The following is a 1,144,286-nucleotide window of genomic DNA, read 5'->3' on the forward strand; positions in this document are numbered from 1 at the left end:
AGCTCCATAAGACAAACAAAACTAAAAATTTAGCGCCTATTTTAATATAGTTCTCACTAGCTGCTACACCTCACCTATCTATTCCAATTCTAGACTACACCAATCTGATTGACGAGTTTGTCAAAATTGAAGTCAGAAGGGTAAAATTATAATTTCTGTAAATAATGTTACTTATTAATGTAATGTTAATACATATTTCATTTCATTTACAGTATGTTTTGATTTTAAAATAAAAGTTTTCGTTCATTTTGTGCAGTTTCATTTAATAAAAATAAAAGTTAAGTTTCAAAAATATATAAAAGGGCGGCATTTCGAAGACTTGCATCATATTGAAAAGATGTACCGCACGGCTCTGACTGCACTATACTCTGATTTTCACTTAACTATTCTTGTTCTCATGATCATTTTTCAGTGCGTCACACAGTGCCGGTTTATGCACTGGGCGCTTGGGGCGGGCGCCCAGGGGCCCGGGCTCCGGAGGGGCCCGTAGGGCCCGTTCCTTTTATTAATAAAAAAGTAAAGTCCGCTAAATATTCTACATATTTTTCAAAAGAGAAAAAATGACTACGAAATACCTGCTATTTCGAAATGGTCTGATTTTAAGACTGATGACTTTATAAAAACTATGAAATTTTAAACCAAACAGTGATTCCTTAGAAAATTGTAAAAAAATGTATCAAGATGGAGACAAAGCTTATTGTAGAAGATTAAATGGAAGCAAGTTTTATAGAGGAAAACTCAGTGGAGGCAAAGAAAAGAGAGATTGTCTAATATACGACGTAAGTGCTAAGGCTGTTTGTTGTTACCCGTGCAAATTATTTTCAATTGAAAAAATAGTTTAACTGATTTTGTATGGACCCACTGGAAACATTTGAATAGTTTTCTCAAATATCTCAAATATCACGACGAAAGTAAATTCCATCTGAACTCTATGGTTACATTAATAACAAGACCATCAATAATTGGAGTTATAGACGCTGCCTTGAAAGAGCAAGTAGAACGCGAAGCTGACTATTGGATAAACATCCTAAGAAGAGATGTTGTTACTGCTAAATTACTTGCTTCTCGAGGACTAGCTTTCCGTTGATCCAATGACGATTTAACGAGTCGTCATAAAGGAAATTGTATATTCGGCTAAATTTGACTATGTACTTCTTATATGAACATTTACAACGGAATGCGAATAAATGAAAGGGTTCAGTTAGCTATGTGTCTCACCAAATTTGCAATGAGTTCTTGGAAGTAATAAAATCAAATCTTGTAGAAACTTTTGACGCTGTAAATGCTTTAGTTAAAAACTAGGGATCCATCAAACCTATGTTTTCCAGTTAAGCAATAACAGAGACGAAAAATTAGCAATTAAAATGAAGCCAAGGCATTACAGAATAAAATGGATACCTAAAAGATAGCTCCATTGACAGTGATTTGGACAAAAACTTTGGAACGAGTTAATGCAACAAGCAAAACGTAAACGTGAAGAAACTGTGGACTTGTGTCAATTGGAGTAGAATTAATGAAACCTATTTTGAGATTTGTTGGAGACGTAAGAAATATGTTAAGCGAAATTGAATACAAGCCAAAAATATTTTTTACGAAGTTGAAGATATCTCAAACATATTCTATACAACTGATCTTCACAGAACAAACAAGGGAAAAACATTTTTTTATGAAGCAGGTGAAAGTGAAACAATTAAAGGCCAGTTATAGGTCACAATATTACTCAATATTCAAGATCTTTTAAAGAGAATTGTTCTTCTTCTTCTTCTTCTTCTTTTTGTATAGACATGGCTGCCTGTTTTTTCAATGTGCCTCTAATAGCTGTCGTTCCACCTTTTTGGTGGCCTTCCCACTGATCGTCTTCCTATTGGGAACCGTCTCTCGCTGTCCTTACTACTCCATTTCTTGTCATTCGGCTTATGTAGCCATTCCATTCTATTCTTCTGTTTCTTACCCAGTTATTAACGTTGTCCACCTTGCATCTCCATCGTATATCTGTACTTCTAGCTCTGTCCCATAGAGTCTTACCATCGATTTTTCGGAGGGTTTTGATCTCGGCTGTTTCGAGCAATCTTTTTGTCCTCTCTGTGTCGGGTCATGTTTCTGCCGCGTATGTCATTATTGGTCTGATGACTGTTTTGTAATTTCTGCCTCTCATTTCTTTTCCGATATGTTTATTTCTCCATATTGTGTTATTCAGGCAACCTGCGGCTCTGTTTGCTCTATTCACTTGATCTTCCACTTCTGCTTCGAGCCTTTCGTAGCTAGATAGGGTGGTGCCTAGATACTTAAACTCCATCACTTGTTCTATTATCTGGCCCTTTATCTCCAATTTACATCTTATTGGATTTGCTGTTATAACCATGCATTTTGTTTTTTTGGGGAAATTAACATTTAAGGAGAATTAAATGCTACAAAGATGTTACATCAGCTGGTACATGTTTTTTTTCTAAGCTAGTTAAAGAAGCAGTCAAGACGTCAATGAATACTTTATGTGTGAAATATAAAAAAGATGTTGATGAAACCAAAAAGAACTGGCATAATGAAATTACTCATTCTATAACATTATGCTAAAAGTTAAATAAACATTTATAAAATTTGGTGTCATCCAGGATGTAAAGATTGTAAAGGCAACAATTCCCAATATTTTACCTTTACTGCAAGCTTATTTCACGATACCAGTTTCTAATGCGTCAGGCAAGCGGTCTTTTTCGGCTTTAAAAAGAATAATAATATATTTAACGCCAAATTAGGGTCAAGTAAATCTAGATGCATATCACTATTGTATAGAGAAAGAAGACCTGGAGCAACTGAATTGTGATAGTATTATATGACAGATTGCCAATGCCTATCAAGAAAAAAGGTGATCTAATTTTTGTCATAAGTATGTATTTTTTAGAATATATTTTTTTGTTCGTCATGTGTTGTTTTGTGTAAATTTCTGTATTCTTTTTTATTTTTAGATGTATTTCTTGGAATATTTTTTACGTTTGCTGTTCTTCTTGTTTGGCTAAAAAAATGATGGATTTTACAAAAAATACATGCGTTTTCTTGTTAAAAAACTGACAACGAATAGCAATTAAGGGGGCCCCTAAATAGTCAGCGCCCAGGGCCCGAAGTTAGGTTAAACCGGCACTGGCGTCAGTTTTTCGATTTCTCTCTAATGCATTAAGTTAGATGAGACGGAAAAAGCGGTAGCTCCGTGATTAATCACAAAAATAATGCAGCATTACAATGGTTATATACATAAGATGTCTATTCCTAACCTACGTTTGATTCGTTGATATTTAGAATGCGCGTTTTTTCTAGCCAATCAAATACACGTATTACGAACATTTGACGAAAACTTCGTCCATTTTGGCCATTTTTTAGAAGTGTCAAAGAGTCAAGTGACGGTTATTATTCAGGTCATTATTTTGTGTACCTGTCATTTTGAAATTTCGAATTCGACTTCCCTTGTGTTTCATAACGTTTTTGTGCATTATTTTGTGTTTTGGTTTAGAATTTAGTTCGTTAAAAGTTAGTCATTGGCGTGAGGAAGCTAGAGACATTCAAGATGTACCGAAGAGTGCTAAATATCTCATGAGTAGATAGAATAGCCAACGTGGAGGTAATGAAACTTACGCATAAGGAACGAGAAAAACTAACAAATAAGAAGAAAACTGAGATATATGGGACATGTGATGAGAGATGTATATCTAATACTCCAGATCATTATGCAAGAAAAAGATCCATAGTAAGTAAACGTAACCCATGGCTGAAGAACCTGAGGAACTGGTTTGGATGTAATAACAATAAATTATTTAGAGCCGCGGTTTCAGAAATAAAGATCTCTCTGATGATTGCCAACTTTTGAAGCGGAGACAGCACCTAGAGAAGAAGATAAAAACATAGTTTATGGATAGTTTTGTGTCATTTTTTAATGTTTCCATATTTATAAATTTAATTAACAATATTGTTTACTTTTTAATTTTATTCCCCTTTATACAAAATACCTACATGTTAACATATTGTGTAAAAATCAAATCTACTAAATTACTAATTAGTTTAATTCCACAAGCTTTTCACCTATGGCTAAGTACGATTCTGGCATCTGTCAGATTCGTCAATGATTACATGAAATAAGTCTCGACACACCCAATACAGTATATGACGTCATAATTAATGACGCACTGAAAAATGATCATGAGAACAAGAATACCTACTTACTTTCCGTGTCCGGAACACCAACAACTTTAAATTCTCTATTTCCAATGGTTTGCCACATACAGTGGGTGATGCATATTATTAGAGCCACCTAGTAAAATTCAATGTTTTAGAGGAAGGGTATATAATTGAGCTGTATCATATATTAATGGATTTGTTTCCATTTGGCTATCTTGGTACACTTTATGAAAGTGCAATAAATAGTCTGACAATAGTGGCAACACGCATGTGTGGCAATGCGTGACTCAGATGCCATTGTTCCCCAGTACTGCCCAACCTAGCTTGCAACTCGTGTGCCTATTATTTTGTATTCTTGGTGTTTAGAGTTATAATAAATTTTGCAAGTTTCCATTGCTCTCTAGTGATATTCTGACAGGCCTATACTATTTTTTTGTGAATTTGGTAAAAATTGCGCATTCTTTACACTAGTGGTACCAGAACATCATGGGAAATCCAAAGACATCTCACCAAGGAAAATAGCAGAAATAAAAACTTTTAATATTCAATACTAATCACTCCAACAGAAACATAGCATCAATTTCTAAAGTTTCAAAGGCAACGTGCACCGTATAAAGAAAAAACTTACATACCATTATCAAACAAGAGTAAAATTTTCTGAGGTGGCTCTAATAATATGATCACCCACTGTAGATGCCCCTGTCATTTGCTAAAATTATTAAGTCTTCTGTGCAGGTCTCTCTCATCTCTATGCATGATAGTAGATGCCGGCTGATCTGAACCGAGCCACAGTCACAAGATATCGTCCTCCTGGTATCCCCAGTTTTTTAGGTTACTAGCACAACGTGAAACGCCGGTTTTTAGTCAGCTTAGCGTTTTTTTTTTTAAGTCGGATATGGTAAATTGTGTCCAGCAGCCATTGAGTCCAGCTCTAGGCGCATCTAGCGGTGTATACCTCATATCCCGGAAAATTCGAATTTTTAAGTTATAGGCTTTATAAGTATGATCAAATCTATTTACTATGGTAAAAAACAGTTTTTCAAGCTCAATAATTCCTGTAATGCCTTCGCAGTGATCATACTTGACCTTAGATGCATCAGATACTACTTGTCAATACGTTTAAAACTCATGTTTAGTGATAAAAATCGGTTAAGCCGTTTAGAAGTTATTAAGCTACAAAAATATAATCCAATTAACCATTTTCCCCGAAATGGTTTATGTAGTTGTAGTGGTTACGACGCTAAATTTGTTCGAGCAACGGGCAACCCGAGTTCATGAACCCGTTTTTCTTCAATCTATTTCGAACAGAAAAAAATCTAGTGTACATTCCATGTACACTAGATCATTTTTGGAAGATAATGTGACAAAGGCGACCATTTATAATGTTTAACATAATCGAGAAACATTACAATCAACTTCATACATTTAATTTATAAATAACTTTGAAAAAACTCCTGATACAAAAATAAAAAACCGCTAAGCGCCGTAAAAATGAGTGGCGCATACAATATTCCAGCTACAAAAGATCTGATATATAACGTGGCGCGAAAATGTATTTTCATTTTGATGCAAAATAAAATTCTACTTTTATTTTAAAAGATTTTTTCATAATATTTGCTAAATTTGAAGTAAACGCCACAAAAGAGCTTCAAAATTCAAAATGTATCAAAGTTACTCTTTTATTATGAAAAAAAAAGAATGTGTGTGTACTTGTACGCACGTAAGAAGTTTTGCTTCTATTATATGATTCCAACGAAATTAATATATGTACTTTAAAGAGTTTATTTATATTTAATTTAAATATTAAACTAATTTTAATACTTACTACTTTCCAAACATTTTTATTAAAACAATACCAAACATTAAAAAAATGAAAGAATAAAACACACACAAACACATTGAAAAATGCATCTAAGAAATTATTTCTGAACAATAATTGTTGGCAAAAATTTTAACTAAATACGCATTTTCTGAAAAAAATTATATAACAAATATATTCACAATCATAAAATGTATAAAAAAAAAATAAAAAAAATAAAAACTTGCATTGGGATTCGAACCCGCATGCTTGAAATCCACTTACACACACCCGTCACCCGACTTGACGTACTTGTCATGTGGGAAGGTAGGCTAACTGAACGTTTTGTTTGACAGTTCTGAATTTAATCAAATTAGTTTGATTTTTGTGTGCGTGTTCACAAAGGGAATTAAAATATTAAAATATAACACAACATAGAGTAAGAAAACAATAGGTATATGTATTAGATGAAGAGTGGTCGAAATTTTGTTGGTAATCAAATTTTGTAAATCAAAGCATTACCTACTCATTTTCCAAATAGGTAAGTACCTATGTAATTTTTTATTACAATACTGAAACATTTACTATTAAGTACGTACCTGTTGCTTTTAAAGACTATTTAAAAAGTTACTACAATTATAAACTTGCTTTTGTCTGTGTCCTCACAACAATAAAAACTAATATACAATATTTGTTTATTCATAACATCCATATTGAACAATTATTGTCATGTCATTTGAACACCCAATCAGAGCAAAGATATAATGCGTCTACACCGGGGAACAAGGTTTTTGATGTATTTGCGCATATTAAATTTAACTCCCATCGCGCCTAAAGAAGTATAACTTCAAAAATCTTTTAAAATAAAACTAGAATTTTATTTTGCATCAAAATGAAAATACATTTTCACGCCACGTAATAGGTATTCATATCAGATCTTTTGTAGCTGGAATATTGTATGCGCCACTCATTTTTACGGCGTTTAGCGGTTTTTTATTCTTGTTTATTACACAAATATTAACATGTAACATCACTTGCACTATCCTCTGCTTTTCACTTAACTAACTTAAAGGGGTTTCTTCCTCACGAGTTTTCTAGCCAGATCTGTGTTGTCGAGAAGCTGCATGGCCTCAGCATTGACTCGTTGAAGAAGTCGTTGTTCATGACTCTTGGTAAATTTTTCAATGACCTTGTGAAGAGTATCCATATGGAGGTCATTGTTCCCATAGTACCAAGGAGCATTGACAATGCTCTTAACACTTTGTTCTGGAATCGCTGGATGATGTTTAAATTACTCTTACTAAGACAGCTCCACAGCTGAATGCTTTATGTCTATATAGGTTTTAGAATATGTTTACACAAAAGTATTTTGTCAGAGTGGATTCTCTTCCCAATAGCCAATACATTTGTTTATACTTTTCATGTTAAGCTTTTCTTTTTAACATGGGCCCTAGCATAGCCTAGCGTCTAATGAAATACCCAAATATTTTGCTGTATCAGCATATGTTATCTGAGTATTATTTACATTAAAAGGGCGGAGTTTTTTATTAATGTATATGTGGACTGCCTTCATTTCGTTTAATTTAATTCGCCAACATTTAGTCCAGTTGTTAAGTCTATTAATAAAGGCTTGTAGTTTTCTTGCTGCTTCTTCATGGTCTTCACCTACGGCAGCAAAGTATCAGTAGTATCATTAGCAAAGGTAGCTATTGTGGTATGATCTAATTCAGGAATATCACTAGGTATCATTGGTACAGAACTGGTCCTATCACACTACATTGTGGTACACCTGCATTGATTTCTTTTAGTTCCGTTAGTGTAATAATTATGTGTATTTACTTAGCAAAATCGTACTTAACTTGTATTTAAGGCCTTCATGCAATATAGCGGAGCAAACTTTCTTTTCTTCTAGTGACCACTCTGTATTTTTATTTTTGGCAGTATTTTATTTTTGTGTGATACATGTTCTGTTAAGGTGAAGGTGTTATATTCTTTTTCCAAAGGAGAAAGAACAAATATACTGATACAATTGGATCGAGGAATTGTAGAAATCCCCTTCCCTGTCCATGTACTTATCTATTGTAGTTGGGTAGTATGTAGTGGTTTTTACCATCTTTATAACCTTATGATAAAAAACAAAGAACGAAAATTACAAAATACCTTTTTATTCACACAGACATTTTGTTAAACGGTTTTATAGTAGCAAAAGAAAAACTTAAAACTATGTTAAAGTTACAACTGGGTTTATACAGGTTTATAATCTAATTTACTTTCAAGTTTCTTGTTATCAGCCACTTTTCTCACGGCTTTCATAAAGTCTTCTTGGATTACATACTCTCGTTCAGCTCTTATAGCAAAAAGTCCAGCTTCTGTGCATACATTTCTGTAAAAAGAATTAAAATATGTTAGTTTAAAAAATATAGTAAAAAATATATATTTATATTCTTCATAGACTTGAAAAAGCATTTGATAGAGTTAGACACAACCTACTATTAGAAGGTATACTAGAAGTTGGTTTAGATGGGAAGGACATAAAACTACTAAAAAACTTATACTGGAACCAAAACGCCAGAGTTAACGTTCCACGTCCGCAGAAGTAGTAATTAGCAGAGGAGTTATACAGGGATGTGTTTTGTCACCCCTGCTATTTAATCTTTATCCCGAGTTCTTATTTACAGAGGAGCTCAAATATAAACATCAGATATGCCGATGGTATGGTGTTGATTGCAGAATCCGACTTGGGTCTGTGAACAATTATACCGTCCCATCATTTTCTTCGTCTTGACGCTCATCTTCAGATGAATCAGTTTGAAACTTAACTAGCCGATTCAAAACAAGTTCAACAATATTGTAACAAGCTGATAACGTGGCTCATCTTTGTCACACTGTGTTCACATCTCAATCTCGGTTTACTCATCAGCGTTGCACACTAATACAGTTAGTTCAGTTACCATAGTTTCTTTATCATCTTATTCGATAATGCTTTCATCTTCCTCTAGCGTTATTATTTCGTTCTCGCCAAAACCTTCTCTTTTTTTACACTCCACGCATTTACCACAGTAAAACCTGCATTTTTGAAATAAAAATCATCAATTTTATAGGCCTGATGATGGAGTACAAATTGTAAACTCCAAAACCTGTCGCATAAACACATCATTTAATAAACATAAAGGAATGTGAGTAGAGAGTTTTCTTTCCACATCTGCAAGTTTATTCAACAAATTCGTCATAAATTCTCTTCAGTAGAGGCGTTTTATTGTTTCATTCTAAATTCAATTTTCGAGTAATGGAAAATCATAGCACGGATAATAAGAGCAGGGCCGCCGCTACCATGTGTGCTAAGTGTGCATCGCACACGGGCGGCCAACAATAGGGGCGGCCAAAAGCAGGTCACTGATGATAATACTTTTTTTGAAACTAAAATAAATTCAAATAATTAAGTAATAATGATTCAGATAATTCTGTAAACTATTATTATTATTACCTGATAGTACTAAAATGCGTTTCATTTATAATTTATAGTTCTTTTTTCATCACAACTAAACAAAAATATCAGAAAATATTATTTATTGTAGCACTGCTCCTTTGCAAGTATATTCATAAAGCAGTTTCGTGAATACTTTTTCATTCAAAGCGGCTGGCGGTTTTCGTACTTTTAGATATTTTTCTCATCCCTGTGTTTATGCGGGCCGCTCAAGTACAAATACCTCCACAGCTTTTCCTGCTTATCGTAAAAGGCAACAAATTGGAGCAGCTGTCCGCTCTCCTCTAGCCAAGCTCCTAACTTGTCCGTGTGTGCTAGTTAATACTCCCAACTATCATACGACACCTACCCCTACCCATCATACACGTCCCTATACCCAAACCTATACCCGAGGAGTAAACCTGTGAAACCAGTGGAGGAAACCACTGAAAACAAACGGATATGCATAGGGATGACGGCTATGTATCATCCTAATATACCGCCACCCCAACCTCAAGGTGTAACACCATCATCCGAAGGGTTGATGGCCCAGGGGTAACATAGTGGGTTACATGCGATGCTTAAGGGAGATGGCGAACCCGAGTGGAAGACAGCCTTGGAGGGGCAAGGGCGCACTGCCCCACAGCACGACCCAACTCGTGGATAGAAAAATGGGACAAAAAAGAAAAACAATAAAGGCGGAAAAGAGGGCAGCGTGGGCGAAAGAAAAAACAAAAGAGGGAGGGAAAAAGGAAGGGACGAAACGCGAGGGGAGAAAAACTGGAGGCGAGAAGTGTAAGAAAAGGAATAAATTGGATCTAGAACCAGCGCAAACAAAAGCAATGAAAAAGAGATAGATGATAGAAGAAAAAAGAGGGAAGGAAGAGAGAAACAGCAAACCAAGAGAGAGGAAGAAAGAAATAGAACAGGAAGAGAAAAAGGGAGAAGAGAACAGATAGACATTTCATTTATTAATAATAATAGGTGAAAATAGTTTATATCCTTGTGGAATTGGTACTCACCGGAGGGACTGCATACGTCCAGATACAATTAGCGTCTCTTTGAAAAGACAATGAAGTCACATTTTCAAAGTTACAAGACATTTGCTCAACACACTATACATAACTCCCCTGAGCTAGATATAAGTATAATATGTAATTACGTGGCTAAAGGTTCAACACCAAGGCCAGAAAACAAACAAAAAAAGCACTGTCAAAAACATTGTTAAACATTGTCAACAAGTTTTCCGAAACGAAAGCCCGAAAAGTCCGTGTTAATTTTTTTATGGTTTTATGTTATCTAGTCACAGTTTATTTTAATTAAATGGACGTTTAAATTAGGATATACATGTAATGGACGTTGGATCATGGATATTAGTCTAAATGTTCAAGTATTTATCTATTTTCAAATTATTATTGTTATGATTCTTCTACACATTTCTTTAAATACTAGTATGTACACTTTTGTAAAGTGTTGAAATTGGAAGAGGGCGTCAAATATTAAGTTGCACACGGGCGGCCATTACATTAGCGGCGGCCCTGAATAAGAGTTCTACTGTAAAGAGTAAAAATAATATGTAAATGTTCAAGTACAACTTACCTTAAATCAGCTCCATTGAATGTGTCAGATAATTTTACGATGGCTTCATAATCGATTTCTCCATGTTTAGCGATCGGGAGGGCATGGATCTTCAAAATTTCAAGACGGGCTTGCTCATTTGGAAGAGGTATCTCGATTTTTCTGTCCAAACGACCTGGACGGAGCAGAGCAGGATCTAGAGTATCGGGTCTGTTGGTTGCCATAATCATTTTTACCTAAAAAAAACCAAATTTGAAAATGCTGATATTTACATCCAATGTGTAGGTACTATTTAACCAAAACGATATTAGTAAATGTTCATGGAAAGCTATCTTTTAAATTAGCTTTGGAAAAATTTGTTTTTATTTATTTATTTATTTAATATTTATTGACGGACCGAAGTCCATTAGTACATGATACAATTAAAATGTCACACAAATTAGAAAAACAATTCAAAATAAGATCTAGTAGGTACAAGATTGGTAAATACATAACAAACAATAATAAAAAATAAAATTACTTGCTCTCATTTAACAATTGAGAGCTAGAACATTTTGCAATTGACAAATACAACTTATCTTAGAACAAAGACAATAACAGTAATTGACAAATCAGTCTTGAAATTAGAACATTAAGTTAAATATAAATGTAATTGTGTGGAAAACGCAGTAAAGTCGTTCATAAAGAAATCAATATACGGAGATAATGTGTTTGCTAATTTAATAGTTTTATAGAGATAGGAACTTGAACCATACTTTGTACGGTTAATGACTTCGTGGAAGGTGGTCACAGAACGGATGGTTCTTGAAGGTACATGTAGACCAATTTTATTTAAGAGTGAGATACAGAATTTATGACCATGAATTAAGTTATATAAGAAGCAAAGATCTTTATGTTGACGACGACTCTGTAATGAGTCAAGTCGAATAATTCGCAGTAAAGACTCATACCTTTGACCAGTGAGATGCATCTTATAAGCATAATAACGTAAGAATTTACGCTGAACTTGTTCGATTTTATTAATGTGACAATTATATTGAGGTGACCAAACACATGATGTGGTCTAAATGTGGTCTAACCAAAGAACAATAAAGAAGTTTTAAAGAACGACCAGTCGTAAAGTCATAGCTGCATCTTTTAACAAAGCCAAGCATCTTTAATGACTTAGAAACCATGCTATTAATGTGTAGGTTGAAATTCAAGTTAGTGTCATCATACGGAATAACACCCAGATCAATAACTGAGTCAACTAATTGTAACCTAGTGTCCCGTATATAGTAAGAATTATTCTCAAAGTTTCTTAGTCGAGTAAAAGTTATAGCATGGCATTTGTTTGCATTTAAGTCCATACCATTAAGTGAGCACCATTCCACAAGACCATTAAGATCTGATTGCAAATTGTAGTGATCCAAATCAGAGGTAATTATGTGAAATAATTTAAGGTCATCAGCAAATAGAATAAATTGAGCAAAATTGAAACTTTCATTTGTGTCATTTATAAATAAATTAAAAAGGAGCAATCCCTCCTAAGTGGGAGCATTGAGGTACCCCCGATTTAACTATAATTTCATTAGAGAAATAATTCTTAATACGAACTATCTGCCTTCTATCTAATAGATAATTTCGAATCCAACTAAGCAGAGGATCAGAGAAACCTAACTGTTCGATCTTATGTAACAAAAACGTATGGTTGACCCTATCGAATGCCTTGGAAAAATCTGTATAAATCGCATCTACCTGTTGTTTGCTTTCCAATGCTTTATTTAAGAAGGAGGTATAATTTAACAAGTTCATTTCAGTTGATCTCCCCATAAGAAAACCATACTGTTGTTCAATGATTACATTTTGTATAGTAGGCTTAATTTTGTCACATATTAAACTCTCGAACAGTTTAGGTATAGTATTAAGGATGCTAATAGGTCTGTAGCTCTGAACCCTGCTTCTATCGCCATTCTTGAATATCGTTGATATAAAATTAACTTTCCAAACGGGAGGGAATTCACTCGTTTGTAATGATTTTTGAAAAATAAAGAATAAGGGACGAGCAAGATTAAAACTACAGTATTTCAGTAACTTTGGTGGGATTCCATCAGGCCTTGGACCCTTATGTATGTTTAGCTGGGATAATTTGGTATATACCTCTGAAATAGATAAGTCACAACCAGTAATATTGAAACTAGTGTTAGCCTTGCACTATTTGAAATAGGACATTCGTCCTCACTATACACTGCAGCAAGGTACTGAGCAAACATCTTGGCTATGGTAGGACCATCGGAACTGGTTTGGCCATTATGGTTTAAAGTGTTCGGAATGCTATTATTGTTCCTTTTAGAATTTACGAACCTCCAGAAGCTTTTAATGTTACTGGGAAGTGTCAACTGTTACTGGGATGAAGTGTTACTGGGATGTTCAACGTTTGCTAGAAACTGATTGTATGCTTGACCTGATAAGGACTTGCATATCGACCTTAATCTAGAAAATTCATTATAGTCTTGAGGTAACCTGGCCACTTTAAATTTCTTATGAGCTTTTTTTTTAGCAATGATGCAGTTTCTTAACTCTCGGGTATACCATTTAGGAAAATTACCGGTATAAAACTTTTTTATTGGTACATAAACATCGACAGCGCCATATAAGACATCATAAAGTATATTGACCATATCATCTAAACTTTTGTCTCTGAAAATTTCATCCCAGTATATTGTGTCTAAGTAATCAGAAATACCTTGAAAATTTGCTGATTTAAAGTCGTAGAAAAAGCCTTCAGCTTTCATTTCATCAGTTAAAACATCTCCGCGGTCTAAATTAAAGCATAAAGGAGGGTGGAAACTATCGGGGTCAACTAATCCCTCATCAGATTCGTTATAAAATTGAGTTTCGTTATAAAATTATTAGTATTCAGAAAGTCGGACAGGCTAAAAAAACTCGTATGTTATATTTTTCGATGGTTTTGAAAATAACAAACAATTGGAACTTGTAAATCCTAGGTTTGCAGCCAAGGTGATCGATATCTGAACTCTTCATGTAACTTTGCGTCAATTGATATACGATTTCACTAATTTAGAGGAATTTTTGGCAGACTACAGGTCATACCTTTTTAACCGGAAATGGCATCAAAACCGGAACTAAATATTCAAACTCGACTTTTCAATCATCGATTGATATAACATGTGTGCTATTTCTGTGACTATAATGTGGCAGTTCCGGTTACAACTTTTAACCAGAAGTATATATGAGGCTATGCATGTAACAAGGGCCAGCTCGACTTTGGCCGATTTTTTTCTTTTTACCATTATTTTCTAGGTTCGTCTCTTCACATCACACAGTGATTCATTAATTCATAATATTGTCTTCAATTATTGAATTAAATAATAAAATTTGCAGAGTTTCTCCTCAATCAACAACTTTAATATTGCGTTTTTCTCAAAACGAGGATTTCCGAGTTTGTCCTTGTTGCACACATAGCCTCATATTGTTCGTCCGCTATAACTTTTCCCAATGTTGTTCTGAAGCTATTTCCTTGTGGCATTTTTATAAAGTAAATATTTTTATATTTTCAGTAAAGTCGTCCCAGGAACGCAACTCATAAATATTGGCAATATCATTTTAAAGTCTTCTGCTTTAAAATGTATAATATATGTCTGAATTGCCGATATAAATTAGTCAGGTTAAATAAATTATTAGAAGAATTTTTTTACTAAGCAACGACATTTTTGTTTAATTTAGTAGTATTTTGTATTTTGACAACGGCAACCGATTTGGGCGTCGAAACGTTAATAAAATTATTTTTTTCAATTTAATTGTGGCTTATTTCCCATCTAAATAGTTAATTATAACTTTTCCCGTTATAATAAACGGTTTGACCAAAAATCGGTCAAACCGTTTCGGAGGAGTATGGCAACAAATACCGTGAAAAGAGCATTTTATACATATAGATGAAAAAGTTTTGGTGGCTACTAAAATGACATATAAAACCGTATAAACCTTCTCTGCGATTCATGCGTCACGATTCATTTTCAAACAAATTAAGTCAAAACATAAAGTGAAACGTACGCCGATGTGTGTAGTATATAGTATACAGTAGGTATACAAAATGTATATACACAACGACATTCGTTTCACTTTATGTTTTGACTTAATTTGTTTAAAAATGAATCGTGACGCATGGGAAAAGTTATAGCGGACGAACAATATTTGTTCCCATCTTGCTACAGCGTGTTGAGTACATCGCTTGTACTGTTTTAGTGACTTTAAAACAACTGATGTACTTCCGGTTGCAACTCTAGAACCGGTAATTTAAGGTCAAATTTCCTACCTTCAAAACCACATTTGAAGACCTGGACCTCGATTTTTGACCCTTTGCTTCGTTATCGATCATTGGCTATCTGTACACTAAACAGATACGAAGCGAATACATTTGATAACGAAGCGAAGGGCCAAAAACCGTGGTCCTGATATGCTAATAGGACTAAGTGCCACTTTTTACAAATATCCTTTTATTGTTGCTAAGTGATTTATTTAACTTACATCCAACAGAGAGGAAATACTAGAGATAGTGGAAGACTTCTATAAATAAAATACTATATATACAAATAAACTTGACCAAACTAAAAAGGGGTAGTTCCCTGGATTGGCTGTATACCTTATAGTTAAACAAACTGGAACATGAAGTAAAAACCACTTCTATGTAAAAGGTATATTTACTAAAAATTTTTAGAATCCCAATGGATTCAATAAAATGAGTTCATCAGAACGTTTTCAAACCTATCGGTCCATCATCAGTGATTTGAATACTTGCAAAATAGCCCCAGAACCAAACAATGGTTGTGATTATAAATAAATCTACATTATGTTGAAATAAATTTAAAATGGCTAAACGCCGATGTTCAAGGATTAAACCTCTGGGAACATGGTGAAACTCTACCCGAGGACCCAATCAACCATCTTCGGTCAACGATGACTACTAAGTGACTACTAAGTAATGACTTAGTAGTCATCGTTGACCGAAGATGGTTGATTGGGTCCTCGGGTAGAGTTTCACCATGTTCCCAGAGGTTTAATCCTTGAACATCGGCGTTTAGCCATTTTAAATTTATTTCAACATAATGTAGATTTATTTATAATCACAACCATTGTTTGGTTCTGGGGCTATTTTGCAAGTATTCAAATCACTGATGATGGACCGATAGGTTTGAAAACGTTCTGATGAACTCATTTTATTGAATCCATTGGGATTCTAAAAATTTTTAGTAAATATACCTTTTACATAGAAGTGGTTTTTACTTCATGTTCCAGTTTGTTTAAATAAACTTGACTTAAGAGCACACAGTAGCCAAAGAATACATATCTCCCAAGAACCGACACAAACGGATTATCTATGAACTAAATTTTTATGCGCATGTGCCAGATCGGCCATTTCTCAATTTGTATGAATAGCAAATAATTTTGGTGACATTTGTCTTGTACAGGATCGGCGTTTGTTGTCACCACAGATCACCTACCTCCTCTACCAAGAGAGTTAAGTGATCTGTGGTTGTCACAGTTGTTTGTTTGGCTTGGCTTGGCGTTAGTATTTTGTTTTTGTATCAGTTTGTAGCTCATAATATTTTGTATAGACTTATTTTCTATATATATTTTCTTATATAGCCTACAACTATTAATTGTTATTTTCCAACATTTATACAATTTAATTCTTTTTGAGATATCTTGATTATGTGAATTAATTATTTTAAGCTTTTTCATGAACTATAAACTATCGTATAAAAAATTAATTTTGTATTTATTGGGATTTCACAAAGAATTTGAATCTAAAATATCCTACAAATTCTCTAACCTTTCTTTGACCTCTACTGTACCAAATGCATCTGCAGGAAGAGCACAAAGTCATATTTTATATGTGTTCATTCCACAAGCCACGTGCTGTGTTTAAAAAGTTGAGAATCCAATACTCACAAAAACTTCCATAAAGTACTTTTATCAGCAAACCTAAATTAAATTTAATAAACTATGTTTCATTAAATTGTTTCTGTAGTTTGTATAAAACAATAACTTAGGTCAAATATATAAAACAATTTATGACTGACTACTTGAAATTCAGGATTTTCAGGAGTAACATTATATAATTTAGCTAATTCAAAAAGTTTGATCCAATATCACTTGAAATTGTTTCAACATTCAAGTTAATGCTTGATAATTGACAATACACTCTTCATAATAGCAAAGAATACATATCTCCCAAGAACCGACACAAACGGATTATCTATGAACTAAATTTTTATGCGCATGTGCCAGATCAGCCATTTCTCAATTTGTATGAATAGCAAATAATTTTGGTGACATTTGTCTTGTACAGGATCGGCGTTTGTTGTCACAGTTGTTTGTTTGGCTTGGCTTGGCTTGGCGTTAGTATTTTGTTTTTGTATCAGTTTGTAGCTCATAATATTTTGTATAGTATTTTTACTACAAAAACGTTATTACGTAGGTCAAAATTTTTGACGTAAGAGAACTGTCAAAACATTAGAATGTGACTTTTCATTATTGTCGTGTTTATAATAAACATAGCAATAATGAAAAGTCACATTCTAATGTTTTGACAGTTCTCTTACGTCAAAAATTTTGACCTACGTAATAACGTTTTTGTAGTAAAAATACTATATAGACTTATTTTATAGGTTTTAAGTTTAGTTTTTACTTTATTTGTTTTATTTAATAAAAAAATCAGGAGGATACTGTAATGCTACATGAATCATTTTTGTGGGGTTGTAAGTTTTATATATCAACAAAGAATTCACATCTGAAGATTCACACTGTGTCCGGTAATTTTCACAACTGTCACTGTTACTATGCCCATTAAGTGATTTTTAAGATATCCACAAACATAAGTAAAAGCATTTTCTGTGGGGAATATTTTCTCTCCTGTAGCTGGTGTCTGAAATGGGTTTTGGTTGATTTTGTCTATCAAATATTGTTATTTAACATCCAGTAAAACTTGATTTAAGTCATTCATGCAATTCATACTTCCTGAATGTAAATATGTTTACCAGTGCAAAGCCCTTGAAAATTTAATGGTGTTGGTTTACACAATTACCAACCTGTTGCCTGATACTACAAAAAAGTTTTCTAAACAGTATTTATTTATGCATCTAGTTTTTAAATAAATAAAGACCAGTTTTGCCAACATGTCCCACAACTATTAATTGTTAATAGCCTACAACTATTAATTGTTATTTTCCAACATTTATGTAATTTAATTCTTTTTGAGATATCTTGATTATGTGAATTAATTATTTTAAGCTTTTTCATGAACTATAAACTATCGTATAAAAAATTAATTTTGTATTTATTGGGATTTCACAAAGAATTTGAATCTAAAATATCATACAAATTCTCTAACCTTTCTTTGACCTCTACTGTACCAACTGCATCTGCAGGAAGAGCACTTAAAGTCATATTTTATATGTGTTCATTCCACAAGCCACGTGCTGTGTTTAAAAAGTTGAGAATCCAATACTCAGAAAAACTTCCATAAAGTACTTTTATCAGCAAACCTAAATTAAATTTAATAAACTATGTTTCATTAAATTGTTTCTGTAGTTTGTATAAAACAATAACTTTTAGGTCAAATATATAAAACAATTTATGACTGACTACTTGAAATTCAGGATTTTCAGGAGTAACATTATATAATTTAGCTAATTCAAAAAGTTTGATCCAATATCACTTGAAATTGTTTCAACATTCAAGTTAATGCTTGATAATTGACAATACACTCTTCATAATAGGTTTACATTCTCTTGATTATACTTGCGTTCCAACAAAAAGCTAAAGACTGCTTTTATATGGAATATAAGCTTCTGACCATAATGATCAAAACGTTTCCATATATTCATAAAATACGTTAGACTTTAGGGACATTTCATCGATACATAAAATGCAGGCTTGTCTTGTTCTAACATTGTCCGTGATGATATTCTCCAAATCGTACGTTCGCTATCTTTGTCATACAACGCACTCAGTCGAACAGAATGTAGTGACAAGAAGTGACAAACAACGCTATGAAATATTTGACACGGCTTCAGGAATATTTGCTTTGAATGGGGTTTGTATGTTGATTGTCTAGTCACAGATTGGATTGAGTTGTTTATTAAATAATATTGTTTGTGTATTTGATAAATAATTGACTTAAGGCGTGAAATTAATAAAAAGTTATTTATTGTTTATTATTTATGGAAGATCCAAGCAGAGAACGAATATAATGAATTAGGAAATACCTCGACAAACAAGTAATTGGTCCTAGGTTTTCACCCAAAGTAATCGAAAGTAGAACTGGAAGTCGATATTGGAACTCTTCGTGTAACTTTGCGTCGATTGATCTACGATTTTACTAATTTTGTCATCTTGTTTTACATTCATATTTTGAGTGACTTTAAAGCAGTACCTACGGTTGTAACTCTAAAACCGAAGTCCGATGTCAAATTTCTCATCTTTAATACCATCCATGGGTTATAAGCTTTCATTCGACACCTCATTTGTCATTCTATGTGTATTAGTAACTGAGGAGTTGTATTCGCGGTCGGACGGATATCACTTGTGCTATTGCGGTGACTTTAAAATAGTACTTCCGGTCGCATTTCTAAAACCGGAAGTCCTAGGTCAAATTTCCCACCTTTAGTACCATCCATGGATTATGAGCTTTCATTTGACACCTCATTTGTCATTCTACCTGGTATAGTGACTGAAGGAGTTATATTCGCGGTCGGACGGACAGACAGCCTATTAGGTCACACCAAGTCGTTCAAATTCTCACCAACTTGTTCACACTTTTTCAAAATTGGTGAAAACAACAAATTATATTTTGTATCGTTGTATCAATATAAGGCAAAAAGAATAATTAGTGAATGTCACGCCACTATAATATATTTTATTATTGGTCTTTCAATGCTAAAATCAGGATAAAAAAGGTATTTTATCCATGGTTTTAATCAATATAATTCTCACCATTACTTTGTGTTGTATTTGCAACCTTTTGTAAATCAAAAATAATTCCACCATATTAAGAATGTCAACAAAAGCCTGCCCTGCATGCAACCTTTTTCTCAGTGCAACTAAAATTTTATTGATACACGCCAGAAATGTGCGAGACTTTTCTCAGTGTATTCGCGTGTACACTTGCCAACTCGATACTAAAATTAAGTACATGCTAACAACAAAAGAATCGCCGTCCGTGTCGGTTCTTGTGAGAGATATGTATTCTTTGCAGTAGCGATCAACAGGTAGCAACAAACGCGGTCCAAGATTGCGAAAGTTCTGCGAACTTTCAAAAGTGCGGCAACAGTGCGTCGGTAATTCGACACTGACAGTGACGTTTATACTATCAAAAACAATAATTTTTATACACATAGGCGTGAAATGTTACCAAGTCAGTGACGTTAGATTTCTTGTTATAAAAAAATCGATTTTTAGTAGTTCCAATGTGACACAAAATCTAGGCACGGGATAAAAAAGTTTATTTGAAGAAAGTGTATTTTTTGTCTTTCTTAATGGCGGTACAGGCTCCTTTTTTCAATATTTTATTTAGTTATAGAGTAATTTCCACATAATAACATACAGTGTGTCCACGGATGAGGTGCCCAATAGGAAAAACTTTTTTATTTTCAGTTTTAGCGAAAAACGTCATACTTGATAAAAAGTTTTGCTTGTTCTAAAACCCCATAAAACGAAATCAAATTCAAGTTTTTCAAAACCTGCCTAATTTTGTAGCCAATTTTATGTAAATCCCTATAAATTTTTACACTAAATTCTAAATTGTAACAATAATCTAGTGTTGCTAAGTTACAATGTAGCTTAGTAACTGTCAACTCCGATAAATAATTTGCCAATTGTCATTTTTTTCGACAAAAGTTAAGCATTCAACAATGATTTTATGTGTCATTTTTTAAAAAAAAGTTTAAAATTTATGTCGAAAAAAAATGACAATTCGCAAATTATTTATCGAAGTTGACAGTTAGTAAGCTACATTGTAGCTTAGAAACACTAAATTATTTTTACGATTTCGAACTTAGTGCCAACATTCATAGGGATTTACGTAAAATTGTCTACAAAATTAAGCAGGTTTTGAAAAACTTGAATTTTATTTCGTTTTATGGTGTTTTAAAACAAGCAAAACTTTTTTTATCAAGAATGACATTATTAGCTAAAAGTGAAAATAAAAAAGTTTTTCCTCTTGGGCACCCCATCCGTGGACACACTGTATTTCTGAAATTGGGCTCTGTACCGCCATTCTTTATTATATTACGAATATGTGTGCCAAATATCTCGACAAAATATTCAAAATTAGAGCCGCAATCTTGGAACGCGTTTGTTGCTACCTGTTGATCGCTACTGTTTGCTCTTAAACCCGACAGAACATACAGAACAAACAATTATGAATCAAGGTTCAGAGGATATTCCCGATATATCAACGGCTGAAATCTATCATGCTTTAAAGAAAATGAAAAATAACAAAGCACCAGGAGAAGACGGAGTAGTGGCAGACGCACTAAAAATCGGAGACAAAAAACCCTTTGACACTGTCGAGATAGTAGCCATCTTAAGAGCTTTGAAAGATTGTAGAATCGACTACCGATATTCTAACATTATTCAACATATATGCAAATGCCACAACAGCAATAAACCTCCATACCCAAACTAAAAAAATAAAACCAAAAAGGGGAGTTAGACAAGGAGACAACATGTCACCAAAACTATTCAATGCTGCCATTACTTACATGCATTCCAGATGTTAGAATGGTAAAACAGAGGTTTGAATGTCGATGGCGAAAGGGTGAACCACCTACGATTTGCAGATGACATAGTTCTAATAACCGACGACTTATAGGAAGCCCACGAAATGCTACAAGAAATACAATGAGTTTCTCAAAAAGTAGGGTTGAATTATAAACTTTGGGAAAACTAAAATGATGACAAATTTAGTACCTAGCGGACCATTGAAACTAGAAAACTGCCATATCAAAACAGTTGACAAATACATCTATCGGCCATGAAATACAAATAAATAGAAACAACCAAACATGCGAAATATCTAGAAGAATAGCTTTAGGATGGGCAGAGCATGGCAAACTAAGAGACGTGTTCAAGAAAAACATCCCAATAAAGCTAAAAAGAAAAGCATTTAACCAGTGTGTACTTCCGGTGCTTAATTGGAGCTGAAACACTGACATTGACTAAAGCATCAATAAGAAAATTACAAGTAGCACAACCAAAAATGAAAAGATACATGCTTGGCCTAACTTTGAGAGACAGAATATGAAATGATGAGTTACGGCGAAGAACTGGAGTGAAAGACATCAAAAAAAGGCATTACGAAGTTGAAGTGGAAATGGTCAGGACGCGTCGCAAGACAGAGAGACAATAGATGGACAAAGAAGATTCTACAGTGGCGGCCAAGGGCAGACAAGCAAAGTCATGGAAGACCACCTACCAGATAAACCGATGACATTAAAAGAATAGCGACAAACTGGATTGCAGCTGGGCAGGACATAGAAGGGTGGAGACATCTTGAGGAGGCCTATGTCTGACGGTGGACAAATTTGGCTGTGTGGAAGTGATTTATGTCCCTATGCCAATGTACTGCTAAAAGATCTATGTGCCAAACACTCTCCAAACGCCTACACAAAATTCCAACAGATCTTTTAGCAGTGCATTGGCATAGGGACATAGATCACTTCGCAACAATAAAAGAATATTTGTAAAACGTGGCACTCATTTTACTCTGGGCTAATTAGCAAAATTCATGGAAAAGTTATTTACCAGCAATTTTATTGCTGGAATCGAATTATAAGATCCTATATATTAATAATATAGGTATGAAAAGTCCGCAGATAGTGTGCTACTTTTTTTATAAACAAAATGGCGCCGACAAATTGTATTTTTTTCAATTATTGCTCTATAACTCCGAAGATTTTAACTTTACAACAAAAACACCCAAATAAAAATTCACCGCAATTAAATTCTGCATAGAGATATGTTTTTCACGATTTGCTTCGACGAAAATGTTCCTCGGAAAATGCGGGTTTTCCTAACAAAAACTCTAATTTTCAAATAAAGTTTTAGGTAAGTAATTATTAATCAATAATTAAATAACTTAGTGACATCAAAGCTTTCTTGGTATAGATTGTAATTCCAGAAGCCGGTGAAAATTAAACGAATATTTTAGCAACAATTCAATAGACCGCGATAGTCGTGACGTCAAAACGTCAAAAAAAGTTTTCCAAACACGTTGTGTCTAGGTACACGCTAAAATGTACGCAAATAAAGAAGTTAAACTTCATCAAGCTAGTGACTATTTAGCGTGGGCAGTGACTGTATATTTTGATACACGCTATTTTGATATGTTTAGTGTTTGTTTGAGAGAAAAATATTTGTTATGATCTTTAATTCTACCCATTCTACCTAACTTTTTTTTATTTGCGTACACGTTAGCGTATACCCTAGACACAGCGTGTTTGGAAAAATTTTGACGTTTTGACGTCACACTATCACGGTCCATTGTTAATTAACAATTTACGATCGCAATAATAACCAAAATAATCATGATACATTGATCAAACTTATAAAGATGAGATGCTTATTTAATATTTTATCGACAAAATATAATTTTTTCTTTTTTTTTGCATAATCTTTAAATTTTGAAAAAAAAAATAGTTATAATACGCTGGTCTAATTAGTAAAGTACAAAGAAATGTTATTTACCAGCAATTTTATTGCTGGAATAAATTTATAAGATCCTATATATTATTAATATAGGTATACAAAGTCCGCAGATAGTGTGCTACTTTTTTATAAACAAAATGGCGCCGACAAATCGTATTTTTTTCAATTATTGCTCTATAACTCCGAAGATTTTAACTTTACACCAAAAACACTCAAATAAAAATTCACCCCAATTTAATTCTACATAGAGGCATGTTTTTCACGATTTGCTCCGAGGAACATTTTCCTCGGAAAATGTGGGTTTTCCCAACAAAATCTCGAATTTTCAAATCAATTTTTTGGGCCAGTAATTATTTATCAATAATTATATAGCTTGGTGAAATAAAAGCTTTCTTGGTATAGATTATAAATTCAGAAGCCGGTGAAAATGAAACGAATATTTTAGCAACAATTCAATTGTTAATTAACAATTTACAGTCGCAATAAGAACCAAAATAATCATGAGACATTGATCAAACTTAGAAAGATTATAAAGGTGTGATGCCTATTTAATATTTTGTCGACAAAATATAATTTTTTCATTTTTTTTTGCATAATCTTTAAATGTTTAAAAAAATTGTTATAAACAAATTAACATTTCTCAGAAATTGTTTATTATATTCTAATTTTAAAAAATACTTAAAATGCGTATTTCAAAGGTCTTGAAAATAAATGCTTTAAAAAAATTTTCCAACCATTTGCAAAAAAGTTATGAACCAGCAAAGTAAATATACGATTTCTCCGTTGTTTATAATTTGTTTTAATTGTTTCAAAGCTTAAAAGTGAGTCTATGGTACAATCTAATTACTCACAAAGAATGTCAAAAATTAGTGCAATGGTTATATTTTAATCAAAGATTAAAAATACTTTTTTTGTAATTTTTAGCGCAAAAGTAGGCCTGATACAGAGTCGGAGCTAAAATGTTCACTCGAAGCGACTGACACGCAGCATACATTATTTATTAAAAGTGAACGTCGCGCGGCCGATCGTCGCTCCGAGTGAAAATTTTAGCTACAGTACTGTATTAGTCTACTTTCGCGCGTGTAAATTACAAAAAAATATATTTATAATCTTTAATTAAAATATAACCATTAAACTGATAATCGATATTTTTTTGTAAATAATTAGCTTCTACTTTAAACTCACTTCTTCGCTTTGAAAGAATTAAAAAAATTATAAACACCGTAGTAATCGTATGTTTACTTTGCTGTTTCATAACTTTTTTGCAAATGGTTGCAAAAAAGTTTTAAAGCATTCATTTTCAAGATATTTGAAATGCGCATTTTAGCTATTTTTTAAAATTATAATATAATAAAAACTTTCTGAGAAACGTTAATTTGTTTATAACTATTTTTTTTAAACATTTAAAGATTATGCAAAAAATAAAAAATTTATATTTTGTCGACAAAATGTTAAATAGGCATCTCATCTTAAGATTTCAAAGTTTGATCAGTGTATCATAATTATTTTGGTTATTATTGCGACCGTAAATTATTAATTAACAATTGAATTGTTGCTAAAATATTTGTTTAATTTTCACCAGCTTCTGGAACTATAATCTAAACCAAGAAGTGTTTTAAGTCACCAAATTATTTAATTATTGGTAGATAATTACTTATCTAAAACTTTATTTGAAAATTAAAGATTTTGTTGGGAAAACCGCATTTTCCGAGGAAAATTTTCGTCGGAGCAGATCTGGAAAAACACGTCTCTATGCAGAATTTAATCACGGTGAATTTTTATTTGGGTGTTTTTGTTGTAAAGTTAAAATCTTTGGAGTTATAGAGCAATAATTGAAAAAAACACGATTTTCGGGCGCCATTTTGTTTATAAAAAAAGTAGCACACTATCTGAGGACTTTGCATACCTATATTATTAATATATAGGATCTAATAATTCGATTCCAGCAATAAAATTGCTGGTAAATAACTTTTCCCAAAAATGGCATATTCTCTGATAATCAGCCCAGACTATTTGTCATTCTATCTGTTCTAATAACAGAGGAGTTCTGTTTATGGACTGACAGACATATACATGGATAACTCAAGGTTTTCACATTTTAATGTACAGCTGGTTCCAAAAAAAACTGATACGACTCTTAAAGCGTATTTTGTAGAAAATTGAGCAGTGTACTTTCTTCTTCTCTTCTTTTTGTTTTTGGTCTCGCTGCAAGGCAATTACCAGCACTATTTATAGGCGATCTTGATGTAGTCTGGCTCTAAGCCATATCAAAATCGCTGACTACGTTCTTGTAAAAAGCTTTTTATGAGATGTGATATAACGAATATGAGTTTAATTATATTTAATTTATTATGTTTTGAAGGATAAATACTTATTATTTACATACTGTCACTGTCACTGCCAAATCTTAAAATTTGTCAGATAACTTCAACCTCAAAAAATGGCTGTTTGTTTGTTTATTTTATTATTTTTCTGTCATAATAAATATAATATAATGTCAGACCAATCATACACTGCTCAAAATGATCAAATTTTACTAAGAGTCTTATCAGTTTTTTTAGGAACCAGGTGTAAAATGGGCGAAAACAACAAATACTTGTACAGTTCCTCTTATGTTCAGCAAGTCAAATATTTCCACTATGTTTGTTGTTCCAGTAGGAAGTGAACCTCGACAGAAAGCAGTAAATTCCTAGAGTAAACGTCAGTTCTCTTGAATCTTTAGCCCTTGGACAGTTTTTGCTAAGATTTGGCTGATTCCATTTGTAACATTTTTAATATAAACATAAATTATATAAATATAAACAATATATAAACATAATTTTTTAAAGCAAATTGCATATAGACTTGGTATCTTGGGCAATTACAGTGATGCAGATATTCTTAATATCCTAAATATGGCACCTATCACTGCTCGTCATAAGAGAAGGGATCTCATCACTTTCTACAACATCCTACATGGAAAAACTGAAACTACAGAGCTTCTTCAAAAAAATTAATATTCATGTCCCACTAAGAACAACCAGGGCTACAGTTAGTTTCCATTACCCAATCCACCGTACTAACTATGGTCTTAACAACTTCCTCTCTAGAACTGCCAGACTAGCAAACCAGCACCTTACCTTTTCCAAACTTATAGCAAGTTCCTGAGTCAGGTTTTAGTTAACATTGACTAAGACTTATCGTTCTGTAAAAATAATAATAATAATAAACTCAAAAGCGACTTGTCTGCTTTTGTCCGCCGACCACACTAATTAATGTCCTTAGGTATGATTGTTTGTGTAATATGTATCAGTAACTTATTTATATTGATAATTTGTATTTTTTGTTCTCTTTATTGTATGTAATTTATATTATAACCTATTGTTTTTTTTTTGTAAATGGTTGTAACCGTATATAAATAAATAAATAAATAAATAAATAAATCTACATAGAAAGGTTATCTAAAGGCTTTTTCTAATTATTTATATCTTCAAATATTCAGATTTACATATTGGGTAGGACTGCTTGTTAAGGTTTTTCTATTTTTGAGGTGTAATATCCTTTATTTTCTGGAAACACTTTCAGTCCCAAAGTTTCAGATTGAATTATAGATGGCTTTGGTAACTTCGATAAATATTCTGGGACATGTATTTAGGAGAGTCAATTGCACTGACAGTAAAGGAACATATTTCTTGTGACTTTTAGGCAAACAGTCTAATTACAGTGGTAGTGGTTCTGTCTTTTGTACATTTTCCTTAATTTCTGTTAAATGTTATGTTTATAATACGGAATTAGCCACAGTTAGGTTGTAATGACAATTGCATATTTTACCTGAAAATACTTGAATTTTAAATAAATATAAACTATTTCCATATCACTGCAGACTTTTAAGGAGATTCATTATTTAATAATATATAATAAGATTTAAAATAATAGGGGAGTGCAATTAGAACGAACACATGCATTGTTTCGGAAAAATTCAAACAAGCTTATATTTTTCTAAAACTTTTTTTGTTAGTTTATATACATATTAAAGTAAAAAGTTCTACTCGCAGATTTGGCTGCTATTTGTTTAAACAATAACAATTGTTTTGTATAAATAATTTTAAAAATATCGTTAAATTCATCATTTTACTTTGATCAAATATGTTTCTATTTTGTTTTTGATTATGCTGAATCCGAATATGGCATTGCAATTTGAAAATTCTTATACAGAAGCTCTTATACAGTGTGTCTGCGTAGCTAGGAACCACATGGAAAACTTTTTTATTATCAATTTTACGAAAAAAAGTTATTCTTAATAAAATGCTCTGGATAGTCAAAAAACTAAAACTGAACCATCAGATATCAAATTTTATCAATTTTATACGAGTTATGTCAAAAATATGAATTTCGTTAAAGTGTAAAGTACCTTTATATTCCAGAATATCAAAAAATACTATTATGAAAAGTTGTTTGAAATTAGAAACTGTCTAAATATACAATTACATCATTATAATAAAAAAATTAAATTTTTTCTCAAATTACGTGATACCCATGATCATTTTGTTACAATCCTGATAACTATTTTATTATCACTTTTACGAAAAAAAGTTATTCTTTATAAAATGCTCTCCCTGGTCTAAAATCTAAGATACAACCATCAGATATAAAACTTTTTTAATTTTATACAAGGTAAGTAAAAAATATGATTTTTTTTTAAAAGTGCCTTTATTTTTTACAATATTTCAATTAGAAGGATGTAATTGAACACTAAAACAAATTTTTTATTTCCAAACAACTTTTCTTAATAACAATTTTCGATATTGTGAAATGTAAAGGTACTTTACTCTTGAGTGAAATTCATATTTCTTGACATACCTCGTATTACATTAATTAAATTTGATATTTGATGATTGCATCTTAGATTATATATGATGCAGAGTATTTTATAAAGAATAACTGATAATAAAAAAGTTATCAATAGGTTGCAAGTTACGCAGACATACTGTATAAGAGCTAATAAAAAATTTTTTTGCTGAACATTTATTATTGTTGAAGCTTATTATTAAATGGATTTTAGGTAAGTTTTACAGAAAAAAGTTTTGATCACTTTGTATAAACATTTTTTTAACTGGTAATTTTCGGTTTTTGTATTACATTTTTGTTATCTTAATTTTCTTAAAAAGAAATAGTTTATTTCATTTCTAAAGTAAAATAGTTTATTGCATTTTAAAGATTACATCCTAAGCTTTAAAACGGCACTTATAAAACTGTCATAGATCTGTTCAAACTTGAGTATTACTGTTAAAGTGGTGGTAATTCTATACAACTACAAAGATTTCAAAAATTACATTTTTTGAGACGTCATATCATTTGAATTAAATTTTTGAGATTTTTTGAATGAAACATCATTTAGTAAGATGCTTGAAAGGCAAGTTGGGCAAAATTGAGAGTTTTATAAGAAAAATTGTATTAGTTACACATTTTTAAATCATTTTTAAACAAAATTCATGTAAGGCTCACTTTCCGCCCACACCATACTTTTGCCCATACATTTTATTTCTTTCTATTATAACCATAAGATAGCTTAATTATTCTTCTTTCATGTTCAATTTGTAAAATTTTATTTGATTCATTAGTTAAAGAATTACATTAAAACAACTCAACCGTGCACTTTGCTGTACGTTAGTTTACAGTGCACCAATGTTTGTGAAAAGGGTGATTTTAGCGTTATAAATAAAACATTATAGAAGATACAGATTTAATTTTAGAAAATTCTTTATATATGGATATGTCTGTAAAATTTTCTGAATTTTTCAATTGGCAAGTCAGTTTTTTTCTAAAATTTATATTTTCGGAGTTATTTAAAAAAAGATCTAATTTCGTAGTTCATTTGTTTAATAAAAAATGAAGCACCCACTTCTTGAGTAGAACTTTTTGATATGTTGTTTATTAAAAATTTCTTAATGAAATAACAAAAAGTTCTATCTTGTTTGATTTTTTCCGAAGTGAAAATCTATATGCACTCCCCTATAATACAATATTACCTGTCCTAATGAATCAAAACCATCCATTTGGTTAAGCAGTTCCATAAGAGTCCTTTGGATTTCCCTATCAGCTGAAGTACCCTCAGAAAATCTTCTACCACCTGAAAATAAAATATATTATTCTAATACGAGTTCTTTTGTTTGATTCTAAAATTATTACCAAGTCTTTAGAGTCATAGTCTGCTTCTTCCAATCTATTCAATCAGATTGTTACAGTTGATACTGTTAACTTATCACAAAAGGGAAAGAAAACAAATTAATATAGAAGAAAAATTAATATATCAAAACTAGAGAGTGAAATTCTAAACAAACACTTGGCAAAGAAATATATGGTATATCACACTCAACAATTTTAACCATTAAAATGAGGGGAAAATTTAAACCCGTTATGACCGTAATTTTTGAAAATGAAATGAGCCAGAATAATGAATCCTATGAAGTTTTGTTAGAGTGGTTAAAATATTAAAGAACAACTACTTAATGTGTGATTTTGTTCAGCATTTTGGTAAAGATTTCGTTTGCTCATCTAGTTGGATTCAACAATTCCCAGCAGAGGTATTATATGTATTTTGTTAATTGTTTTAAAAACTTATTTATTCATCAAAATATCACAAAATAATGAATTTACACCTAGCACTTACCAATAGCATCAATTTCATCCATGAAAATAATACAAGGTTGATGGTCTTTAGCATAATTAAACATTTCTCTGATCAGTCTTGCAGATTCTCCAATATATTTATCAACAATAGCACTGGAGACCACTTTGAGAAAGTTTGCATCTAACTGAGATGCTACAGCTCTAGCTAGTAGAGTTTTGCCAGTACCTGGAGGACCATACAACAAACAACCTGAAATATACACAATTTAGTATAAATATCATTCAGTGTGTCAACTGACTGTACCTTTAGGTGGAGTGATTCCAACTCTCATAAACAATTCTGGATTCAACAAAGGCAGTTCAATAACCTCTCGAAGTTCTCTAATCTGTTCAGATAAACCACCAATAGCAGAATAAGTAACATCCCCGGGATCTTCGTGACTCATGTTATACACCAATGGGTCCACTTCTCTAGGTAAATATCTCATAATAGTTAATGTAGTCATATCCAATGCTACTCTAGTTCCTGCTTTTAACTTTGCCTTGTCTAGTTGACGACGACATCCTACCACATAACGGGGACCATTGGTAGCTTTAACTATAACTACAAACAAAATAATGTATAATTTCTAAGTATATAAACTGCATATAAACTTACATTTTTCTTCAGTGAGTTGTTTGAGTACTTCTCCAACTATTTGGCCCATGCTCTGTAAAGCTTTAAGATCATTTTCTGATTTATCATATTGTTTTGTAAGATCTTTTAGCTGCTCTCGCACTAGAAATATGAAAACATGTCAGTAAAGGAATAGTTAGAATATATCTAAGTATACTTACTCTCTTTTAATCTAGATTCAACTTCTTTGTGTTCTAATAATTTTTTCCTGTACTCTTGAAGGCTTTTTTCACGTTCGGGGTCCATTTGGGTCATTTTTAGTTATATTTATGTGGACGTAAAGAAATGAAAATAATTTGAAGAAATTGAATGACAGAATGACTAGCCGTATTCCTTTTGACATTGACAAGTTTGACGTTTGACTGGACTCTTCTTTTTTAATTCAATAAGTGCAATCATTTCTAGACCTACAACATTTTACATCTCTCTTGCGTTTTGGCGAATGGAAAGTAGATATATCTGATAAGGAATAAATAAGAAGAAGCAAAAACGTCAAAATCGTTTTATTGGTTAAATAAATTGTAAACAAAAATGTATATTTTGTTTAGAGTTTAGGTACATGTTATAATCAATAAAAAGAGAAATGAATAAAAAGATAACTTTTGGAAAAATTAGTGCTAATTTTAGCCAAAACTCCGAAAAAATTGAAGCCACCGGTTCATTCGGAACATTTGGCCCCCCTAAAGCTATTCAAGCCCTAGAGGAGGATACAGAATCACAACAATTAAAAAATGTTATGGGTATATCAACCTTTGGCAAAAAGGCCAAGTCCTTCGATATTAAAGACATGATTGCACAGGTAAAGGCAACTGCTCGAGAAATAACTAAAAAACCGGAAGAAGATGTTGCAGTAGAAGAAAGTGATAGCGACAGTGATGATGATTTTGTAGGGCCCCCAGTACCTGAAAATTTTTTAGCTAGTAATCAAGAGAAAAGTAAGGAGGAAGAAAGTAAACACAGTGATAGTAGTGATGAAGAAGATACTGTAAAAGATGATGATTTATTTATTCCTTGTTCCCATGAGACACAAATGACTCATGGAACTAAAGCTGTTACTGCTCTTTGTGTCGATCCAAGTGGTGCTCGACTTGCATCAGGTAAATTAATGTTTGCCTTATATGTAGTTCTCAATCCTTCTTATGTCCTTCTTCTTTCCTTATAGCATTGGCATTATAACCCTGGATGAGTCTTTGCCTGCCTGGCTATGCCATTCCATTTAGATTTCGCTTGTACTCTTCTTCCCCATTGTCTTACATTCAATAGTTTTCAGGTTGTCTCCCATGTCATCCATCCATCTCGTTCTGAGCCTTTCTTTTTTTTTCATTTTCATTTCATTTTCTCAGTATCTTTCTCTCTAATGTCTTAAGTTTGGCTTCAGTTTTTTTTGTCATTATCCAGGACTAATCAATGTTCTGTAGATAGTGATTTTGGTTCTTTTGTCTAATAATTTCAATGTCATCAATCTTTTATTAGCATAGTATGTACGATCCCTACGGAAAATGTGTGGATTGATTTCTTTACGAAATTTTTCTGATTGATTTCTGTGCCAAATATGTGAAGGTATTTACATGTTCAATGGAATAGATCTATTTTAAGCCCTCTTTTTTGTGCTTTAGGATCAATTTCCTTGAACTCTTGCAGTTAGTTACAGTCGGAAAAATGAAAGAATACCCATGAACGATTGCATCACTCACATATTTTGTATTTGCTGTTTTTTCTTCATAAATAACAAACGAGAGAAATGGATTATTAATAATCTGAATAATATGTGATTGATGTGATCGTTCATGTTCTTTCATTTTTATGACTGTAGTTTTTGCTTGCTCCTACTAATGATAGATACATTGTCTGCATATGCAGTAATTTGTACTGTTTTGGTATGTATGTATATGGCCGGTTACATTGGTTTTTCTGATGACTGCTTCAAGAACTAGGTTGAACAGCATAGTTGATAGGGCATCTCCCTGTCTCACTCCCACATTGATGTCAAATAGGGGAGTCAGTTCTCCATCTACTCTCTATAGATATCCTGTTAGCGCTAAAAATTTATCAGTCACTGGATTGTATTATAGTTTTTGATCGTTTATCATATTTGGAACATCATTGTTTCTTAGCTTAAAACCCTTTTGAGACATAAAAACTTGTGCTCAAAATTTCATGAGTTCTTAAGTCACTAAGGTTGGTTTGAATACAAACAAACAACATTTGACTTACATTTGTTTCCTCCAATTATTTTGTATAAATTAATCGTTATTATAGGACTCAGGTTTTATTTACTCATATAGATGGCCACCTATCTATTAGTCCACTTAACTCAAAATAGCCTAAACTTGACTTAGGAATTTTTAGCCTGTGACCACAGAATTGTTAAATAGTAGTTATCAATCTTTGTCATTTTACAATTTTTTTTTATTTCTTAACAGGATCTATAGATTATGATGTCAGTTTCTGGGATTTTGCTGGTATGGATTCCAGTATGAGAAGCTTCAGGACATTACAACCAGCTGATAATCATCCCATTCGAGGTTTACACTATTCTAGCACAGGTAATTGAATGTTATACAAAAATTAACTCTAAAACCCAAAATATACTTAAGTCATATTAAGATATACTTTTCAATATTGTTAAGATCTGAACGACAAACTTATACATTTTTAAACGAAGCTGGCAACAAGTTGCCAGACATTGAACACAATGGAGACAAATCTTGGACCAAGCCAGACAAATGATTGACAAGCAAAATATGATAATTGAATGAAACAGACATTATAATAATATTAGTCTCCTTTTAACATGGCAGGAGTATTCTTTTTCTCATGATCATCTTTCAGTGCATCACAGTTTTTCGATTTCTTTCTAATGCATTAGTATGTGACAGAAAAAAGGCACGTCCGTGATTACAGACATTTACAACATTTATTCTAGTTATTCTAGTTGTAGATAGATGGCGCCATAATAAAAAAACTATTTTTTTTTAATTAGATAATAATATTACAAATATAATCTGTATAATTTATAAGACTATACAAATCAAAGAAAATACCATTTTATAAATGCAAGAAACACATTTGATTTGTTTTTATTCCAAATTGAAAATAAAATGTGACAACTGTCAGATTTAACTAAAATGTCATGTTAGAATAAATGTCATAAATGTGTATTATCACGGACTTACCCTTTTTCCTATCATTTGTTACGCACTGAAAAATGCTCATGAAAAGGACAATAGTATACTTGTTCTAGCATGGTAGTCAGCTATTTCTTCTGCCTTTTGCAAGAAAGGTAACAGGACCAGTGCTATATTTCAACCTCTTATTATTATCCTTAATTTTAATTAATCCTCTGGTGTCCACACTGCGGTACTCTGTGCCACATTTTAAAGTTTTAATAAGTTTTACCAATATTCTTTCGTACACACCACTGTCTATTTAGATATGTGTGAGTGACTATCTCACAAACCTTACATACTCATAGACATTTCACGACCATGTTAATCTTTCGGATCGAATTAACGCCATCTCTTGAATGGAATGGGAACTAAATTGACAAATTTTAGTTACGTGAGAATTTCCAATTATAAATTTTGCAGGATTTTTGATGAAATTTCGCAGGAAATTAAAACAACAGAGACAATTCAATGTTTTATTCCATATTTTACTGAAAACTTCAAATATTCCAATTTTTTTTTCAAAATGCTAAACACTACTGCCATGTGTCAGGTGAAAGCACTGATGTGTAATATTGAGTTGAATGAAAATTTTTGAGAGAATCTTGTAGGATGATTGTTCAGAGTTTAGATAAATATTACCTTATAATCTTTTTACAAACTTCCAAAAATATATAGGTCCGAAATATTGATGACACACTTGTCTATTGGAATACACTGTTTCAGGATCTATTACATTGTTTTTTTTAATGTGGAGAAACACAACACGGGATGATCAATGTAAACTAAAAATTCTACTTATAAAAAACGGAGAGGAGGTTAATACAATAATTAAAAACGTAACACCACTATAATAAAATCATTAAGCCACAAACTGTAAAATAAAAAGTAATAACTAAATAACAAATTAATTTAATTGTCAACTGTCAGTTGTTAAATATGACAAGAGAATTAACTGACAGCGACATCTCTGGATTGGAATGGTAACTAATTTGCTGTCTTGACCTTGACAATTTACGTGAAACGTCTATGAGTATGTATGGTTTGTGGACTATCTTTAAAATACTACCTATTGCATTTTCTCAAGTGTTTTATCAGTTTGATATTGAGAGTTGAAGTGAGGGTTTTGAAGAGTGATTTTTTTTGCAAAAATCAAAGTGAGACAAAAATTCAGTGAAATGTGTGTTTATAAGACTAAAATTATTTTGTATTTAGGTATTTTACTTTTGGGATGTTTGTGAAATTTTTTTTGTAGTAACGTTTTCTTTGTTTAGATTACATTGTAAGACTGACTACTCGTTTTTTATTTTGCATCTGAGTTGTTACATTATGTTAAAGTCATATAATAAAATGTTAAAAATAACGCTTTTCCTTTGTTATTCTAACAAATTTTTGATGTCTTTAACATCTAATACCGTTTTTTATATGTGCGGCATTATGCACAGCAGTGTGTTCACTCATGTAACTTTACGAGACGTAGCTACCGGAGGGTTAATGTACTTCTTTAATTCAGGTTGAGCATAACAAAGACCTAGGGATATTTTTTATGAATATCTCGATTTTTTTCTCGCCATGGAATAAACCGCTATATTTCAGGTCAATCTTAACACTTGAATTACCAGTTCCTAAAAAGACACTTTCTATAAGTAACTTCACTAAATATCGGAATTGTTTGAAATGAAAACAAACGAGGGATGACCAAGATACATTAAGTTTAAACTAATGGGACCAACAGATTTTTTTATATTCTTTTTCATATCTTGATCAAGGTGAATTTTTAAGTCCTTGTAACTAATAAAATTACAAAAATACGAGATCCTTTGTAAAAGGTATATTTAAAATTCCCTAAAAAAGGGTTAAATTAAATCACGGAACGTTTTCTGATTAAAAAATCCATCATCAGTGTTACTAATAGCCAATAATATGCATGCCTGAACCACCAAAATGTTGGGTAAAAACCCTTTAAATGATGAAAATTGTTATGATATACTACGATACTACTGTTTATCTTATATTTTTAATAATATTTAGTGATATTGTAAATATTCCTGTATATTACCCAGGGCAACACACATTATACAATAACTGAAGATATGACATGGAGTCGGTGGGCGGGGCCTACGTATCTACGTCACTCTGCGTGAGTAGAACAGCATTAAATTCAGTGTTGTCGTATAGTAAACGGTGTTTATTTTTTGTTTAAGGTGAATTTTACTTATAATTTGTTAAACTTTTATTAAAAATGAGGTGTGCCGTGTTTGGTTGTAATGTGGATAATCAATCACAAGGTTTCGATACGAATATCAAGTTTTTTAGTTTCCCAAAAGACAAAAAAGTGCGATGTGTGTGAAAACAATTATGTAAACGTAAACGTGCAGACAATTTTAACGTTAACAACGCTCGTATCTGCTCAACACATTGTAACAGCGACGATTATGAACGCAATCTTAAACACGAGCTGCTTGGATATTCTCCTAAAAATTTTCGATACCTTAAAAAAGAAGCTATTCCATCCCAAAATTTAGCCAAAGCGGGAAAAGGCAAAGTGGATTCTGGTAGAGAGCAACCAACTGTTTTTAATGGGAAATAAGCCACAATTTTACTAAAAAATGATTTTATTAACGTTTCGACGTCCAAATCGGATACCGTTGTCAAAATACAAAAAATATTAATAAATTAAACAAAAATGTTGTTGCTTAGTAAAAAATTCTTCTAATAATTTATTTAATCTGACTCATTTATATCGGCAATTCGGACATATATTATACATTTTAAAGGAGAAGACTTTAAAATTATATTGCCAATTGTTAATTCGATTACATAAAATCAACCCAAACTCAAGCATATCCGTCACAGAAAAAAAATCATAGCATGTGATCTGTCTTTAAAAATACAACCACATGCAACGGTGACAGTAAAATTCTCGAGTTAGAGATTCCATAGTAAGTCACGAGGGAAAACCAGGAAAAAACCTCGTGATACTATCCCGACATCGTCAATATCAGGTCTTACTCTCAAAACTAATACCAGATTCTAATATAATACTTACGATAATAATAGTAAGACCTAATACTTACGATGTCATGATAGTATTACGAGGTTTTTTCCTGGTTTTCCCTCGTGATTTACTACGAAAACTCTAACGCGAGAATTTTACTGTCACCGTTGCATGTGGTTGTCTTTTTAAAGACATATCACATGCTATGATTTTTTTTTGCGACGGATATTCTTGAGTTGGGGTTGATTTCATGTAATCGAATGAACAATTGGCAATATCATTTTAAAGTCTTCTACTTTAAAATTTATAATATATGTCTGAATTGCCGATATAAATGAGTCAGATTAAATAAATCATTAGAAGAATTTTTTACTAAGCAACAACATTTTTGTTTAATTCAAATTCAAATTCAAATAATTTATTCAACCACTTAGTTATTATACAATATACATATAACAGACCTAATTAATATACTTATACTGACTGATTCATCCGGAGGCAGACCTAGACACAAGGCATCTGTTTGTCGGATACCTCCCACTGATGTCAGTCAACATAATATACAATGTACATATAATTTATTAAATACACTGTCTATAATATGTATAAATTAAAGTAAAATATAAATCAAAACATTCAATAACAATAGCAAATCGATACATTTCTTTTTAGATTTTAACTGTTTATGTGATTTAGTTTTTTTTTTATTAGATGATTATTAGATGATTAGATGAAAGAGTAAAAAAGGAGAAAATACGAATTGGTTGTGCAAATCAAATTCAAACATTTTCAAATATTTTAAACATTTCCGGGTTACTGATAATTAAACTCTTTACTTCCTTACTAAATTTATGTCTTATATTAATTTCTTTTAAATGCGTTGGTAACATATTAAATAGTTTAGGACCATAATAGGAAAATGATCTCTGCGTCACAGTTTTTTTAAATAAATTAGTATTTAGATGTAGATTAGTAGCTGCTCTAGTAATTGAAGTTTTTTTATTGTTTTTTACTTTTGAAAATTGGGTCCTTAGGAGACATTGGTGTATATAAATTTGACGTATTTTGAATAATTTTGTTTCTTGTTAGAGTAGAGATGTTGAGTGTAATCTAGGTTTTTTAAATATTATTCTAAGTAAAATATTTTGTGTAGTTTGCAAATTTTTTAAATTAGTAGAGAATGCACCACCCCAAATAGTTATACAATATCTTAGAACTGATTCAACTAATGAATTATACATCATAATAAGATTGGACTTAGATAGGATGAACCTTACTTTATAAAATTTATGTATTAAAGCTCTTATACGTTTAGAGACATAGGTAATATGGTGTGACCACCTTGTGTGACCAAATATTTTATTACAGGGGTTTGTTCTAGTATGGGGCAATCACATATATTATCTTTACATCTGGGATTATGCAGTCTAATCTTTAAAGATGGTTGGTCCGTAACTGTTGGGGAAAATGTTACATATTTTGTTTTCTCGACATTTAAAGTTAAAAGATTATGATTTAGCCAAATTCTAATATTTTTAAGACAAACCTCTGTCGCAAAATGCACTTCTTCCCAAGTATTTCCTGTAATTATGAGTGCAGTATCATCTGCGTAACATACCAACTGTCCCTCAAAATTCTGGATTGTTGCAATACTATTTATGTATACGAGAAATAAAATAGGTCCTAACACCGTTCCTTGTGGTATCCCCATCTGAACATTAATATTAGTGCTTATTTTGTCACCGATTTTAGTTTGCTGCGTTCTGTTTGTTAAATAATTTTTAAAAAGATCTAATGCAATACCCCGAATACCATAATTATTCAATTTACCTAACAGTTTGGCATGAGATATCGTGTCAAAGGCTTTAGCCAAATCCAGAAAGACTGCTAGGCATTTTTTAGAATTATCGAGAGCTTTAATTATTGTTTCAACTAGATTCAATGCGGCATCTTCTGTACAGGATTTTTTTCTGAAACCGTATTGAATTTTAGAAAGAACATTATGCTGATCCAGAAAGCTAACCAATCTATTTGTTAATACTTTTTCAAATAATTTAGCAAAGTTATTTATTACAGATATCGGTCGATAATTAGTTAGTTTATTTCTAGAACCGCTTTTGAAAATGGGAGAAACTATAGATTGCTTCCATTGCATAGGTATTTGTCCTGTTGAGAGACTGAGATTTATTATATGGGTTAATGGGCCCAATATATTAAGATGAATATATTTTATTAATTTGCTACTAATCTTATCGGGACCAGGTGAACAATTATTCTTTAAATTAGATATCAAAATAGTTATTTCGGCCTGCGTTACCGGTTTTAAGAAAATAGACGATTCTATATAAACATCTCTCAACAAATTATCAGGTAAATTTGAATTTTCTATTTTATTTGCCATTTTCATTCCTAAGTTTATAAAAAAATTATTAAACACATTTGCCTTATCTGTATTATTTTTAACGCAGTCCCCATTTTCATTAACAATATCAATATTAGAAATATCTAGTGTATTTTTACTTCCTGCAACCTCATTAATAATATTCCATAATTTTTTAGTATTCCCATGAGTACCGTATAATTTTTGTTTATAGCAATCATTTTTCTGTTTTTTTATTAACACATTAAGTTTATTTCTATATTCCTTATACTGTGCTTCTAGAATGGGTGTAGGCGTTTTATTTAGTTGTTTTTTGAGGATATGACGTTTATGAATGGATGTTATTATTGCCGTAGATATCCATGGTTGTAATTTTTTGTATTTGTTATTTTTGTTGACAACAATTTTAGTGAAAGAGTTTGTAATTGTGTTTATTTTATTAATGAAATTGTTGTAAGAAATTTGAACATTATTATTATTAATTACTTCAGACCATGATTCATTTTTTAAATAATTATTTATTTTTTTAAAGTCAATTTTTTTGTTGTAATTTTTTTCTTTATGTTCTGTATTTATACTGTCACAGCTTTTAAAGGATATCAAAACAAATGGCGAAAAATGATCTGTCATATCGGTTTGAAAAACTATCGAATCTATATCAATTTTACTTTCTATATTATTAGTTTTCCTAATAAATATATGATCTATTGTTGTCTTAGAATCAGAAGTAACTCTTGTAGGTTTATTTATATAAGAGATGAAACCATATGTATTTAATATGTTTAGATACCTAGTTGTATCGGGTGTATAGGATTTTAACAAGTCGATATTTATATCACCTACATAAACTTCAAGATGTTGCATATCCAACTGCTGCAGATATTGTTCCAGATCGTTTAAGAATATTTGAGTATTTGTTGCAGGTGGTCGATAATAGGCAGTTATCCCAACTGAATAATAAGAATAATAAGTATTTAAATGTTTCGTTAAAAATTTCACGCGGAGAAATTTACTATCATTTATCTCTATAGTACTAATTGTTGATGATATACTATCTTTTATATAAATCACCGTACCATCGCATTTATTTATACACGATTTATTATAATATATTCCGTAATTCGGAATATGAAAATCATTTATATTTACCTCCCTAGTTTCGGATAAAATAATTATGTCCAAAAGATCCTTACCTGATTCTAAATATATGAGCAGTTCATCAAAATGCTTTTGTAAACTTCGAATATTAAAGTGAATCACACCAATTCCATTCTCCCATTTTACCCTCTCCAGTTCAAGTAAGTAATCTTGAAAATTATTATATTCTTTTGTATCGATTTCCTGACTATTATCTAAAATTTCTAGATATTCAAGCATTTAGTCATAAATTGTACCTGATATCCCAAAATTTAATCAATCGTTTATTAAAGCGAAATAGAAAAATGGTATCGAAAACAAAAATTTAAAGCCTTAAAACCTAGAGAGCATTAGCAATAATACAATTGATAAAACACATATTATTTACAAATTATAATGAGTTCTGTATTCATCAAAGTCTTTAGAATTTTTTATTATTTTTACGTTACCGTTTCGACAGACGTAGATTTTACCATTGTCAGTCCACACATTTTTTAAACCCACAAGACTGGTTAGCTGATTTACCAATTCCAATTTTAAGTTAGTGAGATCTTCCTTAATAACTACCCCAGTACCCTTTAGTAGCTTCTTCTTAGCGTAGACTGTTTGCTTATTCTCGATTGTATTTAATTTAAGATACACAGCCCTAGCTTTATCCTTGTTTTGTTTACCAATTCGATAACATAAGTTAATATCTTCATATTTTAAATTTAAACCCATTTTAGAATTTATTAGGTTAATTATTTCGTTTCTGGTGTCTTCTTTCTCCTTTTCCTTTAGATTAAAAATTCGTAGACACATGCGCCGGTTCCCTTGATCTAGTCGATCAAATTTCTCGTTCAATTCTTCTATTTTGCGCTCCAAGTTTGTTTTAGTGGAGTTAATATCCACTTTAAGTGACGCCACTGTTTCTTCTAAATTACCTAGACGGGTTTCAATGGTATTTATAATGGCTACGGCGACATTATCAGTAAGACTTTTTATAATATCTTTATTTTGGAGACTTTTTATAATGGCTTGACTTACAGCATTTTCAATAGCTTCTTTTACTTCTCTTGTAATAACCATAGTGTTCCAATTTTTTTTCAACTCACAGCACCAAAACTATTTTATATTAACACTACTGAAAAATTAGGAAATTTTTCGCTGAATTTCCTTATTAAAATGTTACTTTTTCGGGAGCTCAGATTACAACCGACTACTCACTACAATCCATAGGCGGCGAATGCCGCCTTTTAATTCATTAATATTTTTTGTATTTTGAGAATAGCATCCGATTTGGACGTCGAATCGTTAATAAAATCATTTTTTTGGTAAAATTGTGCCTTATTTCCCATTAAAAATAGTTAATGACAAAAATGCCACAAGAAAATAGCTTCAGAACGACAGTAGAGAGCAACGCTGTGTATTATACAGTATAATATACAGGGTGTAACAAAAATACAGGTCATAAATTAAACCACATATTCTGGGACCAAAAATAGTTCGAATGAACCTAACTTACCTTAGTACAAATATGCACACCAAAAAAGTTACAGCCCTTTGAAATTACAAAATGAAAATCGATTTTTTCGAATATATCGAAAACTATTAGAGATTTTTTATTGAAAATGGACATGTGGAATTCTTATGGCAAGAACATCTTAAAGAAAAATTATAGTGAAATTTGTGCACCCCATAAAAATTTTATGGGGGTTCTGTTCCCTTAAACCCCCCAAACTTTTGTGTCCGTTTCAAATAAATTATTATTCTGGTGCCATTAGTTAAATTAAATATTTTTAAAACTTTTTTGCCTCTTAGTATTTTTTCGATAAGGCAGTTTTTATCGAGTTGCGGCTTCTTTTTTAATATGTTTACATAAAAATTTTATGAGGGTTTTGTTCCTTTAAACCCCCCAAATGTTTGTGTACGTTCCAATTAAACTATTACTGCGATACCATTAGTTAAACACAGTGTTTTTAAAACTTTTTTGCCTCTTTGTATTTTTTTGATAAAGCATCTTTTATCGAGATGTGGCTTCTTTTATAATATGGTTCAAAATATACCTAAAAATGTAAATCATAAATAAATTTTCATATTATTACCATAGTCCTGTCGCCAGGGGGGGTACAACGGCCTCCTTAATTCAGATGGACTTACCCAAGTTTTTTTTTATTTATTTTGACCCGTAGAACACGAATTTTTTGGGTAACAGTTGATCCGGATGTCGATAAGATTGTTATAGACAAAGAACTTGAGGAATTACATAACAGTGATTTCTCGCAAAATAAAACATCTTTTTGTATTTTTTGGGTCATTCTAGGCAAAAAATGTTCTGACAAGTTTTTTCGTAGGATGCATAGTTTTCGAGATAACCGCGGTTGAACTTTCAAAAAATCGAAAAATTGCAATTTTTGAACACGAATAACTTTTGATTAAAAAATAAAGTAGCAATTCTGCTTACCGCATTTGAAAGTTTAAGTCAAATTATATCGATTTTGATTATTTGCATTGCTAAAAATTTATTATTTTATTGGTAAACAAAGCTATAAACACCTAGTGCGTGAGTGGTGTTTTCAATGATTTCTCATTTAAAATCTAACGAGTAGGTAGAGTAGCTACAAGTGCAAGCGAGGCAATTTCTACGTAGCATGCGTTAAAACGCATGTATTAGGTACGGGAAACACTATGTGTTTATAGCTTTGTTCAGCAGTAAAACAATTAATTTTTAGCAATGCAAATAAACAAAACCGATATAATTTGACTTAAGCTTTCAAATGCGGTAAGCAGAATTGCTACTTTATTTTTGAATCAAAAGTTACTCGGGTTCAAAAATTGCAATTTTTCGATTTTTTGAAAGTTCAACCGCGGTTATCTCGAAAACTATGCATTCTACGAAAAAACTTGTAGGAATATTTTTTGCTTAAAATGACCCAAAAAATACAAAAATATGTTTTGTTTTGCGAGAAATCGCTGTTATGTAATTCCTCAAGTTCTTTGTCTATAACAATCTTATCGACATCCGGATCAACTGTTACCCAAAAAATTCGTATTCTACGGGTCAAAATATATAAAAAAAACTTGGGTAAGTCCATCTGAATTAAGGAGGCCGTTGTACCCCCCCTGGCGACAGGACTACCAAGTCTCCATAATCGTACTTTACCATATACAAATATGTGGTGGATTTGACAAATATTCAAATATCTCGATAAGAACTGACTTTTGGAAAAAGTACTAGGAGACAAAAATTTTTTTAAAAACTTGTGTTTAACTAATGGCGCTACAATAATAATTAAACTGAAACGTACACAAAAGTTTGGGGGGGTTTAAAGGAACCAAACCCCCATAAAATTTTTATGGGGTGTCCAAATTTCATTATAATTTTTTCTTAAAATACTACCGCCATAACAATACCACATGTCCATTTTTAATAAAAAATCTTTAATAGTTTTCGATATATTGGAAAAAATCGATTTTCATTTTGTAACTTCAAAGGACTGTAACTTTTTTTTCGTGCACATTTGTACTAAGGTAAGTTATGTTCAATCGAACTATTTTAGGTCCAAAAATACGGGATTAAATTTATGACCTGTATTTTTGTTACACCCTGTATAATGAGACGTATCTTGCCTAATAATAAAAAATCATGTTTGTAATTGATTTCTATTATTAGATTATGTTCTCAATAATTATATTTAATCATACTAAACAAAACAGCACTTCTCGAAAATTTCACAACTGATGTTAAAAGCCCCAAATCTAAATGGCAATGCATTCGAAATGTAAAGGATCTACTCACACCGTGACGTCATGCGCGACCTGAACGAAATTATGACCGCTGCGTGTCGTATCTTAGGTTATTGTATCATGGGCAACACAGGACTCTTCCCACGTGGTTGGAATTTAAGGATTGAGAGTTAAATGGCCAACTCGGAGGATCTCGTGTTTTTGTGATTTATGGTATACAGCTAGCTACAGGAATTTTGTTTTCCTCGTGGATTTTAATAAAATTAGCCGACATAATGGTTAAATACCGGGTGTCCATTTATATTTCCCCCCATTTTAACTACCTATAACTTCTAAACGGCTCAAGATAGAAACATGCGGTTTTCGCTGAAATGTTTTATTTTACTAAAAGTTTTGTATGAATCGATTGAGTTTTTTATATCGCTTTCAACTACGAAAATAAAAATGGCGGATTTTTGAAAAAAACTTTGTTGACTTTTTTTTAATGGAACACCCAGTATATTTTTTTGTAAATTGAAAGAACGATCATTCACCTATCCAGCGATATAAAGTTTTTTAAAATCGGTTGTCAAATCACTGAGTAATTAATTTTTAAAATGAGAGGTGCAGCGTGGATATCACATACCTAAATAACATGTAACTAAGCAAAATGATATTATGTTGTGATTTTCACATTGCATCTCTCATTTTAAAAATTAATTTCTCAGTCATTTGACAACCGATTTTAAAAAAAAATTATATCGCTGGATAGGTAAATGACCATTTTTTCAAGTTACAAAAAATATACTGGCTGTTTTAATAAAAAAAGTCAACAACGTTTTTTTTTCAAAAATCCGGCATTTTTTATTTAAAAGCGATATGAAAAATGGCTATTTACCTAAAAAATTGAAAAAACGATCATTGACCTATCTAGCGATATAAAAATTTTCAAAATCGGTTGTCAAATGACTGAGCAATTAATTTTTAAAATGAGAGATGCAATGTGGAAATCACATAACATAATATCAATTTGCTTAGTTAGAGAGTTGCACCTCTCATTTTAAAAATTAATTACTCAGTCATTTGACAACCGATTTTGAAAAACTTTATATCGTTGGATAGGTGAATGACCTTTCTTTCAATTTACAAAAAAATATACTGGGTGTTCCATTAAAAAATAATCAACAAAGTTTTTTTCAAAAATCCGCCATTTTTTTTCGTATTTGAAAGCGATATAAAAAATTTAATCCATTCAGACAAAACTTTTACTAAAATAAAACATTTCAGCGAAAACCGCATATTTCTATCTTGAGCCGTTTAGAAGTTATAGGCAGTTAAAATGGGGGAAAATATAAATGGACACCCGGTATTGTAGGTATATCATTAGATTGTCTAAATTAAAAATTTTGATGTCTATATTTTTGATGTTTATATAAAGATGTTTTGCAGGTGATCTATTATTAGTCATATCTGGCGCAAGTCAAGCTAAAGTGATAGACCGAGACGGCTTTGAAAAACTAGAAACTGTTAAGGGTGATATGTACATAACGGACCAGGCAAAAACCAAAGGGCACACAGCAGGATTGTTGGCAGGACTTTGGAACCCCATAATTAAGGAAGAATTCTTAACAACCAGTGCTGATGGGACAGTAAGAACTTGGGACTTCTATGAAGGTAAGTGACAGAAATTATTATATTTTTATACAGTTGAGTCCATGGTTCTTTACTCGTGCGTCAAAATTTAAAGCATACGAAATAGGTCGGAAATTTACTCCTCGCAGCAGCAATTAACAGAAAGTGGCTACTGCTCCAATCACGGATTATATTATAGAATTCCGTTTTTCTAATTTTAAGTAGCTGACTAAATTTAAAACGAGTTCTTGTGCTTGTGAGGTAAGAGTTTTTCCAGGCATAATCTACATAAAAAAAATTAATAAAATATTTTCTTTTTCTATTTTCTTTCATTTTTGCGGAAACTTAAATAAAACCATTTCTTAACTGCGTGAATGAGGTTAACTTTGTATATAAATTAATGGCAAAATAAAATACACTTGCCAATATAAAATGAGTCGTGAAATACATGTTTATGTGATATAAGTAACTTCTAAATGTAAAAACAAGACAAAAAAAAAAATAGCAAAAAATCTAACAAACTGACAGCCGCAAGCAAGCAAACCAGAAACGTCACAAATTGTACTTAAAATCTGAAAACGTCCCCAAGCGTCTTTTTTGTAATTACCTACCTATCTATTTTCAATGTACTGAGTCTAGCACATTCATGAAAATAACATGTGTCTACTTAATAACAGGCGATAGCTGGTTTGTCTTTAGTTTCATGCATGAAAGACAACGAGGCTAGATAAAAAGTATGTGCTTTATCTCGCCAGGTATTAATAACGCACGCGTAAAGAACCATGGACTCAACTGTATGTTCTGTTGCAGTTGAATGGTTTTATCAGTTTTATTGGTAGATCTATGGGCTCTGGGTTACATACATGAGTAAGTTCAGGAAGGACTGATGTCATAAAGTAGAGTTTGGAGTAATTCACTATTGGAGTTTAAAACATTTTTAAATTATGTTTTTTCATTCTTTCTTGGTAATTGTAAAAATTTTTTTCTGTAGGCTTTAAATTAATAGATCTAATGATTTTTAATGAGATTAATTTTTATAAATTATTTTTTGTATTTCCAGATATAACTATTTATATAAAAAACGGTAAATTTTCGCTTTTTTCGTCTATAACCAAAAAGTTGAGCATTTTAAACAAATGTGAGAGTAAGAAACTCATAAATCGTCTAAAAAATTTCAATATGGCGTTCGCTGAATATGTCCATCCTTATTGGTTGCTTAGAAAATTGCAAAATAAATCATAAATTTTGAGTTTTTATAAATATTCATAACTTATGTAAAAATTAACTTAGAACTATTGACTTAATTAAAAAAAATGACAAAAAGTAATTTTAAACAGTGTAAAATTATTTTGCAAAAACACGTCGATTTTTTGCTTACTTATAAACAATTAGAATAACTTTTTAACCGTTACCCGTAGAACAATTATTTTTTCATATTTGGAAAGACTGAATTTTTATACACATTTAGAAAGAAAAACAATTGTCCTAGGACAATTAGGGACAAAGTTAGCCCCCCTTTTTTTAATTCACATGTTTTTGCAAAATAATTTTGCAGTATTTAAAATTACTTTTTGTTATTTTTTTTTAATTAAGTCAATAGTATAAATGTTCTTCCATAAACTGTCAGAAGTCTTACTGTAACGTCATAATTTTCTGACTTGTAGTGTTGCAAAAAAATGAATTTGGGATAAACAAATTAAATAACTTTTAAACTATTTGACCAATTACTTTGAAATTTAAAATATAACTTAAGCACCAGAAGTCTCAGCAATTCGTGTTATAAGAAGGTTCTAAGTTAATTTTTACATAAGTTATGAATATTTATAAAAACTCAAAATTTATGATTTATTTTGCAATTTTCTAAGCAACCAATAAGGATAGACATATTCAGCTAACGCCATATTGAAATTTTTAAACGATTTATGAGTTTCTTACTCTTAAATTTGTTTAAAATGCCTTTTTGGTTATAGACGAAAAAAACGAAAATTTACCATTTTTTGATCTTCATTTGTTTATAACTATGTATATCATCAAAATCGGCTGTAGGAAACATATAGGTTATTAATATAGATGTTCATACTACTCAAAAAATTTGCTTTCGGCCTGGAGGGGGTTGTGTCACCAACAGGATATTTTTTTCCTTATTTCTCTGAACTATTAACCAACAACAAATATAAATAATAAGTATAAAAATAATATAAAATATCTGAATAACTAATATCCTAAGCACAAAAAGAACACACGTGTTTCTCCATAGGCGTAACCAGGGGGTGGTTTTGGGGGTTATAACCCCCCCTTTTGGACGTACTTTGAGCTCTATACGCTTAACACCATTATTATTCCATACCCCCCAGAGACCTTCTGTGTTTCTCAACACAGGAAACAATATATTTCACAGTTTTTAGTTTATAACATTTGTATTCTATAAATTATTATTTTTACGTTTCATCCCAAATGTCAAATTAGTGTTAAGAGGCTACAGTAGCGATCAACAGGTAGCAACAAATGCGGTCCAAGATTGCGGCTGTAATTTTGAATATTTTTTCGAGTTATTTGGCACACATATTCGTAATATATAATAAAGAATGGCGGTACAGAGCCCAATTTGAGAAATATATTAGTATGTGGAAATTACTCTGTAATTAAATACAATATTAAAAAAACGAGCCTGTACCGCCATTAAGAAGAACAAAAAAATACACTTTCTTCAAATAAACTTTTTTATCCCATGCCTGGATTTTGTGTCATTTTGGACCTACTAGAATTTTTTATTTCTAACAAGAAATTGAACATATTAGGTATACCTAATACATAATTAGGCAACATAGAGAAATTATTGTCACTGTCATTTTGACAAACCTGCGTCAGATTTTCTCTTATCTTTTCTGTTATATTTATCGATATCTGTTCAGTGCAGTAGTGTATTATTATAAGAATTCGTTATTGTTGTTTCGTAGGAAAGTAGTGTTTATTTATAGTTAATTTATTAGATTTTTGTGTAATAGAACGAAGTTGTTGCCTATTTGAAAAAATAGATTATTGTTAATTGTGAGTTTTGGTTATATATAGTATAAGTATATTTTACATACAAATATTTCGAATTAATTGTGAGTTTTGGTTATATATAGGTAGGTAAGTATATTTTACATAAAAATATTTCGAATTCTAATGCGAGTATATAAAGTTAGAGTGCCTTTGGCGCTCTATGAACTAAATAAAATAAGACGGCTCTTGTTTCGCTTCACAACGAAATGATTATTTATTATTATTATTATTTCGTGCAAATACCTATGTTAATATAAAATTTTCACGCATTTTGGTTTATTTTTATAAATATTTATTTACTAATAACAAAATTAAATTAATATTTATTGACGGAAAACTCCATTTTACAATTAAAATTAAAAGTCAAAATTAAACATTGAACACAAGTTAACTTACATTACTTACAATTAAACTAACGACATCAAAAAATTAAAATCAAATTAAAATAATTCACGTGAAATAGTCCTTTTAAAAGCATTTAGTGTGACTCCCATAAAGTCTATATTTGGAAACTCATTTACACTAGAAACAATTCTATTTAAAGGCATATTTTCTGCATGACGTGTATTGCACGATCTAGCGGATAGCAAGGGACATCTTCTCAAATTCCTAGCTGGAACATAAAAATCTATTCGACCCAGAATGCTAGGTGCAACAATAATACCATTTAACACCTTAAATACGAAATTAAGGTCAAAGTATCGCCTGCGATCCTCTAGACGGTGCAAATGAAACATCTGCATGACCTGACTGGAATTCAATTGCATTCCTCTAGTACCTAATCTATACCGCAGATATCTAACGAATTTATTTTGAATCGATTCAATTCGATATTTGTGATTCTCATAACTTGGACTCCAAATCACTGAACAATACTCTAGTAATGAACGAACATAACTGAAAAACAATCTCACAATTACAAACAAATTATTAAAATCATATGACATTCTGATGACTAACCCTAATGTCCGATTAGCACGCGCAATAATGGCATCATAATGGTCCACAAAACTTAGCTTACAGCAACACACCTAAATCCTTAATTACCTGAACCCTAGATAAATCCACATCTCCTATCTTGTATTTAAAATCACTGGTGGTCTTATTACGTGAAAAAATAATATATGAGCATTTCGAAGCATCCAATCTAAGATTATTTTCCTGGCACCAATGTACTAAAGAATCCCAGTCTCTCTGCAAACCCTCACAATCAGATTCTGACCTAATGCATTTAAATATCTTCAAGTCGTCTGCAAATATCAGATATTCAGATTTAAAGTTCCTACCAATATCATTTACCAACAACAGAAAAAGCTTAGGACCCAAATGGGAACCCTGCGGTACCCCTGACACGGCTTCAAATCCATTAGAAACACATCCTGCTGATCTTACTTGCAATGTTCTTCCTTGCAAATACGAAGTAAACCAAGCTAATAAAGAACCAGTGATACCAAAGTTTCTCAGCTTTGTAATTAAGACATTATGGTCTAGTAGGTCAAAGGCCTTACTGAAATCGGTGTATATAGAGTGCACCTCGTAACCCTCATCCATTGCTGTACCTATACTATCGATATACAAAAAGAGGTTAGTGAGAGTAGAACGTCCACCTACAAATCCATGTTGGTTGTTCGTAATAATGTTCCTAAAACAATTATCCAAACTTGGCAAAACCATTTTTTCAAATACTTTAGATAAGGCTGACTGAATACAAACTGGCCGATAATTTTTGATATCACTATGATCTCCTGCCTTGAAAATAGGACACACAAAGGAATGTTTCCATCTGTTCGGGAAAATTCCCGTCTGGAGAGATTTATTAAGAACATATACTAATGGTTCACACAAGGACACTGTACTTTCTCTTAGGAACAAATTCGGTATCAAATCAGGGCCAGCCCCTTTATTGACATTTAATGACAACAACACATTCAGTAAATTGTCAAAAGTGACTTCGAGGTTACTAATTTCCACCTCCAGCTGTTGTGAGAAAATTTCATTACTCTCCAGATTATCCAGAGATTTACCATTAAAAGTGCTGTATACAGTACCAAAATGTTTCGCAGACAACTCTGTTATTTTTTGTTTGTCATTCTCACTTTCCTCACCTAGAAACATAGAGCCAGGGAGAGCACCATGTCCGTTGGTTTTATTTTTGATGAACTTCCAAAATTCACCAGCGTTCTCATTTATTCTCACTTCCATCTTTGAAACGTAAGCATTGTAAGACTGCTCAGTGAGTGATGAGCATTCATCTCTCAAATTTTTAAATTCAATATAGTGGTGATACTTATTTGTAGTTTTATATTTTTTATGCGCAATCTTTTTGGCAATGACTTTACTCTTAAGTTCAGATAAGAACCAAACAGGAAAATTCGATCTTTTTACAGATATCTTTGGTACAAAAAGTTCAATTGCGTTCCAAATAATGGAATAAAAAGCATCTAAAATGTCATTTACATCCTCTAAACAGTACAACTCAATCCAATTGATCTGAAGCAAATAATTATTCAAGGCACCATAATCCGCCTTGTGAAAGTTATAATAAATATTAGTTTCCAAACTGATATATTGATTATCAAATAATATTAATGCTTCAAGTGAGGGATGATACCTGTCACACGTCATTAAAGCTTCCGCTTTTTTTAGACTTAAATAAGTATCAGAGAAACACAGATCAAGAATTGAGTCATACTGGTTTTTAAAATAATTATATTGACCTAATCCTAAAAAATTGAACTCGTCACAAAACAAAATTTCAGTATCATTACTTATATTTTTAGCAGTCGTCTCACCGTCCCATATCAGATTTGGTAGATTATAATCCCCAAATAATACTAGTTTAGAATCTTTATACTTATTCATAATTAGTTTTACAGTATCAATGTGATTGGAATAAACATCCAATCTAGATCTGGGCGGAATGTAGACACAGCCAAAAACATATTTAATGCAATTAATAGTAATTCCAGCAAAAACCTGTTCTACATTTGAACTGGCAATTTCCACTAGACAAGAACTGATATCACTTATAACTGCAATTAACACTCCACCTCCTCTTGATTTCTCGCTGGAAATATGATCACGGTCCCGACGGTATACGGTATATAAATCACAGAAAACTTCATTACTTTTAATTTCAGGACCAAGCCAACTCTCTGTTAGGAAAATAACGTCATATGTTGCTGAACAGGATGTCAAATATATGTCCTTTAGCTTCGTACGCAGACCACGCACATTTTGGTAGTAAAGTGATAGACTATTCATACTTATGTTCGCATTTGGGAGTTTTTTGGATTCTGGTGGTTTTGTTCTTTTACCTTTGAAATAAACGGGTTACCATTCTTGTATCGTATTGCCAAGTTTGATTCACCATTTCTTCTACGCCTATTAAGTTCTTCATATAATTTCTTGAGATGATTTCGTTGCATTTGAGTAAGATCTGATTTAATCAATATGCTCGATGGCTTCAACTTATGTTTGTTTTTAAGACATGCAATCACTGTGGTATTATTTTGAAAAATTACCTTAAGTGGTCTTGGCCTGTCACTACTGCTATTACCACGTCCTACCCTCAAAACCTTAAACTCAGTTGCTCCAACCTCCAGTTTCGTTAGTACTTCTCGAATATTTGCCTTGTCATGATCTATTCTCTCATTAGTAACCTTAGATTGGCTCTCATCAACATTATAGATTAGTATATTTTTAGATCGACTACTTCTATCTTCTAATTCCAGGAACATATCTTGCTCATCTTTGATAATAGATACACTTTGATTTCTTATCTCTTCACTTCCATTTCCACACATGGTTTCAATTTTTTCTTGTAACCCTTCAAGTTTCTTTTCTAAAGTTTCAACTTTCGCCTCATTAGATTTTACAGACGCTTTAATTGTATCTATTGTTGCCTGCACTTCAGTCCTCTGATTTAACAATAGGTTAATTATGTGAACAATAACTACTAGTACATCTTTATTGGTAGTGGTACTTTTCTTTAATAAATTATTTATTTCATCCTTGATTTCAGTTTCACTCTCTACAGCATCCACAGTATTGCACAGTAGACTTGAAAAATCAGCATTGGGCACCTGTTTTCCATTGTCAGCACTTTCTTTTGATACCGAAAAATTGTTTTCTATTACTCCCATTTAGGACGCCTATGAGTACAATTGTCAAAATATTGATCTTAGATAATGTCAAAGATTACCACTGTTGCCAAAGTTTCGCAGACCTTACGAAAAAAGGTATGATACTATCTCCCGAAGTTATATTGATGACGCGCTACTGTATGCTCTTAACGTTACTACCGTCCCTTATTTCGACCTAAATAACGAGACACGTTATCTAGCGTAACATTCACTCTGCGCTTGCGTACATGTCAAAATAGCGTATTCCGCTATTAGCCTGCGATAAAAATGCATTTGCGATATCTCTCTATTGTCTTCCTTTCACTATTTCGATATCAATTTTTTCTCATAATATTCTTTTAGTTCGAAATTCTAAAACGCAAAACGTTTAGTGCTTATAGCAACCGTATAAAATTTTGTGATATACAAGGTCGCATAAAAGTGACTGTTCTGAACCAAATGTAATTAAAAAAATAAAAAGTTTTTTGATCGTTTTAAGTTGTACTGTACGGATTTTTCATTTATAACATCCTTTCTATTGTAGGTGGTAAACAGCATAAACAAATTATAAAATGCAGAGCGCAGAACGGGCTCAAAGTCTCTCCCACTGCAGTGAACTACAACCGAGAAGGAAAAGTAATAGCCTGCGGATGCGCAGATGGTTCTTTACAACTATGGGACTTCCGAAAAAGTTCTGTAGCTCCAGCCAAACAAATCAGGAAAGCGCATTTGCCCGTTGAAATTACTAGTATCTGTTTTTCACACATTGGAGATCATTTGCTGACAAGGAGCTGTGACGAGAGTATGAAGTTGTGGGACGTGAGGAATTTTAAAGAGAGTGTACATGAAATTAAGAATTTGTACACTAGGTATGATACGACTGATGCTATTTTTAGCCCCAATGATGCTGTGGTTGCGACTGGACTTTCTTTGGACAAAGGTATGTACTCTCATTAAAAATACAATGACTGTTTGCTATAATTTAAGTGTGTAAATATGTAAAGGGCTTATTCGAAAATTCGAAAAAAGTTACTTATGTTTTTATGAGGAATCAAAATCTGCAATAAAAATGTGCATTTAAGATTTCAAGTTTCCCCCTTCTCGCGCTAGAAGATGTGACTAGGGGAATTGTCTTTGGTTTCATTCGCGAAATATTCGACCGTCCCACTTCTCTTTTAGGGGACATCCATAAACTACGTTGTAAAAAATTTGAACTTTTTAATACCCTGCCCCCCGTCGTAATTCGTCGTTTACAGACGAACCCCCCCCCCATGTCGACGTCGTCATTACAGTTCACGACCCCCCTTTCAGTGATTTAAAAGAATTCAATGTTATTTCTGTTTTTGTTTAATCAACCTTGAAACTTTATTTGCGAATGTATCATAACAAGAACAATTAAGGGGATAGGCGCAAAATCTTGGTCCAGTGCTATTTAAATGCATTCTTTTTTCGAATCCTGAGAAAACTAATAAATATATTTGAAAAATATAAACGCAGAATGAAAGATGGGTCCGAGGGCTGAAGATTACCGAGGGCTTAAAGTCCCTTAGAATAAACAAAAGGTTTCTTTTGAATGAAATTTTGAACTTAAAAATCAGACTAAATATTCTCTCTTTTATCCTTGTAACTTATTAAAATAAACATTATAGATGTTTTCAGAAACTTTTGGCCATCGGTAATAATGTAATCTCTCAATCTGCGTTTAAATTTTTCAAAAATTTTTATTAGTTTTCTGAGTATTCGAAAAAAATGAACGCATTTAAATAGCATTCGACCAAGAGTTTGCGTATAAATCTTCTCTAAGTATAAATACGACTTACTAACTAAATAGAACACAATATTTTATTTCCATTCATTCTTTCAGAACTATTTTTTCACACACAGTATGCAGCACATAAGTGAACTAACAATTTAATATTGTTTGGTTCCAGACGTTGTTCTGTATATAGATGCGCTTGTTTAAACCCAAAGAACAATGTCTTATTGTTTGTTGTCCTGTACAAAAGTGCTACCTAATATTATTTTAAGGCTGTGACTGATAAAAACGAAATGTATGCGATAAAAGTATCTATAAGAGAATTCTTTTTAATTTTAACAAAGGTGTGTATTTATTTGTAAACGTTTTGTTTTATTTTCAATTTCATTTCAAAAACTATACGTTTTTATATGAATATCTGATACTTTAATGCTGGTAAAAGCTAGTAAAAAATTATATTTATCGAGACAATAGCGACAAAGGGTACCCCCCGTTAAGATAGGCAAAATGCCCTCACTCCCAGAATTCAAGTTTATTATTTTTTTTACGTTCTATGCAACTAAAAAATGAGATTACGCGGATTTTTAGCTCGCCACCCCCCATACCCCTCCACCCACAGCCAAAAACGTAGATTTTTAGATTTAATTTTTTTTAGTTAGGTTCCAATTTATTTTAAAATTTCAAAAAATCACAAGTGTAGCTGAGACTTTAACAAAACATGTCCATTTTTTATGGACCCATAGATCGAGTGTACATAACCTCAAATTTTTTTTTAACTATTTTAAAACCTATAACTTTTTTTTGGAGAGGGCTGCAGGTCCAATTTTTTTTGCATTTTGTGTATTTTATCAAAAGCTATCTCTCTGATTTTTTTCAGATTTTTCCGTCAGGTGCGCCATCTTGAAAAATCAAGAAAACTGTTTTTTTAGGGGGTTTTTGGGGATTTTCTCCATTTTATAGACTGCAACATAGATCAACTCAAGGTTTTGTTAATAGATTATGTATAATTTAAAATAACTGAGTATATTAGGATATTCAAAAATTGGGCGAAACACTTAAACCCCCCAAAAACCATGTTTTTTAAAGTTTTGTAAGGATTTTTGCGGGTCTAATTATATTTTTTGAGATCGATAGAGCCTGAATATTTGTTTTTCATTTTTTACGTTATATGTGATTAAAAAATAAGACTAATAGCATTTTTAGCCCACCACCCCCTCCCTCTCTCCCCACAAAAACGTCAATTTTTCTATTTTTTTTTTGTTTAGTTAAGTTGCAATGAATTTAAAAATTTTATGAGGCTTCTACAAAACATATCTATTTTTTGTAGACCCGTAGGTCGAGTGTACAATACATATAACCTCAAAATTCCTTTTTTATTTTTTTAAAACGCATTTTTGACTTCCAATCGATATTTTTTTAAAACGTCCAATGAATTTACATCTCTCTCGCGGACGGCCGGTTCAATACGTGATTAGCGCTCATTTTTAATTATTAAAAATAATAGTAATAACATAATGACAAAAATTTCTTCAGGCTTCTGCAGGGGGGGGGCTTTAAAATTTGAGTTGGTCACTTTATGACTTTCATAATAATAATTTTTAATCGAGTTTTTAAACCTTGAAAATGGCCATTTTCGCGTTTTTCAAATTTTAAATTGCATGTAAGTCGACAACAGTCAATTTTATAGAAAAATCACAAGAGACCTTTTTTTCTCAGGTTGATCCAGAGAATCTAAAACAAATTTGTCCTAAGTGAAAAAATTGATTTTTTGAATTCGTTTAAAAAATTGTTTAACAATTTTCCGACCGCGATACTGCTTGTCACCATGTGGATTTGTTATAAGGACCTGTTTTTGAATAAGTTTGTGCAAAAAATGAATCGAAATAATTTGCCTAATGGGGACAAGCATACAGCATGGACTATTTGCATTATGAGCCAAACGAAGATGGTTCGGAAAACATTAATCGATAGATACTGTTGTAGATGCGAGTTGAGTAAACGGCAACATAACCATAGGCTGTTGTTCGCATGTAGCTGCCATAATATAATATTTATCGCATGGAAGATATTTTACAAAAATCATCAAGCCAGCAGAATATCTTACAAAACTCTTTGACAATACAGATGTTATACCTGTAAGAGACGAAGACAGCGATGAAGACTTTAGAAGTGAAGTGTTATACCCACGAATATACTCTCCGAATACTCTACGAGTATATACGGAGCTTATATTCTTTGGCAATACTTTCCTTATTCTTTATATGGTGTTTTAAGTGGCAGTAAACGTGAATCAAAATGACATTATAATAGGCAGAGCAGAGATATAGGTTATGTAGATGGTACAAGCACATGTTTGAATAATTAGAATATGTATAATAGAAGGTAATATTAGAGTACCTACTAAATACAAACTAACAAAGAACAAAATGTTTTGATTCACAAAACGACAAGAAGTAGGATATATTAAAATAATGTATTTTTTTTAAATCGATTATTCTGTTTTATTTTTGTTTTTTGTATCCTACCCAAAAGATATCACAATGACATCTTTACTTTATATAAAAATATTGCAAAAATTTGAAATTGTTTTGTTAAATGTACAGCCGGTTCCTAAAAAAACTGATACGACTCTTAGTAAGATTTGATCATGTTGAGCAGTGTATTTGATTGATCTGACATTATATTTATTATGACAGACAAATAATAAAATAAACAAACAACAAACAACTGATTACATATTATGTTAATTCATAAATTGTACTAATTATTAAGGTCTAAATGTTTATATTATTTTGAATTCCTGTATTTTATAAAGAGTATATAAATGATAGTTTTTACATCAAATAGATCACATAATTATTGTAAACGTGGATTATACAACAAAACAAATTAGTATTCAATTCAGCCCTGTAATTTATTAAAATAAATATAGAAGTTTTCAGGGACTTTCAGCCCACGGTAATAATGTAGTCTTTCATTCTGAGTTTAAATTTTTCAAAAATATTTATTAGTTTTCTCAGGATTCGAAAAAAATGAATAGAATTAAAATACATTGAGAATTTTGACATGCGTCACAATGTTGCCTTAACTCAATGTAAAATTCTAAACTGTTGAATTCCAGCTTCCCTAATTATTTGACATCAAAAGACATTAGAAACTATTTGTAGAGGATTGAAATCTGTATTGAAAACAACTGTTAAAATTGGTCTACGTAATTAAACATATTCCAAAATTTTGTAAAAATGTAATACATTTCAGTTTTCAGCCCAAACTTAGGCCACACACACTGCAATAATGTTCACATTTTTGAACTGTCAATATTTTTATTTTATCATCTATTGTTTAAAAACAATACAGTTGATAAGATACCCTCAGTTGCGGAGAAAGTATTAATAATAAAGATTAATAATAAAGTCTAATAACCGTGGAACAGAATAAGCTATCTGACAAATTTTAAGATTTGGCAGTGACATTGACAGAATGTAAATATTAAGTATTTATCTTTCAAAATACACTGCTCAATTTTCTACAAAATACGCTTCAAGAGTCGTATCAGTTTTTTTTGGAACCAGGTGTAGTTTACTTGAGGACAAACTGAGCAACAGATATACTGAGAAAAAAAATTAAAACGAAAAAATGATGATTTATTGGGAAGGTTGAGAGGAAGGAGGGCTAAAATTGGGCTAAGGCTTATTTTTTAAACACATCAAACGTAAAAAAATGAAATAATATTCAGGCTGTATTGATCTCAAAAAATATTAGGCCTGGATCCCGCGTATCAAAAAAAGTTGATTAATAGCAAGCTGAAAATATCTGAATAGTTTAACGGTGTCTAGTCGGACAAACTTTGATGTAGGTATGGAAACAGGGGAAGTTTTAATTGTGAAACGTAATTTTAATTGTGGAACGTGCCATCCTGACAAGTTTATGATTGTGAAAACTAGCAGGTTGTTTTTAAGTTTATTCAATAGCAAATTATATAAAATATCCCTTAAAACTCAGTTATTTCAAATTATACCTACATTACCTATAAAAAACCTTGAATTAATCTATTTTGAAGTCTATAACATGGAATTAATCCCTAAAAACCGCTGAACAAACCAGTTTTGCGGATTTTTGAAGATGACGCACCTTACGGAAAAATCTGAAAAAAGTCAGAAATATAGTTTTTGATAAAATACACAAAACACAAAAAATAGACATAAATCCATCACCAAAAAAAAATACACGTATTAAAAAACAAAAAAAGAGGTTATAATATGTACTTACACTCAACCTTCGGGTCCATAAAAATAGATGTTCTGTAAAAGCCTCAGCTGTGCGTGTGAATTTTTTGTAATTTATAATTTAATAATTATTAACTATTCTAAATGGGAAATAAGCCACAATTTAACTAAAAAATGACCATTTAGAATAGTTAATTACAAAAATGTCACAAAGAAATAGCTTCAAAATAACATTCATAATTTAATTGCAAACCAACTTAAAAAAAATCGAAAAATTGATATTTTTGGCTGTGGGGGAGGGGGAATAGGGGAAGTGGGCTAAAATTGCGGTGAGTCCTAATTTTTTAAAATCATATAGAACTCAAAAAAACATAAAAAAAAAATATTCAGGCTGTATCGACCACAAAAAATATAATTAGATTCGCAAAAAATCCTTACAAAACTTTAAAAAAACATGGTTTTTGGGGGGGTTTAAAAGTGTTTCGTCCAATTCTTGAATATCATAATATACTATTATTTTAAATTGTACATAATCTATTAACAAAACCTTGAGTTGATCTATGTTGCAGTCTATAAAATGGAGAAAATCTTCAAAGAACCCCTAAAAAACAGTTTTCTTAATTTTTCAAAATGGCGAACCTGACGGAAAAATCTGAAAAAAATCAGAGAGATAGCTTTTGATAAAATACATAAAATGCAAAAAAAATTGGACCTGCAGCCCCCTCCAAAAAAAAGTTATAGGTTTTAAAATAGTTAAAAAAAATTTGAGGTTATGTACACTCGACCTATGGGTCCATAAAAAATGGACATGTTTTGTAAAGACCTCAGCTACACTTGTGAATTTTTTGAAACTTTTAAATCAATTGAAACCCAACGAAAAAAAAATTAAATCCAAAAATATACGTTTTTGGCTGTGGGGGGAGGGGTAAGGGGGGTGGCGAGCTAAAAATCCGCGTAATCTCATTTTTTAGTTGCATAGAACGTAAAAAAATTAATAAAATTTAATTCTGGGAGTGAGGACATTTTGCCTATCTTAACGGGGGGTACCCTTTAAATATACCAATATATTAAACGACGTCGAATGTGCACTCATTCATACCCCTCACCCCCTGTCGTATTTCGTCGAAATAAGCAAGCCCCCCTCCCACTTCTCAACGACGTAGTTTATGGATGTCCCCTTATCACACCCTGTATATGTCATATAGCCCGATCAGGGAACACAAGATTTTACGAAAACCTTCAAAAAAATAAAGGAAGGATAAAAATTTGGGAATAGGTAGTTGAAATTGTCTATTATTATATAAGAAAAAGTTTACAATTCTACATCCCCTCCATTTTACAAAAATTGGGAAATCCAGGTGAAAAATATTTTCTCGGGAGTGAAAAAATTTACGTTCAAAATAGGCCCGGAATTGGATAAAATGACTAATTCTAAGCAACTTTTGTTCTATAGAGTTTTTTCACTAAGTCAATACTTTTCACTAAGTCAAAACATATTTTAGGACGGTTTTCGCAGATAACTCAAAAAGTAAGTATTCTAGCGAAAAAAATATTCTTAGTGAAAATATAGCTTATAAAAAATTGAAAAAAAAAATGGTGTACGCATGAGGTCTGCAGACCCAGTAGAAGCAGAGTTGTAGCTAATGAAAAGTAGGTTCTTCTTCGTCAAATTCCAAATCGAATATTTCAATGTGAAATAACCAAAAAACATAGCACTTTTCGGGGAAAATTCATTATAACTGTTTTAAAGTGTTTAAAAAAAGGTTAATTTTTGTTTTTTAAAAAAACTTCTAACATTAAAAATAAGTGAGTTTCGCTCAAAATATTGTTGGCCCCTTTTATTTTTTGGTACAAAAATTGAGAAAATCACCCCCTAATTAGCTTCCCAAATAAAATTAATCGTTACCGCTTCACAAGTTACTTTACTTATGTATTATTTATATTATCTATAAGTTTCTTTGGTTCAAAGTGCTTATTTTTGAAAAAAAAATTGGGTTTAAAATTAAACATTTTTTAATTTTGAAAAAAAAAATGGAATTGTTCATGGAATTAATTTAAAAATTATTAGTAATACCAAAAATCTTAAAGATTAATAAAATGTACGTTTTGCTTTTCTGAATATTTTTCTTTTTTGTTTTCTTGTTAGACAAAAATTGGTTTTGCTATGGCTGTTCAAAATTTGCCTAAACTTGTGGTTAGTTACTCGTTCAAGCCATTTTAAATACAGCTTTTTCAAAAATAAACACTTTGAACCGATGAAACTTACAGATCATATAAATAATACATACGCAAAGTAACTTGTGAAGTGGTAATGATAAAATTTATTTGTGATGCTAATTAGGGGGTGATTTTCACGATTTTTTTACCAAAAAATAAAAGGGACCAACAATATTTTGAGCGTAACTCACTTACTTTTAATGTTTTTTTTAAAAACAAAAATAAACCTTTTTTTAAACACTAAAAAAAGTTGAAATGAATTTTCCCCGAACAGTGCTCCGTTTTTGGGTTATTTCACATTGAAATATTCGATTTAGAATTTGGCGAAGAAGAACCTACTTTTCATTGGCTACAACTCTGCTTCTGTTGGGTCTGAAGACCTCACGCGTACACCATTTTTTTAATTTTTTATAAGCTATATTTTTGCTAACAATATTTTTTTCGCTGAAATACTTACTTTTTCAGTTATTTTCGAAAAACCGTCCAAAAACATGTTTTTTTCTTTAAAAATTCCGGACTTATTTTGAATGTATATTTTTCACCTTCGAGAGGGGAGTATTCCCCTCCATTTTTGAAAAAATGGAGGGGATGTAGAATTGTAAACTTTTTCTTATATAATAATAGAAAATTTCAACTACCTATTCCCAAATTTTCATCGTTCCTTTATTTTTTTGGGGTCAGATTGTTCTTTGATCGGGCTAATATATAAATATATAGATGTACAGCCGGTTCCTAAAAAAACTGATACGACTCTTAGTAAGATTTGATCATGTTGAGCAGTGTATTTGATTGATCTGACATTATATTTATTATGACAGACAAATAATAAAATAAACAAACAATAAGCAACTGATTACATATTATGTTAATTCATAAATTGTACTAATTATTAAGGTCTAAATGTTTATATTATTTTGAATTCCTGTATTTTATAAAGAGTATATTATAAATGATAGTTTTTACATCAAATAGATCACATAATTATTGTAAACGTGGATTATACAACAAATTATACAACAAATACACAACAAACGTGGATTACGTTACGAGAGTACTGTCATTTGAATCGTAATATGATTTTTTTCGAATCATGAAAAAACTAATAAGTATTTTAGAAAAATTTAAACGCAGGATGAAAGATTACATTATTACCGAGGGCGGAAAGCCCCTTAGAATAAACAATCAGTTTCTATTGAATGAAATATTTGAAATTAAATATCACACTTCTCTTTTATTTTCAGCCCTGTAACTTATTAAAATAAATATTATAGAAGTTTTCAGGGACTTTCAGCCCTCGGTAATAATATAGTCTTTCATTCGGAGCTTAAATTTTTCATAAATATTTATTAGTTTTCTCAGGATTCGAAAAAATGAATACCTACAATTAAAATACATTGAGAATTTTGACATGCGTCACAATTTTGCATTAACTCAATGTAAAATTCTAAACTGTTGAATTCCAGGTTCCCTAATTATTTGACATCAAAAGACATTAGAAACTATTTGTAGAGTATTGAAAACAACTGTTAAAATTGGTCTACATAATTAAACATATTCCAAAATTTTGTAAAAATGTAATACATTTCAGTTTTCAGCCCAAACTTAGGCCACACACAATGCAATAATGTTCACATTTTTGAACTGTCAATATTTTTATTTTATCATCTATTGTTTAAAAACAATACAGTTGATAAGATACCCTCAGCTGCGGAGAAAGTATTCCTAATAATAAAGATTTATAATAAAGTCTAATAACCGTGGAACAGAATAAGCTATCTGACAAATTTTAAGATTTGGCAGTGACATTGACAGTATGTAAATATTTAGTATTTATCCTTCAAAATACACTGCTCAATTTTCTACAAAATACGCTTCAAGAGTCGTATCAGTTTTTTTTGGAACCAGGTGTACATATAATTAATTTTTTAGGTCAGAAAAACGGCGTCGTTCTTTTCTACGATACAAAAACGTTCAACCTCATTAGAAGAATACCAATTACAGATTCGCATACAATAAAACTCTCCTGGCATCCGAAGCTCAATCAAATTTTCGTTGGAACGGGCAACGGACTTATAAAATGTTACTACGACGAAAGAAAGAGCTTGAGAGGGGCCACTTTATGTGTCATAAAACACCATCGCAAAGCTCAACACTCGGAAGTTGTTAGTTCTCAACAAATCATCACGCCTCACGCTTTGCCCTTGTTTAGGCAAGAAAGGAGAAAGACGAGTCGAAAACAAATGGAGAAAGATAGGTTGGTTGAAATTATTTTTAAATTATTTTATACTTATTTAGGGCTTTTTTAACATTGGTGATGGATTTTTTAATCCGAAAACGTTCTGTGATTTAATGTAACCCCTTATTTAGGGACATTTTGTGATTTATGGTATACAGCCAGCTACGGGAACTTTATTTTCCTCGTGGATTTTTTATTTTTAAATACGTATTCAATTATAAAATAATTGCAAAACAATTGTAGATAGTCATAGATTCAAGTCATAGTTCTGCAGGTAAGCTCTGTTCACCTTCTTCTGTAAGTGCCATGTTCGCGACAAAATGGGCAATCATCATAGCTATTCGGACTTCAGAGACTGCTGCCCTGAAAAGTTCATTTGATGTACATCCGTACGATTCTCTCAGGTTGCGCATCCAACGTACTGTCTCCATATTTTTCCTAGAATATTTCCCTGCAGAATAACGGAGCACGTTGTATCTGTCTTCACGTGTAATATGTACGAGATACTCCAATTTTCTTGCTTTGATTGTATTTAAAATTTCCATTTCTATATTTATATAGTCTATGACAGCGGTTCTAAACCTGTGGTACATGTACCACTTTTGTTACATGACATTATTTACGGTGGTACGCAAAAACACAAAAGGACCGCCAAAATCAGCACCGCAATAATAAATACCAGAGGAGGAAATTTTGATTTCCCTTCTCTTGCAAAACTCGCTTTAAAATACTTGATACCCTTTTCGACAACACACCTGTGCGAGAATGGATTTTCCGCAATGTTAAATATTAAGAACTTATGCAAAAAGAAACTTAATGTAGAATCTAATCTTCGAGTATATCTAGTTAACATCGAACCAGATATTAACCTTCGGATGACCAAGCGGGGGAAATTGTGACCCCAGCGTATGTTTTTCTTTAATAAATTCAAAAGTATTTTCAATTTTTAACTCATTATTTTTATTTGACTTTAATATCATTCTAGATATCCTCATATTTTGAAATAAAAAAAATTCCCTATATTTTACGAATAAAAAATATATTCTGAAGTTGATGTTTAGTAAAATACCGTCTGTTATGTGTAATTCCAAGTAGTTTTACTCTAATGACGTCGACTTTGCAAAGTAACAAGACACTTACTCAACATACACACTACACATGACACTAATACTGATGTTTTGACTGGCTGAATGACATAAAGTCCATGCCATAAAAAAATTAAAAAAAAAAACTTCATTTTTTTGTTAATTGTCATTTTTGACCTGGGGTCATTTTTCCCCCCGTGGTCATCCGTGTAACAAAAAAAGGTTGGTCATCGGAAGGTTAATAAGTTATGTGGAAATACTCAAGCACAAGCTACCCACTAATTAGTTTGTTTTCTAACTAGGTACCTATATAAAACCTAAAAATATAACCGAAAAACAATTTTACTCTTATTGAATATTTATCCATTCTTTAAAATTCCAGCATAAAAATTAGAGTTGCTTAGATGACCTAGGAGAAAGTACCAAAAATAATTTGGTGGTACATGAATCAAAAAGATTGAGAACCACTGGTCTACGATATTTTCAGAATTCTTCTGTACACCCACAGCTCGAATAATTCCAGATTTTGCATTTATGCCACATTCAAGGTCCCCAAGCTTCCATCCTATAAAACAAAGTCGAGAAAACGTAGAACCTAGCCAATCTAACTCAACTCCAATTTCAAATCTCTTGTGCAGGGCACTGTCTCATTTCGGTTTAAATTTTTCTTAGTCCATTCTTTCACGGTTTTTGCTCTAAATTTTAAAGAACCGCTTTGATTGACATGAAATTTGGCATACATATAGCTTACATGTCAAAGAAAAAAGTGATATTGTGCCGATGTGTGCTTTTGCCCTGGGGGTGACTTTCACCCCTTCTTGGGGGTGAAAAAATATATGTCCAAAATAAGTCCGGAAATGGGTAAACTGACTAATTTTAAGTAACTTTTGTTCTATAGAGCTTTTTCGCCAAGTCAACAGTTTTCGAGTTATTTGCAAGTGAATATGTTCATTTTTCAACAAAATAACCACATTTTTAGACGGTTTTTCGCAAATAACTCAAAAATTAAGTATTTTGTCGAAAAAAACGTTCTTAGCAAAAATATAGCCTATAAAAAAGTAAAAAAAATGGTGTACGCGTTAGGTCTCTGGATCTCGTAGAACCAGAGTTATAGCCAATGAAAAATAGATTCATATTCACCAAATTTCAAATAGAATATTTCGACGTGAAATATCCAAAAAATTAAGTACTTTTTGGGGAAAACCTATTATAACTTTTTTAAAGTGTTTAAAAAAGCTTTATTACTGTTTTTATAAAAAGTTTCTAGCATTAAATTTAAGCAAGTTACGCTCAAAATAAAGTTGGTCCCTTTTGTTTTTGCAAAACAAAAATCGGTAAGACCACCCCCTAATTAGCAACTTAATTAGCAAATTAATCGTTACCGCTTCACAAATTATTTTACTTATGTTGTGTTTATTTGATCTGTAAGTTTCATCGATTCAAAGTGCTTATTTGTGAAAAAATTTGGTTTCAAAGTAAAAGTTTTAAAAATTTTAAATTTTGAAAAATATGCTTTTTTTCAAAATAACTTAAAAATTGTTAGAGATACCAAAAATCTCGAAAAACAAAAAAAGTTAGATTTGCTTTTCTGAATATCATGTATTTTTTTGTTTTTCTGGTGGACAAAAATTGATTAAGATTTGGTGTTTCTAAATTTGCATACATTCGTGATCAGTGACTGGTTTAAGCCCTTTTAACTACAGCCCTTTCAATAATAAGGACTTTGAACCGATGAAACTTACAGATCATATAAACAATATATACAGGAGTCAAGAAACTTATGAAGTCGTAACGATTAAGTTCATTTAAGCTACTAGTTAGTGGGTGATTTTCTCGATTTTTTTACCAAAACCAAAAGTGACTCAAAACTTTATTTTGAGCGTAACTTGTTTAATTTTGATGCTAGAAATTTTTTTTATAAAACAAAAATGAAGCTTTTTTAAACACTTTAAATACGTTGTAACGAATTTTCCCCGAAATGTGCTTCATTTTTGGTTATTTCACGTTAAAGTATTTCATTTGGAATTTGACGAATATGAACCTATTTTTCATTAGCTATAACTCTTCTTCTACTAAGTGTAGAGACGTGATGTATACACCATTTTTTTTTTAAATTTTTTACAGGCTATATTTTTGCTAAGAATGTCTTTTCGACAAAATACTTACTATTTGAGTTATTTGCGAAAAACCGTCTAAAAGCGTGGTTATTTTGTTGAAAAGATGAACATATTCACTGCCAAACAACTAGAAAAGTATTGACTTGATGAAAAAACTCTATAGAACAAAAGTTACTTAAAATTAGCCAGTTTATCCATTTCCTGACTTTCTTTGGACGAAAATTGGTCCACCCCCAGGGCAAAAGCACATATCGGCACAATATCACTTTTTTTCTTTGACTTGTTAGCTATGTGTGTGCCAAATTTCATGTCAATCCAAGCGGTTCTTTACAATTTAGAGGTTTTGCAATATTTTACCGTTAAAGAACGGACTATCTATTCTTATTTTGATTTCATGGAAGTAATCATTTGTGGAGTTAATCATTGTTCCAAGATATGTACATTGGTCTACTCCAGGGGTTCCCAAATTTCTAGCAACTGCGTACCACCTGCTATATTTTGAAGATTTTGGCGTACCATCAAACACCGATTGGGAGGGGGGTGGAATGGAAGGAAGCCCCCCTTATTTTTTTTAAACATATTTGCAATCAGAAATATGTCCACTGGCTTATTTTATTTTATCCAAAAGTCAATTAAGGATTTCTCTTTAAAACTGTCTCCTGTGAAATCGATGAATGTTTTCTGTCAATCCTGTAACTCGAACTCATTTGGTGGGATTGTTTGGAATAATCTTCAAAAAAAATATTTATTAAAACTTTCTTGAAGAGATCCCAAGTGAAGAATTATATCAGCAACCACATTTGGTATTGGAGATATTTCGTTTTCGTCAAAAAATGATAACAGCGTAGGAAATGCAGAGACATTTTCCCGTGTATTTGAGAACATATAAGAACCAACTTTTTTTGAAGGAGTTTATTTTCTCATTAGCTGTAAAGGGTACTTTATTTGCTCTCTGACGACCCATGTTCAGCGTGTTGAGTCTGACATTTTTTTCACTTAACAGCGTTAAAACTTCTGACCTCAGTTTAGAGACGCACGGGTGAAAACTTGTGCTGAGGTGAAGAGATGCACTAGCACTTCCGCAGACAAAGGCCCATCGTAATCGCTTGTTTCACCCACGCGACCGATGCGTACCACCTGAAATCTTCCCGCGTACCACCAGTGGTACGCGTACCACCTGTTGGGAACCCCTGGTCTACTCGTTCGACATTGGTTCCGTTTATAAAAAGATTCTTGTTATTTATTTGAGTTTTCGACATTCTTATAAATTTTGTCTTGTTGACGTTCATTGTTAGACTCATCTTATCTATACTCCGCTATTCTGCTCACCATCCTCCGAAGATCTTCAATATTTTCGGCAAAGATGACGGTACCATCCGCATATCTAATGTTAATGGGATCTCCATTTACCTTTATTCCGGCAGTTCCAACCTCAAAAGCTCTTTTTAGGACCTCTTCAGAGTAGGCAATAAAAAGAATTAGCGACAATACGCATCCCTGTCTCACCCCACGTCTGATTTCAATTTCCTCTAGCTGTTCGTTAACACACTTTTGCTCACTGCTTTATAAATTCGATGTGATCCTGAGGTCATTGTAGTCTATCTTCTTTGATTTCAGTACATTCATTAATTGTTCATGTCATACTTTATCGAATGCTTTATTATAGTCAATAAAACACGCATGTACACCGTACACTCACCGGCGCGAAAAACGGGCACCCCAAAAATGGGTCATTTTTGATGTCTCGTATCTCCTAAACCTGTTGTCCGATTTAAGTAATTTTTTTAATATGTTATAGCCTTACACTGTTACTAATAAAACACTCGTATTCTAAGGTTATTCCGTATTTATATCTAGAATAATTATCCTAAGTATAAGGTAGATATAGTACGAAAATAATTCGTTACTAATAAACTCGGTATAAGTTAGATATAAGTATTCCCACTTTATTCCGAAATAATAGTTTGGCAACGTTGCAATCTTCTGCACAAATACATAGAACAATGATATAATAATAGGTGCGTTCGCGGGTACAGTTGACAAATTGTCGCCGACAATTTCTAACCTCACTTAATATAAATAATATCGTTAATAGATAAATATGTAAGGTATATTTACTTTTAATTAATATTAATAACTAATAATTAAATTATACTAGGCAAATATACCTTGTATATTTATCTATTAAAGATATTATTTATATTATTTTAAAGTGCGCATGCGTTTTGCTGCTAATTTGTCGCTGACTAGTCGCCGACAGGCTCCCGCGAACGCACTTATGTGTCAAATATGTCAATTTTGATTTTTCTCTATAACTGACAAATTAAATTAACCTAGGCGAAAAGTTTTCGAAATGATAAAAATTAGTTTTTATTGATTTTTTTTAAATACCAGTATACTTCTTTCATATGGATTCCACAGAATTGCTGTGTCATTATTATTTTCTGAACAATAGCATTGCAAAAAAAGTTCATAGAGGTAAACAAATTAAATAAAATTTAAACTAATTGACGAATCATCTTGAAATTTTTTGTGCATTATATTATGGACTGTTTGACTCAACTTTTCATGCAATATCAAATTCAAATAAGTGAATCACCTATTTTCTAAAAACCTTACACCATCTTTAGAAAACCGATATTTAATTCTGAATTCCTTATCGGTGTATTGTGAAAAGGGATTTATTCTATCTTTGAAAAGTTTCCTTTTTCGTGTATTTTCTATCATGTTAATTAAATTATCAACTTCTTCGACAGCCGCAACACCCCCTTAAAACACATTTTTTTTATATAATTACTCACAAAACAAATCAAAATATAATATATTCTTGCCTGTGATGACATTGACAGTCATAAAATAGGTTATACCAGACTTAAACAAGGGTGTGGGTCGGTATAAACTTGGACTAAATTCTTATACCACGTATAAACTATATCTAAGTTATTCCATGTTTATTGGTAGTAATTTTGCCTATACCTGATTTATTCTCAGTATAACTTTTATACTTGGTTTATTAGTAACAGTATTATTCTTTAACAATATCGCTATAATAATATTGTTTCTAGACAGGTGAATTATTATTGCATACCGGGTGTACCAATCAAACTGGGTTTTTTTCTCAATTTTCACAACACCCTGTGGAATATTCTAGCCTTTATACAATATTGAAATTAAAACCCAACTATAGCCCCAGGTTTTCTTAACATTCTGTTTTTTTATTCATTCGCTTATGTTGGATAATAAAAAAGTTAGGGACTTTAACAACTAGCCATGTTCTTTATCAATACAGCGTGTTTCTAAATAAGTGCGACAAACATTAAGGGGTAATTCTGCATGAAAAAATAATGATCGTTTACTTGATAAAGCTATGTCCGCAAATGCTTAGTTTCCGAGATACGGGATAATGAATTTTGTCTTACAAACTGACGATTTATTTATTGCTCTAAAACCGGTTGAGATATGCAAATGAAATTTTGTAGGTTTTATGAGGTAGTTATTACGCATTTTTTGACATACAACTAAAAATTTTGTAAGATTTACCTAATATTTTCACTTCAGTTGCAATGGGTGGGAAAACCTCTCAGTGCGGATCAATTAGGATATGGAGAACAAGCCTACGTTCTTTCCGATGAGGCTCCAATAAGAGCCGAAAATCGCGATTCAAGGGACTGACTGCGCTCCGTATTCTAATTGAAAAGTAAGATTGTTTTGCCTTCGCATTGCAACTGAATTAAAAATAAAAAAAAATTTTATTTTATTTTTATATTGGTCTTTACTCCTTCGAGTAACTAGGTCCATTTTCTGTTGGAATTTACCAGCTGAACAGACGGGGTCGTGAATTGTAAGTTTGTTGAATTCCCTCTTGTCTTCTTCGCTTCAGCATCCATTTGGCTTGCAAATTTTAGAAGCCTTGGAGGTGTTACCAAGGAAATGGACCAATAAGTTTTCGATTTAAAAATCTTTTAGTAATATTTTAATATTTTCTAAATATTGTTAATAATGCTATTAGAATCGAAAACTTCATTTTTTAATTGCCAGATGACGCTAGTCACCTAATATTTTCACTTCAGTTGCAATGGGTGGGAAAACCTCTCAGTGCGGATCAATTAGGATATGGAGAACAAGCCTACGTTCTTTCCGATGAGGCTCCAATAAGAGCCGAAAATCGCGATTCAAGGGACTGGACTGCGCTCCGTATTCTAATTGAAAAGTAAGATTGTTTTGCCTTCGCATTGCAACTGAATTAAAAATAAAAAAATTTTATTTTATTTTTATAAAAATTTTGTATTCACCGTTGGCGTGCATGCTGGTAATAATAACTACCTCATAAAACCTACAAAATTTCATTTGCATATCTCAACCGGTTTTAGAGCAATAAATAAATCGTCAGTTTGTAAGACAAAATTCAACATCCCGTATCTCGGAAACGAAGCCTTTGCGGACATAGCTTTATCAAGCAAACGATCATGATTTTTTCATGCAGAATTACCCCTTAAAGTTTGTCACACTTATTTAGAAACACCCTGTATTGATAAAGAACATGGCTAGTTGTTAATGTCCCTAACTTTTTTATTATGCAACGTAAGCGAATGAATAAAAAAACAGAATGTTAAGAAAAGCTGAGGCTATAGTTGGGTTTTAATTTCAATATTGTATAAAGGCTAGAATATTCCACAGGGTGTTGTGAAAATTAAGAAAAAAACCCAGTTTGTTTGGTACACCCGGCATACAATGATAATTTACCTGTCTAGAAACAATATTATTATAGCGATATTGTTAAAGAATAAGGCTATAACATATTAAAAAAATACTTAAATCGGACAACAGGTTTAGGAGATACGAGACATCAAAAATGACCCATTTTTGGGGTGCCCGTTTTTCGTGCCGGTGATTGTATATCTTGATCGACGTCTAGTACTGAAAAGAAATATACTGTATGTAGTATTTTTGAAAGGGCAGTGAAACGACATTTAAAAAGAGGTATCCCTAAACCATTATAAGAGGTATTCCATTAAAGATTTTGGGGGTTGTGTCCGCCCCCGCTAGATGGTGAATGTACACAATTTAGTTGAAAACTGGTCTACAAAATGTCCCCCCACAAATAAAGGACTAGGCAACACTCCTTATGGAAAAGTGGTCCCGGTCAAATTTGATGAAAGTTTGGTCAATGAAACTTCTTGACGTGTAGATTAAAAAATTCCATGGCACCTGGGTCTGAATAACTACTATTCTCGAGTTACAGCATTCTGAAGTTATTTGGATTCGAGTGCTCGGTTTACGTTAAGTGCACTAATTTACGGTCAAGTGAACGAAAATATTTATTATTGGAAGAAGAGAAACTCATGTTCTTCATACATACTTGCGTGTTATATAAATTCGTGGTCAAAAATATTCGGATCGTATTTTAGTCCTCAGAAAACCTCCTCAGAAAAGTCCTCAGAAAACTAAAGAAGTGCGGTATAAAACGTGCTGCTAGATCGATATAAGCATTATCATGTGTTCATGAATGCTTCACAGTTATGGAATACCAGCAAAACTGCAGTCCCGCCTTATCTTTAGAAAACTACTGAACAGTGGCGGATCTATGGGGGATGGGGGTAATTGTACTCATAACATGTTCCAGAATAATTAAAGAAAAAAATTGTCGAAATATAAAAAAATACATTAGCTGACATGAAACTTGTCCCGCATATCAGACAGGTAGAGAACATGGATTTCATTTCAATACAAAAAAAAACAAAGTACCTGGTAGTCTGTAAATGCTAAATATTAATTACAATTGACCTATCAGGATACTTAACATTGGGTTGATGTCTTGCAAAGCCTAAAAACCATAACACACGGGTGATATGAGCACAAGTACCTACAATTCTCGCACCAGATTGACAGGTACAGTAGTACCCGTTAATCGGTTCTTCTGCAGGCTCATCTTCATCATTATCTTCATCAACCTTATAGGGAATGAATACTTGGTGTTTTTTAGCTTGCCGAAGCCTAGAAAATATTCGAACTCTTATGAATCCCGGTCCATCCATATTCTCATCAATTTGAAACTCTTCGTCATTTTCTCTTATTATTTTATCTTGTATGTAAGATGGTGCCAGTTTAATTTGATATATTTCAATCGTAAGGTCTTTTAGGTAGTCTAAGTCGAAAGCAGGAAAGTTAGCAAAATCATGATTATGAAGCCTTCTCCATTGATCATTTCTTCTAATCAGATTATCAGTCTCAACTCTAGCTTGTACAACATTGGGAATTAGTAACCTCTGTAGTAACTGTTCAGCTGTAGAACCTTGGATGTGGATCGGTCGGTGATACTTATTTAATAGTGCACCAGCAATACGGTAAAAATCATTAGTTTTTTTGCATAGTGCATGTTTATAGGATTGGCAAACAATTTAAAGATAGAGCGTAAATGACCATTTCTTCCTTCTACAATCCATCGATTTTTCGTAATAATGCGTGAGTTATTAGCGTCTTCAGTTGAAAGTTGCTTTTATCCACGTGGCAAAAGGGCTGGCATCTTATGTTCGATACCTAGTAATTGTAAAAATGGTATACAATCTCGATATGCTCTGTCTACCAGGAGTATGTCTCGATTTTGGAACCAATCTCTTAAATAATTTCCATCTCTGTTAAATTCATGTTGAAGAATGTTGGCATCATTATTGTACGAATCAGAAAAAATCGATAAAATATAGCCATCAGGTGCTACAACTAATGTTGGTTTTAAAACATGTCTACTTTTGTGCATTGAAAAAGATTGTCGAAAACAGTTGCTTTTATGTAAGTAGGCATATGTATCTAATAATGCAATCACCTTTTATTTGGTTCATTCGGATTCGGATTGTAGAAAATATTAGAGTAAGCCGTTACATGTTGCTGAATGAATTGATTCCTTGGTATTGCTTGGGGCCCAATATTTTTCACAACAAACCTTTGAATTAGTGATCTTCTAACACGTTCTACTATTATAGTAACATATTGTCTAGTGTTATAACCAAACAAAACCCTGAGAAAACTGTCACTCAAACCTTGTCTCAACTTACATAGAAACATCAGTAAATCTCTTTTATTAATATATCTGTCTTTACCGTTTTCGAAAACAGGATCACAATAAGTAAATAGTTCCTCGAGTTGTTCTTTAGTTACTGGAGCCAAACATTGAAAATCTTCATTATCTAAATTATCAATATTTTATGTCTTTAGCACCGCAGATTCTAAGTTCGCCTAAAAACAATGCTAATTCTGGACCTTTGATTTTATATGGTCGTTTAGTGAAACCTAGACCAGGTAAAAAAAATTAGGAACTAGGCCCTTTTCATTTAAATGTCCTACACAGACTCTGACGCCGTAAGGTACGAAAATATTTCTTTTTATAAACATATTCACCCTACAAAACATTGACATTCGCTGAATATCATTGGTAGCATTACAAAATAAACATATAGCATTAGCTGTTTGTGCTAACAACATTATTCTCCATAATATTTTGTATTAAAAAGCTCGTCATCATTGGCTATAGAACACCTGGTGGACCTCAGCCTGTTCGAGAATCAGCTTCAATTGCTTTCTATACTCCGCCTTGGTTTTCCAATTTCGTACTTTTAACACCCGTAACTCATCTTCTCTGGTCCTTAAATTGTACTGTGGACTCTGGGCCTACGTCTTTTCGTCACACTATCCGCTCTTTGGTTATAAATGTGTTTTGATGGCTTCATCTAGTTCTTTTTCGTTAAATAAAGTTTTTTCATTAATTCTGGAACATGTTACCGGTGGATAACATGTTCCCCTTATCCCCCCTAGATCCGCCACTGTTCAGTAGTTTTCTAAAGATAAGGCGGAACTGCTGTTTTGCTGGTATTGCATAACTGAGAAGCATTCATGAAAACATGATATTGATAATGCTTAAATCGATCTAGCAGCATATTTTATACCGCACTCCTTTAGTTTTCTGAAGACTTTTCGGAGGTTTTCTGAAGACTAAAATACGATCCAAATATTTTTGACCACGAATTCATATACAACACGCAAGTATGTATGAAGAACATGAGTTTCTCTTCTTCTAATAATAAATATTTTCGTTCACTTGACCGTAAATTAGTGCACTTAACGTAAACCGAGCACTCAAATCCAATAAATTCAGAAGGCTGTAACTCGAGAATAGTAGTTATTCAGACCCAGGTGCCATGGACTTTTTTAATCTACACATCAAGAAGTATCATTGACCAAACTTTCATCAAATTTGACCGGGACCACTTTTCCATAAGAAGTGTTGCCTGGTCCTTTGACGTGTTTTTGCATATTTTTAGATTTACTATAGGGACCAAATTATAGGGGGTGGCACCTTTTCAAATTGACACACTGTATAACGAACATACTATATGCATTCTTCAGAACCTAATTATTATAATGTTTTTAATTTATTTTACAGACTAGATCCAGTGAAATCCAAGAGACCCGATCTACCTATCACATCTGGTCAAGGTGGCAGAGTGGCTTCTAGTGGAGGCACACTCAGCAGCTATGTCATACGGAACTTGGGATTGAGCAAAAGGGTAGAAGATGATCAAGATCCCAGAGAAGCAATTTTGAAGTATGCTAAAGACGCCGAAGAAAATCCGTACTGGATTACTCCTGCGTACAAAAACACACAGCCCAAACAGACATATACTGATGATGGAGATGAAGAGCCCGAAAAGAAGAAGTCAAAGAATGACTAAATTAAATCTTCAAGTTGTAAATATATGTTAACTTTTGTAAATTTTAAGTTTTTTCTTATTATCACCGATACTTTAGACTTTAGACAGTGTAGACATTAGAGAAATCAAATTAAATCATTCCAAAAAGCGTCATGAAACGCTAAGGCTCTAACTCCATCACACCAGTTTGGGCGTTTGGGTTTCGAGAAAGTCATTAACTATCGACCAAGTCCATAGAATAATGGATAGATATAATAGAGAGGTCGCTGGAAGGAAAGACAGTTTGCTCCGCTGTCTTCCTCGACGTGGCACAAGCTTTTGATAAAGTATGGCACGAAGGACTTAAATACAAATTAAGCAGCATTTGCTAAGCAATACACAGAAGTATCGGGGTCTTATAACGGTGTAACCATGATGATCCTGGGGGGGGGGGGGGTTACAACTACTGGAGAGTCTCTGGAGGATATGGTGTTAAGCGTATAGAGCTCAAAGTATATCCCAATGGGAGATGTTATAACCCCCAAAACCCTCCAGGGTTATGCCACTGATCTTATATATCAGAGAGTTTTTAGGGTTAAGCAAGAAGCCTGCTCGGAACTAAAGAAATAAAAAAAAATGAATAACCATTTTTAATTTCGTTGCAAAACGAAAATACAGCCGCACCAATCAGAGAGTGCAGCAAGCACCTCTACCGGTTTCGACACTTATTAGTCTCTCATCAGGAGGCACATATGCTGCCCTCTCTGATCCAACCAAAACAAAAAACCTCGGCGTGCAGTCGAACGAAATGGCATTGCAACTATTGCAATGGTGGAATTGGCGATTGCAACGAACGAAATGGCATCGTTGATTGTAGTAGGTACATACTACCTACTAGCTTTTTGGAAATACATAATATATTGTTTCTAATATAAAATTCTGAAAACATTGAACTTCTGTTTCTATGTTTTTAATATAAATTTCGTTGGGGAAGTAGAAAAATGCTATCAGTATAATGCTCATTGTATTCAAATTATACTAAAAATGTAAAATACTGTACTTTTCACAGATCAAAATAGTCGTTTTGGGTTGATATAAAAAAACCGAGTTCTTCCTGGTCGGAATGTTCTCAGATGCTGTTCAGTCTTCAACCAATCAGCGCGCTGGGAGCATCTCTGACCAAAAATTCAGAATGCCATTGGCCCGATTACTTGGGAAAAATCCATCTCCTACGTCATAATCCCAGAACAAAAGAAATCTGGGTATAAAAGGAGGTGGATTTTCTGTCTAAAATCAAGTCCTACAAACTAGGCAAGGACTCTAAGGTGATCAAGGTGGTGACTAAATCCTTAGAGAAGTTCACATCAGCATTGAGCCGAGGCATAACTCTTGACGGAGAAATTTATAATGCCGAGCTTCCACATGGCTCCGATCCTACTATCCCTACCCCAAAATACTGCAGCAAATGTTGCATTAACGGACACTCTATTGACGAATGCCCTCAAAAAGCATTCGTCTGCCCCCACTGCGGCGGCAATCATAAATCCAGCGCCTGCACAAAACAGCAGGAACCCAAATGCCCGAATTGCAGTGGTGACCACCCTGCATATTCCAATAAGTGTCCACAAAGACACACTATCCCCTCCGCCCAACACGAAATACAGCCACTATCGATCGAAAGATCATTCCCTCCTTTTGAACTCCCAACGGAAACAAAGAACATCCTGTCGATCCAGACTGCTCTGCTGCTGAACCTGTTGCCGGAACTTCGCGAGCATATCGCAGCAATCACGGCTAATCTAATTAGCCAAGTCTACGACCACTCGACAGTGGTCAACGGGTACGGAAGCAATGTCACGGTGACATTCTGCTCCAACCACTAGACACCCTCCCTTATGGATTTCACCCTAGGCACAGTCAACTGTCAGGGTCTCTCCAAAAAGAGACCTCTCATCAAGAATATCCTGTCGAAGCACAACATCCAGATCCTCGCACTCACAGATACTCTGTCGAAAAGCGATCCACACTTCGCAGGATATTCGATCATCCATCGAAACCGCTGTCAGGTTTCACGTGGGAATGGTATTCTCGTGAAACACGGAATACCGCACACCACACACACATTCCCACAAAATTTTCGTCCACCTGACGTGGACTTCCTGGCAATTGACGTGCATATCCCCAATAACGAAACCCTCACGATAGTCTCTTACTACAAACTCCCGGGTCAGCCACTCAGCAGGCACTTGCTTGAGTATTTTTCGACGCTTAGCAAGGCCGTGCTGATGGGTGACCTAAATTGTAGACACACACAGTTTGGTGATCACCGTTCAAACCCAGAAGGCATCCGCCTCACGGATTATCTACTAGACCTTCCCATCTCAAGAATCACCAACACTGAATACACGTTTTTGAACGCCAATGGGGCCTCTATTGTCGACCACATCCTAGTTACTAGTAACATTCTGGATCGGTTCGGGGATAGATGCCACATGGGCGATTCAATAACGTCAGACCACGTACCACTTCTTGTCGACACCGACATACTAATTCCAAAACAACCAAACCCTCCAAGATCTATAAGAGACTATCGTCACGCTAACTGGACTGAATTCCAAAATTTCATCGCTCAAAATCTCCCTATGTTAGGCGAACTCGACACTAACGATAGTATCGACACCAGTGCAACCGAAATTGAGAACCTCATCACTGAGGCGATCACGCACACAATCCCACTTAAACAAATAACCTATACATCACCGGCACTTCCACAATACATCATTGCCAAAATCCAACAAAAAAGACGTCTTCTACGTCAATACAAGGCCAACAGAAATCCACTAATCAAAACAGAGTACAACCGAATCTGTGCCAGGATAAAAGGGAGATATCTGACCTAACGGCTCGCCGGTGGGAAGATACTACCTCAAAACTGGACTACAGAGACGGAGGTAAATTCTGGCAGAAATTCAAAGTCCCAACAAAACAAAAACTATCTCAACCATCCCATCTGTTGGTCAACAATCACATAGTCAATTCCCCAGAAGGGAAAGCTGAAGCATTCAGAAATTCGCTTCAAAACAATTTTCAAACTCCAGACAACCCGAACTTTGATCGCTTATTTAAATTCAACACAGAATACATAGTAAATGTTACTCTCAACCACCACATTCCAGTCTATGATCCTATCATGGACCCCCTCACAAACAGGGAAACGGAGAGCTTTTGCCAAATAGGCAAAAACAGCGCTCCCGGACCTGATGGCATCAACCGAAGGTGCCTCAAAAAACTTCCAGAGAGTATCATCTCTCTTCTAACTAAAATATTCAATGCATGTCTCAAAAACAGCCACTTTCCTACTCCTTGGAAAGTGGCCAATACCATCATGCTTTTGAAAAAAGGCAAACCCCAACCGACGTGGAATCCTATAGACCAATCTCTTTAATCAACACTCTGGGTAAGGTTCTTGAGCTAATCCTAAAAGAGAGGCCCTCAATGACTTTCTCGAAAACCACAATATCATACCAAAATTCCAATACGGATTCCAGTCAGGTAGATCTACTAAACATGCATTAATAGATTTCACTACTAAAGTTACTCAAACCATCAACGATGGGTCATTCGCCATAGCCACATTCCTGGATGTGCAGAAGGCTTTCGATCAGGTCTGGCATGACGGGCTTGTTCGGAAACTTCTGGACATCGGGCTACCATTACAATTTACCAAAATTGTACACTCATACCTCCACAACCGAACTGTCAGAGTGAAAATAGGCGATCAAAAGTCCACCCCCTTCACTCCACAAGCTGGAGTTCCCCAGGGTTCAGTCCTAGCACCGCTGTTGTACATCATCTACAACAGCGATATCACCAACCAAAATATCCCAGGTACTCGGCTGTTTCTCTATGCGGACGACACGGCACTGCTCACAACAACCTCTCGATACAACCCAAGACTCCTCCACAAAAGAGCCCAGGCTCTGTTGGACGGGGTTGGCGAATGGTGTTGTAAGTGGAGAGTCACGCTGAACGCGAACAAAACAACAACAATTGGGTTTCGCGCCCCTTCTGTGTCAAAAAGAATCATAATTAATGAAGACGACCAATATCCACTTAGTCTGTTGGGAGAAAGGCTTGTTGTTAGCCCGACTGCGAACTATTTGGGAGTACTGTTCACCAGGACTCTTAACTGGGACGCAGATCTAAAGGCAACTTTAGATAGGGTAAGGAACAGGGCCAGATTTCTCAACCCTCTCTCTGGAAAAATTGGCAAGACACACAAGAAGACTCTCATTCACACTTACAAGACCTTTATTCGACCCGTCATGGAGTACAAATCATGCCTCTACTCTCTTTGCGCTAGAGCAAAACAAGAGAGGTTGCTGGGGGCAGAACGTAGAATCTTGCGTAGATGCAACTATGAGCACTGGCGATACCCCTCAAACGAAATCCATAACATCTCAAACATCCCCAAAATCACCGAGAGAATAAACTCTCTGAACAGGAACTTCACAATCAAAGTAATCAACGGCCCCCCCTCCGACACACAAGAATCTCTCAAATGTTCCTGTTCATCTTCCGGCCACGTACTCTGCCGAACGCCCAAACACAAAAAGATTCATTTACCGTCTGCTCTAATGCAAACATGCATTGACGAACTCCCGGCAGAGTACGAAAACATCCCCGAGGCTACTTCGTTAGCCTTCCGTACCCACCTATAACATATCCTCTTCCCTACCCCGAACAGGGAGAAGTTGGTTTTTTGCGGTTTCCCAACTTCATTGCACAATTATACCTGTTCGTCCCAAGAAAATAGCCGCAACTATTTTCTCCACTCGAACGCTCACTGTCCACGCTACGCTCAAAAGCCACCTCCTGACCGCCCACGAGGGACGCAGGTTCGCCTGTCGTTGTACAATGGTTTCTAGGGAGACTGGTCGAGAGCAAAGCACGGACAGTACACGTAAATGTCTATGGAACCAACAACAATCCATCAAAACTTTCTTCTCTGTTGACTTTTAGCCTTCTGGACACCACCGTCCGGCATAACCAAGGAAAAACACCAGGATACGACACTTGCCCCAGTGTGTTTTTCGGACTGTTTGCTTTTACTGCCACACAATACATTCACGACAAACTCTGAAGAGGACAAAATCCTAAACGGGGACGCACATTGAACGCATTTCTTCTTAGCAATTATCTAGACAAGCAAATCAAACAATGTGTGACTGGACTGTCTAAAATCAGTTCGAGACTTACCTCGTAATCGAAGACTCTTACATTCGGTGTAGCAATACATCCGCCTAGAATCTGCCTTTTTATTTCTTTACTATTTTAATGTGAGAAATTTGATTGTTGTTGATATTTTATATTGCTTATTTTTGTGTTATTTCAGTGGTATCTCTGTTCGCAGACCAAGCACTCGAAAAACACACATTTTCTTTGCCATTTTATAGTTGCATTTATTTATTTACTGTTTGAAAATAGTCTCTTATGGTATTCCTCTTGTAGGTCAGGCATTCGAGACGTTTTCCCATTTACCTTTATCATTCTATTTTGATATTTGTCGGTTCCTTCCGTAAGTTAAGGAAAAACTTAGAATTATTTGCCATTTTATAGTTGCATTATTTTCTACTTACTGTTTGAAAATAGTCTCTTATGGTATTCCTCTTGTAGGTCAGGCATTCGAGACATTTTCCCATTTACTTTTATCATTGTGTTTGATATCTGTTTATGTTTTGTACTAAGTCGGTTTCCTTCCGTAAGTTAAGGAAAAACTTAGGATTCTTTTTGCCATTTCATAGTTGCATATATATTTCGTTTTTACTTTTTCTAAGTCTTTCTTCTCGAAGAAAAATACTTAGATTTACTTCTATGTGCATTTATTTTTCAACTCTGACAACTGTTCTTCCGTAAGTCAAGAACACTGGCAGACATATTATTTCTATGTGATTTAGCCTTCTCATTTCTTGTCCGAAAAATACTAACCTTGTGGTACTCCTTTACAGGTTAAGCACTTGTGGTATTTTTCACATTACATTATTTCTGTGCATATAACTTCCATAGTGGATAACAATCCACGCCAACCAGCGACCCTAGGGAACAGGAAGATGTGAGCAAACTCAATCGACTAGTATGCGGAGAGCAATCGCTTGTGCCGCAGGATTCGTACAAGACGCGCGCACTTTGAGACTTGTCTTCAATCGACCCATGTGCGGACGGCCTAAATCGCCATTTCTCTTTTTAACTATTACTAATGGGTTCAGCCGCTCAGCTGGTTTTTCTATTTTTTCAATGACACCTTGATCTTCAAGTTGTTTTAATTTATGTCTGAGCCTATCATGAAGTGATATAGGTACCTTCCTGGGGGCTGAACATACGGTTTAGCATTGCTTTTTAAGGTTATTTAGTACTCAGTAGGAAATTCTCCTAAACCATCAAAAACTGAATTATACTGCTTTTTTACGTTATCTAACGAACTAAAAACAACATCCAGACACTGTCCTACATAAGCTAACCGTTTTATTAATTTTAGTTCTAAACACCCTTGTAGCCCTAATAAGGGTATTTGGTTATCTAAATCAACAACAATAAATTTAATAATACTTTCACACTTATTAGCTTTGCATAATAACTTAATCTCTCCACAAGGTTTAATTTTGAAATCTGGACTACCATAAGATAACAGGGTTACTGATGTTCTCTTTAGTTTATTATCTAATTTTAGGTTTTTTAAAACATAATATGGCAAAACACTTACTTCGGCACCAGTGTCTAGTTTAAATTCTACATGACTGTGTCCTATGTTTATCTTTTGCATCCAAACACTTTCACTTTTTCTACGTGTTGAATCTACTGAATCTATTACATTTATTGAACTTAGGAAATGTACATCACATACACTATCACTGTCACTACTGTTGTCTTCTTTCTCTACCAAGTGCACATTTTTTTGTTTCCAGCTTCTATTCTTTTCTTTCTTCTTTTCATCATGTTTACATACTGAAGCAAAGTGATTTGGCTTTTGGCATTTGGCACAACTTTTACCAATCGCTGGACAAATTGCATTTTTCTTGTGTTTGTATCCACATCTATGGCAACTGCTCTGGTTCAAATTAGGTGTTGACGATGATGATGGCTTACTTCTCAATACATTAACCCCTAGTTCACTTTGAAGAGCTTTGGATTGTGATTTACTGACCTCAACTGCCCTACAGAATTCAATAGCCTTTGTTAATGTTAGTTTTGGTTCTCTTAGTAGTTTTTCTTGGGTATTTTTGTCCCATATACTCATTACTATTCTATCTCTTACCATTTCATCTTGGTCTTGGTAACTAGTAGTTTTTACTGCCTTTCTCAGCTCTGTGAGAAAGTAGTCAAATGTTTGTGCTTCGGCTTGCATTACACTATTGAACTTAAATCGTTCAAATTTTAAATTAGCAGTCGGCGAGCAGTAATCTTCGAATTTCTTTATGATTGATTCTAGTTTTTTCTCTTCCTCTTCTGTGTATGTAAAGCTATTGTGAAGGTCCAGTCCTTCATCGCCCACAAGGTTCAAGAATACGGCTATCTTCTGTGCTTCTGGCTTATCCAGCAATCCTGTGGCTGTCATGAATAACTCAAACTTTTGTGAAAATCTTTTCCAGTTTGCCGCTATATTTCCATCTAGGGTCAACGGTTCAGGAGGTCGACACAAATTCTCCATATTAGTCACAAAATGTATAAAACTATACTGCGTTCCACGGTCACCTTTCAGTACAGACTCTTATGAAGAACAGTGTTGCCAAGAGATATTAATATTTATATTAAATCAATTTTAAAGTATTTTTATACCTCACTTGGTCTGTTAAATTTGTCAGTATGTATGAGAAATCTTGTAAGCTGTCAATGCAAAGGCAGTTTAGCTCGGTGGTAGCGCGTTCGACCGGAGATCGAGAGGTCCCTGGTTCGAATCCGTGTGTTATCTAACTTTTTTTTATTTTTAGTATTGTTTTAATAAAAATTTTTGGAAAGTAGTAAGTAAAAATTAGTTTAATCTTTAAATACAAATAACCTGTTATTTAAAGTATATTTATTTCGTTGAAATCATATAACAGAAGTATAACTTTTTACGTGCGTACAAAATACACGTGTTAAAAAGTACATTTTTAAGGCACTCATGTGAATTGCAGAATTCGCTTCGCTCATTCTGCAAACTTTCACATGCGTGCCTTAAAATTGTACTTAAACTTATATCATAAATAACTATTAAATATAATATTAATCACAGGCTAATTATAATTAATATTCAAATGATATATCTTTAAATCTTTATCGTATAAATATCTTTCATAGTACCTATCTATGAATTATTTAAAAATAATAAAAATAAAACCCACAGATTTTCAAATCAAGATGTTTTGGACTTCTGGAATATTCTACAGTAGAACTCCGCAAATCCGAACCCCGCTAATCCGAACGTTCGGCAAATCCGAACCAATGGAAAGTGAAAAAAATTAAAAAAATCATGACAAAAACGTAGAAACATGTGTATTATACAGAGTAAAGCCACAAAATTGAACAATGTAGGATTAATAGGACTTTAACATTTAAAATTTCTTAAAAACAAATACGCACTTTAATATAATATAGTGCTTATAAAAAGGTTAAACATAAACTTAATTCGGTTCTCTCGTAGTCAACTTGAGTCCAAAAATATTGTCCACATTCTTGCGAGAACGTTTTGCGACTCAAAATTAACGACAATGAAAGCTCTGAATTACTAGTTAGACTAACTTTCGGATAATCCGAACTTTTCGGAATCCGAACAGGCTGCCCCCCCAATTAGTTCGGATTTTCGAGGTTCTACTGTATTTAGACGGACTTAAAACGTCTGCTTAAAACCGTCTTCGTCTGCTTAAAACCGGCAACACTGAGCTGCAAGGTTCCATAAGTTTTATATTGGGATATGCTGCCCACACTGCAAAGTGACTGCGGAACACAGAATAGTAGACTATTTTAGCCCGAATAAACATCTGACACCATGTAATATCCTGGTAAACCTGCCAGGGTATTAAGATGAATAAATAGAATATGTTTGATTCAAGACCTTTTATTGTGATCATTTTCATGACACATTCACATATTGACTGCCCCCTACGATGACAGGTTATGTCACCACCAGGCTCATGTCATGTTGGTTGCCTAACAGTGGCACCACATATATTACAGGTATAGATATAGATCTAGATAAAAATATAGGGTTATCGCATTCGATCTTTGTTAATGACATACATTACATATTTTACCTCCCTCTGTTTCATGTTCTATCTTCTCCTCACCCTCACAGTGTGATGTTCTGAGGCTCACACCCTTAAAACGCTTCATACCGATAACGATATTCGATAATACTCGTAAAAACCGGTCCCGTCCGTTACTCGCTGGGATAAGATTGGTAGAAAGTAATCAAGTGTACTGGGTACTGTATTCTTTTTCAAATAGTATGCAAATACGTATGTATACATAAGTGTCTGTCGACACTGGCAAAGTATGTCGACTGCTTTTTTTAGATATTGCACTTCTATCCAGCTCATGTTAAGTTGCTGCATATCTTCAATTTTCTCCTTCACTGATGCGTATAGTTTGTGCTCGAACTTTAAGGACTGCATGTGGTTCATGTAGCGGTTACAGTAGAAGAGGTAACGCTGAAGAGCTGCTCTAGATTTTTCTTGAGCTTCCCGGGCTGATCTTGCCTCATCTTCGCCAAGCATTGTTGGACACAAGGTTCCCTTACATCGTTTCATAAGCTTTGAATTTGCAATTCACCTAGCTACCAAAGAGAAGTCTCTCGGGACTTCTTGTTATTTCGTATAGAAGTCATGCTCAGCGTACGCAGGTCGGTTTTATTTTTAAAGCCATCAAAACCAGATCCTCCTCCTCCTCTATATTTTCTTCTCCGTAAGGATGTAGTGGCGTCATGTAATCTGTTTGACTCTTTCTGTCCAATTATCTCTTTCCTGTGCGTATTGTTTTGCTCAGGAGAATGAGTAACCAGTCATGTTCTTTTTTTGGTACGACCATCGTACTGGAGATCTTCCTCTGGATCTTTTACCAGCTACGTTTCCTTCAACTATCATTCGTTCCATGCCTTCTCTTTTCTTCTAGTTATATGTGCAAAATATCTCAGAACATTTTGGTTGATATTTGTGGTGAGTCTAGTTTTTACGTTAAGCTCTTCTATAATAGTATTGAATTATTTGTGCGATGTGCTGTCCATGGTATACCCAACATTCTACGATAGACCCACACTTCAAATACCATTATGCGCTTTGAATCGGCTTTTTTATGGTCCATGTTTCTGAAGCGTAGGTGGTGATAGGAAATATTATAGATAGATGTTTTGTCGGAAAAAACGGTTAATTTACATATAGTTTCATAAGATTTCTAATAAGCTTTGAATTTGCAATTCACCTCGCTACCAAAGAAGTCTCTCGGGACTTCTCGCTATTTCGTAAGAGGTGGCGCCCAACGTACGCAGACCACCAAAACCAGATAGCATTTCATTTGTTTGAACCCACCACCTAGCGCTCTTGACGAGATTTGATATTCATCGAAACACGTGTAGGGCATTGGGGGGTTCGAACTGAATTGAAATGCAATCGTCTATTTCTTATTTTACTGTATTCTCCCTGTAGAGACGAAATGGATATGCTTCTTTTCATGAGCATTTTTCAGTGCGTCACAAATGAGAAAAAAAGGTAAGTCCGTGATAATATACATTTATAACATTTATTCTAACATGACATTTTAGTTAAATCTGACAGTTGTCACATTTTATTTGCAATTTGGCATAAAAACAAATCAATTGTGTTTATTGCATTTATAAAATAGTATTTTCTTTGATTTGTATAGTCTTATAAATTGTAGATTATATTCGTAGATATATTATATAATTCGTAAATAATTTTTTTTCGATTTTAGCGACATCTATTGACAACTAGAATAAATGTTGTAAATGTCACCGACGAAATGTAATCACCGACGTGCGTTTTTTTCTGTCACATACAATTTAATGCGTTAGAAAGAAATGGAATAACTGTGACGCACTGAAAGATGCTCATAAGAAAAAGAATAGCATTGAACCTTGAATTGTAGATGTATTGTCGGACATAAGGTTCCGTTACATCGTTTCATAAGCTTTCTAATGAGCTTTAAATTTGCAATTCACCTAACAAAGGGGAGTCTCTCGGTACTTGGATTTATCTTGGACTAGGATTGGGATTTCTCGATATAGTAGTAATGAAAGGAGTAATAAATACATAATATTTTAAAAATAAAATTTATTCTCTTAACTTTGCATGAACCACGTACAAGCGAACCTTCCAGAACACTGAAACTTTACAATTTAGTCGCTATAGAGCCACCAATCCTTCTCATAACCCTCGTGAACGTGATCTAACAAAGCTATTCTTCTACAATCACAGTATCTATATGTATCCTGAACCTGCGTCTTCTTTTCAATCAGATTTTCGTTCGTGATGTCTCTCTCGAGGTACTCGCTTAAAAGTTCAGTGGCTCGCTCTAGATCTTTTTGGTTATCTTCAAATATCACAGATTGATTATTCTTTTTCAAATAGTACGCAAATACGTATGTATACATAAGTGTCTGTCGACACTGACAAAGTATGTCGACTGCTTTTTTTAGATATTGCACTTCTATCCAGCTCATGTTAAGTTGCTGCATATCTTCCATTTTCTCCTTCACTGATGCGTATAGTTTGTGCTCGAACTTTAAGGACTGCATGTGGTTCATGTAGCGGTTACAGTAGAAGAGGTAACGCTGAAGAGCTGCTCTGGATTTTTCTTGAGCGTCCCGGGCTGATCTTGCCTCATCTTCGTCATACCTATTAAAAAACAAACATTATAATTGATGGATTCGACCGTTACTTGATGGAAGTTCATTTTATCTAACAATAAAACACTGAAAACGTTTGTTTTCTATACTTCCACAAAATTTATTACAACTATGTGACTACAGCTGTTTCAGCAGAGTGCCTTTCTCAAGTGATAAAATTTACAATGTGTTTGCCTTTTTAAGTCTTCAACTGAAGAGGTTGAGAAGTGGGGAGCTGTTTGTCTCGAGCTGGTCATTCAGAATTATATCTGTATTTTTAATTTATTAATTTCCATAGATTCTAATAAAGATAGCTGAAGGCCTTTATTTTGAATATGCAGAATTTGAAACTCTTCATTAAAAAAATGATTATGATCTAGAAGGTGAAGTGCGTATGTAGAAGTGTCTGTTTTTCTATTGTTGAAAGCCCTTTTATGTTCTGCTATCCGTTTGTCAAAAGTTCTGCCAGTTTGACCGATGTAAGTTTTCGGACAGTCACCACAAGTTAGTTTGTAAACACCACTCTGTAGTTCTTTTCTCTTTCGGCTCTTATTGTTCTTAATATATTTGCTGTTGTTTGTTGCTGTATAAGTTGTTGTTAGTTCTGAAAGCTGGTGTTATTTCTTTCTTTTTTATGTATCTGGCTATTTTTGTTGTTATCTTGCCAGTATATGTGATAGAGCAGAAGGTACTGGGTTCTTTCTGTGGTAGTGGATAGACTAATTTCAGGGCTTTCTTATGGAGTTTTTGGTTTAAAATTTTGTTAATTGTTTGTTCGTTATAGTCATTGTTTACTGCTATTTGTTTAATGATGTTCAGTTCTATCTCGAAGTTATTTTTTGACATGGGAATTTCTGTCAGTCTATGTATTATGCTATGGTAGGCTGCTAATTTGTGTTGTGTGGGATGGGATGATGAATTGTGTATAGTTGTGTCAGTATGGGTAGGTTTATGATAAACGGAGAACTCATGTTTGTTGTGTAGTCTGGTAATTGTTACATCTAGAAAGTTTATGGACTTATTCTGTTCTCTTTCTATTGTAAACTCAATATTACTATGAAGTGAATTAATGTATGATAGAAATTGATCAAGTTGCTTGTTAGTTCCTGTAAAGCATATTAGTACATCATCCACGTATCTCCACCAATATAAGAACTGATTAAATAAGGGATGTTTAGAAATTGTTGTTTCAAGTTGGTTCATAAATATATCTGATAGCAATGGGTTTAGAGGATTACCCATAATAAGTCCTGCACAGTTGTTTGTGTATATTTGATTAATGAATTCAAAATAGTCTTGATTTATGCAAATTTCAAGAAGGTGTAAAATTTCACATGCAATGATCGGATTTGTACTATTATGGTCTAAAAGATTTTTAACTAAAACAAAAGTTTCTGTAGGAGGAACACTAGGAAAAAGATTTTTACGTCAAATGAGATTAGTCTGGAGTTGTTGGGTAATTGAAAATGTTGTATTTTATTAACTAGTTCTAGTGTATTTTTTACGGTGAATTTAGGTGAAAATTTAGTGTATTCTGTAATAATTTAGGAAGTTGTGACACTTGAGAAAGGCACTCTGCCGAAACAGCTGTAGTCACATAGTTGTAATAAATTTTGTGGAAGTATAGAAAACAAACGTTTTCAGTGTTTTATTGTTAGACAAATATTATAATTCGACTAATACAAAACTATCGTGTAAATCTGCAAGTTTTTCAAATAAAACTTCTTACGGGCCGTTGGGGTGGAGTCTAAATACAAAAAAAACTTATTCGCTTATTACCAATGCATTAAATAAAGGGGGCAATGAGACCTGAAATAATATCAAGAATATGATATAGTGAAAAGTACCATTTTAAACTTGTACAACAAATGAGCTTTTTCATTTTAATATGTTTACAAACGATTTCTATCAATCACTATCATCGGACTCACTATTTTAATGAAAGACAGTTATACGCCAGTATGGGTCTATTGAATAAAAATAAGTATTTGCTTAGTATATATAAAATAAGTATTTGAAAAATTTAAACGCAGAATGAAAGACTGCATTATTATCGAGGATCAAAAGTCCCTGAAAATTTCTGTGTATTTTAATCAGTTACAGGGGTGAAAAAAAAAGAGAAAAGATTTTTAATTTTAAATATTTCGTCCAAAAGAAACTTTTTGTTTATTCTAAGGAACTTGCGGCCTTTTAAATGAGACATTTAGTAAAAATTATATGCAACTCTTAATGCAGAATATATTATATGCACTACTGGCGCTCGCTAATATTTAATTATCCCCTCTACCTACGAGCTCAGAGCGGATAACAAGTATTTGTATAATGGCGAATTTGACCAAAGAGAAACCTTTTGAGACAGAGCCAGTCTACAGATCTGTGGAAAAAAGTAAAGGTTCCGTTCTCTCATCATTTCATTTTAAGTCTTACTGTGAAGAATTATTTAAGAAAGAAAAGATAAGTACATCGATATAAGACCAACAATTAAAGATATGCAGACGGTACAGCGTTATTGTTTACAAATGCAAAGCTGTTCGATCTTACAAAAAAAACTGAACATTTTCAAACTAAAAATATGTGAATATTTGAAGCATATTATGAGAAATGAAAAAACATGCACGTAATTAGAGATACAAAGAAATCAAGAGGGTAATCCGGATAAAATAAAAATTTATAAATGAAAAGTTTGTTCTACCTATTACAGTTGTACCATGAGCTTCCGTGTGGCTCCCAAGGTCCCAAGCAAACCCAGCAAAAATCTGCCTTGCAGTTTTGATTCTTGCAAATCATATGATTGCAACCACCGTCTTTTTCGATAGTAGCGTTACACTTAGGACACTCCTTGGTGTTAGCGGCGATCCAATTGGAAGTTTCAGAATCATCATCACACTTCTTCTTCCATTTCCTCAAAAGAAGACATTTGACGGGATCGTGCCAGCTCTCACCGCAAGCAAAGCAGAAAACGTTGCCACAACGGCAAGCCACTGGTTTTGAATCTACGTAAGAAACCTAAAAACAAAAAAATATGTATTAATTGTAAAAATGACTATAGTTTTTTTCAGCATCCTTGCCCTGTACCTATTAAGTACCTCACGGAAATCGGCAAAAAAGCGACCTGTTTGTGATACTGACCAGGCCAGGCAAACGACAGTTAAAGGGTTTGGTGCAAAAACCGGCCATGGACCATTTTTGGCAAAATTGAGTTTATGACATTCCTTGCCTTCAAAAATACCTCTGCACAGTTTGGAGCGAAACCCGTACATGTAGTATGTAAGAAATTTAATGTAGAACAACGTGGACGGCTATTGCACAAAAAATGTTAATAGCATAATCCTTAGAATCGATATATGCACACTGTCCTCAAAACTATGCAATATGCACGTGGACGGTTATTGCGCCAGGCCCTTCAGTTGTTTAAAGTAGTTTCATTTCTATAACAAGAACATATATGTTTTCTGCAGGCAAAATAAAAGAACATAGAAGAAAGTGGAAAGAAATAAAAGGTCACATTATATACAGTCCGTCTAATTTACTTACCGTTGCACGTCATTATCTACGTTAGAGATCTAAGTTGACATTGTTGCCCAATTACAAAAAATTCTTGGATTCATTTTAAATCAAATACATCACACAATTTTTGCAGAAGTGGATTACACAGCAAAACAAATTAATATACAATGTAAATAATTAAAAACTTTAGAAATAGAAAACAAGAATTAATATAATCAAGTTATAATCTTACGTTAAAGTACATAATAAAAACAGTAAATATAATGAAACAAATACTTATAGTAAAGAATATAAACAAATATGAAGTGCCATCACCGCAACTGTCAAATAAATGTTACCAATTTATGCCAAAATATCACCTTCGTTCGATTATAGTTACAGTGTATTCCAAACAAATGTGCTTCATAAAAACGCTTTATAATCTATTTATACAAATTAAATGAAACATTATTTTGTATTTCTTTAAGTTAACATTAATAGAAATCTTTAAATGTTATTTCTACCCGTACAAAATAAAATGTGTCTAGTGGCTGTAAATCCAGTGTACTCGGCAAAGTGATTCTAAAAAAGAACACACCTACCGCCTAAATATTTCGTGTTGGTATCATGTGACGTCACGGGCTATGACGCGGATGACGTGCAACGGTAAGTAAATTAGATGGAGTATAGATATATATAGATATAAAGAAAAAAAAGGCAAAAAAATGGTACGACGAAGACTGCGAACCAGCAACCACAGAAAAAGTAGCACGAAAGAAATAGTTGAAGACAGGTAGAGAAGAAAATTCAGAAGAGTATAGGCGAAGAAAGAAAGACTCAGACAAATGCTATACAAACAAAAAAAAATATGGAAACTTATAGAAGAATTGGAAGTAAATAGCAAGAATAATGTAAAGCTATGTAAATATATAAAATCACAAAACAAGAAGAAAACAAGAGTTAAAATTGATGCCAAAATATGGGAAAAATATTAAGGAGCGTTATTTAGGAGAACAGTTATTCGAGAGAAAGTACTCTTGAATGCACAGAAGAAACATACCTAGATGACATAATACAAACGAAATCGAAAAGCTGTCATATAAGGATTTTTTACGTGTGATAACAAGCCTAAAACAAAAGAAAACAGCAGGCCCAGACGAAATAACAAACGAGGCAGAGAAGGACTACAACGAAAAATATACGACCCAATAATAAGGATTTGGGAAGAAGAAAGAATGCCCAAAGAATGGAAAACAGGATGGATATTTCCTATTCTAAAGAAAGATATAGTCGGTTCGCTAAACTCAGACACAACTGGCTAGTGATTTTAGTAGGTAATTTTTTTGTTTTTGGCCAATTTTGCCAAAATTGTCAAAATTACTAACTATTTAGTAATTATTAACTATTTAGTAATTATTTTTTTACCAATTTTACCAAATTGTACCAATTTTACCAAATTGGCAAAATTACTTACTAAAATTACTAGCCAGTTGTGTTTGAGTTTAGCGAACCGACTATAACACCACAAAATGATTGTGATATTATTTTCTGACATATACAGGGTGTCCGAGACTAATTTATCCAGGTTATATCTCTTAAACGAATAGAGATTCTCGAATGGGACAAAAACTGATCTATTCCATTTGTAATAAACTTTAATATGGCGTAGAAAAAATCATACCCTAAATATTCATCCCTCAGTTACAAACCCTAACTTTAATTTTTTTAATAGCACCCTGTAAATTTTTTTTTATATTTTTGATGCGCTCTTCTATCGTCTATTCAACAGATTTTTTAAAAATAAAATCGGTTCGTAAGTAATCAACAAAATATCAGTTTATTTTTGTTAATTATGTGTCCCAGACTAATTATTTATCCAGGCTATATTTCTTAAACGAATAGAGATTTTCGAATGGGACAAAAACTGATCTATTCCATTTGTAATACATTTTAATATGGCGTAGAAAAAAGTCATCCCCTAAATATTCATCCCTTAGTGACAGGGTGCTATTAAAAAAATTAAAGTTAGGGGTTGCAACTAAGGGATGAATATTTAGGGGATGATTTTTTCTACACCATATTAAAGTTTATTACAAATGGAATAGATCAGTTTTTGTCCCATTCGAAAATCTCTATTCGTTTAAGAGATATAGCCTGGATAAATTAGTCTGGGACACCCTGTATTGTTCACTTACCTTGATAGCATAACTACAATCCGGACTGGGACACCATCTTAATAGTCTATTGCATTCAACAAAACTATTAGTAATCAAATGCTGGTATTTCAGTTTTACTCTAGAGTCCTTTAATAATCTCATAACTGTTTCATCATCAACTAAAATTGGACAATTGTGTGCAGCACATGCTATTGTTTTACCCATACCTAAAAAGAATAATATTTTATTAATTTTGCTATTGTCAAGTCATGTAGTTCCGCTTCTCGCTGTTCCTTGAAGTAAATTGACTCATTTTTTAGCAATATGGTCACTTACATCAGGGGTCACCAATTATGTTATCCGAGGGTCCGTTTCGAAAACCTATGACACTTCCGGGGTCCAGATTTATTGCTACCTGTGTCTAGTTGTTCTGATTCGGTTTCTTTGCGGATTATTGTTAAAAATATCCCCTATAAACAAATCAGAAGGGTGCCGGCGAAATTTTTGTAACATTTTTTTTTAACAAATTCAAAATATTACCTTTTGGCCCCAAAATAGTTATTTTCCTAACAAGTGCAGAAAGTCATTCTTTTCAGCACGCGACTGCAGTTTGCCGAACGACGCGAAGCGGGAGTTCGGCAAGCAGTCGAGTGCGGAAAAGAGACTTTCTGCAAGAGTTAGGAACAATATTTTTTCTAAGAGTCTTTAAAAAAGTACCAAATCTTAATCAATTAATTTAATTAATATGAAAATACATACACAAATTAATTCTTTGACAAGGTTGTCAAAACCAAACTTACAATATAATTAGTTAGCATGACGACGATCTTGGTTTCCATGGCGATGATTCAAAAAGACTGTTATTTGACCGATTTGACTTTCGAATATTATGTCAAAATAATTTTATTTCATCGAATTGTCGTATATAATATCACAAGAGAGAAAATTTTGCCGGCAATATTTTCGACTGGTATGAAAGTTTATCTTTACTTAAATCACGAGACGTCAGTCGAGTGATTTTGTCAAAATTTCATAAGCGAAAATTACCAAAAGGCAACGAACTTGAATGAAACCAGGAGAAAATTTTGCCGGAAATAATTTTCTCTCGAATGATATTCGACAAGACTATTTCACGAGACAATTAATGCACCATATCAACGAAATATAATCTTTATTTCTTTATTTATTTATTTATTATCTGTCATAATTTTGTCGCTGAGATTTCACGTCGTTAAGGAGTTTTGTCAGTAGGAAACGAAGGTTGCTATGCCGTTTTATCAGTTAAAAACAGTCTAGTGAAATAGTCGTGTTAATTTCATTAAAACAGGAACACAATAAGATATATTTGAAATAAATTAGTAAATAATATCTAAATATTAGTTTATTGCATGTATTATAATTACTTTAAGGCCATATTAACATATCTAAATTAACATGCGTGCGGAAAAGTAAAAACCGCGTGCGGAAAAGTAACACGCGTGCAGAAAAGTAACACGCGTGCGGAAAAGTAACACGCGTGCGGAAAAGTAACACGCGTGCGGAAAAGTAACACGCGTGCGGAAAAGTGAAACTTTCTAAACTAAAATGCGTGCGCGAAAGTAGACATTTTTGCACGCTCGTAGAAAAATATGTTTTTAGCATTTTTGGGCCATCTTAAACAAAAAAAAAATCTTCTGTCTTTTTCTCAAAAGTTGATAGATTTTGAGTTTTAAGCGATTTAAAATCTGAAAAATGCGAAAATAAGCATTTTTGAAGATTGAAAAATGTAAATTATTATTTTTGAGGTTGTCAAGTGCCTAAATTGAAGTTTAAACATTCAACTTGTTTTTAATTGTGAATTATGCGCTTCTACTCGACCGTTAAGCCGCCGCGGCGGCACGTCGCACTATATGGTGCGTATCGCACTATATGATTGGCGTATTTAATTAGCACATTATAATAAATAAATTATTTAAAAAAAACTATGTTAATAATATATTATAAAATTTTAATAAATGTCAAGAATTTGTTCGGAATTTTTCACATAAGTACGTATATGTATACGTGCGACAGAGACGCACCATAAAGTGCGACGCGCGACGATTAACAAACAAAAAACACAGGTTTATATTGAAATAAGCCCCGATTACTCCTTAGAATCTTGAAATTGAATGTGAAAGCTTCAATTTATGCACTTGTCAACCTCAACACTAATAATTTGCACATGTGTTTTCACGTCTCGAAAATGCGTATGCGTCGCATTTTTCAGATTTTAAATCGCTTATAGCTCGAAAACTATCAACTTTTGAGAAAAATGACAAGAGACAAGAGACCTTTTTTATTAAATTTTTTCAACAAAAACCTAAAAATACATTTTTCGGGGCAAAAAGGTAATTTTGAATTTGTTTATAAAAAATTGTTTCCCATGGAAAAAAATGTACAACCTGTCTGAAGTTTGGAATGAGTTTAGTGCAACTGATTCTCATTAGGGAGTTGAGATAAACGATCTTCGAAATAAAACTCACACAGCTCAATCATTTTCCCTTCCAAATCCTGAAAGTCTAAACGACTACTTCGTTAATGTGAGTAAAAATATAACATCAACAATTTTGCCGCAACAAGATCCCATTTCCTATTCCTATCTTCCTAATTCAAGACAGGTCTCGAATTCATTCTTTTTACGATCAGTCGATAACTCTGAACTGATCCAAACAATCAATAGTATCAAAAGCAAATCATCCTCTAGTACTGATGGACTATCTATAAAAATTTTCTCTAATCTCACAGAAAATGTGTTGGAAATCCTTCTCTCACTAATTAATGATTCCTTCGAAAAAGGTAAATTTCCAGAGTGCCTAAAGACAGCCATTATTATTCCTCTTCATAAGGGTGGCGAAAAATCTGATGCCTGCAACTATAGACCTATTGCCTTACTACCGGTACTCTCCAAAATTATTGAGAGACTCATTAAAACTCGACTTATGTCCTTTATCGTTGATAACAACATTTTATCACAAAATCAGTTCGGCTTTTTAACAAATAAATGTACCACTGATGCCATGTTTTCTGTACTACATGAGGTTTACCAAGCACTAAACAATAATCTTTATACTGCCACTGTTTTCTGCGACTATGCCAAAGCTTTTGATTGTGTAAATCACGACATCTTGATTACAAAACTAAATTTCTATGGAATTCGAGGTATTTCTTTGAATTGGTTCCAATCCTACTTGAATAATCGGAAACAACTAGTTAGAGCAAATGATACTGACTCTAGTCTCAAAGACATCGTATGTGGAGTACCACAAGGTTCAGTATTGGGTCCTATACTGTTCCTTATCTTTATAAATGACATCACTAATTTAAAAATCAATGGGAAAATTTTTCTTTTTGCTGATGATACCAGTATCACTTGGAGCAACTCAACTATTGCATCTCTTCATGAAACTATAACTTCGGATCTACTGACGATAAAGACCTGGTCTCACTCTAATTTACTCTCTTTTAACGTAAATAAAACAGTAGCATTATCCTATAAAGGAGCTCTTCAACCTTTGCCTCTTAATAACAGCCAGATCAGTACCGTTGATTCTGTAAAATTTCTTGGTATTTTTTTAGACAACAACCTCAAATGGTCCTTCATATCGATTCGTTAAATAAAAAACTCGCCTCCGCTTGCTATGCAATACGATCTGTCTCAAGGGAACTCAATTTAGCATCTTCTAAAATAACATATTTTTCGTTGTTCGAGTCTCATCTTCGATATGGTCTTCCTTTTTGGGGTTCTAGTACAGCTGCTCAATTTGATGTCATTTTTAGATTGCAAAAAAGAGCAATAAGATATTTGTTTGGCATCAGAAGATCTACACATTTCAGAAGTTACTTCAGAGATCACGAAATTTTAACACTTCCATCTTTATATATTCTAGAAACGGTTTGTTTAATTCGTAAACACCTTCATGTCTTTCCATCAAGGCCCAATCATCTTTACTCCACCAGAAATTCAATCTTTGATATTTATTTACCGATTCCATCCACTGAGTTAGTAAAGAAATCTATATTATATTCCGCAAAGAAACTGTACAATCATCTTCCGTTAGAACTTAAATCTGCAACATCTTTCCCTAAGTTCCGTAAAATGACAAAAGCCTAACTATCCAAAAGACCATATTATTCAATAGAAGAATTTCTTAATGAATAACTAAGAAAATTGGGTTCCATACGCAGTAGCATAAACTTGCCAGTTCCTTATGTTGTACCTATTTTATTTTATTTGTTGTATGTTCAGTTTGCAATTTATACATATTTTGCAATAAATTGTTTTTGTCTTGGCTTTTATATCTTATACTGTACATTATTGACGATTTATCTAATTTTAGTAAATTGTAGTTGTTATTTGTTATTTATATTATGTTTTTCTTTTGACTGTATGTAAGCTTTGTCCATAAAATTGTAAAAATTTTCAGTGAGAATAAAGCATATTTCTATGAGATATTCATCTGTTAGCTGAGATCTGTAGCAATTTTTAATAAAGTTAATTCTTAAAAAAGCGGCTTTGCAGATTCATAGTACACAATTTCATGGCCAAATATTTTCAGAATTTTAAAACACTATAATTTGAATTTAACTGCGGTCCGCACAAAACTAGCCTACGGTCCGGATGCGGACCGCGGTCCGTTAATTGGTGACCCCTGACTTATATGGTCGATCTTGACATGCTTCACCCAAGCGGTTCCTGACTCTTGTTATTGCTATCTGCTCTGTATAGGTCGGAGGGCAGGAGGGGTAATACTCGTTGATGTCGTTACCTGATTTATTTTGGTCTTTTCCTGCAGTAACATTTTCCATGTTGTAGGAAGCCTTTGTGCATCATTTCTTTGGTTTAGACTGTTAAGATTCTTTTCCATTTCTATCAATTCTCTGATTTCACATTTTCTTTTGATTTCTATGTTAGCTAGCATTCGTCGTTTGGTTCAGGTTTATTGTATGTTCTGTATGTGCGACATGTTGTGCTAGGTATGACATTTTTCTCTCCTTTCGACGGCCTTTCAGCGTTCTTCTCGTCTAACATGGATCCTTCGGTTGGCCCCCACATGAAATCTCGTATACTCCTTGTACGCCAGTCAATGGGAGCAAGAATAGTATATTATCTCCTAATTCAAAGTCTACCCTATGCCGATATGTGCTTTTATCTTGGGGGTGGTTCCCACCCCTTCTCAGGGGTGAAAATTTTTTTGGTTAAAATAATCACGGATTTCGCTATAGAATCTAATTCTAAGCAAAAACTGTTCTATATTTTTTTTTTTTTGAAAACTCAATCCTTTTTGAGTTATTCGTGGTTGAAAATTGGCTATTTTCATTGAAACAACATCTTTTCGAACGGTTTTTTGCGAATATCTTAAGGTACTAGTACACTTTAGAAGACCAAAAATAAGCATTTTTTCAAGATTTTTTTTCTTAGGACCTTTATTAAAAATGAACATAAAACTTTTTGCATATTCATATCTAACTCTTAGAGAATACAAAAAATATATCTTTTTTCATTTATGTACGTACACTAATATTGTAGAGTGCGCCAAAATCGAGGCCTCGAAAAAAAGTAGTTCCGATGGCGGACAGTTAATCTCAGGATTGGGATCTCTGAAACAAAAAATCGTACGGCATTTGAAAAAGGAAGGTTTCTTACGTGACAATTTACCACCGTCAGTAAAAAATTTCGCAAAAAAAGATTGTACGAAGATTTGAAAAAATCGCCCGTTTTGCTTTAGTTTTTCATGGTTAAAAAATATTTATTTTTTATTTTTTGGTCAAATTGTGGTAAATTGTCACGTAAGGAACCTTTCTTTTTCAAATGCAGTACGATTTTTTTGTTTCAGTTATCCCAATCCTGAGATTAACTGTCCGCCATCATTTTTCGAGGCCTCGACTTTTGCGCCCTCTACAATATTAGTGTACGTGCATAAATGAAAAAAGATATATTTTTGTACTCTCTAAGAGTTAGATATTAATATATAAAAAGTTTTATGTTCATTTTTAATAAAGGTTCTAAGAAAAAAATTCTTGAAAAAAATTATTATTTTTGGTCTTCTAAAGCAGTGATACTCAACCTGCGGCCCGCGGGCCGCATGCGGCCCTCTTGCGTTTTTTATGTGGCCCGAAGGCTAACTTAAGGGCTCTGTAAACGATCAAATTATTTTGAACTTGAGTAAGATAGTTGGTGGTGGCTTTTAGCATTTATTTACGACATACCAGGAAAACTTGACGAACTTAATCGTCGCGTCGTTTACAAATTAAAAGGTAAACATAAAATTATTTCGCAGTTAGAGAATAAATTATTTGCTTTCGAGGACCAGCTAAAGATGTAGGTACATCGAGGAAATTAATATAAAAAATCTGTATAATTTTTCGACATTGGTAAAAGATCAACAAGATGGAATTGATGTATCTCCAGAAAACTTTGCTACTATTTCTAATTACTTAGTTTTCTTGAGCGATGAATTTCAGGAAAGATTGAATGATTTTCGAAAAATTAGGAAATATCTTCTATTAGTGGAAAATTCCTGACACTTAGAAGTAGCCGCTACTACACAATTTGCGGCATTGGGATTTAATAGCGCAAAGTTGTCAGATGAACTAATTGATTTTCAAGATGATACAAATCTGGAGGCAATTTTTAAAGAAAAAAGTGACGCATATCAATATTGAGAATTCTGGAAATTAACACCGAATAACTATAAGGGCCGGTTGTTCGAACGCTAATCAAAAATGGAATCAACTGATCATTATCAAATATTTAATTACTGTCACCATCTGTCAATGTCAACTTTGTTTGGGTTGCTGAAAACATAATTGATTACAATTATGAGATTTATTAATCAATTATGTTAATAATAATTGTTATGTTAATTACTAATTGATAATTAATTAATCAATCAATTATGTTAATTATCATAATGATAATTAACATAATTGATTACAATCAACTGATTGACGGTCGAATGAGGGGTGTTGTTATTTGATGGTTGTTAAGGGGACTTAATTATAATCAACTTCTTGATTAGCGTTTGAACAACCGGGCCTTAAACTCTCAAAAGTTGCGCTTACTTGCTCTTCACGTTGTTTGCTTGATCATGCCTGTGCGAATCTTCGTATTAAAAAATGAAATATGCAAAAAATGTTTAAATTGCTGACCTTTCAAATGACCTTTTTTCACGAACTTTATTCTTATTTAAAAAATCATCGATTACGTTATCACACTCAGATGGATGACGTCACTAGTATAACATATGTCAAAAAATCATAATTTAAAAATAAAAAATCGACCTTTTTCAGGATTTTTCCTTATAATCGCCAATTTACGAAATAACGAATTTATTCCTTTCATTTGTATCATACTGTATATTACTTCACCTATATTGCGGCCCGCAAGCTGTGGCAATAGCTACTATGTGGCCCAGGGAAAAAAAGGTTGAGTATCGCTGTTCTAAAGTGTACTAGTACCTTAAAAACTATGCATCTAACTAAGAAAACTATATAAAACATTTTCGTATGTTATAAAAAACAAAGATACACTTGCATTCATAAATTTTCTAGTTATAATACAAAAAGAGATATGGTAGGTGAAAAGAGTTTGTTTTTTGGTACATGCTCAGATTAGTGTATTCAACTTGAAATATCAGAGAAACGGTCGATTTTAGGTGTATAATGCTACAAATACCTTTTGTAGTGTTTGTAAAGACCTTTAAAATGAGGAACATTATAAGTCCATTACATTCAAACTAAGCGACATATACTGCAAACAAAATTGATAACTAATATATTTTTAGAAAAAAGATAAGTAATTTTAACCCCCATCCACCAGAATGTAAATGCATCGTTTTCCTTCTACAATACCTTTTATTATAGTGTTATTTCTATGTTCAAAAAGTTGGCCGGGTTAAAAATGAATGGTTTTTGAAAAAAATTGGATCAAATTATACAGCAAATTTTGAAATTTTCTTAAAAATCTTCCTTTTTCTCCATGTAACTTGAAAATGATAAGAGATACAGTAATGAAAAACTAAAACGAAATTTTTATCTAAAAAACCTACATTTTTGTATGGTATCTTTTTTCTTATCTCTTATCATTTTCGAGTTACATGGAGAAAAAGGAAGATTTTTAAGAAAATTTAAAAATACGCTCTATAATTTGATTTTATTTTTTTTCAAAAACCATTAATGTCCAACTTTTTGAACATAGAAATAACACTATAATAAAAAGTATTGTAGAAGGAAAACGATGTATTTAAATTCTAATGGATGAGTGATTAAATATACTTTTCATTTCTTCTTAAAATACATTAGTCTTCAATTTTTTTGTAGCATATCTCGCTTAGTTTGAATTTAATCGACATTTAATATTGCTCATTTTAAAGGTCTTTTCAAGCACTACAAAAGTTATTAGTATCATTATACACCTAAAATCGACCGTTTCTCTGTTGTTTCAAGTTGAATACACCGATTTGAGCATGCACAAAAAAAACAAACTCTTCTCATCTACCATATCCCTTTTAGTATTATAACTAGAAGATTTATGAAGGAACGAATCTCTTTGCTTTTTTATAAGCTACAAAAACATTTTATATAGTTTTTTAGTTAGATGCATAGTTTTTAAGGTATTCGCAAAAATCCGTCCGAAAAGGTGTCATTTTTCAATGAAAATAGCCAATTTTCAACAACGAATAACTCAAAACGTATTGAGTTCTCAAAAAATAATTACAGAACAGATTTTGCTTAGAATTAGGTTCTCTAGCCTCTTCCGTGGTTATTTTAACCAAAAAAATTTTCACCCCCGAAAAGGGGTGGGAACCACCCCCAAGATAAAAGCGCACATCGGCATAGGGTAGACTTTGTTTCTTGAGCTATTCTCTACTTACTGTGAAAATATCAAGTAAATCGATGTAGTAGGATGGAATTCGGATCCAAATACCCCCATTGACTGCCCTATTGATTTTTAATGTTATTTTGGTTTTTGCTGTTGTTAAAATAGTTTTTTTTTTAGATATTTTTCTGTTCTTGTTAAATATCATTTCTATTTTGTGTTTTCTCAGCACTCACCCCATTTTCTCTGTTGAGTCCTTCACATTGCAGAATGGTTTTGCCAATCGGTTTTTCTTCTTCTAGTGGGTGCTTAATTCTTCTTCAAGGATACTGAGCTTTTTCAATGGTATATGTTAAGAAGCCGTTTTTTCTTAAAGCTCTGTTTACATTATGCATTTCTTCATTTTGATGGTCTTTGTCTGTCAGTCTTTCGGATTTTGTAATCAAGGTTTTGATGAATGAATGTAATTGTGCAAGATGGTAATGTGAAGCAGCATGTAGATATCTGTTGGTATGTGTCTGTTTTCAACACACTTTATGGCTTATGTGTCTGTCTTTTTTCTTTATTATTAAAACATCTAAGAATGGTATTCGATTGTTTTCTTCCAGTTCTATAGTAAACTGAATTTTAGGGTGAATATTGTTGATGTGTTCTAAAAATACTTTTAGTTTTTCTTCTCCGTGTGTCCAGATGATAAAAGTGTCATCCACATATCTAAGCCAAAGTTTGGGTTTGTGTTTCTATCTATCTATTAGTCTTGCGACATCCAATATTGGACATAGGCCTCCCCTTCGCTCCTCCACCTTTCTCTATCCTGAGCCATGTGCATCCATTTTGAGCCTGCTTGGTGTTTTAGGTCATCTACTCATCTCATCTGTGGTCTCCCTCTCTTTCGTTTATATGTCCATGGTCTCCACTCTGTAATAATTTTATTCCATCTTTCGTCTTTTTGTCTAATCGTATGACCGGCGAATTTCCATTTTAGTTTAGCTGTTTGACGAGTAGCATCTTTAACTTTTGTGATATTTCTTACCCAGGAATTCCTTTTTCTATGTGACAGTCTTACGTTGATCATTTGTCTTTCAATTGCTCTTTGTGTTTTCGCAATTCTGTCCATATTCGCTTTTGTGAACGTCCATGTTTGACATCCATATGTAAGGACCGGAAGAATACATTGGTCGTAGATTTTCTTTTTTAGATATTGAGGGTATTTTTTATTCTTCAATATGAAGCTGAGCATACCAAACGAGGCCCACGCCAACTTTCTTCGTCTCTTCATTTCTGCTGTTTGGTTGTCTCTATTCAATTTTATTATTTGTCCCAAGTATACGTATTCATTCACTTCCTCTATTTGGTTTTGTTTAACTACGATTCTTAACTCATCCTCTTGATTTGTTATCACTTTTGTTTTGCTGTAATTCATATTTAATCCAACTTTACTGGCTTCGTGGTCTAGTTGTTGTATCATTATTTGTAGTTGTTCCTTGTCTGTAGCGATAATGACGATATCGTCAGCGTATCTTAGGTGATTTAAGTATTGGCCGTTAATGATGATTCCATATTCTTCCCATTGTAATCTCTTGAAAATGTCTTCTAAGAGCTTGGTTGAAGAGCTTCGGCGAAATCGTATCTCCCTGTCTAAGGCCCCTTTTGATAGGTATGGGGTGTGTATTCTGTTCAAGTTGGATCGTAGTTGTGGCCTTACTGAATATTAGAGATTAGTTCTGTATACCTGTAATCTCTCTCGGGTGAACCTGTAACCCCTAGAGAGCGCGTCCCCAAGGTGGCGGATAGGGGCATGTCCTCACCAGCCTAGTGCTGGCGGATAGGTAGGAAATAAAATACTACCCGCGGACCAACAGGTAGGGCGGAGGATGCTCTAAAGCTGTAGAGAAAGCAAATCCTCTAGGAGAAGGAATACTCCAAAATCAAACCCTGGTCCTCCAGGTCGGGGGTTGAGGCATCGGGTTAACTCCCCGTTACTCGGAAAAATTCAAACTGTTAAAAAACCTAGCGAAACGCCTCGGAATCGATTGATTATAAAACGACGACACATGCTACGGAAAAGGATGACGAATATTGGAACTTGGAACGTACAAGGGTTTAAACAAAAAATAAATGAAGTAATACACGAAATAAATAGACTGAACATAGACATCGCAGTGATTACCGAAACAAAACGAAAGGGTCAAGGATCAGAAAATATCGGAGAATATGATTACTTCTACAGCGGGGTACCAAAGGAGAAAAGAGCACAACAAGGTGTAGGTATACTTATACGCAAGAAACTAAGGAGATTCATAACTGCTTGGGAAGCCATCAGCGAAAGGCTCATAAAAATGAATTTAACTATCAAAGGAAAAAAGATTACGATTATTGGAGTATATGCAGTAAACGATGATGCACTGGTGAATATTAAGGACGACTTTTTTGAAAAGCTACATTCAGAAATTGCAAATATCGGCAGATCACGAGAAATTATAATCTTGGGGGACCTAAACAGTAGAACAGGCAAGAAACAGCACAATAAAGTCATAGGCCAATATGGTGAAGAAGCTATAAATGACAATGGTACTAGGCTAATAGCCTTATGCGAACAAAATGATATGAAAATCACAAACGGATTCTTCCAACACCGAGATATCCATAAATATACATGGACACAAAATACCCGAGGGCTGAAATCAATCATAGACTATACAATCATAAGACAAAAGACTAAATTGATTGTACAGGATGTGCGGGTATATAGAGGAGCCACTTGCGGCAGTGACCACCATCTATTAAAAACAAAGCTCACAATAGGAATAGATAGAGCAAGAGATTTAAAAGAAGCTGCAGCGGAAATAGAAAAATTAACAGAAAAGAAATACAACCTAAACAGCTTAGAACAAGAAAGCGTGAGGGATTTATACAGGAGTAGATTAGATAAAAAGTTAGAAACCATGCAATTTACCAGCAATGAAGAGCATTATCATTATATAAAAACATGTCTTCAGGAAGCAGCAACAGAGGCCCTCGGACTCCAAATAAAAAACCACAGAAAAACTCCGTATTGGTGGGACGAAGAAATAGAACAAGAGATTAAAAATAAAAGAGAGAAGTATAAAAAATTTCTGAACACAAGGACCGACGCCGATAAGGTAGAATACAAGAGGGTCCAAGCTAAAGTGCGAAAAATGATATGCCAAAAGAAGAATGAGGCTTGGGAGCAAAAGTGTAACATGATTAACACACATTTAGGAGGACGGAGAAGTACAGAAAGTTGGAAAGTATTAAAATCGCTACGACAGGAAAAGAAAAGAGATATAATATCAGCAATCACACCGGATCAATGGGACGAATATTTTGAAAAACTCCTAAATGAGGACAGAGCGGAATTTTTAAATAACAGTGATACCAGCAATGTAAATATCTTAGCCTCACCATTACGGGTAACAACAAAAGAAGTAGAAGAAGTATGTAAGTTTTTAAAAAATAACAAAGCACCAGGACCAGGGAACATACCAGCTGAACTAATAAAATATGGCACAACAAAATTATATGAAAACCTGGCTAAACTCTTTCAAAGATGCATCAACGGAGCGGAAATCCCAGAAGAATGGAAGACATCATGGATATCCACCATACATAAAAAAGGCAGACGGGATCAATGTGACAACTACAGAGGCATCGCTGTAACGAACTCGATCAGCCGAATATACGGAAAACTGATTAAAAATAAAATCGAAAACGAATATAAAGATATAGAAGCTGAAGAACAGGCAGGATTCAGGGCAGGGAGATCAACGGTTGACCATCTGTTTTGTATTACACAGATTATTGAGAAGAAACTGGCCGTCAACCAGGAGGTGCATCTGTTATATGTGGACTTAAGAAAAGCGTATGATAGCATCCCACAAAACAAATTATGGGAAGCATTAGAGAAAACCAATATAAGCGCAAATTTAATAACAGCGACGAAACAATTGTATACCAAAACTGCATCAAGGGTGAAAGTTGGAAGCAGGCTATCGAGAGGATTCCAAATTAGCAAAGGCCTAAAACAAGGGTGCTGCCTTTCACCGACATTATTTAAGATCTACCTCGAACAAACTCTAAAACTTTGGAAACGCAAATGCAAAAACATGGGATTACCGATCAGCAACAATACAATATACACTTTGTCATTTGCAGACGACCAACTTGTACTAGCGCAAGACTACGATGATATAGAATATATGACAAGCAAATTAATAGAGGAGTACAAAAAAGGTGGTTTGGAAATAAACATAAAGAAGACCGAATATATGTGTATCGGTGGGACACAGCAGGACCTTACACTGGGGAATGGCGAAATTATTAAACATTGCGACGCATATAAATACCTTGGTATGACCATCACACAAGAAGGAAGCGTAGACCGGACGATAGAAGAAAGAAACAACCAGGGAAGAAAAGCAATTACCCTTCTCAATAGCATCCTCTGGGACCAGTCAATATCAAACAACAACAAACATAGAATATACAATACAATTGTTAAGAGTATAATCACTTACAGCAGTGAAGTATGGCAAATAAAAGAAAGATACAAGAGAAAACTTGAAGCAACAGAAATGGATTTCTGGAGGCGCTCAGCAGGAAAATCAAGATTAGAAAGGGTAACCAACAACAGAATTAGGGAAATAATGAATGTGAAACACACAATAGTAGATGACATTAGTACCAAACAGCTTAGATGGTATGGACACGTACAAAGAATGTCCGAAGAACGACTCCCGAAACAAATCCTAACGTGGACCCCTCATGGTAGACGAAAAAGAGGAAGACCCCGCCTGAGTTGGAGAGAAGGAATAAATCGAGAAATGAGAGAAAGAGAATTGGATGAAGACCTTTGGATGGACCGAAGTGAATGGCGACTAGGCATCGGAAGACGTAGGAGAACGTTTTAAAACCGATATATATATATATATATATATATATATATATATATATATATATATATATATATATATATATATATATATATATATATATATATATATATATATATATATATATATATATATATACCTGTAATCTACTCTGCTATTGAGTAGTGATTGTTTTACTGCCCAGTGTTCTATGAAGTCGAATGCCTTTTCAAAATCTATAAATGCCATATATATGGGTATTTGGTATTCATTTATTTTCTCAATAAGTAACTTCATTGTCAGTAGGTGACAGGTGATGTACTGTAGCCTTTTCTGAATCCTGCCTGTTCTTTGGTCTGATAATTGTCGAATTTAGGAGTTAGTCTGTTGGTTAATATTTTAGTTAACAATTTATACATAACATTAAGCAAGGTAATCGGTCTATAATTTTGCAGATCTTTTTTGTCTCCTTTTTTAAACAATAATAGGGTGATTGCTTCATTCCAATTACTGGGTATGTTTCATGTACTTTTAGTATTTTGTTCAATAATATATAGTATAAGACTTCCCTTGTAATTTTTCCGCCATTTTTAATCATTTCCACTGTAATGTCGTCTCTTCCTGGTGATTTATTATTTTTCATTTCTCTCAGGGCTTTCTTTATTTTTGATTTGCTAATCTCTGGTTGTAGGTCAGAGTTAGCATTTTTTATTTTAGTTTTCAATTTTTGTGAAGAGTTTCTTGTGTCGGTGGTTGCTTTTCTTGATATAAGTCTAAGTAATACTGTTGTGTTATTGCTAATATTTCATGTATATCGTTGGTCTCTTCTCCCTGAGTATTTTTGATGGCATTTATTTCTGTTTTTCCCAGTTTTGGTCATAAGCACTTCATATTCTTGTTTTATTGAATAACTTTTTCAAATTGTTCTTGTTTCTTTCTTTTCCCTTCTTTTATCTTTCTTGATGCTTTTGTGTATCTTCGAATACTCTGCTGTTGATCTCTTGTTTTGTTGAGCTAGTGTTCTCCGTTTTTCCATTAATGTTTTTATTTCATGTGAGATCCATTCTTGTCTTTTCTTTCTCATGGGTGCCACTTCTTTATCGGCTTTCAGTAATGTTTGTGTTATAATGTTATTGATTTCGTCGACTCCTTTATTTACGAGTTGATTTTTATCGGGCATGATGTTTTTTAAATTCCCTTTATACTCTTGTTTATTTTCCCTTAATTTTTCCATATCTAAATTTTGTAAATTTTGTGTTCTCTTTTTCATTTCAAGTTGCCCATTAATGCTTAGGTTCGCTCTAACTAATCTATGGTCACTACCAGTTGTAAAATGGTTAAGAACGGTTACATCTTGTACAACAGACTTTTCCGATGAAAGTATGTAGTCTATTTCATTTTTTACTTGACCATTAGGACTGATCCATGTCCATTTTCGTTGCGGTTTCTTATTGGGTTTGTGTTTAGCTGTTTCTATTTCCTGCTGTTCTATTTCTTGCATAAACAAGTTTGCTATTACTGGTAATAGTGGGGAACCCATCGGTGCTCCTTCAACTTGTTTATATCTTTGTTCCTTATAGATGAAATATGTATGGCAGCTGTTCAGCCAGAAATTTTGCCAGTGGCTGTAGAGGAGATTCGATAGAGCCGCAATTGGCCGCAATGGTAATCCTGCCTTGTGTACCTTGAGGAGGCAGTAAAATTTTGTGAATTCATACCTTGTGTATGAATTGGCATCAATAATGTCTTAAAACGTTTTTTCAGCATATCCTTGCATTGTCAGATACCTGGACTGATAGAAACTCTCACGCAGAGTTATATGAACTATCATCTAACAATGATAACAAGTGATTGTAACTAAATGATTAGTTACTTAAATACTTTTTACCTAAATACTTAAATACTACTTACATAATTTTAATGTATAAATGTTATTACTTTTTTAATCTTACCTTCTCCCATAATCTTAGTAGTTAAATACTCATTCCAACACTCGTAACAAAATCTATGTCCACACTCTAAACCAGTCATCTGGCCAGGTGATAAAAACATACAACATATATCACATTCTTCTGAACCTAGGTTATTTTTTGTAATTCTACGCTTAACCACATTGACCTTCTTAAAGGGGTTGATGACATGTGCTTCCTAAAAATTCAATAAAACAGTAATTAACTTTAACAGGATAATTTATTCATTGGACTATTTATTTAGGTATTTATTATACAAGAAAACGCCATTAATAGATTAAATCACAATAAATGCATAGGGTTGTTTTGACATGACATTTTGAAACCATAATTGTTTATCTACCAAGCAGTCAAATAACTTAGGTATGGCTGATTGTATATAGACACTTCGATAGTTCTTAACCTTGCGTTAGTGTGGTGGGGTGTTGTATACCCCAGCTAGAAATATTTTGGTGTTCTTACACTAAAGACAAAAATTACTGTTATCTTATTTGGGTCATTGCTACTGAAATGTACATTTTCAATTATAAAAAGATTATAAATTAAAAATTTAAAAAGCCAACTATGAAAGACCTTCATAGAACAGGAAAATCTACATATTAATACTCTAATAACAGGTAAAGCTTAAATTTTTTTATATTGCTTATATTTTTAGATTTTGTAATGTTTTGGTTAACACAAGTGAGACAGTAATTAACAAAAGTGAGAAAACAGGAATCTATATTAATATAACAAGTTTCAAAATAAAAATTTTATTCTGTTATAAAAATGCAATGTGAAATTATAAAAAAAACTTTTAAGGACTGTCGTGATGAACCAGGCTGTGGATTTTGTTGAGGTGTAATATCTCCTGCAAATTCCTCAGGGACTGGAGTGGATGGTGGGGTTATTTCATTAAGCTGAGCTAAAAGTCTTTCTCTCCTTTTTTAGCATAGTACGATTTTTTACTTTTTTCTCGCCAACATTTTCTAATCTTCCTTTGCTCTCGTTCTGATAATTCAGCAATTGTCTTTATAGGTCTGGATCCCGCGTGTGAAAAAAAGTTGATTAATAGCAAGCTGAAAATTTGTTAATAGCTTAAAGGTGTCTAGTCGGACAAACTTTGATATATGGGAACACTGGAACAGGGGAAGTTTTAATTGTGGAACAGGTTAAAAATTTGGAACGATCAGACCACGAAAATGGCAAATGTATTTTGTCTGACAGAACAGACTTACACTCTCCGAACAGAGATTAAACTCTCTTGCAAAAATCAGACTGCTATTTATCACCAAATGGGCGTTTTAATGAGTGGAACATGTAGAATATGTCAAATGACAGGAATTATGACAGGTGATAAATACCAGTCTGATTTTTGCATGAGAGTTTAATCTCTGTTCGGAGAGTTTAAGTCTGTTCTGTCGGACAAAATAAATGTGCCGTTTTCGTGGTCTGGCCGTTCCAAATTTGCAACCTGTTCCACAATTAAAACTGCCCCAGTTCCAGTGTTCCCATATATCAAAGTTTATCCGACTAGACACCCTTAAGCTATTAACAAATTTTCAGCTTGCTATTAATCAACTTTTTTTTATACGTGGGATCCAGACCTATTACTTTACCGGCTTCTTCACTAGCTCTATATCGTTCTCTAGCCTTCCGTTTTTCTTCTTCATGCAATTTTTTCTCTTAACTTACGCATCGCATTTTTTAATCTTTCCCTAAGAACACTCTCCTTTTTTTTCATTGTTTTTCGCCGACTTTGCCATTTCTACAAACTGTCAGTACTATATTATTAAAAAAATCTATGTTTATTTTTAAAAAAATAAGTTTTAAGCAACGATTTAAGCAAAAAAATAATAATATTTTGTAACAATTTAATCAAACCTCATTTATGTTAACTCTGTCTCACTTTCGTTAATACATAAATTAACGCAAGTGAGATTAACGAAAGTGAGGTTTTATGTTAAGGCTATGGGTACATAATTCGCAAATATTTTACGTGTATCCCTACTTTTTCTGTCTTTACACGGCAAATTACGTGTAGTAAAATTCACACTGGTGTGGATATGTAAACATTACTAGAATGTCATTCTACTTGAAAATGTCATAATTAATTTAAAGAGATGGCTTTTGAATGTTCTTGGATAACTGTTATTTTTATAATTGCAAATTATTAATTCAGTTAATAAATGTGATAATTTTTTCACTAACTATGTTTTCAGTGATTGTAATAATTTATTTGTACAACAAAAACTAATAATCAATCGAGAAAAGAGGAAAAGTGTTAAAGTGATTTTTTAATATGTTGTTATTTTGGAACGCTTACAATTTTGAACATCTCTAACAACAAAATACTTGGATCACAGGATATATCTGATGTATTCTCTGCTTGGATCTTCCACAAATAATACACAATAAATAACTTTTTATTAAGTTCACGTCTTAAATCAATTATTTATCAAATACACTATATATCAATAATATTTAATCAATTTCTCAAAATATTCCCGATGCAATGTCAAATATTTAAAATTGTCACTGATTGTCAGTGTCTGACTGACAATATATGCTGACAATATTATATTCGGTTGAGTGCGTTGTAAGACAAAGACAGATTTGGAAAATATTACCACGGCATTGTGTTCATTTTTTTCAAATCCTGAAAAAACCAATAAATATTTTTGAAAAATTTAAACGCAGAATGAAAGACTAAATTATTACCGAGGGCCGAAAGTCCCTTAGAATAAATAAAAAGTTTATTTTGAATGAGATATTTGAAATTAAAAATCACACTAAATTTTCTCTTAGTTTTTTCACCCCTGTAACTTATTAAAATAAACATTATAGAAGTTCTCAGGGACTTTCGGCCCTCGCTAATAACGTAATCTTTCATTCTGCGTTTAAATTTTTCAAAAATACTTATTAGTTTTCTCAGGATTCGAAAAAAATGAATCCCCATTTGAATAGCATTGCAGCCGAAAATACGTACCGATCCTCTTAAACTTCCCGCCAAATCCCTGATAAATTGTTTGGATGGTGACTTTTTAAGAATAACTACTTTGCTTAATTTCCTAGCATATACAGTTTACAAACATTACTAATTAAAAAATTTTCACAAAATATACTTATTAACAAAAGTGAAACATTATGCTTACCGTTTGTGGGTCTTAACTCCGTTTTTCTATGAATATTTGTTAAATTTCACAGAACAACCTACCTCTCTCAAGGCTTTTATTCAACTAAAGAAGACTTGTCCAAACACTTAATGTCACACTATCAGCGCCATCTAACTGAATTTATGTGAAGTAATAATTCTATTAACGAAAGTGAGAATGAATGATGAGGACACCTATAAAAATCTGATTTTAAACTATAAAATAAAGTATTTCTTATAGGGGATGATAAAACTAAGAAATAATGTCAGCTATTTTATCATTCTCTGTAATTATTTATTTTACATAATATGTTAAAATGCCGTTTTTTTTTGTTTCAAAGCTTATATTAGCAAGGTGGGGACATTAACGAAAGTGAGAATTGATTCCTTTAATTTCAAAAAAATATAGGATTGGTTTTATTTGAGTGTAATATTATGCTAATTATTTTTTCTTATTAAACCTTATTTTTGCTTAAAGGACATCAAAATGAACATTTTGAAAACAATGACCCATTTCTGCAACTTTTTTGATTTTTTCAAATTTTTCTTTGTACTCTTGATTATTTTTATTGGGGTTCTACACACCCCACCTCACTAACTGTGTAATATTTACCCCACACTTTTACCACACTATTTACCACTATTACTCCCATCAGCAGAACTAACTTCACTGCAAATTCTTTCATCTCGAGGGTTTCTAGACAGGCAAATGCTTGCTCCAATTGTGTGGATTTCTTTGCGGATAGTTCGCGATTTTTAAAAACGCTAAAGGATTGCACCCTCTAGTTTTATGTTCTTGAATATTTTAAACTTGTGATTATATATCTTTACCTGTTATTTTTACTTTTTGACTTGCTTTATTGTCGTAGTGTTTATTGTATCTTATTGTATTTTACGTATACATATTTGTAATATTTTGTTAGTTCTTCATATCTTCTGTAATGTTTTATTGCAATGAGCTTTGCTCGTAAATATATATAAATAAATAAATAAATAAATTACCACACTGACGCAGGGTTAATGTTCTCTTTGCTCTACCAGTTTTGAAAATAGGTAAAATAAAGCTCTCCTTCCAGGCATACAGATAAGATCAATGTTTTTAATAATCTATTAAAAAGAACAAACAAAAGTAACACTACTGAACATACACACTAAGAAAAATATTCGGTAGTCCATCTGGGACCAACGATAACTTATTAGGAAGTTTAAGAATTTCATTATTTCAGTTCTAGATATATCAATGCAGGTGATAGTACAGTAAAACCTCGATATAACGGACTAATTGGGGGACGGGGTGTCCGTTAAAGCCGAAAGTCCGTTATATAAAAATAAGCTTTAAACAAATCAAAAAACACTGTATTTAAATATAAATAAAAAAGACAAGTCACAAATAAATTGTATTTAATTGTCTTACTCTGAAGTGACGTTGCTGTTTGATATCGACGCGCCTGCCTTCGGTAATCCTGCTTTAAAAAAGGAATCAAGTTTTGTTTGCAATTTTGAAGTTTGCTGTTTTTTTTATAATCACTTCTCTAAAATTATGCTGCTCTCTTCTGTCCCCTGCGGTTTCTTCATCGTGCAATACAACCATTACATAATCTAAAAACTGTCAGCATTATATTCGTTTGGTTACCAAAATTACTCCCTGATCGATGAGTTGAATAATCGATGTTGTATTTTTTTGAGCAAAAAAAAGTACAGCAAAAAATACAGCTTAAAGTTGCTTTCTTCTGAACAATATTTTCAGAGGGATGAGCAGCAGCGTTGTCTACAATCAATAAACATTTGAAATTATCTCACTGCAAGTCCAAATTCTTAAAAAGAAACCAATTTTTGATCCTGTCCTTGCTGATTTTTCTTGAAGAATTCAATTTTTCATATTTTTACATTCAAACTTTTTTTACATTTGAAGGGATTTTTTGTCCGTTATATCTGAAGTCCGTTAAATAGAGGTCCGTTCTATCGATGTTTTACTGTATTAGAATATCCTGACAATTAGAAGCTGAATGGTCACCATGAAATAGTGAACTTAGTAGTCTATGACGAGTCCGTTTATCTTTTAGAAATTTCCAAAATGACTTGGGGGTTTTCTTTTATTTGATTATCAAAAGCTCTAGCACAGCTTGATAAGCATTCATTAGACAACCATTTACAGTGAGTTCATAAATTAGCAAAGTTTGTATAGAATACATCTGACGGTTCCTTCTTATACACTCATACTCATGGACAAAAATATCGAACATTTGGAAATTATCATGTGAAGTGAAATTTGCACTCCCAGTGTCAAAGGAATAGGATTTCTTTTCCGAATGCAATGTTTTGAATTGTCATATAAATTCTCGTTGGGATTTAGATCTGATATTGGCTATATGGTGGCCAATACAATGGTTTAAATTGAATCTCAACGATGTAAGTATTGTAACAAAAGAGAAATCTTGGACGACTGTCGTATAACAGTAAACACCTCGAGAATGACGTCATCGAATGATCTAGGCCTCGGCGGAAAGGAGGAGGGACTTCTCGAACGTACGATCCGTAGGCGGAACACGCTGATAGCTAGAGATGGGCGTCGATTGTTCCAGAATAACAACTGGGTATAAATACGAGCATATTTGTAAATACAGTTTAGTCTTAAGCTAAAGTTTGTAAAGTAAACTTGTATAAATATAAATAAAGTCGTATATAAATACGAACCGCTAGTTTTATTGTAATTATAAGTAATTACAATAGTCACGTTACAGTTGGTGTCGGTGTTCGGTTAACTTAGTGCGATATAAATAAGTGAATTACAGAGAGACTTTAAAAGACTTTTGAACTTTATTCGTCGGGAATAACCGGAGTGCGTTAATTGTTCGGTATTCGGAAAGACTTTAAAAGACTTTTGGACTTTATTCGTCAGGAATAGTTAAAGTGCGTTGATTGTTCGGTATTCGGAAAGACTGTTAAAAGACATTTTGGAAAGTACGTGTGTGCCGACCAAAGATGTTGCTACAAGAACTTACAGTAAAACAGCTCCGTGAACAGCTAGAGGAACGGGATCTGGACAGCAGTGGGCTCAAGATAGTCCTACAAGCACGACTCAAGGATGTCCTCACGAAGAACGGAGATGACCCAGAGACGTTCCACTTCCAGTCAGCAGAACAAGTAATCTTATCGAAATTAAAAACTGTTTCTGAAACGATCGATGAAACTTCTAGAAAAAGCGACGAGAAATTTGAAAGTGTTTCTCAAAAGATCGACGAAACTTCTAGAAAAAGCGACGAGAAATTCGAGAACGTTGCTAAAAAATTTGAAAGTGTTTCTCAAGTAATTAAAGACGTTTGTAGACAGAATGACGAGAAATTTGAAGAAGTTTCTAGAACATTCGATAAGATGCAGAAAAGTGTAGAGACCGTAGAAGAAAAGATCAAACAACTAGAGAGCATGATAACCGATACAAAAGTACAACCATCAGTTAATGCAGCAGCGTTAGATCCTGTAGTGAAAGATGAACTACCGAGAGACGAAACGTCGCATAATATGAGATTCAAATTACCACCATTCGATGGAAAGTCCTCTTGGTCCATATATCTTAGACAATTTGAAGCTATTGCGACCGCCAATCATTGGACCGAACAGGAAAAGGCTGTTTCCTTGACTGCTGCTTTGCGAGGTGATGCTGCAGATATATTAAGATCAATTCCTAAGGGTCAAGAAAATTGTTACCAGACCTTGTTCACTCGTCTAGAAAAACGCTATGGAGATGCCCATCTACAACAAGTATACAAAGCACAACTGCGAAGTAGAAGTCAACGAGCAAGTGAGAATCTGCAAGAATTTGAAGCAGATGTGGCTCGTGTGGTGCGGTTGGCTTATCCAGAGGTGCCAGACAGCGTTTTAGAAGAAATTGCAGTAGATACCTTCGTCAATGGGCTGAAAGATAATGAACTACAGAAAGCTTTACGACTAGCAAGACCGAAAGTTTTAGATGAAGCACTTGCTATTGCCTTGGAACACGAAGCAGCTAGCCAAGCTTCACGAAACAATCGAGTAATAACCGTGGAAAAAGGCGATAAGAGAAAAGATGAACGTTTGGTGGAAATGGTACGGAGGGTGATTCGTGACACGATGCCGAAGAGACGCATGAAGAGGGCTGGAAGAGTTGGTTCAAATACAGATGCTTCCTCGATACGGCCATGCAGTGAAAGTTGTAATCACCGGCTTAAAGTAGATGAACAGCTTTGCCCTGTGAGACGAACTACCGTCGTTAATGAGCAATGGCAGCCACAACAGTTACAAGAAGCCCAAGAAGACGATCCATGTATAAAAAGAGTATTGGATTGGATGCGTCGAGGTGAGAGACCTAGTTGGCAAAACATTAGTGCATGTAGTCCGGAAGTCAAGGCCTACTGGAGCCAATGGAATTGCCTGATACTAAAAGATGATCTTCTGTACAGAACCTTTGAGAACGATGATGGTACAGAATCTAAGCTTCAGTTGATTGTACCTAAAAGTAAAGTGTCAGAAGTATTGCGTCAGTTGCATGACGGTACATCAGGTGGACACTTTGGTATTACGAAGACTCTGCAAAAGGTTCGAGAACGGTTCTATTGGGTGAACTGTAAAGATGATGTAAGAAGATGGTGCCAGAAATGTGAACTGTGTGCATCCGGTAATGGTCCAGTTGGTAAAAAGAGAGCACCCATGAGACAGTACAATGTTGGCAGTCCTATGGAAAGAGTAGCAATCGACATTGCAGGTCCATTTCCAGAAACTGATGCTGGAAATAAATACATCCTGGTAGCCATGGATTATTTTACGAAATGGACCGAGGCCTATGCATTACCAAATCAAGAAGCTGCTACCGTTGCAGAGGTACTTGTTAAAGAATTCTTCAGCCGATTTGGTGTTCCCTTGGAGATCCACTCCGACCAAGGGCGAAACTTTGAGTCAGCTCTTTTCCAAAACGTTTGTAAATTGATTGGTGTCAATAAGACCAGAACAACACCCCTGCATCCTCAATCAGATGGGATGGTCGAGAGGATGGGTAAACACTTGTCCAAAGTTGTATCTGAAAATCAGCGAGATTAGGACCAACACATTCATTTATTCCTGATGGCCTACCGCTCGGCCGTAAATGAAACTACAGGTCAAACACCAACCTGCCTGATGTTGGGTCGTGAAGTTCGTTTGCCCTGCGACCTAGAGTTTGGTTGCGGACCTTCCGAGGAACATGTTGCAGGTGAAGAATACGTCGACCGCCTGAAGTTACGAATGAACAACATTCATGAACTTGCCCGACAACACATCCAGATAGCCAGTGACAGAATGAAAGATCAACTCGATGCAAGATTGAAAGCTTCGAAATAGGTGATCTTGTCTGGCTTTATAATCCACAACTTCGTCGCGGCTTGTGTCCTAAACTACAAAGACAATGGGAAGGTCTGTATGAAGTTAAGAAGAAAATAAATGACGTAATATACAGAATTAAGAAGTTGCCAAACGGTAAACCAAAAGTTATTCACATAAATCGTCTCGCACCATATGCTGGCTCAAATGAAACAGAGGAAGCCCGAGTCCTCCAACAGGAGATGAAAGATGCACCACAGCCAAGTTTTAAGGAATTTATGTCAAATTACGCAGAAAGAAAGAGTGCTAGATTCGGCGTGACCACAGAAGTTCAGCAAGATCTGTTTGGTGTTCCAGAAAACGTCTCTCTAGCCCACTGTGTTGCCCAAGACCTCGAGATGACTAAAGGAATCTCGTCCGTATTCAATAGAAAGTTCGGCCGCCTGGACGAGTTAAGGAATCAACAACCTAAAATTGGAAGAGTATTGCGATTGGAAGATGGTCCTCGATCTTTGCTGTATATAGTGACCAGGAAGTCTTATACGGACACGCCAAGCTACGAGAACATATGGCGTGCTCTAACTAATTTGAAGAAAATCGTGTGTAATTATGACATCAAAGATTTGGCTATACCAAAAATAGGCCATGCAGTAGAAAGTCTGGATTGGAAGATTGTGAGAAGCATGCTTGAAGTGATCTTCAGAGAAACTGGCGTACGAATTACTGTGTGTTGCATGAACCCGAAGATGTCATACCCTTCAAAGACAGTAGACTGCTATTTCTTCTTGAAGGGTGTATGCAGAGCTGGAGAGTCGTGTAGATTCCGCCATCCTGGGCCTTCATCTAGAGTTGCTGATCGGGACGCTCAGATCTTAAGAGGGGAGCAGTGTAACAAAAGAGAAATCTTGGACGACCGCCGTATAACAGTAAACACCTCGAGAATGACGTCATCGAATGATCTAGGCCTCGGCGGAAAGGAGGAGGGACTTCTCGAACGTACAATCCGTAGGCGGAACACGCTGATAGCTAGAGATGGGCGTCGATTGTTCCAGAATAACAACTGGGTATAAATACGAGCATATTTGTAAATACAGTTTAGTCTTAAGCTAATGTTTGTAAAGTAAACTTGTATAAATATAAATAAAGTCGTATATAAATACGAACCGCTAGTTTTATTGTAATTATAAGTAATTACAATAGTCACGTTACAGTATTCACTATTTTAGCGACATCAGGATTTATTTATTTATTTATTAACGGTTTCACCATTGTTCAAAAAAAGTAATAAAATAAATTATAAAATAGTTGACATAGTTAAATTCTAACATATACAATAAAAAACAATATAAAACATATTAAAAATATGATGTAACACCATAAACAAACTAAACATGATCAACACAATTTAACAATTGCCTAAAAGAATAAATTGAACTAAAAAATGGATCAACAGTATATGTGTTAAAGTGCCTAAGAGCTCTAGTCATCGGATCATTTCTACCATAATTAGTACGGTGATACTCAATATAGAATAAAGAAGGATTTCGTAAGTTGTAACTGGTTGTATTAATTCGGATTTCCGATAGTAATTCAGGACAGTTAACAAAGCCGTTAATTAGTTTATAAATAAAAACATTTCTAGTTTTATTCGTCTATTTACAAGAAGTGACAAATTCAAATGCTGAAGAACATCATTGTTGTTAAAATTATTGAGAATCTGCAATTTAAATCTAGTGTATCGAGCAAAACGTACTTGAATATTTTCAATTAAGACTTTGTCAACCTCATAATAAGGAGACCAAATAATGGAAACATACTCTAGGGATGATAGAACTATTGAACAATATAAAACTCGAAGAACGGATACAGAAAAAACTTTTGTATTCCTTTTTACAAAACCTAGAGATCTGTTAGCATTAGATGATAGAACACGCAGGTGAGATTTAAAATTTAATTGTTTATCAAAAATTACTCCTAGATCTCTCATCTCATCAACTCTAGACAACACATTTATACCAATATTATATTCATACAGATCTGTAGTGTAATTTTTTGAGAAACTAATAATATGACACTTGTTGATATTTAATAATAAATTGTTGGAAATAGACCATTCATATACTTTATCCAAGTCATTTTGTAGAATTTTACTATCCAATAAGTTCTCTACAATGTGAAATAATTTTAAGTCATCAGCAAAGAGTAGAAAGTTAACATTTTCAATTACAGATGATAGATCATTGATAAAGAGGTTAAATAATAATGGTCCACAATGTGAGCCTTGTGGTACTCCTGAATGAACCTGAATTTCATTAGATATATAACTGCCAATTTTTACACGTTGTTGACGACCATAAAGAAAGCTACTGAACCAGGTCACAATGCCATTCCCCAAACCAAGATTCTTCAACTTATATACGAGTAGGTCATGATTGACTCTATCGAAGGCTTTAGAGAAGTCTGTGTAAATACAATCAACTTGTAATCCCTTTTCAATAGCCTCTAATATAAAACTGTGATAACAAAGTAAATTTGTAACAGTAGATTTACTTGATTGAAAACCATGCTGTTGTGGTATAATTACATTTTTACATGCCCAATTTAAGTGACAAGTCACTAATTTATCCAACAATTTAGGTAAAAATCAGGAAATTTTTCCAAAGACAAGTTAAACAAATATAAAATGGGATAGGCTAAAGTAAATTTGCAACATTTAATTAAAAGAGCGGGGACACCATCTGGGCCAAATGAAGACTTGTTTTTTAATTGGTTAATACCTTCGAACACTTCAATAATACTTAGAGTTACCCTGTTCAAGTCAATTACATCAATAGAGGTAGTAGTTGGTAATGTTATTTTTTTATCTGAATATACTGTGCTAAAGTTTTCAGCAAAAAGGTTAACAACAGTTTGACCATCAGACCTACATTCATCATTTAAAAACATTGTATTGGGATAACCATTAGATTTACGTAAATTATTGACATATTTCCAAAAACAACTAGGATCGTTCTGAATATTTGTTTCAGTTTTAATCAAATAGTTTCTATGACAAATCTCACTCAGAGCTTTACATTGTAAGCGTAGTTCACAAAATTTATGATAGTCAAAAGGATTAAGTGTTTGTTTGTATTGTTCGTGCTGCATTTTTTTCTAAAAAACCAAATTTTTTAATTCTCTTGTAAATCATACTAGAAAAGTTGATGTTTTATAAAGTTTCAGTGGTACAAATAAATGAATAGCCTCATAGATAATGCTGTAGAAGAATTGAATAGCCAAATTAATATCCTTGATATTATACATATTAGGTCTGGATCCCGCGTATGAAAAAAAAGTTGATTAATAGCAAGCTGAAAATTTGTTAATAGCTTAAGGGTGTCTACACGGAAAAACTTTGATATATGGGAACACTGGAACAGGGGCAGTTTTAATTGTGGAACAGGTTAAAAATTTGGAACGGTCAGACCACGGAAACGGCACATTTATTTTGTCCGACAGAACAGACTGAAACTCTCCGAACAGAGATTAAACTCTTATGAAAAAATCAGACTGCTATTTATCACCTGTCATAATTCCTGTCATTTGACATATTCTACATGTTCCACTCATTAAAACGCCCATTTGGTGATAAATAGCAGTCTGATTTTTGCATGAGAGTTTAATCTCTGTTCGGAGAGTTTAAGTCTATTCTGTCGGACAAAATAAATTTCCCGTTTTCGTGGTCTGACCGTTCCAAATTTTTAACCTGTTCCACAATTAAAACTGCCCCTGTTCCAGTGTTCCCATATATCAAAGTTTATCCGACTAGACACCCTTAAGCTATTAAAAAATTTTCAGCTTGCTATTAATCAACTTTTTTTTCATACGCGGGATCCAGAGCTATATATGACCAATTAATATGAGCAAGATAATTATTTATACCTATAAAATCAATATTCCTAAAATCATAGTAGAAAGTCTCAATTGGTAGTGATGAACTAGAGATATCAGGAACTGTTACACAATAAGGTACATGATGAAAACTACTGTTAAATAGTATATCCGTTGCTTCAGTAATCTCACTACTCAAATTATGTGTATAAAGTAAGTCTAGAAAAACCCCACGTTTATTAGGAATATGATTCCGTTGATTAAAACCACATGCACCAAAAGAGTCAGATAAAAATTTACCATTGGATAAATCTGGACAAATCAGTTCAAGAATGTCATCTTTCAGCATCCAAGTGGCGTCCGGCATGTTAAAGTCACCAAAAATAGTAACTTCTGAGCCTAAGTGAGATTCACATACCTCCAGCACAATATCCACATGTTCTTCATATAGTCCTCTAGCTGACTTAGGGGGAATGTAAATTGTACCAAAAATGTGCTGAAGGTCACCATATTTGATACAAACAAATAGTTCTTCCAAATGAGCAGATACAGTAGGTATACTATAGGAATTCAAATATATACGAACTGCAATTAGGACTCCTCCACCAGTAGACTAATTGTTGACTTGTAGATCGTGATCCTTCCTATAAATATTAAACTCAGGAAGGTCAATTTCAATAGACGAGATTTCATCATTTAACCATGTTTCAATAAGACATATAACATCATAGGAACTAACACTAACAGCGAGTTTAAAGTTACTCAGTTTGGATTTCATACCACCAATATTTTGACAATAAACCATCAACTTCTTTTTTAGTTTTTTGATTCAAAAACTCCCCTTTTGCTAATAATGGGAACACCATTCTTATATCTAACTATCAAATCAGATTCACCTGCATTTTTGCGCTCCTCCAGTTCCTTATAAAAGGTCTTTTTATAATCTCGTTGAATAATGGTAAGGTCTGCATTGATTTTGATGTCCTTGTTGAATGGAATTAATTTTCTTTCAAGTTTCAAGCAAGATAATGCCACTGTATTATCTGTAAAACATACCTTTAATGGTCTTGGCTTATTTGTAATTTTACCCAATCTGATAACTCTAAACTCCCCAGGTTGGACATCAATGACTTATATTCATCAACATTAAAAATTAGTATATTTTTAGATCTGACACTTCTTTCCTGAACTTCTGCACAAATTGATTCATTCATCAGATTCTTACCATTGGCATTGTTTCCACCAGTCTAATTCCACCCACTAATTTCTTTAGTTCAACCATTTCATTGTGTAGCTCCTGAATCTGCTTCAACATTGTTGGAATCAGCAGCACCCCCTGTTCGCAATTTTTACACAAATAAGACAAGGTAACGCCTCTTTAAAAGTATGTATCTCCACTCTGTTTCCGTCAAATCACTGCACTTTCTACATATGTAGCTTTTACAGGAATCACAACAAATTGCTTCCTTTGGGTTATCCACAGAGCAAATAGAGCACTTTGAAATATTTGGCATTATGAAGATGTACGCCACTGGTCCCTAATTAATGTTACTGATAAACTGTAATTTGTGAATAACTTGAATGAAGCAAAAAAGTGGAACCAGTTTCTATAAAAAGTATATCCACTTAATTATTTTAGATTTTAGTAGATTTTATTTTATACTTTCCTTTGAAATTTTTCCAACTTGAAAAGATATTTTGTTTTCATAATTATATGAGCGTATTCAGCGCACTTTTCTCAATAGACTGGTACAAATTTAACACTGAACTTTTCAAATTAAACACCAAAAATACTTAAACAAAAACGCCTTACTTGAAACACATGTTTACATGCCAACTGCTTTATTAAGACTGCATTATCGTGCATTAGTATGAATCTGTCATATCCAATATGGCTGGTAAATGGCAAATCATGATCTTCTAAACTGTTTTGAATGTTCATATCAGCCATCACTGGCCCAATCACCTACACAAGTTCGGTATATCCTTTCCAAGCTACACCACTTGATAGCACTATGCCGCCACCACCAAAACTAACTTTCTGTATGGGGTTACAAGTAGCATACCCTAAAAGTGTGTCTCCATCATAGCAACATACTTCAACATTTGTGTTTTACAATGTTGAAGTAGGTTGAATTAAGTTTCATATTTTTGTAACAGTGTCTCCATCTAAGCAACTTTGTTGTACCAATATTGGAGTTTGTTGCCATGTGCGACAAGAGCCAACTGCTCCAAATTTCTTCATAGCCTTGTATTTCTTCCTTTCTCTGTAGAATTGGGCTTACAAATTTCTTATTTTTCATTTTGCATCTTCTATATTTTCACGTTTATACGGCTACAAATCTTGAACCAGGCATCATGTTTAGCTTCTCTGCATTTATAATTTCTGTCAGTTGAATTCAGTTTTGTCAGTTGAGAAGAAGAAGAATTCCAAAGACATGTATGTTGTTTATATAGTCTATTAAATTAATGCAGGCTTCTACAGTCCATTTAAATACCATTTTAATAACCAAATTCAGAAAACAAAACAAACAGTTCAAACCTGTCAACAACTAGCAACTACAACTAACTACAAGCCGTCCATACTGATGTTAACATTCGTTGCTGTTGCAAGATTTCCTTTGATCTATACCGCCAAAGATTTCCATTACACACAACATACTCCAACTGCGACATAAACATACTACAACACAGTATAACATAGTACAACAACAGCCAACTTTTATGTTGTTGTTGCAGTATGTTGTGATATGTTGCTTTGGTGGAGCAAAGCAAAGCAACATGTTGCAACTTACAAAGCTTAAGAAGGATAGTTGGAAAGGACAAAATGGGGTAGATTAAACAAGACTATTAGGAGAATAGCCCACTACGAACATATAATGAATAATATAGAAAAGAGACAAATGAACTGGTATGGACAATTGATGAGGATGCAACCCAACAGAATTACAAGTCCACGAAGCAAAGAACATCATAAAAAGAAAAAGAGGAAGACCAACAAAAAAATGGATAGAGCAATTAGTAGAGGCAGGAAAAGTTGAACAAAAATCATTGAAAATAATGGCACGAAATAGAATAGAATGGAAGATATGCGTGAATGGAAATTAAAATAGCTAGCCCAAATCCGACACCCTCATAGGGTAAAAGCAAGGAGAGAAGTAGAGAAAGAAAGAGTAGGGTTCAGATTTAAGTGAGATATCTATTTTCTGCTGTGAGTTAATGTTTTTTTATAAGTTTCAAAATTAATTGTGAATCTGAACAGTCTTATTATTTTTTACATGTTCATAAATAAGTACTTTTAGATTTGTTTTATACTGTCCCTCAGATTTCACAATATGCATACACCTGATGGGTGTCTCACAGTTGTTTGTTATTGATTGTGACCTTCAAATCAAATTTCATGTTAATTCTACTCATTGTGTAAAACAAATCTTTTGTTTTTGTTCTCAAAAGCCCCTATAGTTTTCCCAAGCTATTTCATTCCTTTTGCTTCAGTTTATGTAACAAATGTCAAGTTTAGGTCACAGGCTGTTTTAAGAGAGTAATTTAAAATAAACATTACCTTAAACAATTCATCCTGATTGCCATCAAAGAACTTTTCCATAAGCTTCTCCTTGTCCCAATTGAAATAATTTAAGAGAATTCTAGTAACTGTTGCAGGTACTTGAACTACTACATTGACCTCCTTAATGCAATCAATCATATGTTTAACTATTTCTTCTGTAGAAAGAACCTCATATTGATATTCTTCCTCGAAGCTTTGAAATTCTTTGCTGTTGCAACCTGAATCAGCGTCGATACCAAAATCTACATCGTCTCCACTGGTTTCATTACCCGAATCATCAAAAATCATGTCATCGTCTATATTCATAGTGTTTTATTGTATCATGTGGATAAAATATTATTGAAGTTATGCCACTCCACTGTCTGAATTTGTAAATTAATAAATGCCAAAATTATTGTTTTGTACATAGGAAACCACACTCGTATGTTTATTTGTCATCTGTCAACTGTCACTAAAAAATAGTGATTTCTATTAATTTCGTTAGGCATTTACTTCAATAGATTTCAATAATATGTCGTCACAGATTTATATAAGATTGAAAATAAATTCAGTTTCAATTTAAGTTTAAAATAATAACAAATTATAATAACTTGTTTAAATCATCAATTGCATTGAATTCATTGTGGATAAAATAATAATAATAACCAACATAATTTGTTCTTCTTAAAAAATCTATCTTTTCCTTGGCACAAAATTCCATTGGCTAAATTTCGAAATGTCAAAATTTAAGGTTAGGTGTGAAAATAAAAATACACAGAAATATTCAAAGCAATTTCACAATTTGTATATTTTTTGTATACAATCTCAAAATGTCGATAAATCTAGAGATTAACTTAAAAAGGGCGGATAAAATATATTATGAAGGGGTATAATATTTAGCTTTTTTTTAATATTGTATGTTTAATATAGGGCTTTTTAGGAAAACCTTGCTGGAGTTATAATGTTATCAACCAATTCTGATTTTAAACATGAAGGAATAACTCTAACCATGGAAGGATGTGTAAATCTACAAATCAGCTCAAAAAATGTAGGGATTATTGAAGCTTTTTATAATTCTGTAAAGGTAGTAAAGAAATGATTCAATTTACATTAGGCAATAACTACTGTTTTTTTGTTTATCTTCAGCCAATTCAACTAGTCGGAACATCATGTGAAGTATGTGGTCCTGGACGGCTACCCTCTGGTACTACAGAAATACCTTTTGAGATTCCATTAAAACCAAAACCCAACAGAACTTTGTATGAAACATATAATGGAGTTTACGTAAATATAGGCTACAATTTAAAATGTGATATTAAGAGATCTTTTTTGTCAAAAGATTTACAAAAATCTCAACAATTTTTAGTGCAGTACAAACCAGGATACAATGCTTGCCCTCAGTTGCCTCTTACAGATAAAAGAACACCTTTGAATTTTGAGTTGAGTCCTGCCACATTGACCAATGCTAGAGCAGGTATCTATATAATAAATCAACATTAATTCTCCATCCATTGATTTATGACTCCTTTTTTTTTGCACGCCCATTTTTCCTCCTTGGATATATCTTGATTTGGCTGTAAAGGCATAAATCAAATTTATATAGGTACAGTAAAACCTTGATAGAACGGACCTCTATTTAACAGACTTCGGATATAGCGGTCATAAAAGCCAGTCCAATTAAAAAATAATAATATAAAAAAATATGTATAATCGAATTCTGGAAGAAAAATAAGCAAGAACAGGATCACGGCACTGCTTAGTACTAACGCCGATAGATTGACTGCTGTAATTGTTAGCAAATCACGTAAAGCTCTAATAATGCATGGTTCACCTCAGTCAAGAATTACTGCAGTGAGAAAATTTCAAGAGAAGAAACTGGAAATACCGCTGAAAGAGGTGAAATGTTTATTTGATTTTAGACAATGCTCCTGCTCATCCCTCTGAAAATATTCTATGTTCAGAAGATAACACTTTAGTTGTGTATGTTTTTACCAAAAACTACAAGATTGCTTATTCACTCATGGATCAGTGAATAATTTTAGAAACCAAACTAATATATCGCAGGAAGTTTTTAGATGAAGTAAAAAGTAAAAAAATAGCAAAAATATTTTGAAAGCAGAATTACCGAAAGCAAGCACGCCAATATCAAACAGTAACTCACTTCACAACGAAAACAATTATAGAATTTTGTTTGTGTTTTAAATTTTTTTATTTATATTAAATACACTACATATTTTCAAGAGTTTAAAAACAAAAGATGTAGATCTTTGAAACACACTCAGTGATCAAAAGATCCAAGGTTAATGGTTTAACGACCACTCGTACCAAATCAAACAGATGAAATAGAGAATGTGGAAAAATCCCCTTACGAACAATTCACACATCCACCATTTCGGGCTGGGAAAAATTTTTTGAATAGAATCAAAGATCCAAATACCAGCTCTTAGAAATGTGTTTCGCCCTCTTCAACCTCTCTGGGCTCATCAGTAAAGATGAGAGGTTGAATATCTTTAGACACATTCCAATCAAAAAACAACATTCGAGACCTAGACATAGCAGGAGCGTAAATCTACGGCAAATCTGACAATGACAGTCTCAAGTTTTAATTCCCTAATTACTTAAAGTAAGTGAAGTATATGTTTAAAAACAAAAGATGTAGATCTTTGAAACACACTCAGTGATCAAAAGATCCAAGGTTAATGGTTTAACGACCACTTGTATGAAATCAAACAGATGAAATAGAGAATGTGGAAAAATCCCTTTACGAACAATTCACACATCCACCTTTTGTTTTTAAACATATACTTTACTTACTTTAAGTAATTAGGGAATTAAAACTGTCATTGTCAGATTTGCTGTAGATTTACACTCCTGCTATGTCTAGGTCTCGAATGTTGTTTTTTGATTGGAATGTGTCTAAAGATATTCAACCTCTCATCTTTACTGATGAGCCCAGAGAGGTTGAAGAGGGCGAAACACATTTCTAAGAGCTGGTATTTGGATCTTTGATTCTATTCAAAAAATTTTTCCCAGTCCGAAATGGTGGATGTGCGAATTGTTCGTAAGGGGATTTTTCCACATTCTCTATTTCATCTGTTTGATTTCAAGAGTTTTTTTTATTTATTTTAAACCAATTTTTATATAACAGACTTTCGGCTTTAACAGACACCTTGTCCTCCCAATTAGTCTGTTATATTTAGGTTTTACTGTAATATAATAATATATTTGTTTTATATTTTTTAAATAAGTATATCACTTTTTTTTCAGGAGTTCCAAACTTTTTATTGAAAGGTCATGTCGAAACTGTATGTTGTAACATTGCCAAACCCTTAAGAGGAAAAATAGTGCTAGCTAAATGTGACGTACCAGTAACATCTATAGAACTACAATTGGTTCGAGTTGAAACTTGTGGATGTGCAGAGGGATATGCAAGAGAAGGTATAAAGGATTTTTGCTATAACTTTAAGGGGATAGGCGCAAAATCTTGCTCCAATGCTATTTAAATGCATTCATTTTTTTCGAATCCTAAGAATACTAATACATATTTTTGAAAAATTTAAACGCAGAATAAAAGATTACATTATTACCGAGGGCCGAAAGTCCCTGAAAACTTTTATAATGTTTATTTTAATAAGTTACTGGGGTGAAAAAAAAGAGAAAGTTCAGTCTGATTTTTAATTTCAAAGTTCTAAATAGTGAAATTTATAAATCTATGGTATGGTTAGTTTATGTAGAAAGTTTGAAGCCACCATGTTTTCTAGGTGTTTGGGAGTCCATTTTTGTATTTAACCCAATTTCCTAAAAATTATCACTTACACCTCTTATGTTCTAGAGGCCTTAAATAGCATTGAACCAAGGTTGTGCGCCTACCCCCTTAATAGAAAGTCATATTATAGAAGTTTAGTCACGATTTTATCCCTTATGCCTTTGGGAGCTCTGAATGATGAAAACAAGTAGAGTAATATATTATTATGTGAAAACTGTGGGCTTTTCTAGGGACATCTGCGTGAAAATCGAATTTTTTTTTGAAAAAAAAATCGCATGTGCTGCTATTATTTTCTCCCTTATGCTATTTAAGGTGATATAGGAGTATTGATTATTTTTAAAAATTGTGGCATAAGGAATACCGGTGCCTTAAGGGTGTTAATTATGACCTAAACATGTAATTTTAATAGGCCAGTGTCTGTTAATTTCTCCTTCATGCCATTTGAAGATTTGTTAGCTTTTACGATAGGAACTTGGAAAAAAGGCATATTCTAAGGAAGTAATTTTCACATGCGCAGTAGTCGAGGAAATGAAGCATTTTGGCTCGCAATTTTTTCGTCCAGCATGGATTTACTTGAAATTTTCACAGAAGGTAGGGAATAGTCTATGGATCATTTTCTATATCACGCTGCTGTACGCTAAAACCTTGGGGGTAGTTGCCACCCCATCTCGGGGGTGGGAATTTTTTATTACATTTTAACCATGTAAATCGATGTTAAAAGTAATTATAAGAAAAAAATGTTTTTTACATTTTCTTCGTAAAACTAATATTTTTCGAGTTATTCGTGGTTGAAAGTAACAGTTTTTCGACGGAAAAATCGACTTTTTTAGAGGGTTTTTTGAGAATAACTCGAAAAATATGCATTTAATCAAAAAAACTGTAGATACCAAAATTCTATCTTTTAGTTACACAAACGAACCTGTTTTTCTATAATATTTTTACGACCAATACAAACCGAGATACGGCATGTTAAAGCTTGGCTTTTTTCGTCAAATGCATAATTTGAAATAATCAAAGACAAATAACGGGAAAACTTTGCATTTTTCCAGGAAAACTTACAAGATGTTTTTTCAAGCATACAATAAGATCTTTCAAAAAAAATAAAAAGTTTCTAGCATATAAATTGAGCAAGTTATGATTAACAAAATAGTAGGTACCCATTTTTCTCTACGAAAAAAACAGTGAAAACAACCCCCTACCTACCCTTGTAACTAAAAATTGGTCTTCGCCTTTCTGTAATTCCTTTTATAATTATATTATCGATACACCCAAGAAGTTTGACCTATTCAGAAGGCCTAATTTTATAAAAATTGGAGTTTAAAGAAAAATTGATTTTTTTGCAATTTTCATTTTTTATCATTTTCTTCAAAATATCTCCGAAAATACTGGAGATACGAAAAAATGATAGATTACAGATTACTGAATTGTAGCTTTTTTAATATCTAAAATTTCCTTATGCATAGATTTTCATTACAGTGACCAGTTAGCGAGATATAGCTGTTTAAAACATCTATTTACGAGAAAACATCCCCTTATTAGAGCCCTTTAAACCCACCTCAATTAGAAATTAAGGGATCTTACGGAAATTAATTTACACAGTCTTATTACTCTTCAAAAGTCCTACAAAACTGTTATTGAAAAATTTTTTTATCGCCAAAAATAAAGGAGCTATGTTTATAAAACAATTTTTTTTTTCGAAAAATTCTAATAGTCCCCTTATAGAGCATTTTTTCAATGTACCTATATCATACCACAGAGTCGGTTCGTATAGAGTAGAGTAGAGTATTTATTGGTAATAATGTACAAATGTACTTTTACAGGTCAGCAATAATTAAAATTGTCTAAAATTACATTAAAAGTTGACAGTACTTCAGTAAAAAAAACCTATTACTAAAATTTAAAAACTAAACACTAATTAAATTACAGGACAAAACAAAATTTAGATCTGAAGTACTCCTCAAATGAGTAGAAAGCACCCATCAGAAGATAATTTTTAATTTGTCTCTTAAATTGGTTAAAATCAAGACTTTTAATAGATATTGGTATACAGTTATAAAATTTCAATGCTAGGTATCTGGTTCCATTTCTGGTCCTCTCAAGTCGACTGAAGTCTGGTACAAGGGCATCATGATTTCTAGTCTGATAAGTATGCTGTTGTGTTTTATACAGATCTACATTTTGATGAACATACAACAGGCACTGCATAATGTACACAGAAGGTAGTGTGAGAATCCTCAGGTTTCTGAAAGACTGCCTACAATCGTCCCGATAACCCTGACCTGTGATTATGCCAATACACTTTCTCTGCTGACCAAACACCTTATCTATATGGCAAGAGTGTCCCCAGGAAAGGATTGCGTAAGTTAGTCGTGAGTGAAAGTTGCTGTGATATGATGTAAGAAGGGTTTGAAGGGAGGTAACCTTAGATAGGTTTCTAAATAAAAAGAGTTGGCTTGAGAGCTTTTGGGAAAGTTTCAGTATGTGCCGTTCCCAAGTGAGTCCCTGATCAAGATAAACACCAAGAAATTTAGCTTCCTGTGAACAATCTGTTAAAATGGGATGTGTAATGGTGTTATGTCTTAGGGTAAAGTTCACTGTTTGTGATTTTGAGTTATTGAGAGAGAGACGATTTGCCAAAAACCATTGGAACAAATTGCTCTCTGTGGTCTCAAGATCAATATCACTGATTTGGGAAGGGTGGTAACTTTGATAGCATGTAGTATCATCAGCAAATAGGACTGTGCTTACCGGGCCCTCTTGTGAAAATCCCAAGTCATTTATATAAATGAGACTAAAATAGTAATAGAGTAATAGAGACTGTATACTGGATGACTAAAAACTATTTGTATGTGTATTTTTATATATTTGTAAATTCGTATTTTTGTGTAAATAAATGTTTTTGTAATTCTCTAATTCTACTTTTTTTTTCTTTATAGATCTATTAAATTGTTTACTTATAAAAATTGCAATGGTATTAAGGGTGGTTTTTAAGGGTTGAAATATTATGATATTATATCCTAAAGCATAAAACAATCAGTATTTAACCAGTCAAAACCAAATTTTACCTATATTAAAGTTTACAATATTTTTATATAATTTTTGACAATAAGGGTAGTTTACACCCCTAAAAATAATCAACGCCCTTGAGCATGATAGAGACTATGAAGTACAGGGTAAGATGATCCTAACCCCAAATTTTTATGTAAATTGATGCAAGCCGAAATTATTCTTTTAGGATAAGTAAACTTTTCATATATAGCTCCAACAAGGGTGGTTTTAAGGGTTGAAATATTGTGATATTATATCTTAAAGCACAAAACAATCATTATGTAACTAATAAGCAGCAAATGTTGACAATATTAAAGTTTAAAATGTTATTTTATATTTTTTTACAATTAGGGGTGGTTTTCACCCTTAAAAAACCAAAAGCGTACAACGGCTCAATATAGAAAATGAACTTATTTATTTTATTTATTTTATTTTATTTTATTTAATCAGTTAAGCCCATTCGTACCTTTCGGTGTTGGGCTGTTTACAACTAGTTCAATATCTACATTTCAATACATTTTAATAATTATACAAAACTTTTATTTTAACAATACAATTTTAATAAATATAAATTACTTATTTGACCCATTTTTCTGTCCATATGTTTAAATCTTGTGGTGCTTCTTTGATACTTCTTTTCCATGCTGTTCTATTTTGAGCCAATTGTTTTACCATACTCCATTGCAGTCCTCTCTTCTCTGCTTCTTGTCTAACTTGCTCTTCCCATCTCATTCTTGGGCGACCTACTTTATTTTTCCCTTGTACTCTGACTTCATATACTTTTTTCGTTATTCTTGTGTCGTTTAGTCTGTGGATGTGGCCCAACCATCCTAACTGTCGTTCCCCTATAATTGTCTCTATGGGTTTTATCTTTAGAGCTTGAGTTATTGTGTCGTTTCTTATTTTGTCTCTTCGTTTGACCCCTTCTATTTTTCTCAAGAATCTCATCTCTGTGGCTTTGATTTTTCTTTTGTTGTTCTTTGTTAGCGTCCACGACTCACTCCCATAGACGATTGATGGTCGAACCACTTTTTGGTACACTTGTGTTTTGACTTCTTTGGGTACCTCTTTCTTTCCAAAGAACGTATTTCTTAATGTATTATAAATTGTCCCTGCTTTTCCTATTTTATTGTTTATTTCTTTGTCTATTTTACCATCTTCTTCAATAATTGTACCTAAGTAGTTGTAGCTGTTTACTTGTTCCAAAACTTGTCCTTCTACCTTAATTTTTATCACTTTTTTTGTAGTTGCCATAACCATTGTTTTACTTTTATCTGTGTTTATTTCCATGTTCATTTTTCTTGAAAATGAACTAGAGGGTGAAATGAGCCTAATCCCAAATTTTTGTACAAATCGATGCTGGACGAAAAAATTGCGAGGTTTTGCCATTTTTCCAGCTTCATTTCCTCGACTACAGGTGTTTTTAAAAATACGACTCGCAGCGGGGATATTATAATCCCCATTTATATAGAGGATCACATTTCCAACATAAATTCATAATTAATGTTAGATGTCATATAATTTTATTTTATTTATTACTTAAATAGACGGGATCACCCCATTACAGCATTATACTAACATTATATTTTTAATCTAATTTATCTTATAACTACACTTTAAAATACAATACTTAGAATTAATTCTAGAGTTTACTATAAATCATGGTTTTAAATTGATTCAGAGGATCTATATCACAGTGACTATTTAAAAACCTTAAGACTCTATCAAATGGATTATTGCAGGCATAATTGGTAGCATGAAAGTTTATATGAAAGAGTTCAAAAGATCTTAGTCTATGCTGTGGAATATTGAAGCTTATTTTACTTAAAAGTTCCGGACATTGAATTAAATTATTTAATAATTTATAAATAAATACAGAATCAAACTAAATTCGTCTGTTTTAAAGTGTTGTTAGATTTAATCTATCTAAAATTACTTTTTTGTCTATATTTGCAACTGGAATTCCCATTTTGTAACCGCAATACCTAAGAAACTTATTCTGAACTTGCTCAACGGAATTGACATACTGGTCATACATAGGAGACCAGACTAGTGTGCCATATTCTAGTTGAGAGCGTACAAGAGAACAATACATATCTTTCGTTACATCAATTGGGAACTCACTACAGTTTCTTAATGTAAATCCAAGAAGTTTAAGACCTTTCAATGTAATCTGTGAAATATGGTCATTGAAATTAATGCTTTCATTAAAAGTGATGCCCAGGTCTCTAACTTCATTTTTATATCTTAAGATAACGTTATTCATAAGATAGTTTGAGTCATATTGTTTATTCCCCCTAAAAAACTGATATAATAGCATTTATCGATATTTAATGTAAGATTATTCTGTATACTCCAGTCCCATAACCTGTCAATATCATTTTGCAATATATGTATGTCAGTTACAGATTTTATACATCTATATAACTTTAAGTCATCTGCAAAAAGTAAAACTGATGATTCAAGATTATCAGAAATATCATTTATAAAGATATTAAATAGTAATGGTGAACATTGGCCTCCTGGGGACACCTGATAAAACCTCAAATGATTCAGATAGGAAATTAAGTAGTTTCACCCTTTGTTTTCGATCCTTTAAAAACTTGATATCCATTCTATGGCCTCCTTAGTAAATCCCAAATTTAGGAGTTTTGCAAGCAAAATGTCGAAATTGACTCTGTCGAAGACCTTGGAGTAGTCAGAGTAGACTGAGTCTACTTGTTCCTTCCTCTCCAATGCCTCCAACAGATCCATTTCATACACTGCCAAGTTAGTAATAGTGGATTTCCTAGTTGCAAGCCTATGTTGAACTACAGATAATGATTATTTACATTGCCAATATAGTTGATTGTATACTATGTATTTTATCGAATAACTTTGGTATTGCTGATTGCTTAGAGATACTACGATAATGTTTTACATTATTTTTGTCACCAGCTTTAAAAATAGGTGATACATAGCTTTCTTTCCATCTAGCAGGCAAGGAACATGTGAGCAAAGATAAATTAAACAGTAGATATATTGGGTTGGATATTGTAAATGAACAACATTTCAAGAAATAATTTGGAATATTATCTGGTGCCGTTGAAAAAGAGTTTCTGAGTTGACATATACCATCATAAATATCAGAGATTTTAATAGTATACAAAGAAATATCTGCACTTGAACATGAGTCCGCTTTGGGCAATCGGCATGTGGATGAATCATATACACTATCAAAATGTTCGGCAAACAAGTTAGCTATGTTTTGGGCATTATCTGCCATTTGGTTATCAAGGTACATGTGATTTGGAACATTGTTTGATTTTTTTATCATTAATAGGTATATCTCCAGAAATGTGCTGGATTATCTTTCAGGTTGTTACCAACAGTTTTGATATAATTAGAATAAGAATTTGGAGTTTCTACTTTACATTTAGATCTTAAGTCAGAAAATATCAATGCTTCAGACTTTGCTTGTAAATTTTTTTTGTGACTAGTTTTCTTTGAAATTATTAAATTTTTTAAATATGGAGAAAACCATTTTGGAAAGTTAGAGCTTTTAATGAGTTTTCTTGGAATAAACTGATTAAAGACAACATGTAGAGTTTCATAAAACTTTTGTACAGCAGACTCAATATCTAATTCATAAAATAAGTTGTCCTAATTAATACCTGCCAAATAATAATTTATCGCTATATAATTACCATCTCTGAAGTCAAAATAGTATTCTTCATATGTTAGGTTAATTTTAATAGTATATAAAAATCAAACGTGTAAGCTATATGATTATTATGTAAAAGCATTAGAAGGTATACAGCAAGTAAGTAAGTAAGTAAGTAAGGTATGCTTTATTGTCATAAAATTTTACCAATTTGTGGACAAAGCTTATACAAAATAAAAAAATACAATAAAAAACAAAAAATAATAACAAACTACAAACAAAACAAAAACAGAAACAGACACCAAGTAAATGGCGTGAGTTATACTACTTAATATAATTTTACAGTTATTAAGTACACATTAAAAAATTAAAAATTTTGCAAACAATATGTATACAACGTCAGAGCAAAAAGAAGGCGAACAAGGAAAAGGGAAAGGGAAAGTAAATCAAAAGTTCTATGCCGCTGCAAATATGTACAAAAGTACTCGAAAGTAATATTCCTACAAGTCAATTTGCTGAATTCAAATCGTTTATAAAAAAGTCATTCACTGTATAAAAAGCTCTCTCTAGCAAATAAGCTTTCAAGGCCTTGCGAAAAGCGGGAAATGCTGTAATAGATTTGATGTTAGATGGCAGGTGATTGTGCATTTTTCTCGAATTGTATAGTATAGAGCACGTAACCAGCTCAGACCGTGGGGTTGGCAGATAAAGATTTTGCTCCACGTTTCTAAGGGGATAGTTGTGAGTGGGTCTCTCTGGACCTTCTGATGCATGTTTGCGGATTAAACAAACGGATTCAAAAACAAACAAAGAAGGAAGAGTTAATATTTTAAATTTTTTAAAGAATTCTTGGCAATGAACTCTGCTATTGAGTCTCGGGGAGTAACGAAGAGCTCTCTTTTGTAGTTTAAAAATACGCTCAAATTGAGTCGCACAACACGTACCCCAGAATGGAAGGGCGTACCGAAGATGACACTCAAAAAGGGCATAATATACGGTCCTAGATGTTGACAAATTCATTTCCGTAGCAACTGATCTTAGCGCAAAACAAGCAGAACTTAATTTTTTGTGTAAGACATCAATGTGCAAGTTCCATTTTAGAGACTTATCCACAATAAGCCCTAAGAACTGCACCGATTCAACTACCTCTAGACTGTTGTTATTAAGTACTAAAGGTTGCATCATACTGTTGTAAGGTAGGACTTTGGTTTTAGAAACGTTAAATAACAGGAGATTCGAATCCCACTCCAATATATACTCCAAGTAATACTAGTATCATCTGCAAAGAGACATATTTTACCTTTAATGTTCAGACTAGAGATATCATTTATGTATATCAGAAACAATATAGGGCCTAGAACTGAACCCTGAGGTACCCCACATTCTAATGGCATGCAAGAAGACGTCTTCGTGTCAACCCTTACAAACTGACTTCTTTTATTAAGATATGATTTAAGCCATTTAAGAGCCTTTCCCCTAAATCCATAGTGCTGTAATTTGTCAGTCAAGATGTTATGGTTTACACAATCGAATGCTTTAGAGAAATCACAGAAAATTGTTGCTGTAGAGTGATGGTTGTTTAGACTGGAGTAAACATGATCGAAAAGGAAGAACATAGCATCATTCGTGCATTTGTCACTCAGGAATCCAAATTGATGTGGAGTAAGCAATTTGTATTTCAACAGAAAAGATAAGATTCTTTTTTTTTACCAGACTTTCAATTATCTTCGACAACGTGGGCAGGAGTGCAATAGGGCGATAATTCGAAGCAAGATCTTTATCGCCTCCTTTGTGTATAGGAATGTGTGTGTGTGTTTGAGCATTATTGGCTTCGGAGTCAATGTCCATTCGCCATCCTACCTTTTTGGGATTATTTGTATTATTTATGCGGAAGCTCCAAAGGAGTGCTTCCTGCTTTCTACTGATTTGTTCAGGTATGTATCCAATCACAATCCTGCTCCAATTTTACAAAGAACTATTTTATATACCTATATCTAATTTTCAACGATTTTTGTTTTTATTTGGAATTATTTCTTTTCATTTTGATTTTTTTTTTATCATTTTTTTATGTATTTTTTTTTATTTATTTATTTTTTTTTTTATTTTTTTTATATATATATATTTTTTTTTGATATATTTTTTTTTTATTTTTCATTGTCTTTTTCAATATAATTTGGGATATTAGACTAGGACACAATTTGACGCTCAGGGGTCGATCAGAGCATTTAGACGAGACAGGTGGACCTCGGATAGGCGTAGGGCTTAACACGAAAGGAAAAAAAACATAGGTTATAAACTTAATCTAATACATAAAATATGTTTGTACAAAATTTGATAAACATTGAAATCTTCTGCTCTTAATAGTTGAGTTAGGTTATATGGTCTGGTGATTTTGGGTATTTTGGCCATTTCTTCATTTAATAATTTAACCTCGTTTATTATTCTAGAACAGCCTAGGATCATGTGCTCCGCTGTACCTTCTTCTCCACATGAACAATTAGGAGAATCACTCAATTTTATTTTATATTTGTACTGGGGAGTTAAAACATGGTTGAACCTTAACCTGCACAAAACAGAGAAAAACCGCTTGCTTCCCGACAGTCTTGAGAACCAAGACTGGCCAGGAGGCTTGGTAACTATGTTTTTATAAAATTTTCCCTTTGGACTGTTACTATACATTTCTCTCCATTCGGCTAGTATTATGGGTTTTACGTGGCAGGCAATTTCACTGTGGGGACATTTATAACTTAAAAGCTCTCCAGTTCTACTTCCTTTCTTAGCATCTTCGTCCACTTCTTCATTCTCTTTTATTCCACAATGTCCTTTAATCCAAACTAATGATACATTGATTTTTTTTGTTTGTAATTCTTGAAGTTTAATAATTATAGTAGTCAAAATATAATTACTACTGACTTGGTGGATATTTTTTATTTTCATAATAGCACTTTTACTATCAGAACAAATTGCAAATGATTCTGCTGTAATTTTCATATTACTTATATACAGGAGAGCTTCTAATATGGCTATTAATTCTGCAGTATATATTGTAAGCTTTTCATTTAATTTAAAGGATTTTTTATGATTTTTATGTGGATCAAATATAGCGCAACCTACTTTCTTGTTGTTCTTTGATGCATCCGTGAATATATATTGACATCTGGGAAGATACTTTTCTAAATCCTCCTCAAATATGTATTGTCTAATCCTTGGGTGAAATTTTGAATAGTCTTGGAGAAAAACACAGTTAATTGGATGGATGTTATAAATATTTATGCTATATAATGGATCTATATCTGAAGAGTATATTTCTTCTATTACGTTATTTATTACATAATATGACTCAGTAATAGTTAAACTTTTTTTCAACTTCCAATAACTATGGGTAAGATCCGATGTAAACAGTATATTGATTTTTTGGACTAAGTTGCTATTTTTAGAACTTAATTTAGCTATAAAATTGGAAGCTAAAATCTTTCGGCGATATTTTAGTGGAGTTTCTGCTACTTCGGCAAATAAGCAATCAATTGGTGTACTTTTTAAAGCCCCTAGGCATAGCCTTAGACACTTATTTACTACGTGATCTATTTTTTCTAGTTGACTTTTGGAAGCTTGGTCATAGAAGAAACTACCATAATCCAGTATTGACCTAATGTAGGATTTGTACAAAAGGATTGCTACGTTTGGATCTGATCCCCATTTTGTTCCACACACTGACCGTAAGATGTTAATTCCTTTTTCAGTTTTCTTGATTAAATAATCTATGTGGTTTTTCCATGTCATTTTTTTATCCAGATACATTCCTAGGTATTTTACAGATGCCCGTACACTATACTTTGTTGTATCCAATGTTATTTCTGTTGGAATGTGTTTTCTTTTCCTCGTAAAAATGCAGACTTCTGTTTTTTTCCTGGAAATTTTTAGGCCATTTTCATTGCACCATTTATTAAGGTTCTTATAGGCTATATTTAATTTTTTGCACCCTTCTTCAATATACTGGCATGGGGAATATATACAAATGTCATCGGCAAATTGTAGTATAGAAACGGTCTCACTACATTTAATTTTACTTTCCAGATCTGCTGTATATATTAAGTATAGTACAGGGCTTAGTATACTTCCTTGTGGTAACCCAATATTGGTCGTTTTAGGTCCCAATGTTTCATCATTTATATTTATTGACACTGACCTATCGGAATATAGTAATCTTATACGTGAGGTCAAAGATTGGGAGATTCCCATTTTTTCCATTTTTTCATAGAGAATGTCTAATATGACGTTATCATATGCTGATTCTATGTCTACGAAAATTGCTGGAACGGAGTTGTTATTAGTAAAGGCGATATTTATATCACTTACTAGGTTGCCGATATTTTCAATAGTTGAGCATCCTCTTCTGAAGCCAAACTGTAATTTAGGTAATTTTTTATTATTTTCGAGCCAATGAACTAGTCTGACTTTGATCATTCTTTCTACAGTTTTTAATACACAAGAAGCTAGAGAAATTGCTCTATATGACTCTGGATCTTCCGCATCTCTATTTGGTTTCAGAATTGGGATTGCTTTATATTCCTTCCAGCTTGTTGGAAATTCTGCCCGATTCCATATTGAGTTAATTATGTTGCGAAAAATTTCAATACTTGATTCTGACAAACTAGCGAGCATTTTATAATAAATGTTATCAACTCCAGGTGCTGTGTTATTGTTTGTTTTAAGGCTTTGTTTTATTTCCATACTTGAAAATTCACTATCTATATCATCCGTGCTCAGTGAAATAGTCGGCCGAATATTTGTTTCCACCCAACTTGGAGCAATTTTATTAAAGAATGTTTCTACCCACTCACCTATTTGGATCCTATTTCTTGGGGGATTAAATGTATTTTTTATTTTCTTTATATACTTCCATATATCTTTTATTGGTGTGTTTCTGTTAAGTTGTTTGCAAAAATCTTGCCAAGAATCTTTTTTGCTTTGTAATATTATTTTTTTGGCGACTGCTACTGAATTTTTATATTTTAAATAGTTAGTTAAATTTGACTGCCTTTTATAAAGCAAAAAAGCTTCTTGTTGACATTTAATAGCATTTGCACATCTCTGATTCCACCAAACTTTGCTAAATTCTGATTTGATCTCTGTTCTCTTCTGTGGGATTGCTAGTTTTGTAGCATGATTTATTGACTCTATAAAACTTTTATATGACCTTTCGTTATTACTTCCATCTAATTGTTCATCTACTATCTGAGAGAAAAAAGACCAGTCAGCTTTATTTAAATTAACTTGGTTTTTACACTTAAAGGATAATTTAGTAGTATTAAAATGTGTTTCAATTAGAACAGGAAAATGATTGGAAGTACCTAATGGTGTAATATCAGTTTTCCAATCACAATTTAAAGTTATATCTCTAGAGCATATTGTAATATCTATAGCAGATTTGTTATTACTTCCAAATCTAGGTATTAATGTTTCGCTTCCTGTATTTAAATAATTTAAGTTACACTCCTCTATAGCACCGAGAAGACTTGAACCCGCTATGTCTGAATAACTATTTCCCCATGCAGTATGATGACAATTGAAATCTCCTCCTACCAAAAATGGCTTTTCTAAGCTATCAAAAAAGGTAACCCAATCTGTTTCTCTAATGTTTAGTTTTGGTTTGGCATATATAGAGTATAGATGGATTTTTATATTTTTATTTATTGAAACTGATACCGACACACATTCGACATCCTTTATCGGAGTAAATTTTGGCTTAGGAAAAAAGGTAAAGTATTTTCTTAATAAGATTGCAACTCCTCCAAAATTGTCATTACGGTCCTGTCTAAATATATTAAAATTATTAACAAAAAAATGTGAAGATTTCTTTAACCAAGTTTCCGAAAGCAAAACTACATTAATTTTATTGTCGAAAATGTATTTTTCAAAGTGACCTTTATTACACAAAATTGATCTAGCATTCCATTGCAGTATATTTAAGTTACTCATAGTCAGATAAAATTTGCGTTATACTGTCTTTTATGTTTTCAATAAGTGTACTATTTTTAATTTCTACATTTGAAAAAGTTAAAATATCTTTGATAAGGTTTAATAATGATTCGCAAGTTTTTATCTGTTTATTTACCGTGTTAGAGTCATCACAACCATTATTATAATTTGGTATATTTTTAAACTTATTGAAAACAGGTTCTGTTAAAGTTTTTGGATTTGAAATTATTTCTTTACGTTTTTCGAATGTTTCATCGATCTCTGGGGACATAGCTAACCTCCTTCTTTTTAAAGTAACAGTATAACGGTTAGAATTTGTGTTATTTTTTGCTACACTTGAAAAACTTGTTTCATGCTTAGAAGACGCCTCGGCGTATGATAGGTTTTCATATACCATAGTTCTTTTTATATTCTTCTGTCTAATAAATTCTGAACAATTTTTTTTATCAGTAGCGCAATGCTTTTCTTTACAATAAATGCATATTGGTTCATTTTTTTGGCAGCTTTCTGCCTTATGATCTTCTCCACAGTTTTTACAACGTTCTTTTGATCTACATTGCAGACTGACGTGCCCAAATCTTAAACAATTCAGGCACTGAATTATTCTTGGCACGTATTTTTCGACATCATACACCATTTTTTCTATTATTACCTTTGTGGGTAAAAGTTGACCTCTAAATGTAACTATAATAGTAGTTGTTGGAACAATTTCATTTTGGTCATTTTTACGTGAAATTCTTTTTACGTGACTTACTTCAAAATTGTTGCCCAATTTCGGTTTAATAATTTCTTTTAATTCCTGTTCCGATAATTCTAAGTCTATTTGTCTTACGACCCCCCTTACATGTGTAAAAAACATTGGGATGTATGTATCGTATTTATCTTTTAAGGTCTGTGCTGTTAATAATTTATTTGCGCTTGTATAAGAAGTTAATTCGACCTTTATTTTATTAGCTCCTATTATTGATATGTTAGCTATGTCCTGTTTAATTTCTGGAACAGAATTAATAATCAGTCTAGAGGTAGCTACCCTATGGAGATTCCCTATTCTCCCTGTTTTACTTTGAACATAAACAAAAAATGGAGCATTATCTTTAGAAGAATATTGATTAATATTTTTAATGACCGTATTTACGTCTACATTTTTCCCGGAAACATTATCAGAATCATTAACAGTACTTATCTGTGAATTGGGATTTTGGAATCCTCTAAATTCCTCCACTGGAGAAGCTGGAAGATCCGGCACTGGCGAAGCTGGATGATCCGGACGGGACACATCCATTGCACACTCTAACTCATCTTTATCGGGGGGTTGTCCACCCCCGCTATTAACGCTCATGATTTAAAAACCACTTAGATTTCACTTTTTTAATATCGATATGTGTACTTTAATATGAATAACTAGTTTTTTAATTACGAGGTGAAAACACCGATTTCTTTAATTAGATTTTAAGTATCGCACGTCTTATCAATTTGAGGAACCGAAACAGACTACGTGTATAGGAATAATTATCGCTGTCTTAAGGCAGCTTGGAAAAACTCCAGTTTCGAATGACCTATTTATTAAGGTAGTAAGATGGTTTAAAGTGCAATCAGGTAGAGCAGAAAACATTTTAAGAGTGAGGCCATCAGTCCCAGATGACGATTTATTTTTAATGTCATTTATTGTAGAGCGTAGTTCACCTAATACTAACAGCTGGTTCTACTTTGACTTCAGATATGTATGTTTGTAAACATTAAATCTCATTTTACAACTATCTTAATTCTTAATTGAACAATTAGTTCATTAGTTCAGTAATTGAACAATTAGTGAACAACTACTAAATTTATTAACAATCTTAATTGAACAACTATACTGATGAGTTAAAAAATTTCAGAACTAATCACCACCGCATTATTTTTAAAAAATATGTCAACTAACAATCCAAAACCATCGTTTTGAGAATCGTAGTTTGTACGTGCCACCTCCCGTGTGTTATTGCACGAGAAATGTTCGGTTTCTCAAGAAATATTCTTTTTCACTTTTCTATAAGTTTATTTTAAAGTATTTAAATAAAATAATCTTTTTTTACATCAAAATTATGTAAGTGCAATATTTACACATGTTAATCAAATTTTCCTGCGATAAATAAAAAGAGAAAAATTATGTATTTTTAGCCACGGAAATTCAAAATATTCAGATTGGAGATGGAGATGTTCCGCATCATATTCCAATACCAATATATATGGTATTTCCAAGATTATTTACTTGTCCCACACTAATTACTACCAATTTTAAAGTAGGTAAGTAAACAATCATTTTTTAAAGAACTAGAGCCTAAACTCATTTTACATTTGCACTTATTAAGTAGTTAGTTAATAAGACAATATTTTTCTTTCTTAATATTCTATAGTAAAAGCCAGAGCTAGAATGCAGTGTTAGTCTTACGGCGCGCATAGACGCGCAATTGTTGCGTGCGCTTATATTCCAGTGCTAAAATTCTTAAATCCGGTCCTAATGCACCGCTCGGGGCAAACTGGCAATATGTTTGGTCGTTCTCCGGTAAGAAATACATACCTGCACTGCATTCTAATTGTGGCTTCTACTTTAGTTGATTATTTATTTATACCCCAGGCTGTGGGTGAAAAAACGTGATATAATTCAGGAATTTTTGAAACCTATCAGTTGTTGTAAAGGACGATGCCAGGAATAACTTCTACTAAAATGTAACCAAAAATATTGTGCGCTTTTTTTTTATTGCGATTTTCATGTGTTAAATTTGCAATTTTTAATGATTTTTAATTTTGTAGCTTAGGATATTGATTTTATAGAAAAACTTTTTAATAGAAAGTTGTAGTAAATTAAAAAACCTACAATTTGAGCTATGGTGTGTTTAATTTCGTTAATTGGTTTTTGCAAAACAGCCTGCGAAAGGTCCAAAATGGCTGTTTCTTACAATTGCATTATTTATTGTACAAATATTTTTTTTTTATTTTTTAAAGCTTTAAAATGAAGATCTTTCAATTCCAAACATAAAAAAATTGTAAAGCCAGATTAACGAATTTGTTGCTTAGATATTATAAATTGTGTATCTCAAAAGGTCAAATGTCGAAGGCTATAACTTTTTGAAAATAAAATCGTAGAGAGTTGGTGAAATATCCAATTTCCTTCTAAAGAGTTATATTTTCATATTCTGATGTAAATAAATGCGTAAAACATTTTTAAACCTCTAATTTTTGGGTTTGAAAATAAGGGGGCAAATTTCGTTATAAACATTTCGAGCTGAAGCGGCCCTGTACATCCTATGAGTTTTTAACTTACAGATTATTGTTGCTGAAGATGAAACGAAGATTTATAAAAAAATAAAAAATTTCTACGACCAACTGAAGCCGAGATAATTGTTTTTTATTTCTTAAATCGTAGTGCCTTTATTTATAACAATTAAGAAATTATTTTACAGTCATTGACTAAAGAAAGACTTATATTATCTTATAATAAAAATTATTATAAAATACAATTACATTTAATTATTAAAAATTATTTTTTAAATCGGTGCTTTTGCAAGCAGCCGAATTTTGCAAATCGCCCGGCTTGCTTCAAATCCGCGCGCTCGGAAAATGTTTACGTAACTTGTATTAAATTTTGACAGAAAACAATTTAATAATATTACCATTATAATATACAGTCTATTTACCACTGTATTTGTTTTTCTTGATAAACTTTTATATGTGAAATACAAAAAGAATTGTCACTACAAGAAGAAAAATTTTATATTGTATAATATAGTAAGAAGTAACATTATTATTATTATATTTATATAACAATGAAAAAATTAAAAATATAGTTATATATTTCGTACATATGTATCATTTTTGTAATATTATTTCTTCAGAAATGAAATTTCACATATAAGAGTTTATCAAGAAAAACAAATACAGTGGTAAATAGACTGTATATTATAATGGTAATATTATTAAATTGTTTTCTGTCAAAATTTAATACAAGTTACGTAAAAATTTTCCGACCGCGCGGATTTGAAGCGAGCCGGGCGATTTGCAAAATTAGGCCGCTCGCAAAAGCACCGATTTTAAAAATTATTTTTAATAATTAAATGTAATTATATTTCATGATAATTTTTATTTTAAGATAATTTTAGTCTGTCTTTAGTCAATGAATGTAAAATAATTTCTTAATTGTTATAAATAAAGGCACTACGACTTAAGAAAAAAAACAATTATCTCGACTTCAGTTGGTTGTAGAAAATTGTTATTTTTTTATAAATCTTCGTTTTGTCGTCATCAACAATAATCTGTAAGTTAGAAACTCATAGGATGTACAGGGCCGCTTCAGCTCTAAATGTTTATAACGAAATTTGCCCCCTTATTTTCAAACCCACAAATTAGAGGTTTAAAAATGTTTTACGCATTTATTTATATCAGAATATGAAAATATAACTCTTTAGAAGGAGATTAGATGTTTCACCAACTCTCTACGATTTTTTTTTCAAAAAGTTATGGCCTTCGACATTTGACCTCTTGGGATAAACAATTTATAATATCTAAGCAACAAATTCGTTAATCTGGCTTTACAATTTTTTTTTATGTTTGGAATTGAAAGATCTTCATTTTAAAGCTTTAAAAAATAAAAAAATTATTTGTACAATAAATAATGCAATTGTAAAAAACGGCCATTTTGGACCTTTCGCAGACTGTTTTGCAATAACCAATTAACCAAATTAAACCTACCGTATCTCAAATTGTAGGTTTTTTAATTTACTACAACTTTCTATTAAAAAGTTTTTCTCTAAAATCAATATCCTAAGCTGCAAAATTAAAAATCATTAAAAATTGCAAATTTAACAAATGAGAATCGCAATAAAAAAAAGCGCACAATATTTTTGGTTACATTTTAGTAGAAGTTATTCCTGGCATCGTCCTTTACAACACCTGATAGGTTTCAAAGTACATAATACAATTAAAATGTCACACAAACTAGAAAAACAATTCAAAATAAGATCTAGTACAAAATTGGTAAATATAATACTTAAACAATAATAAAATTACTTGCTCTCATTTAACAATTGAGAGCTAGTCCTATAATATAAAGTAATAAAATCTAAATATCTAAAACATTTTGCAATTGACAAATACAACTGATCTTAGAACGAAGACAATAACAGTAATTGACAAATCAGTCCTGAAATTAAAACATTAGTTAAATATAAATGTAATTGTGTGGAAAACGCAGTAAAGTCGTTCACAAAGAAATCAACATGCGGAGATAATGTGTGTGTTAATTTAATAGTTTTACAGAGATAGGAACTTGAACCATAGTTTGTACGGTTAATGACTTCGTGGAAGGTGGTCACAGAACGGGTGGTTCTTGAAGGTACACGTAGACCAATTTTATTTAAGAGTGAGATACAGAATTTATGACCATGAATTAAGTTATATAAGAAGCAAAGATCTTTATGTTGACGACGACTCTGTAATGAGTCAAGTCGAGTAATTTGCAGTAAAGACTCATAATTTTGACCAGTGAAATGCATCTTATAAGCATAATAACGTAAGAATTTACGCTGAACTTGTTCGATTTTATTAATGTGACAATTATATTGAGGTGACCAAACACATGATGCATAATCTAAATGTAGTCTAACCAAAGAACATTAAAGAAGTTTTAAAGAACGACCAGTCGTAAAATCATAGCTACATCTTTTAACAAAGCCAAGCATCTTTAATGACTTAGAAACCATGCTATTAATGTGTAGGTTGAAATTCAAGTTAGTGTCAAGAATAACACCCAGATCTATAACTGAGTCAACTAATTGTAACATTATCTGTTTTATTTAGTGGCTGTTATTAACCTGTCAGAATATTTTTTTTGCCAATAGTTCTTAAATATTTGGGGAAGTTAATCCAAATCAATTCAGTAACTTCTGTTACTGGAAGACATCATTTATCAGGTTTTCCAGTTTTACTTCAAGGTATTCCTCGAATGTCTTAGTGACTTCAAGCTTCTAGATTTCACTATTCCCCTTTACTTTTTTATCTGATTTGCAATATTGCTCTTATGTATTTTAATTTGAGCTAAATTGTCATTCATTTTTGTGGTTGTTTTGTTACAAATATTTATACATCTTCCACACTTTATTTTCTTTCAGTGTTCAATAAAGTAATGTATGTATCAAGGCATCTACACTCTAACGGAGTGATTGCTGCTCTCCTTGGGCTCTTCAAATATTCATTTGTTGCGAGGAATCAGTCCTTATTAACATTTTGGTTTTTTGTTTGGTGATGTAACTTGACATCATCATCATCAATGGTGCTACAGCTCTATGAAAGAGCCTCGACCTTCCCAAGTCTATTACACCTGTCAGTCCTATCCGTTGCCAGTTTGCTGCGCCTATTTTTCTCTGTAACTTGACATATTCTACAATATTTCTTCATTCTTTCCTGTTTTTACTTATGCCCGTTCTCTAACTACCATCTTCTTAAAGTCCGCAATTATCTGGTTCTCATATCTTGTTTTCGTTTGCTTATGGTCTACCAGATACTGCTCTCCATTTGGTGAATTACTTGATAACTGTTTTCGGATTTCTGCTTTCTATATGCCCCATCCATCAGAGTCTGTGCCTTGATAAATCTGATGATGTCTTCTCCTTTTAAAAGTTCACTTAATTCGTAGTTCATCAGTTTTCTAAATTCATTATTACCCAAGTCCTAAGTTTAGTAGGCCTGCTTTTCTCTGTACAATACTTAATCTTTCTTCACCTTTTTGTGTCAAGTACATTAATTTGCTGGTACCTATGATTAATGTGATTCCTAATACATTTCCAGTGAAAATAATAACTCTTTGATATAATTCTTTTTTATAATCGTGTCCGCGAAGATTATAACTCCCAAAATATTTATAACGAAAAGATTTAGTTCATAATAGATGCCGACGAAAACAATTATTTCCCTTTCTGTTTCTGTTTCTACCGACGAAACAATTATTTCTGAGAACTTTTTAGTATTATAATTTTCGTGGACCCAAAAACAGAAATGTTTTTTGCCGATACTCCTCAAAAAAAAATTTTTTTCGCTAACACTTTATTAGAGATTATAATTTTCACAATCATATAATCGAAAATAATATTTTTCGCGGAGTTCATTAAAAGTTCTACTCTTACCGGCATTTTTCGGAATTATACTTTTCGTAGGTGGCGGCGAATTCAGCACCATATGTGATTAGATTATTGGTCTAATTGTTTCTCTGTAAATTTTCAGAATAGTTTGAGTAGATTTCTTATGTTTGATCAATAAAGTAATACTCCACTCCATGGTATTCTTTTTCTCATGACCATCTTTCAGTGCGTCACAGTTTTTCGATTTCTTTCTAATGCATTAAATTGTATGTGACAGAAAAAAACGCACGTCGGTGATTACATTTCGTCGGTGACATTTATAACATTTATTCTAGTTATTCTAGTTGTCGATAGATGGCGCCATAATAAAAAAAAATAATTTTTTTTATTAGATAATAATATTACAAATATAATCTGTCTAATTTATAAGACTATACAAATCAAAGAAAATACCATTTTATAAATGCAAGAAACACATTTGATTTGTTTTTATTCCAAATTGAAAATAAAATGTGACAACTGTCAGATTTAACTAAAATGTCATGTTAGAATAAATGTCATAAATGTGTATTATCACGGACCTACCCTTTTTCCTATCATTTGTTACGCACTGAAAAATGCTCATCAAAAGAACAATACTTGCCAACTAGGAATAACCAACGCAGATTTCCATTTTCATACCATTGCATGAAAAAGTGTTGAGGCAGATCATAGCCCAATGTTTTATTAAGAATATAACCCGTGATGTTGGTTCTCACTAGCTGGCGATTACTATAGGTATGTTTAATACGTTGACTAGGATATTTATTTTTTAGAATTTGAAATTAATCTGGTGATCGTTTTCCAAGGTGATCATTTAGTTACAAACAACTTTCCTATAATACTGGTAAGAGAATAACAAGAAACAATAAAATATTACAAAATATATTACTGTATAAGTGAAATACATTTTTATATACATTATTATTATTATTAATAAACGATTATTTTACAAGACTTATATTTATTAACACACATACATACCCGAGCTTAGTAAGTGTATACTTAGCGCGATAATCTTGAGAATCATTCAGAATTCATACAAATTCATAATTATGTGGAGAGCAAAACAGAAAAATAGATCACTAAGTCACTCAGCTTAAGAGCGGCTAGTTGGATGGCAACAATATGACGGGTTGTTGGAAAGTAAATATTCTAGAACTGGGGATTGGGGAATGGATAACCAAAGGGGCCTTAGCATGTAGCACCTTAACATAAACAGCCTAAGCTAGGTCGGTAGGTGAGTGCATGACAGCTTGTTGAAAAGAGGAAGAGGCTCACTGATAGAAAAATAGAACATGGCAGGTCTAACAAGGGGCATTAGGGTGTTAATATCTGATGTTAACATTAGGGTATTAACAGTTTAAACTATCTGATTGCATAACGGCTTGTTGAAAAGGGGGGAGACAAGAGGTACAATGACATAGAAAAATAGAGCATGTAAAGTAGCAGTATGCAATAAGTAGACTCCCTGTAGAGATCGCAGGGAGTATAGTACCAGACCTCAAGACCCGTTTTTATTTAGAATTTCATTATTGTACTAATACTGTAAAATTAACATGTAAAGATACAGAGGGATGTATGTAACAGTCAAGTGATGCATTCAAGAAGGCAAGGGAGTCTAACATGGATAACTGAGGCCTACAGGACGAAGGGGGAATATAACATGGCCAAAGGGGGGCCTACAAGAAGAGAGGGAGTCTAACATGGACAAAAGGGGGCCACAGAAAGATGAAACAAAATAATAGTAATAAAAGTCTACCACTAATGCTTTCAATATAAAAATTGTATTATTTTTGTTTAATAGAAAGCAATTTACTAGAAATACCTAATTTTGACACAAAAGTACAGACACACTAAATAATATACAATATAGAAAAACTTACACAAGTTCATAATATTAAATTTATGTTTGGAAAATTAACTTTTTCAAAGCAAACATATAGTTGGCTTACTGTGAAAAATGCGTGAGTCCAAAATATTTAGGTAAGTCCTAATTGTAGACTTTTGATGGCATTTGTTAGTATTATCCAAAAGCTACGTAGGTATGACTCTGTTTTCTTCTAATAAGTCCGTTAATTTTGACAACCATATGATATCTGCATAAGTTTTCTCTTGTGAGGCCAAACTGTTCAAATGTATGGCTGCTTTTTTGCTGTTCATAAAATAAAAAATATTTTTATTGCAAACAGGTCAATATGCCTAGGTTAGATCGACACTTCATTTGGTGATTAACTAAATTTATTACTAAAACCGTGAATTTTGTTGTATTCAAGTCAAGTTATACACAGTTGGTTTTTGTCTCTCCTGTAAAATCGGGTATTTTGGACATGCATTTTTCACAGTAAGCTGACGATATAGAATAAATTTGTTTCTTAATTAGGATTCAGTCACAGCTAACGCTAAATCAGACACTATACCATCAATTTGTTTCTCCAAAGCTAAAATATGTCCTGTATTGCAACTATCACTGGCTATGAATGTTACTATTAAAGGCAACTTATTCATCTGGACTACTTGGTACTGAGAATATGTGCAGATCAATGTAGTGGTCTTCCCTAGTCCTAGCTTACTTCCTTGATCTATGGCTAAGCCAAAAGTTGATATAAAATTTGGTTTGTTGGCTTGTTCAGGGGTTTTGTCATTGGAAACTTTCAACATTCGGACACCGTCTCTGTCTGTTATTAATATACAATGCAAACCATTGACTCTTCCCAAAATATCTTGGAGGTATTTTTTTGCTTCTTCGACCATTATTTCTTTTTTAATCAAAAAAATATGTTTTGTTTTTCTTCAATTGACAACTGTCACTGTCATTGTCATTAGAAACAAAATCAAAATCATCGACAGTAGACACATGTCATTGGCGTGTATTTTGAGTCCTCTAAATTAAGTACATATAAAAGTATATTCGCGGAGACAGTCAGGGACTAGTCCAAGAATAAAAATTAAACAAATGAGATTAAAAACTCTAAATAGCAAAGGCTGACCACGACCAGATAAAAATGGAATCATCATTATAAACGACAAAAACTTCTCTTCTTCTTCAGTCTGTTTGCATCCACTCCTGGACAAAAGCCTCCCATGAGTTCTCCACTCTTCTCTATTTTGTGCTAGTTTCTCCTCACTTATGCTTTGATGTCGTCTAGCCATCGTTTCTGTGGTCTTCCTCTACTACGACTATGCTCGTGTGGTCTAAAATGTACAATGTTTCTTGTCGATGAAAAGTAGATAATATATTGTTGAAGAATATTTATACATAATGATATTCTTCCGGCGTACCAAAACCACTATATGGAACGAAGAATACTAAATAAATGTAGAATCTGAAACATTACCAGAAGTCACTAATAAGGAAGTTTAAAATGCCTTAAACATGAATCTGAGAAAATCTGAGGATATACCTACACCTAGGTGGCGTGATTAAAATAGACAAACAAAATTAACCCGCAGAGATAACTAGAAGAATCTCAAAGACTTGGACAGCAGTAGGAAGATCAGTGTCGTGTTGAAAAACTAAAAGATACTAATAAATCTACAGAAAAGGGTATTCAACAGTTGTATTCTACCAGTTATGACATATGGAATGGAGACCGTGACGCAGATGATGAGTTATCAGCCACTTAGACAAGGCGAAAACGGCAGGTTCTTTGGAGAAAATATTCCCATGAGATTTTTTTGCATAATCACATTCGTGAGACATTACAGAATAAGATTGTTAAGAAGTCGCCCAGGCGAAAAGTGGTCCAAATTTTTTTTAACAATTTTTTTTTAATTAAATTGGAAAAATCAATATTTTCGGCCCGGACAATTTTCTTTTAGATTTTTTGGACCATTCTGGATGAAAAGGGTCTCTTATAATTTTTCTCTAGAGTTGATATTTTTCGAGGTAAAATCATTTTAAAATTGAAAAAAATGAAAAATGGCGATTTTTAAGGCTTAATAGGTAACTCGCGGTTAAAAGTTATTACTATGAAAGTCAGAAAGCGACTAAATCAAAGTTTTAAATCCCTCCCTACAAGATCCTGAAGAAATTTTTGTCATTATTTGATTACTAAGTTGTTATTTTTAAGTTATAATAATGAGCGCCATGCACGTATTAGGCGGCCGTCCATGATGAGTGCGAAAGAGATGCCATTCAGGCAGTCCAATGGCGCATCTCACTCGCACTCACATTTACAGCCGCGTCAATACGATCTTATCGCATATCGCTCAACAAAAAGAGTTTCAAAATTCAAACTGTATCAAAGTTACTCTTTTGTGGCGCGTTTTACTTCAAATTTAGCAAATATTATGGAAAAATCTTTTAAAATAAAACTAGAATTTTGTTTTGCATCAAAATGAAAACACATTTTCGCGCCACGTAATATTCATATCAGATCTTTTGTAGCTGGAATATTGTATGCGCCACTCATTTTTACGGCGTTTAGCGGTTTTTTATCCTTGTATCAGAAGTTTTTCAGTTATTTATAAATTAAATGTATGAAGTTAAATGCAATGTTTCTCGATTACACGTTAAGCTTTATAAATAGTCGCCTTTGTCCCATTATCTCCCAAATGATCTAGTGTCCATCGAATGTACACTAGATTTTTTTCTATTCGAAATAGATTGAAAAAAAAATATTGAAATGGCCGGTAAATGAACTCTAATTGCCCGTTGCCAGATCAAATTTAGCGTCGTAACCACTACAACTACATAAACCATTTAGGGAATAATCGTTAATTGGATTATACTTTTGTAGCTTAATAACTTCTAAAAGGCTTAACCGATTTTGATCACTAAACATGAGTTTGAAACGTATTGACAAGTAGTATCTGATGAATCTAAGGTCAAGTATGATAACTGAAGCTATTACAGGAATTATTGAGCTTGAAAAACCGTTTTTCCCATAAGAAATAGATTTGATCATACTTGTGAAGCCTATAACTTAATTCGAATTTTTCCGGATATGAGGTATACACCGTTAGATTCGCCTAGAGTCCTTCTACAAACGCTCAGTTATTGGCGCAACTCGTAGGTTGAAATTCTGAGTAATTGTCGAAAAACCAAAATTTTCAAAGTTTAGTTTTTCAGTTTTTTGGCTATACTGAGCCGTGTGTATGTCTGATCCTGGCGGCTTAGACACCATTTGAAATATTAACTCAATACTATTGATTTGGTGTATTTGCGGTTCTCCTGTCTCTTCTTAAACCGAAGATATATACCCCCAAAAAATATGCCATTTTGTACCTACCAAGTCCTATAGCTAGCTTATGGGTGGTCAAAAGTCACAAACTACATCGGTTCTGAATCGGCCCTGACACCCCTTCAAACACAGAAAAGAAAATTCAGATTGGTTTAACTTTTCCACATACATACTGTTAAGATATGTAAAATTTGAATTAATATGGTTTCGATCTTAATATTTTAGAAAAGTTAAAACATATAATAAAAATATACCAAAATTCATTTCGAAGAAATGAAAGTCAATTATCTTTGGATGGCCGTAGGTAAACAAAATTTAAATAGGGATTAAGTATTTTCTTTGTACAGTTAGTATGATAAGAAAGTGGTTATGTGTTTGGACAATGAGACCGGGTTTCCCAAATGGACTTTTGCGGCGAGGGAACAATTGTATTTAGAAATTTAAATGAATGTAATCTTTGTTTAGATATTAAGAAAGGAAAAAAAAACCGATTGGCATGTAATTAGTTTTAGGAAATTTCTAATGGTAGGGAAAATTGGTGTTTGTTATCTGAAAGGTAGATGGGGATAAAATTGAGGAACTCGGATTGGTGAAGAAGGAAAAAGGAGGGGCTAGGTATGAAGAATGGGAGTTTAGCGAAATGTTAGAGGGTGGAAGAAGAGTCAGTTGTGAAATGATCGTTAAGTCGACTAGTGGTGATCTCTAAGAGTCTCCTGAATTAGTAAGGCAGATAAGTGAATAGTTGTGAGTTTGTTGAAATAAGTGTCCTGACGGAAGCTCATCACGCAAAGCATTGTAAGTTATATTGTTCTACTTATATTCCAAGAGTCACCGTTGCATGCCGGAACGAGAAATAGATTCAGTTTATCGAGAGGAGAAAAGGCTAGCATTGTTTTTTGAAAGATACGTGCATCTGTAGGGGGTCATTAATGACAATAGGCTTGCAATAATTTGTTGCGAGATTGCTGACTACATAGGGGGCTGCTAAGAGTAAATTGTAGGCGACCAGAGACAAGAATTTGGACAACTCATCATCCGAGAGACAGTTTTATTTTTTTTGTAGAATTATTCATAACGCAAATTTCAATAAGTACTTTAGATAGTGGTAGGGTTATTTCAATAATCAGAATAGGAAATATTATTTTTAGAGGATATTTTGAGGGTGAATTTATTTCAATAGATGCTTTTGTACCATATATGTGTTTTATTCCGTTAATCTTTGACCTTATTTATCATATGTAAAGCAAAGGAGATATTGAAGCACGAGAATATAAAACCCTGAGATTAGAGCATTAAATAGTGTGATTAAATCATAAGTGCATCATTAAAATTAAATTTAATTAATTAGTTAATTATCTAATCAAGTGCTTTGAGCACACCGATCTTTGAATATCACATTAACTGGAGCCCAGAACGTGGTGGCTTAAAAAATATCGCAGCTTTGCATTTGATGGTAGGGAAAGAGATAAGGAATAACTACAGGTGATCCAGAGATAATTTGACAATTTTTCCAGGTGTAAAAATATTTTTGATTTATGGATTGATCGTAGGTAGTTGATATTTACTGCTATTGAATTATTTAATATTTTTACCAATCGTACATTTGATATTTATTTTGAAATTTACTGATTGCATATTTGATATTTGTGGCGAAAATTTATTAAATTTGGGGAGAAATATTTGTCGTGTTCTGCAACTTATAGAGTGTTGTAAAATTTCACATTTGGCGGGGACAAAGAAAACAGTAACAAAAAGAAACAACATGTCGACCACAAGGAGGCAAAGCAAAATGCAAGAAAGCAGAGAGAATAACAGAGAAGAGGAAAAAATTGTTGAAGAAGGATTGGGTAATGAAGGAGATACAACGATTATGGAGAGAAAAGAACAGGAATTAACAGGAATAGAGAAACTATTGCAACTGATGCAACTCCAATCACAACAAATGGATAGAAATCAACAGGAAACAAAAAGGACAATGCAAGAAAATCAACAGGAATCAAAACGAGCCATGGAAGAAACACAACAAAAAATAGAGAAAAATCAACAGGAAGCAAAACGAGCCATGGAAATAACACAACAAAAAATGGAAGAAACACAAAGAGAAATATCACAGAGAATAGAACAGAAATTGGAAGAGAATGATGGCAAATTGGAAAAGCATTTGGAAAAATATGAAAATGAAGTGAAAGCCTGTTTAGAAAAAGTTAGAGAAGAAACAGAAAGGAAACTGAAGATGCAACGAGAAGAAATAGAAACTAAAATGAAGGATATTAAGACTGTGCAGAAGATGGAATTAGAACAGTTAGAAAGCAAATTTGAAAATGCAATACAAGAAGACAGGCGAGAAATAGAAGAAAAATTTAAGCAAAACGAAAAACAAATTGCGGAACTCAAGAATCAACAGAATTGTGGAGAAAGAAGGGAAATGATTATCCTTGGTACAAGCGACGCGAAAATACAATTTGGAGGGGATATTAGAAAAACACACCCAGTACCATTTGTTAAAAATTTGAAAACCAAATTGCAACATATTAGATATTTTGACGACTGCAAAGAAACAATTAGAAACCATCTGAAAGAAGGAGCAGCGTTATGGTATGAAAGTAAAGAAGATGAGTTTGAAAATTGGACAGATTTCGAAAATAAATTTCTCAACTATTTCTGGGGGAAAGTTAAACAGAGGGAAATCAACCAAGAGCTACAGAATGGAAGATATCACGAGAAAATGGGAATATCGGAAGAAAGATATGCTTTGCAGATATATAACAATTCCAAATATCTAGACTACAAATACTCTACCGAACAACTGGTAGAAATGATAAGCAGACATTTCGAAGAAACGCTGGAGGACCACGTGATTTTGAGAAACTATCAAGATATTGATAGTTTGTGCCAATTCCTTCAAGTAAGGGAAGCAAAAAGAAGAGAAATGCGAAACAGAAGACAACATGAACAATATAATGGACCGGCAAGAAGGTATCAATCAAATTATGACCAGAGAAACCGACATGCCCAATCAACAAACGAAGATAGGCCGAGAGAATACCAAAATTACAATAGACAACAAAATTATGATAACAGGAATCACGAAAAAAATAGAACATATGAAAATCACAACAGAAACAGAGATGCACAAAATCCTCCGACTAGGAATACGAACGAACAAAGGGACGGTAGAAACAATCAGAATTTCCAACGACAAAATAGAAGGGAGATGAATCATGTAACAATAGAAAATGAGGAAGAAGATGTATGCAATGAATCCAGACAGGATTTTCAATAAAGCATCCACTGAACAAACATAAACAACTCTCCGGTATATTTTGTCATCCGAGAGAGTTTATACAGTTGGCGGGAAATGAAAGACAAAGTTCTAATTCAAATTTAATATTCTTAGATGCATTTATAAAACATAAAGCGATTAAAATTTTGATTGATTCTGGATCGGAGATATCGTTAATCAATAAGAAACTAGTAAAAGAATTAAATTTGGACAGATTTGTGTATAAAATTCCTAGGGTTGCTTTAGTGGGTGCAAACAACAAAAAATTGACGACAGTAAATGAAGGTTTGGGAGTGCGGATCAGAGTGGGAGACAAATACTATATTATGCAATGTGTGGTGATCGAAGATTTAAACCATGATATGATAGCGGGAATTGATGAATTGAGTGAAAAACATATCACCATAAATTTTTCGGAGAATAAACTGGAAATCAGAGCAGAACCAGACAACATAGAAGAAGAAACGGAAATAGAGAGGAAAATAATTGTTGAAAAGATAAATGAACAGGAAAAACATAAAGAAATCAATATGACTGTAGAGGAAAAACCGAAAGTACAAGAAAAAAATCAACCAGAAAAAAAAAAGAAGGAAGAAAAAGAAGAAGAGTTCAAAAAGAAAGAAGGAAAACACGGTGGATACAAGAGAAAGACAGGAAATCGAAGATACGGAAGAATTGTCGGCAATCGACGATAAAACAGAAAGGAAGCAGGAAGAAAAGGAAGTTCTCATAAGAGAAATGAAAGCAGTAGAAACATGGTGCTCGGGATACCAAATGGAAATTGAAGATAAAAAAAAACAGAAGAAGAAATAAAGGATGAGGACAGAGAAGAAATGGCAATAATGGACGAGAATCCAGAATTTTATGAAGAAATATTATGGACAGTGAACACATGCGAACAAAATGAGGATGAAAGAAAATTAAAATGTGGAGAAAACATGGAAAAGGAAGTAGAGAAGATTCTAGAAAATTATGGAGATTTGATTAATGAAGAAAGCCGAGTGGCTAAAAATTATGAACATTCTTTTAAAGTTAAAAACTTAGAAAATTTTAAATCCAAGACATATCCAATCCCGTATAAATACAGGCAAAGCGTCGGACAGGAAATTGAAAAAATGATCGAAGACAAGGTGATAGAAAGATGTGACTCTCCATATATCAACCCGATAGTATGCGTTAAAAAATCGAATGGTGATTTGCGATTATGTTTAGATGCAAGAAACATTAATTCACACACAATCGCGCAATACGAAGCGCCTTTGAACATCGAAGCCATATTTGGACGAATCACAGGGTCACACATTTTTTCCAAAATCGATTTGAAACATAGTTTTTGGTTAATACCTTTGGCAGAGAAATGTCGAAATTATACCGCTTTTTCGATCGACGGAGTGGTATACCGATTTAGGGTGGTACCATTTGGCCTACAGAGTGCATGCGCTGCTTTGGTTCGCGCATTGAACACAATCTTAAATAGGCATGAAGAATTTGTTGTACATTACATAGATGATTTATTAATTTTCTCACCAGATATAACAAGCCATCTACGACATATTCACACTGTGCTAGAAGAACTGGATCAAGCGGGATTGAAATTAAATATTCAAAAGTGTCAGTTTTTCCAAAAGGAAATACTGTATTTAGGATTCAAATTAGACACAAAAGGGATTAGTCTTGCAGAAGATAGAATCGAAATTATAAATAACTACGCTAGGCCAACCAATTTAAAAACATTGCGGGGATTTTTGGGAATGGTAAACTATTTCAAAAAACTAATACCAGACATCAGCACAAAAGAAATACCGTTGATAGCATTACTTAAGAAAAATGTTAGGTGGAAATGGGGAACGGAACAAGAAATGGCTTTCAAAAATTTAAAAGGAGCTTTCTCCACAGCTGTAAGAGTACACCACCCAAGATATGATCAACCTTTCATTCTCCGGACCGATGCTTCCATAACAAAATTCACAGGGGTGTTATCACAGATCCAAGACGATGTAGAGGTGCCAATCTGTTTTGTCTCCCGTGTAACCAAAACATATGAGAGAAAGTACAGCGTTACTGAATTAGAGTTCGCCAGTGTGTTATTTTGTGTAAATAAATTACGGTTTTACCTACTAGGGGCAAAATTCACCGTTGAAACAGACCATGCAGCTTTGGTACATATAATGAAAAATAGGCTGGTAAATAATAGAATTCATAGGGGCATTCTTTTACTTCAAGAGTATGATTTTGAATTTAAATATATCAAAGGAACTGACAATATCTTGGCTGATGCGTTGACGAGAGATGAACAATTCCGCAAAGAGGACCACAAAACTCTCCACGTTGGCATGAACATAATGAGAGAAGAAGCAGGCTTATTTTCTTTGGCTCAGATCAGGGAAAATCAGGAACAACTGGATGAAAGAGAAAAGCAAAGGGCCGAACAAGAAGATAACTTATATTTTAAGAGGGTCGATGGTAAAGAACTATATGTAATCACGGAACAGATGGCAAAAGAAGTTTTAGCAAAATTACACTGTGACAACGGACACATTGGAAGCAGGAAGGTGTGGCTTATGTTCAGGGAGAACTACATTTGTCGACAGGACTATACAATAGCCAAAGAGATGACTCGAAATTGCGAGACATGCCAAAAGTGTAAAAGTAAGAATTTCAAAAACGAAAACATCACAAAAAACGTCATAGCTCGGAAGAAACTGGATATTGTCGCCATTGATATGTTGAGCGATTTAATAACAACAACACAGAGGAATAAACACATATTAGTTATGGTGGATGTTTTCTCAAAGTATTTAAAACTGTACCCATGTAGAACCACGAAAGGAGCTGAAATACTTCGGAAGATAGACGATTTTATCGAAACAGTGGGAAGACCAGACAATATTTTGTTGGACAATGCGACATACTTTAGGAATGACCGTTTTAAAGGGGAATTAAGAGAGAGAGGCATAAATACAAAATTTGTAAGCATCCGACATCCACAGAGCAACCCATCAGAGCGTTTTATACAAGAAGTCACAAAATTTCTAAGAATTGCTGCGGAAGAACATCATCGACATTGGGACAGAAAAGTGTTTGAAATAGAGACGTATTTGAACTGTGCACCAAATACGGTTACCAAGGAGACGCCTTTATATGTAATGAAAGGAACAATGCCTACGAGACCGTGGGAAGACACCGCCCCCAGACAATACGAAGAAGTGATCGAGGTGGTTCAACGAAGATTGAGACGAAGTGGAGAGAAATATCTCCAAAGGCAAGAGAGGACCCGAAGAAGAAGGCCGGTTACATTCCAGAAAGGGGATAAAGTTTTAGTGAGGGCACTGAGGGTGTCCAATTTACAAAATGGTATTTGTGCTAAATTGATGCCGGTATTTGAAGGTCCATATAGGGTCAATACGGAAAATGGGGTAAATAGTTATGAATTAGCGCATATAGAGAAAGGCAAGATACGGGGTATTTTTAACATTCACGACATTTATAAGTATCATGAGTAGAGTTTGGTAACATAATGGAATAATTTGATCCTAAAAAAACTTGTGTCATTTAAATAAATAACAGAATTTTTTCGGCAAATCAAATGGCGGGGAGTTGTTAAGATATGTAAAATTTGAATTAATATGGTTTCGATCTTAATATTTTAGAAAAGTTAAAACATATAATAAAAATATACCAAAATTCATTTCGAAGAAATGAAAGTCAATTATCTTTGGATGGCCGTAGGTAAACAAAATTTAAATAGGGATTAAGTATTTTCTTTGTACAGTTAGTATGATAAGAAAGTGGTTATGTGTTTGGACAATGAGACCGGGTTTCCCAAATGGACTTTTGCGGCGAGGGAACAATTGTATTTAGAAATTTAAATGAATGTAATCTTTGTTTAGATATTAAGAAAGGAAAAAAAACCGATTGGCATGTAATTAGTTTTAGGAAATTTTTAATGGTAGGGAAAATTGGTGTTTGTTATCTGAAAGGTAGATGGGGATAAAATTGAGGAACTCGGATTGGTGAAGAAGGAAAAAGGAGGGGCTAGGTATGAAGAATGGGAGTTTAGCGAAATGTTAGAGGGTGGAAGAAGAGTCAGTTGTGAAATGATCGTTAAGTCGACTAGTGGTGATCTCTAAGAGTCTCCTGAATTAGTAAGGCAGATAAGTGAATAGTTGTGAGTTTGTTGAAATAAGTGTCCTGACGGAAGCTCATCACGTAAAGCATTGTAAGTTATATTGTTCTACTTATATTCCAAGAGTCACCGTTGCATGCCGGAACGAGAAATAGATTCAGTTTATCGAGAGGAGAAAAGGCTAGCATTGTTTTTTGAAAGATACGTGCATCTGTAGGGGGTCATTAATGACAATAGGCTTGCAATAATTTGTTGCGAGATTGCTGACTACATAGGGGGCTGCTAAGAGTAAATTGTAGGCGACCAGAGACAAGAATTTGGACAACTCATCATCCGAGAGACAGTTTTATTTTTTTTGTAGAATTATTCATAACGCAAATTTCAATAAGTACTTTAGATAGTGGTAGGGTTATTTCAATAATCAGAATAGGAAATATTATTTTTAGAGGATATTTTGAGGGTGAATTTATTTCAATAGATGCTTTTGTACCATATATGTGTTTTATTCCGTTAATCTTTGACCTTATTTATCATATGTAAAGCAAAGGAGATATTGAAGCACGAGAATATAAAACCCTGAGATTAGAGCATTAAATAGTGTGATTAAATCATAAGTGCATCATTAAAATTAAATTTAATTAATTAGTTAATTATCTAATCAAGTGCTTTGAGCACACTGATCTTTGAATATCACATTAATACATATCGACAAACATTTTCCCTTTTTTAACTAAAAACTGAGTCATATTTCTGAGCTCGATAACTTTTGAATGGTATAACTGATTTTCAAAATTAGACATGCTTTAGAAAGGTAATGATCAGTACTATCAGAAGCCGCAAAGGTCGGAGTTAAATTTTCGAAGTTTTTGGGAGTTTTGGGGACAAGAACGAAAGACAGACCCTATATAGGAAGGGCCGTAAAATCTACACCCGTGGACCAAAATGGATGGTTGACATATGAATGGGTGAATCTTTTCCTGAACATTAAGATGCTAGTTGGCCCAATTTTCAATTCAGTCAGATTTAGAAAATCGAAAATTTCGTGTATATATAATGTCGCGTGTAGGGGAGTATGGATGTGCGCCACTGGCGAGAACTGCCGTTCTCTGGTAATATACACGGATTATACAACATATGACAGAAGCTCGAAACAACTGACCGTGAATGAAAAGCCCTATTAACATTTTATAATAGGTAGTATTAGGCGTGTTAAAAAATAAAATAAAACGATATCAAACTCCTCCAAAACTGTTCGTTGTATGCTTTCCATTTTGTTAATTTTTGAAGTTATACTTTTTTACCGGCGATAGAGGGTGATTTTTTTATATGTTAAAACCTATCAGCCCGGCGCATGCGCATTATAACTTTGTTCTGATTGGATGTTCAAATGACATGTCAAAAATTATCCGATATGGCAGCTGTGGTTTGGAGGTAAAGGTAAAGGTAAACAAATGTATAATATATTAGTTTTATTGTTGTGAGGACAGAAACAAAAAAGTTTATAATATTGTAGTGACTTTTAAATAGTTTTTAAAAGCAACAGGTACGTAATAATTGTTAATGTATCATGAGCAGGGATGGGCGGTGTCGATAATGTCATGTCGACAATTCGATTGTCGACATGTCGACAATCATGTCGATGTCGAGTGATTTAAAGTTGTTGCCAATGTCGACAATGTCGAGTATGTCGACAACATAGAGGTATATATTAACATAGAGGGAGCCTACCTTCCGTGCTTCCTGACGACAAGATCTCATGGACTGGTTTGCTGCATCTCTTTCTAACACATTGTATCGAAAATCTATGATGACATTCAGTGTGAATATAGGCACGGAAGAGGAGGACAACTATAGCAGCTTTACTATGCGTAAGAGTGAAACAGCACTAATCCAAATAAAAAAGATGGTGTCGTCACTTCGCTCTGAATGACACTCTCTCTATGCTAATATATAACTCTATGGTCGACAATTAGCAAACGATCAGAATGACGTTCCGTGCGCACTAATTTGAAATTTTAGGTTAATCTGGCTGCGCCGACTTATTGAAAAAGTATGCATTAATGTTTCAACAAGTTGCAAAGAGACCAAATAATCTCAAACTTTTGAAACTTTTAACCTCACTATTAACTTGCGATTGTCAAATTCATAGGATATTCCATAATTGTTTGATTGCAGGTTTTTCAAGTGTAAATGAATTTTAAATAGATTCATATAGAGACAATTTATTATGTGCAAACCTCATGATAGAGTAATGCAATGTAATGAATCTAAAATATTACCATATAGATGCAAAACCAGAAAAAACCAGCAAAACAAATTTTCATAGATTTTTAATTTTCTATCGTTACTCGTAAACTCGTTACATTTACAGAAAGGTTTAAAAAAATTAAAAAGAAACGTAAACCTAAACGTCAGTAAACGAGGTAAGATTCAAAACCACAATCAAACATATCTCAGTACATTGAAACCTTACCTTGTTTCCTAACATTTCGTTTACTTTTTTTTAAATTTTACTAACTCTTTATTATAATAATTATAGTATAATAATTACTGAAACAGTGTTGAATCTCTTCGTGCTTTGGCAGAGACTGCATAATAAAAACATTACAACATTTTGCGGTTTTGCTAATTTTTAACCAAAGAAAACATTTAACCAATAATACATCAAATAGTTGTACTTTCCCCGTCCATATCTAAAATTTCTTCCTCGTCCAGGTCATAACTATTTTTATCAGGATACTCTCCCTTTAATGAAACATAAATATGTACCAATTTCTTGAAATTAGTGAACGTTAATCTATTTCTTATCAGACTGTGAATGTGTCCCCAATTTGAAAAGAGTCTCTCGATTTGAGCTGAGGAGGCTGGCATTTTTAGAAGTCTGAGAGCCATTTTAGCAAGAATTGGGCATTCCAGTTTGACCACTCGCCAAAATACTAGAGGCTTTTCAACTCCTTTTTCCCAAAGTGTTGAGAATATTCCTGAAATTGTAAACCTAATATATTAAAAATCAAAAGAGCGATAATTTTGTCTGAAAGACTTACCCGATTTAGTGTTAAATTTGTCCCATTCTTCTATGCCCTGATTGCACAACTTTCTGAGTAAGAACTGAGTTATTATACCAGTGTGCTCTGACGTAAGCTTGGAATTTTCATATTTCGGATGCAGATAGTACGCAGTTAATGCGTACACGTTTAACGCCATTTGTTGTCTGTGTTTCAATTTTTCTTTAAGGTTATCTGGCAGATTCAAATTGAGCCACAGATGAACGGCATCTGCTACAGATGTGTCAGATTTCTGACAAACATTGATCAGATTACAAATGGGTTCATAAATTTCTATGTTCTGTTGAATCTCATCCACAAATTCATCGTTGAAGATTAATTCCTTGACTTTCGGCTTAATCTTTTTTTTCGTTACAGCGGCTACTTGTTTCATATATACCAGATTTTCTAGGAGACTTTCGAAAGAATCTCGGTAAGAGCACCATCTTGTTTCGGCCGGTAATTTGATTCTGCGCCCTCCCTTATCAACTATCATTTTTTCTAAATCTGGTTGCTTAAATTCTTTGAGGACAATGACCACATTGTCGACTAACTTTTTATCCAGCACGTCTTTGGCTAAAAGGTTGCCGGTGTGGCTACTGCACGTAGAGTGCCACATGTTGTGCTTGAGGAGGGATCCCATTTTAATCATTGCACTAGCATTATCCGAAACTATACCGTACGCATCTACATCGTATTTTTCTTTTGCAATTTTTTTAGATTCTGTTATTATTTCGGCAAGTTTTTCTCCAGTCTCAGACTCCGTGGTTAAATCCCAAGCATCAAGAAAGGCATTTTTTCCGTCTGCACTATGCAACATTGTCACAACCGTTTTAGAATTAGTAGATGAGTTTTTCCAACCGTCACACAAAATGACTGACTCGGTTTCCACTTTTTTACGTGAAATCTCAATACAGTCTTCATAGCACTTATTTAAAAGCGATGTACAAAGTTTTTTCCGGCCAGGAATTTTGTCTAAATAAGCAGGACGGATCGTTTTTATAAAATTTTTAAAGAGAGGTGATTCTACCACAGTAAATGGTAAGTTACAGCCGAATATAAATTTGGCTAGTGCAGTGCTTATCTTCTCCTCTTCATACTCTTGTAATATGTCCATATAGTCGGTGATTTTCTTTGATTTTTTGGCTGGTCTAGCTTGAGATGTAGCGAATAAATTTCTTTTATTCGTGCTTGTGTAGCTTGTGCTGGAGGAAGTTGGAGTACTTAAGTTAGTCAAATTACTACTCTCAGTATCAGTAGTTGATAACATCATATTTTCAACAATACTATGAGTGCCTTGAATTGCTACACCATTGTTTTCTTCCAATTCCAATAAGGCGGCATCGGTATCTAATGAATTTTCTATAATTCCATCTAGCATGTTTTCAGGTGAAGTTCCAGTCACAATAGCTAGCGAACCATCTTCCATAACTTCGTAACTACCGTTCGTTGTATTCTAAAATTCAAAATAAAAAGAAACTCTAAGGTGACTAAATATGAAGGGCGGATCTACGGACACCCTGTATACAGAAGTTGGCATAGATACAGCGTTTTGTACTTAATTCAATAGGCCAATCCGTTTTTTGCCGTAAAATACTAAACTTGGTGTTTTTTAAATGGGACACCCTGTATATAGAGATGCAACAACGTGAAAACCTCAGAATACAAATTCTGGGGTGAAAACTGATGCAATTTATGTCCCCTTCCGAATTCGAATTAAATAGTAATCAAGAAATCTACAATAATATATAGTGCGTTATTTTCACTTCTTGCCGTTAGATGGCTATACGGTTTTTGACGCCATGTTTTCTCCAATATACTACTACCGAAATGGTGATCCATGCGTTGTTGAGTTATGCGGCTCCGAACACATTTTACGATTCATTTTTATATTATAGATAAATGTAATTTCAAAAAGTTCCCCCCAAAATTTTTTCTAGATCCGCCCCTGCTAAATATGTAGTAGAACATACGTCCTATATACTCACTTGTGGATTAACTGTAGGTGTAAAACCTGTGTCTGAGCCAGTATTTTCGTATATCGAAACATGCGACATTTCATTATTGGATTGATTACCATTGCCACGATCTAACTTGCAGACGTTTCTTAAAATGAAAGTACGGGACGGGGTTAGTTATCAGCCGATACAAATATCAATTTCAGAGAATAAATCTCTATAGCTATCCAGCTAAAATTAATTAAAATATTTCTTCTTACCTGTGACTTTGCAATCTTGCTGCAGCTGTATTTTTTATCACATTTCCACATACACAACATTTAGCCGCGTGCTTTCCTTCTATCTTTAATACTTTGAATGATAATATATCATAGTTTTTATTCAGTTTTCTGCCACTCATTTTGATTCTGATCAGATCAGATCACATTCAAAGTTTACAACTGAATAATTTCATAACATAACCTCACTTTTTTCCATTATGGACACGTTGCTGACATTGTCGACATTGTTGACACGTTCTCGACATTGTCGACACGTCTGTGTCGACAATTAAAGTCGACGTGTCGATGCCCATCTCTGATCATGAGTAAACCTACCTATTTGATCTGCCAAAATACATAGTATGTAATACTTTTATTTATATAATTTGATTACCATCAAAATTTCTATCAATATTCACCTAATATATTGTTTTTTTACTCTATGTTTTGTTGTATTTTTTCAATTCTAAATAATTTCAATTCAAAATTAAAATAATTTGATCAATTTTCAAAATATCAAAATATCACAAGTTTAATCCGTTTAGTTAGTCGATCTTCGTAAATAATGACACATAGTGTCCGTGGCTAAGCGGAGAAGGCGAATGAATTCCAATACCAACCGCTCTTATCAGCGCTGGTTCGAGTCCCAATAGAAACTTTCTTTTTTGTTTTTTTTTAATACATTTTATGATTGCAAGTATATTTATTATATAATTGTATTTTTAGAAAATACGTATTTACTTAAAAAAATTTTCGACAATTAATGTTCAGACATCATTTGTGGCTTGTTTAATGTGTTTGTGTGTGTTTTATTCTTTTATTATTTTAATTTTTGGCACTGTTCTAATAAAAATGTTTGAGAAGTAGTAAGTATAAATTAGTTTAATATTTAAACAAAATATAAATAAAAAGTATATTAATTTCGTTTAAATCATATAATAGAAGTATAAGTTCTTACGTGCGTACAAAGTACACAAACATTCTTTTTTTTTTATTTAGCTTAATGCCTCGACAACTAATGGACCTTGGCATTTTTGTTAAATTTTATAAAATATATTTATATTATTTTGATTTTTTAATTTTAATCAACCTATTCTAGGTACACCACTGATAACGTTACTTTGACGTAAAAGGTGCGTTTAAACGAGGTAAAATTTAAAAAAAAATCGGCTCCTAGATACATAATAGCCACTTTACACGATGCAAGTAATTGCGAAATTTATTGCACAAGTTCTTGCAGCAAGAACTTCTGCAATAAGTTGCAACTAGCTTTCTGCAATAAAGTGATTACAGGGTGCAAGTAATTCCATAAACTGACATGAAATGGACAGAAATTTTGACCGGTGCTTTGATATACCATAAATTTTAGGTTATGTTGTTTTTATAAATTAAAAATGTAATTTTTTGAGTAGAGTTATCAGATATACAGTGCTAGTCAAAAGTCCGTACCCCCCCTCGTATCTTTTGAACGGTTATACCTATAATAGTGAAATTTGGAAGAAGTAAATAAACGGACGTAGGCTTCTTAACTAGTCATGACAGGTGACGTAATTATGACAGATGACTTTACAGCGCCACTGTGACATATAATTTTAAATGGGACCTTATGGCAAGTGATACCTCGTTTGAAAGGTATTAAAAATACCTATTTAGTCATACTAATTTTGTTTGAGTTTAAGCTAATTTTGATGAATAAATGAAATAAATATAAAATTGTAGTTTCGCATTTAATTAATAAAAATTCAAAATTCCGCATATGATTACTTGACAAAAAGGTTGACGTTGACCTAAAAACTACTAGAGAATTGAAAAACGTCAACTTTTTTGGCAAAAAAACCATAGGCGGACATTTGCATTTTTATTAATTAAATGCGAAACTACAATATTATATTTATTTAATTTATTCACCAAAATCAAAATTAACTAAAACCCAAAAAAATTAGTATGACTGAATAGGTATTTTGAATACCATTCAAACGAGGTATCACTTGCCATAAGGTCCCATTTAAAATTATCGGTCACAGTGGCTCTGTAACGTCATCTCCCACATAACAATGATGTTCGGATCATGTTCTAAGCATATCCTACCAACATTCGTCGAAGTATATCCTTTTTAGTATATGCGTAGTACAAGCATAGCATGTACCATAAAAAACATTCTAAATTTCATGTTCTTTGCATGTGCCTCAAAGAATATTCTTGCACCGAATATACTGAGCACATTCGGGTACGTAGTATCTCGGAATGTTCGTAAAAGTTTATTCTTAGAATATACCTTAATAGAATATTCTTAGTATATGCGTAAGTATATGCAAAAGTATATGCTTAACACATCCTTGTATATACTTTTAAAATATCTTAAAAAGAATATACTATATGTACCTATAGGAAGAAGAATAATATGTTAGCCTATAGATTATCAACTTCGCATTAAGAATAATTAATAAAATTTATGTATTTTGGTAAGTACTACTGAACTATCTAATTCATTTTTTTTAAACCGTTTTAATTGTATGGTAAAAAGTTTAAAACTTAATTCTATTGAAGAAAAATGAGAAATTCTCGTTTCGTTTTCAGTTGAAATGAAATACCATTTTGATTTGAGTTTATACCATAAGCGTTAAGTATTTTTACCTATAATTTTCGGGAATCCGGAAACGGCCATTCTGACCCTTGCATTGCATTTTATACCTGCACAAGGGAAGGGGGTAGGTAACAAAAGAGCAAAATTATATGAAAATAGTTTCCAGTACAGTTATGCATTTATGTCTACGATGTTAGGTAGGACCAAGTATTTCTAGCTACAAGGACTAAAACATTTTTAAGAACATAAAAAGCAGTTTGAAAATAATAAATTCATATTGGTACTTCAATATTTCCTAAATACCTAGTAAGTAAAAGTATGTATAATGTATATAGACGCCTATAAATTTTAGTAATTTACATACATATTTATATATTTGGCTATTATATAATTATATAAGCAGCATTTTTATTTTGATGTGCACATAATAACTAAATATATTACTTATATTTTATATATAGGCTACTTACCCATATAATATTTATTATACATAGGTACCTATATAACTAACTAAAGTTTATATATTTTATACTTACTTTTTACGTAATATTGTAGAATGTAATAACTACATTCTCATATGCAATTAGAATATGTAACTATAATATATTAGTAGAACCAAAGAATACACACACCCAGTGGGTGTGTTAGTATTCTTTGGTAGAACCTATAGGATGAGATTGGGTGATGTTGAAAACATACTTCTGAGAAATACAGCACATCCTTGGAATATTCTTCCCATATACTAAAAATATGTGCGATAGTACATTCTAAGTATATGCATAGAAGGTATATAGCACTTCCTTGGAATGTTCCTCCCATATACTAAAAATATGTGCGATAGTACATTCTAAGTATATAAATAGAAGGTTTATAGCACCTCCTTAGAATCTTCTAAAAAGTATGTTCTTGGTATATACTGAAAAGAAGTGCGGTAGTACATTCTAAGTATATACATAGAACGTTTAAGTACTGTAATGTAGTATATACTCAGTATATGCTCTGCACATTCGCAATGGTAATTACGCATATTCTAAGTATATACTTTTTCTGAAAAGTATGTTCTATGAATCTACTAAGAACATGAAATTGTTATGTGGGCTGTCACTATTACGTCACCTGTCATTACTAGTTAAGAAGCTTACGTCCGTTTATTTCCTCCCTTTAAATTTCACTATTATAGGTTTAACCGTTCAAAAGATACGAGGGGGGTACGGACTTTTGACTAGCACTGTATAATGTCCACTTTACATCAACAATAAATTGAACAAGAAATTGACAAAGTTATTCAAGGCCAAATTTGACGTGTACAAAATGTATGGTTTGTAAAAGAAAATGAAGGAATTTGATGAAATAGAAGAATTGGATATGTTTTATTTTGTCAAATTTCTTTATTTTCTTTTTATTCACGGCAAAATTGGATGTAGAATTGTATTTTGTATAAGTCAAATTTGACCTTGAAGAAGTTGGTCAATTTCTTGTTCAATTTATTGTTGATGTAAAGTGCACTTTAGATTAAAAATGTTAGATTATAATTTGAAAAAATTATAATATGTATTATGTGTATAACAAAATCAATTAATACCTAATGCAAGTATACCTATAATACATTATTCATTTACAAAAGGAAACAAGTTGTTAAATACAAAAGAAATAAAAATAGAATATAGTTTCCTTAATCCCTATATGTTGCATAATTAAAGTTCAATCACACAACACTTTTTTCTATGTTAAAGTTATCCGCCAGAATAATGTTATCTGTGAAGCGTGAAATTGGTAAAAAGTTCCTCTACTTTTGTCAAAAATTGTTTAGTTTGAAATTTAGGATGACAGAATGTCAAAACAAACAGTGTAGCCTTAAAAGTTACTAAAAATATAACCAAATTGCAGAAAAAATTGCATGAAAAATAGGACATGTTCTATTTAGCTGCAACTTGCAAGTTGCAGCTTTTCTGTGCAATTCGCGTATGACACGATGCAATTTCTATTGCTGCAAGAAATTGTGCAATTAATTGCGCAATTAGTTGCATCGTGTAAAGTGGCTATAAGCCTGTAAACTATTCAATGATCGTAACTGTACCTATGTAGATAAATCTGCTGTAAAAAAATTAATACTAACTTCGAGCCATCGAGAAAAATCGTAATTAAAATACATATGTTTGGTGGATTTGACTTTTAAATGACGCTAATTGGATATATCTGAGAGATATGTGCATTTATTAAGTGATAAAACCATTCATAAAAACAAAATAATAGTAATATTCAAAAATCAAATAAAAACTAACCGAAACCGGCCCTGATCAGTGTAAGAGTCAAACATTTTTTAATGTATATTAGAAAGGGATAGACGTATAGCACGGATCTGTCAAAACTTCGAGGTTAAAAGAAAACTCGGATAGTAGCGCAATGTTGTCAAATGTATAAAATATAATAAACTTTTAAATTCAAAGTTAAATGTTGCTTGTCAATGTCAACCCATATCGATGTAATTTATCCCATTTAAAAATTTATAACATTGTTAGTATTATAAAAAAAGTACTATATAAAATGCTAGATTAGATGTAAACGTAACTTGTTTTACAACATAAAAAATCTCGTTTTGTTAATACTTTTCGACGAATTGGCATCGATGTTATGGGGGAAATGGGAGATTTCGTTTGTTTATTGTTTTGTTTAGTGCTCATATTGCTCAAGGTGCAGTGCGTGGTACGTACTCGGTGTCCGGTGTTATGTAAACGAACAGGTCGGTGAAATGAACACATTGAAAATGTTGACCTTAAAAATAAATAAGTCCAAACAGCCAGTGGCTCTCTAAATTTCATTAATGGCAATTAATTAAATTAAAACTAAAAATAAATTACCTGTTGTTGGGTACATATTAGCAAACAGAGTAATAGAATCACCGCCTACTCTACAGTAACGTGCGAATATACGTCGGTCATAGACAAAAAACAAAAACATTTTTGGCTCTTGTAACTGAACCATTTAATCGATTTTATTCACTTATTTATTCGGTTTTCCGCCTGCTTGATTTGTTTTGTTTACTATTCGATAGCGGTAAGCGGTACCTACAACGCGAGTCAGTGTAAATTCAATTTTCAATTCAGTAAAGTAATTCAGTAATCAGTCAAGTTTCGTTCTTGGAGGTCGAGTTTAGTGAGTGTAGTGTATAGGTACTGCCATTTAATTATATTTATGGGTAAGTGAAAAGAGATTTTCCAATTAAATTCATTATTCTCGTTGAAATAAACATAGAATATTGTCAGTTAAATAATAAAAGAGAAAGAGAAGTATATTTTATTTATATTTTTCCACAAATTTGAAATTATTAATGTAAAAAAAGTGTTCAAACTACTGTTTCTATTTAAAGGTATGATTAGTTGACCCTCAAAAACACTTGCAGTTTGGATTTTCCCATAATTCAGTGTAGATTGACTAAAAGTACACTTATTTATTTATATTTATTTTAAATAATTCCAGTATGTTCATAGACAGACTTTCACAAAAACAATATTTGTATTTGGTATAGGTTTTAAAAATAGTTTTATTTAACATATTGCTTCAAGATTCATTGCCAACAAACTTATTATTGCCAGAAGTTTACCTTGGTTTTTGGTTTTTGTTTACAAGAGTTAAAGCTTTGAATGAATTAAGTAAGTTGAAAGATGAAAATAAAGCTTTGAAATTATTGCAATGTGTAATAACTTATTAGTTCATTTGTTTTGTGTATTTGTACTTTTGTTTTGTGTATTTGTACTTTTGTTTTGTATATAGAAAGTACACTGTTTTTATTCACTTGTTTTGGAAGTGTTTGACCAAATGATTTTATTTAATTTAGGAAAAAGGATCTACAGGTTATATTATGTCAAAAATATTTTCCATTCAGGAATTATAACTAACCTGATTAGTTCAGAGAAATAAGCAAAACAGTATCCTGCTGGTGACACAACCCCCTCCAGGCCGAAACCAAATTTTTTGAGTAGTATGGACATCTATAATAATAACCTATATGTTTCCTGCAGCCGATTTTGATGATATACATAGTTATAAACAAATAAAATCACAAAACAGTAAATTTTCGCTTTTTTCGTCTATTGCCAAAAATTTAAACATTTTAAACAAATTTGAGAGTAAGAAACTCTTAAATCCTATAAAAAACTTCAATATGAAGTATGCTGAATATGGCAATCCTTCTTATTTTTAACTCAGACGAGACTTGTGAGTCTCTGGCACTTGGTCATAACACCTTTGTACCAAACCCTGTTCTTCTCCTTAAACTTTAATAAGTCCTGTGGCCTCAACGAAGGCCAACAGTTTTCTTATTGGTAGTTTTAGGATCTCTTCTGGTTCAAACCTCATTTCACCAGTGAAGTCCTGCCTTACATCACCTATCACACTGCAATGGCATAGTATGTGTATGGCAGTTTCTTCTTCCATTTCGCACTTTCTGCACCATGGTTCATTCACCTTACCTAGTTTGTATAGGTGATTTCTTAAACGGCAATGTCCAGTAACCATTTCAGTGACCGTTTTGATCTCTCGTTTATTGAATGTCAATCCTTATTGGTTGCTTAGAAAATTGCAAAATATAGGTTCACCTAGGGTTAGTGTGACAACATTAAATACTAATTTATATTGTGCTTTTATTTTATATATGATGTTATATTACACTTCTATTGCATTTCAACAGATTATTAAAAAAAATTTGTTTCAGTTCCTTCTGTTTATTAGGTTAAAATCATAGTATCTATTTATGTATGTATTTTAATTCGAATTTGAAATTCTGATATATTAGTCCAAATTTTGGATTTCTTCAAAATTATTTGTATTTAATTATGATTTTTTCTCTGCATGGAATTGCATAACTTATCTTAAACATTTAAACTTATTTTAAAGGCCCAATTGTCTTTATCCATTATTTTTTTAGGCATGTCACAGTAACCCCACAGATTTTCACAATGTGGTATTTCTGTGACAGTGAAACATGGGTATAGTGTGACATGTGACACTATCACCACTTACTACCGTAGTTTATTCAGGTTATGGTTGATAGTAACTTGCAACCGTTCATCAGAAGAGTAAGGGATCGCTGGTTCATCATCTATCACTCTATTAAAAGAGCATCAAATCACTGGCCAATCCTCCAGTCCATTACAACGGTGTCAAATCACCGAACTTTCTGTTGGGCAAGAAACACCACGGAAAGTGTTTGAGCATATCCTTCTGGAAAAGATAGTTCAAACTAGCATAAAAAAGAAAGTTAAACGAAGATCTGATATTGCAGAAATAATAACAAAAGAAGAACATGTACATCAGTTCTTTAAAGACAAAAGGGCTGAGTCCATTAAAGGTAAACAGAAAACCTGTCCAAAAACAATTAAGAAAAAGTCAAAGAAAGATGAATCAGACAGTGATGAGGAGATAGAAGATATATCTTAAGAAGATATTAAACAAGGCTCTTTTATAGTTGCAACTTTTATGGGTGGGAAGCGGTGTAGAACTGCTTTTAGGTATGTGTGTGTGTAATTGAAAACTTTGATCACATTAAAGATGAAATAGAAGTGGTAGGATTAAGAAGTGTTGATAAGGATAAAAAGAGTTTTGTTGTTAATGAAAGACAGTTCGTTTATTAGAATGTCTCAGATTATAGGAATATTGATGGATCCGATATCCCTTAATGGTGAAAGAATTCGGTATACTTTTAATGGAAAAGTTGATGTTTTCGAATGTTAGATGTTACTGAATTTGTAAACTAAGAAAAGGTTCTCAATAAAATACCTACTTTAATAAAAAATTGGTGTTTTAAATGAGAGATTTCACATTTTTTTTCTAAAATTGTCGAATTTTTAAATGCCAAAAATTATTACAATATTTTTGTAATGTCTTTCTTTGTCACACCAAGGCATATTCAATCCTAGGTGCTTTTAAATGGCAAAAAAGCTAGTTGTCACACTATCCCTAATCCTAGTCACAGTAACCCCATAATGAAGGGATAGTGTGACACCTTACCCTCTTAAATAAAACATAATGTAGAAGGAATTTTAAAAATGCAACATGCATATTCACTGTGCAATGATTGTGACAATTAACCAGAAAGTCTTCATTAAAAATCTGAAACCGTTCAATTAGAAGCAAATATATATTTTCTTATTTTAAAATCAAATTTGCATATTTTTACTTTTTTACTTCACACTACTCCTAGGTGACCCTATCATAAATTTTGCATTTCTATAAATGTTCATAACTTATTTAAAAATTAACTTAGAACCTTCTTATTACACGGAATGCTGAGCCTTATGGCGCTTAAATCATACCCTAAATTTCAAAGTAATTGGTCAAATAGTTTAAAAGTTATTTAATTTGTTTTTCCCAAATATATTTTTTTGCAACACTATAAGTCAGAAAATGATGAAGTTACAGTAATACTTTGGATAGTTCATGAAAGAAGAAGATTTACACTATTAATTTAATTAAAAAAAATGGCAAAAAATAATTCTAAATATTGCAAAATTATTTTGCAAGAACACGTGGATTAAAAAAAGTGGGGGCTAACTTCGTCCCTAATTGTCCTAGGACAATGTTTTTCTTTCTAAATGTGTATAAAAATTCAGTCTTTCTAAATGTGTAAAAATAATTTTTCTACAGGAAACTTAAAAAATTATTCTAATTGTTTATAAGTAAGCAGAAAATCGACATGTTTTGCAAAATAATTTTACACTGTTTAAAATTACTTTTTGTCATTTTTTTTAATTAAGTTAATAGTATAAATGTTCTTCTTTCATAAACTGTCCGAAGTATTACTGTAACCTCATAATTTTCTGAGTTTTTGTGTTGCAAAAAAATTAAATTTGGGATAAATAAATTAAATAACTTTTAAACTACACCGAGAGAACAATTTCTTTTCTCCTAAAACACCGATTTCTTTGAGCAATATTTCTTAAACGTTAACATATCCTATTAACTTAAACATACCGGTTCACATATAAAGAAACGAGTTTTTTAAACACAACTCAATAATTTCTTACAGATAATTTCTTCAATACTAAGAAATGCATTAATGGTTACATTTAATTTTCTTATCCTAAAGTTTTTATTTCTTAAATTGAAAATTACAAATATTTTGCAGTATAAGAAATATAATGTTAAGTTAATCCATATTTATATTTGTGAACAAGAAATTTTCTTGTAATCAAATAAATATTTTAAACCACAAGAAATAATTCTTCAGAAATACCCTCTGTAGTAGTTATCTGATAATCTAATAAAGTTATTTAAAAGTTATTTGCAGAATAGGAGTTTTGTTGTAAAACACAATGGAAATACTTCTGGTAAATTTAAGGCTAACTCGGGAGTACCACAAGGGTCTAATCTTGGACCACTTTTGTTCTTAATGTTTATAAATGATTTAGCAAATGTCATCCAGTATTCAGATTACTTATTATTTGCAGATGATTTTAAGTTATTCAAAATAATTCAAACTGTTAGGGATTGCGTAATGATTCAAAGGGATATTGAGAACATATTATTATGGGGTGACAATAATAAGATCAAATTCAATATAAATAAGTGCTACGTTATGTCTATTACCCGTAAAAGAGAACCAATAGTATTTGATTATTTAATAGGACTGAATGTTTTAAAAAGGACCAGTGAGGTCAAGGATTTGGGTTTGATTTATAATAATCAACTGTCATTTGCTACACATATTGGTAAAGCTGCAAAACGAGCGAACCGTATGCTGGGTTTTATATGTCGACAAACTTGCGATTTTACTAGTATTAAGGGAATAAAAATATTATATAATACTTTAGTTAGACCAATATTAGAATTTGGTTCCATTATTTGGGGACAACAACCTCAAGTACATTTAGAGGCACTAGAAAAAGTTCAGAATAAGTTTCTTCGTTATTTGTATTTCAAAAAACATCATCGATGGCCTGATTATGGAACCATAAGATCAACCATGCTAAGGGAAGAATTTGAAGTTTTGTCTTTGACTAGTAGGCGCAAATTTGTAACGGCAATGATTTTATATAAAATAATTAATAATATTTCAGGTACAATTGATTTACGAATGCGGATACCATTTAATGTTCCTCGAAAAGCAACGAGATATCAGTTGTTGTTTGGAAAAATAAGAACATCTGTTTGCTCTCCTCTAGAGGCCATGTTGAAACTAGCGAACAATATAAATTTAGTAAAAAACATTGATTTTACAATGTCAGTTGGTTGCTATAGACATATAGTGCAAGAGCACTTTAAACTAGTAGATGGATAATAGATATCATTAGTCTAGCTGTTTTTGTGTTAAAGTCTTCTATATCTGCCTATCAATAGTTGTGCTAATGACTGTATATATTAGTTATATTTGTTATATAAAGTTTATGATTATAACTGTCCATGTAAAAAGGTTTTAGGACCTGTTTGGATTTTTATAAATAAATAAATAAATAAAATAAAAACTTTGTCATTAATGCCGAAATGTTACTTGCAAAGAGATTTTCTTCCACAAAAGAATTGCGCAGATTAACTATTTATGATTTAGTCGTCAGTGTTTGTCAAGATGGCGTGATATGTTCATGTTCATATAGATGGATGTTGGATTTATTGGTGTACTTTAAAAATTAACGGATATTTTGAAGGTACGTACATATATAGGTATTAAATAAAAGTAAATTGAGTAATTTAAGATGTAATAATAATATTGTTGCGTATCCGAATGGTTAAAAAAGAAACATAATAGTATCTTTATATGTTTTTTAGGTATAATGATGGACGACTTTGAAATAAAGGAGCTTATTATTCTAACTGGGAAATATGCCACAATTTAAAGCTGGGACAGAATGATATAATATATAGCTTCAGAACAATATTAAGAAAGGAGTTATTAACCAACTGCTGGGCCTTCCAGAAATGGTAGAACTTCATACATGTAGATAAGTACCTTTTTAAAAATGTGTATACTTATGTATCAACTATAATACGTTTCTTCAATGTATCGTCTTCTATAAAAATATACAATACAACGCTATATCAAACATGGCGGGTGCAACGCTGAGGATTTGTTCTGTTAATTTATTTGAGATAAAGAAATCAGTTAGTCTAAAAGAAATATATGTTTATGGCTAAGAAATGTTATTGCCGAAAACCGTGAATTAGTTAATATGTATTAAATGACTTAGATGTAACCTAATAATACTTTCCCGTAATAAAATTTCTTAATGATTAGGTATGCTGTCTCTTTCTGATTATAAAAATTAAGAAAATTACATTTTATTATGTTTGCTTCAATGTTTTACATTGGTTGTATTTTCCCTCTTCTTTTAGCTAAACAATGTTTATTGTGTGACTTAATATTATAAAGATAAATAATTAATATTTCATTAACAAAAAGAAAAAAATAAACAAAGATGTGTAGGTTAAATAATGCCATGTTTAAACTAAATGTGATTGATTATTTATTAGTATTAATAGTTCTTATGTGGGGCCGTGTATTTGTTTTTTTTTTGTATTTCCTAAATTTGTCAAAATAAATATCTATATCATTATAAATTTTTTTTATTAAAGTAAGTTTACTCTTTCTTCATAACGATTTTGTTTTAGTGAATTGCTGATATACAAAGTGCTATTAACAAAAGAAGGAACATTTGAGGAAGTTGGATTTGCCTCTCCATCCTTTTATTGTTGTGTAGAAGATGGTAGAAGCCAGTGGTTTAAGAGTGGAGAAAATATTTGTATGTAATAATAACGTTTTATATCTTGTTTTATTAATAAATAATGATTTTACCTTAACACAATGATTTATTTCGCCGTATGTAATATCACTTTATTTTTAAGAAATATTAATTTAACTTTAAATATACGTTTATCTCTGCGAAATATATTTCTTAACATTAAATAAATAAATTATTAATAGTAAAATAATAATAATCCTTACTAAGAAATATTATTGCTCAGAAAGAATAGTTTTCTAATATGTAAAAAATATATTTTTATGACTAATAAAATTAATTAACATCAAGTGTAATTTCTTTCTGATAAATAGGTTTGAAATTTGCCAGAAAGTGATAGTTCAATCATGTTTAAGATATATTTCTTTGGCTATAGTAGAATTTATTTGAAATATTTTAGAAAATTTTATCTTACATACAAAGATATATTTCTTAGGCAATATGCCAAGTCGATCTTTCTTAAATATTAATAAAGTTTCTTTATGTCAAGAAATTTTTTCTCTCGGTGTACTTTTTGACCAATTGCTTTGAAATTTAAAATATAATTTAACCACAGAAGTTTCAGCATTCCGTGTAATAGAAGGTTCTAACTTAATTTTTACATTAGTTATGAACGTTTATAAAATCTCAAAATTTATGACTTATTTTGCAATTTTCTAAGCAACAAATAAGGATAGACATAGTCAGCGAAAGCCATATTGAAGTTTTTTATATGATTTATGAGTTTCTTATTCTCAAATTTGTTTAAGTAGAATGCTTCGCTTTTTAGTAACAGACGAAAAAAGCGAAAATTTACCGTTTTTTGATCTTCATTTGTTTATAACTATGTATATCATCAAAATCGGCTGCAGGAAACATATAGGTTATTAATATAGAAATATAGATGTCCATACTACTCAAAAATTTTTGTTTCAGCCTGGAGGGGGATGTGTCACGAGAAAAATCTTATTTCTCTGGACTAGATTCCAGATTCTATACACATATGAACATACATATCAACATATTAACACAATGAAAACATTAGGAAATGAACATATTATTTTGATAGAAATTGCAATTTTCTGTGCATAAGGTAGTTGTTGTAACACCTGTTTGAATTTTATCTCTATATGTGTTTACTGTTTACTCATGATAACTGTTTCAGTATCATGATATTTTACACACCCTAGGCTTTTATTTTGACTATGAAGAATTTGAAATTGGCCATTAAAAGAATTATTATTATCCAAAAGGTGAAGTTCGTAGATAGAATATGTTTTTGTATTATTGAAAGTCTTTTTGTGTTCTGCTATATGTTTGTTAAATGTTCTATCAGTTTGTCCAATGTAAGTTTTTGGGTAATCACCACATGTCAGTTTGTATACACCACTGTGTAAGTGCTATTTCTTCTGACTCTTGTGTTCTTAATATATTTTCTTAAGCTGTTGTTTGTCCTGAAAGCTGGTGTAATTTCTTTCGTTTTTCCCTGCCAGCCATATTTTTGTATATGTGCCTCTACGGGCCAATGTTATTATACTGTAGTTTTTGTATATGCCTCGCCTTGCCATTTAATTATTTCGTTAAAATTAATTTTTATTTACGAAAAAAATTTTAAGCACCATGTTGATCCCGTCAGACCAACTCGTTGAAGCCCTTTGTTGCCTCTACACGCCGTTGATCCCACTGCAGTGAGAAACACATAACACAACATAGTGAAGAAAGACACATTAAAGTGAAGAAAGAGGGAAACCCATAGGTACCGCAAATGGGGAAAATATGCCATAAACAAAACCAAAAAAGTCAAGGCATATTGTGAAAATTGTGAAAATCAGTTACGTTTTTGTATAAATTGTTTTAGTGAGGTTTATGCATAATTTTTTATGTACATATGTCATACATTGTATGTTGTATGTGTAAGAGTTTCTAAATACAGTTTACTAAAAATTCTATTTCCTTTATTATCACTTCCTGCCAAATAACTGGGACCACGAGGTACTATTTTCAAATAATTGAATGGGCCATTCTTACAGTATATATATACCTTCAGAGCCATGCGGTACATCTTTTCAATATGATACAAGTCTTCGAAATGCCGCCCCTTAAATATTATTGAAATTCAACTTTTATTTTATTGAAAGAAACTACACAAAATGAACGAAAACTTTTATTTTAAAAACAAAACATACTTTAAATTAAATGAAATGTATGTATTAACACTACATTAAGTGGGTAGGCGCAAAATTTGCTTGAAATGCTTTTTAAATGCATTCTTTTTTTTTCGAATTCTGAGAAAACTGATTAGTATTTTTGAAAAATATAAATGCAGAATAAAATATTACATTATTACCGAGGGCCGAAAGTCCTCGAAAATCTCTATAATGTCTATTTGAATAATTTACAGGGCGAAAAAAAGAAAATTGAGTGTAATTTTTAATTTCAAATATCTTATTCAAAAGAAACCTTTTGTTTATTCCAAGGGAATTTCATCTCTCGTTAAGAATGTATTCTTTCAATCGGCGTTTAAATATTTCAAGAATATTTATTAGTTTTTTGAGGATTCGAAAAAAAGTGAATACATTTAAAAAGCATTGCAAACAAATTTTGTGTTTATGCTCTTAAGTAACATTTACACAAATTATATTTTACCCTTATGACTTTAATTTTGGTAAATTCGTCAATCAGATTGGTGTAGTCTAGTGGGGATAGATAGGTGTGGCAGCTTGTGAGAACTCTATTGAAATAAGTGCTAAATGTTTTAGTTTTGTTTGTGCTATGGAGCTTCGTAAATAGTTTTTAATTTTGAAAAACTTCTTTCTTTCAAAAAAGCATTAACGGCAATGTCTAAAATATAGACGAACAAATTTATTTCAAAAGCTTCATCTGTTAAGAGCTCGTCCACAGATTTTTCGTAGTCAAATAAACGCTTTTTTCTCCTGGCTTAGCTGGAAATTCGGAACAACATTTTCTGCAATTTTTTTAACTTTTCATTTTTTCTATAGTTCTATTTTTTCTATTCATACACAATCTGACAATTTTTTTATTTTACTGTTTATGCCGCCTCCTTGTGATTCTGCGTCTGCCTCGCCGCATCATAGCACGGCTCTCTCTCCTGTCGTTTCCCCATTACTGAGGATCGTGATTTCTTCCAATATTCCTAACAATGTTTCTCCATTGGTCTCTATCTTCAGCTGCTCTAAGAGCTTCGCAGAATGAGTTTCCAGCTGAATGCTTTATTTGGTCAGACCATCTAGTTGATGATCGTCCTCTTGATCTCCTTCCCGATAGCACGGCGCGGCCCTGTATACCTTCTAGGACACGTGGATCTTTTGGTCTGAGATATTAGACATTATTATGAACCAGCAGTCTAACAAGCGTTAAAAAAGGTGTTGGTCCCATAGGACCAACATGGTGCATTAAGGCTATAGTGTTGGTTTGGTCCCATGGGACCAACGTGACAGGGAACGTGTTAATATATTTTCTTAAGCTGTTGTTTGTCCTAAAAGCTAGTGTTATTTCTTTTTTTATGTGTTTGGCAATTTTTTTTAAATACAATTCAGTGATCAGTCAAGTTTCTTTGTTGGAGGTCGAGTTTAGTGTCGTGAGTAGTGTATACAGCCATTGAATTATATGGGAAAGTGTAAAGGTAGTTCCCAATCACACTCATTATTCTCGTTTAAACGAACTTAGGAGATGATTAGTTAATTATTAAAGGTTAAAAAGAAGTATATTTTATTTACATTTTTCCACAAATATGAAATTATTAATGTAAAAAAGTGTTGAAACTACTGCATTTCTACTAGTTAACCAACTACTCGAAAACTATAAAAATAGTTTTATTTAACTGGTTGCATCAAGATTCATTGCCAACAAACTTATTGCCAGAAGTTTACCTTGGTTTTTGCGTACAAGAGTTAGTTGTGTACTTCATGTGTGTTGTGTACTTCTACATTTGACTGTTAAAAGTAAAGAGTGTTTATATTAACTTGTTTTTCAAAGTGTTTGACCAACTGTTTTATTTAATTTAGGAAAAAACATTTACAGGCTATAATAATTGTCAAAAATATTATTCAACCAAAAGTACCTACAGTCTGTCTAATTTACTTACCGTTGCACGTCATTATGTACGCCAGAGATCTAAGTTGACATAGTTGCCAAAGTATAAAAAAATCCTGAATCCATTTTAAATCAAATAGATCACATAATTATTGTAAACGTGGATTATACAACAAAACAAATTAATATTCAATGTAAATAAGTAAAAACTTAAGAAATAGAGAACAAGAATTAAGTTATAATCTTTTAAGATTTGCAGTGCAAGCGTTTTTGCACTGCATTGTTAATAATTAAAAAACGGCTCCGAACTCTTGGCATGAAGCCGGTAGGTTTCTTTGTATATGTCTACAATAACAACTAAAAAAGTTGTCAGATACCTCGATTATTCCAAGTCGTGATAAAATTAGGTGAAATTTATATTTTTATAGTAGAGGAGGTTTTTATAGTAAAGTAAATAATAAAAACAGTAAATGTAATAAAACAGATACTTATAGTAAAGAATATAAACAAATATGAAGTGACATCACCGCAACTGTCAAATAAATGTTACCAATTTATTCTAAAATGTCACGTTCGTTCAATTACAGTTACAGTGTGATTCGGGTAAATGTGCTTCATAAAAACGCTGTATAATCCATTTATACAAATTAAATGGAAACATATTATTGTGTATTTCTTTAGGTTAACATTAATAGAAATCTTCAAATATTATTTCTACGCGTATATAATAAAATATGTCTAGTGGCTGTAATTCCAGTGTATTCGGCAACGTGATTCTAAAAAAGAACACACCTACCGCCTAAATATTTCGTGTTGGTATCATGCGACGTCACAGGCTATGACGCGGATGACGTGCAACGGTTAGTAAATTAGATGAAGTATATACCTATGTGATTTCATAAACAAAGCAAAATACAAATGAACATATTTGATAAAAATTGAAGTTTTCTGTGCATAAGGTAGCTGTTGCAACACTTGTTTGAATTTTATATCTGTATGTGTTTACTCATGATAACTGATAACTGTTTCAGTATCAGTGTATCTGGTACCTATATCAAACTAGTAACATCGACCTACCAAACACCCTGTATATCACTGCAAAGAACTTTAAAAATGCTGCAAAATGACACCTCTCCCAGCATTCTAGCTCAATGGCAGCTATGTACGCATTTGATACCGCTTGGCGGCGCTAGTGTAGTTGGAGGTCAACGTGTGGTCAACGTTTTAACAATTCGTGAAGTTTGTATATGGTGTTTTTGATTACGATTTAACAAATAATAAATTATGGCCGAAAAATACGGATCTTGGGCTGTTTGTGCGATGAAAAACGAATCGAGGAGAAGGAATGCGAGAGTTACTGGAAAAAAGGAAGCCCTTATCGAATGATAAACTATATTAATCATCGTCTCAATGTTTGATATCTAAGGCTCAGAGGGTATAGATCTGAGGGTATTTTTATTTGGTATTGACTCACTCCCCCCACGAGTCTAGTGTATATATGATATCTGCCTTACTTTTTTATCAATTTAAAATTCCCAAATAAGTGCGCTCAGCATTAATTTTTGTGTTTATCTCATTTAAAAATGTGATATTTTCAAAATATTGCCGTCATGACAGTTGCGCATTTGCAGGGTTGTTTTGTTTTAAACATTTTGTTTTAAACAACTGTTTTAAACATGTTTAAAACACTTAAATTAAACAAGCGTTTTTTTTCATTTCTTTTGTGAATAATACATAAATATGAAAAAAATCTTATACATATTATTATACAGACTTTGTAACAAATATATTTTTATTTATTAATAATGGGAACGCAACAAAAATTGGAAAACTCAAAACATTTTGCTTACAAGAGTTAATAATTTTCTCAAATTGTTTTAGTCTCATAGTAATCTTGTAATCTAAGTCATCAATTTTATCAGCCACGTGATCACTTATAGAATTAAGCTCTTTAAAAATTGAAACCAACTTAGCAGCTTTGACATTGCCTAGCCGGTTACATAGTTTGGAATTGATTAAAGCGTATGATGAGAAGAGTTTTTTTATGTTGTATGACCATAGAACGCCACCATGCCAATGGTTGTACATTAGATGTTTAGAAAATATATGTATATGGATTAAAGGGTACACACTTTGCCTGGTAATTAATAATAATTGGTAATGCTTCTGGATGTGAAGTGAAGTTTCTACATATTCCGTACCTACCAGTTTTTATTTGCTCTTGACTAAGACTAAATTTATTTCCACTAAAGCGATGAGCAAGCAAACTTGTCAAGAAATGAGCCTGGATCAAAGCCATTTTCATAAGCTCCTTGACTTTATTCGTATCATTTACCAAAAATTCGCCATTTGCGTGTTCAGTCTCGAATGCTTCCAGAAATTCTAGCCATATCTCTGTAGCCTCTCCTTTAGTGCAAGTATTTGTTTGGACTTTGTCCCTGCACTGCAATATACTTCAATTTTTATAAATACCTAGTCTTTGGCATTTGCCTTTAACTTTGTATCATTTACAAGCTTTGTTACATCTTTATCAATACTTATTCTAAAAAATCCACAAGGAAAAGAAAATGTTTTTCCTGTAGTTGGCTGTATACCATCAATCACAAAATTGGAAAAAAATCCTTTGTAAAAGGTATAAATTTTTTTTTTATTAAAATCCCTTAAAAGGGCTACATCACAACAAAACGTTTTCGATTTTTATAAAAAATCATCATCAGTGTTAGATAAACTGGATGCTAGCTGAGCCAGAAAAGAAAAATATCCGGGTAAAAACCATTTACATGTAATATAGTTGCCTTAAAAGTGCATACTTCAATAAAAAGCCCTGTGATGGTCACATGGCAACCAGGATAATGCCCTGAGGTAATGTATTGAAATTTCCCAACACGTGGGATCCAAATTGAGTTGTTTACATTTCAATGACTTAATGGAAACTGAATGCGAAATGAGTGATGTTTCTGAAAAAAAGGGGTTTCCCCACGTGTTGGTCATGTAGTTGGTATATGAACCATTAGAGTGGAGGTGGAAACTTGATTTCCAATAAACGAATAACGCCACCTTTGTTTCCTTGGTTAACGACAGTCCTGGCAACAACCGGAAATGTGACATCAGTCATTGTGAGTGAAGAAGTGGAAATAATCGATTGCGATTGAAAGTCCTCAATTTCACCGCTTTTGTTTAATGTATCTGGCTGTTGAACATTCGGTCGTATCTTTGAAGTTGTAGGTAATCTAGAAGTACTAGGAATGGATTCCACCCCTATTTGCAAGACTATTTGTTCTTCACGTTGCTCTTGTTGGTGTAATCTATGTAAATCCATCTCAATTTTTTTGGTCGCTTCACGATCTAAACTATTAATCATTATATTATGGTCAGTTCGTTGGTCGGTTAAGAAATTTCGTTCCGGTATTGGAATCTTTCTTTTTGTAGGACAGTTGCAATCTCTGAACTCTAAACATTTGCAAGTTGCAATATCAAACAATTTCTTGCTATCCTCACCAAACTTTAATAGCTTCTCTTTGTAACCGTCCTCGTCCTTCCTGCTTCATAAGGTTTCAATAATGTTATATACTTATCGTGGAAAACTATAATAATTCTAGCTAATATTGTTTTGTGTTCTACTTACTTATAATTGAAACTAAGTGGTAGAGTGAAAGTCGACTTCTGTGACAGGTTATAACTCTTTTGTTGCAGCGTTAGGTCCGGGGGTTGGCGCGAAATTCAAAATAGATCAATTTAAGTAGCGCTGGGGCAGTTATTCTGATGAAAATAGAAATAAGTGTTATTGAAGTTTTCGATTCATATCCTAGAAGCGAATTGATACCGCACCCCGCGTAGGTAAAATTGTTTTTTTTTTCAAATTTCAAAATTTGAATCACGTTGGGGCAGATGTTAGAGTCATAATATAAAAAAATGACAATTAACTTTTCCAATCCTTTCCCACAGTAGCGTCGATTCTGCACCCCGCGTTTGTAAAAATTATTATTTCATTTTTCTCCATATAACAGCGCTCCACCCTAATGTCCATGTTACTTTATGTATGCGTTTGTGTTGGAATATATTTCCACCTATGACTAAACTGTTTTGGGTGCAGAAATCTATAAACATGTTACCATTCTCATTAATTTGTCCCAATCCTTCTTTCCCCATTACAGTTTCTCTTCCACTATTATTCGTTCCTATGTTGTCATTCATATCTCCGATTATCATAACAATATTTTTTTTGTTATATTTTTTTTAAGTCTGGTCCTGGTCATCTGTGTTTAAAGTCATCTTTTATGTCCTGGTCTTTTTCATTTGTCCCACATATACATACTTCACTATTTACACTTTTTCTGTTTTTCAAAATTGACTTTTGTCTCACTAATACACAATGCTTCTATTCACACACACAGGATTTGAGAAAAAATAAATAAAAATAATTTCTTGTTTTTAGTTTTAAAACGCAAACAGTTTTAATTACTACTATGTAGTTTTACTAGTTACATTTAATTGCAATAAAATAATTATGATTATGTATATAAAATGAACTTGACCTCCACATCAAACAAAAAGAGACAAAACAAGTCAAATAATAATTATTTATTACAGTATAGATAGAGGTTAATTATTTTTATAGAATGCTTATGTAATCGCAATGTAAACAAACTGAATTGTTAACATATTGTAGTAGTTTGTTTGAATGTCATCCGGAAAGGAAACAGTAGATGTGGAAGTGTAGAGTTTTTACAATCTCAGGTGGACAAGATTAAAATCGGCTGATTGTCTGTTCTTTTGTCAATAATGGGCGGCGCAAAATAAATAAAATAATATTTTTTTTTGGCAAATAATTATATGGTTGTTAACATCAGATTTGCTTCTATACCTGCAGTCTCGGCACTAGGGTATTAGGTGCTATATACTCTATAGCCTAGTAAATAAACGGGAAATACGGCCATACCGTGTAATTTTCAGGGTCAACTCCGAATTGCATGAAAATTTGGATTTAGCTTCTACTTACCACTTACCCTCCAGTTCAAAGTTGAACCTGTGCCGTTGGTTGTTTTTACTTTTGGATGACAGTCACTCCTTATCGGGGTGAAACAACGCGTGTTTACGTCCGGAAATTAATCAATTTACTAATTCTAAGCAACTTTCATTCTATAGAGTTTTTTAAAAAAGTTAACATTTTTCGAGTTATTTGCAATTGAAAATATTTATTTTTAGACAAAAAAACACGTTTTCAGGCTGTTTTTTTTTTGCAAATTACTCAAAAAATAAGCTTCGTTTGTATTATTTATAAACGTTCCTAGCATCAAAACAAAGAGAGTTACGCTTGAAATAAAGTTAGCTCCTTTTTTGGTAAAAAAATGTGAAAATCGCCCCCTATTTAGCACCCCATCTTTAAAGAGGGGGGTCTGGAATCTTCAAAAGACATCTCAGTTCAGAACGCCGCATGACTGACCTTAGTGCAGGATTCATTCTTCGTAGCCCCAGCGATAATACCCGAGGTACTTTAAAATCACTTTCTCGTCGTCGAGGCTGCGCCGAATGCCTACCTGCTAAACGCTAAACCAGACTCTCCTCTGCCATCCAGCGCTCCGAAAGCGGAATGGCCGCTGCAAGGTCGACATCGCTTCCGAAGCACTTTACCTTCATTTATCCACAGACTGTAAGCAAGGATACCCTTCCTTTTCCCCCTTTTTATATTGGGTTTTGTTTGTATGTTTTTTTGTTTGTATGTTTTTTCTTTTTTTTGAGCTTCTTTACCTCAGTCTGTCTCATACAATCTAACTCACCTATTCGCGTCTCATCAAAACTTATTCCCTCTACCTTCTACTTACAATATATTTCCCTCTCACCCCTATCGTTGGTACAGCTGTTTTTCCTCCTCTTCTTTCTTCTTGATCACTACACGGATATAGTTGTGTATACTAGTCCAACTAGATTTATTTTCAGTCATTCTCTCAATCATTTCTCGCACTGTCACAAAATTCACACCTGTCTCTCTTTCCATTCTGTTCCTTTCTATTATCCATCTGTTGCACTCTAGCATCGTATGTGTAACGGTGCCCGGGTGTCCGCAGTATAGACATTCATCAGTGTCAGCCTTTCCAAACCTAGAGAGGTAGGCTCTAAAACACCCGTGTCCTGTGAGCACCTGCGTCAGGAAATAATCCAGTCGTCTGTGACCACAGTCCATCCAATCCTTCAAGTTAGGTAGCAGAATCTTTGTCCACTGTGCCACATGCTCCGTGTTGTTCCATTCTTCCTGCCATATTTCAATTGACCTTTCTCTTTCTTGTCTTCTCTCGGCCATAGTGAGCTCAACGTCTCTTCTCTCATATAGTTATTTTCTTTCTACTACCAACACATGCAGCGGAACACATCCAGTGATGGCTCACAAGGCTGGCGGCAGACACAGTCCTGTACGCGCATGCCACTCGCAGCAGATTTGTTCTATCCGCTCGTGCTATGAGCCCTCTGTAGGCCTGTATCTCTACCGCCTCACTCTAGACTGGTGCCGTGTAGAGGACGATCGACTGCACAACACCGTGCAAGGCCCTCCTTCTTTCGGATTTGGGTCCTCCAATGTTGGGCATCACCCTCCCCAACGCAGCCGCACTGTTTGCAGCCTTCCGGGTCACCACCCGCACGTGCTCCCCCCACTTTCCATTCTGGTGCAACGTCACTCCCAGGTATTTTATGTGTTTCTTGGGTATTAGACACGCCCCTGCACATTGTAATTCCACACTTTGCCTGTTCCTTTTCCCCTTCAAGATGATGGCTTCGGTCTTCTCTGCTGCGAGTTTCAGTCCGTGCTGTGTCATCAAGACAGATCCCTGGGGAACACTTGCCGTCACATCCACAATCGTGCCTTTCTCCACCATAATTCTTCTCTCAGATAGATATTCCGCTACCACGTTCATCAGGTATCCAGGACATTCTTTTTCCTCCATTGCCTTCATTACCTCGTTCCACTGCAGCGTATTGAATGCATTCCTAACATCGAACAACAACAGAGCCGCCCAACGGTGTTCATTCCCTCTATTGCGCAATGCGTCGAATACACTCACGACTGCGTCAATCGTGCTTCTCCCTTTACAAAAACCAAATTGCCTCGGGGATAAGCCTCCCGACCTCTCAATCATGCCATCGATACGTCCCCGTAGCATTCTTTCATACAGCTTACCGACGCACGGAAGAAGGCAGATGGGTCGATACTTTTCCCCAGCTTTGGGAAGCAGTACCAACTTCGATGTCCTCCAAGGCTCAGGAAAGGGCTGTGCTTCCAGCAGTGCATTCATGTGCTCCAGAAGCCACGCGTGCTCCTCCCGTCCCAGACACCTCACCGCCTCAGGTGATATCTGATCCAGACCGGGGGACCTGCGTGTCTTGAGTGCGCCCAACGCCTCGACGAGTTCATCCATGGTAAAGGGTACAGCCCGCTCAGCTGCCTCGTCCCTCCGTACTCCGTGCCACCTGCCGGCGGGAAAGAGCTCTCGTGTTACCTCGAGCTTCTTATCCATAGGCATTTCATACGAGGGGTACGCATGGAACTTTTTCATGGCGATCCTGTATCCCTGACCCCAGACGTCCTCATCCAGTTTTTCACACAGTTCTCTCCAGTGCCTTCTCTTTTCTGTACGAATTTTCCTGTAGAGTTCCCTCTTCCTTACGCGGTACTCCTCCTCAATCTCCTCGATGACATCAGGATCGACTCCTGCTCTGCCCCTTGCTCTCGTTAACCTGCTTCTCATGGCTATACATTCATTTCTTTGTGCCCCGATGTCCGCATTCCACCAGTAGGGCATCCTGTTTGCATCTCGGCGACCCATCCTGCTTCCCTCCATCGCTTCTTTAATTAGCACCCCAAATGAAATTAATTGTTGTCGCGCTACAAACAATTTACTTTACTTATGTATTTTTTACCTATGTATTTTTTAATATCTATCCTCTGGACGAGGGCATTTTAACATGCTGTCAAAATTAAATCAATATGGCGGCTGGGAGGCAAACAAATTTTATTCTATCAGTTTTTATGGGTTTTAGATCATTTTAGTTGCGTTTCTTTGTAATTTTGTTTTGTACAAGGATTAATTCAACATTTAAACTGGAAGAATTAATTTAAAAATAATATGCCTCATTTCTGTTGTGTTTTGAAGTGTGGAATGCGAAGTGTTCATGATAAAGTTCAGTTTTATCGGTTACCATCAGTGCTACATTTTAAGCATAAAACAACTAAATAAGTCAGCGTTTCCCAAACTTATTTTTCCGTGGCCCGGTTATTTTTGAGCTTATCCTTCGTGACCCACTAATTTTTTTGTATATCCTGGTATGTGTGTGCAAGAAAACATTTATTTTAGTTTTATAAAATATACACTCACCGACACACAATTCCGCCACCCAAAATTTTTGATTAAGTTTGACAATTTATAACTGTATTATTTGTGCTCCGATTTTTAAGATTCTTGCACCAGTTTGTAGGTACATGTATTGATGTCGTTTGGTATTATTCCGTTAAAAACAAAAATTTGCTTGCATGGCATTATACAGGGGTGAATGGAAGCGTTGTATTTTCTCCTTACTTTAAAAAGTTCTTTGGAAAAATGGAAGAGCTGATTTTGTTTCATAGTCCGGTCATATTATCCCGGAGGCATCACTAAAATTTTGTTTTTGAATTATCCGAACATGTATCTCTTTTCTTGTAAGAGCTGTACCATTTTTTGTAAATAAAAACATTGATTGACTCATAAAATAGAAGTTGGATTGATAAGATTAGAATGGCCTGCACACAGCCCAGATCTCAATCCTATTGAGCATTTATGGGATGAATTAAAAAAAGGTATTCGCCGTCACTCTAGGCCTCCAGAAAATCTGGTATAGTTATGGCCCTGGTAGAGGAATATCGGGCTATTCCCTAAGCAAGGATAACACATCTTTATTCGATGCCAAACAGATTGAGACCAGTCGTTGCTGCAAGAGGTGGACTTGTAATTTATGTAAAGGGTATGTAATTTATTTAATTCAAAATACATTTTACTGCTGTCAGAAATCAGACAAAAATGTTTATATCACAAATAAACATTGATTTTCGCTAAAATTAAATGTTCAAACTTCCAAGAGGCAGATGGCTGGCGGGAGCTGGCTTGAACATTGAATTTAATCGAAAAGCAGAACACATTTAATCGAAACAGAAGACAGGGTTCGAGTTCTCTGAAAAGACCATTTTTATTTAATGTGGTTAAGATAAACATCTGAATAGAGGATAATTACCATTTCCGAAAAAATGTATTTTTAAGGGATTATTTCATGATGATTTCTGAAGGGAGCTTTTTTGTCGGGACTATTTTGTCGGAACTATTTTGTGTGCGGGATATTGTGTCGGGGCTATTTTGTCGGAGCTTTTTCGACGGGGCTATTTTGACGGGGTACCCACCTGATGCCCAGGGTCACTGCTAAGGTACGTCATCTAGAGCAGGGGTCACCAATTAGCGGACCGCGGTCCGCATCCGGACCGTGAGCTACTTTTGTGTGGACCATCATTAAATTCAGAATATAGCGTTTGGCAATTTTGGAAATGTTTGGCTATGAAATTGTATATAATGTTTGACTCAACTTATGTGTGCGAAGCCGTTTTATCAAGAATGAACTTTATTAAAAATCGGTACAGATCTCAGCTAACAGATGAATATCTCAACTACCCAATGAGAATCAGTTGCACCAAACTAGTGTTGCCCAAAATCGGTCTTGGTCTTGCAGTCTTGGTCTTGTTCTTGCGTTTTCGCAAGACCAAGACCAAGACCGCCTAATTTTAGCAAGACCAAGACCAAGACTTAGCATGCAAGACTTAAGCAAGAACAAGACTAAGCCTGCGAGACTCTTGCGTCTTGCGGTTAGAACTGAAAGTCTTTTTAGGGAGTATATAGGAGAATAAAATATTTTGCACATCTTTAACAGCAGACGATTTCTTTGCTCTGAACTTAATTGTCCAGGTTTTTGGTACGAGTGTACCAATCAAACTGTGTTTTTAAATACATATTTTCTTAACATTCTGTTTTTTAATTCATTCGTTTATGTTGGATAATAAAAAACTTGGGTACTTTTTTAACTAGCCATGTTTTTCATCAATGCAGGGTGTTTTAAATAAGTATGGTAACCTTACAGGGTAATTCAGCACGAAAAATAATGACAGTTTGATTTGATTTATAAACATAGGTATGTCCTATTAGAGGTAAAATTCAATAGCTACACTTTGTACTTGATGAGTTTTTCCATGAACACAATAATTATTATTGGATATTGAGAAGTTAATTAATTTATCTCCATAAAGTATCATGACGTTGAGATTCAAAATGAAGTAGGTAATGAATACAATGTTAATAAATAATTATTAAGTACATAAATAAGTTTATACAAAACAGTTGCCTCTATAGAAAATCACATGTGATAGAAACAGAAGTAATGTTACTGTTAAAATATCAACATCCATTTTATACATACAAAGGTACCTATACAAAATTTTGCTGACTTACAACTACTAACGATCTATCAAAAATAACAGTCTATTCTTTAAAAAATGAACAATAAGTTTTGTTGTTTGAAAATAAATGCCATTATTTTCGGCGACAGCCACAAAAGTCGCCTGCTTAACCATAAAATAGATAATAAACCATACTGAAGTAAAAACTTCTTTTGTATATTGGTATAAAAAGTTTTATTAAAAAACATAAAAGTCCTCCAAAAGGATTTGCAAAACGTTTTCAATCTGAATCAGATCATCCTCAGTGCCTAGAACGAAGTATTTCCACGTTAAAATGAATGCAAAAGGTTTAAAATTGTGACTAGGTTAAAGAAAAATGTGGCAATACTTACGTTCTGCTTCATAAAAGAAACTAGCAACTTATTTAAAAAGGTTACATCGATATAAATGGTTTACATAATAATTAAGTGATATTTGTAGCGACTCCAAGTCGATGTTACAAGATGAAATGTGCTAGGAGTGCTCAAAGGGCAACATGGTTCCCTGCTCGTTAAGAACTCGTGGTTCTTGCCAGTTCAATGGACACAGACTAACTAAAGTGAAGGAGATGACAATCCAATTATCAGACCGAAGTGACATGACAAGACAGGTAGTCAATTTTTGGTTATGAATTTCAAATTATTATTGTTGTTTAAAAAATTTTTGGATTATATATTAGTAACTGTATAAAATTGAAATTTAAATTATAATAATTAGATTTTATTGTAAAAGTATATAAGGCAACTCTCTACTCTCTGTTACAGAAAGAACTGTTGTTAGTGTTAGGTAGATAAAATGCAAGTCAGTGACGTCATCGGTGATTAAATTTGAGAAAGAAGGCAAACAGTTTTATTTAGTTTGAAAGAAAAGGAAAATTAGTTCTATGTACGCCACCTATATGATAGGTACCAAGATAAGGTGTATTTAATGTTGTAAAAATAGCTAGGTGATGTTGGTTGCCTATGTATATGTTTGTAATGTTTATTGACAAATTGAAAATATTATAATTTAATTGGTTGTCTGAATTAGAGAACTAAAAACTAGAAAAGATAATGGAGCAAACAGACTGATATGAAAGTAATGTATATCATTGTGAAGCTTCCCACATAGGCGAGAAGATTGTTTAGCAAAATCAAGTTGAGAACGAGTGATGTTGGTTGCCTGATATTCTAGGTTGAAATTAAAATTGTTTAATTAAAATTACTGAAAAAATATTAGTTATTTAATGATAATTACCTAAAAGATGTTGTCAGAAAATTTTTTATAAAACATTTTTAAATTTTATAATTATGATTTAAAAGAATCCAGTCAAAGATGGAATAACCTGAATGATAATATCAGAAATGCAAAATGAATTATGTGTCAAACAATTGTTATTATTAAACTGAATGGATGAAGTTAATGAGTTATAACATAAGAGGCAACCATAGGAATTAGTTAGGGTGTGAGTGTATATTGGAATGATATTTATATAATACAGGCTGAGAGTTGGGGTTATTGTCAATATGAGGCAAAGATCTTGATGGAATAATTCATTGGATGGGTTAACTGAGAATTTGAAATTTTATAGTCAGTAATGGAAAGCAGGTTGATATATTGTTGAGAGAAAAAAGTAGAGAGTAGTGTTGCCAAATGGAAAAAAGAAGAAGAACAACCAGATCAAGAAATGCATGGGGAACCGGAAACATCAGAAACAAGAGGTATGGCCATGTAACTATGTGGATTGGGAAAATGTATGAGAGAGGAATGGTAATGGAAGAAGGTAAACTTTGTTGTGGTTGGTAATCTAACTTAGATTTAAGGAAAATGTGTGAGGGAAGATTGGAAGAGAAAGGAGGTAAACTGTGGTAAGGGTGGGATAGATAAAAAAGGGGGGGAACAGAAAGAAAAGAATAAAAGAGCATATTTGAAAGTGTTAATGGGTGATTAGTAAGGAAATAATAAATGTTAAATGTAAGTGGGGTGAAAGGAAAGAGGGAAACAAAGTAAGGAGATGAATGATGAAACAAAAATATATAAAAATAAATAAATAGATAAAAAATAAAACAAAATTATATAAAATAAAGAAAAGAATGGAGGTTTAGATCAAAATATTGTTAAGGGAATAATTGTCGGTGAATAGGAGTAAAAGGTCGATTTAAAGTAGTCTGGCGGTTAACGCAATTGGGGCTAGTCCTCATGTCTCTAGAGATCTCCAGGTCCTCATACAAATCCAACCGTAAGGAGTTCCTATCCTAAATATTGTGAATTAGTTTGACACCCTCAGGGATGTTAAGGTGGTGTTTGTTAACTTTAAGGTGGTGGTAGAAAGCTGATGTATTATCTCTTTTTGAATGTTCGGCAGATCTAGTTGAAAGTGATCTATAAGTCCTACCTATATACGAAGCATCACAATCAGAACAAGTCAGCCTGTAGACTCCACTACGATTCATGTAGTCTACTGTATCTTTAGTATTAATTAAAAATTGATTGAGAGTATTACTAACTTTGAAGGAGATATGTATGTTATCAGAAGAGTTGGATATGATGCGTTTGATCTTTTCGGATAAGGTGGGGTTGTGAAATGGTAGTGACCTATAAACTGGAGAAGAAGAAGAGGCATGGTGATAAGCGGAGTTGTGTAGCAATCTAGATTCTCGTTTACGAATGAGTTTATCTATTATGTAGGGATCATAACCATTATTGACAGCTATTTGTTTTAAAATGTTAAGTTCTGTATTGAAAGAGTCATTTGACATCGGTATGGAATAAAGTCTATGTATGAAACTTCTAAAAGCCGCTAATTTGTGTGATTGAGGGTGATTGGAAGAAAAATGAATGACATGGTCAGTTTGGGTTGGTTTACGAAAGATACCAAAGCTGAATCGGTCGTTAAGTCTGGTGATAGATAAATCAAGAAAATTGATGGACTGAGATGATTCTAGTTCCATTGTGAATTTGATGTTTGGGTGAATTTGATTAATTTTAAGAAGTAATTGTTGAGCTGAGTTATGATCAGCAGAAATGAAGAGTAAACAATCATCTACGTAACGGAACCAGTGTAAAATTTCTGGATTTTTCATGATATAATTGGATTCCAGGTGATCCATAAAGACATCAGCTAGGAACGGGGACAAGCAACTACCCATAGCTAGGCCATCGGGTTGTTTGTAAAATTTGTTGTTAAATTGAAAGAAATCTTGAGACAGACATAATTCAAGGATATCTAATATCGGAGAAATGACGTTGGGCTGAATAGACTTATTGACTAAGAGTGTTTTTACCAGACTTAGAGTTTCAATTTTGGGCACTGAAGTGAATAAGTTGCTAACGTCAAAAGAAAGTATGTTGAGTAACTTCAACTCATCAATCTTAATCCTGACATTACTATGCTACAAATATCACTTAATTATTATGTAAACCATTTATATCGATGTAACCTTTTTAAAAAAGTTGCTAGTTTCTTTTACGAAGCAGAACGTAAGTATTGCCACATTTTTCTTTAACCTAGTCACAATTTTAAACCTTTTGCATTCATTTTAACGTGGAAATACTTCGTTCTAGGCACTGAGGATGATCTGATTCAGATTGAAAACGTTTTGCAAATCCTTTTGGAGGACTTTTATGTTTTTTAATAAAACTTTTTATACCAATATACAAAAGAAGTTTTTACTTCAGTATGGTTTTTTAACTATGGTATACAGCCAGCTACGGGGACTTTCCCATTGATAAAATAGATAATGTTACCCATTATGTAAGCGTAGGCTATCTGTTACAAAGAAATTTAAACCCATATTTTTTTAATCAATCGCCGAACAGATAATGCACACGAATAATATACAGTTTCAACAATACAATATAACACACAAGTCGCCTGCTTGATCGCAAAATAGATTATGTAAAATATTTGCTACAAATAAATAATTTAAGCTCATTTCTTTAATCAATCGCCGAATAGATAATGAACACAAAAATAATAAACAGTTATGTTTAATAATGTATTGTTTGAAAGATCACTAAATAATATGTATTAGCGATTCGGCACTCCAGATTGTAAGGAAAAATTTACTAAGGGCAATAATAAGTTTTAATGAGTTTTACCTTGAAACCGAAATTCACAATCATGCACTTAGTGAAGTATACCATAAATTATCTCAGCAATTAGAATAGAGCCCCAGTTGATTTCTTCAGAGCTGGACAGTACCGTATTGAGTTCAAATTGATGAAAATGTCAAAATCTCAAAAAAGTGCACTTTGTGAGTTTCACCTCTAATAGGAGGGTATGTCCGCAAATGCTTCGTTTCCGAAATAGGGGTATAATTATATTAAATAGGAGTATAATTATATTAAAATTTTTCTTACAAACTGAGGATTTATTTATTTCTCTAAAACCGGTTGAGATATGCAAATGAAATTTGGTGAGTTTTATGAGGTAGTTATTGCGCATTTTTGACATACAATTAAGAATTTAATATTCACCATTGGCATACATACGTAAAAGTCATGCATACGTCATTTTAACATGACTCGTTTGTTTAGAATTACCCCTTAAACTTTTTTGTTATACAACATAAGCGAATGAATCAAAAACAGAATGTTAAGAAAACATTAGACTATAGTTGGGTTTTAATTTCAGTATTTTATATGCTGGAATATTCCACAAAATGATGCGAACTTTGAGAAAAAGACACAGTTTGATTGGTATACCCGGTATCCGGTATACAATGACACTTTACCTGTCTAGCAACAATATTTTTCCAGCGATATTGTTAAAGAATACGGCTATATAGCCTTATATATAAGGCTAACAAGTGAGATATTGAAGAGTAAGTTTCACTCTGCTTGTGAAGCAGCTGACGTGCCATAAAATCTGAAACCCATACTGGTCTGTCCAACCCAACGTAGTGGATAAAAATTAGAACTGGCATTAACATACTGTGCAGATCTGTCACCGAATTGAATGCTTTTCAAATCACAGATAGTGAATAGCAAATACACTAAAAAATGCATGTTTCTAATAAACTTTAGTTAGTTAGAATATGGGCACGGATCACTTACACCGTGAGTTCAAACCCCACCCGGTGTCAGATATTTATTAATTTGGTTGGTTTTTCCTATGGCTATGATATTCAATCTTAAAATGTACCTACTCTGTTACGTTGTTCTAAGATATGCAATATGCTAATGGGCAACTGCGAGACTTGCAAGACTCTTGCTGCAAGACCAATACCAAGACCGGGAGCGCAATACCAAGACCAAGACCAGGTGTACTGGCGCAAGACCAAGACCAAGACTATCTAAGTCTCGTCTTGGTCTTGCATTTGGGCAACACTACACCAAACTCACTCCAAACTTCAGACAGGTTGTACATGATAAAAAATGTCATTTTTCTCGCTGATAATTTTGTAAAGAATGACAAATTTTCTGGTTCGGTTTTCTTGTGGATTCATGTTCAAAAATGTCCCCTTAAACAAATCAGAAGGGGCCCGGGATGCCGGGCAAAACAATCTTTTTATACAAATTCAAAATTACCTTTTAGCCCCGAAATTTGTATTTAAAAAAAGGTCTCTTGTCATTTTTTTCAAGAGTTGATGGTTTTCGAGTTATAAGCGATTTAAAATCTGAAAAATGTGAAAATACCTACGCATTTTCGAGGTTTGAAAACTCATATGTAAATTATTAGTTTTCAAGTTGCCAAGTGCCTGAATTGAAGTTTATAAATTCAATTTCAAGATTCTAACGAGTAATCGGGACTTACTTCAATATATACCGTTGTTTTTTAATTGTTAATTATGTGAGTCCACTCGACTTTTAAGTCGCCGCACATCGAAATTTATGGTGCGTCTCTGTCGCACTTATTATACATATTATACGTACTTATGCAAAAAATGCCCAACAAATACTTCACATTTATTAAAATTTTATAATTTATTATTAACATATTTTTTTCTTAATGATTTATTTATTTATTCAATTAATTATTGCCAATGTGCTAATTACATACGTCAATAAAAACAAACGGTCGAAATTGAAATAAACCCCGATAACTCATCAGAATCTTGAAATTGAATGTTTAAACTTCAATTTAGGCACTTGACAACCGCAAAAATTAATAATGTACACATGAATTTTCAACCTTCGAAAATTCTTATTTTCGCATTTTTCAGTTTATAAATCGCTTAAAACTTGAAATCTATCAAGTTTTGAGAAAAATGACAGAAAATCTTTTTTGTTTAAGATGACCCAAAAATGCTAAAAACATATTTTCGGGAACAAAAAAGGTGATGTTTTGGATTTATTAAAAAATTTTTAAAAACAATTTTCTGCATAAAAATTTCGCCTGCACCCTTCTGATTTGTTTACCGAATTGTAACAACCAGAGAGGTAGTGTTAACTCCGGACCCCGGAAGTGTCATAGGTTTTCGAAACGGACCCTCAGGAAATATAATTGGTGACCCCTGATCTAGAGCTTCGAGGATTATCAGCACTAAATTGATGCAAACAGATTACTTGGAGGTTTTAAAAAATATTTATTCATTTATTTTATCACGGAGAAGGGGTGGCCAGGGTGGTACCCCCAGGGTAAAACCACCCTACCCATAGGGTCAACTTTAGTTGTAGCTAAACTTAGTTTAGCTACAGATAGTAGAATCTGCAGCTAAATTTTGGTACAAATTAGTGCAGGCTCAGAAAATTTTGCGGGAAAATAGTCATTGAGTGGGCTAAAGCTCAATGTTAAGTGTACACACATGTCCAAAAGTTTGGAATACGTACAAATAATATATCTACGCCTATGGTGGTTTCAAAACTGTTGGTGATATTCATTTTAGAGCGTTTTTACATGAAAATGATAAAAACTTTGAATCGTTTTTGTATCATTTTGCCCATTTTGGCCACATTCAACTGATTAGCGTATTTACACATTATTTCAGTCTGTGTTTAACTACGTTCTACACCTTCGTTGCGGGGTATGCCTCTCAGAGGAAAGGGGGGAAACTTATATGCAAGCGAAAGTTGGTAACAATGCATTTATAGCAGAATACTCAAATCATGCCTGCTCGCCCGCTCGCCGGCGTATGCAGTATAGAGTTAGCAACGTGCATGCATAACCCAAAAAAATGAAAAAGGAAAAGAATCAGCTTCGCTCGAGCATTACAGGCAGATTTTTTATATGTTTCAGTATTGAATACTTTATAAAAATAAAATATAATAAATTTAATAAAAATATTAATGAGTATATAATATATATTTTTTTATTTAAATAACTTTCATAACCGTTTTATTCTAATAATCTACATATTTTTTAACTTCCAATTAGCTTTAATTAATATTTAAAATAATTATTTCAGTTTATTTATGATTCATCATATCGACTTTGAATTATACACAGAGTAAATTGCTGACAGCTGACACGTATTTAGTGCGTCTGCGCATTGACGACCACGAGTGCAGCTGATCTTACTACCAACTTTGTTAAATTTTGAAACAGTATTTTCACTTTTATTTATTAATGGTACGGTAAACAATCCTCATTTTTTTAATATGTTATTCCTTACAAAAAAACCTTTAATTTAAGCACAAATAATTAAAAATAGTAAATTTGGGTCAAAAGTTATTAACTTTTTAAGAATTCCCATAAAACCCATGTTAAAACTTAACTTTGACCCGAGCTTTGACCCTTAATAGTAATTAAACGGCACGGTAAAACAATTTTTAAAAAATCAATTCTTAGTTTTTTGAAGTAAACTATAACATACTAAAATTTCATGCAAATCCTTAATTCTTTGCCGAAGGTGTAGAACGTCGTTAAATTTGAATTGAGCCGTTTAAAAATGCCTAGAAACGTGATATCTCACTTTGACAGATATAGAGTAATTGCTTTGTTACAACAGGGCTTTAGTCAAAGTGATATCGCGAATATTGTTGATGTTACTCAGAGTGCTGTATCTAAAATTTAAAAAAAAATTCCAAGAGACAAATGACGTCAAGGATCGTCCCAGAAGTGGTAGAAGTCGATGTAAAACAGCAGCACAAGATCGGCAGATAACATTGATAGCTCGAAGAAATCGTCTGGAATCCACAAGTGGTATATCCAGAGAAATTTCTAGGCTGCAAGGACTGAATATTTCACGGCAAACAATAACACGCCCACTAAATGCGGTAAATTTGTATCGTAGAAGGTCTTTACATGTTCCTAAACTAACCTAACAACACAAAATAGTAAGGTTGCAATGGGCTAAAGAAATGGTGCAACATGGTCCTAACTGGAATAACGTAATGTTCTCTGATGAGTCAAAAATTGGCTTGGTATCTGATTCGCGAAGAACACTGGTTTGGAGGGCCCCAGGACGATAAGCCCGACTAGAAACAGCCCAACCGCGTGTCGGGTTTGAAGGTGGCAGTATTATGGTTTGGCGTGGTATTATGAGTGGTACAAGGACGCCACTGCTGGTTCTGGAGAGAAGTGTCACTGGTACTGTGTACATCGAGGAAGTTTTAAATCTTGTCGTACGTCTATTCCGAGGGGCAGTAGGTGATGAATTTGTGTTTATGCATGACAACGCACCTCCCCATCGAACAGCAGCAGTACACAATTTTCTGGAAGAAGGAATATCTACATTACAGTGGCCCTCGAATTCCCCCGATATGAACGTTATTGAACATGCTTGGGACATCCTCAAAACACGCATTAAAAAGCGAAACAATCCCCCTATTACACTTCGCGAACTAAAAGATGCTACTCATGAAGAATGGGAGATAATTCCGCAAGCCCAGCTCGACCAGTTAATCGGCAGCATGCCAAATCGCCTACAGGCATGAATACAGGCCAATGGAGGAAGTACTAATTATTAGTTTTATTGAAAATTATTTTTTTCTTTACTAATTTATTTAACTAAGTTTTTCACTCCAAGAGAATAAATATTTTTTTTGCATATCGTTTATCTGGTTTTTGAGATTTATTTAGTATTGTTAAGAATTGAAACAAAATTATGTTTAACTATTCAGAAAAGTTTATACACTGTGTCCGTAAAGTATGGAACAAATTCTTTTTTAGCTAAACAGAGCATTTTAAGAAATAATCCTGAAACACGTCGATTTTTGATTTTATTTTACCGTATTTTAAAATAATATTCTAATATACAGGGTGAATTACTTTCGAGTAATGACGTCACCGTCATTTTTTTAAATGGAACACCCCCATTTTGTCTCAATTTTCGGATTACTCTAGCTGAGGTGATTCCAAAAATGTATCACATGTTGATTCAAATTGGTACAGGGTGGACAAAAATACAATACTTTCATAAAGTAACGCGTTAGTTAAATTAACAATATTATCAAAAATACTTATTGTCTAGCGGACAGAATATGATGAAATACATGACTTTATAAATGTTCGAACTGCAGCCCTTGCTGTATTTGACAGTAACCCAAACGTTGTACAAATTCTTGTTGAACCTTGTTTATTGTGTCTTGAGAAATATTGTTTATTGCTGTCCGAATTCTCTGTTTTAATTCTTGAATATTTGCTGGTTTCGTTTGATACACAACATTCTTCAGATGGCGCCACGTAAAATAATCCAAAGGATTGAAATCTGGTGACCTCGCTGGCCATTCAATAAGTCCACGTCTACCAATCCACCTGTTCGGAAAAATTTCATCTAGGTACCTTCTAACATCTGCAGCATAATGTGGAGGTGCACCATCCTGTTGAAACCATAAACTTTCATCAAAACCTCCAGGATTACGTCTGCTGGGAAACAAATTACGTAAAGTAGGTACGAGATACCCCCTTAAAAACTCAAGGTACGTTGCCTCGTTTAAATTACCTTCGATATAGTAGGGTCCGATGATTCGATTTCTTACAATTCCAGCCCATACATTTACCTTTTGCGAGTATTGTGTATGATGCTCACACATCCAGTTGGGGTTTTCTTTTGCCCAATATCTACAATTCTGACGGTTAACCTCGCCATTTAACGTGAAAGTGGGCTCATCAGAAAAAATAACGTTTTGTACCAAGAGAGGGTCTCGGTGGCAGTTATCCATCATTGCTTCGCAAAATTGAATTCTTCTATCGGGATCATCTTCGTTTAAATCCTGCACAAGTTTGATTTTATAAGGATGCCATTTTTCAAGCTGCAATAGTTTGTGTACCGTTGTTTTGCTAACACCGATATCGCGACTAACTTTACGCACAGAAGTGTGCGCATCTTCTTCAAAACTAAGTAAAACATCTAATGCTGTATCAGAATTTGCAGAGGGACGACCTGATTTCCGTGCATTGTCAACCGTACCAGTTTTTCGAAATTTCTTTTCAATCTTACTGACTGTTGAACGCGTTATAGGTTTTTCTGGATATTTATCATTAAACAATTTGCACACTTCCATCTGAGTTCGCGATCTGTCTCCATACCCAATCATCATAAGTATTTCAATTCTTTGCTTTACACTTAACTCCATTTCTACTTCAAATTAAATCTAAGCAATAATTAAAACATTCACAAATACCAAAAATAATGTAGTACTAAACTGTCACTTAACATCAATAAATTACTAAACAAATAATGGCATTTAACAAAAACATAGCCTACTATGTTTCTTTTAAATTGATCAGAAATAATTTCTTTCATATTCTGTCCGCTAGACCAGCGGTTCTCAACCTTTTTTACTCAGCGACGCACTAACGTACTCCTTACAGATTAGCGACACCCTTATATGTACAAATCTTTGCTAGTGGTAGGTAAGTACAGATGAATATATTAAGCATATTATTTTTTATTTCGTAAGAACATAACAAGAACAATATGCATGATTGGTATATTATAACAAGTAAAAAAATATAAATAAAAAAAACGTATTCGTAAATCTCGCGACACACCTGGAGGTTCTTCCGTCACACCAGTGTGTCGCGACACGGTGGTTGAGAACCGCTGTGCTAGACAATAAGTATTTTTGATATTGCTAATTTAACTAACGCGTTGCTTTATGAGCACACACAAAACTATTGTATTTTTGTCCACCCTGTACCAATTTGAATCAACATGTGATACATTTTCGGAATCAGCTCTTCTTCTTCTTAGGGTGCCTGTCCGTTCCGAACGTTGGCGATCATTCTGGCTATGATGACTTTGTTAGTTGCTATACGGAATAGTTGTGTTGAGGTCTTTCTATACCGTGCTCTCAGGTTAGCAAGCCAGGATATTCTTCTTCGTCCTGGGGCCCTTTTTCCTTCAATTTGACCTTGCAAAATGCACTGGAGTAGCTCGTATCTACCTAGATTTCTCATTATATGCAGGGGCGTAACAGAGGTAACCGCAGCATGAAGCTTGCGGGGGGGCCCCGATATGCCAGGGGCCCCATCTTGTCATCTTATATAATATGTAAAAATGTGTTATTGTTATATTATTTTAAGCATACGTACGCAACGTTTTTTAAGCAATGCTGTATTGAAATTGAAGTTGCCCATCAGATAGACATGTATTAAGAAAATTGTACATTATATTCGCTGATAGTTAGTAGTGCATGAAGAAAGTTGTTCGTATCATACTATGTAATAATGTAATCATTTATTAATTTTCGTTGTATTTTATTCTATTCCAATAAAGATTTTTTTTAAGCATTTATTAACAATCAGAATTACATATTCTATGAGTTAATTTGATAACAAGTACAATAACTTATATCAATATAGTATTGTACACTAAAATGGCGTTATGAGGTACATCACCCAGCGGTTTCACCTCAGTTTCAGCGAAGATCTATGGGCCATAATCTTCGCAATCTTCTGTTGTTTAGTGGCTGCAGTAATGGTAATATTAATTGGTTGGGGTGGCCTTCCAATTTCTCGTGGTGTCTGTTGGCTCTTTCTTGAATTACTGTGCTGACTAACGGGATGTTTAGGTCTGTATGAAGGGTTTGGTTGGAAATGTACCACGGGGTACAATAAAGATGAAAACTGTAAGTTGTCATAAACACAGTGCATGCATAATAGCCCAATAAATTACCGTTTTGGAGTCTTATCAGCGTCACGACGTATCTGCTTGACAATTTGCGACAATTCACGACCCGAAGGGGAGTAAAATAATGTCAAAGTGTCACGAGGGTCAAACAAATTGGTAATTTTTAAATGCTCGAGTGTAATTTTGTAAGATTATTTCATGAATAAAACTGTTTTTTTTTTAAATCATTTTAACTAATATGTTATTAATACCTTCGCCTGAATATTTGCTAAACTTGTTCATGGTGTTCTATTTTACAAGTTGTAAAACATTAATTGTCATTATAATGTCACTGAATGTTCATTTTTGCGTAGCAAAGATCTGACGTAATACTTCACGACGGGAAATTATCGAAAAAATTTCCGCTCTAATTTTTATTCTTGTACCTAGGTTTCTATTGGTCAGAATTTTTATGAATGAAATAATGGAAAAAATATTTTTAACAAAAATGTAGCTTATAAAAGAAATCGACAGAGTAAAAGCAACGTTGTAGTGTATGAAAAATGGTTCATATTCGTCCAACTCCGAATTGAATCAACGTGAAATAATAAAAAAAAAAGGACTTTTCGGACAAAATCCATTAAAACTTTTTGAAATGTTTAAAAATAAGCTTTATTTTTATTTTTTATAGAATCTTTTTCTATAGCGTTTCATAGCAAGCTTCTAGCATCAAAACTAAGCGAGCAAGCTCAAAATAAAGTTCGCCCATTTTTTTTGCTAAAAAACAAAAACGTGAAAATCTCTCCCTATTTAGCACCCCAAATAAAGTTAATCGTTAGCGCTTTCCCATTTTCATGGCTATTTCACGTTGAAATATTCGATTTGGAATTCGGCTAATAAGAACAACTTTTCATGAGCTACAATTTTGCTTTTACTGGGTCAATAGACTTAATTTTTATAAGCTACATTTTTTTTAAGAATATTTTTTTCGATCAACTTACTTACTTTTTGAGTTATTTGCAACCATCTGGAAACGTGTTTTTTTTTTGTTAAACAATAAACATTTTCACTCGTAAATAACTTAAAAAGTACTGACTTGACCACTTCGGTGGTGACACTGAAAATTACACGGTATCGCCGTATTATTCGTTCATTTAGTGGGGTATTACACATATAGTCGTCGGTTCGCTAAACTCAGACACAATTGGCTAGATATTTTAGTAGGTAATTTTTGGTTTTTACTAACTATTTAAGTAATTATTAACTATTGATTAATTATTTTTTGTCAATTTTGTTAAATTGCCAAAATTACTTACTAAAATCACTAACCAGTTGTGTGTGAATTTAGCGAACCGACTATATAAGTTTTTGTTACACATGTCGTATGTAGGAATTTTTTAAGGGGGCCACATTTCTAATTATGCGGGGGGGCCCCGACGGATTTTGTTACGCCACTGATTATATGCCCCAAGTACTGCAGCTTACGGCCCTTCACGATGTTGACTAAATCTGCGGTTGTGTTCATCCTCCGTAGTACTTCTTCATTGGTGACTTTGTCTGTCCATGGTATCTTTAGGATCCTTCTGTACAACCATAACTCAAAAGCTTGAAGTTTCGATAGAGTTTCCGCCTTCAATGTCCACGTTTCTACTCCGTATAGAAGCACTGAGTACACGTAACATTTAAGGAGCCTTATTTTTGTTTTTAGAGTGATGTCATGGCTCTTGAACACAGAGTAATCAGCTCAGCTCAGCTAGAGTAATCCAAAAATTGAGACAAAATGGGGGTGTTCCATTAAAAAAAGTGACGGTGACGTCATTACTCGAAAGTAATTCACCCTGTATATTAGAATATTATTTTAAAATACGGTCAATTAAAATCAAAAATCGACGTGTTTCAGGATTATTTCTTAAAATGCTCTGTTTAGCTAAAAAAGAATTTGTTCCATACTTTACGGACACAGTGTATATAAAAATCAATAAAAAGATGAAATATTCCAATATTCCAAACTTTTCGACATATGTGTATAGTGAAATGTCAAATGAAGTTTGTGTTAATGGGGAACTTGCACATTTTGGTTTTATTACATAATAATTTTCAGTTTCGTTTAAAAATAAGATTTCCAAAATTTTGCGCCTCAAAACCTCATAATAAAAGTACAAATTTAAAATCTTCTGTGTATTTAAATCATCTCAAACGATCGAAATAGCGCGGGAACCCTTGTGACAAGCCAAGTGGCCTTGTGACGTCATATCATAATGTTTTTTAATGAAATTTCTCCTGTCGCATATACAATTATATACCATTTTGTTTACTTTGAAGTTATAATATCTATAATGTTTACCTACTAATAATATAATATCGTATAGTGTTAGAAAATTCTCGAGAATGAAAAATCAGAGAATATTCTCGAGAATATTCTCGATATGGAGAATTTTCTGAGAATGAACCCTACGACGCACTTAGGGATATGGTTGAAGATGAAATAGGGTATTAACAATCATGAAATTATATACAAAATTATGAGACTAAACAACAGTGTTCTTTATAAACAAAATACAAAAACAACAGAGAACACAAAATTTATTTGATAAAAAATATGAAAGTTTCTTCTTAACAACAATTAATGCAAGTCATGAATGTGGCGATTAAATCAGAAAAACATGAGGTCTCAGGTTCAGAATATATTTCTATCATTAGCTCATCTTGGTCACCTACATTCTGCATTTCAATGTACTGATGAGAAGTTGTGGGATTTTATTTTTCACGAGTCGTCAGCTCAGTCATGGATTGGTCTACGTCTAAAGGGACATTTAGACAGGCTAGTTTTTGAAGCAATATGTTGCCGAAAATATATATTTGGTATGTTTTTGGCAACATTACAGCCATCTAATGAAAATATCGCCGTTTGGCTGAGCCATGTGGCCGAAATTTTACTGGTGTTTGAACACTATTGCAGTGCCTGATGCGTTGCCGATAAAGTCGAACTGTTGTGGAAAATTTTGCATGTTGCTCTGCATTTCCTCTTTATTCCTGTACTCTGTTGAAATTTAATTTGGTTTTGTCAAAACATACAAAGAAAAGATGAATACGTGGTCAAATGAAATCACAATAAGGTTTATTAATGCAGTTCATTTACGTCCAGAGTTGTGGAACTTGGCAATGAGACAAACGGAAGTGCACCCTGAATAAATACATTAAACTATTAAAACTTTTAGTATATATAAATAACAATTGCTAATCTTGTTGAGATTGGTATTGCGTTTCTCATGTTTGATATTTCTTCTCTATTCTTGGACCTATCATATTTATTCATCATTCTCTTTGCCTTATCCCTATGCGGGGTCGGCTTCCCTAATTGCATTTCTCCACACAATTCTATCTTGGGTCATTTCAATGTTAATCCCCTTTACCAACATGTCCTGCCTTATCGTCTCCCCCAGGTCTTCTTTGGTCTTCCTCTCCTACTCCTTCCAGGAATCTGCACTTCAGCTATTCTTCGTATTGGGTGATTATCGTCTCGACGTTGAACATGACCAAATCATCTTAACCTATGCTCTCTCATTTTGGCATCAATTGATGCCACACCTAGACTTCCCCTAATATACTCATTTCTAATCTTATCCTTCTTTGTCACTCCACTCATCCATCTAAGCATTCTCATTTCCGCCACATGCATTCGTTGTTCCTCTTTCTTTTTCACTGCTCAACATTCAGTTCCGTGCATCATAGCCGGTCTTATGGCTGTTTTATAGAATTTTCCCTTCAGCTTCATTGGAACTTTTCTGTCACACAACACACCACTCGCTTCTTTCCACTTCATCCATCCAGCCCTAATTCTACTGCATGCATCTCCATCTATTTCTCCATTACTCTGTAATACCGATCCTAGGTACTTAAAACTATTGCTTTTCACAATCATTTCACCATAGGGATTTCGCCCCATCATATTTATTAATAGTTCGAAATCACTTTTTGACATTTTTGTAAAATTCTTAAACAAATAATTGTCTAGCATTATTTCCATAGTCAAATTACTCATTGTTTCGCGTTTACTTAGAAAAGCCGTATCCACATTTTCCGTTTTTCTTTTTTATGTATCGTCTTAGCACGATTAAGGACGCAGCAACTCTCAAGAGAATATTCTCGAGAACGAGAATATTCTCTTGAGAATATTCTCTTCTTACATCATTAATATCGTATGGCATTTTTGCCGGGGGGACCTTTTGGCCAGGTCCTGGCGCCACTTGCATCTTTAACCCTGTTTGAAGTAACTAGAGTCGATGCTCACACTAGCCCAGTTGGACCTACAGCTTAATGTACCCTCCGAAGCACCTGAACGGCTCATACCATTTTTAGAAATGAAAATGTCGTTGTTGGTACCGGGAATCGAACCCGTGCGCCGTAGCTTATGAAGCCAGTATCTAGCCGCTGAGCTACGGCTGTCCACTGTAGAGTTTAATACAGTTTTTGAAGAGATAGTGTTGAATTGTGTGTGTGTGTGTGTTTACTATGGAAAATAAAAGTAAATACTGTAGGTGTTGTTTAGTACCATTGTGTTAAAGTACAACCATTAAAACCTCCAATAAAATATTTATTCGATTACTACTGGATAAGAAACGGCGTTTAATAAAGTTGTTTCATGCATTTTGAAAGGACACTAAAGACATTTTAGTTCATTCTTAAGGTCTTCATGTGGGTATGTGAAAATTAATTTTAATGTAAGTATTTAATGTCTGTTGTCTGCTTAATAGTTTTTTAATAAATCAAATGTATTTTGAACAAAAAAATAATAGTAAAGTCGTCCCAGGAACGCAACTCATCAATATTGGCAATATCATTTTAAAGTCTTCTACTTTAAAATGTATAATACAGGTCTGAATTGCCGATATAAATGAGTCAGATTAAATAAATTATTAGAAGAATTTTTTACTAAGCAACAACATTTTTGTTTAATTTAGTATTATTTTCTATTTTGACAACGACACCCGACTTGGGCGTCCGAAACGTTAATAAAATCGTTTTTTTGCTAAAATTGTGGCTTATTTCCCATTGAAAAATAGTTGATTATAAAAATGCCACAAGGAAATAGCTTCAAAACAACATTAAAAAAAAATAATATAAACTTTTGGGATATTTTAGTAGATGTACTTTACAGATTGGATGATATTTACCTAAACATTTTATCATACTGCCCTTTAGAAAAACCCTCTTCGGTAATTTTAAAAAAATTGCCTTAACAAAAACACTCAAATATTATTAAATATACAGGGTGTCCAGAAACTCTACCGACAAACGAATACAGGAGATTACTCAGATAATTTTAAGACAATTTTACCCAATTCACTAAGTCCGAAAACGCTTCCAAAGGGAGCTAAAGCTATTTGAAGATGGCGTCTGGTAATTAGTTTTTCTTAAATAGCTCCGGAACGCTTCTATTTAAAAAAACAAAAATTGGTATGTGTATTTATCTTCCAGAGATAAATCGATTCCATCCATTGCAAATTTCTAGTACCGGTCATAGGCGTCCGTTTTGGGTAGGACAACGGTTACTTTATCGCATAACTTTTTTGTCTTTAACTTTTAAGTATTTTTGACTCTGGATTATTAAATTGTGAGTTGTTCCTGTACTAAAAGGTACTCTTGTTTTAAGTCGATAGGATACACTGTTTTCTAGAAAAAACGATTTGAAAATTTTTCGTTTTTTAAATTTCAAAAAAACAATTAAAAAAAAACTATTTAGAAAAACGAAAACTTGTACGTTTAATTATATTCCAGAGATGAATCGATTTCATTAATTGCGAATTTCTAGTATCGGTCATATGCGTCGGTCTTGGGTAGGTCAACGGTTATTTTATCGCATAACTTTTTTGTCTTTAATTTTTAAGCATTTTTGACACTAGATTATTAAATTATGAGGTATTCTAGTAGTAAAAGTTACTCTTGCTTAAGTTGGTAAAATACACCGTTTTTTTTGAAAATTTTTTTCAATTTTTTTTCATATTCAACAGACGAAAAATTTTCAAATCGATTTTTCTAGAAAACGGTTTGTCCTACCGACTTAAATCAAGAGTACCTTTTAGTACTCACAATTTAATAATCCAAAGTGAAAAATGCTTAAAATTTAAAGACAAAAAAGTTAGGCGATAAAATAACCGTTACCCCACCCAAAACGGACGCCTATGACCGGTACTATAAATTCGCAATGGATGGAATCGATTTATCTCTGGAAGATAAATAGGAGTACATACCAATTTTTGTTTTTTTAACTAGAAGCGTTCTGGAGTTATTTAAGAAAAACTAATTACAAGACGCCATTTTCCAAGAGCTCTAGCTCCCTTAGGAAGCATTTTCGGACTGGGTGAATTTGGTTAAATTGTCTTAAAATTACCTGAGAAATCTCCTGTCTTCGTTTGTCGGTAGAGTTTCTGGATACCCTGTATAGTTCACAGCAACTATCTACAGATTTATAAAACTGAGATACACCATAAAATGATTAGAACAAGTAAACGGATATCAAACATAACGAATTAATAGCGCGGACCTCAAACATTATAATGATATGTATATTATATATTTAACGAGGTATTTGATATTTTATTTTATAGCAATTATAGCGATTATTACTTTTATAAATTATACCCTATACATGTTCAACATGCTTCTTTTTTTATTTTCAGATAGCCTTTGGCGTAACTAAACAGCAAGGATAAAATTATCAATTCAACTCCAACCATTTCCTCTGTACTCATGTTCTTGCCCGCACCGTGATGAGTGAATTTAGGCCTAAATTCTTAAAGCCTTCAGATACCACTAGTTTTCTGGATAGGGATGATTCCTACAGCGTAGAGACCACAGATTTCGTTTACAACAGATATTTGTCTCAGTCCATTCAAACGCAAAGACAGAGGTTGCCCATTTTCAATAACAGAAACCATATACTTTATCTTCTGGAGAAGTATCAAACTTTGATTCTAATCGGAGAAACTGGCTGCGGAAAGAGCACTCAAATTCCACAGGTATGTTTTGAAATGTCTACATAATCATATACAGGGTGTAAAAAAAGGAAGGTCATAATAGTACGGAATCCGAATCTAGATCTGCTTTCCAATTAATAATTTTTTAAATTAAATTTCATACATATGTTACAGCACAGTTCAAGTTGATTATCCAGTTGGAGTTGACTTTTCCTAGTTCGAGTCTACTCAAACGGCTGGTTTTAGTAAAATTTGATTATAAATATAAAATGAAGATTTTTATTCAACATTTACTAGTAAAGATAGTTACGTATTTTTTATGGGAAATAAGCCACAATTTTACTAAAAAATTAATTTATTAACGTTTCGAAGCCCAAATCGGGTTTCGTTGTCAAAATACAAAATACTATTAAAATAAAACAAACATGTTGTTGCTAGGTAAAAAAAATTCTTCTAATAATTTATTTAATCTGACTCATTTATATTGGCAATTCAGACGTATATTATACATTTTAAAGTAGAAGACTTTAAAATGATATCGCCAATATTTATGAGTTGCGTTCCTGGGACGACTTTACTAAAAGATAGTTCATTCGATTACATGAAATCAATCCCAACTCAAGAATATCCGTCGCAAAAAAAATCATAGCATGTGATCTGTCTTTAAAAAGACAACCAAATGCAACGATGACAGTAAAATTCTCGCGTTAGAGATTCCATAGTAAATCACGAGGGAAAACCAGGAAAAAACCTCGTGATACTATCCCGACATCGTAAGTATTTGGTCTTACATTTAATCTACCTTCAAAAAAACTAATACTAAATTCTGACTTTAATATGTTTAAATTATAAATAATATTAATATTACATAGATATACAATAAGTAATACTAAAATATAAAACTAAACCTAACAATGAACAAGAAAGAACAAAGAACTGCATTTATAGAATACCTTGTGAATGCGAACAATTTTATTTAGGTGAAACATCAAGACCATTAAACGTTAGAATAAGTGAGCATCAGTCTTATATTAAAAACAGAGAATTTGATAGATCTCAGATATGTCAACACGCATGGGATAATGAACATAGAGTTCAGTGGAGAGATTCAAGTATAGTCCTGAAAGAATCAGATAGTAAAAAGAGAAAAATCAAAGAAGCGGCTCTAATTATGCTAAATGAAACCAATTGTGTCGCAAATTCCTCGGTAGAATGCAGTAGGATGTGGTTACCCGTACTGAAAGAGGAAGTCAATAGAAAGAAAATACCACGATTAGTAAGCCAATAACATATCGAGTTAGTACAAATTTTATATTTTAGTATTACTTATTGTATATCTATATAATATTAATATTATTTATAATTTAAACATATTAAAGTCAGAATTTAGTATTAGTTTTTTTGAAGGTAGATTAAATGTAAGACCAAATACTTACGATGTCGGGATAGTATCACGAGGTTTTTTCCTGGTTTTCCCTCGTGATTTACTATGGAATCTCTAACGCGAGAATTTTACTGTCATCGTTGCATTTGGTTGTCTTTTTAAAGACAGATCACATGCTATGATTTTTTTGCGACGGATATTCTTGAGTTGGGATTGATTTCATGTAATCGAATGAACTATCTTTTAGTAAAGTCGTCCCAGGAACGCAACTCATAAATATTGGCGATATCATTTTAAAGTCTTCTACTTTAAAATGTATAATATACGTCTGAATTGCCAATATAAATGAGTCAGATTAAATAAATTATTAGAAGAATTTTTTTTACTTAGCAACAACATGTTTGTTTTATTTTAATAGTATTTTGTATTTTGACAACGAAACCCGATTTGGGCTTCGAAACGTTAATAAATTCATTTTTTAGTAAAATTGTGGCTTATTTCCCATAAAAAATACGTAATTATAAAAAATGCCACAAGGAAATAGCTTCAGAACAACATTAGTAAAGGTAGACTCCAATTAGTTAAAGTATACTCTTCCCAATGCCATTTAGTAAAAGTTGATTCACACAAACAACCGATTCTAGAAATTAAATGTTACTGTATATTATGTTCAAATCGTGATATTTATAGTCCAGGCTGTATCGTCGCCCCCGTTAGGTAAATTATTCCAGTTCGATTTTTTTGCACAAACTTACTCAAAAAGAGGTCATTATAACGAATCCACAGGGTGTCAGGTGGTACCGTAATCGAAAAATTGTTTAAATAATTTTTTTTAAACAAATTCACAAAAAAAAAATCACTTCGGACATTTTTTTACATCATTAATTTGGCTCATTCGGAGCAAAAGAGGTCTTTTGTGATTTTTCTGTAAAATTTATTGATCTCGAGTTATACGCGATTTAAAATTTGAAAAATGCGAAAATGACCATTTTCAAGGCTTAATAACTCAGTTAAAAATTATAATTATGAAAGTCAGAAAGTCACCAAATCAAATTTTAACGACCCCCCTACAAGGTACTGAAGAAATATTTGTCATTATTGTATTACTAAGCTGTTATTTTCAATTATTAACAATGAGCGCTAGGAGCGTATTGCGACGGCTGTCAATGTGAGTGCGACTGAGATGCACCATTGGACGGTCGGAATGGAGGATCTTACTCGCACTCACATTGACGGCCGCCTCAATACGCTTTTAGCGCTCATTGTTGATAATTAAAAATAACAGCTTAGTAATAAAATAATACAAAAATTTCTTCAGGATCTTGTAGGGGGGCTTTAAACTTTGATTAGGTGACTTTCTGACTTTCATAATAATAGTTTTTAATCGAGTTATTAAGCCTTAAAAATGGTCATTTCGCATTTTTCAAATTTTAAATCGCGTATAACTCGAAAACTATCAACTTTAGAGAAGAATCACAAGAAACCTTTTTTGCTCCGAATGACCAAAATAATCTAAAAAAATTGTCCGGAGTGAAAAACTTAGTTATTTATAAAACAGTTTGTGAAGTATGCTTTTTGCGCACGCACGCGATGTTTAGAGCACGAGCGGACCGAGTGCTATACATCGCCTAAGTGCGCAAAAAGTACTTCACGCACAGTTTCATACAATATTTTATCTACCAAAAAACAAATAAAAAAACTGCAACTCTTCGTCACTGGAATACATTCCTATTTTACAATTTTTTAGAACTTTGACATTTAAAAATTCAAACTTCTGTCAAACCACAAAACTGTCAAAACTTTTTTTGTAATTTATTGCTCACATGTCATCACCATGACAAGGCGAAAGTTAAGGATATTTGATTATATGAAAGTGTGCTAAAAAACAGTGCGAAAAAGCAAATCCCATTTAAAATACATTATTACTTCAGGCACACTTTAAACCCTGCATGTACTGCTATCTATATTTACAATTTTCACACAATAAAAACTTATACATAATACGAGGTAGAGTAGATAAGAATTATTTTTGTGAATTTGGTTAACAAAAATTGGTTAAACAATTTTTCGACCGCGGTACCGCCTGGCACTGTGTATTTGTTATAAGGATGTATTTGTTTGAGTAAGTTTGCAAAAAAATCGAATCAGAATAATTTACCTAACGGGGGCGACGTTACAGCATGGACTAATAAGTAGTTGAAACGGTCAAAACAAAGAGACGCACACTTATCAAAAATGCACGTGAGATTATACTCGTATAAATTGTATAATCTACTTTTACAAACAAGAGTTAGGAAGAGTCAACTTCAACTAGTAAAAGTTGATTCAAATTTTTCAAATTAACTTTTACTGCTCGTTTCAGTTGGAGTTGACTCGAACTAGGAAAAGTCAACTCTAACTGAGAATCAACTTGAACTGTAACACATACATAAGTACGACTTGCATGGGTTGCCTATCAAAATCTTGTCATAGTTATTTTTAAGGTTTGAAATCAACATTTCAAGCACATTTTTGTGAATTTTTTTTTGAAAGTATGTATGGTAAATCCTCCTCTTCAGTCGTTTCCTCATTGCTGAGTGTCGTGATTCCCTATAATACGAGCAACTATCTCTTTCCATCAGCTTCTGTCCTGAGCTTCCCTCATGGATTCAGAGAATGTTTTTCCACTGGCTTTCTGTACTTGATCCGTCCATCGAGTAGGTGAGCGACCTCTACTTCTGCGCCCTTCAACGTTTCCCAAAATTATAAGTCTCTCAAGATTATCATCACTTCTTCTTGCAATATGGCCGAAAAATTTTAAGACGGTGGAGAGGCAAATAGAGGAAAGTCGAGTCTGAATATTAAGCTCTTGGAGGATTGAGTGATTTGTTCTGTGTTCCGTCCATGAGATCCGAAGCATTCTTCTCCAGCACCACATTTCAAAGGCGTCAATCCTTTTTCTGTTGTCCGATTTCATTGTCCATGTTTCGGATCCGTAATTAAATATGGGAAAAATTAAGGCACGTACTAATCTTATTTTGGTATTCTTCGACAAGGAGCGACCGTTCCAGATTTTCGATAATCGACGCATAGCGTTTTTGGCCATGCCTATTCTCCTACGTATTTATGTTTCACAAGATCCTGTATTACTGATGTAGGATCCTAGATAATTGAACTCGTTAACCACTTCAAACTGGTCTAAGGCTCCTGTTGTCTGAAGTGAATTTGAATAATCTGCTATCATAATTTATGGTATGGTAGATGTATGGTTATTTTACTTTTAAATTAAATGGTTATATTTAGTGTTGGAAAATTCTCGAGAATGAAAAATCGGAGAATATTCTCGAGAATATTCTGGATATGGAGAATTTTCTGAGAATGAAGCCCATGACGCACTTAAAATATTGTTAAAGATGAATAATAGGGTTTTAAAAATCATGATCTTATATACAAAATTGTGAGACGAAACAACAGTGTTCTTTGCATATAAAAAATACAAAAACAACTGAAAACACAAAATTTATTTGATAAAAAAATGAAATTTTTTTCTTAACATCAAATAATCGATGTGGTATAATAAAAGATGAGACCTCAGATTCAGAATCTATTTCTATCATTAGCTCACCCTAATAATCATCTACAATCTGCATTTCAATGTACTGATGAGTTGTGGGATTTTGTTTTTCACGGGTGGCCAGCTCAGTCATGGATTGGTCTACGTCTAACAATTTTAAATTGTGAGCAATAAAAGTTACCTTACGAGCCCGTTCAGCAGTGAGCCGGTTTATTTTAGAGGAGTGGATAAAAAACCATAAATACTGAAACTTCTTTCAGTCGCTGCACTGGATGAAGGCATGCTTAATATATCAACTACTATTTCAGTTAATTTTGTTCCGCAACATGTACCTTTTCACCATATGATTAAGTCTAGTTTTTCAATTGATTTTACAACATATGGTTTTCCAAAAAATCCCTCCTTAAACCGATAAAGTGCCAAATCTGCCATTATTTCAGCCGACTCATCACCATTTTTTAAAGTTGCTAAATTATCTACAAACTCAGTTTCCTCAACTTGTTCTTCTCTGCTTAAATGAACACCATTCTAAATATTTCCACGTTAATATTGCACCAAAACAATAAAAATTGACACTGTAAACACCCTTGCTAGTGGTTCATGGGATTGGCAAGAACAATATACCTACATATTTTTTAAATTATAATAATTTGACCCGTATCTAGTTTTTATTTTTGTTTCGGTTTTTGAAAATATAGAAAATTTTTGCTGAGAATATTCTCGAGAGAATTTTCTGGCCGAGAATATTCTCGAGAATATTCTCGTTCTCAAAAAGAATGGAAACAGCTGTTGAACATTTCTCACTGCGTTCAAGCGTTGCAGGCGCGAATTTAATTTAATTAGTGTTTAGTTTTTAAATTTTAGTAATAGGTTTTTTTTTTACTGAAGTACTGTCAACTTTTAATGTAATTTTAGACAATTTTAATTATTGCTGACCTGTAAAAGTACATTTGTACATTATTACCAATAAATACTCTACTCTACTCTACTCTAATGCTAGCCGAAGATAGGGAGGTAGGGAGATAGTGTTGAATATCCCTACCTTTTACTCGCTTAGCAACAGGTTCGCGCCAGCGCGTTTGAACATAGTGAACAACGGTCAACAGCTGTTCTCATTCTATTTTGGAAATTACTCCGCGATTCAAAAACATATTCCGGTGTGCATCACTTTACGATTTGACAGCCACAAACGAAATTGAAAATAAAAGTTGACAATACTTTAAACGCTTTTTTTTTCAAAGGCGGTAGACATTGTAACTCAAAAACTACTTAACCGATCCAACTGGAATTTTGTATATATTTTCTTTAGCCGTTTCTTGAGGTAACGCTGTCGAGATATTTTTTGTTCTGTGCTTATTATTTGTTTAACAATAATAAATCTATTGATTTAAACCTTTTTTTTTTGCAAAAAATTGTCTTCTGCGTGATACCAAAAAGTCAAAAATCGATAAAACTAAAAAATTCTAATTCGTGAAAAATCTTTTTGAATTTTTTCTTTAGCGTGGTCCAATAATGAGTTCTCATGTCCACCGCAAAATTCATTGTTTTTTGAAGTGTCTTTAAAAATTCGCCACCGTTGGCTTATTTTTCAATATTTTTCCTTGAATTTCTTTTTGACTATTCTATGAATTGTGCTGAATAAGCTTCATCATCATCATCACTGGCTCGACAGCCCTTTCTGGGTCTTGGCCTGTTCCAGGATTCTTCTCCACTCTGATCTGTTTCGTGCTTTTTTTTCTCCAGTTTTTTTTTTTATTTTTAAGGTTATTATATCATTTTCTATTCGTTCTAAATATCTCAGCTTCGGTCTTCCTCTTGTTCTTTTTCCTACTGGCATCTGTTTGAATATTTTGTTTGGTATTTCGCCTTCTTCCATTCTTTCTACATGTCCCATCCAACGCAGCCGTCCTATTTTAATGAATGTTATGATATCCGGATCCTGGTATATTTCGTATAGTTCAAAGTTGTACCTTCTTCGCCAAATTCCGTTTTCTTTTGTGCCCGTGTCGCAAGATTTTTCTTTCAAAGGTGGCTAGCAATGTTTCCTCTCTTTTAGTGAGTGTCCAGGTTTCTGAGCCGTATGTGAGTACCGGTCTTATTAAGGTTTTGTATAATTGGCATTTTGTTTTCATTGCGACGTATGATTTTTCTGTTTGAATGGGGTAGCTTAATAAATGACTAAGTTTTACAGAAATAGGCTAGCTGGATATTTAAGAGACTGTATCAAGTGGACTCAGGAGAGGATCAGGCCGTATTTGCACGCCCGAAATAAGACGGTACCTAATGAAGTACTAGAGTGTTAAGAAACTAAAGTAAAATAAGGAAAGAAATGTAAAAAAAAAGGAACTACTGACCCAGAAGATATTCCGAAGTAGTGTTGAGCGCCAGGGAAGGATTTTATAAATTCTTCTCCACGTGACCTATATTGCTGTACCTAACTAATACTACTCAAAATGGTAGGATAATAAAACATATATGTACAACCAACAAATTTAATGAAAAAAATACCTATAACCCCTATATACAATTTTATACAAACTAGCTAATTCCTGACGTACTAGGCTAGTACGCTCCTGTCTGCAACGCAGCTTTTACAGTAAGAAAAAAAAAATGTATTGAATTTATTACAAAGACAGTTAATTATTGATCTACCTATGTATATACAAACTGACTATGAATGAGGATTAATATTGGCCGACAATCCCGAATCTGATCGGAGGTGACAACCTGACTACAATACCTGACAAATGGAATAAGTATTAATAAATAAGAGAATCTACGCTAGATATTGTGCACAACATCGTCATAAATCATAATCCCCAACTATTGTAAATAAGGATATGAACTGGGAAAAGATTAAATTTGTTGAACAATGTTGAATATTACTATGTTAACTATATTTTTAATGAAAATTGAAGGTATATTATTATTAGAGAGCTTATTTTTAAGTTATTGACACAAAAATAGTAATTGAAAAATATTATTAGAACAAATGACATGCAATTTTTTTACTATAAAAACCTGTAGCTACAACTTAGGCGTGTTGCTTCTTCAAACCCTGTGAAGCTGATGGTGGGAGCGCCAAATAAGGTATCCTCCGTTTTCCCTCAATCCTTGGGAGATCCTCAACCAAAGGAAGGTATGACAAGGAGGTACTTTCCCAGTATCAAAAAAAAACTCAACTGCTATTCCAAAGAACCAAAAAAAAAAACCATCCAATTTACATCCAAAAGAATTCCCCAAAATAATGTTTCATTCCATAAAGGCAAACTAAAGTATTGGTTGGCTTAATTTCCTATCTTATCTTCTTTCTTCCATGGCTAAAAGAATAGAAAAAAAACCTATCAGCTGGTTTTCCTTGAGTACCCAAGAACCAGGGTCACTATAAAAAGGTGGATCACCTTATCAGAACTTGACAGAGAAAAAATCTAGGGAAAAAATGAAGTTTGATGTCCATGCTTGAAGTTCATTAACCTTGACTGGAAAAAGCCTTTTTAAACGAATATAAGAAAGTATTTGGACAAGTAAATGTGGATCTTTGTAATCAAAGATTACTATATGGACTTATATAAAGGAGAGAATGAAAATGATCATTGATTCCAAACTTATTTGAGAGTGAAAATGTAATTCTAAGAATTCTATTTTTTTCCTGTAAACGTAGATTAGAAGTATTTAAGAATTGAAAATGTGATAATTGAAGAGTAGCAATGCTTTTAATATAATCTAAATATGGTATTAAAAATGATTTAGATGGTTATTTTAAACAGGGAAAAGACATAAAAAACAGCTAAGTGATAGTTTTCATACATACCCATTGCTTTTCAAAAAAAAATATTGGAAACAAAACTCTTCTTTTTCACTCCACAAATCCAAAACAAAATCATAATAATTCCTTCCAACGTAAACTGCTCTGCTATAAACGAATATTTCAACCAAAAAATAGTATTCTTCAAACAATGGCCATGGAAGAAGTTATGGGTTCATACAACGAGATTGGAAATTCAAGTGACAATCCGCTCCGCTGGCAATATGATATGCCCCTCCGTCGGAAGCCGTACAGCCACACGCTGAGACCAGAATTTCCCCAATCTAGTACCAACCTTAAATTGTATTTGGTCCCAAATTTAGGTAACCCGTTCTAAGCACGAACGCATAACTGGTTGCATACTTGTTAGGTGGCTTATAGGAATAAATATAATATTATCGTAACGATGGCACTCACCGTTACATTCCCCCATTACTCGGAAAAAAAATTGATCGTATGAACAATTTTTCCATATGTACTTACAAATACTCAATACAAGTATTCATAGAGGAAAAGTCACACGCTGTGGGATCCAACACAGGCGTGAACAAACCAAATAGCAAAAATATAGTACGTACCTAAGAATACTTCACTACTCTAAACTAACCTATCGGAGGACATCGTCCAAATTCGTAGGACCAGTACTCGGTGACATATATCCTAAAGACCAAATTGTGTTCCAGTTGATTTAGTAGATTTCTATAAAACCCCAAATTATAGTCAACAAGAACACCATAACCACAATATTCGAATACAAAACTTAATATAACCTATATGACGACTAACTCACACTTACAGCTGACTCGATCGATTATACCTAACCGCAAATTATGAGTCATGTAAATGGGGTAGTCTTAATGACCAATATATCACATATGGTACCAACATACATAGTTAAGGTTTATTATAACCCTTTGCTAAATTTCATAATTCAGATAAATTCTAATCAAAAAAATGTCGAATGGGACGAGTAGTACAAACTGTTCTATCGATGGACAACAGATTTAAATAGAGCATATCCAAAGTGAACAGTCAGTAGAAATCTCGTATCCAATTCTCAACATGCCAAAAAAAAATAGACCACAGTATAACCTAACCTAAATATAAGAGTCATTAACAAGAAAGGGGAAAATTTATTGTAGCAAGACTTTTATCCTAAATTGATCCGACAGTGGACAACAGATTTATAGGGAAGCATATCCAAGGTGGAACAATCAGGCAGATTTAATTGAGCAATGCTACACTTAGCGCTAAATGTACTAATGATGATTACATATTTGTTACCATGACCCTAACTCAACTGATCATCAGATTTGTATCAGATTCAATGGGAGATCTATCTAAGGGTAACTAACCGAATAATTGACCTAACAGAAGTGAGCTTACTCTGGGATTCTCTAACTATAGCTATAGCTACAACAGATTGATAAGAATGGCCAGAAGAAGCTAACCAATATTTCGAAGTCATCTCTCATGAAAGAATTCAAGAAGTCACATATTAATAACTCTTATAAATAAATCCAATTATGGAAATACTAGAGAACAGGTAAATCAATTTCTAAAGAAACTGCAGATTAAGAAAATGTTCCCTAGTTACTCACAGAGAACAGGATATTGATCCTGACCCTAAGGTACATATGAACAAAAAAAAATTTAGTTCCTCGGAAAGATGATGCTTGAACAAAATAATCCCTCGGTGAATACAAAAGCTACAATATTTCAATATAGTAAAGAAGTTACCATCATTATCAGAATAATAAAATAGTAAAACTTAAGAAGGATAGATAAACATACAAGTTAAGACTAAGTTTCTTCAGAATGAATGTAAACTGAAAATCGAATAAGAATGCCTAGTGCATGATTAAAATGATGATTAAACATTCTATCATAGGTCTACTAATTGAGGTATGGCTTGGAACTAGACAACTGTGAGCAATGAAATCTGCTTCCTATCAGGTGCACAGTCGATAAGCAACAAGTCTCGAACCCACGTATTTGCATAGCCAAGCTAGGCAAACCACTTTCCTAAGAAATGTTCACTACAATAAATAATGAAATGGTTTCACAGTCTTCTAATCATAAATTTAATCTCAATTAACTTTATCAAAATTTGGACACATGAAGTATAACTTTGGAATCACACTGTATACTAAAATTGCATTTACCCAAACAAATATCACAATGACTTCTTTAGACAAAAATAAGCTAATGTACCAAGGAATCATGCTAAGCACTGAAATAACTTTCCAGTAGAAAATACAAAATTAAACACAAAACTAAACCTATTTGGTAGATACACTAATCTACTAGTGACGACATATATAAGCATAATCACATACAAGGTGTTAACAGTTCCATACCAGTTCAATATTAAGCCCAACTAAGCTAAATCTCAATAATAAACTAATGACATCTCAGATACATAGAATATGGAAAGCTAGAAAGACTACTATAATAGATAAAACATAGAGTCCCTATCTGGTGACTAAAATCAAAATCCAATCTTAACCTATTCATTGAACAATCGAGTATTTCTAAAGTTTAGAAAGAGGAATTAACTTGATCAATATTGTTAAGTTAATCTTCTTCTTCTGATGACGAAGTTTCTAAGTCGTTGACAGTATTATCTGGTAATAAGTCCTTTATATGAAATCGACCAAGTTTCCTGTTGGACGAACTATCTTTTAATTCATATATTAAAGGAGAGATTACTTTACTGACAACACATGGGACATATTTCTGACAAAATTTGGCAGAAATAGCATCACCTTTACTTGACTTAACAAAATTACGTTTTAATACCCGATCACCAACAAAGAATCGCAAATCTCTTTTCCTCAAATTGTATTGACTCTGTGACTTAAGGTAAGAAGATTTTAACTTCTTTCTGATGTCTGCAAATATTGGAGGCAAAGTCTGAATATCCTCTAAACGATGAAGCTTCTCAGAGATCTGAGGGAGATTTGTGGAATTGTCCGAAATTAAACCAAAATAATCACCAGACAAAGCAATATTCCTACCAAAATTTAAATAAGCTGGAGAACATTGAGTAACTTCATGGACCGAAGTTCTTATGGCTTGAGCTATTGAATGAATATACTGGTCCCAAGCTCTGTGATCTGGATATGTGTATGATCTAAGGGCTGTTACAATACTGCGGTTCACTCGCTCACTATGATTAGCTTGCGGATGGTATGCAGCATTATAAAAGATCTTCTGAACTTTGTATTTAGTTAGAAGGTCTTTAAAAGCCTTAGACACAAATTGAGGACCATTGTCACAAGACACAATTTGGGGAACACCAAACAACAAAAAGACTTGTTCCTCCAAATATTTCACAATGGCAGGGACAGTGGCATTCCGAAGAGGAAAAACTAGTGGAAATTTTGTAAAGTAGTCCACAACCACCAAACAATAGGTATAGCCATTGTAGCTACGAGGATATGGTCCAATCAGATCCATGGATATCATCTGCCATGGGAAGTCAATGTTCCTAAAAGTACCCATTAATCCAGCTTGTGGCATAGTACTTGGCTTGCAAGTAGCACAAACTCTACATCTAGAAATATATTTCTTGATATAGTTGCGCATGCCAGGCCAATAATATAATTCTGCTATCCTACTAAATGTTTTATAAGAACCAAAATGACCAGATGTCACATTATCATGAAATGTACGAAGAATTTCATCCCTGTTTGTTGTTGGGACGACAATTTTCCAATCAGACATGTTAGACAAAGCTTCTACTGAACTAACAACATGCTTATAAAGGATATTATTTTCTACTTTAAAATCAGGATACTGATCAGGTGTTTGAGTAACCTTTTCCAACATTTTCTGATACCATGCATCCGGAACTAAGGTGGATAAGTCAAGAAGATTGACATCAAATGTTCGAGACAAAGCATCAGCTACTACAACACCATTTGCCTTACGATGGACGATATTATAATCAAATGCTGACAACTTACAAATCCATCGAGACAAACGTTGGGATGGGTTACGCATAGAATGCATCCAGAGTAACGAACTATGATCAGTAATAAGGGTACACTTACGACCTTCTAAATAGTAGCGGAAAGCCTCCAAGCCATGAATAATAGCAAGGAGTTCACGCTCGGTAGTGGAATAATTTTTCTGGGCCTTATTGAGCTTCTTACTAGTATATGCTATGGGGTGTTCAGAACCATCTTTCATCTGAAAGAGTACACCACCTGAGGCGGTATTTGAACAATCTGTCATGAGATAGAAGTGTTCACTGAAATCAGGTGAAGTCATGACAGGAGCACTGGTAAGAGCTTCTTTAATGCGATGAAAAGCATCATCAGCTTCAGGAGTCCAGGTGATAGTCTGGCCCTTTTTCCTATTCTTAAGGAGGTCAGTAAGGGGTGATAATAAAGTAGAATAAGAAGGCACAAATCGACGATAGTAACCACACATGCCCAAGATCCTACGTAATTGTGTAGTAGTTTTAGGAATGGGGAAGTCCTTAATAGCGGTTACTTTATCAGGGTCTGTTCTCAAACCTTGATGATCAACAACATATCCTAGAAATTTCAAATTAGGACGACAAAAATTACATTTCTCTAAATTAACAGTGAGATTAGCCTCTTTAAGGCGTGAAAATAATTTCTCCAATATTTCAATATGTGACGAAAAATCAGGAGTAACAACTATGATGTCGTCTAAATAATAGAATACGAATGGTTCGAGTTGGGGACCAATAACCAAGTCCATCAAACGACACATTGTTTGCGGAGCTGAAACTAGACCGAAAGGCATTGTGACAAATTGAAATAACCCTTTACCACTGACAGCGAAAGCAGTATACTTCTTACTCTCTTCGCTTAACGGAATTTGTAAGAAGGCTTTGGATAAATCGATCGAAGAGATATATTTGGCATTCTGAAGTTTGCTCAGAATTATATCTATCCGAGGGATGGGATAAGCATCTCGATTAGTAGTGATACTATTAAGTTTGCGACCATCGAAGCATACACGGAATGATCCATCCTTCTTCTTCGTCATCCATAACGGCGAACAATATGAAGAATTTGAATGTTCGATAATGTTTAGAGAGAGCATCGAATCAATTTCTTTACCCAAATCTGCTTGCCATGCCTGAGGTATGGGATATTGATATTGTCTAAAAGGAGTTGAAGTGTTCACTTCGATAGTATGAGATATTAAATGTGTACGGCCTAATTTATCTTTGGAAGAGATAGAAGAAAATTTAGAGATAATATTCTCTAACTGGTTTTGTTCTAAGCTAGACAAACTAGAGAACTCACGAATGGCACTTACAGTTGCGACATTAAAGGAAGATATAAACAACGAAAAATCTGAACAGTTTAATGTACTATTAAATGCATTTAAGAAATCCATGCCAAGAATTATAGAATTTTTAACTGAAGGGATAACATAAAATGTAATTATTTTCCGAATATTGGCAACTACGATTTCTGTGTCAAATTTACCTGTAATTGACTGGATTGCACCATCCGCAGTAGAGACTTGCAGAGAAGAAATAGGCATAACATTAATATCGGTGTTTTCTAACAATTTCAGCGAATACGAACCTATTAAAGAAATGTTAGAACCACTATCTAATAGAGCTAAACAAGATTGTCCTAAAATTTCAATTTCAAGATAAGGTCGGTTATCATTATGTTTCCTAACTAATAACGAATTTATATCAAAATCCAAAATATCTGATTTATTTTCAAAATTATCTGGTATTAACATAGACATATTATTATTATTTACAAACGTACAACCTGGTATAGAATTTGGAACTGTTTCCTCGTCTTGATTATGCTTATTACTAAAATTCCAGCTTAAGACTGGAGGGGATAATCTACGATCAATCGAACCGTACGAGTCAACTGAAGTGTTACTAACAATTACTTTTTCCCTGATTTCGGTTTGCGTGCTGGTCTCCGGTTGGAAGTGTTTCTTCCTTCCTGAGAGGGTGTGTTTGAGCTGCTGGCGGGTATTGGACCTGAAGCTTCGTCTACAGCTGCGGTCATATTCCCTGATGGGGCTGCTGTTTGAGGAACGCTCAGGGTACGAGCCTCTGCATGCTCGTTTCCCGAACACTTAAAACAGTTACGTTTAAGCGTATTTTCTCTACCACAACCGTGGCAGAAAATCCGTGTTTGGGGTCTGGTACAATCACGAAATGCGTGACCAACACCCTGACAATTCCAGCAAGACAAAGAATAAGTAGTCACAGACACATTCGGTGTATGGGGTCTAGATTGCCAAGAACGATTTCTCGAGGAGTGAGAGTTAAATCCAGCACCAGAATTAGATGTTGTAGGGGGATGAAAAGACCAGGATAGAGTTTCCTCTAACCGTTTACACTTATCTGTCAGGTCTTCGATAGTGGCTATATCAACCAGTGCCAATTGGGCATGGTAAAAGGGTAACAAACATTTTAAAATTATCTTTATTTTTGCATGATCTGTTAAAGGAGTATCTAAACGACTACACATACCCAACATGGTGTTAATAAACATAGTCACTGATTCTCCAGGTTTCTGCTTGCGGTTCTTGATCTCGTCTAAGAGATCAGTTTGGAAAGAATAAGGCAGAAAATCGGATTTTAGTTTCTGAGCCAAACCAGTCCAAGTGGTAAAGCTACCACGGTTGTTCATAAACCACGTAAAAGCATGGCCTGTAAATAATTCGGCAGAAGCCGAAAAGAGATCTTCCTCACTCACACCTCTCGAAACACGAAGACATTCTACCCTATCTAAAAATGAAATTACTTGGTCATAATGACCTTCACCAGAAAACGAAACTCCCCACTTATGTACCTGCACAGGCTTGGGATGTAACAAGGAATTAGAGGCTTGAACTGAAGAAACAGGAGTGGACGTGGCTAGAGGATTTACTCGAGAATCGAGTTCACCTTCTAGACTGAGAATCCTAATGGACATAGAGCGTTTGTAAAGTTGTTGCTCCTCATCTGAACAACATAATAAGTGGACACGACCAGAGATATGAGCAAGACGTGAAATGTATCTGGAATACATGCTATCATGGACAGTCCCTCTAAAATTATTTATCTTTTGCGTAAGATCCTCTAGTGTCTCATTTATTCCCTGTTGTTGTTCCAGGAAAGGAATAGCTGCAGCTGAATTCTGACGGAAACTCCTATTTCCTTGCTCCTGTTTAAGAGCACCACGCAATAGACTGCGTTTTCTATCACATTTAGCGGCTTCTTCAACCTCTATTTCCCTTATCCTCAGCTCATAATCTAACTCCTTAACTAACAAATGTTCTGGCTGAAAGGTACACATGGTGATAGGGAAAGAATTAGTAACAATAAACCCAACCCAACAACGACAAACCGAACCCACCCCAACAAACTAACGACCCAATTAACCGACAATCTACTAAACAAGCTGCTCAACCGACGAGCTGTTAAACTAACGACCTAACAAACCGACAAACCAAATATAACCGAGATATATATTTGGGGTAGATATTTAAAATAATTTAAGTAAATGTTTAAACGAAAATGTATATAAAAAAATGAAACTTTATAAGTTATATATAGGTATGGTAAGCAAAAATTTAGCTAACTGTAGTATATTGTGGCTGCACCTAAATCAAAAGTAGTAATGTACCTAGATATCAAAAAAAAAAAAAAAATCCTTCAAAATTTTTCAAAATAAATATCCAGGTATCACCAAACCGACCAGACCGAAATGTCAACCAATATACCTATTCAAATATTATCCTACTCAAGATTTACAATTATAATTTTAAATAAATTAAAATAGTACCAATACAGCAATACAAGTGCACTAGTGTATTTTCCAAATAACGTACAAAAGGAATCAAAAAAAATATCTCTATTTAATTACAAAATATACAACAATGAACCAGAAAGATACTTACTAGAAAAATTTACAATAAGCAACAAAATAAAGAAAGGTACTGTCTTACTGAAAATCGGGCTCCACGTTGGCGAGCGTCAATTGTAACGTATGATTTTTCTGTTTGAATGGGGTAGCTTAATAAATGACTAAGTTTTACAGAAATAGGCTAGCTGGATATTTAAGAGACTGTATCAAGTGGACTCAGGAGAGGATCAGGCCGTATTTGCACGCCCGAAATAAGACGGTACCTAATGAAGTACTAGAGTGTTAAGAAACTAAAGTAAAATAAGGAAAGAAATGTAAAAAAAAAGGAACTACTGACCCAGAAGATATTCCGAAGTAGTGTTGAGCGCCAGGGAAGGATTTTATAAATTCTTCTCCACGTGACCTATATTGCTGTACCTAACTAATACTACTCAAAATGGTAGGATAATAAAACATATATGTACAACCAACAAATTTAATGAAAAAAATACCTATAACCCCTATATACAATTTTATACAAACTAGCTAATTCCTGACGTACTAGGCTAGTACGCTCCTGTCTGCAACGCAGCTTTTACAGTAAGAAAAAAAATGTATTGAATTTATTACAAAGACAGTTAATTATTGATCTACCTATGTATATACAAACTGACTATGAATGAGGATTAATATTGGCCGACAATCCCGAATCTGATCGGAGGTGACAACCTGACTACAATACCTGACAAATGGAATAAGTATTAATAAATAAGAGAATCTACGCTAGATATTGTGCACAACATCGTCATAAATCATAATCCCCAACTATTGTAAATAAGGATATGAACTGGGAAAAGATTAAATTTGTTGAACAATGTTGAATATTACTATGTTAACTATATTTTTAATGAAAATTGAAGGTATATTATTATTAGAGAGCTTATTTTTAAGTTATTGACACAAAAATAGTAATTGAAAAATATTATTAGAACAAATGACATGCAATTTTTTTACTATAAAAACCTGTAGCTACAACTTAGGCGTGTTGCTTCTTCAAACCCTGTGAAGCTGATGGTGGGAGCGCCAAATAAGGTATCCTCCGTTTTCCCTCAATCCTTGGGAGATCCTCAACCAAAGGAAGGTATGACAAGGAGGTACTTTCCCAGTATCAAAAAAAAAACTCAACTGCTATTCCAAAGAACCAAAAAAAAAACCATCCAATTTACATCCAAAAGAATTCCCCAAAATAATGTTTCATTCCATAAAGGCAAACTAAAGTATTGGTTGGCTTAATTTCCTATCTTATCTTCTTTCTTCCATGGCTAAAAGAATAGAAAAAAAACCTATCAGCTGGTTTTCCTTGAGTACCCAAGAACCAGGGTCACTATAAAAAGGTGGATCACCTTATTAGAACTTGACAGAGAAAAAATCTAGGGAAAAAATGAAGTTTGATGTCCATGCTTGAAGTTCATTAACCTTGACTGGAAAAAGCCTTTTTAAACGAATATAAGAAAGTATTTGGACAAGTAAATGTGGATCTTTGTAATCAAAGATTACTATATGGACTTATATAAAGGAGAGCATGAAAATGATCATTGATTCCAAACTTATTTGAGAGTGAAAATGTAATTCTAAGAATTCTATTTTTTTCCTGTAAACGTAGATTAGAAGTATTTAAGAATTGAAAATGTGATAATTGAAGAGTAGCAATGCTTTTAATATAATCTAAATATGGTATTAAAAATGATTTAGATGGTTATTTTAAACAGGGAAAAGACATAAAAAACAGCTAAGTGATAGTTTTCATACATACCCATTGCTTTTCAAAAAAAAATATTGGAAACAAAACTCTTCTTTTTCACTCCACAAATCCAAAACAAAATAATAATAATTCCTTCCAACGTACACTGCTCTGCTATAAACGAATATTTCAACCAAAAAATAGTATTCTTCAAACAATGGCCATGGAAGAAGTTATGGGTTCATCCAACGAGATTGGAAATTTAAGTGACAATCCGCTCCGCTGGCGATATGATATGCCCCTCCGTCGGAAGCCGTACAGCCACACGCTGAGACCAGAATTTCCCCAATCTAGTACCAACCTTAAATTGTATTTGGTCCCAAATTTAGGTAACCCGTTCTAAGCACGAACGCATAACTGGTTGCATACTTGTTAGGTGGCTTATAGGAATAAATATAATATTATCGTAACGATGGCACTCACCGTTACAATCTGATCTTAGTTGCCGAATTAAGCCATGGTAACTTTTATTGGCAATAAATATTCGCCTCTTCACTTCCTCTGCTACGTTATTATCAGACGTGACTAGGGATCCCAAGTATGTAAAGTTTTTTACCCCCTCAATGTTGTATTCTCCTATTGTTATATTTTGTGGCTGCCGTATTTCTGTGTTTTTACTTACCTGCATATATTTTGTTTTGTTCTGGTTGATTTTAAGGCCACTATTTTGTGCAGCTCGTTCTATTTGATTGAATGCCTCTATCATTTCTCTTCTTGATCTTGCGATTATGTCAACATCATCTGCAAATGCTAGTATTTGCAGGTTTTTATTAATGATTGTTCCTCGAGTATTGACTGTTGTGTCCCTCATTATTTTCTCGAGTACGATGTTGAACAAGATGCATGATACAGTGTCTCCCTGGCGTAGTCCCTTTTTCACATCTATTGTTTCCGTTAGTTAGTTTTGTATCCGGATTTTACTTTCTACTTTTAGAGATTCTTTTATCAGTTCTATTAGTTGTGTTGGTATATTAAATTTTTTCATTGCTTTTATTAAGAATTCTCGGTTTATATTGTCATATGCGCTTTCGAAGTCTATGAAGAGATGATGTGTGTCGATGTTATGTTCACTTGTTTTTCGAGGATCTGTCGCAGAACAAATATCTGGTCTATTGTTGACTTCTGTCTACAGAAGCCACTTTGGTACCTGCCAACTATTTTTTCAGCGTGTGGTCTAAGTCTTTCATAAATGACGTTGGACATTATTTTGTATGCTGCATTCAGCAGCGTGATTCCACGGTAGTTTCCGCATTCTAACTGATTTCCTTTCTTATGTAATGGTACAATAATACCACTATTCCATATTTCCATATTCCGCTGGTAGCTGTTTATTTGACCATATCTTTGTTATCAATTCATGTATTGTTTTCTGTAGTGCGTCTCCTCCTTCCTTCAGTAATTCCGATGCTACTTGATCCGATCCCGGTGATATATTGTTCTCTAATTTGTCTACTGCTGTTCTAATCTCGGCTATTGTTGGTGGACTCTTTTCTCTGTTGTCTGCTTGGTCTAATGGTATATCAGGGTTCGTCTCACTCCCATCTCCTTCAAGCTTTTCCGTAAAATGTTCTGTCCATCTTCTTAGTATCTCTTGCTGTTCTCTCAATATATTACCTTCCTTATCTCTATACATCGTTGTTCTCGGTAAGCTGAATAAGCTTATTTAATGTAAAAATAAAATAATTCTACCATACGCCCCCTTAAGGATAGGTATGATAAGATTTTGATAGGCAATCCATGCACGTATTATTTATCTATGTATGAAATTTAATTAAAAAAAAAATGTTCCGGAAAGCAGTTGGGGGAAGGTCGACCTAGATTCGGATCTAAGACTATAAAGTAAACCACACATTTTGGGACCAGAAATAATTCGATTGAACCTAACTTACCTTAGTACAAATCTGCACATAAAAGAGTTGCAGCCCTTTAAAGTTACGTACAAAATGAAAATCGATTTTTTCCAATATATTAAAAACTATCAAGTTTTTTGATTGAAAATGGACATGCGGAATTCTTGTTGCAGGATCATCTTTAAAAAATAACAGTTAAATTTGAGCACCCCATAAAAAATTTATGGGGATTTTGTTCCCTTAAACTCCCCCCCCCTCCTCCCCAAAGTTTTAAAAGTTTCAAAAATATTGTGCTTAACTAATGGTACCACAATAATAAGTTAACTGGAACGTATACCAATATTTGGGGGGATTTAAGGGAACAAAACCCCCATTAATTTTTTTAGAGGGTGCACAAATTTCATCGTTATTTTTTAAAAATGTTCCTGCTGTAGGAATGCTATATTTCCATTTTCAATAAAAAATTGTAATAGTTTTCGATATATGTATTGCAAAAAAACCAATTTTTATTTTGTAACTTCTAAGGGCTGTAACTTTTTTTATTACACATTTGTACTGGGTTAAGTTAGGTTCAATCGAACTATATTTGGTCCCAATATATGTGGATTAATTTATAACATGCTTTTTTACGCCCTGTGAAGTACGTTAAGAATTTAATGAGAAATTATGAAATGTTGATACAAAATTGATTATTTTATTCAAGTGAGTAGCAGGTGTCAATGAGTGGTATAGTGATATTTAGTACTTAAATATCGAAAATCTAACCGATATACATATTTCTATTAAATTACACTTTTATTGAGATTGTAAACCACCATAATCTAATATTGTTTACTTTCGCTAACTTTCACGATCGATAAAATTATAAGTGATAATAATGATTATATTAATAATCATGACTTCTAACTAACTACACTTTGGTCAAAGTATATAAAACAATGAAACTTACTTTTATTTTCGAGTATTTCTTATAAACCATTACATATATTCCGGTAGGTGTGAGTTGACGGAATTAATTAAAAATAATAAAAATAAGTTAACGACGAACAGTAAAATATTTATTTATTTTGGCAACAAAAAGTGTTTTGCTTATACATCGCGTAAGAGGGTTTGTTATTGTTTCGGCCCTGCGATCGGCCGATGTCTCTGAGGTGTTGTAACCGACTGACTGAGTGGCTGAAAAGAAACCACAGACGCTAATCTGTTTGTGTTTTACCATGTTACCAGATGGGCAATAAATTATTTAGATCTGGCGTTTAAAGGTTGAAACATTTCTGCAGTTTACGTTTTCGAATGCATGTCCAATTATTGACATAAGGTCTGATAAGGTAATTAATTTATGGGGAATTTAGTTTGTTAAACTGAACACACCAAAAACATATGGTTAAGGATACATTCCGTTTCGTAAAACCGTGCCCCTCTTAGCATCTGGTTTGTATTTTACATGTGAATTTATACGACCCATATTATTTCTTTTTGAGAAAAGTTATTAAAAATTAAGAAAATAAAATTAGCAAAAATAGTAAGTAATTAAAGCGTACCGCTATACATATAATCGTTTAGATAGATTATTGTTTATAGTAGGGGAGGCAAGAATGTTAAATTTGCAGTTACTCGAGCGTTATGGGGACCTATTGGGTTGTGAAAATGAGGTCCTAAAACAAAAAAAAGTTTAGTTAAGTTTTCCATTTTAATGGGGACTTTCCATTTTTTAATTCAATTTTCCATTTTCAAAAATCGTTTTTTCCGATTATAGCGCCATCTATCCATAATTCGAAAATATGTCTCGAATAAAGGTCACTTATTTTTACGTAAGAAATAGTCCAATAAAAAATGGGGGCTCCTATTTAAGATTTTAAAGTAACCCCCACACTACCTTCTTGGGGGGGTCGTGTTTGGTGCCATTTTGAAAAATATTGAACACGTATTTTTCAGTTTTCTATCTGATGTTCATTTCGCGAAATATCGCGGGGTTCCTATTTAAATTGTTAAAGTTACCCCCACCCCTCTCCATGGGGATCCGTGTTTGGTATCATTCGAGAGAATCATGAAAAATATTGAACACGTATTTTTCAGTTTTTCGATCTGATGTTCATTTCGCGAAATATTCGCTTTTTTTAATGTTGTTCTGAAGTCTAGGACAGAGAAATGAAAGGGGAGACAGATTAAAACTGTTTGTAGAAGAAGAAGAATTTACAATACTAAACACATTCTTCAAACTACCACCAAGACGCGTGTACACCTGGGTCTCCCCGCAAGATCAACCAGGAAACGTAATACGGAATCAAATTGACTATATAATGGTGAACAAGAGATTCCGTAATGGATGCCTATCGGTTAAGGGTTACCCCGGTGCTGACGTATCATCAGATCATGTTCCTGTTGTTGGTAAATTTAGGTTTAGATTCAAGAAGGTTGCAAAAAAGAACAGCAACAAAAAGTGCGATATGAGAATACTAAAAGATAAGAAAACAAAAGAGACAGTCGCACAGATTCTTTCAGAGAAGCTAATTAATATGGAGCAAACATATAATGCCGAAGAATCACTCCAAAATATATGTGAAACCTTTAACAACATCAGAGAAGAACATCTAATAGAAAAGAAAGAGATGAGAAAAAGTTGGATGAACGACAATATACTACAACTTATGGAAGAAAGAAGAAAATCAAAAAACAACAAAATAATGTACAACACGATTCAGAGACAAATAAGAACTGAAATAATAAAGGCCAAAGAAAATTGGTTAAAATCACAGTGTGAAGAGATAGAGTCGTTAGAGCAAAAACATGATACGTTTAACATGCATAAAAAGGTGAAACAAGCAGCTGGTCTTCAGAAATCCAACACAGCTAGCAAATTGCGAGACCAACAGGGGAATATCATCACAGACAGAAATCAAGAAATCTGCATATGGACAAAATACATACAGGAACTTTTTGATGATACTAGATCCGAACAACCTCCATCCTACATATGTGATGACCACTTACCAATCACATCAGGTGAAGTGGAAAGAGCAATATCACAACTAAAAGATGGCAAAGCTCCTGGACCTGACAATGCATATGCTGAACTCATAAAACTATTTGACACCGACGGTACTCAACGCCTAACCAAAATATTTAACGACATATATTTAAGCGGAGTAATACCAAAAGCATGGTTGAAGTCGACGTTTGTTGCTTTACCAAAGAAAACAAAGTCCGTATCCTGCAGTGATTTCCGAACCATCAGCTTAATGAGCCATATTTTAAAGCTATTTCTAAAAATTATACATCAAAGGATATATAGACTGTGCGAAGAAAAAATCAGCCGAACACAGTTTGGTTTTCGAAATGCAGTGGGTACAAGAGAGGCCCTATTTAGTATACAAGTGCTATTTCAACGATGTAAAGACGTGAATTGCGATATTTATGCATGTTTCATTGATTACCATAAAGCGTTCGATACAGTAAAGCACGACAAGCTGATGGAGAGATTAACCAATATTGGAATAAACACCTGTGATTTAAGGATTATCAGCAATCTGTACTGGAATCAAACATCATCTATCCGGACAGAGGCAGGAGAATCCGACGATATCAAAATCAAACGTGGGGTCCGTCAGGGATGTATACTATCCCCACTGCTGTTTAACATCTACTCTGAGGAAATCTTTCAAGAAGCATTGGATGATGTTGAAGCCGGAATTAGAATTAACGGAGAATGTATCAATAACATAAGATACGCAGACGACACTGTGGTATTCGCTGACAGTTCTGAAGCCCTACAGGAGTTAATGAGCAGAATCGCAGAAGTCAGTCAGAGATACGGACTTTCACTAAACACTAAGAAAACCAAATGTATGATGATCTCTAAGAATGAACAGCAATTTGGACGAATCAGTGTGAATGGTCAACAAATAGAAAGAGTAAAAACATACACCTACCTTGGTACGAACGTCAATGAAAATTGGGACCATTCTATAGAAATCAAATGTAGGATAGAGAAAGCAAGATCTGCATTTCAAAAAATGGCAAAGTTGTTCAAATGTCATGATTTGTCGATACCCATAAAAGTCAGATTACTACGATGTTATATATTTCCTATACTGTTGTACGGAGTTGAGTCGTGGACTCTCACAGACGCCACCTGCAAGAAAATTGAGGCTTTTGAGAAGTGGCTTTATCGTCGAATCCTGAAGATATCTTATACCGACCACATTACTAATGAGGGTGTTTTGCTGAGAATGAAAAAAGAAAAAGAGCTGTTAATCAAAATAAAAACAGCCAAAATCGAATACCTCGGTCACATCATGAGGAACAGTGAGAGATATGGACTGTTGCAACTGGTCTTGCAGGGAAAAGTAGAGGGAAAGCGAGGACCAGGAAGGCGAAGGATTTCCTGGCTGAGAAATCTACGAACGTGGTTCAACACAACCACTACAAATCTTTTCAGAGCAGCAGTGTGCAAAGTGCAGATTGCCATGATGGTCGCCAACATCCGAAACGGATAGGCACTACAAGAAGAAGAAGTTCTGAAGCTATTTTCTTGTGGCATTTTTATAATGAACTATTTTAAATGAGAAATAAGCCACAATTTTACCATAAAAATGAATTTATTAACTCTAGCGCAAGAATTTTACTGCCATCGTTGCATTTGTTGTTTTTTTAAAGACAGATCACATGCTATGATTTTTTGTAGCGGATATTCTTGAGTTGGGGTTGATTTCATATAATCGAATGAACTATCTTTTAGTAAAGTTGTCCCAGGAACGCAACTCATCAATATTGGCAATATCATTTTAAAGTCTTCTACTTTAAAATGTATAATACATGCCTGAATTGCCTATATAAATGAGTCAGATTAAATAAATTATTAGAAGAATTTTTTACTAAGCAACAACATTTTTGTTTATTTAGTATTATTTTGTATTTTGACAACGACACCCGACTTGGGCGTCGAAACGTTAATAAATTCATTTTTTTGGTAAAATTGTGACTTATTTCCCATTTAAAATAGTTCATTCGTTTTTTTGTGAAATTTTGTGACTTGTCCATTTCCTTACGTCCCGCTCAAATCGTCAGATTTTTAAAATATACACTGGTCTGTATGTACTTAACTTACATTTTCTTAATCTGACAATTTCGCGTTTTTTAAGGATAGATTCTTTTTTACGGACTGCCTCCAGCGCATGCCTGTATTAAGAGTCCATTGTATGGACTGATGATGTTGAACAAAATAATGATTGCATGATTTCAAATAAAAATTTGTTGGTAGTAATACTTGTATTACACAATTTTTTATTAAGAATTACTCTCTCATAAAATATTTTGACTGTAGATTAGATATTACTGTTTACCCAATGAAGTTATCAATAATTGTTAAAAAGTGCAATATCTAAGAGTGTCTTATTTTTTGCTACGGTTATCTTATCTATAGTAATATTGATCAATAAACGTTGTTATATCCAAAAATAAATAAATTGTATAGATCGATTGAATTATTAAAGGGTTTATGTATGTACAAGGATTATTTGATACTTTTGTGGCCTTACACAGAGATGGAACAAATTCATAGCAATCTTAGGATTACCTATGTAGAATGAATTATTTCTTACTATATTAAAAAGGACTAAGTAATAAAATGATGGGATAAGAAGAGATAAAATGTATGAAGCACTAATAGGCACTAATATGTCCTTTAGGTATACCCGCAAAACTGATAAAGTTTAGTAAGAATGACTGAACAGCACACGAAATCATGTAGTATGGAGAAGTTTCTCATCGGAGAAATTTGAAGTAAACAGAGGTCTCAGACAAGAAGATCAAGGAAGGGGTGGTATTCACCACCAGGGTAAAAGTGCAAGTTGGCACCAAATCAGTTTTATTTTTTGACCGCAAATTCTGGCAAAAACATTAATTATAAGCAAAAAATGTTCATTATACATTTTTTTGATCAAATTAATAGTTTTCGATTTAGTGGTTATCGAAGCTGTTAGTTTTATATCGAAAAAATTACCAGAGAACGGCAGTTCTTGCCAGTGGCGCAGAAATACACCCCCCTATACGCGACACTATTATATGCACGAAATTTTCAATTTTCTAAATTTGACTGAATTGAAAATTGTGCCAACTCCCTTCTTCAAGTTCAGAAAAAGACTTACCCATTCATATGTCAACCATCCATTTTGATCCAAGGGTCCCCAAAACTCCCAAAACTTCGAAAATTTAAGTCCGACCTTTGCGGCTTTTAACAATACTGATCATTACCTTTCCAACTCATGTCTAATTTTGAACATTACCAGAGAACGGCAGTTCTCGCCAGTGGCGCACACCCATACCCCCCTACACTCGACACTATATATTATATACACGAAATTTTCGATTTTCTAAATCTGACTGAATTGAAAATTGGGCCAACTCCCATCTTAAAGTTCAGAAAAAGACTCACCGATTTATATGTTAACCATCGATTTTGGTCCAAGGGTGTAGATTTTACGGCCCTTCCTATTTAGGGTCTGTTTTTCGTTCTCGTCCCCAAAACTCCCAAAAAACTTTAAAAATTAAGTCCAACCTTTACGGCTTCTAATAGAACTGATCATTACCTTTTCAATGTATGTCTAATTTTGAAAATCGGTTATACCATTCAAAAGTTATAGAGCTTAGAAATGTGACTCAATTTTTATTTAAAAAAGGGAAAATGTTTGTGGATATGTATCTGTGTGTGTTTGAAAGTTAAACAGATTCGATGTTTTTTCTCTGTGTTTGAAAAGGGGGTCAGGGCTGATTTAGAACCGGTGTAGTTTGTGGCTTTTGACCACCCATAAGCCAGCTATAGGACTTGGTAAGTACAAAACGGCATATATTTTGGGGGTATATATATTCGGACCAAGACGAGGCAGGAGAACTGCAAATACATCAAATCAATAGTGTTTACCTAAGCTTTCAAATGGTGTTTAAGCCGTCAGGATCAGACATACACACAGCTCAGTATAGCCGAAAAACTGAAAAACTAAACTTTGAAAATTTTGGTTTTTCGACAATTACTCAACATTTCAACCTACGAATTGTGTATACCTTATATCCGATAATATTCGAATTTTTAGGTTATAGGCTTCATAAGTATGATAAAATCTATTTCCTGTGGGAAAAACGGTTTCTCAAGCTCAATAATTCCTGTAATAGCTTCAGTTATCATACTTGACCTTAGATCCATCAGATACTACTAGTCAATACATTTCAAACTCATGTTTACTGATCAAAATCGGTTAAACCGTTTAGAAGTTATTAAGCTACAAATGTATAATCCAATTAACGATTATTCCCGAAATGGTTTATGTAGTTGTAGTGGTTACGACGCTAAATTTAATCTGGCAAAGGGCAATCCGACTTCATTTACCGGCCATCTCAATATTTTTGTTTCAATCTATTTCGAATAGGAAAAAATCTAGTGTACATTCGATGGACACTAGATCATTTGGGATATAATGCAACAAAGGTGACCATTTATAAAGCTTGACGTGTAATAGGGGAACATTGCATTCAACTTCATACATTTAATTTATAAATAACTTTGAAAAACTCCTGATACAAGAATAAAAAACCGCTAAACGCCGTAAAAATGAGTGGCGCATAAAATATTCCAGCTACAAAATATCTGATATAAATATTACGTGGCGCGAAAATGGATTTTCATTTGATGCAAAACAAAATTCTAGTTTTATTTTAAAAGATTTTTCCATAATATTTGCTAAATTTGAAGTAAACGCGCCACAAAAGAGTTTTAAAATTCAAACTGTATCAAAGTTACTCTTTTGTGGCGCGTTTACTTCAAATTTAGCAAATATTATGGAAAAATCTTTTAAAATAAAACTAGAATTTTGTTTTGCATCAAATGAGAATCCATTTTTGCGCCACGTAATATTTATATGTATCAGATATTTTGTAGCTGGAATATTTTATGCGCCACTCATTTTTACGGCGTTTAGCGGTTTTTTATTCTTGTTGTCAATATACAATGGACACATTTCACAGGAAAAACTCCATATTACTTATGACGATGATTTTTCGGCTCTAGCTCTCCGTCTATTACTAAATATGGAACAAACAGAGCTTTTATTTGATTATAAACATTTCGGTATTCTATCTATACATTTTAGTGGTACTAATAGTCGTTAATTTACTAACAGGTCATGCATAATTCATGAACTTATAAACGAAATGAATAAGTAGTCCTGTCGCCAGGGGGGGGTACAACGGCCTCGTTAATTCAGATGGACTTACTCAAGTTTTTTTTATGTATTTTGACCCGTAGAACACGAATTTTTTGGGTAACAGTTGATCCGGATGTCGATAAGATTGTTATAGACCAAGAACTTGAGGAATCAAATAACAGCGATTTTTGGCAAAACAAAACAATATTTTGTATTTTTTGGGCCATTTTAAGTAAAAAATATTTCTACAAGTTTTTTCGTAGGATGCACAGTTTTCGAGATAAACGCGGTTGAACTTTAAAAAAATCGAAAAATTGCAATTTTTGAACCCGAATAACTTTTGATTAAAAAATAAAATAGCAAGTCTGCTTACCGCATTTGAAAGTTTAAGTCAAATTATATCGGTTTTGATTATTTGCATTGGTAAAAATTTATTTTTTTATTGTTTAACAAAGCTATAAACACGTAGGGTTTCCCGTGCTTTTACATGCGTTTTAACGCATGTAACGTAGAAATAGTCTTGATTGCACTAGTACCTATTCTACCTACTCGTTCGATTTTAAATGAGAAATCATAGAAACATCACTCACGCACTAGTTGTTTGTAGCTTTGTTTAGCAATAACACAATAAATTTTTAGCAATGCAAATAATCAAAACCGACATAATTTGACTTGAACTTTCAAAGGCGCTAAGCAGAATTGCTATTTTATTTTTTAATCAAAAGTTATTCGGGTTTAAAAATTGCAGTTTTTCGATTTTTTGAAAGTTCAACCGCGTTTATCTCGAAAACTGTGCATCCTACTAAAAAACTTGTAGAAATATTTTTTGCTTAAAATGACCCAAAAAATACAAAATATTGTTTTGTTTTGCCAAAAATCGCTGTTATTTGATTCCTCAAGTTCTTGGTCTATAACAATCTTATCGACATCCGGATCAACTGTTACCCAAAAAATTCGTGTTCTACGGGTCAAAATACATAAAAAAAATTTGGGTAAGTCCATCTGAATTAACGAGGCCGTTGTACCCCCCCTGGCGACAGGACTAAAGTAACTTATCGGTATCTGTTCGCATAGTAAACGATTCATTAAAAATACATAAAGGTTTTTATTAATCATAAATATAATAAATAAATAGATAAAGCTAATTAATTATGTTCAAAAGGCCAATATGAATTACCTTATTCAATAAAGTAGTCGTGAAAGGGGAAAGTTATTCACAAGACGTATGTAAGTATTATTAAAAACCATTCTTTAACGTTTCTAAGCCATGCCGCTGTTCTTCGACCTGGTCCTCTTCTTCCGTCTACCTTTCCTTGTATTTTTTAATTGTTCTGACGACATAAGTAACTTTTCCCATCCGATGCAAAACAACTTCGTTACGAACTCTATCTTCTTGTTCTTCCTTCTAGTATGTAGGCTTTAAAGCCTGTTTCTTCTTCAATATTAGCCTCCTAAATTGTTTAAGTTATCGCACCATCTTTTTCTTGGTCTGCCAATACTTCTTCGTCCATTTGGTGACTTATCTCGTGCTATTCGTACTATCCTATCCTCTGCCATTCTACAGGGTGCGGCAAAAGTCAGTTCCCCGATTTGCACAATCGAAAAATATCGGAAAATGAAAATGCAAAACGTTTAATTAAGTCGCAAATTAAACGAAAAAAAAAAATAATAAAAATATCGGAAAATGAAAATGCAAAACGTTTAATTAAGTCGCAAATTAAATGGAAAAAAATAATAAAAATATCGGAAAATAAAAATGCAAAACGTTTAATTAAGTCGCAAATTTGGGTTACAAAGGTGCATATAAAAATCTAAGCTTTATGTTCGAACTGGTGTCCATCTTCCTCGCTACAACGTTCACAACGGCTCGCAACGCTACGGCATGTTCGGTTGAGGATTGCCTTGTTCTGACGGAGGTGTTCAAATTCTTCCTCAATAATTGTCTTCAACTGTGGGAGAATTTGCGGTCGCCTAGCCTAGCCTAACATACACACTATTCTTCAGCAGACCCCACAACGAACAGCAACACGCGACAGGCAGATGAACAAAACACAAGGGGAACCCTACAAACAGTAGGGAACACCTGTTATGCGAGGCCGATTGTTCGCAATGTACTTATCGCGCTTATGCACGAAACTACATAGCGGGAACTGACTTTTGCCGCACCCTGTACTAATGTGTTCGTCCCACTCCTCTTTCTGTTTTGTCACCATCCATTTTTGTCTTTTACATTGCATGATCTTCTTGTGTTTTCGCTTCTCTCCCTATCCAACAGACTTTTCCCTGATATTCGTCGGAGTATTTTCATCTCTGTCTTGTCTCCGCCGTGTATGTCAATATAGGTGCAATTGCTGCTTTATAGATTCTTGCTTTTGTGTCTTGTCTTAGGTATTTGTTCTTCCAGATTGTGTCATTAAGGGACCCCGCCGCTTTACTTGCTTTTAAGCTTTGTTGTCGTACTTCCTCTTCAACATCTCCGTAACTGGTTATATCTATTCCCAGATATCTAAACCTTGTTTCCTGCTTTATTATTTTCCCATCAATTTCGATTTTACATTGTAGTGGGTATTTAGATGTTGTCATACATTTGGTTTTTTCTACTGATATTATCATATTGTATTTCTTGGCTGTTGTATTGAAGATGTGTGTTAATCTTTGGAAATCGTCTTCTGTCTCGGCGATTATTGCGGCGTCGGTCGTCTGCATAACATAATATTTGGATTTCTTTGTTCCCCATTCTGTAACCATGACCTTTACGTACTGCTTCTATTATTTCGTCCAGTATTATATTAAAGAGCAGTGGGCTTAATAAGTCACCTTATCTGACTCCGCTGTGTACTGGTATAAACTGTGTTAGTTTTCCATTTATCTTTGCCTGTATTCGATTATGAAAATAGATGTTTTCGATGGTTTGTATAATATTGATTGGTGTGTTTTGGTAGTGTCAAAGGATATACGCTCTGAGCTTCGCTGGTGTCGCTCCTAGCGGATTACTAATGCAACTTTCACCAGTAATTTTTAAATTTATTATTTAATTGTTATCGCTTAATATTTAGGTACAACGCAAAAAAGTAATTAAATTGCAATCGATTTTTTAAGATTGTGCTAATCATTTTAACGTTCTATTAATGAAATATTTATTAATTTCTTACTTTAGCTACTTTCACAATTATCGTGTAGATGACGCTTAGATTAATTTATAATTACATATTACGAAGTATTAAAAAACCTTAAATTCAGTATTTAAAACGTAAGTATATTTAAGGTGATACAGTAGCGATCAACAGGTAGCGAAAACGCGTTCCAAGATTGCGGCTTTAATTTTGAATATTTTTTCGAGATATTTGGCACACGTATTCGTAATATAATAAAGAATGGCGGTACAGAGCCCAATTTGAAAAATATATTAATATGTGGAAATTACTCTGTAATTAAATACAATATTAAAAAAACGAGCCTGTACCTCCATTAAGAAGAACAAAAAAATACACTTTCTTCAAATAAACTTTTTTATCCGATGCCTAGATTTTGTGTCGTTTTGGAACTACTAATGAAATAAAAAATTTTAGTAGTTTCAAAATGACACAAAATCTAGGCATCGAATAAAAAAGTTTATTTGAAGAAAGTGTATTTTTTGTTCTTCTTAATGGAGGTACAGGCTCGTTTTTTTAATATTATATTTAATTACAGAGTAATTTCCACATATGTATTAATATATTTTTCAAATTGGGCTCTGTACCGCCATTCTTTATTATATTACGAATAAGTGTGCCAAATATCTCGAAAAAATATTCAAAATTACAGCCGCAATCTTGGAACGCGTTTTCGCTACCTGTTGATCGCTACTGTTTCCTCTTAAGGTAAAAATATACACCACAGCTTTGACCAACTAATATAATCACTTTGACATTTATGTCATATTTCCAGTAAAAGCTTACAGACTTGTCACTACTGGCGCTCGAGAATCTTTAATTATCCCCTCTACCTACGAGCTCATAGCGTATAGGCAGTCAATTCACTGCTTCAAAGCGTGAAATAAATTGCTCACTGAACCATTCCCTCAGTAAAGCCATGCTTTCACAGGCTATATGGCAAGGGGCGCCATCTTGTTGAAACCAAAAATGTCGTCGAGATCACGAGCTTCAATTTCATGCAGCAAATAGATCGTTATCATGGCGCGATAACGGTCTCCATTTACGGTAATATTCTGGTCGGCCTCTGTTTTAAAGAATTATGGACCGTCGATTTTACCGGCCCATAAACCACACCAAACAGTTGTTTTTTCTGGATGTAATGGCAACTCTTGAACCTCTTCGGGTTGCTCATCACCCCAAATACGGGATTTTTGTTTATTCACGTTCCCATTATAGTATAGTATAGTTGATCCAAAAGATGGCATAACCCAGACATCCAAAGTGAAAGTTATCCTTCAACACCAAATTGTTCTATATGGTCCACACAAAGTCCAGAAAAAAGTCACACCATTTTGAGCGTCGGGTTTGGGGGGGAGAGGGGGGAGAAATCGGTAAATTCGTAGTTTTTTAAGTTTGTCGCCAATATTTCTAAAACTATGCGGTTTAGCATGAACAACCTTGTATACAAAATTGTTCTACATTAAATTTGAAATAAACCCTATTCCACGAATATACGCCTGTGTTGGATTATTTCGGCAACGAATATTTTATTGTGCAAAATATGAAGAACAAAAATAAATTGCAAATTACATTGCTGTTTAATGGAATAATTATTAGAGCCATTTACTTTCGTACTTCTTATGTTGCACACTGAAATATTCGTTGTCGCGATAATCCAAAACAGGCGTATGTTGGTGGAATGAACCATAAAAAAGGCCCTATGCATAATCTTTCTAAAATGAATGGTTCCAAAGTTACTGAGGTAGTATAGTATAACTGGTCCAAAAAAAGGCCTAACCCAAACATCCAAAGTAAAAGTTTTCCTCCAACACCAAAATGTTCTATATGGTCCACATATTGTTCAGTGAAAAGTTACACCATTTTGAGTGTCCGGTTTGGGAGGGAGAAGGGAGAGAAGCCGGTAAATTAGTAGTTTTTTTTCGTTTTTCGTCAATATTTCTAAAACTATGCTTTAGCGTAAACAATGTTATATACAAGAATGTTCTACATGAAATTTAAAACAAAAAATGTTCTATACATAATTGTTATAAAATCAACGGTTCCAGAGTTACGGAGGGTGAAAAGTCGAGGTTTTCGATACTTTTTATATTGTTTGGGCAATATTTATGATATAACTATACCAAAAACCCAGACATCCAAAGTGAAAGTTATCCTCCAACACCAAATTGTTCTATATGGTCCACATAATGTTCAGAAAAAAGTCACACCATTTTGAGCGTCGGGTTTGGGGGGGAGAGGGGGGAGAAATCGGTAAATATAAAAAGTATCGAAAACCTTCACTTTTCACCCTCCGTAACTCTGGAACCGTTGATTTTATAACAATTATGTATAGAACCTTTTTTGTTTTAAATTTTATGTAGAACATTTTTCTATAGAACATTCCTTGCGCTAAAGCATAGTTTTAGAAATATTGACAAAAAACGTAAAAAAACTACTAATTTACCGACTTCTCCCCCATCTCCCCCCCAAACCGGACGCTCAAAATGGTGTGACTTTTTACTGATCAATATGTGCACCAAATAGAACAATTTGGTGTTGAAGGACAACTTTTTGGACCAATTATACTATACTACCTCCGTAACTTTGGAACCGTTCATTTTAGAAGGGTTATGCATAGGGCCTTTTTTATTTCAAATTTAATGTAGAACAATTTTGTGTAGAGGGTTGTTCATGCTAAACCACTTGGTTTTAGAAATATTGACGAAAAACGTAAAAAACTACGAACTTGCAGATTTCTTCCCCCTCTCCCCCCCAAACCCGACGCTCAAAATGGTGTGACTTTTTTCTGAACATTATGTGGACCATATAGAACAATTTGGTGTTGGAGGATAACTTTCACTTTGGATGTCTGGGTTTGGGTCTAACTATACCATACTATTAAGCCAAAAGTAAGCCTCATCAAAAACATTTTTTTTTTCAAAAACAGTGAATCTTCAGAAAGCTTATCAGAGCACATTGACTGAAACGGTGACGACTCGGAAGGTCGATCGGCTTCGGATTTTGCACTAGATTGAATTTTGTATGCTTTTAAACCAAGATCCTTACGTAAAATACGCTAAGTTGTTGCGTACGACAAGCCAAACTGTTGAACGGCGACGAATCGATTCTTCATTTCATCCGCTACCGCCGCTATATTTTCTTCAGTACATGCTGAATGTGGTCTATTTGGGCGCGTGTTATCCAATAATGAAAACTGGGTTTAAAACATTGATGGTATAGCGAATTGTGCGTTCGGTAGGCCAATTATGTGTACCACAAGTTGCTCTAAGCTCACGAAACATATTCCTCATAGACCGCCTATTTTCGTAATACAGCTGAATAATTTCTAGATGCTGCGCCGGGCTAAGTCTTTCCAAGAAAAAATGTCAAACAATACTGAATAAAAACGCAACGTCAAGTGATACGATTCATGCACGATTTCCCACCAAATCCCCACCAAAACAAGTATTTCTAAATGAATCATCCTTTATAACCACCTTGTAGTTTTTTCAACATTTAGTCAAAATTTAAACCGTACGTTTGCTTAAAGTGGTTACACTTATTTCAGGTAAACACTGATGATTAACTTTTTATTTCGAAAACGTTCTGTGATGGAGCTCTTTAAGGAATTATAAATTAAATATACCTTTTATAAAGGATTTTAGTAATTTGTTGTGATTAATGGTACACAGCCTAGCTATAGGAATTTATTTTTCCACCTACCTCTACCGAAAGAACACTTTTCCGGACCTGATTGTAGGGAGCAAAGTTGTACTTTTCCTTATACTTCCATATATTTGACTTATATTTGACAGTTGACAGTTGTATTGTACCTACTTGTTAGTTTTAGTTCTAATAAATTTTGTTGGTTAGATACATAAATAAATTAAGTAAAAATGAAAAAATGACTTGTTATTTGAGGAAGGTGGAAAAACCATATGTATAACATGGGAGTAAAGTGCCTTTTCCTCCCTTGAATGATTACTGCCCTCCGCTACGCGTCGGGCAGTAAACTTCATTCTTGGGAAGAAAAGTAACACTTTCCTCCCTTGTTATACAAATAGCTATTCCTTGTGAATTTTTTATTCGTCTCATTTAGCCTCTATAATTTGTTGTTTGAAGTCTTAGTATAGTCGAAACAATAAAGCACTGAACTTCCGAAAAAAAAACGACCAGACGGATCTTGTAAAAAAAAAATTCAGAACTCATCAATTATTATCGGCGGACATGAGTTCAATTTTGTTACTCGGGGGTTTTTTGGTCGCTGAAAACGAATATGACGTCAAAAGTGATCTCCGTAATACCTGGTGCCAAGGGTACCTACTGTTTACCTCGTCATTAAAATTAATTAAAAAATTAGTCAAAAATCATTACTCGGGGGGTTTTTGGGGCCGCTAACGACGAATATGACATCGGAAGTGATTTTCGGAGTACCTGGTGCCCAGGGTACCTACTGTTTAGCTCTCTTGTGGAGTTTTCGGCAAAAAATTTATTAAAAAATTAGTCAAAAATAATTATTCGAGGTTTTTTGACATCGGAAGCGATCTCCGGAATACCTGGTGTCCAGGGTACCTACTTCTTATTGGTTTTCGGCAAATTCATTAAAAAATTAGCCAAAAATCTTTACTCGGGGGTTTTTGGGTCGCTGACGACGAATATGACATCGGAAGTGATCTACAGAGTACCTGGTACCCAGGGTACCTACTGTTTACCTCGTTTTCTGGAGTTTTTGGCAAATTCATTAAAAAATTAGTTAAAATTGATTACTCAGAGGTTTTTGGGGTCTCTAACGACGAATATGACATCTGAAATGCTCTCCGGTGTACCTGGTGCCCAGGGTAACTACTGTTTATCTCGTAACTAATGATGTTCGACTAAATTTTTAATGAATTTGCCGAAAACTCCACAAGAGAGCTAAACAGTAGGTACTCTGGGTACCAGGTACTCCGTAGATCACTTCCGATGTCATATTCGTCGTCAGCGACCCAAAAACCCCCCGAGTAATGATTTTTGGCTAATTTTTTAATGAATTTGCCGAAAACTCCATAAGAAGTAGGTACCCTGGACACCAGGTATTCCGGAGATCGCTTCCGATGTCATATTCGTCGTTAGCGGCCCCAAAAATGCCCAAGTAATTATTTTTGACTAATTTTTTAATAAATATTTTGCCGAAAACTTCACAAGAGATCTAAACAGTAGGTACCCTGGGCACCAAGTACTCCGAAAATCACTCCCGATGTCATATGCGTCGTTAGCGGCCCCAAAAAACCCCGAGTAATGATTTTTGACTAATTTTTTAATGTATTTTAATGACGAGGTAAACAGTAGGTACCCTTGGCACCAGGTACTCCGGAGATCACTTTTGACGTCATATTCGTTTTCAGCGACCCCAAAAACCCATGAGTAACAAAATTGAACTCATTTCCGCCGATAATTGACGAGTTCTGAATTTTTTTTATTGTCTGTTTGAGATGCACTTTAAGAATGCATTTTTTGTATTAGTCCAGAAAACCACTGCGCATTCGCTAGGAAAAATATTCCGATTCGGATTTTTTGACCAATCTTACTCAAAAAGGACCCCTTTTAACAAATTTGCATGTTGCCAAGACCAAAAGTGGGTCAAAAATTTTTTAAACTTTTTTTTTTTATTTTTTCCTAAAATTATTTTTTTCTACGAGCGTGCAAAAATGTCTACTTTTGTGCACGCATTTTAGTTTAGAAAATTTCACTTTTCCGCACGCGTGTTACTTTTCCGCACGCGTGTTACTTTTCCGCACGCGTGTTACTTTTCCGCACGCGTGTTATTTTCCGCACGCGTGTTACTTTTCCGCACGCGGTTTTTACTTTTCCGCACGCGTGTTAATTTAGATATGTTAATATGGCCTTAAAGTAATTATAATACATGCAATAAACTAATATTTAGATATTATTTACTAATTTATTTCAAATATATCTTATTGTGTTCCTGTTTTAATGAAATTAACGCAACAATTCGATGAAATAAAATTATTTTGACATAATATTCGGAAGTCAAATCGGTAGACAATACAGTCGTTTGAATCATCGTCATGGAAACCAAGATCGTCGTCATGCTAACTAATTATATTGAAAGTTTGGTTTTGACAACCTTGTCAAAGAATTAATTTGTGTATGTATTTTCATATTAATTAAATTATTGGATGAAGATTTGGTAATTTTTTAAAGACTCTTAGAAAAAATATTGTTTCTAACTCTTGCAGAAAGTCTCTTTTCCGCACTCGACTACTTGCCGAACTCCCGCTTCGCGTCGTTCGGCAAACTGCAGTCGCGTGCGGAAAGAATGACTTTCTGCACTTATTAGGAAAATAACTATTTTTGCATGGAACAAAGTTTTTTTAGGTTTTTTGGATCATTCCAAACAGAAAAGGACTTTAGTGACTTTTCTCTGAAGTTGATAGTTTTTGACATATAAGCGATTAAAAATTGAATAATTGGAATTAAAATCGGCCATTTTTAACCTTCAAAAACTATGTGAAAAACTTAAAATTTGAATGTTGCCAAGGTAGGTAGATATTCTTTAAACATCGATTGATGAAATCCCGAAGAGTTTTTTGCAATACAGTATTCAAAACTCCTTAGTTTTTTAATTTCTAATCACGCGTGTGCGACACTATTTTTCACCGTTGCAGGTGTATACGGTATGGTGCAAATGAAAGGAATAAATTCGTTATTTCGTAAACCGGCGACTTTACGAAAAAAAACCCGAAACAGGTCGATTTTTATTTTTAAGTTATGATACTGTGGCATATATGGGATACTAGTGACGTCCATCTGGGCGTGATGACGTAATCGATGATTTTTTTAAATGAGAATAGGGGTCGTGTGGTAGCTCATTTAAAAGGTTCTTCAATTCTCTATTCAGTAATGTAAACATTTACATAATTATTTATACAGGGTGTCCAAAAATTGGTTATTAAATTAAATTATTTGACAAAAAAAGAAGTAGAAGGACACCCTGTATAAATAATTATATAAATGTTTATATAACTGAATAGAGAATTGAAGAACCTTTCAAATGAGCTAGCACACGACCCCTATTCTCATTAAAAAAAAATCATCAATTACGTCATCACGCCCAGATGGATGACGTCGCTAGTATACCATATATGCCACAATATCATAACTTAAAAATAAAAATCGACCTGTTTCGGGATTTTTCCTTAAAGTCGCCGGTTTACGAAATAACGAATTGAATCCTTTCATTTGCACCATACTGTCGGTGGAAAATAGTGTCGCGCACGCTTGATTAGCAATTAAAAACAAAGGAGTTTTGAATATTGTATTGCAAAAAACTCTTCAGGATCAGGCCCGTTTTTAGGGTCTTTGGCGCTATGGGCACCATTTTGACAAGCGCCCCCCCCCCCCCTCCCAACCACCAAATATACGCCAACACAACCCGGCCACTAGCGCCATATTTCGAAATAGATTTCCGCTTTTTCTTGTACTTTTTTTCTTATTTGCCAGTTTTGGTTCGGGGGGGATCTAACCCCTATTCTCTTTACAAATAGAGAATATTCCATTATCCACCACCTATGGACCCGCCGTGTCCCGGACTGGCAACCGGCAACCGTAAAACAAAACAAAACCGTTATTGACGCTTAAACAATAACAGATTAGCATAATAATCAATAGGTTTTGTTACTACGGTATCACGGACCACCCTCCCACCCTTATTATTATAATTGTAATTATTATTCTACTATATACACTGTACTCTGCCTTTATAACATTACATCTTGATATACTACTTCAATATTAATAATAACATCACACTTTCATGTTATATTATCTTTGTTGTAAGTTCATCAGTTCATCGGTTTCTATTTACATTGGTTTCTTCCGCATTTTCAAGTTTGAAAATGTGGAAATCAGTTTATCACAGTCAAGTTTCAAGGTTATGTCACTTTGAGTGCACAGTAACATCAAGCTGTTTAGCTTTTCATCTGCAATTGTACTTCTATTTTCTGACTTGATTTTCTTCAAGGCCGAAAAACTCCTCTCTGCCGAACAGTTTGTAACTGGCAGAGTCAAATACACCCTAATGGCTACTTCCAAATTCGGAAATGTGCTTGTTAAACTATTTTCTTTGATGTATGAGTAGCAGTCTCTTATTCTCTTCAGTTTCTCAGCCTTCATGTACATTTGAAAGTGATGACACTCTTGTACGAAGTCATTTTCGCAAATGTCATTGGAGTAGTACTGAGCAACCTTTTTAGCTTGTTCCACTAGATCTTCATACTTCTTCTCGTGAAGTTGACTGAATATTTCAAATCTTTTACTTAGATTTTCGTAACTATTTTTCCGGCTACTGAGCTGCACTACTAGATGGTCGAAAATGGGTTTGAAAACTCCAGTTCTATATCTTGTTCTAGGATCCATTTTCTCAAACTGTTCATCCCTTTGTTCATCAAAAAACATGGTACGTTTTCTTGCTCTGTCATAAGAAGGGGTACTTAAATTAGCCATTTTCAAAGCTTCAGCTTCAAAGTCATCAAATTTTTCACTTTTCTCGTTTAAGAACAACGATAAAGACTCAAGCTCTTTTGTAGCACCAAGTAGGTCTAATTCTTCTGTTTGCAACGTTTTGCTAACTTTGTCCACTCTTTGCAAGATATCATTCCAAATTACAATTAAAAGAACTGTTTGGAAATTCTCCAAGGTTTTAACAAACCCTTCTGCTGTCAGCCGTGTGTCTGGTGTTTGTGTTTTATCCTTAATCAAATCTTCAAGGGCAGCTTTGATTTCTTTATGGCTGGTAACCAAAGCAAGTAGTGCGTCGGACCTGGCTGACCACCTAGTGTCACTCATGGATTTTAACATCAGAGTTTTCTTTTCTTTTTGTGGTTTTCCATCATTGCTCTTCCCTATTAATGCTTTTAGGACATTCCATCTATGCGTAGATGCTGAAAAAAAATTGAAGAGGTTTTGAACAAAGTTGAAAAAGATTACAACCTCCACACAAGCCTTTTCGGCCGCATAGCTGCCTACAAGATTAAGGGAATGTGCGACGCACGGAACATAATCTGCAAGGTGGTTTATTCGTTTAATCCTTGACTGTAATCCACTGTAAGGGCCCGACATGTTTGATGCATTGTCATAACTTTGGCCACGACAATTTCGAATGTCCAGTTTCAGATCTTGAAGAGACAAAAGGATTGCCTCTTCAAGACCTTCAGACTTGTGCGATATACGTGGCAAGAGTTTTACAAGCCGCTCTGTGGCACAAGCATCTTTTAGGGACACATACCGTAAAACTACCGCCAGCTGGTCACTATGTGACGCATCAGGTGTCGAATCAACAACCAGGGCAAAATATCGTGCTTGATTAATCTCATCAATTATTGTACGAAGCACCTCGTTGCTCATGACGGTAATAAATTCATTGCATACGTCTGATGACAAGTATGATACATTTCCTTTACCCTTATTGCCGTATTTAGTGAAATGTTGTGCTAAGAATGGATCAAACTCACTAATTAGCTCAAGGCATCCTAAATAAAGGCCATTGGAAGTTGAACCTAATTCTTGATTGTCACCTCGAAACGGAAGTCCTCTAGATGCCAAAAATTTTACAACTGTCACTATTCTAGTTAGAACGTCTCTCCAATACTTCACCTCTTGTTGATGCTGTGAAGAGACCAAGGACTCTACGGAAAGAGACTTTTTTCTTGAAATTAATTTAAGGACATTAATCCTGTGGTCATTTGATTGTTCGTGTGACTTGGCTAAAGTTAATGAATGTTTCCAGTCACAGAAACCTTCACAAAAAGAAGTTCTTTTATTTTCTGGTTGAAAGAGAAGACATGGAATGCAAAATACACAACCAGTGGATTTTGAATACAAAAGCCAATCTCTTCTAAAACGTTCTCCGTTCGGGATTTCGCCTGAAAACAAATTTACTGAAAGCTTACGGTTTTTTTTAACATCATTTTTATAGTACCGTTCTGACTTTGAAAAATCTGCTTGCAAATCTTGCTTGACATTTGAATTGATTATTTGAAGAACTTGTTCATCGTTTTTTGTGTCCCAAGTGGCCGGATCATCTAGTGTAAAATCAAAACTATTTCTAGAATATGGGTTTAGTGGTTCTACGGTAACCTGCTTAGGCCTACTAGGCGAATGATGTGTACGAGATGTGGTGGATGGTAAGGATAGTTCAGAAGCTGAACAAAAATTCTGATCATTTGAAGCTGGATTTATGTTATCTGAACATGATGAGGCAGAAGCTTCATTTTGAGGCAAGCTTTTTTGAGTGTCAACATTTTTGTCATTAGAATTATGTTGACTCGTATGAACATCAGATACAACGTTAAAGAAATTACTTATTCTAGGAACCTTTTTTAGGAAGATCGCCTCTTGCGCTATTCTCTGATTTGCACGTTTACGGAATTCAGCGCCACTAGGTTTCTTTTTCTCACTCATAGTAGCCTACTACACTCACTAGTCACCAATCACATCAAAAAAGAAGCAGCGAAGCGCTCGACTGAAAGAACTGATGCACGATGCACGTAAACAAACAGCGCAACCGTGGAAAGACCACGCCACAATAGACTGTCCAGTGTCTAATACCTGACTGTGGAGTCAAGAGACAAAAGGGATGTTGTGGTGAGGATGGTGGGGGGAGGCGGGCGGGCTAAAAATAGACACATGTAGAGCGGCGCGCTTCCGCTTTGTTCCGTCGTCTAGGACCGGCGCGGGCGCGGCGTTGAGGTCGGGTTGTGGTGGTGTATTTTACGCTGATACCCTCCCAATGATTAAATCGCTATTCGTAGTTTTTGTTTACAATTTGCCGCGATCTCCAGAAAATATTTGTTTATTTTAAACTATTATTAAAATTTTTATTTTTTTTTATTATTTTTTTTCTTGCGCCCTCTTGGCGCCCCCAGGCTCGTGCGCCCCTGGGCACGTGCCCAGCGTGCCCATTTATAGAATCGGGCCTGTTCAGGATTTCATCAATCGATGTTTAAAGAATATCTACCTACCTTGGCAACATTCATATTTTCAGTTTTTCACATAGTTTTTGAGGGTTAAAAATGGCCAATTTCGCAATTTTTCAATTTTTAATCGATTATATGTCAAAAACTATCAACTTTAGAGAAATGTCACTAAAGACTTTTTCTGTTTGGAATGATCCAAAAAACCTAAAAAAACTTTGTTCATGCAAGAAAAATAATTTTAGGAAAAAAACAAAAAAAAAACGTTTAAAAAATTTTTGACCCACTTTTGGTCCTGGCAACATGCAAATTTGTTAAAAGGGGTCCTTTTTGAGTAAGATTGTGCAAAAAATCCGAATCGGAATATTTTTCCTAGCGGATGCGCAGTGGCTTTCTGGACTTTATGCAGTTTTTCAGTATTATATCATGGCTCCGGTTCACAAAGTTTCCTGGCGCATTCACGAATCGAATGCAAAAAGAATTATTAAGATCCGTCTTGTCCTTTTTTTTCGGAGGTAAGGCCGATTTTAGTGCTTTATTGCATCGTCTACTACAAGTTTCCAATTTCCACGAGTAATGGTAATTGATTAATCATTTCAAATCTTGTCTCACATGAATTCCTAGATAAGATTATACTTTTTATAATGTTAGTGACTATAAAAAACTTATCAGTAGTATGTTTTGCAAAATATTTTACTATACAATCAATATCGAAAATTGGTATTATGAAAAGTTGTTTGGAATTAAAACGTAATGCAGTTAGAGTCTAAGTAAGGAATATAGTGAAACGGTCAGATGTGTAGGTTTTGGTAGTTCGGATTTAAGCTATAGTGCGGCGACTGATTTTTTCTGGTAATTAAATATGTAAGTAAAAATATTTATTTTACTTAGGTATATACCCTTAAAGAAGGACATATACTATGTGCTAAAATTAATGTTGACCATTTTTATTTATATTTCACCTTTCAGAAACCCTTTTATTTTTATAACATCATGTTAAACAATAGTACATTGTTTACCGGGTAGGAAAAGCTTAACATTCCTGGACGACTGTGAAGATTGCTAAGTCGAGGCGCAAGCCGAGACTTAGCAACACAGAGTCCAGGAATGTGGCTTTTCCTACGAGGTAAACATACTATTTTTCCGCAAATCGTTTAAAATTCGACAGATATTGATTGATTTAAAAAAAACGCGATAATTTTATTCCCAAATAAATGGTGCTTTGAAATTCCTAATAAAATTACTTGGGTTACTATGGAAACGTATTGAGGTTGAATTGTCAAACTTGACGCTTATAAATAGAACACTAACAACTGTACGGAAATATCATTTCCTTACAGTAAGGAAATGACATTTCCTTACAGTAAGGAAGTCCTGACTTTTTCTTCAAGAAATTTTGACAGGAATGTCAAAATTTCCTGGCGATTTGCGGAAAAATGTTTTAATCCTAATGCAAAACAACACTCTACACCAGTGGTGCTCAGACTTAAACTGCGTGGGATCTACCACTTACACTGCAAGCTCCAGCGATCGACTGCTAGTAAAAAAAAAATTAGAAAATAAATAAACTTGATTGCACATTTCTATTTGAAAAAAAGTTGTAAAGTTGCGCGTGTGGTGAGTCAGCGCAGTCCCCGTCTTTTCCATTGTTTGTATTTTTTCCGTGAATCGCGATCGACTTCAAAAACTTTGACGATCGACCAGTCGATCGCGATCGACCATTTGAGCACCGCTGCTCTACACTCTATTAACCACCTGCTTCCCAACTAAAACGGTTCTTACTATAAAACAGTCCGACAAGAATTTGAAGACGGTGACACCTATATTTTATTTCTGTTATCTGATATGCAACAAATTAATTATACTAAATTCACAATGAAGATGCACTACGTAGAAATAAACAAACCAAGACATTTTGAATGTTCCAAGGAGCACTTAGAAATCATGATTTACAATGAATACACATTGTATAAATCCCAAATCATGATTTACAAAGTTTATACATTGTAAATCATGATTTGGGAGTGCTCCTCGTAACATTCAAGTGTCTTGGTTTGTTTATTTCTAGTTCATCTTTATTGTAATTTTAGTATAGGTACTAAAAAGTAACACGCGTTCTGTAGTTCACACTACAGTTGGCTCGATCGTCGACGTTGTTAAGAGGAGCCATCAGAAGATTCTCAAGCGGTTTTTAGGTCTTGTAAACTACATATTATACAGTGATGAGCGCGCTAATAACCGGCAAAATAGCTCAAAAGATGGAAAATGTATTAAGTTGTGAGATAAAAAGAAATGAAACTACTGGAGGTAGGATTTTATCGGTATTAACTTATAATGTACATTACCATTATGAATAGTTTCCACCTTAATACCTTTAAACGTCGCGTCAGCTAGTTAACTTAGGTCATAATTCTAATTCTACGTATGACGTTCCTTCAAATTCAGTTTTATCAGGTTATGTATGTCTTCTTCTTCTTTGGTTTATTGGCCTCTACCTGCATGGGTATTTTGGCCAGCTCATCCTGTCAGAATAAAAGAAAAATCCCTTAACCACCTATAATTTATTAATAACTCAATAATTTCAAATTTTAATATTTAATTATTGCAAAAAAAGTCAAAAATGTGGGACTTGACACAACCTTCGGCAATTCTGTAGTGACATGAGTGAATGCGAGACGTCTAAAATCATGGTAGAAATTAAGTTAATTTTAGAATAAAAAATTACTATTACACTAATTAAACTGTTTTTATTTTGCTTTATTGTCTTCAATTGATTTTTACTTTATGCGAAATCAAAAAAACATAATGTTAATGTCATGTTAACGTCATACGTAGTTATGAGGAAAGCAAAATATTGGAAATGAAGTGGATAAAATAATAAATACATAATTTGAACAATATGTCAAAAATTACATACGACTAAATAATTCAAATTTGGATAAAATAACAATACAATCTTTTGTATAAAGAGTCTGTAATCATCTGGGTTCTTCACTTTAACTAACCGAGGCCACATTACGCAATATTGTAATGATCTTCTTCTTCTTCCTTCATTGGGTTATCCCTCGGGATAATTCGCCCAGCTTACACCAGGGAAATCTTGTAATGATCGGCAGTTGTTCCTGAGCTAGAAAGGTTTTTGCCTTTGTTGTATTTGTCCCATAACAATTAAAAATTGCCAATTAACTAAATAACGAGAAGAAGAAGTAGAAGCAGATTGTGTAATGGTTGGCAGTTATCCCTGTACGAGAAAAGTTTTTACCTTTGTTGTATTTGTCCGATATGCAGGTAGAGGCCAATAAACAAAAGAAGAAGAAGCCATACATAACTTATTAAAAAACCAGGGTTTGAAAGAACGTCATACGTAGAATTATGACCGAAGTTAACTAGCTGACGTTTAAATGTATAAAGGTGGAAACTATCCATAATGTAAATTATAAGTTAATACTGATAAAATCCCACCTCCACTAGTTGCATTTCTTTTCATCTCACAACTTAATACATTTTCCATCTTCTGAGCTATTTTGCTGGTTATTAGCGCGCTCATCACTGTATAAACTGCACCTGGTATTTACACTTTTTTGACCAGTATCGAATCACAAGTGGCAATGAGTCACCGTCGTGTAAAAATTGTTTTAGTAAAGCCACAGAATAGGGAACAATTGTTTCCTATTCTGTGGTAAAGCGGTGTCGGTCCATGATAAATAAAAAGGGATCAAATTTGGCCGCCTTAACCCTTTTCTTGGCAAACCGATATAAAAATGTGAAAATTATGTTTTCTTTCGATTAATGCCCTTCTAGAATTATTTAAAAATTTATGAAATTAATATTTCACCTTTAATTTATTCCTAAGTACCAAATTTGAATTTGTTACAAATTTGTTACATTACCAAGAATACCATACACCTTATTGTCACTGATGGTCCATGCATTTTTTAAGGTTTGAACCGATTTCTCAGAACAAAGTTGAAATTTCTTTTATCTGAGTTCATGAGAGTGCTCTCGCGTCACAACACCTCCCTTCCCCCATTAAATTCTAGGAAAATAAATTTTTTTAAAAATAAAAAGAAAGTTTGTAATTTTAAAATAGAATTATTTATTTAGAAAATATAATTATTATATTCTAAATAAAATCATTTTAATTTAGGTAACTCCTTATTTGTGATGCCTTTACCCTTCCTTATTTGTGATTGTCTACCCCTTCAAATTTTGTGCACTGAAAGGAAGTAGTGCCTGACTTACAAAACATAGAAATAATTTTGTCTACGCTTTTTTTAAACCTATCTATCTGCAAAACAAATAAAATTGTATAAAAATATTGTAGAGATAAAAAAATCAAATATCTACATTGAGAAAAAAATATAACCGTAACTTGGCAATGTAACAAATTTGTTACAAATGTTTGAAAACGTTTTTTGATAGTTCAATAAATAAAAAATCAACTAAAACGTACACGCTCTATTTATAGGATAATTGAACAATATAAAAAAATCACCAAAATAATAAAAAACACACTATTTTTTATAAAAAATTAAAAGTTTGTAAAAAGAGTGGAGAACCTTCTCGAAAATGCAACAGGTGGCAGATGGCATCAATTAGAAGTTATCAGAAATCGGTATTAATAAAAATATAAGTTAACTATTGCCATCTATGGATAGTTTTATGTTATTAGTACAAAATATGAGTAACAAAATGCACCTCAAGTCTCCTAGAACTCACCTAGGATCTAAAATGAAAATGTTACAAATTTGTTACATTGTCAAGAAGAGGTTACTTCTTATAATGGGAAATAAGCCACAATTTTATTAAAAAAATGATTTTATTAACGTTTCGAAGCCCAAATAGGGTTTCGTTGTCAAAATACAAAATACTACTCAATGTAAAATGGTTATTTATTAAAAATGGCCTATTTCCCATTATAAGTAATTTATTATAAAAATGCCACAAGAGAATAGCTTCAGAACAACGTCAAGAAGAGGGTTAAAGCCGTACCACAATACAAGTTACTCCGACTATACATCATTCTAATGTAAAAAAAATCCATATTTGTTTCAAATTGCCGACACCAAATATCATTTTGATTATTCTAAATAATATGATAAGCAAATAAATCTTCCGTGATAAAAAATAATAAGCAAATTTTCACAAAACAAAATTCATTAAAAATTTAATGAACGTTGAAAAGTTAATAACCTTTAAATTAGTTAATGTCTGCCTTGTAATATTTGAGTGATGCATTTAAATTAGTAATACCGTAGTAATTCATTTTGTTGTAATCATTTAACGGGCATTATTAGCTCTTTAATTCACTAACCACTCAACATATTCGCCTTTTCTTTCAATATAGGTAATTATTCTATCACGAAAGTTTTTCAATACCAAAAAGGGGTAGTTCCCTGGATTGGCTGTATACCTTATAGTTAAACAAACTGGAACATGAAGTAAAAACCACTTCTATGTAAAAGGTATATTTAATAAAAATTTTTAGAATCCCAATTGATTCAATAAAATGAGTTCATCAGAACGTTTTCAAACCTATCGGTCCATCATCAGTGATCTAAAATCAAATAAGTAATCCCACTATTAAAATTAAAAAGATGGTTGAAATTGTGAGAGTTAAAACTTATTAACTTTGTGTTAACTTTGACTTTATCCTAACTCCAATCTATATAAAAATTTTTAAATTTTCACCTACATCCAAACAATAATTTCCCTACTACCTATACAACCATCAATACACATGCTGTGGACATATAAATTTCTTGATATAATAATATCCCTTTTCAAAATTTAAAACTTCTTCTATAACACCACTTATTTAATTTTATTTCTGTTATTACTACTAATCAGCTCACTTTATCATATTGTAATTTTTTGATCAGGTTAATTTTATTTGATACAGTCAATTTGTAGTTACCTACAGTTAAAATAATTTTATTTTGTAAAACACATTATCTTTTAATTTTAAACAACAATAGATTTAATTAACAGACAATTTCAGATATTAAAAGCTTTAACATATCTTCTTCTGGATCATGACTTTGTTTTTAAAATTCCTACAAAATCGACTATCTTCTTCCTTAACTGTCAATGTCACATCAAGCATTTCCTTACATAGCTTTGACACTTAGTAGTCATCGTTGACCGAAGATGGTTGATTGGGTCCTCGGGTAGAGTTTCACCATGTTCCCAGAGGTTTAATCCTTTAACATCGGCGTTTAGCCATTTTAAATTTATTTCAACATAATGTAGATTTATTTATAATCACAACCATTGTTTGGTTCTGGGGCTATTTTGCAAGTATTCAAGTAAGTAATCATAACCACATTTTTTAACTCTCACAATTTCAACCATCTTTTTAATTTTAATAGTGGGATTACTTATTTGATTTTAGATCACTGATGATGGACCGATAGGTTTGAAAACGTTCTGATGAACTCATTTTATTGAATCCATTGGGATTCTAAAAATTTTTATTAAATATACCTTTTACATAGAAGTGGTTTTTACTTCATGTTCCAGTTTGTTTTTCAATACCCTTATAACCATACCCAGAGTAGGTACTACTCTGCACACATTCTATAATGAATCTTTCCAAATGAGCATTGTGTGCAAATGGCTTTTGAAGATATGTACATCTTTTCCTGTCGGTAACCCCACGAGGAAAAATCGAGTGGCGTCAAATCTGGAGACCGAGGAGGCCAAAAATGTCAGAAACCCGTGATATAACTCTTCCATTAAATCGATTTTCAAGGTGTTTCCTTACCTTATCTTACTGTTACAGACTTAATACTTATAGTCTAGTAAAATAAAATTTCACTACATGTAAAACAAAATGTAAATTCGTACAGGTTGAAACAAATTTTATATCAAAGTTTAGGTGGGTACAAAAGATATTTTCAAGAAAGTATCCAAATCACACAAGGGGATCATTCTTTTAATAATTAAAAAGGGGTCATTTTTGCTAAAAAAATTACTTTTTTAACTGCTGAGGTCATTCAATTACTAATGAAGGTCTATAGGATTATTTTCTGCAAAGTTGAAGGGTTAATCTTTCACATATAACTTACTAAATTAAATTTGACCCCCTATTTATTTAAATAATTATACATGAAACTTTAAAAACAAATTTGCAAAAAATTATTTTTAGCGTTTTAAATAAGCACTATAAAATATCTTATTTTACAGAAGAAGTTGCACTATGTTATCAGTATTAGTAAAAAAAATTAGTCCAAAAATATTTAATATTTTTTGAGATATTGAATTTGTTTATTAAATGTTACTCTATTTTCAATTGCAAAAACGCGGTTGTTGCCAAAGAAATATTCACCTGTATTAAATCTTATTAGTTTTATTTTTATGTATATTTTCGATAAATGTATTGATAAATTCAAATTTCAATTAAACTTCCCCCTAAAATGACATTTGAAAATTATTCAAATTTGTTTATAATTTGTTTTTTTAATAACGTCACGGGGATTAAATATTTTGAAATGCCGTTTCGATAATTGGGTTTCTGTGAATTTTTCACTAATTAACAAATTTTTTTGTCTTTTTTTCCTCTTCTTTTTTTTTTCTTGGAGTTATATTACTACGGGCCCTTTTAGGGTTAAGTTTCATTAAGAATGTCGAATCTCTAAGTTATAGATTCTAGACCTAAAAATATTAAGATTGGTCTAAAATCACTTAAATAAAATGTGGCTGGTTACTGAGTTACAGGGTGTTTAATTTAAAAATTAAAAATTATTTTTACCAAGTACTTTCAAACTATTTGACGCATCCTTATCATACTTGTCAGAAAGTGTGGGTACTATACAGTCTACTAAATTGTGACAAATAAAAGTTTCTAGCTACTACCAGAGGCATACTACAACATAGTTAATGGTTGACCCTTTCCAAATTCTACGCCACTGAGGGAATTACTATTTTAGCGAAATTTTTCGATTCTCCAATACTTTATATGTAAATAATATACTCTTTATTGGTAACGATTAAGTCATTAGTTTTCGAGATATTGGACGTTAAAAATGAAACGGCATAGTTATTTTGATTCATTCATTCATTCATTTTAAACTTCCAATATCTCTCAAACTGATGACTTTATCGATACCAATAAAGTTATTTACATACAAAGTATTGGAGAATCGAAAAATTTCGTTAAAATAGTAATTCACTCAGTGGCGTAGAATTTGGGAAGGGTCAATCATTCACTATCCCCTGTCGTACGCCTCTGGCACTAGCTAGAAACGTTTATTAATCACAATTTAGTAGGGTGTATAATAGCCACACTTTCTGCCAAGTATGATAAGGATACGTTAAATAGTTTTTCGTACTTCCGGGCCTAAAGTGACAACTTCACTCCCTTGTGACAGGTACTAAAGTGTCACATTTAATCCCTCCGGGATTAAATATTGACGAAACTCCCGGAACGATTAAATCACAAACAAACGAATTTAAGGGATATTTTATTGAAAAATATAATTAATTAGAATGGTAATTAACGTTAATATTCAAATTAATATTGTGACAGTTCGTCATATTGACCAGTCTTTCCTGGGTTAATGCAGCAGGTAACTGACGAGTAACAGATAGGTCCTTTTCATACTTATATCAATATCTTCTCTAATGTTAATAACCGATTTCAGCATTGAGTAATGTGCCCAGAGAGTTGAGGCACAAACCGCTTTTGATTTATCATCGAAGTAGACTAACAGCGCATTTTCAGTAGGTTGTCTCACATTTTTTAAGCGGCACCACTTTTTAAAAGCATCGTACTGCTGCTCGTATAGTTTTCTAGATTTCGGTGGTAACAATTCTTCACCTACTTCGGCTGCTCTTTTATCAATATCAGATACACCTTCTTCACTCATGATACCAATAATTATCAATAACAATGTTTCTTTACAATGACACTAGTAATGACAATGTTTCTAAATTATAACTGTCACAACGCAATGTTACTATGGTAACTTATTTTAAAGACAGTTTATTAAATGAGTTGAAGAGAGAAAAAACTGATTGAAATTATTGAAATAATTAATAAAATCATACCGGAAGTACGAAAAGTATCGTATATACCTTGCGACTGAAGTACATTTAATCCTTCAGGTAAATTATGGCCCTCCCTGCGGTCGGGCCATAAACTTTACCTTCAGGATTAAATGTACTACTTCAGTCCCGCGGTATATAATGTACTATTTCGTACTTCCGGGCCTAAAGTGACAACTTCACTCCCTTGTGACAGGTACTAAAGTGTCACATTTAATCCCTCCGGGATTAAATATTGACGAAACTCCCGGAACGATTAAATCACAAACAAACGAATTTAAGGGATATTTTATTGAAAAATATAATTAATTAGAATGGTAATTAACGTTAATATTCAAATTAATATTGTGACAGTTCGTCATATTGACCAGTCTTTCCTGGGTTAATGCAGCAGGTAACTGACGAGTTTACCTTAAGCATTAAATATTTATCATCCGGAGCCTCCCGTAAGAACTGATCTACCTGCTCAGACGTGAGAATTCTTGACTTCTTTGGCTTAAATCCCTCATTTCTTCTCTTCAAAAAAGCTAATAATTTTGGAAATTTACTTATATCAATATCTTCTCTAATGTTAATAACCGATTTCAGCATTGAGTAATGTGCCCAGAGAGTTGAGGCACAAACCGCTTTTGATTTATCATCGAAGTAGACTAACAGCGCATTTTCAGTAGGTTGTCTCACATTTTTTAAGCGGCACCACTTTTTAAAAGCATCGTACTGCTGCTCGTATAGTTTTCTAGATTTCGGTGGTAACAATTCTTCACCTACTTCGGCTGCTCTTTTATCAATATCAGATACACCTTCTTCACTCATGATACCAATAATTATCAATAACAATGTTTCTTTACAATGACACTAGTAATGACAATGTTTCTAAATTATAACTGTCACAACGCAATGTTACTATGGTAACTTATTTTAAAGACAGTTTATTAAATGAGTTAAAGAGAGAAAAAACTGATTGAAATTATTGAAATAATTAATAAAATCATACCGGAAGTACGAAAAGTATCGTATATACCTTGCGACTGAAGTACATTTAATCCTTCAGGTAAATTATGGCCCTCCCTGCGGTCGGGCCATAAACTTTACCTTCAGGATTAAATGTACTACTTCAGTTCCGCGGTATATAATGTACTATTAAAGTACTTGGTAGCAATAATTTTTAAATTTTTAAATAAAACACCCCGTAACTCAGTAAGTAGCCACATTTTATTTAAGAGATTTTAGTTAAATCTTAATATTTTTAGGTCTACAATCTAGATCTCATAGACTCGACATTCTTAATAAAATTTAACCCTAAAAGGGCCCGTAGTAATATAACTCCAAGGAAAAAAAGAAGAAGAAAAAACGACAAAAAAATTGTGTTAATTAGTAAAAAATTCCCAGGAACCCAGTTATCGAAACGGCATTTTAAAATACTTAATCCCCGCGACGTTATTAAAAAAAACAAATTATAAACAAATTTGTATAATTTTCAAATGCCATTTTAGGGGGGAGTTTAATTGAAATTTGAATGTATCCATACAATTATCGACAATATACATAAAAATAAAAATAATGAGATCTTAAGCAGGTGAATATTTCTTTGGCAACAACCGCGTTTTTGCAATTGAAAATATAGTAACATTTAATAAACAACTTCAATATCTCAAAAAATATTAAATATTTTTTTGACCAATTTTTTTTTGCTTAATACTGGTAACATAGCGCAACTTAGTCTGTAAAATAAGATATTTTATAGTGCTTATTTAAAACGCTAAAAATAATTATTTGCGAATTTTTTTTTAAGATTTATATACAATTATTTAAATAAACAGGGGGTCAAATTTAATTTAGTAAGTCTTATGTGAAAGATTTACCCTTCAGCTTTGTAAAAAAAAATCCCATAGACCTTCATTGATAAGTGAATTACCTCAGCAGTTAAAAAAGTATTTTTTTTGCAAAAATGACCCCTTTTTAATTATTTAAACAATGATCCCCTTGTATGATTTGGATACTTTCTTGAAAATTTTTTTTGTACCCACCTAAACTTTGATATAAAATTTGTTTTAACCTGTACGAATTTACATTTTGACTTTTTTTATTTTATTAGGCTATTATTTCACCTCTAAACTCTAATGCGAACTTTCAGCAATGCGGCAAAAGAGTGTCGGCAGTACGACAGAGACACTATACTCTATACTATCAAAAACGAAGGTACAATATTGTGATTACAATCATTATTACACTCATAGGGGCTCTTAATGTTGCCAAGTCAGTCAATTTCGATTTCTTGTTAAAGATAATCTATTTTTAGTAATTCCACTGTGACACAAACTCTAGGCATGGAATAAAAAAATTTATTTGAAGAAAGTGTATTTTTTTTTGTTCTTCTTAATGGCGGTACAGACTCGTTTTTTTAACATTCTATTTAATTATAGAGTAATTTCCACATACTAACATATTTCTCAAATTGGGCTATGTATCGCTATCCTTTACTATATTACGAATATGTGTGCCAAATATTTCGACACAATATTCAAAACTAAATCTGCAATCTTGGAACGAGTTTTCCGCACGCTGATGTTGCCTCTTCACTAATTGAAAGGTTGAGGTGACCTGTTTCAATATTCATTAGATTTTTAATGAATTTTGTTTTGTTCAGATTTGTATGTATGTTGTCATATTTGTAATAAATAAAAATAATATTTGGTATCGGTAATTTGAATTATAAGGATGTAATAATTTCTTATTAAAACATAGTTTTTAATTCCAAACAACTTTTCATAATAACAATTTTCGATATGTGAAATATGGAAGTACTTTACTCTTGAGCCAAATTCATATTTTTTGACGTAAGTTAAGTACCTCTTATAAGATTGATAAAACTTGAACAATGCCACCTTCTCCTTTAAGATTTCTTCCGGTATTACGTCAACACTAGAAAATGTGATTTTTTCGATACATAATAGGTATATTATTATAGAATATTTACGACAAAAAAGTGTAGAATATTTTATTATTGAAACTATGTATATCTCTTTTTCCGTTTTACTTAAAATCTGATACATTTCATTTGTTCAATCGAAATACTTTGAGAAGCTGTAAACTATTTTTTACTCAAATTCAAAATAAATTTTCATTGACATTAAGACATGAAACATTCTATTGTTTAATCAGTCTACAAATACATACTTGACAGGTGCTGTGTACTTAGATTTTTTACAAAATATGTTGCCGAATCTACTAGCCAATGTAGCTGCACGAGGGATGTACTTTACTACGCACATTTCTCTTCATCTTCATTGACATTAAGACATGAAACATTTGACAAAATGATTCTTGTAACATCATTAGACGTGATCCCTTTACTTTTTGTTGAGTGAAACCAAATTTATATTAATCCGGGAGCAGTCGCGCCGTTAGAAAAAATCTAACATTTTATCCTATTTCGTGATAACTTGATGAACAATTTTGCCACATAACTTCCACTCGTAAGTGCCTCGAGGAAGGGTGTATTTAGTAATGCTTAGGTTTATTTTTTTTCTTCATCTTCTTTTTGTGGAATGTATGGTTTGCTGAGAACCAATTAGCTTTAATAATTGTTAGAAATAATATTTCTAACATAACAAGTATACAAAAATATTATAAAATAAAAATTTGCTGTAAATTCGTATTGTTAGACAAAATCTAATGCGCGACCGATTACGTGACAGAAAAGAGCGCGACTGTTTCCGGGTTAATATTGACATATTACCCAGTACAGTGCGTCCATAAAGTAACGCATAAATTCATTATTTCGTAAACCGGTAACTTCAAGGAAAAATGCCGAAACAGGTCGATTTTTATTTTTAATTTACGACTTTTTGGCATATAAATTATACTAGTGACGTCATCCATCTGGGCTTGATAACGTAATCGATGATTTTTTTTAAATGGGAATAGGGGTCATGTGATAGCTCATTTGAAAGGGTATTCAATTCTCTATTCACTAATATAAACATTAACATAATGATTTATACAGGGTTTTCAAAAAAATGTTTTTTAATTAAATTAATTGAGGAAAAAATAAGAATGTATGTAATTTATTTAATACAAAATACGTTTTACTGTTGTCATAAAACAGAAAAAATGTTTATTTGACAAATAAACAGTGATTTTCGCTTAAACGAAATGTTTAAAGTGCCAAGAGGCAGGTGGGTTGGAGCTTTAACATTGGATTTAAGGGAAATAAGCCACAATTTTACTAAAAAATGAATTTATTTTAATAAATTCATTTTTTAGTAAAATTGTGGCTTATTTCCCATAAAAAATACGTAATTATAAAAATGTCACAAGGAAATAGCTTCAGAACAACATTGGATTTAAGCGAAAATCAATATTTATTTGTCAAAGAAACATGTTTTCCTGTTTTCTGACAACAGTAAAACGTATTTTGAATTAAATAAATTACATACATTCTTCTTTTTGTTTCAATTAATGTAATTAAAAAAATGTTTTGAACACACTGTATAAATAATTATGTTATTATTTATATTAATGAATAGATACTTGAATACCCTTTCAAATTGGTAGTCGCATGACCCCTATTCTCATTAAAAAAAACGTCGATTACGTCATCAAGATCAGATGGATGACGTCACTAGTATGATGTATAAGCCAAAAAATCGTAAATTAAAAATAAAAATCGACCTGTTTCGGGATTTTTCCTTAAAGTCTCCGGTTTACGAAATAATGAATTTATGCTTTACTTTATGTACGCACTGTATAACAAAAAAATTAACGTATGGAAGAAACTATTCCTTATAACATGAAAATTTTGAACGTTGAGATTCTTTTTGAGAGGAACACTACTGTGGGTTATACACTCCAAGCGGTATAGGAATAGACTTTAGCTGCGCGCAAATCGGAGAAGGAATGCAGAATTCATTTGTCGCCCTCATTACTGAGTTGCCTTGCCACTTACCTAACATAACGGTACCTATGACGATAGTACCTACAAATAATATTGACTGACTTCTTTTGAAAAAATATTTCAAAGAGCACACCCGACAATTATTTTTGAATAGAATTGAAAGTGACATCTTCATTTCTTATTCCAACATAATTTTTTAGTGCTGCACAGAATGTTGGTGCTTAAACCATTTAAGTATTATGATAAGGTACATTGTCCGTTACGATGACACTGTTGGAAGACAGATTACTTAACAATTTTTCTTCCAATCACTTTGTGTAGTTGACAAAATATCATGGTAATCACCCGATTTAGTTTGTGACTTAACTCACATAAGATCCACTGATAAAACCTGCTTAGTTTCCTGTACCCACAATCATTAAACGTTGGCCCTTGAATAAGGGTTTTTTAAGCCCACTGTTTGTTCCATCAGCTCAACTATTACTGCCACTATGGCTTGAAAGTAAATACGTTTCATCAGTAAACACAATAAATCTTTTCGTTTCTAAATTGTTTAATCTGTCTTAAATACTGTAATCGTAGACGTTTTATTTCACGTTTTTCTATCAAAAGTTTTCGATTTATTTTCTGTTTTTTTCCAACGAACCCGAGAATCCTAATATCCAAACACATACTTTCTTTGCCTCCTTTATAATAAAATTCTTCAACAAATCTCTTATGCATTTTATTTACACTAGTCTCTTGTTTTTCAATTATTTCAAAAATAACAATTTGCCGACGTAACAGACCTTGTTCAAGTGTATGATGGTTGTGTCCCTATTATCACCTCCTAGCCCTGAGAAATTGTTGCATATGCTTGAGCAGTTTAGACCACTCTATATACACAAACAGTTACCTACGGATTCATTCGTATTTGCAAGTACACACTATGAGGGAAAGTAATGTCCAGGAACTGAAGCTTTTCACCTCGCAATTCTTACAGAATGGATCGATTTGCTTGCAAATTTGAGAACAAGTAGTGGATAGTGCAAGGATCAAAATCTATATGATGCCGAAAGGCGCTGGGGTGGTTGCCACCCCATCTGGGGGTGGAAATTTTTTATTATATTTTTACCGCAAAAGTTGATAAAAATATTCATTTTAAGCAAATAATGTTCCATACATTATTTTTTTGATAAAATTAATAGTTTTCGATTTATTCGCTATCGAAAGTGTTAGTTTTATATCGAAAAAATCAATGTTTTTCGATATTATACTGATTTACGATTCACTAATTTTTGCCGTAGAAAAAATGATTTCAAATTAAGTTCTTGGGAATTAAATAACCTACAATTTCATATTTAAACATTTTTTCGTATCTCTGATGCTAATCTTTGTATTCTGAAGAAAATGGCATTTTTTACCAAACTACAAAAATTTGTTATTCCCTTTTAACTCCAATTTTTTAAAAACTAATAATTCTAAGCCAGTCAAACTTTTGGAATCTATTGTATTAATATCAGATTAATAATAAATAAATAAAGAAGTATGAATAAGGTCAATGACTAAAAACACCGCCAACTTACATTAGTATGCTTCCAATTGGATTTCTCCTTTTTTTTTCAAAAAAAAAAATATATTGATTTTTTAACCGTAACTTTTTTATTTTTTATCCTAGAAAGTTTGGTAAAAATAAGTTTTTAGACTTTTACAAGGTCTATAAGGCTATTAATATTAAATCCTTTTAAAATCCTCAGTCGCAAAAAGAGGTGACTTTGAAAGGGTTGGTAAAGGTGGTTTTTGCATGTTATTACAAGTTTAAATTGTCAATAGCTCACTCAATTTTAGCTGTAGAAAAATTTTTTGCAAACCACGTTCTTGGCAATTAAATAAGCTACAATTTTATATTTAAATATTTTTTCGTATCTCTGTTGCTAATCTTTCTATTCTGAAGAAAATTGCATTTTTTACCAAACTCCAAAAATTCGTTATTCGCTTTAAACTCCATTTTTTTTTAAACATCATTCTAAGCCGGTCAAACATCTAGAACCTATTAACTGTACATAAATAAAGAAGACCAAATAAGGTCAATGACTAATTTTAATTAGGGTGGTAAGTAGGGGGAAGTTTCCGATCACTTTTTCGCTGAAAAAAATGGGGACTGACATTATTTTTATTATTTTTATGTCACTTAATTTTTGAGTTAGAGACTATTTTTTTATTTCTGGAGATAGACATTTTTAAATACTTTAAATTAGTTTGAACAATATATCCTCGAAAAATGCATAGTTTTCCCGTCTTTTGACTTTGAAACTACAATATTTAGCATTTGACGAAGAAGAGCTAACATATAATAAAGTATAGCTCGATTACTATTGGTATTAAAGAAAATTAAAAAAAACCGTTTTGTTTCTTTTTTCAAAAGGTACATTTTTGTTAAGCAAAGTTGTTTAGGTAAAACGAAAACTTTTTGAGTTATTAGCAGAAAACTGACACTTTCGATAGCGAATAAAACGAAAACTATTAATTTTATCAAAAAAATGTATAAAACGTTTTTTGCTTAGAATTAATGTTTTTACCAACTTTTGTGGTCAAAATAAAATAAAAAATTTTCACCCCCGAGATGGGATGGCAACCACCCCCATGGTAAAAGCCCCTTTCGGCATCATATAGATTTTGATCCTTGAACTATCCACTACTTATTCTCAAATTTTCAAGCAAATCGATCCTTTCTGTAAAAATTGTGAGGTTTTGTCCCATTTTAAGCTTCATTACTTGACTAACTGTTGTAATTTGTGTCAGGTGTTTGTTAATCTTCTTCCAACCCCTCTCGAGCGGATTCTTCTTCTCATTCAGCCACTGCTGTACCTGGTAGTAGGTTCTGAACGAATGTTGACTGGAAGCTCCTGAAGTCGGGGGTAGTGCAGCTAAATTGAGCAAAGAAATATATATATATATATATATATATATATATATATATATATATATATATATATATATATATATATATATATATATATATATATGTTACACTTGAAGTTTCCGCGGGAGCTATATGTGCTTTCTGTTGTTTTCCGGGTTTGACTCCGCGTTGAATAATTTTGGTTTTGATAAAAACCATTATTTTGACGACGTTTCGGCAAGATCTCACTTGCCATTGTCAAGTCAGGTAGTTCCGCTTCTCGCTGCTGCTAGCAGCGGCGTTTATATATATATATATATATATATATATATATATATATATATATATATGAAAAATAGATAATTTCATTTCAGTTAGATTCGAACCCCACCGGTGCCCCGACTAGTTTCGACTCATGTCAAGTCGTCATCAGGAGACACTAGGTAGGTATTCGAAGCTAACTGATTTGCCGCTATTCCTTGGTAAATTTATAAACTAAATCCACCAGAGTATACTTAGTACGACCTCTATATGTGAAAAGAGAAAATAATTATTCTCTTGGTAGCCCGGCGAATAGCAAAATCAAGCTTTATAACAATAAAGCTATGAAAGGATTGAAAGCTTGATTTTGCTATTCGCCGGGCTACCAAGAGAATAATTATTTTCTCTTTTCACATATAGAGGTCGTACTAAGTATACTCTGGTGGATTTAGTTTATAAATTTACCAAGGAATAGCGGCAAATCAGTTAGCTTCGAATACCTACCTAGTGTCTCCTGATGACGACTTGACATGAGTCGAAACTAGTCGGGGCACCGGTGGGGTTCGAATCTAACTGAAATGAAATTATCTATTTTTCATTTTACTGTATTCTCCAGTAAGAGACGAATTGGTTAGCCCAAACGGTGTTTGCATAATGTATTGTCGGAAAAAGGATTCCGTTACATCGCCTTTCATAGCTTTATTGTTATAAAGCTTGATTTTGCTATTCGCCGGGCTACCAAGAGAATAATTATTTTCTCTTTTCACATATAGAGGTCGTACTAAGTATACTCTGGTGGATTTAGTTTATAAATTTACCAAGGAATAGCGGCAAATCAGTTAGCTTCGAATACCTACCTAGTGTCTCCTGATGACGACTTGACATGAGTCGAAACTAGTCGGGGCACCGGTGGGGTTCGAATCTAACTGAAATGAAATTATCTATTTTTCATTTTACTGTATTCTCCAGTAAGAGACGAATTGGTTAGCCCAAACGGTGTTTGCATAATGTATTGTCGGAAAAAGGATTCCGTTACATCGCCTTTCATAGCTTTATTGTTATAAAGCTTGATTTTGCTATTCGCCGGGCTACCAAGAGAATAATTATTTTCTCTTTTCACATATAGAGGTCGTACTAAGTATACTCTGGTGGATTTAGTTTATAAATTTACCAAGGAATAGCGGCAAATCAGTTAGCTTCGAATACCTACCTAGTGTCTCCTGATGACGACTTGACATGAGTCGAAACTAGTCGGGGCACCGGTGGGGTTCGAATCTAACTGAAATGAAATTATCTACTTTTCATTTTACTGTATTCTCCAGTAAGAGACGAATTGGTTAGCCCAAACGGTGTTTGCATAATGTATTGTCGGAAAAAGGATTCCGTTACATCGCCTTTCATAGCTTTATTGTTATAAAGCTTGATTTTGCTATTCGCCGGGCTACCAAGAGAATAATTATTTTCTCTTTTCACATATAGAGGTCGTACTAAGTATACTCTGGTGGATTTAGTTTATAAATTTACCAAGGAATAGCGGCAAATCAGTTAGCTTCGAATACCTACCTAGTGTCTCCTGATGACGACTTGACATGAGTCGAAACTAGTCGGGGCACCGGTGGGGTTCGAATCTAACTGAAATGAAATTATCTATTTTTCATTTTACTGTATTCTCCAGTAAGAGACGAATTGGTTAGCCCAAACGGTGTTTGCATAATGTATTGTCGGAAAAAGGATTCCGTTACATCCCCTTTCATAGCTTTATTGTTATAAAGCTTGATTTTGATATTCGCCGGGCTACCAAGAGAATAATTATTTTCTCTTTTCACATATAGAGGTCGTACTAAGTATACTCTGGTGGATTTAGTTTATAAATTTACCAAGGAATAGCGGCAAATCAGTTAGCTTCGAATACCTACCTAGTGTCTCCTGATGACGACTTGACATGAGTCGAAACTAGTCGGGGCACCGGTGGGGTTCGAATCTAACTGAAATGAAATTATCTATTTTTCATTTTACTGTATTCTCCAGTAAGAGACGAATTGGTTAGCCCAAACGGTGTTTGCATAATGTATTGTCGGAAAAAGGATTCCGTTACATCGCCTTTCATAGCTTTATTGTTATAAAGCTTGATTTTGCTATTCGCCGGGCTACCAAGAGAATAATTATTTTCTCTTTTCACATATAGAGGTCGTACTAAGTATACTCTGGTGGATTTAGTTTATAAATTTACCAAGGAATAGCGGCAAATCAGTTAGCTTCGAATACCTACCTAGTGTCTCCTGATGACGACTTGACATGAGTCGAAACTAGTCGGGGCACCGGTGGGGTTCGAATCTAACTGAAATGAAATTATCTATTTTTCATTTTACTGTATTCTCCAGTAAGAGACGAATTGGTTAGCCCAAACGGTGTTTGCATAATGTATTGTCGGAAAAAGGATTCCGTTACATCGCCTTTCATAGCTTTATTGTTATAAAGCTTGATTTTGCTATTCGCCGGGCTACCAAGAGAATAATTATTTTCTCTTTTCACATATATATATATATATATATATATATATAAAGTAATTAGGTAATATTGACTGATAATAATATTGACTGGTAATAACACAGAATTTTACTTATCCTGCCCCTAAAAAATAAATGACTGCAACCCCAAAACAAAACTATAATCTATATATATATATATATATATATATAAAATATATATATATATTTTCCCCTTCTTATTAATATACGTCAGCTTTACCCGATGCCTGATGAACTGTGCAACCACATCTTTGCAAGTGCACTGTAAGAGGTGAAATAAGACCCATTTTGTTGTTAGTTTTAGCTAAAAGTTCACTTTGGTTTATATTTACATGGATTGAGTTTCCAACTTTTACTTCAATGCTAGATCGTGCTCTGCGTAGGTGTTCTTCATCTTTTGTATTTCCTTGCTGGTATCCATCAAAAACAACATGATAGCCCTGTGTTGTGTATATCATCCTGTATTGGACAACAATAATATGATTGCACAATATGGATGTTTAATACAGGCTATTAGTTATTTGTGTTCACCTTTAATTTACTGAAAAATCTGAAAATTACAATATTGTCTACATGTACACATTGTACAGTTGTACACCCTCTGTAACTTTGGAATCGTTTGTTTTAGAAGAATTACACATACGACCTTTTTTGTTTCAAATTTAATGTAGAACATTTTTGTATAGAACATTGTTCACGATAAACGGCATAGTTTTGGAAATATTGACGAAAAACGTAAAAAACTACTAATTTATCGACTCCTTCCTCCCCTCCCCCCAAAACCAACGCTCTAAATGGTATAACTTACTGAACAATATGTGGACCATATAGAACAGTTTGTGTTGGAGTGGAGCTTTTACTTTGAATGCCTGGGTTAAGCCTTTCTTTGACCAATTTTACCATACTATGTGTGTCATAAGAAAAAATTGTCTTACTGCAATGAGTTCTTTCTTTCCAGGTAAATCAGCGCTGGACGCAATCGGCCTAGTGTTAGCTGTAGCTCTTCCGTATTAGAAACATAAATCCGTACTTCCTCGAGAACATGATGCAATATTCTAGGAAATTCGTTAAATTTTAAGACTGACTGCCGTCCACGAATCGACGTGGCCTAATATTATTTTTTTATCGAATAATTTTAAGATTATTTAAAATGATCGGCCCCTCTTCGCAAATCAGCAAACTCCTACTGACCCTGCTGATCTTGGTGATATTTTTTTATTTGTATATGGACTTCAACCTTTACATAAGAATACAGAAGTATCCGCTAAGTAACGATAGAAGCAATGCGAGCGTGGAGACTTACGAAGACGTGACATGGGTAAGCTGTCATATCAATCCTCTATGCGAAGTTACTGTCAAAGCTGTGCTACTAGATCATACGAATTATTACCTCTTCGCGCCTTTGGTGCAGGTCGTCGATGACATACTAAAGATAAGTGAAACCAAATGGATAACGCCTAACTCGATTAGTTTTTTCCATATACTCGTCGCTGTTCTTAGTGCTAAGTGCGTTTCTAGTAATAGTTTAGCGTATAGAAGAATCGGGGTGGTGTTGTTCGAAATAAGAACGTGGCTAGATGACCTCGATGGTCACGTGGCGAGAGTGAGGAAACACATAAAAGGTGAACGTTCGGAAATAGGTACGGCGGGTTACTACATCGATGGTATCTGCGACGCCATCGGTTGCACGGCCTTAATCATCGGGATATTCGTGTTTCTCAAAAACAATCCTCCTCGAAGAGGATACATCCAGTTGCCTACCACGGTAGACAGCAAAGAGACCAACATAGTTCATAGTTTAAAAGTTACTACGAAGAAAGTTGTGAGGAAAGTTTGTTGTTTCGCCTTGCAGCTCATCATTAGTTCCACGGCGTGGAACAGGTACATAGCGTTGTACCAAGACATGCTAGAAAACCCGGATGCATCGCCTGATGACAAAGTCAAGCAGCAAGAAGTCTTCAGGAGTTCTTTCTTCTTCCTCATGGCGTGGTTGTGGAGGGTGATTAACGTCCACAATCTGATGCACGTGTTGTTGCTTTCGATATTTTGTGATAAGTTGTGGGAGTTTCTAAGAAATATACAGTACGTTGGTTATGGTATATTATTGTCTGTTATCTGTGTGACTGAGATCAATATTATTGATGTTAAAAATTTTATTTTTCACAAGCTGAACGGTACTGATACATTATGAGATTATGATGTATTTTAGAATAGGAGCTTTATTCCAGGGAAATAAGCAAGAAATAGACCATGTTCGGGACACTGAGTTATCCAGGTATTTGGCAACTTTTTTAATTATTGTAAATCTATAGGAAGAAAACCTATGTGTTTAGTGCCTAGAGCCAATTGTTAAATTCTTTTCTTAGTGTGGCCTGGTATGGTGGTACGGGGGTTGCAACCCCCGTTGATGGGGTTGATTAAGTTGAAACACTAATTACCGGAATATATTTATTTAAGTCACCATGTACGACAGTTGGTGTAAGGGATGCATAACGTATGCAATTACTTGACCAATTTCTATCATACATTAATTCACTTCATAGTAATATTGAGTTTACAATAGAAACAGAACAGAATAATTCCATAAACTTTCTAGATGTAACGATTACCAGACTACACAACAAACATGAGTTCTCCGTATATCATAAACCTACCCATACTGACACAACTATACACAATTCATCATCCCATCCTACACAACACAAATTAGCAGCCTACCATAGCGTGATACATAGACTGACAGAAATTCCCATGACAAAAAATACCTTCGAGATAGAACTAAACATCATTAAACAAATAGCAGTAAACAACGGCTATAACGAACAAACAGTTAACAAAATTTTAGATCAAAAACTCCATAAGAAAGCTCTGAAATTAGTGTATTCACCACCACAGAAAGAACCGAGTACCTTCTGCTCTCTCACATATACTGGCAAGATAACAACCAAAATAGCCAGATACATAAAAAAGAAAGGCATAATACCAGCTTTCAGAACTAACAACAACTTAAGCAAATATATTAAGAACAATAAAAGCCGAAAGAGAAAGCAACTACAGAGTGGTGTGTACAAACTAACTTGTGGTGACTGTCCGAAAACGTACATCGGTCAAACTGGCAGAACTTTTGACAAACGGATAGCATTACACAAAAGGGCTTTCAACAATAGAAAAACAGACACTTCTAACGCACTTCACCTTCTAGATCATAATCATTCTTTCAATGAAGAGTTTCAAATTCTGCATATCCAAAATAAAGGCCTTAAGCTATCTTTTTTAGAATCTATGGAAATTAATAAACTGAAAAATACAGATATAATTCTGAATGACCAACTCGAGACAAACAGCTCCCCACTCCTCAACCTCTTCAGTTAGAGACTTAAAAAGGCAAACACATTGTAAATTATATCACTTGAGAAAGGCACTCTGCCGAAACAGCTGTAGTCACATAGTTGTAAATAATAAATTTTGTGGAAGTATAGAAAACAAAAGTTTTTAGTGTTTTATTGTGAGATAAAATTAATAATAGCTGTGAATTAAAAAAAAAACTGGCTAACTTTGGCCCAAATTGACCTAGGCCAAAATTTTTGTTCGTAAATTGGTGTTAAAATGCCAGATTTGCGAATATTTAAACATATTTTTTATGGACAATATTTTCCAAGTTATTCTAAAGTTTTATAAGCTAGAAAATTTTAAAAATTTGGTATTACAATTTTTGACTATAATAAGTAATTTTTTATTCTTTTTTAATACATATTGATAGTATAAGTCTTCTACTTTCACTTGGCATCCGCAGAATTGTCCTATCTTAGTACTAAAAAATAGGTCTCTGGGATAAACAAATACAATAACATTTAAACTAATTAATGGATCGGTCTCAAATTTTGAGGGTTTGTTTGTGCCCCAATACACAAATTTGGGTAGAATGGCAAAGTTATACTTTAGTTTTAATGAAAGTTATTAGCAAATAACAATTTTCACTTATTCTGCAGTTTGTGAAGCAACAAATTGACTTTTCAACTTTCAAAAATCGGTGTTTTGAAGCCTTTTCAACGTTTCAAAGAATCGAAAAAATCGCGTTCTTTGTACTAAATTGTTAATAATTAAAAAATGGCTCCGAACTCCGAGGCAGGAAAGAAAAAGGTTTTCCTCCTCCGGGTTTACATTAACTAAAAAAGTTGTCAGATACCTGGATAATTCAGTGTCCTGAGAAAATCCTTATTTCCCTGGACTATTTATTCAATGAAGGACATGAGATTTAATTATATTTATTTTAATTTAATTATATTTTGTACATAGTTAATTGTTATTAATTAAACGGTGCGTATTTCAAAATGTATAGATAACTCGTAAAACGTTTTAAAATATATCCACAACTATGAAATTGGTCTAGGGACAAGCTAAGTCACTGTGGCCTTTTCAATTCTTATGCTTTTCAAATAAAATTTGTTGCTTGTGATGCACACCGGAATATGTTTTTGAATCGCGGAGTAATTTACAAAAGAGAAGGGGAACAGCTGTTGAACATTTCTCACTACGCTCAAGCGCGCTGGCGCGAAGCTGCTGCACAGCGAGTCGAAAGTGAGAATATTCAATATGCTGTATTTAAGGCAGTTTTGTTTCGATCAATCTGAAATTTTTAGAAAGTATTCTTATAAGTTATGTACTTTCATGTAAAATAATAAAAAAATCGAAAAATTCAAAATTTTTAAACCGCTCTTCCTCCCTTAACAAATTTTGTTTGATGAAAGTACATGAATTAAGCTTTAAAAGGAGACTTTCGAAAGTTCATAGAAGCCGTGTTACCATCGAAAAAGCTTCGAATAGTACTTATTTCGCAACCATTTTGCATTAATGTTACAATATTTCTAGTTCTAATCATTGGATTAAAGTTTAATAAACCCCATTTTGTTTGTTTTTTAAGGAACAAATTTTATTTGAAATTTTTTTTATCTCTTTTAGTTTACGATCTAGAGCCTTGTAGACAATTAAATTGTTTGTAACAATTTTTTGACCACTCACATCGAAATAGACCTAAAAAGAGATTAAAATAGCCACGGTAATCTAGCTCACCCCTAGACTATATTTAGTCCATGTGGTGAGACCGCTCCCGTCTGAAAAATTTCTGATTCGGTTTCTTTGTGAATTCCTATTCAAAAATATCTCCTTGAAACAAATCTGAAGGGTGCCGGGCGGAATTTTTGGACAGAAATTGTTTAAACAATTTTTTTAAACAAATACAAAAGATTACCTTTTTTGACTCGAAGAATATTTTTTAGATTTGTTCGGTCATTCTAAACAAGAAAGGTATCTTGTGATTTTTCTCAAAAATTGATAGTTTTCGAGTTACAGGCGATTTAAAATCTGAAAAATGCGAAAATACGCATTTTCAAGGCTTAAAAACTCATATTTAAATTAATATTTTTGAGGTTGCCAAGTACTTGAATTGTAGTTTAAACATTCATTTTCAAGATTCTGCAGACTGATCGGGTCTAACTTCAATTTACACCGTTGTTTTTTAATTGTTATTATGCGTGCCCATCCGATTTTCCGGTGCGGCGAGCACTATTTCCCAAAAATTTTCTATTTTTCTCCGAAAAATATACTTTTTATATTTTTCGGGATATTCTAAATAAAATAGGTTTCTTGTCATTTTTCTCAAAAGTTAATAGTTTTAAAGTTATAAGCGATTTAAAGCGCATTTTCGGATTTTAAATGGCTTATAACTTTAAAACTATTAACTTTTGAGAAAAATGACAAGAGCCCTATTTTATTTAGAATGTCCCGAAAAATCTAAAAAATATATTTTTCGGAGGAAAATCGGAGATTTTTGGAAAAAGTGCGGGCCCGGCAAAAAAAATCGGATGGACACGCATAATTAACAATTAAATAACAACGGTGTAAATTGAAGTTAGACCCGATCAGTCTGCAGAATCTTGAAAATGAATGTTTAAACTACAATTCAAGTACTTGGCAACCTCAAAAATACTAATTTTAAATGAGTTTTTAAGCCTTGAAAATGCATATTTTCGCATTTTCAGATTTTAAATCGCCCATAACTCGAAAACTATCAACTTCTGAGAAAAATCACAAGATACCTTTATTGTTTAGAATGACTCAGAAAACCTAAAAAAATATTCTTCGGGTCAAAACAGATGATCTTTTGTATTTGTTTAAAAATATTGTTTAAACAATTTCTGCCCAAAAATTCCGCCCGGCACCCTTCAGATTTGTTTAAAGGGGACATTTTTGAATAGGAATCCACAAAGAAATCGAATCAAAATTTTTTTCAGACGGGAGTGGTCTCACTACCTGGACTAATTATAACTCTTATAATTTTGTATTATGGCTTCGTATTTTTGTGGATTTATTTAATGAACAAGTGATCTTTCTTATCTACGTAGAAATATTTCTTATACAAGGTGTTTCAGAAAAAGGTAAAACCGTCTCTATGGTAGGTAAAAGTTGAAAAATAATTGGGGTTTGTTTAGTAAAAATGTTTGTAACGCCATCCGTTTTTACTATACAGGACGTTGACGACCAAAAAATTTTACACATTTTTTATGATTTTCCGAAACTACTGGCAACATTGTAATGTAATTTGGTGGGTTTCAAGAAGTAGTTATTGTGCATTTTTGACATACAAATAAGAATTTTATATTCATCATTGGCGCGCGTATGGGTAATGGTTACATTTATTAAAAACAATAGTACGCCACTGAGATCTTTCAATTTAAAATCATTTTTGAATTTTTCATTCAATTTGTGACAAAAAAACCTTCTTCCCTTTTTTCATATGACGCGCCGTTTTCATGTAAAAAATAAAATATCTTAACGATTCAAAAGTATTCTGAGTTTCTACAGGGTGTTTAAAAAAATAGTAACAAGATAGGTAAAAAAATAATAAATAGATAATATAATATAATAGATAAAAAAATAATTTGGTTTTGGTTAGTAAAAATATTTTGTAACGCCAACCGTTTTTAAGTACAGGACGTTGAAGAAGAAAAAAATTTACCCATTTTTTACGATTTTACGAATATACATTCATATAGAAACTTAATTAAAATACTTTGGAACGGCGCGTCATATAAAAAGGGAAGATACATTTTTTGTCATAAATTGAACGAGGAATTAAAAAATGATGTCTAATTTGAAATATCTCAGTGGTGTACTATTTTTTTTCTTTAAATAAATTGTGACCGTTACCCGTATGCGCGCCAATGATACATATAAAATTCTTATTTGTATGTCAAAAAATGCACAATAACTTCTTCTTAAAACCCGCCACATTTCATTACAATGTTGTCTAGTTTCGGCAAAATCATAAAAGATGTTCTGAAGCTATATCCTTGTGGCATTTTTGTAATCAACTATTCTAAATTGGAAATAAGCCACAATTTAAGTAAAAAAATGATTTCATTAACGTTTCGACGTCCAAATCGGATGTCGTTGTCAAAATACAAAATATTAAGGTATTAGATCAATATTTTGTATTTTGACAACTACATCCGATTTGGACATCGAAACGTCAATAAAATCTTTTTTTTTACTTAAATTGTGGCTTATTTCCCATTTAGAATAGTTGTTAATAAAAGATGTGTAAAAATGTTTGTTCTTCAACACCCTATATCTTGAAAACGGATGGCTCATCAATGGCTGATCAAAAACTTTTTACTAAGCAAACCCCAATTATTTTTCAGTTTTGACCTATCCTAGAGACGGTGTTACCTTTTTATGAAACACCCTGTATATACGGCATGCACCTTCCTTCGTGTGAAAGACAAATACTTTTTCAAGAAATTGCAACGTGTATGTATTTATTAAAGCTACTAGTTAAATCATAAACTATTACTAGAAATTTTTGATAACGTATTTATCTCTATTAATAATGTAACAGCTACGGCCTCACTATTATCAAATTAATACACTTAGGTCCGGTCTCATTAACAACAAATAAATCAATAAATAGTTATTCGTCGAATAAAATTTATTAGACGTTTATATTTTTATTTTGTTTCAATATAATTGTGATAATATTTAAAGTTAAACTGACGAATTTACTTTCTTATAACTATTTACAGCGAGATTATCTTGCCAATTTACTCGAAGAGTAAATATTTATTTAATAAATAAATAAAATAAGTCTTGTTTGACGTTAGTAAAATTGAGAAATGTCAGTATGTCAGTCAGTATTGAAAATGTCAGTTCGATTAACTTTAATTTATTCATAAAATAGACTACTATTTGTCGTTGGTGAAACCGGCCATTAACCGCAAAAGTTTTGAACCACTAAATATTATGCTCATTTTAATAGTTGATTTTTCTTGAACCGATTAACGGATTCCGCTATTTTTTTATTATTGTAGATTTTTTCTTTGGTATTGTTACACAGCTTTAAAATCGATTTACAACAACATATTGTTTACAATATTTTTAATACAATGACAACTATAAACTTCAAAAATTCAAATACAACTGTTCCAGACTTAAATAGGTACACATTTCGGAATTTTTCGATGACATCTTGAATATTCGAGAAGTTAACTTACTCTTTCCCGTCAAGAAACTTTTTCTATGTAGGACCAATCTCACGAAACTGTCGTAACACTGCTCCTTCTTTTATAGTTATTCGCCTCGATTAACTGGTCTATCAGGGACTGGTGGAAGCCAACAGGGTGGATCAGTTCCCTGATATGAGGCTAATCTCTCCATATGAACTAAATATAAATGTGTCGTATAAATAATAAGAACGTGGTATTATAAAAATAATTATTTTTCAAATCAAAATGTCAATTTTAAAAACAAAAGAAAACTTCCAACGCGGGGAATCGAACCCGACTCGCCTGGTGAAAACCAGGAGCTAGGTATTTTAGGCCATGATGGATGTAAGTCACGGAGATAAATATTTGACATATTAGTTGTAGGGTTTTTCCATCTAGTTTCATATTTTATCTTTTTTTGCCTAAAAGCCCCGGTTTTGGGTCAGCTGACACATCATTTGTTAATAAGCTTTGGAACACCTGACTAAATAAACAAAAAACAGCCGTGCTAAAATGCTCCGTTCAAATGTGGCACTACCTCCCGGGCTATAAGTCTCCCATTCAATTAAATACAAACGCTCAGCTAGCCCAAAGTGAAAGTATTCCTTTGTATCCGTTTGGATACAGGTGGCCTAAGTGATCAAAGTTATTTGTATCTAGATGTAAATGATGCAACTGGCGTTTAACGTGTTAAAATATCATGACAGCGTCCGCACGGTCCCATAACGCACCCTTGATCTTTACTGATTTTCGACGGATCTCCCCAGACGTGTCTGTGCTACCACGGACGAAGTTTTCTCACGGTGCGTGGTGCGAGCTGGTCTGTGTCCGTCCGCGAAATTGTCGATCTTGGGAAGACGTTGTTACTACGGACCAGCACAGACGCGTCTGTGCTACCACGGACGATACACTTCCCACGGTGCGTGGTGCGAGCTAGTCCGTGTTCGTCCGCGATATTGCCGATCGTGAGAAGCCGCTATTATGTTGCACTGTGCATATCGCTCACCTGGTCGACGAATAACTATTAAGCGTCAATCCAAACTGATTATAGAAGCAAATGGGTATCAGTTTACAATCCGACAAGCCAGAGTTGGCGCGTGACCTTGCGCGAAAATACACAGCGAGAAATAAACAATAGGAGAAGGTCAGCCGCCAGTTCTCGCTTGTCGGATTGTACGTCGTTTCTTTCTATTTTAAAATTTTGTTAACTGTTGTTATGTAGGTACTTTTCACTATTAATTTAGTATATTTTCAGTTAAAACACATGTTGAAGAATAAAACTGTTTATTTTCATTGTTTTTAAAGTAATCAGAGAAAATAAAAATACAAAATGTTCACAAAACATAAAACTACAACATTATTTCAATGTTTTTCCACTTTTGTACCTTGTCCTCCATACAGGGTGTCTCAAACTTAACATAAACATTTCCTTTCTTCCACCCGGGACTAGCCAAAAAGATAGGTTTGAATAAACCTTTGTCCAACAGTGTAAATGCCAAAGAGAAAATCTAAAACAATAATAAAAAAAATAGCGGACTCCGTTATTCTTTTTACAATAAATATATATATATATATATATATATATATATATATATATATATATATATATATATATATATATATATATAGTCTTTTAAGTCCCTTTTACTTTTCAGTGTCGGGACTAATGTCTATTCACGTGTGCACAAACTTTGACCATTGTTTTCTATCCTGCGCCAGTCTGCTTGCTTCTGCTACGGTTTTCCCTTTCTTTTGGATAATCTTCGCAATTGTTGTATCCCAGTTTTCTGATGGTCTTCCTCTGTTTCTTTTTTTCTGAATTCTTGCTTCCCATACTTTCCTTACTGGTATGTTTCTTCTCATTCTTTTCATGTGACCCCACCAACTCAGCTGTTTTTCTTCGATGTATTCTAGGAGTGGTTTAGTTTTGAGCTCCGCTCGTATATCTATATTTCTTAGTCTGTCTCTTTTTGATACTCCTTTTACTCGTCTTAGGTATTTCATTTCCAGTGCCTGGATCTTACTCTTCATACTTCTTGTTAATACCCAAGACTCGCACCCGTATGTAAGTACTGGTCTGTATATCGTGTTGAAGACAGTTATTTTGGTTTTTCTGGATATTTCTTTTTTGTTTAAAAATTTGTTGTTAATTGCGTGGAATATTTTAGACGTTTTGTCAAATAAACGTTTTTGAACAAAACGTCAAAACGTCTTTTACAATAAATTCAACTATCTAAATAAGCATCATATGTGGTGCAAAACTTTTGCGGATAAGTTTATTTGAAAATTCGCATATACCTACTACAGTTCCAAGATGTGATTACTCATTTAATATGAAATATTTACTATTTTTAAATGTGTGTTTATCTTTGCCAAATACTAAGTACTAAGATAATATGAGGTAATATAAGAGATTAATAAAAATAATCTTTTGGATCATATTACAATTTTAATTCAAATAACATAAACCAAATAATCACAAAACTGTTCCTCTATATGCATACTTAGGTAGCTTTCGAACACTTTGAGACCTGTTTAACGTTAAATTTTTACTCTGTGTTAATATTTTAGGTACTCTCTTTATTCCATGTTTAAAAAAGTGGTACTTTTATGTACTGTATAGTATGTAGGCGGTACTGTATAGGTACCAGCGCGAAGCTTCATACTATTTTTGTAGTAATTGTATTAATTATTTATTATTTTATAGATTTGTTTTATAGATTTTTTGTAAATTTTAATAAAATTGAAACAGTCTACATGTTGTATGGCGGACTCCCCTTGTCGCGTAACTGGACTCTTCCAACTGTTTACTGTGACTGCTAACCACGATCTGCTATTACGTGTTGCTTTTTACTATTTCCGTCAGGCTCGCCTCGGTATTTTACTATAAAGAAAAATTAATAAAACGCCAGTATAGAAGCTCCGCGTTAAAACTGAAATCTGATGAGCATTTTTGTGTTAAGTGTCGTTGCCTCGAATTTACAAAATGTTTTGTTTACCAATTCTGGTTAATAATAAACAAAATCAATATTTTTAAATAATGCAGCAAGCATTATTAAAAGAGCTTCTTTCATATTAGTCTAGGCGCCAGAGGGGTCACCGTGTCATTTTCAATTCTGATGGACAACTTCAACGGTTTCTTATGGATTTTTGTCTACTGATTACGAATTTAGAGGGTGGATTTTGATCTGAGTGGTCAAAAAATTGTTATAAAGGCTCTGGCTCATAAACTAAAATAGATAAAAAAAAATTTTCAAACAAAATTTGTTCCTTAATAAAGAACGAAGAAAAAAACTTTACTAAACTTAAATCCAACAACTAGAACTCAAGATATTGTAAAATTAGTGCACTATGCTAATTGCAAATTGCATAAGTATTTCTCGAAGTTTTATCGTAACTTGGCTTCTTCGCATGCAAATGAGCCTTAGGAGGTATCATTTTAAAGTTTTATTAATAGGCTTCCAAACAAAGTTTGATACATTACTTTACCTTCATTTGTTTTAAAGTTATACCCGTTTGAAGTTATAATTTTCTTTAAAAAATTGTACATTAATTTGTTTATAAGGGTTTCAAGCAAATTTGAGCTATAAACATTTATACTTTAATTAACAATAATGAGAAGAACTCAAAACGAACAATTTGAGCTTATGAGAATGTTCGTAAGTTTATTTTTGGCCAAGATATCGATATTGTAATGGCGCGCTATGAGGCGCAAGATCGGCTCACAGTCAAGTAAGTGACGAAATTCGTATCCAAAATATCGATATTTTGGCCAAAAATAAACTTACGAACATTTTCGTAAGCTCAAAATGTTCCTTTTGAGTTCTTCTATCATTATTGTTATTCAATTGTTATCAATTTATACTTTAAATGTTTATAGCTCAAATTTTCTTGAAACCCTTATAAACAAATTAATATAAGGTAAAATTGTGGCTTATTTCCCATTAAAAGTAATTGATTATAAAAATGCCACAAGAAAATAGCTTCAGAACAAAATTAATGTATAATTTTTTTAAGAAAATTATAACTTCAAACGGGTATAACTTTAAAACAAATGAAGGTAAAGTAATGCATCAAACTTCGTTTGGAAGCCTATTAATTAAGCTTTAAAATGAGACCTTTTTGAAGCTCATTTGCTAGCGTAGAAGCCGAGTTATGATCGATAAAGCATTGAAAAATACTTATTTTGCAATTTGCAGTTAGCATTGTGCACTAATCTTACAATATCTTGAGTTCTAACTGTTGGATTTAAGTTTAGTAAACGTTTTTTTCTTCGTTTTTTATTAAGGAACAAATTTTATTTGAAACATTTTTTTATCTCTTTTAGTTTATGAGCCAGAGTCTTATAAACAATTAAATTGTTTATAACAATTTTTTGACCACTCGGATAGAAATCCACCCTCGAAATTCGTAATCAGCAGCCAAAAATCCATAAGAAACCGTTGAGTTTGTCCATAAGAATTGAAAAATACACGGTGACCTCTATTTGGCGCCTAGACTATATACCCTATTATGAATGAGAATATCTAAAATACAAAGAAATAACGAGAATCTCCTCATAAACGGAACCAATGTCGAACGAGTGGACCAATATGCATATCTTGGAACAATGATCAACTCCACAAATGATTACTTCCAGTAAATTTTAACAAAATGCGAAAAGTACTCTGCACAAGAGTCTGAAGTTAGAGCTAAGAGTAAGGTTGGCTAGGTGCTACGTTTTCTCGACTTTGTTTTACGGAATGGAAGCTTGGACCTTGAATGTGGCATCAATGAAAAACAAATCATTCGAGTTATGGGTGTATAGAAGAATTCTGAAAATATCATGGACATGGACAGAACACGTCACAAACAAAGAAGTTCTGAGAAAAATAAATAAAGAAATAGAAGTTTGAAATACAATCACTGTATCATGATACAGTACCCTTAAAAAAATCATTTGAAGTATTGACGAAGGCAGGCCTAAGTAAGGCATACATGAACGCCATAGCGAACATGTACATAAATGCAAAAAGTGCCGTTAAAATGAAAAATAAAATTTCAGACCCGTTTCCTGTAACAAAAGGCTTAAGACAAGGATGTTCTTTGTCCCCAACCCTATTTAAAATCTATATTCAGGAAGCATTAACCCCTAAACGCCCAAGGGTGGGTAAAAAATGTCCACCTAATGCGTATTTCCTTGTAACATATGTATTTATTACGTGTTTAATTTTTTTTTAAATTATTTATTGTTAAAAAGACAGCCCGTTATCGAATGTTAATTTGGTTCTACCAATATTTTTGAAAATAAAAGCAGCATCTTGAGTTAAATATGGATGGGCATAAAAAGTACACCCTTGGCAAAACTTGTTACTAAAGGTTTCTATATAATTTCTCGTTGGTAGGAAGATAATCCATATAATTATCGATGTATAATTACATAATCTACATAATTATTTGCCAATGAGGAGGCTGAAAGAAAGAATATGGAGAAAATCGACAAATCTGAATTACTTAATTTTGATGTACATTGTAATTTTGTTGTAAGGTTTGTAAATTGTTTATATTAATATTTTAGAAGATGCTGTGTTTATTAAGCATAAGATTCTTAAGTTTAATCCATTTTCAACAACTCTCAATAAATATATTAGCTATTTTCGAGGTGGACATTTTTTAACCACCCTTGGGCGTACATGGAACCTAAAAAAGGTTGGGCGTTTAAGGGTTAAACAACTTGAGGAGAAAATGCACAGGAATGGGAATAGAACTTGGAAACAAGTACCTAACAAATCTTTTCTTCGCAGACGATCAAGTGATTATGGCAAATGATGAGGAAGACATGGATTATATGATTCGAAAGTTAACCGAAGAATACGAAAATTGGGGACTCACAATCAATATAAACAAAACAGAATACCTTAGAATTAAAGACGAAGAAAGAGACCCAGAACTCTCGATTAGAGATATAAAACAATGCGAAGAATTTAAATACTTAGGGACAGTCATAGCGAAGGAAGGAACATCGAAACGGACATCCAGCAGAAAATACAACAGGGTCGAAATGTGGTACAAACACTAAACTCGTTACTTTGGTCTCCTAAAATTAGTTTACAAACCAAAATGACAATCTACAAGTCGGTTGTAGAACCAATTTTGACGTACGGATCTGAATGTTAGCAAATGACAATGAATGAAAAGAAAAAACTGGAAGTAGTAGAAATGGACTATCTGAGAAGAGCGTGTCGGATATCTAGACTTGATTACATCCCAAATGAAGAAATAAGAAGAAGGACAAGAAGAATCTACAATACCGTAGATACAATAGAATCCAAACAACTTTTATGGTACGGGCATGTAATGCGAATGGATGATGAACGATGGCCAAAACAGGCTTTAACCTATGTCCCATGGAATAGAAGAAGAAGAGGAAGACCAGCACTGGAATGGAGAGAAGGAATCAGAGAAATGATGAGAGGTAGAGCGATAAATGAGGAAGAATGGACCGACCGAAAAAGGTGGAGATCGAAATGCGGGATGCGGCAGAGGCTGTAGGACCCCCGTAGGTATATATATATATATATATATATATATATATATATATATATATATATATATATATATATATATATATATATATATATAAAATCTTGTTAATTTTGAGGTTGCAGTCATAAATTTCAGGGGGCAGGATAAGTAAAACTCTTAGTTATTATCAAGCTTTCGCAAAATTTATTTGCTTCTTCAAGATATGCTAAAAAAGTTTTAGTAAATACAATGAAATTAAGACGATAAAAAATATTGTACATAAAAGCATAAAAAACTTACAACGTGAGATTAATCCATTAAATTTTTGGCGTACATAACAAAAAAATATATAAAATTCTTAATCTAATTTCTAATCTTCTACAATGCCTTAATTTTAGATAATTTAAAAAGAGAAAAATAATTTGACAATTTAATTTGAAATTTAGTATGTCAGAAAGACATTTGTATCTGTTTATTATATTTTATTTTAAGTTGCTAATAACTAGTTTTTTATTATTTCTTATCTGCGTACTTATTATAGAATTTATGGATATAAGTAATTTGTAAAATATTAGTTTTAGCAATAAAGTGGCGCCAAATTTGAAAATTTAATTTTGAATTTAGTCAGGCAATTTAGTATTTTTAAATTAAAATATTAGTTTTCGTAAGATAGAATGTAATTATAGATGGTGCTTAGTTTATCTATGTCAGTTTTTTTATTGACACATTGATATTTGTTGATGCATACCATTTCGAGAAATTCCCTTTTAATTAAGTTGTTTTCATGTTTTAGGATCGTTGTTTCATTAAAATTGAATGAATGATTTTTACTGATTGCATGATCTATTAATGCACATGTATTTTTGTTAAGTCTGAGGTCGCTTTTATGTGATGTTAGTCTGCCTATTAGATTTCTGGATGTGTGTCCGATGTATGATTTATGACAACTTCCGCATGGTATATTGTAAACTACATTTGAGCTTTCCATAATGCTAATAGGAGTTTTAGTTTTTGTATACAATGATGCCAATGTTTTTATATTTTTAATTGTAATTTTAATTTGAGAATAGTTTGAAAATACTTTAGTTAGTTTAGGTGTTAATATTGGTATATAAGGTAGTGACGTAAAAGTAAATTGGGTTTGCAAATTTTGGCTATTTGGTTGTGTTGTGTGATTAATGTTTATGTTTCTATTATTAGGGTTGTTAAATAAAATATTGTTTATTAGTTTGATTGGATACGAATTCTCCAATAAAATGTCTTTAAGTTCCAATAATCCTTTATTGATGTTACTAGTATGGGATAATTTATTTATTCTGTTTTTTAGAGCTACTATTAAATTTATTTTCATATGTGGTGGATGCTGTGAATGATAGTTGATAAATCTATTACTTACTATAGGTTTTCTGTACCATTCAGTGCTTAATACATTTTCTGCATTTCGTTTAATTCTCATGTCAAATAAATTTTGCGAAAGCTTGATAATAACTAAGAGTTTTACTTATCCTGCCCCCTGAAATTTATGACTGCAACCTCAAAATTAACAAGATTTTACATAGTGTCAGTCAATATTACCTAACTGCTTTATATATATATATAAATACAATCAAAAGCAGAAAATTGGAATATCTCGGACATATTACACGTGGAGAGAGATACAACTTGCTCCAACTCATTATGCAGGGAAAGATTCAAGGAAAAAGGAGCATAGGGAGACGCAGAATATCGTGGCTGCGCAACCTGAGAGAGTGGTACGGATGTACATCAAATGAACTTTTCAGAGCAGCCGTCTTTCAAGTCCGAATAGCTATGATGATTGCCGACCTCCGTCGCGGCGATGGCACTTGAAGAAGATTATGAATTAAAATAGCTAACATCTTCATTAAATGTTTATTTGTTAATTACCAGCTTCTTTAAATAACTTCTGAGGCGCCTCCCTAACCGAGATATGATAATGAACAACCTGATTGGATATACAGATCCTATAGTAAAGCACTATTATTGGAGTTCCCCGTATTTACACACAAAAACTAATAAAACAACGTACATGTAGGTTAAATACTATCATCATGGATTTTCCCACAGTAGCCTACGTATTACACAATACTATTATACTTGATAGTGAAGGGGGTATCTGTTTTGAGATGGACGTTGAGAGGTGACTCATATTTTTTTGCAGAAATTGCTTGGAGTTAACTCATATAATAATACTTGAGTTATCCTTCCACTCAAAAAGGTCCGGAACATTGTTAAATAATCAAAATGTCAAAAAATTAAGGAGAAATTCAATTTTTTTCTTCGTTTTTGATTACAACTTTAAAAGTGTTCACTTCTGAGAAAAGTTGCATCAAGGTAATAGTTGCGTAATTAAATTTCCTACAATATAGGATTGGTTAAAAATTTTAAAAATTGTCAACCTTGTAGTAAAATAGCAATAATTACGAAAAAAAAAACATAAAAAACAAGTATTCGCATTTTACGTTTTTTTATTTATGCTACACTTAGAACATTCATATTTTACTCTGAAAAACTTTATGATATTATAGTAAAACAATACTGTAAATTTCATTAAGATCGGTTTAATAGATTTTGCAAAAGAAATTTTGCAATCCAGCTTTCGCAAAAAAAATCATTTTTTCAAAATGTTTGAATTTTCATTCAACTTGCAGATAGCAAGTTGAATGTTTTTACATATAGAAGAATACCGTACGTTTCATTTGCAATTTGCAAAATTAAAATCGGTTAACTACCACGGCGTCAGGAATTTTTTTAAATAAACATTAATTTTTGGTGCTACGCGCAGGACAGCGGTGTTCGATTCACACAAGTTGATTTCAACCAAAATTTCTTCCAATCTTTATCTAATATATTATTTTCTTATTTTTTATATATATTTTGTTGTATTTTAATATTTCTATATATATATAATGGATTTCTACGGCTGTCGCCGCCTCCATACCCAGCTTCCAATTTTTTCTATCGTAACACATATCTTCATCTAATTGCCTCGAATCCATTGCCTCCTGAATATTGTCCCTCCAGCTTCTCCGTGGTCGTCCTCTTCTTCTGCTCTCCGGTGGGACCCACTCTAATATTTTTCTCGGCCAGCGAGTCTCATTCATTATTTTAACGTGACCGAACCATGTCAGCTGTCTCTTTTCAATATCGTCTATTATAGTTTTTTCCACCTTCATACGTTCTCTAATTGTTTTATTTCTTACATGTTCTAATCTCGAAACCTGACAACTTCTCCTCAAAAAGTCCATTTCTGTACTAAGTAGCTTCTTTTTATTTCTTGCACTTATGTCCCAAACTTCTGCACCGTAGATTGTAGCGCTCTTCATTATACTTTCATATTGTAGCGTGATTAGTGTAATTACTTCTAATTACAATAAAACTAGCGGTTCGTAATTTATATACGACTTTATTTTTTATTTATACAAGTTTACTTTACAAACTTTAGCTTAAGACTAAACTCTAATAACAGCGCGCTCCGCTTAAATAGCCAATAGGTCCTGTTCTCGAAATGTCTACATATCCCTCGGCCTAATGAATATTCTGGAGATCTTCACTCACAGCGCCGTCGCTTCTGTGACGTCACGGCTACTGTTATTCCGACGGTTGGAATTCTCCCAAGCCGGGGACTGTTTATTGCGCCGATTCGAAACTCTTTCGTTACACTGCTCCCCTCTTAAGATCTGAGCGTCCCGATCAGCAACTCTAGATGAAGGCTCAGGATGGCGGAATCTACACGACTCTCCAGCTTTGCATACACCCTTCAAGAAGAAATAACAGTCTACTGTCTTTGAAGGATCCGACATCTTCGGGTTCATGCAACACACAGTAATTCGTACGCCAGTTTCTCTGAAGACCACCTCAAGCATGCTTCTCACAATCTTCCAATCCAGATTTTCTACTGCATGGCCTATTTTTGGTAAAGCCAAATCTTTGATGTCATAATTACACACGATTTTCTTCAAATTAGTTAGAGCACGCCATATGTTCTCGTAGCTTGGCGTGTCCGTATAAGACTTCCTGGTCACCATATACAGCAAAGATCGAGGACCATCTTCCAATCGCAGTACTCTTCCAATTTTAGGTTGTTGATTTCTTAACTCGTCCAGGCGGCCGAACTTTCTATTGAATACGGACGAGATTCCTTTGGTCATCTCGAGGTCTTGGGCAACACAGTGGGCTAGAGAGACGTTTTCTGGAACACCAAACAGATCTTGCTGAACTTCTGTGGTCACGCCGAATCTAGCACTCTTTCTCGCTGCGTAATTTGACATAAATTGATTAAAACTTGGCTGTGCGGCGTCTTTCATCTCCTGTTGGAGGACTCGGGCTTCTTATGTTTCATTTGAGCCAGCATATGGTGCAAGACGATTTATGTGAATAACTTTTGGTTTACCGTTTGGCAACTTCTTAATTCTGTATATTACGTCATTTATTTTCTTCTTAACTTCATACGGACCTTCCCATTGTCTTTGCAGTTTAGGACACAGGCCTCGACGACGTTGTGGATTATAAAGCCAGACAAGATCACCTACTTCGAAGCTTTCATTCTTGCAGCGAGAATCATATTGATCTTTCATTCTGTCACTGGCTATCTGGATGTGTTGTCGGGCAAGTTCATGAATGTTGTTCATTCGTAACTTCAGGCGGTCTACGTATTCTTCGCCTGCAACATATTCCTCGGAAGGTCTGCAGCCAAACTCTAGGTCGCAGGGCAAACGAACTTCACGACCCAACATCAGGCAGGTTGGTGTTTGACCTGTAGTTTCATTCACGGCCGAGCGGTAGGCCATCAGGAATAAATGAATGTGTTGGTCCCAATCTCGCTGATGTTCAGATACAACTTTGGACAAGTGTTTACCCATCGTTCGGTTCATCCTCTCGACCATTCCATCTGATTGAGGATGCAGGGGTGTTGTTCTGGTCTTATTGGCACCAATCAATTTACAAACGTTTTGGAAAAGAGCTGACTCAAAGTTTCGCCCTTGGTCGGAGTGGATCTCCAAGGGAACACCAAATCGGCTGAAGAATTCTTTAACAAGTACCTCTGCAACGGTAGCAGCTTCTTGATTCGGTAATGCATAGGCCTCGGTCCATTTCGTAAAATAGTCCATGGCTACCAGAATGTATTTATTTCCAGCATCGGTTTCTGGAAATGGACCTGCAATGTCGATTGCTACTCTTTCCATAGGACTTCCAACATTGTACTGTCTCATGGGTGCTCTCTTTTTACCAACTGGACCATTACCGGATGCACACAGTTCACATTTCTGGCACCATCTTCTTACATCATCTTTACAGTTCACCCAATAGAACCGTTCTCGAACCTTTTGCAGAGTCTTCGTAATACCAAAGTGTCCACCTGATGTACCGTCATGCAACTGACGCAATACTTCTGACACTTTACTTTTAGGTACAATCAACTGAAGCTTAGATTCTGTACCATCATCGTTCTCAAAGGTTCTGTACAGAAGATCATCTTTTAGTATCAGGCAATTCCATTGGCTCCAGTAGGCCTTGACTTCCGGACTACATGCACCAATGTTTTGCCAACTAGGTCTCTCACCTCGACGCATCCAATCCAATACTCTTTTTATACATGGATCGTCTTCTTGGGCTTCTTGTAACTGTTGTGGCTGCCATTGCTCATTAACGACGGTAGTTCGTCTCACAGGGCAAAGCTGTTCATCTACTTTAAGCCGGTGATTACAACTTTCACTGCATGGCCGTATCGAGGAAGCATCTGTATTTGAACCAACTCTTCCAGCCCTCTTCATGCGTCTCTTCGGCATCGTGTCACGAATCACCCTCCGTACCATTTCCACCAAACGTTCATCTTTTCTCTTATCGCCTTTTTCCACGGTTATTACTCGATTGTTTCGTGAAGCTTGGCTAGCTGCTTCGTGTTCCAAGGCAATAGCAAGTGCTTCATCTAAAACTTTCGGTCTTGCTAGTCGTAAAGCTTTCTGTAGTTCATTATCTTTCAGCCCATTGACGAAGGTATCTACTGCAATTTCTTCTAAAACGCTGTCTGGCACCTCTGGATAAGCCAACCGCACCACACGAGCCACATCTGCTTCAAATTCTTGCAGATTCTCACTTGCTCGTTGACTTCTACTTCGCAGTTGTGCTTTGTATACTTGTTGTAGATGGGCATCTCCATAGCGTTTTTCTAGACGAGTGAACAAGGTCTGGTAACAATTTTCTTGACCCTTGGGAATTGACCTTAATATATCTGCAGCATCACCTCGTAAAGCAGCAGTCAAGGAAACAGCCTTTTCTTGTTCGGTCCAATGATTGGCGGTCGCAATAGCTTCAAACTGTCTAAGATATATGGACCAAGAGGACTTTCCATCAAATGGTGGTAATTTGAATCTCATATTATGCGACGTTTCGTCTCTCGGTAGTTCATCTTTCACTAAAGGATCTAACGTTGCTGCATTAACTGATGGTTGTACTTTTGTATCGGTTATCCTGCTCTCTAGTTGTTTGATCTTCTCTTCTAACATTTCTTTACTGTCGTCTACGCTTTTCTGTATCTTATCGAATGTTCTAGAAACCTCTTCAAATTTCTCGTCGTTCTGTCTACAAACGTCTTTAATTACTTGAGAAACACTTTCAAATTTCTCGTTGCTCTGTCTACAAACTTCTTTAATTACTTGAGAAGTCTCGTCGATCTTTTGAGAAATGGTTTCGAATTTCTCATTATTTATCTTAGAAGTATCATCGATCGTTTCAGAAACAGTTTTTAATTTCGATAAGATTGCTTGTTCTGCTGACTGGAAGTGGAACGTCTTTGGGTCTTCTCCGTTCTTCGTGAGGACATCCTCGAGTCGTGCTTGTAGGACTATCTTGAGCCCACTGCTGTCCAGATCCCGTTCCTCGAGCTGTTCACGGAGCTGTTTTACTGTAAGTTCTTGTAGCAACATCTTTGGTCGGCACACACGTACTTTCCAAAATGTCTTTTAACAGTCTTTCCGAATACCGAACAATCAACGCACTTTAACTATTCCCGACGAATAAAGTCCAAAAGTATTTTAAAGTCTTTCCGAATACCGAACAATTAACGCACTCCGGTTATTCCCGACGAATAAAGTTCAAAAGTCTTTTAAAGTCTCTCTGTAATTCACTTATTTATATCGCACTAAGTTAACCGAACACCGACACCAACTGTAGCGTGATTAGTGTAATTACTTCTAATTACAATAAAACTAGCGGTTCGTAATTTATATACGACTTTATTTTTTATTTATACAAGTTTACTTTACAAACTTTAGCTTAAGACTAAACTCTAATAACAGCGCGCTCCGCTTAAATAGCCAATAGGTCCTGTTCTCGAAATGTCTACATATCCCTCGGCCTAATGAATATTCTGGAGATCTTCACTCACAGCGCCGTCGCTTCTGTGACGTCACGGCTACTGTTATTCCGACGGTTGGAATTCTCCCAAGCCGGGGACTGTTTATTGCGCCGATTCGAAACTCTTTCGTTACAATATATTCTTCTCTTTGTTTCCTTCCTGATATCTTTGTCCCATAAAATTGAATTGAGGGATCTAGTGATGCTTCTACCTTTACTGTGTTGTATTTCATCTTCACTATTTCCTCGTTTGTTGAATATAGCTCCCAAATATTTTAATATTTTAATTCCACAAAAATCAAACTAATTTGATTATTGTTTGTGAAATATTGTTTAAACAATTGCCTATGTTTAAAAATAATAATCTTTTATTCTCTAAGTTAAAATATATGAACAAAGAAAGTTTTTGCTAAAAAAAGTGTTATTTAAAGGACAGAGTATGTGTTTTTATTTTGCAATAAACAAATTTATTGATTTATATCGAAATGTACTAAAAATTAAAATTTATCAATCATTATCAAAGGTCATTGGAATGCGCAATCAGAGCAAACGTATCCGCTGTCCTGCGCGTAGCACCAAAAATTAATGTTTATTTAAAAAAAATCCTGACGCCGTGGTAGTTAACCGATTTTAATTTTGCAAATTGCAAATGAAAGTTACGGTATTCTTCTATATGTAAAAATAATTTCAACTTGCTATCAGCTTTATTTTCAGTCTTGCAACATTTTGAAAAAATGAATTTTTTTGCGAAAGCAGGATTGCAAAATCTATTGAACCGATTTTAATGAAATTTACATTATTGTTTTAATATATCATAATGTTTTTCTGGGTGAAATATGAAGTTCCTATGTGTAGCATAAATGGTTGAAAGACGTAAAATGCGAATACTTGTTTTTTTATAGCTTCTTCGCAATTATTGCTATTTTGCAACAAGGGTGACATTTTTTAAAATTTGTAGCTGATCATATATTGTAGGAAATTTAATTACGCAACTTTCATGTCAGTGCAATTTTTCTCGGAATTGAATACTTTTAAAGTTATAATCAAAAAGCGAAGAAAAAAACGATTTTTTCCTTATTTTTTTGACAATTATTTAAACAATGTTCAGGACCTTTTTGAGTGGGAGGATTACTGAAATATTATTATATGAGTTATTTTCAAGCGATTTCTGCAAAAAAATTTTAGTCACCTCTCAACATCCAAATCTACTAATATTTTTACAGATGTGCCCTGGTCTATTATAAATTAGAGTCGATACGTAAATAATCATCAAATGGTTTTGAGCCTCAGTGATGAGGAAGATAGGTGGAGATGCCGTAAAGTTAAAAGAATCTCTAATTGTTGCACTATTGATCATTTCCACAAATCAGGGGAGAAACTAAACAAGTACCTAAAAATATCTTAATTTTAACGTAGTATAGATAAACTTTTCCAATGTGGTACTTACAGCGAATCAGAGAGTAAAATTTTAACACACAATGTAAAAATTTAACGTTACAATTTTACCCAAGAGCAAAATTATAACAAACTTACATTAAAGTAAAAAAACTTAAGAGTATACAGTAGCGCGTCATCAATATAACTTCGGGAGATAGTATCATACCTTTTTTCGTAAGGTCTGCGAAACTTTGCCAACACTGCTTCGGGATTGTTTGACATAACTTGAATGTGACATTAACTCATAGGCGCGCTAAATGGAAGTAATAGACAACAATTTTTTATTAGTAAATAAATATTTATAAAAATAAACCAAAATGGGTGAAAACAAGAGCCGTCTTATTTTTTTATTTAGTTCATAGAGCGCCAAAGGCACTTTAACTTTATATACTCGCATTAGAATTCGAAATATTTTTACTTAAAATATACTTATTATACATATAACTAAAACTCACAATTAACAATAATCTATTTTTTCAAATAGGCCAACAACTTAGTTCTGTTTATATAATGTTATACAACTTAGTTCTGTTCAAAAATATAATAAATAAACTATAAATAAACACTACTTTCCTATGAAACAACAATAACGAATTCTTAAAATGAATGAAAACTACTGCAATGAACAGATATCGATAAAGATAACAGAACAGATAAGAGAAAATCTGACGCAGGTTTGTCAAAATGACAGTGACAATTTCTCTATGTTGCCTAATTAGTTATTAGTTATAATATGTTCGATTTCTTGTTAGAAATAAAAAATTTTAGTAGGTCCAAAATGACACAAAATCTAGGCATGGGATAAAAAAGTTTATTTGAAGAAAGTGTATTTTTTTTGTTCGTCTTAATGGCGGTACAGGCTCGTTTTTTTAATATTGTATTTAATTACAGAGTAATTTCCACATACTAATATATTTCTCAAATTGGGCTCTGTACCGCCATTCTTTATTATATTACGAATAAGTGTGCCACATAACTCGACAAAATATTCAAAATTACAGCCGCAATCTTGGACCGCGTTTGTTGCTACCTGTTGATCGCTACTGTAGCCTCCTAAGTATCATGGTAGGTATAATTTTTATTAAATATTTAAAAAAAAATCCAAATGGATAATGAATATCTTCAAAACATTTTTGATGTAGTCGAACCATCATCACTCATCATATTACTAGCCACATAAAACTAGCAAAATTTTTTGTTGTAAAAACCTTTAGATTACATGATAATTGTATTTAAATAGAAAATTGTGATGAAATGAGGTCGATGTTAAACGATTCACTTTAACCTTTAACTACTCGCGCATCAAGTTATAACATAACTACACGCGTGGCGTACTTTATACGCCACAAGAAAATACACTTAAAAACAGCGGATTTGTTTATTTTTTTTTTTTTGAAAAAATACATTTAGTTGTTTGTTATAAACCTTATTCGGCATAAGAAAATACTTGGAGTTCCTTCTCAGTAACCCAGTTGGGATTTATAACTGGAATCTGATTCCATGATAAATGAAATTACTAATAAAAATTTTTTTGAAATCTGATTTTTTACATGAGAAAAAGTATTGTTTATAAGGAAAAATATATTTTGTGCCATAATGAGCAAAAAACAATTGAAAGATGTATTTATATTACTACTTATATTACTATAATCGTGGCGTATATTGTCCACCACCGGTAACAACAAATAATAAACTGTAAATTATTATCTTCCCAGAACGCCGATTATAACGAAACTGAAACCAATTATTGTAAAGCACATTCTAGTGATTGGTTAGATAGATAAACAAGGTCAAAAATGTAATTTTTAAATATATTTGCAATAGAATTATTATATCTGGCATACAAAATACGCCAGCGTGTGTACTTAAAGGTTAAGGGAACATACATCTCCCTTCTCGAAAATGGACAGTTCGTCCGACGATTGATACCTGCCCCCAGATTGGCTAGAGGGCCAAAACTAACCTATCTATCTATCATTTTATAAACATGGTAGAAGTGGGAAAGGCGTCACTGTGTACCTAATTTTTTGCAAAAGAAATTGAGGTTTTTACATAAATGGGTCCCGGGACGCATCTAAACATTTCGTATTATGTATTTGGCACCTAGGACTTTGGTTCTTTGCGGCACGCGGTCATATTTTAACCAATAGGCGGCGAGGTGCCAAACACATATATGGAATGCTATTTGGTGCCAAATTCATATATGGAATGTTAAATATTCGTAGAACAGAAAAGACGACTTTTATTAAAGTCAGTCAAGAGGAGACTGATTTTAGAATATTTAATAATGTATGTAATTATTAAAGAATTAAAAAAAATACAATGCAATAGGACAATAGGAAATAAAACAAAACATATTAGTCCATGTGGTGAGACCGCTCCCGTCTGAAAAAATTTCTGATTCGGTTTCTTTGTAGATTCTTATTAAAAAATGTCCCCTTTAAACAAATCTGAAGGGTGCCGGGCGGAATTTTCGGGCAGAAATTGTTTAAACAATTTTTTTAAACAAATACAAAAGATCACCTTTTTTGACCCGAAAAATAATTTTAGATTTTTTGGGTCATTCTAAACAAGAAAGGTATCTTGTGATTTTTCTCAAAAATTGACAGTTTTCTTGACATTACACTACATCTACATTTATTACAATACATTTACTGGATCCTGTAAGCGCACTATAAAATGAAATAGGTTGAACTTTTTCGCCAAAAGCTAATTTAGTTACTTTTTGTTTTATTTTTCTTTAATAATACATTAACAAAATATGTATTTTAAAATCAGTTCTCTTTAACTGACTTAATAAAAAGTCGTCTATTTCAGTCTACGAATATTTAACATTCCGTATTTGAATTTCGCAACAATTTCGCAAAATTTTCCACAATTTTACTAATCCTTCATGTATTTTTTCATCATCATCAGTAGTGCTACAGCCCTAGTTAAGCCTCGAGTTTTCTCAGTCAATTACGCCAGTCATTTTTCTCTCCTACTGCGCTACAGCCCATGTCGGGTTCTGGTCTCTTCCAGCATCTGCCTTCAAGTACCTATATCTTTCCCTGACTGCGCCAATGTTCTTCTTCTTCAGCTGCCATCTCCGCTACGGAGGTAGGCAATCATCATAGCTATTTTAATTTTTGAGGCAGTAGCTCTAAATAATTGTTTTGAGCTGCATCCAAACCATTCTCTCAGGTTCTTCAGCCATGAAATTCGTCTTCTTCCGATGCTTCTTCTGCCATCTATCTTTCCTTGCATTATGAGTCGCATGATGCCATACTTCTCGCCCCGCATCACATGTCCGAGATACTGTAGTTTTCTTTCTTTAATTGTAAGTTCAACTTCCTTATCTTTACCTATTCTTCTCAGTACTTCGTTGTTCGTAACTCTATCTACCCAGGAAACCCTCATAATTCTTCTATAGGTCCACATTTCAAAGGCGTTAAGTCGTCTCATTGTCTCTACATTTAACGTCCATGATTCCAGTCCATAGTACAGTACACTATATATGTAACATTTTGTTAGGCGTACTTTAAGAGCTAATGTTAAATCTTTGCTACAGAGGACCTTTTTCATTTTCATAAAATTAGTAGTCAATGTTAGGTAGGACTAATTAATTCACATAAATACAGTATGATTAGAATCCAGAGAAAGTATTAAACTATTCAATAACGCCTATAAACATATAATTCGCCAACACTAGGAGTGACTTTCGAAATCTTGCTCGTCGGCGCAGATAGCAGACAGAGAAAGTATGTACATATTCAGAGAGAAAGAGTTGGAACATGCAATAACTCGGCTACATGATTTTGATAAGTAATTTAAAAGTCGAGTTTACTTCTCCTAACTACTAAAATATTTCTGGTAATTTTTCTGAGCATCGTGGAGTGGGCGTACCGTATATAGGATTTTCAAAGTCATTCCTAGTTTTTCGAAAAGTATTACCTAAGCTTGCTTCATGACAGAGCTAAGCACTGACAAAAAAGTTATGTACAAATTTTTGGAATTATCAGTTCATTGACTGCTACTGCCGAAAGTCTGATTACTTAATATAATAGAACCATACATGCGAATATATTTTGTAAACGTATCAAAAATGTCTAAGGAACACAAAGTTTTTTTGTCATACATACATTAATTTTGATTGGATTTTAAAAAGTGGCTTGCCTATATAATGTCTGATAGTTAGCAATAAATCATCTTAATTTCGGTGTAATATGATTTCTCTATGACTATTTCACTAGACTGTTTTTAACCTTTCGTTACTCGCGCCAACTTTTTGTGATCGGATACTCGCGCACGGTGCAGGAGACCGGGTCCAAAAATATGGGTCAGCAGTGTTTTAAAATTATTTTTTTTTTGCAAAATTGTGTACGATTAAATTATTTAATGAATATATGATCATATAATTTTGTAGATATGCGTTTGTGTTCACATTATATTACTTTAATCAAAAATTTAATAATTTTCATTGTTATCCATTTATATGTATATACAAAAACTTTGGAAGTGAAAAAAAAATTGAATATGGTTAAATTTGTTTACTAAGAACTTTAGATCTTAATTCAATACACAAAAAAATTAAAAATAAAGAGTAATTGTAGTAACAAAAAAAGTTATAAAAATTAATTAACGTTTTTAAAACATGAAATACACAATGGTGTCACATTCATTGGAACAATGGTGTTCCAAACACAGATATTTTGAGCGTATTTGGAAGTAAAACTTTGTTTTTCTATTTTTCTTCCAATCACAAACAGCACAGCGATCTGAAGTTCCTGGTGTTACGACTGGTACTTGTTCTGTTGGTAAACCACATATCTCCCTAAACCTCATTCTGATGGTTCTGGGTAAGTTATATATTTATATTTATATATATATATATATATATATATATATATATATATATATATATATATATATATATATATACGGTGTCCCAAAAGTAGAGGAACGGTCGAATATTTCGCGAATTAAACATCGGATCGAAAAACTGAAAAATACGTGTTCAATCATTTTCAAAAATCTATCCAATGACACCAAACACCAACCCCCACTACACCCCCTGGAGGTGGGGTGGGGGGTAACTTTAAAATCTCAAATGGAAACCCTTGGTTTTTCTTGCAGATTTGGATTCGTTGCGTAAAAGTAGGCAACTTTTATTCAAGACATTTTTTCGAACTGTGGATATATGGCGCTACAATTGGAGAAAACGATTTATCCTGATACCATAGGTAAATTATAGAAACGGTCTAATATCTCGAGAGATACACTTCCAAATGAGAAACCAAAAAATAGGTTTTTAATATTTTTCGAAAACCTATCGACAAACACCAAACATGACCCTCTAACCCACCCCTTGGAGATAGGGTGGGGGGTAAATTTAAAATCTTAAATAGCAACCCCCACTTTTTATTGCAGATTCGAATTCGTCATGAAAAGTTAAACAACATTTATTTGAAACATTTTTTAAAATTGCTGATAGATGGCGCTAATAAATCGTACTTTTCCAATTAAAGCGCCATCTATCAACAATTCTAAAAAATGTTTCGAATAAATGTTGCTTAATTTTTCATGACGAATCCGAATCTGTAATAAAAAGTGGGGGTTGCTATTTAAGATTTTAAAGTTACCCCCCACCCAATCTCCAGGGGGTGGGTTGGAGGGTCATGTTTAGTGTTATTCGATAGGTTTTCGAAAAGTATTAAAAACATTTTTTTTGGTTTCTCATTTGGAAGTGTATTTCTCGAGATATTAGACCGTTTCTATAATTTACCTATGGTATCAGGATAAATCGTTTTTCCCAATTATAGCGCCATCTATCCACAGTTCGAAAAAATGTCTTGAATAAAAGTTGCTTACTTTTACGTAACGAATCCAAATCTGCAAGAAAAACTAGGGGTTTCCATTTGAGATTTTAAAGTTACCCCCCACCCCACCTCCAAGGGGTGTAGTGGGGGTTGGTGTTTGGTGTCATTGGATAGATTTTTGAAAATGATTGAACATGTATTTTTCAGTTTTTCGACCCGATGTTTAGTTCGCGAAATATTCGACCGTTCCACTACTTTTGGGACACTCTGTATATATATATATATATATATATATATATATATATATATATATATATATATATATATATATATAGTTTTTCTAAGTTTCTTGAACCATACTATATTTAATTAAATTTTGTATTTCTTGGGTTTAGGTTCAGTGAATAATGTTAAAAAAAAAAAATTGGAATTAGATTTTATTTTTCCATTTAAATCGACGTTTCGGTGGATATCTCTCACCTTTGTCAAGATTCTAAAAATGCATACAAATGAATACAAGATGTTATTATAAAACATGTTCAAAAACTTACCTACACGTAAATCGACACACTCACAATAATGGACATATACAGAATAAAATGTGAAACCTGTTATCTCATTGCTAGATGGTATAGTAATTACTATTAATTATTAATTATGGTACAGTGACGTATCTTTTATGTTGTTATAAAATATTGCAAAGTGGATGTTTGTTACGACTTTAGGAGGTTTTTGTTTTGTTTCGGGTGTTATAATTATCATTATTTAAATGAGATTGTAATATATTCTACTTAGGTTGTTAGTGTCCTTTTTGTCGTTGATAGCATTGGTGTTTCTTTTTATTTCAATCGATTCGTATATTTCCCTTTTTTTTTTATTTTTCTCGGTTTTTAAGACTTTGATGTTATCGAAGTCAAATTTATGCTTCTTCCCATTCTCATGCTTTGTAAGCGCAGTTGTGTTGTTTTTATCGTATTTGTGGGAACGAATTCTAGATTGTAGCAGTTGACTGGTTTGCCCGATGTAGACACCTTCACATTAAAGATTCCAATTACTACCAATTCCTTAGACCAAGATTCCAATTCCTTACTACATTAAAGATTCCAATGATCTTATTTCTAAAATTAAAAATATTCATATTCCTGACGACTATATGTTAATATCTTTAGATGTCGTTTCACTCTACACTAATATCCCAATAAAACTTGCCACCGACATCATTAAAAAGAAGTGGAATGACATAAAAAAGTACACTGACCTCCCATTGCAAGAATTCCAATCATCTGTAGAGTTAACATTAAACTCAACATACTTTTTATACAAAGACGAAATATACCAACAAATCGATGGATGTGCAATGGGTGCAAGTATTTCCAGTGTCATCGCTCAGCTGGTTTTGGAAGATTTAGAAGAATCTGTCATAGATCACTTAGATTTTAATATACCATTCTTCTACCGCTACATCGACGACTGTGTATGTGCTATCCCAACTAATAAAATCAATGAAATTTTAGACAATTTCAACTGCTTCCATCCAAAACTAAAATTTACTTTAGAAATTGAACAACATAATAAAATAAATTTTCTGGATGTCACTTTACATCGTACTAACAACACAATAAAAACTATGTGGTTCACAAAAGATACATGGTCTGGACGATATCTTAACTATAGATCTCATCATCCGTTCTCCCAGAAGAAGTCCGTAATTATAGGTCTTGCTGACAGATCTATTAAACTGACAGATCCAGAGTACAGACCAATTGCAATAAAAAAAGCAAAAAATGCACTCCTAAGCAATGATTATCCCAAACATTTAATCGAATCGATATTCAAATCCAGACTAAATAAATTTTACAACAACACTAATAACAACAAAAGCAACAACACCAAAACTATATATACAACCCTGCCGTATATAAATGGTTTATCTGAACAACTGATGCATCTTTTAGCCAAACATAACATAACAGTGGCTCACAAGGGCAACAACCTTTTAAATAAATATTTTACCAAATTGAAAACAAAGACTCCAAAACTTAAAAAATCACATGTTGTTTACGAGATACCATGTACTAACTGTGAAGGTGTCTACATCGGGCAAACCAGTCAACTGCTACAATCTAGAATTCGTTCCCACAAATACGATAAAAACAACACAACTGCGCTTACAAAGCATGAGAATGGGAAGAAGCATAAATTTGACTTCGATAACATCAAAGTCTTAAAAACCGAGAAAAATAAAAAAAAAAGGGAAATATACGAATCGATTGAAATAAAAAGAAACACCAATGCTATCAACGACAAAAAGGACACTAACAACCTAAGTAGAATATATTACAATCTCATTTAAATAATGATAATTATAACACCCGAAACAAAACAAAAACCTCCTAAAGTCGTAACAAACATCCACTTTGCAATATTTTATAACAACATAAAAGATACGTCACTGTACCATAATTAATAATTAATAGTAATTACTATACCATCTAGCAATGAGATAACAGGTTTCACATTTTATTCTGTATATGTCCATTATTGTGAGTGTGTCGATTTACGTGTAGGTAAGTTTTTGAACATGTTTTATAATAACATCTTGTATTCATTTGTATGCATTTTTAGAATCTTGACAAAGGTGAGAGATATCCACCGAAACGTCGATTTAAATGGAAAAATAAAATCTAATTCCAATTTTTTTTTTTTTTAACATTATTCACTGAACCTAAACCCAAGAAATACAAAATTTAATTATATATATATATATATATATATATATATATATATATATATATATATAAATATAAATAAACTAATCTATAAACATTGAAAATAAGGAAAAGATCTTAAATTACCTTACTAATTAAAAATATCGATGTGTGATCCAAACACAAAAATTGGTGCACAAATACTTGCACACGGTGTACGGGACCGTGTTGCGTAATAACAAAAGGACAGTACTATTTTTTACACTGCGAACTGACTTTACCCACAGTTGATTGGCCACTGAAGAAGTATACGAAGTAGCCATTCAAAATCCCCACTACAAGCAGAGTTACAGGAATTTATTTACAGGCCCGGTCTCCCACACCGTGTGCGAGTAACGGAGGGTTTTAACTGATAAAGCTTCATAGCAACGCATCGTTTCCTACTGACAAAACTCTTTAGCGACGTGATTTCTCAGCGACAAAATTATGACAGATCCGTCACGAAAGTGTCTGGTAATAACAAATAAATTAAGATTATATTTCGTTGATATGGTGCATTCATTGTCTCGTGAAATAGTCTTGTCGAATATCATTCGAGAGAAAATTATTTACCGGCAAAATTTTCTCCTGGTTTCATTCAAGTTCGTTGCCTTTTGGTAATTTTCGCTTATGAAATTTTGACAAAATCACTCGACTGACGTCTCGTGATTTAAGTCAAAATTTAATTCGCGAAAATTGCCAGACAACAAACTTTCATACCAGTCGAAAATATTGCCGGCAAAATTTTCTCTCTTGTGATATTATATACGATAAAATAATGCAACGTTTGTCTTTCCATTGCTCTTAACGTTTTTAAGATTTTGTGCATGTTTGCTTTTGTAAACGTCCACGTTTGGGAACCATACGTGAGAACAGGGAGTACGCATTGATTGCATACCTTGGTCTTAGATGTTGTGGATATCTTTTGTTTTCAAGGATGTAGCTTAGTTTGCCAAATGTCTCCCATGCCAGTCTAACTCGTCTTTTGATCTCTGCTGTTTGGTTTTCCTTGTTAAATTTTATAATTTGACTCAGATATACAGAGTGGGTCAAAGAAAACAGTCCACCTCGACATTTGGCAGTATTTATTAGATTTTAAGGAAATGGCAAAACAGGTCGATTTTTGATCTAAGGGGGACACATTTTTACGGTACATACATCTGTCATTTGTCAACCCCCTCCCTTCCACTTCCCCCACCCCTTATTTTTAAATAGGGAATAGGAGTCGTGTGCTAGCTCATTTGAAAGGTTATTCAATTCTCTATTCAGTAAGTGTACCGAATATACGTTACAATAGTACATACTATGTCAATATGTATACCTATGCATAATATGGTTTTGGGTCTTTTTGTGTCACTAAAAATTTATATTCTATTTACAAAAATAATTACGAAACGATTAGTGGAATTGGGTTTTAGAAAAGACTTCCGAACAAACGATCAACTATTGGTAATAAATAATCTTATGGAAAAATGCTGTTTCTAAAAACAGCCAAGTGTGTGGCAATGTACCTGTAGAAATTTGTAGACAAATGAAATTATTTTATGACCTTGTCGGCATACGATTGAATTTTCTGTGGAAAAGGAGCGTTTACTCATAACACAGTAATAAAGTGTTTATTAGGTACCTAACAAACCGTAATAATATACAAAACAGCAGGCTTTCGAAGCTCTTACCGAAAAACCATTATATCAGGCAAATTTAAAAATTTTAGGAAATTGTACGTAAAAATATATTTGTTGACCTGAAAAAATTATTCTAAAAAGCGGTATTAGGTTACTAAATCATATTCCAATAAACGGATAAATTTATTAAAGGGTAAATGGAAACGTTTCGGGACCTCGAATTTATATTCCATAAACCGGGATATTCCTATAACCGGTACTCTAATAAGCGGGTTCGACTGTATAAACATTAACATAATTATTTATACAGGGTGTCTAAGAATAATTTTTTTGAATTAAATTAATTGACACAAAAGAAGAATGTATGTAATTTATTTAATTCAAAATATATTCTACTGCTGTCACAAAACAGAAAAAAATGTTTTTTTGATAAATACACATTGCTTATCGCTTAATTTCAATGTTCCAGCTGGCCACCCATCTGCCTATTGGTAGATTGAATATTGAATTTAAGCAACAAACAGTGTTTATTTATCAAATAAAATTTTTTTCTGCTTTCTGTCAGCAGTAGAATGTATTTTAAGATAAATAAATTACATACATTGTTCCTTTTGTGTCAATTAATTTAATTTAAAATAATTTTTCTTGGACACCATGGATAAATAATTATGTCAATGTTAATATTACTGGATAGAGAATTGAATAACCTTTTAAATGAGCTATCACACGACTCCTATTCCTTATTAAAAAATAAGGGGTGGGGAAGTGGAAGGGTGGGGGTTGACAAATGACAGATGTATGTACCGTGAAAATGTGCCCCCCTTAGATCAAAAATCGACCTGATTCGTCATTTCCTTAAAATCTAATAAATACTGCCAAATATCAAGGTGGACTCTTTTCTTTGGCCCACTCTGTATATATAATCGTGAACTTTCTATTTCACCTTGTCTGATCCTCGTTGTGATGTCCTCATCTGTATTTGTTATGATTTTGGTCTTGCTTTAATTCATATTCGGGCCTATCTTTCCAGCTTATAGGGTCCAGTTCTTTTATCGAGCTAATCTTAATTCGAGTTAATCGAAAGATACTGATCCTGTCGAGGAATAGTTGCACATTGATGACCTCCATGTCTTTCAGTGACATTACCAAATTGTTCATATCGCAAGACGTGCAACATCAGCTTATGAAAGACCAGCCTCTTTTTGCCTTAATAAAATGGTGCAAATGACAGATCAATTTTCATGACATACTTTGATTTGTAGAGAACAAGTTTTCAAGCGAATTAACAAAAAGTATTTAAAGTTTTTATTGAAAAAAAAAACCGGAATAATAGTGGTGTTCCTTAGGCATTTTTGATGTGTGTTTGAACTGTATGGTTGATTCTTATCGCGATCACAATCGTGTTTGAGATCGCTAGGAAGTATTATTTATTTTCCTATTTAATTGATACAAATATTGCTTTTAGTTCAGGTTCACAGTTGACTATGAAAGTAATTACTAATTTTTAAAACATAATACAATTATATGCACTTATGGCTGTTGTTTCCAAGACACATAAACTTAAATTAGCTCTCTTTGTTTGTTCTCTTTCCATTCGTGATAACGTATTTAAGTTAGTTTATTTTGTAAGTACTTTTGTGTTTTAGAGCGCCGTACTATGTAACCTAAATTTAATAAAAGACTTAATATTGTAGTGAGCAGTGCCTGCGACTCATTTTTTAGATTGTGATTATATGTAAATTTTTATTAAGAAATAATACCTGTGCTAGTGATGTAACGAATATTCGCATTCGCAAATATTCGCATTCGCAAAACTTGCGAATATTCGCAAAATCCGAAAAACATTCGCAATGAATAGAAAATAAATAATTTGAAGATAATATTAGGATAATAAAATCAAAAATAATATTCACTTGTCATCTTTTTTTTATTAAGAAAAGGTAACTTAACCTGGGATAACTTATTACACTTTATTTCATTACATATTTAGTATTATGTATTAAAGCGTAGGATTCAGATTGATTTATACTAAATAACAATTTAGTAAACATTACAAAAATAGAAACGAATTTAAAAAACTGCAATAAATATTCGCATTCGCGAATGTCGGTAGCAGATATTCGCATTCGTATTCGCGAATGTTCAAAAAATGACATTCGTTACATCACTAACCTGCGATACTTGGCGGCGATTGATTATGTACTTTAGAAAGGAACTACAACGTTAACGGGGTTTTATTGTTTCATATGGTCAATGGACCTCTAAATGTGAAAAAACAGCAGAGTGCTAAAGGAGTGTGTTTTCGAGAAAGGGGTGAATTAGTCCCTAGGCACAGGGCGAATTAGGGTGAGTTCTATGCACTTTTGGTACAAACTCATCTACAGAAAAATTGTTCCAGATTACATTTACTATCGAAATACAGTGGAACCCCGATAAGTCGTCCTCCGATAAACCGAAAGTCCGGCTAACACGGACCGATTTTCATCAGACAAAACAAACATTTTTTTCACTTTGAGTTTGACTGAGTTTTTACCAAGAAATAAACAATACTGTATACAACTGTACGTAAGTTAGATGTACTGTGCATGTGTATTTCATATTTTTGCAATTATAATGAAGATTATCTGTAAGTACTGTGGAACCTCGATAACTCGGATTAATCGGGACCGCGGCCGACCCGGGTTTTCGAAAATCTGGGTTAGCCGGAGAATATGGTAAAAATTAATAAAATACGGTATACTTACAGATAAACTCCGTTTTAATTGAAATAATATGACATATACAGGGTGAGGCAGATAAAAGTCCTATTAGAAATATCTCTAGAACTAAAGGGAACAGAATCATGAAAATTGGAATGAAGAGGTTTTGAAGAGTGATCTCTTTAATGAAAATATTTTCATCGATTTGCTACTTCCGGTTATACCGGAACTGGCTTATAACTTCGTTTTTTTAAATGGAACATCCTGTATATTTTTACATTTTTGGATTCTCCTGGATGTCTTCTTTCTTAAAATATGAGGTTTTGTAATGTTATACAGGGTAGTTTTAGAGATAATTACGTTTTTTTTTCTTAATTTCCTAGCAACATTCACACCCTGTAGAATTGTAATAGTTTGACATCAAAAACTCTATTTATGTTCAAATGATTTTTAATATAGTCTACTATTGTTAAAAATTGTTAGTATAGATAATGTTGAGTTGTACTGTTGGTCGAAACTCGGAAAGAGTATTTTCTGAGTTTTCTTAAATGGAACACCCTATATTTTATTATTGTAATAAAATTATATTTTATGCTACTTTTTTATTTCTTAAGCATTGCCTATACCTAACTGCTTTAATTTGTGAGTTATTGGTGATTCAAGCCAAACATTAATTTCAACAAAAAATACGTGAAATTTTATTAGGTTGGCCGTGGAAATATTCAATCACAAATAATTTTTCGGAAATAATTACATATTAATCTAGGCTGATCTTTAAAATTACCAATAATGGTTGAGCTATCAAAATACCTACGTAGTTAACATTCTTGGGGCGATTAACAATTAAGCACAAATTAAAGCATTTAGGTATAGGGAATGCTTAAGAAATAAAAAAGTACCATAAAATGTCTTTTCATTGCAATACTAAAATATAGGGTGTTCCATTTAAGAAAATTCAGAAAATCCTCATTCCGAGTTTCGACCAACCCTGTATACTAAAATTTAACATTTAGCTATACTAATAATTTTTAATAATAGTAGGCTATATTAAAAATCATTTTAATGTAAATAGAGTTTTTGATATCCAACTACTACAATTCTACAGAGTGTGAAATTTTCTACGAAATTAATAAAAAAAACGTAATTAGCTTTTAAACTACCCTGTATAACATTACAAAACCGCATATTTTAAGAAAAAAGACATCAAGTAGAATCTAAAAATGTAAAAATATACAGGGTGTCCCATTTAAAAAAACGAAATTTTAAGCAACTTCCGGTATAACAGGAAGTGGCAAATTGATGAAAATATTTTCATTAAATAGATCACCCTTCAAAACCCCTTCAATCCAATTTTCATGATTCTGTTGCCTTTAGTTCTCTAAATATTTCTAATAGGCCAGTTATCTGCCTCACCGTATATATATGCACAGTACCTACACATCTAAATTACTAAAAACACGCAAACACAAACCTAAGCAAACGAAAGCGAACAATACAAGACTGTACTACACACAATACAGTCATAATCGGAACTATGTTATGTTATTTAAGAAGAATAGTGAAAACTAAGACCATTGTTTAAAAAAGAATTTTTTAAATAGTCTTTTAGTCTTTTTTAAACAATGCTAAGACAGTTTGAAATAAATGAAGGAATACTACAGGTGCCTGTTGTTTCCGATAATCCGAGACAATGAACGTCGCTCTGCCGCCGGCGCGGGCGCCGTGTGCCATAAGTCATTTTTACACATTATCTCTTAAATATTATATTACATACATTTTTATTGTTGAAATGTTTGTCTGATGAAAATCGGTCCGGGTTAGCCGGACTTCCGGGTTATCGGGAGCCGACTTATCGGGGTTTCCTGTATACCGTATTTTATTAATTTTTACCATATTCTCCGGGTAACTCCGATTTTCTGTAGACGTGTTTGTACCAAAAGTGCATATAACGCACCTCTGTAAATGGTAGCACTCCGCTATTTTTTCATATTTAGACGTTCATTGACCATATGAAACAATAAAACTCCGTTAACGTTGTAGTTTCTTTTAGCTCTCTTATTTTGAACATACAATGTAGATACCGTGTAGTCCGTACAATGTAGATACCGTTGCACGTCATCCGCGTCATAGCACGTGACGTCACATGATACCAACACGAAATTGTTAAGTTGTAGGTGTGTTCATTTTTAGAATTGTTTAGCTGAGTACACTGGAATTACAGCCACTAGACATATTTTATTATATACGAGTAGAAATAATATTGGAAGAAGTCTATTAATGTAAATTTAAAGAAACATACGCCAACTTGTTTCATTTAATTTGTATAAGTGGAATATAAACCGTTTTTATAAAGCACACTTGTTCGGATTACACTCGAACTGCGATCGAACAAAGGTGACATTTTGGCATAAATTGGTAACATTTATTTGACAGTTGCGGTGTTGACACTTCAGATTTCTTTTTATTCTTTACCATAAGTATTATTTTTGACCCCCTCCGTGGCTCAGTGGTAAGAGCGCCTGCCTTTGGATCGAAAAAATCCGAAAGGTTGTGGGTTCGAATCTCACCAGGGTCAGAAATTTTTCATTTATTATAAATTAATAAATGAATATAGTTTCTGTCCTTGTGGGATCGGTACTCACCGGAGGGACCGCAGACGTTCGGATACAATTAGCGTCTCTTTGCAAAGACAATGACGTCGACTTTGCAAAGTAACAAGACACTTACTCAACACACACACTACACATGACACTAGGTACCTAACTGTTCAAAATTACCGTACCTACCATGCCAATGGCCAATAGTTGTCGAGGCATTAGCTAAATAAAAAAAAAAGTATTATTTGTTTTATTATATTTATTGTTTTTATTATTAACTTTAATATAAGATTATAACTTAATTCTTGTTTTCTATTTCTAATGTTTTTATTTATTTACATTGCATATTAATTTGTTTTATTGTTTAATCAACTTCGCAATAATTATGTGATATATTTGATTTAAAATGAATTCAAGAATTTTTTGTAATTGGGCAACAATGTCAACTTAGATCTCTGGCGTAGGTAATGACGTGCAACGTTATCTATATTGTACGGACTGTAATAGCCTATATAATATAATAAAATAAAATAATAGCAAAACAATAATTATTATCGTTGCACGACACACATTCAATGGAAGACATAAATAAATGTAAATGTAATGTATCTAATAATTGTATATACAAAAAGAAACCGTAGATCCTACCTTTTAAAATATTACGATTTCAGCCAATAACTCCGAAATCTTCTTTTTCTTTTCAATTATTGTTCTGTAACTTCGAAAATTTTAACTAAACCCAAAACATCCGAATTAAAATTTACCGTAATTTAATTGCACAGAAAAACTCTTTCTCGATCTACTTCGACGATAATTTTCCTCCTAGTCAAGGGCGCATCTGTTTTGAGATGGAGGTTGAGAGGTGACTCATATTTTTTTGCAGAAATTTCTTGGAATTAACTCCTATAATAATAATTGGGTTATCCTCCCACTCAAAAATGCCCGGAACATTGTTTAAATAATCAAAATGTCGAAAAATGAAGGAAAAATTCGATTATTTTCTTTGTTTTTTGATTATAACTTTCAAAGTATTCACTTTCGAGAAAAGTTGTACCGATATAAAAGTTGCGTAATTAAATTTCCTACAATATAGGATTGGTTACAAATTGTAAAAATTGTCACCCTTGTTGCAAAATAGCAATAATTGCGAAAAAACCATAAAAAACAAGTATTTGCATTTTACGTTTTTCAACCATTTATGCTACACTTAGGACCTTCATATTTTACCCAGAAAAACCATATAATATAGTAAAACAAAACTGTAAATTTCATTAATATCGGTGCAATAGATTTTGCAAAATAAATTTTGCAATCCAGCTTTCGCAAAAAAATTCATTTTTTCAAAATGTTGCATGACTGAAAATAAAGCAGATAGCAAGTTGAAATTTTTTTACGTATAGAAGAATACCGTACCTTTCATTTGCAATTTTTAAAATTAAAATCCATTAACGACCACGGCATCAGGAATTTTTTTAAATAAACATTAATTTTTGGTTCTACGCGCAGGACAGCAGTGTTCGATTCACACAAGTTGATTTCCACCAAAATTTCTTCCAATCTTTATCTAATATATTATTTTCTTACACTATATTTTGTTGTATTTTAATATTTTAATTCCACAAAAATCAAACTAATTTGATTATTGTTTGTGAAATATTGTTTAAACAGTTGCATATGTTTAAAAATAAAAAACTTTTATTCTCTAACTTAAAATATATGAACAAAGAAAGTTTTTGCCAAAAAAACTGTTACATATTTCAAAGGGCAGAGCATGTGTTTTTATTTTGCAATAAACAAATTTATTTATTTATATCGAAATGTACTAAAAATTAAAATTTGTCAATCATTATCAAAGGTCATTGGAATGCCCAATCAGAGCAAACTATACGCTGTCCTGCGCGTAGCACAAAAAAAAATGTGTATTTAAAAAAATTCCTGACGCCGTAGTGGTTAACCGATTTTAATTTTGCAAATAGGGAACTTGCACAATTTTTTTTTATTACATAATAATGTTCAGTTTTGTTTAAAAATGAGATTTCCAAAATTTCACGCTTCAAAAACTCATAATAACTTAGAAATACGTATTTAAAGTCTTCAGCGGTATAAAATAGTTCAAACGACCCGTGACGTCACATAGTTTTACATTAGTTATTATTACGGTTATATTTCGCTGTGTCTAGGTACACGCTAACGTGTACGCAAATAGAAAAGTTAGGTATGTACACGCGAATTAAACTTCATCAAGCCAGTGACATTATTATTTAGCGTGCGCAGTGACTGTATATTTTGGTACATGCTATTTTGATATGTTTAGCGTGTGTTTGATAGAAAAATATTTGTTAAAGGAAGGGAAGCAGAACTATTCAGATGTTTCAAACTTAATTGTAATAAATCAATGTATATATTAAAGTACCTATATATTTAGGTTAGCAAAATAAATATATGTATTTAGTTGACATAACACGTAAAAAATATTGTTAAAATAATTTTTATACGTAAGTTAATTATTATAATCAACTATTCTAAATGGGAAATAAGCCACAATTTAACTAAAAAAATGATTTTATTAACGTTTCGACGTCCAAATCGGATGTCATTGTCAAAATACAAAAATTAGTCAGATTAAATAAATTATTAGAAAAATTTTTTACTAAGCAACACCATTTTTGTTGAATTTAATAATATTTTGTATTTTGACAACGACGTCCGATTTAGACGTCGAAACGTTAATAAAATCATTTTTTGGTTAAATTGTGGCTTAGTTCTCATTTAGAATAGTTGATTACAAAAATGCCACAAGGATAATTGCTTCAGAACAAGTTAATTATTATTGTGAAAGCTTTAGGTCTTCTTTTTATTTTAATCTTTTACGGTAATACATACTATTTCATTTATAACTAAAAAATATATATAATAATTTATAGTCTCTTATCTTTTTCGTACTGTTTTAAAATGTTCTTAAACTCATTAAAAGAACTAAATAATTGTCCACACTCCGTAGTTAATTTAAAAACAAACACTAAACAAATAAAAAATAAGAAATCACTGACACTCTAACTTTTTTATTTGCGTACACGGTAACGTATACCTAGACACAACCTTATATTTAGGTATATTCTTCTTCTCCTTCTTTAGTTTATTGGCCTCCACCTACTTGGGTATTTGGCAAGCTCATCGTCGTGGAATAAGTCAAAAATATTTATATTCTAATGACATTTATCGTATGTCATTGTAATAATATATACCAGTTTGTTAAAATTGTAGTTTTATACTGTTTTTGAAGGAAAGGAACGAAGGTTTACTACTGAAAATAAAACCATTTTGTAAAAGTACGAATTTTTCTATGAATAGTTCAAACGATCAAAAACACTTGTAACGTCACTTAAATGTATTTTCTACTGATGTTTATAACGTCTAATTTAAAATTCTGTTTACTTTATTGGAAAAATGTAAATGTAAAACCAAGTGACGTCACGAAGCGTTTTGGACCACCTGTTTTAATTTGAATTTTTAATCGTCTTTAGGGGCCAAACGAAACACAAACAAAACTTTTTTATCTTTGATACATGTTTTAAATTATGTTGTGTTGTGATTTATAACATTTTTTTCGAATTTAAAAATTTATGCAAGTTCCCTATTGCAAATGAAAGGTACGGTATTCTATATGTAAAAAAAATTAAACCTGCTGTCTGCTTTATATCCAGTCCTGCAAGATTTTGAAAAAATTATTTTTTTTTTGCGAAAGGTGGATTGCAAAATCTATTCAACCGATCTTAATGAAATTCACAGTATTGTTTTCTTATATCATAAAGTTTTTATTGGTAAAATATGAAGGTCCTAAGTGTAGCATAAATGGTTGAAAAACGTAAAATGCGAATACTTGTTTTTTTTTATCGTTTTTTCGCAATTATTGCTATTTTGCAACAATGGTGACAATTTTTAAAATTCTTAACGAATTCTATATTGTAGGAAATTTAATTGCGCAACTTTTATGTCGGTACAACTTTTCTCAGAAATGAATACTTTCAAAGTTATAATCAAAAAACGAAGAAAAAAATCGAATTTTTCCTTCATTTTTTGACATTTTGATTATTTAAACAATGTTCCGGACCTTTTTGAGTGGGAGGATAACTCAAATATTATTATATGAGTTATTTTCAAGCAATTTCTGCAAAAAAATATGAGTCACCTCTCAACGTCCAAATGTACTAATATTTTTACAGATGCGCCCTGGTCTATCCGAAAATTCGGGTTTTCCCAACAAAATCTTTTTTTAACTATAATTTTAGGGAAGTAATTATTTATCGATAATTAAATAACTTGGCGACGTTTTCAGTTATAAGTGTAAAATTTACTGTTTCTTTTTGTACGATTAAACACCGCGTTGTGTGAACAGTTACATTTTTTTTTTCGTTTTAACGAATATAAAACGAACAAGTATTGATACTGAAAGTGATTTCATGAGTTGAAAATATTTTTTTTGCATTACTTAAGAAGTAAAAAAGACTTCATTTGTAGATGGTATATAAATTTGTATTAAAATTTTTCTTAAAAAGTATCCAAGTTGGACTAAAAGTACGTCACAAACGTTTTCGGCCTTATCAGATCATCATCAGGTAAAACTCCAGATCTTAGTAGTTAGAAACTAGTTACAGAAGTTGGGCACATGACCTTTGTATTACAAAATTTGAGCCATTTGGGCTTAATCAAAAGCTACACTAAGTCGATGTTTATAGATTAAAAATTTACAATGATGTCTTCATCTTTGCTCGAAACTTCTTAGTGCACGTGCTTGTTGTGTGAGACAGCAGGAACGGAATCAGTCAGACTTTTTGAAACGATTTCATTGTGATAGTCTTTTTTACAGTAGGTACCTATTATTTTAAAATCAACCCATATTTCAACGCTAATCATTGTATCATTGCTTGAAAACACATAAATTATAAATAATAAGAAGAAACGGATCACAATTTTCGTTAGATTTTGTAAATATTGCAATTTAATATGATGGTATGGACTTACTTATAAAAATTTGTTGTGGTATTTTGGAAGAGGAAGACAATTTAGTATTTAATCCAAAAGGTTTATTTTTTAAATAAAGATTTAACTGAAAACGTGTTTTATTTATTTGTAGTCGTAGTTCGCTGTTCTAAAACACCCTCATTTAGGTAAACCCTATATTATGATCCTAATATTTTTTTACTTTAGTCGTTTCGAAATATTATGGTAGGGGAGCAAAGTATGCTAAATGTGCAGTCACTCGAGCGCTTTGGGGATCTATTGGGTTGTGAAGAGTAGGTTCAAAAACCAAAAAGAGTTACGTAAAGTTTTCCATTTCCAACAATGGTTTTTTTTAGATTATAGCGCCATCTACCCATAATTCGAAAAAATGTCTCGAATAAAAGTTACTTATTTTTACGTAAGGAATCCAAATCTGCAATAAAAAATGGGGGCTCCCATTTAAGATTTTAAAGTAACCCCCCACCCATCTCCGTGGGGGGTCGTGTTTGGTGCCATTCGATAGATTTTTAAAAAATACTGAATAAGTGTATTTTTCAGTTTTTCGATCTGATGTTCATTTCGCGAAATATCGCGGGATTCGTATTTAAAATATTAAATTTACCCCCACCCCTCTCCGTGGAAAGTCGTGTTTGGTATCATTCGATAGATTTTTGAAAAATATTGAGTACGTATTTTTTAGTTTGTCGATATGTCATTTATTTCGGGAAATATTCGCTTTTTTATTGTGAAACTTTGAGACTCGCCCATTTCCTTACGCCCCGCTCAAATCGTCAGATTTTTGAAATATACACTGTTTTGCATGTATGTACTTAACTTACCTTATCTTAATCTGACGATTTCTATTTTTTCTAGGGATAAATTTTTTTTTTCACCCCCCCCCCCCCCCCCCGCCCTGAACGAACTCCCCTGCATTAAGAGCCAAATATGGTAGAAGTACATTTTCAGGGTACAAGGTTTCTCCCCATATGATAATCTGACGCGCTCGAGTAACTGCAAAAATCCCCGCTCGGGCTCCCCTACCATTAGTAGAAATTATAATTTACTATTTTAGGCAGACACTTTAAAAGGTGGGCTAAATTTTTTGTTAAACAATTTGTGAAAAAAATTTATAAATTCAATATTGGTCTCCTCTTTTTGCTATATCTGTACAGCTATACATTAAGTCTTCCCTCTTCAATAGCCCTTCTCCAACACTTCTTTGCTCTCCTCTACGAACACGATATCATCAGCAAGGAGGATTGACCAAGACGCCCCATCGCTTACCTTCTCTGTCAGTAGGTAAATACATTCAAACGTGCTGCGAAGAGGGAGAAGACTCTCCAATGGACCGGAAATGTGATTGCCACCATTTTCTGGGATTCACAAGGTGTGATCTATATCAATTTCTAGAAAAATGACAAAACGGTCGTAGAGCTTTACTATGCCGCATTATTGGGCCTATTCGTCACCGAATTACGAAAAAACCAGCTCGAATTGGGGAAAAAAATAACTCTTCCGTCATGACAACGCACCGGCTCACACCTGCTCCGTAGCCAAATTAGTCGAATTAGGCTACGAACTGCTGTACCATCCACCGTATTCTCCAGATTTATCCATATGCAACTTCCTTTTATTTTCAAATTTGAAAAAGTCACTCGCCGAGCTGAAATTTAAGTCCAATGAGGAGTTCATCATCGCCACGGAAACCTACTTTGCAAACCTTGAGAAAACGTATTTTTCAGACAGGAAGTACTTATCGGACCGCCCTAGTAATTATATTAGACCAGGGCGGATCTGCGAAAAAACCTCTGTTAAAATACTCATTTTAACCAGCGTCCAAAATAATAATTTCAGACGCTCCCTCGTAATGCAACCCCTAGATTCCGACTAGCGCCGTAAATAAGAACTAATTTTTGCGGACAGAACAGCGCCGGATTAACCATTAGGCGGACTAGGCGGCCGCCTAGGGCCCGGGCACTTGATGGGGCCCGGATCCCGCTCAAATGCGTTAATTATATTGAATTTTTTAAGCAGTAATTAAAAAAAATGTAAAATGTTAAATAAATCAAATAGGGCTAACTGAGACAAAAAAAGAGAATGGTTAATTTATGATTTCCAATCAATCTCAGTTTTTTGTCAAATCTGTCAAATATCTGGAAAATACTTCAAGGCAAATTAAGCAGTTATGTTCAAAGCCATGTTAATATTCCATGTTTTAATCATTCCTTCAATTTGGTAATCAATTTTGCAAGCAAATTTTGCTTAGAAGCTGGTAATTATTTTGGTATGGTACCTTTTTTTTTCAATTTCTACCCATGGATGGGCCTTATGGTCCATTCACTCACAGTAAAATATTGCAAAACCTCCGGATCTTAAAGAACCTTTGGATTTGAAAGAAGAGCTTGGATTGACATGAAATTTGGCATACGTATAGCTAATATGTCAAAGAAAAAAGTGATATTGTGCCGATGTGTGTTTTTGCTCTGAGGTTGAGTCCATCCCTTCTAGGGGGTGAAAAAATATATCGTCAAAATACGTCCGTGGATAAACGCACTAATTCTAAGCAACTTTTGTTTAATAGAGTTTTTCATCAAGTCAATACATTTCGAGTTATTTGCAAGTGAATATGTTCATTTTTCAACAAAAAAAAAACACATTTTTAGACGGTTTTTCGCAAATAACTCAAAAATTAAGTAGGTACTTATTTTATCGAAAAAATATTCTTAGCAAAAATATAGCTTTTAAAATATTGAAAAAATGGTGTATGTGTGCAGTGTGTAGACCCAGTAAAAGCAGAGTTGTAGCTTATGGAATGTAGGTTCTTATTCGTCAAATTTCAAATCGAATATTTCAACGTGAAGTAATCAAAAAATGAAGCACTTTTCATGGAAAACTCATCATAACTTTTTTAAATGTTTAAAAAAGCATTATTCTTGTTTTTTAAAAAAGTTTCTAGCATAAAAAGTAAGCAAGGTACGCTCAGAATAAAATTGATCCCTCTTTTTGGTAAAAAAAAAACTGGTGAAAATAACCCCCTAATTAGCATCCCGAATGCAATTAATCCTTACCGCTTCACAAGCTACTTTACTTATGTATTGTTTATATGATCTGTAAGTTTTATCGGTGTAAAGTGCTTATTTATAAAAGGGCTGTAGTAGAAAAGCCTTGAACAAGTCACTAATCACGAGTGTATGCAATTTTTTTTATTTAGCTTAATGCCTCAACAACTAATGGCCACTGGCATGGTACAGTGGATTTTTCCAATCAGGTACCTAGTGTAATGTGTAGTGTGTGTTGAAAAATTCTCTACCCAGGGTATGCAAATTTTGAACCGTCATATCTTAAATAATTTTTATCTTCTAGAAAAACAAAAATCTGAAATATTCAGAAAAGCAAAACCTACATTTTTTTACTCTAAGATTTTTGGTATCACTAATAATTTTTAAGTTATTTTGAAAAGAAAGACATTTTTTTTTCAAAATTTCAAAATATTTGTTTTACTTTAAATCCCAGTATTTTGAAATACATAAATAAGCACTGTGAACCAGTGAAACTACAGATCATATATAATATATAAGTACAAACTAGGGGGTGATTTTCAAGATTTTTTTGCCAAAAAAAGGAATCAACATTTTTTTTATTTAGCTAATGCCTCGACAACTAATGGCCATTGGCATCAGGGGCTGCTTTATCCATTAGGCAATATAGGCAGCTGCCTAGGGCGGCAAATTGTGAGAGGGCGGCACAGGGGCTTGAAATTTTGATTGGGGGGGGGGCAAGCATTATATACTATACAATACATTATATTATATGATGTAATGATGAAAACTGAAAGTGTTTTTTGTAAATTTCAGTCATTTTCAGTTTCAGGGGAGGGGGCAACTGCCTCCCCTAACCCTATCAAATGACGCCCCTGGGGCGGCAAAAATACTGTACAAAAAAATGTTTGTATTTAAAAATTAAAATCGAATAACAAATATGTATATTCATCATTTATCCATCAATGAAATAGAAGTGGGCGTTCGTTTCTAAATAAAAGAAATTGCATTCATATTAAAAATAAAACAAACATAGCATTCTGTTATCTTAAACCTAACACTATTCATCCAAAAAAACGGAAGTCATAAATTTAGTGATTATTGGGCCGCCAGAAGCTCCGCAAAGACGGTGAATTGACTGATCACATCAATATTGCAGATATTGCAGAAACTAAAGATTACCAGTAGGAAATCGAGTTAGAGTTGGGATTTTCAAACTGAATTATTACAAGGAGATAATATTCGTGTCGTCGCACTGATATAATACTCCAGCCAGGGAAATAAGCAAGAAATAGACCATGTTCGGGACAATTAAGTTAATATCAAGGTAGCTGACTACTTTTTAGTTATTGTGGACTTGACCTATAGGATGAAAACCATCATGTGTCCTGCCTAGAGTTCGTGTTTTTTAATTATTAACAATTTGGTGCAATCAACGCGATTTTTTCCATTTTTTGCACTCAATTAAAAAGCTAAATAGTTGACATAAAATTACAAAATTTATTTTTTTAGAACATTGAAAACCTTCAAAATGACGATTTCGTAAACTGCAAAATAACTGAAAATCGTTATTTATTAATAAGTTTTCCTAAAACTAACTTAGAACTGTAGAGTTTCGCTTTACTCAAAGTTGGGTATTGGGGTACATAACAAACTCCCAAAATTTGAGACCGATCCATTAATTAGTTTAAAAGTTAGGTATTCTATTTGTTTATCCCAGAGACCTTTGTTTTGCAATAACAAATGACAGAAAATAATGAAGATAGGACAATTCTGCGTATGCCAAATGAAAGTAGAAAAGTGATCCTATCAAAATGTATTAAGAAAAGATAAAAAATTATCTAATATAGTAAATAATACTAGTTTATAAACATTTACAATAACTTTAAAAATTTTGTCCGTAGAAAACATCTTCTTACATAGGTATTCGGAAAGATGATATTTTACTCGAATTTTTAAAAATGTAGTTCAAATGATGATTACTCATAGTAAGTGAAGGGGGAGCTTCTGCGTTGATTGCACTAAATTGTTAATAATTAAAAAACGAACGCGAACTCTAGGCAGGAAACATGTACGTTTTCATCCTATAGGTCAACAATTAAAACAGTTGTCAGCTACCTGGCGGGAGCCGAAAAATGCACGAGTTCAAAAACTAAAAAAGCAACTTAAAACTATTTAACTACCATTTTCTATATCTTGGGATCTACTCAATGAATTTTGATATTTTTTCTTTTAATTTATATGTACTTTTGTGTAAATTACAAATATGCAATTTGCCTAGACATTTAATAATTAACAAAGAGTCTAATTTTTTAAATAATTTTTGAAAAAATAATATTTTCTCAAAAATCCATTTTTTGTAATGATACTATCATTATTAATCATAGAAAAAGTTAAGGTATATTTTAATGAATAAATTATGTTCAATCAATTATTATTTAATAAAAATAATTTATTTATTAAAATATACTTTAACTTTTTCTATGATCATTAATAGTATGATAGAATTGATTCAAAAAATGACATAACCCAGACATCCAAAGTGAAAGTTATCCTCGAACACCAAATTGTTCTATATCGTCCACATAATGTTCAGAAAAAGGTCCACTTTTTGAGCGTCGGGTTTGGGGGGGGGAGAGGGGGGGAGAACGGGAGAAGTCGGTAAATTAGTAGTTTTTTACGTTTTTCGTCAATATTTCTAAAACTATGAGGTTTAGCATGAACAACATTTTATACAAAAATGTTCTACAATAAATTTGAAATAAAAAATGTCCTATACATAATCCTTCTAAAATGAACGATTCCAAAGTTACGGAGGTAGTATAGTATAATTGGTCCAAAAAAAGGCCTAACCTAGACATCCAAAGTAAAAGTTTTCCTCCAACACCAAATTGTTCTATATGATCCACATATTGTTCAGTAAAAAGTTACACCATTTTGAGCGTCCGGTTTGGGGGGGAGATGGGGGAGAAGTCGGTAAATTAGTTATTTCTTTACATTTTTCGTCAATATTTCTAAAACTATGTTTAAGCGTAAACAATGTTATATACAAAAACGTTCTACATAAAATTTAAAAACAAAAATGGTCCTATCCTTAATTGTTATAAAATCAACGGTTCCAGAGTTACGGAGGGTGAAATGTGGAGGTTTTCGATACTTTTTATATTTTTTGGGCAATTGAAGATGATTTTGGGTGGTGAGGTTGACGTCTAATTCTTCAAGGGATTATCACTAACATGCCATCGGCCACTGAAATAGCAAATCCTGTTAAAGAAAATTTATTTCAATCAGTAAAAATATTATAAATTGCTCAAAAAATATAAAAAGTATCGAAAACCTCCACTTTTCACCCTCCGTAACTGTGGAATCGTTGATTTTATAACAATTATGTATAGGACCTTTTTTGTTTTAAATTTAATGTAGAACATTTTTGTATAGAACATTAAAGCATATTTTTAGAAATATTGACGAAAAACATAAAAAAACTACTAATTTACCGATTTCTCCTCTATTTACCCCCCAAACGGGACGCTCAAAATGGTGTAACTTTTTACTGAATAATATCTGGACCATATAGAACAATTTGGTGTTAGAGGAAAACTTTTACTTTTAATGTCTGGGTTAGGCCTTTTTTGGACCAATTATACTATACTACCTCCATAACTTTGGAGCCGTTCATTTTAGACGGATTATGCAGAGGACCTTTTTTTGTTTCAAATTTAATGTAGAACATTTTTGTATAGAAGGTTGTTCATGCTAAACCGCATAGTTTTAGAAATATTGACGAAAAACTTAAAAAACTACGAATTTACCGATTTCTCCCCCCTCTTCCACCCAAACCCGACGCTCAAAATGTGACTTTTTTCTGAACATTATGTAGACCATATAGATCAACTTGGTGCTGGAGGATAACTTTCACTTTGGATGCCTGGGTTTGGGTCTAGTTATACCATACTATAATGATATGACTAAGAAAATAGGTATTTGGAAAAAAATAATTTTTTCAAGAAATGTTTAAACAAAGTAGACCCTTTATTAATTAATACATTTATAATAAAATTGCATATATGTAATGTATGTAGAAATTACATACAAATTAAATTGTTAATAATTAAAAAAACGGACGTGAACTCTAGACAGGACACGGGTAGGTTTTCTTCCTATAGGTCTACAATAATTAAAAAAGTAGTCAGCTACCTGAATATTTCAGTTGTTATGAAAATGATGTACCAGTGTGAAATAGCTTCAGTGAAATAACAGTTAAAAAATAACGGCTACTGCTATCGCAACACATTCCTATCTTATACTAGTGCAAATTGCAAATTATACATAATCATAATTTTTCATTTTTATGTAAAACATTCTGTGTTTATTTTCACCGGTCAAAAGTGAATTCATACCATACTGTGATCAGTGTGATTTTTGTTCTTCTCACTTGTGTAAAATATTATTTTTTATAAATTCTATGTTCCTCATTTTAATACATTTCCAAACAATACATTTCTTATTTAAGGGACCGTTCAAGTATTACGTAACGCAGGTTAGGAGGGGGGTCAAAAATATTCAAAAATTGCGTTACGTAAGGGGGGGGGGTCAAAAATATTTAAATATCGTGTTACACAATACTTAACCGCTCCCTAAATAAAAAATTCTGCTTGCATTTTTTTTCGCAAAAATGGTACATGTTAAAAGGGCGGCTACTAGGGCATTGCCTAGGGCGGCAATTGACCTAAACGCGGCCCTGATTGGCATGGTAGGTACGGTAAATTTTTGCACTTAGGTACCTAGTGTCATGTGTAATGTGTGTGTTGAGTAAGTGTCTTGTTACTTTGCAAAGTCGACGTCATTATCTTTGCAAAGAGACGCTAATTGTATCCGAACGTCTGCGGTCCCTCCGGTGAGTACCGATCCCACAAGGACAGAAACTATTTTCATTTATTAATTTATAATAAACGAAAAATTTCCGACCCTGGTGAGATTGGAACTCACGACCATTCGGACCTTTCGATCCAAAGGTAGGCGCTCTTACCACTGAGCCACAGAGGGAGTGAATCAACATTATTTTGAGCTTTACTTGGTTAATTTTGATACTAGAAACTTGCTTAAAAAAAAAACAAAAATAAAGCTTTTTTAACACTTTAAAAAAGTTGTGATGAGTTTTCACCAAAAAGTGCTTCAATTTTTGGTTATTTACGTTGAAATATTTGATTTGGAATTTGTCGAATAAGAATCTACTTTTCATTTGCTCCAGCTCTGCTTATACTGGGTCTACATACTTCACACATACATAGTGTGACCAACTAGCCCGAAAAATTCGGGACATGGCCCGAATTACGAAGTCGTGTTCCGGCGTCCCGGACAAGGCTTCCGGGTCATCCGAATTTTCAACGGTTTGATAAAATTCTATTTTCAAATTTTGAACACGTTATTCTTTTAAGAATTCACATCAAACTGAATTGGTGGGACGAAAAAAGTCGACAATTTCTAATAGTCGACCTAAACTATCTGTCCAGTGAGTGTAAAGTGTAAAACTAATACCACATCAAAAACGCATGCATTTTATTTCGTGTAGTTCTACGAAAACTCAAACTATGGGTTTTATCCGTTTCTGTATTTTAATTATCGTCTTCTGAAAAGAGGATTTAAAAACATGAGAAGGATTTAAAGACAATGTAATTATGATAATTATATTTTTCTATTAACCTAAGGTTCTATTTACAGTGAAGTCCAACATCAGTTGATTTTCTAATTTTTCCTTCTTTGAGAACGATTTCCGGATTGGAATCCGAAACGTCAAAAACTAACAAAAGTGTGTTTATCATTACAACCCATCCTATAAAAAAAAATTTTTAACATAAAAATGATAAATAATCAATAAAATGATTAAAGTTCTATATTTAAAAAAAATGGCCCGATTTTCATGGGAATGTCCCGGATTTTAGGTATTTTTTTAGCCTTGTCCCGAATTCGACTAAATTGGAGTTGGTCACACTACACATACACCATTTTTTTAATACGCTATATTTTTCCTAAGACTATTTTTTCGATAAAATACTTAATTTTGGAGTTATTTGCGAAAAACTGTCCAAAAACGTGTTTTTTTTTTGTTGAAAAATGAACATATTCACTCGCAAATAACTCAAAAAGTATTGATTTAGTAAAAAAACTCTATAGACCAAAAGTTACTTAAAATTAATCAGTTTATCTATTTCCACACTTATTTTGAATGTATGTTTTTTCACACCCGAACGGGTGGCACTCATTCATCATCCAGCCTCAAAAGTCCACTGCTGAACATAGGCCTCCTCGCCTCGTTTCCAACCCCATCTATCCTGCGCCGCCCTCATCCAGTTTTTATTTACCTTTCTTAAGTCGTCAGTCCATCTTGTAGGCGGTCGACCGACGCTTCTCTTGTCTTCTCTTGGCCTCCATTCCAATAACCTCTTCGTCCATCGCCCATCTGTCATTCTGGCTACGTGTCCTGCCCATCTCCACTTCAACCTGGCTATCCTCTCGATGACGTCAGTCACCTTTGTTCTTCTCCTGATTTCTTCGTTTCTGATTTTGTCTCTCAGAGTTATTCCTAACATTGACCGCTCCATTCTTCTCTGCGTGACTCTTAGTTTGGTAGCCGAGGCTTTAGTTAAGGTAAGTGTTTCTGATCCGTACGTCAAGACTGGGAGGACGCACTGATCGAATACCTTTCTCTTTAGACATGTGGGTAACTCACTTTTAAAAGTTTCTCTCAGTTTTCCAAATGCTGCCCACCCAAGACCGATTCTTCTCTTCAGCTCATGAGTCTGGTTATCCCTGCCAATCGTAATTTCATGTCCCAGGTATTTATATCTATCTACGAGTTCTATTTCCTTCCCACCAATACTGATGTTCTGGTTGGGTACCAAATTTGTCATTATTTTTGTTTTTGAGATGTTTATATTTAAACCAACATTTTCTGTAGCTACAACGAGTTCTTGTACCATCTCTCTTGCCATACCTAGATCCTCAGCTACTATGACTATATCATCGGCGAAACGTAAGTTGTTTAGGTATTCTCCATCTATTTTTATTCCCTTTGTCATCCAATCCAAACTCTTGAAAGCATGTTCTAAGACCGTATTAAAAAGTTTAGGTGACATTGGGTCTCCTTGTCTAACCCCCCGTTCTATTTTTATGCGATTACTGTTAGTATGTAATTTGACAGTGGTTGTTGCCTGTAAGTATATTTTGTGTAATAATTTTGTATACCTATAATCTAGCCTGCATTCTTTAAGCGCCTGTAATATTTTGCTAAGTTCAACTGTATCAAAGGCTTTATGAAAATCGATAAAAACTAGAACTAGGGGTTTATTGTATTCCACTACTTTCTCTATCAGGGTTTTTATACTTTGTAGATGGTCATTTGTTCCGTAATTTTTTCGGAATCCTGCCTGTTCTCTTGGTTGATAAGTCTCTAACTTTCTTTCCATTCTCTTAACTATTATTCGCGTAAATAACTTATATAAATGGCTGAGGAGGCTAATCGGTCTGTAATTCTCTAAATTGGCTTTGTCTCCTGCTTTGTGTAATAGAATCATAGTAGCGTTGTTCCAGTCTGTTGGAATATTGGCGTTGTGAAGGCAGATATTGAAAAGTTGTTTAATTTTTTCAAGTAGTATATTTCCTCCAATTTTTAGTGCTTCTGATACTATTCCATCTTCACCTGGGGTTCGATTATTTTTCATTTTCTTCAGAGCCTCTTTGATTTCTGATTTTGTTATATCGGGCATTAAATCCGATCCTTGATTTAATACTCCAGTTTTTACTGTAATTGGAGGTTGCGCATTGTCATCTTTTTTTCTTGATTTGTATAACTCTGTGTAGAACTCTTCGACTATTGTTAATATTTCATCTCTGTTTGTAGTTTCTTTTCCAGTTCTGTTTCTTAGTTTGTTGATTTCTATTTTTCCTTTTTGTACTTTTACGTTCTTCAAAGCTTTCATGTTCTTATTTTGCTCTATTGCTTGTTTTGTTTTTTCTACATTGTAGTTTCTTATGTCTTTTCTTATTGACTTTGTGATAGTCTTATTTATTTGATTTAGCGCTTCTTTGCTGGAACTTGTATCTCCTTTCATCTGTCGTCTTAGTTCTATAAGGGTTTTAGTAGGTTGACTTAGTTTTTCATCTTTTTGGTTTGTTGGACAGTATTTAGTTTGAGCCTGTTGTATTGTGGTGATTATTTGCTTGTTCAGTATATTAATGTCTGTTGTTGTTGTATCTTTCAATGTATCATTAATATATTTTTCGAACTCCTGAATATTAGTTGGTTTTACCCATTTCTTTGGGTGTTTCTTATTTATCATTTTGAGTCTTTCCTTTTCGATCGATATCGTTATTTTAGCTCTTACTAACCTGTGATCACTGCTTGTGCTGAACTGGTTTAACACATTTACGTCTTTAAATAATTCTTTTTTATTTGTTAAGAAATAGTCGATTTCGTTCCTTGTTTTTCCATCTGGACTTTCCCAGGTCCATCTTCTGTGTTTTTTCTTTTTAAAGAAGCTGTTCATTTGATAGAGATTGTTTTCCAAAAGAAAAGTTAACAGTTGTTTGCCTCTATCATTTCTGCCTTCGCTTCCAAAATTTCCCAATATTATTTCAGAGGGGTCTTCCTTGGTACCTATTTTGGCGTTGAAATCACCGCCTATTATTAAGAAGTGGCCAGGATTTTCCTTGATTGCACAGGATATTTGGTCGTAGAATATTTGGACTTCTTCATCTGAATGGCCTGTAGTAGGTGCGTATACTTGAATGAACTTTAGGATATATCTGGTGCTCATTTTGATGTTTAAGTAGACCACCCTTGTTGATATTTGGTTTATTGACACAATTCTGTTCGCAATTCTTTTGTGAACAAAGAAGCCGACTCCTCCGACTGTCGATTCCTCTTCTCCTTTGTAGTACCACAGATGGCCTGATGGGAGTGAGATAAGATTCTCTCCTTTTTTTCTAACTTCGCTGATACCCACAATATCCCAATTCACTTTTGAAAGTTCTTCCTCCATTTCTTCGAACCTTTCTTCGGTAGAGAGCGACCGAGCATTATATGTGGCGATGTTGAGGTTTATATTTTTGACGCACTTTGAATAGGGTTGGTTTACACTGGTCGGGTTTGTGGCATTTAAACACCGTGCTTGCCTTGCATGTTGGTGAGTATTCATATTTATTCCCACGAGTAGCTGGGGATCGTTGTCGATTCCTGTAGAGCCCCGCGTACAGGAACAAGGCTAATTTTCAATGGGATTTCGCCCGGTGTCCCAAGAGCATCGTTAGCGGCCGCGTGACGTGCGACCATTCAGTTTTTAGCACGATAGCTTCCACCTTAACTTACGGATTTTTTGCATCTGGTTTTCTCCATATTTTGTTGGGTAAGATGGGGAGGGAAAAAGGTGTATATGGGAAGAATCTGTAGTAGAAAGAAATATAGTGACCCGTCTGCCTTCGGAAACCTAATCGCCATTCGGGGTCGGAAAAAAACAAGAGTTAGCCAAGAGAGGCTGATAGAAAAGATTAAAGACATTTCACTCAAGACAAGTTGAAGAAGAGTAAAATGTGAAGGCCCTTATGATCCGCCAGGTGCGTTTCATAAGCGTATGAGTATTGGTACGCTTTGTGTTCCCGCTCATACTTCGGGGTGTTGACTACAGACTGTATGGCTCGTCCAGCATGCCATAGCATGGAGGATAAGGTTCACGTAATTTTTACAATGTAGACACCCTAAACTCCATGGTCTGACATATTTATGGCACTCATACCCAGGGCAAAATCACATATCGGCACAATATCCCTTTTTTCTTTGGCATATTAGCTATGGACTATTAGTGAGAAGTTGTTGCGAAATGTCGGGTAAAAGACTTGTGTACTGGATGGTCAGCTAGATTTGATGCTGTTAAAGCAGTACAAATATTATACATATAGGAAAATGAATAAGTATTTAATAGCTCTTTTAACCATTATGTCGTGGTAACGTGGTACATCATTTTAGAACGTTTTAGTGCTGTTAGTAAAGATCGGACTATAAATTTATCAGATACAGTTATTTTACTTAAATCTTTAGCAAAGTAATAGAAGTAAAAAAAGAAAAATGATTTTTTTTTACTTTACATTGTCGTAATTTATTTTTGGAGTAACTACCTCCAAAACAACATAAATATCAGTAAATTTGTTTTAAGTAAATGGTCGTTATAAAGGGGCCTACTTTTTAAGGCCGCCTAGGGCCCCATGATGCCTTAAACCGTCACTGGGACAGAATTCGTCACCTTCCGATAAGGTAATAAGGTGTGCCTCGAACACTAAACACTTCCGTCTTCAACCTTGACGAGTCTACAAGTACTTCTCATCACCGGTTCCGCGTCATCCACGTGGAAAATTTATCGCTAAAAATCTACCGGCTTTACTAAGCCAAATAGACTTCGAGTGCGTAAAAAATGCGCGTATGTGTTTAGATAGTTCCCGTATACCGCATATATTCTCCTTCGAGCAACTTCACAAGGATATAATAATGTAATTCATTTCTTCTTCAATAAATTCATTTTCTCGAGAGTGGGCATCTGGAGTTAAATTCCGAAACAGGTTGATTTTTATTTTTAAAGTCTAATTTTTTGGCATATATATCATACTAGTGGCGTCATCCATCTGGGCGTGATGACGTAATCGATGATTTTTTTAAATGAGAATAGGGGCCGTTTGATAGCTCATTCGAAAGGCTATTCAATTTTGTATCACTAATATAAACATTAACATAATTATTTATACAGGGTGACCAAAAACATTTTTTTTAATTAAATTAATTGAGACAAAAAGAAGAATGTCGGTAATTTATTTAATAAAAAATACATTTTGCTGCAGTCATAAAACAGAAAAAAATGTTAATTTTTTTAGTAAAATTGTGGCTTGTTTCCCATCAAAACTAGTTAATTGAAAAAATGCCACAAGAAAATAGCTTCAGAACAACATTGAAAAATAAACATTACTTTTCGCTTAAATTAAATGTTCAAACTTGTAAGAGGCTGGTGGGTGGCAACTTTAATATTGAATTTAAGCGAAAAACAATAGTTATTTATCAAATAAACATTTTTGCCTGTTTTAGGACAACAGTAAAACGTATTTTGAATTAAATAAATTATATACATTCTTCTTTTTGTCTCAGTTAATTTAATTAAAAAAAAAATTTTTGGGCACTCTGTATAAATAATTATGTTAATGTTTATATTAAAGAATAGAGAATTGAATAACCTTTCGAATGAGCTATCACATGACGCCTATTCTCATTTAAAAAAATTATCGATTATGTCCATCACACCCAGATGGATAACGTCACTAGTATGATATATAAATATGCCAAAAAATTATATATCAAAAATGAAAATCGACTTTTTTCGGGATTTATCTCCAGAGTTGCCCATTCTCGAGAACATGAATTTATTCCAGTGATATGGGAGAGAGAATTTATTCCCTCCCACATCACTGATTTATTCCAACTCAAACGTCCTCACTGTATTTGTTTATAAGTCAAAAAATTGTTTATAACTTTAAAACAGTGCTGAGGCCGCTTAAATAATCCGATTTTAATTCTGTAAAGTGTATTAAATAGGTAGGGAGTCTCTTTATATGTAAAAAATTAGCAAACTTTTAAATGGTCTACTTTTTGTTCAGAAAGTTTTTAAAAAATTTGAAATTTAAAAAAAAAATTAGATCGCAAAATTATTATGCAAAATCTATTAAGTCGATTTTAATGAAATTTGGTGGACGGTTTAATTTTGTTGTAAGAATTTTGTAAGCGAATTACGGATGGTCTAAGTGCAACCAAAGGGGTTGAAAAACGTTGAATAAAAACAGGCTTTTTTGCCCACTTATTTTGTATTTATTGCTATTTTGCAGAAAGGGTAATAATTTACGACATTTTGAACTAGTCATATATCATACAAAATTCAATTATCTTTATTTTATGTCCTTACGACTTTGTTCCAAAATGAATCGTTTTAAAGTTATAAGCAATAAAAGTAGAAAAAGATCAATGTTTTTCGAAATTTTTAAATATTTTAGATTTTTATTAATGTTCCGGGCATATTTGAGAAGGAGCATTAGTAAATTATACCTAATTATTGAAGCCGTGTGAAGTTGGCACCTCTAAATACGATTTTTTCAAAAATGTTTTTATTTTTTAATTGTCCATCAAATGTCCACTCTTGTCCAGCAAAAGTTTTTTTTGTCCACCTTTTGTTTACGAGATACTAAAAAAACGTGAAATAAAGCCCAACACCCCTAAGTCAAAAAAACGTCGTAAAAACTGATACGTTTGATTGTCCAACTGTTGTCCACACTTGTTCATGCATTTTTTTTAATTGTCCACCTTTTATTTATTTAAATTAGCAATAATTATCGTTTGTTAGTAAAAATGTCAAAAAATGAGAATTTTTGGAAAATTTTTTTCACGTTTGATTGTCCGTCGAATGTCCACCCTTGTCCAGCAAAAAATTTTTTTTGTCCACCTTTTGTTTACGAGATACTAAAAAAACATGAAATCAGGCCCAACACCCCGAAGTCAAAAAAACGTAAAAACTGATACGTTTGATTGTCCAACTGTTGTCCACACTTGTCCAGGCATTTTTTTTAATTGTCCACCTTTTATTTATTTAAATTAGCAATAATTATCGTTTGTTAGTAAAAATGACAAAAAATGAGAATTTTTGGAAATTTTTTTTCACGTTTGATTGTCCATAGAAAGTTCACCCTTGTCCAGCAATAATTTTTTTTGTCCTCCTTTTGTTTACGAGATACTCAAAAAACGTGAAATAAGGCCCAACACCCCGTAGTAAAAAAAGACGTGGTAAAAACTGATATGTTTGATTGTCCAACTGTTGTCCACACTTGTCCAGGCGTTTTTTTTAATTGTCCACCTTTTGTTTATTTAAATTAGCAATAATTATTGTTTGTTAGTAAAATGCCAAAAAATGAGAATTTTTGAAATTTTTTTTCACGTTTGATTGTCTGTCGAATGTCCACCCTTGTCCAACAAAAAGTTTTTTTGTCCACCTTTTTTGAAAAAAAATAGTTGAAAAAGATTTTTTGGGCTAACAGCTTTGGATTGTCCAATAGTTGTCCATTCGTGTTCAGACATTTTCATTACTTGTGAAACATTGGTTTTTTCTCTGCAATATTTTTTAGTTTGGTAGCAACAATGGATTATGAATGCGAATTCCAAAAAATGATATTTTTATTCAACGCCGTGTAGGAAAGGTTACTTTTCCACACGCTCGAGCGATGCAATATTTGCATTTTCACACATTGTTTTAGAAAATGATACATATATTTGACCCATAATAAGGCCAAGCACCTGGACTTTAAAAAAAGCTCGTAAAAACTAATAGATTTGACTGTCCAACTGATGTCTAGACATATTTTGGCATTTTTTTTATTTGTACACTTTCTATTTTTCTTGAAAAAGCTATGAACAGGCAACTTGCTCATCAGTTATAGTTATTTGAAAAAGTGTTCAATTCATTTTCTAAAATATATATACTTGAAAATATTCTATTTAATTATATTACATGTAAAATAGTTCAGTTTTTTGTCCGCAGAATGGACGAAAGTGAGATTTTTAGCCTGTGTTCGAATAAATATCTCTTCGCATCATGGACAGAATTTTTTATTCACTCGTATGATTATTTCATGTGTACATACGAACACAACTTTTCACACATCCAAAAAAAAGCATTTTCATGCTTCAGCCACAAAAAGCGTGATTTTTGTACGTGTGCGTAACGCAAAATCACAATTTTTGAGCCTTCACGTTTTAAGAGTATCTCGTAAACAAAAGGTGGACAAAAAAAATTATTGCTGGACAAGGGTGGACATTCTATGGACAATCAAACGTGAAAAAAAATTCCAAAAATTCTCATTTTTTGTCATTTTTACTAACAAACGATAATTATTGCTAATTTAAATAAACAAAAGGTGGACAATTAAAAAAAAATGCCTGGACAAGTGTGGACAACAGTTGGACAATCAAACGTATCAGTTTTTACGACGTTTTTTTGACTTCGGGGTTTTGGGCCTTATTTCACGTTTTTTTAGTATCTCGTAAACAAAAGGTGGACAAAAAAAATTTTTGCTGGACAAGGGTGGACATTCGGTGGACAATCAAACGTGAAAAAAAATTTACAAAAATTCTCATTTTTTGACATTTTTACTAACAAACGATAATTATTGCTAATTTAAATAAATAAAAGGTAGACAATTAAAAAAAATGCCTGGACAAGTGTGGACAACAGTTGGACAATCAAACGTATCAGTTTTTACGACGTTTTTTTGACTTCAGGATGTTGGGCCTTATTTCACGTTTATTTAGTATCTCGTAAACAAAAGGTGGACAAAAAAAAATTTTTGCTGGACAAGAGTGGACATTTGATGGACAATCAAAAAATAAAAATTTTTTTTGAAAAAATCGTATTTAGAGGTGCCAACTTCACACGGCTAATTATTGAAGTTGTCACCTAACTTTATCTGCAAAAATCCGAATGGCACCTCGCACATCCACATCAAAACAGATCCGTCCTTGTCTATTAGTAAAAAATAATAATTATTACTGCAAAATTAGCAAAAACCGTTAAAAAAAGTTCAAAAATCAATGTTTGTTTAAATCAATGCTATTTAAATGCATTCATTTTTTTCGGATAATGAGAAAACTAATAAGTATTTTTGAAAAATTTAAACGCAGAATGAAAACATTATCGAGGGCCGAATGTCCCTGAAAACTGATATAATGTTTATTTTAATAAGTTACAGGGGTGAAAAAATTTAGTGTGATTTTAATTTCAAATATTTCATTCAAATGAAACTTTTTTTAAATTTTTCAAAATTACTTATTAGTTTTCTCAGGATTCGAAAAAAAATGAATGCATTTAAATAGCATTGGACCAAGATTTTGCGCCTACCCCCTTAAGCTGAATTGGACGGGATTCTGCAGAAAGGAACCAATCCACAAATGTGTGGTACATTCCATGTCAAATCACTCAGGCAAAAAATTTTGGATCTCCGATTTGTCTGAAAATTGGTATATAGCTTCTGCGGGACGTAAAAATAAGATATTTAAGGTCAAAAAATCTTCTTCTTTTTTTCTCAAAATGTTATTTTATGCGATTTTACAGTGATTTGGTGTTTATTTAAACAACTTTGCATTTTCTGTCGTAAAGTATCAATGAAAAACATAATATTTTAATAGAATGGACACAAAAATGTCATTAAATGGCATTATAACAAGTTATTTTGAATCAAAACAAGTATTTGATCAAATTTTATAGTGTAAAAAACGTTAAAATACCGTTTTTTACATTTTCCTCCATTCCCAAAATACATCATCATCGATTTGGCTGAAAATTTGCCCACAGATAGCCAAAAGATAGGACTTTAAGGGTCGATTTCTCATACCTGCGTTAATCTATGGTTCAGTTGAACCAGTTTCACCCGTGATCTCTGGTTTTGTTTGAAATGCATTTCTCATTGCGCGTTCATGTCAGCGCTCGTTCTACAGCTTTCGAGAAATGCCAATAGATGGCAAAAGGTAAAAAACTGTCGCCATTTTGAACTACCATTTTTATGCTGTTTTTGAATAAAGTTAAATTTAAGTATTTATAGTCAAATAGTCATTTTAATAATTATAAATAAATATTATAAAAACAAAAATAATGTTATCGTTTATCGTTAGGCTTAATATAATAAAATAGGATATATTTATATTATGACAGCGTTTCGTGTTAATACAACGCATGCGTAGTCCATGAAATCATCTGAACTGAGTTCTGAAATCTTTGAACGGCCGAATTCCACCGTTCAAGCATCGTTCAAGTTTAAACTGCCATCGGTTGAACGTGAATTGAGAAAGACGATTTTGACTTAAAACTGACGTTTACTAGAAGTTCAGGTTAAACTGGAGTTGAACTCGATATGAGAAATTGGCCCTAAGTGGTTAGAAGGATTTGAATTATATTACAATACCAAAAAAGTTACATGCAGTAATATCAGACTCAACAGTATATATTAGTCCAGTCGGGGTAGCATTTGACCTTGAATGCCGAGCCTCCCAAAATTTTATTTTTCTGATCTTTAGGGGAGTCAGTAGTAGCCTAAATTTAAAAATACGAATGAATTCCTCCGTTACGTTAGCCGCCATCTTGATTTTAAAGGAGAACCTCTTTTGCTCAATATCTCCTGCATTTTTAACTTTTCGACAAAAATGGTAGGAACTGAAATTGTTCCAAATAAATCGTATTTAGAATTATTACAATTTCTTTTTAACAATTTTTGTCGTGAGGTCGATATTTTCGAGTTAATTGTACTTACAGTAGACGCCTATATTTTTGACTATAATATTGCATGTAACTTTTTTGGTATTGTAATATAATTCAAATCCTTCTTACCACTTAAAGTCCTATGTTTTGTCTATCTGTGGGCAAACTTTCAGCCAAATCGATTATGATGTATTTTGGGAATGGATAAAAATGTAAAAAAAACGGTATTTTAACGTTTTCTACACTATACAATTTGATCAAAAGCTTGTTTTGAATCAAAGTAACTTGTTATAATGCCATTTAATAAAATATTTGAGTCCCTTCTATTAAAATATTATGTTTTCCATTGATACGTTACGATAGAAAATGCAAATTTGTATAAATAAACACCAAATCACTGTAAAATCGCATAAAATAACATTTTGAGAAAAAAAGAAGAAGATTTTTTGACCTTACATATCTTATTTTTACGTCCCGCAGAAGCTATATACCAATTTTCAGACAAATCGGAGGTCCAAAATTTTTTTTGTTCCAAAATTGAGTGATTTGAAATGGAATGACCCGTGTATTTTTCCTATTAACAGTCTCATAGGTTGTAAAATACCCCGTAGATACTTGTGCAGAAAAGAACTAAGCCACATATGATATATACCGTCTTCTATGTGCGAAAGAACCAACCAACATTATCGGTGCAGCATGACAGCGGTCTGCAGAAAAGATCCATGTGGGTTGTGGGTTGGTTCATTTATGCAAATTCACGTAAGTTATTTTGCAGAAGGGAACCAAGCTATAAAAGTGGATTTTTTTAAAACAACTGTTTTCTTGAATTCACGGGACCTATAGAACAAATTATTAAATCCCAATAATTTCATATTAACATTTTTTTTGTTAACTTTGAATTCACTTAAGTTGTTTTACAGAAGGGAACCAAGCTACAAAATTGGATTTTTTTAAAACAACTATTTTCTTGAATTCACGGGGCTTCCAGATTTTGAAATCGAACAAATTATTAAATCCCAGTAATTTCATATTAACATTTTTTTATATTATACTCCTTGATTATGTAACTCAATAATGGAAAATAAATGTTTGTTAACTTTGAATTCACTTAAGTTGTTTTGCAGAAGGGAACCAAGCCACAAAAGTGGATTTTTTGTTTAAAAGAACTGTTTTCTTGAATCAAACAGTATGTCTGAAATCAAATCTAATGCATATATTGACGATTTTAATGTTAAACCATGATTATTTTTAATAGAGAATTTTAAATTTTATCGTACAGTTTTTGGCTAATATCTCAGTTTTAACAAAATGTGGTTTGGATAAAAAGTATTCGCGTATCGAACGCTGTAGCGACATTTATTAAAGACATGAGAAGTCCCAGATGTAAACAACAAATATGAAACGAGTGAAAAAAAATTTCGACCACGAATCAAGTAATCTGTTAACCGAGGTACACAGTACCAAGCGGCGCCGCTAGGAGAACACTAAAATAATGCGTCGCAGATGACTTATATGAAACGTGGTCATTTTGTACTCTAACACATGACAAAAAAGAAAATAATCGTTTCGTTTTGATTCAAAAAGAAACCTGATTAAAACATGATTAAATATGAAACCTCTCGTGGAACGGATTTCTGGGTACATCCTTTTATTCTCTGCCTTTTACAATTTATTATTATATCGTTATCTCTGCAAGGAGACGACGAATAAAGGAGACGAAAGGGACTCTACAATATGCAATCACATTCCGTCTATTCCTCTAGAAAAAATGTCAACGAAAGTTGTTCCGTGTGCTCAAAATATGAGTAAAATTAAAAATGAAAGACAGCTTATGTTTCATTTTTCATCATGTAGCTAGTCATTATTAGTCTTCTCAGGATTCGAAAAAATAGCATTGGACCAAGACTTTGCGCCTATTCCCTTAAGGTTTTATTTGGCTTTTAAAGATTTGAAAAAGATTGCTGAACAACATTGATTTTTGATCATTTTTTAATCCACGAGGAAAAATTTCCTGTAGTTGGCTGTATACCATTACAAAAACATAAAATCCTTTATAAAAGGTATATTTGTTAAAATCCCTATACAGGGCTACATCAAAGACAGAACTAGTTTTCGATCGGTTGACCGATCATCATCAGTGCAATCCTAAAATGTGTACAACCAGATAAAATGATGCAAAGTATTTAAAATGTTGACTAAGGTTATAAAAAGTTATAGGTTATACTCACTTAGAATCTACATGCTAACCACCAAAGTAAAAATATATGGGTAAAAACCTTTTACAATTGATCCGTCATCGGAACATATGACAAAGATGTGAATTATAACATGGAAGAATAAAATATCCAATGTTTTTCGCCCGAGGTACCAATGAGCTCTATCTGACAAGTTCACATCATGGCTGTACGGAAGCAAGTGATTTTGATAACGGAAATTGTGAATGGTGACATGACAGGAATGACAGTTCCACAGGAAGTTATAATTTCCCTGTTGTTTTGTGGTATTTATTGTAAAATTTGTTACATTAATAACAATAAAAACAGTCGTTCCCACTGTGGTAAATAGTCTGTAAAAATGGAAATAAACTTGATGTAAATGTTAAAATATTGTAATGGAGGAAGTAGGCAAACCACATTACACATAATACAGAAAACTTAATAAACATTATCAAACCCTTTATATGTGATATCTAGGGCTTAGAAAAGTAGTTGTGTGTTTATTTAAAGTTATCAATTATATTAGAATAATTGGAAGTTGTTATAGTATGTGGAAGTACCATAAAAAATCACTGTGTGGGTGACAAAGGTGTAGAACTGTTTCCTGATCTGGGAGGGATATATAATACAAGCTAAGATACATGCCACCATTTCTCAAGATCCCTGCATATCGCCTGGAACTCTAAGGGTTCGACAAAACAGACCAATATATGAGATAGCTAACATAGGGGAGAGGGGTGATGTTATAAATTTATGAGAATATAATTAAAATGTAACATGAACGGGACCCAGAAAGAGTAGTGAGACTATTAAATTTAGTAAAGTATGATTATACGTATAAGTGATTATACGTATAAAGTGAGTATAATCTATAACTTTTTATAACCTTAGTCAACATTTTAAATACTTTGCATCATTTTATCTGGTTGTACACATTTTAGGATTGCACTGATGATGATCGGTAAACCGATCGAAAACTAGTTCTGTCTTTGATGTAGCCCTGTATAGGGATTTTAACAAATATACCTTTTATAAAGGCTTTTATGCATTTTTTAATGGTTTTGCAAATTTTGCAATACGTATGTAACCGAAGCCTGTCGATGAAGATTCGCAAGAAGTTCCTAAAATGTTACGTGTGGTGTATATTATTGTATGGTTGTGAGACATGGACGTTAAAACCACAATGCTAAATAAATTAGAAGCATTCGAATTGTGGTGCTATCGACGAATCCTAAAGGCGGAGATACATATGCGCTCTGCTCGGTGTGCGAGCCGCTCGCGCGCAGCGTATTCGTCAGATTAGTACGTGTTTTCAAGTGACGCACAAACGGCACGCACACGGCGCACCACGATCTAAATTCTGTCGGTTTTTCAACAAACGCTTTGATGGTTCGCAATACGTATTTGGACGGGTTTGCGAGTGGTTTGTTGGTTTTGGCGCGCATGAGTTGAATATTTGTTAGTAATGGAATGGTCGGAACTGTCGGAAGGAAATATCTAACTTATTGATGTTTACCGTGGAAAATCATTATTGTGGGATCCTCAATAAAGAACCATTTAATTTAAAGAAACAACTTAAATCCGATCTGAACGGAAATAGAAGCTAAAATAAAAAAATGTACATGCGGACCTTTTTAAAAAAGGTTAGTTCATTGTTGTACTAAAAATAACATGTACTAAAAATAAGATTTACTATTTTATTTGGGCATAAGCCACAATTCGAGTTTGAAATCAAGTTTACTTGACCTTTCGACTTTCACTTCGGAAATAGTTATCAATATCAAAAAAACATTCATAAGCAGATATATATATATATATATATATATATATATATATATATATATATATATATATATATATATATATATATATATATATTGATGTGATCTTGATTATGATATGAGATAATATTCTTATATGTCACTTAATTTAATCAATGTATTAATACTAATCTAATTAATTAACCAGATCACATATCAATATGTTTTCAATCTCAGGGCGAATTATAAATTAATTACTTACTTTCGTGGCTTCTAAATATTTCTTAATGGTTCCTAATCGGGATAGAAAAGAAAAGAGTAAAAAAAATACACATATGGGTTACAATTATAATCAAAATATTTTTTATTTTATTTAAAAGGCAATCAATGCTTAATATTTGCTATTTCTTATTATTCTTAAACATAACATTTACAAATGGGAATCTTATTTCCTTTTGGTTTTCAATTGAAAGTTTTTATTAACATTTAACTATTAGGAGTTATTAGGAACAAATCTATTTAAGTTTGATGAAGCTTTTCTGATATTATTGATTATGTTATTCAATTTTTTATGTGGAATTTAATACGAAAAACCCATACATTCATGTCCAAACAAATGAGACTGACCTTTTCCTGGTGAACTGAAAATGTCCTCACACAAGACCCGTTTCCTGCTATCCTTGGCTGCGATCAAACCTCGTCCTGGCTTCCAGTAATGTTCTCCTTTGAAAAACTAGCTCGTATAGCTCTCGTTCCTGCGTCTGTCGTGATGCTGTGTTCTACCTTTCTCGAAACTGCTATCAGCTACCGGGACACTCTTGGCTCAAGGAGGTTCTTTTACTCTCGACCTGGCCTACTTCTCGTTCCACGATAGATACTCCACACTCACGGAACTACATCAGCTTTCTCACTCTCCGTACACTACCGTCTACTACTCGACTTCTCTTCTCGACAGCTCAAAACATTCTGCCCCCACTTTGTCATTCATTCACCTACTTTCTAAATATCCCTTCCAGATTCACAAATCAGTCTTCCACCATCAACTCTCATTCGCAGTATTCCTCAAAACCAATATTTAATCTTTCTAAATATGCTTAATGGATTTCAAAAGAAAATATTTAATTCCCATTCTAAAATACTTTCTAACTATTTACAAATTTTAATGACCTATTCTCTTTTTCTACTAAGTCTTATTTAGCATCGGCTAATGATCGAAACCTTCCGCGAAAAACGATAATGAACTATCATCTATTTCACTGAGTTTTATTTAGCATAGGCTAATGATCGACCTTCCGAGAAGAACGATAATGGTACGCGTCATTCACTTTGTTTATCTAAGCACATTAAATATAACAATTTGTTGTATACAGGTTGTTCTAAATTTATATGCCCGAGGTTGAGAAAATTAAAAATATTTTATATTAAAGTGAATTTTGTTTATAATTATCAAATTTTAATTTTTATATCAAATAGAAATATAACAATATATATATATATATATATATATATATATATATATATATATATATATATATTATGTGTCACCGGAAAGCGAAATAGGTAACGCACGACTTGGAGAACCTATAGTTTTCTAACTTCGTGTCTGGTGAAGCAACGGAGTTGGAACAAGTAGATATGTTATAATTGTGTCGTCGGAAAGCGAAAAAGGTAACGCACATCTTGGAAGAGCCTATAGTTTCCTAACTTCGCTTCTGGTGAAGCAACTGAGTTGGAACAAGCAGATATATTATAATTGGGTCACCGGAAAGCCAAAAAGGTAACGCACAACTTGGAAGACCCAATAGTTTTCTAACTTCGCTTCTCGTGAAGCAACGAAGTTGGAACAAGCAGATATATTATAATTGGGTCACCGGAAAACGAAAAAGGTAACGCAAAACTTGGAAGAGCCTATAGTTTCCTAACTTCGCTTCTGGTGAAGCAACGGAGTTGGAACTAGTAGATATGTTATAATTGTGTCGTCGGAAAGCGAAAAAGGTAACGCACATCTTGGAAGAGCCTATAGTTTCCTAACTTCGCTTCTGGTGAAGCAACTGAGTTGGAACAAGCAGATATATTATAATTGGGTCACCGGAAAGCCAAAAAGGTAACGCAAAACTTGGAAGAGCCTATAGTTTCCTAACTTCGCTTCTGGTGAAGCAACGGAGTTGGAACAAGTAGATATGTTATAATTGTGTCGTCGGAAAGCGAAAAAGGTAACGCACATCTTGGAAGAGCCTATAGTTTCCTAACTTCGCTTCTGGTGAAGCAACTGAGTTGGAACAAGTAGATATATTATAATTGGGTCACCGGAAAGCGAAAAAGTTAACACAGGGCTTGGAAGAACCTATAGTTCTCTAATTTCGTTTCTAGTGAAGCTACGCAGTTGAAACAAGCAGATACATTACAATTGTGTCACCGGAAAACGAAAAAGGTAACGCATGACTTGGAAGTGCCTTACTTACTTACTTAAGCCGTCCTCTTGTACCTTACGGTGTCGAGGTAAGTGGAGAAATGAGACGTCTCCATGCCTTTCGGTCGGTAGCTAGTCTTTCTGCTTCTCTCCACCCAATATTTCTTTTTCCGCAAGCCTTTCCAATATTTGCATTCCACGTTCTTGCTGGCCTGCCTCTTCTTCGTTTGTTGTCAGATGCCGCTTTCCATACCCTCTTTACAGTTCTACCTTCACTCATTCTCGCCATATGTCCGAACCACGATAACTGTTTCGTTTCAAGTCTGTGTAAGGTCCTTCCAACACCGCACCTTTCCCGTATGTCTTCATTTCTTATACGATCACGTCTGGTCACCCCGGATACCGCACGTAAATATCGCATTTCGCATGCTTGGAAGTACCTATAGTTCTCTAATTTTGTTTCTGGTTGTAGGAACAAGCAGATATATTATGGTAGGGGAGCAAAGTATGCTAAATGTGCAGTCACTCGAGCGCTTTGGGGACCTATGGATTATTAGGTCCTAAAACCAAAAAAGTTAAGTAAAATTTTCCATTTTAGTGGGGACTTCCCATATTTTTAATTTAATTTTCCATTTCCAACAATGTTTTTTCCGATTATAGCGCCATCTATCCATAATTCAAAAAAATGTTTCGAATAAAAGTTGTTTATTTTTATACAAACAATCCAAATCTGTAATAAGAAACGGGGGCTACCATTTAAGATTTTAAAGTAACCCCCCACCTCACCTCCGTGGGGGGTCGTGTTTGGAACCATTCGATAGATTTTTCAAAAATATTGATAAAGTGTATTTTGCAGTTTTTCGATATGATGTTTATTTTGCGAAAGATCGCGGGATTTGTATTTAAAATTTTAAATTTACCCCCCACCCCTCTCCGTGGGGGGTCAAGTGTGGTATTTTTCGATAGATTTTTGAAAAATATTGAACACGTAGTTTTTAGTTTTTCAATCTGACGTTCATTTTGCGAAATATTCGCTTTTTTTGTGAAACTTTTTGACTCGCCCATTTCCGTACGCCCCGCTCAAATCGTCATATTTTTTAAATATAGACTCTTTTGCATGTACTTAACTTACCTTATCTTAATCTGACAATTTCGAGTATTTTTAAGGATAGATTTTTTTTCGGGCCCCCCTGAACGAACTCCCCTGTGTTGAGAGCCAATATATGGTGGAGGTACATCTGCAGGGTACCAAGTTTCTCCCCATATGATAATCTGACGCGCTCGAGTAACTGCAAAAATCCCCGCTTGGGCTCCCCTACCATTATATTTGTGTTGCCGGGAAGCGAAAAAGGTAGTTCCCGAAATGTTCTCAAACTGTGGCTTATTCCACATAAAATAGTAAATTGCATAAGATGACACAAGAAAATAGTTTCAGAACAATACCAAAATAAAATGTAGTAGAAGTACAGGACAGAGACATGATTATCTACAATTACTAAATGTTCGTAAGTTTCCTCTGGATCGTCAAAATGAAAAATTTTAACGAACATTAACCGCGCCACGAACGCGCGGCGCACACACGGCGCGGAGTTCGTGGCGCGGATATCTGTCTCCGCCTTAAAGATATCGTGGGTTTCGCACACTTCCAATGAAAATGTTCTCCAAATGATTAATTCAGAACGTCTGCTCATAAACATCATAAAGAGGAGAAAAACAGAATACTTCGGCCATATAATTAGAGGGCCTAAATACCATCTACTTCGCCTTATAATACAAGGAAAAGTGGAGGGAAAGAGATGGATTGCTCGAAAGAAACTTTCATGGTTGCGTAATATTAGACAATGGTGTGGTTCCACGATAGAAGAATTATTTCGCGCAGCAGCCGATAGAGTAGAGAGAGGTTTCAGGAACTTATAAACATGATGACAGCCAACGTCTGAATACGGACACGGCACCTGAAGAAGAAGAAGAATAAAAGGAGAAAAGAAATTGAATTTTTGTAATTTGTCATAAATTGTTTAATAAAATATTTAGCCCATCTTTTGAAGTGCAGCATAGTGAAATTATCATTTCTAATAATATTTCGAAGCGAGTTATTAGAAATGATAATTTAAATGATATTTTTATAATAAGGAAAAATAGGTTAATATTCAATTTATGGTCTGTAATCTAAGTACGTAAGTTTTTTAGAGCATATATGTATTTTGTATTTTATGCTTTTTAGTTCTGAATAGCCGTTTGAGTTCAACAACCTATATAAACTGTATTTACAATGATAAGTGTAATGGTTTTTAAATGTAAAAATGCATTGTCCTTAAATCACAATGATACTGGAAAACTTCAATGGACATACCTATGATCAAGTTATCACTGTGGTAACCCACATTTAACCGGTAACTAATAATGAGATATGATGGATTGTTCCAAGAATGAAATATTCTGTACTTTTTAAATTGTGTCGGTCGAAAAAAATCACATTCTCTATTATAGTGTTAACGTAGGTAACCTTACCGGAAGAAATCTAAAACCAACGCTAAAACGATAAGAGAGATATTGCAATTAACACAGCCTACGTTGCGCTATTTACACCCATAGAGGTATACAGGGTGTCCCAGACTAATTTAGCCAGGCTATATCTCTTAAACGAATAGAGATTTTCGAATAGGACAAAAACTGATCTATTCCATTTGTAATAAACTGTAACATGGCGTAGAAAAAATCATCCCCTAAATATTCATCCCTTAGTTACAACCCCTAACTTTAATTTTTTTAATAGCACCCTGTACATTTTTTTATAGTTTTGGATGTGGTCTTTTATCGTCTATTCAACACATTTTTAAAAATAAATTCGGTTAGTAAGTAGTCAAGAAAAATATCAGTTTATTTTTTATAATTATGTGTCCCAGACTAATTTATCCAGGCTATATTTCTTAAACGAATAAAGATTTTCGAATGAGACAAAAACTAATTTATTCCATTTATAATACACTTTAATATGGCGTAAAAAATGATCCCCTAAATATTCATCCCTTAGTTACAACCCCTAACTTTAATTTTTTTTAAATAGCACCCTGTAACTAAGGGATGAATTATGTAGGGGATGATTTTTTTTCTACACCATATTAAAGTGTATTACAAATGGAATATATCAGTTTTTGTCCCATTGGAAAATCTTTATTCATTTAAGAAATATAGCCTGGATAAATTAGTCTGGGACACATAATTACCAAAAATAAACTGATATTTTCTTGATTATTTACGAACCGATTTTATTTTAAAAAATGTGTTGAATAGACGATCGAAGACCACATCCAAAACTATAAAAAAATGTACAGGGTGCTATTAAAAAAATTAAAGTTAGGGGTTGTAACTAAGGGATGAATATTTAGGGAATGATTTTTTCTACGCCGTATTACAGTGTATTACAAATGAAATAGATCAGTTTTTGTCCCATTCGAAAATCTCCATTCGTTTAAGAGATATAGCCTGGCTAAATTAGTCTGAGACACCCTGTATATTAACATAGAGTGAGCCTATCTTCCGCGCTTCCTGACGACAAGATCTCATGGACTGGTTTGCGGCATCTCTTTCTAACACATTGTATCGAGAAACTAAGATGACATTAAGTGTGAGTATAGGTACGGTAGGGGAGGACAACTGTCGCAGCTTTATTATGCGTAAGAGTGAAACAGCACTAATCCAAATAAAAAAGATGGTGTCGTCACTTCGCCCTGAATTACAGTCTTTCTATGAATATATAACTCTATGTTTACACCGCGCTATTTTGATAGAATTGACATTTCTCAGACGTTTCATAAATGCAAATATTGCTCAACATTTTGGTTGCGGTATTTTACGGCTCGATTAAGATAGTCGTTTGTCTAATTTGTATGCAATTTAAAATGAATCAAGACTTAGAAGCTCTCATTTTGGCCAATGCTAATGATGAAGACATCGGGTTTATCATCTTGCATAACATTCTGGAAGATGAACATAATATTACATGCTCAAAATCCATAATTTAATTAAGATGGAAGGAAGGTTTGTATTTTCTTCCAAATATTGAGCAAGAGAAACAAATGATCCTTGAATGTTCTTATAAATAAAAGATTTTCCTCTTGCACTCTTCATGTTTTCCTGAACTAACGTCCAATTTTCTGGAGAGGTCAATGGATTTTGACATAAAACTTGTTTTAATAAACACAAATCGTCATGAGACCTAAATCTAATTCGTTTGCTACTGTTTGAGGTACTCATTTTAGCAAATTATTACAAATTTGGTTTAAATGAAAGACAAACAACAAACATAGCCTGAAAAGAAAATAGTGCAACGAATACCGCACAGCGTAACGACTCCCCTAATAACGGCAGGCCGTATTTCTATTTCCAATAACGCAGCGTAAGCCAGATACCACATCTGCGCATGTACTCTGTCTAAATAACGCGTGCTGTAATCATTGACATATTAAGCGTAGACTCGGCATACTCACCAAAAAAACGTAACGCGGAAGCAGCATGGAAACAGTCGATCGGTGGTCTATCTATCTATTTTAACCAAACGATCCCGCGCATGTGACTGACAAAGATGGCTAGATCATTCAATCCTATGTAAACAGGGGCGTCATTTGATAGGGGCAGGGGGGCGTTTGCCCCCCCTGATCCTGAAAATGACTGAAATTTACAAAAAATAGATCAATTTTGTATTGTTTGCATAAATAATGTATTGTATACAGGGTGTTAGTAAATAAGTATGAAAAATTTTAAGGGCTAATTTTACATGCAAAATTAATGCCGGTTTGCTTTATAAACATATGTCCGCAAATGCTCAGTCTCCGAGATACGGGGTGTTGAAATTTTTATTTCAAACTGCCAATTTATTTATTGCTCTAAGACCAGTTGAGCTATAAAAATGAAATTTAGTGAGTTTTAGGAAGTAGTTATTACGCATTTTTTGACATACAATTAAGTATTTTGTATTCATCATTGGCGCGCCTACGGGTAATGGTCTGAATTTTTTAAAGAAAAAAATAGTACGCCACTGAGATATTTCGTATTAAAAATTATTTTCAAATTCCGCGTTTAATTCTTCATAAAAAACTTTTCTTACCTTTTTTTCATATAATGCACCGTTTCTATGGAGAAAAATAAAACATCTTGGCGCGTATTTTTCATTTCTTAATACATCATCAAGAACTCCAATATAATAATACTAAACTACAACAATAACAGAAAATATTACTAATACGGTTTCAACTAGGTGCAAAGCTGCAAAAAATGTTTAAAATGATCTCCTTTACAGGTAACAGAAAAATTTTATATTCATCATTGGCGCGCGTACGGGTAATGGTCTGAATTTTTGAAGAAAAAAAATAGTACGCCACTAAGATATGTCAAACTAAAAATCATTTTTGAATTTCTCGTTCAATTTACGATAAAAAATCTTTCTTACCTTTTTTTCATACGAGGCGCCGTTTTTATACAAAAAAATAAAACATCTTAACACTAAAAAGTATTTGAGGTAGTTTCCATTTGCATAGAAACTTAGTTCAAATACTTTGTAAACGTTAAGATGTTTTATTTTTTTACATAAAAACGGCGCCGCATATGAAAAAAGGCAAGAAAGATTTTTTGTCGTAAATTGGACCAGCAATTCAAAAATGATTTTTAATTTAACATATATCAGTGGCGTACTATTTTTCTCTTAAAAAAATTCAAACCATTACCCGTATGCGCGCCAATGATGAATATAAAATTCTTCTATAACCTCTAAAGGAGGTATTTTTTAACATTTGTTGTAGCTCTGCACCTAGTTAAAATCTTATTAGTAATACTCTCTGTTATTGTTCCAGTTTAGTATTATTATTGGATATTTCTTGATAATGTATTCAAAAAATGAAAAATACGCGTCAAGGTGTTTTATCTTTCTGCATAAAAACGGTGCACCATATGCAAAAAAGGCAAGAAAGGTTTTTAATCATAAATTAGACGTGGAATTTAAAAATAATTTTTAATTCGAAATATCTCAGTGGCGTACTATTTTTTTCTTTAAAAAAAATTCAGACCATTACCCGTAGGCGCGCCAATGATAAATGCAAAATACTTAATTGTACGTCAAAAAATGTGTAATAACTACCTCCTAAAACTCACCAAATTTTATTTTCATAGCTCAACTGGTCTTAGAGCAATAAATAAATTGGCAGTTTGAAATAAAAATTTCAACACCCCGTATCTCGGAAACTAAGCATTTGCGGACATATGTTTATAAAGCAAACCGGCATTAATTTTGCATGTAGATATAGCCCTTAAAATTTTTCATACTTATTTACTAACACCCTGTATATGTTACAGTTCAAGTTGATTCTCAGTTAGAGTTGACTTTTCCTAGTTTGAGTCAAATCCAACTGAAACGAGCAGTAAAAGTTGATTTGAAAAATTTAAATCAACTTTTACTAGTTGAAGTTGACTCTTCCTAACTCTTGTTAGTAAAAGTAGATTATACAATTTATACGAGTTTAGATTATATTATTATACGAGTTTGCGTATAATAGTGATGAGAATTATACTTTTGATGAGTGTGCGTCTCTTTGTTTTGACCGTTTCAACTACGATTTTTTTGCACAAACTTACTCAAACAAATACATCCTTATAACAAATACACAGTGCCAGGCGGTACCGGGGTCGAAAAATTGTTTAACCAATTTTTGTTAACCAAATTCACAAAAATAATTCTTATCTACTCTACCTCATATTATGTATAAAGTTTTATTGTGTGAAAATTATAAATATAGATAGCAGTACATGAAGGGTTTGAAGTGTGCCTGAAGTAATAATGTATTTTAAATGGGATTTACTTTTCGCACTGTTTTTAGAACACTCTCATATAATCAAATATCCTTAACTTTCGCCTTGTCATGGTGATGACATGTGAGCAATAAATTACAAAAAAAGTTTTGACAGTTTTGTGGTTTGACAGAAGTTTCAATTTTTAAATGTCAAAGTTCTAAAAAATTGTAAAATAGGAATGTATTTCAGTGACGAAGAGTTGCAGTTTTTTTATTTGTTTTTTGGTAGATAAAATATTGCATGAAACTGTGCGTGAAGTACTTTTTGCGCACTTAGGCGATGTATAGCACTCGGCCCGCTCGTGCTCTAAACATCGCGTGCGTGCGCAAAAAGGCATACTTCACGAACTGTTTTATAAATAACTAAGTATTTCACTCGGGACAATTTTTTTTAGATTATTTTGGTCATTTGGAGCAAGAAAGTTCTCTTGTGATTTTTCTCTAAAATTGATAGTTTTCGAGTTATACGCGATTTAAACCTTGAAAAATGCGAAATGACCATTTTTAAGGCTTAATAAGTCGATTAAAAACTATTATTATAAAAGTCAGAAAGTCACCTAATCAAAGTTTAAAGTCCCCCCCCCCCTACAAGATCCTGAAGAAATTTTTGTCATCATTTTATTTCTAAGCTGTTATTTTTAATTATCAACAATGAGCGCTAAAAGCGTGTTGAGGCGGCCGTCAATGTGAGTGCGAGTAAGATCCTCCATTCCGACCGTCCAATGGTGCATCTCAGTCGCACTCACATTGACAGCCGCCTCAATATGCTCCTAGCGCTCATTGTTAATAATTAAAAATAACAGCGTAGTAATACAATAATGACAAATATTTCTTCAGTACCTTGTAGGGGGGTCGTTAAAATTTGATTTGGTGACTTTCTGACTTTCATAATAATAATTTTTAACTGAGTTATTAAGCCTTGAAAATGGTCATTTTCGCATTTTTCAAATTTTAAATCGCGTATAGCTCGAGAACAATAAATTTTACAGAAAAATCACAAATTACTCTTTACAGTCTTTTGCTCCGAATGACCCAAATTAATGATGTAAAAAAAATGTCCGAAGTGAATTTTTTTTGTGAATTTGTTTAAAAAAAATTGTTTAAAAAAATTGTTTAAACAATTTTTCGATTACGGTACCACCTGACACCCTGTGGATTCGTCATAAGGACCTCTTTTTGAGTAAGTTTGTGCAAAAAAATCGAACTGGAATAATTTACCTAACGGGGGCGACGATACAGCCTGGACTATAAATATCACGATTTGAACATAATATACAGTAACATTTAATTTTTAGAATCGGTTGTTTGTGTGAATCAACTTTTACTAAATGGCATTGGGAAGAGTATACTTTAACTAGTTGAAGTCTACTTTTACTAGTAAATGTTGAATAAAAATCTTCATTTTATATTTATAATCAACATTTACTGAAACCACCCGTGTGAGTTGACTCGAACTAGGAAAAGTCAACTCCAACTGGATAATCAACTTGAACTGTAACATATATAATGCTTGCCCCTACCAAAATTTCAAATGACGCTCCTGTATGTCAACGTTACACCCCGATGCATTGAGTGGCATATCCCTAGCCAAGTCTATCCTTAACATGTCTCTGGCTGTAATACAGCAAGTGCAAAAGCGACTCTGCAATATATCTCTAATGTGATGAGGTTATCCAGGACGTCACCTCGTGGTTATTATTTGCCACTACACCCAGGGCCGGCGATAAGGGGCCTACAAGGGATGCACTGTTTGAGCTACGTTATGCTAGTTTTGCAGGCAGGCATCTTATGCAGGGCCCCCGTAAGGGGTACTGGCGCCTGTGTGCAAAAAAGGATTTTGGCGCCCCTTAAGGCATTTTAAATCATGTTTTTTATTTATTTTTTGAAGTTTTTTGAAGGTAGGTAGGTGTTTGAAATAAACCAGAAAACTGAACTTTAGAATGTGAGTTTTACCCCTTCTCGGGGGTGAAAAAACATACGTTCAAAAAAGTCCGGAATTGGATAAAATGACTAATTTTAAATAATTTTTTTTCTATAAAGATTTTTCTCTGTCAATACTTTTCAATATTCAAGTTATTTGCCAGTAAATTTATGTTCATTTTTCAACAACAAAAAAATTTAAAGTGTTTAAAAGAAACTATATTTTTTTAACGTCTTCGCTATATTTTTTAACTTACGTAAGTAAGTTAAAAATAATGTTGGTCCCTTTTTTTGTTAAAAAAATCATGAAAACGACCCCCGAGAATACCCCCAGGTATTCTCGGGCGTATTCCCCTGAGAATACGCCTTTTACCCCCAGAGTAAAAGCAGACATCGGCACATAATTAGGTATCACTTCTTTTCTTGTTAGCTATGTGTATGACAAATTGTATGTCAATATAAGCGGTTTTTTTTAATTTACAACAAAAACCATGAGTAAATGGAATATTATTAGTATGCTAAAATTTCAAAATGAAACAAAGAGAATAAAAGCATAATAAAATAAATTAAAATGCCTGACTTCTGACATGTCCTCGTAAATGGGAATCGGCAGTAGATGGATGATATACTAATAAAATTTCGTGTGTTTTTAAACTGAATCCTATTTAATTTCTCTACTTTTATTTTAAAATTAATTTTTGTTTTTTTGTTTCTTTGCTTTTTTTTTCAATTTTTGACCCCGGGTTTTGGCGCCCCTAAAGGATGGCGCCCGTGTGCATTGAACACTTTGCACATATGGTAGCGGGGGCCCTGATCTTATGCCTTATAAATACTCTAGCGTTTGGACTGAATCCACCTGTTCTGAAAGGCTCTTAGAAAAGCGTGTCGAAAATAACATTTCTGTCATGTGTAATTTTTCTTAAATAAGGCAGTTCGTTAGTATTTGATTCAGAGTTGTGACTACATAGCTCCATTGATAAAGCCTGAGAGGCAGAAATAGCTATTTAGAGATAGTGGTCCAATTCTGAATCAAATGAAAACAAAAACTGCCTTTATCTTTTTCATCTTTACTCAGATTTGAGTACAGTAAAACCTCGATACAACGGACTAATTGGGGGGACGGGGTATCCGTTAAAGCCGAAAGTCCGTTATATAAAAATAGCTTTAAAATAAATCAGATTATTTAGAAATGTGTCCTCATTTTGCTATAATAAAAAGTTTATTGAAATTCTTTGTAAAATACAACGTTTGGGATCCACGGGGGCCCCGTTGTTATGCAATGTATGTTAGTAAAGGCAGGGTTAAGTATGTATAAGATTAACAGAACGTTTTAAATTTTTTTACATTTGACCTTATTTTTGGTCCGTTATATCCGAAGTCCTTTAAATAGAGGTCCGTTATATCGAGGTTTTACTGTATTTAGAAACTGTCGTTCGGTCCTTTTCCTAGACGAAAAGAAAGTAGATACGTGACCGTGTCCTTTATCTGCTTTTTTCTATATTCGTCGTCTCTGTGCTTATAAATTGTACAAGCCGGGGATTTAGGATGCAGCCAGAAAGCAGTTTCTTAACGAAAAGTCTAGATTTAAAATATTGTTTAACATAGGCGTAACCAGGGGGTGGTTTTGGGGGTTATAACCCCCCTTTTGGATGTACTTTGAGTTCTATACGCTTAACACCATTATTATTCCATACCCCCCAGAGACCTTTAAGTAGATGTAACCCCCCTTAGGATCATCCTGGTTACACCTCTATTGTTTAATATTTTTATTTCAGTTAGGTATTTTAATTGTTTAATTATAGTAAATTTTGTATCTGGGGCTTTTCTTCTTCCTCGTTTTACGAGAGATGTAGCTGATTTGCGTCTCAAAAGTGGAATTGTTGCTTGCTTGCTGATTTGATGGTGGTATTATAGGCTTTTTGGGTTGCTGAATCCAATGGAAGTGGTCTGGAAGCCCAAAAATGGTGCGTTTAATTGTTATTAACAAATTATGGTAAAATTAGAGAATTATCAGTAAATAAATTGATGGTGTTAAGGTCTTCTCTGGTGTATTTTTGGTCGCTGAATCGAATACGATTAGTCACGACTACTCAAAATATGTTCCTATTTTGTTAATAACAAAATAATTGTTTATTCGCCGAAAAGCTCGAAATAATGCGTTATCTACAGCAAGTTTGTAGTCTTTTTCATAGTATTTTTATACACATAAATCGATTGCCACTACTCGTGATAGCTTATATACTCTGGGCTAATTAGCAAAATTCATGGAAAAGTTATTTACCAGCAATTTTATTGCTGGAATCGAATTATAAGATCCTATATATTAATAATATAGGTATGCAAAGTCCGCAGATAGTGTGCTACTTTTTTTATAAACAAAATGGCGTCGACAAATCGAATTTTTTTCAATTATTGCTCTATAACTTCGAAGATTTTAACTTTACAACAAAAACACCCAAATAATAATTCACCGCAATTAAATTCTGCATAGAGATATGTTTTTCACGATTTGCTCCGACGAAAATTTTCCTCGGAAAATGCGGGTTTTCCTAACAAAAACTCTAATTTTCAAATAAAGTTTTAGGTAAGTAATTATTAATCAATAATTAAATAACTTAGTGACATCAAATCTTTCTTGGTATAGATTGTAATTCCAGAAGCCGGTGAAAATTAAACGAATATTTTAGCAACAATTCAGTTGTTAATTAACAATTTACGATCGCAATAATAACCAAAAAGATTATAAAGTTGAGATAATTATTTAATATTTTATCGACAAAATATAAATTTTTCTTTTTTTTGCATAATCTTTAAATTTTGAAAAAAAATAGTTATAATACACTGGTCTAATTAGTAAAGTACAAAGAAAGGTTATTTACCAGCAATTTTATTGCTGGAATCAAATTATAATATCCTATTTATTATTAATATAGGTATGCAAAGTCCGCAGATAGTGTGCTACTTTTTTTATAAACAAAATGGCGCCGACAAATCGTACTTTTTTCAATTATTGCTCTATAACTCCGAAGATTTTAACTTTACACCAAAAACACTCAAATAAAAATTCACCCCAATTTAATTCTACATAGAGGCATGTTTTTCCCGATTTGCTCCGTCGAAAATTTTCCTCGGAAAATGTGGGTTTTCCCAACAAAATCTCGAATTGTCAAATAAATTTTTTGGGCCAGTAATTATTTATCAATTTTTATATAGCTTGGTGAAATAAAAGATTTCTTGGTATAGATTATAAATTCAGACGCCGGTGAAAATGAACCGAATATTTTAGCAACAATTCAATTGTTAATTAACAATTTACAGTCGCAATAACAACCAAAATAATCATGAGACATTGATCAAACTTAGAAAGATTATAAAGGTGTGATGCCTATTTAATATTTAGTCGACAAAATATAATTTTTTCTTTTTTTTGCATAATCTTTAAATGTTTAAAAAAATTGTTATAAACAAATTAACATTTCTCAGAAATTGTTTATTATATTCTAATTTTAAAAAATACTTAAAATGCGTATTTCATAGGTCTTGAAAATGAATGCTTTAAAAAAAATTTCCAAGCATTTGCAAAAAAGTTATGAAACAGCAAAGTAAATATACGTTTGGTCCGTTGTTTTTAATTTGTTTTAATTGTTTCAAAGCTTAAAAGTGAGTCTATGGTACAATATAATTACTCACAAAGAATGTCAAAAATTAGTGCAATGGTTATATTTTAATCAAAGATTAAAAATACTTTTTTTGTAATTTTTAGCGCAAAAGTAGGCCTGATACAGAGTCGGAGCTAAAATGTTCACTCGAAGCGACTGACACGCAGCATACATTATTTATTAAAATTGTACGTCGCGCGGCCGATCGTCGCTCCGAGTGAAAATTTTAGCTACAGTACTGTATTACTCTACTTTCGCGCGTGTAAATTACAAAAAATATATTTATAATCTTTAATTAAAATATAACCATTAAACTGATAATCGTTATTTTTTTTGTAAATAATTAGTTTGTACTTTAAACTCACTTCTACGCTTTGAAAGAATTAAAAAAAAATACAAACACCGTAGTAATCGTATGTTTACTTTGCTGTTTCATAACTTTTTTGCAAATGGTTGCAAAAAAGTTTTAAAGCATTCATTTTCAAGATATTTGAAATGCGCATTTTAGCTATTTTTTAAAATTATAATAAAATAAAAACTTTCTGAGAAACGTTAATTTTTTTATAACTATTTTTTTTAACATTTAAAGATTATGCAAAAAAATAAAAAAAATTATATTTTGTCGACAAAATATTAAATAGGCATCTCATCTTTATAAGATTTCAAAGTTTGATCAGTGTATCATAAATATTTTGGTTATTATTGCGACCGTAAATTATTAATTAACAATTGAATTGTTGCTAAAATATTCGTTTAATTTTCACCAGCTTCTAGAACTATAATCTAAACCAAGAAGGGTTTTAAGTAACCAAATTATTTAATTATTGGTAGATAATTACTTATCTAAAACTTTATTTGAAAATTAAAGATTTTGTTGGGAAAACCCGCATTTTCCGAGGAAAATTTTCGTCGGAGCAGATCAGGAAAAACACGTCTCTATGCAGAATTTAATCACGGTGAATTTTTATTTGAGTGTTTTTGTTGTAAAGTTAAAATCTTCGGAATTATAGAGCAATAATTGAAAAAAACACGATTTTCGGGCGCCATTTTGTTTATAAAAAAAGTAGCACACTATCTGAGGACTTTCCATACCTATATTATTAATATATAGGATCTTATAATTCGATTCCAGCAATAAAATTGCTGGTAAATAACTTTTCCCAAAAATGGCCTATTCTCCGATAATCAGCCCAGACTATTAAACCACGTTCTGACTTTGGATGCGGTTTCTGTCTATTAATAAATTATTGCAAAAATAACGGTTTATAGTAAGTTTACTCACGATTTTTGCTCTAAATTTTAAAAAACCACTTGGATTGACATGAAATTTGGCATACACGTAGTTAACATGTCAAACAAGTGATATTGTACTGACGGGTGCTTTTGCCATGGGGGTGACTTTCACCCCTTTTCGGGGGTGAAAAAAGAAACCTTTAAAATAAGTCCGGAAATGGATAAACTGATTAATTCTAAGCAACTTTTAATCCATACAGTTTTTTCGCTAAGTCAATACTTTTTGAGTTATTTGCGAGTAAATATGTTCATTTTTCACCAAAAAGAAAACACGTTTTTGGTGGTTTTATAAGCACTTTCCAACTGATGAAACTTACAGATCATGTAAATACGACATAAGTAAAGCAACTTGTGAAGCGGTAACGATTAATTTCATTTGAGATTCTAATTAGGGGGGTGATTTTCTCGTTTTTTTTTACCAAAATAAAAGGGATCAACTTTGTTTTGAGCGTAATTTGCTTATTTTTGATACTAAATACTTTTTCAAAAAACAAGAATAAAGTTTTTTTTTACAAGCTTTAAAAAAGTTGTAATGAGTTTTCCTCAAAAAGTACTTCATTTTTTGGTTATTTTATGTTGAAATATTCGATTGGGATTAGCTACAACTCTGCTTCTACTGGGTCTACGGACCTCACATTTCCACCATTTTTTTTTTACTTTTTTATAGTGTATGTGTTTGCTAAGAAATTTTTTTTGAAAACATACTTACTTTTTGAGTTATTTGCGAAAAACCGTCTAAAAACGTGGGTTTTTTGTTGAAAAATAAACATATTCACTAGCAAATACGAGTAACTTCTAAAAGTATTGACTTATACAGTCAAACCCGCTTATTAGAATACCTCTTAAAGGAATATCCCGGTTTAAGGAATAGAAATTTGAGGTCCCGAAACGTTTCTACTAGCGACCAATGATCGGTTATTAGAATATCCCGGTTATAGAAATATTTGATTGGCACGAAGGCTATTCCAATAAGCGGGTTCGACTGTAGTAGTGAAAAAACTATATAGAACAAAAGTTGCTTAGAATTAATCAGTTTATCCACTTCCGGACTTGTTTTAAAGGGACTTATTTATTAATTATTCCGGACTTATTTATTAATTATTTCTTTTTTCACCCCCGAAAAGGAGTGAAACTCACCCCCATGGTACAGATCAGCACAATATCACTTGTTTTATTTGACATGTTAGCTACGTTTATGACAAATGCCATGTCAATCCAAGTGGTTTTTTTAAACTTAGAGCAAAAACCGTGAGTAAACGTACTAGAAACCGTTATTTTTGCAATCATTTATTAATAACAAAGTTAGAGCGTGGTTTAAGCTATCACGAGTAGTGGCAATCGATTAAGCGTATAAAAATACTATGAAAAAGACTACTAACTTGCTGTAGATAGCGCATTATTTGGAGCTTTTCGGCGAATAAACAAATATTTTGTTATTAACAAAATAAGAACATATTTTGAGTAATCGCGACTAGTCGTATTTGATTCAGCGACCAAAAATACACCAGAGAAGACCTTAACACTACCAATTTATTTACAGGGCTTCTAATAATTCCTGAAAAATACCTAATTTTATCATAATTTGTTAATAACAATTAAACGCACCATTTTAAGGCTTCCAGGCCACTTTCATTGGATTCAGCGACCCAAAAAACCTATAATAACCACCACCAAATAACGACTAGCTAGAATTGCCCACGGGACCCCCTATGTTGCGATTAGACCAGCGTTTCCCAAATGGTGGGTCGCGACCCGGTATCGGACCACGAAAGCAAAATGCCGGATCGCCTGGCTTTGACGAATAGGTTTTTTTTATAAATAATTAATAGCTATCATAAAGAATATGTTTTTGAATTTTCTCAGATCGCTCAAGCTGAAAACCTTGTAGGTACTGGCTTTTTATGAAATATCAAAATTAATTCCTGAAACAGGTTATCCACACACAATTGCTAAGAAATTAATAGATCTAGCAATGAAAATAGTAGCATCTTGGATAATATCTGATGAAAAGCAGGAAAAGCAAGAAGTGAATTCCCTGGCTCTATCAAATAACACATTGAAGCGTAGGATTGTGGAGATGGCAGATAATATTTAAGAAACTATTATATGTTACTTAAAGGACTATAACTATTTTTCCTTGCAACTTGATGAAAGTACAGACATATCAGATAATGCTAATCTAATATGTTTTGTAAGACACGATTTTGAAAATACTATTCACAAAGAATTTCTAATTTGTAAATCTTTGTCAACAAGAACAACAGCTGAAGAAATATTTAATCTAATTGCTAGCTACATTAGTGATAATGGAATTGAATAGAATAAATGTGTGTGACTTAGTAGCGATGGATCACGGACAATGGCAGGCACTCGTACTGTACTTTTTCCGGGGATCAAAGCCGTATCACCAGAATGTATTTGGGTGCATTCAGGGGCGTCATTTGGCCTAAAAAATGACTGAAATTTACAAAAAATACATCAATATTCATCATAACATCATATATAATGTATTGTATATATAGTGCTTGCCCCCCCCCCAAACAAAATTTCAAATGACGCTCCTGGGTGCATTTAGCATCCACAGAGAGGTATTAGCTGTCAAAAAAATGCCACTGATTTTAACCGAATCTATGAATGAGAGTGTAAATTTTTTAAACTTCATAAAATCTCGCCCATTGAACTCACAAAGTATTCTCTGCTTTGTGCAGAGAAATGGGAAGTGAATATGAAGATCTTATTTTGCACTACGAAGTGCGTTGGCTATCAAAAGGGAATATTTTAGAAAGACCTATTGAATTGAAAGAAGAAATTTTAATATTCTTAGACAGTTTTCATGATGTCAATTGGTTAATTAAGGTAGCCTACCTTTGTGATATTTTTGACTTCTTGAACAATTTAAATATGACATTACAAGGTATCAATGTAACTTTATTTAAAGTACAAGAGAAGGTGAAAGCTGCAACAAAAAAGCTTAATTTGTAGAAATGTCGCGCGGAAGCAGGAAATTACAAAGCTTTTGCAAAGCTAACGAAACTACAAAAAAAAATAATATCGTAAATTCATTGTCGGATGAGATTTCCGCGGCTTTCAAGAAACACCTGCTAGGACTGGAGGTCCTGCAAGAGGCAAATCTGAAGGAATACTTTCCCCCATCCACAGCAACAAAGCGTGGATAAGGTATACATTTACAATGGACGTATGTTGAGTCAGTAATTGAACTATCGTGTGATAAAGCACTCAAAGACATATTAGAAAAAATACCACTGATAGATTTTTGGCTGTTTTGCCGCCAGGAGCAGGTACTTCGTTTTAGCAGAAAAAGCGATAACATTTCTAATTCCTTTTGTTACGACCTATAAGTGTGAGGTAGGGTTTGGTTTTTAACACTGCTTTTCCTTAGAAATAAATATAGGAACCATTTGGAAGTCGAACCGGACCTGAGGATAAAATTAACATCTACTTCTCATTAATATTTAATTATTATTTTGTTTTATTAGGTACATTTGTGTTTGAGCAAATGATTCTTTATTAAAATATATAAAACTGTAATAAATATTTAAATATGTTTTCTTGTACACACACCAGGCTATGCAGAAAATTAGTGCGTCACGAAGGATAAGTACAAAAATAACCGGGCCACGGAAAAATAAGTTTGGGAAACGCTGGATTAGACTATTAAATAAGGCAGTTATTATTTGATTCAGAGTTGTGACTACATAGCTCCATTAATAGCTATCTGAAGATGGTGGTCGGTGGTCCAACTCTGAATCAAATGAAAACAAAAACTGTTTGTTCCCTGAAACAAAAAAATTCAGAAACAAAACACATTAACAATATCCACCATAAAATTCAATTTACTATGGAACCGGAAGAAAACGACCAAATATCCAACATATACGAAAACCGACAGACATCTACATGCTGCTTGCTGCACAAGAAATACTATCTATCTATCTAATCAGCCCTAAACATCCATCCTTGGATATAGGCCTCCTCTTCCTTCTTCCATGCCTCTCTATCTTGGGCAATTTGCATCCAATTTGACCCAGTGTGTTTCTTCAGGTCATCTGACCATCGCATCTGTGGCCTTCCCCTTTTTCGTTTGTGGTTCCATGGTCTCCAATGTATTACCATCTTAGTCCATCTTTCATCCTTCTGCCGTAGGGTGTGTCCGGCGAACTTCCATTTAAGCTTTGCTACTTGGGTAGAGACGTCTTTCACTTTTGTTTTGTTACGGATCCATTCGTTTCTTTTCCTGTCTGATAATTTAATGTTCAGCATTTGTCTTTCCATGGCTCTTTCTGTCTTTGCTATTTTTTCCATATTCTCTTTTGTAAACGTCCATGTCTGAGAGCCATATATTAAAACAGGGAGTATACATTGATTGAAGACTTTTGTTTTTAGGTATTGCTGGTATTTTCTGTTCTTTAGAATATAAGACAGTTTTCCGAATGATGCCCAGGCCAACCTTATTCTTCTCTTTATTTCTTCGGTCTGATTTTCTTTATTTAATCTAGTGATTTGTCCTAGATATATATATTCTTTTACTTGTTCTATTCTTGTTTGTGCCACTGTAATTACTAGTTCTTCTTGTTGATTGGTCATGGTTTTTGTTTTACTGTAATTCATCTTCAGTCCTATCTTTGTCGATTCTCTATCTAGTTCTTCCATCATTCTTTGTAATTCTTCACTTCTTTCTGCTATTAATACAATATCATCAGCATATCGTAAGTGATTCAGATATTGCCCGTTTATGTTTATACCCAAACCATCCCAGTGCAGTTGTTTGAACACATCTTCTAGCGCTTGGTTGAATAGCTTGGGCGAGATGGTATCTCCTTGTCTTACTCCTCGGTTTATTTTAATAGGCTCCGTTTGTTTCATTAGCTTGATAGTTGTTGTTGCCTTATCATATATATTTGTAATTAAGTCGGTATATATGTAGTCTATTCTGCTGTTTTGTAGGGAATTCTTTACTGCCCAGTGTTCCACACTATCAAATGCTTTTTCGAAGTCAATAAATGCCATGTATAGCGGGATATGATATTCGTTAGCTTTTTCGATTAATATCTTCATCGTTAAAAGGTGGTCACTTGTACTGAAGCTTTTTCTAAATCCGGCTTGTTCTCTTGCCTGGTATCCATCTAATTTAGTTGTTAATCTGTTTGTTAATATCTTGGTTAATAGTTTGTACATCACATTTAGTAAAGTTATGGGTCTGTAATTCTTTAGATCCTTTTTATCTCCTTTCTTAATAAGTAACGATGTTACTGCTTCGTTCCAAGTGTTGGGTATTTGTTTTGTCATCAATATTTTATCCATAAGTGTGTACAAAACTTCTCTAGTTGTTTTCCCACCATTTTTTAGCATTTCTACAGTTATCCCGTCTTTTCCTGGCGATTTATTATTCTTAATCTCCTTGAGTGCTCTTTTTATCTCATTCTTACTGATTTCTGGTTGTAAGTCGGAATTGACATTTTTTATTTTTATTTGTAATTGCTTAAGGATTTCTTGTGTTGGTTTCTGTTTTGTATTGTAGAGGTTTTTATAATATTCTTGTGTTATTTGTATAATTTCTTCTATATTATTGGTCTCTATGCCTTCTTTGTTCTTTATACTATTAATCTGTATGCTTCCAAGCTGTGGTTTTAAGCACTTCATATTTTTATTTTGTTCAATGGTTTTTTCTATTTTTTCTTCCTGTACTCTCCTTTGACTTTCCTTGATGTTCCTTCTGATAGCTTTGTTTACATATTTGTAATCTACTGTGTTTCTCTTATCTTGTTCTATTAATGTTTTTCTTTTGCTCATGAGGTTTTTTGTTTCCTGGGATATATAGTTTTCCTTTTTTATTCTTGTTTGTGCTACCTCTTTTCCCGCCTTTGCTAATGTATCAATTAATAGCTGATTTATTTCATCGATATTTTTGTTTTCCAAATCTCTAGTGGCCGGTATACTTTCCCTTATTTTTTGTTTACATTCCTCTTTTGCTTTCTTAAGTTTTCCCATATCTAGTTTCGATCTATTTTCCACAAGAAATACTATCCTGCACAATTACATTCAGTCATCAAAATCTTGATTGCAAAATCAGTTTTCACATTATGCATTTCTTCACTTTAATGTTCTTCATCTGCCAGTCTTAAGCAAGAAACCCATTATGAACGGCCGGCACGGCACAGGACAGTCCAAGTTCATTTGTATAGTTTTAAATGCAACGTAACCCATTATGAGCGGCCAGCTCGGCCCGGCACAGGCCAGCACGCAAACGGAACGGCCAAAATTCTCCGAGGAGAATAAAATCCGTTGAAGTTGAACGGCCTGCCTGAACGGCCAGTCGGCGCCAGTGCGTCATAATTGTTGGTAATAAGCAGATATATTGTTGATTTTTTAATTGAAAGCGCGTTGTTTCTTTTGAAATAAAATAATATGGAAGAACTTTTCATTGAGAGTGACAGAGAATACCCATTTTTGTATGATGCATCGGACTCAAGTTATCATGATAGTAAGAAAAAGGACAATACATGGGTACAAATATTCCGAAAATTTTGATCAATGGACAGGTACGTACATTATCTTTTAACCATGAATTCGTTTTTTTAAAATGATGCATATTCATTAAAATTGTGTAGTTTATGTCTTTTAAAAACTTTTATTTTACGATAGTTTTTAAAATATATGATCATTTTCCGGTGCCGTGCCGTGCCGGCCGTTACAAATGGGTTTTTGGACGTACCGGCCTGTGCTGTGCCGTGCCGGGCTGTGCCGTGCCGGGCGTTCATAATCTAGCGGGCTTGCTTTAGCAAGCTCGCTAAAGCAGGAAACCCATTATGAACGCCCGGCACGGCACCGGACAGTTAAAATTCATTTGTATAGTTTTAAATGCAACGTAACCCATTATGAACGGCCAGCTCGGCCCGGCACAGTCCAGCACGAAAACGGAACGGTCAAAATTATCCGAGGAGAATAAAATCCGTTGAAGTCGAACGGCCTGAACGGCCCGTCGGCGCCAGTGCGTCATAATTTTGGTACTAGGCAGATATTTTGTTGATTTTTTAATTGAAAGCGCGTTGTTTGTTTTGAAATATGGAAATATAAAATTTGGTTTGAGACATTGGAAAATATTTGGGAAATTTTGGATCATCTTTATGCGGGAAAAGATGATGAAAATCGCCATATTCTCTTTTTTTAATATTTCGTGAACCCAAAACCGATGTTTCCGTCGTAATTTTTCGTTTTCGTCTGTTCCAATCTCAGCACAAATTTCACTTACTATTATAACCTCTTCTTCCGACGGGTCTCCATGGCAAAATGATCATGTTTCCGGTGCCGTGCCGTGCCGGCCGTTCATAATGGGTTTTTGGACGTGCCGGCCTGTACTGTGCCGTGCCGGGCGTTCATAATGGGTTTCCTGCTTAACTCCTTCGGTACGGTGATTCACCCGTGTGCATCATGCTTGACTGTCCGCTCAGTACGGTGATGCACACGGGTGCATCATGAGTTTTCGTTTGCCATATACGGCGGTGCCACCATCTGCATCATATTTCAGGTATTTTTGTTCCGTCCGAATTACCTTATTCAAATCTAAAAGTTGGGAAACCACGCCCAAAAGTGGGTGATGTACAGAAGGAGATTAAATTTAGTTAATTAGATTGGTGATAAGGTTGTTTGGATGTTTGACTGATGGGATTGTGTGGGAGGTGAAGTTACTGTGCTGCTGTTTACAACTTACCTTACAAGATAATTCGGATGGAATTTCCCAGATTAGGAGACTGGGAAGATATCAAGCACAAAATAATCTGGAGAATTCCATCCGAATTATCTTGTTTATCTTTTTTAATAATTTTTGTTTAAAATGGTATTTTATGGATAAAATTTAATTCAACTCACATACTATGTAGAATAATAAATTTAATAAAAATAGTTTTATTTCTAAAATTAGTGTTATTATTACATTAACTTTAATTAGTTGTAGTGTGGTACTGTATTTTAACCGACCGCACGAAGTCGCTCGGTAAGCGCTCGAATCCGTATATAGGAGCCGACTTGCCGAATGACGGTCCGGCACGAAGTGGTTAAGGGAGCTCGCAAACCAAAGCAATATCCTACATCGCATGTGGCATGCATTGCGAAAAGATACGCACTGAGTTTCACATCTGGTTTTCGGTGAACGAAATTCCACCGAAAGTCACCGAAAACCAGATGTGACACTCAGTGCGTATCTTTTCGCAATGCATGCCACATGCGATGTAGGATATTGCTTCGGTATAATACGCGAGCTCGCCAAGACTGGCACATGAAGAAATGCGTAAAACATCGTTAAGAAAAAACGGCTGGTATATGAAGTTTGGGGCAAAAGTATCGCGTATTTTGGTTTTTTTTTGCTCCTTTTTTGTAAAAAAAATATTTTTGACTTTGGCAGGCGACATTTCGATAGGAAATTTACTTTTAAAGAACTTTGCTGTAGATGTATGTGTACAAGTACATATAATTCGAGTGCAAAAAACTAAAAAATGGACTAATTCGCCCCTTTTTCAAAAACGCGCGACTTTAGTTGGTAGCACACCGCGTTTTTTTCATATTTGTGTCCATTAACCATATGAAAAAATAAAACCCATTTAACGTTGTCGTTAGTTTTAGCCTTCTTCTTTTTGGACATAATGAGACTAATAATAATAATTATAACATTATATTCTATCTGAATATCCAACAATATACTTGAATCAGGTAGACGTATTTGCCTTGTAATGTTTTATGGCCTGGTTTGCTCTTATCATATCAGGCTAGTATTTTTTTAATAATTTCAAGTACATATTTACTACAAAAACAAGTTATCAGTTTATTCTGAATATAAAATCATGTAAAGCAATTATTATTCTTGCACGCTATTGTTGATTCGTTAAGGTCATAAATACAAATATCATGTATCAAATTCATTATCGGGTACAGTTTTTCGTAGTTTTTAGCACCTGAGACCAGTGGCGAAGATCTACGAGGGGAATAGGGAAAATCCCCCTCCCCCACAAAGTCCAAAATTAAAGAAAAACATTATTGAAACATAAAAATATATTAGCTGACATGGAACTTAAACCATAGACCAGTGGTAGGCAATTTTTTTAAATGGGGGGCCAGAAAATTTTAGGAATTTTAGAGGAGCGCCAAAATTATAGAAACATGCGTATTGTGTTAAATCGCCGGACAAATAATCCCCGGACAAATAATCCCGGACAAAAAATTCCCACAAATTATCCCTGGACAAAATATCCACCAGACAAAATATCCCCACAAAAAATTCCCACAAATAATCCCCATACAAAAAATCCCCACAAAAATCCCGGACAAATAACCCCCACAAATTATTTTAGACAAAATATCCGGACAAGAAATCCCCAAGAAATATTTGCTGCCGAATAGTTCTTTAAAAGTTTTCCCATGAATGCAATTGACGCAAATGTTTTTCAGACTCAGCGCATGACAGTTATAGCAATCGCCATTAAACTGCTTCTCGGTACGAAAATAATGACTAGCAATTAAAATGAAGAATGAATTGTAATTTCGATTACCAAATTTCGAATTCCAATTGTGAGTTTTTTCAAAAATCGTAGAACATATGGGTAATCATGTTGTAATAATTTTTCGCTTAAATCTTTTGCTCACACTGCTTTGAATAACTCTGTTCAAAACATTGCCTATTCTTAATGATAATTGCTGGTCCTGAAAACGATAAGCTTGATTGTAATGCAAAATAGCCTGTTCGTTTTTGTACATTGAATGTGATTTATGTTTAATTTATTTAGTTGGCAGGACTCAGAAAATCATGAAAATTTCATTATTTTCGTTACGTTTTTGTATATATAAACCCCCTAACCCCTTTTGTAACCCTCTTGCCCAAAAAATTTTCTTCATAAAATCGATAGTATCCTGTCATTCTGTGGATATGGCAGGACTCAGAAATTCATTGCAACACCCCATTTTTTTTTAACAGAAAATCTAATTTTTACAGGAAAATGTCACAGGAAACCCGTGGAGTTTTCCACAAATTGTAAGTACCTCCTCTAACCTTCCAGTATTGCAAAGGGCAGGACTCAGAAAACCGTAGCTGAACTTTTGTCTAATATCTCCCAGTATATAACGCTCATGCACTGAGGTTTGAAATGTGGTATTACAGAAGGATGCTTAGAATAGCATGGACACAGAGGAAAACGAACACGGAAGTACTGCGAGAAATGGGTAAAGAATGCGAAATAATAAACACAATAAAAATAAGAAAGTTACAATATCTGGGACACGTAATGATGGGACCGCGATATGAAATGCTAAGACTGATAATACAAGGAAAGATAAGAGGCGGAAGGAGTATAGGAAGAAGGAGAGTGTCATGGTTCAAGAATTTAAGGGACTGGTGTAGATGCAGTTCTATAGAACTCTTTAGAGCAGCGGTGGATAGAGTAAAGATAGTGATGATGATATCCAACCTCCGATTAGGAGACGGCACTTGAAGAAGAAGAAACTGAGGTTGAAAAACATTTGCACCGATTTCATTAACGGGAAAACTCCGGGATTTTTTGTGGGAATATTTTGTCCAAAAAAATTTGTGGGGATTATTTGTCCGGGATTTTTTGTGGGGATTTTTTGCCCGGGGATTATTTGTGGGGATTATTTGTGTGGATTTTTTGTGGGGATTTTTTGTCTGGAAATTTTTTGTCCAAGGATAATTTGTGGGGATTTTTTGTCCGGACCCCATACTATCCATGTCGATGGATCCTCGGCGGACCGGATTAAATACTCTCGCGGGTCGTACTTTGCCCATCACTGTCATAGACAGACATATTCAACCTAATAAATCCACCGGTTAAAAAAATAAGGAAACTTAATGCATATAAGTTATTAGTAAAATTATTTCTCTCATGTAGTTTTTATACATATTATTATTACTTTATTTAACGAACTAGCTGACCCTGCAAACTTCGTACCGCCTTTGAAATATATAAAATTCTGTCAAAGTTCAATAAATAATAATTAAAAGAAAACAAAAAAAAATTAATAATATTAAAAATAGTATGTAATAAAACGGAATTAATTTAGTTATTTCTCATAAGCAATGTTTTATTTGTGGTGTGCAATTCTACAAGGATGGCGGTTTTCCAACGCTCGATTCATTTTCCATGCCCGTAACATAGACACTGTTAACTTGAAATCAAATTGCAAATCTGTTGAACTCCTCCGAATACGCGGGATAAAGACATCCTCTCCTTTGAATTTCTCCTTGGTGACTTGGTGATTGTGGCCCAGCAAATTAATAATAAATTTATTTGAGAGTTATACTGAGAAGGTAAAATGACAATAATTATAAACGCCACAACTATTCTCTATACATAAACAACTATGTATGTATATTGCTATTATAGTCCATTCTTTCACGGTTTTTGCTCTAAATTTTAAAGAACCGCTTGGATTGACATGAAATTTGGCATATGCATAGCTTACATGTCAAAGAAAAAAAGTGATATTGTGCCGATGTGTGCTTTTGCCCTGGGGGTGAAAAAATATAAGTCCAAAATAAGTCCGGAAATAGATAAACTGACTAATTTTAAGTAACTTTTGTTCTATAGAGCTTTTTCGCCAAGTCAACACTTTTCGAGTTATTTGCGAGTGAATATGTTCATTTTTCAACAAAATAACTACATTTTTAGACGGTTTTTGGCAAATAACTCAAAAAGTAAGTATTTTGTCGAAAAAAACGTTTTTTGCAAAAATATAGCCTGTAAAAAAGTAAAAAAAAATGGTGGACGCATTACATCTCTGGACCTCGTAAAACCAGAGTTATAGCCAATGAAAATATATTCATATTCACCAAATTTCAAATAGAATACATGGAAGTGAAATATCCAAAAAATTAAGCACTTTTTGGGGAAAACCCATTATAACTTTTTTAAATTGTTTAAAAAAAGCCTTACTTCTGTTTTTATAAAAAGTTTCTAGCATTAAATTTAAGCAAGTTACGCTCAAAATAAAGTTGGTCTCTTTTGTTATGGCAAAAAAAATCGGGAAGACCACCCCCTAATTAGCAACTTAAATGAAATTAATCGTTACCTCTCCAACAAATTATTTTCCTTATGTTGTGTTTATATGATCTGTAAGTTTCATCGATTAAAAGTGCTTATTTTGGAAAAAATTTGATTTTAATGTAAAATTTTTAAAAATTTTAATTTTGAAAAATATGCTTTTTTCAAAATAACTTAAAAAATGTAAGAGATACCAAAAGTTTTCGAGATTTCAAAAATCTCGAAAAACAAAAAAAATCAGCATTGCTTTTCTGAATATCATGTATTTTTTTGTTTTTCTGTTAGACAAAAATTGATTAAGATTTGGTGTTTCTAAATTTGCATATATTCGTCATCAGTGACTCGTTCAACCTCTTTTAACTACAGCCCTTTCAAAAATAAGGGCTTTGAACCGATGAAACTTACAGATCATATAAACAATACATACACGAGTCAAGAAACTTGTGAAGTCGTAACGATTAAGTTCATTTGTGATACTAATTAGGGGGTGATTTTCCCGATTTTTTTACCAAAAAAAAAGGACTAACTTTATTTTGAGCGTAACGTGTTTACTTTTGATGCTAGAAATTTTTTTATAAAACAAAAATGAAGCTTTTTTTAAACACTTTAAATAAGTTGTAATGAGTTTTCCCCGAAATGTGCTTCATTTTTGGTTATTTCACGTTAAAGTATTCCATTTGGAATTTGACGAATATGAACCTATTTTTAATTAGCTATAACTCTGCTTCTACTAGGTATAGAAACGTGATATGTACACCATTTTTTTTAAATTTTTTACAGGCTATATTTTTGCTATGAATGTTTTTTCGACAAAATACTTACTATTTGAGTTATTTGCAAAAAACCGTCTAAAAGCGTGGTTATTTTGTTGAAAAAAATGAACATATTCACTGGCAAATAACTCGAAAAGTATTGACTTAGTGAAAAAACTCTATAGAACAAAAGTTACTTAAAATTAGTCAGTTTATCAATTTCCGGACTTACTTTGGACGAATACTTTTTCACCCCCAAGGGGGGGTGAAACCACCCCCGGGGCAAAAGCACATATCGGCACAATATCACTTTTTTTCTTTGACTTGTTAGCTATGTGTATGCCAAATTTCAAGTCAATCCAAGCGGTTCTTTAAAATTTAGAGGTTTTGCAATATTTTACCGTTAAAGAACGTACTATTACAACTGTACCTTCCATTGGATTCATTAATTTCGTCGATTCTCGATAATCACGGCGGCGGCGCCGCTGATTAAGATCATCATACGATCAAATGCATAGTTTTCGAGTGTATAAGATACATACTTCATTTTTATTTATATAGATGTAAAATATTTAAATGCCTATTAAAAAATAACGATTGGAGATAGAAAAGTGAAAATTTAGAATTATATTTATATTTTGATTCTACATCATATAAAATTAAGAAAAAAGTTTGTAAAAAAAATAAAAAAAAAAATTTCTTAGGTTGATCCTACTACCTCAGAAACCTTCCCGGGTTCATGCACAACAACTTTAATTAAAATCATCTTTCGATCAAATGCATAGTTTGCGAGTCTATAAGGCACATACATACAAACATTCATTTTTATTTATACAGGGTGTCCAGAAACTCTACCGACAAATGAAGACAGGAAATTCCTCAGATAATTTTAAGACAATTTAACCCAATCCACCTAGTCCGAAAATGCTTCTTAAGGGAGCTAGAGCTCTTTGAAGATGGCGTCATGAAATTAGTTTTTCTTAAATACCTCCAGAACGCTTCTATTTAGAAAAACGAAAATTGGTATGCTTATTTACTTTTCAGAAATAAATCGACTCCATCCATTGCAAATTTCTAGTACCGGTCATAGGCGTGCGTTTTGGGTAGAGCAACGGGTATTTTATCGCATAACTTTTTTGTCCTTAACTTTTATGCATTTTTGACACCGGATTATTAAATTATGAGGTATTCTAGTACTAAAAGGTACTCTTGATTTAAGTCGGTAGGACACACCGTTTTCTAGAAAAATCGATTTGAAAGTTTTTAGTTTTTGGAATTTAAAAAAAATTGAAAAAACTTTTCAACAAAAAATGAAGTATTTAACAACATAAAGTAAGAGTAACTTTTAGTACTCGAATACCTCATAATTTAATAATCTAGTGTCAAAAATGCTCCAAAACTCAGGACAAAAAATTATGCTATAAAATAACTGTTGACCTACCCAAAACGGACGCCTATGACCAGTACTAGAAATTCTCAATTAATGAAATCGATTTATTACGAGGAAAACGAAAAGCCCTAGATACAAAGTTTACTACTTTTTAAACAATTAGAATAATTGAAATAAAAATATAATAAACAATATTTTAAATCCAAGACTTTTCGTTAATAAACTGCTTTCTGGCTGCATCCCATATCTCCGGATTTTACAATATATAATCACATAGAGACGACGAAATAGGAGAAAGCAAATAGAGGACACTTAGGCCACGCATTTACCTTCTCTTCGTCTAGGAAAAGGACCGAAAGACAGTTTCTAAATACTCACAAATTGAGTAAAAATGAAAAAGATAAAAAAGGGTTCAAGGCAGGTTTTGTTTATATTCGATTCAGAGTTGGACCACCATCTCCATATAGTAACTATTTCAGCATCCTTATGCATCATCAGTGAAGATTATGCAGTCACAACTCTGAAGGGAATACAAACATTCTGCCTCTTTTAAAGCAAACCATCGCGATGCGATGAACCCGCCTTTTGAGACGCAAAACAGCGACATCTCTCGTATTACGAGGAAAACGAAAAGCCCTAGATACAAAGTTTACTACTTTTTAAACAATTAGAATAATTGAAATAAAAATATAATAAACAATATTTTAAATCCAAGACTTTTCGTTAATAAACTGCTTTCTGGCTGCATCCCATATCTCCGGATTTTACAATATATAATCACATAGAGACGACGAAATAGGAGAAAGCAAATAGAGGACACTTAGGCCACGCATTTACCTTCTCTTCGTCTAGGAAAAGGACCGAAAGACAGTTTCTAAATACTCACAAATTGAGTAAAAATGAAAAAGATAAAAAAGGGTTCAAGGCAGGTTTTGTTTATATTCGATTCAGAGTTGGACCACCATCTCCATATAGTAACTATTTCAGCATCCTTATGCATCATCAGTGAAGATTATGCAGTCACAACTCTGAAGGGAATACAAACATTCTGCCTCTTTTAAAGCAAACCATCGCGATGCGATGAACCCGCCTTTTGAGACGCAAAACAGCGACATCTCTCGTATTACGAGGAAAACGAAAAGCCCTAGATACAAAGTTTACTACTTTTTAAACAATTAGAATAATTGAAATAAAAATATAATAAACAATATTTTAAATCCAAGACTTTTCGTTAATAAACTGCTTTCTGGCTGCATCCCATATCTCCGGATTTTACAATATATAATCACATAGAGACGACGAAATAGGAGAAAGCAAATAGAGGACACTTAGGCCACGCATTTACCTTCTCTTCGTCTAGGAAAAGGACCGAAAGACAGTTTCTAAATACTCACAAATTGAGTAAAAATGAAAAAGATAAAAAAGGGTTCAAGGCAGGTTTTGTTTATATTCGATTCAGAGTTGGACCACCATCTCCATATAGTAACTATTTCAGCATCCTTATGCATCATCAGTGAAGATTATGCAGTCACAACTCTGAAGGGAATACAAACATTCTGCCTCTTTTAAAGCAAACCATCGCGATGCGATGAACCCGCCTTTTGAGACGCAAAACAGCGACATCTCTCGTATTACGAGGAAAACGAAAAGCCCTAGATACAAAGTTTACTACTTTTTAAACAATTAGAATAATTGAAATAAAAATATAATAAACAATATTTTAAATCCAAGACTTTTCGTTAATAAACTGCTTTCTGGCTGCATCCCATATCTCCGGATTTTACAATATATAATCACATAGAGACGACGAAATAGGAGAAAACGAAATCGATTTATCTCTGGAATATAAATAAATGTACCAGTTTTCGACTTTCTAAACAGTTTTTTTTGAAAATTTTTTTTATTTATTTAAAAAGCGAAACGTTTTCAAATCGATTTTTCTAGAAAACGGTGTGTCCTACCGATTTAAAACAAGAGTACCTTTTAGTACTAAAATACTTCCCAATTTAATAATCCAGTATCAGAAATGCATAAAAGTTAAAGATAAAAAAGTTATGCGATAAAATAACCGTTGCCCTACCCAAAACGGACGCCTATGATCGGTACTAGAACTTTGCAATGGATGGCTTAGATTTATATCTTGAAGATAAATACGCGTACCAATTTTTGTTTTTCTAAATAGAAGTGTTCTTGAGGTATTTAATAAAAACTAATTACAAGACGCCATCTTCAAAGAGCTCTAGCTCCCTTAGGAAGCATTTTCGTACTAAGTGAATTGGGTTAAATTATCTTAAAATTATCTGAAGAATCTCCTGTCTTCGTTTGTCGGCAGAGTTTCTGGACACCCTGTATAGATGGCACAATAACAAAGAAAATAATATTATCTTCTTTTTGTGTAGACATGACTGCCAGTTTTTCAAAGTGCCTCCAGTAAGTTGTAGTTACATTGTTTTCGTGGTATTCCCACTGATCATCTTTCTATTGGAAAACCGTCTCTCGCCGTCATTACTACTATACAGGGTGATTGATTAGTAGGGTAATAGCTCCGATATAGTAATAGATAGCAATAAAAGTTAATAACAAAAATTTTAGCCACCTTTGAGCTTCATATTACAAAATTAGTTAGAATGTTACAGGTTGTTCGATAACACAGTGGCATACCTAACTTATGTTTTTTAAAATGGAACACCCTATATTTTATTTTATATTCGAAATCCTGTTAACTTCTCCATCACAAAAATATAAAGGTTTGTATTGAAAATCGTAACAAGTTCAACTCCCTGTATAAATAAAAATAAGCACAACAGCAATGGTTTATGAATGCCATATTTTTTTATTTATTGTCAAAATTTGTAAGAATTATTGATATTGCTAATTTTCTTTATATCAAATACAGGGTGAGTCAAAACGCAAGTACATTATTTTCTCAGTAATGTTAAATGGAACACCCTGTATTTTATATCATTATTGAAAAGTAACATTAACGTACTTTAATGTTTATATAACCTATGCCCAAATTTATTAGTTTTCGAGATATTTTCATTTTTCAGAGCAAATTATTTTAGGTGTTTAAATTTATCTAAATTTTAAGTAAGCCATGACTGACTTGACAATTGAAGATTACCGATTATCAATCCGGTAATCAATGTAACACTGTAGCAAATAAAGAAATAAAAATAATTTATTAATAATACATTTTACAAACAAAAACACAACCACTACATGCAACATTTTTGAAACAATTAAAAACTATTTTTTTATGTAAATGCAACAAATAAACAAAGAAAATTAGTAATAAATTTTACAAAAAAACACACAAACACAAAATACAATATTTTGTGAAGACAATTAAACACTACTTTTGTATGTAAATGTAACAATGTAACAAATGAAGAACGAAACATAATGTATCAGTAATACATTTTGCAAAAAAACATGTTTGAAAAAATTAGAAGCTACTTTTAATAAAATATTTTTAATATTTAATTACATAAGGTGCTCAAAATTATCTCCTAACACATTTATGTACGCCTCAAAACGATCATTGAATGAGCTACTTACTCTACGGAGCATTTGTAAATTAACACATCGAAATACACTTTGTATTCTATTTTTCATCTTATCCCTTGTTGTTGGAGGTATTTTATAAACTTCATTATTAACGTAACCCCAAAAAAATCAGTCCAGTTTATTAAATTCTGGTGATTTGGGTGGCCACGCTACTGGTCCATTGAAAAATGAAAATATCTCGAAAACTAATAAATTTAGACATAGGGAATGTTGTATACAAATTAAAGCACGGTCTTGTTACTTTTTAATAGTGATATAAAATACAGGGTGTTCCATTTAAAATTACTGAGAAAATAATGTACTTGCGTTTTGACTCACCCTGTATTTGATATAAAGAAAATTAGCAATATCGACCATTCTTGAAAATTTTGACAATACGTTAAAAAATATGGCATTAATAAACCATTGTTGTTTTGCTTATTTTTATTTATACAGGGAGTTGAACTTGTTACGATTTTCATATAAAATTGGTTATAACTTTGTAAATACCCTGTATAACATAACAAACCTTTATATTTTTGTGATGGAGAAGTTAACAGGATTTTGAATTTAAAATAAAATATAGGGTGTTCCATTTAAAAAAACATAAGTTTGGTCTGCCACTGTGTTATCGAACACCCTTTAACATTCTAACTAATTTTGTGATGTGAAGCTCAAAGGTGGCTAAAATTTTTGTTATTAACTTTTATTGCTATCTATTACTGTAGCGGAGCTATTGAGCTTTACCCTACTAATCAATCACCCTGTATTTGTTGTCGTTGGGCTTATATGATCGCTCCATTCTACTCTTCTGTTTTTACCCAGTCCTTGATGTTCTCCACAATGCATCTCTGTCGTATATCTGTACTTCTAGCTCGGTATCTGATCATCAGTTGTATCATCTCTGTATCATCTCTCATCATCTATACTAGTGTATCTGATCATCAGTTGTTCTAAGTGTTTTCATCTCTGCTGTTTCTAGCATTCTTGTTGTTATTTCTATGTCTGGTCGTGTTTCTACAGCATATTTCATTATTGGTGTCATGATTATTTTGTAATTTCTGCCTTTCATTTCTTTCTTGGTATTTTTATTTCTCCATATTGTTTCATTCAGGCAAACTGTAGTTATTTTTGCTCTATTCCCTTGCCATAACCATGCATTTTATCCAAGACGATAAAAAAGAGAAAACTTGAATATCTGGGGCATAAAATGAGAGGCAGCAAATACTGGATACTGCAGTTAATTTTCAACGAAAAGATCCATGGAAAAAGAGGAATTGGTAGAAAAAAATATTCATCGCTCCGAAACCTTCGTCAATGGGCTGGCTTATTAACAGATGAATTATTTCATGCCGCACACGATCGAGAACATCATCATTCTCTTTGCCTTATCCCTACGCGGGGTCGACTTCCCTAATTGCATTTCTCCACACAATTCTACCTTGGGTCATATCAATGTTAATCCCCTTTACCAACATGTCCTGCCTTATCGTCTCCCCCAGGTCTTCTTTGGTCTTCCTCTCCTACTCCTTCCAGGAATCTGCACTTCACCTATTCTTCGTATTGGGCGATTAACGTCTCGACGTTGAACATGACCAAACCATCTTAACCTATGCTCTCTCATTTTGGCATCAATTGGTGCCACACCTAGACTTCCCCTAATATACTCATTTCTAATTTTATCCTTCTTTGTCACTCCACTCATCCATCTAAGCATTCTCATTTCCGCCATATGCATTCGTTGTTCCTCTTTCTTCTTCACTGCCCAACATTCAGTTCCGTACATCATAGCCGGTCTTATGGCTGTTTTATAGAATTTTCCCTTCAGCTTCATTGGAATTTTTCTGTCACACAACACACCACTCGCTTCTTTCCACTTCATCCATCCAGCCCTAATTCTACTGCATGCATCTCCATCTATTTCTGCATTACTCTGTAATACCGCTCCCATGTACTCAAAACTATTGCTTTTTACAATTAGTTCACCATCCAAAGATACCATTTTATTTGTAGTAACTCCATCTTTAAATGAACATTCCAAATACTCTGTTTTTGTCCTACTAAGTTTTAAACCTTTTTCCTCCAGAGCTTGCCTCCACTGTTCCAGTTTTTGTTCTAAGTCTCTTTCACTATTTCCTACTAACACGACATCATCAGCATACATTAAGCACCATGGAATGTTACCCTGTAGTTTCGCTGTTATCTGGTCCAAAACTAATGAGAATAAATACGGACTAAGCACAGAGCCTTGGTGCAATCCTACTTTCACATGAAATTTATCAGTCTCTCCCACACCTGTCCTAACACTAGTCTTTACTCCCTCATACATATCCCTCACAATCTTTACATATTCACCAGGGACTCCTTTCTTATTGAGTGCCCACCACAGAATCTCTCGAGGAACTCTATCATATGCTTTCTCAAGATCAATGAATACCATATGAGCTTTTGTTTCTCTACTCCTGTATTTTTCCATCAACTGCCTTATAATGAAAATTGCATCTGTTGTTGATCTGCTCTGCATAAAGCCAAATTGATTCTCGGATATTTCGATCTCTTCACGTATCCGTCTATCAATTACTCTTTCCCATATTTTCATGGTGTGGCTAAGCAGTTTTATAATCCTGTAGTTTGTACATTGTTGTATATCTCTCTTGTTTTTGTAAACAGGTACCAGTATACTGCTTCTCCATTCGTCTGGCATTTGTCCAACTTCCATAATTCTATTAAATAGACCTGCTAGCCACCTTGTTCCTGTCTCTCCCAATGCTTTTCATACTTCCCCAGGAATAGCATCTGGTCCTACCGCTTTTCTTTTTTTTTATTTTTTGAAGAGCTTGAGCCACTTCCTTGTTTGTTATTTTGGTGACCATTGCTGCTACTGTCTCCGTTGACTCTGTCGATATCCGCAAATTGTCATGGAAGCTATCCACGCCTAAATTTGGGCACGGTACTCAAAGATGAAGATTTCTAATCCCGCTCTTACTCTACCAATATATACATGTAGATCACCTCCGATAAAACCTTTTCCTGTGTTTCACACCCTACTTGTGGGGCGTGACCCGTCAAAATAGCCCGGCCAAAACAGCCCCGTCAAAAAAGCCCCGTCAAAATAGCCCGGACACAAAATAGCCTCGACAAAATAGCCCGCAAACAAAATAGCCCCGACAAAATAGATCGCACACAAAATAGCCCCGGTCAAAACAGCCCCGGCTAAAATAGCCCCGGCTAAAACAACTTCTTAGAAAACACCTCCAATAAAAAGTTTTACCTTTTAACGGAGTACTTACCATTTATTTTAAATTACTATTCTAGTTGGGAAATAATCCACAATTTACTTAAAAATATTATTTTATTAACGTTTCGACTTCCACTTCGGACGTCGTTGTCAAAATACAAAATAGTATTAATAAATTAAACAAAAATGTTATTGCTCAGTAAAAAAATTCTTCTAATAATTTAATTTAATCTGACTCATTCATATCAGCAATTCAGACGTACAGTATGGTGCAAATGGAAGGAATAAATTCGTTATATCGTAAACCCGCGACGTTAAGGAATAATCCTGAAATACATAGATCGATTTTTATTTTTAAGCTCATTTGAAAGGTTATTTAATTCTCTATTTAGTAATATAAACAATTACATAATTATTTATAAAAGGTGTCCAAAAACTTTTTTTTAATTTAAATTATTTGAAAAAAGGAAGAATGTATTTAATTTAAAATGCATTTTACTGTTGCCCGAGCAAAGAAAAAAATATTTATATTATAAATAAACATTGATTTTCGCTTAAATTAAATGTTCAAACTTCCAAGAGGCAGAGAAGACAGGACTCGAGTTCTCTGAAAAGACCATTTTTATTTAATGTGGTTAAGATAAACATCTGAATAGAGTATAATTATCATTTCCGAAAAAATGTATTTTTAAGGAATTATTTCATCATGAATTCTGAAGGGAGCTTTTTTGTCGGGGCTATTTTGTCGGCGGGCTATTATTCCGCGGCTATTTTGTCTGCAGGCTATTTTGTCGGAGCTATTTTGTGTGCGGGATATTATGTCGGGGCTATTTTGTCGGAGCTTTTTCGACGGGGCTATTTTGACGGGGTACCCCTGTGGGGCATAGGCACATATGATGATCCCGTTGGTATCGCCTGTATTCAGTTGGACACTCATTGTTCTATCATTTCTTCTGGTTGTTCCTTCCACTCGTTGTTCAAAATAATACCCACTTCATTTATTTCTGCCATGACTGTTCGCACTACTAAGAAAAGCGTTATAAAACGCTTTTGTCGGTTTGTTTTATTGTTATTAATTGACTTAAAAAAGGCTAAAAGATTAAAAGTTACTTATGTTTATTTGCTGCTGTATGAGACAGTTAAACAATGTAAATATATACGTTACTGTTTATTATTCTAGTAAAGTTTAGTTTAAGATTATTAAAAGGTAAATTTTACGAACGAAATATTATGAATTTACTGTTAATTAGCTCCATAATTTATTAGTCCAGAGCAATAAGGATTTTCTCGGAACACTCAAAGATCCAGGTAGCTGACTACTTTTTTAGTTATTGTAGACCTATAGGAAGAAAACCTACCTGTTTCCTGCCTAGAATTCGCGTCCGTTTTTTAATTATTAACAATTTAGTGCAAAAATCGCGATTTTTTCGATTTTTTGCACTCTATTCAAAAGCTAAATAGTTGACATAAAATTACGAAATTCAGTTTTTTAGAACATTGAAAAACCTTCAAAATTCCGAGTTTTGAAAGTTAAAAAGTTAATTTGTTGCTACGCAAACTGCAAAATAAGTGAAAATTGTTATTTGTTAATAACTTTTACTAAAACTACCTTAGAACTTTAGTGTTTCACCCAAAGCTGGGTATTGACGTACTTAATAAACCTTCAAAATTTGAGACCGATCCATTAATTAGTTTAACAGTTATTCTATTTGTTTATCCCAGAGTCCTTTATTTTGCAATAAGGTAAGACAAAAAATAATGAAGATAGGGCAATTCTGAGTGTGCCAAATGAAAGTAGAAGAGTGATAATATCAAAATATATTAAAAAAAGATAAAAAAAATAATTAATGTAGTCAAAAATCCTAATGCCAAATTTTTGAAATTTTGTAGTTTATAAACATTTAGAATAACTTTAAAAATGTTGTCCCTAGAAACAATATTTTTATATATTCGAAAAGATAGTATTTTAACACGAATTTTCAAATAAAAAAATTTAGCCTGGGTTCATTTGGGACAAAGTTAGCCATATGTTTTTTTAATTCACAGCTAATTTGTTTATAATAATTAAGGAATATCATTAATGCCATTTTGAAGAATGGGATTTGTATTTTTTCTTAAAAAGTTTGCACAAACATTGTACCTTCACAGTACCCTCTACGATTTTTCAAGAATGTAGTTCAAACGATTACTTACTAGGGGGAACCTTAAAATACCGAAAAAGCAATTTCAAACGAATATAATTTTCTGTATCTCCGGATCAACTCAATGGATTTTAATCTTTCTTTTTTTAATTTGTATGTAATTTCTACGTACATTACAAATATGCAATTTGTTTATAAATTTATTAATTAATAAACAGTCTAATTTGTTTAAACAATTCTTGAACAAATATTTTTTTACAAAAATCTATTTTTTTAATCATAGTAGCATTAATGATGATAGAAAAAGTTAAAGTACACTTTAATAAATAAATGATTTTTATTAGACAATTATTTATTGAAGATAATTTATTTATTAAAGTATACCTTAACTTTTTCTATGATTAATAACGATAGTATGATAAAAAACATGAATTTTTGGGAAAAAATTATTTTTTCAAAATTATATAAATGTCTAGACAAATTGCATATTTGTAATGTACAGAAAAATTACATATAAATTAAAAAAATAACGATCAAAATATATTCAGTAGATCCCGAGATATAGAAAATGATAGTAGTTTTAAGTTGCCTTTTTTAGTTCTTGAACTCATGCATTTTTCGGCTCCCAGCTCCCCTTCACTTACTACGACTAGGCACCAATTGAACTACATTTTTAAAAATTCGTGTAAAATACCAGCTTTTCTAATATGTAAAATGATTTTTTCTACGGACAATATTTTTAAAGTTATTCTAAATGTTTATAAACTACAAAATGTCACAAATTTGGCATTAGGATTTTTGACTATATTAGATAATTTTTTTATCTTTTTTTAGTACATTTTGATGTAGCATCAGTTTTCTACTTTCATTTGGCATACGCAGAATTGCCCTATCTTCATTATTTTCTGTCTTATGTTATTGCAAAATAAAGGTCTCTGGAATAAACAATTAGAATAACTCTTAAACTAATTAATGGGTCGGTCTCAAATTTTGAGGGTTTGTTAAGTACCCCAATAACCAACTTTGGGTGAAACACTAAAGTTCTAAGGTAGTTTTAGTAAAAGTTATTAACAAATAACGATTTTCACTTATTTTGCAGTTTGCGTAGCAACGAATTAACTTTTTAACTTACAAAAATCGGCATTTTGAAGGTTTTTTCATGTTCTAAAAAATTAAATTTTGTAATTTTATGTCAACTATTTAGCTTTTGAATGGGGTGCAAAAAATCGAAAAAATCGCGATTTTTGCACTAAATTGTTAATAATTAAAAAACGGACGCGAACTCTAGGCAGGAAACAGGTAGGTTTTCTTCCTATAGGTCTACTATATCTAAAAAAAGTAGTCAGCTACCTGGATCTTTGAGTGTATCAAACATGGTCTATTTCTGGCTTATTACCCTGGAGTGTATATTGTGTGACGAGATTGTAAGTTTTTCCACTTGAACAGAAACATACAGTTAAGTACAAAGTACAACAGTTTACTAAGTTATATTAATTGACCAGTGTTCCCAAACCTGGACAGTGTGATTTACAGGTCAACATGAATTTTAAGTCTAAATTCTGTACCTCCGTAAAAAATAAAACCGATATGTTGTTGATCGACCTGGCATAAAACCACTTTCATATTCTCCAAGAAGATCCTATGAATATTTACTTAGGAGGCGATCAAATAAGATACTCGAAAATATTTTGTATGCTGTATTAAGGAGGGTTATTCCCCTATAATTTCTACATTCCAATTGATCACCCTTTCTATATAGTCTAGTAAAATAAAATTACACTACATGTAAATCAAAATGTAAATTCGTACAGGTTGAAACAAATTTTATATCAAAGTTTAGGTGGGTACAAAAGATATTTTCAAGAAAGTATCCAAATCATACAAGGGGATCATTGTTTAAATAATTAAAAAGGGGTCATTTTTGCAAAAAACTTACTTTTTTAACTGCTGAGGTCATTCAATTACTAATGAAGGTGTATAGGATTGTTTTCTGCAAAGTTCAAGGGTATATTTTTCACATAAGACTTACAAAATTAAATTTGACCCCTATTTATTTAAATAATTATACATAAAACTTTAAAAACACATTTGCAAAAAATTATTTTTAGCATTTTAAATAAGCACTATAAAATATCTTATTTTACAGGAGAAGTTGTGCTATGTTATCAGTATTAACCAAAAAAAATTGGTCTAAAAATATTTAATATTTTTTAAGATATTGAATTTGTTTATTAAATGTTATTCTATTTTCAATTGCAAAAACGCGATTGTTGCCAAAGAAGTATTCACCTATATTAAATCTTATTATTTTTATTTTTTTGTATGTTTTCGATAAATGTATTGATTAATTCAAATTTCAATTAAACTTCCCCCTAAAATGGCATTTGAAAATTATTCAAATTTGTTTATAATTTGTTTTTTTAATAACGTCGCGGGGATTAAACATTTTGAAATACCGTTTCGATAATTGGATTCCTGGGAATTTTTCACTAATTAACAAATTTTTTTGTCTTTTTTTCCTGTTCTTTTTTTTTCTTGGGAGTTATATTACTACGGGCCCTTTTAGGGTTAAGTTTCATTAAGAATATCGAATCTCTAAGTTGTAGATTCTAGACCTAAAAATATTAAGATTGGTCCAAAATCACTTAAATAAAATGTGGCTACTTACTGAGTTACAGGGTGTTTTATTTAAAAATTTAAAAATTATTTTTACCAAGTACTTTCAAACTATTTGACGTATCCTTATCATACTTGGCAAAAAGTGTGGGTACTATACAGTCTACTAAATTGTGATAAACAAAAGTTTCTAGCTACTACCAGAGGCGTACGACAGGGGATAGTTAATGATTGATCCTTCCCAAATTCTACGCCACTGAGGGAATTACTATTTTAGCGAAATTTTTCGATTCTCTAATACTTTCTATGTAAATAATATACTCTTTACTGGTAACGATTAAGTCATTAGTTTTCGAGATATTGGACGTTAAAAATGAAACGGCATAGTCATTTTGATTCATTCATTCATTTATTTTAAACTTCCAATACCTCTCAAACTGATGACTTTATCGATACCAATAAAGTTATTTACATACAAAGTATTGGAGAATCGAAAAATTTCGCTAAAATAGTAATTCACTCAGTGGCGTAGAATTTGGGAAGGGTCAATCATTCACTATCCCCTGTCGTACGCCTCTGGCACTAGCTAGAAACGTTTATTAATCACAATTTAGTAAGGTGTATAATAGGTACACTTTCTGCCAAGTGTGATAAGGATACGTCAAATAGTTTTAAAGTACTTGGTAAAAATAATTTTTAAATTTTTAAATAAAACACCCTGTAACTCAGTAAGTAGCCACATTTTATTTAAGAGATTTTAGTTCAATCTTAATATTTTTAGGTCTAGAATCTACAACTCAGAGATTCGACATTCTTAATAGAATTTAACCCTAAAAGGGCCCGTAGTAATATAACTTCAAGAAAAAAAAGAAGAAGAAAAAACGACAAAAAAATTTTGTTAATTAGTAAAAAATTCCCAGGAACCCAATTATCGAAACGGCATTTCAAAATACTTAATCCATGCGACGTTATTAAAAAAACAAATTATAAACAAATTTGGATAATTTTCAAAAGCCATTTTAGGGGAGAGTTTAATTGAAATTTGAATTTATCAATACATTTATCGAAAATATACATAAAAATAAAAATAATGAGATCTTAAGCAGGTGAATATTTCTTTGGCAACAACCGCGTTTTTGCAATTGAAAATATAGTAACATTTAATAAACAAATTCAATATCTCAAAAAATAGTAAATATTTTTGACCAATTTTTTTTTGGTTAATACTAGTAACATAGCGCAACTTAGTCTGTAAAAAAGATATATTATAGTGCTTATTTAAAACGCTAAAAATATTTTTTTGCAAATTTGTTTTTAAAGTTTTATATACAATTATTTAAATAAATAGGGGGTCAAATTTAATTTAGTAAGTCTTATGTGAAATATTTTCTCTTAAACTTTGGAGAAAAAAATCCCATAGACCTTCATCGATAAGTGGATTACCTCAGCAGTTAAAAAATATTTTTTTGCAAAAATGACCCCTTTTTAATTATTTAAACAATGATCCCCTTGTATGATTTGGATACTTTCTTGAAAATATCTTTTGTACCCACCTAAACTTTGATATAAAATTTGTTTTAACCTGTACGAATTTACATTTTGACTTTTTTTTATTTTATTAGGCTATAGCGGACAAACGATTCCAATACACCACTCTTCCGGGATTTGTTCCTCATTCCAGGCTCTCAGTATTATTTTATGTATTTGATTAGTCAGAGTAGTACCTTCACATTTAATAAGTTCCGCGGGTATACCATCACTTCCTGGAAAGGCTATAGCGGGATAAGATGGTCAAAAATGCCCCCGCACCGATCAGCCCCGCTACTTATGTTTTCGATAAAGGTTATAAAATTATGCCCTCATGCAAATTTTTAGCTTCCCAGAGGTCCTAAAACGTCTTAAATCGAGAAAAGAAGAATTTTTAGGTTTTATTTTTTTGTGAGCGCAATTTTACTTTAAAAAATCTGAAAAAATTCAAGAGGTTGTATCTTTTGAATTCAAAACAACCTATTTTTTTTCAGATTTTTGTAATAAAAAATGAGCCCAGGAATTTTTTTTTAAATTTTCAAAAAATTTTTAGGTTATGATAATATGATTTGGCCAACTTTTAAATAGTATTTTTTTGTGTACTTTTTGCCGTTCTTTTAAATGGCAGAAGCAGAATTTTTAATATCTGAGCGGAAAGAACGAAAAAATCGAAAAAACCGTTTTTGACTGTCTCGAGATGCATCTCGGGACAGCCAATTTTAGGATTTAGGATCCTGACTACAACAACTGAAAAAAAAACTAAAATTGTGAATTTTGTCATAAAATTTGGTATGTGTGGTTATAATAATATTTTGAACAACTTTTCCAAATAACTTTTATCGATATCTGTAACGCGAAGCAAATCGAATCGCGTATCGAAAATTCACCCTGTTTGTAGTAGGCCGCGTTTAAAATTTAAAGTTCAGTTGACTATTTTAAAAATCACCCTCTATGACTCTGCAAAATTTCAAATCTGTGTATATTTTTATATCCGAAACATAGGGGTGACTTCATCTTAAATGCGACACACTGTATCTTGTCAATTTGTTAATTTATTGCAACTAATATAGTCGTATTTTTATAGATTCAAAATATACAATCAAATCAAAGTACTGACTAATTCACTAATTTTATCATAAAAAGTTCAAATTGATTGCATTGAAGTATGGAACTAATTATTAATGTGTATTAATAAATAATTAATGTGTATTAATAATGTGTATATAATTATGTGTAATAATATAATATACAGAGTGAGTTTTATGTATAGAAACCCTCAATTATCTCGGAAATGGCTTGCACGAATTTTATGGATTGTGGTGGGTTGGAGTTTTCTAATGTGGCCGATATTATAATACTTACATTGTTGTCAGATCTTCCGTTTTTCTGAAATCTTATTAACTTTCTTATTTTAAATGGAACACCCTGTATATTTTTGCATTTTGAAGTCCTTAAGAAATACTGATTATTTTCCATGTTATATTTCCTATACCTAAAGGCCATAATTTCGGAGTTATTGCTACATTTATTTAAAAAACTTTTTAAACAATAAATTATAAAAATCAATTTTTTCGACCTGCGTAGACATTATTTTACGTTCGTTGGACCATTGGGAACAAAAAAATTCTCTTGTAATTTTTCTCTAAAGTTTATCGTTTTTGAGTTATAAATAATTTAAAACTGAAAAGAAATCGAATAATTACGATTTTCAAGGTTAAAAAACACAAATCAAAAATATTATCTTTGAAACTGCCAAGTACCTATAGAAATTCAAGATAAAGCCATATTTTATCAGTTACCAATAAGTAATTTGAGCTTGTTTCATTCTAAAATATTGTTTTTTAGTTGTTAATGCAGCCCGATCGCCCGTCCTCTCATATGCGCTTCATTAACATTTATTAAAAAGCAATGTTTTAGAATAAAACGTGCCAAAAAATTTTATAGCCAGCCCTTGGAAGAAGGGTTTTGGGTACTCCGCAGTTTCAAAAATATTTTTTTTTATTTTTGTTTTTGAACCTTGAAAATCGCCATTATTCGATTTTTTTCAGTTTTAAATTGTTTATAACTCGAAAACGATTAACTTTAGAGAAAAATTACAAAAGACCTTTTCTTGTTCCCAATGATCCAAAGAACGTAAATAGTCTACACGTACCAAAAAAATTGACTTTTATAATTTCTTAAATTTTTTTTTTTTAATAAATGTAGCAATAACTCCGAAACTATGGCATTTAGGTATAGAGTATATATCATAAAAAATAATCAGTATATCTTAAGGACTTCGAAACGCAAAACATATACATGGTGTTCTTTTGAAATAAGAAAGTTCATTAGATTTCCAGAAAAACGGAAAATTTGACAACAATGTAATAATTATCACTGTAATATCGGCTGCATTAGAAAACCCCTACCCACCAAAACCTATGAAAAACGTGCAAGTCGTTTCCGAGATACTTGAGGGTTTTTATACATAAAACTCACTCTTTTATTATAATAATTATAATAATATTATATTAATACGCATTAATTGGTTCAAAATTTCAATGCAATCAATTTGAACCTTTTATGATTAAATTAGTGAATTAGTCAGTATTCTCTTTGTATATTTTGAATCTATAAAAAATACGACTATATTAGTTGCAATAAATTATCGAATTGATAAGATACAGTGTGTCGCATTTAAGATGAAGACACCCCTATGTTTCGGCTATCAAAATATATACAGATTTGAAATTTTGCGCAGTCATACAGGTTGATGGTTCACAATTTTTAAAATAGTCAACTGAACTTTAAATTTTAAACGCGGCCTACTGAGAATCCACAAGCAGGGTGAATTTTCGATATGCGATTCGATTTGCTTCGCGTTACAGATATCGATAAAAGTTATTTGGAAAAACTGTTCCAAATATTATTATAGCCCCACATACCAAATTTTATGACAAAATTCACATATTTAGCTTTTTTTCAATTGTTGTAGTCAGGATCCTAAATCCTAAAATTGGCTGTCCCGAGATGCATCTCGAGACAGCCAAAAACGGTTTTTTCGATTTTTTCGTTCTTTCCGCTCAGATATTAAAAATTCTGCCTTTGCCATTTAAAAGAACGGCAAAAAGTACATAAAAAATACTATTTAAAAGTTGGCCAAATCATATTATCATAACCTAAATTTTTTTTGAAAATTTCAAAAATTTTTCCTGGGCTCATTTTTCATTACAAAAATCTGAAAAAAATTAGGTTGTTTTGTATTCAAAAGATACAACCTCTTGAATTTTTTCAGATTTTTTGAAGTAAAATTGCGCTCACAAAAAAATAAAACCCAAAAATTCTTCTTTTCTCGATTTAAGACGGTTTAGGACCTCTGGGAAGCTAAAAATTTGCATGAGGGCATAATTTTATATCCTTTATCGAAAACATAAGTAGCGGGGCTGATCGGTGCGGGGGCATTTTTGACCATCCTATCCCGCTATAGCCTTTATTATTTTTAGGTGTTTTATTGCATCCCGTACTTATTGAATTGATGTAACTCTAATGATGTATTGTTGCTTTCTCCTGGGGCTGGTTTATTTAAATCTTCTACTTCGATAGTAAGTAGTTCTTTATAGTGTTCCACCCACCTTTTCAATACTTCTTCTTTTGTATTGAGTACATGCCCCTCCTTATCCTTACATAGTCTGAGCCTTGGTTTGAATTCCTTTTTTGCATTATTCAGAATTTTCTTGTTTGATTTTTCTTTTTTAATGCCTCAGTTTCTTCAAATATTGTACTTTCATATGTTCGCTTTTTTCTTATATGACACGGACTTGTAGTCTTAGTAATTTTATTATATTAAATAATGGATATTGGTTACTAATTGTTTTTACTACAACCCTGTTAAAATAGTTATTTATGAAACAATTCGTGAAGTATGCTTTTTGCGAACGCACGCGATGTTTAGAGCACAAGCGACAGCGGAGCGAGTGCTATACATCGCGTAAGTTCGCAAAAAGTACTTCACGCACAGTTTCATACAATATTTTATCTACGATAAACAAATAAAAAACTGTAACTCTTCGTCACTGGAATTCATTTCTATTCTACAATTTTTAGAACTTTGACATTTAAAAATTCTAACTACTTTCAAACCACAAAACTGTCAAAACTTTGTTGTAATTTATTGCTCATCTTGTCATCACCATGACAACGCGAAAGTTAAGGATATTTGATTATATGAAAGTGTGTCAAAAACAGTGCGAAAAGTAAATCCCATTTAAAATACATTGTTACTTCACGCACACTTTAAACCCTTCACGCACTGCTATCTATAATGACAGATTTCACAAACTAAAATCTTATACATAATATGACATATGGCATAGAGTAGATAAATGCAATTTTTCTACGGCCGTGCTAAAAGAGCCACTTTCACGCACGCATTTCGTTTCCGAAAGTTTCACTTTCCCGCACGGCGTGCGGTAAAGTAAAATACTTTGTAATATGGCATTACAATATTTTCTAATACATGCAATAAACTAATATTTAGATATTATTTACTAATTTATTTCAAATTTATCTTAATGTGTTCATGTTTTAATGAAATTAGCGCGATTATTTCATTCATTGGAGATTCTGACCAATAGAAAGCTACAGAAATCTAAATTAAGCAGATAATTTTTGATAATTTCCCGTCATCAAGTATATTACGTCAGATGCCCTTCGTTGCTATGAAAAAATATATTCAGTGACATTAATGACAATTAATGTTTTAAAAATTATAAAAGTAATGACTTTCAACCGTAAAATATTTATAACAACTGTGTGTTTAATTGTACTAATTTGTACTTACATAAATAAATAACAATAAAATTTTGGTTTTGAACAGTTTTATTCATGAAATAATCGCAACAAATTGCACTCGATCTCTAAAATTAATATAGAATTTTAAAGCTTTTGTGCAATTACTATTTATTATTTCATTCATAGGAGATTCTGACCAATAGAAAGCTACAGAAATAAAAATTAAACTGATAATTTTTGATAACTTCCCGTCGTCAAGTATATTACGTCAGATGCCCTTCGTTGCTATGAAAAAATACATTCAGTGACATTAATGACAATTAATGTTTTAAAAATAAGTGATGACTTTCAACCGTCAAATATTTATAACAACTGTGTGTTTAATTATACTAATTTGTACTTACATAAATAAATTACAATAAAATTTTGGTTTTGAACAGTTTTATTCATGAAATAATCGCAACAAATTGCACTTGATCTCTAAAATTAATATAGAATTTTAGAGCTCTTGTGCAACTACTACTGATAATTCGATGAAATAAAATTATTTTGACATACCTAATATTTAAAAGTCAGATCAGTAGACAATTACAATGGTTTTTAATCGTTGTCATGGAAACCAATATCGTCGCCGTGGTAACCCATTATATTGAAAGTTTGGTTTTGACAACCTTGTCAAAGAATTATTTTGTGTAATTTCACTTCTAAATAAAAATTGATATAACTCTATTTTTGGTGGCTTTTTTCCAAACGTACGGCCCTATAAAAAATATTGTTCCTAACTCATGCGGAAAGTGTCTTCCCCGCACTCGACTGCTTGGCCGAACTACGCTATCGCGTCGTTCGGGTCCACGGCAGTCTCGTGCGTGAAAGTATCACTTTCCTCACTAGTTAGAAAAATAACTATTTTAGCACTCCATAGCAGCGTTAAAAACGCTACTTTAAAGCACTAGTGCTTTAAAAATTTTAAGGCACTGCAGTTAAAAGTGAATTGTCAAATTGTGAAACGTCAAAATATTTATATTTCATTTATTAACATTAATATTAATAGTACAACTTGCGCAATTTGAAAAAGGTGCTTTAAAAGGTTTTTTAAAATTTAATTTAAACTGTATATTATTGCATTTTTAACACGTTTGTAGAAAAAAAATTATTAAAATTTGTTAGAATATACAACAATAAAAATAAGATGTTATTCTATAGTTGTTATGATTTACGTATTGACAGTATAGGCAGTTTTGATGTAATGTCAAGAAAAATATACAAATAATGGAATGTCAGTCAAGTTCAAGTAAAAGTTTTTGTAGATATTGTCCTGTAATTGAGAATGAATAAATTATAATTGTTGATAATATAAGACGTTTGTAGAAAAAATATTGTATGATATACGTGTTAAAAAGTACATTTTTAAGGCACTCATGTGAATTTGCATGAGAAAGTTTGCAGAATGAGCGCGAAGCGAATTCTGCAAACTTTCACATGCGTGCCTTAAACGTGTACTTTTAGCACTTGTATCATAAATAACTATTATTGAACTATTGAATTGAAAGTTCAGTTTAAAATTAATAGATTAGAAAATATAATTACTGCTTCGTGATTTATTTAGGTCAGTGTTTTTCAATCTTTTTGATCTCGCGACCCCTTTACAGGTTGAAATATTTTGGCGACCCCCTGGTGTCATAGAAAGCCAAAGAAATAAATTAATTAAAAACGACATACGTTAGGTAATAATTTTTTCCTATTTGGGTACATTTAACTTTTATTCACAGGGGCCAACAATTAAAGAACGGCCAAGATTTTGCTTTGCAGTTTGATGAATCTACACATATTTCCGACTATGCACAGTTTATAGTATTTGTGCGCTTTGAAGGAGATGACAGTATCAATGGTATCGTGGAAGAAATTTTATTTTACAAAGCACTTTCTGCAAACACTACTGTCCAGTGTTTGTACGATATGTTTTTAGAAAGCACTTGTGACTACAATATTGATTGGAAAAAATGTATCGCTATTTGTAGCGATGGCGCTATAGCTGTGACTTGCAAAAATAGCGGACTCATTGCAAAATAAAAAAAGTTCTATCTACAGATTAAGCCGCTAATTTTATTTGTTTAAACAATAAAAGCTGTTTTGTATAAATTATTTTAAAAATATCGATGAATTCAGCATTTTACTTTGATAAAAAATGTTTCTTGTTTTTGATTATGCTGAATCCGAATCTAACATTAGATACAATTTGCAAATTCAAAAAACAAATTTTTTTGAGCTCTTAAATATGTACAGTGTCTGCGTAACTTGGAACCATATGGAAAACTTTTTTATTACCAATTTTACGAAAAAAAGTTATTCTTCATAAAATGCTCTGCATGGTCTAAAATCAAAGATTCAACCATGTATACATTTAATTGTATATTCAACCATGTATTCAATTTTATACGTAGGGGAAACCCGGGCAAAATGGGGTACTTAAGGTTTAAATTAGGATTTAAAACACATCTGTAACTTTTAAGGTCTGGAAATAAGCCAAATACCATTGTTATAGTAGTAACTATTTATTAATATAACTTAAAGTTAAAAAAAGTAAAAGATTTTCTTATCATATAAAAAAACAAAAAATAATGTAAAGTACCCCATTATGCCCTTCATATAGGGTAAAATGGGGTACCAAATTAAAACCAAGAAAAAGTTATTGACAGAATTCGCATACAAGTACTGCTTCGTCATCCTCATCTTCTACACCTGCACATTAATTTTTAGCCCATTTAAGGCAACTGGATCAGCTTATCCATCCTTCTGTGGAACTTAAATGAAAGTTTCCGCAGAACCAGTCAGTGTCACTATCTTCGCCTTCTGAATCTGACTCTACTTTTTTAGTTTTATTCAATTGCGATTTCTTACTCGTCAGTGATTTGGTTTGATCATCGGCTATCTTACTTGGTATGGTAAAAAGGCTAAAGACTACCATTAGGTATGGTAAAAAGGGTACCCCATTTTACCCTACCTATTGGTACCCCGTTTTGCCCAAAGAGCAGATTTTGAGATTATGACCTGTTTAAATTATTACAAGTTTTTATTTTTTAACATAATGACAAACGAATACTCTAGAACACATTCACTGTTAGTTCGAAGTAATAATATTAAATAATAAATTGTTTTAGTAATAATAACGATGGATTATTTTTCGGCCGATATTATAACTTGGTTAACTAAAAACGCAGATGTACTGTTTACAACAATGGCCTAACAGTTAATTATATCTGCTTTATGACAGAAGGCGTAAACAGGCGTCTATAATATAATTTCATTAACGTCGTATAGATCGAGCGAGTGATATTGAAAAAAAGGGGGTACCCCGTTTTAGGCAGCTACCCCGTTTTGCCCGCCTTTCCGCTATGTAAGAATATGAATTTCGCTCAAGAGTAAAGTACCTTCATATTTCACAATAACGAAAACTGTTGTTATGAAAAGTTGTTTGGAATTAAAAACTGTTTTAATATGCAATTCAATCCTTTTAATTACTTGTATACTTACATAGAAAGTATTGCAGAAAAAAATCATTTTTGATCGATTTCACATAAATGATTTGTTTTGTAAATTTTTAATAGGGATTGCTTTTATATACTCTGTTTTTATTAAAATATCATTTCTATTATTAACAAGTATATTAAGCTATTCATTCGTCCAATGTCATCAGTAGGTTGAAGAAAAACTGTGAAAGGGTTACCCTTACAATACAAACAATATGTACGTGGACATGTTTTTATTTTTCTGATTTATGGATTATTTCCCACTAACATCAACAATACGATCCAATAATTGCGTTTGACATTGTTGTGCCTGTTTACAATAAGTTCTTCAAATAGATTACTGTCATTAACAGACCGAATATATACATTGTGTTTTCTAAAAATAAAAACAATTTGTGGAATTGCTACCCGGAAAATTATTCCGAAATTGACAAAGACTTATAGCCCAGTAAATGAACGGGAAATACGGCGATATCGTGTAATTTTCAGGGGCAACTCCGAATTGCATGAAAATTTGGAATCAGGTTTTAAATACCCTCCACTTCAAAGTTGAATTTGTGCCGTTGATTGCTTTTACTTAGGGCTGACAGTCATCCCTTCTGGGGGTGAAAAATTATACGTTCTAGATGACCCCGGAAATGGATAAATTGACTGATTATAAGCAACTTTCGTTCTATAAAGTTTGTGTATGTAAGTCAATACTTTTCGAGGTATTTGCGATAGAAAATGTTTATTTTTCGACAAAAAACTACGTTTTCAGACGGTTTTTCGCAAATAACTCAAAAAGTAAATATTTTATCGAAAAAAATATGTTTAGCAAAAATGTAGGTTAGAAAAAAACGATCAGAGTTGTGTATTCGTGAAGTCTGTAGATCGAGCAAAAGCAAATTTGTAGCTCATGAAAAATACGTTTTTATTCGTCCAATTCCAAATCGAATATTGCATCGTGAAATAACCAAAAAATTAAACACTTTGGGAAAAACCGATTTAAACTTTTTTTTCTACAACCGTGTTAAAAATGCAATTTTTAGCACTCCATACGAGCGTTAAAAATGCTACTTTAAGGCACTAGTGCTTTAAAAAAATTTTAAGGCACTGCAGTTCGTATTGACCGTATATGCAATTTTGATGTAATGTCGAAAAATATATAAAATTGGAATGTCAGTCAAGTTCAAGTAAAAGTTTTTGTAGATATTGACCTGTAATTACGTTTGTAGAAAAAATATTGTATGATATGCGTGTTAAAAAGTACATTTTTAAGGCACTCATGTGAATTGCAGAACTCGCTTTCGCTCATTCTGCAAACTTTCACATGCGTTCCTTAAACGTGTACTTTTAACACTTATATCATAAATAACTATTAAAGAGTTTAAAGAAAGCTTTATTTTAACTGTTTATAAAAGTTTCTAGCAATAAAAATAAGCGAGTAATGTATAAAATCAAGTTGCCCTCTTTTTTTTTTGGTAAAAAAATCATGAAAATCTTCCCGTGTTTAGCTCCCATATCAAATTAATCGTTACCGCTTTACAAACAATTTAGTTATATATTTTTTATATGATCTGTCAGTTTCATCGGTTTAAAGTGCTTATTTTTGAAAGGGATATAGTTGAAAGTGTATGCAAACTTTGCAACAGCCCTATCTTAACCAATGTTTGTCTTACAGACAAACAAAATGCAAGTATAATATTTATAACAGCAAAACCTACATTTTTTTATTCTTTGGGATTTTTCGTCACAAATACTTTTAAGTTACTTTGAAAAAAAAGGAAATTTTTCCAAAATTTTTAGAAAAATTTTTTTTTACTATAATAAAACCAATGTTTTTTTCAGAAATAAGCACTTTAAAACGGTCAAACTTACATATCATGTAAACAATACACATACATTTAAAGTAAATGGTAAAGCGGTAACGATTAATATTATTTAGGGTGCTAAATAGAGGGAGATATTCACGATTTTTTTACCAAAAAAAAAGGGGCTAACTTTTTTTTCACCTTGTTTATTTTTGATGCTAGAAACTTTTGTAAAAAATAAAAATAAAGCTTTTTTAAATACTTAAAAAATGGTAATGAGTTCTCCCGAAAATTGCTTAATTTTTCGGTGATTTAACGTTGAAATATTCGATTTAGAATTAGACGAATAAGAACGTATTTTTCATGAGCTACAACTTTGCTTTTACTCGGTTTATAGACTTTACTAATACACGGTTTTTTTCGTTTTCTTTATTATAAGCTATACGTTTGCTACAAATATTTTTTTCGATAAAATATTTACTTTTTGAGTTATTTGCGAAAAACCGTCTGAAAACCTAGTTTTTTGTCGAAAAATGAGCATTTTCATTCGTCAAAAAGTATTGACTTACGTAAAAAGCTCTATAGAACAAAAGTTGATTATATTCGGTTAATTTATTCATTTCCGTGCTTATTTTAAACACGCGTTGTAACACCCCCGAGAAGGGGCTAATGTCACCCCCCAAGTAAAAGCAACCAACGACGCAAATTCAACTTTGAAGTGGATGGTAAAGTAGAACCTAAATCCAAATTCTCATGCAATTCGGAGTTGCCCCTTAAAATTCCACTCCAAAACGATCATTTACTGGGCTATTGTTATGTATTTAAATAGCAACCCAAGAACTGGAAAATGATTTTTACGCACTGAATGTTTCACATGTTTTACATGTTTTATACCGAACAATATGCGTGTAAAAAGTCGGGTCAATAGAGAAAATATGTATTTCTTGTTCTCCTCTAGTACGTTGTTGTTCCATCGTGTTCGTGGTCTTCCCACTGATCGTCTTCGTTTCTCGCTATCCTTACTACTCTATTTGTTGTCATTCGGCTTATGTGGTCATTTCATTCTATTCTTACGTTTTTTACACGGTTATTAATGTTGTCCACCTTACATCTCCGTCGTATATCTGTACTTCTAGCTCTGTCCCATAGAGTCTTACCATCGATTTTTCGAATGGTTTTCATTTCCGCTGTTTCGAGCAATCTTTTTATCATCTCTGTGTCGGGTCGTGTTTCTGCAGCGTATGTCATTATTGGTCTGATAACTGTTTTGTAAATTCTGCCTTTCATTTCTTTTCCAATATTTTTATATCTCCATATTGTGTGATTCAGGCAACCTGCGGTTCTGTTTGCTGTATTCACTTGGTTTTCCACTTCTGTTTCGAGCCTTCCGTAGTTAGATAATGTGATGCCTAGATATTTAAACTCAATCATCATCATCATCATCATCTTGGTGCTACAGCCCTTAGAGGGCCTCCACCTTCTCAAGCTTTCTACGCCATTCTGTTCTGTTCCTTGCTTGCATTTTCCAGTTGCCGACTCCGATCTTCTCGATATCCTGTGTTACCCCGTCCATCCACCTCAGCTTTGGTCTACCCCGTCTTCTTATTCCCACGGGTTGCGCTGTTAGAATCTTTTTTATCATGTTCGATTCAGGGGCCCGGGCTACATGCCCTGCCCACTGCAGGCGGTTTCGCTTAATTATAGTGATAATATCTTTTCCACCAAACGTATGCTTGTAAATATTCTGCAGTTCAAAGTTATATCTACGCCTCCATATTCCGTTCTCACAGACCGCTCCGAATGTCTTACGTAGCACCTTTCTTTCAAAAATCGACAGAGCGGATTCATCTGTTTTAGTTAGCGTCCATGCCTCTGATCCATATGTGAGAACGGGGACTATCAATGTTCTATACAGCCTTATACGAGTTTTTTGAGACAGACGTTTGTTAGCTAAGTACTTTGATAGACTATGATAACACCTGTTTGCAATTATTATTCGTCTTTTTATTTCATCTGATGTGTTATTATTGGGGTTAACCGATGTCCCTAGATATATGAACTCTTTGACCGCTTCGAAGTTTTGGTCATTGATGATTAGATCTGCGTCAACATTTCCAGCTCTTGTGTTTGTGTTAGTCGCCATGAATTTTGTTTTATTTCGATTTATATGTAACCCCATTCGTTCTGCTGCTGCTACTAGCTCGATTAGGATTTCCGCAGTTCTCGCTCTGGGCCTAGATTCCGTGCACTGTAGATATCTACATGTCGCTTTCTATCGATATTTGAATATCAAAATATATGAATTTTTAGCTTTAATTGAATTATTTTCTAGTTTTGCTTTAGTTTATCAATTAGAGTATAACCTAGCAAAACTAGAAAATAATTCAATTAAAGCTAAAAATTCAAATATTTTGATATTCAAATATCGATAGAAAGCGACATGTAGATATCTACAGTGCACGGAATCTAGGCCCTGGTTCTTGTTATAATGTCCACATCGTCTGCATACGCTAGAATTTGGACAGATCTATTGAATATTGTTCCCCTGCTATCTATATTAGCGTCTCGTACGACTTTTTCTAATGCTACATTAAAAAGTTGACACGCCAGCGCATCTCCATGCCTTAACCCCCTATGTATTTCAAATGGGGTTGACGAGTCGTTTTGAATTTTTACTGCTGATATCATCCTCGCCATTGTCACTTTTATCATACATATGAGTTTTTTTGGGATTCCTAACTCATTCATAGCGTTGTAGAGACTTGGTCTTAATACACTGTCATAAGCAGCTTTTAACCTTGTTGTTCATCTGCTAATGATATAATTTCATTCAGTTTGTTTGTTATCACTTTGGTTGTTAATTTTAATGTTGTGTTTAATAAGTTAATTCTTCTGTAATTCTCCGGGTCCGATTTGTCTCCTTTTTTGAAGAGAGGTACTAGGATGCTTGATCTCCATTCTTGTGGTATTCTGTTTTGTTCTATTATTTTTTGTATTAGTTTTAATAGTTGTTTAGTCAGATCTTGTCCTCCGTACTTTAAGAGTAACTCCGTGCTCCTAAAGTACGAAATATATATCTATTTGAAAAGAGAAAAACATATTTCTCAAATTGGGCCCTGTACCGCTATTCTTTACTATATTACGAATATGTGTGCCGAATATCTCAACAAAATATTAAAAATTAACGCTGCAATCTTGGAACGCGTTTTCCGCACGCTTATGTTGCCTCTTAATATATATTTTTAAATTCTTTTCATTATAGAAAGTTTTTCATGTGAGTTCTGCTTGTTTTGTGTCGATGTAAGGCTTTCGATAAGTTTCTTCCATTTTAAATCCTTCGGTAAAACGAAATTCGGCAGTCCAAAAATTTAACAAAAATAGCAAAAAACAAAATTTAAAGATAAGAAATTAGTGTGAACAGGTCCTTTGACGCCCCTTCCCTTCCCCCAAAAAGGAGGTGCCCCCTAATTTCAATGTGGGATAGTACCTTGTCGGTAATCATTGTAGCTATTCGGACTTTAGAGACGGTTCTCTAATTGGAAAATATTCTAATTTTCTTGTTTTGATGGTATTTAAGATTTACATTTCTTTATTCATCTTTCTCAGAACCACTTTGTGAAGTGTTCTGTCCACGATATTTTCAGAGTTCTTCTGTGCACCCACTAGTGATGTTGATTATAGTTACTTTCGAGTATTCGTTACAAATCGTTACTTTTGTATAAAGTAATCATTTACAGTATTCGTTACTTTGATTACTATGATTACTTTTGTTACTTTTGTATTTAAGTACCGGTAATCATATCGAGGATCGTATTTCTCAGTCCTCACCCTCACTTCCTTAAAACGCTACATACCGATAAAGATATTCGATAACACTCGTAAAATACGCTGGGATACGATTGGTAAAATGTAATCAAGTGTACTGGTTGTAGATACAATAGTCGTTACTCGCTCTGATACGATTAGTACGAAGTAATCAAAGTAGATACAATAGTCGTTACTCACTCTGATACGATTAGTACGAAGTAACGAAGTAATCATAGTAATCAAAGTATTAAAAGTAACAATTTGCCTCTCTGTATAGTAATCGTTACTTTCGGTATTCGTAAGTAACGAGTACTTTGTAACGAATACATACTTTTTCAACATCTCTAGCGCCAACTGCTCGAATGATTCTAGTTTTTTTCTATTGATGCCTCATTCAATTTCCAAGTTTCCATTCCAACAAAGTCGAAAAAACGTAGCACCTAGTCAACTTTAAATCTCTTGTGCAGAGCACTTTTCCCATTTTTTTAATATTTGCTTTAGCCTTTTCTATTCTGATTTTGATTTCCTTAAATTATTAATTTGTGAAGTTGATCGTTGTTCCAAGATATGCATATTGGTCTACTTGCTCGACATTGGTTCCGTTTTTGAAAAAATTCTCGTTATTTCTTTGAGTTTTCGATATTCTCATAAATTTTGTCTTCTTGACGTTCATCGTTAGACCGTATTCTTGTCCAAACTCCGCTATTCTGGTCACCAGCCTCTGAAGATCCCCAATATTTTCGGTTAAGATGACAGTATCATCCGCATATCTAATGTTGCTAATGGGAACTCCATTTACCTTTATATCAGCTGTTTCACCCTCAAGAGCTTTTTTCAAGATCTCTTCCTAGTAGGCATTAACATGAATTGGCGCCAACAGGCATCCCTGTCTCACCCCTGTTTTCAATTGCCTTTTTTCACAATAACACGGAGCTGTTCGTTAACACGGGGATAGTATAGTAAATCAAATAACATAAGAAAAATAAATATGTATTATGAAATACCTTCTGTATTTCACATAAAAGTAATTCTTGCAACAATAAGACTAGGTTAAAACTGAATACACTTAAAATTTATTTGTTTATACTTTGAATATTTGTTGAAGAATTAATTATTAATGAAATATTTTAAACAATTAAGATTAGATAGAATAATATACTGCATAAGTTTAAATAATTTGATGGTCCTAATTGTTCGTTTCTTTGTAACTCATTTTGTCATATTTTAAATACTTGTTTATAGACCAGGACGGATCTGTGAAAAATCGTCTATTTTTGGATGTGCGAGGTGGCATTCGGATTTTTGCAGATAAAGTTAGGTGACAGCTTCAATAATAATAATTGACTTATGCTCCTTCTCAAATATGCCCGGAACATTAATAAAAAAATTAAAATATATAAAAATTTCGAAAAACATCGATTTTTTTCTACTTTCTTTGTTTATAACTTTAAAACGATTCATTTTGGAAAAAAGTCGTGCGGAAATAAAATAAAGATAATTGAATTTTGTATCATATTCGTCTGGTTAAAAATGTCTTAAATTATTAACCTTTCTGTAAAATAGCAATAAATACCTACGAAATAAGGGGGCAAAATAAGCCTGTTTTTATTAAATATTTTTCAACCACATTGGTTGCACTTAGAACCTTCGTAATTCGCTTAGAAAATTCTTACAATATATTTAAATTGTCCACCAAATTTCATTAAAATCGACTTAATAGATTTTGCATAAAAATTTTGCAATCTAAATTTTTTTAAAAAAGTTAAAATTTTTTAAAAACTTTCTGAACAAAAAGTAGACCATTTAGAAGTTTGCTAATTTTTTTCATATAAAGAGGCGCTCTACCTATCTAATACACTTCACAGAGTTAAAATTGGATTATTTAACCGGCCTCCGCACTGTTTTGAAGTTATAAACTATTTTTTGGCTTATAAACAAATACAGTGGGGACGTTTGAGTTGGAATAAATTCATTTTTCAGTTGTTTATCAAATAAAATTTTTTTTCTGTTTTAGGACAACAGTAAAATGTATTTTGAAGTAAATAAATTATACACTTTCTACTTTTTGTCTCAATTAATTAAAAAAAAATTGGGCACCCTGTAAAAATAATTATGTTAATGTCTATATTAGTGAATAGAGAATTAAATAACCTTTCGAATAAGCTAGCACACGACCCCTATTCTCATTTAAAAAATTCATCGATTACGTCATCGCACCCAGATGGATGACGTCACTAGTATGCTATACGAGTATATGCCAAAAAATTATTAACTTATTATTAAAAAATTAAAAAATTAAAATTATTAAAAATTATTAACTATTATAATTATTATAGTTAGAGCAAAAATAAATATTAACATGAAAGAAGAGAGGAAAAGAATATTTAAAAAAACAACGCGAATAGATGCCTTTAAAGTAAAAACAAATGAAGAGCAATTCCGAGAGGTCTTAGCGGATAAGTTCAAATATGATCCTTCACATAATCAAGATGAAATTGACGAAATTAACAAAAACATCAATAAGAACCTTCTCGAAGCCGGACTACAGGTCGCAAAGAAAACAAGTACTAAAGAAGACAAAATAAGCAACGAAACTAAACAACTAATGACGGAAAGACGACAACTACTAACGCAAAACAAACGCCATACTCAAGAATACATAGAACTTAATAAAACAATTAGAAAAGAACTAAAACGCGACTTACAAAAATGGAACGAGAACTTAATAGAGCGAGTCATTGAAAACAACAGAGGCTTAAAATGTCTAAGACCCGCATTGGGTGTTCAAAAAATCATTAAAATTAAAGACGCCAATAGTAAGGAAGAGAAGGACAAATATAAAATAACAAAAATAGTCGAAGACTTCTACAAAAGCTTGTACAGCTCGCAAAGCCAGCCTAATGAATCAACAAAGGAGAACGTCAAAAGAAAAATAAAAAACGTGGGATCAGAAGTACTACCAAATATAAAGGGATTCGAAATAGAAAGAGCTTTAAAAGAACTAAAAAATAATAAAGCTCCAGGACAGGACGGTATAATTGCCGAGCTCTTGAAAACAAGCAAGACAGTAACAATCCCTATACTAACAGAGCTATTTAATAAATGTCTCCATAATAGCAAGATCCCTAAAGACTGGAACGAAAGTCTAGTAATACTTTTACACAAAAAAGGGGACAAATGTGACCTACAGAATTATAGACCGATATCGTTGCTCAGTCAAGTATACAAACTATTCATGAGAATTATTAGCAACCGGGTGACCTACAAAATGGACAATTACCAACCAGTGGAACAGGCTGGCTTCCGCAAAGGATATAGTACATCAGACCATCTGCTGACAATGAGAACATTGATAGAGAAGGCAAATGAATACCAACTACCCGTATTTCTTGCCTTCGTAGACTATGAAAAGGCGTTTGATAGTATCGAGATGTGGGCCATAGAACAAGCTATTAATAATTGTAGAATAGATTCGAGATATAGACAACTAATACATAATATATATGAAAATGCAACTATGATAGTACAACTAGACGAAAATACAAATCCCATCCCTATTAAGAGAGGCGTGAGACAAGGAGACGTAATATCGCCAAAGCTTTTCAACCTAGCACTAGAAGACGTCTTCAAAACGACAAATTGGTCAACCTATGGCATTAACGTTAATGGCAAGAAGCTAAATCACCTCAGATTCGCTGACGACATTGTGATTATAGCGAGCTCATTCGAGGAACTGCAAATTATGATAGAGGAACTCGCAGGCAGCTCCCAATACGTCGGTCTAAAAATGAACATGAAGAAAACAAAAATAATGACAAACACAGATGACCCCAGACGCATAACTATAAATGGCAGTGAGATAGAAAAAGTCCAGGAATATATCTACCTAGGCCAAATCCTGAAACTTGACAAAGAAAACCAAAGTGCGGAAATTAATAGGAGAGCAAGACTAGCATAGGCAGGATTTGGAAAACTTGGTTGGATACTTAAGAACCGCAAAATACCTCAATATTTGAGGACCAAAGTGTTCAACCAGTGCATCCTTCCTATCATGACATATGGGTGTCAAACCTGGACCCTAACCAAGGCAAATATGAATAAACTAGCTACAACAGAAAGAGCTATGGAAAGAGCAATGTTAGGTATACGACTGTCAGATAAAAAGAGGAGCGACTGGGTAAGATCAAAAACAAAAGTCGAGGACATAACAACAAAAGTTGCCAAACTTAAATGGAGCTTTGCAGGCCACACTGTTAGACAAAAAGACCAACGTTGGAATGCCACGATACAACATTGGAGACCTTACCAAAGTAAACGACCGAGAGGAAGACCACAGATGAGATGGGTTGATGATATTAAAAGAGTAGCCGGAACGAATTGGAAATATGTTGCTCAGGATAGAGACCGATGGAAGGACTTGGGAGAGGCCTATGTCCAAACGTGGACGATAGAAGGCTAAGAAGAAGAAGAAGCCAAAAAATTATAATTTAAATATAAAAATCGACCTGTTTCGGGATTTATCTCCAGAGTCACTCCATCACTTATCACCAAACAGTGCTGAGGCCGCTTAAGTAGTCCGATTTTAATTATGTAAAGTGTATTAGAGAGGTAGAGCGCCTTTTGATATGTAAAAAAATTAGCAAACTTCTAAATGGTCTACTTTTTGTTCAGAAAGTTTTTAAAAACTTTGAACTTTTTTAAAAAAATTTAGATTGCAAAATTATTATGCAAATTCTATTATGTCGTTTTTAATGAAATTTGGTGGACGGATTAAGTATATTGTAAGAATTTTCTAAGCGAATTATGAAGGTTCTAAGTGTAACCAAAGTGGTTAAAAAACATTGAATAAAACAGGCTTATTTTGCCCTCTTATTTTTTATTTATTGCTATTTTGCAGAAAGGGTAATAATTCAAGACATTTTAAACCAGTCGTATCTCATACAAAATTCAATTATCTTTATTTTATTTCTTTACGACTTTGTTCCAAAATGAATCGTTTTAAAGTTATAAGCAATGAAAGTTGAAAAAAATCGATGTTTTTCGAAATTTTTACATATTTTAATTTTTTTATTAATGTTCCGGGCATATTTGAGAAGGAGCATAAGTCAATTATAATTACCGAAGTTGTCACCTAATTTTATCTGCAAAAATCCGAATGCCACCTCTCACATCCACCTCAAAACAGATCCTTCCTGGTCTATTAGAAATTACCTATTTATAATATTATTGTTTAATTCTAATTAATGTACTCGTATATGAATAGACGAAGGTTGTAGTATATTGCATAAAGAATACAGATTTGGTTTGAGTTGCTTGTTATTTATGTGAAATAATTTGCAATTCTAGAGGATTTGAATATATTTGTTACAACTCGTCAACACTTCAACTGTTTTTAAAAATTTGTTTATGTACCATGTCTAATGAAGGAAGTGCGGTTAGTTGTTAAATGTTAAATGTTAAACTACACAAAAAAATGAAAATCAACGAAAAAAGGATATCTGGTATACATGGATAATCTTGGCAACCGTTATGGCAATCTATACTTTGCACACTGCTGCTCTAAAAAGATTTGTGGTTGTTGTGTTGAACCACGTACGTAGATTCAGCCAGAAAATCCTTCGCCTTCCTGGTCCTCGCTTTCCTTCCACTTTTCCTTGCAAGATTAGTTGCAGCAGTCCATATCGTTCACTGTTCCTCATGATGTGACTGAGGTATTCGATTTTGGCTGTTTTTATTGAGGTTAACAGCTCTTTTTCTTTTTGCATTCTCAACAAAACACCCTCATTAGTAACGTGGTAGGTATAAGATATTTTCAGGATTCGACGCAGGGCCTATTTTACCACTAGGCCAGTGAGGCACCTGCCTCGAGCCCGCATTTTAATGGGACCCGGAAAGATCATCAAAAAATTTTTATTGCAATAAAACAAGATAAATTTTCAAATTTGTCAACTGTGGTCTTAGAACCACATGAGCCACACTTTGAAAATCTTTCTACGTATCATCCACAGTAGAATCAGAGATAAATGTGAAGAAGACCAGCATGAAACACAATTTGGCTTCAGAAATGGACTGGGAACCCGGGACGCACTCTTTGCACTAAATGTATTATTGCAGAAATGCCGAGATCAAAGGAAAGGCGTATTTGCTGTATTTATTGACTATGAGAAGGCCTTTGATCGAGTACATCACAAATTAATTAAAATATTAAAGGATTAAGGAGTTGATAGTCAAGATGTACTAATCATAGAAAAATTATACTGGCGTCAAACAGCGACAGCTTGCATAAAAAGAAAATCAACAGAAATATGCAAAATACAAAGAGGTGTCAGACAGGGTTGAATACTGTCCCCACTGTTATTCAATTTATATTCAGATAGAATATTTAAGGAAGCTCTCCATATTTTGGAATGGGGTGTGAAAGTTAATGGAATTCTGATAAATACAATCAGATATGCAGACGATACAGTTATTTTAAGTGATGATATGAATAGATTACAACACCTTTTAAATGCGATTGACACAGTGGGAAGAGAGTTTGGCCTAAACATAAACTGTTCAAAAACAAAATACATGGTATTTAGCCGTTTGGCCCATCAAGATTCACAGTTATATGTTGATGGTCATATAATTCAAAGAGTACCCAGTTTTAAATATCTTGGTTGCCATATTACTGAACAATTAGATCCAGATAAAGAGATAAAATGTAGACTCGAGATAGGCCGCACGACATTTTTAAAAATGAGGTCATTCTTCTGTAATGATAACTTGCAACTTAAACTTCGAAAGCGCATGATTAAATGTTACATTTGGTCAGTCCTCTTGTATGGTGTCGAAGCATGGACATTAAAAATATCGACCATTTATCGTTTGGAGGCCTTTGAAATGTGGCTACACAGACGTACACTGAAAATAGCATGGACGGCTACTCTGACAAGTGTGGTAGTCCTTAAGAGAGCAAATGCTGCCCGCGAGCTGCTTGATAACATCAAATATAGAAAGGTGGCCTATTTTGGACACGTAGTAAGGGGCGACCGGTATAATATTCTTCAACTTATTATGATGGGTAAAATCGAAGGACGCAGAGGAATTGGTAGAAAGCAGGCCTCTTGGTTGAAGAATATCCGGGAGTGGACAGGAATAAAGAAAGCAGAACAACTATTTAGAATAGCTCGAGACCGAGACAGTTTCGCCATGTTAATCGCCAACGTCAAGAGGACTTGATAGGGCACGTTAAGAAGAAGAAGGTCTTAGAACAATTAAAAAATTTGATATCAATATTAACTAATTAACTTAATTAATATTATTATTTTAATTATATTTAGGGGCCCGAAAATTATGTAGTGCCTCGGGCCTGATTTGAAGTAAAACAGGTTCTGATTCGACGAAAGCCACATTTCAAAAGCCTCAATTTTCTTGCGAGTGGCGTCTGTGAGAGTCCACAGCTCAACTCCGTACAACAGTATAGGGAAGATATATCATCGTAGTAACCTGAATTTATGGACATTGATAAATCATTACATTTGAATAGCTTAGCTAGTTAAATTTCCATTTTTGAAAAGCAGATCTTGCTTTCTCTGTCCTACATTTGGTTTCTAGGGATAATAAGACACCACATCCATATGAAAACTGTAAGATAATTCGCAATGAGACACATAGAGCATTATAAAAACCAAAGAAGAGAAGATAAACGATTATGCAGGCAAAAGAAGAGAGCATTTTTGGAAAAACAACTAGAAATAATAGAAGAAAACTATGCCCAAAAAGAGGTTCGAAATTTTTATCAAGGAGTAAAAAAAGACACGAGCGACACAAAATAAATACACAATGTTTTGCAGATATAAATATGGTACGTTATTGGGGGACAAGACAGAAGTATTTCGAAGAATTATTAAACGATAAAGGCTAAACAGAAATGCAACAACAAAGACAAGAAATACAAGAAACAGAACCACTACAAATACAAAACCCGACAGAAATGGAGATAATAGCAGTAATAAAAGATCTAAAAAATAATAAAAGTACCGGAGAAAGCGGAGTTCCAGCAGAGATATTAAAGGTAGGAGGAAATATGCTTCAGCAAAAGATAGCTCGACTAATAAAGAAAATGTGGGAAAACGAAAAAATGCCAGAGCAATGGAACACAGCAATTATCTGCCCAATTCACAAGAAAGGTGATAAAACCATCTGTGAAAATTACAGAGGAATCGCACTGTTAGGGTTTGTTCACTACGTGGCCCCAAGCCTGACACCGATCAATGTATCGTACCCATGTATCCAATACCAGGTATACTGTCGGCAAACGTACAACAAACACTGAGTAAATACGAAGGGGGACGACAACAATAAGATGCAAGGCAAGGATACAATCCATTGCTCTCCGTAGTGAAACGACCCTTAGAAGTGGTATATAAGGTATTGGCAAAAATCATAAGAACCAGAATAAAAACCTATGAATCAGAAATAATAGGAGAATACCAGGCTGGTTTCAGACAGGGAAGAGCAACAACCGATCAAATTTTTATGCTAAAATTGTTACAAAACAATAGTTATGAACAAAACCTAGGCTTGAATAATAGGTCTGGATCGCGCGTATAAAAAAAAAGTTGATTAATAGCAAGCTGAAAATTTGTTAATAGCTTAAGGGTGTCTAGTCGGACAAACTTTGATATATGGGAACACTGGAACAGGGGAAGTTTTAATTGTGGAACAGGTTAAAAATTTGGAACGGTCAGACCACGAAAACGGCACATGTATTTTGTCCGACAGAACAGACTTAAACTCTTCGAACAGAGATTAAACTCTCATGCAAAAATCAGACTGCTGTTTATCACCAAATGGGCGTTTTAATGAGTGGAACATGTAGAATATGTCAAATGACAGGTGATAAATAGCAGTCTGATTTTTGCATAAGAGTTTAATCTCTGTTCGGAGTGTTTAAGTCCGTTCTGTCGGACAAAATAAATGTGCCGTTTTCGTGGTGTGTTTTCGTTCCAAATTTTTAACCTGTTCCACAATTAAAACTGCCCCTGTTCCAGTGTTCCCATATATCAAAGTTTATCCGACTAGACACCCTTAAGCTATTAACAAATTTTCAGCTTGCTATTAATCAACTTTTTTTTCATACGCGGGATCCAGACCTATAAGCTCTTTATTGATTTTAAACAGGCTTACGACTCCATCTCACGAAACGGACTATATGAAGCAATTAGATCACTAGGAATACAGAGAAACTGATACGATGGGTTAAAATGACGCTAACCAATACAGTCAACAAAGTCATCATCGAAGGTAGTCTTTCACATCAGTTTAACGTCAATAAAGGATTAAAACAAGGAGATCCCCTGTCAACAGAGTTATTCAACCTAGTACTAGAAAAGATAATTAGAGGAGCTAATATCCAGACAAGCGGTACGATTCTCAACAAAAGACAACAATGCATAGGTTTTGCAGATGACTTGGTGTTTCTGATGCGTTCAAGAATAGAACTTCGAAAAATGTTCAAACAATTGAAGAAGAAGCTAGAAAATATTTCCTGAATATAAACCAAGAAAAAACTAAGTATGTATATGGAAATGGGAGGGGAAAATACAGAAGAAAATAAATGGATCACTCTAACGACGAATGACAGAGTATAAATTTGAGAAGGTAACTGAATTTGAGTACCTTGGAGTAACCGTTACAAATAGAGGAGACGAAGAGAGAGAAATTGATAAACGGTTATTGAAAGCTAGCAAAGCAGTAGGATCACTAAACGCACTGTTGAAGACCAAAAACGTGTCCAGGGCAGCCAAGATTCGAATTTACGAGACAATAGTGAGACCAACGGTGATGTATGCATGTGAAACTTGACCATGACCATGAATCAGAAACAAGAAAAAAAAGGTAGAGATTTGGGAGAGGAAAATCTTGAGAAAAGTTTTTGGTGATATCAAGGAAGATAACGGGGAATGGCGCATAAGAACAAACCAGGAGCTAATGCAGATATATAAGAGACCAAAAATAACACAGACAATCAGGGAGCAGAGAGTTCGATGGTTGGGACATGTTTGATGAATGCCGCAAGAAAGAAACGTCCTAAGAGTTTTGTTAGCAGGAGAACAAGGGAAGAAAATAAGAGGGAGACCACGAAGGAAGTGGTTGGATGCCGTCCGGACTGACATAGAAGAAATGGGTACAAGAGACTGGAGAGAATAAGTGAAGGACCGGAAAAAGTGGAAGAATTTAGTCAAGACTATCGAAGCCAAGGGTCTCTAAGGCCTGTAGCGCTGTTATATATATATATATATATATATATATATATATATATATATATATATATATATATGAAATAAACGAAAGGATTTCTCTGGTGTACAGAAGAAATCCTTTCCGTAGCGGCCGTGACAATGTGAATTCAAAGTCTTGATAAAAGACTATGAAACGACAAAAGATACCTCTTTGTATCACAGATTTGTCTACAAAGCCACGTTATTCGCTACGCATTCCTCAATAACGGAGAAACCGTGATAATATGAAAGAACGGCGATTGCATTTTATTACACTTCGACCACCACCGGTATTCTACACGACGTGTTTTGCAGGTTATGTCAACCGCTCGTCAGGAACACCTAGGTGAAGTGGTCGAAGAGGAATAAAATGCATGGGGCCTTCCTGGTAATAATAAAATACCAGACTTCAGTACACTAGGTACGACATCTATATGAAATAAACGAAAGGATTTCTCGGGTGTACAGAAGAAATCCTTTCCGTAGCGGCCGTGACAATGTGAATTCAAAGTCTTGATAAAAGACTATGAAACGACAAAAGATACCTCTTTGTATCACAGATTTGTCTACAAAGCCACGTTATTCGCCACGTTATTTGTAGACAAATCTGTGATACAAAGAGGTATCTTTTGTCGTTTCATAGTCTTTTATCAAGACTTTGAATTCACATTGTCACGGCCGCTACGGAAAGGATTTCTTCTGTACACCAGAGAAATCCTTTCGTTTATTTCATATAGATGTCGTACCTAGTGTACTGAAGTCTGGTATTTTATTATTACCAGGAAGGCCCCATGCATTTTATTCCTCTTCGACCACTTCACCTAGGTGTTCCTGACGAGCGGTTGACATAACCTGCGAAACACGTCGTGTAGAGTACCGGTGGTGGTCGAAGTGTAATAAAATGCAATCGCCGTTCTTTCATATATATATATATATATATATATATATATATATATATATATATATATATATATATATATTGATGTGATCTTGTTTATTGATATGAGATAATAATTTTATATGTCACTTAATTTAATCAATGTATTAATACTAATCTAATTAATTAACCAGATCACATATCAATATGTTTTCAATCTCAGGGCGAATTATAAATTAATTACTTACTTTCGTGGCTTCAAATATTTCTTAATGGTTCCTAATCGGGATAGAAAAGAAAAGAGTAAAAAAAATACACATATGGGTTACAATTATAATCAAAATATTTTTTATTTTATTTAAAAGGCAATCAATGCTTAATATTTGCTATTTCTTATTATTCTTAAACATAACATTTACAAATGGGAATCTTATTTCCTTTTGGTTTTCAATTGAAAGTTTTTATTAACATTTAACTATTAGGAGTTATTAGGAACAACTCTATTTAACTTTGATGAAGCTTTTCTGATATTATTGATTATGTTATTCAATTTTTTATGTGGAATTTAATACGAAAAACCCATACATTCATGTCCAAACAAATGAGACTGACCTTTTCCTGGTGAACTGAAAATGTCCTCACACAAGACCCGTTTCCTGCTATCCTTGGCTGCGATCAAACCTCGTCCTGGCTTCCAGTAATATTCTCCTTTGAAAAACTAGCTCGAATAGCTCTCGTTCCTGCTTTTGTCGTGATGCTGTGTTCTACCTTTTTCGAAACTGCTATCAGCTACCGGGACACTCTTGGCTCAAGGAGGTTCTTTTACTCTCGACCTGGCCTACTTCTCGTTCCACGATAGATACTCCACACTCACGGAACTACCGGCTTTCTCACTCTCCGTACACTACCGTCTACTACTCGACTTCACTTCTCGACAGCTCAAAACATTCTGCTCTCTATTTGTCATTCATTCCCCTACTTTCTAAATATCCCTTCCAGATTCACAAATCAAACTTCCACCACCAACTCTCATTCGCAGTATTCCTCAAAACCAATTTTTAAACTTTCTAAATATGCTTAATGGATTTCAAAGAAAATAGTTAATTCCCATTCTAAAATTACTTTCTACTATATACAAATTTTAATGACCTATTCTCTATTTCCACTTAGTCTTATTTAGCATCGGCTAATGACCGATCCTTCCGCGAACAAACGATAATGACCTACTAACGATTTCACTTGAGTCTTATTTAATCACTTCTTAAAATTAAATATAACAAATTGTTGTATACAGGTTGTTCTAAATTTATATGCCCGTGGTTGAGAAAATTGAAAATATTTTATATTAAATTGAATTCTGTTTATAATTATCACAATTTAATTTTCATATCAAATAGAAATATAACAATATATATATATATATATATATATATATATATATATATATATATATATATATATATATATATATATATATATATATATATATATATAATATATATGTTACCGTTAAAACCCGAATTTACTAGGAAAAACTAGTTTTAACTATGCGCTTTGGACAATTCTAGTTTTAACTAGTCAAAACTAGATTTGACTGCTACATTCAGTTAAAACTAGAAATCCCGAACGGATTTCATTTAGAGTAGTTTATACTAGTTCAAAGTAGCTTTTTTGGAATTACTGGCGAATACCAGTTAAAATTGTTGCAAGAGACAAGTAGATATGTATTACGGCTTATTCGGGGTAGTGTTATTGACGAAGGCGGCCGGTCCGGTCGGTAGCAAAGTAGTGTGTGAAACTGTTGATTGTTTTGCATCGTTTTTATTGGTTATTACACCACTGTGTATTATTCACCATTAGTGATAATATCGAAGATCAGATTGAGAGCAGAGATATAAGAACGTGAAAAGAACGTGTTTTGGAAATGATTTTAAAAATGGAAGAGACAGAGAAGAAAGAAAGTCACTACAATGTTGTGACCAAAAGCATATAGGTATAATAAATGAATGGTCGAAGTACAAGATGCGGAACTGTCTGCCAAGAAAACACCATTAAAAAATCGAAGACTAAAACGATTTAGAATTGTTGAAGTTGGCGAAATAAAAAAGTTAGTTTCTAAAATTGATCCCATCAAATAGTACCTACGTAGGTACCTGTCGAAAACATTTTTGGCATAATCGAAGCTGTTGCTATTTTTCATGGAAATCTGGATAGGTTGAAGACTGAAACCGCCAGGAAATAGGCAAATATAACTTTTTATTCATATGATCAATACTTTTATACCAATGTGTGAAACCTGCCAACGGAAGAAGAGTAAAAATATAAAAACGAAGAGAGGTCTTGTGTCCAAACCTATATTGCATTCAGAAATGAATAGTCGCTGTCAGGTAAATTTGATCGATTAGTCCTGTCGCCAGGGGGGGTACAACGGCCTCCTGTATTCAGATGGACTTACCCAAGCTTTTTTTATGTATTTTGACCCGTAGAACACGAATTTTTTGGGTAACAGTTGATCCGAATGTCGATAAGTTTGTTATAAACAAAGAAGTTGAGGAAATACATAACAGCGATTTCTCGCAAAACAAAATATGTTTTTGTATTTTTTGGGCCATTCTAACCAAAAAGTGTTCCTACAAATTTTTTCGTAGGATGCATAGTTTTCGAGATAAACGCGGTGGAACTTTCAAAAAATCGAAAAATTGCAATCTTTGTACCCGAATAACTTTTGATTAAAAAATAAAATAGAAATTCTGCTTACCGCATTTGAAAGTTCAAGTCAAAGTATATCGGTTTTAGTTATGTGCATTGCTAAAAATTTATTATTTTATTGTTAAACAAAAGTATAAACACCTAGTGCTGGAGTGATGTTTTCAATGATTTCTCATTTAAAATCGAACGAGTAGATAGAGTAGGTACAAGTGCAAGCGAGGCTATTTCTACGTAGCATGCATGTAAACGCATGTATTAGGCACGGGAAACACTATGTGTTTATAGCTTTTTTTAGCAATAAACACATAAATTTTTAGCAATGTACATATTCGAAACCGATAGAATTTGACTTGAACTTTCAAATGCGGTAAGCAGAATTGCTATTTTATTTTTTAATCAAAAGTTATTCGGGTTCAAAAATTGCAATTTTTCGATTTTTTGAAAGTTCAACCGCGTTTATCTCGAAAACTATGCATCCTACGAAAAAACTTGTAGGAACATTTTTTGGATAGAATGGCCCAAAAAATACAAAAACAGGTTTTGTTTTGCGAGAAATCGCTGTTATGTAATTCCTCAACTTCTTTGTTTATAACAATCTTATCGACATCCGGATCAACTGTTACCCAAAAAATTCGTGTTCTACGGGCCAAAATACATAACAAAAACTTGGGTAAGTCCATCTGAATACAGGAGGCCGTTGTACCCCCCTGGCGACAGGACTAGATGTGCAATCACAAGAGAATCGCATATAAACTACTTTAAATGAAATCCGTTCGCGATTTCTAGTTTTAACTGAATTTAGCAGTCAAATCTAGTTTTAACTAGTTAAAACTAGAATAATTGTCTAAAGCACATAGTTAAAACTAGTTTTTCCTAGTAAATTCGGGTTTTAACTGAAATCGGGTTTTAACGGTAACATATACACATAGGCTTGTTAGAATATCCAAAGACAACCACTGGAAACGGTTCTCAAAAGATCTGGAACATGACTTATGGATTACAAAAAGAAATGTGGAGATTTATAAAGCTATTCCTTTAGAATCTGCGTTAATTTTTAACATGTTTTCGATGAGAGAATTGACTATCCATGCCCTGTTTTGATAGCGTTTTCTTAGTGTTTCATGTTTCATGTGCCACTCCAAAGTTTTCAATGTGGCTGCTAAGTTTTCAATTAAATGTTAGTTCTTCCTTAAGATAACCTTTTAAATTACGGAATATATTTTTATCATTGACATTTAAGATGGCACTTAAAAAATAAGGTTAAAATTGCGGAATTTTTGAAATAATCAAAATTTAAGACGCAGAACTTGCATTTAAAATTTGCTCCAATACTGTATTCCTACAATGTATATCAATGTGGTGCATCATATATTTAGAACACTAACGTACTATTCTTATCTTTTTATACAAACGGATATTTGCCTAAATATACAAAAGCAAAATAGCGTTTTATTAAAGGAGTTTATTTGCGAATTTTTCCCTGTATCGATTTCTATATTGTAACCAAATATTTACCTACATAATAATTGTAAAACCTCAAGATATTGATGTAAAATATTTTAATCCGTGACTGATAAGGAAATGCCATAACACGAGAATAATTTTTAGCTTAGTATGAACTATCTGAACTAATTTTCAATCTAAAATAAAATGCCTTGTAGCATAATGTACCTACCTTTGACTTTCACTTTATTAACTGGGCCGAGTTGTTCATCTTGATTATTTTTTCTGTATCGTTATTGTGGAGGAATTGACCTCCAAATTCATTTTGTAATAGATTACTTGCCTTGAGTCTCATATTTTCTCAGTAGATGCACTAAATTTAATTTATCGCCAACCGTCACTAAAGTCATTAATTATTGTATTCATTTGACGCCATTTGCGGCAGTAAAGTAACACTTTATTGTACTGAAAGAAGAATTTTACTTTACCTGCCGTGATTATTAATCAAATTAATCGTGATTGAATTTAAGCGGTCGATGGCAGTAATCGATTATTTATTTGAGTGAACCTAAAATGTATTTACTTTAATTATTAAAAATATTGTACAAAATTTACGTTATTATTAATTAAATTTATATCAGAAAGTGAAATTCTGTAGTATTTTGCAATTATTATATTCATAAAACATAAATCGAAACTTTACAGATTTAGTAATTATTAGGTACTTTAATATTGATTACTTGAACAACTATCGAGTAAACATCGAAATCGGCCATCATGCAAAAGCATTCTGTCATCGTCTTTACTGTCATACGAAATTTTTATTTCGTCTAAAATTAATAAAGTTCTTAAATTTTTTAAGTTTTGTATTAATGCAAATATATTATGAAATGGTGTTTTTGTTAATTCGATTATATATAGGACGCTGACAGATATTCATGATAATTTGTTAGCAAATATATTTATTTAGATTTTCTACTATTCATCAAGGGAAAAGCAACTGCGCTGCGGACGGCTACACTTCATAAACAGTAACGTAACTATTGGTATTTTTAATTTTTGGTATTTTATTTTAAGTGTTAAAATTGGTTTATTATTTAAATAAAAATACGATTAAACTGTTTAAAATATATTTATTTCGTTGAAATTATAATAATAGAAGTATAACGTCTTACGTGCGTACCAAGTACACACACACTCTATTTTCATTAGGATGTAATTAAGTAAGTGTTTAGTAAGTGTTAATGTTTTTTATGATTGGCGATAAAATTTTGTATACACCACGTCAGTAAAGACTCTTTACTGACTTGGTACATAAATAACTATTACCAGTTTGAGACATCTGCAACGATGTAATCTTTATAGTCCTGTCGCCAGGGGGGTACAACGGCCTCCTTTATTCAGATGGACTTACCCAAGTTTTTTTATGTATTTTGACCCGTATAACACGAATTTTTTGGGTAACAGTTGATCCGGATGTCGATAAGATTGTTATAAACAAAGAACTTGAGTAATTACGTAACAGCGATTTCTCACAAAACAAAATATTTTTTTGTATTTCTTGGGTCATTCTAAGCCAAAAATGTTCTGACAATGTTTTTGGTGGGATGCATAGTTTTCGAGATAAACGTGGTTGAACTTTAAAAAAACCGAAAAATTGCAGTTTTTGAACACGAATAATTTTTGATTAAAAAAGAAAATAGCAATTCTGCTTACCGCATTTGAAAGTTCAAGTCAAATTATATCGGTTTTAATTATTTGCATTGCTAAAAATTTATTTTTTGACGTTATACTTCTTTACGATCGAGAGTGAAATTTTATAATGCCGGACGCATGCGCACACAGACAGTATGTAGTTCGTTGCTAATCTTTCAAGATATGTATGTATCAGCGCTGTCAACGCAAATAAGTCATTAAAAGGATATATTAGTGTTTTTAGTAAATGTATTATTTATTATAATTTTTGTGTCTTTGGATTTGTCTTCCTCGGGAATAAGATATTTTATAATAATAGTAAGTATATTTAAAGTATTTTTGTATACTTCACTTGGTCTATTAAATTTGTCAGTATGTATGAGAAATCTTGTAACCTGTCAAAGCAAAGGGAATATAGCTCAGTGGTAGAGCGTCTGATCGGAGATCGAGAGGTCCCGGGTTCAAATCCCGGACGATTCATATTTTTTTTTAATTTTTGGTATTGTTTTAATAACAATTTTTTTAAAGTGGTAGGTAAGAAAGTTAGTTTAATATTTAAATAAAATACAAATAACCTGTTAAGTATATTTATTTCTTTGAAATTATATAATAGAAGTATAACTTCTTACGTGCGTACAAAGTACACACCCATTCTTTTTTATTGTTAAACAAAGCTATAAACACATAGTGTTTGAGTGATGTTTTCAATGGTCTCCCATTTAAAATCGCACGAGTAGGTAGAGTAGTAGGTATAAGTTCAAGCGAAGAAATTTGTACGTAGCATGAGTTAAAACGCATGTATTGTCCACGAGAAACACTATGTGTTTATAGCTTTGTTTAACAATAAAAAATAAATTTTTAGCAATGCAAATAATCAAAACCGATATAATTTGACTTGAACTTTCAAATACGGTAAGCAGAAGTGCTATTTTCTTTTTTAATCAAAAGATATTCGAGTTCAAAATTTGCAATTTTTCGATTTTTTAAAGTTCAACCACGTTTATCTCGAAAACTTTACATCCTACGAAAAAACTTGTAAGAATATTTTCTGCTTAGAATGATCCAAAAAATACAAAAAAATGTTTTGTTTTGCGAGAAATCGCTGTTATGTAATTCCTCAAATTCTTTGTTTATAACAATCGTATCAACTCTTACCCAGATGTGTCAACATCCGGATCAACTGTTACCCAAAAAATTCGTGTTCTACGGGTCAAAATACATAAAAATAACTTTGGTAAGTCCATCTGAATAAAGGAGGCCGTTGTACCCCCCCCCCCCCCGGCGACAGGACAATTATTAGGGATACTGTAGAATAATTTATTCTCCTCCTATAGACGTAGTAGGTACTGGCACCTTTTTTAGCAGTACTATCAGAAATCTCGTTACCAGCAGTTCTTTTATGCCATGGCATCCATAATAAAGATACTTTGTGGTGTTTTGCCGATTGCTTGTAGTTGCGAGCTGTTAAGTACTCACAAGTTGTAGACTTCAGAGTCTACAACTAAATAAATAAAAAGTCAATGGGCAAATCCCAATAGTTGGCTGTATACCATAGTTTAAAAAAACTCATACAGAAGTAAAAACTTCGAGATGTATTCTGGTATAAAATCCTTTATTTAAAAACTATCTAAAATGTCATGGATTGCAAAACGTTTTCGTTCTAATACAGAACATCTTCAGTGCATTCTGCCGAGTAGTTTGAAACTGGCACACTGTATATAGTGGTATCCCCATAATATATGGTTTGCATAATATAATTTAGTAAAATTTGATGACTACAAGTCGATGTTGATAGATATAATGGAACACATACTAAAAGGGCACCATGCTTCCCTGCTCGAAGATGCTAGGTACTTGCCAATTCAATGGGCACACACCAACTGCCCAGTTGCCGTTCACTGAATACGACTACGATATCAAAACCGGTCTCCGGTGCACCTGCACAGAGTCACTGCTAAGGCACGTCATCTGGAGGTTCGAGTCTTATCGGCACTAAATTGATGCAAACAGGTTACTTGGAGGTTTTTGGGGTCGCTAAACACGAATACTCCATCAAAACCGACATTCGAAGCACCTGGTGCACAGTATCACTGCTAAGGGACGTCATCTTCTGGAGTTTCGAGGGTTTTTGGCATTAAATTGATGCAAATAGATTACTCGACGGTTTTTGAGAGTTGCTGAAAACGAATGTGCCCGCAGAACTGACACCCGGAGCACCTGATGTCTAGGGTCACGTCATCTTCTGGAGTTTCGAGGGATTTCGGCACTAGATTGATGGAAACAGATTACACGAGGTGTTTTTGGGGTTACTAAATACGAATACGCCATCAGAACTGACCTCTGTAGCACCTGGTGCCCACGGTCACTCCTAAGGTACGTCATCTTCTAGTGTTTCAAAGGTTTTCGGCCTTGAATGCATGAAAGTAGATTACTAAGCGGTTTTTCGGGTCGCTGAATACGAATGCGCCATTAGAGCCGATCCCCGCACCACCTGGTGCCCATGGTCACTGCTAAGACATGTTAGCTTCTGAAGTGTGAAGGGTATTTGGGCACCAGGTGCACTGGGGGGGTCGGTTGTGATGGTGTATTCTTGTTCACCGACCGCAAAAACCCCCCGAGTCATCTGTTTGCATCAATTTAGTGCCGAAAACTATTGAAACTTCAGATGACGTGCCTTAGCAGTGAACCTGGGTACCAGGTGCTCCGGTGGTAGGTTTTGATGGTGTATTCGTCTTCAGTGACTCCAAAAACCCCAGAGTAACAGAATCTGGCCCCTAATACACTTATTTTGACATGTTTATGCACTTTAAAATGCAACTATACATTTCCACCCATTTTTCTATAGTAGACTTTTTTCCTGATATCATCCTGAACAAAGAGTTGCAAGTTGCAGGTGCTGTATTTAAAAATCGATTTATTTTGTACTAAATGCCCTGCTCTACAAATATACATCTACTTGATCTGTGAACAATTCGCTAAAACTGCTACGTAATGAGATATTATGTAATGATTTAGTTAATTTATTGCATAAGACTGTAAATGCGAGTTTATACATAAAATGGACGAAAAACAATTATTTTGTACTTGTTGAATTGTTTATAATTTCGACCATGAAACTTTTAATGGCAGATATCATTAGGAATTTGGATAAAAACCCCTCAATTAAAATTACTTTTGTACAGTTAATTTTGCATTAAACATTAAACTAGATATGTATGCTTGTTTCTAAATATACGTAGTCCTGTCGCCAGGGGGGGTACAACGGCCTCCTGTATTCAGATGGACTTACCCAAGCTTTTTTTATGTATTTTGACCCGTAGAACACGAATTTTTTGGGTAACAGTTGATCCGAATGTCGATAAGTTTGTTATAAACAAAGAAGTTGAGGAAATACATAACAGCGATTTCTCGCAAAACAAAATATGTTTTTGTATTTTTTGGGCCATTCTAACCAAAAAGTGTTCCTACAAATTTTTTCGTAGGATGCATAGTTTTCGAGATAAACGCGGTGGAACTTTCAAAAAATCGAAAAATTGCAATCTTTGTACCCGAATAACTTTTGATTAAAAAATAAAATAGAAATTCTGCTTACCGCATTTGAAAGTTCAAGTCAAAGTATATCGGTTTTAGTTATGTGCATTGCTAAAAATTTATTATTTTATTGTTAAACAAAAGTATAAACACCTAGTGCTGGAGTGATGTTTTCAATGATTTCTCATTTAAAATCGAACGAGTAGATAGAGTAGGTACAAGTGCAAGCGAGGCTATTTCTACGTAGCATGCATGTAAACGCATGTATTAGGCACGGGAAACACTATGTGTTTATAGCTTTTTTTAGCAATAAACACATAAATTTTTAGCAATGTACATATTCGAAACCGATAGAATTTGACTTGAACTTTCAAATGCGGTAAGCAGAATTGCTATTTTATTTTTTAATCAAAAGTTATTCGGGTTCAAAAATTGCAATTTTTCGATTTTTTGAAAGTTCAACCGCGTTTATCTCGAAAACTATGCATCCTACGAAAAAACTTGTAGGAACATTTTTTGGATAGAATGGCCCAAAAAATACAAAAACAGGTTTTGTTTTGCGAGAAATCGCTGTTATGTAATTCCTCAACTTCTTTGTTTATAACAATCTTATCGACATCCGGATCAACTGTTACCCAAAAAATTCGTGTTCTACGGGCCAAAATACATAACAAAAACTTGGGTAAGTCCATCTGAATACAGGAGGCCGTTGTACCCCCCCTGGCGACAGGACTAACGCAGCAATTGTTTGTTTTTTCCGACATTTTAATATACTACAATAATAGGTTTTCCACAAATTTCTTACAAGATTGGTGTCTTGGTAACTTTACAACTGTAATTATTGCCTTAACCCTTACTGTAGTGGCTTTATCTTTTTATACCATAATCATTATTAAAGCGTTTATTTTTATTACAACACCAAAAATACTTTAACAACACATTAGTTAACTAAATAAAATAGAAAAGCATACAAAAGTATATTATTGCGAGGCAGATTCAGTACACTACTAATTGTTACCCCCCTTATTAACTTATTTATTTTTAGCACATAAGCAAAACGCTCGGACAGGTCGATTTTTAAAATAATCAAAGTATATTATAACATTAATTTTTCGAACTTTACGCTATCCCTCTTCAGGTGACAGGCACAACTTTGATTTTTTAAATGAGAAAATACATCATGTGACAGCTCATTTAAAAGCGTTTAAAATAGTGATTCCCAAAATGTATAACACTTTAATCCTTTTTGAAAACGCAGGTGCAACGTTTCGATCGAATTCTTTTTAAATGCATTTATTTTTTTTGGAATCCTGAGAAAACTAATAAGTACATTTAAAAAATTTAAACGCAGAATAAAAGATTACATTGTTACCGAGGGCTGAAAGTCCCTTAAAATAAACAAAAAGTTTCTTTTAAATGGTATATTTGAAATTAAAAATCATACTAAATTTTCCCTTTTTCACCCCTGTGACTCATTAAAATAATCATTATAGAAGTTCTCAGGGACTTCAGACCCTCGAATTGCTGTAATATTTTATTCTGCGTTTACATTTTTCAAAAATACAAATTAGTTTTCTCAGGATTCGAAAAAAATGAATACGATAATAGACACACGAAAACTTCCTTCCAGTACGGACTACACTTGGAAACGAAATGAAATTATTCGGCACTTCGGTAGAGGTAACAGCATTGCTTAACAAAGAATTCTTTTTTAAATGAAGTAAAGAAACACAGACTTACTCACAATCATTTAATAATACTTTGACAAAAACTTAAAAAAAATCATTTAATAATACTTTTAAATGATTGTGAGTAAGTCTGTATAGAAGAATAATACAAGGATGGGCAGCATACGGAGCTCTTTTTAAGAGTGACATTCCAACTAACATGAAGAAAAAAGTTTTCGACCAATGCGTGCTACCGGTGATGACCTATGGTGCAGAAACATTATCGCTCACAAAGAAAAACGCACAAAAACTAAGAGTAGCGCAGAGAAGAATGGAGCGATCAATGATAGGGGCCACTTTGCGAGACAGGATTAGAAACGAAGATCTACGAGCTAAGACCAAAGTCATAGACGTCATTGAAAGAAGCTGTAATTTAAAATGGAAATGGGCTGGACACGTTGCCAGAATGAAGGACGGAAGATGGACTCGCAAACTAGTTGAATGGAGACCAAGGGCCGATAAACGTAGCAGAGGAAGACCATCAATACGATGGCAAGACGACTTACGAATGACAACAAAATACTGGATACAGAAAGCACAAGATAGAACACTTTGGAGACAAACAGGGGAGGCCTATGTCCAGCAGTGGATTGAGAGAGGTTGATGATGAGTAAGTCTGTGTTTCTTTACTTCATTTAATATGGACTCACATATGCAACCCATTCAATATTTCAATAATTCTTTTTTAAACAATGGTAACATATAGAAGCTCGGGGTATCACGATAAGGAAAACCCGTTACATTTCAAATGGTCAAGCAAAACATTTATTGTTTCAACAACTGCGTTTATTGTTAACATGATCGCATTGATTGTGGTTATTAAACGCAGTAGTAGATTGATTAATTCATTCGTTGTCACAACAATTAGTTTACATCTATGGAATAATCAAATATTACTCTATATTAACAACATTTGTACCGGGTGTCCCAATAAGAATGGCTCTCGGCCATATCTCAGGAACCGTTTATAGTAGAGCTTTGAAATAAAAAATTTTATAACAAAAGTTGCCTCAGGAAAAGCCTGGAAATTATTTTCATAATTGTGGGTTCACCGCTAGAGGGCGTAATTGAATATCAAAAATTTAAAAATCTAAATGTTACAAAATTTTCCTAATGAAGGGGCACTGGAAATCCGATTATTGTAATCTTCATAAAATTCTGCGCATATTTGATTTAACAAGTTTAACTCTACTTTTGCAAATAAGAGGTGGGGGTGAGTGGGAACCTTGTTATGAAAAAATGGCTGTAAGTCCGGTTCTGCTAAATCAAATTTTGAAAACTGGGTCTTGTTAAAGACAGATATTTTTCTTCAATGTAAGCGTGATAATTTTGAACCATCCTAATAAGTAATAAGCCAGCTGGGAGGCGTTATTTAATTTTTTTCAGAAATCTAGTTTTCTTTGGAAAATATTAATTACAAGTATGCATTTTTAATCATACTTTATAAAATTAGATTAAATTAGCAATAGAATAGCGAAAACCGCATGTCGATACCTTTTTTATATCTCAAGATATCTCGAGAAACGTGTAAATTTTATACATAACTGTTACTATCACCGGTAAACTAAGTTAATGAAAAGTAGTGTGCTGTGGAAAAAAACAAAAAAACATTTTCCAGATGTCAACGTATAAAAATATAATTAATTAAAACAACAATATAAAGAGAAACAATACTTTTAAAATTAAATATAACAAAGAACAAAAAGAACTACTTAGTGACGACCTAAATATTCAAATTGTTGCCCATCATACACTACTCTAGAATACATTAAACAGAGAATACTAAACGCCATTCAAAGCATATCGAGAGCAGAAATTGAGACTGCTGTTCAATCTACTCTTGAAAGAGTAAATGTTTGCAACGAAAATGATGGCCAAAAATTTGAACATTTATGTCATCACTAAATAGTTGTTTTTATTTCTTTGTAATAGGGCTTTTCAACGCTTCTCATTTGTTTCGAGCCTCTGTCATATGCCGTATAATCCGTGTATAATATTAATATACGAGATATGAACGAGGCTCGAAACAAATGAGAAGCGTTGAAAAGACCTAATATACGTTGACAGCTAGAAAATGTTTCTTTGTTGTTTCCATAGCACACTACTTTTCCTAAACTTCGTTTACCGGTGACAGTAATAGTTATGTTTTTAAATTTACACGTTTTGTAAGATATCTCGAGATAGAAAAAAGGTATTAACATGCGGTTTTCGCTATTCTGTTGCTAATTTTGTCTAATTTTGTAATATGGTATTAAAAATGCATGTTTGTATTTAATATTTTCCAAAGAAAACTAGATTTCTGAAAAAAATTAAATAACGCCTTCTAGCTGGCATATTACTCAGTAAGTTGGTTCGAAATCATAACTTTTACATTGACGAAAAATATCTGTCTTCAACAAGACCAAATTTGCAAAATTTGTTTAAGCAGAACCGGACTCACAGCCAGTTTTTCGTAACAAGGTTCCCACTCACCCCCACCTCTTGTTTCCAAAGGTAGACCTAAACTTGTGAAATCAAATATGCGTAGAATTTTATGAAGAATACGAAGATCGGATTTCCAATGCCCCTTCATTAAGAAAATTTTGTAAAATTTAGATTTTTTAATTTTTGATATTCAATTACGCCCTCTAGCGGTGGTCCCACAATTATGAAAATAATTTCCAGGCTTTTCCTGAGGCAACTTTTGTTATAAAATTTTTTATTTCAAAGCTCTACTATAAACGGTTCCTGAGATATGGCCGAGAGCCATTCTTATTGGGACACCCGGTACATTGTTTTAATGAAATCTGTACGTTGTCACGATAAACCAAGATAATTGCTTACCATCTACGAAATCAAGAAAGTGGTTTGCTGCCAGAATTAACAATATTTATTAAATATACGAAACTAACTTATTGGCTGAATAAATTGAGTGTTATTGATTAATAGGCCGGGCCGAAAAAGGGCAAAAAAAATTTTTTTTGGGAAATTTTAAACGGGCTAGTAAAAAAAGTTGTGTATGGTAGTCCTAATACTGTGTACCAAACATAGGCCGAATTAAATTATTTTTGACCGGGCCCCCGGGGGCCTAAAAAAAATTATTTTTTTTTGCTTTATTTTTGGGGCGGGCTAGTGTCTAAGATATTAATATCAATGCTACTATCTTGTTAAAAAATTTTCATCATGATCTAAAAAGATTTAACCGGCCCCCAGGACTAAAAATATAAAAGAGGGGTAACCAATGCATTTTATTTACTATTTTTGCGCTGTGAACTGTGCAGCTCTTTGCTTTAATCAATATTCGGCACGAAAGGTTATTTATATTGAACTATTATGCACATATTTAAAATTATTTCGTATATTCATTTAATCCAGAACTCACCACGATGAGGTTGCTGCACGGTGAGTTCCACCCGCCAACATTTTTACTTACTCATTCCTTGAACCATAGCGTCGACATTTACTTTCAAATATCGGCTAATTCTTTCTGGCATCAAGTTTAGCTCGGATATAACCATCTCTAGATTCTTCACCACACACTTTTATTGATGCATCAGTAATTATCTTCACACACCTCTCCACCGCTTGAGTATGGCCAGGAAAATTGTCAAACTTTGGAACTTGTTTCACCATGTCCCACAATCCACAATAATTATTCTTCGTCGGCCAAATGGTGTATTAGAAGATGATCTGTTAGAGTACCATTCATCTAGTCTATGAGATCTATGTAATCTTCTGCATCGAAATTGATTTAGGTATTTGGGATACTATGAAAACACAATTTTTATACCGGCCTTCCTACATTTTAAAATCCTTCTGAGAGCATCCTCTCTAATACCTTGGCGTTAATCTGTTAACATACAAATTTGAATGATTTCCGGGTGTGCAAATTAAGCATTGTCTTAAATAACTTTATTGATAAATTGATGAGACATTATTCGGAGAATCTCTCGAGGGCTGCATTAATTTCCATAGATGCCTGGCACCATATTCCAATCTTGGCTGTGTTTTTATCACAAACCTCATACGTGAATATACTGGTATTACAAACTCAGCTAAAATCTTTAAACTTTCAGAAGGATCAGTTGTAGCTACATAAACTCTAATAATGCGGTTAGCTGTCGTAAACCTACGTGTTTGTGCCATCTTCCCTGGAATTTTCTCTGAACTTTGAGAACATATTCCATCTTCAATTATTGCTTAGGATAGTTTGGACAAATACTATTGATCTGAACTTAGATCATTTTCATTTACAAGAGGCAGGATAGCTTCTGTGGTGTTAAATTTAATAACAGGCATTTTTTCGTAATTGGGAAGAAGGGATCCAATCGGCTCAGAATATGAATAGAGACCTTTTGTGTGGTCATCTAGTTTTTGCAGCAAATATCGCAAGGGAAGTTCATTAACGTCCAACGGGAATACACTCCACTGTAATGGTTTATTTACTCACATTTCTATAATTCGTATGATACCTTCCAGTCCGTATTTACATTTGAACAATCACATCCCATAACACCTAATTTGCTTAGATCTATATTATGGCTTTGTAAGTAGGCTAATATTCCTTCGACAATATTTATTACACGAGACTGGCTAAGAGCCAAGTACCCAAAATATAAACTACGGGTCCTTCAATTAAAGCTATATGGTCTTCAGTTTTTATAATTCGTCTCGCCTTTCCGAAGACCATGGTTTGATCTTTCCTTTCATCAAAGTGTAGCCCTTCAATATCGACTTGTTTAAATTTTTATTCCTATGCTGGATTTGCCGTCTGTTTTCCTTAACCCCTCTCAGAATTTTATTTTTGTTGATGACCAGCACTGTATTATAGTTGAAGATTTAGTTTAGATCTTCTTAAACGTCAATTAAAAGCTTAAGTATTTTTTCCTGTCTACTGTATTATCTTTATTTTGCTTAATAATAGAATATGACAACATAAGCTTTTTTAATATGTAGCCCCAAACATTTTTTTAACAAAATAAAAATTTTTTGAAGGCCGGGGGCCCGGTTAATTACTTTCTAAATCGTCCCAAATTTGGTATAGGATTATATAAATACTAGTTCCAACTTTTAGCAACTAGCCTTTTACAAGAATTAAAAAATAAAATAAAATTAATAAAAAATAAAATTTCGACCCAAAAAAATGTTTAAGGGTCAGGGGGCCCGGTTAAATATTTTTTAAACCGGCCCAAATTTGGTATAGGATTATATAAATACTATTCCCAACTTTTGGCAACTAGCCGTGTAGAAAAATTTAAAAAAAGTTTTTTCGGCCCGGCCTATTGATTAATGTACTCTAGTTATTTTCACAATTATTATTCAATCATTGTGACAATAACCAAATACATTCATCAATGTCTAAAAGTTCGTTGAAACAAAATATTAAATTGTTGTTACAACGAAATACTATTCAATAATCACTGTTAGATAATCAATATTACGAACTACATTTTTTTGAGTGTATTCCTTTCCTTCTATTTACAATTTTTCTTTTTTGCAGTACATGATAGAGGCGGAATGGCCGGGACAAATAGGAGTGTGCGAACCGAGAAGAGTGGCGGCTATTTCTTTGGCTAATAGGGTAGCGGATGAGACGGGCACTCTCGTGCAGCAAGATACTGTTGGATATGCAGTTCGATTCGATGCTTGCTACAACAAACCAAAAATTAAGGTAGGTCTTATTATTATAAACAATAATCTATGTTACCACTTCTTTTATAGGATCATCATTATCAAGGCTTTTCATTCAGGATGAAATGTTTGCCGCTCTTACTTAGAGCTCTCTGATTCGCTTATTTTGGTGAATCACTCCGCATTCCACTTGTTCGTTATCAAAGTTTGTTGTATGAATTGGCTTTCGTTACACTTTTCTTCCACTCATATCTCTCATGACCTGGTCCTCTCAACCCCTCTCTAGGTCTTCTCCTTGGTCTTTCAGTTTCTGGTTTCCATCTGGCGATCTTCTTAATCAGTAGATCGTTTTTCCTTCTCCCTATGTATCCCAGTCATCTCAGTCTCTGCCCTTTAATAAATCTAACTATATCTTCTCCCTTCATTATGTCTCTTAATTCATGGTTCATTCTTCTTCTCATTTCTCCGTTGTCCATTGCTATCGGTCCCATAATCCGTCTGAGGATTTTCCTTTCGAATATTCTCAATTTTTCTTCATCTTTTTCTATGAGGTCTACTACTGGTCTGATTGCAACTGTGTATATCAGAGTTGTATATCAGTTTTTTATTTCTGAATAAGTTCTTGTCCTTCATTAGCCTATGCTATCTTCAGTATGTTTTGTTACCTGCTCGTATTCGTAAGTTCTTATACAATTAGCGTCTCTTTGTAAAGACAATGAAGTCGACTTTGCGAAGAAACAAGACATTTACTCAGCACACACACTACACATTACACTAGGTATCTGGTTGCAAAATCAACTGTACCATGCTAATGGCCGTTGGTCAGGGTTTGTCAAGGTTGTCTAAATAAAAAAAATTAATACTACAAATATGTTTATTTATATTAAAGACAACTAACATTATCAAGGTATATGCCCCTACAGCTGACAAACCGGACGAGATAATTGAAGCATTTTATAATGAACTATCCAACACCTTAAAATGCCTCCCCAAAAAGGATTTAATTTTGATTATGGGTGATCTAAATGCCAAGATTGCTAGGGGACAATCGGGAGAATTCATAGGGCAATTTGGACTTGGAGAAAGAAATGAGCGAGGAGACCGACTGGGTGAATTTGTGGCAGAAGAAGAGTTTGTGATTACTAACACTTACTTCAAACTCTCTTACAGAAGATTATATACATGTAAATCACCTCAAGACACTCCAGGCCGCATAGTGAGAAATCAAATAGATTACATCATGATTAATAAAAGATTTCGTAACAGCGTAACATCAGTCAAGACATACCCAGGAGCTGATATAAAGTCAGACCATAACCCACTGATTGGCAAAATTAAGCTCAGGCTAAAGAAGGTTAGACGTAGTGTCAATCCAAAATTCGACATCAGGCTATTAAAAGACCAAAACACAGGACAGAGTGTAAAACGGTATATACAGAACAACTTGAATACCGTTATTCAATCGGATGTAATGGACCAGGAGATAGAAAAGTTGCATACAGTTTCACAAGGCATACGTGAGAAATTCCTCAAACCACCAAAAATAAAGAAGAAATCGTGGATGACAAACGAGATTTTAGATATGATGGAAGAGAGGAGAAAGTCCAAAGATCAGGACATGTCATTATACAAAAGAATAGATAAAGAGATCAAAAAAGCAATTAGAATAGCTAAGGATACACGACTAAGAGAACAGTGTGCGGAAATCCAGCAATTGCAACATAAACACGATTCATTCAATATGCACAAAAAAGTTAAAGAAGCTGCAGGCTTATACAAACCTAGAAGAGTTGGGTGTTTGGCAGATAACCAAGGCAAACCACTGTTAAGTGTGGAAGAAAAACTAGACACGTGGAAGAAATATGTGGAAGTAACTTTTGCAGATGAAAGGCAGAATACCATTGAAGACACTGAATGCCAAACAGGACCCCCGATTACCATTGAAGAAGTCACGTCAGCTATTAAAACAACTAAAGATGGTAAAGCTGTAGGGCCTGACCAGTTTTATGTAGAATTCCTAAAACTTATGGATGAACAAGGAATAAAATGGATAACAACTGTATTCAACAAAATATACGTAACTGGAAAAATACCCCAAAGCTGGTTAAAGTCGACCTTTGTAACTTTACCCAAAAAAGTAAATGCCAAAACATGTGAAGACTACAGAACAGTTAGCCTAATGAGCCACTTACTCAAAACGTTTCTGAAAGTGATACACGGCAGAATATATAAAAAATGCGAAGAACAGGTATCATGGACGCAGTTTGGATTCCGCGATGCCTTAGGCACCCGAGAGGCTCTATTCGCTGTCCAAGTGCTTATGCAAAGATGCAGAGATGTTGACTGTGACGTGTATATTTGTTTTATCGATACAAAAAGGCGTTTGATAGAGTAAAACATGATAAATTCATAAACATCTTGAAAGAAGCGGGAGTAGATGATAGAGACTTGAGAATCATATATAATTTGTATTACATCCAAACTGCCAATATTAAAGTGGATGACCAGTTGACAGAGTAGGCAGTCTCCATAGATAGAGGAGTGAGGCAAGGATGCATCCTGTCCCGGGTGCTGTTTAATATATATTCTGAATGTATCTTCGAGCAAGCGCTGGGAGGACTACAGGAAGGCGTATTAGTCAATGGAGTGCGTCTGAACAACATTAGATATGCCGACGACGCTGTAGTTTTTGCAGACAGTCTAGATGGTTTGCAAAGAATAATGTCGCGCATATCAGATATAAGTAGAGAATACGGATTTGATCTCAATACGAAAAAAACAAAGTACATGGTAGTCAGTAAGCGCGAAATATTAAATACACAGCTTTTGGTTAACCAACAACTAATTGACAGAGTCGACAGCTACACATACCTTGGTACCAACATAAACAGCCAGTGGGACCACTCAAGTGAAATAAAACAACGCATAGGAAAAGCGAGATCAGCGTTCATAATGATGAAATCTCTTTTCAGAAGCCACGATTTACCTCTTGCTACCAAAATCTCTATCATCAGATGCTATGTATTTTCTACGTTATTATACGGAGTAGAGCCCTGGACACTTTCCGAGGCTTCTTTGAGAAAACTCGAGGCATTCGAGATGTGGTGTTACAGGCGCATTTTGAGAATTTCGTGGGTGGATCGTGTGACTAATGTTGAGGTTCTACGTAGAATAGGCAAGGAATGCGAGATTATTAACACAATCAAAAAGCGCAAACTAGAATATCTTGGCCATATTATGAGGAATGAACAGAGATATGGCTTGTTGCAACTCATTCTTCAAGGCAAGGTATTTGGAAAGAGAGGACCTGGGAGAAGAAGAATATCTTGGCTTCAAAACCTGAGAAAGTGGTTTAATATATCGACAACCGGACTATTCAGAATAGCAGCAAACAAAGTTAGGATAGCCATGCTGATCGCCAACATCCGGAACGGATAGGCACCTTAAGAAGAAGAATATTAAAATATAAAAGAGTTTATTTTTTAAGAAGCTTTTAAACTCTCTGAATAAATGGTTTTAATATATATTTTGAAACGAATATTTTTGTAGTTTATAAGAAAAATTAATAATGATATTAAATATTTGCATAAATAATATGCATTAATCGATTAAATTAAAATATTTCTTACGAAATAATAGTAAAATTCAAATGTTTTTTATGGAAAAATATTTATTTATTTTTCCGGGAGGTTAAAGTAGCCCAATTCTTATTATATTCTAAAGCTACCGCAATATAAAAAAAAATTAAGCTTCTGCGTATCATAGAAACCGAGATATTGAAATTTTTTTCAGCGTGTTTCAATTTCAAGTTCTATTTAAAAAAAAATTGAGCTCAGACAGGCGATATTTTACGAGTACCTTCACTTTAAAGGGTTATACCTTTTTACTTCTTCTCTTTATATTTCTATTGTTCTGTTATGTTCTTACTGTTCTATTTATCATAGAAGGTTCTTTTTTTGAATATTGTGTTTTTTCACCATCTTTTCAGTGAGCCTACTTACACGTGCGTGACATAAAAAAATATTATTTTATTATTAATAACTTCAGATAAAATATTTTATTAATCCTCAATAAAGATCAGAAAATTTAGTATGTTATTATTTTCTTATCTATTTTTTAGAAATAAAAAATAATATAGGTAGTCAATACACGTTGTTTCAAGATCATTTGGTTATCAATATTTATAACACCTACTGTATCTATATTCATAAATTATTGGATTTTCTCCGATTTCTTAGAAATAATTGTGAAAATCTTAGCAATGTCAATTCAACGGTCGAATTTCATCTATATAAATAAAAATGAATGTTTGTATGTATGTATGTTCCGTATAGACTCGCAAACTATGCATTTGATCGTATGATGACCTTAATCAAAGTTGTTGTGCATGAACCCGGGATGGTTTCTGAAGTGGAACGTTCTACCTAAGTGAAAAGGGGGCTTGCCCCCCCCAAAATTATTTTAAATTTTTTTGGCCAAATTTTTTTTCTTAATTTTATACGATGTAGAACCAAAATATACACACAATCCTAAATTTTCACTTTTTTATCTCCAACCGTTAATTTTTAATAGCCATCTAAATATTACCTCTTCTATATAAATAAAAATGAATGTTTGTATGTATGTATGTTCCGTATAGACTCGCAAACTATGCATTTGATCGTATGATGACCTTAATCAAAGTTGTTGTGCATGAACCCGGGATGGTTTCTGAAGTGGAACGGTCTACCTAAGTGAAAAGGGGGCTTGCCCCCCCAAAATTATTTTAAATTTTTTTGGCCAATTTTTTTTTCTTAATTTTATACGATGTAGAACCAAAATATACATACAATCCTAAATTTTCACTTTTTTATCTCCAACCGTTAATTTTTAATAGCCATCTAAATATTACCTCTTCTATATAAATAAAAATGAATGTTTGTATGTATGTATGTTCCGTATAGACTCGCAAACTATACATTTGATCGTATGATGACCTTAATCAAAGTTGTTGTGCATGAACCCGGGATGGTTTCTGAAGTGGAACGGTCTACCTAAGTGAAAAGGGGGCTTGCCCCCCCAAAATTATTTTAAATTTTTTTGGCCAATTTTTTTTTTCTTAATTTTATACGATGTAGAACCAAAATATACATACAATCCTAAATTTTCACTTTTTTATCTCCAACCGTTAATTTTTAATGGCCATCTAAATATTACCTCTTCTATATAAATAAAAATGAATGTTTGTATGTATGTATGTTCCGTATAGACTCGCAAACTGTGCATTTGATCGTATGATGACCTTAATCAAAGTTGTTGTGCATGAACCCGGGATGGTTTCTGAAGTGGAACGTTCTACCTAAGTGAAAAGGGGGCTTGCCCCCCAAAATTATTTTAAATTTTTTTGGCCAAATTTTTTTTTCTTAATTTTATACGATGTAGAACCAAAATATACACACAATCCTAAATTTTCACTTTTTTATCTTTAACCGTTATTTTTTTAATAGCCATTTAAATATTTAACATCTATATATATATAAAAAATTCTCTTTCTCAGTATTTGTTGCCATACTCCTCCGAAACTACTAGACCGATTTTTATGAAATTTGGCAGTTATACTCCCTGATGAGTTCGCTATCCAACGGTATATAAATCATCTCTCTAGCTCAATTAGTTTCCGAGATAACAAAACGAGCCCGTAGGACAACACGAGAGCACGAGAGACGACATTAAGCACACGAGAAGAACGGGCGAAAATTGTACGAACATCCGTGAAATTATGAAGTTTTTAATTTATCGATTACTATTTTTAATGTATTAAAAATATTTCAAAATTTTGCCGAAGGACCATGTCTCTGGTATAATAATCAAAATTTTGGCAGATGCTTTTATAGAGGCGCATCTCTGGTATAATAATCAAAATTTTGGCGAAGGCGTGTATCTCTACTATAATAATAATTTTTCCCCAAAAAACTAGCGCAAGAACACTTCGCTCTCTGTCTCAATAGGTCCGTCCGTCAGTTTACTCTTTTTAATGCTTTTAAAATTTTACCAAAATACAGAAGCATAAAATCAAACTCTATTGTTGATCAAAAAATTTTTCTATAAAATATTTTGTAGAACACCTACGTTTTTTAGAGTTTATACAATTATTACAGAGAAAAGCAACTGCCGAAAGGTCACATTTACTCAAAGTTAATTGCTCGAATGAAAAAGAAAATTGTATATCTAAAATATTTATTCACAATAGTACAAAATATAGACATAAGAAAGATAGTATAATAGAACAAATTATATGATATTCCACATATATAATCGTATATTAATTTATGCTGAAAACATCTTTATTATAAATCTTAAATATGTTTGAGCTTTGGAAATATAAGAAAAATAACGGCAGAAATTTATTTCCCCTCTAGAACAAGAACAAAGTTTAAATGAACTAAAAATTGAACAGTGTGGTCCTTCTCAGAGGCATTTTTCAGTATGTCACAAGTAACCGCAAAAAAGGTAAGTCCGTGGTAATACACATTTATAACATTTATTATAATCTGACATTTAAGTTAATTGTGACAGTTGTCAGAATCGTAATCAGCCAAATATGAAAAGGGTATTGCAGTTTAACCCTTTAATTTGCAATTTGGTATAAAAACAAATCAATTGTGTTTATTGCATTTATAAAATGTTATTTTCTTTGATTTGTATAGTCTTATAAATTGTACAGATTATAGTCGTATATATAATTCCTAAATCATTTTTTGTTCGATTATAGCGCCATCTATCAACAACTAGAATAAATGTTATAACAAACTGTGATCACGGACGTACCATTTTTTCTGTCACTTCCAACTTAATGCGTTAGAAAGAAATCGAAAACCTGTGATGCACTGAAAGATGCCTCTGAGAACGAGTATCCATAAGTGGCAAACAACCTCAAAATGATCATAGAAGATATAGAGATAGTGTTGATAGGTTATTGCGTTTAATAAACAATTACATATTATGAACCACAAATTAATATCTGTGATTATATACGTAGAATATTAAATAATTTGTCCTATTAAATGTACCTCTCTTATATACCTACAAATTTTGCATTATTGTGAATAAATATTTGGACATATAATTTTCTTTTTTATTCGAGCAATTTTTATTTCGATCAATTTTTATATCGACCAATTCATTTTCGAGCAGTTGATTTTGAGTTATTGATCTCTAGCAATTGCGTTCGACCAATTGATCTAGAATTAAAATTATGACACATTATCTAATTATGACACATTATCTAAGGTGCAACGAAGTTCACCGGGTCAGCTAGTTTTTTATAAAAACATGATAAGTTGGTTATCATGCATCCTCAAATTTTAAATCCACGCCGGAACATGAAATAAATATATTTATATTTATTATCAAACGATCATAATATTATTGAATTTTGTTTTCTTAAAGGTGAGAGCAAACTGATTAGGTCCAAATAAAAAACAGTACTATTTTATCTTTGTTTACTTTCTAATTAAAAAATTAATTATATAAAGATTCTAGAATATAACTATTAGACCAGGGTAATAAGCTAGAAATAGACCATGTTCGGGACACTCAAAGATCCAGGTAGCTGACTACTTTTTTAGATATAGTAGACCTATAGGAAGACCACCTACCTGTTTCCTTCCTAGAGTTCGCGTACGTTTTTTAATTATTAACAATTTAGTGCAAAAATCGCGATTTTTTCGATTTTTTGCACCCCATTCAAAAGCTAAATAGTTTACATAAAATTACAAAATTTGATTTTTTAGACCATTAAAAAACCTTCAAAATGCCGATTTTTGAAAGTTAAAAAGGTAATTTTTGCTATGCAAACTGCAAAATAAGTGAAAATCGTTAGTTGTTAATAACTTTTACAAAAACTATCTTAGAAATTTGGTGTTTCACCCAAAGTTGGGTATTTGGGTACTTAACAAACCCTCAAAATTTGAGACCGATCCATTAATTAGTTTAAGAGTTATTCTAATTGTTTATCCCAGAAACCTTTATTTTGCAATAAAACAAGACAGAAAATAATGAAGATAGGGCAATTCTGAGTATGCCAAATGAAAGCAGAAAACTGATACTATCAAAATGTACTAAAAAACAATAAAAAGATTATCTAATATAGTCAAAAATCCTAATGCCAATTTTGTGAAATTTTGTAGTTTAAAAACATTTAAAATAACGTTAAAAAATATTGTCTGTAGAAAAAGTCATTTTACATATTAGAAAAGCTGGTATTTTACACGAATTTTTAAAAATGTAGTTTAACTGGTGACTAGTCGTGGTAAGTGAAGGGGGAGCTGGGAGCCGACAAATGCACAAGTTCAAAAACTATAAAAAGCAACTTAAAACTACTATCATTTTCTATATCTCTGGATCTACTGAATATATTTTGATCGTTCTTTTTTTAATATGTATGTAATTTTTCTGTACATTACAAATATGCAATTTGTCTAGACATTTATTAATTAATAAACAGTCTAATTTCGTATTTTTTATGGGAAATAAGCCACAATTTTACTAAAAAATGAATTTATTAACGTTTCGAAGCCCAAATCGGGTTTCGTTGTCAAAATACAAAATACTATTAAAATAAAACAAACGTGTTGTTGCTAAGTAAAAAAATTCTTCTAATAATTTATTTAATCTGACTCATTTATATTGGCAATTCAGACGTATATTATACATTTTAAAGTAGAAGACTTTAAAATGATATCGCCAATATTTATGAGTTGCGTTCCTGGGACGACTTTACTAAAAGATAGTTCATTCGATTACATAAAATCAATCCCAACTCAAGAATATCCGTCGCAAAAAAATCACAGCATGTGATCTGTCTTTAAAAAGACAACCAAATGCAACGATGACAGTAAAATTCTCGCGTTAGAGATTCCATAGTAAATCACGAGGGAAAACCAGGAAAAAACTTCGTGATACTATCCCGACATCGTAAGTATTTGGTCTTACATTTAATCTACCTTCAAAAAACTAATACCAAATTCTGACTTTAATATGTTTAAATTATAAATAATATTAATATTACATAGATATACAATAAGTAATACTAAAATATAAAATTTGTACTAACTCGATATTATTGACTTACTAATCGTGGTATTTTCTTTCTATTGACTTCCTCTTTCAGTATGGGTAACCACATCCTACTGCATTCTACATTTTAGTAAAATTGTGGCTTATTTCCCATAAAAAATACGTAATTATAAAAATGCCACAAGGAAATAGCTTCAGAACAACAGTCTAATTTGTTTAAACAATTTTTGAAAAAATAATTTCTTCCCAAAAATCCATGATTTTAATCTTACTGTCCGTATTAATCATAGAAAAAGTTAAGGTATACTTTAATAAATAAATTATCTTCAATAAATAATTATCTAATAAAAATCATTTATTTATTAAAGTGTACATTAACTTTTTCTGTGATCATTAATGATACTATGATTAAAATGGTAGGGGAGCCCAAGCGGGGATTTTTGCAGTTACTCGAGCGCGTTAGATTATCATATGGGGAGAAACCTGGTACCCTGCAGATGTACCTCTACCATATATTGGCTCTTAACACAGGGGAGTTCGTTAAGGGGGCCCGAAAAAAAAATCTATCCTTTAAAAAACTCGAAATTGTCAGATTAAGATAAGGTCAGTTAAGTGCATGCAAAAGAGTGTATATTTTTAAAATCTGACGATTTGAGCCGGGCGTAAGGAAATGGGTGAGTCCCAAAGTTTCACAAGGAAAAAGCGAATATTCCGCGAAAGGAATGACAGATCGAAAAACTAAAAAATATGTGCTCAATATTTTTTAAAAATCTATCGAATGATATCAAACATGACTTCCCACGGAGAGGGGTGGGGGTAAATTTAATATTTTAAATACGAATCCCGCGATATTTCGCGAAATGAACATCAGATCGAAAAACTGTAAAATACACTTATTCAATATTTTTGAAAAATCTATCGAATGGCACCAAACACGACCCCCCACGGAGGTGGGGTGGGGGGTTACTTTAAAATCTTAAATAGGAGCCCTCATTTTTTATTGCAGATTAGGATTCCTTACGTAAAAATAAGTAACTTTTATTCGAAACATTTTTTCGAATTATGGATAGATGGCGTTATAATCGGAAAAAACGATTGTTGGAAATGGAAAATTAAATTAGAAAATGGCAAGCGCCCACTAAAATGGAAAACTTTACTTAACTTTTTTTGGTTTTAGGACCTACCCTTCACAACCCAATAGGTCCCCAAAGCGCTCGAGTGCCTGCACATTTAGCATACTTTGCTCCCCTACCAAAAAAATAAATTTTTGTAAAAAAATATTTTTTCAAGAATTGTTTAAACAAATTAGACTGTTTATTAATTAATAAATTTATAAACAAATTGCATATTTGTAATGTAAGTAAAAATTACATACCAATTAAAAAAAGAATGATGAAAATCCATTGAGTTGATCCGGAGATACAGCAAATTATATTCGTTTGAAATTGCTTTTTCGGTATTTTAACTCGCTGGATTTGTAGATTCCCCCTAGTAATCGTTTGCACTACATTTTTTTTTAAATCTTAGAGGGTGCTGTGAAGGTATAATGTTTGTGCAAATTTTTTAAGAAAAAATACAAATCCCATTCTTTAAAATGGCATTAATGAGATTCCTTAATTATTATAAACAAATTAGCTGTGAATTAAAAGAAACATATGGCTAACTTTTTCCCAAATGAGCCCAGGCTAAATTTTTTTATTTGAAAATTCGTGTTAAAATACTATCTTTTCGAATATATAAAAATATTGTTTCTACGGACAACATTTTTAAAGTTATTCTAAATGTTTATAAGCTACAAAATTTAAAAAATTTGGCATTAGGATTTTTGACTATGTTAATTATTTTTTTATCTTTTTTTAATACAGTTTGATACTAGCACTCTTCTACTTTCATTTGACATACTCAGAATTGCACTATCTTCATTATTTTCTGTCTTATCTTATTGCAAAATAAAGGTCTCTGGAATAAACAAATAGAATAACTATTAAACTAATTAATGGAACGGTCTCAAATTTTAAGAGTTTGTTAAGTACCCCAATCAGGGCCGGACTGGCTCATGAAAAAGGCGCCAACCCAAATTCTAAAAAAGGCGCCAACGTAATATCTAAACAAAGGCGGACCCCCTCCTAAGATTTTACATCAAACTTTTTATGCAAAGTAAATCAACATTACTTGTGAATTTTTTTAAGTTTAATTTGAATTTAACTCCAAGAAGTAATTTACTATTTTTATTGGGAATAGTAAATTATATTAAGATGCCACAAAAATATAGCTTCAGGTTCCCAGTATCCCTTTTAGTCCGGAGACATTGGAGTGAGTCTCAGTGGTGGTGCAGTTGGAACAAACTATGAATGAATGAGATGATATGGAACATCATCAACTACATCAACATCAGTAGTGAAGGGAAAAAAGGCAAGTACTTAGCAAAGAGGAAAATAAGAAGGAGGAAACTATAATCTTCGGAAGAAGAGGGTCTTGGGTTAGAAAATATCCGGTTAGGGGTAGGGACCTGACCAAGACGGATCTTCCAGGGGAGGCAACCTTGCAAAGGAGCTCCTCACTTGGGGAAAAAAGATCTAGAGAGAAGGAGGAGAACTCCGACATAAGACAAAAGAGAGATAGAAATGATCGCAACGGTTAATAATGGGGGGCTATAGAAGTAGGAACATTAGGCAAATCCTGAAAGTACTCTTCATGGGTATGGACATCCACCTCTCACTGAGGAGTACGAACGCGGGGACGCAGAAGTTGATTGTGAAGGGAGGTAGAAAATCCTACGCCGAGTTTCTAATCAAGGGTAGCGCAGACACGACGAAGGAGGGGATTAGCGTCAAAAGCGCTAAGAAGACTAGGGCGGGGACCTCAACCTCGAAGTGGCAGAAAAAGAACAAGCCGAGCACCTGAAGAAGACTATTGTGGCCCGCACGGAGGGAAACACAGTAGAAGATGTCCGGAGCTATCAGGACCAGGTGAAAATATTTTATATAGACGGAGATGTCACAAAGGAAGAAATCCTGAAGATGGTTCGGAGGTATACCGGCAGCAGGAAGCCTAACTAGTCTCTATGGGAAAATGGAGAAGGCAATACAACCGTTACAGTCGGAATCGCAGCCAAGAAGGCGTTGGAAAGAGAATATATACCCATTGGCCGGAAGTCGTGCAAGATACGAGAGAGTCTGCATGTGCCTCAGCGTTGCCTCAGATACCTGCAATTCGGGCATAATAAAACCGACTACAAGGGAAAAGACAAATCGGCCTCCTGCTACCGATAAGGCAAGGGGGCACTAGGCACGAGATTAAAGTAGTGAGGCGACTTTCTGCCTTACGTGTAAAGTCCGGTCACAGAGCCGACAGCTTATAGTTCTCGGAGTATAAAAAACTGATCCTGGAAAAGCGGGACCTCAAGAGAAACCCTGCCACAAGGGACGAAGAATCAGACAAAAACTATCTAATACGAAGTTTCTTCAAATAAATCTGGGAAGGGCGAGGACCGCTCACGATGTTGCAGAAACACTTGCACGAAGAGAAAGTTGTGACGTGATCCTCTTTCAGGAGTCCAATGTAAAGTTGGTCTCTCGACAAAGAATCATTAAACATAGGAGATCTGATGGGACAGGGAAAAACCTATCAGAATGGATCCACGCCACAGGGATTACTTTGCTAAATGACAGTAAGGCACCTACGTTTGTGAGAGATAATAGTGAATCCTTTCTGAACATCTCACTGGTTTCAACGTCACTTCTAAACAGGGTCATAAGTTAGACTGTTTTGGAAGAAGAATCGCTCAGCTTACATAAATATGTGAGTTTTGAAATAACGAGCAAGAGGAAGAAACAGGAAGATAGATATATCGATCTAAAGAGACTTTTAAATGAGGAGGTTTTTATGGATGCTTTTGGCTTGATTGGTCCGAGATGCGAGGATGTAAGTAAGTTGATCGAGGGTCTAAGGGCGACATCACAGTTGGCTTATGTGAAGTCAAACGGGAGGTATAAAAGGAAACAACCATACTGGTGCAATGAGCGGCATGAATATCTGAGGACTAATTGTATTACGCCCGGTTTCATAATCAACTTAAAGTGAACATTAACTAAAGTTCACTTTAACGTTGACATTAGCCATATGAATTGCATTGATAAGGGTACCAACTTAAAATTTAAAGTCCACATTAAGTGATTATGAAACCGAGCGTTAGAGTAAGAAGGGTACAACAAAATTCAACTCGTATCAGGTATCAGATTAGCTTTAAAGGTAGCAGATTAGATAAAGAATGCATGATATGAGTTGAACGAGTTGAATTTTGTTGTACCCACTGGCCTTATTATGTAGCACTCTAGAGGCAAAAATTTTATATGTATAATGTAAAAGTAAAAATTGTCTTCGAAGGCGCCGCTCGTTGCATCTAAGCTATTTATTAAAATAGAATCAGCGGGGATTGATACTTGATACCTACGAAAGGCGCCTGAATCGCAAAAATGGTCTTTAAGGGCGACGCGCATCGCATCTAAGCTGTTTGATTATCTGATACCTGATACATGTTGACAAGTTATTTTGTTCATTGTCTGCCTTCATTATTTAGGATTCTGGGGCGCAACAATCCAGTATGTATACCGTAGTTATGGAGCGCAGAAAAATACACCTGTATAATTTAGGCCAATTGTGGGATGTACCATGTAACATTCTTTATATCAGAGATCAGATAATCAAATAGCTTAGATGCGAGGCGCAGTGCCCTCGAAGACCATTTTTACAATTTGGGCGCTTTTCGTAGGTATAAATATCCGCAATTTCTATTATATTAGAAACAGCGGAAATTAATACCTATATGTCTTCGAGGGCGTCGATAAAAATTTTCTTCGAGGGCGCCGCTCGTTGCATCTAAGCTATTTATTAAAATAAAATCAGCGGAGATTGATACCTACCAAAGGCGCCTGAATCGAAAAAATTGTCTTCGAGGGCGCCGCGTCTAAGCTTTTTATTATAATGGAAACAGCGGAAATTGATATCTACGAAAGGCGCCCGAATCGTAAAAATTGTCTTCGAGGGCGCCGCTCGTTGCATCCAAGCTATTTATTATAAAAAATCAGCGGATATTGATACCTACGAAAGGTGCCCGAATCGTAAAAATCGTCTTCGAGGGCGCCGCGTCTAAGCTATTTATTATAATACACACAGCGGAAATTACCTACGAAAGGCGCTTGAATCGTAAAAATTGTCTTCGAGGGCGCCGCTAGTTGCATCCAAGCTATTATAAAAGAAACAGCGGATATTGATACATATGAAAGGCGCCCGAATTGTAAAAATGGTCTTCGAGGGCGCCGTCCGACGTAGCTAAACTATTTGATTATCTGATGCTTGATAAAAGTTGTCTTTTATTGTACCAACTGGCTTCATTATGTAGGATTCTGATTACTGAGGCATGTAAAAACATTTTTTAGGAGAATGGTATCATCTTTGTGTAAAGCTTCAAAAAAAATTTTTCCAGTTTAATTTTTTTTATGAATAGATAGGTACTAACGAAGGCAAAAGGCGCACCGGCCCGAGGGCCGGTGGGCCGGCGGGCCAGTCCGGGCCTGACCCCAATGTCCAACTTTGGGTGAAACACTAAAGTTCTAAGGTAGTTTTAGTAAAAGTTATTAACAAATAACGATTTTCACTTATTTTGCAGTTTGCGTAGCAACAAATTAACTTATTAACTTTCAAAAACCGGCATTTTGAAGGGTTTTCAATGTTCTAAAAAACTAAATTTTGTAATTTTATGTCAACTATTTAGTTTTTGAATGGGGTGCAAAAAATCGTAAAAATCACGATTTTTGCACTAAATTGTTAATAATTAAAAAACGGACACGAACTTTAGGCAGGAAACAGGTAGGTTTTCTTCCTATAGGTCTACAATAACTAAAAAAGTAATCAGCTACCTGGATCTTTGAGTGTCCCGAGAAAATCCTTATTACCCTGGACTATATATGGGCCATTCCACGAACATGCGCCTGTTTTGGATTACTTCGACAACGAATATTTTACTGTGCAACATAAGAAGTACGAAAGTAAATGGCGCTAATAATTATTCCAATAAACAACAATGTAATTTGCAATTTACTTTCGTTGTTCTTATTTTGCACAGTAAAATATTCGTTGTCGAAATAATCCAAAACAGGCGTATGTTCGTGGAATAGGGTATACGACTCCTTTTCAGATGCTCAATTAGAAACTTTTGAAATATTTATTTCAAAACTCTATTTAAAAAAACAGTAGAAGACAACTGGCATGGGCCGCTTTCGGCAAACTAACATACAGAGTCGGTATTTTCTTATCGATGGTATGGGCTTTTAATAAGAGCAACAAAGAGACATGCATTTATTATACATTTAAAACGGGTTAGAAGATATTGGGCGGCCGAAGTAAGAAGAGCCACCAAAAAATTTCGCGTTGTAGGTATGGCTTTGTCATACAGCGTTGCCGAATTTGGAAATTATCAAAAGAAAATATTAAAGTAGAAAAAATAATATATGTAGTTCACTTTTTGTAAACAGATATAATAAACAAATTATTTAAAAATAATAAAATATTGTTTTCATCCATTTTAAAAAAATGTGAAAACGTTGAATTATAATTCAACGTTTATTTTTTTACTTATACATATTTTTCTTTTAAATAATTTGTTTAGTAGATGTACTTATTTGTTCACAAAAAATAATATAGGTACAGTAATGAGTGCGCTATTAAGAACCGGCAAAATAACGCAAAAGATGGAAAGCATAATACGTTGTGAAATAAAAAGAGATGAAACTAATAGAGATGTAAAATTATCGATAGGAACCTATAAATTTACATAACATTACATAGTTTCGCACCTTTAGACATATCTGAGGAGTATAACAAATCTAACCGTGACAGGAGAATTTTATAAAATTCTAAATGTTTTCTGTCACAGACGTCTAAAGGAGGGAAACTATGTAGGTACCTGATGTAATGTAAACTTATAGGTTCCTATCGATAATTTTACACATCTACTAGTTTCATCTCTTTTTATTTCACAACGTATTAAGTTTTCCATCTTTTGCGTTATTTTGCCGGTTATTAGCGCGCTCATCACTGTATTATTTTTTTTCTACTTTGATGGATAGTTACGCATGTCTCTCTCTCCCTCAGAGACTTTGTAAACACAACTTTTCCGTCATTAGATAAGACGCAGGACAAATGAGCTGTCGAATGAAAGTTCATTACCCAACGATCTTATTAAGGTGAGAAATTTGACCTTGCACTTCCAGTTTTAGAGTTGAAACTTGAAGTACTATTTTAAAGTCGCCCAATAAATATTATAAACAACTTATTATTGGACGCGCTTTAGCAAGACGAAAACCATTATATTTTTCCGGCTTTGTGCAAGTCTGTCCGTCCGTCTGTCTATCGAATATAACTCCTACGTTATTAAAACACTCAACTCCGGTAGCAAGATAATATAGCAGGAGACCTGAAAGCTACGGGCGTGGAGAACTGGACAGAGATTGTCTAAGACAGAGAATAGTGAAGGCCTGCTGTCGAGTGGGCTAAAACCCACGAAGGGTTGTAACGCCACGTAGTACGTAGTAAGTATGAGGTGTCGAATTAAGGATGGTATTAAAGCTGAGAAATTGGACTTCACACTTCCGGTTGCAGAGTTGAAACTGGAAGTAGTGTTTTAAAGCCGCCGAAATAGTACAAGCGACATATTATTCGATGCGCTTTAGCAATACGAAGACAAGGTATCAAATTAGATCTTATAACCCAAAGATGGTATCAGTTGCAACCGGAAGTACTGTTTTAAAATCACCGAAATAGTACAATACATTTGTTTTCGTCTTGCTAAAGCGTGTTAAATAATACATTGCTTGTATTAATTCGGCGTCATTAAAACCGTACTCCCAGTTGTAACTCTATAAACGGAAGTCCGAGGTCAAATGTCTTACTTCTAATGCCATCTTTGGGTTATAAGCTCTCATTCGACACATCATTTGTCATTCTATTTTTTTGTCGGACTTGACTAATACCGGAAGCATCTTGCTACGGCGCGTCGAATAATATGTCGCTTGTACTATTTCGGCGACTTTAAAATAGTACTTGTGCGATCAAGTGTCTCACTTTAATAACATCCTTGGGTTAAGAGCTTTCACTCTTACACCTCATTTGTCCTTCTGTCTGATCTTATGACGGAAAAGTTGTGTTTACAAAGTCTCTGGGACAGAAAAACTTGCATAATTAAAGTAGAAAACATATTATATTAATTTTTGTTAACAAATAGTGTAGGTACTAACCAAATTATTTAAAAGAAAAAATTAATAAAAAAATAAACGTTGAAATATAATTCAACGTTTTCACATTTTTTAAAATTGGCGAAAACAATATTTTTTTACTTAAGTTTTTTTCTTTTAAATAATTTGTTTATTATATCTGTTTACAAAAAGTTAAATATATTATTTTTTCTATTTTAATATTTTCTTTTGATAATTTCCAACTTTGGCAACACTGTCTGACAAAGCCATTACCTACGACCCGAAATTTTTTGGTGACCCTTCCCAGTTCCGCCACGTTCGACCGTCCCACATCTTCTAACCCGTTTTAAATGTATAATAAATACATGTCTCTTTGTTGCTCTTATTAAATGCGCATACCATCGATAACAAAATACCGACTCTGTATATCTTAAAAACACCTCCTTTCCTATAAACTTGAAGAAAAAGGGGTTTGAAGACCGTAGTCCTTACCAGAGAATCTGCTAAAAACTAGAAACAATGCAAAGACCAATGGAAATAATCGTGGTTGGAACTTGGAATATCACTGAGCGACAAGATCAGAAATAACAAAGATCAGGAATATTTTGGAAGAAATTTAAAAATGAAATGGCGTAAGAAAACGACATGGATACCACATGGGAGCGCATAAAATCACGATAGTATGCTATGCCGATGATGCGGTACTAATTGCTGATAACGAGAATAACCTACAAAGGCAGCTCCACACCTTCAATATCACAGCAAATAAATTTAATATGAGAATATCAGTCTTCTTCTTCTTGTGCCACTCCTATCGGAGATTGGAAATCCCACACCTTCAATATCACAGCAAATAAATTTAATATGAGAATATCAGTCTTCTTCTTCTTGTGCCACTCCTATCGGAGATTGGAAATCATCAAGGCTACCCTGACTTTGTTTACAGCTGACCTAAAAAGTTCATTAGTGGTGCAGCCAAACCACTCTCTCAAATTCCGCATCCATGACATTCTTCTACGGCCTGGATTCCGTTTTCCTTCTATTTTTCCTTGCATTATATTTTGAAGTAATGCGTATTTATGACCTCTCATCAGGTGACCCAAATGCTCGAGTTTTCTTCGTTTTATCGTTAACAAAATTTCTGGGTCTCTTCCTATCCTTCGTATTACTTCAAGATTTGTGATTCTTTCAACCCAACTTATCTTCAGCATTCGACGGTAACACCACATCTCGAAACTTTCAATATTTTTTATGTTGGTCTGTTTGAGAGTCCAGGCCTCTACACCGTATAATAGCGTGTTAAATACGTAGCCTTTTAGCATTCTTAATCGTAGAGGGATGCTTATATCTCTGTTGCAGAAGAATTTTCTCATCTTTATGAAGGTGGCCCTGGCAATTTCGATACGTCTTTTTATTTCATTGTTTTGGTCTCCAGTTTCGTTTATTAAAGTTCCCAAGTATTTGTAACTTGATACTTTTTCAATTTGAATGCCGTTTATACTAATATGTGCTGGTTGTGTCATGATTTTACTGAAGACCATATACTTGGTGTGCAGGAACGCTCCACCAACTTATTCTTTGAATTGACGAATATCTTGTTCCACACATAAGAAAGGGAACCTAATTCTTTCTAGGTTGATTCCAAAGACTCTGATGAATTTTGTCGAGTCGAAACAAGGTTTTATTCGCGGCGTTGAAATAAAGGGTTTACTATCTTGGGAAAATATACTTATTTTATTTCGTATCACAAATACTTTTTAACACTTTAATATACTAAAATAACTAAATTAATTGACTAATTTGCTATGCATCAAAAATTATTTTTTAATTATATGTCAAGTGAGAATTGTCAAAATCTGAAGTGAATAAGAGAGCCGTGAATTTAACGATATGTTACAGAGTTGTAACATAATTCCCCCCGACTTAAATGGGAGTAATAAATGTTATATGTAAAAAGGGAAGGGGGAGGGGACGGACTATTATTAAAAGTGAAGAAAGGGAAAATGTAGCTAGTCGTACTGCGGTAGGGGATATAATTTTGTTATTGGTCAAACAAGATCTCCTGTACTAGTCATAATCTTGACTGCCCGAACATGATTATCTGAACCGGGAAAAACTTCTAATACTCTAGCAGTGGGCCATTTTAGAGGGGGAGAGTTGTCAGTTTTTAACAAAACGAGATCATTTTCCTTAATGTTTTCATTTAATTTGGACCATTTTGGCCGGCTATGTAATTGGCTCAGGTATTCGACCGACCATCTTTTTCAAAACGACTGTTGTATTTGTGAAAGTCGTTGAAACAAGTTAAGTCTGTTAACTGGAAGTTGTATTAATGTTTTTTCAGGATACGAAGTAAGAGTACTCCCAATTAGAAAGTGTCCAGGGGTGAGGCATTGCAAATCAGAGGGATCATTTGACAAGGGGCTTTTTTTGAATATTGTGTTTTTTCACCATCTTTTCAGTGAGCCTACTTACACGTGCATGACATAAAAAAATATTATTTTATTATTAATAATCCTCAATAAACATCAGAAAATTTATTATGTTATTATTTTCTTATCTGTTTTTTAGAAATAAAAAATAATATAGGTAGTTAATACACGTTGTTTCAAGATCATTTGGTTATCAATATTTATAACACCTACTGTATTTATATTCATAAATTATTGTATTTTCTCCGATTTCTTAGAAATAATTGTGAACATCTTAGAAATGTCAATTCAACGGTCGAATTTCATTTTTTATAAAAACATGATAAGTTGGTTATCATGCATCCTCAAATTTTAAATCCACGCCGGAACATGAAATAAATATGTTTATATTATCAAACGATCATATGATTGAATTTTGTTTTCTTAAAGGTGGGAGCAAATTGATTAGGTCCAAATAAAAAACAGTATTATTTTATCTTTGTTTACTTTCCAATTAAAAAATTAATTATATAAAGATTCTAGAATATAACTATACGACTCCTTTTCAGATGCTCAATTAGAAACTTTTGAAATATTTATTTCAAAACTCTATTTAAAAAAAACAGTAGAAGACAACTCGCATGGGCCGCTTTCGGCAAACTAACATATATCTTAAAAACACCTCCTTTCCTATAAACTTGAAGAAAAAGGGGTTTGAAGACCGTAGTCCTTACCAGAGAATCTGCTAAATACTAGAAACAACGCAAAGAGCAATGGAAATAATCGTGCTTGGAACTTGGAATATCACTGAGCGACAAGATCAGAAATAACAAAGATCAGGAATATTTTGGAAGAATTTTAAAAAATGAAATGGCGTAAGAAAACGACATGGATACCACATGGGAGCGCAAAGACTCTGAAAAATTCTTTCTAGGTTGATTCCAAAGACTCTGATGAATTTTGTCGAGTCGAAACAAGGTTTTATTCGCGGCGTTGAAATAAAGGGTTTATTATCTTGGGAAAATATACTTATTTTATTTCGTATCACAAATACTTTTTAACACTTTAATATACTAAAATAACTAAATTAATTGACTAATTTGCTATGCATCAAAAATTATTTTTTAATTATGACTTGACATGTCAAGTGAGAATTGTCAAAATCTGAAGTGAATAAGAGAGCCGTGAATTTAACGATATGTTACAGAGTTGTAACACATAATTGTTGCAAGCAATATTTATGTTTGTAAGTAATCGTTGTAATTATTCTACTGTTCTTGCAACTAGTAGAGTGTCGTCTGCGTATCTAATATTATTTACAACCTCTCCATTGATTATGATTCCTTCATTTGCTTGCAAAAGGGCTTCCTGACAGATGCTTTCACTATATACATTAAATAGCAGTGGTGACAAGGTGCATCCCTGTCTTACTCCTCTACGTATTTCTATTGCTTTTGATATCTCATTTTCTATTTTGATGTTAGCTTTCTGATTCCAATATAAGTTGAGAATTATTCGCAGAACTTTATTATCTATGTCTTTTCTTTCAAGAATGTCTCTTAGCCTATCGTGGCGTACTCTGTCAAACGCTTTTTCAAAATCGATAAAACATGCATGAACTTCTTGATTAACGTAGAATATCAGTAGAAAAAACTAAATGTACAGTGATCAGTAAAGATCCGCGTAAATGCAAACTAGGAATGGACGGCAGAATTGTAGAACAAGTAATGAAATTCAATTACCTAGGAGTAGAGATCACTAGTGACAGAAATATAAGAACAGAGACCACAAGATAAGCAGCAAAAGCAGCAAGAGTAAGTGGTTGCCTCCGAGAAACCATATGGAGACAATGGAGAAACAAATATCTGACTACGGAAACAAAATGAAAGTATACAAGACAACAGTAAGACCAATGCTAACATATGCGGCGGAGACAAGGACCTACCTACAGAAGAAAGACGAAACAACAAATCAACAATATCAAAATGAAAGTATTAACCTCTTCGTGCCGGACCGTCATTCGGCAAGTCGGCTCCTATGTACGGATTCGAGCGGCTTCGCGCGGTCGTTTAAAATACAGTATCACACTACAACTAATTAAAGTTAATGTAATAATAACACTTATTTTAGAAAAAAAACTCTGACATGAAGTAAAAACCACTTCTATGTAATTGGTATATTTATTACAATTTTAAAAATCCCAATGGATTGAATAAAATGTGTCCAATTCAGAACGTTTTCGGACCTATCAGTCCATCATCTGTGAATTCGAATACTTGCTAAATAGCCCCAGAACCAAACAATGGTTAAATTTATAATTCGATCTACATTATGTCAAAGTAATATTGAACAGGCTAAACGCCGATGTTAAAAGAAAAACATCGGCGTTTAGCCTGTTTAATATTACTTTGACATAATGTAGATCGAATTATAAATTCAACCATTGTTTGGTTCTGGGGCTATTTAGCAAGTATTCGAATTCACAGATGATGGACTGATAGGTCCGAAAACGTTCTGAATTGGACACATTTTATTCAATCCATTGGGATTTTTAAAATTTTAATAAATATACCATTTACATAGAAGTGGTTTTTACTTCATGTTAGAGTTTTTTAACTATATGGTATACAGCCAATATAGGGAACTTCCCTTTTTAGACTAATTTTAGAAATAAAACTATTTTTATTAAATTTATTATTCTACATAGTATGTGAGTTAAATTAAATTTTATCCATAAAATACCATTTTAAACAAAAATTATTAAAAAAGATAAACGAGATAATTCGGATGGAATTTCCCAGATTTTTTGTGCTTGATATCGTCCCAGTCTCCCAATCTGGGTAATTCCATCAGAATTATCTTGCAAGGGATACTAAGGTAAGTTGTAAACAGCAGCACAGTAACTTCACCTCCCACACAATCCCTTCAGTCAAACATCCAAACATCCTTATCACCAATCAAATTAACTAAATCTAATCTCCTTCTGGACATCACCCACTTTTGGGCGTGGTTTCCCCACTTTTAGATTTGAATAAGGTAATTCGGACGGAACAAAAATACCTGAAATATGATGCAGATGGTGGCACCGCCGTATATGGCGAACGAAAACTCATGATGCACCCGTGTGCATCACCGTACTGAGCGGACAGTCAAGCATGATGCACACGGGTGCATCACCGTACCGAAGGGGTTAAGATCAATAGCGAGCATATCATTAGCAGACAGACAAAGCAACAGAAGTATACGCGAACAATACAAAATTCAAAATATTAACAGTTGGATAAAAACAAGAAGAAAAACTGGAACGAACATGTAAACCGAACGGGACCAGATAGATTAGCGAATATCTGTAAAAACGACAAGCCGTGTAGCAGAAGACCCGTTGGAAGGCCGCCGAAAAGGTGGAAAGACAGTCAACAATAACTGAAACAGAATAAGAGGAAGACAAACAGGAGTAATCCTAGTCGCACGAAGAAGAAGAAGAAATGGCGTTGGGCCGGTCACATAGCCAGCTATGATGATAACAGGTGGACACGGAGAATCCTAAAATGGAGACCAAGGAGGACGACAAGAAGCATTGGAAGACCTTGAAAGAGATAGGTAGATGACATAAAAACAGTGGCTGGTAAACAGTGGATTAGGTTGTCTCAAGATAGAGAAAGATAGAAGTAATTGGGAGGGACCTACATTCAATAGTGGATGGAAAATTGTTGACGAAGAAGATTTCAAAAATGTGTAATGCTTTTCTTCGTAAATTTACATCTTCTAAGTTATGCGATCAGCGAAAAGAGAAAACTAGGAAGAATTATAAGAATATAAAGAACAAAATAGACAAATTTCAAGAATACAAAGGACAAAATCTTTTCGAATTTTCGAAAAAAAAACGAATTTATTGTAAGTCTCACTGCCACCAATAACACATATTACTCTATTTGGAAGATATCTAAAAAACTTAAACAATATATTAAGTTTGATGGTAACAAAAGAAAAGAAGATGGTGACTGGGTCAATAATATTGAGGAAATAGTATCTCAGGTATTGAACTTGCATTGAACAACGAAATATGAAGTTTAATTGAAGATTATTTTTAATCTGAAGATAATCTCCAGTTGAACAACCGGCCATAAGAAATATACAAGTAATGTAGTTAAACCAACCCATTGTAATGGCAGTACTCGAAGAATTAAAATTTGCCAAGAGCTCGACAAACTGTTGCAGAGCGCAGATATTATACAGGGTGTCCAGAAACTCTCCTGACAAATGAAGACTGGAGATTCCTCAGCTAATTTTAACACTTAACCCAATTCACCTAGTCCGAAAATGCTTCCTTAGGGAGCTAGAGCTATTTGAAGATGGCGTCTTGTAATTAGTTTTTTTAATACCTCCAGAACGCTTGTATTTAGAAAAATGAAAAATGGTACGCTTATAATTTATCTTCCAGAGATAATTCGATTCCATCAATTTCGATTTTCTAGTACCGGTCATAGACTGATGATGATAGAATGGATGATGATTTCTGACCATATGACATCAAGATACAAGCCTGAAGTACCTTTTCAAGTGGACATTTGCCCACAAGACGAATGGGACAGAGGAAACTCTCGACCCAGACTTCAGGGTTACACCTGGTATACGGACGGGTCTAAAACTGCAGACGGTTCGGGCGCAGGAATATTCTGTAGTGGTGGAAATTTCAACATTCTATTCCACTGAGGGAATATACCTCCCTATTTCAGGCAGAGATTTTTGCAATCTTGCAATGTGCGAGAGAAAACAACAACCTGAGGGCATTCGAACTGCAGCGGGTTAACATGTGCACATATAGCCAAACTACCATTGGGGCTCTTATAAATCCTAAGGTGAACTCTAGGCTGGTGTGGGAATGTCGACAAGAACTTGACAGACTGGCACAACGTAACAGTGTTATACTGGTATGGGTTCCAGGTCATCGGGACATATACGGCAATGAAAGAGCTGATGCACTTGCCAAGAGAGCATCAGCTACAAAATACCTGGGTCCAGAGCCGGCCGTGGGAGTGCCAAAAAGCAACGTCCGTGAACGAAAAAAAGCCTGGATCCGAAGCCAACACAACTCACACTGGGAGAGTGTATCCGGTCAAACACATGGCAAGATGTATATCGGACGGACATGTGCTAGTAGGGCTGAGTTACTGCTGAAAACAAGCAGGAATCAGCTCAGGGTCATAACAGGTTTCCTCACTGGACATGCGCCAGTTAAGGGTCACCTGTATACAATGGGGCTGTTTCATGGAGACTTGAGCTGCAGACTCTGTAACAGAGAACCTGAATCAATCAACCATATTTTGCATGACTGTGAGGCATTGGATCGGAGGCGGCAAACACGTTTCGGAGATATGGAAGTGACTCCAAATATATATGGCACACACCCACTAGACCTGTACAAGCTGCTACAGGGTTCCAGAATTCTGGAATGGGTTTCATAAACGAATGGAAGATGTACAATAAGCCAAGTGGCTGCAATACAACCGGTTCACAACAGACGGCTTCCAGGAAAAAAAACGGTCATAGACGTCAGGGAGACAAACAAATATGTCGGAACTATAGAGGAATATCGTTAATCAATACAACATACAAAATTATATCCATAATACTGTTTAGAAGACTAACTCCATACGCGGAGGAAATAATAGGCGACTACCAAAGCGCGGATTCAGATCGGGAAGGTCGACCATAGACCAGATCTTCGTTTTACGCCAGGTGTTGGAAAAAAACTGGGAATTCAACCGCGATGTACACCAAATCTTCGTGGACTTTAAACAACAAGCTTAAGATTCTGTCAGCAGAAAAGCATTGTGGGAGACTGTGGTAGAAATGGGAGTACCTGGAAATCTGGTACGATTAGCACAGGTGAGCACGGAGAACGCTTCTGCACGAATCAGAATTGGCAGCACCGCGTCGGAGAAATTCCTCATTGACACCAGGCTTAGACAAGGAGATCTTCTCGCCCCCCTGCTGTTTACCTTCACACTGGAACATGCAGTAAGGAAAGCTCAGCCACAACTAAAAACGGATTTGCCGCCCAAGGATCAAAAATACTATTGGCCTTTGCGGATGACGTGGACACAATTGCACAATCCACCAGAGATGCAAAAGAAGTTTTCACCCTATTCGAGAACGGACCCAAGGAAGTTGGTCTTAAGGTCAACGAGGACAAGACCAAGTACATGGTGGTTACGAAGAACCTAAGACCAAGGGTTAGACCAAACGTAACAATTAATGAATACAACTTTCAAGTCGTCAAAGAATTTAAGTACCTGGGAGCGATCATAACATCTGAAAATAAATACGAAAAGGACGTGGCAGCCAGGATCATTGCAGGAAACAGGGCATATTACTCATTAATGACCCTACTTAAATCAAAAATACTCTCAAGACCAGCAAAAATAAGAGTATATAAGACAATAATTCGTCCCACAATAACGTATGGAAGCGAAACATGGACTAAACGACAAAATTACTGGTACTTGAAAGAAAGATACTGCGGACTATCTATGGGCCTTGCAGAGAAGAGACAACAGGAGAATGGAGAAGAAGACACAATGATGAACTCCAGACAATATATGGAGATGAAAACATAGTAATACGCTACATTAAAGCAAATCGAATACGATGGGCGGGTTACGTGCTAAGATCAAGTGACGAAAGACTTCTGAACGCCACATTCTGGGAAAGGCCCGATGGCAAAAGGTCAGTTGGTCGCCCAAGAAAGAGATGAAAGGACGTAGTGGCCAGTGATCTACGAAAAATGGGAGTAAAGCAAGGGGAAATAGCTGCTCAGGACCGACAACAATGGAGGGAAATAGTAAACGCGGCCAAGACTCACATGGAGTTGTAGAGCCAAATGATGATGATGATGATGATGATGGTCATAGACGTCCGATTTGGCTAGGGCAATAGTTATTTTATCGCATAGCTTTTTTGTCTTTGACAAATTTTGAGTTTTGTGGATAGGGCACTCTGATCAAAAGATATCCAGTGTTTACCGTCAAAATTTTTGTTCAAAATATTATCTCAGCTAGATTTCTTTCTTGGTAAATCGACGTTTTCCATTTCCCCCCTGCGAGCGGGGTTTGGGGGAAGCTCGGGGGTAGAAGTGGTAAACTTTTTTGCATCTTTTTTGGAGAATTGACTGAACTATTGTTTCAATCAACCGATGTTTTGTTACAATTATATAAACAGGGAGTTTTCATATCGAATTTTCAAATTCCCCAGTTTATCGTTTATACCGCAAATAAAATAGCATACATTATAGATAAATTATAACAGCGAATGCAGGTTGTTTTTATAATGAGGATTATCATGCAAAGTAGATAATGATTTTGTTTCCAGTATGTAAATAAACGCTAATTTTAACTTGGTATTGCAAATTTTAAAACGAAAATACTTGAATAAAAGACTATGCTATAGTCGAATTCTATTGGAAGATTAAAAAATACAGTAGAACCTCGATTATCTTAGAACGTAGATAACGTGGAAACACTGGATTTGATCATTGAAAACCTTATGATTTGAACACTTTTATGATTTTAATAGTTAATTGAAGATTTATTATATTCATATAAATGATAGATTATTTGAAGCGGTAGGCAAATCAGTGTATATGTTACCGGCCAAACCCGATTTCAGGATAAACTAGTTTGTCCTGAACGCGTTAGGATAAACTAGGCCTAGGCCAAACTAGTTTGTACTGAACGCTATAGGATAAACTAGTTTGGCCTGGGCCAAACTGATTTGTGCTAAACGCGATAGGATAAACTAGTTTAGCCTAGGACACACTAGTTTATCCTGATATTAATAAGGACATTGCAGCATAGCATAAAGCATAAATAAATAGATAATTCAACTGAATAAAATACTCTGTAATACAAACAATCATACTATAAAAAATAATCAGTATTTTTTTTATATAATACTAGTTTAGCCTAGGCCAAACTAGTTTATCCTAAAATCGGGTTTGGCCGGTAACATATCTTTTTTTATCTACATAACAGAAGTATTATACTTTTTTAGCCGGAGTTTGATGTTACAGGGTAATAAGGTTTTATCCATGACAACTCAACAACCAGGGTACTGAAGCGTTTTTTCTACAGACAATAACTATAAGAACAAATGGTAACTATTTCCTGCGTAGGATCTGGCGACCATTTTTATTTATAGGTATACAATTTAGTGTCAAAAAACGGCCTTTTTTCCTTTTTTTTCAAATTAATGGAAAACAGCAAGACTTATGGATTTCTTAGTACAAACATCTTCGAGAGAATGGAAAAAGCTTTAAATCGACGTATTACAAGGTTTGATATACTCATTTATTGTTAATATAATTGCGAAAAAAAAGTTGAAATTTCAAAAAAATTAATTTCACATTAACTATTGTAAAAATAAGTGTAGATCTTTGAAATTTTTGTCAAATGAGGTTTCTTTTTTGCTTAATATGTGACAAAAATTCCAAAGCGATTCGTTCAATTGTTTAAATTTTATTCAAATTGTTTTTCCCAGGAGCTTTTTTTGCAATAACATAAGTCAGAAAAAAATAATGTTAGAACCATTCTATAGGTGTCAAATAAAAGAACATGAGCTAAATTTTCAGTCGGTTTAAAAAAAAAAGAATAACAAATGCATTTATTAGTAATAAATAATTATGCAAAAGTATGCTCAATTATTCCTTATAAACTTTTTATTTTTTTATATAATAAATTATATACATTTATAGGGCCCCCGTAAGGGTTACTGCCGCCTATGTGCAAAAAATTATTTTGGCGCCCCTTGAGGCATTTTGTATCATGTTTTTTATTTATTTTTTTAAGGTGGGTAGGTGCTTGAAATAAAGCCAAAAAAATGAACTTTAGAGGTCATATTTATAGTCCATTCACTCATGGCAAATGTGGCAAAACCTCCGGTAAAAGTTTAAAGAACCGCTTGGATTAACATGAAATTTGGCATACACATAGCAAACATGTCAAAGAAAAAGTGATATTGTGTCGATGTGTGCTTTTGCCCTGGATGTGAGTTTTGTCCTTTCTCGGTTGTGAAAAACATACGTTCAAGAAAGTCCAGAATGGGACAAAATGAATGATTAATTTTATAGTGGAGTCAATGAAGGTTTTCACCTCCGATTTCGTTGAACCTCCATCGATTTTCATGAAAATTGGTAAGTATGTAGAGGATACCTCAAGAAATAAAGGTGACATGGTGCCAACTTGCGCTTTTACCCTGGGGGGGGGGGATGCCACCCCTTCTCGGGGGTGGAAATTATTTTATTAAAAATAATCCCACTAATCGATAGAGGGACAAATTATAATTAAAATTTTTTATATAAAGTTATTCCAATAAATCAATAGTTTTTGAGTTATTAAAGATCAAAAGTTTTGATTTTTCCTGAAAAAATCCATGTTTTAAAGCAGTTTTTCATAAATAACTCAAAAACCATAAGTTTCTTCAAAAAAGTTGTTATTACCAAAATCGAAGATAATATAAAAATAAATGAGCTCCTTATTCGAAAAATCCTTTATTACATATACAAAGTGAGTTATATGCAATTGAATGTATATTTTTTTCCGCGAGTACTCAAATCTTAGTATTCAAGCTTAAATAAGGAAAACGATGCACTTTGTTAAATATAGACACTAAACATTTTAGTAAAGTACTTAAAGGTAACTATCAAAAAGCTATATAAGAAGTCGATAGCATCAAAATTAAGCAAGTTATGATGGAAATAAGAGGACCCTTTCAGATTTTTTAGGGAAGAATGAAAAATGAAACATACGTCATTTCCACAAAAATTAAAATTTATAGTAACCCATTAAAAACTTTATTTATTTTAAGATGAGTAATAACTTCAACAATTTTGACCGGTTTAGAATGCATATTTTTGAAAAAAAATACGATTAAAAAAAATTAGAACTTTTCAAATTTTCGTGAATTTCATTTTCTTTTGATAATAACTCCAAAAATACTCGATATACTTAAAAAATGGTAGAGAACAAAATTTTAGTTTTAACTTTATTTAAGCTTTTTCTTTTTTTAATATTTTTTTACGACTAAAAATAACCGAGATAGAAACATTTAAAACCTAAATTTTACTGCGAGAACCATGTAAGCGGGGCCCTTTCACCTTGTATTTAAAAAAAAATAAAGGATTTAGAAAATTATGTTTAATACAGTGTTATAGACCTTTTACTTAGCTTTGTAATGGTTTTTAGATAAATCTCATATTTCGAAAATTAACGGAGTTATTTAAAAAAAAAAACAATAACATTTTCTTTGAAAAAATTTTATAGCGGAGATTTTGTATGTATACAGGTTGTGGGAAGTCCAATTAGTCGTTTGTTGTAGGAGATACGAAAAAAGTTTATTTAGGTGAGATTGGGGCATAGATAATATCAGAATTTAAATACATTTCCAAATATACAGGGCCACCCATATTGACAGGGTGAAACAAAATTATCTTTTGTTTAATGGAACACCCTGTATATTTTTACATTTTTGGATTCTCCTCTATGTTTTATTTCTTAAAATATCAGGTTTTGTGATGTTATACGAAGTAGTTTAAAAGATAATTACGTTTTTTTCAAATTTCATAGCAATATTCACCCCCTGTATAATTGTAGTGATTTGACATCAGAAAATCAATTTATGTTCAAGTGATTTTTAATATAGTCTATTATTGTTAAAAATTATTAATCTAGCAAAACGTTTAATTTTAGCTAATACAGGGTTGGTCGAAACTGAATGGGTGTTTTCTCAAAGTTTGAGAGTATGAGTTTTCTCAAACGGAGCAGCCTGTAATGTCTGTAATGAGCATTGTAATGAAATGTTATTGTATGGCACTTTATTATTTCCCACCCTACCAGTGAGAACTGAATTAATTTTTGAAATCCCTAACTTTATGTCTTTAATTATTTTAAATATTGTAAACGATTAAAAAACAATCAAATTAAATTGAAATGAATAACCAGTGTATATCTTCCACATTTACTTCATATTTAACGTAGCCTGTTCCATAACATTGCACAGATTATTATCCCTGTATAGCAACGATATACCATGAATATGACTTCATACTTGAGAAATGTCCTATATCCAGTCTCACAAAAAAAAGGGATTCCTCAAACATAATATATATGCAGACAAAATCAGCCAAAGTGATTTGCGATATCTAATTATAGGCCGTACCAAGTTGGTTTTGTTGAATATAGCATGAAAGCACGACGATACTTTAGTGATAAGCGTATTTTTCGTAGTAGCTATAGTATGTTGTTTTATATTATGTATTACCTATATTAAATTAGTTTTAGTATGTTTCGTTTATCTAAAAAAATGTAAAATAAACAAAAATTATGTTTTTCTTGTAGTTGTTTTTTCGTATAGATATTGTTTTATTTTGTAGTAAATTGAATTTAGTTTTAGTATGTTCCGTTTGTTTGTAGAATTATATTTAATTAGATTTTCTTTAATTACTAAAATAAATAAATTTTCAATTATATTTTATGTATTTGTGGAAAAGGAAACCTAGCATTAGCGGCCACATTTCTATAACGGCCAATTGTTTTCTATTTTTAGTGGCCGTTATTGTCAGGTTTTACTGTACCAATAATATTTTATTAAATTATGAAATATTATTTAAATAAAAAATTTATAAACTTGATAAAAGAAAGTTTGCTTAGAATTTACTCCTCTATCTAATTATGGGGTTATTTTTAATAAAATAGTGTTCACCCATGAGAAGGGGTAACATGCACCCCCAGGATAAAAGCGCAAGTTGGTACCACATCATTTTTGTTTTTTGAGGTATCCTCTAACTACTTACCAATTTTCATGAAAACTGATGGAGGTTCAACGAAATCAGGGGTGAAAACCTTCAGTGACTGCCTTTTTGGGAATATAAAAGAATAATTTTTTTCGTGATTGTCGATTTGCAAATTTTCTAATTTTTGGTTGCTATAAGGTTTGAAAAATTAATAAAAATTATAAATCATGCACATAAATGTAAAAAACTATTTATTTTACTTAATTAAACGAGATTGCTTGAGCCAGAATGCTGAAATCTGCATTTTTATCATTAAAAAAAAAGGTGGATTTCACCCCTAAAATTCAGAAAGCGCAACTTGGTGCCATATCAATTTTGTTTTTTGAGGTATCCTCTAACTAATCAACAATTTTCATGAAAATCGATGAAGGTTCAAAGAAATCGTGGGTGAAAACATTCAGTGACTACACTTTCAGAAATATAGAAGAATAAGGTTTTCGTGATTTTCGACTTGTTAATTTTCGGATTTTTGGTTGCTATAAGGTTTGTAAAATTAAAAAAAAATGTAATTCATGCACATAAATATAAAAAAAATATTTATTTTTCTTAATTAAACGAGATTACTTGCGCCATAATGCGGAAATCTGCATTTTTTACAATTTAAAAAGTAGGGGTGTATTGCACCCCTAAAATGCAAAAGCGCAAGTTGATGCTATATAACTTTTGTTCCTTGAGGTATTCTTTAACCACTCACCAATTTTTATGAAAATCGATGGAGGTTCAACGAAATCTGAGGTAATAACTCATATCCATCTTCATTGACTCCACTATTAAGCAACTTTTGTTCTATAGAGTTTTTTCAGTAAGTCAATACTTTTCTAGTTATTTGCGAGTAAGTATTTTCATTTTTCAACAAAATAAAACGGTTTTTCGGAAATAACTCAAAAAGAAAATATTTTATCGAAAAAATATTCTTAGCAAAAATATAACTTATAAAAAAGTGAAAGACATGTATATGAAGTCTTTAGACCCAGTAGAAGCAGAGTTGTAGCTAATGAAAATTATGATCTGATTCGTTAAATTCCAAATCGAATATTTCAACGTGAAATAACCAAAAAATCAATCACTTATCGGGGAAAACTCATTAGATTTTTTTAAGTGTTAAAATAAGCTTTATTTTTGTTGTTTTTTTTTAGTTTGTAACATCAAAAGTAAGTAAAATAATTTCATTAGGATTAATTTCATTTAAGATCCTAATGAGAGGGTGATTTTTACGATTTTTTTTACCAAACAAAGGGACAAACATTATTTTGAGCGTAACTTACCTACTTTTGATGCTAGAAACTTTTTTAAAAACAGAAATAAAGCACTTTAAAAATGTTGTAATGAATTTTCCCCGAAAAGTGCTTAATTTTTTGGTTATTTCACGTTGGAAATATTCGATTTGGAATTTGTCAAATAAGAACCTACTTTTTATTATGTAAACCATTTTTTTCACTTTTTTGGAAGCTATATAAGGGTTTTGTGTTGAAAAAAGAACATATTTACTCGCAAATAACTCAAAAAGTATTGACTTAGTGAAAAGACTCTATACAACAAAAGTTGCTTAGAATTTATTCTCAGTTTATTCAATTCCTGACTTATGTTTAACGTATATTTTTTCACCCCCAAGAAGGGGTGAAACTCACTCCAGTGCATAGCACACATCAGCACACTATCAGTTTTTTTCTTTGCTATGTTCCCTATGTGTATGCCAAATTTCATGTCAATACAAGCGGTTCTTTAAAATCCACAGCAAAAACCGTGAGTAAATGAACTAATTTGTAGACTAAAATATCAAAATGAAAAGAATAAAATCATAACAAACTAAATTAAAATGCCTGACTTTTGACATGTTCTCGCAAATAGGAATCGGCAGTAACTGAATGATATACATACTAATTAAATTTCGTGTGTATTTATATCTTCTTCTTCTTTTAGGGGCTGTGCGTTTTCAGACGTTGGCCGTCATCATGTTTACCAGTCTCTGAAACCCTTCTCTACCGGCTGCTGCGGGAAATAATTCTTCTACTGTGGTTCCCCACCATTGTGTAATATTACGCAACCATGAAAGTTTCTTTCGACCATTCCATCTCTTTCCCACCACTTTTCCTTGTATTATAAGGCGAAGTAGATGGTATTTAGGTCCTCTAATTATATGACAGAAGTATTCTGTTTTTCTCCTCCTTTTCTCCTATTTACATATACCTAATCCTATTTAATTTTTAAGTTTTTATTTTAAAATTAATTTTTTTTTGTTTGTTTTTTTTGCAATTTTTGACCCCTGGTTTTGGCGCCCCTAAAGGATGGCGCCCGTGTGAATTGCAAACTTTGCACATATGGTAGCGGGGGCCCTGATCATTTATTACAATTTTTCATCAATTTTCATGTACATAACACTACTTGGTAGTTGGGCACCTAAAATACGGTAAAAAAATAGATTTTTGAAGTTATACTTGTTTAGGCGCGATTGAGATTGAGGGTGAATTTATAGTGATCTGAGCGCATGCGCACACCGACAGTTTGGTATTAGTCTTTATACGGGCTCTGATTGGGTGTTGAAATGATCTGTCAATAATTGTTCAATATGGAGGTTATCGGTAGACAAAAATGTTGTATAATATATTAGTTTTTATTGTTGTGAGGACAGAAATAAAATCAAATTTATAATTATAGTGACTTTCTAAATAGTTTTGAAAAGCCACAGGTAACTAAATTCTAAATGTTTCAGTTGTATTTCAATAAAAAATTATCTTCATACCTATTTGGAAAATGTAAAAAAAATAATGTACTTACCGAGTACTTGCTATGCTATACCCTCAGTAGGCAATGCTTTAATTTACATAATCTGATTACGAACAAACTTTCTACAAATTTTCATCTAAGGTATCGTTTTCTTACTCTATATATTGTTGTATTTTAATTCGACAAAAATCAAACCAATAAAAATTCATATAAACAAAATGTCAAAAAGTTGTTCAGTTTGTGTATATTCCCACATGACGTATACGCGAAGGTGGTGCAGTTTGAAATCGCTTCGACTCTCGTACGGCGGGTACACGGGAAGTAGATTCAAGCCCAATGCAAGTTATATCATTTTTTTATTTTTTTTTTATAGATTTTATGATTGTAAGTAGTTATATTATTATATAATTTTTTTCAGAAAATACGTATTTAATTAAAATTTTTGGCAACAATTATTGTTCAGAAATCATTTGTGGCATTTTTCAATGTGTTTGTGTGTGTTTTATTCTTTTATGTTTTTAATTGTTGTTATTGTTTTAATAAAAATTTTTGGAAAGTAGTAGAGAAACTGTTTAAAGTATATTTATTTCGTTGAAATCATATAATAGAAGTATAACTTCTTACGTGCGTACAAAGTACACACATTCTTTTTTTTTTTAAGTTGTTTAAAATGTTTATAAGGAAAAATTAACGATACTTTTGCATAATTGTTTATTACTAATAAATGCATTTTTTATTTACTTTTTAAAACCCATTTGAAAGTTTAGCTTATGCTCTTTCATTTGACATCTGTAGAATGGTTCTAAAATCATTTTTTTCTTACTTATGTTATTGCAAAAAATCTCTGGGATAAACAATTTGAATAAAATTTAAACAATTGAATGAAGCGCTTTGAAATTTTTATCACATATTAAGCAACAAATAACCTTCATTTGACAAAAATTTCAAAGCTTTACACTTATTTTTACAATAGTTACTGCGAAATTAAATTTTTGCAATTTCGACCTTTTTTCGCAATTATATTAAAAATAAATAAGTATATCAAACTGTATATCAAACGTTTTAAAGCTTTTCCATTCTCTTGAAGATGTTTGTACTAAGAAAACCATAAGTCTTAATGGTTTCCATTGATTTGAAAAAAAAAAAGGAAAAAAGGCGATTTTTTGACACTAAATTTTTTATAAATAAAAATGGCCGCCAGATCCTACGCAGGAAATAGTTATAATTTGTTCTTATAGGTATTACCTGTCGAAAAAACGCTTCAGTACCCTGGCTGTTGAGATGTCACGAACAGGGTATATTGTTGCCCTGGCCTATTGTGTGAGGTCGGAGGGGTTGCGTTGGAATATCAGCATCAACATCAACATCATGCGACTGGCAATATTCATAAATGAAAATATTATGCGCTTCTATTACATTCGGAATATGTAATTCTATTACTAGATTATATGGAAGAACAGAACAGAAGAACAAAACGGATTCAGAGCAGGACGGTCCACAATAGATAGTATTTTCCGCTTATCCCAAATACTCGAGAAAAGAACACTGAGATCTCGAGAAGTGCATTTACTTTTAGTCGATTTAACAAAAGCATATGACACCGTGCCTGTTGCGAAGTTGTGGAAAGTATTGGAGAAAACCAGTATCAGTGTTACACTAATCGATGCTATATAAGAACACAATAGCAAAAGTTAAAATAGGAAAAGAGGTGTCTAATGGTTTTCAGGTAACAAAAGGACTGAAGCAAGGTTGTTGTTTATCTCCCATACTGTTCAACATATATATCGATGAAGCACTCAGGCACTGGAAAAGGAAGTGTAAAGGGATGGGGATGAAACGTTATACAGGGTGTAACAAAAATACAGGTCATAAATTTAATCACATATTCTGGGACCAAAAATAGTTCGATTGAACCTAACTTACCTTAGTACAAATGTGCACATAAAAAAAGTTAAACCCCTTTGAAGTTACAAAATGAAAATCGATTTTTTCCAATATATCGAAAACTATTAGAGATTTTTAATTGAAAATGGGCGTGTGGCATTATTATGGTAGTAGTATCTTAAGTAAAAATTATAGTTAAATTTGGACACCCCATAAAAGTTTTATGGGGGTTTTGTTCCTTTAAACCCCCCCAAACTTTTGTGTACGTTCCAATTTAATTATTATTGTAGTACCATTAGTTAAACACCATATTTTAAAAACTTTTTTGCCTCAGTACTTTTACGAAAAGTCAGTTTTTATCGAGATATTTAGAATATTTGTCAAACCCACCACATATTTTGTTATATTTCTATTTGATATGAAAATTAAAATTTGATAATTATAAACAGAATTCAATTTAATATAAAATATTTTCAATTTTCTCAACCACGGGCATATAAATTTAGAACAACCTGTATACAACAAATTGTTATATTTAATTTTAAGAAGTGATTAAATAAGACTCAAGTGAAATCGTTAATAGGTCATTATCGTTGTTCGCGGAAGGATCGATCATTAGCCGATGCTAAATAAGACTAAGTGGAAATAGAGAATAGGTCATTAAAAATTTGTATATAGTAGAAAGTAATTTTAGAATGGGAATTAACTATTTTCTTTGAAATCCATTAAGCATATTTAGAAAGTTTAAAAATTGGTTTTGAGGAATACTGCGAATGAGAGTTGGTGGTGGAAGTTTGATTTGTGAATCTGGAAGGGATATTTAGAAAGTAGGGGAATGAATGACAAATAGAGATCAGAATGTTTTGAGCTGTCGAGAAGTGAAGTCGAGTAGTAGACGGTAGTGTACGGAGAGTGAGAAAGCCGGTGTAGTTCCGTGAGTGTGGATTATCGATCGTAGAACGAGAGGTAGGCCAGGTTGAGAGTAAAAGAACCTCCTTGAGCCAAGAGTTCCCGGTAGCTGATTGCAGTTTCGAAAAAGGTAGAACACAGCATCACGACAGAAGCAGGAAACGAGAGCTATACGAGCTAGTTTCAGAGGAGAACATTACTGGAAGCCAGGACGAGGTTTTGATTGCAGCCAAGGATAGCAGGAAACGGGTCTTGTGTGAAGACATTCTCAGAGCACCAGAAAAAGGTCAGTCTCATTTGTTTGGACATGAATGTATGGGTTTTTCGTATTAAATACCACATTTAAAATTGAAGAAACATAATCAATAATATCAGAAAAGCTTCATCAAACTTAAATAGAATTGTTGCTAATAAATCATAATAGTTAAATGTTAATAAAAACTTTCAATTGGAAACAAAAAGGAAATAAGATTCCCATGTGTAAATGTTATGTTTAAGAATAATAAGATATAGCAAATATTAAGCAGTGATTGCCATTTAAATAAAATAAACAATATTTTGATTACAATTGTAACCCATATGTGTTATTATTTTACTCTTTTCTTTCCTATCCCGATTAGGAACCATTAAGAAATACTTAGAAGCCACGTATGTAAGTACTTAATTTTATAAAAAGCCCTGAGATTGAAAACACATTGATATGTGATCTGGTAAATTAATTAGATTAGTATTAAAGCATTGATTAAATTAAATGACATATAAAAATATTATCTCATATCAATAATCAAGATCACAACAATTTGTATATAGTTAAGTACGATTATGGAGACTTGGTAATAATATGAAAATTTATTTATGATTTATATTTTTAGGTAGATTTTGAACCATATTGAAAAAGAAGCCACATCTCGATAAAAGATGCCTTATCGAAAAAATACAAAGAGGCAAAAAAGTTTTAAAAACACTATGTTTAACTAATGGTACCGCAGTAATAGTTTAATTGGAACGTACACAAACATTTGGGGGGTTTAAAGGAACAAAAACCCCATAAATATTTTATGTAAACATATTAAAAAAGAAGCCGCAACTCGATAAAAACTGCCTTAACGAAAAAATACTAAGAGGCAAAAAAGTTTTAATAATATTGAATGTAACTAATGGTACCACAATAATAACTTAATTGGAACGTACACAAAAGTTTGGGGGGTTTCAGGGAACAAAACCCCATAAAATTTTTATTGGGTGCAAAAATTTCACTATAATTTTTCTTTAAGATTTTCCTGCCATAAAAATGCCACGTGTCCATTTTCAATAAAAAATCTCTAATAGTTTCCGATATATTCGAAAAAATCGATTTTCATTTTGTAATTTCAAAGGGCTGTAACTTTTTTGTGTGTATATTTGTACTAAGGTAAGTTAGGTTCAATCGAACTATTTTTGGTCCCAGAATATGTGATTTAATTTATGACCTGTATTTTTGTTACACCCTGTATACGTTGCACTATGCAGATGACCAGGTAGTTATTGCCCAAGACAAAGAAGACCTGGAGTATATGGCTAGAAAACTAATGGAAGAGTACAAAAAATGGGGCCTCGAAGTAAATGTCCAAAAAACACAATATCTTTGCGTAGGAGGAGAAAATACTGCAGATGACCTCGATTTAGAAGATGAAACTATTAAGAAATGTGACCAATGTACATTTTTGGGGGTAAAACTGACAAAGACAGGGAAAAGTGATGAAGCCATAAAAGACAGAATAACCAAAGGAAAACAAGTTATAGGTGCGTTGAATTCAGTATTGTGGCAAAAAAATATAACACCGGAAACGAAAAAAAGAATATATAATACCATATTAAAACCAGTAATCGTCTATGGCTCAGAAGTGTGACAGTTATCACAAAAACTTAAAGGTAACCTATTGGCCTAATTGTAACCTAAAGGTACGGACATGTTAGACGTATGGGGGAAGAAAGACTACCCAAAAAGATATTAGAATGGGTACCACCAGAGAAAAGAAAACGAGGACGACCACCAACAATATGGATCCAAGGAATCTCAAAAGCAATGTCAGCAAGAAATCTATCTGAAGAAGACTGGCAGAATAGACAGGCTTGGCGAACGGGAACCCAAAGGCGTATTACGCTGTGAACGGGGTATATATATATATATATATATAGATAATTCTATTACTTGTTCTCTTTTCTTCTTCTTCTTCTAGGGCATGGCTCTGTTTATTTTATCATCCCAGCTCATGAGATGTTGATGTACAGTTGTGATACATACCAGTTTTTCGGTGGTATGATTCTACTACGAGGTAAGAAACCTTGGTCAAGAGACGATGGTATGGACAACGCCTATATGTCAGATTTTGGAAGGAGCACCCACATTTTCAGAATAAAAAAATTAAAGATGGGTGTATTAGGGGAAGCCTAGGGTTGGCACTGGCACCAATTGATGCAAAAATAAGGGAGCATAGGTTAAGATGGTATAGTCATGTTCATCATCGAGCGAGACGTTAATCGCCCAATATGAAAATTTGCTGAACTTCGGGTTCCTGGAAAGGGTAGGAGAAGAGGACCAAAGAAGACCTGGGGGAGACGCTTAGACAGGATGTATCGGTAAAGAGGATTGATATTGATATGATCCAAGAGAGATACTTATGGAGAAATGCAATTAGGGATAAAGGCAAAGAGAATGATGATAATATATTCTGTTGACTATTTTCTTTGACTAAGTTTGAATAAGGTATTTGCAATTATGAGTTCCTCATTGATACATAATTCAACCAGTCTATCGCCACGTTAATTCCTGTTACGTTTGGGATGTCCACGAGTTCGTGCGCAAATATCTCTGGGTTCATAAATAAAGATAGAAAACAACTTTCAATTACAGAAAATTACCTCTATTAGATAAAAATACACAAGTGTCGCTTAAACAAGTTTTATTTCAATTTGGTCCGATGGACGTTACAAGATCGACTAACTATTTAAAAATATAACTACACTAAATCCTTAAAAACTACAATTATAATATTCTGCGCTACATATTAAGTCCTAATAAAATTAAGAGGGCTAGACAGCAAGTTGTAGAAATGAATTGCTTTACACCAACCCTCGGGTCTAGGACATTTCGGCGTCGCCGTTTCGGCGTGGCCATTTCGGCGTGGCCGTTTGGGCGTAGAGCCGTTTCGGCGTAGGCCGTTTCGGCGTCGGCCATTTCGGCGTCAGAGATTTTATTTTAGTTGACTAAATACCTACATTGGAGTCTATTAGTAAGACATTATTTTGAAAAAAATCTTTTAATATAGTTATTTAAATAGATACATTGGAGTCCATTGATCACAAAATTTTAATATTAATGGTAGATTTGTATATGTCAATTTTATACTTATGTGTGTGTGCTTGTTATTTAGCTCATAGTTAATGTAATATCTGTAATTGGCTTCTAGCTGTAGATATTATATATAAATAAATGAATAAACAAGATTTTGGAAAAATGAATATTTTATTTTAGTTATTATTTACATGTTATAATTAGATATGTGCTAGTTTATTAGTATATATTTAGTTTATTTTTCTACTTGACCATTAATGTTAAAATTGTGTGACCAATGAACTCCAATGTATTTAAATAACTATATTAAAAGATTTTTTTCCAAAAAATTGCCTGACCAATAAACCTCAATGTAGGTATTTAGTCAAGTAAAATAAAATTTCTGACGCCGAAATGGCCGACGCCGAAACGGCCTACGCCGAAACGGCCTACGCCGAAACGGCTCTACGCCCAAACGGCCACGCCGAAATGGCCACGCCGAAACGGCGACGCCGAAACGTCCCATTCCGCCAACCCTCGGCTGCTAGTCAAACCAAACACATAGGTAAAGCTAATCAGAACTTTTAAATTTTGAAATATTGATATACGGACTCTCCCCGAGTCCAAATCGCCTCACACAATTCTCCATTTCTCATTGACCCACGTTAGCGTTTAAATCGCCCATTATAGTATTTTATATCATGTCTTTTAGTTAGCTTTAAGATATCGCCAATTTGTTTATATAGTCCGTTCGCTAAATTTTGTCAAAATTGGCAAAAAACAAAAAAATTACCTACTAAAATCATTAGCCAGTTGTGTCTGAGTTTAGTTGTAGACCGACTATAGAAGGCCTCTATGGTGTCTTCATCCTTGTCTGCAGTGGGTATACGTTTTAAATGAGAGTTGAGAGACAGCATAAATACTCGATCAGAGTTGGCAACAAAGTTACAAACAGCATTTTGAGAGTTTTTATCAACTATAATGCCAACTTCCTGTCTGTGAGAGGAGTTGATGTTACTAGAATAATACACTGTTCCATCTCTGGTGTTACATTTTCCTGATTCAGGCAATTGTATAAGCCCCAGTATATTAATACAAGAATAAAAAACCGCTAAACGCCGTAAAAATGAGTGGCGCATAAAATATTCCAGCTACAAAATATCTGATATAAATATTACGTGGCGCAAAAATGGATTCTCATTTGATGCAAAACAAAATTCTAGTTTTATTTTAAAAGATTTTTCCATAATATTTGCTAAATTTGAAGTAAACGCGCCACAAAAGAGTAACTTTGATACAGTTTGAATTTTGAAACACTTTTGTGGCGCGTCTACTTCAAATTTAGCAAATATTATGGAAAAATCTTTTAAAATAAAACTAGAATTTTGTTTTGCATCAAATGAAAATCCATTTTCGCGCCACGTAATATTTATATCAGATATTTTGTAGCTGGAATATTTTATGCGCCACTCATTTTTACGGCGTTTAGCGGTTTTTTATTCTTGTATCAGGAGTTTTTCAAAGTTATTTATAAATTAAATGTATGAAGTTGAAGTTGAATGCAATGTTCCCCTATTACACGTTAAGCTTTATAAATGGTCACCTTTGTTGCATTATATCCCAAATGATCTAGTGTCCATCGAATGTACACTAGATTTTTTCCTATTCGAAATAGATTGAAACAAAAATATTGAGATGGCCGGTAAATGAAGTCGGATTGCCCTTTGCCAGATTAAATTTAGCGTCGTAACCACTACAACTACATAAACCATTTCGGGAATAATCGTTAATTGGATTATACCTTTGTAGCTTAATAACTTCTAAACGGTTTAACCGATTTTGATCAGTAAACATGAGTTTGAAATGTATTAACTAGTAGTATCTGATGGATCTAAGGTCAAGTATGATAACTGAAGCTATTACAGGAATTATTGAGCTTGAGAAACCGTTTTTCCCACAGGAAATAGATTTTATCATACTTATGAAGCCTATAACCTAAAAATTCGAATATTATCGGATATAAGGTATACACAATTCGTAGGTTGAAATGTTGAGTAATTGTCGAAAAACCAAAATTTTCAAAGTTTAGTTTTTCAGTTTTTCGGCTATACTGAGCTGTGTGTATGTCTGATCCTGACGGCTTAAACACCATTTGAAAGCTTAGGTCAACACTATTGATTTGATGTATTTGCAGTTCTCCTGCCTCGTCTTGGTCCGAATATATATACCCCCAAAATATATGCCGTTTTGTACTTACCAAGTCCTATAGCTGGCTTATGGGTGGTCAAAAGCCACAAACTACACCGGTTCTAAATCAGCCCTGACCCCCTTTTCAAACACAGAGAAAAAATATCAAATCTGTTTAACTTTCAAACACACACAGATACATATCCACAAACATTTTCCCTTTTTTAAATAAAAATTGAGTCACATTTCTAAGCTCTATAACTTTTGAATGGTATAACCGATTTTCAAAATTAGACATACATTGAAAAGGTAATGATCAGTTCTATTAGAAGCCGTAAAGGTTGGACTTAATTTTTAAAGTTTTTTGGGAGTTTTGGGGACGAGAACGAAAAACAGACCCTAAATAGGAAGGGCCGTAAAATCTACACCCTTGGACCAAAATCGATGGTTAACATATAAATCGGTGAGTCTTTTTCTGAACTTTAAGATGGGAGTTGGCCCAATTTTCAATTCAGTCAGATTTAGAAAATCGAAAATTTCGTGTATATAATATATAGTGTCGAGTGTAGGGGGGTATGGGTGTGCGCCACTGGCGAGAACTGCCGTTCTCTGGTAATGTTCAAAATTAGACATGAGTTGGAAAGGTAATGATCAGTGTTGTTAAAAGCCGCAAAGGTCGGACTTAAATTTTCGAAGTTTTTGGGAGTTTTGGGGACCCTTGGATCAAAATGGATGGTTGACATATGAATGGGTAAGTCTTTTTCTGAACTTGAAGAAGGGAGTTGGCACAATTTTCAATTCAGTCAGATTTAGAAAATTGAAAATTTCGTGCATATAATAGGGTCGCGTATAGGGGGGTGTATTTCTTCGCCACTGGCAAGAACTGCCGTTCTCTGGTAATTTTTTCGATATATTTTTTCGATAACCACTAAATCGAAAACTATTAATTTGATCAAAAAAATGTATAATGAACATTTTTTGCTTATAATTAATGTTTTGCCAGCATTTGCGGTCAAAATATAATAAAAAATTTCCACCCTCGAAATGAGGTGGCAACCACCCCATGGTAAAAGCGTATTTCTGCATCATATAGATTTTGATCCTTGGACTATCCACTACTTATTGTCAAATTGTCAAGCAAATCTATCCATTCTGTAAAAATTGCGAAGTGAAAAATTTCAGTTCCTGGACTAATTATACATTTGGAGCTCTATAACTTCTGAACGGCTTACCTGATGTTGATCAGTAAACATGAATTTGAAACGTATTGACAAGTAGTATCTGATGCATCCAAGATCGAGTGTGATAACTGAACGTATTACAGGAATTATTGAGCTTGAAGAACCGTTTTTCCCATAAGAAATAGATTTGATCATATTTATGAAGCCTATAACTTAAAAATTCGAATTTTTCCAGATATGAGGTATACACCGTTAGACGCGTCCTGAGTCCTACAAACGCTTAGTTATTGGCGCAATTCTTAGGTTGAAATTTTGAGTAATTGTCGAAAAACCAAAATTTTCAAAGTTTAATTTTTCAGTTTTTTGGCTATAGTGAGCAGTGTGTATGTCTTAGTTTGATCACTTAGGCATCATTTGAAAGCTTAACTCAACCCTATTGATTTGGTGTATTTGCGGTTTTCCTGTCTTTCCTTGAACCTAAGATATATACGCCCAAAAAATATGCTATTTTGTATCTACCCAGCCCTCTAGCTGGCTTAAGGGTAGTCAGAAGTCAAAAATTAGACCGGTTCTGAATCGGCCCTCACACCTTCTTGAAACACAGAAGAAAACATTCAGATCGGTGTAACTTTTCCACACACATACATACATACATACATACATACATACATATCCTCAAACATTTTCCATTTTTTAAATAAAAATTGAGTCATATTTCTGAGCTCGATATCTTTTGAATGGTATAACCGATTTTCAAAATTTAACATACGTTGGAAAGGTAATTATCTGTGCTATCAGGAGCCGCAAAGGTCAGTCTTACATTTTTGAAATTTTGGGGGTTTTGGTGACGAGAACAAAAAACAGGCTTTAAATGGGAAGGGCCGTAAAATCCACACCCTCGGACCAAAATTGATGGTTGACATATGAATGGACGAGTCTTTTCCCAAACTTTAAGATGGAATTTGTCCCAATTTTCAATTCAGTCAGGTTTAGAAAATCGAAAATTTCGTGTATATATAGTGTCGCATGTAGGGGTGTTGTGCGCCACTGGTGAGAACTGCCGTTCTCTGTGGATTCATTCTGCGTTAACCAGTTTGCCAAGTCTTCTAAATCTGATTGTCCTCTCCCGATGGATCTTGGATTCCCAGCTCAATGATCAGTAACCAAATTATCGAGTAGTGGGTCCATAATGATTTTTACTAAGGATATCCAATGCGGATGTTTAGTCATCATCATCATCATCATCATGGTGCTACAGCCCTTAGAGGGCCTCGACCTTCTCAAGCGTTCTACGCCATTCTGTTCTGTCTCTTGCCTGCACTTTCCAGTTGCCGACTCCGATCTTCTCGGCATCTTATGTTACCCCGTCCATCCACCTCAACTTTGGTCTTCCCCGTCTTCTCATTCCCACGGGTTGAGCTGTTAGAATCCTTTTTATCATGTTCGATTCAGGGGCTCGGGCTACATGTCCTGTCCACTGCAGGCGATTTCGCTTAATTATAGTGATAATATCTTTTCCACCAAACGTTTGCTTGTAGATATTCTGCAGTTCAAAGTTATATCTACGCCTCCATATTCCGTTCTCACAAACCGCTCCGAATATCTTGCGTAGTACCTTTCTTTCAAAAATTGATAGAGCGGATTCATTTGTTTTAGTTAGCGTCCATGCCTCTGAACCATATGTGAGAACGGGGACTATCAATGTTCTATACAGCCTTATACGAGTTTTTTGAGACAGACGTTTGTTAGGTAAGTACTTTGATAGACCATGATAACACCTGTTTGCAATTATTATTCGCCTTTTTATTTCCTCAGATGTGTCATTATTGGGGTTAACCGATGTCCCTAAATATATGAACTCTTTGACCGCTTCGAAGTTTTGGTCATTGATGATTAGATCTGAATCAACATTTCCAGCTCTTGTGTTTGTGTTGGTCGCCATGAATTTTGTTTTATTTTGATTTATATGTAACCCCATTAGTTCTGCTGCTGCTACTAGATCGGTTAGGATTTCCGCAGTTCTCGCCCTGCTTCTTGTTATAATGTCCACGTCATCTGCATATGCAAGAATTTGGACTGATCTATTAAATATTGTTCCTCTGCTATCTAAATTAGCGTCTCGTACAACTTTTTCTAAGGCTACATTAAAAAGCTGACACGCCAGCGCATCTCCCTGCCTTAACCCCTTGTGTATTTCGAATGGGGTTGACGAGTCGTTTTGAATTTTTACTGCTGATAGCATCTTCGCCATTGTCACTTTTATCATAGATATGAGTTTTTTTGGAATTCCCAACTCATTCATAGCATTGTAAAGACTTGGTCTTAAGACACTGTCATATGCCGCTTTAAAATCGACAAAAATATGGTACATATCTATGTTAAACTCTTGCGCTTTTTCGAGGATCTGTCGTAGTGTAAAGATCTGGTTAATGGTTGAACGTCCGCGCCTGAATCCTGCCTGATATTCTCCTAGAAACGTTTCGGTATAGGGCTTCAATCTCTCGTGTAAAATGTTTGACAATATCTTGTATGCTGTATTTAGGAGAGTTATTCCGCGGTAATTATTGCACTCCAGTTGGTTTCCCTTTTTGTGTAACGGGCATATTAAGCCTAAACTCCATTCTTCAGGCATCTGCTCCTCAGACCAAATTTTACAAACGCGGATGTTTAGTATGGTAGTCTAAATATCTAAGAAACATCAAAATTATTAACCTTTTGTTTGTCCTATCAAGGATGATCCAGTAGTTATTTCGATCACAAAGTATATCGGCAGCAATAGGGATGTTCACAAAAAAATTAATAGTCATTTTAAACATGTAAAACGATTAAGAAACACCCTAGGAATAATTATCTAAAATATTAAGAACATTAAAAAAGCCTGTCTATGAAAAAACTTCATTAGAAATCTAGCATTATTTTAAATTTCAAGAAAACGTTTCTGACGTCACTAGTCGTACTCGTATACTCCAGAGCGCGCCATATCCACAGTATTCTTTCTCTTTGGGTACCTGTTTGACGTTATTTCAGGTCATTTTATTTTGTATTTTGTTCTCTTATTGTTTTATCAGGGGTAACGTGGAGTTTAATGCTGAATTTGTTTAGTAGTTTAAAGTGGATAGACTGTTGCTAAGGACATGGGTGGTACAAATAAATAAATAAAATGAAATGTTTTAAAATAGCTGACTCGCTTAACCTACGTACTGTACATGTAACAATGGTGTCTGATTTCTTGTCATCGTGTAAAATAATAAATCAACCACAGAGTAGCGGAATGTTTATTTTAATAAGGTACAGGGGTGAAAAAAAAAGAGAAAATTTAGTGTGATTTTCAATTTCAAATATTTAGCATTTAGGGGAGAGCAGCATATGTGCCTCCTGATAAGAGACTAATAAGTTTCGAAACCGGTAGAGGTGCTTGCAGCACTCTCTGATTGGACTAGAATATGGTTCAGCTGTATTTTCGTTTTGCAACGAAATTGAAAATGGTTATTCATTTTTCAAATATTTCATCAAAGGAAACTTTTTGTTTATTCTAATGGACACTCGGTCCTCAGTAATAATGTAATCTTTAATTATGCGTTTAAATTGTTCAAAAATATTTATTAGTTTTCTCAGGATTCGAAAAAAATAATGCATTGATGCATTTGCATAGATTTTGCCCTACTAATTTAAATTATGTCTAGTTTATAGGGTCTGTCGGTAATAAATAGGTACCTACTTTATTACTATGTTATGGACACCAAGTCTTTTAAACCTCCAGACAAATTAAAAGATCATAAACTATATAGGTACTTTTTATTTTTGTAAAAATTTTCTTGCTAACCCATTTCGTTGCCTGGATATTTAGAAACAGATATTTAGAAGTCCAAAATACGAAGTTTTCGACGGTAGGTATTAAGAATTTTTATAATTTATTTTGTTATAACCAAGCTAACTTAAATCTAAAACATATCATATAATTGGGTAAAAATGAGTACCTACTTAATTTAAAAACCCATTTATTTAGGAAAAGATCCATAACTTACAATAAAGAAGTGATTCTCGCAAGAGAAAAGCTTGGTTTCATTGATACATATACTTCTTTTTTACGTTTCTTTTTACGATTAAAATTAGCTGAAACTGTAATAAAAATCTTGTCAGAATTGTTTTTAGAGGTATTTACACACCAAGGAACAAAACACCACTTATTTGGTTTCATTTTTACTAATTAAATACCTAAAGAACTGCACACATTCAAATACAGTTCGTAAATAAGTATACGAAACTAGTCGTCGATCCAAGACGATACGACTGCTGACGTCACAGACCGTAGCCTCGCTGCAGGGTACCGTTTTTCTAGCCTTAAAGAAAATCAACATTATGAACTCATTTATCTTAAAAAATATACATTTTTAAACAGTTTTATGATTGTTACGTTTTTATATACCTTATAATTAGTGTTGCCCAAATGCAAGACCAAGACGAGACTTAGACAGTCTTGGTCTTGGTCTTGCGCCAGTACACCTGATCTTGGTCTTGGTCTTGCAGCAAGAGTCTTGCAAGTCTCGCAGTTGCCCATTAGCCTATTGCATATCTTAGAACAACGTAACAGAGAGGTGCATTTTAAGCTTGAATTTCATAGCCATAGTAAAGACTAGCCAAATTAATAAATATCTAAACAACTGACACCGGGTGGGGTTTGAACCCACGATCGCTCTCTATGTTCTAACTAAAGTTAAAACTACCTCTTAAAACCCACAAAATTTCATTTGCATATCTCAACCGATTTTAGAGCAATAAACAAATCGTCAGTTTGTAAGAAAAATTGCCACCCCTCCCTATTTGGTAAACAAAGCATTTATAAAGTAAACGTTTATGAAGTAAACTGTCATTTTTTTTTTCGTGCAGAATTACCCATTAAAGTTTGCCATACTTATTTAAAAACATTCTGTATTGATGAAAAACATGGCTAGTTAAAAAAGTACCTAACTTTTTTATTATCCAATATAAGTGAATGAATAAAAAAAACATAATATTAAGAAAATATGAGGCTTTAGTTGGGCTTTAATTTCAGTATGCTATTATTGCATGCTAGAATAATAAGTTAGCGTAATGCTAGAATATTCCAGAGAGTGAGAAAACACAGTTTGATTGATACACCCGGTATACACTGACAATAATTGACCTGTCTACCAACAATATATATTATTACTGCGATATTTATAAAGAATAGAATAAGACCAAATATTAAAAAAAATCACTTACATTTAAATAACAACAGGTTTAGGAAATTTGAGACATTAAAAATTCCCCGTTTTTAAGGTGGTATGGTGCCATGGACGTATAAATAAAGATGGGTGGTGCGTTAATTTCTTGGAGAAATATAAGTGCTAAGGTGACATATTTTTAAAAAGTTTGGATACGATATTCGATATTACTGTAGGCGTCGCAACGCAGGAATGTTGTGTTATATGAATATGATTAGAAGACGACTATTCTCAAAACCAGGACAATTAATAATTTCAGAGCAAAGAAGTCGGCTGCTGAGCAAAGGCGTCTACCGCCGCGCCGTATCAATTATACGGGGACCCGGCGCTGCATGTCGAAACAAAACTTCCATTTAAAAAATTGAACAAAATATTCTACAATTTCCCTAATAAAACGCTTTGAAACAGTGTATTGTTTGGATGTCGACCTTTTCGTGTAATGGATTCTTTATCTATAATATTTGCCGCCGTATTCCATAACAACAAAGTAGCTATGTTTTTGGTTTCAAGTTACTTTTCATTGTTCATTCACTGTTGGCGGTGACACACTGTAAAATGGCCAAATTGCAATTTTTGTTATCGCTTAATCTTTGACGATTTGGAAAAGTGTGTATATTGTTTTGTGTATATTTTCGTGTACTTAATCTATTTATTGTTTAGCCCATTTTTCATTGTCCAGTCACCCTTGGCTTATATAATATAACAAGAACAAGTGTTGTTGAAAAAACTTAATCTGTTTTCAAATCTATTTTTTTGAGTTTGGTTTATTAGAGTTTATTAGGTTTATTAGGTTCAATTTGTGCAGTCGATTCAGAAAGTTTAAATTTTAAATTCTGAAAATATTGTGAAGTGAAAAAAATGAGTGAAATAAAAAGAGAGTAGCTGAGTGGAGCGATGAAAAGAAAAATGAAACAAAAAAAGGAAGAAGTTCTGAAGAAGATACCCAAAATGTCTTCATTTTTCCATCAACCAGATTCTCAAAGTGATTTAGATTGCAATGGTAAGTAGGTACTAGATCTCTATCTACTAATGAAACAATAATTCTTATCTAATTGTCGTCTGTAACAGGAGTGGCCAAGGTCCTTGATATTCTTTGATAGAAATTTGAATTTTTTTAGAAGCCGTCATTAAATGCGTATTAAAAAGTTATACAAAAAAGAAGTGTTGAAAAGTTTTTACAGAACTTTTTTACTTCTTTTGATAATTCTTTAAATCTCAATGAATAAATGGTGACAGCACTTCTTAGTAATTCTTTCAGATGCTGGTTAGTTCGTACTGATGAGTATTTGAATTTCAGGAATTTTAAAGTGGAATAAAATTATTCACACATGTCTTCTTCTTCATGTGCCGTGCTCGATTATCGAGTGTTGGCTATCAAAATTGGCTTTAGTAATTTTGTTGGCGGCAGCTCGGAAAATGGAAGCTGGAGTTTCTCACACCACTCTCTTAGGTTTCTAAGCCATGACGTTTTTCTTCGACCTGGCCCTTTTCTTCCGTCTCCTTTGCCTTTTATTATTAAATGGAGTATATTATAACTCTCTGGGTGGCGCATTCTCCTCTAGGTGCCGTCTCCGCTTCAAAGGTTGGCAATCATCAAAGCGATTTTTACTTTTGAGAGTGCGGCTCTAAATAATTCGTTGTTACTACATCCAAACCATGCCCTAAGATTCTTCATTCATGAGTTAAATCAGCTATCAGCTCCCTATAAATCTTTTTCCTGGATTTTCCTTACATAATGAACTGGAGTATTAGATATTTATCCCTCCCATCACATGTCCCATATATCTCAGTTTTCTTCTCTTAATTGTTAGAAGTACTTCTCTTTCCTTATGCATACGTCTGTCTGATTACCTCTACGTTGGTTATTCTATTTACCCATGAGATCTTCAGCACTCTTCGGTATATCCATATCTCGAATGTCTCCAGTCTTCTCACGTCAATTTTCTTCAGTGTCCACGCTTCCATCCCGTAGTATAATACGGATAGCACATAGCACCTCATAACATGGCCAAAAAAATATTCAAGTTTGCGAGTTTTTACTGCTCTGATGACTTCCCGTAATTTTTCCCCTCCGATTTATAACAACTTCCAGCTTTTTGAGAAGGGTATCCGTTAAAGTCTAACCTTCGACACCATACAAAAGAGTACACATTCACATAAGTACGGCGTTCCATTGAACATTTTCTAGCACTACCTTATATAAGTTCTTGAAAAGGGCACCGCGAAAATCTTTGATACGGGGCCCCTGTGGGGCTAGCTACGCCACTGCTGCTGAGAAAGAATGTATAACTAAAAAATTTTATTTTTACATTATATTAATGACCTCTCAGTACATGTCAAATGTGTCGAGTGTTCTTTTAATGGATATTTTTATTCGCTATGTATGTTTATGGTATTGTTCGTAATGCGCATAAGTCCAATTTTCAAAATTTTTGTTACAATTTTTTTTGTTTCTCATAGAGTACCTATCTAAGAATATAGCCGAACTTATATACTCCCTAAAACGACCCTCAGTTCTAACTGCAAGACGCAAGAGTCTCGCAGGCTTAGTCTTGTTCTTGCTCAAGTCTTGCACGGTAAGTCTTGGTCTTGGTCTTGCTAAAATTAGGCGGTCTTGGTCTTGCGAAAACGCAAGAACAAGACCAAGACTGCAAGACCAAGACCGATTTTGGGCAACACTACTTATAATCTATTGAATTTAACTATATTTAAAAATTAGTGAACATCCCTATTGAATGACTCACCACTGAATGAAATCATATGAAGTAGACCATTAAAAGCCTTCTAATTAATTTATCCAACATTGATAATTGAACCAGTTTGCTGGAGAGGTCAATGTCAAGTTTACAGCATTGAGATTAAACCTAATAATAATAATTTTTGTGGACCTATTTTTAGACTATGTGGCGACTGCAAAATTATTTTGGCGACTGAAAAATTAGTAAATATTTAGCAACAAATATGACCGAAAAAACTACACTGAAATTAAAAGTTTGTGTCGAGTATAAAATAAGAATATAATTTCTTTATAGTTAATAGAACATTATTAAACGCTTATCTTTACTTCAATAGTTTGCATCAAATCTTTAGACGTTAATTTGACTGACTTTTCTTTAAAGCAAATGAATGAAAATTTGCAGACATATGCATTCGCGAGAACAATACACGAATAGTCAATAAAATTTTTTTATGTTTAATAATTGCTTAAATAAAAAAAACGATTTTAATGGAAAATGCTTAAATTCTCTTATTTTTTACAATGTAGAAACTTGAAACTTTTACGGACTGTAGCTAATTATATGAACTATATATAATTTCACTTTTTACGTTAATTATTTACGTTAGGCTTCCGACTACTTTTCATGTTTGTACATCATATGTATTATACATATTTTAATATACATGACGATATATTTTAATGTTTGAAAAGTGTAAGACTAAAAAGTAAAAAATAAAAAAATATGAAAACAATATTTTTAAGAAACGCTTTTCTTTAGTTACGAGTGACTAAAATTAAACATATAAAAAAATCAACTAAAAAGCAAAAAATAAAAAAGATTGAAAAAAAAACTAAAAGCGTGGTGCGAAAACCGTTTATTCGATGAAGACTTTTCAATTTTTTTTTATTTTTTGCTTTTTAGTTGCTTTTTTATGTTTAATTGTAGTCACTGGTAACTAAAGAAAAGCGTTTCTTAAAAATATTTTTTTCATATTTTTTTTATTGTATTCTGAGATTCGTTACCATAAAAAAACACGATAGATACCACCTCTATAATTTAGTCCCTCTAAAAAGTCTAACAATATGCAAAAACACATCAAATTTATTTATGAGGGGGACATTTTGTAGACCAGTTTGCAACCAGTGGCGGTCTCAAGGGGGGGGCGACGGGGGCGATCGCCCCCCCCCCCCCCAGAGACCTTAGTTTTCTGAAAAATTGATAAGTTAATATAGATATTAATCCGAAGTGTGAGATCGAACTAATGCATTGCTATTATTGGACAAAATAATCTAATAGTGTGAAAACGTCCGTAGACAGATTATTTTAATAGCCTACGGTTAGTTTTGATATAACGTAACATCAAATACGGTACAGTGACGTTTCTGTAATGTTGTCGTTGAATTTACAGTGGCAGTGGCAACACTGTATAAATCACAGAGAATAGAACAAATCTTCTTCAGTCAGACGTTGCTTGCTAGCCTTGCTAGTTGCTACATATTGGCCGTGTATCAATGCCTGGCAAAGTCAAAGTATAAGTGTCAGTTTGCTCAAGCGTTTCCTTTTCCATGTGCAACTGCAAAAGACGACATCGACATGGTAAGTTTGTTTTAATTATGTCCTTAACTCATTCGTATTTATATCTTTAGCTGCCTTGGGTTTAACTTAAGGGTTTAAAAGAAAACCTGTAGTTTTGGTGTACCGTAGGCTATAGAGAATTATTCACAGGCCTACCGCTTAGGCTATTAACTCACAAACAAACGTAACATTTTAAGAAAACTGAGTGCCTTTTGAGGGTACGGAGTACAACGTATTATGTACAGCCTATCAAAAGCTAAATTAGCTAACCTCAGTTTTCGGTGCTGCATCCGGTAGCTCTGAGCCCGGCAAATTTAAACTCAGATACGAAACTAATAAAATCTAACATAGTTTGAGAGACATTTCAGTTCTGAGATGTGATTCGCAATGAAACTACTGTTAGACCATGTTAGATTGTACTTATAGTTTTTATCTTAAAAAAAATATATAATATATTATTTAATAATTTAGGTTGTTTTAATAAGTATGATCAATAGTTTTGAACTTATTGTCTCCATAACATCATTTTTATGTCTTTATTCACGAATAATAACTTGTTAACAATAATGTAATAACTGATTCTATTATTACAGCCCTAGTAATTCATCTTTCAAATGTATTTTTGAATAACAGTATTTGATAATTTTATGCTATTATTTTTATAATTTTTAGCTCAATTAAATTGTATTAAATCAAGCACTAAAATAAGAATACGTTAACAATTTAATTTTTTTCGAATGTCGTTGTTGATATTTTATTTGCTTTGATGTACACCACTTAACACATTCACTGCGTCAAGTGCATATGGGATCTTTGAATAAACATGGGAACGTATGCAATTTTCATGTTTTAATAGGTCGATCGCAGTGAATGCGTTAATTGCATTGAGCTATTTAATGTGTTCTATTTCAGGAGAGCCAGAACAAATTGAAGCTGAAGACTGCACCCGATACAACAGCCCGAAAAAGGAAAATTGTCGATTTTTTCCCAAGAAATACTACAATGAAAAGCTCTGCCAAGAGTCCGAGCATTGAAAAGAAAAGCAAAGAGGAAGCTCCAGAACCGGTTTGCTGTGACAACAATGAATTTCCATCTACCTCTACATCATCAACAATTAATAAGGATTGTAATAAAATGCCAAGCTCCGACTTTAAAGACAAGATTACTAGCAGTACCGGTACGAATAAAACTGACATTTCCAACTATATTGGAAAACAACCTGATGATCATACCATATCTAAAATTCTGGGATCAGACAATATACCCCCTCAAGGGTATTCCTATCCATTTTCTGAACACATGAAAAAGGGGAAATTAGAAAAACGATTTCTTAATAGATCGCATATAACCGATGATCGGTATAAAGGCTGGTTGACCTATTCAGAGACTAAGAAAGGACTATATTGCAAATATTGTCCCTTTTTTGCGTTTCAGGGTGGAGTTCACAAGAGCACACCACTCCATAAATTTGTCTCAAAACCAGTGACAAACTTCGCTAAACTTTTAGGTAAAGATGGTGACTTAGAATCCCATGGGAGTGCCGAGTATCACAAGGAAGCGGTTATGAAGGGTCTTAACTTTTTGAAGTCATACCACAATCCTTCCTTTGAAGTAACAAATCAGATTTCTTCGTACAGACTTCAAAAAGTACAAGAAAACAGACAAAGACTATCCCCTATAATTGAATCAATTATCTTTCTTGGAAGGCAAAATATTCCCCTTCGCGGCCATAGGGATCATGGTGAAATTGATTTAGACAACAGTGCAATTTCCAACGAGGGAAATTTTCGAGAACTTCTTAGATTTCGGGTTCAATCTGGAGATAAGGTATTGGAAGACCATCTAAGAACAGCATCGTCAAGAGCTCTACGTACATCAGTAAAAGAACCCAAAATGATCTTATTTTTCTTTGTGGTCAAGAAATTCTAGAAGTTATCAAGAGGAGAATTCACGATGCACCATACTACAGCATCATGTTCGACGAAACAACCGATATGTCACATACATCTCAAATGTCATTGACTCTGCGATATGTGAACAAAGGAAAAGTAAGAGAAGATTTTGTTAAATTTATTGATGTAAGGGCTTCTCTAGTAGAAGAAAGCAATACAGAAACCGTAGATGAAGAACCAGAGATAGATGAAGAAATGAATAAAAACATTGACCCAATGATGGAGGAAATTGTTTTATCAGGGGAAACGTTGGGTAGATTGGTGCTAATAACAATGAAAGAGCTGTCATTAGACATAAAAAAGTGTGTCGGAATATGCACGGATGGTTGTAGTGTAATGATATCAGAATCTAAAGGAGCTGTGCAAGAAATCAAACAGGAAGCCAAATTTGCCGTTAGAGCTCCTTGTTTCAATCACAGTTTAAATCTATCACTGTCCAAATCATCTCAAGTTCAGGCTGTTAGAAATGCAACGGGTACCACACAACAAACAGTTTCGTTCTTCACGTCTTCCTCAAAGAGAAATCAAGTTTTGAAACACTATGTAGGTGGCCAGCTACCTGGATTGTGTGAAACACGTTGGGTGGAAAGGCAAACATCGTTTTTGCAATTCAGACTTAAGTTCCCTGAAATCATTCAAGCCCTGGAATCAGTAGCTTCATGGCAAGATTTAAAAGCTGCATCCAAGGCGAGAACCTTGATTTGTGCCTTACTGAACAGTACTTTCATTATCACTGTAGTGTGTATGTGCAACATATTTTCACTTACACTGCCTTTTAGCAAGCTACTTCAAAAACCTGATATTGACTTGAAATGTGCATTAAAACATTTTACGGACATGACCAAAGCACTTACCAATCAACGGAACACAGCGATTGTTTGCTTTAAAGATTTGTTCCAAGAAGCAAAGGACATCGCCGAGAAGACAAATTTTGATATTAGTATTCCAAGAATATCACAAGTGCAGAAGAATCGAGCCAACCACGCAACTAAAGACCCAGAGACATACTTTAGAGTATCAGTGTTCCTTCCCACTCTAGACTCTGTAATAGAAGACACAAAGTCTCGTTTTTCTGAAGAAACATTGGAGTTGTACAATCTTCACGTATGCATGCCTGAATACCTGATAACCAACTCTGTTCAGGACATGTCTGAAAAAATTGAGTGTTTAGTAAGGAGGTACAGTGAACTTTTTGATATGTCTCAAGCTGAAATGAAATGCTTATTGAAAGGTGAACTACAGCTTTGGGAAATGCAATGGAAAGGCACGGACGAATTTCCAAAAACAGCGCTGGACGCGTTAGACAGTTGTAACAGAGATTTGTTCCCTACAGTCAGCAAGCTACTTCTAGTCTTAGCTACACTTCCCATCAGCAATGCTTCTGCAGAGCGTAGCTTTCAATCTCTAAAGAGAATAAAGTCGTGGCTAAGAACACGGATGCGTCAAGACAGGTTGACTGGACTTGCTCTACTCCATGCCCATCGAGACATCCCTGTAGACCCAACGAAAGTTTTAGAACGATTCGCCAAAAGTGGCCATCGAAGACTTGAATTCGATTTGTAATTACATTCTTTTTAAAACCTTATAACTTGTTATTTTATTACTTATAACCTAATAAAACTATTACAATGTATAATGTGAACCTCCTTTTTTCCATTCTAATAGACTAATTTGTATTGTATATTTATTGTAAATTTTAACATTTTAGAAGGTAAAATGTGTTTTGAGCTCTTTCAATTCAAGCGTAAAACTAACATTGTCAGACCAAACCTCTGAAGTTTGACGTTTGTTCGTGATAAAGTAAAACCACCTAAATCATCAAAGGTTGAGAAAGATGAGACTTGCTTCAGAGGCTTGCCATTGAAAAATACTATCACCCACAAACCTTTTCTATTAGACTTTGAGTTGTTTTCAATAGTTCTAAATTGGTTTTTGATACAATCACAAGAATACAAAATATATTTTGAATATTTTATTTGTAAGTTAGCCGAACAATATTTACAACAAGCTTTAGAGGCTAGCTTTTTTATTTTTAATTATAGTGTAAAACTGTTTCCACTCATACTAATTGTAATAATAATAAGTGATTTTCCTTTTTCTCCGTTCGTCACAACCACTAAGTGACAGTCAGTCCATATTCGGTCCATCAACTGTTCAAATGAATAAAATGCCTTTAAAACTCTCAAAATCTTGCCATATTTTTAAAAATTTTCCGGACCCCCTTTCCGGCTGGGGGGCTGCACCCCCCAGACCCCCCTGCAACAGACCATCGCCCCTCCCAAAATCTGACTCTGAGACCGCCACTGTTTGCAACTAAATTACATCAACCCTCTAGTGGGGGCGAACACAACCCTCAAAATCTTTAATGGAAAGGGGGGTTAAGTGATACCTCATTTTAAAGGTCGTTCGACTACATTTTCAAAAATACCATATTTTGGAAAAATCAAGTGGAACTGTACCGATATTATATTGACTTCAGAACTCTAAAAATTTCTTTTAGAGTATTGAACTCCAAATTGTTTTTTTTTTTTAGTATGTTGAAGAATTTTCAATATTTTTTGCAGTATTTTTGGAAAAATCAAGTAAAACTTTAAAGATATAAGTATCGAGTTCAAAACTAAAAAAATGTAGGATACCACCCTATAGATATAATTTGGTCCCTATAGAAAATCTAAAAATATGCAATACACGTCAAATTTATTTATGCGGAGGACATTTTGTAGGCCTGTTTTCAACTAAATTACATCAACCCTCTAGCGGAGGTGGACACAACCCCCAAAATCTTTAATGGAAAGGGGGGTTGGGTGATACCTCATTTTAAACGCCGTTCAACTACCTTTTCAAAAATACCACCTGCCCATTGGAGTCTTCTGGATTTTATTTCTTTTATTAGGTTGGTGTCGGGGTATAATTCTTCGAGCTCTTTGTTAGTCTTATCCTATATTGTCCTGCTACTTTATCAAGCACAGACCCAAATATCTTCCTTAGGATTTTTTTTCCCAAATACGTAGTCGCTCTTAGTTTGCCTTTGTTATCCTCCAAGTTTCGCTTCCATACATCACAACGGGTCGTATGATTGTTTTATATACTTGTATCTTTGTACGTCTTGTTAGTTGTTTCGATTTTATAAGGTTTTGAAGGACAAAAAGATATCTGTTGACGGCTTGTATTGTATTCTATTGTTTATTTCTTGTGATTCGTTATTATCTTTAGTTATCGTTCAAGTTTGGTACTTCTCGATGGAATACTGTAGTCGGTTTTTCGATTCTTGCACTTCTAATTATGTGTTCTAGAGCTAAGTTGAAGAGTTGTGGTGAAAGTGCATCTCCCTCTTTTGGTCCATTGTTTATTTCGAATGTCTCCGAGTATTGTTATCCAATAATAATTCTCACCTTACATCGTAACTGTTCCATACACATCCGTATCAAACTATGCGATTAAGGAGCTCGCCGTTGCAAACTCGGCTGGTTCTATGGTCGATTCTCGCACACAGATTTTGAGAACTTCTTCTTATTTTTATTTGTCGAAGGACCAGTTGGAAATCCAGCACCTGCAAGAAATAATCATTGCTAGGGATAAGGAGAGGATGATAGGTAATTAAAACACAATGTTTATAAAGTAACAAAAAATAGGTATATTGAAGAGTTGAAGTAATCGAAAAATAAATAATAAATAGCAGATTGATATACCCCATTCCACGAATATACGACCCTCTTGGATTATCGCGACAACAAATATTTTACTGTGCAAAATATGAAGAACGAAAGTAAATTGCAAATTATATTGTTGTTTATTGGAGTAATTATTAGAGCAAAATACTTTCGTACTTCTTAAGTTGCACACTAAAATATTCGTTGTCGCGATAATCCAAAACAGTCGTATATTCGTGGAATACACCATATTATATGTTTAAGTTACGAGTAAATGAGAGAGAGATACCAGATTGAAATTATAAGTTTAAATTATGAGTTTGTGAAACAGTTTATCCCGCCTAGAGTTTTTGATAGAACAGCAAACCGTTTCCCGCAATGGAAACACCGCGAACGTGACGAGAGGTAAATGAATAAGATGCTATCTTTGTACTTACAGTTGATACAGCTGATATTGTTTTACTATTTGGCACTATTACTTACTGCCTAGTTGATAAGGCCACAAACATTAACTATATTGTTTTACTTGAGGTGAAAATAGACAAAAACTACATTATTTGGAGCTTCTTCAATGCGGTGTGCATTCGACGATGGTTGAAAACAGACTCGTAGTTGGTAGTTGGACAACTTTTAGTTTCGTTGCTTGGCGGTAAAAGATAGTTGGCGGGTTTATGGGTAAAAACTAGTTTTGAAGGGACAGGTACAAGGTTCTAATATGTTGAAATATTGAAAATATTTATTCACTGTAGAAATTTATGGGAAATTTATACACAAACGGCCTAGTTTTTTTTAAAGCGAACTTCCTGCATCGCTGTCCACAGTCTAACTCTGCATCTATCAAATGCTTGTTTAAAATTTATGAACATTTGATGAAGCTCACGATCAAACTCCCAGCATTTTCCATTATCTGTTTTATTGTAAATATCTGGTCAATAGTAGAGCGGCCCGATCTAAATCCGCATTGATAATCCCCCTTCTTCTGTGTATGTTTTGGTTCTTTCCAGCAAGATGTTTGCAAGGACTTTGTAGGTGGTATTTAGGAGTGTTCCCCGGTAGTTAGTACATTGCTTTTGTTTTCTTTTTTGTGGATTGGTACAATAACCCATTCTTTCCATTCATCTCGCATTCTTTCTTTTCGCCAAATGTCTTGAATTAGCTTGTATATAGAACTGTACAAAGCTTCTCCTCCGTATTTTAACCATTAAAGTGATGATACTCGTAAAATACCGCCTGCCGGAGCTCCGTTCTTTTTTGGAATGGAACTTCAAATGAGAGCGCGCTGAGAAAATTTGCAATATCTCTGATTCTATGGATCGCAGAAGCTTTTTTGATAAAATTTTAATTTTTTTTAATAGATCTTAAAACTAATGTCTCGAAGAATCGAATGCGATCTGGTACATACCTCTAGAATCACAACTGATAAATACCTCTATCCCTCAGATACCTTTTAGAACCTTCAAACCCTTGTATAAGATTTTTTCAGGAAATTGATGATTTTTTCACAGATAGACTGGGGTAAATATAAAATTTGTACAATTCTATAATAACAGTAATTGATATCGATTTTGTTAATCCATAAATATATATAATTATCTTTCTTAAATTGTTTTCTATTTATACCCCTAACTACAGCCCGAGGTCAGAAGGCTATCCACGCCTAGTTTTTATTCCCTGTAATTACCGGCCCTAGATTGCGTGATAGGTTCATTCAGATTTGAGGTAGATACTATAAAAGCTTTACTACACGTGAAAGTATTCATGTTTCAAGTTTTCGGAAAGTTCATGTTTTATGCATGAGAATGTGGAAAAGTTTCTTTACTTTGATGTTTCGTTTATATATAAACTGGACAAAATAAAGCTCCGCGAACATTTTTTTAATCAATCAGAGATAATGACTTTTTGATGAATTTGAATGAATTGTTAATATACTAATTGGGGTTCAAGAGGGTTTGGACTTTTTTTAGACATTTCAAGTAGGTATATATTGTTTTCTATAAAAATATATATGTGTGTATTTGTTTTCATAGACCCATTGGGTAAAAGATAAAATGAAGACCCAGAACAATATTCCTTGATAATATCGATTAATTGTATCTGACTCATTCATATTGATAATTCAGACATAGATTATACAATGTTTCTCAATTTTGTTTCCAGGATTCGTTTGGTTTGTAAATTGTAGAAGGCATTGCCAAAAAATTGGTCTCAATAAAAGTTTTATAATTAACTATTTTGATTGGGAAATAAGCCACAATTGAATTGAAAAAAAGAATGTGTGTGTACTTTGTACGCACGTAAGAAGTTATACTTCTATTATAATATAATTTCAACGAAATAAATATACCTACTTAACAGTTACAATACAAAAAATTAACAATAATTACCAAAATTTAACCAAAACTTAACAATGCCAAATATTAAAAAAAAAAACGAAGAAAGTATGAATCGTCCGGGAATTGAACCCGCAACCTCGCGAATTCTCAATCTCTTGTCCAATGCTCTACCAACAAGACCATCAAGGCACATACTATTAACGTGTCAGATATACATATTTACACATCACGGTGACAAGTGAAATATAAAAATAGATGTTTTATTATTTTACGCCCAAGGAAGACAAATCCAAAGACACAAAATTATAATAAAAAACCTTTTAAACCACATTTTTCAAATTGCGCAAGTTGTATTATTAATATTAATGTTAATAAATGAAATATAAATATTTTGACGTTTCACAATTTGACAATATCATAACAAAATTTTGATCTACTATTTTTAAAACACTTACCAGTGTAAGATTCTTTAGCTTTGAATAAGCGAGATCGTAGATCGTCCCGGTTGATTGTTGTTATCCACAGTTATCTACGCCTTTGAGCTAATAGGTTTTTTATCAGTAATTTTGCGGCACTCATACTAGTCACAGTTTGATGGGCTTTCACATTGACATGCTACAATCATCTCTTCTATGTTAATAAGTCCAAAAATATAATATGAAAACTATTTAAAAAGACAGTATAACCACAGTATATAGAGGTTCCACAGTAAAATCACTCTTCTGTCGGCGGTTTGATCTCAGGAAGTAATACCGGCAGTACGCAATTGGTAATTCTCCAGTGGTGGATGCGGGTTTTCCCTGTTAAAAGCAGTACGTTTCTATGCGAATAGCAATGCGAGAGTGGGGCAAAAGCGACTGCCAACATTGCGCGGTCGCCATGCGCGACTACATATTTTACTTCCAATTTTTCGGAGAGTGGTTCTACTGTCCCTCTTTATACTGTGGTATAACCATTAACTAACTTTTTGTTTGTTGTTTCTCTTCCTACAAATTTTAAAACGCAACAACCATACACCATTCATAACCAAACCACAGTCCCACAGCTGTGATACAGCTGCCATATTGGATAATTTTTGTCATGTCATTTGAACATCCAATCAGAACAAAGTTGTAATGCGACTGCGCCGGGATCAAAGGTTTTAATCCTATTAAAATTCACCCTCCTATGCGCGTAAAGAAGTATACCTTCAAAAATAATTTTATTAACGTTAATTGGATTCTATTGGATTCTAGAATCCAATTAAAATATGTTATACACCTACTATATGAGAAAAATTTACCACTGGATATCATAAAACTGATAGAAAAAATTAGGTCTGGATCCCGCGTATGAAAAAAAAGTTGATTAATAGCAAGCTGAAAATTTGTTAATAGTTTAAGGGTGTCTAGTCGGATAAACTTTGATATATGGGAACACTGGAACAGGGGCAGTTTTAATTGTGGAACAGGTTAAAAATTTGGAACGGTCAGACCACGAAAACGGCACATTTATTTTGTCCGACAGAATAGACTTAAACTCTCCGAACAGAGATTAAACTCTCATGCAAAAATCAGGCTGCTATTTATCACCTGTCATAATTCCTGTCATTTGACATATTCTACATATTCCACTCATTACAACGCCCATTTGGTGATAAATAGCAGTCTGATTTTTGCATGAGAGTTTAATCTCTGTTCGGAGAGTTTAAGTCTGTTCTGTCGGACAAAATACATGTGCCGTTTTCGTGGTCTGACCGTTCCAAATTTTTAACCTGTTCCACAATTAAAACTTCCCCTGTTCCAGTGTTCCCATATATCAAAGTGTGTCCGACTAGACACCCTTAAACTATTAACAAATTTTCAGCTTGCTATTAATCAACTTTTTTTTCATACGCGGGATCCAGACCTACATATATGTAAGAAATAAAATAGAAATGAAAGTCAATGGAATAATAACAGAACCCATAGAAACAAACACAGGAATCAGGCAAGGAGATTCACTAAGCCCTCTACTGTTTAACATAATATTGGATGCAATAATAAAACAAGTGAAGAAAAAAAGAGGGTACAAAATGGACAATAGAGAGATAAAAATATTCTGTTACGCTGATGACACCGTGTTAGTAGCAGAGTGCGAAGACGACCTACAAAGATTATTGCACGAGTTCAACATTAACGCAAAAGAAATGAATATGAAAATATCAGCCCAAAAAACGAAAAGCTTAGTAATTGCCAAAGAACCAATAAGATGCAAATTGGAGTTAGACAATCAAATTATACAACAAGTAATGACTTTCAAATATCTGGGAATTAATCTATCAGCCGACAACAATATCGAAGAAGAGGTAAAAGACCAAATAATTAAAGCCAGTAGAACGGCCGGATGCCTAAAGGACACAATTTGGAAAAACAAACGCCTAAGATTTCAAACAAAGGCCCGAATATATAAGTCAGTATTTAGGCCAGTTATGACTTACACGGCCGAAACAAGACCAGATACAAGCAAAACACGAAGACATCTGGAAACCAACGAAATGAAGATCTTAAGAAGGATTGCTGGAAAAGGACTACAGGATAGGGTAAGAAGTGAGGAAATCAGACGCATATGTGAGGTAGACAATATAAATACCTGGGTAAAGAACAGAAAAGAAGAGTGGAATGAGCACATAAGCAGGATGTCTGAATCAAGGATAGTAAGAATAGCCAGGGACAAGTCACCGTTAGCCAGGAGAAGTATAGGATGCCCAAGGAAAAGATGGAATGACAACTTAGGGGCAGAATGAAAGGCACCGTTGAAGAAAAACAGGCAGTACTGCCTATATAAAAGAAGAAGAAGATTAACGTTAATAAAATGATTTATTCAATTTAATTGAGGCTTATTTCCTAATCAATTTCACTATTTTGATTGGGAAATAAGCCACAATTAAATTGAAAAAATAATTTTATTAACGTTAATAAAATTATTTTTCAATTTAATTGTGGCTTATTTCCCAATCAAAATAGTTAATTATAAAAATGCCACCAGGAAATGTCTTCAGAACAACATAAAAGTTTTAGTTTTAATACTATTTTTAATTTTATTAAAATAAAACTTTCAATTATTGTTTTATGCAGATGTCGCCACAGCATCCATATCATTTTTGAGATTTAGTTTGTTACAGTCTCGCCCCTTGGCCTCGAACTCGTTAGAGGATGGGCCAACAGAAGATGCAGTTTTCTTCCTGGGGCGTCCTCGTCTTCGCCTTGACACTAAAGGCGTTAGAGCTTCCTTCACGATTATCGGAGGTAACCGTTCCGATATCACTGCAGTTTTTCCCGGATCAACTTCCACGAAGTTCACTTGTTGATACTCCGATCGCAAGTCATATACCGGATCCGAGCCACTAGTCACCGTGTTTAAAAAGTGATAGTCCACGCAAAGTCTTGTACCGCCATTCTTTTTCGGCACTAATACAACCGGCGCGGCCAAAACACTTCCGTATTCTTCGACGATGTCTCCCACCAAGGGTCTATCCAACTTGGTCCCAAGCACTTCTCTCTTGGCAGGTGACACCTGGTAAAGTGGTAGTGAATTTGGTGCGCTATTTTCCGTATTAGCATATCCGGCAGGCTCTCCCCCCATTCTGAAGGCATTCTTCCATCTTCTTTCGTTGGGTCGAGCTCGTTCATAACCTAGAGCCATATCTACGGAAGAGAAATCTATCGCGGTTCTAAAATCTAACTACCAAAATTCGTTATTCGCTTTTAACTCTATTTTTTTTAACTAATCATTCTAAGCCGGACAAACTTCTAGAACTTATTAATAATACATAAATAAAGAAGACTAAATAAGATCAATGACTAATTTTAATTAGGGTGATGATTAGGAGGTTGCTTCCGAACACTTTTTTGCTGAAAAAAATAGGGACTGACATTCTTTTCATTATAAGTCACTTAATTTTTAAGCTTTTTTTATTTCTGGAGATAGATATTTTTAAATACTTTAAATTAGTTTAATCAAGTTATCCTCGAAAAATGCATAGTTTTCACGTCTTTTGAATTTAAAACTACAATATTTAGCATATATACTCTCAATACTTCCAAGACCAGCAAAAATAAGAATTTATAAGACAATAATTCGTTCCGCAATAACATATGCAAGCGAAACATGGACTCTGAATCAGCGGGAAACGACAAACTTACTGGTACTTGAAAGAAAGATACTGCGGACTATCTATGGGCCTTGCAGAGAAGAGACAACAGGAGAATGGAGAAGAAGACACAATGATGAACTTCAGACAATATATGGAGATGAAAACATAGTACGCTACATTAAAGCAAACAGAATACGATGGGCGGGTCACGTGCTAAGATCAAGTGACGAAAGACTTCTGAACGCCAAATTCGGGGAAATGCCCGATGGAAAAAGGTTAGTTGGTCGCCCAAGAAAGAGATGGAAGGACGCAGTAGCCAGTGATCTACGCAAAATGGGAGTATTGTTCAAGCAATCTATATAGTGTAATAGGTAAGATTTGTAGCTTTGGGTAGTTCTTCTTTAAGCTATTAGGCCGGCAGCTGTTTTTTTTCTGGTAATTAAATATGTAGTTAAAAATATTCATTTATACTTAGGTAAATACCGTTAAAACAGGACATAACTTGCATTAATAACTGATGTAGAATAGCTTTTATAATTAATCTTGTTATTGTTAGAATTATTGATACTAAAAAAACTTTATAAAAACACAGTTAGATCTAAAATTACTTTAGGTATACAGTTCAAAACTTTTAAAATTCAGCACAAAATGCAAGCATGTCCCCGTGTTTTTTTTATTTATTAAAAATAGAAAATCTAAAAATATTTTTTTAACCGAGTCTTTTCATTACTACACTTACTACACTTACTACTACACTTACACTTACTACACTTATGCTTGGAAAATGAATTGCACAACACAACAATTAAAATACTGATACACTTAAGGGCACCCAAAGTCCAAAAATTGAATTTTTTAAGTTTTTTGGGTTATGATTGAAAATTATTCTCTGAAATCTTCTCTTTCCAACGGTATATAACACATTATAGTATAACATTTCCATAGTTACAAAACTATTTGTTTTCTGAACGTCTGTATTCAACTTACCGTGTACCGGTAGCTTTATAGCCTATTAGAGTGTTTTACGTCTTTGCGATTTCCCGAATACTAGGTTTTTAACTTTTGATGTCAGATATCTCTGGATCCTTAGACGATCGAAGGTCCAAATTTTTACAGTAGTTGTAGATAGATAATATCTAGTCCCGCGTAAAGTTTTATTGAAAAATGTACAAAAACAAGTAAAATAAAAAATAAAATCTTAACTTTTTTGGGTTTTTTTGTAAGAGTATTTTAAAAAATTTTAAAATAAATGTTTCTTTCACTCTAATTTTACAAAAATCTACACGGGACTAAACAATACATGTAGTTTCAAAATAAAACAAAAATTAGGTCACTAAGTGCTTTGGTTACAGAGTTATGTGGCATAATGTTAACATTGTCGTTAAATGGGACTTTGGGTGCCCTTAACTCCTTCTTCCGTATTTTCTTCGTCACTATCATCGCCCAATTCAATAATAAATTTATTTCCATCATTAATGTGGAAGTGCAGAATCTTCTTATAATATTCTTCCACTTTGATCACTTTGGCGATTCTTTTCTGCCAGTCTACTTTGGTAATATTGGCTACTTCTTTTTTAATTATCTCAATTACCTTTTTGTCAAATTTAGGAAATGTATTTGAACGCCTTATACTTGGTTTGAATTGTCCCCAAATTAACTCAATAGGATTGAAAACACAAAGATAGGGGGAAGTTGCAATATAGTGTGTCCATGCTTTTCGGCAATACTCTCTAGAGCGTATAATTTTCTAAATTGATTCGTGTGTAGAACTTCAATAAGTTGTTTTTTTGTGTAAAAATCTTCGAAATACAAATCATTTTCCATTAAAAATGTAGAACTTCAATAAGTTGTTTTTTTGTGTAAAAATCTTCGAAATACAAATCATTTTCCATTAAAAAATTTTGCAGGTCAGCTTTCTTTGAAGATGTATTTGGTATTTTGGTGAGCTGTCGGGAATGATAGGAAGCGTTGTCAAGCACTATTACGCTGTTTTTCTCCAAGTTTGGGATCAGCGAGTTTTCAAACCAATCTTCAAAAATGTCAGCTTCCATATTCTTGTGGTAGTCAACGTTACAATCTTCCATTTTCTTCCCACATAATTTTAAAGCATTCGGAACCCATCCCTCACTTCCTCCGTAATGTACAATAATAATTAGCCGCGAGCCTTTATTTGCAGGCATTTTTGGTATGCACATGCTTGAACCATCTGTCCATCCTTTCTTTACTGTATCGAGGGTATCATACCAAATTTCATCTAAATAATAAATTCTCCTATTTTATTGCCTATATTTAGTAATTTCTTCTAGGTACATATTACGTCTGTTGACTATTCTTTGGCTTTCCATAATTATTGCTTGACGTTTATTTATTTTTTTTTGAATTTAAAGCCCATTTTTTTATCCAGTTTTGAAGAGTTTTCTCACAGCAGTTCATATTTCGACCGGTTGTTTCCAATTTCTTTCTTATTATTTCTATTGTAGGTATTCCATTGTTTTTGTAGTAGTCGTATATTGTGGTTTTCAATAGTTTTACAAGTGAAGGATTTAAAGGTCTTGAAAATTTGTAGTCACATCGTTTCTTGCGATGATAGGGTTCATTTTTAACTATTTTATATACAGTAGAAAGTGGAATTTCTGTTAAACCAGAGGTGGCTTGTGCCAATAGTGTTTGTATACATTAGCGTTTGTATAGATTTTTGTATACATTCAAACATACTTGCTGTGTTTCAGCATTTAAATGCATTCGAATCTTCTTTACGGGCACTTTTTTTTAGTAATTACATTCACACTAGCACTGGCAATTTCTACAATATCAGCGTTATCGTACGCGATATTTACATTATCCTACGGGCGCGACATCACTATTCACATTAATTAAATTACAATAATCAACACTACACTCTCCAAATGAAATACTAAACCAATCTTCACAATAATTACAGCAAACAAAACACTCGAATCACTACACTGCTACCGAACTAAAACTACTATCGTTTTGCACGAAACTTGTGAATCGATGGGAGGTCTGGGCGTAAAAACACAGATGCGTTCAAAGGGCCGCTTCTTAAACGTTTGACCTGATATCTTTATTTGAAGAATATCATATTTCACCGGCTTAAAGCTATTCCACAATATGTTTTACTTGGACAATACAGCAATGGGAAATAGCTGCTCAGGACCGACAACAATGGAGGGAAATAGTAAACGCTGCCAAGACTCACATAGAGTTGTAGAGCCAAATGATGATGAATATTTAGCATTTAGACGAAGAATAGCTAACATATAATAAAGTATAGCTGGATTACTATTGGTCTTCAATAAAATTAAAAAACAGTTTTGTTTATTTTTTCAAAAGGTAAATTTTTGTTAAGTAAAATTGTTTTGATAAAACGAAAACTTTTGAAGTTATTAGCAGAAAACTTATTAAAAACATTGATTTTTTCGATATAAAACTAACACTTTCGATAGCGAATAAAGCGAAAACTATTAATTTTATCAAAAAAATGTACAGAACGTTTTTTGCTTAGAATGAATGTTTTTACCAACTTTTGCGGTCAAAATATAATAAAAAATTTCCACCCCCGAGATGGGGTGGCAACCACCCCCATGATAAAAACGCCTTTCAGCATTATATAGATTTTGATCCTTGGTCTATCCACTACGTATATTCAAATTTTCAAGCAAATCGATCCATTCTGTAAAAATTGCGAGGTGTTGCCTTGCTTCATTTCTTGAACTTTAAGGGTGTTTATGGCACTCTCTGAACGAACTGAAATATAGGACGTCTCTTGGTTCCGTTATACAACCAAATTATTATTTTGTATTAGTTTTACTCCAAACTGATTATGCGGGACCAATTTTTCATTGGAATTTTGCCACGCTGTGGCAATTTATAGATCTCCCCTGGTTTTCTTTGTTTCCAGCATTCGTTTGGTTTGTAAATTATAGAATTCACGAAGGCGTTACCAGAAAATTAGTCTCAATAAAAGTTTTATTTTTAATATTATTTTTAATTTTATTAAAATAAAACTTTTAATTGATATCCACTCTTTAGAGGTCAGCCAGTCCCTTTTGGTTGGGATAAAGTTTTTTTGATAATTATTATTGTTACCACCAGTCATTTGCGTCGACCCCGGAAAGTGAACATTTAAAAGATGCTCTACCTACAGCCTCCTTCTCTGTGTCCATATACATACTTCCCATTTGGGCAATTTAATTTTATCTCCGTTAAAAGAAAGGACGACTTTCTTTTAACGGGCAGTTTTCCTCAAATGAGACGACTATTGCATGTTGCAACCAATCTACTGCCATTTCAACCTCAACGTTGTTTTTTGGCCTTTGTTCTATTTTTCTTCTTCTTTAAGTTCCATTTTCTTCTTCTTCTTCTTCAGGTGCCATCTCCGCTACGGAGGTTGGCAATCATCGTAGCTATTTTAATTTTTGAGGCAGTAGCTCTAAATAGTTGTTTTGAGCTGCATCCAAACCATTCTCTCAGGTTCTTCAGCCATGAAATTCGTCTTCTTCCGATGCTTCTTCTGCCATCTATCTTTCCTTGCATTATGAGTCACAGGATGCCATACTTCTCGCCCCGCATCACATGTCCGAGATACTGTAGTTTTCTTTCTTTAATTGTAAGTTCAACTTCCTTCTCTTTACCTATTCTTCTTAGTACTTCGTTGTTCGTAACTCTATCTACCCAGGAAACCCTCATAATTCTTCTATAGGTCCACATTTTAAAGGCGTTAAGTCGTCTCATTGTCTCTACATTTAACGTCCATGATTACACTCCATAGTATAGTACACTGTGTACGTAACATTTTATTAGGCGTACTTTAAGAGCTAATGTTAAATCTTTGCTACATAGGACCTTTTTCATCTTCATAAAATTAGAACGTGCTTTTTCGATTCTGACTTTGATTTCTGCAGTGTAGTTATTATTTTCTGTTATAAGTGTTCCTAGGTAAGTGTACTTTTTTACTCTTTCGATCTGTTGGCCCTCTACTATTAAGATTTCGTTAGTATTATGGTTGTTTTTACTAATTTTCATAAACTTCGTCTTTTTGATATTAAGAGAGAGTCCGTACTCCCTACTACACCTTACTATTTTACTTATGAGTCTTTGCAGGTCTTGTAAACTATCGGCTATTATTACTGTACCATCTGCATATCTGATGTTGTTAACTAAGACCCCATTTACTCTTATGCCGACTGTTTCATCTTCCAGAGTTTCTCTCATTACCTCTTCAGAATAAGCGTTAAATAATAGAGGTGATAGTATGCAGCCTTGCCTGACTCCTCTCTTTATTTCCATTTCTTCAGATGTTTCTTTTTCAATTCTTACTATTGCTCGCTGATTGTAATAGAGGTGTGTTACTAGTCTTAAATTTTTTTTCATCTAGGTTTTTAGTTTTCAGAATTTCCATGAGTCGATCATAGGCGCGTTCCAAGTGACATGAAAATCGTCCTTCGTACTGCCCTCGTCATGCGCATTATAAAAAATGCGTTCCAAGCGAACATGAACGATGATTCGTATCGTACACTGTGTTGTTCCAAGCGATCCATGTACCCTTTCGAAATCGGTAACTGAACGGTCCTTTTGATACATGCCTTCAAGCAGAAACTAGTTGTACTGACTTGCGCAGTTAGGATTGTTTTCATTTTTACTGGGCACTGCTATAGATCAGCTGATGATTCAATAATAGAATAATCCACAATCCACGCTATTAATACTTGTGAATCTTGATTTTCCTTTAAATAATTATTATTAATTCTTTTTTTTTAATTAATCTTAAAAATATGAATAATTTATTTTTTTTTTTGTAGAAGACAGCGATGTTATGTCAAATATCGAGTCTGAGGAAGATTTTTAAGTTGAAATGATAAATTTTATAAAGAAATGATAAATTTCTTACTACTACTAGTGGTACTCGTACTGAAAATGGTTCCGGCGCAACTCAAACTTGAAATGGTACACAAATACGTTCCAAGAGTGTTACGTACCGGTAATCGGGTCGGGATCGAAAGAAAACCGTTCAAGGGCGATTCTGCGCATTAAAACAGTCAATTCGATTTCGTGGCGGTTCAAGGGATCGTACAAATGTGTCGTCTTGGAACGAACCTCATGTTTTACTTTATCAAACGCTTTATTGTAGTCTATAAGACAGACGTAAAAAGGACGGTTAACATCCAAACATCTCTGTGTCAGCACGTTGAACGAGAATAATGTCTCTCTGGTACCCATACCATTGCGGAACCCATATTGAGTGTCACTAATATCCAGCTCCAGTTAAGAGTGTATTCTGGCGTGGATAATTTTCAGCAGAATTTTCAAGGTATGTGACATTAAGCTTATGGTTCGGTAGTCACTGCATTCTTTGGCATTCATTTTCTTTGGGAAACACAAATGCTGATGTCAACATTTCTCTAGGGATGATTTCCGTAGTATAGATAGCGTTGAACAGTTCCACTATTATGTCCAGGTTTTTCTCGTTGACCAACTTTATCAGCTCGCTAGGTAATTCATCTTGACCAGCAGATTTATTGGTTTTCATAGATAGACAAGGCGGAAACGGCGGGTTCGTTGGGAAAAATATTCCCATGAGATATTATATAACATCCCAGAGTAAGGTTCAAGAAGTCGCTCACGTGAAAAGTAGGCCAATTTTTTTTAACAATTTTTTTTAATCAAATTGCAAAAATCAATATTTCTGGCCCGGACTAATTTTTTTTAGGTTTTTTGAACCATTCTGGACAAAAATATATAGTATAATTTTTCTCTAAAGTTGATATTTTTCGAGTTATAAGCAATTTAAAATTTGAAAAACGCGAAAATGGCAATTTTTAATGGCCATGGACTTTAACTCGGTTAAAAATTATTATTATGAAAGTCAGAAAGTGACTAAATCAAAGTTTAAAGTCGCCGCTACATGATCCTGAAGAAATTTGTGTCATTAATTTACTACTAAGCTGTTATTTTTAATTAATAACAATGAGCGGTTAGATCGTATTGACGCAGCTGTAAATGTGAGTGCGAGTAAGATGCACAATTGGACTGCTGGAATGGCTTCTCTCTCGCACTCAGCATTTACAGCCGTCGCACACGTGCATGGCGCTTATTATTATTACTTAAAAATAACAGCTTAGTAATAAAATAATTACAAAAATTTCTTCAGGATCTTGTAGGGGGGCTTGAAACTTTGATTTAGTCATATATTGACTTTCATAATAATAACTTTTAACCGAGTTATTAAGCCTTGAAAATCGCCATTTTTCGTTTTTTTCAATTTTAAATTGCTTATAAGTCGAAAACGATCAACTTTAGAGAAAAATTATAACAAACCTTTTTTGTCCAGAATGGTCCAAAAAATTAAAGAAAAAATTGTTCGGGCCAAAAATATTGATTCTTGCAATTTGATTAAAAAAATTGTTAAAAAAATTGGCCCACTTTTCACGTGGGCGACTTCTTGAACCTTATTCTGGGATGTCTCACGAATGTGATTATGCAAAAAAATCTCATGGGAATATTTTTCCATTCGAACCCGCCGTTTTCGCCTTGTCTAAGAGTCTATTGCCTGACTAACCTCGGATTTGGTTATCTCTGGGCCCACATCTCCGGTTTGGCTATCTACGGATGTACTAGCTTCTCTCTGGTCATGAAATAGTTCCTCGATGTACTCTTTCCATCGTCGTAGTTCTCCTTCTGTCTCCATTATAATATTTCCATTTTTGTCGAGCAATATATTTGAGGCTCTTCTATTTCCTATTCCGGCTATAGTTCTTTGACTTTTTGAAGTTATACTTCTTTAGGCGCGATTGAGATTGAGGGTGAAGTTATATTGATCTGCACGCATGCGCACACCGACAGTTTGGTATTAGTCTTTATACGGGCTCTGATTGGGTGTTGAAATGATCTGTCAATAATCGTTCAATATGGAGGTTATCGGTAAACAAAAATGTTGTATAATATATTAGTTTTTATTGTTGTGAGGACAGAAATAAAATCAAATTTATAATTATAGTGACTTTTTAAATAGTTTTGAAAAGCCACAGGTACGTAATTCTAAATGTTTCAGTTGTATTCCAATAAAAAATTATCTTCATACCTATTTGGAAAATGTAAAAAAAAAATAATGTACTTACCTAGTACTTGCTATGCTATACCCCTAGTAGGCAATGCTTTCATTTACATAATCTGATTACGAACAAACTTTCTACTAATTTGCATCTAATGTATCGTTTTCTTACTCTATATATTGTTGTATTTTAATTCGACAAAAATTAAAACTAATAAAAATTCATATAAACAAAATGTCAAAAAGTTGTTCAGTTTGTGTATATTCCCACATGACGTATACGCGCAGGTGGTGCAGTTTGAAATCGCTTCGACTCTCGTACGGCGGGATACACGGGAAGTAGGTTCAAGCCCAATGCAAGTTATATCATTTTTTTATAGATTTTATGATTGTAAGTATATTATTATATAATTTTTTTTTCAGAAAATACGTATTTAATTAAAATTTTTGGCAACAATTATTGTTCAGAAATCATTTGTGGCCTTTTTCAATGTGTTTGTGTGTGTTTTATTCTTTTATTTTTTTAATTTTTGGTATTGTTTTAATAAAAATTTTTGGAAAGTAGTAGAGAAACTGTTTAAAGTATATTGATTTCGTTGAAATCATATAATAGAAGTATAACGTCTTACGTGCGTACAAAGTACACACATTCTTTTTTATGTAGGTGGAAGTTGTCATATCTGTTTTGCAATTCTTCTATTTCTTTACATTTTTCAGAGAAGTAGGTTTAGCCTCCTTAAATGTTTCTTCTTATTTGGTTTTGAAGCTGTTTATAGCGGGTCTTATTGATGGTTTTGTTTTTTCTTCTTTCATTCATCAACTCTAGAATTTCCTCCGTCATCCATATTTCTTTCTTACATTTGGTTGTTCAGAGTACTTCTTACTTGGCTCTAATATAGAGGTTTTGAAGAATTGCTTCTACTTCCATCTTCTGTGGAAGGTTAAATATCTACATGGCAATTCTTAGTTTACTTACAGCAGCTCTAAATAGTTGGTTAGAGCTTAGACTAATACTCCAGGGCGCATCTGTTTTGAGATGGACGTTGAGAGGTGACTCAAATTTTTTTGCAGAAATTGCTTGAAAATAAATCAAATAATAATATTTGAGTTATCCTCCCTCTCAAAAAGGTCCGAAACGTTGTTTAAATAATCAAAATGTCAAAAATTGAAGGAAAGATTCGATTTTTTTCTTCGTTTTTTAATTATAACTTTAAAAGTATTCATTTCCGAGAATAGTTGTACTAATATAAAAGTTGCGTAATTAAATTTCCTACAATATAGAATTGGTTAGAAATTTAAAAAATAGTCACCCTAGTTGCAAAATAGCAATAATTGCGAAAAAAACATACAAAAACAATTATTCGCATTTTACGTTTTTCAACCATTTATGCTACACTTAGGACCTTCATATTTCACCCAGAAAAACTTTATGATACAGTAAAACAATACTGTAAATTTCATTAAGATCGGTTCAATAAATTTTGCAAAATAAACTTTGCAATCCAGCTTTCGCAAAAAAAATTCATTTTTTCAAAATGTTACAGGACTGAAAATAAAGCAGATAGCAAGTTGAAATTTTTTTTGCTTATAGAAGTGTACTGCATCTCTCATTTGCAATTTTTAAAATTAAAATCGATTAATTACCACGGCGTCAGAAAATTTTTGAAATAAACAATAATTTTTGGTGCTACGCGCAGGACCGCGGTGTTCGATTCACACAAGTTGATTTCCACCAAAATTTCTTCCAATCTTTATCTAATATATTATTTTCTTACTCTATATTTTGTTGTATTTTAATATTTTAATTCCACAAAAATCAAACTAATTTTATTATTGTGTGTGAAATATTGTTTAAACAATTGCATATGTTTAAAAATAATAAACTTTTATTATTTAAGTTAAAATATATGAACAAAGAAAGTTTTTGCTAATATAAGTGTTATTTCAAAGGATAGAGTATGTGTTTTTATTTTGCAATAAACAAATTTATTTATTTATATAAAAATGTAATAAAAATTAAAATGTATCATTTTCAAAGGTCATTTGAATGCCCAATCAGAGCAAACTCTCCGCTGTCCTGCGCGTAGCACCAATAATTAATGTTTATTTAAAAAAATTCCTGATGCCGTGGTGTTAATCGGTTTTAATTTTGCAAAATTGCAAATGAAAGGTACAGTACACTTCTATATGCAAAAAAATTTTCCACTTGCTATCTGCTTTTTTTTCAGTACTGTAACATTTTGAAAAAATGAATTTTTTTTACGAAAGCTGGATTGTAAAATTTATTTTGCAAAATCTATTGCACCGATCTTAATGAAATTTACAGTATTGTTTTACTGTATCATAAAGTTTTTCAGGGTGAAATATGAAGGTCCTAAGTGTAGCATAAATTGTTGAAAAACGTAAAATGCGAATACTTGTTTTTGTATGTTTTTTTCACAATTATTGCTATTTTGCAACAAGGGTGACTATTTTTTAAATTTTTAACCAATTTTGTATTATAGGAAATTTAATTACGCAACTTTTATGTTAGTACAACTTTTCTCGGAAATGAATACTTTTAAAGTTATAATCAAAAAACCAAGAAAAATATCGAATTTTTCCTTAATTTTTTGACATTTTGATTATTTCAACAATGTTCCGGACCTTTTTGAGAGGGAGGATAACTCAAATATATGATTATTTAATTTCTTTTGAAGCAATTTCTGCAAAAAAATTTGAGTCACCTCTCAACGTCCAAATGTACTAATATTTTTACAGATGCGCCCTGGTCTATAAACCTTTCCCTTAGATTTCGTAACCAGGAGGTTCGTCTTCTTCCTACATCTATACTCAAACGCAGCAGACTATAACGAGGACCTCTTACTATGTGACCGAAATATACAAGCTTCCTCCTCTTAAGGATATCAATAGATATAGTTCTTCCACTCTATCTTTTCTCATGCATAAAATTATTCACGAATTACTTTTTATATTAGGTCTCCATAGAAACTCTTCTAGGTGTCCATAGAAACCACAATAAGTTAAACACAGATAAACAATACGGCATGTCTTTGATACCTTGTTTACTATGAATTTTGACGTTTATCATATTCAGTGACAGTAACATTAGCGCATTTGTTGTTTATTAGTTTATTTGAATGAATTGTTTGTTTGGTTTTTCAAATTATTTAACTTTTATTAGTATTTTGTGTACCTGTGTCATTTTAATTTTAAATTTCAAGTATAATAGGGAACTTGCACATTTTTTATTACATAATAATGTTCAGTTTTGTTTAAAAATGAGATTTTCAAAATTTCACGCTTCAAAAACTCGTAATAACTTAGAAATACAAATTTAAAGTCTTCTGCGGTATAAAATAGTTCAAACGACCCGTGACGTCACATAGTTTTATTATATAGTTATGATTATGGTTATATTTAGGTATATTCTTCTTCTCCTTCTTTAGTTTATTGGCCTCCACCTACTTGGATATTTGGCTCATCGTCGCGGAATAAGAGAAAAATATTTATATTCTAATGACATTTATCGTATGTCATTGTAATAATATATACCAGTTTGTTGAGATTGGAGTTTGATTAAGTTTTTGAAGGAAAGGAAAGAAGGTTTACTATGGAAAATAAAACCATTTTGTAAAAGTACAAGTTTTCTATGAATAGTTCAAACGATCAAAAACACTTGTGACGTCACATAACGGTACTTTCTACAGACGTTTATAATGTCTAATTTAAAATTATATACAATTGTGTTTACTTTGTTGAAGCAGAATGTAAACATATAGGGTAGGTGGGGGCAAAGGTACGCATTTTCTAAATTTTCATCTCTAGTGAATCTCCTAATGCTTGAATTGGCACAGAGTATAGATGAAAGTGAAATTGATACATTTTGTAATCATATTAGGCAAATAGAAATTCTTCAATATTATTTTGGTAGTGTTGATAACTTTTTGAAAAAAAAATTGTAAATGCGTACCTTTGCCCCACCCAATGGGGCAAAAGTACGCACGTGCGTACTTTTGCGTATTTGAGACATTTTGCAATTGAGACAAAATTAGCTGATAGAATATCAAGCTCAACTTGATATTCACTTTGAAGATTGACTTGAAACATGCATTTGCCAAGTCTTCCTCACTGGGGGCAAAGGTACGCACTGCGAATGTTTGCCCCATTTCAAAGTTCGCAGTGCGTATCTTTGCCCCATTTGTGTGAGTACTTTTGCCCCATCCGGAAACCAATATAATATATCTAACCTCAGTATGAAACTATGCACATATGAACTTCAAACTGTTATGTAGAAGAAGACTTCTAACAATAAACTTTCAACATGCCTAACCAATATCTGAGTTTGAAAGATTAAGAATTAGAATCAATCAATTTTTAAGAAAAATTAGATCAAAAGGTACAAGAATAATTTTTACCTCATTTTTGTTGTTGTGTTCGCCCTGATTGCGCGTACAAACAAATGCCACAAGATGTTGTCGCCAACATATAAGAAGTTACTGAAAAATGTAAGTGCGTACCTTTGCCCCGTGCGTACTTTTACCCCCACCTACCCTAACCGGATGACGTCACGACGCGTTTTGGGCTGGCTGGTATAATTTTAATTTTTAATCGTCTTTAGGGGCCAAACGAAAGACAAAACTTTTTTATCTTTGATACATGTTTTAAATTATGTTCTGTTGTGATTTATAACATTTTTTTTCGAATTTAAAATTTTATGCAAGTTCCCTATTGTTAGAACGACTAACTCTTGCTCTCTAATTTGATTACTTCCGATAAGTAGGTACCTATTTTTTACATGAATGTGACAAGTAATACTTTTTGACCTACAAATTAGTTATAATTTGACTATAGTTCTGCCGAATGGAAACTTATTTGTTTATTTTCGAGATTAGGTACTGTTTAACTTTTTGTTTTTTTTTTTAATTTTAATTTGTTGTAATTTTTTTAATTAAACGAATCATGACGTTTGAGCAAAGATAAAATGGAACAAATGGTTAGGCTTATAACATTTTTTTTGTTGATGTTGATAACTTGATAAGTCACCAAAATGAATCTAAAATTTAAATAAAACAAAATTTCTTTATAAACAAGGAATTTTGATTTTTGTTATTTTGAAAATTCTAAATTCTCAAGATCAATTACCGCCCGTGATAATATTGCGGTCTTTGTTTAATGTATAGTATTTTGAAGATAGAGAATGGGCTAATGCCATGGTTTTGAGTTCTGTGAATAGAAAACAGAAAATATAAAAATTCGTGAATAATGTCACACGTATGCAAAGAACTAACGGATCAACTATAGCTGGAATTGCCAATATAAAATTAAATTTTGAACAGTACTACATCGTTTATAGCAAATTGGTAAAAAATCTCATATCTAAAATGAATAATATGCAATTTTTGAAATCATTTTCAATTAATGTATTTTTCTGCGCAGTTAGAAAAAAAAACTAAAATTAAATAAAACTAAATAAAATTAAGTAAGTAAAATTAAATGCAATTAAATAAAATAGAAAAAATAAACTAAATAAATTAAATAAATCAAATAAATTAAATAAACTAAATAAATTAAATTAAAAATACAATTAAATAAAATTAAATAAAAGAAAAGAAAAGAAAAGAAAAGAAAAGAAAAGAAAAGAAAAGAAAGGAAAAGAAATCCAATCGGATTAAATCGAATATAATCGAATCTATAAGAAGTATCCACTTCTGCCGGCACCCTACAAGTGCCATGCTGTCTTTTTTAATTATAACTTGAAGTCACTAAAATGAATTTAAAATTTAAATAATACGAAAATGATTTAAAAACAATAAACTCTGACTTTTGGTATTGTCAAAATTCTAAATTCCCTAGATCAATTACCCCCTCATAATATTACCGTGTTTGATTAATGTGTGGTATTTTGGAAAGAGAAGGGGCTTAATATCAGGTTTTAGATTCTGTGGATAGAAAACAGACAAGATAAAATAATTCGTGAATATTGTCATAGGTGTGTTAAGAACGAGCGGACGAACTATACTTGGCCCGAATGTAAAATTAAATTTTGTACGATAAGAAAATACATCGTCTATAGCAAATTGGGAAAATTCCATATCTAAAACGAATAATGTTATGTGGGAGTGTAAATGGTGCTCTTAATGAATGCAAAAATTCAATGAATGCATTCAGACTCGGCAATTAATCAAATCATTTTCAGTTAATATATTTTTCTTTGCAGTTAAGAAAGAAACTTTGCTATTTTTGTGACAAACATGTGTTGTATAAATATAAAGTAGTCTGTTTAATGAAATATTCAGGATATCGCTAGTATTCAAATAAAATATTTACCAATAATGATTTTTTAGTTATTTTCAGAACAAAAGGGATGTAAACAAACCCAGTAAATGTTGTTTTATTCGCAAAAAAGTATCTGTACATTTTTGTGCTAATAATGAATTTGAAAAATTTGACAGTTATTTTGTTGTAAATAAAACCGAGCTACAAAAATTGTTCATTTACTTCTTCTTTAGACCTACAAAATTCTTTTTTACCAAACTTTCTAAGATAAAAAATAAAAAGTTACGGTTAAAAAATCAATATATTTAAAAAAAAAAAGGAGAAATCCAATTGGAAGCATAATCATGTAAGTTAGCGGTGTTTTTAGACATTGGTCTTATTCATTCTTCTTTATTTATGTATTATTAATAGATTCTAGAAGTTTGACTGGCTTAGAATAATTAGTTTTAAAAAAAACCGGAGTTAAAACCGAATAACGAATTTTTGTAGTTTGGTAAAGAAAGATTTTTTCTTCAGAATAGAAAGATTAGCATCAGAGATACGAAAAAATGTTTAAATATGAAATTGTAGGTTATTTAATTCCCAAGAGCTTGGTTTGAAAAAAAATTTTCTACGGCAAAAATTGAGTGAATGGTATTTGAGTATTATCGAAAACATTGATTTTTTCGATATAAAACTAACACTTTCGATAGCGAATAAATCAAAAGCTATTAATTTTATCAAAAAAATGTATAAAACATTTTTTGCTTAGAATTAATGTTTTTATCAACTTTTGCGGTCAAAATATAATAAAAAATTTCCACCCTCGACATGGGGTGGCAACCACCCCCATGGTAAAAGCGCCTTTCGGCATCATATAGATTTTGTTCCTTGGACTGTGCACTACTTATTCTCAAATTTTCAAGCAAGTCGATCCGTTCTGTAAAAATTGCGAGGTGAAAAGCTTCGGTTTCTGGACTATTTTGTCATGTTTGTTGTCTTTAGAATTTGGACTACTTTTTCATGTCTCGCATCATATTAATGCTTATTAAGCTGTCATATTAAAAGCAAATAACGCTTCTCTAGTTCCTAGTCAGTTTCTGAACCCAAGCTGACTTCACCTATTAATTCTTCCTTTGTGAGTTAAGTCCTTAATTTTTTGTGTGTTAAAACTGTCTTGTCTTTTCTGGTATTCTTCTATTTCTGTACATTGTTTTTAACCATTCTTCTTTCGCTTGCTTACACAGTTATCGACATACAGTTACCCATCAGCCAGCTCTGGGCGAAGGTGGCGGCTACCGATTGCTGCGGTTACGGTTCCGGCGGAACGCCTCCTCAGTACAGATCGCGTCCATCTCGGCAGGTTCCAATTCATTCCATTGCATATCTGCCGTTTGAGTTTTTCTCGGTTCACTACACCAAGAAGAACTGATTTCATGATTCTCCTTTTCTCCTTGCTCGTCTTAAATACACTCTCGGTAGCCATCACTCCTTGGTTTCGCCGGTGAGGTGGTACATAGGGGGGTTGTGCCAATATGGAGACGCGTTCGATCCTTTGCTGTTGATCTGCCGAACGCCGGGCTGCAGTCATCATATCATTACACAGTAACTCTAGAGGTATTTAACAGATGGCATTCGATTCTTTGAGGCTTCGATTTTAGGATGTATTAAAAAATTTCAACAAAATTGTTATTTTGTTTGAAAAACGGCTGACTTTTTATCTTATAAACATTTCTATTAACTTTGATATTTTTATGTGATATGCTTGTAAGTATTAAACCCCTGAAAAGCTGGAGAAAAATAAAAGATTCTTAAAAAAAGAACCATATATGACCAATAGGAACGAAGATGGCAATTTTTTTCTATTTTTTTTTTGTGGTGAATGTTGCTATTTTGGTGAGAGTTGGGCAACAATGCCTATCATTACGTGATCAGAGTAAGAAGTAAAAATACCAATCGGTTTTTGAGAAATCTCAGCAACAATACGAGTAATTCACTGTCTGTGTTTGGAGTTGTTGACACCGGAATAGTATATTATTTAATTTCTGTGTAATTTTAACTAATTCTGTGCTCTTACATATTTTTTCGCTTTCCTTACCTTTCAAATGATTGTATCTAAACATACTCGTATTGCTTTATGTTCTAGTATATGACAGAAGGAATACTGCTCAGAGAAATGATGTCTGATCCACTTCTTAAAGGTTATTCTGCAATTATGTTGGACGAAGCTCACGAAAGATCATTATACACAGACATCTTGATGGGTTTGATGAAGAAAATACTAAAGGTAAGAACTCAAATATTTTTTCTTAATTTTCTTTTAGCTGACCCTTCTTCTTCTTCTTGTAGTTCCTATCCGTTTCGGATGTTCACGTTCATCATGGCAATCTGTACTTTGCATACTGCTGCTCTAAAAAGATTTGTGGTTGTTGTGTTGAACCACGTACGTAGATTTTTCAGCCAGGAAATCCTTCGCCTTCTTAGTCCTCGCTTTTCTTCTACTTTTCCTTACAAGATTAGTTGCAGTAGTCCATATCTTTCACTGTTCTTCATGATGTGACCGAGGTATCCGATTTTGGCTATTTTTGGCTGTCCGGATAAATGATATTTGATTCCAGTACAGATTGCTGATAATCCTTAAATCACAGGTTTTTATTCCAATATTAGTTAATATCTCCATCAGCTTGTCGTGCTTTACTGTATCGAACGCTTTATGGTAATCAATATCTTGACATCTCTACATTGTTAAAATAGCCCTTGTATACTAAATAGAGCCTATCTTGTACCCACTGCATTCCGAAAACCAAACTGTGTACGGCACGGCTGATTTTTTCTTCGCACAATCTCTAATATAGATATATTACATCCTTTGATGTATGTATAATTTTTAGAAATAATGTTAAAATATGGCTCATTAAGCTGATGGTTCGGAAATCACTGTAGAATACGGATTTTGTTTTCTTTGGTAAAGCAATAAACGTCGACTTTAGAAATGATCCTGATCTTGATATTACTCCGCTTAAATATATGTCATTATATATTTTGGTTAGGGGTTGAGTACCGTCGGTGTTAAATAGATTTGTGAATTCAGCATAATATGCATTGTCAGGTCCAGGAGCTTTGCCATATTTTAGTTGTGATATTGCCCTTTCCACTTCATCTGATGTGATTGGTAAGTGGTCATAACGTATGTACGATGGAGGTTGTTCGGATCTAGTATCATCAAAGAGTTCCTTTATGTATTGTGTCTATATACAGATTTCTTGATTTCTATCTGTGATGGTTCCTCTGTTGTTCTCACAATTTGCTAGCTGTGTTGGATTTCTGAAGACCAGCTGCTTGTTTCACCTTTTTATGCATGTTAAACGTATCATGTTTTTGTTCTAACAACTTTATCTCTTCACACTGTGATTTTAACCAATTTTCTTTGGCCTTTCGTATTCCAGTTCTTATTTGTCTCTGAGTCGTGTTGTACATTATTTTGTTATTCTTTGATTTTCTTCTTTCTTCCATAAGTTGCAGTGTATTGTCATTCATCCAACTTTTTCTCATCTCTTTCTTTTATATTACATGTTCTTCTCTGATATTGTTAAAAATTTCACATATATTTTGGAGTAATTCTTCGGTATTATATGTTTGCTCCATATTATCTGACACTAATCAACATGGTTTACTGTAAAGAGGCCGAAATATTAGACCGAAAGCAGTAGACCGAACTCATTAGACCGAAAAGCACTTTACCGAAACCTCACTAGACCGAGCAGCAGGAGACCGAAAAGCATTAGATTAGGTACATAATACAGAGTACTCAAACAGGATTGTAATCTGAGCAAGGGTAAGATTAACCTCCCTTCACCCTTTATCCAGGCTTAGGACTGGCAGCACAAAGTACTGGCGAGTTTAGAGGTTGTGTTTTTTGCTTTGCTTTGTTTATTTTTTTGTTTTTCAGTGAAACGGTACGATTTGGCAACGCTGCTGGCAATAAAATAGATGGTCCGAGGGCTTGCGACGTAAACGTCTTTATGATAACTAAACAATTTCTAGATTCACAACGTTTACGTCGCAAGCCCGCGGCACCTCTATTTTATGCTCAGCAGCGTTGCCAAATCGTACCGTTTCACTGAAACGCCTGTTAAAATATTGATATTTTTTAGAGACGTAAAGATCTTAGACTTATAGTGGCCTCAGCAACTTTAGATGCCAAAGAGTTACAGGACTTTTTCAATAATAATACCACCGATGATAAGAAAAACGATACTGCCGTTATCATGTCAGTAGAAGGACGACAATTTCCTGTTGAGATATTTTATGTAGCTGGTACGTATTCCAATTAGGTGTTTGTTTTTTATCACTGGAAATTAAACCAATTAGACCACAGAGTAGTCCATTCACTCACGGTAAAATATTGCAAAACCTCTAAATTTTAACGAACCGCTTGGATTGACATGAAATTTGGCATACACATAGCTCACATATCAAACAAAAAAGTGATGTGTCGATGTCTGCTTTTGCCCTGGGGGTGAGTTTCACCCCTTCTCGGGGGATGAAAATATATACATTCAAAATAAGTCCGGAAGTGGATAAACTGACGTAAGTCTAAGTAACTTTTGTTTTATAGCGTTTTTCACTAAGTTCATACTTTTCGAGCTATTTGCAAGCAAATCTATTCATTTTTCAAAAAAAAATTTTTAGAAATTTTTTTTAAATAAGCCAAAAAAATTATTTTACCGAAAAAAATATTCAACAAGAAATATAGATTATAAAACAGTGGAAAAAATGGTGTATGTATGAGGTAGTAGTAGACCTAGTAGAAACAGAGTTGTAGCTAGTCAAAAATAGGTGTAGGTATGTTCGTTAAATGCGAAATAGAATATTTCAACGTGAAATAACCAAAAAATAAAGCACTTTTTGGGGAAAAATCATTACAAATTTTTAAAGTGTTTAAAAAAAGCTTTATTTTTGTTAAATAAGTTTCTAGCATCAAAAGTAAGCAAGTTATGCTCAAAATAATGGTTTTTTTAGTAAAAAACACTGAAAATTATCCCCTAATTATTATCCCAAATGAAATTAATCGTTACTTATTCGCAGGTTGCTTTACTCGTGTATATATTGTTTATGTGATCTGTAAGTTTCATCGGTTCAAAGTGCTTATTTTTAAAAGGGCTGTTGTTGAAAGGGCTTGAACGAGTCACTCATCACGAGTGTATGCAAAAAAAAAATCGAAAATATTAGATACACTAATAATTTTTAAGTTATTTTGAAAAAAAAAGTATTTTTCAAAATAAACAATTTAAAAAAACTTACCTTAAAACCAATTTTTTTTAAATACGCACTTTGAACCGATGAAACTTCTTCTTTCTCAGAATCCTTAGTGCCCTTCAGAGCATCGGATAACCGATGAAACTTACAAAACATATAAATGAAACATAAGTGAAGCAACTTGTGAAGCAGAAACGATTAGTTTCATTTGAGATGCTAATAGGGGGGTGAATTTCCCCCATTTTTTTACTAAAAAAAGAGACCAACTTTATTTTGAGCGTCACTTGCTTACTTTTGGTGCTAGATCTTAAAAAAATAAAAATAAAGCTTTTTAACACTTTAAAACAGTTGTAATGACTTTTCCCCAAAAATGTACTTCAATTTTTGGTTATTTCACGTTGAAATATTCGATTGGGAATTATATATTATAATTGTATTTTTCATAAAGCTGCAACTCCGCTTCTAATGGGTCTAGGGACCTCATACATACACGATTTTTGTATAAGCTATATTTTTGCTAAGGATATTTTTTTTTCGATAAAGTACTTACTTTTTGAGTAATTTGCAAAAATCCGTCTAAAAACGTGATTTTTTTGGTGAAAAATGAACATATTCTCTGGAAAAAAAGAATGTGTGTGTACTTTGTACGCACGTAAGAAGTTATAATTCTATTATATGATTTCAACGAAATAACAGTTTATTTTTAACAAATAGACGAAGTGGAGTATTAAATATAAAAATGTTTAATAATACGTATTATCTTATTATTAATACGATAATAATAGTATTATCTTACTCTTATAGATATCTTACTATATCTATTATCTTATTTGTCTTCCTCTATCGAGGAAGACACAAAAATTATAATAAATATATTTACTAAAAACACTAAAATACTTTTTCCACCTACCTCTACCGAAAGTATACGTTTCCTGACCTGATTGTAGGGAACAAAGTCGTACTTTTCCTCCCTAGGGAGGAAAAGTAAAAGTGACGTCATGGTATGTCATTGATGAAATAACTTATTGACGCCCTATACAATATTGTATTATGTATCTATTACGTAAGTATCTATACATTTTAACGTTTATTTATAGAGCACCCTGTATTTTGCAGAATGGTAAAAACAGTAAATTATTATTATGATTTAACAATTTTTACATTAATAATTTGACTTATATTTGACAGTTGACAGTTATATTGTACCTACTTGTTAGTTTTAGTGCTCTAATAAATTTTGTCATTTAAAATGACATTAATATTGTAAAAAAATAGTTGATATTTGAGGAAGGTGAAAAAATTATATGTATAACATGGGACTAAAGTGTCTTTTCCTCCCTCGAATGATTACTGCCCTTCGCTACGCGTCGGGCAGTAAACTCCATTCCCGGAAGGAAAAGTAGCACTTTCCTCCCTTGTTATACAATAACTATTTCCACAACTTTTTTGGACTGATGCATACATAACTTAAAATATTTAGCAACGAATAACATACTGTATCTGTGCGCATGCGCGCAGAATAATAAAAATTAACTCTCTATCGCGCCTAAAGAAGGATAACTTCAATAACTTGAAAAGTATTGACTTAGTGAAAAAACGCTAGTTTTGCTTAAAAAAAGTTGCTTAGAATTATTCAGTTTATCCTTTTCTGAACTTATTTTGAACGTATAGTTTTTCACCCCCGAAAAGGGGTGAAACTAACCCCCACGGTAAAAGCACACATCGGCACAATATCACTGTTTTTCTTTGACATGTTAGCTATGAATATGCCAAATTTCATGTTAATCTGCAGTTCTTTAAAATTTGGAGCAAAAACCGTGAGTAAATGGACTAGACTACTTACGAGTAATTTTAACGATAATTTTGTAATAGCACTAACATATTGTACAAGGCCGGCAATTTTATAAAAAGTAGTAGAAAAACATATTTTTTAACAGCAAGCTATTTATTAAAGTTTCAAAAAGTATTTTTATATTTTAACTACTTTTTTTAAATAAAGATATAGGTGCTTAAATACAGTAGTTATTCTTACACACTAAATAAAACTGGTTAATTTGGATTACTTAATAGGGTTTTCTCAACAGTGTTCTATGTATTTTATTTAAGTTTCCTATAATTGTTTCACTTCGTCTTGCAAGGCCTATTCTTTTCGAATGTTGACGACCATCATAGCCATCTGTACTTTTCACACTACTGCTCTAAAAAGATTTGTGGCTGTTGTGTTGAGTCACATACGTAGATTTTTCAGCCAGGAAATCCTTCGTCTTCCTGGTTCTTGTTTTCTTTCTACTTTTACCTGTAACACGAATTGCAGTAATCCAAAGCTTTAACTGTTCCTCATGATGTAATCGAGGTATTCGATTTTGGCCGTGTTTATTGTGATTAACAGCTCTTCTTCTTTTTGTATTCTTAACATCGGAATAAGATATCTTCAGTCTTCGAAGATAAAGCCACATTGCGAAAGCCACAATTTTTAAGCCACATTGCTAAGATAAATTGCATTTTCTTGCAAGTAGCGTCTGTGAGAGTCCACGATTTAACTCCGTACAACAGTATACGGAATATTTTTATAGGTATTGATAAACCATGACATTTAAATAGCTTAGCCATTTTTTGAAATGCAGTTCTTGCTTTCTCTATCCTACATTTGATTTCTAGAGAATGGTCTAGAAATACGTCTAGAAATACGTTTGTACCAAGGTAGGTAGGTAGGTGTATGTTTTTACTCTTTCTTAATTGACTGTTCAAGGTGATTCGTCCAAATTGCTGCTCCCTGTTAGAATTCATCATACATTTTGTTTTCTTAATGTTTCGTGAAAGTCTATATCTCTGACTTGCTTCTGTGATCCTATTCATTAACTACTAGAGGGCATCATAACGCTCAGCAAATACTACCTTATCCGAATTCCGGCTTCAACGTTCTCTACTGCTTCTTGAAAAATTTCCTCAGAGTATATGTTGAACAGGTAAAGCAATAGGATACATCCCTGTCGGACTCGATATTTGTCGGATTTTGATATCATCGGATTCTCCTGCTTCTGTACGGATAGTGCTGGCAGATAGTGCGCAAGGGCTCAAAAAAATGATGGATAGAGTTGTAGAAACATGTAAAAAATACGGCCTCAAACTAAATTGTAAGAAGACAAAAATAATGACCATTAGTAGATAAGAATACCATCATTAACGCATCAAATACAATAAGAGATACACCTTTAGAAAGAGTGGAGAAAATATCCTATGGTTTTTCTCAGAGGCTTTTTTCAGTGTGACGCAAGTGACAGAAAAAAAGGCACGTCCGTGATACATACACATTTATAACAGTTATTCCAGTTGTTGATAGATGACGCTATAATCGAAAAAAAGATTTAGGTTTACCGATTTACTGATTATTTACCTATTACATATTGGTCCAAGAGCTGTGAGACATTTTTGAGTAGGTATTTTAGGCAACCTAAAAATTTTTCAGGTGACTCTTCCATGATAACCTAATACAAAAATGCCGGTCTGGCTGGAGGGTAGCGGTTATTTTCCCCAAAATTCCCCCCCAAAGTTAAACAAAAGGGTAAAAATTGTCATTACAAAAAATATCATTGACGTGACTTTAAAGTAAATTTAAATATTCAAATATAAAGAAAATAAACAGGCCAGGCGATTTAAGGGCGATTTTAACTCTGCAAGATACTTGCATGGGCGCCCCAGGATTATTTTCAGGGGATGCATCTGAACTTCATAAGATTTCATCTGAATCTGTACATACTATTAACGAGTATAAAATATACAACTATACATGCATAGCTATGTACAATGTACATTCTTTCCGGACAGGGAGGTGCAATTGTTATTTTGACAGGGTATTTTTAAATATTAAAAATAAATATTCTAAAAAAGACAGGTTTTTTTGTTGGAATTTTCCAACTGCCAGGTGATTAAACAAATTACGCGTGCATATAAATGAAAAGCGCTATAGGTAAGCAGAAGTGTGAGAAAGATCGTATATCGATAGCTGTTTGCGTCCTCTGTTGTAGCTAGAAAAATCACGTGACCTTTAGATATCCATGTTGTTGTTTCTCGAAACGTTAGAGTAATTATTATATATCATAGTTTTCTAATTTTTCTTAATTAAAGAAGAAAAAAATACGTACTATACAATAGATTTTGCAAATATGATAGAAAAAAGCCAAATTTATTATTATAAATATATAGGTAGAAAAGTATAAAACTATAAACTAAATTAATTATGTGTCCGAATCTTGTACTTCTTCTTCAAAATCCACATCTGAGCTTAAATATTCATTCTCTTCTTCTTCGTCAGACTCCCCTCGAGACTAAGATTCCTCTTCTACATGATCTGTAAATAGTTGTAATATGTATGTAGAATTATCTAAAAATTAATTAGTCATTAATTAGTTGAGTTGCTACGTATTCTCCGTCCATTTATAAGGAGTAGAAGCCTGGACAATCACGGGTGCATCTGAAGAAAGACTTGCCATTGTTGAGATGTGGAGTTATCGAATAATGTTAAATATATCATGGACACACGTAACAAGCACGGAAACATTAAGAAAGATGAAAAAGGCAAAAGAAATACTCAACACTATGAAGGAAAGAAACATGACCTACTTTGGTCATATACTACGAAATAAAAAACGTGATGTGATTGGTTATATAAGGAAAAGTATTGAGCATTGTATGTAAGCATGTGTTGAGTATTTCTTTTGCCTTTTTCATCTTTCTTGATATTTCCTTGTTTGTTAAGTGTTGTTTCCATGATATTTTTTAGATTATTCGATAACACCACATCTCAACAATGGCAAGCCTTTCTTCAGATGCGCCCGTGATTGTCCAGGCTTCGACTCCGTATAAAAGGACAGAGAATACGTAGCAACTCAATTAATTAATCACTGATTAATTTTTAATTAATTCTAAATACATATTACAACTATTTACAGATCATGTAGAAGAGGATCTGAGTCTCGAGGGGAGTCTGACGAAGAAGAAGAGAATGAACATTTAAGCTCAGATGAGGAGTTTGAAGAAGAAGTACAAGATTCGGACACAGAATTAATTTAGTTTAAAAGTTTTATACTTTTTTACCTATATATTTATAATAATAAACTTGTCTTTTTCTATCATATTTGCAAAATCTATTGTATAGTACGTATTATTTTCCTTTTATTAAGAAAAATTACTTAAAATACTGTAATATATATAATAATTATTCTAACGTTTCGAGGCACAACAACATGGATATCGCCAGGTCACGTGATTTTCTCGAGTGAACGGACTCGCTCAGCTACAACAGAGGACGCAAACAGCTATGGGTATACGCTCTTTCTCACACTGCTGCTTACCTATAGCGGTTTCATTTATATGCACGCGTAATTTGTTTGATCACATGGCAATTGGATAATTTCACCAAAAAACCTGTCTTTTTTAGAATATTTATTTTTAAAATTAAAAAATACCCTGTCAAAATAACAATTGCACCTCCCTGTGTCCGGAAGGAATGTACATAGCTACGCATGTCTAGTTGTATATTTTATACTCGTTAATAGTATGTACAGATTTAGATGACATCTTCTGAAGTTCAGATGCACCCCCTGAAAGTAATCCTGGGGCGCCCATGCAAGTATCTTGCAGAGTTAAAATCGCCCTCAAATCGCCTGGTCTGTTTATTTTCTTTATATTTGAATATTTAAATTTACTTTCAAGTCATATCAATAATATTTTTTGTAATAACAATTTTTACCCTTTTTTTTAATTTGGGGGGGATTTTTGGGGAAAATAACCGCTACCCTCCAGCCAGACCGGCATTTTTGTATTAGGCTATCATAGAAGAGTCACCTGAAAAATTTTCAGGTTGCCTAAAATACCTACTCAAAAATGTCTCACAGCTCTTATACTATATCTATACGACTATAATTTAAAGTTCTTCTCAGTCTTTCAGTGTGTCATTAATGATGTAATATATGACAAGAATAAAAAACCGCTAAACGTCATAAAAATGAGTGGCGCATACAATATTCCAGCTACAAAAGTTCTGATATGAATATTACGTGGCGCGAAAATGTATTTTCATTTTGATGCAAAACAAAATTCTAGTTTTATTTTAAAAGATTTTTCCATAATTTTTGCTTAATTTGAAGTAAAACGCGCCACAAAAGAGTAAAGGGTACCCCCGTTAAGATAGGCAAAATGCTCTCACTCTCAGAATTCAATATTTTTAATTTTTTTACGTTCTGTGCAATTAAAAAATGAGATAACGCGGATTTTTAGCTCGCCACCCCACTTACCCCTCCCCCACAGCCAAAAACGCAGATTTTTAGAATATTTTTTTTTAGTTGGGTTGCAATTGATTTAAAAATTTCAAAAAATTCACACGTGTAGCTGAGGATTTTACAAAACATGTCCATTTTTTATGGACCCTTAGATCGAGTGTACATAACCTCAAATTTTTTTTTATCTTTTTTAAAACCTATAACTTTTTTTTGGAGGGGGCTGCAGGTCCAATCTTTTTTGCATTTTGTGTATTTTATTAAGAGCTATCTCTCTGATTTTTTTCAGATTTTTCCGTCAGGTGCGCCATCTTGAAAAATTCGGAAAACTGTTTTTTTAGGGGGTTTTTAGGGATTTTCTCCATTTTATATACTGCAACATAGATCAACTCAAGGTTTTGTTAATAGATTATGTATAATTTGAAATAACTGAGTATATTAGGATATTCAAAAATTGGGCGAAACACTTTTAAACCCCCCAAAAACCATGTTTGTTTAAAGTTTTGTAAGGATTTTTGCAGGTGTAATTTTTGAGATCGATAGAGCCTGAATATTTTTTTATTTTTTTACGTTCTATATGATTTTAAAAAATTAGGATTCACTGCAATTTTAGCCCACTTCCCCTATTCCCCCTCCCCCACAGCCAAAAATGTCAATTTTTCGATTTTATTTTTTTTTAAGTTGGTTTGCAATTAGATTATAAATGTTGTTCTGAAGCTATATCTTTGTGGCATTTTTGTAATTAACTATTCTAAATGGGAAATAAGCCACAATTTAACTAAAAAATGATTTTATTTTCCATCTGTAATGCGATAGAGAGAATTCGATAATCTGTGACGCACTGAAAAAATGGTTTGGGACGATCTATATAAATAAGTCAGATTAAATTAAATTATTAGAAGATTTTTTTACCAAGCAACATTTTTGTTTAATTTATTAATATTTTGTATTTTGACAACGACGTCCATGGTGGACGTCGAAACGTTAATAAAATCATTTTTTAGTTAAATTGTGGCTTATGTCGCATTTAGAATAGTTAGTACCTAATTATTAAATTATAAATTACAAAAAATTCACACGCAGAGCTGAGGCTTTTACAGAACGTCTATTTTTATGGACCCGAAGGTCGAGTGTACATATTATAACCTCATTTTTTTTTGTTTTTTAATAGGTACATATAACTTTTTTTGGCGATGGCTGCTATTTTTTTTTTTTGTCTTTTGTGTATTTTACAAACCATCTACGTTTGGCTCCTAATACAAATAGTCCACGCTGTATGCTTGTCCCGTTAGGTAAATTATTCCGATTAATTTTTTGCACAAACTTACTCAAAAACAGGTCCTTATAACAAATCCACAAGGTGCCAGGCAGTACCGCTATCGGAAAATTGTTTAAACATTTTTTAAACGAATTCAAAAAAAAATTTTTTTCACTTCGGACAAATTTGTTTTAGATTCTCTGGATCAAGCTGAGCAAAAAAGGTATCTTGTGATTTTTCTATAAAATTGACTGTTGTAGAGTTACATGCAATTTCAAATTTGAAAATCGCGAAAATGGCCATTTTCAAGGCTTAATAACTCGATTAAAAATTATTATTATGAAAGTCATAAAGTGACCAACTCAAAGTTTAAAGCCCCCCTGCAATAGCCTAAAGAAATTTTTGTCATTATTTTATTACTAACTATTATTTTTAATAATTAAAAATGAGCGCTAAGCATGTATTGAAGCGGCCGTCCGCGAGAGAGAGAGATGTACAATATTCATTGGACGTTTTAAAAAATATCGATTGGAAGTCAAAAATACGTTTTAAAAAAATAAAATAGGAATTTTGAGGTTATATGTATTGTACACTCGACATACACGGGTCTATAAAAAATAGATATGTTTTGTACACGCCTCATAAAACTTTTAAATTAATTGCAACTTTAAACAAAAAAAAAAATAGAAAAATTGACGTTTTTGTAGGGGAGGGGGGGGGTGGTGGTGTGCTAAAAATGCGATTAGTCTTATTTTTTATTCACATATAAAGTAAAAAAATGAAAAAAAAAATTCAGGCTGTATCGATCTCAAAAAATAATATCATTAAGCCCGCAAAAACCCTTACATAACTTAAAAAACATGGTTTTTGGGGGGATTAAAGGTATTTTGCCCAAATTTTGATAATTCTAAAATACTCATTTATTTCAAATTATACATAATCTATTAACAAAACCTTGAGTTGATCTATGTTGCAGTCTATAAAATGGAGAAAATCCCTAAAACGCCCTAAAAAAACAGTTTTCCGGATTTTTCAAGATGGTGCACCTGACGGAAAAATCTGAAAAAAATCAGAGAGATAGCGTTTGATAAAATACACAAATTCCAAAAAAAATTGTACCTGCAGCCCTCTCCAAAAAAAAGTTATAGATTTTAAAAAAGTTAAAAAAAAATTTGAGGTTATGTACACTCGACCTAAGGGTCCAAAAAAAATGGACATGTTTTGTAAAAGACTCAGCTACACGTGTAAATTTTTTGAAATTTTTAAATCAATTGCAACCCAACTAAAAAAAATTAAATCTAAAAATCTACGTCTTTGGCTGTGGGGGGAGGGGTAAGGGGGTGGCGAGCTAAAAATCCGCGTTATCTCATTTTTTTAATTGCACAGAACGTAAAAAAATTAAAAAAATTGAATTCTGAGAGTGAGGGCATTTTGCCTATCTTAACGGGGGGTACCCTTTGATACAGTTTAAATTTTGAAACTCTTTTGTGGCGCGTTTACTTCAAATTTAGCAAATTTATTATGGAAAAATCTTTTAAAATAAAACTAGAATATTGTTTTGCATCAAAATGAAAATACATTTTCGCGCCACGTAATATTCATATCAGATCTTTGTAGCTGGAATATTGTATGCGCCACTCATTTTTACGGCGTTTAGCGGTTTTTTATTCTTGTATCAGGAGTTTTTCAAAGTTAATTATAAATTAAATGTATGCAATGTTGCAAAAGTTGTATGTTTATAAATGGTCGCCGTTGTCGCATTATCTCCCAAATGATCTAGTGTCCATCGAATGTAGACTAGATTTTTTTTCTATTCGAAATAGATTGAAAAAATATATTGGGATGGCCGGTAAATGAACTCAAATTGCCCGTTGCCAGATCAAATTTATTGTCGTAACCACTACAACTACATTTAGGGAATAATCGTTAATTGGATTATACTTTTGTAGCCTAATAACTTCTAAACGGCTTAACCGATTTTGATCACTAAACATGAGTTTGAAATGCATTGACAAGTAGTATCTGATGCATCTAAGGTCAAGTATGATAACTGAACCTATTACACTAATTATTGAGCTTGAAAAACCGTTTTTCCTATAGGAAATAGATTTGATCATATTTATGAAGGTTATAACTTAAAAAATCGAATTTTCCCGGATATGAGGTATGCACCGTTAGATTCGTCTAGAGTCCTTCTACAAACGCTCAGTTATTGGCGCAGTTCGTAGGTTAAAATTTTGAGTAATTGTCGAAAAACCAATTTTCAAAGTTTAGTTTTTCAGTTTTTCGGCTATATTGAGATGTATGTATGTCTGATCCTGACGGCTTAAACACCATAAACACCATTTGAAAGCTTAATTCAACACTATTGATTTGGTGTATTTGTGGTTCTCCTGTCTCTTCTTGAACCGAAGATATATACCCCAAAAAAATATGCCGCTTTGTACCTACCAAGCCCTATAGCTGGCTTATGGGTGGTCAAAAGTCACAAACTACACCGGTTCTGAATCGGCCCTGACGCCCTCTTAAAACACAGAAAAAAATATTCAGATCGGTTTCACTTTTCCACACACATACATACATAAACATATTATCAACAAACATTTTCCCTTTTTTAAATAGAAATTGAGTCATATTTCTGAGCTCGGTAACTTTTGAATGGTATAACCGATTTTTAAAATTAGACATGCGTTGGAAAGGTAATGATCAGTACTATTAAGTAGTCGGCTTAAATTTTTGAAGGTTTTGGGAGTTTTGGGGACGAGAACGAAAGACAGACCCTAAATAGAAAGGGCCGTAAAATCCACACCCTTGGACCAAAATGGATGGTTGACATATGAATGTGTGAGTCTTTTCCTGAACTTTAAGATGGGAGTTGGCCCAATTTTCAATTCAGTCAGATTTAGAAAATCGAAAATTTCGTGTATATAAATAGTGTCACGTGTAGGGGGGGGGGGCGTGTGTGTGCTCCACTGGCGAGAACTGCCGTTCTCTGGTAATTTTAAAAATGTAGAGAATCATATCATAGCATGACATTTTAATTAAAACTGACAGTTGTCAGAATCGTACTCGTAATTTGGTATAAAAAGAAATCAATTGTGTTTATTTCATTTATAAAAAGGTAGGTATGTTCTTTGATTTGTATAGTTTTATAAACTGTACAGATTATAGTCGTATAGATAATACATAAATAATTTTTTGTTCGATTATAGCGCCATCTATCAACAACTAGAATAAATGTTATAAATGATTTTAATCACGGACGTACCTGTTTTTCTGTCATTTTTAACTTAATGCGTTAGAAATAAATCGAAAAACTGTGACGCACTGAAAGATGCCTATGAGAAGGAGAATATTTGGGCTGCAATGTTAAAGATAACTGGGATCATACCTACGAAATACAAACTTGTATTGAAAAAGCCAGAAGCTCTTGTAACGGTCTTAAGAAGATTTGATGCAGGATGCAGCTTATCTTTAAGTATCAAGGTGCACATAAGAATTCTTAGATGTTAGGGAAGATATGCCTGAGACGGCATACTGGCTGAGATGGCATATAACGCGTTTTTCTTAAACTATTTCAAATTTAGTGCCTAGTGTGACAGTTTTCAGTTCCTCAAGTAAAAATTTGTCAACATTGCTGAACTTATGCATGTTAGTTGTATTTTGACAGCAGTAGCCTTTGGAATGTTTAATAAGTAGGACAATATATTTATTGGCTTTTTTGTATCACATTATAATTCGCGAGTCTTTACACCTAAGTTAAGTTTTTAAATTTTGTGATGTTCTTTTACCTTATACCTATCACGCCTGCATCGATTTATATCTTAAAAATGTGCTTAAGAAAAATTAGGTTAAAAAACGGTCTGATTGCAATGTTGCCTGAGCTGGCATAGTAAGTAGGTGGATTAGATGGCATAGGTATGCCATCTCACCCTTATGCGTTTTTACACTGCATTAATTTTGTTATATGATTGGAGTTTATCGTTACAGTTATGCGTCGTTTTAAGAGGAATTCGAACCGACAAAATCGATTCCGTCGAAGTTGAGACAAGTGACGAGGAAGATGCTGCTTGCATTTTTTGTAACAGCCTCTTTTCAGACAAGTGACGAGGAAGATGCTGCTTGCATTTTTTGTAATAGCCTCTTTTCACTCTCTCGTTCTCGAGAAACCTGACTAAGATGCCAAATTTGTGGCAAGTGGTCATATTCCGAATGTGCCGGTGTACCCAATACTGCAAAAAATTTATTTGTGACTTATGTCGAGATTAGTGCCTTTATTTCAAGGGTATGCCATCTTACCCACATGTATGTGGGTGAGATGGCACATGTAATACTTTACAATTTATTTTTTCAGAAAAAAACTATAATATGTACATTGTTAAAAAATAATGTTATATTTATGTAAATGGTCCTAGCACTGACTTTGATTTTTATTAGATGTCTAACTCTATCGATTATCGATTACAAAACATTTAAAAAAAAGTATGCCGTCTCAGGCATATCTACCCTACGTCTTTAGTGTTCTCCTGTACGGAGTAGAAAGCTGGAGTCCTACAGAAGATGCCATAAAACGATTAGAGGGGGATTTGAAATGTGGTGCTACCGACGTATGTTAAGGGTCACATATATACAACACACAACTAACATAACTATTATCCAGAGGATAAGAAAAGACAAAGAAATTATTAACAGCATAAAGAACAGAAAATTGGCTTACTTCCATCACCCTATGCGTAATTGTAAATACCGACTTCTACAGTTGATTCTGCAAGGCAATATTGAGGGTAATAGAGGCCCTGGGCCTCGATTTTTGACCCTTCGCTTCGTTATCGAACGTATTTGCTTCGTATCTGTTTAGTATACGTAGCGCATACGTTCGATAACGAAGCGAAGGATCAAAAATCGAGGCCCAGGACGTAGACGTATAATCCTGGCTGGCCAATCTTAGGAAATGGACTAGTCTAGCGTCAACTGATCTATTTCGAGCTGCTGTGAATAGAATAAGATGGGCCAATGTGGTCGCCCAAATCACTATAAGATTATGCACATTTAGAAGAAGAATATGTCTGTCGTTACTATCGATTGGCAAGCCTTGAATTTTCATGATATTTTTTGCCTTGTCTTTTCCTTCTGATCTCTCTAAGCTAATTTTTGTATTATAATAACTCTTTTCTCACTTTTTTACTAGTTAATATACCTATATGTATTTATTATTTTTTAAATTATAGAGCCAGTCCCATGTTACGTACAAGCATCAGTAGACAGTGTTCTTAAAATTAACGCGTCCAAAGCAACAGGTGATATCCTGGTGTTTCTAACCGGCCAAGAAGAAGTGGACCGAGCTGTGAGGTTGCTAAACGAACACGCCAATTTGATAGAAGAATCTAGAAAGAAGGAAAATATGATGGTACTGCCCATGTATGGTTCCCTACCACATCACGAGCAACTGAAAGTCTTTAAACCTCCGCCTAATGGTTACAGAAAAGTTGTAGTTGCGACCAATGTGGCTGAGACTTCAGTTACTATACCTGGAATCGTTCACGGTAATAATTTTGTGACATTTTGTATCTTATCCTCCTCCTCATTCCTTGTTCCCTTGTCAGGGCGTTCTGATACTCTTCTCTGTTATATTAAGTTTAAAAAAATAGGCTACTGGATACTGTAGTGATGTTGATTATAGTTACTTTCGAGTATTCGTTACAAATCGTTACTTTTGTATAAAGTAATCATTTACAGTATTCGTTACTTTGATTACTATGATTACTTTTGTTACTTTTGTATTTGAGTACCGGTAATCATATCGAGAATCGTATTTCTCCGTAGGTAGGTATTTTGTATAGGTATGCCGATATAACAACGACCTTCACCGATCTGATTAAGGGATGAAAATGATTTGAATACTATGATTACTTTTGTATTTGAGTACCGGTAATCATATCGAGAATCGTATTTCTCAGTAGGTAGGTATTTTGTGTAGATATTCCGATATACCAACGACCTTCTCCGATCTGTTTTTACTGGGATACGATTGGTAGAAATTGAATCAAGTGTACTGGTTGTAGATACAATAGTCGTTACTCGCTCGGATACGATTAGTACGAAGTAATCAAAGTAGATACAATAGGGCTTTTCATCGATTGTCATTTGTTTCGAGCCTCTGTCAAATATCGTATAATCCTTGTATAATATTAATATACACGGATTATACAACATATTATGACAGAAACTCGAAACAAATGACTGTGAATGCAAAGCCCTATAGTCGTTACTCGCTCTGATACGATTGGTAAGAAGTAACGAAGTAATCAGAGTAATCAAAGTAGATACAATAGTCGTTACTCGCTTTGATACGATTGGTACGAAGTAACGAAGTAATCAGAGTAATCAAAGTAATCAAAGTAACGATTTGCCTCTCTGTATAGTAATCGTTACTTTCGGTATTCGTAAGTAACGAGTACTTTGTAACGAATAGATACTTTTTCAACATCTCTACCGGATAGCTCAGGCGCAGGCGGTAGGATGTCTGACTTCCACGTAGGTAGGCCAGGGATCGAATCCCAGCGCCGGCGAGAACATCTAGATATTTTTAAAATGTCTATAGGCCCAATGTCGACTCAGCGTGAATAAAATGAGTACCTTGGGTAAAACCAGGGGCAACTAGCATTTATTTTTGTAAATTTTAATTTTAATCGAAAGTAGTTGATAATTATATTTTTCTACTAATAAAAATTTTAAAAAATGTCGTATAAAAAGTATAGATAGTATTCTACTCGCATGTAATGACTATTATTCACTTCGATGAATCACGGCACTCGCCTTCGGCTTGTGTCGCAACTTCATCATCTTGAGTAATAACCACCATTATATGCTCGTTGAATAATATACTGATTATATCTCCACCGAATTAATAGTCCAAAGAAATAAGGTTTTTGTCGGGACACTTGAGCAGCCAGGTTCCAAATGGGTTTTTTGGGTACTGTATACCTAATACAATATAAATACAAAAATGCCCGTCACAATTCGGACGAGAATTTTAGTTATTAACAAATAAGTGCCAAAATGGCAGTTTTTTCTTTTAAATCACTACAGGTAACAATGGGGTAATTAAATATCTTATTTAGAGCATTCATCTTCAAAATGGCAGTTTTTGAATTTTGGTTGGATCATTTGTTGCTTCGCTAATTGCAAAATAAAACTAAAATTTCGAAAATAAAAAAATTGCTATAACTTTTGCGAAAATTAACTTAAGACTTTGATATTGCATAAAAAGTTGTGACAATCAGTACATATCATTCACAAAAAATTTCTAGACGATTCGTCAATTAGTTTAAATTTCATTCAATTTGTTTATCCCAAAGAGCTTTTTTGCAATGTTATTGTTCAGAAAATAATAAAGATACAGCAATTCTGTGAAACATACATGAAAGCAGAACACTTACATTTTCAAAAAGTTTTAAAAAATCAATCAAAAGTCATTTTTATCATTCCGAAAACATTTTACTAAAGTAGAGTCATTTTTATCAGTACGAAAACATTTTACTAAAGTAGAGTCATTTTTGGCTTAAAAACAATTTGAATAGATTTGTTAATATTGACTGTAGAGTAAATCTATTTTGTGCTGGAATTTTTAAACGAATTTTCAAAAAAAAAACTTTTTGCCTAGGTTAAATGCGGTCAAAGTTAGCCACTTTTAGTACTTAATTCACAGTTACCTCTATATACATAAAATTCTCCTGTAACAGTGTTAGTTACCATACTCCTCCGAAACGGCTAGACTGATTTTTATGAAATTTCACATGTACATCCTATAGGCTGAGAGTACGTTTCAATCTATTTTTCATACCCATAAATTATAAGGAGGGTTGCCCCCCTGTCATTTTTTTTATTTTTTTTTTTTTGGAAAAATTGTCTACCATAATTTTATATGGTGTAGAATTAAAAAATATATACAACAATTAATTTTCACTCTTCTATCACCAACCCCCATTTTTTAATGGCCATCTATATATTTACATCTATAAAATTCTCCTGTCACAGTGTTAGTTGCCATACTCCTCTGAGACCGCTTGACCGATTTTTATGAAATTATATATGAATATTCGGTAGGTCTTAGAATCGGTCGTAATCTATTTTTCATATCCCTGAGTGATAAGGGGGGTTCCCCCTAACATTTTGTAATGTTAGGTGAGGATATGTGTACATAACGTACTCTACAAGACTACGAATACATACAAATATAAAAAAAATATGATCAAAATCCATCAACAAGCTCCGGAGATATTAATCGCAGCATATGTTTGAAGAATCAATTTCATTTTTTGTGTGCACGGATTTTAATAATTCCCCTCCACCGACCACGAATCGATTTCGTTAGGACGCAATTTTTAAAGCTTTATTAACCACTTTGTTGAAGTTCAAAGTTTACTCAAACTTTTACACATAAACTATATACCTTGAGCTTTAAAATGGCGCTCGTTCGGTTGCTTAATTGTTATAAACAGAGTAGCTGTGAATTAAATGGAAAAAAAGTGGCTAACTTTGACCGTAAATAACCTAGGCCCTAGGCAAAAAGTTTTTTTTTTGAAAATTCAAGAGTCAATGTTAACAAAGTTATTCAAATTTTTTATAAGCCAAAAATGACTGCTTTAGTAAAATGTTTTCGGAGTGATAAAAATGACTTTTTATTGATTTATTTCAAATTCGTTGAAAACATAACTATTCCTCTTTCACGTAGTTTCCACAGAACTGCTACATCATTCTTTTTTTCTGAACAATAACATTGCAAAAAAAAAGATCTTTGGGATAAACAAATTGAATAAAATTTAAACTAATTGACGAATCGTCTTAAACTTTTTTTGTGTATTATATGGACTGTTTGACTCAAACTTTTCATGCAATATGAAAGTCTAAAGGCCATTTTCGCAAAAGTTATAGCAAATTTTTTATTTTCGAAATTTTAGTTTTATTTTGAAATATCACAAATAATCGGACCAAAATTCAAAAACTGGCATTTTTAACCTTTGCTCATCTACTAAAAGAAAAATACTGTAAATAATATATTTAATTACCGTATTTTTACCTGTGGCGATTTAAACGAAAAAACTGTGCTATTTTTGACACTTATTTGTTAATAACTAAAATTCTCGTCCGATCTGTGACGGGCATTTTTGTATTTATAATGCATTAGGTATATAGTAATAGTACCCGAAAAACCTATTTGCAACCTGGCTGCTCAAGTGTCCCGAACATGGTATATTTTTGCCTTATTTCCCTGGCGTATAATATATTTTTGTGTTTTTATAGTGATCGACTGTGGATTTGTTAAGCTTAAATGGTACAACACAGAAACTCACACTGATAGTTTGGTAGTACTCCCAATCAGCAAATCCTCCGCGGCTCAAAGAGCTGGTAGAGCTGGAAGAGTGAGATCTGGTAATGTGTATAGGTAAGATTTAGATTGAGTATGTTATGTAGATGTCAAGTTAAATGTTTCCAATAATTTGTTAAGTAATTGAAACTTGAGAATATTAAGCAGTTTGCAGACAAGGCAGTCTAAGATATTATCTCAAATTAAACTGGCTTTACAATAAAATTAGGACTTTAGATACCAGAGATCAGTCCGTCATTACAAAAATTATATGAAATACAGTCCGTCTAATTTACTTACCGTTGCACGTCATTATCTACGCCAGAGGTCTAAGTTGACATAGTTGCCAAAGTATAAAAAAATCCTGAATCCATTTTAAATCAAATAGATCACATAATTATGGATTATACAACAAAACAAATTAATATTCAATGTAAATAAGTAAATACTTAAGAAATAGAGAACAAGAATTAAGTTATAATCTTTTAAGATTTGCAGTGCAAGCGTTTTTGCACTGCATTGCTAATAATTAAAAAACGGCTCCGAACTCTTGGCATGAAGCCGGTAGGTTTCTTTGTAATATGTCTACAATAACAACTATAAAAGTTGTCAGATACCTCGATTATTCCAAGTCGTGATAAAATTAGGTGAAATTTATATTTTTATAGTAGAGGATGTTTTTATAGTAAAGTAAATAATAAAAACAGTAAATATAATAAAACAGATACTTATTCGCAAAATTAAATTCCAACAGAGGGCGCTCAAAATTTCAAAGATGGACGACAACGCTAGGAAAACAATTCATTTTGTCATTTGAATTCACAGTTCTAAAACGTTAAATTAAAATCATTTACAGGAGTGTTTTGCCAAAGTAACCACTAAGTTTTGCAAAGACATCTTATAACTTAAAGACGACTCAAAATTATGTTTAATCTGTATGCATTCATTAAAATTTGATGCTAACTACTGATTTGTTTTTACCTTTTTGTCATAAAAAAATCTGGCCCCCGATAATCACACAGCGTTCTAAAAATTATTAATCTATCTTAGGATTTCTAATTTTGTTTTTAATTTAATTAATAGGTGCACTACAGCTTATTTTACACCGACAGATAACAATTTTTAATTAAATAAAAACTGGAAACTTGGAAACTAAGTAGGTGAATTTATTTTATAATAATTGTGTTCTGGAAATTACGAAGTGGTCGGGATATTTTTCATAGCAATGTACATTCTATGTCCAGAATATATACTACATTTTATTCATTTATTTAATTTTGCAGTCGCTTAAACATTAAAAAATACTACGTTTAATACAAACGTTAAATTAACAAAATGTGTGATTTGGCATTGGTTAATTTTGGTCATTACGTAGAGTATAATAGGAATGAATACTGAGGAACACTGCAATAGTTTTTTTAAGTCGAAATTATTGTTAATTACAACATAAACTGACCGCAAATATGTACACAAGTTAATGGCAAAGTCAATGTTTTTCTTGAGTTGATGCTTTTCAAATTTGCCACCAGGCGTCGCCCACTTTGCGGTTCCTCGCCAATAGTAAAGAATATAAACAAATATGAAGTGTCATCACCGCAACTGTCAAATAAATGTTAACAATTTATTCTAAAATGTCACCTTCGTTCGATTACAGTTACAGTGTGATTCGAGTAAATGTGCTTCATAAAAACGCTTTATAATCCATTTATACAAATTAAATGAAACATATTATTGTGTATTTCTTTAGGTTAACATTAATAGAAATCTTCAAATATTATTTCTACGCGTATATAATAAAATATGTCGAGTGGCTGTAATTCCAGTGTATTTGGCAAAGTGGTTCTAAAAAAGAACACACCTACCGCCTAAATATTTCGTGTTGGTATCATGCGACGTCAAAAGCTATGACGCGGATGACGTGCAACGGTTAGTAAATTAGATGAAGATAAGTCCTTTGCTGTTCTAGAGCTGACAATCGCATGTTTTTGATAATGTCTACCATAAACATTATAAACAAACGATTCCGTACTACATTCCGCACTCATTATTATCATTCTCTTTGTTTTGATCCCTATGCGGGTTTGGTTTCCTTAATTACATTTCTCCATGAGTTTCTGTCTTGGGTCGTATCATTATCAATTCCCTTTACAGACATGTCCTGTCTAAGCGTCTCTCCCAGGTCTTTTGTGGTCTTTCTCCACTGCTCCTCCAATATTTCAGTACTCTGACCGATTATCGAACATTGACGATCATATTAACAATAATAACTTTATCTAAGGCAGATCGAAACAGATTAGTGGATGTCACTTGATACCACTCTCAGAGATTTCAGAGCCAAGGGGTTCTTCTTCCGCGTGAGCCTCTTTTTCCGACGATCATTTCTGATCAAATTTCCGAAAAAAAAGAATTTCCAATCATCGGTCAATCTCGTTAATAAGTCCTTTACTTAAGGTGTTCCTAAAAATCATTCAGAATGGTGTTTACAGAAAGTTAGAACTTGATATTAGCGAGATACTGTTGGGATTCAGAGAAGGACTAGGCGCTAGAGAAGCTCTGTTTGCTCTAAATGTTCTCACACGGCGATACTTGGACGTCAATCAATAGATACGCGCCTGTTTAATAGATTTCAAAAAGATTTTGACAGACTACGTTATGATTTACTTAAAGATATTCTTGAGGATAAAAGCATTGGTATAAAGATCTGAGAATAATCCTGAATTTATACTGGAATCAGAGAGAAAATATATTACTCTGGGCTAATTAGCAAAATTCATGGAAAAGTTATTTACCAGCAATTTTATTGCTGGAATCGAATTATAAGATCCTATATATTAATAATATAGGTATGCAAAGTCCGCAAATAGTGTGCTACTTTTTTTATAAACAAAATGGCGCCGACAAATCGTATTTTTTTCAGTTATTGCTCTATAACTCCGAATATTTTAACATTACAACAAAAACACCCAAATAAAAATTCACCGCAATTAAATTCTGCATAGAGATATGTTTTTTCCCGATTTGCTCCGACAAAAATTTTCCTCGGAAAATGCGGGTTTTCCCAACAAAAACTCTAATTTTCAAATAAAGTTTTAGGTAAGTAATTATTAATCAATAATTAAATAACTTAATGACATCAAAGCTTTCTTGGTCTAGATTGTAATTCCAGAAGCCGGTGAAAATTAAGCGAATATTTTAGCAACAATTCAATTGTTAATTAACAATTTACGATCGCAATAATAACCAAAATAATCATGATACATTGATCAAACTTATAAAGATTATAAATATGAGATGCTTATTTAATATTTTATCGACAAAATATAAATTTTTTGTTTTTTTGCATAATTATTAAATTTTGAAAAAAAAAGTTATAATACGCTGGTCTAATTAGTAAAGTACAAAGAAAGGTCATTTACCAGCAATTTCATTGCTGGAATCGAATATTATGATCCTATATATTAATATTATAGGTATGCAAAGTATGCAGATAATGTGGTACTTTTTTTATTAACAAGATGGCGCCCCCAAATCGTGATTTTTTCAATTATTGGTCTATAACTCCGAAGATTTTAACTTTACACCATTTGCTCCGACGAAAATTTTCCTCGGAAAATGTGGGTTTTCCCAACAAAATCTCGAATTTTCAAATACATTTTTTGGGCAAGTAATTATTTATCAATAATTAGATAACTTGATGAAATAAAAGCTTTATTGGTATAGATTATAACTGCAGAAGCCGGTGAAAATTAAATGAATATTTTAGCAACAATTCAATTGTTAATTAACAATTTACAGTCGCAATAAACACCAAAATAATCATGAGACATTGATCAAACTTAGAAAGATTATAAAGATGTGATGCCTATTTAATATTTTGTCGACAAAATATATTTTTTTTTATTTTTTTGCATAATCTTTAAATGTTTAAAAAAATAGTTATAAACAAATTAACATTTTTCAGAAATTGTTTATTATATTCTAATTTTAAAAAATACTTAGAATGCGTACTTCAAAGGTCTTGAAAATGAATGCTTCAAAAAATTTTTCCAACAATTTCCAAAAAAAGTTATGAAACAGCAAAGTAAATATACGATTGCTCCGTTGTTTATAATTTGTTTTAATTGTTTCAAAGCTTAAAAGTGAGTCTGTAGTACAATCTAATTACTCACAAAGAATATCAAATATTAGTTCAATGGTTCTATTTTAATCAAAGATTAAAATACTTTTTTTGTAATTTTTAGCGCGAAAGTAGGCTTGATACAGAGCCGGAGATGTTCACTCGAAGCGACTAACACGCTTTAAACTCGCGCGAGTTGTGTATGTGGACGGGTATAATACATAATACATAGCTACGGTACTGTATTAGTCTACTTTCGCGCGTGTAAATTACAAAAAAAATATTTATAATCTTTAATTAAAATATAACCATTAAACTTATAATCAATATTTTTTGTAAGTAATTAGCTTGTACTTTAAACTCACTTTTACGCTTTGAAAGAATTAAAAAAAAATTATAAACAACGCAGTAATCGTATGTTTACTTTGCTGTTTCATAACTTTTTTGCAAATGGTTGTAAAAAAGTTTTAAAACATTCATTTTCAAGATATTTGAAATACGCATTTTAACTATTTTTTAAAATTAGAATATAATAAAAACTTTCTGATAAACGTTAATTTGTTTATAACTATTTTTTTAATATTTAAAGATTATGCAAAAAAATAAAAAATTTATATTTTGTAGACAAAATGTTAAATAGGCATCTCATCTTTATAAGATTTCAAAGTTTGATCAGTGTATCATAATTATTTTGGTTATTATTGCGACCGTAAATTATTTATTAACAGTTGAATTGTTGCTAAAATATTCGTTCAATTTTCACCAGCTTCTGGAACTATAATCCAAGCCCAGAAGGCTTTTAAGTCACCAAATTATTTAATTATTGGTAGATAATTACTTATCTAAAACTTTATTTGAAAATTAAAAATTTTGTTGGGAAAACCCGGATTTTCCGAAGAAAATTTTCGTCGAAGCAGATCGGAAAAAACATATCTCTATGCAGAATTTAATTGCGGTGAATTTTTATTTGAGTGTTTTTGTTGTAAAGTTAAAATCTTCGGAGTTATAGAGCAATAATTGAAAAAAAACACGATTTTCGGGCGCCATTTTGTTTATAAAAAAGTAGTACACTATCTGTGGACTTTGCATACCTATATTATTAATATATACACACACCGGCAAAATTAGCCGAACACCTTAAAAATGGGACATGTTTGATGTCACGAATTTGCTAAATCAGTGGTCCGATTTGAGTGATTCTTTTAGTATATTATAGCCTTATTATTTAAGAATATTGTTGTACTAATATTGTTTCTAGACAGCTAAATATCATTTTATACCGGGTGTAACAATAATACTGTGTTTTTTTCTTAAAGTTTGGAACACCCTGTGGACTTTTCTAGCATATATAAAATACTGAAATTAAAACTCAATTATAGCATTAGGCTTTCTTAACATTTTCCTTTTTGATTCATTTGCTTATGTTGGAAAATAAAAAAGTTATGGGGTATAACAACTAGCCATGTTTTTCATCGATAAATCCTCATAGTAGGGGAGGAAAGTATGCTAAATTTGCAGTTACTCGAGCGTTATGGTGACCTATTGGATTGTGAATAGTATGTGCTAAAACCAGAAAAAGGTTAAGTTAAGTTTTCGATATATTGGCGGACTTTTCATTTTTTAATTTTTTTTCCATTTAAAACAATCGTTTTTTTTTCCGATTATAGCGCCATTTATCCATAATTTAAAAAAATGTTGCGAATAAAAGTTGCTTATTTTTACGTCAAGAATCCAAATCTTCAATAAAAATTGGGGGCTCCTATTTAACATTTTAAAGTAACCCCCCACCCCACCTCGTGGGGGGACGTGTTTGGTGCCATTCGATAGATTTTTGAAAAATATTGAATACGTGTATTTCGCAATTTTACGACCTGATGTTCATTTCGCGAAATATCGTATTAAAAATTTTTAATTTACCTCCCAAGCGAATAGATTTTTTAGATTTCTAAGAATAGATTTTTTCTCTGTCCCCTTTAATGAATTCCCCGGTGTTAAGAACCAATATATGGTATAGATACATTTACAGGGTACAAGGTTTCTCCCCATGTAACTGAAAAAATCCCCGATTGGGCTCCCCTACCATCATTATCTGCTTAGTTTAATAAACAAGCCTAAAGTAATTCAATAGATGTATTAAATAAATAAATTAATAAGCGATGTCACAATGACGACCTCCCGTGGATTTCAGCTGAACTAGCTGAACATCAGATCGAAAAACTGCAAAATACACGTATTCAATATTTTTGAAAAATCTATCGAATGGCACCAAACACATCCCCCACGGAGGTGGGGTGGGGAATTTAATTTAAAATCTTACAATTTTTATTGCAGATTTGGATTCTTCGTAAATAAGCAACTTTTATTGGACACATTTTTTTGGAATTATAGATGGATCACGCTATAATCGGAAAAAAACGATTGTTTCAAATGGAAAATAAATTCAAAAATGAAAAGTCCCCCAACATATGGAAAACTTAACTTAACCTTTTTCTGGTTTTAGTACATACTATTCACAATCCAATAGGTCCCCATAACGCTCGAGTAACTGCAAATTTAGCATAATTTCCTCCCCTGCTATGAGGATTTATCGATGAAAAACATGGCTAGTTGTTAGAGCCCATAACTTTTTTATTTTCCAATATAAGCACATGAATCAAAAAATAGAATGTTAAGAAAGCCTAAGGCTATAATTGAGTTTTAATTTCAGTATTTTATATATGCTAGAAAAGTCCACAGGGTGTTCCAAACTTTAAGAAAAAAACACAGTATTATTGTTACACCCGGTATAAAATGATATTTAGCTGTCTAGAAACAATATTAGTACAACGATATTCTTAAATAATAAGGCTATAATATACTAAAAGAATCACTCAAATCGGACCACTGATTTAGCAAATTCGTGACATCAAACATGTCCCATTTTTAAGGTGTTCGGCTAATTTTGCCGGTGTGTGTATAATCATAAGCATCGATTCCACTGGTAAATAATTTTTCCCAAAAATGGCCTATCATAAGATAATCAGCCCAGACTATATATGAATGTATGCTCATTAATGCAATTGTACGGTGCTCTGAGTATTCTTTGGCATTTTGCTTCTTAGGAATAATTACGATTTTCTTCTTAGAAATATTGTACCATATTAAACAAAAATATAAATAAATTACTTTGAGATATCTGTAACAAAATTGTGTTATATTTTCAGACTCTACACAGAAGAAGAGGCAGCAAAACTAGCAGACAACACTCCACCTGAGATGGTTCGCAGTAACTTGACTTATGCAGTATTACAAATAAAGGCCTTAGGGATAGCCAATCTACTCAAATTCAGTTTTCCTAGTCCACCTCCTATTGAGAATTTAAAGAGTGCCTTAGAAATTTTGTATGCTTTAGATGCGATAGATATTGACGGAGAGTTAACTAAACCGATAGGTTATAATATGGCTGAATTTGCGCTTGATCCACTATACTCAAAGGTTCTACTTAGTTCAGGTAAAAAAATACTTGTTATAAAAGGAACTTACTAACGTTTTAAATTAGATCAATTATATTATCAATATCTCTGTCCCTGGCTGCTCTCCTCCAGTTATTCACCTTCAATATATCTTTATCATCGGTTCTCACTTCGTCTATCCACCACTTTCTTGGTCTCCCTGATGGCCGACGTACCGTCATAGTTCCACTAATCGTTCTACTAGGTGTTCTGTTATTATCCATTCTTATAAGGTGACCTGCCCACCGCAATCTTTGTATTTTTGCATAATTTGCTATAGCGGATTCTATATTACATTAGTATAAGGTACACTGGGGTAAGTGGAACCCCTAAAATTAAGAATTTAAGATCAAACACATGGAAAATAAAATTATGTATCTATGTAAGTTCAAGTGATCACGATATGCAATAGTGCTAAAGTATATTGTTCAAATTAATATTGGTGCTGCTTTTTTAAAAGAAAAAAAAATTAAAATGGATAATAGAATCTGGTTGCACTAGGTTCCACTTTTCCCTAGTATGGGGTAAGTGGAACACAGCGTTATTTTATTCATTTAACTATTAATGAGAACAATTAATAAATAATATTTTGATGGTTGATATAGCATCATTTGCTTCTTACTGCTACTACCTGATCCTGGGTATAACATGGGAGAAGTTTTTTTAATGTACTTTCCAACCATTATAGCCGGCAATAAAAACAAAAATAGTTTTCGAAAAGATTTTTTGTAAAGAAAATTTTTTCAGCTCACAATTAGTCAATATTGTACTCTAAAGTAAGGAAACTATTAAATCAAAAATAAAGTACATAGTACAAAATACAAGTATCCACTTGCCCCTTTGTTATGATTTCCACTTGCCCCAAATGTGTAAAAACCCTGGGGCAAGTGGAACCTATCAACTTATCTTAATATTTTTATAAAATGGTACAAATCTTATGAAGAACGTTAAACTTATAAAGCTAAACAAATAATTACCACCAAAAACACAACGCTGAATTCACTATTCTTAAAATCAACAACGATTCTTAATACAGGTGCAAAATTATATGCGTTGTTTAATAACGACCAAACTGCAATGACGTTCAGTATTTGGAGTAGCGAAGAAATTCTGTACTTTAAATGTATTCTATAGTAAGTAAACAGTTCGTTAAACTATTTCTCAATAGATGGCGGATACAGTACGCATTTAAATAATTTTAAATCTCATGGCTTCCACTTCCCCCAAATTTCCACTTACCCCGGTGTACCTTAATGTTGATATAACTCGCGGTTGAACCGTAATTCTCCACGTACACCGCAGTATCCTTCTGATTAACTTTCTTTCAAAAGTATTAATAAGGTTTATTGTTTTTTCTGTTATGATGATCCATGTTTCTACCCTATAGCTATTGGTCGTATGATGGTTTTATACAGGGTGTTCGGTAAAGAATGGGCCGTAGCTTAACCGTAGATTAACCTTAGATTTCCGAAGTTAAAATAGGTCGATTTAAGCTAACTTACCTTAGTACAAAAGTTGATAATAATCGAAATAGTCAAAGTTAAACTTTTATTTGATTTATTCTTGAATATTTCTTAACGGCCATGGAATAATAACACGAAATTTGGTATGCGGGGGATTTTTGGGACAAGAAATCTAAATTCGCCACTAAAAATGATATCTTACCAAAGAGGATGCCTTATACGCCTTTCAACGATCATTTAATAGGTTCATTTTTTTTTATTACCCACTCTACATGCTTATTGAAGCAACACTTTTATTTTCTGAATATTTTTACTTAAAAAAGGTATACTTACTAATACATTCATCTCGCTAAACTCAACCGTTTTCGAGATAAACGCTTTTTAAATCTGCGAGGCCAGGGGCGTAACAGAGGCCCCCGCAGCATGAGGCTTGCGGGGGGGCCAATAGATCAGGGGCCCCATCTTGTCGTCTGATATTATGTAAAAACCTGTTATTGTTATATTATTTTACGTTGTGTGTTTAAATTTAAAAACGTAAATTTCTAAATAGGCTTATTCGGCAAGTGAATCATCTCATATCTAGAAACTTAATCCTTTCCGGTCTACCGAATTTTTATGGTGACGACAATAAACTATAATGCTTTGTAAGTGACTATTGAAGGATTTGCGAATTGCAATTTGCCGAATTTTAGAACAATATTTCTAAATCTTGAAATGGGTTTTCTCTTTAATATTTACCTACGGTAAGTATTTTGATACAATTATCCAGAGGCGTAACAGAGGCCCCCGCAGCATGAAGCTTACAGCGGTACCCCAATATGTTAGGGCCCCCATCTTGTCGTCCAATATATGTAAAACTGTGTTATCGTTCATTCCACGAATATACGACTGTTTTGGATTATCACGACAACGAATATTTTAGTGTGCAACATAAGAAGTACGAAAGTAAATGGCTCTAATAATTATTCCAATAAACAACAATGTAATTTGCAATTTACTTTCGTTCTTCATATTTTGCACAATAAAATATTCGTTGTCGAGATGATCCAACACAGTCGTATATTCGTGGAATGAACCATATTACATTATTCGCATACATACGTTTTTTAAGCAGTGCAGTATTGAAAATGAAGTTGCCCATCCGAATTAATAAAATTGTAGATATATTCGCTGATAGTAGTGCACGAAGAAAGTTGTTCATCTCATAGAATAATACTATAGTACACAGTACTAATGTAATCATTTAGTAATTTTTGTTCTATTTTATTCTATACCAATAAAGCTGAAAAATGTAAGTCGTCATAAACAATGCATGATGTATTCATATAATAACTCAGTAAATGGCAGTTTTGAAGTGAAATTATCAGCGTCACGACGGACGTATTGGCTTGACAATTTGTATTTAGGTTCTAGTTACATTTTACTTCAAAGTTGGACTTATGCCGTTGGTTGTTTTTTACTTCGGGGGGTGACACCCCTTATTGGGGTCAAAAACATACGTTTAAAATAAGCCCGGAAATGTATAAATTGACTAATTATAAGCAACTTTTGTTCTATAGAGTTTCTTTATCTATGTTAATACTTTTTAAGTAATTTGCGAGTGAAAATGATTATTTTTCAACAAAAAAACACGTTTTCAGACGGTTTTTTCGCAAATAACTCAAAAATAAGTATTTTCTCGATTAGATATCGAAAAAATATTTGTCGCAAAAGTGTAGCTTACAAGATACAAAAAAATGGTGTACTTATTCATGAAGTCGACCGACACAGTAAAAGCACAGTTGAAGCTCATGAAAAGTTATTCTTATTCGTCCAATTCCAAATCGAATATTTCAACCTGAAATAACCAAAAAATGAAGCACTTTTCGGGAAAAACTCATTAAAACTTTTTTAAACGTTAAAAAAAAAGGTTTATTTTTATTTTTTACTAAAGTTGCTAGCGCCAAAACTATACGAGTTACGCTCAAAATAAAGTTGGCCCCTTTTTTGGTAAAAAAAAATCGTGACAATCTCCCCCTAGTTCGCATCCCAAATAAAATTTATTGTTAGCGTTTTACCATTTACTTTAAATATTTAGAAAGAATTCTTTCTAAATTCATATTATTTGACACACCTCGTATAAAATTAACAAACTTGGATAACTGTTGCATCTTGAGGTTTAGACCATGCACAGATTTTTATGAAGAATAACTTTTTTTCCTAAAATTATTAATAAAAGAGTTATTACATGTCCAATAAATAAAAATGATGTTCGGAATCGGTAATTTAGGAAAATTTCAGAATTTTTTTTTGCAAGTAGAAATCTGTTATTGCATATTTGAATATGGTTTTTAATTACAAATAACTTTTCATAGTAAACTTTTTTGATATTTTGAAATATAAAGGTAGTTTGCTCTTGAGCGAAATTCATATTTTTTGACATACCTCATATACTGTTGACAAAATTTGATATCTGATGATTGCATCTTAAGTTTTAGACTATTATATTATTAAAAAAGTTTCCCATATGGTTCCAAGTTACGCAGACACCCTGTATAACTCTTTATTTATTTATTTATTTATTATTTATTATACGGGATAACCCCATTAACAGAAAAATTACAGTTAAATATTAATACATTTCCAAAAGGTAATAATAAATTCAATGTGTTAAATATGACTTAATTAATCTAAAAAATAGAGAATTAGAAAAGTATAAAAACACTGAAAAATTTCATATGCCACAAAAATTAATATATAACATAAATATTGACTACAAAAAAATATACAACATACAAACATTACACTTAAGAGTATAAAAATAACATCACAGAGCAAGAGATCTTTTTAATTGATTTAGAGTTATATTAAATAAATCAAGTTCGTAATTATTTAACAATCCCATATACCTATCAAGTGGGTTGTGAACGCCATACAATGTTCTATGGAAAGGTATTTTAAACATATTATGGTAACGGAGAGCTTGATAAGGAACATTAAAATTAATCTGACTTAAAAGATTGGGAGAATCTATAAGTCCATTTATGATCCTAAAAATGAAAACAGCACCTGCTATGTCACGGCGTACCTTAAGTGGAGGTAGGGACAACTGTTGTTCAAGAAAAGAATAATCGTGATTGACAATGATAGTTTGTGTATAGTAAGCACATGATCTCAAGAATCTATGTTGTATTCTCTCGATAGTATCAATATGAGTCTGGAAATAGGGTGACCAAACCACAGAACTGTACTCCAAGAGGGACCTTACTAAGCTACAGTAAACAAGCCTAGTAGATTCAATAGAGAAGAATTTGCAATTTCTTGTAACAAATCCCAAAAGTTTAGCTGCCTTCACAGATACAGCATTTATATGCTCCACAAAAGAAAGCTTCTCATCCAAAACAACACCCAAATCCCTAACGGAAGATACATATTCAAGTGGCTGATTATTAATGATGTAATCTGTTTCAATTCTACTGACTTTCCGAAAGAAGCTTATAAAACAGCATTTCCTGGCATTCAAGAAAAGTTTGTTTCGAACACACCACTCCTGCAGTCTATCAAGATCCTCCTGCAACAACGCCTGGTCCAACAAACCATCCACTGGTCTCCAGAATTTCAGATCATCAGCTAGCATTAAGCATTTACTATTCAAAAAGCAATTATTTATATCATTAACAAAGATGATAAATAGAAGCGGAGAAGTATGGCCACCCTGAGCAACTCCGGAGCTTACTGTAATAATGTCAGATAAATAGCTACCAATCTTCACTCGTTCTTATTGTTCTTCACTCTTCACTCTTATTGTTCATTTCATGTATATCATTTCCTGTTCGTAAAATGAAATAATTGTAAAAATTTATTTTGTTTTTGCGATAAAAATTTTCTCTTGATAATCTTTTCGGGCCCCATTAAAATGCGGGACCGAGGAAGGGGCCTCAAGGGCCTAGTGGTAAAATAAGCCCTAATTCTTCGTTTTTATTTATTGTAGTGTTTTAAGTATTGTATCTATGCAAAAATAAAAATGTATTAAGCAGTTACATTTTCTAGTATATATTTGTGTACTAATTAGTTCAAAATGTCTCATCAAATTAAAAAAAAAGGAGCAAACATCGGGTTAGAGCGGGCCCCTGCGGGCCCGGGCCCTGGTTCCACGGAATCCGCTGAACCATGCTCAGTACGCCACTGATCCTTAGTTATCTGAAAGAGATCTGTCAGTTGGGTTTCCCTCCCGTTAATTACCAAGAATTGAATTTTAATTTCAAATTTAATTTTATCTCCTTTTTTTTAATAGTAGAACTAGTTCGCTAGTTTCCATTCTTCCGGTATTTTATTGTGTTTTATAATTGTGTTAATTAATTAATGTTGTTATTTGTTCTATTATCGCTCCTCCAAAATATTTCAATACCTAGTTTATTAGTTTGGTATTTCGTGTTTACCTGCAGCTTCTTTTGTTTTGCAGCTTTTCAAGTGCCTTCATATTTATATTAACTTCTTCAATTTTGGTAATTTCGGCTGTTTTCATTTTTATCATCATTTGCTCCTCCTCTGTATAGAGCTTTTTTAGATAAGTAATCCATGTACCATTTTCTATGTATTTTGGTTCTATTAGTTCCTTTATCTCCGTTCTTTGACCCCTTATAAATGTAAAGGATTTAAATTAGCATCCAGAAAATAAGAATATTTAATAGGTTTAATTTTTAAACGTCTTAAAGTAAATATTACACTCATTCAATGTTTTGATTATGTAAGTATTTGGCATTGATTTATGTAAACTAGGCCAAAAGCAGGCCACTGATGATAATACTTTTTTTAAAACGAAAATAATTTCAAAAAATAAATAGTAATGATTCAGATAATTCTATAATAATTCAAACAATCTAAACAAAAATACCAAAAAATGTTATTTATTATATGAACTGTCCTTTTGCAGCTGTAGTCATAAAGTAGTTCCGGTAATGCTTTTTAATTAAGTGGCTGTCGGCTTTCGGACTTTTATTTACGTGGTCCATATGCGATTTTTTCAAATTCTGAACATTTATTATTTGTTAAGAGAGTACGATACGACAATAGGTTACTTTCCGAGAATTTAGATAAGTGCTTGTTAACTTGCTCTCATTGAGTAATAAAAAATTCTTTTTTATTACTCGATGGTTTAAAAAAAACTTTTTTATTACTCGATGGTTGCTCTGTTACAATATTGTTCCTTTATGCTTATGTATGGTTATAGATGGGTTATAGTTCACTCAAGTTGGGAATTTGATGATTTTAGACACGCTTTATACTTTTGATAAACGATTTTGTTGGTAATATATAGTAGTGTACCCGTTTCTTTTGCATACTACCTACTGTATTTCAAAGTAACGTCGAGATCAGAGCAATTATTATTTATATAACCGTTACGGTTACGGATTATTTGGATAAATTATGTGAAGTTTCTTTGGTTTTATTTTGTTAAATTCGCTCGGCCTTTTTTTTTAAGTGATACCAAAGAATATATACTCTCCATAATATAGACCTAAGGTCTATTTTCTTTGGTGATACTTTTAAAATGCCCGAAAGGAAAAAGAAAACGACTTTCAGGCTTTCAATATACCTAGACAAATAAAAGAGGCAAAACTGAGGAAAAAAAAACTTAGCGGTGCCTGGAATCATTTTTGATGAAAAACATACGCAAAAATAAAGAAGAGTCGCATATAAATTTAGGACCTTCAAATTCAAAGTCCAAACTATGAAAAAAAAAAAAAGAATGTGTGTGTACTTTGTACGCACGTAAGAAGTTATACTTCTACTACATATTATGTGATTTTTAAGACAATACCAAAAATTTAAAAAAATAAAAGAATAAAACGCACACAAACACATTGAAAAATGCCACAAAGAAAAAATGATTTCTGAACGATAATAATTGTTGGCAAAAATTTGAAATACGCATTTTCTGAAAAAAAAAAAATTATATAACAAATACACTTATAATCATAAAATGCATAAAAAAATAAAAAAATAAAAACTTGTATCGGGAATCGAACCCGTGAATTTCGGGGCGCTTTGATTCGTAATCGAAGCCTAGACTCACTCGTCCAATTCCACATTATTTGTCATGTGGAAAAATAGAGTAACTGAACGTTTTACTGTTTGACAGTTGTTTTAAATATAATTAAATTATGTAGTTAAATTTTGTGGAAGAAAATATTAAAATATAACAAAACAGTAAGAGAACAATATATTAGATGAAGATTGGTAGAACTTTTGTTGGTAATCAAATTAAGTATGCAAATCAAAGCATTACATACCTACTAGATAAATAAATCTACGCCAAAAAATCATAATTTAAAAATAAAAATCGGACCTAATTTGGGATTTCTCTCTAAAATCCCCATTCTTGAGAAAATAAATGTACAGTAGAGCGTCGATTATCCGAACGTCGATCAACCGAACGACCGCTTATTCGAACTATCGACTCCCGCGTCCCGCACTCGAATACCGAGCAAGCGTTAGTAATTGACGCTTAAAATATCTTCAATTTTCTTCAATATTGTATCCAAAAATAATTATGTTGTTGCAAAGACTGCACTTTTTTGTTTAGTTGCTAGTTGTCATTATCAAGATATAAATAAATATGTAGGTATATAAATATGGCTTTTATTCACTTGTGGATAAATATGTATGACTATAAATATGTATCAATATATTTGTAGTTCGATTATCCGAACAAATCGGTTTTCCGAACACCTATGTCCCCAATTAGTTCGAATAATCGACGCTCTACTGTATTTCAACCTAATCCAAATGTATAATTACAATATGATTATAATAAAAACTACTTGCCAAATTAGAATGAGTTTTCCTTGTCCAAAATAGTCCAAAAGTCCAAAAATATAGGTATATGAAAACTATTTAAAAAGGCAGTATAACTATTAACTAACTTTTGTTTGTTGTTTCTTTTCACACAAATTTTAAAACGCAACAACCATAAATAATCTAACTACAGCTGTGCCACAGCCGCCATATTGAATAATTTTTGACATGTCATTTGAACATCCAATCAGAACAAAGTTATAATGCGCATGCGCCGGGATCATAGGTTTTAACATATAAAAATTCACCCTCATATCGCCGGTAAAAAAGTATAACTTCAAAAAGTACCAAACAAGTGAATTTTACTGCGGATAGAGACGGGGAATTTCATGACAATAATAGCGATAGTGTGAGAGCTGATGCTGAACCGCCTGAACCTGAAACCACCAACCAAAATAGAACAGTTAATGTTCCAGTTTTAATCTGGATTGCAATGCAGGAAGCTCAAGCTTATACTTGGTTTCAGATGATCCCTTAAAATGGCCTGCAAAAATGAATCCAAGTGAAGTTCAATTTGTTTTTGAAAATTTTCCTCAACAAATTAAAAAAATTAACTTCCCCAGAGATACAAATAATAGAAAATTTTCAGAGATTTATTATTATCGCACATTACCAAATTCATCGCCCTTGGCATAAACTCATTCATGTGTTTATGTTATCTATTCATAGTTTATTTTAATTAAATGGACGTTTAAATTAGGATATTTAGAATGTACATAGAATGGACTTTGGATCATGGATACTAGTCTAAATGTTCAAGTAAGTATCTAGGTATTTACAAATTAGGTATTATTGTTATGTATCTCCTACACATTTCTTTAAATACTAGTAAATATGTTGAAACGCCTAAAGTGTTGGAAGGAGGCGGAAAATATTAAGTTGCACAGGGGCGGCCAACACTTTAGCGGCGGCCCTGGCCACGCATAGTAAAAACTGCAAGCAAACAAAAATACTGTTACTAATAAATTCACGGTCGCATTAGACAAATATGAAATCATAACAAAGAAATAGGATAGAGATATGTATACGTGAAAAAGGTATCAGATATTATTCAGAAACGGAGTTAGCTAGAGTCCGGACGAGGTAACAACCATCCAACACCAACTAGTTACTGTCATTACGTATAGTGAGTTAATAAATATATTCAAGTACATAATGCGTTCCGGTTAATCAACCCCATCACCGGGGGTTGCAACCCTGCTCCATATTTTTATATAAAGCTCCATATTTTTTTTGCAGGCCATAAAAATCATGTTCCATTTCTTTCGAAAAACGTTCCCAGTGATCATTTGTAGTACCAGTAGTACTATATTTAAATCAGAAATTTAATAACTACTTATTTTTAAAATTTTACATTGTTTCTTTGCAGGAGATTTTGGCTGTTCTGAAGAGATCCTCACCATCATCGCCATGCTTCAAGTGGAAACAGTATTTACAAAACCTACTAGTGGTAACTCAATTATAAGAGCTAGGATTCAAAAACGACTATTTGAAGTGGAAGAAGGAGATCTAATAACGTACTTGAACGTATTCAATGGTTTTATTCAAAGCGAAATGTCGCAAGGATTTTGCCACAAGAATTTTTTGAGCTACAAAAGTTTAAAAAGAGTGGTGGAAATACGAAAGAGGTTGGAGAAGATGATGAGAAGTTATGGAATTCCTATTGAGTCTTGTATAAGTAAGCATTTTATTAATAAGTAATTCTAACAATAAAACACTGAAATCGTTTGTTTTCTATACTTCCACAAAATTTATTATATCTATGTGACTACAGCTGTTTCGGCAAAGTGCCTTTCTCACAACCAGCTTAAAACCACAATTTCTAAACATCCCGTATTTAAACAGTTTACAATATTTACATTTACATTGAGTTTACCATAGAAACAGAACAGAATAAATCCATAAACTTTCTAGATGTAACAATTACCAGACTACACAACAAACATGAGTTCTCCGTATATCATAAACCTACCCATACTGACACAACTATACACAATTCATCATCCCATCCTACACAACACAAATTAGCAGCCTACCATAGTATGATACATAGACTGACAGAAATCCCCATGTCAAAAAATAACTTCGAAATAGAACTGAACATCATTAAACAAATAGCAGTAAACAATGGCTATAACGAACAAACAATTAATAAAATTTTAAACCAAAAACTCCATAAGAAAGCCCTGAAATTAGTCTATCCACCACCACAGAAAGAACCCAGTACACAGATACATAAAAAAGAAAGGAATAACACCAGCTTTCAGAACTAACAACAACGTAAGCAAATATATTAAGAACAATAAGAGCCGAAAGAGAAAGCAACTACAGAGTGGTGTTTACTAACTTGTGGTGACTGTCCGAAAACTTACATCGGTCAAACTGGCAGAACCTTTGACAAACGGATAGCAGAACACAAAAGGGCTTTCAACAGTACAAAAATAGACACTTCTACATACGCACTTCACCTTATAGATCATAATCATTCTTTTATTGAAGAGTTTCAAACTCTGCATATTCAAAATAAAGACCTTAAACTACAGTAGAACCCCGTAAATCCGCACACCGCGAATCCGAACTTTCGGCAAATACGAACCAACGAAAAGTGAAAAAAATTTAAAAATTTAAGACAAAAACTTAAAAACATGTTTATTATACAGAGTAAAGCCAGAAAATTGGACAATGTAGGATTACTAGGACTTTGACATTTAAAATTTCTTAAAAATAAATATACTTTAATATATAGGTTTATAAAGTGTATATAAAGGTTAAACACAAACTTAGTTTGGTTCTCTCGTAGTCAACTTGAGTCCAAAAATATTGTCCACACTCTTGCGAGAACGTTTGGCTACTCAAAATCACAATGAAAGCTTTGAACTACTAGTTAAGGCTAACTTTCGGATAATCCGAACTTTTCGGAATCCGAACAGGCTGTCCCCCCAATTAGTTCGGATTTGCGGGGTTCTACTGTATCTTTATTAGAATCTATGGAAATTAATAAATTGAAAAATACAGATATAATTCTAAATGACCAACTCGAGACAAACATCTCCCCACTCTTCAACATCTTCAGTTAAAGATTTTAAAAAGACAAACACATTGTAAACTAAATCACTTGAGAAAGGCACTCTGCCGAAACAGCTGTAGTCACATAGATATAAATTTTGTGGAAGTATAGAAAAAAAAAACGTTTTCAGTGTTTTATTGTTAGATAAAATGAACTTCCATCAAGTAACGGTCAAATCCATCAATTATAATAAGTAATTATTTAAAACACTTCTTTTGGGACCAATTGTATTCGCGGTTTCTATTACTTGTAAACCAAACGAACAATGAATAAAAGAAGACACGGGGAAATCTAAAAGTTGCACTTCACTACCTGTCTGGGTAAAATAAAGGAATTCGCTATAAATCGAGAATGAGAGATATCTTATATTTCAATTCGTTCAGAGAGGACCATAAACGCCCTTACGTAGATTTCACCCTTATTAGGGATCGGGGGAGGGGTATATAAATATGGTTACCTCTAGGTGTTTTCTTTTTTTTTTTTGTCCGTTCCTCTGTTTTCTCTGTCCTCTGATCATTCTCCATATTTATTTTTGTGTTCCGTAGAAGCGCGTTCCATCTGTTTTGCGAAGTTTTGATAGTTTTCCGTTTTTACAAGTGATATGTCCTTAAGTACCTTAACCATTGTTTAATTAATAAGACCACTGTCGATGGGATAATTCATATTTATTACTAATATGTTATTCAATACATTTTACATTCAGTTTTTCTATAACTACTCTTTGCCCCGTTGTTCTCTGCCCTACCTGTCAGTCCGTATGGAACATCACCGCAGAACAGTAAGTGCCAGATGGCCATCTCTCTCAGAGCTACCAACTCACTTTAAGCTGTGTTTACACTTAAAACATCCCAACTTATCACCCTCACCCTTAATTTATATCTACCCAAATATGATTAATATGATTATGTAAAACCTAACTGAACAAATTTTTTTTTTTTTTTTGACTTACTCTAGAATGAAATCATTGTATTTCTTTGGCATATTTGTAACGCGTCTGCTTCTACCTGTTTGAGACATATTATCAGATGGATAATTAACAATAATGTTTTGTTCATTATCTGACCTGTAAACTGTATCAGTTGATGATCTGTTGCCAGTGTCTGAAGAAGTAGCCATGTCCAGCAAAACTGGCTCACCTTGGGTTTCCATCGTTAACTTCTCCAAATTTGATTCAGATTGTGTTATACTCTCACCTACCGGATGTACTACGTTTGGTAGTTTTATATATTGAAAGTCATTGTTACTGTCAAGTTCATTTTCCCTGTTGTTTGCAAACTCAGTGCTACACCTGCCTACCTGATTCGTATGACGCTTCCATACCTGACCACTATCTAATCTGCAATAATAAGTTTTCTTACCTACTTTATTTATTATTTTAGCTGCCACCCACAACTTTCGGTTTGTTTCCCTATAGTCTCTTACCATAACCCTTTCTCCTATTTCAAAACATCTTTTCTCCTTTATAGAAATATTTTGCTGTTCTTTACTGGGCTTTTCGGCCATCATTGATATTCTTGTTCGCAATGATCTATTATATACAAGTTCAGCTGGTGACTTTTCTGTTACTGGGTGTTTTGTGTTGCGATATGTTAGTAAATATCTTGATATTAATGTAGACAGTGGAATACCAGAGTTTCTTGGATCATCTAGGGCTGTTTTCAGCTTCATTTTAAATGTCCTGACATACCGTTCTGCAGCTCCGTTGCTGGATGGATGGTAAGGTGCCCCTGTTAAATGCTTAATCCCATTTTTCTTAAAGAATATTTCCATGGTTTTGTCAACTAGTTGAGGTCCATTGTCACTCACACATAACCTTGGTAGTCCCATTCTGGCAAAAACTTCCCTTAGTTTTTCTTGCGTTTCTGCTGCTGTCGCCCTACTCATAGGAAATACCTCTACCCATTTGCTGTAAGCATCCACCAATATTAAGCACAACTTGCTTTTTAATTGCAAAAAATCTATATGCACTCTGTCAAATACTTTGTCCACTTCAGGCCACGGTGAAAACTCTGATGGAGGGTTGTCTCTATTCTTTAAACATGGACCACAACTTTTTACCCTATGCTCTATGTCGGAATCTATTTTAGGCCAGTAAACATATGATCTCGCTAATGACTTGCACCTGACTATTCCAAAATGTCCTGCATGGAGCTCATCGAGGATTTGTGGTCTTAGACTTGATGGTACCACAATACGATGTCCCCACATTATTATGTGCTCATCTAAATACAACTCTTGTCGTTTATGGTAAAATGGCATTATTTCATCACTTAAATGTTTGGGCCATCTTTCCGTTTTAATATACATCTTTATTGCCCTTAAAATGCCATCTTTGTCTGTTTCTTCTCTAAGTACTTTGTTGTTAATTGGCCAGTATTCTATAGACTCCGTGAAATGAATATATGTCATTCCTTCCGCTGGTTCCTCTACTGTTCCCGTAACCTGCACTGGTGACCTTGATAAATAATCAGCTACAGGATTGTTTATTCCCTTGATATGTTCAATACTGTAGTCAAACGATGACAAAAATAAAGCCCACCTTTGTATCCTGTTTGCGGACATTTTAGGGATGCTCCTGTGTTCTCCAAATAATGCAACTAGCGCTTTTTGATCTGTCCTTAATTTAAACTTATTACAGCAGAGGTACTGGTAAAATTTATTTATGGTAAAATGAACTGCTAAAGCCTCTTTTTCAACTGTAGAATATTTTTTTTCTGCTGGCATGAGAGTTCTTGACACACATGCTACTGTTCTCTCCTCTCCCTCTTTAACTTGGCTTAACATGCCTGAAATACCCTTGTCACTTGCATCTGTTGTTACTATTATTGGAAGGTCAGGGTCAAAATAAACTAAACAATTATCTGATGCTATTATATCTTTTATAATATTGAATGCCCTTTCACATTCTTTTGACCAGAAAAACTTTACATTACCTTTTAAAAGCTTGTATATTGGTTCTAAGATCTGGGCAGCCCGAGGTATAAATTTATGGTAATAATTTACTAGCCCTGTAAAAGCTCTAACTTCTGTTATATTTTCTGGTTTAGGTGCATTTATTATTGCAGCAATTTTACTATCTGTTTTCTTAAGGCCTTCTTTTGATATTTTGTACCCCAAGTATTCAACTTCCTCTTTAAAAAATACACATTTTTCTTTACAAACTGTCAGCCCAGCCTTTTCAAGTTTGCTAAGAACTTCCCTCAAGTTAGTCATATGTTCTTCTGCTGTTTCCCCCGTTACTATTATATCATCTAAATAGTTTGTTACATTTTTCATGCCCTTAAAGAGATTTTCAATTTCTCGTTGAAATATACTACTTGCTGATTTTATTCCGAATGGTAATCTTTTAACTGCGTACAAACCCCTGTGAGTGTTCCACGCTAACAACTTACTTGATTCAATATTTAAGGACAACTGCATATAAGCTAGTTGTAAATCAATTTTTGAAAAACGTTGACCTTTTTTTAGTTTATTCCATAATTCATCAATTTTTGGAAGTGGATATTTCACATCTTCTAAATGTTTATTTATTGTTGTTTTGTAATCCCCACATATTCGTATTTTCCCATTTGATTTTTGAACAAAGACTAAAGGTGTTCCCCAATCTGAATTGTCTATTAATTCTATTACTCCCTCTTTCTCTAACCTATCTAACTCTAACTCTACCTCTTTCGCATAGGCTAAAGGAACAGCTCTGTGCTTGCAAAAAACTGGTTTAGCATTTTCCACAACTTTAATTGAAATTTCCTTATGATTAAAGTTTCCTAACTTACTAGTAAATACGTTTGAAAAACTGTTTATTAGATCTAGAATTTTACTATTACTTACAATTTGATTCATCATTTCAAGCCTAATATTGAAGGCCTTTATCCAGTCTCTCCCTAGAATATTTGCAGAACCTTTTTGAACAACGTATAGCTTTACTGGTATTTTCTTGCTTTTATAGCCCATATCTATTATAAAATATCCCTCTGGTGAAAAGACACTACCTTCATAACTTTTTAGCAACAGATCATCACTGGTTAGCCTAAAATGAGAAAAATTATTTATATATGTTTCTTTTGTGATTGCACTTATACCAGCGCCACTATCAATGATCATCTCATATATTTTGCCTTCAATCTTTACCTGGATTTTAAAGGGATTGTCTACCTTGACTTGTACATGGCACAGATCAACAATTCTTGATTCTATGCTGTCTAATGTATAAATGTCCTCTTCCGCCTCACTATCTATAAAATTAACACTATTTTTATGTGCCAAACAGACCCTAGCCAAGTGCCCAATTTTTTTACATATATTACAAATGTAATCTTTATATTTACAACTATTTTTGTGTTTATTTCCACATATCTTACATTTTGACATCTGATTGACACTTGAATTTACATTGACGTTTGAGCTGCCATGCATTGTCCGCCTTGTCCCATGTTGCCAACCTCCATCCTGTCCCTGCCGACGAACTCGAGAACTCGACGATGACGAAGCTTGCTGATGATCTATCACGTGAACATTTACAGTTGACCTCGAGCTTGTTTTTGAAGCCATAATAGCATTTTCTGTCTTCATTGCCAAACTCACCATCTGCTCCATCGTCGCCTTTTCATCCTCTTCGCATAATCTGTCGAGAATTTTACTAGGACACATACCACTCACGAACTTATTTAGCAGCACTTTGGTTAGATCTGCCCCAAACTTGCACGTAACTGCAGCACTTCTTATCCTAGCATACCAGTCCGCTATTTTTTCCTCAGTTTCTTGCCGCAGGTCAAAAAATGTACATCTCTCTCTCCATGTACTCACTTGACCTCCGTAATGGGTAGCTAATAACTGTGATAATTCTGCAAATGTTTTGGTTTTGGGAGCTTCTGGAAAACATAGATCTCTCAACAAGGTGTATGTGGGTGCACTTACCGAACTGATTAGGATCGCCACTTTAATAGCTTCCTCTTCAACCCCATTTGCCACAAAATGTTGTTCCAATCTTTCTTCGTAAATATTCCACGGTTGTAAATCTGGAATAAATTCTTCGAACTTTTTGTTCGCCATCTTGATTCACTAACAAAGGTACCGGACATCGGTTTACATAAAACAATTAGTATTTACTTCGTTACCACTTTTATCCTCGTCGCCATTGATATGTCCTTAAGTACCTTAACCATTGTTTAATTAATAAGACCACTGTCGATGGGATAATTCATATTTATTACTAATATGTTATTCAATACATTTTACATTCAGTTTTTCTATAACTACTCTTTGCCCCGTTGTTCTCTGCCCTACCTGTCAGTCCGTATGGAACATCACCGCAGAACAGTAAGTGCCAGATGGCCATCTCTCTCAGAGCTACCAACTCACTTTAAGCTGTGTTTACACTTAAAACATCCCAACTTATCAACAAGTCTGACTAAAATATTCGTTTCATTTCTGATTTCGTTTGCAAAAGGGCTCTCTTCTTTTCTTCACTTCCTCTCTAAACCATGGGGTTTTCATTTTTGCTATATTAGTGTCCATTACTTTCCTCTCTCCAAGTGATTCTGTTGCTGCGTTAATTATGCTATTTTTGAGTTTTCCCAGCATTCCTCGATATTATCGTTTTCTAATATTTCATTATCAGTTATAGTCCCTGATAATCTTTTTCTGTATAAGTACACACACAAATTAAATTAAAAAATGGAGAGTCTCACACTTTATGGAAAACTTAACTTTTTTTGGTTTTAGCACCCACTCTTCAGAATCCAATAGGTCTCCATAACGCTCGAGTAACTGCAAATTTAGCATACTTTCCTCCCCTACTATGAGGATTTATTGATGAAAAACATGGCTAGTTGTTAAAGCCCATAACTTTTTTATTGTCCAACATAAGCAAATGAATCGAAAAAGAAAATGTTAAGAAAGCCTAAGGCTATAATTGAGTTTTAACTTCAATATTTTATATATGCAAGAATATTCCACAGGATGTTCCGAACTTTAAGAAAAAAACACAGTATGATTGTTACACCCGGTATAAAATGACATTTACCTGTCTAGCAACAATATTGTTACATTGATATTATTAAATAATAAGGCTATAACATACTAAAAGATCCACTCAAATCGGACAACAGGTTTAGGAAATTCGAGACATCAAACATGTCCCATTTTTAAGGTGTTCGGGCTAATTTTGCCGGTGTGTGTATTTCGCGGATTCCGTACTTAGTCCTTTGACTCTGATTTGTGTTTGTGTTGATGTCGCTCTATTCTTCTTCTTCTTTAAGTACCGTGCCCGAATTTTAGGCGTGGGTAGCTTCCATGACAATTTGCCGATATCCTTCTCGATCTTATGCGGCATATTATAATCATCTGCTGATATATCAGTCCATTGATAAAGGTTTCGGAGCCATCAATATTTGTTCCTAGCAATTCATCTTTTTCCGTCGATCTTTCTGTTGAGTATTAACTGGAGTATACTGTATCTGCTAGGTACCTCTCATTATATGCCCCAGATATTCAAGTTTTCTCTTTTTTATCATCTTCATTAAGTCACCTTGTAATGATATGATACCACAGCGGGTGATGGGCCGGTCGACCAGAGACGGCCCATCCGTGTTAACGTATCCCCTCTTCATAACACCGCTGGGCGAAACTGAAGGAGAAGTGGCATCGAGAGCATATTTAAGACAAGCCAGGAGAATCATAAAATCAGTTGTTACTGATCAGCACTGGAAATTAACACAGAAAAAACAAAAATTATGACTCAGAGCAGAAGAAATATAGTCCCACAAAACATTATACATAAAGATAAGATGACATTGAAACGGTTGGAAAGTTTACATACCTGAGAGTAGAAATATATGCCGACGGATCAGAAGATGGAGAAATACGGAAGAGAATAACGCAGGCAAACAGAGCTTATTTTGCCCTCTCCCATATATTTCGGTCTAAAAAGTGTCCACCGAAATACAAAGATGAGAATCTATAAAACCTTAATTCGACCAATTACATGCTACGGCTGTGAAGCCTGGTTCCTGAAAGAAACATCCAAAAACAAACTCGACATTCGAAAGGAAAGTACTGAGGAGAATACTAGGACCTGTGAGGGAAAACGAAATCTTCAGAAGTCGATACAACAACGAGCTTTATCAACTCTATAAGGAAACACCCCTGTCAGACTTCATTAGAATACAAATATTGCAATGGGCCGGACATGTGATAAGAATGGGAGAGGATAGGCTACCAAAAAGAGCACTGAATGCTAGAATGCAGGGAAAGAGACCGGTTGGAAAGCCAAGAAAGCGCTGGGCTGGATCCCGCGTATGAAAAAAAAGTTGATTAATAGCAAGCTGAAAATTTGTTAATAGCTTAAGGGTGTCTAGACTAGACAGTCCAGTCGGACAAACTTTGATGTATGGGAACAGGGGAAGTTTTAATTGTGGAACAGGTTAAAAATTTGGAACGGTCAGAACACGAAAACGTCACATGTATTTTGTCCGACAGAACTTCCAATTGATTTGTTACCGTTTCATTAAACTCTCATGCAAAAATCAGGCTGCTATTTATCACCAAATGGGCATTATAATGAGTGGATCACGTAGAAAATGTCATATGACAGGAATTATGACAGCGATAAATAGCAGTCTGATTTTTGCATGAGAATTTAATGAAAGGGTAACAAATCAATTGGAAGTTCTGTCGGACAAAATACATGTGACGTTTTCGTGGTCTGACTGTTTCAAATTTTTAACCTGTTCCACAATTAAAAATTCCCCTATTCCAGTGTTCCCATATATCAAAGTTTGTCCGACTAGACACCCTTAAGTTATTAACAAATTTTTAGCTTGCTATTAATCAACTTTTTTTTCATACGCGGGATCCAGACCTAACATTAAACAGCGACGCACAAGCCCTTTTAGGAGTCCGTGTATGGAGAAGAGCAGCCACAGACAAGCAAGGGTGGAGGCAAAAAATAAAGGAGGCCAAGGCTCAATTTGGGCTGTAGTGCCGTAGAAGACCATAAGACCATAATACAGAGAAAAGAAGTTATGAAAAAGAACCTCAAATATTGAAAACTGAAATTGAGTCGGCAATAAAAAAGCTAAAATGTAGAAAAGCACAAGGAGAGGATGGAATAACAGCTGAAATACTCAAAGAAATGGGGGAATTAGGGAGGGAAGTAATGCTTAGAATTTGCAATGAGATCTGGAATACCGGAAAGTGACCAAATGACTGGGGTAAACTCACGTTTATTCCCATATACAAAAAAGGTTCTCCGACAGATTGCATATTACCGTACAGTAGCGTTGATATCTCACGCGAGCAAAGTACTTCTAACAATAATCAATGAAAGATTAAAATCCATTCTATTACCGCAAATTCCACAAGAATAATGCGGATTCGTCTCAGGTAGGGGAACAAGAGAACACATTCCCTAATAACACAAAACATTCCATGAATGTTCCTAGAATGTACACACAGGACATTGAAAACATTCCTGGAATGTCCCCAAATGCACACGAATGTCCCTGGAAAGTACCAGGAAAGTGCTGTGTCAGCATTTTAAATATTCTTAGAATGTTCTGTTGGAACATTCCATGAATGTCTACGAATGTTCTTTGGACATTCACAGTCTATTTTTTAGACTGAATGTCTTGTTGGAACATTCCATGAATGTTCTTTGGACATTCACAGTATATTTTTAGACTGAATGTCTTGTTAGAACATTCCATGAATGTCTACGAACGTTCTTTGAACATTCACAGTATATTTTTTAGACATTCACTGAAATATATCGTCAGTAATGTGACAATACCTCCTATATGTTTTTTTATGAGGTTTGCAGGAGACGAAAAACATTTTTTAAGGTCACTTTCTGGTTTCGTACGTATTCTGACTTTTTTTGTAGTAAATAGATAGTTGAATTTACTGCAAAACAAGTCAAAAAATATATGAAAACAGGAGGTGGCCGAAACAAGTTTTTAGTCTATCTTACAAATCTCTTGAAAAAAACAGATAGGAGGTACTGTCACATCACTGACGATATATGGCCATACCAAATAATACATCCTTGATAAATATAAACATTTTTATTGCAAAAAATCTTTACATACATTTTTTAATGTAATTTGCTGACATTCCTAAATATTATAAAAAAATGTGTTACATTTGCTTTGTAAACCTTTCTTTTGCTTTTCGTAACCACATATTCCGTTTCCTTTCTGGTTTTTTGTAGACCACTTCTCTCAGCTGATTCTAAAAGAAAATAAAATAAAAGGTAATTTTTCTATCCTTTACAATTAACAATCAGAAGAAATATTATTTACAGGTAATAATATGCATAAATAATAATAATAAAAAAATAAATATTAAATAATATTTAAATAAATAATAAATAATATTTAATAAATAAAATAATAATAATGAACATTTTGTATTTTGACAACGACATCCGATGTGGAAGTAGAAACCTTAATAAAATTATTTTTTCAAGTAAATTGTGGCTTATTTCCCCATTAGAATAATTAATTACAAAAAAGCCACAAAGAAATAGATTTTTCACAAACAAATAAGTATTTAGTATTCATTATATTTATTGTTTTTATTATTTACTTTAATGTCCTACTGGTACATTATTTGACAAATAATGACATTTCGAAGTCTGTTAAGTACGATATAACGCCCTTGGGCATTAAATTTAAATAACGACTTAGATACTGTCAAGTTGACAAATATCAACCTAAGTAAAACTATGGTTACCACAATTACGTTACTACTGTTACTGGTAAATGTACTTATTTAAAAACTAATCAATTCAAAATTCATTCAAATTTTTCGCATATAAAGAATAATTTAGTCAGGCATTAAACGTTGAAGGCACCACAGGTATTATAATAATAACGCTTTCGGTCAACGTATATCCCTATAATACCCTTGGTACCTTAATAACTGTAACATAAGATTATACCTTAATTCTTGTTTTCGATTTCTGATGTTTTTATTTATTTACATTGAATATTAATCTGTTTTGTTGTATAATCTACTTCGCAATAATTATGTGATATATTTGACTTAAAATGAATTCAAAAATTTTTTGTAGTTGGGCAACAATGTCAACTTAGATCTCCGATGTAGATAATGAATTACAACAGTATCTATATTGTACGGACTGTATTATTAATTAGGTTATGCATATACCTGTGTGACATAAGCTATTGGAACAGCACAGTCTCTCAAACGAACAGATGAAAGTGAAGTTCTGTCAATATCTTTTTCTAAAAAGTGTTTTGAACATACTCCTCTATTAACAAATCTGATCTATACTTCATGTCTTCTTCGCAGGATCTTCTGGAAAGCTAAAAATACAAAATATATGCATTACTAAGCATTATTAACAAATTTTAGTTTTAAATAAAAAATATGATTAATGAACTCACAAAATTATTATAAAACAGCTTAGAAATTGTTTATTAGTATAGTCGGTTCCCCAAACTCAGACACAACTGGCTAGTGATTTTAGTAGGTAATTTTTTTTGTTTTTGGCCAATTTTGCCAAAATTACAGTAATTAGTACTGAGACTGAGTTTAGCAAATCGACTATAATATTCTGTGTATTCATTAGTTGGTACTGCATATTATAGTGTGTGGTCTACCATCCTATTTATAAACGCATACACTAGCAAAAACGCAAAAAGAATTATTTTAGTTTTACAAATCCTTTTGTTATTACCTATCTCTATTTACTATTTTAGTTAGGAATAAGCGAAGTTTGTGGCTTATTCACAATTATTATTAAAATAATAAATGGATATGACCAATTATTAACTTATAAAATAAAATAATAATTCTTCTGATTTATGCCTTTTATTCACTTTGTTATATCTACGTTACTTAAAAGATTTTTTATGAATAGGGTATTAATAGTATTAATTTATTTTCTGAAATACAGGGCATGCTTTCGTTTACATATTTGCATACTAACCTTTTAATAGGGCTTTTCATTCACAGTCATTTGTTTTGAGCTTCTGTCATAATTGAAACGTTATTCCTGCAGATTTTTTTATCTACATTTGTTTCTGCTACTCCAACTGCGTTAAAAACAGGACACCATTTTATGCACTATGTTAATAATACTATTAAAGCTATTATAAAAGTATCCGAATTAAAAAAATATTCTTAAAAAGCACAAATAATACAAACAACTAAAAACAATCCACGGCAAGGCAAGGTCGCCAACATAGAGGTCGCCAAGATGAAGATGCCAAGATGGCCGAAGCGAGGTCGTTGGTTGGTCGTTTTTAGTCACGTGATGCCCTCTCAAGCGCCATGCACAAAAATATATGCACGGCGAATTTGAAAATGAACGCAAAAGAAATAAATATAAATGCCTCTCTTGGGTTTTGCATAAGTTATAAGTATTTTTTTTATTAACAAAATCGCATTCCAAATTGAATATTCGCGAACAATAATTTTTATTACATTTGTATGTTTATAATCTTGGGAAACTCTTTAAATTTGACATATTATTGCACTGTAGGCCTAAAATGTCACTTAGTTTGTCTGGTATGTTATAAGTAATGTTGTATCTCTTACACGTATGTATTATTTCGCAACTTAAAATATAGGAACATTGGTAGTATGTTCACAGAATGTCTTATGGTAACATTCCAGGAATAATTTAAACAGATGTTCACCGAATGTTCCCTAAATGTCCAGGACATTCAAATATTGATAGAACTTTGGTAGTACATTCCTGGAATGTTGTGTGTTGTTAGGGTTATTAATATTCGTCAAATTATCGAAAAATCTCGAGAGTTTAACATAGAAACATATTTGTGCTTTGTTGACTACTCCAAGACCTTCGATAACGTAAAATGGGATAAAATGTGGCATATACTTGGAGAAATGGGTACGCCAGAACATCTAATCTATCTATTACAAGCACTTTATGTAAATAACACCGCTAATGCAAGAGTTAATAATGTGGTTTCGAAAAACTTCAAATTAAAATCTGGAGTGCGACAGGGATGTATAATATCCCCCATTCCATTCTATATATATATATATATATATATATATATATATATATATATATATATCGAGAAAAGGAGTACGACCGTTAATCCAATATAAATTAAGGATCACTCGAAGAGTGGAGGGTTTTTCGGTCAATAGGTGGAGAAATAAGACAAAGAAGGTGGCTACTTCATCTATTTATTCGAAGACGTTTCGCTCTCTGATCAAAGAGCATCATCAGTTCATCTAAAAAGAACAATATGAAAAACCAAACATCCATAGAGAAGTTAATATAACGGTGTTACCTCAAAAAGACATGTAGCAGTCAAAGGTATAAAAAGTAACAAAAGCTTGAAACAATGAACCATTGAATCGTTAGGTGTATAAACAATCAATAAAACTAAGTACAGTTTACAATTTAACAAAGACTTAGAACAGCAAAAGAAGTATGTGGTTATCATACATGTATAAAAAAAAATTTATGTAAAAATTTTATATATATATATATATATATATATATATATATATATATATATATATATATATATATATATATATATATATATTTGAAAAACAAAAAAAAAACAAAAGATGTAAATCTTTGAAACACACTCAGTGATCAAAAGATCTAAGTTATTGGTTTACCGACCAAACGTAACTAAATCAAACAAATGAAATAGAGAATGTGGAAAAATCCCCTTACGAACAATTCACACATCCACCATTTCAGTGAATTATATATATATATATATATATATATATATATATATATATATATATATATATATATATATATATATATATATATATAGTGAACACATTATGCGTCAAGTTTTTGAGGAATGGCAAGGTGGAGCAACGATAGGAGGAAGAAAAATAAAAAAACCTACGTTATGCTGATGACACTGTTATATTGGCGTCTTCACCAGAAGAACTGGAAGAAATTATGAATAGGCTAGGAACGGTGAGTACAGAATATGGTTTGAAAATAAATATACAGAAAACCAAAGTAATGATCATCGATAGAATCAGAAACAACCAACCGGAGATAAGAGACTTGGCAGGTTACGAAGTGGCCAGACAATTTAATTTCTTAGGTTCCGTTATTACTAACCATGAGAATGATGCGCATACCATGGACCGCACATCGCACAAATAATTCAATATTAGCCAAACTTAACATAAAAACTGGACTCAGCACAACTATCAACCAAAATATACTGAGATATTTTGGACATATAACTAGAAGAAGGGAAGGCATGGAACGAATGATAGTTGAAGCCAACGTAGAGGGCAGAAGATCCAGAGGAAGATCTCCATTACGATGGTCGGGCCAAATAAGAGACATGACTGGTTACTCGTTCTCCGAAGTAAAACAACACGCACAGGAGAGAGAGGATTGGATAGAAATAGTCAAACGACTTACATGACGCCACTACATCCTTACGAAGGAGAACAGATAGAGGAGGAGGCCGTAGAAAAAGAAGGAGAATTTGTGTTATCGGTTCATTACTGACAATTAGTTGCATTGAGCCGACGCCGACGTCTTGTTTACTAACCACAAGTAACTTAGTCTTTGTTGTATTTATGCTAAGTCCGTTATTAGAGCATTCTCTAGTGACTTGATGTATAAGGAATTGAAGATTTTGGGTGTGAAGTATTTCATAATGATTCTTATTTTACATAAAAATATGCATGCACTCGCTTAATGTATAGGTATATCACAACTTAAAATAAAGTTTGAATAGTAAAGTTTTGTAAATAGTAAATTTTGGAGCTGTTTACAAAATATACCTTTTATAAAAAGGGGTCTATGTGTTTTAACATTATTTATTAACTGCGCATGATCACTCTTTCACTTTTCTTTCTTTTTAAGGGTCAACAGAAACTATTCGAAAATGTTTGGTGAAGGGGTTGTTTCCAAATGCTGCCTATTTACACCATAGTGGTGTTTACAAAACAATCAGGGGAGATATTGAACTTTTTGTACATCCTGATAGCGTTTTGTATACTATGCCTCAACCGCAATGGTATGTATGTATATGTAAATTGTCTTTAAGTTACTTTTTATTCTTTTGGCATCATAACACTGGATGGGTCTTTGCCTGTCTGTCTATGCCTTTCCATTCAGATCTCTTAATGTTGTTCTGAAGCTATTTCCTTGTGGCATTTTTATGATTAATAATTATATGATAAGCCACAATTAAAATGAAAAAATAATTTTATTAACGTTTCGACGCCCAAATCGGGTGCCGTTGTCAAAATACAAAATATTACTAAAATAAACTAAAGTGTTGTTGCTAAGCAAAAAAAATTCTTCTAATAATTTATTTAATCTCACTCATTTATATTGGCAATTCAGACATATATTATACATTTTAAAGTAGAAGACTTTAAAATGATATTGCCAATATTTTATGAGTTGCGTTCCTGGGACGACTTACTGAAAGATAGTTCATTCGATTACATGAAATTAACCCCAACTCAAGAATATCCGTCATAAAAAATTATAGCATGTGATATGTCTTTAAAAAGACAACCAAATGCAACGACAGTAAAATTCTCGCGTTAGAGACTTCATAGTAAATCACAAGGGAAAACCAGGAAAAACCCTGTGATACTATCCCGACATCGTAAGTATTTGGTCTTACATTAATTTACTCTCAAAAAATAATACCAAATTCTGACTTGTAACATGTTTAAATTATAAATATTATTAATAATACTAGATAATATATAAGTAATACTAAAATATAAAATATGTACTAGCTCGATATTATTGACTTACTAATCTTGGTATTTTCTTTCTATTGACTTCCTCTTTCAGTATGGGTAACCACATCCTACTGCATTCTACCGAGGAATTTGCGACACAATTGGTTTCATTTAGCATAATTAGAGCCAAATAAGAATAAATTTAATAATTAGAGCCAAATAAGAATCAGATAGTAAAAAGAGAAAAATCAAAGAAGCGGCTCTAATTATGCTAAATGAAACCAATTGTGTCGCAAATTCCTCGGTAGAATGCAGTAGGATGTGGTTACCCATACTGAAAGAGGAAGTCAATAGAAAGAAAATACCAAGATTAGTAAGTCAATAATATCGAGCTAGTACATATTTTATATTTTAGTATTACTTATATATTATCTAGTATTATTAATAATATTTATAATTTAAACATGTTACAAGTCAGAATTTGGTATTATTTTTTGAGAGTAAATTAATGTAAGACCAAATACTTACGATGTCGGGATAGTATCACAGGGTTTTTCCTGGTTTTCCCTTGTGATTTACTATGAAGTCTCTAACGCGAGAATTTTACTGTCGTTGCATTTGGTTGTCTTTTTAAAGACATATCACATGCTATAATTTTTTATGACGGATATTCTTGAGTTGGGGTTAATTTCATGTAATCGAATGAACTATCTTTCAGTAAGTCGTCCCAGGAACGCAACTCATAAAATATTGGCAATATCATTTTAAAGTCTTCTACTTTAAAATGTATAATATATGTCTGAATTGCCAATATAAATGAGTGAGATTAAATAAATTATTAGAAGAATTTTTTTGCTTAGCAACAACACTTTAGTTTATTTTAGTAATATTTTGTATTTTGACAACGGCACCCGATTTGGGCGTCGAAACGTTAATAAAATTATTTTTTCATTTTAATTGTGGCTTATTTCCCATATAATTATTAATTCAGATCTCTCTTGTGCTCTCCTCCATCGTCTTATATTCATGGTTTTCAAGCAGTCTTTCACGTCATCCAACCACCTCAGGGGCGTCATTTGATAGGGTCAGGGAGCATTTGCCCCCCCCCCCCCCGACCCTGAAAATGACTGAAATACAAGAAATACATCAATTTTCATCATTACATCATATACAGGGTGTTAGTAAATAAGTATGAAAAACTTTAAGGGATAATTCTACATGAAAAAATATTGGCAGTTTGCTCTATAAACGTATGTCCGCAAATGATTTGTTTCCGAGATACAGGGTTTTGAAATTTTTATTTCAAACTGCCAATTTTTTTATTGCTCTAAGACCGGTTAACATATGAAAATTACATTTGGTGGGTTTCAAGAGGTAGTTATTGCGCACTTTTTGGCAAACAAATAACAATTTTATATTCATCATTGGCGCGCATACGGGTAATGGTCTGAATTTTTTTAAAGAAAAAAATGGTACGCCACTGAGATATTTCAAATTAAAAATTATTTTTGTATTTCGCATTTAATTTATGATAAATAACATTTCTTATATTTTTTTCCTATGGTGCACCGTTTTTATGCGGAAAAATAAAACATCTTCTAGCGTATTTTTCATTTCTTAATACATTATCAAGAATTCTCCAATATAATAATACCAAAGTAGAACAATAACAGAAAATATTACTAAAAACATTTTAACTAGATGCAAAGCTACAACAAATGTTTAAAATTACCCCCTTTAACGGTGACAGAATAATTTTATATTTAGCATTGGCGCCCGTACAGGTAATGGTCTGAATTTTTTAAAGAAAAAAAATAGTACGCCACTGAGAAAGGTCAAATTAAAAATCATTTTTGAATTTCTCGTTCAATTTACGACAAAAAATCATTCCTGTCTTTTTTTCATATGCGTCGCCGTTTTTATACAAAAAAATAAAACATCTTAACGCTTACAAATTATTCGAGGTAGATTCCATATGCATAGAAACTTACTTCAAATACTTTGTAAACGTTAAGATATTTTATTTTTTGCATAAAAACGGCGCCTCATATGAAAAAAGACAAAAACTACTATTGGCGTACTATTTTTTTCTTTAAAAATTCCGGCCATTACCCGTACGCGCGCCAATGGTGAATATAAAATTACTCTGTCACCTTTAAAGGAGGTAATTTTGAACATTTGTTGTAGCCTTCAACATATTTAAAATCCTTTTACAAATATTTTCTGTTATTGTTCTAGTTTGACATTATTATATTGGAGAGTTCTTGATAATGTATTACGAAATGAAAAATACGCGCGAAGATGTTTTATTGTTTTGCATAAAAACGATGCACTATAGGAAAAATATATAAGAAAGGTTTTTTGTCATGAATTAAACGTGGAATACAAAAATAATTTTTAATTTGAAATATCTCAGTGGCGTACTATTTTTTTCTTTAAAAAAATTCAGACCATTACCCGTAGGCGCGCCAATGATAAATATAAAATTGTTATTTGTTTGCCAAAAAGTGCGCAATAACTACCTCTTGAAACCCACCAAATTTAATTTTTATAGTTTAAAAGTTCTTAGAGCAATAAAAAAATTCGCAGTTTGAAAAAAAAATTTCAACACCCCGTATCTTGGAAACGAAGCATTTGCGGACATACATTTATAGAGCAAACTGTCATTATTTTTTCATGTAGAATTACCCCTTAAAGTTTGTCATACTTATTTACTAACACCCTGTATAATCTATTGTATATATTTATAATGCTTGCCCCCCCATCAAAATTTCAAATGACGCCCCTGAACCATCTCGTTCTGGACCTTCCTTTTTTGTCACGTTCCTACCGGCTTCCATTGTAATATTTTCTTTGTTGTTGTTGTACCTTCTTGTCTCTGGGCATGTCCTAGTAGTCGGAGAGATAGAAGCCGATTTTGTGCGTGATAAGTAATATGGAAAAACTATACGGGGATATGTTGAATTAGTTGTGTACATGACTTTCTCCAACGGCCGGAAACCAGAGTGGGGGACGAGGGTAGTTATAAGGAGTCAAAGTCGCGGTTTTTATTATTTTTTTTTGTGACGCTCATGATCGAGATAGTGCACCAAAATTTGGGGATAAGTATGTCATGACGTAACTAAGTAAAATCTCTAGGGGCGGAACGCTGCGTGGTCGACAAAGGGGTGGGGGTAGGGGTGAATATAAAAAATATAAAGGGTTTTTTGCGACGTTCGTGATTGAGATGCACCAAAATTTCGGAAAGAGTAGACAATTACATAGTTAAGTAAAATCCCCAGAGCCGGAAACCAGAGTGGGGGACGAGGGTAGTTATAAGGGGTCAAAGTCGCGGTTTTTATTATTTTTTTGTGACGCTCATGGTCGAGATAGTGCACCAAAATTTGGGAATAAGTAGGTCATGACGTAACTAAGTAAAATCTCCAGGCGTGGAACGCTGCTTGGCCGACAAAGGGGTGGGGGTGAATATAAAAAATATCATGTACACAACTAGTTCAACATATCCCCATATAGTTTTTTTATATTACTTATCACGCACAAAATCCGCTCCCAGCTCTTAGACTATAGCCATCGACAGTCTTTGACTTTTCATCAATCTTACAATGTCACACCCTTCATTCAATTCATTAACCTCGTCGTTTCTCCATGTGCTGTCTTCCTCTTGCGCCGGGCCATATATGATACCTATCTACTTTTCTCAATATCTTTCTCTCGTGTGTTCTGAGTTGGGCTTCATCTTTTTTCGTCATTATCCAGGTTTCACAACCATATCTTACTACGGGTCTAATCAATGTTCTGAAGCTAATAACCGGCAAAATAGCTCAAAAGATGGAAAACATAATACGTTGCGAAACAAAAAGAGATGAAACTAGTGGACGTGGAAATTGTCGTTATAAACGTATTAATTAACACTACATTACATAGTTTCCCATCTTTAGACGTCTGTGACAGGAGTATTTTATAAAATTCTACTGTCACAGTGACAGTTGTCATACTCCTCTGATACATGATATGTACATCTAAAGGTGGGAAACTACGTAATGTAATGTTCATTTATACCTTTATAACGATAATTTCCACCTCCACTAATTTCATCTCTTTTTGTTTCGCAGTGTAGGTATTATGTTTTCCATCTTCTGAGCTATTTTGCCGGTTATTAGCGCGCTCATCACTGTATTTACAGTTATGTAATAAAATTTATATTTACAATTATACCAGATGTCTACTTATATTTTCCCCCATTTTAACTGCCTATAACTTCTAAACGGCTTAAGATAGAAATATGCGGTTTTCGCTGAAATGTTTTATTTTAGTAAAAGTTTGAATGAATTGAATCTTTTATATCGCTTTTAAAAAAATGGCGGATTTTTGAAAAAGGCGTTGACTTTTTTTTAATGATACTCCCAGTAGCTACCTATTTTTTTTTGTAAATTGAAAGAATGGTCATGATTCACCTTTCCAGCGATAAAGTTTTTTAAAATCGGTTGTCAAATGACTGAGTAATTAATTTTTAAAATAAGATGCAATGTGGAAATCACATAACAGAATATGAATATGTACTTAGTTATTTTAATCATTTATTTAGTTATGTCATTTCTACGTTGCATCTCTCATTTTAAAAATTAATTTCTCAGTCATTTGACAACCGATTTTAAAAAACTTTATATCGCTGGATAGGTAAATGAGCGTTCTTTCAATTTACAAAAAAAATATTCTGGGTGTTCCATTAAAAAAAGTCAACAACGTTTTTTCAAAAAAGCGCCATTTTTTTTTGTAATTGAAAACGTGTAAAAAATTCAATCCATTCAAACAAAACTTTTACTACAATAAAATATTTCAGCGAAAACCGCATATTTCTATCTTGAGCCGTATAGAAGTTATAGGCAGTTAAAATGGGGGAAAATATAAGTGGACACCTGGTATAATATATTATATTCAAATCCTTTCTACTTATGTCTAATTTTTATCTTTATTTTTAGGATTTTATTTTGTCAAGTAGTGCATACAACAAAATTGTACATGAGAGACTTGACAGTGATTGAAAGTGACTGGTTATTAGAATTAGCTCCTCATTTTTACTACAAGACAACATTCCGTGAATAAATATAAAATATTGCAATTGTGTGTTTTTTATTTCTTACAATTTAAGAGCCTTTTGGTACATACCACTTGTCCCAGAAAGCTGCTGTGCCTGACAGCATTTCGTGCCAACTCATGGAATTAAAATTAACACAAAGACAAAAGGAAAAACACATGGTTTAGAAGGCGACTAAGAAATGAGTGATTCTTCCAAGTGTATAATTAAAAATATAAAGGAACAAGGAGAGAGGTGACCCCGATCTCGGACACTATATCTCACAAATATAGGACTCAATGACTCCAATCAAGGTTAGCAGTAAGGTAGCTTCGTAAGAACTTACTGTTTCTATGAGAATGTTCGATGTTAACTAGATAGAACTGAACTGAGAAAAACAGGGCCAATTAAAAGGTTTATTGGGTGTTACCGAAAAGCTATATAACACTCCAGTCAATAAGTACAGGGTCGTACCACGAGATGGCAAAACCTACTGAATTATCAACATGATATGTTACAGAATACACCCCGTCATCATCATCAGTGGCGTTACAGCTCTTTACGACCAAAGCCTTCTTCAGAACAATCCTCCATTCGCCCCTGTCTCTGGCAACTCTTCTCCATGCTCTAATTCCAGTTGATTTTAAATCATTTTCTAGGTTGTCTTGGTACCTATGTCTCGGTTTTCCTTTTGCTTGTTGTCCTATGGGCCCTCTTCAGTCAAAAACTTTTCTGACTATGGCATCTTCCTCTCGCCTGATTACATGACCTATCCATCTAAGGCGTGCTACCTTAATGAATTTTACAACGTCAAGTTCTCCAAAACTTCTATACAACTCATAGTTGTAACGCCTGCGCCACAAACCTTGTTCTTTTATGCTTCCATATAATCATCTTAGGATTTTTCAGTCAAAACGTTTGAGCAGTTCTTGGTCATTCTGTGTAAGTGACTAAGTTTCTGAACCATATGTTAGCACTAAGCTTATTAGTGTTTTATAGACAGTCAATTTAATTTTTCTATTTTTGAGGCCATCTGTTTTCTTAAACCATAGTAACACTTATTGGCGAGCACTATTCTTCTTTTAATTTCTTCACTGACATTGTTATCTTTAGTTAGCAAGGAGCCTAAGTATATAAAGATGTCAACACCTTCCAGTTCTAAGTCGTCAGCCAGCATACACCCCACAGTGCTTAAAATGATGCTATTTTTGTGATTTTGATAAATAATGGATTCAAAGCAATTTTTGTGTCAATTTTTCACTGTTATTTGATGGAAAAAATTCTGTCCAAACTGAGCAATGGCTCAAAACATGTTACCAGAAGTTTGCTCCATCGATTACAACCATTTAAACGAATTTTGCTAAATTCATATACATTGTACCAACACAAATGATAATGAACATGTTGGAAGGCAACATGAAGCAGTTAGTTTCGAAAAAACGTTGAAAACTATTATCAAAATAAATCAATTATAGTCTCTCTACTTTGGGACCCACAAGGAATTATTTCATTGACTACTTAAAACATGGAGAAACAATTCTACAGCGACTAATACATTAGTTTATGGGAGTGTTTGAAGACCAAATTTGAAAGGAAATGCCTCATTTGTTGAAGAAAAAGTTAATATTCCACCAAGACAATGCAACATGTCACAATTCAATGGATGAAATGATAGCAAAAAACACTAATTGGGCTTTGATTGCTTCAACAGACAACAAGACTGCAAAGAAGAATCTCTTTAATATGAGCCATATATTGAGCTGTAGCAGACATCTTCGAGAGCAACGTCAATTTATTTAAAAAAGAAGACATTCAACCAATGCATGCTTTCAGTCATTACTTAGGGCACAATTTTGTCAGTAGAAAATCAAATTACAAAAAATATAAATATGAACAAAAACATAAAAAATGTTGCAGATTTATAATATAAAAAAAATTAATTTTAAATTATTTCTATGAAACATATTTACTTTATTTTTTTTTTTCTAATTTGCAGTAAATTTGTATATACTTTATAAAAAAACACAGAATTTTGTCTTGTCTGGGGCACTCAAAACCCTAAAACAGTCCCTACATATCACTTTTATAATTTCAATGATTTCTAGCAAAACTATAGCTTATGGCTGTTTATTAAATATGATAATGGGGAACATTAAAAAACACAAAAAGATAAAACGTTTTATTATCATAACCTTTGCTTTTTTCTTTCCAAATATTCTTGAACATTGTCATATTTTCTTTTATAAAGAACTGCCACAGCATTACTATCGGCAAATTGTACTAAACTCTTATACTTCCGATAAAGTTCAACAAATAAAGGTTCAATACTCTCGACAAAACTATTATCAACCAAAGTATATTTGGAAAGCCTATCACTTAAAACAAACAAATTATTTTCAAAACAAAATGTAGAAGGTAACGCAACTTTTAAAGTTGTAACAAGCGTCAAATTAAAATTTGATAAGTCTACGGAATACAACTGTATACAATCATATTTATAAATTGACACAGCTATGTATAAATGTTTATCAAGATGTAACTGCATATCCGTAACAGGTAGAGCTACAATTTCAACCTTTTCTTTATTCATTTCGTCACAAAAATTTTGCAACAAATTGTCTCCTTCAATATACGAATTCGTATCTATCAGAGCCAACTGTTTTCCATTCATGAAGTCCCAAAACCTTATTGTACCATCTCCAGACGCTGACACTAATATATTATCAATAATGTCAATCTTCGTAACAAACTCGGTGTGCCCTAAACAATAACTCACTATATTATAACAGTTTGGAAAATGGGACACCCTGATTTTTTCATCTCTATCACTAGTAATTATATATTTGCCACATTTGCTAATAATAATATCCAACACAACACTCAAATGCCCTAAAAGCATCACTGGTTTGCTGTCTTGGTCCTGTAGTTTGTATAGATACACATCACCAGTTTTGTCAGCTACTACTATATCATTTGAGGGTGTAAAACATGCTTTACTTGGAGAACGATTAACTACAAACTGTTTCACTACTTTAAAGTCTTTATCGTATATAATAATTTGTTTATTTTCCGTTGATATTAAAATATACTCTTGAGAAGCCGAAAATTCTAAGGATGTTACGTTTTTAACATCATAAGGAATGGACACTTGGACATCTGTATTATCGTTTAAATTACACTGAATAATATTGTTACAATTAGCAATATATAAATCGGCATCAGTTTTCTTTAATAAAACCATTATGAAAATAAAATAAACATTTACACGAGTTTGCTCTTTGCTCTTGACTCTTTAACATAACCTAAAAATAATTTAAATTTAAATCTCTTCTTTTTACGATTTATTACCAAGATATAAAATTTTATTAAAATATCAAATGACATAATAGTGAATTTCATTTGGCAACGTGAATAGAGGTCCTACAAATATATACGTGTCTGTCTGATGGCGTTTTAAAGATTCCCAAGAAAAAGACATCATGTCCACTTTACATCAACAATAAATTGAACAAGAAATTGACAAAGTTATTCAAGGCCAAATTTAACGTGTACAAAATGTATGGTTTGTAAAAGAAAATGAAGGAATTTGATGAAATAGAACAATTGGATATGTTTTATTTTGTCAAATTTCTTTATTTTCTTTTTATTCACGGCAAAATTGGGTGTTTTGTATAAGTCAAATTTGACCTTGAATAACTTTGTCAATTTCTTATTCAATTTATTGTTGATGTAAAGTGCACTTTAGAAAAAATTTCCTGTTCCAAAAATATTTCCAGGACCTCCAAAATATTTGAAAAAGAAAGAAGATAGTGCTAAAAGCAATAGGCTCATGAAAAGGAGAGAATTAATTACACCTAAATAGCCGACAACAATAATAAGACCAATGCAGTGGCAGATCCAGGGGAGGGCGATGGGGCTATCCGACCCCCTTTTCAAACCAAGTTATATATAAAAATTATAAAAACATTCATTTATTCATTTATTTTTCATAAACATTTAGCCAATCGGCATCTCTTGACGAAGCTGGATCCTGCTGGATCCGCCACTGGACCAATGACTTCAATTTTTATGATAGCGTTTTGCGTTTAGTGTATTTTGTGAACTATAACGACTACAGCGTTTAGTGTATTTTGTGAACTATAACGACTGTGTCCATTATCTAAGTAAAATAAATAATATTTTGTGTTCAAATATAACTTCTATTACATTATTCGCCTGGTGAGAACAATAGTGACGAAACTTCAAAATGAACATTAAGAGATATATAATCTTATTTGAAGTTTTGTTGAAACTGCTAAACAGTATAACTGACTAAGGTAATCATTTTGCAGAATTTTTCTAATAATATGCTTCTAGTCATTTAAACCAATTAGTAGTAGTAATTTTATTTGAAGAAAAGATGGATATTGTATTTATTTTTCATTTTTTTTCTGCGTTACGCCATTATATTGCATTATCGAGGATGTTTATTTTGATGTTTCGCCACTATACTTTACTACTACTATATACTACAACAGTTTAGTTTCTGTTCTAAATAATTAAAAAATTTACTTTTATAAATAAATTAAACGCATCAAATAAAATATTTTATTGTACACACTAAACAGTTATTCGCAAAATGATACTAATAAGTACAATAGAAAAATAACAAAATAAGATCTTATAAGTAATAATTATTAACAATATGGCTGTTAACAAGAAAACGATAAACATGATAAAAGTAAGCAAAAGAACTATAAATAATAAAATTAAATTCATCATTTTACTCGCACGTAGATATGTATCGTATTTCAAACTACTAAAGAAATGATTGTGGGTAGAAGGAATTGACTTATTTTGTAAGACTTCTTTTTAGAAATGAATATTGGTTCTCGATAGTGTGGAATTAAACAATACTGATCCAAAGTGGGTAGTCGCTTTCTTGATTTGCTATTTCTATAAGTACCTAAGAACGATTGAAACTAAGTTTCTGTATAAGAAGTTTTATATAAAAAAAGAATGTGTGTGTACTTTGTACGCACGTAAGAAGTTATACTTCTATTATTAAACTAATTTTAATACTTACTCTTTCCAAAAATTTTTATTAAAACCATACGAAAAATTAAAAAAATAAAAGAATAAAACACACGCAAACACATTGAAAATGAAACCAAAGAAATTATTTCTCAACAATTGTTGAGAAAATTTTAACTAAATACGTATTTTTTCTGAAAGAAAAATATAATAAATATACTGCTGCTTAGGCCCGGTACTTTTATATCTCGATTAACAGCCGGTAGTTAACCGTGGTTTAATCGGGACCTCTTTAGGGTCTCTTGCGTTGTAATAAATGCAATTATAATTATTATTATACTTATTTATAATTACAATAATACTTGTAATTGCATTTATTACAACGCAAGAGACCCTAAAGGATCCCGATTAAACCCGCGCGGTTAACTAACCGGCTGTTATAATCGAGGCATAAAGTACCGGGTCTTACAATCATAAAATGTATAAAAAAAATAAAAATTTCCATTGGGAATTGAACCTGCGTCTATCACGTTTAGATTATTTTGAACTCACCCCACGCAGAATTTAACTACCGAGACATTGTGAATGACGTGGGAAGATATACCTAGCACTAAACGTTTTAAAAATTTTTTGAACGTTTGTTGCTTATTCTGTTAGTTTAATCAAATAAGTTTGATTCTTGTGGAATTAAAATACGACAAAAAAATATTAGATGGAGATTTTTGTTGGTAATCAAATTATGTAAATCAAAGCATTACCTACGAACTAGGTAGGTACATTTTCCAAATAGGTATTTACCTAATTTGTAATTTTTTATTACAATACTGAAACATTTAAAATAAGGTACGTACCTGTTGCTTTTAAAAACTATTTAAAAAGTCACTACAATAATTATAAAGTTGCTTTTTGTCTCTGTCCTCACAACAATAAAAACTAATATATACACAACATTTTGTTTATCCAGAATCTCCATTTGAACAACTATTGACAGATGATTTTAACACCCAATCGGATCCCGTATAACGTTTCATACCATACTGTCAGTGTGCGCATGCGCCCAGTAAAAATAAAAATTTACCCTCGTGCCTAAAGAAGTATAAATTCAAAAAACCACAAAAGCAAAAACGACCACACAGACAAAAGTGCTCATTAGCGCCACTATTGAACATTGTACTACTATCTTTAATAAGATATCTAATATTTCAAATACATACAAGGACGGCGTAATTACAGATTCGCCAGTGTTGATATAAAGTTTGGGGTGGTTTCGTCGTTAATGCATCAAAATATTTGACAAATTCCACTTCCATAAAGCCATAAAGACTTGTAGGCGCCCTCTAGTAATAAGGAAATTAAATAATGGTTAGCCGATATTGCACATAAAAGAGGGCATATTTAGATGTCGGTTGATGGACTTAACTCAAAAACGTTGATTTTCGTGTTTCGCCACTATTGTTCTCACTATGTTATTACCACTTTTATATCTATATGCCGGCCCTCTATTTGACTAATTCACGGTGTTGCCACATATAAGACGACAGCCTGTTTAAACAAGGCCGACAATGACCCGACCTATTTGAGAAATAAATTCTCATCAAAAGAGAAGAATATATAGCTACCTTCGTGTAACTGAATTTAAATGTACGTGACGTATGTTGTCAAAGTCAAATAATATTTTGACAAATGTGTGAAATAATTAAAATTTGTTTATAATTCTTAAATGATTATTTATATTGGCTGTAATGTAAGTGTTTACAATGGCGTTATATCCGAACGCTATACGTCAAACATTACGGGAATGGGCACCTTTAACTGAATTGTTCGCTAAATTACCAACAAAACACCAAAATGGCATATTTTACCAAGAAATTAAACTAACTTGTGTTGATGTTTTACCTGAATTTATAGCACTGGGAACGAATTCGGGAATTGTTTACTGGTTCGATAGAAATAAAAAGGATATGCAGAGACTGAGATGTGAAGTAAGTATTTTCTTTGTTAAACGTTTTATCAATTTTTGGAATAAAATATTTTTGCGGAAGTGCGTATTTAACCTTAACCTACTAGAACTAGGCCAGTAAATGAACGTTAAATAGGTACGACGATACCATGTAATTTTCCGTGTCACCACCGAATTGCATAAAAATTTGAGTTGAGGTTCCTTTTACCCTCTACTTCATTACTGGCCCAGGGTTGCTTTTACTTGGGGGGTGAAAGCACCTCAATAAGCCAGATTAATCAGGACCGCGGCCGATCTGGGTTATCGAAAATCCGGGTTAGCCAGAGAATATGGTAAAAATTAATAAAATACGGTATACTTACAGATAAACTCCATTATAATTTCAAAAACATAAAATACATATGCTCAGTGCACCTAAATTACGTACAGTTCTATACAGTATTGTTTATTTCTTGGTAAAAAACTCAGTCAAAGTGAATAAATGTTTGTTTTGTCTGATGAAAATCGGTCCTGGTTAGCCGGACTTCCGGGTTATCAAAGGCCGACTTATCAGGGTTCCACTGTACTTGATTCTAAACAATTTTTGTTCTATAGAGTTTTTTCACCAAGTTAATACTTTTTAAGTTATTTACATGTGAAAATTTTCATTTTTTAACAAAAAACCAAGTTCTCAGCACACCACTTGCTTCCTTCGACTTCATCCACTCAACTCTTATTCTACTGCATGCATCTCCATCTATTTCCCTATTACTCTGAATACCGATGCTAGGTACTTAAAACTATTACTTTTCACAATCATGTCACCATCCAAAGATATCGTTTTATTTATAGTAACTACAGATTTAAAAGAGCATTTCAAATACTCTGTTTTTGACCTAGGTACTAAGTTTTAAACTTTTTTCCTCAAGACCTTATTTCCACTGTTCCAGTTTTTGTTCTAAGTAGCTTTACTATTTCCTATTAACACTACATCATCAGCATACATTAAGCACCAGGGGATGTTACTTAGTTAATCTGTAATTTTGCTGTTATCTTATCCAAAACTAACGTGTTTAAATAAAGAGTAAGCACTGACCCTTGGTGCAATCCTACTTTCACATAAAATTTATCAGTCTCTCCACCTGTACTAATACTAGTTGTTACTCCCTTATACATGTCACTCACAATCTTTACATATCCACCACATACACCAACTCTTTTCTTATTGAGTAAGTACCCACCACATAACCTCTTGAGGAAGTCTATGATATGCTTTCTCAAGATCCATATTTTCATGGTGTGATTAACACATTCGCAGACACGCTGTCATTTTATACACATATTCTTATGGAGTAAATGATTTCATATGCAGTCATGACCGCGAATGTGTTAAGTAGTTGTGTGGCCCTGTAGTTTGTACATTGTTGTAATATCTCCCTTGTTTTTTATCTCCCTTTCGTCTGGCATTTTTCAAACTTCAATATTTTTCTTGTCTTCTTTCTTATTTTTTTTTGTAAACTAAAAATAAAAGCAAATTTCGAAAAATGTTGAGAATTTTTATATGCTTGTTTATTTCTAACAAATCTTAAATAAGTCTAAATCTTCTAACGAATCTTAAATAGGTTAGCTATTATATTATTATTGAATCAGTAAATACTGCTATTATATAAATATACAACACAGATAAGTAGTTTAAGGTACTAGTACACTTTAGAAGACCAAAAATAATCATTTTTTTCAAGAATTTTTTTCTCAGAACCTCTATTAAAAATGAACATAAAACTTTTTACATATTAATGTCTAACTCTTAGAGAGTACAAAAAATATATCTTTTTTCATTTATGCATGTGCACCAATATTTTAGAGGGCGCAAAAGTCAAGGCCTCGAAAAATGATGGCAGACAGTTAATCTCAGGATTGGGATATCTGAAACAAAAAAATCATACTGCATTTGAAAAAGCTTTTTTTTTCAAAAAAAAAGAAAAAAAAATTTGAAAAAAAATAGCTTCAGAACAACATGAAAAAGGAAGGTTTCTTATTTGACAATTTACCACAATTTGACCAAAAAATAAAAAATAAATATTTTATAACCATGAAAAATTGAAGAAAACGGGCGATTTTTTCACAAAATTTTTTGAAATTTCTGTAAAATCTTTTTTTTGCGGAATTTTTCACTAACGGTGGTAAATTTCACGTAAGAGACTTTCCTTTTTCAAATGCCGTACGATTTTTTTGTTTCAGAGATCCCAATCCTGAGATTCACTGTCCGCCATCGGAACTACTTTTTGTCGAGGTGTCGAATTTGGCTCCCTCTACAATATTAGTGTACGTGCATAAATGAAAAAAGATATATTTTTTGTATTCTCTAAGAGTTAGATCTTAATAAGTAAAAAGTTTTATGTTCATTCTTAATAAGGGTTCTGGGACAAAAATCTTGAAAAAATGCTTATTTTTGGTCTTCTAAAGTGTACTCTTAAGAAAATTTATCTCATTTTTTATTTTTTTCAAATTTTTTCATTTTGGTCCTCTCAGGCCTCACTGTGTATTTATGTAATTTATTTCACCTGCCCGCTGAAGGGTTAAACAAAATGGGTAATAAAATTAACATTAAAAAAAATAAGTATAAGTTCAAAATAATATTTTTATTAAAATTGTATATTCATACTATACCTTGCACTCATAGACAGTTACTGTTTAAAAAAGCACAATAGAAAAAATATATAAATTTATAACAATATGGTGCAAATGGAATGAAAAAATTCTCTCATCAACTTTAGGAAAAAAGCACTGGAATTAATCAATTTTTAGTTTTAAAGGATCATTCTTGTAAATTTTCATTTCAAGATCATTGAATTATCACCAATAATATTGATAACCTTAAACATTTCTGGGTTTTCCAATTTTGAAATAATATTCAAACAGATAACTTTTCAAGTAAGAACTTCCAGCTCCATTTTCAAAAATTTATTTTTATTTATTTTTAAACATTTAACAATTTATTTTACGGATCTACCATTTTTACACAAATATAACATCAACCTTTACAAAGCATAGGTTGCTTTAAAAAACAAACCAAAATTAAAATTAAACCAAATTAAATTAAAGTAGTATTCTTAAGTTATTAAGTAATGGCCAAAATCTCAACTGATTTCTTAAATGTTGTTGTATCTATTCCAAATAACTCTATACTATTGCTGTGCTCATTGGCAGTTCGTAAAATTCTTGTAATGGGTTCATTTTGACCATAATTTGTAGTATGAAATAAAATGTTGAAAATCTCAGTGTTCTTCTAGTATTAACATTACTTATTAAACTTAATAGAGAGTTATCAAGTAAAATTCTATCCATCCGTTATTTTGGCACGTAAACGCTATTTTTTTACGGTATAAGTTTTAACGTATATGTAATTTAAGAGTTATCAAGTGGTCGAATTCCTGCTTCACGTTAATAGTTGGCAGCTGTCAGTCAAATGTCGTATTTGACAGCAAAATAATTAAATTTGTTTAATTTTTGTTCTGTTTTTGTTTTCTTTCACCCAAGATACATAATTTGTAATTTTGCCTTGCTTTGTACAATTTGGATTTCAAATTTTTCTAAAAAATATGGAAGAGATCTTAGAACAGGCAATGTTACTTGAAGCCAATGACGATGGTATAGAGTACTTAATACTAAATCTCGTTTTAAATGATGATAATGATAACGTTCAAAATCAAAATGTACATCCTGTCTTTAATTTTGATACCTTAGAACCTGAACAAGCCAAACAGTATTTGTAACAGAAACTGGCCATACCACCTGTAATGGTAAGTAATGCTGAGAGGAACTAAAACTTTAAACTCAACCAAAACCAAGCCAAGAAAACAAAGACAAAACACCTGTTAACATACAGAAATAAAATTTCATAACACAACATATTTATTACATGACAGAACTTACATGTCCGAGTCACTCCGAGTCTTGCCGAATTGATGCGAGTCGCTGCTAACGTTACCGTATTTCAAGCCCGCGATCCGACCTATCGTAACGGAGCACGTTAACGTTAAAATCATTTCCGTTATTCAATATTCATACTGCGCATGCTCCATTGCTAAAATAACGTTACCGTGTTCTCCTCGAGTTACTTGATAACTCTCTAGTAACTCTGGATCTTGAACATTTCCATTTATAATCTTAAAAAGGAAACATAAATCTGCTTCAAACCTTCCCTGATGTAGTGATGAGATACTAAGTATGGAAAGTATATCATTATATGTGTATTGCTGTCTAATAAAACCAATTTTCTAAGCAACCAATATTGTTCTTATTAAGATTAGTATGTTCAAATTAAACTTGTTGTTTGTTTAAGTTTATATGACTGCTGACACTAATCCATTCACCAATTTTACATTTTTTTTGTAAATTGTAATATAATTTGTTTATAATTCTTTTCTTTGTATCAAGTGCTATTTAATTTATTTATATATAAAACAGAAGATGAGATCCTCAAAGTTCTACAGCAATCTCTTCTGCAGCATTTTGTCCCAGTGAATTTTTGAAAATGAGGGGTTTTAAAGGGTGTACAACATTATATTTTTTTGAAGTTATACTTCTTTAGGCGCGATGGGAGTAAAATTTAATATGCGCGAATTCATCAAAAACCTTGTTCCCTGGCGCAGACGCATTATACCTTTACTCCGATTGGATGTTCAAATGCAAATGACATGACAATAATTGTTCGATATGGAGGTTATGGATAAATAAATATTGTATATTAGTTTTTATTGTTATGAGGACACAGACAAAAGCAAGTTTATAATTGTAGTAACTTTTTAAATAGTTTTTAAAAGCAACAGGTACCTACATACTTAATTGTAAATGTTTCAGTATTGTAATAAAAAATTACATAGGTACTTACCTGTTTGGAAAATGTATGTACCTATCTAGTAGGTACTGCTTTGATTTACATAATTTGATTACCAACAAAATTTATACCATTTTTCATCTAATATACCTATTGTTTTCTTACTCTATGTTTTGTTGTATTTTAATATTTTAATTCCCTTTGTGAACACACACACACACACACACACACACACACACACACACACACACAAACACACACACACACACAAAAATCAAACTAATTTGATTAAATCCAGTAAACTGTCAAACAGTAAAACGTTCAGTTAGCCTGTCTTCCCACATGACAAGTACGCGTAAGTGGTTAAGTCGGGTGACGGGTGTGTGTAAGTGGATTTCAAATCTAAGGACGTGGGTTCGAATCCCAATGCAAGTTTTTATTTTTTTTATGTTTTTTATACATTTTATGATTGTGAATATATTTGTTATATAATTTTTTTCAGAAAATGCGTATTTAGTTAAAATTTTTGCCAACAGTTATTGTTCAGAAATCATTTCTTTGTGGCATTTTTCAATGTGTTTGTGTGTGTTTTATTCTTTTATTTTTTAAAATTTTTGATATTGTTTTAATAAAAATGTTTGGAAAGTAGTAAGTATTAAAATTAGTTTAATATTTAAATAAAATATAAATAAACTGTTTAAAGTACATATCTTAATTTCGTTGGAATCATATAATAGAAGTATAACTTCTTATGTGCGTACAAAGCTACAAAGTACACACACATTATTTTTTTAATTTGTAGAAATATTAACATTTTGAATAAAAGAAACGAACTTTCTACAAGTTATCGAGCCTGAATTCTTTTAAATGTTTGTAAGCTTAAAAATATGAGATGATCTGGAGAAGCTGATATTGAAGGAAATGGTGCTAGGAGCGAGATTCCGGGGAAGAACACCTACGAGAAATGTGGACAAATTCACAAAAGAAGTTGGAGACACTCTAAAAACTATTGCTTCAGAGTTACAGAAAACAGAGAAGTCTATATTTCGAGTGATACAGCAAAGCTTGCCAGATTGATATTATTTGTACCTTTCGATAGTAACATAAAACTTGATTGCTGTTTTTGTTTTTGAAGCTCGTCAAAATCTTTTTTTTCGTTTTTCTGCTAAATATTTATTAGCAAACTGAGTATGTTTTTTAGTAAAGTGTCTCTCTGATTTCTTATTATGTGTGGCTTTTTTGTGACAAATGAGACAAGTAATTCGAGAGCTTCTGGCGGACTGTGTAACCGGGCAGGGGTGCTCTGAAAAGTGAGTACACGTGACTGAGAGATAGAATCGGTACCTAATAGTCTAGGCGCCAGAGGGGTCACCGTGTCCTTTTCAATTCTGATGGACAAACTCAACGGTTTCTTATGGATCTTTGGCTGCTGATTACGAATTTCGAGGGTGGATTTCGATCCGAGTAGTCAAAAAATTATTATAAACAATTTATATATTGTTAAGATATGTAAAATTTGAATTAATATGGTTTCGATCTTAATATTTTAGAAAAGTTAAAACATATAATAAAAATATACCAAAATTCATTTCGAAGAAATGAAAGTCAATTATCTTTGGATGGCCGTAGGTAAACAAAATTTAAATAGGGATTAAGTATTTTCTTTGTACAGTTAGTATGATAAGAAAGTGGTTATGTGTTTGGACAATGAGACCGGGTTTCCCAAATGGACTTTTGCGGCGAGGGAACAATTGTATTTAGAAATTTAAATGAATGTAATCTTTGTTTAGATATTAAGAAAGGAAAAAAAAAACCGATTGGCATGTAATTAGTTTTAGGAAATTTCTAATGGTAGGGAAAATTGGTGTTTGTTATCTGAAAGGTAGATGGGGATAAAATTGAGGAACTCGGATTGGTGAAGAAGGAAAAAGGAGGGGCTAGGTATGAAGAATGGGAGTTTAGCGAAATGTTAGAGGGTGGAAGGAGAGTCAGTTGTTAAATGATCGTTAAGTCGACTAGTGGTGATCTCTAAGAGTCTCCTGAAGTAGTAAGGCAGATAAGTGAATAGTTGTGAGTTTGTTGAAATAAGTGTCCTGACGGAAGCTCATCACGTAAAGCATTGTAAGTTATATTGTTCTACTTATATTCCAAGAGTCACCGTTGCATGCCGGAACGAGAAATAGATTCAGTTTATCGAGAGGAGAAAAGGCTAGCATTGTTTTTTGAAAGATACGTGCATCTGTAGGGGGTCATTAATGACAATAGGCTTGCAATAATTTGTTGCGAGATTGCTGACTACATAGGGGGCTGCTAAGAGTAAATTGTAGGCGACCAGAGACAAGAATTTGGACAACTCATCATCCGAGAGACAGTTTTATTTTTTTTTGTAGAATTATTCATAACGCAAATTTCAATAAGTACTTTAGATAGTGGTAGGGTTATTTCAATAATCAGAATAGGAGATATTATTTTTAGAGGATATTTTGAGGGTGAATTTATTTCAATAGATGCTTTTGTACCATATATGTGTTTTATTCCGTTAATCTTTGACCTTATTTATCATATGTAAAGCAAAGGAGATATTGAAGCACGAGAATATAAAACCCTGAGATTAGAGCATTAAATAGTGTGATTAAATCATAAGTGCATCATTAAAATTAAATTTAATTAATTAGTTAATTATCTAATCAAGTGCTTTGAGCACACCGATCTTTGAATATCACATTAACTGGAGCCCAGAACGTGGTGGCTTAAAAATATCGCAGCTTTGCATTTGATGGTAGGGAAAGAGATAAGGAATAACTACAGGTGATCCAGAGATAATTTGACAATTTTTCCAGGTGTAAAAATAATTTTGATTTATGGATTGATCGTAGGTATTTGATATTTACTGCCATTGAATTATTTGATTTTTTTTTACCAATCGTACATTTGATATTTATTTTGAAATTTACTGATTGCATATTTGATATTTGTGGAGAAAATTTATTAAATTTGGGGAGAAATATTTGTCGTGTTCTGCAACTTATAGAGTGTTGTAAAATTTCACATTTGGCGGGGACAAAGAAAACAGTAACGAAAAGAAACAACATGTCGACCACAAGGAGGCAAAGCAAAATGCAAGAAAACAGAGAAGAGGAAAAAATTGTTGAAGAAGGATTGGATAATGAAGGAGATACAACGATTATGGAGAGAAAAGAACAGGAATTAACAGGAATAGAGAAACTATTGCAACTGATGCAACTCCAATCACAACAAATGGATAGAAATCAACAGGAAACAAAAAGGACAATGCAAGAAAATCAACAGGAATCAAAACGAGCCATGGAAGAAACACAACAAAAAATAGAGAAAAATCAACAGGAAGCAAAACGAGCCATGGAAATAACACAACAAAAAATGGAAGAAACACAAAGAGAAATATCACAGAGAATAGAACAGAAATTGGAAGAGAATGATGGCAAATTGGAAAAGCGTTTGGAAAAATATGAAAATGAAGTGAAAGCCTGTTTAGAAAAAGTTAGAGAAGAAACAGAAAGGAAACTGAAGATGCAACGAGAAGAAATAGAAACTAAAATGAAGAATATTAAGACTGTGCAGAAGATGGAATTAGAACAGTTAGAAAGCAAATTTGAAAATGCAATACAAGAAGACAGGCGAGAAATAGAAGAAAAATTTAAGCAAAACGAAAAACAAATTGCGGAACTCAAGAATCAACAGAATTGTGGAGAAAGAAGGGAAATGATTATCCTTGGTACAAGCGACGCGAAAATACAATTTGGAGGGGATATTAGAAAAACACACCCAGTACCATTTGTTAAAAATTTGAAAACCAAATTGCAACATATTAGATATTTTGACGACTGCAAAGAAACAATTAGAAACCATCTGAAAGAAGGAGCAGCGTTATGGTATGAAAGTAAAGAAGATGAGTTTGAAAATTGGACAGATTTCGAAAATAAATTTCTCAACTATTTCTGGGGGAAAGTTAAACAGAGGGAAATCAACCAAGAGCTACAGAATGGAAGATATCACGAGAAAATGGGAATATCGGAAGAAAGATATGCTTTGCAGATATATAACAATTCCAAATATCTAGACTACAAATACTCTACCGAATAACTGGTAGAAATGATAAGCAGACATTTCGAAGAAACGCTGGAGGACCACGTGATTTTGAGAAACTATCAAGATATTGATAGTTTGTGCCAATTCCTTCAAGTAAGGGAAGCAAAAAGAAGAGAAATGCGAAACAGAAGACAACATGAACAATATAATGGACCGGCAAGAAGGTATCAATCAAATTATGACCAGAGAAACCGACATGCCCAATCAACAAACGAAGATAGGCCGAGAGAATACCAAAATTACAATAGACAACAAAATTATGATAACAGAAATCACGCAAAAAATAGAACATATGAAAATCACAACAGAAACAGAGATGCACAAAATCCTCCGACTAGGAATACGAACGAACAAAGGGACGGTAGAAACAATCAGAATTTCCAACGACAAAATAGAAGGGAGATGAATCATGTAACAATAGAAAACGAGGAAGAAGATGTATGCAATGAATCCAGACAGGATTTTCAATAAAGCATCCACTGAACAAACATAAACAACTCTCCGGTATATTTTGTCATCCGAGAGAGTTTATACAGTTGGCGGGAAATGAAAGACAAAGTTCTAATTCAAATTTAATATTCTTAGATGCATTTATAAAACATAAAGCGATTAAAATTTTGATTGATTCTGGATCGGAGATATCGTTAATCAATAAGAAACTAGTAAAAGAATTAAATTTGGACAGATTTGTGTATAAAATTCCTAGGGTTGTTTTAGTGGGTGCAAACAAAAAAAAATTGACGACAGTAAATGAAGGTTTGGGAGTGCGGATCAGAGTGGGAGACAAATACTATATTATGCAATGTGTGGTGATCGAAGATTTAAACCATGATATGATAGCGGGAATTGATGAATTGAGTGAAAAACATATCACCATAAATTTTTCGGAGAATCAACTGGAAATCAAAGCAGAACCAGACAACATAGAAGAAGAAACGGAAATAGAGAGGAAAATAATTGTTGAAAAGATAAATGAACAGGAAAAACATAAAGAAATCAATATGACTGTAGAGGAAAAACCGAAAGTACAAGAAAAAAATCAACCAGAAAAAAAAAGAAGGAAGAAAAAGAAGAAGAGTTCAAAAAGAAAGAAGGAAAACACGGTGGATACAAGAGAAAGACAGGAAATCGAAGATACGGAAGAATTGTCGGCAATCGACGATAAAACAGAAAGGAAGCAGGAAGAAAAGGAAGTTCTCATAAGAGAAATGAAAGCAGTAGAAACATGGTGCTCGGGATACCAAATGGAAATTGAAGATAAAAAAAAAACAGAAGAAGAAATAAAGGATGAGGACAGAGAAGAAATGGCAATAATGGACGAGAATCCAGAATTTTATGAAGAAATATTATGGACAGTGAACACATGCGAACAAAATGAGGATGAAAGAAAATTAAAATGTGGAGAAAACATGGAAAAGGAAGTAGAGAAGATTCTAGAAAATTATGGAGATTTGATTAATGAAGAAAGCCGAGTGGCTAAAAATTATGAACATTCTTTTAAAGTTAAAAACTTAGAAAATTTTAAATCAAAGACATATCCAATCCCGTATAAATACAGGCAAAGCGTCGGACAGGAAATTGAAAAAATGATCGAAGACAAGGTGATAGAAAGATGTGACTCTCCATATATCAACCCTATAGTATGCGTTAAAAAATCGAGTGGTGATTTGCGATTATGTTTAGATGCAAGAAACATTAATTCACACACAATCGCGCAATACGAAGCGCCTTTGAACATCGAAGCCATATTTGGACGAATCACAGGGTCACACATTTTTTCCAAAATTGATTTGAAACATAGTTTTTGGTTAATACCTTTGGCAGAGAAATGTCGAAATTATACCGCTTTTTCGATCGACGGAGTGGTATACCGATTTAGGGTGGTACCATTTGGCCTACAGAGTGCATGCGCTGCTTTGGTTCGCGCATTGAACACAATCTTAAATAGGCATGAAGAATTTGTTGTACATTACATAGATGATTTATTAATTTTCTCACCAGATATAACAAGCCATCTACGACATATTCACACTGTGCTAGAAGAACTGGATCAAGCGGGATTGAAATTAAATATTCAAAAGTGTCAGTTTTTCCAAAAGGAAATACTGTATTTAGGATTCAAATTAGACACAAAAGGGATTAGTCTTGCAGAAGATAGAATCGAAATTATAAATAACTACGCTAGGCCAACCAATTTAAAAACATTGCGGGGATTTTTGGGAATGGTAAACTATTTCAAAAAACTAATACCAGACATCAGCACAAAAGAAATACCGTTGATAGCATTACTTAAGAAAAATGTTAGGTGGAAATGGGGAACGGAACAAGAAATGGCTTTCAAAAATTTAAAAGGAGCTTTCTCCACAGCTGTAAGAGTACACCACCCAAGATATGATCAACCTTTCATTCTCCGGACCGATGCTTCCATAACAAAATTCGCAGGGGTGTTATCACAGATCCAAGACGATGTAGAGGTGCCAATCTGTTTTGTCTCCCGTGTAACCAAAACATATGAGAGAAAGTACAGCGTTACTGAATTAGAGTTCGCCAGTGTGTTATTTTGTGTAAATAAATTACGGTTTTACCTACTAGGGGCAAAATTCACCGTTGAAACAGACCATGCAGCTTTGGTACATATAATGAAAAATAGGCTGGTAAATAATAGAATTCATAGGGGCATTCTTTTACTTCAAGAGTATGATTTTGAATTTAAATATATCAAAGGAACTGACAATATCTTGGCTGATGCGTTGACGAGAGATGAACAATTCCGCAAAGAGGACCACAAAACTCTCCACGTTGGCATGAACATAATGAGAGAAGAAGCAGGCTTATTTTCTTTGGCTCAGATCAGGGAAAATCAGGAACAACTGGATGAAAGAGAAAAGCAAAGGGCCGAACAAGAAGATAACTTATATTTTAAGAGGGTCGATGGTAAAGAACTATATGTAATCACGGAACAGATGGCAAAAGAAGTTTTAGCAAAATTACACTGTGACAACGGACACATTGGAAGCAGGAAGGTGTGGCTTATGTTCAGGGAGAACTACATTTGTCGACAGGACTATACAATAGCCAAAGAGATGACTCGAAATTGCGAGACATGCCAAAAGTGTAAAAGTAAGAATTTCAAAAACGAAAACATCACAAAAAACGTCATAGCTCGGAAGAAACTGGATATTGTCGCCATTGATATGTTGAGCGATTTAATAACAACAACACAGAGGAATAAACACATATTAGTTATGGTGGATGTTTTCTCAAAGTATTTAAAACTGTACCCATGTAGAACCACGAAAGGAGCTGAAATACTTCGGAAGATAGACGATTTTATCGAAACAGTGGGAAGACCAGACAATATTTTGTTGGACAATGCGACATACTTTAGGAATGACCGTTTTAAAGGGGAATTAAGAGAGAGAGGCATAAATACAAAATTTGTAAGCATCCGACATCCACAGAGCAACCCATCAGAGCGTTTTATACAAGAAGTCACAAAATTTCTAAGAATTGCTGCGGAAGAACATCATCGACATTGGGACAGAAAAGTGTTTGAAATAGAGACGTATTTGAACTGTGCACCAAATACGGTTACCAAGGAGACGCCTTTATATGTAATGAAAGGAACAATGCCTACGAGACCGTGGGAAGACACCGCCCCCAGACAATACGAAGAAGTGATCGAGGTGGTTCAACGAAGATTGAGACGAAGTGGAGAGAAATATCTCCAAAGGCAAGAGAGGACCCGAAGAAGAAGGCCGGTTACATTCCAGAAAGGGGATAAAGTTTTAGTGAGGGCACTGAGGGTGTCCAATTTACAAAATGGTATTTGTGCTAAATTGATGCCGGTATTTGAAGGTCCATATAGGGTCAATACGGAAAATGGGGTAAATAGTTATGAATTAGCGCATATAGAGACAGGCAAGATACGGGGTATTTTTAACATTCACGACATTTATAAGTATCATGAGTAGAGTTTGGTAACATAATGGAATAATTTGATCCTAAAAAAAACTTGTGTCATTTAAATAAATAACAGAATTTTTTCGGCAAATCAAATGGCGGGGAGTTGTTAAGATATGTAAAATTTGAATTAATATGGTTTCGATCTTAATATTTTAGAAAAGTTAAAACATATAATAAAAATATACCAAAATTCATTTCGAAGAAATGAAAGTCAATTATCTTTGGATGGCCGTAGGTAAACAAAATTTAAATAGGGATTAAGTATTTTCTTTGTACAGTTAGTATGATAAGAAAGTGGTTATGTGTTTGGACAATGAGACCGGGTTTCCCAAATGGACTTTTGCGGCGAGGGAACAATTGTATTTAGAAATTTAAATGAATGTAATCTTTGTTTAGATATTAAGAAAGGAAAAAAAAAACCGATTGGCATGTAATTAGTTTTAGGAAATTTCTAATGGTAGGGAAAATTGGTGTTTGTTATCTGAAAGGTAGATGGGGATAAAATTGAGGAACTCGGATTGGTGAAGAAGGAAAAAGGAGGGGCTAGGTATGAAGAATGGGAGTTTAGCGAAATGTTAGAGGGTGGAAGGAGAGTCAGTTGTTAAATGATCGTTAAGTCGACTAGTGGTGATCTCTAAGAGTCTCCTGAAGTAGTAAGGCAGATAAGTGAATAGTTGTGAGTTTGTTGAAATAAGTGTCCTGACGGAAGCTCATCACGTAAAGCATTGTAAGTTATATTGTTCTACTTATATTCCAAGAGTCACCGTTGCATGCCGGAACGAGAAATAGATTCAGTTTATCGAGAGGAGAAAAGGCTAGCATTGTTTTTTGAAAGATACGTGCATCTGTAGGGGGTCATTAATGACAATAGGCTTGCAATAATTTGTTGCGAGATTGCTGACTACATAGGGGGCTGCTAAGAGTAAATTGTAGGCGACCAGAGACAAGAATTTGGACAACTCATCATCCGAGAGACAGTTTTATTTTTTTTGTAGAATTATTCATAACGCAAATTTCAATAAGTACTTTAGATAGTGGTAGGGTTATTTCAATAATCAGAATAGGAGATATTATTTTTAGAGGATATTTTGAGGGTGAATTTATTTCAATAGATGCTTTTGTACCATATATGTGTTTTATTCCGTTAATCTTTGACCTTATTTATCATATGTAAAGCAAAGGAGATATTGAAGCACGAGAATATAAAACCCTGAGATTAGAGCATTAAATAGTGTGATTAAATCATAAGTGCATCATTAAAATTAAATTTAATTAATTAGTTAATTATCTAATCAAGTGCTTTGAGCACACCGATCTTTGAATATCACATTAATATATATATATATATATATATATATATATATATATATATATATATATATATACAGGGTGGTTCATCTTATTCGCCTCGGTGTCTGTACGGAAAACCACTTGATATTTTAAAAAAATTTCTTCACAGTAATATACAGGGCCATTAATACTACAATCTAAAAATAATGTGAATTGTACAGGGTGCTTCAAAAAAGAGTGGTATATCAAAGTTATATTTTTTCTTATGGAATGCCCTATATATGATAACATTATTGAATTGACCTTTAAAAATAAGCTATACTTTCATAAGGGCTCCCTATACCTAAATACAGGGTGTTTTGATTTATTTCGATTTTTATAAAAATGTAAGGTTTTAGAAAAAAATTAATATCTACGAATATAAGAATCAGTAACAAATTCTTTCTTGGATCTTAATAATTGACTATTTAGCATACTTAAGCAGATGCTTATTGCAACAAAGTTTCTTACAGGGTGGTCAAAATATGAGATTGTTCTATTAACAAATTCAAGCTGTAATAACTTACTTAATTTAAATGGAACACCCTGTATCTTACTAGTCTATCGCGTAGAAAATATACTTAGCTTTCAATTTGTATTAGGGTTTCCTATACCTATCTTTTTACAGGGTGGTCAAAATATTAGATTGTTCTATTAACAAATTCAAATTGTAATAACTTACTTATTTTAAATAGAACTTACTAGCCTATCGCGTAGAAAATTTATTTAGCTTTCAATTCTTGTTAGGGTTTCCTATACCTATCTCCCTTCATTTGTTAAATATTTAAAGATTTAATAATTTGCAAGCTTTAAAAATTAGAATTAAGTAAATATGTCGTGGTTACATATGTACAACACATCACCAACACCGGCAATATACTTAGACATGATACTGTTATTAATAAAATTTTCATTGTTATCATGTAATCACACAGAGTGTTGTATTATCTTAGTTGATTTTGGCCTACATTTGACATTGAATAATATGTTTATATTACACCGCATATTCTATATTAGATGCCATATTCTGGAAGATATTTAAATTATATTTCATTCGGTATCAGTATTTTCCATACCTTAAACCAACGGTTATTAAGTAAATTTAAGAACAACACTTTTTGTTTGAATCTTTGAATCGCAATTACAAACAATTAAATGCAATGGCTACTATGACGAAAACGAGCCTATTGTACAAAAATATGTAAAAATGGGTATTTACCCATAACATGGGAATTTACATTTACAGAATAACATGTGTATTGAGAATGTTTACATGGAATTGAAGAGATTTTAAATATCTTCCATTATAAAGAATAGAATATCGACTATGTCATTTAAAATAAGAACACTCTGTGTGATTAAATGATAAAAATTTGAATTTTATTAACGAAAGTATCTTGACTAAGATATTTAAGTATATTGCCGGTGTTGGTGATGTGTTGTACATAACCACGACATAGGTACTTAATTCTAATTTTTAAAGCTTACAAATTAGGAAATCTTTAAATATTTAACAAATGAAGGGAGATAGGTATAGGAAACCCTAATAAGAATTGAAAGCAAAGTAAATTTTCTACGCGATAGATTGGTAAGATACAGGGTGTTCCAGATAAAATAAGTAAGTTATTACAGCTTGAATTTTTTAATAGAACAATCTAATATTTTGACCACCCTGTAAAAGATAGGTATAGGAAACCCTAATATAAATTGAAAGCTAAGTAAATTTTATACGCGATAGACTAGTAAGATACAGGGTGTTCTATTTAAAATAAGTAAGTTATTACAGCTTGAATTTGTTAATAGAACAATCTCATATTTTGACCACCCTGTAAGAAATTTTGTTACAGTAATCATCTGTTTAAGTATGCTAAATAGTCTATTATTAAGATCCAAGAAAGAATTTGTTACTGATTCTTAGATTCGTAGATACTTATTTTTTTCTAAAACCTTACATTTTCATAAAAATCGAAATAAATCAAAACACACTGTATTTAGGTATAGGGAAACCTTATGAAAGTATAGCTTATTTTTTAAGGTCAATTCAGTACTGTCATCAGATATAGGGCATTCCATAAGAAAAAATATAACTTTGATATACCACTCTTTTTTGGAGCACCCTGTATAATTCATATTATTTTTAGATTGTAGTATTAAAGGCCCTGTATATTTCTGTGAAGAAATGTTATAAAATATCAAGTGGTTTTCCGTACAGAGACCCTAGGCGAATAAGATGAACCACCCTGTATATATAATGTTCTTGAACTCCTAAGTGGAGCATAGAGCTTCAGTGAAAACGCGCCACCGGGTTCTATTTTGCGCTAGGGTCTTCACCTCATTCCAAGACTTTCCTTGACTTCTTATCTCGTCCATGATGGATCTTCTCCAAGTTTGTGCTGGGCGACCTCTTTTTCTCTTTCCTTGGGGATTCCACTCTAGGGCATTTTTTGCAATACTGGAACTATCTTTTCGGAGTGTGTGACCTATCCACCCCCACTTTCTGTATTTTATTTCATTTTCTACCCTCTTTTGTTGGGTCAGGTGTAGCAGATCTTCGTTTCTGATGGTGTTTGGCCAGAAAATACGAACAATTCTTCGTAGACATTTGTTAACAAAGACCTGCAATTTGTCTGTAAGGTATTTTGTCACTTTCCAGGTTTCACATCCATAGAGTAGAACAGACATAACATTTGACTGGAATATTCGGATCTTTGTCCTTGTAGTATATTCTCCAGACCTCCAAACAGGGTTAAGCATGCTGAAAGCTTGTTGAGCTTTTCGTATCCTCATACGAATATCGTCTTCTGTACCTCCGTTTTCTGTTATGACACTTCCAAGGTACGTGAAGTTCCCCACATTTTCAATCTGCTTGTTGTCGATATTAAATAGCGTGTTGTTCCTTGCATTTATTCTCATCGACTTGGTTTTACCAATATTGATTTTTAAACCTATTTTATTGGCCTCAGTGGATAGTGTTTGCAATTGGTCGGCCACATCCTGGAACCTTTGTCCTAACAGGCAGATATCGTCGGCGTATTCCAGATCACTTAGGCGTGTGGTTAACGTCCATTGTATCCCTTTTGTGTCGAAGTCTAGTTTGGAGAGAACATAGTCCAGAGCTATGTTAAACAGAAACGGAGAAAGCACACATCCCTGTCTGACTCCAGTAAGTACGTCAAATTCGTCACTGTTGACCCCATTGTGTTTCACGCTGCACGTCGACGTTTCACGTGTACAGTGACTTTATAATGGAAATTATTTTATGAGGAATGTTTCTTAGCTCTAAAATTTTCCATATAGCAGCATGAGACAGGCTGTCAAAGGCACGTTCGAAATCGACAAAGACCATGTATAGAGGTGTGTTCCATTCAACCGATTGTTCCATTATTACCCTCGCTGTATTAATGTGATCTATGCAGGAAGATTCTGGTCTAAAACCTGCTTGATTCGCTCGAAATTCAACCTTGTTTGTTAATCTTTTATGTATGATGATCGTAAAAATTTTATTTATGACGGTAAGCAAGGTTATTCCTCTCCAATTTTTGCACAGTGTGAGGTTGCCCTTTTTTGGAAGCTTAATAATATTACCTTTTTTCCAGCCCGCTGGAATGCGGTTTGTTTCCCACACCTCTCGGATTATGGGGAGCAAAAGTTCAGCGGTTAGATGCGGGTCAGTTTTAAGTAGTTCGGCAGCAATGTTATCGATTCCCGGGGACCTGTTATTTCTCAGAGATTTGATAGCTTTGAGAGATTTGACAATTTAATTGTTAATAAATTTTTTATAAGGCTCTGGCTGATAAACTAAAAGAGATATAAAAGAATGTTTCAAAAATTTGTTCGTTAATACAAAACGAAGAAAAAAACGTTTACTAAACTTAAATCCAACAACTATTACTAAAGATATTGTAAAATTAGTGCACAATGCAAACTGCAAATTGCAAAATAAGTATTTTTCGAAGCTTTATCCATCGTACCTCGGCTTCTACGCATGCAAATGAGCCTTAGAAGGTTTCATTTTAAAGATTTGTTAATAGGCTACCAAAAAAAGTTCGTTAAATTACTTTATCTTCATTTGTTTTAAAATTATACCCGTTTGAATTTATAATTTTCTTAAAAAAATTGTACATTAATTTGTTTATAAGGGTTTCAAGTAAATTTGAGCTGTAAACATTTATACTTTAATTAACAATAATGATAGAAGAACTCAAAAGGAATAATTTGAGCTTAAGAAAATGTTTGTAAGTTTATTTTTGGTCAAGATATCGATATTTTAATAGCGCGCTATGAGGCGCAACATCGGCTCACAGTCAAGTATTTTTCGACGCTTTATCGATAGTAACTCGGCTTCTACGCATCATCATTGCATATAAAACGAGCATTTATGTTGTGGCGGCATACACAAAATTTACGTGCCTTGATGATTCTGCAAAAGAACTAGATCCACTTTATATGGATACTATCCACTATCCACTGGATATCTATATGATATAAATTATATCTATATATTCTCTGACTCTGAAGCCCCAGAAAGTTTTAGTTTTACTGCGTACAAGAACAGACTTAGTACCACCATGTAACTAAAAATTGCTCTAAGAACTTATGCAGATGTAAAAAAAGCTGAGATTCCCCTGTATATCTCGATTAAGGTGCATGAAACAAAAAGTTTGTAAAAATAGTATTAATAAATAATATCAACTTTAGTTCTGTTTCTGAAATATTAGTTTTTAATGCTTTTTTTCTCATTTAGTACAAAAAATAGAAGACAAAGTAAATAGAATGAAAGGTGATACGAGGTTATAGTATGATGATTTAATTATAAGAATTATAGGATAAAATTTTTTTAGGATTTTCAAAAATGAAAAATGAAGATAACGTATATACACTGTGTCCACACGGATGGGGTACCCAAGAGGAAAAACTTTTTTATTTTCAATTTTAGCGAAAAATGTCATTGTTGATAAAAAGTTTTGCTTGTTCTAAAACCCCCATAAAATGAAATAAAATTCAAGTTTTTCAAATCCTGCCTAATTTTATAGCCAATTTTATGTAAATCCCTATAAATTTTTGAACTAAGTTCGAAATTGTAACAATAATAACTTGGGAGAACAACCCTTTCGCTTCTCTGGATTATGAAGCCAAACTTTGTCGTTCTCCTTGAATCATCAAATTATTTATAGTCCAGGGCTCATCTGTTTTGAGATGGACGTTGAGAGGTCACTCAAATTTTTTTGCAGAAATTGCTTGAAAATAACTCAAATAATAATATTTGAGTTATCCTCCCACTCAAAATGGTCCGGAACATTGTTTAAATAATCAAAATGTCAGAATATGAAGGAAAAATTCGATTTTTTTATTGGTTTTTTGAATATAACTTTAAAACTGTTCATTTCTGAGAAAAGTTGTACTGACATAAAAGTTGCGTAATTCAATTTCCTACAATACAGAATTGGTTAAAAATTTAAAAAATAGTCACCCTTGTTGCAAAATAGCAATACTTGCGAAAAAAAACATACAAAAACAAGTATTCGCATTTTACGTTTTTCAACCATTTATGCTACAATTAGGACCTTCATATTTTACCCAGAAAAACTTTATGATATAGTAAAACAACACTGTAAATTTCATTAAGATCGGTTTAATAGATTTTGCAAAATAAAATTTTGCAATCCAGCTTTTGCAAAAAAAAATTCATTTTTTAAAAATGTTGCAGGACTGAAAATAAAGCAGATAGTAAGGTAATTTTTTTTTGCTTATAGAAGTTTACTGTACCTTTCATTTGCAATTTGCAAAATTAAAATCGAATAATTACCACGGCGTCAGGAAATTTTTTAAATAAACATTAATTTTGGGTGCTACGCGCAGGACAGCGGTGTTCGATTCACACAAGTTGATTTCCACCAAAATTTCTTCTAATCTTTATCTAATATATTATTTTCTTACTCTATATTTTGTTGTATTTTAAGATTTTAATTCCACAAAAATCAAACTAATTTTATTATTGTTTGTGAAATATTGTTTAAACAATTGCATATGTTTAAAAATAATAAATTTTTATTCTCCAAGTTAAAATATATGAACAAAGAAAGTTTTTACTAAAGAACGTGTTATTTCAAAGGATAGAGTATGTGATTTTATTTTGCAATAAACAAATTTATTTATTTATATCGAAATGTAATAAAAATTAAAATGTATCAATCATTATCAAAGGTCATTGAAATGCCCAATCAGAGCAAACTATCCGCTGTCCTGAGCGTAGCACCAATAATTAATGTTTATTTAAAAAAATTCCTGACGTCGTGGCAGTTAATCGATTTTAATTTTGTAAATTGCAAATAAAAGGTACATTACACTTCTATAGGCAAAAAAAATTTCAACTTGCTATATGCTTTATTTTCAGTCCTGTAACATTTTGAAAAAACGATTTTTTTTTGCGAAAGCTGGATTGCAAAATTTATTTTGCAAAATCTATTAAACCGATCCTAATGAAATTTACAATATTGTTTTACCGTATCATAAAGTTTTTCTGGGTGAAATATGAAGGTCCTAAGTGTAGCATAAATGATTGAAAAAACGTAATTTTGCTGTTTTGCAACAAAGGTGACTATTTTTTAAATTTTTAACTAATTCTATATTGTAGGAAATTTAATTATACAACTTTTATGTCAGTACAACTTTTCGTGGAAATGACTACTTTTAAAGTTATAATCAAAAAACGAAGAAAAAAATCGAATTTTTCCTTCATTTTTTGACATTTTGATTATTTAAACAATGTTCCGGACCTTTTTGAGAGGGAGGATAACTCAAATATTATTATTTGATTTATTTTCAAGCAATTTCTGCAAAAAAATTTGAGTCACCTCTCAACGTCCAAATGTACTAATATTTTTACAGATCCGCCCTGGTCTATTATTAATTAAATAATTATTAATCTAGTAATTTTAATAATGAAATTTAACACAAGATAAATTCTTTATTGAACGCTTAACAATGTCGAAAAAAATGACAATTCGCAAATTATTTATCGGAGTTGTCAGTTACTAAGCTACATTGTGGCTTGGCAACACTAGATTATTGTTACGATTTCGAACTTAGTGCAAAAATTTATAGGGATTTACATAAAATTGGGTACAAAATTAAGCAGGATTTGAAAAACTTGAATTTTATTTCGTTTTATGGGGTTTTAGAACAAGCAAAACTTTTTATCAAGAATGACATTTTTCGCTAAAATTGAAAATAAAAAAGTTTTTCCTCTTGGGCACCCCAACCGTGGACACACTGTATACATAGAAATTATTTTGCATCGATAAGTTAGCGCGTGAACCTTTACGCGGTGAGCCGATCTTGCGCCTCAGAGCGCACTATTAAAATATCGATATCTTGGCCACAGTGCCGGATTAACCAATAGGCAAAATAGGCAGTTGCCTATGGGCCTCGACTCAAAGGGGACCTCGCAGGGCCCTAAATGAAAAAATAATAATTAGATTTAAATAAAAATTATAAATCATATCATGTTGAAATATTCAAATATCGAGCAGTACCATAAAAGTGATGGTGGACGTATAAAATTACATTACAAGGCACACTTTTGTTCACATAGAAAGCCTATGTTGTGAGAATAAGTCGCTAATCAATGCCGATGGAAAGAAGGAACAGTACTGCCTATCAGTCTGCACGGTTTATTAGAAAAGTAGTAAGAGCAAAAGCAACAAATGAGTCAGTGCCCCCTCGCTATCCTCTCTTTCATTACCCATGCCTTTTGCTACATGTCAGGCAAATACAATGGTCTCCAGGCTCATTTATCTAAGATTTAAAAAACTTACAATTTACAGTTTTTGTACCGCACACTCTCTTTAGTTGGAGTAAGTGCTGCTAAAAGTTGTGTTGGACCCGTTGGAACAATATCGTATTTTGGATTTGTTCAGTCCATGTACAACTTTTTTTCAGCCTCTAACCACCGTTGGAAAGCTACGATCAAATGCTTAAATGAAACTCAACTAAGCGATCCCATTCGCCAACGAACTAAACCTTTTCCTTAAAGTACAAGCAGCACTACACAGACTGCAAGAGCTTTTTCTAAAGGTTAAAACGCCTTCAAATCTGCTCTTCATACTCTTTGTCCTGGAATAAGAGAGACAAAGATTTTCATTAGTATTACAAGATAAATTAGTAGATGTAAAATAATATTTAATATTGATTTGGGTCAAGGTTGTGTAATATCAACTAACATTTACCTTAATTGTTTATTTAAATATGTATTAGGTGTTCTAAATATTGAGCCATGGGTGCTCATTAAGCAACCCGTGGATGATTGCAAGGACATAGTTTGATTGTTGAAAATAATGTAATAAAAAGACAGAATAAACGTGGTGTTCGTCGAGTGAAGATGTTTTATTCTCCCTTAACTACTTAACATTGAAAAGAACCCTTAGCCACCACCTTAGCTACCAGATATATTAGATGGCGATCCTGCCAGGATGAAGACCCTAATCAGAAAGCTGAAACAGTTCTTGAGGCTAAGTGTTTGTTGAAAGAAATGTCAAGACAGAAACATTCATAATGAATGAGTTTTGCAACAATTCTAGAGCTCATCAACGCTGTCATTAAATCATTACAGAGAGAAGAGATTGAACTTGAAACGCAGTTCAATTTCTTAAATGACTTTTGGAGTTCTTAAAATCCCAGAGATAATTTTGCTTACTACGAGCAGAAAGTCTGCGATCTACAATACTTTTAATATACCGACGAGAGTAAACAAACGCGAGCAAGAAAAATATTTTGGTGGTGCTAATTCCAATAAGTTTTTCTACAGGGTGGAGAAAAGTTACAAGGTTGAAACGAATCTACCAATTTTGGATTGGTAGTCCAAGTAGACAGCCTAAGAATCAGTAACTCAGTATTTGGTGTTTTGTGTGTTTTCCAAAACTGAGTGATACTCAAATAAAGGAGTGTGCTTAAAACTATATGAAAACTCTACTGATGATATTGAACCTGAAATTTAAGATGAAATTTCAAATGGTTCAAATATTTTATAGTCCATCTTCAGGACTTGTAGCGAAAACAATTTATTGCTGTTTCATAGCCTTTTTGGGTTATTTGTGAGGACAAATTCGAATCGAAGTTTTGAAATTTGTCAGTAGCTTGTAAGATTTATCTTACGCTAATGATTACAAATGCAACAGGCGAACGGTTATTTTCAAAAATGAAAATTATTAAAATCTGTCACCGTTCGTTCATTGATAACTATAGCAAAAGAAAACTTAAATAATTTTTTATTATAAAATTTCAGCAAAACTATAGAAATAAACAGTTTCTTGACTATTTCTTTGTTTTATTTCTTCAAACAAAATGAAACATAAATTTAAGTTTAAATCTACAAAATGTCCACAAATATATCAAAGGAATGCCGCCCGGAGTTGGAGGGGTTATCCGAGGTTTTGGAGGGAAAAAACATAACTTTCTTAAGGGGCCTCCTAGCTTAGGTTGCCTAGGGGCCTCAAGATTCTTAATCCGGGACTGCTTGGCCAAAAATAAATCTACAAACATTATCGTAAGCTCAAAATGTTTCTTTTGAGTTCTTCCATCATTATTGTTAATTAAAGTATACATTTTTATAGCTTAAATTTGCTTGAAACCCTTATAAACAAATTAATGTGCAATTTTTTTAAGAAAATTTTTACTTCAAATGGGTATAACTTTAAAACAAATGAAGATCAAGTAATTTAATAAACTCTGTTTGGAAGACTATTAATGAAGCTTTAAAATTAGACCTTCTAAGCTTCATTTGCATGCATGGAAGCCGAGTTACGATCGATAAAGCTTCGAAAAATACTTATTTTGCAATTTGCATTGTGCACTAATTTTACAATATCTTGAGTTCTAATTATTGGATTTAAGTTTAGTAAACGCTTTTTTCTTCGTTTTTTATTAACGAACAAATTTTATTTGAAACATTATTTTTTATCTCTTTTAGTTTATGAGCCAGAGCCTTATAAACAATTTGTAAAAAATTAAATTGTTTATAACAATTTTTTGACCACTCGGATCGAAATCCACCCTCGAAATTTGTAATCAACAGCCAAAAATCCATAAGAAACCGTTGAGTTTGTCCATCAGAATGAAAATGACACGGTGACCTCTATTTGGCGCCTCGCCTAGACTACTAATCCTCGTTGATGTATTCAGAACGATTTTCAAAATTTTTTTGATAAAATAAATAATATTTGCATATGGAACTAAAGAGTTGCAGCCTATGAGAGCTGCATGTGGCTCTCAAGCCGCAGGTTGCTGACCCTTGGACTATGAAAAAAATGTCTATAAAGATAAGAATACTCTCTTGATACGAAATAAAATTTACATATATTAAGAATGCTAAAATATAAATATTGTTTTGTTTTTACATGCATTTTTTTGCATGTAAAATCATCTTCATGCAACTTCTCTTTCTAATTTGTTTGATATAGTTTGATATGATTTGTTTGATAAAATATTTTATATTTTATGTAACATAATACAATAGGTCTGGATCCCGCGTATGAAAAAAAAGTTGATTAATAGCAAGCTGAAAATTTGTTAATAGCTTAAGGGTGTCTAGTCGGACAAACTTTGATATATGGGAACACTAGAACAGGGGAAGTTTTAATTGTGGAACAGGTTAAAAATTTGGAACGGTCAGACCACGAAAACGGCACATGTATTTTGTCCGACAGAACAGACCTAAACTCTCCGAAGAGAGATTAAACTCTCATGCAAAAATCAGACTGCTATTTATCACCAAATGGGCGTTTTAATGAGTGGAACATGTAGAATATGTCAAATGACACGAATTATGACAGGTGATAAATAGCAGTCTGATTTTTGCATGAGAGTTTAATATCTGTTCGGAGAGTTTAAGTCTGTTCTGTCGGAAAAAATAAATGTGCCGTTTTCGTGGTCTGATTGTTCCAAATTTTTAAACTGTTCCACAATTAAAACCGCCCCTGTTCCAGTGTTCCCATATATCAAAGTTTATCCGACTAGACACCCTTAAGCTATTAACAAATTTTCAGCTTGCTATTAATCAACTTTTTTTTCATACGCGGGATCCAGACCTACAACCTTAGTAATTTGTTTTAAATTTATTAGTGTGTGCATTATAAATAATAACCTTATCAATCTGTAACCTGAACCAATATAAATCAATAATAAAATCCTTGAAATGTTATAACTAAAAAAGTGTAAACACCGATTATGTATTAATCTTAAACATTGATATAATAAATATTTGTATATTAATATGAAATATCGTATGTTTCTAGGCTAGTAATCCCCCTTATCTGTATAATTATTATAATATTGATAAATTACAAGTCTATTAAAATTAATGTAGAGTTCATACCATTCAACTCATATTTGTAAATAGAAATCATAAATACCATCAATCTTCTACAATTAATACTTTTGATATTATAATCTACATATAGGGTGGATACCACTTATGGAATAAAATTATTATTTTAGTCCTATATATAATATATATATATAATAAGTGAGTCTTCTACAGCTGTCGCCGCTTCTCGCATCCTAATTTCTAGCGTTTTCTGTCGAAGCAATCTTCAGTTTTTAGGTCTCTGGCCGTCATTGCATCTTCGACATCTTCTCTCCAGGATCGTCTTGGTCTACCTCGTTTTCTTCTAGTGGGTGGAGTCCATTTTTCTATTTTTTTTCGGCCATCTATTTTCGGGCATTCTCTGAAGGTGTCCATACCAGTTAAGTATTTTGGCTTCGATTGTGTCTATTATATCTAGATCAATTTCCATTTGTCTCCTAATATCTTCGTTTCTCACCCTATCAAGTCTAGTGAGTCGGCAACATCGTCTCCAATAGTTCATTTCCATGGCCTTAATTTTGGACTTGTTTCTTTGGTTGATTTCCCAGAGTTCAGCGCCGTACAACCCAATACTTTCTATTATTGTTTTATACATTCTTCTTTTATTTTCTTTTGTTATTTTATTACTCCACAGTAGTCCGTGTAGCTGTCTGCTGGCTGATCTTGCTTGGCCAATCCTGGAATGTATTTCATCGTTACTCCCTGCTTTTGAAGTTATTTGGACTCCTACAGAAGCGTCATTTGAAATTTTGTTAGGGGGGGGCAAGCATTATATATACAATACATTTATATGCAAACATAATACAAAATTGATCTCTTTTTTGTAAATTTCAGTAATTTTCAGGGTCAGGGGGGGCAAATGCCCCCCCTGCCCCCTATCAAATGACGCCCCTGGACTCCTAAGTATTTGAAGAGTTCTGTTGGGTTTATAGTTCCCATTTCAATTTGTAGGCGTTCTGGTGTTTCTCCTACAAGTAAGTACTCGGTTTTTTGTATATTAATTGTAAGGCCCCACTTATTGTACTCCTCTTCCAATTTTCTGAGCATATAGTCTATATCACTCTCGTCTTCAGCTAGAATGGCTTGGTTGTCAGCGAAGTGTATTGTGTACAATCTATCGTCATCGATAGGGATGCCCATATTGCAGCACTTTCATTACAGTGAGAGTGCCTCATTTAAATATATTTTAAAGAGTGTAGGTGCTATGCAGCAGCCTTGATTTAGGCCCTTACTAATAGGAATTTCTCTCGTTAATTTGTTTCAAGTTTTAATGTTTACCGTCATATTTTTGTAAAGCTGTTGTACTGCTTGTATATTTTTTTTGCTTATTCCTTGTTTTTCCATTGCTATCCAGAGCATTGAAAGGGGTACACTATCGTATGCCTTTGTCAGATCAATAAAAACTATATGGGTGGAAAGGTTGTGGGCTAATCTTTTCTCAATAACCTGCTTTAGAGAAAATATGCTGTCCATACAGGATCTGCCTGCACGAAAGCCATTTTGTTCTTCTACATCTGTGAAGCCTTTTTCAATTTTATTTTTTATTATTTTTCCATATAGTCTTGAGAGTGAGTTTATGACACTAAGCCCCCTGTAGTTTGAACAATTTTTTCTATCTCCTTTTTTGTATATGTTGTTAATATGTGCTTTTGTCCACTCAGGTGGTAAATCATGACCTTTATAGAATAAGGTGAAAACATACGCAAGTAATTCTCGTAATACTTGTGGGCTGTGTTTTAGTAATTCGTTCGGTATTCCTTGTGGTCCGCATGACTTTCAATTTTCTAGAGTTCGTATTGCAATCACGACTTCCTGTAATGTTATTTCATGGTCTTCATCGTATTCTACTTCATATGTTGTTGTACTGATGGTCGTGAATTGCGGTCTTGTTTCAGTCAAAAGTTGCGAGTAATGTTCGATCCAAGATCTTTCTTCTATTAAATCTATTCTAGTAGTTTCTTTTCTGTTTGTGCTCAGATTTTTTATCGTTTTCCATGCTTCTCTTGATCTTGTTGACCCTATATATTTGTTGAGCTCTTCGCATTTACTTTCCCAGGAAATATTTTTTGCTTTCGTTTCTAGATTTTTTACTTCTCTGTTTGATCTTGCCTACGTTCGTCTATCATCTGGGTCATTTGTTTGCAGCCATTTTTGATACGCTTGTTTCTTGTTGTGTACTGCATTAGCAATGTCATCTGTCCACCACAATGGAGTATTCTTTTTGTTCCTTTGGATTGTGCCGAGCGCCTCATAAGCTGCTTCATTGATTTTATTTAATATCTCGTTATAGGTATTCTGTGCTGAGGAGTAGATCAGGTTCGACAATTTTTGGCTAAGCCGCAGCTTATATAAAAATGATGTTGAGTCGTTTTGCAGTGCATCAATATTGTATTTAGGTAGATCCGTCTCGAGTGATTTTGATTGAGCTGGTAGGTTGTCATTTTGATGTAGTAGTCGCGGTCGATACTGTAGAAAACATTTTGATCTTACCATATTTGTTTGAATGTTTGAAAACAATTTCGCCATACATACTCGAGCCATTGGTTCATATTATCAATATATGTATAGAAAAAGGAATATGGCCTAAAGCCTTCAAAACAACAGTAGTCATACCAATATACAAAAATGAAGACAAAACTCTTGCTGCAAACTATCGACCTATATCTCTTATTCCGCATATTTCTAAAATATTTGAATTATTATTGAAAAATAGGCTTACAGCATATATCAAAAAATATAATTTAATTTCCCCTCACCAATTTGGTTTTAAGCAAAATACTTCCACCCAAGATGCCATTTTGAATTTAACATCCAAAGCATATGAATCACTTAACAAAAATAAAGTTTGCTTATGCGTATTTCTTGATTTGGCCAAAGCTTTTGACACTGTTAGTCACAATTACCTCTTACAAACCTTAGAGAAAATTGGTATAAGAGACAACTGTTTACAATTATTTAGAAGTTACCTCTCTGAGAGACAACAGGTAGTAAGGGTCTCCGAAGTAATAAGCGGACAAAGAGGTATAACATATGGAGTGCCACAGGGAACAGTATTAGGTCCTGTCCTGTTTAATCTATATATAAATGGATTATTTTCATTACAGAGTACAGGGCATATAATTGGGTTTGCTGATGATACTGCTATTATTTATGATGCTGAGAATTGGTATGAATTAAAAACAAAAGCAGAATATGATCTACAACTAATAAAATAATGGTTTGACTACAAAATACTAACAATCAATTTTAAGAAAACTGTTTATCTACCAATATTTAACTCTAACTTGACTACTGATCTTTTCAAACCCCTTCAAATATCACATAATAAACAAAAATTTTATATTAAACCCGTAACAAATGTTAAATATCTAGGAGTTTTTATAGATACACAACTAAAATGGGACTTTCATATTAAATATATCATTAAAAAGCTACAGTTTATCCTGTATAAGTTTAAACATCTTAAAAAACACATACCTAATATATACCTTCGCACACTATATTACGGACTAGTAGAAAGTCATCTCCGTTATGGTATACTGGCTTGGGGAAGCGCCCTGAAAACACACATTCTCCCACTGGAAATCATACAAAGAAGATTTCTGAAAATTATTATGTCTAAACCATACACCTACTCTACAGATAGATTATATAAGGATAGTAATATATTTGACTTGAAACAGTTATACTTTCTTTGTGTGTCTTTAAAATATCACACCATGAAAACCGACAACAATTTACCATCACATGAGCATGATACAAGAGGCAAACACCTCTATATGATTCCGAAAATGACAAAGTCCTTCTGTCAAAGAAGTTTTCTATTTCTAGCCCCAAAAATATATAATCATATCCCCAGTGATATCAAAAATACTAAGAATGTTCTTCTATTTAAAAAGAAATTAAAATCATTTCTGATGGAACAAACAAGAAATTTTTGTGACATCATTATAGTAGCTTAAATTTACATACATTAAAAAACAAAAAAAAAATAAATGAAACTCTAGAGTCACTACCAATTTCTATACCTATATTTCAAATTTTATATTGTTTTAAACTGATTTATTTTGCTTATTATTTTTTATCATATTTAATAAAACATGCGTATATACACCATTCTTCAAAAATATTTCTAACTGATTCAGCCATACATAATTGTTTTAAAAAAAATTAATTATTCGTGCTTTATTGTTAAACTAAGTATTTATTTTATTGTTTTCATTATATTATTTATTCTACGTATTATCATATTTACTAAAACATAACTGTGTATTTACAATAATTTAAAAAAACGTTCCTATCTATTTATTGTATTATATTGTATTATGTTGCTATTTATGTTATTTACGTTAGTATGTTATTATTTATTATTTTATATCCTATTTACCGAAACAGGTGTATCCACACCTCTCGGAGACCTTCGGGTTAATTTATTCACTTTATATGTAAATACAGTGGAACCCCGATAAGTCGGCCCCCGATAACCCGGAACTCCGGCTAACCCGGACCGATTTTTATCAGACAAACATTTCAACAATAAAAATGTATTGCTGTTACAAAATCTCGTGAACCTAATTCATTCATTTGGTGACGTCAATATACGAACGAAACGATTGATGAATCCGACATTACTGAAAATATCAGGGTGCAGATGGGACCCTGTCGCGCAATTCGCGGCAAATAAAATAGTCGTATGTTTTTGGCTTCATTTTATTTCGGTTATACATACGCATTTTCAAGGTTCACGAGGTTTTGTACCAACTCTATGTAATATAATATTTGAGAGATAATGGAACCGGATTGAACTACATATAACATAGTAAAAATGACTCATGGTACACCACATTCATTGTCGAAAACAACATGCACCTGTATTATCCTTTATTTTTTTGAAACTGTCTGTGTTAGCATTGTTTAGAAAAGACTATTAAAATTCTTTTTTTAACAATGGTCTTAGTCATCACTTTTATTAAATAACATAACATCAGAGACGGTATTATGTGTAGTAAAGTCGTATTATTGTTCGCTTCCGTTTTGTAATCGTTCGTAAATTTATTCAGATTTTGTGTTTGCGTGTCTTTTGTCTATAAGGGCAACAAAACGTAAAAATGTTGTAGTGACAATGGAAAAGAAACTAGAAGCATTAAGTAGAACTGATAAAGGTGAATCTTGCAGCATTATATTATGGTGTCGGTACATCTACAGTATCGGATTGGAAGAAAAATAGAACTAAAATCGAAGAATTTTTTTTTCAAAATGATAACAAAAGACAGTTTAATCGGTGCAAAGCTAATAAAGCTAAGAATGAGACTTTTGACGACGCTTTGTATGTGTGGTTTTGTGTGGAATGCGAACGTGGTTTACCAGTGTCTGTGTGACAATTATAACGGAGTTTATCTGTAAGCATACCATATTTTATTAATTTTTACCATTTTCTCCGGCTAACCCGGATTTTCGATAACCCGGATCGGCCGCGGTCCCAATTAATCCGAGTTAACGGGGTTCCACTGTACTTAAAAATATTGTACCTCTTATTGTTGAATAAATTATTATTATTATTATATAGTGGTCAGTTCCACACTCTGGTCCTCTTAATACTCTTACGTCTTCAACGTGTATGTGTGTTTCTTGTTTGGTGATAACATAATCTATAATTGACTTGGTATTTCTCGTTGGTTGGACCCAGGTATACTTATGTATGTTTTTATGTTGGTAGAATCCATTTAGAATTTTCAGAGAGTGCTGTTCGCAGAATTCGATTAAATGTTCCCCATTTTCATTTGTTTTAGCATCACCGTATTTTCCCACAACTTTGTCATTTATTTTTTTTCCTGTCCAAGCATTAAAATCTCCCAACAGCACAATTTCTTTGCGGCTATTTATATTTTCTATAAGTTCTGATAAGGTCTCGTAGAATATTTGTTTAGCTGCTTTTGATGCATTTTCTGACGGAGCATATATTTCAATGATTTCAAGGTCGTGCCCTTTCCACGTAATAGATACTCTAATAATTCTCTCATTGATCTGTTCCCAGCTTTTCAGGTTTCCTTTTAAGTCTTTTTTTTATCAATATTGATACCCCTGCTTGTGCTCTCTTGTCTTTTTCTACTCCACTATAAATATGGATAAAACCTCCTATATCTTCACTTCCTTGGCCTTTTTTCTTTGTTTCTAGTATTTTAGTCCTTGTTTAAAAAAATATAAACGAATAGATCCGTCTATTTTTATATATACATGTGCGCTTTTTAAATTTAAATTTAAATATACGGGATAATTCAGGATGCCTAGCATTCATAGTCCATAAGCTTTATTTAAATTTAAATGTACAGGAAGATTCACGCAAGTCTAGCATAGTCCAAGATCGACGACGTGTCTCAGCGTTTTTTATAATTTTAAAAAACATGGAAATATCAATGCTTATAATCACTATAAGAGATAGAAGTAAAAGTGAAGAAATACACAGAAGAATCCAAATTTGCAAATCCATCTACAAGCTAGATGGATAATAATCATTACGAAAGAGTGAGAACAAACAACTTTGCTTTTTCTGGGCTTATAAACTTCATTAATAGACCATTTTTTTAGTTTTTTTTATAAGTTACATTTTTGTATGTTTTTCGATAAAATATTTACTTTTTGAGTTATTTGTGAAAAACCGCCTGAAAACGTGGATTTTCTGTCTAAAAATAAACATTTTCAATCGTAAATAACTCGAAAAGTATTGACTTACCTACTTAAAAAACTCTATAGAATGAAAGCTGCTTAGAATTAGTCAATTCATCCATTTCCATATCTACTTATTTTAAACACGCGTCTTTTCACCCCCGAGAAGGGGTGACTGTCACGGGTCTACCCCAAAATCCCGACAGCCAAAATCCCGACGGCCAAAATACCGACACGCCAGAATCCCGACAGGCCAAAATCCCGACACGCGAGAATCCCGACAGGTTTGATAAGTTTCTTTTTAACATTTAATTACATTTATTTCTTGTTTTTTGTTTTTGGCCATCTGTTTTTTATTTTTTGTTACTAAACAAAAGTATTAACAAAAGTAGTGGTCGGGATTTTTGCTTATGCGAGAATTGTTGCATGTCGGGATTTTGGCCTGTCGGTATTCTGGCGTGTCGGGATTCTCGCGTGTCGGTGTTTTGGCCGTCGGGATTTTAGCTGTCGGGATTTTGGCCTGTCGGGATTTTGGCTGTCGGGATTTTGGGCGGCACCGGACTGTCACCTGTGTAAAAGCAACCAACGGCACAGGTTCAACTTTGAAATAGAGGGTAGATAGAAGCCAAATCCAAATTTTCATGCAATTCGGAGTTGACCCTGAATTACACTCCAAAACGGTCATTTACTGGGCTAATTAAATTATAATAATTGATGGATAAATTATAATAATTGATGGATTGATGAATAATTGATGGATTTTTATGAGCCAGCTTGAAATAAAAATTTCAAAACATCCCGTATTCAAACAGTTCTTATATTGCTGGAGATACGTGGATGAAATACTAGTAAGCTTTACAGGAACTAACAGGCAACTTGGCCAAGTCCATAAACTTTCTAGATGTAACAGTTACCAGACTGCAAAACAAACATGATAGTCTAAGAGCTAGTGAACCCTCCGACTAACGGTCGTCCTGTAAGGCTAGAAATTTGTCTAGTGATAATTCATAGCACACCAAGGCTAAAAACCATGACCTGGCAGGCCTCAGCGGTGCACGTGTATCTACCAGGTGAATCGAAAAGTGCAAAAGGGGGTAAAATAAACTTTCTCCTGTAAGGTTTAAATTTAAGTATCTGTTTAAGTAAGTCATTTAGAAGAAATGTGTACAATGACAGGCGATTCTGAAGAGCATAAGACCTTGCCAGGCGAGGGGAAAGATTAGGGGTTTTTCCTAAAATTATTCTTTTTGCATCGAACAAATTTTTTTTATGTTTTTCGAATCATTCCAAACAGAAAAGGTCCTTAGTGATTTTTCTCTTAAGTTAATAGTTTTTGTTATATAAGCGATTGAAAATTTTGAAAATTGCGAAATCGGCCATTTTCAACCCTAAATCGGACATTTATCTAAAAATTTCAATATTAGCAAGGTACGTAGATATTCCTTAAACATTGATTGATGAAATCCCGAAGAGTTTTTTTGCAATAAAATATCGAAAACCCCTTTGTTTTTTTAATTGCTAATCAAGCGGGCGCTACACTGTAGTATAAATGAGGACCTTTGAGCGTGCATAAACTCATTATCTCGAGAATAGGCAAATTTCAAGAGAAATCCTCAGACAGGTCGATTTTTATTTTTGAATTAGGACTTTTTGGTATATATATAATACTAGTGACGTCATCCATCTGGGCGTGATGACGTAATCGATGCTTTTTTTAAATAAGAGTAGGGGTTGTGTGATAGCTCATTTGAAAGGTTATTTAATTCTCTATTCAGTAGTATAAACATTAACATAATTATTTATACAGGGTGTACAAAAAAATTTTTTTCTTCTATTTGTCAAATTTAATCAAAGTTAATTTAATAAAAAAAAAGTTTTTGTACACCCTGTATAAATAATTATGTTAATGTTTATATTAGTGAATAGAGAATTAAATAACCTTTCAAATGAGCTATCACACAACCCCTACTCTCATTTAAAAAAAATCATCGATTACGTCATCACGCTCAGATGTATGACGTCACTAGTATTATATATATGCCAAAAAGTCCTAATTTAAAAATAAAAATCGACCTGTCTGAGGATTGCTCTTGAAATTTGCCCATTCTCGAGATAATGAATTTATGCCAACTCAGACGTCCTCACTTATACTACAGTGTCGCGTCCGCTTGATTAGCAATTAAAAAACAAAGGGGTTTCCGATATTGTATAGCACAAAACTCTTTGGGATTTCATCAATCAATGTTTAAAGAATATCTACCTACCTTGGCAACTTTGAAATTTTTAGATAAATGTCCGATTTAGGGTTAAAAATGGTCGATTTCGCAATTTTCAAAATTTTCAATTGCTTATATAACAAAAACTATTAACTTAAGAGAAAAATCACTAAAGACCTTTCCTGTTTGGAATGATTCAAAAAACTTAAAAAAAATTTGTTCGATGCAAAACAAATAAATTTAGGAAAAACCCCTAATCTTTCCCCTCGCCTGGCAAGGTCTTATGCTCTTCAGAATCGCCTGTCATTGTACACATTTCTTTTAAATGACTTACTTAAACACATACTTAAATTTAAACCTTGCAGGAGAAAGTTTATTTTACCCCCTAAATTTGCACTTTTCGATTCACCTGGTAGATACACGTGCACCGCTGAGGCCTGCCAGGTCACGGTTTTTAGCCTTGGTGTGCTATGCATTATCACTAGAAAAATTTCTAGCCTTACAGGACGACCGTTAGTCGAAGGGTTCACTAGCTCTTAGACTATGAGTTTTCCGTATATTTCATAAACCTACCCATACTGACATAACTATACACAACTCATCTTCCCATCCTACACAACTTCCCATTCTAATTATTAATTCCCATCATAATTATTGATGAGCAACATGGTTTTTCTAACGGAAAGTCAACTGTAACAAACCTTGTCAACTACCAAAAATACTTGTTGGGTGCATTTGAGAATAAGATTCAGGTCGACAGCATTTATACTGATTTCTCAAAGGCATTTGACAGGGTTAATCATAACGGTTCATAAACTTCATGCATCTGGCTTTGGTGAACCCATTGTTAATTGGATTAAAAGCTTTTTGATGGGACGTACACAAGTTCGTATCAACAATTGTGTTTCTAAAGAATTCCATTGTTGTTCTGGTGTCCCACAAGGGTCTCATTGTGGTCCCTTGCTCTTTAACTTGTTTATTAACTATATTGGTAAGGCTATCAAAAACTCACACTTTCTACTATTTGCTGATGATCTTAAGTTATTTCGTTACATACATGATATATATCAGATAGAGATCTCCTGCAAGATGATGTTAATAATATATGTTTATGGTCGAAACAAAATGGTTTAAGACTAAATCCGACTAAATGTTCTTGTATATAATCTAACAGCTAATAGATATGTTCTTAGTGATGTACTCTTGGATTCAGTTACTGAGATTAAAGATTTCGGTGTATTATTGGATTGTGTATTGACATTTAGAAGCCATTATCTTAAAATTAAGGAAACGGGATTTCGCAATCTTGGTTTTATTTATCGCAACAGTCATGATATCTCACTTACTGTATTCAAATTACTGTACTGCTCTCTAGTGCGCTCAGGACTTGAATACTGCTCTGTTGTTTGCACATACTAATATAAGAAATACTGAAAATTTCGTCATAGATTATTCTGGAATAATGTCTCAATTTAACATTGCTACACTGAAGAACCGCAGGTTGAGAGCTGATATGTTGTTTCTATTTAAAATTCTAAACAATGCTATTAATTGTCCCTCGTTATTGGATAATGTGTACTTAAACACAATACATAGAACTCGACACACTGCACTCTTTTATATTCCTTTTCATAGGACTGAGTATGCTCGTCATTTTCCCTTGTCGATAATGCTCAGCTTTTGCAATGACATGCTACTTGATCCATTCTGTCCAAGCATTAAGATCTTCAAAAGGCAACTTGGGAGTTTAATGATTTAAATATGTGATATTTTTCATCTTCTGTGATTTGATATACTGTGTTATTTTACAAATTTTATTGTTTAATTGTCTTTTATTCGTTGATTTTTTGATGTTTTTTTGTACATGATCTTTACTTTTACTTTTACTATTTTTTTTATATTCTTTTGTAAATGGTTCTACCGTTGAAATAAATAAATAAATAAAAATAAATAAACATAAATTAACAGTCTACCATACCATGATACATAGACTGACAGAAATTCCCACGTCAAAAAATAACTTTGAGATAGAACTGAACATCATTAAGCAAATGGCAGTAAACAATGGCTACAACGAACAAACAATTAACAAAATTTTAAACCAAAAACTCCATAAGAAAACCCTGAAATTATTCTATCCACCACCACATAAAGAACCCAGTACCTTCTGCTCTATCACATATACAGGCAAGATATCAACAAAAATAGCCAGATACATAAAAAAGAAAGGAATAACACCAGCTTTCAGAACTAACAACAACTTAAGCAAATGCATTAAGAACAAAAAGAGCAGAAAGAGAAAGCAACTACAGAGTGGTGTCTACAAACTAACTTGTGGTGACTATCCGAAAACTTACATCGGTCAAACTGGCAGAACTTTTGACAAACGGATAGCAGAACACAAAAGCACTTACAACAATACAAAACAGACACTTCTACATACGCACTTCACCTTCTAGATCATAATCATTCTTTTAATGAAGAGTTTCAAATTCTGCATATTCAAAATAAAGGCCTTAAGCTATCTTTATTAGAATCTATGGAAATTAATAAATTGAAAAACACAGATATAATTCTGAATGACCAACTTGAGAGAAACATCTCCCCACTTCTAAACCTCTTTAGTTAAAGACTTTAAAATACAAACACATAGTAAACTAAATCACTTGAGAAAGGCACTCTGCCGAAACCGCTGTAGTCATATAGTTTTTTAATAAATTTTGTGGAAGTATCGAAAACAAACGTTTTCAGTGTTTTATTGTTAAATTATAATAAGTTTTGTGGAAATGTTATAAACAGAAGCTCTCAGTGTTTTATTGCTATAAAAAAGTTGATTTTTTAACCAAGAGGAGTAAACTAAAAAGTCACCAAATTCATCTTTTTTCGTTGATCATATCAGCTTTCGATGATAATCCATACTTATTATATTTACTAACACATGGCTAAAGAGTTCTAAAAACAACTGTTTTTATACAAAAGTAGACTAAAAATCTAAAAATTAAAGGAATAATGCAGAAAACACAAAAAATCGCCGATATACTTAATTAACCTATAAAATGACAGAAGTGCCAAAATTTCATAAATGCCATTAGTGTCAAAATTGAATAACAGTGGAGTAAACTTGTCTGCGGTTGGACCAATTAGAAACAAGCATTACGGCTTGGTAAATTTGAATCACTTCTCTTGGTTAAAAAACAAACAATATATTAAATGATCTTCCATCAACTAACGGTCGAATCCATCACTCATAAAGTATTATTGTTTCAGAACAACATTTCCATCACTGCCTTAAAAATTATCTCCACGGTAGACTACATGGTAGCTTGTGGCAATGCAGCAGGCAATATCAACATCTTCCAGATTCCCAAGTCATATCCCGATAATTTACCGGACAGTTTGAAACCCAAAAACAAACAAGTAGAAAGGTATACTGTAGCTGGCTTGCATAAGGCTTCGATAAGTGCAATCGATTGGTCAAAGAATGGAATGAAATTGTTTTCAGGTGATAAAAACGGCGGCGTGGTACTCACGGAGATAGATTTTTATATGGTAAGTTAGGTATTCGGAATCTTTTCTTTACTTTGGAAAAATCTGAAATAATATCTGCCCTGGTCGATTTTTTTTAATTCATAAAAAATGTCATGTTTTAACTATTAATTAATTATAGGTAGTTAGAACAAGATTATATCCGGCAACCCTTGCTATTTGTAATTGTTAACATGCTAAATAGTCAATGTGGTGAGACCGCTCCCGTCTGAAAAAATTTTTGATTCGGTTTCTTTGTGGATTCCTATTCAAAAATGTCCCCTTTAAACAAATCTGAAGGGTGCCGGGCGGAATTTTTGGGCAGAAATTGTTTAAAAAATTTATTTAAACAAATATAAAAGATCACGTTTTTTTTGCTTCGGAACATATATTTTTAAGTTTTGTGGGTCATTCTAAACAAAAAAGTTATCTTGTAATTTTTCTTAAAAATTGATAGTTTTCGAGTTATAGGCAATTTAAAATCTGAAAAATGCGAAAATACGCATTTTAGAGGCTTAAAAACTCGTATACTAATTAGTATTTTTGAAGTTGCCAGATACTTAAATTGAAGACTGAACATTCAGCTTCAAGATTCTGAAGAGTGATTGCGCCTAACCTAAATTTAGACTGTTGTTTTTTAACTGTTAAATATGCGTGTTTATCCGATCTTCTTTCCGGTGAGGCGCGCTTTATTTCAAAAATCTCCTTTGGGGTATTCTAAATAAAATAAGTTTCTTGACATTTTTCTCAAAAGTTAATAATTTTAAAGTTATAAGCGATTTAAAATCCGAAAAATGCCACAAAAACGCATTTTTGGATTTTTAATCGCTTATAACTTATAGCTTTAAAACCGTTAACTTTTGAGAAAAAGTGAAGAAACTAATTTTATTTAGAATGTCCCAAAGAATCTAGAAAAAATATTTTTCGGAGGAAAATGTAACCATCAAATTTTATATTTGATGGTTGCACCTTAGATTATATACGATGCAGAGTATTTTATAAAGAATAACTTTTTTTCGTAAGACTGATAATAAAAAAGTTATCAATAGGTACCAAGTTACGCAGACATACTGTATAAGAACTAAAAAAAATTTTTTTTGTTGAACATTTATTATTGTTGAAGCTTATTTTTAAATGTATTTTAGGTCAGTTTTACAGAAAAAAGTTTTGATCACTTTGTATAAACATTTTTTTAGCTGGTAATTTTCGGTTTTTGTATTACATTTTTGTTATCTTTCTTAACTTTCTTAAAAAGAAATAGTTTATTTCATTTCTAAAGTAAAATAATTTAGTGCATTTTAAACACTACATCCTAATCTTAAAAAAACACCTACAAAACTGTAATAGATCTGTTCAAACTTGAGTAATACCGTCTTAAAGTGGTGTTAATTCTGTAAAACTATAAAATTTTCAAAAATTCCTTTTTTTTGAGACGTCGTATCATTTGAATTAAATTTTTGAGATTTTTTTTTTTAATAAAACATCGTTTAGTAAGATGTTTGAAAGGTAAGTTGTGCAAAATTTAGAGTTTTATAATAAAAATTGTATTAGTTACACATTTTTAAATCATTCTTAAACAAAATTCATGTAAGTCTCACTTTCAGCCCACACCGTACTTATGCCCATACATTTTATTTCTTTTTAATAACCATATGATAGTTTAATTATTCTTCTTTCATGTCCAATTTGTAAAATTTCATTTGATCGATTAGTTAAAGAATTACATTAAAATAACTCAACCGTGCACTTCGCCGTACGCTAGTTTACAGTGCGCCAATGTTTGCGAGAAGGGTGACTTTAGCGTTAAAAATAAAAAATTTATTGAAGCTACAGATTTAATTTTAGAAAAAATTGTATAAGGTTTTTTTTGTAAATTTTTCTGAATTTTGCAATGGTCAAGTCAGTATTTTTCTAAAATTTATATTTTCGGAGTTATTTAAAAAAAACATATAATTTCGCAGTTCATTTGTTTAATAAAAAAAATGAAGCACCCACTTCTCGAGTAGAACTTTTTGATATGTTTTTTATTAAACATTTCTTAATGAAATTAGAAAAAGTTATATCTTGTTTGATTTTTTCCGAAGTGAAAATCTATATGCACTCCCCTATACAACCAACAGCGGCTCCTTGTATCGACCACTTATTATGGTTATGGTACATCGGGGCAGAGCCCACTTGTGAGCCCTTCAGACACTTAGACCTCCTACGGCGGGCCCATTGTATCACCCCTATCTTACGGACCAGGTCCATAAGAACCTGGTCTTCGGCGTTTCTGGGGCCCAGGCTGCTTTGGGCTCCCACGCTGGTCCCCCATAAACCTTATGGCCTCACAGAAAGCCACAAGTCTCTTAAAAAACAAAAACAAAACCGGGCTCGGCTGCATAGGTGCCGATCCCAGGATCTATCACCTCCGATAGGCCAATGCCGGGCACTCTCAGATGACATGTGAGGAGGTTTCCTCGTCCTCATTACATAGACGGTACCATGAGCCATCCGCCAGTCCAAGCAGATGAAGGTGCCGTCGCACAGTGGTTCCAAATGCTGAAAACGTGGTCATGAGGTGAAAAAAAGTCCCTATCTAGGGATTTTCATGTTTACAGCTGTTTTCTCATACTATCGTAGGGTCGTAATACGCAGGTAAAAGGACCAGACTGGATGTATTCTGGTTCCTAGCTCAGGAACAAGTGAGCCATGTCCGAGGTTATTTTAGCCGACAGAGAAAGTGAAAAAGAACGCGTATATTGAAAACGCTGTAAAACGTTTTGTAGTTTATCAATTTTATCGCTGTAAAGCAAATTCTTTTTTTTTTAAGTATGTATTAATGTAAGATGTAAATTAACTTAAGATTTAGTAACAATAAATGCCTTAAATTTGTTAATGCATAAATAGTGAAAATATACTTGAAATAATCAAAATTTTGTAAAGATACATTCAAAAAGTACAAAATTCTGCATAATTCTGGGACTAATGTTTAATAATCTTAAAATAGATAGTAAGATACAGAATCACTTTGGTTTAGCTGCCTATGCATTGCTGGCAGTTGTTTGAATACAAAAGTGGGAAATGACGCATATTACATGATTCTGGCGATTGTTGAGTATGTATGGGCGGTTGTACATAAGTAATAGTTTCTGAATATTGTACTTCGTAAAGAAAATGTATTGGTAATCAGCAATTTCAAAAGTGCTTTGTAATATAAAATTTTAAATTTTCGAATTTCTTTCGACCATATTGGATCCGCCATTTTGTTTAAAAAAAAAGTAATGTTAGATTTGTAATCAGCGACCTTAAACTACTAAATTTGACAAAACAATTTGTTATTAATATTTTCAATTTCTTTCCGCCATGTTGGATCCGCCATGTTGGATCCGCCATTTTGTTTTTCAGAATAAATAATCAGTCAGATTCGTAATCAGCAATGCTAAAAATTTTTAAGTACGAAAGTAATTCCGAATTTTATAAACAATATACGCTTTTAAAGGTTCATGACCACGTTTTCGGCATTTGGAGCCACTGTGCGCGTCGGAGTCTACAGTGGCCGGTGAGCATACTGACCACCATGGAGCATTTTCTACGATCTAGTTAATCTAGTAAAAGCAGTTGGGCTGTAAGACTTTTGGGTGGCCTGACACTATGTGGAGCCTGGCCTGTCTCAAACCTCCACAACTGTCCCAGGAGTCCTGGATCCTCCGCAGAAGAAGCTCCCTGACACTACCCCGACCAGCTCTGAAGGGCAACCCAATCACAGGTTCGGGTCCCACAGGAAGAGAGGATGAGCCCCGTCTTGCCAGGGCGTCAGCCCGTTCGTTTCATTCCACACCTGTGTGTCCCGTGTCCCGGTACCCATACCAACCTAACCCTGTTGGTCAGAGCAACATCATCCAGTGCTCTCTTGTACTTAAGAACCAGCTTAGAGCTGATCTTGGGCGCTTCCAAGGCCCTTAGCGCTGCCAGGCTATAGAATAGAATAGAAATATGCGTCATGAAAAATTTAACAATTTTATAGACAAAACTTACAAATTCATAAATAAGAACAATAACAAATACCTAATACAATTTACTAAAATGATATAAATCGTCTATATAAATAAAATATAATGAAGAGAAACAAAAAACAGTAACAATCTATTGCAAAATTAAAAAAAATGCAATTGCATAATCTACCTTAAGAAATTTAAGAAGTTAAGTTAAGCTGCTGCATATGACACTCAAATTTTGAGTGTCATATGCAGCAGCTTAGCATATGACACTCAAAATTTGAGTGTCATATGCAGCAGCTTAACTTAACTTATTAAATTTCTTAAGGTAGATTTTGCAATTTTTTTTTCAATTTTACAATAAATTGTTACTGTTTTTTGTTTCTCTTCAGTATATTTTATTTATATAGACGATTTATATCATTTTAGTAAATTGTATTAGTTATTTGTTATTGTTCTTATTAATATTAATATTAATATAGATTAAGATTACACTTATAAATAAGAATACTGTACTTTCTTAGTTATTGGTTAAGAAACTCTGCTGTTGAATAATTATGGTCTTTCAGATAAATAGGCTTTAGTCATTTTACGGAACTTGGGGAAAGATGTTGCAGATTTAAGTTGTAGAGGGAGATGGTTGTAAAGTTTTTTGCAGAATATAATATAGATTTCTTTACTAACTCACTGGACGGGATCGGTAAATATATGTCAACGGTAGAATTTCTGGTGGAATAGTCATGTCTAGGTCTTGCTGGAAAGACATGTAGGTGTTTACGAATTAAGCAAACAGTTTCTAAAATATATAAAGAAGGTATTGTTAGAATCCTGTGATCTTTGAAGTAGCTTCTGCAATGTGTTGTTCTTCTGAGGCCAAACAGATATCTTATTGCTCTTTTTTGTAATTTAAAAATAACATCAGATTGGGCAGCCGTACCAGAACCCCAAAAGGGAGACCATATCAAAGATGTAACTCGAACAAAGAAAAATATGTTACATATTTTGGAAGAGGCTAAATTCATTTCCTTCGAAACAGATCTTATTGCAAAGCAAGCTGAGGATAGTTTCTTGCTTAACACATCAATATGAAGGGGCCATTCAAGGTTGCTATCTAAAAAAATACCAAGAAACTTTACAGAATCAACGATACTGATCTGGCTGTTATGAAGAGGTAAGGGTTGAAGAGCTCCTTTATAGGATAATGCTACTGTTTTATCTACGTTAAAAGAGAGTAAATTTGAATCGGACCAGGATTTTATTGTGAGTAGATCAGAAGTTATAGTAGCATGAAGAGTTACGATATTTGAGTTGCTCCAAGTGATACTAGTATCATCAGCAAAAAGAAAAACTTTTTCCTCGATTTTTAAGCTAGTGATGTGATGTCATTAATAAAGATAAGGAAAAGTAGAGGACCTAATACTGAACCTTGTGGTACACCACATACAACATTTTTGAGACTAGAGTCTGTATCATTTGCTCTAACCAGTTGTTTCCTATTATCCAAGTAAGATTGAAACCAGTTCGAAGAAATACCTCGAATTCCATAGAAATCTAGTTTTTTTTTATCAAAATGTCGTGATTCACACAATCAAAAGCTTTGGCATAATCACAAAAAACAGTGGCAGTGTGCAGATTATTGTTTAATGCTTGATAAATCTTATGTAGTACAGAAAACATGGCATCTGTGGTACATTTATTATTTAAAAAGTCGAACTGATTTTGTGATAAAATATTGTTATCAACGAGAAAGAACACAAGTCGGGCTTTTATGAGTTTCTCAATAATTTTGGAGAGTACCGGTAGTAATGCAATAAATCTATAATTGCAGGCATTTGATTTTTCACCACCCTTATGAAGAGGAATAATGATGTCCGTCTTTAGGCACTCTGGAAATTTACCTTTCTCAAAAGAATCATTAATTAGAGAGATGAGGACTCTCAACACACTGTCTGGGAATTTGAGAAAATTTTTATGGATAGTCCATCGGTACTACTGGAGTATTTGCTTTTGGTACTATTGATTGTTTGGATCAGTTCAGATTTATCAACCGGTCTTATAAAGAATGTATTCGAGACCTTTCCTGAATTAGGGAGATAGGAAATGGGATCTTGTTGTGACACAATAGTTGATGTTATATTTTTACTCACATTAACAAAGTATTCATTTAGATTTTCTAGGTCTGGAATGGAAAATGTTTGAACTGTGTGAGTTTTATTACGAAGATCGTTTATTATGGACCAAGTTTCTTTTGCAACACTTTTAGAGCTTCTCAGACGATTTTGATAGTACAATGTATTCATTTAGATTTTCTGGGTCTGGAAGGGAAAATGTTTGAACTGTGTGAGTTTTATTACGAAGATCGTTTATTATGGACCAAGTTTCTTTTGCAACACTTTTAGAGCTTCTCAGACGATTTTGATAGTACAATTTTTAGCTGATTTTATGTTTTAAATAGATTGCCCTGTACTTGGTGATATATTCAGTAACAGAGACGTTGGTAGTAAATTTCTTGCTGTACAGTAATGGACGCATATTTTTTACTGTCAGAGCAGTATTTGTCTTTTCGTCTCTTTTGTATTCTAGAGGCTCACTTTCACGGTGAATTTTTAAATGATCTTTATTTTGTACTTTTTTTAGCACATATGTAAATCGGTAGAAATATTAAATGAAGCCTACGAAGTAGTTCAATTAAGTTATAATCAACAGCGACTCCTTGTATCGACCACTTATAGAAGCATCATATGCCAAAAATTAGACAAATGGAAGGTGGCTCAGGTGGGGACAAAAGATCGGAAAGTGTAAGTTTCAAATTTTAAATTCATGATTTTCAGATATTTAGCTCTTTTCTATATGATTAAGTGGAAAAATTAATATGAGTGCAGAACACAATAATATTATAGCACTTTTTCTGTTATTGTAGTAAGTTTAAATGAAACGGTTCGAATTTATACAGGGTGTCCCGAAAAGATTGGTCATGAGTTATACCACACATCCTGGGTCAAAAATAGTTCGATTGAACCTAACTTACCTTAGTACAAATGTGCTCATAAAAAAAGTTACAGCCCTTTGAAGTTACAAAATGAAAATCGATTTTTTTCAATATATCGAAAACTATTGGAGATTTTTTATTGAAAATGGACGTGTATGATTCTTATGGCAGGAACATCTTAAAACAAAATTATAGTGAAATTTGTCCACCCCATAAAAGTTTTATGGGGCTTTTGTTCCCCCCCCCCCAAACTTTTGTGTACGTTCCAATTAATTCATTATTGCGGTACCATTAATTAAACACAACGTTTTTAAAACTTTTTGCCTCAGTATTTTTTCGATAAGCCAATTTTTATCGAGATGCGGCTTCTTTTTTAATATGTTTACATAAACATTTTATGGGGTTTTTGTTCCTTTAAACCCCCCAAATGTTCGTGTACGTTCCAATTAAACTATTATTGTGGTACCATTAGTTAAACACAGTGTTTTTAAAACTTTTTTGCCTCTTAGTCCTTTTTTGATAAGTCACCTTTTATCGAGATGTGACTTCTTTTTCAAAATATACCTAAAAATGTAAATTAAATAAATTTTCAGATTTATTATCAGGTCTCTATAATCGTACTTAACTATATACAAATATGTGGTGGATTCGACAAATATTCAAAATATCTCGATAAACACTGGCTTATAGAAAAAGTACTTAGAGGCAAAAAAGTTTTAGAAACATTGTGTTTAACTAATGGTGTTACAATAATAATTTAATTGGAACGTACACAAAAGTTTGGGGTTTTTAAGGGAACAAAACCTCCATAAAATTTTTATGGGTTGCACAAATTTCACTTAAATTTTTTTTAAGATGTTGCCATAAGAATGCCACATGTTTATTTTCAATAAACATTTTTTAAGAGTTTTCGATATATGAAAAAAAAAATTGATTTTCATTTTGTAACTTCAAAGGGCTGTAACTTTTTTTGTGTGCACTATTGTATATAGGTAAGTGAGGTTCAATCAACCTATTTTTGACCCCAAAATCTGTGGTATAATTTATGACCAATCTTTTCGGGACACCCTGTATAAGACTATTTATTTAGAAGTTTACAACTCGGAATTATCTTGTTAACTAACTCTACTGACAACAGCGTTCCTATTTTATATTAAAATACGTTATTCCAGAACAATCGACGCCCATCTCTATTCATCGCACTCTGGATTCTGTCCACTTCTCGATTATGGAAAATTATCCAGAATCTAGGCTCCGCCTACCAGTCAGCCGAGTTGCAACCGTTATTTTTGAGGTCGGTCAAAAGTAACTTTTTCGTTACATTATACTATTTATACAAGGTGTGTTACAAGAAGCAGGACGGTCCAGGGTTGTTTCGTTTTAAACATTTTGTTTTAATCAACTGTTTTAAACATTGGTGTAGGTTTGAAACAGTTTTTATTTAAACCAGTTTAAAACACTTAAATTAAACATGCGTTTTTTTCTTTTTCTTATTAATATAATAAATAAAGATGAAAAAAAATCTCAAATACATTATACAAATTTTTTAACATTATCTATTTATTAATAATGGGAACACAACAAAAATTGGAAAACTTTTAACATTTTGCATTCAAGAATTAATAAATTTTTCAAACTGTTTCAGTATCATAGTAATCTTGTAATGTAAGTCATCAATCTGATATCTGATCAGTTACGTCATCACTCATGAAATTAAGCACTCTAAAAATTTAAACCAATTTAGCAGCTTTGACATTGCCTAGCTAGCCGATTACGTAGTTTGGAATGGACTAAGCCATATGTTGAGAAGAGTCTTTCTGTGTTGGTTGACAATGCAATAGCTGTTGAGCAAGTTCCAGTCCAGTAGTATTGACATTTTTCATAGAACGCCATCATGCCAATGTTATTCCATTCATTAGATGTTTAGAAAACATATATGGTTTAAAGGGTACACACTTTGCCTGGTAATTATGTAATAGTAATTGGCAATTCTTCTGGATGATAAGTTCTACATGTTGCGTGCCAGTTTCTATTTTTTCTTGACTGAGTTTCTTTCCACTAAAGCGAGGGTCAAGCAAATTTGCCAAAAAATGAGCTGGAGTCGAAAGCCGTTATTTTTCTATTTCCATACGCTCATTGACTTTATTCGTATCATTTACCAAAAATTCGTCATTTGCATGTTCAGTCTTGAATGCTTCAAGAAGTTACAACCATATCTCTGTAGCCTCTCCTATAGTGCAAGTATTTGTTTGGACTTTGTCCAAACAAACTGCAATATAATTGATGGATTCGACCGTTACTTGATGGAAGTTCATTTTATCTAACAATAAAACACTGAAAACGTTTGTTTTCTATACTTCCACAAAATTTATTATAACTAAGTGACTACAGCTGTTTTGGCGGAGTGCCTTTCTCAAGTGATATAGTTTACAATGTGTTTGCCTTTTTAAGTCTTCAACTGAAGAGGTTGAGGAGTGGGGAGCTGTTTGTCTCGAGTTGGTCATTCAGAATTATATCTGTATTTTTCAGTTTATTAATTTCCATAGATTCTAAAAAAGATAGCCTAAGGCCTTTATTTTGAATATGTAGAATTTGAAACTCTTCATTGAAAGAAGAGAAACAATAGAAAAACAGACACTTCTACATACGCACTTCACCTTCTAGATCATAATCATTCTTTCAATGAAGAGTTTCAAATTCTACATATTCAAAATAAAGGCCTTAAGCCATCTTTTTTAGAATCTATGGAAATTAATAAACTGAAAAATACAGATATAATTCTGAATGACCAACTCGAGACAAACAGCTCCCCACTCCTCAACCTCTTCAGTTGAAGACTTAAAAAGGCAAACACATTGTAAACTATATCACTTGAGAAAGGCACTCCGCCGAAACAGCTGTAGTCACTTAGTTATAATAAATTTTGTGGAAGTATAGAAAACAAACGTTTTCAGTGTTTTATTGTTAGATAAACTGCAATATACTTTAATTTTTTTAATAGTCTAGTCCAGCTTTTATAACTTTACATCATTTTACATTTTGTACATTTAGCAGTCACTGATTTTTTATTATCTTTAACAACATCAAAATATGACCAAATGGGATCTTTCTTTCTTCCCTTAGATGATATTTTTCGAAAAAGCACTAAACACCACAAAATATGCGAACTTGCAATGCGAATTTATAAATAGTAAATAGTCTGGGGTTCTAGCTAGGGCCAATAGCTCCTAATGGCAATTGGCAATTGGTTTTCTTATCCATTTTTTACTAGATCAAACATGTTTAATTCATATTATGTTTAAGAACGTATGATTTAAACGTATTTTTTTTAACCTCTCAATTTATTTACAATCTGTAAAACAAGTTACAATGACTAAATGTTGTGACCACTAGTGTAGGTGACTTGGAGAAAATAATCCTAGAATCACTTTCTTTACAAATATTTTACATAGCTATAACATTGTTTGTCCCTGGGATTTAAACGTATGATTTGAAAGTTTTATTTGTTTAAAACATGAAATTTAAAAACGCAAAAAACACGTTTAAAACAAAAAAAAACATGTGTTTATAACTTAAAGCACGTTTGGTTTCAGCGAGATGGTGCTACACCTCATTACGGTCGGAACGTTCGTAATTATTTAGATGAACGTTGGATTGGACGAAGGGGTCCGATCTAATGGCCTGTAATGTAACCAGATTTAATTCTGCTTGAATTTTTTATTTTTTTTTATTTTTATAAATTTCTTGAGAGGTTATTCAAAATATCGGGTTTACGAAACAAAATCGCAAAATTTAGATGATTTGCGTCAGAGAATAATAATTTATGTAGCTAACCAAACATCTGCAGAATACTTAAACAACTCCATCGATTCTGTTTACCATTGATTAGCTTATTGCCAAGAAGTAAACGGTGCACAATTTGAGCATTTACTCCAATGAAGTTATTGCGGCAATCGTGAGAGACAATAGTCCGTTCTTTAACGGTAAAATATTGCAAAATCTCTAAATTTTAAAGAACCGCTTGGATTGACATGAAATTTGGCATATACATAGCTAACAAGTCAAAGAAAAAAAGTGATATTGTGCCGATATGTGCTTTTGCCCTGGGGGTGGTTTTCACCCCCTCTTGGGGGTGAAAAAATATTCGTCCAAAGAAAGTCAGGAAATGGATAAACTGGCTAATTTTAAGTAACTTTTGTTCTATAGAGTTTTTTCACTAAGTCAATACTTTTCGCGTTATTTGGCAGTGAATATGTTCATTTTTTCAACAAAATAACCACGCTTTTAGACGATTTTTCGCAAATACCTCAAATAGTAAGTATTTTGTCGAAAAAACATTCTTAGCAAAAATATAGCCTGTAGATTTAAAAAAAAATGGTGTATATATCACGTCTCTACACCTAGTAGAAGCAGAGTTATAGCTAATGAAAAATAGGTTCATATTCGTCAAATTCCAAATGGAATACTTTAACGTGAAATAACCAAAAATGAAGCACATTTCGGGGAAAACTCATTACAACTTATTTAAAGTGTTTAAAAAAAGCTTCATTTTTGTTTTATAAAAAAATTTCTAGCATCAAAATTAAACAAGTTACGCTCAAAATAAAGTTAGTCGCTTTTGGTTTTGGTAAAAAAATCGAGAAAATCACCCCCTAATTAGTATCTTAAATGAACTTAATCGTTACGACTTCACAAGTTTCTTGACTCGTGTATATGTTGTTTATATGATCTGTAAGTTTCATCGGTTCAAAGTCCTTATTATTGAAAGGACTGTAGTTAAAAGGGGTTGAACGAGTCACTGATCACGAATGTATGCAAATTTAGAAACACCAAATCTTAATCAATTTTTGTCTAACAGAAAAACAAAAAAATACATGAAATTCAGAAAAGCAAATCTGACTTTTTTTTGTTTTTCGAGATTTTTGGTATCTCTAACAATTTTTAAATTATTTTGAAAAAAAGCATATTTTTCAAAATTTAAATTTTTAAAAATTTTATTTTGAAACCAATTTTTTTTAAAAATTAGCACTTTGAATCGATGAAACTTACATATCATATAAACACAACATAAGTAAAATAATTTGTGGAGCGGTAACGATTAATTTCATTTAAATTGCTAATTAGGGGGTGGTCTTCCCGATTTTTTTTTTTCAAAAACAAAAAGGGACCAACTTTATTGTGAGCGTAACTAGCTTAAATTTAATGCTAGAAACTTTTTGTAAAAACAGAAATAAAGCTTTTTCTAAACACTTTAAAAAAGTTATAATAGGTTTTCCCCAAAAAGTGCTTAATTTTTTGGATATTTCACGTCGAAATATTCTATTTGAAATTTGGTGAATATGAATCTATTTTTCATTGGCTATAACTCTGGTTCTACGAGATCCAGAGATCTAACGCGTACACCATTTTTTTACTTTTTTATAAGCTATATTTTTGCTAAGAACGTTTTTTCGACAAAATACTTACTTTTTGAGTTATTTGCGAAAAACCATCTAAAAATGTGGTTATTTTGTTGAAAAATGAACATATTCACTCGCAAATAACTCGAAAAGTGTTGACTTGGCGAAAAAGCTCTATAGAACAAAAGTTACTTAAAATTAGTCAGTTTATTCATTTCCGGACTTATTTTGGACATATATTTTTTCACCCCCAAGAGGGGATGAAAGTCACCCCCAGGGCAAAAGCACACATCGGCACAATATCACTTTTTTTCTTTGACATTACAGCTGTGTGTATGCCAAATTTCATGTCAATCCAAGCGGTTCTTTAAAATTTAGAGCAAAAACCGTGAAAGAATGGACTACAAGGGGACTCGCCTAAAACAATATATAGTATTTTTACTACAAAAACGTTATTACGTAGGTCAAAATTTTTGACGTAAGAGAACTGTCAAAACATTAGAATGTGACTTTTCATTATTGCCATGATTATTATAAACATGGCCATAATGAAAAGTCACATTCTAATGTTTTGACAGTTCTCTTACGTCAAAAATTTTGACCTACGTAATAATTTGTAGTAAAAATACTATACATAGTATTTTTATTTTTCAAAATGAAACTATCGTTTAAACTAAAATACCTTCAATTTAGTTGTTGTTTTTTCCGCTTTTGGGTAAATTATTTTCTTTATTAAATACGTAAACGAAAGTGTACTATTTTTGTCGTAAGTTTTTGTGCTACATTCATTTGGTAGTCACTTCTTAAAATAAACGTAGGTTCTGTATTTGTTTTTCATTTGTATTTAATTTTTTTTTATTTGTATGGTAAAGTGCATCGAGAATATGTTGTTTTGCCATCGTCTGTTTCAAAATTTGACCACCAATCAGTTAAAGATTGCAATTTAGCTTCATTGGGCTCATGATTTTAACATATTAAATATACAAGTTCGAAAATAAATTCTTCCTGTGTCTGCCACTCAAAATTTAAAATATTCAGACTCCTAAACAGTACATCTTAATACTTAATTTATGAGTTAAGTGTACTACTTATTATGGCATCAAATTCATATACAGGTAAACTCTACCGACAAAGGAAGATAGTAGATTCGTCAGATAATTTTAAGACAATTTAGTTCAATTCACCTAGTCCGAAAATGCTTCCTAAGGGAGCTAGAGCTCTCTGAAAATGGCGTCTTGGAATTAGTTTTTCTTAAATACCTTCAGAACGCTTTAATTTAGAAAAACAAAAATCTGTACGTATATTTATCTTCCATAGATAAATCGATTCCATCCATTGGGAATTTCTAGTATCGATCATAGGCGTCCGTTTTGGATAGGGCAACGCTTATTTTATCACATAACTTTTTTGTCTTTGACTTTTAAGCATTTTTGACAATCGAATATTAAATTGGAAGGTATTCTAGTACCAAAAGATACTCCTACTTTAAGTCGGTAGGACACAAGGTTTTCTAGAAAAATCGATTTGAAAACTTTTTGTTTTTTGAATTAAAAAAAAAATGAAAAATTCTGTAAAAAAACGGTGTATTTTACCAACTTAAAGAAAGATTAACTTTTAGTACTAGAATACCTCATAACTTAATAATCTCGAGTCAAAAATACTTAAAAATTAAAGACAAAAAGTTATGCGATAAAGTAACCGTTGACCTACCCAAAACGGACGCATATGACCCGTACTAGAAATTCGCAATTAATGAAATCGATTTATCTCAGAAATATAAATAAACGTACGAGTTTTCAGATTTCTAAATAGTTTTTTTTAATTTTTTTTTTAATTCAAAAAATGAAAAATTTTCAAATTGATTTTTCTAGAAAACCGTGTATTATATCGTCTTAAACCAAGAGTACCTTTTAGTTGTAAAATACCTCACAATTTAATAACCCAGAGTCAAAAATGCTTAAAAATGAAAGATAAAAAAATTAAGCGATAAAATAACTGTTGCCATACCCAAAACGGACGCCTATGACCAGTACTAGAAATTCGCAAGGCATGAAATCGATTTATCTCTGGAAGATAAATATGTGTACCAATTTTTGATTTTCTCAATAGAAGCGATCTGGAGTTATTTAAGAAAAACTAATTACAAGACGCCATTTTCAAAGAGCTCTAGCTCCCTTAAGAAGCATTTTCGGACTAGGTGAATTGAGTTAAAATATCTTAAAATTATCTGAGGAATCTCCTGTCTTCGTTTGTCGGTAGAGTTTCTGGACACCCTGTATACGTACAAAAATAATGAATAGAAATTTTTTAGGCTAGGCAGTTTTGGAGGTATCATATATCAACATAGTGAAAAACCTTCCGACACATGTTTGTATTGTACTAGGCCTGGATTAAGAATGTGGATATCAGATGTTGATGGAAATGTTCAAAAAACGTTATTATTTAAGGTAAATATTTATTTATTGATAGAGTAATATAATTTTGTTGAATATTAATAGGAAATGAATATAATGCTAGTATTAATAGTATGATTAGCTATGTTGTACAATAGAGAGAGGAAGTTCTCCAAAGAATGGAAAGCGGGACTTATAATAAATATACCAAAAAAGGATGACAAAAGATATGAAAACTGTAAAAAAATACATTTCTGAATACCATAAATAAATTAATAGCAATAATTATAAACAACCGACTGACAAACCCTGAAGAACCGGTGTTAAGGAAGGAACAAGAAAAATGGAAGGAACAAGAGGGCGTCAGTAATCTTCTGAACAGTCGCAGGAATTCAACTGTCTGCTATTCATATGCTTTGTGGACTTCAAGGGAGCCTTTGAAACGCTCGCACATCTGGCCATATGGAAAACACTAAAGGAAATGGGGATACCAGAAAAAAATATCAAAGAACTGTATAGTGATATAGAAAGCCACGTACTACACAACGGCATAACATCTGAGCCAATAACTAGACTAAACGGAGTAAAACGGGGCTTGTATCCCCCCTACTATTTGACATTATCTGGACTCCGTATTAATAAAGATAAACTAGATAGAGGAGTTTACTGGGGATTAACAAACAGACTGAAAGATCTAGATTATGCTGATGATATTATATGCCTCTTAGCACATAGAAAAGAGGACAAGCAACTAAACATAAACAGATTATAAGAAGAATCAAAGAAGGTTTGTCATCATTTAAAAACTAGGTATCATTTTGACTACCCAAAGTTAGGGTTTTACAAGTAAGGAATTATCAAAAAAGATTGGTTTTGGAAATGTGTCACATTAACAAAAAAAAAGCAATAAATTACAAAGCAGACACAGAACAGTTAAGTAATAAAGTAAGTGAAAAAATAGTATATTATCAAAGTGAGTGAGAAGTATTTATTTCTTTCGCTAAGCGCTGTCGACAAAATTTGTCATCATCGGAGCTAATGGTCAATAGAAAAAAAGTACCACTACTGAAGGCTATATGCGTGAGCATCTTAATATCTAGCTGTATTACAATATACAGTTATGTATGCTTGTGATTTTGTCCTCCATACAACCCCCAAAGAGAAAAACGGCCACACACGGTGGATGTATGACCCAACCATTACGGCCTAGGAGAGATAGCTGTTTAGTCAGCTATCTCTCCTAATTTTTAAGAGTCGTCAGATTAACATTCTTCTTCCCTGCTACCCCTGTTAGCTACCACAAACGGACATTTTCGTACAGGAAGTTGTTGGGCGTCTCATCGAAACGAAGCTATTCACGAATATTCAGCTTGATAGTAATTAGTTTTACATCAGGTAATTTTACTCCAACTTTTGAACGTAGGACCAGGATAACGTACCACGCAATTTAACAAAAAGAAAACCCAGTTAGTAATAAATTTTTGAGAATCGTCAAATCAACATATTCCACCCCTGCTACCCCTGTTAGCTATCACAAACAAAAATTTTTGTGAGGACAAAAGTTGGGCGACTTGTCAAAATGAAGGTACTCAAGAAAAGTTAGCTTGTTAGTAATAAATCGTGAAAATGGGACTGGAATCTCGGACTAACACTTTGATATAAGTACTATTTTTTCACTTCCTTTATTCATTCAAGTGTGTACAAATTTATCAGTCTTTCAACTAGCTAAGTAATATCTACTGTAATTTTCTAAATATCTTAAATTAATCGTTTTCAATAATTTCAATCAAACGATTGAAAAAAACTTCAAATTTTTATTTAAAAATATAAGTTTCATTTCAATTAACTGTGGCAATTCCATATAAACACAATATATAACTTGACATGAAACTTAAAAATAATTACAGTGCGGGTCATACAGGGTGATTGATTAGTGCAGTAAAGCTCAATAGATCCGCTATAGTAATATATAGCAATAAAAGTTAATAACAAAAATTATAGCCACATTACAAAATTAGTTAGAATGTTACAGGTTGTTCGATAACACAGTGGCAGACCAAACTTATGTTTTTTTAAATGGAACACCCTATATTTTATATTCGAATTCTTGTTAACTTCTCCATCACAAAAATATAAAGGTTTGTTATGTTATACAGGGTATTTACAAAGTTATAACCAATTCTGTATGAAAATCGTAACAAGTTCAACTCCCTGTATAAATAAAAATAAGCACAACAGCAATGGTTTATTAATGCCATATTTTTTTATTTATTTTCAAAATTTTCAAGAATGATTGACATTGCCAATTTTATTTATATTAAATACAGGGTGAGTCAAAACGCAAGTACATTATTTTCTCATTAATGTTAAATGAAACACCCTGTATTTTATATCACCATTGAAAAGTACCATTACCGTACTTTAATTTTTATATAACATTCCCTGTGTCCAAATTTATTAGTTTTCGAGATATTTTCATTTTCAGAGCAAATTATTTTAGGTGTCTAAATTTTAAGTAAGCCATGACTGAATTGACAATTGACGATTACTGATTATCAATCTGGTAATCAATGTAACAGTTTAGCAAATAAAGAAATAAAAATAATTTATTAGTAATACATTTTACAAAAAAAAAACACAATCACAACATGCAACATTTTTGAAACAATTAAAAACTACTTTTTTATGTAAATGTAACAAATAAAGAAAGAAAAAAATTTTACAAAAGAAAAAACACAAACACAAAATACAACATTTTGTGAAGACAACTAAACACTACTTTTGTATGTAAATGTAGCAATGTAACAAATAAAGAACGAAAAATAATTTATCAGTAATACATTTTGCAAAATAAAACATGTTTGAAAAAATTAGAAGCTACTTTTAATAAAATATTTTTAATATTTAATTACATAAGGTGTTCAAACTTACCTCCTAAAACACATTTATTCACGCCTAAAATTGATCATTGAATGAGCCACTTACTCTACGAAGCATATGTAAATTAACACATCGAAATACACTTTGTATTCTATTTTTCATCTCATGGAGGTATTTTATAAACTTCATTATTAACATAACCCCAAAAAAATCAGTCCAGTTTATTAAATTCTGGTGATTTGGGTGGCCACGCTACTGGTCCATTGAAAAATGAAAATATCTCGAAAACTAATAAATTTAGACATAGGGAATGTTATCCAAAAATTAAAGTACGGTAATGGTACTTTTTAATGGTGATATAAAATACAAGGTGTTGCATTTAAAATTACTGAGAAAGTAATGTACTTGCGTTTTGACTCACCCTGTATTTGATATAAAGAAAATTAGCAATATCAATCATTCTTGAAAATTTTGATAATACGTAAAAAAATATGGCATTAATAAACCATTGCTGTTGTGCTTATTTTTATTTATACAGGGAGTTAAAATTATTACGATTTTCATATAAAATTGGTTATAACTTTGTAAATACCCTGTATAACATAACAAACCTTTATATTTTTGTGATGGAGAAGTTAACAGGATTTCGAATTTAAAATAAAATATAGGGTGTTATATTTAAAAAAAACATAAGTTTGGTCTGCCACTGTGTTTTCGAACACCCTGTAACATTCTAACTAATTTTGTAACGTGAACCTCAAAGGTGGCTAAAATTTTTGTTATTAACTTTTATTGCTATCTATTACTATAGCGGATCTATTAAGCTTTACCCCACTAATCAATAATCCTGTATACAGGGTGTCCAGAAACTCTACCGACATACGAAGACAGGAGATTCCTCAGATAATTTTAAGACAATTTAACCCAATTCACCTAGTTCGAAAATGCTTCTGAAGGGAGCTAGAGCTCTTTGAAGATGGCGTCATGAAATTAGTTTTTTTTAAATACCTCCAGAAGGCTTCTATTTAGAAAAACGAAAATTGGTATGCATATCTACTTTTCAGAGATGAATCGATTCCATTGACTGCAAATTTCTAGTACCGGTCATAGGCGTCCGTTTTGGGTAGAGCAACGGGTATTTTATCGTATAACTTTTTTGTCCTTAACTTTTATGCATTTTTGACACCGGATTATTAAATTGTGAGGTATTCTAGTACTAAAAGGTACTCTTGCTTTAAGTCGGTAGGATGCACCGTTTTCTAGAAAAATCGATTTGAAAGTTTTTCGTTTTTGGAATTTGAAAAAAAATTGAAACAACTTTTCAACAAAAAACGAAGTATTTTACCAACATAAAGTAAGAGTAACTTTTAGTACTCGAATACCTCATAATTTAATAATCTAGTGTCAAAAATGCTCGAAAATTCAAGACAAAAACATTATGCTATAAAATAACTGTTGACCTACCCAAAACGGACGCCTATGACCAGTACTAGAAATTCGCAATTAATGAAATCGATTTATCTCTGGAATATAAATAAATGTACCAGTTTTCGTCTTTCTAAACAGTTTTTTTTTGAATTTTTTTTTGTAATTCAGAAAGTGAAAAATTTTCAAATCGATTTTTCTAGAAAACGGTGTGTCCTACCGATTTAAAACAAGAGTACGTTTTAGTACCAGAATACTTCACAATCTAATAATCCAGTGTCAGAAATGCATAAAAGTTAAAGATAAAAAAGTTATGCGATAAAATAACCGTTGCTCTACCCAAAACGGACGCCTATGATCGGTACTAGAAATTTGCAATGTATGGATTAGATTTATATCTTGAAGATAAATACGCGTACCAATTTTTGTTTTTCTAAATAGAAGCGTTCTGGAGGTATTTAAGAAAAACTAATTACAAGACGCCATCTTCAAAGAGCTCTAGCTCCCTTAAGAAGCATTTTCGGACTAAGTGAATTGGGTTAAATTATCTTAAATTTACCTGAGGAATCTCCCGTCTTCGTTTGTCGGTAGAGTTTCTGGACACCCTGTATAATGGGACATAATAACGATAAACAAGAGTGTATAAATAATTTTGAGGTAATTTTTAGATGACATCAATTCTATCTAAAAGTTTGTGCTCTACTTTTTTGCGTATTTCTTAACTCTTGTTATTTTTTGTGATCTTTTGATGGGTCTAGCTACGGTGTAAACATTATATCATGTTTTACAGAGGCGTGCGGTCCATGGAAGCGAGGGAAGCACCGCTTCCCTATACTTCGATATAAGAAAATATATTATTAATTAATATTTAATTATCAACAAATATTCCCTAATCTAAATAATATATTATGTAGACAATAGGATCGAAAATATTAAACATTTATCGCATAAAAGAACTCAAATAATAATATACACACAATTTAACGTATCTTATACCAAGGGCCGTGCCTGTATGGAAGCTCTTTTCAAAATCAGCGCAGTTGATCCATTGAAAATGTTGGCCGGCGTAGTCAGGGTTTAATGACCGCACTGACAAGTCATCTTGAGTTCGCGCGAATTTTCTTACAGTGGAAGCGATTTGCTGTTCGCCTTACGCCAGCATTTACTTATAAGTCAGTCGAAATTCGTAGGTATACGAGGCGACGTTTTTTTAAATTGTAAATTTTGTGCTGTCGTTTATCTTTTTTTGCAATGGAAGGAGCGAGTGAACCGTCCTGTGGATTTATGAATAATATAGAAATCTGTGTTTGTATTTGTATTGTGTGTAGTTTATTAAAAAAAGGATTTTCAAGTCGAAGTTATCAAGAGAAAGTGGACATTATTAAGTCTGGTAGGTCAAAGGAGCCCATTAATTTGGAGACAAAAGTGGAAAAATCGGCAAAGAAATTTACCAGACATTTCCATGTGGGTTTTTATGAAAAATATGAATGGTTAACTGGCTGCAAAATTGTATCAAAATTATTTTGTTGGCCCTGTATTCTTTTTAATACAAGCGAAAAAACACATTGGAACTCGGTCGGCATTACAGATTTAAATAATTTTCATAAAAGTGTAAAGCGACATGTAAATAGTAAGTGCCATTTAAGTGCTATAATTAAAGAAAAAACATTCGGGGCATATCGCATTGAACAAAGTTTGGACAATCATTTAAAAATAAGCCATAGACTTCACAATGAAAGCGTTAAGAAAAATAGGGATGTGTTAAAACGGTTGATTGATGTAACTTGTTTCTTGGGAGAACATGAATTAAGTTTCAGAGGTCATAATAAAACAAGTGAATCGGCCAATCGAGGAAATTATATAGACCTTGTAATTTTTTTGGCAAAATATGATGAAACCCTAAAAAATAATTTTATCAATTCCACAGTTTTCCGAGGTACCTCAAACAGAATCAAAACGACTTAATTAAATGTACTGCTGACGTTGTAATGGATCATATTAAAAATGAGATAAAAAAAGCTCCATTTGTTTCAATTGCACTAGATGAAACAACAGATGTAACTAATTTTTGTCAGTTATCCATTGTTGTGCAATATGTGGTTGATGGTATTCCTCAAGAGAGATTTTTAGAATTCGTGAACATAACTGGCGATCGGACTGCAGAGGCTATGTTTCAAATTGTGATTGATGAATTGTGATGTCACTTGACATTGTGATGTCATTTGACGAAGTCAAATGACATTGGATTTTGTATAAGACAAATAGATGAGTTTCGAAATACACTAATTAAAAAACGAGAGCAGTTCAAAAATATTTGGGAGAAAACTGTAACTATGGGGTTAGAACCTGAAAGTAAAAGAATAAAGATTGCTAATGTCGGCGATAGAGAGACCTCCTATCGACGATTATACATCGACATTTTTGACAATATCATACAACAAATGAATTCTCGATTTCAAAATTTTAACGAATTAAAATTTGTAGAATTATGTAATTTTAATATATCCAATTATAACTCATCAAAATTTCCCACAGAGGCATTTAATTCCCTACGATTAAATTATGGAAATTTTTTTGATGTCCCAGCTTTGAACTCTCAGTTAAGTGTCGTTTATGAAACAAGTGACATTAGTGAAAAAGAAATTCCCAGGAATCTGTTAAATTTTTTAAACACTACTGGTTTAAATAAGTCCCTGTGTGAATTGGTCAAATTGTGTGAATTAGTACTAACTATCCCAGCCACAAGTGCATCAGTTGAACGCAGTTTTTCAGTGTTAAAACGCATTAAAAGTTTTATGCGAAATTCAACCAGCGAAGACGGACTTTCCAAGTTAGCCCTATTATCTATTGAAAAAGAATGCATTAGACAATTGTCAGAAAATCCAAAATTTTACGACGATGTTATAGACAAATTTGCACTGGTTGATAGGAGAATAGACCTCAAATATAATTAAGTGTTAAAAGGTGCGTGTTGTGGAAGTGCCTCGGAATATAATAACAATTTTAAATGGAACTCTTCTTTTTAAGTTTAAAGAAACCAAGCCCGGAGTCGAGGTCCGAGCAAGCAATACAGATCGATAAGTCACTAGAAACAGCGGGAAAAGAGCGCCTCACGCTGGCCTGCATTGATCTGGGTATAGTCTGGGCTGATTATCGGAGAATATGCCATTTTTGGGAAAAGTTATTTACCAGCAATTTTATTGCTGGAATCGAATTATAAGATCCTATTTATTAATAATATAGGTATGCAAAGTCCTCAGATAATGTGCTACTTTTTTTATAAACAAAATGGCGCCCGAAAATCGTGTTTTTTTCAATTATTGCTCTATAACTCCGAAGATTTTAACTTTACAACAAAAACACCCAAATAAAAATTCACCGTGATTAAATTCTGCATAGAGACGTGTTTTTCCCGATCTGCTGCGACGAAAATTTTCCTCGGAAAATGCGGGTTTTCCCAACAAAATCTTTAACTTTCAAACAAAGTTTTAGATAAGTAATAATTATTTACCAATAATTAAATAATTTGGTGACTTAAAAGCCTTCTTGGTTTAAATTATAGTTCCAGAAGCTGGTGAAAATTAAACGAATATTTTAGCAACAATTAAATTGTTAATTAATAATTTACAGTCGCAATAATAACCAAAATAATTATGATACACTGATCAAACTTTGAAATCTTATAAATATGAGATGCCTATTTAACATTTTGTCGACAAAATATAATTTTTTTATTTTTTTGCATAATCTTTAAATGTTAAAAAAAATAGTTATAAACAAATTAACGTTTCTCAGAAAGTTTTTATTATATTATAATTTTAAGAAATAGCTAAAATTCGCATTTCAAATATCTTGAAAATGAATGCCTTAAAACTTTTTTGCAACCATTTGCAAAAAAGTTATGAAACAGCAAAGTTAACATACGATTACTACGGTATTTATAATTTTTTTTAATTCTTTCAAAGCGTAGAAGTGAGTTTAAAGTACAAGCTAATTATTTATAAAAAAATATCGATTATCAGTTTAATGGTTATATTTTAATTAAAGATTATAAATATATTTTTTTGTAATTTACACGCGCGAAAGTAGAATAATACAGTACCGTAGCTACCCGCCCACATACACAACTCGCGTGAGCGTGTCAGTCGCTTCGAGTGAACATTTTATCTCCGGCTCTGTATCAAGCCTACTTTCGCGCTAAAAATTACAAAAAAAAGTATTTTTAATCTTTGATTAAAATATAACCATTGCACTAATTTTTGACATTCTTTGTGAGTAATTAGATTGTACCATAGACTCACTTTTAAGCTTTTAAATAAAACAAATTATAAACGGAGAATTCGTATATTTACTTTGCTGTTTCATAACTTTTTTGCAAATGGTTGGAAAATTTTTTTAAAGCATTCATTTTCAAGACCTATGCAATACGCATTTAGTATTTTTTTAAATTAGAATATAATAAACAATTTCTGAGAAATGTTAATTTGTTTATAACAATTTTTTTTAAACATTTAAAGATTGTGCAAAAAAATGAAAAATTTATATTTTGTCGACAAAATATTAAAAAGGCATCACACCTTTATATTCTTTCTAAGCTTATCAATGTCTCATGATTATTTTGGTTGTTATTGCGACTGTAAATTGTTAATTTACAATTGAATTGTTGCTAAAATATTCGTTTCATTTTCACCGGCTTCTGAATTTATAATCTATAACAAGAAAGCTTTTATTTCACCAAGCTATATAATTATTGATAAATAATTACTGGCCCAAAAAATTTATTTGAAAATTCGATATTTTGTGGGGAAAACCCACATTTTCCGAGGAAAATTTTCGTCGGAGCAAATCGGGAAAAACATGTCTCTATGCAGGATTAAATTGGGGTGAATTTTTATTTGAGTATTTTTTGTGTAAAGTTAAAATCTTCGGAGTTATGGAGCAATAATTGAAAAAAATACGATTTGTCGGCGCCACTTTGTTTATAAAAAAAGTAGCACACTATATGCGGACTTTGCATACCTATATTAATAATATATAGGATCTTATAATTCGATTCCAGCAATAAAATTGCTGGTAAATAACCTTTCTTTGTACTTTACTAATTAGACCAGCGTATTATAACTATTTTTTTTTTTCAAAATTTAAAGATTATGCAAAAAAAAGAAAAATTTATATTTTGTCGATAAAATATTAAATAAGCATCTCATCTTTATAATCTTTATAAGTTTGATCAATGTATCATGATTATTTTGGTTATTATTGCGATCGTAATTTGTTAATTAACAATTGAATTGTTGCTAAAATATTCGTTTAATTTTCACCGGCTTCTGGAATTACAATATATACCAAGAAAGCTTTGATGTCACTAAGTTATTTAATTATTGATTAATAATTACTTACCTAAAACTTTATTAGAAAATTAGAGTTTTTGTTAGGAAAACCCGCATTTTCCGAGGAAAATTTTCGTCGGAGCAAATGGTGAAAAACATATCTCTATGCAGAATTTAATTGCGGTGAATTTTTATTAAGGTGTTTTTGTTGTAAAGTTAAAATCTTCGGAGTTATAGAGCAATAATTGAAAAAAATACGATTTGTCGGCGCCATTTTGTTTATAAAAAAAGTAGCACACTATCTGCGGACTTTGCATACCTATATTATTAATATATAGGATCTTATAATTCGATTCCAGCAATAAAATTGCTGGTAAATAACTTTTCCATGAATTTTGCTAATTAGCCCAGAGTAGTATGATTCCGTGTGTGAGTCCTTGTACCCAGGACTCCCACATGATAAGCAGTTTGCTGATAGAGAGCCCCTATAGCGCATCAGAGTGCTATCGGTGGGGGGGAGTGGATAGTCTGGAGCATTGGGGCGGGATGGAGTGACGGCCGCTTCTAGGAGTAAATCCTCCTCTCCCCAATGAATTGTATCACCCGAATGTCTTTCTCAAGGGGCGTGCAAGTCTCTCAGTCTGGGTTAAACACTATTGCTTGCTTGCTTGCTTCGTTCTACAGGTAATTTTTTATAGTTTTTGTTTTTAATCCATATAAGTTAATTACCTATTAAGTAGGTACATATTTATCACATAGTATATATTTTGATCTCGACCCCCGTAAGAAAATAATTTTATACTCTTACTGAATCGCTTCTCTTCCAAAAATGTCATCGCACGCCACTGATGTTTTAACAATTTTAGGAACTGCTAACAAAGGAATGCCCAGAAGTGCCGCTCATAAATCCAATATCATTAAACCTAAAACGATTAAAGCCACAGAAGGAATCTTCTTTTGGAGTCCTGCTACCATTCAATGAAAAACTTTTAGTTACTCACAACAACGACATTGTATACATATTAGATCCCAAAGAAATGACCATTATAGCTACAGTTAGTCATTTAAGAGGGTAAGATATAATATAACATTACGAAAAATTTTTATTTCGTTTACGTATCTAATATTTTGTAGCGTTCTACATGTTGCCACGCACAGAGATGAAATTTTCATTTTAGAAGAAGATAGGAGCCTAGTTAGGATATCATTTAGGCCGGAAACGATGGGTATGTATGAATTAATTTTGATTTTAGTGAATATTTTACTCCACAGAGCATCTATTTCTTCTCTAAACTTCATAAGGGTAAGAACAGAACAAGTAGGTCGAGGTGGAGGTGTAGGTCGCGGTGGATGCTACTAGTTAAGTCGCGGTCGATGTCGACAGCACATAGCAAGGAGGTCACCTGCGCTGTCAGTCGAGCTAGAACCACTTTTAAGTCAAGTAGTTTAATGAAATTTGAATGACATATTTTAAAAATTTATTGAATTTAATTACTTTAGAAATTCAAAAATAAACTGAATACAAAAAAGGGTTATATAAAAAGTATCAACTAAGATAGCGCAGGTAATCACAACTTATAAATAAATAAATAAATAAATAAATACTTTATTTTCTTTTAGACAGACAGTCTGTATAGAATTAGTCAAAAGTAATACATTAAGTAAATATAATAATAATAATAATATGTAAGCACTACGAGCCTAGTAGGCCCATGGCTTGATGTACTATTCCTTTCCACTCCCTTTTGTCAGTCGCTTTTCTTTCCCAGTTCCTTACGTTAATTCTTCTCATATCTTCTCTAACTCCATTACTCCATCGTGACCTCGGTCTTCCTCTTCGTCTTTTCCCTGCCAATGCACTAGATAGTACCATTCTGGGAATTCTAGATGGAATCATCCTCTGCACATGGCCCAACCATCTAAGTATTTGCGCCTTAATTACTGCTAGTATGTTAGGATCTTGATAGAGCTCAGTTAGTTCCTTATTTGTTCTTCTTACCCATTGTCCATTGTTTTTCCCACCGAAGATTTTGCGCAGTATTTTCCTCTCCCAAACTAATAACAACTCTTGATGTTTTTTTATTGTGACCCATGTTTCAGAAGCATACGTTACTATCGGCCTTATTACTGTCTGGTAAGTTCTTAGTTTTGCTCTTCGTGATATATTTTTACTTCTTAACAACCCATTAAGAGCAAATATAGCGCGGTTGCCCGACATAATTCTCTTTTGTATTTCTTCACAGTTAGGATCTCTTGTGAAGACAGTTCCTAAGTACTCAAATCTCTCAACTTCTTCGAATTTATACTGTGTTCCCTTCGCTGTTGTCATTGTTATGTATTGCCCCCGAACGAATTGCTTATTTGTCCATTCCATATACTTTGTTTTTGCTTCATTTATATACAATCCTGTGGTTGCTGCCCTCTCCTCGAGTTTCATGACTGTTTCTATAAGTTCTATTTTGCTCCTAGCCAAGATTACCAAATCATCTGCGAATGCCAAGCACTGATGTTTTTTGTCGTAGATCAGACCTGTTCTATTAATGTTTGCTTCCTGTATAACCTTTTCTAGTAATATGCTAAACATTATAGACGATAATGGATCACCCTGCCGCACTCCTTGTTTGACCTCAAAGCTTTCTGTTATAGTATTGTTTATCTTGACTTTATTCATTGTTCTTTGGAGAGTTAATTTTATAATTCTAATAAGCTTTGGAGAAACGTCCATGTCTTGCAATGCTGTGAATAACTCGCTTCTTTTCACTCGATCGAAAGCCTGTTTAAAGTCGATGAAAAGAACCATGGTGTCTTTATTATATTCGTAACTTTCAGCCTGTATTTCTCGTAGTGTGAAGACCTGATCCACAGTACTTCTGCCTTTTCTGAACCCACTTTGATATTCTCCTATGCTTTTATCAACCTTCGTTGTTAATCTGTTTTTAATATGCATAGCCAATATTTTATACGTTATGTTTAGCAGCGCTATGCCTCGATAATTCTGACAATCAGCCATATTTCCTTTTTTGTGAATAGGACACAGTATTGCTTCTGTCCATTCCTCAGGTAGTATTTCTTGTTCCCATATATTATTAATTAGTTTATGGATTTTCTCTACTAACTGATTTCCTCCAAATTTAATCATTTCAGCCGTTATGCCGTCGCTTCCTGGGCTTTTGTTCATTTTTAATTTATCGATGATATTCTGAATTTCGCTTATAGTCGGAGCCTGCTCTTCATCCTGTTGATTGTGTATTTCATTTACTAGATCCTCTGTTTCCTCGTTATTATCGTCTGTCTTTTCAGGTCCATTTAGAAGCTCATCAAAGTACTGCTTCCAGCGTTCTAATATCTCTGGTTCACCCATAATCATTTCTCCATTTTTGTCTTTATAATGTACAGTTTTCGGTCGGAGCACACTACTTCGCTCCCAAGGTCAAAAAACCCTCTTAATTACATACTAGTTCACTCCGAAAACCATAACCTAGTTCGCTCCCATGGTTAATCGGATTAAGTATTTATCTTCTAAGTTCTAGGAAAATTAATATCGGAAAAATTGGTACTGTGACTTTTGTATTTTATATAGAAATAATATTTTTATAAAATATTGGTTGTTACATATTTATATAAATACATAATATGAGACAGTGCAATTAGATTATTTAGATTTAGCTCAATAAATGACCGTTTTAAAGTGTAATTTTACTCGTTACGACGGATTTGCTTGAAAATCTAGATTCAAGTTCTAAATTAACCCTCCACTTCAAAGTTGTACTTGTGCCGTTGGTTGCTTTTACTTGAGGGGTGAAAGCTACCCCTTCTCATGGGTGAGAAAACGTACATTTGAAATAAGTCCAGAAATTGATAAATTGACTAATTCTAAGGAATTTGTATTCTAGAGAGTTTTTTTAACTGAGGTAATATTTTTCGAGTTATTTGCGAGTAAAAATGTTTATTTTTCGACAAAATACACGTTTTCGGGCGTTTTTCTCAAATAATTGAAAAAAAGTATTTTGTTGAAAAACGAATATGCTTAGCAAAAATACAACTTTTTAATTTCGCTGTGTATCAACTTCAATGGTTTTTCACACAAATCGTCCATTGCCTTCCGCTTAACACCATTACTGAATTTTTGCCGGTTTAACGCTGTTTTTCATAAACTTTCATGGGTGTGGTTATCAATATATTCAACTATACTGTTACAAATATATAAAGTTTTAACAAATGCTTTGCAACTTCTTTCTTCACACTGCCAACGTTATTAGCAAGTATTTTATGGAAGTTATACTTGTAATTGTCAATAAATGACATAGACTTGCCCTTTTCGCTTAACATTTCACTAATTTCAGATTTCTCTATCATGAACTAAAGACATTCAAACCGTATGTAACTAAAGTAATAATGTTGAGGAGATTTGCACCACCCCTGTATCTTATCATAAAATTTGAGGTGACTACTAATTACCAATCTTTTCAAAGGAGTATATACCTTGCAATTTCTTATAGGAAAAAACCCAATCAAATATTGAACAAGGGAATATCAGCTCTAACATCATACTACTTTAGTGATACATATATGGTTATAATTTTAATATAATTTTAAGTAAGAAGTAGTTTTATATTTAGGTAAATGCAAAGTTTCAGAAATATTTATTAAACATTGTATTAATAAAATGTATCAAAGTACCTGCTTTATGAAGGAAACATTGTCTATATACGCTGACTTGGCTATTCATTATTATTCATTATGTATCTAGTGAAGGCATTTTTAAACTATCTTTTCTAAGAAATATATGGCCGGAGCGAATTTACCTATGCCCCTTTTCTATAGGGTATTAAAATCTGACCGCCGGAGCGAACTAGTATATGCCCTTTTCGGTTGGTGCCCTCGTTTCTCATTTTTTATCCCTTGGTACAGGTTCCTTATTTGATTATTTTTGTAGCTTTCCTCTATATTTTTCAGTTTAGCTTCATAATGTTTCCTTTTTTTTTTCTCGTAGTATTTTATTTGTTCTATTTCTTTGTTTAGTGTAATTTTCCTGCGCTTCTCTTGTTCCTTGAGTTATCATTTTTAATCGTAGTTTGGCCCGTTCTTCCAATGATTGTTCATATAACAAACTTACAAAGTAAATATAACAAACAAATAAACAATTTCACTACACAAACTAACAATGAAAATAAATTTAAAATTGAAGAAATTCTTCAACCGAATAAAAAATGTGTGTCATCAGAAATTCCTTTAAATTTAGTTTAAAGCTTGTCAGGCTCTTACACAATTTTATATGCGTTGGTAATCTATTATAGAGTCTTTGTCCCATTATACCCGGGGACCTGCAATATATATTTCCCCTACACATTGGGGCACGCAAGGTATCTTTATATCTAGTATTCATGTTATGTATTTGCCCATTGATTTTAAAATTTTCGAGGTTATTATATACAAGTCTCCAGAATATAAATACAGGCCAATGGCAATATTTTGAAATTTTGAAAGTATTGCCTACAACTTGTTTTATGAGGGATACCAGCAATAGTCCGTATTATTCTTTTTTGTGCAAAAAAGACTTCATTGATATGGCAACTTGATCCCCAAAAACAAATCCCGTATCTCAAACAGATTCGACTTGGGCACAATAAAGCATTATTAATTGTTTCTCCGTTAACACTTGTTTTAAATTTCGAAACAAAAACGTTACTGAGTTTAACTTTGCGGCCAGTGTATCACAATGTTTCCTCCAATTAAGACATATCTAAATGAAGTCCTAAGACCTTTAATGATGAAACAAGTTCAATATCATTATTATTTATATTTAAGTTAATTGGGTTAGTACATCGTTGCCTATTATGAAACTGCATGAAAAGATTTTTTTGGGTGTTCAACAATTAATAATTATTACAGAACCAGTTGTAAAGATCTGACAGTAAGCTGTTACGTTTGGACTTCAAAGAAGTATCAGGTCCATTGACTATTACATTTATGTCGTCTGCAAATATCGTGAAATGTCCATCCGAGTTAACCGAGACAACATCGTTTACATAAATAAGAAAGAGAACAGGTCCTAAAATTGAGCCTTGCGGTACACCTATGTCAATATCGAGATAGTTGGATTTATGCGTCGCATTTGATAATTTTCCTTTTTCTGTTAAGCTGACGTATTGACGACGTGCAGTTAAATATGATATTAACCAATTTAACGCACGTCCTTGAATGCCGATATTTTTTAATTTATAAAATAAAATTTTGTGATTGACACAGTCGAAAGCCTTGCTAAGATCACAAAATATCCCAACAGGACTCTCTCCAGTATCTATTAAAGATGTGAGAGTATCATAAAAAGAATGCATTTCCAAACCATGTTGGTTACTAACAATCACTTTATTCATATGTAAAAATAAGTTAATTCTTTGTAAATAACTATTCAAAAATTTTTGAAAATACCGAAGAAACTGTTATTGGACGGTAATTATTTACTTGTTTTGGGTCACCTTTTTATGAATTGGTAACACCTTTCCCGTTTTTATACAATCTGGAAAATTGCCATTTGAAAATGATAAATTAACTAAATATGTTAATGGCCATATTATAAAAGAAACAACCTTTTTTATTAAAAACCCAGGGATTTCATCAAAGCCCTGAGATTTTTTGTTTTTTAGTTTTTGGTTTAATAATTTGTTTAATTCTATTGTAGTGTACGGATGTAGAAGAAAGTGGTCATCCAAAACAGTGTTGTTACAAATATATGTATTATCAGGTTTGTTTGGAATGGTCGCAATTGCATCCAATGGGGCATTTTTAAAAAATAGGTTAAATTTATTGGCTATTTATGAATCTGTAATTAAGTTATCCCCGTTTGAAAGTGTTATGTTACTCTCATTTTTTTTTACCTTTTGAAAAATCAGATATAATTTTCCAAGCCCTTTTAGAAGGAGGCACTTGCATCCTTGTAGGCCGTGCAGTAGACATCCATGTAACATGTAAAACAAATTCATTTAATTTTCAAAAGCATCGATGTAAACCTCCTGGATGGCATCGCGCTAAACCTCCACCGCGACTTACCTGCTCTGTTCTGTTCCGTTCACTACAATGTGTTTGTTTTACATGGATATCGACATCGACCGCGACCTCCACCTCCACCGCGACCCACTTGTTCTGTTCTTACCCTTAGACCGGGACCTCTACCAGACATTACCCTTTGTTAGTTGCTATGGTTCATTTTTTAAATAGGAGGAGTAATCTCAAAAGACAGATTCACACCCAATAACGCCACTAGAAAAATAACCAGATTCATCTTCTTTTCCAGAACCAAAGTTGGTTTTTGAAGTTATACTTCTTTACGCGCGATATGAGGGTGAATTTTTATGTTAAAACCTATGATCCGGGCGCATGCGCATTATAACTTTGTTCTGATTGGATGTTCAAATGACATGTCAAAAATTATCCAATATGGCAGATGTAGCACAGCTGTGGTGTGGACGGTTGACGATTTGGTTATGTAATGTATGGTTGTTGCGTGTTAAAATTTGTGGGAAGATAAACAACAAAGGTTAGTTAATAGTTATACTGCCTTTTTGAAGTTATACTTCTTTAGGCGCGATTTCATTGAGGGTGAAATTTTAGTAATCTGCGCACACAGGCAGTATGGAGTTCGTTACTAAATGTTTTAATTTATGTATTTATCAGTCCAGAAAAGGTGTGGAAAGAATATATTAGTGTTTTTAAATATATTTTTCTACAAACGTGTTAAAAATGCAATTTATAGCAGTCCATAGGAGCGTTAAAAATGCTACTTTAGAGCACCGGTGCTTTAAAATTTTTAAGGCACTGCAGTTAAAAGTGAATTGTCAAATTGTGAAACGTCAAAATATTTATATTTCATTTAGTAACATTAATAGATATTAATAATACCTATTTACGAATCTTTCTTCTAAAATTTAGGAATATATTAATTTTATAATATGTACATTTAAGTATGTAGTAATTTTCTTTACAATTTTTACTTACCAATTTGTTTTGTTTATACCTAATATCGCCGTTGTCTAGCAAGTGTCTGCGTAGATTAGCGGTATGTGTATTTAGCTACGGACCCGTTAGTACTTGGTTCGATTTCCACATAAGGAAATTTGTTTTGTTTATTATTAATGGTTATTGACATCTTAGCTTAGACTATTATTATATGGACTTATAAATGATTAAAAATAATTAAAAATAATTAAAATAATTAATCGGGATGTTGCCCAACTATTTACCGGGTTGCAAATTTATAATAATTGCCTATTTCCAAATGCACTTTTGAAATGAATTTTTCTTATGCACAAATGCAATTTCAGATTTCTTATTCATTACAATAGTTCACAAAATTTACTGACATTCTCACGAATCCAACGCACCAAACTGCATTAAAAATCCGTCTTACTGCGCCAAAAATCGAGAGTAATGCCTTTTTTTGTGCTTCAATGCCTCGACCAATTCGGCCAGAGATCGAGAGGTCGTGAGTTCGAATCCAGTGCAATCCTATACATTTTTTTATTTTTTTGAAAGCGGTAAGCACAAAATTAGTTTGGTGTTGTAAAAAAAATTAAAACAAACTGTTTAAAGTATATTTATTTTTAAGAAATCATATGATAGAAGTATATCATAGAATCATATAAGTAACTTCTTACGTGCGTACAAAGTACACACACATTCTTTTTTTTTTTATATTATTACGCCAGTCAATGAGAGGAAAAACAGGATATTACCTCCCGAATTCTATCCAACTGCATGGATTTTAATGAAATTTTGGGAATAGCCTCTACTTATCTCCTATTTCAAAGTCTACCCTATGCCGATGTGCGCTTTTATCTTGGGGGTGGCTCCCACTCCTAGGGGAAGGAAAACTTTTTCTTCAAAATAACCACGGAAGTGGCTAGAGAACCTAATTTTAAGCAAAAACTCTTCTATAATTTTTTTTCGAACACTTATTACTTTTTCAGTTTTTCGTGGTTGAAAATTTGCCATTTTCATTGAAAAATGTCACCTTTCCGGACGGATTTTTGCGAATACTTTAAAAATTATGCATCAAACGAAAAAAACTATATAAAACATTTTTCTTAGCTTATGAAAAGCCAAACAGACTCGTTTATTCACAGATCTTTTAGTTATAATACAAAAAGAGATATGGTTGGTGAAAAGAGATTTTTTTTGCATGCTAAAATGAGTGGGTTCAACTTAAAATAACAGAGAAATGGTTGATTTATAGAATACTATAAATACCTTTTGCTCCGGCGCCATTTACATCTTTAACCCTGTTTCAAGTAACTAGTGTCGATGTACACTAGCGCAGGGGGACCGACGGCTTAACGTGCTCTCCGAGGCACGGTGAGACGGCTCGTATCATTTTTAGAAATGAAAAATGGTTTGTCTTTGGCAGGGCTCGAACCCTTTTTGTAGTATATACTTGGAAAGACCTTTAAAACGAGCACTGTTAAATGTCGATTACATTTAAACTAAGCGAGATACGGTGCAAAAAATTTATGACTGAAGTATATTATTATTTAATCGCTCATCCACCAGAATTTAAATGCGTCGTTCTCCTCCTACAATACTTTTTATTATAGCGTTATTTCTATGTTCAAAAAGTTGGACGGGTTTAAAATGAATGGTTTTTGAAAAAAATAACCCGTGTTGAGCTGCCCCCCCCCCCCCCCACTACTTAAAAATAGGAATATTGAATCGGTTTTTGCGGCAGAATTACGAGCTATTTATGAGCTCTTGAAATTATATAGTTTTGATTTTTGAGCTCATCCCCTTCACCCCCAAACAACCCTTTAATTGATTTAACTTAAGAGAAAGATGCTGAGAAAACTTAAAATATATCGTATTGCGGATATAATTCCTATAGCTTATATACTCTAAGAATAAACTATTAAATCAAGGGCATTTCGATTATTGAGCTACAACCCCTTCGCAAGAAAACCACCCTATCTTCCCGGCTTAAGAGAAAGTTGTACTTAAAATGCGTTAAACTAATTATTTGGCGACTACATATCATTTAATAATTTATAAGCTTCCAAATTACGCGCATTTAGATCAGTAAATTGCAATTTATTTTGTATAGTGCAGTCACTGAAGGTAAAAATCAACGATTACCTTCAAGTTCGGTGAACCTTCATCGATTTTCACAAAAATTGGTCAGTGGTTAGAGGATACGTCAAGAACCAAAGGTGACATGGTACCACCTTGCGCCTTTACCCTGAGGGTGGATACCGCCCCTTCTCGGGGGTGAAAATTATTTTATAAAAAATAACTGCACAAATCAATAAAAGAACAAATTAAAAGCAAAATTTATTATATAAAGTTAATAAAATAAGTCAATACTTTTTAAGTTATTAAAGATCAAAGATTTTAATTATTTGTGAAAAAAATGCATGTTTTGAAGAGGTTTTTTGTAAATCACTGAAAAACTGTAATTTTTTACAAAAAAGTTAATAGTAGTTTAATTCGTATAGCTTATATTCTAAGAATAAACTCTTAAATCACGCACCTTTCGATTATATAGCTACAACCCCTTCGCAAGAAAACGACCCCATTTTCCCGGCTTAAGAGAGAGTTGTTTTTAAAATAATTTAAATTGATTATTTGGCGACTACATATCGTTTAATAATTTATTAGCTTGCAAAATATACGCATCTCAATTATTGAATTGCCATTTTCTTTCTATAGTGCAGTCACTGAAGGTAAAAATCAACTATTACCTTCGATTTCGGTAAATCTCCATTTATTTTCACGAATTGACAATAACAACTTGGGGTTTTAGCCTGGGGTATATGTCACCCCTTCTCGGGAGTGAAAATTACTTTATTAAAAATAACCCCACAAATCGAGAGAGGGACAAATTTTAAGCAAAATTTGTTATATAATGTGATTAAAATAAATCAATACTTTTTGAGTTATTAAAGATCAAATATTTTAATTTTTGGAAAGAAAATGCATGAGCGATTTTTCATAAATGACTCAAAAACTGTAAGTTTTTACAAAAAAGTTTTCATCACTAAAATTGAAGCTAATAAAAAATATAATAAATTGCTTACTTGAAAAACCTTTAATGTTAATTTAAAGTAAGTTATTGGTAATTAAATGTATATTTTTTTCCGCGACTGTTCAAATCTAAGGGTTCAAGCTTAAATAACGGGAAAAAGATGCATTTTATAACACTTAGGTACTAAATACTTGTCAAAGTACTTAGAAATACCCATCAAAAATAAGATCCAGAAAAAGTTGATAGTATCAAAATCCGCTCACGAATTTTCGTGAAAATGAATGGAGATTTACCGAAATCGAAGGTCATAGTTGATTTTTACCTTCAGTGACTGCACTATAGAAAGAAAATGGCAATTCAATAATTGAGATGCGTATATTTTGCGAGCTCATAAATTATTAAGCAATATATAGTCGACAAATAATTAATTTAAATTATTTTAAGTACAACCCTCTCTTAAGCCGGGAATATGGGATGGTTTTCTTGCGAAGGGGTTGTAGTTCAATAATCGAAAGGCGCGTGATTTTAGAGTTTATTCTTAGAATATAAGCTATACGAATTAAACCACTATTAACTTTTTTGTAAAAACTTACAGTTTTTCAGTGATTTACAAAAAACCTCTTCAAAACATGCATTTTTTTCACAAATAATTAAAATCTTTGATCTTTAATAACTTAAAAAGTATTGACTTATTTTATTAACTTTATATAATAAATTTTGCTTTTAATTTGTTCTTTTATTGATTTGTGCAATTATTTTTTATAAAATAATTTTCACCCCCGAGAAGGGGCGGTATCCACCCTCAGGGTAAAGGCGCAAGGTGGTACCATGTCACCTTTGTTTCTTGACGTATCCTCTAACCACTGACCAATTTTCGTGAAAATCGATGAAGGTTCACCGAAATTGAAGGTAATCGTTGATTTTTACCTTCAGTGACTGCACTATACAAAATAAATTGCAATTTACTGATCTAAATGCGCGTAATTTGGAAGCTTATAAATTATTAAATGATATGTAGTCGCCAAATAATTAGTTTAACGCATTTTAAGTACAACTTTCTCTTAAGCCGGGAAGATAGGGTGGTTTTCTTGCGAAGGGGTTGTAGCTCAATAATCGAAATGCCCTTGATTTAATAGTTTATTCTTAGAGTATATAAGCTATAGGAATTATATCCGCAATACGATATATTTTAAGTTTTCTCAGCATCTTTCTCTTAAGTTAAATCAATTAAAGGGTTGTTTGGGGGTGAAGGGGATGAGCTCAAAAATCGAAACTATATATTTTCAAGAGCTCATAAATAGCTCGTAATTCTGCCGCAAAAACCGATTCAATATTCCTATTTTTAAGTAGTGGGGGGGCTGACTCAGCCCCCCCCCCCACTAGGGTATTAAATTCCTGCTCAGTGGAATGAGCTCAAAATTTTTAGTTTGCGGAATATGAGAGCTCATAAATAGCTCATAAATCAGGGCTATTTGTTTTTTAATTTTTGCAAGTGGGGGGGGGGGCAGCTCAACACGGGTAAAAAAATAAGATTATATTATAGAGCGCATTTTTAGATTTTCTTAAAAATCTTTTTAAGAGATACAGTAGTGAAAGAAAAACAAAATTATTATCTGAAAAAATCCTACATTTTTGCATGATATCTTTTATTGAAATCCCTTATCATTTTCGAGTTACAGTGGAACCTCGATTATCCGTCAGGGCACCGGACCAAGGGTATGAGGGATCATCGAAAAGACGGTTAATAGCACATTAAAAAAATTGAAAATTGGTAGTACAACTCTCAAATTTTATTTACATGTTCTGTTTTATATGATAATAGGAATTTTTGTTCATACAAACGAATCAATTTGGTTTAAAATATTCTGAAATCTTTGTTTGTTTTACTGATGCTTCACATTTTTCTTAATCCGCGTAAGATCATGCAATCTACTTTATTGGCTTCTTCTTGTCAAGAATACCACTCGATGAATTGTTGCATGTGCGATGCAGCTTCTCTAGCTTCTTTACGCAAATCTTGGTCAGTTCAGTCAGTTGCAATAACATCATCGACATCGTCACCATCAAATTCCGAGTGTGTGTCAGCTTGTGAATTTGTTTCGTCCGCCTCTTTTGCCATTTAAATGATTTCATCATCTGTCAGCAATCGTCCTTGTTACAAATTAACGATTCGTTTATGTCATCTTTAGTCAACAAAAAAAAAACAGTTGATTCAGCCCTAACTTCATTTGTTACTGCACTGTACATTTCAGCGAATTTCTTTTGGCTTATTGCAATGCTCAAACAAAATGATTTCATATTAATTCAATTAATTGATTAAGATATTTGGTCATTTTTTAAACGCTCGTAGAAAAAATATTGTTTCTAAAACTCTTGCTGAAAGTCTCTTTTCGGCACTCGACTGCTTGCCGAACTCCGCTTGTGGTATATTTTTAAAGATACGGGGTATTGCAAAAAACATAAAAACCCTCCTACTGTAAAAAACCTCTTTTGGAAGATACGGGCTATTAGAATTAGACCGTCGATATGACCTATATAAATCTAATTTGAACTAATTTTTTTTCACAGGAAGTGTAGGCTCCACCACTACGGACTCATTTTTACCTCTAAATTCCTTAAAAGACCTCACTTCGAAACTACAGTCCAGTAGCATCATCCCAGCTATACCCCCAATCGTAGAAAACATCTTTAACCATGACATGAACATACACACCGACGAAACGATAATAATGAATGCCGAAGAAGCCCTAGAGTCTCCCGCACGAACTAGCAACATCACCCACGACGTCCAAAAGAAGTTCGAAGAAATAGGAAAAAAGGAGTTTGAACATAACATTTTATTTAAGAAAAGTAGATATAAGAAAAAAAGAAAATCTTTGGACACCAGTACGAATAGTTTAAGCTCAAATAGTTCCGAAGAGAGAGAATCGAATATTATCAAACCCACCATAATGAACCTTAGTTCTGTAGGTGTGCTACCTGATCTACGTAGTCCAGAGTCTATCAAATCCGACATAGAGTATAAAGAAAAATTATTAGCCGACATTTTAAGTTTAGACAAAGTTAAAATATCGAATATAGAAGATAATTTAGAATCGAATAATTCTGAAAGCGAATGTGATGATAGAGTGATTAGTTATGAAAAAGAAGAAGATGATATTCCGAAATTTGATTGTGATAAACTGAAATTATTTGAAAATTTAGAACCTTTAAGAGTTAACTACAATCCACCGTTGTCGACACTGCTACCTAAACGTCAAACGTCAACACACAATATCATAGATAAAAAAATCGATCATATCAAAGAACACGCTTCCAATATGCCAACGCACAAATCTGCAACGACTCCGAAGATTCCAGATGCACCAGGTATGTCAGATTTGAAGAAAATGTATCTCTAATACGCATGCCATCCCATGGTTGCTTTGTTAACGCTTTTATAATATTCTTTTTCCTGCTAAGTTCGTTTCACATCAGTCATTATTAATTTAACTTTCATCATCTAAAAAAAGTTCTGAGTCTTTTGACATATTAATGCAATATACTAATTTTGTTGGGAATAACCCACAATTTTACTTTAAAAAGAGTTTATTTGATGTTTTGATTTTTACTTCGGAAATCTCTCGCAAAATATAAAACATTCATAAATTGATTTATTAACGGTCGCATTCAGAAGACGAAAAAGTGAAGGAGCAGTTCCCGATGGAGCGGTAACAGTTGTGTTTAGTCTCGTGAAGGCTCCGCTCCCTAAATTCGTGACAGCCTATCACTTCCTGTTATATGTGAGGTTATATAATATATACTTCTGCACAATAAATTGTTTTTTTTTTCATAATCATGGTCAAAGATCATGGATTGTTAACCGTCTGCGTTATTTTCCAATTGATAATTAGTATTTGACGCCATCTTTCAACAAGTCTATTGATAAATTCACAAAAGTAGCATACGTTGGACGGAGGTAGCGGAATTAAAATGAGCTCACTGTCATGGCTACCGTTCCGTAACACGTTCCGCAAGTAGCGCCACACTCAGAGAACGAATTCCCAACAGTTGCGAAACCGCTACGTCACTTTTTCGTCTCTGAATGCGACAATTGACTAGAATTAGTGACGAGTTTAATATGACGTCCATAGATGAAAGTGTTAGTAGGATTGGGTAGAATGCGCTCTTACTCTTCAAAAAATATGTCACGTATTTCAGCGCCACCTGGTTAATTGGAAGGGTACCATAATTAATCTAGCTTCCACGCTAGGTACATAGCCTCCATACGGTATTTCCAAATACTTCCAATATTTAATATTTTATTCAAGTGGACAAAATAAAGGTAAAACACACTTTTGTTTCTTAATTTATTTATACAATAATATGAGTATTTAATTTGGATTAAATGTATGTTTACTTGTTGAACTTTTCCACCGTCTGCACACAACAGCTGATCGGGGCCATTAGACCTAACAACAAAACACGAAATAAAATGTGTATTTTAAACCCGTTGGATAAACAGTACAATCAGAAAAACTTACCTTTAACTTTAAAAATGTACTCGATTACAAAATAACAAAAATATCAAAAAACACGACTGAATAATATTATTCTTTTTATGGTGACACAAACAAACACAAAAATAATACCGACCATAATGACTGAACACCAACGAACTGTCAACACTGATGGAATGGACCCGTCCCATTCAAACAGTGAAGCGAGATTGACTGCAACATACAAGAGAGAGGTCCTAGAGAGACAGAGAATTTTTCAGGAAAAATTTGCTATAACTACCACCAGAGTTGCCAGATGTGATTTTATAAAACTCACACTTAGAAACTGAAATTCCCTCAAATCACCCAAATTTAAATTTTTGCCGCATTTTAATAAATTAGTAATAGTCTGGGCTGATTATCGGAGAATAGGCCATTTTTGGGAAAAGTTATTTACCAGCAATTTTATTGCTGGAATCGAACCTTATGATTGTATATATTAATAATATAGATATGCAAAGTCCGCAGATAGTGTGCTACTTTTTTTATAAACAAAATGGCGCCCGAAAATCGTGTTTTTTTCAATTTTTGCTCTATAACTCCAAAGATTTTAACTCTAGACCAAAAACACCTAAACAAAAATTCACCGCAATTAAATTCTGCATAGAGACGTGTTTTTTCCGATTTACTTCGACGAAAACTTTCCCCGGAAAAACCGGGTTTTTCCAGCAAAATGTTTAATTTTCAACTAAACTTTTAGATAAGTAGTTGTTAATCAATAATTAAATAACTTGGTAACGTAAAAGCCCTTTCCGTATATATTATAATTCCAGAAGCCGATGAAAATTAAATGAACAGTTTAGCAACAATTGAAATGTAAATTAAAAATTTACGGTCGCTATACTAACGACAATAATTATGATGAATAAGAATAACTATGATTTTTTCATAAAAAGACACTACACGTATCTAATGTATTTTACAGAATTGAAATTGGACTATTTAAGCGGCCTCAGGAATATTTTAAAATTATAAACAATTTTTTGGCTTATAAACAAATAGAATATCTCGGGAAATATTAAACTAAATTAAATCGTGAAAACGGTATTCGAAAGACAGCGGCAGGACGCTTCTTTTAAAAGAAAAAACGTTTAATTATGACGAGTAGTTTCTGAGATACAACCGGTCAAAGTTGACCGAAATTTACGGCAAAGATATAAACAATAGGATAATAATTTTCAAACCATCACCTTTTTGTTTTTGTCCTCTTTCTCCACACCAATTTTCATATCTTTAAAATCCTTATAACATATATTATTATAATAAAAACTATCGATAATACGTGTGAAAATTGCCAAAAATAGCAAAATTCCAATCAAAAATTAGGTTGGAGAAAATTTAACCCTCAAAGTTCAAAACCGGTATACGTTAAAAAAATGCATTTTCTCGGCTTCCCATGGAGCAATTTCCTTCATTCTTTTTTTGTTCACAAGTAACTCGAGTAGAGCCATCGAACTAACGCATTATTAAATGTCAAACTTGCTTTTCTTTTGTTATAATAAATTAATTTATTTATTATAACACAATGGTTTAATTTGTTTAAATAAAAATTGTTTAAATAATTATACAGCTTTCAAATGAGAATATTTATGTTTTTAACTTTAAAAGGTACACTTGTAGTAAGTTCATCTAAAAAAAAGCCTACAACTGGAAAAAATATGTAATTTTCTGTTCTTATAAATAAATTAATCTATTATAACAAAACAAAAGCAAGTTTGGCATTTAATAATGCGTTAGTTCGATGGCTCTACTCGAGTTATTACGGAACAAAAAAAGAAAGAAGGAAATTGCTCCATGGGAAGCCGAGAAAATGCATTTTGTTAACGTATACCGATTTTGAACTTTGAGGGTTACATTTTCTTCAACCTAATTTTTGATTGGAATTTTGCTATTTTTGGCAATTTTCACACGTATTATCGATAGTTTTTATTATAATAATATATGTTATGAGGATTTTAAAGATATGAAAATTGGTGTGGAGAAAGAGGACAAAAATAAAAAGGTGATGGTTTGAAAATGATGATCCTATTGTTTATATCTTTGCCGTAAATTCCGGTCAAGTTTGACTGGTTGTATCTCAGGAACCACTCGTCATAATTAAACGATTTTTCTTTTAAAAGAAGCGTCCTGCCGCTGTATTTCGAATACCGTTTTCACAATTTAATTTTTGTTTAATATTTCCCGAGATATTCTATTTGTTTATAAACCAAAAAATTGTTTATAATTTTAAAATATTCCTGAGACCGCTTAAATAGTCCAATTTCAATTCTGTAAAGTACATTAGATAGGTATAGTGTCTTTTTATGAAAAAATCATAGTTATTCTTATGCGTCATTATTATTGTCGTTATTATAGCGACCGTAAATTTTTAATTAACATTTTAATTGTTGCTAAACTGTTCATTAAATTTCCATAGACTTCTGGAATTATAATATATACGGAAAGGGCTTTTACGTTACCAAGTTATTTAATTATTGATTAACAACTTATCTAAAAGTTTAGTTGAAAATTAAAGATTTTGTTGGAAAAATCCGGTTTTTCCGGGGAAAGTTTTCGTCGAAGTAAATCGGAAGAAACACGTCTCTATGCAGAATTTAATTGCGGTAAATTTTTATTTGGGTGTTTTTGGTCTAAAGTTAAAATCTTTGGAGTTATAGGACAAAAATTGAAAAAAAAAACACGATTTTCGGGCACCATTTTGTTTATAAAAAAAATAGCACACTATCTGCAGACTTTGCATATCTATATTGTTAATACATACAATAATAAGATTCGATTCCAGCAATAAAATTGCTGGTAAATAACTTTTCCTTGTATTTTGCTAATTAGCCCAGAGTATAATCAAATGTAGAGAACAGTAAACAAAAATTATACTACTTATCATCCCTGGAAATAATTCATAGGTCCTGTCTTCTTCGATTATATGAGAGTATAATATACAGTTCTATGTGTACATTCGCAAATTAATTTCCCATGACCCCTTAAAATCTTCCATAATTTTCACCCCAAAAAAATCTCCCAACTCAAACCATTTCTGCTTAGAGAAGTTCCCCTATACGATTTCAAATTACCCCAAAATTGTGGGGAAATATCCCAATCTGGCAACCCTGACGTACCTGACTAGCAGTGTCAATTTGTTTGTTTACGAAAGATGGTGATTATCTTCCCTCCTTTGCCTGAGTATCTCTGTCTCATCCTGAAGTCATTAAGTTCGATTTTTGGCGATTCCATCAGTGTTGACAGTTCGTTGCTGAACACACAGAGACAGCGCAGGATTTGTCAAAAGTCATGTTCCACCAATCGAACAATCACGATGCCGAAATCAGCGCCTCGCACACCCTGTGACAAATTGGAAGGAAACTAAATACGATTACATTTTTTTTACTAGAGTGCGCAGGGCATGATAATGACTGAACACAGACAGCGCAGGATTTGTCAAAAGTCATGTTCCACCAATCACGATGCCGAAATCAGCGCCTCGCACAGCCTCGGACGAATTGGAAGGAAACTAAATACGATTACATTTTTTTTACTAGAGTGCGCGGGGCATGATGACGTCTTTAGTACATTTGGTGAGATTGGAAGTTGTAACTGACGTCTGTCATAATATTGGAGGTTAAATAAAATGTCAAGTATTGTTTTCAAATTATAATCTAATCTCGGAAAACGAAATATAGATTGTTTTTATACAATTCAATTAAAATATCCAACAATTTGAATAAAAATCAAATCGAGAAACTAAAGTAACAGAAATTAGTGTGTAGACATAGGATTTATATTTTAACCAACTTCACATCTATAAACAAAAATCTTACATAACCTTCTATAGGACAACATGACTTTGACACTTTTGGTCACCTTTGGCAACAATGGAGGAAAGTGTTGCTTTTGTATATTAGTATTGCGGATGCCATCTTCAGTACTTTTCCAATCTGAAACACATTTTCGTCAGGCTACTTTCAACGACCGAAAGAAAGCCACGCCGAGGTGTTGCGTGAAATTTGTACTGTTTGGAGGCAAATTAAATTAATGTCATTTCCGCAACAGATTTGAAGTGAATGTACTGTAATATGGGAACAGAGGTTGTCGCACAGTACTACTTTTTACCCATTCGGCTTCCTAAACCTAGGTACCAACTGGAATTTAAGCCAATCGGCAAAAATATTTGCATATAACCATCCTGAGCGACTAGCATTGTAGACGGCGCCATTTTGGTCTTCAGCCTAAATTTCCATCGGCTTCTGGAAATATAATCTATACCAAAAGGGCTTTATATCACCAAGTTATTTAATTATTGATAAATAATTACTTACGTAAAATTTTAGTTGAAAATTAAAGATTTTGTTTTAAAAACCCTCATTTTCCGAGGAAAATTTTCGTCGAAGTAAATCGAGAAAAACTTGTCTCTATATTGAAATTTAATTACGATGAACTTTTATTTGGGTGTTTTTGTTGTAAAGTTAGAATCTTTGGAGTTAAAGAGCAATAATTGAAAAAATACGATTTTGGGGCGTCATTTTGTTTATAAAAAGGTAGCACACTATCTGCGGACTTTGCATAAATATATTATTATTATTAAATAGAATCATAAGATTCGATTTCAGCAATAAAATTGCTGGTAAATAACTGTTCCCAAAAATGACAATCTCCGATAATCTGCCCAGACTCTAGTCAGACTGAAGACTATGACAACATAAACAAATAAAAATGTATGATGTGATACGGAAATAATAGGAAAAAAGAATATCTTAGTCTAGTCAATGTTAAGTACTGAACTTAAAGACTGACCCAGTCAAATGCTTTTATTAAAATTGTGATTTTCTACTGCTTAAAAACTAACTGTATTTTTAATAGAAACTAATTTATTTTATTTATTTTAACGGTTTTAAAGATAAACAAAAAGTTCAAAACAATCACCTCTTAAAATATATCTCAATATATATTTTGATTTTTATAAAAAAAAATGACTGCTATTTTGATTCTTAATATGTCATAATATCAAATAAATAATGCCAACTTTATTACAATAGTCCAGAAAGCCACTGCGCATCCGCTAGGAAAAATATTCTAATTCAGATTTTTTACACAATCTTACTTAAAAAGGACTCCTTTTAACAAATTTGCATGTTGCCAGGACCAAAAAGTGGTCAAAAATTTTTTAAACGTTTTTTTTTGTTTTTTTCTTAAAATTATTTTTATTGCATGGAAAAAGTTTTTTTTAGGTTTTTTTGGATCATTCCAAATAGAAAAGGTCTTTAGTGACTTTTCTCTAAAACTGATAGTTTTTGACATATAAGCGATTAAAAATTGAAAAATTGCGAAATCGGCCATTTTTAACCCACAAAAACTATGTGAAAAACTAAAAATTTGGATGTTGCCAATGCAGATAGATATTCTTTAAACATCGGTTGATGAAATCCCGAAGAGTTTTTTGCAATACAATATTCAAAACTCCTTTGTTTTTTAATTGCTAACAACAGCGTGCGCGACACTATTTTCCACCGACAGTATGGTGCAAATGAAAGGAATAAATTCGTTATTTCGTAAACCGGCGACTTTGAAAAATCCCGAAACAGGTCGATTTTTATTTTTAAGTTACGATATTGTGGCATATACGGTATACTAGTGACGTCATCCATCTGGACGTGATGACGTAATCGATGATTTTTTTAAATGAGAATAGGGATCGTGTGCTGGCTCGTTTGAAAGGTTCTTTAATTCTCTATTCAGTAGTATAAACATTTACATAAATATTTATACAGGGTGTCCAAAAATTTTTTATTAAATTAAATTATTTGACAAAAAAAGAAGTAGAAGGACACCCTGTATAAATAATTATGTAAGTGTTTACATTACTGAATAGAGAATTGAAGAACCTTTCAAATGAGCTGCCACACGACCCCTATTCTCATTTAAAAAAATCATCGATTACGTCATCACGCCCAGACGGATGACGTCACTAGTATATCATATATGCCACAGTATCGTAACTTAAACATAAAAATCGACCTGTTTCGGGATTTTTCCTTAAAGTCGCCGGTTTACGAAACGACGAATTTATTCCTTTCATTTGCACCATAATGTCGGTGGAAAATAGTGTCGCGCACGCTTGATTAGCAATTAAAAAACGAAGGAGTTTTGAATATTGTATTGCAAAAAACTCTTCGGGATTTCATCAATCGATGTTTAAAGAATATCTAGCTATCTTGGCAACATTCAAATTTTCAGTTTTTCACATAGTTTTTTAAGGTTAAAAATGGCCGATTTCGCAATTTTTCAATTTTTAATCGCTTATATGTTAAAAACTATCATTTTTAGAGAAAAGTCACTAAAGACCTTTTCTGTTTAGAATGATCCAAAAAACCTAAAAAACTTTTTTCCATGCAAAAAAAATAATTTTAGGAAAAAAACAAAAAAAAAACGTTTAAAAAATTTTTGACCACCTTTTGGTCCTGGCAACATGCAAATTTGTTAAAAGGAGTCCTTTTCGAGTAAGATTGTGCAAAAAATCTGAATTAGAATATTTTTCTTAGCGGATGCGCAGTGGCTTTCTGGACTACAAATAAAATGGCAAACAATAATTGTGTTTTAAGATATTTCTCTAATAAAACCACATAAAACAAACTAGAGGTATCCTCTTAGCCTTCTATCGTCTATTATTGTTGGACATAGCCCTCCCTCAACTCGTTCCATTCATCTCTATCTTGAGCAACATAGCTCTAATTTGTTCAGACTATTTTTGTAATGTCATTTACCCATCTCCTGTCTACCTCTTTGTCGTCTACCTTTGTAGGGTCTCCAATATTGTATTGTGGCGTTTCAACGTTGGTGTTTTTATCTAAGTGTGGTCTGCGATGCTGCATTTACTAGGGCGGTCCCATAAGTACTTAGCCTTTAACCTTCCGATGACCAACCTTTTTTTGTTACACGGATGACCAAGGGGGGGAAAATGACCCCAGGTCAAAAATGACAACAAAAAATGAAGTTTTTTTTTATGGCATGGACTTTATGTTATTCAGCCAGTCACAACATGAGTATTATGCCCGATTTCACCAACGATACCTAAATATTTAAAAATTACCTAAGTGGGTTTAGGTACTTCCTAACTCTAAAACGGATTTCACCATACGATAAGAATTGCTTAAACCGCTTAAGCATTACCTTACGTTAGGATACGGTTTTCGATCTCCCTAAACTTTAGGTATTACTTATCGTTGACAGTCAGGTTATATTTTTACAATTTTGACTAATGTACTTGTGACGTTGGTCAATAATTTGCTCCTTACCTTAATTTGTCTGTTATTCTGTTATATTAGGTATATTAATTGTAATTTTGTATTATCTTTTATATTAATAATGTAATATGTGTTGGAAAATATAGAAAATCATTTGGAGTTTTTTACAGGTCTATTGACAAAATTAAACATGTGACAAAAACCCATTCATGATATCACTAAAAGTGTGTCATTAAAAATTAATAATAAAAACCAATTTTGAACATATTATTTATTTTAAAATGATTTCATTAATGACAATTTCAACTAACTTTAATTTTTCGTCAATATGAAATTTACAACTCTTTTCTTTTCCTCCATTTCACTGTACATATTATACAAATAACATACAAGACATTCACAAATAACTAACTACTAAATAAAATACCTATAACAGTACAAAACTGAATAAAACCAACTTGTCAAACAAACAACAATGACAAATAACCGAAAAAGTAAGGTAATGTCATTTTATTCTTCTTTTTATTTATCAAAAACAGTTCAAACCTACCCGAATTAATACCTAGAAAAGAATTTCCTAGATAATCAGTTCTTTTAGTTGTGAGACGCTATTGTTCGTAAGTATTGACTTAGGAAGTTCCTATCGATAAGAATTACTTAATAAGGCAACTGTTTAGGTATCGTTGGTGAAATCGGATACAGGGCCGCGCCAAGGCTTTCAAGCGCCCCGTGTCAAGAAATTTTAGGCGCCCCTTTCCTCCTTCATTTATAAGTAGTTTTTTGCAACTTATTGAATCGGTTTACCATATTCGCTCCGTGCGTGACTATGGTGGCGTTGACATTGAAACAATGCTAACGTGAGTACTGGCGAAATATGACAATATTGGAGTTATCTTTGTAATGTCGTTGTCATTGTTTGTATAAAAATTTTTGTCAAAAATGGTACATAACTGTTACCTATTTATATATGCTCAACGTCAAATTGTGAGATCTAAAAATGTCAGTTGAAGGCGCTAGGTGATGTGGCGTCAGTCATGCACAAAGCGAAAACCTACAAACTATTTGTTTCATCATCATTCTCTTTGCCTTTATCTATATGCGGGGTCAGCTTCCCTATTTGCATTTCTCCATAAGTTTCTGTCTTGGATCATATCGATATTAATCCCCTTTACCGACATGTCCTGCCTAAGCCTCTCCCCCCAGGTCTTCTCTTGTGTTCCTCTTTTACTCCTTCCAGAAACCTGCAGTTCAAGAATTCTTCGTATTGGGTGACTAACATCTCGACGTTGAACATGACCAAACCATCTTAACCTATGCTCTCTCATTTTGGCATCTATTGGTGTCAACCCTAGACTTCCCCTAATATACTCATTCCCATATACTCACTCCATTCATCCATATAAGCATTCTCGTTTCTGCCACATGCATTGGTTATTCTTCTTTCTTTCTAACTGTCCAACATTCACTTCCGTACATCATAGCTAGCCTTATAGCTGTCTTATAGAATTTTCCCTTCAGCTTCACTGGAATTTTTCTGTCACGCAACAAACCACTCGCTTCATTCCACTTCATCCATCATCCATCCAACTCTAATTCCACTACATGCATCTCCATATATTTCCCCATTACTCTGTAATACCGATCGTAGGTAGTTAATAAAAGTATTACTTTTCAAAAAGTTTTAAACCCTTTTCCTCAAGAGCTTGTCTCCACTGTTCCAGTTTTTGTTGTCGCTTTTACTATTTCATACTAACACTACACCAACAGCATACATTAAGAATCAGGGAATGTTACCCTGTAGCTTCGCTGTTATCTGATCCAAAACTAATAAGAATAAATAAAGACTTAGCACTGAGTCTTGGTACACGTGCAATCCTACTTTTACATGAAATTTATCAGTCTCTTCCACACCTGCCCTAACACTAGTTGTTGCTCCCTTATACATATCCCTCACAATATTTACATATTCATCCGGAACTCCTTTGTTATTGAGTGCCCACCACCGAATCTTTCGAGGAATTTCGAGAAATTCTAAAGATTTATCATCATATTATAAGCGTTTGTTTCTTTATTCCTGTATTTTTCCATCAGCTGCCTGATAATGAAAATGGCATCTGTTGTTGATCTGCCCTGCACAAACCCAAATTGATTATCAAATATTTCAATTATTATCAGTTACTCTCCCCCATATTTTCATGGTGTGACTAAGTAGTTTTATGGCTCTGTTGTTTGTACATTGTTGTATCTCCCATGTTTTTGTAAACAGGTACTAATATACTGATTCTCCATTCGTCTGGCACTTGTCCAAAGTCCATAATTATATTAAATAAACCTGTTAGCCACATTGTTCCTGTCTCTCGTAACGCTCTCCACACTTCCTCAGAAATATCATCTTTTCCAACTACTTGTCCTTTCATTATTCTTGAAATGCTTGAGTTCATTTCTTCGTTATTTACAAAAAAACAACGATTACACTATCACAGAACAAACATATAGTTGAAAATATAGTTCAGACAGTATAGTTCAGATATATAGTTCAAACAAATAGTTCAGTTGAGATAAATAAGCTTTCGTACACTTATGGGATCAAAGTAATACTATAGCTGCTATTTTTATTTACCTACGATTGGTAAGTTTTCAATTTTACAATAAAATATTGCTAATATTTCTGGTTTGAATTTACCAGTGGGTAAAATCCTTCTTGTCCTTAGTCAATGTCATTACTTTTATTTATTGTTTCTGGCAATAAAAAAAATTTCTGGTAATTTCGGTATTGTAAAAAAATTTTTTTAGGCACCTGGCGGCGCCTTTTTAATACGGCGCCGGGGGCACCGCCCCCGTTCACCCTTATGGACGGCGCGGCCCTGATCGGATATTAGTGTCATGTGTAGTGTGTATGTTGAGTAAGTGTCTCGTTACTTTGCAAAGTCGACGTCATTAGCGTAAAACTACTTGGAATTACACATAATAGACGGTATTTTACTAAACATCAACTTCAGAATATATTTTTTATTCGTAAAATATAGGGATTTTTTTTATTTCAAAATATGAGGATATCTAGAATGATATTAAAGTCAAATAAAAAAAGAATGAGTCAAAAATTGAAAATACTTTTGAATTTATTAAAGAAAAACATACGCTGGGTCCAAATTTCCCCCGCTTGGTCATCCGAAGGTTAAAAGAAAAACGAAAATTTTGGGAAAGTGGCAATTTATTTTTGAACGTAGTCTCCTTTTAGCTCGATACACTTCACCCATGATACTATGACAGGAAGATATGCACACTTTCAATTCTAAATTCAATCGACTGGCGCATGACGTCACTGCGAGAGTAAACCAGGGAACTTGTGTGTATCTTATTTTGACAATGAATCATATGGCAACGCTGACAGTTCATTGATACAACCACAAGCAACTGTCAACGCTGTAGTATAAGTGAGGACGTTTGAATTTGCATAAATTCATTATCTCGAGAATGGGCGAATTCGAAGAGAAATCCTCAAACAGGTCGATTTTTATTTTTAAATTATTACTTTTTTGACATATAGATACAGGGTGTTTCATTGGGAAACGGAAATACTTTAATGGTGAATAGAGGTCACCGAGCCGGTTCTAGATATAGTACATTTTTTGCCCTACCGACTTCTATAACGGAGTTGAGTGTCATCGATTTTGTCCATTTCTTTCCTAAGCCATAACTTTAGAACCACCCTGTATATTTTTTTGATATTTGGTACACATATGTCTCATTCAAAACCAAAACGACCGACATACTAACCATAAGAAAGTCCAGGTCCGGATTAACAAAAAATTATAAAGTAATTGTGACCTTAAAACAACACCCTGTATAGTGAAATTTTGAAAATCTGTTTGCATATTTGAAAAGAGCACAAAAAAGTAAGTTTAATGGCTCGCTTCAATTTTTCGGCCAGACAATTTTATGACTTTCATTTTGAAATTATATTGAATTTTTTAAGAACTTTGACATTAAAAAGCAGATATTATTAACTTTTAGTTATAAATTATTAAAGTTAATGAATAAATACTCATTTTAAAAATAATCAATACTTATTTACCACATTGGAACGTCCCAATTACTAATGACAAGAAAAATCCAGGTCCGGATTAAGAAAAAATACAAAGTAATTGTGACCTTGAACCAACACCCTGTATATTGAAATTTTAAAAATTTGTCTGCGCATTTTAAAAGAGCATGAAAAACTGTGATTAAAAGCTTATTTTAATTTTTTCGCCGTTGATTTAATTACATCAGTTTGAAATTATATTGAAATTTTAAAGAACTCTGAGATTAAAAACCAGGTATTGTTAACTTTTAATAATAATTTAATGTTAATGAATCAATACTTATTTTAAAAATACTTAATACTTATTTACTACGTTGGCTTCATATATTCTCTGGATTTGTAGCTATATGCACATTATTAAAAATTAAAGTTGCGAGAATTGGGATATTTTAATGATTTAGTAAAGAATTAAAAAAACTGCTATAACTAATAAAACAAAAATTCGTTACAATTCAACAATTTAACATAAATTAAAAATATTTAAACTATAACAGTTGCTCAAAATGTCCGCCATTTTGTTCGATGCATTTCCTTGCTCGTTTTAAAATATTTCGAATCGATTTTCTAAGTACATTGGGATTGTTCTTCATTTTTCTGGTAGCTTCTTGTGACCTTGACAGAATTAATCAATATGATTTCAAAATTGCCGTAATTAAATTATCTGCTCAAAAATTTGACATGCACCTTTTAACGCAGTTTTTTATGCTCTTTTAAAATACACAAACAAAATTTCAATATACAGAGTGTTGTTTCAAGGTCACAATTACTTTATATTTTTTTCCCTATCCGGACCTGGATTTTTTTTGTCATTAGTAATTGGGTCGTTCCAATGTGGTAAATAAGTATTGATTATTATTAAAATGAGTATTTATTTATTAACTTTAATAATTTATAACTAAAAGTTAATAATATCTTCTTTTTAATGTCAAAGTTCTTAAAAAATTCAATATAATTTCAAAATGAAAGTCATAAAATTGTCTATCCGAAAAATTTAAGCCAACCATTAAACTTACTTTTTCGTGCTCTTTTCAAATATGCAAACAGATTTTCAAAATTTCAATATACAGGGTGTTGTTTTAAGGTCACAATTACTTAATAATTTTTTGTTAATCCGGACCTGGATTTTTCTTATGGTTAGTATGTCAGTCGTTTGGGTTTTGAATGAGACATATGTGTACCAAATATCAAAAAAATATACAGGGTGGTTCTAGAGTTATGGCTTAGGAAAGAAATGGTAAAAATCGATCAAACACCCTGTAACTCGGTTATAAAAGTCGGTAGGGTAAAAAATGTACTATATCTAGAAGCGGCTCGGTGACCTCTATTCACCATTAAAGTATTTCCGTTTCCCAATGAAACATCCTGTATAATACCAGTGACGTCATCCATCTGGACGTGATGACGTAATCGATGATTTTTTTAAATGAGAGTAGGGTTGTGTGATAGCTCATTTGAAAGGTTATTTAATTCTCTATTCAGTAATATAAACATTAACATAATTATTTGTACAGTGTGTGCAAAATAAAAATTTTTTATTAAATTAATTTACACAAAAAAAAATAAAAATTTTCTGCGCACTCTGTATTAATAATTATATTAACGCTTGTATTACCGAATAGAGAATTAAATAACCTTTCAAATGAGCTATCACAGGACCCCTACTCCTATTCAAAAAAATCATCAATTACGTCATCACGCCCCAATGGATGACGTCACTAGTATTATATATATGCAAAAAAATCCTAATTTAAAAATAGAAATCGACCTGTCTCAGGATATCTCTTCAAATTTGCCCACTCTCGAGATAATGAATGTATGCAAACTCAAACGTCCTCACTTATACTACAGTGTCTCGCCAGCTTGATTAGCAATTAAAAAACAAAGGGGTTTTCGATATCGTATTGCAAAAAACTCTTCGGGACTTAATCAATCGATGTTTAAAGAAAATTTTCAGTTAAATGTCTGATTCAGGGTTGCAAATGGCCGATTTCGCAATTTTTAAACTTTTTAATCGCTTATATGTCAAAAACTATGAACCTAAGAGAAAAGTCACTAAAGACCTTTTCCGTTTGGAATGATTCAAAAAACCTAAAAAAACTTTGTTCGATGCAAAAAAAATAATTTTAGCAAAAAACCCTAATCTTTCCCCTCGCCTGGCAAGGTCTTATGCTGTTTAGAATCGCCTGTCATTGTACACGTTTCTTCTAAATGACTTAGTCAAACACATACTTAAATTTAAACCGTTTATTTTACCCCTAAACTATGCACTTTTCGATTCACCTGGTAGATACACGTGCAGGGCTGGTGCCTGCCATGTCATGGTTTTTAGCCTTGGTGTGCTATGAATTATCACTATACACTATACACATTTTTAGCCTTACAGGAAGACCTTTACTCGGAGGGTCCACTAGCTCTTAGACTATGATATTTTGACATAGGCCGTCTACAAGAATGTATTGCACGATGATAGATTTCTGTTACGACAGTGGCGCCATCAGGAGGAGAGACTAAGTACTTATCAGACCACCCTAAGTGTGGCAATTTTTCTTGTGATATCCTCGACTTTTGCTTTCGAGCTTACTCAGTCGTTCCTCTTTTTTGACCTTTTTGTTATGTCTAGTTTATTCATATTTGCCTTGCTTAGGGTCCAGGTTTGACATCCATGATAGGAAGGATGCACTGGTTCAACACTTTGCTCCTCAACTATTGAGGTATATTCTCCAAATGCGTGTTTATGTCAGTCTTGCTTTTCTAGTGAATTCCGCACTTTGGTTCTCTTTGCAAAGTTTCAGAATTTAGCCCAAGTAGATAATATTCTTGGACTTATTCTATCTCATTGATATTTATAGTTATACCGTTGATTGATAAATACGGAAGTATATTTATCAATCAACGGTTATACGTCTGTAGTCGTCTGTATTTGTCACTGTCTTTGTTTTTGTCATATTCATTTTTAGACTGACGTACTGGGAACTGTCTGCGAGTTCCTCCATCATAGTTTGTAGTTTCTCGAATGTGCTCGCTATAATCACTATGTCGTCAGCGAATTTGGGGTGGTTTCACTCGTTGTCATAAGTTGATTCCTTTTGAAGACATCTTTTAGGACAAGATTAAACAGCTTTGTCGGTATTACGTCGCCTTGTCTAACTCGTTGGGATTTGTATTTTGGTCTAGTTGGACTATCATAGTTGCGTTATTCAATCTATTCTACAAGTATTAATAGCCTGTTCTATCGCCGACATCTCGAGCTATATTCAACCACACAAACTACAACTCGAGTTAAATTCAAGGACAATACGAGAATAGTGTCCAAGATTTATGAGTCAATTTTTTTTTACTTTGTCCTTTCTCAGGACCTTCTGATACACTGTGGTATTCGGATATATTCATAGTTACTGAATAGAATAGAAGCTATGATCTTACTTGAGGGGATGTTATGTGTCATAACCTAGTAAAATGAAAAGGTGGTATAAGTCAAATTTTTTTTTATTTATACCACTCTGACAGTGAGCGGCTCATATGAGAAATGGTAATCGAAAAATAGTTTATGTAGTGCCATAGACAATACAGACATAATATGTCTGTATTATGCTAAGAATCATGAAATGTTTAATAAGTTTGCAATTATTTGATTTATTGAGATGTAATTATTGCATTTGGGCATTTTGCTTTGTTTCTCTTATATACTGACATTTGGCAAATTTTACATTAAACCTTATATTTATTGTTCAAAATTGTTATTGATCTGAGTAATATAAAACTAATATCTAATTATTGTTTGTTTTGTTTCTTTCATATCATGTATTATGATTATCTTTAAGAGCCAACACCAGCGCGTCATCAATATTACTTCTGGAGATAGTAGCACACCTTTTTTCGAAAGTTCTGCGAAACTTTGGCAACAGTGCGTCGGCATTATTTTATATAACTAAGATAAAGGCTGAATATTGTGGCATTATTCTCATGGGCGCGTTAAATGGAAGTACGTAATAGAAAACAATAATTGTATTACAAGTAAACAAATATTTATAAAAATAAACCAAAATAGGTGAAAATTTTATTAAAAGCGTGTATTTTGTTATTTAAATTTTAAACTATTGTTGATACTTCTAGGTTCTAGACTAAAAAATCCTTCTAAAACTTTATATACTCGCATTAGAATTCGAAATATCTTTACGTAAAATATACTTATTACCTACAGAACAATTAATAAACTAAAAGACAAACAATTAGGAATGCACGTCATAGATTTAATGACATCATAATCCACCGGTACAAACTTGACGACAAACAAAGGATATAGCGGGATAAGATGGTCAAAAATGCCCCCGCACCGATCAGCCCCGCTACTTATGTTTTCGATAAAGGATATAAAATTATGCCCTCATGCAAATTTTTAGCTTCCCAGAGGTCCTATTCGAGAAAATCGAGAAAAGAAGAATTTTTAGGTTTCATTTTTTTGTGAGCGCAATTTTACTTTAAAAATCTGAAAAAATTCAACAGGTTGTATCTTTCGAATACAAAACAACCTAATTTTTTTCAGATTCTTGTAACAGAAAATGAGCCCAGGAAATTTTTTTTAAATTTTCAAAAAAATTTTAGGTTATGATATTATTTGGCCAACTTTTAAATAGTATTTTTTGAGTACTTTTTGCCGTTCTTTTAAATGGCAGAGGCAGAATTTTTAATATCTGAGCGGAAAGACCGAAAAAACCGTTTTTGGCTGTCTCGAGGTGCATCTCGGAACAGCCAATTTTAGGATTTAGGATCCTGACTACAACTGAAAAAAAAAATTAAATTGTGAATTTTGTCATAAAATTTGGTATGTGGGGTTATAATAATATTTGGAACAACTTTTCCAAATCACTTTTATCGATATCTGTAACGCGAAGCAAATCGAATCGCATATCGAAAATTCACCCCGTTTGTGGATTCGCAGTAGGCCGTATGACTGTGCAAAATTTCAAATCTGTATATATTTTTATACCCGAAACATAGGAGTGTTTTCATCTTAAATGCGACACACTGTATCTTATCAATTTGATAATTTATTGTAACTAATATAGTCGTATTTTTTATAGATTCAAAATATACAATGAAAGTACTGACTAATTCACTAATTTTATCATAAAAAGTTAAAATTGATTGCATTGAAGTATTGAACCAATTATTAATGAGTATTAATAATTAATGTGTATTAATAATGTGTATATAATTATGTGTAATAATATAATATACAGAGTGAGTTTTATGTATGGAAACCCTCAATTATCTCCGAAATAGCTTGCACGATTTTTATGGATTGTGGTGGGTTGGGGTTTTCTAATGTGGCCGATATTATGTAATACTTACATTGTTGTCAGATCTTCCGTTTTTCTGAAAATCTAATTAACTTTGTTATTTCAAATGGAACACCCTGTATATTTTTTGCGTTTTGAAGTCCTTAAGAAATACTGATTATTTTCCACGTTTTATTCCCTATACCTAAAGGCCATAATTTCGGAGTTATTGCTACATTTATTTAAAAAAAACTTTTTAAACAAATTATGAAAATCAATTTTTGTGGCCTGTGTAGACATTGTTTTACGTTCTTTGGACCGTTGGGAACAAAAAAGGTCTCTTGTAATTTTTCTCTAAAGGTAATCGTTTTCGAGTTATAAAATAATTTAAAACTGAAAAAAATCGAATAATGACGATTTTCAAGGTTAAAAAACACAAATCAAAAATATTATTTTTGAAACTGCCAAGTGTAGAAATTCAAGCTAAAGCCTTATTTTATCAGTTACGAATAAGTAATTTGAGTTTGTTTCATTCTAAATATTGTTTTTTAGTTGTTAATGAAACCCGATCGCCTATCCTCTCATATGCGCTTCATTAACATTTATTAAAAAGCAATGTTTTAGAATAAAACGTGCCAAAAATTTTTATAGCGAGCCCCTGGAAGAAGGGTTTGAGTATTCCGCAGCTTCAAAAATAATGTTTTTTATTTTTGTTTTTGAACCTTGAAAATCGTCATTATTCGATTTTTTTCAGTTTTAAATAATTGTTTATAACTCGAAAACGATTAACTTTAGAGAAAAATTACAAAAGACCTTTTTTTGTTCCCAATGATCCAAAGAACGTAAAATAATGTCTACACGGGCCGAAAACATTGATTTTTATAATTTATCTTAAGGACTTCGAAACGAAAAAAAAATACAGGGTGTTCTATTTGAAATAAGAAAGTTCATTAGATTTCCAGAAAAACGGAAAATCTGACAACAATGTAATTATCACTGTAATATCGGCTGCATTAGAAAACCCCTCACCACCAAAACCTATGAAAAACGTGCAAGTCGTTTCCGAGATACTTGAGGGTTTTTATACATAAATCTCACTCTATTATAATAATTATAATAATATTATATTAATACGCATTAATTGGTTCAATATTTCAATGCAATCAATTTTAACTTTTTATGATAAAATTAGTGAATTAGTCAATATTCTCATTGTATATTTTGAATCTATAAAAAATACGACTATATTGGTTACAATAAATTATCGAATTGATAAGATACAGTGTGTCGCATTTAAGATGAAGACACCCCTATGTTTCGGCTATCAAAATATATACAGATTTGAAATTTTGCACAGTCATACAGGTTGATGGTTTACAATTTTTAAAATAGTCAACTGAACTTTAAATTTTAAACGCGGCCTACTGCGAATCCACAAACAGGGTGAATGTTCGATATGTGATTCGATTTGCTTCGCGTTACAGATATCGATAAAAGTTATTTGGAAAAGTTGTTCCAAATATTATTATAACCCCACATACCAAATTTTATGACAAAATTCACAATTTATTTTTTTTTCAGTTGTAGTCAGGATCCTAAATCCTAAAATTGGCTGTCCCGAGATGCATCTCGAGACAGTCAAAAACGGTTTTTTCGATTTTTTCGTTCTTTCCGCTCAGATATTAAAAATTCTGCCTCTGTCATTTAAAAGACCGGCAAAAAGTACATAAAAAAATACTATTTAAAATCAACATCCCGTATTTCGGAAACAAAGCATTTGCGGACATATGTTTATAAAGCAAACGGTCATTATTTTTCATGCAGAATTACCCCTAAAGTCTGTCGCACTTATTTAGAAACACCCTGTATTGATGAAGAACGTTGCTAGTTGTTAAAGTACCTAATTTTTTTATTATCCAACAAAAGCGACTGAATCAAAAAGCAAAATGTTAAGAGAGCCTAAGGCTACAATTGAGTTTTAATTTCAATATTTTATATATGCTGAAATATTCCACAGGGTGTTCCGAACTTTGAGGAAAAACACAGAATGATTGTTACACCCGGTACACAATGACATTTACTTGTCCAGCAACACTTACCACTTCGATATAAAAAGACAGATTCACACCCAATAATGTCACTAGACAAACCACCAAATACATCTCCTTTTTTAGTTGATCATATCGGCATTTGACGGTAATCCATGAATATCATATTATGCTAATACGTCGCTAAAGAGTTCTAAAAACAACTGTTTATATAGAATCAGACTAAAATTCTAAAAATTAAAGGAATAACGCAAAAACACAAAAACTTGCCGTTACAAATGCCGAACCTAATTAACTAACCTATGAAATGCCAACAGTTTCAAAGTTTCATAAATGTCAATAGTGTCAAAATTTCATAACAGTGGAGTAAACTTGCCTGAGGTTGGACCAATTAAAATTTTAATTACTCTTAGTTTAAAAACAGTGTATAGACGGTCTGAAGTAACCTCCTTTGAAATGAAAATAAGTCTTTCCTGAAAATTCTTATTCGATATAGCCCTCCTTTTAGCTCAATACAACGATCCCAACGATTTTCCATCTTTTTTATGCCGTCGTCAGAATAATAAGATTCTTAAAGCTCTGCAAAGTAGCTAATCGTTTCTTCAATTATTATCTCTTCGGTCCAGCTAAATTTTTTATTTACTAGCCATCTCTTAAGATTTGGGAACACAAAATAATCAAAGGTGGCCAAATCAGGAGAATAAGCTGGATGAGAAAGCAATTCGAAGCCCAACTCATTAATTTTTCAGTCGGTGCTGGAGAAACAACACTTTATTCTTCTGCAAATAAGGCTGTTTCTCACTGAGTTCCTGCTTCAGTTTGTACAATAATGAACAATAATATTGGCTGTTGATAGTTCTTTTTTTAATTCCTTTTTTAAGAAATTAATTAAAATTGTGCAAAATGTCGAAATCCAAAAGACTCCATTTTCAAACAAATAAATGTTTAAAAATAATAAAATCTTTGGATTTCTTAATTCGGAAACAGATTCTCTCTTATACCTATTCCCATCCTTCTAAAATTGCAAGGAATAAAGGGTGATGAATGTAGAGACATGGGGAGTCTACATAGTTGCACTCCACAACATATCAATCCACCGAGGTAAAGATCAACGAATCTGCTTCCTAGTACTCAATACGTGAGTAAAAACGCAGGTAGATAAAAGGCATTATATTAAATTTCGATTCAGAGATCATTCCCATCTTTCTATGGACCATTTCGAACTCTTTTGTTCTCATCAGGAAAGCACTGTAATGATGTTCTGAATCGAAAATAGACACCTTTGTCATTCATGCCAATTACAAAATATAATTAGCATTAAGACGCGATAGCGACCTCTATTAACAAAATGTCGAAACCCAAAAGACTCCATTTTCAAACAAATAAATGTTTAAAAATAATAAAATCGTAGGATTTCTTAAGTCGGAAACAGATTCTCTCTTATACCTATTCCCATCCTTCTAAAATTGCAAGGAATAAAGGGTGATGAATGTAGAGACATGGAGAGTCTACATAGTTGCACTCCACAACATATCAATTCACCGAGGTAAAGATTAACGAATCTGCTTCCTAGTACTCAATACGTGAGTAAAAACGCAGGTAGATAAAAGGCATTATATTTAATTTCGATTCAGATATCATTACCATCTTTCTATGGACCATTTCGAACTATTTTGTTCTCATCAGGAAAGCACTGTAAGGATGGGAATAGGTATAAGAGAGAATCTGCTTACGAATTAAGAAATCCAAAGATTTTATTATTTTTAAACATTTATTTGTTTGAAAATGGAGTCTTTTGGGTTTCGACATTTTGTTAATAGAGGTCGCTATCGCGTCTTAATGTTAATTATATTTTGTAATTGGCATGAATGGCAAAGGTGTCTATTTTCGATTCAGAGCATCATTACAGTGCTTTCCTGATGAGAACAAAAGAGTTCGAAATGGTCCATAGAAAGATGGTAATGATCTCTGAATCAAAATTAAATATAATGCTTTTTATTTAAAATTGTGCCTTTGCAATCCCAAAATACAGTGGCCATGACCTTTTCGACCTATTGATCGACTCTTGACCGTTTCGGAGCACTTTTGTTAGCTTCAGTCCACTACCGTACGTTCATTCTGTTCCCTGGTGTGTAGTAGGATCCAAGTTTCATCAACGGTTACCAATCGACGCCAAAAGTCCGACATATTGCGCTTGATAAGGTCCAAACACTGCCGAGAAGTGTTCACACGATCATGTTTATTTTTTTTTTTTTTTCGGTTTATCGGCATTGGGAAGAACCCGTTTTGCCACGAAAATTTATAACATTTAAAAGTCTATACATATAACTGAACACAATTTGGTACAAATACAATTGTTACAAATCTGTACATATAAATACAGTAACTGAATACAATTATTTGGTACAAATACAGTTTTTACAAATCTATACATATATATTTAATACCTAACTGAATACAATTTGGATTGGTTGATACAGACCTAAAAGTTGAGGAAATTATAAGCGTCTCCTCGTACGACCCAAAAAGTTACAAAAAATAGCTCTTAGTTCGGGATTATGGATGCACTCCAGCATAATAGAAAGGTAATTTTGAGGAAACGGGATTTTTAGTTTACTTAGTTCCGTAATAAGGTAAGAGGTGGCATTAGAATTATGACTGCATTGAAAAATGCAGTGATTAAAGTCGTCAAAACTGTCACTGCAGTCACAGAGGGGGGATGTGGCCAATTTCATCTTATAAAGCTTGGAGTTGACTGCTCCGTGTCCAAAGAGGCACCTAATGTATTTGGTGTTAATTTTTCTATTGGGATGACTTCTTTTAGCAAGCTTTGTAGAAGGAAGTGTTGGAAAAAGCGTGCAGTACTGAAATGCATTGTTAGATCTAATTGTTGTCCATTTGTCTGCCCATTTAGTTCTTAAGTTTTGCTTACATATAGATAATGCGTCTTGTAGCGTTAATTCGGGGGCTTGTTTGCCATCAGTGATAGCTCTTTTTGCCAGTTTGTCAGCTGTTTCGTTTCCCGTTATGGAGGAATGCCCTTTGGCCCATATGAAGAATGTATTTATCTGTTTATAATCTAAGGCTCTTAAGGTTGTCAAAATTTCCACGATTATTGAGTTATTGTATATGGAGGTAACCGGTTACACCAGAGCTGATAAAACAGATTTCGAATCCGATATTATAGCCAAGTTTGACAAGGGTAGCAGTGAATTGTTTGCCCAATCCAAAGCCTTAAATATAGCAAGTGCCTCTGCTGTAAAGATTGTAGAGTTTTTGTTTAGTTTAAACAACAAACTTTCGTTTGTGTTTTCCCTGTACACTGCACATCCTGTTCCAGTAGGGGATTTGGATCCGTCTGTAAAAAATTTATGTACATTACCTAATTTCTCTAATTCTATTTGCATAGATATGTTATTAATTGCTGGGTTATCATTATATTCTGGAAAAATAATATTTGGTTGTGTAAGACATATATCGAATTTAGCCGTGAAGAACGGCAAACCAGAATCATCACGTAGTTCGATGTTTGAGACTGTTGCAAATGCATCAGCTAGAGGGGGACAGTTTCTGTTGTGCCAGTATTTATTAGTGTAGCTATATGCAGTTAAGATGCCTAAATTTTTAATAAGGTCGTTGTGTGTAAATCGTTTTTGTTTAACGACGAATTTTTCAGCTAGTAACTGTCGTCGAAGTTGCATGGGAGGTTCGCCACACTCTGCAAGGAGAGCAGCTGTGGGAGTGGATTTAAATGCACCAAGAACAATGCGTAGAGCCTTGAACTGTACCCTATCTATTTGTGAAAGTCTGGAATTAGTGGCTGATCCATACAAGAAACAACCATAATCTAGGATAGATCGAGTGTACGCTCGGTAGAAAATCAAGTTAATGTTAGGGTCAGCGCCCAAATGATATCTGTTAATTGCTCTTAGGATATTAAGACTTTTTTCACTTTTCTTAATGCATCTTGATATGTGATCAGACCAGGTCAGTTTGCAATCAAATGTGATACCCAAATATGTGTATGTTTTGCAAACAGGTATAGTGTGATTTTGAATTGTTAGGCTATTAAGTTCTGGCAATTGGTGTCTGGTAAAAAATACAATAGCAGATTTATGAGGTGATATTTCAAATCCCTGTTCAGGAAAGTATTTAAAGCAGCAATGCACTATATACTTAAGATTACTAACACATTGAGAGTAGTTTTTATGAGTAGTGTATATAGAAAAATCGTCAGCATATTGTAAAATTCTTGCGTTCATACCAAGGTTGTGAACATCGAGGGTATAGATATTAAATAGAAGCGGGCTCAACACCGACCCCTGTGGCAGACCAGAGTTAACCTCTCTAGGACCTAGAGTATTTGTATTGCATTTTATAAAGATCTGTCGTCTGAGGAACATATTAATAAGAACAAATGCAAATTGTGGTGGTATATGGATGTATGTTAACTTTTCATATAAACAATCCAACAGCACGCTTTCATAAGCACTAGAGATATCTAAAAATAAGGCAGCTGAATAATGGTTTTCTGAAAAAGCCAACTGAATTTCCGTTGCAAGATTGGCTGCACAGTCGAGAGTACCTTTACCTCGCCGAAAACCAAACTGGGATTGGGGGAGGATGTTATTATTTTCTAACCACCATTCTAATCTGAGTTTGATAATTCTTTCCAAAGTTTTTAATAGACAAGACATTAGAGAAATGGGTCGCAGAGCTTTGTTGTCACTGACCTTAGGAATAGGGATAATTAGACACTGTTTTAGTGAGGGGTAATCCGTATCTCCTGAAAATATATTGTTATATATTTTGCAAAGAAAGTGTTTCGCCGAGTCAGGGAGCTTTTTAATCATCATATAATTGATGCCATCTAAGCCTGGAGCAGTAAGTTTTGACGATTTGATATTAAGTTCTAACTCTCTTAGTGTAACTGGGGCTAGAAGAGAATGATCATGATTACTGGTGGGTGTGTAGTGAATGTAAGGACTAACAAAACTTAAAGCTAATTTATGAAAAAGTATTTCCGCCTCATCTTCTTCACATGGTTGGATATCATTTTTCTTCTTTTGAAATCTATTAATCCGGCGCCAAATTTCCGAGGGATTTGAATTCCTATTGAGTTGAGTACAATAGTCTTCCCAAGCCTGTTTGGCTTTCAATTTGAAGGTTCTTTTGCAGAGCGCATCTATTTTTTTACATTCATATAATTTGAAGTTATCATATTGCGCTTGTACGTTTTGTAAGCTTCCTTCCTTTGGGTAACTAACTGTTGACATTCCTCATCCCACCAAGGGGGATGAGGAGCTTTTTTAGGAGAGAAGGGGTAAGTTTTTTTAAGAGCTGAATCTGCCGAGGATGTCATTGAATTGGTGATAAAGTTAATCATTTCGTTAGTATTGTTGAAAAGCGGAATCTCGGAGAAATCTTTATCAATTTTTGTTTGAAACAATGCCCAATCAGCTTCTCGCATAGACCATTTATGAATGGGGGTAATATTAATATTATCAATTCTGAGTTGTTGTAACACAAATGTGATAGCATAATGGTCAGAGCCATACGTATCTGCTTTAACAGACCAAGAGAATTGTGAGCTAAAGTTGGACGAAATGAGGGTAAGATCAACACATGATGGAGGAGAGCCAGGGGCAGATACTCTGGTAGGAGATCCGTCATTTGCAATGATAAAGTTGTCGAAGTATTCTAAAGCTTCCATGAGTATGTTACCGCTATGATCATTGTTTACAGAGCCCCAGGCTCCATGATGGGCGTCAAAGTCGCCACCAATAATAAAATTATGCGGAATTTGTTGAAAAAGAGAAACATAGTCGTTCACTGTGACTGCAATGCTACCTGGACGACAAATACTAACCACAGATATTTTGGTGCCATTGACATCAATATCAATGCCACAAACTTCAATATTTTTATTAAATGTTTGGTTGAATACTATATTATTGTATTTAATATTATTAGAGATAATTATGCTAACACCTCCACCTCGTTTATTACGTCTATCTTTTCTAATAATATTAAATCCCTGTAAGGACATTTCATACTTAGGTTTGTACCAAGTTTCCGAAATAAGAGCTATATCAAAGTGTTCTTCTGTAAAAAGTTGCGTAATAGAGTTTTTATTAGAGTACGCTGATCTAGCGTTCCACTGGACAATTTTTAAACCGGCCATATCAGGTAAGGAAATGTTTAATCACGCTGTTAATTATATTTTCTACATCTTGTATAGAGGGAACTGAACTATTAATCGCAGGGTTTCGAGCAGGAATGTCTGAAAAGAAATTATTGATTGAATCCTTCAAAGTAGTAGCGAATTCATTTTTAAGATGTTCATCGTTATTTTTAGATACATTTTTATTATAGTTTCCGAAATGGAACACGGGGCTAGCACAAAAGCTAAATTCGCTTGGAGCGGTAATAAGCGTAGGAGACGATGGGTGTATTTTTCGTTTTTTTCTAGTAGAAGCTGCAGTATTTGAAATATTTGCAATGGAAGGCAAATGTTTTGATGAGCTTTGAGCAATATTGGAATAGGTATTTGGCCTGGAAACTAATGAAGGGAATTCAGTAGTGGATGACAGTAACGGAGCAAATCTGTTTTTTTTAACAATACTAGTGTAGGCAGGATTGTCAATAACTTTTTCGGCCTCTTTGAAAGAAATATTAAGGCGTGCCATTGCTTCCTTAGTTCGTTTTTGTTTTTTATACTCTGAACAATCTCGATTTGTCGAGTTGTGTGAATTAGAGTTACAAAAAATGCAGAAGTTGTCACATTGGGTGCATTCGTTATCATTTTCTTTGCCGCAATTTCGGCATTTCTTTTTTCCTTTACATTGAGATGCAGAGTGACCGTAACGAAGACAATTGTAACACTGCATAACAGGATGAACGTACGTGTCTACAGGACATCTCACTTTATTTATATAAATAAATTGGGGAATTTTGTTCCCTGCAAATGTGACAATTATCATTTGACGGGGGATTTTTTCAATCACTCCGTCTTTTATTACTTTTCGAAACATTCTTTGAACTTTACGAACAGAACACTCTGATTTTATAACTTTAACAAGATCATTTTCAGTCAGATATGTATCGACCGATCTCACAATACCTTTTTTTCAGTTAAATTTGTTCGCAGCTAACCCTGAATTAACTTCAATTTTAAGTCTGTTACGACCCACGCTACTAATATCTAAGATCGATTTTTCGTATTCCGAAAGTGCTAACAGTTTTTTACCAAGTCTCATTGGATGCAATCTTCCCACATTCAAAACTTCGTGTTCCACAAAAATTAATTACGGACCTGTATCTCTTGACGTAAATCGATTATTAATGGAAATTTCGCGTTTGAAAGACTGGTTTGGCTGGTCTAAATTACTTGCTGTTGTTGTTAATGAGCTTTTATTGTTATCATTATCTGCTGGAAAAGCTTGATTTTTGTCCCCTGCTGCAATATTATTCTTATCGGCTTCTGTAAATCCGCGAGAACCAATCTTGATTAATATTTACATTTGAATCGTCGAGTTCCATGCCATCCAGAACCCTGATATTCTCGATTCTTATATTTGAAGATCGCGGCGGCTTCCCGCCGCCAGGTGAAGTTCCCGACATCCGTCCCAGACAGAAGTCGGATTTTTAAGTATAATTTCCCAGGACAAATTAAGTAATGAATCGACTTACTTGTAAAAATCCAAAAAACTTAACCAAACAAATGAGTAAAAGGTAAACAAACTGTGTATTTTTTGCGGCAATTAGTGAATCGACTTTTAAATCAAACACGTCTAATCACTAAGAGACTTGATAGACGACTGAATCATGTTTAATAAATATGCTTCATGTTCAGATAATTCAATAACTATGCTTCCCCTTCCTTTCCGTTATTGTCCCCCTAACTCGGAAAATATTGACCGCACAAAAAATTGTAAAAAAGAAATTGTAGGAAATCCCATTTGCAACAATTTCAGTCCTTACCATTTTTGTTGAAAAGTTGAAAATTGTGGATATATTGAGCAAAAACCGTTATCATGGTTTTCCTTTAATATCAACATGGCGGCTAACGCAACGACGGAATTCAGTCGCGATTTTAAATGTACACTACTATTGAGCCCCTAAATTAGAATAATTAGAATAATACAATTTTAGGCAGCCCGGCATGCAAAGTTAGGCATGTTTTTCTTCTAAGGGCTGTCAGTAGCTAAAACTTATGCTCATGTGTCATCATCATTCCGCTTCCCATAAACTTCTTTCATTTTTACTATACGACTTCTTTCAGCTTGTATGAACATCCCGAATACGTGGGGCCTGACCAACATACATTTGAGAGAACGAAGCATCAGTGTTAAATCGGATGAATCACTGAGTGATTGGGAATTTGTCTAAGATTAAATGTTATTTGTTATTTTATTGTGATTTTTACAACGTATTTATTTTTAAATAATTTAGTCCATTCGCTCACGGTAAAATATTGCAAAACCTCCAAATTTTAAACAACCGCTTGGATTAACATGAAATTTGGCACACACTTTACTAACATCTCAAAAAAGTGATATTGTACCGATGTGTGCTTTTACCTGAGGGTGACTTTCACCCCTTCTCGTGGGGTGAAAAACATATTATGTTCAAAATAAGCCCGGAAATGGATAAACTGACCAATTCTAAGCAACTTTTGTTCTACATCGGTTTTTTATTAAGTTAATACTTTTCGAGTTATTTGCGAGTGAATGTGTTCATTTTTAAACAAAGAAACTACGTTGTTAGACGGGTTTTCGCAAATAACTCAAAAAGTATTTTATCAAAAAAACATTCTTACCAAAAATAAAACTGATAAAAAAGTGAAAAAAATCTTTGTATAAGATCATAGACCCAGTACAAGCAGAGTTGTAGCCAATGAAAAATAGATTCATATTCGTCAAATTCCAAATCGAATATTTCAACTCGAAATAACTAAAAAAAATGAAGCATATGTTGGGGAAAATTCATTACAACTTCTTTAAAGTGCTGAAAAAAAGTAAGCAAGTTATGCTTAAAATAAAGGCGGTCCAATTTTTTGGTACAAAAATCGTGAAAATAACTCCGTAATTAGCATCCCAAATAAAATTCATCGTTACCACATGTATTGTTTATAATGATCTGTAAGTTTCATCGATTTAAAGTGCTTATTTTTGACAGGACTATAATTGAAAGGTATTGAACGAGTCACTAATCACGAGTGTACGCAAATTTTGAACAGCCATATCTTAACCAATGTTTGTCTTACAAAAAAACAAAAAATCCAAAATATTCAGAAAAGCAAAAACTACATTTTTTTACTCGTTAATTTTTGGATATCACTAATAAATTTGAATTTATTTAAAAAAAGCATAGAATAGAGAAATAGAAATAGAAATATGTTTTATTGTCACTGAAAATTTTACAATTTTGTGGACAAAGCTTACATACAGTCAAAAAATATCAGTAAACAAATAACAAATACAATTTACTAGAATTAGATAAATCGTCAAATATCAGTATACAGGAGACTCCCTCTATAACGAGAACTGAAATTGCGGACTAATTACCTCGTTATAAGCGGATTTCGTTATATCAGACAACAATAATATTGTGCATACCACCACTACTAAAATGTTTTAATGCCTCTTACATAGTTTATTAGGTGTCGATGGTCGACTTCAACAATGAAACGTAGCCATCGTAAATTGTAAAATTCAATATTGGCCGATAGATAAATAGACAGGAAGTTTATTACAATTTATTACAGCAGTGGCCTCGGTAAGCCCAAAGCTGTTGGGCGTTACTTCATACATGCAGTTAGGGTATTTATTTATAGCCATCACCACGCCAAAAACAGGTAACGAAACATATTCTTCGATTTCATTTTTCCTCGTTATAACCAAATATGCCTCGTTATAGAGGTGGTTTAGATCAATAGGAATTTCATGGGACATCTAGTGTACCTCGTTATAAGCGAAACCGCGTAATACCCGTGTTCGTTATAGAGAGAGTCTACTGTATAAGAGTATTAAAGTAAAGCAAAAACAAAATATTGCAAAATTTATATAAATTGCAAATTGAACATCAACAAATAAAATCAACATTAGGAACTAATAAGTTTTAGCTGCCGCGTATGAAACTCAATTTTCTTAGTTATTCATTAAGAAATTCTTCTATTGAATATGGTCTTTTAGATAGATAGGCTTTTGTCATTTTACGGAACTTTGGGAAAGATGTTGCAGATTTAAGTTGTAATGGGAGATGGCTGTAAAGTTTTTTTGCTGATATAATATATATTTCTTTGCTAACTCAGTGGACGAGATCGGTAAATAAATATCAAAGGTTGAATTTCTGGTGGAGTAGAGATGATTAAGCCTTGCTGGAAAGACATGAAGGTGTTTACGAATTAAACAAGCCGTTTCTAGAATATATAAAGATGGAAGTGTTAAAATTCCGTAATCTCTGAAGTAACTTCTGCAATGTGTAGTTCTTCTGAGGCCAAACAGATATCTTATTGCTCTTTTTTGCAATTTAAAAGTAACATCCGATTGAGCAGCTGTACTAGAACCCCAAAAAGGAAGAACATATCGAAGATGAGACTCGAACAACGAAAAATATGATATTTTAGAAGATGCTAAATTGATTTCCCTTGAAACAGATCTTATTGCATAGCAAGCTGAGGAGAGTTTCTTACTTAACGAATCGATATGAAGGGACCATTTGAGGTTGCTGTCTAAAAAAATACCAAATTTTACCATTATACCAAAATTTAAAAAAAAAATTATTTTAAAACCAAGTTTTTTTTCAAAAATAAGCACTTTGAACCGATGAATCTTATAGATCATTTTATAATAATAGGTACATAAGTAAAGCAAATTGTGAAGCGGTAACGATTAATTTCATTTGAGATGCTAATAATTAGGAGGTGACTTTCTCGATTTTTTTTTTCAAAAAAAGGGGGTCAACATTATTTTAAGAGTAACATCCTTATTTTTGAGTCTAGAAACTTTTTTAAAAAACAAAAATAAAGCTTTTTTAAACACTTTAAAATAGTTGTAATAAGGTTCTCTGCCTATAGTGCGTTTAGACACCTCGTACATACGTTTTTTTTTTCGATAAAATACTTACTTTTTGAATTGTTTGCGAAAAACAGTCTAAAAACGTGGTTTTTCGTTAAAAAATGAACAAGTTCACTCGCAAATAACTCGAAAAGTATTGACTTGGTGAAAAAACGCTATACAACAAAGTTGCTTAGAATTGGTCAGTTAATCCATTAATACGGACTTATTTTGAACGTATATTTTTTCACTTCCGAGAAGGGATGAAACTCATCCCCAGGGCAAAAGCACACATCGGCACAATATTACCTTTTTTGGTATGTTAGCAATGTGTATACAAAATTACATATCAATCCAAGTGGTTCTTTAAAATTTGGAGGAAAAACCGTGATTAAATGGACTAATGATAAGTATATTTTTATTTGCATTGTTTAAATATTTTCTTTACATTTATTTTACAATGAATAAAGTTTTATTTGAAAAATGTGTCCTTTATTATATATTTTTTGGTATTTACCTCTACGTTATAATATTAATATTGTAAGGAAATTTACATAGATTACAGCTCTTCTCATCCAGAGATAGGTACAGAATTCTTCAGCTCATCATCAAAGGTAAAATCAAGGACCGCCAGGTACGTAACAGAGGCCCCCGCAGGATGAAGCTTGCGGGGGGCCCCAATATGTCAGGGGCCCCATCTTGTCGTCTAATAAATATATGTAAAAATGTGTTATTGTTATATTATTGAAAATGTATAATGAATCAATTACAGTATTGAAAATGAAGTTGCCCATCAGATAGATACAATGTATCGTATGTATGTATTGTATGTATTAATAAAATTGTAGATATATTCGCTGATAGTAGTTCACAAAGAAAATTGTTCATCTCATAGAATGATACTATGTAATAATGTAGTCGTTTATTAATGTTCTTTCTATTTTATTCTATACCAATAAAGATGAGAAATGTAAGTTGTTCTAAACAGTGCATGAATACACTAATAGCCCAGTAAATGACTGTTTTGGAGTGTAATTATCAGTAGTAATTGCACAAGAGCTCTGAAATTATTGAATTTTTCCCGAGTGACACTTTGACAGTTTTAATTTCACGAGCCGAAGGCGAGTGAAATTATGTCAAAGTGTCACGAGAGCAAAAATTCTATATTAATTTCAGAGGTCGAGTGCAATTTGTTGCGATTATTTCATGAATAAAACTGTTCAAAACCAAAATTTTATTCTAATTTATTTATGTAAGTACCATTAAACACACAGTTTTTATAAATATTTGACGATTGAAAGTCATCACTTTTATAATTTTTAAAACATTAATTGTTATTAATGTCACTGAATGTATTTTTTCGTAGCAACGAAGGGCATCTGACGTAATATACTTAACGACGGGAGATTATCAAAAATTATCGATTTAATTGATTTCTGTAGCTTTCTATTGGTCAGAATCTCCTATGAATGAAATAATCAATAGTAATACCACTAGTGATTCAATTTTCGCGATAAGTCTGTCGATTTACTTCTAAACGAAACTGAGTTGCTTGAAAACACCACGAGTCCGTAGGACGAGTGGTGTTTTCTTTAAGCAGCTGTTGAGTTTAGAAATAAAAGACAGATTTATAAGATAAATTAAATCACGAGTGGTATTTTATTAGACTATTTCACGAACAAAGTGATAGGTCAAAAATTCAGTAGAATGAGAGGAAGGAATTTAATAATAATACATTTGATCTAGGTAACCCAAATCTACCCATTTTTTGAATAATTCACAATTAGTCATAATCATGAAATATTTATTATAACTATAAATAATTTGTTATAAAAACTTCTTTTGGAGTCCCTCTGGCGTGTCTTCGTCCCATTGTAAGCACATATTTTTATATTCATCCGAAGTCATAGCGACAGAACTCATTTTCCTTTTATCGGGTACAGTTTGCAACAATTTTCTCTTACTATCACGAGCCGTTCTCGCTTCCTTGAAGGTTATATCTTTAAAGGGATCAATATGTCTCTGATACTCACAGAAATATTTTTCTTGTACCAATTTTGCAGTAGTGTTCCATATGGTTTTAATAACACTCTCCTTGTAATCACTACCATCAATTTTTCGCATGTTGAAGGCCCAGTCTTTTACAATGAATGCTAGTCTTTCGTTGTTATTTTCTGCATCTAATTTGTAGTTGCGATCCACACAGAACATCATAAATTGTCTCCATATATAAGATTTAGATTTTCTTGTGTTACTCGGTATATTTTCTTCAATGTTTTGGTTTATAACTTTGTTTGAAGTACCACCGAAACGACTCATTTTGACGTATACAGCTACAATAATTTTTTTGGCAAACGTCAAACTTTGCTTTGCGATCGGTATCCATGGTTACGTCGTTGAAAACACGAAGCTGATAGACCAATCAGAATTGAAAGACAGTTGGTGTTTTCGCGATAACACAAGCTGTCTTTGGTTTGTGATTGGTCAGATAGATGAGTGAAATAGTCAGCGTCACGACGTATTTGCCAGGCAATTTGGATTTTGATTCTACTTATCCTCCAGTTCAAAGTTGGAGTTGTGCCATTGGTTGTTTTTACTTGGGGGGTGAAAGTCACCCCTTTTCGGGGGTGAAAAATATACGTTTAAAATAAGTCTGGAAATGGATAAATTGACTAATTATGAGCAGCTTTTGTTCTATAGAGCTTCTTTATCTAAGGCAATTCTTTTCAAGTGACTTGCGAGTGCAAATGTTTATTTTTCAACAAAAAACCACGTATTCAGGCGGTTTTTCGCAAATTACTCAAAAAATAAGTATCATTAAATTAAATATCGAAAAATTATCGAAAAAATATTTTTAGCAAAAATGTGGCTTATAAGAAACAAAAAAAATGGTGTACCTATTCATGAAGTCTATCGACACAGTAAAAGGAAAGTTGTAGCTCATGAAAATATTCTTTCAATTTCAAATCGAATATGTCAACGTGAAATAACCAACAAACGAATCACTTTTCGGGGAAAACTCATTGAAACTTTTTTTAATGTTTAAAAATGAGCTTTATTTCTATTTTTTATAGCAAGCTTCTAGCATCAAATCTAAGCGAGTTACGCTCAAAGTTCCAGGGGGGCTCAGAGAGCCCCCCTCGAGCATTTACAATAATATAAATTTAAAATTTGCAGTTCAAATGTTTTTGTTTTTAAACACATATCTCGCTTCCTACGAATATTCCTATGTTTTTATCTTTGTGCTGAACGGTAGTGAAGGTTGTGCTGAACGAGGTAGTGTGAGGTAACCTAAGCTATGCATATATATATAATAAAAAAAAGTTCATGCGCCTCCCGAAAAGCGGTCTTGGATCCGTCCTGTATTAGTGATACGAAAAATCTCAAAGAGTAAAGAAATGTGGGTTTTGCTCTTTTATAAATATTTTAGTTTTATTTTGTTTTTCTGGAAAACAAAAATTGTTTAAGATATGGCTGTTCACAATGTGCATACACTCGTAATTAGTGATTCGTTAGAGCCCTTTCAAATAAAACCCATTCAAAAATAAGCACTTTGACCCAGTGAAACTTACAGGTCAGTTAAAAAAAGTTAAGTAATTTTTAAAGCGGTAGTGATTACGTAGTTTCATTTGAGGTGCTAAATAGGGGGAGATTTTCACAATTTTTGTTTACCAAAAAAGACTTTAACTGTATTTTGAGCGTACCTAACTCGCTTAGTTTTGATTATAGAAATTTTTATAAAAAGTGAAAATACCTAAAACTTATTTTAAACACTAAAAAATTTTAATGAGTTTTTGACAGATTTTGTTACGCCACTGAGGACCGCTATGAGTAAATGATATCCGACATTTTGAAAGGCACTAAAGATTATGGGATTGAAGATTTTGTTTGAATCCAAACATCAATTTTTTCCCGTTCTTTCAGTTAACATGTTAGGTGCACATCTTGAACAAACGCCATTTACCTGGTACCACGTAGGTACCTACTTAAATGGTTTATTTAGTATCGCAGTACTATCGCCGACACTCGTGCGTCGTCGGTACCCTCGATGATACCGACGTGACGACACATTGTCGTCGTGGTCACCGAATGTGTTAATTTAACAAAAAAATCAACTCTGAAAAGCAAATGTCTCTTCCTTGGACCTTATACATCTTAAGGGGTTTTCCTAGTGTAAAAGTACGAAATTCATAGGTATACTTTTTTGGGGATTTCTAAAATAAAAAGTAATGTAATTGTTTTGAAAATTTGCATGAGCATTTATTATAAAAAGAAGTACATGTGAAACAATTTTCATAAAAAAATATTGAAAATTAAACGATTTATGCGCCATCTACTGGCACCGTGAAAATAAAAACATCTCCACTGCTGCAGTGATTGGGACCAATAGAGATCCTAAAACATAAAATTTCAAAGTGATTATTGAAATATAAGTCATTTCCTATACCATCAACTAGAAGTTTGGAAAAATGACGAAGTGTTGAAAAATTTTTTGAAGTGAAAACTTCTTTAGGGACGTTGTGCGATTTTTGGATAGGGGAAAAAGCATTGAATTCGCGACCGTAAAAACTTCTTTAGGGACGTTGTGCGATTTTTGTATAGGGGAAAAAGCATTGAATTCGCGACCGTCATCGCTTATGCTATATATTATGTGTATATGTATATTATATAAATTGTGTAGAGGTATTTAAATTTAAAATAAATGTAAAATCTATTTTAGGATGGGGAAAAAAGAATGGCGGTACAGAGACCAATTTGAAAAATAAATTAATATGTGGAAATTACTCTGTAATTAAATATAGTATTCTTGTTCTCATGATCATTTTTCAGTGCGTCATTAATTATGACGTCATATACTGTATTGGGTGTGTCGAGACTTATTTCATGTAATTATTGACGAATCTGACAGATGCTAGAATCGTACAGAAAAGCTGGTGGAATTAAACTAATTAGTAATTTAGTATATTTGATTTTTACACAATATGTTAACATGTAGGTATTTTTTATAAAGGGGAATAAAATTAAAAAGTAAACAATATTGTTAATTAAATTTATAAATATGGAAACATTAAAAAATGACACAAAACTATCCATTAATTGTGTTTTTATCTCCTTCTCTAGGTGCTGTCTCCGCTTCAAAAGTTGGCAGTCATCAGAGCGATCTTTATTTCTGAAACCGCGGCTCTAAATAATTCATTGTTATTACATCCAAACCAGTTCCTAAGGTTCTTCAGCCATGAGTTACGTCTCCTTACTATGGATCTTTTTCTTGCATAATGACCTGGAGTATTAGATATACATCTCTCATCACATGTCCCATATATCTCAGTTTTCTTCTTAATTGTTAGTTCTCGTTCCTTATGCGTAAGTCTCATTACCTCCACGTTGGCTATTCTATCTACTCATGAGATATTTAGCACTCTTCGGTACAAATCGAATGTCTCTAGTCTCCTCACGCCAATGACTAACTTTTAACGAACTAAATTCTAAACCAAAACACAAAATAATGCACAAAGACGTTGTTAAACACAAGTGAAGTCGAATTCGAAATTTCAAAATGACAGGTACACAAAATACTGACCTGAATAATAACCGTCACTTGACTCTTTGACACTTCTAAAAAATGGCCAAAATGGACGAAGTTTTTGTCAAATGTTCGTAATACGTGTATTTGATTGACTAGAAAAAACGCGCATTCTAAATATCAACGAATCAAAGGTAGGTTAGGAATAGAAATCTTATGTATATAACCATTGTAATGCTGCATTATTTTTGTGTTTAATCACGGAGCTACCGCTTTTTCCGTCTCATCTAACTTAATGCATTAGAGAGAAATCGAAAAACTGTGACGCACTGAAAAATGATCATGAGAACAAGAATATTAAAAAAACGAGCCTGTACCGCCATTAAGAAGAACAAAAAAATACACTTTCTTCAAATAAACTTTTTTATCCGATGCCTAGATTGTGTGTCATTTTGGAACTAAGTACTAAAATTTTTTATTTCATTAGTAGTTCCAAAATGACACAAAATCTAGGCATCGGATAAAAAAGTTTATTTGAAGAAAGTGTATTTTTTTGTTCTTCTTAATGCCGGTAGAGGCTCGTTTTTTTAATATTGTATTTAATTACAGAGTAATTTCCACATATTAATATATTTTTCAAATTGGTCTCTGTACCGCCATTCTTTATTATATTACGATATACGTGTGCCAAATATCTCGAAAAAATATTCAAAATTACAGCCGCAATCTTGGAACGCGTTTTGGCTACCTGTTGATCGTTACTGTATCACCTTAATGCTAATTTTTGTTAAATATTTTGCCTCAAACAAACGCGTTGTTTCGACAGAAAAACTTTCGATCCTCTTACTATTATCATTATAATTGTATGGTTAAAATAAAAACCAATAAGTAAAACACCAATTTTATTTACACCGAAGGAAATAACATACAAACGAATACAGTGTGTTCCAACGAAAATTTGACCCCCACCCCCAGAAACACAGAAACCAAAAGTTTTTCACAATTTAAAAAACACGTCAATTTTTATTGTAAGGGGGACGAATTTTCATGCAAAATTCATGCCCTCAAATGTAGCCCCCTACTCTGCCATCTTCAATTAAAATGCGGATCTGCAAAAAAATTGAAAATCAAGTTTTTGCTATATTATGTGGTTTCCTTGTGACCTTATTTATGCTTCTGCAATGTCTGAAAGCCGTATCATTTTATTTACTACCAAAATAAACAAGTAATTGGACTTCGTAAGTCCTAGGTTTTCACCCAAAGTAATCGAAAGTAGAACTGGAAGTCGATATTTGAACGCTTTGTGTAACTTTGCGCCGATTGATAAACAATTTTACTAATTTTGAGTCATTTTTACTAAACTTTGGGTCCTCATTGTTTAAACAGAAATGACTTCAAAACCGAAACATAAAGATTCAAACTCAACTTTTCAATACGCTCCGATTGATGTGTTATATGTAATATTTCTGCGGCTATAACGGCACTTCTGGTTAGAACTTTTTAACCGGAAATGATATAAAAACCAAAATTTTACATTTGTTCTCATCTTGCCAAGGCACGTCGAATGATATATCGCTTACACTATTTCGGTGACTTTAAAACAGTACTTACGGTTGTAATTTTAAAACCGGAAGTCCGATGTCAAATTTCTCATCTTTAATACCATCCTTGGGTTATAGGCTTTCATTCGACACCTCATTTGTCATTCCATCTGTATTAATAACGGAGGAGAAAGACAGACGGGCAGACAGTCATGAAACCGGAAGTATATATTTGTTCTCTTCTTCCGAAGTCGCGTCCAATAATATATCACTTGTACTATTCCGGTGACTTTAAAACAGTACTTCTGGCCGCATTTCTAAAACCGGAAGTCCTAGGTCAAGTTTCTCAACTTTCTTGTCATTTTGCCTGTTATAGTGGAGGACTTATATTCTCAGTCGGACGGACACACGGACAGACAGCCTAGGTCAAATTTCTCACCTTTATTACCATCCTTGGATTATAAAAGCTTTTCATTTGACACCTCATTTGTCATTCTACCTAATACAATGACGTAGGAGTTATATTCGCAGTCGGACAGACAGAATAGATCAAATTTCTCACCTTTAGCAGCATCCTTGGATTATAAGCTTTCATTTGACACCGCATTTTTCATTTTACCTAGTATAAGGACGGAGGAGTTATATTCGCGGTCAGACAGACCGATGGACAGACAGCCTAGGTAAAATTTCTTACCTTTAGTACCATCCTTGGATTATAAGCTTTCATTTAACACCACATTTCTCATTCTACCTGGTCAAGTGACGGAAGAGTTATATTCTCGGTCGGACGGACAGACATCCTAGGTCAAATTTCTCACATTTATTACCATCCTTTGATTACAATCTTTAATTTGACACCTCATTTGTCATTCTACCTGGTACAATTACGTAGGAGTTATATTCGCGGTCGGATAGACAGACGGACAGACAGCCAAGATCAAATTTCTCACCTTTAGTACCATCCTTGGATTATAAGCTTTCATTTGACACCTCATTTGTCATTCTAACTGATACAATGACGTAGGAGTTATATTCGCGGTCGGACAGACCGATGGTCAGACAGTCTAGGTAAAATTTCTCACCTTTAGTACGATCCTCGGATTATAAGCTTTTATTTCACACCTCATTTGTCATTCTACCTGGTATAAAGTCAGAAGAGTTATATTCGCGGTCGGAGAGACCGACGGACACAGCTTTGGTAAAATTGCTCACCTATATTACCATCCTTGGAATATAAGCTTTCATTTGACACCTCATTTGCCATTCTAGCTGGTATAAGGACGGAGGAATTATATTCGCGGTCGTACAGACCGACGGTCAGACAGCCTAGGTAAAATGTATCACCTTTAGTACCATCCTTGGACTATAAGCTTTCATTTCACACCTCATTTGTCATTCTACCTGGTATAAGGTCGAAGGAGTTATATTCGCGGTCGGAGAGACCGAAGGATACAGCCTAGGTAAAATTTCTCACCTTTAGTACCATCCTTGCAGTGGCGAAGCGTCCATGTAACCACTGTTACCATTGGTAACAGTTACAAATCTTGTAAATAAATATTTATGACTACTACGAAATAATTCCATTTATATTTTTTACCAACAGAAATACTTGTTAGTAGTACCTAATTCAGTAAAAGTAGCCAACTAGACGCACGAAAATATTGGCGAGATATGTGAATCCATGGCACGTTATCATATGCTGTTACCAATACTAGCACTGGTAACGGTACGAGGGAGAAACCTCGCTATCGCTCGGGACTTCTGAAAATTTTGAAGAATCGACGGGTCTAGAGACGGCGCGCGGGCACGCTGTGCATATCAGTATTGTAACCATTTTGAAGATTGGTAACGTTGGTTTAGTACCTATTATAGATTACAGTGTTCGTGCATTTAAACATGGAAGAGTGTTGCTACGTATTACGTAATTGATCAACTACTTGAAAAGTTATTCTACTTGTATATTTTTTTATATATATTATTTTAAAGAAAAAAATGATATTATTGAAAATGGAAGAATTAAAATATAAACAATAGTTTTCAAAATCTGTTTTTTTTTGCTACTTGTTCATTTTTATGTTAATTTTATGGTAGAATAATATGTTTAGTTTGTTTATTATTTATTGTTATACCTGTTACATATACATAATTACATACATATAATTTGGGAATAGTGATTTGTTTAATTTTATCCCACAGGATTGAAAACAAAAATATTTGGGAGGTTCAAAATATCTTTTTTAAATAAGATTTTTTTACATCTGGTTTTGGTAACACTTTAGAAAAAGTCACGCGTCGCCACTGCATCCTTGGATTATAAGCTTTCATTTGACACCTTATTTGTCATTCTAACTGGTATATTGACGGAGGAGTTGTGATCACAGACAGACGGGCAGACGGACGATGATAATTCAAAGTTTTCACATTTTTTCAAAATTGGGTGAAAACAACAAATTGGAATATGCCGTATGTGCATAAAGAGTCCTGAGAAAAAACTTTGAAAGCCGATTTCGGCGATTTCTCGGTTTTAAGTTAGCTGCACATACCGCATACCCTCTATTTTTTTTTTAATTTGCGGAATATCTTTAAAGATAATTTTGGATTTAACTAATTTATAATAAATTTGTCAAGTCCAAAATTATTTTCAAACTTATTACGTAATAAATTAAAAAAAGAATAGAGTGTCGTGCAGAAAAAAAATCCTTTCAAATAATGTGCCACTCGACTACACTTGCTATTTAAAAAAAAAGTGGGTATTGATGCGGGGCAGTAGTTGGTTACATTTGAGGGCATGTATTTTGTATGAAAATTCGTCCCCCTTCCAATATAAATTGACATGTTTTTTTTTTAATTTTGAAGAAGCTCTAGGTTTCTGGTGGGGGGAGGGCAAATTTTCGTTGGAACAGACTGTATAATCCACGAACGTTATAAATAACATAAAGACAAATCTTTATGTCTTGTATTAACTTCGTTTTAAGTTCCCTTTTAAATTTTTTGTCGGAACTATAACTCGATATAAATCCCGGTACGAAGCAAGTTCTTTTAGTGTAAGCTTTCTTGGCACTCATATTTAAATAATATTAACCACCAAAACCAGTATTCTTATATTAACTACGAATAATTAGTTTCGAAATTTTCACATTCACTCCAATGCAAAACTAGCATCTATCTCTACGCCAACGCCGCCCTAGCGACAAACCAAGCAAACAGGCAAAATACTGTACACAAATTGCAAGGTCGTCCTATCTCGATTCCTCTACTCTGTGTAGGTGTCTCCATAATTTTGAATTTACCCATATATATATATATATATATATATATATATATATATATATATATATATATATATATATATACAGGGTGATCAACTTCTGTGACAAAGTCCAATATATCTGTTATTATAAAATATATGAAAAAAAGTTGTTAATAAAAGTTATAGATACCTTTAATGTACACATTTTAAAATTAGTGAGAAATATACAGGGTCCTCCATAACACGGTGCCAAACTAAAGTTATGTTTTTTTAAATGGAACACCCTGTATTTTATTCAAAATCTGGTTTCTCTACATTTTTCTGATTAAAAAGATATAACACTTGTCTAGGGTTATACTGAGTGTTTCAAAGTTATGAGCACTTTTATCAAAAAATCATACTGATTTGATCGCCCTGTATGACTCTAACAGTATAATATAAACTTATTTTTTTACTGCTGTTGACTGTCAATATTAAAGTAGTTTTGCAACAACGTGCAATTTTTTTATCACTACACAAATTGTATACAGGGTAAGTCAAAATGCAAATAAAAGATTTTCTTCATATTTTTAAATGGAACACCCTGTATTTTATATTACCATCGAAAAGTTCTTTCATTATACTTGCATATCTTTTAAATATTCCCTATACCTAAAGTTATTAGTTTTCGAGATATTTTAGTTTTATTGTCGATAACTCATAGATACGTTTATTACAGTAAATTAATTACCCATAATATGAGAAACCTCCAATGAGTTTGTTAATGATAATTAAAATTAGACTGCATTTCATTTTTTCTCCAATTTTATGGTAAATTATATACAATAACGACAATTTTATATTTACTGACAAAATGATATTAATTTTCCGCGAAGAAATGGAAACTATAAATTGCTGCAAGTTTTTGTTTAAGGTGGCTTTGAAATAATTGACACAAGAACTGTCAGATGTAAGAATTTAAATATCTGTGCGTTTTTACTTTTGTTATTGATTATAATTGTTTGCCATATTGTTATAATTGTTACCCAACAATGAATTTTAGTCGTGAAGAAATGACAGACATGATATGGTTTTTAGGAGAGTGTTTCAAAAACTCATTAGTTGCCACAAGAATTTATAAGGAATGGTGTCCACAGCGTCAGCAACCAAATAAGATAGCATTTGACAACTTATTAGACAGGTTTAATCGTACTGGCTCTGTTTATGAAGCAAAGGAAAAAACAAAATTCATTATTACGAATGAAAATTAATTAAATGTTTTACTGCCTGTTACAGAAAATCCTCATACAAGTATTCAAAATATTACAAGAGAGCAAGATATAAGTTATGGATCTATCCAGAACATAGTCAAGAAAAACAACAAGCACCCATATCATATACAAAAGAGTACAATTTTGTCAATGGTCACAAAAACAAATAGTGATACTGAGAGATTTTTTTGAGTTTGTCCTTTTTTTTTGGAGACGAGGCAACATTCCACAAAAATGGTAGTGTAAACAGACACAATTTTCATTATTATTCCACAACCAATCCGTACTGTGCTCAGCAGACACATAGTCAAACAAGATGGTCCTTAAATGTTTGGGGTGGAATCAGAGGCAATTACGTTATAGGTCCTTCTCTCTATGAGGAATCGGTAAGTGGTGAGGTTTATTTAAATTTTCTAGTGAATCATTTACCTATTCTACTTGAAAATGTACCATTAAACATCCGCCAACATATGAGCCCCTGCTCACCACAACGCACTTCTCAACGATGAACTATTTCCTGAAAGATGGATAGGAAGAGATGGGCCAGTTCACTGGCCACCCAGATCACCAGAATTAAACGAAGGTGACTTCTTTTTTTGGGGTTATATTAAAGACGTAGTCTATAGGGCACCTCCAACAATAGTTGATGATATGAGAGTAAGGTTTCAAAACGCCTTTCAAAGTGTCACACAACAAATGCTTACAAACATCTGTAGGTCTTTTTAAACTCGTCTCCAGGCTTGTGTAGACGTTATGGGAGGTCATTTTGAACACCTTTTATAACATAAGAGGTACGATGAACATTTTTCTTTATTTAATTTAGTTTTTTTAATAAATTTTGATAAATTAAAGTATTGTTATTAATAACTAAGTAATACATGTTGCTATCAACAATAAAACTAAAATATCTCAAAAACTAATAACTTTAGGTATAGGGAATATTTAAAAGATATGTAAGTATAGTGATAGAACTTTTCGATAATAATATAAAATATAGGGTGTTCCATTTAAAATTATGAAGAAAATCTTGTATTTAAATTTTGACTTACCCTGTATACAATTTGTGTAGTTATAAAAAAATTGTACATTTTTGCAAAACTACTTTAATATTGACAGTCAAAAGCATTAAAAAAATAAGTTTATATTACACCGTTAGAAACATACAGGGCGATCAAATCAGTATGATTTTTTAATAAAAGTGCTCGTAACTTTGAAACACTCAGTATAATCCTAGACAAGTGTTATATTTCTAGAATCAGAAAAATGTAGAGAAACCAGATTTTGAATAAAATACAGGGTGTTTCATTTAAAAAAACATAACTTTGGTTTGGCACCGTGTTATGGAGGACCCTGTATATTTCTCACTAATTTTAAAATGTGTACATTAAAGGTGTCTATAACTTTTATTAACAACGTTTTTTCATATATTGTATAATAACAGATATATTGGACTTTGTCACAGAAGTTGATCACCCTGTATATATATATATATATATATATATAATGTTAGATCACTAATCACGTATTTGACTTTTTAAAAAAGAACTTTATTTGTTACACATTAAATATTCAAACAATAGTACAAAGTAAATTAATTTAAAATGACTACAATAACTGGACTGGTCGAAGTTGCAGCTAAGAGTGGTCCCGGCATCTGAAAATGGTAATTTATAGGTTTGGCATAAAGTGCTGAATCGCTGTTCCCATGAATGTTGGCCAACGGTTCGTACAAAGTTCCTCTGCTGCTTGCTCAGCGGTTTCTGTGGGAATGGTATGATGAAATATGAAGTCGGCGAACTTAGGCTAGTTCAAGGTTAATATTTTCTCATATAACAACTCCCCTTATTAGTGAAAAGTCAATGCCATTGCTTTGACTTTTACAGAGAAATTGGTGTTTCTGCTTCTTCTTCGCTTTCTTGTTGGACATTGGGTCTTCTTCTGAAGGAGGTTAAGCTTTGAAGTTTTTGTCTAATGGAATTCCTGCGTGGTGCTGAAGTTGGAGGCTGATCCTGGGACAAGGAGATTGCAATTTTTGGGAATATTTTGGTTCGATATTTACAGCAAAGGTATAAGATAACTAGGATGATAATCAGGGATAAGGTAGATATGGTGAATAAGGGTAAATGTTCCTCGATGAATGATTGGCTCATGATATGGTCCAGTTCTTCTGAATATTGGTCCAATTTGTGTTGTGCAATATTTAAGTCATCTACGTTGATCTTACTGAGTTTTAGCGGTTTCAATTTTGATAGGTGACTCTTTGTCTCAAAATGGTCACAGCATCTGTAGGGTACGTTAACTGGGTGACTTCTATACGTAATATTTGTATATTTCTCGATTTGGTCTTTGGCATGAATTCTGGTACTGCCAATGAATGCAATACATTCGGGAATTAATCTTAAGATTGAATTTGTTTTGATTATTCGTGTAGTGACATCTTTTCTTGCACGTTTGATTGTTACTGGTAATGGATCGGAAATGGTTAGCAACCATAAATTTCGGTCAATTTCTTGAACGTTGTAACCTTGTGCCAAGAGCATGGACATCTGGCAAGTTTTTGGCAAGTTGCTGAGAGGTTTCAAAAGCTGGGCTTCGCATATAGCATCGGTGTCTATGGGGTACGGAAGAATGTCTGTACACATTCTTTGGTTTTGACTGATTTGATTGCATTTTTCGGTGTCCATGGGTAAGACATATGAAATTGAATCATCATCTCGCGCTATGTATTTATGAACAGTTGAAAGTATATGATGAAAACCAGTTTGATTATCTAATATTGGTATTGAATATAGTTGATACAAAGTGAAGATTTCGGGATCAACTAACGGAATTTCGAGAACGAAAACAATTTTTGAATCGAGCTGATAAGCTTGTAGTTTTATTATGTCAATATACTGAGCTATATTTGACATATAAGTGGGTAGAGGCAAAACGTTATTTTGTAATGACTGTGAGATTTCTTTTAATGCTTCCATTAAGTCTATGGGCGAAATAATAGAACTATGTAAAATTTGCAGGCGAGAGAATGTGATAGAATTTAGTATATCATTTAAATAATTTTCTAAAAATACGTAGCTTTCCATTAAGGACTCACATAAATCTAGTTTTTGTAATTGTGCTTGGTAAAAGGAGATGTCATTATTAATGTCCAGAAGTGTAGTCTCTATAGTTTTTAAGTCGTTGTTAAAGGTTTCTTCGTCTATTTGCAATTTTTGAATAGAAGTGTTGAAAGTTTTTATAATTGAAGTGGTAACAGATATTTGATTTTTTAAGAGATTTTCAATTTGAGTTTCATCGGAGTTTATCTTATTTATACATTTATTAAAGTATTCGCCGTCAGAGGCGTCCAAATTTCCAGTAATGGATTTCCATATTGTTCCAATACCATTTACTAAACCGCGTTTTACGCGTTTATTATAAGGTACTGTGTCAGAGGTTATTTCTTTATATTTTAAGTTAACGGAGTTTGCGATTTGTTTTAGCAGACTAACATGTGTCTGTACTTCGGCTTGAAAGGCAAGTTTTCTCGGTGTATCCACGTTAATAAATTTTTCTAATAGGTTTTCCAAAATTTTGTCATTGTTGGATATTGTAGTTTTGATAGGCAATAATTCTTTGTAAACAAGTAAAGTCCATTTGTCGTTAGATATTCGTATAGTTCCTTTTTCATGGAAAAATATTCCAATTGTGTTATTAATGGGAGTGAGGAGAATTTGGGATTGGACGATAGAAAGGAGTCCATAGAATCTGTAAAGGAAAATTATTCAAAATAAGGTTTTAGTCTGTCAAAATTTACTTTAGAAGTTTGGTTAGTTTTGGGATTTAGGATAATTGCGGAATTTGTAAAAATTTCTTGAATTTCGAAAGGTCCATTAAAAAGATTTTCCGATTTTGATTTAATTTGGGATTCTTTTACGTAGACTTTATCACCAATTTTAAAATCAGGTCTTTGTGCTGAAATATTTTCGTCAAATCTTACTTTCGCCTTTTCTTTCTGTCTCTCTGTTTTTGCTCTGGCTACTTTGTAAAAATATTCCATGCGATTATTCAGGTCTCGAATATATTTACTCATTAGTGTTTTTTGATTGTATAGAGTTTCTGGTGGTCGGCCTGCAGTGTGCCCAAATATAAGTTCATATGGTGTAAAACCGTGAGTTTTATTTTTTGTGTTGTTATAGCATATTGTTGCATAAGGAAGTATAGTGAAGGGATGATCGTTTGGGTTTTCGGCTTGATTTGCTCTAATCATTTCTGAGAGTGTGGCATGAAATCTCTCTACGGATCCATTAGATTGTGGATGGTTAACACTAGAAAATGTTAGTTTGATGTCGTATAATTCGCATAGGTCTTTGATTATAGCATTCTCGAATTCTCGACCGCAGTCGCAATGAATTCTTAATGGTGTTCCATAGTGTTGAAAGAAGAGTAAAAGTGTCTTGGCTACTGTTACTGCTCTTTTGTCTTCTAAAGGATAGGCTTGTGTGAATTTTGTCAGTTCGTCACGAATAGTTAATGCATAATTTCTAGTTGGGTATTCGAATATGTCCATATTGATTCTTTCGAATGGTGTTTTTGGAGTTTCTGTTATGACTAGTGGTCCACTTAAGTTTTTTCTACAAATTTTAACTTTTTGGCAAATTTCACATGCTTTTACAAATTTCTCTACATCTTTTGTTAAATTTTTCCAATTATATTTTTGTTTTATTCTTCTGACAGTTTCGTTTATTCCACGGTGTAAATTATTTTTACCACAATGGTAATGATCTAAAATTTGAGGGATTTCGTCTTCGCTGGCTGTTTTAATTATATTTTGACAGATTCTTAATTTTAATTCTTTGTCAGCAAAAATATAAGAAAATATCTCTAGAATAGGTAGTTCGAGATTATTTTCGACACAATATATTTTTGATTCATCGAATTGATCTTTATTTGCAAAAAGTACAAGAAACAGGTGTGATATTACTCGTTCGGGATCAAAAGGTAATGGTATAATAAAATATTTTCGATCTTTTACTGTTTTGCTGTGTACAATATTAATTCTTCTGTTACTATATTCCATGTTTTCTTCGAATATGTCATTCATTATTTTCTCGTGAAGTTCTTCAAGTTTATTTTGCCAGAAAAAGGTAACAATATTTTTGTTAGATTTGTCTAATAAGTCCGTATTCGATATTTCAACTTTAGAATAATCGATTATCGACTTAGTTCTATAAAGTTCGATAAACTTGTCAAGTTCTTCCGACATTTTTTCTATATCTTCTTCATCGTTGTCTTCCTCGTTTTCTTGTGTGTCGGTGTCGTCTTCATTCGATGCATGTAATGTGATTTTCGATTGAAAGTTTGCACAATCCTTAAAATGGTTAATCTTAATCCTTGAGAGGGCATCAGCGTTTCTGTTTATTTTTCCTGCACGATGTTCTATTTTATAATTGTATTCTTCGAGTTTTAGGCGCCAACGCGCTAATCGGCTTCCGGGATCTTTTATCGAGAAAAGCCATGTAAGGGGTCGATGATCGGTAATAAGTGTGAATTTTCGGCCAAAAAGGTATGGTCTAAAATGTTTGACTGCCCACACAATAGCTAGTAATTCTCTCTCTATGGTTGAATATTTTGTTTCTGCACCGCATAACGTTCTGGAGGCATAAGCTATGGGTAAATCTTTTCCTATTGGGCCTTGTGATAGAACGGCTCCAATCGCGAATGCACTAGCGTCAGTTGTTAGTAAAAATGGTTCCTCAAAATTCGGATATATGAGTATTGGATTTGATGTTAGAATATTTTTGAGTTCGTTAAAGGCTTCTTTGCATTCAGAATTAAAGATAAAAGGTACGTCTTTCTGGAGTAGTTTCGTAAGTGGTTTAGAAATTTTTGCAAAATTTGGAATAAATCTTCTGTAGTAACCGGCTAAGCCTAAAAATGATTTTATTTCTTTGGTGTTCTTTGGTTCCGGGAAGTTTTTGATGCAAGAAATTTTAGCTGGATTTGTTTTTACACCATTTTCTGTTACAAGGTGGCCCAAATATGCCACTTCTTTTCTTAAAAATTCGCATTTGTTTGGCTGTATTTTTAAATTTGCTTTTCGTAACCTTTTAAAAACTTCTGTTAGTCGTGACATGTGATCATGGATAGTGGGTGAGTAGATAATTATGTCATCCATGTATACTAGGCATCTTTCGTTTTGTATTCCCAAGAGGATGTTGTCCATTACTCTTTGGAAAGTAGATGGAGCATTCATTAGTCCGAATGGCATGCGGACAAATTCATAATGCCCATTTTCGACGGAAAAGGCCGTTTTCTGGATGTCTTGTGGCTCTATTTCAATCTGGTGAAATCCAGACGCTAAATCTAGTGTTGTGAAGTATTGGCATCTTCCTAATTGGTCTAATAGTTCTGATATTTGTGGTAGAGGATAACGGTCTTGTACTGTCAGTTCGTTAAGCTTGTGATAATCAATAACAACTCGCCATTTTTGTTTCCCTGAGGCATCCAATTTCTTCGGTACAACCCAGACTGGACTCGAATATGGCGACACGCTTTTCTGGATTATTCCTTCTTCTAACATTTTATTAATTTGCGTCTTTACCTCTTCCTTATGTATTTGAGGATATCTATAGGATTTAGTGAAGATAGGTTTAGCGTTGTTTGTATCGATTTTGTGCTTGATTTCGTTTGTGAAAGTCAATTTGTCGCCTTCGACATAAAATATATCTGCATATTCAGTACAGATATCTAAAATCAGTTCTTGTTCTTCGCAATTTAGGTGATCAATTCTTAGTTGTTCTTTAATTATTCTTGTTCTATCTACTACGGGTTCTCCAAAATCATTTCCGTTGTAGGCTAGGATTGTCTCCGAATTTTTGAAAGGTTCAATTGAAATGTCTGAAAATTCGATTGTCTTCGGCATAGCATTAGCATTTAGGACGGAAGTTAAGAATTCTCCATTTTCGTCTACATGGACTAATGCATGAGGTAATGTAACTTTTTCTATTTCTTGAGCTGATAATATGGCATCTGTATTTGATAAGTTGCATTTTAGTCTGCATATTTGTTCGGTCCGGCTGTCAATGGTAATTATGTTTTTTCCTTTTATTCGTTTTCTCTCCGGTCTTTCAAGATTTTTGTCTTGATCTCGGTTATTTACGATAGTGTATTTTTCATTCATAGGGTTTTGGTATTTTAAATTTGATTCCTGTTTAGAATCTGGTTTAATTTTTATTTTAGGTTCGTTTTGTCTTGTTTCGTAGGGTGTGTCGGTGATATGTCTTTAGGAGGTGTGTTTGTATCGTGTCCTACCTTGTGAAGGGTGAGAGTTTTAAAATTTGTATGCAACTGTCGGTATTTGAGATCTATTACGCATTCATAATGATCTAGAAAGTCTAGGCCTATTAGGCCATCGAAGTCAATGTCTAAATTGAAAATAAAGACTTTGTGGGGATTATCGTCAGTGAAAGGAATAAGGACAGATTCTGTTATTAACAATTTTTGATCGGTTATACCTTGGATAGTAACGTTTTCAGGAAATCTATTATGATAATTGCGTGCTGTGTTTTCTTTGAAAACAGTGATTCCAGCACCTGTGTCGATTAAAAGTTTAAAAGTGTTGGTAGCATCGTTAAGGTAATATAAATTTTTGGAACTCATGGTATGAAATGGGGTTACAGGAACCTTTGTTCGGGAAAATTGAGATCCGGATGAAAATTGTCTAAGTTGAGTGCCTGGATTTGTTCTTGGATATTCGTAATATCCGTTGAATGGTTCGTATGGTTGGGAGGATGATTTTGATTCTGAAGTGAAAGAAAATCCTGATAATTTTCTGTGTCGAGTGTGTTATTGGTTTCGTAAAAGTTATCTGTTTGTGGATTATTTTCTGTATAATAATCTGTTTCATACTTTTCGTAGTTATCGGTATTATAATAATTATTATCTGTATAGTAATCGTCTGTATAATAGTTAGTCGTCATTTCATCAGGGTATTCATTTAGAACATGTGCCCTTTGAAAATTTGGGTTTCTTTGAATAACGGATGGACGATTTTGATTTTGAGATGAAAAGGAAGGTCTCTGTTGGTTGAAATTTGGATTGTTGGAGGAATATTGATTCCTATTAGGGTTTTGATAGTTGTTAGGTCCATTATTATATTGGTTTTGATAACCGTTAGGCCTAGAAAAAGATTGATTTGGTTGTACGAAACGGGAAGAACGGCATTCAAAATTTTGATGACCTATTCGGCCACAATTTGTGCATTTTGTAAATTGAGACGAGGGTCTTCTCATTGGCTGAGAGGGTTTAGGAATAGTTGTCTTAGAATTGGATTTTTGTTCTTCAAAATATGACAATTGAAGTTCGCGTCGGATACGATTGCTTGCTTCAATGAGATCTTTAGGGTTACTAGCCCTAATAATTTGTCCTAGACGAGGTTCTAAACCGGTTAAAAGTGTGTTTAGGGCCATGGTATCGATTAAGTCACATTGGGCGGTTTTTTGTTCTGCGGATAAATCTGCAATTTGGATCGAGGCGTACATTTTTGCATTCAAAACTTGTAAGCGATTAAAGAAAGTTAGAGGAGATTCGTTAGATAGTTGTCTTAGTCTTTGTAAGTCTTGTATTAAGGAGGTCAGGTCTCTACTGTCTCCGAAATGTAGATTTAGTAATTGTTTTATTTCTTTATAAGAAAGTGGTTTTCTAGAATTAATAAGCTGTGCAGCTTTACCTTTGAGTTTATTTTTTATGTGAATCGTTAAAAGAACGCGCTGATCGCCTGTAGCCATCTTAATAGCACAGTCGCACGCATCTAAAAATGTTGAAAGAGAAATCGGATCGCCTTCAAATTCTGGGATAATGGAAAAAATTTCCGAAAGCTTATATGGTTCGATTTCTTGTTGAGTTTGGGAACGTGTCTCGGGCATTTTGCGGGATATTTTTAAACGAATATGAAAAAAAGAAGTCTGGAGAAATATAAAATATCTGTATGTAAGGGAGAAAAAAAAAATGTAGTGGTATATAAAGGGCAAAATGTATCAATAAAAATAAAAATGTTATATAGAGACAAAATGTATCAATAAATATATCAATAAAAATGTATCAAATATATCAATAAAAATATCAAGAGAAAATATACCAAAAATATAGCAAGTAAAAATATGTCAATAAAATATGGTAGAAATATACCAAGTAATAAAATTATGTCAATAAAATATCAGTATAAAATAGTATAAAGAAAAATGTCAATATTAATACTTTCAAATATTAGATAATCAAATTGTATTTTATTTTTTTTATGTATCTTGATTAATAATTGACTTGCAGTATAGTCAATTTCGTAAATTATTAAAACAAAATTATTAACGAGATGATTCAAAATCCACTTACATAAAGAAGAACATCGGGACGCCTTGTTCTCTCTGCTTAGCTACCAGGGGCTTCACTAGGTGTTCCTTCCGTAGATCACAGGAGTGAGGTTGTTCGGAGATGCTTTCTTCTTTAAGGGTCGTCTTGTTCTCTCTGCTCAGCTACCAGGGGCTTCACTGGGTGTTCCTTCCGTAGTTCACAGGAGTGAGGACTTCCGTAGATTCTTTGATCCGTTAAGGGATAAGAATCCGCCGCTGCCAGTGAGTATACACGTGTTCTAGCAACGTTAAACGGATCCTACTGACTGCGCCAATTGTTAGATCACTAATCACGTATTTGACTTTTTAAAAAAGAACTTTATTTGTTACACATTAAATATTCAAACAATAGTACAAAGTAAATTAATTTAAAATGACTACAATAACTGGACTGGTCGAAGTTGCAGCTAAGAGTGGTCCCGGCATCTGAAAATGGTAATTTATAGGTTTGGTATAAAGTGCTGAATCGCTGTTCCCATGAATGTTGGCCAACGGTTCGTACAAAGTTCCTCTGCTGCTTGCTCAGCGGTTTCTGTGGGAATGGTATGATGAAATATGAAGTCGGCGAACTTAGGCTAGTTCAAGGTTAATATTTTCTCATATAACATATATATATATATATATATATATATATATATATATATATATATATGTTCGGAAAGGTTTCCGCGGTTAATACAATGAAACTTAAAGCTAAAATCAATATCAATAAAAGAATTAATATTAAAAATAAACTCACCAGGCTTCCGGGTTGAACCGCGTCGTGGGTTAATAGGCCGAGCTTTCGACGTCCTCTCTGACGTCATCTTCAGGGCTTCCGGGGTCTCAGTCTACTGAGGCTCCAGACACTACACTCACTACTCACTACTTCACTACTCACTGCACTACTGTTGTTGTTGACGCCTATCTCTCATTAAACATTGCATGTCCAACACTTATTTCATCTTCCAAAATCAATTCTACAGACAAATAAATGGTGCCCCAATGGGCTCACCACTCTCTCCAGTAATTGCTAATATCTTTATGGAAGATTTCGAGACCCGAGCACTATCCACATCTACGCTCAAACCCACATGTTGGCTACGATATGTTGACGATACATTCGTTATTTGGCCCCACGGCAGGGATGCTTTAGTGTCTTTTCAAACCCATCTGAATGGTATACATCCCAGTATCCAGTTCACGATGGAGATGGAGACTGACTCATCCTCACCGTTTCTCGACGTTCTTATTAAGAAGAACCAATCCCAAGGTTTTCATCACTCTGTTTATCGAAAACCCACCCATACCAATCGCTACTTGCATGGCAACTCTCATCATCCACCTTCTCAAATTAATTCAGTCATTAATACTCTTGTCTCCAGATCAATACGCCTTTCCGATGATGCAAGTAGATCTACTGAACTCTCTTCTTTAAAACAAGCCCTCATCCAAAACGGTTACCACGAAAATCACATCGATAGGAGCATCCATAAACTTCAATCTCCAGCTCAATCCAAACCCAATGAGTCTGATTCTGATCATACGAAAGCTTTTCTTCCATATATCAGAGGTGTTACTGACAAAATTGACAGGATTCTTAAACCACGAGGAATAAAAACAATATTTACCCCCCAACAAAAACTTTCATCTCTTGTCCGATCCATCAAAGACAACATTCCAAATTAACAACACGGAGTTTATGAAATTCCTTGTGCAGACTGCCCCCGATCTTACATAGGACAAACCAATCGTAGAATCCAAAATAGGATTTATGAACATTCCATATCTGTTCGCAATTCCGATTCAGTTTCAGCCCTAGGCCAACACCATCTTCATACAGGTCACAAAATTGACTTTAAACAATCCAGAACCATAGCCCCCATTCGCTTCTATAAACAAAGGATTATCCGAGAAGCTATAGAAATCGAAAAACGGCCAAATTGTCTCAATAAAAGAGATGACGGCATCCGTTTACCTTCGACTTGGAGACCCCTCCTAAAGAAAACATCGTCTGCTCCAATTCCTGCCGTCAAAAATCTTCGCGCCAATCCAAATCCCGCTCCGAATAGTCTTCGCGCTAATTTCCACTCCGCCACGTCATCGACAGCCACGTCAGTCACGCCAGTCCACGGTATAAATAACCGCCCCAGCGTCAACAACAACAGTAGTGCAGTGAGTAGTGAGTGTAGTGTCTGGAGCCTCAGGAGACTGAGACCTCGGAAGCCCTGAAGATGACGTCAGAGAGGACGTCGAAAGCTCGGCCTAGAAACCAACGACGCGGTTCAACCCGGAAGCCTGGTGAGTTTATTTTTAATATTAATTCTTTTATTGATATTGATTTTAGCTTTAAGTTTCATATATATATATATATATATATATATATATATATATATATATATATATATATAAAGTATTTGATTTATTATCGACCGTTTATTATTTAAACAAAATTTTGGTATTTTTCGGGTTCTGTCGGTCAGGAATTAAAACAATTCTATTTTTTTGTCACTTAATATTTCGTCAACTGATTGTTGACTTCATCAGAAGTGCACTACAAATTTACAAGAAACAAAGGTATAAGCAACATAAGAAAAATTACATAAAACACTACTTACAATGTGGAATTGTTGACAAATGAACAAAACAAACATTGGTCACACACTCTTACAATTAGACTAACATTTTTGAAATGAAACAAATTAAATATAGATAAAATGATAAAAAAATGTACACTAATGACTAGTTTATGTGTATAGATAAAATAAGTATAATTGGTAAATGTTGTATCAATAATCTAATTAAATAGATTGCAGAATATTGCAGTATATATTGCTGAGTTGGTTGGTGTCAGCCTTATAATTAATTACATTTTTTGTTTTTGTGATGTAACACATTTCGAGAAATAGCCTGTTTTTATAGTGTTGTACTGTTTGTAGTATTTCAACATTGGTATAGTCAAACTGATGACCTGTGTTGATGCAGTGATCGACTACAGCGCATGTATTTTTATATTTCTGGCAGTCACTTTTGTGTTGAGTAATACGTTGTTTCAGCCATTGGCTTGTTTGTCCAATATAGCAACCGTCGCAGCCTAAACACGGTAGTTTATAGATCGTATTGGTTGTGTACATAGTTGGTGTATGATCTTTTACACGAGAGAATAAACTTTTGTTATTAATACAGCTGTACTTACCAATTCTGATATTAGAATGTGGTTTAAAGAGAGCCGTAATTTTGTTCGTGAGATTTTCAATAAAGGGTAATCTTCTGTATTTAAAATCTTGTGGAGCATCTCTATCCAATTGTCCATCATAATATTCGGAGTTGTAAATTAGTTGTTTTAATATAGACCTCGGGTAACCGTTGTTGATAAATATGTCAAATAGTTTGCGTTTATTGGTACTTAGGAACTGATCATCACATATATGTAGTATTCTATTTTTCATAGCAAGAACTGTACTATATTTTTGGTTTTTGGTACAAAAAAAAAAAAAAACCAAAAATATAGTACAGTTCTTGCTATGAAAAATAGAATACTACATATATGTGATGATCAGTTCCTAAGTACCAATAAACGCAAACTATTTGACATATTTATCAACAACGGTTACCCGAGGTCTATATTAAAACAACTAATTTACAACTCCGAATATTATGATGGACAATTGGATAGAGATGCTCCACAAGATTTTAAATACAGAAGATTACCCTTTATTGAAAATCTCACGAACAAAATTACGGCTCTCTTTAAACCACATTCTAATATCAGAATTGGTAAGTACAGCTGTATTAATAACAAAAGTTTATTCTCTCGTGTAAAAGATCATACACCAACTATGTACACAACCAATACGATCTATAAACTACCGTGTTTAGGCTGCGACGGTTGCTATATTGGACAAACAAGCCAATGGCTGAAACAACGTATTACTCAACACAAAAGTGACTGCCAGAAATATAAAAATACATGCGCTGTAGTCGATCACTGCATCAACACAGGTCATCAGTTTGACTATACCAATGTTGAAATACTACAAACAGTACAACACTATAAAAACAGGCTATTTCTCGAAATGTGTTACATCACAAAAACAAAAAATGTAATTAATTATAAGGCTGACACCAACCAACTCAGCAATATATACTGCAATATTCTGCAATCTATTTAATTAGATTATTGATACAACATTTACCAATTATACTTATTTTATCTATACACATAAACTAGTCATTAGTGTACATTTTTTTATCATTTTATCTATATTTAATTTGTTTCATTTCAAAAATGTTAGTCTAATTGTAAGAGTGTGTGACCAATGTTTGTTTTGTTCATTTGTCAACAATTCCACATTGTAAGTAGTGTTTTATGTAATTTTTCTTATGTTGCTTATACCTTTGTTTCTTGTAAATTTGTAGTGCACTTCTGATGAAGTCAACAATCAGTTGACGAAATATTAAGTGACAAAAAAATAGAATTGTTTTAATTCCTGACCGACAGAACCCGAAAAATACCAAAATTTTGTTTATATATATATATATATATATATATATATATATATATATATATATATATATATATATATATATTTGTACAAATATTTTCGACCGTACTGTGTTATAGTGGTTTGAAGTTTCAGCAATTCGGTCATGTGAAATAAAAGTCTATTTGTTATTTCTCAATATTTCGTCACACTTTTGTGACTTCTTCAGGAGAAAACTGTAAATTTATTAAGATTAGAAATTAACAAAAGCTAAATATTTAATTACTTACAACTATAAGAGTATTAATTTAGATTTTTTTAACATATCGTAAGGGACATTGACTTAATTTTGATTTTGACATTTATTATTTCGGAGTTATGGTAACTGCAATAAATTTTATATTCATAGAATATTGTCTGATATTTAAAATTCTTTTTTTAATAATAAATAGGTCAAAGTAAACCAAAGAAAATATTAACGGAATTTTAAGGTGGAAAGGTATAATTAATAGTAGAAAAATTTTAGAAAGAGACTAGAGTATATTAAATTGATCTATAAAATGTAAGTGATGGTACATAGTGAGTTAGTATAAGGCTGATATTTTTCGAAATTAAATAAAAATTAAGATGGATTAATTATTAGGTGGATAATTGAGTAATTTGTTTGAATTTTTACACTTTTTGAAAATATTTTAAAGGTTATTTATTATTTAGAATGTTACAGTAGATATTACTCAAATGGTTAGTATCAGTCTTATAATTAATAGATTCTGGAGTTTTGATAATATGTATCATCTCAAGGAAGAGTCGTTTTTTATAATTGTCAACTTGTTCCAAGATTTTTACATTGTTAAAGTCAAATTTATGTCCCGTCTTTAAATGGTGTTCTACCAAGGCACAACAGTTTTTTCTGATATTACAGTCACTTTTATGTTGAGTGACACGTTGCTTAAGCCACTGTTTACTTTGACCTATATAACAACCTTGACATTCAATGCAATTTATTTTGTAAATTATGTTGCTCATTAATCCCTTTGGAGTATTAGCTTTAGTTTTCGAGAACAACTTTGAATTTAGAAGTGGATTGTACTTGACTAATTTGATGTTTGGAAATGGTTTAAAAAGTGGGACAATTTGGTCTGTTAAATTTTTTACGTAAGGTATTTTTTTGTAAATAACTGGTTGAGGATTATTTATCAACGCTCTATCACAGGAGTTAGTGTTGTAAATGAGTTTTTTTAAAATGTGTTTTGGGTAGCCATTGTTTAAAAACATCTCAAAAAGTTTATTCAGATTGACATCTAAGAATCTTCGATCACAAATTGTCGTTACTCGATTTTTCATGGATATAATTGTGTTAAATTTTTGATTTCTAGGATGATTTGAATAATAATTTATAAATCTGCCTGATGCAGTATCTTTTTGATACCAATCTAATATAATTTTGTTATCATTTGTTCTTATAACTTTGGTATCTAAAAAAGGTATACTATTTTCATTTTCATTTTCGACAGTGAATTGAATATTTTGATTAAGTGAATTAAATATTGCTTGTACTGTCTGGATGTGGTTAAAAGGTACACTGCATATTATATCATCAACAAATTTATAAATAAATGGTAGTGAAAACGGCAATTTTGAGATTCCAATGTTAATAATAAATGTCAAAATCAAAATTAAGTCAATGTCCCTTACGATATGTTAAAAAAATCTAAATTAATACTCTTATAGTTGTAAGTAATTAAATATTTAGCTTTTGTTAATTTCTAATCTTAATAAATTTACAGTTTTCTCCTGAAGAAGTCACAAAAGTGTGACGAAATATTGAGAAATAACAAATAGACTTTTATTTCACATGACCGAATTGCTGAAACTTCAAACCACTATATATATATATATATATATATATATATATATATATATTTTTTTTTTTTTTTTTTTTTTTTTTTTTTTTTTTTTTTTTTAAGATAACAGCTGACCTGGTAGATAAAAATGGGGTTGAGGTTTATTGGGTATACAGCTGAATAAAACCAAGTGGTACTCTGTTTAACAAATCGTTATATTTCGCTGATTTTCATCAGCATCATCAGACGAAAGCTACAATATTTAAAAAATGGTACAATGTTATAATATGATCTTTTTTTAACAATTTTTATCTTACCTAATTGAGGTTAACGGTATTAAGATATTAAGATGACATCGAGATACTGCAATTTTGATATAAAATGGATGAAATTTTGTTAATAGTGATGTATTAGGATTAATTTAAATTATTTTTATATTGACAAGAAGGAAAATTTTTTTTTTGATTTGAAGTTGATTGAATGTCAATAAAGTGAAGTACTAGATATACTAAATATTGAATGTTATTGAGTTATTAAGATTATTAAGACCAGTTATCTAACATAATCTACTGTATTCCTTGTGGAAGTTGTAACAAACAATACATAGGCCAAACAAATAGACACCTGAAAAGCCGTATCACTTCACACAAGAGTGACAGTAGATTATATCCTGATAGATGTTCCCTTGCAAAACACGTACATGATGAACAACATGTAATGAACTACAACGAAACAAAAATCCTTGCAATGGAAAATAATCTTAACAAGAGACTATTCCTCGAGATGGCATTTATCATTCAAACAGATAACTTAATAAATAAAAAATCAGACGTCGAACATCTAAGTGAAATTTATGCTTATTTATTACAATTAGAAAAACAACATCAATAAATACATATTTTAAATAAATAATTAACATACAAAAAATAATATTAAATTTTCCAACTAAAAGAAAACCGATATAATAGATTTTATTCAAATAAGCTTTTGTGACATTAACGATTTATACCTAACTTATTTCTCACATAAAACACTCAATAACATTCAATATTTAGTATATCTAGTACTTCACTTTATTGACATTCAATCAACTTCAAATCAAAAAAATTTTCCTTCTTGTCAATATAAAAATAATTTAAATTAATCCTAATACATCACTATTAACAAAATTTCATCCATTTTATATCAAAATTGCAGTATCTCGATGTCATCTTAATATCTTAATACCGTTAACCTCAATTAGGTAAGATAAAAATTGTTAAAAAAAGATCATATTATAACATTGTACCATTTTTTAAATATTGTAGCTTTCGTCTGATGATGCTGATGAAAATCAGCGAAATATAACGATTTGTTAAACAGAGTACCACTTGGTTTTATTCAGCTGTATACCCAATAAACCTCAACCCCATTTATATATATATATATATATATATATATATATATATATATATATATATATATATATATATATATATATATATATATATATATATATATATATATAGCACACAACGTCCGATGGACGTCCATGTAACGTACATTTTAAGTCCAAACGTCCATGGACCAAAACTGGACATACTATGTACAGCTGGTTCCAAAAAAAAACTGATACGACTCTTAAAGCGTATTTTGTAGAAAATTGAGCAGTGTATTTTGAAGGATAAATAATTATTATTCACATGCTGTCACTGTCACTGCCAAATCTTAAAATTTGTCAGATAACTTATTCTGTTCAACGTCAAAAAATGGCTGTTTGTTTATTTTATTATTTGTCTGTCATAATAAATATAATATAATGTCAGATCAATCATACACTGCTCAAAATGGTCAAATCTTACTAAGAGTCGTATCAGTTTTTTAGGAACCAGCTGTACGTACATTACGCGACGTCCATTGGGCGTTTGATTTCAACGTACATTGGACATCCATTTGTCGTCCATGGAGATTTTACACAAAACGCGATTATTATGAGTAATTATTAGCTTCTTGTTTTAATCAAAGCAATATTATTAGTAGAATATAAAAAGCTTCCAATAAATGCAGTCACATATTTTTTCATCATCGAATTAAAACACACTGAACCACTAAAATTATTTTAATTAAACCTATATAATATTGGACGATGATAAAATGATCGTAAACTTTTTCAGTATACCAGAGCTACATCGGTAATTATAGACCTTACAAGAATTAGACACTACCAATTTAAATCTTAAATGTGCATTTGTAACTGTTAAATTTCCCGCCTTGTAATATTTGTCCGCCATCGAATGTCTTTTTAGTTACCAACAGTGCTGCCAGAGAAATTTTTGTAAATGCACTAGAATGACTGAAATAGTGATACAAAATGTAGTAAACCAACACATTTTGTACAATAATTTAAAAAAACGTCGTTTAATGTTATTTGAAGCAAATTTCTTATATCACAAAATTTGAGGTTTTTACTTTAAGATACTTTATTAACAAAAGTTTGGTTGTTAATTGTATCAAATTGGTACAATTGTACCAACTCTGGCAACGCTGGTTAAGAACTGGCCCGGCGCGGCGTATTTCATCTTCATTCTTCATGCTCCTAAATTAAACAATTTTCTATTATGTGCATGATGCTGAATACGCCGCCATTAACTGAATGTCGTTTTTATTAAATTATTACATACAATATAATATAATACATCCTGTGATAGGTTTATGTTTGCTGTTTATCGTGCAAGTTCAGTCGTGCATTAATGAAGTTCCTATATACAGGGTGATTGATTAGTAGGGTAAAGCTCAATAGCTCCGCTATAGTAATAGATAGCAATAAAAGTTAATAATAAAAATTTTAGCCACCTTTGAGCTTCACATTACAAAATTAGTTAGAATGTTACAGGGTGTTCGATAACACAGTGGCAGACCTAACTTATGTTTTTTTTAATGGAACACCCTATATTTTATATTCGAAATCCTGTTAACTTCTGCATCACAAAAATATAAAGGTTTGTAATGGTATACAGGATATTTACAAAGTTATAACTAATTTTGTATGAAAATCGTAACAAGTTCAACTCCCTGTATAAATAAAAATAAGCACAACAGCAATGGTTTATTAATGCCATATTTTTTTATTTATTGTCAAAATTTTTAAGAATTATTGATATTGCTAATGTTCTTTATATCAAATATAGGGTGAGTCAAAGCGCAAGTACATTATTTAGTAATGTTAAATGTGAGCGGCCGTGGGTAACGGCATAAACGCTGGCCTCATACGCCAGTAGACGTGGGTTCGATCCCTGCCAAAGACAAACCATTTTCATTTCCAATAATGACACGAGCCGTCTCACCGTGCCTCGGAGAGTACGTTAAGACGTCGGTCCCCCTGGGCTAGTGTACATCGACACTAGTTACTTGAAACAGGGTTAAAGATGTAATTGGCGCTGGAACTATCCGAAAGGATCTCCCCGGCAAAAATGCCATACGATATTATTATTATTATTAGTAATGTTAAATGGAACACCCTGTATTTTATATCATTATTGAAAAGTGACATTAACGTACTTCAATTCTTATATAACATTCCCTATGCCCAAATTTATTAGTTTTCGAGATATTTTCATTTTTCAGAGCAAACTATTTTAGGTGTTTAAATTTATCTAAATTTTAAGTAAGCCATGACTGAATTGACAATTGAAGATTACCGATTATCAATCCGGTAATCAATGTAACACTGTAGCAAATAAAGAAATAAAAATAATTTATTAGTAATACATTTTACAAACAAAAACACAGCCACTACATACAACATTTTTGAAACAAAAACTATCTTTATGTACATGCAACAAATAAACAAAGAAAATTAGTAATAAATTTTACAAAAAAACACACAAACACAAAATGCAATATTTTGTGAAGACAATTAAACACTACTTTTGTATGTAAATGTAACAATGTAACAAATAAAGAACGAAACATAATTTATCAGTAATACATTTTGCAAAAAAACATGTTTGAAAAAATTAGAAGCTACTTTTAATATTTAATTACATAAGGTGTTCAAAATTATCTCCTAACACATTTATGTACGTCTAAAAACGATCATTGAATGAGCTACTTACTCTACGGAGCATTTGTAAATTAACACATCGAAATACACTTTGTATTCTATTTTTCATCTCATCCATTGTTGTTGGAGGTATTTTATAAACTTCATTATTAACGTAACCCCAAAAAAATCAGTCCAGTTTATTAAATTCTGGTGATTTGGGTGGCCACGCTACTGGTCCATTGAAAAATTAAAATATCTCGAAAACTAATAAATTTAGACATAGGGAATGTTATCTAAAAAATTAAAGTACGGTAATGGTACTTTTCAATAGTGATATAAAATACAGGGTGTTCCATTTAAAATTACTGAAAAAATAATGTACTTGCGATTTGACTCACCCTGTATTTGATATAAAGAAAATTAGCCATATCGACCATTCTTGAAAATTTTAACAATACGTTAAAAAATATGGCATTAATAAACCATTGTTGTTTTGCTTGTTTTTATTTATACAGGGAGTTGAACTTGTTACGATTTTCATATAAAATTGGTTACAACTTTGTAAATACCCTATATAACATAACAAACCTTTATATTTTATGATGGAGAAGTTAACAGGATTTCGAATTTAAAATAAAATATAGGGTGTTCCATTAAAAAAAAACATAAGTTTGGTCTGCCACTGTGTTATCGAAGACCCTGTAACATTCTAACTAATTTTGTAATGTGAAGCTCAAAGGTGGCTAAAATTTTTGTTATTAACTTTTATTGCTATCTATTACTATAGCGGAGCTATTGAGCTTTACCCTACTAATCAATCACCCTGTATTATAATAAAGTTTTTATAGTAAAGAAAAATAAAACGTCTCTTGTGTAATATTTTATTACATAAGTTTTAGTATTAAAGGAACTATTTCCTATAAAGGCTTTTTGCTATGTATTCACAAAATTATAGATACTAGATTGCTTTGTGAAAAGTGGGCTAAAAATGTCCATAAGACGTACATTGAATGTACATATAAGGCGTACACTGAAAGCTCCAACAACGTACACTATACGTTTGTTGCGGACGTTCTATGGACGTACAATTTTGTGAACTCTGGACTTTCGTTGGGCGTCCATTGTACCTTAGCGGGACGTCCATTGGACGTTACAATGTACACAGATGTACGTCCATTGGATGTCCATAAAACGTACTTGTGCTATCTGGGTACACACTTACCCCACCTGACCTTATATAGTTCTTTAGATATAGTCTTCATTTTAGTCCAGTTTTGACTTCTTGTACATTGTTTCAAATCATACACTGTACATTTCGCGTCACATAAAACTGGTACACTTTTTTTTCCCAGTGTAAACCTGTGTTCAGACTGACAATTATTGTTCGTGAATCACTTCGTTGTTGCCATCACAGATAACGGAATTGCACTAAATCTAAATACAAAAAAATAACATTTAAAATGTATATTTCGAATTGTAATACATATATTTAAATTGCATACTTGTTCATTGTAAAAGTTATTCATTTTGTATTAATTTCAAATTTAATTTTTAATTTTTCCAGTGTGTTTTATTTATTCTACACAACTGAATGCAGTTTTGTCCTACAATTTACGAGAAACCAATCACACCTCTCGATTTGACATTAAACATAATAATTTAAAGTCATGTCAAGATTTATATCTATCATTATTTTTGAATTGAAATATTTTCATAAATTATAATAAAACACGAATCAATGTATGGATACTTAATTGAGATGACGGAAAATTACAATTGTTTTAGTTTTTAGTATATTAAAAAATGCGGTCTGTCGCTCAGCCCCGTTTTTACCTAGTTTGATATAATATTTTCGTTGAAGTGGCAACGTTGCCCTAGAAATTAGAATGACACTTGTGACAAGATCAACTTACACAACTTGAAAATCACGATTTTCGGTTATAAGAGTTGTACCAGTTTTTTTTTGACGCGAAGTGTACCAAATTATTTCAAAGGAAATTTTTTCATGTGTGCAATCTCAAATGTGATTTCAACCTAATTTTCTGGGAAAACTGCTTAAAACAAATATCACACTTGTATGGTTTTTCTCCCGTGTGGACTCTCAAATGTATTTTCAAATTACTTGCTTCACTAAATTGCTTAAAACAAATTTCACACTTGTATGGTTTTTCCCCAGTATGTACTCTCATATGTCTTTTTAAAAAACATTGGTGAGAAAACGGCTTAGAACATATTTCACACTTGTACGATTTTCCCCCAATGTGGACTCTCAAATGTGTTTTCAGATTATCTGCTCTACTAAATCGCTTTAAACAAATTTCACACTTGTATGGTTTTTCTCCAGTGTGTGTCCTCAAATGCTGCTTGAAATGACCCACCTGACAAAATTGTTTAAAACAAATTTTGCACTTATAAGGTTTTTCACTAGTGTGCGTTCTGAAATGAGTCTTCAAATGGTGTGCTACACCAAATTGCTTAAAACAAATTTTACACTTGTATGGTTTTTCCCCAGTATGTACTCTCAAATGTCCTTTCAAAGCACCTGCTTGACTAAATTGTTTAAAACAAATTTCACACTTGTGAGGTTTTTCTCCAGTGTGCATTCTCAGATGTGTTTTCAAATAACCTGCTGTACTAAATTGCTTAAAACAAATTTCACACTTGTGAGGTTTTTCTCCAGTGTGCACTCTCAAATGTGTTTTTAAACTATACCCGCAGCTAAACTGCTTAAAACAAATTTCACACTTGTATGGTTTTTCTCCAGTGTGTGTCCTCAAATGCTGTTTGAAATGACCTACCTGACAAAATTGTTTAAAACAGATTTCGCACTTATAAGGTTTTTCACCAGTGTGCGTTCTTAAATGAGTCTTCAAATGGTGTGCTACACCAAATTGCTTAAAACAAATTTCACACTTGTATGGTTTTTCTCCAGTGTGTGTCCTCAAATGCTGTTTGAAATGACCTACCTGACAAAATTGTTTAAAACAAATTTCGCACTTATAAGGTTTTTCACCAGTTTGCGTTCTTAAATGAGTCTTCAAATGGTGTGCTACACCAAATTGCTTAAAACAAATTTTGCACTTGTATGGTTTTTCCCCAGTATGTACTCTCAAATGTCTTTTCAAATCACCTTCTTGACTAAATTGCTTAAAGCAAATTTCACACTTAGGAAGTTCTTCTCCAGTATGTACTCTCATAATATGTTTTTTCAAATCACTTTTTTGAGAAAACTGCTTAGAACAAATTTCACATTTATAAGGTCTTTTTTCACTCACAACTTTCATATTTCTCTTTGATATTTTTCCTTTAGAGTGTCGACTCATATCATTTCCTTTGTAAGATGAATCTTCAACGAGTTTTTCTATAATTTCCATTTTATTTTCATTTTGGAGATAACCTAAAATAGAAACCAAGTCTAAAGTAATTATTCGAGTAAAAGGAAAAAATGAATACAATTATCAAATTAAAGCATAGTACTAAATCCCCAGTACACCGTCCCTTTTTTGAAAATGATTACAAAAGTCTTAAAAGCGGTTTTAACTGCTTCGTTTGAGTGAGTCTACCACTTTCTGAAAAGAAACATCAATTTTTCCCGTTCTTTCAATAACATGTTAGGTGCCCTATCTTGAATAAACGCTATTTAGCTGGTATACAGTCCCTGCTCAATTTATTAGACTCACCTCAGAAATATCAGCTTTTTTTTTATTTGAAACACATTAAAAGTATGTTCAAAGTCATACAGAACTGGTGAATGGGTTAAATAACAATTACTTAATAATCGTGCTACATAATTAATTTAAAAATAGTGAAACTTTTGATTGCATTGTGAAAAATTGACAGATGGCAATAGAATGGGGTAAAAATGTGCAATGACTCGACTTTTTTCAACTTTGGATTTTTAGCTAAATTAGTGATTGGTGATCAATTTTCGTAAAATTTGCAGTGGTGAGTGTTAATATTGCTATATTTTAATGTTAGTTTTTAATTTGTTTAATTTATTTTAAGATACTAATAGAAATATGTTAATTTCTAAAAGATCAATATCTTGGATTGGAATTTTTTCATATGGGTGATTGTAAATATCTTTCTGTTGAGCAAATCTCTTCTGTAACTGCTCTATTAGATAATATCACATGTTATCAAAGAGCAATAGCAAAAAACGTGGTGTATCTTAATCATCAGTTAGAAGGTTGAGTCAAAAAGCTAAAGAGAAACATCCTGTTACATCGATTTGGAGGGGTTGGTATGGCAGAAAGATTTCAGTCACCTCCAGAGGGCAACGAATTTTAAAGAATTCAGTTGTAAAATACAGAAGAGTCACCCATAGCGATATAAGGAATAAATTGGAAGAAGCTGAGTGTTCAGTATCGGAGTCCACTGTATGCCGAAATCTGTACAGTATTAGATTCAAACATGAGAGGCCAGTTACGGAACCAACTAAACAGTCGACTATCACCATAAATGCTCAAAAAACGATTAGTTTTGCCAATTTGCATAAAAACTCTCTAGGCATATAATATTTATGCAAACTGGCCGAAACTAAGCGTTTCTTGAACATCCGTGGTGATGGCTTTGGTTCCTAACTAGCCTATGCCATTTTAATCCAATACTGTAGCAATTTGGGCGTACAGTGGACTCCGATACTAAACACTCAGCTTCTTCCAATTTATTCCTTATATAGCTATGGATGACTCTTCTGTATTTTACAGCTGAATTATTTAAAATTCATTGCCCTCTGGAGGACCTCCAGACCTCCAATCTGGAGGTGACTGAAATCTTTCTGGCATATCGACCATTTCAACTTGATGTAACAGGTTCTTTTTCTTTAGGTTTTTGACCCAACTTTTGAACTGACGAGTAAGATCCATATTTTTGCTATTTCTCTTTGACAACATGGGATATTTTCTAATAGAGCAGTAACAGAAGAGATTTGTTCAAAAGAAAAATCTTTACAATCAACCATATGAAAAAAATTTAATCGAAGATATTCATCTTTTAGAATAACATAGTTCTATTAATATTTTAAAATAAATTAAACAAATTACGAACTAACATTAAAATAGAGCAATATTAACACTCACCACTGCAAATTTTACAAAAAATTGATCACCAAGCACTAATTTAACTAAAAAACTAAAGTTGAAAAAAGCCGAGTCATTCCACACTTTTACCCCATTATATTGCCATCTGTCAATTTTTCATAATTCAATCAAAAGTTTCACAATTTAACTTAATTATGTAGCACAATTATTAAGTAATTGTTATTTAACCCATTCAGCAGTTCTGTATGACTTTGAACATACTTTTAAGGTGCTTCAAATTTAAAAAACTGATATTTCTAGGGTGAGTCTAATACATTGAGCAGGGAGTTACCACGCACTTAAATTGTTTATTTAGTAACGCAATACTATCGCTGACACTCGTGCGTTGAAGGTAGCCTCGATGAAACCGTCGTGACAACTCACTGTCGTCATGGGCACCGAACGTGTCAACAAAAAAAATCAACTGTGAAATTACTGTTATGGTTCCCTATATAAATAAAACGCTTTGACATTATCTAACTATATTATATTACATATTACAAAAGTAGCCTTACACCTGATTTAAAACAAGTTTTTGAACATCCCAGAGATACTGATTCTGTTTCTAAGATTGAAAATTTTGAAGTCCATCTGTCACAAACACTCAGAAAAGTAAAACCTGATTTATACATATAATACTACACCAACATACATATTTCTTGTTCTTTAGGTATAGTCTCTATTTTAGTTCAATTTTGCCTTCTTTTATGTTGTTTATATGTATATGTTAAAGTTCAAGTTGATTCTCAGTTAGAGTTGACTCCAACTAGTTGGAGTCAACTCCAACTGAAACGATCAGTAAAAGTTGATTTTAAAAATTTAAATCAACTTTTACTAGTTGGAGTTGACTCTTCCTGGATCGATTCAGTAAATGTTGATTATACGAGAATCTCAAGTGCATTTTTGATGAGTGTGCGTTTCTTTGTTTTGACCGTTTCAACTACTTATTAGTATAGTCTGTAACGTCGCCCCCGTTAGGTAAATTATTCTGATTCGATTTTTTGCACAAACTTACTCAAAGAAATATATCCGTATAACAATCCTTATAACAAATACACAGGGTGTCACGCGGTACCTCGGCCGAAAAATTGTTTAACCAATTTTTGATAACCAAATTCACAAAAATAATTTTTATCTACTCTATCTCATATTATGTAAAGCAGCGGTTCTCAATCTGTAGTACATGTACCACTGGTGGTACATATCATTATTTGCGGTGGTACACAAAACACACAAAAACTTAAAATAGTAGTACATAGTAAGTCTTGATTATACAATCTAAAAATGTAGAAATATAATAAAAGAAACTTTGGATGGTACATGACTCAAAAAGATTGAGAATCGCTGATGTAAAGGTTTTATTGTGTGAAAATTGTAAATATAGATAGCAGTACATGAAGGGTTTAAAGTGTCCGAAGTAACAATGTATTTTAAATCGGTTTTACTTTTTCGCACTGTTTTTTAGCACACTTTCATATAATTAAACATCCTTAACTTTCGCCTTCGGGAGGAAATCAGACACGCCCTTGCAACGGCAACTGAAATTCTCACAAAACAGCGACCACGGAAGCAAAGATGGATGGCAGAGGAAATATTGGATTTAATGGACGTCAACTAAAAGACAACAAATCTGTAGGAAAAGATGAAATATCAGCTGAGCTATTGAAGTTAATCAACTAGGAAAACTTAGACCTTCTTCTTGGACTATTTAATAATGTTTACAATACAGGGACTATAACTAAAATATGGCTTGAATCAGTCTTCATACCACTGCCTAAAAAGAAGAACGCCAAATTATGCCAGGACTTCCGCCTTATACGTCTATTAAATAACATTCTGAAGCTTTTCTTGCGTATCATACAGAACAGAATATATTATAAAAAATGTGATGAGGTCACCGGTCAAGAACAATTTGGCTTCAGGAAAGGTATGGGGACACGAGAAGCAATATTCTGTCTTGGCACAAAGATACAAAGATCAGCAAGCAGACCTTTTTATCTGTTTCATAGATTTTGAGAAAGCGTCCGATAGGGTGAAGCACAAGACCTTGATAGAAAGATTGAACGACATCGGAGTCGACAAAAGAGATTCTAAAATTATAGCGGCTATTTATTGGAATCAGACAGCAATCATAAAGACCAATGGTAATACGTCAAGGCCAATTGAAATACAACGAGGTGTTAGACAGGGTTGTGTGCTATCACCCATACTTTTAACGTCTACTCTGAGGTAATATTTGCGAACTCTTTATCGCACTCTTCAGAAGGAATCAGGATAAACGGGCAGAGAGTAAATAACATCCGGTATGCAGATGACACAGTATTAATGACTGATTCGGACCATAGTCGGCAGATACTGTTGGATAGGGTTACTGAGAGTTCCATTGAGAAAAAATGGGGATGAAAATCAATACTGCGAAAACCAAAGTTATAAGAATATAACAAAAATTTACCTCTTCCAATAAATATGTGAAACACCAACAGCTTGAATACGTAAGCCAGTACAAATATCTTGGTTGCTGGTTCAACAATCAACTTGATTATAAACAAGAAGTCAAGAGCGAGAATAGAGGTAGCCCGACAGGGGTTTATCAAAATGAAAAGCTTATTTTGTAACAGTAGCATTAATATCAGCCTTAGATGTCGTTTTCTGCATTGCTATGTGTGGTCAATACTTTTGTATGGAACGGAGGCCTGGACACAACACAACACTGATGAACAAGTTGGAGGCCTTGGACGACTTTTGCGTATTTTATTGAAAGTTAAAATGATAGCGAGAAAAGAGAGAAATCTATTTTAAAATGGTTATATTAAATAAATAATTTATAAATTAAATATATTTGTAAATATAAATAATAAAATATTCTAGATTAGGTACACCTTGTTATAGCAAATGTTAATTTCGTTTATCTCCATATAGTATGATACAACTGATCCAAATAATGGCATAACCCAGACATCCAAAGTGAAAGTTATCCTCTAACGCCAAATTGTTATATCTGTACCATCCGTGAATAAGTGGATAAGTCAAATCTTAAATTTTTTATTCTTCAAAACTAATAAAATGTTTAAATTGGCCATATCGAAAAGTTTGCATTTTTGAGTTATCGACTTATTCACAGATGGTACAGATATATGGTCCACATAAACTTTGATTTGGTCACTTTCTGACTTTCATAATAATGGATTTTAACCGAGTTATTAAGCCTTGAAAATGGCTATTTTCGCATTTTTCAAATTTTAAATCGCGTATAACTCGACAACAATCAATTTTAGAGAAAAATCACAAAATACCTTTTTTTGCTCAGAATAACCCAAATGATCTAAAAAAATTGTTCGAAGTGAAAAAATAATTTTTGTGAATTTGTCTAAAAAAATTGTTTAAACAATTTATCGATCAAGGTACTGCCCGGCACCCAGTAGATTTGTTATAAGGACCTCTTTTTGAGTAAGTTTGTGCAAAAAATTCGAATCGGAGTAATTATTTACCTAACGGGGGCGACGATAGAGCCTAGACTAATTTGAACATATTCAGTAACATTTAATTTCTAGAATAGGCTGTTTGTGTGAATCAGAATCAACTTTTACTAAATGGCATTGGGAAGAGTATACTTTTCCTAGTTGGAGTCTACTTTTACTAGTAAATGTTGAATATAAATCTTCATTTTATATTTATAATCAACTTTTACGAAACCAGCCGTTAGAGTTGACTCCAACTAGTTGGAGTCGACTCCAACTGGATAATCAACTTGAACTGTAACATATATACTAGTTGTTTATACACCACTGGAATCTTCCCAGAAGACTGGCGTAAATCGACATTTATACCCAAGAAAAATCAAGCAAATAGATGCTCACAGTTCAGATGAATTGTGAGCCTGATTCAGATTAGCCTGATGTGCCATTTTCTGAAAATTTTACTCAAAATTCTACATCTATGTATAATGTATATGTTACCGGCCAAACCCGATTTCAGGACAAACTATCCTGATATAATAAAGACTCACACTTTAGGATAAACTAGTATGGCCTAGTCTAAACCAATTTATCCGAGTCGAACGTAATTTAGCGAACATGTAAGGACTTTTACATGCGGGGAATTCCCAAATCATGTCCCAACAGGAATGGCAAAACAATTATAAATCGATATATTGTGTCATCATACATCGAATGAAGATATTGATACATGCTATAAATCAATATAGTCTTGTATAATTAAATATAAAAAATAATAAATAAAAGGATGAGGTTTTCTCCAATAATTGAAAGGGGGCACGCTGCGTGGCCGACAAAGGGGTGGGGGTAGGGGTGAATATAAAAAATATAAAGGGTTTTTTGCGACGTTCGTGACTGAGACAGTGGACCAAAATTTGGGAACAAGTAGATCATGACATTACTAAGTAAAATCCTCAGAGCTGAAAACCCGAGGTGGGGGACGAGGGTAGTTATAAGGGGTCAAAGTCGCCGTTTTTATTATTTTTTTTTGTGACGCTCATGATCGAGATAGTGCACCAAAATTTGGGAATAAGTAGGTCATTAGGTAACTAAGTACAATCTTCAGGGATGGAACGCTGCGTGGCCGATAAAGGAGTGGGGTAGGTGTGAATATAAAAAATATAAGGGGTTTTTTGCGACGTGCTAGATTAAGGTAGTGCGCCAAAATTTGGGAATAAGTAGACCATGACTTAGCTAAGTAAAATCCCTAGAGCCGGAAACCAGAGTTGGGGATAAGGGTAGTTTTAAGGGGTCAAAGTCGCAGTGTGTATTATTTCTTTTGTGACACGGCACATTTGTCCCCCACGCAGCGTTCCGCCCCTAGAGATTTTACTTAGTAATGTCATGATCTACTTATTCCCAAATTTTGGTGCACTATCTCGATCACGAACGGCAAAAAAAACCCATATATTTTTATACTCACCCCTGCCTACCACCCATTTGTACCAAAACCGCGACTTTTACCCCTTATAACTACCCTCGTCCGCTACTCTGGGGATATTACTTAGTTATGTCATGGTCTACTTATTCCCAAATTTTGGTGCACTATCTCGATCACGAACGGCAAAAAAACCCCATATATTTTTATACTCACCCCTGCCCACCACCCATTTGTACCAAAACCGCGACTTTTACCCCTTATAACTACCCTCGTCCGCTACTCTGGGGATATTACTTAGTAATGTCATGATCTACTTATTCCCAAATTTTGGTGCACTATCTCGATCACGAACGGCAAAAAAAACCCCATATATTTTTATACTCACCCCTGCCTACCACCCATTTGTACCAAAACCGCGACTTTTACCCCTTATAACTACCCTCGTCCGCTACTCTGGGGATATTACTTAGTTATGTCATGGTCTACTTATTCCCAAATTTTGGTGCACTATCTCAATCACGAACGACGCAAAAAAACCCCTTACATTTTTTTATATTCACCCCTGCCCTACACCTTTGTCGGCCACGCAGCGTTCCACTCCTGGAGATTTTACTTAGTTACGTCATGACCTACTTATTCCCAAATTTTGGTGCACTATCTAGATCATGAGCGTCACAAAAAAAATAATAAAAAACGGGACATTGACTCCTTATATGTAACTACCTTCCTCCCCCACTCTGGTTTCCGGCTCTGGGGATTTTACTTATTTATGTCAAGGTCTACTTATACCCAAATTTTGGTGCACTATCCACTATCTCAATCACGAACGTCGCAAAAAACCCCTTATATTTTCTATATTCACCCCTACTCCCACCCCTTGTCGGCCACGCAGCTTTACGCCCCTAGATATTTTACTTAGGTACGTCATGACCTATTTATTCCCAAATTTTGGTGCACTATCTCGATCATGAGCGCCATAAAAAATAATAAAAACCGCGACTTTGACCTCTTATAACTACCCTCGGCACCCACTCTGGTTTCCGGCCGTTGGTGAAAGTCATGTACACAACTAATTCAACATATCGTATAGTTTTTCCATATTACTTATCACGCACAAAATCCGCTCCCAGCTCTTAGACTATTTGCCGTTTTCGTCTTCCATAGCACTCTATTCTCCCAGTCGCCATCTCTGAGGTCTCTATCATAGCATATGTGAGTTTTCCATCTCACAGCAGGCCTTCCTCTCCATCTTCCTCCCCGCGGGTCCAATTCAGTAATCTTTTCGGTCACCTTTTGCCATTTCAGGGCTCTACTTTTACTACCACAACTTTTTTGTAATTGAGCATTCTACTATTCTGTTTCATATTTCATCTGTTCTTATTCTATCCTACCTGGTGATTTGTAGACACCTTGTCATAAACTCCAATTCAACTGTTCGTATTTTATTTCGTATTATTGTTGTCACTGGCCATTCTTCCGCTCTTGTAGGGTAATATTCAGCACTATGCCCTGAAAAATATTTTTTTGTTTTCTTTATGGTGCTTAGAACCACTTAGAATGATTAGAACTACTTAGAACAAATTTCACATTTATCTCAGAAGTTTGGCCAGGATATCAAAGAAAGACTCTTTTGACTTTTGCTTGATAGCAAAAGAATAGAAATAGAAAATTAAGCTTGATAGCACTCAACATTTCAAAGTAAGATATTTAAAAACAAAAGAAGATACAAGACACAATACATTTTTAAAATTTTTGATTAATTAGCAGCAGTGAGCACAATAATTATTCTGTCATATTTATATATTGGTAATGTATGTCAAAACTCTGACACATAGAGAACAGAAAGAAGAAACAATCAAATTAAAAAGTAATTAGGTGTTATTATTGTGTTTTTTTTTCAAAATATCAGAGGCCCATAGAAGGTATGTTTAAATTTATAACTGTCTTATAAACATGTCTAAATGTCAATTTAAACATACCTTGAATGGGCCTCTGATATTTTGAAAAAGAATAATAGGTTTGTTCTACCATCAGTTTCAAACGGTTTGAAACCATCAGCGAATAGTGGACCAGTGTGAGTAGAGGGGATAGCACTGGTGACTGTATTATGTTCTCTCACTGACCAACTGTTTGCTGACGGTTTCTGACTAGTTTGACTGTTTGCTAGAACCTAATAATAACACCTAATTACTTTTTAATTTGATTGTTTCTTCTTTCTGTTCTCTATGTGTCACAGTTTTGACCTACATTACCAATATATAAACATGGCAGAATAATTATTGTGCTCACTGCTGCTAATCAAAAATTTTAAAAATATTATATATTGATGATGGGCTACTGTTGGCTCTTAACATGCTAGGTGCCTATCTTGAACCAACGCCATTTATATGATACCACGCACTTAACTGGTTTATTTAGTAACGCAGTACTATTGCCGACATTCGTGCGTCGTCGATACCCTCGATGAAACCGTCATGGCGACACACTGTCGTCATGGGCACAGAACGTGTTAATTTAACAAAAAAATCAACACTGAAAAGCAAATGGCTCTACCTTGGCCCTTATCTTAAACTGTGAAACTACTGTTATGGTTCCTTGTATAAATAAAATACTTTGATATTATATAACTATATTATATTACGTATTACAAAAGTAGCAAGTAGCCTTACACCTGACTTAAAACAAGTTTAGTAGAAGACACCTTAAGAAGAGGTATGTTGTTTTAGATCATATACTGTACCAAATTATTTAAAAGAAATGTTTTCATGTGTGCAATCTCAAATGTAATTTCAAGCTACTTTTCTGAGAAAACTGCTTAAAACAAATTTCACACTTGTATGGTTTCTCTTGAGTATGCACTCTAGAATGTATTTTTAAAGTACCAGCTACAGTAAACTGCTTAAAACAAATTTTACACTTGTATGGTTTTTCTCCAGTGTGCACTCTCAAATGGATTTTCAACTTACCTCCTTCACTAAATTGCTTAAAACAAATTTCACACTTGTACGGTTTTTCTCTAGTGTGGACTCTCAAATGTGTTTTCAAATTACCTCCTTCACTAAACTGCTTAAAACAAATTTTACACTTGTATGGTTTTTCTCCAGTGTGCACTCTCAAATGGATTTTCAACTTACCTACTTCACTAAATTGCTTAAAACAAATTTCACACTTAGGAAGTTCTTCTTCAGAATGTATTCTCAAATGTGTTTTTAAGCTAGATGCATGGTTAAAGTGTTTAAAACAAATATCACACTTGTATGGTTTTTCTCCAGTGTGGACTCTCAAATGTCCTTTCAAATTACGCGCATCACTAAGTTGCTTAAAACAAATTTCACACTTGTACAGTTTATCCCCAGTGTGGACTCTCAAATGTGCTTTCAACTTATCTACTCTGCTAAATCGTTTAAAACAAATTTCACACTTGTATGGTTTTTCTCCAGTGTGCACTCTCAAATGTGTTTTCAAATTACATGCATGACTAAATTGTTTAAAACAAATTTCACACTTATAAGGTGTTTCTCCAGTGTGCACTTTTAAATGTCTTTTTAATTGAATTGCTTCACTAAACTGCTTAAAACAAATTTCACACTTATGAATTTCTTCTCCAGTATGTACTCTCAAATGTCCTTTCAAAGCACCTGCTTGACTAAATTGTTTAAAACAAATTTCACACTTGCGAGGTTCTTCTCCAGTGTGCATTCTCAGATGTGTTTTCAAATAACCTGCTGTACTAAATTGCTTAAAACAAATTTCACACTTGTACCGTTTTTCTCCAGTGTGTACTCTCAAATGTCCTTTCAAAGAACCTGCTTGACTGAACTGCTTAAAACAAATTTCACACTTGTATGGTTTTTCCCCACTATGTACTCTCATATGTATTTTCAAATATTTGTGAAAAAACTGCTTACAACAAATTTCACATTTAGTAAGTATTTTTTCAGTTGCAACTTTCATATTCCCATTCGACATTTTTCCTCCAGTATGTCGATCCATGTCATTTCCTTTGTAAGAAGAATCTTCAACGAGTTTTTCCGTAATTTCCGTTTTGTTTTCATCTTGGGGATAACCTAAAATACAAACCAACTATAATGTAATTATTCGAGTAAAAAGGAAAATGCATGAAAAAAAATTTAAGGCACTGGGGGGAGTGCCGACAGAAGTGAAAACTTCTGGCGAACCAAGCGCCTACACATTCTATCCCTCCTTCAACCTTTGTAACTTCGGTCTAACTTATACGCAATTCAGCTTATAATATATAACTTACTAATATCTCGCCGTAGCGATGACGGTCGGGAGTTCAATGCTTTTTCCCCGTCCAAAAAGTGCACGTCACTAAAGAAGCTTTCACTTCAAAAGAAAAAGGGATAGTGCAGCTTCTCATGAGCTATCTTCGCCAGCTCCATCGGGTACAGTCTCTCCCCCCTCCAACCATTATAACTTCGGTCGAACTTATACGCATTTTTATACACCTACAGTGTGTCCCGGAAAATAATGCGTTCCTTCAAGGTATGGGCTAAGTGCACAATTTAAAGCAAAAAAGTCTTAATTAAAAAAAGTCTTAAAAAATTAATTTTATGCATTTGATTAAAATGTCCACAGAAAAGCAAACGCAGCCGGCAACGATGCGTTTCTTCTTCTGTGTTAAAATAATTTTACTGTAACTCAACTATCATGAATCATCGACCATTAGTCCATTGAAATGTTACATTTTTTAGGCCATACCTTGCATTTGTTAGAGGAGTCAATTTAATTTTGTTAATGTGTAGGGGGATCAGTGGAAGCTTAAGTTCAAGTTTTTGGGGTCGCCACCCTTGTCCCCCGGTCGCCATCTTGGAAAAGGGGTGCAAGGGGGTTTCGCGCTATATCTCATATAAACTACCAACTCTACGGAAAATATAATAAAAAATAAAATGTAGCAAATTAAATTTTATACAATTTTGTTTCTATTACTTTTTATCGTCAAGTGACCAACAAAAAAGATATAAACAAAAATAAGTAAAAATGTTCTAACAAGTTTCCTTTTGGAGGTTATAACTTTTTTTCAGTTCATTTTACGATAAAATAATAATTTAGCAATTTTATAGAGGGTTTTTCAGCGAACAATTTCCACTATAAAGTTGTTTAATTCTATTTATTTATCTAGGTTGTACAGCGCTCCAAACTTGACCAGATTCTCGAATGCTCATAGGGATACAATAAAAACAAAACGTTAGGCTTACTTTTCTATCTTAATATTTTTTTATTCATACAATTTATTATTATTTTAACTTTCCTATGCTATTATTAATCCATTTTTGACCTTTCTCCCCACTATAAAACTTAGAATCCTAAGTTATATAGAAAATTCCCAAGAAGTTGTTTGAGGACAAATTCGCCGGTACAGAAGAATGACGCAACCGCAAATGCAAAATTCTTCAGAAGAGCAAAAAAACGATTTTTAAATATTTAAAATAGGGACTAAATGAAGAGTAATCGTCCATGAGCATCGGTATGCAGTTTGTTTGTTGACAACGATGGCTTTTATTTTCATCGATATTGGTTCCAATTTCATTATCTTAATTTAATCGCCCCATTTTCAAACCTATCTACAGTTACGTCATTATGCATTCTGAAACAAGGTCTAACATAGCGCGTATTCCAGTAACGACGCAACTACACTATAATGGCTCAGCACATTTTTACAGTTCGGTCTTTTTGTATCATGTATTTTAGAAGTTAAATTGCGCAATAAACAGGAATTGACAAAATTTACAGTTACGTCATTTTTCTTCCATGCCGGACTGAATATCTGCCTGCTATTACTTTTATTATTATAATTTATCTTAGGTGGCACAGCAGTCGGTCTCCCTGACTTAACTTATTCTTACAGTTGTGCTACCTATTTGGCAACGTGCAGTAGTATTAAAAATTGTGAAAAGTATTTTGAGTTTGATAGATAATACTATTGAGAATCTTGTGGGTAAGTCATTTTGTGTTTTTTGTAAGAGCGCATCATGAGTGGTGGTTATTTTATTTGTAAGAAACCCCTAGGGAAAATTATTTGTCAGTGGGAAAGTCGAGCCATATTTACTTACTGTTGTCGGCGAACGTTTTTGTCTCTTTATCTGGCGGAAATAAAGACGATTCTCTGGAAATCCTGAGATACAAACGATTCGCCAAAACAGTGACAAAAAATGCATTTAATCTCTTCTCACTTCCTCCAACACAAGATGAAGCCCGTTTTCACAGACTCCGAGTATATCACCAGATTCAGTCATGGCTCGGTAAACATTGTGATCCAGAAAATTGGGGCTGGAAAAAGCATGGAAAATTTTGGATACCAATCCAAACTTCTAAGCGTCCAGTACTCCCGAGCTTATGAAATTCATATTTAGCAGATGCAATGGAAACTGGAAGTGCATGCGGTTGCCGAAAAGCAGACCTCAAATGTTCAGCAGTGTGCCTCTTTTGTGGTGGTGAAAGTTGCAGCAACATCGTGGAAATATCAACATTAATTATTGAAGAAAATGAATTGGTAGATGAGTTACCGACAATGACGCCAACTCTAACCCTCATTATACCACAAAAATTCACCTCGGATACTGATTCAGATCTTGACTCGCAGCCTGGACCATCGAAAAAAATGGAAAAATAATAACTATGATAGATCTTTGTCAACATATAATAATAAATAATATTATTTTGTCTAGAAATTGTCCGTGGATTAGGCCTATTGGGAATACCACACAAAAACTCACCTCCAGACTCTACCTCATGGGCGGCCGGGAAAAGGGTCAAAAATAGCTTAATAATAGCATAGGAATGTTAAAATCACAATATGTAAATAAATATATAGATAGAAAAGTAAGGCCAAGGTTTTGTTTTTTATAAAATCGCTATGATGTTATTTTATTGTAAAATCAACGGAAAAAAAGTTATAACCTTCAAAAGGAAAGTTCTTACAAAATTTTTTCTTATTTTTGTTTATAACTTTTTTGTTGGTCACTTGACGATAAAAATAATAGATGTAAAATTGTAGAAAATTTAATTTGATACATTTTATGTGTAATTAAATTTTCTGTATGGTTGCCAGTTTAGGAGATACAGCGCGAAAGCCCTTTGCACCAATTTTTCCAAGATGGCGGCCGAGGGACAAAAGCCGCGACCCCAAAAACTTGAACTTAAGCTTCTACTGAACCCGCCTACACATTAAAAAAAATAAAATTGACTCCTCTAAGAAATGCAACCCTAAATGTAACATTTCAATGGACTACATAGGCATAATATGTATGGGGCTTTTCATTCAGTCATTTGTTTCGAGCTTCTGTCAAATGTCGTATAATCCGTGTATATTAATATTATACACAGTTTATACAACTTATGACAGAAGTTCGAAACAAATGACAATCGATGAAAAGCCCTATTGATAAAGTACTGATAACAGTGATAGAAAAACAGCATAATATTTCGATAGCTTAATGTGAAAACCTCGTATCTCATTAAATTACAATTTTACAGGAGAGGCAAAAAATTGATTTTCTACATAATATAACCTAAAAACAAAAATTACCGCTACATATTTTTAATTCGAGCACATTGAGACAAATATCTGATATTGGCCTAGAGCTAAAAGTGTTAAATGTTGCTATTAAATTGGAAATACAAATATTACTATGAAAAACACGTAAATATCCTTGCAGTATATAGAGCCTTTGCCCAAGTGACTATGATAACCTTGTATATCTTGATATACGTGTTTTTCACCTTAAATGAGGTTGTGTTTAATTGTTATTTACGAGGTTTTCATTTTTCATAGCTTATTGCTCACCTCCAAATACTAGATTGATACAGTACAAATCTTTTAATTTAAGGTTCATAAAATGTTTTTGTATGCAGGACTACCTTTTACTGTTCACAAAAAACATTTCAAGTCGAATCTCTCAAACAAATACTCCAAATTAAGTACCAAAGTCTTGGTTATAAATATATGTGGTATTCACAGTAAATCAAGAGAACAATTGATAAACGTGGTTTCTTTTTTCGGCTGTAGAAAATAGTCTAGTGTATTTGGATTTTTTAAATCGTGAGATACAAGGTTTTCTAACTAAAACCACCAAAATGTCATGTTCGAAAAAAAATTAGATACAAGGTTTTCACACTAAGCCATCGATTTGTGTTTATTAAATATCTAATAAATAAGGTTTGTATAGTGTTTTAACTGACATGAAAAATTTTTATTACAATAAAACTACGTCTTCAAGAAGCATCGATAGAACATGTTGCAAAACATTAGAGTACATTTCTTTATTCAATCTTCTGGGAAGTTCGAATGGTTCAATCATATGATTATAAATAATCCCATCCCATAAATTCATACTTTTGGCAATCATGAAAGTTAAACACACCATTCGTAAAATAAACTTTATCTGCACACAACACTTTACACAGAAATTCGGGTTCTCTGAAGATTTTGTTTTGAAATCATCTACAAATCCTTAATCTTCGAGGTAAATAGCCTTGCTGTAAATCTTGCACTAATTGTACACTATACGTAATTAACATAATATCATGATACTCGCGATCGAAATCATGACAATATCGCAACAATACGATGTAGGTACCAGTTTACCCTACCTATTCTGGGGTTGCAGGTGATTATGATATGACTGTTTGTGTTTACAATTATTGTATATTTTTATCTAAGCTGTGTCAAAATAAATAAAACTGTCGTGTTGCCAAATGTAAATTTTAGTAAAAGACATTATTTTAATTTTTTGGGGCAACAGGTGACTTTAGAAAAAAAATTTATAAGAAAGTTTTTTTTAAATGGTGTATTCTACCCACACAATTGGCCACCGGCAACACAAATGTTAATGACCAGGCATCGTGTGGAAATTCAGCTACTGGTCTACAAAAAGAAAAATTGAAACTCAGACAGATATTGAAGGTCGGTACATGGAACGTACAAGGGCTAAAGACGATCACAGGTAAGCTAGCGGTAATTATTGAAAACGAGCTAGCAAGATACAATATAGAAATCTCTGGACTAGCTGAAACTCATTGGTTAGGAGAGGGCTATTTCAGAACACAGAATGGCAATTATATTTACTTCTCTGGTGCTGAGACCCAGAACTATACAGGTGTTGCCATTCTGGTCTCACCAAGATTACAAAAGTCTGTCGTCGAATTTAAAGCTGTGAGCGATAGGATAGTTCTCCTTAAACTGGAAGGGAAGCCAAATAAACTTAATATCATATAGTTTATGCGCCAACCAGTACATCAGATGACATAAAGATCGAGGAGTTCTACGAAAAACTGGAAACAACAATCGCCAACATACCAAATAAAGAGCTTACTTTAATATGTGACGACTTCAATGCAAAAGTTGGCAACACTACACAGAATGACGACATAAAGAATGTACTGGGGAAGTTCGGTATAGGCCAGAGAAATGAAAGAGGTGACCGTTTAATCGAGTTTGCTATCACAAACAATTATTCTATCACGAATACTCGATTTAAACACCATGTACGTCGACTTTATACTTGGAAAAGTCCTGGAGATAGGTCTAGAAATCAAATAGATTACATCCTTACCAATATTCGCTGGAGATCGTCGATTCAAACAGTCAGATCATATCCAGGGGCGATATGCGGATCCGATCATACTCTACTCGTAGCTAAAGTAAAGCTTAAACTTAAAGCGCCCAACAAACGAAAAGAGACAAATAGGATTAAGAAAGAAAGACGACCTTCTCCAGGAAGTACATAAAATAATGCCCTCTATTCGTAACGGAACATCACAAGAAATATGGGCGACTTTTAAACATTGTGTAACAACACCAATTGATCGTCTAAAGATAAATAACCCTGTGAAACGGAAACACTGGATAACAGATGAAACCTTTCAAATCATTGAGAATAGAAGAAATCTTTGTCAACGTGGCGTGCATAGTGAAAGGGAAAAAGCTAGTTTAAGAAATCTCAATAGAGAAATAAAACGAAGATGCAAGACAGACAAAAACCAGTACTACCAGGGTATATGCAAAGAAATTGAGCGACATGATCAGAATAATCAGCCGAGAGACCTATTTAGAAAAATACGCTACTTAACAAGAGACTTTAAAGCCAGAACTTGGGCCATTGAAGACAACACTGGAACTCTGAGAACAAACAGAGAAGATATAGCAGAGACATGGAGATCGTATTGCAGGGACCTATATAAAGATGATCAATTGTAAATGTAAACTCAAATGTAATAAAGCACCAGGGCCAGATATGATAACAGCAGAAATGCTCAAAGCCACAGAAGAAACTGGCGTAAAATTACTTTATCTACTCTGTAACCAAATATGGCATTCAAAATAATGGCCTGAAGACTGGACAAAATCTACAATAACGACTATTCATAAAAAAGGCAACTTCCATAAATGCGACAATTATAGAACTATTTCTCTTATATCACATGCCAGTAAAGTAATGCTACATATAATCAATGATAGACTAAAAACATTCCTTCAAAGAGAAATTCCACAAGAGCAAACTGGATTTACCAAAGGTAGAGGTACTAGAGAACACCTATTAAATATAAGACAGATAATCGAAAAATCTAGGGAATTCAATATTCCACTGTACATATGCTTTATAGATTATCGTAAGGCGTTCGACAGGGTCAAGTGGAGACACTTGTGGCAAATACTAAAAGAAGTGGGTAAAAGTGGGTAAAACACCTTTTTTCGCTTATAACTGAACTATACGAACACACTACTGGATCAGTTAAAGTGCTTGACACACTTTCAAACGAATTTCATCCAGAACGGGGTGTCAGACAGGGATGTATACTACCTCCACAATTATTCAATATACAGGGGTAACAAAAATACAAGTCATAAATTAAATCACATATTTTGGGACCAAAAATAGTTCGAATGAACCTAACTTAGTACAAATATGCACATAAAAAAGTTACAGCCCTTTGAATTTATTTTTTGCTTCTTTGTATTTTTTCGATAAGGCGCCTTTTATCGAGATGTGGCTTCTTTTTTAATATTGTTAAAATATACCTAAAAATGTAAATCATAAATAAATTTTCATATTATTACCAAGTCTCTATAATCGTACTTAACCATATACAAATATGTGGTGGATTTGACCCATTTTCAAAATATCTCGATAAAAACTTACTTTTCGAAAAAGTACTAAGAGGTAAAAAAGTTTTTAAAACATTGTGTTTAACTAATGGCACTGCAATAATAATTAAATTGGAACGTGCACAAAAGTTTGGGGAGGTTTAAAGGAACAAAACCCCCATAAAATTTTTATGGGGTGTCCAAATTTCACTATAATTTTTTCGTAAGATACTACTGTCATATGAATGCCTCATGTCCATTTTCAATAAAAAATCTCTAATAGTTTTCGATATATTGAAAAAATTCAATTTTCATTTTGTAACTTAAAAGCGCTGTAACTTTTTTTTGTGTGCACATTTGTACTCAAGTACGTTAGGTTCAATCGAACTATTTTTGGTCCCAGAATATGTGATTAAATGTATGACCTGTATTTTTGTTACACCCTGTATATGGAGAGCATATTATGAGAAGAGCACTTGAAGGATGGGAAAAGGCATCTCAATAAATGGTCATAAAACAACCTACGTTTCTCAGATGACACAGCCCTTCTTGCAAATAGTCAAGCAGAGCTGATTGATCTTATACGACTGGTTGAAAACGAAAGTCAGATATTTGGTCTGCAATTTAACATATCAAAGACAAAGATCATGATAGTGGATAGACTACATAACAATCATCCACATATAACCAGAATTGATCGGTTTGAGGTTGTGAGCTCATACTTATATCTGGGATCATTAATCACAAACACAGGGTCACTACAGGAAGAAATAAAACGTAGATGTAATCTAGCAAAAGTCGCCACAGCAAAAATGCCCACAATATGGAAGGACTGTCAAATTTCAATAGCGTTAAAGATGAGGTTGATCAACTGCTTAATATTCACAATACTGACTTACGGATGTGAATCTTGGACCCTGAGAAATCCGGAAAGAAGAAAGATAGACGCCACTGAAATGTTCTGTTGGAGACGAATGCTACGAATTTCTTGGACCGACCATAGAACAAATAATTCGATTTTAAGAGAGCTAAAAGTTAGCCAACGGCTCTCCAGTAAAGTCCATCTCCAACAATTAAAATACTTTGGTCATGTTATGAGAGCGAACACAGAAAACATGGAAATACTCATTATACAAGGGAAGGTGGAAGGCCGAAGATCACGAGGAAGATCCCCAACAAGATGGATCGATCAAATTACAGGAATATGCAAAAGACCTATGCATGAGTTAAAATCGACATCACGTCGACCACTACACTCCCTCCGGGGGGTCAGGATTGAAGCGAGATTCTACCCACACCTTTAAGGAACGCACTATTTTCCGGGACAACCTGTATAGCATATAAATTACTATCTCGCCATAGCGATTCCTGTCGCGAATTCAATGCTTTTTTCCCTTCCAAAAAGTGCACAACGTACCTAAAGGAGTTTTCACTTCAAAAATTTATTTCGCAAAAGCGATGAGGGTCGCCAATTCAAATCTTTTTTCCCAATTCAAAAAGTGCACAAGGACGCTATCTATAAAAGTTTTCATTGCAAAAATTTATTTCGCAAAAGCGATGACGGTCGCATAGACGGTCACCAATTCAATACTTTTTCCCCATCCAAAAAGTACACAACGCCCCTAAAGAAGTTTTCACTTCAAAAATTTATTTTGCAGAAGCGGTGACGGTCGCGATGACGGTTGCCAATTCAATAAATTTTTCCCATCCAAAAAGTGCACAACGTCGCTAAAGAAGTTTTCACTTCAAAAATTTATTTCGCAGAAGCCATGACGGTCGCTAATTTAATACTTTTTTCCCAATTCAAAAAGTGCACAAGGACCCTATCTATAAAAGTTTTTATTGCAAAAATTTATTTCGCAAAAGCGATGACGGTCACCAATTCAATACTTTTTCCCCATCCAAAAAGTACACAACGCCCCTAAAGAAGTTTTCACTTCAAAAATTTATTTCGCAGAAGCGGTGACGGTCGCGATGACGGTTGCCAATTCAATAAATTTTTCCCATCCAAAAAGTGCACAACGTCGCTAAAGAAGTTTTCACTTCAAAAATTTATTTCGCAGAAGCCATGACGGTCGCTAATTTAATACTTTTTTCCCAATTCAAAAAGTGCACAAGGACCCTGTCTATAAAAGTTTTTATTGCAAACATTTATTTCGCAAAAGCGATGACGGTCGCGTAGACGGTCACCAATTCAATACTTTTTCCCCATCCAAAAAGTACACAACGCCCCTAAAGAAGTTTTCACTTCAAAAATTTATTTTGCAGAAGCGGTGACGGTCGCGATGACGGTTGCCAATTCAATAAATTTTTCCCATCCAAAAAGTGCACAACGTCGCTAAAGAAGTTTTCACTTCAAAAATTTATTTCGCAGAAGCCATGACGGTCGCTAATTTAATACTTTTTTCCCAATTAAAAAAGTGCACAAGGACCCTATCTATAAAAGTTTTTATTGCAAAAATTTATTTCGCAAAAGCGATGACGGTCACCAATTCAATACTTTTTCCCCATCCAAAAAGTACACAACGCCCCTAAAGAAGTTTTCACTTCAAAAATTTATTTCGCAGAAGCGGTGACAGTCGCGATGACGGTTGCCAATTCAATACTTTTTTCCCATCCAAAAAGTGCACAACGTCGCTAAAGAAGTTTTCACTTCAAAAATTTATTTAGCAGAAGCCATGACGGTCGGCAATTCTTTACTTTTTCCCCGTTCAAAAATTGTACAATGTCCCTAAAGAAGTTTTCACTTCAAAAATTATTTCACAGAAGCGATGACGGTCGCCAATTTTATTTTTTTTTTCCATCCAAAAAGTGCACAACGCCCATAAAGAAGCATTTAATAATCAGCAGAAGTAGTAAATGATAAATATGTTTTAGAAGCATGTGCTTTTGTCTCTTATACCTGAAATATGGTGGTGGAGTCCTTATTGCAGTTCATAAAGGTGAGTCCAGACATGCTCCGAATGCCGTATCGAACATCGTCGCGACCATCGAAGCGATCAACAAAGGTTCGCGACGTTGTTGCACGGGGTCTTGATCAGCAACGAACCGAACCTCGTTCCATACTTCGTAGCGAACAATTTGACGTTCCATCAGTAATTGCCTTAAAACTGTATCTGCAAAGATGGACGTTGCTGCAGCAGCTTATATACCTACGTATGCATTATTCCGTTAATAAAAGACAGACATATAATCGCGAAAGAAAATGATGGCAAACACAAATTTAAAAAAGTAGGGACATAATATAAATATGGTGGCAGAAATGGCAAAAACTAAGGTTTTTTCGAAAAAGTCCAAAAAACAACAAGTTTTTTGGTTTAAAAGAGGTTTATTTGATACAAAGTATAAGTCTAAATACTTAAAAAATGAATAATATTTTATAAAATAATAGTAATAAACAATGAAAAATATGAAGAAGACAACTTTTATTTTTATTTACACACAAAAAATGAATATGTATAACAAAAAAAAATATCTTCACACGTAATAATATTCAAAATAACTAAGTTCGAAAGTAAAAAAATAGAATTTATTTACCTTAATTTTTTTTCATTTGCGGCAGCTGTAGTAAAAACTTGGCTCAATAAAAAATAAATAAAAATAAAAAACCAGATTTTCCTTAAAAAACCAGTTGGTTTAACCAAGCCTGTATGGCGGCAACCATTTACTTTTGGATTTAAAATTTCAGTCTATTACAGTGGGTTCATAAAGTGTGGAAAGGGTCTATTATCTCATCACTTAATTATTTTCTGAGTTAAAGCTCTGACAGGTCGATTTTTATTTTTAAATTATGATTTTTTGACGTATATCCCATAATAGTGACGTCATCGATGATTTTTTTAATGGCGATAGTGGTCGTGTTGTGGCTCATTTCAAAGGTTATTTAATTCTCTATTCAGTAATATAAACGTTAACATCATTATTTATACAGGTTGGCCAAAAAAATTATTTTTGAATTAAATTAATTGCCGCAAAAAGAAGAATATATATGTAATTCATTTAACTCAAAATACATGTTACTGTTGTCAGAAAAGAGAAAAAAAATATTTATTTGACAAATAAACATTGCTTTGCGTTTAAATTAAATGTTAAAACTGTCAAGAGGCAGGTGGGTGGCTGTTTGACATTTAATTTAAGCGAAAAGCAATGTTTATTTATGAAATAAACATTTTTTTTTCGGTAAACAACGGTAAAATGTATTTTGTGTTAAATAAATTACGTACATTCTTCTTTCTAGCCAATTAATCTAATTCAAAAATAATTTTTTGACCACCGCGTAAAAATAATGATGTTAATGTTTATATTAATGAATGGACATCCTAAGTCTTGACGTCACAAAATTGGAAGGAGCTTATATTTGGCTCCAAACAATTTTGTTTATAATGTTAAACACTCATAAGGAATTTTTAATTTATTGTTTACGTGGTTTGTGTGACAAAATAAGACTTTTCATTTAGGTATTTAGTTAAAGAAACGTCAATTAAGAGATTTTTATTCGTTTTGGCCCAGGTGAGTTAATTTAATGCAATGATTAGAACGTAAACAGTATTGAGGTTATGTTAATTTTCAATCACTAAAGAATAAAAACCCCCTGAGCAATAACGAATAAAAATCTCTTAATTAATACGTTTCTTTAACGAAATACGTAAATGAAGTCTTATTTTGCCACACAAAGCACATAAATGAAAAACTACTTTTGACCATTTAACGTTACAATCAAAATTGTTTGGAGCCAATATAAGCTCCTCCCAATTTTGTGACATTTGTGACGTCAGACTTAGGCTGTCCATAGAGAATTGAATAACCTTTCAAATGAGCTATCACATGACACCTATTGCCATTTAAAAAAAATCATCGATGACGTCATCACGCCCAAATCGATGACGTCACTATTATGGGATATACGTCAAAAAATCATAATTTAACAATAAAAATCGACCTGTCCGAGCTTTAGGTCTGAAAAAAATTAAGTCATGAGATAATAGTCCGTTTGCACACTTTATGAACACACTGTATAAAAATCACCTTAGTGGGTCCCATATTTCGTTTTTTCGAATAATTTTCTATTGTTAGTAAACAATTTTTATCCGTCCATTCCATCCAATTTCAAAATAACAATGAGAGGAACGCCGAAAAGTTCGCAAACCAGTCCAGATGTGAATTCACAGCGACCCTCGTCCTGAACCTTTCGAGGACCATTTCCTTTGATGAGGACGGATTTACCGACACCTAGTGGAGCTCTTCGATATTGCACACTGATCGCGACGAGGTTCGGTACGTTGTTGCATGGTGCCGCCCACACTTAAGTTCGAGACGAGGTTAAATTTAACAGTTAACCAAACAATCGAACAACTTTCTGTCTTGGTGAATGAAGGTGCAAATTGGTTTATTATATAGGAACAGCATATTTTCCACCAAAGTCTACATTTAACAAATAGTCCATATTTTGTGAAGCCTTGGAACAAATAGCTGAAGATTATTTATCCATCTGCACACTATTATCTGGTTGCTGACTTCAATTTACCAAAGCGAATGGTTTTCAAATGATATGTGTTCTACAACAATTCCTCTACCAGCTGCCACAACTTCTGAAGTTGAAGCCCTGCAGGTTGTGTCTGGTATAAATGTATGCAAACAACAATTTGCTTCAGTCCAACACTATTGTGCATGCAACTGGTAATATTCTGGACTTGGTGCTGGTTGATGATGCTGATGTTACTGTGTCCAGAGCAGATGAAGCTCTTTTGAGGAAGGGGGTGCTTCACAAACCCCTGGAATTTGAGATAAAGATAACCAAAAGGCGCCCCAATGATAGTGGTTTGGTTCGTGACGGTTTCTATAGGGACTTCAAGTCAGCTGACTATGTGAAAATAACTGGTTTTTTGTCACAGTTCTGTTGGGATATTTTTTTCCCTGAAAATGGCTTTGGCAGAGCCAATTAGTCAGACTTGTTTGTGATTGATTGCAGATTCATAAACATAAATTTCTTATTTCATAACATAAATACATACTATAATATTATTTTTATAGATACATAGGTACAGCTGGTTCCAAAAAAAAAACTGATACGACTCTTAAAGCGTATTTTGTAGAAAATTGAGCAGTGTATTTTGAAGGATAAATAGTTATTATTTACATACTGTCACTGTCACTGCTAAATCTTAAAATTTGTCAGATAACTTATTCTGTTCAACCTCAAAAAATGGGTCCACATGCTGGCAAAGAACTAATATTAAGAATTATAAGGAAATTAGAAGATGGTTAGTCACTATCTGCTGTGGCGAACCATTTTAACGTAAGCAGAACAATTGCTTTTAATATTAATAAAAGATGGAGAGAACAAGAAACTCTCAAAAGAAAGCGAGGTTTGGGAAGAGCTCTCTGAAGAAGACAATTTCATAGTTCCTTTCACGCAGATGGACCGAAGACTACAAGCTGTTATCGCTGCTGATGGAGATATTACAAAATATTAATTTTTACATACCTAAATTTAGTATAGCTTTGGTCTTCCAGACCCTCGCTTTTTTTCGAGAGTTTCTTGTTCCCTCCATTTTTTATTAATAGAAAAACTGTGGTTCTGCTTATGTTAAAATGTTTTGCTGCCTTTGATAGTGCCCAGTTATCTTTTAATTTGGATACAATACTTGCTTTAATATACGTATTGTTGAATTAAGTCGTTTGTTTTATTCCTTAATAAGATTAAAAATGATAACAACAACCCTACTTTATGTAAAAACTATCATTTATACTCTTTATAAAATGCAGAAATTCAAAATAATATAAAAATTTAGACCTTAATAATTATTACGATTTATGAATTAACATAATAATATGTAATAAGCGCCTAACCTTTGGATCGAAAGTTCCGAATGGTAGTGAGTTCGAATCCCACCAGGGTCAGGAATTTTTTCATTTATTATAAATTAATAAATGAAAATAGTTTCTGTCCTTGTGGATCGTTACTCACCGGAGGGCATGGGAAAACCTACCGGTTTAAACCTAAAACCGGTTTTTTTACTTAGCAATAACCGGTTTTACCGGTTATTTTTTGTCCCGGTTATAACCGGTTTTTTCTTTTTAAAGTAAAAACCGGTTATTAGGTTTTTACGGTGATTAGGATTAGGTTATGTATTATTTGGGATCCCAATCATAATTATTATTCTCAAGTAACTATTCCAAACAAAACCATAATTCAAATTTTATTTTATTTTATAAATACAGAAACCAACTGAAAGTGCAATCTCATATCAGCCAGCAGAATCAGTTATTAAGTTTTATTTAATATTTCCTTGAAAAGGTATTTGTAATCATAATATTTACATAAGAAGTGTCTGTTTGAATTAGAAGCAAGCCAAACATCATCTATTTTTCACACTAAACTCTTAACTCTTGACATTGAAAGTCGGTGAATGATTTTATCTGATTACCAAAAATAATACTCTGTCTATGCATATCGTATTACTGATTACGAATACGAATCTCCAAGAATTTCCCTACGTTTTCAAAACGATACACCCATACAGGAAGTATTAAATGAGTTAAAATGTACCTATTCTAGAAATATATTATATACAAACGTGTTAAAAGTAATACATGATCAATTTTTTTTGATGGTAGTAAAAATAAAAAATATATTGCATTATCCAATTTATTTTTAAGTAAAATATTTATGTTGATATTATTTTTTTTTAAATCCCATTTCAAAGAGTCTGGGAAATTTTTTATAAGTTGAAATGGTTGGGGAATTTTTTGATTTTGGGAGGAGAGGAAAATTGGAATTGTAAATGTAAATTTGTAACCTATTGGATTAAAAAAACCAAAAACCGGTTTTTCCAAAAACCGGTTTTTTTTGGCCGGTTATAACCGCCAGGTTAAACCGTAAGCAAAAAAAACCGGTATAACCGAAAACCGGTTTTTTTTTCAAAAACCGCCATCTCTACCGGAGGGACCGCAGACGTTCGGATACAATTAGCGTCTCTTTGCAAAGACAATGACGTCGACTTTGCAAAGTAACAAGACACTTACTCAACACACACACTACACATTACACCTGAATTAGTGATAAGTTATACAATTACGTGGCTAAAGGTTCTAGTTCTAAACCAAGGCCAGAATCAGAGAAAAAAAAAACATATGTAATAAGTTGTTTGTTTGATTATTTTAACTGACTTTGACAGACTAATCAAATACACTGCTCAAAATAATCAAATCTTATTAAGAGTCGTATCAGTTTTTTTAGGAACCAGCTGTAAAAGTAAACTATATCATAAAAATATTTACAATTTGGTTCAGTGGTTTTCCTAAAAATAAATCATCCCAATAAACCTTAATACTTTAATATTTACAAAATGATATGGCAATTCTTCATCTTATTTATAAACATGTTAAATTATGTAAATACAAGTTGTAAACATAATATGTACTAACTAGGCATAATTTGTTAATGTGGTTTGAAAAAATTAAAAAGAAAAAAATAATATATAAAAAACATAAAATAATAACAAAAAAAAATAAAAACTAACAAAAAAAAAGAAGTAAAAAAAAGTGTTTACCACAAATTAAAATATGTATTAAAAAAGCACAGTATAATAATTCAAAAACAAAAAAAAAACACAATGTACAATTATTCATCCGTTCATCCATTGATTTTTTTGCACCGAAAGCTGAATTCATTTCGGGCCTCAGGTGGATGTTTATTTGAGTGGTTGTGGAATAGATAGTCATTATTGTGATATGTAAATCTGAATTACGTAATTAAGTTGGTGATATTTATATTTTATTTTATTGTATTATTATTCACCCTCTTATCAACCCTCCTAGAAGAATCCTTATGTCACAACCTGTGGGAAGTAGAAATAGGGGTAGGCCAAAACTTAGATGGAAGGATGGTGTAGATGAGGATGGGAGAAAAATAGGCGCAGCAAACTGGCAACGGTTGGCAATGGATAGGAGTGACTGGCATAATAGACTTGGGAAGGTCGAGGCTCTTTCATAGGGCTGTAGTACCATTGATGATGATGGTATTATTATTACTATTTTATTGTATTTTTAATTATTAACACGCTTCTACAAGTATATTGAAATATACAATATAATCTCATTTCTAAACAAAATTTAAATCCCACAGTATTAGCCTGATCAAAGAACACAAAACTTTACTAACACCTCAAAAAAATAAAGGAAGGATGAAAATTTGGAAATAGGTAGTTGAAATTGTCTATTATTATATAAGAAAAAGTTTACAATTCTACATTCTCTCCATTTTACAAAAACTGGGAGTGAACCCCCTTCTCGAGGGTGAAAAAATATACATTAAAAATAAGTCCGGACTTGGATAAAAAGCCTAATTTTAAGCCATTTTTGTTCTATAGAGTTTTTTCACAAAGTCAACACTTTTCGAGTTATTGGCGAATGAATATGTTCATTTTTTTTAACAAACACATGTTTTGGAACCTTTTTTCGCAAATAACTCAAAAAGTAAGTATTTTATCGAAAAAAATATTCTTAGCAAAAATATAGCTTATATAACGAAGTGAAAAAAAATGTGTATGTATGAAGTCTGTAGACTCAGTAGAAGCAGAGTTGTAGCTAATGAAAAGTAGGTTCTTATTCGTCAAATTCCAAATTGAATATTTCAACGTGAAATAGCCAAAAAAACGGAGCAATTTTTGGGTAAAATTCATTACAACTTTTTTAAAGTGTTTAAAAAAAGGTGTACTTTTTTTTTAAAAAACTTTTAACATTAAAAGTAAGTGAGTTACGCGCAAAATATTGTTGGTCCCTTTTATATTTTGGTGAAAAGAATCGCGAAAATCACCCCCTAATTAGCATCCCAAATACAATTAATCGTTACCACTTTACAAGATACTTTACTTATGTATTGTTTAAACAATCTATAAGTTTCATTGGTTAAAAGTGCTTAGTTTTAAAATAGTTTGGTTTTAAAATAAAAAAAAAATTTTAATTTTGAAAAAAATTCCATTTTTTTTCAACATAACTTAAAAATTATTAGCAATACCAAACATTAAACATCTCAAAGATTAATAAAATGTATGTTTTGCTTTTCTGAATATTTTGTTTTTTTTGTTTTCCTATAAGACAAAAATTTTGTATGCTATGGCTGTTCAAAATTTGCATACACTGGTGATTCGTGACTCGTTCAAGCCATTTTAACTACATATCGATGGCTTAACTTGCAAACCGGCTAACTCCACTTTTTTCCGAAATATAGGTTTTTGCGTTGCTGACTGAGTCTAGTTGTCTCTCACATTATGTTCAATAAAATATCTCCCTAGTTTTTAAAATTACGGAGAAAACGGCGAACACGTAAAACGGTCAACTGCTAACACTAGTATAACAACACCGAGACGTGGCTAACTCCAAGGTCAACCACCAGTTTATTTGTACTTGACGGTGAGTAAACAGAGTGCCACGTTTTAAGTGCGGTCTTTTTTAGAAAACTATAAATTAACAGATAAAATAAAGCTGATTTGATAACGATACAGTGTATAAGAGTCGTCGTAAGTAGTTTTAATGAAATAATATAACTTTGTGTAAGAAATATCCTAGTTATAACATAATAAATATTGATGATAGAGTTGTCCATTTTTACCCTAACTATTTACTATGTTAATTGAGGAGTTACCCAATATACCAATTCTGTGATTTTACATTATTCCCGTAATGTATAAATTAAAGTTGTTAATTTTTTACGATTTAAAATGTGAAAAGAAGTCCAGTGCATAGATAAAAGTAAGACTTTTCTTCTTACTTTTTAAAAATTCTACATATTTTATGTTTAATAAAAAATTCCAAAAAAGTATATAAAATAAACGGTTTGGATGTTAATAAGATTATTGTTGCAGATAAAGAGGATGTCGAGGGCACAAAAACTTGTTGAAGCTGCACTGAAGGAAAACAATGAAAATTACTTAATTCTCACAGAAGAATCTATTGAAGATATGCCTGTTATACTTTTTGCTGATAGTACGTCAACATATGATAATTTAACAGGAAATATCATGGAAATTGAGCCACTTGCAAGTGGTACATCTGAGGCTGCCACAGAGGTGTTCATCAATATTGAGCCACTAGATATCATTCCGCCTATATCTAATGCTGATACCCAAGAGATTATGAATGTTGCGCGTCTTGATAATGATTCGCCTGTTTCCTTGAAATCTGTTAGTGAAGAATGCTTAGCTCCAGTTACAATGTACCATTGTACAGCACAAGAAGACAACAATACTAACTTGATTGACAAATATTTCAGTGATGATAGCGACTGCATGAATGCAAAACTTGTACCTTATTCTGAGCACTCTGATTCTGACAGTGAAGAAGAACCAAGAAGAATTAAGAGAAGAAAAAGGTGTCAGGTAAAGAAAGCTACATGGAAAGATCAAATGAACAAGCTTCACAGAGAAAATGGGCAACAGTATACTGGCCGTAAAAAAATTGAAGGGAAATGGGAAAGAATACAAAAAAATAAACGAGTTCTTAAACCTCGATGCAAATGTAGGACAACTGATAAAAGTGCTTTAAAATGTAGCGAAGTTTCAGAAGAAGAAAGGAAAAATATATTTGAGATGTTTTGGAGGATGAATTGGGGGGAAAAAAAGGTTTTCGTGAATGGTCTTGTGCAAGAGATACCCACAAAACGTCCAAGAGACAGAAAAGACCCATTATTAACAAGAAGACAAAGCACAATGGTATTTAACTTAAACTTGACTAACGATTGCCGCGTGAGAGTTTGTAAAACTATGTTTCAAAACACTTTGTGTCTTACCAAAATGACTATCTGGAACTGGAAAAAAGGCAAAGAAAATATTTCTCAGAAAACAAATCGACACGCAACAAAAAATCCCCACGAAGTAGAAGTGAAATCACTTCAAGAGTTTTTGAACAATATACCAAAAATGGAATCCCATTATTGCCGCAAAAGTTCGGCAAAGCTTTATTTGTTACCAGAATGGACCTCAAAAAAGCCTTGTACAATTTCTACACATTAGACTGGTGCACGCCACGGAATATCACTCCTCTGTCAATTGCTAAATTTAGCAACACTTTAGAAATTGAAAATATATCACTGTTCAAGCCAAAAAAAGATGAATGCGAAAAGTGCCTCTCTCACAAACTCGGAAATATACCTGACACAGAACACAAGGAGCACATAGAAAGAAAGAATGAAGCTAGACTTGAAAAAGAACAGGATAAAAATAAAGAAGAATTTGTATTCACAATGGACACGCAAGCTGTGCTATTGGCACCCAAATCTAATGTGTCATCTCTATATTATAAAACTAAGATATGCACGCACAATTTCTGTATATTTAATATAAAAAATAAAGACGGATTTTGTTATCTCTGGAACGAGACCGAAGGTGGGTTATCCTCTGACAATTACGCTACCATAATTGTCAAGTTCATCACGGAGAAACTTTTGCCGAGTATCCACAGAGAACCTGGACAGGATACTAAAATTATATTCTACAGTGATGGTTGTACAGCTCAAAATAGAAACGTAATATTGGCAAATGCATTACTAAACGTGGCAACATTAAACAATGTCACAATTCAGCAGAAGTATCTAGAGGTAGGCCATACTCAGATGGAAGCGGACTCGATGCATGCCACCATAGAGAGGAAACTGAAAAACAAAATAATTCATATACCAGCTGAATATGCAGAAGTTTGTGCTCGCAAAAATCCTAAACCTTACAACGTATCTTACCTAACCCATGAATTTTTTAAATCCTTCGCAAGTTTACAGTTTTATAAGTCAATAAGACCAGGGAAAGCCATAGGAGATGCCAAGGTACTTTTAATGTTAATTTTGTTTGGTCTTCTACAGACACAGAAGACGAAAACATTGTTAAATTGTTAATGTTTTGTTTTTTAGGTCACAGATATTCGTGCCCTACAATATAAACAAGGGAACCTGTACTTTAAGTTACGGTTTACAGATGAATGGCAGTTACTGCCACAGCGATGTGATAAAAGGGTCTCAGTTAAACCTATTGAAAGCTTACCGAATCTTCATGAAAATCGGCTTAAAATAAGTAGTCGTAAATTCAAAGACTTACAACAACTAAAAAGTACCTTGCCGGTGGACTACAGGGACTACTACGACAATGTGCCACATGAAGACTCATAAATAAAATACTCTATGGTATAATAAAAATAAAATACTTGATTATAAAATAAAAATACAAAAATATACTTACAGTTTGATTTAATTTTCCTATAGAGGTTCCATAATACGATGCAGAGAAAAATGGGTAACTCCGATTATTTACTGTTTTCTTTTAATTACAAAGAGGGTAACTCCAAAAATTTAAATACTTGCTATTTAATCAAAATATTTTTTTAAGCTTTTTAGTAAATTCAAAGTGCAATATAAATAGGCAGCAAATGGATTTTTGGAATATTGATATTGTAAGTATTAATTTTTTTAAGAAGTTTTTTTGTGTTCCTGTAAAGTTTTAAAAAACGGAGTTAGCCGCTGTGCAAGTTAAGCCATCGATATAGCCTTTTCAAAATAAGCACTCTGAACCGATGAAACTTACAGATCATATTATAAAGAATACATAAGCAAAGTAACTTATGAAGTGGTAGGTAACGATTAATTTTATTTACGACGCTAATTAAGGGGTGATTTTCGTGATTCTTTTTACCAAAAAATAAAAGGGACCAACAATATTTTGAGCGTAACTCACTTATTTTTAGTAATGAGTTTTGCCCGAAAAGTGCTTTATTTTTGGTTACAGTAGAGCGTCGATTATCCGAACTAATTGGGGGACAGTGGTGTTCGGAAAATCGATTTTTTCGGATAATCGAACTGTATTGATATAGCAATATTATTTATCCATATTTGAATGAAAACCTTATTTACATATTTTTAGTGACAAATAGTGAAATTAAAAAAAAAGTGCTGTATTTGCAATGAAATGAAGATTTTTAAGCATTAAAAAATTTCATAAAAAGGACAATACGCTTTCGTTTAGGCATTTTCAATCGAGTTTTTACACAAGTTGGGAGTTTGGATAAGCGGTCGTTCGGTTGATCAACGTTCGGATAATCGACGTTCTACTGTATTTCACTTTGAAATATTTGATTTGGAATTTGACGAAAAAGAACCTACATACTTTTCATTAGCTACAACTTTGCTTCTACTCTGTCTGCAGACGTCATGCATACATAGGGTTACCATAATTTATTAAGGCCAAATCCGGACAGGGGTAGTCCAAGGGGTTGTAGAAAATGTAAAATGTAAATTTGACTGTGTTACTACCTCCACATTGTACATACATGCGAAATGCATATGGCACAATTAAAAGTACAGCTGTTTCGCTACAATATGCAGCTAACATCGAAAATCTGCCAGTTTAAAATACATATACACCAGGGGTGGGCAAACTTTTTTAAATAAGGGCCACAAAAGGTTTTTGGACTATTACCAAGGGCCGCAATGTTTTCGAATTTTTAACCTTGGGAGGGGGGGGGGGGTATGTTAAGCAATTTTTCTTTAATTTGTTTGAAACTACGGTAGAATTATTTTATTTTTAAATTAAATAAACATATTCAGTACAATTCAAAGAATATCAGAAAAAAATGTTTCAAGACCAACTATTGAAAAATAAGCCAACGGTGGCAAATTTTTACCGACACCTAAACAAAATGATTTTTTTGTTACCTAAAAATGTCTAAACCTTGTTACCTAAAAATGTCTCAAGAAAATATATGAAAATTTCAGGTGGATCTGTCAAGTAGCCTTTGAGTTACAATGTCCACCGCTTATAAAAAGCAGTTGAGCAGTTTTGAGAAAAACACGTTTAGTTTTGACAACTTTTATTTTCAATTTCTTCTGTCTGTCAAATCGTAAAGTGATGCACATCGGAAAATGTTTTTAAATCGCAAAATAATTTACAAAAGAAAATGGAACAGCTGTTGAACGTTTCTCACTACGCTCAACAAGCTGTTGCAAAGCGAGTCGAAGGTAGGGATATTAAACATGCTGTATTTCTGGTAGTTTTCCTAGGGTTAAACTGAAATTTTCAGAGAATATTTTTGAAATTATGTATTTTCATACAAAATAATAAAAAAAATCGAAAATTTCAAAATGTTTAAACCATATCCCTACCCCCTGTATCACACTCGCACTTAATTTAAGCACGGTATTTGCCGCAAATATACAGGGTGTTTCATTGAGAAACGGGAATACTTAAATTGTCAATAGAGATCACGAAGGCGGTTCTAGATATAGTACATTTATTGCCTCAATGATTTTTATATTTGAGTTACAGGGTGTTTTATCGATTTTGCCCATGTCTTTCTGGAAGCATAACTTTAGAACCACCTTGTATATTTTTTGATATTTGCCATAGATATCTCTCATTTAAAATCCAAACCACCCAACTTCTTTTTCTACGGCACTACAGCCCAAATTGAGCTTTGGTCTCCTTTATTTTTTTCTCCACCCTCCAGCGCTTTCTTGGCTTTTCGACTGGTCTCTTTCCCTACATTCTAGCATTCAGTGCTCTTTTTGGTAGCCTATCCTCTCCCATTCTTATCACATGTCCGGCCCATTGCAATCTTTGTATTCTAACCAAACTTCTAATCACAAGCATAATCCAGATCCGGACTAAACAAAATTATTGGGAAATAATTGGACTAATTCTGTCTTTTTTATAAGATCAATGAATAGTTTGAATTTCATTACAAAAGTTTCATTTTGCGATCAACACTTATAAATTTAGCAAAGTAGCAGTGTTTAATTTCTAAATAATTTCCTCCCCTAATTCACAGCATCCTTTAAGAACCTTTTCTAAACTTAATTATCGAATATGATTGTTGATTGTGGTATAAGACATCAGTATGTTCTGTCTCTAACTCTTCCCAAAATGCTTTGAATCCACGATGTATTAATCCTGTTGAATTAATACAGTTAACAATATTTTAACAATACAGTTAAGAATATTAACAATATCTGATGATGGATTATGCAGTGAAGAATAATAAATCATGTTCTGGAAACTGTTGAACGTAATGTGTAAGTTTATAAGTAATATGAAATTGTAGGTTATTTAATTCCCAAAAACTTGTGTTTGAAAAAAATTTTTCTACTGCAAAAATTGAGTGGATCATAAATGAGTATTATTGTAAAACATTGATTTTTTTCAATATAAAACTAACACTTTCGATAGCGAATAAATCGAAAACTATTAATTTTATCAAAAAAATGTATAGAACATTTTTTGCTTAGAATGAATATTTTTATCAACTTTTGCAGTCAAAATATAATAAAAAATTTCCACCCCCGAGATGGGGTGCCAAACACCCCCATGGTAAAAACGCCTTTCGGCATCATATAGACTTTGATCCTTGGACTATCCACTACTTATTCTCAAATTTTCAAGCAAATCGATCCATTCTGTAACAATTGCAAGGTGAAAAGCTTTGGTTCCTGGACTATATTGTAGATGATGTGCTCTCAATATGGCCTCATAGATCAGAATTGTTGGACACATTCCTAAATATTATAAACAATCAAGAAGAGACAATAACATTTACAATGGAAAAGGAATATAATAATACCCTGCCTTTCCTCGATGTTTTAGTCTCAAAGAAGGATACTGAATATGAGACTTAAGTGTACAGAAAACCAACATGCACCAAGAGATCTCGAAATTACAAATCAAATCACAACATCAACGTTAAAAAGGGAATCATTAAATCCTTATATGATAGAGCCAAAATTACTTGTGCTAACGAAAATTCATTCTTAGAAGAAAAACAATATTGTTAACATCTGTTTTATTAAAAAATGATTATCCTTTGTCATTTATAAATAAGCAGTTGCCGAGATTGGATCGAATGGAACAGAACAACTTAGAACGGAATCATATAACATTCACAAGAAATAATACGAGGATAATATCAATACCATGTATAAAAAGACTATCCGAGTAACTTAAAACAATAGGAAATAAATTCAACATTTTAACAACATTCAAGACAATCAACACATTGAGATCTGTTTTATCTAAAACTAAACCCAACAATGAACAAGAAATCTCGAACAATAAGTAACCTTGAAGTCACTTTTGACAATTTACTGAATGTGTTGTTATCATTAAATGTCAATAAAGGGGCTGGCCCTGATTTGATACCGAATTTGTTCCTAAGAGAAAGTGCAGTGTTCTTGTGTGAACCATTAGTAGGTATATGTTCTTAATAAATCTCTCCAGACGGGAATTTTCCCGAACAGATGGAAACATTCCTTTGTGTGTCCTATTTTCAAGGCAGGAGATCATAGTGATATCAAAAATTATCGGCCAGTTTGTATTCAGTCAGCCTTATCTAAAGTATTTGAAAAAATGGTTTTGCCAAGTATGGATAATTGTTTTAGGAACATTATTACGGACAACCAACATGGATTTGTAGGCGGACGTTCTACTCTCACTAACCTCTTTTTGTATATCGATAGTATAGGTACAGCAATGGATGAGGGTTACGAGGTGCACTCTATATACACCGATTTCAGTAAGGCCTTTGACCTACTAGATCATAATGTCTTAATTACAAAGCTGAGAAACTTTGGTATCACTGGTTCTTTATTAGCTTGGTTTACTTCGTATTTGTAAGGAAGAACATTGTAAGTAAGATCAGCAGGATGTGTTTCTAATGGATTTGAAGCCGTGTCAGGGGCTCCGCAGGGTTCCCATTTGGGTCCTAAGCTTTTTCTGTTGTTGGTAAATGATATTGGTAGGAACTTTAAATCTGAATATCTGATATTTGCAGACGACTTAAAGATATTTAAATGCATTAGGTCAGAATCTGATTGTGAGGGTTTGCAGAGAGACTTGGATTCTTTAGTACATTGGTGCCAGGAAAATAATCTTAGATTAAGGGCCGGTTGTTCGAACGCTAATCAGCAATGATCATTATCAAATAATTAATTACTGTCAATGTCAACTTTGTTTGGGTTGTTAAAAACATAATTAATTACAATTCTGAGACTATAATCAATTAATATAACAATAATTATTAACATAATTAATAATAAATCTCATAATTGTAATTAATTATGTTTTCAGCAACCCAAACAAAGTTGACATTGACAGTTTTGGTGACAGTAATTAAATATTTGATAATGATCATTGTTGATTAGCGTTCGAACAACCAGCCCTGAATGCTTCGAAATGCTCATATATTATTTTTTCACGTAATAAGACCACCAGTAATTTTAAATACAAGATAGGAGATGTGGATTTATCTAGGGTTCAGGTAATTAAGGATTTAGGTGTGTTACTGGATAGTAAGCTAAGTTTCGTGGACCATTATGATGCCATTATTGCGCGTGCTAATCGGACATTAGGGTTAGTCATCAGAATGTCATATGATTTTAATAATTTGTTTGTAATTGTGAGATTGTTTTTGAGTTATGTTCGTTCATTACTAGAGTATTGTTCAGTGATTTGGAGTCCAAGTTATGAGAATCACAAATATCGAATTGAATCGATTCAAAATAAATTCGTTAGATATCTGCGGTATAGATTAGGTACTAGAGGAAATTGAATTCCAGTCAGGTCATGCAGATGTTTCATTTGCACCGTCTAGAGGATCGCAGGCGATACTTTGACCTTAATTTCGTATTTAAGGTGTTAAATGGTATTATTGTTGCACCTAGCATTCTGGGTCGAATAGATTTTTATGTTCCAGCTAGGAATTTGAGAAGATGTCCCTTGCTATCTGTTAGATCGTGCAATACACGTCATGCAGAAAATATGCCTTTAAATAGAATTGTTTCTAGTGTAAATGAGTTTCCAAATATAGACTTTATGGGAGTCACACTAAATGCTTTTAAAAGTACTATTTCACGTGAATTATTTTAGTTTGGTTTTAATTTTTTGATGTCGTTAGTTTAATTGTAAGTAATGTCACCAAAAAAGGTGATAGCGACAGCAACAATAAGTAGTTTGTATAAATGTGTTCTTGTTAAAACTAAGTTTTTGTGTGGAAATTTTTCGTTTTAATTAGTGATTTTAATATCAAAATATTGCTGGGATTGAGACCTACAATATAATGCAATTTGTTTTCAGTAGGTTGGCATCATAAGTGAAATAATTGAAATAAGTGATATTACTATTTCCCAAACCATAACAGTTACAAAAAGTGGTTCTTATAAACAAACTGGTTAATGATCAAGAAAAATTCAGCAAATATCATTAACCTTTAAGTACTTATTTATTACTTTTAATTTTATCTTTTGGAAGTGGCTACTGTTACGACCGACGTTCTTCGCAATACAATTATTTCATACATTTAATTATGGCAATGAATTGTTTAGAATGTGACAAAGACATCAGTGACTCCAAGGATGCACTGAGTTGTGATAGCTGTGAAAGGAGTTTACATCGAAAATGCACGGAACTCTCGGCTTCGGAACTGAGAGTCATGGACCTAAAGAACAGTCGTCAACTGAAGTATTTCTGTCAGCAATGTTTGGAGGGCATGGCAGCTGTACCTAAATTATACAAAATCGTCAGCGAGTTACGCCTAGAGGTGAAACATCTTCAGGAAAGTATTGAAGCCAAAAACACTTCTATACCACAATTAACTACTACACCGTCAATTTCGAATGATGAATCTATAATTAATGAAATTCAAGAGCGTAATGCTAGAGCTAGGAACATTATGATCTTTAATTTGCCAGAATCCCCAAATGACACTACAACTGTGCGTTCAATCATAAGTGAAGCCTCCAGTGATGAAATAAGTATTGTTAAGATAACCAGAGTTGGCAAGAAAAATAAAAATGGACATCGTTCTGTAAAGGTGGAGCTCTCAAGACCCCAGGATGTATTTGATGTGTTAAAAAATAAATATAATGTAAGCCGTGATAGACATATTTTCATAAGTGCTGACCTCACGCGTCTTCAACAAAACATCTTAAATAAGTTAAAAACTGAATTGGCAGAAAGGAAATCTAAAGGTGAGAAAGATCTAGTTATAAGGTATATTAATGGTGAGCCTAAAATAACCAAATATAATCAGCAAAAAAACTCGAAATGATCATTCCACAAGTTTCCAATACACTGAAAATCTACTGTCATAATGTAGGAGGTTTAAGGACAAAATTATCTGATTTCTCTGCAGCAGTTAATTGTTCTTGCTTTGATATATTTGTCATTATTGAAAGTTGGTTGAACGATGATTTCCTAGATAAGGAACTTTATTTGGTTAATTATCAGATATTCAGATGTGATAGATCTAATCTTTCAAGTACTAAAAGTAGAGGTGGAGGGATTTTGATACTTATTCATAGAAAAATAAAAGCTTTTAGAATGAGCCTCATAAACAATTCAGTGGAACAGTTATTTATATCTTGTTCTGTTTCAAATTTTAATTTTATCATTGGTGGCGTGTATATTCCTCCTAACAGTCCAAATAATTGTTATCTATCACATGTTGAAACGATTGAAGATTTGAGAATTCAGTATAATAAATGCAACTTTTATATTTTTGGTGATTTTAACTTGCCTAATATAACTTCCGATTTAAATAATATATCACCATCTCAGATGAATGAAAACATTTCTAGTGTAGCACAATGTTATGCTTTTCTTGATTTTAAACAGCATATTACTATTCCTAACTCTAATAATAAGTTTTTAGATCTACTATTTTCGAATGTGGATAGTATTCTAGTTTCATCTGCAATAGATCCTATTTTTTCTGAATCTACCCATCACAAACCATACTCCTTTGATTTACCTATATCGGGCATTACAAATAATTTACTGTGCCAAGAATTTTACTATGATTTCAGAAACGCTGATTATATTAGCTTACAGAATTATTTGGGACCTATCAATTGGCACAAGTATTTAAATTTAAATGACATAAATACTGCAGTACACAATTTCTATCATATTATGAGTATGGCATTAAATCTTTTTGTGCCCAAAAAGAAAAGTAAGGTATCAACTTTCCCAAAGTGGTTCAATGCTGAGTTGAGAAATTTAATCATCCAAAAGAAAATAGCTCACAAAAATTACAAGAATACTGGCAATCGCTGTTATTACACAGAATTTTCAAAGTTACGTAGTCAATGTAATATTTTATCTAAAGAATGTTTTGTGAATTACAAAAAAGACCTTGAAAATAATTTTAATACCGATCCCAGGTCATTTTGGAGATTTTTTAGCCGAAAAAATAATCTATATGATGTTCCTAATAATATGTATCTAGCTGATAAAAAAGCTGTGAATGGTGATCAGATAAGTGAACTTTTTGCTGTTTACTTCTCTGAAGTTTATGTTTCTTCCCTGGATGTAAGTTATCATGACACATTTAATAATTATTCATCTATAAAGTGTGATTCTTTGACAGCGGAAGTTATTTTCGATGGTTTGTCAAAACTTTCTAATAATGTAACAGCTGGACCGGATGGTCTTCCCGATTTTTTCTTGAAAAACTGTGCTTACAGTCTAACTCAACCATTGTTTGTTCTATATAACTTATCATTGAAATTAGGCATTCTTCCTGATAAATGGAAAACTAGCCATTTAATTCCAATTTTTAAATCTGGCGAAAGAGAAAATATAGAAAATTACAGAGGTATATCTAAACAATCGACCATTCCTAAACTACTTGATAAGTTGATTTATAACCATATTAGTTTTACTTGTCAACAATTAATAAATAATTATCAACATGGCTTTATGCACAAGAAATCCACAACTACAAACTTACTATCTTATGAAACATCTATTATCAGAGATCTGGAAAGAAAATGTCAGGTAGATTGTGTATACACAGACTTTTCAAAAGCCTTTGATAGGATTGACCACTACTTACTGCTACATAAACTTAAGGCATATGGTTTCAGCGATCAGCTTTTAAAGTGGTTTGATAGCTATTTAATAGGTCGCACACAAAAAGTCAAACTGGGTTCATTTATGTCAGATACAATACAAATAAAATCTGGAGTTCCACAAGGTGCTCATTGCTCGCCCCTTCTGTTCAATCTGTTTATTAACGACATAGGTGAATGTTTTAATCACTCTAAGTACTTGCTATTTGCTGATGATTTGAAGATTTACAGATCTATCAAAGATCATGAAGATTGTAGTCTCCTTCAAAACGATCTCAATAATTTAGTTGAGTGGTGTAACAAAAACAGACTCTTTTTAAACATTAATAAATGTCATTTCATTAGCTTCCACAAAGTTGCAAAAAAATATCAATCATCATATGTCATCGACAGTAAAGCGCTCTCTTATGTTAGAGCAGTAAAGGATTTAGGAGTAATATTCGATGAAAACTTAACGTTTGTGGATCACATTAACTATGTGACAGCAAAGGCTTCAAAAGTACTGGGTTATATACTTCGCAGTTGTGCTGATCTTTCCCTTAATACAATAAAGGCTGTTTACTCATCATTGGTTATATCTATATTAGAATTCTCCTCTATTGTCTGGTCACCATTTTATAATGTTCATGTTGTTTGTCTCGAGAGAGTTCAAAATAAGTTTTTAAGATTTGCAGCATACAGATTGGGATATAATGTTATTGAACTAAACCACAACTATACCATCATCCGTAGTGATCTCAATTTGCACTCCTTAAAAGACCGTAGAATTATAAATGATCTAGCTTTTATTTATAAACTATTAAATAGTGAAATCAATTGTCCTGATTTATTAAAATTAATAAACTTTAATATTCCAAACCATAATCTGAGAAATAATAACTTGTTCCATGTACCTCATCATTCAACTAACTATGGTCTTAACTCACCAATAGATAGAACTTTAAGTCGCCTGAATGATTTGGACATCGATTTATTCTCTTCTTCCAGTCGAGTATTTAAAAACCAACTAAAATCAGTTTTTCCGGTCAGCACTTATGTTTAATATTTAATATTTAATATTATATTTTCAGTGGATTTGTTAATTTTTGCCATGGATAATGCTTTTGTATTATGTAATTTGTTAATTTTTTTATTGTCTGTAGTTAGTTGATTAATGTCAATTTATATTATATTATTATGTATTGTCACTGCATAACGTGGATTGTGTGTATGTTAAATTTAGTTTTATTGTAATGTACTTACTACAGTTTTATGCTGTCACACTTTCATTTAATTCATTTTATTTTATTTTTAGTTTTTTTACTGTTTTACTGGACTTTACCAATACTACTTTTACTTCTACTTATTGTTTATATATGTATATTTTTTTTTAAATTGGGGAGACCCGTAAATAAATAAATAAAAAATGTAAGTTAACTTGTGTTCAATGTTTAATTTTGACTTTTAATTTTAATTGTAAAATGGAGTTTTCCGTCAATAAATATTAATAAGAAAGAACAAAGAATTGTATTTATAAAATACCTTGTGAATGCAAACAATTTTTTTAGATGAAACGAAACATCAAGGCCCTTAAACTTTAGAATAAGTGAACATAAGTCTTGTATTAAAAATAGAGAATTTGATAAATCTCAAAACATGTCAAAATGCTTGGGACAGTGAACTGAAAGAAATAGATAGTAAAAAGGTAAAAATCAAAGAAGCGGCTCAAATTATGCTAAATGAAAATACAGTCGGAAAAATGAAAGATTGCCCATGAACGATCATATCAATCACTTATTTTGTATTTGCTGTCTTTTTCTATAACAAACGTTTGTTATCTATAGAAAAAGACAGCAAATACAAAATAAGTGATTGATGTGATCATTCATGGGTAATCTTTCATTTTTCTGACTGTAATTGTGTTGCAAATTCCTCGGTAGAATGCAGTAGGATGTGGTTACCCATACTAAATGAAAGACGAAGTCAATAGAAAGAAAATATTACAATGTCAGGATAGTATCATGAGGTTTTTCCTCGTGATTTACTATAGAATCACTAACACGAGAATTAGAAAGTCATCATTGCATGTGGTGTCTTTGTAAAGACAAACCACATGCTATGATTTTTTTGTGACAGATATTCTTGAGTTAAAGTTGATTTCATGTAATCGAATAAACTATCTTTCAATAAAGTTGTTCCAGGAAGGCAACTCATAAATATTGGCATAATATAAGATATGTTTGAATTGCTGATATGAATAAGTCAGATTAATTATTAGAAGAATTTTTTTACTAAGCAACAACAATTTGGTTTAATTTAGTAATATTTCATATTTTGATAACGACGACATCTGACGTGGAAATTGAAACATCAATAAAATCATTTTTTAAGTTAAGAGGATGGGTACGTATTTTCGGCTGCAATGCTATTCAAATGGGGATTCATTTTTTTCGAATCCTGAGAAAACTAATAATTATTTTTGAAAAATTTAATCGCAGAATGAAAGATTACGTTATTAGCTAGGGCCGAAAGTCCCTGAGAACTTCTATAATGTTTATTTTAATAAGTTACAGGGTTGAAAAACTAAGAGAAAATTTAGTGTGATTTTTAATTTCAAATATCTGATTCAAAATAAACTTTTTATTTATTCTAAGGGACTTTCGGGCCTCAGTAATAATTTAGTCTTTCATTCTGCTTTAAATCTTGTACACAATGTCTCGCATCTACCGAGAAAGCCAGTCCTCCTCCTTCTGTTAGACAACGCACCCTGTCATCCCGACTCAAAAGAACAAAAAACTAAAAGACGGTGAAATAAAGTGTCTTTTTTGCCTCCAAATGTGACATCCATCTATTAGTCTATGGATCAAGGTGTTACAAAATCTATAAAATGTGTATATCAACAAAAGTTATTGACAGCCTTGATTGCTGGAATGGATGAAAGAGAAAACGTTTCAGAGACTCTAAAAGAAGTGGTCTTGATATCCGGATTTTTTCATATCTGGATCGGTCGGTCTCCACATTGATCCGGATGTTTCAGGTTTTACTGTACTAAATATTTTGTTACTAACCTTTTTCAGTTTTTTGGTCTTCTTCAAATGGGTCGAATTTATTTTCATGTTGTTCGATTTCACTATTTATGGGACATTTCTTCAAGTCTACAGAATCACATGTGTCCTGGTTGTTGCATTCATCCTGAACTTCACATTTAAAGCTATCCAAAAGGGCATCATCCAAGTCATTATACTCTATTTCTATTTTGCACGTTTCCTCCGTAATTTCTTGTTTTACTTCCATTTTATTACACTTGATTACTATATTATACTCATGCCCTGCGAACTCAATGGAAAAAATTGGTTCCATATATATAGTGAGCTTCCGGAATTAGAGATGGCGACACATAATGTGGATCGCTAATATATGTGGTACAAGGCTAATTGAAAAGAAGAAGAATATTTGACAATTGAATGTCGAGTTGGACAGTTGTGTTTATTTGGTAACAGCGTTGCCACATTCAGCAGATTTCTACTTTTTTAATAGATTTTTGATATATATTTTTTTAATTCTAGTAGGCAATATTTTTTAGTAGGTTTTTGGTATACACTGATGAGCACGCTAATAACCGGCAAAAAAGCTCAAAAGATGGAAAACATAATACATTGCGAAACAAAAAGAGATGAAACTAGTGGAGGTGGAAATTATCGTTATAAACGTACTATTAATTAAGATTACATTACATAGTTTTCCAACTGTAGACGTCTGTGACAGCTGTGACAGGAGTATTTTATAAAATTCTACTGTCACAGTGACAGTTGTTATACCTCTGATACGTTAAAGGTGGGAAACTATGTAATGTAATGGTATTTTAGACGTTTATAACGATAATTTCCACCTCCACTAGTTTCATCTCTTTTTGTTTCGCAATGTATTATGTTTTCCATCTTTTGAGCTATTTTGCCGGTTATTAGCGCGCTCATCACTGTATATCAACATTTTCTGTGCTATGCATTATGACTAAAATGAAATTAACTCTTTAATAGTACAGTAGAACCCCGCAAATCCGAACCCCGCGAATCCGAACTTTCGGCAAATCCGAACCAACGGAAAGTGAAAAAAATTTAAAAATTCAAGACAAAAACTTAAAAACATGTTTATTATACAGAGTAAAGCCAGAAATTTGGACAATGTAGGATTACTAGGACTTTGACATTTAAAATTTCTTAAAAATAAATATTATACTTTAATGTATAGGTTTATAAAATGTTTATAAAGGTTGAACCAAACTTACTTTGGTTCTCTCGTAGTCAACTTGAGTCCAAAAATATTGTCCACACTCTTGCGAGAACGTTTGGCTACTCAAAATCACAATGAAATCTTTGAACTACTAGTTAAGGCTAACTTTCGGATAATCCGAACTTTTCGGAATCCGAACAGGCTGTCCCCCCAATTAGTTCGGATTTGCGGGGTTCTACTGTATTTACATTTGACATTTTTTTACAATTTCCTAATGTCATTACCGAAAATAAGATTCAGGACGTAGGTATGAATACAGAGATTAGAGAAATAAATGAAACTGGTGTCTGATACCAAACTTTCTTGTTTCAAGCAGCAGTGCAGTAGTGTTTCGGGTAATATTTATATAACAAAGAGTTTTGACATTCGGTGAGGCTATTAAAATTAAACTAACGACGGAAAACTAAAATATGTATGTAAAATGTAACTTTGCAAAAATAATGTGTTTACCCGTTTCTATTAACGTAAAATGAAAAAGATTTTTTTCCGTTTTTAACCGTATTACAACTGATGATCGCAATAAACTTTTGAATAAATAGTTATTTATGATATAAATGTTAAAAGTACACGTTTAAGGCAAGCATGTGAAAGTAAAGCACATGAGTGCTTTAAAAATGTACTTTTTAACGGGCGGATGTAATTTCGGCCGGAAAAAGGGCAGGTACTAAAAGCCGGTAGGTAAATTCGGCCGGAGGTTTTAAGTTGCTTCCTTATCTCATAGGTATTTTCGGCCGCAAATCAAATAAAATAACAGAATGCTTAATATTAAAATATTTCTTTATTTCAATAAAATTATTACATCAACTTATTTCTATAACTTAAGTTCTCAACAGGGTGTCTAAGTTTTATTTACTTCTTATTCGTTTTGAACCGAAATTTTGCTAATTTTAAAAAATTAATATATTATATTATATATAACACAGTACAATTTTCAAAGGAGGAAGACCTAACGCTTCGTCAAAACCTAACTTTCGGGTATTAGAGTGTAGAGTACCCCAGGAGTGTAATTACCAATATTTTAATCTCATCGTAAACATCAACCCCTCGGCCGAAATTACCCCTGTCATAAATGGTACCCCTTGATTTATGCAGGTAGGCCAAGGGATTACTGGCTGAAATTACGCCCGCCGTTTTTAACACGCATATCATACAATATTTTTTCTACAAACGTAATTACAGGACAATATCTACAAAAACTTTTACTTGAACTTGACTGACATTTAATTTTTATATTTTTTTGACATTACATCAAATTGCCTATACGGTCAATACGAACTGCAGTGCCTTAAAAATTTTAAAGCACTAATAGTGCCTTGAAGTAACATTTTTAACGCTCGTATGGAGTGCTAAAAATTGCATTTTTAACACGGTTGTAGAAAAAATGTATTTTCATGATTATTTGTCAAAGAAGGTATGAATGAGGTTGGGAATTGTACCAAATTTGATCCAGACATGCATAATATGTTAAAATCAATGGATGACAAAATATTATATAAAAATATTAAATATAAAACTGATAAAAATTAATTAAGTACCTAGGTCATTTTGTTTCCCTGTTAAAATGTAAAAAAAGTTTGGTTTTTTTACATTCACGTTATATTTATTTCTAGTTAAGTTAGCTGCTGTTTTTATTATAAAAAAACCTAAATTATATTTAAATAAGTTAATAAAGTTTTAGTTCTTGATTTAGTAGATTTTAGCCAAACATGCAATATATTTCCTAAATAAAATATGGCAACGTTGTCTTGTATTGAATTAAGTGCGTCATTTTGTAATTTTTGTGTTGTGTATGCGTTTTATATCAATTTTATATTTGTGTATTAAGTTTTTATCCCGTACCCAAGTGATTAGTGAAGTGAATGTTTCATATTTTAGTTATTAATAGACATTTTTTCAGTGTATAAATTATTTTTCTTCCCTCAGCTGTACCTAGTTGTTTCCAGGTAATGTGAATAATTCCTAAGGTAGAAAGACATTTTACATTATGTTATGAAAACAATGAATTTATGTCAAGATTTATATAAATAATAATTATTACTGTCATTTGTTGGTTTCATTATTGTTCTTACATTGTCCATACATACATACTTATCATTTTTTAAATATAATCGCTGCTCATGCTAAATTCTATGCTTGTGCATGTTATTAATTTTTGGTTTTTGCAATAATAATTTTTATTTTTATGGTTTCTGTAATAAAAATATTTTATTGCAAAAACTAAAAATTAATAACGTGCACATTATAGAATTTGGTATGCCTAGCGAAGCTTCCAAAACGGTACAGATATCTTCCAAAACGTTACAGAGATCTTCCAAATCGTTACAGAAATCTTCCAAATCGTTACAGAAATCTTCCAATTTAAAACGCTTAGTTGGCTTCCAAAAATATCGATGGTGTTGGAATACGGGACCAGTTCTGCCTATAGAGTTCCCTTTCTACCCCACCCACTCTTCTATGATTATACTTAAAGCACAGAATAACATAACCTTAAATCTTCTTCTTCTTCTTCTCTTCATTTGAATGGCCTTAGCTGCCAGGGCTATCCGGCCAGGATCCGTGAATATAGACTTGAATATTCAAGAGCCGTACCTGAGGTACATCTGGGCTTAAGCTCATAGCTCCTGAATCTGAAATATTAAGAGATAAAAAAAAAACTTTGTAATTGTTTATAAGTTCCATAACTAAAGTTCTACTATTAATGGTCTAGTTCTAGTACTACCACGCAAAACCGCACTAAGCACAAAGCACATGCATTGCAAGCAAGCATAAGGTCTGTTCCTTTGTTTTTTAGGGCCAGTTGTTCAATCAGTAGTTAACTCATGGATTAAGTAAACCGTAATTAAATTTAATCTAAAGATTATTTTTTAAGAAGTTGTTCAATGTTAGTTAACTTTCGGATTTATTAAACCCGAGTACTGAAGCGGCGACAACGTTGCCAGTTATTAATTAACGACTTGGAACAAACTTTATCATGAAAATTGTACATAAAAATGTGTTCTGTGTTAAGTTAATGATTTTTGACATGTAGTGTTTAGTACATGTCAACTACTACTGACAGAGATTTTAATTTACATTATTAAACATATTTAAAATGGAAGAAAGTATTAAAAGTACAACTGCTAACTTAAAAAACATCAGCAACAACAGCGTAAAAAAACATGTTTAAATAGTAATGTTAATTTTTAGCTTATAAAAATAATTCCTATTCCTTCACAAAAATTTCATTAAAAGTTTTTCCAATTTGTTTTTACCTGATTTTTACACATAATGAAAAAAGCCAAACTTCTGGAAATATGTACATATTTATAAATAATTAATAATTATTATCATGCATAAATTTGTAGAAAGCATAAGTACCTATACACTGAGAGATCTAATTTATTTTTGTACTGGCTATATGTGCATATCACTGGGTTATAATAATATAAATTTTTTAAGAAACACATTTTTTTAAAGTCAAAATATTATATTAAAAACAGCTAAGAAATATTCGTCCTCTGTCATATCTCTGTCATCAAAATAAAAGAGAAATAGCCATTAATTATTAGAGACACGAAATTGTAATAGATTATTACTGCATTATTACTGCAAATCTTATCTACGATTGAAAATATATAGAAAGAACAATTCAAAATACATACATATACCTAGCTAGTGCAATAACTATGATTGTTCCAATTTGGAAATTTCTTGAAAATATTTAATTTAAAACCAGAAAGTAAGGTTACAAATCTTTAGTTAACACCGTTAATCCTTCGTTTTTGAACGATTAAGATAATCTCTTGTTAACAGTTGGTTAAGTGTTAAACTTGCATTGAACAACGCAATATTAAGTTTAATTGAAGATTATTTTTAATCTGAAGATAATCTCCAATTGAACAATCGGCCCTAGGTGTTACACTTTTGAGTGTAAGTGTACGAAATTCTATGGACATTTGAGTGTAAAATGACAGCGGATGTGACAGCGGCTCATGACAGCGGACAGTATTAAACGAAAATTATCGGTGTGCCAATCAAGCAAAGGGATAAGGAACTTCCGAATATGGCCTAACTGGGGGCACATAACATAACATAACCTAATCCTAATATTTACATTTGTAAAGAATATCCTGTTTGTTTTTATTGTCGATTGTTCAGCGAAATTGTGTGCAGCAAATCAAATATAAAGTAGTTTATCGCCTACAGAACTGAATTAGTCCATAGCAGTTATCAGTTTTTCTTTCTTGGGAAGCTTATACATGTAACTTGTATTGTTGTAAATTGTGGGAGTAGGGCAGACAGGGAAAAGTCTTATTTTGTACTGTTCCCAAGGCTCCCCATGCAATACATTTAAATGAATTATCCAAACAAAGCTGGGGACAATGGATAAAAGCCACAAGAAGAACAGATATAAGGGAACTAAAATTAAAATATGAAAAGTAAACATTTTATAAGTGGTAAGTTTAATGTAATTCGATTAATAAGGATTTTAAATGTCTACAATAATAATAAAGATGTGATAATTCAAGCTTAATTATTAGGAAAGCCAGCCATGTTTCACTTCCATGAAGCAGAGAAGGGAGGTATATAATATACTGTCCCTTTTGTCTTCTCACTAATTTCTCTTTTGCTAATGAAACCTGTAGTGAGGGAGTGATATAATCGTGATGTTTTAGCAATTCTGTTGTTCATTTTTTTTTGCATTTTTTGTCTATTATAGTTTATAAATATTCAAAATCATTCATATGTTCTACTAAATTTCCGTCTAGGTTTATATGGATTTCTCTCAGTGTCTTGGAAATAAGTAAAGTTTTAGTCTTTGCTAATTTTATTTTCATTCCTTTGTCTGCAAGTTCTCTCGTCTATAAATTTAGGTTGCTTTGTAAAGATTTCTCTGAACTTGGTATCAATGCAATGTCATCTGCAGATACACATTTACTCAGAGTTATACTTTTTAATCAATGGTAACCTAAATCTAATTTTCGGGACTCTACTGCATTTTTTTTTTGGTTCATTCATATATATAATATAATGAATAGCAGTGAGCTTAAAACTCCACCTTGCCTTACTCCTTGTGTATTAGCAAATTTGTTTGATTCACAGTTTAATGCTCGCACAATGTTCCAGTACATAAATTTTACTTGCATCAATTAGTTCTCCTCCAACATCGAACAGTTCAAGCCCTTTCCAAATGTGATGTCCGGGTACCTTGTCAAAGGCTTTTTCCATTGTCTTATAGTAAAGATATGATCTTGGACACTGTGCCCGGTCAGAAACCTTTTTGTGCATCGTCTAGTTGATGTTCCACTTTCTTTCTCAGTCTCATCTCCAGTGTTCATTCATAAATCTTAGCCAGTACACTTAGCATGAAAATACCTCGATAATTTGAACATTACTTTTTTACCTCCCTTCTTTACCAGAAGAGCCATTACTGCTGTTGCCCAATCTTCTGGGATGCGTTTCTGTTTCCAAATTGTTATCAGTAATTTGTGTAAGTAGTGTAATGCAGATTCCCCCATATATTTCAACAATCGTGTTTTGATATTATCTATTCCTGCCACTTTACCATTTTTCATTTTTGCAATGGCTTCCGTTAATTCTTCCATTGTTATTTCATTACTCAACTCTTTGGAATATTTACTCCATCTATTAACTATATCTTGTGGTTGGGTAAGTGTTTCTCCATTTTATTTTTTTTTATTTGCACGACAGTACTACCTGATTTACCTCTCATTTTTTCAGACCTTAATAGAACAATTTTTGGTTTGTCCTACTACTGTCTTGCTCCATCTTTTCTCCAAATCTCTCCCACTGTTCCAATTTAGCTTTTTTAACTTTTTCTTTCACAAGCTTCCTTGCTTATTAACTGTTATTTTCTAGATAAGCTCTCCATGGTACTTTCTTTTCTTTCACAGCTATTTTTATCTCTTCGCTCCACCAACTAGTCCTTTTTTTTTGACTACTTTTATTCAATAAAGATATTAAAATACTCTTGTGATAGTGAAGAGACAGTTTATGTTTCCTTTCGATCCAGAGGCGATACACAATCTCCAGACAGTTGTTTCTGCCTTACGGCGTCCCCAGTGGAGCTGCCTGCACACCTCTGAATCAAAACGAAATCAAATTGTCTATTTAAGTGGAATTTCAAAAATAGTTATCTACTATTAGGATGCTTCAGCGATATCTCTTAAAGAAAAGAGAAAAGTCCCAGATACAAAATTCACTATTAAAATAGTAAATAATTATTTAAATCTGAAACTTTTCTTATTAGAACCCCTTTCTGGTACATCCTTAATCTCTTTTTGACTTTTACAATTTCGGACTTTGAATTATCTTTCTGATCTTTTTTCTAGATTAATGAAAGCAGAATGTAACTGTATACTGCAGAGTCCTTTTCCCTTTCTTTATTCATCATCTCTTGTCTTATAAATTGTAAAAGTCAGAGATTAAGGATGTTACCAGAAAGAAGTTCCAATAAGAAAAGTGTCAGATATAAATAATTATTTACTATTTTTATTTTAATAGTGAATTTTATATCTGGGACTTTTCTTTATTCTTGTGATACTTTCCACATTTTTATGATTTTTTTATGGTACACAATGTAGAATTTTTATTTATGTCTTTGTTTTAGGAACAACCACCAGATATTTAAAAGGTATAAAAAGAAGAAACTGCTGGAATTTCAAAACAAATGTGTTTGACCAGTAAAGACTGTAATCAATAAAGTAATCGTTTAATTGTTAATAAATTATCAAGTATGATTCCCAAATATTTTATTTATTTGACACCTTCTATGGGCTGATTGTGAGATTATAGTTAAGGTACCAAGGGTATTATAAGGATAATAACACTTGAGGTCAATGGTGTATATACCGAGGGCCTTTGGCCTGAGGGATATAAGTTGACTGAAAGCGATATTATCGTTAATACCCGTGGTGCCTTCAACATTTAATGTCCGACTAAATTATTTTTTATAGGCAAAAAATTGAAGGAATTTTGAATTAATTAGTTTTCAAATAAGTACATTTACCAGCAATAGTCGTAACGTAATTGTGGTAACCATAGTTTTACTTGGGTTGTTATTTGTCAACTTGACAGTATTTAACTAGTTATTTAAATTTAATACCCTAGGGCGTAATTTTTCAAAATAATGCCCTAGAGCTTAGGGCATTATATCATACTTAACTGACTTCGAAATCATGTCATTATTTATCAAACTGACTTCAAAATCATGTCATTATTTGTCAAATAATATACCAGTCGGACATTAATATTATTACAGTAGAACCTCGATTATCTGTCAGGGCACCGGACCAAGGGTATGACGGATAATCGAAAAGACGGTTAACAGAACATTAAAAAAAAATAAAAATTCATAGTACAACTCTCAAATTTCATTTGTATGGTTTGTTTGACAATATAAGAGGGATTTGTGTTCATACAATCGAATCAATTTAAAATATTCTGAAATTTGTGTTTGTTTTACTGCTGCTTCATATTTTGCGACGGCTGAATTTCTTAATCGGCATAAGGCATAAGATCATGCAATCTACTTTATTGGCTTCTTCTTGTTGAGAATACCACTCGATGAATTATTGCATATGCGATGCAGCTTCTCTAGATTATTTACGCAAATCTTTGTCAGTTACAATAGGTTCATCAGTATAGCTACAGTCAAGCTTCCTTGTGTCCAAGCATCAATATAGCTACTGTGTCAGCTTCCGAATAGGTTTGGTCCGCCTTTGTTGCCATTTCAATGAGTTCTTTATCTGTCAGCAATGGATAGCCGTTTGTGTCCTCATCACAAATCAAATTACCTTTTTTTTTATTTTTTTGCATTTAAATGATTGCTAATGTATAACTCAATACAACTTCTGTATGTACCCTGACGGTTAACAGAGGTGATGGTTAATGGAGAGACGGATAATCGAGGTTCCACTGTACATGATTTCGAAGTAAGTTATATTATAATGCCCTAGGGCGTTATTTTTCAATATTTATTTTGAAAAATAATGCCCTAGCTAGGGTATTAAATTCAAATAACTAGTTAAATACTGTCGAGTTGACACAATTACGTTACAACTGTTGCTGGTAAATGTACTTATTTAAAAACTAATTAATTCAAAATTCCTTAAATTTTTTTGCCTATAAAGAATAATTTAGTCAGACATTAAATGTTGAAGGCACCACGGGTATTAAAGATAATATCGCTTTCAGTGAATGTTTATCCCTTTAGACCCTTTTAACCCTTAAGATTGCTATCTAAAAAAAATACCAAGAAACTTTACAGAATCAACGATACTGATCTGGCTGTTATTAACACATTCACAGACACACTTTAGATGTAGACACATCTTATGGAGTAAGTGGCTTCATATGCAGTTGTGTCTGTGAATGTGTTAAGAGGTAAAGATTGACGAGCTCCTGTATAGGATAATGCTACTGTTTTATGTTAAAAAAAGGTAAATTAGAATCGGACCAGGTTTTTATCGTGAGTAGATCAGAAGGTATAGTAGCAATATTTGAGTTGCTCCAAGTAATACTGGTATCATCAGCAAAAAGAAAATTTTTTCCATTAATTTTTAAACTAGGGATGTCATTAATAAACGTAAGGAAAAGTAGAGGACCTGATACTGAACCTTGTGGTTTGTAGAGGACCCCACATACAATATTTTGGAGACTAGAGTCTGTATTATTTGCTCTAACCAGTTGTTTCCAACTATCCAAGTAAGATTGAAACCAATTCAAAGAAATTCTTCGAATTCCATAGAAATTTAGTTATTTTTATCAAAATTTCATGATTTACACAATCAAAAGCTTTGGCATAGTCACAAAAAACAGTGGCAGTGTGAAGATTATTGCTCAGTGCTTGATAAACCTCATGTAGTACAGAAAACATGGCATCAGCAGTACATTTATTATTTAAAAAGCCGAACTTTTGTAATAAAATGTTGTTTTTAACAAGAAAGGACATAAGTCATGCTTTTATGAGTCTCTCAATAATTTTGGAGTACCAGTAGTAATGCAATAGGTATATACTTGCAGGAATTAGATTTTTCACCACCCTTATGAAGAGGAATAATGATAGCTGTCTTTAGGTACTCTGGAAATTTACCTTTCTCAAAAGAATCATTAATTGGCGAGATGAGGACACAAGGATCTACAGATCGAGCGAGTCTCGTAAATTGCACGGCTTCGAGCCACGCTTCACACAACCATATTTGCGTACTTGTGTTTTGGGTTGTGTGGTCGTGCTCTGGTCGATTGGAGTTATAATTTACCAAATTTAAATATAATCGTTTCTACTGATTCATAATATGTATACTATAATATATTGAAGTTTTTAAATATTGCTAATATTATTAAAGTTTTTAACATTGTATTTTAATATACTTTGTTTTATTAATAATAATATTACCTAAGTATTGCACCTTGTTCAAAAAAAGTTCAAGATAAATACCACGGTTTTTTCATATGAAAATGCAAAGAAAAAATATACAATTTGCAGAGTATGTAAATGCTTGTTTTTTGATAAAACAATACAAATTGTATGTAGGTAGGTAGAGTAGCAAAGCATTGAGTAGTTATAGCAAAAGTAGCTACGCCATCTGAGACACAATAAGGATGAAATTAGTTTTATATTTTCTTTTCTCATGGAGCATGCATGATGGAGAGTTTTTTAAAATACGTAACAAAGCATGTTGTTTTGTTATCTATGTTGCAAATATGTTGTTTTTTTTTCAAATTACAAAATATGTTGTTTTCAATACAAGTACCTAATTGTTGTTATTATTTACTGAGCATTTAGAATTTTGACTAACGCTCGATTTCATAATAAAGAAGTGTGTGTTACCTTAAAAAAAGCAATTGTTACAGTTAAAGAAAACTTTAAATTTAAAGTCCACTTTAAGTTTATTAATATAAAATCGAGCGTAAGAAATTTTATAAACTTTGGAAAATAGCATTTCAAAAAAAGTACTGTAAGTATGCTGTATTTTTAATTTTTTCTCAAAAAATAAAACAAAACTCATTTTAAAACATATATTAAATTATAAACACAACACTAAATAAATAATTTTTCTCAACGGTTAAAAACCACACTTAAAAGTTTTAGAAATTCACACCCCAGAATCAAGTTACTCAAATTTTCAAACACCTCACCTGACACAGTGTCTCAAGTACAATTGCACGAAGCTGTTGATGTTATATTTTTACTCACATTAACAAAGTATTCATTTAGATTTCCAGGGTCTGAAAGGAAAAATGTTTAAGCTGGGTGAATTTTATTTCGAAGATCGTTTATTATGGACTAAGTTTCTTTTGCAACACTTTTAGAGCTTCTCAGACAATTTTGATAGTACGATTTTTTAGCTGATTTTATAAGTTTTAAATAGGTTTTCCTATACTTGCTGATATATTCAGTGACAGAGCCATTGGAAAGTAAATTTCTTGATGTAGAGTAGTGAACGCATATTCATGGCTGATATGCGGATACCGGATACCTTTAGTAGTCCAGGGCCCAGGATTTGCGATGTTTTGGCTTAATTGTAATTAAAGGAAATGCTTTGTTGAACTTAAGGACATAAAAGCATATTAAAAAAATCACTGAAAAGTGATAATTTTAAAATTACAGGAAAGTGCCACTCGGAGGTTAAGCAAAATTAAATTAAAACTTGTAGCTACTTTAGTTTTTTCAATTTATAAATCTAGTTTAAATTAAACTAAAAAGAAATATATCTTTTTTGTAAACAAACACATTTAACGGCTAAACAGCTGGCTCCGGTTGGATGATACTGCGCAGGACGAGTGTAATATCCACCACCGTCTCGGAGGTAGGTGTAGAAAAGTGTTACACTTTTTTTCTTACAGCATTTCAAAGAAACGAGTTGTACGCGTTCTACGACAGAAGTTGAGTGTATCGTGAAAAAAAGTGTAAACACTAGAAAAACAAAGAAACAAGAAAGTGTAACACTTTTACACTTTTCAAGAACTAGTGTTACACTTAAAACAAAGGAACAGACCTATAAAGTCATAAAGTTTTTAAGCAAGCTACACACGAGTCATTGTTGATGTTAAAAACTTTTGCACTGCGATTAATGTCTTTGAGTTTAAATTTTTAAACAACACATCAGTTAATGTCGGATCACCTTCTAGTTCCCTTCTAAGCAACTGGGACTCTCTTTGGAACCTAGTACATTCCAATAAAACATGTTGTAAAGTTCCTACACTGCCACATAAACACTGGTTTGAATTCACTACCTTCAATCTAAATAAATGTACAGGAACACTACAATATCCACTTCTCATACGACACATTTGGGTTATTATACCTCTCCCCAGGTTGGGAAATTTTGTAAACCATGCCTTTTTATATGGAACTGTAACTTGTGAGCAATAAGTAATTCCTTTTGCCTGTCCTATTTGTTGGAATCGATTTTCCCAACCGATCCATAGGTTTTCTTTATATTTAATTTGAAAATCTTTAAAGGAGGCCTTTGGTTCTTCACTAATGGGCAGCTTTCTTCCAAGATTCGCAAGATGGTCAGCTCTATCATTCCCAATAATTCCAGTGTGACTTGGAATCCATGCAAATTTAATTTCTCTATGTTGTTCATCAAATTCACATAGTTTTTGTTTTAGTTGGAGAGTTTGTGAGTCTATTGCCACCTTGTAGCTTGATCTTGTGATTTTTTCTAGAGCACTCTTAGAATCACTACAGATGAGGCACTTTGTAAAATTATTCTGTTGGATTAACTCTAATGCTTTTTTAATGGCAAATACTTCTGCTGAGCAAATTGAATTAGCGGAGGGTAATCTTGCTGTTAACTGTGTTCTCTCGTTAAGGTATATCCCAATACCTACATTACCTTGTTTATCTTTGGATCCATCTGTGAAAATAAGTTTATATTCCGACCAGTTATTGAGGTACCATTCCATAAACTTGGTTTGGTTATTTGCTTCTTTGCCCATATTGACAGTTTCATAAGCCATAGGAGAAATCTGAATATTAAGTGGAAAGGAGTGACAAGGAAATAAGGAGCTATGTGCTACCTCATGAATTTCATGTAAAGTATTCTGGAAAGCAGCCAGTATTGGTGGGAAATATTTTCTTCTCCAAAAACTAAAGTAACTCAGAAAGACATTGTGAAATTGCTCAATTGAGGCATATATTGGGTTGTCATAGGCTACTACTTTTAAAATGAATTTAGATGCTAGCCATATTCTTCTGAGATCTAACGGTGTTTCTCCACACTCTGACAAAATTATATGAACTGGAGAAGACCTCATAAATCCCCCCACCACTCTAAGAGCTCTATACTGAACCTTATCCAATTTTGCAAGTAGAGAACGTGCACAACCTCCCAGAAAAATGGATCCATAGTCAAGATGTGATCTAATGTATGCCTTATATAGAGTGAGTAAAGTTGCAGGATGTGCTCCCCACCAAGTTCGACACAAACAACGAATAATATTGACTCCACTGGAAGCCCTCAATGCCATCTTTTCAATTTGACTTCTCCAAGAAAGGGAACTATCTAGAATAACTCCCAAATGAGAAACGTCTTGTTTCCAATCTAAACGTGTGTTATTCACTGATATTAGTAAATTCGGAATATTATTCCTATTTCTATCAAAAAAAATTGCTTGACTCTTGCTAGATGACAGACACATTCCCATATCATGAAGTTTATTAGAAATACTTTCTACTGTACCATTCAATTTTTCCACAACATCCACCCAGCTGTTGCCGGAGCAATAGAGGGCAACATCGTCTGCATACTGAGTAATTAGAACATCCTCTGGCACACAAAATGAAATTATATTGATGACAATATTAAATAGTACTGGACTCAAAGGGGAACCCTGAGGAAGGCCCACATTGGTAGTTCTTGGTCCTAGCAGATTTAAGGAAATAGGATCACGAACAGACACCAAACGATTAGTCAATAAATGTTTAACCAATTCAATAAGTAACCATGGCAAATTGAGATCTCCCAAAGCGTCCAATAATTGGATGATTGACACTTTATCATATGCAGAAGAAATGTCTAACATAACAGCAGCTGCTGGTTTCCTTTTTGAGATATTCATTGAGATTTCATTGACCAGATGAATTATGTTTTCAGACACCCCTCTACCTTTACGAAAGCCAGTCTGGAAAGGCGATAGGATCATAAAATGTTCTACATACCAATCTAACCTTATTTTTATCATGTTCTCTAAAAGTTTACTAACACACGATGATAAAACGATTGGTCTCCAGCCCGAAAGACAATTTATATTTTTATTGGGTTTGGGAATTAAACACACTGTTTGTGATTTCCATTGAGTGGGAATATGCATTCCCTCCTTTAAACATAAATTGAAAAATTTTAACAGGAACTTGATTGCTGACTCTGGAAGATGTTGCAACATAGAAAATGTTATACCATCCTGGCCCGGCACAGTATCCTTTCGTTCAACCAAAACCAATGAAAGTTCGTTTAAAGTGAAGAGTTCACACTCGATAGTATTAGATTTCACTGGGTGAGACGCAATGTCCTCAAATACAGGTGGAGTCAATGAACAAAGCATTTCCTCCCCTAACGATGAATTACTAGGAGTTCTAACTGAGGCTTTAGTGAAAGCCTTATGGAAACTTCTCACTTTTCTCCACATTACTGATATTGGAGTATCAGGTGAAATTGTGGAACAAAACACAACAAATGATTTTTTCTTTTTGGATTTAAGTTCTTTTTTACAATGTGCCCTAATTTTTTTTTAAATTAATGAAGTTTTCTATAGAAGGTACCTGTTTGAACTTCTTGACTGCCTCCCTCTTTGATTTAATTAAAACTGAACACTCTTCATCCCACCAAGGTAATTGTGGTTTATTGAATCTAACACGCTTTTTCTTAGGGATGAACCTGTTTGCTGCGTCTAATATTAGGTTTTGAAAATCTGTGTAAGACTCATTAGGGATGTTGTTAATGTTAGACTCAATATATTGGTTGAATTGTTCCCAATTGGCTTTTTTCACATTAAAGATACTGCGATCTTGAAGAGGGTCATTTCCTTGGGGACTATTTCTATCCTGCCCGTAACACACTACAAAAGGAAAGTGATCACTTGCTCCTATCTCTGGAAAAACTTCCCAGAGGCAGTCCACAGCCAAACCTGGAGATGCTATAGCTACGTCAGGGACACTGTTTGAGTCAGGCGGTGAGATTCTTGTCGCCTCACCCGTATTGAGAAAACACAAGTTATCCTCCTCCAAAAGATCTGCAAGACGATTGCCGTTCGGATTGTTAGATGATGAACCCCATAAAGAATGTTGGCAATTCAAGTCACCTATGAAGAAAAACGGTTTATCACACATTTGAACCAATTCTCTAAAGATCTCCTTACGAAAACGAACATCTGGTGTCTTATACGATCCTATAATAAAAATTTTTTCAAATTTGATAATGATAGCCTGCCATTTTTCAGGCAAGTGAATATGTGAAATGTCTATCCTATCAGCTGCCAGAGAATGATGAATAAGTACAGCTATTCCACCCCATCCATCAATCCTATCATCCCTATAGCAGTAAAAATTGGGAATATGCAAGTGCTGTGAAAATTTCAGATGTGTTTCATTTAGAAGAATGATATTAACATCGTATTCGTTAAGAAACACCATTAGATCTTGCTTATTGTTAAAGAAACCATTAATATTCCAATGCAAAATATTAAATATCATAACTATATATATAATTTGTTACTATTATTATTTTTAATATAAAAAATAATATATTATATTATCTGTAAGAAATAAATGAAAATTCAGTCAACACTACTTTTACTAAAATTAGATGTATTATGTGACTCATCAAAACCTGCAAATTCCATATTATTATCAGAGGTTAAATCAACGTTTTTTGAAAATACACTATCCTGAGAATGTACACGATTGCTTGTTAATGAGAGTGCAAAACTTGGGCCTTGTGATCCCGTATACTTTTGTGAATCATTTAATTTGTTTAAAATCGGTAATCTAGGTAAATTTCTGCTTAGATCCTCATTTAATAGAGCTTTATGCGCCTCTTTGTCATAACTAATGTCTTTAAGAATTACTTTATTTTTCCTTTTAACTGGGACCACATGACTTTGACTCTGGAAATGGGGAGTGGAGGATGGGGATTTTTGAAGTGCTTGAGTAAATGCTCTGGGTGAGCTGGATAGTAAAGAAGGAAAATCCCTACTTCTCCTCTGAAACATTCTCGAATTCTCTGGCTTTTCCTTAATTGGGGGAAACAGCTTGGCAGCTTCAAAAAAGGTGAGATCTTGGAAGACCATTACTTCATTTATCTTTTTCTGTCTTTCGAATTATTTGCAAATTTTATTTGTGGCAAGGTGATCAAGATCGCAGTATAGGCATTTTGGTACAGAAACTGTGCAGCTTTGTACTGTATGTTCATCGGAACATTTCGGGCATCTTGCTTTTCCCCTGCACTGTCTTTGTGAGTGCCCAAATCTTAGGCATTTGAAGCATTGCTGTACAGGAGGGATGTATGGATCTACTGTTACCAAGTTTGAATATATGATTATTTCTTTAGGGGGAGTTCTTACGTCAAAGAGTAGTTGTACAGTTCCTGTTGGAATGTATGTAACGGTCCCACTGCTATCTAAAACTCTTCTGTTAAGTCTTCTGGCCGATATAATTTTCACGTTTTTTTGTAATTTACTGTCGTTAACTATGTTTTCCATTGAAATATTTATACTTACATCTCTAATAATACCCCTTGATGTTAGCATTTTTTGAGGTATATAAGCAAGAAATCCTTTCTCAAGGATTTCTGTACTATTTAGTACCATATTTGCCTGTTTGGAGGTGTTAAAAATTACTCCAATTCTATTCATGCCTTTTCTACTAATTTCTTTAATTCCAGTCGTACCCATTGTATGAAATACTTTCCCAATATCCATAGGATGGATATTTCCTGCTTTTCCCTTGTCACTCTCTATCAGGAATGGGCCGAAGTCAGTGTCCTTGTATTCAACTTTTCTTCTACTAATATTTTCAATCCTAGATGATAAGTTATTAACTTCTGTTAACATGATCTGATCGTTTTGGAATTTATTTTTTAAAGCACAGAGTTCTTTTTCTATTAAATTAATGTTATTTTTATGTCTCGGGGCTAGCATGTGTATGGAATTTAAAAAAATTTGCGAGTTCAATGAAAGCAAAGCATAGATCCCGCCCCCTTTGTCAGGGGGGCCGGGAGAGTTAGTGTCCATCTCCTAAGCCAGCCTCTACTCTACTATACTACTGCTACTATGATTATATAAAGGCAAAACTTACAGAAAAGTCCTTAGTATTTCTAATTCACTACTAACGTATTATCCCGTTTTAACTTTTAAATTAACTACTAAATTAATGTTCAAACACTAACTAACTATATCTACAGTATAATTACTTAATTTATAACAATTTTAACGCGATGATTTAAGATTTTTCTGACAAAACATCTAATCACTTCCACGTTTTAAACTTTAAAGAACGAACTTAACAGTACAACTTACATCTTATTCGTGTGTGTTGGTCTGTTGGTGACCAACCTTAAATCTAGGAAGTGGAAGTATGTTTATGTTTTGTTTTTTAAGCTTTTTACTACATCTACTAGTTGCGGCTAAAACTCGCCCTGATGGAATACAATGTTGCCTAATATACTGTTCCGTTCCGTCACAAATCGTCTGTCATTCCATTCAAGTCATTCTGTCAAAAACAAATTTGGTTTTGTTTTCAATAAAGTTCTACAATAGAGAGATATCGCAAATGCAAACGATAATATCGTGTCAAGACGTAAATAACGTATAACGTTCTATTTCAGCACAGGCAACAAGAGAGTTATCGCAAATGTTCTGGGGCGGGGCTTAACGTTATTATGACAACCGACGTTTGGTATTACAATGTAACCTAGAAATTAATTTTGAGGAATACTGTAATTGTTTTTTATTGAAAAATGAATTTGGATATTGAGCTGGTTGACATGCATTTTAATTTTAATGATTTAACCAACAATAAATATAAATAGTTAGTATAAAAATAATATAAAATATCTGAATAAATAATATCCTAACCACAAAAAGTAGTCTATTGTAGACAAAATAAAAATGCACGTGTTTCCCAACATAAGATGATTCACAGTATTTAGTTTATAAAATTTGTATTCTATACATTATTTTTATGTTTCATCCCAAATGTCAAATTAGCGTTAACGTTATTACCGTCCCTTATTTCAACCTAAATAGCGGGACACGCTATCCGGTATTAGCGTAACATTCATTCTGCGCTTGCGTACATGTCAAAATAGCGTATTCCGCTATTAGCGTGCGATAAAAATGCATTTGCGATATCTCTCTAAATATTTTGTTATGTTCTGTTTTGTTGAAGTTCTATTTTCTATTTGGTTCTATTTTTTAGTCATGAAGTAAGTAGTATCGTGGGATATTTGAAGTTCTTGGGTACTGAAAATTCAAGAAGTTTTAAACTGGTCATCTTATTTTGGCTGGAAAAATAGAGGAAAGTTCTGAGCATACCATCAAAATATAATATGGTTTATTCCTTCAGTAAGGTCCAATCCCCACGAAATTAAAGGAACCCTACCTTTCACAAATGGCATGAGCATTAGCCAAATGTTATGTTCTTGTAAAGCAGAAAATAGTGGAAAATGTAAACATGTCTCTACTCTTGTTAAATGTAAGTATAAAGGCGGGTTGACATTACTAGTGAATAACGAATGTGGCTCACGCTTACGTATTTTGCCCCTGCTATTGTTAGATATTTTATTATCTATTTTCAAACTCGAGCAGTGCATTTGTATCTATGCATTGCATAAATACAAATGTACTGCTCGAGTTTGAAAATAGATAATAAAATATCTGACAATAGCACGGGCAAAATAGGTAAGCGTGAGCCACGTTCGTTATTCACTAGTAATGTCAACCCGCCTTAAGGTATGTAAAGTTCCAAAAATAAATGCAATCATGAAAGGAATATTTTTGATTTTACATTGATATTGTTTTAGGGAAAATGTGAAATTAATGGAACATTCAGTACATGAGTTGAAAAAAATGTTAACAGATTGGCAAATGAAGACCATTTTTAATTGATCTAAAATTTATAGAAACAAAGTATATGGTTAATATAAATATTACCTGCCTGAAGTAACTTGGTGTACAAATCAATAGTAACCATAATTTTTATTCCCAGGGCCAGTGAGAAACAATGTGCATTTGATTTCTAAGTGTTCTAAGGAAAGATCTCGTAAGAATAAATAGATCTGTACAATGAAGATTAACCTAATCTGTTTAACCATCGAAATTATTGTATTTTTATAAAAATAATAAATCTCCATTTCATATTACAGTGGAACCCCGATAAGTCGGCCCCCGATAACCCGGAACTCCGGCTAACCCGGACTGATTTTTATCAGACAAACATTTCAACAATAAAAATGTATTGCTGTTACAAAATCTCGTGAACCTAATTCATTCATTTGGTGACGTCAATATACGAACGAAACGATTGAATCCGACATTACTGAAAATATCAGGGTGCAGATGGGACCCTGTCGCGCAATTCGCAGCAAATAAAATAGTCGTATGTTTTTTGCTTCATTTATTTTATTTCGGTTATACATACGCATTTTCAAGGTTCAGGAGGTTTTGTACCAACTCTATGTAATATAATATTTGAGAGATAATGGAACCGGATTGAACTACATATACCATAGTAAAAATGACTCATCATGGCACACCACATTCATTGTGGTGTTATCGAAAACAGGCACCTGTATTATCGTTTATTTATTTGAAACTTTCTTAGCATTGTTTAGAAAAGACTATTAAAATTCTTTTTTTAACAATGGTCTTAGTTATCATTGTTATTAAATAACATAACATCAGAGACGGTATTGTGTGTAGTAAAGTCGTATTGTTCGCTTCGGTTTTGTAATCGTTCGTAAATTTATTCAGATTTTGTGTTTGCGTGTCTTTTGTCTATAAGGGCAACAAAACGTAAAAATGTTGTAGTGACAATGGAAAAGAAACTAGAAGCATTAAGTAGAATTGATAAAGGTGAATCTTGCAGCATTAAATTATGGTGTCGGTACATCTACAGTATCGGATTGGAAGAAAAATAGAACTAAAATCGAAGAATTTTTTTTCAAAATGATAACAAAAGACAGTTTGGACAATCGGTGCAAAGCTAATAAAGCTAAGAATGAGACATTTGACGACGCTTTGTATGTGTGGTTTTGTGTGGAATGCGAACGTGGTTTACCAGTGTCTGTGTGACAATTATAACGGAGTTTATCTGTAAGCATACCATATTTTATTAATTTTTACCATTTTCTCCGGCTAACCCGGATTTTCGATAACCCGGATCGGCCGCGGTCCCAATTAATCCGAGTTAACGGGGTTCCACTGTATTTACACTTACATACATTAACCTGGAATTTCATTGTGTCTACATTAGTGGCCATAGTCACAAACCTACCCTAGTCAACTGAGGTACTGTCTTTCGCAGATGTGGTAATACCGGGTTTGATACATTATTGCTAAATAAACTTTGTGAATAGTAACTTTTCACAAAATAGACAAAATAGAGTTTTAATAGTTTTTACTGTACTTAAATATTTTTTAATATTCAGTGGTAATAACATATTATATTTTGTTTTGGTATTTAAATTTACCTAAATATTTATAGAAATATACTATACTAAATTCAAGATGCAGTAGAAATAAACAAACCAAGACACGTTAAATGCTACTATGAGCACTCCCGAATCATAATTTACAATGTATATACATTGTAAATCCCAAATCATGATTTCCAAAGTTTGTACATTGTGAATTATGATTCGGGAGTGCTCCTAATAGTAGCATTTAACTTGTCTTGGTCTGTTTATTTCTACTGCATCTTAATTTTAAATTTAGTGTAGATGTGGCCATCATAGGACGCTTACTTATAGATGCAATAAAATTATTGGTTTATTTTCATTTTAAATGTTAAGGCCGCGTCCCACCATCAAATAATTTGATCAAACTGGTTTGAGCAAACTGAAAGTGACAGTTAGTGACGTCACATCCTGAGTGTTCATTGTGGATAATAATGAAAAATTTTAATTTTAAATAAAGTACAAACAAGTTAGACCACTCAATACAAAAAAATTGATCAAACTAGACTGATAGTGAGAGCACAGATTTTTAGAAATTCAAAAAAACTGCAATTGTGACGTCACTTTGACGTACTTCCGGAGTTTGCTCAAACTGTTTGATCAAATTATTTGATGGTGAGACGCGGCCTTTATACTTCCAGTATTGTATGTATTACCTAGTATTAAAACATATATTTTTAATTAAAAATATAAATATCTTATTTTTATAATGAACAACATTAAATTTACTTCTTGCGGGAGTAGAAAAAAGTTATAGTAAATATTTTTAACTCGTTTAGCTTTTGATGATATTTGCCATATGTTTGTGTAAGACATGTTTAACGAGTAGTCTAAGGACATATTATTATACTTTGTTATACAAAATAGACATAAAATTTTGAAACTTTCAGCTTCACTTTTTCATTGTTTCAATATTAAATCCCAAATTTAGACTCTCCACCATTTTCTCATAAAAAAGTATGTTCAGTTTTTACCCCAGGTAGACCGAAACCACCAAAAAATTGATGTTACTCAAGTTTTTAAGTATTAAAAAAATGCGTTTCATCAGATACACAAAATAATAATAAAAACTTTACTATTAAACCAAAGTTTTAGTTAAAATAAAAACAAAATGTTTGCATTCTGTGTAGAGTTACAAAAATAAGTTGAAATGCTATTTAATTTCGTATTATTTCCTGGTGATCCTCTGCCATACTAATTTTACATTGTTCTTACATGCAAGCATTTGTAAATTAATTTACCATTAAAGGGCGGCCAAAGGTATATTCATATTAAATAGGTGGTTGTAGTTTTGTATATTTTATTTTCATTTGTATTATTTTTGTTTTGTAATATTTTTAAGAACAAATAAAATAATTATAATAATTATTCTGAACTGTTGTTTCTTTATCGAACTTCTTTTTTTTTTTGAAAAAAGTATCAACAAATCCATATATTTAAATTCAATATAAATGTAAATTTTATAGATAGAATTTACATAAAACAAGAATTTTTAATGAATGTTCGTTCAGTTTATCTATCCTTCTTGTCTTTTTTCCTTATGCCTATTACGGTATCGGATCATGGTCTGTTGTTTCTTTCACCCATTTTTCTACGCTTTTCTGTAGTACGCTTTAAAATTAATTAAAAATTAAAAATGACTAAAAAGCCATGTATAGGTTAAATGAATTTTAAGTTAAGATACTTAATTTTTAAAGTTAAATTTCCAAAAATTATTATTATTAATATTGAAGTGAATAAAAGTTATCAAAATTCTTCTAAAAACAAAACTGTTATACACACACCGGCAAAATTAGCCGAACACCTTAAAAATGGGACATGTTTGATGTCTCGAATTTCCTAAACCTGTTGTCCGATTTAAGTGATTCTTTTAGTATGTTATAGCCTTATTATTTAAGAATATCGTTGTAATAATATTGTTGCTAGACAGGTAAATGTCATTTTATACCGGGTGTAACAATCATGCTGTGTTTTTTTCTTAAAGTTCGGAACACCCTGTGGAATATTCTATCATATATAAAATATTAAAATTAAAACTCGATTGTAGACTTAGGCTTTCTTAACATTTTCTTTTTTGATTCATTTGCTTATGTTGGAAAATAAAAAAAGTTAGGTATATGCTTTAACAACTAGCCGTTTTTTATCAATAAATCCTCGTAGTAGGGGAGGAAAGTATGCTAAATTTGCAGTTACTCGAGCGTTATGGGGACCTATTGGATTGTGAAGAGTGGGTGCTTAAACCAAAAAAAGTTAAGTTAAATTTTCCATAAAGTGTGGAACTCTCCATTTTTAATTTAATTTTCCATTTATCCACCAATAGTTTTTTTCCGATTAGAGCGCCATCTATCCATAATTGGAAAAAATGTTGCGAATAAAAGTTCCAAATCTGCAATAAAAATTGGGGGCTCCTATTTAAGATTTTAAAGTAACCCACACCCCACCTCCGTGGGGGGTCGTGTTTGTTGCCATTCGGTAGATTTTTGAAAAATATTGAATAGAGATATTTTGCAATTTTTCGATCTGATGTTTCGCGAAATATCGCAGGGTTCGTATTTAAAATTTTCAATTTACCCCCCACCCCTCTCCTTGGGGTGTCACGAGCCCCCGCGGAGGTGGGGTGGGGGATTTAATTTAAAATCTAAATATGAGCCCCAATTTGCATTGCAGATTTGGATTCTTTATGTAAAAATAAGCAATTTTTATTCTACACATTTTTTCGAATTATGGATAGATAGTGCTATAATCGGAGAAAAATGATTGTTTCAAATGGAAAATTAAATTAAAAAATGTTCCCCACTGTATGGAAAACTTAACTTAACCTCTTTCTGATTTTACCACATACTCTTCAAAGTCCAATAGGTCCCCATAACGCTCGAGTAACTGCAAATTTAGTATACTTTCCTCCCCTACTATGAGGATTTATTGATGAAAAACATGGAAACTTGTTAACGCACATAACTTTTTTATTATCTCACGTAAGTAAATGAATCAAATAGGAGAATGTTAAGAAAGCCTAAATCTACAATCGAGTATTAATTTTAATATTTTACATATGCTAGAATATTCCACAGGGTGTTCAAAACTTTAAGACAAAAACACAGTATGATTGGTACACCCGGTATAAAATGATATTTACCTGTCTAGCAACAATATTATTACAAAGATATTCTTAAATAACAAGGCTATAATATACTAAAAAAAATACTCAAATCGGACCACTGGTTTATGAAATTCGAGACATCAAACATGTCTCATTTTTAAGGTGTTCGGGTAAGAAAGAAAACTCAAGAATACCTAAAAGTAATGTTCAAAAACTTTCATGCATTGTTGGTTATACTTATAGTGTGACCAACTAGCCCAAAAAATCCGGGACAAGGCTTCCGGGCCATCCGAATTTTCAACGTTTTGGTAAAATTTTGTTTTGAAATTTTGAATACGTTATTCTTTTAAGAATTCACATCAAATTGAATTGGTGGACGCAAAAAAGTCGACAATTTCTAGAATGTAATACTAATTTTTCTTCTACGGCACTACAGTCCAAATTGAGCCTTGGCCTCCTTTATTTTTTGCCTCCACACTTGTTTGTCTGTGGCTGCTCTGAGGATATCCATAAACTACGTCGTTGAGAAGAGGGAGGGGCGGGGGCTTGCTTATTTCGACGAAATACGACAGGGGGGCTGGGGAGGTATGAGTGCTCATTCGACGTCGTTTAATATATTGGTATATTTAAATTTGTCGCTATTGTCTTTATAAATATAATTTTTTACGAGCTTTTACCAGCATTAAAGTATCAGATATTCATATGAAAACGTATAGTTTTTGAAATGAAATTGAAAATAAAACAAAACGTTTACGAATAAATACACCTTTGTTAAAATTAAAAAGAATTCTCTTATAGATACTTTTATCGCATACATTTCGTTTTTATCGCTCACAGCCTTAAAATAATATTAGGTAGCACTTTTGTACATGACAACAAACAATAAGACATTGTTCTTTGGGTTTAAACAAGCGCTTCTATATAATATACAGAACAACGTCTGGAAGCAAATAATATTAAATTGTTAATTCATTTATGTGCTGCATAACTGTGTGTGAAAAAATAGTTCTGAAAGAATGAATGGAAATAAAATCAGTGGCGGCCGGTTTTAAATATTTGTATCTGTGAAAAAAAAAATCTATCAGATAATACAGACTAAATTTTATTTATGGTTTTTAAAAGAATTTGATCAATCCGAGCGTTAAGTGATCCCTGCGCATAACAGACTTCTCAAAAAATGAATGATCCGAGCCATTTATCTGACTTTTCGGCTAGCCGTCCCTAACATCCGTAGCTTGACAATTTACACGTAAAACTCAACGACATAACAATTCGATGAGCAAGCGAACATTACTTCTCTCCGTGGGCAATAGCAGATACGGCATGGCAGGTTAAGCGGCAAGTACGGCACATTTCGGTCTGCCGGTCGGTGTTTCATTTGAAGGCATGCATCGGTAGAAATTGTCAAAAATAATCACGCCGTTTTACGTCGTTTAATTGATATTGTAATTTTTTTAAGTTGTCAGGAATTATCATTTAGTGGACATGATGGATCGAAGCATTTGTTAAAAATCAAAGTAATTATAGAGAATTAATAAAATTGTTTTAGAAATACCTATTTACTTTCTGATTCGAAGTGTATTCGTAATACAGAATGAACTAATACATATAATCAAATAGTTAAATTTTGAATAACGTTGTTGAATCTGAGATTTAGAAAACCATTTGCTTTTCACTGAAAGTAGATGAAACTTCTGATTATCATGTCATTCACAATTATCAATTATTTTGTTCGATACGCGTTACGTGGTAATATTTATGAGAGGTTTTTAGGTTTTAGAGATGTGAGTAAAAGCAATAAGGCAGAATATATTTTTGGTGTTTTAAAGAACAGATTCAAATTTTTTGATACCAAAAATAAATTGGTAGGGCAAACTGGGGCAATCTTATGACGGCGTTGCTGTGATGAGTTGTGAATTGAATAGTCTCCATGCAAAAGTTAAAACTATTGCATCACAAGCTTTATTTACTCACTATTATGCGCATATAATGAATTTAGTTTTACATGATACGTGTAAAAAAATAAAGAATATCGTCTTTTCTTGCCAGTTTAGCTCACCTAAACGGATTACTGCTTTAGAACAAATTTGTTTCGAAAAAAAAAGCGAACAGTTTGTCAGACGCGATGAAATTTTAAATCTCGGTTAGTTTTATCTAAGCAGATTATCTCTTATAGTTTTAGTATCTGTAGCAGATTTTCGTGAACGGCTTTTGGAAATTTTTGATTTTATTATCGAAGGCGATGATTTTGAAAGTGGCGATACCTCGATCCGTGAAGCAATCGGTTTGAGAACTTTATTAAATACTAATGACTCTTTCAATATTTTTTTAAATATTTTTAAGACAGAGTTTGCCCAATATATTCCTTGTTGTTCAAAATCAGTCAACTGACATTATTTATTCTAAAAATAGAATAAGAAAGCTGGTGCAAAATCTCAGAGATTTTCGTAATGATAGTAGTTTCCAATATATACGCAGTGACGTTTTGGATTCGCTTGCTATTTCCGAACCACCCCAAAAAAGACAACGACATGATACATATCTCGAAAAACGAGTAAGTATATCTTGAAATTTTGGATACCTACTATTATATGCAAATAGATACTCGTTTTTCGAATTTTGAAGATTTGCAAATTTTTGGCCTCTTTGACGATTTAAAATTTAAAAGTTACGTTCGCCAAAGAATTTCCAAGATATTTATTATTACAAGTTAGGTACTTAAAAATTATGCTGGTCCAAATATTTTCAGAAAGTGGGATAAGTTGCACAATATGTATGTATAATTCTATGTAGTAAGTACTGCAATTCATTACAACAAACTGTTTATCAATTTTCTTATTACCATCAATTTCTGCCTAAAAAAAACGGGATTTACCTTGTCTCAAAAGAATCAACACGTATTGTCGAAACACCATGAAACAAGAGAGAATGTCAAGTACATCAAACAAAAAAAGCAAAAAACAACAAAATCTCCTATGATGAATTAAGCCTTTTAGTTTGATGGTATACCTATATGAGGAGACAAAAAAACCTTGCCGACCCTGTCTCCAAGGCCACGAGCCGCCACTGAATAAAATATTCTGTTCTATTTAGTTAGGTAGTCGTATTTATACTTAGATACGATTTATACGCAAAATCTTGGTCCAATAGTCCAATGCTATTTAAATGCATTCATTTTTTTCGAATACTCAGAAAACTAATAAAAATTTTTAAAAAATTGAGAGGCAGATTGAGATTACCGAGGGCCAAAAGTTTCTGAAAAGATATATAATGTTTATGTAATAATGTAATCTTTCATTCTGCGTTTATATTTTTCTAATATATTTATTAGTTTTCTCAGGATTCGAATAAATAATGCATTTAAATAGCATTGGACCAAGATTTTGTGCCTACCCCCTTAATTGTTCTTGTTATGATACATTCGCAAATAAAGTTTCAAGGTTGATTAAAAAAAACAGAAATAACATTTAATTTTTTTAAATCAATGAAAGGGGGGTCGTGAACTGCAATGACGACGTCGACATGGGGGAGGGTTCGTATGTAAACGACGAATTACGACGGAGGGGGGGAGGGCTGTAAAAAGTTCAAATTTTTTACGACGTAGTTTATGGATACCCCTCTTCTCCATACACCGACTCCTAAAAGTGCTTGTGCCTCGCTGTTTTCTGTGTTTTCCCAGCGCTTTCTTGGCTTTTCAAATGGTCTTTTTCCCAACATTCTAGCGTTCAGTGCTCTTTGTAATACTAGTACTACATCAAAAATTTCCTTTTTTGAGAACGATTTCCGGATTGGGAGTCGAAACGTCAAAAACTAAGAAAAATGTAGTTATCATTACAACCAATTGTCGCTTAATCCCAACAAAAATATTGTCAGCATAAAAATGTTAAATAATAAGATGATATTAAAGTTCTATATTTAAAAAAAAATGGCCCGATTTTCATTGAAAAGTCCCGGATTTCAGATATTTTTTTCAGCTTTGTCCCGAGTTCGACTGAATTGGAGTTGGTCACACTAGGTATACTGTATTATACTAAACCAAAATTATTAAAGAAATTTCTTAAAAATAAGATCAAATTTACAATTTAATTGAATCTGGGTGTTAACACAGTTTTGAGGGTTTCTTTTTTCATTCAAAATTACCGCTCAAAGTTTGTCGCACTTATTTAGAAACACCCCCCAAGTAGCAATTTGTCGACGCGACAATGTTGTCTACCGCGTGGCAACGTTTTGTTACAACGTTGTTATTGCCTAGAAGACGACCCAATTCTGCACTAATTTGGTGAACGATTTTTGAGTTGTCTTGACGTTGCCTAGGCAACCTTAAGCGTTGCATAAGACAACTGAAGCGACTATAAAAAGTGCCTGCGTGCAATGGTTGCTCAAAGAGTCGGACTGGTTATGTTTTTTTACCTATATAAAAAGTAAACTATTTTGACATCATATCAGGTATTTAAATTTATATAATTACATAAATAAGGACTTAAACAAAATTACTTGATGTGAAATTTATAAACGCCTCTCAGATTACCGTCAAATATGGATATTCCACCTTTAAAAAACACACGCGCTCATTTTTTATCACCTTTTTAACAAAAAATATGTAAATTTAAAAAATCTAATTTTAATATAAAAGCCAGAATTTATGTTAAAGATGTTTTGTATAAATTTAATGTATTGATGGTGCTTTTAAAGGTATTAGAAAATGCCTGCATTTTTTATATTTTGTGTTTTTATTTTCTTTACATCCCAAAAAAACCAAAATGGTGCATTAAACAACATTACCAATATTACTTAAAATATACCTTAGGGAGTTTTTGTGCACACAAATACGTAAACGTAACGCATCTTTTTGACATATACGCTTGCGCATTAATGGTTGAACTCCCGTATCGCGATACGTATTACCTAAGGTTACGGGCTGGTACGTTAGGTTCATACGCATCCCTATCGAGCCGAAAGTCACCGAATGCACACGAGGATCTTGCCCGATTACCTACCAAATGAACATTTCATCAGCGTACTCCCTGTTTATAAACATTTTAAGGTTATATTGGTTATTGGTTTAGTCTATTTGAGTAAAATTATTCTGTGTTTGTAATTCGAAACTGGAGCTTCATAATAGATTTAAAATTTTATTGTTTTTAAGTTGTCTATTAATAAAGCAAAACAAACAAATCTTGTATTAATTTAAGAAATACAGTGATCACCACAATTAATAACTAGATAAACAAATGACCTAGTTTCAGTAAAATTTTCAAATAAATATTACCACACTATTTACATTATACCTACTGGAATTCTGATGTAGGTATACAATAATTTACAACTAAAAAGTAGGTATAAACAAAAATAAAACAATTTTAACCTAAGGAAAAATAATATTTTTATATTTAAATAGAAGCAATTAAAACCATACAATTTCATCATTCATTTATCTTTTTTTACATTTGTATATTAATTGTATATTGTGTGAACATTGTTTTATTTTTTTAAATGTCAACGGAATTTAAAAATGACTTTACGATTTGCTTTACGTTACGTTAAGGCAGTTACAAAAACTACCTATTTTAACATTCATCCTCTACGACACGTTAGTTGCTTTACGTATACAGAGATGCGTACGTTACGTAGCAACAAAAACTCCCTATTACCAACCATAGACGGATGACACAACCGAGAAGTCCAATCGCCGACCAAACACGGCCTGGACCGACTATCCCAACCACTTTAGAACGCACTCTCTTATTGGGTGACAGAGGTCATGTGACCAGTGCAATGAAGTGCATCATTCTCCTTAACAGCGTTGCCACATTTAGTAGATATCTACTGTTTTGGTATATTTTTGATATTATTTAAAAAATTCTAGTAGGCAACGTTTTTTATTAGATGTTTGGTATATTTCAATATTTTGTTATCACTAAAATAAAATTTGCTTTTTAATAGTATTCACCCCATTTCTAAATTAATTTTCAGACATTTTGTTACAATTTCCCAATGTCATTACCGAAAATAAGATTCAGGACGTAGATGATGATAATAGATGGACAGAGAATAGACAAGGTGGAAACGGCGGGTTCGTTGGGAAAATATTCCCATGAGATATTTTTGCATAATCACATTCGTGAGACATCCCAGAATAAGGTTCAAGAAGTCGCCCACGAGAAAAGTGGGCCAATTTTTTTTTAACAATTTTTTTTTAATCGAATTGCAAAAATAAATATTTTGGCCCGGACTAATTTTTTTTAGATTATTTGGACCATTCTGGACAAAAAAGGTCTCTTATAAATTTTCTCTAAAGTTGATCTTTTTCGAGTTAGAAGCAAGTTAAAATTTGAAAAACACGAAAATGGCCATTTTTAAGGCCTAATAAGTCGGTCAAAAATTATTATTTTGAAAGTCAGAAAGTGACTAAATCAAAGTTTAAAGTCACCGTTACATGATCCCGAAGAAATATGTTTCATTAATTTACTACTAAGCTGTTATTTTTAATTAATAACAATGAGTGGTTGTATCGTATTGACGCTGCTGTAAATGTGAGTGCGAGGACTGCTGGAATAGCTTCTCTCTCGCACTCAGCATTTACAGCACCGCACACGTGAATGGCGCTTATTATTATTACTTAAAAATAACAGCTTAGTAATAAAATAATGACGAAAATTTCTTCAGGATCTTGTAGGGGGGGCTTCAAACTTTGATTTAGTCATATATTGACTTTCATAATAATAACTTTTAACCGAGTTATTAAGCCTTGAAAATCGCCATTTTTCGTTTTTTTCAATTTTAAATTGCTTATAAGTCGAAAACGATCAACTTTAGAGAAAAATTATTAGAGACCTTTTTTGTCCAGAATGGTCCAAAAAATTAAAGAAAAAATTGCTCGGGCCAAAAATATTGATTCTTGCAATTTGATTAAAAAAAATTGTTAAAAAAAAATTGGCCCACTTTTCACTTGGGCGACTTCTTGAACCTTATTCTGGGATGTCTCACGAATGTGATTATGCAAAAAAATTTCATGGGAATATTTTTCCTTTCGAACCCGCCGTTTTCGCCTTGTCTAGAAATGAAACTGGTAAATACCAGATCTAAATAAGGAAATCTTCATATAATTGGTTTGGAGAATTTTCAAAATTATTGTAACGCTCGGTTTCATAATCAGTTAAGGATTTTAAATTTTAAGTAAGTTGGTACCTACCTTTATCACAATTCATATATGGGTAAATGTCAACTTTAAAGTGAACTTTACTTAATGTTTACTTTAAGTTGATTATGAAACCGGGCGATTTTGACAGGTAACCGTTAACACAGATTTTACTGTATTTACAGGGCCTAAAAAGAATCTACTGATTTCTATTGATTTTTTGAAAGCAAAACTACTATCCGCTGCAAGATAATTCGGATGGAATTCAGACAAAATATGTACAAAAAGTACATATTTTGTCGGAGTTTCAGCCAAATTATCTTGCAACGGATATAGTACTGAAAGAGTAAGAACTGGCCTGGCAACCCTGTCTAGCAAAGCTGATACAAAGATTAGAGCTTATCAAATCTACTGTAAAACAATGGACAATGGAGAAACCAGCTAATAAAAAACAAATAAACAGGTTGTTAAATAAATCGAAAATTTCCAGCAAAATAAAATATAAAATAATAAGAAAAAAGTAAGGTTATAAAGTAAATTCTTTTTTTGCTCCTGAAGTTGCCGTAAACGTGTCACATATCTATAGAACTATACGTAAAGGCCCTGTGGTCGTGAGAGACAACTACCTAGTCGGCCAGAAAACCCATGGGCGTAAATTAGTTTAGCATTATAACGTTTTTAAGTAGTTGCGATTGTTGAAAAAACTTGACTGTGATATGTAGTTGTCACGATAGTAATAACTTAGTTGCCCATATAACTAAAGATATTACTTAACGTTGTAACATCGTCATGTCAGTCGGGTTAGGGGTCGTTGGCCGAAACAACTGAAAATGCTCTCGGACAACGTTATATACAGTGCATTTGTTTGTACTGACAACCAATGCGTCGAAAAATTGCTACTTGGGCCTGTATTGATGAAAAAGATGGTTGGCTGTTAAAGTACCAAGTTTAGTATCTAACTTTTTTTATTATACAGGGTGTCCCGAAAAGATTGGTCATAAATTATACCACAGATTCTGGTGTCAAAAATAGGTTGATTGAACCTCACTTACCTATACAATAGAGCACACAAAAAAAGTTGCAGCCCTTTGAAGTTACAAAAGGAAAATCGATTTTTTTCATACCTATATCGAAAATTCTAATGCTAGCTGCACCAACAAATCTTAAGCCCTAGCTTAATCCAGTTCAGCTTATAGATAGGACCGCTATATTTAAGTCTCACTTACGTTGCACCATAATTTTCGATTCTTATCTAAACCGCATCCACGTGGCAATCCATTGTAGCAAGCTGAAAATTGATTTAAGACTCAATGGTGCTACGCGTACATTTCGTAAGCTGAGATTAAAGGACGTCTTAAGCTTAAGATCTATTCATGCAACCAGGCATTAGAGATTTTTTATTGAAAATGGACATGTGGCATTCTTATGGCAGGAACATATTTAAAAAAACAACAGTGAAATTTGTACACCCCATAAAAATTGTATGGGGTTTTATTCCCTTAACCCCCCCCCCCCCAAATTTTGTGTACGTTTCAATTAACTTATTGTTGTGGTACTATTAGTTAAACACCATATTTTTTAAACTTTTTTGCCTCCTGGTATTTTTTCGATAAGCCAGTTTTTATCGAGATGCGGCTTCTTTTTTAATATGTATACATTTATAAGGTTTCGTTCTTTTAAACCCCCAAATGCTGGTGTACGTACATACCAATTAAACTATTATTGCGGTACCATTAGTTAAACACAGTGTTTTTAAAACTTTTCTGGCTCTTAAGCCTGGAGGGTTAAGGGAACAAAACCCCCATAAAATTTTTATGGGGTGCACAAATTTCACTATAATTTATTTTTAAGATTTTTTCAATTTTAATAAAAAATCTCTAATGGTTTTCGATATATTGGAAAAAATTGATTTTCATTTTGTACCTAACTTCAAAGGGCTGTAACTTTTTTATGTGCACATTTGTACTAAGGTAAGTTACGTTAAATCAACCTATTTTTGACCCTAGAATCTGTGGTATAATTTATGACCAATCTTTTCGGGAAACCCTGTGTGGTGTTCACATCCAAGAATATTACCCACATAACAATTTCATGTTCTTAGTAGATTCATAGAACATACTTTTCAGAAAAAGTATATACTTAGAATATGCGTAATTACCATTGCGAATGTGCAGAGCATATACTGAGTATATACTACATTACAGTACTTAAACGTTCTATGTATATACTTAGAATGTACTACCGCACTTCTTTTCAGTATATACCAAGAACATACTTTTTAGAAGATTCTAAGGAGGTGCTATAAACCTTCTATTTATATACTTAGAATGTACTATCGCACATATTTTTAGTATATGGGAAGAATATTCCAAGGAAGTGCTATATACCTTTTAGTTATATACTTAGAATGTACTATCGCACATATTTTTAGTATATGGGAAGAATATTCCAAGGAAGTGCTATATACCTTTTATGTATATACTTAGAATGTACTATCGCACATATTTTTAGTATATGGGAAGAATATTCCAAGGATGTGCTGTATTTCGCAGAAGTATGTTTTCAACATCACCCAATCTCATCCTATAGGTTCTACCAAAGAATACTAAGTATTCTTTGGTTCTACTAATATATTATATTTACATATTCTAATTGCATATGAGAATGTAGTTATTACATTCTACAATATTACGTAAAAAGTAAGTATAAAATATATAAACTTTAGTTAGTTATATAGGTACCTATGTATAATAAATATTATATGGGTAAGTAGCCTATATATAAAATATAAGTTATATTTAGTTATTATGTGCACATCAAAATAAAAATGCTGCTTATATAATTATATACTTGTCAAATATATATAATATGTACGTAAATTACTAAAATTTATAGGTATCTATATACATTATACATACTTTTACTTACTAGGTATTTAGGAAATATTGAAGTACCAATATCAATTTATTATTTTCAAACTGCTTTTTATGTTCTTAAAAATGTTTTAGTCCTTGTAGCTAGAAATACTTGGTCCTACCTAACAGCGTAGACATAAATGCATAACTGTACTGGAAACTATTTTCATATTTTGCTCTTTTGTTACCTACCCCCTTCCCTTGTGCAGGTATAAAATGCACTGCAAGGGTCAGAATGACAATGAATGGCCGTTTCCGGATTCCCGAAAATTATAGGTAAAAATACTTATGGTATAAACTCAAATCAAAATGGTATATTCATTTCAACTGAAAACGAAACGAGAATTTCTCATTTTTCTTCAATAGAATTAAGTTTTAAACTTTTTACCATACAATTAAAACGGTTAAAAAAATGAATTAGATAGTTCACTAGTACCTACCAAAATACATAAATTTGATTAATTATTTTTAACGCGAAGTTGATAATCTATAGGCTAACATTATTCTTCTTCCTATAGGTAGGTACATACAGTATATTATTTTTAAGATATTTTAAAAGTATATACAAGTATGTGTTAAGCATATACTTTTGCATATACTTACGCATATACTAAGAATATTCGATTAAGGTATATTCTAAGAATAAACTTTTACGAACATTCCGAGATACTACGTACCCGAATGTGCTCAGTATATTCGGTGCAAGAATATTCTTTGAGGCACATGCAAAGAACATGAAATTTAGAATGTTTTTTATGGTACATGCTATACTTGTACTACGCATATACTAAAAAGGATATACTTCGACGAATGTTGGTAGGATATGCTTAGAACATGATGCGAACATCATTGTTATGTGGGTAAACAATTTAGACGGCATGAAACCTTTATTCATTATACTCGATGAACATATGCTAATATCTAAATTACATATTGTAGGTTATCTGTGAAGTTGGTCATAGATAGATTGGTAGAGGTGGGAAGTAACATAACTGTTACAGGTAGCATACATTACATCCCTCCACACCAAGATCCGAATATAAAAACCACATTGTCATAGTCTTAATTATAAATCTAAACGATCAGGCGGTCTGATGGTTCTTCTCAATCTTTCCTTAATATTAGGTGACTGCAACCCAACGGTTAATTGTGATGCACTGTCTTTAATTGACGAAGGAACCGCACTGATATCTTCACTCGAAAATTCGGTTTCAACACTACCGGACACTCCTTGGGTCTCACTGGTATTTTTTAAAGTTACCAAAGCTTCAGTTTCACTTAAAGGTAATGGCAAACTTACAGAAGTACTTGGAACTGAACTTAGTGGATCACACGTATCTCTATCCTTGTCATCAGAAATTTTAGATATTTCTTCATCGTAAAAATGACCACATTTAACAATTTGGTCCAAATGTCTTTTCCATTCAAGACTTGGATTATCTAAAGGCTGACATAGAAATGTTTGATGTCCTAATTTTCTAACTATTTTACTCTTTGCCCATTTAGGCTTTTGTGCATTTACCCTGTAATCCCTAACATAAACATCTTCTCCTTCTATAAATTCTACCACCCTATTACCTTTATGGTATTTTATCTGTTGTTCTCTAGCTCTCAATGTCTTATCGTTAAATGTCAAAAAGTCAAATCTGGTTTTAATTTTACGCCCAAACATGAGATAGGCAGGAGTTTGAAATGTCACTGAATGAGGGGTAGTTCTGTAAGAAAATAAATATTTTGAAATCAACTCAGATATACTCTTGCTCTGGGAGCCTGTTAACATTTTGTTTATTGCATATTTTAGGGTTTTAACTGAGTTTTCGGCCGCTCCGTTTGTCGCTGGATGATAAGGAGCTGAAGTTTTATGAATAATGCCATTATTTTTACAAAATCGCTGAAACTCCTCTGAATTAAACTGTGGACCATTATCTGAAATAATTTGATTTGGCAACCCAAATCGGGCAAAACAGTCTCGAAGTTTACTGATGGTATGTTCTGAGTCAGTCTTTGACATCTCATATACCTCGGGCCACTTCGAGTATGCATCTGTAATAACAAGATAATTCTTCCCATGATACGGTCCTAAAAAATCAATGTGAATTCTATCAAACACATGAGCTCCTTCCTGGAATTTAATTAAAGGTGCCTTCCGTGGAGTTGTAGTATTCTTTAAACATGCTTCACAAGATTTTACAAACAATTCAATATCTCCATCTAAGCCAGGCCACCAAAAATATTGCCTTGCTACTGTCTTCATTCGAACTATTCCGCTATGAGTACTATGCAATTCCTGTAAGATTTGTTTATGAAACTTGGAAGGTACCACTACCCTATACCCCCACATAATTAAATTATTATCAATGGTAAGCTCATTAGCCCTGTTAGCATATGCTTTCAATTCATCTGGAACTGTTTTTGGCCAGCCATTTCTTACATACTTAAAAACTTTGCTCAAACAGATGTCTGACCGTATTCCTTTAATTATTTCTACAGCGGTAACTGGTAATTTATCCTCTACCAGAAAATTAAAATAATCAAACTCAACATCACTTCCCAGGCAACCAAGTGACGTCAACAACGTCGAGGAAACGTCAGTATTTGGTGGAATATATACACGTGGTTGAACATTACGTCATATCGACGTCTTTTGTAGGTGATTTTAAATACGTAAGATTAATACGTTTAAAAGACGTTTTCATTTCAGCCAGCCTAAGTCTGACGTCACGAAATTGGGAGGAGCTTGGAGCTTAAAAGTTAAAAAACTAAGGTTATGTTTTATGTTTGTATCGTCGTTGTCGTTTGTTTGTCCTAGTATTTTATCCTATTTTGGATTCATTTGGATTTTGTTGGCTGTTTTGTGTGTATTTTTTAAAACTTTTGTTTGTCATTTGTAAATTTTATAAATTTACCACAGTGCAAAGTGACTATTTAAGGAAATTATTATTGGAAACTCGGCAGATGTTTTAGAAAGGTAGGCGAAACAGTTTTTATTTACTATTCATTTTTCCCTGATATTTATCAATAATGATGAATTTTGCAAGCAATAACATTATTTCTTTTATTGTTTTAGATATTCATTGAAGCTGAAAATAATTGGAGATTTAGATCCATATACAATTCAGTCATCAGAATTGGATTTTACAGTGCATTCCATCAATTACTGTTATAATGCTATTATAGATAGACTGGTAGAGTCTCACAGTTACTACTTTAAGCAGCAGATGAAAGCATACAAAAGCCTTCAGACACATAAAAGCCTTCACAACTGGATTTGTTTTGAAACATTTGATGTTTTGATGATTTCTATATTATTGTTGGAAAGGTAAGTCTTTATTTTATTTATTCACCATTAAAAAATATATGGATAACAGTATTATGCGTGGTTGCACCAACAGATCTTAAGCTCCAGCTTAGCTAAGCTCTACTTATAGATAGGGCCTCCTTGAGTATCACTTACGTTGCACCATAATTTTCGATTCTTACCTCATTATCAATTATATCTATTACTATATTATGGTATTTTTATTATAATATATTATAATTATATTATTTTAATTCTTATGTTATTCTCGTCTTAAGCTTAAGATATGTTGGTGCAACGGGCATTAGTGTCTTTCGGATAAATGGGTTTTAAATATTAGATTTATTTACGTTTATATATCTGTATGAAACCAGACATATTGTCGTCCTAATTTGTAAACTGTGTAACTCCATATTTCTCTGAAACTGAGTTATTACTGCCATTTATTTGAAAAAATCCCTACTCGTTTAAAAAGGATGCACATGCATATTTTTACCAGAAGAGTAAATAGTGACATCTTCGTATACACTGATCTCCCTTGCAGCAAATTTAGTACGAAAAATATGTAACTCCCCAGTTTGTCATACCACATGATTGACCTCACTGTTTAGAAAGTGATATTTTCAAGAAAGAGTTGGTGGTAAATAATATTAATACACTCATTAAACAATATAGGTACAAATGTTAGTACCTATCTATAAAATATTCCATTTTAGCATTCTATCTTTTAAAATGGGATATACGTAGTATTCGCATTAGTAATATTTAGAGAAATAATTTTTTGTGCCTCTGTAAAATTTTGATATATGGAGTTACACAGTTTACAGATTAGGTCGACGACATGTAATTGCTATGATAGAAAAGAGAATAATAAACAGTCATGATTGTTTGTTCTAAAATTATATTATATGAATGTCTGATTTTAAAATATTCTCAATCATTGTAAAGAACGCAAATACTCTAATGAAAATAAATTTTTGTAGTTGAAGCATTCCCACAAAGATAAAATATTTTTTTTAGGTGAAGAATTCCCAAAAAGCTAATGCTAAACCACTAGATGCTTGGGTGATAGCCAGTTCCAATGGCATAGCAAATGCACATTGTATGTGTATTGCCGGTAATAGTGAAGTTTGCAGCCATATTGCAGCAATCTGATTTGCAGCTGAGTATGCCCACAGCAAGACAGAAGAAGAAGAACCCAGTGCATGTACAGATGTTACAGCTATGAATATTCTCTGGTGAAAAACTAATGAGTTTTCAAGCTGTTCGGTCAGAGTGCTTGTTGTGCTCTTTAAACGAACTGAAATATAAGACGGCTTTGGCTTCATGTTGCAGCGATATGAAAATGGTTAGTCATTTTTAATTATAATGTACTTCTTCATGATGAGTATTTATGTATAGGGCTTTTCATTCACAGTCATTTGTTTCGAGCTTCTGTCATGTGTCACATAATATTAATATTATATCTATGTCATACGTTATTGGTATATACCAATGATACACACCAAAGACATATATGGCGTAGATATATTAATATTATGTGGCACATGACAGATGCTCAAAACAAATGACAGTCGATAAAAAGCCCTATTAGTCTTTTAAGTGTGTATTATCAGATATCACATGTAAATTGTTTTTATCATTTTAATTTGGTCATTACAGTCCCTTAATCAAAAAATATATTTTTCAGGTGTCTGTGGATCTTTTTGTATGCAAAAATTTGTAATAATTATTTGAAATCATTTTGAGGATTATAAGAGTATGGAAATATATGTGAGAACACAGACTATTATAGTTTTGTCCTATTTTTTATCATTAAATCGTCTTCTTTAAAATATATAAATATAAAGCAGATAGTTTTCATTGAAATTCAATATATTGGGTCTTATTTGTATGTATTCGTTTTTGACTAAAGGTACGATTCCGATAACGACTGCAGACAGCAACTGCAAACATCAGTTGCAGTTCTCGGCGTTATGGACGTTACTACTTTGCACTATTTATCTGTATGAGACTGATTCCGACATCTGACTGCAGCTGCTGTCTGGCAGAACATCAGTTGCTAATAATTATGCAAATTATTAGTGCAAAATAATGACGTCTGTCATGGTGACAACTGTAACTGTCATCTGCAGTCGTTGTCGGAATCGTACCTTTAAAGTGTGTGGTATAATTATAATAATTATGTATATTATATAACTTAAATGGTTTAAACTTAAGTTTGTTATTACATTGTGACTTAAATGTTTAATTTGTTAATAAATGATTTATTAGTTTATATGTTGTTTCACTTTTGACACAGTAAATACTTATAATATAAAAAGTGAAAATTCTATGTATGTTATATATATGTTGCATTGAGGATATTGTAATTCTATGCATTTTAACAAGCCTTCCATTTGGTTTTACTTAAATGGAAAAATTGCAATACTAACAATGCCCATACGAATAATTGAATGGGCCTGCCGAATAACGTAAACGCCACATGGTTTGTTTTTGAGAAGTCAAAGAAAAAGTTTTAATATTGTGATGACGGTGAGTTTATACATTTGAAGGGTAGTAATACAGTTTTTAAATACAAAATACAAACTGTATTACTCACCTTTAAAATGTATAAACTCACCATTATCACAATATAAAACTTTTTCTTTGACTTCTCAAAAACAAACCATGTGGTGGACCCATTCAATTATTGTGTATTTCTAAAACCATAAAATGAAAATTAAATCTAAAAAACGACGCAAAATCGACGTAATAACTACGTTTTTCATATCACGTATTTAAAACGTGATAAAAATGACGTGACTTATGGTGGGACATATTCACGTGATCTTCGACGTCGAAAAAACGTGATAAACTGACGTCGTTTGGTGATAATTATGACGTTTTTTCAACGTTTTATAAACGTTATTTGGTTGCCTGGGTTTGTACCTCATTAGGTATGGAAAGAGGCAAGCGTGAAAGTCCATCAGCTGTTTTATTCTCTACTCGCTTAATATGTTTAAAGGTGTAATGAAATCCACTTAAAAATAGTGCCCACCTCTGCAGTCTCCCTGCTGCCATTTGCGGAATGCCCTTTGTCTCTCCGAATATGGCCATCAGTGGTTTGTGATCAGAACATAAAAAGAAATGCTTCCCTAATAAATATTGATAAAATTTTTGTACACCCCAATATATTGCCAAAGCCTCTTGGTGTATAACGGAATACTTAGCTTCATGTTTGCTTAACACTCTTGAAGCAAAACTGATTGGCTCCTCTGACCCATCTGGATACACATGCATTAAAACAGCACCTAAGCCAACGCTGGAAGCATCACAAACCAATTTCAAGTCCATCTGTGGATCATAGTGTGCAAGGCCCGCACCTGAAGAAATTTCCCTCTTTGCCTTTAAAAATGCATTCTCACACTCTGAAGTCCACTTAAAACGTTCATCTCTTCTTAATAACCTATACAATGGCTCCAGTACTGTTGATAAGTTGGCCACAAAACGACCATAATAATTGATCATCCCGACATATGCCTTAACTTCAGAGATATTTTGGGGTCTGGGGCACTCAATAATGGCTTTAATTTTTCCTGGATCTTTATGTAACCCTTCCTTATCAATAATATGCCCCAGATACCTTATTTCAGGCCGGAAAAACATGCACTTATCTAAATTTAATTTAAAGCCTGCCTTCTGAAGTCTATTAAAGACATTTTCCAAATTTTTTAGATGCTCCTCTCTATTAGGACCTGTTACCACAATATCATCTAAGAAATTAATAACATTTGGAATACCTAACAAAACTTTTTCTACAATTTTTTGAAAAATGCTACAGGTCGGTCTTGTACCATATGGTAGCCTGTTTACCTGATAAATACCTCTGTGTGTGCTCCAACTTAAAAGTTTTTTTGTCTCCTCCGTTAGTTCCAATTGGTTGTAAGCATTTTTGAAATCCAGTTTTGTAAAAAGGTGCCCACCCTGGAGGGCTGCAAATAACTCCTCCACTCTTGGCAATGGATGCTTGACATCAATTAGAAATTTATTTACGGTTATTTTGTAGTCAGCACATACACGGATTTTGCCTGTCTCCTTGACAATGGGAACCAGTGGGGTGCCCCATTCAGCATTTTCAATCAAGGTAATGACACCCTTACTTTCAAGTTCATCTAATTCTGCATTAACATCCCTTTTAAAAGCAAAAGGTAATGGCCTTGGTTTGCAAAATATAGGTTTTGCATTTGGTTCCATTTTTAAGTCAACCTTTTCAAACCTATAATGCCCTAATTCATTACTAAAGAGAGAACTATATTTTTTTACTAACCTTGCTATCTCTGCATCCTGATCTATTTTATTTATATTAATGTTAGGAACTCCCGGTAATTTAATCTCGAAATTAAATGTCTTCATTAAATCTCTACCAATTAAGGCTGTTGTTCCATTTTTTATTATAATTAACCTACAGTTATCTACCCTAACATTATTATATTGAATAGTTACGAAAATCTCACCTAAAGGTGTAATAATACTTCCATCAAATGATCTGAGTCTAACTCTAGTTGGAAGTAATGCACTGGTTTTGAAATATCTGATATAAATATTTTCAGGAAGGACAGAGATACCTGCGCCTGAATCCAGTTCCATTAAAATAGTACAATCATTAATTAACATATTTGCCTTGTGTGGTTTTATAAAACCATTATTAACATTATCAAAAGAGGTATGGTACATGTTTACAAAATCAAAATCTTGTACATTTTCTGAATCAGAATTTTCACTCTCTACAGGTCCTACATAATGAGTACTTTTTCCTTTGTTTTTATTACACATTTTAGCCAGATGGCCAACCTTCCTACAGACCTTAAAACTATATTTTCGGTACTTACAATTTCTAAAGTCATGTTTTATTCCTCCACACGCATTACACTTTGACTCTCCATACAAACCTCCTGAACCTCCTTCTCGTGCTTCTCTATTTCTGCCTTGGTTAACACTGGTGCTTGATATCTTATTTACTGGAACTGAAGTGTTGGCTTCTACTGCTGCAGCTTCTTTTCTCAACGCCAACTCATATAGATGTTCTAAGGTTTTTGTATGATCCTCCTCACATAAGCGATCCAGGACTGGTCCCTTTCTCACACCACAAACGAATTTGTCTTTTAAAACATCGTTTAATGTAGTCCCAAACTTGCAATCTATTGCTTTATTTTTAATTCTTACGTAAAAGTCTGCCACGGACTCCTTTTCAGCTTGTCTCAAAGAATAAAATTCTATTCGTTCCTTAAAAACAGAAACTTTTTTAGTGAATTGCTTTTGTAGAAGAATACATAGTTCATCGAAAGTCTTATTCTTAGGTAAAACTGGGTCACACAATCCTTTTAATATTTCATAGGCCTTATCACCAATTATTGTCAATAATACTGGAACCATTCTATCATTCTCTACATAATTTGCAATAAAATATTGCTCTAACCTCTCCTGGTATATATTCCAATCAGTACCTATTCGGTACTCTTGTAGGCTGCCTATTGCGCCCCTTAGAACACTCACTTGAGTTGAAGGAAATACTGCACCTTCCATTTTGCACCTTGCAAATACTAAATTATTCAAGCGCCTTGCTTGTAAAATTGTCTACTGCTTATTTATCTTCGTCGCCAAATTATGTGGTGTCCACATCCAAGAATATTAAACAATTTAGACGGCATGAAACCTTTATTCATTATACTCAATGAACATATGCTAATATCTAAATTACATATTGTAGGTTATCTGTGAAGTTGGTCATAGATAGATTGGTAGAGGTGGGAAGTAACATAACTGTTACAGGTAGCATACATTACACCCTGTATAACACATACAACTGAATAAAAAAACAGGATGTTAAGAAAACCTGAGGCTGAAGTTGGGTTTTAATTTAATTATTTTATAAATGCTAGAATATTCCATAGGGTGTGGTGAACTTTAAGAAAAAAACACAATTTGATTGGTACACCCGGTATACATGGACAATATAATTGTCATTGTCTAGCAACAATATTATTACAGCGATATTGTCAAAGAATAAGACTGTAATATATTAAAAAATCACTTAAATCGGATGGCAGGTTTAGGAAATTCGAGATATCAAAAATTACCCATTTTCAGGGGTGCCCGTTTTTCGTGCCGGTCATTGGATGAGAGTAGAATTAATGAATATAGACGTAAGTAGTATATAGACGGAGAGTATAATATATTATTCGTTGGTAGAATATATAATTCTATGTACATTCGCAAAATTTAATTTAGCATGACTACCCCTCAAAATCCTCCATAACTTCCCCCCCAAAAAAATCCCCCAACCATTTCTGCTTATAAAAATTCCCCCAGACGTTTTCAAATTACATACATCAAAATTGTGGCAAAATACCCCAATCTGGAAACCCTGAATGCTTGTCTCTTGTCTTACATGCCCGCACAGCGCCAAGGACCGGCTACAAACACAAGCCGACTGCAGATCCTATCAGCTTTTTACGCATACGCGGTACGAATGGATTATTAAGGTTTTATAATTTCACCTAAAATACATCAAAATTTTAATAATTTTATAAAATATAGGCAGGCATGTACATTAACTCCTTCAGTCATAATCGTCGCAGATCTTTACATAATTATATGAAACTTCGTAAAAAGTCATGTTAATGTTAATAGATTAAAATCTTTACAATTTATAAAAACAACTTTATTTACATGAATTATTGACTAATACCTACTGACAACTAACATTTATAAAAATATTCGACATTAACTCGTAACTAAATCATATGACATATTACAAAAGTTGCCTTACACCTGATTTAGAACAAGTTTTTGAATATCCCAGAGATACTGATTCTGTTTCTAAAGAAACAGATTGGAGGAAGAAAAAGTTTCTGTTTCTAAAGAAAGGAAAAAAGATTGAAAGTTCTAAAGTCAATCTGTCACAAACACTCAGAAAAGTAAAAGCCGATTTATATAATACTACAACATACATAATATTTCTTGTTCTTTAGGTATAGTATTTCAAAAAAAACTGCTCATACTAGATTCAAACACACTCAGTCGGCTGCTGATTATACCTTATTTTCAGATCTTAGAACACAATGCAAAACATTAACAAATCAATGCTATAGATCTTATATCTCCAACATCGAGGAATCTATTCACTCAGATTCAAAACAATTTTGGAATCATGTTAACTCATTGAATAAAAAGCCATGGAATTCCAAGTGTTATGCATTTTAATGACTTGTCAGCAGAATAAGTGAGGAAATAGCAAACTTGTTTGCGAGCCATTTTTCTAGTGTCTATCGCTCAGACAAAGTTAATTTAAGTAACTACGATTTTAAATTAAAAAATTCAGTCGACATTCCGTTTATTCAATTTTCACTTTCTGAAGTCTATAAATGGTCTCAAGGATAAACTCAGTTATGGCCCTGATAACATTCCAACATATTTTTTAAAGAGATGTGTGTACAGTTTATCTAAACCTTTACATGTATTATTTAATTTATCTTTGAGACATAGATACCTTCCCTAGTAAGTGGCGTGACAGTTATACAGGGTGTAACAAAAATACAGGTCATAAATTAAATCACATATTCTGGGACCAAAAATAGTTCGAATGAACCTAACTTACCTTGTAGCACTTAGAAATAAGGGGGAAGATAAAAGCTTGGAAAATTTAGATACTGCTTAAATACAAAAGGGTCGAGAAAACTAGGGGATATTTCTAAAAACTACTTTGCTACGGCGGCTCGTGTTTTGGTTGGAGAGCTAAGGTTGTGAGTTCGTTAAGAAGAAGTTAGGGATTAGGGAATATTTACTACTATCAAAAATTTAAACAAGGGTACTTACAGATATCCTGGGGTGTTAAATATAAATCCTGGCTATATTTTGTTAGGGCGCCTTACCAGGAGTTTTACTTTCTATGATCATCCAACATCTTAAAATTTGACTCTAAAAAGCTTTTAAAGTTTGTGGTTAAAATTTTGCCAATAGGTTAGCGGTAAATAAACAGGACAAAATACACAGTTATGGCATTTATTGAAAAATTATTCCTTGACATAACAAAACTTTCAGATTACATAAAAGATTACCTGTAAAAAAAATACATCTACTTTTCTGAACATAGGTTATGGTGCACCAAAAGATAAACAATAATATTATTGCATTGAGGATTTGATATCTGACTTAATTATGACTTGTATAACTGACTGACTGACCTAATTATGACATATATTATAGCATTTGCATTAAAACAAAAATTTATATTCATTCAGGGAACAATGTTTACATTAAAGAATTACTGACTACTCCTCGTAGTACTTAATTATTGAAAATAACAACAACTATGTCACCTGTCAAATATCATTCCGTAAATCTTTTATTTTTAACTATTTCAAAAGGTTTCAAAAAGGATTTTAACATTAACTTACAATTATGTCTTTACAATAATATTTTAATGATGGAAGCAAAATTATTCTTTGTTCTGTTCAACAATTTACTTTTTCATCTTTGTATTTTAAGTTCCAAAAAGATTTATTTTTTTTATGTTGAAAGAAATTAACGTTATTAGTTTGAGAATTTTATAATTATTAAAAGTCACTATACCTTAAAATTCAAAACTTCACCATTGTGAAACTTGACATGACACTTGACAGCACGTACGTAGTTCATACGTCACTCGAAGGGGAAAATGTCAATGGAAAATTACTGATTGCACCATATACCATTATACCATGAAAATACCATAAAACAAAAGAAATTTGCTTATTTACCTCGGGAAATAGGTTTTCTAATCCAGGAGACGGGAGGCTTGGGTTTAATTCATCACTACGATATTAGTACTATGCCGGCTTTCATAAATACATACGCAGTATTTTTACAAAGCGTATATTACACTTTTACCATCAAAAAAGGAACTGCTACACCATCAAACTGATGGTACACCTACTTAACAACAACACAGAAGAACTTTGATAGATCCCATTTACTTGGAAATTCTTTTTGCGTCGCCAAAAAGCCGGTTACTCACTATCGATGTTTACTGATTCACTACCATTGTAAGAATGCCTGCTTTCTTCTCCGTCTCCTGCCAAAATTCCTTGATCCTGTCACTACGCAATTTCCGGCTTCCGTTCTTCAGAGCCAATTACGAGCTTCGATCTTTGTACCAAATTCAAACAAACCAATCAAATTGATTTTCAACATTTATTCTAGAAAGTTCATCAACGCATTAGAACTGTACTTTTGTCAAAACTTCTTACAAATTCTGTTTTTGCGTCTCAAATAAACAGGAATCTTGTAACACATTGAAATGTTGCGGAATACTTCGTAGATGTATACAGGTGCGGTTTTAGAAAATTCCTTGCAATCTGAATTTAAGTAAAAAACTGAATAAAAAAATTTGGACTTCTTAGAGAGGGATTGTAAAATCTATACAAATCTAAAGATCATATTTTCACTGGTTTTTTAAACGCTACACAGCCTCCTCCGAAAAGAGAAAGCTCGGATAGCTATCCAGTTTTCGATAAACCAAACAAAAATCAACCATGACTCCTTGAGTGAGGCTAAACAATCACATCAAAAATTTTTTTAGATGATGGCTAGTGGGGATTAAATTAAACAAACAAACGTTAGGGATTGGGCTAGCGTACCATCGATCGCCAGACTCTTTAAAGTCGAGTAGACTTAAATGTGTAATGACTCTAAAATGAACTGTAGGTGACAAGAGTTTCTGTGCCTTGGGAAAGAAACTAAACTTGTGCCCTGTGTGGACCTCGCTGACATCCACAGCAGTAACACAAGTAACATACCAGGGCAGACACAGCCTTGTCACCTCGTTGCCTAACCGCGAGCGGTTCTCAAAAACTAAACAAATCATTTGAGCTCTAGGCTCAGCAGATAGGCATCTGCCTAAACTCCACTAAACGCCTAGCGAGTTTCAGGGAATTTTGTTGGCAACGGTTCAGCAAAAATGAGGATTTAGAATCTCCATTCTAAATACCTCAATGAGACAACGTAATCTTAACATTTGTCTCAAGTCGAGATCGGTAACTTTATGTTAAACGTCTCACAGGGAATATACTCACTTCAACAACTAGACTAAAATAAAAGAAGACTAACAAAGGGGGATACAACAACAACAAGGGCCAAATCACAACAAATTCATACAAGGGGGTATACGACAACAACAGGGACCAAAAGACGACATACCAAAATCAAAGAGAATATCAACTTCTTATCAAGACTAAGGGAACTGAAGAACAATACAGGGGGAACATGGAATAGGGGATCAGGACTAAGGGGATGACATATTATCTCCATCAGATACAAAAGGTTTTAAGTCTTTAACATGCCATTTACCAAGATCAGAACCATTTAAATCAGAGAGACGATACACCACTGGTGACAACTTTTCACGGACTGTAGCTTCAATGTACCTCGGTGCTAGTTTAGACATAAACTTGTTAGCAGCATTAGACAGGACTTTATTCCTTTTCCATACTCTATCTCCTACTTGGAATTGGACTTCTCTTCTTCGTAAGTTGTAACTTCTAGCGTTACGTTCATATCCTTTTCGAAGATTAGCCCTGACCTTTTCGAAGACTTGACTTAATCCTTTTACTTCTGAAGCATACATATCACGGTTACCAGGAATAATTTCTAGATCTTGCTTCCGTTGATCGTTTTGATCAACACCATAGTAGTTTCCACTCAGGGGAACATGACGGCCATAATTAAGGAAAGCTGGGGTGTATCCAGTTACTTCGTGCTTTGCGGTATTAATAGCTTGTCTGATCTTTGCTAAATTCTTGTCCCAGTCTACGTGGTCTTTTATATACATACGGATTGCTGTTCCAATGGTTTTATTATTTCTCTCCACAAAATTACATTGTGGTGCATACACGGGGCTAAACCATACTTTCTGAACATTATACCTACTACAGAGATTAATTAGAAGAGGGTTGTTCAGATTTGAGGCATTATCACAAATCACATACTGGGGAACACCAAACATCAGGAAGACATTATCTTCCAAAAATTCAGTAATACTCTTAGCCGTAGCCTTCCTCAAAGGATGGACTAAGGTATATTTACTAAACCAATCAGCAACCACTAATAACCATGTATAACCTTTTTTAGAACGAACAAAGGGACCTATCAGATCAATGGCAACTATTTGCCAGGGGAATTGGGCTTCTCTCTGCTTACCCATTTTACCTAAAGGAGCATGATTTGGTGTTTTCTGAGCACCACAAACTTTACATGATCTGACAAACTTAAGCACATCACAACGCATTTTGGGCCAATAGTACCTTTCTTGAATACGGGACAAAGTTTTATAGAATCCAAAGTGAGCACACGTAGGTGGCTCATGACAAGATTGCATTACTTCTAATCTTTGGGGTTTGGGAACTAAAATTTTCCATTCAATATCATTAGTCTTGAAAGAATTGGGGGATGGGGCATACTTGTAAATGAAATCATTTTCCACTTTCCATTGTGGAAAATCACCAGGGGAACGGAGTATCTTTGATCTTAAATCATCGAACCAAGGGTCTATTCTGTCAAGATCTATTTCTAGATAATCAACTTTTTGGGCATCTTTGGGTGTATCATTGGTATGAGCTCGAGATAAAGCATCAGGGACTAAATGGGATGTTCCTTTTCTATGAATCAAATCGAAAGTATGTTGTCTTAGGCGCATAGCCCACCTGGCTAATTTGCCTGTAGGATTGGACAGTTTATTCAACCAGAGAAGTGAATGGTGGTCAGTAATGACCGAAAACTTAACTCCTTCAATATAACCTCGAAATTTCTCGATAGCGAAGATCACTGCGAGACATTCTCGCTCTGTAACTGAATAATTTCTTTCAGCTCGGGAAAGGGACCTACTAGCATAAGCTATAACTTTTTCTTCACCATCAATAGTTTGAGTCAAGACACCACCAAGACCACTGTCAGATGCATCACATTGCACAACAAAGGGAAGTTCGAAATTGGGTTGGGCTAAGATAGGGGCAGAAATTAGGAGTTCTTTAATTTTCAAAAAAGCTTTTTCAGCTTCACTAGTCCAAACTACTGGTTGTTTTTTCTTTCTATGACCTTTAAGGAGGTCATTAATAGGGGAGGCTAAACTGGAAAAATCTCTAATGAAACGACGATACCAGGAACACATACCTATAAATCTTTTAATTTCAGTAGAATTAGATGGCCTGGGATAATTAACCATAGCTAAGATTTTTTCAGGATCTGCTTTAAGGGAATTGTTACCAACTACATAACCAAGATACTTCAATTCAGATTTAAAAAAATCACACTTATCGATGTTAATGGTCAAGTTTGCTTCTTTCAGTTTATCTCTTATAATTTTCAACAATCGGATATGTTCTTCAAAAGATGGGGTACACACTATGATGTCATCTAAATAACAGAATATATAGGGTTCAAATTCAGGGCCAAAGATAGCATCAACTAATCTTTGTTGAATCTGTGCACTATTACACAAACCAAAAGGAACAGAAGTGAATTGAAAGGAACCTCTACCAGAAACATTAAAGGCTGTCTTTTTCCTAGAGTCAGGATGCAGCGGGATTTGCCAAAAAGCTTTTCTTAAGTCAATGGAACTAATGCATTTAGCTCCTCTAAGTAACGAAAGAATTCTGTCTATTTGGGGCAAAGGATATGTATCATGAACAGTGACTTCATTTAATGAACGACCATCAAAACAGAACCTATATTCACCTGACTTTTTCTTGACTAATAATATGGGACTTGACCATGGGGATTGGGCTGGTTCGATTACTCCTAATCGTAACATATCGTCTAACTCTTCATGTAGTATTTTATTCATGTATGGGGATAAAGGATATTGTCTTTTCTTAAATGGCTTTGCATCACCAGTGTCAATAACCATTTCAATTTTATTGGTTCTTCCAATGTAGTTGGAACTAGAAATTTCCTCAAAAGAAGCGACTGTGGAATCTACTAAATTTTTTTCAGTGGGGGAAAATGAGTCTACAGAATACAAAGTTTCTGTTTTCTCTTCCTTTTGGGAAGAATGCCATGTTCCATCTCTAAAATTCAAGAACACTGAAAATTTATGCATAAAGTTACTTCCCAAAATAAAACTATGGGGAACGGAGGGTACGACAAGAAATTTCACTACTTGGGAAACACCATCAGCCTCAATTGGAAGATCAATAGTACCAACAACTGATTTTTGAGAACCATCTGCTAAGCAGACGTGTTTACAGGGAGTAGAATTATATTTAATTCCTTGGGAATCCAAAAATTTAACTCCAGCGGCACCTACTACGGATGTGGTGCAACCACTGTCTAAGAGGGCGACAAAGTTTTTAGAAAAGATAGAAATACTAACATGAGGACGACTGTCACAACCTTTCTTTTCAAAAAGAGGGTTAAGTATGTTTTGGGGGAATTTGTCGGGCTTAACTCTATATGGAGTGCAACTGCCGACTGGCTGCACACTACCTAGTTTTTTTTGACACATACAGGAGGACGTTCTCACTCCTTTATTACCACAACGAGAACAAGACATTTCTCTGTTTGTACAATTGCGAGAAATGTGGTTGGGCTTACCACAAGTAAAACAAAAAATAATTTTTCTAGGGTTGTCATGTGTTTGGTAGGGTTGTGGAGGGGGTTGCATTGAATGAGGTTGATAAGAAGAAGACTGATTTCCATACGGTCGATAGGGAGGGGATTGCATCAACGGAGGTGGATAAGAAGACTGATTTCTGTGGGGTGGATAAGAAGAAGAAGACTGATGTCTTTCTGGTGGATAAGAAGAAGAAGACTGATGTCTTTCATCAGTATCTACTGGAGGATTGGGTCTCTCATTTCTCTGCGTAGACTTGGATTTCTTAAAGGGACGATCTTGCTTTTCTCGTTTGTCTCCTTTGGGGTTATCAGGCTTGTCTTGTTTATCAAGTACCTGAAGCTTCTCTTGGGGTTTTTCTGAATCCTCTAATGAAATACCAGCAAGACCTTTTGTAGTTTGAAGCAGGGGCAAAACATTTTGCTCCAAACGTTTAACAGTTATGACTAACATTTCGACAGTGGGAAAATCTTGAAGGGCTACGAGTGGAATATAATCCACCAAAATATTTTTTCTTAAAATCTTTACTCGTTGGGCTTCAGATGGGTACTCTTCTAAACGTTTAAAGAGATTCTCCATGATTGCGGAATAAATAGTGATTGACTCAGACTTTTTTTGTTTTCGACCTTTAATTTCATCAAGGAGATTATCATTATAATCTGGGGGTAGGAAAGCAGTTTTGAGAAGGGTTACCAACTCATTCCAACTGTTAACTGTATTTCCAACACTCCTATACCAAATAGCAGCGTTTCCGTCGAATAACTCAAAAGCTGATCTAAACAGGACATCATCAGAAATATTTCTGGATCTAGCAGAATCTCTTACTTTTTCTAAAAATGTGGGAAGGGCTTTACTCTCACCATTAAATTTGATATTTAAATCAGAAACTCTAACAGGAGTTGAAATTTGTATAATAGGGGCTGAAACTGAACTAATAGGGGCAACGGGGACTGAAGTTGTACCACTAGTCGATGGGACGGACACATTGTCAGATGTCTCTTCCTTTTCTAAGACATCTCCAGTCAACATCAATAAATCCATCTTATAGTTGTCAATAACTTCTTTTATAGCTTCTTCTACATTATCAGGGAAATTTTCCAATCTGAAATCCAGATGACTGGACCTTGTTTTGAAACGAGCAAAGTCAGCCTTTGATGACTGTGCACTCATTGCCCGCGCAATACTTTGCAAATCTGCTAATATTGACTGGATTGTAGGTAACTCTTGATCAGGATCGACTACATTTTTAGTCAAATTAATGGAAGATGAGATGGTCTCTTTACTTAACTGACCTCTCAACAACTTACGTTTTTCTTCAACAGTCCTATTTTGGACATTAAAACCTCTTATGAAAAGTTCATAAGATAACTCATCGGTTTTCAGATCATTAACTTGGGTAGACTTCATTTTTAAAACTGGGGTGAAAACAACACACAGGGGAAAGACCAAAGGGAATAGTAGAAAGTATGACTTTCGGACAAAAAACCGTTTCTATTTATCAAACGAACACAAACCTCACTTGCACTCTCACGCAGCCAGATCCTAACCTCACTGACTTTGTTGCAACTTCTGCTCTTGGTCTGCAATCACTCAATAAACAAAAGAGGGGTCAATAAACTATTGGTCAAAAAATTCACACTCCACCACTGACACGGACTAACAGGGAATAACACAAGGGTACACAAAACAAACAGGAAACAACAGACTCAAATATTTTCAGACAAAACAGGGATAGACAAACACAAACAATATTGAAACTTGCTTCTCGAATGAGCTTACACGGGATAACACCAACAACGGTTCTTGTTCCGATAACTAATGGGAGTGTTCCTAGACAACTAAGCACACTTCCTTTATCACGAGTATTACACTTGTGATCTATTCTGGTACAAGAAGGGAAAGACAAATAGTAATTGGACTGACTAACTACTTTACTTCACGGATACACTCAAACTACTTCACAGGCAGACTCCAACTAACCTTTGGTATCTTTATGACACTGACAAAACTAGATTAGTTGAGAAAAAAATAATGGGACAACTAGACAACATTGGGACTAAAAACTCAAACGGAAACTACACAGACTATACACATATACTCAAATGACGAACAAAAAAAATCACAAAAATAAGTTATTCTGTAAAAAATTGTTAATCAATTATGAATAAATGCACAAATACAACTAAAATGTTATACTTTATCAATAGTTTCAATATTGGAATGTTCAACGCTACTTATATAGACTACTTGTCTATACAATCAATACTTTTTTAAAAAAAATTTAAATATTGCTTTCACCATGGGTACTGTATTAACATCTACTATAAGTACATACATAAAAACAATGTTAATACACTACTATGAGTACATATTTACACATCCTATTGAAAATTTTATACCACTTCGTAACGTTCTAAAAAAATGTAGGGGCTCTTGGGCTAAACTATGTTGCGATACTGGTTGTGATAGTAGAATCGGTCTCAAATCTGGGGCAAGGAGAGGAAATTAAGTTGAAAAACAGTTGGGACTAACTAAAAAAATGTAAACTGCTTGGGAACAACTTAACGATATGACTGGGGGGTGAAAAGAGACTGGCCTCACGTCTGAGGGTGCTATTTTGTAGCGCACAACTGGACACTGAAAGAGGCAGAAAAATGAATCGGCCCCACGTTCTAGGGCGACATTTTGTAGGGCTTAGGAATAAGGGGAAGATAAAAGCTTGGAAAATTTAGATACTGCTTAAATACAAAAGGGTCGAGAAAACTAGGGGATATTTCTAAAAACTACTTTGCTACGGCGGCTCGTGTTTTGGTTGGAGAGCTAAGGTTGTGAGTTCGTTAAGAAGAAGTTAGGGATTAGGGAATATTTACTACTATCAAAAATTTAAACAAGGGTACTTACAGATATCCTGGGGTGTTAAATATAAATCCTGGCTATATTTTGTTAGGGCGCCTTACCAGGAGTTTTACTTTCTATGATCATCCAACATCTTAAAATTTGACTCTAAAAAGCTTTTAAAGTTTGTGGTTAAAATTTTGCCAATAGGTTAGCGGTAAATAAACAGGACAAAATACACAGTTATGGCATTTATTGAAAAATTATTCCTTGACATAACAAAACTTTCAGATTACATAAAAGATTACCTGTAAAAAAAATACATCTACTTTTCTGAACATAGGTTATGGTGCACCAAAAGATAAACAATAATATTATTGCATTGAGGATTTGATATCTGACTTAATTATGACTTGTATAACTGACTGACTGACCTAATTATGACATATATTATAGCATTTGCATTAAAACAAAAATTTATATTCATTCAGGGAACAATGTTTACATTAAAGAATTACTGACTACTCCTCGTAGTACTTAATTATTGAAAATAACAACAACTATGTCACCTGTCAAATATCATTCCGTAAATCTTTTATTTTTAACTATTTCAAAAGGTTTCAAAAAGGATTTTAACATTAACTTACAATTATGTCTTTACAATAATATTTTAATGATGGAAGCAAAATTATTCTTTGTTCTGTTCAACAATTTACTTTTTCATCTTTGTATTTTAAGTTCCAAAAAGATTTATTTTTTTTATGTTGAAAGAAATTAACGTTATTAGTTTGAGAATTTTATAATTATTAAAAGTCACTATACCTTAAAATTCAAAACTTCACCATTGTGAAACTTGACATGACACTTGACAGCACGTACGTAGTTCATACGTCACTCGAAGGGGAAAATGTCAATGGAAAATTACTGATTGCACCATATACCATTATACCATGAAAATACCATAAAACAAAAGAAATTTGCTTATTTACCTCGGGAAATAGGTTTTCTAATCCAGGAGACGGGAGGCTTGGGTTTAATTCATCACTACGATATTAGTACTATGCCGGCTTTCATAAATACATACGCAGTATTTTTACAAAGCGTATATTACACTTTTACCATCAAAAAAGGAACTGCTACACCATCAAACTGATGGTACACCTACTTAACAACAACACAGAAGAACTTTGATAGATCCCATTTACTTGGAAATTCTTTTTGCGTCGCCAAAAAGCCGGTTACTCACTATCGATGTTTACTGATTCACTACCATTGTAAGAATGCCTGCTTTCTTCTCCGTCTCCTGCCAAAATTCCTTGATCCTGTCACTACGCAATTTCCGGCTTCCGTTCTTCAGAGCCAATTACGAGCTTCGATCTTTGTACCAAATTCAAACAAACCAATCAAATTGATTTTCAACATTTATTCTAGAAAGTTCATCAACGCATTAGAACTGTACTTTTGTCAAAACTTCTTACAAATTCTGTTTTTGCGTCTCAAATAAACAGGAATCTTGTAACACATTGAAATGTTGCGGAATACTTCGTAGATGTATACAGGTGCGGTTTTAGAAAATTCCTTGCAATCTGAATTTAAGTAAAAAACTGAATAAAAAAATTTGGACTTCTTAGAGAGGGATTGTAAAATCTATACAAATCTAAAGATCATATTTTCACTGGTTTTTTAAACGCTACAACCTTAGTACAAATATGCACAGAAAAAAAGTTATAGCCCTTTGAAGTTACAAAATAAAAATCGATTTTTTCGAATATATCGAAAACTATTAGAGATTTTTTATTGAAAATGGATATCTGGCATTCTTATGATAGGAGCATTTTAAAGAAAAATTATAGTGAAATTTGTGCTCCCCATAAAAATTTTATGGGGGTTTTGTTCCCTTAAACCCCCCAAACTTTTCTGTACGTTCTAATTAAATTATTATTGTGACACCGTTAGTTAAATTCAATATTTTTAAAACGGTTTTAATCGACTTGCGGCTTCTTTTTTAATATGTTTACATAAAAATCTTATGGGGGTTTTGTTCCTTTAAACCCCCCAAATGTTTGTGTACGCTTCAATTAAACTATTACTGCGATACCATTAGTTAAACAAAATGTTTTTAAAACTTTTTTGCCTCTTTGTATTTTTTCGAGAAGGCACCTTTTATCGAGATATGGCTTCTTTTTTAATACGGTTCAAAATATACCTAAAAATGTAAATCATACATAAAGGGTACCCCCCCGTTAAGATAGGCAAAATGCCCTCACTCCCAGAATTCAATTTTTTAAATTTTTTTACATTCTATGCAATTAAAAAATGAGATAACGCGGATTTTTAGCTCGCCACCCCCCTTACCCCTCCCCCCACAGCCAAAAAGGTAGATTTTTAGATTTAATTTTTTTTTAGTTGGGTTGCAATTGATTTAAAAATTTCAAAAAATTCACACATGCATCTGAGACTTTTACAAAACATGTCAATTTTTTATGGACCCGTAGGTCGAGTGTACATAACCTCAAAATTTTTTTTAACTTTTTTAAAGCTTATAACTTTTTCTCGGAGGGGGCTCCAGGTCCAATTTTTTTTTGCATTTTGTGTATTTTATCAAAAGCTATCTCTCTGATTTTTTTCAGATTTTTCCGTTAGGTGCGCCATCTTGAAAAATCCAGAAAACTGTTTTTTTAGGGGGTTTTTGGGGATTTTCTCCATTTTATAGACTGCAGCATAGATCAACTCAAGGTTTTGTTAATAGATTATGCATAATTTGAAATAACTGAGTATTTTAGGACTATCAAAAATTGGGCAAAACACGATTAAACCCCCCAAAAACCATGTTTTTCTAAGTTATATAAGGGTTTTTGCGGGCTTAATGATATTTTTTGAGATCGATACAAACTTAATATTTTTTTTTCATTTTTTTACGTTATATGTGATTAAAAAATAAGATTTATCGCATTTTTAGCCCACCACCCCCTCCCCTGCCCCCACAAAAACGTCAATTCTTTTATTTTTTATTTAAAGTTTTGTAAGGGTTTTGGCGGGTCTAATCATATTTTTTGAAATTGAATTATTCTTATAATTTGTAATATCTAATGTGCTGAATAATTTTTTAGAATTTTTTTACGTTCTATGTGATTAAAAATTTAGGACTCGCCGGAATTTTAGCCCACTTCCCCTATTACCCCTCCCCAGAGCCAAAAAAACTTAAATTTTTCGATTTTTTTTTTTTTTTAGTTGGCTTTGCAATTAAATCGCAAATGTTGTTCTAAAGCTATTTCTTTGTGGCATTTTTGTAATTAACTATTCTAAATGGAAAATAAGCCACAATTTAACTAAAAAATGATTTTATTTTTCATCTGTAATGCGTTTGAGAGAATTCGATAACCTGTGACACACTGAAAAAAGGGTTTGGGGCGATCTATATAAATAAGTCAGATTGAATTAAATTATTAGATATTTTTAAGATAAGATTTTTTTAGCAAGCAACATTTTTGTTTAATTTATTAATATTTTGTATTTTGACAACGACATGTGTGGTGGATGTCGAAACGTTAATCATTGTTTAGTTAAATTTTGGCTTATTTCCCATTTAGAATAGCTAATAATTATTAAATTATAAATTACAAAAAGTACATTTTAATATATCATACTTCTTGTAGTTTTGTAAATCAAAACAGTTTGTTCTTTGTTCATTAGTTTGTACTTAGTAGGTACCCTAATATTACCTTACATTATACATATTCTAATTATTCAAACATGTGCTTGTACCATCTACATAACCTATATGTATCTCTGCGTAACAGTTCTAAAGTCTTCATCGCTGTCTTCGTCTATTACAGGTATAACATCTGTATTGTCAAAGAGTTTTGCAAGATATTCTGCTGGCTTGATTATTTTTGTAGAATATCTTCCATGCCATACATATTATATTATGGCAGCTACATGCGAACAACAGAACAGCCGCAGCCTATGGTTATGTTGCCGTTTGCGCAACTCGCATCTACAAGATATACAAAACATAGATATCTATCGTTTAATGTTTTCCAAACCATCTACATTTGGCTCATAATGCAAATAGTCCACGATGTATGCTTGTCACCGTTAGGTAAATTATTCCGATTCGTTTTTTTGCATAAACTTACTCAAAAACAGGTCCTTTAAACAAATTCACAAGCGCTGCGGTCGGAAAATTGTTTAAACAATTTTTTAAACGAATTCAAAAAATCAATTCACAATTTTCACTTCGGATAAATCTGTTTTAGATTCTCTGGATCAACCTGAACAAAAAAGGTCTCTTTTGATCTCGCTCTAAAACTGACTGTTGTCGAGTTACACGCGATTTAAAATTTGAAAAACGCGAAAATGGCCATTTTCAAGGCTTAATAACTCGATTAAAAATTATTATTAGGAAAGTCAGGAAGTGACCAAATCAAAGTTTAAAGCCCCCCTACAAGAGCCTGAAGAAATTTTTGTCATTATTTTATTACTAACTATTAATTTTAATAATTAAAAATGAGCGCTAAGCACGTATTGAGGCGGCCGTCCGCGAGAGAGACGTATAATTCAATGGACGTTTTAAAAAAATACCGATAAAACAAGTATCGATCGAAGTCAAAAATACGTTTTAAAAAAATAAAAAAGGAATTTTGAGGTTATGTGTACACTTGACCTACGGGTCTATAAAAATAGATGGTATGTTTTGTAGAAGCCTCATAAAATTTTTAAATTAATTGCAACTTAACTAAATAAAAAAAATAGAAGAATTGACGTTTTTGTGGAGGCAGGGGGAGAGGGTGGTGGGCTAAAAATGCGATGAGTCTTATTTTTTAATCACATATAAAGTAAAAAAATGAAAAAAATATTTAGGCTGTATCGATCTCAAAAAATATCATTAAGCCGGCAAAAACCCTTATATAACTTAAAAAACATGGTTTTGGGGGGGGGGGGGTTGTTTAATCGTGTTTTGCCCAATTTTTGATAGTCCTAAAATACTCAGTTATTTCAAATTATGCATAATCTATTAACGAAACCTTGAGTTGATCTCTGATGCAGTCTATAAAATGGAGAAAATCCCCAAAAACCCCCTAAAAAAACAGTTTTCTGGATTTTTCAAGATGGCGCACCTAACGAAAAAATCTGAAAAAATCAGAGAGATAGCTTTTGATAAAATACACAAAATGCAAAAAAAAATTGGACCTGCAGTCCCCTCCAAGAAAAAGTTATAAGCTTTAAAAAAGTTAAAAAAAATTTTGAGGTTATGTACACTCGACCTACGGGTCCATAAAAAATGGACATGTTTTGTAAAAGTCTCAGATGCATGTGTAAATTTTTTGAAATTTTTAAATCAATTGCAACCCAACTAAAAAAAATTAAATCTAAAAATCTACGTTTTTGGCTGTGGGGGGAGGGGTAAGGGGGGGTGGCGAGCTAAAAATCCGCGTTATCTCATTTTTTAATTGCATAGAACGTAAAAAAATTAAAAAAATTGCCTATCTTAATGGGGGGTACCCTTTTCATATTATTACCAAGTGTCTATAATCGTACTTAACCATATACAAATATGTGGTGGATTTGACAAATATTCAAAATATCTCGATAAAAACTGATTTTTCGAAAAATTACTAAGAGCCAAAACAGTTTTAGAAATATCGTGTTTAAGTAATGGTACTACAATAATAATTTAATTGGAACGTACACAAAAGTTGGGGGGGGGGGGTTTAAAGGAACTAAACCCCCATAAATTTTTATAGGGTGTCCAAATTTCACTATAATTTTTTCTTAAGATGCTACTGTCATAAGAATGCCATATGTCCATTTTCAATAAAAAATCTTTTTCGATATATGTATTGAAAAACATAAGGATTTTCATTTTGTAACTTCAAAGGGTTGTAACTTTTTTTATATGCACATTTGTACTAACCCTAATAGCACAAGGACGTCCAATGGACGTCCATTGGACGTCCTTCACGGACTTTAGGGACGTCCATTGGACGTCCGTTTTCGTCCGAGGAACGTCCTTTATACGTCCTATTTTGGTCCAAATGTCGCGCTACCGAACGTCCATTGGACGTCCATCTAAGGTCCGAGGGGACGTATATTGGACCTTAATCGGACGTAATTTGGACCTTGATCGGACGTCCTAGAGGACGTAAATTGGACCTTAATCGGACGTAAATTGGACCTTAATCGGACGTAAATTGGACCTTAATCGGACGTAAATTGGACCTTAATCGGACATAAATTGGACCTTAATCGGACGTAAATTGGACCTTAATCGGACGTAAATTGGACCTTAATCGGACGTAAATTGGACCTTAATAGGACGTAAATTGGACCTTAATGGGACGTAAATGGGACCTTAATCGGACGTAAATTGGACCTTAACCGGACGTAAATTGGACCTTAATAGGACGTAAATTGGACCTTAATCGGACGTAAATGGGACCTTAATCGGACATAAATTGGACCTTAATCGGACGTAAATTGGACCTTAATCGGACGTAAATTGGACCTTAATCGGACGTAAATGGGACCTTAATCGGACGTAAATTGGACCTTAATCGGAAGTAAATTGGACCTTAACCGGACGTTCTAGGGGACGTGAATTGGACCTTAACAGGACGTCCAATTTTGGTCCAAATGACACGTTGCCAAACGCCCAATGGAGGTCCACTTAACATCCGAAGGGACGTTCGGTGGATGTCAATTGGGCCTTCATAGGACGTCCCAGTTTGGTCCAATGTCTTGCTGCCGAACATCCATCTAATGTCGTGGGAAATAAAAAATATATTTTTTAAGGAACTTATATTACATCTTATATTAAATTACAATTATTGGATATTACATTATTTACATTAAATTACAATACACTTCTCCAAGAAATTAACGCACCACCTTAAATATGGGGTATTTTTGATGTCTCGTATTTCCTAAACCTGTTGTTTCATCTAAGTGATTTTTTTATAATATTATAGCCTAGGCTATAGGTTACCTCTTTAAGCTTGTCATGCACAGGGAGCTATGCTGTAATATATGTACATTATATCATATCGCTCTCTATAGTAATGAGTGAGCCTGCAGACAGGAAACAAATCGTTCCGTATGTGCAGGCTCACTCATTACTATAGAGTGCGATGTGATATAATATATATTATAGTATAGCTCCCCGTGCATGACAAGCATAAGGAGGTACTTAACCTATAGCCTAGGGCCTAGGCTAGAATATTATAAAAAAATCACTTAGATGCAACAACAGGTTTAGGAAATTCGAGACATCAAAAATGCCCAATTTTTAAGGTGGTGCGTAATCGGCTGTATATACAGGGTGTAACAAAAATACACGTCATAAATTAAATCACATATTCTGGGACCAAAAATAGTTCGAATGAACCTAACTTACCTTAGTACAAATATGCACATAAAAAAAGTTACAGCCCTTTGAAATTACAAAATGAAAATCGATTTTTTCGATTATATCGAAAACTATTAGCGATTTTTTATTGAAAATGGACATGTGGCAGTATTATGGCAGGAATATCTTAAACAAAAATTATGGTGAAATTTGTGCACCCCATAAAAATTTTATGGGGGTTTTGATCCCTTAGATCCTCCCAAACTTTTGTGTACGTTCCAATTCAATTTTATTATTGTGGTACCATTAGTTAAATTCAATATTTTTGTTTCTTAGTATTTTTCAGATAAGGCAGTTTTTATCGAGTTGCGACTTCTTTTTTAACATGTCTACATAAAAATTTTATGGGGGTTTTGTTCCTTTAAACCCCCAAATGTTTGTGTACGTTCCAATTAAACTATTACTGAGGTACCATTAGTTAAACAGAATGTTTTTAAAACTTTTTTGCCTCTTTGTATTTTTTCGATAAGGCACATTTTATCGAGACCTGGCTTCTTTTTTAATATGGTTCAAAATATACCTAAAAATGTAAAGCATAAATAAGTCTGCATATTATTACCATGTCTCCATAATCGTACTTAACCATATACAAATATGTGGTGGATTTGACAAATATTCAAAATATTTCGATAAAAATTGACTTTTCAAAAAAAGCAATAAGAGGCAAAAAAGTTTTTAAAACGTTGTGTTTAAATGGTACTACAATAATAATTAAATTGAAACGTGCACAAAAGTTTGGGGGGGTTTAAAGGAACAAAACCCCCATAAAATTTTTATGGGGTGTCCAAATTTTACTATAGTTTTTTCGTAAGATACTGCTGCCATAATAATGCCACATGTCCATTTTCAATAAAAAATATCTAATAGTTTTCGATATATTGGAAAAAATCACTTCATCTTGTAACTTCAAATGAGTGATAAAGGTACAGAGACTTAGATGGCGAGGTCACATTGAAAGGATGCCAAACACGAGGACTCCAAAAATGGTACTAAACTACACTACAGCTTCAAGAAAGAGAAGAGGAAGGCCGAAAAATAGATGGAAGCAAGAGGTCGAAAAAGATTTGGAAAGAATGGTGCTACAGGGTCAGAAAAGAAAAATGAATAACAGGAAGGAATGGAGAAAAATCACATATCAAGCCAGAGAAGATCTCAGTACATAAAGAAACGTGAAAATGAAGAAAAAAAAACAAACTTTTCAAGCCATGGGCCTCTAAGGCCCTTAGTGCTATTATATATATATATATATATATAACTTCAAAGGGCTGTAACTTTTCTTGTGTGCAAATTTGTACTAAGGTAAGTTAGGTCCAATCAAACTATTTTTGGTCCCAGAATATGTGATTAAATTTATGACCTGTATTTTTGTTACAACCTGTATATATCTACATACTTCGTCTAATTTACTAACTGTTGCGCGTCATCTGCGTCGTAGCCTGTGAGGTCGCATGATACCAACACGAAATATTTAGGCGGTAGGTGTGTTCTTTTTTAGAATCACTTTGCTGAGTACACTGGAATTACAGCCACTAGACATATTTTATTATATACGCGTAGAAATAATATTTGAAGATTTCTATTAATGTTAACCTAAAGAAATACACAATAATATGTTTCATTTAATTTGTATAAATGTATTATAAAGCGTTTTTATGAAGCAGATTTGTTCGGATCACACTGTAACTGTAATCGAACGAAGGTGACATTTTAGAATAAATTGGTAACATTTATTTGACAGTTACGGTGATGACACTTCATATTTGTTTATATTCTTTACTATAAGTATCTGTTTTATTTATTATATTTACTGTTTTTATTATTTACTTTACTATAAAAAGACCCTCTACTATAAAAATATAAATTTCACCTAATTTTATAACGACTTGGAATAATCGAGGTATCTGACAACTTTTTTAGTTGTTATTGTTTTTTGTTGTTTGTTTGGGTTTATATGACTGCGGACACTAAATCCATTCGCCAATTTTACTATTTTTTATTTTATTAGTCATTTTTTCGTATCTTATCCTAAAACTAATACTAATATAATAAACAATTCTACTAATAAATAATTATTTTTATATTTTTTTTAATAATTTTTTTTATATATATACACATATATATATATATATATATATATATATATATTAGTTGTTATTGTAGACATACTTATACAAAGAAACCTACCGGCTTTTTGCCAAGAGTTCGGAGCCGTTTTTTAATTATTAACAATGCAGTGCAAAAACTCTTGCACTGCAAATCTTAAAAGATTATAACTTAATTCTTGTTCTCTATTTCTTAAGTTTTTACTTATTTACATTGAATATTAATTTGTTTTGTTGTATAATCCACGTTTACAATAATTATGTGATATATTTGATTTAAAATGGATTCAGGATCTTTTTATACTTTGGCAACTATGTCAACTTAGATCTCTGGCGTAGATAATGACGTGCAACGGTAAGTAAATTAGATGGACTGTAGGTTATATTTGGTTCTTGGGACATCAAAGTATATTTTTTAGACATTCCCTGGATATAGTCACTGATGTGACATACCTCCGATTTGTTTTTTCATGAGTTTTGTAAGAGAGACTAAAAACTTTTTTTATAGTCACCTCCTGTTTTCATATATTTTTTGACATGTTTTGTAGTAAATTCAACTATCTATTTACTACAAAACATGTCAAAATTTACATGTGAAAGCAGATGATCCTAAAAATGGTTTTTCGTCTCCTACAAAATTCATGAAAAAGCAGATAGGAGAATTATTGTACATTACAATTCTCTGATGTTTGGGAAAAAGGGCTTAAGTCAGAATTGCACATCGATAATGTTTTGATGATTTCTACAGTACTGTAGTAGATTCTACTGTACATACAGTTTACATCTACAACAGTTTTTTTCTGGTCCAGAAATCATCAAAACATTATCAATGTGCAATTCTGACTTAAGTCCTTTTTGCCAAACATAAAAAAACAATCTGGACATAACTGACCAATGAGCAATTTTAATTCAACCTAAATTATTACTGTTTCTTAAAATGAAGAGCTTACCCCATAGCGTCTCTTATCTAATCTAACAAGATCGTGCACTATTCTAACATACACAGGCACAGCACACAAGCACTATGCTCCGTTTTTCACTATCACCTATCACTCAAACTAGTTCAAAATGCTTTGTCCTCTTCAATCTTCTAGTTTGCCCATTAGTATCGAGGAGCTGGATTTCCTCGATATTCTTGAACTTATGAAGTTGTTGCTCGTGACCTTGCTATCTTCTTGATATTTGTTGATAAAGTAATAACTTATTCTGCATGGACAATGTGGACTTTCTTCCAACTAGCTAATACACTTTTTATATCTCTCTTTTGCCTTTCATAGCCACAAGGCTATACATTTCCTTCTTGGTTTTTTTTGTAGGCCACTTTCAGCTGATTCTAAAAAAAATTAAAATGAACGGTAATTTTTCTATTCTTTACAATTAAAAATCAAAAGAAGGTACTATTTACAGGTATAATATGCATGCATAAATGATTCGTTTCATAAAGAATAAAGAAAATTGAAAACGGATTTTATAATACTTACAAAATTGTTTAAACAAGAGATTAAGCCAGAGCCCAGAGCAAAAACTAGCAGACAGTACAGCAAAAAAGCCACTAATTTCCATTTCCCACACCCCCTTATCCGCCTTATCGATGCATTTTTTTCCAATCAAAATTTTTACTAAATTTTTAGGTTATCGGTTATCTTAGGAAAATGAAATGTGATGACCAATGACCACGCGACGCTACATAGATACTCGCGCGGCAAATTTGAAAATGAACGCAAATTGAACAGTAAATTAATGGCCTCTCTTAAAACCTTGTAATGGAAAATTTTACCCCTCCAGGAAGACATTGTACTATGTTCATATAAATAGAATATCTTGTGGTAACTTTCCACCCATAATTTAATCAGATAGATGTTCACGGAATAGAACGGTAGTAGACTCGGACAAACATAAGTTTGGGAATATGATTCAAAACTCGATGATGCGCAGTGGTTCTTGTTTACTAGCGTTACCATGGAAACGGCCAGTTTGCTGATCGCCAGTGTCGTAGTTAGAATGCATTACGTATCGCAGAGTGTTTAACTTATTGGTTAGATCGTGTTGGATATTTTATTAATAGTTTTTAGCTTAGTGTTTGGTATATTAGTAGTAGTAATTAGTGTATTATTAAGACATTTAGTGTATCTCTAGTGCGTTAAGTTAAGTCATTAGTTATTTAACAATATGCCTCATAAAAAGATAGAAATCAAAGGGCTGGGATTGAATAGCCAAGCAAAGGCAATCATTTATAATGTTACTACATTTATGGAACAAGAGGCAGCACATTTCAAAACAACCGAAAACCTGTTAATACCTTTAAGTAAATTGACGTAAGTGTTGTTAATGGCATTTTATTTTCTTGATATTAAAGTTACTAGTATTCTTATTTTCTTATTATAATTGTATTTATGAAGTTTCATCAGATTCTTCTTCTTCTTCTTTAGCCCATTTCTATCCACCTTTGGACATAGGCTCTCCCCAAATCTTTCCATATCTGTCTGTCCTTGGCTGCGCTTTTCCAGTGAGTTCCTGCAGCTGCGTCCACGGTCTCCTGTTTTGTATTTCAGCATTCCATCTTTTATCTTCCTGTCTCGCATTGTGGCTTGCAAATCCCCACTTTAACCCTGAATATGCTCAGTTACATTTTTTACGTTTGTTTTCTCTCTTATCCATTTGTTTGGTTTTCTGTCTTGAAGTGTTAATCCCAACATGGAATAAAACATGAATTAATACAATAGATATTTTCTGTGAGTCCTTTCTATTTTGTTTATGTTGGCCTTTGTTAATGTCCATGTTTATGAGCCATACGTCCTAACAGGAAGGATGCTCTGATCAAATACACAAGTTTTTAGGCACTGTTTCTTTTTTCACGCCAATCTTTTGCAATTTTTTTCGCAATATTTTCGTTTAGTAACATTTAACATTGGTAATTGTAGGGATAGGATTCTAGCAGCGACGGGTATAAGCAAAAACACCTTAACCAAAATAAGAAAAGAAGGTAGAGACGTAAATAAAAATGGAGCGACTAGTTTTTCTTTTAAAAGTCCAAAAAGAAAACGTTGTCGTTCCAAAAAAATTGAATTGAGCAGTGGACAAGTGAAAGCCATCAAAAATATTATATACGACTTCTACACCATTGAGAAAAGATCCCCTACAATTAATGGTAAATAGTTTAAAAGTTAAAAAATTATTAGTTAATGGGAAATTGATACCTATATTTTTATGGTAAATAAAATAGAGTAAGTAAAATTATAAAACAATTGTTTGTACCCGTTTAGAACGAAATAAAAGTTTTTTCGTAAACACACTGATATAGATACATTTTAAAAAAAATGGTAGATAGATACAATTCTTTTACAATTTTATTTACTCAAAGTATAAAAGAAGATTTATTTTCCAAATATTTTAACGATTTCTATTTATTTAAGGTATCTATCAAAAACTAAAGAACAAACAAATGGAATTTACAGGGTCAAAGGAAACATTAAGGAAAACGATAATTGGATTAGGCTTTAGGTAACATGGTAAAAGTAATTATTCAGCTTAAAAAATAAAATTGTATAATGAATAATGTATTTTAAATTGATATTTTGTTGACATCGTTTTAGTTCAATTTTTTACAATTTACAGTTATGAAGAATGTTTTTTCAAAAGTACCAAGTATTTATAATCGATAATTTGTTTAGATTTCGATTTCCGAAAAACTGTAAACAAAAAATAAATCTCTCCAAGGTTACATACGATTCTACATAATTTTTATTTTTCTCAAATGAATTGTTCTCACGTCTGTATCTTTTGATACATTTAAAATTTAAACCATCATACTTTTGAAAAGATATCTTAGAACCATCCGAAGAATCATAATTAAAACTTTGTTTAGAATCATTGTTTAGAAAATATATACATTAGAATTAGTAAAAATAAACACTTGTTTAATTTTTTTTATAGTTGAAATCCTTCCTTCCTGATAATGTTATTAAATAATTGTAAGTATTGAGGAATTTGTCATATATTAAAGTACTCCTAATATTTTGCTCATTATTTTATCAAATTCAACTGATTATAAGCTTCATAATTATTAAAAACTATGAAAATAAAAAGAAACAAATTCATTCTTCGCTTTAATTAAATATAATTTAGGTACTACTATAATTTACATATAAAAATTTATTTCAAATCTGCCTGCTTTCGTCCGCCACTGGTAGAAATGGTTTGCTTGTCTGCGCGAAACGCTACGTCGCAATCCCAAACTTATGTTTGTCCGACTCTACCTACATTCCTGGAATGTTTTGTGTTGTTTAGGATTAAACTTTTATTTTATTTCTTGAATATTTCCTATTGTTAAACATTGTAATCAATAATTTACAAATAAGATTTTCATTACATTACATAAAATCAAAAACATGTTTTGGATATTAAACTATATAGTTTGTTTATAATTGTAATAATTGTATATACAATTTTGAATTAAGATTTAATCTTTTCGATTTAAACTACAGTAAAACCTGTGTTACCGGCCCCCTGCAAACACCGGCCACCTGTACTAACGGTCAGTTTAAAAATTCCCCAAACCAATTACAGTAAAACCTGTCAGTAACGGCCACTAAAAATGAAAAAGCTATTGGCCGATATAGAAAGGTGACCGGTATTGCCAGTTTTTGTAGTCTAGATATAATTGGTTTGGGGAATATTTAAACTGGCCGTTAGTACAGGTGGCCGATTTTATCAGGTGGCCAGTAACACAAGTTTTACTGTATATCTAGACTACAAAAACTGACAATAACGGCCACCTTTATATATCGGCCAATAGTTCTTTCATTTTAGTGGCCGTTACTGACAGGTTTGACTGTATTTCATTAACGTAAAGTTAACGCGTAAGTTAATATTTTATTGAATTATTTTGCTATTTGATCCCGTAATTGGTATAATGTGTCCAATATAATATATAAGCGTTCATAAAACGTCCGTATTTCGTCCAGTATGGACGTCCAAAGGACGTTCAACGTCGGACGTCCAAAGGACGTCCATATTTATTCCGTCCGAAGGACGTCCAACGTCGGACGTCCAAAGGACGTCCATATTTATTCCTTCCGAAGGACGTCCAACATGGGACGTCCAAAGGACGTCCGTTTATAGTCCATGGACGTAAGGACCAAAAATGGACCTATTTTGGACGTCCAAAGGACGTCGTGTGCTATTAGGGAAGGTAAGTTAGGTTCAATCAAACTATTTTTGGTCCCAGAATGTGATTAAATTTATGACCTGTATTTTCGTTACACCCTGTATAACTCCGGTATTTAAAAACGGTGACAGAGACAATATAAAAAATGTTAGGCCTGTTGTTATGTTATCTGCCATCCCCAAACTTTTTAAATTAATTTTAAACAAATATCTTACTTGGCACTGTAGAAATCTCTTGATTAATGAGCAACATTGATTTAGGCAGGGTATATCTACGTCTACGAATTTTGTCTTGTATCATGATTACATTGTCAGGGCTTTCGAAGATGGGTACCAAGTGGACTCCATTTATACTAATTTCTCGAAGGCCTTTGACACAGTGATCCATTCTTTACTCATCTTTAAATTAAGATGTATTGGTTTTCCTGAATGGTTTCTTTCATGGTTGATTAGTTATCGTGATGAAAGAGTTCAGTTTGTTTTTATTAAGGGTTCACTTTCGATTCCCATCTTGGTCAGTTCAGGGGTCCCATAAGGCTCACATGTCGGTCCTCTTCTCTTTAACTTGTTTATTAATGATATTTCTGAGGTAATAAAAGTTTGTCAGTTTTTGCTATTTGCCGATGACCTTAAGCTAAATTTCAAAGTTTCAAATCTGTCTGATTGTCTAAGGATCCAGGAAGACTTGACTCTTTATACAATTGGTCTCTTTCCAATTGCCTCCAGTTAAATAAAGATAAGTGTTTTGTTATATCCTTTAGCAAATCTAAAAATAATGTCGTGTTTGACTATCACATTAATACAAGCGTTGTATCAAGAGTGACTGAAATAAAAGATTTGGGGGTGTTATTTGACAGTTCCTTGTCATTTATCCCACACATTAACAATTTGCCAAATAAAGCATACTGTAATCTAGGTTTTATCACAAGAAACTCTCGAGATCTTTCCGTACCTACATATAGAATTTTATATCTTACTTTCGTCCGTAGCATCCTGTCTTATGCTTCTATAGTATGATCACCATACTATTTTAACCATATTTACACCCTTGAAAAAATTCAAAATAAGTTTCTCCGGATTTGTGCTTATAGATTAAACTTAAAGAACATGTCTTCGGTGGAATTAAGGTCAAGGCTAAATATCAGTTCCTTAGAAGACTACAGAACTAAATGTGATTTAATTTTTCTCTATAAACTACTTGATCATACCACCGACTGTTCTGATTTATTAAGTCTTATCAACTTTAGATGTAGCACTAGAATTCTTAGAGACATGCCTGTATTTTCTATAAAACACTATCACACCAACTATGGCAAATTCTCTCCAATTAATAGAATTCAGACACTGGGAAATGACTTTAGTCAGTCTTATGATCTGGTGGATACAGGATTTGTAATATTTAAGCACTGCCTGACTGAGTATGTAAGGAATCGAAGATGAATGACCTTTAGCTTGGAGTCTTCATTTCATTTGATTTTAATTGTCAGAGATTTTCATTTTAATAATATTTTCAGGAAATTTAATTTACTTAAATTATAATCATTTGTTTAACAATATTTATTAATTATTTAATACTTAGTTTAGTATTTGTGTTATGGTTAGGATACTTTATTTTTGTTATTTGTAAAAATGGGGACATCCGTAATAAATAAATAAATAGTCTTCATTTTAGTCCTGTTTTGTCTTCTTGTATGTTGTTCCAGGTGTTTAGGTAATCCTAAAACCCTGGAAGGAATACTTCTATCAACTGTTAAACGACCAATCTAGCAGAAATACTTCACATCTTAAATAGAAGACCAATACCCGAGATACGAAGAAGTAACCCAGGCAATTAAAAAACTTAAAACTAATAAGGCACCAGATAGCGATGGTAGGTATACCCGCAGAGTGCTTAAAACACGGAGGAGGAGCGTTTTACAGTTCTATATACAAGCTAATTCAAGACATTTGGCGAGAAGAAACAATGTCAGATGAATGGATAGAAGGGGTTATTGTAGCAATCCACATAAAAGGAAACAAAAAGCAATGTACTAACCATCGGGGAATACCACTCCTATATACCACCTACAAAGTCCTTGCAAACATCCTGCTAGAAAGAAACAAAACATACATAGAAGAAATCGTTGGGGATTATCAATGCGGATTTAGACCGGGCCGCTCTACTAATAACCATATTTATATTCACTATAAAACAGATAATGGAAAAATGTTGGGCGTTTGATCTTAAGCTTCATCAGATGATCAGAGATTTTAAACAAGCATTTGATAGAGTATGCAAGGCTAGAACGTGGACAGCGATGCAGGAACTCGACTTTCCAAAAAAAACTAGTCAGTTTGATATGGATGTGTATGGAACGGTTACGATGTAAGATGAGAGTTGGAGAACGATACTCAGAGATATTCGAAATAAACAATTTAAACAATGAACTAAAACAGGGAGATGCGTTTTCACAACAACTCTTCAACTTAGCTCTGGAACACATAATTAGAAGTGCAATAATCGAAAAACGACTACAGTATGTCATCGAGAAAGACCAAACTTACTGTTGCTATTTGCAGATGACATCGATTTAATAGAAAACGAAAGATTAAGAAGACTTTCGTCAGGTTCGAGAAAGAAGCAGAGAAGATGGGGCTTCTACTCAATGAAAGTAAAATTAAATATATGTATATGAGGCGCAATAACCAAAGCAGAGACAGAATCGGTCAGAACATCACTATCAATGACTTTAACTTTGAGCGCGTTAGAGAATTTAAGTATCTTGGGACAACGATAACTGAAGATAATAACAGATCACAAGAAATAATCAATAGGATACAAGCCGGCAACAGATGTCTTTATGCTCTTCAAAACCCTTTTAAAATCGAAACAACTAATAAGACGTACAAAAATAAAGTACAGTTCAACCTGCCACATTCGGACCTCTCATATACGGACAAAGGCAGTCCCTATTGAACCATGTACCCTCTCATCCCGAGACAAAAGAACTAAAAGATGGCGAAATAATGTAATATAGAATCAATAAAACGTGTCTATCGACGAAAGTTATTGACGGCGTTGATCACTGGAATGTATGAAGGAGAAACCGTTTCAGAGACTATATCTTGATATCCGGATCGGTCTGTCGCCACATTGATCCGGCTATGGCAGGTTTTACTGTATATAAAACAATCATACGACCCGTTGTGATGTATGGAAGCGAAACGTGGACGATAACAAAGGCAAACGAAGAGATACTACGTGCTTGGGAAAGAAAAATCCTAAGAATGATCTTTGGGCCTTTTCTTGATGAAGCAGCAGGACAATATAGGATAAAAACTAACAAAGAGGTCGAAGAAGTATACCCAGATGCAAACATCATAAAAGACAAAGTTCAGAAGACTTCAATGGGCAGGACACCTCAGAAGAAATTCTGACCAAAGAACAGCAAGGTTGGTATGGGAGGATGTCCCAACTGAAAGAAAATCACGCGGACGCCCACGACTCTGGTGGCGAGATAATATAGCAGGAAACCTAAAAACTATGGGAGTGGAGAATTGGAGATATTGCCCAAGACAAAGACGAGTACTGTCTCTTCATTCTCAAAGAATGTGACATGCTGTCGAATCGGCTAAAACCCACGAGGATTTGTAACGCCACGGAGTAGGTATGTTGTTTCAACTCATATAGTGTACCAAATGATTTAAGAGATTTTTTCTGTGTGCAAGCTCAAATGTGATTTCAAGTTAATTTTCTGAGAAAACGGCTTAAAACAAATTTCACTTGTATCGTTTTTCTCCAGTGTGCACTCTCAAATGTGTTTTCAAATGATATGCTTGACTAAACTGCTTACAACAAATTTCACACTTGTATGGTTTCTCTCCAGTGTGAACTCTCATATGAATTTTCAAGGTATCTACTTTACTGAATTGCTTAAAACAAATTTCACACTTGTATGGTTTTTCTCCCGTGTGGCCTCTCAAATGTTTTTTCAAATTACCTGCTTCTATAAATTGCTTAGAACAAATTTCGCACTTGTATGGTTTTTCTCCAGTGTGCACTCTCAAATGGTTTTTAAAATTACCTGTTTGACTAAATTGCTTAAAACAAATTTCACACTTATGAGGTTTTTCCCCAGTATGTACTGTCAAATGTGTTTTTAAGCTAGATGCATGGTTAAACTGCTTAAAACAAATTTCACACTCGTACGATTTTTCACCAGTGTGGAGTCTCAAATGTACTTTCAAATCACGTGCTAGACCAAATTGTTTAAAACAAATTTCACATTTGTGAGGTTTTTCTCCAGTGTGGACTCTCAAATGTTTTTTCAAATTACTTGCTTCGCTAAACTGCTTAAAACAAATTTCACACTTGTACGGTTTTTCTCCAGTATGTATTCTCAAATGTTTCTTCAAATCGCCTATTACAGTAAATCTCTTCAAACAAATTTCACACATGTAAGGTTTTTCTCCAGTGTGGACTCTCAAATGTTCTTTCAAATTAGATGCGTGACTAAACTGCTTACAACAAATTTCACACTTGTACCGTTTTTCTCCCGTGTGAACTCTCATATGATTTTTTAAGGTATCTACTGCACTTAATTGCTTAAAACAAATTTCACACTTGTATGGTTTTTCCCCAGTATGCACCCTCAAATGTCTTTTCAAATCACTTTTTTGAGAAAACTGCTTAGAACAAATTCCACATTTATAAGGTCTTTTTTCAGTCGCAACTTTCATATTTCTATTTGATATATTTCCTTCACTGTGTCGATTCATATCATTTCCTTTGTAAGATGAATCTTCAACGATTTTTTCCATAGTTTCCATTTTATTTTCATTTTGGAGATAATCTAAAATAGAAAAAAACTCTAATGTAATTATTCGAGTAAAAGGAAACACTAATGCAATAATCAAATTAAAGTATAGTAATAAATCCCCAGTACACCGTTCTTTTTTTGAAAATTAATACAAAAGTCTTAAAAATGGTTTTAACTGCTTCCTTTGAGCGATTCTACCACCTTCTGAAAAGAAACATAAATTTTTTCCTATTCGTTCAATTAACATGTTAGATCTTGAATAAACGCTATTTAGCTGGTACTGCGTACTTAAATGGTTTATTTAGTAACGCAGTACTATAGCCGACACTCGTGCGTCGTCGGTACGCACGATGAAACCGTCGTGACAACACAGTGTCGTCATGGGCACCGAACGTCTTAATTTAACAAAAAAAAATCAGCTCTGAAAAGCTAATGCCGCTTCCTTGGCCCTTATCTTAAACTGAAATTACTGTTACGGTTCCCTGTATAAATAAAACGCTTTGACATTATATAACTATAATATTATATTACATATTACAAAAGTAGCCTTACACCTGATTCGTTTACTGTAAAGAGACCGAAAGCAGTAGACCGAACTCATTGGACCCAAAAGCACTTTACCGAAACCTCACTAGACCGAACAGTAGGAGACCGAAAACCATTAGGTACATAATACAGGATGCTCAAACAGGATTGTAATCTGAGCAAGGGTAACATGAACCTCCCTTCACCACCCTTTATCCAGGCTTATACTCCAGGCTGTGGGTGAAAAATAGGTCGATTTCAGGATATAATTCAGGAATTTTTGAAACCTATCAGGTGTTGTAAAGGACGATGCCAGGAATAACTTCTACTAAAATGTGACCAAAAATATTGTGAGCTTTTTTTGTTATTGCGATTTTCATTTGTTAAATTTGCAATTTTTAAAGATTTTTAATTTTGCAGCTTAGGATATTGATTCTAGGGAAAAACTTTTTAATAGAAAGTTGTAGAAATTAAAAAACCTACAATTTGAGCTATGGTAAGTTTAATTTCGTTTATTGGTTATTGCAACACAGCCTGCGAAAGGTCCCAAATGGCCGTTTCTTACAATTGCGTTATTTATTGTACAAATACTTTTTTTAAAGCTTTAAAATGAAGATCTTTCAATTCCAAACATAAAAAAAAATTGTAAGGCCGGATTAACGAATTTGTTGCTTAGATATTATAAATTGTTTATCGCAAGAGGTCAAATGTCGAAGACTATAACTTTTTGAAAAAAAATCGTAGAGAGTTGGTGAAACATCCAATCTCCTTCTAAAGAGTTATGTTTTCATATTCTGATGTAATGCGTAAAACATTTTTAAACTTCTAATTTTTGGGTTTGAAAATAAGGGAGCAAATTTCGTTATAAACATTTAGAGCTGAAGCGGCCCTGTACATCCTATGAGTTTTTAACTTACAAATTATTGTTGCTAAAAACGAAACGAAGATTTATAAAAAAAATAAAAAATTTCTATGACCAACTGAAGCTGAGCTAAATGTTAGGCTTGAAAATAAGGGGGCAATTTTCGTTATAAACATTTAGAGCTGAAGCAGCCCTGTACATCCTATGAGTTTCTAACTTACAGATTATTGTTGCTGAAGACGAAACGAAGATTTATAAAAAAATAAAAATTTTCTACAGCCAACTGAAGCCAAAATAATTGTTTATTTTTTCTTAAATCGTAGTGCCTTTATTTACAACAATTAAGAAATTATTTTACCGTCATTGACTAAAGAAAGACTTATATTATCCTAAATTAAAAATAATTATAAAATATAGTTACATTTAATTATTAAAAATTATTTTTAAAATCGGTGCTTTTGCAAGCGTCCGAATTTTGCAAATCGCCCGGCTCGCTTCAAATCCGCGCGCTCGGAAAATTTTTACGTAACTTGTATTAAATTTTGACCGAAAACAATTTAATAATATTACCATTATAATATACAGTCTATTTACCACTGTATTTGTTTTTCTTGATAAACTTTTATATGTGAAATCTCATTTCTGAAGATATGAAATAATATTACAAAAATAATACATATATATATATATATGAAATATATAACTATATTTTTAATTTTTCATTGTTATATAAATATAATAATAATAATGTTACTTCTTATTATACAATATAAAACTTTTTCTTCTTGTAGTGACTATCCGTTTTGGATGTTGGCGACCATCATGGCAATCTGTACTTGCACACTAAATCGGTACTGCTGCTCTAAAAAGATTTGTAGTTGTTGTGTTGAACGACGTACGTAAATTTTCTAGCAAGGTAATCCTTCGCCTTCCTGGTTCTCAGTTTCCAAATGGGGTTTGCCAAATTGCCATGATGGTCGCCAACATCCAAAACGGATAGTCACTACAAGAAGAAAAAGCTGTATATTGTATAATAAGAAGTAACACTATTATTATTATATTTATACAACAATGCAAAAATTAAAAATATAGTTATATGTATCATTTTTGTAATATTATTTCTTCAGAAATGAGATTTCACATATAAAAGTTTATCAAGAAAAACAAATACAGTGGTAAATACACTGTATATTATAATGGTAATATTATTAAATTGTTTTCGGTCAAAATTTAATACAAGTTACGTAAAAATTTTCCGAGCGCGCGGATTTGAAACGATATTTGCAAAAATCGGCCGCTCGCAAAAGCACCGATTTTAAAAATAATTTTTAATAATTAAATGTAATTATAGTTTATAATAATTTTTATTTTAAGATAATATAAGTCTTTCTTTAGTCAATGACTGTAAAATAATTTCTTAATTGTTATAAATAAAGGCATTACGATTTAAGAAAAAATAAACAATTATCTCGGCTTCAGTTGGTTGTAAATTTTTTTTATTTTTTTTATAAATCTTCGTTTCGTCTTCAGCAACAATAATCTGTAAGTTAGAAACTCATAGGATGTACAGGGCCGCTTCAGCTCTAAATGTTTATAACGAAATTTGCCCCCTTATTTTCAAACCCAACGTTTAGCTCGGCTTCAGCTGGTCGTAGAAATTTTTTATTTTTTTATTATCTTCGTTTCCTCTTCAGCAACAATAATCTGTAAGTTAAAAACTCATAGGATGTACTGGGCCGCTTCAGCTCTAAATGTTTATAACAAAATTTGCCCTCTTATTTTCAAACCCAAAAATTAGAGGTTTAAAAATGTTTTACGCATTTATTTACATCAGAATATGAAAATATAACTCTTTAGAAGGAGATTGGATGTTACAACAACTCTCTACGATTTTTTTTCAAAAAGTTATAGCCTTCGACATTTGACCTCTTGGTATAAACAATTTATAATATCTAAGCAACAAATTCGTTAATCCAGCCTTGCATTTCTTTTTGTGTTTGGAATTGAAAGATCTTCATTTTAAAGCTTTAAAAAATAAAAAAAATTATTTGTACAATAAATAACGCAATTGTAAAAAACGGCCATTTTGGACCTTTCGCATGCTGTTTTGCAATAACCAATAAACGAAATTAAACTTACCATAGCTCAAATTGTAGATTTTTTAATTTACTACAACTTTCTATCAAAAAGTTTTTCTCTAAAATCAATATCCTAAGCTGCAAAATTAAAAATCTTTAAAAATTGCAAATTTAACAAATGAAAATCGCAATTAAAAAAAAAAGCTCACAATATTTTTGGTCACATTTTAGTAGAAGTTATTCCTGGCATCGTCCTTTAAAACACCTGATAGGTTTCAAAAATTCCTGAATTATATCACGTTTTTTCACCCACAGCCTGGGGTATTAAGCTGGGTGGTGAAGGGAGGAGGATTTCCAGGACTGGCAGCACAAAGTACTGGCGAGTTTAGAGGTTGTTTCTTTTCTTTGTTTTTTGTTTATTTTTTCTTATTACTTGTCTCAGTAAAAGGGATAACACAAATGTAATTACAACTAAATGTTATTTGAAGGGTTATTAGAAACAGTTAAAATGGTGTTAATGTCCGACTGGTGTATTATTGACAAATAATGACACGATTTCGAAGTCAGTTAAGTATGATATAATGTCCTAGGGCAGTGGTTCCCAACCTTTTATGTCTGGCGACCCACCTTCTGATGTTTTTTCATATTCGCGACCCATCCCTCACCCATGATGATACGCTATTATGTACTCTGAACGCCACTCAGCTACTGTAAGAGCCACGCCGCGACCCACCTGAAATCTGTCCGCGACCCACTAGTGGGTCGCGACCCACCGGTTGGGAAACGCTGTCCTAGGGCGTTATTTTGAAAAATAACGCCCATGGGCAGGCACGGATCTAGAAATTCATAATAGGGGGGTCCAGACTTACTTACTGATCCTTTGAAAATAAGAGTTGACAGAAAAAAATAATAAATAATAAAAAAAATGCTTATAGACTAAATACAATAGGGGGTCCATGGACCCGCCCAGCTAGCAAGATAACGTTACATTAACGTTAAATTTAGGTTTTTTTGTATTGTTACGTAACATCTATCAAAAAATGACGTTACTGATACGAAATTTTAATACGTATATTATACGTATGAATTTATTCGTTTCTGAACCGTGGCTCTTTGTATGTTGTAAAATTTATTTAAAGTTTGTTTCAATTTCATTTGATGTTGCTTAGTTATATTCGATTTTGTAAATTATTTGTAATATCTATTCTCTACATTGATTGTATATTAGGGTAATCTATTTAAATGAATAAATATCTATCTATCTATTTTCGTATCAAAATAATTCAATACCCACTTTGAGTGCATTAATTTTATTATTCCTAAAAGCTGTTGAATGTGAAGAATTTGAACGATATTACGTGGGCTTAGAATTAAAATCTGCTAAATCCAAACTAAAAGTACAAATTTCTAAAGATGTAACGGGCATGCAGAAAAATGACTCTATACTCTATACCAAGTGAACCATTTTATGACATTTATTGATGCCCCTTTGATTGAGAAATACCGGATACTTTTTGGAAAATTTTCATTTTTAATGGTTTTTCTGAAAAATTTCAAAACATGGATCTAGCAGGTTTTGATTCTATAGGCCTCAAATATTGTATCTATGGACATACAATAAAAGAGTCGTTTAGTTTGAGTTTTGTGTGACAAGTATTGTATTATTGGACATACAACATGTATGCTCTAAGTTTATGGTGTTGTTAATGGACATGTCTTTAATGATACTTTAGTAACTAGCAAACCGTGCTAAGAGGACATACAATATTTGAGCACAATAAAGATTTCATCTCGACTGGTATAGACCAGGGACTATCTCATTTTAACCAAAAATGGACATACTGTAGCGGAAGAGAAATCTTGGCCGATCCCCATATAACAGTAAACACCTCGAGAATGACGTAATCGGATGTGCTAGGCCTCGCCGGAGAATTCTGGAAGGTACGTCACGTAGGCGGAACAAGCCGATAGCTCGAGATGGGAGTCGATTGTTCCAGAATAACAACTGGGTATAAATACGGGCATATTTTGTGAATAAGTTTAGTGTATAAGATAAATTCGTCTGTAACTTATATAAATAAAGTCGTATATAAATTACGAACCGCTAGTTTTATTGTAATTAGAAGTAATTACACTAATCACGTTACAGTTGGTGTCGGTGTTCGGTAAACTTAGTGCGATATAAATAAGTGAATTACAGAGAGACTTTAAAAGACTTTTGAACTTTATTCGTCGGGAACAACCGGAGTGCGTTAATTGTTCGGTATTCGGAAAGACTTTAAAATACTTTTGGACTTTATTCGTCGGGAACAACCGGAGTGCGTTAATTGTTCGGTATTCGGAAAGACTTTAAAATACTTTTGGACTTTATTCGTCGGGAATAGTTAAAGTGCGTTGATTGTTCGGTATTCGGAAAGACTGTTAAAAGACATTTTGGAAAGTACGTGTGTGCCGACCAAAGATGTTGCTACAAGAACTTACAGTAAAACAGCTCCGTGAACAGCTCGAGGAACGGGATCTGGACAGCAGTGGGCTCAAGATAGTCCTACAAGCACGACTCGAGGATGTCCTCACGAAGAACGGAGAAGACCCAAAGACGTTCCACTTCCAGTCAGCAGAACAAGTAATCTTATCGAAATTAAAAACTGTTTCTGAAACGATCGATGAAACTTCTAGAAGAAGCGACGAGAAACTTGAAGAAGTTAGTAGACAGAACAACGAGAAATTTGAAAGTGTTTCTCAAAAGATCGATGAAACTTCTAGAAGAAGCGACGAGAAACTTGAAGAAGTTAGTAGAAGAAGCGACGAGAAACTTGAAGAAGTTAGTAGAAAAAGCGACGAGAAATTCGAAAATGTTGCTAAAAGATTCGATGAGACTTCTCAAATAATTAAAGAGGTCTGTAGGCAAAACAACGAAAAACTAGAAGAAGTTTGTAAACAGAACAATGAGAAATTTGAAGAAGTTTCTAGAACATTCGATAAGATGCAGAAAAGTGTAGAGACCGTAGAAGAAAAGATCAAACAGCTAGAGAGCAGGATAACCGATACAAAAGTACAACCATCAGTTAATGCAGCAGCGTTAGATCCTTTAGCGAAAGATGAACTACCGAGAGACGAAACGTCGCATCATATGAGATTTAAATTACCACCATTCGATGGGAAGTCCTCTTGGTCCATATACCTTAGACAATTCGAAGCTATTGCGACCGCCAACCATTGGACCGAACAAGAAAAGGCTGTTTCCTTGACTGCTGCTTTGCGAGGTGATGCTGCAGATATATTAAGATCAATTCCTAAGGGTCAAGAAAATTGTTACCAGACCTTGTTCACTCGTCTAGAAAAACGCTATGGAGATGCCCATCTACAACAAGTATACAAAGCACAACTGCGAAGTAGAAGTCAACGAGCAAGTGAGAATATGCAAGAATTTGAAGCAGATGTGGCTCGTGTGGTGCGGTTGGCTTATCCAGAGGTGCCAGACAGCGTTTTAGAAGAAATTGCAGTAGATACCTTCGTCAATGGGCTGAAAGATAATGAACTACAGAAAGCTTTACGACTAGCAAGACCGAAAGTTTTAGATGAAGCACTTGCTATTGCCTTGGAACACGAAGCAGCTAGCCAAGCTTCACGAAACAATCGAGTAATAACCGTGGAAAAAGGCGATAAGAGAAAAGATGAACGTTTGGTGGAAATGGTACGAAGGGTGATTCGTGACACGATGCCGAAGAGACGCATGAAGAGGGCTGGAAGAGTTGGTTCAAATACAGATGCTTCCTCGATACGGCCATGCAGCGAAAGTTGTAATCACCGGCTTAAAGTAGATGAACAGCTTTGCCCTGTGAGACGAACTACCGTCGTTAATGAGCAATGGCAGCCACAACAGTTACAAGAAGCCCAAGAAGACGATCCATGTATAAAAAGAGTATTGGATTGGATGCGTCGAGGTGAGAGACCTAGTTGGCAAAACATTAGTGCATGTAGTCCGGAAGTCAAGGCCTACTGGAGCCAATGGAATTGCCTGATACTAAAAGATGATCTTCTGTACAGAACCTTTGAGAACGATGATGGTACAGAATCTAAGCTTCAGTTGATTGTACCTAAAAGTAAAGGAGTCTAGGACATTTCGCCGTCGCCGTTTCGCCGTCGAGCCATTTCGCCGTCGCCATTACTTGTATATAAGTTTTGAATGGGTTTCGAACGATTATATTTCGAACACTTTTGCATAATGAAGTTTTTTATTTTTGATACAGTAAAAACAATTGAAATTGAAATCCCTTTTCTCAATATTGTTTATTTCCGGGAATCTGATAATAGTCATATTTTTAATACTGTAAATATTTTATTTTTCAGACGAAAACAATGTATAGTTGAATACGAAAATATAACTTGGTTTAACTACCAACATCAGCATTTTATTTACACTGACATTTAGTATAAAAAAAAGTTAGTATGTTATCACGTTCTTGTAAACTTAACCAATGCCGGTATGGCGACGGCGAAACGGCCGACGGCGAACTGGCTCGACGGCGAAACGGCCGACGGCGAAGTGGCTCGACGGCGAAACGGCGACGGCGAAATGGCGACGGCGAAACGGCGATGGCGAAACGTCCCAGTCCGAAAGTAAAGTGTCAGAAGTATTGCGTCAGTTGCATGACGGTACATCAGGTGGACACTTTGGTATTACGAAGACTCTGCAAAAGGTTCGAGAACGGTTCTATTGGGTGAACTGTAAAGATGATGTAAGAAGATGGTGCCAGAAATGTGAACTGTGTGCATCCGGTAATGGTCCAGTTGGTAAAAAGAGAGCACCCATGAGACAGTACAATGTTGGCAGTCCTATGGAAAGAGTAGCAATCGACATTGCAGGTCCATTTCCAGAAACTGATGCTGGAAATAAATACATCCTGGTAGCCATGGATTATTTTACGAAATGGACCGAGGCCTATGCATTACCAAATCAAGAAGCTGCTACCGTTGCAGAGGTACTTGTTAAAGAATTCTTCAGCCGATTTGGTGTTCCCTTGGAGATCCACTCCGACCAAGGGCGAAACTTTGAGTCAGCTCTTTTCCAAAACGTTTGTAAATTGATTGGTGTCAATAAGACCAGAACAACACCCCTGCATCCTCAATCAGATGGGATGGTCGAGAGGATGAACCGAACGATGGGTAAACACTTGTCCAAAGTTGTATCTGAACATCAGCGAGATTGGGACCAACACATTCATTTATTCCTGATGGCCTACCGCTCGGCCGTAAATGAAACTACAGGTCAAACACCAACCTGCCTGATGTTGGGTCGTGAAGTTCGGTTGCCCTGCGACCTAGAGTTTGGCTGCGGACCTTCCGAGGAACATGTTGCAGGCGAAGACTACGTTGACCGCCTGAAATTACGAATGAACAACATTCATGAACTTGCCCGACAACACATCCAGATAGCCAGTGACAGAATGAAAGATCAATATGATTCTCGATGCAAGAATGAAAGCTTCGAAGTAGGTGATCTTGTCTGGCTTTATAATCCGCAACGTCGTCGAGGCTTATGTCCTAAACTGCAAAGACAATGGGAAGGTCCATATGAAGTTAAGAAGAAAATAAATGACGTAATATATAGAATTAAGAAGTTGCCAAACGGTAAACCAAAAGTTATTCACATAAATCGTCTTGCACCATATGCTGGCTCAAATGAAAAAGAAGAAGCACGAGTCCTCCAACAGGAGATGAAAGATGTCGCACAGCCAAGTTTTAATCAATTTATGTCAAATTACGCAGCGAGAAAGAGTGCTAGATTCGGCGTGACCACAGAAGTTCAGCAAGATCTGTTTGGTGTTCCAGAAAACGTCTCTCTGGCCCACTGTGTTGCCCAAGACCTCGAGATGACTAAAGGAATATCGTCCGTATTCAATAGAAAGTTCGGCCGCCTGGACGAGTTAAGAAATCAGCAGCCTAAAATTGGAAGAGTACTGCGATTGGAAGATGGTCCTCGATCTTTGCTGTATATGGTGACCAGAAAGTCTTATACGGACACGCCAAGCTACGAGAACATATGGCGTGTTCTAACTAATTTGAAGAAAATCGTGTGTAATTATGACATCAAAAATTTGGCTTTACCAAAAATAGGCCATGCAGTAGAAAATCTGGATTGGAAGATTGTGAGAAGCATGCTTGAAGTGGTCTTCAGAGGAACTGGTGTACAAATCACTGTGTGTTGCATGAACCCGAAGATGTCGTACCCTTCAAAGACAGTAGACTGTTATTTCTTCTTGAAGGGTGTATGCAGAGCTGGAGAGTCGTGTAGATTCCGCCATCCTGGGCCTTCATTTAGAGTTGCTGATCGAGACGCTCAGATCTTAAGAGGGGAGCAGTGTAGCGGAAGAGAAATCTTGGCCGATCCCCATATAACAGTAAACACCTCGAGAATGACGTAATCGGATGTGCTAGGCCTCGCCGGAGAATTCTGGAAGGTACGTCACGTAGGCGGAACAAGCCGATAGCTCGAGATGGGAGTCGATTGTTCCAGAATAACAACTGGGTATAAATACGGGCATATTTTGTGAATAAGTTTAGTGTATAAGATAAATTCGTCTGTAACTTATATAAATAAAGTCGTACATAAATTACGAACCGCTAGTTTTATTGTAATTAGAAGTAATTACACTAACCACGCTACAATACAATATTTGTCCTCTTAGCCATCTATATAGAGTATGCTAGGTCCGCTTTTCGAAGAATGAAAAAATTCGTAATTAATGCTAGGGGAGCCCAAGCGGGGATTTTTGCAGTTACTCGAGCGCGTCAGATAATCACATGGGAAGAAACCTTGTACCCTGTAAATGTACCCCTACTATATTTTGGATCTTAATACAGGGGAGTTCGTTCGTCCAAATATTACTACAAAAATGCCGAGATCAGTGAAAGTGTTTCTCTGTTTTATCGACAACGAAAAAGCGTTTGATTGAGTAAAACACAGAACTCATAGAAACCCTGAGTGTTTGCAACGAATTTTGAATGTCATAACCAGAGAGAGAGATAGCTTGGGGCTGAATACAAACACAAATAAAACAAAAGTAATGGCTGTCACACGTACACCAAATGCCGATATTAATTGTATCCATAACAAACCGATAGAATCCAATAGATATATAACAAACGATGTTGACCACGAGGTCGAAATAGGTGCTCATATAGCAGTGGCGGCTCGCGACCTCAGTATGCGGGTAGGCTACACATATACTTCGGGTAGGCGACAAAAAATATCCTACAATTTGTAATACATTTTGAGCCGTCTTGCAATACTAAATGTAATCTATGAGCGCAACAATGTGTAAAAATTGCTTTTGGAGCATCTACTTTAATTTTTGATTGTAATCCGTTTAAAGAGCCAGCCATTACACTTGCACCATCGTAAAATTGAGCAATTTATTTATTTTTGTAATCATATGGCTCAAGCACGTTTGAAATTAAACTATATAGAGCGTCTGCAGATCTATTCTCGCTAACATCAAAAAACCCTAAAAATCTTTCTGTTACCTGACCAACTTTTTTAACAAAACGGATTGTTAAAGTACACTGTGATTTTTCGGTTATATCAGTAGTATCGTCCGCTAGTATAGAAAAAAATTGACTTTCATTAATTTCTGTTGAAATTTCATTTTTTACGTAATCGGCAAGGCAATCTATTAAATCATTTTGTATTGTTTTTGACAAACCCGTGAACATCCCTTCTATTTTTTAACATGATCCTGGATTTCCTGATCGCGTTTAACTACTAAATTAAAAATTTCTTTAAAATTACCCATGTTTGAAGAATTATGGCTCTCATCACGACCGCGAAATGCAGGTTCTTGTTTTACTAACAGAATTGTAACATCAATTTCTTCAACTTCTTCATTATATATCTTATTAGATAGAGACATTTTTCCAGCTAAAGCACTGTCAATAGTTTGTTTATTTTTTCTAACCGTTTTAAACCTAAGCAATTGTTTAAATGTTCTTTCGAAGATTCATGTTTTTTTACACTAGCTGATAAATTTTTCAAATCTGAATATCCCTGACTCACCCAAACATTTTGCTTCAAATTTGAGAGCAACAGACAAGGCCAACAGAAAAGTGAATTTTTAAAATAACTTCCGCTTAGCCATTTATGATTTTCATACCATATTGTTTTAAACGATCTCGAAAATGGTTGATTGTCTTTTGTCTTATCTGTGGATAAAATTGTTAAATTTGGTAAAGGCCGGCCCATTGAAATAATTTCTGACCTTTCTTGATTTTGGCGCCTTGAATAAGGCATCTCGATCAAACTGCATATTACATCGTTTAAAATATTCATATTCGATGACTAAAGTTTTTCCACCAATAAAACTAACACACCTACGTTTCAACAACGTCAAATATTACTTATTTTATTTTTGTATCAAATAATAATTTACTCTTCGAATAAATTGATAAGTTAACAATTAACCTCGCTTTAAATTTTTAATTATCTATAAATTCTAATAACACTTCTATCTATATCTATAAAATATAATGGACGACTGACAAATAACTATTCACAGATTTATTTGTTGTTAGTGAATTATTACTAAATTAATATAAAATTAAAATGCCCTTCAATAGACCGATCTCAAATTTACCTGTTTATTATTCAGTTTTCATAAACAAATTTAATTTGTCCTACCTAGTTTTATTCAATACTTAACCTACTAATAACAGCCAAAATAAAAAAACAAAATTATTTAAAACAGTTTCACAAGACACAAGAGAAGCAACTGATAAAATTTTGGAGGTCCGGCTATAAGACTCTGTGCCTATGCGCCCTTTCAAAATCGTAGAATACGCGAGACCTGCAGCAGGTCTGCTCGCGTAAACAGAGAGAGATCGCACGTTAATTCGGTGTTGGCGTCGTTCTATTTCAGGCTACGTTTTCATATAATGCCTGACCCAGGAAGAATATAGAATCTTATACAGTACTACTGATACTACAAGGAGCGTACAATAATTATAACTACGGAGAAAATTTTTTGGATATTTTTACAAATAATTTGGATAATTTTTGCTATTTTATTGTAGGTATTGTGTCAAAATTTATAAATTACAATTTTGAAATAAGTAATTTATATTAATAATTTATATTATTGTACTACATTTGAAGAGGGTAGGCGGCGCCTACCTTGCCTACCCCGACGGGCCGCCCCTGTCATATAGAGTATGCTAGGTCCACTTTTCGAAGAATGAAAAAATTCATAGTTAATGATAGGGGATCCCAAGCGGGGATTTTTGCAGTTACTCGAGCGCGTCAGATTATCACATGGGAAGGAACCTTGTACCCTGTAAATGTACCCCTACTATATTTTGGATCTTAATACAGGGGAGTACGTTAAGGGGGGCCCGAAAAAAATTTCTATCCTTAAAAAATCTCGAAATCGTCAGATTAGGATAAGGTATGATACAGTCGGAAAAATTAAAGACTACCCATGCACTATCACATCAATCACTTATTTTGTACTTGCTGCCTTTTTCTATAACAAACGTTTGTTCTTTATAGAAAAATACAGCAAATACAAAATAAGTGATTGATGTGATCCTTCACGGGTATTCTTTCATTTTTCCGACTGTAAGTTAAGTACATGCAGAACAGTGTAGGGGAGACTGGGTAACAGTGAGACATGGGTAACAGTGAGACACTTGAAATATCTTCTTCCCTTTTCGCCACGTGGAGATATTATTACTTATGCATGCTTGCTGTATTTACTGGTTACTGATTACTAATATGTTCGGAGGCCGAGCAGTTTCAGTTTAGGATTTATCGTGATAAAGTCTGTTTGGTGAGCACTAAGTAAAATAATACAGGGATTTTGAGAATTTTTTATAAAAGTATTAAGATTTTTCTAGTATTACTATGACATTGTGTGTAGATTAGTAAACATGATGCCACAGTTTAGCAATGCAAACTAAGTTTTATAATAACAAAAATTACATTTTTTAAATTTTATGGCAAATGGGTAACAGTGAGACGGGGTACATTGAGACATATCTCACTGTTACGCAGATGTTATAAAAAATTACATTTTGTATTTTTTTTTCTAAAATTTGTAGTAAAAGGCATTAAGATGATATTGCCAAGGCCAGTTTGTTAACGTCACACTAAACGGCAATTTTTTTTTCATTAGAGACAAATTTCAATTTAATAAATGTACGTTATTTCCGATCCCTATTTTAAGTACTTTGTGTTTTATAAGTTAATATATTAAATAAAACTAGTAATTACTTTACTGTTTATACAAGATACAAGATGGACATGATACAAGTGAAGTTAGCCGAATGTTCGTCTTCTTTTTACATAATATCTAAAACTAAACCTACATTTCAAACACCTCCACCTTAAAGATTAAGTCTTCGGGGTGGCCTAATATTACGGCCAAATTGGGAGCGATTGTAGGTAGATGTACTATCAGACATATCTATATTATGGTTGTTACTGATTGAGCAACCAGGAGTCTGATACTCATCATTTAATACATTAACAGGTGGAGTATCTACATTATCGGGTGATATTTTATTTCCTGGTGATTTTAACCCCAGCTCTAGTGATTCTAAGGGATATAACTCAGGTTCGTGCAAAGTCTTGGGATCTGATTTAGTTTTTGACAATTTTAATTGTGATGTGTTACGTCTTACAATTTTGTTGTTGTCTTCCCTTCGTATCCAGTACGATCTTGGTTCTTTAGCCTTCTCTACAACAATTCCTTTAGATAATATTTTATTCTTGCTGGTTTTAATTACAACTTTGTCCCCTTTCCTGTATTCAAATGGTTTCCTGCGGCAGATTTTATCATAATTTGATTTAACTTTCTGCTTTTGCTTACACAACAATTCGTAGATACCCTTTTGTATTTTAGGTTCTAAGTTTGCCTTGGTGGTTGGTATTTGAGATTTTAAATTTCGACACTGGAGGATTTGTGCTGGTGATGCATTTAAATTTATTACAGGAGAGTTGTTATATTCCATAAGTAATTCTCTGAAATCATTATTTTCTTCTAAACTTTTCCTCAAAATCTGTTTTGATATGCTCACAGCTTTCTCAGCTAACCCATTGCTTTGGTGGTAGTAAGATGAACAAGTTTGCACTGTAATATCCTTTTCTCTGTAGTATTTGTTGCATTCATTGGAGATAAAGGGTATATTGTCTGCTATTATGTGTTGTGGGTATCCAAATCTAATAAAAATGTCTTGGAATGCATTAATAATAGTTTTTGAAGTTTTATCTTTTATTAATATAAGTTCAATCCAGTGTGAGAAATGATCAATAACTACTAAATAACTTTTCCCAGCGAATTCTAAAATATCAGTTCCAATTTTGTTAAATCTAAGTGTAGGAACTGAGTGTGGTAGGAGAGGTTCTTTGTAATTGGCCGGCATATATTTTTCACAAATTCGACATGATTTGATAAACGAAACTATATCATTTGTTAGATTAGGCCAATAAAATAATTTCCTTGTTCGATTGATAGATTTACTGATACCTATATGACCTTTGTGTAATAATTTAATCATATCTAGTTTTAAACTTTGCGGAACTATTATTTTATTATCCAGGAAAACAATACCTGCCTCAACGTATATGCTGTTTCTAAGTGGATAGTATGGTCTACAGTCTTTATGTATTTGGTTCTCCTTGGGCCAACCCTTATAATAATAATCATGGATTTTCATTAGAGTCTTATCCTTGTTGGTTTCAATGCGAAATGCATCCCTCTTTTCGACACTCATTGGTAGGTGGGTTGTTACAGAGTGTACCATCTCAAACATTTCTGGATCAACACTTTCTGTATTTTTTAAACTTGCTCGTGAAAGCATGTCTGCGAAGTGTATATTCTTCCCAGGTACATAGTATACATTTAATGAATATTTTAATAGTTTTATTCTAAGTCTTTGTAACCTGACAGACCCTATATTATGAATGGGTTTCTTCATTATAGATATAATGGGTTTATGGTCAGTTTGAACATCTACATTGAATTTATAAATAAAATCATGAAATTTCTGAGTTCCGTAATATATAGCTAAAAATTCTTTTTCGGTTTGACTATAATTGACTTCATGATTGTTCATAGTTCGAGAACTGCATGCAACTAATTTTAGAATTTTGTCATATTCCTGAAACATGCAACAACCTAGCCCATCCTTAGATGCATCGCATTGTAATACTATTTTCTTCTCTGGGTCAAATGGGGTGAGACCTGGAGATTTGCTAATTATATGTTTTAGTTTGTCAAACGCTTCTTGGTGTTTGGGTAGCCACTGAAATTCACAGTTTGCTTTTAGTAGTTCACCTAAAGGGTTCATATACTCTGACATATTTTTTATGTAACGCCTTACATAGTTGAAAGACCCTAATACTCTTTGTAATTCAACTTTATTTGTAGGGGTAGGTAATCTGCATAGTGATTCAACTCTATTCGGGTCAATTTCCATGCCGTTTGACGAAAACATCTGTCCCATAAATTTAACCTGACTTTGACAGTATTGAATTTTGTTTCTATTAAATTTAGCATTAAATTTTTTTGCTCGTTTTATTACCTCTGTTAAGGCTATATCGTGTTCCTCTCTGGTGGAACCAGAGATTATCATATCGTCATGACAAATTTGTACATTTTTTATACCTTTAAAAATTTTTTCTACTTGATCCTCGAAGATATCTTGGGCATTGGATAATCCATAAGGTAGTACTTTGAATCTGTAAATACCAAATGGGGTTGCAAAACAACACTTCCATGAGGATTCTTCAGTGAGTACTATGTGATGATAACCCTCTGCCAAATCCATCACAGTAAATATAGTCTGGCCTTTTAAATTTGCACATATTTCTTCAATATTTGGTACTAACCTGGGTTTTCGAATAATTTGATTGTTTAGGTCGGCTGGGTCTAGACAAAGCCTAATTTTACCATCGGGTTTTTCTACGATAACAGTTCTATTAATACTCGCTGCTGGATGTATCTCATCTACCTTAACAATTGCATTTCTCTCTATGAGCCTTTGTAGTTCATTCTTTAAGGGGTCTCGAATAGCCAAAGGAATCCTTGTAGGGGGGTGACTAACAGCTTCAAAACGTTCAATGGTGGTGATTGTGTGTTCGCCAGGGAACCTTCCAAACCCACTAAAAATTTCATGATTTTCCTTAATAAATTTATCTTTGTCATTTAAAATTATCTTAGCACAATTAACCCTTTTAATTAAATTTAATTTTGTACATGTTTGCCCACTTAACAGAACCTGACTTGCACCCTTCGTTATAACAAAATCTTCATAAATTTCTAAATTTTTATACTTACAATACAAATTACATATACCAATTGGTTTTACATGTGAGCCCTCAAACCCTTTTAATATAAACTCAGTAGGTCTAACCTTAAATTGCTTGTTAATAGATTTAAAAATCTTATCTGGGATTATGTTTACATCTGCCCCTGTATCTAACCTAACTTTGATTTTTTTGTTTTCTATGAACATAGTTTCCTCCCATACATTTTTTTGACTTTTAGAATTACTAGAGTTAACATTTCCTACAAAATAATCACTTACACTGCTATTGTCTTCATCCTCATCTTCAACATTTCTTATGTTTCTTACCTTACATGCGACAGCAAAGTGGTTTTGTAGTCCACACCTTTTACATTTTTTGCCAAATGCTGGACACTCTCTGACTCCATGGGTGGTCTGACATCTCTTACATTTAAACTCATTTTTCTTTTGTTTGTGGTCACGGTCACACTTCGGTTTATAATTTTGGGATTCCTTTGTTGACCAATTTTGTTCATATTTGTTGACAAAATTTACCTGGGTTAAGTCCTCTTGGAATATTAGACTCTGTGATTTACTTTGTTCACTTGTACGACAGAAAGTTACAGCTTTATCAAGTGTCAGTTGGTCTATTCGCAGTAGTGCTTCTCTTGTTACAGGATCGTTGATACTCATTACTATTTTGTCACGTAATGCTTTGTCCTCGTTGGATTCATTCTTGTCGATAAATTATCATTATGATTTAAACATGTTAAAAATAAAGATCGCACAAAAGTATTAATTAACGTCAAATAATAATAATAATGAAACGTGTACTATTTACAAAACGATTTTAAATATTATATTGTGTAACATAAATAACTTATGCCTGGTTGCACCAACAGATTTTAGGCTTAAGCCGAGAATATCATAAGAATTAATGTAATATAATTACAATAAAATATAATAGGAATATCATAATATAATAATAGATATACTTGATAACAAGGTAAGAATCCAAAATTATGGTGCAACATAAGTGATATTTCCGGTGGTCCTATCTATAAGCAGAGCTTAGCTAAGCTGGAGCTTAAGATCTATTGGTGCAACCAGGCATTGTCTCTTATATTGCTAAATAAACTTTCGTAACGTGAAAGCACATTGTTAAATAAACAAATCATTTTGTATAACATTGTTATACAAAATTTAGTAAAATAAAAGAAATTTAGACAAAAATGTAACATCGACTTTTTGACACGTTACAATTTACTAATGCTGAGCTGCATTTACCCCAAATCGAAATAACCTTAAGTTAAGAGTAACAAATGTCACAAAAACAGTAACAAATCAACAAAAAAACAACTGCATTTGTCTTAATAATATTTAGTTTGGGTTATTTAGTTCACTATATTATAGATTATTCAATGGCATAGGTAGTGATGGTTGAATATTTCTTTTTCTGCTTTGATTATAAATGTTATTGCAATAAAGTGTTTGGATTGAAAAATCTAATGTTGTTTGAAAATTCAATATATTCAAAATAAAAAATAATTATTATTATCATATTTATGCGAAATATATAAACAGCATTCTAAAACAGGATGCTTCATATGAAGAATCACGATTTATTAACACATACATATCTGAATTTTTAACAATTTAGTTATGATGTTATAATGTGACTGGCGTAGTGTAACTTCGTGACAATAAAAGTATATTTATCTACTCTATCTCATATTATGTATAAGTTTTTAGTTTGTGTAAACTGTCATTATAGATAGCGGTGCTTGAAGGATTTAAAGTGTGCGTGAAGTAACAAATGTATTTTAAATGGGATTTACTTTTTTCTACGAGCGTGTAAAAATGTCTACTTTCGCGCACGCATTTTAGTTTAGAAAGTTTCACTTTTCCGCACGGGTGTTACTTTTCCGCACGCGTGTTACTTTTCCGCACGCGGTTTTTACTTTTCCGCACGCGTGTTAATTTAGATATGTTAATATGGCTTTAAAGTAATTAAAATACATGCAATAAACTAATATTTAGATATTATTTACTAATTTATTTCAAATATATCTTATTGTGTTCCTGTTTTAATGAAATTCGATGAAATAAAATTATTTTGACATAATATTCGAAAGTCAAATCGGTAGACAATAACAGTAGTTTTGAATCATCGTCATGGAAACCAAGATCGCCGTCGTGCTAACCCATTATATTAAAAGTTTAGTTTTGACAACCTTGTCAAAGAATTAATTTGTGTATGTATTTTCATATTAATTAAATTAATTGATTAAGATTTGGTAATTTTTTAAAGACTCTTAGAAAAAATATTGTTCCTAACTCTTGCAGAAAGTCTCTTTTCCGCACCCGACTGCTTGCCAAACTCCCGCTTCGCGTCGTTCTCAAACTGCAGTCGCGTGCGGAAAAGAATGACTTTCTGCACTTGTTAGGAAAATAACTATTTGGCACTGCTTTTTGACACACTTTCATATAATCAAATATCCTTAAGTTTCGCGTTGTCATGGTGATGACATGTGAGCAATAAATTACAATAAAAGTTTTGACAGTTTTGTGGTTTGAAAGAAGTTAGAATTTTTAAATGTCAAAGTTCTAAAAATTATAGAATAGAAATGAATTCCAGTGACGAAGAGTATTAACAGTTTTTTATTTGTTTATCGTAGATCAAATATTGTATGAAACTGTGCGTGAAGTACTTTTTGCGAACTTACGCGATGTATAGCACTGCCTCCACTGTCGCTCGTGCTCCAAACATCGCGTGCGTTCGCAAAAAGCACACTTCAAGAACTGTTTCATAAATAACTGTTATCCAACTGCCTACAATATTTGTTAACTTGACTATATTTGACCATTTTTATAATCTAATAACGTAATAGGCGACTAATTTCAGTACTTCGATTGCAAAGTTCATTTATAATATCATTATCAATTCTTGTAAGAAATTCCCTTTCGGATTGCATCATAAGGAGACCCTCCAAATTTTCATTGGTCATTGAAGACCGGATCCTAGTTTTTAATCATTTTAATTGTGAAAATCCACGTTCACAACTTACTTGGGTAAGAGGAATTGTTAACAGAAATTTATAGGCTTTGCTGAGTTCTGTGTACATGATACTGTACATATTATATTGGTAAATGAGTTTATAAGCGCATTTAATACATGATTTGCATGGTTTTTCAGTAACACATGTAATTAGATCTGAATTATCTTGAGACCTATCTTCGTCCAGATCACAAACCATACATACTCATAGACGTTTCACGTAAATTGTCAGGGTCAGGACAGCAAATTAGTTACCATTCCAATCCAGAGATGTCGCTGTCAGTCAATTCTCTTGTCATATTTAACAACTGACAGTTGACAATTAAATTAATTTGTTATTTACTTTCAATTTTACACATTTTACAGTTTGTGGCTTAATTATTTTATTATAGTGGTGTTACGTTTTTAATTAGATTTAATCACAATTTTAATCAATTGTATTAACCTCCACTCCGTTTTAATGAGTAGAATTTTTAGTTTACATTGATCATCCCGTGTTGTGTTTCTCCGTTTCTCCACATTTAAAAAAACAATATAATAGATCCTGAAACAGTTTATTTTAATAGACAAGTGTGTCATCAACATTTCGGGCCTATATATTTTTGGAAGTTTGTAAAAGATTATAAGGTAATATTTATCTAAACAATCATCCTACAAGATTCTTTCAAAAATGTTCATTCAACTCAATATTACACATCAGTGCTTTCACGTGACACATGGCAGAGTAGTGTTTAGCATTTTGAAAACAAATTGGAATATTTGAAGTTTTCAGTAAAATATTGAATAAAACATTGAATTGTCTTTCTGTTGTTTTAATTTCCTGCGAAATTTCATCAAAAATCCCGCAAAATTTATAATTTAAAATTCCCATGTAACTAAAATTTGTCAATTTAGTTCCCATTCCAATCAAGAGATGGCGTTAATTCGATCCGAAAGATTAACATGGTCGTGAAACGTCTATAAGTATGTATGGTTTGTGGTCCAGATCTTCTTGATCTGACTGATCTAAATCTCCAGTCACATCATAACATTCATTCAATGAAGAAGAAACATGTGGCCATTGTTCAGCAAATGACTGAAGTTCCTCCGCAAGTTTTTCTTCGTCAATTGATGAAATTAATGTGCATATTTTTTGTAAGGCACCCTTTGGTATACCGTTTTTTAATTCAGGAAACCTTTTAGGATCAAAACATGACAGATCTTGATATAGTTGTTTTTGATTGGAAAACCTTGTTGTCATGCTAGTATTTATTTTATCAATTATGACATTAAAAGTTTTGATTCTGAATGAATCTTTAGGATTAAATTCAGTCTCATTATTGGGGTTTTCATCTGACATTTTTTTACGAATTATTCGTCTTCTGCACGGTAGTTCGTTTTCGATGACAATATTATGTGATTCTAGAGGCGGCATTTCAATAATTTTTTTGTCAAGCATTTCTGTCATTGCTTCGCAAAGTTTTGTGCAGCATCTAGTACTGTCGGAAAATTATTTCTAATATCTTCTAATTTAGTTTGTGCACTAGCTACCATGTGCCATGCCTGTACATAATCTAAATTTTTTGTTTGTAAATAATTTGATAAAGGAGTTGTTGTTTTAAATATTAAAAGAAACATCATGGCAGTCAGAATAATTTCAAATGAAGTAAACTTCTGAAGTAGGCTATTTGCCTCATTTCGAACCTTTGAATTAAAATCGGGGGAATTAGCTATCATGGAGAGGGATATAATTAATTCTAAATAAACACATTTGCAACTTGATATATCGTCTTTGACCCATTTTGACCATTTATCAAAATGGCCAAATATTTTACAGGTTGAATCGCTCTTAGATCTCCACCGTGTTGCGCCAATGGCAGTCAATCGAAAATTTGGATTCTGCTTTAAATAAATTTCTAATCTTTTATGGGAGTCCTTGATAAATACATGCGTTTGTTGTAGTAAACTAAAGAACGATATAGATGTTGTAACGCACTCAGCTGTGTCAGATAACACCAAATTTAATGTATGAGCTTCACACCACGTATGGATGTGATTAGGTTGTAATTGCTTAAATTTTGATGAAACTCCGTTGTACTCGCCAGACATATTTGCAGCTCCATCAAAGGAATCAGCAATACAATTTTTTACGTCAAGATTTACAAACAAGAAAGTTTCGAGAATAGTTTTGAACAGATTTTCTCCCGTAGCAGAATGAACACGTTTCAAACTAATTATCCTTTCTTTTACTTCTGTTCTATTTACATACCTTAAGGTTATTATACATTGATCAAAACCTGAAACGTCTGTTGTTGAATCCATTTGTACTGAATAATAGATGGCCTGTTTTATTTCCTCAACTATATCCTTTTGAATTAATTCTTTTATAATGTTTATAAATTTATTTATAGTTGTTTTGCTCAATAATGCTAATTGACTACCTCTTCCTCTATATCGTTGTTTCTCAGAACTTGCTTTATGAGCTTCTAGAGCTGTTTTACTTATCTCCATAGCTTTGTTTATGTGCGCTTCTAAATTTTTATCATAATTACATAATAGAAATATTATTTCTAAAAAGTTTCCATGATTTACTGAAGGATCGTCAAAACTGTAGGCACTTTCAACTTGTCCCCTTATTGCGAGACCTTGTTTTCCTATCAGTTTCAAAACATTAATGATAGAAGAAGCAACCTGCCTTAGTTCAAATACTTCTTTTTTACGTTTTAGCAATTGTTTTTCAAACAACATACAGTCAACAGTTGATTCTTCGTTATAAGAAATATACGTTTTTACACAATCTTTATGAGCACTTGACTTTTCATGCTCATTTACTGTTTGAATTAAATGTCTGAACCGGTTAAAACCTTGACAAAAAATGGATGAACCATCAGAAAATGCCAAACAAATACTGCAGTACAGTTTTTTTTCACATCTGTTATAAGTAAGCCAGTTACGATTTAATTTTTGACCATCCGCCAAACAGAAAAAGAACACTTTCGCATCAAAAGGTAACAGCTCATTATCAGATTCGCTTTGAATAGGGTGAAATTAAAAAAAAAGTCGTTTTTCTGACACACGAGGTTTTTTAAAGTAATTTTGGGAAATCGGCTCATCAACAAGTATTTCTTTTGTTTCTACTTCTCCTACTTCCTCTGCTTCATTTTTTTCTTCATTTATCTCTTCGACATCTTCGTTTGAAACGAAGAAAAAATTACTATCATCAATATTGTGAATAATGATATTGTGTAAGGGGGATTATAGTGATTATTTCATTCATAGAGATTCTGACCAATAGAAAGCTACAAGAATAAAAATTACAGCGATAATTTTTGATAAGTTCCCGTATTTCACGTAATTATATATATTTTTTTATAATTTCAAGTATTACCTCAAATGCTCTTCGTTGCTACGAAAAAATGAACAGTCAATGGGTGCGTTCACCAGACCAGTGCGCTACGTCAGCGCTCTGCAACTGTTTAAGATTTTTCTGGTGAACGTCATGTCAATTTAGGCTAAACTTCAACGTGTTGACGAAGCGGTCGCCATTTTATTGAACGTAGTATTTGTATCGCTTCAATATTGAACGTGTTTAAGAAATATATTGTAATGGCGCGATTATTTGAAAATATTTATTTTACAATGGTTTTAATTATAAAGTAATTGAAAATTAGGAGATACATAATTGTATATGCTCACGAAATTGTAAATCTGTGTATTAAGGAACAATATTTTCAACATAATTCATATTTACGTGATAATTATTATTTATTTATGGTGGGTCATCCAATGGTTCTGCTCTGCCAAGTCCAGCAAAGCCAGCAGCACCAAAAATTATTTCTTGTTTATTTCATTATCAAACATCAATAAAGGTAGTATATTATCCATTTTTGAATTAAATTTGTTTAAGATACGTCCAATTTATCGTTGAAGGATAAGTATAATAAATCAACAAAAACAACGAATCTCGTTTTAGGTTAGGTTCATACATAGAACAAAAAAAAACAACTATGAAAGTGTCAAATGGAAAAATACCATTCACCAGACTAAACGTAGTTTTAAAGCGCTGCAACATAGCTGTTTAGTTGAAACTTAAACCGATTATTTCTGGTGAACGCAGCCAATGACATTAATGTCAATTAATATTTTACAAATTGTCAAAGAGAACACCAGGAAAAGGTTTAGCAAATAATCAGGCGAAGATGTCAATAAAATATTAGTTAAAATGATTTAAAAACAGTTTTATTCATGAAATAATCTTATCGAATTACACTCGAACTCTTAAAAATTACCGATTTATTTTTCTCTCGTGCCACTTTTGACATAATTTCACTCCCCTTCCGAGTCGTGAAATTAAAACTGTCCAAGTGTCACTCGGGACACAAATCGATAATTTTAGAGCTCTCGTGTAATTTCCACTGAAAATATAGTATTTTCCTGGAAAGGCTCCAAAAAAAATAGTCGGCTCTTACTAGAGCGGACATCAATTATATTCTCGTTATATAGATATATACATAAACAAAAATGAAGGTTGCGGGAGAGCCTGTAGAAGGACTAACGAGATAAATAAATAATCAATAAACTAAAAATGGCGGTTGTAAACAGAAAAAATATCAAATAATATGGAGAATTAAATAAGAGAGCTTAGTAGTCTTAGTAGTACACGTAGTTCTAAATTGAAACCAAAGAGCTGATATAGGTATGATTAATAATCACTTCTCTAAAGTGTATATTACTTAAATCCGAAATGTGATCATTATTTCTCTATTAATATTTAGAATCTTAATTCAACATTTTAAAAAATAATATCAAAAACCTCATACGCACGAACAATTGTTCTTAACTACGGAGAACTAAATGTATTTCCTGTATACTAAATAATAACAAAAAAAATAAATGTTTTCCAAAAAAAAAATAACTATAATCCCCCTTCTTCTAAACTAGGAATTTCTCACCTAGGACTGTTTAATATATATAGCTGTGTAACAGCGTAGCAAGGGGCTGCGTGCTAGACATGACATGGCTAACTTCAAGCCAGTCAACATGGTTGTCACTTGTATGATTTATTGTATGTAAGATGTTTAGTAAGTTTTATAAAAATATATAAGTTTACTCAATACTATGATTGTTTGACTTATAACCCATTAAATAAAGTAGTTTAAACATGGCGCAGTCAAACAGCTAGTTGGGTTACAGTTTACAGTCGAAAAGCTAAATTTATAGCAACTTGTACACGAGGTACCATACATAACCTACAATGGCAGTGATGGGAATAAATGTAAAATTACCACCAGATTTTGACCTGCAGGATCAAAATGCTGCAAGCGAATGGAAGTTCTGGAAGACTAGTTTCGAAGATTATTTACTAGCAACGGGACAAGACCAGTCAGCAGATAAAATGAAAATGTCAATTTTAAGAAATATAATTGGGGCTGAGTCTGCCAAAATTATGTCCACATTCGAGATCCCAGAAGCCGAAAATAACAAGTATGACTTGATGATATCACTAATCGATAAGTATGTTAATCCAAGGATGAATGAATCATTTGAAAGATACAATTTTATCATGAGGGTCCAGAAAGAAGGAGAGTCGTTTGAGCAGTTTCTTACTAGTTGTAGACATTTGATTCGAACATGTAATTATAATGAAATTGATCCAGAACAAACAGCCGAAGATAAAGCTCTGAGAGACAAAATATTAATGGGCATCAGAGATCCAGTTACTAGAGAAGCTCTATTGAGAGTGGACAAACTTACCCTACAAAAAGCCATCGAATTTTGTAGAACTAGTGAACAAAGTAAGAACCAAAATTTGAAATTTTATACCGAAAGAAAAGATGTAGACATAGGAGAAGTTCGTAAAGATAGGTACCAGGGCCATAGAAATTATAATAACTCTAGAAGTAAAGCGAATACCAATGAAAAATTCAAGTGTAAAAGATGTCAATCAACTCATGGGGCCAGAGAATGTCCAGCGTATGGAAAGAAATGTAAGAAATGTGGGCTTTTAAACCATTTTGCAAAGTCGTGTAGAGTGAAGAATATTGATGTCATAGATGAAGATAGCAGTGATGGATCAGCTGATAGTTTTGTAGGAAATGTCAATAAAGTATACCAAAATGTAAGTAGTCAAAATATTTGGGATGAAATTATAGAAATTGAAAACAAGAGAATTAAAGTAAAACTTGACACAGGTGCAGATGTAAGTATAATTCCATTAAAAATTTTTAAGAAAATTGATAAACAATTTAAAATTAGGGATAATCATTATGTACTGAAAGGGTTTGAGGGTACTCAGGCTAAAACAATGGGTGTCGTAAATTTATTTTGTAAACATAAAAATAAGTATGTTTACGAGGATTTTACAATTATTAATGGGGCAACTCGAGTTCTTTTAAGTGGTAAATTATGTATTGATTTGGGGTTAGTTAAACGAATCAACAATATTGAGAGTTGTGGTACTTTAGAATTAGCAGAAAGGGATAAATTTATAAACCTTAACCCTGAAGTTTTTAGAGGTCATGGTAAATTTTGTGGTAAACATAGGATCACTACAGTAGACAATTTTGAGCCAGTAAGTTACCCACCTGTAAATGTACCTGTCGCAATTAGAGATAATTTAAAAAATGAATTAGATAGGTTGACAAAAAGAGGGGCAATTGTCAAAGTTAACGAAATTGACCCCAGGGCAAGCATAAACCGCATTGTTATTGTGGAAAAGCAAAATGGTAAGTTACGTTTATGCTTAGACCCATTAGATCTAAACAAACAAATAGTCCGCAAACCAAGAGTAGTACATAAATTGGAAGATGTTTGTGCACAAATGATAGGTAAAAAGATATTTTCTGTATTTGATCTCTCTGAAGGGTATCATCATTTAGAACTTGACGAGACATCATCATGGAAATGCTGTTTTGCAACTTCTTATGGAATTTTCAGATATAAAGTATTGCCATATGGATTATCAAATTCCCAAGATCTGTTTCAAGAAGTAGTAGAAGATAAATTTAAAGGTATAGAGAATTTATTGATTTGTCATGATGATATGATTGTTATGGGAACAACAAAAGAAGAACATGATACAACTGTTAAAAAAGTGTTAGAAAGGGCTAAAGAAGTAGGAGCAAAGTTTAATGGGGACAAATTTCAATATTGTCAAGAAGAGGTCAGATTTATGGGTCAAGTTTTTTCACATAAAGGGATGCAAATAGATCCTGACAGAGTGGAATCACTTTGTAAACTTGAAAAACCAAATAGTAAAGTAGAATTACAAAGAATTTTGGGCGCATTTAATTACGTTAGACGGTACATTCCGAACATGGCTGAACATATTCAACCTCTTTGTCAATTACTTAAAAATAATGTAGAATGGGTGTGGCTCCCGTCACATCAAAAATGTTTTGATAATTTAAAGAACATAATTTGTAAATCACCAGCGTTAGTCCCTTATGATCCTAATCAAAAAATTATTTTACAATGTGATGCATCTAAAAATGGTTTAGGTGTTTGTATGTTCCAGAAATATGATTCTATTTTAAAATTAGTAGCTTGTGCATCACGAAATATGAATGATAGTGAAATAAATTATAGTCAGACTGAGAAGGAACTATTGGCAATTTATTATGCTACTCAAAAATTTCACAATTTTATTTATAATTTTGATGTTGACGTTCAATCAGATCACAAACCTATAATCTCCATTATGAAGAAGCCAATTTCCAAAATTGGATCAGTTAGACTCCAACGTTTAAGGCTTAAACTTCTCAAGTACAGATTAAATGTATATTTTGTTCCTGGGAAAGACATACATTTTGCTGATATGCTATCTAGGTCCAGTTTAAATATAGAGACACATGACCCAGAAATGTTTGAAATGGTCCACTCAGTGAGTAAACATTTACCTATGAGCCAGGAAAAGCAATCTGAGTTAAGACTAGCTACTAGCCAGGATGAGGCATTAGCAGTAATTTTTGATTTTTATTATAATGGGTGGCCAAAAGAAAAAAATGTTCCTCAAGTGTGTAAAAAGTACTATGGTATAAGAGATTCACTGTATTTTGAAGCTGGCATCGCATTTATTGATGACAAAATAATTATTCCGAAAAAACTTAGGCTTGACATGATAAAATTGCTTCACAAAGGCCATATAGGAGTCAGTAAAACTATAAACAAAGCCAGGAGTATATATTATTGGCCAGGACTTAATGATGATGTGACAAACTATATAAAAAAATGCAGGATATGTGAGAAATACAGACCAAATAATTTTAAAGAACCAATGATGCCTCATGACATTCCCAGACTAAGATTCAATAAAGTTGGTACAGACATTTTAGAGTATGGTTCAAAAGCATATTTAGTAATTGTAGACTATTTTTCGCATTGGTTGGACATTTCAATATTAAAAGATAAAACCTCCAGTTCAGTAATCAACTCATTTCAAGATACTTTTAGTAGATTTGGATATCCAGAAATTTTAATTGCAGATAATCTACCATTTACTTCGGTAAAATGTAAAAATTATTATAGAGAAAAAGACATTACAATTATGACATGCACTCCACATTACCACCAGAGTAATGGACTTGCAGAAAAAGCAGTCAATATAAGCAAACAAATTTTAAGAAAGAGTAATGAGGAAAATGTTGATTTTAGAGATTTGGTGATGGAATATAATAATACCTGCATAATAAATCTTGATGCATCTCCAGCTCAAATTTTACAGAGCAGGATCCTGAGAGGACAATTACCAACTACAGCTAATAAATTAGAACCTACAATCCAGAAACAAGTATATAAGAATTTATGCAAAGAAAAAGAGAAATTACAAGTACGTTATGATAAGACAGCACGAAGAAAACCAGTAGAGTTTAGAAAGGGAGATAGGGTAGTAATAAGAAGTTCAAAAGATAATTATTGGCGTAAAGCAATTGTGTTAGAAAAGGCCAATGAACCTAGATCATATTGGGTGAAAAAAGAAGATAACAATAAAATTATTAGACGGAATTCACACCAAATGAAACATTCATACACCACAACACTTGAAAAAGAACTCATTTTAGAACCCGAGTTGTACCCTGATATTCAGTCACAAAGTGTTCATAAAGATACCACTCACATTAACGTAAATGATAGTGTTAATAAAACCATTAGTTGCCCAAGCCCAAATGTAAAATCAGTACCTACATTGAGTCATAAAGTCAACCCAAATATTGAGACTTCTAACAGTTATAAGACGAGAGTTGGTCGTAATATAAAGACCCCTTATAGATATCGATCTTAGGGGGAAGGTGTTTAATATATATATAGCTGTGTAACAGCGTAGCAAGGGGCTGCGTGCTAGACATGACATGGCTAACTTCAAGCCAGTCAACATGGTTGTCACTTGTATGATTTATTGTATGTAAGATGTTTAGTAAGTTTTATAAAAATATATAAGTTTACTCAATACTATGATTGTTTGACTTATAACCCATTAAATAAAGTAGTTTAAACAAGGACAGGTTGGCAGCTGCTAGAATTATCATTATTTGTCACATCAGGTGTTGGAATACTAGTTTCCGTACTTTTCTTAGGCCAAAAATTAGTTATTTTTATAAGAGACTTTGCGGCATTTTCTCTGTCTCTACCTTCTCGACCTTTTTTAAAATCGTTACCTGATTTTTTCTTTTTCTTTGGTGGTTCTTGCATATTTTCTATCTAAAAGGTGGATATTGTCCTGCTCGATATTACCAAAAAATACTTTAAACATACAGGGTGTTTCATTGGGAAAGTAACATACGTTAACTGTAGAAAAAGGACACTTAGGCGATCTCAAAAATACCATACTTAATGGGTCTTACTTCATTAATAACAAAGATACTGGGTGTTTTATCCATTTTGCCATTTTCTTATTTAGCTCATAACTTTTTAAACACACTGTATATTCATTTTATATTTGGCAGGCAAATTATCTTTAAGGTGTACAATAAATTAATTTATTTACAATTGTAAAAAATCCAGGTCCGGATTAAAAAATATTCCGACCCGAAAACAACACACTGTACATTAAATTTTTAAAATGGATTTTACATTTAAAAAGAAAATGAAAAAGTAAATTTAGTAGTATACTTTGAATTTTCGGCAAAATGATTTTTCTGGTAAAATTTTGAATTTGAGTGCTGAAATTAGGGGATATGTGACAGCTCTAAGTAGAAAAAAAATTAAAATGCGACTTAATTTTAATTAATACCATTATTTAATCTAAATTGGTAAAATGTTAACATTTCAGTGGTTTTTTATTATTTGTGACACATAGTCATCTTTAAATAATGAATAAATAATAAAGGCGGGTCAATAAAAAATACATCACTTTGATTAACAAAGTGTCTAAAAGTTAAAACAAAACAGCGAAAATTTGCAGGATAATAATTATTTAAAACTAATGTACTTATTAAAAATTACCACCATCAAAAATTATTGTTATGTGTAAAAATGTTAATATTTTACAAAATTATGTTAAATAATGGTATTAATTAAAAAAATCATATTTTAATTTATTTTTAGTTCCAGCTTCGCAATTCACATAATTTCAGAATTCAAATTCAAAATTTTACTAGCAAAATCATTTTGCCGAAAATTCTAAGTATATTACTAAATTTAGTTTTTCATCCTCTTTTCAAATGCAAAATCCTTTTTAAAAAATTTAACATACAGGGTGTTTTTTGGGTCGGAACATTCTCCAATATTTTTTAATCCAACCCGGGATTTTTTATAATTGTAAATTAATTAATTGATTAAACACCTTAAAGAATATTCGCGTGTTAAATATAAAATAAATATACAGTGTGGTTAACAAGTTGTAAGTCGAATTTCATTTTTTTTCTACTTCAAGCTCTCGTAATTCACATAATTTCAGAATTCAAATTCAAAATTTTACCAGAAAAATCATTTTGCCGAAAATTCAAAGTATACCATTAAATTTATTTTTTCATAATCTTTTCGAATGCAAAATCCATTTAAAAAAAAATTCTGTACAGCGTCTTGTTTTTGGGTCGGAACATTTTTTAAATATTTTTTAATCCGAACCTGGATTTTTTTACAATTGTAAATAAATGAATTGATTATACACCTTAAAGAATATTTGCGTGCCAAATATAAAATAAATATACAGTGTGGTTAAAAAGTTATGAACCAAATAAGAAAATGGCAAAATAGATTAAACACCCAGTATCTTTGTTATTAATGAAGTAAGACCCATTAAATATGGTATTTTTGAGACCGCCTAATTGTACTCTTTCTACAGTTAACGTATGTTACTTTCCCAATGAAACACCCTGTATAAGATTATGTCGAGATACAGATAAAAATTACAAAATTTTACTTGAAAAAGAATGTATGTAATACCAAAGTGTGAAACTAGCTTATTTCTCTATATTTTAGATTACAAAATTACATATCTATTATGTATAAAGTGGTCAGTAATAATACTATATTATTAGAAAAATTATTATACTTAATATAGAAAGAAACGTATTAGTTATAATAACTAACATAGAAACGTTTTAAAATTATTAGTTATTTGTAAAATAATCATTAGTTACCTACCGCTAATCAACAGTTAAAAATCTATCAAATATTAATATTATTTATATAAGTTATGAAATGTACATACCTAACAACTTTTACTCTTCTTACACTTGGAATTCCTGTTATTTTTTTTATAACTTAATCGTATTTAAACAGCTTCTTGAATTTCAATTAATCTTATTCTACATAATATTCTAATTTCTTGATTTAATCTACATATGTGCAATATATGCTCTCTGTGCTTTCGTAAACAATATATTCGTATTCGTACAATGCTTGGTAACGCAAACAATATAATATTTCTAATGGATCTATCCCTCGCTAATTTCAAGATAACCGCGAATCATCGCCTGGTTCTGTCCACTCAGCAATACCGAAAACCCAAAAATACTTAAGGAACTTTTCCCAGAAACTCATATCTAAACAAAATATTATATACAATTGCTGAGTCGTATTTTGTTAAAGTATGTGTTTTATATTACCATCCGAATAATACCTACTGATGACTCAATTGAATTTCTTAATTTTAACCGTTTTGAAATGCAGGGTGTGTATAAAACAGAACACTGGAATTAATGCGATATTATTGAAATGGCTCGAACACTATGTATGGAAATAAAATATTTTTGAAATGTTTTGTTAATATCATTCGATTAGAAATTAAAACAAAATGTTTTAAATTATATCCATATACCTAATTGCTGCAAAAAATCGTGAATTGTAAATTAAAACACATACACAACGGCTTCGAATTTAGTGGCCCAAAACTATGACTCCTAAACTAAACAACGATTAAAACCCAAGTGATAAACTGTAAAATTCACGGCTATTGGGCATATCGTATTGAGCGCAAGAAACATCATAAGAGAAAGACATTGTTAGGATTTGGGTGCCATTTACTGAGTCTACAGCGGGTTTTGATACCTACAAAACGCGCCCGAAGGTCTTCAAGGGCGCCGGGCGTCGTATCTATATAAACTATTAACATAAAACACTGGGTACCATTTTCGAGCTATGTATGCTGGCCTTTGGTTATCTGATACCTGATACGAGTTGTATTCTATTACATCCATTGGCTTCGTTCGTTATGTAGGATCCTGGGGTGCAACAATCCTGTATATATATTATATAATGTAGTTAGTCGGCGCAGAACACTGCACCTGTATATTTTAGGGCCATTGTGGGATGTAACAGTCTTATACCGTAACAGAAACGGCGGATATTGATACCTGCGAAAGGCGCCTAAATCGTAAAAATTGTCTTCGAGGGCGCCGCGCGTCACACCTAAGCTATTTGATTATCTGATACCTGATACAAGTTGTATTTTGTTGTGCCCGCTGGCTTCGTTATGTATGATTCTGAGGCGCAACAATCCTATATGTATAATGTAGTCAGGCAAAAGGAGCCCTAAGGTTTTCGAGGGCGCGCGTAACATCTATGCAGAAAACTACACCTGTATATTTTATACCAAATGTGGGATGTAACACTCTTATCAACAAAAACGGCGGATATTGATACCTACGAAAGGCGCCCGAAGGTCTTCGAGGGCGCCTCGCGTCCTATCTAAGCTATTAACTTAATAATCAGGTTGCCATTTTTAAGCTATGTGTGCTGACCTTTGATTATCTGATACCTGATACGAGTTGTATTTTATTGTATCCACTGGCTTCGTTATTTATGATTCTGGGGCGCAATAATCCTGTATGTATAATATAGTGAGGCGAAAGGCGCAAGGTGGTCTTCGAGGGCGCCGTGCGTCGCATCTAAGCTGTAACAAAAAACCCTGGATGCTATTTTCGAGATATGTGTGCCAGACTTTGATTATCTGTTACCTGATATGAGTTGCATTTTGCACACATTATACTCAATTGATCTTTGCTTCAATGAATCTTTGTGTAAAATTTCAAAAAAAAATTCAGTGCTTATTTTTTAATGGAAATATATAATCGAAAGCAAAAGGCGCACCGGCCCGCGGGCCGGTGGGCCGGCGGCCCAGTCCGGGCCTGATGAGTATTCTTAGAATTTTATTTTTACATGGAATTAACATTCAGATAAGCTGAGCCAAAACCCACAAACAAAGAGGAAACGACCGCTTCATACCTGCATAGGGGGTAAGGGGTTGGGAACAAAGGCAAAATACAAAATATGAAAAACAGTTAGGCAAGGCATTTGGCATTTGTATTTGTATCTACACTCAACACTATCACCCAGACAGCACACAAGATCGTAAAGACGTCTTTTTTATGTCTGTTAAATGTCTGGACGCCTAAAGACCTAAAGCAGACATCTTCTAGATGTCTTCTTTTAAACATCGTAAAGATATCTAATGTCGACATCGTTAAGACGTCTTATGAAAGTCTATATAAGATCAAATTTTTTAAGAAAAGGTATTTCTTTAAAGGTGTAATATTTTTTTTAATCCGATTTAAGAAAAACATAAAAATTAACATAGAATCTAAATAAAAATTCCACTTTTTTTCGATTCGAAAACTGGAATATCTCAGTGGAGATTTTGTGCAAACTCATCTTTAAGATAACCCAACTTACGAGATCACTTTTATTTTCAAAAATATCCCTAGAATCAAATTAACATTTGATAAAGTGCCATCTTTATAACAATAAATAATTTTTGAAAAATTTTGGAACACATAATAAATATGTTACTAGGGAATATGCATAGGTGCATATTTTTTACCTTGGGTGTTTAAAGATTAAGTTAAATAATCTAAAACTTAAATAATAACTAGATAAAATGTTGTTTTAGGCTTGCTTTGTACCTAGTAGGTAAATAATTAGTCCCATATTTTAATTTTAGATTTCCAAAGGATCCAGAACATAGAAAAAAATGGATTACTTTTGTAAATAGAGGAGCTTGGGTACCTACAACATATAGTGTGTTATGCTCTAAGCATTTCTCCGAAAAATACATTGACCGAACCTCCAGATCTCTTGTTAGATTAAGAGATAATGCTGTGCCCACTATTGATCTTATGCAGGTAATTAATAATGTAATTTATAATAGAAAATGTCTTTGAGTTTTCTACCAATTGTAATACTTTTTTGCTTATCTATTGTTCTTTAGAAATTATTAGTATGAATAGAAATAGTACACCTATCAATGGGGAACTTGCACATTTTTTTTTATTACATAATAATGTTCAGTTTTGTATAAAAATGAGATTTCCAAAATTTCCCGCTTCAAAAACTCATAATAACTTAGAAACACAAATTTAAAGTCTTCTTTATTTTAAAGTAGTTCAGACGGCCCGTGACGTCACATAGTTTTACATTAGTTTTTTATATGGTTATATCAGTGATGTGGGAGGGTTATATGTAAGTATATTCTTCTTCTTCTTTAGTTTATTGGCCTCCACCTACTTGGGTATTTGGCCACAGCATCGTCGCGAAATATGGGAAAATATTTATATTGTAATGACATTTTTTGATCACTATACTTAATAGGAAGTGTGTACCTACTAAGTTTTATCGTTAAATACTTATGAGAATAATAATCAGAATAAAATCACAGTACAAAATTAGTAGGTATAATGGGAGTATAATATACATAATATATGTACTTACTTATCTGCTTTAACTCCCCGAACTTCTCCGACGGAAAAATTTTCACTCTTTTGAAAATATGTAGCCACCATACAAATAATCAACTATAGGTAAGTTATCAGACTGCCCTTTACAAAAACCCTCTTCGGTCATTTTAAAAAATATATCTTAAAAACACTCAAATATATCAGAAATAGAAATTATCAAATATATTTATAAAACTTAGTGTCAGTGTCAAAACGAATGCCAAACCTATGAGGAAACTTACACATTTTTTATTACGTAATATTATTCAGTTTCCTTTAAAAATAATATTTCCAAACTTTCACGCGGTAAAACCTCATAATAACTTAGAAGATAATTTAAAATCTATATATTTTTTTCTGTTTTCTGGCCTTGGTTTAGAAGAACCCTTAGCCAATGTAAAATAGTTCAAACGATCAAAAACGCTTGTGACGTTACATAACTGTATTTTCTACTGACGTTTATAGTGTCTAATTTAAAATTGTATACAATTTTGTTTACTTTGTTGGTGCAGAATGTACATGCACAACTATATGACGTCACTATGCGTTTTGGACCACCTGTTTTAATTTGAATTTTTATTCGTCTTTAGGGGCCAAACGAAAGACAAACAAAACTTTTTTTATCTTTGATACATGTTTTAAATTATGTTCTGTTGTGATTTATAACATTTTTTTCGAATTTAAAAATTTATGCAAGTTCCCTATTACCTACATTGAATAAGTATCAATTACTTACCTACAATAAAAGGTTCAAAAAATAGTTATTTATGTACTAAGTCAGTAAAGTGACTCATTATCGAATATAAATAACATAAATAACAATAATGAATGACCGTAGTAGCAGTTAGGGGTAATTTTTTTTTTATTATGTTACAAAATATTGCCTAATATATGAAAAGTCAACAGTTTTGCAAAACGGGGGTGAGAACTGTAAACTTGTTTTTTTAAATTTATAGTTAATTTATATATTTTAATTTATTTATTTATATTTAATTTTAGCTCCAAGAGATATCTAAGCTGGGTGGACGCAATGCATATGATTTTATTAAAAGGGCTTTTCAAGTTATCCTATCAAATGACCAAGCTCTAAAATATAGTTGGAAGGGCATGAAAGGAAACAGAAAATTTAATGATACCCGTTTAGCAACGCTGTTGTTACGTGAGTCACTTAAATGTATTTGTTTTATTTCGAGTTTCTTATTTATATATTTATATTTGTATAAATATTTTTACATTTTAGGAGCCGCAGATGTTACAGGACTAGCAGATTCTCAAAAAACAAGTGAATGTGCAATTCAAACTTGGTTGAGAAGGGCAAGTGACAGGAAGGCAACAGTGTTAAATAAAACTTTTTAAAAAATAGGAAAAAAGTTAAAGTTTTCCCTTGGGTTTTCTGGGTATTATAACAAAGTTTTTAATTTATAACATTTTGTGTGTGTGTGGAAAGATAATGGCATGGAATCAAGTCCATTTGCCACAGAAAGTTGTAAAAGGAATTTTCTTATAGTATAACTACAGAGATGTGGGTTATGCCGTTTTAAATTTGTATTTTATTTTCTTTAATAAAATTTACTAAAAGTTCCAAGGTGTTTTTATTGGCAGCTAACAAAATGTGTGTGAGATTTAATGGAAGAAAATATTTCATTTCAATAAGTGTACAAATTAAATCATTGGATTTTTTAAAATGTTTTTTGCAACCGAAAAATATATGATTTAGATCTCCGTAAGAGTTCTGATCACAACTACAGGCCGAGGACTGTATAATGCCCAGCTTAGCAAGGTGCGATGGAAATCGCCCATGATTTGTTTTAAGTCGAAAAACACTTGCCGAAAAGAATTTTGAAGTAGGGTAGTTGAAAATATATAGAGGTGGGGATGGTAGGGTAGGATGTATTTTAAAGTAGGTATTTTGTGAGTTTTCTACAGTATTTTCCCACTGTCGTTCCCATTTTAATCTTATTTTATTTTTTATCAAATGAAAGACGTCTGGTAATGTATAAATATTACAAAGAACTCCGTTAAGTACTGCTTCCTTAGCCAAACTATCAGCTTTTTCATTACCTAGTATACCTGTATGACCTTTGACCCATACAAATGTTATATTTAAATCTGCTATCAAATTTTTTAAATTGCATAATATAGGACATTTCATTCTTTCAAATTTTATGCTTTTTATTGACTCCAATGCAGACTTAGAATCAGTTAGTATTACTCCATCTCGTAAATTATTTGATGTTAACCAAGTAATGCCCTTCCAAATTGCTATAAGTTCAGCAGTATATATGCTACATATTGATGGTAATTTAAACATAAATGATTGTTTTGTATTTTGGATAAAAACTCCACAACCAACTCCGTGTTTTGTTTTTGATCCATCTGTATATATAAATGGCTTATTGACTAATCCACCTAATATGGATTTTAGAAGGGTGTGATTTATATGATGGTATTCTGTATAATTGGGTATTATGACTCTGTGTGGTTTTATTAGTGATCTATAGGGTATGGTATACATAAACAATGTTTTATTTATACCAAAAGAAATGTGATCAGCATTGGTCTCAACGAAAGCTTCTGCCAGTGGAGGAGAATTCTTTATTTTCCAAAAGCGGTTTGTTAAATCTTCTTTTGCAATATCACTTAATTTGTTGATCATGTTTGACTCTAAGGATTTTAGTTTTAAAAGATATTTTTGTGATAATAGCTGCCGACGCAAATCCAAAGGCAATTCATTACATTCTGCCAGTATTGCTTTCACCGGTGATGATATCATTCCACCTATGCAAGTTCTAAGACATTTATATTGAACTCTGTTTATTTTGTTTAGATTGGTGTTACAAGCAGATCCGTATAAACAACATCCATAGTCAATGATAGACCGCACATAGGCTCTATAAAACAATAAAGCTATACCAGTAGCTGCGCCCCAACTTCGATTTGTTACACACCTAAGCAAATTATAGCCTTTCTCACATTTGTTTATTAAGTGACGTATGTGACTCGACCATAGTAACTTGGTGTCAACAATGATACCTAAATACTTAAACTCTTTAACTACCGACAAGGTCCCAGGCAACCAAACGACGTTTTTATAACGTAGATAACACGTCATAAACATGACCAATTGACGTGTTTTTATGACGTAGTACTGACGTTGAAAATCACGTGTATTTGTCTCATCGATTTGACGTCAAAAAGGTGACGATTTTTATACATCGGTAAAATCACGTCTTTAATACTTTCAAAAAGTGACTTCTTTCAGATGTTTCAAAATAGGTAGTATAAAAAATAGGTAACATGAAACCCGTTTTACGTCCCATGTGTCGAAGATATTATACTCCAATTTGTTTAAGATCGCTTGTGCATTAGAAGCAATCTAACGTTAATTCTGTATGATTGTACCAGCCCTACCTACCTACTTACTGTGGCAAAACTGAAACAACATATATAAACTAATAAATAATTTATTAACAAATTATCCAGCATACTTAGTGCCTTAATTTAACGCTGTCCATGAAATCAAAAAGAATCATGAACAACTCATTTTGGAATACCTGTATACAGTAGTACATGAGCGTCATTTTTCTTTGCCGTCTCCCATCTCATAGCTAAATCTTGTAGACTGTAGACTGCTGAAGCAATCTTAGAAGGATAAACATTAATTTAATTAAACTCGATAACACATAATTAGTTCATTAGTCAATTTCATTTCAACAGAAAATAAACATAACCTCAAACAGTTGTCAAGAAGCATATTGTATTAAACTCACTGAGCAAAAACGAATACAAAAAAATCTCTTAACACGTTTCTTCAACTAAATATCTAAATGAAAAGTCTTATTTTATTACACAAGACACAAACCACGTACACACAATAAATGAGAAATTTCTTATGAACATTATTATTTAACGAAATTGTTTGGAGTAATACAAACAAGCTCCTCCCAATTTTGTGACGTCAGACTTAAACTGTCTGAAATGAAAACGTTTTTTAAACTTATTTTAAACGTCATTAATCTTACGTATTTAAAATCACTTACAAAAGACGTCTATATGACGTAATTTTTAAACACGTGTATATATTCAACCAAAACTGACGTTTCCTCGACGGTATATGACGTCACTTGGTTGCCTGGGGTACGCCCACACAGAGTTAATCTCTCTGGTGCACGTAGTCTATGCCTGGTAAAAAACATAATAGAGCATTTTTCTGTTGAAAGGGTCATACCAGTTTCTTCTGTCCATGTACTTACCTTATGCATAATATTATCAAGAGCCTCAGTGCATGCTTCATAACTATTTTGGATGGTGTATATACAGATATCATCTGCATATTGTATGCAATTTACGGAATTATGAAATAGTGAATGAATATTGGCAGAATATATATTAAAGAGTATAGGACTAAGTACATGATAAACAACCCTTGGACCATGTAACACATTTCTATGGTCTCTAATATAGACATGTCTAGAAAAATATAGTTGCAATATATTTAGAGCAGTCGTTTCGCTAAGACCAATCTTAATCATTTTCTGTTTAAGTATATTTATATTTACAGAGTCGTAAGCCCCTTTTATATCTAGGAATAAACAAGCTAGATACTTGTTGCCAGAAAAGGCAATCTGGATGTCATTTACTAAATGAGTTACTGCATCCAAAGTACCATATCCCCTTCTAAAACCGTATTGAGTATTAGGTAAGATATTGTTATACTCGATGTACCACTCTCCAGTCTTGTTTTTATCATTCTTTCGAACGTTTTAGTTATACATGACATTAAAGATATAGGGCGATAAGAGGAAGGCATATTTCTATCTTTAGTAGGTTTTAAAATTAAACAAATGGTAATTTGTTTGAGATGCTCAACATAGTTTGAATTCACCCACCAATCATTGTATATATTTAGTATAAAATTTTTAGCAACTTGGGGAAGATTTTTAATAATGTCATATGTAACATAATCATTACCCGGAGCAGTACATCTAGAGGTCTTAATTGAAGCTTCAAGTTCTGTTATATCAAAAGGTGCATCCATGTAGTGGCTGCCAATTTTCTCGTTCGGACCTTCAAGCATATTTGGCACAAAACTAGGTGCTACAATATCAAAAATTTGGTTTATTAGTTCTTCAGATAGAGGATGTTTTTTAAAAGTTGAGTTTTTGTTCGATATTTTTTTTATAAAACTCCAAATTTTTGATATTGGGGTATTTTTATTTAATTTGTTAATAAAATTTTTCCAGCATAGTTGTTGCTTTTGTTTAAAAAGTAATTTAGCTTTGGCCTGAATATGCTTAAACTTGAGGTAATTTTCATAATTCGTGGTCATTTTATATTCATGGTATACGTCTTTTCTATCATTAACAATTAAAGTGCATTCATTATCCCACCAAATAGGATTTGGAGGTTTTTTACTGTTACCTGAACGAGATTTCATTGACTTAGAAGCTGCATCATTTATTACTTTCATAAAAAAATCAAAGGAGTTATTATTACTGTTATTGTTATAGATTTGTGTTTCGATTAGGTTTTGAAAAAGCGTCCAGTCAGCTGAAGACTCAATCCATTTTCTAGAAGGTGTTTTGTTAGTGGGGATATATTCCCGAGATATAGTAATATGGATAGGGAGATGATCTGAGCCAAGTGTATCATTCAGAGGATTCCATTCAGATAAACTTAAAAGGCTAGGTGAGACAAAGGTAAGATCTATGGCAGAAGGTCTTTCGTTAGGTCTGACTATCTTAGTAGGTCGTCCGTCGTTTAAAATAATTAGGTTAGTTTCTTCTATAGCTTCTACAAGTCGATTTCCTTGTGAGTTATCTATTGTAGAGCCCCAAAGACTGTGATGACAGTTAAAATCACCGCATATAATGACATCACCCTGTAGTTGTGAAAAAAGATTATTCCAGTCAGTCTTAGTTGCTTTTATGTTGGGAGCTTTATAAATGGAGGCTAAGGATATCTTAAGGTCATCGATATATGCTGCACATACTTCTATTTTGGAATTAAAGTTTTTACGAATTGAAATTTCATGATAGCATAGGGAATCTTTAATAAGTATGGCAGTGCCTCCGAATCCATCAGTTCGATCTACATGTAATATATTGTAAGTTGGTAAATGAAATATTTTCTTTTTAGATAACCAAGTTTCGTTAAGCATAATTAAATCAAATTTAACAGCGTGATCGTTTAGAAAATTAATAAGATTAGCTTTGTTTTTAGTAATGGAGTTACAGTTCCATTGCAATATATTTATCATCTACTTAATAATAATTTTCGTCACTATCACTATCATTGTATTGTATCGTATCTAAGATTGTTCTGAGTTCTGTTTGTGTTTCCTGGATAACTAGTGGATCTGGGTTTACCAAATTAAATTTTTTAAGCATATTTTCAAAAATAGAAGGAAGTTTCTGCAGTATCTGTGATTCTAATTTTTCTTTGTATGAATGGAAAGCTTCTCTATGTGGATTAGGAATGATAGGATTTGAAGCGGTATTTTTAAGTTTAAATGAAGGGGGTTTATTAACTGAAAGGGGCGAACTTACTTTGCGCTTTTTCGGCTGTTGGTAATGTGGACGTGGTACCCAATTTTTATTACTCGTGGAGGGGGAATTGTTCGTGTCAATATTACCATTCAGCTCAGGGAAATTGTTTAAATTATTTAAAATATCGAAATTATTATGTGTTACTATTTTAGCGTAAGACGGATTTCTTACAATAACTTCAGCTTCTTTAAATGATACATTTTTTTCAGACATGATCTTTTTAATTTTTAATTGTTCCTGGTATTTCGGGCAAATTTTTGATACGGACTGATGGTCATGCTTTTCACAGTATATGCAGTAAGTGTCAGAAGTGCAATCGGTATCATCATTTTCATCGTGGGTTTGACCACATTTTTTACATTTAGTTGTAGTGCTTTTACAGTATTTGGCTGTGTGGCCATATCGAAGGCACCTGAAACACTGAACTACAGGATATATGTAGGGCTCTACAGCAAATCTCACCAAATCAATTTTAACAAATTTTGGCAAACTATTTCCTAAAAACGTCAAGACGATCATTTGTCTAGGGACAAACTGTGTCTCATTATCAGAATCAACTATCCTACGTTTCATTCTTTTTACATCTACAACTTTATGTTCACTTTCGATATTCTCCATTATATACTTTTCTGACAAAAATGTGTCAATTTGTCTGATAATTGCCTTTTTATGGTTGAAAAAAATAGGTATATACGCGATCAAATTGTTATCTTTTATTAATTTATGTCCTATAATGGCATTAGCAATATTATAAGATTTAAAAATAATTTTTACTTTATTTCTCCCGACTAATTTTATGTCAATAACATGTGTGTTAAAAGTAGTATTTTTAAATAAGTAGTGCCCAACTTTAACAGCCGATAAATGACTTTTTTGATCAACCGGTTCAACGATAACATAGTACGGTCCGATGTCTGTCGAAATATATTTGTTGTCTAAATTATATATTTTATTATCAATTTCCATTTCGCCTTGTATATCTTTCTCATCTGGTGGGTCTTTTCCAGACGGGGGAGTACCCCCGTCGGAAGAGTTACTCATTATAATATTAAAAAACTTGTACTTACCTTAACTATGGGTTTATGAAATAACAAACCAAAATAAAATATCTACCTGCCTAAATTCGAGCAAAAAGTAATTAAGCGCGTGTAACAAAACCAACCTTACTGTTCGGAAGACACACTAATACTGTTATAACATTTTATAAGAGTTAATTGATTTTTGTTTAAAGTTATAAAATAATATATTTTTTTAATGTTACCCGTCACTTATAAACTCTATGATTGAGAATACAGTTCAACGTTTGTGAAATATACAACAAATTTTTATTTTATATTTTACTTATATTTTTTTATTTATATTTGTAGTAGATTAAGCAGGTACACATTGGTTTGTAGTTAAAATATACATAAAAATATAAGAAATTTTTGTATTATTTTTACTTTTGTGTCAAAGGGAATGAATAAGTATGGCTTAAAATGGCCTAAGCAAGATATATGTAAGACGTCCTTTGATAGATATCTTTAAGACGTTCTAAAATCTACATCTTTACGACATCTTAAAGATGATGTCTTTAAGACATCTTAAAGATGATGTCTTTAAGACATCTTACTTTGTAACATTCGATGTCTTTAAGACGTCTTAAAGACGCCATTCAGGAGACAACAGACATCTTTAAGACGTCTAGTTTGCCGGATTGCGACATCTTATAGACGACTTAAAGACGCCAGTGTGCTGTTTGGGCACTGTCTATGAGGGATGTGTATTTTGGTCTGTGCTGTGTTATGAGGAAGACCGAGTATTTCTACAAGGAATAGGAACATGCATAATTAACCTATTTATTTTGTTTGCGGTCAACTTACAAATAAAAAATTCATTTTGGTACTTCAATATTACTTAAATAGTAAGTATGTATATAGGTACATATAAACAACATATAAATTTTAGTTATTTACATACATATTTTACATAATATATATAGGTATATTCAGCATTTTTATTTTTATATGCAAATAAACTAAATATAATATATACCTAAATATATATACCTACTTACCTATATAATATTTATATAACTAACAAAAATTTATATATTTCATATTTACTTTTTAAGTAATATTGTAGAATGTACAAACTACATTCTCATATATAATATGTAAATTTAGTAGAAAGTAGAACCTAGGATGAGATTCGGTGATGCTGAAAACATACTTCTGAGCAATATATAGCACTTCCTTGGAATATTCTTCCCATATACTAAAAAGTGCATTCTTCCTATATACTAAAAAGATGTGCGGTAGTACATTCTAAGTATGTATATAAATAGAAGGTTTACAGCACCTCCTTAGAATGTTCTAAAACGGATATTCTTGGTATATACTGAAAAGAAGTGCGGTAGTACATTCTAAGTATATACATAGAACGTTTAAGTACTGTAATGTAGTATATACTCAGCATCTGCTCTGCACATTCCCAATGGTAATTACGCATATTCTCAGCATATACTTTTTCTGAAAAGTATGTTCTATGAATATACTAAGAACATGAAATTGTTATGTGGGAATAAATACCTTTATCGCTATTCGGTGTTTATATCCTTATCTTTATACACCAAGACACCGAGGTCCAGGTGTTAGTCTGTTGCAATCCGCATAGTTACTGGTGCGGAGAGAAGACCGTCCCCTGTCACTTTTATACAACTGGGAGTTGTAAAAGAGGGTCCAATTGCAGATACCAGCATCCAGTTCCAGTCCCGACAAGGTTCCAGGAGGAACCATCTTTTAAGGAGGGGGCAATGTGACGCTATTTATAACAGTCTGCTCACAGATTGGCCTATCCTGACTGAACAATCTAGTCGTTGCTGGAGAACGCGCGAAACAGCTATTCCTTTTCCACGGCGTTCGGGGCGAACGCTGCCGAAGTATATATAGAACCGAAATTCGGGCACAGGCCAGTCAGTCAATGAACGAGCCGCGACGCGTAATATAATTGTACTCGATTCGGATTTAATAAAATGTATATATTAGTTATCGAAGTTATTATGTTTAGTTAGTTAAATCATAAATTTGAGTTGTAAATAAATTAGATGTGTTAGTTGGTGTTATTTGTAATTATTAAAATAAATAAGTGATGTAAATAAAATAATATAAGTAAGTTTTCCTTTATTTAAATTAAACTTAGTGCCTAAAGATATAAATAAATAAAATAGTAGAGTCAATCGCGCAACAGTATAATACTTCTTACATATTAACTTATGAATGACAGTTAACGGCATCCTAGGTTTGCTGTGATTGGTCGTTATCTTCACGCATTCAAATTTTGTTTCAGGATTGGATTGTAAAATTAAAACCGTCAAAATTCGAGTGTGCTAACTGATCCTTTAGCTCAAATTTTTCTACCGTTTTAAAATTAAAATTGTGTTTACTTACTTTTTTCTAATTGCATCAATCCATTTTTGTCGTTAAATCACCTTATGCTTAGCGACAGGAAAGTTGTAGAATACACAGTTACTATTGTAACAAGTATTTCGACACTCTTTAATACAACTTTCGTGAGACATTTAAAAGTTATAATATGCAACTCTTAATGCAGAACGTCAAAAAGCAAATTTCCAGTAAAGGTTTACAAACTTGTCACTACTGGCGCTCGCGATTTTTTCATTATCCCCTCTACCTACGAGCTCACAGCGTATAGCTGCATTTTAATATATTTTTTTTAAATAAAATAACTTTTTTATTTTTAAATTATAATGACTAATAACAAATATTCAGAGTATTTTTTTAATTAAGTTAAATAAATTTTTAGTATTTTTGGACATTTAATTTTAAACAGAGTTTTTCTGTAGTCGTAATACCAAAGCCATTACAAAAAGTAAAGCTAACTACTGATTTGTATAATTTATTATAATAATTTTAATAAAAATGCAATATTTCCATAAGTTTCCGAGAATTTCCAATATTCCCGGAAAGTTTCCGGAAACATTCCGATGTTTGAATCTTCCCGGAAAGTTTACATCACTAGGACCACCGCGATATTTCGCGAAATGAACATCAGATCGAAAAACTGCAAAATACACATACCTATTTAATATTTAAAAAAAAAATATCGAATGGCACCAAACACGACCCCCCACGGACTTGGGGTGGGGGGGTTATTTTAAAATCTTAAATAGAAGTCCCCATTTTTATTGCAGATATGGATTCCTTACGTAAAAATAAGAAACTTTTATTTGAAACATTTTTCCAATTATGGATAGATGACGCCATAATCGGAAAAAAAATTGTTGGAAATGGAAAATTAAATAAAAAAATGGAAAGTGCCCATTTAAATGGAAAACTTTACTTAACTTTTTTTGGTTTTAGGACCTAATCTTCACAACCCAATAGGTCCCCATAACACTCGAGTAACTGCAAATTTAGCATACTTTCCTCCCCGACTAAAACTCTATCTTATCATTGCATATCTGATACCAATTTGTAAAAACATTCATTTATTCCATATTGCTATACGGAGTGGAAATATGGACTCTCAGAATTACAAGTATAAGGCGTATAGAAGCCTTTCAGATGTGGGTTTTTAGAGGGATGCTGAAGATCTCTTGGACAGGTCACGTGACCAACAATGAGATGAATGGGGACTGTGTGTGTACTTTGTACGCACGTAAAAAGTTATACTTCTATTATAAGATTCCAACGAAATTAATATATGTACTTTAAACAAAAATTATATAACAAACATAGGTACAGTTATGTTTGTTTACATGTTTTTTTATCAGTATAACCAAACTCAGTGTTAACCGAGTCTTTCCGTATCCGAGGTAGTCACGGTCCCAATTACCTCGGATAATCGCGAGTCTACTGTACTTACAATCATAAAATGAAAAAAAAATAAAAAATAAAAACTTACATTGGGATTCGAACCCACATACTTAAATTTGAAATCCACTTACACACACCCGTCACCCGATTTAGCCACTTGCATGCACTTGTCATGTGGGAAGATAGGCCAACTTAACGTTTTACTGTTGACAGTTCTGAATTTAATCAAATTAGTTTGATATTTGTGGAATTAAAATATTTTTTTTTCTGTGATTCTGGCCTTGGTTTAGAACTAGAACCTTTAGCCACGTAATTGTATAACTTATCACTAAGTCAGTAAATGTAATGTGTAGTGTGTGTTGAGTAAGTGTCTTGTTACTTTGCAAAGTCGACGTCATTGTCTTTGCAAAGAGACGCTAATTGTATCCGAACGTCTGCGGTCCCTCCGGTGAGTACCGATCCCACAAGGACAGAAACTATTTTCATTTATTAATTTATAAATGAATAACCATTTTCAATTTCATTGCAAAACGAAAACACAGCCGAACCATATTCTAGTCCAATCAGAGAGTGCCGCAAGCACCCCTACCGGTTTCGAAACTTATTAGTCTCTCATCAGGAGGCACATATGCTGTTCTCCCTGATCCAACCAAAACAAACCCCAGCATGCAGTCCCGGATTGCAACGAACGAAATGGCATAGATGCCCTAGCGGCAACTGCTTGCAAAAAGACTAAGTTTTCACTCTAATGGCATATAAAACAACATAATGCTATTCTACATCCCACCAGAATGAAAACAATGGGAACTATTAATTATAACTATATTAACTATTTTTCATTTATTAATTTATAATAAATGAAAAAATCTCTGACCCTGGTGAGATTCGAACTCACTACCATTCGGAACTTTCGATCCAAAGGTTAGGCGCTCTTACCACTGAGCCACAGAGGGGGTTAATTAAAATATTAAAATAGAACAAAACATAGGATAAGAAAACAATATATTAGATGAAGATTAGTAGAACTTTTGTTGGCAATCAATTTATGTCAATCAAAGCATTACCTACTATGTAAATAGGTACCTCCATACATTTTCCAAATAGGTAAGTACCTATGTAATTTTTTATTACAATACTGAAACATTACAACTACGTACCTGTTGCTTTTAAAAACTATTTAAAAAGTCACTACAATTATAAACTTGCTTTTTTCTCTGTCCTCACAACAATAAAAACTAATATACACAACATTTGTTTACACATAACCGACATATTGAACAATAATTGTTGACAGGTCATTGTAATTACCCAATCAGAGCCCGTGTAACGTTTGAGCTGCGTTCAGGACCAAGACTTTTGATGAATTCGCGCACATATAAATTTACTCCCAACGCGGATAAAGAAGTATAACTTCAAAAACAGAAAAACGAGTTACCTAGGACATATTTACAGAGGAGAAAGATACAACTTTTTAGGACTCATAATGGAAGGGAAAGTGGAAGGAAGAAGAAAATGCTTCTGGCTGAAGAATGAAAGAGACTGGACAGGCATGTACGCACATTCGATACTAAAAACAGCTCAAGATAGAGAGCAATTTGCTGTAGTTATAGCCAGCGTTCAGTAATGTAGAAGGCACCTTAAAAAGAAGTATGTTGTTTCAAATATTATATTGTACCAAATTATTTAAAAGAAATGTTTTCATGTGTGCAATCTCAAATGTCTTCTCAAGTTAATTTTGTGAGAAAACTGATTAAAACAAACTTCACACTTGTATGCTTTTTCTCCAGTGTGCGTTCTTAAATGAGTTTTCAAATGATATGCTTGACTAAATTGCTTAAAACAAATTTCACATTTGTGAGGTTTTTCTCCAGTGTGCACTCTCAGATGTGTTTTCAAAGCACCTGCTTGACTAAATTGCTTAAAACAAATTTCGCACTTGTATGGTTTTTCTCCAGTGTGCACTTGTAAATGTCTTTTTAATTTACCTATTTCACTAAACTGCTTAAAACAAATTTCACACTTGTGAGGTTTTTCTCCCGTGTGCACTCTCAAATGTGATTTTAAGCTAGATGCATGGGTAAACTGCTTAAAACAAATTTCACACTTGTGAGGTTTTTCTCCCGTGTGCACTCTCAAATGTGATTTTAAGCTAGATGAATGGGTAAACTGTTTAAAACAAATTTCACACTTGTAAGGTTTTTCTCCAGTGTGTAATCTCAAATGCCGTTTGAAATGGATTGCTTGACTAAATTGCTTAAAACAAATTTCACATTTGTGAGGTTTTTCTCCAGTGTGCACTCTCAGATGTGTTTTCAAAGCACCTGCTTGACTAAATTGCTTAAAACAAATTTCACACTTGTAAGGTGTTTCTCCAGTATGCACTTTTAAATGTTTTTTTAATTTACCTGCTACATTAAATTGCTTAAAACAAATTTCACACTTATAAGGTTTTTCACACTTGTGAAGTTCTTCTCCAGTATGTACTCTCAAATGTGATTTCAAGTGAATTTTCTGAGAAAAATGCTTAGAACAAATTTCACACTTGTATGGTTTTTCTCCATTGTGCACTCTCAAATGTTTTTTTAAATTCTGTGCTTCACTAAATTGCTTAAAACAAATTTCACACTTGTAAGGTGTTTCTCCAGTGTGCACTTTTAAGTGTCTTTTTAATTTACTTGCTTCACTAAATTGCTTAAAACAAATTTCACACTTGTAAGGTGTTTCTCCAGTGTGCACTCTTAAGTGCCTTTTTAATTTACTTGCTTCACTAAACTGCTTACAACAAATTTCACACTTGTATGGTTGTTCCCCAGTGTGCACTAGCAAATGTATTTTCAAGGAACTTTTAAAACTAAACTGCTTAAAACAAATTTCACATTTGTGAGGTTCTTCTCCAGTGTGTATACTTAAGTGCCTTTTCAAGTTTCCTGCTTCACTAAATTGCTTAAAACAAATTTTACACTTGTATGATTTTACCCCAGTATGTACTCTCATATGTCTCTTCAAAAAACATTTGTGAGAATACTGCTTAGAACAAATTTCACATTTATAAGGTCTTTTTTCAGTCGCAACTTTCATATTTCTATTCGAACTTTTTCCTTCAGTGTGTCGATTCATGTCATTTCCTTTATAAGATGAATCTTCAACGAGTTTTTCCGTAATTTCCGTTTTGTTTTCATCTTGGGGATAACCTAAAATACAAACTAAGTATAATGTAATTATTTGAGTAAAAAGCAAAATGAATGAAATAATCAGCAGAAGTAGTAAATGATACAAATATGTTTTAGAAGCATGTGTTTTTGTCTTTTATACCTGAAATAAGGTGCTGGAGTCCTTATTGCAGTTCATAAAAGTGGGTTCAGACATGCTCCGAATGCCGTACATAACCTCGTCGCCAACATTGATCAACAGAGGTTCGCGACGTTGTTGCACAGGGTCTGGATAAGCAACGAACCGAACCTCGTTTCGTACTCCGAAAGGTTCGCAAATCAGTCCAGATGTGAATTCACAGCGACCCTCGCCTCGTCTTGAACCTTTCGACGACCATTTCCTTTGATGCGGACGGATTTACCGACAACTAGTGGAACGCGTTTTTCCGAAAGAGTTATGCTACTACAACTAAAAACGACAGACAGAAAAATAAACCTAATTCAAGTCTATGCTCCAACGGCCGAAAAAGGTGACGAAGAGGTGGAATCGTTCTATGAACAAATTCAAGAGGCATTGAGAACTACCAAAGCACGTGACGTCACAGTAATAATGGGTGATCTAAACGCCAAAATTGGAAAGGGTAGCACAAGTAACGTAGTGGGAAATTTTGGATTAGGTGATATAAATCAAAGAGGAGATAGGTTGATACAATTCTGCCAAGATAATAATATGATTGTTACAAACACGTTCTTTGAATTACCTAATAGACGTTTGTACACGTGGAAATCGCCAAGAGATAATGAACATCAGATAATGAGAAATCAAATAGATTATATAATGATCAAAGAAAGATATCGGAATAGTATTACAACAGTCAAAACACAACCTGGAGCAGATATATCATCTAATCATAATCTCTTAGTAGCTCACATGAAAATTAAAATGAAAAGAATAGAGAAAACAGCAAAAGAAGAAAGAACTGATATAAGTGCACTAAGAAATCCAGAAATCAGAGAAAATATCAAAGAAAGAATTAACGAACGTCTAAACACCGTACAGATTGAGGGGGAATACAATGAAGAAAATATCAACAAAAGCTGGGAAAAAATAAAGGCTGACTTAATAGAACCTTCAAGAAAGTATCTACGCAAACCCAAAGAAACGAAAAAAGATTGGATGATAGACGAAATACTAAACTTAATGAACAAAAGAAGAGCATATAAGGACAAAAATAAATCGTTATACCAGCAACCACAAAACGAAATACGGCGACAAATTCGCATAGCAAAAGAAAAGTGGTTAAAAGAAAAATGTGATGAAATAGAAGCGCTACAACATAAACATGACAGCTTTAATTTACACAGGAAAATAACAGAATTAACTACAGTCAGAAAAATGAAAGAATACCCATGAACGAACATATAAAACACGCTGTATTTTCCTGTCACCGTGTCACAAAGAAAATTGTCCAGTGCAAGTACATGTAAAAATAATTATCACATGTACTTGCGTTGGCCAATTTTTTGTGTGACACGGTGGCAGGAAAATACAGCGTGTTTTATATGTTCGTTCATGGGTATTTTTTCATTTTTCCTACTGTAGAAAACCAGAATACAAACAAAATATACCAGTTGAAAATGGAGACATATAGTAATGGATACAGAAAACAAATTGATGGTATGGACAAACTATATACATAGGACCGGACGAAATACCGACAGAAATATTGCAACTTATAGCCGACTGCAATATACATATAATTGTCGAATTATTTAATATCATATACAGAACAGGTATATTACCTAAAGAATGGCTTCTATCAACATTCGTGACTATACCGAAAGAGAGAAACGCCAGACAATGTTGCGAACACCGTACCATCAGTCTAATGTGCCACATACTCAAAGTATTTCTAAAGATTATTCATCGTAGAATATACAAAAAGTTAGAACAAGACATTGGACAAACTCAGTTCGGATTTAGAAATGCTCAAGGAACCAGAGAAGCATTATTTGCAGTAAATGTGCTAATACAGAGATGTTTAGATGTAAACCAGGACATCTATGTCTGCTTCCTAGATTATAACAAGGCATTCGATACGGTGAAACATAATCCGTTAATAAAACTACTGAGAACAAAGAACATCGACACACGGGGTATAAGAATAATAAATAATCTGTATTATGAACAAGAAGCTGGACTCTCAATAAACAATGCCTCAATAGATTGGAAGCATTTGAGATGTGGATGTATCGAAGAATGCTGAGAATCTCCTGGACAGACAGAATAACCAATGAGGAAGTACTAAGGAGAATACAGAACAGCAGGGAGATACTGGATTCCATCAAAATAAGAAAACTTCAATACTTGGGTCATATAACACGTGGTGACAGATATGAACTCCTAAAATTAATTATGCAGGGAAAGATTCAAGGAAGGCGCAGCATAGGTAGGAGAAAAATGTCCTGGCTGAGAAATCTCAGAGAATGGTTTGGATGCAGCTCAACTGAACTCTTTCGGGCTGTAGTGTCGAAAGTGAGAATAGCAATGATGATTGCCAACCTTCGTCGCGGAGATGGCACGTAAAGAAGAAGAAGAAGTGGAACGCTTCGATATTGCACCCTGATCACGACGAGGTTCGGTACGTTGTTGCATGGTGCCGTCCACACTTAAATTCGAGAGTAGGTTCGATACAGCATTCGGAGCATATCTGGATGCACCTTAAAAGCTTAAGCAGTAGATCTTTAAAGGTGGGTCCAGACATGCTCCGAATGCCGTATAGAACCTCGTCTCGAACATCGAAGTGATTAACAAGTTCGCGACGTTGTTGCACGGTGTCTTGATAAGCATCTAACTGAACCTCGTTCCATACTTTGTAGCGAACAATTTGACGTTCCATCAGTAATTGCCTTAAAACCGTGCCTGTAAGATAGAAGTTGCTGCAGCAGCTTATATACTTACGTATGCATTATTCCGTTAATAAAAGAAAGACAAATACTCGCGAAAGGAGATGGTAGCAAACACAAATATACCGGGTGGTGAATTGGAAAACATGCCATAGGAAATTCAATGTAAAATTTTAAGAGCAAACAGTAGCGATCAACAGGTAGCAACGAACGCGGTCCAAGATTGCAAAAGTTCTGCGAACTTTCAAAAGTGAGGCAACAGTGCGTCGGTAATTCTAGACTGACAGTGACGTTTATACTATCAAAAACAATAATTTTTATACACATAGGCGCGAAATGTTGCCAAGTCAGTGACGTTCGATTTGTTGTTATAAAAAAGTCGATTTTTAGTAGTTCCAATGTGACACAAAATCTAGGCACGGGATAAAAACGTTTATTTGAATAAAGTTTATATTTTTGTCTTTCTTAATAGCGGTACAGGCTCCTTTTTGCAATATTTTATTTAGTTATGGAGTAATTTCCACATACTAATATATTTCTGAAATTGGGCTCTGTACCGCCATTCTTTATTATATTAGGAATATGTGTGCCAAATATCTCGACAAAATATTTAAAATTACAGCCGCAATCTTGGAACGCGTTTGTTGCTACCTGTTGATCGCTATTGTGTGCTCTTAAACTGTTGAATTCCTGCTTCCCTAGTTATTTTACATCAAAAGACATGAGAAACTATTTGTAGAGGATTGAAATCTGCATTGAAAACAACTGTTAAAATTCATTTCAGAGTATTACGCCAAAGTTAGGCTACACACAGTGCAATAATGTGTGAACGGTTGCATTCTGTCACAATTAAGCTTTTATATTAAGCATATATTATTTAAACTGGCATTATTTTTATTTTATTATTTATTGTTTAAAAAACAATAAAGTTCATAAGATACCCTCGGTTGAGTAGAAAGTATTTTTTTTTTATTTTTGGCTTAGACTTACCATCGTACTGCCAGACACATAAGGAATAAAAGTTATACAATACAGGTTTAAAACAAAGGTAACAACTAAAAGATACTAAGTAACACTAAACTAAACAGCTAAAAAACTAACTACCAATAGTCGAGGAAATGAAGCTGAAAAAATGGCAAAACCTCGCAATTTTTCGTCCAGCATCGATTTGTACAAAAATTTGGGATTAGGCTCATTACTCCCTCTAGTTCATTTTCTATATTGAGCCGTTGTACGCTTTTGGTTTTTTTAAGGGTGAAAACTACCCCTAATTGTAAAAAATTATAAAATAACATTTTAAACTTTAATATTGTCAACATTTGGTTCTTATTAGCTACATAATGATTGTTTATACTACTTGTGATATACTATCATAATATTTTATCCTTAAAACCACCTTTGTTGGAGCTATTTATAAAAAATTACTTATCCTAAAAGAATAATTTCGGCTTGTATCGATTTACATAAAAATTTGGGATTAGGATCATCTCACCCTGTACTTCATATTCTATATCATGCTTAAGGGCGTTGATTATTTTTAGGTGTGTAAACTACCCCTTATTGTCAAAAATTATATAAAAACATTGTAAACTTTAATATGGGTAAAATTTGATTTTGATTGGTTAAATAATGATTGTTTTATACTTTAGGATATAATATCATAATATTTCAACCCTTAAAAACTACCCTTAATAACATTACAGTTTTTATAAGTAGATATTTTAATAGATCTATACAGAAAAAAAAAAGTAGAATTAACGAATTACAAAAACATTTATTTACACAAAAATACGAATTTAAAAATATGTACAAATAGAAATACAAATAGATTTTTAGTCATCTTCCAGTATACGAACCGGTTCTGTGGTATTATACATACACTGAAATTTATCCATAAGCGGAATATCCGAATTTTTCGAAAAAACGAATTGGTTTTATAAACATGGCTCCTTCATTTTTGGCGATAAAAAGTTTTTTCAAAAATGTCTTTGTAGGATTTTTGAAGAGTTATAAGATTGTGTAAACTACATTCCGTAAGATCCCTTAGTTTTTAATTAGGGTGGGTTTAAAGGGCTCGAATGAGGGGGTGTTTGCTCGTAAATAGAGGTTTTAAACAGCAATATCTCGCTAACTGTCCACTGTAATGAAAATCTATGTACAAGGTAATTTTAGTTATTAATAAAGCTACAATTTAGTAATCAATAATTTTTTTCGTATCTCCAGTATTTTCGGAGATATTTTGAAGTAAAAGGTGAAAAATGGGAAATTCCAAAAATCAATTTTTCTTTAAACTTCAATTTTTCTAAAATTAGGCCTTTTAAATAGGTAAAACTTTTTGAGTGTATTGATAATACAAATATAAAAGGAATTACAGAAAGGTGAAGACCAATTCTTAATTAGAAGGGTACACACATTCTGTGCACACAGTTCTTACCATACTATTAACACATATTTTAAAAAATGGGGCCTTCAGCCAAATCCCACAAAAACAGAAGTTACTGCCTTCCATCTAAATAACCGGGAAGTGAACTACAGACTAAACATAGAAAGTGAAGGGGTTACCCTAAAACATAACCCAAATCCAAAATATCTCGGTGTAACACTGGATCGTACTCTAACTTTCAAGGAACACTTACATAAAACTGCAGCTAAAGTAAAAACTCGCAATATCATTCACAAGCTTGCAAACACCTCTTAAGGAGCCAATGCAGACACAATCAGGACAAGCGCTCTTGCATTAGTCTATTCAACAGCCGAATATTGTGCTCCAGTCTGGCTAAACAGTCACCATACTAACGTCCTAGACACACAACTAAATCAGACAATGAGGTATATTACGGGGACCATAAAAAGCACACCAACTCAGTGGCTTCCAGTTCTAAGCAACATTGCACCAACCAAAACACGACGGTTAGCTGCCCTTAAATCACAATACCAGAAATGTCAAAAGAATCCCTCATTGCCAATAAATACCGACATAGATCAGTTAAACCAGGGCCAATTGCGGCTGAGATCTCGAAACCCGCCAACAAGAACAGCAAAAAATCTTCCAAACAATTTCACAATCGATGAGCATTGTATAAGCAAATGGAACGAAGAAGTGAACAATGCACACCTAATAGGAAATCCTACAGTCAAACTCAACGGTTTCTCTCTTCCGCGTCGAGAATGGTGTAATCTGAACCGAATCAGGGCAGGTCATGGAGTGTGCAATAAATCACTTAACCAATGGGGTATCGCAGACAGCCCGCTATGTGACAAATGCAATGCTGCTGAACAAACAGTCCACCACATTACACAAGAATGTCCAGCCACACGATTCGAAGGAAGCTTAATCGAAATCCACGAACTAACTCCTGAGGCAATGGAATGGCTCCACAGTAGCAATATCCGCCTTTAATGTTTTCATTTATATTCTTACAATCTATTGTATGTTTTAGCAATGTGTAAAGTTCATACGAATATATATATACATATATATATATATATATATATATATATATATATATATATATATATATATATATATATATATATAATTAGAAGGGTAGTTAGGGCGTTGTTTTCACTGATATTTTCATAGAGAAAAGCCGGTGCCGACCTTGTTTTGATCATAAGTCGCTTAAATTTTCAGGCTAGAAACTTTTTATTATTTTTTTTGAAAGGCCTAACTGTACACTTGAAAAAAGATTATTTAAGTTTTCCTCGAAAAATGCAAAGTTTTTCCGTTATTTCACTTTGAATATTTCAAATTATGCATTTGACGAAAAAAGTTAATTTTTAACATGCCGTATCTCGGTTTTTATTGTTCTTAACCATATTACAGAAAAATAATTTGGTTTGTGTTACTTAAAGATACAATTTTGATATCTACAGTTTTTTTGATTAAATGCATATTTTTCGAGGTATTCTCAAAAAACCCTCTAAAAAAGTCGATTTTTTCATCGAAAAACTGTTACTTTCAAGCGCGAATAACTCGAAAAATATTAGTTTTACGAAGAAAATGTAAAAAACATTTTTTTCTTAGAATTACTTTTTACATCGACTTGCATGGTTAAAATTTAATAAAAAATTCCCGCCCCCGAGATGGGGTGGCAACCACCCCCAAGGTTTTAGCGTACAGCGGCATGATATAGAAAATGATCCTTAGACTATTCCCTACCTTCTGTGAAAATTTCAAGTAAATCCATGCTGGACGAAACAATTGCGAGCCAAAATGCTTCATGTCCTCGACTACGAAGGTTTTAACCAAAAATGTTTAAGGAAAAGAAAGTATTAATAATAAAGATGTTTAATTCAGTCAATACTGGGCGCATTGTCAGTTAAATAGTAACATGTGGATTAAATTTTACACACATACCTACTGTGGCAAATGTATTATATTTTTCAAAATTTTGGAATGTGTTTAAATCGTAGAACAATTTTAACTTGTGTTTTTAATACCGAACTAACGAACATAGTCGGGACATAGTCGGACAATCTGAAGTAAAAAGAAGAGGAGAAAACTGCATAAATTTAAACTCTGGTCATCGACTATATTACATAGGAAGAGACGACCAAACATACGGAGGAGTAGGTTTTATAATAAATCAGAACTTAAAGGAATCCGTAACAGCAATTAAAAGTATCTCAGATAGAGTAGCCTACCTAATTCTGGAAATAAACGAAAGATTCAAAATAAAACTTGTGCAAACATATGCGCCTACCACACAGTACGAAGACGAAGAAGTAGAAACATTCTACGACGAAATAACAAAAGCCATAGAGGATCAAAACGTGAATTACACTATCATATTAGGTGACTTTAATGCAAAACTAGGTCAAAAAATGGATGAAATGGAAACAAAAATTGGAGACTATGGATTTGGTTTAAGAAATGAACGAGGTCGTAAACTAGCTGAATATTTAGAAAAACAAAATTTGTATGCCATAAACTCTTTTTTTAAGAAGAAGGCAAACCAGAAATGGACGAGGGCATCACCAGATGGTAGAACAAAAAATGAGATAGACTACTTCCTATCAAATAAAAAACATCTTCGAAGACATCACAGGGTTGAACTTTCACCACGGGAAGTGACCATCGACTCTTAAGAGCACGGATATGCATTGACCAGAAAAGAAAAAAAAATAGAAGATTTAAGAAACAATTAATAATAGACCAACGAAAATTAAAAGAAAATGGCGAAGCGTTCAGAGAAATCGTTAAGGAAAGCCTAATATTAAATGATACAACAGACATTAATGCGATTAACACTACATTAAAGAATAACCTTATACAAGCAGGAATAAAGTTTGCTAAGAAAACAAAACAAAGAGACCATAAAATAAACAGAGAAACGAGAAAACTTATGGAAAAAAGACAACAACTTCTAGCAACAAACAGTAGATACAGCACAGAATATAAAGAATTAAACAAAACCATTAAAAAGAAGGTAACGGAAGACATCAGAAAATATAATGAAACAGAAGTAGAGAAAGTAATAGAAAGGTATCGCGGGGTAAAATGTCTAAACCCATCACTAGGAAAAAACGTCATATATCACTTCAAAACAAAAATGGAGAGGAGCAAAGCGACTCAAGGAAAATAACAAATATAGTAGAATCTTTCTATAGCGAATTATATGACACAAAACAGGAGCCTGATAATAACTCAAAAGAAAGTCTAAAAAGAAGAATTAAAAATGCCAACTCTGAAATTCTACCCGATATAGACGCCCATGAAATCGAAACCGCCCTATCTCAAATGAAAAATAACAAAGCTGCCGGTCCAGATGGTATCCTTGCTGAAATGCTTAAGGAAGGTAACCAAGCTATTATAGAGGAGCTAAAACTCCTATTTAATGTATGTCTACACAAGGCAGAAATAACTCACGACTGGAATGAGAATATTACAATACTGCTATTCAAAAAAAGAGACAAAAGAGACTTAAAAAACTACAGACCTATCTCACTACTCTCACAAATGTACAAACTCTTTATTAGAATTATAACCAATAGACTAACAAATAAAATGGACAGTTATCAGCCAGTTGAACAAGCAGGTTTCAGAAAAGGGTTTAGTACCATAGATCATCTCCTCACTATGAAAATATTGATAGAGAAGGCAAACGAATACAACCTAGATTTATGTTTAGCCTTTATAGACTATGAAAAAGCGTTCGATAGTGTCGAGATATGGGCGATAGAAAAAGCTCTAAATAACAGCAGAATAGACTCCAGGTACAGGCAACTCTTACATAATATCTATAAAACAGCAACTATGACAGTCGAATGGGACAATAAAACAAACAAAACTAATCCCATAGAAATACGTAGAGGCGTAAGACAATGAGATGTAATATCCCCAAAACTCTTTACCTTAGCTCTGGAAGACGTCTTTAAAGAACTGGAATGGGAAGACATGGGTATCAACATAAACGGGAAGAATCTCAATCACCTCAGATATTGTGATGATGTCCTTATTTTACAACCAACCAAGAAGAACTAGCCACAATGCTGACTCAACTAGCACACGCATCGGAGAAGATAGGATTAAAAATGAACATGAGTAAAACCAAAATCATGACAAATACAAACGACAGAATAAATGTAAATATAAATAATAGGTCTGGATCCCGCGTATGAAAAAAAAGTTGATTAATAGCAAGCTGAAATTTTGTTAATAGCTTAAGGGTGTCTAGTCGGATAAACTTTGATATATGCCAACACTGGAACAGGGGCAGTTTTAACTGTGGAACAGGTTAAAAATTTGGAACGGTCACACCACGAAAACGGCACATTTATTTTGTCCGACAGAACAGACTTAAACTCTCCGAACAGAGATTAAACTCTCATGCAAAAATCAGACTGCTATTTATCACCTGTCATAATTCCTGTCATTTGAAATATTCTACATGTTCCACTCATTAAAACGCCCATTTGGTGATAAATAGCAGTCTGATTTTTGCATGAGAGTTTAATCTCTGTTCGGAGAGTTTAAGTCTGTTCTGTCGGACAAAATACATGTGTAGTTTTCGTGGTGTGACCGTTCCAAGTTTTTAACCTGTTCCACAGTTAAAACTGCTCCTGTTCCAGTGTTCGCATATATCAAAGTTTATCCGACTAGACACCCTTAAGCTATTAACAAATTTTCAGCTTGCTATTAATCAACTTTTTTTTCATACGCGGGATCCAGACCTATAATGTCAATATTGAGGTTTGGTTGATGAGAATAAATCTCGTACACTTCAGTTGAGTGACAATAACGTAGATAACAGTTTTAACAATTTATTTAAGAACTGACTACTGTACAATTTAACAAAAATGCGTGACAAAGAACGTGTTTATTCTTCACAGTCTCGAGGCCAAGTCATTATACATGAAAATAGAGGTATATGAAAACCGGCTGGTTCGGCATTAGATTTTTGGATCTATATGTTGTGACAAAAACAGTCCAGGCCCGTCGCAGCGGGATTTAAATAACTATTAAATAAAATATAACAAATTAATTTAAATCGTAAACATGCCCCCCACCTTGAAAGGGAAAGCTTTCAATCAATTAAAAATGAAATTAAACGCAATATATTACAGTCAATAAATAATCACTGTCACCTGGCGACTTCTATTCACTTGGAAGTGGGCAAATGTTCACAACTGCTACACGAACGAGTCCTTTAGCTGTTTTAAGTGTGACAACCCTTGAAATGTTGTCAGCCCCTGGATGCAACTGTTCCACACGTCCCAGAGACCACTGGAGAGGAGGTGCGTCCTTACTTTTAATTAGGACAAGAGCACCAACCTTGATTTGGAATTGATTCACCTTCCACTTTTGTCTCTGCCGCATCTCCGAAACGTACTCCAAAGACCATCTTCGCCAAAAATGTTGACGGAGTTGCTGAAGATGTTCAAATCTTGATAACCAAAGAGGGTTGACATTAGAAACGTCTACTTCTGGTATGGAATTCATGGACCTCCCAATCAGAAAGTGAGCCGGGGTTATAGGTAAAAGGTCTGAAGGATCGGAGGACATAGGACTTAAAGGTCGTGAATTTAGTATACCTTCCACCTGAGTGAGCACAGTTGAAAAGTCTTCATAAGTTAAATGAGATCCCGTAACGATCCTTTTTAAATGCGATTTCATAGATTTTACTCCCGCCTCCCATATTCCGCCGAAATGAGGGGAATGCGAAGGAATAAATTGCCAATTGATTTCATCATTGCAGCATGATTCCGCGATTTGTTTTTCATTAGATTTGATAAACTTACCGAGATGCTTAAGCTCGTTAAGACAACCTACGAAGTTCGTGCCATTATCGGACATCATTTGAACTGGCTTGCCTCTTCTAGCTATAAATCGTCTTAAAGCAGCGAGGAAGCAAGACGTAGTTAAGTCTGTGACAAGTTCCAAGTGTATCGCTTTAGTAGCTAGACAAATAAAAAGACTAACATAAGCCTTGTAAGTACCTGGGTTTCTACCTTGTCTTGTTTTGAGAGTGAACGGGCCTGCATAGTCCACTCCCGTGATTGCAAACGGAAACGATGGATTTACTCTAGATGCAGGAAGATCTCCCATCATGGGTGTACTTTGAGGAGGATTGGCACGAAAACAGCGTATACATTGACGAACAACCTGTTTCGCAATAGATCTACCTGAAATAGGCCAAAAACGTTCACGAACGACGGACAATAAGTGCTGAGGACCGGCATGCAACAACCTTAGATGCTCCGACCGAAAGATCATAGTCGTAACAGGATGATTTGCAGGAAGAAGTATTGGATGTCTTTTATTAAAATCATATTTAGAGTTGCGTAATCTACCACCAACTCTGATTACTCCATCACTATCCAGAAATGGATTTAAAGAAAGAATTTTACTTTTAGAAGACAGCGATTTTCCCTTGGAAAGGTTATGAAGTTCCTTTGGAAATATCTCTGCTTGAACCATCTTTGCAATACATATGACAGAGGCTTGAAGCTGTATGGTGGCTAGAGGATCGGAAACTCTGCATCTTGACCCTGAACTATTTCGGAAGAGAAGCAAACAACGAGCAATGACTCTTGTGAGAAACGAGAAATTGCTGTAATTCTGGAATAGAAAGAATTGCACGAAGCTTGTGACGAAAGAATGAGTAACTTTCTTAGTCTCCGAAAGATCTTGCTCAGGCTGAATGATTAGGACCGGCCAACTACCAGGAGATTCCCTGAGGAAGGGAGGACCGTGCCACCAAATTTTTGATGACATAAGTCGACTGGGTTCCACACCTCGGGACAATAAATCAGCAGGATTATCCTTGGTACCGACATGTCTCCAAGCGCTAGACGAAGTGCTGGATTGAATTTTACACTCTATTAGCCACGAATGTTTTAAGAATATGTGGCGAGGTTCTTATCCACCCTAAGACGATAGTGGAATCTGTCCAAAGAACAATATCATGAAATTGAAGACTGAGCGATTCTGTGACTTTCTTCACGAGCCGTGACAATATCAAGGCTCCACAAAGTTCCAATCGAGGATAATTTTTTTTAAAGGAGATACTCTTGTCTTGGCACAAAAGAGACGCACCGATATATTACCTTGGTGATCAATACTTCGAATATAAATAACGCCACCATATGCAGCTTCGCTAGCGTCAGAGAAGCCATGCAGCTCAATAGTTGAAGCATTTGCAATGATAGCATGTCTAGGAATTCTTACATTGTTTAAATGGTAGAGCTGATCCCGAAATGAGAGCCGCTTTGTGTGGATGTCTAGAGGTACAGCTTGATCCCACTCCAAGCCTTCCAACCACAGCCGTTGCATTAAAATTTTTACAATGATAATTGTCGCGCTAAGAAGACCAAGAGGATCGAATATATGGGCTATCCCAGAAAGTATAGACCTTTTAGTAACCGTTCTAGGAAGAACGTCAGAGGATATATGACACTGAAGAAGGTCGGATTTTGGACACCACTGCAGTCCCAGAGTTCTTGTAATTTCAAAAGAACCTAGCGAGAAAGGAAGATCTGAAGGGACCAAAGAATCCTGAATATCTGTAAGAAGTGAAGGGTCGTTCGAAACCCACTTTCGAAGAGGGAAACAACCTTTTGATAATATATGATTAATTTCTTGACAATGTTGAAAAAGCTCTGAGGCTGAATCAGACCCCGTCAGGAGGTCATCCACGTAGAAATCATTTTTAATAATCTTTGCAGCTTGAGGATACTGCTCAGAATTTTCATAAGATAATTGAAGCAGGCATCTTGTAGCAAGAAAGCTGGCAGAGGCAGTGCCGTAAGTTACCGTGTTCAGAGAATAAGTTTGCAAAGGCTGCTGAGGATCCCGTCTCCATAGAATTAGCTGGAGGTTTCGTTCAGAAGGACAAACGAGAATTTGCCGATACATTTAGGCGATGTCAGCAGAAGCCACATAAGTGTGTTGCCTAAATCGAAATAGAATTGATATAAGATCATTTTGGACGACTGGTCCGACCATTTGAAGATCGTTAACTGAAACACCTGAAGTGGTAGGGCAAGAACCATCGAACACTACACGCAGCTGAGTAGTGAGACTATTCTCCTTAAGGACTCCATGGTGTGGGAGATAGAAGTGAGCTTGGTCTGTAGGCTCCTCAACCTTAGACATATGACCCATTGAAATATATTCGTCCATAAATGAAACATACATATCTTTCATGATAGGATTATTCTGAAGTTTTCGTTCTAGATTAAAGAATCTTTTTCCAGCTCTGCTCCTAGATTCACCCAGAGTATCAGTCGAATTCTTTAATGGAAAACTGACTACAAAACGACCATCCGAATTTCTTTTAGGAGTCGATTTAAAGTGTTCCTCGCACTCTATTTCCTCCTTTGAAAGAGGTGGGAGAAGTGGACACTCTTCTATTTCCCAGAATCTTGATAGATGATGACATTCATTCTGTTGTGCGCAATTGCAAGTGACGATTTGATGACTGAACCTTTTGGGCAGTGGGCCAGAAATTACCCAGCCAAATTTGGTTTTTTGTAAAATGGGTTTCTGAGGACCCAATTTGATTTGTCCAACGCACAGAAGATCCCAGAAAAGCTCTACACCTATGAGAAGATCTATGCCGGAAGGAATATTGAAATTTGGATCAGACAAGCGAATATTCGATGGAATAGAGACAGAGTCTACGTCGATCGGAATATTTGGAACATGACCACAAATTGAAGAAGTAACAAGACAGTTTAAGGTTGTCGAAAAAGAAGAATATAACGAATATACTGACAACTTACTCTTGTGCTTTATCCTTGAAGATATTTGAGTGACACCGACCACTGAAATGTCGGCAGGTTCCTTGGAGAGACCTAATTTGGAAACCAGACTATACGTGACAAAATGTGACTGAGAACCACTGTCTAGAAGGGCTCTACAAGTATGTTTAACTCCAGACCGATCTGGAATTTGGACTGTGACAGTTGACAGCAGTGCAAACGAATTCTGAACTGCATGACATGACAATGTTTGTGGAGTTTGATTATCCGAAGAAACGGATTGAGTATCATTTCGAGAATTGCTATTTTCTGCATTAACGTGGAGAAGCGTATGATGCTTCTTCCCACATTTCTTGCACTTACCATACTTGCAACTGGTATTTTGGTGTCCTATAAATAAACAATTAAAACACGCTCGTACCCTTTTGACCTCACGCATGCGCGCATGCACATCTAAATTTTGAAAAGAAGTACAAGTTGACATTTTATGAGGACCGTTACAATGTGGACACAGATCTGAAGAAGCTCCATTATTGATGAATGATTGACTTATGAGTTTTAGACCTATGAGATGAAGAATGAGAATAATCTTTGGAACTAGAACCTCCCTTGATAGATCTTGCTTCGAACTTTTCTAAAGTATCAGCTCGATGCTGCAAAAATTTTAGAAGATCGTCGAGAGTAGGCTTTACCGACGTAGGGGCATTACCTCGACTCTCCTTGTCCCAATCTTTGACAATTTCAGGATCAAGTTTTTCTAGAATTATAAAAATCATGATTGAGTCCCAAGTGCTTACTGGCTCCCCTAAGGATTCTAGAGATCGCAGATTACTAGTTAATCCATCTATTAGATGTTGGAGACACTTATAACTGTCACGATTAACTACCTTTAGATTAAAAATGGACTTGATGTGATTATGGATTAGTAAAGGTTCATTAGAATACCTGTCACAAAGAAGCTTCCACGCTACTGTAAAATTAGCTGCAGAAACCTTAATAGAATTTATTATCTTTTCAGCTGCCCCCGATAGGGATGATTTTAAATAATGAAATTTCTGAATGTCACTTATATTATTATTTTTAACGATTATTGTATCGAAGCAATCATGATAATCTAACCAGGTTGAATAGTTCCCGCTAAATTGACGCAAATGAAGGGTTGGGAGCTTTATCCCTGAATTGAATGAGCTATTATGATCAGAAACTGAACTTTGATTTGCATTTTCGTTGCTAGATATAATAGGCTTAGGCTGCAGAAGCTCTTTTGCCTTTGCTATAGTAGAAAAATAAACATTTTCAAAATCTTCACGATATTTTATTTCATCTGATACATCATCTACTAACGCGTCTATTTTACCCTGAACAACTTCAAATTCCTCTATTATTGTTTCAGCCCGATCTAATCTGACTGAAAGTTCGGTGACCGGCAAATTATCCGACGACCCCGGTATAGCTATTTTATCAATGTATTTTGCGAAGGTATCGAGACGATTTCTAACAGATTCCCTACTTTTACGCAACTTTTCGGATTCTTTCGTTTCTTTTGATTCCGGCATTTTATTTTAATTAAATGAATGAAATTTATGCTTAAAATCAATCCTATTCCGAAATAATTCAAATACTATTAATTAAATGAAAGCAATTTATACCAAAAAACTGTACAATAAACTGTTTCAGTTTATTACAAATAAAATTGGCAATCTCATTTAAAAATATAAAGTTCAAATATCATTAAATATAAATTTGAATAAAAACTGGCTCACACAGAGCGAAAGATAACGAAATATTTAAAAATATTGGTTAGAATAGGAATAAATCAATAAAAAGGAAAAACTCACATTTGTACAGCGGCAAACAAACTTCTTCCAAAAACCTGCTCGTTGTTGATCGAAGATTTCATTAACTTTTACCGTGATGATTATGCCGTCTTGAACTGGCTGACTGAATTTACTGGTAATAATAAAATTTAAACTGGTAATTTATTATTGACGCTGAATTTCAATAATATTATGCCACTATACGGCGAACAAAGGACCATTGGTTGATGAGAATAAATCTCGTACACTTCAGTTGAGTGACAATAACGTAGATAACAGTTTTAACAATTTATTTAAGAACTGACTACTGTACAATTTAACAAAAATGCGTGACAAAGAACGTGTGTATTCTTCACAGTCTCGAGGCCAAGTCATTATACATGAAAATAGAGGTATATGAAAACCGGCTGGTTCGGCATTAGATTTTTGGATCTATATGTTGTGACAAAAACAGTCCAGGCCCGTCGCAGCGGGATTTAAATAACTATTAAATAAAATATAACAAATTAATTTAAATCGTAAACAAGGTTGTTGACGAATATATACAGGGTGTAACGAAAATACAGGTCATAAATTTAACCATATATTCTGAGACCAAAAATAGTTTGATTGAACCTAACTTACCTTAGTACAAATGTGCATATAAAAAAAGTTACAACCCTTTGAAGTTACAAAATGAAAATTGATTTTTTTCAATATATCGAAAACTATTAAAGTTTTTTTATTGAAAATGAACATATAACATTCTTATGACAGTAGCATCTCAAGAAAAAATTATAGGGAAATTTGGACACCCTATAAAATTTTTATGGGGGTTTAGTTCCTTTAAACCCCCCAAACTTTTGTGTACGTTCCAATTAAATTATTATTGTAGTACCATTACTTAAACACAATATTTCTAAAACTTTTTTGGCTCTTAGTACTTTTTCGAAAAGTCAGTTTTAATCGAGATATTTTGAATATTTGTCAAATCCACCACATATTTGTATATGGTTAAGTACGATTATGGATACTTGGGAATAATATGAAAAATTATTGTATGATTTACATTTTTAGGTACATTTTGAACCGTATTAAAAAAGAAGCCATATCTCGATAAAAGGTGCCTTCTCGAAAAAATACAAAGAGGCAAAAAAGTTTTAGAAACATTTTGTTTAACTAATGGTATCGCAGTAATAGTTTAATTGGAGCGTACACAAACATTTGGGAGGTTTAAAGGAACAAAACCCCCATAAAATTTTTATGTAAACATATTAAAAAAGAAGCTGCAACTCGATAAAAACTGCCTTATCGAAAAAATAAGAAGAGCCAAAAAAGTTTTAGAAATATTGAATTTAACTAATGGTACCACAATAATAATTTAATTGAACCGTACAGAAAAGTTTGGGGGGGTTTAAGGGAACAAAACCCCCATAAAATTTTTATGGGGAGCACAAATTGAACTATAATTTTTCTTTAAAATGATCCTGTCATAAGAATGCCACATATCTATTTTCGATAAAAAATCTCTAATAGTTTTCGATATATTCGAAAAAATCGATTTTTATTGTGTAACTTCAAAGGGCTATAACTTTTTTTCTGTGCATATTTGTACTAAGGTAAGTTAGGTTCATTCGAACTATTTTGGGTCCCAGAATATGTGATTTAATTTATGACCTGTATTTTTGTTACACCCTGTATACCTGGGTCAAATAATCAAAGCTAATAAAGAGAACCAAACAGAAGTACAGAGAAGAATCCGATTGGCGTGGGCAGCATTTGGAAACTTAATATGGATACTAAAAAGCACAAAGATACAACAGTACCTAAAAACCCGTGCATTTGACCAGTGCATCCTTCCTGTTCTGACTTATGGCTCAGAAACATGGACATTAACAAAGGCCAACATAAACAAAATTGAAATAACTCGGAGAAAAATGTAAAGATCCATGTTGGGAATAAAACTACAAGACAGAAAATCAAACAAATGGATAAGAGAGAAAACAAAAGTAAAAAATGTAACTGAACATAATATAACAGGGTTAAAATGAAGATTTGCGGGCCACAATGCGAGACAGGAAGATAAAAGATGGAATGCTGAAATACAAAACTGGAGACCGTGGACAGGAAGAAGAGGAAGACCTCAGATGCGATGGAAGGACGATATTGTAAAAGCTGCAGGAACTAACTGGAAAAACGCAGCCAAGGACAGAAGGAAATGGAAAGATTTGGGGAAGGCCTATGTCCAAAGTTGGATAGAAATGGGCTAAAAGAAGAAGAAGTTTTTAATACAGATTTCAATCCTCTACAAATATATTCTCATGACTTTTGATGTAAAATAATTAAGGAAGCAGGAATTCAACAGTTTAGAATTTTACATTGAATTTCCTATGGCCCGTTTTACGATTCCCCACCCGGTATAAAAGTAGGGACAATATAAATATGGTGGCAACCATTTACTTTTGGATTTAAAATTTCAGTCTATTACAGTGGGTTCATAAAGTTTGGAAACGGTCTATTAGGTTTGTTCGTAGAACGATCAGCAACCGTTGCCAACCGTCAGACGCATGCGCGTTCGTAGTCTACGAACACTAACTGTTAACTGCGCAGCGCTAACTGTTAACTGCGCATGCGTCTGATGGTTGGCAACGGTTGCTGATCGTTTGGATCGTACTACGAACAAACCTATTATCTCATGACTTAATTATTTTCAGAGTTAAAGCTCTAACAGGTCGATTTTTATTTTTAAATTATGATTTTTTGACGTATATCATCGATGATTTTTTAAAAGCAATAGGGGTCGTGTGGTGGCTCATTTCAAAGGTTATTTAACTCTCCATTCAGTAATATACACATTAACATCATTATTTATACAGGGTGACCAAAAAATTATTTTTGAATTAAATTAATTGCCGCCAAAAAAAAAAGAATATATGTAATTTATTTTTATTTATTTATTTATTTTCAACGGGCTGCTGCCCAATAGGATTACAAGTTGATAATATATTTTAATGTACTTATGTGTATCAATAATTAAAATAAAATAAAATATAAATATCACAATCTTAATCACGTAATTCAGATTTACATATCACAACAAATAAATGGACCGTGATAATCGTGACGTCAAATCAATGTTGCCTACTCTGGAATAATTTCCAAACAAAACAAAAATGTGTCAAAAATTCACACGTGGTGTTTATTTTCGTTTTTATAATTGGAATATGTATATTGCAAAGAATATTTTTACATGGAGTTAGACACAATTTTAAGATCTATTAGAAAAGACGATATTACGATAGTAATGAGGGGCTTTATTGATAAAAGTGACGGGGAAAGGGGGAGAGGAAAAGTTGACGAATATGTTGGGGAATTTGGACTAGGTGTCAGAAACAAAAGAGGGGATAGACTCGTGGATTTTTGTCAAAATGAACATTTTCCAGTAATGAACACAATGTTCCAGCTACCCGACAGAAGATTGTACACTTGGAGATCTCTTACAGACAACAAAGACCGCATCGTCAGAAACCAAATAGACTATATACTGGTCAAAAATAGATACAAAAATTCCATAAAAGCAGTAAAGGCGTACCCCAGAGCAGATGTCAACTTAGATCATAACCCGCTGATAGCAGTAACGCACTTGAAACTCAAAAAGATAGTAAGACATAATGGTAGGGGAGCCCAAGCGGGGATTTTTGCAGTTACTCGAGCGCGTCAGATTATCATATGGGGAGAAACCTGGTACCCTGCATATGTACCTCTACCATATATTGGCTCTTAACACAGGGGAGTTCGTTAAGGGGGGCCCGAAAAAAAAATCTATCCTTAAAAAAAGTCGAAATTGTCAGATTAAGATAAGGTAAGTTGAGTACATGCAAAAGAGTGTATATTTCAAAAATCTGACGATTTGAGCCGGCCGTAAGGAAATGGGTGAGTCCCAAAATTTCACAAGAAAAAAGCGAATATTTCGCGAAATGAATGACAGATCGAAAAACTAAAAAATATGTGCTCAATATTTTTTAAAAATCTATCGAATGATACCAAACACGACTTCCCACGGAGAGGGGTGGGGGGTAAATTTAGTATTTTAAATACGAATCCCGCGATATTTCGCGAAATGAACATCAGATCGAAAAACTGTAAAATACACTTATTTAATATGTTTAAACAATCTATCGAATGGCACAAAACACGACCCCCCACGGAGGTGGGGTGGGGGGTTACTTTAAAATCTTAAATAGGATCCCCCATTTTTTATTGCAGATTTAAATTCCTTACGAAAAAATAAGTAACTTTTATTCGACACATTTTTTCGAATTATGCATAGATGGCGTTATAATCGGAAAAAACGATTGTTGGAGATGGAAAATTAAATTAAAAAATGGCAAGCGCCCACTAAAATGGAAAATGTTACTTAACTTTTTTTTGTTTTAGGACCTACTCTTCACAACCCAATAGGTCTCCAAAGCGCTCGAGTGACTGCACATTTAGCATACTTTGCTCCCCTACCATAAAAATAAACCATCACTTGATTATACGAAATTAAGAAAAACAGAAATACATAAAAAAATGATCCAACAAGTCAACTCAAATCTAACACAAGTAGAAGAAGAAATTTTAACATCAGAAGATGTCAATGAAAAATGGAATAAAATACAGAAGGCATTGCTAAAGGCTGGGGAAGAAAATTTAAAGCCTGCACAGACAAATAAAAAGCAGAAGTGGATGACTTCGGAAATTCTAGCATTAATGGAAAAGAAGAGAAAAGCCAAAGGGAGAAATGAGCCAAAATACAAAGAACTACAGAATAAAATTAAAGTAGAGATAAAAAAGGCCAAGGAAAAGTGGTTAACAGAACAATGCAAAGAAATAGAAGAGTATGACAGAAAATACGACAGCTTTAATATGCATAAAAAAAATAAAAGAGCTAACAAGCACCAAAAAGCGAGCACACTATGGGATACTTAAAGATGATAACGGTAAACTCATCGCAGACATCAAAGATAAATTAAGGTTTTGGCAGGAATACATAATGAAACTATTCGACGATGATAGAATGATACAAGAAGAACCACAGGAACAAACAGGACCGAAAATAATAATGTGCGAATTAGAACAGGCAATTAGAAATGCAAAGACCGCAAAAGCAGTAGGCCCAGATCAGATACCCACTGAGCTAATTAAATGCATTGACGAAGAAACACTGCATATACTTTTATAGATCTGTTCAACAAGGTATATACAACAGGAGTAATACCCCAGGATTGGTTGCTGTCCACATTTGTAACACTACCAAAGTCAATACATGCGACAGAATGCTCCCAGTACAGAACAATTTCTTTAATAAGCCACACACTTAAGATATTCCTCAAAATAATACATGGAAGACTATACAAAAAAATAGAAGAAGATATAGATGACACCCAGTTTGGTTTCAGAGGAGGACTAGGAACGAGAGAGGCTCTGTTCGCTTTTAACGTTCTCGCGCAAAGACGACTAGATATGAACCAAGATCTCTATGTCTGCTTTATAGATTCTCAAAAGGCTTTTGATAGAGTACGACATCAGAAACTCATAAAACTTTTAAAAGAGAAGAATGTGGACAGTCGAGATATACGGGTTATTGTCAATCTGTACTGGAATCAAAAAGCAACGGTTAAAATCGAAAATGTCGAGACAGAGGCCATAGAGATCAAGAGAGGTGTTAGACAGGGTTGCGTGTTGTCTCCATTGTTATTCAATCTGTACAGCGAAGCTATTTTTAAGGAAGCAATATCAGAGGAAGAACAGGGTATATCAATAAACGGAAAAATCTTGAACAACATAAGATTCGCAGACGACACCGCTATTTTTACAGACAGTCTAGATGCACTGCAACTATTAGTAAATAGATTACATCAAGTCAGTATGGACTATGGACTACAAATGAACGTTAAGAAAACCAAGTTCATGATTATTTCTAAGCAACATACAGGAGGAAGGTTGGATATCGAGGGAAAACACAAATATCTGGGAACCTGGGTAAATGAAAACAATGACCAGGGTAGAGAAATCAGGACACGCATTGAAATTGCAAGACAAGCATTTATAAAAATGAAAAAGACGTTTCTTAATCGAGACCTTCCTCTGGAGCTGAGGATAAGAGCCTTAAGATGCTACGTGTTCTCGACTTTGTTGTATGGAATGGAAAGCTGGACACTAAAAGTAGAAAATATAAAGAAGTTGGAAGCCTTTGAGATGTGGTGCTATAGAAGGATTTTGAAAATACCATGGATCCAACGAGTTACAAATGCAGAAGTGTTAAGAAGGCTGCAAAAGGATTGCGAGGTGATAAAGAACATCAAAACAAGGAAGCTGGAATATTTAGGCCACATTACCAGAGGTGCGAAATATGAGATATTAAGGCTCATAATGCAAGGTAAAATAAAGGGTAAAAGATCCATAGACAGAAGAAGAATTTCCTGGCTGAGAAACTTAAGAGAGTGGTATAGTTGCAGCTCAGTTGATCTTTTCAGAGCAGCCGCCAATAAGGTACGGATAGCTGTGATGATAGCCAACCTCCGATAGGAGAAGGAACTACAAGAAGAAGAATGTATATTGCTTGTAGGATGTTTAATTTTTACAAAATGGTGATGTGTTGTGTACCCGCGATTGTAATCAATGCTCATAGTATATTTCCCACCATATTTCCAAATAGGACAAGTTAAGAACCTAAAGAAACGCAGTAAGTACCATGTAGTGATTGTAGTGTGTAAATCCTTGATTTTGTGTATAGGTCTGGATCCCGCGTATGAAAAAAAAGTTGATTAATAACAAGCTGAAAATTTGTTAATAGCAAATTTACTCTCTTTTAACGTAGATAAAACAGTAGCATTGTCCTATAAAGGAGCTCTTCAACCCTTACCTCTTCATAACAGCCAGATCAGTATCGTTGATTCTGTAAAGTTTCTTGGTATTTTTTTAGATAGCAATCTGAAATGGTCCCTTCATATTGATGTGTTAAGCAAGAAACTATCCTCAGCTTGCTTTGCAATAAGATCTGTTTCGAAGGAAATGAATTTAGCCTCTTCCAAAATAACATATTTTTCCTTTGTTCGAGTCACATCTTCGATATGGTCTCCCTTTTTGGGGTTCTGGTACGGCTGCCCAATCTGATGTTATTTTTAAATTACAAAAAAGAGCAATAAGATGTCTGTTTGGCCTCAGAAGAACAACACATTGCAGAAGCTACTTCAAAGATCACAGGATTCTAACACTGCCTTCTTTATATATTTTAGAAACTGTTTGCTTAATTCGTAAACATCTACATGTCTTTCCAGCAAGACCTAGACATGACTATTCCACCAGAAATTCTACCTTTGACATCTATTTACCGATCCCGTCCAGTGAGTTAGTAAAGAAATCTATATTATATTCTGCAAAAAAACTTTACAACCATCTCCCTCTACAACTTAAATCTGCAACATCTTTCCCCAAGTTCCGTAAAATGACTAAAGCCTATTTATCTGAAAGACCATATTATTCAACAGCAGAGTTTCTTAACCAATAACTAAGAAAGTACAGTATTCTTATTTATAAGTATAATCTTAATCTATATTTGAGTGTCATATGCAGCAGCTTAACTTAACTTATTAAATTTCTTAAGGTAAAATATGCAATTTGCAAATTTTTTTTTAAATTTTGCAATAGATTGTTACTGTTTTTTTTGTTTCTCTTCATTATTTTTATTTATATAGACGATTTATATCATTTTAGTAAATTGTATTTGTTATTGTTCTTATTTATGATTCTTGTAAGCTTTGTCTATAAAATTGTTAAATTTTTCATGACAATAAAGCATATTTCTATTCTATTCTATTCTAAGGGTGTCTAGTCCGACAAACTTTGATATATGGAAACACTGGAACAGGGGAAGTTTTAATTGTGGAAAAGGTTAAAAATTTGGAACGGTCAGAACACGAAAACGGCACATATGTATTTTGTCCGACAGAACAGACTTAAACTCTCCGAACAGAGATTAAAATCTCATGCAAAAATCAGACTGCTATTTATCACCAAATGGGCGTTTTAATGAGTCGAACATGTAGAATATGTCAATTGACAGGAATTATGACAGGTGATAAATAGCAGTCTGATTTTTGCATGAGAGTTTAATCTCTGTTCGGAGAGTTTAAGTCTGTTCTGTCGGACAAAATAAATGTGCCGTTTTCGTGGTCTGACCGTTCCAAATTTTTAACCTGTTCCACAATTAAAACTGCCCCTGTTCCAGTGTTCCCATATATTAAAGTTTATCCGACTAGACACCCTTAAGCTATTAACAAATTTTCAGCTTGCTATTAATCAACTTTTTTTTTCATACGCGGGATCCAGACCTAGCAGGGACATTTATAAAATTAAAAGCAATATGATTGATATGACTAACAAAGATTGTGTCTTTAGAAAAAATGAGCAGATAATTTATTGTTAAAACAAAATAAAATTAAAAATGATTACACAAATCACGTGTATAATCAATTGACAGACGTCAAACGTTTGCTTTATTTGGAAACTTTTTTGACGTTTTGACGTCACACTATCACGGTCCATTCAGCCTTCGGTGCAAAAAAATCTAGATCAGGGTGAACATTTGCCCATCTTAGTGCTCGAGATAAAAAGTTGTTATAATCATAGTTGGTTCTGTGAATAGGAACATAGAAAGTTTGGTTTATTCGTGTTCTACGGAGAGGTACATGGAGACCAACCTGCTCAAGTAGCTGAGGACACAAAACTGTTGAATTAACTATGTCATAAAGCATCCTTGCATCTTTAATTATTTGTCGGTTATGCAATGAGAGAATACCAAGTTGGGTTTCAATTTGATAATTTACTTGATATTTTGATTTGATTTTTGATATGTAAATATTATAAGATGGGGACCATACACAAGAACAATACTCTAGATGAGGTCTAACTAGAGAACAATATAGCAGTTTAATTGCTTCAATATTCTGAAAGTCTCTATCTAGTGCATCTTTTTATAAAACCAAGCATTTGTAAATATTTAACTCAAAATACATTTTACTGCTGTCAGAAAAGAGAAAAAAATATTTATTTGACAAATAAACATTGCTTTTCGCTTAAATTAAATATTAAAACTGCCAAGAGGCAGGTGGGCGGCTGTTTGACATTTAATTTAAGCGAAAAGCAATGTTTATTTATGAAATAAACATTTTTTTCGGTAAACAAGGGTATTTTGAGTTAAATAAATTACGTACATTCTTCTTTTTGCGTCAATTATCTTATCTTATCTTCTCTTCGTATATTAATTTAATTCAAAAATTATTTTTGACCACCCTGTAAAAATAATGATGTTAATGTTTATATTACTGAATAGAGAATTGAATAACATTTCAAATGAGCTATCACACGACCCCTATTGCCATTTAAAAAAATCATCGATGACGTCATCACGCAAAAATCGATGACGTCACTATTATGGGATATACGTCGAAAAATCATAATACAAAAATAAAAATCGACCTGTTAGAGCTTTAGCTCTGAAAATAATTAAGTCATGAGATAATAGAGCATTTCCACACTTTATGAACACACTGTAAAAACTTCACAATATTGTAGCCTTCTGACTTCGCATTTTTGATCACCTTAGTGGGTCCCACATTTCGTTTTTTCGAATAATTTTCTATTGTTAGTAAACAATTTTATTACGTCCATTCAATCCAATTTCAAAATAACAATGACAGGAACGCCGAAAAGTTCGCAAACCACTCCAGATGTGAATTCACAGCGACCCTCGTCCTGAACCTTTCGATGACCATTTCCTTTGATGAGGACGGATTTACCGACAACTAGTGGAGCTCTTCGATATTGCACACTGATCGCGACGAGGTTCGGTACGTTGTTGCATGGTGCCGTCCACACTTAAGTTCGAGACGAGGTTAACCGTAACAGTTAACCAGACAATCAAACAACTTTCTGTCTTGGTGACTGAAGATGCAAATCAGTTTATTATATAGGAACATCATATTTTCCACCAAAGTCTACATTTAACAAATATTCCATATTTTGTGAAGGCTTGGAACAAATAGCTGAATATTGTTTATCCATCTGCACACTATTATCCTGCTGACTTCAATTTACCAAATTGTGAATGGTTTTCAAATGATATGTGCTCTACAACAATTCCTCTACCAAGTTCTGAAGTTGAAGCCCTGCAGGTTGTGTCTGGTATGTACGCACACCACAATTTGCTTCAGTCCAACACCATTGTGAATACAACTGATAATATTCTGGACTTGGTGCTGGTTGATGATGCTGATGTTACTGTGACTAGAGCAGATGAAGCTCTTTTGAGGGAGGGTATGCTTCACAAACCCCTGGAATTTGAGGTAAAGATAACCAAAAGCGACCCAATGATAGTGGTTTGGTTAGTGACGGATTCTATAGGGACTTCAAGTCAGCTGACTATGTGAAAATAACTGATTTTTTGTCACAGTTCTGTTGGGATAATTTATTTTTGGGAAAACCACTGAATCCAATTGTAAATATTTTTTATGATATAGTTTATTTAGATATACAACTCATCCGTTCATCCATTGACATTTTTACACCGAAAGCTGAATTCATTTCGGGCCTCAGGTGTATGTTTATTTGAGTGGTTGTGGAATAGATATAGTCATGTGCAATAGTCATTATTGTGAAATGTAAATCTGAATTACGTAATTAAGTTTGTGATATCTATATATTTTATTTTATTGTATTATTGTATTATTATTACCATTTTGGACTTACACTTACTTACTTACACTTCTACAAGTATATTGGAATATACAATATAATCTCATTTCTAAACAAAATTTAAAACCCACACTATTAGCCTGATGAAAGAATACAAAACTTTACGAAAACCTCAAAAAAAATAAAGGAAGGATGAAAATTTGGAAATAGGTAGTTGAAATTGTCTATTATTATATAAGAAAAAGTTTACAATTCTACATCCCCTCCATTTTACAAAAATTGGGGGTCTCGAGGGTGAAAAATATACATTCAAAATAAGTCTGGAATTGGATAAAAAGGCTAATTTTAAGCAATCGAGGTGTCACGTGTCACGTGACCAACAACGAGGTGATAAGATGAATGGGGACTGAGAGAGAACTCCTAAATATTGTAAAAAACAGAAAAACGAGTTACCTAGGACATACCTACTTACAGAGGAGAAAGATACAACTTTTTACGACTCATAATGGAAGGAAGAAGAGGTCCAGGAAGAAGAAAATGCTTCTGGCTGAAGAATGTAAGAGACTGGACAGGCATGTACTCACATTCGATACTAAAAACAGCTCAATATAGAGAGCTTTGCTGTAGTTATAGCCAACGTTCAGTAATGTAGAAGGCACCTTAAGAAGAAGTATGTTGTTTCAAATCATATATTATACCAAATTATTTAAAAGAAATGGTTTCATGTGTGCAATTTCAAATGTGATGCTAATTTTATGAGAAAACTGCTTAAAACAAATTTCACACTTGTATGGTTTTTCTCCAGTGTGCACTCTCAAATGTGTTTTCAAATGACCTGCTTGACTAAATTGCTTAAAACAAATTTCACACTTGTATGGTTTCTCTCCAGTGTGAACTCTCAAATGTCCTTTCAAAATAACTGCTTGACTAAACTGCTTAAAACAAATTTCACACTTTACGGTTTTTCTCCCGTGTGGCCTCTCGAAATGTTTTTTCAAATGACCTGCTTGACTAAATTGCTTAAAACAAATTTCACACTTGTATGGTTTCTCTCCAATGTGAACTCTCAAATGTCCTTTCAAATTACCTGCTTTACTAAAGTGCTTAAAACAAATTTCACACTTCTATGGTTTCTCTCCAGTGTGAACTCTCAAATGTCCTTTCAAAATAACTGCTTAACTAAACTGCTTAAAACAAATTTCACACTTTACGGTTTTTCTCCCGTGTGGCCTCTCAAATGTTTTTTCAAATGACCTGCTTGACTAAATTGCTTAAAGCAAATTTCACACTTGTATGGTTTCTCTCCAGTGTGAACTCTCAAATGTGTTTTCAAATTCTGTGCTTGACTAAACTGCTTAAAACAAATTTCACACTTGTATGGTTTCTCTCCCGTATGAACTCTCATATGATTTTTCAATTTACCTGCTTCACTAAATTGCTTAAAACAAATTTCACATTTGTATGGTTTCTCTTCAGTGTGAACTCTCAAATGTGTTTTTAAGCTAGATGCATGGTTAAACTGCTTAAAACAAATTTCACACTTGTATGGTTTCTCTCCAGTGTGAACTCTCAAATGTGTTTTCAAATTCTGTGCTTCACTAAATTGCTTAAAACAAATTTCACACTTGTATGGTTTTTCTCCCGCGTGAACTCTCATATGATTTTTCAAGGTACCTGCTTCACTAAATTGCTTAAAACAAATTTCACATTTGTATGGTTTCTCTTCAGTGTGAACTCTCAAATGTGTTTTTAAGCTAAATGCATGGTTAAACTGCTCAAAACAAATGTCACACTTGTATGATTTTTCACCAGTGTGCACTCTCAAATGTACTTTCAAATTACCTGCTTGACTAAATTGCTTAAAGCAAATTTCACACTTGTATGGTTTTTCTCCCGTGTGAACTCTCATATGATTTTTCAAGGTACCTGCTTCACTAAATTGCTTAAAACAAATTTCACATTTGTATGGTTTCTCTTCAGTGTGAACTCTCAAATGTGTTTTTAAGCTAAATGCATGGTTAAACTGCTTAAAACAAATTTCACACTTGTATGGTTTTTCTCCAGTGTGCACTCTCAAATGTGTTTTCAAATGACCTGCTTGACTAAATTGCTTAAAGCAAATTTCACACTTGTATGGTTTTTCTCCCGTGTGAACTCTCATATGATTTTTCAAGGTACCTGCTTCACTAAATTGCTTAAAACAAATTTCACATTTGTATGGTTTCTCTTCAGTGTGAACTCTCAAATGTGTTTTTAAGCTAAATGCATGGTTAAACTGCTTAAAACAAATGTCACACTTGTATGATTTTTCACCAGTGTGCACTCTCAAATGTACTTTCAAATTACCTGCTTGACTAAATTGCTTAAAGCAAATTTCACACTTGTATGGTTTTTCTCCCGTGTGAACTCTCATATGATTTTTCAAATGACCTGATTGACTAAATTGCTTAAAACAAATTTCACACTTGTATGGTTTCTCTCCCGTGTGAACTCTCATATGATTTTTCAATGTACCTGCTTCACTAAATTGCTTAAAACAAATTTCACATTTGTATGGTTTCTCTCCAGTGTGAACTCTCAAATGTGTTTTCAAATTCTGTGCTTCACTAAATTGCTTAAAACAAATTTCACACTCGTATGGTTTTTCTCCCGTGTGAACTCTCATATGATTTTTCAAGGTACCTGCTTCACTAAATTGCTTAAAACAAATTTCACACTTGTATGGTTTTTCTCCCGTGTGAACTCTCATATGATTGTTCAAGGTACCTGCTTCACTAAATTGCTTAAAACAATTTTCACATTTGTATGGTTCCTCTCCAGTGTGAACTCTCAAATGTGTTTTTAAGCTAGATGCATGGTTAAACTGCTTAAAACAAATTTCACACTTGTATGATTTTTCATCAGTGTGCACTCTCAAATGTACTTTCAAAGTACCTGCTTCACTAAATTCCTTAAAACAAATTTCACACTTGTATGATTTTACCCCAGTATGTACTCTCATATGTCTCTTCAAAAACCATTTGTGAGAAAACTGCTTAGAACAAATTTCACATTTATAAGATCTTTTTTCAGTAGCAACTTTCATATTTCTATTCGATATTTTTCCTTCAGTGTGTCGATTCATGCCATTTCCTTTGTAAGATGAATCTTCAAGGAGTTTTTCCGTAATTTCCGTTTTGTTTTCATCTTGGGGATAACCTAAAATACAAACCAACTCTAATGTAATTATTCAAGTAAAATGGAAAATTAATGAGATAATCAGCAGAAGTAGTAAATGATATAAATATGTTTTAGAAGCATGTGTTTTTGTCTTTTATACCTGAAATAAGGTGCTGGAGTCCTTATTGCAGTTCATAAAAGTGAGTCCAAGTCCAGACATGCTCCGAATGCCGTACAGAACCTCGTCGCGAACACTGAAGCGATCAACACAGGTTTGCGACGTTGTTGCACAGAGTCTTGATAAGTAACAAACCGAACCTCGTTTCGTACTCCGAATTGCGAGTCCAGATGTGAATTCACAGCGACCCTCGTCCTGAACCTTTCGACGACCCTTTCCGTTGATGCGGACGAATTTACCGACAACTAGTGGAACGCTTCGATGTTGCACCCTGATCGCAACGAGGTTCGGTACGTTGTTGCATGGTGCCGCCCACACTTAAGTTCGAGACGAGGTTAACCTTAACAGTTAACCAAACAATCGAACAACTTTCTGTCTTGGTGACTGAAGATGCAAATCAGTTTATTATATAGGAACAGCATATTTTCCACCAAAGTCTACATTTAACAAATATTCCATATTTTGTGAAGCCTTGGAACAAATAGCTGAATATTGTTTATCCATCTGCACACTATTATCTGGCTGCTGACTTCAATTCACCAAATTGTGAATGGTTTTCAAATGATATGTGCTCTACAACAATTCCTCTACCAACTTCTGAAGTTGAAGCCCTGCAGGTTGTGTCTGATATGTACGCACACCACAATTTGCTTTAGTCCAACACCATTGTGAATGCAACTGATAATATTCTGGACTTGGTGCTGGTTGATGATGCTGATGTTACTGTGACTAGAGCAGATGAAGCTCTTTTGAGGGAGGGTATGCTTCACAAACCCCTGGAATTTGAGGTAAAGATAACCAAAAGCGACCCAATGATAGTGGTTTGGTTAGTGACGGATTCTATAGGGACTTCAAGTCAGCTGACTATGTGAAAATAACTGATTTTTTGTCACAGTTCTGTTGGGATAATTTATTTTTAGGAAAACCACTGAATCCAATTGTAAATATTTTTTATGATATAGTTTATTTAGATATACAACTCATCCGTTCATCCATTGACATTTTTACACCGAAAGCTGAATTCATTTCGGGCCTCAGGTGTATGTTTATTTGAGTGGTTGTGGAATAGATATAGTCATGTGGAATAGTCATTATTGTGATATGTAAATCTGAATTACGTAATTAAGTTTGTGATATCTATATATTTTATTTTATTGTATTATTGTATTATTATTACCATTTTGGACTTACACTTACTTACTTACACTTCTACAAGTACCGGGTGTCCACTTATATTTTCCCCCATTTTAACTGCCTATAACTTCTAAACGGCTCAAGATAGAAATATGCGGTTTTCACTGAAATATTTTATTTTAGTAAAAGTTTTGTCTGAATGGATGGAATTTTTTATATCCCTTTCAAATACGAAATAAAAAATGGCGGATTTTTGAAAAAACTTTGTTGCCTTTTTTTAATGGAACACCCAGTATATTCTTTTGTAAATTGAAAGAAAGGTCATTCACCTATCTAGCGATATAAAGTTTTTCAAAATCGTTTGTCAAATCACTGAGTAATTAATTTTTAAAATGAGAGGTGCAACGTGGATATCACATACCTAAATAACATAACTAAGCAAGTTATGTGATTTCCACATTGCATCTCTCATTTTAAAAATTAACTGCTCAGTCATTTGACAACCGATTTTAAAAAAATTTATATCGCCGGATAGATAAATGACCGTTTTTTCAAGTTTTTAGGTAAATGACCATTTTTTATATCGCTTTAAATAAAAAATGGCGGACTTTTGAAAAAAAACGTTGTTGACTTTTTTTATTAAAAAACCCAGTATATTTTTTTATGTCTTGAAAAAACGGTCATTTACCTATCCAGCGATATAAAAATTTTTAAAATCGGTTGCCAAATGACTGAGCAATTAATTTTTAAAATGAGAGATGCAATGTGGAAATCACATAACACAATATCATTTTGCTCAGTTATGTTATTTAGGTATGTGATATCCACGTTGCACCCCTCATTTTAAAAATTAATTAATCAGTGATTTGACAACCGATTTTGAAAAACTTTATATCGCTGGATAGGTGAATGATCTTTCTTTCAATTTACAAAAAAATATACTGGGTGTTCCATTAAAAAAAAGTCAAGAAAGTTTTTTCAAAAATCCGCCATTTTTTATTTCGTATTTGAAAGCGATATAGAAAATTCGATCAATTCAGACAAAACTTTTACTAAAATAAAACATTTCAGCGAAAACCGCATATTTCTATCTTGAACCGTTTAGAAGTTATAGGCAGTTAAAATGGGGAAAAATATAAGTGGACACCCGGTATATTGGAATATACAATATAATCTCATTTCTAAACAAAATTTAAAACCCACAGTTTTAGCCTGATCAAAGAATACAAAACTTTACGAAAACCTCAAAAAAAAATAAAGGAAGGATGAAAATTTGGAAATAGGTAGGTAGTTGAAATTGTCTATTATTATATAAGAAAAAGTTTACAATTCTACATCCCCTCCGTTTTACAAAAATTGGGGGGTCTCGAGTGTGAAAAATATACATTCAAAATAAGTCTGGAATTGGATAAAAAGGCTAATTTTAAGCAATTTTTGTTCTATAGAGTTTTTTCAATAAGTCAATAATTTTCGAGTTATTTGCGAATGAATATGTTCATTTTTTTAAACAAAAACATGTTTTGGAACCGTTTTTCGCAAATAACTCAAAAAGTAGTTTATTGAAAAAAATATTCTTAGCAAACATATAGCTTATAAAGAAGTGAAAACAAAACAACTAATAAAATAATAATTATAGTACACACCTCAGAACAAAATTCAAATAACGCCAAGGTATAGGCATATAGATATATATTTATGATATAAGTATCCCGAATAAAGTACGTGCCTCCTAGTGGCGGGATACGGGCAACAATACATTGGCTTATAGGGCAGTCCTTACAGTAGGGATCCTGGCTCATACAGAAAAATGCAGGCGGGTGTGGGGTAATACGGCACTTTGGTTGCATTGGTGGTGTATTGGCTAAATGTGCAGGGCAGGGTATGGTGCTGATAGAAAAGGCATTCAGGCATCAAATATCCAAACAAAATCTTTTCAGACCATAAAAATGAAAAGACCTTTCTCCAAAGATATAAAAACTTATACTGAAATGATGGCATCTCCTGAGGTAAAATGTCATCATCATCAATGGTGCTACAGCCCTATGAAAGAGCCTCGACCTTCTTAAGTCTATTACGCCAGTCAGTCCTATCCATTGGCCTACCCCTATTTCTACTTCCCACAGGTTGGGACATAAGGATTCTTCTAGAAGGGTTGTTATGCTGTGATCTTGCTAGATGTCCTGCATATCTTAGTCGTCCTATTCTTATAAGAGATACTACGTCTTTTCCACCAAATATATGTTTATATCTGTGGTATACCTCGTAGTTGCACCTCCTCCTCCAAATACCATTTTCACAGATGCCACCGAATATGCCTCTCAGGATCCTTCGTTCAAATATAAGCAGAAGGTTTTCATCTGCCTTGGAGATGGTCCATGTCTCCGATCCATATGTCAACACTGGTTGTATAAGGGTTTTGTATATGGTTATTTTTGTTTTTTGGCTTAAGTTTCTGCTTCTCATATGTCTACTCAGTCCAAAATAGCATTTGTTCGCTAGGATTATCCTTCGCTTGATTTCTTCTGTCATGACGTTTTCCTTGGTGATCAGGGAGCCTAAGTATGTGAATTTGAGGTAAAATGTACCGGAAGTAAAATGAGCCTCCATTCGGATCTCCGGGTGAGGACTATCTCAGGGGGAACACCATTGCAGGTTAGAAAAATCAGGATAGGGTCGTGGAATCTTGGTAGTCTTACAAGTAAGAGTCTGGAGTTAGTGGATGCGCTCAAACGAAGGAGAGTTCAAATTGCTTGCATTCAAGAAACTAGGTGGAAAGGTCAAATGGCAAAAGATCTAGGTGAAGGTTACAAATTGTGGTATGCAGATAGTAGTAACAGTAGAAATGGAGTTGGTATAATTGCTGATAGTGAAATGAAAGATAACGTAGTGGAAGTTGTAAGAACGAGTGATAGAATGATGTCAGTGAAATTTGTAATTGATAAAGAGGTATTGAATGTTGTATGTGTGTATGCTCCTCAAACAGGTCTGGGTGAGAATGAAAGAAGAGCTTTCTATGACCAATTAGGAGACGTCCTGAGTGATATTCCGTCAGAGGAGAAAGTTATAATAGGAGGTGATTTCAATGCACATGTGGGCCAAGCCAAGGCAGGATACGAAGCAAAACATGGGGGATTAGGCTTTGAAACTAGAAATGAAGCTGGATATGACATGCTTGAATTAGCAACAGCATTGGATATGGCGATTGTTAACACATTCTTTAAAAAGAGAGAAACTCAACTTATTACCTACACAAGTGGACAACATCAATCCCAAATAGACTACTTTATGATAAGGAAAGAAGACATACGTGAATGCAAGGACTGCAAGGTAATAGTTAGTGAGACAGTAAGCCAACAACATAAGCTGCTTGTTCTGGACATCGAAGTAAAAAGCGAAACTCAACAAAAATATCGGAGAGGACCACAGATAATCAAGTGGTGGCTGCTAAAAGATGAGAAAGAAGGTCTATTCAGGAGAAGAATAGTAGAAAAAATATGTTGGAAAATGAAAGGAATCTCTAATACAATTTGGAGAAAATGGCCAGTAGTATTAGAGAGACTGCTATTGAAATACTGGGGAAAACGTCAGGAAAAAAGTTTGAGGATAAAGAGACTTGGTGGTGGTCAAACGAAGTACAAGGAAAAATAAAAGAGAAGAGAAAATTATATAAAAAGTGGCAAGAAACCAGATCCGACACAGAGCTTCAAAACTATATGGTGGCGAAAAAGGAAGCGAAAGTAGCAGTAGCAAAAGCCAAAGCAGAATCGTATTCAAACCTATACGATCAACTTGATACCAGGGAAGGCGAAACGAAGATATATAAAATAGCCAAACAGAGAGCAAAGAAAGCAAAAGATTTTAATCAGATTAGATGTATCCGAGATGAAAATAATAAAATACTAGTTCACGAAAGGGATGTCAAAAAGAGATGGAGAAAGTACTTTGACAGCTTACTAAATGAAGAATTTGACAGACAGCCTGTAGAGTCAACGGAGACAGTAGCAGCAATGGTCACCAAAATAACAAACGAGGAAGTGGCTCAAGCGCTTCAAAAAATAAAGAAAGGAAAAGCGGTAGGACCAGATGATATTCCTGGGGAAGTATGGAGAGCATTGGGAGAGACAGGAACAAGGTGGCTAGCAGGTCTATTTAATAGAATTATGGAAGTTGGACAAATGCCAGACGAATGGAGAAGCAGTATACTGGTACCTGTTTACAAAAACAAGGGAGATATACAACAATATACAAACTACAGGGCTATAAGGCTCAAAACAGACGGGCCACTCTGCAGCGCTACTCTGTGGATCCACAAAAGTAGTTTACCGTGGGTTCTTATGCGAGCGACTGTGGCCGGCTACAAACGCTCGTCTGAATTGCGACGGCCACTCTACATAAGAACACACGGTAAATCATCGTCAGCCACTGTGTGGATCCACAGAGTAGCGCTGCAGAGTGGTCCGTCTGGTTAGAGCCTTAAACTGCTTAGCCACACCATGAAAATATGGGAAAGAGTAATTGATAGACGGATACGTGAAGAGACCGAAATATCCGAGAATCAATTTGGCTTTATGCAGGGCAGATCAACAACAGATGCAATTTTCATTATAAGGCTGATGGAAAAATACAGGAGTAAAGAAACAAACGCTCATATGGTATTCATTGATCTTGAGAAAGCATATGATAGAGTACCTCGAGGAATTCTGTGGTGGGCACTCAATAAGAAAGGAGTCCCTGGTGAATATGTAAAGATTGTGAGGGATATGTATGAGGGAGTAACGACTAGTGTTAGGACAGGTGTGGGAGAGACTGATAAATTCCATGTGAAAGTAGGATTGCACCAAGGCTCTGTGCTTAGTCCGTATTTATTCTCATTAGTTTTGGACCAGATAACAGCGAAACTACAGGGTGACATTCCATGGTGCTTAATGTATGCTGATGATGTTGTGTTAGTAGGAAATAGTGAAAGAGACTTAGAACAAAAACTGGAACAGTGGAGGCAAGCTGTGGAGGAAAAAGGTTTAAAACTTAGTAGGACAAAAACAGAGTATTTGGAATGTTCATTTAAAGATGGAGTTACTACAAATAGAATGGTATCTTTGGATGGTAAACTGATTGTAAAAAGCAATAGTTTTAAGTACCTGGGATCGGTATTACAGAGTAATGGAGAAATAGATGGAGATGCATGCAGTAGAATTAGGGCTGGATGGATGAAGTGGAAAGAAGCGAGTGGTGTGTTGTGTGACAGAAAAATTCCAATGAAGCTGAAGGGAAAATTCTATAAAACAGCCATAAGACCGGCTATGATGTACGGAACTGAATGTTGGGCAGTGAAGAAGAAAGAGGAACAACGAATGCATGTGGCGGAAATGAGAATGCTTAGATGGATGAGTGGAGTGACAAAGAAGGATAAAATTAGAAATGAGTATATTAGGGGAAGTCTAGGTGTGGCACCAATTGATGCCAAAATGAGAGAGCATAGGTTAAGATGGTTTGGTCATGTTCAACGTCGAGACGTTAATCACCCAATACGAAGAATAGCTGAAGTGCAGATTCCTGGAAGGAGTAGGAGAGGAAGACCAAAGCCCATATAGCACACAATGTCCGATGGACGTCCATATAACGTACATTTAAAGTCCAAACGTCCATGGACCAAAACTGGACGTACTATGTACGTACATTAGGCGACGTCCATTGGACGTTTGGTTTCAACGTACATTGGACATCCATTTGTGGTCCATGGAGATTTTACACAAAACGATGAGAATCTTCTTGACAACGTTGTCGCTCTTCGCGCTATCGGTCGTGAAAGGTAGTATTAGGCAGGTACTTTTAGGGGATTATCGCTGTTAATTGTTGTGGAATACTGAAGGAGGATTTATTTATGATAATTCACAGAATGGCAAACCCGCTTGCAATATACAACAACCGTACTGACTCTAAAAATAATATTTTTGGAACTGCCGAACAGAGAATAAACCTCTTTTAAATGTGCATGCTTCATAGGACGCCATTATCTGAATCTCGGGGTGTAATGCTAGTTCGCCTCCATGTGGTGCACCCTGGGTAACGCTAAATGAACTAGCAAAAATTTGGCGGCAGACGAACGAAAAACAAAAACAATATCCTGCCAACATCACAGATCACAAACAGAAATCTTATCTATACGTAAACATACGATGGGAACAAATAAAGGTTCTTCTCAGAACCAACTGACTAGAGATCTCGGACCGTGTATCCGAGTCTGTCACCTTAACATCGAGGGCATAAGCCAGGCAAAATGCCAAGTGTTGCAAAAAATCCTACACGATAACGACATTGACCTGGTTGCCATACAAGAGACCCATACTGAAGACAAAGTCCAGCTTGATTTAAGGGGAAAGATACCTGGCTACGATTTACTGGGAGCCACATATGATAAACATTACGGCGTCGCAACCTACATTCGCTGCAATATAGAAAATGGTTTCCTACTTTCTGCTTCCAATGAAAATAATATACATGAAGTAGTCACCAAGATTGGAGATATTACCGTAGTTAACATATACAAACCTCCAGCCACTACATGGAACCCAGAAGTGCTAAAGACTCATCCACATCCTACTATATACATCGGCGACTTCAACAGCCACCACGAAATGTGGAAGTACACCACGAATGATGAAAATGGGGAGGCACTAGTAGAATGGTCCGAAGAGCAAAACACATACCTAGTTTTTGATGCCAAAGACAGAGGAACATTTAAATCAGCTGCATGGAGAAAAGAATATAACCCAGACCTATGTTTTGTCTCAAAAGATACCAATGACAGACCACTAACAACTGCGAGAAGTGTCCTTGCAGACTTCCCACATACTCAACATCGTCCGGTGCTTATCACCATCGGAATATCAATTCCAATAATTCGATCATATCCTCGACCCAGGTGGAATCTTAGAAAAGCAAACTGGAAGAAATTCTCTGAACAACTAGACCGGACCTTGAGCTGGGTCCCTCCAACCAGCAAACATTATGAGAGGTTTGTGGGCGCAGTAATAAGCACTGCCAAGAAAACCATCCCTAGGGGGTATCGCAAAGAATATGTGCCTGGATGGACTGAAACATGTGAAGACTTATACACGAAGTTTCTCGAAAGTGGTGACCGAGAAATAGCCGATGAGCTTTTACACAACATCGATACAGCTAGACGCCAAAAATGGATAAAGACTGTCGAAAACCTTGACTTCAAAAAATCAAGCCGGCAGGCATGGTCCTTGTTGCGGAAAATTGGAGGAGCTAACCAGCTGGAATCCAGAGAGTCTAAAATGTCTCCTAACAAGGTTGCCTCCCATATAGTATCTCTATCCAGAGCTCCACGAGATCGAACACATACTACCAACGTGAAAAGAGACTTAAGGGCATTAAAACAAATGAACAGAACGAACTCCGAATATTCAGCAAGAATACTTATTTCTGAAATCACACATGCGCTGAAAGAAATGAAATTAGGTAAAGCACCTGGGTTTGATGGTATCCATCCAGAGTTCTTGATACACAGTGGTGCATACACGAAACAGTGGCTTGCAATGTTCTTTAATGATATACTTCAGTCAGGTAACATTCCTTTCTCACTTAAGCGAACAAAGATAATTGCAATTCCGAAACCGGGCAAATCAAACGATAAGCCAGAAAACTACCGCCCCATAGCTCTACTCAGCATGGTATATAAACTATTAGAAAAGCTTCTCCTCAACAGAATTAGTCACAGGATACTAGAAAATGTCCCCATTGAACAAGCTGGCTTCCGCCCTCATCGAAGCTGTACGGACCAAGTGCTGTCATTAACAACTTTTATAGAAGCTAGTTTTCAAAAGAAACAAAAGACAGCAACAGTATTTATAGATCTAACAGCAGCATATGATACTGTTTGGAGACAGGGATTAATATATAAACTGGCCCGCATTATCCCCTGCAGAAAGATAATTAACCTCATTGACAACATGCTGACCAACAGAGCCTTCCAGGTTATAATGGGAAAGGAGACGAGTAGACAGATGAAACTTAACAATGGTCTTCCACAGGGTTCTGTCCTTGCCCCTTTACTTTTCAGCCTCCATATTGCTGACATGCCTGAAACCGAATCTCGGAAGTTTGGATATGCTGACGACTGGACCCTTGCAACAAGCCACCAATCTTTAGAAACTACAGAAATCACTCTCACGAATGACTTATCCATCCTCAGCGAATACCTTAAGAAATGGAGACTACAGCCAAGTACTACAAAAACTGAAGTATCAGCTTTTCATCTAAACAACAAGTTGGCAAATAGAGAATTGCGAGTGTATTTTAATAACAAGCTGTTAAAACACAATAAATACCCGAAATACCTTGGGGTTACTCTAGACAGAACGCTCACATTCAGAGAACACCTGACGAAAACAGCAGCAAAATTGAAAACACGCAACAATATAATACAGAAACTCTGCGGCACTACATGGGGGTCCACAGCATCAACATTAAGATCCTCTGCTCTTGGCCTGATATATCCGGTGGCAGAATACTGTGCTCCAGTGTGGCTAAATAGCAGGCATACCCACCTGGTCGACACCCAACTAAACCGTACTATGCGTATGATAACAGGCACAATTAAGCCCACCCCTACAATGTGGCTACCTACCCTTAGTAATATAGCACCACCCAACCTACGCCGCGAACATGCATTGGTTAAAGAATATAACAAAATAATGGACAGTCGCCAGCTTCTAGTCCACAACGACATCCCCGATATTCTTGGAAACCGTCTCCGATCCAGGTTACCCCCTCTACAATCTGCTCAAGCGCTGCAGCAATCCAACTTTGACTTAAATACCCGATGGAGAGAAGATTGGGAAAGTAGGACAGATCCGCATTACCATAGTCTACCGGACATCATAGGGAAACCTGGCGAATTTGAACGTCCCCGTAAGATTTGGGCAGCCCTTAATCGAATTCGAACAAACTGTGGAAGATGCGCCGACTCCCTCCACAGATGGGGTAAACTCCCCTCGCCTTCTTGTGACTGCGGCGCTGCAAGACAGACGATCAGTCACATTGTTCAGGACTGCCCACGCAGAGCATACACAGGCGACCCTATAGACTTTGTAATGGCAACCGAAGGGTCAATCGAATATATAAAAAAATTGGACATCTGTTTGTGATGCATTGTATAATGCATAAATCTAACTATATTCTGTGATATACTTAAGCCATACGCTAAATAAAAAATAAATCTGAATCTCGTCTTTATTAAATTATTAGATACAATATAATAGGTACATCCTGTGATATATTTGTGTTTTCTGTTTATCGTGCAAGTGCAGTCGTGCATTAATGAAGTTCCTATAATAAAGTATATAATGTAATAAAGTTATAGTAAAGAGAAATAAAAAAGTTCTTTTGTGTAATATTTTAAAGTATAAGTTTAGTATTATAGGAACTATTTCCTATAAAGGCTTTTTGGTATGTATTCACAAAATTATGGTTACTAGATTGCTTTCTGAAAAGTGCCCTACAAATGTCCATAAGACGTACATTGAATGTACACAAGGTGTACACTGAAAGCTCCAATACAACGTACAATGTACGTTTGTAGCGGACGTTCTATGGACGTCCAATTTTGTGAACTCTGGACGTTCGTTGGACGTCCATCGGATGTCCATTGTACCTTAGCGGGACGTCCATTGGACGTTCCAATGTACACAGATGTATGTCCATAAAACATACTTGTGCTATCTGGGAGAAGACCTGGGGGAGACGATAAGGCAGGACATTGTTGGTAAAGGGGATTGACATTGATATGACCCAAGATAGAATTGTGTGGAGAAAAGCAATTAGGGAAGCCGACCCCGCATAGGGATAAGGCAAAGAGAATGATGGAGTTATTTATGATACAGTGCGTAAATCGTTCAGCTGGACATAGGGAACCTACATTGTATATATTTAGATACATAAATACATACATTGTATTATATTAAGATAATTGTGGCAACTTCGCTCTCTCAATGACAATATAGTTGTTAGCATTAAGGGGCATTAACCTCAAAATTGACAATTAATTTCGGGTGACACAAATAAACGTCAACACATGACATTGTAGTAGAACTATTTTTGATCTAATGGGAAAACTGTGTCTGTTTAATTTGGAAATTAATTTTTAAATAAAAGATATTTTAAAAATTAAAGTAAAATTATTAATGTATCAGTCATAATCTTTGTTTTTGATTTATTTATGGACTACCTTGCATTCAAAATCACTCATTTTATTCGTTCTAACAGCTCTATTGCACCAGAAACTCGTACTCGAACAGAAGTTTCAACTAACACAGGTTAGCGCAGTTGCCACAATGCTCTCAATGTATATTCCCTATGTCCAGCAGAAAGATTTACGTACTGTATAAGTGTTAAAAGTACAATTCAAATGCTCAAAAAGTGCAGCGAATTCTGCAATTGACATGAATGCCTTAAAAATGTACTTTTAACACATATATCATACAATATTTTTTCTACAAACGTGTTAAAAATGAAATAATACAGTTTAAATTAAATTTAAAAAAAAATCATTTTTCAAATTGCACAAATTGTACTGTTAATATTAATGTTAATAAATGAAATATAAATATTTTGACGTTTGCTTTCAAAATTTGACATTTCACTTTTAACTGCAGTGCCCTAAAAATTTTAAAGCACCCAGTGCTTTAAAGTGACATTTTTAAGGCTCCTATGGAGTGCTAAAAATTGCATTTTTAACACCTTTGTAGAAAAAATACTTTAACTACTCTATGCCATATTATGTATAAGTTTTTAGTTTGTGAAAAACAGTGTAACAGTGTAACAGTGTATTTTAAATGGTACTTACTTTTTCGCACTGTTTTTGACACACTTTCATATAATCAAATATGTATCCTTAACTTTGGCGTTGTCATGGTGATGACATAATGAGCAATAAATTACAACAAAAATGTTGACAGTTTTATGGTTTGAAAGAAATTAAAATTTTTAACTGTCAAAGTTCTAAAAATTGCAGAATAGAAATCATGTATAGCACTCGCGATGTATAGCACTCGCACCGCTGTCGCTCATGCTCTAAACATCGCGTGCGTTCGCAAAAAGCATACTTCACGAACTGTTTCATAGATAACTATTATCTGTAACGACTAAATTTTATACCATTAACATTTGTAAATATCTGAATTGATGATTGGTAATATAACTTTTCGAAAGTGATGTAAAATACTGGATGATCCATTTAAAATTACCAATGCATTTTGACTTACCCTTATCTGACTTATGAATATTAACAACTTAATCAGTTTTATTTAATTTAAATATTATTAGACAATTAATTACTAACTAAAACAATATTCCATTTTCGTGAGATATGCTACGCCTATGGTTTATGGAGGGTATAGGTATTGGTTACAGGATTTGTGCTATCATGGTCCTGGGAATGGAGAATAGTGAAAAAACTCTATAGAACAAAAGTTGCTTAGAGTTGCTTAGAGTCATTTTCACCCCCCATTTTTGTAAAATGGAGGGGATGTACAATTGTAAACTTTTTCTTATGTAATAATAGACAATTGCATCTACCTATTGCCAAATTTTCATCCTTCCTTTATTTTTTTTGGGGCAGATTGTTCTTTGATCAGGCTATATGATATGGTGGAGATAATATGTAGATGATGTGTTCTCAATAGGGCCTCATAGATCAGAATTGTTGGACACATTCCTAAATATTATAAACGATCAAGAAGAGACAATAAAATTTACAATGGAAAAGGAATATAATAACACCCTAGCTTTCCCCAATGTTTTAGTCTCAAAGAAGGATACTGGATATAAGACTTAAGTGTATATAAAACCAACACACACCCACAGATATCTAAATTACAAATCAAATCACAACATCAAAGTTAAAAAGGGAATCATTAAATCCTTATATGATCGAGCCAAAATTACTTGTTCTAACGAAAACTCATCCTTAGAAGAAAAACAATTGTTAACATCTGTTTTATTAAAAAATGATTATCTTTTGTCATTTATAAATACATAATAAGGAATAGCCAAGATTGGATCGAATGGAACAGAACAACTTAGAACGGAATCCTGTAACATTCACAAGAAATAATACGAGGAAAATATCAACACCCTGTATAAAAGGATTATCCAAGAAACTTAAAACAATAGGAAATAAATTCAACATTTCAATAACATTGAAGACAAACAAACCCATTGAGATATGTTTTATCTAAAACTAAGCCTAACAATGAACAAGAAAGAACAAAGAATTGTATTTATAAAATACCTTGTGAATGCAAACAATTTTATTTAGGTGAAACATCAAGACCATTAAACATAGAACAAGTGAACATTAGTCTTATATATTAATAATAGAGAATTTGATAGATCTCAAATATGTCAACATGCATGGGACAATGACATAGAGTTCAGTGGAAAGATTCAAGTATAGTGCTGAAAGAAACAGATAATAAAAAGGGAAAAATCAAAGAAGCTGCTCTAATTATGCTGAATGAAACCAATTGTGTTGCAAATTCCTCGATAGAATGCAGTAGGATGTGGTTACCCATACTAAAAGAGGAAGTCAATAGAAAGAAAATACCCTGATTAGTAAGTCAATAACATATCGAGAATAGTACACAATTTATATTTTAATATTATGATAGGTCTATCTATGAAGAAGGTCTGTAGGGTGGCCTAGAAAAAGGTGAAAAGATGCAGTCAAAGAAGATCTAGAGAAAATGGGAGTGCGATAATGGGAATTAGTGGCACAGGAACGACAAACATGGAAGGCAATAGTAAACGCGGCAAAGACTCACGAAGAGTTGTAACAGTTGTAACGCCATTGATGATGATGATGTATTATTAATATTATTTATACCATTATACCTAATTTAAAATAACATATATATTTAACATGTTATGTAGCATATGTTAACATAATAACATATAATTTAAAATACATATAAAATCAGAGTTTGGTGTTAGTTTTGAGAGTAAACTGAATGTAAGACCAGATACTTATAATGTCGGGATAGTATCATGAGGTTTTTTTCTGGTTTTCCTTGTGATTTACTATGGAATCACTAACACGAGAATTTTACTGTCACCATTGCAAGTACAGTAGACTCAATTGCGATTATCCGAGGTAACTGGGACCGTGACTACCTCGGATACGGAATAACTCGGTTAACACTGAGATTGGTTATATTGATAGAAAACACGTAAATAATCATAACTGTGGATATTTTAATGACAAAATTAATACAGTACTATCTATAAAAGATAAAAACATTTACCTTATCAATATTACTGTTTAAAAAAGTATTTGATTTTGTATAAGCTTTTTTCCTCTGTTTGATATTGAGGCGGCGATGTTGCGCCAAGGTTGAAAATTGTAACTCACCTGTTATGACTTTTGCCTCGGTTAACCGAGGGGCTCGGATGACCGAGACTCGGATAATCGCGAGTCTACTGTAGTTGTTTTTTAAAGACAAATCACATGCTATGATTTTTTTGTGACAGATATTCTTGAGTTAAAGTCGATTTCATGTAATCGAATAAAATATCTTTCAATAAAGTTGTCCCAGGAAAGCAACTCATAAATATTGGCAATATCATTTTAAAGTCTTCTACTTTAAAATTTCGATGGCTTAAAGCACACTTATTGTATGTCCATTTTTTTCTATTATTGAGTTGTGCACTGTACCTTGATGACCTCCTAGTCTATCATCCTGCACAGACATTGCATGTCCTAACGCATTTTCGTCGTATAAATAACATTTCAAAACTGTGTGCTATAGCGCTGTACTACAAGAGCTTAAACATTCAAACTCGATTTTCTCAAAAAATACATGTACGGACATACAATAATTGTACTTTAAGTCATCGATGTATAATATATGTCGTGAATTTCCGATATGAATTAGTCAGATTAAATTAAATTAGAAGAATTTTTTACTAAGCAACAACATTTTTGTTTAATTTAGTAATATTTCGTATTTTGATAACGACATCTGACGTGGAAGTTGAAACGTCCATAAAATCATTTTTTAAGTTAAATTGTAGCTTATTGCCCATTTACAATAATATATGAAATTAATAAATATAATTTATATTTACCTACATAAAGAATATATTACACAAAATGCTGATACCGAAACAATACACATTTCAAATAGACCAAATAGTAAAATTGTAAATAATTGATATACAGTACAACCTGCCACATCCGGACCTCCCCTTATCCGGATGGTGCTACCGTCCACATCTACCGAGATCTACAGAGAAAGGCAGTCCTGCTCCTGCTGTTGGACAATGCCCCCTGTCATCACAACCCAAAAGAACTAAAAGAAGGCTGAAATAAAGTGTCTCTTTTGCTCCTAAATGTGACATTCTTCTGTCAGCCTATGGACCAAGGTGTATAGAACAACGAACTGTCAATACTGTTCGTTGGTATAGAATCTATAAAATGTGTATATCAACAAAAGTTATTGACGGTGTTGATTACTGGAATGGATGAAGGAGAAAACATTTCAGAGACTCTAAAAAAGTGGTCTTGATATCCGGATTTTTTCATATCTGGATGGGTCGGTCGCCACATTGATCTGGATGTGGCAGCAACGAATATAAATATAGCCCACATCTATATTCTTTGGTGGCAGGTTTTACTGTATGTACCATGGACCTATAAATAAAGATATCTTTATTTATAGGTCCATGGTATGTACTAAATATTTTGTTAAAACTAACCTTCTTCAGTTTTTTGGTCTTCTTCAAATGGATCGAATTTATTTCCATGTTCTTCAATTTCAGTTTTTATGGGACATTTATTCAAGTCTACAGAATCACATGTGTCCTGGTTGTTGCATTCATCCTGAACTTCACATTTAAAGCTATCCAAAAGGGCATCATCCAAGTCATTATACTCTATTTCTATTTTGCACGTTTCCTCTGTAATTTCTTGTTTTACTTCCATTTTATTACAATTGATATACTTAAGGCTTGGAAGTATGTTTATGTTTTACTTTTACTACAACAAACAAACTGAAACCCCCTTTTATGACTGAAACTCAAACTCAAAACTGAACAAGAAACAAGAACAAACAAAAACAACAACAATAATAATGGCTCGCAGTGTTGCTTGTTCCTGTTATTTTAAGTAAAAACGTAAAAAAAACACATGTTATTTTTCGCTGTGTCTAATGGTCCACGGTTATTAGAAGATTAGACTTGATTAATTTAATTACGGTTGTCTTGTCCGACGGTGGTGGGGAGACTTATATTTTTGACTTTACGTCACAACAGTTTACATTCCCATATTTTTAAATTATTTTCGATCATTGAATGTGTGTTATTGTGTATATATGTGTATTATTTGTGTTATTATGAAATAATAAGACACATAGTACCATGGACCTGTGTTTATACGTCCATGCATAGTACACATTTTATCTTATACCGGGTGGTGAATCGTAAAAACGGCCATAGGAAACTCAATGTAAAATTCTGAATTGTTGAATTCCTGCTTCCCTAATTATTCTACGTCAAAAGTAATGAGAGAATACTTGTAGAGAATTAAAATCTGTATTAAAATCAAAAGTTAAAATTGTTCTACGATTTAAATGCATTCCAAAATTTTGAAAAATGTGATACATTTGCCACAGTATGCGTGTAAAAGAAAGGCCACACGTTACTATGCTGACAGTGCTCACACCATTGACTGAATAAAAAAATCTTTATTATTAATCCTTTCTCCGCAACTGAGGGTATCTTATCAACTGTATTGTTTTTAAACAATAGATGATAAAATAAAAATATTGACAGTTCAAAAATGTGAACATTATTGCATTGTGGGTGGCCTAAGTTTGGGCTGAAAACTAAAATGTATTACATTTTTACAAAATTTTGGAATATGTTTAATTACGTAGACCAATTTTAACCGTTATTTCCAATACAGATTTCAATCCTCTTCAAATAGTTTCTAATGTCTTTTGATGTAAAATAATTATTAGGGAAGCTGGAATTCAACAGTTCAGAATTTTACATTGAGTTAATGCAAAACTTTGACGCATGTCAAAATTCTCAATGTGTTTTAATAGGGCTTTTCATTCACAGTCATTTGTTTCGAGCTTCTGTCATGTGTCACATAATATTAATATATCTACGTCATACGTTTAGGTTTGTTCCAACATGAACTTTTGGACGGTCCAGAAACGCTGTGTCTAGGTACACGCTAACGTGTACGCAAATAAAAAAGTTAGGTACACGCTTAAACGTCATCAAGTCAGTGACGTCATTATTTAGCGTGTACTACGCTGTGTCTAGGTACACGCTAACGTGTACGCAAATAAAAAAGTTATGTACACGCGAATTAAACTTCATCAAGCCAGTATGACGTCATTATTTAGCGTGCACAGTGACTTTATATTTTGATACACGCTATTTTGATATGTTTAGTGTTTGTTGTTTGTTTGATAGAAACTATTTTTATTAAGGGAAGGGGAAGGGAAGCAAAACTATTCAGATGTTTCAAACTTAATTGTAATAAAACAATATATGTATATAAAAGTATATATATTCAGGTTAGCAAAATAAATATTAGTTAACATGGATATATACAAAATACTGCTAAAATAATTTTTATACTTAAGTTAATTATACCAGTTTATATTATATAGTGTTTATTTTTGCTGTGGTGTTTATTTTTATTTATACAGGGAGTTGAACTTATTACGATTTTCATAGAAAATTAATTATAACTTTGTAAATACCCTGTATAACATAATAAACCTTTATATTTTTGTGATATGGAAGTTAAGAAGATTTCGAACATAAAATAAAATATAGGGTGTTCCATTTAAAAAACATAAATTTGGTCTGCCAATATATTATCGAACGCCCTGTAACATTCTAACTAATTTTAGTAGTTTTGTAATATGAAGCTCAAAGTTTGCTAACATTTTTGTTATTAACTTTTATTGCTATCTATTACTATAGCGGATCTACTACTGAGCTTTATCGCACTAATCAATCGTCCCGTATATTTTATCTTCTTATTTCTGCTACCATTAATCACGAATTTTTGTCTCTTATCTTTTTCATACTGTTTTAGAATGTTGTTAAACTCGTTAAAAGAACTAAATAATTGTCCACACTCCATAGTTAATTTAAAAAAAAACACTAAACAAGTAAAAAATAAGGAAACTTTTTACAAATCAATATTAAGGTGTAAACATAACGCGATTAGACAAATTCTAACCACACTCTGACACTCGCGATACTTACAGATACTTAATATTACCACATTACCACAGCATACACGTGGCTCAAATTAGCGTGTAGCAAAAAACCCAGTCATAGTACACGCTAAATAATGACGACACTGATTTGATGACGTTTAAGCGTGTACCTAACTTTTTTATTTGCGTACACGTTAGCGTGTACCTAGACACAGCGCGTGTACTATGACTGGGTTTTTTGGTACACGCTAATTTGAGCTACGTGTATGCTGTGGTATTAAGTATCTGTAATATGTAAGTATCGCGAATGTCAGAGTTTGGTTAGAATTTGTCCAATCGCGTTATGTTTACAGTATAATAATTGATTTGTAAAGAGTTTCCTTATTTTTAATTGTTTAGTGTTTTTTTTTAATTAAGTATGGAGTGTGGACAATTATTTAGTTCTTTTAATGAGTTTAACAGCATTCTAAAACAGTATGAAAAAGATAAGAGACAAAAATTCGAGATTAAGGGTAGCAGAAGTAATAAGACAAAATATACGGGGTGATTGATTAGTGTGATAAAGCTCAGTAGATCCGCTATAGTAATAGATAGCAATAAAAGTTAGTAACAAAAATTTTAGCAAACTTTGAGCTTCATATTACAAAATTACTAAAATTAGAATGTTAGAATGTTACAGGGCGTTCGATAATATAGTGGCAGGCCAAACTTATGTTTTTTAAATGGAAATGAAACATCCTATATTTTATTTTATGTTCGAAATCTTCTTAACTTCCATATCACAAAAATATAAAGGTTTATTATGTTATACAGGGTATTTACAAAGTTATAACCAATTTTCTATGAAAATCGTAACAACTTCAACTCCCTGTATAAATAAAAATAAACACCACAGCAAAAATAAACACCAATATAAACTGGTATAATTAACTTACGTATAAATAATACTTTAGCAGTATTTTGTATTTATAATATCATGTTAACTAATATTTATTTTGCTAACCTGAATATATACTTTTATATATAGTTGTTTTATTACAATTAAGTTTGAAACATCTGAATTAAATAGTTCTGCTTCCCTTCCCCTTCCCTTAATAAAAATATTTTCTATCAAACAAAAAACACTAAGGCCCGGTACTTTATGTCTCGAATAACAGCCGGTTAGTTAACCGGGACCTCTTTAGGGTCTCTTGCGTTGTAATAAATGCAATTTTAATTATTATTATCGTTATTTATAATTATATTTAATAATACTTGTAATTGCCTTTATTACAACGCAAGAGACCCTAAAGTGGTCCCGATTAAACCCCAGTTAGATAACCGGCTATTAATCGAGACATAAAGTACCGCGCCTAAACATATCAAAATAGCTTGTACCAAAATATAAAGTCACTGCGCACGCTAAATAATGACGTCACTGGCTTGATGAAGTTTAATTCGCGTGTACCTAACTTTTTTATTTGCGTACACGTTAGCGTGTACCTAGACACAGCGGTCCAGAAACCGTCACGAAACTACTTGTACCGTTTGTTGTGCGCATGTTCGTAATAGGGCTTTTCATCGATTGTCATTTGTTTCGAGCTTCCGTCATATGTTGTATAACCTGCGTATAATATTAATATACCCGGATTATACAACATATGACAGAAGCTCGAAACAAATGACTGTGAATGAAAAGCCCTATTAGGTTTGTTCCAACATGAACTTTTGGACGGTCCAGAAACCGTCACGAAACTACTTGTACCGTTTGTTGTGCGCATGTTCGTAATTGTATCGCCCAGTTATCGTCCCATGACGGTAATCATATATTTGTCATTTTTGTTGGTGACAGCTTGTGTGCTTTTAGTCGATCAAAGGCTCAAAAACTTTAAAGAATTAAATCCTAGTGCGCAAGTCAGTCCAACCAGCACATTTGCCCGATTACTGAAATGATCATCACGAAACCGTCACCGAAAGATCACAATTCTTGTTGGAACAGTGGGAAGGACGATCCGATGACGATCATATTTTTATTGGAACGGATTTTGTTTACTGCGCAGAAGCGTTACCGTTTCGTGACGGTTCTCGGTCGTGTTGGAACAAACCTGTTATCGCTATATACCAATGATACAAACCAAAGACGTATGGCGTAGATATATTAATATTATGTGACACATTACACAAGCTCGAAACAAATGACAATCGATGAAAAGCCCTATTGAAATATTTTCATAAATTATAATAAAACACGAATCAATGTATGGATAATTAACTGAGATGACGGAAAATTACAATTGTTTTAGTTTTTAGTATATTAAAAAATACGGTCTGTCGCACAGCCCCGTTTTTACCTATTTTTTTTTTATAGTTTGATATAATATTTTCGTTGAACTGGCAACGTTGCCCTAGAAACTAGAATGACACTTGTGACAAAGATCAACTTACACAACACACAATTTGAAAAACACGATTTTCGGTTATAAGAGTTGTACCAGTTTTTTTTGACGCGAAGTGTACCCAACTAAATTATATAAAATTATTAAAATTTTAATGTATCTTAGGTAAAATTATGTTTTAAGTACATGTCCCCCATATCCCTATAATAGTGCAATCGGCTTGTGCTTGTAGTCGGTTCGGTTATAATCCCTAGCGCTGTGCGGACATGTAAGTTCTCTCGTCCTGCTTGTCTCTTTCCTTTCGTTTTCATTACTGCAGTAACTAATCAGTAAAGTAAATCAGTATCAGTCTATAATCTGTCAAAATTGTTTTACCTAACCTTCAATCCTCCAAAGTTGAAAAATATTTTTATGAAGTAAGTTGAAAATTAAATTAGAAAATAAATTTTACACATATTTGTTCCATGAATGTCTTGTACACTGGTGCATTTTGTACATGTACCTACAGTTTTTAATTAATATTTTATTATATACAGCCTTTATCAAAGTTATTTCTGAATACAGTTTTTTTCATATTTGGGTTCTAGTTTAGATTAAGGGTAGACGGATTACGGATATGAAATTTATACCAATGAATTCCGTTTCACTTACTGATAATTGTACAATAGTTTTTTATTGGGGGCGAGCCTTATTTTTCCTGTAATTGTCATTTAAAATATGTCTTATTTTTAAAAGCCACCTCCATTATTTACCATTATATATCATGAAACAATAGAGAGTTATCAAGTAACCCTAGGAGAATACGGTAACGCTATTTTCCTGTATACTTTACATGTTATTTATAACTTTACCGTATTCTTAGAGTTACTTGATAACTCTCTAATAAGAAATGATACGAATGACAACTGTTTCATAATAGACCAGGAAATCTGTTTTGAGGTGGATGTGAGAGGTGGCATTCGGATTTTTGCAGACAAAGTTAGGTGACAACTTCAATAATTATAATTGACGTATGATCCTTCTTCTTCTCAAATATGCCCGGAACATTAATAAAAAAATTTAAATACATATTTAAAAATTTCGAAAAATATTGATTTTTTTCTACTTTCATTGCTTATAACTTTGAAACGATTCATTTTGGAACAAAGTCATAAGGAAAGAAAATAAAGATAATTGAATTTTGTATAATATACGACTGGTTTAAAATGTCTTAAATTATTACACTTTCTGCAAAATAGCAATAAATAGAAAATAAGGGGGCAAAAAGACTGTTTTTATTCAATGTTTTTCAACCACTTAGGTTGCACTTAGAACCTTCATAATTCGCTTAGACTTTAGAAAATTCTTACAACATACTTAAACCGTCCACCAAATTTCATTAAAATCGACCTGATAGATTTTGCATAATAATTTTACAATCTATTTGTTTTTTAAAAGTTCAGAATTTTTAAAAACTTTCTGAACAAAAAGTAGACCATTTAGAAGTTTGCTAATTTTTTTACATATAAAGAGGTTCTCTACCTATCTAATTCACTTTACAGAATTAAAATCGGACTTATTTAAGCGGCCTCAGCACTGTTTTCAAGTTATAAACAATGTTTTGGTTTATAAACAAATACAGTGAGGACGTTTGAGTTGGAATAAATTCATTTTCTTGAGAATGAGCGACTCTAGAGATAAATCCCGAAACAGATCGATTTTTATTTTTAAATTATAATTTTTTGGCATAAATATCATACTAGTGACGTCGTCCATCTGGGTGTGATGACGTAATCTAAATATTGGAATTAATTTAATTCAAAATTTTTTTTTAATTCAAACCCTGTATAAATAATTATGTTAATGTTTATATTAGTGAATACAAAATTGAATAGTCTTTCGATTAAGCTATCATATGGCACCTATTCTCATTTAAAAAAATTATCGATTACGTCATCACGCCCAGATGGATGACGTCACTAGTATGATATACACTAAGCGCCAAAATTAACGCACCACCTTAAAAATGAGACATTTTTGAAGTCCCGTATTTTCTAAACCTGTTGTCCGATTTTAGTGATTTTTTTAGTATAGTATAGCTTTATTCTTCAAGAATATCGTTGTAAAATATTGTTGCTAAACAGGTAAGTGTCATTGTATACCGAGTGTAAAAATGATAGTGTATTTTTTCCTCAAAGTTCGGAACATCCTGTGGAATATTCTAGGGTATATTAAATATTGAAATTAAAACTAAACTGTATCCTTAGACTTTCTTAACATTTTGCTTTTTGATTCATTCGTTTATGTTGCGTAATAAAAATGTTAGGTACTTTCAGGGCCTATTTTACCACTAGGCCAGTGAGGCACCTGCCTCGGACCCGCATTTTAATGGGGCCCGGAAAAATCATCAAAAATTTTTATTGCAATAAAACCAGATAAATTTTCAAATTTGTCAACTGTGGTCTTAGAACCACATGAGACACACTTTGAAAATCTTTTTACGTATCATCCACAGTAGAATCAGAGATAAATGTGAAGAAGACCAGGATGAAACACAATTTGGCTTCAGAAATAGACTGGGAACCCGGGTCGCACTCTTTGCACTAAATGTATTATTGCAGAAATGCCGAGATCAAAGGAAAGACGTATTTGTTGTATTTATTGATTATGAGAAGGCCTTTGATCCAGAACAACATCACAAATTAATTAAAATATTAAAGGATTAAGGAGTTGATAGTCAAGATGTACGAATCATAGAAAAATTATACTGGCGTCAAACAGCGACAGCTTGCATAAAAAGAAAATCAACAGAAATATGCAAAATACAAAGAGGTGTCAGACAGGGTTTTATACTGTCCCCACTATAATTCAATTTATATTCAGATAGAATATTTAAGGAAGCGCTCCATATTTTGGAATGGGGTGTGAAAGTTAATGGAATTCTGATAAATACAATCAGATATGCAGACGATACAGTTATTTTAAGTGATGATATGAATAGATTACAACACCTTTTAAATGCCATTGACACAGTGGGAAGAGAGTTTGGTCTAAACATAAACTGTTCAAAAACAAAAAACATGGTATTTAGCCGTTTGGCCCATCAAGATTCACAGTTATATGTTGATGTTCATATAATTCAAAGAGTACCCAGTTTTAAATATCTTGGTTGCCATATTACTGAACAACTAGATCCAGATAAAGAGATAAAATGTAGAATCGAGATAGCCTGCACGACATTTTAAAAAATGGGGTTATTCTTCTGTAATGATAACTTGCAACTTAAACTTCTAAAGCGCATGATTAAATGTTGGTCAGTCCTTATGTATGTTGTCGAAGCATGGACATTAAAAATATCGACCATTAATCGTTTGGAGGCCTTTGAAATGTGGCTGCACAGACTTACACTGAAAATACCATTAACTGCTACTCTGACAAGTGTGGCAGTCCTTAAGAGAGCAAATGCTGCCCGCGAGCTGCTTGATAACATCAAATATAGAAACCTATTTTGGACACGTAGTAAGGGGAGACCGGTATAATATTCTTCAACTTATTATGATGGGTAAAATCGAAGGACGCAGAGAAATTGGTAGAAAGCAGGCCTCTTGGTTGAAGAATATCCGGGAGTGGACAGGAATAAAGAAAGCAGAACAACTATTTAGAATAGCTCGAGACAGAGACAGTTTCGCCATGTTAATCGCCAACGTCAAGAGGACTTGATAGGGCACGTTAAGAAGAAGAAGGTCTTAGAACAATTAAAAAATTTAATATCAATATTAACTACTAATGAACTTAATTAATATTATTATTAAATTATATTTAGGGGCCCGAAAATTATGTAGTGCCTCGGGCCTGATTTGAAGTAAAATAGGTTCTGGGTACTTTAACAACTAGTAACATAATTCATCAATACAGGGTGTTTCTAAATAAGTGCGACAAACTTTAAGGGGTAATTCTGCATGAAAAATAATGACCGTTTGATTTATAAACATATGTCCGCAAATGCTTCGTTTCCGAGATACAAGATGTTGAATTTTTTCTTATAAACTGGCGATTTATTTACTGCTCTAAAACCAGTTGCGATATGCAAATGAAACTTGGTAGGTTTTAAGAGGTGGTGATTGCGCATTTTTTGGCTTACAATTAAGAATTTTATATTCATCATTGGTGTGCATACGGGGATTATGACCGGGTAATATGACCCGTATGCACGCCAATGGTGAATATAAAATTCTTAATTGTAGCAAATAAAAAATCGTAATAACTACCTCTTAAAACCTACCAAATTTCATTTGCATATCTCAACCCGTTTTAGAGCAATAAATAAATCGTCAGTTTGTAAGAAAAAATTTAACATCCCGTATCTCGGAAACAAAGCATTTGCGGACATATGTTTATAAATCAAATGGTCATTATTTTTAATGCAGAATTGAAGACCTTGGGACCAGAAGGGGACAAGCCACAATTTCGTCAAAAATGAGTTACAAGTCGAAATCGCACACTTTAAGACCATATTAATGTCCCAAACAGAAAATTTCAGCAGTTTTCTCATAGATGGCGCCGCTGTAGTTAAGTCCCGTTGTGTCACCAATACTTTATATTGCAACAGAAGGAGACAAGCCATAGTAGTAATCAACATGGCGGCGGAACATTCCCGTGCATGTAAACGGAAAGTAGACTTTTCTGAGTTTGTTCTGAACATAGTGACCAAGATCCGTTTTTAAATAAAAGCGAAGATAACAAAGACTATACAGTATCCGGAAGTAGCAGTGATTGGGAAAATTTAAACCCAGGAACAGTAAGTTTATTTACTGTGTGGCTTGTCCCCTTATGATATATTTTTCGAACCTAAAAATATTAGGATTATTCTAAAGGTTTTTTGTGGCTTATACCTTTTTAGTGAAGTACCTACTTCATTGTAGGGAAATGAATAGGTTTATACCCCACAGACTTCTCGAGTTCTCTTGCCAACTCCAGAAAAGAAGGCGCCTTCTAGATGGAGACACAAGGATACCCAACGACATAAAAAATTAAGCGAAAGACTAAAAAGAATCTAGTTTAGGGTAGGGTGGCCCAAGAGCACGCACGTAACATATTTTTTCTATTATAAAATAAATGGTTAGGTTTTAATTATCAAATCAAGAATGGCTGAAATATGTAATATATAAGATAAAAAAATGTAAATACTTTTTGACTCTAAAGTTGTACAAAACATAAAAAATTCAATAATACTCAAATGGTGCACATGCGTACTCTTGGGAATGCATCGTCTTAAGAGTACGCAGTAGGTTTCCTAAGAGTGCGCATACCTTTTAAAAGTACAACAGGGCAAGGAACATTGAAATAAACGAAAAATTACTGATCTGTTACATGTATAAGTTTATTAATAATGAAAGTACATTAAAAATATAAAATTAAGAATCTTTAATTATAACAGAAATCACAACAGAACTGACCAACTGAATAATATGTGCAGGCTTCATGCCACCAGACTTTACATTGAAAGCACTGGATCCAGTCTTCATCTGGTGGTTCCACAAACTGTTCATTACATGCAGGACAAAATATGTCTTTCTCAGGCATTTGATTCAATTCCGATTTATCTTCATTATCCTCAATATTTATTTTAGCTGATTTTGTTTTCGACAACACCTTTCTTTTCAACTTTTTCAAACTTTTCACCAAAGTATTCTGATTTTTATCTTCATTTCTGTCTCCATCTATTCTGTCTCCATCTATTTGTCTTTTAACAGCCTTCTTTTTGTTGGAATTTTTTCTTTGAGCTTCTGCCTCTAACATCTCCAAAGAGTCCTTAAAAGACGTACCTGTTAAAATTTCTGATTTTTGTGCTCTTCTTTTTCGAACTTCAGAACATTCCATTTTTGGTAGTGGCCTAATTTCGGATGGAGACCGAATGGGAGTTGATAGCTCAACGTTATCAACTAAAGAGTTAGTTGATATTTCCGGAACTTGTTTAGCTTGATTGTCTTCTGAACCATTTTTATTAATTATTATCAATGTTGGATCAGGAACATCTATTATTTCAACTTGATCCATACTGATTAAAACTGGTGTGTTCAAAAGATCAAATTTTAACTGATCTACTGATTCTTTTTCATTATTGTCATCTAAGGAAATTTCACAATCTACCACTTCTAATGCATCATCAGGGATTTTTTTTTACTTCCACAAGCTTCCTCCCATGTGTTAACAGATTCTACCTCCTTTTCGTTTTCTCTGTTTGGGGCAGATTCTGCTGCTTCCACCGTCAATATTTCCTGTTCAGGTTGATTTTGGGTAAATGGTCTATCACTTACCATAGAAGGAGCGAAGTCTTCTTCTGAGAATATTTGTGGATTGAACGGAAAAATTCCGGTCGATTTAAATGCGTTTACAGCCTTTTCAATGTTGGCAACTTTATAATAGGCTTTTGAAAACAAACCAGCTACGTCAGTCTGGTTAATAACTTTACCAGGATGACTGACGAGCCAGCTGTCACAAAATTGGCTATAAGTCGACTTAAAAGGCGCAAAAAATCCTTTATCAAGCGGTTGAAGTTTTTGACTTGTGTGGGGTAGTGGGGTGGAATAGTCACAAGATGAACATGATTTTTTTCGGCAAAAATTAATGACTTGTAGGGTACGATGTGAAACATGATTATCAAAAACCAGCAAAACAGGTGTTTCTTGATTAGATCTCACTGCTTGTTGAAAATGTTGAATCCACTGAATGAACAAGTCTGTATTTATGAACCCTGATTCTGAAATTAATTTTAACGTTCCACTTGGAGCTTCTTTGTAAAGATCTTCCCGCATCCTTTTCCTGGGAAAAATTAATGCTGGTGCTACGTATTCTCCACTAGCGTTAAAACAACAAACTGCCGTGATTAACTGACCACGTTCTGCACTTGCGGCCTTTCCAACACTTCTTTTTCCTTTAGTTGTGATAACTTTTGGCAGTTTATTGGGAACCGTACTTATCCCAGTTTCGTCCATGTTATAAATGCGGTTGGAAGGAAACTTAAACTTTTCATACAAGCATTGAAGGTTGTCAAAAAATCTATCAATTTGAGGTTTATTAAAACCCATTATCCTCCCTATTGAACATTTTTCGGGTTGTCGAAGCGTTAATTTCTGCCGTAGACAAAAGTTTTTAACCCACTTGTCACCTGCAGCTTTCTTAGTTGAATTGAAAGGATGTTCAATACCATTCATGACAGCATATTCAAATGCTAACTGCTTAAGGTCTTTTCTTGTTAATCCATAAAACCTTACATCAAGTTGTCTTAGGTGATCTGCTAGCTGGATTTCCATTTCATTAGAAAAAGCACATTTGAATCTACCTAAAGATGTAGGTACCGTGCCACATTTTAAGCGCTTGCGAATAGTGGCCTCAGGAATATTCAGTTCTCCAGATATTTGCCTTTTCGATTTTCCATTTTCAATATCAGCTTGTATTTGTTCCATCAGTTGCTCGGTAAAAATCAGCTTTCTTTGGGACGTTCTCTTGTAGGTGTGAGCACTCATTTACTGAAAAAAAAAACAATGCTATAAAAAGATATATACCTACTTAACTGTTATAACTGTTGATGTAGCAGAGTGATTTCTTTTGACTATTTTTCTTCTTAACAGTAAGTAATAATTAACCGCCCTTTAATAGTACACCTTCCCAAGAGTCTCTCTTAGGAGACACTCTTAGGAACTTTAAAATGCGTACTCTTGGGGCAGCATACCAACTGGTACATAAAATCGTTTTTTTTTATTTTCGAAACAAAAAACGTAATAAATCAAGGTAAAATAAATAAAGGCAAACATAATCTGTAGAATAATCATATTCAAGTGTAATAAATGTTCCTACTTACCACACAACACGTTATTTTGAGCAAGAGCAAAACTATACATATAACCTATACTGCAATCACGTTTTTACACAATGGCCTCTAAACAAAGTGTAACTTGTCAATTTGGCATCAGAGTTTCTGTATTTCTACGGGTACAAGTTGAAAACGTATATAATAGATGTCACTACCACTTCTAAAATATATATTTAAATAAAAACAAGTGTGCTCACTCTTGGGCGGGTGCGTACTCTTGGGACACCTTACCCTACTATGTATATAAATACAAAAGGGAAGAAAATAGAACCAAAAAAATAATGTGCACCTTGCGGTGGCAAAAAACAGTGTAGGCAGAAATTGATGCTTGCCAACAAATTCTACCAGATACTGAGAATAATGAACCACTGGAAGACATTGAACATTTGGACGACTTTTCAGATATTGAAAATATTGACAACTGAATTATTTTATTGTTGCATTTTATGTTCATATTTTAGTTCATAATTTTTTATACAAAAGGACATAAACCTCATATTTTTTCAAAAAATGTTCAAAAACTCAAAAACCGTTAAACAAACATGTGTGTTACTTTTATTTTGTATTTAATATCATATTTCCAAACGATTATGGACCTTACTACCAAGAAAAATTTAAAAATTGCATTTCAGGATTTGAAAATAAGTTTAAAATGATGTTTTCTCCAAAATATTGTTTTGTGGCATGCCCCCTTCTGGTCCCAAGGTCTTCAATTACCCCTTAAAGTTTGTCGCACTTATCTAGAAACACCCTGTATTGATGAAGAACGTTGCTAGTTGTTAAAGTACCTAACTTTTTTGTTATGCACCAGAAGCGAATGAATCAAAATGCAAAATGTTAAGAAAGCCTAAGGCTATAGTTGTGTTTTAATTTCAATATTTTATAGACGCTAGAATATTCCACAGGGTGTTCCGAACTTTGAGGAAAAAACACACTATCATTGTTACACCCAGTATACAATGATACTTACATGTTTAACAACAGTGTTATTATGCTGATATTCTTAAAGAATAAAGCTATAACATACAAAAAAATAACTAAAATCGGACAACAAGTTTAGAAAATACGAGACTTCAAAAATGTCCCATTTTTAAGGTGTTGCGTTAATTTTGGCGCTTAGTGTATATGTTACGGTAAATGTGATTAAATGGGAATTATTAATAATTACCGGTTACTATTAATACAACCCGAATAGCTAGGTAAAAGTAATAAATATACCAGAAATAATCACATTGACCGGTTATTATTAATAAATACCGTATTCAAACGGTAAACGTGATAAATGTTGAATACCAATAAGTTCTTAGAAGCTTGTGGGGTGGAGGGTTTACTTATTACATGTCTGTACTAAATTTACAATCAAGATGCAGTAGAAATAAACAAACCAAGACACGTTAAATGCTACTAAGGGTACTCCTGAATCATAATTTACAATGTACCCATATACATTGTAAATCCTAAATCATGATTTCCAAAGTTTATACATTGTAAATTATGATTCGGGAGTGCTCCTAGTAGTATTTAACATGTCTTGGTTTGTAAATTTCTAACTGCATCTTGATTGCAAATTTAGTATAGTTCTAAATGTATTGCCAAAATACGAGTTTGTTAATACATATTTATTACATGTCTAGTTAGAATTTTTGATTGATAATTTTGTTTAAGGGCATAGGCGCAAAATGTCGTCTGACAAAATGTTCGATGTGCTTTAAATGTATATATTTTTTTCGAATCCTAAGAAAACTAATAAATATTTTTGAAAAATTTAAAGGCAGAATGAAAAACTTCATGATTACCGAGGGCCGAAAGTCCCTGAAAACTTCTATAATGTTTATTTTAACAAGTTACAGTTATTTTTAATTGCAAATATTTCATTCAAAAGAAATTTTGTATTCTGATGGACTTGAGGCCCTCGGCAATAACGTAATCTTTCATTCTGCGTTTAAATTTTTAAAAAATATTTATTACTTTTCTCATGATTCCAAAAAAATGAATACATTTAAAACACATTAAAAATTTTAACACTATTTAACAGGCTACATTTTGCGCCTTTCCCCTTAAGTGTTTAACTGTTTTTACTTATTAAATGTCTAGTTAGGTTTTTTTATTGATAAATGTTGTTTAAGTGTTTTAAATTTGTTACCAAATACAAGTCTAGTTAAATAGGTTTTTTTGGTTGATAAATTTTGTTTAAGTGTTTTAATTTTGTTACCAAATACAAGTCTATTATTACTTGTTTGTTACCAAATATAAGTCTAGTTAGGTTTTTTGATTGATAAATTATGTTTATGTTTAGGCGTTTAACTTTATTACCAAATTCGAGTCTGTTTTTACTTAATACATGTCTAGTTAGGCTTTTGATTAATAAGTTCTGTTTAAGTGTTTAACTTTATTACCAAGTTTCATAAATAAACAGTAGCGAAGCCCAAAATGCGTTTTTATTACATTTACCAGAGCTGTTAGGATAGTATTAATAATAACCGGTTAATCTAATTATAAAGGCATTATTAATCACATTGACCAACTGCTAAGGTTATTATTAATACAGACCGGTTATTATTAATACAGACCGGACTTATCACATTGACCGTAACATATATACCAAAAAAATAGAATTTAGAAATAAAAATCGACCTGTTTTGGGATTTATCTCCAGATACGCCTATTCTCGAGGAAACGAATTTATGCCAACTCAAATGTCCTCACTGCATTTGTTTATAAGCCAAAAAATTGTTTCTAACTTTAAAACAGTGCTGAGGCCGCTTAAATAATCTGATTTTAATTATGTAAAGTGTATTAGATAGGTAGGAGCCTCTTTATATGTAAAAAAATTAGCAAACTTCTAAATGGTCTACTTTTTGTTGAGAAAGTTTTTAAAAAATTTGAACTTTTTAAAAAAAAATTAGATTGCAAAATTATTATGCAAAATCTATCAGGTCGATTTTAATGAAATTTGGTGGACGGTTTAAGTATGTTGTAAGAATTTTCTAAGCGAATTATGAAGGTTCAAAGTGGTTGAAAAACATTGAATAAAAACAGGCTTGCTTTGCCCCCTTATTTTGTATTTATTTATATTTTGCAGAAAGGGTAATAGTTTAAGACATTTTTAACCAGTCGTTTATCATACAAAATTCAATTATCTTTATTTTATTTCTCTACGACTTTGTTCCGAAATGAATCGTTTTAAAGTTATAAGCAAAGAAAGTAGAAAAAAATCGATGTTGGTCGAAATTTTTAAATATTTTAATTTTTTTATTATGTTCCGGGCATATTTGAGAAGGAGCATAAGTCAATTATTATTGTTGAAGTTGTCACCTAACTTTATCTGCAAAAATCCGAATGCCGCCTCGCACATCCAAAAATAGACGGTTTTTCACAGATCCTTCCTGGTCTATTAGACTGGGAGATATTATACAGAAGTTCAGCCACGATTTTCTAAGTCCTGCCTTTTGCAATACTGGAAGTGTAGACGATGTACTTACAATCTGTGGAAACATCCACAAATTTCCTGTGACATTTTCCTGTAAAAATGAGATTTTCCCAAAAAATAAAAATAGGGTTTTGCGATGAATTTCTAAGTCCTGCCATATCCGTAGATAGACAGGATACTATCGATTTTATGAAGAAAATTTTTTGGGCAGGAGGGTTGCAAACGGGGTAACAGAGTATATATGTATACAAACATGTAAGGAAAATAATGAAATTTTCATGATTTTCTAAGTCCTGCCAACTAAATAAACTAAACATATTTATTTCAAAATGATCAAAAAAAATATTGGCATGACGTCTCCTAATGTTTAAGTATACTTGTCCCTTGGAAAATTCTGCGGAAAATTTTCACCCTGATTCCGTGATTTTCTTAGTCCTGCCTTTAAAAAGTTATAATACTCAAATAAAATCAATACCTTTTCGGGACTCGGCAGGAAGGTTAAACGGTTCTTGTAAGACGGCAGGAGTCCTAGATTTGTAAGAAAATTCGTGAAAAAGTCAACGATTTTCTGAGTCATGCCATTTTGCACATGTTTCAAGAATCTTAATATAAGTCTATTTACAAAGAGGCAGGACGGTTTTATGGTTATTTTGTATACAGGGTGGGGCATTAGTGTGACAAAGTCCAATTACTCGTTTGTCGTAAGATATACGAAAAAAGTTATTTAGGTAAAACATGGGCCACAGATAGGACTATGATTTAACAGTATTTTCTAATATACAGGGCTACCCGTTTTCACAGGGTGACACAAATTTATGTTTTTTTAAATGGAATACCCTGTATATTTCTACATTTGTGGATTCTACTCGATGTTCTCTTTAATAAAATATAGTGTTTTGAAATATACGAGGTAGTTTAAAATATAATTACGTTTTTTTGTTATTTTGTAGGAACATTCACACCCTATATCTACATATTGTTAGTTTGAAATCCAAACTTCCATTAATTTATGTTTAAACAATTTTTAATATAGTCTACTATTGTCAGTTATTAATAGTACACCAAAATGTTTAATTTTAGTATACGGGGTTGGTTGAAACTCGGAATGAGTATTTTCTGAGTTTTCTTAAATGGAACACCCTGTATTTTAGTATTATAATAAAATGGTATTTTATGTTTTTATTTGTTAAGCATTTTCTGTACCATATTTATATATTAATTTCGGCAGTAAATTGATACAGACAGATTACTCAGGTGGTTTTTGGGGTTTCTGAACAAGAATGTCACATTAGAACAGATCTTTACCTGGTGCTCGGGGTGACTAATATACACGCCATATTCTTAAATTTCGAGGCTTTCAGACACTAAAGTGATGCAAGTAGATTACTCGAGGAGTTTTGTGGTTGCTGAACATGAATACGCCATCAGAATCGACCTCCAAAACTCTCTAAATTCGAGATCAGTCACCCTGGGCACCAGGTGCTCCGAGGGTCGGTTGTAATGTCATATTCGTGTTCGGCCATCCCAAAAACCCTCAAATAATCTGCTTGCGTATTCGTAACTCCATAAACCTCCCAAATAACAAAATTTTGCCCTTAATACACTGATTTTGACAGGTTTATGCACTTTTGGATGCATGCTATGCACTAAAATGCAATTTCCACCCATTTTTATATTGTACACCTTTTATTTGAATTTGAAAAAAATAAAAAAAAAAACAAAAAAAGACGGTGTATTTGCCGACTTAAAGCAAGAGTAACTTTTAGTATTTACTAGAATACCTCATAATTTAATACTCTACTCTCAAAAATGTCTAAAAATTTAAAGACCAATAAGTTATGAGATAAAATATCCGTTGATCTACCCAAGACGGATGCCTATGACCAGTACTAGAAATTCACAATTTATAAAATCGATTCATCTCTGGAAGAGAAATAAACGTAGCAGTTTTCGTTTTCCTAAATAGAATTTTTCTAAATTCTTTTAAACTCAAAAAACCAAAAAACGAAAAATTTTTCAAATCGATTTTTCTAGAACACTGCGTATTCTTCTGAATTAAAGCAAAAGTATACCTTTTAGTACAAAACTATCCCAGAATTTAATAATCCAGTGTCAGAAATGCTTAAAAGTTAGGCAGAAAAGTTATTCGATAAAATATCCGTTTCCGTACCCAAAACGGACCCCTATGACCGGTACTAAAAATTGACAATTGATAATTGACATTTGACAATTGACCTCTGGAAGATAAATAAGTGTACCAGTTTTCGATTTTCCAAATAAAAGCGTTCTGCAACTATTTTAAAGAAACTAATTACAAGACTTCGATATGCTTCTTCTAGACGAAGCATATCGAAGTAGAGGTCGTCTGCCAACCAGATGGTCTGATGACATCAAACAGATCGACAGAAACTTGATGCAGACAGCACAGGACAGAAATGCATGGAGAAGACTGAGGGAGACCTATATCCAGCATTGGATAGATCCGGGTTGAATTATGACGATGATGAATTACAAGACGCCATCTTTAAAGAGCTTTAGCTTTCTACGGAAGCATTTTTGAACTAGGTGAATTGAGTTAAATTTTCTTAAAATTATCTGAGGAATCTCCGGTTTTCGTTTGTTATGAGAGCTTCTGGACACCCTGTATAATATAATGGGTAGGTAAATTCCCTACTATAACCAATAAATTGTAAAAATTGTTTATTTACTTTTATTGCGTTTACTTAGATAAAAATATGATCTAATCACTTAAAATAAAGATGTTACAGTTTGCTATTAGATTTGAAAAGTGTGTAAAAATTCCGAGACATTATTCAGGAAAATAATATTTAATAGGATACGATTGTTTTAATGATATACAAATTAATTTTTTGTATTGTTCATCTTTGTGGTTATCCTGCCAAGTTGTAAACGGTTTTAGATTAGTGTTTTTTAAGCATACTCGACATGGTATGACTCAGAAAATTGTGGTGATATGAATATGTTTGTATAACACCCTGAAATAATTTTACAGACACACAATTTAATTTTTTTATACGAAATAACTATACAACCATCCTGCCTCTTTGAAAATAAATTTATATTAACCTTCTTGAGATATGTGCGAAATGGCATGACTTAGAAAATCGTGTAATTTTCCACGAATTTTCTTACAAATTTTTTAACTATATATAGTAAAAAAGGTGTAACTAAACATCCTGCCATTTTGAATAATGTCTACTGAAATTATTTATTTTATAACAAAATTTATTTTATGACTTAGAAAATCACGGAACCAGAATGAAAATTTTATACAGAATTTTCCAAGAAACAAGTGCAGTTAAACATTAGGTGACGTCATGCCAACATTTTTTTTGGTCATTTTGAAATAAATATGATTAATTTATTAAGTTGGCAGGACTTAGAAAATTATGAAAATTTCATTATTTTCATTAAATGTTTGTATATCTGTATACTCCCTTAGTCCTTTTGCAACCGTCCTGCCCAAAAAATTTTCTTCATAAAATATATAGTGTCCTGTTATTCTATGGATATGGCAGGACTTAAAAATTCATCGCAACTCCCAATTTTTTTTTTCATGGAAAATCTAATTTTCACAGGAAAATGTCACAGGAAACCCGTGGATTTTTCCACAAATTGTAAGTACCTTCTCTAACCTTCCAGTATTGCAAGGGCAGGACTTAGAAAATCGTGGTTGAACTTCTGTTAATATCTCCCGGTTTATATAAGCTCAAGAAGGGAAATCCTAACAGTGTTGCCATAGTTACATAAAATATGTTTTCTTGTGAAAATTAAAATCTTTCAATTTTTAAATGTCATTCTTACCCATTTTTAACACAAAATGACTGCTTTGTTACAAGGGTTAGGTCAGTTCTGGTTAGCTTTCGTTACTAATTTTTTCTTCTCCTTTAAGTACCTACCTTATCCTATTCGGAGCTTTGATATCATCATCACTATCTTTACTCTATCTACAGCCCTAAAGAGTTTTATTAAACTGCATTTAAACTAGTCCCTTAAATTTTTCAACCATGACACTATCCTTCTCCCTATACACCTTTAGTTGTTTTATCAATCTTTGCATTTCATATCACTGTCCCCTCATTATGTGTCCGATATTATTTACCTTTAACTTTCTTATTAAGCACACCTTTTCGAATGTTTTTTTGCGAATACTTTAAAAACTATGCATCTAGCTAAAAAAACTATAAAACATTTTTGTAGTTTATAAAAAAACAAAGAGTTCGTTCCTTCATAAATCTTCTAGTTATAATGCAAAAAGAGATATGGTAGGTATGCGAAAAGAGTTTGTTTTTCTTGTGCATGCTCAAATCGGTGTATTCAACTTGAAATAACAGAGAAACGGTCGATTTTAGGTGTATAATGCTGCCAGTACCTTTTGTAGTGCTTGAAAAGACCTTTAAAATGAGCGATATGAAATGTTTATTACATTCAAACTAAGCTAGAGATACTCTAAAAAAAATTGATGACTACTGTATTTTAAGAAAAAATGGGAAGTATATTTAACCACTCATCCACCAGAATCTAAATGCATGGTTTTCCTTCAAAAATTCCTTTTATTATAGTGTTATTTCTATGTTCAAAAGTTGGACGGGTTTAAAATGAATGGTTTTTGAAAAAAAAAAATAAGATTGAATTATAGAGCGCATTTTTAAATTTTCTTAAAAATCTTCCTTTTTCTCCATATAGGTAACTCGAAAATGGTAAGAAATACGAAAAAAATATACTATACAAAAAAATGGAGATGCCCTCTATGATTTAATCTTATTTTTTTTTCAAAAACCATTCATTTTAAAGCCGATTAACTTTTTGAACATAGAAGTAACACAATAATAAAAGGTGTTTTAGAAGGAAAACGATGGTTTTAAATTCTGGTGGATAAGGGGTTAAATATACTTCCCATTTTTTCTTAAAATACATTAGTCATTCATTTTTTTTGCAGCATCTCTCGCTTAGTTTGAATCTAATTGACATTTCATACTGCTCATTTTAAAGGGCTTTTTAAGTACAAAAGGTATTGGTGAAAAAGAACAAACTTTTTTTCACCTACCACATCTCTTTTTGTATTATAACTACAAGATTTATGAACGAACGAATCTCTTTGTTTTTTATAAGCTACAAAAATATTTTATATAGGTAGTTCTTTTAGTTAAGTGCATAGTTTTTAAGGTATTCGCAAAAACCGTCCGAAAAGGTGTCATTTTTTAATGAAAATCACCAATTTTCAACCACGAATAACTATGGAGTTTTCAAAAAATATATATAGAACGGTTTTTTGCTTATAATTATATTCTATAGCCACTTCCGTGGTAATTTTGACCAAAAAATGTCCACCAATTTGAAGGGATGGGAACCGCCCCCAAGATAAAAGCGCCATAGTACTTACACTAAGCGCCAAAATTAACGCACCACCTTAAAAATGGGACATTTTTGAAGTCTCGTATTTTATAAACCTGTGGTCCGATTTTAGTGATTTTTTTAGTATTTTATAATTTTTAGTATTCTTCAAGAATATCGTTGTAATAATATTGTTGCTAAACAGGTAAGTGTCATTGTATACCGTGTGTAAAAATGATAGTATGTTTTTTCCTCAAAGTTCGGAACACCCTGTGGAATATTCTAGCGTATATATAATATTGAAATTAAAACTCAACTGCATCCTTAGGCTTTCTTAACATTTTGCTATTTGATTCATTTGCTTATGTTGCGTAATAAAAAAGTTAGGTACTTTAACAACTAGTAACGTAATTCATCAATAATGTCTTATTTCTAAATAAGTGCGACAAACTTTAAGGGGTAATTCTCCATGAAAAATAATGACCGTTTGATTTATAAACATATATCCGCAAATGCTTTGTTTCCGAGATACGGAGTGTTGAATTTTTTCTTACAAACTGACGATTTATTTACTGCTCTAAAACCAGTTGAGATATGCAAATGAAACTTGGTAGGTTTTAAGAGGTGGTTATTGCGCATTTTTTGGCATACAGTTAAGAATTTTATATTCACCATTGGCGTGCATACGGGGATTATGACCGGGTTATATGACCCGTATGCATGCCAATGGTGAATATAAAATTCTTAATTGTAGCCAAAAAATTCGTAACAACTACCTCTTAAAACCTACCAAATTTCATTTGCATATCTCAACCCGTTTTAGATCACTAAATAAATCGTCAGTTTGTAAGAAAAAATTTAACATCCCGTATCTCGGAAACGAAGCATTTGCGGACATATGTTTATAAATCAAACGGTCATTATTTTTAATGCAGAAATACCCCTTAAAGTTTGTCGCACGTATTTAGAAACACCCTGTATTGATGAAGAACGTTGCTAATTGTTAAAGTTCCTAACTTTTTTGTTATGCAATAGAAGCGAATGAATCAAAAAGCAAAATGTTAAGAAAGCCGAAGGCTATAGTTGAGTTTTAACTTCAATATTTTATAGACGCTGGAATATTCCACAGGGTGTTCCGAACTTTGAGGAAAAAACCAGTGGCGGCTTGTCCTATGAGGCAGGTGAGGCAGTGCCTCACCAGTATATCAATCGACTATTTACCTTATTTCTCTATACCATCCTCAATTCTTTAAATACAATTTAACTTTTTGAAATTTGCTAAATAACTTTTGAGAAAAAAATAAAAATATGTAGGTACGGCCCTGATCTTTGTCCTCCACGTGCGAGTATAGGTGAAGCCGGGTGAAGCAAGCCTCTCATAGTTCCCTTGCCTAGCGTATTACGTTTCGTAAAAGGGACTAATAGACGGAGCTCCGAACCTCAACTGTCAAGAATTTCAGACGCTGATTCAAAATCCTGTGAAGCATGCCTCTTAGTAGTTTTAGATAAGTACAATATAAGCGTATAGGGTCGAACTGCACCGATCTGTTTAATGGATAAAAATTATTGGATATATGTAATTTAGTATGTTAATAATTATAAAAAGCAAGAGGTACCCAATTTAATTTTCTTCTGACTATAATTAATAATTAAAAAATTACTTTTTTTATAAATTAAAAAAGTATGTCGGCCCAGGCAGATATTACACACACCGACAAAATTAGCCGAACACCTTAAAAATGGGACATGTTTGATGTCTTGAATTTCCTAAACCACTGGTCCGATTTGAGTGATTCTTTTAGTATGTTATAGCCTTGTTATTTAAGAATATTGTTGTAATAATATTGTTACTAGACAGGTAAATATCATTTTATACCGGGTGTACCAATCATACGGTGTTTTTTTCTTAAAGTTTGGAACACCCTGTGGGATATTTTAGCATATGTAAAATATTAAAATTAATACCCTATTGTAGACTTAGGCTTTCTTAACATTTTCCTTTTTAATTCATTTATTTATTTGAGATAATAAAAAAGTTATGTGTGTTAACAACTATCCATGTTTTTCATCAATAAATCCTCATAGTAGGGGAGGAAAGTATACTAAATTTGCAGTTACTCGAGCGTTATGGGGACCTATTGGATTGTGAAGAGTATGTGCTAAAATCAGAAAAAGGTTAAGTTAAGTTTTCCAGAAAGTGGGGGACTTCATTTTTTTAATTTAATTTTCCATTTGAAACAATCATTTTTCTCCGATTATAGCGCTATCTATCCATAATTTGAAAAAATGTGTCGAATAAAAGTTGCTTATTTTTACGTAAAGAATCCAAATCTGCAATAAAAATTGGGGGCTCCTATTTAAGATTTTAAATTAAATCCCCCACCCCACCTCTGTGGGGGCTCTTGACACCTCACGGAGAGGGGTGGGGAGTAAATTAAAAATTTTAAATACGAACCCTGCAATATTTCGCGAAATGAACATCAGATCGTAAAACGGCAAAATACACCTATTCAATATTTTTCAAAAATATATCGAATGGCACCAAACACGACCCCCCACGGAGGTAGGGAGGGGGGTTACTTTAAAATCTTAAATAGGAGCCCCCAATTTTTATTGCAGATTGGGATCTTTGGCGTAAAAATAAGCAACTTTTATTCGCAACTTTTTTCCAATTATGGATAGATGGCGCTATAATCGGAAAAAACGATTGGTGGAAATGGAAAATTAAATTAAAAAATGGAGAGTCCTACACTTTTGTGGAGAGTCACACAACTTTTTTTGGTTTTAGCACCCACTCTTCACAATCCAATAGGTCCCCATACCGCTCGAGTAACTGCAAATTTAGCATACTTTCCTCCCCTACTATGAGGATTTATTGATAAAAAGCATGGCTAGTTGTTAAAGCACATAACTTTTTTATTTTCCAACATAAGCAAATAAATCAAAAAAGAAAATGTTAAGAAAGCCTAAGTCTACAATCGAGTTTTAATTTTAATATTTTATATATGCTAGAACAACGTTTCTCAACCTTTTTGAGTCATGTACCACCTACAGTTCTTTTTATTATTTTTGCTACCACCTATATTTTTAGATTGTATTACCAAGACTTACTAAGTACTACTATTTTAATTTTGTTTGTGTTTTGTGTATTACCGCAAATAATGATATGTACCACCAGTGGTACATGTACCACAGATTGAGAACCGCTGTGCTAGAATATTCCACAGGGTGTTCCGAACTTTAAGAAAAAAACACAGGATGATTGTAACACCCGGTATAAAATGACATTTAACTGTCTAGCAACAATATTATTACACCGATATTCTTAACTAATAAGGCTATAACATACTAAAAGAATCACTCAAATCGGACAACAGGTTTAGGAAATTCGCGACATCAAACATGACCCATTTTTAAGGTGTTCGGCTAATTTTGCCGGTGTGTGTATTTTAGATCTTTTGAATCATTCTAAACAAAAAGGTCGTATTTTGTAATTTTTCTCTTAAGTTGATAGTTTTCGAGTTATAAACAATTTAAAACCGAAAAAACAACGAAAGACGTCGATTTTCAAGAGTCAAAAACAAGAAAAAAATATTCTTTTTGAAATTACAAAGTACCTACGTAAATTCAAATTCAAACATTATTCTATCAGTTTTTGATAAGTATCTTGGAGTTATTTCATTTTAAAATATTAGCCTAATAAAATAAAAAAAAAGTCAAAATGTAAATTCGTACAGGTTAAAACAAATTTTATATCAAAGTTTAGGTGGGTACAAAAGATATTTTCAAGAAAGTATCCAAATCATACAAGGGGATCATTGTTTAAATAATTAAAAAGGGGTCATGTTTGAAAAAAACTACTTTTTTAACTGCGGAGGTAATTCATTTATTAATGAAGGTCTATGGGATTTTTTTCTGCAAAGTTGAAGGGTAAATATTTCACATAAGACTTACTAAATTAAATTTGACCCCCTATTTATTTAAATAATTGTATATAAAACTTTAAAAACAAATTTGCAAAAAAATATTTTTAGCGTTTTAAATAAGCACTATAAAATATCTTATTTTACAGACTAGGTTGCGCTATGTTACCAGTATTAAGCAAAAAAAAATTGGTTGAAAAATATTTAATATTTTTTGAGATATTGACTTTGTTTATTAAATGTTACTATTTTTTCAATTGCAAAAACGCGGTTCTTGCCAAAGAAATATTCACCTGCTTATTATCTCATTATTTTTATTTTTATGTATATCTTCGATAAATGTATTGATAAATTCAACTTTCAATTAAACTCTCCCCTAAAATGGCATTTGAAAATTATTCAAATTTGTTTATAATTTGTTTTTTTAATAACGTCGCGGGGATTAAGTATTTTGAAATGCCGTTTCGATAATTGGTTTCCTGGGAATTTTTTACTAATTAACAAAATTTTTTTGTCGTTTTTTCTTCTTCTTTTTTTTCCTTGGAGTTATATTACTACGGGCCCTTTTAGGGTTAAATTTTATTAAGAATGTCGAATCTCTGAGTTGTAGATTCTAGACCTAAAAATATTAAGATTTAACTAAAATCTCTTAAATAAAATGCAGCTACTTACTGAGTTACAGGGTGTTTTATTTAAAAATTTAAAAATTATTGTTACCAAGTACTTTAAAACTATTTGACGTATCCTTATCATACTTGGCAGAAAGTGTGGCTATTATACACCCTACTAAATTGTGATTAATAAACGTTTCTAGCTAGTGCCAGAGGCGTACGACAGGGGATAGTGAATGATTGACCCTTCCCAAATTCTACGCCACTGAGTGAATTACTATTTTAGCGAAATTTTTCGATTTTCCAATACTTTGTATGTAAATAACTTTTTTGGTATCCATAAAGTCATCAGTTTGAGAGATATTGAAAGTTTAAAATGAATTAATGAATGAATCAAAATAACTATGCCGTTTCATTTTTAACGTCCAATATCTCAAAAACTAATGACTTAATCGTTACCAGTAAAGAGTATATTATTTACATATAAAGTATTGGAGAATCGAAAAATTTCGCTAAAATAGTAATTCCCTCAGTAGCGTAGAATTTGGGAAGGGTCAACCATTAACTATCCCCTGTCGTACGCCTCTGGTAGTAGCTAGAAACTTTTGTTTATCACAATTTAGTAGACTGTATAGTATCCACACTTTCTGCCAAGTATGATAAGGATACGTCAAATAGTTTGAAAGTACTTGCTAAAAATAATTTTTAAATTTTTAATTAAAATACTCTGTAACTCAATAAGTAGCCACATTTTATTTAAGTGATGTTAGACCAATCTTAATATTTTTAGGTCTAGAATCTACAACTTAGAGATTCGACATTCTTAATGAAACTTAACCCTAAAAGGGCCCGTAATAATTTAACTCCAAGAAAAATAAAAGAAGAGGAAAAAAAGACAAAAAAATTTATTAATTAGTGAAAAATTCCCAGGAACTTAATTATCGAAACGGCATTTCAAAATATTTAATCCCCGCGAAGTTATTAAAAAAACAAATTATAAAGAAATTTGAATAATTTTGAAATGCCATTTTAGGGGGAGTTTAATTGAAATTTGAATTTATCAATACATTTATCGAAAGTATAAATAAAAATAAAAATAATAAGATTTAATACAGGTGAATATTTCTTTGGCAACAACCGCGTTTTTGCAATTGAAAATAGAGTAACATTTAATAAACAAATTCAATATCTCAAAAAATATTAAATATTTTTGGACCAATTTTTTTTTGTTTAATACTGATAATATAGCGCAATTTCTCCTGTAAAATAAGATATTTTATAGTGCTTATTTAAAACGCTAAAAATTATTTTTTGCAAATTTGTTTTTAAAGTTTTATGTATAATTATTTAAATAAATAGGGGGTCAAATTTAATTTAGTAAGTCTTATGTGAAAGACTCACCCTTTAACTTTGCAGAAAACAATCCTATAGACCTTCATTAGTAATTGAATGACCTTAGCAGTTAAAAAAGTAATTTTTTTGCAAAAATGACCCCTTTTTAATTATTTAAACAATGATCCCCTTGTATGATTTGGATACTTTCTTGAAAATATCTTTTGTACCCACCTAAACTTTGATATAAAATTTGTTTCAACCTGTACGAATTTACATTGTGATTTACATGTAGTGCAATTTTATTTTACTAGACTATATTGTTTTTTTAGTTGCTAATGCAGCCCGATCGCCCGTCTTCCCATAAGGAACCTTCCTCATTAACAATTTAAAAAAGACATTTTAGAGTAGAACATGGAAAAATTTTTACCGGGACCTGATAGAAGAAGGTTTGAACTTGAATTCAGGTACTTGATGATTACAAAAATAATATTTTTTACTCTTTATTTTAAGCCTTGAAAATCGCCATCTTTCGTTCTTTATTCAGTTTTAAATTGTTTATAACTTGAAAACGATTAATTTAGAGAAAAATTGAAGAGCTATTTACAAAAACAACATACGTGTATTTTTAGGATTTCTGTAATTTTTTAGTGTAAAAATACAATTTCTATGAAAGAATTGAAAATTTTAATATTATTTATAGATATTATATCTATAATATTTATAAATAATATTATTAATGTGTATTTCCAAATTATTTTATAGTAATTAGGTTTTTACACAAACAAATTACAGAAATTTTAAAAATACAGTTACCTATGTTGTTTTTGTAAATAGGTCTTCAATTACGAAAGTCCTTTTTTGTTTCGAATGATCCAAAAAATCTAAAATAATATCTGGCCGGGCCAATTTTTTTTTAATTTATTTCATTTTACGTCATTTTTTAATAATTATTAATTACTTATGTCAGAACAAAATTAGATAGGGCACCACTTGTTTTTTATAAATATTAACATACTAAATTACATAAATATCCAATATCGAGCATTAAGTTTTACTTAATATATTGCCTTGCCCAAGTATACTTTCGCTCCTAGAGCATTTTCAGGGACATTTCGTCAAAAAAAGGAAGGTATCCTCGAATGTCATTAATTATCTGAAGTGGTGGCAACTTAAATTAACATATACCTATCTAACAAATACTGAACGTACACTACACTGTAACGTACAAATAGATAAATTTATCTGTTTGTACCTCCATCTTCAAAATGTAGAAGTACCAAAATTACCGGCACTCAAATTTATGTGTTTGTCCTTCGTGTAGTGTATGTTAAGTATTTGTTAGATCAGTGTTTCCCAAACTTATCTAAAGCGCGACCCCTTTTTGTTAAAAAAATTGTTCACGACCCCCCTCCTCATCACCCAAACCAAAATAGCGACAAAAATAGCGTGCCTAATTTACAACTGATGGTTTCTCAAATTTTATTTTTTTTACTGTTTAAATTCAAACTAAATACATTTAAAAAATTCAACTTCAAAATTATTTTAATAATTGCGATCTGTCCCACTAGTACACTAGTAGTACTTCTGCCAGACTAGCATTTACAATAAAAATAAATAATAAAAAGTCGACTGCACATTGTACACCGCGACATCTTTGTGTCTACATCGCAATACTTTTCCATGATATTCGCGAAGGCTCTACTCCTTACTTCGCTACTAGATAGCACTCTGGAACGTTCTCGTAGCCTCGTTTTGACTTTATATAAGCGGCGATGTGCAATGAGACCTCAGTTCGAAACAGCACGTTGTGGCGAATGCAGCGGTATTAAGTAATGAGTAAATATTTTGCGACTTACGTATTCCCGTTTACGTATTTACGTCTACGATAAATTACAAATTATGGATAAGTTTTTAAAAAGAAGTGCAGAACCATCTACGTCTGAAAGTGGCAGTAATAAAAAGAAAAACAGACTTTACAGTGATGAATATCTTAAATATGGTTTTACCATTATTTCCAATAAACCACAATGTGTTATTTGTGGAGAAGTATTGTCAAACGAAAGCATGAAGCCATCAAAGTTACTTCGACATTTAAATAGCAAACATCCAGATAAAAAGACAAACCCGTAGAATTCTTTGAAAGAAAGCTGAACGTCCTTCACAAACAGCAAGATACTTTTCAATTGGCAACCACTACTAACGAAAAAGCATTATTAGCAAGTTATAAAGTTGCTTATCGCGTTGCCAAAACTAGTAATCCGCACACAATTGCTGAAAATCTGATTTTGCCAGCAGCTGTTGAAATGGTACATATAATGATTGGTGAAAAAGAGTCTGCAAAGTTAAAAACAATACCTTTGTCAAATAATACTATCCAAAGAAGAATTAGTGATATGGCAGAAGATATTCAAGCGCAAGTTGTGGAAAATCTTAATAAATGCACGTACTTCTCTCTTCAAATGGACGAATCCACGGATATATCTAACTGTGCCCAATTTATTACGTTTGTAAGATATGATACAAATAATGGCATTCAAGAAGATATTTTATTTTGTTCCCCATTGGAGACCAATACCACTGGAAAATGTTTATTCGACAGTTTTGTGAAACGCACAAGTAAATATGTTATTGACTGGGGAAAATGTATTGCTATATGCACAGATGGCGCTAAAGCTATGACAGGACATCAATCTGGTCTTGTCTAAATCCATCATTAAAGTTGTAAATTCCATTAAAGGAAAAGCTTTACAGACCCGTATTTTTCGAAAAATCTGCGAAGACATGGGTGCTATATTTCAAAATCTTCTTTATCACACCGCAGTAAGGTGGCTTTCAAGGGGCAACGTCTTAAAAAGAGTATTTGACTTAAGAGCAGAGCTTTTAATGTATTTGAAAGATGAGAAGTCCCCATATGAAAATCAATTTTCCGATCCTATTTGGCTTTTGAAACTAGGTTTCCTTGCTGATATATTCGAACAATTAAATATTTTGAACAGTAATTTGCAAGGTCGTGACATTAATATAATTACAGCCACAGATAAAATTAAGGGGTTTATAAGAAAAATCGATTTATGGTCAACTTCACTTGGCAAAAAGCAGCTCGATTCATTCCAGTGCGTTCAGGAAATTATAGAAAATGTATGTTACAGTGCTACAAATTTTAAACAAGTTTATGCAGGCATGCAAGTTACTTTGCTTAATTTAAAACAACAGCTCTGTGATTATTTCCCCGAAGAAATTCAAAACAGTTACGACAGTTGCAGATGGATACTGAATCCGATTTTAGCCGATTCCTTTCAACATGCTGAAATACCAATAAACATGAAAGAACAACTTATTGAAATATCAAGTGATGGAATGTTGAAGCTCCAATTTTTTTCCCAGAACCCGGACGAATTTTGGAACAAAAAGATGCAGGAATACCCTCAGTTGGCGAATGAAGCTGTAAAATGTTTGGTTCCATTTGTAACATCATATTTATGTGAGTTAAGTTTCTCGTCTATGACTGCCATTAAAACAAAAGTGAGAAATCGTCTCGTACTTGAAAACGATATAATTGTGTGTGTCTCAAATACACAGCCTAGATTTGAAAGACTAGTTTCAAAAAAACATTCGCATGGGTCTCATTAACATTGTAATATTTGACTTTATTTTTTTCTTTTACTTTTAAGGACTTTTAATATTTAGTTTTGTTTCGTTTGATAATTAATTGTTAATTTTTATTTACGGGTTTATTAAAATAAAAATACATGATTTAACAAAGTAGTGTTTTTGTCTTATTTTGGAAATTTCCGGCGACCCCCCTAGTACCTCATTGCGACCCCCCAGGGGGTCGCGACCCACACTTTGGGAAACACTGTGTTAGATATATGTTAATTTACCTTCCTTTTTTTGACGAAATGCTCCTGAAGATGCTCTAGGAGCGAAAGTGTACTTTCGAAGATTAAATAAAACTCAGTGCTCGATATCTGCCTTTTATTTCGTAAAAAATAACTTTATTTTATTTATTTTCATTTTATGATTATAATTTTATAATAATTAATTTTCTTTTAAGCACGCTTTTTATAAAAAAACTTAAAATAAACACCAAAAAAAAACAAAATGTGACCCTTAGTGTATTTAACATAAAAATCAATCTTATAATATAATAGTAATTTGTTTTTTGCTTGTTTGTATTGCCCTATATTCAATAGATACATTTACAATATAAGATTGGTTCTAAAATAAAATTATCACGTGTTGGTAGGTGTATATTTTTTGCGTACAATAATTTCATTTTGGCAACTGATTAAACAAAATCAGTTGTTGTCCGTTGTTTTCATGTACCTATTTTCTAATGTAAATTTTGCTTAATATGGCTGTACAACGCTGCATCATTTGCAAGCGTTAAAATAAATACGGCAATGTTCTGTAGATGGCCTCATGTTATGACGTCACAATATCGACCTTTGAATCATTAAAGAGAAGCTAATAATAATAATAATAATATTCCTCAAGTGTAGTGTGCCTCACCATCTTGTACTATCACGAGCCGCCCCTGAAAAAAACATACTATCATTGTTACACCCGGTATACAATGACACTTATCTGTTTAGCAACAATATTATTACATCGATATTCTTGAAGAATAAAGCTATAACAGATTTAAAAAATGACTAAAATTGGACAACAGGTTTAGAAAATACGAGACTTCGAAAATGTCCCATTTTTAAGGTGGTGCGTTAATTTTGGCGCTTAGTGTATATATAGTGTAGACTTTGTTCCTTGATCTATTCCCTACTTACTGTGAAAATATGAAGTAAATCGATGTAGTAGGATGGAATTCGGAGCCAAATACCCTCATTGACTGCCCTACAAGTGTATTTACCATTTACTACCTTCACAGTAATAAATAATTATTTTTTGCAGGTTTTTAGCAGTGGATGGACATGAAGCACCCTTTAAATTTACAACGTGAACTAAAAAAGTTTATTTACAGCGATCTAGAGCTTCATAGGATTCCTCTTGGTTATTTCAACAGGGATGTACGTGGTGTACTAACACATTGCCTTAAAGATGCTTTAAATTTAAAAGTATCGTCAGAAAAGAGGCTATTCGAGATCAATGTTATTATAGACTATCTTAACGACGAACTTAATTTGGGACACTGGTGTAAAGTACCTCTCAAAGTAAGACATTGTTTCACAATATGCAGTTATGTGAAATGCCTCATTCTTCTAAATAGTGGTAGAAATAGCAGACCGAATTTATTGAAGGAATGTCTGAATACTTTGGATATGGGCCTGTTACTAGGAGCTCCATTGGAAGAAAATCCCGATCTTCTAACTGGTTCAGCAGAGTATTTAAGGAAAGAACTGCAAATATATAATGTGGCAGAAAATAAGGCTGATATTAGAGAAAATTTATCGAAAAGAAAAATTGATGAGCCTAATGATTTTATGAACTTAAAAGGAAGGATAGTAGAGTCTGTTGAACGTCCTTCCCTGCAAGAATTCATTGAACAATATTTTTTTGCCCAGCTGCCAGTAAAAATTAAAGGTAGGTGTGTAAATATAGCTGTGTTATATTCCTCTTACATACATATATAGTTGTGTTATATTCCTGTAAGTCCAGCGATGTAAGATTTTTCTCAGGACTTTGAATTATCCAGGTATCTGACAACTTTTTTAGACCTATTGAAAGAAAACCTACCTGTTTTCTGCTAAGAGTTCGGATCTGTTTTTTGATTATTAACAATTTAGTGCAAAAACATGATTTTTAAAACGTTTTTATATACAGTAGAACCTCGATTATCCGTCAGGGCACCGGACCAAGGGTATGACGGATAATCGAAAAGACGGTTAACAGAACATTAATAAAATTAAAAATTTATAGTACAACTGTTAAATTTCATTTGTATGGTTTGTTTGACAAAATAAGAGGGATTTGTGTTCGTACAATCGAATCAATTTAAAATATTCTGAAATATTTTGTTTGTTTTACTGTTGCTTCACATTTTGCGACGGCTGAATTTCTAGTCCGTTCTTTAACGGTAAAATATTGCAAAACCTCTAAATTTTAAAGAACCGCTTGGATTGACATGAAATTTGGCATACACATAGCTAACAAGTCAAAGAAAAAAAGTGATATTGTGCCGATATGTGTTATTGCCCTGGGGGTGGTTTTCACCCCCTCTTGGTGGTGAAAAAATATTCGTCCAAAGAAAGTCAGAAAAAGGATAAACTGGATAATTTTAAGTAACTTTTGTTCTATAGAGTTTTTTCACTAAGTCAATACTTTTCGAGTTATTTGGCAGTGAATATGTTCATTTTTTCAACAAAATAACCACGCTTTTAGACGGTTTTTCGCAAATAACTCAAATAGTAAGTATTTTGTCGAAAAAACATTCTTAGAAAAAATATAGCCTGTAAACAATTAAAAAAAAATGAGTAGAAGCAGAGTTATAGCTAATGAAAAATAGGTTCATATTCGTCAAATTCCAAATGGAATATTTTAACGTGAAATAACCAAAAATGAAGCACTTTTCGGGGAAAACTCACTACAACTTATTTAAAGTGTTTAAAAAAAGCTTCATTTTTGTTTTATAAAAAAAATTTCTAGCACCAAAATTAAACAAGTTACGCTCACAATAAAGTTAGTCCCTTTTGGTTTTGGTAAAAAAATCGAGAAAAGCACCCCCTAATTAGTATCTTAAATGAACTTAATCGTTACGACTTCACAAGTTTCTTGACTCGTGTATATATTGTTTATATGATCTGTAAGTTTCATCGGTTCAAAGTACTTATTATTGAAAGGGCTGTAGTTAAAAGGGGCTGAACGAGTCACTGATCACGAATGTATGCAAATTTAGAAACACCAAATCTTAATCAATTTTTGTCTAACAGAAAAACAAAAAAATACATGATATTCAGAAAAGCCAATCTGACTTTTTTTATTTTTCGAGATTTTTGGTATTTCTAACTATTTTTCAAAATTTAAATTTTTAAAAATTTTATTTTGAAACCAAATTTTTTTAAAAATAAGCACTTTGAATCGATGAAACTTACAGATCATATAAACACAACATAAGTAAAATAATTTGTGGAGCGGTAACGATTAATTTCATTTTAGTTGCTAATTAGGGGTTGGTCTTCCCGATTTTTGTTTGCAAAAACAAAAGGGACCAACTTTATTTTGAGCGTAACTTGCTTAAGTTTAATGCTAGAAACTTTTTGTAAAAACAGAAATAAAGATTTTTTAAAACACTACCACAGCTATTTCTCAGTCGGAATTATTTTTATATTATTAGTTGGTTTGATTTAGATGAGCATGAGACATGACAATTCAAATAAAACACTAGATAACTATAGAGAATATAATGTCAACAAAATTTTAAGTCCCTTTTTACATACAAATATTAATTTTGATTTCAATAGTTTATAAGAACAAAAGTAAGTAATTAATTAAAAAAAAAATAAACCAGAACCAGCTGTTTCCTTCACATAAATATAAAAATCATTGTATTTTAGTCCCCTTTTTAGACCCCTTAACCCAATCTAAATTGTACCTTGTTCTTTCTTGTTTTCTCCCATAAAATAAAATAAAATCTATTACCGTCCTTATTTCCTTCAATAAAAAAAATCATTTTGTCAAAATGTCACGTCAAATATCGAACTTCTAAATAAATCTGCCAAATTTATTATTTCCAATATACTGAATAAATGTAAATCTGGTAAATAAATGTACTTCTATTACTTCTTTGAAGCCTCAGGATCGATAAATACATACAATTACTGAATACCGGAACACCCTTTAACATACAAAAGGGTCTATTACACGACTCTCAGCCTGGCCATTAATAAACATCGAATTAATCTCTAGAGGATTTTCCAAGACAAATCTTTACGTGCCCCAAATTTCCAGCACACCAACGGATACCTCAATGAGAGAATTCCCAGTACATCCCACCAAAGGATTGAAAAAGTACCATTTCAATTAAAAAAACTGGGAATCCAAATCGCCGACCAGGCTTCAAGTGCTTTCTCAAAAATGTTTATTGAAAAGAATGAACGTTGTTGATTTGCTAACAAGGCGTTCAAAACAAAAAACTCTACAACAAAAATCTTCTCTCACTGACTCACACAAAAAGCATATACATCCAAACATACAAATTATACATCCTCCAAGGACAAAATAATCGGTTATAAACAACCAAAACTCAACAAACGTTACTACTAAATTTTCAACCGTAATAACTCCACCTTTCCTTCCGGAAAAAAAATTAAGTTTCTTTGAATTGAATCCCAAAGAAACTTGTTAAAAATACATACTATGTTACACTATCTACATCAGAATCCGATTCAACGTGGCTATCAGAGTTCTGTGGGTGAGGTTTCAAGTCTTTCACATGCCAGTGACCAATAGACTTACCATTATCATTTATTAATTCATATGTACAATTACCAACCTTACGCTTTACTCTAAAAGGTCCAACAAATCTATCAGCAAACTTAGATGTAAAATAATTAGCTTTATCAGACAGAACATAGTTCTTTTTCCAAACTAAATCATTTCCCTTAAAATGAACATCCCTTCTTCTTAAATTATATCTTTCTCTGGTGTTATCTGAAGCTTTATCAATCCGCTTCTTAACCCAGTCTCTCAACCTATTCATATTTTTAGAACGATCATACACACGTTGTTTATTTTCTTCATTCCCTATTTTTAGATGATATTCACTTCCATGAGTCATCATCTCACAACCAAAATTAATGAAGTATGGTGTTTGACCTGTCACCTCATGTTTGGCAGTTCTAATAGCACAACCTAGTTCAGGTAAATTAACATCCCACAACCTATGATTATCTTTAACATAAGCCATCAACATGGTTTTCATGATACGATTAATTCGTTCAGTAGGGTTTGGATGAGGGGTAAAATTTGGAGTAAAAAGAAATCTGATTCCAAACTCTTGACAAAAAGATCTTAGAACATTACCTTTGAACTGACTTCCATTATCACATTTTAAGACTCTGGGAACACCAAACAAAAGAAATACATTTTCTTTTAAAATTTTACTTATAGAAGTGGCAGTTGCCTTTCTCAGAGGGAATAAAAGAGGAAATTTACTGAACTTATCAGTAACTACCAAAATCCAAGCATTACCAGCTGAACTTCTGGGCAATGGTCCAAATAAGTCCATACTGATGATCTCCCAAGGCTTTGTGGGTTCGACAGCCTGTCCCATATGTCCTGCAGGACTTTTCTGTTCAGGCTTTGTCCTTAAACAAACCTCACATTTCCTTATATATTTCGTAATGTCCATTTTCATAAAAGGCCAATAGAAAAGGCGAGATACACGATGAAATGTTTTGTAGATACCTAAATGACCTGAAACACAAGAATCATGACACCTCTGAAGTATCTTATCTCGAAAATCTTTTGGAACTACAAGTTTCCAATATTCACAATCATCTCTTAAACTCGGAAAATCTTGATCAATATATTTATACAACTTATTATTTGCTAGTCTCCATCTGACAAATTTTAAAGGATTTTTATTTACATTATTACACATTTTCTTATACCATTTATCACTGGTAGAAGAAAAATCATATTCGTCACATTCGGGGTTTATTGCTTGAACATTACTTATTTCTACAGAATTTATCATATGTACACTATCAACAGGTAGTTCTAAAGCTCGCGAAAGGGTGTCAGGAACTATGTGATCCTTACCTTTGCGATGCAGTACTTCATAGTCAAACTGTTGCAGACGTAAGGCCCATCTACCAAGCCGTCCTTGAGGGTCCTTCAAATTGTCCAACCATAACAACGAGTAGCAATCAGTGATTACGTAGAACTTATAACCATCTAGATAAGCTCGTAAAGTTTCACACGCCCACAAAACACAGAGGCATTCACGCTCAACACTGCTATAGTTTCTCTCGGCTCTATTTAGAGTTCTAGACAAATAACAAATTACATGTTCAGTTTCATCATACTTTTGAGTAAGGACAGCTCCAAGACCATACGCTGACGCATCAGTTTGTACGTAAAAAGGTTTGTCAAAATTAGGACTAGACAAAATAGGTGCTGAGACAAGAGCGTCTTTAATACTTTGAAAAGCTTCCTCACAAGCTTTGTCCCAAACGAACTTCTTGTTCTTTTGTAATAATCTACACAAAGGTGAAATAAGATCTGAATAACTATTTACAAACTTACGATACCATCCTATAACTCCAAGGACTCTTCTGACTTCAGTGACATTGGTGGGTCGTGGAAGATTCACAATGGCCTCTACTTTTGCCGGATCTACAGACAGACCACTAGAGTTAACAACATAACCCAAGTATTTAAGTTCTGACACACAGAAAGAACATTTTTCTTTATTAAGGGTCAAATTGGCTTTTTTCAATCTGGCAAAGATTTCTGTCAAGACTTCGACATGTTTATCGTAAGTTGACGTAGCCAGACATATATCATCTAAGTACACAAAAACATACTCAGAGAGTTCAGGACCTAATAGATTATCTACTAATCTTTGAAACGTAGCTGGAGCGTTGTGCAATCCGAAAGGCATACGACAATACTGGAAAAGTCCACGCCCTGGCACAGTAAACGCCGTGTACTGCTTGCTCTCTTCAGTAAGACCCACCTGCCAATAGGCACTCTTAATGTCCATTGTTGACAAATATCTAGCTCCACCTAACTTACTTAAAATGCTATTTATATAGGGTAAAGGATAAGCATCACGCTCAGTAACACGATTTACTTTCCTTTTTTTTTTTTTTTTTTTTTTTTGGGAGGTGAGAATCTTCTAAAGACTTCTGGGAAGGTGTCCCAGGTGTGTTGGATTCAACTCTCTACGCCTAACCGTAGCAAGCCGCCTACCAACTAAACTCACCTCCTCTTTCTCCAACCGGCGGGCCAGGAACCGACCTTAGCGGGCATAGCTCTGACCCACCAGCTTTGCTCGTCACCCCATCTAGCACTCTCTGCGTGCGCTCTGTGACTGTCATGACAACCCGGTTTCGCCACCCCATCCACGCATGCAGCCAGCCAGGGTCCGTAAGGCAACCGACCTATCTGCATGATAATGGGTGAGGAGGCGCGACCACGCTATCATCCCATCCACCGTAAACTGGCAAAGAATTACTAAACAGCCAGTGAGAACAACTAAACTTTCATTCCCCACCCCCTGTAGGAGTGGCCCATTCATCTATACACTCACAACATAAGATATAAACACATGAAAAACAAAACATCTAACATTTACTAACACTAGGATTAAAAATCCTTTTATTTTAAAGGACACTGCCCCGGCAGAAGTGGGAGTTGTATATTGACTGCCCACCCCGGTCGGTGCAAAACGACACATGTTCAAAAGAAATACAAACAGATTATCTTTGTTGGAGTCTCCTCTCTCTTTCTTCCTTATGCTTCATCGTTTCAGTGACAAATCCAATGATCAAGTCAAACATTTTTTCATTCATAATGGCTTTATGCATTAATTCTTGGGGCTCACCCAGAGGGGACCCCATCCTCAGCTGCAGCGAGGTTCGCCCTGCATGATATACAGGGCATACGAATATCACGTGGTACGCGTCATCTACCACTCCACACTCGGTACACAGATCGTCCTCAGTCTTTCTTATACGATATGTATATGCCCGAAAGGATCCATGGCCCGTCAAAAATTGTGTGAAATAATAGTTAACGCGCCTGTGTCTGCATTCATACCACCTCACTACATCAGGGATAAGGGTCCTCGTCCAGGCGGCTTTGCCTGTTTCTCTTGACCACTGATCCTGCCAACTTTCCAGGCTTCTTCTTCTTTCTTCTGGTCCTGAACTTATAGCTCCGTTACCCCTTCGATGCATTCGTACCCTCTCCTCTGTCAGAATGTGCACCGGCACAGCTCCGGCCACTACCTGTAGAGCAACGGTTGATACGGTTCTGTACGCGCTGCACACTCTGATCAGGGGTTTTCTTTGTGCTCTGAGAAGCATGTCTCTGTATTTGGCTTTATTTACAACTTCATGCCATACTGGAGCCCCGTATAATATTATTGACATAATGGATTGTAGCATTACTGCCCGTTTGTGTGATCCAGGGCCTCCTATATTCGGCATTAATTTTTGTAGGACTGAGGTCCTTGCCTCCGCTTTCCGACATGCTTCATGTATATGTGGGCCGAATGACCTTCTGTCGTCGAAGATTATTCCCAAATACTTAACTGTTTTCTGGGGTTTTAGTTCGGAGCCTCTGAACCGAAAATTAATGTCTTTTCGATCCCGCCGTCCCCTCAAGATAATTATCTCAGTCTTTTCTACTGCCAATTTTAAATCGTTGTTCTCTATCCATTTCGCGGTTTTTTCTATTGCTGTGTTTACTTTATGTATGATGCCCCGATTCGTGTCGTCCTCGATTAGTAGGGCTAGGTCGTCTGCGTATGCTATTGCCCTTACTCCTAGTGTTCTATTTACCTCTAGTACCCCATTGTATAATATGTTCCATAATGTGGGTCCCAGGACTGACCCTTGGGGTACTCCAGCAGTCATATTCATCTTATTTTTCTTCGTTATGCATACGCTTCTTTCCGATAGGTAGTCCTTTATTATATTGGACATGTAATCCGGGGCCCCCAGCTCGACAATCCTGTCGATGATGAGGCCCCAGTTCGCCGAGTTGAAGGCATTTTTAATGTCCAATAGAACAAGTACCACCCACCTCTTTCTACTTATTTGTGCCGCGTCTCTAATCCAGATCGCTGCGTCTACTGCTGATCGACCTTTTCGAAATCCGAATTGTTGACTGGATAGAGCTCTCTCACTTGCCAATACCCCTTCCAGCCTCTTCTTCACAAGAATTTCATAAAACTTGCCAAGACAGTCTAGAAGGCATATCGGCCTGTAGGAGGATGCCGAGTCGGGGGGTTTCCCAGGCTTGAGTAGCAATACCAGATTTGCTTCCTTTAATTCCCTGGGAAACTCTTGATTCCGCAGTAGATTGTTAAATACTCTTCTGATCAAACCTGGTTTCTCTGTTGCTATTATCTTCAGTGCCTCGGGTGGCAGACCATCGGGGCCGGGAGCTTTACCCGATTTGATTTCCTGACCAGCGGCTTTTATTTCTTCCTCCGTAAACTCCTCCACTACCGTGGGGAAAATCTTCAAGAAAGCTTGCTCCTCCTTGGCAGGAAAGAGAAGTTCCGCAGATTCACGCCGCTGGTCTTCGTCTAGTCTGTATGGGGCGATCATTTTGAGAGACTTCATTGTTATTTTGTATGCGTCTCCCCATATGTCATTTTCTAGCGCGTCTATCAGATTCTGCCACCTTTCCTTTTTCTCTTTCTTTATTTTGTTGTTTAGATTCCTCTTCGCTGTTTTATATATCTCATTGAGCTCGGGGTTGCCCTGGCTTCTTGTGTAATTCCTCCGAGCTCGGAGGCACACTTTCCGTAGTTCTCTTATCTCATCCGTCCACCAATAGGGGGTTCTTTCGTTATTTTTTGTCTTTTCTGTGGCCAACTCAACGGCATTAGCGAGTGTCTTCCTAAGTTGGCCGAGATCTGTAATTGCATCTTCGTCGATTTTTTTAATCTCCGACAGGTACCTGTTTTTGTTTAATATTTTCTCTCTTCGACCTATCGGTTTTCTTAGAACCCTCCCTTTAACCATCACCTCGTACGTTATGTAACAGTGGTAGGTGAATAACTGTTCGTCGAGGACATCCCAATTTTTTATGCGTCTGGATAGCCTTTTGGGTTGCAATGGTTACATCAATATGTGATTTGCTAGCCCCTCTTACGAATGTGGGTTTGTTGTTGTTGAGTACATGGAGGCTAGCCTGGGCTATCCATTCATTCCAGAACTCTCCCTTCTCATCATTCATGGGAGAGCCCCATGACCTAGATTTTGCGTTGATGTCCCCGACAATCATTATTTGCTTCTCTCTTGTAGCGATGCTCATTATTTCATCTACTTTTTGTTTGTAGTCTCTGATGGGTATGTTTGGAGATATGTAGCATGCCAGGAGACAAAAATCCTTCATCTTAATGAGAATATAATTTCCGCCCCTGACTATGCCACGCACGCCAAGATCTTTATTTCTGAAGAGCACCGCCACGTTTTTGTTTGTATCCTGCACCCAGCCACCGTCCGACGTTATTTTTTTGTTAGGTTCCGGGACGATGAGTAAGTCTATTTTTAGCGTGCAGGCTTTCGCGTGGACGAGATCGTGTGCCCGTTTTGCGCGGCCCACGTTCACCTGCATTATCCTTATACCAGGTTGATCCTTGAGGTTCATTTTTGGTTCAGTTCCCTAGAGAGTTGACCCGTATCCGTTTGTATATATTGAACACAATAAATATAAATAAAATAAAGGTGTAAATATAGAATGAATAAATAGGTAAATAAATAAATAAAAGATTAAAATGGTATACTGGACAATACACAACACACTAAGTTTTTTAAAATTATATGTGAAATTAAATTTTATATAAATAAAATTTATATAAATAAAATGTGTATAGATAAAATTTTCAAATAAATTAAATAAATAAATAAAAATATGTATGATTAAAATCGATAAATTTACCCTATAAAAGGTGATTTCCTGTTTCACTGGTGGGCTGTATACGGACCCACCTCCGTTCATCAGGAAACCACTTCTCACCCTTTCGCTTTTGTTTCTTTTAATGTTTTATGGGTTCCCTTTCCCCTCCCCTGCCGTACACCCACGCCCTATAGGCTGGGCATGTCATGCGGTCCATTCTATGACCCTCTTCCTTACAAGTTAAGCAGTACGCAGTGCTGCTACACTGCACCGCTGTATGCCCGTTTTTAAAGCAGTTGTAGCAGCATGCTACCCTGCTCTCCCCTGTGCACTCATAGGTGCTGTGACCATAATGGAGGCACTTATAACACCTTACTGGCGTATGGCGTTCCATTATGGGGCATATAACCCAACCTATTACTATCGTTCTATACCTCCGTAGCTCTTCTGCTTTTGAGGGGCGTACGGCTATGGTCGCCACCTGTTCCCCATGCCTATTTATACGTAGCGTTTTGACATCTATTTCGTCCTCGGGGATACCGGTATATGTTGTTATCGCGCTTATTAGCTGTTCTTCTGTAAACCCAGGGTCTATTGCCGTGATGGAAAAATAATTTTCTTTCTTCCGAACAGCCATGCTCATTCCCGTTATTTTACTGTCCATCTCCTTCTTCAGTTTCTCCGCTGCTCCCTTCCCCTTTAGTTTTACGAGGATGTCTCCCCCTTCTGTTTTTTTTAGCCTATTTACTTTTAAGCCAATCTTCCCTATATCAATTTTCTGATTCATCTCTTTTAATACATCAGTGTATGATTTCCCCCCCGTTTTGATTAGGAGCGCTTCTTCCTGCTCATGCCTCTCCCCTTTATCCATCTCCTTCCCTCTGATAACTATTTCCCATACTATATTTTCTTTTCTCCCCACAAATTCGAGAGCTTTTCGCACATCTTCCTTATTTATCTCGTTGTTAACGATGACTCTAACGGTTTCCGGGGGCTTCTCCCTTTTTTTTATTATATTTATGGCCTTTACAGCCATTTCATACATTCCCTGTTCACCCACTTTGGTTACATATGTGTACCACTGCCTCCTTTGGTTGGCCATAGAGCTTTTCTTTACATTTTCTATGTACTCTATGTCGCCCACTTTGCATTCCTCAATGATTTCTGCTACTTCTTCCCTGAGCGTTCTTATGACGCCCTCTACCCCTCCGTCTTTTATTTCGTTTTTAGTTATTATTATGCATTCTTTTTTTTCAATTGTCTCTTGCAGTCCCCCATGTTCCCACTTCGTTTTTTCAAACACCTTGTCCTCCCATTTCTTCTCGTGGATTTGACTAAAGGTGTCTATGTCTCCTCCCTTGTTTACAATTCCTATTATTTTTTCTGTTTCTTTTCTTTGTCTCTCTTGCTCGATCTTAATTTTACATTGTTCGCATCTTATATTTTTCTCCTCCCCTTGTGTTGTTTGATTTGGGCTAATTTTTCTGTTTTGCATAGAGTTAATTTCCCCTATGAGTTTTTTCATTCTTATTCTTTCGTCCTCTATTGGGCCTTCTGTATTAAGTATATCGAGTATTTGTTTCATTTTCCGTTGGACCTTTTCCCTGTCGGTTTCTTCTGGATATTTTTTGCTTTCTTCAAGTTTTTCTTTTTTGAATTTTTCATTTATCTCAAGGCTGTCCCCTTTTCTTTTTTTCATTTGCTGCATTTCTCTTCTGTCCTCTTCGTCGAACAAGAAGGCTGTTAAAACACTCTCCTCTATATCTTCCCAAGTTCCTCCCCTTTCTTCTTCCGTTTTTTCATCGTGACTTTCTGTGAAGGCTTTCGCTTCCAGGATTTTCACCGAGGGATCTTCCTCTTCTTTCTCTTCCTCCTCTTTTTCTTCTTCTTCTCTTGTATTAATTTCTTCCCCTACAAGTGTCGAGTGCTTTATGGCACCCGACCTGTTTAGTTTAGGCTGTTGATCGTGCCGTTGTAGCAATTCCCTTTCAAACTTTCTCAGCTCATCTTCATCTATTGTGCCGTCTTGCGACTGTTCTTCCCTATTCTCAATTTTACTAATTAATGCGTCGTCATTGTCCTTTTGCCTTTGGTCGTCGTTATTTTTTCCTTTAGGTTTTTTTGAGTTGGTTTTATTCATATGAATTCCCACGAGTCGGGACGTGCTACGCGTCCGACGTGGCAGTGCGCCCTTACCACGTTAAGGCTAGGTTCTTCGGGAGGTCGCCAGGTATCCCGAAGGGATCGTTTGTGATGCTCTAACCCTCGCATCTCTCATATCTTTGGCACGATGCCTTCCACCGTGATAGTGGGGATTATTTTATTGAGGTTTACTCCTCTAGGCTTTTTATCACGGTTGCCTCCGGACGCAGTAGCAGCCTGTGTTCACAGGCTACCTGGAATTTCCGCGTAACTGCTGCCTCCACTGTTACGCGGGATTGGGAGTGGATGTGTGTTGGGAAAGGTACTTTGGCGGGGTAAGACATGGCGGCTACTCGTTATGGGTATGTCGAAAAAGATTTCGAATAGAGATTTGTGATCGGAGTTCGACGGCAGAGCCCCCGCATGGTGCGTGGGGCTCCACCATCGACCCCCGGCCACAACGCTGGAGTGGGCGAGATTAACTTTAGGAATTAGAGTAGTCGCAGGGAAGTTGGAGGGTGAAATACGACTGCTGAAGGCGAAGGCGTCGCAACTGCTCGCCTCAGTTGCGCCGCCTTTTAGCGTCCAGCGGCGGTGTCCGGCGACCACCCGGTGCACAGTCGCTGGACGCTGGAACTGTTCTTGGTTTCATCGGTCGTGCTCCCCTCACAATTTTTTTTTAGGGACCACGACCGGTTACTCGGCCCTCCCACCGTCGTCGAGGTAGAATTACAGTCCCAGGGAGGGACGATTTACTTTCCTAAAATCAACGCAAAAACGCCATTCCCCATTCTTTTTAGGTACCAGCAACACTGGTGAAGACCATCCGCTGTGTGACTGTTCGACAACACCAAGCTTCAGCATTTTCTCCAGCTCCTTGTTGATCATACCCTGCTTAATTGGTGATACCGGATAAAACCTCTGCTTGATTGGTTCTTGTTGACTAACTACAATTTTGTGTTGAACTACATTAGTACAAGTTAATTTGTCTGGGTCGATACTAGAAAAATAAGAATCAACGAGTTCGTTAAGCTGTTTACGTTGCTCTGGTAGAAGTTCAGATTCCGATTGTATCGAATTAACCACTGGAACACTCATAACTTCCGAAGAGAAAAACCACTCTCCTTTTCGTAAATCTGGTACAATACCCATTCGCACCCAGAAATCTACACCTAGTACTAAAGAGTGTCTACACTGTGGCCAAACGAAAACATCAATTACCTTAACAACATCACGAAGTTTTATAGGCACCGAAGCTACACCTAATAAAGGACTCTGACTACCATCCGCAACTCTGCAAGACCCATCTGGAACAGTTTTTAAATGTACACCTAAACTACGTAAAATCTCCCATGTAGGCATATTTACAAAAACTTTATTGGCTCCACAATCCAATAAACCGAATACTGTCTTACCTAAGATATCAACTTCTACATAAGGACATTCACTGTCATTACTCTGTGCTAAAATATAATCTAAAACTAACTTAAATGAATAAAAATTATCACTACCTTCTTCCTTATCGACCGTTAACTGTCCGTTCCAATTCGAGATAGCCCGGTCGTCCACTATCTCCGGTTGCCGTTTCCCGAATTATTTCCAGAATTGTTTCCAGTTCTAAAATTATTATTGTTACGATTCTGTGAATTACATTGAGGACAAGTATTTTTAGTAAAACCTTCCTTGTTACAACCAAAGCATCTAAACACACGTTTTGGCCTCTTACAGTCCTTAACCACGTGACCATACTCATTACAGCGCCAGCATTTAGGTACAAACGCCTCTACTTCTTGTACAACGTGATGACGAGAAGAATTAGCTCTACTACTAGAAGAAGGCTTAAACGACTCAATATTAATTCGAGTTTGCTCAATTTTTCGACACAAGTCAATTAAATCAAAAGGAGTCTTTACTTCGACTAAAGTTAATCTTTCCTGATAAAAAGGTAAAATGTTTTTAAGTAACACCTGCATTTTTAAACTGTCCGGAACTGGTGTTGGCATTTGTTCGAACTTACTGGTCATCTTGGCAACAAACATACCAATAGATTCGTTAGATTCCTGAGTAGTATGAAGAATATCCTGCCAGATCTCATCTGCAGAAAGGGTAAATTCTTCCTTCATTAAGCTCACTAAACTATCCCAGTTGCTAGCATAGTTCCTATACAATTTATAAAAACCTAAAGCGTTACCAGTAAATAAATCTCTAGCACAAGAAAATAACTGAATTTTATTTACATTACGTGACCTACAATACTCCTCAACTTCTTCAAGAAAAACAGAAAAATTTTGTGGTTTACCAGAATACTTAATTCCCCACTTATATACAGGTTCTGAAGGAAAATTATTAGATGACAAGGAAACAATGGGATTAACTGTTGAATTCGAAGTTTGATTTGTTTGGTTACTCACATTCGGTGCAGAAATATTTCGAGTAGGGGTAGAATTACCATTAGGATCATTTAAATTAAGACCTGATAAATCAATATGATGATAAAAATTAGGATCAGTAGGCATCTCTACAGAAACAACATTACTAGTTTTCAAAACATTAGACTTAGTAGTATATTCACCTATCAAATCCATCAATTTCTTTAACAATGCAGAACGCTTTGACATTTCATCAGTGTCTGTACTGTGAATACGGTTCAATCTACCTGAAAGATGTGCAAACTTAGTCTCAATCCTTCTTATTTGGTTTGCAGTACCTGTAAAAGCATTAATAATATTCAGAATCTCTTTTAATTTATTTTCACAATTTGTCAACTCAGCAGGAATATCAGGGGGTAAATCAAAGTTAGGGATTTTGCCAGATTTTTCTAAAACAAGGCAACTACGCAAAGTACTATTTAACTCTTCTACCTTACAATTAGTCAAAATAATACCTCTCATTTGCAACTCAACTTCAAGTTCGTCTTTGACCAAACGGTCAACATCAAGTTTAAACGACATTTTCTTTTAGAGAAATTAAAATACACAAAAAAAAATAAGACAAGAAAACCTCTACCTCACTTTAAATAAAAGTACATTTAACTTTTGATTATTAATTTTCAACTCCTGCAACTCTACGTAACCTATGTCTTACTTGAACTATCTAAAAAAAAATAAAAATCTCGGGTGGTTGAAAAGCCCCTTAAGTTGGCCGCCAAAAATGTACCACAGCTATTTCTCAGTCGGAATTATTTTTATATTATTAGTTGGTTTGATTTAGATGAGCATGAGACATGACAGTTCAAATAAAACACTAGATAACTATAGAGAATATAATGTCAACAAAATTTTAAGTCCCTTTTTACATACAAATATTAATTTTGATTTCAATAGTTTATAAGAACAAAAGTAAGTAATTAATTAAAAAAAAAATAAACCAGAACCAGCTGTTTCCTTCACATAAATATAAAAATCATTGTATTTTAGTCCCCTTTTTAGACCCCTTAACCCAATCTAAATTGTACCTTGTTCTTTCTTGTTTTCTCCCATAAAATAAAATAAAATCTATTACCGTCCTTATTTCCTTCAATAAAAAAAATCATTTTGTCAAAATGTCACGTCAAATATCGAACTTCTAAATAAATCTGCCAAATTTATTATTTCCAATATACTGAATAAATGTAAATCTGGTAAATAAATGTACTTCTATTACTTCTTTGAAGCCTCAGGATCGATAAATACATACAATTACTGAATACCGGAACACCCTTTAACATACAAAAGGGTCTATTACACGACTCTCAGCCTGGCCATTAATAAACATCGAATTAATCTCTAGAGGATTTTCCAAGACAAATCTTTACGTGCCCCAAATTTCCAGCACACCAACGGATACCTCAATGAGAGAATTCCCAGTACATCCCACCAAAGGATTGAAAAAGTACCATTTCAATTAAAAAAACTGGGAATCCAAATCGCCGACCAGGCTTCAAGTGCTTTCTCAAAAATGTTTATTGAAAAGAATGAACGTTGTTGATTTGCTAACAAGGCGTTCAAAACAAAAAACTCTACAACAAAAATCTTCTCTCACTGACTCACACAAAAAGCATATACATCCAAACATACAAATTATACATCCTCCAAGGACAAAATAATCGGTTATAAACAACCAAAACTCAACAAACGTTACTACTAAATTTTCAACCGTAATAACACTTTAAAAAAGTTATAATAGGTTTTCCCCAAAAAGTGCTTAATTTTTTGGATATTCCACGTCGAAATATTCTATTTGAAATTTGGTGAATATGAATCTATTTTTCATTGACTATAACTCTGGTTCTACGAGATCCAGAGACCTAACGCGTACACCATTTTTTTTACTTTTTTATAAGCTATATTTTTGATAAGAACGTTTTTTTCGACAAAATACTTACTTTTTGAGTTATTTGCGAAAAACCGTCTAAAAATGTGGTTATTTTGTTGAAAAATGAGGATATTCACTCGCAAATAACTCGAAAAGTGTTGACTTGGCGAAAAAGCTCTATAGAACAAAAGTTACTTAAAATTAGTCAGTTTACCCATTTCCGGACTTATTTTGGACATATATTTTTTTACCCCCAAGAGGGGGTGAAAGTCACCCCCAGGGCAAAAGCACACATCGGCACAATATCACTTTTTTTCTTTGACATGTAAGCTATACGCATTCCAAATTTCATGTCAATCCAAGCGGTTCTTTAAAATTTAGAGCAAAAACCGTGAAAGAATGGACTATTCTTAATCGGCATAAGATCATGCAGTCTACTTTATTGGCTTCTTCTTGTTGAGAATACCACTCGATGAATTATTGCATATGCGTTGCAGCTTCTCTAGATTATTTACGCAAATCTTTTTCAGTTACAATAGATTCATCAACATAGCCACAATCAAATTCCAAGTCTGTGTCAGCTTCTGAATCTGTCTGGTCCGCCTTCGTTGCCATTTCAACGATTTCTTTATCTGTCAGCAATGGATAGCCGTTTGTGTCCTCATCACAAACCAAATTAACTTTCTTTTTTTTTTATTTTTTTACATCAAAATTTTTGCTTATGTAGTCAATACAACTTCTGTATGTACCCTGACGGTTAACAGAGGTGACGGTTAATGGAGAGACGGATAATCGAGGTTCCACTGTACTTGGCTTGGTTGTTGTCACGGTCTCCGCAAATTTTGTAATCCATTTTAAAAATAGTTCTAGGCTACCTAGGTACCTGAAATTTTCAGAATAGCTTAGAACTAGCTAACAATGCAATATTTAACTGCTATTATACAGGGTGATTGATTAGTGGGGTAAAGCTCCGTAGATCCGTTATAGTAATGGATAGATAAAAGTTAATAACAAAAATTGTAGCTAACTTTGAACTTCACATTACAAAATTAGTTAAAATGTTACAGGGTGTTCGATAACATAGTGACAGATCAGTTATGATTAACAGATTATAGTCAGATATAAGTTATGTATTTTTTTAAATAGAACACCCTGTATTTTATTTTATATTCAAAATCTTAACTTCTCCATTACAAAAATATAAAGGTTTAGTATGTTACACAAGGTATTTACCAATTATATCCAATTTTATATGAAAATCGTAATAAGTTTAACTGTCTTTATAAGTAAAAATAAGCACAACGGCAATAGTTTATTAATGACATATTTTTTTATTTATTGTCAAAATTTTCATAAATAATCGATATTGCTAATTTTCTTTATATTGAATACAGGGTGAGTCAAAACGCAAGTACATTATTTTCTCAGTAATTTTAAATAAAACACCCTGTATTTTATATCACTATCGAAAAGTACCATTACCGTACTTTAATTTTTATATAACATTCCCTATGTCTAAATTTATTAGTTTTCGAGATATTTTCATTTTTCAGAGCAAATTATTAATTACGGGTTTGAATCTATCCAAATTTTAGGCAAGCCGTAACTGAATTGTCTAAAACTGACAATTTACGATTACTGATTATCAATCTGTGATCAAAGTTGGTTACAATTTTTGTTATTAACTTTTATTGCTATTTATTACTATAACGGATCTACGGAGCTTTGCCCCACTAATCAATCACCCTGTATGGATAAATCGATTTTTTTATTTCAAACTATTTTAAAAATGTGACTAATGCAATGATATTTTAAAGTACGTTAATAAATCGATATCTACAAATTGATGGTGGATCAGTGGCATTAGACTGCAGATCGAGAGTTCCCTAGTTCGAACACGGTTGTTGCGTATCTTTTTTAAATTTATTTAAATAAATAATTAAAAGTTGAAATACTTAAAATTCATATTTTATAAGTTAATTATTATATATACCATTTTAAACAACCGTGGTATTATAAAATGTACTTTTTTTATTATAGTGTAATTTTTGGAATTTTAAGTATTTTATATCGTCAAATTATTTTATATTCTCTCCTATAAATAGTAAAAACGTTTTATTATAAAAAAGTTCTTTTTTATAAAAGTGTAATTATTTCAAGTTGTTGTAGCCCGTTAAACAGCTACACCTCTCCAAGAAATCAATGCACGACCTTAAAAAGTGGTCATTTTTAATGTCTCAAATTTTCTAAACCTGTTGTCCGATTTAATTGATTTTTTAACATGTTATAGCCTTATTCTTTAACAATATCGCAGTAATAATATTGTTGTTAGGCAGGTAAATTGTCATTGTATTGTATACCGGTTGTACCAATCAAACTATGATTTTTTCTCAAAGTTCGCGTCACCCTGTGGAACATTCTAGCATTTATAAAATACTGAAATTAAAAACCAACTAAAGCCTTATGTTTTCTGAAAATTCTGTTTTTTGATTCCTTCGCCTATGTTGCATAATAAAAAAGTTAGGTACTTTAACAATTAGCCTTGTTTTTCATCAATACAGGGTGTCTATCAACAAGGATGGCAAACTTTAAGGGGTAATTCTGCATGAAAAAATAATGACAGTTTGATTTATAAACGTATGTCCGCAAATGATTCGTTTCCGAGATAGGGGATGTTGAATTTTTTCTTACAAACTGACAAAATATTTATTGCTCTAAAACCGGTTGAGATATGCAAATGAAATTTGGTGGGTTTTAAGAGGTAGTTATTGTGCATTTTTTGACATACAATTAAGAATTTTATGTTCACCATTGCCGCTGCCGCACATAAGGGTCATATGACCCGTATGCACGCGAATGGTGAATATTCAATTCATTATAAATATAATGGATAACACCATAACCTTCTTGGTTTAGATGCCTGTATGACTTTTTTAAAGTTAGAATCATTGACACACTTTCTCTTTTAAGGCACGATACACTCAACCACGCAACGTACGGACAGATATACGTAAATAATTCAACGTTTTCACATTTTTTCAAAATTGGGTGAAAACAACATACATATTTTATTTAAACTACTGCATATGCGCAAATTTCATATGTTTTTATTAGCATATTTGCCTAAGTTTAGTAATAAGTATAGGAATAAGACTTGTATTTATACAAACGTTAATTCGAAAACAGCACTTATTTATTTCATGTAGTCATTTCATGTAGTCCTGTCGCCAGGGGGGGGTACAACGGCCTCCTGTATTCAGATGGACTTACCCAAGTTTTTTTTATGTATTTTGACCCGTAGAACACGAATTTTTTGGGTAACAGTTGATCCGGATGTCGATAAGATTGTTATAAACAAAGAAGTTGAAGAATTACATAACAGCGATTTCTCGCAAAACAAAACATGTTTTTGTATTTTTTGGGCCATTCTAACCAAAAAGTGTTTCTACAATTTTTTTCGTAGGATGCATAGTTTTCGAGATAAACGCGGTGGAACTTTCAAAAAATCGAAAAATTGCAATTTTTGTACCCGAATAACTTTTGATTAAAAAATAAAATAGAAATTGTGCTTACCGCATTTGAAAGTTCAAGTCAAAGTATATCGGTTTTAGTTATTGGCATTGCTAAAAATTTATTATTTTATTGTTAAACAAAAGTATAAACACCTAGTGCTGGAGTGATATTTTCAATGATTTCTCATTTAAAATCGAACGAGTAGATAGAGTAGGTACAAGTGCAAGCGAGGCTATTTCTACGTAGCATGCATGTAAACGCATGTATTAGGCACGGGAAACACTATGTGTTTATAGCTTTTTTTAGCAATAAACACATACATTTTTAGAAATGTATATATTCGAAACCGATAGAATTTGACTTGAACTTTCAAATGCGGTAAGCAGAATTGCTATTTTATTTTTTAATCAAAAGTTATTCGGGTTCAAAAATTGCAATTTTTCGATTTTTTGAAAGTTCAACCGCGTTTATCTCGAAAACTATGCATCCTACGAAAAAACTTGTGGGAACATTTTTTGGTTAGAATGGCCCAAAAAATACAAAAACAGGTTTTGTTTTGCGAGAAATCGCTGTTATGTAATTCCTCAACTTCTTTGTTTATAACAATCTTATCGACATCCGGATCAACTGTTACCCAAAAAATTCGTGTTCTACGGGCCAAAATACATAATAAAAACTTAAGTAAGTCCATCTGAATACAGGAGGCCGTTGTACCCCCCCTGGCGACAGGACTAATGCCTTCATTTCATGTTTTCATTCAAACCTAACTAAATATTTAAAATAATGCTAGAACATATTTTGTAATTACTTGTTTAGTTTTTAAGTTACTTATACAAATTTATTTGGTCTTCTAAATACCTTTTTAATTTTAATTTGTGGGCAATTATTTTAAAAATTTTTGGACAAAAATTTGTATTTACATATATAGTAACTTCTGTGTAAATTTCAAATTTTTTCCTTTTGTAATTTGAATAAAATAAGAGAAGTTTGACGTTATTTATATTGGTTCCCTTATATCCCGCCAGCGATTACTCTGTGAGTGACGTCATGCGCTCGGCAGACGAAAACTCGTTTATAGGATCATCCGGGCCTGCTTTTAAGGGAATGGGTACGAACTTTCGGCTTCAATGCTATTTAAATGGGATTCATTTTTTTTTTTTTAAAGTATTTTTTTAAAATTGAAACGCAGTAAGATCGTTATTATCGAGGGCTGAAAGTCCCTGAAAACTTCTATAATGTTTATTTTAATAAGTTACAGGGGTGTAAAACTAAGAGAAAATTTAGTGTGATTTTTAATTTCAAATATCTCATTCCAAAGACACTTTTTATTCATTCTAAGGGATTTTCGGCCCTCGGTAATAAAGTAATTTTTCATTCTGCGTTTAAATTTTTCAAAAATACTTATTAGTTTTTTCAGGATTCAAAAAAGTGATTACATTTAAAATACATTAAAAATTTTTACAGGCGTCAGAATTTTGTATCCTTGTTCCTTTCCCCTTAAATTAAATTGCATGAATTTTTTCTTTAATAATAATTACGCTGTATAGTTTTGTAAATAATTAGGTTATAGTCGGTTCGCTAAACTCAGACACAACTGGCTAGAAATTTTAGTCGGTATTTTTTTTTTTTGTTTTTTACCAATTTTGCCAAAATTGGCAAAATTACTAACTATTTAGTAATTATTAAATATTTAGTAATAATTGTTTTTTGCCAATTTTAATAAAATTGGCAAAACTATTTACTAAAATCACTAGCCAGTTGTGCCTGAGTTTAGCGAACCGACTATACATATACTGCCGTGCTAAGCCCAAAGGCGGGAACTGATTTTTTATCGAAAATGAGATTTTTGTATTTTTAGGTAAAATAGGGTATTTAGTATATATTTATAAAGTTTTTGGGGTTGTAGAAGCATTATATTTTAAATAAAATTGCAATTTTGTTAGCGGTATCTACATTTTTCAGTTAAAATACTAAGCCATTTGGCGGCAAATGTTAAATACTATGGCGTTTTGACGGTATCTGCTACAGTTGCCGTCCATATACCTTAGCATATTGCACTTACCGCTAATCTACTTTCAAGAATGCTACGCCTACATTTAGAAACCGCCAAATCGCCTTAGTATTACAAAGTAAATTCGGCCTAACTTTACAATAAATTATTGTGTTAGTTAAAAGAGTTATGTGTGTGTGTGTTCACAAAGAGGGGATGGCATTAGATAGTTAGTAAAAGAAATAATTAGCGAGGATGGTAAGACATTTTCGAGTTTATTATATCTATTGAAATGTATTTTCATTTTTGTTTATAATATTTCAAGAATTAACCAAATTATGTTGTCCTAAATAATATGAATCTGCCCCAAGTGGATGATTTTTTATATCTTGAATTAGGCAGTAAGAGATTTTCATATTTAAAAAATATGTCTTTTTTTTAATTAGGTTTTAAAAACTTAATAATATATCCACACGCTGTCCACAAACATTTTTAGAAAACGAGACTTAAAATAGGTATTATGTTTTTTTAGAAAATCAAGTAGAGTCGAGTAAGAGTTGTGAACCACGAGGTGATACCACTGAAGACAATATTGTATAAAGAGAAAAATTTATTGTAAAGCAATTACAAGAGGTGAAAAAAAACTATGTTCAGCCTATACAGGCGCAAGGTTCGTTTCATACTTTGTTTCAAGGTTTGTTTCAGTTTTCTGTATGTTTAAACCCTTTGTTGGTCGTACATGGGATTAGAATTAGCAGTCCCATTGATTGCATTTTTTTTTGTTTAAATACCAGTTAATATCATTGTTTAACTAGATAATGTCTAGTAGTCTAGTTATACAATGCTATTATAGATACGGGATTGTAGATTTGGGATATCTTTATTTAATCTTTTGAGAATTCTTTACGTAAGTTTTATACAAAAATGCTGGTTTTATTCCTTTATAAATTTTCTAAGAATGCGTCAGGTGCCTGGATAATAATCCAAAAATTTGTTTGCATATTTTAAAAATCTTATATATCCCATAATTAGGTATTTTTCGGTCTAAAAGACAATGGTCATCATATTTTAATCATAACATATAACTAGTTTGTACAATATAACTAATAAAATGTTAAAATTTGTCCTAATTACTGTAAATTATGATATTTTCCCAAATATAATATTGTGAAATACCCAATAATATAACAATACATAATAATATTAGGGCAGGTGTCGGCGATCATAAAAATCTTGAAGCTCTATAATAAAGTCCACTTTACATCAACAATAATTGAACAAGAAATTGACAACAAGTTATTCAAGGTCAAATTTGACTTATAGAAAACACAATTCTACATCCAATTTTGCCGTGAATAAAAAGAAAATAAAGAAATTTGACAAAATAAAACATATCCAATTGTTCTATTTCATCAAATTCCTTCATTTTCTTTTAAAAACCATACATTTTGTACACGTCAAATTTGGCCTTGAATAACTTTTGTCAATTTCTTGTTCAATTTATTGTTAATGTAAAGTGCACATAACTCAGGCCTGTCGTAAAATAGCAAACCTTTGTCGCTAAGAAACAAAATAAAAATAGCTGAGAAAGTCAAGTATGGTTTACAATCACATTCACAGTTGAAGAATTCTTTAAAACGCTTCAGCAGATGTTTAAACATCTATAACAATCTGAACGAATTCTGTTTAGTATAAGTACAGTTCTGCCCAAATTATTAGACGCACTATAAAAGATTTTATAAAAAATGTTAATTATGAGGTAATACCATTGTATTGTAATACTAAATAGGTTTTGTATATGTACCAGACACAAATTATGTTGTTTGGTGGTCTATTAAATTGTCTATATTGAATCACAAATAGAACATTAATATTAATGAACCAATATGTATTTATTGACTCTTGAAAGAAATAGATATAACTACAACTAAATATTGTCAATTTGTTGTTGTCATATTGTAGCTCAACAAAATAATAACATTTAATAGTACTTTAATTCTTTCAATTTAATAAACTGTAATACACAGAAAAGCTTTTTATTTCATATCAATCACAACTGTAAACCACTTACCGCTAATAGGCTTAGTTTTATAGTAAGTTTTGATAAAACGTTTTAGCGGTATCTACCTCTTTTGATATAAAACTTTGTTTTAAAATATAATTAATGGTTCCCTTAATAAACTGGGGCATATATCATGCATAAAAACTATTAGCTAGTCCATAAATCCCTTACGGGCCAAAATTTTAGCACTCAATTTTGAAATCGATTTTGCCACCATTTTGTGAAATGTTAGTTACCGCCTTTGGGCCTAGCACGGCAGTATAAATTTATTTGTAGTTGGAGTGCATTTTTTGTAATATTAGTCACCTTTCACTTTACATTTATTTTCCTACAAATATTACTTGTGAATAAATACACTGCGCGTCAGAGAAAACGGGCACCCCGCAAAATGGGTCATTTTTGATGATTTTGACGATTTAAGTGATTTTTTTAATATGTTATAGCCTTATTCTTTAATATAATAATATCGCTGTAATAATATTGTCGCTAAAAGGTAAAAATTGTCATTGTATACAGAGTGTACCAATCAAACTGTGTTTTTTTCTAAAAGTTCGGAACACCCTGTGAAATATTCTAGCATTTATAAAATATTGAAATTAAATCCCAACTATTAAATAAGGTCCAAGAAGTCACCTACGTGAAAAGTGGTCTAAATTTTTTTTAACAATTTTTTTTTAATCAAATTGAAAAAATCAATATATTCTGCCCGGACAATTTTTTTTAAGTTTGTTGGACCATTCTGGACAAAAAAGTTCTCTTATAATTTTTCTCTAAAGTTGATCGCTTTCGAGTTATAAACAATTAGGTCTGGATCCCGCGTATGAAAAAAAAGTTGATTAATAGCAAGCTGAAAATTTGTTAATAGCTTAAGGGTGTCTAGTCGGATACACTTTGATATATGGGAACACTGGAACAGGGGCAATTTTAATTGTGGAACAGGTTAAAAATTTGGAACGGTCACACCACGAAAACGGCACATTTATTTTTTCCGACAGAACAGACTTAAACTCTCCGAACAGAGATTAAACTCTCACGCAAAAATCAGACTGCTATTTATCTCCTGTCATAATTCCTGTCATTTGACATATTCTACATGTTCCACTCATTAAAACGCCCATTTGGTGATAAATAGCAGTCTGATTTTTGCATGAGAGTTTAATCTCTGTTCGAAGAGTTTAAGTCTGTTCTGTCGGACAAAATAAATGTGCCGTTTTCGTGGTGTGACCGTTCCAAATTTTTAACCTGTTCCACAATTAAAACTGCCCCTGTTCCAGTGTTCCCATATATTAAAGTTTATCCGACTAGACACCCTTAAGCTATTAACAAATTTTCAGCTTGCTATTAATCAACTTTTTTTTCATACGCGGGATCCAGACCTAAATTTAAAATTGAATAAAACCAAAAATGGTGATTTTCAAGGCTTAATAACTCAGTTAAAAGTTATTATTATGAAAGTCATAAAGTGACTATATCAAAGTTTAAAGCCCCCCTACAAGATCATGAAGACATTTTTGTCATTATTTTATTACTAAGCTGTTATTTTTAAGTAATAATAATGAGCGCCTGCTCGTATTAGGTGGCGGTCTATGGTGAGTGGGAGAGAGATGCCATTCCGGTAGTCCAATCGGGGCATCATACTCACACTCACATTTACAGCCGCGTCAATACGATCTTCCGGCTTATTGTTAATAATTAAAAATAACAGCTTAGTAATAAATTAATGACACAAATTTCTTCAGGATCATGTAGGATCAAGTCATGTTTAAACTTTGATTTAGTCACTTTCTGACTTTCATAATAAAAATTTTTAACCGAGTTATTAAGTCTTAAAAATGGCCATTATCGCGTTTTTCAAATTTTAAATTGCTTATAACTCGAGAACCATCAACTTTAGAAAAATATTACAAGAGACCTTTTTTTGTCCAGAATGGTCCAAAAAACCTAAAAAAATTTGTCCAGATCGGAATTATTAATTTTTGCAATTTGATTAAAAAAAATGTTAAAAAAAATTTGGACCACTTTTCGCGTGGGCGACTTCTTGAACCTTATTCTGAGGTGTATTACAAATGTGAGTATGCAAAAAAATCTCATGGGAATATTTTTTCTAACGAACCCACCGTTTTCGCGTTGTCTATATAGCCTCAGGTCTTCTTGACATTCTGTTTTTTATTCATTCGCTTATGTTGGATAATAAAAAAGTTAGATACTTTAACAACTAGCCATGTTCTTCATCAGTACAGGGTGTTTCTAAATAAGTGCGACAAACTTTAAAGGGCAATTCTGCATGAAAATGTAATGACCGTTTGCTTTATAGACATATGTACGCAAATGCTTCGTTTTCAAGATACGGGATGTTGAATTTTTTCTTACAAACTGACGATTTATTTATTGCCCTAAAACCGATTGAGATATGCAAATGAAGTTTGGTAGGTTTTAAGAGATAGTTATTGCGCATTTTATGACATGCAATGAAGAATTTTATATTCACCATTGGCGTGCATAAGGGTAATATGACCGGTAATATGACCTGTATGCTCGCCAATGATGAATATAAAATTCTTAATTATACGTCAAAAATGCGCAATAACTACCTCTTAAAACCTACCCAATTGCATATCTTAACCGGTTTTAGAGCAATAAATAAATCGTCAGTTTGTAAAAAAATTCAACATCCCGTATCTCGGGGCATCATTAATTTCAGTATTTTATAGATGCTATAATATTCCACAGGGTGTTGCGAACTTTGAGAAAAAGCACAGTTTGATTAGTCCACCCGGTATACAATGAAAATTGACCTGTTTAGCAACAATAAGGCTATATATAACATATTAAAAAAATCACTTAAGTTGGACAAGAGGTTTAGGAAATTCTAGACATAAAAAATGACCCATTTTGTGGGGTGCCCGTTTTCTCTGACGCGTAGTGTATTTTTTCTACACGAATTTTCTTGCATTTCATTATTTTGCGCAAATACTTTAGAATTTTTAGGATTGCGATCGGTATACGTCACTAAAAGAGGATCCCAACAGAGTGTGTTGAAGCACGCTTCATCAATTTACCAATTCAAACGTCCGCAAAGAGAAATAGGAAGTATATAAGGCAAGCCGCATACCAACGAAACATGAAACGAAGAACATGAAACATGAAACGTAAAACACGTTTCATGAAAATTAAATACGGCTAAACAAATCTTGAAGTCCGCCTACCAATGAAACGAGTGTGATTCATGCTCGTAACACATTTTTATTTTCGGAAAGTTTCATAAATGGCCGGACGTCTATTTGTTTAGCAGTGTTTTATTTCCATGAAACGTGATTTACGTTTCATGTTTCTTTGATGTGCGGCCTGCCTTAGAGTGAAAAGAAAAGAAAAGAAAGCATACGTGGCACCCTTAATAAACATTTACTTTGTGATAAAATCAGTCGGACCATCATGTACACCTCAAGGTATACCGACAGTGTTGGCGTTAGAAATATTAGTAGGTTGGTTAATTCACACAACGATAAAAATTACAACACAACGTCGGTTGACCACAAAATTACCACGGCGTTGACCGTACCTCCGTTGCTGAGTTGGAAGGGTCTTGTGTCGGCTTCTGATTTTCCTTGAACTGTACCTCATTTACCGACAAATGATGGAACAAGCCAAGCCACTCCGCTCTAGCCATAAATAGGGGATTTAAATAATATATAATAAGTCAGTCTTCTACAGCTGTCGCCGCTTCTCGCATCCTAATTTCCAGCGTTTTCTGTCGAAGCAATCTTCAGTTTTTAGATCTCTGGCGGTCATTGCATCTTCGACATCTTCTCTCCAGGATCATCTTGGTCTACCTCGTTTTCTTCTAGTGAGTGTAGTCCATTTTTCTATTTTTTTCGGCCATCTATTTTAGGCATTCTCTGAAGGGCTCTTTTGGTTTCGATTATGTCTATTATATCTAGGTCAATTTCCATTTCTCTCCTAATATCTTCGTTTCTCACCCTATCAAGTCTAGTGAGCCGACAACATCGTCTCCAATAGTTCATTTCCATGGCCTTAATTTTTGATTTGTTTCTTTGGTTTATTTCCCAGAGCTCGGCGCCGTACAGCCCAATACTTTCTATTATCGTTTTATACATTCTTCTTTTATTTTCTTTTGTTATTTTATTATTCCACAATAGTCCTTGTAGCTGTCTGGTGGCTGATCTTGCTTGGCCAATCCTGGAATGTATTTCGTCTTTACTCCCTGCTTTTGAAGTTATTTGGACTCCTAAGTATTTGAAGGTTTCTATTGGTTTTATAGTTCCCATTTCAATTTGTAGGCTTTCTGGTGTTTCTTCTACAACTAAGTACTCGGTTTTTTGTATATTAATTGTAAGACCCCACTTAGTGTACTCCTTTTCCAGTTTTCTGAGTATATAGTCTATATCACTCTCGTTTTCAGCTAGAATGGCTTGGTCGTCAGTATATCGTCTGAACGGTCGTAGTGTATTGTGTACAATCTATCGTCATCGATTGGGATTCAGATATTGCAGCACTTTCTTCTCCACAGTGAGAGCGCCTCGTTTAAATATATTTTAAAGAGTGCAGGTGCTATGCAGCAGCCTTGCTTTAGGCCCTTACTAATAGGAATTTCTCTCGTTAATTTGTTTCCAGTTTTAATGTTTACCGTCATATTTTTGTAAAGTTGTTGTACTGGTTGTATATTTTTTTGCTTATTCCTTGTTTTTCCATTGCTATCCAGAGTATTGAAAGTGGTACACTATCGTATACCTTTGTCAGATCTATAAAGAGACTATATGGGTGGAAAGGTTGTGGGCTAATCTTTTATCAATAACCTGCTTTAGAGAAAATATGCTGTCCATACAGGATCTGCCTGCATGAAAACCATTTTGTTCTTCTACATCTGTAATTTCTGTTTCAATTTTATTTTTTATTATTTTTCCATAGTCTTGAGAGTGAGTTTATGACACTAAGCCCCCTATAGCTTGAACAATTTTTTCTGTCTCCTTTTTTGTAGATGTTGTTAATATGTGCTTTTGTCCACTCCGGTGATAAGTCATGACCTTTATAGAATAAGGTGAAAACATACGGCAGTAATTCTCGTAATACTTGTGGGTTGTGTTTTAGTAATTCGTTCGGTATTCCTTGTGGTCCGCATGACTTTCGATTTTTTAGAGTTCCTACTTTTTGCATTCTCTACTTCCTGTACTGTTATTTCATATTCTTCATCGTATTCTACTTCATACGTTGTTGTACTGATGTTCGTGAATTGCGGTCTTGTTTCAGTCAAAAGTTGTGAGTAATATTCGATCCAAGATCTTTCTTCTATTAAATCTATTCTACTAGTTTCTTTTCTGTTTGTTCTCAGATTTTTTACTGTTTTCCATGCTTCTCTTGATCTTGTTGACCCTATATATATTTGTTGAGCAGTGAGCTCTTCGCATTTATTTTCCCAGGAAATATTTTTTGCTTTCATTACTAAATGTTTTAATCCTCTGTTTGATCTTGCATGTGTTCTTCCGTTCGTCTATCATCTGGGTCATTTGTTTGCAGAATTTTTTGATACGCTTGTTTCTTGTTATGTACTGCATTAGCAATGTCATCTGTCCACCACAATGGAGTATTCTTTTCGTTCCTTGGGATTGTGCCGAGCGCCTCAGAAGCTGCTTCATTGATTTTATTTATTATCTCCTTATAGGTATTCTGGGCTGAAGAGTAGATCAGGTTTGTTAATTTTTGGCTAAGCCGCAGCTTATAAAAATAGGGGATTTATCTTCTTATATTATCTTTTTATATTTTTTCAGGCTGTTTAAATCATTGGCCAGCTTCGAAGAAGTGGACAGACTTAAATTATTTATTAGAAATAGCAGGTGACCGCACTGTACCGATTGAAGTAGGTTCCCAGTATACTCATGAAAACTGGTCTCAAAAATTGATGACACTCAAAGATTTTGTTACCAAGCATTATCTATCAGAAGATGGAAACATAGGATATTTAGCCCAGCATAATTTATTTGAGCAGGTATGTACAGTAAGTACAAATTTAAAATCTTCTGTGTATTTAAGTCATTTCAAATGATCGAAAAAGCGCGCGTGACGTCATATCATAATATTTTATAATGACATTAGAAGTTGGCATCAAAATACCAATAATAACATCTTTCCCTCGACCTAGGTGGAACTTTAAAAAAGCAGACTGGGCGACTTTTACTGCGAGATTGGACAAATGTCTCGGATGGATAACCCCAACACGTACAAACTATATGAGGTTTGTTGGCGCAGTTATATCTACAGCGAAGAAAACTATACCCAGAGGATATCGTAGAGATTATGTCCCAGGATGGGATGAAAAATGCGAAAAATTGTATCAAGAATACAACGAAAGCCAAGACCGAGAAATTGCGGACGAACTGCTGCACAGTTTGGATGCAGCCAGACGGCAAAAATGGATGGAAACTGTGGAAAAACTAGACTTTAGTAAATCAAGCAGAAAAGCGTGGTCCTTACTTAGAAAACTTGGTAGTAGCAGACACTCAACTAGAGACAAAGTACCAATAGTTCCCAACAGAGTGGCCTCCCACATTGTAGCAAACTCAAGGGCACCTAGAGATCGTGACCACACCACCAAAGTAAAACAAGACCTAAAAATATTAAAGTCTGCATGCCCGCCTACATCTGAATACTCTGACGAGTTTACTCCAGAAGAAATTACCTCAGCAATATCAGAAATTAAATCTGGAAAGGCACCCGGCTCCGATAAAATACATCCAGAATTTTTACTCCATTGTGGCAAATATGCTAGGAAATGGCTGGCTGATTTCTACACAGATATATTAAAATCAGGAGAAATCCCCCATTTCCTTAAAAAGGCCTCCATTATAGCCATATTGAAACCAGGAAAAGCAAATGATCAACCCCAAAACTACCGACCGATTGCACTGCTGAGCTGTGTCTATAAACTGTTGGAACGCTTAATCCACAACAGAATTAGTAACACCATATTGGGGGTGATACCTATTGAGCAAGCAGGGTTCAGACCTAACCGCAGCTGCACAGATCAGATCCTATCCCTAACAACACATATCGAAGCAGGTTTTCAAAGAAAGCAAAAAACATCCGTTGCTTTCATTGACCTATCAGCTGCATACGACACCGTCTGGAGACAAGGACTAATCTGCAAACTGATCCGTGCCATCCCGTGCCAAAAGGTAACCAAACTCATTGATAGCATGCTCACCGACAGACCTTTTCACGTCACAATGGGCAACTTAAGAAGTGCCCAAATGAAGCTCAGCAATGGACTGCCACAGGGATCTGTTTTGGCACCCTTACTCTTTAATTTATACATCGCGGACCTACCTAGGACAACTTCGCAGAAATTTGGGTACGCTGACGATTGGGCCATTGCAGCAAGACATAATAACATGAATGTTACAGAGACAATACTGACGGATGACCTTGCTGTTATGGGTGAATATTTTCGCAAATGGAGGCTACGGCCCAATGCAACGAAAACTGAAGTGTGCTGTTTCCATCTTAATAATGCCCAAGCCAACAAAAAACTCTCCGTTCACTTTGAAAACAGACTACTCGCTCATAACTCAACACCAAAATATCTTGGAGTGACTCTTGACAGAACCTTAAGTTTTAAGGAACACCTACAAAGAACGGCAGAAAAACTGAAGACGCGAAATAATATAATCCAAAAGCTATGTGGCACCACATGGGGGTCCTCAGCCTCCGTACTCAGATCATCCGCTCTCGGACTCGTATACTCGGCGGCTGAATATGCTTCGCCGGTATGGCTCAATAGCAAACACACGAAGATCATTGACACCCAATTAAACCAGACAATGCGAATGATCTCAGGTACAATTCGACCAACACCGAACTATTGGCTTCCCATTCTGAGTCACATTCCACCGCCTAAACTAAGAAGAAGTCATTCTCTTCTCAGAGAATATCGAAAAATCGAGGCTAACCATCAACTACCCATCCACCATGATAAGCTTGATATCGAAATGAAAAGACTGCGCTCCAGATATCCCCCATTGTTAAGGGCCACCTCCCTACATCAGGAACATTTCGACCTCACCAACGCTTGGAGAAGACAATGGGAGAGCGACTCACCACAGGAATCACACCAAATGGCCTGTATCGATCAGAAACCGCCAGGCTTTGAACTGCCCCGCAATACATGGACGGCGCTGAACAGAATAAGGACAGGGACCGGTAGATGTGCTGACAGCTTGCATAGATGGGGAAAGGCCCTTACTCCTGAGTGTGATTGTGGTGCGCAACGGCAGACCATCCGCCACATTATTGAGGAATGCCCCCGAAGGCGATACCCTGGAGTTTTCGATGAGTTCCTGAATGCGACCGAAAATGTTTTACAGTATATTAATACATTAGATGTTCGTTTGTGATACTTCATGTAGTGTTTTATATACTTTTTTTTTAAAATTATGTGTTCTTGTTGTATCTATGCCATACGATAAATAAATAAATAATGACATTTCTTCTCTCTCATATAAAATTATATGCCATATAATATAATATACAGTGCGGTGGAATAAGTGTTGCCCCCCCCCTGTTAACTTGTTTATTTTAAGAATATAAGCAAAACGTTCGGGCAGGTCGATTTTTAAACTAACCATAGTATATTATAGCATCAACGTTTCGAACTTCCTCGAACGCGATCCCTCTTCAGGTGACAGCCATAACTTTGATTTTTTTAAATGGGAAAGTACATCATGTGACACCTCATTTAAAAGCTCTTAAAATACTGAGTTCAAAAATGTATAATACTTTAATCCTGTTTGAGAGCGTAGGCGCAAAATTTCGGTCGAATTCTTTCTAAATGCATTTTTTTCGAATCCTGAAAAAACTAATAAATATTTTTGAAAAATTTAAACGCAGAATGAAATATTACAGTATTTTCGATGGTCCAAAGTCCCTGAGAACTCCTATACTGTTTATTTTAATAAGTCACAGTGGTGGAAAAAAGAGAAAATTTAGTGTGATTTTTAATTTCAAATATATCATTCAAAAGAAACTTTTTGTTTATTCTAAGTTTTGTTTATTTTTTCAAAAATACTCATTAGTTTTCTCAGAATTCGAAAAAAATAAATGCGTTTAAAAAGAGTTCGACCGAAATTTTGGGCCTGCGATCTCAAAAAGGATTAAAGTATTATACATTTTTTAAATCAGTATTTTAAAAGCTGTTAAATGAGGTGTCACATGATGTACTTTACCATTTAAAAAAATCAAAGTTATGCCTGTCACCTGAAGAGGGATCGCGTAAAGTTCGAAACGTTGATATATATATCGGGTGTTCTACAGCATTCGCCGTTTCCCGCATCCTATTCGCCATGCTTTTCGGTCACGAATATCTTCCTCGTTGAGTTGTCTACTGTTCATTGCTTTCTCTACATCTTGTATCCATGTTCTCTTCGGTCTGCCTCTTTTTCTTCTCTCGGGTGGTACATACTGGATCATTTTCTTGGGCCATCTTGTTGGTCCCATTCTCTGGACATGCCCGTACCATATTAATCTTTTTTGTTCTATTCTGTCTATAATATCCTTTTCTACTTCCATTCTTTCTTTTATTTCTTCGTTTGGGATATGCTGCAGTTTAGATATTCTGCAGCTTCTTCTAAGCGCGTCCATTTCTAAAGCTTGAAGTCTTTTATTTTGTCGGTCTTTTACTTCCCACACTTCCGAGTTGTACAGGACAATTCCTTCCACGATAGTTTGGTAGATTTTTTTCTTTGTCTGATTTTGCAGTCCTGTACTCCACCAAATGCCATTTAGCTGTTTTATAGCTTTTCTTCCTTGGCTTATTCGATATTCTATATCTTGATCGCATGTGGAGTTTTTGTCAAAAATTGAACCTAGATATTTAAATTCATCACATCCTTTTATGTATTCCCCTTCTAATTCTAAGTCTTCAGTATCACCTCCGACTACAAGGTATTCAGTTTTCTCCATGCTCATTTCCAAACCCCATTTTTGGTACTCCTCTTTCAATTTTCTAATCATGTAACTGGCGTCATCTTTATCAGCAGCAATCACAACTTGGTCGTCAGCAAATAGCAACGTATACAAATAAGAATCTCCTACTGGTATCCCCATTGTTTGGCATTTCCTAGTCCAATATTTTAACACATGTGTAAGGTAAATTTTAAATAAAGTGGGCGACAGACAGCATCCCTGCAAAAGGCCTTTCGAAGTTTCAAAGGTATTTGAAAGTTTCGTTCCAATTTTAATTGCTGTTGTTGCATTAGCATAGAGATCTTTTATTGTTTGGATGTATTTTCTATTTAAAGTGGTTTGTTGTAATACCTCAAACATTTTTCCTCTGGGAACGGTATCGTATGCTTTTTTTAAGTCTACAAATACCATGTGAGTTTCTAGATTTCTAGCAGAACGTTTTTCTAGTAATTGCCTTATGCAGAAAATGTTATCTGTGCATGATCTACCTGCCCTAAATCCACTTTGTTCTTCGGAATCTTGCCACTCCTTTTCTATCCGTTTCTTTATTATTCGTCCGTACAGTCTTCCAACTGAGCTGGTCACACTAATGCCTCTGTAATTATTACAATTTTTTCTACCACCCTTTTTGTATATAGGGGTAGTTATGGAGTTTTTCCACTCAGAGGGCACGCCACTATTGCCTGAAAGGCATCCGTTGAATATTTCAACTAAAATTTCTTTTGCCTGTGTCGTGCTGTGCTTAATGAGTTCAATTGGAATACCTCCGGGACCAGGAGCTTTATTGTTTTTCATTTCTCTTAACGTTAGTTCTAGTTCTCGAATAGTTATATCTTCTAGTTGTTCCAGGTTGTTTGGGGCGATGATGGTTTGCCTTACATATTCCTGTCTATTCTCTTGCAATAGGTTTCTAAAGTTCGAAACGTTGATGCTATGATATATAGCAGTGAAATTAGTTTAAAAATCGACCTGTTCGAGCGTTTTGCTTATATTCTTAAAATAAACAAGTTAACAGGGGGGGCAACACTTATTCCACCGCACTGTATAATATAATATATAATATAGTATATAATATAATATATATAATATAAATTCGTGAGACTAGATGACTGCTTACGCAAGATGCCATTGAGAAAAAGAAGAAGTTTATGTGAAATTTAGAGGTTACCTCTGTTTTTATTGGCTGTGAGTTTCGTCGGTAGCGCTCTCTCGCGGTTTGAAACTTGTACTTTTCTGATAAAATTGTTCAAATTCAATGCACAAAACTGCCACTAACAGCGCTGGCGAAAACTGTCAAATCCCCTCTACTCATCGGCTCACCGCGCATAGTACTCAATGGAACATTCTGAGTAAGTGACCAAGTTTATGAGCCATATGTTAGCACTGGTCTTATTAGTGTTTTGTAGACAGTCAATTTAATTTTTCTAGGTATTTTTGAGGCCATCTGTCTTCTTAAGTAATAGTAGCACTTATTGGCGAGCACTATTCTTTTTTTAATTTCTTCACTGACATTGTTATCTTTAGTTAGCAGCGAGCCTAAGTATATGAAGGTGTCGACACCTTCCAGTTCTAGGTCGTCAATTATTATTCTTGTAGGTGTCGGGTTGCTTGACCTAGTGCAACACATATATTTGGTCTTTTGAACATTTATATTTAGCCCCATTCTCTGTGCAGATGCTCTTAACGACCGAAATGCTTGTCAGAGATTCTTTAGATATACCTATGATGTCTATGTCATCTGCGTATCCGACAATTTGTACTGATTTGTTAAAGATAGTACCATTCGTATTAATTTGGGACTCTCGAATTATTTTTTCTAATGCCAGGTTAAATAAGAGACACGATAGTCCGTCACCCTGTCTTAGTCCATTTTGCAATGGAAGGGTCTTGAGAAATCGTTCTGGATCTTTACCACGCTCTCTGCTCCTCTGAGCGTAAGTTCAGTTAATTGGACAAGGTGAAGCGATATTTTAAATTCTACCATAGCAAGTAGAAGTTTACCTCTATTAACTGAGTCGTATGCGGCTTTGAAGTCCACGAATATGTGGTGGGTATCGACGCCGAACTCTAGGGTTTTTTCAAGGATCTGCCTCACTGTAAATATCTGGTCCGTTGTTGATTTATTAGGACGGAAACCGCACTGATATCCTCCTACTATTTCTTCAGCGTAGGGGAGAAGTCTTTTGTACAATACGTTGGACAACACTTTATATGCCATATTGAGTAGAGCGATGCCTCTATAATTATCACACACCATCATGTCTCCCTTTTTGTGTAGAGGACACAGTACACCCAACTTCCGGTCTGTGGGTGTTTCTTTCTGTTGCCAAATTGCAGTTATCAGTTTATGCATGTGTTTCAAGAGGGTGTCGCCGCCGTTTTTAAAGAGTTCAGCAGGGAGATTATTCGAACCGGGGGCTTTGTTATTTTTAAGTGTTAAGATGGCTTCTCTAATTTCTTCTTCGGTGGGGAGTGGCTGCCGGTCATCTTCATTAATTTGAAGCATGGGATCCTCCATCTCGCCATCTTCATAATTGCCACTAAGCAGTTCTTCAAAATATTGCGCCCATCTGTTTAGTATCTGTTCCTTACTAATTATAGAGACGTCCCTATCTTTACAGGCTATTATATTGGGTTTGAAGTCTTTTCTACAGCTATTTATCTGTTGGTAGAATTTTCGTATGTCTTTTCCATTGTGGTAGTTAACAATTTCGTTTAGAGCGTGTTCGTATTGTTCTTTCTTGTTTTCTTCTGAACATTCTCTTTTCTTCTCTTCTAAGATTTTCATAATCTTCGAGAGTTGATCTCGTTCTGCGCTGCTGGAGTCTCTTATATGCTTCATTTTTTTGTTGGTTAATATGTCTACACTCTTCGTCGAACCAATCCTCATTTTTTCTGGTCTTGTTAGGTTTTAATACAGTGTCAGCCGCTGTGTGCATGGCTTCTTTACATTTAGTCCAATGCTCTTCTATACTTAAATTTTCACCGATGTTTGGTAATGTTTCATCTAAGATTTTCATGTAATTAGCTCTAGCAGTTTCAGATTTTAGCACCTCAGTATTATATTTTTTGGATTTTGTGCTGTGACCTTTTTTTGCGTTAGATATGCGTGCTCTGAGCTTTGATTTTATAAGGTAGTGGTCGGAGTCTATATTAGCACCTCTACATGCTCTTACGTCCAGTACATCAGAGAAATGTCGACTATCTATAAGTACGTGGTCAATTCGGTGGTTGGCTGTATACCACATATTTATTATGTATAGAAGTTTTTTATATATTTATTTTAGATCCCGGAGTTGAAAGATGACATCTGTATTCCGGAATATTGCGGTATGAGTGTAAATGATGCTGACCCTGATATAAACGCTTGGTTCGGACCTAAAGGAACTGTGTCTCCCTTGCATACTGATCCAAGTAACAATTTACTTGCACAGGTAAATATTTATGTTTGAATTTGTTCTAACATAATATAGATTAAATCCGAAAAAAAAAGTGTTAACTTAAAAAACAACTTTTTTCAGGGTAGACAAAAATCTATACAAATGTTTGGAATACATTCTTTATTTCGTAAGTCAGCGACTTTAATGAAAAATCATCAGATTAGTCAATTTTTAGTTTTGAATTATGATTTTTTGACATACCTATCTGTCATACTAGTGAAGTCATCCGTCTGGGCGTGATGACGTAATCTGTGATTTTTTAAATGAGAATAGGGGTCGTGTGCTAGCTCATTTTAAAGGTGATTCAATTCTCTATTCAGTAATATAAATATTGACATAATTATTTGTATAGGGCGCCTAAGAAAAATTATTTTGAATTAAATTATTTGACACAAACAGAAGAATGTATGTAATAATTTATTTAATTCAAAATACATTCTACTACTGCCAGAAAACAGAAAAAAATGTTTTTCTATGGATGCTATACAATATGCACCTTCTCTCACTACTTACATACATTCAAAACGACCAATTCCTCACGCAGTGAGAAAAGTCGGCCATTGCAGTGAGAAATATTTTTTCTCACGGGTTCTCGTTCTCCTGCGGTCTTCCATACTATGATCGCCGTTTGCATGGTAACATGCACAATACAAACACAATTAATGTTGTCAAATAAATGTGTTAAAGCAAAACTTGCCAGGAATTATCTTTCAAAACTGTTCACAAATAACAGTTAATTAGAATTTTAAAAAATAAGGTATATAAATTTTAAGAATATTAAATATATACATGTATATGTATTTTATTTCAGTTTATGCATATAATAAATTACCTAAAAGCACCTAAATTATTTAATTTTGAAGTTTGAACTCTTGACAAAACCGCATCCATAGAAAAAGTACAGTGTACAAAACATGAAAAAATGACATATTTCTCCCTCGCTTGATTTGCGGCCCTCGCCTCGTGCCTCGGCTCGTGCCAACAAACTTCTGCGCTCGTGAGAAATATGTCTTTTTTTTCACTTGTTGTACAATATACTATTATTTTACAAATAAACATTGTTTTTCGCTTAAATTAAACGTTCAAACTGTCAAGAAGCAGATGGATGACAGCTTGAATATTTAAATTAAGAGGATCGGTACGTATTTTCGGCTGCAATGCTATTCAAATGGGGATTCATTTTTTTCGAATCCTGAGAAAACTAATAAGTATTTTTGAAAAATTTAAACGCAGAATGAAAGATTGCGTTATTAGCGAGGGCCGAAAGTTCCTGAGAACTTCTATAATGTTTATTTTAATAAGTTACAGGGGTAAAAAACTAGAGGAAATTTAGTGTGATTTTTAATTTCAAATATCTCATTCAAAATAAACTTTTAATTTATTCTAAGGGACTTTCGGTCCTCGCTAATAATTTAGTATTTCATTCTGCGTTTAAATTTTTCAAAAATATTTATTGGTTTTTTCAGGATTCGAAAAAAAATGAACACAATGCCGTGGTAATATTTTCCAAATCTATATTTGTCTTACAACGCACTCAGCCGAATATAATATTGTCAGCATATATTGTCAGTCAGACACTGACAATCAGTGACAATTTTAAATATTTGACATTGCATCGGGAATATTTTGAGTTATTGATTAAATATTATTGATATATAGTGTATTTGATAAATAATTGGTTTAAGACGTGAACTTAATAAAAAGTTATTTATTGTGTATTATTTGTGGAAGATCCAAGCAGAGAATACATCAGGATAATATATTCTATGATCCAAGTATTTTGTTGTTAAAGATGTTCAAAATTGTAAGCGTCCCATAACAATATATTATTAAAAAATCACGTTAACACTTTTCCTCTTTTCTCGATTGAGTATTAGTTTTTGTTGTACAAATAAATTATTACAATCACTGAATACATAGTTACTGAAAACATTATCACATTTATTAGCTGAGTAATAATTTGCAATTATAAAAATAACAGTTATCCAAGAACATGCAAAAGCCATCTCTTTAAATTAATGATGACATTTTCAAGTAGAATGACATTCTAGTAATGTTTACATATCCATACCAGTGTGAATTTTACTACACGTAATTTGCCGTGTAAAGACAGAAAAAGTAGGGATACACGTAAAATATTTTAGAATTATGTACCCATAGCCTTAGCGAAAAGCAATGTTTATTTATCAAAAAACATTTTTTTCTGTTTTCTGACAGCAGTACAATGTATTTTAAATTAGATAAATTACATAAATTCTTACTTTTATGTCAAATAATTATTTAATTCAAAACAATTTTTCTTCGACACCCTGGATAAACAATTATGTTAGGTAATGTTTATATTACTGAATAGAGAATTGAATAACCTTTCAAATGAGCTATTGCCCTTTTCATGAGCATTTTTCAGTGCGTAACAAATGATAGGAAAAAGGGTAAGTCCGTGATAATACACATTTATGACATTTATTCTAACATGACATTTTAGTTAAATCTGACAGTTGTCACATTTTATTTTCAATTTGGAATAAAAACAAATCAAATGTGTTTCTTGCAATTATAAAATGGTATTTTCTTTGATTTGTATAGTCTTATAAATTATACAGATTATATTTGTAATATTATTATCTAATTAAAAAAAAATTATTTTTTTTATTACGGCGCCATCTATCGACAACTAGAATAACTAGAATAAATGTTGTAAATGTCTGTAATCACGGACGTGCCTTTTTTTCTGTCACATACAATTTAATGCGTTAGAAAGAAATCGAAAAACTGTGACGCACTGAAAGATGATCATGAGAGAAAAATAATAGCACACGACCCATATTCTTAATAAAAAAATCATCGATTGTATGTAGGTATGTCAAAAAAGCATAACTTAAAAATAAAATCGACCTTTTTCAGGATTTTTCCTTACAGTTGCTGGCTTACGAAATAACGAATTGATTCATTTGTACCATACTGTATGTAAGTTTTAAACTGCTAAAATTTATAAATTAAAAACGAAGAGTATAGATAAGTGAATGTTTCTAGTTTTTTAAGCAAAACCAAATAAACTATGATATCTGATTTAACAAAGAAAAAATGAACATTTTGAGTTATGTCACTTTTCTTTTAAAATAGTGGTCACTTTTTTAAACATTAACGCTAGGACATTTCTCGAAATACAACGGTTTTCGTGAAAAATTTCGATACGTTCCGGAATAAAAATATTCATTTTACCGCCGTATGAATAACGACACTACCGGCATTTTACGATATTGGAAGATAACTGTACCCGGGATACCCCAATACCCAACTTTCGGTGAAACAACAAAGTTCTACGTTAGCTTAATAAAAGGTATTAATAAATAACGATTTTCTCTTATTTTGCAGTTTGCGAAGTAACAAATTTACTTTTTAACTTTCAAAAATCGGCATTTTGAAGTTTTTTCAATGTTCTAAAAAATCAGATTTTGTAATGTTATGTCTAACTAGCTTATTAATGGGGAGAGGAGGGGGGTAAAAAAATCGAGAAAATCGCGTATTTTGCACTAAATTGTTAATAACTAAAAAACGGCTTCTAACTCTAGACAGGAAACAGGTAGGATTTCTTCCTATAGGTTTACAATAACTAAAAAAGTTCTCAGATTATTCACTGTCCTGAGAAAATCCTTGTTTCCATGGACTAAAATTATTATCAAAAGGAATTAATGAAATGAATTATCAGCATGAATCAAAATTTATAGAGTATATCGTGGGCTTACTGGAAAATCCACTAACTCCATTTTTAACAGAATTTTAACAGGATTAACAGAAATTTATAACATTTATTCTAGTTGTCGATAGATGGCGCTATAATCGAAAAAAAATATTTACGAATTATATAATATAATACATTATCTACGAATATACGTGGGCAGTCCGATAAGTACTTAGCCTGCAAAAGAAAAAGGAAAATTTTGAAAATGTGGCAATTTATTTAGTCTCCTTTTAGCTCGATACACTTGACCCAGCGATGCTCAAACTTCTTTAACCCGTCTGAAAAATACCTTTTCTCGAGGTCTACAAAATAGGCTTCCGTGGCGGCGATGACCTCCTCATTCGACTTAAATTTCTGCCCAGCGAGTGTCTTTTTCAAGTTTGGAAACAAATAGTAGTCGCACGGGGCCAAATCTTCAGAACACGGTGGATGGAGCAACAGTTCGTAGCCCAATTCTACCAATTTGGCCATGGCGATGGCGGAGGTGTGAGCCGGTGCGTTGTCATGGTGGAAGAGCACTTTTTTCTTTGCCAAATGGGGTCGTTTTTTCTTCTATTCGGCGTCGAATCGGCGCAATATTTCGGCATAATAGGGCCCTGTAATCGTTTTGCCCTTCTCCAAGTAGTCGATGTAGATCACACCTTGTGAATCTCAGAAAATGCTGGCCATCACCTTTCCGGCCGATTGGACAGTCTTCGCCTTCTTCGGAGCACGTTCACCGAGTGCTGTCCGCTCTTTCGACTGTTCCTTGGTTTCTGGTGTATACCAGTGAATCCATGTTTCGTCGGCGGTTATGAAGCGACGTAAAAACTCCTTTGGATCACACTTAAACAGCGTCAAACACTGCTCTGAAGTGGTCTCACGGTTGCGCTTATTGTGTGAAGTGAGCAAACGCGGCACCCACCGCGCTGACAGCTTTCTCATGCCCAAAATTTCATACAGTATATGACCTACTCGGCCTTTTGAGATGCCTACTGTATCAGCTATCTCGCGCACCTTCAGTCGGCGGTCTGCCAATACAAGATCGTGGATTTTTGTCACGTTATTCTCCGTGGTAGCCATTTTCGGGGCACCTACGCGTGGCTCATCAAAAACCGACGTTCGTCCACGTTGAAACTCATTAAACCAATTTTTGACAGTTGCCATCGAAGGATAAGAGTCACCGTACACAGCATCCAAGCGCTCTTTGATTTCCCTGCGTGATTTCCCTTCCAAAAACAAGAATCGAATCACCGACCGACTTTCACACGCAATCACAACAATACTATAATTTCGATTTGGCTGAAATTTTGACATTAGCTGTCTACGAGAACGCATTAAATGACAGTATACTTTATTTGCGATAGTGGCGTTATCGGACGGAGAGGCTAAGTACTTATCGGACTGCCCTAGTAATCGGTACAATTTATAATACTATACAAATCAAAGAAAATACCATTTTATAAATGCAATAAACACAATTGATTTGTTTTTATGCCAAATTGCAAATAAAATGTGACAACTGTCAGATTTAACTAAAATGTCATGTTAGAATAAATGTTATAAATGTGTATTATCGCGGACTTACCTTTTTTTCTATCATTTGTGACGCACTGAAAAATGCCCATGAAAAGGACCATACCTGTGGTTAACATCCTTCAAAATCATATCCAGGTACGAAAACTTGAACAACCAGTGTACCAGATTTTTAAGAGGTAAGCCATAAGGCTTACCTCTTAAAATAAGGAATTTTTTTTTACAAGCGTTTTTCTCAAAACTTTACTTTTGTGAGTTATTGGTTTTTTTCAGTACGCCCACGATATGAAGGAGAACAACTTAATGAAGAAATAACAAATATGGAAAATAGAAGTAACTTGAGGATTTAAACCTACAGTATACAGGGTGGTCCTTAAGTAATTGTACAAAAAGAAACAGTAGATTCTACACTCTAAAACATTACGATTTAACCCAACTTACTTTAATAAAATGTTGATATTAAGAAAGATACAGAGTGGTAAAGTTAAACTTTTTTTTATTTATTATTGAATATTTTCTGACAGGTATGAGATAACAACATGAAATTTGGTATGTGGGGGTTTTTTGGGTCGAGAAAACTAAATTCCCTACCAAAAATTATGTATTGTCCAGAGGGCGCCACATACGCCTTTCAGCACTCATTTATTACGTTCAATTTTTTTTATCCCTCACTCTGTATAATTTTGACATTAAAATTTTTATTCTCCTATTAGTTATACTTAAAAAAGGTATACTTCTTTCATCTCCCTAAACTCGACCGTTTTCGAGATAAACGCATTTTAAATCTGCGATACACCATCATTTTTAGCATAATATCATTGTAGTTACACCCGAAAAATAACTTAAAACAATAAAATTATCCAAAAATGTATCCATAGCCAAAGATGCAATAAAAAAAGGTGAGATACTAACTCACATCTTATCGACAGATGCAGTAAATGACGTCAAAGTTAGAATAAATAAAATATGGAAAAAAGAATGGAAAAATATTACAAGCATGTCAAAAAATTTATATTTTCTTTGCATCAAGAACTTCCTCCGCCACCTGAATACATATTTAAATATAACCTGCCAAAGCAAGATATTTCTACTATCGTCATATTAAAAACTCGGCACGGAAAATATGAGGCACATTTGCACAAATTAGGAATAGTTAATTCATCAGTCTGTTTTTGTGATAATGTTTCCATTAGAGATTTGAACCATATTTTCTTGGAATGCAAAATTAACGTGAGATATATAAATCAATTATATTACAATTTACGACAAACACAAGTTCATTTTCCAATTAGTATAGAATATCTACTAAGTGGTCATAAAATGGAAATATTTAAATTACTCATAAACTACTTGAAAGAAACAAATATAGTCATTTAAGTGAAATACGTATAAATATAACAAAACTAATAAATTGAGGTAAAAATAAAATAAAAATCTATGGCTAACGGACCCGCATCCAAGCCATTTTTGAAGTGAAAACTTCTTTAGGGACGTTGTGCGATTTTTGGATAGGGGAAAAGCATTGAATTCGCGACCGTCATTGCGACCGTCATCTTTGTATGTACATATATATAAATTGTATAGAAGTATTTAAATTTAAAATAAATGTAAAACCTATTTTAGGATGGGGAAAAAAAATTTATTTCGCGACCGTCATAGCGACCGTCATCTCTTCGACGAAATAAATTTTGTACGTATCTATATTATGTGTATCTATACATAAATTGTATAGAAGTATTTAAATTTAAAATAAATGTAAAACCTATTTTTCGATAGGGAAAAAGGATTTATTTTGCGACCGTCATCTCTTCGGCGAAATAAATTTTGTACGTATATGTATTGAAGTCTTTAGGGACGTTGTGCACTTTTTGGATGGGAAAAAGTTTAAATTGGCGACCGTCATTGCGACCGTCATCGCTTCGAAGAAATACATTTTTAAAGTGGAAACTTCTTGAGGGTCGTTGTGCACTTTTTGGATGAGGAAAAATTATTAAATTAGCGACAGTCATCGTTTCGACGAAATAAATTTTTGAAGTGAAAATTTCTTTAGAGACGTTGTGCACTTTTTAGATAGGGAAAAAGTATTGAATTAGCGAATGTCATCGCTTCGGCAAAATAAATTTTTAAAGTGAAAACTTCTTTTAAGGACGTTGTGCACTTATTAGATGGGGAAAAAGTATTGAATTAGCGAATGTCATCGCGACCGTCATCGCTTCGGCAAAATAAATTTTTAAAGTGAAAACTTCTTTAGGGACGTTGTGCACTTTTTGGATGGGGAAAAATTATTAAATTTGGATGGGAAGAAAGTAATAAATAAGCGACCGTCATCGCTTAGACGAAATAAACATTTGAAGTAAAAACTTCTTTAGGGACGTTGTGCTCTTTTTGGATGGAAAAAAGTATTAAATTATCGACCGTCATCGCTTCGATGAAATAAATTCGTGAAGTGAAAACTTCTTGAGGGACCTTGTGCACTTTTTGGATGGGGGAAAAGTATTGAATTATGGACTGTCATCGCTTCGACGAAATAAATATTTGAAGTGAAACTTCTTTAGGGACGTTGTGCACTCTTTCGATGGACAAAAGCATTAAATTAGCGACCGTCATCGCTTCGATGAAATCAATTTTTGAAGTGCAAACTTCTTGAGTGACGTTGTGCACTTTTTGGATGAGGAATAATATAAATTAGCGACCTTTATCGCTTCGACGAAATAAATTTTTTAAGTGAAAACTTCTTTAGGAACGTTGTGCACTTTTTGGATGGGGGAAAAGTATTGAATTATGGACTGTCATCGCTTCGACGAAATAAATATTTGAAGTGAAACTTCTTTAGGGACGTTGTGCACTCTTTCGATGGAAAAAAAGCATTAAATTAGCGACCGTCATCGCTTCGATGAAATAAATATTTGAAGTGAAAACTTCTTGAGGGACGTTGTGCACTTTTTGGATGGGAAAAAAGTAATAAATTAGCGACCGTTATCGCTTCGACGAAATAAATTTTTGAATTGAAAATTTCTTTAGGGACGTTGTGCACTTCTTGGATGGGGAAAAAGTATTGAATTTGTGACCGTCATCACTTCGCTGAAATAAATTTTGTACATACATAATTATATAAATTATGTGTATGTATACATAAATAGCATAGGGCATATGCATCGCGTATGTCGTATATGATATAGGTATAACACTTCTTTTAGGATGGGGTAAAAGCATTGAGCTCGTAATTTATATACTATAAGAAGTTTTCACTTCTCTCGGCACTCCCACGAGTGCATTTAATTTTTTTTTTCACACACACAAAAATGTATCGCAAATTTCTTCAAATGGAATTTGCCATGCAATGACATAAATTTGAGAACTGACACAATTATTATGGTTTTAAGTTATTTTTCGGGTGTAACTACAATGATATTATGCTAAAAATGATGGTGTATCGCAGATTTAAAATGCGTTTATCTCGAAAACGGTCGAGTTTAGGGAGATGAAAGAAGTATACATTTTTTAAGTAAAACTAATAGGAGAATAAAAATTTTAACGTCAAAATTGTACAGAGTGAGGGATAAAAAAAATTGAACGTAATAAATGAGTGCTGAAAGGCGTATGTGGCGCCCTCCGGGCAATACATAATTTTTGGTAGGGAATTTAGTTTTTTCGACCCAGAAAACCCCCACATACCAAATTTCATGTTGTTATCTCATACATGTCAGGAAATATTCAATAATAAATAAAAAAAGTTTAACTTTACCACCCTGTATCTTTCTTAATATCAACATTTTATTAAAGTAAGTTGGGTTAAATCGTAATATTTTAGAGTGTAGAATCTACTGTTTCTTTTTGTACAATTACTTAAGGACCACCCTGTATATATACACTTTTTGCCAAGTAGGAAAATGATGTGACAAATAATTTTAAAATACTGGATACAAATAGTTTTTAAATTTAAACATTTAAAACATTTAATTTTAATTTGTTTTTTTTTATTAAATTTTAATTTGTGAATTAATAATTTTTAAATAAAACATCCTGTAACGCAGTAGGGAGCCACGTTTTATTTAACTGATTTGGGTCAAATCTTAATATTTTGAGCCCGGGAACTAGTGATGTTGATTATAGTTACTTTCGAGTATTCGTTACAAATCGTTACTTTTGTATAAAGTAATCATTTACAATATTCGTTACTTTGATTACTGATTACTTTTGTTACTTTTGTATTTGAGTACCGCTAATCATATCGAAAATCGTATTTCTCAGTAGGTAGGTATTTTGTATAAAGTAATCATTTACAGTATTCGTTACTTTGATAACTATGATTACTTTTGTATTTGAGTACCGATAATCATATCGAGAATCGTATTTCTCAGTAGGTAGGTATTTTGTATAGATATTCGGATATAACAACGACCTTCACCGATCTGTTTAAGGGATAAAAATGATTTGATTACTATGATTACTTTTTTTAGTTTTATATTTGAGTAACGGTACCGCTAATCATATCGAAAATCGTTTTTCTCAGTAGGTAGGTATTTTGTATAAAGTAATCATTTACAGTATTCGTTACTTTGATTACTATGATTACTTTTGTATTTGAGTACCGATAATCATATCGAGAATCGTATTTCTCAGTAGGTAGGTATTTTGTATAGGTATTCCGATATAACAACGACCTTCACCGATCTGTTTAAGAGATAAAAATGATTTGATTACTATGATTACTTTTGTTACTTTTTTTATTTGAGTTCCGGTAATCATATTATCGAGAATCGTATTTCTTAATAGGTAGGTATTTTGTATAGGTATTCCGATATAATAACGACCTTCACGAAGTACGAAGTAATCAGAGTGATCAAAGTAATCAAAGTAGATACAATAGTCGTTACTCGCTCTAATACGATTGGTATGAAGTAACGAAGTAATCAGAGTAATCAAAGTAGATACAATAGTCGTTACTCCATCTGATACGATTGGTACGAAGTAATCAGAGTAATCAAAGTAGATACAATAGTCGTTACTCGCTCTGATATGATTGGTACGAAGTAACGAAGTAATGGGAGTAATCAAAGTAGATATAATAGTCGTTACTCGCTCTAATACGATTGGTATGAAGTAACGAAGTAATCAGAGTAATCAAAGTAAATACAATAGTCGTTACTCGCTCTGATACGATTGGTACGAAGTAATCAGAGTAATCAAAGTAACGATTTGCCTCTCTGTATAGTAATCGGTGCTTTCGGTATTCGTAAGTAACGAGTACTTTGTAACGAATAGTTACTTTTTCAACATCACTACCGGGAACCCACAGTTAAAATATTTCCAATTATTAATGAAACACCCTGTATATTTATTAATATAAATTAAAATTTTGATCCTTTTTAGGTTTACGGTACGAAGCAGGTCATCCTTTTTGCTCCCTCCGATACACAATACTTGTATCCGCACGAGGAAAAGCTGCTAAACAATACAGCACAAGTGAATCCCGTAAAGCCCGATTTAGAGGAATACCCGCAGTTTGCGAAGGCGACCATGTTTAAATGTCTTCTAGAACCAGGAGAGATGTTATTCATTCCTGAAAAGTGGTGGCATCATGTTACAGCGTTAGATAAAAGCTTTTCAGTTAGTTTTTGGTGGAAGTGAACAGCATACCTACGTAGGTGGTCCGATAAGCACTTAGACTCTCCGCCCGATGGTTCCAATCAGTGGCGTAGCATAGTGGGGGCGGCACTTTTTAGGGGGCGGCGAAATTTAACAATAAATAAGTAATAAAAATATTTTGTAAATATGTATTTGAACCATTTTATATTTTTATCGCAACTAGATATAAGCAACTGTAGAGGCCAAGCATATGATAATGCTGCTGTTATGGCTGGAAAGTATTCAGGAATTCAGCAAATAATTCATGAAATAAACCCTAAAGCTGAATTCGTACCCTTCTCAAATCATTCGTTAAACATAGTTTGTTACACGCTGCCCCAGTTGAGGTGTATTCAGTAACTTTTTTCAGCACTTTAGAACGTTGCTATTCTTTTTTTTCCTCATCGACACATCGTTGGGAAGTTCTGACATCAACTACAGGCAAAAGCTTAAAAAGGGTTCAAGACACGCGATGCGGTGGATTCAAGGGTGGAGTGCAAGAGGCGATGCTGTAAATGTGACCTGGCATCATTACAAAGACATTCACTTTGGAAAAACTGACAGAGGCAGGTGAAAGCTTAAACTCTAGGACAGATGCAGGTGCTTTACTAGTTTCGATGCAGTCATTTTCCTTTCTTTGTTTTTTGGGCCTGTGCCAACCGGTGCTACATGAAGTGAATGATACACAAAAATACAAACAGGGAGACTTGACATAAGATTGTGCGATCAGAAAGTAAATGCTTTGCAGATGATATTAACAGAGAAAAGAGAGGAATGGGCAAGTGGCGCTGTAGGTTATGCAAAAAGTATGTGTGAAGAACTTGGAATTTCCATAAAACCTAGGAGGCGCATAACAAGAAAGCATATTTTTGATGACGGAACTAGAGATGCTAACTTGTCTTGTGAAAATGAGTTGAGACAAAAACTGTTTGATTCGTTAGATAGAGTTATTGTAGAAATTCGTGAGCGTTTTCAACAGCTACAGAATTCAACGGATAAGTTTGCTTATCTAACGCCGGCTATATTATTAGATCCAGACAACACTGAATGTAATCTAGACCTAGACTACGCATCTGACTAAATTGACGAGCCGGATTTTAAGCTGGAAAGACTTCGACTGCGGACTCTCGTTGCTGCTACAGGCAACGAAAATAAATTGATTAATGCAGACTCACTTGAATCATTTAAATTTATTGTTAAATCCAAGCTGGAAGATACTTTGCCCAATATTTTAATAATGTTCCGAATATGTTTCACAGTTGCTATAAGCAATGCCAGATGTGAGACAAGTTTTTCAAATTTAAAATTGATTAAAAATTATTTAAGATCGACAATGAGTGGCAATTTTATCTATCGAGCAAGAGGTGTGTGATGCGATCGACATTGACGCTGCAATAAAAGACTTTGCTCTTAAAAAAGTAAACGTATAAATTTTTAATTGAAGACGGAAGTTTTGTTTTTAATTCTAACAAATACTCCTATTACTTTTCAATAAAAATATAACATAGTATCGTTCTAGTTCTAATTAAAAATTGATTTTATTTAATCTTGTCGATCGTCAAGGTGTACCTAATTTTAAGTGATAGGTACCTAAGTTATATCAATGTATGTAATTGGTTAAAGTAAAAGAATTTTTGTGTTAATAAACGTGATTGTAAAACTTAGATAAACTTTTTTATTTAGAATCTAACCTGTATAATGCAAAATAATGGTGACTGTTCTCGCCGAAAAGTTCTCTATATAGTCCAGGGCGCATCTGTTTTGAGATGGACGTTGAGAGGTGACTCAATTTTTTTTGCAGAAATTGCTTGAAAATAACTCAAATAATAATTGAGTTATCCTTTCACTCAAAAAGGTCCGGAACATTGTTTAAATAATCAAAATGTCAAAAAATAAAGGAAAAATTTCGAATTTTTTCTTCGTTTTTTGATTATAACTTTAAAAGTGTTATTTCCGAGAAAAGTTGCACAGACATAAAAGTTGCGTAATGAAATTTCATATAATATAGGATTAGTTAAAATTTTTAAAAATTGTCACCCTTATTGCAAAATAGCAATAATTGCAAAAAAAAACCATTAAAAACAAGTATTTGCATTTTACGTTTTTCAACCATTTATGCTACACTTAGGACCTTCATATTTTACACAGAAAAACTATATGATAAAATAAAACAATACTGTAAAGTTCATTAAGATCGGTTTAACAGATTTTGCAAAATAAATTTTGCAATCCAGGTTTAGCTAAAAAAATTAATTTTTTCAAAATGTTGCAGGACTGAATAAAGCAGATAGCAAGTTGAATTTTTTTTGCATATAGAAGAGTACCGTACCTTTCATTTGTAATTTGCAGAATTAAAATCGATTAACTACCACGGCATCAGGATTTTTTTTAAATAAACATTAATTTTTGGTGCTGCGCGCAGGACAGCGGTGTTCGATTCACACAAGTTGATTTCCAGCTAAATTTCTTCCAATCTTTATCTAATAGATTATTTTCTTACTCTATATTTTGTTGTATTTTAATATTTTAAATCTACAAAAATCAAACTAATTTGATTATTGTTTGTGAAATACTGTTTAAACAATTGCATATTTTTAAAAATAATAAACTTTTATTCTCCAAGTTAAAATATATGAACAAAGAAAAAAAAGCTAAAAAATTGCTAAAAAAAATGTTATTTCAAAGGACAGTATACGTGTTTTTATTTTGCAATAAACAAATTTATTTATTTATATGGAAATTTACTAAAAATTAAAATGTATTAATCATTATCAAAGGTCATTGGAATGCGCAATCAGAGCAAACTATCCGCTGTCCTGCGCGTAGCATTACAAATTAATGTTTATTTAAAAAAATTCCTGACGCCACGTGGTGGTTAACCGATTTTAATTTTAAAATTTGTCAATCAAAGGTACAGTATTGTTCTATATGTAAAAAAAAAGAATGTGTGTGTACTTTGTACGCACGTAAGAAGTTATACTTCTATTATAATATAATTTCAACGAAATAAATATACCTACTTAACAGTTACAATATAACAATAATTACCAAAAATGAACCAAATTAACAATGGCAAATATTAAAAAAAAAAAAGTATGAATCGTCCGGGATTTGAACCCGCAATCTCGCGATTTTTTTAACTCTGATCCAATGCTCTACCAACAAGGCCATCAAGCCGCATGCTAGTTACTTTTCAGATATACATAATTATACATCACGGTGACAAGTGAAATATAAAAATAGATATTTTATTATTTTACGCCAAAGGAAGACAAATCCAAAGACACAAAATTATAATAAAAACCTTTTAAACCACCTTTTTCAAATTGCGCAAGTTGTATTATTAATATTAATGTTAAATGAAATATAAATATTTTGACGTTTCACAATTTGACAATTCACTTTTAACTGCAGTGCCTTAAAAATTTTAAAGCACTAGTGCCTTAAAGTAGCATTTTTAACGCTCCTATGGAGTCCTAAAAATTGCATTTTTAACACGTTTGTAGAAAAATATATTTAAAAACACTAATATATTCTTTCCACACCTTTTCTGGACTGATACATACATAAATTAAAACATTTTGAAGTATAACTTCAAAAATATAATATGAAAACTATTTAAACAGGCAGTATAACTATTAACTAACCTTTGTTGTTTCTCTTCCCACAAATTTTAAAACGCAACAACCATACATAACCAAACCGTCAACCGTCCAAACCACAGCTGCGCTACAGCTGCCATATTGGATAATTTTTAACATGTCATTTGAACATCCAATCAGAACAAAGTTATAATGCGCATGCGCCCGGATCGTGGGTTTTAACATATAAAAAAATTCACACTCATATCGCGCGTAAAGAAGTATAACTTCAAAAATTCAACTTGCTGACTGCTTTATTTTCAGTCTTGTAACATTTTGAAAAAATGAATTTTTTTTGCAAGTTGGATTGCAAAATCTGTTGATCCGATCTTAATGGAATTCACAGTATTTTTTTATTATATCATAAAGTTTTTCTGGATAAAATATGAAGGTCCTAAGTGTATCATAAATGGTTGAAAAATGCAAAATGCGAATACTTCTTTTTTATGTTTTTTTCGCAATTATTGCTATTTTGCAACAAGGGTGACAATGTTGTACCAATTTTGTCAATTTTGTGACAATTTTAACCAATCCTATATTGTAGGAAATTTAATTTCACAACTTTTATGTCGGTAAAACTTTTCTCAGAAATTAATACTTTTAAAGCTATAATCAAAAAACAAAGAAAAAAAATCGAATTTTTCCTTCATTTTTTGACATTTTGATTATTTAAACAATGTTTCGGGCCTTTTTGAGTGGGAGGATAACTCAAATATTATTATTTGAGTTACTTTCAAGCAATTTCTGCAAAAAAATTTGAGTCACCTCTCAACGTCCAAATGTACTAATATTTTTACAGATGCGCCCTGGTCTAATAATTAATGTATGTAATGTATAGTATACTACATTAAATTAAAATACCTAAATAAGAGAGCGGCAAAATTGTTTTCCGCCCCGGGCAGCCGACACTCACGCTACGCCACTGGTATCAATATCGCAAGAGAAATCTTCTGTCATTTAATATATTCTTGTAGACGGACTATGTCAAAATCTCAGCCGAATCGGACTTATAGTTTTGTTTTGACCGTATATGGAAGCGGGCGTGTCTAGGGATTTTAGAAAAATGAAAAAAGAGCAATATCGGTCGGTGATCCCACTCTTTCGTGGAAAGGTAATTCCGTAGCCAAATCAAAAAGCACTTGGATGCTGTATAAGGTGACTCTTCTGCTTCGATGGCGACTGTCAAAAATTGATGTAATGAGTTTCAACGTGGTGGCAGGTTGGTATTTGATAAATCACGCCTAGGTGCCCTAAAAACGGCTAATACGGAAGGTAAGGAAGAAGAAATTCACGATCTCGTATTGGTAGACAACCAACTGAAGAGGCGTGAGATAACTGAGATAGTAGCCATATTAAAACATCGCATGGATCACATCCTTCACGAAATTTTAGGCATAAGAAAGCTGTTAGCTCTATGAGTGCTGCATTTGCTCACTCCAGACAATAAGTTCAACCATGAGACCACTTCAAAGCAGTATCTGAGATTGTTTAAGCGTAATCCAATGGAGTTTCTATGTTGCTTCATAACTTTCGACGAAATATGGCTCCACTGGTCCACACCAGAGATCAAGGAACAGTCGATACAGCGGGCATTACCCCGCGAACGTACTCCGAAGAGGACGAAGACCATCCAATAGGCCGGAAAGGTAATGGCCACCATTTGCTGGTATACACAAGGTGTTATCTATATCAACTTCCTGAAAAAGGAGAAAACGGTCACAGGGCTTTACTATGCCGAATTATTGGGCTCGAATTAACAATGGCTATAGCGAACAAACAGTTAACAAAATTTTAAACCAAAAACTCCATAAGAAAGCCCTGAAATTAGTGTATCCACCACCACAGAAAGGACCCAGTACCTTCTGCTCTCTCTAACATATACTGGCAAGATAACAACAAAAATAGCCAGATACATAAAAAAGAAAGGAATAACAAACACCAGCTTTCAGAACTAACAACAAATTAAGCAAATATATTAAGAACAATAAAAGCCGAAAGAGAAAGCAACTATACAGAGTGGTGTGTACAAACTAACTTGTGGTGACTGTCCGAAAACTTACATCGGTCAAACTGGCAGAACCTTTGACAAACGGATAGCAAAACACAAAAGGGCTTTCAACAATAGAAAAACAGACACTTCTACATACGCACTTCACCTTCTAGATCATAATCATTCTTTCAATGAAGAGTTTCAAATTCTGCATATTCAAAATAAAGGCCTTAAGCTATCTTTTTTAGAATCTATGGAAATTAATAAATTGAAAAATACAGATATAATTCTGAATGACCAACTCGAGACAAACAGCTCCCCACTCCTCAACCTCTTCAGTTAAAGACTTAAGAAGGCCAACACATTGTAAACTATATCACTTGAGAAAGGCACTCTGCCGAAACAGCTGTACACCACATTCACATAGCAAATTCCCAACATAAACAAACGCACGTGTTAACGATTCGTCCACCCATTCGTCAAGAAGCTATTAAATATAATGTATCGCCCTAAACGAGGCGGTTTCTCATTTTACAGGTCCTAACTTGTCAGTCTGCAAATTCAAATTGTATTTTTTAGCGTGTTGGTTTTTAAGACAATATTATTTTGTGTTATGTTATGTACTTTACAGTAGTTATTGTTGAGTTATTAATTAAGACTGGTCGTGTTTTATAGTTTTATGTTTTATAGTCGTGACATGAAATTTGGCATACATATAGCTAATATGTCAAAGAAAAAAGTAATACTGTGCCGATGTGTGCTTTGGTCCTGGCAAAAAATACACGTTCAAAATAATCCCGGAAATGGATGGATGGTTTTTAGACGGTTTTTTGCAAATATTCCAAAAAGTAAATATTTTATCGAAAAAAAAACATTCTTAGCAAAAACATAACTTATAAATAACATAACCTTATAATATGATGCTACTTTATTGAAAATATTCACATTGTTATGTATATCTCAGTTAATAAATATTTTGTTTACAATTAAATTTCAAGCAATTCTTACGGTATTAGTTTCAAAAGTAAATATTTTTAAAAAACATACGATATACCTCAGTACGGCCCTGTTTAGCTTCCACGTGCGTTTGTTTACAGTTGGGAATTTGTAAAGTGAATGGACGTAGTCACTTAGTTGTAATAAATTTTGTGGAAGTATAGAAAACAAACGTTTTCAGTTTTTTATTGTTAAATATAAGAGCAAATTAATGTAAAAAAATCAAAATTAATAGAGGGTATTTCCTCCTCTGCGTTGTTACACTTTCCGTATGAGATCTTAAGGACCTTATTCTGACTGATTGTTGAAGAATCATTTATTACTCTTTATTTAATGCAGTTTTTAGCTCCGCCACTGTTGCTGGTCCTGGATTACGGACCCAACCTTTCGTTTGAGCTTATCCCATGTGTGTGCGATGGGATTAATGTCCGGACTCAATAGAAGCCAGTTCATTGTTTTTATCTTGGTATTGGCCAGGTAATCGTTCGTAATCCGCGCTGTGTCATCGAGCGTTATAATGCATTAGCATGCAGCCTTCGCCTATGTAGCCGGCGTAAGGAACAACATGGTCTGGCAAAGCCACTCCGCGACCACCACTGGCCACGAACACGTGCTCTGTTTTTCCTTATAAAGATGTACCACCCCAAACCATAGACGAACCACCTCCATAGCTCACAGTTTTGACACTGCTCTCTCTCTCTCTCTCTCTCTCTCTCTCTCTCTCTCTCTCTCTCTCTCTCTCTCTTGTCGTTTCCCCATTATACTGAGGATCGTGATTTCTTCCAATATTACTAATAATGTTTCTCCATTGGTTTCTATCTTCAGGTGCTCTAACAGCTTCGCAGAATGAGTTTCCAGGTGAATGCTTTATTTGGTCAGACCATCTAGTTGGTGATCGTCCTCTTGATCTTCTCCCCGGATCGTTTCCAGAAACAATTATTCTCTCCAAACTGTCGTCACCTCTGCGAACCACGTGACCAAAGAATTTCAGAATTCGTTGCAGACATATTGTGAACAGCCTTTTTTTAATATTGAGTTGGTTTAGAATGAAAACGTTTGTCCTATGAGCTGTCCAAGGTATGCGCAGCATTCTTCTCCAGCACCACATCTCAAAGGCATCAATTTTTTGGCGCTCGCATGCGCGAATAGTCCAAGTCTCTGCTTCCTATAGAAATATTGAGAATACAAGGCCATTCACCAGTCTCATCTTGAAATTTTGAGAGATAGATCTGTCTTTCCAAACTTTGGTTAGGCGATTCATCGCATTTTTTGCCATACCAATACGTCTCCGAACTTCTGCTTCACAGTTACCATCGTTAGTTATACTTACGGTGACCATATGTACTTATTTAAGTAGGACAGTACTTATTTTTAAATATTGTCCTAATGTACTTTAAAACCTTTCTAAGGACACGCGAATGTACTTATTTTTTCTAAAAAATGAATATTTTTTTCTTTTACTACTTTTAAACAAATTTCTTTGTATACTGTTCCAGGTATTGCTGCTTTTGTGTCTTGATGGTTTCCAATATTTCCATTTTTTTGTTGACTCTTCTCATGACTTCATTGTTTGTTACAGGCTCGGTAAATGCTATCTTCAGGTACCTTCACCCACAGTTCAAATGCTTCCAACTTTTTAGTAGTCGACGCGTTAATTGACCATGCTTCTATCCCGTAAAGCAGAGTCGAGAAAATATAACACCTTGCCAGCCTAACTCTTAAGTCTTAATTATTTCAGTTCTCTTGCACAAACTACCTTTCTTATTTTATTGAAATTGGTTCTTGCCTTCTCTATTCGAACTTTGATTTCTTTGGAGTAATCGTTTGTGTGACTAATTATTGTGCCAAGATAGTTGTAGTTTTCAACTTGTTCTAAAGTTTTACCTTTAATTGTCAGGCTTTTATCATTATTTTGGGTTTTTGATAACCTCATAAATTTAGTTTTCTTGATGTTTACTGATATTCCATATAGATCTCCGTACTCAACTTTGTTTATTAGCTTTTGGAGGTTTTGGAGGTTGTCCGATATTATGATAGTGTCGTCAGCATATCTAATGTTGTTAATTAGCGTTCCATTTAGGTACCTTTATTCCTGCTGTTTCTCCCTCAAGAACTTTTTTCATAATTTCTTCAGAGTATGTATTTAATAGTAATAGTGACAATACACACCCCTGTCGCACTCCTCTTTTAATTTCGAACTCTTCTGATGTGTGTTCGTTAATGCGTATGTGTGCCTGCTGTTTATAGTATAGATTTGTTATAATTCAAAGATCATTGTATTGTAATTGTTTTGCTTTGAGGACGTCCATTAGCTCTTTGTCGCGGACATTATCGAAAGCCTTGTTGTAATCTATGAAACAGACGTACATATCCTGGTTCACATCCAAGCATCTCTGAATTAGTAGTGTAAATCCAAGGTGGGTTTCTTTTCTTCAATATCCATATCAAGTGTTTGGTAAATGCGTTTATGAATGATCTTTAAAAACATTTTAAGTGTGTGAGACATCAGGCTTATGGTGCGGTGGTCGTACACAAAACTTCACTGCACAAGTGAAACATTTTTACACAAAATGTGTAACCTACCTACAAAACTGGAGTACAAATTTTCATGAATTTAAACTATTCAAAAGCATAGATCTAAAGCGGCTCCACACTCTCGGCGAAGTTACTTCGCCAAAGTTGACCGAAGTCCGAAGTACCCTCTCTACACACTCGTTTTACTTCGCGAGGAAGTGCGATATCGACAAAGAGCGGTGCGATACCGACCAAGATCCCTTTGACCAGACCGACAGAGAATGGAAGTAGAACTAAGTGAGGCAAAGTTACACAAGGTGATCGTCTACACTCTCGTACTGGTTGAACCTCGATCGACTTCGGCGAGAGTGTGGAGCTCGCATAAGAATTGAAATAACATGGAACGATGTTTTTTATTCTGTCGAAGCTTTTAAATTGTATATCAAGGCAACCATGTTAAATGAAGATCAACTGTTTGACGAACTGGGAATTTTGAAAGACGTGGCTAAAAGTAAAAAAATTGCTGAGTGGAACAGAGAAGAAAAAAATAGTCAGGATCGATGGCTTAAAGTTTTTAAGTGTGTAGATCAATTCAAACTGCAAAACTTACAAATATTATGCAAATTTATTTTTTGTCTTCGGGGTACTAATGCGGCTATCGAGCGTTTATTTTCTGTAATCGGAAATGCGTCGGAAAAGTCACAAATGTCCATATCCACTTTCAAGGCAGCGATGCTGGTGTACGCAAATTTTGGTGAGACTTGTATGAAATGTTTCATTTGCTTCAGTCGAAGCCGGACCTTCTTAAATTAATTTTAAGTTCAGAAAAATATGAATGATGCAAAAAAGCGGAAGAAGATGGGGCTATTCCAGGTCCCTCATCTAAAAACTCTTAATTACAGGCGTATAACTTTTTCAAAGTTAATGTAAATGTTTAGTTTCATTGATATAATTTTTTATGTTTAGCTACATAGTTTATTTAATTTTAATGCCAAAAAGTTATATTTGTCCAATAACACGATACATTTTGCGTTTTTAATACATTTTTGTTTTTTGTACTTTTTTTTCTTTAAAAAGATATGGTCACCGTAGTTATACTAGACCCGAGATAGATAAAGGTGTTTACTATCTGGTATTCCTGTAACATGTTAGTCAGTTGAATAGTGTCGAATCTGTCGACCACCATTATTTTTGTCTTAGCTTTATTGATTTTCAGACCAACTTTATTGCTTTCGTACTCAACTCTTCGCAGAAGATCAAACATTTCTTGCTCATTTGCTGCTATAAGTGTAGTGTCATCAGCAAATCTTAAATTGGAGATTTTCCTACCAGCTACTGTTACTCCACCGGCCCATTCTTCTAAAACCATCCTCATGACATGTTCACCATAAATGTTAAATAAATCAGGTGACAACACGCATCCTTGTCTAAAACCTCTCTCGGCCTTGAATTGGTTTGAGAACTTCTGATCTAGTCGTACTGTCGCTATATTAGACTGGTACAGATTTTTAATAAGTGTCACCAGGTGCATTGGTGCGCCCGTTTCTATTAAAATTGACCACAGATTTATCCAGCTAACACATTCAAATGCCTTTTGGTAGTCAACGAAGCATATAATCATAGGTACTTGAAATTCTCTAGACTTTTCAATGAGTTGTCTCAGGTTCAGGATTTGTTCCCTTGTACCTTTACAAACCCCGCTTGTTCCTGAGGTATTTGGTAATGTAGATAGGTTTTTAATCTGTTTTTGATGATATGCAACAAGATTTTACTAGCATGTGTTATTAGTGACAGTGTGCGGTAGTTTTCACATCTGGTAGTAGTTCCTTTTTTGTGTAGTGGGATATAAATTGATGTACACCAATCAGATGGCCATTTTCCTGAATTCCAAACAGCGACACAGATAGAATGTATATTTAATCCTTTGTCACCTAGTAACTGTAGTATTTCATATGGTATTGAATCAATGCCTGGGGATTTATTTCTCTTTAGTGATTTAATTGCATCTTTGACTTCAGCGAGTAAGACCGTAGGTTCTCTAGGGTAGTCAGAAGGCCACTGATTTTCTGCTGATACCTCGTTATTTTTATATAGCTCGCCACAGTAGTTTCGCCATGTTTCCAATATTTCATCAGTATCGGTCTTTATTGTCAGTTTTGACACTGCAGCACTGGGCAATTGGTTCTCCGGGCTAACGATAGACGCATAACGCTAACGATTGTCTTCTGTCACTGCTTTACAAGCATATTCGACTTTTTGGGCCCTGTGTTAGCTTGTCTGGGAGTCAAAGTGACAGGTTTAAGTCTTCTCCTAACTATCCATTGAGCTAAGGTTGAACCTCAGAATATTCCTCGAGGATTGTTGAACCTCAACTCCTGTTGCTTGCCGATTCCGCAAGGCATTCAGGACCATGAATCGATCATCCATCTCATCGCCATTACACGTCGCCAACCCGAACCTGGCCGTCGACTGTAGCTTGTAATGATACGCTGATACGCGGAACACACATCGACACTTGGAACCGTGCGATTCTCTCAAATCGCGCAGATGCCCCCACCCAGTTCCACCTCTCCGAAACAACACCGGCACACGGATATTTAAGGAGGCCGCAAGCAGAGATCCGAGAGTCCTGAAACGACAGTTCTGGGCTCCAAATACCAGCCAAGCGAGGTGAGCTAGGCAGGCCGACCTAGTAGCGAGGTGCACCGTATTGATGTGATTCGCAAGCTTAGGCAGGCCAAATCTTTAACAGCCACGATATAAAATTGGAAATAAAAGTTCGTTTACTAAAATGCTACGTATTCTCCGTTCTTTTATATGGCGTGGAGTCATGGTCCTTAACTGAAGCATCACTGAAGAGACCCGAAGCATGTGATGTGGTGCTATAGACGCATGTTGAGGATTTCCTGGATAGACAGAGTTACCAACGAAGAAGTTCTACATAGAATGGGTAAAGAGCGCGAACTAGTCGTAACCATAAAACGTCGCAAACTGGAATACCTGGGCCATATAATGCGCAATGAACAACGATATGACCTACTTCGGACCATACTTCAAGGTAAAGTGCACGGGAAAAGAGGTCCAGGACGAAGAAGAATATCCTGGCTGCATAACCTGCAAAAATGGTTTAACTTAACCACTACCGGACTTTTCAGGGCAGCAGTCAACAAAGTCAGAATAGCCATGTTAGTGTCCAACATCCGTAACGGATAGGCACCATAAGAAGGCAGGCCAACTCGAGCCGCAAGGTGCACCGTAGTGAAGTGATTTGCGGCTAATAAGTAAATGGAGGCAAGCGCAGTGAGCGAGCCCCCGATAAATGTATACAGGGTGTAACAAAAATACGGGTCATAAATTTAATCGCATATTCTGGGACCAAAAATAGTTCGATTGAACCTAACTTACCTTAGTACAAATGTGCACGGAAAAAAAGTTACAGCCCTTTGAAATTACAAAATGAAAATCGATTTTTTCCAATATATCGAAAACTATTAGATATTTTTTATTGAAATGGACATGTGGTATTCTTATGGCAGTAGTATTTTAAGAAAAAATTATAATGAATTTTGGACACCCCATAAAAATTTTATGGGGGTTTGGTTCCTTTAAACACCCCCAAACTTTTGTGTACGTTCCAATTTAATTATTATTGTAGAGCCATTAGTTAAACACAAGTTTTTAAAAACTTTTTTGTCTCTTGGTACTTTTTTCAAAAGTCAGTTTTTATCGAGATATTTAAATATTTGTCAAATCCACCACATATTTGTATATGGTAAAGTACGGTTATGGAGACTTGGTAATAATATGAAAATTTATTTATGATTTACATTTTTAAGTATACTTTGAACCATATTAAAAAGAAGCCACATCTCGATAAAAGATGCTTTATCAAAAAAAATACAAAGAGGCAAAAAAGTTTTAAAAACACTGTGTTTAACTAATAGTACCGCAGTAATAGTTTAATTGGAACGTACACAAACATTTGGGTGTTTAAAGGAATAAAACCCTCATAAAATTTTTATGTAAACATATTAAAAAAGAAGCCGCAACTCGATAAAAACTGCCTTATCGAAAAAATACTAACAGGCGGGAGTTTAAGGGAACAAAACCCCATAGGGTGCACAAATTTCACTATTACCCCAGGCTGTGGGTGAAAAATAGGTCGATTTCAGGATATAATTCAGGAATTTTTGAAACCTATCAGGTGTTGTAAAGGACGATGCCAGGAATAACTTCTACTAAAATGTAACCAAAAATATTGTGCGCTTTTTTTTAATTGCGATTTTCATTTGTTAAATTTGCAATTTTTATTGATTTTTAATTTTGTAGCTTAGGATATTGATTTTAGAGAAAAACTTTTTAATAGAAAGTTGTAGCAAATTAAAAAACCTATAATTTGAGCTATGGTAAGTTTAATTTCGTTAATTGGTTATTGCAAAACAGCCTGCGAAAGGTCCAAAATGGCCGTTTTTTACAATTTCATTTCTGAAGAAATAGTATTACAAAAATGATACATATATATGAAATATATATTTTTAATTTTTTCATTGTTATATAAATATAATAATAATAATGTTACTTCTTACTATAATATACAATATAAAACTTTTTCTTCTTGTAGTGACTATTCTTTTTGGATTTCACATATAAACGTTTATCAAGAAAAACAAATACAGTGGTAAATAGACTGTATATTATAATGGTAATATTATTAAATTGTTTTCTGTCAAAATTTAATACAAGTTACGTAAAAATTTTCCGAGCGCGCGAATTTCAAGCGAGCCGGGTGATTTGCAAAATTCGGCCGCTTGCGAAAGCACCGATTTAAAAAGTAATTTTTAATAATTAATTGTAATTATATTTTATAATAATTTTTATTTTAAGATAATATAAGTCTTTCTTTAGTCAATGACTGTAAAATAATTTATTAATTGGTATAAATAAAGGCACTATGATTTAAGAAAAAAAAAACAATTATCTTGGCTTCAGTTGGTTGTAGAAAATTTTATTTTTTTTATAAATCTTCGTTTCGTCTTTAGCAACAATAATCTGTAAGTTAGAAACTCATACGCAGGGCCGTCTTAAGCATACACGGCGCCGGGGTGCAAGACTCATCTTTGCGCCCCCTTTCCTCAGAAGATTATATAGGTTATAGGTACGCTAAAATTAAAATTAATTATGTTTGCTTTATTTATTTATATATTAAAGAACATGGTTTCACTATTCAAATAAGGTCAATAGTATACTATACTATATTATCAAAGTCAACTTTTCTAGCTTTTAAGTTGGTAAACGTTTTTATTATTTCGGCAATATCTATTTTTACTTACTTTTCTATACTTATTAAAGCCAGGTTTGTTAATTTGTCTTGGCCTATTGTTGAGCGCAGATAATTTTTGATCAATTTAAGTAGAAAAAGACCTTTCTCCTTCAGCTACTGTTACTGCAAGTGTTAAATATATCCTTAGACATGTAGAAAGATTTATAAAAAATATTGGTAACGTTTTTAATTCATGGAATAGATCTTCACTATCTTTATCAGATATATTTCCATGCCCTAGTTTTTTTTTGTAAATTTAAACATTGTGTTTTTTTTCGGAGTCTCTCCAACTCAATATATTTTCCAAGAAAGAAAAATTATGATTATGTTCCCTCAACATTTTAAATCTTTACTTTAATTTTGCAATGGCAATATCCAATAAATAATAATGGAAGTTAACTTTAAAATTTTATTTTGTGTCTAAAAGAGGCTCGTCTGCAGCCTCGTAATTGAAATATTTTTTTCGGGGACGTGGACGAACAGTTTCAGAAAATTTAGTTTCACAATCTAGTTCTTTAGCAATTGATACGGAGTCAATTAATATCTTCTCAAACGCAATGACAGTGTGGTTATTGGCTAAATATTTACTCAAGCATATTGAGAGCTTCCGAAATAATAATATCGCTCGTTTGCAAAGTTTTGTTGATAATATTAAGCTTTACTAAAATATTGTACCATGTCACGACAGAGCAGATAAACCTAAAGTTCTTTAATTTTCAATGAGCTTGCGATGTTTCTTGTGTCATTTTCGTACTTGTTGTTGTCAAAAATTGAAGATAGTACGTCGTAAATCCCCATTACATACATATTAAAACGTATTTTGAGGGCCGGTACTTTATGTCCCGGTTAAACCTCGGTTAGCTAACCGGGGTTTAATCGGGACAGAAAAGTACCCCATAGGGCCTCTTGCGTTGTAATAAAAGCAATTATAATTATTATTATAATTATTTATGAATATAATAATAAGTATAATTGCGTTTATGTCTATGTTTTGCATATATTTCTGTCCCGATTAAACCTCGGTTAACTAACCGGCTGTTAACGGAGACATAAAGTACCGGCCCTTAATGAGTCAATTCTACTCTCACAAAGCGGTTTTAATGTAACGGTAGGTATCTTATAGGTCTGGATCCCGCGTATGAAAAAAAAGTTGATTAATAGCAAGCTGAAAATTTGTTAATAGCTTAAGGGTGTCTAGTCGAATAAACTTTGATATATGGGAACACTGAAACAGGGGTAGTTTTAATTGTGGAACAGGTTAAAAATTTGGAACGGTCAGACCACGAAAACGGCACATTTATTTTGTCCGACAGAACAGACTTAAACTCTCCGAACAGAGATTAAACTCTCATGCAAAAATCAGACTGCTATTTATCACCTGTCATAATTCCTGTCATTTGACATATTCTACATGTTCCACTCATTAAAACGCCCATTTGGTGATAAATAGCAGTCTGATTTTTGCATGAGGGTTTAATCTCTGTTCGGAGAGTTTAAGTCTGTTCTGTCGGACAAAATAAATGTGCCGTTTTCGTGGTCTGACCGTTCCAAATTTTTAACCTGTTCCACAATTAAAACTGCCCCTGGTCCAGTGTTCCCATACATCAAAGTTTGTCCGACTAGAGACCCTTAAGCTATTAACAAATTTTCAGCTTGCTATTATTCAGCTTTTTTTTCATACGCGGGATCCAGACCTATTATTCATTATGATATTCCACCGTAATGTTGATGAGGAGAAAAAACATAAATTTCTTGAAAAATTATAACAAAAAATTGTTATTTTCAATTAGCATTTAACAGCATTTTAGCACTAAATTAAGGCTGTGATCCGCACAAGAAACATAAGAGCACGAGGATTAATTTAAGTCTAAAAATTTTTTTTGAAAGCCAATATTTTTTCCTCTCATATTTGCCCCATTATCATATCCTTGGTCTCGTAAATCATCTAAATCAATATTGGTTCATTAATTTCAAAAAATTCTAACAAATAATTTGCTAATTCTTGTTCGGCGGCCATCATAATAGTAATGCGGCGCTTTTACATACATAGTAGTATTACATACATACGGCAATCATACTTTTGTCAGCAGAATCGGAACTTTGCTCCTAATCTAAATGGGTTTCATATTTCATTTTCATATACCCGTGTTGAGCTGCCCCCCCCCCCCACTTGCAAAAATTAAAAAACAAATAGCCCAGATTTATGAGCTATTTATGAGCTCTCATATTCCGCAAATTAAAAATTTTGAGCTCGTTACACTGAGCAGGAATTTAATATCTTAGTGGGGGGGGGGCTGACTCAGCCCCCCACTACTTAAAAATAGGAATATTGAATCGATTTTTGAGACAGAATTACGAGCTATTTATAAGCTCTTGAAATGATATAGTTTCGATTTTTGAGCTCATCCCTTTCACCCCCAAACAACCCTTTAATTGATTTTACTTAAGAGAAACATGCTGAAAAAAATTAAAATATATCGTATCGCTGATATAATTTCTATAGCTTATATATTCTAAGAATAAACTCTTAAATCATGCGCATTTCGATTATTGAGCTACAACCCCTTCGCAAGAAAACCACCCCATCATCCAGGCTTAAGAAAGAATTGTACTTAAAATGCATTAAATTAATTATTTGGCGCCTAAATATCGTTTAATAATTTATGAGCTCCCAAAATACGCGCCACTAGGTCATTAAATTGTAATTTTTTGTATAGTGCAGTCACTGAAGGTAAAAATCAACTATTACCTTCAATTTCGGTGAACTTTCATCGATTTTCACGAAAATTGGTGAGTGGTTAGAGGATACCCCAAAAAACAAAGGTGACATGGTGCCACCTTGCGCCTTTACCCCGAGGATGGATACCACCCCTTCTCGGGGGTGAAAATTATTTTATTAAATATAACTCCACAAATTGATAGAAATACAAATTATAAGCAGAATTTGTTATATAAAGTTATTAAAATAAATCAATACTTTTTGAGTTATTAAAGATCAAATATTTTAATTTTTTTTTTCACAAAAATTAAAGTATTTGATCTTTAATGACTCAAAAGTTATTGATTTATTTTAATAACATTATATAACAAATTTTGCTTAGAATTTGTCCCTCTATCGATTTGTGGGGTTATTTTTAATAAAGTAATTTTCACCCCCGGGAAGGGGTGACATATACCCCAGGCTAAAACCGCGAGTTGGTACCATGTTACGTTAATTTTGGTTGTTAAGGTATCCTCTATCCACCCACCAAGTTTCGTGAAAATTAATGGAGGTCCACCGAAATCGAAGGTCATAGTTGATTTTTACCTTCTGGTGCGGGAGCACGCCAAATAGAATTCTATTTTAGTGACGTCACGTTGCCTAGCAACCGTCGATTCTCCCATTATAAGATTCTATTTTTTGACGTCAGCAAAATAGAATTCTATTTGGCGTGCTCTGGGCCCAGTACTGCACTATAGAAAGGAAACTGCAATTCAATAACTAAAATACGTGCATTTTGCAAGCTTATAAATGATATGTAGTCGCCAAATAATTATTTTAATTCATTTTAAGTAAAATTCTCACTTAAGCTCTCACTTTTCTTGCGAAGGGATTGTAGCTCAATAATCAAATTGCGCGTGATTTAAGAGTTTATTCTTAGAATATAAACTATACGAATTAAACTTCTATTAACTTTTTTGTAAAAACTTACAGTTTTTCAGTGATTTGCGAAAAACCGCTTTAAAATATGCATTTTTTCACGAATAATTAAAATCTTTGATCTTTAATAACTCAAAAAGTATTGATTTATTTTAATAACTTTATATAACAAATTCTGCTCATAATTTGTCCTTCTATCAATTTGTGGGGTTATTTTTAATAAAATAATTTTCACCCACGAGAAGGGGTGGTCTCCACCCTCAGGGTAAAGGCGCAAGGTGGCACAATGTCACCTTTGTTTCTTGGGGTATCCTCTAACCACTCACAAATTTTCGTGAAAATCGATGAAGGTTCACCGAAATTGAAGGTAATAGTTGATTTTTACCTTCAGTGACTGCACTATACAAAAAAATTGCAATTTAATGACCTAATGGCGCTTATTTTGGGAGCTCATAAATTATTAAACGATATTTAGTCGCCAAATAATTAATTTAATGCATTTTAAGTATAATTCTCTCTCAAGCCTGAATGATGGGGTGGTTTTCTTGCGAAGGGGTTGTAGCTCAATAATCGAAATGCGCATGATTTAAGAGTTTATTCTTAGAATATATAAGCTATAGAAATTATATCAGCGATACGATATATTTTAATTTTTTTCAGCATGTTTCTCTTAAGTAAAATCAATTAAAGGGTTGTTTGGGGGTGAAAGGGATGAGCTCAAAAATCGAAACTATATCATTTCAAGAGCTTATAAATAGCTCGTAATTCTGTCTCAAAAATCGATTCAATATTCCTATTTTTAAGTAGTGGGGGGCTGAGTCAGCCCCCCTGCTTAATTAAATTCCTGCTCAGTATAACGAGCTCAAAATTTTTAATTTGCGGAATATGAGAGCTCATAAATCAGGACTATTTGTTTTTTAATTTTTGCCAGTGGGGGGGGGGGGCAGCTCAACACGGGTTTTTCATATCGTAGGTGTAGTAAGCATTAGTGGCTTTCCTTATTAATGGCTTTGTAAAAATACCTTAAGTGCACTTGTATATTTTTGTTAGTTGTAGTTTTTTTAAGGACAAAAAGCGTAAGTTTGAGGCTAGCAAGAGTTCGGTTTGCGCCCCTTGGCCTTGGCGCCCGGGTGCCTCGCACCCCCGGGTTAAGACGGCCCTGCTCATACGATATACAGGGCCGCTTCAGCTCTAAATGTTTGTAACGAAATTTGCCCCCTTATTTTCAAACCCAAAAATTATCTCGGCTTCAGTTGGTCGTAGAAATTTTTTATTTTCTTATTAATCTTCGATTCATCTTCAGCAACAATTATATGTAAGTTAAAAACTCATAGGATGTACAGGGCCGCATCAGCTCTAAATGTTTATAACGAAATTTGCCTCCTTATTTTCAAATCCAAAAATTAGAGATTTAAAAATGTTTTACGCATTTATTTACATCAGAATATGAAAATATAGCTCTTTAGAAGGAGATTGGATGTTTCACCAACTTTCTACGATTTTTTTTAAAGTTATAGCCTTCGACATTTGACCTCTTGGGATAAACAATTTATAATATCTAAGCAACAAATTCTTTAATCTGGCTTTACAATTTTTTTTTATGTTTGGAATTGAAAGATCTTCATTTTAAAGCTTTAAAAAATAAAAAAATTATTTGTACAATAAATAATGCAATTGTAAAAAACGGCCATTTTGGACCTTTCGCAGGCTGTTTTGCAATAACCAATTAACGAAATTAAACTTACTATAGCTCAAATTGTAGGTTTTTTAATTTACTACAACTTTCTATTAAAAAGTTTTTCTCTAAAATCAATATCCTAAGCTACAAAATTAAAAATCAATAAAAATTGCAAATTTAACAAATGAAAATCGCAATTAAAAAAAAAGCGCACAATATTTTTGGTTACATTTTAGTAGAAGTTATTCCTGGCATCGTCCTTTACAACACCTGATAGGTTTCAAAAATTCCTGAATTATATCACGTTTTTTCACCCACAGCCTGGGGTATATAATTTTTCTTTAAGATGTTCTTTAAATAAGAATGCTACATGTCCATTTTCAACAAAAAACCTCTAATAGTTTTCGATATATTCAAAAAAATCGATTTTCATTTTGTAACTTCAAAGGGCTGTAACTTCTTTTGTGTGCATATTTGTACTAAGGTAAGTTAGGTTCATTCGAACTATTTTTGGTCCCAGAATATGTGGTTTAATTTATGACCTGTATTTTTGTTACACCCTGTATATTTGAATAACATTGTTAATTTTGTTCTTCTTTTCCAGACGTTTACCCGGAGGAGGACTTCGCTGCGACGAATAGAAGTGAGATATATTATTTTTATTTATTTTGTAAACAATTAGATTGAATAGATTTATTTTGTTTTAACCTGTGTTTTACTGAGTCTGTCATCTTAGAAGAACTATCCATCACAAGCTACCGGTCTCCTGGTATCGACGGTAAGCCCTTGAGACTGCAGACTGCGTCATAAGGAGGCGACGGGCGACAGTTCTCTAACTTAATCCCTCTCGTAATTATGCAATTACCTGAGTGGTCGTCACTAGTGAAGTATCCATTTGTAAAATATTTACTTACTCCACTTAGAAGTGTACCGGGTGTCCCAATAAGAATGGCTCTCGGCCATATCTCAGAAACCGTTTATACTACAGCTTTGGGAAAAATATTTTTATAACAAAAGTTGCCTCGAGAAAAGCCTGGAAATTATTTTCATAATTGTAAGTCCTCCGCTAGAGGGCGTAATTGAATATCAAAAATTAAAAAATCGAAATATTACAAAATTTGCCTAATGAAAGGGCACTGTAAATCCGATCATCGTATTCTTCATAAAATTCTGCGCATATTTTATTTCACAAGTTTAAGTCTACCTGTGCAAATAAGAGGTGGGGGTGAGTGGGAACCTTGTTATGAAAAAATCGCAAGTCCGGTTCTGCTTAATCGATTTTTGCAAACTTGGTCTTGTTGAAAACAGCTATTTTTCGTCAATGTAATAGCTATAATTTGGAAACAGCCTATTACGTAATATGCCGGCTAGGAGGCTCTATTTATGTTTTTTTAGAAATCTAGTTTTCTTTGAAAAATATTAAATACAAGTATGTATTGTTTTTCCTGTATTACAAAATAAGATCAAATTAGCAACAGAATACCGAAAACTGCATGTCAATACCTTTTTTCTATCTCGAGATATCTTAAGAAACGTGTAAATTTTAAACATAACTGTTGCTGTCATATAAGTGGAAATATATAGAAGCAAGTAGTGTGCTATGGAAAAAAACAAAGAAACATTGTCCAGATGTCACCGTATATAATGAATCAAAACAACAATAAGACAAATAACACTATAAAATATAACAAAAAAAGAGTGTGTCTGAGTTTAATTTTATTTGAATATTGCACTAATCTTAATACTTAACATAATACCAATACTTAAAAATAGCGTTAATATGTAAATTTTTATGAATTGTTGCCTCCGCGCATTTGCTTTTCTCTCGATGAATCATAGAAAATGTAAAAACGTCAGATTTTCTACACAAATTTTTAATTTTTATTTCATTATATTTTAATACTAATTATCCTATTCTCAACTAAGATAAATACATAACTGTTATTGTCACCGGTAAACTAATTTAAGGAAGTCAAAATGGAAACAAGTAGTGTGCTATGGGAAAAATAGAACGATTAGAAGTATTAACTTCAAAAAGTCATCTTGTGTCAAATTATGTGTCAAATCAGTAAAACATAATTTTTTTAATATTTAACATTTTCTACGATTCTACGTATTAACGTTATTTTTAATTTTTGATATTATTTTAAGTATTAAAATTAGTTTAATATTTAAATAAAAATACAATTAAACAGTTTAAAATATATTTTTTTTTCGTTAAAATCATAATAATAGATGTATAATTTTTTTTTTGTATAAAGTACACACACTTTTTTTTGGTTATATTTTATAGGGTTATTTGTCTTATTTTCTTTTGATTTATTATATGCGGTGACATCTGGAAAATGTTTCTTTGTTTTTTTCCAAAGCACACTACTTGCTTCTATATATTTCCACTTATATTATGACAACAACAGTTATGTTTAAAATTTACACGTTTCTTAAGATATCTCGAGATATAAAAAAGGTATCGACATGCGGTTTTCGGTATTCTGTTGCTAATTTGGTCTAATTTTGTAATACAGGCAAAAAAATACATACTTGCATTTAATATTTTCCAAGGAAAACTAGATTTATAAAAAAAATAAATAGCGCCTCCTAGCCGGCATATTACATAATAGGCTGTTTCCAAATTATAACTATTACATTAACGAAAAAGAGCTGTTTTCAACAAGACTAAGTTTGCAAAAATTGATTAAGCAGAACCGGACTTACAGCGATTTTTTCGTAACAAGGTTCCCACTCACCCCCACCTCTTATTTGCACAGGTAGACTTAAGCTTGTGAAATGAAATATGCGCAGAATTTTATGAAGAATACGATGATCGGATTTCCAGTACCCTTTCATTAGGCAAATTTTGTAAAATTTCGATTTTTTAATTTTTGATATTCAATTACGCCCTCTAGCGGTAGACTTACAATTATGAAAATAATTTCCAGGCTTTTCTCGAGGCAACTTTTGTTATCAACTTTTTTTTCCCAAAGTTGTACTATAAACGGTTTCTGAGATATTTATGGCCGAGAGCCATTCTTATTGGGACACCCGGTACATAGAGATCAACGTTTGAAAATTGACTGAGACGATCACCGACAAATTCATAGAGTTCCACATTACGTAGAACATTCCCGTTATAACATTTGTTGTATTTTCTAAGCCATACAGACGTAGGCAAATTTTACAACACGTTGCCAATTTGCACAAAACAATTATTTTTTGGAAGCTCTATAATAGACGTTTTTTGCTCTATACTCGCTCTATAATATTTTTTGCGGTATACTAAAATCACAATAAAGATGCACTATAGTCTGTTTTTAAATCAAGAGGAGTAATTCAAATTTTCCGCGCCATAAAGCATGTTTGTAATTGGTCCAACCTCAGGCAAGTTCACTCGTGAGCTCACTCCAGTTATAAAATTTTGACACTAATGACATTTTAAAATTTTGACATTATTGGCATTTCATAGGTTAATTAAGTTATATCAGCGATTTTTTTATTTTCTGCGTTATTCCTTTAATTTTTAGATTTTTACTTTGGTTTTTATATAAAAAAAAAGTTGTTTTTAGAGCTCTTTAGCAACGTATTAGCATATAATATTTATGGATTACCATCAAAGGCCAATATGATAAACCAAAAAAGATGCATTTGGTGATATTTCTAGTGACTTTGTTGGGTATGAATCTGTCTTTTTAGTTTACTCCTCTTGGTGGTTTAAAAACAAAGTTTAGAAATAAACAAACCGAGAGACACGTTGAATGTTATGAGGAGCACTCCCTAATCATGATTTACAATGTCTAAACTTTGTAAATCATGATTTGAGATTTACAATGTATATACTGTTATGCTCTATTATATCTATTTAATTAGATTGATTAGCAAATTCTTACTTTAGTTAATTATTCAATTATTTTATTTACTGCCTATGTAAAACAAAAACTAAATTCAAATTAAATTTTCCAATCAATTTTATTCTCAGGGCTAATTTTGTATTGTATACAATACCTGTGATCTGTGGCTTCTAATATTTCTGATTGCTTACTTCTTCCAGGGTGGAAACAGGGAAATTGAAAACACTCAATATCATATAAATGTAATCTATTGTTTTTATCAAATAAGCCGTGTACATGTGATTCAAAAAATATTAAATTTAAACTTTGTTGCAACAATCTTTTACTTAATCAATTAAACTCTAACTCTGATATCTCCTTGTTTTGACAAAAAATTATTTAATTAATTTATTATTTACTCATACTAAATTTAATAAAATTTACTTTCTTCTTTTGACTTGTTTTCTTAAATTTTAAATGACTAACTGCGTAAAAGAAAAGTTCAATAAACAAATACCTATGGGTTTGATATAAACAAATTTTCTCCATTTCGACAAATAATTTGACTGACCTTTTTGTTTCTTCACTACCTCGTTCTCTGGATTGCGCCGTCCTTGATTCTTCCAAACACGTACTCTCTGGATGTTGCGAGAAAGTCCCTCTCGTCACGACTGCTTCCAAAAATCATACAGGATTTGCTCGAATTCTGTTACTCAGTTTTCCGTGTTCGATATCTTGTGCAAAAAGATATTAATCAGCTACTCGTTCTAGACAAAACAAAGGAAGCTCCCTCGGACTAGGAAAATTGACTCTTCAACCGGTCGACAATTTGGTTTCAACTTGATTCTGCTCGCAAAGGCCGATTACACACACTCTACACTTGATTACTAAACTTTTTAAAACAAAAAACTGGACTGCCTTCCACCGATGTTAATTACACAGTGCCCTCTCGTCTCTCGCCAAATTCTGACTCCTTTCTACCTCAGCTTTCCCATTCAATCCAAAACACGCCTCTCTCCAAACCTTTCATACCCATTTCTTCTGAAACCAAATATTTTTTCACAGAACTTTACCAATTTGTCATATTTCAAAAGATATCATAATTAGTTCTTTTTTACTTTCTACTTTAACATCTAAAACTCATACAATGTGTATACCACATTAAAAACCTTCCCGGAAAGGATCTTAAAACCGTCTTTGTTTTCGACCACGATGTCCACTTTCTTATCACCGCAATGTTTGTTCATGTCCCGTGCATTTCGTCGCATCACTTATTAGTCGTTTCACTTTTTCCCGAAACACTTGCTTAATAGCAAAATTAAATTCTAAACAATTTTGGTGATATACAGGGTGATGAAAAACTATGATTTCATGGTCGTTGATATAAATTTAATTTTTTTTTAATTTCTTTACAAAAAAAAACAATTCTACAACAATACATTATAAATCCTTTGATTAGGAGCTCCTTGTAACATTCAACGTGTCTTGGTATGTTTATTTCTAGTGCATCTCTATTGTGATTTTAGTAGATATTTAAGTTAGGTGGTACCAAAACTAATAAAAATAATTTTGTGGTACATGACTCAAAAAGGTTGAGAACCCCTGCTCTAGAAGACAGGAGTCAAATAACCATTCTAGCACAACACTTTCATTCCCACTGACCACTGGATTTTTTACATTTTGTTACATAACCACTTCATGCTCTCACCTCTTAACTTGTGAATCTGCGGAAATTGTTGACTATAAAAAATAATGTTTAAATAATTCAAATTACTTGTAGTCTCCTTTTTAAAATGGATTTATTTTATTAAATTATACAAACTCATGTTATTCAAAAAAAAAAAATAGTAATAAATCTTATAATAAATTAAAAACAAATGGAATACAAAGATAACATCAGAAAACCAAAAACATTTTCCTGTATTTGACATAATAGTTAAGTGCAGTAGACACTAGAAGCTCAAACATCTGCTACATACAACGAGCTCTTCAAATTCAACGAAAACTGCTGACCACATCACAAATGTTCATGAAACACCTGCGACTCTTATTTTCAATAAATTCAACAAAATCAATAATTATTGGAAATGAAAAAATCTAACAAGGCATCTACACAAATCATTAATATTCACCTGAGCGGGATGCTATCGTTCGAAGGTGTACAATTCCATAAACAAAGAACCTGCCTGTTTTATGAAATGATCCCTTGTTTATATAACTTTGCACTTCCAACAATAGCATTCCGCTGAACTGAAAATGAATGAGTCTCTTATAGAGCCTGTTAGACTGTACACATTGTGCTTGACGATTTAAATATTTACCATGTGTACACACTCACTTATTATGTCAAAAAACATCTGTCAAAACGATTCATAACAATTGTAGGGACATACATAATAATTCTAAGGACAATATATTCGTGTATGTGAAAAGGTACACACAAAAGTAGATTTTTAAAAGATTTGTCTGGTCTGCTGGATAAGTAAAACAAGGACTGTTGATACTAGTATGTTCCTCAGAGTTTAGGGATTATTTGTGTTATCTATATAAAATATAGAAGATAACAGTACTCTTATTTGAATTTGACAGGCGTCACTCAGGTATAGGGCATTCAAAGACTTTGACGTTTATGACTATGCTGAGAGGCAGTGTCATACTTATTTATTTATATTTGTACCACATTGTGTTTCTTACGTTTTTTACCTTTAATAGTTTTTTCGTTGTATTTTCCCAACATTTTGTTGTTGCTTTTGTGTAGTTTTTAGTTGTAGAAGTACTTGAACGACTTTATTTAGTTTTAAATAAACTTACGTGAATATTTTCGAAAGTTGTTGCTAGACAATACAGATGTTGCTGGTAGGTACAAGCAAAAGATTGGCAAAATAAATAATATATATTCATTTTCCATCAAGGAGTCTGACTTAACCTACAGTGGAGACAGTTTTCCAAGCGTAAGTAACATGGAAATAGTTATTTAGCATTTTTATAGGACATTTATAGCATTTAACCATTGTTTATGTCTCTCAGATCATAACTTATTTAGTTCAGTTGGTTTTATGCTTAAAATGTAGCACTAATGGTAACCGATAAAACTGAACTTTATCACGATTACTTCGCATTCCATACTTTTCCAAAACACAACAGAAATGAGGCATATTATCTTTTTAAAGTGGATTCTTCCAGTGAAAATATTAAATTAATTCATGTAAAAAACAAAATTGTTTGCCTCCCAGCCGCCATATTGATTTAATTTTTACAGCATTGTGGAATGCCCTATTAGAGAGCTTTATGTTACGTTTGATAAAATGAAAAAGATTTTGCAATTACTTAATCGTCTGTTCACATATGAGGCATATCAAAGATATTTATGTGGTTTTGAATTGATCTGGCTTGACTATCCAGATCGGCAGAAGAGATCTAATATATGATAGAATAGATATACAAATCCCCTTAATGTATGTTTACCTAATGTAAATGGTTGAAGTGGCGTTTTCTTGGCTGAAAAGCAGTGCAGTCTTTCAAAATTCTTCCCCTTGTTAATAAAAAACTTTCTCCAGTGACCTCTAATGAAAATGGAAACAAAGATTTTGAAGAACTAATTTTAAGACAAATTTTTTCATCTACTATTCGAATATTATTAAAAAATAGCATATCTCTCACTATAGCCAATCACCAAATCTTATCATATTTACACTAGAGCTTGTTACAACCAAAGCTTTTTATTATAAATAGTTATAGGATGTGCAATCAACGTTTTTTAATGTACATTATTCTCCTTTCTTCTCGGCTCCCTGGATTGTCACCTTCTTTTGTAGTTTGCTGTGCTCTTCGGCCAATCTGTCGTATTCCTTGGCCAAGTTCTCAGCTTGGCTCTTTATGGCAGTCTTATCTTTCTGTTCTGTTTTTAATTCGTCCTCGAGTTTCTGAATTTTTGTCTTGAGTTCGTTTACCTGAAACAAATTGGAAATTAAGTTTTGGAAATTAAGTTTTTACACTCTTATAGCCAAGCCGCACACCAAAGAAACATGAAACGAAAAACATGAAACATGAAACGAAAAACATGTTTCATGAAAAGAAAACACTGCTAAAAAATCTCAAAGTCCGCCTACTAATGAAACGAATGTGATTCATGCTCATGACACATTTTTATTTTCGGAGAGTCTCATAAATGGCCGGATATATATTTGTTTAGCAGTGGTTTATTTCCATGAAACGTAATTTACGTTTCATGTTTCTTTGATGTGCGGCCGGGCTTACGGTCAGATAATTTCAGTGAAACAAATAATTATTTCAATATTATCAAGAAACCTTTTTATTGTTCTTCCACTCTATCTTTTCCCATGCATGACATTATTCACGATTTACTTTTTATACTAGGCCTCTTTTTTACTCACAGATACTAATACAGTGGAACCTGCTTAATTCGAACTTCCATAATTCGAAATCTTCTTTGATTCGAATTTTTATTCTGGTCCCTAGCATTTCCTATATAAGTAATGGTAAAAAGTCGTGAATAATTCGAATTATATTTTGGATAATTCGAACTTTTCTGCTATCTTTTCTGAATATCTTAGAATCTTTTGTCATTACTGAGAAGCTAAATTCTAAAAAGCAGCTAAAAATTTCGGATCTCTTTGGAAAAAAATAAAGTCGGTTTTTTTAATAGCTTACAAATGTTTTAATTGGTATTTTTGGCCGAATTTTGTTAGCCAATTTTTTTAGGTTGACAAAACTCGGGCAAGAATAGAAACAAAAACATCTCCAAGCGATAAAAAATAGGTAGATTTAAGCTAACTTACCTTAGTACGAAAGTTGATAATAACCGAAATACAGGGTGTCAAAGTTAAAATTTTATTTTATTTATATTTGAATATTTCCTGACAGGCATTTGACAACAACACAAATTTGGTAAGTGGTGCTGGTACTGCATACCCTACTAAATTATGTTAAACAAACGTTTCTGGCTACTACCAGTGGCGTACGACGGGGGAACGTGAATGGTTGACCATTCCCAAATTCTACGTCACTGACGGAATTGCTATTTTAGTGCAATTTTTTGATTCTCCAATACTTTCTATGTAAATAACATACTCTTCATTCGTAACGATAAAGCCATTAGTTTTCGAGGTATTAGAAGCTAAAAACGAAGGAGAATAATACATTAATCAAAATAAGTGTGCCTTTTCATTTTTAACTTCAAATATCTCGAAAACTAATGACTTTATCGTTACGAATGAAAAGTATATTATTTTCATAGAAAGTATTGGAGAATCTAAAAATTATGTTAAAATAGCAGTTTCATCAGTGGCGTAGAATTTGGGAAGGGTCAACCATTCACTTTCCCCTGTCGTACGCCTCTGGTAGTAGCCAGAAACGATTATTTAACATAATTTAGTAGGGTGTACAGTGCCTACACTTTCTGCCAAGTATGACATGAATATGTCAAATTATTTTAAAGTATTCTTTTTTTTTAATAATTTATTCTTTATTTAAAACTTTAAGAACTATGTGTGCCCGGTACTATAAAACTATTTGACATATCCTTATGATACTTGGCAGAAAGTGTAGGTACTGTACATCCTACTAAATTATGTTAAATAATCGTTTCTGGCTACTACCAGAGGCGTACGACAGGGGAAAGTGAATGGTTGACCCTTTCCAAATTCTACGCCACTATGAAAGTGCTATTTTAGCATAATTTCTAGATTCTCCAATACTTTCTATGCAAATAATATACTCTTCATTCGTAACGATAAAGTCATTAGTTTTCGAGATATTTGAAGTTAAAGATGAAAAGGCACACTTATTTTGATTGATGTATTATGCTCCTTCATTTTTAGCTTCTAATATCTCGAAAATTAATGGCTATCGTTACGAATGAGAGTATGTTATTTACATCAAGAAAGAATCAAAAAATTGCACTAAAATAGCAATTCCGCCAGTGGCGTAGAATTTGGGAAGGGTTAACCATTCACGTTCCCCCGTCGTACGCCTCTGGTAGTAGCCAGAAACGTTTGTTTAACATAATTTAGTAGGGTGGACAGTACCAGCACCACTTACCAAATTTAGTGTTGTTGTCCCAACAGCCTGTCAGGAAATATTTAAAAATAAATAAAATACAGTGGAACCTCGATAAGTCTGATTAATCGGGACCGCTTCCGATCTGGGTTATCGAAAATCCGGGTTAGCTGGAGAATATGGTAAAAATTAATAAAAGACGATATACTTACAGATAAACTCCAATATAATTGCAAAAACATGGAATACATATGCACAGTATGTACATCTAAATTACGTACAGTTGTATACAGTATTGTTTATTTCTTGGTAAAAAACTCAAAGTGAAAATCTTTTTGTTTTGTCTGATGGAAATCGGGTGCGGGTTAGCCGGACTTCCGGGTTATCGGAGGCCGACTTATCGGGGTTCCACTGTACAAGTTTAACTTTGACACCCTGTATTTCGGTTATTATCAACTTTTGTACTAAGGTAAGTTAGCTTAAATCGACATATTTTAACCTCAGGAATCTAAGTTTAAACTATGGCCAATTCTTTATCAAACACCCTGTATAATATGTTATTGTAATTTTTATTTTCAAACATAATTATTGTTAGAACGACTAACTACTATTCTCTGTTAATCTGATTACTTCTAGTAAGTACAAGTATTTCATGAGTGTGGCTATGGTTCTGCCGAATGGAAACTAGTTTGTTTATTTTCGAGATTACTGTTTAACTTTTTGTTTTTTTTTTAAATTTATTTATTACCGTTCTATATTTATCTTTATACTAGTAATAGCCGGTATGATGTTCAAGATGTTTAATGTTGAGTCCATCAGTCTCCTCAATAGTGAAAAAAGATTAAACCCTTCAATAAAATAGCTTTATAAAATACGTCCATAAGATAATAGCCGTTTCCTAATTATTACCACTGACACTATGTACCAATGATACTACACATCGACGTACGTTTCATGTTTTGATTTACACTTGAGTCCAGGGTTTTTTACCCGTGCGTCATTAATACCTGGCGAGATAAAACACATACTTTTTATCTGGCATCATTCTCTTCCACACATGAAACTAAAGACAAACCAGCTACCGCCTGTTATTAAGTAAAAACATAATATATGATTTCATTTTATGAACGCTCTACACTCAGTACATTGAAAAGAGATGGGTATAAAAAATTTGTGACGTTTCTGGTTTATTTATTTTTGTGGCTGTCAGCCTGTTAAATTTGTTACTGTTTTTTTGTTGAATTTTTGCATTTTGAAGTTTTTTCCTAGTACACAAACAGTTGTTTTCACAACTAATTTTATATAGAAGTTTGAAATTTTATGGTAAGTGTATTTATTTGCCATTCATTTTTACAACATACAAAGCTAACCTCATTCACACAGTAAAGGAAATATTATGTTATTGAATTTTTTTATAAATTATTTATTTATTAATAACTAATGATATTAAAAAAAATTATTAAGTTAATAGTTAAATTTGTTAATAGTTTAAGGGTGTCTAGTCGGATAAACTTTGATATATGGGAACACTGTAACAGGGGCAGTTTTAATTGTGGAACAGGTTAAAAATTTGGAACGGCCAGACCACGAAAACGGCACATGTATTTTGTCCGACAGGACAGACGTAAACTCTCCGAACAGAGATCAAACTCTCATGCAAAAATCAGACTGCTATTTATCACCTGTCATAATTCCTGTTATTTGACATATTCTACATGTTCCACTCATTAAAACGCCCATTTGGTGATAAATAGCAGTCTTATTTTTGCATGAAAGTTTAATCTCTGTTCGGAGAGTTTAAGTCTGTTCTGTCGGACAAAATACATATGCCGTTTTCGTGGTCTGACCGTTCCAAATTTTTAACCTGTTCCACAATTAAAACTTCCCCTGTTCCAGTGTTCCCATATATCAAAGTTTGTCCGACTAGACACCCTTAAGCTATTAACAAATTTTCAGCTTGCTATTAATCAACTTTTTTTCATACGTGGGATCCAGACCTACTGTACTAGAAGAAACAGGACATAGTCCTATTAAAAGAGAAAAAAGAAGTTTAACTACGTGTTATTACTGTATCAGGCTTCATGGCCATTTGTTTGTCTATTATAAGATAAACAAAAAACAAACAATTTTATGTACAGAAAGCCAAAATCAAATTAAAACGTCTACAAGCACAGGAGAGACTCCAGTTAACACGTTAACGGACAGTGCGTCAAATGTATAAGCAAGTGTTGTGACACTATTTTGTATCTTGCAAAGTAGATTAGGGAAATTGTTGAATTTTTTGAGTTGAGTTTTTTAACATTTTTTGTAAAAAAAAATACCAAGTTTTTTGTAAAAGGTATATATTAAAATACCCTAAATAAGGGTCACAATACAAGACGTTTTCGGATTAAGGAATCCATCATCAGTGTTTAAAAGCCAAAAATTAAATGCCTGAGCCACCAAAATGTATCGGGTAAAAACCCTTTAAATGTAAATGATATGGTTGTTTTAAATATTTATATAAAAATCATCTGATGTTAAAGATATGCCTGGATGTTACCCAGGGCAACACAGGACTCTTCCCACGTGGTTGGAATTTTTTTGGAGAATACCTCACATATTGGATTTCAATGGCCAACTCAAATATGTGAGGTTGAAATCCAATATGTGAGGTTTTCTCCAAAAAAATTCCAACCACGTGGGAAGAGTTCTGTGCTGCCCTGGGTAACATCCAGGCATATTTTTAACATCAGATGATCTTTATATAAATATGTAAAACAGCCATATCATTTACATTTAAAGGGTTTTTACCCAATACATTTAGGTGGCTCAGGCATGCAATTTTTGGCTTTTAAACACTGATGATGGACTCCTTAATCCGAAAACGTCTTGTATTGTGACCCTTATTTAGGGTATTTTAATATATACCTTTTACAAAAAACTTGGTATTTTTGTGATTTATGGTATACAGCCAGCTACAGGAAGTTTATTTTTCTCGTGGATTTTTTGTAAACATGTGGACGACGACCATGGACATCGTGTCACATTTAATATGCATCTGTAGATGTAATGTGACATTTTTTGTCACAACTCGTTATTTTAAAAATGACGTCTATAGACTTGTGTCACATTACATCAATGGAAATTAGACGTCTGTCCGTCAACGTGTTAAAAGGAAGGTACCATGCCAATTATTTAAATTCATAAAAGTCATCACTCAAAGGAATATACAATGACTAACTTTTTTAATCAGAAATAATCTTAAATTCATGAGTTTATTGTACTCAGAAACATTTATTAACAATAGCACTTGAAACGCTATCAAGATTTTTATTAATTTGATGTGTTTGATATCAATATGATTTTGATAAAGAGTCTTTTTGTACTCTGATGTCTATACATATCTAAACGATCTCCATATTAACAGTTGTTGGCACTTTGTGCAAAAAATATCCCGAAGTACTAGCGGAATTACATACTGTGGTTATATTTTAGTGTTTGTTCGGTTTCTTGTTGAAAATAGATATTTGTAACATAACAAGTAAAGTGTCTCGAGGCATACTCGAGTGGATAGTTATGTTGCAAAATTTTTCATCAAGTTATCACGGAAAAGGATAAAATGATTTTTTCTAACGGCGCGACTGCTCTCGAGTTAAATACGTACTAGATGAAATCTAACCCGCGACTGATCGTGTGACTGAAAAGAGCGCGATTGTTCCTGGGTTAATAAATGAACACAAATTTATGTTTCGATCATATTTTGGAGAATTCAATGCAATTGAACTGAATTGTGTTGGCAAAAAAATGTATTACCTATATCAAATGAACTATAACAATGAACACAAGAAGTTTGAAAAAAGAAAAAATATAAACTGAGCAGATCAGAAATATATACATAATCATTATGCTTGTACAGGTTCTTCGATGAAATCTTGAATATTCTACCATTTTAGAAATCTGTTATATATATATATATATATATATATATATATATATATATATATATATATATATATATATATATATATATATATATATATATATATTGTATTTGCGTCCCTCGTGGCTTCTGTATAGTTTTGACTCTTCGTGACTTCCGATCAATATACAGCGTGTATATTAACAAGAATAATTTCATACAGTTAGCGCTCGCTTTGGCATCCGTTATACTGGCAACAACGTACTTATAATATCAAGTAAAATATTTAACCTTGGTCGTGTTTAAGTGCAAATTTAGTTGTAGAACCCAGACAAATTCTATTTATAACTTTTGCCAATTAGGTGGTTTTGCTCGGATATACGATAAGGATTTGCTGTAAATTGTTTGTTTTCGTTTTTTTATACTCTTAAATCAGGTTAGAAAAACTTATTTCTTGGGTGTAGTTATGAATGATATATTTTCTAAACTTTTAGATTTTCTATTTTATTTCGATGGAAGAAGATTATGGATTTCGGAAGATTTCGATGGAATAATTTATATTGTAATATACTTAACAATACCACTATATACCCTTGACAAATTTTTATTTTTTAAAGTTAATAATTGTTTGATGAGCCTTTCGATAAGTTAGGTTAGGTATATTATTAAATTTTATTTTGATAATAATCGGTACTGTTTCTCTCTCTCTCTCTCTCTCTCTCTCTCTGTCTCTCTCTCTCTCTCTCTTCCTGTAATCCCTTCCCAGCGCATCCTTATCTGTTTTATTCTTTCGAAATTTGCTATACAAGTATTTTCCATTGCTCTCTGTTTCTTGCTCTCTGTTTGACTTCTCTCCATCTCAGGCCAATTCTTTCATGATCTCTTATTACAGTTCTTCTCCAGCTATTATCAGGTCTTCCTCTTCTTCTTCTTTCATCTGGTTGGTATTCGAGTGCTTGTTTGGTTATATTATTTCGATCCTTCCTCAGAGTCCGTGTAATTCATTTCCATTTCCTATTTTTAATCGTGACTGTTATTTTCTCTTGTTTTGTTCTTCTCCGTAGATCTATGTTTTTTATTTTATCTGGCCAGTATATTTTTAGGATTTTCCTCAACGATATATTTATAAAGGTTTTTAATTTTTTGCTAGTTGTCTCTTCCTGTAAATATTTTGATTTTGGTTAATTCTGATATATCGCGTGTGTTCAAGATTTTCCTTAATGCATTTTGAATATATAATGAGTGCATATTGTGCCTTTACTATCCTTTTTTCTACATCTGATCTACTAGCGCCTTTTTTTCCATGGTTGATCCCAGATGATATGTAAAGTTATCTACCTCCTGTATTTGTCTTCCTTGTATTTTAATTTTAGTTTCTTGGTTGCTGTTTTTTAAGTTTTGTTTTTTTTGTCTTTATCTTCAGGCCCATTACCCTGGAGTATTTTGCAAGCTTCTTTTGCTTATGGCTGCTATGTTCGGTTAGGGGAAAAATGTCATCTGGGAACTACAAATCCTCCAACTAGTCATGCAATTTCAATCTAATACCTGTTTTATTATTGCTTACTTTCTGCATGATCCAGTCCGTTATTATTAGAAATAATGTCGGGGATAGCACACATCCTTGCTTAACTCCGCTTTGTATAACTACATCTACTACCATTTTTCCCGCATGTTCTAGTCTGGCTGTATATTTCTTGTCAAATAGTCTGATTAAGTTGATGTATTTTATCGGTAGTCCATATAGTTTTAGAATCTTCCACATTTGTTCTCTGTTTATACTATCGAATGCATTTTCAAAGTCAAAGTCAAAGTAAACATTATGTTTATATTTTTTTGCCATTCACTAGCTTGTTCCAAGATAATTATAGAGTACAGGAGATACAGCGGTACAGGTACAAGATACAGAGGTGCTGATAGAGTACAAATGTGGTCGATAGTGGAGCGTTTTGCGCGAAAGCCTTCTTGGTTGCTTCTTAGTCTTAGTTTCTTGTCTATTTCTGGCTTCAGTCTATTCAATATGATATTTGACATTATTTTGAATGTGGCACTTAGCAGTGTTATTGCTCGCCAATTCTCGCATTTATTTAAATCGCCCTTTTTTGGTGTCTTAATGGTTACACCTTCGTTTCATTTCGGTGGGAGCTCCTGGTCGGCCCATATCTTGAGTTTGTGTAACATTTCTACTAATTTGTTTGCGCCCGCCTTTATTAAATTTATCGGTAGGTTGTCGCTTTCAGCGGCTTTGCCATTTTTTTAGTTGATTCAGTGTGTTTTGTATTTCTTCTTTCGTAATTTCAATTGTTCTAATGTTTATTTCCTGTATTACGTTATCTTCGTCTATATCTGGTGTTTGGAGTATATTTCCTCGCAGTGTTGTTTTCATCTTTGTATTATTTTATGTTCTGACTTAATTATATTTCCTTGTTTATCTTTAATTTGTTTATTACTGTTTAGTGTTTTCCCTGTCAAATTTCGGATGATATTGTACTGTATCTTCAGGTCGTTTTCTTGCGCAGCTTTTTCTGACATTTTTACCATATCATATACATAGCATCTTTTGTCTTTCCTGGCTTGCTTTTTAACCGCTATATTTTTTCTTTGTATTTCCTTTCTACTGCTTTTTCCTTCTTCGGTTGCTTCTTTTTGTAACATTTTTTTTTAAGTTTCTTTCTTTCTTCTCTTAGTTGCAATAGTCCAGAAAAATAAGGTTTTTGTCGGGACACTTGACCAGCCAGGTTGCAAATGGGTTTTTTGGAGTTATACCTATTACATTATAAATACAACAATGCCCGTCACAGTTCGGACGAGAATTTTAGTAATTAACAAATAAGGGTCAAATATGACAGTTTTTCGTTTAAATCGCTACAGGTAAAAATAAGGTAATTAAATATCTTATTTAGATTATTCACCTTTTAGTAGATAAGCAAAGGTTTAAAAATTTTTAAATTTTGATCCGATTATTTGTTACTTCGGAAATTGCAAAATAAAACTAAATTTCGAAAATAAAAAAATTGTTATAACTTATAAAAAAATTGTTATAAAAATGAAATTAAGACTTTGATATTGCATGAAATGTTGAGTCAACAGTCCATAATGCACAATAAATTTGAAGACGATTTGTCAATTAGTTTAAATTTTATTCGATTTTTTTATCACAAAGAGCTTTTTTTGCAATGTTATTGTTCAGAAAATTATAATAATACAGCAATTCTGTGGAAACCACAGGAAAGAAGAATACTTATATTTTTAACTTACTTAAAAAATCAATAAGAAGTCATTTTTAGCATTCTGAAAACATTTTACGAAAGTAGAATCATTTTTGGCTTCTAAACAATTTTAATAACCATATTAACATATTGACTAAATCTGCGTTGGGATTTGAAAAGCTGATATTTTTACACGAATTTTCAAAAAAAAACTTTTCGCCTAGGTTAATTACGAGCAAAGTTAGCCACTTTTATTACTTATTTAATTCACAGTTACTTCTATGTACATAAAATTCTCCTGTAACAGTGTTAGTTATCATATTCCTCCGAAACGGCTTGACCGATTTTTATGAAATTTTACACGTATATTCTGTAGGACTGAAAATAGGTGGTAATCTATTATTTACACCCATACGTTATAAGGGGGGTTGCCCCCTGCCACTTTTTTATTGTTTTGGAGAAAATTGTCTACCTTCATTTTATATTATGTACCATTAAAAATATATACAACCCTTAATTTTCACCTTTCTACAACCAACCCCTATTTTTTAATAGTTATCTATTTATTTACATCTATAAAATTCTCCTGTCGTAATGTTAGTTGCCATAATCCTCCGATACCGCTTGAACGATTTTTATGAAATTATATATGTATACATATACTTGTATATGTATACATAACATTTTGTTTTGTTAGGTGGGTATATGTGTACATAACATACTCTACAAAACTACAGGTATATATAAATTAAAAAAATAATGATCCAAGTCCATCAACAAGCTCCGGAGATATTAAGCGCAACATATCTTTGAAAAGTTAATTTCATTTTTTGAGTGCACGGATTTTAATAATTCCGCTCCACAGACCACGAGTCGATTTCGTTAGGACATCATTTTTAAAGATATATTAACAACTCTGTTCAAGTTTACTCAAACTTTTACACATAAACTATATACATACCTTGAACTTTAAAATAGCGCTAGTTAGGTTTCTTAATTGTTATAAAGAAACTAGCTGTGAATTAAATAAAAAAAAGTACCTAACTTTGACCGTAATTAATCAAGGTAAAAGTTTTTTTTAACATTTATGTAAAAGTACACATCGAAAACAATGTGATAACTACAGGGGTAATTTGTGTTACTAAAAGATAAATTTTTCATATCTACAGTATTTTTTGATAAAATGCATATTTTTCGAGGTATTCTCAAAAAACCCTCTAAAAAAGTCGATTTTTTCGTCGAAAAACTGTTACTTTCAAGCGCGAATAACTCGAAAAATATTAGTTTTACGAAGAAAATGTAAAAAACCTTTCCTTCTTAGAATTACTTTTTACATCGATTTACATGGTTAAAATGCAATAAAAATTTCCCGTCCCCGAGATGGGGTGGCAACCACCCCAAGCTTTTAGCGTACAGCGGCATGATATAGAAAATGATCCTTGGCCTATTTCCTACGCCCTACCTTCTGTGAAAATTTCAAGTAAATCCATGCTGGACGAAAAAATTGCGAGTTAAAATGCTTCATTTCCTCGACTATAGAAGGAGGAGAAACAATCAGTAAATGTAACGAATATAAATACCTGGGTATGAATATGAAAATCACGAATGGTGGAACACTAGACGGAGCCGTTAAAGAACGAAACACTCAGGGCAGGAAAGCAATTAGGCTCCTAAACTCAGTACTCTGGGACAAGCAGGTAAACAACCAAAACAAGAAAAAGATCTATAACGCCGTAGTGAAAAGCATTATAACATACAGCTGCGAAGTATGGCATATGAAGGAAAAATCAAAACGAATGTTAGAGGTCACCGAAATGGATTTCTGGAGAAGGGCTGCAGGAAGATCAAGAAGAGAACATGTCACCAATGAACGGATACGAGAAATAATGAAGGTCACACATACAATAAATGACGAAACCAACGAAATACAACTACGATGGTTTGGTCACGTATAAAGAATGCATGAAGACAGAATCCCAAAACAAGGGCAAAAATGGAAACTGCAAGACAGAAGAAGATGAGGTAGACCGAGGAAAAGTTGGCAGGCAGGAATAAACAAAGCCATGGATGAAAGAGGTCTGCAAGTAGATCAATGTACGGACAGAGAGGAATGGCGAACGGGTATCGGAAGACGAAGAACGTTATAAACCGATAATATAATAATAATGTAAAAGTACCAGCTTTTTAAATCCTAAAGTCTAGGGATGGCGCTTGTTGAACAAAAAACCGGTTTTTGGTTATACCGGTTTTTTTAACTTACGGTTTAACCTGGCGGTTATAACCGGTCAAAAAATCGGTTGTTCCAAAAACAGGTTTTCGGTTTTTTTTAATCAAAAGCAAATACTCAATAAGTTATAATGTTACATTTATATTGCACTTTAGTTTGCTCAATTTTCCTCCCGAAAAATTCCCCAACCAATTCAACCTATAAAAATTTTCCCAGGCGCTTTCAAGTTACCCTAAAAATGGGCCAGAGTACCCCAATCTCTGATTCGTCGCTCGTTGTAGACGGCGTCGGCGTATATTGCGTTGTCAATAATTGGGATATTCCCAAAAGTGATGATCCTATCGATCTATCAAAATGTCCCTTGGATCTATCAAGTTTTAAAAAATGTCCAAATGACTTATAGTTATTTTACAAAATAAATTCGATAAACCAATTCAGTATTTACTTCTCTATTGCCATCAAAAAATTTCAGTAGGTAATATTTTTTAATACGTTTGTATAATACCTACCATTTATTTCGTAAGAATTATTTATTGTTTAAAAATTACATAATGGAGATTCCTAATCGTATTTCGGTATTCACATTATACAAGAGTCTCAAGTCTCAAGTACTCAAGTATAAACAATTTTTTAGCTGATGATGGTTGGAATATCGATTTCAAGCAGATCACATACTTTTATGTAAATATTATCATCACATGCACCATTTCACCAGTCTTTGAAATATTTATTAATCTAAATAACTATTCTCAAAATTGTTTCATAAAAGCTGATGTGACACTTTCGTCCAGTTCTCTATTAGTAAATAAAAGTTGAATTATGGTTGTTTGGGTTAATTACTTCGCATTTATTATTTATAATATTATATGATTAAGATCGAAAATATATAGAAATTTCTTCATTTTTCTCTAAATTAATTTTTTTCCACAGGCAACTTATTCGGTTTTTCAATGGTTATTACTTAAAAAGAAAAAAACCGGTTATAACCGGGACAAAAAAACAACCGGTAAAACCGGTTGTTTCGAATTAAAAAAACTGGGTTTAGGTTATAACCGGTAGGTTTTTTCCATCCCTTAGTCGATTAATTTAGTTTGCAGTCAATACTAACAAAGTTATTCAAATTGTTTATAAGCCAAAAATGACTCTACTTTACTAAAATATTTTCGGAATGATAAAAATGAGTTTTTATTATTTTTTTAAAAACTTTGAAAACATAAGTATTCTTCTTTCATGTAGTTTCCACAAAATTGCTGTATCATTATTATTTTATGAAGAATAGCATGCTTTATCATTGCAAAGAAAAGGATTTTTTATTAAACAAATTGAATAAAATGTAAACTAATTGACGAACCACCTTGAAATTTTTTGTTATATCTGGACTGAACATGGACTGTTTGACCCAATTTTTCATGTAATATCAGTCTTAAGTTTATTTTTGCAAAAGTTTATTTTTGCAACTTCCGAAGCAACAAATAATCGTACCAAAATTCAAAAACTGCCATTTTAAACCTTTGTTCATCTACTAAAAATGAATACTCTATCTGATATAAGATATTTAATTACTTATTTTTACCTGTAGCGACTTAAACGAAAAGACTGTAATTTTCAGGGCCGTGCCGTTCTATGATGCGGTGAGGCAGCCGCATCAGGCGGCATCACAAGGGGGCGGCATAATTAGTAAAATCTAATATCTTCTTCTTCTTCAAGTGCCGTCTCCTAATCGGAGGTTGGATATCATCATCACTATCTTTAATCTGTCCACCTCTGCTCTAAAGAGTTCTATAGAACTGCATCTAAACCAGTCCCTTAAATTCTTTAACCGTGACATTCTCCTTCTTCCAATGGACACGCGCCAACTCGTAACTCTTAATGACAAACTTTTTCAAATCAAAATGTACACCGGCCAATTCGTAAATTTTTTACTACCTGACCCTCCCAACTTGCAACTTATACAGGTGAATTCGAAACCATTGTTTAATTCTAATTCTATTTACACATAAACATTACATCTACTGGTAATGCAACAGAGTTATGCTCCACGTAACGTAGAGCCACACCCAGAGCTTTAGTGGCATCTGCGTGTGACACTCAATATGACAGGGAAACTTCTTCCTCGCTTTCTTCATCTTCATTAGTCATTAGGGTTGCCTTGAGGTTGAACCAAGTCTACAATGTATTCATCCGTAAATTCTTCGCTCCCTTTGTCGTCAGCTTCAATCCATTCGGTAATTACACTTTCTTCTTAGTTTTCTGATCCATCTTGTATAGGGGAACGGGGAAAATGGAGCTTATTCAAATTAGAAATCAAGCCATGGAGTTAACGACTAAGTACAAATGATGACACTGGCTCTGCATCAGTGACATCAATCTGAGATGGGTGGAAGAGAAAGAGAGACAGGCACAGCGACTCAGAATCAACGACAAAGTAAACTTTCAATTATTAGTTAGGCTAACTTTCGGATAATCCGACCTTTTCGGAATCCGAACAGGCTGTCCCCCCAATTAGTTAGGATTTGCGGGGTTTTACTGTATTAGGTACCTACTATAATATCTGCGTTCCAATCGGCTGGTAGTCTGTTTTGTTCATATTTTTTGTTGTATTAGCTGGTTTATTTCCTTATGTAATTCTCTTCCTCTGTATTTTTTTCCACTGTTATTTCATTTTCTTCTGCTGCTTTTCCGTTTTCTACGTTTTTAATATTTGTTTTTGTACGTTTTCTTCTGTGAAAATTTCTACTTCGTTGTTATCTTGTTCTTCTTCATCTGTTTCCTTCATACCGAATAGCATTTTTTCATAATATTCTTCTCATATTCTGCTGATCTGCTTGTCTTCAAACAGGGTTTCTCTTTTTTTTTGTTTTTTAGTACTCTTGTTTTAATGCTGGACGTATTTTTTTATCTGACTTTTTTGTAAAATTGTTATATTTGATGGTTTTCTGTCTTTTTTAATGTCCTCCAGCGAAACCCGTCATTTTTCTTCTTTTTATTTGTTGAGTTTGCTGTGTTTCTCGCTATTTTTTATTCTTCCCTGTTTTGTTTTGACGGATTGGTTGTTTATCCACGTCATTCTAGCGTAGTTTTTTAGTTTTCTGCGTTTCGCAGTCTTGATCGTACGTAAATTAGACATTTAAAATTGAAAAGGATTTATAGGTTCCAAATTAGCTAAAAGACGGTGTTTCAATCCCTGTTTGTGTATTATCGCTCCAAACCCTGGCAGTAGCGCACCCAGGGGGGGGGGTTTGGGAGTTAAACCCCCTTTCCCCCAGGGCATATGAAAAATATATAAATAATAGCAGGAAAATGTAACTTGTCTTTCACAAAATATAGAAAAAAATTTCGACGCCCAAGCCAACCCCCTTCCCCCCAGAGAAAAATTATAGGTGCGCTACTGCTGCTTGGATGTGTCCCGTTTTTTTCAAATTTATGATATGGTCACCCTACAGTAGAAACGCTTCTTAATTCACGAGAGTATTCTACACACTTGTTCTTAATCCAGGATACAGTTTTTTGTGTCAAATTAGAATTTCATAATGGTAGATAAGTTTATTTTAATTTTCTAATCTATTTCAACAGTAGGGCCCCCGCATACTGCAGACTTTTTACCTGCCGGTAGTTTAGTCGGGTTGGGCAAAATTAAAGATTTTTCTTTTTAAAATATGTAAGAATGTAGTTCGTTTGGTATGGCATGAGTGCTTTAATTTTTTTTAAGTATGTATTCTATTTGTTTTTAATTTTGTAGACTAGCAGACTTAACTACTTTATGTAATGTGAAATTTAAGACTTACTACTATATTTTAAACATTTTTCAAAATATTATTTTCTATATCCTTACATAAAAAAATACATTGAGTGTATGAAATAAGTAAGCAATGTTTTAAACATTTTTATTATTTTCCAGACACCTTTGCACCTATTAGTTGAACAAATTATATTATTAAAAATTTTGTACTTACTTTACTTAAGCCGTCCTCTTGTACCCTACGCTGTCGAGGTAAAAGTTTTGTAATAAAAAATTAAGAATTCAATTTTAACACTTCTATAATATGTTACAATTGAGCAATTAGACCAGCAGATTCGGCAACTGGTTATGATAAATTCATCAATTTTAATGAACATACTTTTTAATTTTTTATTTTTGCAGTGAAAAAAATACATTGTTAATTATACAAAAAAATATCATTAATATATCGCAACAATATTTTTTTCAACATACTACAATAATCAATTTTAAAAATATCCGAAGTCTAAATTCCAACATTTGAGGTGACAACAGCGCAGTGGAAGCCATGAGGACATAAACTCAAATATACGGAGACCACTACAACCGCAAACTGAATAAATATATATTTGGATGCCATCAAAACCGTTAAAGTGATTTTAGATATACAGCAAGCGAACATGGCGCGCCTGACGGCAATTGCTCCAAGTAATGTGTATATTATTATACAGATAACGTGACTGAGGACGTCCGGCCAATATTTTGTGTAAGCATTGTAGGAAGTGGTACCTTTCATTTGCGATACATTTTAGGGAAAGTCCTCGTGGCAACCGTATATCGGAGTTCACGAAGACCTGGAAGCCACGAGAGACTACGGTTTAACATGGGGGGACGTCATAAGATGCTAAAAATAAATAAATATATATATATATATATATATATATATATATATATATATATATATATATATATATAGTCTTACAAATCTGATTATTTCTATTTGGTCTCTGAATCAACCACTCTTTGTAATGTTTTTATCTGTATTCAATTTACTGATATTCGACTCTTATTTTTATCATATATATTAATTTAACCAATTAGTTATCTCTTATTTATTTTGTAATACTGTACAAACTTTGAATTAGTGAGATATTTATTATTTTGATATCTACAGAATATCAATTTACATAAGTCAATACAAAAATCTATATTCTTAAAAAAGAGGCATCATTAAACTTAACCTTAACCATACCAAACCATAATACTGACCAAAACAAGTTGCTGATCATAATGCAAAACATATTATGTTGTTTCAACTACACAGAGTGTAAAAAACTAGATCATAAATTAAACCACATAAAATAAAAATGTATACCATTTTTATTCACTTGCATTGGGAAGACAAAAATATCTTAATTTTTACTTAGTTCAGAGAGCGCAACCAGCACTCTTATGGACGATTTCGCCACTTTTTAGTGGCTCCTCAGAGAATGCATAGGTTGCTATCTCTGCCCTAAGTTTAAATTTTCGACTCTATTAGTCCCCGCATTGCAACTGACGTGATGGTAGTAGGTGCCTAGCGGCATCTGCTAAATAAAGTCAAAGTTTTCGTACTAATAAAAATATTTAAAAATATTTTTAAAAGATATTTAATTGAAAACTTATTGGACCATTTTCCTGGTAACACCTGGTAACACCTCCATGGCTTCTAAAAATTGCAAGCCCGATGGATGCTGAAGCGAAGAAGATACGAGGGAATTCTAAAATTTGCAATTCACGAGCCCGTCTGTTCAGCGTGGTAAATTCCAACGGAAAATGGACCTATGTTACTCAAAGGAGTAATACTAATATAAAATAAAAATGTATACATTTTATTCAGTTACAATGCGAAGCCAAAACTGTCTTAATTTTTACCTAGTTCAGAGAGCGCAACCAACACTCTTATCGACGATTTCGCCACTTTTTAGTTGCTCCTCAGAGAATGCATTGGTTGCTATCTCTGCCCTAAGTTTAAATTTTCGACTCTATTAGTCCCCGCATTGCAACTGACGTGATGGTAGTAGCTGTCTAGCGGCATCTGCTAAATACAAGTCAAAAAGATATTTAATTGAAAACTTATTGGACCATTTTCCAGGTAACACCTCCATGACTTCTAAAAATTTCAAGCCAGATGGATCCTGAAGTGAAGACAAGAGGAATTCTAAAATTTGCATTTCACGACCCCGACTGTTCAGCGTGGTAAATTCCACATATTCTTGAGACAAAAATATCTTTAAACCTAACTTACCTACCTGAGTATCTTTTCTGGAAACAGCCTATAAATTGCACTAGAGTTATGTGCTTATTTCTTGGTCACCTATAGGTCCCGATCTTAATCCTAATGATTTTTACTTTGGCGATTTATAAAAGAGGACTTGTAAGAAATATGAACAGCTGAGGAACACAGTCATTACAGCTACAAATTTATTTCATCCAAAACGGGTGATTTTTTTCAAAATATTCAGTTTTTCTTTTAAAACCGCCCAGAAAATGGATACCATTTTAACAGGTGTATGATACATTACATGTTTTTAAACATACCAGGAAGATTAGATGGATACTTTTTGGACCTATGAATAACATGAAAATTCATGGATAACCTATGCTTTGTCACTCAGAATTTATAACAAATTTATTTGAAAAGCATAATAAAAAGGAGACTGTATCTTAATAAAAACTTGTTTTTCAAAACAGTAATCACATACAAAATACTTCAGTCAAGGACCGACAATACGAATGTCAAAAAGCACAATCCATGACTGGAAAAAACCTGGATCTGAACACAACATAACTCACAGGAAAAATATACCTGACCAAGCACATGTCAAAATATATATGGGACAGATTTGAATAAATGGAAGATGTAAGATACAACAGTTGGCTGCAGTATGGCCAGTTTATAAAAGAGCTTCTAGAAAAACTAACATTTACACAAATTTTTGGGGGTTTAGAAGATCACAACCTCATACAACTTTTATGGGGAACACATATTATTCTGATTTTGTAAAATCAAGTTATTTTTGGCCCAAGCAGAATGTGGTTAATTTATTGACTACCTTTTTATTACACCTTGTATACAAAAATACCTAACAAACATTTTGGAGGTTTCCAAATAAAACACTGACACTAAATGCATCTAATAGCTTAGGTCTGGTTGTGTATTTAGAGGTTTTTAAGTTCAATAAAGTTTTATAGTACTATTTGATTATACATTTTATAGTTTTCTCACTATGTAATTATCAAAATTACTATGTAGGCAGAAAAATGTGGTCAGACTTCATTATTTACAGTTGTTTTTAAGAAATTATTTATAAAATTTATACAGGGGTCATAGTTCAGTATTACTAGTCTATGATTACTTGTTTTGTATATTCTAGAAACATGTGGCGGATCTCTTTTCATATATATTATATATATATATATATATATATATATATATATATATATATATATATATATATATAATATAACTAATTGCATCTTTGGCTAAAACTGTCAATTTGGTATTAAATACTCTTATTTTTAGTCTTTTAAATTATTATCTTATACAGTGATGAGTGCCCTAATAATTGACAAAATAACGCAAAAGATGGAAAACATTAAGTTCTGAGATAGTATAAGATAAAGCTAGTTCTTATATGAGGCTAGAGTCTAATTCAAACAATAGGGAACTTGCTTAAATTTTTAAATTCGAAAAAAATGTTATAAATCACAGCAGAACATAATTTAAAACAAAAAGTTTTGTAGGTCTTTCGTTTGGCCCCCAAAGCCGATTAAAAATTCAAATTAAAACAGGTGGCCTAAAACGCATCGTGACGTCACTCCGTTGTACAGTTATATTAAAAAAAAAGGGTACAAGTATTAGAAAGGGAAGTTAACGTCATCCTATTTGTGTACAACCGGCTGGGATTTTTGGAGGTTATCAAATGTCATAAGTGATCAAAAATGCAACTCATAGACGTCAAAGACGTTTAATTTGATAGAAGGTTTAACGTTACGTACAATAAAAAATTAATATGCCTCGTCATTTAAGTGAGATTGAAAAGGCTCAAATAATTACGAAAATGGAAGAAGGATGGTCAATTCGTGCGCTAGCAAATTTCTATAATAGAAATTTGAAAACAATCTTCAGAATTAAGCAACGATGGGTCCAACAACAATCATTAAAAAGAAAAGTTGGTTCAGGGCGTTCCAAAGTATCTACTCCTCAACAAGATGCTGTTTTAGTTCAATTCTTAAGAGATAATCCATTTGCGACGTCGAAGGATTCAAGGATTCATACGGGATTTCCTGGTGCCCAACCTACTGTAAGCAGAAGGATCAATGAATCTGAATTAAAAAACCGACCAGCTGCTAAAAAACCATTAGTAAGTGTTGAACATCGGCAAGCAAGAGTAATATTTGCACTAAACTATATTTACTGCAACCCACAATTTTGGAACAACGTCATTTTTACTGATGAAAAGACTTTTCAGTCGACCTATAACGGTCAAATCCGTGTTTATCGTCCAGCCAATACTAGGTTTGAAGAACGATATATTCACTCTCATAATAAATCTAGACGTTTTTCTGTAAATGTATGGGGTTGGATTAGTATACATGGACCTGGTGTTTGTTGGTGATTAGAGGGAAGATTTACTGCCGACAATTACATTAACGTTTTGGAACACGTAATGCTCCCTTCTATTGAGCAATTGTATCCTAATAATACTTTTATATATCAACAAGATAATTGTTCAGTCCACACTGCCCATGCCGTAACGAATTGGTTTCAAACGCAAAACCTGGAAGTTGCCATGGCCTGCGCACAGTCCAGATATAAATCCAATTGAAAACATTTGGGGCATAATTGTTAAAAAAATATATAAAAGAAATTTTATGCCACAAAATTCAGATCAATTGTGGGATACAATCTTAGAGTGCTGGGAAGATCTTGATCCAAATATGATATCTAATATAATTCAAAGTATGCCAAATAGACTAAATAAAGTTATAGAAGCAGACGGTTCTATCACCAAATACTAAATTCTATTTGTAACAGTCATTAAAATTATTCTTTATATAATTGTTGAATAAATGGTTTCGTCTAATTAATGCTCAACGCCAATGATTTATATTTTTAATAACCTGTGACATTTGATAACCTCCAAAAATCCCAGCCGGTTTTACACAAATAGGATGACGTTAACTTCTCTTTCTAATACTTGTACCCTTTTTTTTGAATATAACTGTACATTTACATTTTTCCAACAAAGTAAACAGAATTTTAAATTAGATGTTTTAAACGTCAGTAGAAAATACATTTATTTGACGTTACAAGTGTTCTGATTGTTTGAACTATTCATAGAAAACTGTACTTTAACAAAATGGTTTTATTTTCAGTAGTAAACCTTCTTTCCTTTCCTTCAATAACTATATCAAACTCCAATGTCAACAAACTGGAATATATTATTACAATGACATACGATAAATGTTAATAGAATATAAATATTTTTCCTTTATTCCGCGACGAGGTATACCAAAATAGGTGGAGGCCAATAAACTAAAGAAGAAGAAGAAGAATATACCTAATTTTAACCATAAACGGAACCATATAGTTAAACTGAGTGACGTCACGGGCCGTTTGACCTATTTTAAGATACTGAAGACTTTAAATTTGTACTTCTAAGGGCCGGTTGTTCGAACGCTAATCAACAATGATCACTATCAAATATTTAATTACTGTCACCAAAACTGTCAATGTCAACTTTTATTGGGTTGCTGAAAACATAATTGATTAAAATTATGAGATTAGTTAATCAATTAATATAACAATTATTAACATAATTGATTAAATAATTTCATATTATGTTTTCAGCAACCCAAACAAAGTTGACATTGACAGTTGGTGACAGTAATTAAATATTTGATAATGATCATTGTTGATTAGCCTTCGAACAACCGGCCCTTAGTCATTATGAGTTTTTGAAGCGTGAAATTTTGGAAATCTCATTTTTATACAAAACTGAACATTATTATGTAATAAAAAAAAATGTGCAAGTTCCCTATTAGGCATACACGTCATAGATTTAATGACATCATAACCCAATGGCACAAACTTGACGGTAGACGCATTCAACAAATTTTTCCTCATATATTTATTAGTTTATTCGCTACTGTCAAGATTAGCAAAAATAGTTAATGGCTAAACTGTTTCTCTTTGTCTTTAAGAGTGTGAAACAAAGATAACTGTTTCTCTTTGTCTTTAAGAGTGTGAAACAAAGATAACTATGTATCTGTACTATAAGAAGTGTCAAACTCATATTGTCCCATATATGTTATGTAAGATTTTTGTATATAGATGTGATGCAATAAAACAATGTCCTACAAAAAAACAGGTATATATCGCTAGTCCGACAAGAATCAATAAAAAACGAAACAATTTAATAATTCTAACTGTCATTATTTTCGCCCATAACTCTGAAAATATCGACCGCATGAAAAAAATTGTAATGAAAGAAAATCACATTTTCAACAATTTTAGTTCTCATACTTTTTGACGAGAAGTTGAAAATGGCGGAGATATTGAGCAAAAATGGTTCCCATTCAAAATCAAAATGGCCGCTAACACAACGGCAGAATTCAGTCGAGATTTTCAATGTACACTACTATTGACCCTCCCTAAAGATTAGAAAAACAAAATTTGGGGCAGCTCGGAAAAATGCAAGGTTAGGCCTATTAGGTATTCGTCTAACCCGACTGGACTATCCCTGCTATCTTTGTTATCTACCACATACGGAAATTGTTGTAAGGAAAAAAGTTGGGCGTCTCGTCAAAATGAAGCTACTCACGAAAAATTAGCTTGTTAGTAGTCAATGGTGAAAATAGATAGGCCTGGGATCCCTGACTATAATTATAGAAAAACTAATTTTAGGCGGTAAACTAATTTTTATGGCACTGAATATAGGTTTTTACAGAATCTGAATCTACAATAAAAAATGGTACCATAAAGTTTATGGTACTGAATATTAAATCTTGGAATATTAAAAAGTACCTCTTGAAATACATGTTCTAAATTAACAATATTTTTAAATATTGACTAGTTTTTCATGCACAATATAAATAAATCATTTAATAATCTCACCTGGTCATGAGCTTCATTGCTCTCATTTTGTGCTACTTCTCCACGTTGGGCCAACAAGCTCTTAGCTGCAGTAGTTGCACTCTGGGCTTGTCTCATTGAAGCTTCTGATTGGGCTTGTAAAGTAGCCTGTTCAGAGATTAGAATAACAAGTCTTCTGATGACAAGTGACAGGAACAAAGCGAAACCGGAGATGTAGAAGTTGCGTTGGGCTCTGAAGAGTCTCATGCTGCCTTGCATCTCACGATCGAGGTGGGCATGGCCATGTTCTTCAGCTTCTGTAAATAAAATATTTTAACAGGTAAGTGTCAGGCGTTTTTCCATAAACTCAAAAAATTATATATGTCTACCTGTTGAAAAATTTTCTAACATAACGATAATTATAATTTCTGCTTATAATCTCAATATACAATTCATTGCATCTCTGACTATTTCAAAATGAATAAATCTGCCTTTTGTAGATTCCAACTAACTAAATCCGAGAAAATAACGCATTTCCGTTGGCCCCTTTTTGAGTCTTTAATACAAGGAGCTTTGCGCTATAAAAACATTCGATTCTAAGATATATCTTATTTCTCACAGGTTTCGGCCGAAATAAAAACAGTTTTATATCCTAATCCCACACCATGTGTAGACCGTTATAGTCAATATTGTAAAATCAAGTTGTTTCGATGTAGCATTTATGTTTCCCAAAATTAATAAAGGCCTTTGTGGCACCGAACCGCATTAGGGGGGTTTTGTTTATTCTAAAACTTAAATTAGATACGCATAGGACTTGATAAATTGAGCGAATTCTTGTTGCGAAACCCGAAAGAAGAATTCTTATGCTTAATCAGTTTTAGTTTTTCAGTCACTTATTAGCCACCCTCATGGCTAGTCGCTCGCGCTTTTAGCTTAACTCAAATGTATACGCTTGAATGATTACTCTCAATTCACGGCTCGCATCTCTTATTGCCATTACATGGTTTTTCACGCGAATTATCTATTCTCTCACTCCTTAGTACTCACATACTTGACTCTCATAATCGCGGTTCACTTTACTTTCAATTCTACATAGCAAATGTATGTATGTCTTATAGTAAACCCAGTAATAATTATATTGTACAGTGATTGTGTTACATAATAAAATAATTATCCCACACGTTATCAATCATTTCAACACTGATTTACACCTTGCTTCGACTCAACAAAAAATATCAGAGTCTACTTATCAACCACTACAGAAGCTGGTTCCCTTCTTGTGTGAAGGACCATATGTATTCACCAGGTCCATTTACACCACCAACAACTGGTGAAGCTTTCAACACACTACCCAAATAAATAGACAACAAAACTTAAATTTTTGCTTGTGTCCACTCGATTAGGCGCCGTTCAAGTATTACGTAACGCTGGTTGGGGGGAGGGGGGGTCAAAAATCTTCAAAATTTGCGGTACGTAATACACGAACGCCCCATTAAGGTGCGTTACATAGGGGGGAGGGGGTCAAAAATCTTCAAAAATCGCGTTGCGTAATACTTGAACGCCCCCTTATGCGTACAACAATGATTTATTAATTAAATTGGTAAGAAGACATCTGTGGTTGAAGTAGAAAAATATGATTTGTAATAAATTATTAAGACAATGGAGGAGAAAGGTACAAGAAAGATCTGAATGGAAGGACATAGCCAGACAGGCAAAGCCCCATCTAGGGTTATGATGCCAAAAGAAGATAATTCTATTACAGATATTAATTATTTTCAATTATTTATATCTGAGGATATAATTGAATTCACTGTAAGAGGAACAAACAAAAATGCTTAAATATTTTTACACAATAAAACTAAAAAGAAGTAGTAGCTACAGAAGATAGAAAAATTACAAATATGCAAGAAATGAAAATGTTCATGGGTTTTAAGATATGGATGGTGCTGGTACATATACCATGGATCCAATAATACTGATTGAATATTTGCATATTTGACTAGAAATTGATTTCAGATTTTGGCATTCTAGGGAAAATATCAAAGGGAAGGGGGAAAGATTTTGTAGGATTCAACCACTACTTTATTTGATACAAGATAAATTTCAACATACCTATCAAAAAACATGTTAACACTTTTTGTAATGCAGGTCCATATATGTAAAGCATTTTTATATTTTGGGTGTTTTGAAAATGTTCCTAATCCAAATAAATAATTATGTTTCAATCAGCTACATTTTTGTCCTCCCACTTGGGTGAAAATTGATTTTGTACTTTACTGAAAATCTATGTCGTCTAAAATCTAAGTTTTAACAGTTTGGTCGCCTATATTTTAAATTATTTCGTTGTGTGCAAAAACTATATTAGTTTGTTAAATGCCCTAATAAATGGTTTTGAACTGTTATTTTAATTTTATTTTAACCCCTTTACTTTCCAACCCCAATTTATTGCAGTGTACATTAATGTTACACTCGCATAAGTCCGATTATTATTACAAGGTATGCTGAGTGTAACATTTAAGTACACTTGGCTTTAAGTAAAAGAAAAACCTTGTCTCTTTGATTATGACCAGGGGAAATGTTAGTGTGATCAACTTGCTTCTTACAGCACTGCCCTAGGTAGATACACAATGGTATAGAAAGCTCATAATCGAAATCATCTGGGAAACAAGTTCAGTAAATGCTAACTACCTGTATAACAACTTTTCCACAATTCAAAGGAAGCTAACAATAACTGAGTTCAAGTTTTCAATCATACAGTTTGTGTTAGCACCTGGCTGGAGTAAAAACACCACACCAAATTGTCGTCAGTCCATACATCATCTAATTCAACACCCAACTAAAAAAAGGGGCCAGATATTGTGAGTATTATAAACTGTACAGAAAACATGGCGTTGTAATCGAAGGAAAGAAGAAAATATCTTCCTTAGTGTAGAATGTTCGTGATAAAGGTCAAGGACAACCACACTACTGTAAAAGTTGCTTCCACCAAACTCACTATACTAAAATGACAATAAAGATGCACTAATAGAAATAAACAAACCAAGACACATTGAATGTTACAAGGAGCACTCCCAAATCATGATTAACAATGTATAAACTTTGTAAATCATGATTTGGGATTTACAGTGTACAGCAGAACCTCGATTATCTGTCAGGGCACCGGACTAAGGGTATGACGGATAATCGAAAAGACGGTTAACAGAACATAAAAAAAATTAAAAATTCATAGTACAACTCTCAAATTTCATTTGTATGGTTTGTTTGACAATGTAAGAGGGATTTGTGTTCGTACAATCGAATCAATTTAAAATATTCTGAAATCTTTGTTTGTTTTACTGTTGCTTCACATTTTGCGACTGCTGAATTTCTTAATCGGCATAATATCATGCAATCTACTTTATTGGCTTCTTCTTGTTGAGAATACCACTCGATGAATTATTGCATATGCGATGCAGCTTCTCTAGATTATTTACGCAAATCTCTGTCAGTTACAATTGGTTCATCAATATGGCTACAGTCAAATTCCAAGTCTGTGTCAGCTTCTGAATCTGTTTGGTCAGCCTTTGTTGCCATTTCAACGATTTCTTTATCTGTCAACAATAGATAGCTGTTTGTGTCCTCATCACAAATCAAATTAACTTTTTTTATTTTATATGTACCCTGACGGTTAACAGAGGTGACGGTTAATGGAGAGACGGATAATCGAGGTTCCACTGTATATACATTGTAAATCATGATTTGGGAGTGCTCCTCATAACATTCAAGAGTCTTGGTTTGTTTATTTCTAGTGCATCTTTATTGTGATTTTAGTACAGTCTATGGTATTTTGTATAACTTTCATGTTTTTACTCTTGCATTTATACTTGTATTATTTTCTTGTATTGTTTTATTTTAACAAATAATGTTTTAGACACACTACTTTTATTCTTTTATTATCTGTTTGTTAGAAGTATTGCTATTTTCCTTTGGAATAAATTGGAAATTAAAAAAATGGTTTGTTCATTTTAGTTAGTCCCATAGGTTATATGTGTCCTATGCCAACGTTCTATATACCAGAATGATGTCACAGGCCAACACAATTAATATCCCATACGAAATATGCTATAGGTATAACAATTTTTATATACCAGTGTTTTAAGTGAAATGGTATTTGTAAAATTGTTCTATGGCAATGAACAAACAAAATATAGCCCTGGCACTCCTAAGAAGTTTACAAGATTTTGACATCAGCAAGAGACTCTTGTGTCCACACAATTGGGTTTTAGGTGACATTTAACTGTTATAGTACGCTCAGAAATTGGTTAGAAAATTTAAACCGAATATAACAAAATTTAATTTGGCAACATTGTATGAATACCGAGTCTTCTAGGATATCAACAGAAGAGTAGTTTAGTCCAGACAAATAATAATTTTTTTACCAACAAAAATGAGATGTTTTAACCAAATAATGTTTCAAATATGATGTGTAAAATGATAAATTTGATTCCGCTAATAAACTTTGTCTTAAAAATTGGAAATATGTTTAATTTCTCTTGCATAATATTTATTGTCTAATTATTTTAACTGTACTATCTAAATGTTTACTGTAAGTTATAAAATGACTAATTTACAATGATTAATGGGATGTTAAAATATCTAATCTTTAAAGCAGCTAGTCCAATTTCTTAAACCGAAATTTCATAAAACCAAACATTGATACTGCCACTTTGTTATGCATTCTGACTGATTTCTGTTTCAACTATACAGGGTGTTTGGTAAAGAATGGGCCATAGCTTAACCTCAGGTTCCTGAGGTTAAAATAGGCCGATTTAAGCTAACTTACCTTAGTACAAAGTTTATAATAAACCGAGATACAGGGTGTCAAAGTTAAACTTTTTTTTTATTTATTATTGAATATTTCCTGACAGACATGAGATATAAACACGATATAAACACGAAATTTGGTATGTGGGGGTTTTTCGGGACGAGAAAACTAAATTACCTACCAAAAATTATGTGTTGCCCAGAGGGCGCCACATACGTCTTTCAGCACTCATTTAATATGTTAAATTTTTTTTATCCGTCACTCCGTATAATTTTGACATTAAAATTTTTATTCCCCTATTAGTTTTACTTAAAAAAGGTATACCTCTTTCATCTCCCTAAACTCAACCATTTTCAAGATAAACGCATTTTAAATCTGCGGTGCAACATAATTTTTAGCATAATATCAGTGTAGTTACACCAGAAAAATAACTTAAAACCATAAAATTATCCAAAAATGTATCACAAATTTCTTCAAATGGAATTTGCGATGCAATGACATAAATTTGAGAATTGGCACAATTATTATGGTTTTAAGTTATTTTTCGGGTGTAACTACACAGATGTTTATAAATCTGGAAAACGGTCGAGTTTAGGGAGATGAAAGAAGTATACCTTTTTTAGGTAAAACTAATAGGAGAATAAAAATTTTAATGTCGAAGTTATACAGAGGGATAAAAAAAATTGAACGTAATAAATGAGTGCTGAAAGGCGTATGTGGCGCCCTCTGGGCAATACATAATTTTTGATAGGGAATTTAGTTTTCTCAACCCAAAAAACCCCCACATACCAAATTTCATGTTGTTATCTCATACCTGTCAGGAAATATTCAATAATAAATAAAAGAAAAGTTTAACTTTGACACCCTGTATCTCGGTTATTATAAACTTTGTACTAAGGTAAGTTAGCTTAAATCGGCCTATTTTAACATCAGGAACCTGAGGTTAAGCTATGGCCCATTCTTTACCAAACACCCTGTACATGTACAGCTGGTTCCTAAAAAAACTGATACGACTCTTAGTAAGATTTGATCATTTTCAGCAGTGTATGATTGGTCTGACATTATATTATATTTATTATGACAGACAAATAATAAAATAAACAAACAGCCATTTTTTGAGGTTGAAGTTATCTGACCAATTTTAAGATTTGGCAGTAACAGTGACAGTATGTAAATAATAAGTATTTATCCTTCAAAATATATTAAATTAAATATAATTAGACTCATATTCATTATATCGCCTAGTGAGAACAATAGTGGCGAAACTCGAAAATTAACGTTTTTGAGTTAAGTCCATCAATCGACATCTAAATATGCCCTCTTTTATGTGCAATATTGGCTAACAATTATTTAATTTCCTTATTACTAGAGGGCGCCTACAAGTCTTTATGGTATTGTGAATTTGTCAAATATTTTGATGCATTAACGACGAAAGCACACCAAACTTTATATCGATACTGGCGAATCTGTAATTACGCCGTGCCTACATGTATTTGAAATATTAGATATTTTATTAAAGATAGTACAGTAGACTCGCGATTATCCGAGGTAACTGGGACCGTGACTACCTCGGATACGGAAAAACTCGGTTAACACTGAGATTGGTTGTGTTGATAGAAAAACACGTAAATAACCATAACTGTGGATATTTTAGTGACAAAACTAATACAGTACTGTCTATAAAAGATAAAAACATTTACCTTATCAATATTACTGTTTAAAAAAGTCTTTGATTGATTTTTGCATAAGTTTCATTCCTCTTTTTGAGGAGGCGATGTTGCGCCAAGGTTGAAAGTTGTAACTCACCAGCTATGAATTTTGCCTCGGTTAACCGAGGGGCTCGGATAACTGAGACTCGGATAATCGCGAGTCTACTGTAGTACAATGTGCAATAGTGGCGAATAAGCACTTTTGTCTGTGTGGTCGTTTTTGCTTTTGTGTTTTTTTTTATAAAACTTCTTAAAGAAATACTCAGTTTCAATCGTTCTTAGGTACTTAGAAATAGCAAATTAAGAAAGCATCTATCCACTTTGGATCAGTATTGTTTAATTCCACACTATCGAGAACCAATATTCATTTCTAAAAAGAAGTCTTACAAAATAAATCAATTCCTTCTACCCACAAACATTTCTTTAGTAGTTTGAAATACGAAACAAAAGTGAGTTAAATGATGAATTTAATTTTACTATTCATAGTTCTTTTGCTTACTTTTTATCTTTTATCATGTTTATCGTTGTCATAATTATTACTTAAGATCTTACTTTGTTATTTTTGTATTGTACTTTAGTTTCATTTTGCGCATAACTAGTGTGTACAATAAAATATTTTATTTGATGCATTTAATTTATTTTTAAAAGAAAATTTTTTAATTATTTAAAACAGAAACTTAACTGTTGTAGTATAGTAGTATTAAAGTATAGTAACGAAACATCAAATTAAACATCTTCGATAATGCAATAATGGCGTAACGCAGAAAAAAAATCAAAAATAAATACAATATCCATCTTTTCTTCAAATAAAATTACTTCTACTAATTGGTTTACATATCTAGAAAGCACATTATTAGAAAAATTTTGCAAAATGATTACCTAGAAGTCAGTTATACTGTTTAGCCTTTTCATCAAAACTTCAAATACGATTATCTCTAAATGTTCATTTTGAAGTTTCGTCACTATTGTTCTCACCAGGCGATATCACACCTCATCAAAAGCTTTTTACAAGAACATAGTCAGCGATTTTGATATGGCTTAGAGTCAGACTACATCAAGATCGCCTATAAATCGTGCTGGTAATTGCCTTGCAGCGAGACCAAAAACAAAAAGACGAAAGTACACTGCTCGATTTTCTACAAAATATGCTTTAAGAGTCGTATCAGTTTTTTTATAAACAGTACATTAAATAGCATTTACAAATAAATAAAGCTGCAAATTACAAAACCTTTGTCAGTTTAGATGTGCTTCCATATTCAAATTATGAATATCAACAAGAAGTACAAAGGGAGTGAGACAATGGGAAATAGTGGCACAGGAGTGACAAATATGCCGGGCAACAATAGATGTGGCAAAGACTTACGAAGAGTTGTAACTCCATTGATGATAATGATGACAGGAAGTACAATAGCATCTTATAATTTTGACTATCAAAAAATTGAACAAAGACGAGAATCATCACAAATGCAGATCTGCATCACAACTCTACATCATTTGAAGCAGATGACAATTCCTATTCTAGGAGTAACACACAATCAACAAAATTTTTGTTTGTATTTGTTCCTGTAATTTGTAATACTTAACCATTTTGTTATTCAAACACAGAGACAGAAAAAATATAGTTTTTTAATAAATTAATTTTTATATAACTGTTACAATGAACAGAAAATAGGTGGGTTCACGTGCATATTAATAGATAGCAAAGTCCTACATCTAAAACTGTAAATTGATAAGGCACTCACCTAGATTAGAATATTTTCTCATTTCCCTAATGGCGTCAAGAAGGAACAATACCAGAATGCCCAGAAGCATCAAGAAGTAAAATCCGGCTTGCTTCTGTAAACCTTGCAAAAACTTCGATTTGAAGAAAGAGTTCCATCTTCTTGGGGAAGCAACGGGGAGTACCAAAAGAAGTACTACTGCGATTTCTGCGTACAAAAACCCGGCGATTATCGTCCACTGCAAACTCATCTTGGCGATTTGGAATGAGGTTAACTAAAACGAAATAACAAGAGTGAGATTGGTAATTATAGCTATTTAAAGAGCTGAACAATCTCTGATGTGGCTCTAATCTATTTTTAAAATTAAAATTTTTATTACTCACTGTTCTAAAGATCAAAATGACGTGACCTAAAGTTACAGTTGACACAACTGACACTGATCATAGTACATCCAAGTACATCTATGGCACTGACAGTTCCCACAGAACACAAATTTTAATCCGTTTGCACACCCAGTTTACTTGTTCCATGATCTTGTTCTATGATTAATACCGAGAACAATTACGCCAGAAAGTATGTTACTGTTCACACATCAAATAATAAAAATTGGATTTCAATTGCATTTTAGTATTAATGTTAATATTATAATTTAAAGCAAACGTAAACGTAACCATCAACATTCAGGAAGAATTTAGTTTACCTTGTGAACATTGCTTCATGACAGGCCAAGGTAAACTGTAGTCAGTTTGGCCAATAATCTACAAATACCGGAAAGATTCAATATTGTATTATCTTTCATAGATTATACTTAAGCCTTTCAGTTCCTCTTTAATATTTCCAACCTCTGCTCCTGTGCCGGCACAAATAATTTCGTTTGAATATAATACCAAATACTATTGTATACATCCGACTCCCACAGAAATCTGGAACCACGTTGCCACTAGCGCCACTGTCGGCTTGAGTTGAACTACGTATTGACAACGTAAAATTTGACGTAAACATTCAAATTTAATTTTATAAATTTTTGAATAACGAGCTAATTTTGCTAAATTAAATTAAAATAAAAATAGTTCAAACACTTATACAAAAACAATGATAAAGCAATTTTATAAATGTAAGGAATGTAAGGTTAGATTGCTCTGGTTATCCTACTCATACCGCTAGATGGCGCTATTTTGTTGCTTCCTCAAAATTAATGGGAAATGGCAAAAGTGTATGTATTACAGTCTATAGTATTTGATAATACACACAAAGCGCGCTTACGCGTCCACTGAAAATAATCTATGGTCATATTTGGACGCGCGTATGCGTCACCGGAGCTGAAAGGGTTAAATAAAGTCACAGTGATATTTGTTCAATTACAATTAATTATTGGTGAATTCATTGTTAATATACAACATAAAAATTCTTACGTCTCACTATTAACAGTTCAAATAAACTTACTGTTGCATGTCTTATTTAGTCCGGTTTGTTTTGTCTCTATTTTTAATTGTGAATATATTTCTGCAGCCTTGTAGATATTGTTACGTTTGAGCCCGTGATACAGATACTAAATTGTACTTTGATTACTTTATTATCAAATATATTATCTAATACAGAGATGAGAAGAGCTTGCCTCCAGTTTCTGGTTACCTGTCATCTGTCGTCGTTGACAGCCCAACGCAACGTTGCCAAGCAACTCAGAACTCACAATTAAATACACAACATTTCCCTCCTTACCTATAATTAAAAGTTTATAAGTCCAACCTCTGTGGTTGATGACGTACACGATTACTACGTCTCAATTCAATACCTGTTGGATTAATGGTTTCTAAAGGTATTGAATGATCTGTTGTTTTAACAGGACTTCCAAACTGTAGACCCCCTTCTGAATCAGGACTAGTTTCCTTAATTTTGACAGAAGTCATTTGGTGACTTAGAGGGTCGACAATTTCGGAATTACAATTTTCTTGAACTACTGCAGGTCTTAACCCATGGTTTGTAGTCAGTGAAGTACTTGGTTGTTCTATGTTTGTAGTAGCTGAAAATTTCCTAATACTGTTTACATGTTTGTACAAAACTCTATCATTTACTTGAACCAAATATGTCACTGGACTTACCCGTTTTATTATACTACCCTCCTGCCACTTATCTGTTATATAAGGACCTAGTCTTCCTACTAATACTTTCTCCCCTACTAAAAAGCATTCAATTTGTTTGAAATCTAATGCTTTATTGTAACTGCAATAATTACCCTTTTTAGGTTTAATCAAATCAATGACTGCTTTTGGTTTAATTTTAAAAAAATATACTCATTAGGACTTACACCTGTATTTGCACAGGGAGTATTTCTATAGGTAAAAAGAAAGTTGACTAACCTTTGTTCTACTGTTAATGTTGACTTTTCTAAAAGAAATTTCTTGAACGCAACCTTTACTGTTTGTACGTGTCTCTCAGCAGTACCATTGGACTGGGGGTGATATGGAGGAGACTTTACTACCTTGATACCATTTATTTCACAAAATTTCAAAAAACAGTTAGAATTAAATGGTGGGCCATTGTCACTAACAATAATGTCTGGTAGGCCCATTATAGAAAATGTTAGTTTCAATTTTTCTATAGTATTTGTTACATTAGTACCTCTTACCATGACATGTACATCAATCCACTTAGATTTACTGTCCACTAATAACAGATAAGAGACATTATTAAAAAAAAAGAAATCAATATGAACACGTTCAAAAACATTAGCAGTTCTAGGCCAGGGCATTAAAGATTTTTCACTATTGTTTTGTGATAATTGACATATTCCACAACTGGAGATCATTTGCTCAATATCCTGTTGTAGACCTGGCCACCAAACTATTGACCTAGCAAGCATTTTGGATCTTACCATACCAGTGTGGTTCTCATGAATTAATTCTAGAATTTTGTTTCTCAAAACAGTAGGGACTATTACTTTTGAACCCACAAGTAGACAGTTTTCTTCTACAGACATCTCATGTCGTTTTAAAAAATATGGCTTCATAACTGGATCAGTGATTTTACTAGGCCATCCTGTCTTTACAAAATCTAATACCTTAACTAAAACCGTATCTGTCTTTGTTACTTTAGCCACATCCTCAAAGGTGAGGGGTAGTTCCTCTGTTAAATTAAACGAATTTATGTAACCATCAACCTCCGTGGGATCACTTAGTGGTAACCTTGATAACATATTTGCTTCATACATTTGTGACCCTTTTCGATACTCTACCTTATAATCATAGGCTGATAATATAACATTCCAGCGTATTATTCTAGATGCTGACATAACTGAAATATTACGATCTGGATTAAAGATCACTTTAAGTGGTTTATGATCTGACACTAAAATAAACTGTCTACCATATAAATATTTATGAAACTTTTTAATACAAAATATAATGGCTAGCGCTTCACGTTCAATTTGGGAATAATTCTGCTCAGCCTTACTAAGAGTTCCAGATACAAAATGTATAGGCTTTTCTCTACCATCAGAGTACCGATGACTAAGAACACCTCCCACTCCATACGAACTAGCATCACATGCAACCACAATTTGCTTATTAGGATCATAATGTGCCAGAACTTGATTTGCCTCAATTAACTCCTTACTTAAGCAAAAAGCAGCTTTACATTCTGCATTAAAATTAAATTTTACATTCTTTTCCAATAATTTATATAACGGTTTTAAGCGGCCTGATAACATAGGGATAAATTTACTATAGTAATTAATTAATCCTAAGTAAGATCGGAGTTGTGTTATATCTTTAGGTTCAGGTGCCTCTTTAATAGCTCTTAATTTATCACTAGTAGGATGAATACCATCTTTGTCTATACGGTGACCAAGATATTCAACCTGATCTTTAAAAAATGAACATTTCTGAGCATTTACCTTGATATTATAACTACTTAATCTGTTAAAAACTATTTCCAGTAATCTACTTACATGTTCTATTGAAGTACCCGAAATAAGGATATCATCTAAATAGCAATGAACATTTGGTATACCTGCCAATTACCGATTGAAAAATTGCTGGTGCACTTGCTATACCATATGTTAACCTAGTAAACCTAAATAAGCCAATATGTGTATTTATAGTTAAATATTTTTGGAAGGCCTCATTTACTTTAAGCTGTTGATAGGCACCTGATAAATCTATACAACAAAATATTTTACCTCCAGCTAAACTTGCAAAAATATCCTCAGGTAGTGGTAATGGGTATTGCTCTACACTTAAAACTTTATTTACCGTAACTTGAAAATCAGTGCAAATTCTAATATCCTCAGTGTTTTTCTTAGCTACAACTACAATGGGTGAAGCCCATTCACTATGTTTGACAGGTTTTAAAATACCGACTTGAACCATCTGATCCAATTTTCTTTCAACTAATGGCTTAATAGCATATGGCATTGAGTATGCCTTTTTAAAAATAGGAATCACATTATCTTTTATGTTAAATTTTACTTCAAAATGTTTGATTGGACTACACATATTGCCATCAAATAATAATTTATATTTATTTTTAATAGACTCAATTAGATCATCTCGTTCATTTATATGACCTATTTGCCCATCCATACAAAATATAGCTTTCCAGTCAGGAAACAAGATATTGAGCCAATTCCTTCCAAGCAGTGGCGTGAATTCCTTACCTGACTCTATAACTGCCAATGGCAACTCACATGTTTTACTCCCATAATGTACATTCACTGTACATTCACCTACAGCTTTAATAGGTTGACCTGAAACAGCAGTAAGTTTGTAATTTACAGGTGCTAAAGCTAGATTTAGTACATTTTTAAATTTGGATACAGACATTACTGTTCTACATGCACCAGTATCTACTTCAAAGGTTACATTTTTATTGTTTATCTTTAGGGTTACATGATATGCAGAATTTGACACATCACTCACTGTATGAAGATTAAATATGTCATTATTTACCTCGTCACTATCAATGTTATATTCCTCCTCTTGTACTACATTCACAGGTTGTGGTCGAATATCTGGACAGAAATTCTTGACATGACCAAACTTTGCACAAAAAAAACATCTCCATTTTTCAGCTGGGCATTTACCTCTATGATGACTTCTGCCACAATTTTTACAACTTTGATCTGCACTGAGAGTTGATCTAAACTTTGGATTTCTATGCTTGCCTCTGTTTAATACATTTATATTACCTCCCTCAGATAATAACTTAACTTGTTTCTGTGCTACTTCTGAGGCCAAAGCTAACTGACAAGCACTTTGAAATGTTAAATCTACATCACCCAACAACTTCTTTTGTGTTCCTTCGTCTCTAATCCCACAAACAAACCTATCCCTTAGAGCCTCTTCTAGAAACTGTCCAAAATTACAAGAATTTGCCAACTTCCTTAGCTCTACACTGTAATCAGAGATAGATTGATCAGCTTTTTGTTCACACCGATTGAAAACAAAACGTTCGTAGATTTCGGACACAGGTGGAGAAAAATGTTTAATCAATTTCCCTTTCACTTCTTGGAACGTAAATTCGGTTGGTTTCTTTGGGGCCACTAAGTTTTTCAACACCTGAAAAAGACTCGTACCTCCTAGTGTGATTAACATTGAAACCTTCATATTTTCTTCAACCTTATTAACAGTAAACAAATGTTCTAATCTTTCTATGTAGGATTCAAATTCTTCTGGAACACCGGTAAAAGCTTCAATATTACCTATCAACGCCATGTTGCTGACTACAATAACTAATATAAAACACCTCTCTGTATAAACCCTATCGTAAATAGGAACTTCACTTTATTTTTTTTTATCCCGTCGCCAAAATGTTACGTTTGAGCCCGTGATACAGATACTAAATTGTACTTTGATTACTTTATTATCAAATATATTATCTAATACAGAGATGAGAAGAGCTTGCCTCCAGTTTCTGGTTACCTGTCATCTGTCGTCGTTGACAGCCCAACGCAACGTTGCCAAGCAACTCAGAACTCACAATTAAATACACAACAGATATATTCTTTCGTTCTGCGACACATTATCGTAATACTGATATCATCAACTGTCTTAATAACACATATTCGAGACGCAGGTCGAAGAGCTAGTCGGAGCCAGTACGTCTTCTTGCTTTAATGCTTTGACTATTGAAAAGTTCTCAGTGAGCTCATTTTGTATTCTGAGAGTTGATGTTGATGAGTCCACTGTTGTTTTTACTTTTCACTAATCGGATATATTTTTGAAACATGTTAAAGCGATGCAATATTTGATATAACTTGTGTCTATTAATTGAGTAGTAGGCTTATTCAAAATCTATGAATATGTTGTGAACATCAATGTCGTACTCTTATAATTTGTTTTACTGTGAATAGCTGGTCAGTTGAAAACCGTTTCGATATTCCCCGGCAATATTTTTAGTTAATTGTTTGAGTCGTTTGTTTATTATGTTCCTAAATAAAACCTTTGTACGCTGTGCACAAGAGGGTTACATCGCGATATAATTTTCGCATTTCAGTTTATTCCTTTATTTATAGATTGGGCATATAATAATTAATGCACGAAATACGAACTACTTGGTATAATTATATAAATGAACTGTATAATGATGATAAACCCGAAGAACTGGCGACTTTAGATGAAGGTGAAGGACCAGAAATACTAAAATCAGAAATACTACATGCTATAAAATTGGCAAAAAACAAGAAAGCCGTTGGTCCCGACAACATACCTACAGAAATGTTAAAGCTCATAAATAAGGAAAACATTGGAATACTAGTCAAACTTTTCAATGATGTTTATTCGACTGGTGATATCCCTGAAGATTGGTTAAAGTCCGAATTCATAACCCTACCAAAGAAACAACGTCCAAAAAACTGTAGCGATTATAGAATGATAAGCCTTATGAGCCTCACTTTGAAAATCTTTCTACGTATCATTCACAGTAGAATCAGAGATAAATGTGAAGAAGACCAGGATGAAACACAATTTGGCTTCAGAAATGGACTGGGAACCCGGGACGCACTCTTTGCACTAAATGTGTTATTGCAGAAATGCCGAGATCAAAGGAAAGACGTCTTTGCTGTATTTATTGATTATGAGAAGGCCTTTGATCAAGTACAACATCACAAATTAATTAAAATATTAAAGGATAAAGGAGTTGATAGTCAAGATGTACGAAGAATCATAGAAAAATTATACTGGCGTCAAACAGCGACAGCTTGCATAAATGGAAAATCAACAGAAATATGCAAAATACAAAGAGGTGTCAGACAGGGTTGTATACTGTCCCCACTGTTATTCAATTTATATTCAGATAGAATATTTAAGGAAGCGCTGCATAATTTGGAATGGGGTGTGAAAGTTAATGGAATTCTGATAAATACAATCAGATATGCAGACGATACAGTTATTTTAAGTGATGATATAAATGGATTACAACACCTTTTAAATGCCATTGACACAGTGGGAAGAGAGTTTGACCTAAATATAAACTGTTCAAAAACAAAATACATGGTATTTAGCCGTTTGGCCCATCAAGATTCATGGTTATATGTTGATGGTCATATAATTCAAAGAGTACCCAGCTTTAAATATCTTGGTTGCCATATTACTGAACAACTAGATCCAGATAAAGAGATAAAATGTAGAATCGAGATAGCCCGCACGACATTTTTAAAAATGAGGTCATTCTTCTGTAATGATACCTGGCAACTTCAACTTCGAAAGCGCATGATTAAATGCTACATTTGGTCAGTCCTCTTGTATGGTGTCGAAGCATGGACATTAAAAATATCCACCATTAACCGTTTGGAGGCCTTTGAAATGTGGCTGCACAGATGTATACTGAAAATACCATGGACGGCTATGCTGACAAATGTGGCAGTCCTTAAGAGAGCAAATGCTACCCGCGAGCTGCTTGATAATATCAAATATAGAAAGATGGCCTATTTTGGACACGTAGTAAGGGGAGACCGGTATAATATTCTTCAACTTATTATGATGGGTAAAATCGAAGGACGCAGAGGAATTGGTAGAAAGCAGGCCTCTTGGTTGAAGAATATCCGGGAGTGGACAGGAATAAAGAAAGCAGAACACCTATTTAGAATAGCTCGAGACAGAGACAGTTTCGCCATGTTAATCGCCAACGTCAAGGGGACTTGATAGGGCACGTTAAGAAGAAGAAGGGCATATAATTCCAGTTAGCCAGTCGCTAGGGAACTTTTCATCCTCCCAAATCGTATTATGAATACATGTGTTTGTTCTACCTAAGCGTTCGCCAGCTAATTTATATTGTTCAGAGTTCAGAGGGGATGTTGTCAATATCTGAAGCTTTGTTATTCCTTCGTGCTCGTATTCCTTGTTTTACCTCTCCCATCGTCGGGAATTCTATGTCCAGAAACAGACGAGCCACTCTGCAGCGCCACAGAGTGGCTTAGACAGGCGATTTTGTAGTGGACGCCACTAGCTAGGAGCGAGGATCGGCGATAGTGACTGGCCACTGTCGCTCGTCTGGAATGGCACGTTTAATTTATATATGAATTTACGTCTAATCATCGGAAGCTACTTTGTGGCGCCATAGAGTGGTTCGTCTGTTTCTGGGCTATATTTTCGGTGTCCCTTCAATGTGCTGCATGTCCATAATTTGCTCTTCATCTTATTGTGCTGCCAAAAGAGTTTGGACATAGGCTTTCCGCACTGATTTTATTTCTCTTGAATCGCTGGTTATCTGCCTTTCTTGATTTCTGAATTAGACCAGTAAGGATCTGCGAAAAAACGTCTATTTTTGGATGTGAGAGGTGGCATTCGGATTTTTGCAGATAAAGTTAGGTGACACCTTCAGTAATAATAATTGACTTATGCTCCTTCTCAAATATGCCCGGAACATTAATAAAAAAATTAAAATATTTAAAAATTTCGAAAAACATCGATTTTTTTTCTGCTTTCTTTGCTTATAACTTTAAAACGATTCGTTTTGGAACAAAGTCGTAGAGAAATAAAATAAAGATAATTGAATATTGTATGATATACGACTGGTAAAAAATGTCTTAAGGTATTACCTTTTCTGCAATATAGCAATAAATACAAAATAAGGGGGCAAAATAAGTCTGTTGTTATTCAATATTTTTTAACCACTTTGGTGGCACTTAGAACCTTAGTAAATCGGTTAGGAAATTATTTGTAACATACTTAAATCGTGTACCAAATTTCATTAAAATCGACCTAATAACTTTTGCATAATAAATTTGCAATCTAAGGGCCGGTTGTTCGAACGCTAATCAACAATGATCATTATCAAATATTTAATTACTGTCAATGTCAACTTTGTTTGGTTTGCTGAAAACATAATTGATTACAATTATGAGGCTTGTTAATCAATTAACATAACAATAATTAACATAATTGATGAATAAATCTCATAATTGTAATCAATTATGTTTTCAGCAACCTAAACAAAGTTGACATTGACAGTTTCGTGACAGTAATTAAATATTTGATAATGATCATTTTTGATTAGCGTTCGAACAACCGGCCCTAAATGTTTTTAAAAAAGTTCAAATTTTTTAAAATCTTTCTGAACAAAAAGTAGACCATTTAGAAGTTGGCTAATTTTATTACATATAAAGAGGTGCTCTACCTATCTAATTCACTTTACAGAATTAAAATCGGATTATTTAAGGGGCCTCAGCAATGTTTTAAATTTATAAAAAAAATTTTGGCTTATAAACAAATAGCTTTTTTTAATAATAAAAAAATTAATTTTTAGCAATGCAAATAATTAAAACCGGTATAATTTGAGTTAAACTTTCAAATGCTGTCAGCAGAATTTCTATTTTATTTTTTAATCAAACGTTATTCGAGTTCAAAAATTGCAATTTCTCGATTTTTTGAAAGTTCCACCGCGTTTATCTCGAAAACTATGCATCCTACGAAAAAACTTGTAAGAACATTTTTTGCTTAGAATTACCCAAGAAATACAAAAAAATGTTTTATTTTGCGAAAAATCCATGCTATGTAATTCCTCAAGTTCTTTGTTTATAACAATCTTATCGACATCCGGATCAACTGTTACCCAAAAAATTCGTGTTCTACGGGTCAAAATACATAAAAAACTTGGGTAAGTCCATCTAAATAAAGGAGCCCGTAGCACCCCCTCCTGGCCACAGCACTAATTTGTTTATAAGCAAAAAAATTGTTTATAACTTTAAAACATTGCCGAGGCTGCTTAAATAATCCGATTTCCATTCTGTAAAGTGCATTAGATAGGTGGAGTACTTCTTTATATGTAAAAAAATTGACAAATGTTTGTATGTTCTAGTTTTTGTTGTGCAAGATTTTAAAAAATTTTAATTTTTTAAAAAAAGGTTAGATTGCAAAATTATTATTCAAAATCTAGTAAGTCAATTTTAATGAAATTTGGTGTACGGTTTTAGCACATTACAAAAATGTTCTAAGCGAATTAGGAAGGTTCCAAGTGTAACCTAAGTGATGGAAAATCATTGAATAAGGACAGGCTTGTTTTGCCCCCTTATTTTATATTTATAGCTATTTTGAAGCAAGGGTGATAAATTAAGACATTTTTAACCAATCGCATCTGATAGAAAATTTAATTATCTTTGTTTTATTCCTATACGACTTTGTTCTAAAATGAATAGTTTTTAAATTATAAGCAAAAAAGTAGAAAAAAAAACGAAATTTTTTGAAATTTTTTAATATTTTATTTTTTTTTATTAATGTTCCGGGCATATTTGAGAAGGAGCATAAATCAATTATTATTAACGAAGTTATCACCTAACTTTATCCGCAAAAAGTGCCACCTCTCACATCCACCTAAAAACAGATCCTTACTGGTCTAAATAGATTTGTTCGATGTTTGTATCCATCTCTTAATGCGTATATATGTATAATATTCTCTTATATCGTTGTTTTGAAAATTTTCTTCCATTTTCTCCATATTAGGTATCGTTTTCTTATTTTTTTTCTTTGTTCGGCACATTTAATCGGCCTTCCGTTTTGCATCTTTCTAGATTGCCCTGCTTTCCATATATTCATTCTTCCATTTTTCCATATATTCTCTCAACTGTCACTTAAGGCCATACTAGAATTTGACTAAAATGGCTGGGCTAAAGGGACAATTATAACCTAGGCACAGTCGTACAGTATAATGCTGACGAATCGGTAGGGTCACTCCGCGAAAATCCTTTGTTCTCTATGTTACATTTTGGTGACAGCGCATCAAAAATTTTAGATGAATGATAGTTGTTAACGGCATCCTACATTAGAGAACTTGGACATTTTTTTATTACATAATAATGTTCAGTTTTTTATAAAAATGAGATTTCCAAAATTTTACGCTTCAAAAACTCATAATAACTTAGAAGTACAAATTTAAAGTCTTCTGTATTTTAAAATAGTTCAAACGACCCGTGACGTCACACAGTTTAACTATATGGTTCCGTTTATGGTTATAATTAGGTATATTCTTCTTCTTCTTTAGTTTACTGGCCTCCACCTACTTGAGTATACCTCGTCGCGGAAGAAAGGAAAAACATTTATATTCTATTAACATTTATCGTATGTCATTGTAATAATATATACCAGTTTGTTGACATTGGAGTTTGATATAGTTATTGAAGGAAAGGAAAGGTTTACTATGGAAAATAACACAATTTTGTAAAAGTATGATTTCTACGAATAAAAAAGTTTTCTATGAATAGTTCAAACGATCAAAAACACTTGTTAATAAATAAAACACTTAATAAATAAAATTATACTATTATGTATGCTGCGTACCAGTCGCTTCTGAGTGAACATTTTAGCTCCGGCTCTATATCAAGCCTACTTTCGCGCTAAAAATTACAAAAAGTATTTTTAATCTTTGATTAAAATATAACCATTGAACTATAGTTTATTTTTTTACCGAGAGGAGTAAACTAAAAAGACAGATCCACACCCAAGAAAGTTACTAGAAAAGTCACCAAATTCATCTTCTTATTTTGTTGACCATATCAGCTTTCGATGATTATCCATAAATACTATATTATACTAACACATCGCTAAAGCGTTCTAAAAACACCTGTTTTTATATAAAAGTAGACTAAAAATCTAAAAATTAAAGGAATAATGCAGAAAACACAAAAAATCGCCGATATACTTAATTAACCTATAAAATGACAGAAGTGCCAAAATTTCATACATGTCATTAGTGTCAAAATTTAATAACAGTGGAGTAAACTTGCCTGCGGTTGGACGAATTAGAAACAAACATTACGGCGCGGTAAATTTGAATCACTCCTCTTGGTTAAAAAACAAACAATAATATTTGATATTCTTTGTGAGTAATTAGATTGTACCACAGACTCACTTTTAAGCTTTGAAACAATTAAAACAAATTATAAACAACGGAGCAATCGTATATTTACTTTGCCGTGTCATAACTTTTTTGCAAATGGTTGGAAAAAATTTTTAAAGCATTCATTTTCAAGACCTTTGAAATACGCATTTTAAGTATTTTTTAAAATTAGAATATAATAGACAATTTCTGAGAAATGTTAATTTGTTTATAACTATTTTTTAAACATTAAAGATTGTGCAAAAAAATAAAAAATTTATATTTTGTGTACAAAATATTAAATAGGCATCACATCTTTATAATCTTTCTAAGTTTGATCAATGTCTCATGATTATTTTGGTTGATACTGCGACTGTAAATTGTTAATTAACAATCGAATTGTTGCTAAAATATTCGTTTAATTTTCACCGACTTCTGCAGTTATAATCTATACCAAGAAAGTTATTTAATTATTGTTAAATAAGTACTTGCCCAAAAAATTTATTTGAAAATTCGAGATTTTGTTGGGAAAACCCACATTTTCTGAGGAAAATTTTCGTCGGAGCAAATCGGGAAATACATGCCTCGATGTAGAATTAAATTGGGATGAATTTTTATTTGAGTGTTTTTGGTGTAAAGTTAAAATCTTCGGAGTTATAGACAAATAATTGAAAAAAACACGATTTGGGTTCTCCATTTTGTTAACAAAAAAGTAGCACACTATCTGCGGACTTTGCATACCTATATTATTAATATATAGGATCATAATATTCGATTCCAGCAATAAAATTGCTGGTAAATAACCTATCTTTGTACTTTACTAATTAGACCAGCGTATTATAACTATTTTTTTTCAAAATTTAAAGATTATGCAGAAAAACGAAAAATTTATATTTTGTCGATAAAATATTAAATAAGCATCTCATCTTTATAATCTTTATCAGTTTGATCAATGTATCATGATTATTTTGGTTATTATTGCGATCGTAAATTGTTAATTAACAATTGACTTGTTGCTAAAATATTCGTTTAATTTTCACCGGCTTCTGGAATTACAATCTATACCAAGAAAGCTTTGATGTCACTAAGTTATTTAATTATTGATTAATAATTTCTTACCTAAAACTTTATTTGAAAATTAGAGTTTTTGTTGGAAAAACCCGCATTTTCCGAGGAAAATTTTCGTCGGAGCAAATCGGGAGAAACATATCTCTATGCAGAATTTAATTGCGGTGAATTTTTATTTGGGTGTTTTTGTTGTAAAGTTAAAATCTTCGGAGTTATAGAGCTATAATTGAAAAAATACGATTTTTCGGCGCCATTTTGTTTATAAAAAAAGTAGCACACTATGTGCGGACTTTGCATACCTATATTATTAATATGTAGGATCTTATAATTTGATTCCAGCAATAAAATTGCTGGTAAATAACTTTTCCATGAATTTTGCAAATTAGCCCAGAGTAAAGATAAACAGTTGATTCCAACGTACGGGTAGTACAAGAAATAAGAAAAAAATACAATCTAATCTTTCTAAATTATTTAATGTCACTGTAAGGGTACATTAACCAAATATTTGATTTAAAAGATATATGTACATACCTGCAATTACATTGTGGAATCTTTTATCGACATACAAATAAATAAATTGACTTAAGCTGAACCCAACAAAGAATGAGTATTGTAAAACTGTTCGCGCTATCACTCAAAATTTTGACAAATGTTTTAAACAGAAATTAACAAAAACTTGCCAAAAATTCTTCTTCTTCCAGTTTCATAATACGTCACTCAAGTAAAATTCAACTATTAATTAAAAAATCGTTTAACCAACAACTAATAGATCTTCACTGGGGAAGTTGTAAGGTGGTACTTCCAAGTTCAAAGGAGCAGGTCCTTTACGGATGCGACCAGAGGCGTCGTAATGGGATCCGTGGCATGGACAGTAATAACCTCCAAAGTCTCCTGCATTGGCAATTGGGACACAACCTAAGTGGGTGCATACACCAATTACAATCAAGAACGATGGGTTTTGGACACGGTCGTTATCGTGTTGGGGGTCACGAAGGGAACTAACTGCAACGGATTGTTCTGCTTGGATTTCGGATGCGGATCTGTGGCGGATGAATAGGGGTTTACCTAGAAAGAAAACAGAATAATATAGCTTAAATTGAACAAATAATCCAAAACGTTTAGTTTTTATACAACATTCCATTTAATTTACTGTGTAGACGTAAAATTCACCGAAACACAGTTTACCGAAAGCACAATTCAATTCAATATCATTATCAGGAATAGCAGACTAATTATAAAGCCCGTTAGCGTTACCCAGAAGACACGAAGAAGAGGTCGGCTTTTTAGTCTTCCACTTTTTTTTGTTTTTCTAATTTTTAATTTTTTTATAAGTAAGGGTACCCTGCTACTTTTAAGTAAGGGTACACTGCATTTTAATATTTTCTTAAGAACTCCTAACTGGGAGCTTTCTAAATGATAAATATAGATTTTGGTCTATGTATACAGTATGGTGTAAATGTTTGGAATAAATTCGTTATTTCGTAAGTCAGCGACTTTAAGGAAAAATCCTGAAACAGGTCGATATTTATTTCTGCATTATGATTTTTTGACATATACAGTATGTCCCTGTAAGTTGTATCCATAAGGAAAACTTTTTTATTATTAATTTTACGAAAAAAGTTATTCTTCATAAAAAGCTCTGCATGGTCCAAAACCTAAGATTTAACCATCAAATATCAAATTTTTTGAATATTATACGAGATATGTCAAAAAGTTTGAATTTCACTCAAGAGTAAAGTAGCTTTATTTTTCACAATATTGAAAATTGCTATTATGAAAAGTTGTTTGGAATTAAAAACTATATTCTAGTACGCAATTACATCCTTCTAATTGAAAAAAAAAATTGTTGAAAAATTATGGGTAACTAACATTATTTTCAGTTATTTCAATTCAGATAACTCTTTTATTATTAATTTTACGAAAAAAAGTGATTCTTAATAAAAAGTGCTGCATGGCTTATAACCTAAAATACAACCATCTTATGTAAAATTTTATCAATTTTATACGAGGTATGTCAAAAAATATGAATTTTGCTCAAGAGTTTATTTATTTTTCACAATATCGAAAATTGTTATTATGAAAAGTTATTTAGAATTAAAAAGTATGTTTCAGTATGTAATTACATCCTTCTAATTGAAATATTCTGAACTATAAAGGTACTTTACTTTTAATCTAAATCTATCTTTTTGACATACCTCGTATAAAATTGATAAAATTTGATATAAGATGGTTGTATTTTAGGTTTTAGACCATCCAGAACTTTTTATTAAGAATCACTGTTTTTGTAAAATTAATAATAAAAGAGTTATCAGAATTGAAATATATAACTGAAAATAATGTTAATTATCCATAATTTTTCAAATTTTTTTTTTAATTAGAAGGATGTAATTGCATATTAGAATATAGTTTTTAATTCCAAACAAATTTTCATAATAGCAATTTTCAATATTGTGAAAAATAAAGCTACTTTACTCTTGAGTGAAATTCAAACTTTTTGACATACCTCGTATAACATTCATAAAATTTGCTATCTGATGGTTGAATCTTGGGTTTTGGACCATGCAAAACTTTTTATAAAAAATAACTTTATTTCGTAAAATTAATAATAAAAAAATTTTCCATATGGATACAACTTACAGGGACATACTGTATAATATAGATATATTATATCATACTAGTGACGTCATCCATTTTAGCGTGATGACGTAATCGATGATTTTTTAAATGAGAATAGTGGTCGTGTGCTAGCTCATTTGAAAGGCTATTCAATTATCTATTCAGTAATATAAACGTCGACATTAATATTTATACAGGGTGTCCTAGAAAAATAATTTTGAACTAAATTAAATGACACAAAAAGAAGAATGTATGTAATTTATTTAATTCAAAAATTACATTCTACTGCTTTTAAAAAATAGAAAAAATGCTTATTTCATAAATAAACATTGCTTTTCGCTTAAATTCAATATTCCAATTGCCAAGAGGCAGATTCTGATGGGTGGCAGCTTGAACATTGAAAGTACGCGAAAAGTAATGTTTATTTATAAAAAAAACTTTTTTTCTGTTTTCTGATAGCAGTAGAATGTATTTTGAATGAATTAAATTACATGCACTCTTCTTTTTGTGTCAATTAATTTAATTTAATTTTTTTTTCTTGGCCACCCTGTATAAATAATTATGTTAATGTTTATATTACTGAATAGAGAATTGAATAAGCTTTTAAACGAGCTAGCACACAACCCCTATTCTCATTAAAAAAAATCATCGATTAGATCATCACGCCCAGATGGATGACGTCACTAGGATGATATATATGTAAAAAAAATCATAATTTAAAAATAAAAATGACCTGTTTCAGAATATTTCCTTAAAGTTGCTGGCTTACGAAACAACGAATTTATTCCAAACATTTACACCATACTGTATATTGTGTCATTTGTTTCCTGTCATTTGTGATAATGATATTTTAAACAAAAAATTTTAATTATTAAAAAAATACTTATAATTAATATAAAAAACTAATTTATTTATATAATTTCGGTAAATTTTTATTTCAGTGAATTTTCCTAATTTTAATTTATTACACATTATTTCATTTCATTTTAAATATTGTGTTTATTTGGGATTAGCCACAGTTGATTTTAATTATGGTTATATTTGTACATAAAAAAATTTGACTTTTCAATTTACACTCCGCAAATTATTTGCAAAAAAGATTATTAAAGAAATTGTGTTAAAAGTGTGTAAAATGGCCAAGGTGTTGAAGATGCTATGTTATGTTTAAAATTGAGGTTGACATACTTGGTCATGGTGTTGTAGGAAACAACCATGTCTTGGCTGAGAGATAATTTTTTTTTTCGAATTCTGTATGTTTTTGCCTTTTGCCTCAACTGTATTATTGTATCTAATCTCAATTCTTAAATATAAAATGACTACATAAGTCAGACATATCTATTTGTTAAGTGTTTTTAGTTCAGTTGCCAGAGATTTGATCTCTAAAAACGAGACAAAAACGTTAAATTTTACTGAGAATGTCAATTTTGGGACCACAAAAAAGTTTACCATTCCTATCCGCTGGCTCCCCCCTAAAACCGCAGCACGTAGTGGGAGGGACAGAAAACATTGATTTACCAAAAATCTGTACGCCATAGAAAAAAATATTTCGAACGAGATATGTAGCTGAGATAATTTTGAACAAAAATGTTAATTAACACTTTTTGTGTAGAATGAATAGTTCTCTCAGAAACAACGTTTGAAGTGACCACCGATTTCGAATATCAGTTATGTGCTCAATCAATTTTTAAATAAAATTGGCAGTATTTTTTGCGTCCCAAACATTATTATTCTTGAAGCCCAAACACCTGCTTGCCGCTCCGCTCACGAAATGCTTTTTCGCTTTGGCTGGCCAGGGAATCACGCCATTTTAGGTAAAATCACCGAAAATCGAAGTAGCCGGGGCTGGGGAATTCCATGAACCACTAGCTAGGGTCTTTACAGTGTCAGTATTTATTGTTATGGTCCTATATTAACGTGCAAATACTTAGAAAGTAAATCGGGGTAAAGCATGCCTTCATCCAGTCCAGCTACTGAAAGAAGTTTTAGTACTTATGGTTTTATCCACTCCTCTAAAAGAAACTGGCTTACTACTGAATGGGTTGGTAAGGTAACCTTTATTGCTCACAAATTAAAATTGTTGGACTTAGACCAATCCATGAGAGAGCTGGTGACTCGTGAAAAACAAAATCCCACAACTTCTCTTCAGTACATTGAAATGCAGAATAATCTAGGTGACCAGAATGAGCTAATGATAGAAATAGATTCTGAATCTGAGGCCTCATCTTTTTCAGATTAGATCACCACATCCATTATTTGCTGTTAAGAAAATCTCATTTTTTTATCAAATAAATTGTTTTCTGTTGTTTTTCTATTTTTTTTTATATATAAAGAACACTGTTGTTTCGTCTCCTAATTTTGTATATAATTTCATGATTTTTAATACCCTATTTTCATCTTTAACAATATCCCTAAGCACGTTGTAGGGTTCAGAAGAGCTGTGAGTCATGCCGAAAAAGTAGGTACACACAAGATTACGTGAAATTTACAAGGTCATCATCATCATCATCACTGGCTCGACAACCCTTTCTGGGTCTTGGCCTGTTCCAGGATTCTTCTCCATTCTGATCTGTTTCGTGCTTTTTTTCTCCAGTTTTTTATTTTTAAGGTTATTATATCATTTTCTATTTGTTCTAAATATCTCAGCTTCGGTCTTCCTCTTGTTCTTTTTCCTACTGGCATCTGTTTGAATATATTGTTTGGTATTTCGCCCTCTTCCATTCTTTCTACATGTCCCATCCAACGCAGCCGCCCTATTTTAATGAATGTTATGGTATCCGGATCCTGGTATATTTTGTATAGTAAATTCCGTTTTCTTTTGTGCCCTTATATATGTGTCGCAAGATTTTTCTTTCAAAGGTGGCTAGCAATGTTTCATTTACAAGGTCATAGCTCTTGTGAAAATTCATGAGGTGTACAACGTATGTATTTGTGTTCATGTTCTACACGATTTTTTATAACTATGTATAACAAATTTTGAATTTACTTAACAAATTACATAGTTAACATAGTGTAACGAGATAGCCAATTTAAATGGTAAACTGTGAAGCTGTAAACTCATAAATAAACTGTTTCATATCAATTAGAACCGCTAGTTTTATTTAAACTCACTACATTACTTTATATTAATTCTTAATAATTACAGAGGCGTTGTTTTCTGCCACTTGTAGTCCTTGTTTAAAAAACTTTTCTCATATGTTTCAATGAATTATATCTTTAGTAGATACACTATTTTCTTCAGCCCATATTATACAGCTATTAAAACAATGAAATGTTCTATCTAGTTTTATTTTTACAGTTATAGTAGTTAATAATATTTGTACTAACATTTCTTCTTCTGTTTGTACTGTTTCAGATGTTTATTCATCTGTCATAATTTGCTCTGTTTCTTCGATCCCTTTAAACCAAGACATTAAATCTTGTCTTTTTAAAACAACTCTCATGCTATGATTTTTTTTGACGGATATTCTTGAGTTAAAGTTGATTTCATGTAATCGAATGAACTATCTTTCAATAAAGTCGCCACAGGAACTCAACTCATAAAATATTGGCAATATCATTTTAAAGTCTTCTCCTTTAAAATGTATAATATATGTCTGAATTGCTGATATGAATGAGTCAGATTAAATTAAATTATTAGAAGAATTTTTTACTAAGCAACAACATTTTTGTTTAATTTAGTAATATTTTGTATTTTGATAACGACGTGCGAGGTGGAAGTCGAAACGCCAACAAAAAATTTTAAGTTAAATTGTGGCTTATTTCCCAGTTAAAATAGTAATTAATTTGTCACATTTAGGGCCGGTTTTTCAGTGCTGGGTTAACCTATTTATTTTTTGGTCACCGAAATATTCATGTTTAATCAGTTTTTCAGTACTAGGTTAGTAGAGCTTAAACTCGTTTAAGTTAACCACGATTTTAACCGATCCTCGTTAGATGGTTTAACTCCGAATTTTGCGGTTACGCTTGCGCACTGGTGCAGTGAATGCATCATGTTTATTTTTTTGAGTACCTGTCTGACAGTGACAGAAGGGATTAGTTGGGTTATAATATTTTCTTTCATCGCGGGAAGTATTCTAATACCTTCTTATTATTATAAGGAAATTATTATTATTGAAATTATAAATTATTATCGTTATTATATAGGAAGGAATTATAAGGAAATATATTTAAATATAACTGTAACAGGTACCTATGTTTACACTTACTGTAACAAGATTTAATGCATGATTCCTAGCAATATTTTAAAAAGATATTTTATATTTGTCTATACAACAAAATACTTAATTATTTACCAAACAGTCTGACTTCTTATTTCCTGGTCAATCTGTTCAAATAGTGATAATCCGCGCACGCCGTGCGGGAAAATTTATTTTCACGCATGCGGGAAAGTGCAACTTTCAGAACGAAATGCGTGCGTGAAAGTGGCTCTTTTAGCACGGCCGTAGAAAAAAAATTTTTAAACAAATTATAAAAATCAATTTTTTGCTTAACTGCTTATCAAGAATACATCAGTGGATCGAGTAAATATACCAGTATACAGTATAGTATGCCGTATACCTATCTTGGAACAATAGTAAACAAACAATGGGACCACTCACAAGAAATAAAATGTAAAATAGAGAAGGCTCGGAATGCATTCAATAACATGGCCAAACTCTTTAAAAGCCACAACCTTAATCTGGAGATAAAAGTAAGGCTCCTAAGATGTTACCTCTTCTCAATACTATACTACGAAGTTAAATCCTGGACACTCGCTGAAGCGATGGAGAAAAAATTTGAAGCCTTCGAGATGTGACTATACAGGCGAATCATAAGGATATCATGGACGGACAAAATAACCAACGAGACCATATTACGAAGAATGGGGAAAGAAAGAGAGGTGATGTACACCATTAAAAAGAGAAAGTTAGTATATCGGACACATAATGAGAAACGGAACCAAATACATATTACTGAGGGTAATACTTCAAGGCAAAGTATTCGGAAGCGAGAAATTGGGAGAAGAAGAATATCATGGTTAAAGAACCTGAGGAAATGGTTCTCCACAACAATAAATAATCTATTTAAAGCATCAGTTAATAATAAAATTATTATAGCCAGAATGATCGCCAATATTCTAAACAAATAGGCACTAAAAGAAGAAGAAGATTCGTTTAAATCCTTGATTGCGAAATATAATACATATTGTATAGGTAAATATTTCTTATAATTCAAGTATTTTCAACATATTTTTCTAATGCCCACTACAATTCTTCCTTACATAAAATTCAAAATAAACCTTATTTTCGATGTCAGCACTTAATAATACTTTTGACATAAAAAAGCATAAAGCAAAGTGTCGTCTTTGCACATCTGGTTTTATTTTAATTCTAGTGAGCCTATATATGTAGCCAGTTCAGCTATAAATCACCGGCACCAGCCCCCTTCCCCTTCATAGAATACTGGTATTAGAAAAATTATTTTTTGACAACACACATTGTATATTGCCAACAGGATGTATTGTCGCCCCCATTAGGTAAATTATTCCAATTCGACTTTTTTGCACAAACTTACTCAAAAGATGTCCTTATAACAAATCCACGGGGTGAGAGGTGGTACCATGATCGAAAAATTGTTTAAACAATTTTTGTTAAACAAATTCACAAAAATAATTTTTTTAGATCATTTGGGTCATTCTGAGCAAAAAAGGTATAGGTTTGGATCATGCGTACCAAAAAAAAGTTTATTAATAGCAAGCTGAAAATTTGTTCATAGCTTAAGGGTGTCTAGTCGGACAAACTTTGACGTATGGGAACACTGGAAGTTTTAATTGTGGAACAGGTTAAAAATTTGGAGTGTCAGACTACGAAAACGTCCCATTTATTTTGTCGGACAGAACTTCCAATTGATTTGTTACCCTTTCATTAAACTCTCATGCAAATATCAGAATGCTATTTATCACCAACTGGACATTTTAATAAGTCCGACACGTAGAATATGTCAAATAACAGGTATTACGTTGGTGATAAATAGCAGTCTGATTTTTGCATGAGAGTTAGATTAGATAGATAAATTTTTTGATCTTTTTGTATCATTTACATGACATACGGCAAGTCACAAACATGGTATACTTGTAGTACAATAAGTAGGTTATTAAAAAACACTACACTAAAGTAAACTAAAGTTATCTTATTAAAAACATTAATGGTAACAAACGAGATTACGAGACTGATAAAATATTGTTAAAAGTATAAAAATATCGGAATCAGTTGTTCCAGCCAATGAATTCGCTTCCCCTTGGTTGAGGTTGAGGATGTTCCAGGAACTGTTGACCTTGCCTGAAGTTGAATCGACTGAAATATACGTTTTTCGGCCAGAAATTTTTTTCGTAAACTTTTTCTTGTAGAGAGGAACCGACTCCTATCATGAAGGCTTGGTTATTGGATCGGACAAACTATGTTGGAAGTTTCTTTACATAAGTATTTTGTTTGCCTGATTGTTTCGTAATATAGGCCTTTATATTGTCTTCTGTTACAGTATCAGGGACTCGTGACAAGAAAAGCCAGATTTTCTTCTCAGTTTTATCTATACCCTGGAAATTTTCATCCCCATCTCCACTGCCTATATTATGGTTACGGGTTTTCCTAGTTTTCCTTTTTACTAAGGTAAAACCTTCTGCTTCCGACGGGTGATGATTAGCTTCATTTATTTTTGATGTTGAAGGTTTCATTCCTGCCAGATTGTCATTGGTTAAGTTGATTACTTCATTTAATTTTTGTTCACTTTGTACTCTCATGATTTCAGCTGCTACCTGGTTAACCTTTATTATTGGATCACCCTGTAAATTAGGAGTTCCCATATGTGTTGGTGATGACCACAAATTGCCTTGATGTTTATTTTTGTTGATTTGGTTTTTTGTTACAGATAAGGTTTTTGTATCACTTACCTTATCTATTGGAAGCAAGTTTTTTGGTTGGTTGCTATTTTGATATGGTCTTGGTAGATTTTAATTAAATGATAAAATTTTATTTTCTAATGACGTTTATTTTCTCGTTGAGTAAAAGGATTACCTGGCATTTATCGGATATTATAGTGTCTTTGCCTGTTATTATTTGTTTCAAGAGTTTGATTTCTTCTCTAAGGTAGGAGTCTTCATTTATGTCAATCTCAGCAACTTGTTGAGATGGTTCATGTTTACAGTCTGTTTTTTTTATTTCACTAGCTTGTTTTAAACATGCTGGGTGGAATATTTCACTGCAATTTATGCATGTCACTTTACTTTTAACTTTTTTGGAGCAATGTTTACATGTATAATTTACATTTTCATTGGGAGCAGGTGAAGTGTCAAGTGCTTCACCCGCCATCTTTTTCGCCATCCAGAGTTTAATGAAAACGTAACAAATCAATTGGAAGTTCTATCTGACAAAATACATGGGACATTTTCGTAGTCTGACGTTCCAAATCTTTAACATGAACCACTATTAAAACTTCTCCTGTTCTAATGTTCCCATACATCAAAGTTTGTCCGACTAGGCACCGTTAAGCTATTCACACATTTTCAGCTTGCTATTAATCAACTTGTGATTTTTCTCTAAAATTTATTGTTGTCGAGTTATACGCGATTTAAAATTTGAAAAATGCAAAAATGGCCATTTTTAAGGCTTAATAACTCGGTTAAATATAATTAGATTTGTTCGTAGAATGATCAGCCACCGTTGCCAACCGACATGCACGTTCGTAGTCTACGAACTCTAACTGTTAAATGCGCAGCACTAACTGTTAACTGCGCATGCGTCTGATGGTTGGCAACTATTGCTGATCGTTTGGATTGTACTACGAACAAACCTATTATTATGAAAGTCAGAAAGTGACCTAATCAAAGTTTAAACACCCATCTACAAGATCCTAAAGAAATTTATGGCATTATGTTATTACTAAGCTCTCATTTTTAAATATTAACAATAAGCGCTAAGCGCATATTAGGCAGCCTTCAATGGTGATTGCGAAAGAGATGCACCATTCCAGCCGTCCAATGGAGCATCTCACTCGCACTCATATTGACGGCTGCCTCAATACACGCTTAAAGCTCATTGTTGATAATTAAAAATAACATCTTAGTAATGAAACAATGACAAACATTTCTTAAGGATCTTGTACAGGGGACTTTAATCTTTAATTTGGTCAGTTTCTAACTTTCATAATGATTACTTTTAACCGAGTTATTAACCCTTGAAAATGGTTATTTCAGCTTTTTTCAAATTTTAAATCACATATAATTCGACAACAATCAGTTTTAGAGAAAAATAACAAGAGAAATTTTTTGCTGAGAATGACCCAACGAATCTAAGAAAAATTTGTTTGAAGTGAAAAAAATTATTTTTGTGAATTTGTTTAAAAAAATTATTTATCGTCACAAAAAACTAATTGTCAACAACAGACACAAAACATCTGCTCCTAAAAATTCTTTGAATTTCATAGTTTAAAGTGAGTCTTTTATTTTGAAAATAATATCATTTTGTGGACAAAGTTGTGAGTTATACAGTGGCTGTATCCGTTTTTGTCCTATTTTTGAGGTATTTGTGTAATTTGCAATATACTGCTAAAAATAAAATACTAAAAATTTTAATTCTACAAAAAACTAGTTCTGATAAGGTAATTTGAAGATAGGCCAGTTAATGAGTTTGGCTTGTATATGGATTTAATTTAAGCAAGCAGAACCTTTACTCATTATAGGCCAGGTGTTAATTTGATTTTGCTTCATTAGTGAACTTAATATCTCCAATTCAACTTTAAAATGCCATCGAAATGTTCCAGTTGTAATGATGATCTTCTTGACAAGTTTGTCGCATGTGATAGCTGCCATGTTACTGTGCACCAGTCTGAACACTGTACTGGTTTATGCGCCTCTGAACTACGCGCTGTTGTTATCCAAAAAAGAACCTTAATGTATTTTTGTGCTGATTGTCGTTTATCTTTTAAAAGTGTACCCAAACTTATTAGGGAAATTGACAATTTTAAAAATGAACTTAGTGCTTTGAAACAGGACATGTTAAAACTTAAGGCTGAAAAAGGTGCTAATTCATTTTCTGTTGATGATGTGGTAAACGAGCTTCATGAACGGGAAAAAAGATCTAAAAACATCCTCATTTTTAATCTTCCTGAATTAAGTAACACTTCTGAAGATGCTTCTCAAGTAAAATCTATTTTATCAAAGGCCCATGCCTCCATCAACACAAATGAAGTCAAAATCTTACGCTTTGGAAATGTGAACAAGAATGGACATCGTCCCATTAAAGTAATTTTTTCTTCAGCAAGTGATGCTCTTCATGTTATTAAAAACAAACAAACAGTTAGTCGTGAAAAAAAGATATATTTTATTTTAGATCAAACCCCTAACCAAAGAAAGCTTTTAGATAGTCTTAGGTCCGAGCTTTCAGAGAGACAAAATGCTGGAGAGGTTAATCTCACGATTAAGTATTTCAATAACATACCTAAAATCATTCAAAAAAACCTTTAAACTCTACTGACTTGGGCAAGTTTACAGTCTATTACCAAAATGTCCGGGGTCTCAGAACAAAACTTACTGAATTAAGCCTCAATGTTTTAAATTGTACCTATGATATTATCATTCTTACAGAAACTTGGCTCAATAGTGACATTGCTGATGCTGAAATTGGTCTTGTCAATTACAATATCTATAGACAGGATCGTACACCTACCTCTAGTTCATCTCTTAGAGGGGGTGGAGTATTAATAGCTATTTTAAAGAAATATTCATCATTACGAATCCAATCTGATCCTTCTATTGAACAGCTGTTTGTACGGTTCCACGGCAAACTTATTCTGGGAGCTCTATACATTCCACCTCAATCTCCAGCCTACACCTATCAAGTTCATGCTGACCAACTGATGCTTCTAAGTGAACAGTTTTCATCCCTGAAATTTCACTTATTTGGTGACTATAATCTCCCCTCAGCTAGGTGGAGAGTTGAAGATTATTGCTCTTCTGCAACCTCACAAACTTCATCACCTCTAGCTGTAGTTGATGCCATTGAGGTTGTTTCAAATATGTGTGCTTATCATAATCTTTTTCAATGTAACTTTATATTTAATAGCAGGGGTGTTATTCTGGATCTTATCCTGGCCCCAGAAGAGCTTGTCATTTCTGAAGCTGACGATGCTCTGGTTTCACCTGACTCTCATCATCCTCCTCTGTTAACATCATTGCAGCTTAATGTTTTTGATAGGTCAATTTCTGGTAACGAATATTATTATGATTTCCGTAATGCAAACTTTCCAGCAATTCACCAATGTCTAGAATATATAGAATGGGATAACCTGTTTCGTGGTAGAGATCTTTCCGACATGATCGCTATGTTTTATGACATTATTTATTCTCTCATTGAACATTTCACTCCAGTTAAATATTTTAGTACTAAGAAATTTCCTTGTTGGTATTCTTCTGAGCTTAAGCAATTGTTAAAGGATAAAATAAAAGCTCATAAAATTTATAAAACCTTAAAGACTCCTGAAAGCTATGCTGATTTTTGTCATCTGAGAACAAATTGTAAAAATCTATCTAAATGCTGTTATGACAATTACATACGTTTCACCGAATTTTCTATACAAAATAACGCAAGGCATTTTTGGAAATTTGTAGGTAGCAAGCGTGAAAACAATTGTATACCTGACTCAATGACCCTGAATGACTCTGTAGCTTCATGTGGCAATGATATTGCCAACTTATTTGTAGATCACTTTTCATCAGTTTATAGTGATATTACTTTAAATTGCAATGTTGACCATATTCAGTCTCAACTCAATATCTCATCATATCGTATCCAGATTTCCAAAATTTACGAAAAGCTTTCATCATTAAGTGTCAACAAGGGTCCTGGGCCTGATGGTATACCACCTAATTTTCTTAAGGAATTCAGTTTTGTACTATCGCGACCTTTGTTTGATATATTTAATAAATCTTTGGATGTAGGTCAGTTTCCAGACTTTTGGAAACTTTCTTATGTCACACCAATATATAAATCTGGTAATAAATCTAATATTAGTAATTACCGCCCTATATCTATTCTTAGTGTTATACCAAAGGTGTTTGAGAGTATTATAACTGATTTCCTCACCTTCGATAGCTCCGGGATCCTAAACTCTCAGCAATTTGGTTTTACTACAGGTAAGTCTGCTGAACTGAGTTTGTTGACCTATGTTGATTTTCTGTCTGAAGCCTTGGAGGAGGGACTTCAAGTTGATTCAATTTATACTGACTTTTCCAAGGCCTTTGACAGAGTAAATCATGAACTCCTGATTCAAAAGCTTAGCTCCTACGGCATAAGTGGACCTTTGTTGCAGTGGTTACAGAGTTATTTAACCGAAAGATTTCAACAAGTTCGAGTAAACCACTTTTACTCACAAACCTTTCCAGTTAAGTCAGGTGTACCACAGGGGTCCCATTTGGGTCCATTACTCTTTAATATATTTATTAATGATATTACCAACTGTTTTCACGATTGTAACGCCTTGCTATTTGCTGATGACTTGAAGTGCTTTAAAGTTATAAAAAATCATTATGATGCTGCCATATTGCAATCAGAACTGAATAACCTCTCTGCATGGTGTTCACTTAACGGTATGAACCTTAATTCAATCAAATGTCATGTAATTAACTTTAACCGTACTCACCACCCAATATTATCAAACTATTACATTGATGGCCAATTGCTCAACACTGTTAATAGAATCAAGGACTTGGGGATTACACTGGAAAACTCTCTTTGTTTCAATTCTCACATCATCAATGTCATTCAAACATCTATGAAAATGCTGGGTTTTGTAAAAAGAACAACTCGTGATTTTACAAACATATCCAGTATTAGAGTTCTTTACTTCTCTTTGGTCAGGTCTCACCTTGAGTATTGCTCTTCAGTGTGGTCCCCACACTACTTGGTCTACATTAGGAAACTTGAACAAGTCCAAAATAGTTTCTTCCGTTACATTGCTTTTAAGCTTCATACCTATCAAGATTACGCTGTATGGCAGCATCAACTGCAGGTCCCTTCTCTTGCAAGCAGGAGAAAACAAAGGGACCTTTTGCTATTATTCAAGATCTTAAATGGTATATGCAGTTGTTCTCAACTACTTAATAAGATCGCACTGTTTGTACCACCTCGCACCACTAGACAAGTGCGAACATTTTATGTACCATTCCACAGGTTTAATTATTCACTTTTTTCATTCGTACCCAGAGTCTTGAATTTAGCAAACTCCCTTTGCAATTTACAACTGTTCTACAACTCCATCAGTCGTTTTAAAAGAAATTTAGATGGGATCAATATTTGAGTGAAGCGTCTGTAATTTGTTAACTTGGTTTTGTAATTTGTTAACTTGGTTTTATGATATTATTTCATAGTACATATTTACTTATTATTAATAATATTATATTTATATTTCTGTATGTCTGTTTTTTATATTATATTATGTTATTGTTTTTTTTCTGTACACTATGCATTTTTGTAGAATTGGGCTTGCCCGTAAAATAAATAAATAAAAAAATAAATAAACAATTTTCCGACCGCGGTACCGCCTGGTACCCTGTGGATTTGTTATAAGGACCTCTTTTTGAGTAAGTTTGTGCAAAAAAATCGAATAGGAATAATTTACCTAACGGAGGCGACGATACAGCTTGAACTAATAAATGTTTTCGATGCCGAATATTTCCAAAACATTTAGAACTGGCAACGCTATCAAATTTATAGGAAAGTAAATGTTTATTCAAGTAGAACGTCGTACAGAATTCTGTATCGCTCTGAAGGTAAGATATTCACATATCTGCCCACTAGGTGGCTTTTGGCCTGCCATCTATTAGGCGAATATAGCAAAGATCTCGTTTTGTTTCGTAAGATGAGATACCTTCCCATATTAATATTTCAATCAACGGTATTACTCTTTGTACTAATGTATTTTTTTATTGAGAATAAACAAATATTGGTCCTGTTTGTAGTTAGTTTGAAGACTACTTGCATTATTGGTAATTAGTACTAATTCTCCAGTTTTCAAAAATTATAAAATTAAAATTTACAGAATACTGCAATAGTTTGAATAAACAAAACAATGTTAGAATAGTGCATTCACATTTAATATTTTAAGATAAGCATGTCTTACCTCTCCATTTAAAGGTAACAGACTTGCCTTCAGGGATATCAGAAAGCTTAATTTCAATCTTAGCTAAAGCCAATACATCAGCAGATGCACTCATAGAACTAATAAATTGTGAGACCACTGATTTGGCACCATAGGCTGCACCAACGCCAAGTCCTCCAGCCATCAAATAGGTAAAATTCTTTCTAGCATCTTCACTATCATGGGATGATTTTGCGGGGTCTTTAGTACCATCTCTGCGATAATGGCTAAAGTCTGGTACAGTAATGTCGGTATGAGCACACCTCACTTGGCTGCTAACTGCTGGTCCTACTGAAACTGCGATGTTTCCTGTTGGTAGGGCTTTGCTAAGGGCAGAGGGTGAACTGCTCGACCATGGTATGTGAACCACTGACTTTTGTGGGAGTATCGCAACCTGTTTACCAGTGTTGAGTTGGTTACTTACTACTTGGCTAACTGCTCTAAAGTAGCCAGGGACGTTAGCAGGCTTCAGCATCTTGAAATTTTGATCTTAAAGATTTAACGTTATTATGCAACAAGACCACCTTTCTGAAAGCGCTAGTGACAAACAGTGACGTTTGTGGTCTTGTGGATGACATATTAAAGGGCAATTTTGACCATTGACATCTTAAGGTTTGTTCAGAATGTTCACTGCGTCCGTAGCCTTCGTAACACACGGCCAGAACATTAACATTTGGCAACAGGACTAGAGGTCCTATAAAAATATAAAGATGTGTGTGTGTGTATATTTACAAATGCATTCCGATGGCCGATGGTTTGTTACACGATAAAAGGTAATGGCGACTTTTAATAAAACTTTCTTTTTCTTTATAAAGAAATTGAGCAAACGAAATCATTGTAAGGGTTCTTTATATTAAACATTGATTATTACAGATGTACGTATCTGAATTTGAATTATTTGATAGTTTCTACTTAGCATACAGATGAAACATAATTTTATAAACGACAAAAGACGTCTTAATGGTAAAACTGGTCACTTTGGCAAAACACACGTGTAAATAATTTATATTCAACGTTTTACGGCTTCGAGATCAAATAAAAAATTTTACCAAATGAGGGAAATGAGAAGTTTTCCCGCAGTTATCGTCTATCTTTGGGATTTTGAGCGCCCTCTGTCGAAATTGGTTTTTCGAATAGGGAGACGCAGAAATCTTTGTGTTTTACGCTTGTATGTTTCCTACCATAGCCCACGGTTATTATAGACTTTATTACGGTTGTCTTGTCCGACGGTGGTGGGGAGACTTATATTTTTGACTTTACGTCACAAGAGTTTACATTCCCATATTTTTAAATGATTTTCGATCATTGAATGTGTGTTATTGTGCATATATGTGTATAATTTGTGTTATTATGAAATAATTAGACAAATAGTACACATTTTATCTTATACCGGGTGGTGAATCGTAAAAAGGGCCATAGGAAACTCAATGTAAATTCTGAATTGTTGAATTCCTGCTTCCCTAATTATTTTACATCAAAAGTCATGAGAGAATACTTGTAGAGAATTAAAATCTGTATTAAAATCAAAAGTTAAAATTGTTCTGCGATTTAAATGCATTCCAAAATTTTGAAAAATATGATACATTTGCCACAATAGGTATGCGTGTAAAAGTAAGGCCACACGTTACTATTTAACTGACAGTGCTCACACCATTGACTGAATAAAAAAATCTTTATTATTAATCCTTTCTCCGCAACTGAGGGTATCTTATCAACTATATTGTTTTTAAACAATAGATGATAAAATAAAAATATTGACACTTCAAAAATGTGAACATTATTGCATTGTGTGTGGCCTAAGTTTGGGCTGAAAACTAAAATGTATTGCATTTTTACAAAATTTTGGAATATGTTTAATTACGTAGACCAATTTTAACAGTTATTTCCAATACAGATTTCAATCCTCTACAAATAGTTTCTAATGTCTTTTGATGTACAATAATTATTAGGGAAGCTGGAATTCAACAGTTCAGAATTTTACATTGAGTTAATGCAAAATTTTGACGCATGTCAAAATTCTCAATGTGTTTGAATTGTATTCATTTTTTTCGAATCCTGAGAAAACTAATAAATATTTTTGAAAAATTTAAACTCAGAATGGAAGACTACATTATTACCGAGGGCTGAAAGTACCTGAAAACTTCTATAATGTTTATTTTAATAAGTTACAGGGCTGAAAATAAAAGAGAAGTCTGATATTTAATTTCAAATATTTCATTCAATAGAATCTGCTTGTTTATTCTAAGGGGCTTTCCGCCCTCGGTAATAATGTAATCTTGCATCCTGCGTTTAAATTTTTCTAAAATACTTGGTTTTCTCAGGATTCGAAAAAAATCATATTACGATTCAAATGACAGTAAACTCTCGTGACGTAATCTCACCCTTAATGTTCATTGGTTAGTCGATTTAGGCAACCGTAGTAATCATGCCTATTCTGTAACTCATTTCGATGATAGAAGTCAGTAAAATCGAATAGAAGCAGTGGTGTCATGGCAAAATTAGCAGTGCGGGAACGCAGTGCCGGAACGCACTGCTAATTTTTGTTTACAAAACCTAAATTCTCTATTATTTTTTTTTCTTTTCTTAACCAGTGCGGGAACGGCGTTCCCACACCATGACACCACTGAATAGAAGTGACCAAGTCGAATAGAAATAGTCCAAATCCGTATTCCATAACTACTTCGGAATCTCTACAATCGTAATGTGAATAGAAATCACTTCGACAGCATTTACCCTGTCGAGATGAGATTTCGATTATCGGAATTGTGGTTGACGCAAGCGCATTTTGTTTTGTTTTGACGTTTATATTTTATATATAAAAATAATTACATACTACTTATTTATAATTATTTATAGTATTTGTACCTTTTTTTAGCTGCTTAATTTTTAGTCTGTGGTGTTATTTGTTTAGAGAACTATATATATTTCATGTAGACATGTTGTACGAGTATGAATAATTGGACCTAACCTTATTTATTTGCTACTTGGCGTCTGAATGTTTCCCATTCACATTGTTGCCATATTTTGTTCGCATATTTCTTGTACAATTGCAATCAATTGTATAATGCACAAGAATAGCATACGATAGACTTCTTATGCGTTAATTGATAAATAAATATTATACCAGTATACTTGTATATTTATCAGTCAACGCTCATAGTCTGAACAAATTATAGAAAAGATGCCATTTTTGGGAAAAGCTGTTTAGCAGTTATTTCAACTGGAATCGAATCTTAAAGATTGCATATTATTAGTAATATCAATTTTAAATAATTTATTAATAATAATGAATTAATAACATCAATTTAAATATCTTTGATTTAAAAGCATTTATACTTCTTATCTTCACTTATCTTTTTTATTTATCAGTTTATCTTCTTTTTTATATCAATTTTAATTAACTTTAATTTAAAACCATTTATCCTCTTTTGAGCTTTTTGCATCCAGTATTTACACGAATATTTTATTTACTTCTCAAAACTTTGAGGATAGTATAAAGAAAGTATGAAAACAGTGAGGAAATGGCAACGGTGTCATATTTCAAGGGGAGAGATTAAATGTCCAGCAAACGACGGCACTGTTGCCAGATTTACCTTTTTCCTTTTAGCGGGAATTTTAAAATTAGTCTAATGCCACTTTGGTTTTAAGAGAGTTCTGTATTCTTAAATTTATAACCTTACTTTTACAAGTAATTAGGATTATTTATTATTTTATTTACATGTAAATATTGAAACAAGTATTGTACTGTGTCATAATTTAAAACTCATGTTGCAGTATTTTGAAAAAAAAATGAAGCTCAAAAGAAATATACTTATACAGTACAAATTATTTTTTTAATGGGAATGGAAATTTACGATTTCAAAGGTTATGTGTTGGGATAGTATAGATGGACACTTTTTTATTGTAGTATTAAGTGGTTACATAATTATTCAGAATATTAATAAAATTACTAGTAATTTGAATTAGTTTTAATATGCATTATAATAGTATTAATTCTCATCATGTATCTGGCTAAATAGCTAAGCGCTAAAGCCACAAAATAAAAAAATTGAAAAAAACATTCTTAGTGGCCTAGCACCTTTACTTTGCCTGGGGGCGAGGCGAGTTAATAAATTCTATTTTCTTATTGCAGTCATTTTGTGACGGCTTAAGAAGTTACATAAATGATGTCTTTAGGCTGTGAAATTTTAACCGTAGAAAGACATATCTTTATGACTTGTATTTACATGATATAGGGCTTTTCACTTAGTCATTTATTTCGAGCTTCTGTCATGTGTCGTCTAATATTAATATATCTATGTCATATGTTATTGATATTGCCAATGATACAAACCAAAGACGTATGACGTAGATATATTAATATTATGTGACACTTGAATGAAGCTCGAAACAAATGACAATCGATGAAAAGCCCTATTCAATAGGGCATTTCATTCACAGTCATTTGTTTCGAGCTTCTGTCATGTGTCTCATAATATTAATATATTTACGTCATACGTTATTGGTATATGCTATATACCAATGATACAAACCAAAGACGTATGACGTAGATACATTAATATTATGTGACTCATGACAGAAGCTTGAAACAAATGACAATCGATGAAAAGCCCTATTGGCGTCTGCATATCAGGATCCGGTAATACTATATTATTTATCTATGATCAGGATATTGCTGGGTGTACACAAGTAAACAACACTTTTTTGATTAAAAGGTTTATTTCATTAAATCAAAACTTACATGGATACAATTTAAATAAGATATTTTTTCTATTTAAGGCAATATAATATAAGATATATATTTTAGTATAACTCTCCTACATTAACAAGCTTTAACACATTCAGTGGCCATGACGTATGGGTAGCATCACGAAGGTTTTACGGAAGGTACTGACGACACATAAGTTATGTGAGTAGTACTGTGTAACTAAATAAATGATTTAAGTATGTGGTACCAGCCAAGTGGAGCTTGTTCGAGATGGGCACCAAACATGTTAATCTGGTCATGCACAGAGACTTATACTATAATATGTTATATCTCATATTGCTCACTATTGTAATGAGTGAGCCTGCATACACGAACTATAATATATTATTATGGTTCTATGTATGCAGGCTCACTCATTACTACTGTAGTGAACAATATGAGATGTAATATTATGAGATATACATATTATGTATTATGGTATAGCTCTCCATAAGTGCGAAGTTTCAAACTTAACTGATAACAACTAATGGATACCCTTTTATCCAAAATTTTATGAAAATTTTGAATGGTCATATTGGTATTAATTCCACAACCCCTTCCTATAACAATAGGCCCATTGTTGGATGTTATTGCACTAGTTCTACTGGAAATACTTACTAAAATTGTATGTATCTGCATCACTTAGAAGTCTACCCAAAAAGCTATTAATACTCTCTAAACCATCATTAATACATCTTGTATACATAATAGGATTTTTTTCAGAATCAGATATTTTATTAAGATTTACTTACCATGCCCTATCTATGTGCCAGGCACTTAACAGTCTATTAGGAGCAATACCCATTACATTTGACGAGGCATTGTAAAAGGTGTCGCTTATGCCTGATATGAAAACATTTGACTATACATATAATACCAACACAGACATGTATTTAAAAAATCGGTAAATTAAAGTAGGTATTTTTTCTATTTGAAAATAAGAAAGCAGTACAAAATCCATTCCCAAATTCATCTTTTACTAATACTCTCATAAGTTCAAAGTCATAGGAATTGAGCCTATGAGTTCCATCGATTGCGATAAAGGATTTACCACACTTAATTAACATTTCCTTTTGGCACAGTATTAAGGAAAATAAGACAAAAATCATAAATATTAAATTCAGAATGAATATCCATTAGTATGCCCTGTTGTTTGTAAAATAATATTGGACATGAGTCTGTAAGCATTCAACCCAAAAATAAACACTGGTTGCATCATCATTGTACATATACCCATCTTTCAAATTAATGCCATAAGATAGTTTAATGTTTGTGATATCTTTACTTGTAAGTAAATTAATTCTTTTTAATTCGCCTCCTATGCTATTATGCTATCCTGAACAGTCTGAAGTTTACTAAAAAAGTAAAATATAGGTATAGGAGAATCAAACACACTAGTTTGAAATTGTAAAATGTAGTAAATATTCATGAGTAATATTTAAAAAAGTGGTTTAGTAGTAACATTCTTGTTTTAAATTATATTGTGTATATCGACGGCGGAAAGGCAGGACCTCATAACTGAAAAATTTGTATAAAATGAGTTACTTCGGTTTTCGATTTATAATAAGTGCATCAGCACCTATTAAACAGCTTTTAGAGCTGGGAAAGCCTTCTAGAAGCCTTCCGGAAACTTTCCCAGCTGTAATCGCTGTTTAATAGCTGCCGATACACTTATTCTAAAGCGAAAACTGAATTAACTCATGTTATAAAATTTTTTCAGTTACGAAGTCCTACCTTTCCGCCGTCGATATGCAAATATTTTACTTACATTTTTGAAGAAAGTCTCAAAATAAACTTTGAAGAGATATTTATCTGATTTTGGTATTTATGTAAGTGCTCTATATCATCCTCGTGTCCGTAATATGTTTTAAAATAGTTTCAATATTTTTAGATACTATTATTCGACTAGTACACCAAATAGTTGCAAAGATGAGATCACGTGATATAAAAACTAAGTTTATCAAAGCACGAAAAAATCGTAAAATGGAATCTAATATGCTGAGTTGCAACAAAAACAAAGAGAATACTTCAAAGATCTATATAAACGAGCAGCTCACCTTTACAAACAGAAACTTGTTTAACATTGCATATAAATTAAAAAAGGAAAGGAAATACAAATACTGTTGGACAAAAAATGGTAGGGTATATGTAAAAAAATCTGATGATTCTGAGCCAATTTACATTCACAATGAGGATATTATCAAAACTCTTTAATATTATTTGTGTGAACATTATAGTAAAATGGAAAATACGTTAGTAAAATGGATAATGATTGTAAATTGCAAATAAAATTTAAACTGGATAAAGTACAGTGTGATAATAGTACTGAGTTTAACATACTCTACCTGAATGCTCAGTCTTTGAGAAATAAGATATTGAACTTTGAAACGTTAGTTGTTAAGTTAAATATGCCAGATTTAATTGTAGTGGCCGAACATTGGCTGAGAGTGGGTGAAGAAACATATTTTAATGTGAATGGTTATAGTTCAGTTTTTGTTTGTAGGGATAAAGAAGGTGGTGGTGTAGGGTTATTTGTTAAAAGCTGTTACGAGTACTCAGAAGTTTACAGATATAATAAAAAGTGTTCAATGTTATTTTTACAGATCGATAGAAGTATTATAGTGGGTGGAGTATATCGACCTCAAGATTTCTACTGCAATGAACTTTTTGATGCACTGGATACAGCACTAAACATATTTGTGAATAAAAAAATTCCAGTTTGGATACTAGGTGACTTTAACATAGACCTTATTCAAGAGAGTATCCCACAAAAATTAGTTTGTCAAACAATTGTGTCCAACGGTTTTAGTATATTAAATAAAACTAACCCTACCAGAATCACCAATCATTCGGCTACATGTATTGATTATGTGATGACAAACACTTTAAACTTTGATGCAACGTTATATATAGTAGATGAAGGTTTCGGTGATCATCAACTGCAGCTATTAAAGGTAAAAAACACATCATTTATAACCACTGACAAGTATTATACAGTAACAACTTTAAACAAACTGAAATTCAAAAATGAAATATACAGCTTGCAAAATCAGATTTGGAATGAACCTGATTCTTTATGTGATGAAATATTACGTGTTTATTTAAATAATCTTAATACAAAAACAATTAAAAATCGATTTCGACAAAAAAGTGCACCATGGTTTAATGTCACATTACATAACCTTGTTTTAAAAAGAGATTTTCATTATAGAAGGCATAGACAATTCCCTAATAGTAAGTTCTTACAAGATGTTTATAAGTCCGTGCAAAATGAACTACTGAAAGCAGTAGGCAAAGCAAAAAAAGACTATTTCACGAATAAATTATCCGATGCACAAGGCAATAGTAAAAAATTATGGGCAACTATCAATCACCTTATTCATAATGCCGAAAATACAAAAAAAACAATAACAATACATGAACTACACTATCAGAACTCGATATATAATAAATCTGAGGAGCTATCAAACCAATTAAACAAATATTTTTCACAAGTAGGAAAATCTCTGTCAAAAAACATAACACCTTCAACAAGCACTCCAATAAATGTATCACCAAAAGAATATATATTTGAATGGCAACAAGTCTTAGAAATTAATGTTCAAGAGGTTGTAAGAAAACTAAAAAAAGGCAAATCTCCTGGCTGGGATGGCTTTGGTGTTGATATTATCAGGGAGTTTGAAGAGGAGCTTCTACCGATTATAACTAAATTAGTTAACCTTTCTCTTGTCACTGGAACAATCCCGAGCTCTATGAAAATGGCAATAGTGATACCACTTTATAAGGGAGGAGACTCAAAACAGCCAGGAAGTTATCGGCCAATATCTCTCTTAACAGCTATGTCAAAGATATTAGAATCATGTGTAAATCTTCAAATCGTAAACTTCTTGAATACAACTGGTGCCTGGTTTAATCGACAATATGGTTTCAGACATAATTCCAGCACAGTGTCAGCAGCTACCGATTTGATTACAGATATATATAGTAACTTAGACAAAGGATTAAGCTGTGTATTTGTATCACTAGATTTACAAAAAGCTTTTGATACAGTTAACCATGAGTTACTTATCTCAGTGCTTGAACAATATGGTATAACTGGTATGTCCTTAGTATGGCTCAGGGATTATTTGACTGGCAGAATACAAAAAGTGCTCTGTAATAATGTACTTAGTACAGCAGAAGACATCACATGTGGAGTTCCTCAAGGGTCTATATTGGGACCAACATTGTTCCTTATTTATATAAACTCCATCTCCAATCTGCCTTTAAAATCAACGCTATTTTTATATGCTGATGATACGGGACTCTTGTATGCTGACAAAGATCCCAAAAAGCTAGAATATGTTGTAGAAAAAGATCTGACAGATATAGATGACTGGCTCAGATACCACAAGCTCTCACTCAATATGAATAAATGTAGTTACACAATAATTTCAAATATTGAAGAACACAGAGAGTTACAGTTAAATTTTGGAAAATTCAAATTCGTTAAAAAAAATGTTACCAAATACCTTGGCTTACACATAGATAATCGACTAACATGGGAACAGCATATATTGAACACGTGTCAAAAAATAGCTCCAGCAGTGGGTATGCTTGGAAGAATTGCTAAATTTATAAGTATCCCACAGCGTAAAATGATCTATCACTCTTTAATAAATTCACATTTGACATATCTAACTATTGTTTGGGGTAATACAAATCAAAAACAGCTACATCCTCTCATGGTGTTACAGAACAAGGCTGTGAAATATATATTTCAACTGTCAAGACTTCATCCAACTGACGACCTGTACTATCAGAGAGGAATTCTAAACATTGAGTCGCTATACATTTTACAAGTTTGTATATTCATTCATCAAATTAAGCTTTCTCAAACACTTACAAATATTACTCTAAGACGTATAGAAGATGTGCATGACCATAATACCAGACAGGGAGGTAGTTTTCAAACCGTAAGAATGCGAACTACTGGTGCACAAAGAAGTATATACTCAAGTGGTCTGATTTTGTATAATAAGTTACCCACAAAGATCAAAGACTGCAGGCTAGAAAGATTTAAAACTGAATTAAAAGAGTTACTTCTTACTAACTACTACAACAGATAGCTTTAATTGAATATAATTCTATAACAATTTAATAATAAATAATAATTTAATCATTTACTTTAATACAATTTCTTTAATGAATCTATATAGGAAAACTTAACCTTCAGTGTAAAGTAGTCTAAAAAGTTTTATGTTATGTAATCTGTTACCATTATATTTATGTTTATTATGTTACCACAAAACCAGCATAGCTACGGCTCTTGGTTTTTTAATGTATTTTTTTTTGTATATTGTTATTACGTATTTTAATAAATGGAATAAAAAAAAAAAAAAAAAAATAAACATTTTGCAGGATCCTTGGGATTTTAAAGCTCTTTCTCTATCTTGTTTTGTAAAATAATTTTTTGAGGATCACTTACATATACATTCATAATAAGATGTTTCATGTTCTTGTACTGTTCTCTTTCTGTGCCAATCTAGTGCAAATCTAAAAACATAACAGGTGATTACATGGGCAGTTATACTACTTACAGCTTACTTTGTATCTAATCTATTATCTAGTATTATTCTATTAGTATCTACCTACATAAAACTATCTTTGAAATCTAAATTTTTGATATCAACATCAACCTTAATACTTAAAAAATAAATAATATGTAATGTGGAAGTTACACCTACCTACCTAAAAGTTTTTGAATTGCAATTTTATCAACTGGAAAAGACTGCAACATAATGAGTTTTAAATTATGACACAGCACAATATTTATTGTTTCAATTTATATGTAAATAAAATAATAATCCTAATCACTTGTAAAAGTAAGGTTAAGATTTTTGACTTGACAAAACAGAACTGTCAAATTTAAAACCAAACTGCTATAAAATTTTAAAATTCCCGCTAAAAGGAATCTGGCAACATTGCCGTCGTTTGCTGGACATTTAATCTCTCCCTATTTCAAGTAACAAAATAGGTCACAGAACACAATTTCGCTGGTTACTGCGCGGTTGCCACCTCCTCAGAACCGCGTGAAATAGAAGTCAGAGATTTCGATTACGATATGAGTTACAGAATACCGATCCAAACACAAAAATGACGCGATAGATATCAAACATTCCGATTTTGGGTAATTACGATTCGACTTGGTCATTTCTATTCGATTTGTTAAAAGTTACAGAATAGGGCTGAATGTCTAAGAACCGTGTACCATAGCCACCTTTACTTTACAAGCCATGAAGAGAAAAAGGCAACGTCGCAATTGATGACGTCGGTAGTCTGATTTTCGGACTACCGCTTTCGAAACTACGATTTTAAAGTACAAATTCTGGTAAAATTTATAGTATTTTTTGAGTCAAACAAGAAAATATTATTAATTAGAAGTTTGTACAAAATAATATTAAAAGCAATTCCTTGTAAGTAACGTTTATTATACAAAGAAAAACAATAACAAGAATATAACCGGGATTCATTTTTTTCGAATCCTAAGAAAACTAAAGTCCACTTTACATCAACAATAAATTGGACAAGAAATTGACCAAGTTATTCAAGGCCAAATTTGACGTGTAAAAGCACACTTTGACATCTAAGTTTGTTCGTTATAAACTTCACGTGAAGAAATTGACGAAAAAGAAAATTGTTCTATTTTTTCATTTATTTGGCGTGAATTCAGTGTCACCAACCTGTGTCCATTTGGCGGGAAGTGGAAGTAGAGCTTTTTGTTTATTATTAGGCAATCCAAACCACGTGACCTCTGGTTGGCACACAAACTAAAGAAGAGGTTATGTTTGTATCTATTTTTCAATGATTTTTCATTGTTTATCGTCGTATTTTGGATTCATTTGGATTTCGTTTCCTGTTTTTGTGAACTTTATAAACTTTACCACAATGCGAACTGATTATTTAAGGAAATTATTATTGGAAACTCCAGATGTTGCGAGAAAGGTAGGCGAAACAATGTTTATTTACTGTTCATTTTGCCCCGATATTTATCAATAATGATGAATTTTGCAAGCAATAACAGTATTTCTTTTATTGTTTTAGATATTTATTGAAGCTGAAAATAATTGGGGATTTAGATCCATACGGAATTCAGTCAGAATTGGATTTTACAGTAAAGTGCAGTCCATCAAGTTACTATTATAGATATGTATTTATACAGATCTGGTGGAGTCTCACAGTTGCTACTCTAAGCAGCAGATGAAAGCATACAAAAGCCTTCAGGCACATAAATATTTTACAGCTGGATTTGTTTTGAATGGAGTAAAAATTGTTAATGATTTCCTGATTTCCATATTATTGTTGGAAAGGTATGCCTTTATTTTATTTATTCACCATTAAGAAATATATGGATAACAGTATTAGTGTCTTTTGGATAAATTGGTTCTAAATATTAGATTTATTTACGTTTATATATCTGTATGAAACCAGACATATTGTCGTCCTAATCTGTAAACTGCGAACTCCATAATTCTCTGAAAATGATTTATTACTGCCATCTATTTGAATTACTGTCATGATTGTTCTAAAATTATATTATATGAATGTCTGATTTTAAATAAAGTATTCTCAATCATTGTAAAGAACGCAAATACTCTAATAAAAATAAATTTTTGTAGTTGAAGAATTTCCAAAAAAAAATAAAATATTTTTTTTAGGTGAAGCATTTCCAAAAAGCTAATGCTAAACGACTAAATGCTTGGGTGGGGTGATAGCCAGTTCTGATGACATAGCAAATGCACATTGTATGCGTATGGCCGGTAATAGTGAAGTCTGCAGCCATATTGCAGCAATCCTATTTTTAGCTGAGTATGCCCAGAGCCAGACAGACGAAGAAGAACCCAATGCATGTACATATGTTACAGCTACATGGTTTGGAGATAGCAACATATGCATTCTCTGATGAAAAACTAATGAGTTTTGAAACTGTTCGGTCAGAGTGCTTGTTGCGCTCACTAAACGAACTGAAATATAAGAAGTCTTTGGCATTGTGTTGCAGCGATATGAAAATGGTTATTCATTTTTAATTATAATGTACTTCTTCATCATGAGTAATTATGTATTGGTCTTTTAGATGTGTATTTATTTTTGTAATTAGTATCAACTTGTAATGATAATATACATTTATCGTTTAAGGTACGACTATGTTTTGACTCTAAAATAAATGTTTTAAAAATCGAATCCTGCCTCTTTCTGTTAGTAACTACCCATGGATATCACAAATTGTGCTTACTGATAGGTTTGTTCGTAGAACGATCAGCAACTCTTGCCAACCATCAGACACATGCGCATTTGTAGTCTATGAATGCTAACTATTAACTGCACAACGCTAACTGTTAACTGCTCATGCATCTGATGGTTGGCAGCAGTTGCTAATCGTTTGTGTCGTACTACAAACAAACCTATTAGGTCTGGATCCTGTGTACCAAAAAAATTGATTAATAGCAAGCTGAAAATTTGTTAATAGTTTAACGGTGTCCAGTTGGACAAACTTTGATGTATTGTGACACTGGAACAGGGGTAGTTTTAATTGTGAAACAGTTTGGAAACTCAGATTTGGAACATCAGATTACGAAAACATCCCATAAATTTTGTCGGACAGAACATCCAATTGATCTGTTACCCTTTCATTAAATTCTCATGCAAAAATCAGACTGCTATTACTAACCAACATGATTCCTGTAGTTTGACATGGTCTTCGTGTTCTACTCATTAAAATGTCCAGTTGGTGATTTTTTCACCAGTCTGGTTTTTGCATGAGAGTTTAATGAATTGGTAGCAAATCAATTGGAAGTTTTATCTGACAAATTACATAAACATTTTCGTAGTTTGACGTTCCAAATTTTTAACCTGTTCTACAGTTAAAACTTCTAGTGTTCCCATACATCAAAGTTTGTCGGACTAGACACTGTTAAGCTATTAATAAATTTTCAGCTTGCTATTAATCAACTTTTTTTTGGTACGCGGGATCCAGGTCTATATGGAATAAATAAATAACAAAACAAATTCCCTGTCAAAACTGCATTTATTTTGAATAGAATGAAAAACAAAATAATATTGTTTTAACAAAATAGGGGATAAATGTTAAAATTTAGTATTAATAAAGTTTGTCACATTGGCCTAAAATTAATGTCACTAGTTACGTTAGTGTCACATATAAATAATTGTAATAATATTAATAAAAACCATAATTCCTAGCATGAGTGCGTCCTGTTTTTTGATAATTTAGTTAGGCGAGGAAACATAAATGAGTTTCTAATAGGGCTTTTCATTGATTGTCATTTGTTTCGAGCTTCCGTTAGATGTTGTATAATTCGTGTATAATATTACTATACACGGATTATAGGACATATGACAGAAGCTCAAAACAAATGACTGTGAATGAAAAGCCCTATAGAGGGAACACGAAAAAAATTAACATTATCCGATCAGCTCGACTTTCACAGTTCACTACTATACAAGTTACAGGCATGTTTTCAGCACTTTTTTTTTTATTAATGGCTTTGACATAGCCAATTAGCCATTTTCAGCACTTAAAATCACCAAAAACGAAAAGTTTATAAAATAATCAATCTAATGAATGTCTTTAAATACTATATTAAGCTCAAAATCAGGATAAAAAACAAATTAAAATTAACATTATTCTGATCAGTTGGACTTCCACAGTTCACTACTATACAAGTCACAGGCATGTTGTCAGCACTCAAAATCACCAAAAACGTAAAGTTTATAAAATAATTAATCCAATGAATGTCTTTAAATACTATATTAAGCTCAAAATCACGACAAAAAACAAATTAAAATTAACATTATTCTGATCAGTTGGACTTCCACAGTTCACTACTATACAAGTCACAGGCATGTTGTCAGCACTCAAAATCACCAAAAACGTAAAGTTTATAAACTAATTAATCTAATGAATGTCTTTTAATACTAAATTAGCTAAAAAATCACGACGAAAAACAAATACGAAAAATCAAAAATTACATTGAGTTTAGGTTAAGAACGGTTTTGTGTGCCAACCAAAGATCACGTGATTTAACTTTGACAGGTCGATGGATTCCCTAATTATTTGTTGAGGTTGAGTCTTTCATGTTCATGACAACCTAAAAATTTTGATTGGAAAATGCATAATATAAGATAAGGGGGTGGGAAAATGGAAATTAGTGGCTTTTTTGCAGTTCTGTCTGTTAGTTTTGCTCTGGCTGGGTCTCTTTTGTTTAAACAATTATGTAAGTATTATAAAAACGTTTTCAATTTTCTGTATTCTTTAGGAAACGAATTATTTATGCATATTATTACCTGTAAATAGTAGTACCTATTTCCTATTTCTTTTGATTTTTAATTGTAAAGAATAGAAAAATTACCATTCATTTTAATTTTTTAGAATCAGCTGAAAGTGGTCTACAAAAAAACCAGGAAGGAAACGTATTATAGCCTTGTTGTGGCTATGAAAGGCAAAAGAAAGATACCTATAAAAAGTGTATTGACTAGTTGGAAGAAACTCCACATTGTCGATGCATAATAAGATATTACTTTATAAACAAATATCAAGACCTAGGAATGGAACCTGGATAATATAGTCATCAAGAAGATAGCAGGAGGTCATGAGCAACAACAACTTCATAAGTATGAGAATATTGAGGAAATCCAGCTCCTCGATATCTACTACTGGACAAACTAGAAGATTGAAGAGGACAAAGCCTTTTGAACTAGTTTGAGTGATAGGTGATAGTGAAAAGCAGAGCGTAGTGCTTGTGTGCCTGTGTATGTTAGAATAGTGCACGATCTTGTTAGATTAGATAAGAGACGCTATAGGGTAAGCTCTTCATTTTAAGGAACAGTAGTAATTTAGGTTAAATTAAAATTGCTCATTGGTCAGTTATGACCAGATTGTAATTCTCTGATGTTTGGCAAAAAGGGCTGAAGTCAGAATTGCACATCAATAATGTTTTGATGATTTCTGGACCATAAAAAAAGTGTTGCAGACTTAAACTGTATGTACCAATAAAAAGAGCCGATTTTTCTGGTCCAGAAATCATCAAAACATTATCGATGTGCAATTCTGACTTAAGCCCTTTTTCCCAAACATCAGAATTGCAATGTACAATTCAATACAAATGAATCATCATCGTAGTGATGATTATGGAAAAAAAAATATATATATAGAAATATATATATTTTGTGCAATAAAAATGTTTATATTTATCAAGGATGTATTATTTGGTATGGCCACATATACTTCTGGTATATCGTCGGTGATGTGACAATACCTCCTATCTGCTTTTTCATGAATTTTGTAGGAGACGAAAAACCATTTTTAGGGTCATCTGTTTTCACATGTAAATTTTGACATGTTTTGTAGTAAATAGATAATTGAATTTACTACAAAACATGTCAAAAAATATCATATGAAAACAGGAGGTGACTGTAAAAAAAGTTTTTAGTCTCTCTTACAAAATGGTTAACAGTTAATAGAGAGACAGATAATCGAGGTTCCACTGTATAGTGAAATTTGGACACCCGACACCCCATACAAATTTTATGGGGGTTTTGTTCGTTTAAACCCCCTCCAAACTTTTGTGTAAGTTACAATTGAATTATTATTGTGGTACTATTAAACACAATGTTTTTAAAACTTTTTTGCCTCTTAGTACTTTTTTGAAGTCAGTTTTTATCGTGATATTTTGAATATTTGTCAAATCCACCACATATTTGTATATGGTTAAGTACGATTGTAGAGACTAATAATATGAAAATTTATTTATGATTTACATTTTTAGGTATATTTTGAACCATTTTAAAAAGAAGCCATATCTTGATAAAAAGAGCTTTATCAAAAAAATAGAAAGAGGTAAAAAAGTTTTAAAAACACAGTGTTTAACTAATGGTACCGCAGAAATAATTTAATTGGAACGTACCCAAAAGTTTGGGGGGGTTAAAGGGAACAAAACCCCCATAAAATTTTTATGGGGTGCACAAATTTCACTATAATTTTTCTTTAAGATGTTACTGCAATAATATTGCTTCATGTCCATTTTCAATAAAAAATCTTTAATAGTTTTCGATATATTCGAAAAAATCGAATTTTCATTTTGTATCTTCAAAGGGCTGTAACTTTTTTTGTGTGCATATTTGTACTAAGGTAAGTTAGGTTCATTCAAATTATTTTTGGTCCCAGAATATGTGATTTAATTTACGACCAATCTTTTCGGGACACCCTGTATAATAAATGGGATTAGCTGGCTTAAAAATTCATAATCTACGTTCTGTAGAAAATATACAGTTTTTGGTTTCTTTTTAACTAGATCTTAATATCTAACCAAGCATTTTAAGACCTTTTTATTATTTTTTCGATGATATATTCATGTTTTTAGTTTGTTCAAAATATTCTAGATGATTGTACACTATAATAGATAGCCAACTAAATAAACACAAAAATTTTATTTTTGTTACAGCCTGTATATAAGTTTACCTATATATACAGTGCATTACGCACCACCTTAAAAATTGGGCATTTTTGATGTCTCGAATTTCCTAAACCTGTTGTCCCATCTAAGTGATTTTTTTATAATAATATAGCCTGAGGCTATAGGTTACTGCCTTATGCTTGTCATGCACGGGGAGCTATACTGTAATATACATTATATCACGTCGCTCTCTATAGTAATGAGTGAGCCTGCACATACGGAACCATTAGTTCCCTGTCTGCAGGCTCACTCATTACTATAGAGAGCGATATGATATAATATACATATATTACAGTATAGCTACCAGTGCATGACAGGCTTAAGGATGTAACCTATAGCCTAGGCTATATTATAAAAAAATCACTCAGATGAGACAACAGGTTTAGAAAATTCGAGACATCAAAATGCCCTATTTTTAAGGTGGTGCGTTAATTTCTTGGAGAAGTGTATTGTAATTTAATGTAAATAATGTAATATCCAATAATTGTAATTTAATATAAGATGTAATATAAGTTCCTTAAAAATATATTTTTTATTTCCCACCATACATTCTCCACAGGTCTAAATATCGATGCTAGACGTCCACCGGAGGTCCTCTCAGGACGTTAGATGGACGTTCGGCAGCAAGACATTGGACCAAACTGGGACATCCTATGAAGGTCCAATTGACATTCACTGAACGTCCCCTCGGACGTTAGGTGGACGTCCATTGGACTTTTGGCAACGTGGCATTTGGACCAAAATAGGACGTCCTGTTAAGGTCCAATTTACGTCCTCTAGGACGTCCGATTAAGGTCCAATGTACGTCCCTTCGGACCTTAAGTGGATGTCCAACAGACATTCGGTAGCGCGACATTTGGACCAAAATAGGACGTTCCTTGGACGAAAACGGACCTCCCTAAAGTCTGTGAAGGACATCCTTGTGCTATTAGGGATGTATCTATGTAGGTATATAGTATCTTTATTCTATTATATTCTACTCTATTTCAAACCTATTCTATATAAGTATCTACACATTACACCTATTATCATCATCATCATTCTCTTTGCCTTATCCCTATGCAGTGTCGGCTTCCCTAATTGCATTTCTCCACACAATTCTATCTTGAGTCATATCAATGTTAATCCCCTTTACCAACATGTCCTGCCTTATCGTCTTCTTTGGTCTTCCTCTCCTACTCCTTCCAGGAATCTGCACTTCAGCTATTCTTCGTATTGGGTGATTAACGTCTCGATGTTGAACATGACCAAACCATCTTAACCTATGCTCTCTCATTTTGGCATCAATTGGTGCCACACCTAGACTTCCCCTAATATACTCATATCTAATTTTATCCTTCTTTGTCACTCCACTCATCCATCTAAGCATTCTCATTTCCACCACATGCATTCATTGTTCCGCTTTCTTTTTCACTGCCCAACATTCAGTTCCGCGCATCATAGCCGGTCTTGTGGCTGTTTTATAGAATTTTCCCTTCAGCTTCATTGGAATTTTTCTGTCACAACACACCACTCGCTTCTTTCCACTTCATCCATCCAGCCCTAATTCTACTGCATGCATCTCCATCTATTTCTCCATTACTCTGTAATACCGATCCTAGGTACTTAAAACTATTGCTTTTCACAATCATTTCACCTATTATATTATATTTTACTTTATTCTATACTATATATCTATTCTAATCTATCTATATATTTCATTTAATCTGTTACATTCTACTCTATTCTGTTTTAAATCAAATACTTTATTAGTAAGTATCTACATATATATTACATCTATTCTATTATATTCTACTCTATTCTATTTCAGTTTATTTTATACTATATATCTATTCTAATCTATCTCTCTATTTTATTTATTTTATTAATCTGTTCTATTCTATTCTGTTTCAAATCAAACACTTTACTCAAACAAAGAAACAAACGACATTCAAAAGCTTCTAATAAAAAAATCATTGCATTGGTACTACTGAAAATATTGACATTTTTACAACATTTATTCCAAGTTCCTTCAATTTTTTTGAGGACAAGAAAATTTACCCGTGTGATGATGGCCGACAAAAGTGAGATATTACGCTCAAAATTAATTAAACCATTAGGTTTTCATTTGGGGGTGATTGGTAGTCTATTTTCAACATTTGGTGATCGTTAGTTAATTAGGAAAAAAATAATTAAAAACTGTCATGATGCCAGCCGACACAACCTTGTATAAATGATTAAAAAAAAAAACTTTATTATAGATCGATGCGAAATCGTATGGTGATCACAAATCTATCAATGGTATAATTTTGTCTTCAATATTTAACGTACAATTAGCAAAAAAGCTAATTGCTATTATTGCGCCTATTTGAATTAACGCGTGCTTGTGCGCATGCGCCGGTTATTATGGCGGGTAACGTGTGGAAATCGGGGAGAGAAACTGACTGTTGCCAGATTCCTTTTAGCGGGAATTTTAAAATTTGGTTTTAAATTTGACAGTGCTATTTTCTCAACTCAAAAATCTTAACCTTACTTTTACAAGTGGTTAGGATTATTATGTATTTTATTTACATGTAAATATTGAAACAAATAATATTGTACTGTTTCATAGTTTAAAACTCATTATGTTACAGTCTTTTCCAGTTGATAAAATTGCAAATCAAAAACTTTTAGGTAGGTACCTGTAACTTCCACATTATTATTTATTTTTTAAGTATTAAGGTTGATGTTGAGTATTTGCTAATACTAGATAACAGAGTAGATACAAAGTAAGCTATTATAAGTAGTATAACTGCCCATGTAATCACCTGTTATGTTGTCTTTGTAGATTTTACTGTGTGGATGGCACAGGAAGAAAACAAGAGTACTTACAAGAACATGAAACATCTTATTATGAATGTATGCCATCCTCAAAAAATTATTCTACAAAACAAGATCGAGAAAGAGCTTTAAAATCCCAAGGATTCTGTAAAATGTTTATTTCCTGTACTAGTCGAAGAATAATAGTATCTAAAAACATTGAAACTGATTGTTGTGGAGTAACATATTTTAAAACACATTATGACATGAGGATGATATAGAGTACTTACATATACCAAAATCAGATAAATATCTCTTGAAAGTTTATTTTGAGAGTTTTTTCAAAAATGTAAGTAAAATATTAAATATTTACATATATACAATATGTTGTTCTGAAGCTATTTCCTTGTGGCATTTTTACAATTAATTAATATATTTTGTATTTTGACAACAGTACCCGATTTGGGCATCGAAACGTTAATAAATTTTTTTTTTCAATTTAATTGTGGCTTATTTCCGATCTAAATAGTTAATATACTTTTAAATAATAATCATGAATATTTACTGTTTACAATTTTAAACTATCATAGTGTTTTTGATTCTCCTAATATACCTATATTTTACTTTTTTAGTGCACTTCAGACTGTTCAGGATAGCATAGGAGGTGAATTAAAAATAATTGATTTACTTACAAGAAAAGATATCACAAACATTAAACACCCTTGTGGCATTGATTTGAAAGATGGATATAGGTACAAACATGACGCAACCAGTGTTCATTTTTGGGTCGAATGCTTACAGACTACGTCATGTCCAATATTATTTTACACACAACAGGGCATACTAATGGATATTCATCCTGAATTTAACATTTATGATTTTTGTCTTATTTTCATGAATGCTGTGCCAAAATGAAATGTTAATTAAGTTTGGTAAATATTTTATCGCAATAGATGGAACTCATGAACTCATTTCTTATGACTTTGAACTTACAACAGTATTAGTAAAAAATGAATTTAGGAATGAATTTCGTAATGCTTTCTTATTTTCAAACAGAAAAGATACCTACTTTTATTTACCAAGTTTTTTTTTAAATACATGTGTGTGATGGTGTTATATGTACAGTTGAGTGTTTTCATATCAGACATAACTGACACCTTTTACAATGCCTGCTCAAATGCAACGGGTTCTGTTCCTAATAGACTGTTTTAAGTGCCTGGCACATAGATAGGGCATGTCAAGTAAATCTTAATCAAATATCTGATTCTGAAAAAAATCTTATGTATCGTCACCTCAAAGAAACATTGTAAGGTACTTAGTACCTTTTTTATATTTGAATGGATTTACATGGAATTTTGTTTCAGTATATAATTTTACAGGCCTTACATAAATATTTACATTATTTCATAAAAAAGTGAAAAATAATTGGAAAAAAAGTTACTTGTCCTACTGTTGCTCTAAAAGGTAATCTGTTTTTTAACGATATCCGTAAATATGTGTGGACGTTTGAGTTGGAATAAATTCATTATCTCAAGAATGGGAGCATTTGGAGAGAAATACTGGGACAGGTCGATTTTTATTTTTAAATTATGACTTTTAACCATATATATCATACTAATGACATCATCCATCTGGTCGTGATGACGTAATCGATCATTTTTTTAAATTAGAGTAGGGGTGGTGCGATAGCTCATTTGAAAGGTTATTTAATTCTCTATTCATTAATATAAACGTTAACATAATCATTTATACAGAGTACCCAAAAAAAAATTTTTGTTTATTAAATTAATTGAGACAAAAAGAAGAGTGTATGTAATTCGTTTACTTAAATAGTTATTTATGATATAAGTGTTAAAAGTACACGTTTAACGCATACATGTGAAAGTTTCTCGCTTTCGCTCATTCTGCAATTCACATGAGTGCCTTAAAAATGTACTTTTTAACACGCATATCATACAATATTTTTTCTACAAATGTAAATCTATTGTTATAGGAAAGGTTGTGGAATTAATACCAATATCATAAAATGTTCATAAAATTTTGGACAAAAGAGTATCCATCAGTTGTTATCAGTTATGCTTAAAACTTGGCACACATGGAGAGCTATACTATAATATATTATAATATCTCATATCGTTATATATATATATATATATATATATATATATATATATATATATATATAATATATATATATATATATATATATATATATAATATATATATATATATATATATATATATATATATATATATATATATATATATATATATATATATATATATATATATATAAGGAAGGCTCCATGTATGTAGGCTCACTCATTACTACAGTGAGTGATATGAGATATAAAAATAATATATTATAGTATAGCTCTCTGTGCATGCCACATTCAGTGACCATCTTGAACAAACGCCACTTGGCTGGTGTGGTACCACATACTTAAATCATTTATTTAGTTACACAGTACTACTGACACAACTTATGCGTCATCAGTAACTTTGGTAAAACCTTCGTGATGCTACCCATACGTCATGGTCACCGAAAATTTTAAAGCTTGTTACTGAAGGGGGGCTATACTAAAATATATATTATATTTCATATATGTATTACCTTATGTATCCATAATAATTATATTTATATTATGGAGCCTGAAGACCAAAACAAACATTTTCAATTGGGTGGTTAATGTGTTACATATGTAATGTCATGATTTATGTATTTTTAGCACTAACACATTTGTAGGTAGCAAATCATATTTGTTAATATTATCTAATTTTAATTGTTTATTTGGAAATAAATCTTTTAATGAAAAAAGTGTTGTTTAGTTGTGTACACCTAGCAAATATCCTGATGTAATGCAGACGCCAATTGAATATGATGCCATAAAGATGTCTTTCTATGGTTAAAATTTCACAGCCTAAAGACGTCATTTATATAACTTCCTAGGACGTCACAAAATGCCCGCAATAAGAAAATAGAATTAATAACTCGCCTCGCCCCCAGGTAAAGTAAAGGTGCTGCGCCACTAAGAATGTTTTTTCAATTTTTTTTTATTTTGTGGCTTTAGCGCCCAATTGAGATCTCTGTTTTGCAATTAATCAGTGGCTATCACATCTTCTAACACAAGATGTCGAGAAGATCGGAGTCAGCAACTGGAAAGTGCAGGCAAGGGACAGAACAGAATGGTGTAGAACGCTTGAGAAGGTCGAGGCCCTCTAAGGGCTGTAGCACCATGATGATGATGATGATGATGATGATCAAATCTTTGCAATCAACCGATACAATCCTCAGTTCAGTACAGTTGAACAAATGAATTAAATATGAAACATCGCGACATTGTCTTGAAATTTACACTGGTTAAATGCCACTTACGAATCTAACTCCAGACCTCAGAGGTAAACTACACTATATCGACATGGTGTTGTTTTGAATAAGTTTCTTTAATCCACTTATGTTATTAGTTGGTTTATACAAATTTGTTATATATTATCATTAAAATATGGTCATATTGTCTTTCAACCAATTATTATGGGATATATAAGATAAGTTCTTTAAACGTTGTTACAAACACACGCTAAACACATCTCGAAATGACATAGTGTAGTTTACCTCCTAGGTCCAGAACTTATTTCATTGAAAGTGCCTATAGATAAACCTCAAAAAGATTTTTTTTGTTTCCAGGTGAATACAATTTTCATGGTGTAAAAGTTATTCAGTGGGAGAGAACCCATCGAAAAGATAACATAAAGCACATAAGCCAAAATTATAGTCTTAATGTTCCACCAACTGGAGTATGGCTCTCAAATTCAGGACTCCTTCCCACATAACAATGATGTTCGCATCATGTTCTAAGCATATACTACCAACATTCGTCGGAGTATATTCTTTTTAGTATATGTGTAGTACAAGCATAGCATCTACCTTAAAAAAACATTCTAAATTTCATGTTCTTTGCATATACTTCAAAGTATATATTCTCGTACCGAATATACTAAGTATATTCGTGTACGTAGGATCTCGGAATATTCGTAAAAGTTTATTCTTAGAATATACCTTTATCGAATATTCTTAACACATACTTATAAGTACATTCTTAACACATACTTATAAGTAGATACTTTTAAAATATCTTAAAAATAATTTGTATGTATAGGAAGTATAATATTAGCCTTATAGATTATCAACTTCGTTATTTTTTAGAATACATAATTAATAAAATTTATGTATGTAGGTAGTATTGGACGAATTTCATTTCAAAATTGTTGTAGGGTAAAAAAGTTTAAACATTAATTGTATTAACGTTTACATAGATACTATTAAAAATTCGTTTTCATAATTGAAATGACTTTACCATTTCGAGTTTATCATGAATCATTAGTATTTTTACATCCTTGGAATTTGAATTTAGGTACATTCAATTCAATAGGCCATTTCGCAGAACCAAAACGTGCCAAACTGTACAACCAAAGCAACCAAAGGCTTTGGCGTTGCCAACCGTCGAGTAAGCTTTTTCCGTTAACTTACCTTAAAAATTCCCACTTTTATAAAAAAAAACTTCCCTCCTGTTTACAAAATCTGAGAAGATATGTTGAATTATTTTCAAATATTTTGATTTTTTCTTAATATTTTACAATTTGGACTGGAACAATAATTCCCTTTTGAGTTAACTTTTTCCCTTTATCACCTTTTATGTTGAAAGAAAATTCCCGCAAAAAGGGAAATTTCTCTCCGTTTGGCAACACTGACCACCGATTTTGTTATTGCACAATACATTCATAACCCCCCCCCCCCCACCATCATATTCTGACCATTTCTATTCTTACCTGAATGGATCAGGGATAGGAAGAAACCGTAAAATATGAAAAAGAAAACAGGCATTATTTCATTATTTGTATCATCTATGGATCTATGCAGTGTTAAGGATGAAGGCGAATGATGTAGTACTAGGACTAAAGAACATACATAATCTGTTTATTTTGTTTGCGGAGCTTCAAAATACATATACATAATCTATTTTGATAACTCAATATTACTTAAATAGGTAAGTACATATAAGTATTATATAAATTTTAGTTACTTATTATGCATATAGTTTAGTTTAGCTAAATATTATATAATGATTTATATAAATAACTAAAATTTATAAAAATGTACTTACTTTTTAAGTAATACTGTAGAATGTAGGTACTAACTACATTCTCATTTGCAATTAAAATATGTAAATAGATATTTGGTAGAACCAGTATTAGAACCTAAGATGAGATTAGGTGATGCTGAAAACATACTTCTAAGCAATATAGCACTTGATAGCACTTTCTTAGAATATTCTTAAAATATAATATTCTTCCCATACAAAGATGTGCGGTAGTACGTTCTTAGTATATAAATAGAAGGTTTATAGCACTTCCTTGGAATATTCTAAAAAGTACCGTCTTGGTATAAACTAAAAAGATGTGCGGTAGTATGTTCTAAGCATACACATAGAAGGTTTATAGCACATCCTTGGAATGTTCTAAAAAGAACATTCTTGGTATATACTGAAAAGAAGTTCGGTAGTACATTCTAAGTATATACATAAAACGTTTAAGTACTGTAATGTAGTATATACTCAGTATCTGCTCTGCACATTCGCAATGGTAATTACGCACATTCTCAGTATATACTTTTTCTGAAAAGTATGTTCTATGAATCTACTAAGAACATGAAATTGTTATGTGGGTTGGTGCTAATCCTGATGGAATTATTGAAGAAGAAATATATTTCATTAGCGATTATGATGAGTTTTGTAGGTTGAGATCTTTATGAAAGCAAAAAAGTAGAATACATGTCATTTTTAGAAAATACCGAGGAATCACTGAATTACAATATATAATCTTTTTAAAACTTGGTTAACTGTAAGAGAAATAATTTTAACATTCTGTGTTGCATGAAGTTGAATGATTGTGTTTTTAGTGAGCCACGATCAATTGTTGATGCTTTTTGCCAAGTTCTTTAGAAGTGTCCACAATCCTTTTTTTTCTTGCCTAGACGAGTGGAGTCATTGACCTAATATCAGTCACAGCCGTAGCATTCTGTAACTATTAAAATTTTTGACATTCTAGCATGCTTACATTGTCTTAATTTCAATAAAGGTACTGGTCCAAACAGAATAATATCTAACTTGTTCGAATCTCTGACAGAAGATCACCTTCCATCACAATTTAAGAGATCCTTTGTTAAGCCCATACACAAATCTGGTGATAAATCATTGATTTCTAATTATTGTTCCATCAATTATTAATATTTCTGCTATTCCTTAAATTTTCAAGGGTTTAGTAACTGATTTTTTGACAGTTAATCTTGAAGAACCAGCTTCATACTGTATGGTTTCTTTCCTGTTTGATTGTTTAGCTTCTACTGATGAGACTGTTCTGATTGTATTGAGTTTCTGATGGTATTACAATCGTGAAAAATTTCAGATGATCCTTTTTGATCATCTCTTGAGCTTATGGTATATGTGTATAATCAGTTACTCGGTTTACCCTAAGGTGTACGAGAATTACTCCCAGGGTTACCCCTAAGAGTTTACAATGGAATCTTATGTACAAATTTTCCCCACTTTTTTGTCTCTTGCTAGTATTTTTGCTTCCGTTCATGTTTTTCCTCTCTTCTTAAGTGTGTCTCCAATCACGTCATCCCATGTTTTTCTTGGTCTGCCTCTTCCACGTTTGTGTTGAATTCTTGCTTCCCACACTCGTTTGACTGGTTGCTTGTCATTCTTTCTCTGGAAATGTCCCCCACCAACTTAATTGTTTATTTTCATTTTCTACAAACTCCAACACAGATGGAATTTCTAATTCTGCTCTGGCATCTACATTTCTTATTGTATCTCTCCTAGTTATCTCTGACTTCTTCTCTGTACCGTTTTAAGTCTTCTCTAATACCCTTCATTCCTTCTCTGTACTCCTGGAAATCAGGTCTCATACTTTTGAATTCGTCAAGTATTTCTTTACAAAACTATTTCCATTTTTCTATTGTATTACATACAATTTAAAAAGGACCATCTTAATGCCTACTGTAATGTTGGTTGCCTAATCTTTAGGAAGTACTCTGAGAATTTGTACTACTATGAGCCTATTTGTACTACATTTATAGCCTATGGTATTTAATTATAATTTGGATATTTTGATTGAGAGGGCCAATAATGTCACAGAAGTTGTTTTTCAGTGAAATTTGTTCTTTAATTTGCATATAGATCTTATATGCAACAGTTTTGCACGCAGCAATAGGCAGGTTTTATTAAGAGGCATTCCTTAGATTTTAGTAGGTGCATGTCTAAAAACTATACTTTTCTCTTGTCCATCTCCAACTTGATAATTCATCTGTGATCTGGTTTCCCTTTACTTTAGCACTTTCTAAATGTTCTAAATGTATGTTCTTTTAAATTGTGTATGCCATATTCTTATTCTGGTATGATCAATTTCTTGACTTGATCTTTAAATTTAAGTTTGTAAATGGAATAATCCAATCCAATCCCAATTGTTTCAGCTAATTCGTTATATTTCTTCTCATTCTCTGCGTCACAACTTTCTTTTCCTTGTTTCTTATAGCAAAACTAATTTTTGTTCAACTGTAAGTATGGTATGACTTGTATGCAAATCAGTTACCTCATGAGATATATTTTGTTTAGCTTATGTATATATAGCTTTACAGTTGGAAAAATGAAAGAATACCCATGAACGATCACATCAATCACTTATTTTGTATTTGCTGTCTATTTCTATAAATAACAAACGTTTGTTATAGAAAGACAGCAAATACAAAATAAGTGATTGATGTGGTCGTTCATGGGTAGGTATTCTTTAATTTTTCCGACTGTAGGTAGGTACTATTTGAAGCACAATTTGAAAAATGATACATTGTATAAATACCTAAATGTGTACTTCTTAATTGTATTCATTTATAAATTCGACAGTGGGCTTGTCCTGTTTTTTATTAATAAATATCAATAAATTAACATAATTATGTAATATCTAATGTAATTTAATGTACCTAATATCTAATAAAAGTTCCTTTAAAAATATATTTTTTATTTCCCAAAATACATTCTTAATAGAAGAATAATGTATTGTCTAATGATTTATTTTATAGCTTGTATCACACCTAAATACTCCATAACGACACCACATAGTTGGGCACATTTTGAAGACAAAGTGATGAAAATGAAACATCAAATAATCAAATCACTCCAGTTTCAGTTCAGTCGCTAAAATTTCCCCTGGACTATGTGTGTGTGTTTGTATTTTGGCTTGAATGCAAGTCCATTTGCCACCTATGTTTTTTTAAGTCATAATTATTAAAATAATTATACACGATAATTCAGTTATAAACATTTTTAATAAATATATATCGCACCTCCGCTCAAAGAGTGTCATAAGTCAAAAAAGCAAAATATCGAGAAAACGACATTTGAAATTTGTGCTAGAACTTTTCCGTGTTTTATTCAAAAACTATTAAAATTAGAAAAATAACTATTTAAGTTAGTTACAAAGATTTTTGAAGCTCTACAAAATAGCGTATTAATTCTGCTAAAAATATGTAAAAAAAAATTTTTTAGTTGTGACTCTATACAGATAAAAGTAACAAAACATTTACGAAATATTATTTAATAAAAGTGGTTCTTATAACTAGTTTTGATGGGAAATAAGCCACAATTTTACAAAAAAATGATTTTATTAACGTTTCGACGCACAAATCGGGTGTCGTTGTCAAAATACAAAAAATAGTAATGAATTAAACAAAAATTTTGTTGCTTAGTAAAGAAATTCTTCTAATTTATTTAATCTGACTCATTTATATCGCAATTCAGACATATATTATACATTTCAAAATATAATTTGGGTTATTTTAAATCGACACCCGATTTGGGCGTCGAAACGTTAGTAAAATCATTGTTTTAGTAAAATTGTGGCTTATTTCCCATCAAAACTAGTTAATTGCAAAAATGCCACAAGAAAATAGCTTTAGAACAACAAAAAGTCGTTCTTGTCGTACAGTTTTCTACTTCCGACATCAAAAAGTTATCTCTCAGAACAAGTTCAGGTAAATTTCTGGTAGAAATCAACAATGTAGGTACTATGATCTTAATAATTAATGACTAATTACTTAGTTTAAGCAACTAATGCCAGATATAATTTAGGTAATTAATAAATATCAGCGGTCTCAGAATACTCCCCTGTAGAACGCCCCTAGACATCGCCAGAAGCTCTGCATTGTTTTGTACTTAATTTTTAAAACATGTGCATGTCCAGTACCTAATGTACCTACCTCTTTAACCAATTTAATTCCACACCTTTAACCGTCTAATCACATAGTGTTCAAGTCTCACAAATAAAACATTAAAATCAAAGCAGTCAAAGGCCCTGCCTAAATTCAGAAAAATCCCACATGAGACCTTTCCAGCATCCAAACAATTATCTCTTTAGTTAATTCAAATAGAACAGTCTCGGTGCACCGATCCTTAAACAAACCGTGCTGGCTATGACTGAATAATTCTTCATCAAGGAAACATTCTAACAGATAAGTACTCATATGGACAAGCAATTCAAAAAATTTTAAAAATGAGCACGTGGAGTAATTGGGCTATAATTATCAAAACAATAGATATATCAAAGGTCTCTTGTGATTTTTCTCTAAATTTGAAAAACGCGAAAATGGCTATTTTCAAGACTTAATAACTCAGTTAAATTGAAAGTCAGAAAGTGACTAAACCAAAGGTTAAAGCTTACATGATCCTAAAGAAATTTCTGTCATTAATTTATTACTAAGATGAAGATGTTAGTTTTAAGTAATAACAATGAGCGCTAACAGCGTGTTGAGGCGGTTGTAAATATGAGTCTGACAGAGATGCACCATTTCGGCAGTTCAATGGTGCTCTTACTCGCACTCGCATTGACGGTCGCCTCAATACGCTGTTAGCGCTCATTGTTAATTAAAAAGTAACAGCTTAGTAAGAAATTAATGACACAAATTTCTTCAGGGTCATCGGGGGGGGGGGGGGGGGCTTTAAACTTTGATTTAGCCACTTTTTGACTTTCATAATAATAATAATTTTTAACCGAGTTATTAAGTCTTGATTAAAAATAGTCATTTTCGCGTTTTTCAAATTTTAAATCGCGTACAACTCAACAAAAATCAATTTTAGAGAAAAATCACAAAGAGACCTTTTTAGCTAATAATGACCCAAAGAATCTAAAAACAATGTATAAAGTGAAAAAATTGATTTTTTGAATTTGTTTAAAAAATTGTTTAATTAATTTTTTAAACAATTTTCCGACCGCGGTACCTCCCGGCATCCTGTGGATTTGTTATAAGGATCTCTTTTTGAGTAAGTTTGTGCAAAAAAACGAATCGGAATAATTTACCTAACGGGAGCGGCGATAGAGCCTGGTCTATATTTACAAATATAAAGTAAACATTTTTTAACAAGTACGCATGGACACTTCATCATGAACTTTTTTCGTTTTAATTTTTTGCATTATTTCAGACACTAATTCACAAGTTATTTGCTTAAAGAGAAAGTTGTTTTTATCGTGAGGGATGTCGCATTCATACACATTCCTTGTTGTAGAAGCTCATTAGGCATTAATGTATTCGCTTTTTCGTTAAAATAACGATCAAATGAATTTGCATCTAAAAAGTATCCTCAAAACATGGCTGATCGTTCTTTGTCTTTTATGTTGTTTAAGTTCATTTTATGATTTGCAAAGAAGTTTTACTTTTATTTTTTGAATTAGCTAATCGATGCTCATAGTATTTTTTATTTTTCCCTTTTTGTAATACTTTATTATAGGTAGGTAGGTATATTTGCTGAGAATTTTGAAACAGTTGTTTGAATTCTAACGAATGTCCGAATTCTGAAACGAATTCTGAAAATTTGAGAAGTAGTGGATATAGTGCGCAAGGATTAAAATCTATATGATGCCAAAATGCGCTTTTATCATGGGGGTGGTTGCCACCCCATCTCGGGGGTGGACATTTTTTATTATATTTTGACCGCAATAGCTGGTAAAAACATTCACTATAAGCAAACAACGTTATATACATTTTTTTTGATAAAATTAACAGTTTTCGATTTATTCGCTATCGAAAGTGTTAGTTTTATATCGAAAAAAATCAATGTTTTTAATCAGTTTTCTGCTAATAACTCAAAAAGTTTTCGTTTTATCAAAACAACTTTACTTAACAAAAATGTACCTACCTTTTGAAACAATAAACCAAACAGTTTTTTAATTTTCTTTAAGACCAATAGTAATCGAGCTAAAGTTTATTATGTGTTAGCTGTTCTTCGTCAAATGCTAAATATTATAGTTTCAAAGTCAAAAGACGGGAAAGCTATGCATTTTTCGAGGATAACTTGTTCAAACTAATTTAAAGTATTTGAAAATATCTATAAGTCTCGAGCTCAAAATTTATAAATGACTTAATGAAAATAATGTCAGTCCCTATTTTTTTCAGCAAAAAGTAATCGAAAACAACCCTCTTATCACCACCCTAATTAAAATTAGTCATTGGCCTGATTTGTTCCTCTTTATTTATATATTATTAATAGGTTCTAGAAGTTTGACCGGCTTAGAATGATTAGTTTAAAAAAAATGGAGTTTAAAGCAAATAACGAATTTTTGTAGTTTGGAAAAAATGACTTTTTCTTCAGAATAGAAAGATTAGCATCAGAGATACGAAAAAATGTTTAAATATAAAATTATAGCTTATTTAATTCCCAAGAACATGGTTTGTAAAAATTTTTTCTACGGCAAAAATTGAGTGAGCTATAGACAATTAAAACTTGTAATAACATACAAAAACCACCCGTACCAACCCTTTCAATGTCACCTCTTTTTGTGGCCGAGGCTAAAAGGATTCGATATTAATAGCCTTATATATCTTGTAAAAACCTATAACATTCTTTTTTAACAAACTTTCTAAGAGGAAAAGTAAAAAGTTACTGTTAAAAAATCATTAAGTATATTTTTTTGTAAAAAAAGGAGAAATTCAAATGGAAGCATAATAATGTAAGTTAGCGGTGATTTTAGTTATTGGCCTTATTCATTTTTCTTTATTTATGTTTAATACATTCTAGAAGTTTGACTGTCTTAGAATGATTAGTTTTAAAAAAACGAGTTTAAAGCGGATAACGATTTTTTGTAATTTGGTAAAATATGCCATTCTCTTCAGAATAGAAAGATTAGCATCCGATATACGTAAAAATATTTAAATATGAAATTGTAGGTTATTTAATTCCCAAGAACTTGGTGTAAAAAATTTTTTCTACGGCAAAAACTGAGTGAATCTTAAATGATAATACCATCGAAAAACATTGATTTTTTAGATATAAAACTAACACTTTCGATAGCGAATAAATCAAAAACTATTAATTTTATCAAAAAAATGTATAGAACGTTTTTTGATTATGATGAATGTTTTTATCAACTTTTGCGGTCAAATTGTAATAAAAAATTTCCACCCCCGAGTTGGGGAGGCAACCACCCCCATGGTAACTATCCTTGGATTAACTTGGACTATCCACTACTTATTCTCGAGTCTAAATCTATCTAAATAGCATTAAACAATAGCACAATAACACTAAATCGATCTATTCTGTAAAAATTGCGAGGCCAAAAGCTTCGGTTCCTGCACTACGATTGAGCGCAGTAAGCTATTTCGAAAAATTCTTTACAAAAATGTCACAACACAACTCTTCAATAGCTTCGTTCAACATAAATCAAATTTTATGTTTTGTTTTACTTTTTAGATTGTGCAGATCTAAGAACAGTAGGTAGGTACCTATTTAGCAATAATACTAAATCGCCACCCTTACTTTCGCGGGTGATTTCCTTAAAAATAAATTGAAAATCAAACGACTCTAATAGGTTGGAGAAATATCGAGAATATTTTGAAGTAACTAACAGGATCTATGTTGAAGTCACATGATATACCTATATAAATCTTTGTTTTTTGAAAAAATATAGTAAGTTAGTGCATTCAGTTGTGTTAAGATTATATCACTACCTGATGCATTGTTTATGTAATACCTACATACGATAATAAAATTTAACTTACTGCTAGTAATTTTTACAGCACAACAATCAAAAATATTACAAATAATTACGTCATCAAACCAATGTAAGTATATGACTTACCTATAGTTATTATATTTTCATCACAATAAAATGTTGATTCGGTATATTTATAATTTGGGTTTAAAGTAGATAGATATTATTTCTATTTCTGCATTACTGTTTTTTATAGGTATAGGTTTTTTTAGAGTTTTTAATAGGTCTAATAAGTCTATACATTTTACCTAAAAAGAACAAATAATATCTATGTTTTTATCTTGCAGTTGCGGATCTACGGAAAGGGAATAAGAGAAAATCTCCACCCCCCCCCCCCCCCCCAAATAAGGTCGAAAAATGAAAAAAAAAACATTATTGAAACATACAAATATATTAGCTGACATGAAACTTAAACCACAGACAGACAAATTCAACCCAATAAACACGATACTTAGGAGAATCAAGGGAATTTAATGCAAATAAGTTATTATTTATGTCTTTTATTTAGTTTGGGTATCTCTTTTATGTATTTTGGTTGGTGTTTAATTGGAAGTTCCCCTCTCCCCCTAAGACAAATTTCCCCTCCCAAGGTAAATGTCTAGATCCGCCACTGTTACCTTGTACTTTAAAAAATTTATTAAATTACGCGTTAAATCTTTAAATTTTTTCTCTGTATTTCATCTTTCTCTGTAACATGAATTACCAATTATGTATTATAAATGTGTATAGGTATACCGGTGCAATCGAACTAAGTCATGACTCAGTGGGGTGCTATTCTTCAAGGTGTGAAATTCTATTAACAAGGGATCTATATGTTTTATGAAATGATCCTTTATTGTTTATTTCAGTACACATTTCCAATAATAGTACCCCGTTGAGTTGAATATTAATGACTCTCTTAGTTTGATTGCAGAACTATACTTTGTATGCAAGACTTTTATGTATCTAATAAATGTATGTTCATTCAACTAATTATACTAAAAGTATTCATTCAACTTAAAATAGGCTACTAATAACTAATATAACATTCGTTTACTGTTTTTACTAAAACGATTCTTTTAGAAATATTCAACCAACTACCAATTTATTCGTTCAGTGAATGCTTTTTTCGACCATCAAATAACACATTTTAAACAAAGAACACAGGTTCAAACTAAAACAGTTTAATATCTCATTTTGGTCATTTTCATGCAGTAGTATCTTTTCCCTTTTTTGACAGATTTAAACCATCTGGGCATCCGGTCTTCCTAAAGTGACAAGTGCATGGTCTTTTCTTTTGTGTTACCGATTCCTGCTGCGCGCCAACTTTCTTAAATTCTTTGTTTTTAATTGTATGTATGTACTTGAATTTTTTTCTGATTCTTTTCTTTTAAACACATTTTTAAGAACCCAGATATTTTGCGATCATGCGTTTCAAAACTGATTTGTATTTAGAACGCTAAAATAGTTCATTTTACATTCAGCCGGTGTCGCAGAAGGGTTGAAGTACTTGCCTAATTCTGTATCTGTATTCTGTTTGAATTTTTTTACTGTTTTAGTCTCAGTTATTATTTAGATTTTCTGGTAAGTAAAATTGCTATTTTTGTATTATTATTTTGTATTATTATTATTGCATATATAATATATTAAACGATTCTATAACTAATATAAGTTATATAATATAAAATATATTATTCTCTATATTTGGCCAGTGGTTCTCGGGTCCTTCAGAAGTGCATTTACATTTTTATTAAAAACAATTAATAATTAAAAATACTTAAAAACAAATGAAAACTTTTTAGGTTGTTTGTAGTATTTAATTATTATCAAATTGTTTTTAATAAAAATTTTAGTGCACTCCTGAAGAATCCGATATCCATTGACGAAGTATAGCGTTTGACGAGATAATAGAATTGTTTAATTTTTACCGAAAAATTTAATACAGTCGGAAAAATGAAAGAATGCCCATGAACGAACATATAAAACACGCTGTATTTTCCTGTCACCGTGTCACAAAGAAAATTGTCCAGTGCAAGTACATGTAACAATAATTATTACATGTACTTGCGCTGGCCAATTTTTTGTGTGACACGGTGACATGAAAATACAGCGTGTTTTATATGTTCGTTCATGGGTATTCTTTCATTTTTCCGACTGTTTGTATATCATATCCTAGTTTATAATATGTATAAACATATATATATATATATATATATATATATATATATATATACCTATATATATATATATATATATATATATATATATATATATATATATATATATATATATATATATATATATATATATGTTTCCGCGGGAGCTATATGTGCTTTCTGTTGTTTTCCGGGTTTGACTCCGCGTTGAATAATTTTGGTTTTGAGAAAAACCATTATTTTGACGACGTTTCGGCAAGATCTCACTTGCCATTGTCAAGTCAGGTGGTTCCGCTTCTCGCTGCTGCTTGAAGTAAACTGGAGCTTACTTCAAGCAGCAGCGAGAAGCGGAACCACCTGACTTGACAATGGCAAGTGAGATCTTGCCGAAACGTCGTCAAAATAATGGTTTTTCTCAAAACCAAAATTATTCAACGCGGAGTCAAACCCGGAAAACAACAGAAAGCACATATAGCTCCCGCGGAAACTTCAAGTGTAACATATATATATAGGTATGTTGTTTGTTATTTCCTGACCATAAATTATTAAATAGAAACTTTTAATTATTCCTGGGTTTGTCGGTCTCTTATAAATAAAATACTTTATTATTGCTTAAGGGGATGGGTACGAACTTTCGGCTTCAATGCTATTTAAATGGGATTCATTTTTTTTCGAGTCCTGAGAAAACTAATACGTATTTTTGAAAAATTTAAACGCAGAATGAAAGATTACGTTATTAGCGAGGGCCGAAAGTCCCTGAAGACTTCTATAATGTTAATAAGTTACAGGGGTGAAAAACTAAGAGAAAATTTAGTGTGATTTCTAAATTCAAATATCTCATTCAAAAGAAACTTTTTATTCATTCTTTAAGGGCCTTTCGGCCCTTAAAGAGTCCCTTAAGAATAAAAGTCCCTTAGAATAAATAAAAACATCTTTTGAATGAGACATATTTGAAATTAAAAATCACACTAAATTTTCTCTTAGTTTTTCACCCCTGTAACTTAGTGTAATAAACAATATAGAAATTTTCAGGGACTTTCGGCCCTCGGTAATAACGTAATCTTTCATAATATTATGTTCGTTTGATAGATTTTCATTTTTATCTTCTTATCTCTAAATATTTGTTTATTCCTGTAGAACGCTTTATTTCCCGCTTATTATTTCTGTTCATTCTCTTTCGATGGCTATTGTTGCTTGGGAATCTCGCATTGTCATTTATATCATTCCTATGACTTTATTTGGTACCTACCTAAATTACTCTCTTATACCTAAGTCTACGATCATTTTTCTTCTGTTTAGTTTGTCAAACTCCTGTTTAAAGTCTAGGAAAAGTATGCGTGTTTCTCCGTCGTACTCGTATATTTTCTTTATCATTTGTTTGTGTATTGATAGCATCCATTGTGGTGGATGTTTCCTTGCTGAAACCGATGAAACCGTACCTATTGATAATATCCTATGCTTTGTTCTGTATATATGGTTACTCTGTCTCTAATAATAATTATACCAGTCAATGTGAAGTCATTACTTTATAATATGTTACATTCAGAAAAATTATTCTTTCATGTTCATTCTTTGGGCATTATTTTCTAGCTCCTTGTATTGTTTAAGTTCATAAATCTTTCAGTATAGTACCTCCCTACTTATATTATAAGTTCTTCACATATCCCGTCGTCTCCAGCTATTCTGCCGTTTTTTAGTTTGCACATTTTAACTTTCACGTCTGTATAGGTCAATTCTTCTTCTCCATCATCTTGTTCCGTATTATTTTTTCTACTTCTATAGCTACATTAGCTGTCCGTTTTCGGTTACCTAGTTTTAAGTATTGGTGTAAAGGTTTTGAATTGTGTATTTTATTTACTGTTTTTATCTCGTTAATAATTTCTTGTACCTTTTTTATTGTTCTTCGATTTAACCCATTTATCTGTCTTTTTCTTTTGATACTTGTATTATTCTCGATCCTCTTCTTTGCATGTGCTTAACCATTTCAATCTTGTTTTATTCTTTTCGTCCATTGCTAGTTTCCACTCTTCGTTATTTTATCTTTCTCTTTGCATTTTGGCAACCACTTTCTCTGCTGCTTTGTTTATTCCTTGTTTGATATTTTCTACAGTCAGGCCCGCTCCGTCCATAAGGGCGAAGGGGGGCGGAGCCCCCCGGCGCCGTATTCAAAAGGCGCCAGTAGGAGCCGAAAAAAATTTTTGGCAATACCGAAATTACCAGAAATATTACTTACTAATATTTTATTATCTTGAAAAATTTAAAACTTACCAATCTTAGGTAGGTATAAAAATGGCAGTAAATTTTACTTTGATCACAAAATTGTACGAACCCTTATTTCTCTTATTAAACTGAACCATATTTGTTCTCTGATGGTGTAATCGTTGTTTTTTGTAAATATTTATATTATTCAAAAAATTTATCAATAGGTATTTTACTTTCCTAAACAAATAACAAATAGTTTGTAGGTATTCGCTCCGTGCATGACTGACGCAACACCTAGCTTCACCAGGACCTCAATTTTTTACCCTTCGCTTCGTTATCGATAGTTCGCTATCTGTACACTAAACAGATACGAAGCGAATACGTTAGATAACGAAGCGAAGGGTCAAAAATCGAGGTACTGACCTTTTTAGATCTCACAAATTGACGTTAAGCATATGATAAATAGATAAAACATTTGTTTACCATTTTTTATAAAATTTGTTATACCAACAATGCCAATGACATTACAAAGATAGCTCCAATAATGTCATACTTTTGTCATAAAAGTCAATACTTTTCGAGTTATTTGGAAGTGCATATGTCCATTTTTCAACAAACAAAAACACGTTTAGAAACCCACGTAAAGCACGGGGAAAACTCATCATAACTTTTTTATTTTTGTTTTTAAAAAAAGTTTCTACCATCAAAAGTAAGCAAGTTACACTCAAAATAAAGTTGGTCCCTTTTTTTGGTAAAAAAATCGTGAAAATCACGTCCTAATTAGCATCATAAATGAAATTAACTGATACCGCCTCACAAGTTACTTTACTTATGTATTATTTCTGTGATCTGTAAGTTTCGTCGGTTCAAAGTGCTTATTTTTGAAAGGGCTGTAGTTGAAACGGCTTGAACGAGTTCCTAATCACGATGTATGCAAATTTTGAACAGCCTTATCTTATAGTCCAATCAATATTTTCTCGTGAAATTTTCAGAATCAAGGTCGATTTCAGGGTAGAGTATATTTTAACATTTGTCAAAATCTACCCTATGCCGAAGCGGCCTTTTGCCCTGGGTGTGAAAACTACCCCGTCTACGGAATGAAAATATTTTTAATCAAAATAACTATGGAAGTAGATATATTGACCAATTCTGAGTAAATTTTATTCTATAAATTTTTTTTGCAAAGTTGATACTTTGAAATTATTAGCGAATGAAACTATGCATTTTTCATTAAAAAACTCACGTTTTATAACCGTTTTTCACGAGTAACTTAAAAAACATTAGTTTTATAGAAATAATTATAAAGAACAAAATTGTAGCTAATGAAAAAAAAAAGAGATTTGCGTCAGAAAGACCTATGTAAACCCAATAACCACTGAGTTATTGCTCTTTAAAGGATGGTTATTTTCTAAGAACCCCCAAATTGAAAATCTGCAATCTCACATAACTCGAATGTGATGAAATTTTTTTGGGAAAACAAGAGACATCTTTTATAGGTCATTAAAAAATATAAGTTATTCATTAAAATCGGTTATAAAACGTGAGTTTTCTCAATGAAAAATTAATCGCTAATAACTTGGAAAATATCAACTTTACAAAAATAATTTATAAAACAAAATTTACTCTATTGGTCAATCTAACGACTTCCATAGTTATTTTGATTGAAAAATTTTCATTCCTTAGATGGGGCTGTTTTCACTCGCAGGGCAAAACCCGGTTCGGCATAGGGTAGATTTTGAAGAAGAGGATCAACCGAGCTTAAATCCAAATTTTCATTAAAATCGGTGTTGATTCTCAAAATTCCACGGTTTTACATTTTTTTCCGCTGATGACTGCTCTATTAACCAATTTTTGTCTTACAGAAAAACAAAAAATCCAAAATATTCAAAAAAACAAAACGTACATTTTTTTACTCTTGAGATTTGTGGTATCACTAATAAAGTTGTATCACTAATAAAGGTGATCTGGTAAAACTAAGTTTTTTTGAAAAAAATGTCATTTTTTCAAAATTAAAAAAAATTACTTCAAAACCCATGTTTTTTAGAAAAGCACTTTGAACCGATGAAACTTATAAATATATAAAAAATACACAAGTAAAGTCACTTGTGAAGCGGTAACGATTAATTTCATTTAATATGCTAATTAAGGGGGGATCTTTACGATTTTTGTTTACCAAAAAAAAAGGCACCATCATTATTTTAGCGTAACTTGTTTACTTTTGTTGCTAGAAACTTTTTTAAACAACAAAAAAAGAGTGTGTACTTTGTACGCACGTAAGAAGTTGTACTCCTATTATTATGATTTCAGCGAAATAAATATATTTTAAACAGTTTAATTGTATTGTTATTTAAATATTAAACTAATTTTGATACTTAAAATAATACCAAAAATTAAAAGCAACGTTAATATGACATTCTTTATGAACTGTAGCCTCCCCGCAATTACTTTTCTCTTGATGAATCGTAGAAAATCTAAAAACCGTCAGATTTTGTATACAATTTTTTAATTTTCTTTTCATCATATTTTAATACTAATTATCCTAACTAAGACAAATCCAAAGATACAAAAGTCATAATAAATATATTTACTAAAACCATTATATTTTTTGTTCAAACTTTATTTGCATTGATACATACATAACTTGGAAGATTTAGCAACTAACTTGAAACTGTCGGTACGCCGTACGCGCCTGCTTGATATTGTCGCTTTTATAAAAAATTCACTCAACATTATTCCCAATCAACTTCCTAAAGAAGTATAACTTCAAAAATTAAGTTTTTTTTAAACACTTTAAAAAAGTTGTAATGAGTTTGCCCCGAAAAGTGCTTCATTGTTTGTTTATTTCTCGTGGAAATGGGTATTTGATTTGGAATTTGACGAATAAGTACCTAGTTTACATTAGCTACAATTCTGCTTCATCTGGGTCTACTGACTTCATGCATACACCATTTTTTTCACTTTTTTATAAGCTATATTTTTGCTAAGAATGTTTTTTCGATAAAATACTTTTTGAGTTATTTGTGAAAAATCTTTTTTTTTTGTTGAAAAATGGATATATTCACTCACAAATAACCGAAAAGTATTGATTTAGTGAAAAAACTCTATAGAACAAAAGTGGCTTTGAATTAGTCAGTTTATTCATTTACGTACTTATTTTAAACGTATAGTTTTTACCCCTTACAAGGGGTAAAACTCACCCTCAGAGCAAAATCACACATCGGCACAATATCACTTTTTTTCTTTGACATGTACCTAAGCTACGCTTATGCCAAATTTCATTTCAATCCAAGCGGTGCTTTAAAATCCGGAGCAAAAACCGTCAGTAAATGGACTTATTCAATAAGTTGCAAAAAACTACTTACAAGGGGCGCCTAAAATTACTTGCCCCGGGGCGCTTGAAAGCCTTGGCGCGGGCCTGTCTACAGTTCCTCCATTTCTTGTTCCTTTTTGAACTGAATGTCTGCATTTATTTTTTTTTACAAATCTTCTTTTTACTTCTTTCTCTTTAAATTTACCTACGTCCCATCTTATTGTTCTTTTCATCTTTCATTATTCATTGTTTTTATTTTACATTTTGTAATCACTATATAGGCATATAGTCCGAATCGATATTGGCCCCTCTGTGAGATCTAACATCATTTATCGATTGTTTGTGTATCTTTTTAATCAATAGGTACATGGTCTATTTCATTCCTCTCCTGAGTTCCTGGTCTCATCCTTGTTATTTTGTGTAAGTCTTTGTGTTTATATCTCGTGCTACCGATGTTCATATTTAATACCGTTGCTAAATTACAGTCTTACTTCATTATTGTTTGTTGTGTTAAGTTTTGAGTTTTTACCTGCAACCTCTCTGAAGCAATTTTCTTTGCATATTTGGGCGTTGAGATGCCCTCTAATGATTAGTATATCTTCTCCCGATATTTTCTCGGCATTTTCTTCTAGTGTTTCATAGTTCACTGTTGTTTTGCCAAGTCATCACTGTTTTCTGTGAGTGCATCGACATTGATTGTGGATAATTTGTTCGGTTTGCAGTTTACTCTATATATGATATTCTCTTACTTAGGGTTTAAATTACCCTATCACCATAAAAGCCGTTTTCCGTGTCCCTCTTTCTCTGCGCCTGCATACCATACTGTATAATTTTCGTTTTCGATCTTCTCAGGCCCTTTCTCCTTTCTGGTTTCCTGAATTCCTGCAATATCTATCTTGTCTTATTTTAATTATGTCACTACCGTCACTAGGTAGCTCTTCCATTTTTCCTGCTTCCAACAGCGTCCTCATAGTTCTTAGGCCCCCATATAAAATTATTATTTATGACCACACCGTTGAATCTTTTTGTACTTGTTATTTGGGTGGAGTCGGACAAATTTCGAGCTTAGCGCATCATGGCAGTGGGGCATTTGTCTGTCAAGCGGTCACGATGTTGTCAATTTTATGCAAGAAAAAAATTTATAACCACATTGGTCATTTTATTTTAATCAATGGTTTTTATCATATAAACAGCGAAAACAATTTTGTCGGACAAAAATATTGGGGCATATGACGCGTCGGACACGCTAAAGATGTCAAATTTATGAAAAAAATAAATTTATTACCACATAGATAATTTTAACGGTATCTACCATAAAACCTTTTTACAATAATGTGGTAACCTTGTCGGACAATTTTCACAGGGCATATGCGCAGTCGGACGCGCCGAAGATGTCAATTTCCTGAAATTTTTTTATTTACAACCATTTTTCCGACATTAGTAGGTTATAAGTAATTATATTCTTAATCAAAAAATCAAAGTGTCGGACAAAAATATTGGGGCAAATCGACAGTCGGACAAAAAATTTATTTTTTATTAGTAAACTATACTTTCAAACAATGCTGCGTTCGTGCATCCCTTATCTTTACAACCATTTTTCCGACAAAAGTAGTAGGTTACAAGTAATTATATTATTAAACAAAAAATGTAATTGTCTCACAAAAATGTTGGGGCAAACGAACAGAAAACTTAATTCTTTTAGGCTACCGACGAGGAGGTATTATCAAAAAAAAATTTTAAAACAGTTTTTCTCGGTTATTTTTAAATCGATGTCGCTGAAAATTAATACACATACTAAGTAAAACATTTAAAAGAGTATGACGTAGAGCTGTACCCAAAATTTTCCCAAAAAATTTTCCGACAAGAGGGAAAATTTTAGACAAATTTTAATCTGATAAATTGTGTACATACTCCTTGAACAACGACAAACATCGTTCTGTAGTTTTTTTCTCGAATTAAAAAAAATCCGGCACATGTATCAGGTTATAAGTAGTTCCAAATCAAAAAATCTAAGTGTCCGACAAAAATATTGCGGCAAATCCAAAGTCGGACAAAAAATTTAATTTTTATTAATAAATTATACTTTTAAACTATGCTGGTTTCGTGTATCCCCTATCTTTACAACCATTTTTCCGACAAAGGTAGTAAGTTACAAATAATTATATTCTTAAACAAAAAATCTAATTGTCTGACAATAATGTTGGGGCAAACGAACAGAAAGCTTAAGTCTTTTAGGCTATCGAGGAGGAGGTATTATCAAAAAAAATTAAAACAGTGTTTCTCGGTTTCTTTTGAATCGATTTAGCTATAAATTGGTACAAACGCTAAGTACAACACTTAAAAGAGCATGACGGTGAGTTGTACCCAAAATTTTCCAAAAGATTTTCCGACAAGAGGGAAAATTTCGGAAAATTTTTCTAAAATTCTGGAATGTTCTCTACGTTACGTCCTTATAAACATTATAAGGAGTATTTCTACAAATTTTCAGTTTGATCTATGTAGATCTAACCGAGAGAAATTGTTTATAGTTCGCTTTGGTCTCCTTGATGCTTATTATTTTTTTATATCCCAGAGAACGGCTGTTCCCGTACATGCGACACTATATTATACAAGAAATTTTCGATTTTCTAAATGTGACTGAATTGAAAAAATTGGGCCAAATCCAATCTTAAAATATAGGAAAAGAGAAATATGTCAACCATCCATTGTGGTACAAGGGTGTGGATTTTACGGCCATTCCCATTTAGGGTCTGTTTTTCGTTCTCGTCCCCAAAACTCCCAAAAATTTCGAAAATTTAAGTCCGACTTTACGGCTTCTTATAGTACTGAACATTACCTTTCCAACGCATGTTTAATTTTGAAAATTATTCTCTTCTTCTTCTTCTTTTTATGTAATTCTCTTCTACTTTTAGTAATGTCTATACATTACTCTATCTGTTTTTCAATGTGCCTCCAGTAAGTTGTCATTCCATCTTTTTCGTGGTCTTCCCACTGATCGTCTTCCTATTGGGGAACCGTCTCTGTCCGTTCTTACTACTCTATTTGTTGTCATTCGGCTTATGTGGTCGTTCCATTCTACTCTTCTGCTTTTCATCCAGTTATTAATGTTGTTCACCTTGCATCCCCTTCATATATCTACACTTCTAGCTCTATCCCACAGCGTCTTACCATTGATTTTTCGCAATGTTTTCATCTCTGCCGTTTCTATATCTCTGTCCTTTCTGTATCAGGTTGTGTTTCTGCCGCGTATGTCAATATTGGTCTGATGACTCTTTTGTAAATTCTGCCTTTCACTTCTTTTCTGATGTTTTTATTTCTCCATATTGTTTCATTCAGGCAACCTGCGGCTCTGTTTGCTTTATTCGTCTGATCTTCCACTTTTGTTTCGAGCTTTCCGTAGTTGCATAGTGTGATAAATATATGATAGTGTGAAAAATAGACCGATTTAAGCTAGCTGATCTTAGTACAAATTTATAATAACCGAGATACAGGATGTCAAAGTTAAACTTTTTTTTATTTATTATTGAATATTTCCTGACAGGTATGAGATAACAACATGAAATTTGGTATGTGGGAGTTTTTTGGGTCGAGAAAACTAAATTCCCTACCAAAAATTATGTATTGCCCAGAGGGCGCCACATATGCCTTTCAGCACTCATTTATGACGTTCAATTTTTTTTATACCTCACTCTGTATAATTTTGACATTAAAATTTTTATTTTCCTATTAGTTTTACTTAAAAAAGGTATATTTCTTTCATCTCCCTAAACTCAACCGTTTTCGAGATAAACGCATTTTAAATCTGCGATACACCATCATTTTTAGCATAATATCATTGTAGTTACACCCGAAAAATAATTTAATACCATAATAATTGTGCCACTTCTCAAATTTATGTCATTGCATCGCAAATTCCATTTGAAGAAAGTTACGATACATTTTTGGATAATTTTATGGTTTTAAGTTATTTTTTGGGTGTAACTACAATGATATTATGCTAAAAATGATGGTGTATCACAGATTTAAAATGCGTTTATCTCGAAAACGGTCGAGTTTAGGGAGATGAAAGAAGTATACATTTTTTAAGTAAAACTAATAGGAAAATAAAAATTTTAATGTCAAAATTATACAGAGTGAGGGATAAAAAAAAATTGAACGTAATAAATGAGTGCTGAAAGGCGTATGTGGCGCCCTCTGTGCAATGCATAATTTTTGGTAGGGAATTTAGTTTTCTCGACCCAAAAAACCCCCACATACCAAATTTCATGTTGTTATCTCATACCTGTCAGGAAATATTCAATAATAAATAAAAAAAAAGTTTAACTTTGACACCCTGTATCTCCAAAACGCCCCATTATTTTTGTCCGACAAGTGATCCAATATGCATTACACATGTAAAAGAGCAGTACAAAATAAAAATGACATATGTGGTAATAAATAAAAAATTTTCAGGAAATTGACATCTTCGGCGCGTCCGACTGCGCATATGCCCCGTGAAAATTGTCCGACAAGGTTACCACATTATTGTAAAAATGTTTTATGGTATATTCTGATAAAATTAGCAATGTGGTAATAAATTTATTATTTTCATAAATTTGACATATTTAGCGTGTCCGACGCGTCGTATGCCCCAATATTTTTGTCCGACAAAATTATTTTCGCTGTTTATATGATAAAAACCATTGATTAAAATAAAATGACCAATGTGGTTATAAATTTTTTTCTTGCATAAAATTGACAACTTCGTGACCGCTTGACAGACAAACCCCCACTGCCATGATGCGCTAAGCTCGAAATTTGTCCGACTCCACCCAAATAACAAGTACAAAAAGTGTCAACGGTGTGGTCATAAATAATAATTTTATATGGGGGCCTAAGAACTATCACGTTCTACGTTCCAATTTTTTTCGTAATTTTCTTAATTCTCTTCAAAATCTTCATTTTCTAATAAAATTTTATGAATATTGAGGTACCTATGAATAATATATGTCACAAAATATGAATTTCGCTTAAGAGTAAAGTGCTTTATTTTTTACAATACCTACCTATTGAAAATTGTTATTATGAAAAGTTATTTGGAATTAAGAACTATATTCTAATATGCAATTACCTAAACCAACTTTTGCAACTTTTACAAGAAGAAGACTGAAAGTCTACAACAATTTTCATAGTTTTCACAATGGTAAGAGATATTATGTGCTGTAATAATTTCAGAAAAAAAAAATATTAAAATGGAACAGAATTGTAGCGAGTTAAACAGTGAGTTCATTTTTTTTTCATTTTTAGGTTAAAATTCCGATTTTGACAAATTTGATTTTTTAATAAAAAATTAAGTAATCGTGTAGGGAAAAAAATAAATATGCCATTTTAATTGCCTATTTGTCTAATTTGTAAAATTCATATTAGAGTTTTCAAAAAGGGGTATACAGGGTAAAATTTTTTCTTAGACCAAAACGAACTAATTTTTTAAATCCGGACCTGATTTTTCTCTAGTTTGAATAAATCAGTTGATTGGATGGTAACATAAATTACTTATTTGTGCAAAAAAAATTAATTTTTGCAATAAAAGTTAATTTTTTTAAATCTATGGTTCACTTTACCAAACGTTTAATTCATAGTAAAATTTGATTTCTTTATAAAAAATTAAGTAATCGTGTTCGGAAAAAAATAAATATGCCATTTTAATTGCCTATTTGTCTAATTTGTAAAATTCATATTAGAGTTTTCAAAAAGCGTATACAGGGTGAAATTTTTTCTAAGACCCAAACGAACTAATTTTTTAAAGCCGAACCTGATTTGTTTCTAGTTTGAATAAATCAGTTGAGTAAGTGGCAATAGTGTAACGATTGACCAAAATAAGAGACACATCGATCTGACCGTTCAAAAATTATGACGAATACAAATTTCTGTCAAAATACGAAACTCGCCCGGTATATTATTAAATAATGGGAGCAGACACTTTTTAATGGTCATTTGTTATTCCCCATAGGAGCCTCTATACGAGGTAGGAGTATGTACAGTTCCTCATGACTCACCCAGTATACATTGAGTCGCATTACGCATGCGACTTTTTTACATTGCATTACACGTGCAATTTTGTTTAAATAAGTGTTTTTTTTATAAATGTCAATGATTTTTTTCCTTACACAGGTTTCTTACAACGTGAAATGTTTTCAGGTACGGGTAAATTATACCACAATGCCACGAAAACCTTCGGTGACCATTGAAGAAAGGCTCAGGATTTTGGAACATTTTTTCGAACACTTCAAAAGTGTCGACAAAAATGATTGGCCTGCATTCACCTCTGATATCTACAAGCAAATGAGCGACGCAGTGGACAAAAAATGGTCCGCACAAAACTGGTACACAAACATAAGAGAAGACCGGCAAGGAATCTGGACAACAACAAGGAAAAAATTTGGATTGGCTGAAGAAGTCTTACAAAATATATCACTCGACGTACCTTCAGACGATGATTTGAAAAGTTTTAATTCATCCAGTTGCTCATTTATCAACGACGACGCCAGTCAAGAGTGCAGCGATTTTCTGCTGATCCTGACTAATGAAGACTGGAACAAAATCAAACCTAAACACTCGGAGGGCAAACGAACCGATCATACTTTAAGACCTGGAGTGTGGACTTATGTTATATCGACAGCTTTTTGGAAGCAGCATAGACTTCCTTGTGCATTCACCTTTAAACGCTCGGAAGTTTGTTGGTCTACAGACAGGACGCACTTTCTGAAGATACAAGGGACATGTGTCAGTACAGCTTGTGGCAATACTTTTTTTGGTTTTGCCGATGACGAACCGGTCGAAAATGGTCCCCTTTATATCAGTGTCAAGACACGTTCTACCATCTTTGACCAACACGAAGAGGTATCACGTCCTTTGAATGGCATCTTCCGTAAGGAAATAGGGCGACAAGCGACTGAAGAAGGATGCGTGAACTTAAGAAGAAAGCAGGCACGTGAGAATTTAGGTCCAGGAGACACAAAGCCACCCTTTATTCCATCCCTTGACGTTCTGCGGCATGCTAAAATGGAACATGTCAATCATGAATTAGGAATCAAGGCGACACAATCTGATGCAAGATGTCTTATCTACAAAACTGAGCAAATTTCATGGGAAAATCGATACTTGGGAGCCATCAAAGAAGTCTCTTCTTCTCCATTCAAATGCATTTATTGGACGACCATGCAGCTAGAAGTGTACAAAAAGTACTGCAAAATCATGAGAAATTCTTCACAAATATCCATTGATTCTTCAGGATCATTCGTTCAAAAATTACAAAGACCGCATGACTTGAAATCGAGTCACATTTTTCTTTACTGTGTAGTCATTAATTTCAGTGGAAAAACATTACCAGTCACACAATTCCTTTCCGAGTCACAAACAGCCGAGTCTATTTCATATTGGCTACAGCTGTGGGTACGAAACACGGCTCCGAAACCTAAAATCGTCGTCTGCGATTATTCACGCGCTCTGCTGCTGGCTTGTTGTAGGGCATTCAACGACATAAATTTGAAGCGGTACATCGAAGAAAGTTTTTGGCGTGCAACTGGAATCATGACAGGAATGATAGGACATCCAGACACTTTTTTGCGCATAGATGTTGCCCACCTGGTGCACCTAGTTTGTCGCTGGAGCTGCTTTAAAGGCATTCAATATAAGGAAGTTCGAGATTTTTTTGTTAGGTGCGTTACACTAATGGTGGATTGCCAGACATTGAACCAGTTCAAGTTGATTTTTTCGTTGACTTGCTTCGTAGCGTTACAGTCACGTACAGATGCCACCATGATGACCGAATCAGGTACTATAACATTGACTGAAGCAAGGAAAACACTCGAAAAAATGATCTCTCAAAGACCAGGTGGAGAGTGGGATGTCGACGGGTACTTTGATAAGGTCAACGAATCAACCGATGAAAAAATTACACGAGTAGACAAGTACGACGACGAAGTAAATGAAGATACGACTCCTGGTAATACCTGCAAAATTGGATTCTTTATTGAAGAAATTGTCGAGAACACTGGAATGGACCAAGGTAGCTCGACCTCAGGGGACTTCAACGTTTTCAAACTCCCAAATTTCATTCACAAACACCTCAAAACACTTGCTAAAGAATTTCCGTTATGGACTGGTATATCATTAGATTTCAAAACAGGTCACGCAACATCGGCATATATTGAACAAGTTTTCGACGATCTCAAGACCAGGGTATTTT

The 1,144,286-nt window shown here is 33.1% G+C and overlaps 21 protein-coding genes and 5 long non-coding RNA genes across 38 annotated transcripts; 12 read left to right on the plus strand and 14 right to left on the minus strand.

The window, feature by feature from the left end:
• Nucleotides 1–8,108: 8,108 nt before the first annotated feature.
• LOC126891933 (26S proteasome regulatory subunit 10B) lies at nt 8,109–31,335 on the minus strand. The gene is made up of 7 exons (XM_050661280.1): nt 31,158–31,335; nt 30,979–31,098; nt 30,625–30,924; nt 30,361–30,570; nt 29,720–29,820; nt 11,022–11,236; nt 8,109–8,342 (listed from the first exon to the last, which is right to left on the minus strand). Exons 1-7 carry the CDS (start codon nt 31,249–31,251, stop codon nt 8,204–8,206), a joined length of 1,179 nt encoding a protein of 392 aa, XP_050517237.1. The 5' UTR covers nt 31,252–31,335; the 3' UTR covers nt 8,109–8,203.
• Nucleotides 31,336–31,480: 145 nt separating this feature from the next.
• Nucleotides 31,481–75,591, plus strand: LOC126891929 (gastrulation defective protein 1 homolog). The gene is made up of 6 exons (XM_050661277.1): nt 31,481–32,093; nt 33,420–33,542; nt 45,833–46,057; nt 53,729–54,124; nt 63,313–63,637; nt 75,256–75,591. The coding sequence occupies exons 1-6, from the start codon at nt 31,580–31,582 to the stop codon at nt 75,542–75,544; spliced, it is 1,872 nt and encodes a 623-aa protein (XP_050517234.1). The 5' UTR covers nt 31,481–31,579; the 3' UTR covers nt 75,545–75,591.
• Nucleotides 75,592–81,531: 5,940 nt separating this feature from the next.
• On the minus strand, nt 81,532–83,207 carry LOC126891582 (uncharacterized). The gene is made up of 2 exons (XM_050660758.1): nt 82,263–83,207; nt 81,532–81,597 (listed from the first exon to the last, which is right to left on the minus strand). The coding sequence occupies exons 1-2, from the start codon at nt 83,205–83,207 to the stop codon at nt 81,532–81,534; spliced, it is 1,011 nt and encodes a 336-aa protein (XP_050516715.1).
• Nucleotides 83,208–86,805: 3,598 nt separating this feature from the next.
• LOC126891930 (E3 ubiquitin-protein ligase ariadne-1-like) lies at nt 86,806–125,057 on the minus strand. Its single transcript, XM_050661278.1, has 5 exons — nt 124,611–125,057; nt 108,700–108,895; nt 93,056–93,243; nt 90,067–90,380; nt 86,806–87,384 (listed from the first exon to the last, which is right to left on the minus strand). Exons 1-5 carry the CDS (start codon nt 124,917–124,919, stop codon nt 86,886–86,888), a joined length of 1,506 nt encoding a protein of 501 aa, XP_050517235.1. The 5' UTR covers nt 124,920–125,057; the 3' UTR covers nt 86,806–86,885.
• A 256-nt stretch (nt 125,058–125,313) lies between these two features.
• Nucleotides 125,314–149,131, plus strand: LOC126891938 (vacuolar protein sorting-associated protein 26C). Of its 2 annotated transcripts, none has more exons than XM_050661286.1 (6): nt 125,314–125,479; nt 125,533–125,676; nt 125,739–126,066; nt 127,860–128,030; nt 143,186–143,311; nt 148,953–149,131. In XM_050661286.1, exons 1-6 carry the CDS (start codon nt 125,423–125,425, stop codon nt 149,033–149,035), a joined length of 909 nt encoding a protein of 302 aa, XP_050517243.1. In that variant the 5' UTR covers nt 125,314–125,422; the 3' UTR covers nt 149,036–149,131. The 2 variants fall into 2 exon arrangements, with proteins under 2 accessions (XP_050517243.1, XP_050517244.1); XM_050661287.1 differs by having other exon boundaries at nt 125,350–125,479; nt 125,523–125,676.
• LOC126891941 (ragulator complex protein LAMTOR3 homolog) lies at nt 149,046–150,999 on the minus strand. Its single transcript, XM_050661290.1, has one exon. The coding sequence runs from the start codon at nt 150,928–150,930 to the stop codon at nt 150,556–150,558; it is 375 nt and encodes a 124-aa protein (XP_050517247.1). The 5' UTR covers nt 150,931–150,999; the 3' UTR covers nt 149,046–150,555.
• Nucleotides 151,000–171,278: 20,279 nt separating this feature from the next.
• Nucleotides 171,279–567,394, plus strand: LOC126891928 (probable ATP-dependent RNA helicase DHX35). 4 transcript variants are annotated; one of them, XM_050661273.1, is made up of 11 exons: nt 171,279–171,813; nt 211,477–211,815; nt 426,623–426,793; nt 508,585–508,725; nt 510,593–510,755; nt 524,459–524,773; nt 528,534–528,675; nt 535,918–536,204; nt 545,875–546,183; nt 561,437–561,590; nt 567,255–567,394. In XM_050661273.1, the coding sequence occupies exons 2-11, from the start codon at nt 211,567–211,569 to the stop codon at nt 567,376–567,378; spliced, it is 2,055 nt and encodes a 684-aa protein (XP_050517230.1). In that variant the 5' UTR covers nt 171,279–171,813; nt 211,477–211,566; the 3' UTR covers nt 567,379–567,394. The 4 variants fall into 4 exon arrangements, with proteins under 4 accessions (XP_050517230.1, XP_050517231.1, XP_050517232.1 ...); XM_050661274.1 differs by having other exon boundaries at nt 171,340–171,357; XM_050661275.1 differs by lacking the exon at nt 171,279–171,813 and adding an exon at nt 193,471–193,488.
• On the plus strand, nt 255,053–285,235 carry LOC126891936 (ceramide phosphoethanolamine synthase). Its single transcript, XM_050661284.1, has 2 exons — nt 255,053–255,188; nt 274,898–285,235. Exon 2 carries the CDS (start codon nt 275,090–275,092, stop codon nt 276,128–276,130), a length of 1,041 nt encoding a protein of 346 aa, XP_050517241.1. The 5' UTR covers nt 255,053–255,188; nt 274,898–275,089; the 3' UTR covers nt 276,131–285,235.
• On the minus strand, nt 556,620–558,795 carry LOC126891942 (uncharacterized). The gene is made up of 3 exons (XR_007700623.1): nt 558,527–558,795; nt 557,743–557,900; nt 556,620–556,800 (listed from the first exon to the last, which is right to left on the minus strand). It is a non-coding gene; the product is annotated as an uncharacterized LOC126891942 (long non-coding RNA).
• Nucleotides 567,395–569,515: 2,121 nt separating the features above from the next.
• LOC126891935 (tRNA (guanine-N(7)-)-methyltransferase non-catalytic subunit wuho) lies at nt 569,516–570,790 on the minus strand. Its single transcript, XM_050661282.1, has one exon. The coding sequence runs from the start codon at nt 570,588–570,590 to the stop codon at nt 569,535–569,537; it is 1,056 nt and encodes a 351-aa protein (XP_050517239.1). The 5' UTR covers nt 570,591–570,790; the 3' UTR covers nt 569,516–569,534.
• A 3,228-nt stretch (nt 570,791–574,018) lies between these two features.
• LOC126891949 (WD repeat-containing protein CG11141) lies at nt 574,019–682,462 on the plus strand. Its single transcript, XM_050661296.1, has 8 exons — nt 574,019–574,344; nt 612,073–612,354; nt 618,945–619,105; nt 627,007–627,142; nt 637,590–637,795; nt 637,858–637,949; nt 650,303–651,103; nt 679,203–682,462. Exons 1-8 carry the CDS (start codon nt 574,120–574,122, stop codon nt 679,307–679,309), a joined length of 2,010 nt encoding a protein of 669 aa, XP_050517253.1. The 5' UTR covers nt 574,019–574,119; the 3' UTR covers nt 679,310–682,462.
• Nucleotides 682,463–714,127: 31,665 nt separating this feature from the next.
• Nucleotides 714,128–760,041, minus strand: LOC126891951 (zinc finger protein 235-like). Of its 3 annotated transcripts, XM_050661300.1 has the most exons (3): nt 759,251–759,822; nt 716,227–716,657; nt 714,128–715,638 (listed from the first exon to the last, which is right to left on the minus strand). In XM_050661300.1, exons 1-3 carry the CDS (start codon nt 759,540–759,542, stop codon nt 715,264–715,266), a joined length of 1,098 nt encoding a protein of 365 aa, XP_050517257.1. In that variant the 5' UTR covers nt 759,543–759,822; the 3' UTR covers nt 714,128–715,263. The 3 variants fall into 3 exon arrangements, with proteins under 3 accessions (XP_050517257.1, XP_050517255.1, XP_050517256.1); XM_050661298.1 differs by having other exon boundaries at nt 714,128–716,657; nt 759,251–760,041; XM_050661299.1 differs by lacking the exons at nt 714,128–715,638; nt 716,227–716,657 and adding an exon at nt 718,807–727,283 and having other exon boundaries at nt 759,251–759,814.
• Nucleotides 745,219–747,512, plus strand: LOC126891959 (uncharacterized). Its single transcript, XM_050661313.1, has 2 exons — nt 745,219–747,140; nt 747,225–747,512. Exons 1-2 carry the CDS (start codon nt 746,295–746,297, stop codon nt 747,477–747,479), a joined length of 1,101 nt encoding a protein of 366 aa, XP_050517270.1. The 5' UTR covers nt 745,219–746,294; the 3' UTR covers nt 747,480–747,512.
• A 2,634-nt stretch (nt 760,042–762,675) lies between the features above and the next one.
• Nucleotides 762,676–767,212, plus strand: LOC126891969 (uncharacterized). The gene is made up of 2 exons (XR_007700628.1): nt 762,676–764,908; nt 767,083–767,212. It is a non-coding gene; the product is annotated as an uncharacterized LOC126891969 (long non-coding RNA).
• A 53,809-nt stretch (nt 767,213–821,021) lies between these two features.
• On the minus strand, nt 821,022–824,394 carry LOC126891972 (uncharacterized). Its single transcript, XR_007700631.1, has 2 exons — nt 824,059–824,394; nt 821,022–823,910 (listed from the first exon to the last, which is right to left on the minus strand). It is a non-coding gene; the product is annotated as an uncharacterized LOC126891972 (long non-coding RNA).
• A 209-nt stretch (nt 824,395–824,603) lies between these two features.
• On the plus strand, nt 824,604–826,528 carry LOC126891967 (uncharacterized). The gene is made up of 3 exons (XM_050661330.1): nt 824,604–824,892; nt 825,499–825,725; nt 825,991–826,528. Exons 1-3 carry the CDS (start codon nt 824,747–824,749, stop codon nt 826,080–826,082), a joined length of 465 nt encoding a protein of 154 aa, XP_050517287.1. The 5' UTR covers nt 824,604–824,746; the 3' UTR covers nt 826,083–826,528.
• Nucleotides 826,529–828,970: 2,442 nt separating this feature from the next.
• LOC126891583 (zinc finger protein 233-like) lies at nt 828,971–832,346 on the minus strand. Its single transcript, XM_050660759.1, has 2 exons — nt 831,644–832,346; nt 828,971–829,117 (listed from the first exon to the last, which is right to left on the minus strand). Exons 1-2 carry the CDS (start codon nt 832,292–832,294, stop codon nt 828,971–828,973), a joined length of 798 nt encoding a protein of 265 aa, XP_050516716.1. The 5' UTR covers nt 832,295–832,346.
• Nucleotides 832,347–853,792: 21,446 nt separating this feature from the next.
• On the minus strand, nt 853,793–855,076 carry LOC126891584 (zinc finger MYM-type protein 1-like). The gene has a single exon (XM_050660760.1). The coding sequence runs from the start codon at nt 855,074–855,076 to the stop codon at nt 853,793–853,795; it is 1,284 nt and encodes a 427-aa protein (XP_050516717.1).
• A 2,208-nt stretch (nt 855,077–857,284) lies between these two features.
• LOC126891961 (uncharacterized) lies at nt 857,285–869,030 on the plus strand. 2 transcript variants are annotated; one of them, XM_050661318.1, is made up of 4 exons: nt 858,144–858,446; nt 866,709–866,889; nt 868,480–868,639; nt 868,721–869,030. In XM_050661318.1, the coding sequence occupies exons 1-4, from the start codon at nt 858,424–858,426 to the stop codon at nt 868,834–868,836; spliced, it is 480 nt and encodes a 159-aa protein (XP_050517275.1). In that variant the 5' UTR covers nt 858,144–858,423; the 3' UTR covers nt 868,837–869,030. The 2 variants fall into 2 exon arrangements, with proteins under 2 accessions (XP_050517273.1, XP_050517275.1); XM_050661316.1 differs by lacking the exon at nt 868,480–868,639 and having other exon boundaries at nt 857,285–858,446; nt 868,721–868,844.
• Nucleotides 869,031–900,839: 31,809 nt separating this feature from the next.
• Nucleotides 900,840–928,816, minus strand: LOC126891947 (zinc finger protein 271-like). 2 transcript variants are annotated; one of them, XM_050661294.1, is made up of 3 exons: nt 927,895–928,816; nt 910,485–911,840; nt 900,840–909,477 (listed from the first exon to the last, which is right to left on the minus strand). In XM_050661294.1, exons 1-3 carry the CDS (start codon nt 928,118–928,120, stop codon nt 909,335–909,337), a joined length of 1,725 nt encoding a protein of 574 aa, XP_050517251.1. In that variant the 5' UTR covers nt 928,121–928,816; the 3' UTR covers nt 900,840–909,334. The 2 variants fall into 2 exon arrangements, with proteins under 2 accessions (XP_050517251.1, XP_050517250.1); XM_050661293.1 differs by having other exon boundaries at nt 909,318–911,840.
• Nucleotides 928,817–932,786: 3,970 nt separating this feature from the next.
• On the plus strand, nt 932,787–1,014,902 carry LOC126891953 (bifunctional peptidase and arginyl-hydroxylase JMJD5-like). Of its 4 annotated transcripts, none has more exons than XM_050661306.1 (5): nt 932,787–932,923; nt 960,173–960,802; nt 989,586–989,803; nt 997,062–997,208; nt 1,007,845–1,014,902. In XM_050661306.1, the coding sequence occupies exons 2-5, from the start codon at nt 960,187–960,189 to the stop codon at nt 1,008,100–1,008,102; spliced, it is 1,239 nt and encodes a 412-aa protein (XP_050517263.1). In that variant the 5' UTR covers nt 932,787–932,923; nt 960,173–960,186; the 3' UTR covers nt 1,008,103–1,014,902. The 4 variants fall into 4 exon arrangements, with proteins under 4 accessions (XP_050517263.1, XP_050517262.1, XP_050517261.1 ...); XM_050661305.1 differs by having other exon boundaries at nt 932,804–933,026; XM_050661304.1 differs by having other exon boundaries at nt 932,805–933,174.
• An 18,582-nt stretch (nt 1,014,903–1,033,484) lies between these two features.
• LOC114345313 (B-cell receptor-associated protein 31) lies at nt 1,033,485–1,066,631 on the minus strand. Of its 2 annotated transcripts, XM_050661321.1 has the most exons (4): nt 1,066,510–1,066,631; nt 1,066,148–1,066,400; nt 1,057,935–1,058,209; nt 1,033,485–1,035,652 (listed from the first exon to the last, which is right to left on the minus strand). In XM_050661321.1, the coding sequence occupies exons 2-4, from the start codon at nt 1,066,374–1,066,376 to the stop codon at nt 1,035,470–1,035,472; spliced, it is 687 nt and encodes a 228-aa protein (XP_050517278.1). In that variant the 5' UTR covers nt 1,066,377–1,066,400; nt 1,066,510–1,066,631; the 3' UTR covers nt 1,033,485–1,035,469. The 2 variants fall into 2 exon arrangements, with proteins under 2 accessions (XP_050517278.1, XP_050517279.1); XM_050661322.1 differs by lacking the exon at nt 1,066,510–1,066,631 and having other exon boundaries at nt 1,066,148–1,066,509.
• A 4,071-nt stretch (nt 1,066,632–1,070,702) lies between these two features.
• On the minus strand, nt 1,070,703–1,073,019 carry LOC126891962 (uncharacterized). Its single transcript, XM_050661320.1, has 2 exons — nt 1,071,073–1,073,019; nt 1,070,703–1,070,870 (listed from the first exon to the last, which is right to left on the minus strand). The coding sequence occupies exons 1-2, from the start codon at nt 1,071,835–1,071,837 to the stop codon at nt 1,070,850–1,070,852; spliced, it is 786 nt and encodes a 261-aa protein (XP_050517277.1). The 5' UTR covers nt 1,071,838–1,073,019; the 3' UTR covers nt 1,070,703–1,070,849.
• Nucleotides 1,073,020–1,079,954: 6,935 nt separating this feature from the next.
• LOC114345314 (cytochrome b-c1 complex subunit Rieske, mitochondrial) lies at nt 1,079,955–1,095,848 on the minus strand. The gene is made up of 2 exons (XM_050661319.1): nt 1,095,266–1,095,848; nt 1,079,955–1,080,565 (listed from the first exon to the last, which is right to left on the minus strand). Exons 1-2 carry the CDS (start codon nt 1,095,756–1,095,758, stop codon nt 1,080,252–1,080,254), a joined length of 807 nt encoding a protein of 268 aa, XP_050517276.1. The 5' UTR covers nt 1,095,759–1,095,848; the 3' UTR covers nt 1,079,955–1,080,251.
• Nucleotides 1,095,849–1,106,557: 10,709 nt separating this feature from the next.
• On the plus strand, nt 1,106,558–1,113,063 carry LOC126891968 (uncharacterized). The gene is made up of 4 exons (XR_007700627.1): nt 1,106,558–1,107,014; nt 1,107,114–1,107,379; nt 1,107,728–1,110,301; nt 1,110,457–1,113,063. It is a non-coding gene; the product is annotated as an uncharacterized LOC126891968 (long non-coding RNA).
• A 1,972-nt stretch (nt 1,113,064–1,115,035) lies between these two features.
• On the plus strand, nt 1,115,036–1,117,433 carry LOC126891970 (uncharacterized). The gene is made up of 3 exons (XR_007700629.1): nt 1,115,036–1,115,191; nt 1,115,346–1,115,666; nt 1,115,950–1,117,433. It is a non-coding gene; the product is annotated as an uncharacterized LOC126891970 (long non-coding RNA).
• Nucleotides 1,117,434–1,144,286: the final 26,853 nt, after the last annotated feature.

This window comes from Diabrotica virgifera, chromosome 9 (genome assembly GCF_917563875.1).
Source record: "Diabrotica virgifera virgifera chromosome 9, PGI_DIABVI_V3a".
Taxonomy (NCBI): Eukaryota; Metazoa; Arthropoda; class Insecta; order Coleoptera; family Chrysomelidae; genus Diabrotica; species Diabrotica virgifera.

What these genes read in the sequence shown, in the direction of transcription:
- LOC126891933 (XM_050661280.1), bottom strand. Translation starts at nt 31,251, where the DNA reads ATGACCCAAATGGACCCCGAACGTGAAAAAAGCCTTCAAGAGTACAGG. An exon ending in GGATGAAATTGATGCTATTG is followed by an intron (nt 29,821 to 30,360) that starts GTAAGTGCTAGG and finishes TTTTATTTTCAG; the next exon opens with GTGGTAGAAGATTTTCTGAG. An exon ending in GTTTTGATTCATTAGGACAG is followed by an intron (nt 11,237 to 29,719) that starts GTAATATTGTAT and finishes GGTTTTTTTTAG; the next exon opens with GTAAAAATGATTATGGCAAC.
- LOC126891929 (XM_050661277.1), top strand. Translation starts at nt 31,580, where the DNA reads ATGAATAAAAAGATAACTTTTGGAAAAATTAGTGCTAATTTTAGCCAA. An exon ending in TGGTGCTCGACTTGCATCAG is followed by an intron (nt 32,094 to 33,419) that starts GTAAATTAATGT and finishes ATTTCTTAACAG; the next exon opens with GATCTATAGATTATGATGTC. An exon ending in AACTTGGGACTTCTATGAAG is followed by an intron (nt 46,058 to 53,728) that starts GTAAGTGACAGA and finishes TTTCTATTGTAG; the next exon opens with GTGGTAAACAGCATAAACAA.
- LOC126891582 (XM_050660758.1), bottom strand. Translation starts at nt 83,207, where the DNA reads ATGGAGAATTTGTGTCGACCTCCTGAACCGTTGACCCTAGATGGAAAT. An exon ending in AACTAGACACTGGTGCCGAA is followed by an intron (nt 81,598 to 82,262) that starts GTAAGTGTTTTG and finishes CCTGTTCCCTAG; the next exon opens with GGTCGCTGGTTGGCGTGGAT.
- LOC126891930 (XM_050661278.1), bottom strand. Translation starts at nt 124,919, where the DNA reads ATGAATATAGACGATGACATGATTTTTGATGATTCGGGTAATGAAACC. An exon ending in TACTAAGATTATGGGAGAAG is followed by an intron (nt 93,244 to 108,699) that starts GTAAGATTAAAA and finishes TATTCTTTTTAG; the next exon opens with GTATGGGTAAAACAATAGCA. An exon ending in ATTGTAGTTATGCTATCAAG is followed by an intron (nt 90,381 to 93,055) that starts GTAAGTGAACAA and finishes TTTTGTTTTTAG; the next exon opens with GTTTCTTACGTAGATTCAAA.
- LOC126891938 (XM_050661286.1), top strand. Translation starts at nt 125,423, where the DNA reads ATGTCGATAAATCTAGAGATTAACTTAAAAAGGGCGGATAAAATATAT. An exon ending in AGAGGGATATGCAAGAGAAG is followed by an intron (nt 128,031 to 143,185) that starts GTATAAAGGATT and finishes ATGTATTTTTAG; the next exon opens with CCACGGAAATTCAAAATATT. An exon ending in TACTACCAATTTTAAAGTAG is followed by an intron (nt 143,312 to 148,952) that starts GTAAGTAAACAA and finishes TTTATTTTTTAG; the next exon opens with AATTTGAAATTAATCTGGTG.
- LOC126891941 (XM_050661290.1), bottom strand. Translation starts at nt 150,930, where the DNA reads ATGGTCGAAGAAGCAAAAAAATACCTCCAAGATATTTTGGGAAGAGTC.
- LOC126891928 (XM_050661273.1), top strand. Translation starts at nt 211,567, where the DNA reads ATGAGTGAATTTAGGCCTAAATTCTTAAAGCCTTCAGATACCACTAGT. An exon ending in ACAACAAACCAAAAATTAAG is followed by an intron (nt 426,794 to 508,584) that starts GTAGGTCTTATT and finishes TTTATGTTCTAG; the next exon opens with TATATGACAGAAGGAATACT. An exon ending in TCCTATTGAGTCTTGTATAA is followed by an intron (nt 546,184 to 561,436) that starts GTAAGCATTTTA and finishes TTTCTTTTTAAG; the next exon opens with GGTCAACAGAAACTATTCGA.
- LOC126891936 (XM_050661284.1), top strand. Translation starts at nt 275,090, where the DNA reads ATGATCGGCCCCTCTTCGCAAATCAGCAAACTCCTACTGACCCTGCTG.
- LOC126891935 (XM_050661282.1), bottom strand. Translation starts at nt 570,590, where the DNA reads ATGGTTTTATTAAAGAAAACTGATGCCGATTTATATATTGCTAATTGT.
- LOC126891949 (XM_050661296.1), top strand. Translation starts at nt 574,120, where the DNA reads ATGGCGTTATATCCGAACGCTATACGTCAAACATTACGGGAATGGGCA. An exon ending in TGCAGAGACTGAGATGTGAA is followed by an intron (nt 574,345 to 612,072) that starts GTAAGTATTTTC and finishes TTATTGTTTCAG; the next exon opens with AACAACATTTCCATCACTGC. An exon ending in ACAGTTAGTCATTTAAGAGG is followed by an intron (nt 637,796 to 637,857) that starts GTAAGATATAAT and finishes AATATTTTGTAG; the next exon opens with CGTTCTACATGTTGCCACGC.
- LOC126891959 (XM_050661313.1), top strand. Translation starts at nt 746,295, where the DNA reads ATGGACCTCAAAAAAGCCTTGTACAATTTCTACACATTAGACTGGTGC. An exon ending in AAGCCATAGGAGATGCCAAG is followed by an intron (nt 747,141 to 747,224) that starts GTACTTTTAATG and finishes TTTGTTTTTTAG; the next exon opens with GTCACAGATATTCGTGCCCT.
- LOC126891951 (XM_050661298.1), bottom strand. Translation starts at nt 759,542, where the DNA reads ATGGAACCAATTTTTTCCATTGAGTTCGCAGGGCATGAGTATAATATA. An exon ending in AGACCAAAAAACTGAAAAAG is followed by an intron (nt 716,658 to 759,250) that starts GTTAGTAACAAA and finishes TTTCTATTTTAG; the next exon opens with GTTATCTCCAAAATGAAAAT.
- LOC126891967 (XM_050661330.1), top strand. Translation starts at nt 824,747, where the DNA reads ATGCCTCATAAAAAGATAGAAATCAAAGGGCTGGGATTGAATAGCCAA. An exon ending in ATACCTTTAAGTAAATTGAC is followed by an intron (nt 824,893 to 825,498) that starts GTAAGTGTTGTT and finishes TGGTAATTGTAG; the next exon opens with GGATAGGATTCTAGCAGCGA. An exon ending in AAGATCCCCTACAATTAATG is followed by an intron (nt 825,726 to 825,990) that starts GTAAATAGTTTA and finishes TATTTATTTAAG; the next exon opens with GTATCTATCAAAAACTAAAG.
- LOC126891583 (XM_050660759.1), bottom strand. Translation starts at nt 832,294, where the DNA reads ATGAGAGTTCACACGGGAGAAAAACGGTACAAGTGTGAAATTTGTTGT. An exon ending in GTTTTAAGCAATTCAGTAAA is followed by an intron (nt 829,118 to 831,643) that starts GTAGATACCTTG and finishes TGTATCCACCAG; the next exon opens with ATCATAAGACTGACTAAAGT.
- LOC126891584 (XM_050660760.1), bottom strand. Translation starts at nt 855,076, where the DNA reads ATGTTGTTTGAAAAACAATTGCTAAAACGTAAAAAAGAAGTATTTGAA.
- LOC126891961 (XM_050661316.1), top strand. Translation starts at nt 857,583, where the DNA reads ATGGCAGTGATGGGAATAAATGTAAAATTACCACCAGATTTTGACCTG. An exon ending in TCAATAAAGTATACCAAAAT is followed by an intron (nt 858,447 to 866,708) that starts GTAAGTAGTCAA and finishes TTTTAATTTTAG; the next exon opens with ATTTCCAAAGGATCCAGAAC.
- LOC126891947 (XM_050661293.1), bottom strand. Translation starts at nt 928,120, where the DNA reads ATGGAAGTAAAACAAGAAATTACAGAGGAAACGTGCAAAATAGAAATA. An exon ending in AGACCAAAAAACTGAAGAAG is followed by an intron (nt 911,841 to 927,894) that starts GTTAGTTTTAAC and finishes TTTGTATTTTAG; the next exon opens with GTTATCCCCAAGATGAAAAC.
- LOC126891953 (XM_050661306.1), top strand. Translation starts at nt 960,187, where the DNA reads ATGGACATGAAGCACCCTTTAAATTTACAACGTGAACTAAAAAAGTTT. An exon ending in GCTGCCAGTAAAAATTAAAG is followed by an intron (nt 960,803 to 989,585) that starts GTAGGTGTGTAA and finishes ATATTTTTTCAG; the next exon opens with GCTGTTTAAATCATTGGCCA. An exon ending in AGCATAATTTATTTGAGCAG is followed by an intron (nt 989,804 to 997,061) that starts GTATGTACAGTA and finishes TATTTATTTTAG; the next exon opens with ATCCCGGAGTTGAAAGATGA.
- LOC114345313 (XM_050661321.1), bottom strand. Translation starts at nt 1,066,376, where the DNA reads ATGAGTTTGCAGTGGACGATAATCGCCGGGTTTTTGTACGCAGAAATC. An exon ending in GAGAAAATATTCTAATCTAG is followed by an intron (nt 1,058,210 to 1,066,147) that starts GTGAGTGCCTTA and finishes TTTTATTTACAG; the next exon opens with AAGCTGAAGAACATGGCCAT. An exon ending in GCAATGAAGCTCATGACCAG is followed by an intron (nt 1,035,653 to 1,057,934) that starts GTGAGATTATTA and finishes AATTTGTTTCAG; the next exon opens with GTAAACGAACTCAAGACAAA.
- LOC126891962 (XM_050661320.1), bottom strand. Translation starts at nt 1,071,837, where the DNA reads ATGGCGTTGATAGGTAATATTGAAGCTTTTACCGGTGTTCCAGAAGAA. An exon ending in ATAACATTGATAGTGACGAG is followed by an intron (nt 1,070,871 to 1,071,072) that starts GTAAATAATGAC and finishes CTGCTGTTTCAG; the next exon opens with GTCAACCTATTAAAGCTGTA.
- LOC114345314 (XM_050661319.1), bottom strand. Translation starts at nt 1,095,758, where the DNA reads ATGCTGAAGCCTGCTAACGTCCCTGGCTACTTTAGAGCAGTTAGCCAA. An exon ending in TGTTACCTTTAAATGGAGAG is followed by an intron (nt 1,080,566 to 1,095,265) that starts GTAAGACATGCT and finishes TTTTCTTTCTAG; the next exon opens with GTAAACCCCTATTCATCCGC.